The 1073117-nt window shown below is 40.1% G+C and overlaps 13 protein-coding genes and 2 long non-coding RNA genes across 27 annotated transcripts in view; 5 read left to right on the top strand and 10 right to left on the bottom strand.

Annotated features, from left to right (window-relative positions):
- STK3 (serine/threonine kinase 3) overlaps positions 1-87750 on the bottom strand; it is a 128532-nt gene extending 40782 nt beyond the window's left edge. For both annotated transcript variants that reach the window (XM_065751688.1, XM_065751689.1), the window contains exons 1-10: positions 87622-87750; positions 80780-80860; positions 80220-80348; positions 78218-78332; positions 63677-63841; positions 63089-63256; positions 28068-28205; positions 25034-25159; positions 15444-15636; positions 7223-7398 (exon numbers count right to left, since the gene is read on the bottom strand). In XM_065751688.1, coding sequence (XP_065607760.1) covers positions 7223-7398; positions 15444-15636; positions 25034-25159; positions 28068-28205; positions 63089-63256; positions 63677-63841; positions 78218-78332; positions 80220-80348; positions 80780-80860; positions 87622-87644 — 1314 coding nt within the window. In that variant the 5' untranslated portion in view covers positions 87645-87750. The remainder of the gene's footprint in view (positions 1-7222; positions 7399-15443; positions 15637-25033; positions 25160-28067; positions 28206-63088; positions 63257-63676; positions 63842-78217; positions 78333-80219; positions 80349-80779; positions 80861-87621) is intronic.
- Positions 87751-106183: 18433 nt separating this feature from the next.
- Positions 106184-109953, top strand: OSR2 (odd-skipped related transciption factor 2). 2 transcript variants are annotated; one of them, XM_065752456.1, is made up of 4 exons: positions 106184-106416; positions 108400-109096; positions 109392-109491; positions 109844-109953. In XM_065752456.1, the coding sequence occupies exons 2-4, from the start codon at positions 108441-108443 to the stop codon at positions 109916-109918; spliced, it is 831 nt and encodes a 276-aa protein (XP_065608528.1). In that variant the 5' UTR covers positions 106184-106416; positions 108400-108440; the 3' UTR covers positions 109919-109953. The 2 variants fall into 2 exon arrangements, with proteins under 2 accessions (XP_065608528.1, XP_065608527.1); XM_065752455.1 differs by having other exon boundaries at positions 109762-109953.
- Positions 109954-168330: 58377 nt separating this feature from the next.
- VPS13B (vacuolar protein sorting 13 homolog B) lies at positions 168331-581326 on the top strand. Of its 6 annotated transcripts, none has more exons than XM_065751678.1 (61): positions 168331-168489; positions 181840-181983; positions 203622-203742; positions 208213-208380; positions 209390-209571; positions 212610-212784; positions 225214-225482; positions 227955-228050; positions 228360-228482; positions 230830-230967; positions 231970-232057; positions 237438-237629; positions 238245-238414; positions 239332-239526; positions 240895-241019; positions 258194-258378; positions 304683-304817; positions 305642-305815; positions 355681-355790; positions 367679-367826; positions 378792-378919; positions 386079-386313; positions 393576-393796; positions 399275-399481; positions 408731-408902; positions 409412-409526; positions 412091-412232; positions 413990-414398; positions 417254-417365; positions 437431-437634; positions 445637-445763; positions 447322-447465; positions 469644-470346; positions 478884-479021; positions 488953-489360; positions 500815-501014; positions 503551-503758; positions 504079-504263; positions 520932-521128; positions 526733-526914; positions 528677-529026; positions 535039-535200; positions 543876-544031; positions 545262-545525; positions 545681-545764; positions 545920-546095; positions 546538-546708; positions 548246-548447; positions 549160-549348; positions 549746-549892; positions 550966-551246; positions 552737-552864; positions 553174-553373; positions 555873-555991; positions 557169-557992; positions 562612-562788; positions 563699-563869; positions 570355-570531; positions 572974-573076; positions 573706-573955; positions 579780-581326. In XM_065751678.1, exons 1-61 carry the CDS (start codon positions 168343-168345, stop codon positions 580026-580028), a joined length of 12102 nt encoding a protein of 4033 aa, XP_065607750.1. In that variant the 5' UTR covers positions 168331-168342; the 3' UTR covers positions 580029-581326. The 6 variants fall into 6 exon arrangements, with proteins under 6 accessions (XP_065607750.1, XP_065607754.1, XP_065607751.1 ...); XM_065751682.1 differs by lacking the exon at positions 412091-412232 and adding an exon at positions 411473-411539; XM_065751679.1 differs by having other exon boundaries at positions 203619-203742; positions 367682-367826.
- A 2989-nt stretch (positions 581327-584315) lies between these two features.
- On the bottom strand, positions 584316-589563 carry LOC136058707 (cytochrome c oxidase subunit 6C). Its single transcript, XM_065752370.1, is given in 5 exon segments — positions 584316-584441; positions 587168-587306; positions 588807-588934; positions 589493-589523; positions 589525-589563. Coding segments are annotated over 4 exon segments (318 nt in total). The 3' UTR covers positions 584316-584441; positions 587168-587186.
- Positions 589564-589583: 20 nt separating this feature from the next.
- On the bottom strand, positions 589584-659089 carry RGS22 (regulator of G protein signaling 22; the record flags this gene model as incomplete). The annotated part of the gene is given in 28 exon segments (XM_065751806.1): positions 589584-589732; positions 602251-602361; positions 603065-603167; positions 604219-604283; positions 604286-604313; positions 607938-608099; positions 609634-609813; positions 612741-612902; positions 614869-614928; positions 617368-617526; positions 618156-618318; positions 621152-621318; positions 621836-621928; positions 625343-625537; positions 632153-632254; positions 633803-633928; positions 635804-635909; positions 636416-636555; positions 638087-638267; positions 639141-639302; positions 639805-640486; positions 641870-642041; positions 642379-642544; positions 643981-644066; positions 648382-648603; positions 655812-655874; positions 658412-658440; positions 659053-659089. Coding segments are annotated over 28 exon segments (4071 nt in total), but the record flags the coding sequence as incomplete, so codon positions are not given.
- Positions 659090-669641: 10552 nt separating this feature from the next.
- On the bottom strand, positions 669642-673392 carry FBXO43 (F-box protein 43). Its single transcript, XM_065753093.1, has 4 exons — positions 671927-673392; positions 670992-671094; positions 669979-670164; positions 669642-669890 (listed from the first exon to the last, which is right to left on the bottom strand). Exons 1-4 carry the CDS (start codon positions 673390-673392, stop codon positions 669642-669644), a joined length of 2004 nt encoding a protein of 667 aa, XP_065609165.1.
- A 6410-nt stretch (positions 673393-679802) lies between these two features.
- Positions 679803-694510, top strand: POLR2K (RNA polymerase II, I and III subunit K). The gene is made up of 5 exons (XM_065751696.1): positions 679803-679897; positions 681226-681289; positions 681968-682060; positions 682483-682506; positions 694501-694510. Exons 2-4 carry the CDS (start codon positions 681229-681231, stop codon positions 682503-682505), a joined length of 177 nt encoding a protein of 58 aa, XP_065607768.1. The 5' UTR covers positions 679803-679897; positions 681226-681228; the 3' UTR covers position 682506; positions 694501-694510.
- Positions 684602-720011, top strand: SPAG1 (sperm associated antigen 1). Its single transcript, XM_065751699.1, has 18 exons — positions 684602-684793; positions 685302-685461; positions 686938-687063; positions 688762-688829; positions 690761-690879; positions 691344-691449; positions 693499-693629; positions 695474-695580; positions 697169-697331; positions 702102-702524; positions 702911-703010; positions 706036-706188; positions 710093-710265; positions 713157-713298; positions 714233-714359; positions 717703-717867; positions 719366-719737; positions 719880-720011. The coding sequence occupies exons 1-18, from the start codon at positions 684654-684656 to the stop codon at positions 720009-720011; spliced, it is 2907 nt and encodes a 968-aa protein (XP_065607771.1). The 5' UTR covers positions 684602-684653.
- A 3630-nt stretch (positions 720012-723641) lies between these two features.
- RNF19A (ring finger protein 19A, RBR E3 ubiquitin protein ligase) lies at positions 723642-746910 on the bottom strand. Its single transcript, XM_065751687.1, has 10 exons — positions 746685-746910; positions 740829-741576; positions 735517-735725; positions 733453-733597; positions 732739-732901; positions 728261-728375; positions 726983-727144; positions 726322-726535; positions 725197-725340; positions 723642-724844 (listed from the first exon to the last, which is right to left on the bottom strand). The coding sequence occupies exons 2-10, from the start codon at positions 741422-741424 to the stop codon at positions 724163-724165; spliced, it is 2430 nt and encodes an 809-aa protein (XP_065607759.1). The 5' UTR covers positions 741425-741576; positions 746685-746910; the 3' UTR covers positions 723642-724162.
- An 85167-nt stretch (positions 746911-832077) lies between these two features.
- On the bottom strand, positions 832078-847364 carry ANKRD46 (ankyrin repeat domain 46). 2 transcript variants are annotated; one of them, XM_065751693.1, is made up of 5 exons: positions 847307-847364; positions 846394-846492; positions 839371-839713; positions 837916-838074; positions 832078-834063 (listed from the first exon to the last, which is right to left on the bottom strand). In XM_065751693.1, the coding sequence occupies exons 3-5, from the start codon at positions 839679-839681 to the stop codon at positions 833847-833849; spliced, it is 687 nt and encodes a 228-aa protein (XP_065607765.1). In that variant the 5' UTR covers positions 839682-839713; positions 846394-846492; positions 847307-847364; the 3' UTR covers positions 832078-833846. The 2 variants fall into 2 exon arrangements, with proteins under 2 accessions (XP_065607765.1, XP_065607766.1); XM_065751694.1 differs by lacking the exon at positions 846394-846492 and having other exon boundaries at positions 847307-847340.
- Positions 847365-873276: 25912 nt separating this feature from the next.
- PABPC1 (poly(A) binding protein cytoplasmic 1) lies at positions 873277-888304 on the bottom strand. 3 transcript variants are annotated; one of them, XM_065752289.1, is made up of 15 exons: positions 887583-888304; positions 883044-883237; positions 882822-882937; positions 881427-881566; positions 880093-880187; positions 879087-879224; positions 878903-878998; positions 878221-878493; positions 877941-878034; positions 877645-877755; positions 876173-876327; positions 875647-875731; positions 875340-875470; positions 874977-875072; positions 873277-873714 (listed from the first exon to the last, which is right to left on the bottom strand). In XM_065752289.1, exons 1-14 carry the CDS (start codon positions 887773-887775, stop codon positions 874980-874982), a joined length of 1914 nt encoding a protein of 637 aa, XP_065608361.1. In that variant the 5' UTR covers positions 887776-888304; the 3' UTR covers positions 873277-873714; positions 874977-874979. The 3 variants fall into 3 exon arrangements, with proteins under 3 accessions (XP_065608361.1, XP_065608360.1, XP_065608362.1); XM_065752288.1 differs by having other exon boundaries at positions 873277-873717; positions 887583-888303; XM_065752290.1 differs by having other exon boundaries at positions 873277-873717; positions 880093-880194; positions 881443-881566; positions 887583-888303.
- Positions 888305-908547: 20243 nt separating this feature from the next.
- YWHAZ (tyrosine 3-monooxygenase/tryptophan 5-monooxygenase activation protein zeta) lies at positions 908548-933412 on the bottom strand. The gene is made up of 6 exons (XM_065752292.1): positions 933329-933412; positions 931346-931649; positions 915574-915697; positions 912632-912795; positions 912437-912532; positions 908548-909587 (listed from the first exon to the last, which is right to left on the bottom strand). The coding sequence occupies exons 2-6, from the start codon at positions 931637-931639 to the stop codon at positions 909528-909530; spliced, it is 738 nt and encodes a 245-aa protein (XP_065608364.1). The 5' UTR covers positions 931640-931649; positions 933329-933412; the 3' UTR covers positions 908548-909527.
- Positions 933413-980659: 47247 nt separating this feature from the next.
- Positions 980660-993097, bottom strand: ZNF706 (zinc finger protein 706). 3 transcript variants are annotated; one of them, XM_065753184.1, is made up of 4 exons: positions 992985-993097; positions 990410-990546; positions 989704-989811; positions 980660-980920 (listed from the first exon to the last, which is right to left on the bottom strand). In XM_065753184.1, exons 2-3 carry the CDS (start codon positions 990542-990544, stop codon positions 989716-989718), a joined length of 231 nt encoding a protein of 76 aa, XP_065609256.1. In that variant the 5' UTR covers positions 990545-990546; positions 992985-993097; the 3' UTR covers positions 980660-980920; positions 989704-989715. The 3 variants fall into 3 exon arrangements, with proteins under 3 accessions (XP_065609256.1, XP_065609255.1, XP_065609253.1); XM_065753183.1 differs by lacking the exon at positions 980660-980920 and adding an exon at positions 987043-989062 and having other exon boundaries at positions 989667-989811; XM_065753181.1 differs by lacking the exon at positions 980660-980920 and adding an exon at positions 987043-989062 and having other exon boundaries at positions 992985-993096.
- Positions 993098-1018173: 25076 nt separating this feature from the next.
- On the top strand, positions 1018174-1048888 carry LOC136058661 (uncharacterized). Its single transcript, XR_010623147.1, has 3 exons — positions 1018174-1018981; positions 1036306-1036416; positions 1048632-1048888. It is a non-coding gene; the product is annotated as an uncharacterized LOC136058661 (long non-coding RNA).
- Positions 1048889-1053732: 4844 nt separating this feature from the next.
- Positions 1053733-1068739, bottom strand: LOC136058660 (uncharacterized). The gene is made up of 3 exons (XR_010623146.1): positions 1068452-1068739; positions 1059254-1059377; positions 1053733-1054017 (listed from the first exon to the last, which is right to left on the bottom strand). It is a non-coding gene; the product is annotated as an uncharacterized LOC136058660 (long non-coding RNA).
- Positions 1068740-1073117: the final 4378 nt, after the last annotated feature.

The following is a 1073117-nucleotide window of genomic DNA, read 5'->3' as shown; positions in this document are numbered from 1 at the left end:
TCACTGAATCTTGGCTGAAATTTTCTAGAGGCAGACTCATGTTTGGAAATGCTATTTGACTGCTAATTGTGAAGATTGTCAAGGTTACCCAAGGTCTAGATCCTCCAAAATACGGAGACTTCTAATAAACATATTAGGTATGCCACTATTTTTGAGAGCATGAGTTTGTAATGACCTGTGCGTTCTCAAACTCTTCTATGATTATAAAGTTCAGCCCCCAGCAGTAGCTTAAAACCCCTTAGGATTTAAGGCAACTGGAGACATTACAGGACAAGGTCACCTACAACAGTCCTCTGCTCCAAGCGCTCTCCACCAAGTCTGCTCCTGGCACACTTACCTAATCAGGTCTTTAACACTCACAACAGCAACAACTTCTGCCACAAGGCAAACTGCTGTAGTACTTTCCTATTCTGTTAGACATTCTTCTTGCAGTCCAACTTTGAATATTTTGCTGCAATTTAAGCCTTTCAATTCTTGTCATATTCTCAGAAGATGTATGAATGATAAGTAAAAATACATCATTTTGTTATTCACATACGAGAATGCAGAAAAGCTTTTTGATCAGAAGAGTGCACTTTAGGATACAAAATTCATATGATCTTTGTCATATAGCAAGATACACCTTCCAAAACTGCAGAAGTATGGTGCCAGCTCTTTGTCATGAATAATTTAGTGATCAGAATAATAGCTTTAAAATAATCCTACAATCGAAGACGTACACAAAGAGTGGATTCTGTTTACTAACTAAATGATTCATTTGTCTGTAACACCAAACTCTTAGGCTTGGCTCCCAAATATTCTACAATAACAGGGAAAGGGACATACTCAAAGAGAAAGGCTCCTAAATTCAGTATGAGTTGGAGAAACACTTTGCTCATGTCATAGAAATAATTCCCTTTTTGTGATTAGACTATCCAAACAGGATTTAACAAAATCAGCCAGTGTTTGACATGCAGAGTTAAAAACAAACAAACAAAACATAAATTTAATAGGTTGGTCTGCTCTCTTTGCCTAAGGGAAAAAATAAAACAATATATTTTTAGTTTACACGTCAGAATGGCACAACCTCTCATACTGAATGCCTGCAGAGCTGCACGATACAACCTAACAAATCACGGATAGCATACAAACTATCCACACTGGATTCCTAATACTGACAGCTCTCCCACTGAATTATAACCCACATCTTCTATTTTTTTAAATGACAACTCACGCACAAGAAATGTCTGTACTGGCCTTCTGTTCTAAGAGGTTCAGGAAATCTCTGCTGAGGTTCACACTCTCCTCATGAAACCATGTAGATAAAGCACATTACATCCATTACATTTATTGCACAGTCTCTTGTCTGTTATTTGCCTCTGAACTAAAATGAAGACTAAATGAAAAAGACTAACTGCCAACATCAATAACACTTCTATTAACTATGTGACCTCACAAATAACTACCTGTTTATCTCATCAGAAACAGTCACAGTAAACATGGACACCTAAGTTTCTAATTTCCTCAGTTAAGAAAATCCACACAGCGCTCTGTGTTCTATGTTCTTCCTGTCAGCATCTGAAAATGCTTCATGATATTCATGCAACTAATTAAAAACAAAGCAAAATGAATATACATTAATACTTCATTTAAAATTCTATTTTGACTCAGAGAAGGATTTGAAAGGGTTGAAATTAGAGGAAACAAATTCAATCCATTAACTAGAAAGAAGACTATATCAAATTAGTTCATCTTCTGCTTAAATAAAATCAGTCTAAAACAGCTAAGGTTTTGGCCAAAGAGGTATTTCCAATGAAGTGAACTCCATCTAGCTTTATAAATGAAGTTTTTATTAAATTCTTTATGGTCTTCAGTCATATTATGGTATTTCATTCTTGTGAATCAATTGTCACATCATACATTTCCAAATGATAAGTACTCCTTATGAGCAATATCATTATTTCACCATGATTATATTCTAATGTATTTGATCTGGTTGAAACCCAAGGAAATACTCTGCCTAGGGTAACAGATGGCTTTTAAATTTTTTGTTGCTATTCCAGAATCTTTAAGTCACCCAAAATGCATCTTAAACATGATACTGTAGTTACTGCAAAACATGATCTACATGTTCACTGTTTAATATTTAACAATCTGGATACCATTCTTGTTTGGAAATAATTCTACTAAAGACAGAAATCATTACCCTATCACAGCTATAATAAATAGATTTGCCTTTTAACATTTATCATCAATATCTTAAAACAACAAGTAAATTATTTTTAATTTAAAACGAAATAATGGATTGAATTAGTGCAAGTGAACTTGAGCACCTCATTCTGAGTAGCTTTAACTCACATGTTATTATCAGATAGATATCACTTAATTGTAGTTCATGTAAATCCTTTGTTAACATTGGGTCCCATGCCAGTAACTTTACAAAGGGGCTGGAGGTTTTAGGAAGCTTTTGTCTATCTGAATGAAACATAAAATGTCATGATATGATGATACAATACAAATCTAAGAAACGGGTTAATTCACAATGTGTAAACATAGCCAACTATTCTTGCAAGCTAACACATAGCTGTTTTTCCACACACTAAGTTTCAAGCAAGTTTTCCTTATTAAAAGTTCACCATATTTGTTGTGAAAACTATCTTATATAATGCTCATTAAAAAAAAACCTCTGACAAAAGCTATATATATAAAACACCACAAAAACTCTATAAAGCAAAAGGATAAATCTGAGCAATCTGCTTCAATGACACCTTTAGTTATACTCCTCATTTCACACACGCTTTTCTCCAGCATGAACACAGTTGATGGAAAACTAGCTCATACAAGGAAAAAAAAGCTATCATAATAGAAACAGGCTCAATCAAATGCCTAACATCTATTAAAAAAAAAAAAAAAAACAGTTCTTAAAAGGACTGGTCACTCAGGTGGCCAAAACAAGCACCATATTATTCAGTCTAATTCAATACTCCATTCCAAACAGCTGCCTTGTGAAATGCAAGGCAGAAAGACCAAAAGTTGGCCCATTCAGTAGTTGAGCTTCATTATGAAAAGCTGTTTATATCATATATCATTAACATTTACATAAATAACATTATTACTTATTCAATAACACGATCCCACTTCTCACTATGAGCAGTTTCTTGTTGACATCAAGGTTCGCTGGGAATAAAACATCACTTAACCCCAAATAAAACTGAGCAAATTCAGAGCTGAAAATACTTAATTTCATCATTTGCTGGATGCTTTAAAAACAGAGAAACATAAATGATTGCCTATATTCAGAAATAACCACTGAGAAAGAATAGCCACAATGGTCTTTGAGAGTGTGAAGTATACTGAAATTTAGCAAAAGCTGATGTTTGAACAAACACTGGTTTCTTTTTGTAACATTTATGTTCAGAGCTTGAACATTCCCTTTTTAAATACCAAACTGAACAAAATGTTCACAAGCATTTCACCAGAAACTCATTTACTGGAGAGCTGCTGATATAGAAGACCTATATTTTGAGGTTTCTGAATTTACCATGATGTAACAAAAATAGGTAATAGAATAAATGAAAGCTAAAATTAAAATAAATAAAACCTATAAAATCCCTAGTCACAGAAAAGATAGTAATGAAGAATATACGTATTTATTTTTTTTAAGAGCAAGAAAACAATATAGAAAACAACAACAAAAGAAATAAACAAACAAAAAAGCAGTCAAATAAAAAAAACACCCACATCTTATTCATAGAAAACAGCATCTTAACCTTGAAGCACACAGATTAGGCATATTTGGAATAGCATAATATTCTACTATCTGTATTTATATACACCATACATACTATTCCAATATATATATATTCCACCCACATACATATATAGGTCACTATTCATTAGAAGTTAATTATAACATATCTGATTGAGTATAATGCTAATCTTGAAGATCTGCAGTGAAAACTTTTTCCTCATCAATTCATGGAACATGACATCCATAACCAGCATAGATTGGTCAAGAGAAGGCCAGCAGGACCGACAGTCACCAGGAGAGAGAAGGAGAATATGGCATTTGTGAAAAAGAAATAGGAGCAGTGTTTGACTTTCTAAACAGATGGACTTCAAAAAAAAACCCACAAAAAAAAAAAAAAAAAAAAAAAAAAAACACCAAATCCCAACTACATGCTTTCAGACTGTAAAAACATTGCTGACATTTCTTTTTTTAAAACTCAGATTGGTGACCAGAGCATCTTATTTTCTTGGACAAATCTTCTATTTTCATTGGCAAGTAGATTTTAAAACATTTACATGAGGACAGAAAACTATGCCCACACAAACACTTTCTAACCAGACTTAGTGCTAAATTAATTTTGCATTATTTTACACATTCATCTATCCAGATTATAATTTCCTGCATAATTTATTTACATTGTCTAAAAATGTTAGCAAGTCTGTAAGGCCATTATATCTGCATTACTTGTCTATTTAATAAAAATTAAATACCTTTATTATTTTATCAAACAGTAAAATACATCAGTAATAGGATAAAATATAATTGACAACTAATGCAAATATATCTTCTGGCCTGAAGAATAATCTCCTCAGGTCTCATATAGAGAAACAAGTAAACTGATTATTTGCAGGGAATTATAAGGATTATCCCTTCTTCATGTTCCCTCAAGTCTCCTACCAGTTTCTCAATGGCGTTTTTCCTTCTCCATTTTATGCCATAGGAGACCCACACGCTAATTAAATTTCAAGTCTTTCTAAGCAACACACTTGAATAACTGTGTTCAGCACAGCACTGTCAGTCTGCCAGAGCTCACAGGTAAAGCCATGCTAGTTCCAGCAGTGGCATGCTATGCGTGGCTTGCATGGCCAGACAGTTAAGAAAGCTTTCACAGAGTAATGGTATCATTCAGCAAACAAGCTTGATGATCTCCAGCTTACAGAGCTCACCACCCCTTCCTCAAAGGAAGACAGAACTGAAGGAAAGTATATTAGCATTAAGCTAGATTTTTTCATTTATACCATCATTATAGTGTATTAATCCTCTCTTTAAATAAAATGATGATTGCCAGCATTTATTGTCAGGATTCCTTTCTAGATTCCATTATGGCTAATTCCAACCAAAACAGAATTATTTACGAGGAAAAGCTTCCATTATTTATCTGTTCCATGAATCATTTAGAGACTGTATGTCAGCAACTGCAAACATTCATGTTCATATCACAAAAAGTGGACAATATATTATGCATGCTGCCCACTGATTTAGCCTTTCAGACAGTCTCTTGTACACCACTTATCAATAATGCCATTCACTGTCTAAAAGATAATAAGTCCTTCTAGAACTTATGAATGAATAATAATTGTCTATGGTTCAAACCAGCAGGCTGTTAGAACCAGTATGTTGTGTGATATCATCTGGTGCTTCAGAGAAACGTCTTTGCTACTGTGCTGCTCTGGAGCAGGACATCCATTATTAACAAGTCTTCCTGAACTCTTTCTTAGGCTGATATACCTATGGAATTACTTGGCTTTTGTTATACTTAAAACAAAATCCTTCTAAGACCGAGTACATACCCTGCCCATGCAAACAGTTTTACACTCTTTTAAACCCTATTTGTTCCAATATCAGAATAATTTGGAAGCAACAAGCCTTTCAGCACTGCCTGCTGTTTCAGAGAGTCGAGGACAAACCGCACATGGTGCAGCTTCTGAGGCCTTTCATGTGCCAGTCATGCCACAACCACCAGCAAGGTTTGTCTGCCACACGCAGCACACATACTTCTGAAAATGAGACCTCCCCGGGGCTTGGTCCTAGGACAAACTTATTACAAGAAAACCTGCATGTACAAACAATATCAACGAGCTCCATAGGAATACTCATGTGCAAATTATTCATGAATAAGCTCTTACAAAATCAGGATCTTTAGCATCTACAAAAAATCATTTTTACTCGCGTTTCTGAGTAAGCAATGGAAAAGAAAGAATAAATTTTCAATTGTTCTATGGGCAATTTTATTGCCACTTAAAGAACAGTCAGTCACTTTCCAATGACTAATGAAAGTAATTATTTTGTTCAATTATCAGGATGATGAATATTACATTTTATGGTTGAAAGAAAATAAAAGCCTAAAAAGCCCACCCAAACTAAAATCTAACTCAATCAAAACTCTCTGGCAGCAACAGCTTGTACTGTGCTGTTTAACTGGCTTTACTCCAGTAGCTTAAAATTTAAGAGTCAGCTTTATGTAGAAATGCAGTATGTGAAAACTGGAAAAAAAATCCCACACCTACAGCTGTCACCTAAAATTAAACACAATGTTTTTCTCCAAACCCCAAGTGCACTTTCAAAAAGGTGCCACGTGATGATAGTTAGCTACTGCACTGCAGTGAGGAACATGTTTAAGTTACAGCAGATAAACTGAATTCTTTCATCAACAATGCTAAAAAATATAAGGAAAAAAAAAGTTAGAGAAGTAAAAAAAAAAAGCCAGGTGTAATTATTTCCAACATTCTAAGCAGGAGATACTTACACCACTTTGAGAGTATCCCAAAATTAAGATGTACTTATAGAAAGCTTTTTTTTTTCTTTCCACTTGTGTTATAAGTCGTAATGTAGGGAAAAAAACAATGACAAAAAAACAAAGAACAAACAAACAAACAAAAAATACCCAAATCTAATTATATTTTGGAGGGGAAGGAAAAATGTCCTAGCATAGATAGAGTGGTGTTAAGTACAGTAATTCTGTAAAGATAGATAAATGCTATTGGAATAGTATCAATAACATGGCCATGTGCAAAATAGTAAGTAATCTTAAGCAGCACAGAGGGGATGGATTTAGTCTCCATCTATGCTCAAATGCTTATTGTCTCACTGAGACATTCACAAAACATGACAATATTCTGCATCTGTAGCAATATCTTTTTTAACAGAACTGGGTCAAATTTGAAAGTTTTTATAACTCAAGTCGTAGAACCAAAATGCTTTTTACTAAAAACGTGCACTTAGAAAGAAGTATGTTTATTGGGTCATATACCACAATGCATTAGAAAGGTCCCCAGTTACACAAGTACACTTATTGCACAGCCAACACGAGACTTGAAGATTAGATAATTGGATAGTACTCTTGAAAAATTACTTATTTTCCTTGTATTAACATAGTTATAAAACAAGATTAACTATTTTGGCACACATAAAATAAACAGCATGTACCAAAGCGAACAATAAAAATGTACTTACAAAATCAAAATCTCCATCTTGAGGGACTTTCCAGTTATCAGGGAAAACATTTTTAGATATGTGGTAAGGTTCATGCATGTTCTGATTACAGTTTTCAGGGCTTTTATTCTTTGAATCTTGTTTATCAAAGTAGTCCATGAAAGAGGGTCTTTGAACTTGAGGTGAAGTAGCATTTCCTTAGTTGAAAGAAAGAAAGAAAATAAGTTAGAACAATTTAAAGATGTAAAATTTACTGTACTATAAAATTAACTCAATTTACTAAGTTTCTTGTAGTTTACAGAGGCTAATACAGTCATCTGGTACAGTACATGGTGCAAGCCTCCATTTGTCCCCTGAGGATCTTTGACATAAAAGCTCATAGCAGAACAATGTATTTGTAGCAAGATGCAATGTGGAGAAATGTTCAAGACATTTCAGAGCTGCACACACTGATAATATTAGAAGTTACTTCATGTGATATCTATTTGTTGTTATAGAAACTGAATAACACAAGGTGCTAAGCATCCCTCTGGGCGCTGAATGCCTTTAACTTTAAGGCCTGGTCCACATGCATTTGGAGTAAAGTAACAAAATACAGTGGTTTCAGGAAAGGTGGGACTTCAATTTAGAAGAACTTGCAAAAAACAACCACACAAACGGTGTCTAAACGCTGCTTAATCAAACTTGTTGCCAGTTTGTGATTCTTAGCATATTATAGGATCACACTTTCCAGATGGCTGTAAAGCACCCATCTTTAAGGCGTGGAAACCCTGCAGGATTTTTGTCATCAGCTACGCAGCTGCAAGAGCTTTATGAAGAAGATCAAGACCAGTGCAAAGCCCCATTCTATTATCCTTTTCATGAAAATGAATTTTAAAAAATTATATCTACAACCCTAAATGATTTGGATTTGTTTTCATTTGTGGGATTTCGAAATAAGTTCATTAATAAACAGAGGAATAAATAAAACATAAGAAATGTTCTAGTGGTCCTACATAGCTGTCTCCTCACAGACTATATTCTGCATAGCAGAACTCTACACAGAGTGAAATGAAATATATTTCTACCAGTAAAATATGAAACAGGAAGGAAAATATAAATAACTAAGTAAAAAAAAATAAAGGGAGGACTACACCATTTAATTATAAGCATAATAAGAGAATTAGGAATTTTTATAAGGTACTTGTTCTAAAAAGAGAAAAGGAATAACACTGGAAGAATCCTATTGAGCTAGTTTTTAGCACCATTACTAGGACTTGCTGATCTTCACATCTGGCCTTATTTTTATTTTCAGTAATTCAGATGTTTATTCCTCTACTTTCACCTCTTCATCATCTTTTCCTGTGATAACCCATTCACTCTATATGGAACTTTTAATAATCTAATTTTGCTGCATGATGAATAGTAATCCTTTTTCAATAATCAATTTTTGCACTGCTCTTTGATAGAATGTTGATTTATCCTTTCCTTTCCTTTATGCTAGTTCAATTTCTCCTGCATTTCTGAGTGTGTTTTTTCTGCCTTGCCTTTTATCCTTGACTTTACTGCACAAGCCCACTTGCTACTCTTCTACTCTGTAATGATTCCTCCATTCATTCTGCTATGTTTCCATACGAATTTCCCCCCATTTATTTTAACCAAGTTTTCTTTCAACTGTAACCATATTCTTTTCTAATCCTAGATCTTAGTTCTCTCTGCTATTTTTTTATTTAATAGCAATCATTTACTATACAAAAATATTCAGGGAACTAAACTCCAGCTTGAATTTAGCAGACTGCACAGCAGCTATCCTCCAGAATCTCCCAGGTTTGCCCCACTGAACCCTACTTACTTGACTGAAGTTTACAGATCACTGAACTAAGGGGCAGTGGACAGGATGAGGGAGAAACAGCAGAGATAACAAACAATAGAGAAATAAGTACTAATGAGCAAAAATGGAAGAAGCTACATTTCAGCAAAGCACAAGTTCAGAAAACAGATCCAAGAGAAGGCAATTGTATGTGAGGAGAGGGGAATAAAAACAGAAGCTAAGCCAATGTGAACAAGTTTACTTAATATTTCATGGAAAACTAGGACAGGTTGACACCTACTAGTTTGAAGGCTCTTTTGCGTTGACTTTACAGAAGACTTAGGATCCTTATGCTAGATTAAAATAACATAGATTGCTTTTTGTTGTTTTTTTTTTTCCAGTAGGTAACATCAGTACATCATTTTGGTCTGAAAGGTCTACACTTGCACTAAAAAACTTTGTGCAATAGACTGTTCTAAACGCCTAAGATTTTGATTTTTCCAGTTCTCCATTTTCTCTTCATTTCAACATGGCGTGACCATATTTTAAAATCTTTGTTTACCACAGTTTCAATATTTAAGGATATACTCTCTTTCATCACATCCGTAAAGGCCCACTCCTTGGATTTACCAGGCTGGTTTTGAGAGGAAAGCCATGAAGCCTATGCCAATGTGAACAACTACTGGCAGGACATGACACGCAGATGGTTATGATGAACTGGAACAGGTTGCCCATGGAGGTTGTGGATGCCCCATCCCTGGAGGCATTCAAGGCAAAGCTGGACGTGGCTCTGAGCAGCCTGGTCTAGTGGTTGGCAACCCTGCCCAGGGCAGGGATGTTGAAACTAAATGATCTTTGAAGTCCTTTTCAACCCAGGCCATTCTATGATTCTATGATACCTTGCTTGTGAATAGTAGATACAACTGTGCATTACCACTCTTCAGATAATCCAGTATGAGTATCATGAAATGATTTCTGATACTATCCAGAAGCCTCCTAGAATTCTTACACTCTGCTGTGGTGGCCCTTCCAGCTGATGTTAGGAAGGTGTAAATCCCTGTGACTGACCACTAATGCCCTACAGTGGGAGAAAACTCAGATGATGGGCAAGGACAATGTGCCCAAGATGTTTAGGGAATAATGTAGGGTTTCATTACACTCTGAAGCTCCAGGGAGGAACAAAGGGTGCAACTGCAGCTGTTGCATAGAAAACTAACTTCATCTCAACTCAAAGAGAAGACTAATTTTTGTTTCACATGAACTGTTTTGCCAGCTGGTGATGTAAGCATTTATTCTTGACTTCATTAAATACTGTATATCTCCCCAAGCTATACACTCCTTCCATACTTCTCTGGCTATGCATGTAGCTCAAGTCACCGCCGACTTAATAACTGAACAACTGACAAATTAACTTCAAAGAGAGCATCTAGCTTGAGCTGCCTGTAACCCATGTAATCCTTTCTAGCAACTGGGGACACCTAGTGTCAAGAAAGTGAGCATATAACAGAGACAAGTTAAAGGGGATTATCTTGTTACTCTGAATGAGCTACACACTGCAATTCCAACAATTTGATGAGTGTAACTTACACCTGTATTATGATTTTAGCATATTTTGTATCAATTCTAAATCATAAGTCCTACATAACATCGAATATCTTCAAATAAGTAAAACTGTTATTAAACATTACACAAAAAGGACCTGATCAGAGTGTATCAGACTCTAGCAGTCCTAAATAATATATATATATATATATATCAACGAGGTCTGTACTCCAGAGACTTCCTCAAGTTGTTTCAAGACCTCTTCCACCTCCTAGACCTGTCCAGGTAGCCTGTACCACAATCTGCAGGTGCAGAAGAGGTCCCCTCCCAGCAGATCAGGGCCTACATCTGCTAAGGAAGTGTCTCCCACAACAATTTCTTGTTTCTTCTGTCTGCAAATCTACAGAGGACAGCTTTCTGCTTTTGCTTAAAGCCATGGGTTTCTCAGCCTTCCCTATCCTGGCAATCTCCATCTACTGCTCAGCTGAGGAACCTTTTCTGCTGCTGCCCCATTTGTCATGTCAAGTGATCTGGCTCTCCTATCTGCAGTACTTCTGTGAAGATCCTAACAGTATCTTTATTCCTTGAATGTACATTGTTTTGACAGCATTAGTGTGAGAAGCTGGACTGCAAGCAGCTTTATCCTTTCTTGTCACCTTTATGACTACAGCTAGAGCAGTTAATAACAGCAAAATAATTAGGCTTTATATTTAATTTGCTCTTACACACACACCTACAGCACAGTGGTGGGTTGTTCTCCTAGGAAGAGCTGGGACCACAGAATACAATAAGGTTGCAGGGATCCTGGATTTTAGATGTTTAGGCTTCACTGCACTTAAGCACCCCCTTCAGCCAAACTCTCAACAAGCTATGGGCCACTTCTGCTGGTACATATTCAGCATCTTTTATGAATGCCCATAAGAAAGCCACCTCAGAGACTCAGACGTCAATCTTAGACAGCTTCTGAACTACAAGGAAGTATTAGCAGAAACTTAACCACCTTGCTCAGACCAGAGCAGCTGGGAGTCTATCAGGGAATTAAGAAATGCATCTAGGAAACGTCTGACTGCAAATACATGCCCAACCAAGTACTCACTCATTACTGCTTTTGCAGCTTTCATACTAGTGACTTGCACACCCAAGCCAAGTCTCATTCAATGTACAGTGTAGACAGCTGAGAGAGAAAAAAGGAAGTAGAAAACTGGCATTTCTTAAATTATTGAGAATTCTGCCATATAAGTGAAGAATTTTCTTCACTTTAAAATATACTTTGTTATCAATAATTGCAACTGGTATTTAAGTGGAAAATTCAAATATTTTTCAACCACATAAAGCCTTAGATTTTTTGAAGAGTCTATGAATTGAAGTTTAAAAGCTTTATATGGAAAAGGTTTTCCACACAAAGTATTTCTTTCCTACCTGAGAATGGGACTTGTAAAACTAGTTTAATAATTTTAGATCTCTTTTTCCACCTTCTGGAGCAAAGGAAAAAAAAAATAACAGTACTGTTATAAACTCATTACTTAGCTCCAGCTGAGTTAAGCTTCATTTCTGCTTTTTGCAAAACAAAGACAATCCATGCTAAGCCAACATTTTGCAACAGCTCTTGACCCACAATTGCCAATGTTTTTTTCTTCAAAAAAGATCCTATTTGTAAAATCGACTCCTACTAATGGAATGAATGAGCAACTTTATTACCAATTACAGAGGAAGCCTCTAGTCTTGGAACAAGCTTAGAGACATCTACCATCTTCTTCTCTCTCACTTGAACAAAGCTGCATCAATGAAATACCAATGCCAGGCTAAAGCACTGTCAAAATCAACCCATAATTAAGCTTCTTTGCTGGGTTCTTAAAAATTCATAATTACTCCATTCAAACTAAGACATCCTAATTGCCAAAAAGGGAAGACAATTTTTAAGAATTGTTTTAAACTGCAAGGAAGATATCTAAAAATCCAAAGAATTCTCTGGGTCTGAGTCTCTATTACTGGAGAGATAATTCTCCAGAGATAACAAGTGAAGCACTAAAGAGATAATTAGAGAAGTATTGTCTGAATTAGGTTGTTGGGTAATTTATGAGAACATTTGAGAAACCAACATGGAATAACTAACAGTGCTACAGGAAAAAAGAGTCATGCCTTACTAACTGCTATTAGCACAGCTATTCTTTTCTATTACTATAAGAATGCACAGGGGTATTATACTGACATCACTTGACTGGATTTTCCAAAAGTGCTAAAACTCTATATTACAGAATGAGATATATGTTACAAGCTCCCACAATAAATGCAATACTCATTCACTCTTATAAATTAACAATGAGAAATAAGTGCATCACAGAAAACTTTCCCAATTCAGAAACATCTTCCAATGAAGTCTTGATTAAAAAGAACAATCTCTGAGACTCTAGTTTATGGTGTGAATTCATCTCCTCTTAACGCTGACTATACACTTCTGCATCACCTAATAAACGTATCTGTAACAGAAGTTGTCACATGGAGTCTTGTTCAAGTCTACAGAGGGGTTGTACAAGAGCCTAGCCCATGGCGAGGCTGTTAGAGCTCCTGGGTCATAGGTTGTTACCAAAAAAAACAAACCAAAACTTACAAATAGCTTTTTTCTTTTAAGTTGAAAAACAACTGTGAGACCATTCTAATAAGTATGTACTTCAGTTAACCAAGCGGTCACCTCTTGTTATAAAGACTTGACTTCTATGACACAGGCCGGATTTAAATCCCTAATAAGTTAATTAAATAAATAAACTCTCAAATTCTACATTCATTTTCTTACACTGGATGTGTAACTGGTAGTCCACCAATACCACTCTTTCCTCGATTCCATTTTAAACCTCCCAAATTTAACTGTCTTTCCATGCCTGTGTGCTCTGCACTGCATTCCCTTCTGTTAGGTACATACCATATCATCTCTGCTCAGAGCACACACAGGCACACAAAGTAGGAAAGCATAAATGTTATTTATTGCTAGGTTGTATGTGATATGTTAGGGCAGGATAACAGACCTCTTTGTTCCAAATCCCTGTTTGATTTGGGCACAACTCACTATTTGTGCAAAAAATATATGCATGTTTTTAATTATTTTCTGTCATGGCTCCCAGAGGCCTCTAAGCATGGGTACTTATTAAAAAAAAATTATTATTGTTTCTTATTTTATTCTTGAGCAGAGAAACAAAAGACAGAGGGAAACAAATGTGAAACTAAACACAAGAGCATTACAAAAACATTTGTCGTAAGTATTTTGCGCCTCTAAGAAGGAAATAAAATAAATAAAATCCCTCTTTCCTAGTTAACTAAGTTTATTTATCTACACTGCTTGCATTTTGTTATTCAGAAGTTTTGAAGAGTACTTTCAAGCTACTTGTTCTTCTATATTACTTTTGAATTATGCAAACATCTAGGAAGTGCCCACCATATCCACTTTGCCTATAAGTATATGCTGGAAAGTATATAAGAAAAACCAAACTAAGAGATCATGTATCATTTTCAATCACAAAGGAGCACAAATCTGTGTCTGCTTCTAAGGGAAAGTAATGATTTGCATATTGTCACATTCCCAGTGACATTTCTTCAGGACTCCTCCTATTGCTCTTGCTTCAGCCCATAACACAGTCAAGTTTAGTGTACAAGTGCAGGAGCCCAGACCTGCTCCAGTCAGATGGATGATGAAACCATCACTTTCCATCATGCTGCTTCCAGAGCGCTGTCTTTTCTTCCTTACTGTTATTGGTACCAAAAGAGTCAGCTACAGGGGTGGAAGGGGAGAAAGCCTGCTGTCCCAGAGATTACGTTCTTCTGTTTCATGAGATGTAAGACCAAGTTTAATAACTACACTAATAAACCCCCAAGGTATAGAAAGGCAATTCCCTTCTTAATAGGAATTGCTACCAAAACCAATTCAACTTGAAAATATTAATACTTCAAAAAAAAAAAAAAAGTTCCAGCAACATAACAAACAAAAAGGATAAGAGATTGCAGTGCAAATGTAAGGGCATTTTTTTAAATTGGTTTGGCATCCCTCCTCAGCACATAGAAAAATGAAATGGATGGTTACCAAAACTTAAGTGATTTGAAAGGCTGCAGAGAAACAACACGAGTCCCCTCCTTCAGAGACAATCGTCTAAGCAATTCCCTGGAGCTAAGCATTACATTGCACCTCACAGAATCAGGCACTAAAGCTACAGCATCACCTACTGATGCTGCCCTTTCAAATAAATGGATTAACTTAAATTCAGTGGGAAGTCTTCAGCTAAGTAATGAACAAGCACATTATACACATCTCAGTCTAATTGATAACTTGGTATTTTAAAACACTTTTTTCTTTTTTATGTAATCTTTCACACCACTGAAGTTAATTTAGACTGTTTATTCAAATTTATTTCAATATGTTTTGGCCATTCCCGTGAATCAAGCATTACCAAATTAAATTTTAACAAATACCATGAATTTACAAAATAATTTTGCAGAAACATTTGCAGCACTGACTGCTGAATCCATAGAGAGCTGCAATGAGTTTCCAAAAACACTGACACTGAAGCAGCATCTTCCCACACAATTGCACCATTTGTGTACAGCTCCTTGGAGCTGGTCCAAACGGACTCAGGACAGGAGGCACAAAGTAAGTGACAAGAAACAGAGGGGAGAATTCACAGAAGGCTAATTTCAGAGTCCTCCACAGAGGCTCAGCAATGAACCAAAGCTAATGTAGTGCTTTGAATATCCCTCTGTAGTCGCCCTTCTGCAACAAACAAAAGCATTTATAGAAACAAATAGCTCTCTCCCTGATTTTTAACCACTGAACTTGACCCTTAAAGGACACTGGTGAGAGAATGTTCTCACAGAAGATAAGAAAACATTGCATTATTAACAGAAAAGGGAAGTCAATAAAAAGCATACTTTTCATGGTCCCATCTTCCTCTTCGTCATCGTCGCTATTTATAACCATGGTCCCCAGGTCTGACTCTAGCATGGTACTGTTGTGTTCAATCATTGTCTGAGCACCTTCACTCATCGTGCTTGTGGCCCTCATGGTACTAGCACTCTCTGAATTGGTCTTCACCATGGTGTGCGAGTCCAGCTCATCTTCATCCTATCAAGAAATATTGGTCAGAATGCAGTAGAGCATTTCAGAAAAACAAGTTAAGAAGTGATAATTTAGATGCTTGTACATTTTTGTGTGTCTTCACATGACCTAGCTGTACTTCTAGATAAACTTTCCAGTTTAAAACTATTAAAAAGTCACGAAACAAAAAAAGGCACCTTACAAAGGTAGAAGAAAAAACTTCGTCCTATATTCCAGTTGTACAGAAAGAAAGATTTAACAGAAATATGTCCAACAATCTCGCCTTGCAGCAGCACCCAGCTTTGAATATCTCACTGATCTTCAGGACTCCTTATATTTCTCCAGGATTGAAAATCATTTTGTTGGTCTGAAATAGATCATCACCAAGAGTGTTGATCCCCCTTAACTAAGTAACATGCTTTGCATCTTGTATCATTACAACACCCTGTCATGACAGAACATCATGAAAAGTGGCAATTCCAAGCACAGGTTGGGCAAAGAATGGCTTTAGGCCAGCCCTGAGGAAAAAGATTTGGGGGCACTGATTGATGACAGACTCAACAAGAGCTAGCAATGCATGCTTGCAGCCCAGAAGACCAACTGTATCCTGGATTGCACCAAGAAGTGTGACCAGCAGGTCAAGGGAGATGATTCTATCCCTCCGCTCTGCTCTTGTGAGATCCCACCTGGATTACTGCATCTAGTTCTGGGGCCCCCGACACAAGAAAGACATGCAGCTGGAGGAGCAGGTCCAGAGGATGGTCAGAAAGATGATGAGAGGGCTGGAGCACCTCCTCTTCAAGGACAGGGTGAAAGAGCTGAGGCACTTCAGCCTGGAGAAGAGAAGGCTCCATGGAGACTTTATAGCAGCTTTCCAGTACCTGAAGGGGGCCTATAGGAAAGCTGGGAAGGGACTTCTTAAGAAGGGTATGGAGCAACAGGACAAGGAAAACTGGTTTTAAACAGGAAGAAGGTAGATTTAATTAACTTGCCTGCAGTACAAACATAATTGCAAGAACCAGCTACATTGTGTGAGTGCCTGTTTCACAGATGGGTGCTCAAAGTAGGTACAGAGAACCAAATTTAATAAGAGTACCAATAGACCAGCCCCTACAAACGGTTCTGTCATGTCTTGGCCCAGAGACACAAAAACAGATCTCACTTTGATTCAGAATCTAGCTAACAACACACTGAAACCAGGATACAGAGCTGATTTGAATAAAATCACAAATGCCAAAAGAATCGTAGTTTTCCAGATAATAATATATAAAAATACTCAAGTTCTTAAATTTCATTTCTAAGCTGCATTCTATAACACTCTGTATGAGACCCTACTCTTAAAAAATTATGATACTCTCAAAGACACAGCTTACAGTCACAGCACCAGAGGACTGTGCTTGTAAATAAATAGCAATATTTTAATAGTGCTCCTCCTGGTGGCAACTTTAATTTTCTACTTTTTTTTCTTTTCTTTTTTTTTTTTTTTGCCCTGAACATTCGTGCTTATCTCACTGCTTTCTGTATTTTTCCCTTCCTAAAAAGGTATCTGGGCAGCAAAGTAATTTCATCTAATATTCTCTCTTTATTTTCTTTTTTTCTTTTTGCATTGTATTTGAGAAGTGGCCAAAGTGTTTATTGATAACTGCTTCTTTCAGTACTGCTATACAATGGAAAACTGAGCCACGGTACACTGCTTTTTATCTTAATTAACACTACAAATGAAGCATCTGAAATATAAAGAAAAACAGTTGAGATTAAAACAGAACTGACATCTGATGCATATGTTTGCTTGACCAGTATTAATATCCACATACTAGCCTTAGTAAAGTTGAAAGCAGAAATGAAAGACATTTTCCTGAAGCATAAATTCTTTTTTTCAGAAGGGAGGATTAAGAAAAAAGAAAGTGATGACCAACAATATGAGCAAGTATAAAATGGATTCATAAGTGACCATCTTCATATCTCTCGTGCTTTAAAAATACTGATTTATTATTATTTTTTTAAGTTCCAGAGCCAAATCTAGCATTTGGATTCTTTCAAGGAATAACATTTTGTTTTCCAATCTAGAGTGACAAAAGTCTTTATCTTACTATTATCTCTCAGCATAAAGAACAGGTGTCATCCAGTACACAGAAGACTAAGGATGACAAAAACCAAGCTCAGTACCAATAGAATTTTGTCCCCAAAAGGGATGCACACAACAGTTCTGATCTTGTTTTTCTAAATTAGAAATGAAATACTGAAAGACAGCAATATAAGCTTTTTCAGAGCTTTTGTACATCTCGAAGTAATCAGTGTTGTAGAATAAACCAGTTTGCTTCCAGAATTATCCTTCCAGTAATGCTCACAAATAGGAAGTTTAGCTAATACTACAGCAGACCATACTGGAACTGAAGAAGTAACAGGACACTTTTATAAAGTTATGTAAGTGTACACTTAGATGACAGATGAAAGTGATTCCTTAGAACAAATTATGATTCATACTTTACAATTCATAAACATTGATGTAGAATATCTGATTTGTTATTAAAAAGGTAAACTCCCTGATTAAATAAAAACAAATGTAATATTCATTTTAATTACCAAACATTAAAAAGTATTAAAACTCAAGTGTCATGTTCTCATACTGTTTATGAAAAGAGATCCAAGAATCAAGTAATAGGAACAGCAAACTATGACTTTAAACTATCTGCCATTCTCTTGTGCACTGCTAGCATCAGATTTATATTTGCTAGAGGTTTCTGATGCATGTGAGCAAGATGCCAAGCATCTCTTGAAATGATAAAGAAATTGCAGTCAGCCATTGAATCTCTGAACAACATTATACCCCAAGGTTAGAACTTGTTTCAAATTGAAAGATTTAGATCAGATATAAGGGAAAATATTTTTAATTAAGGGTAGTGAAGTACTGGAACAGGTTGCCCATAAAGGTGACAGATGCCTGGCTGGACGGGGCTCTGAGGAACCTGATCTAGCTGCAGGTGTCACTGTTTACTGCAGAGGAGTTGGACAAGATGCATTTTAATGGTTCATTTCAACTCAAACAATCGTATGAGTCCCTAAGAATTTGCAGAAGATTGCCAACATCTTGCCACCCTATGTGACTAATTCTCCTCATTTAGGAAAGGAAGTCAGAATTTTAACAAAGCAAATCCTTAAAGCATGAAGACATCATCATGGAGACTCAGTTGCTAGGGCAGCAAATTCAGGAAGACTTCACTGGTAACAGCATTCAAGACTTCACAAAATGCTTGTTACACAGAAGATAATGACACTCAAGTGAAGGTTTCACAGTCAAAGTAGATTTATGTATCATATGTAAATTTACATTAGGATATAATCAAATGAGGTGAGGTGATAAAGATTTCTGGAATTTTTCAGCTGTATGTTTAAGATTCATAGAGAAAAAGGGGATGAAGACTGCCAAAGGAAAACAAGCAAGACAAGAAGATACGGCAACTTTCCCCCCTGAAATCTCTAACTTTGGTTTGTGTGAATTAAGAAAACACTAGATGGCACCAAAGACAGCGACTAGTCTGCAATACATTAAAGGAAGATTTACATGCTGGCAAAATTTAGCATCCCGTAAAATAATTTCATTTACTATTAACACTTCATCATCACCCTTGAAAAACGTGCCTGCAGTCACAGCTATCTTTTTATAAAAGCCCTGTAGTAGCTACATAAACACATAATACATTTTGGTCAAGAACAAGGATTTTTAAAAGTTCCTAATGCCCAGAAAGCCCAACTACAACCTGAGTACATGCTCAGTACTGAGTGCATGTTGAATTTTAAAGGCATCAACAAACCACATAGAGACTTAACTTCCAGCACACACTGAAATTCTAGCAAATTCCAAGAGTTCTATATACAAAGACTAAACTTAAAGTCATTACACAACATTTTAGATTATTTTCAAATATGTGTAATTGATACACCTACTAAAAGTGACTTGCTTCACACACCTTCTGGGTCTAAACTGCCGTGGACTTGACCAAAATGCTCCTAAAAAACTGTTAATGCCCTTTAGGTAGTTATATTTCACACAACGTAGCAATCTTTACATACTTCTTACTCAATTTCACAACACTTGAAGATCTGCAGTCAAAATCAATTCCTACATATGACAAATGTCCTTTGACTTAAGAGAAAAAATGCTATGAGATCAGAAAGTTTTATCTCTATTTGTCCTGCAGATCTACATAGCTTATCTACAGATAGATAAATAGATGTATACATGCACACAAAAGAGATGTATGAATGCAAACATTAAAACCTCTGACAACACAGACTGGTGTACTGGATTTAAAAGACAGAATAACTCAAATGACTCAACAGGTCCTTTAAAACAACAATATAAATATTATAAACAGAAAGGAATATTTATAGCAATTGTTTAAGATTTCAAAAGACAGAAGGCAACTTCCAATAATTAATATATGATAAACCAGAGTAGCTTCTGAATGAATGAATAATCCTAAAGATAGGAACAACTGACAGTTGTCTAAGTTGCTGATTGTTGTCTAAGAAAAAAGAAAAGTGGATTACAAAAGTAGTTATTACTTGTTTCAGTACTCTAAAATAATTAAGCATTCCTCGCATAACAGAGGCATTAAAATGTAAAAGAAAACATAAAGGAAGAGTTGCTTATTAGCTCATTCCTTTAAAGAGCCACAGAAATAAATATTTAGACATGTTTCTTGCGAGCTGCCAGGCAACGAGTCACTTTGCATTCCCATAATACAGCTGCCCAACCTCAGACTCAAATTCACATCACACTTCAATAACTGCACAAGAGAAGAAATTGGTCATGTTTAGCAATGCCTAAGCTAACATTTAAACTTTGATATTGGGATTAACCTTCTGTAGAATAAACCACTTGCAATTTTTGCTTAATTAAAAAAATCTGTACAATTACCTCAGCACCTATCAAAACATGTCAGTTTGTCAGAAAGCATTCTCATCACACAAGCAGCTCTTGTAATAGGCATAAAATCAATTCAGAGCGCCCTAGTCCTAATGATATTATATACCTGCTGGAAGGATACAGACATGAAGACTATTTAACATGGGCATTTATTTACAGCCATATAATGAAGTTCAGAAGAGCAAAAATTATTTACATTATGATTGACAACTTCCTGTGCTACAAAGCATTCACAGAATGTTGTAAAAACAAAAAACAGGATGCAGTTCTAGAGATGGGACTGTTCCACACCTGAAGGATAATGATCCAAAATGGATCATGAAAACTAAACAGGTTAACGGTGAAATCTTTGCACCTGATGTAATTCTTCAAAAAAATCAAGTGCTTTCCATTCTACTTTTCACTATGTACGTCACTTACAGCCCAAACGTCCATTACCATACATACATAACTCTAAGAGGGAATTAATTATCCATATTCAAATACATCCAGTCAGGGTCAAATCCCGTTTCCTAACAAAAAGAACATTACACTTGGAACACTTACACCTTTCTTCCTGATGGCTCCCAGCACATGTAACAGCGAGTAATTAGCATGACCGCTCCAGCTTTACATAGGAAATTCTTGGGGTTTTAGAGCAATAAATTCAAGCCCCAGACAGGTTAACTCAAACCATTCTTTTTCAACAGTATATGAACTCAAATCACTGCCCATGAGAGACCTTTAACACTGATAGACTGTCTGCTTACCATTAACACCAATACTTGCTCTTGCTGCTAGGTGTTACTGAATACACATTCTGCAGGCCTGAGACTGCCTTAGCACTTCTACAGTTAGAGAGAGCTTCATGGCAATATCACTGAGACCAACCCACTTCTAAGGTATCATTTTGCAGAATTCATGTTCTGTGTGCCTGTTACCTTCCAACTGAACAGTGACTCCAATTCTATATACAGACTTGAAATAAAGCCTTATTTCAAATCGAAGATCTTAGGGTTTTGTTTTGTTGTTGTTTTTCTTTTTTTCTTTAAACAAACACAGAAGTGCTAATGCCTTCATTTTATCCTTTTGTTTATTGTGGTCTGCTCTAACAGCTCTGGGTCCATTCACCAATCTCTGCCTAGGAAGATTTACAAACTGAAATCTGCACTGTGCAGGACTTCACTTAATTCTGGCCTCAGTTACATCTATGCATTGCTCCAGAGTATTCTGGCATCAGTTCATTGCACTGTGAACACATGAATAGCATGCAGTCAGGACATACAGTACAGAAAACTTCTCAAATTATTTAAATTGTAAATAGTTTGTCCTGTTCTGCACTTTTTATGCTTTAAGCTAACCAGAAACTTCAACAATCACAAAAGTAAAAAAAGAGCTGGTGTCGACTCTCAAACCAATCTGGAATCTCTTACAGTGTAGTACTGCACTGAAAGCTGGCAAGATACGAAAAGCCAATGTCACAATTTAATTATTATTAAAATCATCTTTTAGCACATCTAATTCAGCCCTGCCTTGAAAGTCTCCAAGGATGGGGCATCCACCACCTCTCTGGGGAACCTATTTCAGTGCCTCACTACCCTCACTGTAAAAGACTTTTTCCTCTTATCTAACCTAAATCTACCCTGACTAAGATTTAAACCTTTTCCCCTTGCTCAATCACAACATAAAAACATAGAATCGTTAAAACTGGAAAAGAGAGATCATCCAGTCCAACCATCCTCCTACCTAGTGTTTCCCACTAACTCACATCCCTCAATACAACATCTGAATGTTTCTTAAACACCTCTAGGGAGTGACTCTACCACCTCCCTGGGCAGCCTCTTCCAGCACCTGACCACTTTAGGAGAAATTTTTCCTAATATCCAGCCTGAAATAGATCCTGTTAAAGAGTGTGTCCCTGCAGCTCCCCTTTAGATACTGAAAGGCAGCTATCAGGTCACCTCTTAGCCTTCTCTTCTCCAGGCTGAACAGCCCCAGCTCTTTCAGCCTGTCCTCATATAATAAACGTTCCATCTGTTAGATATTCTTGTGGCCCTTCTCTGGACACACTCGAAGAGGTCTATGTCCCTCCTCTACTATGTCTCTCCTGTACTATTCACAGGTCACTACATAATATGGATTTATGACAAAATTCACTTCTCAGTAAACAAATCGATTTTCATCACTTCACTGCCAGTATCTTCCTCTTCAGACACTTACAACTCCACTTTTTCTATTGCAGGGAAACATTTCCCAATTTTTTTCACTTTTGGCTTGTCAAGCTATAGGGGTATATGTTTAGTGGTAGCAAAGTTCACACCTACTATCAAATACATGGGCTGTATCATCCACACGGTATGGGAGGACCAGCTGTACACCACATACTGAGCTGGTAAGGATTGTTTCATCCCTGCCTGGCAATCTGATTCTGCATCTGAACCTCAGCCTACATAATCAGAAGTCATACCTAATTTTGGACTAAGGAAAAAGCATCAGCAGTCCCCAGAGTTTGAGTTCTATAATTCATAGGCAATAGTAGGGAAGAAAGCATGCTAGTAAAGACATTAAGTTTTAACATCTGTAATAGATCAGCCTCTTCAGATGCCAACTAATCTATACATTAAGTAATAAACATCAATTCTGCATGTAAAGTCACACATCTCATAGGTAACATTTCTTAAAGTAAAACAATAATCCCCAGCCTTCCACATCTGATTTTCTACTGATTAAGCAAATACTACCCAGTATAAAGCAACTTTATAAAAGACAAACTATCAATATTTTTAGAACATACCCTTAAATCAGAAAAACTTCTAGAAAATGAAAGACCATAGTGTATTATCTTAAACAGTCCACAGAATTTGCTTGGTAAGTATTCCTGCTTACAGATCATCACTTAATGGTCCATAATACACAAAGATTGTACCCAAGATTGGGTACTGACTGCACTGCTGCCCTGCTCTCTTTTGTTTGCTGTCATCTGTAAGACTTCTTCTGGTATTCCATCTTTTCTGTATATTATTCCCGAATGAGCCTGGTTCTCATTGTATGTGTGGTATATGCTCTTCTGAAGAACACTATGCTGCATTGCACAATACTACCCTAATATATGTAGGTCACTTTAAAAGTAATGTCTCCTGTATGTTCCAACAGAGACAACAGATATAACAGAGCACAATAACATTATAGAGCAAATTCTCAGCTACAAAAATAATTTTTCAACATAGTCACTACCATTAGTTAAGTGATGAACGAGAACCTGAATGATAAAGTCATAAATATCTGCATGGCCATACAGAACATGACTTGTCTTTCATGTTGGTGTCACCATTGCTGAAAGGTACCACCAAATGCTTCACTGTGCTCATATCCACTGTTTGGTCTCCATAACCATTCAGCAAGCACTGACGAACATCAGTGACTGCCATTTATTCCACAGAGGAATTCAGTTACACATCACTGGTTCATACAACCTCCACGTCAGATACCAGTTTGTCAGTCTGGCTCTCTGCTGCCATCTGTTGCATGGCAACAAAATGCAATGGAATATTGGTGGTAAGGTTCAACTTCTACTGTCATAACACAAACATCCACCAATAATGCTGTGGGCCAACATAATAAATTATGTTACTTCTGGCCATTACTTTTGGAACAGCCCTTGTAAATAAATCTCTAAGCTGTGAGATACCATGACAGCTTAATCAGTGTTAGTCTTTGCTTGCCTAACAGACAGGCCATGTCCAATTTATCCTGAACTGGCCTTCCACCTCTAAGCCTTGAGTCCAACTCTGCTTTGCCTTTCACACAGTGCTCTCAGACAACGTCCACATCCCCAAGTGAAACCTGAAGCCACAGCATACACAGTAGCTAATGTCACTAGCCAGCACTAAATAGGAGGCATTACTTCCAGAACAGCTCTCATAAGTAACTTAGAGTAATAATGCTAGGAACTTGACTTGTTTCTACCATTGCCAAGGACTTATAAATACAATTTCTCATAAGATCTATTTCCCATCTTCCCATAAGCTAGAAATTAAATGCTGTCATGACTTCTACTTCATATACACAACTTGATTCAAATAATACTGTAAACTCACCTCACTATATCTCACGAGTAACTACTTTGCATATTAGACTCTACTAAAAAAGCTAAGTAGTCTGAACGTGTGAAAATTTTAGCACTTTTCTACAAGCCCACGAGTGAAAATGAGACCCCAACAGTATATATTTCTTTTTAAACGTTAGTCAGAACAGCTGAAGTTGACACAGCTACTTTTCCTACTTCCTAAAACTTACCAGGACACTGCATGAAACAGTGCTGAAAGCTGGCTCATACAGCATTACTCACAGAAGCATTACTCATTATGAATAAGAGACAAACACTTGGACCTCACAAGGTAAAGAAGTGGTAGAAACAGAAAAGTACTTGAAGATGCAAGGACGGGAAGCTGTAGAAAAGGAAAAGTAACTTATCTATGAAATATGAATAGTTCTAGGGGAAAAAAAAATACAGACCGAATTTTCCTCCTCTTCTTCTAGTTCCCTCTGCTGTTCCTCATGTCGTTTTGCCTTTATCTCCATAGCTTCAGTGATAAGATCCCTTAAAATTGAAACTGGCTTGGCATTCTTAATGAATGTATGCTAGAAACAACAACAAAAAAAAATTCTATGACATCATTCCAATAGATATGGTTCAGATATAATTGCAAGCATTACTCAACACCAACAACTTCAGCGATAAATGGTACTTCACATCACACAGTAATTTAAATCTAAAATGTAGTAATCTTCAACTGCTTCATAATTAAGATTTCACTTCTATTTACCCACCCTATGCTGGTGCGGCCCCACTTCAAGCACAGTGTGCAGTTTGGAGCACTACAATATAAGGACATAAAAATAGTGAAGAGCATCCAAATAAGGGCTTCAAAAGTGAGGAAGGGTTTAGAGGCCAAGATGTATGAGGAATGCTGAGGTCCCTTGTTTTGCACAGTGCAGAGCAGAGGAGCTGAGGGGAGGTCTTATGGTGGCTGCAGCTCTCACAGGGAGTGGAGGGGCAGCACTGAGCTCTGCTCTGTGTGACAGCGACAGTGATGGGGCCCGACGGAATGGCATGCATCAGGGGAAGGCCAGAGTGGGGAAAGGTTTTTTCAGCAGAGGGTGAGGGACATAGAACAGGCTGCCCAGGGCAGTGGGCACCACCCCAAGCTGACAGAGTTCACAGAGGGTTTGGACAGCGCTCTCAGACATGGGGTTTGAATTCCAGGTGGTCCTGTGTGAAGCCAGGAGTTAGACTCAATGATTCTTCAGGGGTCCTTTCCAGCTCATTCTAAAAGTCTATGAGTTTTATTTTAAAATCGAACAAACAAAAAACAGCAAGACTTGGGAAATGTAACTATAAAACAACTGCTTTATAGTTAAGGACATAATTGTCCCAAGGAAATATGCATTAAGTAGTAAATAAATAGAATGGTGATTGTTTGACATAGAAAAACAAACTTTTTCAGATATTCAGTTACAGTATTTAATTAATCTTAACAAGCTGACAGCATAAATTAGTGGCTGTAAGCAGAGCAAGTATGGCTGTTGCTTACTTCAACAGACCTGTACTTGAATATGTCACAAAACATTTCTTCATCTAGGATGGTGAAATGTGGAACAAGAGAAAAAAAAAAGGAAACATATTACTTTTAGTAGGAAGAGTAATTTTAATTCAAAGTCATTTAAAGCATTAGTTCCTCCTTTAAGACAATCTGTGGACAATACAATTTACATTCCTTTCACCCTCTAATAACCCACTACTGTTATAAAATTTCTGGTCTTGCATCATCATATGTACTTTCATATGAAAATACAATTGAGACAAAATGTAGCTCTCAGCACTTTAGAAATATATTATTACTGATTAAAAAATTGTTTCATGGAGAGAAAAACTGATAAATCCTTGTGTCCCTTGTCTATTACCTATCCTTCCCCCGATATATGAATCTAATTACCCTTCTTTTCCCTCCATAACCGTTTCCCACATGTGGTATTTTCATTCCTATTTGTTTCCCCCCAGCATACCCACAGCACTTCCTGCTCCACTGCACACGCTCCAACTGGGAAAAAGGCAAAGTGTACAACTAATGGATGCAGTAGTTGGTTTTCCAGCCAGTAAGCATATGGAACATGTAACACTGAAGGTTTGTTGTTACTTGCATGCATTAATACAAGTCTCTTTTAACCAGATCCAGTCATTAGTTAGCATACAAATTCCTTATCTAGAAGGTCTCAAGTACTGATACAGTCATCAGACTAAAACCCTGAATTCCAACTTATACTTCCCTTCTATTTTATTTTCCATGAGAAATAAAATAATTCATACCACTAAATACTAATTTTATGATTTATTACTGAAAACTATTTTGAAAGATGTTATTCTTGTAGTGGAGTCAACTGTAATTTAAATTTAAAATGAGGATGCTCCTACCTAAAGACAGAATAAAAGTATCACAACTGTCTTAGAGCAGAAATTTCAGAAGACAGAGTCTTATGCAGATTGATGAAATGAAAATTAAGAACAATATTTACCAGTAGCAGTGAAAAGCATATAAGAAGACCAAATTATCTAAAAGTTTAATTCATTTTTTGCTTCTTGTTAGCAAAGAAAGCTTATTTATGGGAAATTTTAAATTCCATTTCAATTATCATGGAACCTTCTACAGATATTCTGTTTTTTTTTTTCCTTTCAACTGCCTTTCTTATACAACATAAAGATAGACATGATCTCCCTCAGTTATTTGAAGGTTGACTATGGCAGTACTGAAGGAAGCTGATAACAAAACTAAAGGAGCAAACTTTCTTCATGTTCTCCCTTTCTACTGTGCACCAAAACATATCCCTCATAAAAATGTTGTTGATTTCACAGTACTACACCTTCCTTGATAGACCAATCTCTCCTGTTTGATTTTTGTAGTTCTCTGAGTTTTCTCTGCTTTATTTGTATCTCAGTACCAAAATGTTAAATGGTACTTAGTATCAACTGTTAAATTTCCAAGAAACATTCAGGTTAGTGAGTGACCTACAGCCTGGTGCATTGGTCCACATTGCTAACTGTGGTTGGAATTTAAATGTGCTCAGTTGGCATAACAGCCCAAGAACAGCCTCTTTATACTGTCCATTCATATCAGATCCTTCTAGGACACAGAACAACCTGTCTTGTTTAATTTGGCATGACCAAAAGGGCAGACTGAGTATACTCCATGGGTGGTCCATACCGAAGGGTTCCTTCACATAACACTGGCTTAAACCCCATGTTCTACTGAAGGCCTCTAATCACCAAACAAGAACCCATTTTTAATACGAAGAACCAGCTCTAGACTTCAAAAAGAGGAAATAAATTAGAAGTAACAAAAGAGAAACAAAACAGAGCTAGAGATACAGAAGGTGATAAAATGGAGAAGAAATATGGCAAGAGACGTACTCTTAAATTTTCACAACCATTCTGATTTGAGACTGGGAGAAAAAGCCATAAAACTTGCATTTCCTCTGAAACTTGAACACTGACCTGTAGCAGCTGTGTTGCTGTAGCTCTTTGTTCAGGATTTTTCACTAAGCACTTCTTCACAAAATCTGTGAACTCATCAGACCAGAGCTCTGGCTTCCGAAAGGTTGGAGGGGGATTTGTAGGAATCATAAAAATAGCCTAGACAAAAAGCAAGCAACAATAGAACATTTCAACAAAACACATCATCACAGCACTGAATTCAAGGAAATAAATTGCTTTATCCACCTTTCTTATCAAGTTAAGAATCTGGAAGACAAATTTTAAGTAGGGTAGGATTTCCACTCAGACTGAGATTCAGGAAGTAAATCCATCTGCTACTAATGTAGCTACTTCCCATTAGATTTTCTCTACTTAAACTGTATCCCATTGAGCACATCACTCTACATTATCTATTACTGTTCATCAGACTCAGGAGATGAGTTTTTTCTTTCAGAAATTCTTAGTAACAGTACTGCTTCTTCAAACAGACCCAAAAAAGTCTCTACGAAAAGCCAAGTTCACCTTCTCATCTCTTAGCTGCATTTAGTTTCATAAGAGAGCTGCTCTGGAGAGTTGGTGGATCTATTACTTGCTGCTGCATCCATTATTCAGCTGTAGTTTTGAAACTGGCTTTTCTTAATATTTTTTTAAAACAAATGCTAAAAGAGCTAAGACCTAAAAGATGACAAAAGCAAACAAGTAATTCCCCTATTAGCAAAAAGAATTCATTTAAAATTAAAAAGGAAGCATTTTACCTGTAAGAAAATTCCAGACTGCTGAGAACTATACAGTTTTTTCAACTATGAAAAAGATTCAAGCTACACTATAATAATAATAATAATAACAACAATGTCCTCCTTGAGGATATATAAATTGTGCTACTTCTTTTATGCTTTACAGCAGACTTTCCAATTACGTTATATGGTTAGCAGGTAAAAAAAGAAAGAAGAGAGAAAAGAGAGAAGAGGAGAGAAAGAAGATAAGCCATGAAACTTGGAGAGGCCACCGTAAAACAAGTGGTAATTCTGAACTTCCACATGTGAGACCAAACGCATACAGCTACCAAACAGCATGGCAGCAACTAATTATTCAGACACAGGTCTAGTGACAGGAACTATATTTTTTTCCTCCTAAAACTAGGCTCAGTTTAATCACAACTTCTGAAGTAAAAAGGAGTGAATGACCTACAGCCTTGCACTCCTTCATTTGTTTCTCTCTACATGCACAGACAGAATTATGTGCTCAGAAAAGAAGGAGAAAGGTGAAACATACACACCATTACCACAGTAATGGCACCAGAAGCTTCAGACTGTGTTTGAAAAACAGAGAAAAAGGGAGAAAAAACTACTGAAGATTTTACCCATAACTTCTTGAGAAGCTCGATTGCCCTTCAAAGCCTGTTTAACTTGTACAAAATCCTCATTCTAATTTTTTTCTCCTACACTGAAGAAAAACAGAAATAATGCAGAACAATATAAGAACTATTTACTGCATTTTTAATCTTTTTTTCAGTATCAAATGCATTTTTTTTAATCAACTATGACATATGCTGTAGCAGCTTTATATTTTCAGTGGACAGCCTTGCCAATAACGTACAATCTCAGACTGAAAAGTTAATGCTCTATTACCTTGTAATTGTCCTTAATTACTTACTTGTGATAAAAAATTGTCAGTACAGGTAAAGTGCTTCTGGTAAAGGAGTGGCTAACAAATTCAGCTGCTCCTGTCCTTGAAAGTAATGACCTTTTTGAACTCTGAACTGATGATTTTAATCTTATCTTTGGCTATTCTTAACAGCATGCTCTGCAGTAGCTATTGAAAGCACACAGCTATAACAGAAAACCAATGACTTCTGTTTACGTGGTGTCAAAACATATACCTCCTATCTGACAATGAGCATTGACTTATGTCTCGGTATATAAGCAAAGCTTAGCTCCAGAATTGTACTGAGCTCCGAAGTCCTGGAAAAATTATTTCCTTCTGCAAACTATTTTGATCAACTACTCAGTTGTGAAGAACTGTAGCAAAGAACTGACATCTTTATAATTTACAAAGGATGAGAAGAAAGACAGAAACTATGAATCATTCTTTTATAGCAGGCAATAAAAGTTACAAGAGGAGATACTCAAGAGCTGTAGTCAAGATCCTAAGAACATTTACACTTCGCACATTGTTGAAAGTGACTATTTCAGAAACACATACATCTATTTAATGCACGCACTACAGGTTTTTTAAAATCTTGGTATGTGACATGACCTGCATTTATCTGAAAAAAAAAACCAAAAAACTGATTAAATTGCCATTTTCTAATACAAGGACACATTCAAAAACTAATTCCTTCTTCCAAACGTATGGTCCATCTTGTTAATTACATCACAGTCTTCCTAGTGTGTACCTTTCTCTCCCATCTGGAACAGTCTGTCCAAGGGAGGCTGTGGAGATTCCTCTCTGGAGAGATCCAAAACCCACCTGGACACTTTCCTATGCAACTTCCTGTAGAGAAAGTGCTGTAGCAGGGGAGTTGGACTGGATGATCTCCAGAGATCCCATCCATCCAAACCCTGCAGTTCTGAGATTCTATAATCACTCATCACTCCCTTTCCTTAGTTAGTTTGAAATGCTGGAGGCTATATCCAAATCCATTTTGCTTCTTTACTTCCTAATTTTGGCTTGCATGTTTTTGAGTAAAATATTACGCTGCCTTCCATCTTCAAAGGAAGTCTGTGATTTAACTTTCAGCTCCTTCTGCTTTCTTCCAAGAAACTTGTAAAGCAACCACTGGAGAACTATAAAGTTAGTTCCAGATCACCAGGAATAAAATGAAAATTCTTATCTAACAGGAATTGATTCATCATTTTTTTCTTCCATTTATTACCAAATACATCTTTTCTATCTCAGCAGAACTCAGTCATTTTAAAATAAAAATAAGGTATTTCAATTACCGTTTTTCATGGCTGCCAAGATAGGATTTTATTTACATTCTTGTTTGATCTTATCCTGTTTCCCACACCTGTCAATGTTGATGGCTTTGGTTTTCATTTGTTTTTTATTGGTTGGGTTTTTTTGTTTAAAAAAAAGAAAACACGAACCACAAACGCAGTACCAGCAAGCACTTAATGTACGCTACCACCCACTTCACTGCACAGGCTGAGTTGGCAGTGCCAACCACAGGAAACATTCAGGGAAATTGTTCCACAGACAAGACTCTGGCCTACTAAGAAAGAGACAGTGTTCATTCTTCTCTCTCCCACCTTCAACATCACCTTCCACACTTTCCTGTGTGTCTGAGACAGACTGGTACATCTTACTCAAGCATCACATATGCAGTTGAGGCGTTAGATTGAATGACTCCTAATCAGTTTCAACCATTTAATCGTCCTTTTATTCATAAATAAATCTCTAAGCTGTGAGATGTCAAAACTCAGGCCTAAGTGACCATGACAACTTAATCGGTGTTTATCTTTGCCTGCCTCACAGACAGCCCGTGACCAATTTGTCCTGAGCTGGCCTTTCCACCTCTGAGCCTTGAGTCCAATTCTGCTTTGCCTCGCCTTTCACACGGTGCTCAGAGACAACTTCCACACCCCCTGGTGAAATCAGAAGCCATAGCAAATGTGCTGTCTACACAACTGAAAAATGGGGAGTGGTATTAAAAGTGTTGTAGTAGAAAAAGAAGAAAAAAAATGGCATCACCCCAGGGAGCATTTCAGTGGCCATTTCTGAAGTGGGCACTACATAATCTAACAATTTCTTCCATAATGTTGACCACAGTAATCTGAAAGTATGTATCTGCACAATAAATAGCTGCTGTAGTTAAGCTCAATGTTGGACAAAGGACCAAATCTCAAATGAGACCAAAATACAAAGTCAGCATAGAATTTTCTTCTTATGATTCTTAAAGGGACCAGAATTTTGGACCCTATAATGAAATCCAGGCTGCAATCATTTCTTTCATGAAGATTATTTTATGGACAATTTTTATTGGTGTGAAAATGTAATAAGATGAATTAGGAAATGACAAAAGAAAAATGATATCCTCAATATATACTGCATTTGGAATTTCCTAATCAGAAAATCCTTGAGGCTCATTCCTCCTGTCAGTCAGGGTAATACCAAAGCCCAAGAACACATTAAGTAATCAACAGCAAATCAGTAGAGGTACTACTCTTTTTTTTTTTTTAGGCTCTGTCACTTATTTTAAGTAAGTGACTTGTAATAAGGTATTTTGATTTCCTGCTATTTAACCATTAGTTGTCATTTGCTCAGTATCATGTATGTAACTGAAGGATACAGCAAAGACTGCAGTGATTTTGTCATTTTTTGTGCTGTGAGGTAGCAGAAAACAGACTCCAAAATATTTTTAAACACAATAATATATTTACAGGTACAAAATACTATTTAAGGCTCAGGATAGGGTTATATATTGGATACTGCAACACGTTATTGGGTTTAGAAACAATGAATCAACTAAACAAAACACATTATTTTCTTCTGACCTTTAACAACTTGCTTCCCCTCCTGAAGTGCCTTCAAAACAGCTACTGAAACACCACTTACTTATTTCTCATGGCCTAGGAATGAAGCACCAGCATGGGGAAGGTCAACAAGACCAAGTGCTAGGTCCTGCACTTTGGTCACAACTACCCCACGTGACACTACAGGCTTGGGGCAGAGTTGCTGAAAAGCTGCATGAAGGAAAAGGATCTGAGAGTATTGGCTGGCACTCAGCTGAATGTGAGTCGGCAGTGTGCCCAGGTGACCAAGAAGGCCAACAGCACCCTTGTATCAGAAAAAGCACAGCCAGCAAGAGCGGCAAGGTGATTGTTCCCTTGAGCATAGCATCAGTGAGGCTGCACCTCGAGTACTGTGTTCAGTTTTGGGCCCCTCACTACAAGAAAGACATCGAGGCCCTGGAGCAGATCCAGAGAAGGGCAACAAAGTTGTGAAGGTTCTGGAGTACAGGCCTTATGGGGAGCAGCTGAGGGAACTGGGATGTTTAGCCTGGAGAAGAAGAGGTTCAGAGGAGACTTTATTGCTTTCTACAACTCGCAGACAGGAGGTCATGGTGAGGTGGGAGTCAGTCTCTTCTTCAGGTAACCACAAATGGCCTCAGGTTGAACCCGGGGAGGTTCAGATCGGATATTAGGAAGAACTTCCCAGACAGAGTGGTTAGGCATTGAAACAAGCTGCCCATCCCTGGAAGTATTTAAAGAAAGGGTAGATATGGTATTTAGGGTTTAGTGGACAATAATGGTCGTAGGTAGGACAGTTGACTAGATGATCTTAGAGGTCTTATCCAACCTCAATTACCTGATTCTATGATACTTGCAGGTTCTTCTTTGCCTCCTTTTTTTTTTTCTTTTCTTTTTCTTGCTTTGCTGAGCCTTCTGTTTCGGCAAAACATAGTAACAGTGAAAAGCAAAGTTACTGAACAACTCTTCCTGTGTGTAACAATGAGGAAGTTGGTATCTGTTCTCTCTTTCAGCGTACATTAAATTTATTTGTTAGAAGTACCCTAAAAGTTACTGCCTTCCTTTTACAGCCTGCAAACTGGACTTCATGAAGACCTAGCACACCAGCTCTCTTTTGCAGAGCATTACAAATAAGTCTGGCTCTATCAGCCATCTATCAGACAAATGATACAAGGAGATTTTCAGTATTCAGTCTTGATAAAATCCCTAACTAGAATCTGAACGTGTAAATCAAAGCATTTAGAAAGCTTATTTATTATTCTGTGTGAAATATTATGTTTGCTACAGTACCCCACAGCAGTTTGTACTATGTCTTTTCTTCAGTCATGAACCAATTCTCTTGTGTGATTATTTTTATTTTCTTCCACAAGTTTTTTTCTTTCCTTTTTGCAATAGTGTTGCTATTTACTAACCTCAGTGACGATAGAGCAGAACAAATCAGAGATCAAGAACTACTCAAATCAAAACTGCACAACCAGCAGCCCATGTGATAACACTTTTATTTATATCTGAATACTGGTTTATTGACCCTGTCCTAAGTAGCTGTTTAAGCAACATTAGACACTGGTCAGCCCATCCCAGTGGCAATCCTAGGAGCAGACTTATGGAACCATATGAGAATACACTTCATAGGCTCACAGAGACAAGATAACTCCTGGAAGGTCCAAAGGGGAGTAAATCCTGGAGGTTCAGCTCCACATGTAAATTATGCATATAATAGCAAATTATCTTACAGATAATATTAACAATGAAGTATCAGAAGAAAATGTTTTGAAATGCCATATGAATGAGAAAAACAGCTGTTACATTCTTCCAAAAGCTAGATCTTTAAAGAAGGGAAAGCAGTTTTCCCCTTCCACAACACTTGAAAAACTGATAGTGCCCAATATTAAAACACATACACTCCTAGAAAAAGGATTAGAATTCCAACATGAAGCAAAAGTGCAAAGATTTCTATCACTGCTCAGTCAAAAATTCACTTTCTTCTCAGAGTCAGCAGTGATAAACTGAAGAACAAACTTGGAAGGCTAGGCTGCCACACTTGCCTGCCTCCCCAAGGTCCCAGAGAAGGAAGGATTGAATTCCACAGATAAGTAGAAATTTAGTCCAGACACATTCTGGACAAACAGTAACACTACCAAACTTTTCATTCTAACAATGAGAAGTGTATATATAACCTTCAAAATGTACATCTACTGCGCTCAGTGGTTCTTTAATAGCAGCCGTTGATAAAATCATGTGTGGACTAGAGTGAACATGATATCCCAGTAATTTTAAGAAAAGAAAAAAAAAGAAATATCTCACATACTAACACTAGCAGCACTACCAAGAATAAATGGAAAATGAAAACTTGAGGGAGGGGAGGGGGTGCAAGTGAAGAAAAGAAATTAAAAAAATCAACACAACACAGCTGTTAGCAGTGGTTTAACAGCCATTCACTGGAATGGCTCCTCTGGAAAGATGACCTTTGCCGTTCAAAGCAAAGTATGATGCACTGGTGCACTTAAGATGTAAAGTAATAAAGTAATAAACACAGCAAAAAGACAGATAATGGAAAGAATAATCACATGATTAACAGCAGAGATGGGTTACTGAAAGATAAGCCACATATATTGACCTGTATATTTATTATTGGCAGTGAGTTCATAACATTTTGACAGCGTTACAATAGGTCAAGAATGTAAAGATACCTATCTCAAACATTTTGCAATAACAAGTGCAATTGTATATCCACTGAAAAGAAGCAACCTTCACCTTGTGAACATGGTCACGTAACAGCTGCAGCTTAAGATTCACATTTAAGTTTATTCTTTCTACTTGAAGGTAATAATTAAGAGAGAAAAAAAGGCTCACAGTTTCAAAAGAACACTATGGATCATTTGTTCAGTGACAACAACTAGACTCAGTCACCATTCCATGACCATAAGTTTGTCCACACTGCTGTTATGCCATTTTATTTTAAACAAGCTCACTTATACTACTCTTTTTTTAAATACCATAATGTATCATAAATTTAGAGTCCTAGCATACCCTGAGATAAACCTGCACTGGCATACTTGAAAGGCAGAATTTATTGCTCTGGCCATTATCCAATTAGCAAGACAAAGAGCAAGATCTTACTGTTAACTCATCTAAAATGAGTGTGCCATCTACACATGTGTTCATCATTCAAATTCTTTTTTTCTGCTGAGTAGTAACAATATTTATCACCATGAACCCTTTACCAGAAATACCCCCTTAACATACTGTCCCAGTGCCAACTAACTCAGTAATTTACCAACGGTTGTCTTTCCTAAGTTTCTACTTGTACTATCCAAAGAGATCTGAAAACAATTCAAAGTAGCTGATCAGGTTGTATGCAAATAAATAACTTTTCTTCTCCCTTATTTTGTTTACTTATTCTTCTTTCTCTCCCTCCAAATCCAGCAGACACATCCCCTTTTCTCTAGACTTTCTTTCAATATACATAAATAGTTCACCACACTTTGGAGACATTTTCATGATGTAGGTTTTTCAGCTATTATCTTTAAAAATGCCACAGTTATAATCTTTTCTCATCCAGTTCAAGAGAACTCAATTTACTGAAGCCAACCTTTCAGCAGAAAATAGTCTTTACATCTCCGATTCACTGAACTTTTTTCTTTACATCTCCGATTCACTGAACTTCGTCCTTCCATTTGCTTCCCTTTTAGAGATACAACATTAAATTCTCATTTCATTTACGTTACAAACTCGCTGATGTGACTGCAATAGAATGAAGAGCAATCAAATTTTTGATGTTCTCTTTCCCCTTCAAAGTTAAGATAGCAAGTCTGTAAAGAAGGGCAATAAATGTCTTTTGAAAGTCTGTATAAACGAAAAATAAAGCATCCCAATATTCATAAACTAATAAAAGCTTCTGATTGTTCTTTTATTTAGCTGGGGTTTTTTTGTTTGTTTGTTTTTAAATAAAACTACAGTTTTCAAAGTGAAGGTATTCACTGAAAAGTGAAAGCAAAGATCATTCCAAGGTACTCAAGAGTTATTAGTTGAACTACCCCAGGCAGATAGAGGTATAGAATATTCTTTGAAAATAAAAATTGCATTAAATATATATATTTTTATATATATATATGCAAAAGACTTTTCAGAGAAATAAGGAACTTGCAAATAACCCAACAGAAGTGCAAACCATATAATAACTTAAGATGTTATTAAAAAGTTGTACTGAATGATCGCATCACCAGTAACTGCAATTATTTTTATTTGCATTTTTACAGTATGGAAAGACAAAAAAAATACTACATCTAAAAAATGTAATTAAAAAACAGTAATCCACTAAACACCACCGGAAGACAGTGAATGTCAGTCCGTCTTACCAACACACACAACAGCTTCAATGACCTGAAAGTAGCTGAAGCACTCAAATACCATCTATGACAGGATCTGATAGCATCTCTGACAAATTCACCAGATGAAAAACTCAAATGAGCCACAAATTCATTCATTATCATTCTGAACAGTACATTAAATCTTCGCACTGATTGAGCAAAATACATTTAAGCAGGAGCAGAGGAGAGAGGATGCATGCACACGTGCTTGTTAACATTTTTACAAGAGTGTGAGGAGTTCTTTCATTTTATGTAAAGCAGGACAAGAGCAATTGGTATTAAGCTGTCTACAGACTGAAAGAAGCATCATACGTAGTGATTTAACATTCTGACTCAATTTTTACTTGACAAAGACTTGTAAAAAGAAGGTATTTTTAAACACAGTTGCATAGGAGCAAATTTCCTTCTAACAATGCCAGGCAACAGCTGTTATTCGTCAAAAAAAAAAAAAAATCAGAAGGATTCAGCCAGTCCTCCTCTCCAGGAAACAAGGCAGGACAATGTCCCAGTACAACCCTCCAGCAAGATCAATTAAAACAAAATGCCTCTCATGCCAAGTTCATCATGATGGCAAACCTTACTCAAGGACCAAGGAACTCAGCACCTAAAAGATATTTCATAGCCACACCAGTATCCAAGAAACCAAAGAGAGGGAAACTTCATTAATTCTGGGTATTTCTCTTGAATAGAAACATCTTAGAATCACAGAATCACCAAGGTTAGAAAAGACCTCCAAGATCACCCAGTCCATCTGTTCACCCACCACCAATATTTCCCAGTATACCACGTCCCTTAGTCCAACATCTAACCATTTCTTCAACACCTCTAGGGATGGAGAATAAACCACCTCCCCAGGCAGCCTGTCCCAGCACTGATCACTCTTTTGGAGAAGAAATTTTCCCTGATATCCAACCTGAACATCCCCTGGCACAACTTGAGGTTGTCTTGCTACAACTTAAATCTCAAGTTTCACAGAATGTGAGACATCTGGAACATGGGAAGAGTATGGAACTTGAACAAGTATAGTTTTTCAGCACTGAACTTTAACAGTTTTTTCTTTCTTATCAGTTACAAAACAAAGAAATTGTTCTGAAAGTGCAAGTTACATGACTAAATCCAGGGACTTGTTTCCTTTTACACCTAATTTAGTAGTATTTTGAAATTCACAGATATAGTGGTGTATTGTCTACAGTGCAAGGCAGTTACATTACTCAGGCTATGAAACATACTTTCCATCCAAGAAAACCACAACAATATAGCTTACTTTAATAATAAAATATTTTCTCCTCTTCCCACAGTATTTTCTACAGTTTCCCAGAAAATGAGACAGAGGTTACATCCAGAAATATATTAATGTTCACTGAGACATGAAGTGGAAAAACTGCGCTTGTGATTATATTTACTAATAGAAGAGTAAAAAATTGAGTAACTTATATTTGTGAGAAAAAGCTGCAGTAAAGTGGCTGGCCAGTAAATGTGAAACTTCTGCCATAACCACACACAGTAGTAATGAGAAAAGAGATTCAAGAAATCTGCAGTAGTTCTTCTTTGTTTAAGTCATGGTAGACCTCACGCAGCAGTATTCTGTTCACTTGTAGGCATCACGCTTTCAATGAGATGTGTGCCAATTAAAGGTGCTCCAAAAAGGAGCAATTAAAGTGCTTAGGCATTTAAAGCACAAAACATACAAGTTAAGATTGAATTGAATGGGATTGCTTAGACTAAGGAGGAGGTGACTATAGCGTGAAACACAATTGTGTATCCAGTATGTTAAATGCAATTTCAAATAAGGAGACAATGATCTTTAAGTCTACAAAGAACAGAACAAACATCTCATGCTCAACAAAGGACACTCAGATTAAAGAGGGTGGGGAAATTTAAAACAATCTGAGGAATGACAGAATTTCTGTCATTCTACCAAAAATTACAGATTTAACATCTTCAGAATGGCATGACTAAAATCCATACATGCAATTGGAAGATCTTTTCCATCACCACCTCCCCACTTCTCTGTGTTCACACAAATCATACATACATACTTGTACAGCAAAACCTCAGAAGACATGGTATTTTCCCATACCTAACATAAAAATTCAGTACAATTACAGAAAAATGGAGAAATTCTCCTTTCCAGTACTCCACATATTGTCAGTCCTTCAAATTGCTTTCTCCCCCTGCAACACCTCCTCTGCCTTAGACTTTATTACATTGCCTAGATTACATTAGGATATAGATCTAAGAAACAATACTTCAAGAAGTTACAGGTAACAGAAAGAAAGCAATAATTTGAGATGACTGTGACACAACAAGAATAGAATCTCGCTATAAAAAATATCTTCATGCAGTGAATGTTAAACCTGCTCACTGGGGTCTCAGGAGGCAATGCTGGTAATGAGAGGACTGTCATGTCAGGCTGTCCAAGTACAGAAACAGAACAACCACACCTAACAGAAGAGACGTGAGACATTATCTTCACCCTGCACAAATGACAACAGACAGACAAGTAATACAGCTAAAACCAATCTCAAGCACAGGGAGAAATGACTAATTCATTTGCAGTGTTCAAACTAAGAAAAGAAACTGCAACTGTCCAGATATTAAGTACCCACATCCCAGAGAAATAATGGAAGTGTTTAATTAATCATGGAACATTTTCCTAGAGTATGAAAGTGTAATCAAGCACTATCTACTACTACAATTTACTACTTGTCTTACAGCTCTGTCTTTCAAGCAAAGAAGAAAAGCATCTTCTCTAGTCTGTATCCCACTATCACACAAAATACAGAGAGAATGTAAGACTCAAGAGCATTGCCTTCCAAGATACTACATATGTACTGTTGTTCTCCCTACCTAGGCAGAATTTTTAATGTTCTCCCTAATAGTTGGACAAAAATACCATTTATACTGCAGCCCTTTAGTTTCATTGTTAAACTAATATCCCTTCCTGTAAGACAATGCAGTTGCTGGAGCAAATTTAACTTATTTTTCTGCTCCATAGACACACAGAAACTATAGGAGGCATAATGAAATCAAATCTGGACATTTGAAACATCAAATGAAAAGTTAAGTGGAACCAAGGCGTAATACTATTTATTACACAATGAAACTAATCTCACAAGATTACAGAATCATAGACTGGCTTGAATTGGAAGGGTTCTTCTTTTCTCCAGACTGAACAAGCCCAACTCCCTCAGCCTGTCTTTGTAGAAGAGGTATTCCAGGCCTCTGATAATTGAGGGCCTCCTCCGCATCCTCTCCAAAAGCTCTACATCTTTCCCATGTTGGATGCACCAGATCTGGACGCAGTGCTAAAGATGGGGCCCCACAAGAGAAGAGTAGAGGGACAATCCCTTCCCTCTCCCTGCTGGCCACGCCTCCTTTGCTCTGCAGCCCAGCATACTATTGGCCTTCTGGCCTGCAAGCACATACTGCTGGCTCACGTTAAGTTTTTCAGCCACCAGAACCACTAAGTCCTTCTGGGCAGGGTTACTCTCAAGGAGTTCTCTTCCCAGACTGTGCATATCTGGGATTGCTCTGACCCATGTGCAACACCTTGCACTTGGCTTGTTGAACCTCATTAGATTTATATGGGCCCACCTTCTGAGTTTGTCAGTTCCCTCTGGACAGCATCTCTTCCTTCTGCTATACCAGTTGCACCATTCAGCTTGGTGTCGTTTGCAAACTTGCTGAGGGGGCACTCAATCCCATTATCTGTGTCATTCATAAAGATGTTCAAGAGTATTGGACTCAAGACATACCCCTGGAAGATGTCACTCATCACCAGCCTCCACCTGGACACACAGTAACTGACAACAACCTCTGGCAATGACCATCCAACCAATTCCTTATCCCTATTAGTCCAGCCTTTGAACACACACACAAAATTGAGCACCAACTTCTATTTTTAAAAGAAGACACCAAGAGGTAAAATGAACTCCGAGCCAAAGTTAGTTCCCCATATTTTCAGTTTTATTTATCAAACTGAAAAATCTTTCCAACTTTCTCTTTTCCTGTATGAGACCAAAACTATGAGATGTTCTGTTTGTATTACAATTACACTAATTCAATGCAGGTCACTTGCTTTTTACTGAGTCCAGATGACATTTAGTAAGCTAAACATTGGCCAATTAGCTTAAAAAAAAGTGTATGGGGGGGAGCTGACTGCCGCTGGGTAGGTCATACAGTGGCTACAGCATACAATTGCTTGAATTACATCTTGACTAAAATCAAATACAGAGTCAGAGCTAGAAGCTACTTTTTTTTTCCTGCACACCTTCTTGATTTCTCACATTTGAATGTACGAATTTAAAAACCATCTCTTTCCCACCCTGAGGTGATAGACAGAAACAGATTCAACAGAAGTTTGCTGTTTCCTCTTTCTCCACTCTTTTGTTTTTTAAACCATACTTTTAATATTCTAAGATCTACAAACAATGGAGTTTCCACTTTATTTTTAATATCCCAAGCGGATAACTTAGCCTTTTCAAGTCTGTTCATTTGAACTTAGCACAGTAAAAAAGAAAAACATAGCACTGAAGATTTACTGAACACTAAAAATAATAATGGACTAAGCCTCTTCTATTTCTGCAATAACATTTGTATTCTTAAATCAACCTGAACTGCCATGTAATTAGCCATAGAATAACCTTTGCTGATAATGCAGAGAAACTAGTTCCAGAGGGGTAGGAAAATCCTCAAGCTTATCTCCAAGAAGCAAATAAACAATACGTCTTTGTAAATGTCTTAGTCATGATCAAGGGCTGAGATTTTTTTTCTGACAAAATCACTAGCTTTAAAATAATTAAAATCTACACTACTAAATAAAAAACAAATTAGACCTAGTGTAACTGGTGTAGATCTGTCAGTGATATTATTTCTACTCATGCCTGGATTTGGTATGTTTTTTTCCCAAGAGTTTTACATTTTCGAAATAGTATTACCAAGTGTTGAAATAAAATGTAAAATATTTGTTAAAACAGTAGCCCAATTCAAAGCTTATTCTATAATGCATTGAATGATATGGTTATTATTTGTAACATCTCACACGGGTGTTTCCGCCCATCTTTGTTTCCTCCCCACATGACCCAATCAGCTCCAAACAAACTTCATCCAACAGAGAAAACAGGTCTATAGTGCAAAACACATGAACTAGATGTCATTATTGATCTTTAGACATGGTCATTATCTCCACAAAAGTATATGTCCTGGGAGAAATAAGCAAAATTCATGCAGATAAACTGCTTAGTAACACATGCATGATGGCACTCTACAGTACTGAGGAAGAATATACATATATAAATATAGAGATTCATAGATACATTAGGTTGGAAAGGACCTACAAGATCATCTAGTCCAACCATCCTCCTTTCACCATCCCTACCCACTAAGATACTAAATCAAATCCCTTAGCACCTCCTCTAAATGCTTCTAGATATATATCACTATATATCACAATATATCACTGCAAAAAATGCTTACAGCATAAAATGTAAAATTTTGAACAGAGAAGAAAATAGAGACATTGAGATAAAAGATTTGTAGTAGTGTGAATTAATATTATATCCGAGTTTCTTTGCTGAAAACAACTTCTAAATTAATCTGAAGGGAGAATACAAAAATTAAAAAAAAAAAGAAGAAAACAGCACGTATCTATCAAGATTCCTGAAATATTTAACCTAGAATATTTTATTTCAGTACTTACAAGATTTTCTAGGCTTTGGTTCTGATCTGGGGTCAGTGTTGTACTGCCCTATCCAAACACTCCATTTACTAATCACATTTTCTAGATTTCTGTTAGGGTCTGGTTTAACCTTTTGCATTGTGTTCCATTCAAAGATGCTTATCAAAGCTTCCATAAGTGACTGACATTAGGGAGGAAAAAATTAGAAACCAAGCTCCATTACTGTGGGTATGCACAGAAATTATGTTCCATCACTAAAGATTTATGGACCAAAAATTCACCATTTTTGTTACCAAAAAAATTTCAGTTCAGTAATATGGCTGTAGCAATCAGTCAACGATGGTTGACTGCAATGGTTGAAAAAGTTACTTGAAATACTGACATATAAAAAGGCCATATTATCATACTCTAAATTCTTAGCAGCTTATACCAAGATTAATAGAGGCAAAAGATCTTCATAACCAAATAAAAATAATTCATACTTGATATATATGTGCTACCTATGGGATGTATGCAGTTCTGAAAAATAGCTGGTTAACTTCCCAGCATAAGAGAACAATAAATTAATACCAACAAAAGACTGCAGCAGTAATAAGAAGACTTGAGTGAACTGGTCTGTTTCTCTTGCAGACAAAGATCAAGAGAAATAAGAGTCCCATTAAAAGTTACAGATGGACACCAATGGCTACAAACTCAAATTTCTTAGAGGTGCCACAGACTGAAGCCAGAAGTCAAGGTTGGAAAGACTGCAGGAAGTCATCTGCTCCAACTCCAGAGCAGCATGCCCAGACCCAAATCCAGGCTACTTTTGAAAATCACTAAGGAGACCCCTCAGTCTCTCTGGGCAACCTGTGCCAGTGCTAAGGTTAAGTGAGAAACTACTTTTCTTATTTCAGCTCTCTAGAATTGAAGAAATGAGTATCTAACTAGAAAGGAAATAGAAAAAATCTGGTCCCCTTGGTGCTGAAAGTACTACTGTTCCAGTCAGAAGCATCTGACACAGTCCCTGTGAATCACACTTCAGAATGACACACTGATCTACAATCCCAGCAAACAGATCCAGAATTTAAGGCAGAGACCACTTCTCTGCTCTGAAATAAGAGCAGACTGGGGAACTGAGGGAATATCTCAGGTATGTTTCAGCATGCCTCTTAGCTGAATAGGGCTCCTATCACTCAAATACAGCGTGACCGAACTAAAACACTACTTCACAGGAAAGTAAAGAGAGAAAATTAACACAGGCGCTGCAAATCTTTAGACAAGGCCTGAATAAGTGAGAATTCTAATTTTCTACAGATTTCCAAGGCATGAAGTCAGACAGAAAAGAGAACTGTATCCTGGGCTGCATCAAAGAAGGGACAGTCAGTAGGGTGATGGAGAGGACTGTCCTCCTCTGTTCTCATGAGGCCCACCTGCAGTACTGCATCCAGGCCTGGGCTCTCAGCACAAGAAAGACATGAAGCTGTTGGAGCAGGCCCAGAGGAGACCACAAGGATGATCGGAGAGTGGAAGCACTTCTTAGAATCAGAATCACCAAGGCTGGAAAAGACCTTCAAGACCATCTAGTCCAACCATCCTCCTAACATCAATGTTTCCCCACTATATCACATCCCTTCTTCTATAAAGATGAGTTGAGGGAACTGGGCTTGTTTGGTGTGGAGAAGAGAAAACTCTGAGGAGATTTCCCTGTAGCCTTCCAGAACTTATAGGGATCTTATAAACAGGAGGGAGAGTGACTTAATACAGTCTGATAGTGATAGGACAAAGAGGAATGGCTTTAAACTAGAAGAGGGGAGATTTAGATTAGAAGTTAATAGGAAATTCTTTACTGAGAAGGTGGTGATGCACTGGCACAGGCTGCCCAGAGATGCTGTGGATACCCCAGCCCCGGGGATGGTCAAGACCATACTGGATGGGGTCCTGGGCAGACCAATCCAGTGATTGGCAATCCTACCCATTGCAGGGCAATTGTACTGCATGAGTTTTAAGGCCCCTTCCAATCCACGCCACTCTATCATTCCCTGATACTTTGTTAAGTCCCTGATCTCAAAAGGCAAGTCTTGAAACACTGTCCCAGATCTGAACATTTTCTGAAAATGGCCAGAAGCTGATCATAAGAAACACAATGCTACTGTATAAATCTGAAAAGAAAAGATAAAAATTGAGCCATGACCAAACAGCTCCATATGGACTTGAACATCCTTTGATTTCTTGCATCCCTCTTTTGGCGATGTTTCTCTTATAAAAGAGTATATTCCTATTGGTCATATGTACATAAAACGTCCTCAGGCCACAGAGGAGCTCTTAAATCAGAAGGTGCAGCTGCTGTTGATGAGAGATGAAAAACAGAATTATCCTATGATGTGGCTTACAGTCCGCTCACCTAGACCAAATCAATATGCACATATATATACAGGAGTCATCATACAACTCTGCCACTTTGTCAGACTGCCCCTCTGCTGCTCGGCAACAAAATGTAATGGTATATTGGTGGGAGGGTTCAGCTTCTACTCCCATATCACCAAGGTCTACCTCTGACACCATGGGCCAATACAATAAAATAGGAGGCACTACTTTCAGTGTAGCCCTCATAAAACGTATAATATAGTTAATGCATATAACAAAACTTCTTTTAATATTTAATATTCTTATTTAAAAAAAGAGAGAGCAACAGAAACACAGAACTAGTGAGACATGGAACCTTGTTTTTGTGAAACTAATGCATCGTTTTCTGTTTTGATGTCTGTGGTTGCAACTCTTAATGAGTTTTCAAAGTGTTCATCAGATATTTTTAATGAAATTTTACTCTTCCTCTGCTTCACCTTTGGAAATAGTTGTTCACTAATGTGTGTACTGCCAAAAAGCAATGACAGGAATAAGGCACTGTGAAGTTAAGAATGTTTTTTTCTGTTAAGATAGGGCTTATAAATCAAAAAGACAGCCAGATTTTTGAGTATAGCCTCTGACTGCAACTCTATACATTCCATGCCTGTTCTAAGTAATGATTCAAAACCTGCATAGCATACTCCAATAGGTCCTTCTGGAGCCACAGCCCCGGCCAACCACATGTTTTGGCAAGTTTTCTTTGTCCATAAATGGATGTGCTCAATGAATAAGGGAACAAGCCTTCTTAAGCTGAAAGGAACACAAAAACTTACGTAGGAATGCCATAAGGGTGATTTAACAAGTTATCCAACCAGAATAAAGAGCATTTAACTGAAAACAAAGAAAATGCAGAAAGTTTCACTTATGCCAGCCTTTACTTGAAGTGTTAGTAAACCCTGAAGACGATCCTAAATCAACCAACATACAAGAGGAAAGGGAAATATGAGATTATCCCACACTTCATGCAGAAAGCCTACCTGTTCCAGACTGTTAGGTAGTAATGCATCACTGGGTTAGACTGACAAAAGCACCAAAAGTCATCATTTAAAGTGTAACTATGCAAGGAGAAAAGCCAGGCAAATAATTCAGTTGCTTGAATTGAAGATCAAGCACAAATTAAACCAAAACACTGACTTTCAGAACAACAGCACAAGGTCCACGTGCATGTAACCTACACTTCTGAACAGGACTAAAGCCATGCATAGGTTTGATGCTTGTAATTATAGTTTTTTCATACAACAATATCCAATGACTAGAAGTCTAAGTTTAGAAGTTTACATGTGAATTTGTTTAGTAGTACAAATACAGAATGATGTTCATACCAAGCTCTGGTGAAATCCGCTCCAAAGGAAATAAGTGGCATCCAATTAATGCTAGAATTGCATAACTACCACGTAAACAATAAATATCTTCTACACACTACTTTAGCATTCCTGAGACACACATCTGCAGCAATAAAACTGGCAGAGCCTTGGTTTAAATGGAGATTTAAGTTAATCATAGCTGCTAAGCACAAACATTTGGTAAGAGCTATCCAAAAAAACACTTCTGTGGTCAGTAACAAAACAGTATGCAAACTCTTGAACAAATAATGCTTTTGGAGTGTTGGTAAACACAGAAATTAAAAAAAAATTTAAAGAACTTGCACTTCTTTGCCCATCTGAAAATTTCCAGTTAGAGTAAATAAATACAATATAAAATTTATTATGCGTATTATATATATATATGTACATATAATCCACATATATACACACATTATATATATATATGTACATGTGTGTACTGATGCATAGGAAGTTCTGCACAAATGTGTGTGGGAACTTCTTCACAGCGCAGTGACGGAGCAGTGGCACAGCTGCACAGAGAGGTGGTGGAGTCTCCTTCTCTGGAGACGTTCCAGACCCGCCTGGACGCCTACCTGTGCAACCTGGGCTAGGGAGCTGCTTTGGCAGGGGGCTGGACTCCATGATCTCTGGAGGTCTCTTCCAATCCCTACAGTTCTGTGATTCTGTGATATATAGGGGTAAGTGTATACACACACACATCCCACAAACACCTACATATAAGAATTAACTTCATAAAAAATTCACTGTTCTGTTCATCTTCACTCTGAGGCAGGATTCCTCTTGTTTGGAAATAGCCTGTAACCATGGGAAAGACATGATGAAGAACACAAAGCTCATTTTTCTCTGAAAACCCTAAGGCTCTTGACCATCTGCCTATCTTACTGGAATAAGTTTTTCAAATTCACCAGTCTGACTCCAGATAAGGCTTACACAGGTTTCCCTATCGAGGCAATTCCAAAGCATTCTCCTTATGTACGTACACCCAAGGTCCAGCATTTAAGAAACAGAGTTCTTGCAGTGTATCAGTTACATCTTGTGAACTACTAATGCACACACAGTGGTTTGGTGGATTTTTTTGTTTTGTTTTGTTTTTTATTAGTAAGTTGTTAAAAGTGACAAAAGAATGCTGAAACATACAGCTGAAAAACCTGAAAGCAGAGGCTCCTGCAGCAAAGGAGATCACTGGATTGTCATCTTCTGTGAAGTTCTAAACACACATACATGCACAATTATTTTCAAAGATATGAAGGAAGAAAGTGTGTGAAACAGAGCAGCAAACCTGCAAGGATACTTTGCAAATCATCCTGACTTCACCTTTTCTCTCCTGCTGGCCAGAAAGCCTCCCTTTGCATAAGCAAATCAACAAGGAAGAAGAGAAGAAAGGAGGCACACGTGAGGAAATGTGAGCAGGTCACGTCTGACCTTAACAACACAGAATGAATATCAAATTCTAGTGCAGGATTTGGTCCAGCCATTACTTTGGTGTCAAACAGGGTGTTTCAACAGACTTGCCAAAGGACATGGAATCTTCCTTTAAGCACCACTGTTCTATGCATTAAAAATACTGATTATAAGTCAAAAGCTAAGCATACATTTTGGATTTTTTTTATAACAGCATGTCACCTCCATTTTCACAATGCTCAACCTATTTCTGTAATTACATTACGACGATACTTAATGATGAATTCAAGAAGCAATTACAAGCATCAAACTTTACACAACTGCCCGAGTTCCCATGAAGAATAGCATCTGAAAGAAAAAAAAAACCCAACACTGTCTTCGAAGCCACTCAGCATTAGATTTCCCTGCCATTTGGACTTAATAACACCTCATACATATAAATGACTCTCTAAAGGAAGGAAAAGCCATCTTTGGTTGACTATCATTTGAATGGTTATTTGAACCCAGTAATCACACAATTCTTTCAAATTCTTATCATATTACCAATATTTTATTGGAAACAGATGTTAGCAGCACAACTTAGTCAGAATTATTGAACTTTTCTTTTACTTTCATAACAAATTAGGCACCGCTTAGTTGATGCATCTGAAAAAAATTACAGAATCGCAAGCCTTAAGGCCAAGCGTTGGGTGTCATAATTTAAACCATCACCACTGAAATGCAGAGGCATAAGAAACATAACATTTCACTTTGTAGAACAAATTTTGTTTGCAGAAGATGAGCATTATTTATGAATAAACTCCTAACAGGAACCAATAGCTAACATTTCAGTGTCAAAAGCCAAGCAGAGTTCTAACAAACTTAATACAAAATTCCCTGAATGTTTAAAAATAAGCACAGAAACACAAATAACGACTGACAACAAAAAGATTCCTGTAATTTTCTGTTAGGCGTGGAGGAGGAGGAGGAGGAGGAGGAGGAGGGAATATTAAGATCACAGAAGAACAGAGAATAAGGAAATTCCTGTAATATTCTGGTAATATTTTAAAATGCTCTACGATAATCATGCTAGCCAGCTAGAAGTCAAATTAAAAAAAAAAAACTAACAAGCACCAATAAACTGTAAAATAATTCAGAACTGAGAGAGCAAGAATTAGAACCATTTGAAATCCTTATCTGCCAAAATCCAAAACGGGTTTGACACTCCTGCGGTGAGGAGGAGAAAATACAAGTAGGTATTCTGAGAAGTATCCACAAATATGCAGCCCTCCTACTCGCTGATAAATTTGCAAATATAACGTAAAACATACATATTTAATACTGGAGTAATTGTTGACGGACACTTAAAAATTCCACAGCCTGTCACCATGTCTCCTCTGACAATCGTTATGAGTTAATTATGGAAACTACAGTAGACCTTTTCCTTCCATTAACAACAAATATTAACTTCACAGAAAATTTCCTTGATATCTGAAAGAAAAGTGAGCCAACCATGTTATTATTGTCTGCATTTAGGTAAGCAATCATGGTAAAATACTAACTCGACTATTGAGCAGCAGCAGCAGAAAACAAATGCACTCGGTGCACACAGTAGCACCTGAAGGTCATGCAGTTGTTAGTGACTTCTGAAACTGAACACTACACACAACTGGATTTATCCATAATAAAAGGATAAAACACTAAAGCTCAAGAATGAATCTACAAAAAGGCAGTCAATGAGCAAAAGTAACCTCAAAAATCCAAAATGCGCAATAATAAAATCTGTGTTTATAAGGATTATCAGAGATATAACATCAGGGGTGCCATATATTTGCACCCTATTTGCTGATGACAATCCAAGCCTAACAGAGGCCAAATATGCTTTTTTAAATCATCTGTCAGCTACAAGCGTGGAAGTAATGATCACAGGGGTTACTCCATCTACCAACAAGACACAACACTTTCAAGAGGCAAATGAAGCAGAAGCAGGCAGTTTTCACATGAATGGGATGCAGCTTGTATTCAGACCACAGACAATGCAGTACAAGACTAGTGTGAAAGGGCAACAGCCCGCTTTGATCTCTCTTGCATAACTCAAACTCTACAAACAAACATGCAAAAGGAGACCTGATGAGAGAACAGCTTTTGTAAACAGTGTAAAATACGCTGTTATTTAAATGTTATGCATAACGCAGAAATAAAGGATGGGATTAAATTTAGATTGCAAGAATGCCACTGACCTCCTATTCTTTTGATGGGACAAGTACCAGAAGCTTTTAGTCAAAATGACCAAGGCTACTTAAAAAAGGAATGCTTCTTCCCAAAGTTTTTAGGTTTTTCCAGCTAAGCCTTTGCATATCATAGGTGCAAAGAAGTAATCTTTTCACAGAATCACAGAATTGTAGTGGTTGGAAGAAATCATCTAGTCCAACCCCCCTGCCAAAGCAGCTCCCTAGACCAGGTGCTTTTGCTTAACATGCTAGATAAAACAGATCTAGCACTGACGTGTATCAATACTTGTCCCTCTAGCACCATTTAGCCATATTATAGGCAAGTCAAAATGATTTTTAGCAGGCTTTGTTTCAGATAACACTGAAGTAGTTTCAGAAATCCTAGTGCCAGATCAGAAATACTGCAACAGAATAGACTCTCTCCCCCATGTAATGTATTTAAAAACAGAAGGGTTTTAGTAGGATTAACTTTTTGCTAACTTCATGCTGAACCAATGTTCATCTACCCTCAATTGATGTGAAGTTAACAAGCAAGTCCTAGCAGTATGAAAGAATCCAGTATTAAAGAATCCAGGTACTCAGAGCTGAGTACCTGGCCACATTTCAATGCCCAGCCAGGCAGCCATGAAGCCATGCTTGTTGGCTTTCAGCCTGGAATGCATCCAGCAGGAAGACCTTTCTCTAGCACTGCCAGCTTACAGTACTACTTCCAGTTGAGCAAGAACCTTCTAGCTACGTTGTGCTCAACATATTTTCCCACTAAGAAGCTGGCATCACATCCAGTTGCTCCAGTCTCACCATTTTGTCCCAACTTAAGTCTAAGGATACCTGACAACACAAATAGAAGAAGGATCTAGTCTTAAGAAAATTTGTACTCACTTTTCTACAAGATTCAATTACATCTAAGTGTTGAACAGCACTGCATTCATGAAAGCTTTTCTCTTTTCTACTTCTTTTTAAATTGGGAAATAGCACAGATTGATTTTCACTCCAAAAAAACTGAGTATTTACTCCTTCTGAACATAAAAAAAAAAATTACACAATTGTTTCCCTGAATAATAAAACAAACAAAAAGCAAGACAGAGCTAACATTCTACCCTCACTGACCAAAAAACAAGATTCATAAAATACTCAAAGGACAGTGAGAGTGCTGCAGACATGAACCATGACCTTGGAACAGAGAGCATCATTATTACATCCCATAAGGAACATTCCTGTTGAAACAGATGACTATTACCACACATGCAAATTAATTTCCCAGTAAATCTTGGGCTTCCTACTACTTAGGGCTCCAGTAAGGTAGATGTTCACTGCACATGAAATAAAAGAAACTATCACCACCAACAGCAAAAAAGACAACAAACAAAAAAAGAAACAAAGAAGAAAAAACAGCAGCCTGGGCAACCTGATCTGGTGGGGACAACCCTGACCACGGGGGTTGGAACTAGATGATCTTAAAGGTCCTGTCAGACCTGAGATATTCTGTGATGTTTTATTTCCATCTCTATTTCCAACTCTATGGTTACAGTACCAGCACTTCCCAGGTACTGGGAACTATTGTAAGGGATATCATGTTCCCTAGAATCTCTTCGAAATCCAATCCCACTACAATACTTTTCTCTTAGATTAGATCACTTCACGAACTACTCTAAATTTCTGGGGGAGAATAAAAAATGCAACATGTTGAAAACTTCCCAACTGTTTCTGTAATTCTCACAAATCAGAAGCTGCCTTGCTAGTTCTCATTTGCTCCACAAGAACATTTTTATCATCATCAGGCTGGCATGAAGTTCAGGAATACTTTGCAGAAAGACTTCTGTTAGTAGAGTTCTTCAGGTAGGAACGTAACACTAAGCCACTTTTGCTTTCTAAAACATGGACTAATGTTTAAAACCCATAAGGCATTAAGATACGCACGGCATTCCGAACAGCCCAATCCTCATAATCAATGTGAATTCTCTAACATGGCAGAGGCAAGAAGAAAGCAGGAATCTGGAGGCAACATTTGTGTTGGCTTACTTTCTTTCCTAGCAGAATGTCAATAACAACAACTTACATAAGAACTTGGATCCACACAGCTTTAAAAACAGACCACACCGCTAACAGATACAAACTTTTACTTCACTTTATTCAGGTAGACAACACAGCTATTATTCAAAGTACTTCCTATGTAGTCTCTTAATGAATTTCTAAAATAACATAGAAAAAACTGCAAATAGTACCAAAAATTGCAATAAAGAAATAAAATAAAATATAAAAAATTGCCTACTCAGTCATCAGAGTTAGTTCACAGACTACTAGACTATGTAGAGCTCTAGCTCTATTTAGTTAGTAAAGGACTGAAATTGAAATGTCAGGCTGGTTTCACTCTTCTCCGAAACCAGGGTGGTCCATGGGCAATTTTTGATACCCCTGCTGTTGCCAGGGAAACAAAATGAAAACAGGTGCCATCAATACAAATTAAAGATTTAGTTCTGTTTTAAACCACCTTAAAATAAAGTTTCCATAAACTTTTTAACTGATACTACTACAAATTTGACAATGCTTTATAACAAGAAAAGGATTACAAGTTGTCTTTAGACCATCAAGTTTTAACTGATACAAATTTAGTCTAATTGGCAACCTTTCCTTTTAAATAAATTTCTTACATTTATTATGTATCATCCTCTTTAAAAGTTACTGAGTATACGTTTTAAGGTAATTTAATACCAAGACAGAAACAAGGTACATACAATTTTAATAAGATTTATCAATTTGAAATGTTACCCTCCTTTCAATCTAGGTCATTTTTAGACTACCATTTTTTTTAAATCAAGTAAACAATCTGTATAAACTTAAAATGCTTAAAAAAGACAACCTTACAGCAAGTAGCATTAGAAGCTTAATATCCTCATTGTAATCGGACTGTGGTTTTCTCTCACGATTCAAAATCAAGTAAATGTCCCTCCAACCATAACTCAAATACACTTTTGCTTCTTAAATGTATAATAATGTATTATGACTTTGGCAATATTCTAGTTAATTTCCTTAAAGTATTCCATGTCTACTAGCTACATAGAAAATGTGCTGAAGTTTATGTAAAAGAATGAACATATCATTCATTTCAATAAGGAAGCACTGATTCAAGATGCCAATGAACTTATTATTTACTTAGGTTTTTGAAGGCTTAACAAGACACTAGTCACAAGCAAAAATCCAAACAGACCTACTTCAATTAAAGGCAATACACATATTCCCTCTTCTTCAATAAAGCCTGCTGCCAGACCTGCGAATAAAAATTCACCTTGTATATTTTCTGTTAATCGTGAAACTTGAAAGATGATGGAAATTAAAAGAAACTGATTCATCTGTGGTAAATATATGTATAGTTACTCCCTCGAAGTTTTGAAATCTGTTATATATTTTACAACAAACCTGTGGGGTGTTGTAGAATTTTTAGTAAAAGGAGTTCTCATAAGTCTGCACATAAACACCTCTCTGAGTATTTATCCAAGTCCATATTGCAAGGTAAAAATAAACTGTATAAAATCAGCACACAATTACATGAACAAGTGATGGAAAGGCTTTTTCAAATAAGAATGTCCATAAAGTTGATCAATAAAAAAAAGCATCGTGTAACATTCAAATTGTGATTCTATTTTCAGTGCATTTTGATGATTTACCACTGGTTGCCTACTTCAAATTAAATTTTCTTGACATCTTCAAGTTGCCAAACAGTTTTGCTTTGCATTTTGATCTATGTTTACTGTTTTCCTAACACCACAAATGAGCAGATCTACGGTGATTTAAAACTTCTGAATGAACTTCTAGGTAGAAGGTTCTTTTGGTTTTCTTTGCATGTTTCTAACTTTCCTCCAAGAATAAAGCAGCCAGCCCAGTAGTAAAGGACAATGTTAACCCACGCTGTCCTAGGTTTGTTGAATATATTCCAGGTTTCACCCACAGAACAGTTCTATCAAATTCTTACAATTCTTACAGAAGTAGCGCTGGATCCAATGCTCTCTGAAGTCATCAAGAATCCTTCCACCAATTTTATGGCTTCATTCAGCCTCCATTTACTGTTGCAATGTCTTTGAAAAATAATATTCCCATGTCAAACATTTCTCTATTAAAGTACTTTGGAAATAACATAGTAGTACCACAGTATGGTCCTTTTTTCAGATTAGCACTTCTAAGAATTTGAATAATACACAAAAGATACACAGCACTACATGAAGCCAACCAACATCAAACTTCCCTTACAGTTATTTTAGTTAAAGTTTCAAGTTAACTCACTTGTGTGTAATTATGAAATTACTGTACTGATCCTCCACTTACTTTGAAAGTGATTAATCAAAGTCAGAGAAAACCAACCATCAACAGAAGTATGTTTCAAATTTCCTATTCAGGGATAAGTCTAAAAAGATGAACCAATTTAATTTTAATTAAATCCTCATTTAGAAGCATGAAATAAATGTTTCCCATTTAATTCAAATTAAATTCCAGTTCCAGTCCAAATTTCAAATATTCTTTGTTTCTGCTACTTTATTACACATGACAGATTAACATTTCCTTTTCTTTTTGTGCACACACGCAACCAACAAACTTGATTTCATGAAAAAAAAAAAAAAATAGAATGCATCACAGAATCACAGAACTGTAGGGGTTGGAAGGGACCTCCAGAGATCATGGAGTCCAACCCCCTGCCAAAGCAGCTCCCTAGCCCAGGTTGCACAGGTAGGCGTCCAGGCGGGTCTGCAACGTCTCCAGAGAAGGAGACTCCACCACCTCTCTGTGCAGCTGTGCCACTGCTCCGTCACTGCACTGGGAAGAAGTTCCCACACGCATTTGTGCAGAACTTCCTATGGTTCAGTTTGTGGCCATTTCCCCTCGTCCTATCACCACACACTGCTGAGAAGAATCCAGCCTCGACCCTTTGCCTCTTGCATTTGAGATATTTATAGATGTGGATCAGATCTCCTGAGTCTATTTCCTCAAGGCTGAGCAGATCCAGATCTCTCAGCCTCTCTTCATTAGAGCTGCTCCAGGCCCTTTATCATCTTTGTAGCCCTCCGCTGGACTCTTTTGAGGAGATCCCTGTCTTTTTTGTACTGGGAAGCCCAGAACTGGACACAGTACTCCAGGTGAGGCTTCACCAGGGCAGAATAGAGGATCACCTCCCTTGACCTGCTGGCCACACCGTTTTCAATTCAACCAAGGATCCCATTGGCCTTCTTGGCCACCAGGGCACACTGCTGGCTCATGGCCAGCCTGTCATCCACCAGAACACCCAGGTCCTTCTCCTCAAGAGCTCCTCTCCAGCAGCTCATCCCCCAGTCTGTCCCACTGCATGCAGATATTCCTCCCTAGGTGGTATACTTTTACCAATAATGAACATACTGTTTATTCTGCCCAAATAATTTTATTGTTGTGAAGGGGTGAACGTGCATCTTCCAAACCATGGTGAAACATTAATGCTGAATTCTAAAACCACACATACTTTTAATTGAACTTTATTTATAGTGCAATAGTTTCATTATGTGAACTTTCAAGACATTTCTTCATTTAAGCGAAGAACAAGCTAGACATATGTAAGAAAATAGAAGAGCAGATAACTGGAGAAATGCCTACAGCAGTCTGCAATTATATACACTCGCTCACAGACATATGAAAAGCTGTAATGTAGACAGGAATTTGTCACTCTCTGATTTAGTCATACACACCTCACAATCTAAAGTTTCCACAGTATGTGCAGCAATTCTAATATTCTATCATTCTGTGTCGACTAGTCAACCAAATAAGAACGAGTGTGAACCTTCATGATGAACTGATTTCCTCTCACAAGTGAGCTCTTCCAGATTTCACAAAGATTCCCATGCCTTACCTCAATAGCAGCTTCTGGATTTCCAAGTCCAGAAACCCAGTCCCTGTTTGCCATTATCTCCATCTTACATTTTCCTCATTTCCTTACATCCTCCTGTGTGTCATTTTTCCTGTCTGTGAAGAGCCACGTGCTGATGAAGTAGCATCTTGGCTGAAGGAAATTAAATTAGCCCGCCAGCTGAGCACCCTTTCGTGATTCCCTACAAAAACAGAACTGAACTACTTAATGTGTCCATTCCTTTATGTGGTTTGTACTCTCAGTCCCATAAGCTGCAGTTATCTGTCAGTCTATTCTGTGGGAAGAAGGGAATACTGGCTCTGCATAAAGCAACGTGGCAAAACCTCTTCAAAAAGTTCCTTAGAGTATTACAGAGAAAAATCTCTCTCATCTCTAAGTTTTGCCAGAGGATATATGACATTTTTCCTATCTTGTTTTCATAAAAAAGTATTACAAGAACTCTCCTTTCCACATGAAATGGACTAAGCATGCTATGCCTTTTTGCACAGCAAGTTGTCAAGTCTTGAGAGCTGGTTGCTGCCACGCTAGCATATCACTGCTGAGCAGATTCAGTACACGTAGCTGAAACCAGTGAAGCCAAACAATGAATTATCAACTACAACTTAAGGAAAATCAGTAAAATATCACAGACCTATTCATACATTTTGCAACCTGACATCTCCATATTTTTTTTCAATGCTTGAGTACAATTCACATACTTTTATTTTACTTTGTATGTAGTTTACCAAAAGTAAGCAATGCTTACAATTTACAAACTTTCACTAGAATTCCATGCTAAATATGCTGAAAAATTGGAAGAAATTCTGTATCACAAGAAACAGCTCCACAGAGGCACATTATCTGGATTGACCTCCTCTCCCATCACCAAGTTCCCAGTTGCCCCCTCTACCTCCTCAACATCCATCTCAGAGCAGAACTGGTCACAACCACCAGGCAAATGAAATCCCTTCAAAATTTGCTTCCTCCCTGAGTTCTGCAGGCAATAGATACTCCAGAAGAAATTACGTTCCGAAGGGTAATACACCCTGTATCTATGCCTGGCATTTTCACAAAGAAGAGGAGCTATGAAGAAAAGCACCAGAATCCTCTCCAGAACAACTTTCATATATAAGTGAGCATCAAGCATGTTTTAACTAAAGCCACATTAAGTCATAACTTGAGGTTTGGAGGTCACAAAGTGCAAAAATGCACTTTGTAGCTCAGTGCTGGCATTAGTATAGACTTGAACCACAGAACACAACTCAAAATAAATTCTATATAGCCTATTGCTATCTGGAGTTGTATTTCTCATCGTGATTTGTACAGGAAACAACTCCTTTGACACTGGAGAGGAAAAAAATAAAAAGATCTACAAGGAGCATTATTTTCTATTATGCAAACACTGCCTGGTACTAATTGCTTTGTTCTCAAACAAAGTTATAAAACCTATTTGAAATTGTGACTTTATGAAGCAACACACACTTGCAGCCACATGCAAACCAAAGGCCCATTGCAAGCTCACCCCATGAAGTTCAGCCATAGTATGGCAACTGTACTTGAAGCTGAGAGAGCAGAATATTCTGGGGCAGGGGAAGGAGGGAAGCTCCACAGCAAGGACATCCACCCTTAAAAAGTCTAGAAACCTGTCTCATTTTACTGACATGAACTAGAAAATCCTAAAAGAATGGGTAGGATGGGCTTCAAAAAAGTAAGGGAAGCTTTTTGTTCTGCGGCTCCTTCCTAGTCCATCAGAAGGAAGTGCAATCTCTCCTTCCCCTGAGACCCTCCCTGTACTCAAAAGGTAAATAACATTAGAGCACCAAAAGCAACATGGCAGCACAGCACCTGCAGCTATAGCTCCCAGGAGCATGAGACATGATGATGATCTTCAGCAAACTTACATATACAGGCATTTCCCTAACTAACTCTGACATTTTAATCAGAGCAAATTTCTGATCAGACAGTTGAGACTACAGCTTTGCAGCTACTTTAAGTCAAACTCAGCAGCAACCTTGGTGACCCCAAAAAGGGATGATTCTCCCAGCATTTCCAGACACTGAGTTTTTTCCCCAACCTGGTCCCAGCACCACGTTAACCACATCAGTCTAAATTACCATTTGTTTGGTTAGTTTTTGGATGGATCAGTTATCGGAAAGAGTTCATCATACAGCTGCCTAAAAGCTCACTGCAACAAAAATGCATGATAAAAACAAATGGAAACAGGCAGGAAGAAAATCCCTTTGAATTTAAAGCAAACACTTGAACTCACACAAAGTCCAGAAACACGTGAAGGTCGCTAGCAGATTGCTGGGAAGCCTGCAGCATGATGCTCGCTTCTCAAATTTAGGTCTGTGCTTCAAACACACCACGTCACAGAGTTCGGTCACCACTGTACATGTATGCTCATACAGTGTACCACCAGATACTGTCTGAGAATTTTGAATGAACATGGCACTGCATTAGACAACACACACTAAAATCTTGTCCCCAGGAATCCAGTTTTCTTAAGACACAACAGAAGATTCAGTTAGAAAGGGGAAGTCAGCTTTTTCTGTCCCTTCATTACATGCAGTAGTACAATTCTTCCACTGACAGAACTGGATGTGTTAGGGTCTCACATGCTATTTTCAAGACTTAATATTTAGTTCTTTCAAAACAATCTTGGCACTTAAAGTTGCTTGAGAGCACATAGCATCTGTCATTGCAGGGAAACCACCACAGCACAGAAGGTACAACAGAAACAGTGAAGAATTACAGCCTCTCTCTGAGGAATCCCACTCGGTGAGTTCTACCACTGAGCTCACTGCCCTTATTCCACAAGATTCTAAAGAGGCTGTAAAGTAATAAACAGTAAGATACAATCAAAAATCCATATTTTAAATCTCTTTAAATATTAGCTTATGCTATCTAGAAACAGCAGGCAAGATCTCAAGTTACAAATTAACAAAAAGCATCTCACAGAAAAGTTTTTAAAGGGAATGACTTCTGGAAGTATTCTCTAAAATTCTCTACTAAAGATAAGCGAAAGCACTCAAACAAGAAAAGAGTATAATACACTTTTAAAAGAAGGCAGCAATTTCAATGATGACCTCTCAAATAAAACAATAGAAATCAATGAGATAATTCCATGTGTCAGAGAAAACACATAAATATAAGCATTCCTTCTGTCAGAAGTGACTACACAGAAAAACACCTGACAATGCCAACAGTGTTTTTTTCCCCAACCTCAACTTCTGGCATAGAAGATGGAAAGGAAATCATTTCCTCAATGATTAAAAAACTTGGCTAAATCAGACAGCAATACTAAACAGGACAACTTCCTTGAACAGGACAATTTCCTTGGTTCTTCAACTTTACACAGCAATAATTCTCACTTCAGTCTCCACTTTTAATGCATTCTGCTGAGAATAAAAAACTGGGAAATGGTAGATTGTTATAAGATACATCAGGCATGAAAGGTTATTACAAACAGATTAGTCCAGGATGGAAATGACACAGGCTAAGCAGGAGGCATGGATAATCTGGGTAAGTGCCATGGAAAAATAAATATCATGATTGGACTTAAAGCAAATGGAAGCAGTTCAAATTGGCTTCCTCCAATTCACTGGAGAACATGTGATGCCCACATGTCCATTTCCAACAAACCTCACCATAAAGAAACAAAGGCCAATACTGTGAAGTGTTGAAAAACACATCTACCACCAGCTTCTTTGCTTCTTCCATACCGTAGCAACATGAATTATTGCAGCTGCCTGATAAGCTTGAAAGAGAATATTACTTTTTTTAAAGTGAGCTACCAGCATTTATCTGAAATGCTCCATCCTGTCACTAAGTGTTGACCTTGCAAAGAAGAGCAAATTTTATGAAATTCAGACTGCAGTTTTACTGTTGGTCTACATGGATCAGCACGTAGCCGTGGCCAAAAGCACCAGCTCCACTCCAACCACTTCCCCTGTCCATTTGTGCAATTCTCCAGCTCCTCTTGCCCAGTTCCAACAGGTTCATATTTCAGAAGATTGTTTACTTTGTCCAACTCCTTGTGAGGACACAAAACTGCCAGTGTTTGCTTATAGAAAAAGTCGGCAGTAGATACAGTAAAAAAAATCTCAGCTTAGATGATCTTCCACCAAAAGCATCTCTCTTATATGACAGATTTGAGACTATAGGCAAACACAAGATGCTTCAAAAGTCCTTTACCAAACTCCATCAAAAAGCATAATAACTCCTTCAGAAAAACTGCCAATCCTTGTGTTTCCCCTATATAAAATAAATACATAAAAATTTTAAAAGGCCTTTAGAAACAAACAGGTAATAGGGTCAGATACCATGAAATCATTGGAAGGGATCTTTAAAGGTCATCTAGTCCAACTCCCCTGCAACAAGCAGGGACACCTATGCTACATCAGGTTTCTACATCCAGCCTGACCTTGAATGTCTGCAAGAACGGGGCTTCCACCACCTCTATGGGCAGCCTCTTCCAGTGTCTCACCACCATTACCATAAAAAACTTTGTATTGCATGAAAAGGAGACACTGAACAATGCAATTAATGGTCTGAATTAAATTCAGATATAAATACACAGTAGAACAGACCAGCATACATGCTGCAGTTATTCTGTGACATGAGAGCAGCTGTTGAACCCCAGCAGTGCAGGTCCAGAGCAAGAGCTCCAGTCACCCCAGCTCATTGTGCTGACTGTTGTTATCAGTCTTCGAGCTTTCAGACTCACCAAACAGGTTAAATTATCTGCTTTCAAGTCATTTTTATACTTAACTGCAAATTCACTGCTATTTCTAGTGGCAGTATCACTATGTTTTAAGGCAACTTCGAGGATGTATTTTTTTCCCTTTAGAACTACTGTAAACTACTTAAAGCTACTCTCTGAGGGACATTTGTCAGAGAAAACAGAAGTTTCACTTCTCACCATTAGCAATGCACATCATTATTATAGCACAACCAAAAGCACAAAAGAATTCTGCCTTCGAACATGCAAGGCATTTTGTAATTGTTATGTGAGTGAAGTATTGGAGTGCTGGGCTAGCCAACGGTCTTGACCTTTGAGCCTCAAACCAAGTATGACAACTGCGGGTTATACTGAAATCACATGAGCCACAGAAACAAGTGAAATAACATTGATGATACGTATGCAGACAATTAAGCTTTACCCAAAATACTTGAACAGAAAGAAAGTGATTTTTTTTCCCACATCAAATTCCATTTTGCAACCCCCGCTTCTCATTCTTTCCCAGCTGAAACCAGCACAATTCTTCAGAGTAGCCAGAGTGTGGTTAAGCAGAGGAAGCTATGCTTGTTTGCATGGAATCTGCTATTTCCTCTCTGCCAAAACACTTGTTTAAAGAAGTCATGTAATATTTCTATTAAGCTGTAAATGCAGTTGACAAGGAAATGGCCTACTGGCAGCGTGCTACCTTTGTGGCAGTGCCAACCAGCCTACAGCAAAATAGCGCACATGATAATTTCAACATGCATTCCCAAGCAACAAAACTGTGCCTTACATAAATACCACAGAACTCCAGCAACATCTAGAATAAGCAATGAAAATTTGCCCAAGCTTTCATGCTTGCCTATATCAATTCTGTGTCATAACTAAAACAAAGTAGGAAAGCATCTACATATGTCCAAACGTCCTGTGAAGTTGTATCATATGACACTGGGAAAACTACTGCAACTTAAATCCGTGTATTTCTTGTTAACCACTGTAACAACTCACTAATAAAAATTAAGAAAAAACCTAAGTATCAAATACACAAAAGAGTACTAACAGCATATAAAGCCCTTAAAACTGTAACGTAATTTATTAACAAGAACACATGTTCTATGTAATCCAGAATTGTTGTGTTAAATTACTTTGGCCTTTGATAGCACTCATTTGATTACAAGAATTAAACGGATTCACAAGCTTTCAAACTCAAACAGTGACCTTTGATTTATAAGCAGCTATTGTCATGTTTATAAAATACCCTCTGATAACGCAGTCCTCACCTTTCAACAGCCAGTGCAACCGCATGCTGCTTTGTTAAAATAAACTCAGACATAACGAAGACTATTTCAATCAAAGTACAACCAAAACATCAGCACGATCAAATACAATTCATTTCTCATCAGTAGTTCTTCAAAACATTTTTTTCACATGTCAATCCATACTGAATTAAATTACCCCTTTTAAAAAAGCAGTAGAGATATTTATCTTGTTCCTCTCAGCTTTCTTCTGAGCATTTGCAGTTTCCACACTAATTGTAAAATAGCTGGTTACCCAGAAAAAAAAAATCGAGTAAGAAAAACACAGAGTTTCATTTTCAAAATGATGTAACGTTTCCAAACTGCAGAACACTCACTAGCTTTAATTGAGCTGCACACTGAAAATGCTTCAGGAAACATCTTGGCACCAAAAAGCACAAATGAAAACCAAGAATCCGACAGAATTAAATACCCTTGAACTTGCATATGTGCTACCTTTCAGTAATCACATATGAACGGCACCTTCTCTCTGAGGAGTACTGGCTTACTTAGATTGAGACCCTGATATGAAACAGAAGCAAAATAAAACTGCGTGCAATGATCTGGTGTGTGTGTTGTTTTTGCAGCAAAGCACAAAGATGAAAAATCTGCTTTTAACAACACAGTGCTTTTTTAGTACCAAACAGGTTTTAGATATAAACAATCCAGGAACGGAGTATCTGTTGATGCCCAGTTGGTGTAGTTAGTGTACAGTTCATTTCAGAAAAGGAAACAGAAGTATGACTAACACTGGCAGCAGTCATCCATAGACAGTTTTCACCATGAACTTCACAAAGCAATTCCTTTTAAGTGCTACTTCTCATACAGTGACTAATTATATTTACATTTTATTTTGCAAGAAGTGTATTAATGCAATAACAGACTGCAAGAGCCAGTAAAAAAATATAAACTGCCAAGGGTTACTAACATTAGCAGTGCTCACATAGGGCAATCCTAAATTCTTTCCCAGACAACTTTCAAGCCAAAATTCCCTTAGCAAAGGTGAACAGCCCCTCGGTTGTGGAACTCTGCAAGTACAGTTACAGTCTGAAACAGGCTCTGTACATTGCCTTAAGTCAGTTAAGCAATTACCAATTTCGATCTCTCTCACTCTGAAAGCCTACAAATACACATCGAAATACAAACTGCAGCAAGCAGGAAGTGAGACAGAAAATGAAAACCTTCAGTTCTAAACTTTGTCCATGAACGCACAGTTTCACGATTCCTGTATCACCATTTTTTTCTTTTTTCTTTTTTTTCCCTGATATAACAACAGTAAACTGCCCACACACACACTTACCCTCATTGGATGAATATCAGCATAGGGAGGCTTTCCTTCAGCCATTTCTATTGAAGTGATACCAAGGGACCAGATGTCTGCCACACAGTTATAGCCAATCTCCTGTATTACTTCTGGAGCCATCCAAAATGGAGTTCCTATAACAGTATTACGTTTTGCCATTGTATCCTGTAATTATATTATTTATACAATTAAAACAGTGATGTTTATTTTCACAGATTCCTTTGATATCTATTCTATATTTAGAAATTAAATTAGCCACCCAAAGGTCGATGTAATGACTTCCAGTTAAGACCAATCAGATTCAGGCCACCAGGCTTTAGAAGCCAGAGCTGTCACCTCAACCTTAATCATAAACCTTGAACAAAAGTTTAAAAAGTGAGATCAGCAAGCACTTGAAGTGCAGGGGGTTATAATAATAAACCACCAGAAACTAAATAAACTTGCAGTACATTAAATATTCATCATGATAAAGACTGTTAGCACCACTAGTTCCTCCTCAGACTCAAAATTCAAGGCAGAAGAGAAAGTGTAAAACATGGTTAGGAGTAGCAAGCATTTTTAAATCATCTTTCCACAAGTACTTACTGTTAACTGGCCAGCCACACCAAAATCAGCTAATTTTGCATGTCCTTCAGTGTTAAGAAGAATGTTTCCAGCCTTTATATCTCTATGTATTTTTCTCATAAAGTGCAAATATTCAAGTCCTTTAAGAGTAGATTTCAGAATAGTTGCTATTTCATCTTCTGTTAGCTGCAAGAAAACATAAAACCATTAATGCTTTCAGGTATACACAGGTTAAATGTATAAAAATAGTCTATTTAAAATATGATCATTTCAGGTTTATTATATACAGTACTGACAATGTACATTAGGTATTTTATAGACAGGAATATGCTAATAGTATTTACAGTACAAAACTCTTACCTAGTGACTTGATTGATATAGCTAGACTCTTACACCTCTCAAACCTGACTCAAGCAAGCAAGCTGCAAAATTAGTGAAGAGGCTGACTGATGTAGTTCAGATAATGCATTATTCTCTTGCCTGTTAAAAATTATTACTCTAGATGTTGCCATCCTTCATAGAAACAGTCACAAAGTTTAGATAATACATAACAAAATATTTATTACTAAGGTCATAAATATTCCTTGCCAAGTTATGTATTACCTTACTCCAAACAGATGCTCACCACTGCACTGGATGGCACATAGCAGGATACTTCCCTGGGAGTGAGAAAGTCAGACCTGCTAAGGGCATTCATGCCCTAAATTTCTTTATACAGTTTGCACAACAAATTACCACAGTGCTACGTTTGGAAAGAGAGAAAAGGAATGTCACACATTCTTAGTTTCTCAATGACTGCTAAATCTGTTAGCAGTAACAAGAATCTGCTTTTGTCCACCAACAATTCCTAATTGTGCCACTGTTAGCTGCTCATGGCTGACAATGTACAAATCAGAGAGGATGAACTGAAACAAGAAGAAAGAAGCACACAACAAAAAGCAAGGAATAAAGGTGTAAGTCTGTCTTTTAAAAAGAGGTTATTTTTTTAAGACTAGTCCCTTCATATTAGATGGGATTTAAATAACACTGATTTTTGAAAATAATTTTGGCTCACTCTGCCTTTGCTTCATACTGACACAAAGTTATAGAGTTACAACCATACAGGTGTGCCCTTTTAAACTTCCCAAGTCCTACTCAGCCTTGAAAAAGGACAACTGAGATGTCAGGGCACTCTGATGCTAGAAGGTGCTGGTAACTGTTATCACCTGTTCTTTTGATCCACAGACAATTATGGAAATGCCAGCCAGGTGCTTTAGGTTTTCTCTTCCACCACATATATTGTTCATATTCTTCTTTCTTGTTGCCAATTGATGCAGAGATGGAATGTTCCCTGAACTTCTGGGTTCTTTTTAAATTATTTGTAATATTCAACGATTGCAAAATCATATTCTCACAGAAAAATATAATGAGAATGAATATATGGGTCTCCAATTTCAGCCACAGGTACAGAATCTTTAAAATGTCTAAGACTGTTAATTTTTTTGCTGTCTATGCAAAAGTTTCCTTCACACAGATAATCCACAAAAGCTATACTGTAATATAGGATATTTATTATTGCACTATAAAATTGTATACCTGAACTAACAGGAATCTACATAGCCATAGCTGGTCCTGGATATATTTTATTAAATGATCCACATTTTAGTGAGCACAAGCACCATTACATGACAATCATATAACATGTCAGCCATAACTTTCAAAGTACTCACACAACTTTATTCTCCAAAAGAGTTTATTCCCTTACATAACATCTACCAGCTCAGAACACTACTGTCTATAGCTGTACTGAATATTTTCAGCTTTCTCTGAAGAACTCTGTTGCTTGACTTCATTTATTTTAAGGGAAAAAAACAAACAAACCTCAGTTTTAAAGCTAAAAATAATAATAAAAAGAATATAATAAACAATGATTAAACATCTAATATCAATAGAGGTGGTATAGACTAGACAATCCAAAATACTTTTCTTATTTACATGGTTATTTATGACAAAGGATATGAAAAGTATCAACCAGAAAACAAAGTGGCACTTCATTACCAAAGGAAAGACAACACAGTACAAAAAAAAAAAAGATTTTCATTTTCATTTATCTGCTTCATAAACAACAAAGACCATTAAATAAGCCATCGGCTGCATGACTGTTCATCTTCATAGCTTTAGATGTACAACTGGACCACACAAGCTGCTGAACAAATGCTACCAGAGGACCTATCAGGACAAACCTTTTGCGGGTACCAGATCCCCTAAGAACACTTCTCGGACTGTGATCAACATTTTAGATTAAAAGAAAAAAAAAACACAAACACAATTCACCCCCCACAACACAACTTCTGGGAAATAAAACAACAACAAGAAACAACTAATCACCTGTTCATGCAATTGAAACATTGATCATTTAAAGCATATCAATGCTTTAATACAAGAACTATGCAAAACAATTTGACACGTGCTTAGAAATACAAGAAACTACAAAACCAAAGATGAATAATACTAATTTGCTTGCAACATCAGGTTGAACTTTCCCTCCATTTTCACAATCCTATACAGAAATTAAATTAAACCATAACAATTTCTCCCAGTTTCGGTTTTGAAAGTGTCGGTGCAGATTTGAAGCTGCCTTCCAAAATCATAACAAAAACAAGAACCAGAACCACTCGCGATTACTCTGTAAACCAGCAGAATAGAAGCAATCATTAGAAAGCAAGGTTATCTGCCCCTGAGTTACTCATAAATAGTTTTAACTGATTAATAAATACAACCATTTCCCTACTCCTGCTCCAATCCAGTTCCATAAAACCTGGGTATGGAAACCAAAGGCACAATCACGCAGGCACTGACTCAAATAGCTGCACCAAGCTCCAGTCTCCCCTTTCACCAAAGCCTCAGCAGTAATTCCCACTGTCAGCCCCTCCAACAACTCAAACTGACCATAATAAATTCATCTGTCAAATTATTCTTCCAATAAGTCAGTTTCCCAGTAGAGAAAAGACAACAAATGTGTGTGGGAACTTCTTCCCAGTGCAGTGACGGAGCAGTGGCACAGCTGCACAGAGAGGTGGTGGAGTCTCCTTCTCTGGAGACGTTCCAGACCCGCCTGGACGCCTACCTGTGCAACCTGGGCTAGGGAGCTGCTTTGGCAGGGGGTTGGACTCCGTGATCTCTGGAGGTCCCTTCCAACCCCTACAGTTCTGTGATTCTGGGATTCCTGATTCAATTCATGGCAAAGTCAACAAGGACATAGCAGAGATACAAGCTGCTCAAACTGGCATAGTCTTCCGAACAAGTCCATGTGTTATTGCCCCTAAAGATTTTCAGTAACTCGTATAGGAGTTTATATTTATATAAATATATATAAAATATTTATATTTATAAAAATTGTTATTATATTTATAAAAATATATATATATAGTAAATAAATATATACATATTTATTTTATGCAAGCAGAGGATGAACGAGATAGTAGCTTTAATTTCACACTCCACAGCAATGGGTGACTGCCTTCACAGCACATTATGCATCCCTGCCCGCCACTTCTCCTTGATATCTTTCACAGTGGTTCTATTCAGTCGCTGCTCAAAGCCTTTATTTGTGCTACTTTTTCAAACTGACCACTATGCTGCTTCAAAGGATGCATGTTGCAAGAAAAAAAAACTGTAAAACTGAAAACTGTTACACACAGCTCAAGCAAGATGGCTCTCCCAGCATTACTCTGTCCCTGAAGGAGTGAAACTGCCCACCTGATCTGCACCCAAGCAAGAAGGGACTCTAAAGACAGATGTAATACAGTGCAATAAACTGACCTATGGGCAGAAGGAGCGAAAGAGACAACCCGAAGTATGTGAACCCATCTGTTTCTGGTTAAGTACAGTAAAATGTTATCTGAAGACTCACACTACACACAGTAGCAGAGTGAGAGTGACGCTTACCAGGAACAGAAATAAGAGGGAAGCACAGAGACATAAAAGGGGAAATAGACTTATTCTTCTTAAAACGATACATGACACACATCAGTCCCAACTCCAGATGCCCTAGATGCATCCATGCTTCCTAAGACATACACAACAATCATCTATACAACGTGACGCAATTACAGGAGTCATTTCTGTCTGTATTGTGGCTAAGCATGGCCAAGTGTATGCACAACAGTACAAAGACAAAATACTTAGCTTTAATATCTTGTAACATTTAGAAGGATATAATGAATTTTCAGCCTTCCTCACCAAAATAAGAAAGCACACTGTCGGCTGTGTAGTGCCTGTGCTCCCATGAATGACTTCAAACTTGCAAAGGAAACTGCTATGTCTTGAATGATCTTACAACATGCCTTGTCACAGCACAACCTGCTATCTACTAAAACCCAGTACTCTCTGGTTCTAATAATAGTTTAAAGTTGATATATAATTGGTGCCATTGGCAAATAGTATATGATTCAATTAAAATGAAACTATTTAATACTTTAATGTTAGGAATATGTTATAGTCAATGTTGCCATCCTGGTCCAGATGTATAGTTCCTATACTGTACTGTTCCTAGACCAGTCATAGGGTATTGTTTCCTGTTAAAACAGTTGATTTACTTCAATTCTGAGCTTTTATACAGCACCTTTCTTCCTTCAGCATAACATGCTCCGTAACTTGCACCTTCATGTAATTTCATGTCATCATCCTTCTACTTCATTTTTGATGTTGAGTTGTGCCCAGATGTTCCCTCATCACCTTGGTATCTTTGGCTAGCTCCGTTTATGTAGGCCACGTTCCTTTGATGAGTTGGCACTGCCCTCTAAACATGAGTCAGCCATGAAGCAGCCCCAAATCCAAGCATAGCTGATAAGAGAATAACAGCTGATAGACAACCAGCAAGCACACAATCAAGAACACCATAACTCCTACAGAGCCATGAGACACACAGTTCAGGGGATGACCTGGAACCCTGACATGTCTGCTGGGCATTAAGGTAATGGCAAAGAGCCACCAGGTGTAAAGACCATGTGGGTTTAAGAGAACATGCCCAGATGTCATCTTAAAGTCACATGCAAGTTAAACATTAAAACAAAGGAAAAAGATAAAGGTCAACAACACTACAGCCTATGTAAAAGCCTGAAATAATGAAGCCAATCTTTAAAAACCTTAAAAAAAAAAATGGGGCAAATCAGATCACAGCTCACCCACGTATTTCTGTCTAATTGCCCATGGATGCCACACACAAGGAAGACTTAAGGGTGCATTTATATAGCCAATCACACACTACCTAATCCATGCAGCTGTTGAGACAACTCATCTAACCAGTTTCTCTGCTCGCAGTCAAATCACTCTTCTTCCTGAGGGCCCCTTAGAAATGGCTCTGGTTCAGCTCAACTGCTGTAACTGCCTACGTCCTTTCCCAGCTGCTCTTTTTACACTAAGTCATACACGCACGTGAAGCTTGATGCTTCCAGGAAGTATCAGATCACTTCATCTGAACAGACCAATTAGATCAGCACACTGTGTAGATCCACTCCCACGGCAAGTAAAGGAGGTATGGGATAACCAATTTTTCCTCCTGAAAAAGCTGGAACAAGCTCAGACACCGCCAATCTCACTTGATCACATACCTCTCCACCATTTATGTGAAGTCAAGGCTGGATGGGGGACGTGTGCAAATAAGAAGGGGAGAAAAGAGGGCAGTTACTGAGGCATCTTTCCTGCTTGTAACATAAACTATCCTTCAAATAAGGCAGAAAGTTTCAGAGAGAAAAAAGAAAAGTTGTTAAGGTTGCAGCTCTAATCTGCATCCAGCAATTGATTCTGGTTCCCACTCCAACTGCTACAAACATAAATGGGGATACTCTTTACTAGAGTAGTTCTGCACACTGTGTGAAGACAGTGTTCTTCAAAATAAACTTCCTAGCCTTTGCCTTGAGAGAGATACATCATGACATTTAAATTATGTATGCAGACAAGGTTTGCCCTAAGACTTGGAGTAACTGCTCAAACTAAGGGACATAACCCCTTCTTCATCCTATAGTATAACTAAGAGCACATCACAATATTGTGGCAATGAAAGGAATAAGCACTCACTGCTGTAGGAGAACTGTCAATTTTAAAGAAGTAGAACTCTGGGACGGGATCATACAGTGAAGGAGGGGATGCAGCAAGGACTGTTATTCCTAATGAGATTAAGCCATTCTGCACATAAAATCACATGGAAAATATGCAGTCATAGATTTAACAGTGACTATTTACAACGATCACACTGCACAAACTACAGGGTGCTTTTCAGACTTGAGCTTTTGACTATGCAATCCCAATAACAAAACCTCAGTAATGCTTCTTGAACATATCAGGCAACAGATATTGTTTTCCCAAATTAACATTTTTAGAATAGTAATTCAACACAGTGCTAGTAAAACAGCAATCTGAACTGTAGGAAATAGAACTACAGTTCTAACTACAGTTTGAATATTAATATAGCCCAGCAGCAACAGAAAATTATGAGACTAATAAGAGAAAACTATTTCAGGAAACCTCAAGCATCTCACAGTCACATGCTCAATATCAGCTGGCACTAATTAGCAGGCAAAGAGAGATCAAGAACCGATTTGAATACGAGGACTCTTAAGACCTTACTCTTCACTACCAAGTTCCAGTTTTCTGAAACACACCCACGAAATACTAAACTGGCTAACCAGATGCTGACAAGCTTGGAACTAGAGCAGAACAGCACAGAGCCTCTCCAGCAATGGAGAAATACTGAACCATCTGCACAAAGTGAACAAGAGGCAATGTGGTGATTTTCTTGATCCTGACAGAGAAGGAGGCTTCTGCTTTGAGCAACTGGAGATCGCCAACTTTCAGCATACTCAATAACACCACCAGAGCATTACCAGTTTTACGACCACTACAGGAGGCACTCCACTGGAACAGCTAATCATGAGCAAGGAAGGGAGCAGGATGTCAGCCTGCAGCAGCTTTGGTGGTGACTATTAGATGATGGAGGTTAAGGTAAAGAGGCAAGTGACAGAAGCACGTAGCAGAACCAGATTTCAGATAGAAAACCTAGGCTTATTAAAGGAACTATTAGGTGGGATCCCAGGGCTTGCTGCCCGAAAGGATAATGGAACCTTGGAGGGCTGGTTGAACACTAAGTGCAACCTCCTCTATGCAGGAAACAATCCATCCAGAGGTACAAGACATTGAGCAAGTCTAGCAGGAGGCTATCTTGAAGGAACAGTGAACTTCTGATTGAGCTGACGTATAGAAATTGAAGTACTTAAGAGGCAGAAGTAGACTGCAAAACACAAGTAAAGCACTGCCTGTGTACTAAGGAGCTGCATTAGTAAGGCCAAGCTTAGGCTGGGTTTGAAAATGTACAGAAATACACAGGATAAAAAGAAAAGCTTCTATTGGTCTATGTGCAGCAAAAAAGCTCAAAGCAGATGTTGGCCAACTTATAAATAAGGTGGTCAATCTGTTGACAAAAGGTGCAGAAAAGTTCCTAAGTATCTCTTCTGCCTCCATCTTTATTAGGGTTTCTCTGGATCTCAGTCCTCTCTGCCTAGCAGCGACTTGGAATGAGTTAAGACTAGTTATGAAGCCCTGGCAGAGGTTACCAGAGGTTGCAGAGTCCCCTCCTTGAAGATCTCTAGAAGCCACCTGGACATGGGCCTGGGCACACTGCTCCAGGTAACCCTGCTTTAGCAGGGTTGGACCTGATGGCTCCAGAGGTCCCTGCCAACCTCAGTTATTCTGTCATTCTGTAGTTACTCTAGTAAACTAGACTAGGAGGTGCTGAAGAGTTGGCTAGTACCAACACAATGGCACTTCTGACCATCTATAGGAAACTAAAGCAAGTAGAGGAGGTCCTTCATGGCACTATATTCAAACTGGGTAGAGGAGGTCCTTCATGGCACTACATTCAAACTGGGAAGGAATGAAGATTTGAGAAATGACAGGCTGACCAATTTGTCCACACTCTGTAGGATCAAATCCTCAGATAAGCTATTTTCTAGGCAGAAAAGAGGTAAGAAGGTGACCAGAGACAAACAGCACTCATTTACCAAGTAGGTGTTATACCCAAACAATATGGCCACTGTCTTAGAAAGATTAAAAGACAATTGTGGATACAATTTACCTTGACTTTAGGAAAGTTATTGACACTCCTATCTTTTTTTCAGCTAAACTGGGGACTCATAGAACAGATGAAGAGAAACAACTACAGAGCTCAGTGGTGGTTCAAAGCGTAAGAAACAGCCCACCACAGCAATATTTCTCAGGGGTTGATCGTAGGACAAACATTCTAGGATCCTATTAACACACTCTCATCAAGTCTGTGGGTGACAAGAAATAGAAGGAGAAGCTGCCACTGCACCAGAAGGCAGAGCTGCCAGTCAGCAACAGCTCAACAAACCAGAGAAGTTAAGCTGACAGCAAACTTGTGAAGTTCAAAGGCAAAGTTCTACACTTGTCATACACAAACCCTATGCTATTCACCAGTATGGGCAGATAGCATCACTGCAGGAAAGGGTCAAGGTAGGCAACAGACCTATCAGGCAAGCTGAACATGAGCCAGTGATACACCCACAGCAGCGAAGGCTTGTGGTGTGGTAGACTTCAATAGCTCAACTGCATAGTCAGCAAGTTAAGGCAAATAAATATTCCTCTTCATTCAGCACTTGTAAAGCCAAATCTGGAACAGTAAGCACAGTTGCAGGCTACTATTAAAAGAAATGCTGACAAATTGATGGAAGTCCAGCAGTGGACCATTGAGCTCTCTGGGGGCTTGAGCACAAGTCAACAGCACTAAGTTTGCCTGGCCTGAAGAAGAGGCAGACAGTTCAATCCAGTTTCCATCTACAGGAAGCGTGGTTAAAAAAAAAAAAAATGAAATAAAACCAGAACATACATACCACAGAGAAAATTGTGAGGAAACAGCAGAATAGACAGCAGTCACAAGTTGCCATAAAGAGAATTCCAGTTTATTTGAAGGAAAAAAAATGAAGAAAACAATGGCGAAAGTCAATGGAAAGGCAGCAGAGAGAAAGAGGAAGGAATGGAGGGAGATTGCTCCCCCACAGATTCTTCAAAATTCAGCTGCACAATGTCATGACCAACTTAAATGAACTTCAAAGTTCACCCTCCTTGGAGCTAGAAACCGGATTAGACCACTTCCAGAGGTCCCTTCTATGTTTCAAAACAGTGCCACACTCTTCACCTCCTTCTTCAGTATCTCTAAAATAAACATTTGTGATAAATTGGATAGCTGCCTTTCGGTATCTAAAGAGGAGCTACAGGAAAGAAGGGGACAGGCTCCTCAGCAGGTTGTGTGGTGACAGGACAAGAGCAAATGGTTTCAACCTCAAAGAGGGGAGATTTAGGTTAGATATAAGGAAAAAAATCTTTTTCAGCAAGGGTGGTGAGGCACTGGAACAGGTTGCCTAGTGATGCAGTGGATGCCCAAACCCTAGAGACTAGGAGGACAGGTCGGATCAGGCCTTGGGCAACCTGATCTAGCTGTGATGTCCCTGTTCATTGCAGGGAAATTGGACTAGATGGCCTTTAGAGGTCCCTTCCAACAATAAGGATTCTATGATTCAGTTTTAACAGAGTAACACTTCCTTTATCTACAGTTTCTCTGTATTTCCATCTATTCCTCTCAGCAAGAACACACAACAATAAATCCACCCCAACTTTGAACTCAAATTGTTCTATTTATATATACATATATATACAAAAGATTCTGGACTTAATTCATTAGATTGAGACAAATTTTATTGGCTCAATTTTTATTTTATATGGTGGTAAATTGACTCAAGTTGGGAAGACACAGGTAATTTATCATAGTTCCAGCCAAGGCAAACAACAGTGAAGCTCTGGGGATCTAAAGAGCACTGCGGAGTATGGATAACTTCCCCAATAGTACAGCAGAAATATGACTGTTCTGTGATGTCTGATGTATACATGGTACCAACTGAGAACTGTAATGGTTAAAAATTCATTTGAACAGTTACAGCTGACTGGAAAACAAATGCATAAACTTTACAGCACACTATATACACAGAACAGAATACACAGTATTGGAGCACACTACATACTGAAGTAGCATTATGCATTTTTTATTAATTTTTAAATTAAATGCATTATGCATTTAATTCATTGGCTTTCTGTTGTTTTATGTGATGCTAAGCATTTTAATATTACGTGCTTACCAATGATGTTAGGATTGCTCACAAAATGGATCTCAGAGGTCTTAGGCAGCTACCTAAAGCAATCTAGGTGGAAATGACAGAAATCATCCAGAAAGATAGTTCTCCTTAAACACTATCTGTATATGTTCATAGCAGCATCTAACTAGTTAATATTAGTATTTACTTTAATGGAAAGATGTAGGTTAAAAATTTGGAGGAAATTAACTGTCTTCAGAGCAACTTCAGTATTTTTACAAAAATACATGAGACAACCAGTTATGGAGTATTTTACTAGAATACATATGCTCACCAAGTAAGCATGATTGACTCCATAAACTGAGTATGTACAAAATAAGGGAGGATGATGTTTCACATTGCACATGCACCACAGGAAGCCACATGGTCAGTTTTCATTCCAAACCTTCTCAACTTCTGGAGCTACCTTTATGACCATCTAGTTCCAACCCCCTGCTATAGGCAGGGTCACCTCCCTCTAGACCAGGCTGTCACAGCCCCATCCAGCCTGGCCTTGAATGCTTCCAGGGAGTGGGCATCCACAGCCTCGCTGGGCAACTTGTGCCAGTGTCTCACCACCCTCATAGTAAAAAATTTCTTCCTAATAACCAGTCTAAATCTACACTCTTCCAGTTTAAAACCATTTCCCCTGTCCTGTTGCAACATGCCCTTCTAAAAAGTCCCTCCCCAGCTTCCCAGTAGGCCCCCTTCAGGCACTAGAAAGCTGCTATAAGGTCCCCCTGGAGCCTTCTCTTCTCCAGGCTGAAGAAGCCCATCTCTTTCAGCCTGTCCTTTTAGGGGAGGTGCTCCAGCCCCCTGATCATATTCATGGCCCTCCTCTGGAACTGCTCAACAAATTCATGTCCTTTTTGTGTTGGGAGCCCCAGAACTAGATAAAGTACTTCAGGTGGGGTCTCACAAGAACAAAGCAGAGGGGCAGAATCAGCTCTGTTGACCTGTTGGTTACACTTCTCTTGATGCAATCCAGGATACAGTTGACCTTCCTGGCTGCATGCACACATTGCCAGCTCACGCAGAGTCTTTCATCAGCTGACAGCTCCAATCCTGCTCTCAAGCCATTCTCCATCAATAATGTATCTGTGCTTGGGGTTACCCTGAGCCAGGTGCAGGACCTTGCATTTGTCTTTGTTTAACTTCATGGGGTGGTCATGGGCCCACCCCTCAAGCCTCTCCTGGTCCCTCTGGATGGCATCCCTTCTCTCTAGTGTGTCACCTGCACCACTCAGGTTACCAACCACCTGGAGCTCAGTTTTGAATTGTTTGCTTCATTTCTTATCCAATAGAGCAAAGCACAGTACTTTACTTTATAGTAAAAGAAAATTTCTGGAGAAACGCAGCTACAGAAGAAGTGAAGACATGCTGAATTCCTAGTTCTGGAGGCAAGAACATATACTTAATAAGGTCTCCTCTCCAAATATGAGAATTCTACTTTTTCCTATGACTTATTAAGTAACTACTACACTAAAGAAAAGGTTCTTATGTACTTCAGGTCTCTCTTCCTCAATTTGTTTTTTTCTTCAGTATAGGGAAATAGGAAATAAACTCTTCTTTAATTCAGACAGTTTTCAAAAAAAAATGAGGTGAGTAATAGAAAGCTGAAATACTTCAAGCAGCCTCATTTATGTAAGAAAAAAAGATTTCCACCACAAAGTAGCCTGGGTGATCAGATCACCCAGAAAACTAAGAATATAAATTATGTGGTTGTTTCTCAATTTATTTATTTATTTTTAATATTTCTTTTTTGTTAACTTATAGAATGGAATGTGCCTCAGGTTAGAGTTACTAAAGTAACTTTCTCAGGGAGACTTAATTACAATATAAACAGTTAAAGTTAATTTTATAAGAAGTTAAACTCTTCAGTGGTTTACTAAACTGGCTTGAGATTATCACCAAGGAGGGCACAGAAAACTGCAAAGTGAAGAGTAATTTTAAAATAAGGCAATTAAAGCAAATTTGAGCTAGTACTTCTGTCTCACTAACTAGACACAATAGAAAGAAACTTTATTTGTAAGTTTAACCTGCGGAAGAATAGATAATTGAAAGAATACACAAATTGCAAGAGTCTAATTCTTGTTCTCCTGGTACAAGGGGAGATGCTGACAGATTAATGCAAGGACTGATGCAGACCACCAACATGCATGCTTGCCAGGAGAAACTGAGCCACTTCAAGTTGTTTGTTCTTGTGACTGAAGAAAACTTTCCACAAGGTCACTATCACATTTGTAAAGACATACAAACTCAAGCTAGTGTTCAGGTTTTAAATTCAGTGCACAGATACCACAGCAATTGTCAATCTGAACTGCTTTAGGCAGACAGAACACTAAATACACGAAGTATTCAGCATTCAATAATACAACAGAGAGTGAATGACAACCCTCACCAGTATCTACAAAACAAGTATTCACTGATATCCAAACTTCAGAATCTCTATTTCATTTAAGATAGAGATGCTAAAATTATTTATGAAATGTTCTGGGGGAGTAGAGCAATGGAATTCAAATAAGTCCAAAGATCCTGCATGACTATTCCAAAGTTTGCATGAAAAACTGAGGATATCTGTATTTACTTATTTTTTACTATATGTACAAGAACACCCAGTATTCTACGTGAGAATAAGAGTTCTATGTAGCTTGTCAGCCTTCCTTCTTGAGAGGCCTACAGAATGGAAGAACATGTTAAGTAAACAGTGCTAGCTGTCTGCTTCACTTTTCTGCAAGCAACCTCAAAGATATAAACTTCCTGCTCCAGGTATTTAAATACTCACATTCTGATTCAACACTTCTTGAAAACAAAGTTAAAACCTATAAGATCTTCTATAACTATACAGAGGACACATAAACCAAAAAAATTCACAAGCAGAGAAAATTATTTTGCTTTCAGTTTAAACAAGTGATCCTTTGTTTGTTTGTTTTTTTACCATACAGAACATAAGCATGTCTTATTCACTTCATGCCACTTGTGGTTTAATAAAATTTCTACCATGTTTCCCCCTCCAGGTACCCCTGCAGATACTCAGAAGAGACAGGAATGGCTGATTCCTGGGTTGAGAGAGCTGGGAGAAACAGAGGTTCAGGAGGATCTTAGCAATGTCCACATACACCTGAAGACAGCGTGCAGAGAAGACAGAGGCAGGTTCTGTGTAGTGACAGTGCCAGGGGACAAGAGGCAATAGGCACAAGCTGAAACACAGGAGGGTGCCTCTGAACATCAGGAAACACTTGTTTACCAAGACAGCGACCAAGCACTGCCACAGGTTGCCCAGACAGGTGTCAGTTTCCACCTTGGAGATTCTCAAATGCTGCCTGGACATGGGCCTGGATTCCTCCTCTGGGTGTCCCTGATGGAACAGAGGCTGAGCAAGACAGACCCAGAGGTCCCTTCCAATCCCAGCCACTCTGGGATTCTCCTAACCCTTGTAAAATGAAAAACTGTAAGAACCTGAGTTACAAAGGATGGAGGAACTTGATCCACACAGTCTCCTGTTTCTGATTCTTCCGCAGCCATCAATTCAACGTCACAACAGCAGCCCTGATCCATCCCTTCTTCTCCATTAAGGCTCCCTCTATACTGGACATCACTTCCTAATGAATTCCACTACATCTTCTCTTTTCTTTTCCTCCTCTAAGCCTAAATATCCTCTCTTCACCCTTCTATTCTCCCACTCATGTGCCGTACAAGCATGCTGACAACACACAGAAAGCTAGCAATTAGAGCATCATCTCACAGTACATGTTAAATGAATCTCTTATATTACAGGCCATCACTGGAGATCCTACAAGCAACTGAAGATTATTGGACATCTACCTATAAATAAACAACAAAAAAAAGAAAACCATTACACCAAAACCTGCTCCCTATAAGTCTGCATCCTCCTCTTCATTACAGCTCTTATAAGCCCACAACAACTCTGCCTAACAACTCTACCTTTCGGTTCCCTCTCACATTCCCTGACTAGCATGCCTTCCCCTTCTCATTCCTTGAAGGATAACAATTACTTCCCATGCTCCCTAAGTACTGAGTGGGAGCAAGTCAGTACTGCGTCAGCTTTCACATCATGCTTATGCTAAATGGCCTGCTGACAGGCTGTCAGGTGGAAGAAATCATACGGTTTTGCATTTCACAAAGCAGTAATTTTCATAAAGCTTACAAGACCTTCACATTTCAAGATGCATTTTTTACTACTTACAATCACACACCATGGAGAAATGAACAAATACATAGCCAAAGCAACTGCACAACCAAGGCCAAAGTGCATCTCTTGGCATCAGCCAAAACCTTGTCTCATACCTCTTTTATTCTAGTTTCTAATCTTAATTCACAGTTTAATGTTAATAAATGTTACACATATTTGAAGGAAACTCACCGTTTTATTACGAAGTCTAATTATGTCTGAAACAGAGCCAGCTCCACAATATTCCATAACAATCCACAGATCAGTGTTCTTAAAATAGCTGCCATAGTACTTGACAACATAGGGACTAGATAGAGAGGAAAAAAAGATAATAATTAAACATATGAATTCATTGACACTTAAAAATTAGTTTGAAAGAGACAAACAGCCAAAATGCAAGTGTAATAAAATATATTTTAAAACTGTAGGTAGCTTAATTGATACCTTGTTAGAGCAATAAGTTTGACCAAGTAATGAAATACTAAAGACATTACCATACACATCACAAGCTTCTAGTGATCTTGCTCCTTGTAAATTCTTTAAGTTAGGAAAGTTACTATTACATCTGACAAAAACCCACTGATTTTCGTGACCATCTTGAGAAAGTTAAAGGCTAGCTGTTAACAAATATAGTGTGCCTATACTGATCAGGACAAGATAATCTCTGAATACCTTTTGCTATCTTTAGATCTCAAAACACTGTTCACATTTAGTTACAGCCTTGTCCTAGTTAGCTATAAGAGCTAGGGCTTTTCCTATCTGCTGACTTAGAATACCCATTTCCTTCCCCCTTTCCTCAGGATTCAAAGTAATCCTGTAGACAGTTCTAGGAGTGTGCAGGTGGAGGAAAGAAACACTTTCAGCCTTGTATTTGAGAGATTACAACAACGTAGCACTTTTCTGTAACATCTATAGAATCAGTCAGGCAAACAGAAATAAGTGGTCTTCCCCACTGCAGCTGAGCAATGCTGGATGTACACAGAGGAAAGTGCCACTGAAGCTGCTGCAAATGGTGCAGAGCTGCAGGGGAACCGCTACTGAGAATTCAGGATGTGCTACTTTTTTTTTTTTTTCAATTCATTAAATATCTTCTTTTAAATAAGAGGAGATAAATGAATCAATCTTAGTGCCCCAGTAAATGAGACCAACAAGACTACTGCTTTCATTTTTGATATGTACCTGTTTCTGAGCTTCAACTGACCAGACAAATAAACAGTTTCTAAGGAACAAAAAGGATTAAGAGGAGTCCCAAACAAAACTCAATGTTTCTACATCCCTTTACTGCCCTCTAAAATAACAATTTTGGACGTATTTGTGGAACATAGGAAAAAACATAAATCCTTCCTTCTTCTCCCATTGCATTAAACAACCTCCTTGTGGTTCAAGCAGTCAAGACCAAATGCACACGGATTATGAGATTCTATGTGTACATATGCCACAGATATCAAGTGCACATATCAGGGCTTGTGAACAGAAATGCAAGGACAGCCCACCCTCATGTGCTACTGCCAAACAAGGGCTTTCTCCCCTCCTCCTATTTAAAGACAACTTCAACATTGGCACAGCACAAAGGTATAAACTGAGAAATAACAGACCTCTTGCTGCAATACAATTCACCCAGCTAGTGACAACAGCAATCAATATTTTAAAGAAAAAGTTTCTCCCAATTGGAATTGAATTTCAAGTTGCAAACAATACTCTTGTAACACAAATAAGCACTCACCCCAGCAAATTTGACTTTAAAAGTTTTAAACACAATCTTAAGATTAACCCCCCAAAATTAAAAAAGAAATATCAATAACTTTATAGAGAAGCAGAAAACAAGAAAACGATTTCTACATTCTCACATAACCTTGATGTTGAGGCCTCCATTTGCACAATATTAGATGCACTGTTCTTCAGCAAGTGTAAGGGAACAGATCTTCAGAACTATTAGAAGATAGCTAACTTTTCAAAAGATGTTGCTGCATGAAAAAGCTAATGGTAGAACACTTTTTTGAAAGTTCATAGCTAGCTATTAACTTTGCTCCAGAAACGTTTTTATTGATCTTTAGAAGCAGATAATTCAGAATTGACATGGCCTAAGCACGTATATAGTCCATATAAAAAAGATACCAACTGCCTACATTCCAGCTATATTAACATTACAAGTACAAATACGCTTTCATGTAGGGAGGAGAATTGATACACCTACCTGTCACATTGCTGCATTATAGAGATTTCTTTAATTATTTCTTGAAGGTCAGACTCCACAGGGACCTGCTTAATGGCTACAACTTGTCCAGACTCTTTGTGTATTGCTTTAAACACGCTACCATAAGACCTAAAAGAGGGAATCAAAATATTATTTTTCTTACAAGATAAATTGCCTCTCATTTCTTGTATGCAGAAGTTAAATGTTCATGAAGCAGATGTCTGGTGCTTTTCTCAGGCTGCCAATATTTCAGTTCTACCAGGACCTCAGCAAAGATATGCCACACCTTGTCAAAGATTCAGTATTCCAAGGCACATCTCATTTTCATACAAGCACAAATCTCTTTGCCTTAATAACTGAGGGACAGTAAAAGCACATAAATAGATTTGGGGAAGCACGGAAGCTTACTGTTGGTGTGTATTTGCTTTATTATTAAAAGTTGCCTAGAGAAGCATTCCTCAGGACATTTACAGTCACTGTCTCTGTAACTTAATATTTTAACACGTGCTTCATATACTGCCACCCTCTCATCTCATCCCTTCATAAATAGCTGCACTTACCCTTCACCAAGTTTCTCCAGAACATCAAAGACCTCTTCAGGCTGCTTAGTTAAACTGTCTTCACTGAGCTTTTTCAGTTTGCTAGAAAAAAGACCAAGTTAGTTTATTTTTTGTGGGAGAAAAGCACAGAACTAGAAGCAAATTTTGACACAAATAAGCAGACAGAAGAAAAGGATTACGAGGAAGAACGAACTGCAATGAAAATAAAATGAACAATTGGAATACAGTAACAGAATTTTATCAACCTTCTTACAACATGGACAAAATATATTGTTGTGTTGTCCATTTTTGTCATTATTACTTTCTCCCTAATATCTGCTCAACTCGAAGCAGCACAACACAAAATTTACTGTCTAATCCATTCCCCTTGCTAAAGCAGAAACAGACGAAGAACACACCTAAACAAACCTTTAATCAAAAAGCAGCCAGCAAACACACAGTCATTACTGAGAGAAGTATCCCAAGTCATTATCTATGACAGTATAAGCCAACCCTTAACACACCTTAAACTACGGTTGATTTTAAACTACGTCATCTGTAAATCAGTGAATCACATCAAGCTGAACACTGAATCCAGAGCCAGGATGACTCCATAAGCATAGTAACACCTCAGCTATGCATATGGTAGCAAAAGACTGCATTTTCAAAAGTTAGGAACTCTTAGAAGAGTTGTTGGTGCAGTCCTTTCCCACCTTTGTGAATATTCACAGGGATATGTGCAACAAAATCTCTAATTACACACCACTGCAATTTTTTTCCCCTCCAGTCTTCCTTCACAGTTGCAAAACACTCCGCATTGCACTGTCACCTCTCCCAGCATCACCAACCTTCTCTCACCACTTATCCTTTGGCCCTTACAACCTATCCCAGTCTTTCCTCAGACCTCAGGTGCCTCACAGATCTAAGAACACAACCTGGCAGCAAGCCTTTGACAAAGCTGACACTGAACACAGTGCAGGAAAATACAACCACCCAGATACCGCAGCGAGACTGAGCGGCTGCAACGTGTAAATCTGTCACCCTAAAACTTACTTCTACAAGACTGAAGTACCAAGTTAACTCTATACGGTAGCCAAGGGTACTATTAAAGTAGGAGATGAGCTGAAGAATAGCTGGTACTGTAGTGCTAGATATAGCCAATGTATTCCATATGCAGAAAGAGAAAACGGCAGGGAGAGAAGCTCTGAAGCACTGCAGATCATTGAGACCTCATGGAAAATATGTTATCCTGTGACACTTTCCTGGAAATGAATATAAAACAGGGGAAAGAAAGAGCACAAACAGAAAAGATCATCAAGTCTAACATAAAAAGACCAGCATTCAAAAGAAACTGCTCCATATTAAAAGATATATTTCTGTGATTCACAGAACTAAGAATAAATCAGTAAACAAAGTGGTTGATCAAGTCATTCCCAAGTCAAAAGGGACATGTTAGTGCTAACCCCCTAAGTAAACACAAAAAAATTAATGTGGATAAGTGCACAGTTAAACAGACTGGTATTAAACAAGGAAAGCAAACTGCATGCATGTGCTACACACAGATTCATATTGCAAACAACTCCCAACAGATGTAGCAGTGATATGAGTGCAAGATTTACCCAAGATTGGTAAAGCAAGGTGTCTCAACTGCAGGAAAGCCCATGCAGTTAGCTACAACGAACAGACAGGAAGCTGGAAAGCGCATGATGAATGTGAGAATAAAAATCTCTGCTATGAAGGTAAGGCAGAACTCAGGAATACAGAAAAAACAGCTGAAAAAAATCAGATGAGAGCAGCTAAAGAAGTCTGCAAAAGCAGTCCTACAAATCAAACACAGGAACTCACTGCTATGCTTTTCTTTTTTGCCTTCTCTCTGCTTGTTATGAGACCAGAAAGCAGAAAGACAGAATGAAGTCTTGCAGGAAAGCATGTATTTAGTAAAAGAACAAATAAATAAAGCAGAGGGGGAAAAGACTCTGCAGGCAAATATTAAATACATAATTCATTCATTTTGATTCTTTTGTTTCAAACTCATTCCCCCCTGTCTCCAGCTCTGTCCAGGTTACTTGTATCCTTAAAGGCTGTGCTAACAGAAAAGAAATGTACTGCAGTCATTCCTTGCTTGCCACCAATGGAAGGCATACACAGTATGTTTATGATGTCAGCAGAGCCTCAAAAAATGAGAGCCATGATCATTTGCTGAACCTGTTACCCGACTGAAGAGCTGCACAACAAAAGACATACTCAAGACAACAACACAGACTGCAGTTTTGAGTAGTAAGAAAAAACACACACAGCAACCTTTCCCAAAAATGCAGAAGAAAACACTTCCGTCTGCTCCAAAGAACAGCACTTTCTAAAATAAGAAAAGAGCAGGAGAGTATGCATTCTGAAGCACATTCTGAAGAGATCTTTGAATTTCTCACTTTTAGATGCATCAGTTTTATCAATTCTGCCTCACGAAAGAGAATTGAGGTTACTGGAAAAGCTCTTCGGCTTTTGGAGACACTCAAAGTGAGACTGTTGGTCCCAAAACTGAACACTAGCACAGCTAAATACAGTAAACCCACGTAGGGGTGGAAAGACATGTTAATCTCAGGAACTTTATCACTAAATATGCTGCTCAAAGTACTTCACAGTGCTTCACAAAGATACCGCAGGAGCACACACACTCAGACACCGCGGTATTCAGGCAGCTGTATTAACACTGCAGTTCTCTCAACTACAGAAAGATCTTAACGGCTCTAACCGCTTAAAAGCTGGAAATTCTACTGACCTTCTAGAAACAGGAAACATTAAACAGCAGCATGTGATATAACCTGAAAGGGCTTTCCATAGGGAGTGCTTCTGAAAACTTAAGGAGAAGCGTGGAGGAAGATGGAATTTGTCACGGATGTAAAGCACCAGGTAGAATACAAGAAGAAAGGGCTAGAGATACAAACATTAATGTCAAGTGTTAATACCTCTAGTCTTAAAAAGAAGCAAGTAAAACTACGGACATAGAAACACATGTAAGACTTCAGTATCAACACATGTGCTGCCATTTGTCCAGCCTAGCAGCATCACCTTCTGTGCACAAGGCAAACATGGCATACTGAGCTGAACACTTGAGAAGCATCACTGCGTTTTCAGAACGACTAAGGTGTTCCACACTGAAAGTGAAAGCTATGCACTCAACAAAATCCCTCCCTGCTATGGGGGCAGAGAAGTGGGGGCACTGAAGGGACAAACTGCTCAAGAACCATCAGATAAAGATCTCCAATTCTTCCCTCCCCCAAGACCTTTCCTTTGACAAGCGCTTAAGTAGAATACATCAGCCAACTCAGAAACACTGGGGAGAAAGTAATTCCAGCAAGGAGTCCATAGCATCAGGTAGCAAATATGGGAAATTTCGATGGCTGTCCAGAATAACTCTTCCTGAAGGCAGCACGACAGAATCAACTGCAGGGCTAGGACAAGAGTTGTCAGAAGGGTTTTCTCGCTCCAAGCAGGTTTGACTCCCTGCATCAGACCAAGTTTTTTGAAGAAGAAAAACATACTCTAACAAAGAATTTTACTTCAATAAATCCTATTGATGGGAGATAACATCTATACTTACTAGCATGACCAGAATCTCAAACATCATCTCCACAGCGCAGTGACGGAGCAGTGGCACAGCTGCACAGAGAGGTGGTGGAGTCTCCTTCTCTGGAGATGTTCCAGACCCGCCTGGACGCCTACCTGTGCAACCTGGGCTAGGGAGCTGCTTTGGCAGGGGGCTGGACTCCGTGATCTCTGGAGGTCCCTTCCAACCCCTACAGTTCTGTGATTCTGTGATCAAAGCATTCCAACAAAAACTAAATGCAGGAAAAAGACTGAGACAGCCAGAGTCATTCAGGACTACTGCTCCCAGTATAAACATCAGAAAAATCTAAACCGGGGTCTCAAAGAGTGAGAGATTTCCCCCCATCAATACATGAAGAAATATGAGTTTAGTGATTGGTGATGTGCTATAGAGGTAGATAATACAATAAAAACAAACAAAAAAAAGCAGATGCTAATTGAGATACAGAGCAAGACAGCTCCAACAATTACCATCATGAGTTAGGGAAAACTGAAGAACTACTCCAAAAAACATAAATATGTAGTTCATTTTGCAGAATAACTATCACGCTGAAACATTTAAAATGAACAGCACATGAAAGGCTTGAGATATTAACATTGCTTTATACTGTTCACACAAAAAGAAGCAAGTTGAAGAGAGTTTACCTTGTCATACTGTGTACATCCATTTATGTTTCTGCCAATAAAAACCAAACAAATTTGCATATTTGTCTTACCATTTTCAGGACAAACTCACCATCCATATGAATTTACACATCCCTCTACATGAATGTTAATAACTACATATTTTTCCATAGACATCTCAGATTTTAAAAACAAGCTTCCCACAAAACGTGGTTGTATTTCAGTGAAATTTAGACTGCCTGAGTTAAGAGAAATTACTAGAAAGCATTAATTGCTGCTCTCCATGACTGCTACAAGGCCTTTTATTTGGCAGCAGTGGGCAGGAGATAAACAAGATTAAAAGCTTTGTATTCGACAGAATTGAGTCTCTCCTTTCTCAGTATGCAAGTTATTTCCTGCTACATGAGCATGTCAATATAAACAGAAAAATACAACGATAATAGCAGGGACAAATTATAAACAACTCAAAGGCAGACGCTGCAGCTGAAACAACTGTCAATCACTTCTTGTAACTGTCTACAGGAAGAGCATTCAATTCAGAAATAATAAAAAGCTAGAAAGCACATCTGAAACAGATACAAGTTTGATACCATTCCCCTTTGAAAGTTACAAAGCCTGGGCTGTCACTGAGGCACCATCCCTGCTGCTTCTGAAGGGCTGTTTTAGAGGTTTGCAAACATCTACAGAGATTTTTCATGTGTTCCTTTACAGGGAACATGGGAAAGGAAGTGTCCTTTGCCTGCAAAATAACACCGAGATTTTAAGACACCTGTGCAGCTCTGAAGTGTTTGTATGAAATTCTTATTACGTTTAGACAAATGTCTCACACGACACATACCATGCAAGAGGTTCCTCTCAGTAAGTGCTCCCAGTGGCCAGGCATTTCCCAGTGGTATATAATGATCGGACAAGGAACAATGGCCTAACATTTCAACATAGGAAGTTCCATTCAAACATGTGGAAGAAATTCTTCACAGGGAGTGTCACAGAGCACTGGAACAGGTCGCCCAGGGAGGCTGTGGAGTCTCCTTTTTTAGAGACATTCAGAACCTGCCTGGAAACCTACCTGTGTGACCTATTACAGAGAAAGTGCTTTAGCAGGGGGTTGGACTTGATGATGTGTTCAGGTCCTTCAAGCCCCTGTGATTCTGCAATTTTTCCTTCTTATTGAAGAAACAAATCCACTAAGCTCCCATCATATTTTCTAGTTCTTCCTGATTCAAATTAAGGATTCAAACAGCTCTCCAACAGCAATTAGCCTAGCCACAAGCTTACAGCTAGGTAATAAAGCTAGAGCAAAACAAGATCTTCAAAACAAAACCAAATGAAGAGACGCACACCATGCTGCAGGTTACACTAACTTCAAGTTTTATTTTCACTCCTTTGATATCACCAGATCCCAAGCTTTGCACTGGTGCCTGTCATATTGATTACTTCTCAGATACTCCCGTGTCTCCTCCCAAATCCTTACTGGTGCCTCTCCTATTCCCTGTATTCAAAGTACAGAGCACTGTTAATTTGAAACCACACTGCAGGCCTGTCCTTCCTCCACTGCGTACCCTGAAGTGTCAGACAAACTTAAAACAAAGAAGTCTGCTGAAGCCTTCTCAGAATTCTAAGTCTTATAAGTAAGGAAAAAAAAAGATGCAGACAACACGTTTGTGGGAACAACATTAAAGACTGTCTTACAAGTTTCTTTCTTGAGCATCAGAGAAATGCTCCAGGGCCAAGATGTCCAGCTCAGGACAAGGGACTTCATCACAAAACAATGTCAAACATCACAAAGCTTATCATTAGACTTAAGTAATAGCTAAAGTGCTTCTTATCACACATTCAATTAGCAGAAAGCCAAAACTGAGCCTCACACTGAGCGCAATGCAACTTCTATAGAAGCCAGGCAACCTTTTGTTTGGGAACTGGGTGCATGATGAAGGCTTTCAGCAGAACAACTGCTACTTGGCTCTTTTCTAAGGCTTTCAGTAGCCAACACTGTTACTTGACATGTCATTGGAGAAAGAAGGACACTGGTCCATGACAGCACTCTTCAGGAGTCCCGTCATCCCAGGGGAAGTTTTCATAAGGAATTTCAAAGGCTCTGAATATAAACAACTGTGTTTAAAGGGGAAAAAAAGGTTTATTATCTTGCGGCAGAAGAAAAAAAAATAGTAACTCCATGATATAAATTAACAGGAAGTAAAACACTTGGAGCTCTAACACAGCGAGTATCTATGTAAACTACGTTCGGTCTGCACATTATGCAGCTCTGCTATAAGTACTCCACGAGCAGGCTGTTCCCACCTAAGCACACCCACACGGTTAAATATTTCAAGCGTTCAAATGACAGCAGCGTATTTACAGTGAAAGCTGGTGCTTTCACGTCCTACTTCACACACAAGAGGCAAATGTTAAAAACGGGGGAAATAATAACAATAACAAAATAGTAAAAATGAAGATTCGTGTACGTCCTTTAGAAAAGCCGCTCCGGGCCCACCTCAGCACAGACCGTCACGGACCGGCACAGCCCGCTCAGCCCGCCCGCCCGCAGCCCGACCCCCGCCGGCCCCACGAGGCCTCTCCCTGCCGCGCTGGCTTCCGGGAGTGGAAGGTGCCGCAGAACGGTTCTGAAGGACCGTTACCTCTTGGGCGCTGCCTGCTCCATGCCGCCGCCGTCCCCCGGCCGCCGTCTGGGCAGCACCGGGCCGGCGCCCGCCCAACTCCTCGCAACTTTTCCTGCGCGCGCAGCTGGCCCTTTAAGCGCGGCTCGCGCCCTCCCTCGGCCGCGAACGTCGCCGGCCACTCAGGCGACCGCTACCTGCCCTGGGACCGCCCCCTCGCGGCTCTCATTGGTTACAAGCAGAGCCATCTCGAGCGCTGGTTGGCCAGCGGAGGAGTCGCTCAGGGTGGCCCCACCCACGCGTTGCAGAGGGAAGGAGGGAGGGAGGGAAAAAATGGAGGCGGCATTAAGAGCGGCGGAGCGCTGAGCTTCCGGTGTGCCCGCGCCGCCGCGCCCCCCCCGGGGCACGCCGGGAGGTGTAGTCCTGCCGAGCAACTCGCCCTTCCCATGCCGACGGGGCGCGTCTGCCGCTCTCCTTGCGGAGGCAGAGCTTGGGGCCGCGGAAGCCCGCGGTTAGTCATGGCAGAGGGACTGAGAGTTGGCCGGAGGCTGTGTTCAGTGCCAAAGCACACAGGTTACCCTGCAAAGCCAGAGGAAGCCGGCACGTAGTAACTCAAGCAGCAGCTTTTAGGCTGCTGAGCACCGTGTGACAGTTTCTCCAAGTCGCAGCTTCCAACTTCGTTCTGTTCGTGTAGCAATGAACGACGCTGACTGTCGGTGAATCCAGGTAGAGCCAGCCAAGTCAACACGGCAACAGTTAAATGCTACGGCTTTCCTGGAAGCAGGTTTATTTGCCTAACTAGTGGAGGTGAGGGGTAGTAAAACACTTGGCTAAGATCCATAGAGACCCAGAGATGCCCGTGTTCCACTTTAAGCTGGTTTTAGATGCACAACACAAACACTCAAAACATTAAGAAAATGAAATCCACACTCCACACCTAATTTGATTTCCCTGATGGGCATTAGCAAGGAAATTCTGAATGAATGAAGTCCCACTCTTGTGGAAGTTGTCTACTTTGCCCCAAGTCAATTCCAGACGAGTTGACTCACTGTGGTCAGACTAAATGCACAATGGCAATATTGAATGAACCTGTTTAACAAATCGCGTACGAGCATATGACCTTTTGGTTTTCTTTCTTTTTCTGAATCATGGAAAAATGGAGTAGGACATCTTTCTTTGCACAGCAGATCAACACAGAGCTCTTCAAGTATTATCCCTCAAGCCAGAGCAATACTGCCATATTTTTTCATACCACAGAAAACTTTATAGGAGGTGACAAATAAATAAATAAATAAAAATAAAACCTGCGCCCATGAGAAGGAGCCAGCAAACACCTCAGACATTGCGCATTAGGTAGTGGTGGAGAGGAACCCTGCAATACTTCCAGCCTCCCTTCCAGGAATAGTGAAGTGAGGCAGGTAGAAGATGCCATGTGGCTATTTTTCAACTTTGTTTTGGCTGACACACTGGACAATTGTTATTACTTACACTTCACCAATTTCAATGAGCAAAGGGCAGCCTGATATCCCTATTTGGCTGTGACGCTGCTGGAGTGCAAAGGCTGTCCATCCACATCCTTCAAAGCAGAACTTGAAGACAATATTTTTCAGGTTATTTCAGAAGGAAGCTTTATTGTTTTTGTTTGTTTGTTTGTTTTCCAGCTCCTCATCTCAAGCCACAGCTGAGATAAGCTATACATTTCAGCAAGGAAAAGCCATCTTAAAAAGAAACTACAGGTACTACATGTTACCTATAACACTGAGAAAGGAAAAAGTGTTCCATCTCTGAATTCACACAAATTTCACATTCTCTGCCTCTCCTTCCTTCCCCATTAAAACAATTGGAGAGATTAAGGCTAAAGAAAACTGAATCTAGAATTTAGATGTTAGCTGCCCTCATTCAGAGTGATTTAATATCACAAACCCCTCTCCCCCAAAATATCATTAGGTAATTGAGAAAGAAGCGTACCGGAGAATCCTCCACTTCTACCAATGAAGAATAAGGAGTCTGAAATAACCCAAGATGTCTGAAACAGAAAACATTAGGTAAACCAGTATTATAACCTAGTGAGATGAGCAATGCCAAAAAATGCAGGCTAATTCCATGCCTTTTTCACTCACAGAAGTTTCAGTTGTGCTTTATTCAACTGCCAGAATGCTTTCTGAGTACATTTATGCTGAGAATAAAATATCAATAGGAAGATAGTATATATGCCATAGAATTCTTCAGGATCACTTTATTAATCTCTTCTCCTTTCATGTGGTATTTTTATGCCTATATGACTAGAATAAATAACATCATCTCACCTCTTCCCTGCAACATGAATTTGGGAACCTTGCAGTGAAACATGACACTGACTTGGTATTCATTACAACATTGTACCTAGCCACCAGCAAAGAAGGAATTTTGAAAGGGAAAACAGACTCCCTCTGTTCCTACTGCCTAATTCAGGCTTTCCAGTAAAGGGAAGTCTAGATGTTCTGGAGGCATGAATATATGATGAGGTTGCTGGTGTCTAGACAACATGGAGATGAGGAAGTTGCAGGCAATCTATGGGAGCATTCCCATGATTTCTTCCAAGAGTGGAACTACATGACACTACTAAGAAAGTAGGTGACTAAGAAAATAACTAATGTAGCCCAGTCTTAAAAATACAGGATAAAACTGAGGTTTTTCTGAAGTATTTCATCCACTTCCATAATCTACCAGCATGCGTTAGGGCTCCATTCTCTGCAGAATCGGCATCAGCATCAATTCTGTAGACCAAAGGATGAATTAAGACCATACTTAGTTTTTGAGTACTAAAACTATTTCACATTAAAATCTAATTCTGTAAACAAATAAAATAATCTATATTATAATGTCTCATACTGCAATAGAATCAGGAATCCTGACAGCATCGACAAGTATTAAGTCTGCGTAATCACAAACTAAGACAGTGTCCAAGCCATATATGACCCAATGAGCTGCAAGATGACAGTCCTGCCTCAGTGGTGCAGAATTCACAATATGTCTGAGGACAAAAAGTTACCTGACAAGCTCACATCTGAGTCTCTAACAGGTATTACTAATAGTAAGATTTAAATTCCAAATATATACTTCAAAGTCCTATTCGTAAATATCATGCAAATAAATTCTGTATGTTATAGTAGGGACCTTATCTAGTTCCTTTGATTGCAAATAAAAGAAACATTTACTTCAGAAGGTATTAGATCAGGCTTATTTAAGCAATATGCATTTCAGCTAATAAACAGTACCCCTAGGAAAAAAAAAAAAACAATAGTGCATGTTTTCCTACTGATTTGTGTCATAAACACCTTATGCTCTTCAAAGCATCATACCCCTAGCCCTTCCTCGCATCCGCAGTGCAGTTCACAGCCCAGCTTCCTTCTCCACACACTTTCTGCCCTTTCACCACAGGAGCCCCCCGGTGCTCCCATCTGTCATTCTGCAATGACTCCGGTCACCTTTGCACACCAAAACTCATGGTATCTGATGCATGTCCCAGCCTGATGCTCCTTCCAAGCCCTCCACACGTCCAATGGCCCACTCTGCAATTACGAGGCTGGATCACAGCTCTGTGCTCAGTTTGCAGCCAAAGGCTGGCAGGCTGCGCCACAGCTTGGTGACACTTCCAACAGCCGAGCACAGCACTTCCCCTACCGAGGGACAAACAGCCTTGCAAGTAGGGCATTCCCTCCTTTGTCCATCACCTGTGGGTTTTGATACAGACGGGAACTCAATTCATTACAGACCTCCAGCTCTTCATCCAACGTGATCAATATGATTCCTAAGTCACAAATTACTACAAAGGGATAATAAAGGAAAAAAGTAAAGGAAAACTAAACTTTATGAAAAGTTCAGCAGGCGAGCACATGGATAGAACAAATGCAGGAGCCTTGTTTCCTTAGGAAACAGATCCGTAAATTCAGTAGACAGTCAACAACAATATGTTTGCATGTCTCTCAGGGTGATTGCCTGATAGTAATCTGGTATGCTGAAAGTTAAGGAAAAGGCCTTGAATGAAATGCCAGCTTGTTTATACAGAAGATAAGAAAAACTGACTTCTGCCTGTTTGGTGTTGTTTTTTTTTTCCCACCTATCATGCATAATGAGAGGTAACCTTGAAGGCTTATCTAAGAATTTGGCCTATACTTTCCTAACCCTATCAGTCATAAAATAGTTAAAAATAAAATATAGAAGAACAGCACATTCTCTAAAATTTACTTTTCTTTTTTTTTTTAAACAGGATTTTTTTTGAAGGTTGGGAGTAAACACTGTATTTGATCTCTTTTCCTCATAACTTAATAGCTGCATAAAAGGAAGTTGACTTTTTGCTGGTCTGGCAAAGGAAAGGTAGAAGATAAACAAACAGCCAGGACACAGAGCTACAGATTCTGCCACCCATATCCGCTCTGTCAAAACCAGTGTGACTCACAAAGTTCTTAAGATCTGTAATAACTGAATACTAGTTGTACTGCTGCCGTTCTTCTCACTACCTATTATGTATCATATTACTGTCTGAAGTATTCCTTCTAGACCTGCAGATACTTGTTGATTAGGCAAAGATTTTCCTGTGGAGGGACCGTTCAGCTCGCAGGCTTAGTAACAGGCTATAGATAGACATACATTTGCTATTTTTCTTAATATAGTACACTATGGTAAAAATAAACCATGGATACAGAGTCGCTATTTACAGTTAACCACAAAAGATATCCCAGTGTGTACTACAGCTGCATTGATTGTGCTCATGGGATATGAGGATTAGCATCCACTTGAAAAAGAAAATGCCTTTTGGTTTGTAAAAGAATTACTGCTTGCAGTAATACTCCAAATTACTCTGGATTCCCATCTTCATGAAAATGTTCTCCTTTACGACTCTTTATGGGGGCAGTCATCTGTAAAGACACATGCTTGGACCCTGCAGAATAAATGCTACTTAATTAGCATAGCTTGATGCCTAAATTAGGAGCAGAAACTGATATCAATAACTAAAGACTAATGAAATCATCATTACTTGGTGGAACAAATACAAGCTTCAGCTGTCTGACCATAAGCAGCTTTGTACCCAAGGCTTTCCTCACTGTGAAGGCTGCAGCTTCTCCTGTTCTCCTTTATAGCTCCTGTACAGACAGTTTGAGGAAGATATGACACAAGTCTTTGCCAGAAGTTCAGAGAAGATCAGGATTCTTTTTTTTTTTGGGGGGGGGGGGGGAGAATGTTTTTCAAGAAGCTAACAAGACACGTTCTTTCAGCTCTAAAGGAGGAAAATTCTTTGCCATTGTGGGCCTTTCACAGAAATGCTTGAAGGAAAGCATAAAAAGCACAAGTACAGGGCAACAAGAGACAAAAAAGGAAAACCCAGTACTACTGGGAAGCACACTGTGAATACTGAATGCTATAAAAGCTATGTTACAAAATGCTCACAGCTTATTCTAGATATAGGGTTTTCTGTTGTTGTTTTGTTTGTTTTTTAAGTAAAACCTTACTTGTTTATTTCTGAAGTTCATCTCCAGCTTTATTCCATGGCTACAGCAAAGCAGGTTTTCTTTATGCAAAAGCATCACTGGTTTCTAATGGCTTGACAATCAAGAAACCACCACATTTGTTTCCTACTTTTTTTTTCCCCTCTATTCCCCAATCAAAGCACATCAGAAGATCGTAATTCAAGTTCAAATAAGCTACATGTACATAACATGTACAGTCACATTAAAAAAAAAAAAACAAACAACAAATCAAATACATTTCCAGTCTAAAATCCTACAAAAACCATTCAGTGGCATAATAGCCATGTCATGACTGACTCAGAAGTGACGGGTCTGATTACAAGATAAGGTGCCATGGAAATACAAGAATAAATTCAGAACAAGAAAAAGATTAGGATTTGCACTTACATTCCCATTCTGCTCTTAAGAACAGCAGGAAGCTTTCCCTGCAGCAGCCCGTATGCTAAAGAAACACAGCAAAGCCACAAATACTACAGTTTTGCTGGAATTGTTCTACGCACTGACTTGAGCCTCCACTAACTAGGCTCAGACTGTATCAGGACAGGAGGGTTTATGACAGCCTGGACGCTTAAGATGAGAGCTTAAAATACCACTGCCACACAGCAAGGCACACACACTTTCTGCTGAAGACAAATTTTGAAAAGACTGAGTTTACATTAGGTCAGACTATAATAACACAGCAGAATATAAAGCAAGTTGCTTATGATTCCCATTAAGTTTCAGATCTAAGCTTGTCCCATTATTCCTTCACTAAAAAAGCAGGGAACCAATGAAACACGGATGAAATTACTGAGTATTCAAAAAGAGTTTGTCAACAGCCATCAGCACTGCCTATTTTCAAGCAGACTGAGATTAGCAAAAAAAGCACTGTTCTCGTGGCATAATTTTCCCTGCAGAGCAGAAGAAAATAGAGCAATTCCATATGCTAGGAACCTTCCTAATGGAAACAGTTAATTTACCACATGAGGAATATCATATGCATACCACTTCCACCTAAAATGAATCACTTCTTCCAGCTGAGAAAACTGAGGCCTTTTATCTTCCTCAGGGTGGAGTCCATCTCCTCCCCTAAATCCCTACAGAGCAAAGCTGCTAATCGTTTTAAGATTTGAAGACATTGCTTCTTTTGTGTTCATATATCACATTTCAATGTCTTCTAAACAAGAGAGAGTTTAATGTTTTGTGTAACCTTGAACTGGACAATACGCCACTTTTATTGCTTCATCCTTGAGCTCCTCTCTAGTTCCATGATCTAATTCATTACACCAGTGGTATTAAACTGCTCTTACTAGATTAGCAAGACACATTTTAAATTCCTTGAAGCTAATTTTAAAACGAATGTACTAATTTAAATACTAGGCAATACAGTGGGAAAAAAAAATCTAAACAAAACAGAAGAAGCAGAACTTAGTGTTTTAATATGTGTTGCATCTCCTTTCAGTAAGATTTATAGATAGTAAATCTCTGCTTTACGCAGCTCAGACTAGGCAAAATATCTCTAGGACCTGATCCAAAATCTATTAGCATCAGTGGCATCTTTCTTCCAAAAATGCTGCTTTGGAGATCAGTTCTCAAAGGAGAACCTTGTCTCATTCATTCATGGGCGTGTGAGTATAAACGAACACTTTTCCTTGCCTGCTGTTTCCATCCTCAGCCCGATTCATCTCCCAGGAGAATGGAGAAAAGGTCAAAATCAGACATAACCGCTTAATAATGTCATAAGTTCATCCAATTAGAAATGATGCAGTCCAAGAAGATAAACAGTGTAGAAGCAGTCTCCTTATCATGGAATAGATGCTAAGAATTTGAAATTTTAGACAGTGGGAAAAATTGCTGTTCGGAGTGACAGGGATGCTTACACAATGTTGTGCTAGCTTTTTGCATGGTATAGGACTTTTAGATAAGAAAGTGTGTAGGAAGATTAAAATCGCATAACTGAATTAGAAAGGCTACTTACTAAAAGGCACAGCACTGGTTACACACAAAGTAACAGGAACACCACATTATAAACACAAGTGATTGGTTTTGTACTCTACTATTAGCATTTATCTTGAAGTTTCAAAATGGTCTTTCAAAAACATGCACGCCATTTTGATGGGTGTACAATATTTAGCAGCTCTTAATTAAATGATCCAAAAGTAGATTTCAAAGCTGTGCTCCAAAATACATGAAATTAGGCTCTACAAGACCACTTTTTGGCACCTGTTCTTGAAATAAGAAAAAAATAAAAATAAAAAAAGAAGCGCACTGAACCAAGATTATGCATTATTTTCCAGGAATTCAGTAATTTCTTGGAGCAATTAAATTTACTGCAGCTCTGAAATAAAAGGGTATCCACAAATTCTGACTGATTGAATGTCTCCTGCAGAACTGGTAACCGCTCACACAGACGTCCCAGGGGATTTTATCACTGCTTAACCCATCCTCCTGTTCTGTTCCTACTTTTGCATGAAAAAGAAAATGTTTGTGCTTAAGACAATATTTATAGTCATAAGTAATAGCCAGTTCCTTTCTGGTTTTACTGTACCAGCATGTACAAGAAATACATAAAACTACATGTATTATTGCTACTACTTTGCAAGATGTTGTCTGCATTGTAAAGCTGGCTTTCTAATAGAAGGCAGCTAAAGACCTCTGCACTTAAATCTGCCAAAGCTGATACAGCAATCACAAACATGTGTTGTTACACTTCTTGTGGCTCATCTCCACATGGTGCAGCTGTTGTGTTGGCTAAAGAAAATGCAAGCCCAAGGGAAACAAATTTAATTCAGCTGGGGTGACTTCCACTAAAAACAAAAGTGTTTTAAGGAGAACAGGTGTCCTACAGCAAGGGGGATTGTTTGAAGGGTTTTCCCCAAAATTGCTGTGCTTCTAGGAAGTCTGCTCTGAAGTGTTGTGCCTGCAGTCATAATCTCCTACAGTGTAATTTTTAAATAACACCTTGCAGAAAAGCGATGGATTCCAGAAATTCGGTTTCATTTGTTTGTCTCAGTTGCAGAACCAGATGACCAGCACAAGGCCTTGTCAGCAAGCCAGAGGCTGAAGGAGCCTCAGGGTTCCTCAGGAAGGTTCACTGAGCCAGCAAAGGGCTGCACTGGGCAGACCTACAGCTGCTGTCACTCAGCAGCAGGCACCCGCAGAGCTGGGCCTACTGTCTGAAGTCACTTAACTAGAGCATCCTTCTAAATCAGTTATTATTTACTCTAAAATAAAGAAACTAAGCTAACATGAAGTTTAATAAAACATCATGAAGAGGGTGAGATTTTCTTTTCCAGAAAGGAGCCTTACCTTGAACACCACGAAGCATCCTTCAGTTTCATTGAGCCTGCTTTCCCTCAGCAGGGAAGGCCATGGCTGAAGCTGGCTGCCTTGGCAGTCTTTGAGCAGGTCAGGAGCAGGCCCCACAGTGCCAAGGCTGCAGGATGGCTGGGAGCTGGGCAGCACAGGCTCCATGGAGCTCTATGTGTCCGTGCTGGAGGATCCAGCCTTCAGCCAGACGTAGCAGCAACCAGCAGATCCTCCTCCTGTTGTCAGCCTTCTTTCCAAAATAAAGTTGCTCCAGGGGGTTCTCTCTTGTTGTGTAGGTGTCTTCACACTTCAGTTTCCAACTTAGGGCCTGTTCTTTCTCTCTCCCAGAAGGTCAAAATCCCTTTTCTTTGGGAAGCAGAAGCCTGAGCAAGAAATTTGTGCACATAGCCCCCAGTTCCTCATTCCTGCAGAGCTGGTTCTTCTGTAAGATGTGGCTTTCAGCTCTTCCTCTCAGGTGTTATCCAAATAAAAGATCTGACGGCAAACCTCTGATTTTCTTTACTACAAGGTTCAGCAGGTTAGCTCTTGTTCCAGTTTTTCTTGATACATATTGTTTCCTTAGAGTCTTATATAGACCTTGGGCAGTTTTTTATGTTCCCCCTTGAGTTTCTAAATTGGAGACCTAGCACTCCTACTGATTTCCTCTTTTTGAATAAAATCCAGGTCTCACCAAGGTCAATTGCAAAATTCAGGAGATTTCGTCTTCTGTGTATATGCACATGAAGTGCAGGAATATTTTCACAGAATTTCCCTTGCCGAGGAAAAGCAATTCATCCCACTCCTGCCACCAGAATTCAGCAGTTCCAAAGCCTTCACGTCTCACTGTCTGTAGAAGATGTCAGCTGCTGCCATACCTCTACTTGCTTTGCCCTAACATCAAAGCCAGGAGAAGATGCACCAGGGAGTGGACCAGGTGTCCTCCGAAGATCCCTTCCAGACTCAGCCATTCTGTGACCTGGAATTTGCCACAGTGAACAGAGAAAGGAAACAGTGAACAAAATCAGAGGATTGGGATTGCCTAGGTTGAAAGGAAGCCTGGTCAACATTATTTAGTGGCTGGTAACCCTGCCCACAGCGGGGGAGTGGAACTAGATTATCTTTAAGCTTCCTTCCAACCCTAGCCATTCTATAATTCTATGAAAATAAGGAGAAGAAGCTGTAGAATTAAACTTGGATTCACAGTGAAGCTTTCACTGGGACATTTGCTCTTTACATATGTACATTTAGCATCTATCCCAAACACTGAAAAACAGAACTTAGTATTTTTAGAGCGAGATCAGTTCAGCAAGAAAGCTGTTTAAAGTGACATCTGAATTTAAGAGTAAGTTTTTGCTTTTCGTGGCATTGGAGTATGTGCTTATCAGGGAAGTTTTATGTTTGAGGTTCAAGGAGAAGGTGATGGCCATCTCTGAATGCTTTCAGATGACTCGTTTTTGGGCTGCTGCTGGCAATCTTCCAGCAGGAGGCCTGGCCATGAGATAAGCTTAATATTATGGTGGCCATTTGTAAAACAGATGAGAGCAGAAATAGCAAGAGGAAATGAGAAACCAAAGAAACCTGCTGGAATTCCCTTCAAATAAAGATCCAACCTTGGAAGCAAAAATCTCAGATCCTTACACTGGAACAAAAACTGGGAAGCATAATTTTTTATCTGCTAAAACTACAATCACTATCCCAAAAGAAATTAAAGCTCCAGTGAAGGAAGGACCACTGCAAGTGTCAGCCTCAGGAAACATAGGAAGCATTGCACTAGTTTCCTTGTGAGAGACTGAATTAAATGTTTGAGTGTCACCAGATAGGATCCATTTTCTTCTGCTTTCAGGTTGTTGTATAATGATGAAACCTGTGGCCATCCTGGCTATGAGTTCTGTTTAATAATCCCTTCTTTGCTGGTATTTAAATACTGTCACATGGCACAGGAGCGTTGTGGCAGTAGTGGAGGTGACAGATGCCCTTTGGCAGGTCATGTGGTGGCAGTTTGCATCCATAACCCCCCTCTCACTCTGTCAGAAATTCCTGCTTCTGGAAGTGGTGTGGCAAAAGGGACCACACCTGCAGTTCAGTCACATGCCATAACTCAAGCTTGCAAGCAGATATAGCTGAGGGCCATTCATTTTCTGTTCTTTTAATAGCTGACATCTCCTTCGGAAATATTGGTGGACCATGATCCTTGATTACCATGTTTTCACTATCAAGGTTTCACATAGAAATGGAACTGATGTAGCAACAGTAATGGGGCTCTTTCCACATGTTATTTCCTGGCAGAGAGAAAATATTAAGTCTTTTTTTTTTTTTTAATCAAATAGTCTCACCTGAGTAAATATTCAAGCAACTCCAATTTTTTAATTTTATTATCATAGTCTGTTGCTCAAGCTGTGTTTTCTGACTTTGTGTCAATAACAGTGCCATGAGCACATTTTTCAAACTGGCATTGTATCTGGTTCCTTTTACATTTCCACACATAATCTGCATAACATTATTAAATCTTTCCTGTACATTATTTAGCCTCTGGGATCAAATGAAATCATACATAACTGGAACTCTTTGGGCTTTGACAGATGTCCTCTGGCAGATTTTTTGCAGCGATTTAAGTTCTTAGTGCTCTCGGCTATTTTCTTGGCCTTTTCCTGGAATAGGACATATCTCAGCTGCTCTGGTGGAAAACACTAACGTCCTCACTTTTAAGGATGAAAAAGTGGACTTGAGTTACTGTGCCAGACCCTGGGTTGAAATGGCTGAAATAAAGTGGGGACCTCTCTAGCAGCTCACCTGCAGGAAGAGCCATTGCACAGACAGACAGCTGCCCCGAGCAGATGTGACAGTGGCATGGAACACTCACTGCAAGTTCTTAGAGGAATATTTATAGCATCTAAGCCTCTGCTTCTTTTTCCATGGGAGTGCACAGGAAATCTGGGTATTCTCTTCAAGCACTGAAGATCACAACTGAAACCCCTCACTTTTGCATCTCCTTTTAAGCATATAGACCCCTGGGCAATGCCAGTGCTTTTCAGGCTGTCTTGTTCTATGGGGTCATGGTGTCACCCTATGTAACATGGTACCTAAATGGAAGCGAGTTTTTTTGTTCATCCAAATGCCCATGGAAATCTTTATGTGAAGGAGAGCTTTCTTCTGTCCTGTGTGTTTTGTAAACAGCCTGTTTACTGATGAGAACCCTGGGTTTTGGATCTCTACCTCTCCATAAGTTACTAAACTTTCTACAGATTTGGGCTGAATAGTCATCTGAACATCTCTGATTCGTTTTTTAAAACCTTGATATAAACCACTTAATAGGGGAGAAAAAGAATAAGCCTTCTAACTACCATCACATTTTAATGAGCCCAGGAATTCTTTTTTGAGCAACTGAGCATTTAAATCTGTGATTAAACTTAAGAATGTGCAACTGCCTTCAAGAAACGTACTTTAGTTTTAAGAAACTACAGCTGCAACAATAAGATGGAAATTTGACACACGCTAGGTTGAAGGTGGCAAGGATTAAAGGTATGGAATTAGGAAAAAAAAAAACAACCTTGCGCTGTGGAACAGAGTACAGCACATAAATCAATGCCTAGCGTTGGCTGAGCTGCGTGCTGTGGAAGTATGCAGCACTGCAGCTTCACAGTTATCAGTATTTGTCATCTCGAGTGTCAGTACACATGCCAGATGCAAAAAAGGGGCCCAGAGAGAACGTGGGGGATGAAGAGAAGAAAATTAATAATTTCAGTGACAATGTACACTATTTTGATGTGAAACAGAACTTCTGTAATATTTCAAGGGACTTTCAGATATATATATATATATGTATGGGTAAAAGCTGTTGGAAATAAGCCTATGACTTCAAAATGTCTGATTAAAAAGAATCCTGATAAGAACTGAGAAGAGAACAGCTGGAACTTTGATTGCAGTTATGTTTTCTTCTGGATGTTTATTTCTAGATCACTCTTGCAGCTCCTTTTATCTGCTCCTTAGAAGTTGTGGTAGATTTGAGGAACCATTAGCTGCAAAAGTAAACATCGGCTCCGCTCTGCTTTTATATATTGTAGGGTGAGAAAGATAACATGAGACTAATGCTGAACTTGATCAGACCTAAGTGATGCTTTAAACAGCCTTTTAGCATTTCAGGCTCCACCTGTAATTCTACCAGTAAATTATTTGTATTATTCTTGTTTGTTTACCATGCACAAGTAACTGCTCTAAGAATGAAAACACTTTCTGAAAAACTAGAATTCCTGTCTTGCTGAGTTCCATAAGGCAGATACATTCATTGTGCTGTCACTGTCTAAGTATAGAGATAGTCCTGAAACCAATTGCGCTGCCTTTCAGTATCTGTTGTCTATAAATATTATGCTTTGAATAAAACAGACCTGCAGTTCTGGCTTGGCTTCACTCTATTTTGTTACTGTCGTTGAAGAGTTCTTCAACAACTGTGTGTTTGTATTTGCTCAAGAGCTGTCTGCTTGGAGGCTGGAGACAGGTCAGGGTTACCCCACTGAGCCGCCCGTGGCCTTTTTGGGCAGTTTCCTCTGCAGATCCCGGCAGTGCAGGCACTGCTGCTTTGGCCCCGCACTGCCTCACACCGACTCCCGCTGACGGTAACACACTGCCTCTTCCTCTCAATGGGAGTTCTCACTGCGCCACATTGGCCAAAGTGATGGAGACTTCTCCACCTGCAGGTTCTGGGTAAGATTCTTTTTGCCCAAGAATCCTTTAAGGTGGCATCAAAAGCCTTCCTGTGGGGCCTTTCTGAGATTCAGAAAATATTTTTTCACTTATTCTGGTGAGCTTTGATTTCTATCATTAGCTCTCGGGCTCCCTGAACCCCAGCTTCCCTCACAGCCAGGGTCCCTCACCCCAAAGTGTTCCTTGTCCCAGGGTCTCCACCACTCCTCTCCATGCAGATGCAGCCTTCCTCAACAGCTGGCACAGCTGCACCTATATGTGGGCTGCCTCCAGACAAGCACAGCGGGGAGGTTCAGACGGTCCTGGTTGCATTTGAACAACCAGCAATCATCAGGACAAATGAAGTGGAAAAGGGGAATTCATACTGCACTTGGAAGTCCACAGTGAGGCTGAGGTATCTTTTTCCCTTCTCCATCCATCTGTGAAGCTCAAAATAGCAGCCTGGAGGCACTTCTGGTTCTGTTGCAGTGCAACGGCCTGGGCTTTCAGCACTTCTCTTGCGGCTAAAATGAGTTCTGCTGTTGAAATGAATGAGCTTTGTATTTTTCTTGGAAACCATTCCCAGAGGGGTGTTTGGACGAGCAATATAACCCACTAATAGGCTTCCCCAGCCTATGGAGGGTGAGCAGGTCAAATGAATGGAGCAGGCAGCGCAAATAGGGCAGAGCTGCAGCAATCACCAGTAGCCTTTACTGGGCGTACCGTGCTGCCTGGCACGGGGGGAACGGGAAAAACCTTTCCACCAGCTTCCATCCTCCCCTTTTCCAGCCTGTGCAGGTCCCTCAGTTACTTTTGAGGGATTTGTGAAGGAAATTAAGGAAAGTGAGCTGGATGCTGTCCTCTGAGCGAGGATCAGCCACCATGGAAGAACACGGGGTTTGTGAGCAGAGGAGGGAGAAGCCCATTGCCTGCTGTCTGCTCAGGTTCACTCTAGGTTCTCCTGCTGTCTGCCTGCCCTGTCCTCCATCTGACCCATTCCCTTCCCAGCCCTCCTCTGACTACACAACCTTTCTCCTCTCAAGGAGATCATGCTCTTGTCCATCTCCACAGTGGCCATGGAGGGTTCAGACAGAATTCTCTTGGAGATCACGGAAAAATTTCTCTTTTTCCCATTCCACACAGTAGATCCAAATTGCTCTGCCCTGAAATCCCTCCAAGGCACACTGCCATCATGGTCCCAAGCTTGGGTTGGAACAGTGTCCTCCCATCTACTGGGCTGCTCAGAAGTGGCAGTGGAACAGCTGAGGGACACCAGCATTGAAGACAACCTTGACCGGAGCAGTGGTTGCTCTTGGTTTGTTTTGTTTTTGTCTTTTAATAAACTTTGGTTTATGACACAATCTAACAGTAATAGCCTCCGTTCAGGAGATCTTTAAAAACACTATTAAAATGGATGCTGTGTGTGCTGTTGGCATATGGAGAAAGTGGGATAATTGCTTGGGTGCTGCCCTGGGTAGTGATGAGCTCAAGCATACACTGAAGTACTTCTCTGGATCATATCCCATAAATACATGTCCTCTGGCAGAATTTTCCAATGCCACACCATGGTGCATTTTCCCTCAGTTTCCCTGTGTCCTTTCTTCCAAAGACCCCAGTTTTGCTCAGAAATGCAGTGTTCCATCAGCAAGGTCTGTCTGGGCATCCCAGGGGTGAGTATGCCCACGAACAATTGGTGCTTGTTCAGAATATCCATTATTGTGTTTTTCTTCAAATCTGATGCCACAAACAATTGGAGAGCACGCAGGGATTAATACATGCATTGTGCACAGCTGTAAGTGATGATTTGCATATGCTTGCACCGTGGTCGCAATACTCTGGAAACATCGAAGTGCTCTGTATTGCTCTGGTTTATAACACAGATTGTGCTGCAGTTTAGACACGGAGAACGCATGCTGAAAGCAGGAAACACACATGTGGAGGGTGGGTAAAGGGGATTACGGCGCACAAGGATTGAACAGAGCAGCCCTGGTTTCAGAGCATCGTGCTAGTGTAAACAAATCAGTGCTTAGCCCACAGCTGTATCATTGACCATATGTATTCTGCTCACTCAAAACTGCAAACACTCTTCTGGGCTTTGCTGTTGTTTGCTGACCTTCACCCTGCAGCACTAACCCTGTCTGTACAAACTGAGCTGTTCACTGGGCTACAAAAAGTCCCCAGAAGGATGCAGTTTTTTGATGTAAGCAACAGAACAAGATGCACGGGCCCCATTCTCAGCTTGCCTTGGAGTTCTCGCCTCCTCACTGAGTTACGAGGCAGGAGAACAAACGCACAACGGTATTTCTTAAACCAAAGCATAGCTTCTGTGCAGTAATTCCTTTAGATTTCCCCCGTAACACTCGGCTCTGAGGTTGCCAGCCTCGCAAGCCTCCCAGCCGCTGCAAGATGCCGACCATCGTCGGTGCATACCCAGAAGCGAAGGGCACAAACTCGCCCGAGGCCGGGATTCGTTTCCATTCCTACAGAACCGGAGGCACGGGTGAGCCCCGGCCTGGTGCCCGCTGTCCCCTCGGTGTGTGGGATCGCCTCCGCAATGAATCGCGGCGATGTTGTGCGGAGTTGGGACTGGTGATGGCGAGCGGGTGCTGCGGGAGCCCGCGGAGCTCCTCACCTCCTGCCCCTACGGGCGGTCGTGAAACGCGCGCGCCGTGAGCGGGCTACTAAAAATAACAACAAAAATCAATCGGAACGAAGAAGGGGACGGCTGAGTCTCGGAGAGGCACCAGCGGAATCGGATGGCAGATCGACGGACGGTCGCTTTTTTCCTTAAAATGCGTAAATATTTTAAATATAAATAAAGTAATAATAATAACAATGAAGCCCTCGGCACGCAGCCCGGCTACCTGCAGGCACCGGCCCGGCTATCGGGGCAATCCCGCCCGTAAGAGCCGCAGCTCTCGGACTGCCCCGGCCCGGCAGCACCGCTCCGCCGGCCTCGCTGCAGCCCTGGGGCAGCCTCCGGCGGCTCTGCACGGGGCCGGGAGCCGGCGGGGAAGCTGCGGGGCAGCTCCCGGGGCGGGACGCGACGGGGCCCGCAGCGCCCGAAGCTGCGAGGAACGGTGCAGCTTTGCCCCAGGGTTACGGTGACAGAGGAATCGCTGAGTGTTAATCTGAACGACGGCAACGGTTAATCCGTTCCCCGTCGCGGGAACGGCACCGCGCCGCTCCGTGACGCTTTGCGAGGAACCCCGACGCTGGAGTTCCGTATTGCTCGGTACCTCCAGGGGGAGCTGCAGCACCGCGGGCCGCCGCCGGGCGCGAAGCTCAGGGCGGACCCCGCAGACCGCGCTGCCGTCGGGAGCCGTCCCGAGCTCCGGACGGGGAAAGGCGCGGGGCGGGAGGGGCCGCCCGAGTGGGCGCGGAAGGCGAGGGTTAGGCATCCTCGGCGTCCGCCGCAGCAGCCAGACCCCGATGGAGTGGCCCCGACGGTGCCCCCCCCGCTGCCGGGAGCCGCGGGTCCCCTCGGGTTCCGGTGGCGCGGGGGTGCGCGGCCCCGCACCTGCATCCCACGGCCGCGGCATCCCAGGCCGGGGCTGTCCGGAGTCGGAGAGCTCTCGTGGCAGGGTCGGGCCCCGCGCCCGGTGCCTGCCCCGGGCCGACAGCGGCCCGACGAGATGCGGCCCGGGCGGCCGCTCTGAGCCGCCTCATTCTCCTTTGCTGTTCCCTTTATTTTGAGGCTTTTTCGTTCTGTTTCTCTGGGACTTGGAGGTTCGGTTTGGTCGGTTTGTTTCGCTTGGGTTCGTTGTGTGTTTGGTGCTTTTTCCCCAACCGGTGCGGTTCATTTTAACTCGCTGTAAACGCGCTATAAATCGCGGAAAACGCCAAGTTCCCATACCGCAGCGGCCCGAAAGAGCCGCGAGAAGGGATCCAAAGGACGTGCGGACCCCGCGACAGTGACAGTAACATTGACTGTGAGAGCGGCCCCGGATCGGCCGCCCCACACGGCAGACACCGGGGATTGTCCCTTCTCCCCAAGCCCCGGCCCGGAGCGTCGCCCTTCTGCCCCCAGCACGAAGTGCTATCGCTACGGGGCTTCGGGGCAGCAGCTGTGCGTTTTCGCAGCGGTTCTGTAGGAATGGAAACGAATCCCGGCCCGAGCGGCCGTCACGCCGCGGGAACGCGTCCAAAGCCGCCGCCGCCGACTCCGTTCCCACGTCTCGTTCCCGTTTTTTGCGGTAAAATAAGAAAAAGTTCCCAGCGCGGCCGTCGCGGGCGTCCCCTTCACTTCGGCGCTCTGAACTGAGCTCCACACACTGCACCTGGAGTCGTTCTCAGAGCCGTTTGCCAACACCATTCCCCCGTACACCGCTCCATACCCCCCCGAGTCTGTCTCCGTTCTCCCACCACAACATACCTCGAATCCCGCCTCGCACGGGACCGAAGCAGCGCACGGACCGAGATAACGTTACTCCTGAATACTCGGCCGAAACCCACGCACCGCCGCTATCGGGGACAACGAACGCGACGCTCCTCGGCCCGGAACGAGCGGGGCGAAGGGAGGCCCCGTCCAGCAGCGAATTCCCCGCACTGACCCCGACCCCCGCAGCCCTCCGCCTGCCCAGGTGCGGGCCGGGTGCGCCGAACGCGTCTTTCGGCTGCCGAGCGTCGGTTAAAAAGCAGAGCTGGGGCTGGAAGGGGTGGTCGCGGTGTGACCCCGAGGTGCCGGCCGCGGGCCCTCGGAAGGGAGCGTTACCTGCGGGCGCGGCTGCTCCCGGGGCTCCGCGCTCGGGTCTCTGGGGGCTTTTCGCCTTCGCCGCGGTGCCCGCTCCGGGCTGCGAGGGGCACGGCGGGGGAGGGTTGGGGGTCCGCGCCACGGGGCACGGCGAAAGGAACGAGGCGGGGGGGAGCGGCGGGGATCGCGGGGGGGGGAAATGTCACCTCAGGTAACGCGGGGGGCGGGGGGGGGGGTTGAGCGCTGCCCCTTTAAAGCTCAGTTGCTACCCAAACACAAGTAAACAGCGGGGCCGGCGCGGCGGGGCGGGCCGGGGGCGGGCCGTCGGGGCGCGCCGCGGGGTGGGCCTGCGGCGGGCGGGCGGGGACAGCGCTCCCCGCCACTCAGCGCTGTAAATGTGATGGACCGGGCAGGGGGCGGCTCAGAGCGCGCCGAGTCTCGCCGGGCTCGAAGGCAGCAGCGGGCTGCGGGCGGGAGGCGGCCGTCAGCGCCCGGCGCCCCGGGAGCGCCGCGGCCACAGCCCCCCCCCGTTCTGCCCTGCCCTGCCCTGCCCGGCCCTCCCCGCCATGCCCCGGGCCCGCTGAGCGGCCCCGCTGTGGATCTAATGTCCCCGTGAAGGTGCCGGAGGCCCGGCAGGAGCTGCCCGCTGCGGTACGTGAGCGCTGCCCGTCGGAGCGGGGTCGCTTTCAGTTCGCGGCTCAACGCAGGGTCCCCTCCTCCCGTCCCCGGGTCCCGCAGCCCGGCAGCGCGCAAGGAGGGCTTCGCCCGTGAGTTTTCCACGGGGCGGGACGGGGCCCCGCTCCACGCTGAGCCCGGAGGTGGAGGGCCGCGCTCTTGCGGGTGGTGGCGGGGAACGGGAACCGGGATCCGGGCCTTGAAGGGATCCGGGTCGGAAGGGCCGTGCGGGCAGGTGGGGAGCGGGCGTGGGGCGGCGGGGCTCGGCCGGTGCGCGCCGTGCGGGAAAGGGAAAAGGAAGTGCTAAGGTTTAAGGAACATCCGTTTAGGGTTGGCTTTTCTCTCCTCACCTCGTTGAAAGTAACCTTAAAATCGCGTTTGCGGGCCGTTTTGGTCGGGTTTAATAAAGCTCCCTCCGAGGACAAACAGTGGTGCGTGTACCGTGGTTCAGGAGAAGGGCGCAGATCGAAAACTTTCGGCGTTACAGTGTGAATCGGGTTGGAAGTGCTGTGTCTCAGCGGAGGGCTTGACCCCTCGGCAGCCAATGTGTGGGGCCGAGGGGCACCGGGTCTGACACCCCAGCAGCGCTGTGCCCGAGCCGGGTCCTGGCCCCAGAGCACGGCCCCACAGACTTCGCATCGGCCCTGGATCTGCCGCTGCCGGGAGGTATTTTCCCCGCTCCGTGTTGAGTTGTGCGGCAGAAAGAGAGTAGGAGCCGACGCTGCGATATCTCTAAAAGACATCTTTAAAAGTCATCTTTAAAAGAGAATTCCGTTTATAACCACTCTTCAAAAAAAAAAAAAACAACTGAAAAACGGAGCTGCTTTGCAGAGCGGCCGTACCGATAGCACCGCCCGAGGTCCCCATACGGGAGCAAACGAGGAGCCGGGCGGCAGCGTCGAATCGCGGCCTGAAGGGAACGAAAACGGAGCGGGGAGCGGAGTGCTCGGGGCCGGCGGGGGCAGCGAGGGGACAGAGAAGGGACAGAGAGGGGACAGAGCGACATCGCTCCCCCGGGCCGCGTGTGCGCGGGGTCGGGCTGCGGGCTGCGCGCTCGGAGCGCTTCCTGTATGTGCTGCTGAGTCTGAGGGTTGGTTTTGTATCCTTTTAAATCTTGTATTTATTCCTTATCATTATTTTTATGACAGTTTTTTTCTTTAATTATTATTCTTATATTAATTTCAACAACGATTTTAATAACGATTTTTTTACGCTTTATTTTCGGAAGCTGCGCGTTGCCCTCCGCCCGGCTCCCGAGAGGAGCCCTCGGGCCCGCTGCTCACAGGCCCCGGCGCTGCTTTCCGCTCTCAGCGGATGGGAACGCCGCTCCCGGCTCGGGGCGGCCGCCGGGGACGGGAGCCCCTCCGTACGCACGGCCCCGGGACCCCGCAGGGGCCGCCCGAGGGCTGAGCGCGCTGCCCGCCGCGGGGCTGCCGAGAGGCCTCGGGCCGGGCTGTGTGGGGCGGCCGCGGCCATCTGGAAGGGATCTGAGCGCAAAGTGGATTTATTTAGGACCCGCGGGCGGGGTGGGGGGTGGGGGAGAGTGGGAAGGCGGGGGTGGGAGGTGTGCGTGCGTGTGGGGCAGGAGCTGCTTTTCTCCCCTTCGATTATCTTGACAAATGACCTGGTGCCGAGGGAAGAAAAATAAGCACCGCGCGGGGAGCGACGCCCGCCGCCCCCCGCCCCGCGCCGGGGTCGGCCCTGGGGCTGCGGTGGGGCCGGGGCTGAGCGGAGCTGCCCCGTCCGCGGGTCCCGATCCGCGCTCCGCGCTCTCTTCTGCGCGCACCGTAAGGGCTTGTTCATTTCCAAATAGTTTCGCCTGAAGATTTGGGGATTTAAAAGGAAGAAAGGGTTTATTTTTATTTTCGCCGGAGGGGCCGTTTCTTGGGGCGATATTTGCGTTTTGCTCCCTTTCCCTCCCGCTTTCGTTTCACGCTGTCCCGCTCTCTCCTCTCTCAGGACCTCGCCCCGTGCCGACGGCCCCGCGGAGCCCCGCCGAGATGGGCAGCAAGGCGCTGCCGGCGCCCATCCCGCTGCACCCGTCCCTGCAGCTCACCAACTACTCCTTCCTCCAGGCCGTCAACACCTTCCCCGCGGCCGTGGACCAGCTGCAGGGGCTGTACGGGCTGAGCGCCGTGCAAACCATGCACATGAACCACTGGACGTTGGGCTACCCCGGCGTGCACGAGATCGCCCGCTCCGCCCTCACGGAGATGGCGGCCGCGCAGGGCTTGGTGGACTCACGCTTCCCCTTCCCCGCGCTGCCCTTCGCCGCGCATCTCTTCCACCCCAAGCAGGGAGCCGCGGCCCACGTCCTCCCGGCGCTGCACAAGGAGCGGCCGCGCTTCGACTTCGCCAACCTGGCGGCGGCCGCCACGCAGGAGGACCCCCCGAAGGCGGGGGAGTTGGGCAAGCTGGGCCCCGGACTGCCGTCGCCCCTCTCGGGGCTCAGCAAGCTGTCCCCGGACAGGAAGCCCTCGCGGGGCCGCCTGCCCTCCAAGACGAAAAAGGAGTTCATCTGCAAGTTCTGCGGCCGCCACTTCACCAAATCCTACAACCTGCTCATCCACGAGCGGACCCACACGGACGAGCGGCCCTACACCTGCGACATCTGCCACAAAGCGTTCCGGCGGCAGGACCACCTGCGGGACCACCGGTGGGTGGGCGGGGGGGGCAGAGGGGCGGAGGGGGCGGCTCTGCTCCGAGCCCCGCGGGGCGGGCGGCGGGAGCCCGCGTCCTCCTCGGGGCCGGGCACGTGGGAGCCCCGGTCGTGCTCAGAGCCCCGCGGGCAGCGGGGTGGGCTCCCGCCGGCCACGCGGCTCCGTCGGCCGCCGTACGGTCCCGGGCGGGGGAGCGGGGCGCGGCGTGCGGGCGCCGCGTGTGCCGCACGTCGGGCGGGAGAGAAGGGTCGGGGAGCACGGCCCGGCGCTCAGCCCGCGCTTGCCTTGCAGGTACATCCATTCCAAAGAGAAACCCTTCAAGTGCCAGGAGTGCGGGAAGGGCTTCTGCCAGTCCAGGACCCTGGCGGTCCACAAAACGCTGCACATGCAGGTGAGCCCCGCGCCGCCCGCCCTGCTCCGCGCGGCGCCTCCGGCCCGGCGCTGCCTCGGGGACGGGGACGGGTGGGGGACAGAGCCGCGCTTCGGGCGCTCTCCGCGCCGCCGTTTCGGGGCGGGTTTCGTTGTCGGGAGCGCGGCGCGGGGCCGGGTTCGGTACCCGGCGCTTCAAGCCGTGCGTTGTGGGATAGCGAGAGGCGCAGTGCTGCGCGAAGTCAGGTAGTTTGTAAAGGATTAATCCTTTGCTTGCTTCAAATCTGAACAGGAATCTCCACACAAATGCCCCACATGTGGAAGAACCTTTAATCAGAGAAGTAACCTGAAAACTCACCTTCTTACCCATACAGACATCAAGCCCTACAACTGTGAGCGGTGCGGCAAAGTGTTCAGGCGAAACTGTGATCTACGGCGGCACAGCCTGACGCACACCCCGCGGCAGGACTTCTGAGCGGCGCGGAGCCGCAGCCGAGCGCTGCGCTGCGGAGCCGCGGCCGTGCGCGGGGTCCCGGGGCCGCTCGTTGGCACCGCGCGTCCGCCAGAGCCGCCCCGAGGTGGGGGGTGGGGGTGGGGGGTAGGGGGTGAGAGGAGGGGGGGGCTGCAGGATCGGGCCCCTCTCGTCCGCGCCGCTCCTGTAGATATCGCGGCTCATTTTAGAGCTCTGTACAGAACGTGGTTTTTCTTTGTTCGTTCGTTTCGTATCGTCGTGTCCGATGCACATTGATAACGGATCTGGGAGGTGAAGTATCTCTTAAAAATGTATTTCCGAATAAATCCCCCCACACCCTTCCCTTATTATTTTTTTTTTTCCCGCCCCCAAATACCTCCTGCCTGGTTGTATTATTCTCGGAGCATTTGGGCTTTTTTTTTCCCCGCTGTGTCGATGCAATGGCGAAGCATATTGAATAAATTTCCCCGTCGGGTCATTGTACTGTCACAACAATTTTGGTGATCGCTTTTGTTTGGCCGTTTCGCTGTTGCTTTTGTGTTATCTATTGTTAAGTAAAATGAAAGTGCCGGATTTGAGAGTTTATAGCTCTATTACTTAATACTACGAATGTCTAAATATTAACTTCTGTACTTTTATTATTTTCTCGAACGAAATACTTCTATTTTTTTCTAAAAAAGAAGAGAAAGAACGAAATCTTCGCAAATAAACAGATCTGAGGAAAGAATGCATCAAGCCGTTCTTACACCAAAGCGGCTTATTAGTAACTTATTTGCGATCAGACCATGTATTGTAAAAGCCATCCCGTCGTGGCGATTGCAGGAGACGGTCCCCTGCCATTAGACTTTGGCCACGGGCAATTCACCCGCGCAGACAGGGACTTTATCCCGCAGAAGACGATTCACTCCGGGCCGCCCGCGAGCAAACAGCGCGGTGCAAACACCGCCCCCCGCCCGGGGCACGGCCCGGGGGGGGCTCAGGAATACCACTCCTGCAAGGGTGGGCTCCACTCCCGAGCCCTACCATGCCAGGGACACGCAGCGGGCTCGCCGTTGGGGACAGGTCCCCCAGACACAAATAGAGCCGAAGGGTGCAGATGCCCACAGGGTATCCCCATCTCTCCTGGGTCCTGCAGCAGAGAACTCTGTGAATGAATAGTCAAACCCAGCAGGGCTTGGGCTGCGCTGCCATTGGCGGAGCTTGATTCCTCTGTCTGCCACCCTACAGATGGCCCCGTGCCCCATGCTCAGACCCACTCTGCCCCAGCTGGGGCAGCCAGGTGAGCTCCCATCCAACGGCAGCTCTGAGGTCATCCAAATGTCCTGCGGTGGGCACAGCCTGGCTCTGCATCTGCTCCTGTCCAACAAGATGGGGAGGGAAAAAATAGTCCCTGCGAGCCAGAAATACTGCCCTGCTGGCTGGAGGACAGTGGCCCTTGTTAAAGTGAATTTAAGGGCCATCTGCTCCTTTCCTCCTCACCCCCTGGGTTTAGGGTATTGCTGGGGCATTGCACCCCTGGAACACCCAATGCCAGCAACCTGTTCCCCCCACCCTCCCACCACCCTACTCCTCCCAGAGGTCCGTGGGCAAGGGACGCCCCCGCTCTGCAGGCATCTCCTCAGTAGCAGAGCTCTTCCTATTGGACTGATTTTTCTATTCCCAGTGCATTCCCCTTCTCTCAGTAGGTTATTTCCTCCAAGCTTCTCTTCCCTCATTGTTCTCCGAGTTCCTGTCCCCAGGCCTCTTGCATCTCCAGCTCTCAGCACTGAGCACACAGTGGGGCTGAGATCGCTCTGCTTGCACAAACACCGCTGTCAGTGTATGTGTGGGCTCACACTGCTCCTGGGCCAGGCTCTGTGTGTAGTTTATTTGGGAAGAACTTAATCAGCTGAACGATATCAAAGGACTAAATTAAAATGATTGCGTACAGCTAAGGTTCTATTTAATTGTTTGGGGTCTCTCGTCTAGCAGTCCCTCCCTAGAGCAGATGCAGGCTGTCCGTTTATCTCTTCAGGATGACGAAGTTCAGCGGGCAGAACAAAGACCGAAGGGCTGAGCAGGGGCAATGACAGCGATCTCCAGCAGCCGGTCCCCGGGCTGTGTTTTACATTGAAACCAGTAGCAATGATCTTAAAACATCAGAGGATGATTTAGGGTTTCTCTTTAACATCCATATATTTTCCTATGGTACTGACATGCCCCATTCACTTTTAAAAGATTATCTCTTGTAGGGAAATTTCAAAGACAGCTATAAAAGGCTGTTACAATGTATATATGGTTCATTGTTTTTAGAGCTGTTGGGAAGAGAAACAGGTTCTGTACAGCTATCTCTGGGGCAGGGCTGGTTTTCCTACAGCCATAAAGTGCCATCCTGCATTTCCCAATGCAAACACGAACTGCAATAACAGCCCCGTTACTGCCGTGTAGTTCTGGAGCTCTGCTCCAGCACACTGCCACTTCTCCCCAAGCACCTGCCCCTCTCCTCTACCTGTCCCTCTGCCTCTCATTGCCCCTTTTCTTCCTCTTCTGTCTTTCTGTCCCCATTCTGGCACTGCTCGCTCTGCCCCTTTGGCCGTGTTATGGACAGCAGGCAGCTGTGCAGGGCAGCAAACAGGAGGGGAGAGAACACAGCAGGTAATAAGATACTGTGGCCATAAGCTCTGTTTTGTAGGAAATATCAAACAAAAAAAAAATCATCATTGTCCTTGAATTTACATCTGCTAGCTGAGCTCTCTGTACATTAGATGCTGGGATGAATGCTGTTGCGGTTGATGGCATAGTGGCTCAGTGTGTAATGTGTGCAGAGTTCTTTTCTGCCCAGGCTTCTCCTGCACAGCACCCACTGCCCACACTGCTCCACACTGACTCTCCTGATGACAGCCCAGCCTTTGCTGGCTGCACCATCTCCTATGCCTGTCCTACTTTAGCAATACAGCATCACACAGAACCCCAGAACGGCTGAGGCTGGCAGGACTCTCTGAGTCCTCCTGGAACAGCCCCTGCTCCAACAGGGAAACCCAGAGCAGGGGGCCCAGGCCCATGTTCAGGCAATATTTGGATATCTCCACAACAAAACACTGCTCAGATCTAAATGGAGACAGCTCAGTGGTGCCACATGGACAGCACTATTTGAATCAGTCCACATCATGTGAGAAAATCATGTCCCAATCTGCAATTAATTGAACTCCCTCCCACCCCCTTCCATTTGTGAACCCACCCTTTCCAGCCTTGTTGCCTCCTCCAGCTCCAAGCTCCCAAGAGCTCCCCCCTCCTCCCTTGCCAACACTTCTCATGCTCTTCCCCCTTTCTTGCCCACCCTGGTGGATGCCACAACTCAGTGGGGCTTGAAAGGTGTGAGTGTAAGTACCCCAGGCAAACCCAGACCACTACAGTGACACCAGGTCTGGCACAAAATCACCAGCACAGTCCCAGGATCCTGCAGGTCAAGAAGAGAGAAGGATTTGAGGTGAAGGAGAAACACTGCATGCCAGCCTGGAGTGTGAGAATGGAGTCAGGCAGCCAGGCTTCGCTGGTGGGAGAGAACTCCCAGCAGTTCTGTGCTCATAGTTTTGCAGTTGTGTACACGTTTTCATGTGTAGAAGGGCTACTTTGTTTGCCAGCTATGTTTCATAATGTTCAGGCATATGTAGCTTTTGTATTAATACTGTGCTATGTTTCCAGCTTACAGTCCCCTTCTTGCAGCATCTCTTTTCCTCCCTGCTTGCAGGAGCTCTTACAGCTTCCTTTCCTATTTATAAAAGTGTAATTATGACAAACAAGGAGTAGCTATTAGCCAAACATCCATTCTGTTGAACTTAGACTAGAAAACATTTGTTTACATTCAAAATAAGGGCATGGCAATTGCATAAAGCACTCATTTTAATCTCAATTAAAAAAAATCCAGATGCAGCTGTTTGTTGGTGAAACTTTGAAGAGAAGCTTTAAGCCTGTGGGACAAGAAATTCAAAAATCTTTATGCCAAGAGAATTAAGGAAACAGGAGGTGTAGGCTTCCCTCCCCCTTCCAGCTCCTCCAGGATGCTGAGCACTGCTAGCAAGGTTCAGTGTTCAGTCACTGCTTGCAGTCCAGTGGGATTTTCTGATGAGCAGAGCATGGCCTGAAGGTCCCAGCACAGTGGCATCACACCTCCATCCCCACATGGCCAAGCTGGGACTGTGCACAGCTGCCTGCCCTGGTGAAAGCACAGTGCTGTTGGTGGAATGATGCCTCTCCTTTTGTCAGCACAGGGATGAAACCGTGTGCAGATGGACTTGAGACAACGAGGAAGGCACTGGGCAGCACTCTGTCCAGTCAGGAACATCCGAGCCAGACTCCAGGCCTTGGTGGCCCATCTGCCACTGCCGTGCTCTGGGCGGGACCGGGCAACAGAACGATTTCTGCTTCCCTGAAATTCTCCTCAGATCCAGAGAGTGGCTCCATCGCCTCACAGGGCTGCGGGCTGAGCTGGGAGAAGGCTTCAAACCCCACTCCTTGTGCTTCATGTCTGTGCAGAAGTGCCCCAGCCTTGTGGCTTTGTGAAAGAGCCGAGTCACCTTGTGCAGAGCCGAGGCCGCCAGCACGCTGCACTGTGCCTCACCCTCAGCAGCGCTCCGACTCCTGCTCTTTGGCAGCTTGTGGCACTATAGCTCCCTTGTGAGGGCTGTCCTACACATTAGGGCATTTTGGAGACCTGTTCCTTCATCGGAGGAAGGAGACTCATTGATTGACGGTCTATTTTTCAAGCTCAAGAGGAAGTAAGATCTTTTCTTTCCCCCTTTTCCCTCTGAGGTTATTTACGAGGCATTGTCTCTGACACTGCCAGCTGACATCCCTTGGCGTCATCAGCGCTGAAGATGCCTCGAGGTGTGTCAGTCGTGCTTCACGTCAGTGTGCCTAGATGCACCTCCTTGGCTGCGATTGAAAGGTACAGTTTCTAAATCTCCCGGTGACCCATTTTGCATGGATCACTGGTGTGCTAGAATGTAGCTGCTCCTTCCCATCGTGTTAATGCAAGTTCACCCGTGTTCAAAGCAGGCACGTGCCATGCTGCACACATGGGGAGAGCTTGTGCTCGAACCTCTGTGCAAAACCAGCACAGTTGTTCCAGGATTGTTATTCTCAGCACAAGTTATGTGCATTCGGTGCTTTTTATTCAGCCCTTGTAAATGCTTTGATTTGATAAACAGAGACAGACAGCTGGCTTATGTTAATGCGGGGCTCTCCGGAGGTTCAGCAACCAGCAAGCAGAACAAGTGCTCCCAGGCCAGTGAGCACCCCTCCTGCCAGGGCCTGGCGTGTGTGGCAATGCCCAGTGCTCAAAGTGAGAGTGGGGACAGGGCCACGTCAACTGCACACCCGGCACCACCTCAGCCACAGGCTGCCTGCAGCCAGACCCGGGATAGCAATGGGGAGTGCTCCCAGCACAGCCTTGAGGCACTGTGCTGTGCCAGCCTGTCTGCCTCTATGCCTGGCCAGCGAGGAGGGCATCAGAAAGACAAACTCTATGGGGCATTTCTGGAAGGCCCTGAAGCCTGGCTGTGATGGTGGATGGGATTCAGAGGCTGATCTGGCCTCAGGGCCTGCTTAGGCTGCCCATGGGGCAATGCGAGGCAGCTTTACCTGCAGGCTGCCCCTGGTTTACAGCTTGATTTCAAAACTGCCTGGCTGGGGTACAATGTAAACAGCACTGGATCCAGGCCAGGAGCTGGTTCTGCTGGGCTGAATCATGTCACCGTGCAAGCACTCAGTGTCTCTGCCTCCTGCTTCTAGGCTTCATCCTTCTGCTCCCACTGCTCTGCAGAAGTGGTGGCAGCTGAGAGGCCTGGGCCTGCGCTGGAGAGCAGGGGCATGGACTACCGCACAGCAACCCCAGGGAAACAAGAAAGCTTTCAAGGAGATTTCAGTGACAAATATGGCAAAATGAATGAGTCAGATCCTTTCCATCTTCTTTCACCGTGTGCCCATTATCCCCTAATTCTCTTTTACAGAGAAGTGGGTCTTGAAATTAATGCTGCGGAAAGAGGCATGTGGCAGCTCATCCTATCACATGTCATGCTCTTGCTAATCTACAGCCATATCTTTGTCATGCTTTTTATTTTTTAACTGCCATTTTAAAAATGAAAAACTTTCTAAGTGAACAGCTCTTCAGTGGTTCAGCTATAGGCAACTCCAATGTTTCAGTCTCATTCATCTAGTTAAATAAAAACAAACAAACTCCAGACACACAACTTTTTTAACGGAAAATTGCACAGCACTGTAGTTGTATGTTCCTGTTCTATCATGGGGGCACAATGGGCTCATTTTCCTGAAATCAAACGATAAATGACAAATGGGTTGCAATTACGATACAGAAGCTTGGGCTGTATCTGAAGACCTTGCTGCCTTTGCAAAGTGTGGTCCTTGAGATGCAGCATTTGTTTGTTTTATGCAAAGAGAGTTTTCTAACTGGGTTGTGAGGATATGAGCACACAAACAAGTTACTGCAGGGAAAACAGGGAATGTGTAAGTTCAGCAGCTCAGCTACTGCCAAGAAACTGCTCTCATGTGTTCTTTAACCCCCTCATAAGTACAAACTAGCTTCCCCTATCCCACCCAAAGGATGAAATGCCTAGCTCAGGCCCTGCTGGGTAAGAGAAAGTATTTGAGAACTCACAGTCCAAGAGCAACTCAGCTGTGGGCAGATGCTACCTTGCCCTGCATGAGGTTGTAGGTCACCCCAAGCTCTGGGGCACAACGAGTTAACTTCCCCCCAAAGTCCCGCAGCGACATCCCAATTCAGGTGAGAGAGCAGCGGGTGCTTCCCGAGTCCCCGGCCTTTGCCCCTCAGCCACTTGTGCAAAGCAACCCGGTCTGACTGAAATTCTTCAGGTTTCAGCAACAGGAAATTGCAGATGAGAGAAAGCGCTGTAAAGTGCAGTTATATGGTTTCAGTCGCAAGCTGTGAAAAGTAGCAGCTCCCCAAGCGCTCAACCTTAACACCGCTATTAATACTATATTTTTCTAATAGCATCAAAACTGATGGAGGATCAGGGCCTTGTTGTAGTAGACACCCTACCAAGAACTCTCCAAAAGCCTCCATCCTACCTCAGCAGTTTGCAGCCAAGCATCCCAGAAAGTCCCCAGGCATGATGCAGTGCCCAACTCGTAATAAAGTGGGTGAGAAAATTTTATTTTAAAACCTGCTTTTCAGGGGTATTCACTGTCAAACAGCAGCTGAGGTGCCCTGGAATGTTCCTCACTGGCACTGATAAATGTTGGTCCGTAGCCATAGAAGGAGAAATCAGGTTTCTGTCCAGTGCATCATACCTGCTGCTTGGAGAGCCCCAAAGAGGGAGCTCTTCGGGTTGGAGCAGATGTGCAGGGAAGGTTCCCACTGCAAAACTTGATGGGCTTTCTACTGGCCTGACCCTGAGGTTGGACTAGAGGACTTCCCTAGGTCCCTTCTAACCTAAACCGCTCCTTGATTTTATGGAGACTTGACAGTACTCCCGTTTCCACAACCTGGACAGCCTTTGTCAATCAACTAAGGCTGGTTGAGATGCTGACCTAACCCACAGGTGAAGGGTGGAGGAGCAGGGCTCTCTTTGTGTGCCTTGACCCTTGCTGCTCCCCAGAGACAACAGGCCTTGTCCTGGGAGTGGATTGGTTCCAATATATGGCTTTCCATCTTGATCCAGTTTGGATGGGTCAAGACATGTTGAGACATGCCCTTTCAATATGCTGCATTTTATTAAAAACAAAGTAGCTGTGGGCCAGATTGTAAAACTAGGTGGGCCTCATTTGTCTGTCCCTACTGTAAGCCAATGAAACCTTCAACATATCCAAACTCTCACCTTTTTACCCATTTGAATGAAAAAGCATCACTAATAAAAGAAAATGACTCACCTAATGCTAAACCTGAGCTCTGCAGATCAGCTTTGATCAAATTCACTGACATTTGGATAACTGCGTTATTATAACTAAAACATCTTTTAAAGTTTTTTTTTTCCAGACGCTCATTCTTTAAACTTTGCTTTGATCACTGTGCATATCCTTTTCAGCAGAAATTTGTCCACAGAGGGTGAAGTTTTTTCATTTGTTTCTCATGTGGATACTCTTTCCTTTGTTCATATTTTAAATCAGTGAAGCTACCCTTCGAGCTAACCCTTATAATAAAAATGCGGCTACTGTGTGGCTTTTAACAACTCATTTAACCCATCTGTGTCTCAGTATCCCTGCAAGCAGCTCAGGGAATCTAACACTTATTTGGGTAATGAGGGTGATCATGAGGCTTAATTAGATGGAGTTTTTTTGCTTTTTTTTTTAATTTTTTTGTAGCACAAAGAGACATTTCAGAAGGACTGAGTTAAGTGGTAGTACTCCCTTACAATGGCCCAACACCACCAACGTGCAGTAAGTTACAAAAGCAGTGTCGCAGGATACTGTATAAAAGAATATTTCTTTCAGAAACAGCTTTTGAATTAGACTAAGCGCTCCAGTTTCCAAATAAGAGATGCAATCTGAGATGATTGAAATAAATGGAAGCAGGAATGTGTCAAGACAATTACAAACGAAAAGATTGAAATCAGTGGAGCTGGAAGGGCAAAAAACCATCTGTGTGTAAATATTTATCCATGCACTGAGCTCAGCTCTAAATGCTGAGGAAGACAAAGTTGGACTTTAATTTTTCCTATGGTAAAAAGAAGAAATCACGCATCTAGCTATAAGGTAGGTGCCAGTCCTTGGTTCTCAAGGTGGGCAGCTGCCAGGGTTTGAGTCAAGGCAGTTCTTACGGTGCTTTCTTAAGGCATGGGCAGAGCTGTTGTTATAGCTTGTAACAGGGATGGATTAGCAGCAAATAATCTTCAAAACTTTCAAGTCTAAAGCTTCATCACCTTTTACCATATTGTAGAAAAAAAATAAACGTTTTCAAATAGCGTCTGCTGGTCAGATTCTTCCTCTGTCTCATACCAAAGCACGGTTTTTAAGGCTCGTACAGCTGCCCGTGCGGCCATTTTGCAGACACGTATGCGTGTCATCCGATGGAGCGAGCTGTTAAACTCAGCTAAGCTTCTGTCACAAATAAAACTATTTATGAGTGCACACATTTGCAAAGATCAGGCCCTGCGAACATGAGCTCCACATCAAGCTTCTTTAGGGATTGTTTTCCCAAAACACTTTAGGCTTAGGACCCCTATTAATGTAAATCTGCTTTAAACAGGAGATAGTCATTTTTTAACACAGACATCCTCTAATAATTTCATGATGTGGCTCATACCTTAATAGATAGCAGTTGTGATGCAGATCTATCCGTGCAGCCCACAGTTGCAAAACATACTTGCGGTAATGAGAACTCTTGCCGACATGGAAAATTAATATTAAGAAAATTAATGTAAGGAAAAATCTCTAATGGGTTTTTGTCTGCGTCTGACTTGATTTAGCAGTTAGCAGAAGGAAGAAATTTAGTACCAGGTGAGCAGTCAGCTCTCTAGAAACCATGCCAGGCTGACCATGCTGAAGGCTTGCCGTTTAGTCCTAGCGCGTGGGGAGAAATCTCTGCTTCACAAATGACAGCCTGGAACGCCTCACTCCAGATCAGCCCCACAGTCTCAGCTGTCAGAACCTTGCCCACAAAAAAAGCCCCTTGGCATGAGAGCTTTTCATGTCGATGCCCTTTCTCTCAGTGGAAGTGTTTTCTAAGCTCAGAAGTCGCAGCCAGAAAGGAGAGCAGATTCCTTCTCCGACCCGCACACAAGTGTCAGGGTAGAAATAAGTATTATCTTTTTGTTAGCATCTATCAAATCCTCTTGCAAAACAGAAGCAGCAGTTATTCCAATAAAGCAGGCTGACCGCTTCTTCTTTGTGCTTTTAAGAAGCACATTGTCACAGCAAAGAGTGTAATGTGGCCACTCGACACACAGTGCCACGTTGGCTCTCAGCTCCCGGTAAAGGCAGAGTTGGATAGCAGCTAGTGGTGTGCTGTCAGTGCCCTGGGATTCTCTTGCATTCTGCTTGAAGAAAGTCTGGTGCATTTTTCCCTTTTTGTCCATAGGAGGATAGGTGCTGCCTTCCCTTCATTTTCTGAGGACCGTGTATGTTTTATATAGTGGAGGCATGAGATATCTCAGAGGACAGGACAGAAATCTAGGAGGCAGAGAATTCTTGGAAGAAATTACTTTTAAAATATTATATATTCTTCATTTAGACAGTTTAAAATAGTGTTGTTTTTGTTTTGTTTTGTGTTGTTTTTTGCTTTTATCTTAGTTCCTTGAAAACAGAGTGGGGGCTTTCTGGGTAAACCCTGTATATTGCCTGCTGCTTGTCAAGGTCAGGGCGGGCTCTGAACAAGCCTGCAGAGCCATCTCGAAGAGACACCAATTACAAGGAACGGTGATATTTGATTCATAAGGAACATTTTCTGTGAGTGTGCAAATAAAACTAGCAGCAGCACATTCAGCCACCTTCTCTCCCTTCCTTTACGGACATGAGAGCGCTTTCAGCATCGGCCCCAGCCCTGCAGTACCGCTTTCCATCAGATCCCACTGACACAGTGGTGTCTGTTGACCCGCTCCGGCCAAGGACCAGGCCCTATCTTTCCAAATCCTTTCATTTCACCCTTTCATCCCTACAGCCCAAGGGAAGCAAAAAAAAAAAAAAAAGAAAGAAAGTCAATTGCTTTCTGCACTTGTTTAAAATAAAACTGAAACAGATGCCAGAAGTCCCTTGAAAGTGAAAGATAATAATTATTTTTAAGGCAGTGACATTGTTATTTATATATATATTTATTTATTTTTAGAAAACCTCTGCTGCTTATCCTTTCATTGCTGGGAATGAGCAGAGACAGAGAGGACAAGGTTTGCTTTATCACATACCGTGAGAAGGAGCACTAACGCTGAATGTGCTGTCATCCTAGAAATCTCAATCAATACTTTTTTGTTTGGATTAAGGATCTTCCAGGATTTGGATAGCTCGCTTTGCCTCTATCAGAAACAAGATCTTCCACATAACTGATTTGGAGAATCTTCACATTAGCAAGATGTAACATATATCGTCGTCTCAGATATTGGCAGCAGTTTGATCATACTGTTCAAAACCAAAGGACTTACAAACGTGAGTACTGCTGACCATTCTATGCACGCTCAGCTCATATATTTACATCCTCAAACATTTGACTTCATTTTGAAACATATAGAAGATTTGTTCATAATTAGTTCATATTTTAAAAGAAATCAAGTATTAGTTTTTCTTTTTTTTCCTTTTCCCCGGAAAACTAATACCATTAAAATCAACTTCTGTTTTCTGTCTGTTCATTTTTATATTGAGTAAATAAAACATACATATTTGGACACATATACATTGACTCCCCCTTCCAAATATGCTGTTTAGTGATTAAAACAGGCTCGATTCCACCACAGTGCATTTTTCTGTCACATAAATGCAGTAAAGATATTAACACTGTATATATTTGTACTCACCATGCTACAGAAGAAATTTGTCATTCTAGCTTTTCAACTCTATACTCATTTCTACTAGAAATAAAAGCTGTTTTGTTTCTCTTAAGCACATTCCTTTTCCTTCAGAGAACTGCTTCTTACATTCTCATAAAGCATTCAGCAGACCCATATAAAGATAAAAATATGCACAAGGAATAGATGACAAACGCACATATCAAACAACAGATATCAAAGAGAAGAGAGCACACTTCCCTTTTGCTACCTCCACCCGTACATTTAATGTTTATCAGATCATTACTACTTCATTGCTACCAGCCCCAAAGGGCTCACATTCATTGCTTCTTCTCATTCAAAGCATTTTTTTTCTGAAATGCTCCACTGTGACTATATGAAAACAAAACACTAATGAACATTTTTAATATCTGATGCAGCAGCCTGTTTGAACTTTCAGTCTTTACGTTAATCTGAAAACAAAAACACATCAAGAGAAAGGAAAATCTAAAAATTCAATTAATCTTAACCAGAAGTTCAAGCAGGGAGAATGTTGACTTAACTTGATGTTGCCCAATATTCCCTGTAAACATTTAAAATCCACGTGTGGGTACAAGATAGCCTCTTGAATTCCTTCTTTGACACGGAACTGTCACCGGAATAAAAAGTTCAGTAACTCCTAAAGGCAGCAGAGTGTGATTTGCTCTGATTTCAGATTAAGTTATCTGTTTATCTCTTTCTGCTTTTCTCTCTTTCAGAATGCAGAGAGGATTTGTTCGTTCATGGTTTTTAAAAACACTGTCTTATTTTCATTAAGCTAAGCCCACTGCTGATGTAATTCTTGCATTACAAAGGTCTTAATTTAAACCATGACATAAATGCTTTTCATCAGTTGATTTTTTGTTCTTTGTGCCAAATTTCTTGCATTTTTAAAATAAAGAATATGGTGTATAATAACTGCTGCGGGACAGGCTGCTTTATTCTTCAATATGAAAGACAAATGGGGTGTGACATGCATACGTTTCAACATGCAGCACTTACTTCTTTAGGACCTGACTTTTTCCACTGTTTTCTCAGTAGACTATTTGATTTCCTTTGAATCGGGCCTAACGATAACACGGGATTTGAAGCACGGTTCTCGGCGTTGAGCGCACTGACGGGACCAAGAGGTGAAAAGTGCTTCTAATCTCTCCTCTCTCCCCCTCCTCTGCTCTCTGCCTCCCTCTCCTTCCTCCCCCCTCCACTCACGGATTTGGGGTCTGCAGATGATAATTTGCAGAGCGTTGTGGAAGAAGGGTGGGGATGCATTCCTAACACCCCAAATCCTGGTTTGCATTACACATTAGGGATTTCAAAGCACACAAAGATTTAATCACAATCAGAGAGTAGGGGAATCGTTTCTACAACATTATGTAGCGTCTATTCTTTTTTTCTTCTCTTTCTTTCTTTTTTTTTTCCTTTGTTATCGCTGTAACTAGTACTGTAAAATCGTACCGTCATTGTGTCATGCTATCACTGCAATGATCGATGAGCTATTATGCATCTGGGAAAACTGCATAAGTTGTTTGGTTTGGGTACTATTTGGAGTTTAGGAGCTTGCTTAATTTTCAGACAGAATCGAAAGACACCAGCTGTTTTTCTACTTAAATGCGAAAGTACAGGAGAAATTCTTCTTGATTAGCTTTACTAGAAACAAATCAAGACTACAACAGAGCACATGCAAGTATTTTACTTCAGCAGAAATCTCAGTGTGATCTCGCTGCAGTGTGCGAACAGCGAACTGCAGAGTTATTTCAGTGATCTCTGCAGGACAACGCTGTCAGACACAGAGCAGACTTGGAAAACCTCACACAAATTTTTAGCAAGAATAAAATCTTTTCGTTTGCTTTTGATTATGTACATTTTAGGAGACGTTGACCTGATGCTTCTATTCTTAACCTGGTTTTATAATCTGTTCTTAAACAAACACTCTGAAAAATTGCCAAAGAAAGACAGCATGCAGTGACAGATTTGACCTTTGGTCTCTCGACTTTCTTGTTGTGTGTAAGACATTAAATTCAATGGAAATAATCTCTTTTTAAAATTCAGGTTAACGATCTGTAATGAATTTATTCTTACTGAATGTAAATTAACTTACGCTTAATTTCTTGAATTCTGGGCATCTCAGTGAAATCAAAGCTGGGAAAATACATATTTTTCTTTTAGATACTCAGGAATAAATTGGGTTGCCTATTTCTAAGCTGCAGTGTATGTGTGATGTTGCTGATCATTTGATTTGTTGTTTCATCTTTTATCCTTAATTCCTGTTATATCCTGCAAAGTTCTCTGATACGGACCTGAGAAGAAAAAGAGGAAAGCAGGGCTGTTCTTTGAAAGCTTGTTCATCTTTGCATTTTTTAAACCTTTCTGTGATAGATTTATATCAAGGCTGCAGTAATTCACCCTGGGATGAAACTTGGAATCAAAACTTTTAAATACAAGCACATTTATTTTTCTTTTGATTTTTTTTTTTTTAAAGAAAATTTTAAAATCGGTCGGCATGTTCTTAACAGTGAAGGTTTAAATCCTGATCCATTTGAAGTCAATGGGAGTTTTGCCATTAACTTCAGTGGAGCCAGGATTTCCTTCAAATGACAGAGAACAATTACATTTAGTATTTTCAGATGGAAAAATTGCACTTGCATAAGTGAAAATTGTCTTGTTTTTTTTTTTTTTTTTGGGGGGGGTGGGATACATATTGAATATAATCCACAGAGTTAACTCATCCCTGGATATCTTTTTGTTAAGTTACTATCTTTTTCTCATTAAGATAAGTAACAGTTCAACATATGTGGTTACTTAAGAAATTCCTAAAGATCTTTAGTGGAGTCTTCTGGGATAAGATGCGAAATCAGCCGTTGTCCTTCATGACAAAGATCCCACATAATTTTTCCTAGGAGTTCAGCATGCCCTCTCAAGTGGATTAGTGTGGGTGATTGTATTCTGCCCATGCGCCCGTCAGCTGAAGATTTGATCTGAGGTCATAGTTTTACTTTTCCTGCCCTGAGCTGCTATCCAGTGTGATTGCTTTGCATTTAGTACATTTCATACCCTACACATGTAGCTAGCTCAGGAGGGATGCATGAACTTAATTAACTTGCTTCTTTTACAGAAGGATTGGGTTATTGTTAGCAAAATCCTGCTAGCATTAATCAAAGGACCAAACCTGACTCCCAGAGAAGTTATTTGAGATGACATGGATGAGGCACACAGCCGTCACCTGCAGGGTGAGACCCAGGAGCCAGGCTCTCTCCCTCCCAGGTAGTACTCTTCAAAGGAGATTAATTGTCAAACTTGGAATTTCCAACTCCGGTTATGTCAATCTGTTTGTGGTACTATCAGAGGCAAATTATACTTATTTCTGCATACAGGACAGGTGGTTCAACCCAGCCTGTTGTAAACTCTCTACCATCTGATCATCAGTGTTTCTTTCACCATGGGTTTTACCCAACACATACTACTTTCGGGAAGAGCAAGGTGGCTGTGGGAACAGTAGCTCCTTTCCCACTTCTGCAGAGTGAGGCAGTGCCTAGGTCTGCCTGCTTGTATCCATACCAAGCAAGGATCTCAGGATGTTAGAAACTAGGCAAAGTACATTGTCATATTCTGGTCCAAGAGGTGAGCCAGTACTTAAGGTCTTTTTGGGTGTTTCCTTTGGATATGAAATTGAAAATAATTCTCTGTTGCGGTGCTATTTATTTATGAAGAGTCAACAGAGATTCTGTTTTCCTAAACCAGAGGAAGAACTGACAGCATCATGCAACTTCTTTACTCAGCCTTTCCAGAGAGTTTTCTGCTTCAAGGCAGCTCTAATTTCTGGTTTCCTAGCTAGGCTATGCAACAAACACTTTGCTAGCTTCATCCCAGCTCCTTTCTCTCCTAGTTCACAGATTTTTCTGAACCTTTCTCCCCATTGCCTGTACACCTTGCAATTTCTGCACTGAAGGAGGCTCCTGAAACCCACAGAAGCATGTACTGGACTTCCAGACATCTCCTTGCTTCCCAAAATGTGTCAGACATCTACAAACAGGGTCACAGCCATCACGCTACTGTCCTGGGCATGGCTATGCCATTGCTGTCCACAGCTCAGCAGAAAACTGAGTGACAAGTGTCAGCTGTCTGAATAAATGGCAAATTCTGCTCGACGTGCATGTACCATGGCCTTCTGAGCTCAAGCCTCAGTCCCACCATGCTCATGAAGAACAGATACAATCACAAAGGCTCGGAACATGCTGACAGCGAGCACTGAGAAGAGGCTGAGCAATGTTGGACTTGGCTGAAGTCAGCAGTTGCTCCGTGACAAACAAGGAAACAGAGCCAAGATAGTGAAACGTTTGGTTTTTATTCCATCCTCCACGTATCATGTCCTCTCTCAACAAACACTTTCTGAAAATAGAGTCCCGGTACCTCGTGCTGTTCTGTGTGTGTAAATGTACTGGCGCAGTGGTGCTGCCTCCACACACGCACTTTCATCATTACATTCCTTTCATTTTTCTTCTGGTAATAGCTATATTGCAACGTTAATACTACTGATTGTTTGCGATGTTATCATGGAGATACATTCTCACAAAATTTAATCATAGATACAATATTCATTAGAATTTTTTTATACATATGACCAAACATAATTATTTGCTGTCTTCATGAGGTGTTTTCTAAGATTTTATGAACTTTTTTTAATTCAACAAATTGCACAAAGTTTAACACAGGTCCCACAACAGCTAAATGTTGCAGGGACCGCCAGGCAGCCCTATGGCAATAGGTCGTTTCCTTCTTGTGATGTCTTTTGTGTTACAATATCAATACTATCTGGTTGGTTGTTGGCATATTTCTTCCACACCTGCTTCTGCAGGGAACTGCCTTCCCACATTCTGTCTGCACATTTATATGTTGTGTTATGTATGCACAACTCTTATTTTTAAAATATTGTAGTCTCTTGTTTGTTGTGCAGAGTAAACATTGGCCTCTGTATATCCATCCTTCTCTCTGTCCAGTGCTCTGAGAGTGAAAGCAGCAGTAAAGGTGGGGCTTCAGACATCAAAGATATCGTACATCTTGAAACTAAGCGCTGTGCTAAACTCCCTTTAATGCTTCTGTGGGAAAGTGTCTCCATATGTCATCCCATGTATTTTCTTTGCTATTTAAAGTAGTGCTTAATAGCACACTAAGCTGGTGGAAAACTATTTGCTTTCCTGGGTTAGTTCGGCTCTGGCTTAATATGGGGTTGGGTAAGCACCAGCACTGGGGCACGGGAGCTGGGTGGGAGGAAGAGGGAGCAGGGCAGCCAGCAGGCAGCGGGCTGACAGCGCTGGGTGAGCGGTCATCCAAATGAGGGTTGTCCAGCTCAGTGGTTATCCAGCTCGGGGCAGCCAAGACTTTGGCTGGCTGGGAGGTGTTGAGGTTGGGATGCAGCTGCACTCTCACTTCATGGCAATTGCACAAACTCCCCATGAGTAAGTGAGGTCTGTTTCTGGGAAGTGTTCCTAGCCCTCTTTCACCCCTGTCTCCTTAGTTAGTCTCACTTCTCTTGGACTACCCTTCTAGCTTCATGCCTTCTTCCTCTCCCTTCTCCTCCACAATTAAAGCCTCCTCTTGCAACTTTGTCCTCTCATTTGTTTTCTTCTCTCTGCCTTCTAGCGGTTCTCCCAGCTCTGTAATCACTCCTGTAACGTGTTCTTTGGAAACTCATCTTATGGTTCTCTGGACCATCCCATCCAGAAATAGAAACATAGATGTCATTAATGTGCTAATAACTCACGGACCTATTTACTTTCAATGATCACTTTCAAACAAAAAAGGGCTATTTCTTAAATCTGGGCCAACACATAGCTGGGAACACATTGCTCCCAAGGCCAGTAGGACAGACACTCTTTCTTTTAGTGCAGCTGTTTCCCTGGACTTTTAAGTCAACTTCTTCTATAATTTATAATCTTTTTTTCTGTTTTTTTTTTTTCTTTTTCTTTTTTTTTCCAGTGTAGGCTTATTTCTCTCTTCTCTCACTTAAAACTACAATTCCTTTGTCCTTATAGCTGTCATTTATTTTCCTTTCCAAAAAACAGTGACATTTATTTCTGCTCTCTGTGCAAGGGATCTGGTTGAGAGATGGGTCCTCCAGAAAGAATGTGATAAGACTGGTAGGACTGTCTTTCAATGCACAGTCTGGTTATCATTACATTAATTACTTTATTTATTTATGCCATGGTGCTGGTCAGGAGCCCTACACTTGCACTAACACTGCAGTTATATGAGAAAGGGTTACAGTAATGAAAGTCATAGAGAAACTAGTTCAGTCACAGATCTCTTCTGTCTGACCTATTCTCTGTCTTCCTACATATGATAAAGCGGCATGAGTTTGCTTGCAGGAATGCACCTGGTACTTCTCTGCACTCTTTTTTACTGTGGTAACTTAGGACTAAAAGTAAGATGTTTTCAAAGAATACTTTTATGGGAATAAAGGTGAATTTTCAAAGGTGACTTTTAAATAGAAGACAGATAGAACATTTCAGGGCTTCTGCTTGTGTTTGCCTTCAATATAATATTAATATGGATGCATTTCACATGGAAATGAACTCCAGTCCTAAGGGTTGTGCGTGGCACTTACAAGTATTCTGAGGGTTTTTATTTCAGTTGCAGTATTTTGCAAAGACCTACACTTACAGACAAGTACTTTTGGTCATAAAGTGCTCATTACCTGTTATCAGAAGGGTCTCACAGCATTTGCGTCTGAAAAGGAGGTCCTTCAGTTCCTCACGAGGCAGGCTGCTACCGTGACAAGGAAATAGTTTTGTATTTGGAAAAATTTGCAAAGAAGGGATTTGACCAGGCTAATTCTGTACAGCCACGGTTAGAAAAATGCTAGTCCACAAGAGAAATCCAATTTCACTTTCTCTTTGCAGGAAGCGCAACTTTCTTTCTAGTCGAATAGGGGAGAACTGCTGGTTCCTTTACATTTTGTTGTTTAGGATCTGAAAATTCAAATGCAAGAGAAAGCACAGCCCTGACATCCCAAGGGATGAGTTTCCTGCACTGATCTGAGTGCAGCTGTACCAGTACGAGCGCAGGTAGTGCTGGACTTGACCCCTGTGTTTGTGTTATATTGTTTCCCCCTTTCACCGAGTGGAAACTCACTGGATTATTTCCATTAGGAGGAGAAATTGATGATAGGAGTCAGGAATGCCTTTGGTTTATTTACAAAGCATGTACTCAGAATCTTGTTTCTCTGAATGCAGCAGAAACAAACAACAGACACTTCTCTTACTCAGAGTTTCCGAGCCTGCTTTTGGTGCGGAGAGCATTTGCTGCAGAGCTGCACTGCTCTGATACGTCCCCTCGTAGGGCAGCTTCTCTGGCCACAGTTCCTCAGGACAGACAGACAGGCAGACACACAGAACACCCGGCTGACTGCTTCTCAGTATTCGCATGCCCCAGCTGACTCCACTACAGTGCAGCCTGCTTCAGCCTGGGCTTGACTGCAATTTGGGTGGCATCTTCCAAAGTCTCCACGCTCCCATGCATGTAGGCACTAAGCTGCTGTTTTCTTTTAGCTTGAAAGATAGAAAACCTGCATCAGCTTTGCTGAAGTGTGTGGCTGTAGATTAAAAAAAGATCCACTGCAGTGGAAATTCCATATATACAACTTACCACCACTCGTGCACCCATGAGAGTCCCTGAGGCTGTAGCTCTTTATAGCACAGCAGAACTGCTGCCTGGTCTTGGAGTCATCTAAATAATGCACAATTCTCAGTTCTTTTACTGCATGCAGACTTTCACGCTAGTTCTACAACACCACAGCTTATCTCAAATCTGTGGTGGGAACTTTTGTCAAGGGAAAAGAAATAAATAACGGCATAAAAACTTGACCGTTGAGAATCATTTCTGAATGCTTGCAACAAATCAATGTTCTCAAATTTCAAATGAGTGCAGATTTTTGCAGCATTGAGCCAGTCCTTCCCTAGCTCTGCTCACCACATCTTGATAGGAAGGTGCAGCATATCATGTCAGAAGGAGATTTTTCTCCCAGTAAAATATTCCCACCACATTTCAAACCAAAAGAGCGGAGAATAAGGGCAGCACAGCTGCTTTGCATTGTGTATTTCATCTCACTATCGTTAACACTCTTTTCTACCTCAAGTAATGCTTACTTGAGGCAAAGAACATCAGAGTAATGTGTAACCCACATCTAACCCACATTGTAGAGATGGGAGAACAGATGGCAGCACGATGTGCTCCCTTCTTCTCAGGACAAATTGCTGATATCCTCAGGTGCACAAAGGTTCACTTTTTCTCTGACCTCTATAATTCCCCGATCTCTTTAATTTAAGTGTTTTTGTATGGAAAAAAGATCGAGTGGTTCAATTTCAGGTACATATACACCACTCTAAAACAACTCATAAAGTATTAGTGGAGTGCAACAAGCATTATGTTTATCACATTTACATCAAATAACAGAACAGCTAGTAGTTTATGAAACCCATATTCTCTGAACCTGATGTTTTCAGTGATTCACTTCATGTTTATTGGATGCACACATTGCTTGTGTTTGTCAATAGCATTGAAAACTATGACTAGATAGGGGAAAATAAACACTTTAAAACATGAACAGACTGCATTAGTAGCAGTGGAATGTGTCTAGTTAACTAAAGACATTGTCCTCAGGCACTAAAGAGATCATAATTACAGTTGCAACTCCACCTTCTGGCTTATTTTGCTCTGAGGAGTCCAAGAGTTTGGATTCTTTATTTCGAATTAATGTGGATACTTCCTTCAGGGTCTGAAAAAGGAAAAACTGACAGCTACATTCCAAAAAAAGCTTAACTGGATGGAAAATGACTGCTTGCAATGCTAATGTGCTCTTAGTTTGGTGGTGCAAATCAGTGTCAACTCTTGAAGAAAAGTTTGTAGCTAGAATGAGTATCAGATATGAGACCAAGAGTCCATTTCATGAGTTGAAGATTTCTTTAGGAAAATAAGCAAAATTTGTGTGAAGTCATTTTTGAACAGCCTTCAACAAATACAGTGGAAAGCTGTTCTTTCTAGTGGCATCTAGGCTGCTTCAAGGACACACTATGCGAGCACTGAAATAAATGAATCAGATGGAGAGTGAAAAGGCAGCTATATCCTTGACTAATTTTGCTCAGTGGTGTCACAATGCCTCAATTTTTTCACAGTTCTCTCCTTATTCGTAAAGCTCGGATTCTGCCACAGATCTCTCCCATCCCAAAGACAGTGGGGATTTTCAGCATTTAACATTCCTCCTAGCCTCACCTATCCTTAGCAAATAATTTCCCATTTAATGTCACTGGCTTCAGAGTAATATCAAAACTTGTACTCGGGCAGAAAGATCTGAAGCATGTAGCTCTTTTTAAAAATAACACTGCTTAGGTTATAAACATCTTTTTTCATCCTTAGAAATCTATAGGGACTGCTAGTCAGACATGGGGTTCAATGGAAAAAAGTTATAATCTCATATAAAGACAAACACCGGCGGTGGAGCAGTGATAAATGAAGCTGCTCAGGCTCCCTGGCATGTAGATTCAGTGGAGAACATTCTACTGAAACAGTTTCTATATCATGTTTGGCCTCATGAATGTTCAGCAGTAGAGGCCAAATCCTGTCCTCAATCAAATCTCTGCAATTCTCTTCAACTATGCTGCAGCTTTCATCTGTTTTCTTACATCGGATTCTTCTGCAGGATTTCAGCCTTGCCAAGCATCTTGAAGTTGTATTACCAAGTATGTTTCAAGCACAAATCTCAGCCCCATCACCAAAGACAGGAACCTTTGCCCAAGTCTAGAAAGGCTTGCTTTACCCTAAATACAAGGGGGAAGTGGCAATTTTTCAGCACACTGGGCTCTGGTCCTGGTTTTTAAGGCTATAGTATAAACAGAAGTGTTAAAAAAGTAGGGTTTGGACTCTGGGAGAGGAATCGGTGTCAGCAGGAATCTCTGAGATGTATCCAGGTGAAGAAGGCATTGTGACCCCAGACCAGCCTGTGGGGTTTGGGAAAGAGCTTCTTAATTCTACCACAGCCCACATTTGGAGACTGAAATCACAGCTGTGCCCTGGGATGGATGCCGTTTCCACCCCACCTCCCTGGGGTGTCTGCCCTATCTTCCTTCCTTCTGGGCAGAAATGAATGGGGAGCAGTGAAGCTTTTGTTTGCCTCAGCTTGGTACTGGGCTGGAGCACTGGTGGGCTAACCAGAGTGTTAGGACCTCCCCAGAGGAGAAAGGGCAAATGGAAAAAAATGTGAGCAAAGGCAAAAAAAAAAAAAAAAAAGCAGGAGCACAAGAGCTGAGGGCTCACAAGTAGATCTTTGTCTGCAGCATGCAGAGAACCCTTGAAGATCCCCACCAGGCTGCAAGAGCATCGGTCACCACTCACTCCTCAACATTTCCCTAGCTGGTGTGCTGAACCTGGGAAAAAAGGTGGGAGGAGGGAAGCTGAAGAGAAAAGGCAGCTGATGGCCAGTTGTGAGGAGATGAAAGGTATTGCCCTTCCCCATGCTTAGAGTGGGAGCGCTCATTTGAAAAAGGATCATCTGAGAAATACATTTACAATAACAAAATAATTTTAAAATACCATCTCAAACAGCTATGACTAGCAGACATCAGTCAGGGGAAATCTGCCTCTAAATTCCAGTCACTGGAACTGTATTTCTATTGTGTTTAAATCAGTTCAGTCAACCCCACTTAATTTCCATTGTTGAGAGAGTCTAAAAGAGTCAGGAAAGTAAGAAAAGAAGTCTACTGGAAAGATATGCTGAGAAAGAGAAGAACTTTTTGAGAGGAGGAAATAATGGAGAAGACTGAAGAACAGAAAAATTGGACACTAATAATCTTTGTATTTTTTTTCTCGACAGAGTTTTTGTCATTTAAGTATTGTAACTACCCACCTGTACAGGAACTGTAACACACACAGTGGACAGAACAACCTAATCTTCCTACTTTTCTTTGCGTCACCTCTATGGGGAAAACGCCAGAGGAGAAATTTATCTGATGTGTTGTCATATCTCTTTGTGTACTAAACCTCTCCAAAATGAAAAAGTGAAGCAGTTTGTTTGACTTGCAGAAGGGGTTTTGGCTTACTCCCCATGAAAATATGATTATAAATTCCTCCTGCATTTACTGTTGGCATATTCTAAACAATTGAGTCCACTGATTACCAAGTTATGTAAGAATTCTTGTGTTATTTGAGACTTAATACATCAGACGCTGTGTAGAATTGACACACCTATTTTTTAACATCTAAAATCCAAACTAAAGAGAGCTTCTTCTGTTTTGTGGGATTTTTATTGCAGGCTGGGGGAGGAGGAAAGAAAACTGGGAATTCTTGCCTCATACTCCCAAGTTGATGCTTTCAGTGCCATTTTTACTCACTTGCAGCTGGGCTGTTAGTATTGCTGCTTTGTGACAGCGATGTCGATGTCCTTATTTAAACCTCTGGGGCTCAGCCTCTGCATTTGATTCAAAATTTTGAATGTCTTGGCATCAATCCTGATGCTTTTTGATGAATCGTAAGACATGAAAGGAACTGCATTTTGCCCATGCCACTTTTTACCTTAGTTGTGGCATGCCACATTATCTGTCACAGATGGGAAAAACACATGTGAATGAATGTAATCCATTTATTGGTTTATGGTCACAAAGTCCTCAAGGGAGTGTTCCAAATCCAGAATGCTGGATTTCCTATTTCAGTGAGTTAGCAGAAAGAAGTCGCTTCCTATTCACTATAGGTCCAGCATTACCTGGTAAACTCATCAAAGGTGAAGAACAACCACATTTAAAACTGTTCCTCTGAGTCATTTTTGATGAATATTTGATTTAAAAAGAAAATGCACTCTGAGATCTTCAAAATGCAAATGAAGAGATTATCTGCAGAGGGATGACACAGCTGAAGAACACATTTTCAGACAACAAAGCTGCCTGTACTGTAGGATAAGTAGTCCTATGCATTCTGCTTTATCCTGTGTATGTCCTATAGTGCTCGTCCTGTTCTGATGCACAGTATTTTTTAATGTTACTGACATATCAAGCCTGACATGTCAAACCTGAATCTCACACGTTTAGTTGGTGAGTGTTGTAAATGCGATTTTTGTTAAGTTGCTCTTTGGCTGAAAGCACTCCTTAAAGAAACGTAAAGCACAGTTACTAAGATCAAAATATTGTCCTTTAAACGTGTTTCAGTTTGTTCGCAGAAGGAATTAGTGAAAGTCGTATCAGAGTGAACAAGCAGCCTAAGTTCTTTCAGTTTGGTTTGCCAATTGTGGAACAAGTTTTTCTGACACGGGGACATCTTCCTAATCAGAAAGTTGTGGAGATGAACACTCGTCTGCCAGAGTCATTGAGCATCCAGCAGTATTTGGATATCTCCAGGTCACGCTGGGTTCCCACCATGTTTTAAACCCACAAGGTGTTTAGAATGGATCATAGATCCCATCTGATAAAATGTGCAAGTGAGGTATAATGTGTAACTTATTATACTGATAGCTCAGGAATTGATTACTCATTGGTGGGAAGCTCATAGAGCAGAGTAAGAACATAATGAAGAAGACTGTATTAAACAGATTTCTACAGGTAGGCTGTGTGGTCTCCATCATTAACAGGGGAAGCAGGAAGTCCAGCGCCCTGCTCATGATTCCACTATCAGCTATTTAATAACATTGTTTACTCTTATCCTCACAGTTTGACCAGCAGTATCACTTTGAAGCTTTAAACATGGGACCCCGTCAGAATCCCTCCTTCTTCAAGGTTCAGTTTCTCTATCTCATCGCTGTGTTTTAGAACCATATTGTTAGGATGACTTGGCAATGTTTGCTGAGCACTTTGAAGAAATGAAGCAGTGTATTAAGTTATAAGTAGGGTTGTTATTTAAGAAAAACTTCATTATTTTTCAAAAGCAAACAATTTTGGCAGGATGATAAAAGGAAGAAAGAAAAAGGGAATGTAGCTCTGAAGACAGTATGCTCATTTTCTTCTCACCAAACAGTAATTCTTTAGGAACACTACATTCTTTCATTCTCATCTCGCACTCAAGAGCAGTCATTTCATATCTGTATTTACCCTTCTTAAGCCATACTCTGTGCTCATGCTTTTCAGCACTTTATACATTTATTTAAGGATCAACTCAGAGCACTTATTCATCTTATTAGGAAAACACATTACATTCACACATCAGAGCCTGCAACTGCAAAGCTACTATAAATCATAAGATATCACTGACACCCCCCTTTCATCTTCTCAGAGATGCAATGCTCTTTGCTGGGTTTTGCTTTCACTGAGGTTGCTTTGCTGCTTCCTCCCAGGGACTGAAATAAACAGTCTTTCCTTTCCTTTCTCAGCCAGTATCTTCCTTCCTCCTGATAGCACATGGCAGCATGGCTGTTAGTTGTTGGTATATACAGGGCAATCCATGTATCTTTGGCATTCCAAAGCAATATTGCAATGACAGCTCCTTTACCAAAAGGCAACGCTTTTATCAAAACAGTTAATATAATTTTCATGTGCTCAGGTTATTATGGCACTTCTATCAGTAATACATTTACCACATATTTACTGTACATATTCTTTTCTAAACAGAAGCAGGGAAGATAAAAGCAAGGAGGTGCAGCTCAAGACGTGACATTTGCATGTTGTGAACCACTAATGATGATTTCAGTACTTTTATGCTGAGTTCAAGTCGTATAAGTCAGGAAAATGCCCAGTGAGAGGAGTAAGTAACTCAAGCAATAGGAAAAAATCCTTACACATGGGAGACAACATTGAGAACAGAAGAAAACTGTTTAACAGGATCAGTGGTGGGATGGTGTCATAGGCTGCCAGAAGAAGGGTAACATTTGGAGCACGTCTGCAGAGATGCAGTCAAGACTATTAGAAAACAACAAAACCCAAAGATGTTACCCACTGTGAGCCCTGCTGGTAATTCTGTAGCATACTTTGGCTCCATCCACAAGTTGCTGCCTGCCGGCTCATTAAGTCAATCCACTCGTTGTTTTATTGCTGACAATAAGCATGGAAATGTTTTGGGCAATATGTGACACCATCATTCAAACTGCGACCTAGCTGTGGGGAGATTAATGAGACTCTATAGCCCTTTTGAAATTTCATTTTGGTGATTATGAAAACAGAAGGATAATTTCTGAAAAAAAGAAGGAAGGAAAAAGATGATAACTTCTCATGAACTGTTCTTTAAAATAAAACTTCAAAACAATATTCTGATCTGGGCAGTTCAGGTGCAGTCAGCGGGTGGGAATCAGTAGTTCAGATGTGACGCAGCGAGCTACAGCGTACTGTGGCAAATTTCTTGATATTTTCTGCTTCAAGTTGTGGTGATGCCCATTGCCTGTTTGCTTATCTGTTTTCTGAAAATTGTACGTTAGCTAAAGGGTCTGATGTGTTCTGTGGAGCTGGTCACAAGATCCTGACCTGACGGTGCATTAAAAACACACTGGAGATAAGCTGTTTGTCTGCCTTTCTGCCTAGTAAAGTCAATGAAAGGCACGACTCTGATTTTATTTAAGCTGATCTATCCAGAATAGGAATGTAAGGTCTTTTAAAAAGGCATTTTCTGAAAAGATTCATTTCCTGCTCCATAAAGGGGAAATGGCTTCTTTTTGAATTAAAAAACATTATCTTCTTCGGGGTTTGCAGGCTTATGTCTCCACGGCGTGAACCCAGTATTCACACAGGATTGTGTAATGGTAAAAGAATTTGTCTGGAACAGCCAGCTTTATGATTGACTGGTGATATTCTGCTGAAGAAGATCTGAGTGAAGATAACATTTTCAAAAGAAAAATATTGCTGGCACTCGACTACCTGTTCTGTACAGCATTTATTCGCACTTGTCAACTAACCAAAATAAAACCTTCAATGCTGCCAATTTGTGACCTCCTCTGCTGTAAAATATTCTGTTACTAAATCAGCACTTCTCTGCTGTCTGTGTTTGTCTTAAACCTTTCTGTGAAACAGTATCTACCTCCTCGGAGCCATTTACTGCTCTCGCTGTGTACGCAATGAGAGTTCTGTGCAAAGATCAAGGGGACATTAGGTGTAGTTACATCCAGGTGATAGTGATGTAGGGTTTACTTTAGGGTTGCTCATTTATTAGGATACATTTTGTGTGTTCTTACTTAAGGACAACTCAGCGGTATTGGAGCCTGAACTCATTGTTCTCGACATTCAAATGCTTTTTACACTGAATAGGTAGGATGAGCTGGGTAAATGTTTTGAGGTTTTTTAAGGTAATTAGTTAAAGACACGTGAAACTGCAGTTACGTTTTACCAGATTAATACAGCTGTAAACCAAAATGCCTGATTGTCCCGATGAAATAATGAGAAGATGTTAACATTTCTCAAAATAATCTGTGATGAATAGGAAGTGTTTTTGCCTATGGCTATGTTGTGCTAGGGTCTGATTATATCAGAGCTCATAAATTAGAAAGTCAGAAGGGACCACTGTGATCATCTGGCTTGGCCTCTTGTACAGTGCAAGCCATGGGACTTCCCTGAATTAATTCCTGTTTGAACTGGAACACAAAGTTTAGAGAAGCAGCCAATCTCAATTAAAATATTTCCAGTGATGGAGAGCCCACAGCAACCCTTAGTGAATTGTTTCAAGGAAAAAGTATTCTTGCCCTTACATTTTTGTGCCTTATTTTTGTTTTGAATTTGCCTCGATTCAGCTTCCAGCAATTAAATCTTGTTATGCCTTTGTCTGCTGGACTAACTCTCGTTTGTCAAAATCATATCCCTGCCATAGATCCTTAAGGACTATGATCATCTCATTTCTTAGCCTCCTCTTTCTTAAAATAACAGATTCAACTCCTTGAGTCTATTGCTATAAAACATATTTTCAGATCCAGCAATGAGCCCCCTGGCTCTTCTCCACAGTCTGAGTAATGTATCGGCATCCTCCATGGATGGTGAACATCAGGAATGGATTCAGTCCACCACGAGTCCTACAAGTGCTAAATCTAGCAGGCACATCATCTTCCTCACTCTTCTTAAGTGATCCTGGTTGGTTCCTTAGGATCACTTTCTGCTGAAGTACCCACTGAGAGGTTGTAATCAGCAAATTATACATCCTTTCTCCCAAATTCGTTTTCAGAGTCAGTTTAATTGGACAAACTTGCCATCGGACAAACTCTCCATCTTGCAGGCAACATTAGAAATTCTTGGCTATGTGATTTTCATACAAGAAGGAAGGGACTATATTCCTTGAGGTTTTGTTTGGCTGGTTTTAGTTGGTGTATTGTTTGCTTTTCTTTTTTAAGCAGCATATGGAGTCATCTGCATCTGCCCGTGAATGAGTTTTATTTTCAGCAATATGATGCAGGTAGGTAAAAGAAAAGGGAAGGCTCTCTCTTGGTGTTGTATGTGAAAGTAAAAAGGCAATATTAAGAGGTTAAGTCAGTGCTTAAATGTTAGGACTAATATATAAGTAAAAAATGTATATTAGAAGAGATTTTATCTCCTTTATGTAGGACTAGATTATGTCCAGACTGAACACCACTGGCCCCCAGGGCTTGTAGGGAGCACAGCGGGAGGCAGAGGGGTGCCTCGAGAAGGTTCACACAGCAGCGAGAGCCTCGATCACTCAGAATTCAAGCAGGACACAGGGAGAGTCAAGACAATTCAGTAGCCTGCCAGTTTTCCTTCTGCCCTACATGCTGTCTGTTCTGAATAAGAGCCTCCCCAGTCGTTCTAGAACACAAGTAAGCATCCTCACATCTCTCCAGACAGTTTCACCAATCATTTGTCATTTGCATGGGCACCTGTGTAGAGCAGTCACTCACCCCCAGAAGACTAGTGAAGCTTGTGTTGAACCTTGCTCCTGTGCGGAATCACTGCTGTTGCAGGAGCTACTTAGATTAAAGCTGACACAGGTATCGCTCCTGTCGCTGTCATTGTATTTACTGTGTCAGCATAGATGGGCCTTCACAGATATCACTGACATCAGCCAACAGTTTTTTGCAGGAAATTACTCCCTGATAATACCCTCACAGCAAATACGAATGTCCCCTTTATTGCATTTGTTTGACATAGCCAACTAAAGTGCAATAGCATGGCCACTTCATGTGCCTAGTGCTGTTACACACCCTCAGAGTCTTAATGCCTGCAGCACCACACAAGTTTTATCGCTTTTAACAACATCTCGCTCTTTTTCTTTCCTTAACTGTGCATGGGATCTCAGGTCTTTTCCTCAGGGCTGGGTGAGCTCTTGCTCCACACTGTGCTGCAGCACAGGGTCCTGGATGTTCCCAGTAGGAGTTTAATGAGTGTTTATGTGCTGATAGTGCCAAGAGGCTGTCTCGTGCCCAGGCCTTCCGGTGGCTGCAGTTTCTCAACGCAGTGCTGATGCAAATATCCCGGTGTTGTAATAGTAATGGCTCACAGAAATACACGCTCGTCCACTGCTGCGTTATATCAGCAAGAATTTACTTCTTCAGTGCCCAAAGATTTTTCAAGATCACAGTTTGTCCCGGGGAGATACCTGATTACAACACAGCTGGGGCTGCGGATGCAGAATTATGCAGACAGCACAGTGTGCAGCCTTGGAATGCAGGCCCAGGGTCTGGGTACACATAGTGCTTTGTTCAGGAAGCATTCAGGATACTTACTCTCCTTGCTTTTTGTAGACACACAGTCCCATGCTGCAAGCAGGTGACTGCAGCCTCCCCAGATATCAGATCTCTGTTTAAGGCACTGCCTGTCAGCTGTGAGTCTCAGCTCTCAATATGGAGCACAAAAGCAGTCAGTCAGACTACATTTACACTCATCTGTGAAAGCATCTTAACTTTGCCTTTGCAAGAGATGTCCAAATATGTACCCTGTGATCTAATTCTAAAGCAAAATTGTAACTTCTTGTGGTTCATTTGCTCTAGAGCTCCATCCCTATGGAGCTGCGAGGTCTGCTGGAGATGCCGCAGCCTTTCACAGCCTCCTTTGCTGCTTGGACCACATTTCCCCACATGCTCACATCTGCTCACCAGGTTCCTGGATATCCTTGATGTAGCTTGGCCAATCTGCTGCGTCTCTGTCTCTCCAGATACAGACTTGTATTCCAGCATGGTTCAGCTTTATACTCAAGAATTTCTATTTTTGATCATCCAGCTGCCCTTACATACTCTAACCTCCATGCCCAATTCATCTTCATTGCCCCAACCTTGAGAGGCAAGGTCTAGCTACTCAACCAGAAAGCTAGACACAGCACTTGTAAATCTTTATCTTGCAAAATTTGTTGTCAGATATTTTCCAAATCCTTACCTTGACACCAGCTGTATCGTAAAAGAAAAATACTTCATACATTCATTTGGAAAAGGCCTGCTTTTTTTTTTTTATAGAAATAGTTGGACATTCTTTCTGTCAGAGAGCATCTTCCCATTTTTCTGTATTTTTACGCTGCAGTACTGTTCTAACCAAAAATTCTGTGAATATAGAGACAGCCTAATTTTACAGTGTCAGAAGTTTGTGTTGAACATTGTTTATGACTTTCTGTCCTTAAATATACACTGCATCACAAAATACTCTTTCCAGTATGTGTCTGCATCCAGTTGGTAAGAGTGGTCTTGACGCAAAAGGATATTTCTGTCATCATTGTGATGCCTCAATTTTGTTTCAGTGGCATATTATATGTTTGCATATTGGTTAGAGTTATCACATTTGAAGTCGAGAGGTATTCTCTTATAAGTGTAACGGCATCATGTTGAAGTTGCTTTCTTCCTACAGGATAAATTTTAGGAGGAAATTATTTATTCAGACGGTGGTGAGGCACTGCTCAGAGTGGCTGTGGGTACCCCATCTCTGCAGGTGCCCAAGGCCAGGTCGGGTGGGGGCCTGGGCAACCTGAGCTGGTGGGGGGCAGCCCTGCCCGTGACAGGGGGTTGGGACTGGATGGTCTTTGAGGTCTCTTCCAACTATTCTGTGATTCTATGATAAAGTATTTTCTCATAACTGGATCGAGGGTTTCTCATACATCCAAACGTCTTGGAAGAATTGTCAACTGACATTTATCATAATCTAGTATGGGAAAGAAGAGAAAATGGTGTGGAAAAACACTATCATAAGTAATAAAACCATAAATAAATAAGTTGATCAGAGTAAATAATGAGAATACAGTGAAGAAAAGTGGCAGCAGTAAGCTTTCCTTGCCTCTTCTCCATCTCTTCCCCACCACCACCCCTTGGGAGGGGGATGCTCCTTGTCCTTGTCCCCACACCAAGGGCAGCGGGGGTGCCCAGCCAGCAGTGAGCCACGTCAGGCAGCTGGCACGCTGCAGCTCCCGGCCGTGCAAATGAGGCAGACAGGGCCTGGCAGCAGGATGGCGCAAGGCAGAACCCGTCCGTTCAGGCACATGTCTCCTGCTCATCAGCCCACGCTGGCTCAGGCAGAAGTTTCTTCATCTGAAATGTGGGCATGTCCTAAGCTCCTGGACATTTTTTGGTGTTCAGCAATGCTTTTAAGGGGCTTTCGGTGAGCTCGGGCTTTAGGGACATGGTGTGTATCAGCTTCTCGCACCAATAACAAAGGGGGAAGCAGACACAATGCGGGTTTTGAACAACATCAATATCAAGCCCTCAAGGAAAACCATTGGAGAATCATGGGATCCTAGAATTATTAAGGTTGGAAAAGACCACTAAGATCATCAAGTCCAACTGTCAACCCATCACCACCATACCACTAAGCCACATCTTCCATCTTCTTGAACACCTCCAGGGCTGGAAGGGTCTGTCCTGTGGCATATCTAGCAAACAGGTGAGCCAGCCTGGGAGCTGTTTCCCGTAGGATAAATTAATTGACTATAAAAAGGATGTGGCATCATTTAATGCAAATAATAACTAGATGTTTAGACGGCAGCTTGTATTTCTGTCTGAAATGACACAGGTATTTAATTGATGGTCTAGTCCAACCCAATTGCTGCCAATGACCAGCTGTAGCTGGCTGTTAGACACTGAATCTCAGAGATGGGGCCTAGGTGTATCCCACTTTCTACTGTTGTGTTATTTGTAGGACAGCAAACATTATGAGATTCCTGGGGCACAAGGAAGGTGCAAATCTTTCAATATTTGCTGATGGGCACTGACTACTTCCATGGCTGCCAAGGTGAGCCAAAGTTACCTCTAAAATTGTGGACCATCCTGAACTTCCACCTGTGTGATGGGGCACTGAAAGAAGAAAGCACGGGGCCACAGCTGTCTGATTGCAGCCAGATCCTTGCTTACACGATCAGCGAGGGAAAGTCTCATGGGAGCTCAGAGGGTGTTGGCAATAGGCACATCCCAAAGGCTAAGAGCTGCAGCTCTGACAGGCTCTTGGCATGATGTGCACTGAAACACTCCCTCCACATCCTCACTGTGTGGCTGGTATGCACCATGCACAGAGGCTCATGCTCATGGCCATTTTGGCTGAGGGACTGGCTGGGCTGACAGTGCTCTCAGTGGGTGCTCTCCCTCCCATGCAGCGCAGATGGAAAGATGTCGTTGCAATGTACTCACGGATCTGCACTGCCATGAGTGTTCTGCTACCATCAGTGCCTTAGGTAGGTGAGCTAAAAAAGCCTTTCCCAGCAAGTGACTGGGAGCCATGTCTTCTTGCTGTCCTCTGCATGGGCAAGAGGAAGAGAGGTTACCTAGAGAAACACCATAAAATAGGTTCCCCCAAGTCCTGACAGAATTAGGCTTATTGAAGACTTTGTGTTTTTGTGCTATGCAGTCAGCCCTGAGAGGGGTTGTACCATTGTACCATGTAGACAATAAGTAGTCAAGCACGAGTCAATAGTTACATTTGTCCTTCCTTGCACTGCTTTAGGGAACCTCACTTCTGTCACGAAAATGCTCTTATTCTGAGAATATTCTTTTTCCAATACTTTGAGTTTTTAGCTCCTTCTCGGACATGCCTGAGGACAGGCACAACAGCATAAAATCCAGGGTGACAAAAGCATGCTGTAAATCTGAAAGTCCTCTGACAGTAAGCACAGCTTTCTCCTAAGATCAAATAAGGATACTGATCCACACTGGTTGCTCAGCAAGCTGCTACCAAAAACCCGTTGTCCCTTCTCTTTACATATATACATACATGCACATATAAACAAAAGAAAACACTGTAAACCTGTTTCCTGAAAAACAAAGGAAAGATTTTGCAAAGTGGAGTAGCAGACTCGCCCCCCTATGATGCCTCCCAACTGCTTTCAGCCCCGCTGACAGCTCATCACTCCAAACCTGAATCTCTTTACTTGAAAGGATCTGAGGGTGGAACAACCAGGAAAGGAGAAAACACATGACAAAGACGTTCCATGCAGATGTGGAAAGACGGTCTAGAAGAAAGCGGGGTGCATGTGCTGAAGAAAGGTTGAACATGTGTTGCAGTGGGAGGCTGGATTACAATTCCCACATAAACTGGTTCTGGCAAAGAGCCTGTGAGCAGGGTTTGAAGAGATTTGTGGAGCCTGCATGTATGAACACATATTGGGGAAATCTTCATGTATCCACAATTTAGTTTTGAAGTGCTGGTGTAATGCACGCTCATAGGAAGAAGCTGGAGTGCGTGCAAGTGAAAGAGAGAAGGAGAGAGGCTGGTTCTGTGAATATGCCAGCAGAGTATCAGTGAATAATTTGTGGTGTGGGAAGGAGCTCACATAGAAGACTTCTATGGTGATGAAAGTATGATGGAACATCTGGGTTAAAAGATGAACACAAAGAAAGCCCACAGAGTCAGACTGAGGAGCACAGGGAAGAGGAGGAGCAGAAGGAGAGATCTGGAGAGAAGGGGTGAGAGCAGAGAACAGCAGGGAAACAACCTCTGCATGGTGCAAGAGGAAGCACCTCAAAAGAGAAACAGAGGAGAAATCTAAAATGTGCTATGGAAACAAAAACATGCTCACAGCAGATTTTGCTTGCTTCTTGCTTCTCTCATGATTTTGTTGTAACTTGGACAACATTTTTCTTCACTGTCATAGAATCATAGAATCACAGAGTGATTTGGGTTGGAAGGGACCCTAAAGCCCACCCAGCTCCAACCCCCAGCTGTGGGCAGGCTGCCTCCAGACCAGGTTGCTCAGGGCTCCATCCACCCTGGCCCTGAATGCCTGCAGGCCCTCCAGCTGGCAATCCAACTGAAAAAGGGCATTTTTTGTAGCTGTACCTATCACTGCCACTGCTGGTATACGTTTTCAGACTGGCACACTGGCTTATCAAAAGGCTTCTGTATCTTCAAAGTTCCACCTTCAGGGATTTCACCATATGAGGGGAAATTCCGTGCCCTTCCTCGTGCAGCTGATTCACTTTGCAGCCACATTGGGAAAACATGAGAAATGCAGACGTTTCCCAGGAGGTTTCCTCTGCACCCAGTCAGGATTTCAAGCAGAGGGGCTATAACCAGCACAGGTGAGGGAAAAGGCAGAGCTGGCTGGAAAGGGGCTGGGGAGCAGGGTAGGGTGTGAAGGTGAATGACACACAGTGAGAGCAGCTGTGAGAGGGGCTGCAAACTTTAAATGAGGAAAAGCAGGGTATAGAAGGTGAAAAGCTTGTGAGGCAGAGGAAATGAAGTGATGTGTAAACTAAAAGTGATGTAGAAATAGAATTTAAAGGGAGAAAAATAGTAGGTAAATGAAAATACAACAGAATTTGCCTAGGAAATCTAGAGTGGTGGGGAGGAACTGAAGTAAAGTGCAGAGCAAGGCAGACGGAAGTAGAAACAGTAAAAAAGAAAAAGATGAAAAGGCACAAAGTAAGCCACTGAATAGCTTTCTAAGGAGTAACCACTCACTGAAGCCGGTGTTTATTTATTTATAGGTGTTATTAGGGAAGAGATGCACTGTATCTTTATGTAAAGCCTGTGAGGTTGGAAAGAAATGTTTAGACAGGCACTCCTGCTGCAAGATAGGGCCTTTTATTAAGAGTTAGCCCTCCGTAGCTAATTACTGAACACACTATGCAGGGTGTACTGACACTGAGGAGTGGACAGGAGCACAATGGGCTCAGTGAGGTGTGGGGAAGCATTTTTAGCTACACCCACAATGGAGTAAGTCCTAGCTCTCTTCCTTCAGAACATAAGGCAAGGCCCCAGTGAAAGCTAGCAACAGAGATGGGCCTATGCAGTGAGATTTCAGTCCTGCAGCACAATCAAAAGGGATGCTGTGGAAAAGAGGAATTGGGCTCAGCTTCTTGGACACCACTTGTAGGTGTGCATACTTTCAATTATTTTACTGCAGCAGTGCAGATCTTTGTGGGCTCTGCTTGGGTTCATGTTTAATCAGAACACTGTCTAGTTGTTCCCTACATTTTTGACCCCAGTTTTGCACCTTCATCGGTAGTAGCAAGCACTTAAAACTCAGTATTTCTAAGTGTATGCCCACTGACTTTGCTTGTGTGTGCAAGGGCTGAGCATTCCAAATAAGGCATTCTAAATGCCTTAATTCGCAGAATAAATTGTTCCTTTAGTGTGAAACCGTACTTTTTATTGGTTAAACACAAGCAGCTGGCTGGACTTCTAATGCATTTCAAGAGGGACATCAAAACCGCCCCTTTGTTTTACTTTGCTTAGGCTGTACCCTCATTCTTTCTATTTCCTATTTACAGTATTTAATGTAGATAGTTTAAAATGCTTATAAGAGCAAGGCAGAGAACAGTTTAACCTCTGACAAGGGCAGCATTTTTAAATTTAACTGTAAGCACTTAGTTAAGAAAAATCTGTTTCCACTTTTCTGATGGGATACCCTTAAACCAAATGCAGGTTAACTGCTTGCAGCAGAGCCATGGTGTTGCCCTAGCCAGAAAGGCCACATCCACAGCTCCCTGGTCACATGAGTACTCCTTAGAATTGGGAGGGCTTTTTATTTTTTATTATTTTTTTTGCAAGCAAAAAGCAATACTTGTGCAATTTTAGGATTTGCAGAACTTGGCCTCCAGCTAACCACTTGGCAATGCTCGTGCCTCCATAATATTTGTACTCCCAAGTAAAACCTCCTAAGTGGTTTTTGATTCCTTCTCAGTGTCAAACCCCTTCAGAAAGCGGAGCCTGCCAGGTGATGAACTTTCCTGGGATTCAGAATGTTTGCTGAAATGATAACAAACCAAGCCCCTCAAAGCTGAGTCATGGAATTTAGGAAAACAAATCTTTACGATGGGGTAACCTAGGGACTAATGACTTCATCTTACTTCCTCTATGGATTTACATGAATGTAAACAAGAAGAATTTGGCTTGGAAAAGCTGATTGAAAATTGAAGGATCATCTCATCATTTTTAACGGGCCGAGTTTCTCAGCCTTACCAGAGCAGAATTCCCAGTGTTGTCACTGGACACTGAAGGAGCTGCTGCCTGACTAAGGGCTCAGCAGCAGGAAGCATGTGTCCACAAGGGCTGGTCTTCTATTCCCGTGCATCAGTATTCTCAGCAAAGCCCCTGCTTCCCTGGATGAAAGTAGAGATACCTGTGTGACCTCCCCAGCCATCCTCTTGGGGCCAGTAATGTCATTTCACACAGCTTCATCACACTACAAGCCAACACAGTGTTAGTAACCCTGCGTAAAAGGAGAAGATAAAGCCCACACAGCTTTCTTTCCTCATACCATTCCTCATGCAAGGTTCACAGTGGGAAAAAAAAAATACAACAGATACTGTAGGCTCACAGCAGAAATACAACTGTTCACAAGTCCATGGCATCTCTATCTGATTATCCAGAAGGGTTTGGCAAATGTCCAGAAGGAATGATATGTTTGTCTACCCCTGTGTGAAGAAACAAAATGTATAAAGTTAATTTCCCTCAGTGACAGACATCTATGATGTTTTATTGGCTTTGCCAACAAAATAAACTCAAAAATGCTGGGGGTAATGATAAAAACCTGGAGAAGCCCCTTACCTGAGACAGCAGAGCAGTGTACTCACAGCAGTACAGTCATCCTAAGTGAGCCCAGCAACTCCCCTCTCCTGTAAATCCTTTATCTTTCTCAAGACCCTTCTATTTAACATCAAAATGTTAAGTACGATTTTATTCTGAATATATTTTCAAATCCGTCTTCAAAAATCAGGCTACTGATTTTACAAGGGTCCAATTAGATGACCCAGAACAGAACATTTTACAATTCAATAATAATCTAAAATAACCCCAAAATAGCTGCTTTGTATTTAATATTGACACAACTTGGCATCTTGTTCTCTCTGGAGCTCTCCTGCACAGTTCCCCAAATTGAATCTATCCCAGATGCAACACTGTGTCTGTGGATGTTTATATCTCTTTGTCCAAGACCTGTGCTTGTTCCTCTTCTGAAGAGGAAAGGAAAGCTTTATCAGGCAATTTGTATTTTTGGTTATTTGGTCTTAATATATTTCAGGCTTCTAAACATCAGTCCTAGAGGCCCTCAGAACAGAAAGCAGGTAAGACAGTTCATGATAAATGAAATTTATCTCATGAATATCAGTACCTCATTTGTGTATGTGTGTGTTTTCCCCGTTGCCAAGTTAATTATTCTTGGTAATAGTACTGAGTCAGGCACCAGAATGTATCATTGCAGACAAACCCATGTTATTTATGCATTTTCACTAATCTAATCCTTGCTGCAGGCAAGATTTTAACCTCGCGAGGGCTTGCAAGCTGCTCACGCACACAGTGGATCTTCCCAAGGAACAGGCAGTGCACATATATACTCACAGCCCTGGTTCATGCCGTGCTCTCTGTATCCTCTGGGAAATGGGAAGAGCCACGACCACCTGAAACACCCAGAAGATGAAGAGGATTTTCTGCACGAGGTTCATCTAGGAGGTGACTGCAAATTTTTTCTGGGGGCAAGAAGAAAGGAAGTAAACTCGGAAAGAAAGCAAATAACTCAGTTACAAACTTCCCTTCCCTCCCCTCCCCTTCCTCTCCCTTCCTTTCCCTTGCCTTGCCTTTTCTTCTCACTCTTTCTTGTTCTTTTTCATCAGCTATTCATTAAGGCTGTGTTAAGCATCCTGATTTCAAACCCACGTCAAAGCATATAGTTTTGCTAATCCTAAGGTTAGCACAGGTTTCAAAAATAATGAAACTGATTTAAAAATCTTATTTTCCAGAAAAAAAAAAAAGGCTGGAATATTTAAACTGTAAGCCTTTATGTATTCGATATTTTAAGATGTTATGAATGTGAAAGGTAGAAACAAACTTAGAAAAAAACCCCAAAACAAAACAAAACAAAAGCTTAAAACAATTATGAGTTCATTCATGTCTAAAAGTAGCAGAGGAAGAAGCAAAAATTGAAACTTAAGATAAAATCTTGAGACTTCTCAAAGCCGAACACCACCCCCCCAAGACCAAATGTAGCTTTTATTTGGGTATTCAGATTGCAAATCTCTACCAAGAAAGGAGAGCAAAAATACAGTGGAATAGTGCAATTTCTCTAAAAAACAAATTAACTTTAAAATTACTTACAAGTAAAGCCATTTAATGCTTGGCAGCTGGTAGGAAAAAAACCTCAGGGAAAGACTTGCAAATGCAAATTGAGGCATGGTTCTGGTTGCTCCTCAAGTGCAGCAGTTTAGTCTCTGCTCTCTGTGAATGCCCTTTCTGAGGTGAAGACAGTTAAATCCAGACTATCTCTTGACAGAACCTTGAGATTAATGGGAGTTTTAAATGTGAAGGGGGTGCAGCACATAGTTCTGGTTAGGTAGCCATTCCAGCAGGACCTGCTGACCTATCATCTTCCCAGCCTACGCTGATAGTTCTACAATACAGTGGAGGAGTTTAAACTCTTCAGAGATTCAGAAAACCAAAATGAAGGAAAAGCACGTGACTGGAAAGCATCAGTCCTCATGGAGAGTGCAGTAACTCAAACTTACGGAGGGAAAGTTTTCAACTATGCTGTCAAAAAAAAAAAGTAGAAAAAAAATGAGACATTTACATAGTTTATACCCAGCAGTACAAAATTCTGTCCAAGGCAAGGGTCCAATGACAGGAAATGTGCTGCAATTGGAATTTGGAAAGAAGAATAAACAGGGGTTGAATTCAATTTATATTATAAAGCTCATTCTAGCTCTTATGCTACAGAAACTGCAGCTGCTCAGTGTAATAAACAGCCTACAGGTGGGGATCTGAGTACAGCTTCAGAAAAAGAAGAACAGTGGAGATCATATGTAGGATCAAAAGCACTGAAAATAAGTCATTGTGTAATGCGGAGAAGGTGTTTGTTCAAAGAAGAGCTGAGAAATTTATAGATCTGCAGGGTATAAGGTTTAACTTAGTGTAGCACTTGTCCAAGGTGTAAAATACATTTTACAAACTTCTTATCCTATTGTTCAAAAATGAGCTACTTTAGCTGATACAGAAGCTCATGACACACAAATTTATCAAAGGCTTGGCTGAAATCCAAATAAATTGTTCTGTGTGAACTTCTGTATTTTTATCAGCTTTGCAAAACTCTAAAAAGATAAAGTTGAGATAGAAGACTAATCAAACAGAGCCAGGTTTTCTTGCCATACCTAAAGGCAGTGAACTAATCCAAAGCTAGTAAAGCTAACATGGGTGGAAGCAGCTTGTATGAAATTATTGTCAGTAACTTTGCTCAAAATGCAAAATAAAACTTTTCTGAGCCTTAAATGACTGCTGCAGCTCAAGAATATTTTTATTCCTTTGCTCTACCACTTGTTCCTCTTTATTTTGGCCATGGCCTGAATGTAGAGTGTCTGCCTTCTCTGTGTGTGGAGAGCACAAAGCTAAAACAGTCAGAACCTCTTTGTCAGCTGTTCCCTGGGGTCTTTCAGCCCATGTCTTCAGGCTCACAAGAACTTGAGAAGTTGGAAATCTTTTGGATTGCTGGGTGTTCTTCCAGGCTGAAGTCCTGAAAACCACGTGGGGAAATCAAAATCAGCATATTGCAGTCATTTTGTTTCAGAATACACAACTTCATCCCAAAAAGTGAACTGAACAAAACAACGGAATACCAATATTGAAAACCTTTGGATCTGTGGTGCCTCAGTTGTGTACTTGAGGAGACGTTTTCCTTCTCCTGAGATGCAGATGTTTTGTTTGCAATCACTGGGAAGCAGGAGCAGTGCATGGTGCTTTCTCCAAGAACAAGAACAGGATTGTTTTTTAATTTAATTTTTTAATTTTAATTTAAAATAAAAACAACTTAAGGGCCGACAGAAGAATGGAACGATTTTGTGTATATATGAACATATGTAAGTAAATAAACATGATCTATAAACATAGATGTTGTTATTACTTGGCAATTGCCTTCCGTTCACACATACATCTTGTTGGAGAAGGAATAAGCAGCACTGCAGTGACCAAGGTACAGAGCTGTGATGGGATCCCCAGCAGTTGACTCCTGAGCAGCTGAACTGCAGATAGATCCCCTGTAATCACATCAGGTGTTATCAAACCATCAACATACACTCCTAGTTTTAATCAAACCAGCAGATTTCACAAAACAACTCCAGTTGTGAGTAAAAAAATGACGACTCCAACCACAAAGGCAAAGCCACGCTTTATGTGAGCAGCTCTTGACTAACACAGGTGCAATAATAGAAACATCAAAAGCCAGTAGAAAAGCCCCTTCTTTGGTATTCCTAGCGAGTGAGCCCATTTTGTCCTTCAGAGCAATGCAGTGCATGGCATTTTCTACCTTGTTTGGTATTTAGACTCCGAATTTATGGCCAGGCTTCCTGGCAGCAAGCTGTGCAGGTTGCAAGCAGAGCCTGGTGGAGGTGAGTGGATTAATGTGGTGGCTGCCTGGAATGTCGTCCAGCTGCCAGTTAGAATTATGTTTGTTTGCCTTTGGCACAAGTGTGAAATGAACAGTCCGGGATTTCAGAAGTGTGAGTGTACATTTTTATATCTCACACTAATGAATACATTTTTTTGTATCCTATACATTTGGGGAAACAGTAGAATTTATTTGTAGATTTTATTTACCACTTGTGTGGTAAAGAGGGTATGTTTCCTCAGAGACCAAACTTGTGTTTTAGAAAAGAGAAAGGAAAATAAAGGAGAGAAAAAATAAAGAAATTATATAAAAAAAAGACTGGACTGATCCTAAGTGATGTAATTAAATTTATCCTGATTTCACTATTTTTGCAACTATATCTAAAGTCAGATCAAGGGCTGGTGAATTCCAGTGGGATTTGAAATGCTCTTCACTTGGAATGTTTTTGGGAAAAGAATCACTGAAAGATGTGATTTTGTATTTGTCTTCTGCTGGAATTTTGTTTCTCTCTGTCCGAGCTTTCCTTTACCAATGACCTATCAGATATTCCTACTCTCAGCCTCCTGTGCTAGCAGAGGATGGGTGATAATGTTGTATGTTACATGCTCTGATGTGAAAAGTGCTGTATAGGATTGAATTGTTGCTACCGAGAGGATAAGAAATTTCCCCAACAAGATCTGCCTATAGCTGACAGTAAAACAACAAGGTACAAAGGGCATCTGAAGGCTGTCAGAGACCACTGCTGTTTTGTTTTCTCTAGCAAACTGCTCCTTGGATAGGTGACTTGACCCAGCACTGTTTAAAAAGATCAAGGGCTCAATGGCTCAGAAAGAAAAAGAAGTGGAAAAGAATAATATTGGTGACTCTGTGCTATACTGTGTCTAATGACCTCTTGTTCCATTATAGCATATAAATAAAACTGTCACTTACACCTCTTCTGTTGGTCTTAGCGGTAAAGCAAAGAAAAGTACTTTCATTTTTTCGTTTTGGTTTGGTTTGAAAAATCATATCCAAAAAGTCACATTACAAGACAGATTCTTAAAAATAAGAAATGAATTTTCTACCTAGCTTCTTATTTATGTGTGCACATATATGACTGACATATATGATCAGAAAAACTGCAGATAAAAACGAGATCTGCAAATGCATCTGAATTTTCCATACTCCAAACTGCATCTTTTCAAAACATCTCCAGCTCCTTCACAATTGAATTTTAGTGATTTCAGTTTTGTTGTTTATATGTGCACAGATTGCTATGAGGAGTGAAATATACTGTAATATAACACAGTGACTAATTGAGGAGAATTAAGCACATTATATATTAATGAAAAAATAATCTGTCAAATTAATATTCCTGAAATCTTTGTTCAATTCTAAACAGTAAAATACATTTATATATGTTTGCAACTCTGATCAGAACCTATTTCCTTCTAACAGGGAAAAGTGTGTGTAGCAAATATCATGAGCAGCAGGAGAAGGAAAAGTAGATGTGAAGTAAGCTTTTGTAAGCAGGATTATTATCAGTTAAGATGATGGCATGAGATACCATTTTGGAGATGGGATCAGGGGCAAAAGAGATGGGGACAAGAAGAAAGAAAAGGAAAGTGAAAGAAAGAAAACGGGAGAGGGGAGCAGGAGTGGTAGGAAAGAGTGGAAGATAAAGAATGAAACAGGAAGAGCAAAAAGTGTGGGCTGGTGGGGACAGAGAAAGAACAGAAGCAGGAAGGTGGGGCAGAATAAAAGAGAAATAAACGAAATATGGGCAGAGTGAAAAGATGAGTAATGAACTGAAGGAATAGTGATAAGTCCCTCTTGGATGAATCAGTGCTTCCCTATTACACACATGAAACTCCTCTGAGGCATTCTGCAGTCATAGCTACATGGTCCCAGTGCCAAGATAACTATTTGGGGCTGTTGTCCGGAGGAAAAAGAAAGCAGAAAGTTCTGTGAGGTGTGGAAACACCACCTGTGCCACACAGAGCAGAGCTGCCGAGCGCAAGGCACCAGGTTACCTGCCTGGGCTCAGGGTGACCTCTGCAGCCTCCACCACTGTCATTAGATGCTGCTGCTTAGTGATGTGAGGGTAGATGGAAAGCTGGTGGAAGGGGCAACAGGAGAAGTAAGACAAAGCAAAACTTGTCCCCAAAACAGGTGACAGGAAGAGAGAGGGAAAATAGAAGAACGTTGAGAAAGAACTGAGAAAAGCGATTGATGGTTATGGCCTGTCTGGAGAAAGGAATGACTCATGCTACACGTGTGTGATTCCTGAGAGCTCTAAGTAGGAGAACACAACCAAAGCTACCTGCCTACCATTCTCTCATGAGCAGCAAGTTGCTCAGGAAAGCATAAGACTGACAGGTTTCCGCTCCAAGTCCAGTCACTCCTAAATGTGGCAACCCTTCTGCTAGGGCAGCTCAGTGGGGCATGTAGGTACCGGATTCTGAACGGCTTTGGCCTTCTGCAGAAGACAAGCCACGATTTACCTCCCCATTTATTCTGTCAACATGGCAGTACTCGGCAGCAAAAGCACGAGTCGGGCATGGAGCGCTGGGAGCAGTCTTCCAGTTGACATGTGCTCCCTCTCCTGGCTGGCATTTACACTACAACACCAAAGGCAAATCTGTCTCGGGGTTTTTAAGGGAAAGCTTTAAAAGATTCTGTTAATTGTATTGTATATATTTTGGATATCTCTGCCAGTCATGCCACCTTTAGTGGAGCGACAGAAGACAAAGGCTGACACCTCTGTCTTTTGGACAAAAGCTTTTACAGTCCATGAAGCCTGCTCATGGCTTAGTCTGGTAAAATGGTATTTCTGTTGTTTTACTGATGAAAGCATGCATTAGTGTTACCATTTTCCTCCCTGCGTTGACAGTTAACCTCGCACGGCCATTCCCAGCAGCAGGCAGGGCTGCTGCTCTCCTGGCTTTGTGGGATCTAAGAGGTGGGCAGATGAAGGGGAAAACCACTGCCTCCAGAAACTTGAGTGTCAGGGCTGGTCAGCTCTGGTGTGCCAGCAGCTACAGAAGTGTCAGCACCTCACAGTCCAGCCCAAGAGCACCTGGCTTTGGAATTCCAGCCCTGCCCTGGTCTAAATCTAGTCATGGTCTTCCTGATTTGTTTCCACATCTACGAAGTGGGAATAATCTGTGTTTGTAATACTTACCAGGCACACCAAAACAGATCTTCAGCATTTACACTTCATATCATCTGCTAAGCTGCCTCTTGCTTGACGAGGTCATGCCTCTTTGGTGCTACCACATAAATGCTAAAACTTGCCATCATCTCATCTTTGAGCAGAACGGATCCAATTCTGTGCCTTTTTTGGAAAACTACCCTTTGAAATACCGTTTTAATAAAAAAGAACAGAAAAAAAAAGTCTACTTGGCCAATTCTTATGTCAAGATCTAGGACAGATTGCTGGATAGCATTTTACATTCAGGCTGAAATTATTACTCTGGCCCTTAGGTAAAATGTTCCAGAAACATGTCTTGGGTCATGCTAGCAAGAAATGATGAAGAAAGCAAACATTTTTTATATTTTAAATATAGTCTGTGAACTTTTTTCAAACACAGAGACTAAATTTAGACAATTGTCTTGAAAATAAACTCAGAAAGTTTGGATTTTGTTTCTGCTCATTAATTTTCTAGCTGTTTAAATTTAAAATAAGCAGTATCAGTCAATTGCTATTTTCACTTCTTGAAAGTTTTTTTTTACTTGTTTTAACTGTTTCCTATCATTATCACAGTTCAGTGCTTGCAGACAGTAAAAAAGCTGAACAGAAGAGGCAGGTACTAATATCTCCAAGTCTTTTCCAACCCACAGGCAAAGCCACGTTCCATTTGTCTGTGAGAATTTCACTCTAGATTGCAGAGATTTCTTTTTCATTTTAATTGCATTAAAGTAAAATTAAAATACATATTAAATTAAATTGAATCATCATACAATGCTGGTTAGTGCTTATACCCAACCTCAGAATGTCAGAAAGTCTTCATATATATATATATACATATAATTCAAATGGAAACGGGAATGTGTTTTTTGTATGAATTGTTTTACTATCATTATCCGCATCACTGTGGGAAAACTCAGGTCAGTGTTATGGTGTTATCTTTAAGACACAAACTACTCAAGGTACACTTAAAACTTCACTGTTATTATTATTGCCATGATACATTTCTTTCGCTCAAACATAAGAAAATCCTTTTATCAACACTGTTCAGAAGGAATAAACAAAATAACGTTAACTTGCATTTTACGAGGAAAACAAACAGAGCTGATGGGGCTCATACTCAGCATTTCTTTTCTAGCCAGACACCATTGATCAAACAGAAGATTTGCTCCCGTGAACATATGCTCCCTTGTGAATCTGGAGAAAAGCTGGCACTTTGGAGGCGTGTATCATGGAGAAACATTTTGCAGATAACAATGCACAAACACCTCCAGTGTGGCACTCTGTAAGCACCTGAGATATGAAACCGTCACCCCTGGCCATTTTTCCTTTCATCACTGCCCTGAACGCTGCACACTGAGCAGATAGTGGCTGCCTGTGGAATAGTGCTGGGAAGCCCTGGCACATAGCAGTGCTCAGTGCTGAGGCTGTCACCTGCCTCGTGACAGAACACCTCCCCTCTATTGCTAAGTGATGCTCTGTGAGCTGGAGTGCAGCAAAACACTGATCCCCGCTCAGACTTGGACAGGAGCTGCCCATTTCAAAATGAGTGTGGAATTTCAGTCAAAAGAAAAAGGATTGCTTTGTTTGCTTGTGGATGCCAAACTGTGTGGAGCGAGGAAATCCACCTTGCCCAAGACACATGCGAAAGCACAGCCAGGTCTGAAGCAGCTCCTGGAGCAGGGCTGTGCTGTGACAGGTAACTGCCCAGACTCGTGGTTGGTATGTCTGTTTCTTGGACTGTCCTGTTTCCAAAACATTCTGAAAAGTCTTCATCAGAATGAAACCAAATGCCAAAACCTCAGAATTTTTCACGAAACAGAATCCTTGTTTCCTGGCCAGCCCTATTATTGAACCTTAATATGATACAACATGTGTCCATATTTGCACACATGGTCCACAGCCCTTACACATGTGTAAATCCTACTGAAGTCATGTATAAAGGATCAGGCTCCAAGGCTGTTATAGAAAAAGTTCATGTTTCACTGACTTTTTGGTATTCTTTGAAGATATTACATTAAGAGTAAATATAGAGAAGTACATGTTATATGCAAGATTTTCAGAGAACATTTAACTTCCACACCAGAAGGTCACATCTAAGGCAATATGGTCTTGGAACAAGTTCAAAGTTGTCACACTTGATAAAAATAGCTTAAAGGGCACAGAACTGTGCTGGAATACGGGAAAACAGTGGAACATGAGAGGGAGAATGATTGAAGGCCTCATTACTAATTATGTACATACTTTGTTGCTATTGAAAGCTAGATTTCTGAGCATGTATATGGTACTTAAATTAGATAAAAGTGCAAGCAATTAAATTAATATAAATAATTTTGCACCATTACATGTAGGAAAAGAATGTTTCACAAAGGCAGTTATCTGAAATAATGGAAAATCTTTTACTGGCAAACAGAGGACAAAAATGATTTTTGCTCCTGCTTTCATAATTAGTTTTTTACACTTCTTATTTTTTGCATTAGCTACCAATCTTTTTTTTTTTTTTTTTTAATACTTTCCTGAAAAAACAAAGCACATATTTATTTCATTAATATAAGAAATTACATTCATTGTTTTATGTTCCATTTGAAATCACTGCAATTATTTCATTGGGGAAAACAATCAGTAGCCTCTTCTATCTTGAAATATGGTCAGATGTCCGCAATGGGAATCTGAAATTGAGGAAAGTGTAAATTACACAGGAAGACCTGATAGGCTGTTACAAAACAGCATGGCATACTGTAGCCAAAATTTACATCAAATTGCATCATGAAATACACGTTGCATTAGCCTGGGAGTCATTAGCACTTACTTAGGATTGTGTTCCATGTGCTGGATACCTGTTAAGCCATGGTCAAACCCACTGGTGATTCTTCAGCCATAAATCTACGTGAGCATAAAAGAAGATGCCACAGTCCTTCTGCAAACTGATTCGCTCACATGGAAGCCCCACTGCAAAGGAGGTTGTTTCATATCCCATGGGACACCCATGTAAGACAGGGGTCAGGTGTCTCCTGCATAGAAATCAGAGCTTCTGGATTCATGTTTTGATTTATTGTACTGTTTTCTTATCTCTGTCTCTTGAAAGAACATGTCACACCACGGAATCTTTTGCTTTTCTCCTAATTGAGACTTTTGCTGTATTTTGTATCACAGAATCACAGAACTGTAGGGGTTGGAAGGGACCTCCAGAGATTGTTGAGTCCAAGCACCCTGCCAAAGCAGCTCCAAGCCCAGGTTGCACAGGTAGGTGTCCAGGTAGCATTGTACATGCTTTTTAAATGATTTATGGCATGGTGTAAGAAAAGGAAAAAGAATTAAAAAATAAAAAAGAGAAAGCTTGATGGTTTCATAGTGCAATACTTTTGACTTAGTTTTTTCCAGAACTGTTACATTATATGCTGATCCTGAGGCTCAAAATGATGAGAAAACTAAGTTGTTGTCTTCCATGCTCAGAAACAATATGTTTATTCACTTGCACTCTTCCCTCTGGGGAAATTTCCTTAGAGACAAAGGGTTTTGACAAAGTTCCCTCTCCTTGGAGACATAGATTACTTATTACTTATATAAATTTGCATTAGTCAACATAAAGTCTGTTTTGTAATAATAACAAATTTGCCACAAGCAATTAAGTGGCCTCAACCACAGCAAGATCTCCAAATGCAGAGTATCTCCTGCCTCGCACAGCAGAAAAAGTCAACAGGAAGATTTTCTGTCTTCCATAATTAGGAAGCAAATGATATCAAAAGTGCCCGAAAGCCTCTCTGTCTGGGGACAGGGAAGCAGACTCCAGGAGGTGCAGTGGATACACGAAACAATCCATACCACCCTTTAACAAGGTATAGCCGAGGGAAAAGGTTACCTTATATTACAGCAGTGAAGCAACAATGTAATTTATGCTGCTCAGTTTTAAGGCATCACATTTTTATACAATAAAAAAAAAAAAAAAGCAGAGAGTCTGAGTCATTAGAAAAATACTTGCACAGCTGGTAAATTGTATTTTCTATGGACCTTATACATGTGATTCTAAGCGCTAAGTATACACATTATTAGGGTCAATCCAAATCCAGGCTGTTGAAAAATCCAAAGTGTTGGAGGATTTAGGATCTTCCTGTGGATTTTGTTGTAGCCTCCACAATCTATGCTTTCATTAAAATAATATATGTTCTAACTTTCCAGGTTCTGAAAGGAGCCTTTACAACGTTAGCTGGTGCACTGTCTCATAGGCTGCACAGCCAAACAGGCTGAAACAATACGACCAGGATATGTAGTCTAATAAAAATATTTATTCTGTATTTTTGTCTTCTTGTAATGGATTGAGCTCTGATTCAGTGACTCAGAAGCAAAGTACTACTGTGATATGGCCCCGGGTTCTCACCCAGCTGGAGATGGCAGCGTTTTAGTGGTTTTAGTGCTAACCATCTATGAAGGAGCACAAAGGGAACACACTCCCTGAGAGCAGGACAGACAGGGTCAATCTGTCTGTTACAACCTGGTTAAATGCATCCTGTTTGGTTCTTTCCTCTTCGTGAAGGCAGAGTGAAACAGTGCATCAGAAGTTTGTTTAGCTGGGAAAAAAGACACATCTGCTGTCCATTTTTTTTTTTCTTTTTCTTTTTTTCTGTCTTGCTGTCTGGAAATAAGTGCTTCATTTCTTGTTATATCTGGACAAAGACAGAATGACTGGAGGTGCTTCCAACTCCCTGAAGTTTGTAGGAAGTTTTGGTTTGAACTCCTGTTCTACTCAGACTTGTCTTCTTCTACTTTTCCACTCATATTTACACACTGCCTTCCCCTGGCAGCATTTCTCTGCGGTCATTGTCCCCTTCTATCTAGCGTAAAATTCTGAGAACTCCTGCACTGGAAGGCCTTTGGTTCTCTTGCCAGTTCACACTGGCTACTGCTGGGAAGCTTCTGAACTGGAAAAGATTCATACACAGCTTTAGAAACTGAATAATTCTCTATGAGCCAATGCCCATTGCTTTTAACTCCAACAGTTTTAAAGGTTGTCCAAGTAACGCAAACTCAGTCTGCATTATTCAAGTCCAATGAACTGAATCTCATTGAAAAGATTTTGCTACCAAAATGATTTGCGCTACAGCAGCAGCCAGGAGTAGTAGGCACGAGTTGATGTACTGCTTCACAAGACGCTGTACCAATCCAATACAAAAAGACAGTCCCTGCCTGAGAAACATACAGGATGAAGGTGTAATCTGGCTTTATGTTTTTCTCAGGTGTAAGAGTTGGCATAGTTTTTGTAAATCAGCTTTGCCATAGGAAGATACGTCACACCTAATTACATCCTAAAATAAGAGAGAACATGGAAATATGACTGATGGATGGGGAGCCCAGGGCCATAACCATAAGATGGAGATCCACCTGAAAGGAAAGGTATCAGTTCACTTGCTCCTAGCTGTTGTCATTTTAATAGACATCCTGATGACAGGAGATGACAAGAAAGAGCAAATGTCTTCATAGGTGTTTTAAACATGCTGTCTCCAAGCATGAAAGATTGCTTAAGAGAAAACACAAAATGTGTGAAGAATAGTCAGTGGATTGTGATTTATATCACTGAGAGAGTAGAAGTGAGTAGAGATCCACTGCAACAGTAAAAAAGGGAGAGAAAGGGTAATGTCTCTTAAATTGTAGCAAAACACTAAAAATTAAAATCCTTTGTGCTTGTTGTGACAACTTTGCTGGATGCAAAAAGGAAGTTGTTACACTGTAGAGAAGAGAAATAATGTAGATCTACAATTGTCAAGTGTTACAGAAAAGGATGTTAAAGTAGTGAGAAGGAGATGATGAGAAGAGAGTATGGAGAAAGAAAGACTCATTCTTGGTCAAGTAGGATCTGGTCAGAGAGCACCTAGACAAATTTGACACACACAGCCATTGGCCCCAACAGGATGCACCAACGAGTGCTGATGTAGTTGGCAGAGATGATTGCTGAACCATTCCCGTCTATGAAAGGTCATGGAGAATGGGAGAAGTGCCTGAAGATCAGAGGAAAACCAGTGTCATTCCAGTCTTCAAAAAGGGCAAGGAGGAGTAACCAAGAAAACTACAGGCCAGCCAGCCTCACCTCCATGCCTGGGAAGGTGATGGAACAATTTATCCTAGATGTCACTTCCAAGCAAGTGGAAGAGAATAAGATTTTCAGGAGTAGTCAGCATAGGTTCACAAGTTGGAAATCATTCCTGAACAGTCTGGTAGCATTCTATGATGGTCACCACTGGCTGTGTAGATGAGGGGAGAGCAGTAGATGTTTTCTACTTTGAATTCAGCAAAGCGTTTGACACTGTATCCCATACCATTCTTGTAGGTAAGCCTAGGATGTATGGGATAAATGAGTGAACAGTGAGGTAGATTGTGAGCTGGCTGACTGCCTGAGCTCAGGTGGTTGAGATAGGTGGTATGGAATCTAGCTGGAGGCCTTAGTTAGTATTGTTCTTCAGGGGTCAGTACAGGACCTGGTCATGTTTAACATCTTCATCAGTGACCTGGGTGAAGGGAGAGAGTCTACTCCCAGCAAGTTTTCTGATGATACGAAGTTGGGAGGAGTGGCTGACACAGCAGAAGGCTGTGATGACATTCAGCGAGACCTGGACAGGCTGGAGAGCTGGGTGTTGATCTTATAAGGTTCAACAAGAAGTGCAGAGGCCTGCATCTGGGGAGGAATAACCTCATACATCAGTACAGATCAGGGGCTGACCTGCTGGAAACAAGCTCTGCTGAGAAGGTCCTGGTGGTTGTGGTAGATAACAGGTCAGTCATGAGCCAGCAGCGTGACCTCGTGGGCAAGAATTCCAATGGTATATTAGGGTGCACCAAGGACAGTGTGTCCAGCAAATCGAGGGAGGTGATCCTCCCCCTCTACTCTGCCCTGGTGAGGCCACATCTGAAGTTCTTTATCCAGTTCCAGGCCTCCCAGTTCAGGAAGGACAAGGAACTACTGGAGAATCCAGCAGAGGGATACAAAGATGATGAGGGGCCTGGAGCATCTTCCTTATGAGAAAGGGTGAGAGGCCTGGGGCTTTTCAGCCCCAGAAGGGAAGTCTGAGGGGGCACCTTATCAATGTTAATCAATGCCTAAAGAGTGGCTGTCAAGTGGATGGGGCCTTGTTCTTTTCAGTGGTGCCAGTGGTGCCCAGCAACAGGACAAGGGGCACAAACTGGAACACAGCAAGTTCCATAAGGACATGAAAAAAAGAAACTTTACACATGAAAAAAAGAAACTTTACTTTGAGGGTGACAGAGCACCGGAACAGGCTGCACACAGAGGCCGTGGGATCTTCTGTGGAGATTTTCAAAACAGGCCTGGACACTTTCCTGTCCATCTTATTCTCAGGAATCTGCTGTAGCAGAGGGTTGAACAAGAAGATCTCCAGAGGTGACAGTATATCAGATTCTAGCTACCATTAATACACTGAGGTTAGTCCAATGGTCTTTCAATTTTTTCTTCCCAGGTTTTAAATTCCATAAAGAAAATACTAGTTATATAGCATGTGACTAAAAATGCAATATTCTTAATGAACATTGATTTGATCAAAAACTCAAAGAAGTATCAGTTATGTAGTATATTTTTTCTTTGAATTAATGATTCCTTTTTATTTGTACACAAAGAACTGTTCAATATATATCGTGAAAAGATGTTGTAAAAAGCAAACTCTGAATTTCTTGTGCATCACATTAATGCATGTTGGATATGGAGCACTGGAAGTCAATATCAGTTGCTAGAGAGAGGGTTAAGTACTCATACAGACTAAAATCAATGTATGTCCTTGCAATACTCTGTGCAGTGATGCTTACTGAGTGAGCTTGAAACAGAATGGAAAGTTTTCCACTTTCTCCAACTTCTTTTTCATACTGAATTAATTATAGTAATATTGAATCCAAATTGTGAGCAGAAAATGACATGAATGGAAATAAAGAAATCAGGAAAGCAAATAACTGATAATAGCCACTTAGGTAGAGAGAAACACTTGCTTTAAAGCAGTAACAAATCTGTAGTGTCTCAAAACCTCTTATAAAAAAAATTGTCTCCAAACTACAAAATGATCAATAGATGGTGTATGTAAGTCCAATCATCTTCTCCACATCTCCTCTACTTTTCTGTTGCATTCATCTGTCCTATCTTCACCACAGTTTATAATTTCATCAGATAAAGCTTTCTGCTTTAAGCATTAGTGCAGTCCTATTTCTAGTGTCAGTTTGGTCATCTATTGCCCATCCTTCCAGGCTGTCATACACTTCCTCCCAACCTCCTACTGTGTATAGCTGTTTTTCTCAGGTTCTACATCATGCTTCTCATGGGTAGAGGGAGCAGCAAGCATTCCCATTGAAAGTGGGACCCTTGCAGCTCTTTTACATTCATTGATTTTTGGAGAGGTGTGAAATAGCTATTTAACTTTATGATTATGTAAACTTTTCCAGAGAGGGGGGAAATCTAAATTAAGACCCTTAAGTTATAAGACAAGCTTGCATAAACAGTTAAAAAACTACCAAATATTCTGAAAATGACAAGCAACCTCCTTGAAATAAAAGCTCCAAATATTCTGATGGTATGCTTTCTGTGTTCTCTCTTTAGTCCTTTGAATTTTTTATAGCCTGATTTTCATTTATATAGTCAGACTTCAGTGTTAGAACCCATACTTACCAACAAAGTCCAGGAAACCCAGGAGAGCATTGCTGAAATAACAAACATTTTATTCACACAGAGCTGCGGCAGCCAATCACATCCCAAGGGTGGGTTTTTGGGAGCTGACACATTCTCTTGCTTTTGCAGTTCTTGTAGCTGTACAACGTCTGATATCCATTAATATCAGCTCTACAATATGCAAATCCAATCAAAGTACACTTTCATTTACATTAAGAACTTCAGAGCAGATGTCAGCAGAAATGCTCCTGGCTCCAGCTGCAGGACAAAGCACTGCACACAGTCACAGCTTCATTGAGAAACTCATTTTGCCAAGAAATAATGAAAACAACTGGATTTTAGCATAATTCAAGCAGAAAAAACATTCCTGAGCATTCCCGTTTCTATCTCCATCCTCTATTGTAAACTACCTCGTGACACAAAATGAAGGTCACATACTTTTTATCTTTTTATAATAGTTTTGAAAGAAAAAATATAACAGCAAGATGTTGTTTATAAATATTAGTTTAAATATATTTATAATATATTTATATATATTATAAATTATATATTTACGTATAATATATATTATAGAGATGTTATATTTATGTTACAATTATGTATAATTATTTTATTTATAATTATTTATGAATGCAAATATACAATATAAAATTAAATTATTGTAATTTTGTATATGTAAAGATATTAGCATCAGAAATCAGCGACCACTTAACCCTTGAAAAGCAGGGCTATTTTAAAAAGAATAAAAGAATGTATATTAGAAGTTATCATTAGAGGTGCATATGTTTTGGATGAACAGTACAATAGTCAAGTGAAAACCTGTGTGAAACTTCTAGTGCATGAATATCCTCATGCCTGGAGGCAGTAATCAATTACATGTTTCTTTACAAATACATTTTAAAATCGTCAATCATACATTTCATGTAATGGAACCAGAAATAATACATTCTTGGTTTGATGTATTCCATAATTAGGTGTAGAAGTCAAAGATATTTTTATTCACAAAGGATATGTCAGCTCTTTAAGCAGGTCAAATAGGTTTACATACCCTACAATTTCACTACTGAAACACGGGTAACTGTTTTCCTTTGTTATCAATTCAGGAAAACCTTGGAAAAGACTTGAAAGTTTTCACTTTCCTGGTCTAGATGCATATGTATGTCTCAGAATGTGCTCAGAAATGATACTCCCAGATGACCAAAACTTCACTGCTCGTACATTCCTGCTCTCTTCAAATCAGGTTTCCTATCATGTCTTTCATTCATTCTGGTATATGAATAGAAGTTCAGTACCACAGGCATCTTGGAGAAACAATATAGCATTTATACGGAGAACTAATAACTCCGAAGGTAATCTGAATGAATGTAAAAGAATGTATGCATGTAGTCCACATTTAAAAGCACCGATTACCACAGTCAACCCTTACACCTATGTGTTCCCAGCTGTCCTGACCAGCCCCTTTCCATACCCGCTGGCCCTGGTTAAGGTGGTTTTGCTCCCTTACATACTCTTCTGAAGGGGATTTGTAAGGAGGATTTCCCCTTTAGCTCACTGACCAAGAAACAGCAGGGAAGCTCACAAAAATCCTGAGACAGCTCAGCACCCTCCGTGGACATCTCACGCTCCACAACACAATGAGTGCTCCATCCACCTGTTAAAGGAATTTAAATATACCAGAAATTCAGAACGTGTTGGGAAAAGACGTTTTCTAAAAAGCCAGATGAGGCAGCAATGAGCTGGGATTGTTCATCAAAGGCTGCTTGTTTCCAGAGCCTTGTGAATTTAGTTCACTAAATTTATGCTTTCCAGTTTTACTTAATCTGGACTTCGGCATTTCAGCGAAGGTTGTGCTTATATTCATAGGTAAAAATTCTAAATTTATTTTAAAAATATATTTTTTTTGTTTTTGAACTCCGATTTTCCATTTTAAATGTGCTACGACTCTGTTGATTTTCAGAAACACTCTAAAAAATTACTACCTCACGATTACATCTGAAAGCTTTTATAGCAAAAATTTCAGGCAAAATTTAGGGAAAAGAACATATGAAGCTTATGATAGCCAGTTTTCTGCACCTTTAAATCTGGAATATACCTAGCACTTGTATCATGATGAAAGTATAAGGGAAAAAATAATTACAAGTTCCATTTTATTTTTCCCCTGAATTTCACATCTGTGTGCACTGAATTGAATTTGAAAATAACCCCAGAGTAACAAAAACAGCATGGTGATCTTTCGTTTCCCACTTCTTGATGGCTGGATGTGATTCAATAATTAGATACGTGACATCACATAAGCAATGTAATTCCAACAAGGAAACATGCTTCATATATATTGCTTGCTTTTGTTAATGTTACTTTAAAGTCTGAAAAATTTCAGGAGATACATAATTTTAGGCTATATAGCCACGAGCTCAGGAAATTTCCAGTGAAATGGAGAGGGCAAATTTTATTATAATTGCAATAAAAACAAAACAAGCAATCACCTTGAAACACTGCAAATTATCTAGTCCCAGTTTTAGCATCTGACACAGGTGGAAGAAGCCCATGTCATTTATTTATTTATTTATTTTACAGGCATTTTCAAAATATCTCAATATTGCTTATTTAGGGTCACCAACTATTTTATGCCATTCATTTCTTGCTGTCTTTGGGGCATCTCATTAGGCCAAGCAGTCACAAAATAGTATCCTCCCCTACATGGGTAGACTGATGGCTTCTGGGACCACCTGCTTGCATTTGTGCCACTGCACTTGGAGGCTTAGCAGGATGGGCAGGATCCTCCCACAAAACAGATATGGACAGCTGGTGAGTCAACCCTGTTAATATATCCTTCTAAGGGACACAGAAAAGGAGTTTAGAGGATAAAATTTTCATTTTTTCCCAATCAAAGAGTTCTTCACAGGTTGTATCCAACACTCCTTGTCAATAAGCTCAGAATCCTGCAGACAGCCTGGGCCAAGCTATCTGCAAAAACCTCTGCTAACACTACTGCCTCAGGCTGTCTGATATACAATGGGTAAGAGACTCAATACCTGACATTAGAAGCGTAACAGCTGTCAAACTCAACAACATTGCAGGGGGCTTTCCAAAAATGTGCTCAGAAGAAAAGGTTTGTTTAAGTTTATGAACAAAAGATGAAGAAGAAAAATAATTGAGACTTTGGGCAACCTGGTCTAACATCTGATTTAGTGGTTGGTAACCCTGCCTGCAATGTGGGGTTTGAACTAGATGATCTTTGAGGACCCTTCCAACTCAATCTATCCTATGATTCTATCCATTTGCTGCACATGTTTTATTTGTTTAAGTCTAACTAAATGTCTAGTTTCCTTGATTTTCCCCTTGACTGCATCCTCCCCTAGTGGGACAGACACTTACTCATACTCCATCTTCTCTTGTCTCCTGATTTTTTATGAGGTCTGTTTTTCCCTTCCATTTTGTGTTTTACTGATCTTGCATCTGCTGCAGAAAGTGCAAATCTCACAATGACACTGAAGCCAGAATCCCACCTACAGCCTCTTTTACCAAGATGTAGTCCTGTGCAGATAAATTTATTTCCCACGGACTTCCTTTAAGTCCTGTCATCTTCACATTTCTGGCCAAATGTTATGAAATACTCTGCAAACTTTCCCTCTCTCCAGGTTAAAGTGCACATAGTTTTGCCAGCTTTTAATCGATTCAGAATTACTCAGATCAGACACCATATGGATGGAGATGCACACATCACCAGATCTGCACTTTTTGGTTCTACCTGTCCTACATGTTTCACGGGATTGCTGAAATACTGAACAAATCAGGCTAGCTCAGGCAGGGACATAATGCTGATATCCTCAGTAAACATGCCCTTGTTGCTGCAGTGGGCCCACATTCATTCCCCTGTGTGTTACCTACAGTTTCCGTGTGTTCTGAACTCTCATCCTCTTCACTTCAGGAACCTCATGTAACTCTACTTTCCTGTCAACCATTTTCTTTGTATCAAAGACTGATTCCTGCACAGTTTCTTCATATGTTTTTATCTTCATCTTTTTTTTATTTTAATTTTTTAATTTTTTTTCTCTTCTGTAGGAAAGAAACTATTCAGGGCGTCAGCATACTGGATCTGGAATTGAGATGGAGGTAGTTATATGAAATACTAATAACTGCCAGGAAAATTACAGAGTTGTTCAGAGCTGCTAGGTCTGCCAAGCAGCTGCCAGGAACACTACGTGTCTCCCCTACTCTTCTAGTTTACTGATTTTCACCAAAATAGGGCGTTGTTCTTCCATCCCAAACTTTCAGAAAACATTCCAGTGTTGATTGGATGTGTCATTCAAAAGCAATCACATAATGGACAAGGAAACAGAGGAATGTTTTTCTGTTGAATGTGGAGGCTTTTGATGTATGCTTAGGGTGTGCTTAAACATGCTTATCTGTTGGCATATCCCTCTGGTTTGTCAATGCAATTCTACAGGGAAGCTGTGCTATAAACAAGGTTGCTTCCGTTAACACAGATTATTTCACTGAGCTGGCTCACAGTGCAGGCTCTCAAAAAGTTTTATCAGTGAAATTCAATGCACCACTCCCACAACTCTAGCACAGGGACAGAAGTGCACAGAGGTTATGAAAAGTAACTATTCAAGAATGTTAGCACTAGAGAAATTGCAAGCTGGAAGCATATCCGTAAATAAAGGTCACTTTATTTAGTGGTTTTTCTGTTCCTTACCTACCTGCGACCATCTCTGGCAGGTTGACATGCCACAGACGCTGAAGAACGGCCAAACACTACGCTTTGCCATGAAGTGGAAGTGGTAACCTTCATCATGAATGCAACCCGGACTGCTTCATCAGTTTGTGAAGGGGAAACTGCCTTACAGGCTGTGACTCATGAGTGAGGATGGCAGAGCAAGTGAGATGACTGTTTATTTAAAAACAGTAGATTCATGATTGACTCAGCATACATAATACCAGCAGCAGGGCTACCAACTAACCCACCATGAGCTGGAGCTGTTGGCCTGATCAGCTCAGCCAGGTTTCAACATGAGACTGTTACCATGGTGAGCCTCAATGATCCTGTTTCACGTGCCACACAGAGTGGCTTTGGTTTCCAGTCCTGGAGCGACACTATCCAGGTGAAACACACAGGACTTCCAACTTTCACCAGGAGTGTAGAGCTCAGTGAGTACCTCACACTTTTCTTTAAAAATCAGAGGAGGCCTTTGTAAAAGGTTACTCGTTTTGTACAGCAAAGCTATGCCCACAGGCCTTGCCAGGTGCACAAGGCTCTGGGCATGCAAAAAAACAAAAGATGTTTCTGAGTGCATTTCTCCTCACATTCAAAACCAAAATTTGGAACCTAGGCAGAAGTTCGCTCTTTAAAAGCAAAATGGAAAGTGCATGTCTTCATCAGAGGGCCTCCAATCCAGCAGCATGCTTGCTACCACTGAGACTGGCCCCTGAAGCGATAGAAACGCAATGCAACGTCGATGAGATCTCGCACAGGATGACGCCCACAGCCACAGCATAACGCATTCCACGGATTCACATTGGGATGGCCCCATCCTCCTGAGCACTGCACCCCCAGCATAGAAACTCACCCCTCTGCAGAGGGAGCGCTCCCGCCCAATTCACCCACACCGTCCACCAGCCACCACTCCAACAGCCCCTCCCACTCCGCCCCGCCCCCAGCCTGTCAGCTACAGCGCATGCGCACACCGTTCTCCCCACTCGCCCTCTTTTGGCAGAGCGTTCCTCAGGTTTCAAGCCCAATTTCCGGTTCTTCTGGTGCTCTGTCGAAATCCTTCCGGCTGGACCGGCAGTACCCGGAGCGCTTATAAAGCACCCGCGGTTCCAGCCGGACGCTTAATGGGAACACACTCAGCGGAGAACCCGGAAGCGGCCGTGCGGCGGGCAGGGGCGGGGTGGCTGCCTGCGCCGGGGTCCCGCGTCCCGGCCGGGAGCACACGGAGCCTCCTGGGGCTCGGCGGGGCCGGTAAGGGGCTGAAAGGCGGAGGCGGGAAAGGAGCTCTTCTGGAGAGCGCGGGGGTGCTGGAAGGGGGTGGGGTGAGGATCGGTACACGGCGTTAATGTAACTTCAGGCTGGGCGCTGAAAGAGAGCAGTGTTCTGGGAGCTGAGGGGGTTCGGCGGGACATCGGCGCGGTGCTCCGCGGGTGGCGTTTGAATACGAATGCGTTATCAATGGAAAGCGGCGGGGGTTGTGTATATTGGGCTGTAGTTGTTATTCTTTTGACCCTTATGTGAAAGCGTATTGGGCTGCCTGACATCCTCTGCTTTTGAATAGTGAGCACAGCACTTACTGCTCATCTCTACGTGTTGGAGCTGCGGATTCACTAGTACAGGCGGCTGGACTTTTAACTTGGTGTCTTTTTCATCTTTATGCATACCTCTAGATACTAGAAGCATAACTCTGCTTGTAATTTAACGTGTATTTCGTTCAATTTAGAAATCCCCCAGAATGCTGGAGTCCTACGTAACTCCCATTTTAATGAGTTATGTGAATCGCTACATCAAGAACTTGAAGCCTTCAGATCTGCAGTTGTCACTCTGGGGAGGAGATGTTGTTCTCAGTAAACTTGAGTTAAAACTGGATGTGCTTGAGCAGGTATGTTCTGTGTCTTCTAGGTCAGGTTGTTTTAACTCATAGTTCACGTGGGTCTGCTCAGATAAGTATTTAATACTTGTTTTTCTTTCATCTTTTTTTTTTCTGCTTTTTGTTACTCTTAAATTATTCCATGTCACTTGTTTAGTGATGAATAATAATTCTTGGCATAGGCTACAAGTTAGAGGGTGTGAAGCGTAGTTTTTTGTGTGTTTATTCATTCTTTCAGTGACCATTGTTTTACATCTAGCTAAATTGCATTTCCAATCATATTTACTAATTGTGTATTGCAACTAACTCATAATTCTACGAAGTGGGACCTCTTTTTCTAATTAGGCAAACTAAACACAGATTTATGTTCCGTGTATTATTTTATGGCTTCTGTCTTTATTATTCCAGTAATATGTAAGCTAAAGAGTAATTGAGGGATGGGTTTATGCAGCTAGTTTGTGTGGATTAGATCTGAGGGTCCATAGAACTTTTCATTGAAAAGAAAAGCTCTGTTGAGTAAAACAGTTGATACAGGATTTGGAGACTGTAGTTAATATAAACAGGGTAAGTCTTTGCTGAGAAACTGCTTCCTTCTGCGCTTATCTTTGTTGACAGTTTTAAGTGTGTGAGACAGATAAAGCTGTTATATGTGGTGTAGCAAGACTGAGTTAGGGCCCTGTGTTCAGCTGAAGAAAGAGCTGACAGTATTGCAGCAAAGAAAAAAAAAGATGGTTTAGGTAATATGGCCTATGGAAGAAAAACAACAAAGATAAGGGTTGAGTCTTAGCCCTTCTAAAATGATGGTCATCTTTTATGGGTGAAAAAGAAGGAAGGGAATAAGCTGTACTGAGAGATACTTCAGCTGGACATTAAGGAGAATTTTCCTCAGTTTTGTCAGATTAAGGCACTGGAGTAGACTGGAGGCTGTGATTGTTACTGTGGGAATCAATAGGAAATAAATATTTATAGATAATATAGTATCTCTGATCCTCCTTCAGAATAAAATCAAGTCTTTTGAGAGTTCCTGTGCAATTCTCTGGGTTTCTGTAAAGATCTTCATTGATCTTCTTTCCAGTATTCAGTAACTTCTATTTTCTCTGATAGTGGTTGCCTTTTAGTGCCTTGGTTTCTTGCTACAGCAAGGTAGTGTGAATACTGGATTGCAGTTGGTAGTAAGTGTCACTCCTGTGAATGTTCGAAGTATTTTTTAGTGTGAATATTGTGGAATCAAAGGAGGGTTGACCAGAAGGGGATTCTGGAGGTCTCAGTTCAGCTGCTTGCTCTGAGCACTGCTACCAGGTCAGCTGTGTGTAGATGTCTTAAAATCTCCAGTCTTGGTTGTGAATGCTTACTCTTCACATAGGCTGTGTCAGTGTTATAGATTCTCTGGATGGTTTGGGTTAGAAGGGATTTTAAAGCTCATCCAGTTTCATTTCCTTGCCATGGGTATGGCTGCCACCCACCATCAGGCTGCCCACTGCCTCACCCAACCTTAACCTTGAATGTCTCCATACATGGGGCATCCACTGCTTTTCTGGGCAGCCTGTGTGAGCACATCACCACCCTCTGAATCAAATATTTCTTCCTAACATCTAATTTAAATCTCCTCCTAGTTTAAAACCGTTCCCCTTTGTCTTTTTGCCCTCAGACTATGTAAAAAGTTGGTCTCCTTCCTGTTTATAAACTCCCTTTCACTTCTGTAAAGAGGGTTGCCTTAGAGCCTTCTCTTCTCTGAGAGCTATATGGCTCCTGTGGGGAGGTTCATCCTCACAACAAATGATGACTTGGGATAGATATATCAAACTGTATGTATTGCCTGACTCTACTAGGATTTTGGCACTCCGCTTCTGTTGTTCTCTTTCAGGTAGTTGCTTGTAGATGATCCCTGGCATTAACTTTGCCTGTTTATCAGCTGGGTCCATAAATACTGAATGCAGTCTGTTGCTGCCTTTGCTAATGTGTGAAGAAATATGAAAAGACACTTGTGTTTACTAGACTTTTATTCTTTAATATTACTTGTGTGGAGATCTTAGCTTGGCTCTTATGTTCTAGAGCTTGCCTGGTCCTATAGGATGTATTTAGGATATCTTCTTTTTCCACCCTCAGTAGGGATGTTGCTTTGTGTCTGCTTGATAAAGCTCTTTTTGAGGATGTATGAATATTGAAAATCCTTTTCAGCTGACTGGAAATTCCCATAAAAAAGTTCAAGTCTCTAGAAGTTACTAATATATGTTAATTTAACAACCTTGGAAGCTTTGAGAGGATTACAGCTACTGGGAAGCTCTGGATGATGATTTGGGGATGATATCATAGGTGACAGACTACTTGCACCTTACAACAGTTCTGGGAACAAACGTGTTGCTTTTCCCCTCACTTCTTGTATGTCAGCTGATGTTACAGTGTTGTATTGTGTGCTCTTACGGGCTGCCAAACTGAAGAATACTGAAGAACTGATGAGATAGGGATGTAAAAAGTTTCCTGTCATCACAAAGATTGTTTAATGTAATTAGTAATTTGTCAGCGGTTTGCGGGACAGTTTGACCCGGTACCGTGACAATTGAGGCAGGGGACCCACGGGCCCACACCCCGGGGAAGGGGAAGGGGGAAAGGGAAAAAGGAGAAGGGAGATGGGCCCAGGAACAGAACAGCGGCAACGATCTGAGGAGGAAAGCTAATTTACTAAATAAGATATCAGAAAGGAAAATAACACAATATAATATAATATAATTGGAATTGAGGCAAATGAATCAAATAAAATGAGCAAGAGAGAGAGTGTCCGATAAACCGAAGGCCTTACGCTAACGCTGAAGGCGGACGGCTGCAACAAACACCCACTGCCGAGCTCGGTCCCGAAGGGAAGAGGGAGTCCCGTGACTGCAGACAGTTTTTATCTTTCCCTCTGAGCGTAAAAACGTAAGAACGCAAAGCATCGCAAAGTCCTCTGGGGAATGGAGTTCTTCTCTTCTGAGACAGGCATACCTGGAACTATCGATGGTCCACGGAGCTGGAATATTAACTCCTTAACTCCAAATGCACTGCATGATGTTATGATGTGGAATACCAGTACCAAAATCATAAAACCATAACATTCCACCCCTTATTCAACATCATTACATCATGCTTAATATATATATATACATAAAGAAACAATGATTAACAAGCATTAAATACAAACACATACGAACACATACAACATACATACATACATATATACATATATACATAGTAATAGAATTACTGAGGGCGCTCTCCCCACATCAAATTCCCTTGTGGTACACATTGAACATCCCCATTCTTCTGCATCACCCACCAGGTAGACCCAGGTCCCTGAGCAAAAACAGTTCCACGGAGAGGTTTACCCTCTCCAGAAGCTGGAAGAACCCAAACCGCTTTTCCCAACATGTTCTTCACATGTACTACAGGAACCTTATCTCCTTCTACAGTAGGTAGAGAGCTGGATTGGGCAGGACCATCGCGATTGATGGATCCTCTGGTGTTGACCAACCAGGTGGCTTCTGACAAATTCTTCTCCCAGTGCTTAAATGTTCCACCACCCATTGCTTTCAACATTGTTTTTAACAACCCATTGTACCTTTCAATTTTACCAGAAGCTGGTGCATGATAGGGGATATGATAAATCCACTCGATGCCATGATCTTTGGCCCAAGTATTTACAAGAGAATTTTTGAAATGAGTTCCATTATCTGACTCAATTCTCTCTGGAGTGCCGTGTCGCCATAGGACTTGTTTCTCGAGCCCTAAGATGGTGTTCCGGGCGGTAGCATGGGGTACTGCATATGTTTCAAGCCACCCAGTAGTTGCCTCTACCATGGTGAGCACATAATGCTTACCACTGCGAGATCGTGGTAAGGTGATATAATCAACCTGCCACGCCTCCCCATATTTATACTTTTGCCATCGCCCTTCCTCCCAAAGAGGTTTCATCCTCTTGGCCTGTTTAATTGTGGCGCATGTGTCACAGTCATGGATAACCTGTGCAATAACATCCATAGTTAAGTCCACCCCTCGGTCTCTAGCCCACTTATATGTTGCATCTCTTCCTTGATGGCCCGAGGTCTCATGGGCCCACCGAGCTAGAAATAATTCACTTTTGTGTTGCCAGTCCAAGTCTACTTGAGCCACCTTAACTTTAGCAGCTCGATCTACCTGATGGTTATTTTGCTGTTCTTCAGTTGCCCGGCTCTTAGGAACATGAGCATCTACATGGCGCACCTTTACAACCATATTCTTTATTCGGGCAGCAATGTTTTTCCACAGTTCAGCAGCCCAAATAGGTTTACCTCTCCGTTGCCAACCATTTTGTTCCCACTGCTGTAACCACCCCCATAAAGCATTTGCCACCATCCATGAGTCAGTGTAAAGATAAAGCACTGGCCACCTCTCTCGTTCAGCAATATTTAAGGCCAGCTGGACAGCCTTTACCTCTGCAAATTGACTTGATTCTCCTTCTCCTTCAGTGGCCTCTGCAACTCGTCGTGTGGGGCTCCACACAGCAGATTTCCATCTGCGGTGCTTACCCACAATGCGACACGATCCATCTGTGAACAGGGCGTATCTCTTTTCATTGTCTGGTAGTTCATTGTATGGTGGGGCTTCTTTAGCACGTGACACCTCTTCAGCTGGCGTTGTTCCAAACGTTTTACCTTCAGGCCAGTCCATGATCACCTCCAGGATTCCTGGACGGTTGAGGTTCCCCATCCGAGCTCGCTGTGTAATCAGTGCAGTCCACTTACTCCAAGTGGCATCAGTAGCATGATGGGTAGAGGGAGCTGTTCCTTTGAACATCCAGCTCAGCACTGGCAATCGAGGTGCCAGGAGGAGCTGCGTTTCAGTACCGATTACTTCGGAAGCAGCTCGAACCCCCTCGTACGCGGCTAAGATCTCCTTCTCAGTTGGAGTGTAGCGCTCCTCGGACCCCCTGTACGCCCGACTCCAGAATCCAAGGGGTCGGCCTCGGGTCTCTTCAGGAGCTCTTTGCCACAAACTCCAAGTGGGACCTTCCTTTCCAGCAGCAGTGTAGAGGATGTTCTTTACATCCTGTCCCGTCCGCACTGGCCCCAGGGCCACGGCACGAGCTATCTCCTGCTTAATTTGCTCAAAAGCCTGCTGCTGCTCAGGGCCCCACACAAAATCATTCTTCTTCCGCGTCACCTGATAGAGAGGGCTCACAATGAGACTGTAGTTTGGAACATGCATTCTCCAAAAGCCCACTACACCCAGAAAAGCTTGGGTTTCTGTCTTACTGGTGGGTGGAGACATGGCAGTAATTTTGTCAATCACATCTGTTGGGATGTGACGACGTCCATCTTGCCACTTTATACCTAGGAACTGAATTTCCTGTGCAGGCCCTTTCACTTTGCTTCGCTTGATAGCAAAGCCAGCTCGTAGGAGAATTTGAATAATCTGCTCTCCTTTCTCAAAGACTTCCTCTGCTGTATTGCCCCATACAACAATGTCATCAATGTATTGCAGATGCTCAGGAGCACCACCCTGCTCCAATGCAGTTTGGATCAACCCATGGCAAATGGTTGGGCTGTGCTTCCACCCCTGGGGCAAACGATTCCAGGTGTACTGAACGCCCCTCCAGGTGAAGGCAAACTGTGGCCTGCATTCTGTGGCCAGAGGAATTGAAAAGAAGGCATTAGCAATGTCAATGGTGGCATACCACTTGGCTGCTTTTGACTCCAGTTCGTACTGGAGTTGTAACATGTCCGGTACAGCAGCACTCAGTGGGGGTGTGACTTCATTCAGGCCACGGTAATCTACCGTCAGCCTCCATTCTCCACTGGCTTTACGCACCGGCCAAATGGGGCTGTTAAACGGTGAGTGAGTTTTGCTGATCACTCCCTGTCTCTCTAGCTGACGGATCAAATTATGAATGGGGAGCAAGGAATCCCTGTTGGTGCGGTACTGCCGTCTGTGCACCGTTTTTGTAGCAATTGGTACCTGTTGCTCCTCCACTTGTAGCAACCCCACAACAGATGGATCTTCTGACAGGCCAGGTAAAACAGATAGCTGCTTAATGTTGTCTGTGTCCACAGCAGCTATTCCAAAAGCCCATCGGTACCCCTTGGGATCCTTAAAGTGCCCCCTTCTGAGATAGTCTATACCGAGTATGCATGGAGCCCCCTGTCCGGTCACTATAGGGTGCTTCTGCCAGTCTTTACCAGTGAGGCTTATTTCTGCCTCCAACACAGACAATTCCTGAGAGCCCCCAGTCACTCCAGAGATATAGATCAGTTCTGTCCCTTTATAACTCGAAGGCATTAGAGTACACTGTGCACCAGTATCCACCAGTGCCTCATATTTTTGTGGTTCTGATGTGCCAGGCCACCGAATCCACACAGTCCAATACACTCTATTATCCCTCTCCCTCCTCTGGCTGAGGGCAGGGCCCCTCTATTGGTTACCTGTAGTGACAGGAACAACTTCACTGGTCGTTGGTCTGTGTTGTAATTCTCTCACCCGTGCTCGCAGTGCAGGGGTGGGTTTTTGATGCCATTCCTTCATATCTTCTCCATTTTCACGTAAGTAACTCCACAGAGCTGCGCGTGACATGAAGTTAGTGCTGTCATTTGCTCGAGCAGGACGGCGTTTGCTTCTGAAAGCTGCAATCTTTTCAACCCTATCAATCAGTCGGGATACTTTCTCTAACACGTCTTCCATCTGTACTTCTAACCTTGATATGGCTGAAATGGAAGCGTGTGATGGCGGAAATTTTTGTTCAAAGTTTTGAAGTGTAAGAATCAGTTCAAAAACTGGAGGTTTTCTGTCTTGGTCCTCATATCTGTTGAACGTTGTCACTAGTGTACCGGCATACCTTTCTGGTGCTGTTTTTGAAAGCTTCTGACATATTTCAGGTGTACTCCTTACTTTCTCTGGATCATGGTCCCGATCTTCAGGATCAAACGTGGGATCATACAGCATTTCCGCCACAGCTGTTTCTCTCAAATACTGGATGCCTTCCTCAATAGTTTTCCATCTTTTCACTTTAGGTGCCAGGTCACTCTTGTAGGGATATCTTTCCCTCACAGCTACTAACATTCGTTGCCAGAGGCTGGCGATTCCATCCATATACCGGCTGATCCCTCTGTCGACAGCTGGGTCACGGGCAATGTTTCCTAGTTGGCGAGCTTCGTTACTGTCGAGGGACACGCTGTTGGCCCCATTGTCCCAACACCGAAGCAACCAAGTGACAATACTCTCATCCGGACGTCGAATAAACTCCTTTCTTGAGCCTTGGATCTCAGACATTTTCATGGGTCGACGAAACGTGGTAACTTTGACTCTCTCATCATCCTCATCATCACTATGTCCATGCCTCTCACTTTTCTTTGTTGCCTTTCTTGGTGGTGGTGGTGTTGAGGACCCCCCCTCGCCTGGATCTTCCTCTTCTTTCGCCACCTCTTCTTTGCGTTCTAGACGTGAGGACACACGTTTCCATTTCTGGCCTTCTACCGGGGCAACCGACTTTGATACCGGTGCTTCCTTTGGCTGGTCAGATGTACTTGGGAGGTTTTCCTCTTTGGTCTGAGCCTCAGTTTGGACACTCTCTCTCTCCAGAACAGTATATATGCCTCGGTAAGCATAAGCCAAGCCCCAGATAAGCTGTTCCACCTCAGATCTTTCTGAGCCGCAACACCCATTACTCAGATACAGGCCTAGCTCCTCAGGATCCTGCAAGTGTTCAGGAGTAAAATCCCATGGCACCGGGGGACCCCATGCTTCTAATTTCTTTCCTAAAACTCTCCACTTTCCCTGCCATTCAACATTCTCTGTTTCTGGGAAAAGCTTCCTCCACACGATGTAAAATCCTATTACAAAGAGTACATTCAGGAGGACTGATATCCCAATCAATAACATAGTCCCTAAGCTGTAATCTTGAAAATCCATAAGGAACTGAGAGGAGAACCTGGACACCCATTCAAATATTGTTTGGTTTGTTAACATGGTATCATCTGTTACATTAGCCGGGGTGCCCAGGTATCTGGTAGGTACCTCCATCACTGCTTTTAGTTTTTCATATAGGGACCAGGCTCCATAGATCAGACTGGCAAGCTTAACCAAGTTCCAGTACGTTTTGAGCATTAAAAGGGAAAAAGCAATGAAATACAATCCCTGTAAGGGCAGTTTTAACAGAAACAGTAAAAACATTTTTTTTTTCTTTTACTCAAACAAGCTGGCAGCACCCGAAAAGTTTACAAATATCCCAGAAGAACTGGCAGTACGCCTGGACTTCAAGGTCGTGTTTTGCCGTACAGGACCTGCAGTACAGATAAGCTTCCTAACAAAGACAGAGATTCACTCTAAAAGTATGTCTCTGTCCGGCTAAGGCAGCTAGTCGTGCCCCACGTTGGGCGCCAAAAATTGTCAGCGGTTTGCGGGACAGTTTGACCCGGTACCGTGACAATTGAGGCAGGGGACCCACGGGCCCACACCCCGGGGAAGGGGAAGGGGGAAAGGGAAAAAGGAGAAGGGAGATGGGCCCAGGAACAGAACAGCGGCAACGATCTGAGGAGGAAAGCTAATTTACTAAATAAGATATCAGAAAGGAAAATAACACAATATAATATAATATAATTGGAATTGAGGCAAATGAATCAAATAAAATGAGCAAGAGAGAGAGTGTCCGATAAACCGAAGGCCTTACGCTAACGCTGAAGGCGGACGGCTGCAACAAACACCCACTGCCGAGCTCGGTCCCGAAGGGAAGAGGGAGTCCCGTGACTGCAGACAGTTTTTATCTTTCCCTCTGAGCGTAAAAACGTAAGAACGCAAAGCATCGCAAAGTCCTCTGGGGAATGGAGTTCTTCTCTTCTGAGACAGGCATACCTGGAACTATCGATGGTCCACGGAGCTGGAATATTAACTCCTTAACTCCAAATGCACTGCATGATGTTATGATGTGGAATACCAGTACCAAAATCATAAAACCATAACATAATGTAATTAGTAATTAAACTAAGTATTGTTTCAGAGAAGAGCCTTTTCAGCATTTTTGGCAACTTTTATGTGAAGTCCCTCTGGCATCAAAAGAACAGAGCTAGCTCTCTGCTTGGTAGCTTGCTTGTGTATGATGTTTCTGTTCACACAGTGTACCAAAGAGATAAGATTGATGGTGAGCTCTTCTTACAATTCCTATATATTTCTGTATCGTCTTGGTTTACTGTGTTAGCTTTTTAAATACAAACTCGGGGGGGGGAGGGGAAATGAAACAACTGTTGATAGCAGACAAAGAATGTTTGATCTGAAGAGTACTGAGTTTCACTGGGTTGTTTGAAAGGTGCTCTTCTGTAATTTCTCTTACTCTGATGTTTTCTGGGCAGTGCAGCCACAGAAATGAAGCTAAGCATGAGGGAGGCTAACTCCTGAATGCAAACTCTTATCTTTTGAATAAGCGTAGGTCTTACTGATGCACAGAGTCTCCAACCAAGTTACTGCAGTCAAGACTCAGATTTATTCACATTTTTTAGTAGTTTGTTGCCTTTATAGTGATGCAAAGGTTCTTCAGACATGTTTTAGCTGACAAGCAGACTCTGGTATCTCAGCGAAAGTACTTTTGAAAGTTAATTAAAAATGTAATCAGTTTGTGGTTCTAGGGTCTTTAAACCTTTGGGTACCCAAAAGTATTGACAGTTACTATAGCTAGCATAGTGTTTCACTATGTTGTCTTTTGCTCTTGTGAAGTTAGGTTAATAAGGAAAGCACCAAAATATAGCTTCTGTTAAGATGAAGACTGAACATGCACTGATACCTAAAGCACAAATCATGTTGCAGTAGTAATGTATTTGTTTAAATGCATGCATGCTAGAAAATCCAGGAAACTTCATAATGTTATAATGACTGAAACTTTTAATCTTAAGGCATTCAGAAATTGTGAAGGGAAATATAAAAAAATGATAATGTACTTAATTTAAGGAAATGAGCACATAAAAATATCCTCATTACACAGTGTTGTGTGCTGCTGTGTTACTTGTTAGTTACATACAGGCTGAATGTGAAGGAAAGGTATTTCAGTTAATTACTGTCATTGAGGAAAGTTCTTTCTCGTTACTCTTGACGATTGGGAGAGTCTTGAATTTTAGGGCACAGGAGATTAAGGTCCTCTGGTCAGTGGTGATGTGTGGTGTTAGCCAGTTCTCTGTGTGTCAAGCCCATGAGTTTGTTTTCAGCCCTATGATGACTTCTGAAGAATACAAAGATCTGAAGTGTAAGGTCCTGTGTATGAAAATATGTTCAGAATTTCAACTCTTCTATTCTTAATGAAAGGGGAAAGATTGCTCTGGAAAGGATGAGTAAAAGTGATCTTTTGTTATGCTGGATTGTACAACAATACTAAATATGGTACTTACTTGTGTTATGTTGTCTACTGAAGTAACAAAGATTTCTCTGCATTGCCCTAAAGAAACTTGTGCAGTTAGGATAACGTCAGATACTGTTTGAATCAATTTCTTTAAAATGAAGGAGCTAAATGAGCAGGAGTTCTTTGTCAGTGTATGTTTGGCTGCATTGCCTCAATTTGAAAGAATTCCTACTTCTGTTCATTTTTTTCATTATCATACAGCTATTAAAAAAAAAAAAGTGTTCCACCCAGCAAATGCTGGAAAAAGATCTATTCTGGAGTGGTGCTTAAGTAAAAACTCAACTTCCACATGTGAAAGCAAGTCAAGATCGAAAGAGGCACAGTGTATTGATGACTAGTACAATATTCTTGTTTGTTATTGTAAATAGTAATTTGCAGTTTGATTTGTGAAAGTACTGTCCCTTAAGCTGTAACATGGTGTTTTAGGTCATGTGTTTTTTTTTTTGATCATTGCTTCTGAAAAGCTGGAGAACATAAGGTAATTCTTGATTTATTGTGTTATCAGTATAGAGGTGTCTGTAGCTTACCTTTCCTGCACTTGTTTGTAGGTGACTAAATTAGACTATCTGAATTAAAATATATTTTTATTTTGGTGTTGATTGTTTGCCTTCGGCTGAAGTTATTTAAGAGACTTTTAGCTTAATTTTCTGTATATTTGTGAATGAGATGAAGAAAAACGCTTTGTAAAAACAACAGCTTTCCTTCTGTTTTTATGAGAAGGTCTGTGACTATCCTCCTTGGGAATGAAGACGTGTAATTGGATGTGGTTTTGAGCAAGCACAGTCAAGGAAGGAGCTAAGAGTCTCTGATGTGAGAGATGGGTGTTGTTTTTTTTTCATTTTTTAACTTCAAAACCTGAAGACTCTTGCAAACTGAAAACTAGTTTAAAAAAACAAACAACAAATGCTATAATTTGATGTATTTGTTTTCTCTGAAGATATTGTCAGCAGTGAATATACTTCATTTACTCTTAGCTCATAGAATCATTTAGATTGGAAAAGGCCTTCAAGATTACCAAGTCCAATGGTCCACCTGAGCTCCAGAGTCCCATCACTAAACCACATCCTTCAGTGCCACATCACACATCGCTTAAATGCCTTTTGGGGTGAGGACTCTGCCATCTACCTCCCTGGGCAGATGCTTCCAATGCTTGACTATGATGTCCATGAAGAACTTCTGTCTCGTGTCTAATCTAAATCTGTTCTGGTGTAACTTGAGAATGTTTACTCACGTGCTATCACTTCTCACCTCAGAAAAGAGACTGATGCCCTCCTTTCAGGTTGTGCGGAGTGATGAGGTCTCCCCTAATCTCCAGACAGAACAGCTCCAGTTCCCTCAGAAGTCTTGTTTGCTAGTCCCTTCATCATTCAAGTAGTTGAACAGTTAGTATGCTGTCTTAAAATTCTAATGCATTATCAAATACTGTCTGTTTTGCTCCTTACTGTTCTGTTATTTTAACTCTGGTTTCTGGTCTCTAGCCACAGGTTGCTATTCTGTGTGCTAAGCGTTAAGCTCAGGGTTCCCAGAGAACTACTAGGGGAATTTCAGCACTTTGCATTTGAAGTACATGGAAGTATCCTATGTGCTGCCCTTTGCAGTGTACTTGAGACAAAGCGTATCTAAACCTCTGCGCCTTGTGCTGTCTGTGGACAAGCTGCATGGGATGTCTGGCTCACTAGGGCTGTCCTGCAGAGGTGTGCTCCCTGCACAGGTTGAGTTGTACCAGGCACTTGTTAAGAGTTGAGGACTGACTCAGTAGAGCTGGGCACCAATTATTAAGGCTGAGTAGCATCAAAGTTAATCTTTGGTGAGGAAGATTCTGGATTTTGTCAGTGGAGAATTTGATAGATTTTATTTAGGGAGCAGTTTAGTATGGGCAGGGTAGCACCTTGGATATTGCAAATAAAAAGAGGACAGTAAGTAACAGCTTCTGTAATGAGAGCTTTTATCATTATTTGAGGATTCTAAAGAATAAATAATGACAATACTATTAAAAAAGGACATCATAAAATGAAAGCACAAGAGTTCTAATAAAATTAGCAGTTGAAGTACCTGTATTTCCTAGTTCAGAATGTCTGGATTGGTGGCCTTTTTAAAACAAACAAAATACAAAAAAACAAATCCCCCCCCCAAAACCAACAAACTCTAATATTTTAACATCTTTTTGTTTCATTTTAAATTCTTATTATCAGTTTTGAAAATGGAAAACATTTTACCAGGCAGTGTTCAACAGCTTTACTGTTCAAAGCATGCTTGCAGAAATTCTCATTTGTAAGTCAAAGTATACGAAGCACATCCTTTGCTTTATAGAGTGATTTTGATATGATTGTTTCTGTTTTGACCTCAGATCATCGTCTATTTGGCTTGTATTTTTAACTTCTTTTCTATTCTAAACAGCGATAGGAGTAAAAACTGTATTTACAAAAAATGAAAGGACTAACATGCATCTCACCAGCAACAAAACCCAACAACAACAAAACCGTTGTTATTTCTTACTAAAACTCTCAATGCCTCATAGCTTTTGTATTGACTTCATTTTTGTGGTCAGTTTTAAGAGCGCCAAACTCTTAGAAGTCAAAGTACTAAAATATTTTGGAAGAAATTGCTGTGGATTTTTCAATGCTGAATTCCAAATTCCTATTCTAGTGTAGATCATACATCAGTTTAAGTACTTTCTTTCATCTTGTTCATTTTTGTCTTTGTAATCGCGATACATTTTGTGGTACCTTCATACCTTTTTAACCCATTATTATCGAGAATGTGGTAATCCAGATGAATCTTTTTAACAGTAGTTGTAACTTACTTGTGCAAACAATTAATGGACTAGTTGCTAAGCCCAATGGCACACTGATGATTTGGGGAGGGGGAAGAACCATTAATTATGTTTTGTGCTAAAGCCTTTATTATTTTAAGTTATGAGTGTCTTCTTGATCTTTTTTAGTAGGTAGTTAATTCATCACTGTTTCCTTTGTTGTTAGGAGCTGAAACTACCATTTACTTTTCTAAGTGGGCATATTCATGAGCTTCGGATCCACGTGCCATGGACAAAATTAGGATCAGAACCAGTTGTCATCACGATCAATACAATGGAATGCATCTTGAAATTAAAGGATGGGGCTCAGGTAAGAAATGTGATAGATGTCTTCCTAACATTGAGAGATTGAAGAGATTAATAGCTTGTATAGGTTACTGAAGCCATCTGAAGTATCAGGCATAGTGAAGCTCAGATGTTGCTATACTTCTGATTTTGTCAGTAAAAAGTACTCAGGTCTGTATGAAACTTGTCTTCTTAGTCAGTTTTGTACTTTTAACTCCAGGAAAGCTTTGTAGTTTTTTTTTTCTTTTAATCCTTGTTTTCATTTTAATTTCAATGTAGTATCTTCCAGTAATATTAGGAATCCTGTGAGAGAAACTTCTTGTTTGTGCAGAGCTCTCAGGTACTTGGTAGGAAGCTCAATGTGCATTTCATGCCACTAATGAGTTATCAGCCAGCAATAACATCAGAGTATGCTTTCAATTATGTTTGATATTTCTTGTAAGTTTCTTCTACAGATCCAGAGCTAAAAAGGCTTCTGTTGCTGGAGTAGAAGTCTGTAGTCGTAGGTGTGCCACCCAGAAGGTATATGCTTGTATTGTGTAGCTATACTTAATCTATGTTGCGTGTGTGCACATAGACATATGTGCACACACCAAAAGCCAAATACTAAGTACTTTTCCAATCTGGAGGTAGGATTGTGAGACCAGATGTTCTTTGAGAAATGTTACAGAAGCAGTGAATTACAACTAATTGTAGAAGCTGCAGAAAAAGATTTCTGCCCCATGAGTTTGTGCAACCCAGAACTAGTATTTGATGTTGGACCATGCAGATGGCTACTGCTGGAATGATCAGATTTCCTGCTTGCGTGGTTTTCAGAACTTAAATTTTGTGGTGCTTACAGCAAGCAGAAGGTCAAATGTCATGAATGTAAAGCACTCTAAAAACAAGTGTTTGTTACAGATGTTTAAGATTCAGGAGCAATAAAGGATTTCTGAAAATTACAACTGACCTTAGGACAAATTATTCAGTACTATATACACTCAGGAGAGTAAAATTTGAATCTGTACCATAGAACTATCTTTGATGAATAAAAATGTAAGTTATAACACTTCTATGCTGTTTTCTGAGGATCTGGTTTTAAAAGTCGACACCTTGATTTTATTAAATTATTATTCAAAAATGTTTTCTAAAAATAAATCAATTTGACATTCTTCTGTTCTGACATCAAGTGTGACTGTGCAGCTGGCTAAGGCCTGTTATCATGAAAGTGTTTGTAATTAGTGAATGAGAAGAAAACTGAAAATTAGAGTCTATGGGTGATGGTGGTAAACTTTCAGTGAATTTAGCTCCAGATAGAATTCTTCTGCTCAGAGCTTTGTATCAATGAAGAAGATAATTAGCAAGAAAGCTGTTTAGTTCTCAGAAGTTTACTTCCATAGTCTTTCATTTCCTTCCCCAGGCAAAATCCCTAATAAGCATATGTATCATTTCACCTGAGCAGAAACTTGGTTCCCTGACCTCCCCACTGAATGATTTATCTCTTCCTTGGAAAGAGTCTACTTAAAAACATTCATTTTGGATATGTATGGGGGTTGAAGAACACGTTATCATTTGAAGTTATTTGCCAATGGATCCTACAAATTGTTATGGGCAAGAAAAAAATGTCCCTTTCTGTATTTTTTTTAAGAGTGCTTGATCCTTGGAAGCACTTCTGTATGCGTGTGCTTTAGTGTTGCTGTGTCACTGGTTCACTTTCTTTGCTAGGTTGGCTATTGTTTTGTTGTTGATGTTAATTAATTGCATTATCTCCTTGACTGAGAAAAGAGTTTGGAGTTCCTCTCCTTCTTTTCTATCACAGTATCTCTCTGGAGGCTTTAAATTCTGTGCTTATTGGGAAGGACAAGTCTGCATCTGTATCCTTCACCTCACTGGCATCATAGCTAACTACAAGAGTAATCTTCTAGCTGTTCAACCTTGAATTCTGTGGTTTTTAGTCTTAGAAATGATGCAAGTGAGGAGATTGAAGGAGAAATGCATTGTCTGTATTACTGCTTCAATTCTGAGTCCTTGTCTTTAATCAGGACACAGTGCATCAGAAGAAACCAGTGCACGTGATGAAAACTGCCACTATAAAAACATCTAGTGTGGAATCAGGAGTTGGATTTTAGTGATCTTTGTGATGCCTTCCAGCTCAGGATCTTTTATGATTTTGTAATAAATTTCTCAATCAGGGAAGGCAGTTAATTGCAGTTAGAGAAGTACAAGAAAACCAGTTTGGTTTTTTTTTGAGAGGGGATATACATATAGACTATTAACTACTATTCCTTTTATGAGGTATTACAAAAAAGTTTTGAAGGAATATAGTAACTTTGTAAACAGTGGAGAGCAGCATACAAGTATGCTTGTTAGAATCGTATGCGTACGCTTATCTGAAAATCAGTAGAGACTGTCATCAAAGAATGCTGAAAGCAGAAATTAATCCTGACTAGGAAATGATCAAGATGGTAGATATGGTGTGCAAGAAGGTTATGAAAGACGTTGAAAGCAAGAGCAGGAGGCTTGTATTTGATGGTGAGGGTACAGTTATATAATATGCTTGCCTAGGTGGTGTAGCTAGTTCCAGGTCCTTAGTGCTTTGTTGCTTTTTTTTCCCTCTCTTGACTCAGTTGTAGTAACTCAGTTGAGCATGGCTGTATGTCCATGATTTTTTTCCTCTTTGGTATATGTGTATATGTGTGTACTATTCAGTGGCAGCAAAAGTATGTTAAAGCTTGAAATTGGAGGACTAACTCACAGTCTTTAGTAGTCCCCCTTTCAGCTCTGCAGAAGCTCAAGGTCTGTGTTTCTGAAGTAGCTTCATTTACAACTTGCTCGGTTTCACATTGATGCCTTTTTCATAGAATCATGAAGGTTGGAAAAGACCACTAAGATAATCTTGTCCGACTAACAACCCATTGCTACCATGCCCAATAAACCATACCCTAAATGACACATTTTTCTTGAACACCTCTAGAGACAGTGACTCTGCTACCTCCCTAGGAAGCCTGTTCCAATGCCTCACCATTCTTTTGAAGAACTTTTTCCTAATAAGCGACCTTTTTAGATCAGTAAGTCTAATAGTGAGTTTTTATGTTGTACACAAAGTATAAAATAAAGGGCATATTGAGAGCTGCCCTACAAGAAGCAAACTGTCATGAAGCATTAACCTTGAGATTATGATTCAGGTAATAACAGACATGAAAATTTCTGCTAATTGATACTGTGAGGTCCATGTTCAAAACTGAGTTGATTGGTTGGGAAATCTCAAAATTGAGTTAGATCAGCAATGATTAAGTGTGTTCATGTAACATTCATACATGATCAATATCACTGTTGATGGAAAATAATTTTCATTTGCTGACAATTAAAATGTCAGGAACTTCTTGCACATGGGCTAGTATAAAAATAGAAGATAATTTATAAAACTCTCCTTGGAACATGAGTGTGTTGAGAGTTTTGTTGGTGTGGGAGCTGAAGACCATATTGGGAGTATGTCTTGGCAGAAGCATTTAACCATTTTTCAGTTGTGGGAATCTGCATATTTTTGATACTGTGTTGCTTGCAGTTAAAGTATATGAAACTATTTTTTTCACTGTTTCTGTCTGTCTCCACTTCTGGCTTTTAGTTTTGCTTCCATAACATTCTCTAAAATTGGACATAGTGTTTGACTAACTTTGGCAGTAGTATGTCATGTTCTATATTAAATGGTTTTGCCAGCTATTGCTGTATACCACTTGACCCCTAATATACACACATCTCTCATTAGTTGCACAGATGAAAATCTATAAACCTATGACAAATGTCAGTGTTAATAACAGTATTACGTAGGTTGCTCTACAAGTAATGCCTCCTATTTATTTCTGTGGAAACTGTAACAGGTATGAAGAACACAATGACACTATTTAACAGTACAAATTTCCAGCTAGGTAATGCTGTTTTTCAGCATGGTTGCCACCATTAGCTCTGCGTGTTTACTGTGGTTAAGAGCCTGCATACCACCAACATCCTCCTCTGATGTTGTGATGTCAACATAATAAAGTAGGAGGCATTATTTTCAGAGCTTTACTGTTGCTTCTCATGTATTTACTTGACTCTTGGCATCCACGTATATCCTATTTTTGCTGTTATTTCCACTTTTCCTGAGAAGAATTTCACTAGTTGACAGTTGAACGGCATTGTTCCTGTGGAGGTGGAAGAGCAGTATTGGTCTCAGAAGAGCCTGATGTTGCTGCTTCTCTCATGTTTCCTCCTTGGTTGCTTTGGTATCCCTTGGCTGTGGAAATATGTTGCTTGAAAAGTGAGGAAGCAGCAGCCCTTCTTCTCTGCACTGCATTGGTGTAAAGAATCAGTGTTTTATATGTACGTATTTGTGTGTGTATTGGGGTATATCTGTGTGTATTAGGCTGCTTCCCATCTGACTGACTTTTATTTCATTATTGTTCAGGAGGAACAGATTGGACAGGAAACATAAAGGAGAGCAATAGTGCGTAGTTAAACAATTGCTTTACATAGTTGTAATCTCAGTATCATTCCAGACTTCAATAAGGCAGTGATAGCAGTGGAAAAAAGACATTTGACTGTTCTGTGGGAAAGCATGTGTCCACCTGAATGGTATTCAGTGTATATTTCTTTCGTTCCTTCCCTATAACAAATCTAAACTTTTTTTTTCCTGACATTGTTTCATGGACTGTCTTTTTCTCTGAAGTTACTGTGTTGCTAGGAAACTGAACAAAATGCATATAGTAGGGCAAAATCTTAGTATGGTAATAGATGGCTCAGTAAGCTGGGCGTCAGAACTGATGCAGGGATGAATATTGTGTCTTGCCTGTATGAACTTCAAAGTCTGTGGATCTTGATATTGCAGTAGAACAAGTATGACTTCCAATATATTCAAAGGATAATGCTGTTTGTTTCTAAAAATGAAAATAAAAACTGTCAATAGACTGGGACTATAAATTCCTCCTACTAACAATAGCGATTAGCACATGCTAGTGTATTTCAGATGAGATTGCCTGTGTTAAATACTCCAGGGATGGGAAATCATTTATGAGTATGAAGGGAAATGTGTGTGTGTATATATGTAAGTTTAAGAAAATTCCTAGTTGCACAACCTAGGGCTTGCTTGTGAATGACTGTTTGGAATCAAGTAACATGTTTCTGAGCTTATTAACGTCCCTGTGATGCTGCCTGATGTGGAAGTGTGTGTATAGTGCATCAAAATTAGTAGGGAAATGTTTGTATTAACATGTAATGATTTTGGAAATGTATAACTGTTCTGCCTGCCTACAATTGGAACTAAAAATTATAGAGAGCATTTATATTAATAGCTGATAGAGCTAGTTACATATTTGAGAAACTGCTTTGTGGGATTGACCTGGGCAGGTAGCTGTTCCAGTTGGCATGCGTTAGCCAGCAGGTAGTATGGTTCCTCTCTGTCATGGTCTGTTTTCTGCCTTGTTCTGAGAGCTCTGAGAATGGAAGCTGGCTGGTATGTGACTGATGCAGCTGAACTGCAAGTTGAAGGCCAAGCTGCATTCATCGTTACTTAGCTCAGCTCTCAAACTTACCCCCAACTGCCATCAGAACACGGTTGTTTGCAGGATAAGCCTACTGTTAGTGGCAATTTATGAGTTAGCAAAGGCTATCTGGTTTCTGCTTTGCTGTGGTTAATTTGGGGAATTGTTAGTTATTGATGTCATGGTGTAAGTTATTGAATGTTGGCATGTTCCCCATTTGCACAAGAACAGAGATGAGCAGTGACTGTTGCTATGTTATTACTGTTTAATCTCTTTTCAGAGCAGACTTTTGTATTTCAAGTGTTAAAAAAAGAACATAGTATTGATCTGATAACTATGAAATGTTTTCTAAATATTTAATTCTGCAAGTGGATGAGTAAATAGCAGGGTTGAAACTTTGATACCAAAACCTCACTGATTTATATTCCAGAAGATAGGTTTACTAAGGCAAATGTGTGTTTGTCTTCATAAAGTGAAGAGAAGCTGTTTTGCTGTGTAGATCCAGAAGTACAAAGTAGAAAGATTGAGTAATCCTTGTGCCTTTACTGGTTTTAATCAGCTTTTTTCAGTGACCTACAACAGCAAGTCAGTGTCTTTGTTGCAAGGTACAGGGTGAAGGAATTTATGTATCATGTTTGGCGTAATTCCTAGAAGTTCAGGGATGGACTCTCATTCCTCTTTCCCTGGCATAGATCTGAAGTATTTCAGTTGATTTACTTTGCAGTATTTCCAGTTTTGCCCCCATTCAACTGACATCAAAATTAGAACCCTACAATTCAGCTTTGTTTCATGTGGTTGCACGAAGAGTTTGGATTGGTGTTGGCTTAACAGGGAATGAGGTGAGGTAATATGTTTAAAAATATTTCCTTAGAGGGGAAGTAGTATTTCCTCATTTGTTGATAGATTAAAGCATAGTTAAATTTGTTGGAATGTATTTTAGCTCCTCATTATAGCAAAACCTGTTTCAGAGTAGGTATGATTACAGATTTTGTAGTGGAAAAAATCTGTAAGTTATCCACCTTTCGTGAAGGCTTCTTGAAATTCTGGAAGACAAAAAGCCACTCTTAATTCTGTGAAGTACAGTATACTCTGAAATTACAGCTTGTTCCCTTTGAAAAGAGTGGTGGTTTCTCAGGGTGTGACTCAATTATAATTTATTAAATAGAGTTATTGAGCAGGAGCAGAAAAAGTTCACTTTATTCATTTATGACTTAGAATACCTGCACTTAGGCAGTGGTTCCTGCTAAATAATTTTGATGCATGAATGACCCAGATTGTGTCTTACTTTGAGCACTTGTGGACAGCAACTTGATATCAGTGTACTACCCTTTTTTCACTAGAATGTGGAAATGTTCCACTTTAGTTGTGCAATTTTTCTTCTATATGAAAATCCCAGTTTTTCCTGCATTCCACAGAACCTCAGGGAAATTGTATTATGGAGCTAGCAATATCCAGTTGTCAAAGTCACCTTAATTTTACAAGCATCTGTTAAAGAAATAAACTTTAGCTGTAAATGTGTATTTCTTTGCCTCAGGAGAGCACAGAACAAACTTGATTACTCCTTTGCTCAATTAGCTGTGGGCTAATTGTTATCTAACAGGCTGTCTGTCCCGAAGTGCAGGTCTGAAGAGCCCCAGTAGTTCTTGAACTTGCTGTCCTTTATTAGTATACTTGCTAATTCGTTGCCCCTTATTGGAGGGTGAATAGCACAATTGCTTTACACTTTTTTAATTGTAGATGCGTGAATCATTCTTTTGGAAAACCTATTGATTGGAGCTGTTTCATTTGCAAATATTTTTCTATTAAAGCTGAATATTTTTTTTTCTGGTTTTGTTACATAGCCAAGCTCCTAGGGTGTGTAATTTATTTATTGAAAGCCTTAGTCAATGCTTTAGGTCAGCATAGGATTCCCTGAAATAAGCAAACAGCTGCTACTTTAGTGGTCATATGTAATTACTTAGGTCCAGAGCTTGTTATTGTTGATATTTTAAAATTGTGGGGATAACTAGGAATTAGTTTTCAGGGAAGCTCTGTAATTTTATACCATGAGCAGGGTGGTCACTGCTGCTGTACATTGTACTGGGTGAAGCAGCAGTTGTCAGGTGCTTAGGATGGGTGGGGTACTGTTTCTTCCTTAATGTTTTATTCCTTCTGGCAGAAGAGTGTCATGTTTTATGGGCTCTGGGACACTTTGTGCATGTGAATGTCACCTGGTTTGCACTGTAGGACTGATGCTTTCTGGAAACCTCTGCCTTCTTGCATCTGTGCTATGTACCAGCTGTTTCAGCTTTCTGTCCTGGAGTTTCTCCCCCAGCATGCTCTGGTGGAGACCTGAGAATGAGGGTAGGCAATAGTGTGCTGCTGATCCCAAATGGTTTGTTCAGCCTGTTCCTGGCTATCTTCTTTTCCATGTGCTCCTCAGATGTGGACGGTGACAGGATTGTGGGCTAAGTGCATTGTTCTGGCAGTGGGAAGTGGCCGTCTTTCCTGGAAGCTCTTCAGGATGCTTTTCCCAGCATGCATTTAAATATGGGCTCATTATACCATGGGAGAGAGGCTACGAGCCTGTGAGATAAATTGGTCCTGGGGAGCAGGCTGCCTGTACCACTGCAGTCATCTGGTGTGCAGCTGAGGTTCATAGGAGAGGAGGCCAAAGGGAACAACTAGCTGAATTGTTCTGCCACACTGCATGCGGCCTGTGGGCTATAGGTTGTTCATTCTTGATATTTGCTTACAATCATAATGAACATTAAGATTTTGCAGTAAAACTTTAGAAAAAAATACTTAACAGCATGAGAAAAATCTGTTTAAGCCACAATGAACTCTATAATTCTTTTAACCAGCTTTCCATAAGAAGGGAGCATCTGGTGGACAGAATAGATCAGAGTCCCAAGTGCATATGCTAGTGGTTTCATTGTCATCAACAGACATTACATTTTTGTTGATTTATTTTGTGCAGTGAATAAAACTTCATTTCCTGCTCTGTTAAGGATGTTTTACTTTGCTTAACTTGTTAAAAAATGAACTATAGTTGTATCTATATAAATTTGAAAGAAATTGGGTGGTGTGGTGTTAACAACAGGCATCTTTTTTATCTACTTAAGTATATACAGCAATTATATTCATCTAAAAAACTCCAGTTTTTGGTAATGTTAAATATTCTTCTGTAGTTAAGTTTCCTTCCTTAGGACTTCTGTTTAAAGGTCAAGGTACTCTCATCTTTTCTTGCTTTATTACATATTTAAGAGTATCCCACTCATAAACGTGGCTTATAAAACTGTAGTTATCATATTCTGATTGCTTTATTGAGGACAGAAGTACTTAAACAAAAGAAGTGTACTGTGCATGTACTTGTTGGAGAAGCTGAGATTGCCTTTTATCAGTGTATTTATAATCCACATTAACTTAAAAAGGAAGTCCACGCTGTACACAGTTGCTCAGGCATTTTCCTTTTGGCATTTTGGATCAAAATGTAACTCCTGCAAAATAATCTTTACTTTGTTATGAAATTCCTGTTTGGTCATTATTAGGATTCTTTTATTTTTTCTTGTACAAAATGAAACAAAACACTGAATTTGGGAGAAGGCAGAGCAGTATTTCCCTACCTGTCAAGGGATAGGTATTTGGGACTATTCAGTATAGTGCTATTTCTAACCTGCTTCTCTGTTGTGATTTGTAATGTGGATGTCCAATGTGGAGATCCACTCTCCCTTTCTGGCTGTGTTTGCTTGGAAGTGTTGCTGTCTAGTTTTATTTTTTTTAACAGAAGAAAAGTTCAGGAATTCTATGACTTCCAGACACCACAGAGAAGATCTTCTTTAGGAAGAAGGAATCATTCAGTCTAGGTGGATTTTATTAGTATGTTTGTGGAAACAGAAAAAATATTTAATGAAAATATTTTCGTTAAGTTATTGCTTTTGGGAATGATGGAATACTTCATACTAATGACTTTTTATATGGATTGATAGTGATAGGGCAAGGCAAAGTGGTTTTAAACAAAGATGGGAGATTCAGGTTAGATATTAGGAGGAAGTTTTTCACTCAGAAAGTGGTGATGCACTGGAACAGGTTGCCCAGAGAGGTTGTGGATGCTCCATCCCTGTAGGCATTCAAGGCAAGGCTGGATGTGGCTCTGGGCAGCCTGCTGTAGTGGTTGGCAACCCTACCCATGGCAGAGGGGTTGAAACTACATGATCTTCATGGTCCTTTTCAACCCAGGCCATTCTATGATTCATTTAAAATGAATCTATCAAATTGCAGTTTTTCATATGTCTAAAATACACTCAGTGCTTCCAATTAAGTCATTTTTTTCCCACTAATTTTTGTTGTTATATACTACTGTAAGCAAGTATCAAGATAGTGGGACGGCAGGAACCTTCCAGAATTGAGGTTGCTTGTGCTTGAGCATTCTGTGAGGAATAGACTCAGTGTGGCCTTGGTGACTGACAAGTGACTGACAAGTGTTTGTTTTCCCTCCCACTCTGCTGCAACTGGCTAGAGATGAATGACTCTGGCCTGCCAGTTCTTAGTTTGAGATGCAATTATAAGATTCTGATGCTACTTACGGGTAAAACACAGTCCATTTGAAGCTATCACTTTCTCTTTATCCATGATTAAACTTATCCACTTTTAAACCAATCTGATCATAACGAATAATTCTGAGATTCTATGTAGTTCTTAGCACTGATGGACTTGTTGCAAGTCCTGTGTGCTTTGCTTGCTTAGAGAAGGTAAATTTCAACTCTTGAAGTAATTTTTGATGGTCTGCTGACACTGGTATTTCATGATCTGTGCAAAGTACTTGCATATAGTAATCTGTTGTAGACAAAAGGCAAAGACATACTGAAGGGTGGTGTTCTGCGTTTTCACTGCTTATCACCATTTCTAGGGCAACAAATAACATTTTAACTTAAAGTAACCTTTTGTACATGTTCTGAATATAATAGCTTAAAAACTTCCTTTAGGATTACTTTCTTTTCATCATTGACCACTCTTACAATTTGCTTTGAATTGGCTATGATTCTTCCATCTTTACAAGAAACTATATAATGCCAGTAAAACTAGAAATCTTCTTGGTGCTTATCTCTTTGAGTGTACGTCTTTATGTTGTTTCCTTTTACAATGGAATAAGAAATGATTTTGTCTGTCCAAAGTTACCTTCTTTCTTTAATTTAAGAGAGAGAATGAAAATGTGTTCTTAAATATTTTCTGCCCATGCTTCGTTTCTATGAAGCACATGATCTTGCTGGGTGGGAGGGGAAGAAATATTAAACTTTGATCGTATTTTGCTTCTGGAATGCACCATAAGTGTGTAGAAGCAAATAATGAAGTATAGTGCTTCCTGATTTCAGGTGTATACTGATGAATTGGTAGTGATTCCAAACCGAAAACACAGATCTTGTGTGTGTGAGTTTTTTTGCCTGCTACAGTTCCAAGGGTTGTTTTAGTAATGATGGATGGGCAGGAATGAAGAATGGGAAGGGGACCACAGAAGTATGCATTGATGTACAGATCAGTCTGTGTATTTAAGAGTTTTGTATGCTTGAATACTTTCAGAATTACTGCTGGAGAAGTCTCAAGTACTCATCATATACATGATACCACCTACAGCTTTCCTTACCTTGTAGATGGCTTAGCAGTAGTCAAAATTCCTTGGTAATTCATAGAATCTTCTAGATTGGGAAGGACTTTGAAGATCATCAAGTCCCACCACTGAAGTAGTGCCATGTGCGTATGCCCTGTGTGTCTTGCTGCTGCAATGTGTACTGTTCCTAATTAATGCAATTTAGAAACTAATAGCTTGGTTGTAAAAAGATGATTTTTGCTACTTTAAAGTTTCCAACTTAGCAGTGGCACAAAATATAAGGTGTATATATAGTAGTGGGTAGGTTCGTGATTCTCTGGAGTGCATGGTTTGCTACAGCTGGTTTCGCTGTACTCTGTATTTAAGGAAGTGTTTCACTGAATATCTCATAATGATCTTTTTTTATACAATCACAGTTGCATTTTCTAGTATACCTACAATATTACAGGTAAAGATTTAATGAATCTTCTCTTTCTGTGGCCTACACCCAGCTGCTTGAAGGCTAGCACTGTAGCAAAGTTGCTCTGAGATTCAGACTCCTTCTAGCTAAAAAACAGAATTCTTTCTTCCCAAAGGGGAAAAATGTTCAACTTTCCTGGCTATATAGAGTTAATAAGCGTACTTTTCATTGCTTGAACCAATATTGTTGGCTTTTAACTGTATTGTCTTATATGGTTCTGTCCTTACATGGTCCATCAAGAACAGCTGGATGTATCTGAACACTTAGCTTCTGTATGCCCTAGGTAGCTTAAAAGGTACCCATCTAAACAGCTGTGCATTAGTAAAGGAGAGAAATTTGTTTCCAGTGACTTTGAAGATAGTGCAATATCTGTGAATATAAGCTGCCTATACGCGATCAGAATCAATTACTGGATATACTTTTAGAGACAAAATTAAAGCTTACTGTTTAGTGAACTGGAGAGTTTTTTGCTTTTCTCCCATTTGGTAGTGCTAGAGCTCATATTTACTGCTTTGTGCATAGTTCAGCTTCTTGAGTTGTAGCTGAAGTATTGCTTGCGTTTAATTTTCACTGCTGTACTTTAATAGTAACAGGCAGTAAACTCAGTATTGGTCATTGCTACAGTTTGTTCTGCCTATCACAGTAGTTGGTGAGTGATCTCTCTGTCCTTATCTCAACACTTGATCCCATTTTTATTGTATTTTCTTCCCCTGTTCCGTTAAGGTGAGGGGAATAAGAGAGCAGCATAGTGGAGTCTAGCTGTCTGTCAGTGTAAAGCTGCTGTACAATGTCAAGGAAACTTATTTTCCATTGGTTTAAATGCAGTTGTATTATAACAAATGTATAGTGTTATCAAGAGTGGTGTGTTTTAAATTAGCTCCTGAAGGACCTCAAACTGCCCACCATCCCTACGAAGATATACCATGTAAAATGATAAATGTTAGAGAAACTTGAATGAATTGTCAGCTTTGTGGTATTACCTGTGATTCATCTGTCAAATTTCTAAGACTTCTTCATTAATAGATCAAAACCTGATGAATTGGGCATTTAAGAGAATGGTGATTTTTCTGAGGTTTCTTTTGAGTCTTTTCTCCATCCTGTTGTCCAGTTCTTAATCTCTCACTTCTGCGTATGAATACACAGTTGAACACCTAACAGTAACAGTCCTGTACCACCACAGCTCCTTTCAGAACGTTTTTATCTTCGTTCCCTTGGGCCCTCAGCTTCATTTCTCACTGATCCTTGCATTCCTCTCTCATTCTAGCTGTGTACACATTGTATTTCGAACTAAGCAATGTGATAAACATTTGTGTTGTGATGTTATAATTAGAGAGGTCTTTTGTGAAACTTTGCAACATTTATAATGCACAGTTGACAGCTATGCTTTTTTTGACATAGAGCATTCTGGTGATTTTGTGTGACAGATTGCTGACTGTTTTAGAAGATAAATTACTGTTTGTTTAGGTTTTAAGGTAATATTTCAAAAGCTTTCTTATTTAAAAAGTAATGTGTTATAAATAGACATACATTCCTTAAAATGGTACTCACATCATGGGCTAACAATTGCAAAAGGAATGACTGAGTATAAGAACTCCCTAATGTGTATTTTGAATAAGTAGCACATATGTGTACTCTTACATTTATTAACCAAGAAGTTCGTGCAGCAGTTCAGTTGGCTTTGTAGTTTAGTCCATTAGTTTTGTTTAGCTGATGCCTTTTAGGTAAGATATAACTGATAAAATTACACTTGGTGAAAGTCTGTGTTTTTCTGTTCTTTCCCAAAGTGATACGTGAAGTTAACTTAAAAACATGGAATAAAAAAATAGAATGCAAAATTTTAAACTGAGTTGGAATTTATTATATGCCTGTAGCTGAGAAATTTCACTCCTACTTGAACCTACCTGATTCCTACTTCTACACTGGCAGGAAGACCCCTGAAGTGCTGTTTCCAGCTGAGGAAATCTCTGTGTTGCAAGTGTTGTGGAGAATGGCTACAAGCTCAAGTTTGGTTGGATCCATCTTAGGTGGTAACTTGGGAAGAAGGGACTGCTAGGATGAAATCTACAATGTCAGTGGATTTTAGCTGTTAGTTTCAAGCTTGGTGTCTTAATGAAGACAGAAGTATTTGATTGCATTTTCAGCCATTCATTCTTATCTTCATCTTCCCACATTGTGCCATTAAATTTTGACTGATTTCAAACACTTTTGATGTTGAAATAAAATTTAAGGGATAATAACACCTGAATTTGTGAAAATCAGCATCAGATTGAGAGACTGTAGTAGATAGTCTTCAGCCATGGCCATATATTTATCCCCATTCCGTTGTTCCCACTGCCGATAGCTGCTGAAAGCTAAATGCCACCTGAATGATCTCAGCAATGAGAAGAGCACTCACGGATAACAAATTTTCAGGGTGAAGCTTTGTGTTTTCCTGTCATGTGTCAGAGGTTTATCGCAATGTTAAAAATTTGAGAACTGGGGAATACTCAACTTGGCTGTGTTATTGCTGGGCCCCTGCTCCTAGATATCCTGCTCAGCACTGTTTGGGATTAGGAGAAAACTTGGTCTGGACAGTATTATACCGTCCTCTGAGGGAAGTGGGTGGCAAAAAGTTGTGTTGTAATAAAAATTACTACATCCTTGGCAGGTGCTTGGTGGAGGGAAATTCTTGAGCAGGGGGTCTGGCTTTCTATCTAATAAACTGAAATAGGAAGCGTGTTAGGGTAAAGTTCTCACTAGAGAAAGTGTGAAACAAAGCTGCAACTGCAGTCCTCTAATACAGTGAGGCTGAGATGAGCACCCTTAATGGACTTCCACCATGAAGGCAAGTGTCATCCTGGCTGAGAGTCTGGGACTGGTTTAAATAGGGCTGGAGACTGGTGCTAGCTTTCCAGCAGGTGGAACAGATTACAATAGGAAGAGTAAGCTGAATGGGCCAAGATCTTGTTCATGGTTTCCAGATGTTGTTTAATAAATCAGCAGCATTCAGGAGAACATATTTGATGACTGCTATAGAAACACAGTGTTCAGCTTCTCTTAACTATTGTTTCAAGGGACTTGTAGCAAGGCTGAGAGTTTGTCCAGTCTTTGATAAAGAATCTTCCAGAATACCGTACAACAAGTGTGAACTGCCTTAAATACTGTTACTTCTGGGCACAAATGCACTAGTGTAAGAAGAAATGTGTCTGTTAAGGTGCAGTTCAGGTGTTGGAACTGAGCTGTAATGCAAATAGTTGCCCCTGGTCTGTGTATGAAGTTGAATGATGGTCAGTGTTGTAGAGCTTCCACAAATGGAGATGCTGTTAAGATGGAAGTGTACATTCCATTTTGTTCAGATTTAATGTTCAAGAGTGTTTTTCACATGTAAGTCCCTCTATAAGTCTTAATTTCACAAGATTTGATTGTTTTTGAGCAGAAGTCGAAAAATGCAATACAAATCACGTATGTCACAAAGTCACAGAATTGTAGGGGTTGGAAAGGACCTCTAAAGATCATCGAGTCCTCTTCTCATGTTTGTAATCCTGAGCATGTTTCTTGTCAGTCTTTCTGGTCCTTCAGGGTAAGCTGTTGTGGCCAATGTTTCTTCTTGGTTCCAGGAGAACACAAATGGGGCAGAAGGCTGATCTTAACTTGTATCCAACCTTCTTCAAGGATGCTGCACACCCAACGGTTATGCTGAAAGAGCTCACCTAACATCTATCTCTCTGGTCCTTCTCTCTCAACAGGTCATCCTGGTTTCAGAATTACTGAGTTACAGAACTCTGTGTACTGTGAGCTTTGTGTGCAACAAACGTTATAGAATAGCCTTTTTTGTTCTTCTTGTATATCCTACTACAGCAGTGCCAAATCCCTACTGTAGCTGCTAATTACCTCTACTGTAATATTTCTTGTTTGTTTTCTTCTTTGTAACTTTTTGTAGTCAAAGATCAGGATTCTGTTGTTAAAGGTATTAAACAAATGCAGAATAATCTTATGGAATTAAGATGTCCCTCACCTCCACCCTGCAAACCAAAGTATTGGGCAGACTTTCTGTAACATGAGGAACAGTGAAATCTTTAAAAAGCTTATCCTAGGAGAAATGGCAGAATAGCCATTTTGAGATGTTTATTTCTATTAAAAAGCACTTACATCATGGTAGGTGGTCTAATATATTTTTAAAGCAAAATAAATACTAGGTGATCAGTTAACAGCTTATAATATAACTTTCTTCTCTAAACAGAAGGAAGATATTTGTACAACTTCCCTGAAAAAGACTTGCAAAGTCATTTTATTACTTTTTCTATCTTGGGTGTTGAGAAACTGGGGTGTATTTCTGAACAGGCTGAGGAGCACTTAGTGAGAACAGTCTGTTTTATTTATCTTTGCCTGTATGGCTTTATCACCACAGTCTTTCAGACTTTGGCACACTTTCTTGTAAACCAAAGAATGTTCCTTTTAATACCTCTGCTAATCAGCTAATCAAAACAGTAGCAACATCACAGGGAGATGTTATTCCCCAGAAATCAATAGACTGATTCTGCAGTATTTGTATACCAGACTTCTTACTAACTTCTTGTCTTTCAGCTGAGGCTGCTCTTGTAGCATGTTAATGTATCTCTTTACATAGTTTAACCCATACCTGTATTCCCATACTAACTCAACGTGGATTCTGGGAGACTGAGAGATGAGTGTGATCTGCTGACCTTGTTCAGGGAACACAGTGTGTCTAGTTGGTCACTTGATAGTGTACGTATTGATTGTCTGAATTTAATATTGGCTGACACCAGATGCATCAAGGAGAGGAAACATGGACAAACATGCTGTTAATTTGGTTCTTGTTTGCTTCAGTTTATTCATTGTTTTTAACCAGGTTATGATTGCTTATTCTTCCTCTCTTCAGCATGCTTTGTCAGCTGGCTACAGACTTCACTCCTTTCCCAGTTTGTTATTTCTGCTTAATAATCTTTTTCATAGTCTGGAGAGCTGATTTTTTAATTTTTTTTTTTTTTTGCCGTGTCTGCATGAAATAATACTGGGAGGGGGAAGGGGGAATTGGAAAAAATATAGACTTTTCACTGTCTTGTCTGCCTTACAGAACTACAGTGATTAATCTGACTACTCCCTCTTAGGCTTGTGATTTGCCTATTTGAATTGGCTTAAAATTGCTTTTTATAATAGTTCTCATATGTACAGCAAATATAAAATGTTTTATTTATGTAATAGTGAACTTAATCATTTTGCAAAATACTATCCCTATCTGATTTTAATCTTCTTTTTTGCTATTTTATAGTGTCAATTTTAAAATGTATGTATATTTGTCCTGTTGTATAATCAACAATACAGATTAAAGTTAATGTGTGTTATTCTGTTAGCCCGCAGCTTCTAAAAGATTTGTGGTTGTCATGCTTATGTTACTGATCTTTCTGTTTCAGTGTTGTTACTTCCTAGTTTACTATTCATTAGAACAAACATAAAATGAGTTGTCTCTTTATCTATTTAACCGTGTGCTTTCTGATTACTCTTATATCTCAGGATAATTTTATATCAAAATCATTGAGGCTTTATTACATTTGCTGATTTATTTGTAAGCAATACTTGACCTATGCTAGCCAGCAGAAGAGCTGCATGGTTATATGGTAGTGTGGTATTATTGAGTTTGTATATGTGCACATACATTTGAAATTTATGGACAGTTATAAAACAGTGAAACAATTGTTTTGAAAGCAAGATCTTGGCAGTACTTCCACTTTGGTGAAATATTTTTAGGACAGTCTTTTAAAAGACTTGTATTACTACTTGTTTCTGAATTTCATGTAAACCAGTCCTAGAGCAGTTTGGGATGAGCTTTGGAGATGATCTAGCTCAACCACATGCTCAAAGCAAGCCCAGTTAGAAGAGCTGTTCCAGTCTTGGTTGGTGTGATGCTGGAAAGCTCTGAGGGTGGAGATTCCACAGCTTCTCTCGGTGGCCTGTTCTAGTGCTTGGATTTGCATGTTTTCAACTTGTCTGTTACTTTTCCTTTCAAGGTACATGTTTGTTAAGAGTCTGCCTTAGCCTTCTCTGTACCTTCCATCAGGTTCTCTTGTCTTTCCCCAGGCTTAACAGCCTCAGTTATCTCTGTCAGTCCCAAGGAAATAGCTTGTGTCCTTCACGTTCCCTTACCACTTTGTTAGTCCTCCTTTGGACTTGCGATATGTCCATGTCCTTCTTGTACTGAAGAGCCCCCAGATGGGACAAAGTATTCCTCATGAGGTCTCACAATGGCCAAAGAGAAGAAAAGAAGAATTGCATGCCTCACCTTGCTGGCTTTACCTTTGCTAATATACGTGGTTGCTCTCCTGTGTGGTAAATGCACACTGCTGTCTCATGTTCAACTTGATGGCTCTTGGTTCTCTTTCTACGAAGCTTCATTTTAGCCATTTGACTCCCTGTCTGTACTGCTGCAGAAGGTGACTCCGTCTCAGGGGTGAGACTTAGCATTTGCCTCTGACTTCACAGAGTCTGTTTCCTCAGATGTTCAAGATCCCTGTCAATAGCAGTTATATTCACCAGTGCATGCGCACCTCTCCATGGCCTGGTACCAGCCACAGCCTTGTGTGGTAACTACCCTGTGTTCCAGGTCTTCAATAAAGATTTAACATCTTTATTGATGGGCTTATTGTACTTTATTGACTGTGGGATTATTAGTACTGGTGACTGAAAGGTACCATAGGCAGCCACCAGTGGGACTTTGTACCTCTGACTGCAACTTTTTGAGTGCTGTGGTCCAAGTGTTTTTCCACTCAACTAATCCCTTTCTGTCCAGTTAGTATTAGCCATATAAGGATAGTTCGTATAGTAGCAAATGACTTCTGCAGTTTTTGAGTGCTGCAGTTTAAGACTCGCTTTGTATGAATGCGTATATATGTCTGTTATTAGCTGATGAAACATATTAATGATGAAGCATATTAAAGCTCATTAAGCTTATTGCTTTAGAAACAATGAAGGATTAGAAAAAACAAGATAGAGACAATGATAAAAGAGCAGTCACAGGGAAACTACAAGTTTGGATAGTAGTTACTTAGAATTAGATTTTTAGAAGGTCTTTTTCAAAAATTTTAATTCATAGTGGTATTATTGCGTTCCTGTTTTCTTTTAAAAAATTTACTTTTCTTTACCTGTTTTTACTTGGTCCCTCTGCTTTTATGAAACTATATTTGCATAAATAGCTAAGTGATCCCCAAGGGAAGACATAATTTTCCCATAAACTGTGCTTGTGCTGTAGTTTGGAGGTCTTGCACATTAAATAAGTTTTAAATATTGTAAAATGAGAGTGCATGTGTTTAAAAAAACAAAGACATTTTAATATGGAAAATAGAATGATGAACAAAGATAGTAACTTCTGTCTGTTCGGAAAGATCGTAACTTCATCTTGTATGCTTTCAAGTGCTGTCGTATTTTAATTCATTCTAAACCTTAGAATAACTGCTTTATATAGCACAGTTCAGTAAAAAATTGACAGAGTAACTTGCATGTAAATTTACTAGCCCAGAGGTCATTAGCATGTTATGTATGACTTGCATAGGTTTAGAGGTAACCATAGTGCTCCATAAAAACACTTGGTTGAAGTACCTGCTCTGAGGCATTTTCCAAAAGGGGAAAACTGTGCATCCTGATTTGTTAAAAGTTACTGAGGTAGATTTGTACAGTGGCAGCCATACACAGACGGTTATATTATTTGTCTTCTCAAATTTTCTCAGCCTTGCTTATGGCATAAGCAATAGGAATTGATTTTAGTAAATGGCTTACTTTCTTAAAAATGAGCACTTCAGTTGTACCATGCATGTTTTTTCTTCTGTACGGCTGCAACTGTTATTTGGAATCACTCTTGTTAATGCTAAAGTGGATGGATGCTTTATCAAGTATTATACTGTAACTCAAGTTATTAGCACTTACAGAATAAAATTCCTCTCTCATCCGCTATATAATTTTTACTTTACCTCTAAAATGTTTGTCATCTGGTGTGAGCTAGATTTATTAGAGTGCAGTAGTTTTAGTACATTTTGGCAGTGTTTGTGATGACATCACTGTAATCTATATACAGTATGTGATTTCAGTTGTTTCCAGTGTTAAATATTTTCATAATTATGCTAGTTTTGGCAGTTCACTTGGAACTTTTTCCACATTTCTTTAATGAACATGTTTTACTTCTGGGCTTATGAGACAGCCACGTGTTTGAGAAATTAATAGTATGCTCTTAAAGTTAACTTTCTGCAGACCTGCACAACTATAGAAAGGTTTTGAATTTAAATATAAACATAGTTCCTGAAGTTGCAGCTGATGTGACCTACTGATAATTAAAAAATGCAACATTTGTTTTAAAGGGTATCAGCAGCTGATGTGAAACTGCTGTTGCTTTCACAACCTCAAAACTATACAACTCCTAACTGTTGTGATAATTGTGTAATATAAGGTACTGTGATGTGTTGTCCAAGATTTAAGAAGAAAAAGAATTTATTTGTGTGTTAGGATTTGAGACATTTTTCAGTGTTAACAACTTGTGATTTCTCCCCCATTCCTTAGAAAAAGATATAAAAGGATCCCCCAACCATCATGCCAGTGTGTATTCCTAACTCTCTGAAAGTGCTAAAAGGTTAAATCTGTCTCATTTCATCTTTAAGTGCTAGTAATACCTATGATGAATGTGTTGCATAGATTCTGCTTGAAGTTAGGAAATAGTTCATTGGATGCACTTGTGGCAGTACAAGGGTAAAATGTAACCAGACGTGATACAGAAAAGAAGGAAATGTCAGGGTTACCAAACAGCCCAATTAGTACATCTTGTTTTTTTGCAAGCAAGTAGCAAGATGATGACTCATCCAAAAATATATTTTCATGCTGCATATGAACTTGTTTTCAAGAAAAAGGATTTGGTTTAAAGTTATTAAAAATTATAGGTTTAAGTCTATGGTTTAGTTTTTCTCAGTAAGCTGGAGATGTGAAGGTGAGGTGAGCTTTTCTGATTACAAAATATTTGTTGGTGAAGAGGTGTCTTCCAAATGCAGTTCATAAATAAACATTTCCTTTTATTTTCCCCGTATTGGAGTGGGAAACCTCTATGTGACTGAGCACCTTTTATTTTTCATGAATCAAAATGCGAGTGGCTGAAGTGGCCGAGTAATGATAATTAAAACAAACAAATGAATAAAAGCAAACACACACAAAAAAAGCAACCAAAAAAACCCACAAAGATTTCCAGATCTGATTGTGACAAAATTTCTCTTCAAAAAGTGCACCTTTTTAAATTCTCTATTAGTCACTGGAAGACTTAAAATGATTTATGGTATTCATCTTTCTCTTATAAGGATGATTTCTACCCATTCCACTGTATGAATGGACCTGTTTTTGCATTTTCTCCAAGTAATCACAGAACTGTAGGGGTTGGAAGGGACCTCCAGAGATCATGGAGCCCAACCCCCTGCCAAAGCAGCTCTCTAGCCCAGGTTGCACAGGTAGGCGTCCAGGCGGGTCTGGAACGTCTCCAGAGAAGGAGACTCCACCACCTCTCTGTGCAGCTGTGCCACTGCTCTGTCACTGCACTGGGAAGAAGATTCAGTCTTCTCTTTATTTTCCTGTGGTGAAGCTTGTATTGCTCTGAGTTTATTATTATGCTAGGTAGCATGCAAGGAAATGCGTCATTTGTCTTGTACAAAACAAAACACAACATAGCTTAAGCAACATGCTTTTTAGTGAATGGAGGGCTTAAGTTTCACATCATGAAGTTGTAGTATTCTTTACATTTATTCCTTGATTGTTTTCTTTCCTGAACTCTGTGATCTTACTAGCATCATGAGAGCATTTCAGTCTTTTTCTTTGGGAGGCAACTTTGTCTGAATGAAATGTTTCAACAGAAAGATCTACTTTTTCATTTTATGTTAATAATTAAATAACCGTATTATTTTAAGGTAATTAAGTGTTAATTGTGAACTATTTGTTTTCTAGCCAGTTCTCTAATCATTTCTGTAGTTAGAGGGAAATTCAAGATTGTACTGAAGGAAAAAACAGTGCCAGAAGCTTAGTATACCAAATATTTACTGAGTTGTTCTTCTCACGTTTATTTTCTTTATTTATTTGATTGACTCTATGGTATCCTTTTCCTCTAGCAGGAAGACCATGAAAGTTGTGGTTCAAGTTCAACAAACCGCAGTACCACGGAAAGTATGAAATCTGCAGTAAAACCACGACGAGTTCAGCAGTCTGCTTCTCCTGACCCTGATTTACCTCCAGGTAGACCATAATTTCAGAAGCTGGATTGTGCTTGAGTGATAATAGAAAACCACTGAATTTTATTCTAATGACCAGAATCTCTAAGTTACTTTTATATCTCTGTCAATTAGTTTTAAATTTTAGAAGTTCTGTCCATTTATAAATAATGCAACACTGAATATAATATTTAAATGTTATAAAACAGAACATAAGTGCAGTAAAAATTAATTAATCCTTACATCTTTTCCTTCAATTTTATTACATCTTTAACTGTATATAACCTATTTGTAGGGCTACATGAGTTAGCATGAGAATCGTTTGATAGTATGTTAGGTTTTTATTCTTTACTGCTCTAGTTTTGTTTCAGATTGCTATTTGTTTTCTATTGCTCATTAGTTGCTTGGTGGTTCACATTAAATTCCTTTCCTGTATGTTTTCAGACCTTCAGTTTTCAGTTTCTTAAAATGGATTTTAAAGGTAGGGTTTTCTCTTTGAGTAGTAGTTCTGACAGATGTTTCGTATTTACTCCTCTGTCTGTTAGTAGAGATGTTGTTTTTCCTGACATAAAATTTGTCTCAGTTGAGCTTGGAAATATTTGTACAATATAAAAATGCCTGAAGAACTATGTTATCTGATTGTTTTTGCTTCTGTGTTTGCACAGCAATTTCATGTATGAGGTATAGTTTTGTGCAGAAACATGAAACTTGAGAGTACTGGAATGAATTGCAGTTTGCTTTCTCAGGGCATGTAATTTTAGATGGGTTATAGACAGGACAGTTTTGTTAGTTTTTTCTGTATTTTAACTGAAAGTTCAAGCTTTTACTTGCCTTAACTTGAATTGAAAGAAGTATTTTTCAGTGTGTTGAATATCATGTAGTGGTGAGTAGTATCAACTTGTTTTGGATTGGGCATTTATGGAACCAGACCTGGAGACTCACAGCTCCAAATCCATTGAGTCCCAATGGCTGGGAATTGCAGTACTGAAGGCACATTATACAGACCATGGACAGCACCTTGGCTCTGGTAATGTGGAGTTTGTGTTGCCTTCTAGGGTGGTTTTAGGATTTGGTTTGTGTTGTTTTCCTTAAGTTTCACCTGAAGATTGCCCAGAAAGGTCTAGTCTCTAGCAAAACACCAACGTTGGGTGCCTGCTTATTGGAATGTTGACATATGATCAAATTGAACGTTCCAAGAGATGTTTCCACATCTCAAAATAAAACATAAACATTGAAAACTGGTTTGCACATTGTCTTATATGAGTATACTATGATTCTCAGTGGTAGCTGTGTTCCTAGAAATGCTGTACAAGTTACTTTCCATACTATTGCTGATTACAAAACCCATTGACAACTTTTGTTACAATTTGATAGATTCTGTAGATGTATTATGTGCTTCTTTGGAACTATAGGGTGCTGTCACCTTCTTTGTTGTCACATTCCTTCATCAGCTTGTGTAGAGTGAAGCCTAATGATTCTGAGAGCATTAGTGAAAAACATACCATACTGGATGGGCTAGAAGTTACTTTCTGTGCAGCTACTTTCTCTAAATACAGTTGTTTTTCTTGTTATTTTGTTCTGTTTGAATGTATAAATAACACATTAAACCAGAACTCCTTTGCAATATATGACCTAGATTAGAAATACAGACCCCTTTATGGGGGAATTCTATTCTTTGTGGTATAGGATCTGGCCTTGCAAAGCTTTAGTTTGCACACCTTGGATTTTTGGAAGATGTTGTCAACTGTGCATTGTATTTGTTTTAGTATTCGGAAGATAAAGATATCAGATTACTGTTGTAACTTCTTGTTACCGTTGTCACAAAGAATTGCTTGTCCATTCATGTCTGCTGTGTTCTTAGAGATGGAGTTTTGCAGAACTCAGCTAAAAATGTAGCTTTGGTAACATAAGAACATCCCTAAAAGAAGGGAGATATGACCATTCTGACAGTGCTACGATAGTCTTAAGTGATGGAGCTGAAACTGCATGCATGGCCTTAGTGCATAATGCACTCTATGGGGTTGTGGAGAATCTGGAAAAAGTGTATATATGAGTTTTCTGTGTTGAACCTCAGAAGAGGTTTCCCCTTACAGACTTCCTGGTATTTTTCATCGCTTTAATGTAGTTATTGTGAGTTAACTGAATTTTACTGGCAAAGTTGGTCATGGTTAGCATCATGGTTAGCATTACGTTTAAAAGTTACAGAAATAAGTCAACCCTCATGTTTGGAAATGTTTTTGGTGAACTTGTTGAAAGTCAGGAATTTGAAGAAATATATGTGGAAGATTCAGTTCTGCTCCCTTTTTCTTAGAAGTTTGGACTTAAAAAGACAGGTGAAAACTCATGCTTTGGATTTTAGACTAATCCTTGTTGCTACTTTGATTTGCTCTGAATAATGTTGAGAACTATCAGTAGAGCTTGCTCTTTTGTTTTTTTGTTTGTTATTCAATTGTGATACTAGATTTATAATGTTTCTGTCATCCAAAGCAGGAAATTGCAAGGTGAATTGATTTTTTTATATTATTCTTTCAATAATTTTTCTGCTTTTATTTTTGGAAATAAGCTTTTGGGCTTGTGTAAGGGCGGCTTGGATATCTTTAATGAAATTAATAGGTTGCTTGTAAAGTCATTAATTTACTGGTTATAATTTTGTACTTCTATTTATAAAGTCTGTATAATATCTCTACCTCATGCTTAAAAGACCCAATTATTTGTGCCAGTTTCTATTAACAGGCAGGCCAGTTCACAGCACTCCAGAGATAAAAGTAGGTCTCTTATGCACTTTATTCATACTTAAGAGACATAGTTTTGATTTTTAAGTGCTGAAATAATATACTTATTCTTCTGAATTCATACAGTCTAGAATTATACATCATTTTTTCAAGATGGTAGTGTGAGAAAGCACTTAAAAGCAAGCTATTCTGTGTGTATTTCAATATTTTTTTGGCTGATACACAAAAATTGAATTCAATTTAATACAGTTAAAGTAACAATCTGCAAGAAATTGACTTTTACTGGGTTTATGCTTCTCCTGTTTGTGTAGACATTTGCTCTAAAAGTGCTCTAAAATGTTTTGTGATTTTTTTCAGTATATTTACAGTGCTATTAAGGTGCAAGAAGTTAATGTTATTTTTGTTCTGTTAACCTTAGTGGGAATAACATACTCAAAAATAGCATAAAATAAAGCACAGTGAGTTACAATAAGAAATGCGATACCTTTTATACAATTAAGATTTCAATGGTGAAATATTTTTTAAGCTTACGACTATTCTTAGTTGGAATCCAAATATTCTACTGGTGGCATCTGAAATCATGTCTTGCATTTAATAAAAGAGGTTATTGGAAGCTTTGAATGCTGAAAAAGAAAAACTTTTAATGTCAAACATGTACATTTGCAGTTGTGGAGTTGAAAATCACTGTGGTCAAGTATCCGAAATACTCTGAGACAAATTGCAGTATTTAAGTGTGAAACTATGAATAGCTAGAACGAGCAGGCTCGAAGTGGCAGCCTTAGCCTGCTCCTACTGATCAAGCCATGTTTGATGTTAAAGTTAAGATTTGTATTAGAATTCTTCATATAAACGAGTTTTATTTAATGCAAGTTTCAGAAAACTGCTCTTCAAACCTGCACCATTTTAACTGCTTTTTAACCCCATGTTAAATGTATTTTTAGGTAAAGTATGTGAGTAATGTCATAACATAATAGTTTTAAGACTTGTTTTTTTTCCAGCACAAGATAGTAATCTCCATAGTTACGTTAATTATAAAGAGAATACATGAATATGTGTAGTATTTAATTTCTTTACCATATTGGTAAAATAGGAGTGTTTACTGCATACTGGGAATTCACAGTAGAGATTATTTTTCCAATCACATTATATCTGAAAAAATTTAAATGGATTTCATGCCAGCAGGTTTCAGTGCAGGTGCTTACTCTTTCAGTTGTTGACAGAAATTGATTTTGTTATATCTCATGGGAGTCTTATTGAGTGTGATGTGGATATATTAGCTTTTAGAATGAAAAAATACTAGGAATATTAAAATGTAGTTAACTTTTTAAAATGAGTTGAGAATGGAAATAGAGTGTATGCATGCTTAAAGTATTCTAGCAACTGTGCCATCTTCTTAATCCTATTTCTGAATAATTTTCAATTAAAATACATAATGTCAATTTTACCTTTAATTCAATCTTATCTTTAAGTTGAAAGCTAGTTCTTGGTGGCAAAAAACAACTAGTCTCTTACTCTGTATTAGGTTGTTAGTATTTACAGTTTTGCCATCATAGCTTATCTGCTGTGTTTACAGAAGTCTGACTTAGTTGTACTGAATGTTCTTATAAAAAGTTGTGTAATTTTGGGGTTAATAAAGGATGATATTTGATTTTATATTTTAATTTTGAGTTAAAAAGGAATATAATTTGGAAGTGATCTCTTCAATATTAGATGGATTTTGCATAATACCTTCCTTATTTATAAGAATTTGTTTTATTTTATAGGCTATGTTCAGAGCCTGATTAGGCGTGTTGTGAACAATGTCAATATTGTGATCAACAATCTCATTTTGAAATATGTGGAAGATGATATTGTTCTCTCAGTCAATATCACTTCTGCAGAATGCTATACAGTGGATGAGTTTTGGGATCGAGCGTTTATGGATATCTCTGGTGAGTAGATATCTTTTGGCCTTGTGTATTAATCATAGAATCATAGAACTGCTCAGGTTGGAAAAGACCTTCAAGATCATCGTCCAACCACAGTCTAACCATACTACCCAACTCTAACAACCCACTGCTAAATCATGTCCCTGAGCACCACTTTGAGAAGGATTTTAAACACGTTCAAGGATGGTGACTCAACCACCTCCCTGGAAAGCCTAATCCAGTGCTTAACAACCCTTTCTGTAAAGAAGTTTTTCCTTATGTCTGACCTAAACCTCCCCTGATGTAACTTGAGGCCACTTCCCCTTGTCCTGTCACCAATGATGAAAGACCACTGCAATCACCTTTCAGGTATTTGGAGAGATCGGTAAGGTCTCCCCTCAGCCTTTTCTTCCCCAGAATAAACAGCTCTTCGTTGCTTTCCTTCCTTCAGTTGCTCCTCATAGAGCATATTCTCTAAGCCCTTCACAAGCCTTGTTGTCCTTCTTTGGACCTGATCCAGCACCTCACTGTCCATTCTGTACTGGGGTGCCAACTGGCTTTAGCTCCACTGACCATAACTCTTTGAGCCTGGACATCCCAGAGAGAGAGTGTGTCCATCCAAACCATAGGTAGCCATCTTCTCCATGAGGATGTTGTGGAGGAGAGTGTCAAAGGTTTTGCTGAAGTCCAGGTAGACCAGCACATCAACAGCCTTACCTTCATCACCAAGCAGGTCACCTTTTCATAGAACAAAATCAGGTTTGTCTAACAGGATCTACCATTCATGATGGTAGTGATGGAACTGAAGTAAGAACACATTAATTACATTTACTTCATCTGAAGAGCAACCCCAGTTTATTATTGTTAATTTATTAACTTCAGTTGCATAAGCAACTTTGCATAAGCATAAGCTTTGTTGTTGATATAAAATAATACAAGGTGGTTGCAAGGTCATTGTTTGATTTTGGATATGTATGCATTAAATATTTTTTCTGACGCTGTTTTGTTTAACATTTGTATCCTTCTTTTAAAGCCACGGATCTGGTACTGAGAAAGGTGATCAACTTTTCTGACTGCACTGTGTGTCTTGATAAGAGAAATGCTAGTGGTAAAATTGAATTTTATCAGGAACCTTTGCTGTACAAATGTTCCTTCAAGACTCGTCTGCATTTTACTTATGATAACCTCAACTCCAAAATGCCATCTATTATTAAAGTAGGTATCCAAAAATCTTTTCTTTGTTTAACTGCATATTTGTATTACAGTTTTGAGATTTAGCAAAACAGACTTCAAAATTTTAAGTAAGTTGAAGTACCACTGCTGTTGTTTGGCTCATGGGGATTTTTGATTAATGGCATCATATTAATAGAAGATAATATTTTACAGCATGTATGGAAGTGCAATTTAATATTTTTGAACTTTTCCTATGGCTTTAAAAAAGAAAATGTAATAATAATATTAAGGAAAAATTGTGACCTCGAAAATCTCTTGGGGAGGAGGGGGAATAGTATCCAGGCCCAGCTCTTGTGATAGTACTTAGTGAAGCACAAGAGTTAAATGTAGCTTATGAATGTCTGATGCTCAGTGACATCCTTACATAGTTTAAAATGGTATTGTTGTCATTAAAATGATGTTTCTTATGAAATATATTTTATTGGTCGAAGTAAAGAACATAGTGTGCACTGAGGTGGTAGCAATTCAATTCATATGAAACTCTTTCATATATTTTTTGGTTGTCTTTGGTCATTTATTGCTGCTGCTTTTTAAGGAACATTTCAGGTTTTTGAAAATCTTTTGCCTTTTTTCCCTGCACACTTTGATTTTTGGTTTTTTTGTGCATAGTTTATTTACTTTTTTGTCTATTCTACGTTATTACTTGGTATTCTACGTTATTACTTGGTTATCTTTTTTCCTGAATATTTAAATATAAAATAGACATTTATTATATATAAATATTCTGTATATATATTCACAAATGTGCTGGATTAAATGTAGTTTTATGATGATAGATCAGAATTTAAATGAATAACATAATATGTTCCAAAGAATAATGATCCAAGGGTAATGATTTTCACCTTAAGTATTTCACTGCTGTAGCAGTATGGCACAATTAGTTCTGTAAATCTACTTAACTTTAACACTTTTCATTTTTGTTAACTTAGTTTGTTGTTTTCATGAAGCTTTTATGCTGTGGTTCACCCGGATGTAGTTATTTTAAAATATTATCTAAGTATCAAATGGACACAGCTGTATTTCTTACACAAGTAAAAGAAGCTGCTACCAGTAAATATATCTATTTCATTAATGGGATTAATTCCATGGCACTTAAAGCTTTTGAAATTACTGTTGCATGTGATATTACTGTAGCTTTTGTGCTACGGCATGACAGGTGATGCTAATGCAACGTCAGCAGCTTGTGTTCTTTACCAGCTAAAGGCAAAAGCCAGCATAACCCAATATTTTTTTTTCCCCAATCTGTGGAGATCTCTGCAATGAATTTTTTTTGTGCATGTTTGTAGTGTAGTTTGTGGTGTATTTTTATTCCTGAGTGAACATTTCCAAGGCTTCTATGTTCGTAATAGCGTAAACTCCTTTATTATTGCTGTAGAGACTAGAATGACTTTACCATCTGCATAACACTGTGAAGTTTTGGCCAAATTAATTTTACTGAGTTTAACATGAGACTCCTCTAAGGAGGAGAGTTCTAAAGTCATTTGCTGCTGGTTTTATAAAATCTGTGAGTTGAATGGACTCACTGAGGAGCAGGTGATTTTGTCTGGTGATGCAGTGTAAGAGCAAGATGGGGGCAGTACCATGCAGACCCAGGAATGTAACAGTATTACATAGTAGTTTAATGTAAATTATGTCTATTATCTATAGTGCTTCCCAGCGTTCCTGTCTTCCATTATGCTCTAGATCTTAAGTGCAACATTTAAGAAGATTTCTGACAAAATTTGTCTTCCAAATCTTGAAAGCTGTTTGCCTTAAACTTGTTAATTTGCACGGAAGAGATTACAGATGTGTTTGAAATCAGCTGATCTTGAAATTGGTATTGAAGAGTGAGTTTCTAATTTCCGAAGTGTATTTTAGGATATTAAATGCTCTTTTCTTTTAGAGAACTTGAAGCAATAGCAGAAGTTTCATACCTAAAATCATTTTGGAAGTCTACGTAGAATGATTAATTCTACCTTGTCTTTTTTTTTCTGTATAACTAGAGCTGTGACTTATTAATAATTACACTCATGTAGATTTATTCAGGTCATCTTACTGGTATACTATCATATTTTGGTGGAGATATTTTATTACCATTTTATATAACCTGTCTATGGATATGTGGTATTGTTTATAAAGTATTTTTTTGTTTCTTGAATTGAAATTCATTAAGACTAGTGATGATATGCAGCTGCATCCCATATACATTATTTTTATGCAAAAAAAGATAAATTGGTCCTGGAACTAAAAATAGATATTTTTTATTCAAGAAAATAAGTTTATTACTGTAATTGTTTCATGGATCTCCTATGTTAATGAAAGGTAACTTTCTTATCAAGTCTAACTTTCTGTTTTATAGCATGAAAACAGAGTCATGAAAGTATTTTGAAGTATTTAATATGATAACTAAAATGTTGTTGAAAGAAGGGTAACATTTCATCTTAGTAATTACAGTTCTGTCAAAACCTTGATTTAGAGAGGCTTACTTAATGGCAAGTTTTCAACTGGAATATGTGGGGAAGCTGTTTTTTCTCACTTCACTTAAAAGGAATGATGCTCCCACTCTGCAGTTGTTACTTGTCCATTCAAAATAGTATTGGGTGTAGGAAAAGAATCAAAATGAAGGAACTTGTATACAAAAACCAGTATGTCTAGATTTTCATTAGAATGCAGAGATTTTTATGAAATTTTTACAAAGTTATTTAATCAAAACCACTCATATGGTTTGGAAATATAGTTTAGCAATAGTTGTAAAAACAAAGGAAAAGAAATCCAAAAACCAAACAAAAAATCCATTTAAAGCAAATGAAAAAAAACAAGCCAGTGTCTTTTGCATTTGACTTTTAACATAAAAATTTATTGTGTAGCAACCCAAAGAACTTTTGACAGTCATCATTTGTAGCCCTTTGCCTTGTATTGTATTCCAGGTTTTGTTTTTAGAAATTAGAGTGCACTTAGAAAACTAGTACAAGCCATATAGTGTAAAAGAGACTTTAATGAGGACAGTGCTTTGATTTTAGTTCTTTTTTTCTTTGATGTAGATTCACACATTTGTTGAAAGTTTGAAACTTTCAATCTCTGATCAGCAGCTTCCTATGTTTATACGCATAATGCAGCTTGGGATTGCTCTTTATTATGGGGAAATAGGCAACTTCAAAGATGGAGAAAGTGAAGATTTGACTTGCCACACAAAGGATATGTTGGGAAACATCACAGGTAAATGCAATTTTTGTTTGTTAAAACCCTTTATTTGCTTTTTACAAATGTAAATGACCAAGGCTAGCCACAGCAAAGTGTTTTGGCAGTCTGTAATTTGATACAGGCTGTTCTTTGTGCTAGGTAAGTATGTAGTGCATTAACATCTTTTTCACCTTACGTTCTGAAAAGCGTCCTGGGGATCCTCACAAAATTAAGGTTAAGTTTATATAAGGACATTTTAGGAGCTGTGACACAGTGGAGTAACTTGATTTATTACTGTATTGTGCAATGAGATATCTATCTTCAGGCAACTTAGGTTTTGTTTGTTTGTTGTTTGATCTGTTATTTAGTTTAGGTGGGGCTGCAGCCAGTTTCAAAGTGCAGTGTTTTTCATCTTTCTTTGAAACTTGTTGCTGATCAGAACAAATAGATATATCTGTTCTCAGTATTACTTTGCAATATGCTTTCAGTAGTTTAAGTATCTTTTTATGCTGTCTAGCTTCTTGCTTTGTATTCTTGTACAAAATTTATTTTTTCATCGTGGTATTTCATGGTCACTTAATGAGATTGATCTTCTGAATGTTATAACACTGATGAAAGATGAATTTTCTGTGCCTTAGTTTACTGTCTTCAGACATTTAGCATAACAATCCGAGGTTGCATGTGTCCAGGGGAGTAGAATGCAAGAGTACTGTATAATTACTTTTAAGAGAGCTCTTGAAGTTGTACTTGAAAGTAATGAAGCAATATTAAGCTATGCTTGTCTTTATAGTATTACAGTAGTTAATGAATGTTGGTATAAAATATTGATTTTTTTGTTCTCTTTAAGAAATATATAATTTCAATTTTCTTAAGCTTAGGTATGTTTTTTTTTTTTTAATCCTATATTACTGCATTCTCTGGCCTTAGAAAAGTAATACATTATTGCAAAGATTACAGCAGTGGGTTTTTTTTTTTTTTGCCAAAAAGTGGCCTTCAATGTTGGTTGGCACGGATAACTCTTGCTCTCATGCCAAATATATAATTCTTTGTCAGGCTGCTGCTGCTATGTGGAACTGGAAATAAATAGGATGTCTGTAAATGGTTCTCCTGTGTTTTCTTTAAAGATCAATTCGTTTCCTGTACTCGAAACTATTTGCCTTACAAGAAATATGGAGATTGTTACATCATATGATTGGAAGTATTTAATTATTGACAGTCTTAAAATACCTACTTAGTTACTCCTTGAACTTTAAACAGTATACAGTTTTCAAAATAGCTAATATGCACTGTAGGAACTCTGTGTATCAAGCCAATGTTTTAATTGTATGTTGGCAGGAGAAAGGGTAAAGTTCTGAAGCTGTAGGGTTGCATTACTCCTGCTTTCAGACACAGGTTTTTATTTGTACTTCGGATATTTTTTTCATCCATTCCTATTAAAGTTCATGCGAATCTGGCCTTTTGTGCCATAGCTATTTATGATGTGTTTAAAGTTGTTTCAACTTTGTATCTGGATTCCTGGAGCTACAGATGTGAGTAGGACCATTTGAATATAGGGAAGTATAGAGAAGTCCTGTGAATCAGAATTACAGAAGGGACTGGTAGGCAGTGGGTTTCAGATGAAGAGATCCAAGTACTGGAGACAGAGGGTAGCTGACTAATGAGAAGACCAAAATGGACAGGTATGTAACGGAAGAGGATGACCCTGAATACAAGAGAGATGGAGAGATTTTCTTATTTTTCATTTCTGTTTAGGGTGTGAGATGGATGGTGAAACAGAAAAATAGCTTAGAGGAGGATTAAAATAAAAGCAAAAGGCATTTACATGAAAACATTTAATCTTTTCTGCATCTGGAACTGAACTTGTAATTCTTAGGTCCTGATATGAGTAAACTCTGTCAAAATGTCTCTTGTTATCATCCTTTCTAATGTACATCCTGAGGAAGGTTAACTTGCAGATCTGTAGATCTTTTGCTTCTTTTTGAGCAGCTGTGAATGTGTTTGCTTAGTTTTTCATAAAATAGCCAGCTACAAAAGAAATAATGTTATTTCACACCGATGTGCACAGTTGCAGTCAGAATGGTAAGAAATTATATAATCAGTTTGTAATGACAACAACTACCAAGGAGCTAATCTGTAATTTCCTACACAGTCTTTGTTTGACTATGTTGTGCTGAAACACTGTCATTGAACTTATGTGCTCATTTTTGACACAGTTATCTACTTCAGAACATAAAGATTATGATTGTGGTATGTAGCCAAGCTAGAGCTGTAGAAACTGTTTTCTAAGTCCATTTCTAGCTTCACTGCCAACTATTTTGCTGTCTATACCCTAAAGCTATTACCAACTATTTTCCTTTATGCCGATTATGCTTGTTTTCTGTATATGTTCAATGTACTTATGTAGGCATACATGCACAGGCATGTATGTGTTAGTGTACACACAAGTAAAATTTTTAGATACCTAATAATTTTTTCCTCTCAGTTGCTGCAGTTAAGCAAAGTGCCAAATAGATATTACCAGGTTATTCATACCCTCAGTTTGTGCAGTACCTATTTTTTTTTCTGACTTTGTGCTCTATCTATGATTGGGAAGGGAATACTTTCTTAGAATTTAATGATGTATTTCTTGTCCAAATTTCCAACCACAGATTTGAGCTTTTCTGAGGATATTTTGAGTATGCTACTATTTTCAGGGAAAAAAGAAGTAATCAAGACAAATAATAAATGACATATTATCTTCTGAGCTATATTAACCATGTTTTTTTTTCCGAAGGCACTGCTTGATGAAATCCAAGACTAATTCCACAAGAATTGTGCCTAAATTCTCTACAGATTAATAATGTCCAGACATACTTTATAAGTTGTATTTCTTTAAGTCTTTGAGAGGCTTTTGAAGATTCGTTAAATAGTTTAACCAAGTATTGATTAGTAAATAGTTCTGTTTGTTTCAGGTTGAGGAATTTATCTACTCAATTTGTCATTAAAACTTAGTCTTTTGTAAAGTACTTCTTATGTTGTCAACGGAATTAATCAGTGATCCATTTTTAAGAGTATTCCAGCAACGATTCATTTGGGGTGAACTTGTATATGCAAATGTGAGAGTAGGACCTCACAATTTGGCTGCAGGGATAGCCTGTGTCATGGATGTGCATTTTGCTGTTTCAGAGGAAAATCTGTTCAAATTCTGTTGTGCTGAAGGTATTTGAAATATGTTAATAAAAATCATGGGTCAGAAATACATGTGGAAATTTGCTTTAGTATTGTTGATTAATTCCATTAATGTTGCATCTATACTGAACCATTTTCCAGCACAGGACTTTTTCTTTTGACAGTTTGAGGGTTGTCTGCATTGTGGTCATGGATGTCATTTTACTCATAGTACAAAGGAGGAAACTGATTTCAGTGCAGATCCATATAAGAGTTAGAAGAATTCAAACAGGAGTATCTCAGTGATACTTATGGGGGACTGGGCCTTGAAAGTATGCTTTTGGTTTGTAGGGGAAAAGACTAGTGTAAACAGAAATGAAAACAATTCTGGCATGAAAAAGGGCATGAAGGCTGGATGTGGAAGAAAACTGAAATTTAGTTGGATGGAACTGCTGAGGTTGGTGATCTAAAGCTGAAATACTGTAACATCTTAAATAAAATATGAAGCTTAGAGGTTTGAATGATAAAAAAAAAAAAAAGAGAACCCTGGCTATTGTTGTTGGACAGAGAAATCGAAGAGTAGCTGAGGTTGATAGCAACCTCTGAAGCATTTTGATCCAGCCACTACTCAGGAAGGGATACCTAGAACAGAGTGCCCAGCATCCTATTCAGGCATCTGAAGATCTCCAAGAAGATGACTCCTTAGTCTCTGAGCAACCTGTGGTAGTGCTCTGTCAGCCATACAGCACAGAATTCAAGAGGGAGATGCTTATGCTCCTGTTTGTACCTGTTGTCTCTTGTCCTGGCACCACTGAAAAGAGCCTCTCTCTGTCTTATCTACAGCTTTCCTTCAAGTATTTATGGACATTGAGATCTCTCTCAGCCTTCTTTTCTCCAATTTGAGCAGTTCCAACTCCCTCAACTTCTCACTAAAGAGGTGTTCCAGGCCCTTTCATCATCTTGAGGGCCCTGTGTATCTTTCTTGTATTGGAGGGCCTGTAACAAAGCCCGGTACTTCAGGTTCAGCCTCACCAATGTTGAGTAGAAAGGAAGGATCACCTCCTTCTTCCTGCTGGTAATACTTTTCCTAGTGTAACCCAGGATATCATTGGCCTTCTTAGTGTCAAGGATACATGGCTGACTAATGTTCAGCCTGGTGTCCACTGTGTACTTCTCTGCACGGCTGGATGCCCTCAGCATGTGTTGCTGCTTGGATTTGTTATTCCACAGTGGTAGGACATGTACTTCTCATTTTGGAAGTTTGTGAGGTTCCTCCATCAGCCTGTTTCTCTAGCTTTCCAGTGTATGAGTTAAATAGCGGATGATCCTGGGTCTTGCCCTTTAGCCAGTTTTAGATGAGCCATACTAACCATTAATGCAGCCTGTATTTTAACAGCTTCTCTCAGATTGGATGTTAAGAAAAGATTCTTCACCAATAGGGTGGACAGGCACTGGAACAAGCTTCCAAAGGCAATGGTCGTAGCACTAAGGTGCTAGAGTTCAAGAAGCATTTGAACAATGTTATCTGACAGGGTTTGAATTTTGGGAGGGCCTGTGTGGACCTCTGTGGACTCTGTGGACCTTGTGGGTCTATTCCTGTTCAGGGTATTCTATGATTTTATAGGTTGTGATGGGAGAGAGTCTCAAAGGGCTTACTGAAACACAGGAATAGCCTGTCTTATCTATCAGGCTGATCATTTTGTTATAGAAAGTTTCCAGGATTGGCTGTTCTATTACCTTACCAGAGATCAAGGTGGAGCTGACAGCTTTTAAGCTCAAGGGGGAAAGGTTTAGATTGGATGTCAGGGAGAGAAGCTCATTACAGAGAGAGTGATGAGGTACTGAAACAGGCTGCCCAGAGAGGCTGTAGATGCACCACTACTGAAGATGTTCGGGACTAGGCTGGACAGACCCTGGTCAGCCTGGTCTGGTATCACATCTGAAGATTGGTGGCCCTACCTGTAGCAGGGAAACTGGAACTTGATGATCTTTGGGTCCCTTCCAGTGCAAGCCATTCAGTGATTTTATGACAAGTCTGCAGGTCCCTGGGTCTTTCTTTTTGCCTTCTTGGAGATATGAGTGATATTTGCGTTCTTCCAGTTTTGAGGCAATTTTCCAAATTGCTGTGGCTGATCAAAGGCTGTAGAGAGAGGCTTAGTAATCTTATCTGTTAGCTCCACCAGCACTCTTGGTTGCATCCTGTCAGGGCCCATGGACTAAGGTGTGAAATAGCAATAATAATGCTACTTTTCCATCTCAAAGGAATATGGTGAAATCTAATATTTGAAAAGCACACAGACCCTGTTGTGATCTTTACTCTCAAAAATTAAATGGAAAATCTGAAAGTTCTCTATAAATGTGAGTAGCTATGTTCATTCAACACTAAACAGAATAAAATGTTGCATATATCCTATAAAACTAAGATTTTTAAGTACTGTAGTGCTCCTATTTTTAAAACTGAGTGCTATATATGGTATTAAATTGAGTTATTGTGGATACTAACAGCAAAAAGCAGATGAAGGGAATGAGTTCAATATATTGTCAACTTTGGGCTGAATTGTAATGGAGTTGAGAAAACCATATGTAAATAACTTGTAATAACAAATTCTAGGTGAGCATAACTTGTTGAAGAAGTTGACTCTATGATACTGTACTAGGATAAAAATGGGAGAACTGAAGTAGTGTTATTTATCTGCTTGATTAAGGAATTTGGGTAGACAAGAGTTAAACAGTGGAGAAAATCAGCCCCAGTTTGACTTAAATATCAAGATAAAAGATTGTGTACTAACTTAGGCTTGCCTGTTATTTTATGTTATAGTCTTATCCGCTCTTTTTGTGCATCTCCTTTTCAGTATTGAAGAGATGAAGGTGCTTATTATCTTTGTGAAATATAGGGATACAGTGTGCTATTGCAGCTCTTCATTTTCTCATGCGCTTATAGGATGAGGTTCTGTGCAGCAAACCTCAAGCCTAGCCCCATTGTTGAGGTGTCTTCCTTGCCAAAATCTGAGGTATTTGAAATTCATATTTCAGCAGGCTGTGAAGGTGCAACACGAACACCTGTGGAATAGGGCTTGAGGTATGATTCCATTCTGCAGCTGTTTTAACGGTGTGATTATATACAATAGCACGGTAGGCATCTGTAGTGACATATTGTAATTGGTTTCTGAGAACCCATATGCTGCTGAAGATGAATATCAAGTTTGTTGTATGGAGACAGAGATTTTGTTTATTTGGAATATGCGTTTAGACACAGAATTGCTTGTGTATGTCAGCAGCAGTTATGTGAGTAGCAAAGAAAAGTGAAAATTCAATAATCTAAAATTATAAATTGCATAAATCGGGGAGACTAACTTTGTTTATCTTAAGTACTTTTCATTATTTTGTGAACGGTAACAGTTTCTGTGAATGCCTTTTAAAATTTATCTTATTTTCTTTTGTTTCTTGAAAGCATTAGTACTCCATTTTGATTGAGAAACTTAGATTTGAGGTCTACAGAGATACTGACACGAGTCACACACTGACTTTTGTTTTGCTTATTGCATAGACACTTAAATATCGTCTTCTACTGCTGATTTTAAGAGTGGTTTAAAAAAATATGAAATGTTTCTCAGTTTATAATTGTCACACAACTAGTGTCTTCATTTTCCTATTGGATATCTTCACTTATGTAACACTTAAAAGCTTAATTGTTTTGTAATTTGTATTTCAACCCAGGGACTCTTGCTCTTTTGCTTTGATATTTAATCTGTGATATTTTATTCTTATTTATCTTGCTTGTCATTAACATAGAACTATCTCTTACTTCTTGCCTTCATTCTGGTGTTTTAGAATGACTACCACTTGTTTGTAGCACACCCTTAACTAACTCTTATGTATCTGCTTGTAATTTTATTGGAATAGAGATGATGTTTGAATGATTGGTATTTCAAAATAATCAGTTAGCAACCCCAAGTTATCCTGTGCATTACTCCCAAATAATCAGAGTACATTAGAATAATTAGTTCTGTTAGTTCTTTAGAATAATTAATGCTCTTTCAGTACTTGAGAATTGTTGTAGCGTTGTTCTTTAACTGTGGTTTTTTCAACAAATTTAGAAGGTGATTCCTTCTCTCCCTCCTGCTGCATTCCCTTGTCCATTAGTTTTCCACTAGCACTGTTTCAATTTTCAGTACGACTGCTGGACGTAGAATAGAAGCTTTGGGAAGTTTGCCTCGTAGATGGAGGTGAATGCCTTGAACAAGTGTGTTCTCTAGAGTTGCACTTGAAGCTTTGCCATTCTCACTTCTGAATACTTGAATCCCTGCAGTGGATTGTCTTGTGCAAAATAAGTAGTATCTCTTGAAAGTGTATGTGTTTTGACTATATGACTGTTTTAATACAATATGCATGGTGCAACTAGGGTGGCACCACATTTTCAGCTAGAAGATGTTGGGAGTAGGTGCCATTTGCTTTTAAATGAAGATGTGAGGTATCTTTCAGACTAGAATTTGCTACGTAGGGTTTTAATTTCTGCTGTTGTTAATACAGCTTCCAGTTGCATGAAAGCTTTTGTTAATACTTTGTTAGTGTAATGCATGTGTAGTAGATCATGAGCCACTGTTTTTTTTTTAATAAGTACTGTCAAATGTGACTATTTCAATGTCAGCATTTCCAGCTGTTAACATAGTAAATACTATGAATGATTCTGTGGGAGTCAGTCTGTTGCCCTTCTGTGGTAAAGTGTGTATCTTCTTTTATGAAAAATTCAGCTTTGCATTCCAAGTGCTGAATAGCTGTATGAATATGTTGGGGCAACGTTCATTGTTTCTATCCATTTTTATATTGTAACATATATAAAGTAAAATTGCATGGAAAGTATTTGTTACTTGAATGTATGTTACTGTATTTGACATTCCTTAAGGAGGACTCCTGATGCAAGGACAGCAGGATTGTTTTTTAAAGGCATTCTCTAAGTCAGATCTGAAGCTGTTGTTATTAGCCAGATAACTCCATTTCTGGCTTCTTACCTTCTTATGTTATTAATTTCATAAATGCTGTGTTCATAGTTAATGATATTGTCATCATAGCTGTGAGTTTGGAGTGCTGTCTTAACTTATAGAAAGTAGAATATGGATGAGGAAATAAATTTTAATATCAACATTATTTAATGATACAAGAATGGATGTCTGCAGCTGAGTTCTTGAATTACTTACATTTAATTTGTGCATTTTCATGGTTGATTCAACCAGATGAAAATTCATAGTATTGCCAGAAGGGATGGTGATGTATTCCTTCCCTATTAGTTCCATCACTTGTCTTTATGTAGCCACAAAGTGGAATCACAGACCCTACCTGTCTGGAAACTAGTACAGGCTGATAAAGAATACGAGACAGACTTTCTACTCAATTCCAGATTGAGTCAGAGATATCTAAAGTATACCTAACCATTTAAACGAAGGGATGGTGAACTTCTGAAGATTAAACTTGATTAGACCATAGAAACAGATGCAGTCATGCAATGGAGTGAATTTATATCAAATTTATATAAAACAATGAAGCAGAATTGTTCTAATGTGATCTCAACTAGCAGGTAGCTAGTAATGGTGAAGTTAGTGTTCTACCACGAGTCTGGCCCTGTTGTGGAGGTGTCTGTTATTTTTCTCTTGATGACTGCATATTTTTTTTGCAAGAATTTTGATTTCCTTATTGTAGACCTTAAGACAAGGAAATTTTTTAATAGTGAGATAAGCACTTTATAGTTTAAGTGTGTGTGTGTATATATATATATATATATATATATATGCAATTTATAGCTGTATATCTTATGAATATTGTTAACAAAGGTTTTAAAAAAAAGCCATGTTGGATTATTTGCAAGATGCAGACAAATAATGTTGCTTCAGTGTTATTATGTGATTATTTAAAGAAGGTAGTGTAATTTCAACAGAGGTTCCACAAAAGTTCTGTATCATAGATGTTCTTAGTCTGTAGCTAGCTTTTGCTATATCCTCACGAACCTAACATTATCTGATACTGTTGGCAAATAATAGAGACAACTGATAATGCTCCTTAAGAGTTCACATGCCTTTCAGATGCTTAGAGAATCATTAAGAATGTAACACGGATTGCATAGAGAACATTTTAGAGTAAATTTCATGTTGCAGTAAAAATGGATTCTTTTGTACTTGCTTTTGTAATTTCTTGGATTTACGGTTATGTGCAATTTAGGTGAGCTTTTTTCTATTTTACTTGCATTAGTATCAGAAATTCTTTTACCTTGTTTTGCTTTAAGAAACATATAAACACACTGCTTATGATTATACTGTTTGGTTTCAGTAGCTTGGTCATGTAAAGTATGAGTAAAACATTGGAAAGAAGTTGTTAAAGAGAGAGCACCAGGCTGAAGTTTATGTAATGTAAGGGATATTTTCCTGAAGTGTAATCATTAAGAGAATGAGGGGAGAAGTGGGAAGGGCAAAACTGTGAGAATTTATGGATTGAGATGAAGACAGCTCACTAGATAAAGCAAAGGCCACATGTGCAAGCAAAGCAGAACAAGGAATTCATGTGCAACTTTTCATTGTCAGACAGGTGTTCAGCCGCTTCTAGGTGCGCAGGACACATCATGCAAATAACTACTTCTTGAGAAGAGAAATGAATGGCATCACTCTTACGGTCCTCCCCTCCTTCCTCCTCCTTTACAGTAGCTTTTATTGCTGAGCAAAACATCACGTGGCATGGGATATTGCTTTGGTCAGCTTGGATCAGCTGTTCTGGCTGTTTTTCCTTCCAGCTCCTTGCTGGCAAATCAGTATGGAAAGTTGAAAAGGCTGTGGCACAGTGTAAGTGCTGCTCTGCTACAGTTAAAACACTGGTGTGTTATCGATGTAGTTCTCATCCTAGAACAAAAGCATAGTACCACATTATTAACTCTGTCCCAGCACAATTTACTACTTAGTACTACAGGTATTCAGAGTATAGTTAAGATGTTTGGCTCAAGTAATTTGCAACAAAAGAAAAACTAAGAATGCTTTGGTGACCTATGAATTGCAGAGCTGGCTTTGAGAAGCGTTACAAAAAGGTTTGTAAAATGTTTTATTTTGCTAATATAAAATATTTTTAAGACTTAATATGCATTCTGCGAAGATAGGGTTTTGTTTTGATTTATTTTTGAAGTACATTTACACAGGATTTATGCAGTTTACTTTTTCTTACATAGTTACAAAAAATGTACACGGAGCTGATGGAACTAAAGCAGAGTTCAAATTATTTGTGTAGTACTCATTTTATCATTGCCCTGCTACAAGCCTTGACTTTTATTTTGCATTTTTTGCTTTATTCTTCATTTTATTAACTACTTATTATTTCATGCTGATTTGATGTATTCCTCCTTCTTCTCAGTATGCCTTATGGTTTTTTTATTTTTTTGGCTTTGATGCCCTTCTAGTGGGTGTTCTGACTTGAAGGCAAGGAATGATGTAGCATCACAACATAAGGTAGCAGGAGAGCTCATGTGTTCAAGCCTGTTCTAGAAAAGCAAAATTCTTTGTTCAAAGTTTCCTGGCATTTTAGTTTTGCATTACTTCCTTTTTTTAATAGGATAAACAATAGTACTGTACACCCTTAACTGTGCCTTGGCGCAGAGTTTCTATCACCGTATTTCACCATCATATGTCTTTGCTCTTGATGCAGTGGTTAGTGTAGTTAACTAGAAATGCCAAGCTTCTGTGTTTTGAAGTCCATACTCTTATGTTTTATGCATTATAAAGGAATGTAGGCTGTATTTGTTTTTACAGGTTGTTGCGGGCTGATTGATTGCATAGTGCTTGTGGTAATTTTAAATTTGTGATAGGTGTATCTGCATCTTCATCTGTCTTATGTTATGTAGGCATAATAATTTTTAATCTGCTATTCTGTCTTAATGGAATGACTTCTAAAATATTAATGAAAGCTATAAAACTCTTTTGTGGCATTTTTTTTTACTGTTGTTTATGCATGCTGCAGCAAGAGGTACTTTAAATCATGGCTTAACAGGACTACATGGCATGAATGTGGACTAAATGGACCAACTGCTATACATAACCTATGTACTCCACTTCCAGATTTCTCTTTTGGCATGTGTTCCACCATTTCTTCTGTGCTTGCCAACCGCAGTCTAGGCTAAACTACTTGATTCACACTTGATAGTAGATCTTTCTCCTTATAATTCCAAGACTTGCCTCTTGGCCATTTTGGCATCTTTATGTACACCCTTTTTGTATTTCTTATGGAAAGAAAAAAAGATTTATTTTAGATTTAAATTTGAATCTCTGACAATATTTCTTTTTTAAAGGGAGGTGGAAGGAAGCTTGCTTTGCCCTTATGAGATGTCTTCAAGCATGGGCACAGGATTCCCATGCTTTTTTTTTTTTGCTTTTTCCTGTCCTATCAGTGTTTATGTAATTTGGACACCTGTTCATCCTCATTCCAGTGTGAAGAGTAATAGCTCTGAAGCTTAAGGGTGGGTCCTCTGAGTTTGAAAATAAGTAAATAGAAATGGAATATGCCAACGTTTGAAAGTGTGCTCAGTATCTTTTTCCTGGGGGAACTATTCTGCATCATGTGCAGCATATGCCAACAAATGAAATAGCTAATATCATTATAGACTCTCATAAGAATGATGATGAAGCTGGATAGGATAAGTTTAACTGTGCAGTGCACATTTGGATCAGGAATCTTTGGAAAATTACCTGTATTTTCCTGTATGGCACCTTTATTACTCTTTTCCACGGAAAACCAGTGGTTGGCTTACTGATTCATGGATGATGTGCTTTTTGCAAAATGTAGATAAACCTGTGTCTTAACAATACTTGAAACAAAGGAAGTTATCAACCTTAATTTTTTGGAGCTGTGTCTACAGCTTCCTTGCTATAGGTTTTGCAAAGGAATTTTTTTTTACAGCTTTCAATTTAAAAATGAATAAATTAAGATAGTAATATATAAGTATTTAGTAGTATTTAATTTGCACCTTCAGAAGGTCCCTAGTGGAAGACGTCTTCAGTACCACATACCTTCAAGACTATTTCTGGTGTAGCTGCAAATGTGCTGTAATAAAATTATTGCAAAGACCCTTAATATTTTTCAGGAGAAAAATCTTTCTCAAGCAAACAAGTATTTGAAAGATTAAGTAGAAATTTTTAATTTCTAAACATATGTTCCATCATTGTATACCACATATTGCTGAATGATATGAGGAGGTGTTTACTAGACACACTTTGCACACTGTATTTTAGAATATAATAAATGAACTTCTAAGCATGAGTGATCTGAAATTTGACTCTTTTCTTGTATTAAAAGGTGCAGAAGATGAAACAGGCTCAGTAATGCAATATCCTACACAGTATGTTACTCAAGATTCTTATCTGCATCAAGATGATGACCAGGAGCAAGGATGGGTTTCTTGGGCCTGGTCTTTTGTTCCTGCCATTGTGAGTTATGATGATGAGGAGAACAACTCCAGTGGAATCGATGATGGAATGACACTCCGTCAGCAGAAATCTCAGTCTCTCAAGGACCCTATTATTTCAATTGGATTTTACTGTTCAAAGGCAACGGTGACTTTTAAGGTGAGGATTTCTGTGTCATTTAGGATTTTAAGAGTTTGTTGAGGATGCGTAAAGATTTGATGAATTTTTATCTACTGTTTGATTTGAGACTGGGGAACATCGCGTTCATGAATAACAACAGGAAAGCAATGGAATGTTGTGAGTTAATTTCATATAATAATAATTTCATATAATAATACACTTAATTTCTGTGGGAGGTGCTTTTCCTATTTGAAGTAGAATTTAAGTGCAAACACTTAGAGTAAACGGGAAGCCTGCTAATACACTTGGATGAATGTTCTGTGCAAAAATTGTTAAAAGGCTTTCTGTGAAAGTTTATTGTAGTATTCTACCTATCTAATATTGTATTTATTTATGAAAGGGATCTAACTTGATAGAGAATGAAAATGAACATTAGAGGAGTGAGTTTCTCTGCAACTATGATTTTAAATTGATAATGTTGTTTTTCCTCCTTGAATGAAATCTCTAAATAGCTCTTGGGATTTTCTATAATCCTTTCATGAGTTTGCGGAAGAGAGTAGATGAAGTTAGAACAAAATGTTGAAATGCACTGGTAGAAACTAAAAATTAAGGTTCTGATTTAGAAAAATACTTTTAAAGCATGCCAAAGTAATTGCAAGCTATTCTAGATGTATATCTGTCCTAGAAAGTGTCTCTTGGTTTAACAGTTGTGTTAAATAAAGGCCATAATTCTTCTGAATGGGAAATAATACTGCTTCCATGAGCAGAGGAATTTAAGATTCATTATTATGACTTGAGATGTATTGCTGACATTCAGTAACCCTTATATAATCAGGCACATTAACATTATAAATTCAGTGCCAACAGCACCTCCCTCTCTTTTTACCTTTTTGGTTGCCGTTTGTGCCAAAGACAGTGGCTTGAGTGGTTGCATGGCTCCTTTCTCTTACCTGTTTTTGTTTGGTATCATTGCAGAGCATTTAGCAGCTCGGTGATTGGCAGAGAGAATGAGACAAATGATTTTGAGAGCTGTGGGCATTCTGTAAGGGACATCCATATCTTCAGTCTCCTGTCAGACTTGATTGTGGAATTTAAGGGCATGAAATATCAACAAACATTGTCATGTGCTTTTGTCAGTCTGTTTCAGCCTTTATTAAAAAAAAAAAAACTAAAGAAATTATGGAGACTTTTCTTCTGCCTTTAATTAGATCTCTAGGACACAACTAAAAAAATGTTAAATTCTCATTATCATGGTTCAGCATGTTCTTTCTTTCGTGCTTTGTCATGCACCATTAATTTAGTGCACCCTTTCTTTACGTGAGAATGTTAAAATGAGAACTTTTCTTGAACAGAATTTGCTGGATGAGGCTTTCCTAGTGTTTCTTTGGCAAGCTTGCACATTTTATATTAGGAAGTGGTAAAAACTACTTAAAATATAACTTTTTAAACTATAAATTCTAAATGTGAAGTATAAGGCTAATATGGTGACATTTAGCAGGAAAACAGGATTCATTGTTCTGCTTGCATCCAAAGAATGTATGGAATTAATTTGTGGTTCATATTTTGGTTAAAAAATGAGGTCAAGTTTCTGCATTAGCATACTGAACAGTTGATATCATTTCAGCTAAAAATCATGCCAAATTAAACGTTGCGTTTTCTAATAACAGTGAAAATGATTCTTGTAATGTCTGAATTCTTTTAATCAATTAATTGCTTTTCCTCTACAATAATTGCACACAGCTGAAGGGTGATTAGTGACTTTTTTAAATCCAATTTTCTTTAACATTTGGATTACAGTATTTTGCTTTGAAACAGCAACCATGTGTATCCAGTCTTGACGATTATAATGAGAGCTAGTGGATGTCTAATAGAAAAAAATAGAATTATAACTATTTAAGCTGTTCAATATAAAACAACTTATTTTCATTAAATACAAAGCAGTCTTGAATATTTTGTATCTGTTCTCCCTTTCTCTTAGCTCCAGAATGTATACTTTTCAAACATTGTGTATGAACTAACATTTAAAATCTTTGTCAGATCATGCAAGAAATATGAATACATGTTCTTGAACTGCCATGAAAACAAAGCAAAACAAAAACAAAAATATTGCTATTTAAAAAGTTTCCTTAATGTTATCACTATTTTTTTTTTGCTGAGAAGAATAAGTAATACACGTTTATGAATTTTTACAGCATTTACAAACTAATTTGATACCACATTAATTATGTAGCTGTGTATCTGTTTCATCTTTGGCACAGTTTCTCTTTACAGAACTTGTTTGCTTATCTAGTGGATTTATAACTTTTGTTATGGCATACTTCAACTGGGAGTTGAATTTGAGAAGTTCTAATATGGATAATGTGTCACAGCTGTTGAACTGCACCTGTTTCCTGCTTGTTAATAAATTTTGGCTAGAGTTGAATTTGTCTTCATCAGTTCTGTGTATTAATAATATTGTCTGTTTAATACTAATATTGACTTATATCGGGTGTTTATTGTATTGTTTCATAGCTCACTGAAATGCAAGCTGAAAGTAGTTATTATAGCCCTCAGAAGGTAAAATCCAAGGAAGTTATATGCTGGGAACAAGAAGGAACCACAATTGAGGTAATAATTCCTTTGAAATTTTTTATTCATTTTTTATTCAAATACCTGTAGTAAGTAGTTTCTAAGACAAAATATTTTGGAATTGCTTTGTCACTCATTTTTGTATTCTGTATTCAGTGTAATGATCACATATGAAAGAGGAAGGGAGTTATCTAATGACCATAATGCTAGAAATTTAGAGAAATTATTTAACTTACTGTTCATTAAAACACTAGAGATAAGGAAAGGAGTAGGAATATGTTTAATTTTGTGTTTCTATTTCTCGTGGAATGGAATTCTTCAAAATATCACAATTTTTTCCCCCACTAGGTTCTTATGAAAGGTGAACTTTTCTTTGATTGCCAAATAGGTTTTGTTAGTTGCCAAGCTATGTGCCTTAAAGGAATTATGGGGATTAAAGACTTTGAAGAGAACATGAACAGGAATGATGAAGTGAGTATACTGAGGTATTAGTCGACACTGAATAAAGCAGCGCTGGTATGCTTTATTAAAATATCTGATTGCAAGAGTTGGAAAAGCTGGTGTTATCAGTTTCGATTGAAAAGACGTAGAATATAAGGGTGAGAAGTTACAGAGCATAAGACTTTTTTTCTTTTTTTGAGTATCCCACTTCCCTCCTTCATGGAGTGTTTGCACACTTTGATCTTGTATAGCAAATTGTGGCAGTTAAAAATTTTTTTGGAAGTACACAGATCAATGAAGTTTAGAAGAGAAGTAATGAAAATGATGTGCAATATGAGTAATAGTGATTTACAAATACTGTAAAGAGGTATGTTGATTCATTTTTCAGTTGTCAAGTGAAATGGGGTGAGGTGCTCTGCTGGTGTTGTTACAGACAAGGAAGAACTAGCTGGGGTTTTGAGGGTGGACAGCAGCCTTGCCTGCAGGAAATATGAGACTATGACATTTAAAATTGTGAGAAAAGTAAGCAAGTTAAATAGAATGATATTCCTTGGCTTCAGAAGAGCAGACTTTGGCAGGATTTTGTGAAATACTGTTTGTGCAGGCTAAGAGCTTTTAAACCTGGTTGAACTTCAAAAACAGCTTTCTTTAAAGCCAAGAGACTTGTTCTGATGTGCAAAAATATAATTCTGGCAGAAGTGTAATATGGTTTGTAATATGGTTGAACAAAACGTCCTTGTTGTACTAAAATTGAGAGTGAAACTTTTTTTTATTATTTTTTATTATTATTATTTATTATTTTTTATGGAAAAAAATGCTGGAGATAATCTCATTTCCTACTAGTGGACTACACTTACATGGCTGAGTAGTTAGCTGCCTGTGGAAAAACTAAGTGAAATTCAGAATACATTGACTTTATGAAGGCCTTTTAATACATTTTGCCACACAGTCCTTAATCCCAGAGCAGTGGGATATTGATTATATAATGGGGAATAAGTTGGGTGGAAAAGTATCACCATGCTCAAAAAGATGTATTCAGAGGTACCAGGTCCAACTGGTAGCTGTTTACTCCTGGTATCCTTCAGGGGACACTACTACATCCATGTGTTTAACATCTTCATTGAAGACAGGAAGAGGTGTCTTCCAGACTAAATTGTCCTGTGTTTACATAGGCCTGTATGTGATGGTGAGATGTCTGAGTTTCTCTTCCAAATTTATATTGTTATTACTCTGAAGAACGGTTTTACTGATGATCAATCAGGAAGAAATTTACTTCACTTCTTTTTTGCCCCAGGCTGTGATGTATGTCCTGTTTTCTAGAACGTATTTTGCCTGCTAATCCTGTGGGAAGCTTTATCTATTAGCTATGCTATACTTAATTTCCTTAGTTGTGTTTTAAAAACTGTGTGCCCCCCATTGTTGTCAATGCTGGGGACCCTTTCTCTTGCCATTTGTTCAACTCTGATGGCTCCTTCAGCTGACTTCCTTATTTCCTTTTCCTGTTATCCTATTATATTTGTTAAACAGGAGAAGCAATACAAAGAGAGCAGATGCATCAGCATGAGCTAGTGTTGCCAGGTAGCTGAACCACTGAGTTACCAGCTGGAGTATCTGGTTTAAGGTTCATTACTTGAATTTTGGATTACATGGAGCAAGTGAATGACTTTCTTGAAGATTAGTTGACAAAGGTCTTTTGGGCATTGCTACTTTTCCATTTTCTGCCATGCTAAGAATCTACTGTATGAGGAGCAGTGAGGTTGTTCTCTTTACGTTCTGCTACATGTGGGACTTCTTGCCTTTCATACAGGTTCTGTCTTTGATGTGTGCAGTTAAGAATAGGTGACTGACAAAAATCAGTTCTGCATAGATTACCTTTTTGAAGGAATAACTCTTGGTAGTAAAGTTTAGGTTTAGGATAAAGGATTTGGGATATGGAAAAGAGAATGTTGAACGCCACAGAGAAAGAATGTTAAAGCAGGTTATACGTTGAGGTAACTGTTATGAATAGGTTAAAAGAAGCATCAGAAAAATATCAGTCAGAGAAGTGGAGTAGGTGTAGTGATAAGATGGTGTATTGGTAAGAGAATGGAGCAGATTTCAGGATAACTATGATCTGAAGTTATTTTATCTTAAAACTAGTATGTGTTCTGTATTATTAATTGTGTAATATTTAATTAGGCTGTTTTATTAACTTGAAAATGGGGAGGGTGTGAACAGGAACTCAGCATTACTTAAAATGATGTCTTGTTTTCATTCATGAGAAGGTATGTGGCTGGAGCTTATGTTATTAGCGTGTTAAAATAATCATAACTGCTGTTAACTCCGTTTTTCTTTTTTCTTCCTTTGCCCTGTTATTATGCTTGATTGCTTTACAAAGGAGGCCTACTTCTTTAGCTGTGGTGAAAATCTGTCTGCCAAAGGGAAGACATACCTTACCAATTCACTGTTTGATTACAGAAGTCCAGAAAATAATAGCATTCGTGCAGAGTTTATATTGGATGCAGCTCATCATAAGGTCAGAGAATTAACTTTGTCTTACAAAAACCATTTTCTAATGCTTTCCAATGAATGATTTTTTTAAGATGTGTGTACTGGTAGAGATTTATATTACTTTGTCATGTTCAACTGAATCCTACTTTACAGATGTCCAAAGAATAATAAATGTTTAAAAAAAAAACCAAACAAACAAAAACCTACAAAACAAAAGCAAATAAACCACAACAAACACATGTTCAAAAGAAATATCAAAGCCCCTACTATCCTGAAAGGTAAATGTAGTGCTTTGGTTTTGAAAAACGCTAACTACAGAACAACCGCAGAGAAAATTGGGTATGCGAATGAATCCTAGCTAAGGTCTAGTGTATACTTCTTACACTGAAGCAGTAGCTTGTTCCTGGCCTTCAAACTGAGACTCTCCTGAAAATCAATTCTGGGGACATTATTTTGTTTGTATGTGTTCCTCTGCTTAGAGGACACCTTTTAGTTTTAGTCTTCCCTTGACCTGACTGGTTTTTTTTATGATCTGCCTCTTTTTTTTCTTTTTGACAAATAGGGAAGCAAATTTGTTATTTATCTATGGACTTGATTATATACATATAATTCCCAGTGGTATGGCATAAAGTCTTGCTAAGCTGTTACTTTTTAAAGGTAATATAAGTAAAATTGGCTTTAGTTTTGAATGTTGTTAATTAGGCAGATCTGTTGGATGCGAGGGGTCAAGTGAAGAATATTTATTCCATTAAAGGTACTAATTAACTAGAAGCTATTGATGAATTGGTCAGTGTGTCCACTGGAATTATGGATGTGCCTTTGTGTGGCCTCAAACAGAAGTTATATCACCTACCAGAAAGGTGAATTCTTTGGGATAACCTCTGTCCTTTGTTTTGATAAGCCTTTCTGTGTGTTGATGCACAAATCCAAACACGAATATATCTCTCTCATACCAGCCTATCAGTTGGTAATCTCAAGATTATTTCCTTATACAACATTTTCTTTGTTTGCTTTGCTTTGTTGGTAGGAGACATATACAGAGATAGCTGGAATGCAGAGGTTTGGGGCTTTTTACATGGATTACTTGTACACAATGGAAAGCACCAATGGCAAAGGTACCTTTTTTCTTTGTTTACATTGTTAAATAATAGAAACAAAAGACTCCTCAGACCAAACTGGTCCTTGACCAGTTGTCCTCTAACTTACCTTAGATTTACCAACATGCTCAGAGCTAGTGGTTTCATCTACGCTAATGTCTTTGGCTGTTTGTTCTGTTGTTGATTGCTGGTGTTCTTTGTTTTCTTTTCCTGCCTAAGTAATTCAGATTATACCACTTTTAGTAAGTGGCTAAACAGAAAGTAATTATCTTGTAGCAGTGATAAAGTTTGTGGAGTATGATGTTTTTTTTCCAAAACTACTATTATGATTGACTTTGGAAAACAAATGTTTTGAGGTATCCTGGAACTATGTTGACAGTCTACTTCATGTGAAAGATGAGGACTCTCATCTTCTTCTGTGAAGAAAATACAAGGATGAAAGCATACCTTCAGAATAACTCAACTCAAAGTATAGGTGAAGGTGACTTCCATGGTTGCGGAGAAGGTGGTAGGGAGAATTAATCTTTAAAAATATACTTATCTATAGTTTTGTGAGCAAATACTAATCTAAGGCATGCACGACAGTGTTGCTAATTCTAAGTAATCTTTTAGATTCTCATCAGTTCTCTTCTGAGGCAGAGTAGATTTGATCAAGTACGTATGCCTAGTTTTATGAACGTCATAAAGACCTAGACTAAGTAGTCAGTGTATTAAAATTCACTCTATTCTTATTCATTCATATAATTAATTGCAGTGTGATAGTCAACAATAGATGCATTGTTGACAGTAACTAACCCTTTTCAGAAATTGTGATTTTTATTTATTTATTTAGCTCAAGGTCCTGCTATTTTCCCCTCTTCAGTTTCTCTGTTTCAGTTTGCTTTCTCAGGATCTTTTGTTTCAGCCACAGGGAAGACACCTCACAAAATATGACATGACTTCCTATTGAGCCTTTCAGTGTGGTTTTATTTCAGTATTACTCCTGTAATACAGCTACGTGAACGCATAAGAGTATGGAGTAGTTAATTTCAAATTAATGATTAGTTGTATTTCTAATAGCAAGGATTTTAAACCTTACATTTCTAATACCTTCTGAAAAGTTGACGTGTGTTATTTTCTAGGTAATTTTCTATGTTAAAAGCCATGTATGTAGATAATAGAACATAAAAATATTTTATACATTTGTTTTGAACAAATAAGTGTTTCAGTTTTCTGGTAACTATATAATTCTTGCTAAATTTTTAATGTGTTTTACTTCCTTGACAATAACTGTGTTTTAATTACAATCAATGCACACCAACTTTCCCTTTAAAAAAAAAAAGAAAACAAAAAGCCTAACACAGCTTTAATTATAGGAGGCAGTTAGTGTGATTGTAAGATTTTTATCTATCAATGCAATTTTGGTTTGACACCTTCTTTGCCCCTTTAACCTTTCCTGAAGCATACGATTACTGATTAAACCACAAATACCTCCTGGATAACATTAACCCTCAGGAGTTTTGTCTGTCACTTACAGAAATGCATTAATCACTTTTAGTATTTTGAATAAAAACAAGATAGTGAGTCATGCGCAGAAGTTTTTTTAAATTCCTCTTTTCTCTTTTTGCTTTGCATTACAATGCAACACAGTAAATTCCTTGCAACATTGTGTGGTGCTTTGCACTGATCAATGACTGCATGACCAATAGATCTGATGGAGCTTAATTTTGAAGTTGCTTTGTTTTTATTGTGTATACCTGTTCTCATGATGTTTATTTTGCAGCACTCTGGAGTGAAGCTTTTGTCAGGCAGAATTAGGCAAAGGGTTTGTGGAGGGCTGTGGATCCTCAATGATCAGTAATCACCTTTTACTTTATGCATCAGTGCTGTTTAAAAAGTAACCTGTAAGCACTGACGTATAGAACTTAAATGCATAATTAAGTGTAATTTTTTCACAAACTGGTTTGTGTGAATATTGTCACTTCAGTATATTATCCTTATACTGAAACATGCTTGAGTTTGTTTTCCTTTACATTGGAAAAGCGGGCTGTTATTAGGTCATTATTAAGCCTTCTTGAGGCTTTTGGCCTTGGTATTTTTGTGAGATTTTTTTTTTGCACTTCCTTAAAGTGTTTGTCTGAATCCAACATGGGATAGAATCAGAAGTGTTCACAAAAATGCACGTTAGTTGCTTGTTAAATAAAGCATACCTTGACAGCAGACTGTATGTTGACTTTTTTAAAATGTCCTTTTCATTGTTTATTAAACAGGTTCTAAGTATTAGTTTTATGATTTGATTTTCAGTTGCCTTTGAAGAATTTTGCATTCCACAGTATTTCCATCTGTTGACTTGAACAGTCTTTGTATGGTAGGAACATTCTGTCCACATTCTCCCTCAGAAATACACAGGTGAAGTCATGCATGTCCAGCCTTTAGGCTTGCCTGGGCCAAGGAGTTTTCCTGGGCCTCAAATATGTAGGTTGCACCAAAAGTAATGCCTTCTATTTATTTCCTTGGAAACAACAACTAATAACACCAGTACCGTTTTTCACCATACTCACCAACATTAGCTGTGCATTTTCACCAGCAACGAACAGGAGCCTTTGGTCTACTCTGGTGTAAAAAAAACAAAAACAAACCACAAAACAAAACCTTTCACCAGTGGAGGTGACCACTGCCACCACTGCAGAAACGTGAAGTGTACCACCTGCTGCTTCATGTGCTCACATCCCACTGTTTGGCCTCAATTGATGTCCAGTAAGCAACTAACAAGATTTTTTAAAAATCTTTAATGTGTTTTCTTAAAAAAAAAAAAAAAAAAGGGCAACAAAAGCATGAGTCTAGTGGTATCTTTGACCTTGTTTCGTGAAATTAATGTATCAGGGGCTGGTTTGATGGAAATGGTTGCAATTCTCTGTGAGTTCTCAATGTGTCCCTCAGAATTTTGATGAAATTTTACTTTTTCTAGTCTTCATTCTTGAAAACAGTTGCTCACAAATGTGTGTACAGCCATACAATGACAGGAATAAGATGAGATTGTGAAGCAAGGGATATTTTTCTTTGGTAAGATAAGTCTTGCATCTGGTAAAGAGACTTAGTGAGATTCTGTTTGAAAGTTATTTATTAAAATATGTGTACTGAAAACAGAATTGCAAATACAAAAAAAAAAAAAGGGTAATTCTTCAGGGATCTTGAAACCTGTTCTCAAATTTCTTTATCAGAGTAGAAAACAGTGGTGCTTATTTTTTTGCTGTTGGCAGAACTGTGTTGCATCAGAATGCATAGTTATTACTCGTAAGTGGGGACAGCACAGCACTGTGCCCTCCCTGCGCCCTGATTTCAGTCCTGACTGCCCATTGCACATTGATGTTTGGTCGTTGCTGAGTGATGGGTGCCTGGCTGGGGCCGGGTAGCTCAGTGGGGCAGAGCCCCCACGGTGATGGTGCAGGGCAGGGGGTGGCTGCAGGATGGGCTGGGCATGGGTTGGAGATTCCTGGGCAGGTGCTGAAAGTACTTCTATTAGGCTTTTAGGGACAAAGCTAATATTCCTAAAGAGAAGCCAGGCCTGGGGATGCCTGCAGATGGTTAGGTGAGCTCTGTGGCATATTAGATGTAGTTTCACTTTACTGGACAAACTTTCTTCTTCACAGAACTTAGAATCAGGACTTTCAGTAGAGAATGATTTAAACACAAGGGGTAAAGAACATTCAAAACATGCTCCCTAACTTTGCTGCTGAGCTCAGTTCACCCAGAAATGGGACTGGTCTCCTGCAGCTGGTGGAAAACTAAGTTTATCTCATGCAACCAGAAACAAAACATGCTTTCTTTAAGAAAAGTGAGATTTGCCTTCAAGTAGTGAATTGCACTGTGGTGTGTTTCACTGTGAAGCCTTGGCTGCACAGAAGTTCACAGGTTCTGTGCCTCCTTGTCAAAGTGGTAGATTACCTGTTCTTGTCTTGCCCTTTATGTTAGTACAGGCAGGTTATCTTAGTGAGGAGGATGGTGTAACTAGAATTTGGACACAGGATGGTTTTCCTTGTTTTGTGTCATAGTTCTCTACAAGTGTGCATTGTTTCTTACTGTAACAGAAAGACGTTATTAGATTAATGCAAAGAAAAGGTTTATTTGCATCTAGGTGGATAGGTGGAAAGCAGTAGGGGTGGGATCTGCCTTGCATAGTGAGTTGGTGTACAAGATCCATGTTGGATAAGGAAGGTTTAAGAGTTTGGAAATTCCTTGAAAAATATTAGTGATAAAAGGAATGTATCATGGGAAAAGTAGGTGCACTATGCACACAGCATTTAGTTTCTGTGGCTTGACCTCATAGAGTACAAGGAGAACATGTTAAATGGACAGCTCTCTAATTGCGTGTATGTGAAACTGAACACCAAGGTGAAGCTAACTACAGGGTCTATCTTGCCTTATTATTTCCTGTTTGTCACGACTGTGACCGTAAGTTTCTTGATAAGTTGTGCTATCTCAAAAGTGCTACCCAGATTCAGTAAATGAATTGAACTGTCATCCCTCAATTTTATCACATTTTTTTTAGGTTAAATGCTCTGAGAATCCATTTAATCTTGATTCTTGTTTTGTCACTGTTGATTTGCATAATAGTTTGTGAGATAGCTAATGTTTTGTGCTTGTGCCAAAGTAATGAAGATGTTGTCAATGGGTTACTGGGGTGGAGGGCGAAATGAAATTTTGTGAATTAAGTGTTAGCAGTGTGAATATATATATTTTTATAAGACATATGTAAGAGGAATATTTAAGTGTCTGAAATTTGTTTAACCAAAGAGTTTTCTTTAAGTGAATTTAGAGAAGTGTAAGCATCCTCTTTTATAGCTCGTAGGTGACTGGTGCACATGGAATGTGTGTACCTCATTATGATAAAAATGATAATTATACTTCAATTTGTACCATATATTTTGAACACAAGTTTATTGATCTTTGGATACAGAGACTTAACATTAACAACCCTTTTATTCCTTTGGAAGTCCTGAGAAATTGTTTGAGACACGATGATTAAAGAGGTTTTCAATCTCACTGTCCCTGCTTTACCTCCTCATTGAATGAAATGGGGGTTGGAAAGCAAAACTGTGTTTGGCATTCTGGTTTAGTTTGGATGTTGTTAAAGAATCAAAAACCTGAGAGTTACAAAGATAATTATAAGGTCCCACACTGACTGGGTTAAACTGTGCACGGTGGTGAGGGAGAATCTTGCCCTGTTTGCTAAACATTAGACAGGAATAGCTCTTGTTTATATACACTAAAACTGTTATACTCATCTGTTCAACTTGTGCTATATTCTTTGTGTGGATCTTTGATCACTGAATTTGAAACAAAAGTATCTGACCATGTTAAAATTTTATATGTCCAGTTGTTTGGTGTAACTTGTTGTTATTTATAAAATTTCTTGTAGTTTCTGGGAATCAGCAAGACCCTTCTTCAGTAAAGAGTGAAGAGTTTGGAAATGCTCAGGAGATGTCTACAAAAAGCCTCATTGTGGGACCACTCAGTCTTCGACTGGATAGCAGTGCAGTGCACCGGATAATGAAAATGATAGTTTGTGCTCTAGAACATGAATATGAGCCATATAGCAGAACTAAGCCAGGTTTGCTCCTATTTCTTATACAAAATATATAGAGTTAAATCAGAACTTCAGTAATGTAGAAGTTTCAAATTCCAAATAGTTAAAATCTGCCAGGGGATATTGCCATTCTAAGAAAGAAATTTTAAATAGAAATGAAACATTGATGTATTTCCATCAGTGCTGGCTGTACCTCTTAAGGGTAATTTCATGTATTTTGACCTTCAGATAATCTGAAACCATCTGATTTGGTCATTAGTCTTTTGCTGTGTGGAGGGCTTATTTCACTGACAACTTGAAGTTCTTTGGATTCTTGGAGAAGAAAGAATGCCTGTTGACATTTACTTGTTTCAAGTAATAGTTAAACTGGTCAAAAAATTAATGGAAATAAGTTGTGGTAAAACAGGATGATTTTCTTGCATAAAACTAAAAGAGCTTTACAGATTTCTCACACCTGAAACTTGGATTTTTTTTCATTTTGAAATCCAGTTACTGTTGCATTTAGCCTTAGGTAGAACCCATGAGTAAAAAAAGAATGATAAAGTGTATTAAATACAAATGAGGGAAGAAATTTGCTTTCTAAATTTTGCTGATACCTAACTTTTTTAGTCAAACTTATGTAATCTTGGTTTATTTTAGATCTTATAGATGGAAATAGAGCTATGCCAAGCTCAGAAGAAGTAGCATCATTGGAGGAATACATTCCCACTCGGCTTACAACGTTCACCATTCTTAAATGTACAATTGTAATCCCTGTGGCAGAATTCAATTTACTAGACCACTTGATGCCTGTAATCATGGGTGAGAAGGTATCTATGCACCAATTACTTCTTTATATCAGTTTGTATTATTCCTTAGAAAATATGTGAAGCACATTGAACATATCGCCTTAGTACTGGCACGGTTACATCTCTGCTTTTTGTCTCTGTCTTCATGGGAAATACTGAAAATTGAAGCTATACCTATCCTGGGGTAGAACTGAATTTTCTCATTTAACTGTTACGCTTTATGCCAAATGTATTACTGATTTTCAGATGATTCTAAATTGGTGCACATGATCTTTCCCTTCTGGTCACTGAGGCCAGCAGTGTACGCAGTAACTGGCTAGACTTGTTAAAGCTGAAGGCGTGTGTGAAAACAACATTTGGAGAAAAAAGATTTTAACTGATAGAATGGTTTGGGTTCATTTTAGTCATTAAGCACACCTTAAAATAAGTAGCTGTGAATTGATGTTTTTTAGAGGAAGTTTGGATCAAAGGCAAACTTGCTGCCATTTTGCTGTGAAGTTCTTCCTATGCCTAGTCAAACTGGTAATCTTTGAACACATATACTCTTTAGACGCATAACAGATGTTAGCAGGCAGCTCTGTTATTCTAGCCGCAACCCTGGTATCAGCAAGACTTGGTTGTTCTTAGACATTTAACTGCTGTAGATTGTACTGTGTTTGATCTAATTACTTAGTAGTGACACAGACCTCCCCAGCAGCTGCCCACCTGCCAACATCTGGCTATTCACACAGTACAATTCTGGATGGAAACATTATCTGTGAATTGTAAACTACCACAGAAGTTGTTACTTTGAGAATACTTAAGAACGTGTATTATTTTGGTTGCTGTGGTAATCAGTAAATTTTATTACATGCGAATTAGTCTGAGAGAAAGATGTTAAGAGCATGTGAACAGTACAGCATAGGTGTAACAGTTGCATGTTTTTTCCCCTCCCATAGAACTTCAGTGGATTGCTGAATGCTACAAGCTTCCAGCCCCTACGGCCTTTACCTTCTGTCAGAATACTGGTGGATAAAATTAACCTGGAACACTCTGTACCAATGTACGCCGAGCAACTGGTAAATATGGTCAGCAGCCTCAGCCAACCATCTGATAACCTTCTTCATTACTGTTATTCACACTGCTATTTGAAGGTAAAGAAAGTCTTGAGCTTTGTTTCTTATTGCAGGGTGCTGAGGAAAAGTTAAAACAAGGTTAGATGGTAACAGCTTCTTAATGGTAACAGCTAGGTTTCCAGGGAGAGCGTGTTCAGGATATGCCAAGTAAATATATCTTGCAGAATATTGTCATTTGAGATAACTAATTCTAAGCTGATCCAAACGGTCTGTAACATGAAGACCGAACTTCACATGAAGCAACGATGCAAACTAATTCCAAAGTTCCTGTGGTGGTAATGAGTTAAAAAAATTTGAGGAAACATTTCACCTATTTGAAGTTAGCAGTTGCAGAATATGTAGATTACAATAGAGTAATTATATGTAGCAACTTGATGTGGTGTTATGAGAAAGAAGCATTGCTTTTTCATTGTATTACTACAGCAAAACCTTCACAGTGATGTTTGCAAAGATTTTTGCCAAACAACTTCAGATATTTTCATTAAAAGAGGAAAGCACTTTGAATGTTCTCAGTTAAAGACCCACTTTAAAAGAAGTTCTTATTGCTTGGCTGAGAGAAATTTAAGAAGTTGTGGAATTATTCAGTTGCCATCTGCTGAGATTTTAGTAGAATTGAAAACTGAAAACTCAGAATTAAGTTTTAAGATAGGCCTCACATCCTTTTAGGATAAGCTTTCCTCTCAGGCAGTCTCAAAATCTTTTGAATGCTACTAAAATGTTAGTATTTACTACAGATAGCTAAAATTTTAGCTATCCATTCATTTGTGTGCTGTTATCTTAAATAGAAATTTAAACAATGACATTCTTATTGCCTTCATAAAAAACAGTGTCCCAGTATTTCATTGCAAGCTTTCTGTTTTCTGGCTGGTGTTTACTCCTGTTATATGTAAAGTGATAGGGACAGCAATAGGCAAGCCATCTATCCAAAGGTTTTCGGTTGAAGGACTTTTCCTGTTCAAGACAGTTTTAGCAACTGTTGGATAGCTTTTTCAGGAGGCTGTAAATTTGAGAGTTAGAGCTGTCCCTTGTCCATACTGAGCAGGGGAAAATCATAGAGAACAGTGGAGATGAAACTTGCAGGTTGTTTCATTAAGAAAAACTTCGAGGTGTATTATCTCGTTTCCTTAAATACCACTTTTCTAGCTAATGTTACAAATGTTGTTTGTATGAAAGACAACGTGCAATCTGCAGAATTAAAAGGTATAGAATAATGTATTTTAACTGTTGCTAAATCATTCTTGTTTCAGCAAAAAGGAAATACCTAAAATTATCTTTTTTATGCTGCAAATAATTATAAAATATTCAATGTGTTATCTATATAGAAGTAATCTGAAAATGATCTAATCGTGATAGTATGTACTTTGATGGGGCTGCATTTGTTTTCAGGTATTTGGTTTTCAAGCAGCATTGACCTCTTTGGACAGTAGAGGATTGTACTGCTTCCCTGTTCCAGTTATTCCCTCTTTCAGTACTGCTCTTTATGGAAAACTGATCAAGTTTCCAAAATACTGGTGAGCATGAAGCATGTACAGTGTATTTAAGTAACATACTCACGTTTATAATGAATAGTTTAAAAATGCTAAGCTCCATATGTATAGTTTCCTAAACTGTCTCTTTGTCTCCTCTGTCGTATTCTACTGTGAAGACTGTTATAGCTAATAAATCTCTGCAAAGATAGCTGTTAATCAGCATTTCATATCTTTGTGGGGATCTGAAATCTGTGCAAACTCTGCAGTAAATGAACTTACGATCGTAGATGTTATATATATTTTTAATAAAAATATATTTGTATTATATTTATATTATATTTGTAAAGCTTTTTTCAAGAAAATGCGTTTTGAGTGATGCATTGGACAGAAAAGGTTTCTTAGTAATTGCCTCTTATACGTTTTTTAATGATTTAATCTGTGTAAGGAGTCCTGCAAATAAGAACAGGTAAACAGGATAATGTGTCAAATATTTTGTCTTTGTGCTTTGTGATCTGTAGTTAATTTGTTGTTTTGACTTGTTTGTGAAAGTATTTTAGATTATTTGAAAGAGGGAAGAAACAGAGTACTGGATTCATTTTGTAGTTCTACATACAGAATACACTGGGTTTTCTCTTACAAGCTGTGATAGCATCTTAAATATAAGAGGTTTTTTTAGCATAATCCGAACACCACCAGGTGGTAGCAGCTTAATTGACTTTCTCATATTTTCTGTCAGTAGTCCCTGACAGTACTGAGCATTTCAAATGAATTGTTGTGTTGTTGTGATATGCTGCTTAAAAAAAAAAAATAATAATAGATCAGGTTAACCAATAATCAGCACTTGCTAATAGAGCTCATTAGGACTCTGGTAGAGTTGACAACCTGATATTTAACATTGAGCTGAGGTTTGTGATAATTAATTGTGGAAATACGTTACTGTTTAACAGCAAACTTGGATTTATTTAGTATACTGTAAGAACTCACTAACAGTTGTGCAATGTGATTATTTTAGAGATGAAAAATGGTTGAAAAATCTGACAAGTTAGTGAATCTTGGTGCTTTCTCATGAGTGCACTTGTGCTCTCTTTTGCATTTGCTTGCTGTTGCTGTGCTTGGTCATTCGTGGTTGGTTTCTTGCACTCTCGCACATGTGCTGCTGTACGCTGGTTATCACATTCCCTTTCATGTGCTTTGTCTGTCTTTCTCTGCCTCCCCCTCTCCCTTGTATTATGATGTGTGCCCAGCTGGAAAATAGAGTATGGTAGACTAATAACAAGTAGGCTAATAATGCGGAAAAATAAAAACAAGCAGTAGTTGTGAGGGTGGGGGGATGTTGATGCCTTAAAATCTAATTTTATGAATAGATTTTTGCAAGACCAGGAGGAGCCTATTTTAAAAGAATTTTAATAGTAACTTTCTAACTTTCTGTGACATGGTATCTTTCTAAAGGTTATTTATTAGTAGTGTGAAATAATTGTATAAAATTAACTTATTCCAACAATTTATCTAAACTAAGCAACACCAATTTGTGGGTAATAAAGTAGAAAAACAAATGAGTACAGCAGCAGCCTGGTTAAATGAAGTGTAGTTTGAAGTGAATAAAACTCCAGATGAAATGCATCAAATAGCACTTGAACTAAATCGAAATCAGCACAAGGACTGAGAGCTTCATTGAAGTCATGCAGTGAGTGAGAATTAGTCTGGTAGGATAACCTGGTAATGTCATTAAACTTAAATTCATTTTCCTTCCCCCCACCTTCCCCCCAAATTATACCACCTGTTTTATTTGGATTTTTTGATTTCGCATTCCAGAGTTTCTTAAAGTACACACTTCTGATGCTACACATGTTCTTCTATGTTGTGGTAGAAAATATATACCACAGACCATACTTCTTAGAAACAAAGACATTTTATGAACTGTTATGGAATCCCTCAGGTAGTATGTTTTGAGTTAGCAGTGAAAATCTCAACTTTATTTCTGACATAAATCAGTAGAAGAGTTTTATTTTTTAGTTTCAGTGTACTAATCTCAAAGCATATTCTGTATATTAAATATATATTTATTTTGGAAAACTTCAGCTGATAAACATCAGTAGCATATTTTAACAAAAATTTCAGTGACAGTCCAGTAAATTCATGTAAATTACCATTAAGGTAGCAAAAGTGCTGTTTCATTTTACTTTCTAGATTGATGTCTGCTTTAATTTCAGGTAATATACATTCTCCTGGTAAACAAAATTGGTTTGAACTTATTAGTTAACTAACTCTTTGACATCTTTTAAATTTTTGTATATTTAATTTTATATTTAAATAAAAACATCTGGTATTTTAATTTTGTCAAGTATAACAAGATGCAAAATGCTACGTTAATGTCAATATTTTACAGCTCCTTTATGTAGTGTTGCATGCCAGATTGTAAAGCAGCTTTCAAAGCTTTCAGGAGGATGTCTAAAAACAACTGAGAATTAGCAGAATATGGATTAAAGTGCAGAATGGATGACAAGAATGTTTATGGCCAAACAGAAATCTTGAGAGGAGTTAGCTATTTTTTTTTCTTCTTTGGCTACAATTCCTGTGGTAACAGATGAGATTACTCAGGGTAGGCAGTTTAGTGTTAAGAGCCCTCTATTATTTATAATCTACCACTTTGTTGTACTAGAGTACACTAGAGTGTAGATTCTGCGTGATTGTCCTTTAATTCAAAAATTCTAGATATTGTGAAAAAATGTTATCCTTGTTTTATGAGCCAGAAGTTAGTCTGGTTGTGTTCATTTTACTGATTTTTCTTTTTTTGCCTATCTTCTCATCCCTTTCAGTGACAAGTATTCTAGATTCTTGTTGTACATTATCAATTTCTGGGAAGGTTCACAATCACACATGACAACTTTTGACTTTCTGAAACCTAGTGGAATAAGGACATTGGGCATGATGTTATCTATCTCTGCATCCTTTCTTTTCAGTTAATTAGTGCAGTAGTTCATTTTCAGGGATTGATAGTGAGATTCTTCTTTCTTATTTTGAGACCAGAGCAGTAGCTGCTGACTTGCTGTCTACAAGGAGCACCAGCATGAACTTGTGTGGTACCTGGTGATGTTAAGTTTGTGTGTGAATGAACTTTTCATGAATAAGTTGAATTAAAGCTGAGTAAATTTATGCCTGGAATTTCATGATCTGTACATTAATGATTGCAGGATACAGAGCAGTTATTCAATGTTCTTGATGCCAGAACATCCTGAAAGGAATTGTTATGAGATGATGCCAAGTTTGATCATATCATGATGTGTGGGACAACTAGGGGTTCAGGGCCTAGCTAGCATGGGTTCACAAAAGACAGGTTGCCCTTGACTAACCTGATATTGTTCTACGATCGAGTGACCCACCTAGTGGATGAGGGAAAGGCTGTTGATGTAGTCTGCCTGGACTTCATCAAAGCCTTTGACACTGTCTCCCACAGTATTCTGCAGAAACTGGCAGCCCGTGGCTTGGGCAGGTACACTTCTTGCTGGGTAAGAAACTGGTGGAAGGACTAAACCCTGAGAGTGGTGGTGAATGGAGTTAAATCTAGCTGGCAACTGGTCATGAGTGGTGTTCCCCAGGGATTTGAGGCCTGTCCTGTTCAGTATCTCTATTGATGATCTGGATGAGGTCACTGAGTGCACTCTCAGTAAGCTTGCAGATGGCACTGGGCTGGGAGGAGGAGTTAATCTGCCTGGGGGTAGGAAGGACCTACAGAGGAATCTGGACAGGCTGGATTGCTGGGCTGTGGCCAGTGGGTTGAAGTTGAACAAGACCAAGTGCTGGGTCCTGTGCTTTGGCCTCAACAACCTCAGGCAACACTGCAGGCTTGGGGCAGAGTGGCTGGAAGACTGTGTAGAAGAAATGGATCTGTGGATGTTGGTTGATGCTTGGCTGAACATGAAGCAACAGTGTGTCCAGATGGCCAAGAAGGCTGGTGGCAACCTGGCTTGTATCAGAAATAGCACAGCCCACAGGAGCAGGGAGGTAATCACCCCTTTGTACTCAGTACAGGTGAGGATGCATCCTGAGTACTGTGTTCAGTTTTTGTCCACTCATTATAAGAAGGACGTTAAGTTCCCAGAGCACGTCCAGGGAAGGGTAGAAAAGCTGTGAACGGGTCTGGGGCACAAACTTTATGAAGAGTGGCTGAGGGAACTGAAATTGTTCAGTTTGGAGAAGGGGAAGCTCAGGAAAGACCTCTTTGCTCTCAACAACTGCCTGAGGTGAGGTGGGGGTCAGCCTCTTCTGTGTAACGTATGTTAGGACTAGAGGGAATGGCTGCAAGTTGCACCAGGGGAGATGTAGGTTGGATATTTGGAAAAATTTCTTCTCTGAAAGAGTGGTTAATCACTGGAATTAGCTGCCCAGGGTAGCGATTGATTCCCTGTGTCTGGAGGTGTTTCTTAAGAAACATTTAGATATTGCAGTAAGGGGCATGTTATTGTGGGAAAACAACTGTGAAGGTAAATATTTACTATGTTTCTACAATCTGTTATATCTATATTAGCTTAGCATGCTGGGACCTAACCTTCTTTTGTCTAGCTATTATACAATGATATTGAGAAATATGCGTTGCCAGCAGCCTGTGGTATTTTCAGTTTTCTTACCTGGCTTCCTTGCTTTTTCTTTGATTCTGTGGCCATGTGAATGCCAGATGGATGCTTTGCACTCATAATTAAACCTTTTTCATGTATGACATTAAAATTAACATTGCAAAATAGGTGTTTTGAAGACCTAGCACTATTATGAACTTATGAACTTATTACTTTTAAGATTTCTGCTAAAACTGTAGATATTGTAAAAGTAACAGTGTAAAAGTGTTTTTTTAATCCTTTTACTGCTTTAATTCTCTTTTCCTCCATCATCCCTTACAAGTTTAACATCCATAGCTTAATCAAAGCCATGTAGTGGTATGCCACGCTTTGGCAGAATTCATCAGTTTACTCCCACTCTTATCTAGTAAGAAGTTTTGATGAGTACCTGCTCATCTGGGTCATCTTGTAAATCCTATGTGCTTTTAATCATATCACAGAATTAGACCAATTCCTGCTGATCGCAAACTATATAGCATTTGAAGGTTTGGTTTGTTGAACAATTAGAGGTGGCTAGTTAGCATGGGAATGGTCTCCTTTACCAGCAAGGTGATACTGTGGTGACGGGAAGACATTTTAGGATTTGCTGCATGCTGAGGAGAGAGGATTAGATGTATATAATGGGGCAATCAGGTGAACTCTGTTACTGTTGTGACTGAAACATATTTTCAGGGTTATTGGGTAGTTTCAGTGGAGTAATGCTGCTTACAACTAGATTTTGGTTGATTTGTGAGCTTGTGAGCTGAGATGCAGCTGTCACGCAGTTCAGTGCAGTGGTGCACTAGCATGGGACTGCAGGACCCTGGTAAGAAACACATACATATCCAAAGACTGTGCATGTTAGATCATGAATCAAGGAAGTTCTTCAATAAATTGACACTTGAGTCTTGAATTTGGCAGCCTGGTTTATTGGCTAGTCACAGTAAATCAAGAGCAATGTCAATTTTGGTTGAATGTGGATTGTGTTTCACATGGGCAGTTGAGGGATACGCTCGGTTCCTGAGTCAGAAGCAGAAACAGGTTGAAAACACATGAAACTCATTTTGTAGCGTTCAGTTGTGACTATTAGTTATGTCAGTAATTGGATATAACTGCCAGATGAAAATTCAGGATATCCTTCGAAACAGAAAGTATCTGAGATTGCATGCCTCAACAGATGCCAGCAGCGTATGGGACAGCAGAGTGTTTCAGCCACATCAATGTAACGTGAGTTAGAGTTAGCATGTGTGAAAACCTGCTTGAACTGTTGAGATGTCAATGATACAGACTGTGCAGGAACTGACAAAAAAAGACGTGGGTTCTGAAGGGGTATAATTGCCTCAGATGTGAACAATCAGTCTAGGGAGTATGCTGGATTGCTTCAGCATTGTTAAGTCTAAGCCATTGCCTAGAAAGTGCATCAGATCAAAACACCAAATCCAATTTTGTTTTGATTGGGGTTTTCATTATGGCTGCACGTCATTGTTGGAGGATCAGTATATCACTGTAAGTTGTGAATACCACTATGAGGTGATTTAACAGCTTTAACATGAGAATGATCTTTCACTGAAAGCACAGTTAACATATCTTTATAATAAAAATTAAGTAGGTAATGGTTGCATATAAGGATGAAGGTGCATGAGGAACTTCTGCAGAGAATTTTTTAATTTGTGTTGATACTTATATATTATGGTTCAGCAAGAACATTTTATGGCACCTTCAGCTGTGGTCTTCTGGAAGGAACAGTTGTCAGTTATCAAGAAGCACCCTCTGCCCATGAGGGGTTTTGCATTATGCGTACATGACTTGTAGCTTGATTACCGTGATTACAAATTAACTTCAGTTGGAAACTTCTAGTATAGTTTTTTTAATTAAGTCCAGATCTAATGTTACTGCTTCTCAGCAGATGTGGCAGGCAGCATTCAGCAAATCTGTTAAAAGTTCACTTTTTAATCAATGTAAATTGGAAGCAGTTGTATTTTTCAGTATTCTCTGTGAGGAGGAAAACCAGCAAAGTTGACTGCAAGGGGTGGTCATCTGTACTGTTTCTAGTGTAATTACTTAGGTTAATTAATCGTCAAGGCTCTTCAGTGAAAATAAATTAAACCTATTAACTAGTATCTGCTCAGGGAAAGTGGTTTCACATGGTGAATACATTATCCTGGTTTTAGTAACTGTTGCCGTTAGTATTTGCAGACATTCATTAAGGACAAGTAGATAAAACGTCATTTAAAACACGTAGGATGTTCAGATTTAAAGCTGTAAAGCCGTCATAATAAAGTACCATCAATTTGAGTTAATGCTAAAGAAAATTAGAATCCAGAAGATGCATCTTTTTTTTGCTTTCAGAAATTGTTTGTTTTTCTTAAAATTATCACCAACAGAAGAAAACCGCTTAGGATTTACAGTGGTTCTTACTTGGAACCTTTACCTGTGTAAGCTCAATCCTCTGGTGATCCATTGGTGGACATTCTTCAGTGTTTGTTTTTTTCTCTTTAGAATTTTACCTGCAATTGGTGCCTTATTTTTTTCTTCTCCTTTAATTCTGTCATTGAATCTTCAAGATAAATGTTATCTGAGGTTGTATCTACACTGCTAAATAAAATGTGTCAGTAACCTGCATCCTACAGAGAACTTAGGGCATCTCTTCAGCTTTTCTTAAACATTGTTTGAGGAAGTGTAGTTGGTATGTACAGTCACAGACATGATGCCTGCGATTGGCCTTGTTTAGTTGTCTAGTAAAGATGAAGCTTGCTCAAAACTTGTATCTTGAAATTAAGAGCACAGAGCACAGCCGCTATCACGTTTACGTTGATTTTTGAAGTGTACCTTAGTGTTGCAGTTGCTCTTTTCCCTTTTATTTTTCTCTTTACAACTTTTTAAATGAAACATGGGAATTGATAGGAGTAAAAGCATTGTTGTGAAATTTTTTACCTGTTTAATTCTGTAACTGCAAGAAAATAGGTTGACTTTACAGGCATTAAGACTTACAGTTCCCTATAGAATTATGTTGTTGAAATAGTATGAAATTGTATACCATAGCATATCCTTTGACTCTGTAGAGCTGGCTTCAGATTGGTAGGCTTTGTTTCCACCTGGATTGAAGTACCAGAAGCTGTCTGGTCTTTATACACCTATTTTTGTAAGCATGTTAACGTGACAAGCTCAGATGAATTTGATAACCATGGCAAGTGGTGACAAAGCAACTGTGGACTTGAAAATACTTTATTAAAAAAAAAAGCTGTACTTATTTTCAGTCAAATCAACAGGTAAACCAAATATAAAGGCTTGCTTATGTGCATGTTCAGCAATTCCTTTGAAAGTATGCTGAAGTAATCTGTACGTACTGAGGAACAGGTACTGTGTTAAACACATGCTAATGTCTGCATCTCCACTGAACCTGTTTGCTATGAATTGTCTGATTTTTATTAGATTTTGATATTGCAAGGATTGCAAGCTTCTGATTTCCAAAGTGGTTTTTTTTTTTTTCTTTTTTTGAGAATTTTGGAGGGCAATTTGAACAAAAAAGGAAGAAACAAAGAACTGAAGTCAGGCTTCCCCTATGAGAACAGGCTGAGAGTGCTGGGGCTGTTCAGCTTGGGGAAGAGAAGGCTCTGGGGAGACCTGAGAGCAGCCTTGCACAGTATCTAAAGAGGGGCTGTAAGAAGGAAAGGGACAGACTCTTTAGTAGAATCTGTTGTGATAGAATGAAAGGAAACATTTTCAAACTAGAAGAGGAGAGATTCATACTGGATATAAAGAAAAGGATTTTTGCAAGAAGGATACTGAAGTATTGAAACACTTGTAGTGTGATAACTGGGAGAAGAAGACAAATCCATGAGCATTGCCTTTCCTTTCTGTATATATCTATTGTCTTCTGACATTCTCTTAGCATTTGTAAAAGGATTGAGGATGCGAAGTTGCACAGAATTTTTCATGAGATGGAGAAGTCTTTAGATCTGCTCTTGGTCAAAGCTTTTGCTCTTCGTGTCTCTGCAGAAAGACGCTATTTTATTTTCAGTCCTCTTTCCATACTTTCCTCTTTGTCTCTTATCTTTTACAAGCTGCTGTTCAGGTTAGTTGCCAGTCTGGTTAACTGGAGGAGATGTATTCAGATGGAAGGAAGAAACTTCTGTTCCCCATGACTATATTTTTGAGTCATCCTCACATCTGTATTCTTTGGAGAGGCGTCAGATTTATGGGGCAGCAACTCTTCTTCCTCCTCATAAAGTAGAGCTCTGGACTCAAGTTTTTTGGATGATTCCATTGTGCAGGATAGGGTCATCTCTAAATAGCTGTGCTCTGGCAAATGGGATTGTCCTTACCATACATAGAGCCCATGTACTGGGGCATGTTTGGGGCTGTTTATATTATATTATACCTATAATATTCAAACCTGTACTGTAATTCCCAAAGAGTAGTAAGGTAACAGTTGTATATTGATTTGAGTCTGAAATCTGGAACCATTCCCTGGATGGAATGGAGTAAGGGATATGAAGTTCCTGTACGTTTTTGAAATAAATATTAGAGATAACTAATTTGTATTTGAGTTTCCTTCTTTTGCAGCTTTCCACAAATAGAAAGGATAATTTGACATAACTTTGAGAAGAAGAAGAAAAAAAGATGAATGCAATTTTAAACGATCGTATTGGATAGAAATCTTCACAAAAAAGTCTTTATTTGTTCTCCTGGTAATTCAATGCTACAAAAATATCTGCAAGTATCTATGTTATTAGGTGCTAAAGTGGTTGTGTGAACTTCCCTCAGATTGGAGCAGTTTCTGTGAGAGTTCCTGCTTTTACTTCTGGGAGCATGAAAGGAAGATGGAAGTGTGCTGTTCTCAGGGCTGCCCATTGTGGTTCTTGCTTTCCTGATAGCAGCAGTTTAGGCATGTCTCCTTGTCATATGGCAGCAGCTTTCACATCCAGCTCTTGGTTCATACCATCGTGTCCTGCAAGCAACAGTCATGGCAGCTTTCCTTGCTGAGCACCCAATGTGTTTCTGAGCCCTCCTGGCTCCCTGTTTTACCTGCTAATGACAACCAAATGGTTCTATGTGGCAGATTTAGAGGATTGATTTAATGGCTGTTGCTGCTACTTCTGGGAGTGTGTGGAGGGGGAAATGGGAGGAAAAGGGGAGAGGGGGGAGAGGTGGTGTGTCTGGACAGTGCACAACTTTATGAGAAAGCAGTTTCCAAAGCTCTGTTCCGCCCCTGTGGCTACTGAGATTTCATTACACTGTAGTATCTAAAGCAGTGATGCTTGCTTTATCGAAGCTGCAAAAAAAGCAACACTTTGTTCTTTCTTTCTTTCTCTTAGTGACATAACTTTGCTGGTTGGAGGTTTACTGATAGTAGCATTTTTTTACATTTGCCTGGTTTCATTTGGTGGTTCTGGTGATCTTTATCATTTGCATCTACAGGCTAAAGCATCTCGTAAGTTCCAGCAGATTTCTGCATTCACATTTTCTGAAATTTACTGGCAAATAGTTTTCCTGAGAAGAGGCCAGGTGTAGCTCAAATAGTTGATGTAAAAGTGCTGTACTTCTAGTAGAAAACCCCCTGTACCACCTTCATAAAAACAGTTATTCCATATAGGATGTTCTTGCTTCTTTCCACTTTTCATGTTCTGTTTTTTAACTTCCGAGTCACAAATTTCTCATGGCCTTTTTATGTCCAAAGAGATGCAAACAATGCAGCTGAATTATGCCGTATCCATTCCATCACCCCTCCTTCCTTTTAAAATCCTTTCAATTTTCATAAATGACAATACAATTTCTTGATGCAGTTAAAGATAGTGGCAGCCTTCTCGTAGAAGTAAAGGAGAAGAATAGATACATAATGGAAAAAGAAAAAAACAAAGCAAAAAGTTTGAAGCAGGTAATGTTCTATGAGGAGTGTTTCTTATCTTGTTTTCTGCTTTTCCCTCACACATCCTGGGGAATTGAGAGGATTTCTCAAAGTTGAAGCTTTACGCTGAGTGCATAAATGAGAAACCCAGCCCCTTGTTGGGTTTTTCCTTCTTGGTCTCAACAAAGTTTTAGATCAAATCTTTTGCATTTTGGGGCTCGTAGTTAGCCAATGACTCAACTTGTAGTGCAGGTGGACTGCTTTCTTGCCTTCTCTCTTAAACTAGCCTAGCTAGATTAAAAATTTCCTGTCTTTGCTTTCTGAGTCTTTGTTCTTTCTTGCAGCCCTTCTGTGTTTATTCTTGTTGTCTCACAGACCATAAAGTAACCATCCCTCTGAGATCACAGCTTCTCAATTCCTTGGTGCTTCATAAATCAGTAATCTTATGTAGTGATCATCATTTTTAATGTCTACCTGTAACATGACAATATAAATGACATAAAAATGACCGAAGTTTCAAATTCCTCATACACACGTCCAGATCCCTGCATTCTTTGCTTCAAAAATTTTTTTTGCAAGATTTCTTCCTTGTCTAGATATTTACTTGATGTTAGTAATCTTTTTTTTGTTGCTGTTGTTCCTGTAGTAGTGCATTTAGTTTTGCTTTGCTGTACAGGACTGAATTTTATTGTTCTGTTCATACTCGCACTGTCATGAGAACTGAGAATGCAAAATCTTAACACTTTCTAAGATGAATTGAAGTTTGTACTTGGCCTGCTTTGTTTTATTTTCACAATTGTTTCTGGGAAATCTGTGCCCTTCTGAAGTTCATCTATGAATTCATGCTGACAGAGATTTTTTTCATCACTGTCAGTTTCAATTCCAAAAATGATGCTAAAAAAACCCACAAAGTAGACAACAGTCAGCTTAGAAATGATTGCATTGATCCCCTCTAGTGATGTATTTGAATTTTGCAGAAAGCTGTTTATTCTTCTAATGAGAAAAGTTACATTTCCAATGTAGCTGCTTTCATCCTTGTAATGAATTGTACTGTTAGCAGTACTTTTACAAATAAGAGACAAAAGAGAACTGCAGCTGTCTCATCTGCTTAAGAGGTGACCTAAGAAGTGTGACTTCCTTAGTGATGCCTGTAGAGCCAAAGAAGTTTAGAAGGCAAGGAATCCTTGGAGATGTTTTTGAAATCAGTCTTTCAAAGTAGGTTTAATTATTATTCTCTTGCACAGATAACTATGTATGATCGTCTTAAGACTAGAACTGGTGGTAGTGTGTGTGATTTTGTCATATTGCTGCTTTTTTGGTAATAGTGACAGTACTTATGTATTTAATAAAGTAGTAGTTCAAAACTGCAGTTCTTAAATTCCTTTCCCTTTTTCCTCCCTGAGTACTGCCTTTAAAGATTTGGTGGTGTTTGCTTTCTTCAATAAGAGTTGCTCCAGTGATGTTACATAAAAGGATCAAAACGGTCATTTTCTTGATATGAAGGATCAGAATAAGTAGAAACACGGATTTGATGCATGCTTACAGGTGAAGCCCTTGTTTCTGTCAAATATAAACCTAATACACGTTTTCTGTTTGCCTAGAAGGAAAGGTGTACAAACACTGACTAAAGTTATTAAGGTGTTTATATTATGTTCAAGTTCTTTTGAGGCACAGTTGCTGGGTTCTAGTAGCAGGTTACTGGTCTTGTTATTTTGGAAAAAATGAACTAATAGTTTTTTACCGTACAGGATATGAGTAATAAGAAAAATTAAATTTTTGGAAACATTTTGCAGGTTCCAGCTCTGCAGTTGGGGACTCTATATAAACCTTTGGAGCCAGCTGTTCACCACTATATTCTTTCAATCATTTGGAGGTGTTGATTTTAAAAGAATGAGTTGCTGTTCCTGAAGTCTACAAACTAAAAATATTTCATAGCAGGCCTGTGAACTTAACATGGATTGGTTATGTCGGTGTCTATGCATGGCATATAAGGACCAATTCATGTTTTTGTTCAAAAACAGTGAAGAAAACTATTTTCATTAATGGTATGCCAGATTCATGCAAATATTTCAGCAAGTCTCTATTACAGTTTGTCGGCAAACTGGGTACAACTGAAGTGTATTTAAAAATCATTTAATTAGGACAGATTCATTTTCACTCCGTGCCACTACATAGCAGGACTTGCTTGTTCATATTTCCTTAAATTTATTCTGGAATTTGTCCAAGTTTAGCTTTAATGAGTAGTCTATCCCGCTAGTTACATTAGGATTTATTTTCCCCTAGAGAAGAGTGTTAGAATTGGTAGTTTTTTAACCTGTTCAGTTAAATGAGCATATGTTCAGAACTGCATCTTAACTATTTCTCACATCTTTACACTCAAGAGTCATTTCTATTGTTGTTACAATTTTACAGTGCACTTTAAGTAGTGTCTTTAGAATCCAACTGTGTCATAACTGTTTTACTATGGTAATGACTTTTGATGTGAAGTTGCATTCAGTTGCTTAATACAAATTTAATGGTAGAGTATTGAAATGCAGATTTGGATTACTGGAAAAATTATTTTCACTCATTGCTTGAATATGTCTCTTCAGTCATAAACTATGGTTAAATATAGCTCAGTACCTTATTAATGATGGATTTTCTGTATTAACAGGTGCACTTTGGTAGCAGACTTGTATTTTAAGTTCTTTTAAATGCGTTATTTGTGTTTCAAAACTATCATAATAAATCCTAAATCATAAATGCACTTTCATCAGTAGCCAGGTCCAGTTAAAATTTCCTTTAAGTAACATTTGCTGCACACATGGTATAATACATTTCCCCTCCCCACACCTTTATGGCCTTTATTTTTTCTATAAAAAAGGATTTATTTTCTTCAACTTCCTATTCCTCCCAAGTTATCTGAAATGGAGCAGCGCACTTCGTTCCTCTGGGATTGTTAAAGTACAAAAAGCTTAGAGTTTGCTTATTGTTTAAAAGAAGTTTCATACACCATTGCTATCCTTAAGGGAGTATTTTATGTGAAACATACATTTCATATAGCTTAGTACAGTAGGTATTAAATGAATAGTCAAACTTTTTAGGTAAAATCTGTTCCAGTGTTGCATTGTATACTTCTATTGTCATTGGTCTCAGAAGTTTAGTAATACTGGTCTAGTTGTCATTGTTCTGAATTTTGTTGAAAATGTTTTTGTCATCTTCATCCCCAATTTTACATTGGGAAACCCATCTTTTGAAATCTTCAGGCATACTTTTTTTGAGATAATTTTAGTCCCACATAATGATATTTCCTATTTTTTCCTTTAATTTCTGAATCTAACATAATGACAGTTAAACTGCACTTCTGCAATGAGATAAATAGAACAAGATTACAGTAAATGGCTTCATAAGAGGACTGTTAGATTTTGTTTAAGTTGATGTTATCAGACATTACATTTCTTTTCATGTTTACAAAAGCCTTGCTAAAAGACATTTCATTTTCACAAGAGTAAATTTTAGTAGAATAAAAGTAGAATTGCATGAGTAAATGAATTTGCTGTTCAGTATGGAATTTTAAAATTTTTTCATTTACTGTCTATATAATGTTTTGTTCTACAGGGGAACATATTCCTAAGTGTAAAATCATCTTATGTTCTCCTTTCTGCATTTACATATTTATGTATGCATTGTGCACCATTTATGCTTGAATTACAAAACAGCAAAAATGAACCCATCTGTACAAAAGCATTAGAAAAGACCACAGTGTTGCAAGATAAAAGTCTGTGTTTTTCATGGCACCTAGAGCTTTTCTTCTAGTGACTAAAAAGCTATAGTATGTTTATACTGAGGGTTATGTGTGTATCTGAGCAGCTGAAGTGGGTCCAGTTATGTTCCGTGGAGGCTGATCTCAGTGTTTAAGAGTACATTATGCTGTTAGTCTCCTTCAGCTGTCTGGATCAAAGTGGTTCTTTGTAAATTTTTTAACGCTTACTATTTTTTAAACCAGGCAGCATCTTTCTGTATTTACGTGACTTTGTTAATATTATTTACAGCTTTTGTCTCACGTTAATTCTTGTAAAGTAGTTCTCATTTTCTAACTACTGTGCTTTTGTACTTTTCTTAGGTTTTTTTTCTTGAATGGCTTTCTTGCTTTCTAATATATTTGGAAGCATTTTTTTCCTCAGATGACCATATGTGGTATTTGTACCTTTTAGGAGAAACACTTTTCTCGCTTTCTGGGAATCTCCTCAGTGTGTTTGAACTTCACACTTAAGGACAGGATGAGCTTCAATAGTTCTGTATGGATATTTCTTATTCCTTTGATGTATTGTGCTGCACTTAGTAGAGCAGTAATCGCAGGCAGCATGCAGTCTGCTTGGGTTCCCTAGGAAAATCCTTATGGCTGTCAAATTAAAGGGCAGACCCAAAGTATGGGAGTTCTGTATTTCAAAGACTGATATTTCATTTCAAACAGTTGTACCAATCTTTTTTTCTAAATGTGATTGTATGGGAGAAGTCATCAGACATGTGTCTGGTATTAGGAATTTCAATCAGTTTTCTTTTCATCCATGTTTTTTTTTTCTGGAAATAGCATTTGAAGCTGACAGCACAGTCATCTTCAGCTTCAAATGAGTTGTAACTCAGAGGCAGTTCTGCTGCTGTGCTTTTTCCATCTTTTTTTCTCAATAGTTTGTAGATTCCACAATTCATATATCTAGAAAACTTTAATGAATAATGGTTACTTTCTTGTGGCTTTTAATGTTCAGAATATTGGTTTCCAAACCATATTTCATATGTCACGAAGGCCTCATTTACAACTTAGAGTCAAAAGTGTTAGCAATCAGAATGTTTTGCTATTCTGCTTCTTCACCTAGATGATGATGAATCTGAGAAGTGGTGATATGTTTTTTCCTTCACAGCTTTGTTGGTGAAGTGTCACTAACCTGACTGGTGGTAGAATGTGCAAGAAAATCTCTATATTGACAGGATTTTGAGCCCTTCAGTCTGCTAGAGATTCTAGAATTTGAGCATCAGGGAACCATATTTTCACAAGCCTGCTTCTGAGTTCATGGAGCCTCCTGCTGTCTAATTCCTAGTGACTGTGTACTATCATTTGCCACTGAAGGGAGGAAAAAAAACCACACCACCACCAAAAATAAAGTAGCCATATATTGTGCTATACATAGCCATATTATTAGATAAGAGACCTGGAGAGATTCTGGGTCTCGTGGTTGATGTGTTTCGTCTGCCAAAAAAAACAATTTTACATGTTTCCCAGTGGGTAAAGTATTTTACTCAAATATCCATGAATTTCAAAATCTGTCTGACTAGGATGCACTTAAAATGTGTAATTGTAATGCAATGAGACTGTCTTGGAGGACTGAAAGGCTAAATTACAAATGTGAATTCATAAGAAATATTGGAACTGGTTTGAAAAAAAAAAAGTCATAATCACGTCATCATTGTTGTCCTTGCACATTTTTCCAGCTTTCAGCATTTGGCGTCTAAATGACTTCATTGATGGTGGGGATAAACATAAAGGTCCAGAATGATTGGGGCTGGCGGGGACCTCTGTGCCCCTCTGGTGCACCCCTGCTCCAGCAGGGACACTCAGAGCAGGGGGCCCAGGCCCATGGCCATATAGCTTCTGAACACCCCCCAGGAGGAGACCCAACAGCCTCTGAGTAACCTGTACCATTTCTCTGGCGCTGCTCAGCACAGCAGTGCTGCCTGGTGCTCAGAGGGAGCCCCTGTGCTCCAGTTGGTGCCTGTTGCTTCCTGTCCTGGCACTGGGCACCACTGAAAGGAGCCTGGCTGAGTCCTCTTGACACCTTCCCTTCATGTATTTATGGACACTGATTAGGTCCCCCTTAATGCCCTCTTCTCCAGGCAGAGTAGGTTGAGCTCTCTCAGCCTTTTCTCATATGGAATGTTCCAGTACCTTAAATTAATGTACTTTGAAGAGCTCTAAAAAGTACACCCAGAATATTTAGGAGACTCCTGTAATACAGATATGCACAGATAAGCTCATCTGTGTGTCAGGGTATTGCATCTGGGGGACACTAGAGGAATAGGAATAAAAGGTAATTTACTGTCTATTTGTTGAAGAGCCCTCCTGTTGGTACTGGGCTGTGCTGTCACAGAAGAATTTATTTTCAAACAGAATATCCCCAGGTCAGGGTAGCAGGTCAAGCTCTCCAAATGCCCTGAAGCCTCCCTGACTAGATTATAAATTAAAAAGGATTGAAAAATATTGTTACCTGTTTGGAAACTTTTAGTGAGCCGAGTATGTCACCCAGATATAGAATATGAAGGAAAATACAGAGCATGTTTTTTTAGTGTTGTACTTGTATGGCTGCTGTCTCTGTAGGTTTCTGTAATGAGAAATATTTCATTTTGTTTGCTGATTCACAGCTCTAAAATAAACTTTTTTTTTCCAATAGAGTTTTGAACTCCAATATAACAAAAATAGAGTTGACCTTTTTTATTTGTTGCATGATTTTGAGTACCTTCTATTTTGCTGACACACTTTCATTTCGATATGTTAAAAGCAAGAGGTAATTAGATAAAAGTGTGTAGTTTATTTCATGTTTTACAAGAAGTGTAAAGTTAAAGCATTTAACTCCTATTTTGAGTGAATTTTAGTATAAGTAGAAGAAGCTCTTACTAGACAGAATTTTTATAGGCACACAACTCAGTCTTTACAGGGTTAATTGCTTATAGTCTGCTATTCTGTAATTCAGCTTTTGAGTTGTTTTGCATGAAAGTAATGATTTTTTTTCTCTCAATATTTTAAACAGGACCAAGCGAGCTCATGTCCCATTAACAGAATGCATATTTGAACTTCCAAATTTGACAATTCAAGCAACTAGAGCTCAAACCCTTCTACTCCAAACTATTTATCAGAGTTGGTGTCATCCTGTTGGAAATGTCAGTTCTGTGGTGGTAAATGAAGCTTTACTGAATGAAGTTTTCCAGTCTTCAGGTAAATTTGTGGTGCTTTTGGTTAAGTATGTTAGATTAATATGTTGATTATGGTGTGGAGAACTGTTAACGAACGTGCATAAACTGTATCCTTTAAATCCAGGTTTTTACGTAAAGTGGTTAACAGACAGAATGGTTTTTGTGTGTATGTGGATATTTATAGCTTATTTTCAGAATCCAGGATGTAAGCTAAGCCACTGAGCTTCGCTCCTTGGCACCAAATTGTGGGTAAGTTTAATTTTCCCATACAGGATAATTTTTCCATAATTCCCTCATCTAAAACATCCACCCTTTCTACCTTATATGGTATAATGTTGTAACTTAAGATCATTCTGAGGTGAAACTGTTGGATAAAATAAAGAATATTGGATTATTAAGGGCTTTATTAATCAGTGGCGCATAAAAGTTGAATTTTTTAAAGGTCTGCATATGTTTTTCATCTAGTTCCATAAATAAATGTTTCTGTTGTGAAATAGCTGAAGATATACAAGTCTCAGAGGTGATGATGTAAATATTGAAATTTGCTACCTGTCATTCTTTTGGAAAACATCCAAGGATTTCAGAAAGAAATTAAGGAGTTATTTAGCAAGGATGTTGACAGAATGCTGAGACTGTCACCTGCATACATTATCTCTATGCTAAACTGTTTTAATGAACTGGGCATGGATTAGCTAGCTCATAAATAAACTGGGACTTCCTCAGATGATTACATTCAGCATTTTGCTAACTGTGGTCACTGTAGCATTGGTATCTTCTCAGTGTATTGAATGCTGGCATGTTCTCTTCTCACTTGTTTCTCTGAATGAATTAATTTATTATGGCTAAAGTTAGGAAGACAAAAGATTTGCCTTCCCTGTTTCTCTTGTCCTGTATACAAAGATATTTATTTAACATTTGTATTAATTTAAATATTAATTAAATTATTAATTAATTTAAAAGTTTTTAAGACTTTATCCAAGATTATCTGCTGGTACTAGAAGTAAAAGATTTAAAAATGGAGTCGGGAGGATGCTAATTAAGAGATAGGCATTTCATCATTGAAAGCTGGGGAAAACTCTTGTGACTCTTGTATTTAAATGTCACTACTGGTATGATATTGTGCAAATCTGGGGGGGGGGAAACGTAAACCAGTGAGAGTGATAAAAAGATTTGGAGTCTCCCATTCTAGAGAAGTCCTTCCAACTTTGGAAATCTGACATTCCAGGGCAGTACCTTTTTTAGCATCTGCATGTAGACATTTAGTCATTTGTTGAATTCCTTGTTTGTTTAGGATAAGATATGAAGACAGGTTGTGAAGAAATTCTTAGATAAAAATGGTAATTTTTTTGAACCTTTTTAACAGAGGACATCTGACATTGTCTTGCTGTATGTAGGGACAGGTTGTTTTTAAAATGTAGTTTTGCCTTTTAGATTTTTTTCTGATACCATCAGGGTTTTAATTGAGACTCTTAACTGTTGCATTTGATATTGAACTGCGCTCCAGCTTTCTTGACCTCTTTTCTTTAAAGAAAAGGAACTCCAAAACTAAAAACTGTGGGAAAAACTTAATTTTAAATTAAAGTATATAAATTGCCTAATCCTTCTGAATCAAGCTCTTAAGAATTTCATGATCTTCTGACTGCAAAATGTCTCTGAGATTATTCCTGATAAATTGACTTTTTCTATGCACACTTTTATGGCTGTATGGATGTCCAGCAGTTTGCCTTTGTCACATCTATCAGACTTGTTTGACTGTCTTTCTTGATCTGTATATATTTTATCAAAATTTCATTACGTTTGTGTATACATTCTGTTTTAATTCATGGAATTGAAGAGCATGTGGCATCCTTTAGTTCATTACATGGTTTCCAAAAAATGCAGGAACTTGGATATTATATTGTCTAGCATGATCACTTATTGAGGCCAGTGTCTTGATCAGAGTGGCCAGTAGTGAGATGTCTGTTGAAGAACACAAACATATGACAAATCACAGCATATACAATGATTTTTCTAATCTGGAATTTGCTTATAGAAGTCATGCCCATTTTTTTTCCCCCTTCTTTCTTCATGTCAGCTAATAAGATTTATTGTTTGAACCTTTAACTGTTCTGCACTGATACTAAGAGATTTTGTCTAGTTTACTGGCCTTTACAGCATAAAGATCATCCAGCAGATTAAAATAATATAAATGTATGCATATTTATGTAATGTATATTAATTGCATAATTACTGTTCATAAACATAATGAAAATAATTTAGATCCTTAAGACTCTTCCACATTCCCAACTTTGGAGAATGTGCTAGGACAGTGGTTCCAATGCGGTAAATCATGACTAGAGGCAGAAAGGTAGATTGGACTACGCAGTTACGGTGGTTGCTTTTTTTTCCTCTCAGTTAAGTATGTGTTTTTATCTGATGTAAAATAACTGTAGTATGTTCATGTGAGTAACTCTTGGAATAACTGTAAGAACTTTTAAGAAATGTTTATTTTTTTCTACTTTCTGAAAAGTCTGATTGGTTCCTTTTGTTCCTTATTTTTGTGTAGTCACCAAAGACTGAAGTTGTGAGGTTTTACTTTCAAGTACCGTTACTTCTGATGGTAATAGGTTTAAAGTCTATGCTCCAGACAGATGTGGGAATGCATCACACGATCAATTAGGTGACCTTAGGGTCTACAGTTTTGAAGCAACTTTTTATATGGTTTCTATCCTTCAGTACAGCTTTCATACAACCACTCTGTTCTGCAGATTTGTTTATTAGAAATCTGGAGCACAAATTTTAAGCACTTAAAGTGAATGGACAATATACTATACTTATTTTAATCTCCTCTTATTGTGACTTAGTGCTTGTCTTAATAAATTACATACTTCTGTAATTAAAATTAACACATGGTAGATGAAGGAAGTTTTGAATTCAAGGCTATGAAATGATTTCTGTCTACCATTTTGCACTAATCCTTGTCTTGCTTCATTCTGTAAATCTACCACATGTTGGAATACACTTGAATAAAATTTAAGATCGTGCTTTAAGTCACGCTTGTACTTAGAGGCAGGCTGCATATACTATAACAGTAGCATGTGTGTGTAAGTGTCTGCAGTTACATGGGGCAGTTGAATTTTTTTTGTTGGATGTTTTAATAACAAGGAAAGTAGTATAGCAAAAAAAAAAAAAACAAAACATATTGGGGTATATTTAAAATATTAAACAAGACCCAGCTATTAATCAGTGATATTGATATACTAACAATCACCATAGTTTCTCCAACACAAAACAGCAGTTGGTGAATTTTAACTTATTTCCTATTTGTACTGTAGTCAAAGCCTTTGATTAGTCTTTCTGCAGTATCCAGTTACTCATCACAGTTCCTCTTATATACATAACATCTGTAACCTTATAGTGATTTATTATTCTTCTCAGCATACTAATCTGCAGTTGATGTTAAATAAGCTGTCTGCTTTTATTTCTACACATCTTCCTGTCAGAGGTAAGACTTAAGTTTTGCCTTATTTTAAGTTATCAATTAATCTCAAGGAATACTGATAGCTTTTCTGTAGTGGTTTGATACGTTTTTGTGGTGAGGCTGAATCAGCAATGCAACACCTAGTTTGGTGGTTCCCAGTTTTGGAAGGGTTGCAAAGAAAGTGGAGATGGTTGAGAAACTGGAGCTGTTGAGACTTAAGTCTAGGTCTTTATGTGTTTCGGTGGAAGTGGTTGTAGGAACTAAGTTTGGATAGTCTGCTGAAGAGAAGGCAGAATTTCACAGCAGCATACAGGTGTTTGAAGGACAGTTTCAAAGGTGATGTAGGCAAATTATTATTGATAATGTCAGGTGATAAAGAGTGCACATGGTTATGGCTGTCCATACTGATCATGGGCTATCAGGTGCACTCATGCAGACAGCACCAATAGCCTCGTCCCCTTTTTGTCTGGAAAAGGTGATCTATTAGTGATAATGTATTTATATGAGTATGTACTCCATCAACAACTCCATCTGCCCAGTGACTGTTCTGGGATTGTAGTCTTCTCAGTTGCAGGTACCTGGACATAGGAGCACGGGAGTCTGCTCTAATGGAGTTTCTTCTTCAGGAGCCCTTGACTTGTTCCCACCTGCTGTTTTCTGCCCCTGGGCTCTTCCGGGCTTGTGCAGATGGGCTTTTAATGACTCCTGCAGAGGGCCTGGGAGAAGCTGGGCAGTGGATTGCTTGGGATCTCGTTTCTATCACTGTCTGTTTGAGCATCTTTGTGTGAGGATAAGCCTCTATCACATGCCCTAATATCTCACAGAGATGATCTTTTCAGCAGTGGTATTAACTGCGTTTTCTGTCTGTTCATAGTTCATTTCTCAACCATGCACAGTAGTACAAATGTACTTGAAGTTAATGGGTTTCCATTCTTGTGATGTTGTGGATCAGTTGATTTTGAAATCAGATTTACACAAAATATAAGCATCTTTGCTCTGTTTTCTTTTATAGCTTTTTTCATTTCTTGTCTTTTCCTGATTTTGTTTCAATTCAGTGATAGTATACTTTATTAGATTTTTTTTTTCTGCAACTAAATTGGAAATCTTCACTTCTATTTCCCGGGGGATGTCTTTCTTGAACTTCATTGCTTTCATTCTGCTGCTACAAGAATCATAAGCTCTGTGATTCATCATTACTGGTGCCCAAATTATATTCTACCTTTACATTTTCCAACTTCAGAAAGCCACCCAAGTAGTTTCAGTCGTAAGCAGTGGGATGAACTTCTATGTCTATCTTGAGATTCTTATTTCCCTTTTAAAAGTAAATAAAAAGGAAAAAAAAACAAACTGGACATGACAATAAACTAAGTCCCTTATTTTTGAGAGTTTCTTCCTATTTTTAATGATCTGGAGACTACCAGTAAGCCTGCTTATGATCTGGATGACAGAATTTTACTCCTTGATGTGCAGTACAGTACCTTGCTTTTTTATCCTTCATGAACAGACTGTGAAAATAGGAGACTTTGTATTTTTTCTTTTATAGTTTTTTTACTTCTTTCACATAGCTAGTTTCAAATGTTTGCCACTTGTTTACATAGCTTTTTTTTGTGACTACCTGTGTCTGTATTTACTACTGGTGTGTTGATTGAAGAGTTAAGTAGGAAACCAGGAAAAGTCAAATAATTCAAAAATTAATATGAAGATGAACATAGAGCGTTGCAGGAGAAGGTGAATATATCAAAGAGGAGCTCGTGTCTGTTGGCCTTTTGACATGTTGTTGAGAGTCTCAGACATGCTATGGGGGCACACTGTTGGAATCTGTCTGCTGTGATAACTGCTGAAAGATACTCTGGATACAACTTCAAAAAGTACATCTGCACTGTGTATTCCCAGAAACATAGAAAACAGAAGTTAGAGCTAGTACATGGGGTTTGGTGCTATGGTTACTTCAGAAATATTTTTTGGCTCCACAAATTCCTCCAAAATTGTTTAGGCTGAAGGTGATACAGTAATTTGGAACAAACTCTCAAACTTTCAGTGTATAAATTGTTCATGTGAGTAGGTTCAAGGAATACAATGAGAGAAAATTGTTTGAAGATACAGTCCTATCTCCTTCACTCTTCTACCTGCCGCTGTTTTCCAGAAACCTTTGTCTAACAGGAGAAAACTGCTTTCCTCAAGTATTTTGAAGTTGTTGGTTGTTAGATTATGCCTTCATCAGATTGGTTTCTTTTGATTAACTTGTCCAAAGGAGAGGAGGCTAAAAAAATAAGTTTTGAAGTCTCAAAAGCGAGTTTTGTGTATTTTGGTTTCTTCCTGCAAATCTTGGCCAGTTCTCTGTAGTCACCCCAAGTAGCCTGACCCATCTTCCAGAGGACATAGACTCTCTTTTTTTTTCTTGGATTCTCAACAAAAGTTCCCGGTTCATCCACACTGGTCTTTTTCTCCTCCGGCTCGACTTATGGGACTCTGGGACAGCCTGCTCCTGTGCCTTTAAGATTTCCATCTTGAGGAGCATCCAGGCTTCCTGGACCCCTTTACTCCTCAGGAGCGAGTCCCAAGGGACCCTTGCAACAAGCGTCCTGAACAGGTCAAAGTCTGCCCTCCGGAAGTCCAAGGTAGTAGTTTTGCTAGTCACCCTCTTGACATCACCAAGAATAGCAAACTCCACCATTTCATGGTCCCTCTGGCCAAGACAATCCCCAACCTTCACATCTCCTACTAGTCCTTCTCTGTTAGTGAAGAGTAGGTCTAGCAAGGCATCTCCCCTGGTAGGTTCTTGCACCAGCTGTGTCAGAAAGCAATCTTCCACACACTCCAGAAATTTCATGGGCTTCTTCCTCTGTGCAGTATTATATTTCCAGCATATATCAGGGAAGTTGAAGTCCCCCATGAGAACAAGTGCTGGCCATCGTGCAACATCTACTAGTTGCTTGTAGAACACCTCATCTATCTCTTCATCCTGACTAGGGGGTCTATAACAGACCCCCACCATGATGTCAACCCTACAGACCACCCCCCTGATCCTTATCCATAGACACTCTACTTTATCATTTCCAACCTTAAGCTCTTCAACATCAAAACACTCCTTGATATAGAGAGCTATGCCACAACCCTTTCTTCCCTGTCTATCCCTTCTGAAGAGCTTGTAGCCATCAATCCCAGTACTTCAATCGTGGGAGGGGTCCCACCATGTTTCTGTAATAGCCACAAGGTCATAGTTAGCCTGCCTCACAATAGCTTCAAGCTCCTCTTGTTTGTTGTCTATGCTGTGTGCATTGGTGTAGATGCACTTCAGCTGAGATATCTGCCTCACCCCTTGCTCCAGCACAGCCCCCTTAGGCTCTTTACTGGTGAGCCCTGTTTTATCCCCTTCCCCCATCACAGCTAGTTTAAAGCTCTCTCAATGAGTCCAGCTAGCTCCTGTGCTAGGATTCGTTTCCCCCTTTGAGACAGGTGCATTCTATCAACAGATAACAGGCCAGGAGCCGAGTAAACTGCCCCATGGTAAAAAAAAAAAACCCAAAGTGTCTGTTTTTATACCAGCCTCTCAGCCAATGATTCATCACCTGTGTTTTCCTAGCCCATTCTGTGTCCTTCACGGCCCCAGAAGGTATGGAAGCAAACACCACTTGTGCTCCCACCCCTTGAACTAATCGCCCTAAACCCCTGAAATCTCTTTTCATAGTTCGCAGGCTTCTCTGAGATATTTCATTGCTGTCTGCCTGAATTGAATAATGGATAGCAGTCAGTGGGGTGTATCAAATCCAGGAGTCTTCTAGCTATGTCCCTGATCCGAGCCCCAGGGAGACAGCACACTTCCCCGTGGCTTAGGTTCGGCCTGCAAATGGGGCCCTCAGTTCCCTTGAGAAGGTAGCTGCCCACTACGATCACCTGTCTTTCTTCCTTGGCAGTGGCAGTCTCAATGTGCGGAGTCAACTGCCTTGCCATTGGTGACCTCCTGGGGGAATCTTCCTGCACCTCCCCCCTTATCTCCTCTTCAACGTCCAATGCTGCAAACCTATTGCTTAGGGAGACCTGGGGACACGAGGTATGCAGATGGGGAGGTTGCCCACGGTACCGAGCAGGAACTCTCTGCCAGCCCTCCCCATCCCTTAGATACCCCCCCCTGCCCTACGGGGACAGGTCAGGGAGTCCACCACCAGTTGCGGGGGATCTCCCTGGAGCCTTTCTCTCTGGCGCTCGAGGGAGCTACTCCACCAGTCAATCTCCCGCTTGCAGTCCCTGATGGCCCTCAGTCTCTCAACCTCCTCTTTCAGTTCTGTCACCATGCTAAGCAGATCTTCCACCTGCTCACACCTCGCACAGGAGAACTGCTTGGCACCCTCATCCAGCAGCAGCAGGCTCTGGCACTCCCTGCAACCAGAGACCTGTGTAGCCACGCTTCTAGGCAGACCTTCTGTCTGGGTCACCACAGCCTTTTTAAGGCAAGCCCTCCGTATAGTAGAGGCCATGGCACAAAAATAAAAGAATAAAAATAAATAAATAAAAATTAATAATAAATAAATAAAAATAGTTTAAAATAAGAATATATATAGTTATGAATGATAACAAAATAAAAATAAATATAATAAAAATAATAAAAAATTAAAAAATAGTAATAATAATTAAAAAAAACCATCAACAAACAAACACTGCAGACACAGAGACCAGCAATAAATAGGATGGATTCGCAAGAGAGGAGAGGAGGGACAGTAATCCTGCACCTTGCCGCACGAGCTCCCACACCTGCAGCAGCACAGTAAGGGGTGTAGATCCTCTGCATGGTCCCTGAGGCCTTTCAGAGCTGAGGGGTGTGGCCATGTCAGCCATAAGGGAGAGAGAGCTGCTGGGAGCTGAAGGGACTAGTTGCTCTCACTTGGTTCCCGTGAGACAGGAACCTCCAGAAAAACCCCCCTGTACCTCAAAATGTGCCACTGCAGCTCCAGCTGTGCTGATTCCAAGCAGTTGATCTCGAGGACTGAGGCCATACTTAGCTTGAAACAATTTAATTCTGCAATAAGCAGATTTATAATTACAACTGACTTGGTATGTATGGGTATTACTTATGGAATTTTGGAAGCAATGAATTTTTGTCTTCAACTCAGACATAACTCATTGAGGATTAGTTTATTTTGTTTACCCAAACTGTTCTTATGGTTCTTTATGCATATGAGCATGATAGAATGTTGATTAGGTAGTTGAATAGCATGTTAGTTCTTGTACTTGCACATGGTTGAGGAACCATCCCTGTTTTTCATTTTGTCCACTATAGATGTGAAAAGAAACATGAATCTGAAATATATTATGCTTTCTATATTTTTCCAAGTGGATATGCTAATGATGCTAATAATTTTTTTACTATTGTATTTCTTTACACAAATGATTATACAAAGTACTACATTTTTGGAAAAAATATTGTCATAATCTTTTAGAAGCTGAGCATAATTAGTCCTCTGGAGTAATTTCATTGTGTTCTTTCTCATTTGTTAGTAGGTGTACCTGAAGTACTCAGTTTCTAACCATTTCAGCTTGCCAAGAAAACATATACACAGTCACACATGGCTTTAGTTTACTCTGGAAAACTGGAACTTGCTACCACTTTTTCCTTGTCCTGTTCAGGTAGTTCATTATTTTGTTGACAGTTCGGTTCCATTAATCTGGTATTTTTGGGAAAATTGCTTGCAGACCTTACATTTTTCTATCGAAGGTGATCAAATAGGCATTTGAATCCCTCATGTAAATGATGTCTTAAAGTTAAAATAAAATCTACTTTCCAGAAAGTAACTGTAAAACTATTTTATGCAAGATTTCATGTGGGATACCTTAATGGTTGAATAATAAATTTTACCTCATAAAAATGAAATTCAATAATACAGTAGCTTTCTCAGCGCAGTAGCATCTGGTTGAATCTCATGAGAGCCAATATTTTCCAACTCATTAGGATCATGTCGTTCTGTATGTCGTCAACATTGACTTAGCCAAGCTACCTTTACTTACATAACCGCCAAACTATTAAATAGGTCTCTTGTGGAGTGAAGTCAAATATTCCTCTTATTTTGCTTTTGCCTTGGAAGAAGAGAAGAAAATGTATGTACTGTAACATTTAAACATCTGGTCTAAACCACATCAGGGTAACACTGAGGAAAGTAACAGGATTCAGTATTCTTCCCAGGTGTACATATAAAAAAGGGTTGTGGAGCTGCTGCATAGTTCTTTTAACCACTTAGGAAAAAGACTCAAATAAGTAATTCGCTTTTCTAATACCCTCTGGTTTAAAAACTACATTTTTCCTCTTACGCCCATTCCCTTGCAACAAAACCCAACAAAAGCCTAGAATAAAGCCTAACATAGGCTGTTAAGCTCTAATTGCTTCCTTGCAATATACTGGCATTTAATCTTTGTTTATTCCACATAATGTGATCTTTTGGGCACTCATTTTCTGAACTCAGTGACTTACACTATCACTTCAAACAGAACATTTGAGCGACTTCTCTGAAGTAGTAGATGGAGAGTGGCAGGACACAAGTGTATGAAATGTGCACAGTATAAACTGTTTACTGTATTGCATGAGTGATTATACCTGCCTGTCCTCATCCTTCATGTAGGCTTTTGCCTGCAGTATGCTAGTAGTAGTATTTTGTATAAAAATAATAGCAATTTTTCATTGCTGTAAAACGGGAGATTATTAGCTCTAATTTCAGATCTATATACAGTGTGGATAACCAAAGTAAGCACAATTCTTAATACATAGAAAGTGGTACAATTGTACACAATCTTTTCTTTCCTCTTACAGCAGACATTCTCAGTAATACTGTTAAGTCTTGAATTGACACTGAAAATGGGGTACGTGGGCTATGATGTCACTTCAATGTGTTATCAATGGCCTTTAATGTTAGTATCATCTTTATTAAAAAAAACCTGCTTGAAATGAAAATTCTGTAGTGGCCTGAGATGAAGAACATATGAAGCAAGCACATAAATGTTATAATTATACACCTTTTGAGTTTTTCTCATGTAATTTGTGTGCAATTCCGTGGTATGAAAAGAAAAATTCACAGCATTCTGGTTTGATATTGCATATTGATATGCACACATAAGGCATTCATGCAGGGCTAACTTTATCTGAAATGTTGTGCTAAAGAATCTAATGTGAAAATCCACTTGAGACTTTTAAAATGTCTGTTGTGGTGAAAATGAACATATGCAAAGTGTCAATAGCACAGTCAAGGAGGAAAAAAATCATAGATTGTGAAAGGAATGCATACATACTTAAAATCTGTGTGCATGTAAACATATATAAATTTTTAAAGTTGAAATATGTTTCAGAATTGCAGTAGAGCTCAGCTCAGCGTTGTGTTTTCTTGGAGTTAACAGCAAATTCTTGCTGGGTATGTTGGTGGGCTACCAAAAACAAGACACCTATGCCTAGAGCTATAAATAGTGCCCTTCCACTAGGATCTGTAGTTTATTTGCACAAATAGCAATTGAAGCTGTAATGGAGAGCACCTGTTTTGTTTGCTCAGCTGTTAACTTTGTTATTTCATGTTTTATTAAGAAAGGTGTGTTTGGACAGCAGGGATGTAAGGCTGCATTCTTGCCTTTTTCTAGCTGCTGTGTATATCAGGTGAAAAACTAACCTCCGCTACAGGGAGTGTGAAGTGGTTTCTTTTATAAGGGCAATTTAATGTGCTGAGAGAGAGACCCTGCAATACAGCTTGTTAGAAGAAGAATGAGAAGAGCGTAATGGGTTGTGAATCTGCTGCATAATAGGAACTGTAAAATTTATGAGAAGAGTACAGAGCAAACGCATGCCAGATTTTGAGTCAACAGAAGGAAGGACTTTTTTGGAGGAGGACTCAAAGACGTTGATGTCAAATTTAGGGTTAGCTAAGAAGCCGTTAGTGACTGTTACTGAATGAAGAAGAATAATGCTGTGGTATTTTTTGGTGCTCATCTTTTAAAAAGAAAATGACCTAACTCATACTAGAATTTAACATTGCTTTTCTGAAAAACCAAAGCAAATTTCTTTTCCTCTTGAAAAACAAACAAACAAAACCAAGCATCAGAAAATTGAGGTCATAAGGGTTACTATGAAGTTGTTTTCTAGGTGGACTGATGAAGAACTTACAGTAATGCACTTCTAGCAGCGTGATAACACTTCAACAAATTTTCAGTTGGTAATTCGGATCTGGCTGGATCATTACAGGTGATACAACACAAAGATTTTGTTGATGAATAGTCTAGTCTTTTCAGTTTGTGGTTACATGTGATCTCCTTTCAAAGCTGCTGTTGGCTGCTGAAGCTGCCTCTTACGGGATTTTGTTTGTAAGTTTCATTTCAGCAGTTTCAGTAGACACTTCTTTAGAAAAATAAAAACTCATCTTAATGTATAAGAACATAAAAGAGAAACTAATTTAGTTACTTCTTATATTAAGCATTTTATTGATCGACTGAAATAATTTATTCTGCTTGTACTGTTGCATGGGGCAGAATATTCGTTTGCATAATAACATTATATTTTTTTACCATTAAAACACTACATTTAATAAAAATTCTTTGATTCTCGCATAGTTTTAAAAGCAGTTTGAACATCTTGTAGCATAACTTTATTATTATAGAAATTTTGCAGTTTGAAATGTAATAACTAATGGGAGTTTTGATCTTGTTGATGGAAGAAATTTCATACAATCATAGAATGGCTTAGGTTGGAGGGGAATGTAAAGGTATTTAGTTCCAACCCCTGACCTCAGTGGACAGGATTGCTACCCACCAGATTACACTGTCCAGGGCCCCATCCACACTGGCCTTAAACTCCTCCAGGGATGGTACATGCACAGCTGTTCCAGTGCCTCAGTACCTCTGAGTAAAAAATGTCTTCCTAACATCTAATCTAAATCTCCCCTCTTTTAGTTCAAAGCCATTCCTCCTTATCCTATCATCTGACCACGTAAAAAGTCAGCCCCCCTCCTACTTGTAAGATCCCTTCAAGTACTTGAAGGCTGCAGTTAAGTCTCCCTGGAGCTGTTTCTTTTCCAAGCTGAACAGGCCCAAAAAGCTGAACAAACCCAAATGTTAGCTAAGATTCATAGATTCATTAGGTTGGAAAGGACCTACAAGATCATCTAGTCCAACCATCCTCCTGTCACCATCCCTACCCACTAAACTACTAAATCAAATCCCTTAGCACCTCATCTAAACGCTTCTTGAACAGCGCTAGGGATGGTGCCTCAACCACCTCCCTAGGCAGGCCATTCCAGTGCCTGACCACTCTTTCAGAGAAAAAATGCTTCCTCAGGTCTAATCTAAATCTTCCCTGGCGCAACTTGTGGCCGTTCTCTCTTGTCCTGTCATTACTTATCAGGGAGAAGAGGCCTACCCCCTCCTCACCACAACCCCCCTTCAGGAAGTGGTAGAGTGCAATAAGGTCTCCTCTGAGCCTCCTCTTCTCCAGACTAAACAATCCCAGCTCCCTCAGCCGCTCCTCATAAGACTTGTGCTCCAGACCCCTCACCAGTTTTGTTGCCCTTCTCTGAACACGCTCCAGGGCCTCAATGCCCTTCTTGTAGTGAGGGGCCCAAAAGATGATTTTGAGTGGACTGGATTAGTACAGAAAATGAAATGAAGGGGAAAAAAGAAAGTAGAAAGTACAGAACCAAAGAAATTGAAGTGAGAAATCAAGAAAAAGTTTCTTTAGGAATAGTCTTTACTTCAGGGGGAACAGCATCAGTGATAATCAGGAGCACATCGATATAAGAGTTCACCTTTATGAACTTTTAAACTTAGAAATATGATAGAAGCACATTTACTTTTTTAAACATGTGAAACTGAAGTCTAGTCTTCAGGTTTGCATTTATATAGTGTTGATCAAAAAGAAGTTGCAGTTGAAATTGTGACAGATTCCAGATACTGCAACTTATTATAGTTGTTCCTGCAATACTAATAATTTATAAAATATGAATATACTATAGAATTACTTTTGTGTAATGAGCTCTGGTTAACTGCCATTGAAAATGACTTCTGTTATTATATAACCTCTTTGTGGTGATTTTTCTTTTTTCTTGTGGCAAACTAAGCTGGCAAGGTAAGTGGTGCTCTTGTTGCCATAATGAGATACCTTAGTATTGCATGTTGTAATATTAATTGCTTGTCTGAAGCCTCAGATGATGCATTAAATCAGGCGTTTTAAAGAGTGATATATGTTTAGTGATTGCTTTAAACCTAGAGATTATAGAAGAAAATCCCAGTTTTTAATTGTGTAGGTATTCAAGAAGATACTCTTTGTAGTAATCTTATTTTAGAATTGTTTAACAGTTGAAGTGCAGACTGTATGAGAAGTGGTTATTGTGGTCCTTGCAATAAAGAATGTATTTTTTTTTCTGCATGTCTGTTGCACTTCATAGAATAAAATCAATTGCAAGGTACGTGCAATAAGTTAATGATATAGTAAATACAACAGTAAAGTAATACAGGTATTTATAAAAGTATCTTTTGTTTCCAGAAGTTTTCTTCTGAGCAATTAGAAATATCTTGCTGTATTCTGAGAGGGATTTTCAGCAAATGTTGCCATAATGTGATAAGCCATTTTTAAGGACTGTCAAGTAAAGGAAATAAGGTTGCAAGCAATCTAAACTAGAATGTTCTTTGGCTCTCTAATGGAGAACAGAAAGCAGATTTTTACTGGGAGATAGTGATCTGCAATTAGAGTGCTGCTTTGGCCACAAATTATTTAGGTTATAGTATTACATGTGCAAAGGTGAGCAGTTCCTTTTGATAAAAATTCTCTTTCTGTTGTGCAAAAAAAAACAAAAAAAAATGAGACTTAATTTACCAATAGTACAAATGCACAGTAGCGTAAAATAGCAGATACAGTAAGGCAGAAAAAATTAGGTGTACGTAGGTTCTCAGGAAACTACTGCAAGCAAAAGAATTTTAAGGCGTACCTTGAATAGTTTTGATTTTGTATTTGGAGGGGAATTAGAGGAATAAAGAAAGGAGAATGTTCAGTTACTGTGTTATTAAACATTATACAATGAATGCACCTTCTTAGTTTGTGAAGTTGAAAGTCTAAGTGAGGCATAATAACAAAATTAAATATGGCACAGCAGAGGTAACTACTTTGATCCCACTTTGAAGTATTACAAAAGTGTAGGAAAACATTCCTTGTTTTTTTACTATTGTGTTTTTTTTCTCATGAATAAAGATGCATATCACATTGTACATGATATGATAATTAAAAGCACAGATTCTGAGTAAGTGTCAGAGTTCTGTGTATGATCACAGCTTCAGCTTCTAAATTTTTGGAGCTCTGGTTTATGCAAAGTAAGAGTTCCTACATCTGCTTACCATCCTCCAAAGCATGCTTTGGAACCAAGGCAGATATTGACTTAGAGAAAGTAATCAGAGCTATTTCCAGAAACACCTTTGTTTTACTTGGAGATCATCTAAATAAGCATGGTCCCCAGCCTGAGCTTAGTTTCTTTCTGTTGAGATTGCATCATAAGGCTGGTATGGATAAAGATCAAACAAATGGGCTTTCTTTTTATTTTATTTTATTTTACTATTTCACTATCATCTTCTGGCATTTTTTTTGTTTTGTTTTGAGAGCATTATATTAAATAAATCCAGATATTACACCTCCTTATACTTGTTTGTCCTGTCTTTTACACCCAAACTTGCTGCACCTCATTCTTGATCTTTTCCTTCCTTTATGTCTGATTCCATTCAACTCTTTTCTTCTTTATGAGACATCTTTGTTCTGATCTTCCTTTTCCCTTTTACTTTGCCTCTTTTTGTGATTAAGAACAGCAATGCTGTTTACAGTTCCATTTGATCGTTCTTGATTTGTGTTGCAGCAAATTTAATTTGCCATTTACTGTGGAAAAGTTGAATTAAAAATTGCAGTCACTTATCTAAAAGCAATATAAATTATAATGTAAAGTTCAATCTATTGTTAATATGTTTTAATTGACCTCAAGACAACGTTGTATAACAGTCAGTTTCCAAATAGTGGCTTTTAAAAAATGTCTAGTTCTGTCTGTGAAGGAGGAAGGTGGGAAGAAATGGTGCAGAACTGTGTACAGCAATGGAATGGCTGGAACTAACAATCCTTGTTGGCTATATTTGGTGACTTGTGGCTATATTAAAAATAAAAGAAAATTAATACATTTTTCTTCTGCACCTTATAATCTTCTTACACTTGTTCCCAATTTTTCGCTTAGAAAACTGCTTATGTAGGCATCTTAGAGTAGTTCAGTTGGAAGGATCCTTCAATAATGACGTAGTATATGGTGATACCAAAGTCTTATCCCAGGCATGAAATAAGGTAGTTATTTGTCTAGCAGTAGTGATGATGCATGTAGTGAGAGGAATCCAACTGGAAATGCCATGCTGAAAAACAGAGCAGATGGTTATGGCCATCTACTCTTACATGAGAGCAAGTTTGACTTCACTGCTGAATTGAATTGAACTTCTTTTTATTTTTTATTTTTTTGGGGGGGAGGGAGTCAAGGAATCGTAGAGGTTTCCACAATCACCCCATCTTCCAGAAGGCTTTTATTATCTATCTTCAAGAAAAACCTACCTTGTACTGTGTCACCGTATTTGGTTTGAGCTCAGTGTATTTTACTCAGAAGCTATCTGGTGTCTTCTGATTTCAGTTTGTGGCAAAGTATGTTGACTGTTGTACCCCACTGATTGGTAGTTGGGTCTACTCAGCTTTCTGAATTTGTTCTGCGATTGTGACTTCTGAAAGAATATAGTGAATTCAGTTTCTCTCCTTATGTATGAGGGCTACTCCAAAAGTAATGCATCCTGTTTTATATTGACCTACAAGATAAGAGGTGGGTGGTGGTGGTATGGCAGTTAAAAGTTGAACTTTCCTGCCAATATTCTTTTACATTTCGTTGCTATGTGAGAGATGTCAGCAAAGGGGTAGTCTGACAAAATGGCATCTGACATAGAAGGACTTATGAAGCAAAGAGAATGGATTTGAATTTCTCCATGTGGAAAAAAATTAATAGAATCATTAAGGTTGGAAGGATTACTAAGATCATCTAGTCCAGCCATTAACCCATGCCTGTGACTGCTTAAGACAGTGTCACTTAGTGTACCATCTACCCTCTTCATGAAAACCTCCAGGGATGATGACTCTATAACCTGGGCAGGTTGTTCCAATACCTCACCACTGTTTCTGAGAAGAAATTTTTTCCTAATATCCAACCTGAATCGCCCCTGGCACAACTTGCACCCATTGACGCTTGCTGCACACTTACAGAGACCAGACAGTGGATGTGAGCATAGTGAGGCGATGAGTGGTGCATATCAGCATTGGCAATGGCAGCAGTGGGTCACCTTCACTGGTTCAGACTTTTTTGAGTATGGCATGTGGGCTCTTGTTCTTTGCTGGTGAAAATGCGTAACTAATTCTGGTGACTGTTGAAAATTAGTGTTCTGTAGCTGTTACTGTTTTCTTTGTTGTAGTTTCTATGGAATTTAGGAGCTATTACTTTCAAAGGGATTTACATATATCAACATATCTCAGAAATCCATATTTCTGATAAATTTTGTCATATAGGATTGCACTCTTCTTTTAATGGATTTCTTACTGTTATGGAAATTGTCATCTATTCATTTGCAGCAGGCATCAATGAAAGGAAGAGTTAAATTAGAAGAACCTGATTCTATTCTTTGCCTGGTGGGAAAACAGATTTCAAAAGGATGACTGAAGTTAAGAGTAAAATAAATATTTCTCAAACACCTTTGGATTTCATATGAATCTGTTGTAATTTGCTCAGTCCATTTTTGTCCAGTTGAATGGTGGTGAGTGTCAGTCCTTCTTGCCAGGGGGAAACAGAATCTTCTTGTTTCGCTCCAACCTGAATATACCAAAGGAAAAGAAATTCTTTGTTACGATCTGTTACAAATTAAAGACTCAGAACATAGATGTTTTTTTTTTAAAAACTGTTGTACCCTTTCATGCTTTCCAGGACTTTTGGGGAGTGCTTGACAGTATTAAAAGTAGTTATGTAATATTGTATTTTCATTGTAAATTAGTATATTGTTGGCAGTAAGTATCCGACCAGCAAATTTAGAACTGTGGGGCATGCAATGTAAAACACCCGCTATGTGTCTATTATACTTAATATATTTTTTTTTCAAATTATTTTAGTCCCACTTAGCTTCTAAAAAATAACACTTTTGCATTTATTCAACACCTTTACAAGCACTGTGAAATTGTCTTTCTGTGTAGTTCAGGGGGGGAACTGCGCTATTCTAGACACTTTTAGGAAATTGCATCTAAAAATGTGTTGCGTGCACCAGCAAACTTGGATCACTTCAGAGTTGTTAGGAATCCATAGGTATTTGCCTTCTCTTTTCAGATTGACTAAGCTTTGGAATAAACCTTTGAGGCACTGACATAGCAGCATTTGCAGTTGTGTTGAAAGCTCATGATTGCATCTTGGTACAGCTCTCATAGCTCCTGGTTTCACCAGTTAACTCTGTATTCCGTTCAGTGGACTTAGATTAGGTGACTGTGATCAGCAAAGTGCTAAGCACTTGATCTTCTGTCTTTCAAGAGAGCTTTTTATAAAACTTCCTTTGATGTGTACTTCTTGTCGAGGCTACTTTCCCAGTGGGATCACTTTTATGCTGCTATCCATTCATATGTTGCCGTATTCCATGTGCTATCAATGAAACACAGCTTGCCAGCAGATTTGTGCTTATCACCAAGATAATACCTCTATCTTATTCAGTGTTAGCAAAACTATTTTTTTAATTCATAAATTTTGCCTTCTTTAAATTTGCACCATGACTTCAGAAACACCTGAATATTAACTAAACATAGGAAGGAAAAATAAATAGCTGAAAAAAGAAGCAGTGCTTTTAATTATCTCATCTCATGTCCTCCCAATCATTTGCTGCGTCAATTTGTATATGATTTGTTTAATAAATAATTATATATATAATACTATATTATATGTAATCATGTTTAAGAGAATTTCTAATGATGTTGGTAAAGAGCTGATAATGTGTTTGGTTCCTGGGCTTTTACCGTAGAATACCATCCTAAGTATTATCTCTTTGGAACTTGAGTCTGCATGTCTTTTTTGAGAGTATAAGCTTTATGATGTCACAAAAATAGATGTTCTCTGTCTCAGTGAGAACAATGAATTTGATTATGGTACAATACAAAAAGCTAAGAAATGAATTTGGGATGTATGGTGACTAATTTTCCCAAGCTGAAGTCCTCTGAAGCCATGATGAAAAAGTAATACTGTCAGATGACTTCACAGTGTGATTTGATGTTTTATCAAAAAAGGTCGGATTTGCAACTTTTCTTCCAGCTTTTTGAATTTTTGGGAACAGTCTTTCAAGCAGCTCTTCTCTAATGTTTGCTTACCTTCTTTTCTTTCCTGCAGTGTGACTTATAATTGCTGCCTAAAAGGACAGTGACAAAAACTGAATAGATGCAATAAATAAAATGTGGCCTTCAACTACTTTGTATTTTTTTTTACCAGCTTTGATTTTGATAGATACCTCCTTTGAAACTTTTTTCATTAATATTGTTGTTAATCTATGGTAGTGAGTTGAAATCTTTCTAGCAATTCATAGTCTAAAGAGAAAAGATATCTCCCTCAGTTTCTGTAAAGCCCATTTCGGTTTTCATTTGTGCTTTAGAATCATATTCTATTTCACTGAAGTGGTATAGTGTTTTCTTTGCTTTAGTTAATTAGAAAATTTCTTAATGCAATTACAAATGCAAATCACAGATCAGAGCCAGAGTACACTTATGGGTGCTAAAAGACTGCTATTTGGACGTAGTCTACTATATAATCCTCAAAAACTTGTTGGCTGTTGCATCAGGGTACTTTTTTCTTTTCATAAATCATTTTAAGTGTATTTAAGGAAAAGAATGATACTATCTTTTAATTCCCGTGATTCACTTTTTCTTTTAAATGCACTTGAATATATATATATGTAAATGTGTGTGTTTGTGTGTGTGTGTGTGTATATATACCCACACCTTTTTAGTGAAATCTTTGCATTTGGGTGAGGAGTTCCTTTCATTCCTTGCCTTCTTTGTCTTTGCTTTCACTGATTTTGAACTTATAAACCAAATGAGCATAATGCTTAGAAAAGTCTCCTCAATTATACTGTGCCAGGTTAACTCTGTACGTTGTCTGGTGCCCCAGAAACCTTGAAAAACAACTTGAATTGCAAATGCGATTCAAGTCATTATTTGGACTTTCTAAAAGTCACTTATCTTAAGGCTCATGTGGAATTTGGAGTGGAAGGTGCAACTCTTAATAGAAATTAGGTGCGAGACTGGAAGGGACATTTTTTATGTGGTAGATCTACCGATATTCAAGGGAACTACATTGTGTATTGAAGATGAAACTTCCTTGTCTAGCAAATTAAGGTTTAACAAGTTCCAGCCAAAACAAATTCCATTTAAATAACACTTCCTTGTTAACGATGGAAACAATTTACTGAGACTGCAGGGTTTCTTTTTGTTTGTTTGTTTTTGTTTTTTTATTTTTTATTTTTAATAAATTAATGCTGCAGTTTCCTATGGCCTTTATTTTATAAGAATTTGAGGCTGAATGATCACAGGGCTTTTCCTCTTCTCCTTTTCATCCTGTGTTACTTGGTGCTTCAGAAATTATTTTGTTTGAAATGCTATTTCACCCACGTCTCTTAACTGGAGCCACCTGATTTCTGAACTGTCCTCTATATCAGACTGAGTCTACTTAATGCAGTTGGCTCCTGCTAGCTTCTGGTGCTAGTTGAAGTTGCATATTTTGCTATTGTTTTATATTTAATTTGCATCTTACTGTGTACCCTTCTTCTCAAAATGAGGCCTCTGTTGTGTATTACTTAGCTTATTCATCGTTTATTCCTGGGAGTTAAATGAAAACTGAGATTTTTCATCTGTATGACAAAAATACGGGCTTTAAATAACAAATCATAAGAGAAGTTTACAAAGCATGTTGACTGTAACATGTTATAGAAGGTGACTCATCTTTTTTCTTTACTAATTGTTTTAAATACAAGCTATTAAATTATGTTTGGGTGAGCTCCATTAAACTTGCTATTTCAAGTTATTGATAAAAAAGAAAGCAGCAAGCACTCTGCTTTATAGTTACTCTGCTATTTCATATACTACTAAAAACATTCTTTACCTTTTTAGGAAACCATCAAGCTACAGCTAAGAATCATCACTATATGTATTGAAAGTACAACAGAGATTTTAATTTTAGACACTGGCAGTAATCATAGAATCACCAACGGTTTTCCAACCTTGATGACCTACAAGATCATCGAGTCCAACCATCCACCTATCACCAATAATTCTCACTAAACCATGTTCCTTGAATACCTCCAGGGTTGGTGACTCTACCACCTCTGTGGGCAGCCCACTCAAATACCTGATGACTCTTTTGGAAAAGTCTTTCATAACATCCAGACTGGTGCAACTTGAAACCATTCCCTCTAGTCCTATCACTAGTCACAAGAGGAGGAGGCCAACCCCCAGCTCACTACAACCTCCCTTCAGGTAGTTATTGAGAGTAATAAGGTCTCCCCTGAGCATCCTCTTCTCCACAGTCCCAGCTTCCTCAGCCATTCCTCATAAGGCATGTGCTCCGGACCCCTCAGCAGCTTCATTGCCCTTCTCTGGGCACGGTCCAGGGCTTTGATGTCTTTCTTACAGTGAGGGGCCCTAAAATAATAAACCTGCCTTTGAAAATGGTGTTGTTAATTTTTTGCTGTTAGGTGTTTACATCTAGCTCATTAACTTAGATGTTGCTTTGAATAATTTCTCTTTGACAAAAGAAACTTCTTGATATTACGGGGAAAAAGAATAGAGCAGTGTTTTGGTATTGCATATACTGTATATAACCGTGTTCTCTCAAGGTGTGCTCAAGGTCTTCTGGGAAGGAGATAGCTTGGATTTGTATGCTTTCAAAGTTTTCTAATATGACTTCGTGTTGTTTCCTCATAATGAAAGTTAAAGGGTTGTTGAATTGTCATGTAATAGAAGCCTTTTGAATCATCAGTTATATTTGTTGTTGAGTTTGAACTTGAGATTGTCCAATCACTGACTCCTTCATTGTCAGAAAAGTAAAATAATTTTTCTGACTTTCTGTTCTTAATGTGTGCAATCAGTTTTGTTAGCCTTGGAAACTAGAATCTAAATTCATCAGATGAATTCCTTACGCCTACTGTGAGTTGCCTGTATTTTATTTTGCTTCTTGATCTGCGATATAACATGCAGTGCTACTATTCTTAGTTCCATGACTGTTTCTTTATTTAAAAAAGAAACAACAAAAAACAACCAAGGAAAAGAACAACAAAAAGCATAGATAATACTTAAGTACTACAGAGTTGTCCTTTAGATCATTCTCATCTGTGTTAAGAACTGTTTGATATTTAAGTTGTAGTACTCTGTTTCCCAACAAAAGTCATGTGACGTCAGCAGTGAGGTGCAATAAGAGCTCTCTTAGGATTACTTTAAATAGAATGGAAGACTTTGGGTATATAAGGTTGTGTGGCCTTGAATGTGATTTTTATTTGATATATGAGCTGTGACATAGCTATTGCATGACTGAGATGTGCCTGTAAGCGATGCAGTGTACAGATGGGGTTTCTCTGAAACAAAGCCAGCGACTAAATCTGAATGTGTTCATTTAAAGGGTAAAGAATACTTCATAAAAACATATGGAAACATTTGTTTTTTCAATAAATATACTTCTTCCTCCTTACGCGCTTTTAATGATTGTTGTGCTAATATGTCATTTACCTGAATTAAAGTTCCCCGTGCATCTGTATAGTTAAGCGACATTTGTATAGTTATGAAGATTTTTTAACAATGCACAAAATATACTTTATGTTGTTGTTCCGGTCTTTCAAAGGAAAAATATACATGTATACAGCATCATTAGACAAACCCCCACCATTATGCATTGTGAAATATATGGTTTATGATGTAGGAGGAATGTCAAATGATAGGGCTGTTGCATTGAAGGATTTGTCTTACATTGTTATTGAGGTCTATTGAAATGAAATACGGGGTTATGTACAGCTGAAGGAGTTTATACTAAATGTATATGAAAAGTATTTCACTCTTCAAGAGTAGGGATGCTGAAAGTGTGTAGGGATCATAGGGACTCAGATCGATAGGGACTTCCTGTGAGTTGCTATATAAATAGATGCTAATGACAAGTGTGTGCGTGATATGGAGTAGTGAGTAAAAATTTGAATCTGAACATACTTCTAAAATACAGTCTTTATGAGGCTGAAGGTGATGTAAATGTCCATTTTTTTTAGCCTAAGAAGAAAATCGATAACTAGGGAGTACAAATAAAATGTGTGTGAAGTTCATATGAGAATTGAAGAGGCTTTTGATTGAGTAAAAATTGCATCTCTTTGTCCCTTGATTTGAAAGATTATTCTATGTACTTTTAAAGGAATAGTAATTTGAGTAGCAGAAGATTCACCTTATTTTCCATTTTCCTTGACAAAAGCCTCCAAATAAACCTATAGGAATGGATATATTTAAAATAAAAAACTAGTTTCCAGTAGTAAGAATGTTAACTTTTGGATCAGTCAACCTATAGAAGTGCGAAAGCTTTTGAAATTTTGTGGCTTATACTGGAGGATGCAGTCACTTCTTTGAGTTAGGTGTTAGAAGAACAGCTCTGTAGATAACCAGGTTCCAAAGGACACCACAAAGGAGTCATTTCCGCACAGGACACAGTCACACTGTAAAACTCCCTGTTACAAGATACTGTGGTTGCTGCAAGTTCAGTTGTGGAGAAATAAGGATGGAGAATATATAACAGATGATCTTTTAAAACAAAGGCAGCCTTTCAGGTTCAGGAGTCGTGTTCTTGACGCTGGAAGTGTACCCTCAGAAATGTCATGCAGTTCCCCCATCATGTTCTCTTTCCTAAGGATCCAGCGTTGGCTCCAAGTGGGACGCTGGCCTGGGTAGAATTTGTATTTAACTTATAGTTCTTAAATAGTGTTTTGAGTAAGAACTTCTTATAAATGTATTGTATAATCACTTTTCTGCAAACTGAAATTACTCTGTACAAGGAACTTCTCTCTCTCATTTCTTAATATGTTTTTCCTTCCTAAGGCCTATAAAAAATAGGAAAAATAGGAGTAACTTTTGACATGGTAGTGGCTCTTAACAGGAACTTAGTATTTTCAGTTGGTTAAAAGTGTTTCCCTTCTTGTTGTCTCTTGTAACTCACCACTGGGGCAGGTGATTGTGCTGTTACTTGATGCTGCAGATAGCTCTGCTGGATCATGTTACAGGAAGAAGTGACTTCTTGCTGCCTGTCTTGAATACGAACTATTTATATAAATGAGATGATTTACATTAGCAGCAGTGGTCGAATCTTTGGATTTCTTCTCAGAAGATGAAGAACATATTCAAATGTTGCTTGTATAATTTTTCTGAAGGCTGTATTACTGACCGTATTAGCTCTCTTCTTCTCTTTCTGAATGTGCGGGGAAACTTTTTGTGCAATTCCCTTATCTTTCCTCTTGTGTCTTCTGCCTTTTCTCAGCCTGTAGGGACTTGTTTTAGCTTGTCTTAAACTTCCATCTCATCTTTCTCTTCTTTAATGTTTGACTGTCCATTCTTTTCTCCTTTGTTGCTATCGTTAAGAATCCAAAGCATCTGAATGTATGTGATCTGTAATTGCTCTTCCAGGAACTTTTGGAAGCAATGCACATTGTTGATTTTATGGAAAAAACAGTGTCAGATTACATCCCAAAATTTGTGGCACAGAGATTGGTGGTTTTTTTTCTGAATAATTTATTTGCAAGGATATAAGGGGGGAAGTGTAAATCCTGAGTTTGTCAGTCCTTTGCATGTCTGCTTACTTCCGTGATTCCAGCTCCTTAGTTAGGCTCAAATGCTTGGAAACAGAATGTTTTTTAATATTGTGTTTAGAGTAGCTTAGGCTAGTTTGTAAAAGTTATATATTTATTTCACTACGATGGCAAAAGATTTAACACTTAAAACTTAGGAATTGATGTGGTGGTGGCATTCATAGCTGCTCTACGAATCACTCATCTAGCTCAACAGTGTCCTGATGCTTGAGATCTGTAAACCTGTAGATCAAAAAAATGCTCCTCTTTACATAGAGGGATATCAAGTACGTTAGACAGAAACGAAGTGTTTTATGTTCTTTCTCTGTACTTATCCTATCTCACTTAAAATGGATTCAGAGTTCTGCTTCCTCAGTCCCATGACTGAATTATATTTGAGCCAATTTTTTTTAACTTTTTTAAAATTTGTCTTATCTCTGTATTCCTAATGGAAGGCTTTAAGGGTTCAAGCAATAAACACAAAGTTTGGATCTAGTTCTTTCAAACACATAGTCTTTTTAAAACTTTTGGCACCTGTTTATTCTAGCATACTATTGAAGAGTTTTGCTGCCAGATTTTGTGAGCATATTCATATGGATAAGAGGATTTTAAAACCTCAGTTGCGTTGTCTTCCAAAAGATATGGCTTCCTTTTATTTTCAGCTGGTTTAGGATCATAATACTGTGAGAGCTGGCGGTCCTACACTCTGCTCCTAACAGCCACTTTCCCATGTCACCTAATGATCAGGCAGGTATGTGAGCAGTTAGTTCAAATGGTAGGCTTGGTACCAGCCTGCAGCAATAAAGTTCTTATTTTAATACACTGGCTTTTTTTGTCTCTCGCTTTCTGAAAGATGCATGATCTTTCAGGTAAAAGTTGTCTGTATTTATGTTTAAAGTAGTCATCATACTGATTGTTTGCACTGGATTTATGTAAACTGGATGGGATTATCTGCACCTCCTACACTAATGTAGGAGTCTTTCCACCTCAGTCTAAACGATATCAGAATTGATTAAATTCTACCTTCTGCTATGTTTTAAGGTATTTGTAGCACGGTGCAAAACTGTTTTGTACATTACTTCAGAGAGGTAAAGCAGCTGTAATTTTTAGTAACATCTCTCCCCTGAAGATTTATGGAGATTTCTGTAGTTGGAGTGCCACCTCTCAAAATGGAAAGTAACTTTCTGTAAAACAAAGCTTCTATTTCCTTTGTATACTGCTGCTATTGGGTGGTCTTTTCAGGTGTTGTCACTGCTTAGCTTGTCTCCCATGTTGGGCTTTCTGTACACACAATGGCCTGAAAAATTCAACTGTTTTTTTCTAGACTTAAACTGAAATTTAAAATAATTAAACTTTTTTTTTAAAAAAAAGGTCTATGTTGAAAGGCTGTTTTGGAGATGTAAGATGAAAAATTAAATGTAGAAGCCAAGAGAGTAGAAATTCTTTATTATAGGAAGGCATGTCTGAAGCTTGTAGTTGTAACGAGATCCTACAGTTGTTAAAGAGCTGTGAGGCAAGTTTCATTCAAGCTATGTGTATATACCATGCAGAGAAAACTATTTGTATCCAGAACTGTTCTAAGCATTAATATCAGAATGTTTTTTTTAAAGCAGTCACACCTGGCCTGTAGATACTTCTCTATTAAAAAATCTTTCCCATGTGATACTATTATATTATACTTAAATGTATTTAGTTTGTGATTTATTTTTCTGGACAGGGAGAGAGGACTGTTTGTTTTGCTCTGTCCTCTATGTAAATGGGTGAGATACAATCTCCTTGAAGTCTTGCAGTTTGCTATTTCCTTCTAATTAAATAAATGATTTCAGTGATCTGGAGTGTTTGATATCTGTACAAGAACTCTCTGTACATCAGGCTGTATTTTATGTGGTTTCTTGCTAAAGTAAGTAAATATGTGACCTCATCTCATAATCAGCCAACTGTGCCACTGATGACCCAGTACTTAGCGGGTAATGCTGCTGCTGGGGAAGCTCAGCCAGTCCCTAAGGATGGCTGTAGCATGCTGCTGTTGGCAGTTCTTAGGGGTAGAGCCAAATACCTTTTCCCTTGGTTTCATTTCCACTTTCATTTACTTTGGGACTTTTATTTCCTGTGGAAGTTTAACCTTTCTTTAGATTGCTTTAGCATTTGGAAGGTCTACTATGGTGTAATCTTTGGGTGCAATAGGACTAAGAAAAAGTGCTTTATTTTGTTTCAGTCTCCACTTTATATTTCCCTTTAATATGTCATGTGTTTGTATAGGTGTGCTTTTCTTTATACTTCTAACTGACCTGTAATGCCAATGAGATTTCTGGAGGTGGCATTTTTCTAAGATATTAGTCATAGCTTTTTGTCTTCAAACTACTGTTTTTGCAATAGCAGTAAAATGCCTTCAACTATGGAGAATCTTTGGGGAGCATAACTGAGAACTGTCAACTTAGAAGCATTTGAAAAGCAGCTTAATAAACTGGAAAGCTGCTGCATTCTTTTTTTTTTTTTTTTTTTGTATATAACAAATTAATTGTCTGTGAGGAAGTTGTTGGAATAATTCTAAATGCACTGACTTCTAAAACTGGCAACAGCCTCCATTTTTAATATTAACTACTGTCTTCTAGAAAAAAAAAAACACCTGATAATCAACAAGATTTTTGTTCTGTCCTATTAAAACATCTGACCTAACCCATCTGGTCCTATCCTACATTGATGACAAATTTACAAAAGGAAATGAAAAATATCCATTTCATACTTAAAAAAAATTGAAAAAAAATAAGGTATCTCTATTTATTTTACAAATTGCATATATATCTATCCATCTCAGTGTGGACTTCTTTTTGAAAAGGCATTTGAATCATGTTGAGTAGTTATGTCTATTATAACTTCACTACCAGTGTTAATTTTTTTTTTTTAATTTGGGTTACTGTTATAGGAGAATTTGACTTTTACAAATTATATTCACATCTTGGCACTGAAACAGGCTGCCCGAGGAGGTGGCTGAGTCACCACCCATGGAGACATTCAAGAAGTGTTTAGATTTTGTACTGGGGGACATAGTTTAGTTCATATCTTCTTTAATCCATCTTTGGTTTATTGTGTCCTGTCACAATTATGTTCTTTGGGTTGGCAAGATAATAGCTCAAACCTTTTCACCTGTGAATGTATAGACATCTATATAGTTTCTCATGATCGGATTAAGCTTATTTAAAGCTGTTAAGTTTAAACATCAGCTTTCATTTCATATAGTTATTCCAAACACTTCTGCATACTCCATGAAAAGGGTATTAGTTAACTGTTTCCTCTGGAAATTAATTTGAAACGTCTTTATTATTAATTATGCAGTCTGATTGGTGTGTTGAAATTTTTTTTCCTGTGTTTAATAGCACTGTCTGGAAACTTGAGAGCTGCACGTATGTTGTGTAACCACTACAAGAAGTAGCTAATGGTTTGAGATGGAAATAAAGCTTGACGTTAGAGTACGTGGGTATTTTAGTTACCATATCATACATGGAACATAATGAGGAGTTGTCTCTTGCTTTGTTGTTTATGTACAAGTTCATCACAGTGCAGATGTAATTTGCAAAGCTATATTGTTGTGGGTTACTTTGCACTTGCTTGGTTATGACTTTCTCTCTGCAAAATTAATTAATCTGTTCACATAGACAAAGCTTCTGAATTTGTTGTGGTAGTGCAGTCAAAAGTCCTGAAAGATGGTGCTTCCTGTAACATAGCTCATCGTGTGATCTTCAGGAAGAATGTCACATTCTGCTCGCACATTACTGATTCTTCAGTGACTTCTCACAATTTATACCATTTATCCAGAAGAGGTAATCACTTTTAACAGTGATAGGTCTAATAGCTGTGCTTAGTTTGCTGTGGTGTGAAGAACCACAGGATTGGCTGTAGAAATAATTGTGAGTGATGGTACCAGTGGTACAGATGCAGTGATTTTTGTTCTCTGAGTAGAACTTAATGTGACAATTAGCTTGAATATGGATAACCCAAATACAGATGCTAGTGAAGAATTTGCTCATCTTCACAAGTCACTATACAGAGAAGCAATATTCATTATTCCTAATTAGCATTCTTGCATGGAACTTCAACTTTATGCAATTCTACCATATTCACATTCAAGAAATGTGTATATATTAAATGTAGGCCTGAATTTTTGCTTGTGGGGAAAGAATCTGGTAGGAAGTGATGTTCTGTGATGCCTGTGTGCTTCTTTGTCAGAAGTAAATGGGGACTATTGAGATCAAAGTCTGTCAGCAGGAGCAGTTAATGTGAAGTATGTGGAAATGCATGGTAAAGAAGCTTCCATATTGATTTTTTTACGTTCTGTTTATATATCTATTTTCAGAGAGACTTATTGCTTACATCTTTAGAATATACTGTTATAGACACGTGTGTCATCTTCCCACAACTATACAGTATGCTTGTTGCCTATATGACAAAATTAAGGCAAATGAAATTATAAACATCCTATAGTTATTTACTGTATTCCAATTTTTCTACAATATAAAAGATCTTTTTGTGTGTATGTGTGACATGATAAATATTGAATTAATTTCCAAGGAACGTCTGCTTTTCATTTTTAAGATGGTATTGTATTTAATGCATTGTACACATGTGAAAGTGATTATGAAAATGAGGGGATGTGATCTGAGCTTCGCTGCCACTTTGGTGTGCAGCCTAACTTGTGTTAAATACCATATTATTCATCACTTCTGCTAATAAGGACAATTTGCTGTTAAGCACAGTAATTACCTCATTTTTCTTAAGGAGGACTTCAATTTTAATACATGCAAAAATTACGTTCTCAATAGTGGAAGTTAAACTGAGAGCTCCATTGTTGATAGATTTTGTTCCCTATATGTATTTTTCATCTGGTGAAAATGATTAATTGGAAAGCATTTTGCTCTCTTAATTGGAAAGATCCATATCTTCATTCCTGTTATCAGTGGAGAAGAACCCTGATTCTTATATGAGTTGCTGTCCAAATACTTGAAAGATGTTTTTAAGGTGCAAACTGGAGAATAGCTGGCAAAACCAGTATAAACTGTCATCTCTTCTGATTTAGGCATTAGGAGAACCATTGTTGTTTACCTTCTCTCTTTTTGTATGTTGTTGAGGCTTGTTCATGACTGGCCTCTCACTTTTTTGCTGCTGCTGACTCTCCTGTGAAACTGTGGCTTGATAGTCCCTGGAGGGGAATCCTGGTGACTTCTTACAGTGATGCTGCATAAAAATGACCTGAACTATTGACCGTCTCTAAGTTTTACTGTTAACTAATTGAGATAATTGGAAAAGTTTATTAGTTAACATTTGCCTAGTTACAAATTAACTTACTGAAATACAGTGTATGAGGATCTTCATTTGAAAAGCTTGAAGGAATTGTGAGAATTGAGTTCTTAGCCTGAGACAGCAGCTGGTTGGACTGTCAGAAAGCAATTCATTTTAACCTTTGAGCTTTGTCCTTTAAAATCTGAAGAATGAATAGGTTTTTGTTGTTTTTTTGATGTAAACGAGGAGACATGAAGTGTTCTTTTTATGGAATTGATTTAGCTGAGGTGTAACCATAGTTTTATATGTAATAAGCAAATAATTAAAAATAGTAGAGGAATAAGTGGATTTTGAAGATTAATTATGTTTGCTTCTCCAAGGCTTCAGAAGTGTAAAGGAACAATAGCATTTTAGGTTGGTAAATAATGCACCTCATTGCTTTGTTGGATAAATTGTGCATGAAGACAGTAGTTAAAGCTTTAGAATCACCAGAAGATTTGTCTGAAGATTTTCTTTTCCCTGTAATACAGTGTAAAGAAAGCATTACATTAAATCCACGTTTCATGGGCATATTATGAAAGAAAACTACTTATCAGTTTACATCTTCTACAAGTAGGTAGTATGCATATACTTTATCCTCTCATATACTTTTTCCTCTCAGTAATCTTTTCCCTAGATCTTTGAATAAGGGACGTCAATTTACAATTCCATTTTTATGTGGAAACAAAAAAGAACATGCATTTATTTATTGAGTTATTTTGCCTTAAATAGTATTATAAAATATGAAACAGTGGTCTTCGCTTACTGATTTAATTACCAGTAGATGTAAGAGATACAATTTACTACAGAAAGAAGTAAAATCTCAAAGATGAATCAGTTGTGTAGTTTCCAAGCAAGTAATACAGGACACATTTTAGAAACATAAGAAATGGTTTAATTTCATTAACTGTGGTCTAATATGTTGTGCATCCCACTCTTGGTAAACCACAATGGCATTTACTGGCTATTGCTTCAAAGCACTACTGTTTTTCATCCATTTTCATTGGCCAAATGTGTCATAAGAGCATTAACTAAAGTCTGGAAAACAGTTCTCATGGATTTTGCTTTAATGATAAATCTAACATACAGTGCACTTGCTGATATAATCAAGTGAATGGAATTTCCAAAATCTTGACTTAATGTCTTTTAAGTATGAAGCAATAATGTTTTTATGAAGTAGCTTTTAAATGGCATTTGTTGAAGTGGAGAGCAGCTGGATTAGAAGGGTCTGTTTCTAACTGCAATCAGCAATGATCATAGTATCATATTACAATCACCCTATAAAATAGCTTGTATTTTAAGAAAAATGGTAAAAAAGTGGGGGTAGGAATGGAGAGAGAGGTAAGCATGGTCTACGTGATGCCCAAGGGGATCTGGAATAGGTTACGGTTTGATAGTGTTGCTTCAGCTGCTTTGGTAATAGTGTGGATTTCAATATAAGGAGTTCTTTATCAATTTAGGTTTTATCGGGTTTTAAAAATGTTGTGGAGATGCTGTCAGTATGCATTTCTGAAGTATTTTATAATGGAGTTTAATTGTAATGTTTACCAGAATAAGATTTAACTAAAAAAAAAAAGACCATAATCAGAGAATACCTGATGGTTACCTTCTCTGTAGTACAGAATCTTATTCTTTACACATTTGTATAGTATACGAGGTATATATAGAAATAGATATCCTGTCTTGCCTTTGTCCTTTTTCAATTTACAAGTTCCTATAACAGGGACAGTATATATTTTTTCTTATATGACATTGGATATATTAGCAGTGGTATATTCTGAAATGTAAAGGCACTGGCTGAAACTCCAACTTCAATTTAGAAAGCCACTGCATGCTTCCAGTAATTGTGTGTGGATTCTATTTGTCTCAGTAGATTAACTTAAGCTGTTCTTTTTTTTCCGCTTTCTTTTCAGTAAAAACTTATAGTTTTCTTGTATTAGGCAAGATATTTATATATATGTATTTCTTGTTTTGCCTCTAAATTATTCAGATATACTAATTCTAGATTTTGCAGGAATGCCTGAAGTATTAGGCCTTAATGAATAATTAAAAAATGTGGAGGCATAAACATGCCTATTTAGGACTGTTCCTATTCTTGAGAAGAGTATTCTTGATTTATTTGTGCTGGAATGCATTTCCACTGGATATGGGAAGGGTCTAAGGGAAACTGTTGTCATGATATACCTAGATAGTGATTACATTGCAAAGTGTTGTCTCAGAGAACTTGGGCCAGAGACAGATCTATATGTACAACAACGACAAGCCAAGCTGTATATTTAGGCAGTTCAGGGAGATAGATGCCTATGTTCTGCTCTCTTCATTAAGACTTTCCCTTTTATGGGGCTGTACTATTACAGCAGTGTTTGGGGCTTTCCTTCCTAGTCTTTTGACTCTTTCTTAGATACCCCTTCCTCTTAAGTGCTGTGTGTTTGTGGTATAAAAATGCAATGATGCTCTCAGTAGAATGTGTATAACTTCAAGGAGTGACTGAGTCCTTCACTTTGAAAGAGGGTATGGAAGCTTTGCTTTTGAAAGGCTGAATTTGAGTGACTTGACTAAGATGGGTCTGACACATAGTGTGGCAACAGTTGAGACATGCAGTTAATCTAGCATTTTGTCCTGTAGCAGCAAGGTTAAGATTTTTTTGTGTATAAGATTTTTTTTATCTGCATATGCAGCATGAACATTGCAGTTGTTCTGTAATAATTGGACAGTGATTAATTTGTGTAATAATAAAATTAATAGTCGTAGGGGTTGGAAGGGACCTCCAGAGATCATGGAGTCCAACCCCCTGCCAAAGCAGCTCCCTAGCCCAGGTTGCACAGGTAGGCGTCCAGGCGGGTCTGGAACGTCTCCAGAGAAGGAGACTCCACCACCTCTCTGTGCAGCTGTGCCACTGCTCCGTCACTGCGCTGGGAAGAAGTTCCCACGCACATTTGTGCAGAACTTCCTATGCTTCAGTTTGTGGCCATTTCCCCTCATCCTATTCCCACACAGTGCTGAAAAGAGTTAGACCTCATCCCTTTGCCTCCTGCTCCTTAGATATTTATAGGCATAGATCAGATCCCCTCTGAGACTTATTTTCTCAAGGCTGAACAGACCCAGGTCTCTCAGCCTTTCCTCATAAGGGAGGTGTTCTACACCCTTTATCATCTTTGTGTCCCTCCACTGGGCTCTTTCAAGGATATCCTGGTCTTTTTTGTACCAAGGAGCCCAGACTGGACACAGTACTCCAGGTGAGGCCTCACCAAGGCAGAGTAGAGGGTGGGAGGATCACCTCCCTTGACCTGCTGGCCGCATTCTTTTTAATGCACCTCAGGATCCTGTTGGCCTTCTTGGCCACCAGGACACACTGCTGGCTCATGGCCAACCTGTCATCCACCAGGACACCCGGGTCCCTCTCATCAGAGCTCCTCTCCAGCAGCTCATCCCCCATGCTGTACCAGTGTATGTGGTTATTCCTCCCTAGGTGCAAGGCTCTCCACTTGCTTCTGTTAAGCCTCATCTGGTTCCTCTCTGCTCAACTCTTCAGCCTATCCATGTCTCGCTGAATGGCAGCACAGCCTTCAGGCATGTCAGCCATTCCTCCCAACTTTGTATCGTCAGCAAACATGCTGAGAGGGGACTCTATCCCCTCATCAAGATTATTGATGAAGGTGTGCCATCACTTCTCTTTGAAGTGCCTTCTCATTTTTATCATATGTATAAGTAATTCTCTTTCTGATTATGGCTGAGTTCATCTTTTTTCATCTCTGGTGCCTTTTCAGCATATACTGCGATCTGTTGAGCTTAAAAGAACAACTACTTTATACCCCATAAAGAAATCACTATGTGATTGTACATTATACCTATCAGTGATTCTAGTGATTAGATTTTATGATACCACAGTATTACTGTAACCCTTATGTATGTTACTGAGCCACCAACAGTGGTATTCGTGGTGGATGGTCTTGAAATGTCATTAGGTCAAGTTTAGGGAAAAGTGGCTTCTGGGAAGCTCCTCGCCTTCCTTCTTGAAATCATGCAGTTACTGTAATAAGAAGGGGCAGTTGGGAATGAATTACCTGCTCTCTGTTCCCAAATATTGCTGCATCCATGGAAAAAAATATAGAAATGTTCTCACTGCAAGTGAATATCTTACCTTACTGATGTTTTGAATTGGCATCATCTTCCAAGTGATGAAATCTAGGAGAGCTGTTATTAAAATCAACATTGACGTATGTCACCTTCAAAAGAGAACATTTATGGACAAGATATGGTCAAATGGTGTGACTGATAAAGAGATGCAAACACGTGTGTGTGCATGGTATTTAAAGTTGAAATTTAATGGATGAAATGCATCAAAGAGGTATCCCGATGGTGTCTGTATTTTCTCATATGCTTTGATACAATTTTGAAATGTTAAAATATATACTTTACATAGAGGGTTCCGGATAGATATGTGCAAATTATTTTTAAGGTCTGATTAATTGATTTATTTTATTATTGCTTTTGACATATGAAAAGTTTCTCGAAGGAAGGTTGCATCAGATTAGGATTACTGCTCTTTCTGGTTCATTAAAATATTTTTAACGTCTATGAGCGCCATGAAATTGTATGAATGCTGGTGTCTTCCAAAGATTTCTGAGAAAAATTCAGTGGGTTTTTTTTTTGTTTACATTAGAATAGTGATTTAAATAAACAAGTAAGGTAATTACAGAAAACTGTTCTGCGCTTTCATCGATTGCCTTTAGATATTTGTCTGTGAACCGAGCAATTGCAGTGAAATACATAGATAGAAAAACGCTATGTAGTTATAGCAAATGTGACAAAGGATAATATATAACTAGTAAGAAGTTTTATGATATACTAACTATAATTGATTCCAGTGATTTGTCTGTTAAAGCCAATGCAAATAATTGTAACATCTGTCAAGAACCAACCACTAGCATGAAAACCTTTTAACGTTTTGCACATAATAAACTATTTTATATATAAACTACCTTATTGTTTATATTAAAAACTAAAAAATATTCAGTCTGTTCCAGCCATTCTAACAAAAACTTTAATAAGTAGTCATTGCATAAAAATGACACAATCCAGCAGTTATTTGGTAAGGCCAGCATAATCATAAATTTACCATCCATGCTTTTCCAAAAATACTAACCCATATTGTTCTCCCTGGACCTGTTGCAGGGATGACTAATCCAGCTGCTGAGGTCTCCCTTTATGTGTTTGATGGAACACTTGGCTTGCTAGACTACAGCTGTGTGTTTATGTGTGCTGCACACCTGCAGAGGCCTGACAAATAGCTGTAGTATGCGGAGTATACAAAATTACCCTGGCAGTGCTGCAAATAAGGAAGTTTCTGTTTTGAAGTCCATATGTGTGTGAGCTTGAGATGCCAGCTGGGGTATTTATGTTGCATTGCACAGATGTAAAACTGCCAACTGATTTTATACCAAATAAAGGCTAATCTTTTTATACATACTTGGTGTCAGAGTAATGAAGTGGTACATAAGAATGTTCTCACGATTTAGGTCTTTTAAAATAAAAGCTGACACTAGAAATGCTTGAACTTGCAATATGCGTAGAGGTTAGAGATAAAAATGTACTGTATTTATTTAGATATCTGCTGTACCAGAGTATCTGAAGGGTTTTATTTTTAATGATGTATACTTATTAACTGCATATAATCAGGACTTGATTTATTGTATGCCTATACACCATACTATGTATCCTTTTTTTCAGGAGGTCACTTCAGCTCTGTGTTGAATCTGGTTTATAGGTTCTGAAATGTGAAAGCCCAATTTATATAGCTACTTACCTCTAAAGCTTTGCTTTCCTACTTTCAAATGTGCTTAATTTATAACACGGTGACAATTTTTCATCAAGTGCAACAAGGATTTTGGAAATTGTTGTTGTTAGTAGACTTTGTGAGGTATATCTTTGAGGTAGTGTTTTCCTTCAAATGTTTAGGAAATTCAAATAATAGCACTAATTTCACTCTCAAAAATAAATGTAGCATGTGTATATGTCATGATTGTTGAAACTGTTTTAGTGTGTTTTGTGATTTGTTGTTTGGGGCTACTCAGGCACTTGTGGATGCACAGATTACTGCTTAGGCCCATTCTATCACAGTATGTACTTGAAACACATTTATGCTAAGCATTTAAGAACAAGTAGAACAAGAGCAAAGTTGAAGCCTGTCACTACAGAATGTGTCCCCAGGGACTTAGGAATTTGAGTACAGTTAGAACTGACTGAACATCACACATATTTAAACGGAGAGTCTTGTGCTTTTGCCCATGCACACTCACACCCTAAGAGAAGCTTTTGTGTCCCTGAGCTTAAAATTAATGTCTGCAAATATACCCAGAAGGTCAAGTGTTATCCAGAGTAACAGAGATGGGAAATAAAATGTCTTGACCGCTTAATATGAAGTAGATGTTTCAGGTGTTACAATTAATTAGGGAGAGTTGAGATGTACTCCATAACATTGCAAGCGTGTGCCTTGTTGGCTAAGGGAAAATAAGCATAAAATTGTAACTGCTAAGAACTCATCCACATGGTAGTGAAGGCTGAGAAATAATGCAGAGATCCCAACCTGAGTGAAAAACAGGCTTCAAAAGAAGTTACTTCTGCAAGATGAATATAGGAAGTCTTAATTGTTGTTATATCCTCTAGTTAGGAAGTATATTTAAGACCAAAAGAAGAGAATTCTGTTGGTTGTGAGGAAATATGTTGCAAAGATGGTGTAGTTATTTTGTGTCAGGGCCAGCTCCCTTGTAGGATATCACTTCAAACAGACTGCCGCCACTGCAGGTTGCAAACACACAATTGAAGGCTTCTAGTTCTCAGCTCATGCACAGATGTCTTTCAATAAGTTTAGCCAGTAATTTCTTCAAATTGCTCAGTTTATCAGCAGCACATGTCATCAATCCTCAGTGGTTGCTCAAGTCAAGCTGCAGAATCCTTAGCTTACAGACACAGCTGCAAACAGGTGAACAGGCAGAAAGTAATTTGTGCAGCTTGGTGGCTGTCAGACAAAAGACAGACAATCTGTGTTTAAAACAGATTGCAGGCCTTGCATGAGCCAGACAAAAGGGATTTCTACAACTGCAAATAATTCCAAGGTTAACATATTTTCCTTTCTGCCATTAGGTGATTTGTTAAAATTGGAAACAATGAGCATTATAAATCTACACAGAAACTGGAGATAAGATGAAAGAGAAAAAGAGATTGCTAAATAAGTTTACATCCTTCTGTTGAAAAGCATGCAACTGGCATTCTTAGAGGCCTCACTCATCTTTGTAAACTAAGTAAAGCCATAATATCTATATAGACATTCACTGTATATTTGAAGTTATGTTAAAAACAACTAATTCACAACAGTGTTGTTTAAGGAAAAAAAAAGTGCAAAAAAGAAAAAGCAGGCTTGGAGTGTTGTTCCTCTGTTTTAAAAAGCTCACTTTTTTTTTTCCAGTAGTAAAGAAAAACTGGTAAGCTCCTCAGTTGCCTGTATTTTGAGTTGTTTGTTTTTGCTTTTGTTGTGCAAAAAATGCTATCTATTTTTTGATATTGTTCTAAGATACTGTAAAGATTTTTCAGGGTTTTATTTTAAGTCCTCTATTTCCTTAGCTATAATACAGTATAAATGTTTCATTTTATTCTATCAGAATTAAAATGTTTTACAAATAAGCTAATTGTAGTGCTAACTTAATTACAATAAGTTAGAAAACATGCAAGTCCCAAGTCACAGATATTACTTCTTCATATGCTTGGCTGTAGAATAGCTAATCCTTCCACTTCTCATGGGCTATGTAAACTTGCTTTGACCCCAAAACTTCTTCAGCAGTGTTCCATGAGGTACTAATCAAGCTAATGTAATATAGCCCTTCTTCCTGTTTAGATCAGTGAGTAAGTACTTACGTGCAATAATATTGACGGGTAATTCTATGCTTGGTTTAAGTTGTTCTGGCAAATTTATTTTCCATGTTGTTTAAAACTTACCACCGTAGAGGTAGGTGGATGGCAGAAGATGCAAAGAGTAACTGTCTACTTTGAACCATAGTCTGGTTTTGTGAAGATATGATTCTGCGCAGAGAATAAATCAGTCTGCTAAGCACACTCTTTGAAATGCCTTGAAATCGGTGTGTTTTCTATGCGTAATACAGCAATACTTAACTACAATAAACTCCTGAGTGCAGTTGTATGATTCTGGTTAATAATACACCAAGCGTTTAAACATAAATTATTTAAATTGTCCTCTCAGAGTTCACTGTTGTCTTTCAAAAGAAAGAACAGCTGATTGAAAAAAAAGAAATACGATCTTTTATTTCATGGTTGTGTCTATATTACCTCCTTGAGTCTAGTATTAATGTTCTCATAATTGAAAAACAGCGTTGGTAGGCTATTGCAAGTTTACACTTTTATCAGAAGGAGGCACTGAGTAATTCTGCAGGCAAAACTTAGCTGAGGTTGCAGTGACAAATTCCTTAAATTTCTCAGCTACAATGAGTATGTCACAGTATGTGCTTTAATATTCTGTACTATGAAAACAGTCTCTTTTAGTGCTTTGTGTTGATAAAGAGCTCAGTCCAAGATTAAATTGCATCCTTAAAATGTATCCTTTTACAGACTTTCCTTGCATTTGGATTTTTCAAAGTGTACATATCTGAGTAGGCAGTGAGATTTTTAACCTCTCATAAATTAATAATGCTGGTGGAGATTTTCTGCTCTTTGAATGGGGAAGAACTTCATGTATGAAGTTCTTTCTGTAATGCTGACAGAATGGCAGTTGTTGGTTGTGCAGGGTGTATGCCACAGGCTGTAGCCTGACGTTGTTACAGTTAGCATCCATGTGTTTCATGCATTTGCTGTGAAGGTGAGATCATCCTCTTTAAAGGATGGTTTTAATTTGTGTTTCTGAATCAAGTGGATACTGTATTTAAGGAAGGGAAAAAAGTGTACTCATGCAGGTTACTGTCTGCGGTCCAAATTGCTGATCAGAGAGTCTTTATACACATCGGTAATGTGCTGTGCAATATAAGCTGAAATATATTCCACAAGGGAGGAAAACGGAATAGGTTACATACGCTGTTCCTAAGTGCAATGAATATAAAACTCCATTACTCACTTTAAGCAGGTGCTTTTTATATGAGGCTTTAAAGAAATATAAAACTGCTGGTGAAATGATTGGTTTGTACAGACACGACTTAACTTCCAGTACTTTGACCAGATAAAGAGGCTAAAAATATTTCTACAAACATTTCTTTAATGATTTCAAGGATTAAAGGTTAATATCCTCCTGGTGTAAGAAACTGCCATTCCAGACACTAAATGTACTGTTTCTTTTTAAGCCCTCAATAGTGGCATAGAATATTTAAAAGAAAATCTAAACAATTTTGCTAAATGTAGAGCATTGTTTTTTGAATTTCTATCCTGTATAAATGAAGTGTATTTAAATTGCTGTGAGAAAGCACAGTGATACCATGAACAAATGCATTGAAATACAGGAAACTTGAATGAGAAGGATATTCTACTTAGAAAAAGAAAACCTCATCTTTAAATGAAGTGGGAAACTACATGTAAAGGGGCAATCTCGTGTCTTTTTGTTCTTTAAAGTACTATACACTATTTAAGAAGAATGGGGACACTGCTGTCGTGAGTAATGTTTTCAATATTTTTTGCATGTATTTTGCATCATGTTTTACTTTCTCATCCTGTCTGAATTACTTTCTTCTTTACCTTTCTTATTCTTTCTACAGTCAGTGTCCCCAGGAGATGTTGCCAATCTTTTAACCATGTTAGTGCCAGTTTTCCTCCTCAGACACTTTTATCTGACTGAAACACATCTCTGACTTCTTCCTGTGCACCAAGCAACCCAAGAACAGTTAATGATTATATATTAGGTGTCAGATATAATAACATTTTTATACCATCTCTAAATACCTACGTTCATCTGAGTTTTTATAAACCTTTGTTCTTTCTTTTCTCGAAGAATTGCTGTATCCATCCTCAGAATGCTTTTTTTATTTTTATTTTTTTGCCTTTCTACTGGTCCATAACTGTTCTGTGCAGTATGCAATTATCTCAGATGGAACTTGGGGCAGATTTCAGATGTTAAATATTCTGTCTGATAATGAGTGGCTGACCAGGTGTCGTGTTTGCTTAGCGGTGATCTCACATCCATGTAAGGTGGGTTGAGGTGGGATTTTAAATTTCTTGTCTCCTGTGTGGTAACTATGTTACATACATAGTATGTTGAGGGTCAGACCTGCTCTGGTGAATGAGGCTTGTAGAGGACAAGGGACTACAAACTCACAGGAAACGAGGCTTTATGAGTTTTGTAGTTACAAAATAATTTATTTAAAGATATGTGTGTTAGAGAAATGAGCTCTACATTTAAAATAGAAGGTGAAGAGAGCTGACATGAACTGTGGTTCTTCTAAGACGATTCTTTCACTCTAAGTGTTGTCCTAGAAAACCGTAGATGTAATTTTTTTTTTTGTAAAAGCGTCCATTGTAGATAGAGAATAAAATGCAACCCAAGATAAGTGGCAGCTTAGCGTATTTGAAGATGAGCCATTTGAACTGGTACTGCATTCATCTTGAACTGATCTTAATGCAAAAGTAGAATAGAAAATTCAGTTCAGATTTTGTGTGATCAAATCAACATACGTTCATGACAATATGCATTTCATGCGAGCTTGTAGACATTGGTACCTGCTGGACTTGACCAAAGATAGAATAGTACTTTCGTATTTGGAAGGAACAAAAGATACAAAGGACCAAAATGGAAGCAACTGATGATGGATGCTTCCAACAAGGGGATGTGTTACCAGGGATGGAAACCATGAGTTCTCTATTCATCAGCCTGCCTTTGTTTACTTTGAAATCTTACTTCAAGTACTTAGTGATGAAAGTTTCTCAAGTTCTCATTGCATCCTGGTAGCATTTCAGTCAGTGTCATTTGTCACTGGAACAGGCTGTCCAGAGAGGTTCTGGAGTCTTCATCTGTGAAGATATTCAAGAACCATCTGGATGCCTACCTGAGTGTGTGAACTATTGTAGGGTACCTGCTTTAGCCTGGGAGTTGGACTTGATCACTTTATGTCCCTTCTAACCCCTGTGATTCTGTGTGTGACTTCAGCATTTGTATACTCACTGTAAATTTGAGATAAAACACACTTTTTGAGAGTTAGGTTTTCAGATTCTGAATAGTTTTTATGTTGCGTGCACATGCACATGATCCGTGCAGCTTATATTCATTTGAAAAGAATTGTAGACTTTTTGCTTGATAAGTATTTTTCTTAAAAATGTGATATTTTGCTTGGGCCTATGTCTCACTTAATTGGATAAAAGAGATACTTGGTGTAGGTATCTATGTCTCTGTTTTTTGTCTCCTTCTGATGTGGAACTGTGGGACAAGCAGTTTACGCAGTAGAAAAGCTATCCTGATCGTTATACATAAGAAGCAAGACAAGTCTGTCAACTCCTCTTCTCGTTGTCCTTTTAAGTCTAAGGAGAGAGAGGATAGAAATTTCTAAGAATAGTTGTATGTGTACTGGAAACTAGTTGATGCCATTGTGAGAATATAAATAATCAAGATAATCAGAATCAGAATAGCACTAATAATTCTAAGATGAATTCGTACAAAATAGATCTGCACATTGACACTTGCTTAAAATAAGCTTCCTTAATTGCTGTATTTCAAAGAGTGAAAATTGTTTTAGGAGTACTACACTGAGGCTGGTAAATGTAGTGAGCAGACTATGGTGACAAATTAAAAAAAATGGAGTTGTGAGTATTGTCATTTGGGAGATTTCATCACAAAGTATCTCACAAAGTAGAGAAGACAATTCTCTATTTTTGCTGTTTAAAGCAACAAGAACTCCACACTAATGTTTTCTGGTATTTAGTGTGAGGAAGCATAGTTATGAAAAATGTTTAAAATCTCATGCTGCTGCTGTCTTGCTGCAATGACGAACCTGGAAGCCTATGGTCCCACAATGCTCTGAGCGTGGTGAGCACTGACACCAACTGGAACTCATTTTTGTGGCATCTGCAGTGTTTGTGGCTGAACAGAGATGACTTCTCTGAGGAATTCGATGCTAAAAGCAACCTTCAGCTTAGATCAGTGCAGATTTGTGAAGTCCACAGTAAGGGAACCATTTAAGCAGGGACTGAACACAAGTGAGTATCTTCTGTTAAGGAAACAAGATTTCTGTTATGCTTAATGTATTTACTAGCTTTTCTGTATTAGTCATGTGAGACTATATATGATTCTGTGAAAATAATTTGAAATTTTGATTCCAGAAAGACCTAGGCCTAAAATTGAATTTAATTCAGTTAATAAATGTTTGGTTTTATTTGTGGATTGATCTTTTTACTGAGTTTGAATTGACTGTGACATGTAAGTGATGCTATTTTACTATGTAATATTACCAAACCATAGTTTATTGATACTTAATGTTATAAATGTTGATTTTTTTCCTTCTGAGGCCTTAACATAAATATGGAGAGAATTCATTTCAAACTGCTCCTAGAAGTTTTAGTCATGCCATATTCATTTCCTTTTTCATATTTTTCAGTTTACTATTTTACGATCTTTCTAAAAAAATATTTATTGTATAGGAAGGATTTAGTGGCCCACAGGCTTACCTTTTGTCATAAGAATCAGTAATGCACCTCTTCTGGTGGTTTCCTGCCTTTTCTGTTGATCAGTTCAGATTTTTTTTCTTGATTTCCCTTTGATCGCAAATTCCTCTTATGACAAATGGATTGGTGAAAGGCCTTGCAGCCTACAAAGCCAAGAGTATCCTGGGCTGCATTAAAAGAATTGTGGTCAGCAGGGCGAGGGAGGTGATCCTGCTCCTTTATTCAGCACTGTGAGACCTCATCTGGAGTACTGCATCCAGATGTGGAGTCCTGAGTACAGGAGAGATGTGGACCTGTTAGAGTGCATCCAGAGGAGGGCCACAGAAATGATCCAAGGGATAGAACATATCCCCTACAAGGACAGGGTGGGAGAGCTGGGGCTGTTCAGCCTGGAGAAGAGAAGGCTCTGGGGAGACTTGAGAGCAGCCTGCCAGTGTCTTAAGTGGGACTCATAAAAAGTGAGATACACTGAGATAGAAACTGCTAATCTGGTTTTTGACTGCAAAGTTTAGAAAAGTGAAGTAAATCGTGGTGCTACTTTCTAAGGTATAATTTCAGGGGAGCAAGTACAGCACAAATTCCACTTGCGTGTTTATTTTTAAACCTTGAATATAAGCCTTTCTCATGCTTCATTTTCAGTAACTTTGAAAAAGTCAAAATTTGGAAAATGTTACTGTTTGCAATGGGAGACTTGGTTCACCTTGTTCCCCTTTGAGTTCATGTTCCATGTCTTCACTGAAAAAAAAAGTCTTCTTAATGTTTATTCACATAACAAATTTGACTTTGTAGTTGGGTACGTGGAATGTTTCTTATCTATGAGTGTTAACATCTTCCTGCTAAAACGATTGTCTAAGACGGAGCTGCCAGAGAATTTACAGATGTTCTGAAATAGATGTTTAAGGAACATTTTAGCTGTATGTATAACCACAGAGACTTTGATTTTAAAATGATGTCATTATGAATGAGAAAAGAGAGTGTATTTGGGAAGAACTGAAGATACAGAGTTGGAAAGTATGGCTCGGCAGAGGCATAGATAGCGAACAGGGCTGCTTTTATGAAATCTGCCAGTTTCACAGATTGGCTGAGGCATGGTTTGTCCCTTCAAAAAAAAATTTGGACGTGGAAGAAAATGTGGTGTTTCCATACTGGCTATAAGTGGTTCAACAAAATATCTGATTTATCACTGCTTTGAAAAAGAAACTTGAAACTTGGCAGGGGTTGTCACCTTACGGCCATGTCAATTTTTGTCTTTGTGATAAAAATGTAGGTAACCATTTTAAGTTCCACATATCTTACTGTATGCTTTGCACAGGGTTTTAACATTCAGCAAATGGGTTTTCCAAGTATCCTTCAGTCCATAGACGTGAAAGTTGAGCAGAATTAATTTGTCTTTCAACTTCTCTTTGATTACTGCAGTGTGTTGTGCTGTGGTTTCCAGGTATTAAAAATGGGATCAGAATGATGATGCCATTTGATGTCAAAAGAATGCATAAAAAGGCAAGGCATGTCTGTGCTGTGTTTTCCAAATACTTTTCAATGCCCTTTTCAAATAATTGAAATCCTCTGTGGAGGTATTCATCATCCAGCAGGTCTCCCAAAAATAAACGTTTATACCATGTGCATTAAAATACAGTTGTTAATCTTGAAATATTAATGATGAGTATGTATTGAGAGTGTGTGTGTTTCTTGAAGGCCAAGTCATTCAGCGTTCCTAGCATCCCGTTGTGATCCTCAGCTGCTGGCTGGGTGCAAAGGCTCTGGCTACTTTAGAGCTGTGCTTTGCTGACTGTTGTGCATATGCTGATAGTTGGGTTACAGGGCAACTATACACAGATTTTCATGAATATCACAGAACATAAGTGTCTCTAATTAATCTTGATAAAATTCAGCGAGTCCAGAAGTTATTTGGTGGGGGAATAGGAGAGAGCAGAGACAAATAGGTAGTGCAGTCACATGCAACTGTTTCTTTGTTATCAGGCGCGATACTAAAAGAGAATGCCATAACACCCTGGTGTCAAGAAGTGGACTTAATGATGGAAAATACTTAGGTTTTAAACTACTTTATTTTCCACAGAGAAGTGAGAGAAATGTATGAAGCATTACAGCTTGTGCTTTGAGCCATAAAGGTATTGCTGGGAGGTGGATATAGCGACATGGTTATGCTCCAATCATAATCTTGGTTGTTATTAGCTGTTTTATTTATTTTGGAATAGGGGAAAAAAATAAGAAAACAAGTCCTTGTTTTTTGCAACACAGCGGACTGTGTTTGTAGAATTGTAGAAGTTCAAAGAGGCAGAGCCAAGATAAAGAAGTGCCTACAGATACCCTATCTGCTTTTGACAAATTCATGCATCACTGCTGATATAAAACCTTAGGTGAGAGGGGATTTTCAGCTTTAAAAGAGTCTCTCCCCAGGCAGAATTGTGTGTGAGGGTGAGACTAACACCAGTAGCTGATCCTGTAGACTAAAAGCCAAGGCAGTCTTGCAGTGACAGACATGAGGGCAAGTTCCGCAGTGAACATTCCTGAGCCTGAGGCCTTCCTAAATTCCAACTCAGAAGGCTGTGGATGCACCTTAACCCCAGCAGGCAGGTTAAAATGTGATAACAAAGTATGTGTAGAATGTGGAACCCATTTCTTTGTATTGGTCTGGATTGCTTAATGGTGTGTGTCCCATTCTATGCTGTTTCTCTTCCTACTGTACTTTTTATTCAAAAACTATTGTAGTATCTTTCCAGAGCAAGAAGTATACATACCAAACAAATCTGTGTGGAATACCAAATGCTTTTTAACACTTAGGAACTGAAACAGGCACAGTGAACCCAATTACCAGATCATGACATTTCTCTTTCCTATCAATTAGAGAAATAACCATTTTTCCTCACTAAGAAAGGTTGGAGTCATTCTTTAGAGGCACTTCGAGAGATCATGCAGAAAATTAACTCTTTAGAGAATATATTAAGTTTATTTAATACGTGTAACTATCTTGAAGCACAAATCAAAATGCTTTTTTAACTTTTTTGACTTTTTTTACCTGCTATTCCATAATACTTTTCTTGCGTAATTATAGATTTTGGAACAAATTGTATGTTACATATGTAAGGAAATGGTTCCATAATTATACTAATGTTTGCATAATCAAGAAGGTGCTTGCCAGCTTACTGACAAATTCAAAATCACTGTTGCGTAGAGGGGGAAAAAGCTTTAAAAATGGTAACTTCTGTTAGTTTTTCCTTTCATACTACTTAGAGGTGCTGAAACAGTTTCTTTCTCATTTGTTCCTGAATTTATGTACTTGTTCTCTTATACGTAGCTCTGCACAGCACACACACAGGAGGGCTGACTGCCCCCACCTGTGCTGTGGGGCTCTGTGGGCTGCTTGGCCCATGCAGCCCTTGGTGCCACAGCTCAGTTCCTCAGGAGTTCCCAGTGCCCTGTGCTGTTCTGAGCAGTGTGGTGCTTTGCTGAGTGCACAAATGGGGCTGAGAGAAGACCTCCAAAACTTGGTTCTACTTGTGACCTAAGGCAAGGTTTGCACTCTAGGTTCTGTTGAACAAGAGCAAGTGAGCTGGCCCTCTGCACTCTTCAGTGTGTGGATTTAGTGCCCTTACATTGCTATTGAGGCAAGTGTTCTTGCCTGAATGTGGGCTGAAAGCACTGAGTCATTTTAATATCCTGAAATGAAAGGGTCACAATAACAACATGAAAGAGAGCAGTCAAGGTGGCACTTACAAACTGAAAACAAAAGTGTATATGTGTATATATGCATATTTATTATTGCAGTATCTAAGTGGCCTTGTGTGTTTTTCTCTCATATCTGCCTATAGTTTATGTATAACTGTATTACAAAGTCTACAGAATGTTCTCTCACTTCCAGTTCAAAACTGCGAATCACAATGAAAATGCTATAAGAACATCTAAGGTAGATAATTAAAGTATAATTAAGTTTAAATGCCTTGGTAAAGGAATATAAAAATATTTAAATTCAACAGGCTAGTACATTTGCAGTTTTCTTTTATTAGGTGTGAAATCTAAGAATCCCCTGCCAACTCTTGAGGGCTCAATCCAGAATGTTGAATTGAAGTACTGCAGCACATCATTGGTCAAATGTGCCTCTGGGACCGTGGGATCAATAAAAATTTGTGCCAAAGCCCCAGGTATGTGCAGCTGGACCATGTAAAACTTTATTGCCTGTAGAGGAGAATTGGCCTTGCTTTTTACAAGGAGAGTTACTGAAACAAGAATTTACTCATTGTTCCTATGAATCAGAAAAATTTTTTTTTGTATTCTGTTTTTGTTTTGGTTATTATTATTGTGTGCCAGGATGATCCAGTCTAGCCTCAGTATAGTCAGTTTTGACTCTGAAATAAAAAAAAAAAATTAGTGCCTGTCTTCTGAGGGAAAGATGAATCTAAGAGCACTGAAGAAACTGGAATAACCTACATTTTCGTATTACACAGCATATAAGCATTTTGCTTTATTTGTAGTATTATGTTTTATTCTGTTTATTTTTTGATGTCTCATTTTCCATCAGTGGTGCAAGTATTTCACTTGAGAAGTTTTTGAGAACTTGGTGATAAGTAATTTTAAATTTTAACAGACTGTTTTTGAAGAGAGATTACAGTAACTTTCTGAATCTATATCTATGATCTTTTTATAGATACATGGTAGCTAGTGTTAAGAATATTGAAATTGAGCGTCTTTAAATTGAGTTCAGGGTGATATTTCAAGAAATTATTTTATAAAGTCAGGATTGAAGTTACAGTTATAAAGAAAATCAATTACTTAATTCGAAGTCTTCCTGGAGGTCAAGACATAAAAGATGACATTAAAGAAATTGCTTAATAATTCATAAGTACTTGCTTTATTTCCAGTTCTAATTCTGTACTTACAGCATTAGTTGCTGGACTAGTGAATGTTTATAAGTTGGAAAATGATCTTGTTACAATAGAAAGTCTAAGAAGGGTTATCTTTTTCTTAGGTGATGTTGGAAAAGAGAAGCTGATTCCTTTAATTCAAGGACCTTCTGACACCAGAGACTTACACAGCAGTAAATGGCTCAATGAGAGCAGAAAGCCAGAATCTCTCTTAGCTCCAGATTTGGTGGCCTTTACAATCCAAATTCCACAGAGTATGGACTACTGCCATAATTCTGGTAAGTGAAAAACTCTTGTTAAGCTGGTATCATGTTACATTTTCCTATCCAATGTAATTTTCAAAAGAGGGACTTTGATATAAAATAAGCCAAATGCCAAGATATCTTTTCCACATACTGCACACGTAATAACTTTACTTTAGCTCATTATGGGACAAAAACTTGATGCAGCATTTTGATAATATCCTCTTCAGTAAGAAAGGCTTCATTGACTTTGGTCGCCTTTTAAATAAATCATATAGAGCTTTTTATACACGTTATTTTTTTGCTAGGGTTCTTGTAAACGTTAGTTTCATTCTTTCTTTCCTCTAACAGCTTGAACTTCTCATACAGAAATTGACATATTACATGAAGTGGCTTACGTAAACTTGGAGGATATTTATAAAATTTATTGAATGAATTATAAATAGGATTCTTGATAATTAGAAATGATTTTTAAGATGCATACGAGTGTACATTTGTCTTTGACTATGCATTTATCTTTATTGATGAGTATACATTTGTCTTTGTTGAATTTGTGATAAATTTAAATGAGAAACAAGTTAATATTTTTCAGAGGGTTGCTCACGTAAATTTAAAGAGGTTGACATTGTGGGCACTAATACTCTTATCTAACATTCTTACGATGTCTGTGGGCTTTAAACATAACATTGCTCTGCTTCAAACAACAGTGAATCTGGTTTAAAACAAATGTAACTTGAGAAATACACTGTTCTCTAGGTTCTGCTGTTAGTATGTTGCGTTTTACAAATGAAGTTAAAAAGTTGCTCCTGTTGCCATGATGAGAATGGTATGAGGCGATAAAAAGGAAAAAGAAAAGAAAAGAAAAATATATCAAATGGCCCCAGTACTGTCAGATACAAGAAGTGTTTGTGTTTTTTTCTATTATTTTGTTTTTAATGGTTGTTGGATAACATTCATCTGAAAAGCAGCAGTAAATTTATTATTGTCTTTGCAAATGTGTATGTAGAAACAAAATCTTTTTTTTACTTATGCAAAGCAAGTTGTTTGCAAGCACTCCAGCAAATTTTAGGTTATCATCTCAGTAGTGGTACTTGTACATTTCTTGGAGTGTATCATACTGAAATGTTTGATGCTGTTTTTATAATAATTATCTTAAGTTCCTGCTACTAAAACATTGCCTGAGAGAACAATTAATGATTCAGATTACTCAGATCCCTTTTTAAAAGAAAGGAGTGGTGAAAATCTATTGGACCTGTTGTCTTACTTAAGGAAGTTTAAATGCTTGTAATGGTAACAATATCAATTATTGATTATTGCTTTTTCTGTCATCTTTGAAGGTTAAATTTCTGATTTGGCTTAGAATATTATTTAATCTTTAAGGGAACTGTGCATACATAGAATATTAAAAACAAAACAAACAAAAAAAACCAAAAACCAAAATCCCAAACTGTGTTGTAGAATAATTGTAATTTTTACTGGCCATAGTGGTCACATATTTTAGCTCACAAATATAATGGATAATCGAGTTAGATAGCAGAGAGTATTTGGTAGGTTGTGACAGATGATGCCTTAGAGAATTAACGGACGGACAAATGAAGCGTAGTTCAGAGATGGATTCAGGGACTTGGAGGCCAGCTAATAATGTAGCAGAAAACTGGTTTGTAACAAAGCAAGTATCCCTGATTCCTGTCTTGGAGATGCATTTAAAATGTTAAGATTTGGAAGTATTTTGGGCCATTTCCCCTGTGCCTCAGGAAGGGAGCGTTGATTTTATTGGGGTCCGTGATTGTTAGATGATCTGCGCACCCTGTCCTACAGCTCTAGGTCTGTGTGTAAGATGGCAGATAGGGCCGAATACAAACAGGAGAGAAAAGGTGACAAATTTGTTCAAGCTTTAATCCCAGGAGGTGCGGAGAGTAGTGTACTACCAATGAAAGAAGATGTGGATTTTGTTTTGTAAATAAAATGAGGGAGCAGCATTTAAGCTTTCTCAGGTTCTATCCAAAGGATGAGGGAATTAATGGCTTCACATTCAAATGCTCGCTGAAGGAGCTGAGGCAGTGTAAGACAGGAGATACAGTTAGCCTTTTCATCAAGAGTGTGGAAACTACATGAAGTGATTTGAAAGCATAAAAATGCTTTTGCTGTCAGTTGCAGTCACTTCTGGGAGTTAAAGCTATACTGGGTAATTTGACAGCAAATTCAGTTTATGCCACAGGGGAATAAAAGTGCTGTTTAAGGCTGTATTACTGGAGATGATTTGGCAGTACTGAAGTCAGGCTATTATAGTCGTTTTTCCAAATAATGTTAGATGTGATGGTCTGGAATAGGAATACTACAAGAAAGAAGTAGGAATAGTGCAACCTGCTTGTTGAAAGAGTGATCAAAAGCTGTCCACAAGAGATGAGAAAATATATCAAGTGGTGTTCTGTATTATCAAATTTCTAGAGGTGAGATTGGAGGCAGCCTTGTAAAAATAGCCATGTAGCTGATGCTGTTGAGACATAGATGTGGTTTCTGAAAGAGTTAAGAGGAACTACAGTTCCAGTTTGGTGAGATTGCTTCTGTGATTAAAACCTGGAGAAGCAATGGAGGAGAGTTTCTGATTATTCTGACATGCAATGGGACCACACCCTAAAAGAGATTGTGGAAGAATCTTGGAGTACAACACAATAGCTATCTGAGTGATTTCTTTTTAAAATTTTGCTTACATAAACGTGGATGAAGGAGGTGTACCTAATGCTTTCCTTATGCATCTGTGAGGTTGAATGGAAAACGACAGGGTCCAAAACGAAAGCAGTTATTTGGGTATGAAGTGCCAGGGAGAAGTGCCCATGGTGTACATTTCTTGAATAATTTGGATGAGTTCAGCAGGGAAGCAGGTGGGAACCCTTTTATCCCCTTGTTGTGTCAGCCTGTGGGTTGTGCCACTGAAATACTGTGATCCATGGTGACCCAGGCTGCTGTGCAGCTTCCTTTTGTTGCTTGGCTGCAGGTAGCCCTGCAAAAGTTGTGTGTATGTACAATTTGAGTAATAAAGCATTTTACACAGGTTTTTTATTTCTTATTTGCTGCTGATGAGAGGAAGAGAAAAAAATGCTTCTAATAGTAACATGCTGCATTGAGCAGCAAAGACAGAAAGTATTTTAATGAAATGTTATTCTGTAAAGGGCAATGTTAAAGTGCACTATGAAGAGCATCTGCAAGCAAAGTAAGAATCATGTGGACCAAGTGCATATGCTGGTAATAATTTAGCAACTGTTTTATTCCTTGGTATCGTTAGCACAATGAAAAATGGATAAATATATGTTAGAAGTATTTATGGTCTTCGTTTAATTCTTAATTATACATCTGCATGCTTTTAATTTTGAGTACCTTTTTTGTATAAAAAATTCTTCAGGAATCTCTCTGCAGTTGTAAAAATCAGTGGACATAAATGCTAATCTTTATCTAAACTGCAGCATATACAATACAGGGGAGAGGCTGCAGAATGTCTTATAGCTTCTCTGAACTAACCCTGAATTTATTAACCCTCAGAGCAAGCAGCAGACCTTGTTTGTTTCACCTGGCCTTTGAGAGAAATTGGGAGATTTCAAAATGAATGTGTGTGTTAGTATTTAATTATGGGCAGCTGTTGAATAGATGAAGTGAGCTGATTAAGCTCTGTTTGGTTTGCCATGTTGAATAACTGGGAGTGCATGCATAGCCAATGTATGGAGAGCTCTATTACATATAAATCTATAAGAAATAAAAATTAACAATGAGTCAAATTTTCTTTCAGATCCCTTAAAAATATTCAGCAATGCAGCAGTGAAATTAGCAAGTAAATAAAAGTACCTATATTAATGTTATGCTAATGTATGGTAAATTTATACACTGTCAATCAAAGTAAGAGTGCAAAGAGTCTTCTCTAGTTCATGTGAAAGCTGCACAAAGAGTGAAGAGCAAATATTCAACCCTGGAGAAGTTGGTAACTGCCATTTAAGTGATATTTTTCTGAACTTTTCGAACCGCTTATTTTCTTCTTCACTATAAGTTTTTCTAAGATTAGAGAAGATCTCTCTCCTCCAAGCTAAATGAAAAATGCATTTATGAAGGGAAAATACAATTAAGAGTTGGAAGATAATCATAGATACAAACATAAAACAAAAACCTGTTGTTAAAGTTGCACAATAAGTATTATACGTTTTTCTTCTCATAAGCCTGCTGATTTTATCTGTTTGAACATATCTGAGAGGAGCGGATAGATTTTACATGCATTTCTTTTGATGCATAAAGGACTATGTATACCCCTCAATTCTTTCAGAGTTTTTCAGAACTATGTATACCCCCTCAACAGTTTTTCAGAGTTCAGAACAAAAGTGACTCTGACATTTTTCTGTTTATTTAATTTTGACTGCTTAGGTGGGGAACAATGCAAAGTCTGGATTTTAAAGCTACAATAGTTGTAATTTTAAAGTTTCAAGTTCTACTTTAAAGGAATGCTTGAACTTGTAAATAAAGCAAACTTGTAAAAGAGAATTCCTAAAGTAATTTGAAGTATTTTGGAACAATTTGACACAATGAATGAGTACAAATGCCAAATATATTGCAGTAATTAAAGACAATTCACATTTGTGGTTTGGGCATAAATGTGTAAAAATTATACCCATCTATCTTGTTACATTTCCTTTTCTCTCCCTGAGGATTTCACTATGTACTTTATCTGTAATTGTTGCCAGTTTTCTATCAAGTTCCCACTGGGCTTCTGGTGCAAAAAATCTTATCCTCTCGATGACAGAGCTTGCCTGAATGATTTCATGCTCTTAGCATTTTTGTTCACGGGAATTAGGGGCAGAATGTAACTGCAGCTGAACATAGCATCTATTTTTGTAATTTTGAAGTTTAGACTCTGTTATTGGAACTAAATGAAGAGATGCAGGTGTTCTCCAGTTCAAATCCTTTGGGATTTTTTGATGGTAGATGCTTGAAAAGAAAATGCATGTGTTTCCAGAGTCAAACAGCAGCTGTGGACAAGGATTTATGTTTTTCTCAGAACTTTGGGATTTCAAAATGTTACATTTAATCACATGCACAGAAAGGAGAGCAAATGTTAAAGATGTTACATATAAAACTAGGGGACTGATGTTTTTACCATACCAACTAGTTGTGGGAATAGAGGAACAAAGTGATCTTTAATCTTAATATGAGCAATTTCAAAAGGATTATGATAGTTGCCAGGACTCTGGTCTTTCAAGAACTCTGCTCTTGCAGCAAACAACATTTACATCCTCTTAATTACTTGAAAAATCTGGCTTACTCTCATACTTTGCGTTGGAAAAATATGAATGCTAATAGTGCATGGTACTGGAAACACTCTTCGTGTTGTACTTACGTTAAAATAAGGCGAATTTAAAAGTAGATGAATATTCATTTTGAGAAGAACTTGGTTGTTTATGTCATGTAGTTTTCAAAATTGAATTAAGAATAGTGGGTTGACAGCCTGAGGTGAGAGGCTAAATTTGGAAGGTTTCTGAGTTACAAAACTTGTGGACAGAAAAATCTTATGACAGTGCAGTTTCTCTCTCTAGATTTTGAGATTAGTTGATCATAGAAAAGAAAGTGTCGGATATTTTGTTGACAAAGTTGTTTTGATCATTCCTAATTGAGAAGGATGGCTTTTGTTTTGTAGAATAATATGATTTAAATGTAGTGTACTAAAATTTTTTTAGAGCTGGAGCTAAAGATGCTCATCTCAGACCAAGATGCACTTCCTGTTAAAGGCTTCTGTTTAATGGTGATGGGTATTGATGAAAAAATAAACTGTCTTCTTCCGTGTGAATCAGTTTCTCCTTTTACAGCTTCTTCACTGAAGGCACGACAGTTACTTGTGATGTTCATGTTTCTGCTCTGGTAACTCATAGTTGTTACAGACCAAGCGTGTTAATTTTATCATAAGTTCTGGTGGGCGCAGTAGGTGGTGGTACAGAGAGGTTCAGGACAGGAAGGTCATGTAGAGAACAAGTCAGTAGCAGTGTTAAATGTACATTTGAGTTAAAACCTATCTCTAAAAGTTAAACTGTCTTCTAAAATAGATGCGATTTTGTACATTTACCACTTTGTGTATGCTTTCTCCTCATTCTTTACCCTCATAACCCAATATGTTGTGCACTACAGCACAGGTTAAGTATCAAATATTTTCCAGGCATAAATCTGCGTTACTACTGTCTTAGGGAAGTCTAAAACTTACTGTGTCTAAGGGGAAGTAAACTTGTCCTCAAGCACAATCTGTCACTCTTCTGGCTCTAGTTAAAATTTTCATGTCCATGAGAGTAAGTAGCATCAGGGAGGGAGGGATGCGCTTTTCAACACTAACTAAATCAACATCATTTCCAATGGGTTGCTTTGCTTTTCATGACTGGTAGTAAATTTTGGTTATAGAAAGGTAATTGTGCACTGCAAGTAAGGCTGCTCGTTCACCTTTACTTCAAGGAATTCTACAAATCCTCATGGTCTAAGTTCTGTTTTCATCTCTGCCTGGGTTCTCTTTCACTGTCTGCCATAAATCCTTCTGCAATACACTCACCCTAGAATTCTGAAATTGTGAGTGAGTTGGATTCTGAAACCTGCAAAATGATACTGGAAGAATGATCTAACATAAACAAATGACAGTCTGTCCTATCAGTTGCTAGGAAGCAAACCTGTCTAGGTCAGTTCCTTCAAAATTTCTGTTTTATTTTCAAGCATGAGTGACTGACTGGCTTCAAATTGTGCCATTTTGCTACTCTGTGGCAGTCAACAGAGTACAATCTCTAGCCAAAGAGGTATTTTTGTCCAATTTTTTTTAGTAGCAGCAGCTAAGTATTTGGTAATAGGGAAAAAAAATATTAAAATATTAGGCAAGTAGATGTGAACAATGAACTCCAAATAGCAGGAGTCTGAGCTGTTACATGAGGAAATCTGTTGAGCAAGAGATTTTTTTCTGCACTTGTGTCTTTAAGGATGCATTGCTTGACTTTTTCTTATGTCTCTGGTTAACAGCCTTCTGCCTGTAGATAATGTAGTTGATCTTGTAGCTCCGGGCATAGGAGCTCATGCTTCAATCTTGACAACTGATTATTTGATCTCCTTAGCTGTGGGTGCTGTATGAGATCCGCACAATTTAAAGTGCATAAGGAAAATCTTTCTACCTGCATTTCAAGCAGAAAATAACCTAAAAAATACAGTGAAACTAATGCAAAAACTGAATGTTAAGCTTTTTTAACCTTATAAATCGTTACATTTGTAAAGGAATTGGAATTAAGAATGGCGGATACAAGGCTATTCCTGGAGCCTTTGTTTGTTTCTATGCATGTGTGTTTCATAGGATTTCTTTTCTCAATCTTGACAGAGCCTATTTACATAGGGTGTCAAAGTGTTTCATAGACTACCGCAGTCATACTTAATGCTTCATTTATGGAAAAAAAAATAAAATAAACCAAAAACCCTGAAAATTAAATGTGGGTTCAAATGAAAACTTCTGTTTCCAGAACAATAGTGGATAATGTCCCTGAGCTTCATATATGTATGAAAATGCATTCACCTTTTCTAATTGTGGCATCTGGAAAAGCATTATTCAGCAAGGCAACTAGACACTTACTGATGGTGCAGAGATTTTTGGAAATGTGACAGGCATATGCTCTCAGCAATTGCTGACACATAGCTTTGGACACTGAAATCTGTTTTTAATTGAGAAAATATATGTTGGCCAGCATATTGGGATAGCTCCTACTCATTCTGAAAAAATGCCATGGGATCTTTAACTTCCATTTGGATGTTTCCCAGACATGGGCATAAGGGACTGTAACTGTTTACTTTCAAATGGTGTTTAAACCGTTTCCAGCTTTTATAATTGAATTATATTGCTCTCACTACCACTTTTGTGATGTAAATGGTTCATATAACATGGCATTTTTTTTGTAATGAAATGCTAAATAGATATAACTGAAAAGCAGTAGATGAAATATAAACACATTTTGACCAGGTCAACTCCTGTTTTTCAGATTTTAATAACAATTGGTTTAATAACATATTACCGAAGAGAAACTTAGCACATTTATGAAAAACGGTATTAAGTGCTCCCATTATTTAAAGTGCAGAAATTATGATGGCTGTTTAGGTACAGTTAAACTCTGATTATGATTACTGCCTGGCTGATATTTTTTCTGCCAGAGTTTTTCAACTCTGTAGTTGTTTAAATAAAGAAACAAATAAAACTAAAAACCTCAAAGCTACAGATCTCTCACTTCAGATATTCCAGTTAGAATACACACAAGTGTACTAGCAGTCTTGTTTGCATGATTTGGGATACAATCTTAAGTATTTAGCCATTCCTCTTCCACACATCTCTGTCCCGTAGATCCCACAAAAATTCATTTCATGATGTTACAAATAGACATTTGCAGTCACAATATAAAGTTTTGCCATTAGAAATTGACTGAACAGTTAATGTACATAGGTCACTCTGAAAGTAGTGCTTCCTATTTCTTTCCATGGAAACCACAACAGGTACAGGGGAGAACAATCACAGTATTTGGTAGAGCAAATTCTCAGCTTCAAAATGCTGTTTTTCAACATACTACCACCATCAGCTCTGCGTTTTTGCCAGCAATGAAGAGCCTGCATGCTGCACTTGTAAGTCTGCACCTCTGGAGATAACCCACTGTCACTACTGCTGAAATGTCACCTACCACCTTACTGTGCTCACATCCACTGTTTGGTCTCCATAAGTGTTCAGCAAGTGTTGATAAATGTCAGTGGGTGCATTCTTCCACACAGTTGAATTCGGTTGCACGCCATTGATTCATGTGCACTTACGTGTCAGGCTCCATTTTGTCAGACTGCCCCTCTGCTGCCATTTGTCACACAGCAACAGCACGTAGCGGAATGTCGTCAGGAAGGTTCTTCCTCTCCTGTCATACCACCAGCATTTACCTCTGATGTTATGAGCTGACATAATAAAGTAGGAGGCATTTCTTTCAGACCAGCCCTCATAAAATGAAGCAGTTCACACCCCCAGGAACTGCCAAACTAGCATTAAATTGATTGCTTAGCCCTTAACTAAAATGTATTCTTAGAGTTTACCAAATGGCAATCAATTCTGATTAGATTAGCTGTAAGGTATCCAGCTTCAGGTGTACTAAAGTAGGCTTAATTTCCTTCATGTGCTATGAAGCTTCTGAAAATCTCCATCTTTTTGTATAAAAAATCTGCAAAGCATACAGAAATGAGTGCTGCAGAAGCCATTAGTCACTTCTAACCTTTAGACTATTTAATCACTTCTGAGCTGTTTGAGCTGATTTCATTTTCCCATCACCTCTGGAAGCAGTGAAATCAAACTAATATGCGCAAGATATCTGAGTATGTTCTTGCAGTCTAAGGTGACGGAAATACTTAAAATTGATACAAGGGAAAATAGCACGTGCAACTTTTCAGCTCTTTTTCAGACCCAGTTTACCCTGTGTACATGTAATGAGAGCATTTAACTATAAATCCCTATGTAACAGATTTCTAAGTACAGCAACTATAACGTGAGTACTGTATATCTAACTGCTATATTTTCAAGTACATCTCGTTAAAATAAAAATAATACTTCCCTCTGGGATATCTTGACATTTTTTTGTACTGCACAGAGTACTAAAACTTTTTGAGAAATCTAGGGATAGCATTATTTTGGATATATAATTCAATGAGAAGGTATTGTCTGATTCACATTTTTCAGTAGAGGAGAAGACATTTTGAAAAGGAGAACAGTTTGTTTTCCTGCAACCATGTCTGAATGAGAAAATCCTAGGTGTTGTCCTAATCTTGCAGCTGGTTTAGTTATGGCAGAAACATTTGCTGGAGAAAAGTAATCTGCTGAGTTCTGTGTTCCTGTTCACCCTTCCGCTACTAATTGTTGGTATTGAGCTCCACTTACAGCACAGCAAATTAATGCCAAGTCTGCTTTTCCTAAGTGTTTTCCTAATTGCTGATGTATTTTCAATATGTGGTAGATGGATCTCAAAAAAGAAAAAGTGATTTTCCCCTAGAGATTTAGGAAATTGCTTCTTTACATCTATAAACAGACTAGGAAATCATTCTGAGGTTGTACTGTCTTAACTGAATGAGATTATTGCTTGGTTATGCACCACGAAGCATTGCCAGAGGAATGGGTGCCCTATCAATGGGAACGGAAAGGTCGGGGAGTCCTGAACAAATGTGTCAACTCTTTGTCAATGCAGTAAGTGTCTGCCTACATCTGTCAGTTCTTCCACTTTTAGCCTCTGTGCATCATCTGTCATTGTACAGCTTCTGGGGCCATTTGCCTGGGACTGATGCCAAGCTGCAGAAGTAGCTGGGACTGTGCTGCTTTATGTCCAGAAGTGCTGGAATAGCAGCCCACTGCATGCGGGAGGGTGGGCAGGAAGGCACCAATCTGTGTGAGCTGCAGCTTTTTGAATGTTAGCACTGAGAACTGTTGCACCAGAGGGGAAAAAAAGTGAGTGTGTTCGAATAATATAATTTAAACCCCAGATGAAAATAAAGAATAATCCTGAACATTCATGTTAGGATAATAATCTGAATGAATCGGAGGCTGACTGCATCTTCCTATCTCCCAGAGCCTCACCAGGACCTATGATTGGTGATTTTTTATATTTTTTTAATGGGATAAAGCTACTTAATGGTAAAGAAATGTAACTTTAATACAGTGAAAAGTGTAAAACCAAAACTGGCTGTCATAGAAGACTTTTTGTTCTGTTTTGGTTTTATTTCTTGCAAAGTGGGAAAATAATGAAGATTTAGGAAATAGAAACACTTTCACTGGAAGAATGGAGAAGCTATGAAGTCTGATAAAACATTAAAGTGTCTGGCTTAACATTAGTGGAGTGCAAGTGATGAATCATCACCTCTGGGTAATATTTTTCTTTTCTGTTCTGTGTTTGCCCATGACAGGTTAATTCTGATCAGACATAGTTATCTTTTAAATGAACTGGACCTTTTGTCCTCATTGGCCTTTGTAATAATTATATACACAATATATTTGATATTTAATTATAGAATCACAGAATGCTTTGGGTTGTAAGGGACCTTAAAGACCATCCAGTTCCAACCCCCTGCCATGGGGTTGGACAACTGTAATAGTTGCCTATTTGATGGAAATAAATTTGTGTAAGGAAAATGTGAATTCTCCCTCTTATTTTGAGCTCTGTGATTTGTTCCCTTTGTGTTAAGAGGAAAGTGAATCTGTTACTGAGCAAACCTTCTCTGTAGGCTGTGAACTGAAAATTCATAGAAGAAAATGCAAGATGTTTAATATGTCATTATAGTTTTCAGAATGTATTTAAGCTTGAGCTCTGGATTAATATTATAATGTTAAAATTATAGCAGAATAGCTTTATATTTGATAATACACTCACTAATAAGGAGTAAGCGTAAAATTAATCTACTGGATTAAAATTGTTTTTTGAAACTGAAAACCAATTGGTGTAGTTGAAATTGCATCTGTCAGTCTTTTAAGTAGTTGGATGTTTTAATTAAGACTTTAGTGCAGAGTGCAATAACCCGATAAAACTTTCAGATTTAAAAATAGGGAAAGTAAGTATATTTGTATTTCAGAGTTTAGAAAACAAGTGTGGTAATAACAGTGCAATCTTCATAATACCTCATTTAGTATGAAGGCATAATGGGCAATATATATATATTTTTTAACTGTTAAAATAGCACTTAATGAGTCTGTGTAAGGGATGACTTAACACAACTGTTGATGCACTTTGAGTGAAACATCTTTATCAAGTTAATACAAGAAGCAGTCATGCCCTACTTGAATTACTCATTTATAATGGCTGAGCAGAAGCCTGGATGTGGACTTTGAAATCCTGGGAAAATAAGATGCATGCATGCATTCAAATGTCTGAAGTCTTTGCTGTGGAGCAGCTGTAAAATGTTGAAGTGAGATGTCAGCTACTAGCTGTTGTCTCTGCTTTTAGTCTGAAAGGAGATTCAGTCATTTAATTATTAGCCAAAATCAGTATTATTTTAATCACTGCATCCTCAGTTCAAGACTTCACATTTTCTTGAGGTGCTTGAACATTTAGGAACTGGGATTCTGAATTTTTTTTTTGGACATATTCAAGGCAAAAAAATTTCCTACTCAGTGTTGTAATCTTACTTGTTTTGTTACGATAGTTTGTAAAGACTTTGCACTAACTTCTGTTGGGATGAGGGATAAGTAATACTATAGGTTTGTAAAATATCAAAATAAAGCAAATGTATCTGTAGCCATTTCAAAAATTGCCACCTGCATGCACACTAAGGACATCAGAGTGTAACAGCTGATAAAATATGTGCATTAAAAGTCAGTCTGTCTCTTTGCACTGTTGGGATGTTACAGCTTGCACAGTCTTTTGCAGATGACTGCACTGAATTTCCATTGCCGGGTTCCTTGTCTTCACAGCTTGATACCATGTTTCCTTTGAAAAGATAGACATGTAGGAAATTAACTGTTCAACTTTAATTTTTCTTCAAATGCTTGCACAATACCAAAGAGTATGCATCCCATTACACTTGAATGAGAGATTTTTGGTCAGAAGTGCCAGATGTTGTGTCTCAAATATCCTCATACTTCTCAAGTAAACAGTTCAGAAGCAACCAGGAATTTCTTTCACTGCAGGAATTGTAGGAATTGCTGTGACATGGCATGAGTGAGAGCAGGAATGCCCACTTCTGCTTATTGCGTGTCTGTAAGGGCTGTGTGAGCCTTCTTTGTGTGGTGCTTTGGAGACTGACTGCAATGTCCGTATTTATGTGTCTCAGGGTACTTATTAAGATAATAATGATCTTACCACAGCCGGTAAGGTTGCGAAGTTCTTACTTAAGGACCATTCAGGAAATTGTCATTTGTGTTACAAATAGAATGTGTATCTTTATATTTTATTTTTCTGTCTTTTTCCTGTAACAAGGCATTGCTAACAGGCGAACTTGTTTTTTCCTCTGGAAAATCACTCTCTCAAAATCACGATGGAATGATCAGATGCTTATTATGCAATGGTGGCAGATTAGGCCCCAAATTGAGAGATCATGCCTTCTTGTTAATGTGAGAACTGTGAGGCAAGAACAGTCAGCCTGAGAGGTAGAAATATGATGGTCAAAATCTTAACAAGCATAGGTCCAAGGCGTCAAGTTAATGGTACTGAAGGTGTAGCTGAGACAGGTATTGTTCACTGTATGCCATTGTGCATAATGGAACATTTTGCGTTGTTCTTCTTCACTGAGGTGCTACTCCAGTGCGTTACTTCAAGCATTTGATGGGGGAGTATTTGCAAAAAGGATGTACTGAGTCTTACAGCCTTGCCTGTAGCTTGGCTCTGCTTTTAGCTGCAACAATTGGTCACCTCTGCTCTAATTGCAGCAGCTCAGCTAGCTCTGACATGATTTCTGTGTATTGAGGTGTGAGTATACTTGAACAAGTGACTCCAGAACATTTTAAGAGCAGAGAAATTACAAATTAAGGCATATTGGTACAAAAATAGCATGAGGTAATGCTAAGGGAACAAAATGTTCTTCCATCATTTTATGTGAGGTCCTACAGTGAAACACTTGCCAGTGAATGCTGTTACACTGAGAACTACTTGAAGTCAAGGACAGGAACCAGCACCATTTAAGTTCTGGCTTTGAGAAAAGAGAGCAAATTCTGCATTCCCACCATGCTCTCAGGTGTGGGACAAGTTAAGTTCTGCCATTTCTGTCAAAGACAGATCTCTATGTTCTTTTACCAAAGGGCTTTTTCAGGGTGGGGGTGTAATTGCACTGTCTTACAGCATAGCACCCAGCATGTAGGGCTTACAGGATCATGAGTGCCAAATGTAACTTGGCCTTTTTTGGATACTCATTTGGAGTTCACACCTCACAGGACCATGATTCCCTGCATCAGAAGCCTTCCTGCTTCTACTTCTGCAGGAAGTAAAACTGGCGTAACAAGATAAAATGTTCTATTTAATTAATAAAAATGTGAATCTAGCCCAGTGTTATAGTCACCAAAAATCACAAACCCTTGACACCAAGCTTGTTCTCTGCTCCCACAGAATTTTTGAATATTTTCCTAAACGAGAAAAAAAATCTTCCATCTTAACCATCCTTTTCTTAAAATGAAACACTGAATTAAGAATTTACAGAGGCAAGAGTTGATTTCTTAATGAGAGCTGAAAAAAGTAGAATTACCAAATTACAGAACAGCTCTCATAATTTTCCTAAATATTTTTGTATTTTACTGGATCTGCGTATCTAGTTATGCATATTAGTGTAAGGTGAGAAGGTAACTATTCTCATTCTGTCTGAATAAGATGTTCTGAAAGCAAATCTGAGATATGAAAGCTTTAAAAAAATGGTTTGGTCTACTTGTAGCAGTGTATCAGTGTGTTACAAACAGGGATCATACAAATCTAGATGTTCTTCTTTCCTAGTGGGTTGGCAGTGGAAAATAAGGAAAACTCAAGTTCCTTTAGCAAGTCTCCAGTTGTTTCTTCATACTCCAGGACGAATGCCAGCGCAATACTTACAGGCTTTTTTCTTTTTTTTATTAACAAATTCTAGCTAGTATGTCAGTAACTCTGTGGTGCTGTTGATATCTTTTTAGGAAGCTTAGACAAACTCCCTCTCATATGCAACCTACTGGAAGAGAAGTTGACTGAGGGTGTTTTTTTAACATTCTCCTGTAATCTTTCTTCCTGAGATGGGATAGTAATAACATGTTTTATAACATGGTAGTTTCTTCATAGAGTTCAGGAATTTTTACTCAACTCCGTCTGTCCTCGGACTATCATGAATGTACAGTTCCTGCAGCACTTCTGAAAGAAGTTTCTGTGCCACTCAAATTGTGTTTTGAGTTTGTGTGGCTTCTATATTAAATTTTGGTATGTCGTTATAAGTTAAATTCTCTTTCAAACAAATAGGCTGTTCCTAGTTAAGACATGTCATCCCACTAGAAATCCTAAAGGAAAAGCACTGCAGCTTGAAATATGTTGAAGGTAGCTGACATACTGGTGTTAGTGCATTACTTCAGGAATAATGTTACACTTACTAGAACAGTAGAAAGTGCCTTGCATGTCAGTGTGCCAATACAAATAATATTCAGATTTTTTGAAGGCTTTTTAATGTGCTTCTTCTGTGAAGTGCAGTTTAATATTTAGTTACTGATAGTGACCACTGTTATTGTTATGCTTTAGATCAAAGAAAAGATAAAATAGTTCAAATTACAAAGCATTCGATAGTTTGAATTTTTTGCCAAAGGAATAACAAAAAGTAGCAGAGTGAAGTTCAAATTTATATGGTGAATAAGTTTGAGTAGTGTTCTGTGCCATTAGCGGAACAAATTAAACTTTCGCTGGTTGAATGCATATACCTAAACAGTGCAGTGTGGGAGGATTATCAGCCAGTTACTCTTATTGGTTTATTGGCAGCAGGGCAGATTTAAACCAAATTTTCCCATGGCAGAGGTACTGTATCAGAGACCCCAGAAGTTTTCCTAAGAAATTTATGAAGTGGTATGAAAGTAAATTACTGAAGATCCATCAAAGCAAGTATGTTATTGACAATTTATTGACTTCATCTCCACTGCTAGTTAAAAGGGAAAAAAAAAAGGGGATTAGCATTCAGTGTACACTTTGAAAGCTGCGTGAGGTCTTCTGTACGATATTTCAGTTAAGCTGTAATTAATTAACTTAATTAAACAAATATTAGTAAAAGAGTAAAAGCACATTTATTCTGATGGATCTATAAAAATACTCATAAGATCAATGTAAATAAGTAAGGGAAAGTGTGAATCTGGGTCTGGTTAGGGCAGAGTGTAATGCTGGTTATCTTTGATCTTCTGAGAAACGTAGTTCTTGCTCAAGCAAATCTCTCATTGACCTCACTGACTAATTACCTAAGAACTTCTGGGTCTTTACCCTTCAGGTTAAGGTCAAAAATATACTGCCATTTATTATACTGGACAATTTCTTTGTGTCCAGGTTTAATGGTTTTAATTCAAACAGCATTGCAACTTGTTTTCATTGTTTATTATTTCACCTATGTTAAATGACTGAGCTAGTGATTACAGCCAAAAAAAGCTGGCTTGTGTTAATTCTTTTATTCTTCCATTGACTTGCTGGTCTTATCTAATTATTTAACTTCTTTCTGTTTCAGCATGTCAGTAAAATATATATTACTATCCATGTAAAATGCGATAAGAATAATCATAGAATATTTTCAGATTCTCACTTGGAAGTCAGTAATGAGACATGGAATTTTGTATTGATAGTAGTTGAGAATATATAAATATTTGAAAGCATGCTGTAGGTTTTCTAAGATATAGGCATCAGTTCCTGTTAATATTATTTGGAAGTAGAGATCTTCTAAAGCACAAAAATAATCTGAAGCAACAACCCAAAGCTAGTTTTCCCAGATTCAGCTCGTATAATTTAAGTGTGTAGAATTATTTTTGTGTCAGTCTTGATTGCAATATGTAGATTTAATTAGAGGAATATTTTTCCTATTACAATTCCTAAAGTGTACCGGGTGTGAAACACATGAACTCTTTCCCCTTCTGCTGTTTTCTGATGCTTGTGGACATTTTCTGTTTCTTTGAATGGCTGCTAAATTACTATTCCCACTTGTTTGCCAGGTAGGAGGGAGAGTGCATGACTTTAACTGAGAATTGAATTTCTTGGGAAAATATTCAGAGTAGTGTGTCCACAATGGGAGCTATTACAGAAAAGTTTACTTCACTATTGGGTTTTTTTGGTCAGTTTACCCGTGAAAGCAGTCTCCTAGAAATCTGCTTAATCAGTAATACTGTTTTGAAAATAAACATTGTATAAGGATCTGTCCTTTTCTATTAACAACTCAAAACATTCTGAATAAATCTAAGTAATTTTTTCTCAGTCACCCATGATACGCTTTCCTTCTTTGATATGGTCAGTTTTACCTACTTTGTTCGTGACATTTCAACTTTGATCTCAGCTAATTGCCATTAAATTCACACCACTTACTGACTTGGCAAGACAGAACAAGTTAATGCTATTCATCATAATGAGACCAGTTACTTTATTCTGACCCCTCCAGGCATTTGCTTGTTTGCTTAACAGCAGAGTGATTTGAGCAGTTTTACATATGCTGCTCGTACACTCTCCGTATGAAAACTGATAACATTACAGAATTCTGTAAGTGCAGGTTTTTAAATGTGTTTATTGCATAGTGCATAGGTATATGTGAACACATGTTTTCATAGTGTTTCATATACTGCTTCTCTCCCACAGTGAGATTTCATACCTGAAGTATTTTGAGCTTGTCCTTCAGTCAGAGAAGGATTTTTGTCTTTCTGCTGCTGCTTTGCTTTTCAGCATGTAGGTTGCTTTTGCTTAGTCAAGCTATTAAAACGCATTGAGCCAAAACAAATACAGGCTTGTTTGTAGGGTTATTTCCCTCCCCATATGCCAAAGAACATCTGATCTTGTGAAGAAACAGAACCTCCAAAGAGGGGGGAATGCTGGCTAGCTGTACTTGACTGCTGAGGTTTTCACTTCTGCGCAGTGTCACGTTTATCAGCATTAATGCTTATAAGGAAGAATTCAAAAGTTTATAAATGCTAATTTTACTTAATAAGTCTATTGATTGGTTTAAAATATTTTAGTAAGTGTTGGAAATGTATTTGATTATTAAACATTATGAATAAATGTACATGTGAAAAAAAAAAACAAAAAATACCGCACATCTTAAGATATAAGCATTTTTCCCCAAAGGCTGTGACCTTAGTTAATAATAAATTTTCTGTGCTGGGAGAGGAATGTCTTGTTACTATGATCATGTATCTTCAGAAGAAAAGAAGGGGAGAAGTAGATTAGAAGAATCAGTAAAAAGTTCTGTTTTTAGAAGGATGTAGAATTGTTTCTTTAAAAGGTTTAGAATTAGTTTTTTCCAATTTGACCTGACCAGAATTATTTGTCCGTTTTTCTTAGTATCTGTTCTTTGGTGGGGTTTGTTTTTTGTTGCTGTTGGGGTTTTTTTTGTTTTTGGTCTTCTTCTATTATCATATAGTGTTTTTCAGTGTCTGCAAAATTAATCTTACTTTGTATTTAATCTGCCTAGACTTTAAATGAACTTTTATATCACTGCAGGGAACAGCTGAGCTGTGTGCTGCAGAGTTCTATGCATATAGGTAACTAAGACAATTATCCTTAGTTTTTCATGTCCAATATGCTTAATTGAACAAGGACATAGCAAAAGAGTGCAACAACCTGAGAGTAAAAATAAAGGATAAACCTAAATTTGCAGTATGACTCTGCAAAAGGTATTGGACAGATACTGGATGATATTTCTGAAGAAGTACTGAAAGGCCATGGTGTGAGGGACTCCATCCAAACAGTGTTACCTCTCTCCATTTCTTAGTCAGTAATTTGTTTCTGTCAGTTTTTCTAGATAGTGATGTGCCTTTAAAATCAGTTCTACAGGGAGCAGTTCCTCATGTCATTGTTGTTTAAATGTCTTCATCTCACAGCAGATTGTGTGTTGAGGGAATTTGTTGAAAATCAAAGCAGAAAACAGACAGGTGCCAGAAGCGCTGCAGCCATCTATGGGAATAGAAACTTCCCTTGAACTGTTGAACTCTTCCTTTTCTCATCCCACACTAAGAAACTAATAATGCTCACAACAGCTCTGTCAGGCGGATCTTCTGGAAACTCTGCTATGAGAACATTAATAGTAACTTCAAAATTAGCGGTGTCAAACTACTGTGCAGATGCATTCCATGTTCAGGATTGCCTAGGGTCTCTGCTGTCCCTCCATTTCCTTTTGGCATGATATAGATTTTTGTTATTTTTAGTGATACCGTTTTCTCATACAGCTTGATAATGTTCAGGAAGTGAGATTTAAAGAAGAGACTGTTTCTTGTTTTAGTCTTTGAATTGTTTCTCCTGAAGAATAAAATGTCATGTAAGAGAGTTAAATACAGTACAAACTGAAAGAGGCTGTCCAACCTACAATCACTGGACCACCCAGGTCCCGGACCACCCAAGGGACCTACAACAAGCAGTTGCCTGAAGAAGTGGCCTTTCACCAAAGGTCAAACAAGTTGTATCACACATCCTGGAAATATTCAGTTGTGATTTCTGAAACTAGTTGACTCCCAACTGGAGGCGATCCTTACTGTAAGTTCCCACTCTGCTAGCAGTGTCCCCGTGGAAATGGTTCTCCTCATTTCCTTGTGACCTTAGCCTTACAGTTGTTTCTTTTTTAGGACAGAAGTAAAATTAGTAGTTTAGGAATGAGTTGCTGTTGAGTAGAGATATTAAAGTATTACAGGGTTTGTGTAGTGCCATGTGTGAATGGAAGATAATTGATCAAGGCCACTTTTAGGATTTGCAGTAAGAGTCCGATTGGAAGCGATCATAAATAATTCTTACTTGAACTGCCCTAACTGAGCTTCTTGTTTGTAAGAAATGGTGCAGTATGAAACTTGTTAATTTAATACTGGAGTTGCTGATCCCCTGAAGTTAAGTAGCCTTTCAAAAATTTTAAAACAATAGGAATAAAAAATTCTTTATTTGGAAGTTATTGCTGCAAGTCATGGCTTTTGTCCTTAAAATCATAGGAAAATTTTCTATATGAAGAATGGAAGTATTTTCTGTAATTAAAAATAGATAATGCTGAGAAATTGCCAGAGGAAACACTTCAGTTCAAGGCAGCTGTCATTCCAATATGTTTTCCCATTCAGTTCTTTTTTTCATTTGATGATCTGTAAGACATGCGGTTTAATACCTTAAACAGCATCTACAGAGCTTTTGCAGCAAATGTGATATGGTAGCAATGATAAATGAAAACATAAATCTAAAACTTAAAACAAAAAAAAAAATCTTTAGTTGCTTTTTTTTTGGTCTGGAATCTCTCCATCATGTCCCAGTTAAATCTTATATTTCTGTAACCTTTTATTTAGGTAGCTAAAGAAAATATTTAAAAGTAGACAATGGCAAGTTATATAAAATATCGTGAAATCATATTGCTTTTTCTTTACTCGTACTGCTTTTATTTAACATCTCATTTTCTTTCAAATTCTTCAATAAGAAAAGTGGCATCTAATTTGCTTTTATTTTGTAAGCTGAATCATACACTAGGTAATTAATTAGCTTCAGTCTTCTGTAGAGAAGTCAAATTTTGTGTAGTTAGTTTGTGTAATGTTATATTCAGTCAGTTTTATTCAGTCTGAAACAGCTACAAGCATTCCTATGTCCCTTTTGAGGGATACAAATAATTTCTTTGCAAAGGAAGAAGGAGGGGTACAGAGAACTTCGTAAAAGTCATGTAGGCACCAGGTGGGCTTCTGGAGCAGCATGGTGCAGGCATGACTTGTCAGATGATGGTGGAGGTGTGAAGGGAAATTGTAAAAGCCTGAATGCTGTGGATGTAGGTGTATACACTAATTATAATCTGAACATTAGTAGTAGTTTCATTCTAACTTAATTTTATGCATAATTTTTGCAACTGCTACCTTATTAATTTAAAGTTGAGTCCCTGTGAGGCAGAGCCCAGCATCACAGAACCAGACTGTGTTTTGTTGCTCTGTTTGTTCATTTTATTATTTATGTATGTGAAAAATAACAATGTGTCATCGAGTTGTCTGCATCAAGTGCCTTGCATGTACCAATGCTACAGTAATTTTAATTCAGAAAAGTTCACAAAGCAATCAGCTCAAGTGTTTTAAATGGCATTAAGCCTTTCCTTTTTACCTCAGAACTGAGGTTAAAAAGACCTTCAAATTTCTTAAGTAAGGTAGTAGAGCTATACTAATTATATTTTTAACTTCTTGTAAGAAATAATGATATGATGAAAGTGGTCAGCAATATTTGTAGGTGTAAAGATGTGTTGTATATTTTATTACCAACATTTATAATTTTTCTCCTGTTCCATAATTCTAGTAATTCTTTTCAAATTTATGTAAACGGACTTCTGATGAAGAGTTTTACTAAGGGGAAATTTCTTGACAGGGCTTTGTTAATCTGACATTATGTGGTTTCGCCTCATAAAACTAGCAAAGGGCTCTCTGCATGGAATGTTAATGGGGTGAAGTAATGAATGCAGGATGGGATGTTAGATTTGAGCATGCATGAAGTCCTTACTTGGGGCTTCTGCAGGAGATTCTTGCAGACAGTAGCTAAGAGATAAAAGCAGTGGGATTATTTTTTTTTCAAGTTAACGGTCAAATCTCTTTGCTGGAAAATGGGCTTTGAAGCTTAGTGATGGTTCAAATGTGAAAAGGTAATAAAAAAAAAATGAAGCTACATACGTACATTTCTTCTAATTTGATCTTGTTGAAAAGACTTAATTGAGAGTCATTCCTTCTCCCCTAATTTTAACATAATTCTTAAAACTATTGCTATCTCAAAATGTACTTGTAAATATTATTTTTAGGTGCATAGTAATGCATTAAATTGTCTTTCTTTTAAGAGGAAAAAGGTTATTGGTGCTATACCTTTAACTTTTTTATACTACTTTGGGTAAACTTTCAAATAAAAACTGCTATTATGGGAAAAATACATTCAGTACTTTCATTTGTATTTCTCAAGAAAGCAAGCGTTGAATTGGCACAACCTGTTCTTGAGTTAGGCGTGAAGAAGAAATGTAAGGATGGGATGTGTCTTGTTCTGTGAAAGCTTATCAGCCAGGGCCAAATAAGGCCTTGTGAAGCAGGTGTGTGTTCCTATCTCAGGATAAAAAAGCACCTGTAACTGTTAGGTGGAGGATTTTGGTAAGATCCCTCCTTAATGACTTGGTGACTTCAGCTGCTTGCTGCTTAGTGTTGTTCAGCATAACAGTGGCTCACTTGGAGAGCTTTGTTCTGTCCTTGTAACAATATTTGATACAAGATGATGAGAACAGATCGATATTGTGATATGAAAAAATAATAGGAAAAGGATCTTTTTTTTTTTTGCACAAGACAGAAATTTTTGTTTATCAGAAACGCTACTGAGCAATTGCATTAGAATAAGTTTTCTTATATAGTATGAACAATGCTAATACCACAAAGAAAGAATGCAGTTTATTTTGGGCAAAGTTACTGGTTCAGACTCAAATGAAAAGAGATAGCACTGAACAGTGGCATTGTAAAAGGCTAAAATTTTGGAAAGTTGCCTATTAGGTAGTTAAAAAGTAGATAAACTTAGCTGTCTGATAATAATAACTTAGCTGTCTGTAATTGTTTAAGCTCAGAGGTTAGTATTTTTGTGATGGTGATAAGAATTTATGAAGGGCAATTCGTATGTTCACTGTTGCTGAAAACATTAAAATCAGTTGTGGACTTTTTCAGAAAAAATGTTCATGTATGTCTACGTATGAATGAAGGGTTAATTGAATTGAAGCTGCTTCAGAGAAGTTCTACTACCTCATTTTTAGTAGAATTAAGTGATAACATTGATGGATCTGGGCTTACCACTATCTCTTACTTGATAAATGGTAATGATAGGATTTCTGTGATACAGAATATCTTGTAAGTAAGTAAATGTAGAACCCTTGTTTCTTCCCTGAAACTTACTAAAAAATTATTAAGGCATAGAATTATGCAGTATTTGCTCTTCATCTTGAATTTTAGAAATAAGAAACATATGATGAAAAAGCTTAATGAAAGTAATATGCAACTAAATGCCAACAATTGTCTTGGACATGGTGTTTGATATTTAATACTAGGAAGATATGTAATAAAGACTAAAATTTCAGGTGACAGTTTTGTATTTATTAAAATGTGTCCTCAGTAAAATGTTGTGAAGTATCTCAAACCACTTGACTTCAGTTTCTGTCAGATTACTTCAAAACCTGCCTTTTTTTTCTTTTTCTTTTTTTTTTATTTGTCAGCAAATACTAGTTAGAAGCTGGGCTTAAAATACAAACATACATTTCTGTTTCACAAACTGTTATATATGTTTTATAGTGGAACATGTATTGCATAGCACTGATGACACCCAGCTGTATGGGGTCTGTGTTGGATAGTGCCTTTGTTGGTATCTAATGAAAACAGAATCTGGATGAGAGCAAGCTGTCTGAAAGCCAGATAAAGATGAGGTGATGGCAATGGTTTGAGAGGAGCAGCTGTAGGCTGCAACATAAAGATCATGTTATTCTTTAAAGGAATTAATCCAGTATTAATTCTTAGAGCACAAGAAGTGTACTGACTAGATGCTCATTAAGTCCAATTGGGTTAGTCTTGCTTTTCTTCTACCAGAAGAAGCTGAAGAGCTAAACAGAAATTTCTGATGACACTTGTTGACATAACAGTGCAGTATAGTCACAGAATCTCGGGCTGTGTGATGGCAGTCCCAAGTGCTGTATGATCAGGTATTTGGGTCATAAGTTAAAAATAATTGTTCTTTTTTGGTGAGTTTTCAGATTTTTTGTTTGTTTTCCTCCTGAACTAATAATGTATAAACATATAACCTATAAAGCTTCAGCTAATATGACTTTTTAAGGACTGTCCAGGATTGGTATTTTTGTGATCTGTTTTAAAGCTATGTAATGAAGTTTATAGTTAGGGTAGAAGCCTGAAAACAGAAGTCAATGAAAATTTGATTAATGCCCAATCAGTAGCCACATCTAAATCACTTGAGAGCGTGTGATATTAACTATTAAAAACACTTTGTTGGCAAATCTTCAGTGACTTGTGGAAAAGTTTTCCCACACATGGAATTTTATAGGTGATTTGAATACCCCGATATTGCATCACTTGTGAAAAAACATCGTGTACATCTGTTGCATTGGAAAAAACAGAAAGTATTTATAATTCTTAATGCTTCTGCTCCATCCAGCAAATGTTGGGTTCTTAAATTCATAATCCCCATTGGCATCTCTAAATGTATTTGGCCCACACCAAAACCTTGAGGAGCTTTTGGAAGTCTCACAGCTCATCACTCTTCTGAGCACTAGCAAATTTGGGGAATAAGCAGAGGGTCCCTACATACGTACTCTGAAGGCTTAGAAATGAGTTATTTCCTGAGAAACTAAAGATGATTCTTCAGCTGTTCATACCAAGAGCCTTTCTTTAATCCTTTTTAACTTTTCAGCAGGCTTGTTTTATGCCAATACTAGTAAAGCTTATATTTGTTTGCTGAAAAGGTTATGAACTTAGTAAGATTTGGGGCCAGAAGAAAACATAGGAAGTCTCCTAATGATAGTGGAGGTTGAAAAACTGGCCCAACAAAAGCCAGATTAGTCTGCATGTAATGCAAAAAAATACTCAAAAGGAATGTTTCCAGTATTTTTATTTCACCTTTCTACTGTGCTGTCTCCTGCTCCTCACAGCTCAGTGGTTACAGTATTTTTACGTTATGCTTTTTAAACTGAAAATGAATGCATTAGGAAATTTTAAAAAGAGTAGTTGGGAACTATGAAGAAACTTGCAGAAGTTCTGAAGTTGTATTGTTTTTTAAACTGCATTTTATCCTTTTAGTAGAAACTGAGAGCCCATAAAGTTTTGGTTTTTTTTCATTCCTGTACTCTTTTTCACACACTACAATAGGAAGGGTTTAGGAAACTGAACTATAAAAATTATTTTTTTTAGTTAGTCAGAAATCAGGGACACTTCTAAGATACTTCATTTTGGACAGAATTTGAGTTATATACCATAGACCTAAGGTACCAATCTGTAGATTATGTTTTATCTTGTATTTCTTGGAAGGAGGCTAAATGCTTCTTAAGATAAAGAGTCCTTTCCTACCACAATCCCATAACTCATGTTTTAAGTAGAAATAGTTGGATTTGATAGAGTCTTTATCCCTTAATATTAAGTGACTGATACTAAAAAGATCAACTTGTTGTTGGTAGGCTCCTTCTTTCTGTGTTATTGGTTTGATAACCCAAATCAGGAATAACTCTACTTCATTAAAATGTCAAAGAACTAGATCTGTTTTCGCCTGATAAAGAACAGGCATTTGGACATAGAAGCTGTCACTATAGTCTCATTGGATTATGCTGCTAATTTATAGATTTGTCTGAAGAGCAACTTTTTGGTGACAGCGAATTCCACTGTTAACACATTTTTATCCCATTTTTTTTCCCTTTGCTGCCTATTTATTGGTTTCCTCTATTTGTGAGGTCTGCTAAGGAAAAAGTAATACACTTCCTTCTGCAGTGGCAGGAAGTGTAACCAGTAGCTGCTGTGATAGCATTAGGATGTTTAGTGCTGGAAGTTATTGTTACATGAATGTGTTTTTGTTGTGATATTGAGACTTTTTCTATACCTGGTCAGAAATGGAAAGTAATTGTTCCCTTGCAAGCAGAACACTAGACGTTATTGCCTCTATAGGTCTGCTCAGGAATTTTGAATGTATTCATTTGTGCAATTGTTTAAAATGCTTGTGCTCTTAAAGGACTATGCTGGTGAGATTCCCGAGCACACTTGGTGAAGAGAGACACTTTGAGCGAGGGAATAGACTGAAGACAAGGAAAGTTCTTTTGTAATAATTTTCCTGTGATAAGAAGTGGTGTTTTAATTTTTTTGAAGAGGTGTCTGCTTACGAATCCAGTAGTGAAGCTTTTCTGTTATTCAAGTAGCATGCCCTGCTGTATATGATTAAAGTTCCTGCAATACAAGGAAATAACAATACTATCATGATTATTTATATGCTCCCAGTTCCAAGAAGAGATACAGAATTGCAGCAGGCTTGTTCTGCTGACTGCATTTTTTATTGGAAAAGAACAGGTATGCTGAACACAGCTTACTTCCTGAAAAATAGCTTGAATTTTTATGACTGAAAGTATAAAGTGCTTTGTTTTAGGTAGCAATGATGACAGATTCTTAATTGTAATAGTGTTTGTGGAAAGCACTTCTAAAAGCTGTAAAGTGATTTCTCCCTTGCCATCTATAATTTTGTGGAATAAATCCCTGGCTATATTTTATTGTTCTGAAGGTTAGTTTACTGTTATAGCAATCTCAATAATTATTATCTCACCATGTACTTGTAAACTCACACATTTTTCAGTCAATTAATATTTCATGAGATTACAAACAGTGAATATTTCTTAAAACAATAATACTATTTATATATACATTGCAATCTTGTGATATGGTGAAAGCAAGTAAGTTTTGATGGTTGCTGATGAGAGTATCAGTTTGCTTTGAAGTGGTAAAAACTGGCCAGGATCCCAAGTGTTTTAGTTTTCACTCATTTCCTTAACTTTCCTTGCAATGCCTTTGCTTTGCACTTTCCCATCTGTGTTGAAATTCATCCTTTAAACCTGTATGTCTGTGATCTTCTCAGCTTAGGAGATGGTAAAGGCATTTTAGGTCACACTGTCAGCCTTGCTGTCAGCAGAGTGAGGGGAGTTCAGCAAAGAGAGGAGTTTTTTGAGCTTCATCTAAGGTGTTTTTAAGTACTGATGTAACTCCTGGGCTTACTTTGGGTATCTGTGTTCTCTGCTGAGTACCAACAGCCCTAGTGCATGTAACAAAAGTGTATGTTCCAGGCATATGGACAAAGCTTTGGTTTTTAATGCTGAATCCAAGATCAGTAAAAGAAATGAAGCCCTGACACTTAGAAGCAAGTGTTTGCATGTGAAGAGTGCAGATGCATATATTTACAGTGTTTAAAGCCCCCCCCCCCCTCCAACCTCACCTTTTGTAAAAGGGGAAAGCTTCTAAGTCCATACATGGTATCTGAAGGGATGGAAGAGTGCCTTTCAGCTGCTTGAATCTTAAGATAGTATTAGCCACTCTGATTGCAAAAATGTGATCTGAGATGCCTAGAAAGTCAGCCTAGAAGTCAAGCCTGAAATATATAAGTGACATGGTACACAGCTATTTTGCAAGAATCGTGGATTTCATCATTCCATCATCCTGTAAAGACAGTGCTCTACAGACAAAGGTAATACAATCTAAACTGATAGTTGATTGATGCAAGGGATATATTTTTTTAACGTATGTAATTGCTGAACTGTGTAATAAAAACCAGGTGGATATTAGATTGATAGAAAGGGGAATGATGAAGAAATTGTTTTTAATAATATTGTCTTTACTAGGGAAAATAAACCAAAAGCATTTACCAGCTACTCCTGTGCATACATGTGTGTGTATATGAAGAGAGGTGTATGTATGTTTATACATTAACTCTTTTTCCCTGACACTATTGGGCATCACATTCTAACTGAATAGGCATGTCAGTTAGTGTCTAAGCCCATGGTTTCATGGTTGGGCTGTTAAAATTATTATTAGCTGCCAGTGTAAGGAGTGATGCATTAATTACCCTTTAAATACCACAGGTGCTGTGGTTAGGAGCACACAGGTTGGTTGCGTCCCAATGTTGGTGTCAGAGCAGTCAGAGGTTGACTTAATGCTTATATGATCTTATTGGATAATTAACTGAAATTAAAAATACCTGATATTTTGATCCTATGCTTTTGAGAGAGAGAAAACCCTTCATGTCTTCTGAAATAAGTATGAATGTCTGACAAAGGAAGAAATCACTTTATGTTCTACTCAGTTTGGGCAGTAGATTATATAAAAGTCTGACATACAGCTGATGGTTTTCAGAATTTATTTATTGTTGTGTTCTTAACAATAATTTTTAAACACTGAATATGCTTTTAGGTAACAGCAAGCTTTTCAACCCAGTAGGTAAAACTGAACGATGTGTTTTTGGATCCACAGAATAAGGGAACTGGAGTCAAAGACATAAAAAACACATATGCCAATTTTCTTTTTAATAATTATTATTTTTAAATCAACTGTTATTAACAAACTCAAAGAACGATACCTGGAACCTGTTGTCACATTGTTCTATTACGCAGGAAGAGCACTGTCTTGTCTTTAGATATCTGAAGATAGACATGTCAGTGCTCCTGTGAGTTTTTAGCAGGAGCCCTATACACAAACTATGATTAACATACAGCAAGATTTCTTTCATTCATTATGTACTTGTGCACCAAGTATGTTTCTTGTTTGTTTTTCCAAACCAAAACCTTTCAGCACGTCCTTTCATGACCAAAGTTAGTATCTGCTAGTACCAAATCCATAGTGCTTTATCTGGGAAATCTTGATTGAATAGGACAAAAAGTGTCTTGGTAAAGACTTTAACTGATACAGTAGCTCTCCTGGTGTAGATCTCTGTGGGTATTCTGGTCAGAAGTGCAATAAAGACAGTTGTTAGCATTCTCTCTCTTTGTACAGGTTCTTAGCATTAACAACCAAGATCCTTCTCAAATGGCCAGAGAAAATCCATCTGCCTTAAGAGGAAACTCCCTGTTAGTTCCAAATTATGAAGAAAGCTGATATCTTTGCAGCCATAAAGTCAACTTCATGTGTAATGCACCCCACAATTCCCCCAGCTGTCGGCTGGCATGATAGCTATCAACATAATCACTAGACATGCTCTGTGGCTTTGACCCTTTTCTGCCCTTTGTATAGGAAAGTGTCTGTTTGTGAGCTAATGATCAGACACAGATAATAAGGCTTTCCTTTCCTTGCCCCGGAAATCTACTTCAAACTTGTCATTCTCTTCTAAGTAAGGTTGCAGTTTAGTCATAATGCATTCCCTGCTTACCACAGAAGGAACAGAACTCATCACTGCTCCTTTGAAAATTGCATGTCAGGCTTTGAGATCCATGAGTTACTTCAGAAGCAAAATGAGGCTATTGCATCTTCAAAAGGACTAGATGGTTCCCATTAATTTAAAACTGTTCGAAGTCTTCTATCCTATAATCCATTTACATTTCTTCTAACTCCCATAACTGTTACACATCACAGTCTTTCAATAACATTTGCTTGTCATAGTTATTTGTGTAGTAAATGAGGAAATTAGGAATTTCTCTATTCATTTTCCTTGTTCTGATAGCTTGTTAGCAAAAAAAAAAAAAAAAAAAAGAAATGAGAACTATTCTCATCAAATTTGCATTTCCTTCATACAGAGATTCAATTGCATGTGATAAATCATGGCACTTCGTGTTATTTTGTAAACCTCCTTAGAACTTTTCAAATCCGAGTCTTAAACTTCAACCTGTGTACCTGTGTGTTCCTATAGTAAGCTGAGTTTTTTCTTTCCTTGGAAGTTTCTGGGAATTCAGCACATCTTGTTGATATCTAAAGGTTTTGTGAAATTGTTCCATGTTTGTATCAACTACTACATTGCTTTGTAGAACGTCTACATATTTCCAGCGTAGTGATTCTTAAGGGGTGTTTGGGATTTTGAGTCCTGAGATAAAATAATTATTTACGAATAACTGTGATTTTGTTTAAAGTCTCATTCATGAAGTCTGACTTTTTTTCATAGTTCAAAGTAGTCTAATTTTCAGTTACTTTCCTATTTCTCTCTGTTCCATAATTCTGTGGGAATAAACAATGAAAAACCTGTGAATAATTGAGTGATGTTTATGAATACCAGCCTGATGAACTGCAGAAGGGGCTGAAGGACATTGCAAGGTGACGAGATGAGCTGGGAAGTGCAGAGTGAGGGAGAAATGGGGTGACCTTCATTGAAGGATAAGCACAGTACCTTTTTTTTTTCATCCCAAACTGTTAATAAGCATGTGGAGGGAAGGAGGCTTCAAACTCTGTTTTTCAATTTTGTTTGCAAGTGCAGTTCCCTTTACACGTTAAATGATGTAGGTCATTGAATATTTTAATTTTTAAATATAATTATGTGTTTCATATTGAACAGCCTCAAGATCTTTTACCACTTAAACTGATAGTATTTAGAGTATGCTTAGCATACTATCATTGTAGAAGATAACCTTGTTAGTTGACTTCCATCTCCAAGAATCACAGCTACAATAGTACTCAGGAGTTCTGCTCTACTTGGAATGATTTCTTCCTTCATAAATTACTGAGTAGTTGTAATTGACTCTTAAGTACAGAAAAGTTTTATATTCACTTGTTTGCTGATTACATTGCAGTAGGTCATGATTTATCTTAAACAAGTGGGTTTTCAAACTGCTGAATTTTATGAAGACTTCATGTTAGAGGGTCTGTTTTCCCACAGCCACTCCCTGACCCTAACCATTTTGCCAACAAAAGTTAAAATCTGTCATTTTAGGAAACTTGGAAGGCAGTTTTGGGGAATGCAACAGTAAATGTTAGTGAAGGGATCAGGGTAAGGATCACTGTTTTGCGTGCTTTTTGGCCTTGATTCTTGCTGGGGGATTTTCTGTGGAATATTAGTAACGTTTATGCTTCTGTAGCTCATAACCCTGGTCTGCCTGTTCTGATAAATCGTAGCCCTAGTTGCTGTGTTCCTACAGCTTTTCACCTACTAATACACGACTTCTTCCCTGTAGATAGCCACTGCATTCAGGAAGTCACCAAATGGCGTGTGATGACTTGGTCTAGTTTTGTGGGAAGGTTGTGGAAGAGCTGTTGGTTTTTTTTTTCCACAGAGCTACAAGTGAGGATGTGATGGTGGTTTTACAGCTAATTTGAGAAAGTGTGTGTGAGAGATGCAGTATGAAGGTTGAAAAAAATTCCTTGATGAGTCTGACAGGTCCGTTGGTGCAGAGCAACTTCTCTTGAAGGGAGAGGCAGCAGCTCTGAATTTCCAGATGGAGATTGCCACACCAGGATTCAGCTACTCCATTGAGGAACGGATGGGGGAGAAAAAGCAGAAGACCTGATAAAATGCATGTAAATTGAGATAAAATCCTTCTAATCAAGGAGGTGTTACTCTGGTGACAATCCATAACAGCTGTGTTTCAGCACCTTATTACTTCAGAGGGCACTATGGACAAACCAGTTCCTTCCCATCTGCTGCTTTGCTTCAGCCTTTCCTGTGTTAGGACAGAGCCTGCATTGTGGGTACTGCTGTAGATTTATTATGTACAATGCAAAAATAATAACAAATTCTTCATTGAGACAATTAAATACACTGAGAAGTAGGTCTGGGCCCTGAGTGATGACAAGTGCTTATTCTGTGGTAGCACTCTCAGCAGAGTTCTGACAAGCAGTAGCTTTCCCGCTTCGCTGTATTTTAAATTTCTTTTGAGCATTGTATTGAGAACCTGGAGTATAAGAATGGGGTCTATGAACAAATCAAGGTGACGACTGTTGGCTATTATTTTTCTTTAACATTACTGCCCCCATATGGATATATTCAGAACGTACCATGCCTGTAGGCATTTCGTTTATGCAGTAGTTACAAAAATCTTTTTTTTTTTTTTGTCAAATCTGAGCTCTTAGATTTTCAACTTGCTTTCATTTGCTTGGTAATCAAAATAAATGTATGGTAAGATGGGTGCTAATGTTCTCTAACAGATAACTTGAAAAGAAATGTACATTTAAATTAAAATGGTAGTAATTTAACAGTATTTGCCAATGCACCTGTAGCCCCACAGTTGTCTTTTTCAAAAGCACCTGGCTACCAAATAGAGATTCGATCACTTAAGAACTTTAATTTGTAAATGAATTTAGCATAGGTATAGTCAGAAGCAAGAAAAAATAATAATAAAAAAAAAATTCGAAGTTTTTTAAAGTAAAACTTGACAGGTCATCTCTAACAACTTTTGAACAGTCTTGTAGCTGGTGCATATAGCTGAATTAACAGAGACTTTTTTTAAAGTGAGGCTGGAAGTTCTGCATCTTCTCATTGCGAATAAGCAGCACTCACTTCAGCTAAACCTTCTGCCAGAGTTAACTGGTTTCTGCAGAGAAGTTTATAAGAAAAAAAAGAGACAAACAACTATTTTTTCAGTACTTTTGTGTGGTACACTGTATAGTACTTAATTAATTAAGTCCTGAGCTGCTTGGATTGAAAGATTATTTTTAACAGACTCCATGGAGGAAAATCAAAAAATGAGGAATTAATAGAGATTTACTATTGCCACAGCAGCATTTTTTAAATAGCCATTTCCAGGCAACTAGGGGAACAGTTAAAACTTTTTTTAAAATCAGTTAAAGTGTTACAGGCCAAGTTGAACGTTCTTACAGGCCAAGCTGAGCGTTCTTTATTTATTCCAAGTAGCTCATTCAGTAAATTCTTTGAATGTCCCAGAGGGCTCTGTGTGGAAAGGATGTTTACAAGTACAAAGTCAGTGTTATACTTACACTATATGCTTGCTTAACTCCAGTTTGTTTAAAACATGCTGATATATGTTACATTTTGCAACTTTATTTTTTTTTTCTGTTGAGAATGACAATGATTTATAGCTATTAAATGCAGTCAATAATTTGTGAAGTATGAAAAAAGTGTAAAAAACTTTTTTTTTATTGGAAATGTTCTTTTTAGTTTCTCCTACACTTTGACACTGTTACAATGCTATCAAACAGGCTATTTTTTTTTTCCTGCAAGCATCATTATTTTTTTCTCTCTTATATCAAGGAAATCTTTCATTCTCTTCAGTTCTGTGGAATACTTTATGCTCATCTGATGTGTAATTTGATAAGACTCATTTTTCAGTTAAAGCACATTATCATCCCTCTAACATGTGCCTATTTTCCAAAATAAATACCATAGTGTTTGCTTGTTGTCTGAAGGGGAAGGCATGATGACATTTACAGCAATAACTTTTCTCTACAGTAAATCTTTAGTAACTCATATATATTTTTCTGATTTATCTCAGGGCTGAGGCTTTCAAATGCATAATGAAATTAAAAAGAACCCCATAAAGACAAAATTAAAGAAGAAGTTTCAAATCTTTCATAAAGATGGAAAGCTTTGTGTGTTTATCTGTTCATTGTGTTGCAGTGCTTAGCAATTTTTCAGCAGTCTGTGCAGCTGAGTGGTGCAGATGAACAAATTGTGTGTCAAATAATATATGCTTTTTTTACTGCAACGAGCAAAAGGATTTGAATAAGTTTTTGAGCTATGGCAAGTTGAAACAGTAGGTCTGGAACGTATTCATTTCCTTAATTAGCTATTGACAGTTGAGATTCTGTATAGATTGGAAGGGATAACAATGTTTTCATAAATAAATTCTGTTATAAGTGTGTTTATTTGTAAACCTAACGTATAGCCCACTAGGAGTTAAAGTAATGCTGAGTGGTAATGAATCTGCTGCTCTTCCATGCCATTTAATTTGGCAGACACAAAAGCCAATTGCACTGGAGATAGCAGTAAAATAACTTCAGAGAAAAACTAGCTGACGTAGGATGAGTGAAAGAACAGCTGGAGAAGAGGAGCTGAGTGAAACACCGGTTGTCCAGTGCCTTGTTCTTCTGAGGAGGAAAAACTGAGATCCACACAGTTGAAGTTAACTGATTCTTCTGCAGGACCAGTTCTAGTGAATCTCTGAAGTGATACCTCAAAATGTAAAGAAAGTTCTTGTTCCATTACCAGAGGTATTAGGAGATGGAGAGAGGAACAAAATACATTTTTCTTACTTTTCATGTTTCTGAATTTTGTATTCCTTTTACTTTATGTTCCAGTTAAACCTTTATTATTTGAAGAATGTATTTGAAAGATTATTTTCAGTTTTATGCAGGCCAGCAAACCAATTTTCTTGATTATTATTATTTATTTTTTTACTTCAAAAACATATAATACAGATCTAGGAGGAGCCTTGCAGATGATATTTTCTGTATGAGACCTATATGTAATGATTGCCATAAAACTTTAGTTACCAAAATGCTGTTTCACTATATTACTTGTCCTACAGAAAAACTAAATAATACATTTGAAATTTGGAAAAATCAGCAAAGTTAAGAAATGGAATGAGAAGGGAAATGTCGGAAAACATGTCAGTGTGTTTCAATAAGGGATAAACCGATGGGTAGAAATTAGAAGATGTTAATATAGCTGACATTTGGAAAAATAAAGGAAGAGATGGATGAGAGTAAAGATACTTGGTGTGTTGAGAGAAATGTAACATGAGAATTACAGAAGAAGCAGATGGAAAGAAGCTATCTGATGAGTCTCAGAATGGACAGAAGGTTAGAACTACACATTAAAGTAACTGTAATTGAAGATACTAAGGTACAAAACATGACTATTGATGTCAATGTATTAAGAACCTGGGTTACTTTCTACCTTTTTAATTGTTCCAAGCTTTTCTTTTGGATATCTAAACTGGTCGATCTTGCCATAGTGTTAAATTTGGTTACTAGATTTTCACCGAGACCGGTAGGGTTTTCCCAGCTAAATGTCAAAAGACCAAAAGAATACCATACTGCTGCATTCATTTGATTTTTATCTCATTAACCTTCTCTGTTCTTAGAGGAAAGGATCAGTAAGACACAAAATTCTCATGAGAGCCTTACTACAAAGCAAAATTTTTGAACAGAATCTCTTACATTGAGAAAAGAAAAAAACAAAAACAAAAACCCAGCAGCAAAGACCCACAGCAAACAAGTAAACAAATATCTCTTTTCTTGTTCAATCCTCTAAAACCATTCAAACTGCCACTGCAGTCTTCGGTGTTGCTAGAGAATTGACTAGTTTCAAGAAGTACAGTAACTGGAATGAGTGTACCTTTATGCCATCAAATGTAGATGTAATTTTTCTTTCCAGCAAATTAAATTTTGTGCTAGAAATGTCACAGACAGATACAAACATATACAAATTGCATGTGCAGTGGATGTTCCACAATGAAGGTAACAGTATCCTTCGTGATCTGGAGATTTTGTAGGGATATTGGTCCATTTTACATTCCATAAATCCACTAAATTTGACCTGCATCACCAGAGGGCACTGCTGGGTCTCTTTAGGGAGCCATACTTTTTATCTTTGACTGGGAAATAGTCAATGAATAAGTAGGTTGGTTTTTTTTTCGGAACTCATTCTCTGATAATACTTATTTTGTTATTCTTGATCCAGTAAGAGGTCTGGAAAGAGGATGATAGAAGTTACGTTTCCTCCCCCATACATTAACTCTTCCCATGTTGTGGAAGCCTGACTCGCGAGTTCAGGCATCCGAGGTGTGATCTGTGGGCTGACATTAAGGATCCATAATTTCCTCATCATAAATGGAGATGCTCTTGTGTGCTTGTGCAGTGGTATGCAACCCAGTGCTTCCACTGGACAGCATGAAAATGGCATTCCCTATTTAGTCTTACAGTTTACATTCACTTCATAATGAAAGAATAATAAGAAAAATCCTTCACAGAAGACCTGTTTAGTTAAGTGTTCAGCTTCAAGAAAAATTATAAACATTTTATACTAATAGGAAATGCTTAAAATATATTCAGACCTGTAGGTTGCTTCTGATTATGGCATTAGTTGTAGGAAAATAAACTTCTATGTAATAGTGGTTTATATTATATTAGAGCTTATTATTTATCTTGTGCTATACTCAAAAGTGGGTACCATGAAGTTTGTAGTTAGAATAAGGTACTTTTTTTTTCTCAGTGAGCTGTTTAATGTGATAGAACCCTTGTATATTCCTGGTAGACTTAGCTTTGCTGCAGCTGGTTTATGGAGGATATACTGTTATTGATGCCATCTGTCATAGCCACTTCACAAGCAGTTTACCTGTTATTGCTTCTAACACTTGAGAGTGAAAGCATAAATGGTAACTGTACTTTGTTTTGTCACGTTAGAGTCTGAATGCGTGGAATGAGTGCTGTTGGCTTGTGAGCTGGAAACGTGGCTGGGAGTTGGGTCTGATCCTGCTGGAAGGTGCTGGGAGCAGTTTTCCCCTCCGAATCTCTGGAAGATTTTCATCTCTTTCCTGCTAGGTCACTTACAACAGAAGTCTATGTTAGTGTTGAAGGTTTGTACCTCATGTAATTGGGAATAAATATGGTGTATAATTTTCAAGGAACATTTTGAACAGAATGCTTTCACAGTTGTAACACTTGCACAAAGAAGACCGCATCTCAGCTTCTCTACCTATTGTAGAAGCAGTGGTTTTTCTTGCATTAAAACTCTTGTCCGCAGCATTCATTAGAGGAATGGTTACTGAGTGTTTCTTTTATCAGAAAGAAACTGCAGTCGTTGTTTTTCCACAGCATAATATAAGACTAAATTTCTGATTCTATTTGAATTAGTTGAGGATTTATGTTAATTATGGATACTGCTTAGATTGCCCCATAATATTCTCCTTATGTTCTGAAATATTGTTATGAAATGTTTTCCATCAGTTATGTGATTTTTAAAATCTCATCTATTTTCAGTGTCCTTAACTGCTTCACTTGACCACCACAGCTGGTGAATAGAAGATACAAGCACAACCACAAAAATTCAGTTTATATCCACAGATTATCTGTTCATTAATTTGCTTTATTCCACTTAAGTGAAAAAGTCATGTCTAATAAAGAAGTATGCAGTAGGTTCTTTGATGTTAAAAATGCACATTTTTCATGCTCAAGAATCCCCCCCTTTTTTTTTTACTTTGTTTTTTAAGCACAATGACTATTCTCTAGTAGTGATCTCGCACAAAATGTATATTTAAGACTAGTGATGTTTATATCTTTATACACAACAGTTAATTTATCACATATATTAACACATATATATTTAAAGAACACATAATCTGCATATATTCTATGAACATGCGAACTAAGACAGACATACAAAAGCCAAAGTTTTAGTAAGGTTAACTTTGCCATACAACTTTACTTCTTATTTTTGAAGTATCTTTTGTTGCTGGATACATTTGCTTATCATATTTGCCACCACTGTGTATCACTTAACATTTTAATATTTTTTCATGTTTTCTCCTTGCTCTTACTGTGCTACTGTGATTGGATTACAGGTATCATAGCATTTTTTTTCTAATAATAATTAGAATTATTTTAAATGTAGAATGTCTCTTTCATAGTGGCTGGCAGATTTTTAAATTTCAGTGTAGGATTATGTTAGGGAAAGTTGCATTTAATGAAATATTTAGGTTTCTGTCAGGTCTTATGCTGAGAGTTGACAGATGCAGAGACAAATGTAACCATGTTCTTGTAACTAACAAAGAGAACAGTAATTTGCTTGCTTGCTTTGTGTACCTTGCTATTTTTATAATAAACCATGTGAGAATTTTTCTTCTAAGGGTACAAGAATTTACTACAGATTCAATTTAAGTAATGCTCTTTTCAAGTGACTGTAACAATAGCAGACTGCTCTTGGTAGCCACACTGTTTCTTTCTCCAGTGCACACCACAGACACATCTACTTTGATTTGATGGGAAGTTATTTTCTTTAAATTAGGAGGTACTCAAATCAGTTACTGTGCAAAAGCAGCTTGGATATTCCTACCTATCAAATTCCAGAATTATTTTCTGGCAAATTATCTAGATTTAAAGTGAACACAGTCTTTTTTTTTTTCATTTTCTTTAAAATCTGTAAAATAAGAATGAGAAATTAATTTCTAAAGCAGTCACATTCACTATTCATCTGCTTTTGCCTCGTACTGAAAACAGCTAAGTAAACAGTTATTATGAAATGTCATATTTTTCAATTCAGTACTATTTAGCATCTAGTTTGTCACTCTTGTGTGGTGGTATCTGAATACAGATGAATGGTTGAAGAGGAAAAACGTGGTTTTAATACACTTTGGAGTTGGTATAAATTTGCATAAAAGGAGAAGCCAGCTATGGAAGCATGGTAACACAGCAGATGAAACTTATTCCATGTAAAATTAATGGTGTGATAAGGGGAGGGAAGCTGAAGCACAGTGTGTATGATGCTACTCTTTTTGCTAATAGTATGTATGAATTGGTTTTATCTTTAATTTGTGATTCAGTTAAACTTTAAAATGACCCCATCTGTGATCTAAGGTGGAGTTTTGTTAGAATGACAACTGTATGCTTGAAAGTGCCATACAGGAGCCATCACTTTTTAAACAGTGTTCAAATGTTTTTATCAGTAAAAAAACACACCAACAGACAAACAAAAGAAACCACGTACAAAAGCCAAATTTCTTCAAAGTATCATAAAACATAAAGCTAGAAACAACTTCATAAACATCTGCATGTTATTCCAGAAATGTTTTCTACGCAGAGCGCTGTAGTCATAATAAAGGACTGTGTGGTTAGTGAGCTGAGGAAGAAGCATCTACTCAGAGTTCTTAATATCAAGAAAAGGAAGATGAGGAAAAAATCTTTCAGCTTTTTTCTCAGATGGGTACAAAACTTACACAGTATTCTTACTGTTATGTTCAGTTCTTGGTTTCAAAACTGGAAGTTCCCAGTCCCAGCATATAAAATAAAGCTCTGAGCTTTCTGGATTAGAACAGTTTAGTCAGTGCTATGGTTACATCGTAGGACCCACAACATGGGTTGTCAGGCAGAAAATTTTAAATTCCATTGAGTATCAAAAGGTTGGTTAGAAATAAACATTCCTTTAGACATTTCAGTGCTTACATTCCACTTAGATTTTCATAGTATTTTTATGTGATTGAGTTTCCTTTTCATTATTATAATTTTAGTGGTCCAAAGTGAGCAGTAACAGTGCAAGTGAACTTCATCCAAGTGGTTTGTAGCACGTACAGATTTTTGCTGATCTGTAAAATATGACGCAAGAACACATACCGCTCTTGTGGAGCACATCCCCAACGATCTGCCCAGAAAACTCAGTATTCTGAAGACATCATGATATATCATTAGCCATCTGCAGGAATATTTGCTTTGTAAATAAACTTGTCGTTCTAATAGCGCTCTTGCAGATGTTTTACACAATTTACTTAACTCTTCTCTGCTAAAAAACTTAATGAGGTTTGTAAAATCATAAGGTTGAAGTGTTCAGCTTAATGCCAAAATAATACTAAAGGTTGCACGTTTCTGTTTATTTGTAACATTTGTCTCAGAAGACACTGTGAAAATGTGAAAGCTGGTTTCAGTTATCAGTCCTTCAGTGCAGTGTATTTTAAAGCTTCCAGTTTGGTTCAAATGTATGGCAGCAGCTTTCTGCATTATGAATTCAGATATGGAGTAAGTATTAACTTACCTGTGATTTTGCACTCCCCGAATTGGAGAAGTTCTTGTGCTTTTTTTTTTTTTTTCCAGTGTAAATAATTGCTGTCTAGATAACATTTCTGATATTTTTAATGAAGAGAAACAGTCATTCAAGCTCAAAAATCAAAGTAAAATTTCTCCTGTCATTTTAGCTAGGAAGTGATTTAAAATACTTTCTGATCTAAGCAATAGGTTGGATTTAATAAACAAAGTAGATGCAATTGATTCATTTTTTCCTTGCCTTAAAAATATTAAGCAACATTGGAAGAAGTTAAAAAAGCAAACCAAAAAGAACATCCAACCAAAAAAGACCAACAAACAGTGTCCAAAAATGCACGTGATTACATAATAGTATAATTATGCTTTAATATATATTAAGCATGGTTAAAGTCATACCAAAGACGTTCTGGAATTTAGAGTTGTTATTTTATACTATACTAGTTTTATAAGTTTTGCAAGTCTGCCTCTGTTGTCCTCATGGAAAGATTACTGTGAGTGAGAAGATAACGATCAATCAATCTCAACGCCATTTAAGAGAGTATGTATCTGTCTGTAAGAAAAGGGATTTACTGTATTGGGTGTTTCAGATTTTTGGATGCGTCGTGTCTAGTTCTTTTGAATCATTTGGTTCCTTTAGTTTTAATACCTAACCTTAATTGAAAGATACAAACTTTCACATTTCTGATCAGAAAATCCTAATGTTTACCATTTTCTGCCCAATGCATTGGAAGCCCACAGCTGTGTATTGCAGGCAGAAGAATGAAACAACTTTTGTAGTAAAATAATTTTGCAATCAGATTGTTTAATGATATTCTGAAGGCCGTCTTCTGTTGTTTTTTATAAAATTTTATTATATATTATGTAATGCTTTATTATTTGTCTGTTGATGATCATGATAACATTCATAATATTAATGGAAAATTATTCTAGTTAGTCCAGATTTTTGTTAAATATATCTGGGAACTTTTGAAGATTATCTCACTTAAATAAATATTCATAATTGCCATTAATAATAAGGGCAAAATGATCAACAGCCTCCCCCAATATTCTTCAAGTTGGTGCTTTGTTTAGGATCATTTTCATGCATTTTAAATGTTAATTGCTTCACCTTAGTAAAAGAATTATGATTGACTATCCCTTTCTCATCTAAGATTATTATTTCCTCTAAGCTGTGGCATACACAGAGACCATCACCACTGCCTGTAGGGTTGGTATTACTGTTCATTTCTAGTATTGTAAGTGATGGTTTAGGAAGCTACCAAATATTTAGAGAACAGGTCATATCAGTTATTCTTTGACACTAGTGTATATAAAGCTGTTCCTGAAGTTGATAAGACTGATACCAGGAAAGATGCAACTTTACATGGCTGAATCTGTCCATGATTAATACAGTTATCGTTTATAGGTTTTGTATTTATTTATAAAAAGAATAAATGAAGGAATATATTGACTCTGAATTTACTACCATCCCAGACGGAAGGGAAATAACAGCCAAAACTACAGGCACAGAATCCAGATTACTATGTATGCATTCAGTGTGCTGATTTGTAAATTAGAATATTAGGCTATGAGACCATTTCACAATGTGCAGCAATAGGACTTTTTTCCAATGTTTATGCTGTATGGACATTTTTCAATTATAAATATGCTGTATATCTTGAATAATTCCTCTGCTCTGTAATGTGGATAATTTTCATTCTTTCTGGAATCTCTTGAAACTACAACTCCTCAGCTTTCTGAAGCCAGTTAACCTCTTACAGCTGTGAGCAGAGACGCTTCCACATTTGAAATCTCATTTGATTTCCATGTCTCTGTGTTTTGGTACAACCAGTGTAAGTGGAGATTGGAGGACTGCTACCTTCACTTCTCTATTCTCTTTCCTATCTTACATGTATATTTGTAAGTTAAGGAAGGCTTTTTCAATTTTTATTACACATGAACTTCTATCAGAATGGTACTGAAAAGCTCAAAATGCAGTTATCTTTGGTGGGCTTGTGGACTTTCATTCAAAGTTGCAGTTAATGGTAACATCAAATTAATTTGAATTTAAGCTTTGAGGTTTTGGGTTTATTAATTCAACTGAGCACCTAAAAAAGTATGCATGCTCATCTGTGTGTTTTCTATTGCTTCTGGGGAGCTTTAATTTTTAAAGGAAAAAGAAATCACAGCTGTATGTTATTCAAATTACTTTTAAGAAAAGGTACATGAAGCATCTACTGCTAAAAAGATTTCAATTTTACAACTTCAAATGCAAGACCAGTTGGTATCCATGGTCACAGTGCTACAAATGTTCAACTGCTGAAAAAGGAATGAAACAGCTCCCTTGATGCCCTGTTGCCATAGGGAAAGAATCCTGTTGTAATTTGCAGAGGAATACTGCTGCAAGAAATAGCATTTTGGCAGATGATACTGCGGTGTTTGTAAATACAGAAGCTGAAACGTATTAAGAAACTTGCTAGCAGTTTCCAAAGTATTTGCTAGTTTCATTTAAAAACCTGTGTTATCGAAGTAAGGGAGTAACGAATGTATTGCAGATCACTTAGAAATGTTTTGAGGCATTGTTCATTTTAACTGTATCAGTAGTTCACGGTCTTCCTGTAGAGTTTTGCGAAAGGAATTGTTTGGTTGTCCTCTTCCAATCCAGTCAGAAGGAAAGGGAGAAAGCTGTCCTTGTATCCATGTGCTTACATATATTCTGGTGCACAGTTAAGTAACCTACAGATCATACAATTTGAGGTTTGTAAACTTCTCAGATCGTAGGGGCTTCAGTCTTGATAGTTTTGGTATTTTTTTAATAGAATAGTTGAGAGAGCTTATTAAGCATTCTGTTCACTTAGTTAGAAGGAGTATGTCTGGCTCGTGACTGATACTATCTTCTACATTAAGAGAGATGTTGACATGTGGTCCTCTCTACCCTGCTGAGACATATGTGGAATCAAATGTTCCAGCAACAGTCTTCTGTTTCCCATGATCTCAGAGCCTTGGCCAATTTTTACTTTTCCAAGCAGAATTAAATATCGATATATCTAACTTCATCTTCCTGGCTCATTTTTTGGACTGAATATTGTGGAACCAAAATATCATTTCAGTTGGAAAAGATCTTTAAGGTCACAGAGACCAACCAAGTCCCGTCACTAAACCATGTCCCACTATATGTAATGATGATATCCCATCACACAATATAGATCTTTTTGTTATGACATGAAGAGGAAGTTAAATTTGAACTTCTTTTCTGATGTTTTCCTTAGGTATCTCTTCCTTAACTGGTGTTCTGCAGGCTTGGAAACACTTCTAGATTTAAGACCTTTTTGGGACTTCTGTTGCCAGCTTCTCCAGTATTTTCTTGATTCTGTGTAAGCTCTTGACCTGGAGGTACAATCAACCTTCCAGTAACTTATCTCACAATAGATCAGATAGGGATAGGCAAGATTGAAAGCTTATTGAAAACAACCTTGTTACAGCAGTACAGATCACAAAAGAGATTATTCATTCAAGTCAGCTACAGTCCTCAACTTGCTGTTACTCAAGCTTCCACCTGGAGCATTCAGGATGCCTCTTAGACCTTGAGGATGAGTCCTTTTTCTGTCATGATGCTGTATCTTCAGTATCAGTCCACTAAATGGCTGCTGCAGAGATACTCAGTTCTCACGGTTCTTGCAGTCCTGTCATTCTCTGAGGAAGAAAATGTTCATAGAATAAAAATGCCTGTTTGAGCAATTCCAGGAAGTTTCCTTGATAGCCATCATCTCCCCAAAAAGGGTTGAGATCACTTGTGTGGATAGAATTTTTTGGATGAAGCTCTTGCTCAGGCAGCTCCCAATATTTTACTCAGCAGTCGCTTTGTCAAAATACTATTTTTCTTGCTCAACTACAAGAAGTCTTTGCCCATTGACATATGCTTTTTCCGTGGCTTAGCTCTCTATGGCCCTTTGTCCCTTCAGCTGCAGCTTGAACTGTGCAACAGTTTCTGTATAGGATTTGGTGTGTGATTTTTTGTCTTTTTATTCTTAATCTCATTGCTTCAGAATTGTTAAGGCAACAGCTTCTACATATTTGGAGACTTTGGTGTCTTCATTAAATAACATCCATGCAGACAGCATGTGAAAGTGGAGCTACTGGTTTACTTGTACATTTCTATTCATACTTTCCAAGAACGGTGCAACCATAAAAATCTGTAAATATTACCGCATTTGGAAAAGAGCTTTTGCAGTTGTAGTTTGCCTAAGGCTCTGAGGTCCACATCCAGGTGGCTTGGACCTAGAGTAGTTCAAAACCCATTTGCTTTATAGTAAATAGGCAATCATTTAAAAATGAAGAAAAGAAAATTACTTAACCAGTAAGTGAAGTCCAAGACTTGTGTATGCATTTTTATTTCTGTGCTCTCTGCGCTGGGATTTGGACGATGCATAATGCTTTTGGCATGGAGCATAGTGTGAATTAGGGAGTGTAAATACTGAATAAATGGTATCTTGAAACAGAAGTTTCCAGGTTTAAATGCTTAAAACTGATCTAGTGACCTTTCCACTGACCAGAGCTGCATGCAGTGTTTTTAATATCTGTGTACACAATGGATTTATACAGTGGTATGAATGATTTTCTATTTTATCGCCTGTTCATTCCCTACTGCTGCACATTGAGCTAACACTTTTCTAGATCTATTTTAATAACAGAGATCTTGTTTTCTGAGACAGTGCAATCAGCTCAGTCATTGCTTTGCATGTAAGGTTATATTGCAGTGGTACGAGTAGGAAAAATATGCTACCTGCGTACGATTGGGTCAGATGCTTCAGTGGTTCTGCAGCCATCCCTGCTGCTGACTATCTGGGTCACTCAGAAGATCTGTTCCACTGCCTACATCTCCCATGATGTCTTCGGGCAGTTCAGATCCCTGCAGGACTTTGCCTTCTTCTGGAGAGAAAATTATGATGTTTTCTTACTGCTGTTTCTCTTCTCTTAAATAATTTATTCAATCTTAAAAATTATTTATCTATTTAAATTCCCCTCTTATCGCTAACAGGTAGCATAATTACTTTAAAAGCCTTGGATTAAACACCCTATATCTGTAAGAAATAGAAATAATCATATTTCTCCCCCTTTTCTTAAGAGTAAAACAAAGGAATTGTTTTCACGCTGTTGGTATTTTGTTCACTCACTGGCAATATATTTTTGAGGAGAAATGGAGGCAATTCAGTAATCACCCAAATAAACATTTCTGGATACTATTGCTGCCTACACATTTCCCGTTTTTCCGGATCGTTATTGCCTGTTAAGCTGCATCCCTTAACCCGCATCATCATATTCTCTAGAGGAAATTAAAGTTTTGCTGCAGTGAATTCTGGAAAACAAGCAGCCTTTCAAGACTCTCTTCTTAAAAAGCTTATAGCAACCATGCTAAATGCACATCATACAGCCTTTTTGGGAAAACTTGCATCTCAGCACATTGTAATAACTTTTTGCAATAAGAAAGGAAAAATACTATATGGACTCATTTCCATACTTAACATCAAAGGACAGACTGTATGAAATACCTGAGGGAGGTTCTCTATAGCTTGACTTGGTATGTGTCACTCCAGATTCATTTAGTGAAATGTGGCTCCTTGTACTTCACAAGAGTGATGCTTGGCCTGCAGAGCTTCATGTGAACCAGTGTACTGAGTAGTTTTCTCTTTTGCCCCATTATGCTATGTTTTGGTTATAATTCCATCTGTTTAATTCCATAATTCAGCATTTGTGAGTATTTGGGCGCTTACAGAGAACTAGGATATTTTATTTCTTTAACTCTTTTAATGATTTATCAGAACATTCAGTTGAAATTAGGCCTATATGATTTAGACCTATTTTTATCAAGGCTGAAACTCTACCTTTATTTATTTTTCTATTTTTGCTACTACTTTCAGTAAATATTTAGCTATGGCACACAAATTTAACATCTGAATTCTATCCCAATGTCCTGCTGTTCTGCTGTGTAATTTAATAACATCACCTCTATGCCTTTCTTTCTCTATTTTTGAAGTAAAAGTAACGATGTAGACTTCTTGTTTCAGTACTTAGAGCTTTTCGTCTATAAACCGTGGTAGGAGGGTTACAAGGTAAGTGGTAGAAGTATGATCTCATTAAATGTTTCCCAAGATCAAAAGCTATTATTTTTAAAAATACGTAGTGTTAATATTCTATGGTATGTGCATGTTTGAACAGAATATAACTGTTTGATGAAGAAACTATTTGATATTACAGAGCAAAATGCTTTGTTCTTGGGAAAATGTTAATAGTGTTTTTTTAATCAAATATTCTAATATGGTGTGAGCAAGTAAATTAAATGATCTTCAGGTTATTTTAAGTATTTGGTGACCATGAAACTCTGTGAAAGTACAGTTGACTAAGAGATTTTTTCTCTGAAATAAAATTTGAATGGTGTTTACATAAAAGGCAATTTATAATCACTCAAGTCAACCTTGAACAGGGACCCATGCAGACGTGTATTTTATGTGTTAGACAAAATTTGTCAAGTTGCTATAGCTAGTCTAATGGAAAAGAATTTTTCAAGGTAATGAACTTTGATGTCTATTTTCCTTGTCTGAGTCAGCAAGTCAGTATGAAATGCAGTTCTCCATCTCTTACCTAACATTAGATTAGCAAGGCTATGACATTGGCTGGTCATAGCTTCTACAAAGCTGAGAGATTTTGCATATTACTTTTTTATGCTTTGTAACTGCAGTCTCTAACTCTCACTTCAGCTCTCATTCTTCAGCTTGGGATGTAACTGAAAATGACTGTGGTGCCATGGGATAGCTAATTGGTAAAGCCTGTTTGGAATGTGGATAAGTGAGCCATTCTGGCAGTGAGCAGAGTAGTGAAGTGAACTCTTTTTCCCTTAGTTGACTTCCAGGCTGAAATTAAAAGAGCGTTAGATATTTCCACATTTAGTGATTTACTGTTCATCTGTTCTGCTTCAACTAGCAGAAAGAATTAATTACCTATATAATTTTACTAAAAAAAAAAAACCAACAAAAAAGCTCTTCATTTCTGTGTGATACGTAACTTTTTATTTTTACATTATGCTTTATTGAAAATGCCCTTGAAAACACATTTGAAACATATATAACTAAAAATAAAGGGATTATTTATTATGTTTTTCTGCTAATTAACCTATATCAGCACCTAGTTATTGTTCACATGTGTGAACAATAGGAGGGACTAGCTCAATGCTAAAATAACTCATTGTGTAGTTTACATAGCAAGATGATACAATATTTTCTATAGTTACTTATTTAACGAAAACAAACAAAACCTGTCAGAATTAGCTTTTATTGTAGATTATTCCCTTTCATATTATTATTTTCCTTCATATTTGTGATCCCTCCCCAATATAAAACGGTGCATTAACTTAAACATTAGTTTCCAGCAAAGATTTTAGGTTCATTTTATAGGGGAATATCTGAAATGTTTTACTGGAAGTTTTTACTCTATAGGTCTTTTACTATTCCTAGTGAATTTTTTTTTGCAGCAGAATGGTGAGAGTGATTCCGTAATGCAGCATTGGCTCTTTCATGTGGTTCTACACCTCATAACGAGCAGCTGTCTTCTCCAGGCATTGTCACCTCCTGTCATTTCTCTCTTCTGGCTCTGTGATCTTTGAAGCCCTATTCTCTACCTCCAACTCTGCTGAGCATCCCTCAGCACCGGCACTCTGCTCCTTGACTCTATGGAGCCATATCCCCCACACGTCCTTTTCTGCTCCGCTTGCTTCACAAGAAGTGTACCATACTGTGTGTCCAACCTCCTATATTCTTCAGTTTCTCCTTGTGAAGAAGACAGCTTAGAACCCCTGATCCATCTGCCCCTCTCTTCCCTAACGCAGGGCAGGAAGAGCTGGTTGCAGAGCCCACCTGGCAGCAGGATGCCCTGCATTAACCTCCTTGACCCCCAGGCCTTCAGGAGAGTGAGTGCTACCAGGAAAGCTGTTGTCCTCTGAGGAAGCTCATGGAGAAGGCTGACAGCAGAGTGAGAGTGCAGCTGCGCTGAGCTGCCTCCTGCTCCTGCCTGCTGCCTCCCAGCTTCGTGACTCCAGAGACAGCCAAATGTTGGGGAAGGAAGAAATTATTTGCCTAACTGCACCTGGCATGTAATACCACGACTTTGAGGAAGTTCTTTTCAAACTTTCAAACATTACTCCGTGTTGGGTTTGTTCTTATTTTTAAATCATTTTCTGGAGAGATGTAAGAGATAACATTGGCAAGGGCTGGGTTCTGAAAATGAAACCCAGTATGGTATGGGTGTAAGGTTTGCTTTTTTTTTTTTTTTGTTCTGAAATGTAAATTTAATTAAGAGGAGAAAAGGGGGAGGGAAGAAAAGAAAGTTCACCACAGTCTTAATGAAATCCAGGAAAATCGAGTGTTGCATCTTGACAGAGAGAAATAACAAATTTTGTTTTTTCTGAGGCACGTAAGGGGTCTGCTGCTAGCTTACAGCTTGGTTCTCCTGCAAATGTCTTCCCTGAAAGCTGGGGTGCTTCTTATTTCTTAATGTGAGAGCTCAAGTTTAAGTGCTTTGGGATGACAAGGGAGAAACAACACATCTGAGAGTATTTTCTTTTGGTTATTTAGTTAGTTATTTCGAAGAGAGCTGTTACACAAAATCCAGCTTTATATAGGTGATTATGTTGCCCAGTGAATATAGCAGCTGGAGTAGCAAATAAAGCAGTAAATTTCAGTAATTTGAAGTGACATAAATGGTTTGGTAGGAGGCCAAAATTACCTGGCATTCCAATTGAAAGTCAGATAGTGCAATTGCTTATCTGACTACTTGTATGTTAGGCTGTGGATTTTTTTCTTTTTCCTTCTCCGACACAAGCTATCAATGACAAAAGACAACTGGAAAAATAAACTATTTTACTCTCTGCCCTACCTTACTTTTAAAGTTTTATGGGGCTGTGATAGTGACTTCATTGAAGTTTAAAGATAGCTTCAGTTCAAAGCATGGCTTAATTGTTTTGAATGTCTTACTTTTAGCTAACTTTTTTTTTTTTTTTGCAGTGAACACAAAACTAAATGGAGTAACTAGCAGCATGTGCTACAGTAACATTTTTTTTTTCTTTTCAAGGCCTGTTGTAAATATGGGATATCTGCTGATTTTGCCTGTGGGCTGATTTTATTCCTCTCTCTTTGGGAGGTCTCTGACTCTCACTTGTCATATCACTTGTGCACTAAACTTTTCATTAAGCATTGCTGACAATGGGCAGTATCTCTTAAGGATGCAGAATTCTGTTTTTGGCATCCAGCTTTATTATAAAAGCGAACGATCGTAGCGTCTACTTTACCAATCTTCGTTACCTTCTGCTTCCATTTGTTAGTTTCCTCCAGATCCTGCTGCAAGACGCATTCACCGCTGTTCTTACTTACTTGCACATTACCCTTTTACTATATGCTCCACATCAGCTTTGCCTTAAGTTGCAGATTTATTTCTAAGGTTTATTACTGACATTTAAAGCCATCAGATCACAAAGACGAGTCTATGTTTAGGAGTTGCTCTAAGTGTGTGTTCCAACTGCAGGCCTGTGTTAGGCTGATGATTTATCTTTGTGTATTTCTTGACTGCCTTTTTCCCATTGTACTCACCAGGCTTTACTTGCATAGCCCTGTTCTGACGGTATTTCTGCTACTTGGAATTCAACAGGTTTTAAAATGGTTATGTGTAATAAGTTTAGATCTTCTTTGGTTTTGTTTTCACAGTTTTGTGATGTATTATGTCTTCTCAGCCATGAGATTTCTTAATATTTTCTAAGTATATTGAATGTTGTGGTGTACTTTATGAATTAATTTAAATTTATTATTGAATTCAGATTGCAGCACTGTTGTATACTGCAGAGTAAATATGTTACTAAGTATTTCTCTAGAAAATATCTCAGGATTCTTTGAATTATAAAACTACTGTAATTCTCTTGAACTTGATACTGGACCTCCCAGTAACCAGGATTTTTTTTCTTTTATGTATTTAGTTATTTATTTCCTTATTCCATCTGTTTATTGATTATAAAATTGCAATATTTGCGTGAAAATGCAGCTGCTTATTACTGCTTGCAGTACTTTTTCAATGTAATCACTTTGTATTATATTAATCCATTTGCTTCTGAATCTTGCAGCTCCATGTTGTAAAAAACATCACTAACAATTGATCTGTACCATTTAAACAGGAGCCTCTCTAAATACATCGTCAGATTTTTAATGCAGGTAGAAAGGAAAGAGAGACTCTTAAACTGGGTTTTAGAGTGCCTGGTTTTTGAGATATGTTAAGATTTCTAGATACGGAGAACAGCTTTCCTTGTATTTTGGGTCTCTCCGTGCTTCCTTTATATGTTTTTCTTCACAAGTGTATGAAAACTATGAATTTTCTTTTTAGAATCAAAGTTACAATAGCTTTATCTTGTAGTCCTTCAACTTCTAAAATGTGATTTAAACAAAATAGGATAAATTGTAAAATTTAGGAAAAGCACAGAGTACTAACAATACCAACATAAGCAGAGTTGAAAAATTTGCTTTTTATTTTACACAGGAGGTTTGCTAAAGAGTATTTGGAACCACATCTACATTGAAAATGTTTGATTTGAGCAGAATGCTGTCTTTGTTAAAAGAGATTAAAAAGAACTCACTGCCCAAACCAGCTTTCCCCTTATTGGTGATGCAGGGAGTCATGCATTATATTTGTTTATGTCAAGGGTCATCTGACTCATTTCTTGCATAATGTTGTTGATGGCTGAGAATCTGTGGAAAGGTGTTGTGTGTATTCAGTTATATGCTCAATTCTGTAAAGCAACCATTTTCCTTGGCAAAAAGATACAACAAGCAAAATGAAAATGCAGTTCTCTGTGCCTTATGTGTCTGTCTGTCTGTGTCCATAATACTGGCAGTGCTGGCAAGTTTCTAATTTTCAATAGGATAATGAAGTTTATGTGGTAATTATTACTTCTAATAAGAATTGTAAGGAAAAAAAAAATATATATAATCCAAACCAAAAGCTGCATCAAAGATATGTGTGCAAGAAAAATGAATATATATGAACAGTAACTATCTTGTTTTCTTTTCTATGTGTGTAGGTGCAGTACTTTTGTCCAGCATACAAGGGTTAGCAATTAATGTTGATCCAGTGCTGTATAATTGGCTTATCTACCAGCCTCAGAAACGTGCTAGTAGACATATTCAACAGGTATGTATTCTTGGAGGAGAAGGAATATGGAGTGAAAAAATTTTCTGTTGCATATTTACCAGTAGGGCGTTTTTGTTCCATGCATTTTTTTGTCGTTTTAGTTTGCTGCACATAGTTGTTTGTTCTGATTTTGATTTATTTAAAATGTCATATTTTGCATATTGAAGTTTTCGTAGCGTTTTCATTTGCAATTTTCAATTAAAAGAAAAGAGGGAAGGTTTTCTGATGGTCACTCTCTAGGATCAATCAGATTTCAGTCACCTAGGATGGGTTATCAAATAATTACAGTATTTGTTTTTAAAAAGTCACCAGTTAATGTTCAGTTTAGTAGGAGATGAACCATACAGTTCATAATATAAGTGAATGCTGTAATGGATTCTGTAAATAACATCAAGATACTTGTTTGTATACAATGTGCTTGAAAGAGATGCAAGTAGGTAAGGCTCTGGGTATGTGTTGCACAGTGTTTTCTTTGAGATATGCTCAACCATAAATTCCAAGCCACGGACTTTTCTTGGAATGTTTTTGCCAGGTTTTAAACTTCCTTTTGTTGTTTTCCTTTTCTGTTGTTTGTCAGGGTAACAGTGTATTGTAAACATCAAATTGGTTATGGTTGATCAACTGAATGGGCTGTGTAGTTTGATGTTCTGTATTCTGTCTCAGTTATAAGTCACCAACTGTTAAGTGACCAATATAAGAATCTTTTGATACTGATCTCATGGTGTGTGTGTGTATGTATATATATATATATATACACACTGAGCACATTAGAAAGGTTTTGAAGTGGGAGGATTAACATGATCTGCAAACATTTCTGTTTCTTGTATGGTAGTGACCTCGTTAATGTAGTAATTGTCAAATATTCGAGTCTCGTTAAACTCATTCAGCACCAGCACCATCTGAAAATCTTCAATGTGTGAATTGCTTGCTGTTTTATCATTGTAATAACTTTACACTGTTTTTGACTGTGTTGAATTTGTTTTCATTCTTGCATCATAACTGGAACAGGATGATGTCTTCTGTTACAATGATGTTGCAAAAATACATTTTATTCAACTAGTACAAAGGAACGGAAAAAATGGTGTGTGGGAAAAACTCACCCTAGTGAAGACTGCCCCTTTGTCAGCTTCTTAACTCAACCTACTTGTTTGCACTTTGAAGTTAGTAACTACCCAGAAGTTAGTAATTGTAGAACCAACATGACAGCTGAAACAGTGATATAATTGAGTTATCTATAGGTCTTTACACTTTGTCCCCCTTCCTTTACCTAGTCTATTTTGTAGAAATAGGGTATGAACTCTTCAACTTTGTTTATGTCATATCTATTGCAATAGGCCTCTTAGAAGCTGCCTGAAAAATGTCATTAATAAGAAATGAATTTTTTTAACGTCTGGCTACGGGTAATCACCAGAAGGGAAAAGGAACTATTTGATAGAAAAGTTGTTAGATGCAATGATGTGATTCTGTAATTGGTGAATATATTCTTGATATATTTTGGCTAGAAGTAAGACCTTTTTGAGTCATTGTTTAAGACTACAGTACAGTTATCTGTTTCTTTTTGTCTTGTTAGAGGATATGTTCTATTTTCTTCCTCCAATATGGAATTTTCTTTATTTAGGAACAATATATATGAAAATGGTTCATGCAGGAGAACTGAGTTTAGTGTTTAATTTGGAATTTGGAGATCTATTTACTGTATGTCGTGGTTTAACCTGACAAGCAGCTAAACACCATGCAATCTTTTGCTCGATTCCCCGCCCCTAAGGCGATGGGGGAGAACTTGTAGATCGAGATAAAAACTATTTAGTAAGAAGGAAAAGGAAGAGAAAAATAACAGTAACAATAGTTACATATATACACACACAATAAAGTGTTGCACAGAGCAGTTGTTTATCTCCCACTGACTGATGCCCAAGCAGCCCCCACTCCCCTGGCCAACTCCCTGCAGTTTTATAGATATTTTTTACATAACATCGTGTATGATATGGAATTTCCTTCCATCTAGGTCAGCTCTTCTGGTTCTGTCCCCTCCCTGCTCCTTGTGCCCCCAGCTTTCTTGCTGGCATGATAGTATGAGAAACTGAAACAGCCTTGGCTCTGTACAAAACAGCCTTGGCTCTGTACAGTACTGTTCAGCAACAACTAAAACATTGGTGTGTTATCAGCATTGCTTTTCTCTTGAAACCAAAACGTGGCATCATACCAGACACTATGAATAAAATCAACTGTGTCACAGCTGAAACCAGGACAATGTACATCACTTCTATATACATTATGTCTCTGTATGGCATGCAAGCTGCATGAATCATTATTATATTTATTTTAAATGTACTTGGTAAGAAGAAAATTTGGAAATAGAACTAGTGTTTTTTAAAGCTGCTGCATAGTTTTTAAAATACAATGGAATATGTAAAGCCAGATGCTTTCAATGAATTGCATTGTAGTGTATTACCTTTTTGTTATAAAGCGAATATGCATGCCAAAATGTGGCTGCTGTTACGCATTTGAATAATAATCTGTGTGGTTACTGTTGTGACTACATGGTCAATGCTCTAGGGTAAAAGGATGTAAATGTAACTTATTTATATATATTCATTCTAAGTTTCAACATGCATCTGTAAGTTTTCCATTGTCCCTCTTCAAGAACAAAAACAATGAGAATGTTGCAGTGTAAAAATCTGTGAGACACTTTATTAGAGCTTGAATGAAATGCTTTTGAATTTCTCCCATGGTGACTAGTAGTATAAGAACAATACCATGTGTTTCTTTACTGAAGTTAAAGCCTTGTGTAAACTAAGTTTCTTCCCTTCTACACTACAGACTTGTCCATTATCACATCTTTGAAAGTAGGTCAAAATAATGCTATTCAGAGGGGCATAACTGGATTTTTATTCTCAAATAGTAATACCTCTTATAAAATTCATTTTTGCAGAAACAAAATGTTTACATGTAAAAAGTACAAGCACAAAAGAGTTTTTCCCTGCTTTTGATGTGCCTAATGTTTGTCACAAGCTTAGATTTTGTAATTTTTTCTGTAAGTCAGTAATGTATATCTACTTAAACAGTTTATTAAAATATGTTCTACTGTCTATTTGTACACTGTCTAGTATAACATGCAGCATGTTTTCCTTAGAAGGTGATACAGCAAAGCCAATGCCTCTTAAGTTTATTTTAATCAAGAATAGAATTAACATCTCTTTCATCTGAACTTGAGGCACATTCCCACGTGTGAAGTCTCTGAGGTCCTTAATACAGTAAGTTGTGCACCAATGAAAAGAGCACGGTTCCATTCTCCTGAAATCTTTCTTCAGATACTTATATACAATTATAGGATTTTCCTTGAATCCCCTTGTCTTCTGGTTGAGCATTTATAACTCTCTCAGCCCCTCCTCAAAGGGCTGATGTTCCAGGTCCTTGATCCTCGGCCCTCCTTTGGACTCTGTCTGGTATGTCCAGATTTCTCTTCTACTGGGAAGCCCAGAACTGGACCCAGTACTCCAGGTGCAGCATCACCAATGCTTACTGGAGGGGAAGAATCTCCTCTCCTCCCTTGACCTGATGATGATGATGCTCTGCCAAATGCAGCCAAGAATGCCATCAGGCTTCTTAGTGGCAGGATCACAGTGCTGACTAATGTGAATCTTGGTGTCTACCAGGACCCCAAGTCCTTTTCCTCAGAGCTGCTTTCAGCTGGCTGTCCCCTACATATACTGGTGCCTGTAGCTGTTCCTTCCCAGGCGCAGGACTCTGCACTTCTTCTTGTTGAATTTAATGAGGTTCCTGTCAGCCCATTTCTCCAGCCTGTCAAGGTCCCTCTGTGGACCTCAGTTGGACCCTTGGGTGAATCATCCACTCCTGCCAAGTTTGCTGTGGTTATTCTCTGATCCATCATCCGGAGCATTTATGAAGATATTGAAAAGAATTGGATGCAGTATTGACCCTGGAGTTACTTGAGTAGTTACTGTCCTCCCAACTAGGTTGTGTGCCACCACTCACCAACCTTTGGTCCTGGTAATCCAATTTTCAGTCCACCTCACTGTCTATTTATCCAGCCCATACTTTATCAGCTTCTCTGTGAGGATCTTATGGGAAACGTTGACAAAAGCTTTACTGAGTACCACAATGATAATATTCACTTCTCTCACCTTGTCCATCAGACTAGTCATTTCATTGTAGCTTATCAAGTTAGTTAAAAATAATTTTCCTTTGCAGAATGAATGCTGACTACTTCTCGTGACTTTCTTGTTTCTTACCTCTTCATCACCTTCCAAGGGATCAAGTTGAGCCTGGCTGGCCTGGTAGATTCCTAGGTCCTTTCTTAATGCCTTTCTAGAATATATGAGTGACATTTGCTTTTTTCCAGTCCTTGAGTGGCTCTCCCAGTCACCATAATCATTCGAAGAGCATTGTGAATGGCCTTGTAATGACATCTGCCAGCTCCCTCAGTACCTGGGAACGTCCTGTTAGGGCCCATGGACTTGCATATGTCCAATTTGATTAAGTATTCGCTGACTTGATCATCTTTCACCAAGGATGGTATATCTTTCTTGCACCAGTGTTTCCCTCTGGGGTTGGAGATTCCTGAGAGTTGCTCTTGCTAGTAAAGACTGAGTTGAACAATACTTTCCTTATTTCAGTCTTTTCTGCTTATAGGCTTCCTAACATGTTATCAGTATATATTCCCATAGACAAGGAAATATTTTAGCCTTCTCTAGGACTTTCAGCTTCCTACTCCTTTTCTTTTCCAAACTCGAGTGAACAAAGGAAGTTAATATTAGTAATATTTATATGCATTTTTCAAAATTGTTTTACCTTGATTAATGTACAACCAGAAGTAAAAAAAATAAAATTAAAAAAAAAAGCAATAAATTGGTAACAGAAACAGGATGAAGTAAGTAGAAGTCTTTGCACCTCATCATCAGCTGATGGTCTTTCAGATACTCAGTGTAGCAAGCATTTCATGCTGCTTTGTCTAGAAAGATACACTATTGATAGATTACCTTTCCTGCTTGGAGCACTGTGCTGAGTGTACAGTGTGCGGTAATCAACAACAGAAGGCTTTTCAGGCTAAAATGCTAAATTATAAGAACCCTAGGACACCCAAGACACGATGTAAATGAAAGTGGCAGCAGCTGTTGGAATTGATTCAGTTATATTATTTTAATTTATTTCTCAGTAATACTGAAATAACAACTTGAATCTTGGTGCAGAACAAGAAATAAAGTTAATGGATCAAAGTACTGCAACTGTACTGAAGTACTGTTCAAAATTGATTTTCAAAAGGCTGAATTTTGGACTTGTCAGCTGGAAAAATCTGAGAGAAGAATGAACAAAATAAAAAAACACCAAAACACAGCAAACAGAATTTTCTGATATTAAAAAGAGTGAATTTGTTTTACTGTCATGATAGCAGACCACTATGTAATTGTTCTAATGCTTAATGGATTGATTCTCAACTTCAAAGTTTTAAAGTTTTTAATAACTAATATTGTAACAATAAATTTAAAAATAACCTTTTTGATTTTGCTCTCCTTAAGTTAAAAACCTGAAGAACGAATAAAGAACATTCCATAGATATTTATTCATTGGTAACTTTTATATACTGATAATCTGGTGTATTATATTGTACTTCACAGTTTGTATGATATGGAAGTACTAAGAAAGATTTAAAGATATCAGTACTTCTAAAGGATATTATGTTGGACACTTTGGTAAAGACACACTGGTAAATTTTCAAAAAAAGCTAAAACCTCTGATCTTTTTGCTTCATGATTCACTTCAGCTTTAACCAGAAAAGCCACTGGCTTTGGAAATACACTCTGTAATGTGCTCTTAAGATCCACATTTTCAGAAGTAATGCATTAAGAAGAGATCTGATAAAAAGGCAGTTATTCTGGTTTATATACAGTCAGTATGACTGCTCAAAGGAAAATTAGTATATTCCAGATTGCATTGCAATCTATCCATATGTTCTGTATAAAAAACACATATTTTACATTATTTGAGTGTTAAAAATAATCACATTTCTGGTTCCCTTAATTTGTTAGTCTTTTCTGAAATATGTTTTTGTTGCCACCATTTCTTTTTTTTTCAGTAACGTAATAATCCCTGAAGCTGGAGCAGTAAATTCAAAAGCCATCTTCTATACCCTGCTTGGTGATTGATGAACCTATGCTATATTTTAAACAGGGTTTAAACTGGCACAGAAATTTCAGAATGTGATTTTTCTTTGAAATGTTCTTCTATGTGTCAGCCAATTTTTATTTTTTTTTCCCTAAATGATTTTGTCTGTATAGATTGTTTTAGTAAAGTTGAGCTATACATGTAGCAGCAGTAGATGTGTTTGTGTATTATGTGCACCACATGCTTACTTGCTGCTTTTTAGTAGTTCTTACTCAATAATATGTTTAGCTAAAACCTGTGTTTCTTTGATTTGAAAGCCCTGTTGAATAGATATGATTTTTCATGATTTATGAAAGTTTAATTTTTACAGATTTCACTAAAGATGCAATTATGTAGAGTAACTTGTACATATGTTGCTTACTGCATGTTAACATTGCATCTCTATTCAAAAACAAAACAGAGCTGTATTTAGAGTCTTTCCTTCCAATAATATAATATTTAATTCTGACTTCTTATTTGAATATTTTCTTGGAATTAGGCATTCTTTATTTTGGTTAAACAGTGGCATTTCTATCATATGTTTACACTATTCTAAATCTCTAACTTAGCTTTGTACTGATAACTAGTTTGTTTTCCTTGGCAAAGAAAATGTTAGTTACACATTCATATGAAACAGTCAGTTATATGATACTCTTGAAAATATGTGAAAGTGAAAATATAAGTGTAACTTTATTTGTCTCAAATGCACACTGCTGTAAAGCCTCCACTGTTTGCTTGTATTTCTCTTACATTAATCATTTTACTAAAATGAATCATTTTAGCAGTAAAGCCAGTGAAGATTGACCAAGGGCAATCAAAAACCTGATCAATCTCTTGGCTTTCTATTATGAAATGATGGCATCTGAGGTCCAAGAAAGGGCTTCTGATGTTGTCCTGAGCCTTATCGTTTTCTCTAAACTGGAGAGAGATGTATTTGATGACTAGACTGTTGGGTGGATAAATAATTGATTGGATGGTTGTAGTCACAGGAGCTCTTGTCGACAACTGAGTGTCCCGGTGGAGGCTGGTCGTACGTGGTGTTCCCCAGGGGTCCATCTTGTCACCCAGCACTCTTCAACATCTTTATCAGTAGCATAGACAGTGGGATTGAGTGTACTCTCAGCAAGTTTGCAGATGACACCAAGCTGATTAGTGCAGTTGACACACCAGAGGTCTCTCTGGGATGTTTGCCTAAGAGGAAATAGTTTTGTCATCTTGACATGATCAGTAGACTCACATAGAACAAGTAATTCCACTAATTTTTTCTGTTTCAGCCAATTGTGCCACAACAGGGGGAAAACCTTAAGTTTGGACACTGATACTCACCGTTACATAGTGTCATTCATTCACTGTCATTCATCTACCCAGACTTCTGCAAAGCCTTTGTAATGATCCCTCACCACATCCTTCTCACTGAATTGAAAAGGCATGGATTTGAAAGATGAACTGTTCTGTGGATTAAGAACTGGTTGGCTGGTCGCAGCCAAACATGAGTGGTGTCCCCTAAGTGTCAGTCTTGGGACCGGTGTTCTTCAACGTCTTCATCAATGACATAGACAGTGGAATCTAGTGCACCCTCGGCAAGTTTGCAGATGACACCAAGCTGAGCAGTGCAGTTGATACATTGGAGGGAAGGGAAGCCATCCAGAGGGACCTGGGCAGGCTAGAGAAGTGTAACCATGTGAACATAATGAGGTTCATCAGGGCCAAGTGCAAGTTACAGCACTTGGCCAGGACAATCCCAGGTATTTATACAGACAGGGAGGAACTTCTGGAGAACAGCCCTGCAGAGAAGGAATTGGCAGTGGATGAGAAGCTGGACGTGAATCAGTAGTGCACACTTGCAGCCTGGAGGGCCAACTATATCCTGGGCTGCATTAAAAGGGGTGGCCAGCAGGGAGAGGGAGGTGATTGTCCCCCTCTGCTCAGCTCTTGTGATGCCCCAGGAGCTGGTTGCCCAGAGAGGTTGTGAATGCCCCATCCCTGGAGTCATTCAGGGCAAGGCTGTTCTAGTGGTTGGTGACCCTGCCCACAGCAGGGGTGTTGAAACTAGATTGTCTTTGAGGTCCTTTTCAACCCAGGCCATTTTATAATTATCAGATTGTGACTAAGACACAGCATTTTGCAGTATTCCAAAAGGCATCTTTAGACAGATGACTTAACTGATTTTACTTTCTGCTTGCAAGCTACTGCACATATGCACATCACTTCGTGTGGCCTCTGCAGCCACTAGTGTGATAGCTGGGTTTGGTTTTACAGGTGGCATATTGTGTCTGGAGGGTCAGGTTTCTGCACTGAATCCAATATTTCATACACTCGTGCGTCATTTTTGACCTTCTTATAATGTTTTAGCTCCTGTCTTTGAATGGTCTTTTGCATTTGATTTGTTACCAGGGATGTGTCTGTATAGACATCCCTCAAATGGAAGTTACTCATCTGCTTGGTTGGGTTTCCTTCAGAAAACACTCCCATGTTCCCTCTTCAGACTCCCATTCATGAAATTATAATTCAGAAAGAAACTATTTATGACAGAAAAAAAACAAGTAAAAATAAAATAAATATTAATTCTACCTGGGGCAAATTTCCAGTAGACCTTTTTACAGAATATTTTAGCTTTAGTTGGCGCCACCTAAATCAGGAAATAGTTGAGGCTTGGTATTTTTGGCACATTATTTTTTAGTTTGCTCTTTTATTGTTCTGAGCCTTTCACTAATTTTAGATCTTTACCAATTGTACAGCCATACTAACTGTACATTATGAAGTAAAATATAAAATATAATGTGTGTCTGATCCTTTTGTATGCACGTAGAACACGTATTTTGAATACACATTCATAACATTTTGTGTAATTTGTTAGATTATTTATGTTAATAGATTTTAAATGTGGAAAAAAATATTCATGTAGTTTTTTGAACCATCTCTTAGACAGGTAATCATCATAATTAGACTGGTAAAATTGTAAAATCTACTATCCATTGTATAATAATCACAAAATATTATCACACTGATAAATCTGGAGTCAGCATTCCAGAATAGAATATGATTTTGATTTTAACTCTGAAAATAAAATTCTTTAAAACAGTAACACCGAATCATTGCCCTTTTTTCGGTCATGAAATTGAGCTTACTTTTTAAGTGCAAACAATCATCTTACATAATATGCGAAGAAAGGTTTCTACTTAAACAGAAGTTAAAACTTGCATCATTTGGGGGGATTTTAAAAAATATTTTCAGAAATTAGAAAAATTGTCCATTGTTTACTTATGGCAGAACTGATAGTTACTCCTTTCTTGGTTACTTGTGCAGAAATAGATTATTATTTTCTAGTAAAAAGTATCTTTCTGATTGTCTTGAGTCATGTTCTATGTATAGTATTCCTCAATGTAAAACATCTTCAAATAAAAGTTTCTGTAGTTTCATAACTTTGTGTTCTTCATCTTCTTTATAACACTACCAATTAGTAACCATAAAGCTTATATCCCAAGTAGATGTACCTTTATTCATGCTACTTTATTGACAGGTTTTTGGATTGTTGTGATTAAATGCTTATGAAAATACTTGACTGCAGTTCTCATACAGCTGCTGCGCTCCTGTCATCTGCTGTTTCCCAAGCCGCCATTTCCTCATCAGTCTGGGGCTAAAACTCAAATATTGATCATCTTTTTCCATCTAGTTCAGTGCTGATCTTTCATCTTCTTCATTCTTTTAACCAGAAATCTTTTGCCAAAAATCTGACAAGATTGTACTGGGCACCATCAACAGCAACATCAGAGTTGATTTCAGTGAGCAAAGATGAAACAGCTGTTTCATTGTCCAGATCAGCACTCAAACACTTAATATTAAGTCTTAATTTTTTCCAGCTTTGCCTAGCTGTGATAGCATTACTGTTTTTCCTTGTATGACTAGTGGTGTAACTTAATGCGTGTTGGTGATCCATTTCTTCAGTTGCTTAGAAACAGATACTTCAGACAACGTTTTCTGTCCTATTGTCTTCTGTACTGTCTTGTATTATCTGCATTTATTCTTCAGAACTCTCGCTTCACTTTGGCAAGTCAAGATTCTTGAGATGTTATATCCAGAAATGGCAAAACATGGCTCAATGGTGACTGTCTTGGCAAAGCTGCAAGTAGCTTTACCATTTGCAAGGCTGTATCAGATAAAGTGCTGAATTTTGAAAATAAGTGATGTAATATGTCTGTCCAAAGTGTATAAAACTTGAGACACTCTCTTTCACTCTCTGCATATACACAGACATGTGGGAAGTATTTCTGTGGTGTAAAACTCGTCTTTTCAAAGCTCATTGGTGTTCTCTAGCCATAACAACAGCAAAATCCTAAGTGCCATGTTACTGTCTTCTAGAATGGCTTTTTAATGCTTTTGGTGACAAATGTCTATACATTCAGAGAGAGGAGGAGAGTTGAGGAATCTGTTTGTTGTTGCCATTAGTATTTTCTTATTGACTTTGCATACTATTGTATATGTAAGTTGACTTTTTTTTGCTGGAATAGGATTAAATAGTTGATTGTCATATTTTAATTTACTTTTATAGTGGAAAATGGTAAAGGCGTTTGGAAGACATTCTCCTTCAATTAAATGATTTTTCTGTTTGTTTTGGGGTTTTGTATGTGTGCACATGTTGCACGCTGCTTGATTCAGTGATCTGTTTTCCATTGGAGAAAATTTACAAGCACATTGCCCGCCTCACACGAATTTGTTTCCCACAGAGATTCCTAATGCAACGTGTGAGGTTTCTCATTACCCAGCTATATGGATTACATTTTCACTCCATTGCCAACAAAATTAAATTACACAAAAATTGATTAAGATGCATGTAATCTTAATGTCTGATCTTTAGAAAAAAAACTTCTGCCATCTTTAAATGATAACACTCTGCAAAATCGACAGTAGAAACACTCCGCTATTCTCTACTTGGATGTGCTTACAACTTACCTAGCAGCTAGTAGTACAGCAAAATGCTAACAGCCCACTGTTTGCAAAATGGAAAATCCAATTTTTTAAACTGATTTTTGCTTCTCTTGTTCACGTCAATTAAAAAAAAACACGAGGAAAAAGATTGACAGCAAACACAGTAGGTTGTATTGATTCATGGGCCTCCAGTACCAGAACTATGAGTTCTACTTAGTATGGGTTATTATACTTTGTTGCCTTTTGATCTTTAAGAATGTAGTCTTTCAACCTAGATTTTAATGCATTCAGTTTTGTTCATGTTTTGAGCAGTTTGTAATTTTAGTGATTCACTTAAAAAACAAAACATAATTCAGTATTGGTAATTATTGGTCAGGCTACATGTTTCTTTTTCTTCTAAATTGTGTGTCATTTCATTAGAAAGAATTAATGAGGGTCGATACGTTTCTTTGCAAAACCTTTAGGTTTTGAAAATCTGGCTAAATTTTTTCAGTTTCTACTAAACGTGTAAATAATGACTTTTCTTTGATCCTTCAGCATGGTATTTAAGGTTGGAAATTGTTTTTTCTTTGCCTCAGAAGAATAGCACTAAAAGAATTGCAAATGAAAATCTGATGGTAACGATTACAGTGAAGCTGTAAATATTTGGTTTCTTAAGATATGTTCTCCAATCATCATTTCAAGTTGTCTTCTATAAATATCAAAATACACATTTTAAGACTTACTTCTCATGATAATATCATAATTTGTGATTAATGGTTTTTGGTTTTGAGTGGTTCACAAGGCACCTCTTTTTCAAGCAGTCTGTAGGAGCTGTTCCACTTGGGGTGTCAGTAACTCGAAAAAAAGAGGATGAAGCTTCAGTTGGAAGTGCACCTGTGGCAAGGCAGCAATCGAATCAAGCTTCTGAGTATGCCAGCAGTCCTGTCAAAACAAAAACAATAACAGGTATGATCGTGTCTTGATTGAAACTAGCCAGTAGTCTTTTTAGACTCACTCAGTAACATGCGTGCACAATTCAGCAGTATCTGTAGAGTACCATGGAACAACTTTAAGATTTAAAGAAAATTTGTCCTGAAAAATAGCAACTTCCTTAATAAAAAAATAATCAAACTTGTGATTTTGAAATACATTTTTAATTCATATCTCATTTTTAGTTTAGATTCTATCTCTGGAGTCCCAATAATTTCACGTAATATATTTACTAAGACAAGATAAAGGATGTGTACTTTCAGTAGAAGAGAACTGTATGGCTTTATACTTAGTATTTTAGGCCATAATTTTGTCAGACATTACGCATTTACATTAATCTTTGTTTTCAGTCAAACTGTTTGCATTGTTTCCAACCTGGCATGTCTGCAAGTCACAGCAGAACTAAGATTTGTGCATAAACACAGTAAAATTCACAGTTTTCAAAATCACTGTCCCACAGAAAATACATTTGTTGCCACTTCTGTTTCCAGTGTTCAAGAAATTATTCAGTTCAGGAATTTTCCTTGGCACATTGGGAGTGCTAAAGTTACATTTTGTTATTGCTAATCAAGATGATATGGCATTCTGGGATTTTCTAGGCTATTTAATCATACAGTACTGTCTGCAAGTTGTAAAATAGGACATCATCCAACAGAAGTGTCTATCCAGCTGAGACTTTTGGTAATCCTTCTGAAATATAGTATACAAATTTTCTTTTCCTTTGCATTGATGTTTATTTCTAGATAGTCATAAAGTACTTCAAGATGTTGTCTGCTGAAAATGAGACTATGATCTTGTCCATTAGTAGTAGAGTTTAATTGGACATAAAAAGTACTGAAACCTGATAATCTGTTTGCTGAATATTAAATGAGTAATAGAAATAGAAAATTCGTGAAATTTAATTGATTTCATTTATACATATTTTTTATTTTTAACATATTTTTATTTTACTGTTCTTTAATGAGTGTCATTTGTTTTTATTTGTAATGAAATGACTGTATTAAGCATATTATTTATTCTACTCTCTGTGGCATCCATAGTTCTGCTATACCAGTATCGTAAGTGATCTGTGTTGTGTCCAAAACTTTCCTGTCAATGTGGCATGAAGCTGTAACTCACAAGAGAAAGTTGTGGGAATTTTAGGTTTGATATTAAGAAATAAGATTTTTAATGTCCTTTGTGAAACCTTCCTTTGCAGAGACATACATAACCCAGGAAAGAAACTGATGAGGAAATCTCATTTGTTTTGTTTAGTGTTTGATATTGTTTGAAAGAACAATGCATTCAGCATCCCTGTTTGTATGAACAAAACCTAATTGTGGCAAAGCTTTGAAAAGTTCAGTTACTAGAATTGTTCCTTAAATTGGAGAAGTGGGGACTTACTTGTGTTTTATGTAGGCATTCTAATAACATAATAACAGGGGTGCTTTCACGTATTATATTGAAATTTGCTCTTTAACTGATCAAAGTAAGTGTCCTAGACTCTAGTCGGAATCACAAAGTGAAGTTTATTATAAGAGGTTGAGAAAAACTCAAGAGGTGATAAAATCAAGCTACCCATATCTTTTCATTTGAGTTTTTCTTGTCTGCTGTTTCTACACTGTACCTCCACAGGAATCAGCCTGGAAGAATATTGACTTTCTCATTTCTTGGATAACAGGAAGTAATGTCCAGTTAAAAATAAGGCGGATGTTACATTTTGCTTGTTTTTAACACATGCCATACGTAACACAGTTGCTTGTTTGAAGACTAGCCAATGTTTTGAAATCTCTATCTGTTTCTTAAACTCTGGAGATAAAATGCCAGGTGTGAAACACCTGAAGTACTTGAGATTTTTGTGCAAGAAAGGGGAGTTCAAGTATAAAATGAATGTCAAAGAACAAAAGGATTGTCTACTGAAGAAATAATTGAAAGGGATGCTCTGTCATGTCATACTGCACTGCCAGGTGGACTTGTTCTTTGTATTCCTTCATGAAATTTCAGGTGATATTAGAAGCTTTTCCATCTCCTTGTTAGAATTGGATTTGGACTGGGAGATTGAGGAGATAGTAAAAACTTTTGTGTCACAAAGTTGTTTCTCTCATTATGAAGCTCCCAGATGAAATGGTTAGAAAATATAGAATGAATGGGAGTATAAAAGGCAAGATACCATTCTGAGAGAAATTTCAGTGGATGGCTTCTTTACAGTTTGTTTCTTTACAGATGTGTGATGTGCTGAAATGTGGTGAATGAATGGATTACTAAACTGAAAATAGAATACCTGCAATTCTCCTTTTTGATTATTTTTTAATTAATCTCTTTTCAATGAAAATAACCCCTTCTATTTTCACTTATTTCCTTTCTTTTAATTTTAACTACTTTCTTACTTGAGTTTTCTTTTTTTTTCTTACCATTTTGAAAGTAGAAATAAAAAGCACACTTCATTACAGGTCTAGGACTACCTGTGTTGTAGCAGCTTTTTTGGTAAGAGGAGCAACAATCCTTGGAAGCCCCATCTCTCTTAATCATCAAAGCTGTAGCTACAGATGCCTTAAGTAATCAGAAACCTGAAACTGCTACATGGATAGCAAGCACATATGTGTAGTCTTTACAAATTGAAAGAGGTTATATCTTAAAATCATGCTATTCAGGTGATGATTTGGAATTTACACTTTTCAAGTCTACCATAATCTTAGCAGTGACTCCCTTGAGAGTGGCTAGAAACCAACCCGATGTATTAAATGAAAGCAGTTTGTAATCACAGCTGTAAAATGATTTAAAACATTGATCTTGAGTTCAGTTTATTAGCTAATGGTTGCTGAGACATTGCCAAAAGTGAAGCATGGGAAAAGAGCAAAACTGCTATTTATATGGTATGTCTGTGAAAATCCAAGTTTTCTGTTCTTAAGTCTCAAATGGAAGTTATTTATAAACCTCCTTAACCACAGAGACCTCAAAACCAGAGTAAGATAACAGAATATATGGTTTAAATTTCATATGATGTGGCCATGAACAAGCAAGATAATAAAGAAAGAATATTAAAAAGTATATATTTGCCCGATTTGCTTCATCTACCCACTTCTCCCATTTTCAGCAATTCAGCGCTTCCCTGTTAGTGCAGTGGTAGTCATTTGCAGAGCTGCAGTGGAAGTGTAGCTCTTATGACTGGATAGTGGTGGAATCTTTAGTATGTGTGTATAAATTTGTAATAAAGTGTGTGTAGCATACCTGTGCAGGAAGGTAATACAGGTTGCTGAGTATGAATGGCAGTATTTGAAAGCTGTCCTGTGCACTGCTGATTAAGGATTAAAACAAAGTGTCTGTTTTCATGCTTTCAAGAGGTAGGTCATTCATTGTGTGAACAACTTGTAAATATCATCTTTATCATACTTTACAATTGTAATAATTACTTTCACCTTCAAAAATACAATGTTATGTCATATAATAACGCAAATTCATTCGCTTGGAAAACTCTCTTGTGTTATTCAGATGTTATTCAGATATTTGGCTCTGCAGAACTATTGTTTTTGAGAAATAATTAAAGAGTTGTAAAGTTTCATTCATGCTTAAACCTAGTTTACTGTTTTTTGTATTTCAAGTAGATGAGTGATGAGTGATTTCACAACAGGAAAGCTTAAAGCTGAGTCCAAAACAGACTTCATATTCTCAGTCCTGTATAAACTTCATACTAAGGACTGACTTCATAGCCAGTTTCTCCCTTCTTTATCCTGCTTACTTAATGCTGCTTGGTTGTTGTGTAAAGGAATTGCTAGTAATTCAATTCTGAAAGCTTTTGTCAAGTAGTTCTTAAAATTCCTTCAAAGTATACATATGAAATATTTCTGAAACATTATGAAATACTTGGTCTCCATCGAAGTGGAGAGAAGGCTTTAAATGTGGTTATGTTTCTGGTTTTTCACTTTAGGCTAGTTTTACAGCAGGGGATATCTTGATAAAGAAATGAGTTCTGAACTGCTCTTTTAGAGCTTAGGTACAGGTATCACTTACCTAACAGTGAGTGGATCTGCAGTGTGTGATGAAAAGCAGCTACAATTCATTGCTAAGAACTGATCCAGGAGGAGTCCAGCCTCTTTTGGGGAGCTTCTCCAAGGTGTGGTCCAGTGTCAGTGAAGCTATGCTAAGCCAGGAGAGATTGCATGCAGTCTGTTTCTGCAATGTTCCTAGAGTATTAATTTTAGATATTCCTTTCTTCATAAATTATGACGCAGTGAACACATCATATTTGATAGGTATTATATTATTAAAATGAAGAATTAATTCACTAGCTTTTTCTTACAACTGGTGTATGGTATGTAGGAGTTAGTACATAAGACAAGTTTGATATTTCTTGAACTTGTGAATAGCATGATGTTTAGACCAACTGTTTCTGTGCTAGTGTTTTTATTGGAAGTTTCATCTTCAATGAGCAGAAAGCTAACTAAACTGAAAACTTCAGTGTGGCATAATATGGCCTTCACTTAGTAAAACTGTGTACATTTACTGATACATATGTATTTTAAAAACATATGCATATAAACTTATGTATGAATATAGTACATATATGTAATATACATATGTAAAATAAAACTTAGTACTTCTTAAAAACTGGTACAAAAATACAGTATAAAAGCACAGCTTTCAGTATAAGACTTGCAGTTATAGCAGAGTTTTTAGAACACAAAATCCAAGCCAAGCTACATCATGAAGTGGGAAGAAAGTGCAGTACAATCACAGAGGCAATGGGCCACAGGCACCCCACAGTACAAGGATTGCCCGTGGGGCACTGCTCAACCTGGGGACACTTCTCTTCCCACACTGAGATCCATCCAAACATGAGCCACATCATGGAACTCTTTGAAGGAGGTTATTGGCGACTTTTTGCAAGATGGATGTGATATGTAAGTGTATCACAGCTAGAATGCTGAACTAGATTCCTGCTAAATTGAGTCGCTGGAATGCAAAAGAAACCTTGGCAAATGTCAGAGAAATCTAGCTGCTGAAAAATCAATGGATTATATGAAGCATTTGAATTAGTACATTGCTATTTCTGCTCAATGAACTGAATGATTATCGTTTATTCATGCCTACCTTGGAATGTATTACTGATGATTTATTTGGGAAGATGAATGAAATTAAATAGATGCTAAGTAGGCTAAGTAAAATATAGGAATTTAAATCTGACACACATTTACCTAAGGTGCCTGAAAGTACAAGGACTGTTATATTTTTAGAACTGGATTGTAGTTCTTGGAAGGATTATTTAATTAGAAGGTGTCTAGGCTCAGATAATATTTAGTAACTTCTAAGTGGCAAGACAGTCACATACCTATACTGAGAAATAATTATTGTAGGTTTTCTTAGCTACTAAAATGTTTTACTTCAGTTATGTGATGGCATGATTTCCATGTGTGGACTTCAAGAACATTAGGAATGCAAATCCAATGTAGTACGTCAAATATGCTTTCTATATGGAAAAATTAAAAGTTGTGAGAAAAATGTGGTTTATTTTAATAGATTATTTTAAAAACCAAGGAGCATTCAGTGTATTTTTGGAAAGTAAGTTAGGCAATCAAGCAGAATTCCTCCTGCGTTTACCAGAAACATTCTTGCAAGCCTGAAGGTTGACATTCTTACTTCAAAATGCATAAAATTATTTGGAATTTAAAGCAATATTACAGTTAATTCAGCCATGGACTTCAGTTATGAATTCACATATAACATGTTTTGATAATGACTAGTATAGCAAGCTCAATATTGCCCGTAAGAAAAACATAGTTGGTTTGTACGAAAGTGTCAGTCCTTCTTTATTTATTTTCCCAGTAGTGCATAGATATTTTTTTGGCCAAAAATTGTGCAGCAATCATTGGATTTGATGGGAGAAGTCCAAAGATTCCGTATTTTAATGCTTTTGACACACCACCACAAAAATTGAGGTATGAATACTTCTGAAAAGCTTTGATGGGTACTAATAGTTCAGAAAATACTGATCCATACATCTATCATCCTCACCTAGTGAGCATGTTACTTAGATGAACTTTTCATTTTTAAATTGGTTTATAGGAAATATTAGTGCATTAAGTTAGAAAACCATTTTTCAGGAAGTTAATCCTCTGTTTCTGCAGTTTCTTTTATGAATGTATGTATATACGTATATATATAAACACACTTTTAATATCAAATCACAAAACAAAATTTACTCCATGAAAATGAATTGTATTTAGAACAAGATTTGTCCCTTTGGCAAAATTTATATAAAAATGTGAATCATTTGTAATACTTCATGTATCTCTCTATATAGGCATGTATATTATTCAGCAAATACAAAAACATGTAAACGTAGGAAGCAAACTGAAATGCCAGCCAAAGGACAGACAAACTTTTATATAAGTGTTTCAGTGATTTTTGCTTTTGGCCATTTTACACATAGAAGCTGAAAAGTGCTCATCCACTGGCAAGAGCAAGGAAATTTTAAGTAGGCGGTGGTTGTGCAATTTTTTTTCCTTTAACATATGAAGAAACTAGTTAATCTTCTGAAACAAAAAATACAAAAAAAAATCTGTAGTCCATTTAGGTTTTCATCTTTTTTTTTCAGAGTTGTTTGAAGTTTGAATTTTCTCCTCCACTGCTTTTTAATCTCATTTCTAATCCCTCAGACTTCTTGATCAGTTCCTCAATTGTTTGGATTAGTAGAAAACACTTTGTTCTCTTTTGTTTTTATTTGTGATAAAAAGCTGTATCTAATGCATGAAAATACACATATTTATTAAAACACCCCAATGAGTACTTTGACACTGCAGAGACTACTTGTAATTTTATTAGCAAAATCTTTCCAGAAAGAGTTTTCCCTTGACTTCATTTACTGTTCATGTGTTTTGAAGCCATGGCCTCTTAGTATCTATGATTAATTCGCAGTAGCATTTTTCTCAGCTTAACTCATTTCTAATGTGTGAGAAGTATATGACAGATGATGTGAGGTGGGAAACAAAGCTTGCCCAGCATGCTGAGGTCATATGATGTACATTTTGTGTAGAGCTGTGCGCTGGGAGAGACTCTCCTGCTGAAGACTGCTGAAGGATGAGTATCTATGTATGAACCTTGTCTTTCATTAGGAGCTGTCTGAGCTTTTGGAGATCACTGACAGTATGGATTTGCCTGCAGCAAGATGGCTTTTCCCAACCAGAAAGGAGCTGTCTACCCTCTATAACCTCTATTCCCAGAGAGGAGCCTCTACCCTCTATAGGTGTAAACTGCCTGAGGCAGTGAGCTAGGAGAGAGGAGTCTTGTGTTAGAAGAATGAGACAATAGAACTGTACCACCTACAAATTAGGATTAAGATTAGCATTATAATTTACCCATTTCTAGTTCAATTACCAGCTGTAAGGAAGACAGAACCAAAAGCATGAGGCTGCTGGTGAGTACAGATTACTGGTGGTCCTCAGCCCGGTAGTGGAAAACTGCTGATCTGTGGTCTTTGCTTTTATTTATTAGAGGAAATGTCCACTTGCCCCCAAATCATCTCACTTCAAAGGGTTTATTTTCCCTTTTGCATTCTAAAGTCACTAAATATAGCACTAATTTTCCAACAGTTATTTTTATTTTTAGAACATCTGTTTTGTTGATCAAATGTCTAAAGCAAGCAGTTCCTGGTAAGCCAGAAAAGATGAAGAGACCTATGTCTTTATAAAAAAAAATATATATATATATATATATTTGTGTATATATATATATATATATGTATTCGTTACCAGTGTGTCCTCTGAATTTAGGGAGTGTGGCAGCCTCTGAGTGACTGTTTTGAAAAACGCATGGTGTACATTTTTACTAAAATAGCACTTGCATTATATGGGACCTGAGGATGAAAGTAGGAATCTGTAAATTGGCTTTCTTTAAAATTCAGCTTTGTACAACCTGAGGCAGCCCCCCTCGCCTTTTTCCTTTCTCAACAGTTTTGTAAAAGTTTCAGACAAATCCTATTTTCTATCCAGCTATTGCTGACTGGTTCCTGGCTTCAGCACAGAGCTGATTACAGTGCCAGGAAATGTTCCTGGATTTTTCAGTTCAGTAGTAGCTGAGTAGCATGATTATTTTAGTAGATTAACCTTCATACTGAGACAAATGGAGCTGATCCAGTTTATGTATCTACTATAGAGGAGTAGCCAAACAAACTGGATAGCCATACCAGACTACAGACTCTTAGCAACTGTCATCTCCACAGCTTTGTCACATCACAAAGCTGTGGGTTTTACCAGTGCAGGGTAAAAATAAATAATTAAATAAATAAAATCTTTAGAAGTAAGGAAAGAGAGAGAACAGAAAAGAGAGAGAGGAGAGAGAAACAGAAAAACAGATCGCTTCTTTCTACTTCTGTTTTCAGGAATTATAGGACTTATTTCTGTACTAGTTTCTTTCCACTTTGAAGCATCTCTTATTATGAAACATCTCTTACTACTTACCTATGTTTTCAGGATTTGTGATTGAATGGGTCTTTATGTTGTTTGCATTTCAGAGGCTTTGCTTTATTTTTTTTTAATCTTTTGTTGAGTATGGGGTATTAGAGTGAAGCTCTTGTCTATCTTGGGTACTCCTGGAATTAGAAACAGCTTTGAGATTGAAGCTGTGCATACATGCAGAGAAACAAACGATGTTTCAGCTGTTTAATTTTTGTTTTAGTTTATAGGTATCAGTTAGGTATCTGTCATTCAAAGGCTGGTTCTCCTAGATGAGCAAGATTTACTGGAGTGTGTTTCCCAGCCAGCAAAACATGGCAGACATGAGGAAAACCTAGTTTTAGATCCCATTCATGAGGAATGTGCTTGTCCAGTGACATGAGATGTTGGTTGGTATTCCTTGCTGACTGTGCTGAAGAACACAGTTTTATGTAGAATTTATCTTCTCACCCTAACCTGAGTCATTCCTCCCTCTGATATTTTGAAAGACTCAGAGTGACTTCACTTAATGTTTTCCCCATTAACCACCCTTGTACTGAGTTCTGTGTTCCACTCTGTTTTTACCTTTCTTCTTACTCAGTCTGTTCCTGATTCACACCTTCTATTATGTGTAGCATAGGGCCTTCTACACAAAGAATGTGTTGTGAACTCAGGTCTAGTAAGAATTTAAAAAGGCAGCCTCTCTAAATGTCTTAATTTTAACACCATACATTTGTAATATGGATTGAATGCTCACAACGTAGCATAAAAATAAAAACAAAAACAAAAAACAAAACAAAACAAAAAAACATTATGAAATAGTTACTCCATTGTGCTTTTCCATGGAAAATTTCCTTTTTCTCCTTCCAGCACAACAGACAATAAACGATCCTGAAATGTCATGCTTTCTAACGATCCAGTTTTAACTGACTATAATTGTAACAGATCGATAATTGGAGCCAGAAACATCTGAGAGATTGAAAATTCTCTTTCAGTCTTTTTACCGTCTCAGAATATTTGATTCCTCTTCCATTTAATATAAGGTTTCTCTTTCAGATTATTCAAATATTAATTGTTGAAGGATTGTGTCTAGAATATTAAACAACTCTGGTTTTTTCATCCTTGATTGAAAAAATATCAAAATTCTTCCTCAAGTGGCATGAACATTGCATGCTGGTAGCAGAAGTTCCCCTATCAGACATTTAATTTTTAATTCTTTGGATGTGTATTTGCATGTTCAAAATTGAATGAAGACCAGTGACATATATAAAGGGACAGACAATTTCACTCACCTGAGTTGCATTGGTAGGATAATTCAATTTTAAGAATTTTTCTGTAGTTGGTATGCTGTGGATTTCTCCTGGCTGCATAATGTGGAAACATAAATAGTCACAGTTGTGGAGCTTTTAATTTAGTTTAAAATGAAGTCATTAATAATTCATAATTCGTTCCTGCCGTCTTGTCAGCTCAATAAGATGTACACCAATACTGGAAATATTGAGGAGGCTGACGATAATTTGGTGCATATCCCAAAACATACAAAGGAGCACATACCCTGTAAGAGATCACAGGAGGAAATGTATTCCACATACATTTTTAAATAGTTTTCAAAGTTACTACTTGATCCATACCTTTTTTGTTTTGCGATTTTGCTTGTATTCAATGTAATGCTAGTATTGTCTGAAATCTTTTCGTATTCATGTTACTAAATACCTAACGACTTAAGGAAGCTTATCTTTTTACTAGAAATCATTGAATTTAGCTGAAATATTTCAATTACTTTAATACTTTTTGAATTTGAAAAAATTGTTTCATTTTCAGACTTGTTTATTTAATGCGCAGTTGTAGCTAATGCTAAGTGATTTTTTTTTAAGAAAACAATTAAATGGCTGTAATTTAATATTTAATAAGGACTTCATTTATAGGTTCATAGGTACATTTGATTGGAAAGGACCTACAAGATCATCTAGTCCAACCATCCTCCTGTCACTATCCCTACCCAACTACTAAATCAAATCCCTTAGCACCTCATCTAAATGCTTCTTGAACAGCACTAGGGATGATGCCTCAACCACCTCCCTAGGCAGGCCATTCCAGTGCCTGACCACTCTTTCAGAGAAAAAATTTTCTTACAACTAAAACCTTTTTCAAATTTCCCTGGCAGCAACATATGTGAAAATATCATCTGCTTTTCCATCCTCAAATAGGTTATCACACTTTCAAAACTGACTTAATTTGCTGAGGTCGTGCTTTCTTCATAATTACTTAACAATTTATGTTAAAAATTAAGAATTTCTCCAAGTGCTTCTGATACGTTGCGTTTCTCAACTGGCTTAACTAATACAGTTGTATTGCCAAGATTGAAACTAGTAATAGAAACTTATGCTACATACTGTTGTCACATAGGTGGTGAGATAGTGAGCTATGTAGTGAGAGAAGGTCTCTTCTAGAATTTAAAATCATTAAGCTTTTGCTGTGCTACCACTATGTTGCATTATATATTACTGCTATAGCTGAATTTTGTTGTTTGCTTTAGAATCACGCCCTTTATCACTTCCTGTGAAAACCATGCTGAACTCATCTGAAGGCTGCAGAAGTCCTGAAGAAAGAATGAAAGAATTTATTGGAATAGTATGGAATGCAGTTAAGCGCCTTACACTTCAGGTAAGATGAAAAGGAAGTGAGAAAAACTTTGTCTTTCCAAACTTTATGATATTTTTTATGTATCCTAGTGCTTTTTATGAAGGGTGTTTAAAGGAGCTCTAAGGTTTTATTGTTTTATTTCAGTAGTTTCAAAGTTCTAGAGGCTGAAAAATAGAGTTTTGGTTAATGAAGCTAAGAATTCTTTCGTTTTCAATTATTAGTTTTCAAAATACTTTTCTATATTTGAGTTATGTCAGGGGAATAATGCTTGGCACACTCATGTATTGTAAAGGTAGTTAGCTACCTTTTTATCCATGCTTAGATTTGCAGAATGCCAACCTTGCTAAGCATGTTTGAGCAAAATGTGTATGATGCATAATTTTTGAGTGGTTGTATGATACCATACAGTATTAGGCAGTGATGGGTCAGATGTACCTTATGTACCTTTGTCCCTATATCTTTTAGTCCCTTTAAGGTTATGTATGTACCTTTTCATTGAGGATAATCAATGATCAGTTAGATTAAATTCTTTCATCTTACACTACTTTAGATAGTGATCCCTGATCAGTAAAAGCAGAAATTTCATGAATCCAAATATGTACATACTATATAAAAAAAAGGCAATGTTAGAAGACCAGTGTTTTGATTACTTATCTAATGCTAGATGATTTAGAAGTACTAGCATTAGGACTCTGTTCTTCCACATATACATCAAGTGCATGCTTGGAAATTGCACTGTTATATAATTACTATGAACAGTGCCTTTTGAACATCATGTTCAATGAGAATAAGATTTTATGGTCCACCTATAATGGGTCATCCCTTAGAAAGCCAACATGTAGAAGAACTATTTCCATACTAAAGTAAAATAAAATACAATTTATTGGCAGAAATGAATGTTTTTTTTCCTCTTCCTTACCAAGAAAAATAGTTACGTATAGCCTCCTGCTCCCAGAATCTTGTCTTCTGCATTTTGTTGCAGGAAATAATTGAGGATCAAAATATTAGAAAGATAGAAAATTTATTATTTCCCCAGCAAAAACTTAATATTTGTGACTTAACTGCATAGTAAAGTTGAGGAGCTATTTCATTATTGTTTCATGAGTATTTTGCTTGTTTTCCATTCTTTCTTAATGTTGTCATGCTGAAGATGAGAGTGACTGTATAAGGGGAGTCAAGGGAGATCATTTTTGTTTCAAGGAAACTGTGTTTTTCTTGTGTGTCCGTGTGGTATCTAACACAATTTAAATTCATTATATAAGTGATACCTACAGCGTAAGTCATAAATAAATAAATGGGGATGATGATTAAAAACGGAATCCTTTCTAAATGGCAAAAGATGAATCAGGGCAAAGATATCTATTTCTTCTGTTCCCCTTTTTCATGGCAATGAATTGCATGAAGTACCAGCAAAGGGAATTTGGATTGAAGAATGAATATGGCACTTAACAGTTAATAAATTTGCAAGTAACCTAGAAAAGAAAAGGCTTGTGTTCAAATTAGGGTTTTTCTGTGGGGTTGAAAATCGATAGCTGTGGTAGGCACATATTTACAAATACTCTTTGAAAAAACATATCTTTACATAACACATAAATGAATTGATGGTATAAGTTGTATTTTTTTCCTATTGGGTACTACTTTTTTGTGTCTTAGCTTTCACATTTATATAGTTTTTGCAGGTGGGTTTTATTTTGGTGTGGGTTTTTTTGGTATGATATTCAGATGCTTTCGATTTTCATCATTATGACTATGAAATTATATTTTTAGTTTCTATCAGTGATGAAGCTCAGTTACCCTGTGAAATCATACCTCAGTTTACACGTCTGATATGTTGCGTCCTAATGCTTCACTCATACTTGATAATGGCGTATGCCATAGGACAGTACTTGTTATTATGAGGAGTTGCAGTAAACTCCAAGGAATAGCACAGATAATATCAAAAAATGTGTTTCCAAACAGATATGTGATAGTCCTTGTTAGTGAAATAGCAGTGATTGGTAGATGCACTTGCTGTCCTTGTTATCGCTTAGCAGTTCCTGTTATCTATTTTATTTAAATGCATTTTTCAGGGCATGCATACATATTCACAGTTTTTTTTTCAATATTAACCAAAGTGGGAAAGCTGAATCTGTGAAAAGCAATGCGTATATGATCACAAGATGAGAGTTGACTGTTTTTCAGTTAGAGCTAATATGATCATGCCTTTAATAAAATACACTATGTGTTTAGATTTTCTTGGATAGGAAAAATCCAATTTTCTGTATTTTTTTTTCTGTTTAAATATTGAGCACTTTTTTCTGAAGCAATTTTCATGTTCCTCTATTAACATGATTGTAGAACAGAAAAGTCTGCAGTTGTCATCAGATAAAGCAGAACTTCATAACTTAAAATCATCAAAGGATTATTCTTTTAGTAGAAGTTTGAACAAGTAAAAGTGCTTGGAACCAAAATAACTGGAAAGTTTATTTTGGATCCAAAGCTGGTACTCGCTTAGCCCTAACTCTGGCTTGCTAATGATAGAATATTGCATGACGATTTTGTGCATTGGAGTTGTGGTAAGCTATTAGTATTTGAGTGAAAAGACTTTCATATTTAACTGTAGAAAGTTGCTTTTGTTACTTAGTTGTTGTAGGATTTTACATGCGGTCTTGAAGTCTTCTTGGCAGTTACACTATGTAGGAGGTTAATACTCACTTTTCACGTGTTCTTCAATCTAATAGTTGCTAGCTAGACTGGTGAAGCCATATAAATATAATTATTTTTAATTGGTTGCTAATACTGGATTCCAGTGAGAAAAATGAAGGATCTGTATTAAAAGCAAATGAATTAATGACTAATCTTGTAATGAATGCCAACTAAGTAAGAGTGTAATTATTGCACAGAAAACATAGCCAGTTATTCCGCATGCCTTTAAATATCCTTGAAATTATTTGAAAAAATGAGTCTGAGCTTGAAATTATTGAAAATAATATTTTCTTTCAGGCGTATAACATATACAAATTTCAGTCAAAGTGAAACATTGACTGTAAGAACTGTAAGGATGAGATTTAGTAGAGCTCTTTGAACATCATTCTTTTTATTCTTGGGCCCAGTAGACTTTGCGACTTATAACAGTTGAAGCTATGAGCACTTTCATTTATATTCAGGAATTAGGAGATGAGGTGGTTTCTAAAGATGATTACTTAACAAAAATCATCAAAAAATAAAATTCTCCTTTACTAAGTAAAGGATTATTTAAGTGAACCTTACTTAAGGAAGAAGTAGGAATACTGCATAATACTAAGACAGTGTTTGAAGAGGTCCAAGAAAAATACAGCTGATCCTTATTATACTCATTTTTATATTCGGTTGGCCTACTAATTCATTTCTCATACTCATCTCATACTCATGTGTTCAACTTTTGTTCAACTTTACTTTTGCATCTCTTATTTTTTTGTCTAACTTGAAAACACCAATTTCTGTTGTTCTTAAATTCTAGCAGACAGTGCTATCTGATTCAGCTGATCACATTTGGTAGGACAAATATGGATGTCAGGGAATGAGCATAACACCTACGCGGGATGTGTAACTGTAGATCTTCACAGTTTAGGGAGTAATTATGAGATTCTATACTGTATCTGAAGCTCCCTGAAAAAGACATCAGCCTTTCCGATGAGAGAATATGATGAATGATGATTGGAGTGGAGAAGGGCCATTTTCCAGGGGACGGCTTTATGAGCATCATCTAATAGGTCATCTTCAACACTTCTAATTGGTTTAAATGGCTATAAATGTGGGTTAGGGAAGTGCATCTCATCGTATTGCTATCATCAAGGGCTGCATGGACTCTTGTGTAACCTTTCCGTCTTTGTTGTACTTGTGCATAACTCTGGACTGTCACTTGTTTGGTTCACTCTCTTCCATTTACTTCTCCTCAGTTATGAAAACCTAATTCTTTTGCAGGATATGTATTTTATAGTTCTCTCTATAGAGCAATTTTTTCTTCTTTTAAAATATGAACTAAAATACTCAATTTATTCCAGTAACTAAATACTTTCCTTTTTATATAAATGAGATCTTAAAGTCATTACGCTTTTTTAGGTTTATATATTAGTAAAAAGAGCAATATGCTTTGGTTAAGTTTTTGAAAGTAGGAGAGAAAATACTGCTTGCTTCATAGGTTTATCATTAGTGTACGTTACTTAGCATGTGTAGGCCTTGACATAATAGAAATGAAAATAGAGGGTGATACTGTTTCAAGAATTTGTAATAATTCCTTCTCTTTAACACATGAATGTGTTCAGTATTGGCAAAAGAGCACGTTGCTACCAAAACTGAAATAAGATCCCTGAAACAGAAAGGATGTTGCCATGGAAAAATGAAGTAACACTCAGCACAGCTGCGAAGCATTAATGAATAGGATATTTTTTTAAAAGATCATTTGTGTTTGGTGTGGCTTGGAGGGTCCCAACCAGATGGTTTCCATGAACAGGATCTGACCCCCAGCTTCAGGACTTCTTACTGGCAGATTACTTCATTTTCTTTCCCTTGGATTGTCAGATCCTTACATTAATGCAAGATTTACTGTTGCAGATTTATATTCAGCTACATAAATCAGTCACATTTTACATTAAATTCACCATTTTAGACACACAGTTTAACGGTTATTTAAAAAGTGTAAAAAGATTTATATGATAGCTTTAATATATGCTATTGATGTAGTATAATTTTAAGGTATTTGAACAACATATATTTTAAAGCACTTTCCGATTGGTGAAGCAAGCTGTAGTACACACTCTCTCTTTTTAAGAGTCCATTGCTTAATTCTATCCTTTCAGGTGAGCTCTTCCATTCCTTCATTGGAACTTGATATTAATCAAATGTTCAGACTCTGTCAGACAAAATAGAAAAAGTTGCTAAGTTGATAAGAGCCTGTAAGCAGAATCTGCCTTTGGGAAGTGCAACAGGTGCGATTCAAATGCTCAAATTTGCACTTAGTGGGCCCTTAAGCATTCGAGTTGATAATTTTTTATATAATTACAATAATTGCATAACTTGCCCTAAAACATGGAATTTTGTCGTATATTCATTGTGCTGGCTTCTGAAATGCTGCAGTAATGTTTTGCAAATTACATTTGTTCATATAAAACTTCAAATGAAACAGAAGTATGCAAACAGTATCTGTAAGTAAACATGTACAGTGCAGATTGGGGCTTCATGCGATCATGGTACGTGAGTTTTGATAGGGTTTACAACTCCCATGCAATCATTTGAAAATGAATACTAAAAGATCCATCTCTGTATACACTAATTTCTCTCAAGCATTTGAAAGGAGTGGAACCATTTGATTTCACTTCAGTGTTCTTGATATAGTAAAGTACAACGAAACAAAAATGGTCTGAAGATCTTGTCAACAATACAAAGCTGTACTGATCAGTAAATAAGTGTAAAACCTGAGTAGTAAGGTCTTTTCTCAAGAGTACTTTGTAAAACATCTCCTGTATATCCTGCTGTTGCTAGTGTGACAAAGTATTGCTGGTGGAATTTTTGAATTATTATAACCACATAGTTTGTTTATGAGGCAGCATTTGATATTAGTCATCATGAAAAAAAAAAAATATATATATATATATATATGGGTGATCTATTATAAACTGTTTGCTCAGTAAGTGCACTGATAAAACAGAAATTATACTGATCATAACTTATTTAGTCATGTATTTATCATTATACCACAATGGTTTGACCTGCAACTAATTACTAATAGACCAGAAAGTGATCTAATGTGTCACTAAAAATCTTTGCAAATTGACATGACTAATTTACCAGTTAAAAAAAAGAAAATCCAAATCTATTACATCTGTAACAATACACTGTTGCTTTTCATCCGGTATAAATAAAGTATGCTCTGCAACCTTGGATCAATAAACTACTTATCAAAGATGTAATTAACTTCATTTTACAACTCAAACAGTTCTAAAACAAGAAACAAACACAGCCTTCATGGAACAATGTATTTATTTTTGCAAAAATCTACTTATATTTTTCTGCGGTGAATTCTTGTCAGTTCGTCTAAGCAAAAGGGCACAAATATGCTGAAATAAAGATGAATATCTGTATTCCCAGTAGGCTGGCAAAGTACTTACAGTGCTGAGAAATTCCAGTTCTATTACAAATCACTATTGCAGTCTTAAAGGATTAATAGCCTAAAGGGAAGGGGGTATGGGGTACAAACCTTGGTTATCAATTTTAAGTTGTGATGTCAAATTGGAAAACTGTTATATAAGTTTACAGTAAACAAGTGTTCTTTTAGCACAGTAACAAATAACATCATGTATCCAATATTTTGTACACTAGGCTTTTCCAGACTATTGTGAAGAAGCGAACTGAATCATAGTTTGCGGTTTCTTAACAAAGCATTCAAGTGTGCAGGCTGTTAGGGCTATTTGATATCCAGGTGCAGAATATTGCTTGTAAGAGCCAAAGATGACTGTAACATTCTGCAGGTTATACTTCCTCTGAATGAACAAATCGTGCTGAGCTCAGTTCTACATTTGTACTGACATAGATTTGCTAGGTATATAAGGAGATGGTGGAGAATAGTCAGAAATTGTTCAGAGTAACAGCATTGTTTGAAAATAGAGAATAGTAGGTTCATATGAAATCAAGTTTGCTACTTCTGATTGCACTGATAATCTGAACTTTATTGATTTATCTTATTCTTCGTACATCTGTTTCTTTATTTTAAATTGTTTTACACTAGCGTTAATATTTTTTCTACTTTGCCTTATTGAACTTTTTGTACATACTCCTTACTGTTGACTGAAAATTAGAGAAAGGATTATCCATTGCTGCTAGCAAAAGATGATGTGGTGTCAGAAGAGGAGGACTTTCTAGTTCAATCATGCCTCCTGTAAAAAGATAGATAGGTAATGTTAAATTTGCATGACAACACATTTTTGATGAAATTTACAGACCAGGCTGTCTTTTTCCCACTAATATGAACCTATGAGTAATTGTTAATTTTAACATTATTACAAGTATGTAGTATTTTCTAACCTTTTGTATCATCTTTCCTCTTAATTCTATTAAGGATAATAGGCATTTAAAGTCATCTGTGATAGATGAGTAGATTGAGATTTTGTACAAAAATGAATCATAATCTGTTTCTGAGAAATCTTTCTTGACTTTGCTTTTTCAGCTTGAGGTGCAGTCATGTTGTGTATTCCTTCCAAATGATAGCCTGCCTTCTCCAAGTACCATTGTATCAGGTGACATTCCTGGGACCGTCCGAAGCTGGTACCATGGGCAGGCCAGTATGCCTGGCACACTTGTTGTCTGCTTACCTCAGATAAAGATTATGAGTGCTGGCCACAAGCATATGGAACCACTACAGGAAATCCCATTTGTTGTGCTGAGACCCATCCTTGAAGAAGGTAATGTGTTTAATTCAAAAATTCTTGCTTATTAATTTTGCCTTCGTTTATTTTCAAAACGTGTAATGTTGTGGGATTTTTTTAGCAGTATCTTATATATTATTGATGGCTAAGAATACTAATGGCAGTCTTCATCATGTGAAAATAAAACTGCAATTCTTCATCAGTGAGTTAACAGTAGTTCTGTGGTATGTTTTGCATGTTTGGTGAAACAAGGAAAATATCAAAAAACAATTTTTTCCTGTGTTGATTTTGTCATTCAGGTTATTGCATAGCCATGAACACTTGGTTTTACACAAGATGGGGCAGTGCATTGTGAGTTCCAAGACAGAATGGAGGCAGGTTGGGAAAAATATGTCATACCCTTTTAATGGGAAAAAAAATGTGTCTTGAATCTAATATTCAAAGTGAGACAAGAAAAGAAATTCATACTTAATGCGGTCTATCAGAATGATGAGAACGTACTGGTCATCACGATAAACTTGTCACATAGTGGGTTGTATCTGTAAACATTATATCAAGGTTTTTGTAGATACTTCAGAAAAAGAGAAGAAGGTTGTATAAATGTTTCTGGGTGGTTGCTCTTGAGCATAGGATGAAGATGAGAATAAGTTTGGTAAAGCTTTTTTGCAAAACGCATTTGATAGAGGTTTGTATTGTGTACCTAATTGAGTGTAAATCAACTTCTAATATTGTGAGGTTGAGAAACATATGGGATGAGCTTTAAAGGACTTAGGAAGTGACAACAAGATTGTTATGTTTAGCATGGTTGTATAAGAAATTGAGTCCTTAGATATGACTGAAATAAAGGCAAATGGATTTGCAGTAGTATTCTGAAGGAACACTAATATCTTGTTCTCCTTCTATTGATATAAAAAATTGTATATTAGAAATAAGTGAAACAAATATCCATGACAGTCTTGAAACTAGATGTTTGGGTTTATTTTAATGGTATCCATGATATCTAGCCTTATATCCAAGTCTGAAATGTCATGAAAATATCACTGAACAGTTAATTCATTATTGTATTCTTATAATATATTTTTCTGAAGGAATTCCTGTTCATTTGTGAATTTTGTTATAAGATGAAGAAAAGTAGATGCAGCAGGTAGACTTTTTGTGACAGCATTTTCTGGTAATAACGTTTGTTTTCTGCACAAATGTTGCTGAATCACAAATATTTACAAAGGATATACTGTGAAAAATTGAGTCAGAAGCATATTCAAGATCTACTCTGCTTTTGCATCTGAAAATTTTGGATTTCTAGGTGTTTTCACCTTCCTTTTGTTCTACCACTTTGGTTGAACTCTTCCCTTTCTCCTGTGTTTTGTCTTAACTCAGCAGCAGAAACAAAACTTCAGCTTTTATAATACTGAAATCTGTATCAGAGGGGAAAAAAAGAGGATATGTCTTTCTTTTTAATCACTTTCAGTAGGAATGTTCTAATTTGCTGATAATAGCGACAGATGAAAGGTAAATAAATTTAACCAATTCTTTTGTTTGTTTCAAGCTGATGATGTAATTTAAAACATTTATGAAAGTAAGAAGTCACTTGAATTTTGTCAGTCAGATTGGAGGGAAAGATCCTAGAGAGAGAAAAGAATCCCCTTGGTTGGGGTAAGGAATTTATCTGTGTGTGGCTTTCTGCTCTGGGAATAATGCCAAACAGAAGTTCTCACAATCTTGATATTTTTGATTCTCTAACGGAGCTGTTGATTTCTCCAAGGCAAACCCCCTCCCCCCAACCCCCCACATTAAAGAGACTGTTGCAAAGTTTAGAAAAAAAAATTATAATCCACCTTCTTTGTTTCTTGCAAAGCAGGGGTAAATAATTTTTACAGACTTCTGTTGGGAAAGTCTCTAATTTCTATTCCGCCTTTGAACAGGACTTAAAGGATGTAGCATCACTGCTAAAACATGTAACCAGCTCTCTGAAATGATGTTTATTCAACTTAGGTTTTCCTAGATGATACTTTTGAATAGTTCATTCTTCAGTAAAGTAGATATGAAATACTTGCTTACAAGGATGCATTGTTAATTGTAAGAAAGCAGTGTGCTCACTCATTCATTTTTCTTTTCATGTGGAAAAGTAAAAGAAAAGAAGAGGAAAAGAGAGTGTAGTCATGCTGTCATTTGGGGATATTGCAGCCTACTCACAAAGACTTACTGACCTCAGGATGTCAACGTATTGTAAAAATAGCTTATCCAAGATCCCACAGTCAGGTCCATTTCTTTTCAGAGTTTTCAAGTAATTGTAGTTTGTAAAGATACTTAATAAAAGAACTTCGGTTTGGAAAGCTAACTTAGCTCAGACATACTAAGTATGACTTATGATTAGAAAATAATTTATCTATGAGAAGAGTTAGATATTCTGTATAATTTTTGTTGAATAAATGCTACATAATAAGATCAAAGAGTTTTAAATTAAGAATAGTTCCAATCAACATGATGAGAAAATTTTTGATCCAGTTATTGGCTGTGAGGCAGTATCACTGAAGGAATTAAGGCAGTTAGAAAGGAGAAATCAAGTAGTTAGAAGCTTAGTTTTAAGAGCAAGACTGAAGTATTTAGCAAAGTGCCTAAAGTGGGTTTTAACATTCCATGGATGTTGATGTTCATCTAACTTCAGCTACTCCCAGTTCATCTTCATATTTTGTAAGCTGCCTCTTAAGAGTGATAGGATAAAATGTGATAAAGTTGTGATTGGACAAAAGAAATTGTTCTGGTCAGGACTGCAGGACTGCTAAGTGGTCTTTCTGAATGTTTTTTGCAGTCATATTTAAGATGTTCCAATAGAAAAGATACTGAATACATGAAGGGAATTTGTAGTTTGCTTTGGTGGGGGCACTGAGTTTGAGCGTGATAATGAGCACATGTTTGGCATCCATGAAGTCTTCCTGTGTGTAGAAATTTGCATTTCAAACATTTAAAGATGAGGGCAATCCCTGAGAGATGGCTTTTGTTTATGAAATATGATAAATTATATAACTTCACAGATGTTTTGTAGCATATGTTTAAGCTCAGAAAGTTGTCAGCAACTTGTAGGGTAGTAGAAAATTAGGACTTCTAATACTAGCGTGTGAATTAATTTTAATGATGTATATTGATGATAAACTACTGCAGTAAAATAGCAGCATATAGATTTCAACATACATATAAAGGCGATGTAAATGTTAGCAGTAGTATGTTGACCATTGAGAAAAATTATCTTGCAGTGGATTAAATTAGTGCTGTGTTTCAGTTTAAAAACTGCGAAATAATTTCTGCAAATTCTCAGACAAATATATAATTAAACCATTTTGCCTTTTTTAAATAGAAAACTTTTTGACATTCAAATAATGCTATTTCAGCTTATACTCAACGTCAACATCTTAAAAAAGAAACAAAACAAATTATCTGTTATGGGTAATAACTTTCTAAAATTAGCTTTCACATTTGAGTGGTGTTCTTCAGTATGTGAATTGCAATGAAGTTCTACTTAGACAACTTTTTAAAACTGACTTCATATGTGTGAGATCCCAAATAGCTGTGCTTAAGTTGGTGAAGCGTGTGTGTTTGTGCTTTCATTTGAAGTCTGTGGAACTAAATCTCATCTGCTGAAGTTAACTCTGAACTTGGTCAGAGCTCCCAGTGCTTTCAGCTGTGTGCAACTAATACATGAAGTCTTATAAATCTGCTCTCCTGTTGCGTGGCTGGGAATAAGTGGAGTTAAGTGCAATACTGAACTAACAAGTGATAATTACAGTACCCTTTTTTATTGAGACAGTATACATTGCATGCAAATTTAAGTGTACTGGAAATCCCTGTGAAGACTCTTCATTGTGGATAAAAATTGCAAAGGATACCTTTAGGAAGTATGTGAATAGACCCAGAACAAATTTACGATAAAGCTTTTGTGGTTCTCTCTCCTATCATTACTAACTTTAAACAAACAACTTATCTTTTGTCAGCATTATATACACAGTGTTGTGTAAAATTGCCACTTCTGCAATACAGTTTTTAAGATAAAGTGTCATATAAAAGTGAGAGAGAACATATAATCATTAGTAGTTAAGTATGAGAGCTACTCCAAAAGTAATACCTACCTTTTTCTTCTGTTGGCCCACAACGTCAGAGGCAGATGGTATGGCAGTAGAGGTTGAACCTTCCCACCAATATTCTATTACATTTTGTTGCTGTGTGGCAGATGGCAGCAGGGGGCAGTCTGACAGATGAGCATCTGACAGAATTGTGTATGAAGCAAAGGTATGCCACTGAATTTTTTTTTGCACTGAATGCAAAAAAAAGACTGCACCCATTGACACTCATTGACACTTGCTGAATGTTTATGGAGACTGAACAGTGGATGTGAGCACAGGGTGGCATTGGATGGTGCATTCCAGCAGCAGTGACAGTGACGTGAAAGACAAGCCATTTTCTAGATGGCCACACACAACTGTCATATGACGAAATGAAGAATATCTCCATCAGCTTATCCACTCATATCAGCTAATGGTGGTAACTGTGTTGAAAAATAGAGTTTTGTAGCTGAAAATTTGCTCTATAAAATACTGTTATTGTGGTCTTTGGATCTTCTTTGGTTTCATGGAAATAAATAGCAGGCAATACTTTCAAAGCGACCTTCGTAGATTTATAGGTTCATAGGTTCATAAGGTTGGAAAGGACCTACAAGATCATCTAGTCCAACCATCCTCCTATCACTATCCCTACCCAACTACTAAATCAAATCCCTTAGCAACTAAATCAAATCCCTTATCAATATTGTATCCCATGCAGATCAAAAGACTTACAGTGAGCATTACATTTAATTAAAAAGCAATTACATTAAATAATTGCCAGTGAAAATTCTTGCACTAACTTCGTATCGCATATAGTGCAAAAGTTCTCTCTGTAGAATGGGAGTCTTAAAGTAGCGTTTATAAATTTAACAAGTTGAAGTGTGATAACAAGGACATTTTTGAGTTTTTCAGAACTGTAGTCATCTTTGGTTGCATTCAAGCTGTAGGTAAGGAACTAACCAGAATCTTGAACCACACTAGGAGTCTTCCATGTGTATTTTCTTGCTGTTAAAAGTTGGGTGAGCTCCACTGAAGGCAATGCAAGTTTTACCTAAAATTTTTCAGCCTAAACGAATCACAGCAATTAGACAGCAAAATTATACCTTACATGGAAAGAAAGATTAGACAATCAGAGAAATCATCTACTAAGTGCCGCGCTGGCTCTTCATTCCTACTAATTAATGAACTTTGAAGTAAAACCTCTTAACTGTGTTGCTTTTAACGTTTAACACTTTGAATTACTGGAGTAGTTTCATAAAACAAACCTGCAAATGAATGCATGTAAGTAATTATTATTTTTTTTAAACAAACAAGCAAACTCAAGTAGAACCACAAAACAAGTATTTCATCTGAGGAACAGCTCTAGTATTATAGAATGTCACACTGTGCATGGAACTGAGAAAGATAACTGATGAAAACAAGGAGGGATTTTATAGATGTAAGTCTGTTATACTTGTTATAGTGTTTGTTCATCATAATATGATTCCTGTAAATCTGATAAAATTGACTGGTGGACTACCTTATTGATTTTAAGGACTACCTTAAAATTTTCTTTTAAGGTAGACACTCTATACAGTGTGAAATAGTTAACATCTCTCTTTGGAGATCCTTTTCAATCCCTGACATATATCCAGTGTGATGTGAACCACTGTGCTGGTCACAAAGAAATACAAAGATTATGTGTAGTAGTCAGAAACATGTCACTAGAGTTTACTTTGCATTTATTTTTTTTTTCGATCTATGACAATTAATAATTTGTATTTCTTGGCTGACGGAACTTGGAAAAATTACAGATTACTAGCTACTTTTAAATTTATAATCTGAAACATTTCCAAAATGTTTTCAAGTTACTTTGGCTAAGCTGATTTCTTCAGTATGTCATAACTTCCAAATAAACTACTGAAGTTTTCAGTTCTTTCTTAGGACAAGATGCACAGATTAGATGCTTAGATATTCCAATTTGTTTATTGTTCTGTGAGAACTTGAGAGGCCATCCCAGTGTAAATCTGCATTTATCTGCAATCTCTCGTTCTGATTCTCAAAACTGACACTTCTGCTTCTGGAGTATCAGATTAATTTGAATTCTTCTTACCACTAATTCCAGGCCCCAAATTGTGAAAAATACTACATCCTACCAAATAAACTTCTGAATTCTGTTACAAGGAGGAGGGTGTCTATCCTTTGCTTCCTTCAGATTAACAAATGTTCAAAGATGAAGAACTGCCATGGCTGAGATTTCTAGATGCTCATGAGCCTTCTGTGTTTGCGTTCAAGACCACATCCAGCTACTCTTAAATTCTTTTGATTTGGAGTACACATTTTCTCATGGTAGATTGAAGGTTTGAGAGCTGGGCATCAACTCTCAGTCATTCAATGGTGTGAAAAAAGCCCAACTTCCTCAGCAGATAGTAATGGAAGTAAGAAAGTTTCTGTAGAGGAAAAAAAAAATCTGGAATAATTGTTATGCTCATGTGTTTCTAAAGAGTAAAAACCCACATCGGTGATTTCATGTGAAATGAGAATTACCCCCCCTCTTCTGTTGTTTCATAGCCTAGGTAGTCATACAGTCCCCACTATCCTTGATTTCCTTTGCATCTAATGCAAATTAGAAGTTGACACCCCAAAGGTATTGCTGAAAGCTGAAGGCGACAGTGGTTATAACAACAAGGTTCATCTGTTGCTTCTTTGTTTTCCCACCCATACTGGATTAATCTAGTCAGAGCTGGATGCATTTGATGCAAGTCTCATGTGCTGAGCTGTGCACTGGGATAAGCACAACCCTATGGCAGCTCTCTGTTGAGATGCAAGCTGTGAATTTTCAGAAGAAAAACATGTATAAGCTAAAGATTATGTAATGTAAGGAACTGCCTCTGCTTCCCCATATGCTGAAAGAAGTAAAGAGTGGTTTCAGAAGGCTCCTCAGTTTAAGGAAAAATAAAACAATGTACATCCTTCAAAGGTTATTGTTGTACACGCTTGTTCACAGCTGGGGGTTAAAACTCCGCCATTTAGTTTTCAAAAAGTTAGTTTCGACTTCAAGGTGTAGAATGGAATTGGTGGTTTTATTGTGCTTTTGAGGGTTCAGCGTTAATTTAATGTTCTTTGAAAGCAATTGCTGACCTCTAAGTAAGTTAAGTTTTAAAAAAAACTTTCTAGTATTTATGATGAAAATTTTGACTATTTTCCCTTTTTTGTAATCATTAGGTGATGCTTTTCCATGGACTGTAAGTCTGCATCATTTCAGTATGTATACTCTTCTTGGACAGCAGATGACACTTAATTTAGTGGAACCAATGGGCTGTACTTCTACTTTAGCTGTTACATCACAGAAACTTCTTGCTTCGGGGCCAGAATCCAGGCACTCATTTGTTGTCTGCCTTCACGTCGACCTGGAGTCCCTTGAAATAAAATGCTCGAACCCCCAGGTTGGTACATTTAATTGATTTATGAAGGGAAATTTAAACTAACTTGATTTAAGTACAATTGTTCTGCATTTTCTTGAGGAGATTCTCATCTATCTGGTTGGATTTTGTCTTTTTTTTTGTTGTTTTTTTTTTTTTTTTAACTGGGCCATCAAGATCAAGGTGCTTACATTAAGATTTGCTTTGAAGCTCTCTCAAGTTTTGTAATTCAAACTCTTCTCAAAATGTAATAGCTACAATATAAATGCATCTTTTGGCTGATGGAATGAAATGAATTGCAGATGTACCATTAAATGCTACAGTGCTTTTGTGCAGTCACTGTAGATTCTTATACTGAAATGGTTTAATGTAGTTTCTTTCACCATATTCTTACAGAGTGAGCACTTCTTTGAATGTAAAATGTTTTGAGGGAAGTAGTTTTCCTTTAGTATGGAAAAAAATATGAATGTGTGAAAATAAGTTATGACCTGGTATGTTCATTATAAGAGATTGTTAGATTTTCAGAAGGTGCACCTTGTATTTTAATGAGTTGGATCATGTTTACTGTAGTCAAAGAAGTGTAGATCACCTATGCAAAATTTTGAGTATTCTTTATTGTAAATTGAATAACACTTCCGTGACAGTTGCAGTGCGTGAGCAACAGTGGTGTTGGAAATAATTCTCTTGTTCATGGGAATTGCAAGTTTGCTTAGATCTGAGTAGAGCTCTACATTCACATGCTGTCTGCTCTGAGTGTTACCTGTAAGATTTGTCAAAGGACATCATGGACAAAATGGCCAGTTTATTGCTTTCTTAGAAAGAAGGGAGAAGAACACAAAGTATTATCATTTTAATCTGATACATAACACATCATGTTTATAAAAATTTGTGGGCCTATGGCCTAAGTATGAGAGTGCTGAAGCTGTGATGGCTGGTGCATTTTTAATGTTGTCTCTTGGGTTTGCTTATTACAATATGCTCCCCAGTCACATGCTATTTTTCCCTTTCCTCATTCTGTGTTCTATGTGAATGAAGCAAGTGTTTTAAAGTACACATTAATTTTATCCTCAATGTGTGGTCTCCTACTCCATTCACTGACTTCCATCCAGCTTACTTCTGACTCACTTGCTATATGCCATTGTCTTCTTTAATAGATAAGCTCATATTCACTAGAAAAAGGGTTAGATGGAGTGAGATGGCTTGCTGGACATGGTAAATTAAATTTTGAAACTGAAGAGCCTAAACAAAGTCTACTCAAGCTTGTAAATCTGTGTGACTAGTATGTTTGCACAGGTTGTCACCATAGTATAAATGTGGAAATAAAGGACAGAATTATAATTTTGTTGACAATTATACTTTTTATATTTCAAAACTTTTTGAAGGTTTACTTTGTAACTGTGGTATTTCTGTAATGTTTTATGAATTAACAAGTGAAAATTTCATATACTGTGAAATGAAAACCTGCCTTATTCTATACTAATAGAATTATGCAGATTTCATTGGGATATTGCAAATTCAGATGATTTGTAAATGTTTTGAGGTGTTTATAAGGCAAAATAGTTTGCTACATTTGATTGGTATGCTCTCAGTGGAGTTCCAGCAAATTGTCTGATCAACTCTGATTTCTTCTAATTCTGCAAAACTCTTACTCATAGTGAATAGGCAGAATACATTAATTAAATTAGATTTATAAGTTAAATGGCGTTATTCTAAATGGAAGCCTTACCTGAATTTGAATTGCTTATTAAAAGGAAAATAGAATAAGGAAAACACATTTTCAAGTATTCTAAAGTGTGATCACAGGATTACAGAATTGTAGGGGTTGGAAAGGACCTCCAGAGATCATGGAGTCCAGCCCCCTGCCAAAGCAGCTCCCTAGCCCAGGTTGCACAGGTAGGCGTCCAGGCGGGTCTGGAACGTCTCCAGAGAAGGAGACTCCACCACCTCTCTGTGCAGCTGTGCCACTGCTCCGTCACTGCACTGGGAAGGAGTTCCCACTCACATTTGTGCAGAACTTCCTATGCTTCAGTTTGTGGCCATTTCCCCTCATCCTGTCACCACTGCTGAGAAGAGTCCGGCCTCATCCCTTTGCCTCCTGCTCCTTAGATGTTTATAGATGTGGATCATTTTTTCAAGGCTGAACAGACCCAGATCTCTCAGCCTTTCCTCCTAAAGGAGGAAGGGAGGTGTTCCACACTCTATATCATCTTTGTAGCCCTCTGCTGGACTCTCTCCAGGAGATCCCTGTCTTTTTTGTACTGTGAAGCCCAGAACTGAACACAGTACTCCAGGTGAGGCCTCACCAGGGCAGAGTAGAGGGGGAGGATCACCTCCCTCAACCTGCTGGCCATTCTCTTTTTAAAAATCAAATAATTTGTTTTGTAAACAGTAAGAAAATACTTGCTCTAAAAATAGAAATTATTAAGTTCCGTGTGAATCATAACATTATGGGTTTAGTGATGTGTTAAAATGAAGTTGTACACTGGAGTATTAGACCAAACAGACCAAATATTATTGTGTTAAGTGATGGTCTTGTACACTAGGATGTTATCCATTAACTGAAGTATTATAATGACCAAAAAGACATGGACAAATTAAGTTTAGTGAACGTCTTTAAGCTGACTTAATATCCTTGCTTTACTTATGCATAAGGAGAAAGAAAGTCAGTCTTTACGCAGATGTCCAAGAGTAGAAAATGGAAAATACAATCCCATAAGCAGCATTTTATACTTCTAAATTCACCTGAGAGTAACTATGAAATTTGATTCTTTAGAATGACAAACTGTATTTTCTCTGCAAATGACAGCTTTCAATTAGGTGATACTTGGTGAATTTGTTAAGCTGTAGCAAAGGTGTAGTATTTTACTGTATGACTACTATGATTTAAAGTGAAACCATGTTCTGATGGTCACATTTCTGTAAAGTCAATATTTTTGTTGTCCAAAACTGTCAAGATGTTGCCTTTTGCTATACAGCTCTCAATTTAATAGTAACATGTTTTAAGAATAAAATGCTGTAACATATTGAACTTCACATATTTTGCCAAGTAGCCAGTAGGGTCTTACTGAGTTATGTGTGGTTTTGCTGCAAAGGGACTAGAAGCAGTGAGAGAGGGAAACTTTTCTTAACAAGTACTGACAGTTATTCCTGTTCTTATCATACAATTTTTTTCTCTTGAACAAGGATTTGAAGCATAGGAAGTTCTGCACAAATGTGTGTGGGAACTTCTTCACAGTGCAGTGACAGACCTGCCTGGACGCCTACCTGTGCAACCTGGGGTAGGGAGCTGCTTTGGCAGGGGGTTGGACTCCATGATCTTTATAGGTCCCTTCCAACCTCTGCAATTCTGTGATTCTGTAAACATATATTTAATGCTGTGCTCCAAAATACTTCTATAAAAGAGAGATCTTACACATACATCAGATCTGATATAATGATGAGTGGATTTTCAAAACATCAGAACACACTTGAAAAAATGAAACCAACAAGATTAGAAGTACATTTCAATGAGTAACAACCACTGGGATAAAACTAAGTGTATTGAAATTAATCAAAGACACAGCTTCAGCTCTTTATCTGAAGATTGGGAATATTATTTACATATAGAAATGTACATATTTTAAGAAGGTTTTGAAGTGAGGTGTTTTTGTAGTTCCTTCTTTTTAACATATCTCTATCACAGTCACCTCTCTTTGTTGAAGCATGCATTTTTTCTTTGTGAAAAAAGGTCACTCTGTGTCTGATTTCAGTTGATAAAGTGCATTAGGTTCTTACTGATAGGCTTATTGCTTGCTGGCAGTGTTCTGAGACGTGGCCATAGCTGTCTGAAATAGCTGCTATTTCAGAGTGGCTGAAAGGTTCCCAGCCTCAAAAATTAATATATATATATATCTTTGACAACTTAAGTAATTATTATCTTTAATGATTATAGCTGTTGCAATCCCAGTAAGGTCTACGTATTCAGTGTCGGATTAACTGATGACAAACCTCTTCAGGCTGTAAACAAGCATGCATGTAAACATAGAAATTGCATTATTTCTTCCTTTGTTTTACTTTGGGACTTTAGCAACAGTAGCATAATTAAATTTCTCAAAGCTCTGCTTCCTCTGTAGAAGCACAGCTTAAATTATCCTTTGGTCTCTTGACCAATAAATATTGTGAGGGAGAGGAGGCTGCAAACATGTATGATTTGTATTTGTGCCTGTATCCTATTAATTTTCTAGAAATTGTTTTGCCAGTAAAGTGTCAACAGCAGTTAATGTTATGGAGTCAATCAAATGGACATTATTCGTTGATCTTCCTGAGGTACATAGAAAACTTTCAAGAAAACTTGGAAAATTTGAATTAATTATTTCAAGACTACCACTGCATATCAGAGCACTAGAGACATGAAACCTTTTAAAGAAAAACTAAATTAAGTTTTTGCTGTAAGTGAAACAGCAGCTTCATTGTTCATCGATTGCTCTGTGTATGAAGACCAAAACAAGTTCTGAGAAGTTTATCTCCTTTACGGAAAAACTCCGTCAAAAGAGTATGTGACCTGCTCAGTGTAAGCCTTGAAACTTCAAAAGAAAAACCAAGATGAACTGACAAGGTTTTTATAAAATTCCAACACTTAACCTCCTAGGAAAGGATTGTAGCATGTTCTTTGAGACTTCATCACACACTGTCACGCACAAAATCAAGTACTGTTTTAGATCAAATGTAGATTGACAGCAGTGTTTTTCTGCATCTGTTCTGCCCACATAAGAAGCCAGCTTCATAGAGTAGATGTGTCCTGAGGCTTAAAGTTCTTAAAAATATGACAATTTCCATTTTTTATAATGGCAAGTTGAGTATGGTATCCAGCTGTGGATCTGCTTGTATATTGTTTGCAGTTTTCCCTGAGCTTGTTTTATACAGTATATTGCAGTATGTTGTCATAGAAATTCCATGATTAATTCTTATTTACAAAAACTTGTGTAAATATCTTAGAACGGAATTGAACGATATACAAGTTAAACAGTGTGTTTTTTGAATATTGGAAGAACATATGCCAAGAGACTATTAAGTTTAAGAGCAGATGCCTATACTTAGAACATTTTCATCTGATGTGTGGGATCATCATTTTAATACCAGTTAAATGAATAATTTCTGCATTGTTAATGTTCATAAAGTTTATATGCTTGCCTTTTTCTAGAGGCAATGTCTACATATATGATATATGCCAGAAATTGCTTGTATTTAGTTGATGAAATTTGTTAGTAAAGGTTTTACAAGACCAGATTATCGGTTATTGTTTTATGGAGTACACACTGAAATATGAAGACAAAGAGCTGGGTTTTTTTTAATCAAAATCACTATACTGTGACTGCTGCTAATTATTTTATTTGCAATGCAGTTGCTTATTAGAGCAGTTTTGAGCATTTAAATTCCACTACATTTTAAGTCTCAGTTAGAGGACTTTTATTTTCATTATCTTTTACCTCGTTAAGAAATGTTTCCTGCATTTTTTTCTTTCAGGTGCAGCTTCTTTATGAACTGGCTGAGATCACAAGCAAAGTTTGGAATAAAATTCAGAGGAGAGGAATTCTCTACCAATCTTCTGTCTACACTGAAACCATGACAGGACCTGCTCCTCCTAGCTCTCCAGTTAAAAGTAGTGTTGGTACTGTTCCACCAGATACCAGCACATACAGCCCATCAGCTGACATTGGGACCACTACAGAGGTAAATTTTCTTAAAAAAATGTGTCACATGAAAACTGATTTACAAGATATGGGCAGCCATGTACAAGTGAAAAAGATCATTTGATGAACTCAGTTTGGTGGAAGAAAAAGAATGATTGCAGTGTTTCTCCTGTTGTGGTTTAGCCCTGGAGGTTGCTGAGCACCACACAGTTGCTGTCCAAACCCATTCCCTCCCAACTCTTTGGGCAATTCGCTGAGAACAGCCTCAGCTCTTTACAACACATAGCAGCAGCTACAAACATTGATGCTTATCAACACTGTTATCAACCAAAACCTCATCATACCAGACACTCTGAAGAAAACAGTTCCATCCCAGCTGAAACTAGGACACCTATGTTTTTTATTTTGTCTAAATTGTTTCTCTTTGAAAAAAATAAGAATATTAACTCTTTGAAGAAAACTATGGTTAGTGTTTTCAGCCAAGAAGCATAATGTGTTTTTCAACTCCAGAATTTTTAGAACAGTAACTGATGTTGCTGGTGTTTTTGAAGTACCTTTGGTACCTGTACTGCTAGTGAATCATTCCCTGTAGCAATCAGCTTGTCATGTTGATGCAGATAGAACAAAGCCTGAGATGGTTTGGAGCTGCTGTAGGCAAGTCAGGAGAGGCAGTAGGGATCTGAAGGTTCCCAGGACTGACACTGCAGGTTACCCAGTAGTCCACTCATGCCAGGTCAACCCAGGCATTGGTATCCTGTCTGTGAGCTGCTTCTGTAGCTTTACTGCTTCCCATGTCTCTAGCTGTCCCCTGTCTCAGGGGTGTGTTTGGAACTCTGTCATATGAGGATTTCAGTATTCAGCTTCAAATATGAGGAAGATTGGCTGTTTGTTTTTGTCTTTCTGCTTCCTTAATTTGCAGTACTCTATAACTGCCTGGAGCAAGCTGGTACCTGATCTTAATCTCTATGTATGCCTAAGACTGTATAATGTTATTCTGAGGCATGAGAAAGTGTTCTGCTTCTTTCACATAGGGAGGAAGGATGGCTAATACAATGTTAAACTTAATCCATGACTACCATGAGCTCACCAGCAAGATGATACATTAGAATGGGTGGTCACAGGAGGCTATGCAACTGAATAGGACAAATATTCATTATTTTCTTAGTGCCCTCTGTCAGTCTTAGGTGGCTTTATTTGTGCTCTGGCACAGACTTGTAAATGCGTAGAATGAGATGAAGGTACCCCAGTAATTTATTAAACGTATGCAATGCTTAATTCTTAACATAAAGCTGAAACAATCTTAGAATCACTTGAGTTGGAAGGGACCCTTTAAAAGGTCATCTGGACCAACTCCCTGCAGTGAACAGGGACACCTACAGCTAGATCAGGTTGCTCAGAGCCCCTCCAGCCTGACCTTGAATTGCTGGGAGACTTCTGAAGGTGGGTAGATTTCTGAGACTGGTTTCATTCTTAGGAATAAACACAGTGATTTGGGAATTCCTTGTAGTTCCAGGACACAGGCAGATGCTTGGCAACTTGAATGCTCTCTGCAATTACAGTTCAACAACATTTGGCAAGGATTTCTTTAACTCTGTGAGTGGCTTGAAGTAATTCCAGGTTTTGGAGAGAATGAAACAGTGATTTCTAGTGCTTGCTTCAACGTAAGCATGATGTGCTTACGTATAGGTAAGTAATAAGTAATATTACTTATTACTTACCTATACGTAAGCATTAATTATTACTTATTACATAATATTACTTATTACTTACAGTAATAGGTAACGAATAAGTAACTCACTAAAAGGTGTTAAAACTAGAGCTTCAGTTTTAGTGACATTTCACTAAAATACTCATTCCTAAAATGTTTAGCTTGCCTATATTTTGGTATATTTCTATATGCGTATGATCTCTATAGTTAAAAAATATTGTCACAGATAAAAAATTGAAGGTGGACAACAATAGTAAGAGAAAAGTATGGCTGCAAAGATTGTATTTTTTTTTACCCACCAAGTTCCTTTAGAATTCTCCTTCAGAAACCACCAACTTTATAAATAACAATTTGGTTTTGCCTTTCTATATAGAGAGCAGTATTTAGAGTACATGCTGTACTCAGAGTGTTACTTGATACTGATTCAGTAATTGTTTTAATCCATATGTTACCAAGATTGTTTTGGCAATATGAGTCTGAGTTCAGCATTCATATTCTTCTGCTTGAAAAATATTGTTCATCATACACTTCATATTCTTCCTTTTCTCAACAAATATTATGCTCCAGACGAATAAATTTTCTCCTGATCTAAATTAAGTTTGGTGAATTAGCTAACAAAGTAAGATTTGTATTGAGTCTTCTCCACACTGAAACTACGATCACCATCTCCATCTTGTTAGAATAGGAACTGTATTAAAACACATGGCATTAATTTTGAAATTTTTTTTGCAGTAAGGGACTTAGAGTTGACAAAGGACTTTACAACCAAGATTTGAAAATTGCTTTGAAAGGAATGTATCATAATGCTAGACAGCATAAGTAAATTAAAAAGATTGACTGTTCTTGGAGGATATTATTATTAAAGACACAAAAGAATAAAAAGATACAATTAGGAGAATAACTTTACTTGATTCCACATTGTTCACATGGCTGAAAGACTGACATAAGAAAAGAGCTCGAGTCCATCATCTCCATTCAGAGCCCTCAATCCAAGGTGCTCTGTCTGTGGCTGAGGCAGGAAGGCAGTCCAGAAAGAGGAAGGAGAAACAGTATTTGGCCAACTGGCAAGAATAATGAAAGGAACCGCACCGTCTTCTTACAGTTCTAATACACTACTTTAGGCTATATAAATTAAATAATGGGTAACCTAATGATTGGCAGTATCTCTACAATACATTTTCTTCTGTGGCTGGTTATTAAACATATTAGTATCAGAGTGCTAGCCAGATTTTAATAGTGCCATTGTTGCTGTCTGGTTCCTTTTGGTAAGGATTGTTGAGAAGTGAAAAATATATGTATTTGAAAATTAGCTTGTGTTCTCCCATGCTGTTTTTGTTTGTTTTATTTTGAGAGCATGTGATCACTTAATTTCTTTGTTTCATTTTGCAAACTTAATTACAATCACCCTACCTTCCTTTATGTAGTGTAATCAGGAAATCTGAGTTCTATCTTCAAAGAGGGTAGAATAAAAAGATGACTGGTCACTTCTGCTGTCTTCAGCTGTACTTTGGAATGCTTTGTTTTGCTGACAGCCTGAGTCATCGTCTGAAAAGACTTCATGTGAATTTATTTTCAAATATACAGTCTGCCATATGCATTCGAGAGGCATCTCTGTACAGAGAAAAAAATGCTGTCCTATTCCTTTGCCACAGAAGTTGTCAAAGTAAGTCAACAGGCTTTGTAGACAAAAATCATATATAGTTCTTTTAATTGTTTTGTCTCCTGTGAAGTACAGCTGCAAGGTCTACATGTCAGATTGCCTAATGGGCTACAGACATCAGCCTGCTTTATGGTACAGTTTCCAGTGAGGCCAAATTTTTCTTCTGGGTCTGATACAAAAACATATTTTTTCATTGTCTGCCCAAGTATGGATCATTGTATGTGGTGGTTATCTTAGATATAGGATATTTTATCTGGATGCCCTGTTTATGAAAATGGAGGGGTGAAATATAAAAATGGAGCGCATCAACCACAGCTGGAGATCTCAGCTGTGTAACTTTATAGCCGTATAACAGCGATGAAGCATACAGAGTAATTAATAATGTGTTTTACCAGTTTGACTTAGAGACATTTTCCAAGAGTCGGGGAGATCTTGTTTATGTTTGATTTATCAGAGTTTGTATTTTGTTTTTATACTCCTGCACTTTTTTAATTTTGAAAAATGTGACTAACAAAAATACTTTGCTGCAAATAGGTATGTTTTTTAAAACTGGAGATTTTATGATCAATGTGTTACTTTGTTCTTTGGGAGATTTTTTGTGTGTGTGTTTTTTTATTTCTTTCAACTGCAACAGACTTGCTCTATAAACGAATAAGAAAATTAATTCTCACAACTATTTGTATTAAACAGCAAAAGAAGTAATTTGTATATATGGTCTGTGGATGATTTATATTTCAAACTGCGTGTAATTCTTTCCACGCTGACAGGTTGATGATAGTGAATACCATGCTCCTGCATGGATAAAGCTACATAGAGCACTGAATTTTACTCTGGGTGGTGGCAAGCAAGAGAATCGTCATCAAGGCTCAAGTACTGGAGGGATGGAAACAGTTAATCATTTTTACCATCCCTCTTTTGGAACAGCAAGAGCAAAGGTAGTACAGACTACAACAGGCCACTTGTTACTGTTTACTTAAGTACAAACAGTGGTAGAAGTGTTTAGTCCTTGGGGAAACTCAGTGATTGAGCAAGAACGCAGAAGTTATTTTGATAAGGCATAGCAGTAGTGTGGCCAAACTGTGATCATCCCTGAGCTTTAGGCAGGCCAAGGATGAAGGCCTCATATGTTTGGTTCTTCCTGATGAACAAAGATAAATTCTGCTAAGAAAATAAACTTGGTATATTGGTCAATTTGCAACAATTGGTGAAAGAATTAAACTGTATATTTTAGGACTTGGCATGAGAAGTTGTGGGAAAATAACTCAGTGTTTCTGACTCTGGCTTGATTTTTCTGTAGATCTGGAAACAGAGCGGAAAATTAATGCGTAAACATATTTAACAATACCACGCTGGGTGCTGAAAATCCAAAAAGAAAATTGAAACTGCATGCGGAACAAGAGCACGCTGTTTTTTCATTTCTGTTTTAGTTTTCAGTGAAAAAAAAAATCTAAGAATTTGAGCTTATTTAATAAATAAAAAACAAAGACAAGTTAGTGCAGCTCATCGCTTTTTCCCTGTGACTCTGCCCAATGGTTTTGGATGCAGTACCATTAACATAAATTTAAGAAGAAATGAATCCTTTTTCCCCTCTCAGAGGACAGTGATGTAGCAGCTTCTGCCTCTGAAGGAGACATCTGTGTTGCTTTTGCTACTGAGGAGAGAATGGGCCAATTCAACTCTTTAGGTATGTTTGAATGGTAGAAAAACATGTGGATAACACATTCATATTGAACTGTTGAAGTAGGAGATAGGAGCCAGTAACCTTTGACAGTGACACGGTGATGAGCAGCTGGGGCTCTGTCGATAAGCTCTTCAGCTGGCACAGCTGCAGACAGAAGAGGTTATCTCTGCAGGCCTCAGCTTAATGCACTTTTAGCTCCATCATCAAGCTGGCTAGTGCAAGCAACAAAACACACAAGTGACATGGAATGCCAGATGGGCATGCAGTAACCCAAATGCAGAACTGAGGTACAAAGCTAAGTACTATTGAGTTGAGGCCCTGGTTGGGACCTGCAGGCCCTGTGGTCAAACAAGCTGTAACCTAATAACTGAAGGGCCAGATGTCAGACCTCCCACCTACTCTGCTGTGGAAACAGTCTTTTGGTGCTCTGACTTTGGCCAGAGGTTCACAGTTATTTTATTTCTGATAATGTCGCTTGCTTTGCAGATAAAGATGATTATTTTTTCCGTGCTGGTGTTTTATATATTAGAATCACAGACTGGCTTGGGTTGGATGGGACCTAAAGGATGATTAGGTTCCAGCCCCCACAGCCACAGGCAAGGTTGCCAACTGTTAGATGAAGTACTAGATCAGGCTGCCCAGTACCCCATCCAGCCTGGCCTTTAACATCTCCAGTGTTGGGTCATCCACAACAGCCTCCACTTGACACTTAGACTTGCAAGGCCTGCTTTACTTTTTCAAGCTCACTTCCAGAAATACTTGCCTCACAAGGAAATTTTGTTCTGCATCTACACCACTATGTGCTGAAGGATTTGAATTGCTTTTAATATGTCCATCTCACATGCCATAAACACAAGCATGACTGGATTTATGCCAGCCCAAGCGCAGCTCCAGCAGTACTAATGGAAACTGCGAACACTTTGGCTTCACCTCACCTCTGCATTTTTTAATTATAGCATATCAGATATAAAGAGTGTTCCAAAGCACTATCTATGTGGAGAAGGAAGAAGCAGTTTCCAGTGATGCATCTGGGCCTGTAGCTCTAACTGTTGTTTTTTTAATAAACTTTATAGTTCTAATGGGTTTGGATATTATTAGGGAACATATCCCCTAAAATTCAGTGTTTGCTACTTTTAAATGTGCTTGCATGCTCCTGATTCAATTTGATTCTTATATATGTCTACATTTATGCTATGTAGCATAAATTTCTTATTCAAGAATCTCACAAATACTATTAAAAGTAACCTTGTGCCAAAATGATCAACTGGCTGATACTTCACAAAGTGTAGCACATCAATTAATATCTACTGAAAAATAAGCTAAAAGAAAGTGTGGGAAAATTAGTTTCAGTTTTCCACAGTTTTCTGCAGAACAGTTATCTACTTTGATTAACCACCAAAGAGAAACAGCTCTTTGTAGGGGAAAAACTAAAAATAAAGCTAACAAAATGCTTGAAACATCACATTACATTGTGAAAACAGAAGAAAAAATTATAAAATGAAAAAGTTGCCATGGTAGTAGTATATATTTGCTGTTAACTGCACCACTTCAAATTTAATTTACTATTGTTTTCTTCTTTTTTAACTATCAGAAATGTAGTGGGTTTTTTTGGAAAAAAAAAAGATTTTCATAAAACAAGCCTTTTGGCACATGTCCATTGAGAGAATGGATGGGTCTATGGGTGGAAGAGGAAACTCTCCTACTTCCTCCATCATGCTTGCTAAGTTACAGTCTGGCAAATTAAGTGTGCCAGAAATACGAAAAGAATGTCAAAAATGCTTCAATTTAAAAAAGAAAAGAAAAAAAGAAAGTGCATTTATAAAGCGAAAAGAATATAGAACAGCAGATCATTCCACAGCACAGCAACATTGGCTTGATCTTTGACTTGACTGAAAATAAACATGTTATCAGATTTAAATTAGTATTGTTCCTCCCCATCCTTGACCTTTGATTGGGCTCCGTTGCTTGATACCCTGTGAAAGCTGTCTGAGAATCTCAGCATCTTGTCCTTGATTGTCTGCTGCCCCTGCAGCTGCACCATTTGTGGGATCCCCTGTTCCAAAGTACTGCTGATTCCAGGCACAACAAAACTCCCACAACAGATTCAACATCTTTTAGGGGTGTCATTCAAAGACTGGTTACAAAAGATGAAAGATTTTGGAGGGTAGTATTCAATGTCTGTCATGTAGCCCTAAAAATGTCTTGTGATTTTTAAGATTTTAACCTAAGATTTTGTCCTGTCTTCTGGTTAGTATGGTGATAAGAAAACATGTATGCACTATAGAAATCCTGTAATTAAACTGTAGGCCTGAGGTGATTGGAAATGTAATCTATCAATATAAATGTTCCCATATGAGCTATGTGCTTTGGGATGAATTCTGCCCATCCAGAAAATAGATTGCTAACAGAATTTCCATACTCACAGTCTTTACACTGCAGAATGAGTCAAGTAATGTCAGATTTTTAATTTTGCTACTGAAAGTATATTTTTTTTCTGGAGCTGACGTAAATGCAGTATTGTTTTCTCTGCCTGACTGGTTAAAGTTAATTCAGTCAAACTGTGCAGTACCTTCTGTTTAGGCCTGATTATAGGCTATCTTCCATATAAATCATCTTGGTTAGTCATTAGTTAAATCTCCAAATTCCCAAGTATGTTGTTCATGGTAATATATAATTTATATTCCTCAAAACTTTCATTAAAAGTTGGGTTTATTCATCTGTAAATCTTAGAAACAACTTGGTCTCAATGAATTGAAGTGGCAATACCTACCTCTCGTCCATTGTGCTAGAATAATGAGTGAACTTGCAGCACATAGTGGGATTAGAAGACTGTTGGATTTTTACTGGTTTCTGGTTGGCTTTAGAGACCTATTTGTCCATTGCATTGAGCTGAATAGGCTGTGAATGCTAGGAACTAAGGAGCAATTATACATTTGCATCTTCTTTCTATCTGGTTGCTGTAATTTCTGGCAAAGAAAAGATCTCATGAAAGCATTCTGTTGGTCAATTTTTCAGTTATCACATGAAGATTTATAAGAACTTATGTGCTGTTCTGACCGCTGATAAGCTTTTCTAACAAGTTTTGCAGTGTATCTTTTGTATGTCATGCTCTTTTCCTGAAAATATAAACTTTTGTCTTCAGAATCACAGAATTACTGCTGTTAGGGAATGAGCAAAAATTATTAGTGGCTCAGAAGCTGCCACGAGTTCATTTGTCTAGAGATCATTTATTTAAGAATATTGCAAGTGAGAATCAAAATTTTAAACGGATATATTTAAAAAGTTGCAATTAAACATCTCCCATTTTTACAAAAAGCTATTGTTTTGCAATTTTCCCAAGAAATGGCAGAATCACAGAATTGTAGGGCTTGGAAGGGATCTTCAAAAATCATTGAGTCTAACCCCCATGCAAAGCAGTCTTCCTACAGCAGGCTGCACTGGTAGGCACGCAGATGATTCTTGAATATCTCCATAGAAGGAGACTCCACAGCCTCCCTGGCCAGCCTGTGCCAGTGCTCTGTCAGCCTCACTGTAAATAAGTCCTTTGGCATATTGGTGTGGAACATCCTATGCTCAAGTTTATGGCCATTTTCCCTTGTCCTGTCCCCACAGACAGTTGAAAAGAGTTTGACCATGTCCCTTTGCCTTCCACACCTTACATGTTTATAGATGTGGATCAGATCCCCCCTGAGTCTCCTTTTTAAAAGGCTGAACAGATCCAGGTTGCCCAGCCCTTCCTCTCAGAGGAGATGCTCAGGGCTCAGTCTCTTTATTACAAGAAAGCATATAGAAGAAGGGGGGGGAAAAAAGTATACATAGTATAGAAGTACTATTCTGAGATCTTCACCTTTTGGTACCTCCAGCAGCTCATTGTTTGCCCTTCAGATGTGCACAAGCCTGCTTATCTCCTTTTCCCATAGCATTTCAGAATATTCATATCAACCTGTCTTTTCATTTGTGCTGCTGGTATGTCAGTAGTGTAAACTAATGAGGAAATTTCACTATATCAAGCGGAATAAAGTCATAAACTGTCACAGTCTTATCATATAATCTTGGTGAAATTCATTGTCTCTACCTGCTTTTTTTCCCCTTGACATTCAGAAATTCCAATCACTGAATCTGATTGTATTTATAAATACATGTATATAGTCCAGAGAGTCTATAATTTTGATGGAATAAAAGTAGGCAGTGATGAAAAACAAATACTATCTTTTTTTCAGCTATTACTTTTGTTTTATAGGGCGATTCTCTTCAGGGTGGTGATGACTCTCCTTTCTCAGACTCCATTACGCTGGAACAAACAACAAGTAATATTGGAGTCTCAAGTGGACGTGTCAGCCTGTGGATGCAGTGGATGTTGCCAAAAATTACTATAAAATTGTTTGCTCCCGACCCTAGAAATAACGGCACAGGTATTCAACATTTCTTTCCATATTTATTATTTTAAATTCCGTACATTATTGCACAACACAATATTAGCTATTCAGCACATTTATTAGTAATATCAGACAGCATTTAATATAAAATTAAATGAATTAGTTAATTTCATGTAACTGAAAAAATGAGCAGACTAATGATTGAGTTAATTTTCAAAGAGATGTTCATGAACATCTGATAAAAAAATAATTACAGGAGAAAGAAATCTCAAGAGTTACATGTTGTATTTTTTACAGGAGTTATGAAAATCTGAATAAAAGTTCTACAGATAAGTCTCTACACATTTTTTAAAAGAAAACCTCTGATATTAGGATTTTTTTCTGGTTCTTGTCAGTATGACAGTGAATGAAATTGTGTTTTATAACAAATATCTGAGTAGATATAGCATTATCCTATTTATAAACTTCGGTGTCCCACATTTATTCCTTGCTTACAAACTTGCAAGTTTCAGATTAATAGTTTTAATTTCCTTTGACTATTGCAGAGGTTTGTGTTGTCAGTGAGTTAGAAGATCTCAGCGCATCAGTGGACATGCAGGATGTATATACCAAAATCAAGTGTAAAATAGAAAGCTTCAATATTGACCATTACAGAAACAGGTAATTTCTGGCAGTTGTGTGGTTACAGTTTCAGGCTGAACGAAGGAGGCAGTTGTGGATTTTTCTCTTTGTTAACTTGAATTTAAGATTATTGTTGATTTTTTTTTAAATGAGATTGGTTTTGATTACTTGAAATGTAAATGCAGTTTGATTATTTGAAATTACTTGAAATTTAAAATGCAGTTTCTTAGAATCATAGCTAATTCCAAAGAAATACATGGAAGTTGTTACGTTAGAGTACACACTTGCTATTCTATTGATCCATATGACAAAAATTTTAATTTTACTCAACTTCTGAATTGAAATCCCTTAAATACTGTTCGATGGCATGGCACATGAGCTTTAGCAAATTGCCAGTGTTCAATGTTTTATGATGCTGTATTCTCAGATATTGAAAAGCACTACTGACAAGTGAAGCTGCTTTCATTTTGTTGTGGCTCAGCAACGCTATAATGCAGGGAACTAAGCTGGCTGTCCATGTGTCAACAATGTTAACCAATATGTCATGAATGTACATCTAGACTAGGTAGTTAGAACTACTGCATGTCTTGGAACTTAGCAAGTTTTCCTTTTTACTGCACTAGTGTGACCAATGTTCATAGAATCATCGTCATAGAATCATAGAATGGCCTGGGTTGAAAAGGACCTCAGATATCATCTAGTTTCAACCCCCTTGCCATGGGCAGGGTCAGCAGCCACTAGAGTAGGCTGCTCAGAGCCACATCCAGCCTTGACTTGAATGCCTCCAGGGATGGAGCATCCACAACCTCTCTGGGCAACCTGTTCCAGTGTGTCACTACCCTCTGAGTGAAAAAAACTTTCTCCTAATATTGTCAACAGTTTACAAGCTGGTTCAGCCTGGGTCCATGACAGCTGGGGCAAGGGGACCTACAGACCCATGCCCCAGGAAAAGGAAAAGGGAAAAAGGGAAAGGACAGGGAGATGAGCCTAAAAACAAAACATTGGCAATGATCTGAGGAGGAAAGCTAATTTACTAAAATAAGATATTGGAATGCAGAATAACATTGTATAATACAATATCATTGGAATTGAGTCTAATAAGTCAAATAAAATAAGAGAGTGACCGAAAACCAAAGACCTTAGCTAATGCTGAAGGCAAGATGTCTAGGGAGCTCATGCTGCTAGGATGTTCCAAAAGGGAAAACAGGGATCTCATGACTTGCCAACACTGTTTATCTTTCCCTCTGAGTGGAAAACAGAAAAACACAAAGTAATGCAAAATCCTCTGGGGTATGTAGTTCTTCTCTTCTGAGAAAGGTATACCTGGAACTATCGACGATCCACAGAACTGGAGCATTAATTCTTTAATTCCCAGTGCACTTTAGAATTGAAAATGACTAAAGTATTTAGGAGCATGAATCATGATTTTGGAACCTATTAATGCAAGGTTTTGTTGGACGTTTCCTGTCCTTCACTATGCAAGAAAGAGATTTATTATCAACTTTGATATGTTACCAACATTTTGTAAGAATTTTCTAATGAGCTATATAAAACAAAGTGATGTGATACCTGTTCTTTTCCCTTAGTAAATAAAGTTATTGTTTGAAAATATTTTAATATTTGATAATCAAAAATTATTCCTTAAAAAAAAACAAAAAACAATCACATCAAAAATGTTTTGAAATCTCAGTAGTCAGATACTGCTAGCAAGCTGCTTTTGCACAGACTCTATGGATAACCTTGGGAAAGGATACTGCATTGCTAGGAGCCTAATGCATGCTAGGAAAACTTTTCAACTTAATGATGTCCTTGTTCCTTAGAGTTATCTTAACGGTTTTTTATTTTCTTTTTTACTTTTGCTTGACAGAAGTTCTTACTGTTTTCAGTTACATTTTTTACATACTCTTCAGAATACTCTTTTCCATCATTAAATTTCTTTAAAGGCAAAAGCAGAGAATAGATAAGGTGAATGTTCTGTTTTCCAGGCTAGGGGAAGGCTGGCAGTCAGGATATTCTGAAGGAATCTTTCTACAATGCAGAGAAAAACTTTTGGTGAGATTTCATTAGTAAACTAAGGTGCTTAGCTGAAAAATTCCTCTGAAGCAGCATAGTTTTCTTTATCCTTTTATATGTCAAAAGGAGTGATTACAAGAATAATAGAAAATGAAACATTTCAATTCTTAATAATTTTTTTTCTAAAAAATACCATAAATTTATAATTTATTTGAATAGAGCTTTTCTTACACAGTCTGATTCTTGTAATCATTCTTCTGTTTCAAATAAAATTGTCGATTGAACTTTGAGGGGTAAGTCCATATTCTTTTTTGCAGGATTCTGTTACATTTTCCTATCTTCACATTCTGCAATAGCTTGTCTTTTCACATAACATTTCACAAAGTTTCTTTTCATCTTGATTTTTTACATCATCTAATTTACTTTGGGCATTTTAGGAAAAGGTATGGAATAGACTTTGTCTTGCTGTTACACAGAACTGTACAAGGTTAACATAAACTTTTTTTTGCTTATAGCAAATTCAGATATATACGTATATATGCATTTTTTTTTTTTTTTGTCTTCCACTCTTCCATGCCTTGTTCCTTAAGCCTTGGGGAAGATTCGTGGTCTCTGGGGCAATATGGAGGGGTATTCCTTTCCTGTACTGACAAGCTGAACAGACGTACCTTGTTGGTTCGACCCATCAGCAAGCAGGACCCTTTCAGCAATTTCTCTGGCTTCTTTCCTTCTGTAAGAATCTTTTTTTTTTTTTTTTCTACAGGACTTCCACTAATAAATGCTAGTCGGGTTAAAAATAAACTAAAATATCAGTGTAATCTGAATTGTTTTTGTACTCAACATAGTTACTGCATGTACTGATTATATTAGTTGTATTATTTCCCTCTTAACCTTTAGTTTTTGTAATACTTGTCAGTCTGTTTTGACTATATATGGAAATGAAGGTTGATGGTTCAAACCCAATGCATACCTGCAGTCCATTGAAGTCAGAAGAATTTCTTGATATTAAAAGTAAGCATGTGCAGTAGTATGTGCTCATACTTAATAGCCAAGACTGAACGCTACATTTTGTTCATGTAATTCTGATACATGTTTGGGCGTTTAGGAAGTCTGTATTACTGCCATATACTTTTGTGCAACCTTTTACAACTAATATAATTAAGATAACGCAACATTAACCGTTTCATATTTGTGTCTTTCTTCTGCATACTTGGAACATTACTTGATATGAATATATCAGTGTGAGATATTAAAAACCTTTTTTTCTTGTTGGTTTATCTGTGAAAGACTTTAATATATACTAGAATTGGCCCCTTTAACTTGACAAATGAGCGACTCCAAAGAATTTTTTCATGTTAGTGGAAGTTCTGTGTAGCCTGATTTATTTTCTTCATGAATATTGATTGACAATATTTTCTTACTCTGTTTGCCTCAGGTCTTACAGGAAATCTAATTTCCTAATTTGTTTAATAGACTTAATCATAAAAAAAAAAACAGATTTTCGGCATTTAAGCTATATATTCTATTTCTTTAAAAGAGGTGTTCTATTAATGAGTCTTAAATTGCATTCAATTATTTTTCATCAAATTTGAAGATGCTGAAAAAAATCAACTGCTTGCAAAATGTAGTTGCTTTTATTTGGGCTCATGTGATTGTGGCTAACATTTGAACAGTCGCATAGAGTGCTATCAAATATTTTTTACCTTATTAAAATAATACTTTTCGTAGTTTATTTTTAATTATTTCATTTTGCACTCACTAGAAATGTGCAACTGAAATCCAGAAGACTTTCAAAAGCAAGGATAAAATCCGTAACGTACATTTTCTGGGAGCTAAATATCTAATTGTCATAGTTATCTGGGAACCTCTATTTCTAAGTGAAAAAATCTGGTATTTGTCCACTGTATTATATCCTTACCTAAGTGATGTGCTTTGGCACGTAACAGAGGTATTCTTTTTAAAAAATCAAAACCAGTGAGTGCAAAATCAGCTGAATTCATAGAGTATTTGATTGTGGATGTCTTTTATATTCAATTTTGATGAAGTTTTGTCAACATCATCAGAAGGTTGCTTTAGCACCTATGATATTTGCACATACAGAAAAGATGATGAAAGGGAGTAAGATTTATTTCTAAAATGTCTGAAGTAAAAAATGAATATATAATTCTGAATAATTATTAAAAAAATGTTTGATAAATTTAGACTGTCATAAGTGTAGGCTGTTTTGTCTGACTGGATTTGAATTGCACACAACTTAAATTGTCAGAAAATAAAAAGATAATTATTTAAACATAGCTGACAGTGTTGTGAACATGGACATACTGATGGATGAAATATCCTACTAAAAAAGAATTTTATTTTGGGATTCTGAGAAGATGGAAAATACAAAATATGGAACCTTCAACATCATAACTAACAGAGAATTGATTGATGTTGTATGTGTCCATTTTTGCAGCAGATTGGTTTTTTGTTTTTTTCCTTTGAAACAGGCAACTGCAAAACTTTTAGATGGCTCACACCAACAACATGGATTTCTTTCTCTAACTTATACAAAAGCTGTGACAAAAAATGTCCGGCACAAGCTGATCTCAAGAAATGAACGAAGAACATTCCATAAGCTTTCCGAAGGTCACTCTGATGGTTCTCCTCACTTTCTTCATGAGATCCTTCTGTCTGCTCAGGCTTTTGATGTCGTCCTCTGTTTTCCTTTGCTTAATGCAATTGCAAGCATTTTTCAAGCCAGGCTGCCAAGGGGTCAAAAGGAGAAAAGAAAATCACCAGGCCAGCCTATGAGGACTCATACTCTAACTTCCCGCAACTTGCCTCTGATCTATATCAACACTGGTGTAATAAGAATCTTCTTTCCCAAAAATGAGGAAGATCATCATCATAATGAAGGTACAGTATTTTATGTTAGACGGTTTTGTTATTCAGTCTTGTAGGGAAACATACTACCTTAGTTACCTTGGTGACCTTACTGTATTAACATTTAGCATGTTTTCTGGGGTCTTCAGAATTTTAAGGAGCAGAAATATGAAAATAGTCATTCATCCTAGTTCTGTGCTGAGCTGCTGGAAAGCATTTATGTGATCTTTGTTTTCTTCCTGCTATGTAGTTTGTTAATTTGCATTTAAAATGCGATTATTAAGAACAAAAAAGTAAACTGTGGAAAGAATGAGAAAATGCAGTTCTGCTGCAGTGATTCTTTTGTCAGTATCTATTATGCTGATGCAAGTACAGTCTTCTGTAGATTTCCAGGAGCAGATTGTAAGCAGAAAACCTGAGGTCTCATGCAAGCTGGCACCTTGAAAAACATTAAATAGGGAAGCAGATTTGATATTCTGTTTCATTTTAATAGTTTTATAACACTTTAGATCCATGCTTTTTGCAGCAACACCAGCTTATCTTCTTTTTGTGGTAGACTTGGGGGCAGCAGTCTGTCCTCCACAATATGCAATGCTGTTTTCGCTCAGCTTGATTTAATACAGCAAGTGGTGTTTCAATAAGAAATAAGAAATACTGCATGGCAGGCACTATAAATAAAAAAAAAATGTAAACTGCAAAAAACTGATGAGAAGCAGTAAAGGCAGGGAAAACCTGCATCTGGCTGGTTCGGGGAGAATAAGAACTTTTTTCAAACGTGTACTAGGAGTAAAATATCAGAAATCACTAGAAAGGACATGATGAATTTGTTGATAGTGATAAAGAAAAGATGGCATACCAAATAAACGTATGTCCTGCATTTGTAGAAATGATATATCCTTGTCACATGAGCATGAGTCTCTGCTTTGAAGTCTGTCATAACATGTGGTGTGTAACATCCTCCTTGCTCACTATTAAAAGAGTTTCAAATCAGTCAGACTGAATAACTTGTGCTCAACAATCTTGGTCTTCTGAGGTTAATTTTTAACATGCGTTGGCATAGCAGGTTTCAGACAGCTGAAGGTTACCTACTAAAATGAGAAGTGTGATGTCCACATAAAAATAAGGTTGTTTTATTGCTCTCCTTGGAGAACATCAGGGAAAATCTATCACAGGATTCAGTTAATAAAGAATTACTTTATATTTATTACATGATAATAAATATAGTTTTATGGAAAATTAGTCTTGTTAAACACATCTGATTTCCATTTTTTGATGTTTACTATTCTATTTGTTAAAGTGTCCACAAAGATTTGACGTGCTTAGACTTTCCTAAGAAGTTTAACATTGTGTCTTATGGTATTCTATATATCCCAGTACGATGTCTGTGGAAATAATTAAATGAATTAAAAATATTTAAAGATCTTAATAAAAATATCAGTTGGAATGAGTAAGTGAAAGTTGTATTTGATATTAAGCTAAGTATTAAATAATTGCTTTAAGAATTTCCCAGGAGATGCAATGTTAATGACTCTACAGGCCTTGTATTTGGATAATTGAACTTACAGCAGTGCTAGTAGAAAATATGCTAATTCTTCAAATATTTAAGTTTTGTATCAAGGAAAAGGTTATGCAGACTGTATCTTCAGGATGAGAACTCCTGGAAACTTGTGACTGAACAACTAAAGGGTCACAGTGAACTTACTGAAAAAAAAATAAGGGAGATAGTTGTACTTCTGCATGTGGCAGATGATGCACATGAACTTGTGAATCATGAACAGAACTTGCTTTCTGTTATAAAAATGAGCATCAGTAAAAGTGTAGGCATGTTTTCCACTCAAAGTTTCAAATATTCATAATGCCTAAGATTATGTTTACCACATCATTCCAATATTTTAAACAACTAATGGGAGAACACATGGGTTAATGGAGATACGAATTCTTCGCCCGCCCAGGGAAGTGTTGGAGTCACAGTCCCTGGAGGTGTTAAGAATCATTTCGATGTTATACTGAGAGACATGGTTTAGTGGGAGATATTGGTGACAGGTAAGCGATTGGATTGGATGGTCTTAAAGGTCTTTTCCAATCTTGGTGATTGTATGATTCTGTGGCCTAGATCGCCACTCATTACATACCAGTAAAAAATACAATTTCTATATAATACTAATAGTGATCAATCTGTATATGTGTCTGCTATTTAAATATGAAGAAGTGGAAGGCACTTTCTTCTTGAAGTAGATTGGTTATGGACTTGGAATGTACTGTCGTATTCTAAAATCTTGTTCATTTTGAATGTGGCTTGTTTCAGATTCTGTTGTTTCAGGGCTTGTGTTTCAGCTCATACCAAATGCTGCTGGGATGGTTACACTATAATATCCTGCAGGTTGATTTTTTTTTAACCTGTAAAGGACCTAGGCCCATTTTTAAAAGGGGGGGGGGATGATTTAAAGTGCTTATCATGCAAATATGTCAGCAGATAATTATTAGAGAAACAGATCACATAAAAGTCTCTGGGATCAATTATATTTTGGGGGGGTAAAAAAAAAAAGAAAGAGAGAAAAAAGCTTTTAGAGAAAAAAAGGAATTCACAGACTAGGATTTAGTGTGATAAAACTTTGTTTAAATGACAATACTTCTGTCTTTTATGTATCACAATAACACTATTGATTATATAGTTGGGTGTTTGTTTGGTGTTGTTTTTGTTGTTTATTTTTTTTCTGGTCTTTTTTTATTTATTTTTTTAGTTAGCATTAGTTGTTGCTGCCAAGCAGAACCAAATCCTTAGCAAAAATTCATATACAGATTTTTTTTATTTGTTTTTTTTATATTTTTCCTTGCTATCTGCACTTGACTTTTAATCAAACATATATTTTCTCTTCTCCTTACTATAGCTAATCCAGCAATTAAAGAAGACACTTTGGTTCTCAAGATTGGATCTGTGTGTATGGCTCCCCAGGCTGACAACCCTCTCAGTAGAGCTGTGCTCAGAAAAGACATTTATCAGTAAGTGTCGGGGGAAGGGTTTGGTTTTTCAGTTTCAAAAAAATTCGTTTTGAGAGAAGTTAATTGATCAATAAAATGGGTACGTGCAGCCTGTAAAAATACTTTTCACATACAATCTTTTGATATTCAAAGCCAGGTTTTTCTGATTTTCTTCACTTGTGGGCTTTCAAATCCATTTAGACAAATCAAGTTCTTCTGTGAAGTGCTGATGAATAACAGAATTTAAATGTCAAGTCATTACGAAGCTCACAGATGAGAACATTTTCAGATGCTTTCTTTTATTCAGCTACCAAGTTCACCTAAGAAAAAAAGAATTTTTGGGACTACCAAAAAGCTCAGTAGCTATAGAGTTTGAAGGAGATAGATCTTAATAACATAAATGGTAAACATACATTCAAACTTCAAGATTCTTAGTGTCATATAGATCAAAGCTGTAAAGGAAAGCAAACTTCTAAGGAGTTCTTTCCCAGTAAACATACTTTCTGTGAAAATGTCATGCTCTGGATTGTGTCACTAAGTATGTGCAAACCACACTAATCATACATAGGCAGCGAAACTGGTGAACATATGTAATCAACATGATAAAAGTAATATATGATCCTCAGTAGAGTTGGCACCGTTGCCAGACATGAAAGTATGGTTGCAAATAATACCAAGTGAGAAAAGTCACAGAAATACAGATGAACAAGTGTCTTATACTTCCCGTTGGTCTGTTTTTCAGATGTGGCAATATTTTTAACTACTTCATAGTGCTCTTCAATGGAAATTACAAACATCAAAATTATTTCTCAGCAATAAAACATTTACTGCCTTGAAAAGACAGCACATTTTACTTTTGTTCAGGCTGGGATTTTTTAGGAGACTGTGAAGCATTTCCAGTTTCTTTTCAAATCACTTAGAAGATCTTAGGTAGTCATTTTCTTCATATTTCTATTCGGAAGCAAGTAAAATATTGTATTTGCTTGTATGTTTACTTATAGTGGCTTAGTCACATACCTTCTTTTTTATTTTTATTTTTTAATTAAACCTTATATCAATTGTATTGTTGAGCTTCCATGAAAAGAATCTTCAAGTGTGGCACCAACACTGTGCCCATAGTTATCAGATCTTCCAACATTTGTACAGGCTCTCCTTGCTTCTGCCTTGCTCATCTCTTGAATATACACATACCTGATTTCTGCTTTGAGAGTTGCAAAACTTAATGTAGATTCCACTGTTCTCATTACAACTGAAAATTTGTCAGCAAAATCTCCTGTCATAAAGTGGAATCTGCAAGTTCCAGCTATTCTAAGGTATACTAAGTTTCTGTCACATAGGGAAACTGTGTATTGTTCCTTCTATACATACTACAAGTTAGTGAGAAAGCAGCAGGAGGAATGGTATTTTACATCAAGGTCAATGGAGCTCAAGGTCAGTGGTTTATGTTTTTGAGTCTGATACGTTTGCTGCTCTGGCTTTACCTAAAGTGCTGACATTCCATGCTTTTGAGTCTAAAAAACACTCAGCTGCTTAAGGGTTCTGCTACCCTTTTGCATTAAAGGTTTTGGGGTCTTTTATATATATATATATTTTTCTGGAATAGATTTTTGCAATGTATATTTGCTTTTCATAGTTTTTTACGCTTACAACATTTAGATTTTTACCATTACAACACAGTCCTCTTTTAGAGACTAAGGCACTGAATTGGTAAAGCAGAAGAAAGCACTGGGCCACAGAGCTCTCAAATAATGGTTACTGGTTTCTTTGTAACCAGCCTCATGTCATGCTTTTTGTCTTTTTCTGACAAATGTCTGCCATTTTCAGAAATTTCCTCTAGCTGTTCAGTGAGTGTTCTTCTCTACTCTGAGCAGCTGTCAAATGACTCTTATCTTTGTTCATTTAATTATCCAATTATACTAGCTTTAGTGTTTTTAGTATACATTGGTGAAGTGTCAAGTTACTTTGCACGATTTTATGAGGCAGTGTGTTGAAGTTCCTAGTGGGTGGTCTTTTTTTGGGAAGTCATTTACTATTTTGATATGTTTGAGATTCACCACTTTCTAGCAATATCAGTGAATATTTTGTATTATGAAATAGTAAGATTCCAATTCAGTGTTGAAAAAAATGTTTTTATAATTTCATATTCTTTGATCCAAAGCATACCATACTTAAAGAAGCATGGTTGAAGATGCCCTTTTATTTTCTTATGTGATAATCACTGCTGTTTGAGCACTGGCATTGAGTAGAGCTTACTTCACGTTTTGTCATTTTTTTCTTTGGAAAACTATTTAATGCAAAAATTCTTCTATTGTTAGGAAAGGCCACACAATCTATATCCAAGAGAGGGGAAAAATAAAAAAAAAATGGGATTTTTATCGCATGAGCCTGGTGTTAGTATTCTGTTCTCCAAATACTAGATTTTCTAAGTTATGCAACATTTGCCCTTTTTAACCAACCCACAGTACATAATACTGGATAGCAAAAATATGTAACTGAAGAATTGTAGCACTGATACATACTTAAAAATCACAGTTGAAGAAAGAAACCCAAACAATGTGCATCTCCTAAATTATAGAGAAATATTTCATAGTAAATATCAACAGAGTTACAATACCCAGCTCATTAAGAGACTCTTAAAAACCCCTTACAGCAGCTTGGTAATTACTGAAGAATTAGCTGCTACAGCACTCTAATAATCCCAACATGTTGTCTTCTCTCTTTTTCCAACCTCTCTTCTCCTCTAATTTACTACTGCTGCTTTTAAAAGAATAAAAGAAAATAAATTGTTTTCTGAACCACTGTCTTTACAGTGTTTCTGGAGTTGGGATACAAACATAATTTGCATTGTCCCTTTGGTTTAAATACTCTTCTGTTAGGTCTGAACTACAACCACATGCAATTAATGTCACATTAATAGCATTTCATGAGAAAGAAGAATTTTTATGTCTATTTAGAAACTATTCTTTTAGGATAGACTAAGAAATTTCTTCATGGCCAAAGACTGAAGAGAACTTCCAAATATATTTTGAATGTTTCCCATAAATTCATACATGAAAAACTGAAAGTGCTCATTTAGCATGAACAGAGTATCAGTGCATGAAAGGTAAATCTAATATGGTCATATTAAATGAAACCAGGCCCTGTGAGCTGAAAGTCTCCATCTGTGTCCTAGGAAAAATAACCTACTTGCTTGACTTTGAGAGGGAACTAAATAGAAAATGGAAGGTTGGAAAAATAATGTATCCTATAAGTTTAGGCACAAATATTTTTTCAGGTGATTATTGCAAGTTAAAAACTTTATTAACATAGTAAATTCAGTGTTCTTTTACTGTATGAAAATTAGCTATAAAATAACTATTTCCACTATCAGCAAATGATCTAATTTTTTAGACCTGCTAGTAGACATAGTAAACAAAGATATATGTACCAAAATGGTAGATAAAGGGCTACTAGAAGAAGTACAGCTATGCTGGTACTGATCCTTCTCATCTTTGTTTTTTTCCCCTAAATCCTGCAAGTGTGCGGGTTTTCAATGATTCATCATGAATTTATGATTCTTAATGTTTGTCTTCAACAATCATGACCAGAATTGAATGTTCTTGTCAAGAGTCTGCCAGTTTTGTGGAGCAGAACCAGAAGGTCTTGGAACAGGGATAGGGGAGCAGAATAAAGGAGATTTTGGATAAGCTTGTAGATGAGTCAGTTGCCTAGCCTGGCCAAAGAGAGAGCAAAGCTGTGAATTAGAACTGTGGAGAAGTAAGATAGTCAGAGTAAATGGAATTCCTTCAGAGTCAGTGAAGAAGATGAAGGCAGTTCTGCCAGTTTCAGCTACCTGACCATGTGAAATTGGAACTGGGGGCTGCTGCTTCAAGATGACTCAGCAGGTCCCAGAAAAACAAGATCATGTAATCATTTTTTTACCATCTGATCATGCTCAGTATAATCACACAACTTTTGAAATGACCGATTTTGAATAGGTTTGACAGAATAGAGAAAGTTTCTTACTAGCTGTGAGGATTTATTTTAAATCTCGTGTACTTACTTATTTATGCAGAAAGGGCTGAAAGCAGCTGTGTGTCTGAGCCTGTTGAAGTAAAATCAAAGGGAAGCTCATATCCTTATCCAGATAACAAGCCTAGCAGATTATTTAGACCTGCTTGCTAATCACTTGTCCAAAAAATTTAAAAAAAACGAAAGGCTTTTGATGAATCTGAAGTAATTCAGGACAGAAGATCCTTTTCCATGTATGGAGATGGTTGCTGAAAACAAAGCAGTATCTCATGGGGTAGCTCCAGAGAGCCATATTTCCGTCTTTGTGTCTTCATATGTTTTCCCTTTGTCACTTCCTCAGTTCTTTCTCCTTTAATAAAAGTGACTAATGTGCAATATCAGCGTGAATAAATTATAATGCTTTAAAGAAGTGGAACTAATCAAATGTGTCTGTAGTCCTCTTAACTAGTTTTCTGCTCAATTATCTCACACTGTCTTTTGTCACCTTTTTAGATTACAACAATATTTTTCTGTATATACAAACAGGGCTTAGTGTAATCAGTGGAAACTTGACATAAACAATACTGAATATTTAAAAAATTCATGCATGTTGGGATTTTTAGCTAGTGTACTACAATAGTAGCAGGATTGGACAGTATTAAAAGCAAACTCATAGAATTATAAGATAGGATCCTGAGTTGGAAGAGACCCACAAGAGCCACTGAGGCCAACTCCTGGCTCCGCACAGAACCACCCAACATTCAAACCCAATGTCTCAGGGTGCTGTCCAAATGCTCCCTGAACTCCTGCACTCAGGACCATGCCCACTGCCTTCTTGCTCTCTCTTAAATTGCCCTCTCACTTGCTCTTCTTAAATTTCATGCAGTTGGTGATTACCCAGCCCTCTAATTTTTCAAGATCTCACTGCAAAGCCTTTCTGCCCTTGCCAACAGCTCCTCCCAATGTAGTCATCCATGAACTTGCTAAGTTGTAACTTTAAGTCCTGTATGCATGTCATTTATAAAACAGTAGGAGAATGGATGAAAAGACTCTATGAGGGTATGTAGTAGTTTTGTTACTTCAACTAAATTTTACTCTTTATTACATTACATTACATATTATTATTATTACAGTATTACATAATGTCCCATTAATTGAGTTTCTTAAGAAAAAAGAAATAAACAAAGGCTAACAGTAAAGGTAATACAGACTGGAGATGTTGAAAGTCTCACTTATAAATTGCTGAGTAAGTATTACTTAACTATCAAGTTTGGAGATTAAGGTGACAGAATTACAGACGTTGCTCATTTTGGGCAGTGAAGGATCTAATTGTTGTCCACTCTCTGGATTCATCATTTTTGAGATCCAAGGATTTCATTCATGTCATACATCAAAGCTTAATAGTCCAGGTCTGAATGTTCCATGGTCATTTTCATGTGTAGATCTTTCACAGATCAAAGCATAACGCTGCACTTAGACTGTTTTCAATTTGTGAATGGAAAGTGGAAATTCTTTAGCTCCTCCAGCCCCCCAAAAATTACATGTGAAGAGAATAATCTTGAAAATATAGCTGTAAATTACTTAGCATTTTTTCTTAAAACTTTTCATCAGTGCATGTTGTTTTTGTTGTAAATGTATCTCATCCACTGTTTTTCATTTTTGTACTTCACCGTATTCCACTGTTTTATAGTTCTCAAACATTTACAGATAAGTGGCAATGTTTGTTTCTCCTATATCTGCTGAATGTCTTTATTTCAAGGAGCTATATCTAGAAGATATCTCTAGTATTCAAGTAATGTGCATAGTTGGTTAACAAAAATCCTTCAGTAAGAAGAGGACTACTAAACAACTTTGTGTGTTTGTGCTAATGATGCTGGAATGGGAGGAAGGAAAGAATGATGGAAGGAGTTTATGCAAGAAATGCATACATAGCCCACAGTCTGTGTGGAAATCTGTTCTTTCTTTCAAATGTGGTTTGGAAAATCAAATGTTTTTCAAAACTTTTCAACAGCACCCACATCTATAAGCATCTTCTCTTCAGAAACATTTTTTGTTCAGTATTAAATTACCATGAGCCATATTTATATTTGTAAAACCATACCTTTAAATTATTGTTTGAAAAAGCTTGGATTTTCTACAGTTGTAGTATGAGCAATGAGTTTAATTATTTGCTTTCCTTTTCAAACCAATTTAATTTTAAGAAGTCTTTTGTTTTTGCATATTCATATAACTAGATGGTTCTGAGAATATGCTCCTAATAGGAATCATTACCTTTTAAGAGTTGATTATTTTATAAAGGCTCTAATATTTTTCATTATACTTTTATTTTTTTAAATACTTCATTGAAGCTTACATGGTAGGCAAACAGGGCATTAGCTAATACTGACTTGAGTTTCTTTATTTTTGTTTGCATGAAGACTACAGAGACAATCAGTTAAAAGAATAATGTCTCCACAGATATATTTTGATGGAAATATGAGCTGCTTATTGAAATTTGAATAGCAATTACAAAAGGTAGAAGTTACAAAGCATCATAAACTCTGTTTTGCAGTTTTTCTTTCATTTCAAAAAATTTCAATTGCAGAAGTAATATGTAAAAACTTTCAGGAAAAAATTCTTAGTGTTTCAAGAATACATATTTCATTTATTGCATAGGAATTTTAAAGTGCAGTTACATTGGTGTCGTTTTCAGTTCTTTTCATCCTGTATTAAGGCAAAAAAAATATTGTAACAGTTAATGTTTTAAACTTGTGCCTGTAATTTATTTTCTAATTCTTTGAAATTCAGACCAGGATGTTTTTCTTCAACAAAGTACTTGTGTTCTGGTTTTGTTTATTTTTTAAGAGATTTGTCTCTACATTTAATTTAGATACACAGTAGTGCTGTTGTTTGTTTTTTGTTGTTTTTTTTAACCTCTCTCTTTTTCTTTAATTTAATAGTCTTAGCTTTATTAATTTTTGAGTTGGGTTTTAAATTAAAAAGTTCCCCTAAATGTCAGGTTCTGAATATTGCTTTTTGCCACTGTAGCTGAACCTTAGGGTTGTTTTTAGCATTAAGGAGCTTAGGAAAGTGTACAACTTGAACAATTTTGTGGAAGTGGGCTTGGAAGTGAAGTCTTTTCCTGCCTTACATTTCTTTCTTCATCTATTTTTAGTAGGAGGAACAAAAAAAAAGTCCACCTAGACCTTTCCCCCAGTAAAATATTCACATATATGGATAGCATTACATGGAAACACCATTCCTAATTAACATTGGCATGTTTGAAGCTATTACAGCAGTTATTAATTTAAAAACCTCAGTGGAAACTAATTGTAAAATAACAGCTGGAACTGCCCATTTAATTTCAGAAATGTAGCTTGTTAATTATCTAATACCAAGAGCTATTCAAAGCTTAATTTATATTTGGAATTCAGATTTTAAAGTGTTCAGCTTGAACTATCAATCTTATTTTTACTTGAAATTTCCTCAATTTAGAGTTTTACTGGAAACTGCAATAATACATACCTGATTTGGCAAAATATGCATATTTTTAAATACTTTTTTTCCCTTATGTTGTGATAGTTAAAATAAAATTTCAGAATGAGAAAAGCATTCCAACAACTTTATTTTTCTCTTAAAATTCACCATATTACTCACCACGGGTTCAAAAGATATACCCACTTTCTATTTCCTGATTTACTCAAGTGGTATTGGAGATTTTCCTCTGATTCTTACAATGATTTTGAATTTGTGTGGTTCTTCATGGAAATCAAATTGAAACACATTTTATAGAAATACTGCTATAAGAGAGTATATATAAGCTATGGCTGTTACTAAGTCATTTAGGCATCCATTTGCTGTTCATCAGGACAGCCTAGGGCAGTGCAGTGGTGCCTCATTGCCTTGTCTACCAATTCCATGTCAGTGACTGCCTGGCTATAACTGGTTCACACATGCACTTTTCTGGGTAAATAAGATGATAACAACCTCATACTCCACGCACTAGATTTGTTTTGGCTGTTTGCCTCTTGTCTATTCACTGTGGTTGTAGTAGAGTGAAGATTGCTTAGTACAATCTCATTTAGTTTTTCTGGTTAAGCTTTTGAATTTTCAGTGTGTTTATGACTGCTTCATTATTCTGGTATAGCTCATTCTTAGTAACAGCTGTTTCAGACTGCCTTTGAACTGACCTGTGGATTCGTGTTGTAAAATTACCAGATTGTCCAGAGAGGCAGGTACAGATGAAGAATCTCTTCAAGATACAGGAGTCTGCAAAGTGTTCAGTATCGTATTTTGTGTAACTTTTGTAGTGTTTATTTCACTTCTGTGACTTCTAAGGTTCCTATTGCTTGACAGCTGAAGTCAGAAGTGAATAGCTGTTGTAAAACAGAACTTTCAGAAGGACATCGCTTTCGCTATTGTGCCAGTGAAAAGCACTTGGCACTTTAACTAGGTTTCTCAGTTGTGGGTGATCTTAACGATTGCGAAGTTGAAACTGAAGGTACACAGCAGCCTGATGCCAAAGCTTCCTTTGTCTTCTGTTGTTTCTTACCATCTCAAATACAATTTTTTAACACAAGTATTCAGTGTTTGCTGTGCAGCATGTATTAAGCTTGCCATGTGAAATTCATACAAATTCAGTTTAGAAATCTGAAGTATATTTATTGTGATTAAGTGGTGGAGAGATTATGATTTCGTTTGTATGTACTGGTTTGAGGTGCTGTTTAATGGTTTTTTTTTCCATTTCCTGGGCCGAAAGGTTCAATTCTGCTGCAGTGAAGCCCATTATAGAGAGACCAATCGAAATAAAATAAAAAAGCTGTTTTAATCATAGTTGATTTGTATCTGTTTAAACTTATCATTATACCCTATTTTACATAACGAACTTTTGAACTAGTTACCTTAATACTTCATAATATTTGAATGACTCATATTTTTTTTATTGAGATTTTGGGTTTCTTTCACTTAACTATCTTCCTCCAGAGAATAGTAATTTCTTTTCATTTTCTCTTCACATTTTTAAACATTTTAAATGAACTCCTCAGAAGTATCATGTCTGTTTCTCCTTAACTTGCACTGTAAGACACCTGCTTTGCTGAACTCAGGTTGTGTAGTAATTTCCTTCTCTTAACTCCATCCAATGGGCCTTCCTCCCATTTGAAAGTATTTTTCAAAGTTTTAATTCTTCCCAAATATGAATTCTTGATTCAACCCAGTGGAGAGAGAGTGCTTTGAAAAAGCCCACTGATATTTGAAGAGCTCTTTGACTGGAGAGATCTCACCTTCCCACCAGAGCAACATGCAGCCTGGCTGTGCCCAGTGAAGATGTGGAAGGAATGAAAGCACAGCCCCGGGCATCCCTGGGGAGACTGGGTACTGTCTGATTATTTTAGAGCAGCAGGGCAGCTTTGACTTTTAAAATCACTTTAGCCACAGACTTTGGACCAGTGAGTTTTATGCCCACCAAGGCTGCAGATCTAAACTCAATCTCCTCTTGGAAGATGTACTCCTCTTAGCCAATCCATGGTATTGCTGACTATACTTGTGTGTACTGAGCTGACTGGATGAGCTAAATGAGCTCAAAATGTTTTGGAGGCATTGGGTAATTTTTAAATTTTTTTTCCAATCAGGTCATTGCCCTGAACGTATTTATTGCAGTTGCACAAGGATTTAGCCCTGGTAAAAGAATAGGATTGCAGGAGCCTGGAATTACAGCAGCTTAATCCACCACTGTCCTCGTGCCTTTTGAAACACAGCACAGAATCTGACACTGAAATAGAAATTATAATAAAATTATCAGATTCAGTATTGGCAATATTAAACATACTGCAACAGTTTTAAGAGTAAACAAAAAAGTTACAGAGGCAAAGAAAATGGACATTAAATATCATTTAGAAATCCCAGGATACATTTCACATTTTAGATACTCAGCAACTTGAATGCAATGAAAATTTATGCAGATAAACTTAAAACAAGAAAATAAAAAGGGATCTGAAAACTGGAGTTATTTCTGTGAGTTGGGCTGTATGGTTTATGTTAGAAAGCAACATTATTGCAGTTTGCACATTTCTTTCCCTCTTTCAAGTTAACTCCCATTAATTTTTTTCTCTAACCAAGTAGCTTTTGCCTGTTATTGTGAAATACTGGGAAGGAAGAGATGGAGGTGTCTGGTTTTCTATTCATGTAGGATGAAATAATTACATGGTCTTTGAAAATTAATGTCTTTTTAAGAAATGGAGTGGCCCTTGTATGCAGGTTAAATACAGTAAAGTTCATTTACTTTACTCAGATGCTTCAGTTTCTTCCTTGGGTTTCCTTTGCTGATTCTTAAAATACATAGATATCCTATATTGAATGACCACTTCTGGGTTACTTTTCTGTCTTTTCCAGTGAAAAATAACTTCAACAGTTCTAGGCTGTGGTAAGAAATATCCAGAAAGCTTTTGAAAATTTATTTTTTATTGCAGTTTTCTTCACAACTCTTTGTGAATAAATATAACTTCCATCACATTTGGTTCAACAAATGTTTTGTCTGTTGAAAAGTATTTTCCAGTAACATATTAAGCAGACTTTTTTTCTTTGTAGTATTTTTAATTATAACAGGATCTTAAATATAATGCAAGTTCTGTGCTTCTGTTACTGGGAAAACCATATCCCATTTGTAATGAGACATTTGTTAACTTCTGTATACAGATTGTGGTTCATTCCATAGATAGTTGTGGGTTCTCTGATGTCCCTCACAGGGTTTTATCTATGACAAATTCATACCACAATTCTTGAACTACTTTTGGGATAGAAGACTTTTTTTTCTTTTTCAAAGCAGCTTGCCAAAGTCATTTCTATTTAATGTTTTTAAGTTTTCCTGGTAAGGTTTTGGATTACTTTACAAAAAGGATTATCAGAAATATACAGACTAATGACATATTACTTCAGTTCAGGAAAGAGCTTTGAACATGTTATTTGAAGGATTCAATTCAAAACACTCGTGGCAAAATTAAATTCTAACTGCAGTTATCCTAAGTAACTCAAACAGTATTGTTTAAGTGAGCATAGTTCCCAGCCATGATTTTCTGAGTGAGCTAAGTGCTGATCTGCGTAAGTATAGACAGAAGTCATGCTTAATGTTTCTTCTGACATTTAAACTTACTCTGTGCAGTACTGCTACTTTATCCCTCTTTATTGCTATTAAACCTGATTGTGGTGCAGTACAATACAGATTAAAACGTAAGGGCTTTTGTTGCATTTCAGATGCTTTTATTTATTTACTTACTTACTAAGGACTGGTTAATATATTCTATGGGGTTTATTAGCTGCGGGACACAAAGATAAATGTAACATTCTTTAGTCTCTCAAAACATTTTTCATGCCCTCTGATGCTTTTGGTGGTTGAATGTTTTTGTCCTGTGAGAAGGCAATGGCTAACACTGGTATGTTAATGGCTAACACAAGTGCAAGTAATAAGATACAGAGATAGTGTTAGCCGTCTCCATCGAGTGCAATGTCAGTGATTGACATAAATCACAGATACTTCATTTTGTCTGTGTTCTCCAGCAAGAAAATATAAACCAGTTTGGCAGCGATGTGAATAGAGCATAGCAATGTATATAGATAGATCCTTTCTTCACAGAATTGGAACAGAACAGATTTGAACTGTTCCTGATAATCAAAGGTTATTGAATAGTATTATTTGATCTTCATATGAGATCATTTTTCAAAGAACACAAAGAGACTTGCAGGATTTGTATGTGTGTATACATATTCAACAAAGATGGAAAGGAAAACAATTTTTTGCTGTGTGTTCGTTCACAACATCCTTCTGTACACTTTATTCTTCAGACAGCTTGTAATGGTTTTCTTGGTTCTTGGCATAATTTTAAAAAATAACCACTATATTATGCAACTGAGACAGTTGTAAAAATTGCTCTCTAAAAATAATTTTAATGAATCTATTGCATTTTTCTTGCATTGCAGCTTATAAAAAGGCAGCTAACCATGTATTTACTAAACTGGACTAAAACTAAGTACAGATCACATAATTTGCTGTTTCCCAAATGGACACTGTAGTGAACCTGGGTATTTGAGTGTTTGTACCTGCTTAATTGTAAAATGTATCTGTGCTTGTATCTTACTTCATTTCTTCTATGTTATTTTTTTGTCCAGATAGAAAATATAACACTGGATTTTCTCATAATCGCCATTCTGTTTTTGTGGGGGTTTTTTATTGTTATTATTTTGTTTTTACTTTTTAAGAAAGCCTTCCTAGAATTTTACACTCCTTGCCAAAATTTGTGGAAACTTTTAAATAGAGTAAGTTATTCAAGGAGAATTTGCTTGACTTTTTGAAGTGGTTCAATTAGTTGTATTATGAGAAAGACTGGAAATGAATTAGTGAAGAGGAAATGAGATCACTAGTAGAAATGTACCTAAAAGCTTTACCTTAAGTTCTCACAAAGAACTGGTATAAAGCCTTCATGTGGTATATTGTTATCTCCAAATGCCTGACACAGCTCAGATCTTACTTATGATGTTAGTAAATCCACATAAATCTGAATACTAGGATCATAATATATATTTATTGCATTTCAGAATGTAAAAGAACAGTTCAGAACCATGTAAGAGTCTAGTTTTAGTAACTGTTAGCCAGCTACAACTTCATAACCTATAAACTGGAGGTCTGGTTGAACCTAAGTATTTACTGAGGCATTTTCTTGACAAAATTTGTTTGGAGTGTTTTTTTTTGTTGTTGTTTTTTGGTTTTTTTTGTGAAAAAATCTTTTAAATAAAGTGAACCCCTGCATTAAATCTGAATTCCAGATTTTCTCATGTGAAGCAAAGGCATCCCATGGACAAGTTAATATAAAGAGAATGCTATACAAACAACAACAAAAAAAGCAAACAATAATATCCTGCCTCAAGTCAGTTTGTCTAACTATGTATGCTCAGTATGTCTTATAGATTGTACCATTATCCCTGAGCTGCATGTCAGGTAAGAGTAAGAATAATGCAATATTCCGCAATAAGAAATTGCGGAAAGAAATTAAAGACTGTGTTCAGTGAAACTCAACCTCAGTATTTCCAGGTTAATTTCTAGACCAACAGAAAATACTTGAGTTACCATATTACTAAACTAGGTGAAAAAAGCCGACCGAAACACAGTACAGTACAGGATGAAAGCAATGACAGAATCACAAGATTGTTTATCCTGTTATGTGTCAAACCATGTGCACATGAAATATTTAAGAAATAAAAATTAAAGATGCTCTTACATCCAAACAGCATTATATATTTTGAGATAAAATTATGTCTACCCTGAATCAAAAAGCATGGAAATGTTTTGCTTATGTTCTATTTTGACTTCTTATTGCTAAACCCACTGCCCCCACTCAGACTTCCTCCTCATCCAGTTAGACTCTGTTCTTGCTGACTCTTATTTAGAGAAACTCTTTTCCACTTGTTTTTCCTAGAAACATTTGGTATCCAAAAATATCCTGCAGACCTTCCCTTGGAATTGTGCATACTTATCATTTATACAGTCTGTCAACTGTATATTTATACTACGCTCCCTGAATTTGAGTGAATGCTTAAAAAATATAATGAGATTCCTCAAAGTGTCTAAACATTAAACAGTATAAAAATGAAAAACTGATCTTTAAAAGTTTAGGCTTGCTCAGACTGTTATTTTTGCTGTGGAATTTAAACAATAAAGTTACAAAAGTCATTAAACCAGATGGCATCTAAATGCACAGCTGCAAATTTCAGCTTTGTTTCATTTTATGCTTTCTTTGACAGGCTAAAATTACTTTAAAGTTTATCATACTATACCTTTTCATCACAGGATCATTCATTCTCTGTTCCAGATACAACAATAGAAGAGAACTGCACTGCAGAAGTTCTTTGGTTTATTTGCAGGAAATGACAGTATCAGAGCCCCTGGGGCAAGAGGGTACTTTTAGATCTCTGGTCGCCTTTCTGTAGTTGTAGAGAATTTCTTGCCTATGGGACTAGAGGAGGAAAGCTTGGGAGAAGGTGTTTGGTGTGTGATCTACTGTAGTTCCTTTTAGACGTTCAGTGGCTTTTTATGATCAATACACTGCTACCAATGCTGACCTTGTAGAGGTCCATTTCACTAAAATTTGACCTCCCTAAATGGTGAGAAATTAGAATCAAATTAGAACTCATCCGGTACCACCACAGTAATTAGTAATTAGTGGGTGTGGAGGAATGCTGTTACTTTTAACTCTGAATGTATACCCACTGGATTTCAAAATACAAACGTTTAAGTAGTTACCTATATATTAACTTCTTAAAAATTAGAAGTAGCTTTTAAAAAATATTTTTATGCATTTGCATTCTTATATAGCATTGTCTATCAGATGATCTGAGAATAGTTTCTGTGCAATTAATTACATTGGCAGCGTTATTTTGGCTGAAGATGTTAATTTTTAAGCTTAAAGTCACATAATAAGCTTCAAGAAATGAAATCTGCCTGCCCAAGCAGCCTCCCTTATCATGTAGGTTTTATCACAAGAACTTCTTGTGCACGTCACCTGGCTGACTTAGTTCTTCTGCACATACAGTTAGGGTTGTTACCTCTGCTCTAACCAAAACAGCATCTTCCTTTCTTTTTTTTGGGGGGAGCAGGATGTCAGCCACCTCTGCAAAATATTAAATTTTATTAAAAGAACTGACATTTTTGTCTGTGTTGTTGTATTTATAAAAAAAATACTAAACAGCTTACAGAGTGATTGTAGGGGAAGACCTGTCTGCTCCAGCTTGGCAAGAAACAGCTATGCCTAAAGGTTCTAGTAAAAAGCAAATTGCATATTTTGATAAGATTTCTGAACAAAGTTAAGTAGTTTTATTATCACTATTATTACATTGTGTAGAAGACAGAGTTACTGCTCAGCAACTGGGAAGTCTGTGTTTCTGTTGATCCAGTTTGTTTCATATGTGACTGCTTAATACCTAGCTTGGAGGTATTTACAAGAAACAGCTGTAGCTGTTCACTGTAGCATGACTGCCTTCCCAAAATGTGACTCTCTGCAGGGAACTGATGTATTAGCAGAATTCTGCACTGTGGTTAAAATGTCTTAAAGATGAGGTACCTTGAGAAAGCAGTAAATCAAACTCCTTTTCAAAACTTCATTTTCTAAACATATATCTAACATGTCTGTATATATTAAGGACTCTAAGGAGACCGGTGCTCAATGACACTCAACTGAACCTTGGTACTCTTCTAATTAGACAATCTGTTCTGGATGGTTGTGGGTCTGGAGGATCTGTAGACAGGTAGATCCTGTTGTTTTTTTTCCCCCAGGTACTCTGATATTCCTGTTTTGGAATGACGTCTTAGTACATATTAATTCATAGTAGAATATTTCATTTTCTTTTTGATTATTTGAAAGCCCTGAGTACTACAATTTCTCTAATTTGCTTATTCTTATGTTACCTGGAGATCTTTAGCATTTTAACACTTGTACCATTTCTCTCTTACCTGTGATATTCAACTGTACTTATAGAGAAAGCAAAAGAAACCAAACTGCATAAGAGACACAATTCTGGCATTTAACCAGCATTAGATTAAAACAGGGGATAATTAACCAAATTATTCCTTTGACCATTGCTTAACTGTATCAATTGTTTGAAACTGCCTAGCACAATCAGAAGTTTTTCTTTATGTTTCAGTTGCTGCTTGTCTGCTTTTTTCAGCGTGGCAATTGCAGAAGTAATTCACTTCTTAAGGCGATTTATCTCTTGTTAGAATAGTTATAAGCATATATATGCATCATATAGTTCTAAGTGTAGCTGTTGGTGATACAATAAGTATCCAGTTGGAATTCAATTATTCCAGCTTCGTCCTCAGCTGTAGTATAATGTGATGCATTTGTCTACTGTGTAAATGTTTAGAAGTGGTCTGTCATTTCTATTTTGCTCATATAGCTAGCTCTAATGTTTTCATTTATAAGGGTCCTCCAAAACTGAAGCTAAATCCCAGGTATTTTAACCACTTTGACTTAGAGGACACCTGCCATGTAGGGATTCTGTAGGGAAGGCTGGTATATCTGTCTGCACAGAGCATGATACTAATGAGCTAATAAGGTAAGCTAATAAGGGAGAATGAATTCTTACGAAACAGATGCCTTTGAGGATTAGCTGTAATGTTAAAATTAAAGTGAACAAGATAGCATCAGTAAGGCCTGAAATGGGAGTCATGCTGTACTGTGGGCATACTGTACTGAACTTATATTTGCGTTTGATCATTGTATTGCTGAGATGAGAATTATATGTAAGGTAGATTCACTTGATCAAATAATGTTCTAGACAGAAATTTGATGGCTCCAATCCAGAGTATGCTGCCAGCAAGCGTATGGAGTTCTGAGGCTGAGCCATCCACATGTGGCATAGTTCTGAGGGGAAAAAGCAGAAATGGTGGCAAGTGGGGTATACTGCTGGCAGTGTTTGAGAGCCTGCTCTGCTGACCCAGATTAAATTGTTTCCATCATCCCACAAATCAAAAAGCCATGTGTTAAGCTCCAAGTGAGTCTCTGTAGGGACAGGTGGCAGGGTGGGAAAGCAAAGCCGAAGTTACTTTTTAGGAAAGATATAGAACTCAGGCAATGTAGCAGAATTATGTACAAAATTTTAGAAATTTGCCAGGACATTCCCTTCTGGCCAAAGGATATATTCTTCTTTCTTTCGATTAAACAAACAAAAAGTCTTATTAGCAACAGAATTTCTTCAGTTCTAGTGCCCTGATACCATCTTCCCCCTCCTTTGTTTGTCATCTCTGTATCTGGTAAGTGAAGTGAGCACACAGAGATCTAGTAAGTGCTGACAGAAATAACCTCTTAGGTGTGAACTCTATGAATATTTCCTACTTGTGACATAATGTACAGACTTCAAATGCCATTTTCCTGGCTTATTTGCCATTTTTGTAGATCTCAGATGAGTTCTAAGTAAATAGATTTAATTTTTTTTACCACGAGTCCCAGAATTTTTCCTGTTCAGCAGCATGTAGTAACTGGTTCAACATGAGCTGTTTCTTTTATAAACGTACAAAATGCGTGACCCAGACTAAATCAATTTAAAAAGAAAAGCATTAAAGTTGTTTTTCCTGTTGCATGCTTATGTTCTTCTTTGTTTGCTTATGATCATACTGTATTATTAATCAACTGTTGTGCTCTACATCACCTGCTGAATGGTTAAGGTGGGATAGTAAGATTGTGTTCAGAAGAGTGAAGCAATTAAAATCATAACTGCTACAGCAAATTTCAGCTGGTAAAATATCTTTTATGCTACAGGTAGAGAAGTCATTAATCTTACTCTTTTCCTTGATTTTATTTGCTGTAAGGATTTTGAAAGCTACAGAATGAGAAAGGCTGCACAGCTCATTCAAAGTGTCTGTGTTTAAGACTAGCCAATTCTGCTCTATTTTAGTTTACTTTAATTGTTCTAAAAAAGCATACCCTTAATTAAACTGGGGGCATACTTACAAAAATGGTTGGTAAAGAAAGCCAGAAGTGTGTGGTCACACGAATGTCTCTGTGTATGTCTTTTTTCTTTTTCTTTTTTTTTTTTTTTTTGATCCTTGTATAAATCTGGTAGGATGTACTTTCTGAAAGCAATAATGAGTTTAATCAAAATGTCAAGTCATTGATAACTAGTCCTCATCATTTACATATGTGTATCATACATATATCTTTAAAGAAGATATAAAAAAGTGTTGTATTTAATATAGAGATTGTGAATAGAGGAGCAAAATTTAAATGCAGATTTTAGATCAGCAAGCAGGTGTTAGATTGTGAAATTCCAGGGCATTACAAACATTATCCAGCCCTAGAGATTATACAAAATTAATTGAAGTAAAAGAAAGATCCAATAAACATATCTTGTACTAGCTGTGCAATGCACCAGTACCCTGTGTCTGAATAGCTCTATGTATTTTGCTGTAACAGTGTGTTTGCCAAAGAGTGATTTCATTGTTGGGTTTTTTTTTTATTTTAATAAGTAATTTATGAGGGGAAGAAAGCAGTTGTCACAGTGTGGAGCTTCAAATAGATGCATGCAGCCAAATTTCATTCTAGGAATTCTGTACACCAGGTCATGGTTATGCTGATCAAGGCTAAGCAATACACTTCTATCTGCAACTTAATGCAAGCTGGAGAACTCATAAATGATTGATAAATACCCTTTGCTGTTAAGTATAGGAGAGAATGATTCATTATGCAGATGAAATTATCATATTCTATATTTTGCATACTTAAGCATTTTTCATAAAATATGTAATTTGGTGCTTAGCTTTCAGTAATTTTTCACAAAACATGTATTTCCTTATTTATTTCCATTATAAAATTATGCAAATAGATGCTGCACCATACAGTAATCTACAGAAACAAAACTACATACATGTTAATTAAATAATGCCTCAAAAGTGTAATAAAGTATGCAGCTGTTGTGGTTAGATCTATGTGCAAAGTTGACAAACACATTTAATTTTGAAATACCACTACTGACATAACATATTTTCAGTGTACTTCAGCTGAGCATTTAAGACAGGGTTATGTCTTTCGATTGGTACAATCACACAGCTTCAGAAAGAGCAACTTGATAAAACTGTTGGCTTTGCTGCCATTTGCATGACTCTATTAATACCAACCATATTAAATAATTAATTGTCTTAATTGTTACCATATTCTGTCTGCAGTTTCACCTGTGTTTGGATATGGATGGCAGTGAGATTTAGTTTTGAATTCGAACACACACCTCTAGATTGCATTCCGATCTGATAGGTTGCATCAGTGCATGCATCACAGTTTGTGATGTACTGCTTTGATCGTTATTTATTTTTAGATTGTTAATTTCAATGGTTTGAAAGTTCTCTGTGGATGCAGGAATTAGTTACAAACTACCAATTTTGACATAAGAAAATAGCTTAGAATGAAATAGTAGTTTGGGTGGCGTATGCAAGCTAGAAGCTGAAAATTCAATTTGATTAAAAATAGAGTACAGTTTGACAGGTTCATAAATTCAAAGCAAAAATAATTAGATATCATTGTGTCCTAGCTTGTTAAAAAAAGAGATGTCCAGTTTTGCTTTTTCATTATATTATAAAATGAGTATTGTGGATAAAGCTCTTTTATTGCCAATATAGAAAGAGCGAGATCATTTACTGAAGATTTACTTGCAATCATTACGAGAAGGCAAATCAAAACAGTAGACCACTCCAGATCTCTCCTCTGGTACTGGTTGTTTGTTAGAACAAAGGTTTTCTGCAGTTATGAGTGTTTTGTTGAATCTTGGTGTGACTGTTCCCCAGGCTTGGCTGGAAATGGAGATGTTCTGTTAAATCTAATGGAATAGACTTTGACAGAATCCACAGATAGTGTAATTCACTCAAAAATGCTTTTTCTCTCCTTGTCAGAAGAATTTTAATAACAGAACTCTGTCCTGAAATTCTATGTTAATTAGATATTTTCCGTTGTCATGAATTCTTTCATAGAAGTTTGAACAATTGTCTTGCAGTATTGTTCTTCATTATACTTATATACAGCTATTCTCTTTGAAGACTTGAATAAGACGACCTTTATTGGTCCTGCTTCCTGCTTTCCCATAAGGCTGCTCGTATGGTCTTGACTGAAAGTCCACTGAAGTCAATGGAAAGATCTCATATCAACTTTGGTGGACCTGGCTAAACTTTGGAATGTATTTGTATGTCTCTCATTCAAATCCATAGGGTAAATGCAGCTGAATGCTTCTGAAGATGTAGACTTAAACTAATACTTAGATGTAACTAAGAGTGCCAGAATGGTTCCTTTCCGTTTCCGTTTCCGTTTCCGTTTCCGTTTCCCTTTCCCTTTCCCTTTCCCTTTCCCTTTCCCTTTCCCTTTCCCTTTCCCTTTCCCTTTCCCTTTCCCTTTCCCTTTCCCTTTCCCTTTCCCTTTCCCTTTCCCTTTCCCTTTCCCTTTCCCTTTCCCTTCCATATTTGTATCTTTTTTTAATTTTCTTTTTAAGCAACATTTGTTCAAAACACTAATAAATTTGAATTTGACCACAATTCCTGATTGCACTATATGTTGCAGCTTGTTCTGAAGTGACACTTTTTTTGTTATCATTACAGGAGGGCACTGAATCTCGGAATACTTCGAGATCCTGGATCCGAGGTTGAAGACAGACAATATCAAATAGACCTTCAGTCTATCAACATCGGTACTGCTCACTGGAATCAGCTGAAACCAGAGAAAGAAAATGGAAAAGGAGGGATTTTGCCAGAGAGTGAAAGGAATTCTCAAAATCCAGCACTTGAATGGAACATGGCCAGTAGGTGGGAAACTTTTTTTTTTTTAAACTTACTCTCTATTATAGTTACATAGCACATACATTGCAGATTTACAGTATATCTATATCATCTAGTTCTGTATTGTTTTTTTGCAGTGCAAGCACATTTGCATGGAGTTTTGGGTTATGCATTTAAAGTGAATATTGCCATTGTTATGCTGTAATTTCTGTCTAGTTATTGTGTGTCTTTTTTTCTATTATAAGCTCTTTTCTTAGTGGCTTACTGTTATGTCCATAAAAATAACTCCAGGGCTGAGACTTGGCATCCAGCTTCTTGGTCTACAAGCAACAGGAGGTTTTGTTTTTGTTTTTGTTTTTTAACTTCTTTGGTTTGTATTTTTACAAAACTTGAGTAAAACCAGCTTAGACATTTTTAAATTAGAGGAGGATGAAGTAGAACATTTCCTATTGGTCCTGAACTGTTTTTTTTTTTTTTTTTTGTTATTTGTTTTGGGTTTTTTTTCACTTCTTTAACTAAAACCAGACGAATTTTTAGAATGAGATATTTAATGTGAATCTTGGCTGTTGTATTTCGTGTGATGTGCAAGCAAAGTGCTGCCCTCTAGTTAAACAGGACTGAAAGGAAAAGCCCACTTAGTATTTTAAGTTTTTAAATTTAAGATTATAAAATCATAGTTTATTTTTTTTCTAACTTTGAAAATAGTGAATATTTGATTCTAGCTTTAATATGCTTTTTATACTTTATATGTTCATACGCATTTTAAACTGAATTTTTATAGGTTATGTAGCTGTCAGTTCTCTTTTTCAGTCAGACAAGAATAAGGTTTGATAGTAAAAACCAAGTTTTCAAAGGTCATTTTGAGTTCTGCCAGAAGAAGCCCGATGTTGGCGTACACTTTTTTTTTCTCTTGATTTAGAAGCCCTTTGTCTTGAAAAAAACAATCCAATCTTTATGAAATGTATGCATGATTTTGTGGCTCCCAGGATGCAGTGAATTAAGGTGTATGTTCCTGAAAGTAATGTAGAAAAGCAGGAGGAATAATTAGGAAGGAAAAAAATTGAATTATTGCTGATTTAATTTTCAAGAAAAGAGGAGATGACAGGAATCTGAAAGATTTTCCTGAAAGTGAGGCAAGCTGTAGCAAAAGAATCTCCATGAGGATGGCATGAAGCCTAAGGTTTCTAAGTGATGACTTGTCGAAAGACTGAAAGAGCATATAAGGCCCCTCTGGAGGAGTACGTGCAGGAAGGGGATGTGACCAATAATAAATTCTAGTTTATCACTAAAATACAGAGGTCTGTACAAGTAAATCTAACCAAAGCAATGTTATAAACCACAAAGAAGTAACTGAATACAGATAACAATTAAAACACGGTGCTATTATTGGGTCTTCATTAGTATGATCACCTGGTTCTTTCCTGACACCTAATGACTTATTTCTGTATTTATTACTAAAATAATTTCACAGACAACTTCCCTTTGAATTTTTTCTTTTTAAACCTATGGATGTTTGGTGAAAATTGCCCATAAAGTTCTTTCTTACTAAACACTGGCACTTTCAAAAGATGGCATTAATGTCCAAAGGTCTTCTGGCCCATCTGTGAGTTGAGCTAACATTAGAAAACCAGCTTGGTACTGACATTCCCTTTCCATTGGCGACTGGAATCATGCTGCCAAAACTCTTTGGTCTGAGCTTTATGGTTATAGGATTTTGATAGGAAATTTAGTTGGATTGCTAAAAAGTTATAAAGATAAGAATATGGGAAGCAGCTGTTACAAATAATCAAAGTTCACCTTTTTGTGTCACTGCTTGGATATTCTTTTTCTCAGCAGACTTCTCAAGTAGAATTTTATTACAATATATTTGACAAGTAAGTTTGAAGTAAGTGAGTTTTTGAAATTGCTTTTAAATGAATCTACTTTTCTTAATTTAAATGAGTTGTAATTAAATACATTAGATTTTTCTTTCTGGCACACAATATTGTATTTTAATTCCAACTTGAATATATTTAAAGAAAAAGCTGGTATGAATGTTGTCTTGTCCTTTTGGCTTAAATTTTTTACACATTTACTACAGTCCTTTTTCAGAATGTTCACATTTTTGCTTTTTAGTTGGCAGTAAGTTTTGCTGCATCTGGGTTTATTTTATGATCTGTGGAAATGGTGTGCTGAGAACTGGAAGAACCCATATTGAACTTTCCCATCCTTTGAGATGTTTCCAGCATGAACCAAGAGGGTGGCTTCATGGTGTTTTACATGGTGCTTAGTGTTTTCAGGGTGACATTTATCTCAAGATTTACTGCAATTATTATGGGAGTTTTATTCCTTGACCTACTTGGGATACTGTTTTCTTTTTTAATTCTTTATTTTTATTAGCATGTTTAACCTGGAACTACTGAGCTATTTTAGTGTTAGTTTCATTGTATCATTTGAACGTACTTCTCTTTGTTTTTTATCATTTAGATCCAATGTTAGGATTCATTAGCTTAACTGGGTTTAGAATTATTTTTTGAGATCTGTTTTTCGTGTACTTGGCTAATTTCTTAATGCTTACATGATATGTGGTGCAGTATAGAATCCAATCTATATCCAAGTGTTTGACATAGAATTAGTTACTTCACTGAAAACTCCAGCAAAGGCATTGGCCTTTTATTTGCATTCCCATTTCTAAAGGTACTACTATGAGTTTGTTTTAAAAATAAATATCTATAAAGACACTAAAATATATTATTTTGTAATTCAGTTTCCTGGGTTTAAATCTGGTCTTGTTTTTAAAAACATAAAAAAAACCCTAACAAATTATTCAAAATGTAAAATTTATGTGTATAATACAAACAAATATTTGAAAGGCTTTGACACAATTTTTCATTTAAATGCTTTAGCAATGCTTACACAGAAAGTAAATCCTTCAGATTTTCCCACCACTTCTTCAGGAGTTCGATATTTCTAGTAATATCTCATGGTTTTGAATTATCATTATGATTCTTTTTAACTCTTACAATTTGAAAAGAAAGCAGTGTTGCTTTGAGACTAGGTGTTAAATGTTTTGTTGAGATTAGTGTAAAAGTGTTCAAGAGGGCTGTACTGAAGTGCCTAGGTGCTGCCTCTTGTGCCTCTGAGGGACACTGCAGGAGAAAAGGGGGAACTGGAGCTGTGGTGGAGGAGGGGTTGCCCTTGCTCAGAAAAACCTGTCCAAATACCACGCAGTATGGAGGATCAGCAACCATAACTCTTCCCATTATGACATGTTTATCCTTCACTGTAGATGTTATAAAAAGCTCCCTAATGGTGTAATATATAAAAAGAATACTAGAAACAGTCAGACAGTTCTAATAAGGTTATGTACAAATGAAACCTGTCCACGTTTATTCCCTTTACTAAACAGCATGTGGGGAACTGGGAATACTTAACCAAAAGAAGTTTTCTTGATTGAAAACTGCTTTTTCAGCTTGCAGATCTCCTCCTCCCTCTCCCTCCTCTCAGTGGAAAAAACAACAGCCCTGAAGGAAATAAAGAAATATATCCTCTCCTGAGGCCTCGCCCCCATCCCTGTGTAATCCTTCTACAGCTCCCAGCAGCAACTTCTGCTTCCTGCAGCCTGAATAAACTCTGTTAAAAAAAAAATTAATTGAGCTTAAAAGCATTACTTCTCTGTGTGGTAATGAATTGAGTGTGGCAATAGACTGCATTACAGTTCTGTCCTTGGCATTTGACCATCTGGAACAGCTCTCTGCAGCTCTCATTGAGTATGTCAGGGAGCCAATGATCTGTTGTATGAAACTGAACAAAATACCACTCTTGCCTTGCAAGGATCCTCAGAAACGTTTCCTGCAGATTTTTCCCTGAATAGTTCTCATTTTCATGCTTTTTGGGAAAGCTAAATGCAGCTTGCCAAATTCTAATAAGGAAGACCAAGAAGAAGTGATAATCAGTAGATCTGTGTGTGAAGAAGTAGGGACTTTTCCCTGTGAATAAAATAATTCTTTTGGAATGAAATACTTCTGCATTCAGTCTTGTATCTCAGTTGCTGCTTTTATTGTACCTGAAGTAATGCCTGTATTCATGTTGTAGAAAGCCTAACTCAGTAACTGAGTACATTATTTTGTTTATTAATCCCCAGCAAATAAATGTTGCACATCATATTTAATGAGATGAAAATTAGTGTTACTGAGATATAATTATATAACAATAGTCATTCTGAACAGCCAGATGGTGTATGTTCATTGTCTAATTTTGGTCAGGTATTCCTCAAATTGTTGTAACACTATTTCTATGCCTTGTGAAAGTATTTGCAACACGTCACAGTGCTCTGATGATGTGAATTGTTGTACCTATTGTGAGATGGAGTTTGGAGGCAGGATAGTGCTCATTTTCACAGATTTCATTTGTTGTTAGATATCCCAATGCATTTCTGGATCAGAAGTTAACTGATTTATACAACTACAATAGAAACCCCCAAGAGAAAACTCTTTAAGTCCTAAGTTAGCTAATTATTACATCTTCAGCTTGCATGCCTCATGCTGCTGGGGAATACTATGTGATTATGTGGGATATTCCAAGCTACAACTTTAGTTTTGGTTTTCAGGTCATGGAACTCTGTGTGATAATTCATCTTTCTCTAGATAGTAAACTTACATAGGTTCAGAGGTTCATAGGTTCATAAGGTTGGAAAGGACCTACAAGATCATCTAGTCCAGCCATCCTCCTATCACTATCCCTACCCAACTACTAAATCAAATCCCTATTTGATGACATAAAAGAGCTTTTCGTTGCCATTCATGTATCTGATGTAGGTTCATTGCAGGGGAGTTGGACTAGATGACATTTAAAGGTACCTCTCAACTTAGATGATTCTGTTAGTTACTTCCTCAGTAATGTGCTTTTTAAGAATGTAAGGACTTGAACTCTGTTTTTAAGTAATGTGTCATTAAATATATATATTTAAGAATAAGGCACATATTTCCAATTTTCATATCTAGGCCATGTTTATTTCTTACTGTCTTGTATTTGCTGTTTGTTAGGATTATTTTTTTTCCACATAAATTATATTCCTTCTTGTGCATTTCCGTGGCACCACGTTACCTCTTTGATTAGTGTCACATCATCTCTTTGGCAGTCCTTCCTCCTCATGTAAATTCAAAGTGCTTCTGAGGGGATGTAATCAGATGCTGATGACTCAATCTGATGTAGTCTGATGTTGTTGCTTGATACTTCAATTGTGAAATTCTGTTCTTCACATTTCTTTTTTTCATCTTCACAACATTTTCTGTCATATTAATCATTAGATATGTCTGCTTTCAAGGTAATTCCATACTTCTGTGTCTATTAATTTCCCCTCACACATCTTCTTTCATTTGCTTTACTTATTTGCACTCACTACTCATCAAACCTCATCACAGTAGTTACCAGGGCCACCACATTTTATATTCAACAAAGCACTTTCTGGCCCATGCCTAGGTTATCTTACAGGTTTAATTTCCTGTGAACATACAAATCTACTACAATGTCTTCTCTCAGATCCTTAAAAAACAGTAAATCAGATGTATTAGAGTGTTATAGAAAAAATCATAAAATAGTGATTAGACTCCCCCTGTACTGGTGCTTTTACCTACAGTGCTGTTAGCTGTTACTTTTTCCTTTGCTGTCTGTCCTTGAGGACATTTTTGTCCTGTGTTTTCACAGTGGACCTATGGTGGATAGTCAGCACCCATATAATTATTCTGATACAGCCTAAATTTAGAACTAAGCATAAGGCAATTCTGCATCTTTTAATAACTGTTTTGTTGCCATGCTGCTCTGTGTTAACATATGGAGTTTGAAATGTGCAGGACTTCTAAGTGTAGAAGATCAACTGCTTTAACATCTCTAAAAGTACTGGCATTTTCCTTTTCTTTTTTTTTTTTTTCCCTTCTCTCCAAGACAAATATGTAACAGATGCACAAATGAACCATGGAATGAATGTGCTGCAGACACAGAGCCATCATTACACTCTTCACAATCAAGTTTTTTCATAAGCTCATGTGGTGTACACCTGTGTTAAGTTAACGGTGCACTTAGGTGCAGTGTGGAAGACTTAATAATTCAAAGTGGAATTTGTTTCTTTGTTCCTTTTGTGCACTTTCTCATATCCTTTCCCCTCCTTATTTAGTGTGCTCGGTTTGCCTTCTGTTTGTACTTACAATTATTTTGCTAATGCTGGCCTGAGCTTCAAATTCACCAACTAGAAATGTGGAAACCAGTAAGTAGAGCAGGACAGGAATGCCATGTAAGGGTGATTTAAAATAACGATGTAAAAATCAGCAGTGAATCTATTTTATCAGAAGTTATTTAAGATGTAGTGCATTGTGTACCTGCTCAGGTAACGTTTGAAACTTAAGAAATGGTATATTTGTAAGCTGAAAACTTGAGCAATCATTGAAAAAAGCCAGTTGTAGGTTGGGGCATTAAAAATAGCATGCTGTTATAGCTCTGTTTAATTTATCAGAATCATACTTAGTAGCAGTTTTTTGTCCCAACTCATGGAAGTTTTTCATAGAATCGATCTACTACTTAACTCCTGCATTTTCCTCCAAAACAAAGGCATTTCTTTCTCATCTTTCTGTGAAGGAGAAATATAAATTGGGAGGGAAGAAAGCCATCTGGTTTAAATTTAGAAGGAAGGTGATGGCAGGGACTGAAGCATTTGTTGACCTGGCAAAATCTAGGACCAGCTTCTCAGTTGAAGATGTACACTAAGCAACAACTGGTCTACTTTCTAATCTGGGTAGATAATTAAGACCCGTTTGGCTTCAGAAATGATCGCTGAAGACTGGTAGAGCATCAACTGACCCAAAACATTAAGGATTTTACTGGAGGATTGTAATGTTCTCAGTTACGCATTAAGTTACTTTTAAGCATATTGCCATAAGTAGTATGCACTCTTCATGACAAGGTACTGGGAAGATCATTTGAAACAAAACTTTGTTACACCTGTACTCTGTAGCATCTACCAGTTAACCTCTATGTACTGTTGTCTTAAGTAAATTTAAAAGCCTACTACATGTTTTAAGTTACTTAATCAGGTTGTTAGTAAAATTTGAAGTATCAAAATAATAAAGGCAGTAAACTGTTATCTAAGGATGTGTTTGTTGCTAGAAATATATCTAAGCCTGACTTTCAATCATGTTGTGATATCTATTTTACTTCATTTCTGCCTAACTCTCAGCCTACAAACCATCAGCATTTGAGATTTTGTGCATTTCATCAGAATCCTCTCCTGAACGTACAACTGAGACCTAAATGAGACTTTTTCTAGAGTTCTCCTCGCAGTCTCTGGCATTTCTCTGGCATAAGTTATGATAAGTTGAAAGAATTACTAAAAATCTATATTGATTGGAAGGACTCTGCAAGTTAGAACCATGTCCTCTTCTAAGGGCTGAGCACCATCTTGATCTTAATACATCTTTTTTTGTTGGGTTTTTTTTTCCTGATTAGAGGCTCTCACTTGGCACTTTATGGCAATAGATTTTGACCTGACCGAGAAGATGCTGGCTATTTGGCATGTGTTGTCATAAGCTATTAGTGGTCCGCGCATAATGGGTTTTGAGCTTCTAGGCTTAGTATTTGGTTAAAAGTAAAGAATATATGAATACAAATGTGATTCAGGATGTTTTTTCTTAAAATGAAGGGCATCCAGAGGAATGCTTGAAAAGTGCTGTTAATAAAGCTTATACCTTTGTTCAAATGATTTTGTAAAGTTCAGTTAAGCAATGTCAAATGAATCAGTTGTCTAACAGGAAATGGATTGAAGAATATTAGTATTTTGACATATTTTTCCATGAAATGGAAACCTGCATTCAGGTTTGGATTTAAGATGATGTACAATGATTATATTTAATGCACACTGAGGTAGCTACCAAAAAAAATACGAACTACTGGGGAATAAGTTCTGTGCTACATGCTGGATGTAACGACAAATATGACAAGTTTTTACCATTCAAAATTTGTAATGTGATTTAATCCTATCTTATTTCCCCCTCTTTTTTAGCATAAGACGGCATCAGGAAAGGAGAGCCATTTTAACTCCAATTTTAACAGATTTCACAGTTCGAATAACTGCTGCTCCTGCAATTATTTTTACAAAAGTTGATGCTCCAGAGAACTTACACCCAGAGGTTAGTATGAAATTTGGATTTCGTAATGTTTTACTGTTTCAATTGTCTAGGTGTGGTAAGTTTTGAAATACAGACATCACAAACTGCAAGGAAAAAAAAAATCTTAATTGTGAACTGTAATGTCTTCCTTCTGCTAGTTAAAGAATTTGAATAAGGCATTTGATATCAAAGACAGCCTGTCCAGATAAGCCTGTTTGCAATTCAAAAAATGGGAATCCTTAAAAGATTTGTGATGGAAAGGTGTTGAGAAGAGGTGCATTATGAAACATTGTATTCACAAGCTTCTCATAAAAAAAACCACCTGAGAATACAATCTATATATTGTCTGTTAGACACAACTTGAGCTGTGTTCTTTTTAGCCAAGTTTTCAAGCCCACCAATTTCCACAAATCATCTACTCCCCTATCATTACTGTGAGGACTTCAAGTTATTCCAGATTTAACAATCACTTTTACCAGTGTATGGGTCAACTTGTTCAAGATTAGTGTGTGAAGCATGTTGCACAGATAAGGTATTGGCTCTCTTTTTGGTATAGTTTAGAGTTCAGAAATGTAAAACATTTTGTGTAAGGGAGGTGCCAGTAAGTTTTTGTCAGCTCACAAGGAATATTCCTCATGATAGCTACCTCCTGGAAAGAACAGACCTAGTGCAGAAATATAAAGGGTATTAAGTGTGTGTTACAGTAATGTAGTAGATGTGTACAGTTGGAAAACAGATAATGCATAAAGAAAAAAACAGACAACTTAATGTTTTATGTAAAGGGTCATCGCAATTGCAGATGGAAAATGTAAAATAAAGAAATTTCTGAGCTTTACTAATCCTCACATTCAAGAATTTTGATTTGTTTGCTACTTAAATTCTTATTGTTATCTATTCACTGGATGATATTCTTTGATGGAGAGGTCTAGTTTGATTACCAAGAACTTGAACACTGTGCATGTACTTCACATGGGAAAAGGTGAAAACAGCCATTCTTGACTGGTTCTGTTTTCCTTCTCTTTGTTGCTTGCCATCAATAAAGAAGAGGTTTTCTCGTGCTAGATAATATCAGTGACAGTGATCATACAGCAGTATGACCTTTGCCAAGATTTGACTGGTTTAGAGTCACACAGAAGCCAGGTTGGTTATCACTGAGTTCCAGTTCACAATTTACATGATTTCACTGTAAAACAAGTAGAATTTATATTCCAGCATAAAAAAAAAATTTTTTTTTGGAAGGCTATATGTTGTCATTGCCAAAGAAATAAAAACCAAAATCTGATAGTCCACTATTTGATACTACCAAGAGATGGAATCAAGACCTCACATGAGATGCTTTGCTTGCAAAATTTGTCTTAATAGTTACACATGCTATGAAAAGCAATGCAAAGAGTATAAGAATATACCACATCCTTGTTTGGAATGCTGAAATACCATACTCTACTAAACAGTGATACTACATATCAGTATCAGGGATGAAACATGGACTACAGCAGAGGATCATACTACAGTTACATAGAAGCTGAAAATTATTTGCTCAGTAGCTTTTATCTAATATTTTCCTTTCATTTCTCCATAGGAAATTTTGGTATGTGGTCATTCTTTGGAGGTCAATGTGACAACAAATCTGGATTTCTTCCTCAATGTGGCTCAAGTACAACTTCTTCAGCAGCTGGTAGAAGCCAATTTGATTGGACTGGAACCTTCCAGTAGCACTAATGAGGTAGGTTTTTCCCTAAGTTGCCAGTAATTTCTTTTTACAATACTGCAGCAGATGTTTACATCACCTACAGTGACAAAATCATACAGGTAAGTGAAATATATGCTTTATTATTGTTTTTTTGTTCAGTATTAAAATGCATTCTAATGTTCTAACAATAGTGTTCTTCTAGGATGAATATCATTCAGTAAATTAGACTGAGGTTATTTTGCAACAGCTTTTGTACAAGGAGGATTTTCTCATGTAAATGATGAAAGAAATAATTTTAAAGTAGGTTTTTGAAATTGTTTCATTTTACCAAAATTTTCCACTTTCTCATGAGCTAAGCGTTCCCCTGTGTGTACGCTAATTATATGCTTTATTAAAACCAGTATAATTTAAAATATTCCCTATGCTTCATAACCACTACTTATATTAATTAAATATTTTATCTCTCATTCATGGAATTCAGTCGTTCTTTGAATCTTCTTGTACTTATTCACTGAGTCAGATAATGGTACACGAGGGATACTTTATCTTCAGAATAATTAGTATCTCATTTTTTTTCCCTGGAATTTCGTAGTGTTCAGCAACTATCTCCTGAATGTGTAAGGCAAGACACAGTTCTTTTCCAAAAATCTAACTCATCAGAGAGCTGAAGAAACTTTCCTTTTTCCTGCCCACACAGATTCTGCATGAATGTGTGTTTGGATGGAAGTGGGAAATAATTTAGAGAAGCCAAACTGTTTATATTCTTCTCTTCTCATCCTGTCAAATCCCAGAAGTTGTTTGTAGCCTGGTAATCTAGGTATCACATCATTCTCCTTCTCCTTTATGCTTTTCAAATCATGGAGTAAATGAAGGATGTTTTTTTTCACAAATATGTTGATACATGAAAGATACAGTAATGAAATGCAATCTGTCTTTCTTGGATACTTTGCAGACACAGGGCCTCTTTTGGATATGAACATTATAAATAAGTTATGTATGGGAATATATTTAATAATTTGTGAAGCGATGTTTTCCCATTGTCAGCAGAATGGATGGAATCAGAAGATTTGTATAGGTGCCAAGAACTTTAATTTTGAGTTGGCACTGTACAGAAGTGCTGCACAACTGGTGTGGACCATATAAATTTATAAGCAACTCACTAAGCTATTTCAGTAAGCTTTTTGTTGACTACATCCCAAGTTACTTATTTGTTCTTCATTGTTATCTCCGTATCTCCCTTGCATTTTTAGGCCCTTGCAATGAGTAATAGAATATTTCTGTTTCAAGGTGCTATTTACCTTCTTATTAATATGCTTAAAACTGTATCTTGACTCACTGTACTGATAATTTTAAATCCAGTGTTGTACTCTTTTACTCTTCTGTGCATTTCTCTCTTCACTATTCTGGAGTTAAATATTCCTATATGAAGGCTCCCCACTTTATTGTCTTCATACTGTTCCTTTAGTCAGCAGAGAGAAACATGATACACTGTATGCTGTTATTTTCATCTTAATGAACCAAGGAAAGAGCCCACACATTCATTCTTCACACCTGCTAATTATTTCTTCCCAAGAATAGCTTAGGTTGAGAGGCATCTCTGGACACCATTTTTTTGCTCGAAACAAGACTACTAAAGTGAGGCTTTCCAGTGTGCCTTCCAGCAGTTCTTTCTGTATCTCCAGGGGCAGAGGTTGCATTACCTCTTTGGGTAACTTTTCTGTGATTAACTACTCACATTCTGGCAAATCTCTATATCCGTTTTGCTTGATAAAGCTATTAACGTTGCCTCTCAGTTTCATTTCGGAATCCAAAAGCAATGTGATTTCATTAATGATTTATCTCTACGCCAGTATACATGGGTTTTACTGGAGGCATTAATTGTGCTCTGATGGCTTTACATTGATTTTAGCCACTATTTAAAGCAGAACTAACCACTGGAATTCTTACTGACTTAGGAACTTAGTAAATTAGGAGATTTAGCAAACTTTAATGAAAAAATGTAAACAGACAAAATGAAGTTAAAAGTATTAACTGAAAAATAGATAGGGGTGCAATTTCAGGCAAATAAGCCATGTGATTAACCTGAATGAGATAAGAAAAAAAAAGGGTGCAGAAATTGCTTTGGACAAATAAAGAAGACATCCTTAAAAACAGAGGTACATCGTAATTAGAATTGGAATTAACTAAGACTATAAGACCTCTCTAAATTAATTGATCCATGAGAGATTTCAAAGAAATTTTTTTAAAAATGTGTTTTCTAAAAATAGTGGACAGTGAATCCATTGTCGTAATTCTCAATCTTTTCCAATAATTAATTCTTCTCCTCTTAAAGACAAGCATTTTATTTCTTGTTTAAATATGATAATCTATTTTTTTTATTTTTGATTTTTTTTTTTACTTTTGAAATTGAATAATTGCTGTTATTTCCCAAATATCTGAGAATAGGTGTCAGTATGTGTTATCTCTTTTCCCTTTTGTCTGGAAACCACATTTGCAATAGCTAACTGTGTTTTAAAGCTGGAAGAATAAAGAGAAAATACACTCACTGGATACATACTGGCTTTGATTATGCTTGGAAAAATGTTTCTCATCTGTACTAGAGGAGAGGCATAGGGAAAAAGAAGGGGGAAAAGGAGCACTAAAGCTGTGAAGGAGACCTTACATTTTTCCAAATATGTTACTAGATCAAATCCTTAGGATTGTTGAGCAAATATAAACATCATTAATCTTAGTTACGAAACTTCATTTAACTTGAAGTTCTTTGTAAATAGAAGGATTAAGTAATTGTCTCTTGCCTCAAAAATAATATACACTGTGTTTCTCTCTTCTATGCTTTGGTTACATAAATATAGGTAGTTATCAAACTGAAATCTGAGTTTAATCTTTAAAGGTGTGATTTTCAAATCGACTGCATTTGGTGGTTTATAGAGCAACGCTGTAAGGAGTAGTGTATACAAAAATAATAAAGTAGTGATGATTTATGTGTAAATCATTTTCTTAAGTGCTTTAATATTCTGTGAAGAATTTCATGCCAGGTCTCCAGTGCTGTGTTTTTACTTACTGTAAGCCCTAATTTTATACTCTTTTATATAAATTCATCTTTGATGTACAGTATATCTATTGTACTGACTTCTTCATAGGATATAGTCCATTGTTGCAAAGAATATTGCTTTGATCTGCTTGGCAGTTTTAAAGTATGGACACATATGTGGTGTATGATAAATTACTTGAGGGGTAAAGAATGTTGCTGCCTTTTCATAATTATTCACTATTTCAGAATTAATATATGCCAAAATCTTACAAGAAGAAGATATAATACTTGCACATGGAGAGCAGAAACAGAAGTCCTAGAAAAAGAAATATTAGAGTGAAGTGTATTTAATATACTACATTTCTTCAGTGACCCACGTAAGATTATAAGTGAAGTACTAATAAAAAGGCTGTTCTCTTGAGGAAAAAAAGCTTCCTCTAAAAGTTTCTGAATCAGCCTTAGAAGTTTAATATTCTGGTAGAACGCTCTCAGTATAAACGATGCTTGGTTTTAATGCTGATTAATAATAGAACAGGTGAGTTCCCAACGAGTTTATTGCTTAGTCTGGCAAATTCATTTCCTGATGTCCGTCACTTAACACCTGGAGATTTTTGGCAAGAGAGTTATCTATTTGTCATGTGAGCATTTAGAAGTGGAAAATACAGGAACTCCTCTTTGAAAAAGAAATGAAATAGAAAACAACGCTCTTCATGGTCTGATGCTTTTAATATAGACATGCATGGATAACATATCTTACTTCAAGTCAGTATATCTTATACTCTTGAATGTAAATTTTGTCATTGAAATCATTAGTCTTTTTTTTTTTTTTGGATGAATTACTCCTCTGTAAGCCTCAAAGTAAGGCTAGTCTTGTTGAAAAATACTACTTCTACACAAATAATAATTTTGATTAAACTCAGCCCAAATAATGTTCCTGTTTAATTACTATCCACTTTGAAGGTAATTATGAATACAAAATGCAGTTATTTTCTATCTTCTCTGAAGAACTTAAAAGGTATTTTCTAATACTTACTATGCCTTCACAATGTTTTTATAAGGATTACAGCTTCAGGTGAGAAAACAGCTATACTAGTGAATACAAGATGCTTGCTTATTAAGTGGAATGTAAGTTAAACATCTGAAATATTTTGCAGATTATATCATCTATAGTTTTCACTCATTCTCTGTCTTCTGTAGTGTATTTCTGCTTAACTCCTCCATTCCTATTTACCAGATTGTATATTCTTGTTTATGTTCTGCTTGCTCTATTCAGTAGTCCTTAAGTTCATACCTATTCCAGAGAATCTGAATGTCACACAACTAGCTAATATAGTAATACAGTAATAAAAGAATCATAATGTATTTTTTGAAAGAATCACAGCCAGATATGTCATCGTTTTCCATCCATCATTCTTTTCATATTCAATTGCAGTGATTAATGTAGCACTCAACAATCAACTGTTACATGTATGGAAATACTTGTGAACAGTAGAAGTAGAAACTGAAAAACTGTCCCTGTTTTCAATCCCTCTAAGACTTCTCTGAATTCCATTATTTCTGCCATATGAGCAGTGAAAAAAACTTTTGAGTTCTTCAGCTTACTTGCTATTACTATAATTATGTATTGTTAGCTATGAGAATACAGTAGATGCTGCACAAATGTGATGGTTAAAAAAAAAAGTCATCTTGTTCAACTTGAGGAGAAAGAAAATTTAGCTGTTGAGGTGGTGAAGGATAGACTACTGTACTGATGAAATGGTCATACGCTAGGAACTGAAATGTCTGGCTGGAATTTTCATTTGTAACAGGTACATATCCCAAGCATAGTTTGCATTAGTTGCCAATATCCAATGGACACAAATTGTCATTCATCTGGGAGTAGTGTTGAGCAAAAAGAATGGAAAGCCGGTGCAAGCAGGTCTTTGTTTTCTTACAGAAATTCAGGGCATGGCCTGTTGATGTTTTCTGCTTTTATAATATCTGCTTCTAGGTATTTGACTTCTGGGCACTGTGTGTAGGCTTTCCAAGCACAAGCTTCAGTAGCATTCATCAGCGTGCCAGATGATGTTTTCCTTCTAGATTTGGCTCTTGGCCAGTCACTTTGAGTGAACCTCACCAGCAGATGTGACATGTTCCATAAGGCTTACCCCACACTCAGATAAATTGCAAAGACAACCCAGCAGCTTCCTGAATAAATGATATTAATATGAGGGGGGAGGGAATAAAAGCAAAAATTATTTCAACTTTCATTTTTGTTCCTTTACCATAAGAATTTTTGGAGTCTAACTAATGTAAAGATTGTACATTTTGCAGAAAACAAGATGTTACCTATAATCATCACGATAATAGAAAAGGCTGTGGAGAGTACAGCTCCTGACTGCTCAGAACCCAAACAATATTACCAAACACATCGCACAAGTGATAGGCAGTGTGCTAATTACAGCAAATTAACTGTTGACTGAGATGTCCAAGATGGGAAAAGCAGACAGATACCATCTATAGCAGTCGATTTCTTTACAGCTTGGCTGAATCAATCTTTACTGTTTCATCACAGTAGCAACAATGCAGAAGTATATGTAGAAGATATGTTATTCTCTCTCATTGCAGATTAAGCATTAAGTTGTGATATGCTGCAAAATGGTTGCTCAGGAAGTTTGGAAGAGTATTCCTCTATACTTTTTTACTATAATTTCTTTTTCCTATGCATCCACATTCATGTGCTGTCAGAGACAGAACAGGAGTCTAAAAGGTCCTAAAAAACCTAAAACCTAAAACCTAAAAGGTCCTAAAGGTCCAAAAGTCTAAAAGGTCAGACCAGTTGGGCCATTCCTATGTCCTCTTCCACCAGATAATTTCAGTTTATGGCACTCTCATCAATTTTCTGTTGTTGTTTCATGATATGGTAAAGAACGTGATCATTGGCAGATATGTGCAAAAGTGCAATTACAATTGCATCTCACATAAAACTTGAAGGGATAGCTAATGGAGTTCATAGCAATCTTTATTGATGATGATACTTTATAATAGAGAGAGCTCTCTTGAGCAAAGAGCAAGTAAATGAAACTCTACATGAGCTTATCAATGTATTTCTACTGTGGAAAATGAAAAAAAAAATCAAATAGTATCTTCTTTTCTTTAATAGAAGACAAACATAACTTTGTTTTCCATTTGCATTTTGCTTAAAAATAATAACAATCAGAAAACTGGTAAAACAAGTTCCAGATAATACTACTTAAGAAGTCAGACAGCCAAAGTGTGAAGTAGCAGATGCACATGTTGCACAGATGTTATGTTGGCTTGTTAGTATCCTTATGGAAAGCTTGTGTAATTGGAAGTATTTTTAGTATGCTGAAACTTTGAGAAGTTGGCATCCTCATTTACAAGTTTCTTTTGAAGAATCTTTTCCCTTTTGATTCCTGAAGTTTAAGGTAATCAGTGGTAGAGAGCCAAAACAGTCTCAGTTTCTGTATATTGTATGGGTCACACGAATTTAGGTATGTCTTGATATTCAGAAGTGTGTTGGCACATAAAAAGGTCAATGTAGTGTGAAGGTAGCTTCCTGAGGGTTTTATAGACTTTTTTCATTATACATTTGAAAATTGTTGCAATGACTAGAAGCAGAGTGAACCTGGTGAATGGTTAACAGGAATGTCCCAGAAACTGTAGGTACTGAAATGTGAATCCACATAAAACTTCTCAGATATAATTATTTTTCACACTGTGAACATTTTTTATCAGATCTTGCCTATCTGCTCACTTTTTTTTCAAGTTTTAAGCTGTGAGTTTTCATTTCAGAGAAGGGGGGATAATGTAGCATATAGTCCTGTGTTTCTGATGTGTAAAGGCAGACCCCAGTAGCAATACAGACTGGGTGGTGAATTGATTGAGAGGAGCCTTGCTGAGACTTGGGGATGCTGGTTAATGAAAAGTTGAATATGTGCTGACAACTTGAGTGTGCAGCCCAGAAAGCTAAGCATACCTGGGCTGCCTTAAAAGAGGGGTGGCTAGCAGAGTGAGGAAGAGGATTGTTCCGCTCTGCGCTGCCCTTGTGAGACCCCATCTGGACTACTGTGTCAAGGCCTGGGACCCCAGTAAGGGAAGGATGTGGAGCTGTTGGGGTGGGTCTAGAGGAGGGCACAAAGATGCTTGTAGGGCTGGAGCACCACTCCTATGAAGAAAGGCCCAGGGAACTGGGCTTGTTTGCCCCAGAGAGGAGAAGGCTCTGGGGAGACCACGCTGTAGCCCTGCAGTTATGAAGGGTGCTTAAAAGAAAGATGGAGGAAGACTTTATAGCAGGGCCTGTATTGACTGAGTTTCATCCGCCTTTTATTTTCTTAGTCTGTGTTATGTGAACCAGACCTTTTCGTCTGCTCTATGGATTACAGTACTTTTGTCTGACACTAGGCTTAATGGGATAGTCTAAAAGAGAGAAAAATTTTGACCGGTCTCTTTATTAAATACCCCGCCTTGCCATATTTTGAACATAAGTTGTGGATATTATTATCAGGAATTTAGGTGTTATTATATTTTAAAAGAAATATGTTTTCTAATAACTAAACGGTATGTGAAGTTAATTTAAAACTTTGGATTTTCAGATCATTTCATGTATTAATCAAAAAAACAGATGTATTCTTTACAGGGATTATAGAAATACTGTTATATAATAAATCCAAAACTCAAACTGTTCCTTATATTATAGAACATGAAGAAAAAAATCTTATTGTCTAACTTTGTAAAAAATAAAAATAATAGAAAAGAAAGCCAGAAACTGTATGAGAATTATGATGGTTTTCCCCTAAATCACAAATATAGTTGGGAAAAAAAAAGGAACATGTTGAGTGAGGTGATTTTCAGAATCTCAAAAAAAAAAAACAACTGGACTGCACAGGGGCTCAAAACCATCATATGCAGAAGTGTGAGAGAGCATGTGCTTTGACTTTCTCACACTATGGACACTGAATGTGTCATGGTGATGATTTGCTTAATCGTTTGATGAGGAGACAAAAGTTTGAGTGGTAGGTCACACGAAGTATGACTGAGAGCTTTGCATTCTTTGATCCTTACTAATCTTCTCCTTTGAATCATCTAATGCTGGCATACATTAGAGTTTGGTTCTGCGTCAACATTACCTTGAGACACCACTGGTTACCGTTTCTTCCCTATACAGAACATCACCTGCTTGTTACTGTGGGAGACTTTATTCTTGACACTAATCATAAACATATGGATGCTCTAATTCCCTTGATTTGCAAGTGAAATGTTGCTTTATTTCTTAAAGGGAAAGTTAAGGAATATCAGCAGAAGGGACACTGGAAGGCAGTGGAGATATAACTGAAGTTACTGTCAGTGGATAATGAGCAATCTCAACTTCTGAAATTCTGTTTTCTTTTTAAGAAGAAAACTTCATTCACTTTCCTCTGGTTTTCCTTCATAAGAAACAGTCTTTTTCATATATTTTAACGTACTTTTAGAGGTAAAGAAAGATAAACTAATCCCTCTGTATGTCAGTCTTCCTGAATAATATGTATTTGTGTTCTCAGCCAAATCTGAAAGCAGACAAGAAGTCTTGATGATAGTTTTTCTCTTTTGTGAAAATCAGGAAATGGATGGAGGGAAACCAGAGCAGGTATTACCACTGAGGGAAAACGATTATTCAGTAATTTGCAGGAGACACTGTTTATCCACTTGTGATCCGGTTGGTCAGTTTGGGATAAAATATGCTGCTTAATCTCATATACTTTTTCATAAGGCCAGAATTTCACTTCAGTACTATCCTGTTTTGTAAGGAATGTTTCATCATGATTATGTATGTCTTCAAGTAGGCATAATCTTTTGGAGTATAGTGCTGTTAATAGCTCCTTTCCCACTTCTCCAATTTTTGTGGCTAGTGGTAGTCTGCTTTCACACTCAGGTAATGCTGCAACATCAGGAACTGCATAACAGAATGTTGCATTCTGTAACTCATGCCAGAGATTTTGGCAGGAAAAACAAATCTGGGTATTTTATCAAAAACTTATTTAATTAATCTAGTAGAAATGTAAAAGATTTTCATATTAGTGAAAGAGTGACAATAATACTTGCATGAATTAAATTTCTTCTTTAGCAGTAGTGAGTTTAAATGTGAGTATGAATAGCCATCTGTTTGTATAAGATGTAATGGGTACCAAGATGTTTGACAGATCCAAGTGATATTTACAGGTTCCTCTCAGGTGAATTTGCTTAAGTCTGAGCTGCAGTAATCTTCCTGTGCCATTTGCAACCAGTTTTATGCTGAGCAGGATTAACTATAGCCATATTACTCTTTAAGAATTTTTATAATGCTTTAAACTAAAAAAGTATTTCCTCATCCTTGTTAAAATCAGATAGAAGTTTTTGCATTAGAGTCTTGCTTTATAACTTCTGTTAAATGAAGTTATCATCTTTTCTTTGGTAGGGTCAAGAAACTTTTGCACATCTTTGTACGTATGGATGTTAGTTGGTTTGTGGCATTTTGCTTTTAATGGAGCATTTAAAATTTGTGGAGTGGCTAAACATTTTGAAATATATAAGACAATACGTGGTCATCTTCTCATCTTTTTTTGTTATTGGGCTGTTCTGTTCACAAAAGTAAAAAAAGTAAAACTTGCGACTTGACAGTGTCAGAAAGAGTGCTAAAAATGTAACTTCCTTAGAGTGCCAATAAAAACCCTTAGTTGGAATAGCTGAATAATACTTGCATCATTTTCCTGGTAGCACTACCAGTACTTGGAATCCCACATAGCCCTTGTCGGATGTTTTCCTGAAAATAAAGTGGTCTTTGGTTTGCTCAAGGATACTATCAAAATAAAGTACTTGCCAGTATCTTGAGTCATCACCATACCTTCTTTCCATTGATAGGAAGCTTTGTCTCATCATTTGATTTTATTGCCAAAAACAGCAGAAAGATCTTTTTGAAGGGCTGTGCAGTACTTTTTTGATAGTTCCTATAAACAGACACTATTATTCCAGTAGAAACCTAGATGCAATTCATGTATTGGGAACACAGCTGTAAATTTACTTTGTTACTAAGATTCTTCGGTGCTTCTTTTCTGCAAAGAAAAAATAAAGAGGTGAGGAACTAAAGTAGTAAGTCTTAAGAGAAAGGGTCCATTTTGCAAAGCACATCAGGATGACTCAGGAGAATGTATGTGTGCCTGTGGATATAGACACGCACACACACAAGCAATGAATATTTGAAAATGTCTCATGAACAAATGCTTTGAGTTGTATGTTAGCCTGGAATTTGCAAGCATTCATAATTTAGGCTTATGCTTCAGATCTAACATTTAACATATTCTAAATTACCTCTGAGGGTTTAAATTGTACAATCCCTGCAGTGCTGGACAAATTGAATTTACAGTCACACCATGGAAATTTTGAGATGACTGTATTCAAACTAGTTATTTTGAATGGAAGAATATAGTTTGATCCTTACCCTGATCATTAACTTTTTTTTTTTTTCTGAGACACTTAGCATAACAGAGATCTTTTATATCTCTGCAATAAGCCCAGGAATCGTAGGTTTAATAATTTGAATATTTTTCTTAAATAAAATATATTCTAACTAACTGAAAATTTGTTTATTCTAGCTTGACTACTGTGTTGACTTCAGAGAGCAAATCATGAGGTCAGTTGACAAAGGTGTTGTGGTTTAACCCAGCAGGTGGCTGAGAACCATACACTCCTTCCTTCCTTGTGGGATGGAGGAAAGAAGCAGGGGGAAAAAAAAGTAGAACCAGTGGGTTGAGATAAAACTATTTACTAAGAAAGAGATAAGACAATCTCTCTGGGCAACCTGTTCCTGTGTGTCACCACCCTCTGAGTGGAAAACTTTCTCCTAACATCCAACCTAAATCTCCACTGTTTTAGTTTAAAACCATTCTCCCTTGTCCTATTACTATCCACTCATGTAAACAGTCATGCCTCCTCCTGTTTATACTCTGCCCTCAAGTACTGGAAGGACTGGTGTGTAATTAGCAATTTTTTCCTCCTAGAACCAAAACATATCAGCGTTCCAGACATTCTGGAGTTAAATCCATCCCACACGAAACTAAGGCAATATCCACCCCTTATTCCATACCATTTACATAATGTTCAGGTCCCACAATTTCTACACTTCCTAATTAATTACCATCACCTATCTTGTTGTTTTTTTAATATGTATGCACACATATTATTTCCATAGTCAACGAGTCATCAGTTAAGTCCATAACTTTAAGATCCATCTGTCATTGCAAGAAGGATGATTGCCATGAACATTTTTGTGTGTACTGCTTCCTTTGTCTTCATACTGAACTCAGGAGGAAAATACAATTGTGTTGGTTATCAGTTTTATAAGATTCAAAGGAAGAGTTCTGGGAAAATGAGCAATTCTGATACTAGCAAAGGTTTGGGTTTTTGTTTTTTTTTTGTTTGTTTGTTTTAAGTTGATATGCTTTAATCTGTAAGTATAAAGACAGTAACTGTCTAATTTGTTCACATTTCTGAGGCCATCTGGATCCCAACAAATTATTATTGTGCTATACTCTGCTTGCAGAGAAGTTCATTTATCTCAGCAACAGTAATTTCCAATAGTCTTGAACATTTGAATGTCGCAGTAGGTATTCGTTGAATGAGGCTGAGAATGTAATATTGTTGCTTCCCAGATACAGACACACAGTTCAGACTGGAAGTACAACTAATAGTTTAGCTGTTGGTCTGTGTTGTAATCTGCCATCTAACAGAAAAGCCAGTATTCTAAAATTGCAATGAAATAAGATAGAAAGCAATTAATCTTCAGTATGGGGACCAGGCTTTCTCCTTGATGCCTCCAGTTACAAGGCCCACAGAGGACTTCTGGAGGCACTGTGGCTTTGATTAATATTATAAAATCCAGTACTGTTTGTTCTCTTATTTAGATAGGAGAGATAGTTGTCTCACTGATGTGCACTGCAGAATGTTTTTTGGTGAGTATAGAGAAGATTGAAAAGCAGGATATTTCCAGTATTACAAATATTTCCATTTGTACGTTTTTACAGCTAGTTTTGCTCTGATTGAGTTACCAGCTGCTATATCAAATAGTGAAATCATAGACTGTAATTGTGGTAGACACTGATATGAGTCATGCAGATGATGCTAATAACTTCTACTGAATCAAATTCAGATCTCCAGCCATTTCAAATTACCCTGAACTAATTTCTGTAGTTAACTGGCCACCAATACCTATACAGAGAGAAGATTCTAAAGCTATCAGATTTTTGTATGTAGTACATAACTGATGTTTCTGCTATGCTACTCAGTGTTTTGGCTTAATATAATTTCACGTTATAATTTTTTTCCTCAGTATGTGTTTCTGGATGGTGTCTCCAACTACATCATTTCATTAGCACTGCACCTTCTGTGCAAACTACCTGTGACTCATGGCATGAATCAGGACTGAAAGCTTCAGTCTGGACTACTCCTAACATTTCCACTAATTTTAGCTCTTTCCTTCAAAGCATAGGAGTATACTTTGTGATTTGGTAGAGTACTACCAGAAATGAACACCAACAACTATTACATATTACTGGGAGGCTGGATAAAATAGAGAATGCATAAAACTGAATTTATGCAGCAGAAAAGGGCCCAGCAGTGCTGGCTGACAGCAGGCTAAGCATGAGCCAGCAGTGTGTCCAGATAGCTAAGAAAGCCAGTGGCATCCTGGCTGCTATCAGACATAGTCTGGCCAGCAGGATTAGGGAAGTGAATGTCCCTCTGTTCTCAGCGCTGGTGATACCACATCTCAAATGTTGTGTTCAGTTTTGGACCCTTTGCTATAATGACACTGAGTTGCTGGAGCATGTGCAAACAGTAAGTTGTGCCAGGAGAGATTCAGACTGGACGTTAGGAAGTACTCCTTTTCCAGAAGAGTGGTCAGGCACTGGAATGGGCTGTCCAGGGAGGTGGCAGATTCACCAACCCTGGAGGTGTTCAAGGAATGTTTAGATGTTGTGCTGAGGAACATGGTTTAGAAAGAACTATTGGTGATAGGTGGACGTTTGGACTGGATTATCTTGTAGGTCTTTTCCAACCTTGGTGATTCTCTGATTCTCTGAATAACAAAGCTGGTGAAGGGACTAAAAAATAATACTTGCAGGAAGAGACTGGGGGAACTGGGATTGTTTAATCTATAAAAGAGGAGGTTGAGGGGAGACCTCATCACTCTCTACAGTTATCTGAAAGAAGGTCGCAGCAAGGATATTAGTCTCTTCCCTCAAATGACAAATGATAGGACTTGAGGAAACAGCCTGAAGTTGCTCCAGAGGAGGCTAGATTGGACAGAAGGAAGAATGTATTCATGGAGAGGGTGAGGAAGCCTGGAAACTAGCTCCCAAGGAAAGTGGTGTCACCATCTCTGGAGTTATTTTAGAGACACTTGAACATGGTACTGAGGGATCAGGTTTAGTGATGAGACTCGGTGGGTCAGGTTGATGGTTGTACTTGGTAATGTTGGAGGTCTTTGCCAACATAGGTGATTCTTTGATTCTAAAACTTGTTAGCTTCACTGAATAGAAATCCTGCCTACAAATTTCTATAAGGGCATCTGAAGAACAGCAAGTTAAGGTATTACTTTAGGAAGTCAGGAATCTTTTCTTCATATAACTTCAGGAGTAATTAGGTGATCTTGCAAAAATTTATGCATTGTCTTTGGTTTCTTACTGAATATACAGTCTGGTCTCCAAAATTAGGTCGATAATGATCAGTCACTTCTGGTGATTGTTAGGCTCTGAAAACACAGAGAGAAGAGAGTAAGAAAGATTCAGGCACAGATAACTCTTCTGTGAAAGTGTCATTGCCTTTCAACAGGAGATGGACACCAAACTAATCTACATGTTTTTGAAAATCTCCCACTGTTTCATAAAATTAATTTCGTCTGGCAGTAAGGCATTTTCTCCAGATAAGTGTTTATTAGATAATGAACATCTGGGATTTCTGTGTTTATTAGCTCCTTAGTGTTCATTCAAAGTAATTTCTCAGTAGGCTGGGCTAGGTTGGGTGGTTCAATGAGTATTTGTCCAAATTTGCCTGTGATGAAGACTGTCATAGCTATTTATGCTAAATATCAGTTTGGCCCAGCTACCAAATTAATAAATGTCAGGTTAGTCTGGGTGAATTGCCATTCTGCCAGTTGAAACTAATATACGTGTATTTCTAAGCAGGCAGAACTTGAACTCAATTGCAGGTATCCTAGGTGTGTTGCAGTCTGTGGTACAGTCTAATAGAGAATTTTCCATTAGGTGAAGTAAAATTGAAAACTATTTTTAATAAAATATATACATTTTTGTGATGTGCATTTGTATATATAATTTAAATATAAGATTATATTTAAATAATAAAGATTATCTCTGTAACCATTCAAAATTTGTTAGTATTTATGTAGTAATTCAAGCAGAACATCGGTCACTTTATATGCTGAGAGTTTTTTTGTTCCTTTCATTCATTTTATGCTTCTCTTTAACTCTTTATTTTGCTGTAGATATGAACATTTGGTGATGGCCTAGACCAAACTAACTGTATTCTGAAACTCTTACTTTTCTAGTCGTTGGTTCTTATGGTACTTCATGTATTTTTCTTCCCTATGATGTCTTTTTGTAAGGAACTCTACAGAAATTGAAAGATGATTTAGTCAAACACAAGGCAAGGTACAAGTGTATCTGGCTTGATACATGTGAAATGTAACAACCTTAAAAAAAAAAAAAATTAAGGCAGAAAAGATAATTTTCCAGACATCTGGAAGCTTTAAAACCTTAAGCACTCAACATCCCAGCATATATTTCAATGAGCAGTTGTGTGCCAGCAGTGGGATATTTCTCGCTGGAGATTGCTGCACTGTGGATTTTTCTGCCTGCGGCATGTAGTCTGACTCAGTCTGACATTACTGGAAATAGTGTAGAAGGAAGTTTGTTGACTTGGGCAGTGTTTGTGTGTAATATCTCCTAATCTGCTGTGGTTTTAGCTATTTTAATTGTCTTTAAGATGATGAAAGCATATAATCCAGTAACATATCTGAAGGAAATCAGCATTTCATTTGGGAAATGGTTCACTTAGCTCTACACTTGTTCGATTAAGGGGGCTGCAGGTAGACTCTTTGTTCTCATAGCTAACGATTTACTCTGTTAGAATAATGACTGATTTTGTTGTTCATACATTCATTCATCCTTTCCTAGAAAACAATGCCTAAATTAGAATTCTAAGGCTTTGTTGAATCCTGCTTTGAATCACTGCCATGGTATTTTGCATCTGGTTCTGCATCTTTTCAGTTACTTTACCGAATACTGAATATTAGTCAGTGGCATAATATTCCAACTTACTCCAGTGGGAGTAAAAAACTTTGTTAAACTTCTCATCTCCGGATATCACTACACTGAATCAATCACATATTTCTGTATTTAGTATTCTTAACTGATCTAAAAAATGTTGAGTTCTCACTTTAAAAATCCTCATCATTTAAGAGAATTTCTGATCCGTGGTTGATCACCAGGTCAAGAAGACATAGTGTGTTGGACCCTGATTTTTTCGCAACTAACCACAGTAGCATAGGAAATACCACCCAGTAGCACTGTAATTTCCCAGGGCTGGTCAGTGACAATGTCCCTTCTAGTAATCCCACTGCAGGCTGTGCAATGGCAAACTTATGTTGCCATTCGAGGCTCTGAAATATGACCATTGGTCTTCCTCTAGTGTTTGAGAACAATCTTTCTGTTGTGAAACTACAGCCTTACGTATTTGAACTTGCAAGTATCTGGGCGATTGTCGGTGCTTGTTTTGTTGTTATTTTTTCAGCATACTTGGTACATATGCTTCATGATGCATTCAGTTAGCTTAATGAGACAAAATTCATTTTGTAAGGTCAGATCAATGCTAAACTAAAATTCGGTTAAGTAATCTTTCTGCATGGAAATGGGATTTAAATCTGAGACTAGTACAACAGCAGTCTAGTAATGAAATTTTAATGCTGAAATGTTAGAGAATATCATGTAGAAACGAGGTGAAATATTTTAACAGATCCAAGTGAAGTATAAAAGCAAGACTGTCATGGGAAAATATTGTTTCTTGGCCCTAACCTTAAAAAGAATGTGCTAAAATGAACATATCCACAACATGATTAAAGTTAAAAGGTATATTTATTTTAATCCAGATTTTTTTTAATGTAAAACGGAAGATTTTAAACTTTAACTATCTGAAATTTACTTTGAAAAAAAAAAGCACAAAAAGCTAATATTTGGTGGAAAAAATATTATGAAACAATTACGGGACTGTTGGACAATGAATTTTGACAGAATTAAACTTTTTTTTTTAACTTGTAATTACATCCTTTAAAAAAAAACATAGAGCCTTACTGCCCTTTATTAGTATAGTATAGCATAATAAACATACTGTTTATATTCAGATTAAAAAAGATTTAGGATTTAGCATTTGCATATAATCATGTTACAGTTAGAACATTTAACATGGCTTTTATTTATGAATATTTGGATCAGTGTTTAGTAGAACATGGCCTCTTACTCCAGTTTTGAGGAGCTGGAAAAACATTGCAGAAAAAAGCTGAGTTGGTACTGCTTCTCTCCATCACATCTTTCACATAAAATTCCTGCAGTACTGTGAAAACTAAAATGGAATCCTGTAGGTCTGTGAGACTATATGCACCATCATCATGTAACTTTACATCAAATTTGGATTGAAAAGAAAATCTATTATTGGAAGAGAATACATTTGACTTTTATATTAAATAAACCATTTCAGAAATTTGTTATTTTTGTTTCCTCAATTTTACTTGATTTAATAGTTTCCTTTTTGTAGGAAGTTTTGGATGTAGAACTCTTTCTGCATTGTTTCATCAATACAAATACCAGCAAGCTGTCTATAGCAAACTGCAGGATTGAAGTTTTAATTTAAAACTTCAGGGTAATTGTAATAGACCGGAAGAAGTAATTTAGTACTCTAAAATGTTTGTGTGTGTGTTTCGTTATATTTTCCATGTGAGATAATGTGTCATTTAAAAAATATATTTACTAGAATTTTAGTCATTCATATAATGTATATGCAAATCAAAATCAAATTGTTTTTTGGAGCAACATAGTATAACTGCTTTACAAAAAAATAAATCTTTTGAAAACAATGCATCAAAGACATAGAACTTTTGGTGGAATAGATCAAGTATCTAGAATAAATCCAGAAAGAAAATACACAGTGTTTTCTTCGTGATTCCAGTTTAAGCGCAACAGGAAAAAAAAATGAAAGACATTCCTTTCCTGTAGCTCAGTTTCTGTGGTAGGCAGTTTTTATTTCCATGAAAATACTACTACTTTAGCAAGAGAAATAAAACTAGGTCACATGTCACAGGGATGTACCAGATGTGATTGGCACTTTAATTCTGTGGTTTCACACTTGTGACTCTTTCCATAATTTATGTAATGTGAAGAATGATCTCATGATTGGCTGAAGGTTTTTGATCAGAATTAAGGCTATGCTGGAGGCTGGAAATTTTACTTCAATAGAGCCATTATATAACCATAATTAATCTGAGAAGCTGGAAAAATTATGCAGATGTAGATGTTTTTGATCTTGAGCAGTTTCACTTCCAAAGATTATATTGCTTACAGTTGATCTATTAATTAGAGAATTAGTCTGTAAAGTACCAGTGAAATAAAATAAAACTGATAGAAAGGTTTATAGTGAAACTTTGCACATGTTTACATTTATTATTGTTGAAAACTCTTGAGAGACTAAGAGAGTGAGGATATAATGAAAAACGTTGTCAGTTGTTGTACAACACCATTCTCTGATTTGGAAAACATGTTAATAGTCTAAAGTCTATTTGTGTGTTTACCTTGATAGTTTTATTGCCTTTCTTTATGGAGTGAAAACTTTGAAGATAAGTCTCTACCATCTGAAGGCTTTTATCAGAAATAGAAAATAAATAGTTACCTGGCTACGGTTGCAATGACCTCAGGTGGGGGTGCCTGCCAATTCTATAAAGCAAATCTATTTATTTACCCTTGATTTTATGATGTACTTCTCAGTATGTATTCTGCAGGATGTGCTATTTCCATGCCCTTTCATTAAATGGATATATATGTCATATGCCCTATTGAACTCAAGGGGTTAAGCTAGAAAAGTTACCTATCTCAACACATGAAAAGGAAGGATTAGCCATTGTTCCCTAGCTACTCGTGTAGCTTTCAACACCTTTCCTATGGTGTCTACTATTGATAGGATATATAACTGTGAAAAGACGAGAAAATGCACTGAAGTGATCTAAGTAAACTATCATCTTGACATGTTTTTTCTAGCTATTGAAAACCTTTCCATATTGCAACTCATTCTGACAGTGAAACTGTAGAATTCCTCTGATTTAAGTACCATCTGGTTATGCTCAAAGCTTTAAAGCTATTATCTCAGCATAAAATTTCAGCATCCTATACTTTTTTCTTCGCCAAACTATCCATTTTTAAGCCACAAATATTTTTCCAGTCCTTTCAGATTTTATCTAGAAGTATATTTTAACAGTATTTAAATAGTTCTTAAACAATAACAATTTATCTTGATAGATGACATGCTGTGTTTTTTCATTTTATTTTAATTAGCCATTGTGGAACCAAATTCCCTTTTGTTTTACTCCTTTGAATACTGTTTAATTACAGTTATCATGCCAAATATCTTAAAGGTTATTTTACCAATACAGTTTCATTTAACATAAGCCATGTGGAATCAATAGTTCTGTTTCCTAAAGTGAATGCTTGGAAAATCTTACATTCATATGTTAAGAGTACACATCCTTTCCTCATTAGTTGGAAAGTACAGGGATTTTGGCACAGGTTCTGTGTGGAAGCATTGTGCAGCTTTTATATGGATTTTGTTTTTAGCCTTTGATGACACTGTTTAGAATAGGAAGTATCTAATAAGTAAAGCATTTTGTCTAATGTGCTGCCAGTGTGTTTAATATATGCCTGGAGGTCTGAAACATTATCTTCTCCACTACAGTAATATGCATTTAATTCTCTGAAAGCAGAAGGTCGAACTTTTAAAAGGGACTCAAAGTACATTTTCAACTAAAATAATTTAAAACACATGGGATAGGGGACCAGAGTAATGTACAGTTGGTTTTTATGGTTTAATCATAATCATGTTAATGCACACCAGTAGCTAATTAAAGAAAACTTTTATTGTTCATTTTGAATGGGTTATGTAAAGAGTAAGAGAACTGATATAATACAGCCCAATGATAAATGTTACCATTACATTTTGCTAGCAGCGAGCTGATATTGCAGTTCCTGACATCTTTAAAGTACTGGCCCATTTATTCTATAATAAAGCAAAAATCTTTTTGGAGGAGTTATCCTGAGGGTCCTTACCTCACATCTGCTATCCCGTTAGAAGAATAGCTAAATGATGCCCAAGCTTATTACTAGACATATTTTTGGGTTAACCATGCAACTTGGAAGAGGACTCAATGCTTACTGAGCAGAAATTGATGCAAAAAGTTCCAGTGATATTTCTGCACCTTTATTGTGTAAACAGTAATGTTATTAAAAACTGTCTTGCAAATCATTCCTCACTTGTTCCAACCTTTGCGATATATATGATAAGAGAATAAATAAGTCAGAGTTTAATTGTGGAACTGGCTGGCATGGAAAATTGCAAGAGTATGTGATGCTTTTTGCAGTTTGGGCAGTGGTTCATGTCCCATGCTCCTTATTAAAGAGCAGAAGTTGCCATCTGACTGTTGTTCAGTGACCTGCATGAATTGACTTGGGGTCTCAGTAATTCTTGTAGTTGAGTGTCCACATAGCAGGAAACACAGCAGTTGGGACCAATTAGCAGTCTACAGTAGTCTTAGCAGAGATGCTAATATATGAATGGGAATGGAGGCAGAGCTGTTTTTCTATCTTCCTTGAGGTGCTTCGCACAAACTAGGTTTTTAGTCAAATAGATTTGACCTAAAGAAGTGAGAAAATGCATTCAGAAAAAATCACTCTCTCATACATATGCAATGGTTTTCTTTCTGTAATATTACCATTCAGTGGATTGCATTTTCAATTCCTCTGACCCAGACAGGTGTAACTTAAATGTCAGGTCACTGTAGAAATTTCTGCTGCAGAGAGGAGAACAAGAGAGTATCATGTAATATCTTGAGTGCAATTGTGTGTGGAAATCTGCATTCCAAAGAGATTTGATATAGTTCTGAATTGAAGGCTGTGCATCAGCTATAAAGTGCTGGGTGTAGAAGCACATGCCTTCTTTTCAGACAGCATTTCCATGGAGTGATATAGCAATATCGTTCCAAAGCTCCATCCCTCTGCCTTTTGCTGGCCCTGAATGGATGAAGAATGAAACCATCTCTATCTGTATCTATTCTGAACTCACCATCAGTACAGGATAGGGGCAAAACACTTTATAGTTTACCAGACAGAAGGGCTGAGACATAAATAGTATAACTTTGCTAGCTTATCAGGAGGGATCATGGTTCCTTTGCTTACAATATAAGTAATTCATTAGAATCGTCTCCAAATATTTTTACAAGGCTGCATTAAAAGTGATACCACTTTTACAAGTCAGCGATATGAGTCTGTCACAGAAATCAGCAGCGAGGAAGTTTATTGCTTATTTGAAAAATACGTACGCGAGTGAATCTGAAAAGATTGTAACCAGAGCTGGCAAAAACCTTTTCAAAGAAAATCTCAGCTAGTTAAGGGTTCTGTTTTAGGATTTCTTCTGTACTACTTTTCTTTAGTATGGCCATACCTTTAAAGAAAGAAGGGGAGGGTTTTTCCCTTTGTTTCAGAAGGAACAGTATAAAGAAGCCTTTAGAAAAGCAGCTTTTCTTTAATGCCTCCAACCACCTGATTTCTACAGAGGGAGCGAACTGCAGGAAGTACCAGGGTCCACAGTCTCTCCCAATATTGTGTCCTCTTGTTGCTGTCAAATACAGTGTACTGGGTTGGATGGGTTGTGAATCTGATTAGGGCATTTCTTATGTTCTACAATACAGAGCAGAAACCAGATAGAAATGGTGGTTATGCTGTGGAGGCTATGATGAGTGATAGATAACTGCAAACTCCATATGAATCACGAGAGATGGTTAGGACCATTGTTGTTACTACTATTACTGAATTTATACGGGGTCTTTTTTTTTCGAGTAGTTTTTTGTATAGACTTTCCACCTTGTCCTCAAGTTCTCTGTAGAATTCCTCTTTATTTCAGCAGCAGTATTTGAAGTGAAGTGTTTGTACCTTGAAGCACCTCCTTGTCTTGAATCTCTGTGTCTCACTACTGTTCTATTCCTGGATAGTAAGCTGTGCAGATTTGTTTTGTTTCACTGTAGTATTTCCTACAACAGAAGTTGTTTTTACTCTATCTTCAGTGGAATATGTTTGCTTTTTGAAATAGTTCTATATGCCATGATTTCTCATCTGAAACGCTGTGGATGTCACAGATGAGATCATGATGCTGGGTGGGCCCTGGTAAGCTAAGAACCACACTCTGCCACAGGGGCAGTCTATAGGTACATCAACTTTTGAATTTTATATAAGGCAGCTGTCATTTCCGTTTCTCTAAGAAAAATATTCTTTCTACAACATAATATTTACACTTTTCAGCTCACAATTTCCATCTTGTCATTTTGTGATTTTGTATTGGATTTATATTGCATTCTATTTCTTACCATCACAGAAAAATATTTTAGTTCCAAAGAGGACTTCTTGAACATCAGTACTCAAAACTAGAAAATAATTTTGAGGAGGCTTTTTATTTACATTTTTATATTTACAATATATTCCTGTGCAGAGATATGGTTCCATATTAAGTCATAAATTTCCTGTAGAATCTTTAGGGTGTAACAAATGAGTTTTTTGAAGAATGAATTTTAAACCTAAAAGTTTAAAACCTAAACCTAAAAGTCATTATTCCTTTTATTTTTCCTTCACGTGTTCTTTTAGCACTTCATCCGCTGTGAGTCATCATTTCATTGGAACAGACACCTGCTGTGTTTTCCTGAGTGATTACTGTGTTTAAGTTAACTTGGCAGAAAATTTTATCATTCTCTTTTTTGACATCATGTTTATATAGTGATTGTTTGCTGCCACTGAAATGGAAACAGTTGGGATATGGATTTCATAAGGTAATATAATATTTTCCTTTGAAGGTTTCCAAACAAGAGCAAAAAAAAATGGACGTGTCAGATGGAGGAACGGTTGAGACTTCTTCCCGTTACAGTGGGGCACAGGACAGTGGAATTGGCAGTGACAGCGTTAAGATCAGAATCGTTCAGATCGAGCAGCATAGTGGCACCAGCCAGCACCGCATCGCCCAGCCCTCCCGCCAGTCGTCCATTGTGAAGAACCTCAACTTCATCCCTTTTGACATTTTCGTTACAGCAAGTCGGATCTCCTTGATGACTTACTCATGCGCTGCTTTACCTAAACTGAAATCATCACAAGATCAGAAAGATGGTGAGAAAATAAGCAAAAGCTCCTTAAACCTTCCAGAACCAGATTCGGGTAGCAGCCGTGACACCAAGAGGCCCAGTCAGCCATCCATTTCATCTGTCACAGCAGATGACCTTTTAAACAGCAATGTTCCCCTGCCTTCTGGAAGAAAAACAGGTCTTCTGTCACTGGAAAGCCTGCATGCTTCCACGCGGTCCTCTGCTCGACAAGCCCTTGGTATAACTATCGTTCGGCAGCCTGGTCGCAGGGGCACCGGTGACATAGAGCTGCAGCCATTTCTCTACCTGGTTGTGTCACAGCCCTCCATGCTCCTCAGCTGCCACCACAGGAAGCAGAAGATAGAAGTGTCAGTGTTTGATGCTGGGCTTAAGGGAGTAGCCTCAGACTACAAGTGTACAGGTAAGGTCATTGAACAGTCATACCTGATTATGAACGTCAAAGAAATGGCACTTCTAAACGTTACTGGAGATGTGGAAGGAGAAATAACTGACAGACTTCTAGGACATCTTTACAAATCAAGCAGTAAATAGTTGTGTTTTAAAGATTATGTAGTGTAGCCGAATCACATTAAGTGTGTAGAACATTTGAAGTTAATTAAGATGTGACCTTTCAGCAACAAGCTCTTCCTGCTCCTCAATATTACTTTCTCAGCACTGGATTGTCATAGGGATTTTCACATTACTCTAACTCCTTGTTTTATTCTAAGGGCAAAAGAGTTGTAAACCAAGGTGATGTCATAAAAAGCACCTCTTATGTATCACAATATTTGCCCATGTTAATACACTGATAAAATTTAAAGAAAAACATTAGAGAGGCACTTTGTGTTTTGATCATAAGCTTTAAGAAAATATTCCAAGGTATTTAATAATGTCACATACTTCAACGTTTTATTCAGCTGAGATATGGGGCTTTGCATGTATTTCCTTCTTCTTTTTCCTTTCTTGTTTCATTTCATACACAAAGTTTATCACAAGGAACAGAATTACTGCTTAGTGGAAAAATTCTGAAAATCATTTTCTCTTTTACGCATATTCCTGAAGATAGAAATGAAATCGTTGCAGGTCATGTGTCTGACAGCCTGTACATTGAATAAGAATTTAATGAGAAATACGATTACTTTGCAGACAGTTATCAAGTAAATCAATAAATAATGTTCTTGAGGATGCAGGGACCTGATCTGAGCAGGCAGCCAGAGAAGTATGGCTTATTGCAAATAAAATGGGCAAAGTTCTCTCTATTCCACTCCTACAATTAGCACTCAGTGTTCTCAGTACCTTTGTATGTAGGGAAACAGTACTCAAAAAAATGGGCTGTGGTTACAAGCTAAAATAATGCCTTCCTAGAAACTGAATCAGAGAGGACAGAAGCATGGAAAGCATAAGTAGTAAAGATGATGAGAGAGCACCTTGCCTACATCTAGACCTGAAGAAGTTTTTTCAGACAACTAACAATTAGCTCTGCAGGGTTCTTACCCTTTCCTTTGTTTTTGTTGTTTTTGTTTTCTATCTGTCAGGCAAAGGTAAAGCATTGTGGAGGTGAGAGTCAGACATTATGTTGAGGCAGAAGTTCTGTTCTCATCCTGCTGCTTTTGTGGGCAGTAATAAATATCTTAGTCATGTACCAGAAAGAATCCTGTGCTTTCTGCCAAAGCATTATGTCTTTTTTCAGAAGAATTTGTGAAGGTGGATGCCAAAGTTCCTTTGCCTAAAAACACCATCCTAAATTTATTAGTGAGTAAAACTAATCTGTACTTAAACACAACAAAAAGTAGGTAGTATAATTTTTTATTGTCCCTGGTTTAGGAAGACCTGCTGTGCTTGTGATTGTATTGTTCAGCATTTAATGCTGTCATACCATTCTTGTAACATGAAGTTTTGGAAACTTTTATTTTTAATTCCTAGTGTTCATATTTGAGGAAAAATGGCAAGTAGCTATATCTTTACATATGTGTGTATACGTATATGCATATACATACTGCATAGCATATAATGCAACATCAGGAGCCTTTCCCTGCATTTGCTAAGTTGTTGTAGCCAATTTCATCCATCGCTCCAGTTTTTCATGGCATTGTGACTATTTCCTGACTGTTGTATCTGAAAGAGATATATCAACATGATTAAGAGTGAAATTGAGTATATTTGAAAGAAATAAGCTAGCTTCTCTCCCACTGCACAGTAGCTGTGTGCTATATCCTTATGTTTCTCTGTATGTTGAGGATTGGAGGGTAGAAAGATGGCATCAATTGTTTAATTTACGGGGAATGTTGCTAAATAATGTTTCCAGTTAAACTCTTTGGAAGACTACCCTTCTTTTGTCTGTATGTAAAATATGTATGCCAACTAATTCTCCATTATCTAACATAAAACGAGGAGGTGGACATAAACTAACAATAAAATATGTATTTAAACTAGATAACTGATGAAGCATATTCCCCCTTGAAAAACTTTTACTAGAGGAACTAAACACCAGACTGATGAAAATGTTGTGCATGACACAAAAGGTGCTCATAGGGCCAGGCCTGTTACATGGCAGATTTCATCAGAACCATTAAGATGAAGGAAAAATATATGTTGTTTGTTATAAAGTTTTATTGGTAATTCTTTGGGGGTGGTTTCTCATTACTTAAACTAATACAGTTTAACTTACGTAGCTAAACTATATTAGAACTAGATTGTATCCAAAATATGCTGATAAAAACTGTGACATTTCTCTGCATGCATATACACCTTATATGCTGCATAAGAACATTGTAGTTCAACTGCAATGGATTCAGGTCTTAGGAAGTACTGTTCAATAATTTCTTTGGCTTTTCAGAAAAAAAAAATCTACATTTCTCAAACAATTCTCTCAAATCTTGCAGAAACAAATATGTAGGTGGCTCTTACTTATTTCCATGGGAACTACATCAGATACAAAGAGAACGATAACAATGTTTGATACAGCAAGTTCTCAGCTACAAAACATGATTTTTCAACATAGTTACCACCACTAGCTGTGCATTTTTGCCAGCAATGAAGAGCCTGCATGCCATGCCAGTAAAAATCTGTACCAGTGGAGATGGCTTGCTATCACTGTCGCTGAAATGCAGCACCCACAACCTCTCTGTGCTCACATCCACTGTTGGTCTCCATAAATGTTTAGCAAGCATCAATGTATGTCAGTGGGTGCCATTTTTCTGAATGGAGGAATTCAGTGATACACCTTTGCTCCATACACACTTCCACGTTAGATGCCATTCTGTCAGACTCTGCCACTCTGCTGCCGTCTGTCACAAGACAACGTGTAACAGAATATTGGTAGGAAGGTCCAACCTCTACTGCCATACCACCACCATCCACCTCTGACATTGTGGGCTGACATAGCAAAATAGGAGACATTACTTCCAGAGCAATTATTGTGCAAGAGGACTGTGAAATAGGGAAGGTGTTACATTTGATAGAAGGTAGCTCCAATGTCAATTTGGGGGTAAAGATAAGCTGGTCACAGTTTAGACCTTGTTATGGTTCTTATCCTTCACTTCACGTTAGTGTATTTTTGAAAAATTCATTGTTCACCTGTAAGTCGACAGAGAATGTGTTCCTTACAGCTGTGTTATGAAAGCCTATATATAAAGCTTAAACTTGAGCACTTTTGCACTGTTGTCAGTCTTAGGTGTGAGAGAATACCTGAGCCGCATCTGAAGAGCTTGGCTCCTCTGTTCACTAGCTGTGGTGATTTTTTTGCTTGTTATGAAAATTGAAAGAAATAAGAATGTATTAAGAAAACAGGAGAAAATAGAATATACTGTTAGTGTGTCAATTATCAGTTTGCAGTAACACATTTCCAGCAGGGCAGTGTCTGGATTTCAGAGAGCTTGCCTGCCTTGGAGCTAAAGACTAGTGGCTGTGCTTTCAATTTCCTCAGTATTTCCCTCAAACCATGTCCACTGGCAGGACAGTTTGTCGGAGAAAATTAATTAGGTTATTATGTTAGCTCAGTTTTAGCATGGATGTGCTAAACTGCTTCATTTGTGTTTTAAATTATTTCTGTACTTGCATAGCTTGATTGTAATTTTATTACTTAGTGCCAGGTATAGGAACTTGAAATCAAAGTAAATAAATTAATGGGATAAATATTAAGCCCTTAGTAAATGTTGTTTAAAAAGACTAGTTGTTCCCTGAGACGACTTGTAAGATCCTATAGAAGTAGCCTTAAAGTTACTATAAAACAACATTTTTTTTATTCATTGGTCATCCTACATTTAAAAAAAATGGCATCTGCTAACTGTTAGTTTTTGCTAACAGAGAGTTGGCCATTTCCATTTAAATAAAAGTGGGTGCAATTGTTTTTAATGTAACCTCATAAGCTGCTTTTACAAATATTTTCTTAAACTTTTATTTGCTTTGTTTCAGGTAATGTAATCCAGATACAAAATTGCCTCATTTCCTGAGCATTGTGCTCTGGGCATTCTTGAAAAATCTTTTTTCTATTTGTTTGTTTGTTTATTTTCAAAGAGGAGATTGTGCTTCGTACTCATTTTAAAGGGGGGAAATTTCCAAATAGATGTGTTATGCATGGAATTTCTTCAACTTCCTCCAGTGAAGCATTTGCAAGAAAATAGCCATTGTGAGGCCATCCAAGATTATTCTTAATTTTTTTTTAGCACCCACGCCTTTGATGGCAGGGGGTCCATGAAGAGCACATGCAGTAGCTAAGACCACATGTAACCTCTGATCTAATGGAAAGCTCAGGCTGAATGGAGAGAAGCACAGGCTGGATCTGGCAGGAAATCTGATTCACTGCCTCTCTGTCAGCTTGTGCTTCCTATGAAGCAGATGAGGATTTAAGACTGTTCCCTAGCCCAGCATTGAGGGAGTTGTGCTGGAATGTCACCTGTTTCCCTCTGAGTATATTTAGTGACCAGTACATCTGGATCCATGGCTGTACGGGTGCACAGCTCCCAGCAGTAAAGATGAGCTGGCTTGGGAGTGTGCATTCCTTGGGATACTGTAAATGCTCATTTTTGAACTCCCTGACACAGCATTTGTGAGTATGCTAACAGAAATGTTTTCCCATTATGTTTTCTAAATTCCAATGGAAACCATTTTAAAAATAAGACCAGGCATCCCAATTTGGAGTTGGAAATGCAGAGGAGATTGCAGCATCATACTGGCTTGCAAAATTGACTGCAGACCAAACCATGATTCATCCATTGAAATAAAAACCCATTGCAGACCTCCTTTGGCCTCTGTGAGGATCCAGCTGGAGGGGCCAAGTAGCCATCCGGCACACACAGCTCGGTAGCCCAGTCCCCTGCTGGGACGGCTGAGGCCCAACTAAGGTCTGCCCCAGGCTTTGCCCCCATGATGTCCTGGCTGCTAAGAACCACATTTTGTAACATGAAAAGCTTCAAGATCTGAAATTTCTCCTGCCTCTCTTCTTTTCCACCTTCATTTCCCATCTCTTCAGAAGCTTGGGTTTTGTTGTCTGCTACCAGTATGAGGAGGAAGTATCAAAACTTGTAAATACAAGTCAAGTTTAGGTACTTCATAAACCGTTAATTTCAGAGGTGAGATCTGGAACTTAACAGGACTAAAAGTGGCTTGGGATGTCTGCTGGATACAAAAATAACCAGAGATATTTTTTTCATTCTAATAAAAAAAAAAAAAAAAAAAAGGAAAACAATGTGAAAGTATTCAAGGCCTCACAGCATCTCAGTCTTACAGATTTTGAATTACGGACTTGGTTGTCAATCTGTGATAGTTGTCTCACCCTTTTTCTTTTGCTGCCACAGACAAATTTTTCACATTGCCCAGAGGATAGGATTTCTGGCCGTCTTCACCACTCTTCACTTTTCAAGCCCTTTCTTTTCTCTCTCTTGGCTTGCTGTGGAGTAATTCTAGCCTCTCTTTTTGCTTATATATGCATCCCTTGGGTTTTCTCCAGCATTTTCTTCATACAAATAGCTGCAAATTTAAGTGTTGATTTTTGGGAGAATCATAGAAAATGGAAATGGAAATGACCTATTATAATACAATATTCAGACCCGTTCCCTGCTGATGCATAATTGTTCCCTGTTGTATATTTCATAGTGTTCTGTCAAGTGTATTTTTAAACATTTTGAACATTTCCATCATTTCCTTGAGGGAGTAGAGTCCTTTTTCTCTCCATAACAGGAATGCCTTACTTTTCAGCCTAAATTTTCTCCTTTTCTTCATTCTGTCGCTTTTCTAGCAATTCCTCTGACCCATGACATGGGAATTTATTTATTTATATTGATTTATTATTTTCTTAACCCTTAATCCTATGAAATATTATAAATTGTTTTCTTAGAAGATTATTTTAATCAACATATACATATTTTACTTTTTTGACCTCCAGTGTAAATGAATTTTCCTTCCCAGATGCGCTGCGTAGCTCATCTTCCTAACTCCCTTCATGCTTTTGAGATAAGCACCTGCATAGGTTTTAACGCCTCTGGAATTTAACTTTCTCCTCATGCTATAAAAACCTATTTATTGATCCATTTCTGATATACCTAGTCAAGTCTGGACCCAGGTCCAAATTAACCATGTCATGGGTTTGGATATGCTTAAAACAAGTTTTTGACTTGCCCCTTGGGATTATTGTCTCAGATGCCAAACCATAGATCCATAGAATCATGAAGACTGGAAGAGACTTGTAAGATCAGCTAATCCAACTATGCAATTATCCTGTTTCCATAATTATCTCAATGTCGGCATAAGATGGTTCCATTTGAACTAAGAAAAATTTGAAATCTGTAAGGCCGGAGATCTGTTAATAAAAAATAAAATGTTCTCTTGAACTCAGACTAATTCTGCATGTTCAGGTGTCTTTGTGTTGTGAAAGTTCTATGGGTCTTTTTGACAATTTATATGCCCCAGACCTACAGTATTCCAGGTACTGAAGAGGTGATAGTGCTGCACTCCTTGGGACATGACAGAGCAAAGTAATCTTTGGAGAGTCCCATGGCTCCTTTATTTTTTTTCATTCTGTGCTTATAAGATACAGTTTCCAGCACCCCAAGGGTTGTGTTTGTATAGCTAATTTATGGAAAGATCATGGAAGGATTCTCTGCTGTGTAAGTTCTTTTCATTAAAAATATCTCCATCTTTAAACAGCTACAACTGTGAAATGATTATTAGCTATTCTGTAACATAAACAAGCCTCAGGTGAATAGGAATACTTGTAAGTGTATACAGTGAAAGCAATGTTTGACTGAATCTGCTGGAATTTCTTAGAAGTCAATGGTTGATCTAGGTTGATCTAGAAAATATGACGCAATATCTTTAGAAATGAGTGAAAGAAATGATGTGTTTAAATATTTTCCACTGTATTAGTACACCTAAATGTTTATACAAATGTTTCTAAAGGAAGAATTAAAGTGATTTAGTGATCGATGGGCATTTCACAATGCAATTTTCACAATGCTTTAAAATGTATGTCAGGAAAAATATTTTGAAAGTATAATTCAATTGTAAAGATTTCTTTTATTACTACATTCAGTATTCTAGGAAAACACTAGACAGGAAAAAAGATATTCCCTAAAGCAGTTACTAGAGAAAAGAGAGTGTGCCTTACCATTCTGGTTAGTGTAATTAAAGAAAAGGGCTAAGAACCATAAAAATGTAGAAATTCACATGGAAAATATACAATTCATTTGTATGCAGTGACAGCTCTTAAATAACTGTTGAGAGCTGACTTCATAAATGTATAGTGGGAATAGAGGGAAGGGAAAGGCTGTAATGTATATGCCATGCAGTACAAATACTGCTGTAAAGTCATTGCCTGAAAATTGATCAAATAAAAACAGAAGAATGTGCTAACTTTTGATCTTTTCCATATAGATCTAAAGTCATGATCAATTGGTTTCAGTAGGTTCTTTGAAATCACATAAGGGTTCATATGTGCCAAGTTTTATATGAATCACATGATAAGGTCAAGGAATACAAATTCCAAAGCTGACTTTATATACCCAGTCCACATATGACTGTGATACCACGATACCATATGTTGACTCTAGTAGTGGGTATGTAAACATTCTTAAAAGGAATTCATTTGGTAAAACTCAGTTAAATGAAACAGTTCTAACAATTTTTAATTCACTGAAAATGAGAGAGATGCATTTTCATCAAGAAGCCCCTTAAGTCTTTAAGAGTGGGGCAGATATCTGACAATTTAAGTAGCAGTCATGAAGCTCAAGAGTAATTGAGTACTTAGAACATGTAGTGTCAGAATCCAAAACTGTAATAGCAAAGGTCACAAGTTGCTAAACATTAAAAAGGCTGCTTTTTTCCATATGTGATATGCAGAAAACAAAGGAATAGTATGTGTAGGAAATTAATTTTTGTATACTTATGTGAAATTATAGACTGATCAGGGGACTTCCATTCAAAGTGATATACAAGAATAGCTGCTGATTGTAAAAGCTAGACATACAGCGTCAGTGAATCTTGGAAGAGAATGATATAACTGCTTTGTTATTGCGCTCTGTCCTAGAGATCTTGTAGCATTCTGATCTTTTGACCTTTATCATTTATTTTTCTGTTACTATATTCTCTTTGAGATAATGGGAATACAATCTAGACATAGCAATTTTTGATTATCAGTTCTCTTCTAAGTACTACTCTGCTAACAAAAGCTAAAACTGAGTATTATTAAAAGGTGTTTTGGGGTGATATCTTTTACTCTTCATTTTTTCAGATTTTCTACATTTTGTGTGATACTGAATTTGCTTTCTTGTGTATATATGGCTGCACTGTTATATACATGCACTAGCTATCTGTAGGCACAAATACTTTGTATTACAGTATTAGGTATTTTACCTACTGTATATGTATTATAAACTTCAGTTTTATTTAATTTTGTGTGTAGTATTTTGTTACGTGTCATTTTCCTGGAATTTCATTAATGGGTATGATCATTATCATCTGTAGATCCTGGAAAGGCTCTACCAGAAGCTCTGGATTATTGCAAGATTTGGCTGCAGACAGTAGCAGGAGAGGTAGATGCTAAAAGTGGTATTCCACCTTCTCTAATCACAGTACAAATTAAAGACTTCCTCAACGGGCCAGGTAAGCACTGCACTTTAATCTCTGTTTTCTAATGTAATCTTTTCATAGATGTGCACATGTAGACACACATTAGATCAGAAAAATATTGTATTCGTTGTTGACAAATATGAAATCTTACATCAGCAGTTACCCTGAAGTTAAAGTTGAGGAATGGTCAGTCCTTGGCCAGTTGTAGATTTAATGCCTGTTTATTTACTCTCCAAGGTAACTACAGGAATTTTACGCCTCTAGAAGCCTGAATTTGTCAAATTTCCAATTAAATGAAAGCAGTTTGCTTCTAGCCCTAGAAAAACTGAGATTTTAAAATTTATTGAAATATGTTTATAAAAACTGACTTGTAAATTGTTTCTGGAGATTTTTAAGATCTGCCTTCTCTTGGCGGTTCTTTGGAATATGGATAGCTAGCATTTCAGAGTCATGTCATCTACAGTGTTAACACTGTAGAGTTGGAAAAAAAATTGCGTTATGTTTATTTAATGCAGAATATAATTGCTGTAGTATTACAATTTATTAGAATTTACTTTGAAAGGCATAACATGAAGTCTCACTCCTGAGGAATTCCTATATTCCCAGATCCCGTGTCTTTCCACCACACTCTTTCTTTAGGTTCTCATTTTAGTTGCCTGGACCCACTTTATAATTAATTTATTATACACCTTAAGTTGTTTCCCTGCCACACTTCCGTCAGTAGGACAGCTAAGTTGGCAAGCCAGGAAGTTGGTACCAGCTTGTAAATTAAGCATTCATGAGTAGTCTCAGTTCCTATTGTGAATAATTCTGAACATTGCGAATAATTCTGCCAGATCCTGAATCAGTATTAAATCTGTCCCCTCCATGGTATTTTGCTAAGTAGGGAACTGAAAAAAGGCATAAATTAATGCATCATAAAATCCAGACTATTGATTCTTTCAGAGCAAATAAAAGCTCAGAACTTTCATCCAGGATCTTTTCTTTGCCCAAAGACACTCTTTTTATCACCTATTTCCTGCTAATTGGAAATATCAATAAGCATGATTCAACAGCAGTTATGCTGAATTTTAATAAAGCGTTTTATCCATGTAATGTAGTGAAACAGCTCTGCATTCATCTGCAGATTTTTCTTTTCTCTTGTTGCCGCAACTCTTCAAGGTAACCTTTACCAAGAGCTGTTCCCTTATTAGTAGTGAAAGACACTTTCCACACACGATTGCATCAAAGTAGCAATGAGAAAGAGTTATGAAAGCTTGACAGCTCATCAACAGACTACTGGAAGACAAGTTCCTAACTCTACTGTGGGAAGAAGTACTCTAACCATGACTTAGAGGATGAAGAAGCTTGGCCTAGTAAGCAAAAGCATAGATCTGGAGGTGTCTGCATCACCAGGTCCTAACTAAGCCTGCAGTTCTTAAGGACAAGAGCCTCAGCAAAACTTCTGGGGGCTCCTATAGGGTCTCTGGACAAACTTTATTATAATGTCTCCTGTCACAAATAGCTAAATTTATTAAATAAATGCACCACTGAAGTAGGCTTAGTTGTTCACTGCTGCCAGATTGTTTTCTTTTATTGTTGTTTTTCCTTTTTTTGTGTGTGTGTACAAATTCTCTCATGACTAAAATGCTTAGGGATTTTGTTTTTTTAACATTTGGCAAATGATGATACTTATCCGTTTATTTTTTATGGACAGATTGTGTATTTTCATGTTCATTTATGTATGTGCATTTCATACATGCATTGAGTAAATTTTTAAAATACACTGGAGGCAGTATGTCTGGTAAGTGCAAGAAGTTAGGCACGGCTGATAGGCTTCTGAGTACGTTTTTGAAAGCTGCGTTGTTGCAGACGAAAGTGTAGATCTAGCAGCTTTCTGTATAGCTTTTAAGTGTTCATTGTTCAGCTGCTCAATTGCAGTGCCATATTTCTTAAGAAATATTTTGTTGCCATGCTGAAGTTGTATTTCAGATAGAGCAGTAGAACATGTTTAGTGATGGCAAGAACCTAGCATGCAAGCAGTTAAAAGAGAAAAATACTGCAATTGGTTCCACTGTTTGCTGTCCTAGGTAAAAATTGTTCTTCTTGCAAATAGTTTGTCAGCTGAAGGAGATAAGTAGATAGTGCTCCCCAGAAAAATTGTATACTTTCACCACACAGGAAACCAGGTTGTCAGCCTGTATTAACTTGGAGATCAAAAAACTACAAGTAGCTAAACTTGGAAACCACTAATTAAATGAGAATAACAGGATACGTTAATGCACTTCTTGCCACATGAGTTGATTATTTTGTACATTTTTGGCAACTAAAGAAAAATGATATTTCTTCCAGATTTATGGTAATAGGATCCTAGGAGAAATAAGCATTCATCATCAGACCTGTGGGAACAGACCTCAACCCTAACCCCACGATGTATTAAAGGACTATTCTTTCTTTTTCTACAGTAACTAATTATTTAGAATTTTTTAAATTCCATCTTCATCAGTTTACATGACCTCCCCTCTTTTATATTTAATCTGTCACTGGATTGTACATTTAATTCTTGTCTAATACATGTAAGTGAACAATTTGTTGCTTTAGCATTAGGTATTAGTCATTAGGTGGGGGACACATACCACCATCTTGTTTTAATAGGTTTTTTTTTAATTTATTATCTTTACCCACTAATCCTTTCTGTAGATTTTTTTCTATAAACTACACTTTCTTAGCAGCAAAAGCTGTCTTTTGATGTATTCTTTCTGCATGTAAGTAATAGAAAGCATTTCAGTAATTTGAGAAGCACAGCTTCATTCAAAGTGCCTTAAAACACTTACACATGCACAGTGCAAGTTTTACACCAAGACACTCTTCTCCCAGCATTTTCTTGGGAAGAAGCTAAGGTGGATGTGAAAAACAAAGATGCTTGATATTTTGCCTACGGAAATCATTTCTGTACAACAAACTGTCTGGTAAAATTAATCGATTTCCTATTCAGTGGTAAAATAAGAGTGGGGTGTGGGCAATCCCTGCCCATTTCTGCAGCACTGCGCTGTGGGAGCCCCACACAACAGGCCTTAGGCATTAAAGTCCCAAATAAACTGCATGTCCCACTCTCTCCAGCTTTTCCCTGGTTTCCAAAGGCAGCAATTGTATCCATTAGCAAGGTCAGTGGTTTGGAGAAACCTGGAAAATAGCAGCTACCAGAAACCCACTAGAACAATATCTCCAGCAGGTGATAGATTAGTTGGAACAAATTGGAACCATTGCGCTTCAGCAATCCTGGTTTCTTTCAAGCTGTTTTAAAAATGTCGTCATTTTAATACACAATATCAGCCCTGCGGAGCAGTCCACAGCAGGTTAATTTGAATCATATGATGTATCACTACCCTCAGCTGACATGAGCCCTGTTCCATGTGTGAAGCCATAATAAATCCATTCCCAACCGAGGCAAATTCCCTGTGAGAAGGTGAACTAATCCAGGCCTCACACTGGCATGTTAGCCCTCCGTAATTGAAAGCAGGGCCACCTGTTCCCAGCACAGTTAGCCTATAGAGAGAAAATTAGCATTAGATCAGATACTTAATATATTGAAAAATCATTCATACTGCTTGCAAGTTCAGCTGTGGGCTGCTTAGCATGACATCATATATAAACCTAGGAATGTGCCCACTTGATCCCAGTTTAACAGTTTTGTTAACCATGGTGTTTGTTAACTTTGAAATGAGAATTTTTTGATTTAATGAGAGCTGACACGTGAGAAGGGGAACTGGCCAGGGTGCAGACTTTTCTAATTAACTCTGGGTCATTTGCAAAACTTTTGAGCTTTCTAGATTTTTTTTTCCTTTTTCTCTTTTACAAACAAGTTTTTAAAGCGCTGACACTGTAGCCATGAAATGATATTTATTTGATTAAGGGGGCAAGCAGAAATATTCCAAACAGGTGTACCAGCCTGTAGGTATTGTCTTGTTTGTAACACATCTATCGTCTGTAATATCAGCGTAATAATGCATAAAATTACCCAAGTACCTTTCTAATAGTAGTGTCTGCAACATTTATTTTCAATAAAATGTAGTTTCTTAAATTTCTAAGTACTGAAATGGAAACTAGACACCAAAGCCACATGGATAAGTTTGAAAATATTTTCTTAATAGCTATTAGAGTATTCTGGCATTATTTTAAAACTTATTTCAAACATTTGCTAAATTTTCTAAACACACTTTTATTTTTTCTTCACATATGTTGTAGTATAAGTGTATTGTCCAGCAACTAAATCGGACAATATGTGGTATTTATAGATTATTTTCTGCAAACGTGCCCATGGCCTTGAACAGTATATTACAACTTTCTGTGCTTCAACTTCCCCAACTCTGCTGAGAGAGTTAATGTTTCTCATAGCTAGGGTTTACTTTTCATGGTAGTGCCTTCAAGTGCCCACTGTATGTGTTGGCCTTACCACACAAGCCTTGACGTGCTTCTGAATATTTCGTTTCAGTTAACATCCTATAAAAAGCAGTAACTTTCCATCCTTTATTAGTATTATATTTGGTCTTCTAGATCTACAACAATTTATTCTGGTTCAATTGTGGCAATTTAAAAAAATAATAATAATATAGCAAATAATATAGCATTCTGAGCCTTGACTGAAATCTCAAACCTAGGCAATCATTAGAGCTGTTAATGTCACCTTTGCATAATGTCAAAGGTGCACTGAGTCATGAAAGTGGGAGTTGTTGCCACAGGCAAACACTTGGCTTGAGTTTAAGCTCCCTGATGGTTTCTGTTTGCCTTGTTGGCCTTAGAGAGCTTCTTTTGCAGGGCTGCAGCATGAAAGCTCCAGTAGATATGAATATTGAGGAAAGACTACCAGCTTCTTCTATACTAATTGGCATCTGTCTCACAGAAGCAGAACACAAGATGGACTGCAGATGGCCTCTGAAGCTTTGTCTCAAGTTTCCTTCTTCATTTTCCTTGATCCAAATTGGGAATGCTGCATTAAAGATAAAAACAATTCTTTTGGATTCTTCTTGCTTTTCAATTTCTTTTAATTTGTCTCTCTTTTGATGCCTAACCAGGGACAATTGAGAATAATACAACTAGTTTTTTCTTTACAAGTCTCTCTTATTCCATTTTTCTTTTAAATAAATTTAATACTTGCAATTCATCCATTTCCCTGTTATTGAAGGGCCACCCTGACTCCAAATCAGAGTCAGGACTCAAGACTACCTTTACCTTCCTCAGATTTCTTCCATTAGACTTCTTAAATCGGGATTGGTGGCTCCCAGAGAAAAGGATATTATGGGTGGTAAAATGTTTTATGCCTGATGTCTGCTCCTGTCCTGTTTAGAATTAAGAAATTCCATCGTCCTGAGTTTAGGGCAAATGGTTTCTTCTATTTTTTATATTCTTTTTTTTTGTTTTACAGCCGTCATGTGTTAAAGGGTAGAGAGAAATATGTCCATCCTGAAAGAGAAAGATCTGGTCTTTTCCATATTGAAATGAGAAATAGTTTCCATGAGAAATGAAAGATCCATTGCAGAATGAGGTGTACAAGAAATCAAAAATTCTCGAGAAATGCCTTATTTTTCTCTCATAGTTCAACATTTCTCATAGTCTGTGAATAGATATTAGTCTTATAAATAGAACTTATAAATAATTTTCTTGATGTTTACTTTCTGATTTTTGAGATTAAGAGAATCCTATGGTAGTTTATTAGTCACTGAAATAGTAGCCTGGTGAACATTAGGTTGTGGTACATATTAGAATAAGCCTGCTGACTTCAATAAGAGCTGTTACTGACCTAAAGCAACTGACTGGGAGCTCTGTTATTTTTGTATTGCTTATTCATCTTTAGCTCACCAAATAAAAAGTCCTTTTGAGTAATATCATTATTCCAAGTTCACAGAATAAAATTTTATCATCACAATACAAATCTGAATGTTACAGAGAACAAGGGTAAAATGCTCGTAACCCAGATTTTTTTTCTTATCTGAAGCTATAAGTAATAAAATGACAAAGAAAGAAATTGTTTCAGACAGGAATTTCAGAGCACTGCTTATAAGTTTTCTTTTATAGATGTTATGATTTTGTTCAAACAGACCATATTGAATCCATTGGGTTTTTTGTAATAGATTTCAAAATACATAATAAATGTAAGTAATATGATGACTAATGGGTCAAGTGAAGTTGGAACTTTTTAAATGAGAAAATAGCTGGAAACCGTTTTCAGGAAACTATTCCAGTTGATTTTTGGTCCCCCACAAGGTGTACATTAACATAAACTCCGTAGAATCGCCTCTGGGACCTGAATTCCCTCTCTGATTTCATTATTGCAATGTGATTCTTTTCCTTTCTCTGTTAAGTCATCTCCTGGTGTGGTGGGAGCACATAATAAGTGTAATTTATTTATATTTATCTAATCTCCTTTTAACTCAATAGTTATTCCATCATTCTGTTTCCTAGTAGCTGTTCATAAAGTTGTGAAGGGTAATTAGAAACTAATAATTGACAGACATGGATTTACTTCATAATTGAAAGACATGTAATGAAAAAATTACAAGCAAGGAAGAAAATTCAAATTCTACGCTCAAATGCTACACCCTAATAAAGACTTCAACATCATCTAGTTAAGCATTATTAAAATGTAATCAGAAATAATTCACCTGAACACAATGTATTTACAAATGCAGTAATTCTATCATTATTTATTTGCTGGAAATAGGTAACACCCGTGTTGCTACTATGCCTTAAATCTGAAGCATCAGACTGTCATTGTGGCAGACAGTTGCCGATAGGCAGAGATAGCAATGTAACTGAGGAGTTAAAGGAGGCTTTCAGCTACTTTGTGCCCTGCTCAGATTCTAATGTAGTTTGGGTCGATTCAAATTGCTGTTTGAATTATGGGAACCTGTGTTTTCCTACTGGTATGGAATGTGTGGTGTGCTTCCCAAGGTGTTTAACATCATCTAAAAATACTGTTATTGCTGCATTTTGCACCCTGGAATTTTTTTCTTTCCAGCTACATGGAGGTGACCTTTTACATCGTAACATCTCTTTTTAGCCCATTTTTGAATGGCTGGAAAACTGCTGAACATCCATCTTCATCAACTACTATAAATAGCTCTGTTGCTGTCCATCACTTAGATATGTTTTTCTTAGAGGGAATGTTAACGTTTCTTTTAAAGTGCTAAGTATAAATTGTAGAACAGGACAAAGTCTAAAAACATGTTGATTACACAATTGGGTTTCTATTTTTTTAAAGTTTTACTTAAAATGACAAAGAATCTCCTTACATAATCTTTCCCCAGTTGTAAAAATAACCTATGTCATTATGAGATAGTTAAAATATTTGCAGTGAAGGTTCCAAAGTTACATTTTCTGCAGTTATGCTCCTGGCTGCCACCACTCTCTGTCGGGGCTGATTCACTGTAAAATAATAACTTAATACAAATGTTTTTCAGGTTATCAGTCATGACAGCGTTTTTGCTGTGTGACACGTGTGGTTTCCAAGCAGAAAGCAGTGAAGCCATTTGATTTCTATGGTGTTCTGGTATCAATTTTTTTACTGCTCTGTTGGAGGAGTGCTGTGTTTGTAAAAATGAGTAACAACTCTGGTTAAACATAGGTACATCCCAGCACAGAGCTCCACCAACTATAGTTTCTCTGCCCAGTGCTGTCAAAACCCACATGGAACTGAAGCTCTCACATTCAGCTCTTCTTCAGGTCTTTCTCAGTCACTTCATTCTCCAGCGTTTGCTTTACTCCTGTCCTACCATCTTAGGTCAAAATAGTTTTCATGTGTTATTTGGATTTTTGTGTGGATTTTTTTTTATCTCTCAGGCTACACTGCCATAGGAAAGCATTAGCACTAAAATACAGCTTTGACAAAGAAGCACTTTATGAAATCCCTCACACCAAGACAGAGGGACACTTTCCTTTTGTTTAATGTTTTATCTACTTAATTAAGTAGCAAAGCCAAAAATTCTGTTTCATTTCAGTATCCTGCTAACAGTTAACCAACAAAGAAAATCAAGTTAGTAAGAGGCTTTTTTGGAAGGCTCTTGGGCTTCAGTGACTCAGGAACCCAGATTCTAGTGCGAATTGGATTTCAAACTGCTCCTCTCCCCTCCATCTGAGTGTCAAAAATAAGTCAACTCAGAAATGTCCCCTGTGTCTGTGCTTTTTTCAGAGCGCTCCTTTCCACCGTTCAAAGGGAAGAGAGGACTTCTGTGCAGAGGCAGGATATTATTTAGTGCCAAGAAGGGTAGAGAGATTTTCAAGTGTTACAGTATGTCTATTCCCCTGGTTTTAATTTCTTAAACAGAGAAGTACATAAATATTCTGTAAAATCTTCAAAGTCAGTTGTATATGGCTCTGGATGCCTAAAAATCTTTCCCTTTTCTGATGTCCAGCTTCCCTACCTTTGATACTTGCCTTTTTATTAGGCTCATGTGTTTACTAGTGTATACTATGATTTTTGGCACAGTGTGGAAAATTTTGGAATAAAAGAAAGCATTTTCATAAAACTAATGATTAAAATTGCAAGTTACAATTATAATGATTTTCAGTCTTAAGTTTCAATTAACTTTGGTTTGTGAAGTACTACTGACAAACTATTGAAATGCCAAAGCCTCTAACTGCAATTTAGACACACTCATGCAGACATTCTAGGGAGTCAGAGTGTAGCTTTTGCTGTGTGCTTGAGACTCTTAGGTACAAGTACAAGCTTAAGAACAGATCCAAATCTCTGCTCGTACAACACTTTACCATTGTGGTAAAAGTTTCTGGTTTAACAAAGAGTGGGAAATCAAGTTTGTCCGTTTGCGTCAGCATGAATTGTAGAATGTGATCCTGGACAACTTGAAAATAAGTCCTAATTTTGGTTAAATGTCTCTTAGTCTGTGTAAAACCTTCAAAAAACAGGGTTTCCATTATGTGTTGATAGTATAACTTGGAACTTAGTAGCGCTGTTTTCTCTGAACATTTAATACAGCTTAGGTATCTGAAGAGAATTTTAATCCTTTTTTGCTCATCTAGGGGAGAGGGGCAGGAATGAAACAGCAAAGTGAAAAGCATGCTTTTCCCACTGACCAGGTACTGACCAGGTACCAGGTTCCCACTGGCCTCAGTACTGAGTGAAAATTTAATTTGAAATGAAACATTTTAAATACTAAGTGAAAGTTGGATTCCTGTAATGAATAATGTACTGAAAAGGGGGAAGACAGCAACAAGTTTCAGCTTCATAAAATCCAGCTTTCCATCTGTGAAATAATCTTGCTAACTACAACTATGAGAAATACCACTCTTATCAGTGGTCTTCATATTGTAATTGTTTTCTAAAATTTCTGAGTCTTTTAGCAGTCTAGGTGGTAGCAAAATCCTTTACTAAAGAGATGAAAAAGTATGACTTTGTGATATTTTTGAAATATCATATATTTCAATTTCTCTGAAAAACAAAGAAGTCTAAAAGTAGCTCCGTTTTCAATTCACCATAGAAAGGCATTGAAGAAAAACACTTATAAGCAGTGTAGGAAAGAATATACATGTTATTCAGTCATCTTGAAAATCACTGTTGCCTTTGGAATTCAGTCAAATATTTCTACTGTATGGAAAACTCAAGAGAATGCGAAGTATATTTTCGTTTTGACACAAAAGGGCAATGTATTTACCTTTCTTCACACTCAAATGAAGTGTTTGCCTTTCAGATAGTTGTGGTGGTCCCTGGAAAGAAACAAAAAAATAAGATTTAGATTGAGACATGATTCTTCCTTTAGAAATGTAAATAGCGAAGACTGCTTGTAGGTCTTCTACTGATGCTTTAATTCAGATTTATTCATGAAAATATTGCCTCGTTATGTTTTATCAATGATTCAGTTACTTTAACGAAACACAGTAGGAACAACATCTCCTCTAAATGCCTACATTTTCCCATTTCTTGAAGAAATGAACTGTAACTTCTAGTGTTTCTTTCTCCAATTCTGTTTTACAGCTGACATCAACGTGGATGTATCCAAACCTTTGAAAGCAAATCTGAGTTTTGTCAAACTCGATCAACTAAAACAGTTTTTGAAGAAAATTATGACCACAAATGATGACAAGCCTGGGAAGGAGACTGCTCCATCAGCTGGTACTCATCCAGATGAGGCTGTTGCTTCAGGAACCAAACACTCCAGTACAAGGGGTTCACTACCTGCAGTACACACCAGTGCTGCACAGAAAGTTTCAGTACAAGGAAACTTGTGGCAGGCTCTTTCATGCTTCCAGAAAATTTCCATTCACACCGTCCAAATGGTTGTTTCTATGGAAACCACCCCACATCCAAGTAAACCTTGTTTGTTAGCCTCTTTGTCAAACCTCAGTGGAAGCCTGAATATTAAAGGTGGCCATAAAACTGCAGGTAAGAGTTTCTGATAACTGGAAGTGCTGTTGATTTGCTCAAGTGATGGTCCAGCAACTATTTATTAGTGGAACTCCTCTAGCTAGCCTGGTGAATCCACAGCAGAAAATGGCATATTCACAATAGGGTCCGTTACCACAGTTCTCCTTGCAGTGAGGTAGCACCCAAGAGTGCATAATTTTGTAGCTAATATCCCCTTGACTGTAATAACTAATTTACTGACAGAATTCTGGATGGAATAATGGTCACAAGAACTGGGATTCTGGAATTCTGGTAATGCAGCACACACTTCAAAGAACAACATTTTGACAGTTTTCACTCAATAACTGCTTTTTCTTGTTAAGACCCTGTAGTTCAGAGTCCTGACATGTGCTACTATGTAAATACTTGGTCCTACCATTATTCTGCTCCAGGCTTATAAAGTTTTATATCGTTACATATTTCCTCTGCACAGCTGAGAGTCTCACAGAGAAAATGAAGATGGCAATCCCGATGGCTGCATTCATTGTTCCAAAAATTGTTAATGCCAGATACTCGTTTAAAATGAAGACATTTTGAATATCTTCATAAATTGTTTTACTAGTCTTTTAGTATAATTAATAAGATGGTACATTTGCATGATCTGGAGGTGAGCCAGATGTTGGTATTTGGCAGAGTTGCTGGAGTGATAAAACAGTCTGTAGCTGAGAGCAGCGAGTTCTAGGCCAAGCTAGGTGGTGATTTATTTCTTTTTCATCAGAAATATTTCTCCTCGGGCCAGCAAGTTTCAGTGCTTCTTTATTGTTTTAAAAGCTAAAAATGAAAAATTTAAGGTTCAGAGGACATGAAAGCCTGTGAAAGTGCTGGAGCCTGAAACTCCTGATTTATCCATAAATAAACAGCAGTGCAGGCAGGAGCGGTGACTGCATTCCCACGCTTTTCCAATCATATTGCAATCCTGGCATAGAAAGCACAGCAACGGAGTGAGGGGTCTTTTTAATATCCTTAAAACAGTTCTCGTTTTCTTTGTGTGCTATAGTCCTTTTTCTTTCCAGCACTTCCCCTCTATCATGTGTACGTTCTCCGTCCCATGGTACGTTATGGTGTCCATAGCAAGCTCCAGTATATCAAAGCCGAGCCTGTTCTGTCACTGCGCTGTAAAGCAATTTGGCAGACTCAGTAGAGTGTGTCGCTTACCCTGGGATTCTTCATCCTCCCAGAAGGAGGACTTACCTTCCGTATGCATTAAGGCCTCAGAAACACTCTGCTACTCTTGCTGGTAGCCCGAGGAAATAAGTTATCTTTTTCATGCCACAATCCTCAGCATGTTTGCAGTGTAACACACAGTCTTAAATATAGCAATACTGATACTGAATGAATGAAAATGGAAGTTAGGTTTTCTATATGAAGAGCAGCCATAACCAGACAGTAAATAGACTTTAACAGACCCTTTTCACATTTTATGCAGTTAAAGTTGACTTCTCTTTGCTTTACAAAAAGATAAATGCACATGTGTGATATTTTGGATGCAGGTGTGGCTGTGCAAGAAATGGCTCTGTTACAAGGAGTACGCAGGACACGCTTTGGCAAAGCTGATTGAAACTGTCTAAAACCTTTCAATAATAAAATGTTTATATTTTTATATAAAATTATCTGTTTGAAATTAAAGTTCTGATAGAAATCAGAGTAAAAAATATAAATTCAGGAAGCAAGTTAAATTATCCTCCATGGGGGAAACAGTATTATGATCTTGTGTTGAAGTACTTAAAAGAATGCCACAGTTAGTAACTAGATTTGCTTTATTACTGCAAAGAAATTGTGCAAGTTAACTGGATTAAAAAAATAAAAAAAAGTGCAGTAGCTGTGTCTTGGGAGCACATAGCATTTAAATATGTCAGTTCTTCACTACTTTTCTTCTCATAGAATGTTTTATAGATGCACCTTTTGAGCTGAATGGGCTTCATGTCAGATTTTTTTGCACAACGAAACTAATACAGAAATACTTCACTGTGTCTTTGATTTTACAGTCAAATAACTATTGTGAATAACTATTGTGACCATCTGCAGCAGCTGCATTTTACAAATTATTTGCTGAACCAAACTAAGCACAATGACAAAAGTAGTCATCTCAGATGTACTGTTAAAACAGAGAAAAAGGAGCGTTGCTTGCCTTTTGTACAGTATGGCCATCTGCTGTACAGATGTTATTATATAGAATGACTTCAGATACAATAATTGTAGAAAATTTTCATTAAAACCTCAACAATTTGCACTTGTTTACTTGAATCTGCATAACTCCCCAGTGAGACAACACAATACGCTTGGGGTTTCTTTGGTTCTCACTAGCTCTCTCTTTGATCCTTTTTGATGTGCTGACTTTAATAAACATAGTTAAAAACACTGTTCAAAAACATCATGGAAAAAACTACAAAGGAACAATTACAGCAGTAGAAACTACTCTAATCCCTTACTTACGCAAGCTATTTTTAGTGAAATATGTTTTTTTACACATTTTATGTGGCAGTGTTTTATAAACAGTGTAAACGACCCCTTTTCCAGATGAGTTTTAATGCAGGAGATGAAGTTGTTTTGTAAGGAATCCTATTTGGTAGGAATTATTTAGAAAAAAAAGAAACTCATAAGAATGTACTGTTGGCATTTCTCCTTGCTTTAGGAGGAAAACAAAAGTGCATGACCCCATGTAATGCTTTGACTCTTTAGCTGAAATTAAGAAAAAAGCGTGCTATATAGGGTTTTTTTTTATTATCAGTTTTCCCTCTAGACTTTCGTGGCTTATTCACAGAAGATAAAGGCCTTCTGTTTTAATTATTACTCTTAATATGTTAAATGAAAATTAGAAAGTTGTACTTTGTGAAAAACAAAGTGGCTAATTAGCTGAATTATTTCTTCCCCTTCTTACAAATTTAAGTATTGAACCCTCACATTGCAGTTGGATCAAATTGAAACACCTTCATTTCTGCTTATCCTGCTGCACTGCTATTACAACCCCAAACCTTTAGTGTTTCAAGGGACTTCATTTTTTGGACTTTTTTCATGTTTTAATGCAGCAGTTACTTATAACAATATAGTAAGCATTTCTGCTAGAATACTTATGCTCTCCTCTGTACTTACCCTGAATATTTTGGTTTTAGCAAAGTATTACTATTGTACAATGTCATGCAGGGGAAAAAAAATCCCTTTCCCCCAGAAATGTTATTAATTTTACTTTAGAAAAGCCTAAAGGTATAAGTTTTTCTGGTACCATTAAGGGCAAGAACTTAAGTCATGTTGGTGTTAAATAACATAATTAATTGTAGTCATTTTAGGCTTTGTGGCTTAGAGTTTCAATCTAAAACTTGCATTCATTTCACAGAAGCAAGCAACAAACATTTAGTTCATTTTTGACAGCATGTTTGTACTGCTGATGAAAACCTGCAGATTGAAAACTGTTGTTAGACCTGGTTCAGTGATTTTCGTCCTCTGAGGCATGTGGCACCTTCTGGAAAGTGGCTGCAGCTCTGGAGGGTTGCAGCTTTGCAATTGCTTGGGATCTTGCTCGAGCTATGTATCTCACTATAGAAAGTCACATGCTGTTTAAGTCCATATCACTTTTAGTAATAAATTCTAAGAAACAAAGCGATTCTACACATATGACTTCCTGTTCATTTAGGTTTGGTGTTGAAATTAGCACTACCTACCTGCCAACAGAGCAGATAAATGAGAAAAGTGGAGGACTGTGACCTCCCCAGACAGCAAGAAGCCGCAGCTCTCAAAGGATCCTAAATGTGCTCAGGCTGGATGCAGAGGGAAGCCTTGCTGTGCAGTGCCTGAAGTTAGGGAGCCGTGTACATGAAGTGCTCCAAAGAGCATAGTGTTCCCCAGCCCTTTGTCCTGTATGCAGATATAATTACTTTAGCATATTAAGAAGAAGAAAGAGTAAACGCTAGTGAAGTGTAGGATAATTTCAAATATTTTTTACTAAACACAGAAGAAATTACATACTTAAGATATTTTACTGAAATATTAAAAAATAAATGGTGCTATTCATCGGTGGAGAGCAAAGACCAGACTTCATTTTGGGGTTAACTGGCTCTCTTGAGAAAACTCTGCTAAGGCGTTGTCATAGCCTTTGGATGCTGCAGATATGCAAGTTAGCCCCTGGGGAAATAAAACATTAAATTAGATATGACTACCTAAAATAATATGCAGCAGTAACAAGCCATTTACAACACCCAGAAGACCTTTGTTACTTTTAGAAAGAAATATAAACTCTTTCCAACACTTGAACAATAGGAAATTAATTCTTTGTCAGTAAAAGTCAGAGGACAAACTAAATATTTAAATGGCCACTGAGAATTGAGGGGGAAGTGCAACTTGTAGACAGCTATACAAATCACTAACAAACCTTAATGAATATTGGGTGTGGGCATTGGGCTCCTGTCAGTTTTGACACCGTGTCCCAAGTAGCTTGAAACCAACACTCAAGAAAAGGTGGAGACCTCATCAGGTCTCTAACATCTGGGATTTTATTTGTCATTTTGGCATACCCTGCAAGCGCAAAAGAAAGAGTAAAAGGGGATTATCTTGACAATGAAATGAGTTACTGAATCTTGTGATAATGAAAAGCAGAAGAATTCTAATTCCTTTCTATAGTCCCTGAGGTGGAGGTGCGTTTATAGTTCTGCAGAAGTATAATGTAGGAGGGAAGAACAGATGGCCTAAAATCCATGAAACAAGACACCACCTAATCCCAGGACTGAGTACCACTATTAATCCTGGTCAGATTCCCTACTGGTACTTTGTAACAGGGTTCAGAATTGCTACTGAGGAACTAGCATGTTATCTTGGGGAAAAGAAAAGGAAAAAAAGAAAATTAGCTGTAGGTTGTTGGTTGAAGCACTGATGATGAGGAACTGCATTTACGGTTGAAATATCTTCAAATGGTAAACTCCGACTGAAAAGCAATTCAGAACATATACGATTGATTCTCTGTTCACTTCTGCTTTTATTGTGAAAGTGTTTGCATATTTTTTGAGACTGGGATTTCTTTTGTTACGTGGATCCCAGTGCTCTATGTAGCAGTGGTAGGTTACGTTCACAGTACTCAGTTCTGCAGAATTCCCTAAAAAATGTAGGTAATAGTGAATGCTGAGGTTTTTATTTTTACTTTTGATACTTTGTGCCATTACTTCAGTTCAATCCAGAGGGCGTTTTGTAGGACATTCTGTGTGGTACAGAAAGCAGCATTCAGTTGTTACTGTTTGGTCTTAAGTGCCAGTTCCTGAGGTTGTTCAAATTGCAGGCATGCTGGCAGCACGTTTCTTCCTTTTTCTGTGACAAGAGTATTTTTAATGGGATGAGATCACCAGCTTCTTACCCTGAGAAAGAGAGCAATTCCATAGGAGCTCCAGGTGACCGTGCGTTTCCACACTTGGCCTCATGCTAGCTCTGTTATTCCTGCAGCTGTTACGAGTTGAGTCAGGGCACTGATGTGTCTGAAAACCGAGGCAACAGGAAAGTAATGTCCAGCAAGATCACCTTCATCTAGCACACTTGTGAGGACATTTTAATGGCTGTGCTGGCACATGTTTTAATTGAAAACCTCTCTATACCCATCTGTAAAGTAGTAATAAGCATGTTTAGTCACTTTTCTAAAAGCTAATTATATCTAAAGAGAAAATATTTATGATATAATAGCTAAGAATTACTTGTGTTGGTGGAGCTCTCAGTCACTTCTGAAAGCTGGCTTGACAAATGTGAAACGAACGCTGTTTTCGTTGTTTACCGTTATTCATTTTTCTCTGCTGAATTGGAATACGATAGGATAGTACAGTGCTTTACACATATATTACAATCATGATATACTAAAAGCAGCCTTGAACAAAAGTGAAAGTTCCTTTAGATTAATACACCCTCTCTGACCAGACATCGCATAATCCAAAACTACCAAATCAACAAGTGAATTGAGATTTTTCAGCTATTTAGTATTCAGTAGTGTAATGAACATGATGTACCTGCCCAGTTATTCTTTAAGGGAGATGAGCTCATTTCAGATAGATAACCATCTTTGACTTCTCTTCTGATTCATCACTGACCTGAACTCCATTTGAACCTTGTTAGACACAAAACAAGCAGGATTCCTGGCTTGAGCTATAAAATATAATTAAGCCCTTTTGAAATGATGTGTAAAAGAACATAGCTTTACCCCCACTATAACCACCACCACCACCACAACCAATAAAGTTAAATCAAGCACTGCCTGTAATGGATTAAAATAATAAATGTTCCTGGATTTTAGTGTTTGAAGTATTTGAAGAAAACAGGCTCCCAGCAGCCAGGACTGCTGAATGCAGGGGGACATTTATTAGTGACGAATTCAAGGGTTTGGCCTGTTTAAGATCATTACTTTCTGTTTACCGTGTGTTACACATCTCATGTTTTTACAGAGCCCACATGTGTCCATGTGTAACGCTGAACAACTCTTTCACTAAAGAGTAGTTAATTGGTAATGTGTAAATATTGTTCTCGTGGGGAGAATGAACTATCATAAGATTCAGCTCCACAATAATGAGGAATCCAGTGCGGTCAGTGGATTATTAACTAAGTCTGTCCTGGAAAAAAATTGTCCTTTACTATGTGTCTCACCATTTGTTTGTTAGCTACTACTGTTTCTAGGATTATGTAAATTGACTGTTTCTTAAATTAACTGCAGTATTCCCCTTGTAATTATTATACTGCTTTGTTACCCACCCCACCCCCTTTTTTTTTTACCACTTCTAAGAGGATACCTATCAGCAAAACAATGCAACTTTAGCAAAACCTAATCAATAAGTGATGTATCTCAAGTTTTCTAAAAAGGAAAATAATTTATGTGGATAATTGTATTTAATAAGCATATATTTATGAAATCATAGCTTCCTTAGTATTTACAGCAATTGTAAAATAGATACTAAATGCAAATATGAACAATGAATGTCCCAAAGCAAATATCACAGATCATTACCCTTGTAATGTGTGACATTAAGGTAGAAGGTACTAATGAAAGCTGCTTGCTCATTACCTTTCAGCCAGATGCTGTCTCTGCTGTCCAGCCATGGAGGGTAGCAGGGTGCTGTGTTGGCACGGACCAATGTGCCAACATTGTGCATACATGTGCAACTCTCCCAGTCTGAACCCGCACCACAGAATTGAACACTGGGTCATGATTTGCTTCTGAGCTGACTCAAACTGGGAAAAGTGATTTTCTTCCTAGAGATAAGATTTGTAGCAAAGCTGTGACTGTTTTCCAAAAGGCTTTTCAAAATATTACTTGTCCATAGCCCAGTGCAGTTGGTTCTATTTATTACGTGTTTCCGTTTTCTTAAAACTCTTTTCCCATGTAGAAATTTCCAATTTAAATAGTACTCTATGTTGTATTAGGTGGCAGTGCAGCGAACCAAACAGGATTTACAACTACCCAAGGAAGAGCAGTGCAGTGCATTACAAGAGAAAAAAAAAATTCCTGCTGCATTTCTACTTGTTTTACTTGGAGTCAATTCAAATATCACCAATTTAAAACGTAAAATAAAATGCTCATAGTTAATATCTAAACATCATCTCTGCCTTTGTCTGTGAACCAGGAAAAAGACTGGAGCTCATTTTAAACACCTTTTTTGCCTAAGCACTATGTGATCATTACTGTAAGCCGTGGTTATTTCAGTGTATTTGCTGCATCTGTTAAAACAGTTCGCTCTGCATTTCTGTGCACACATACAAATAGATTCAGGCACAGAGGGCAGTTTAATGTGGAACCTCTCACTGATGGTAACTCCAAGGTGTTTATATTGGGGCACTGAGATTCTGTGAAATATCTTTGTATTACTGTAAATTAAGTCTTACTGACTGAAAAAGAAGGCTGACGTAATATCAATCCAAATGTTGTCTTTTAGTAAATTTTCTTCATTATTCTCCTGTAATGTTTTCTGTTAAATTTCCATGCAAGGTAATTTCTAGCAAGTGCCAGCTGTTTTATAGACCTTCCTACGTTATTTCCAGCCACATAAAAATATCTGGATATACCTTTTGATTATATGTCATCATAAGGTGAGCTGTACTGAGACAGAGAGAAGCCTGACAGAAGCTGTGCTTCGCTCAGTTAGAATAGCAGCATCTTGAGGTGCTGCTGTGGGTCAGGGTGGGGTCTAACAATGGAGGATTTGCAGCATTCTTTAAACAGTGTCTAAAGCAAGTGCTTCATATTTATTAGTCTCTTGGAGGAGTGTATTAAGAGCCATGAAACTATTTGTTTCTAGAAGTAAATTATTGCACGTACTGAAAAGTATGTTGGTGTTCATGAGCAATAATCCAAACAGAACAAGTTAACTTCTACATATCACAACAATCGTTTATGAAGATATACTACCTCTGTGTGATGCCATCTCAAGTTCACTTCAGATGGAGACTTTGATTTAATCTGTTTAAACTGAAGTTACAGTGCTACAATAGAAGTTTGTGAGAGACATGTGAAAGGACTGACTGCAAATAGTGCTTGGGAGGGAAAAACAGGAGAAATATTTTGCATCTTTGCCTTTCTGAGATGATCGTTTCAGTCTTACGAAAGCAGCTTCACTCACTGACCCTACACTTCTAATTTCAGGATGACATTTAGCAATGCTAAAATAAGCTCCTTTGCAGCATTTATTGATATTTTTTCACTCCCTTCCCTAAGGATGTGAAATTATTTCTTTTCTTATGTCATCTTTCTTGAATTTTTGTCTAGTGGTACCCCACTGAAGCTTTCCCCACACCCAAAGATTGTTTGCTGTTGCTTTTTGGGGGTTGTGCATCCACATCAATTTTCATCTGTTTTCTTTAAACTTTATCAGGATGTTACTTTGTGCAAATTTATCTCAATGCTTTTGCATTCATTTATTACTTTACTTACTAGAAAAATAAATACTCTTGTCAGAAAGAGTGAGCAAGCACTGGAGCAGGCTGCCCAGGGAGGTGCTTGAGTCACCATTCCTGGAGGCGTTCAAGAAGTGTTTAGATGTTGTACTAAGGGACATGGTTTAGTGGGGAAATACTGGTGGTAGGTGGACAGTTTGGCTGGATGGTCTTGGGGGTCTTTTCCAACCTCGGTGATTCTATGACTTTTTTTTTCTTTATTAAGAACATGGAAATTTTTATACTAAGATTCACTTTATCCTCCAAAGTACGAGTAGGTAGAACTGCTATGAAGAACAATCATATCCCATTGAGACAAGAAATCTCTCATTGGGTCTATGAGCATTACCTGATCCTTGTAGAACCCAGGCTACGGAAGTGTTTGTGACATTTATTAATTTAGAATTTACTAACTTCTTCTTAGTTGTGTCTTCATTTCTCAGTTGTTAGCATAATGTTTGGGAAAAGCGCTGCTGATTTTGAAGCAACAGGATTATGTGCTGAATGCTCAGTTTTGTAGTTAAGCTGTTGGATATTGTGTTTTCTTTGTACTTTGTGGAGATGACTACAGAAGACTGCAAAACATAATCCTTCCAAGTGTAATCCCAGTGAAAGAAAACATAAATAAAACCACTTGTATTCTGGCATTCCTTTTTCCCTTTTGTTATTTTTGCAACTTGGCATACACTCCAGTAAAAGTATAGAACATTTCAATGTATTGAAGAATTGTGCAATAGTTACTGAGAATTTCTCCTCTTTAAAACCAAAGATTCGTGTACACACTATGTATATATATAAAGAATTTCCAAATACTGTAATGCCTCTAAATATAAATGGACTGAGTGTAGCAGAGTGAGGGTGCTCTCTTCCCATAAAAATACCTCTTTCTTGTTGCAAGACCATTTTGCAGAATAAAGTCCAAACTCAGAACAAAAGGGGAAACATCCTGAAGTGCTGATGTCTGCATTCTTGATTATCACTGGAGTTTTCTATAAAAAAAAAAACCCTCTGAACAAAAAAAAAAGCACCCTCTGTTTCTGGTTCCAGATAAGACCAGGACCAGGCATTCAGAAGCTTGCCTGAAGAACTCAGGGCTGTCACCCCTTTACAATTCATGACAACAGTCCTGTTTGATTGGCATGAGGCAAGAGTTTGCTCAAGATCATGATCACTCTTACTAAAACCCAGACAACTCCAGGGAATTATTCTCCTCATCTTTGAATTCCTACTCAAGTTGAGTACAGTTCAGTGCCGTTACAGCTATTGGGAGTGGTTGACCACATTCTTTGTGGATGCTGGATAAATAGGAAAAACAGAAATGTAGTGTACTTCCTTCCACTGTATAAAATATGTCTTGATATTATGGAATCATATCTGCCAGGATGCAGATGTTTTTCACTGGATTCTCAAAGATTCATGGGAGAAGTTTTAGTGCATGTATTCAAAAGAGAGTTTTGAATAACTTGGGGGGTCTTTTCTACCAGCAGAGGTATGAAAATATTAAATGGTATTATACCATGACATAACTATTTGTAAGCCGTGGGTGTTTTTCAGTCATTCACATTGTCTGAGTTTTTAGTTTCATTAGAAAAATAAGCCATGGGCGTTATAAAGTGTGACGATATTCAATATTCAGCTATAAGAACCAGAAGAGAAAAATTTACCCAACCTCAGTTCTTGCACTTCTCATGCACAATATATGGAAGTATTAAAGAGATAGTAAATATGGTTTCTTTTATTAAATTGTGATTGCAGTCATTTAAATTCACAAGAGATGTGAAAATTCTAAGTGGTGTTTCATTCCTGAAAGTGCTTGTCTTTAATGTGAGGACATAAGGTCTATCCATATATTTAACCTGCCATTGTTTTTTTTTTTATGTTTTATAAAGCTGTGTGAACTGCAGATGGTTATGATGTGAAAAGTTTAGTTTGTTTTTAGGTAAACACATGTTATATATTTTGAGTTACAGTAATTGCTTTGAATTATTTGAATTCAAACATTACCTTTACTCTCCTGCTAAGCGCTCCAAAGTCTACCAAAGCAATATTTTATAAGTAACTTGGACAAAAGCAAAGGGAATCATTCAAAATAGCTATTTCCTATCAGGTTAAAATATAATCAAGTGAAGCAGCTGTTCTTGTTCTTAAGACACTCTTTTGAAAAAATGTCATAGTTTAATGAAAAAAATGTCTCTTCTCATAAACCTTAAAATACTCACACATGCAAAAAGTCATAATGTTTTGGCAAATAGTTCTTTGTAAGAAATGTGCTTGAAACATACCTGCTCCATAACTGCAACGCTGCATAAAATACATGCCATAATGCTGGGAGAGCAAGCTGAAAAGAAATTCCCAAGTTTTCTTGTCCAACTCTGATTCTCTTGCTTGGACCAGAGAGCAGTTGTCCACACAAATAATTCCATGGATGTTGTGGGACTGCTTCTTACTGGTGCACATTCACAGTCTCAACCTAAAGTAAATCCAGATAACAGTCACGAAATGTAGGGGGACTAACTACCAGCAGGATAAAGTCTCTGTCTGTCTTTTCAGGAATCCATGGATCATGTTTTGTCCTGGACATAAAAGATTTCCTGCTTAAAACAAGTCTCAAAGAAAGAGCAAGGTCTCTGATCGGCCCTTTTTGCTGTTCAGTCACAGTGGAAGCCAAGTGGTGTAAACACAGTGGTGATCCTGGCCCAGAGCAATCTATTCCAAAAATGTACATTGATTTGAGAGGAGGACTGCTGCAGGTCTGTATGAGTTGCTTATGGTTCTGATATTGAACTTGACTAGATTTGAGTGACAGAGAGTTTACAAATAAATTGCACGGGAGCCTGTAAAGCTTTGCAGATATCGTGACCTCGTTTGATTGGAGGTTTCCGGTTGGTCGATTGGTTCGGGTATTTTATTCTTTTATTTTTACCCTTTAAAATAAGTCTTTCATGTAAAACTGAGGATTGAAAAATTGTGTACAATGTTTTACATTTGTATCTTTTTTATTTTTAATACTATTCAAGCTATGCCTTGTAGCTGCATGTGTGTGTTCCTCTAAAGTACTGGATCAAATTACTAACACTTAATATTAAGGACCCTGTTCTGATGTATGTGTTTGTCCATCCGTGAGCTATGTGTCTGTAGTGCCTCGGGGTAATTTTATGAAATGCATATCCTTTCTTTTTAAACTTGCACAGATTTCTCAGGGGAGCAATTATAAACCGTTGTTTGTAGTAATTAAGACTCAGTTTTCCATGCTGTCCTCTCCGTTTTGGAAGTGCCCATAACTTGAAACCAGTCCAAGAAGCATGGGAGTTCTTGAAAGGAAACATAGATTCTGTGGGACTTAAACAAGTGGGCTTTAAGACGTGTCTTGTTTTAATTATTTTTATTGTAGTATCTATACACACCAAATGTTTTAAAATAAATGTATAAATCAAGCATATAAAACACAAAAAGGAAATCTTGACATTTAGTTGTGTAATTAGACCTTTTCCCAGCATCAGCGTCAGAAGTTCATAAAACCACAGCACATGGAATAGGGTTAATTGAGTAATACAAATTTAGTATATATAGTATAATGAATAAAGTGAGTTTGTTTTTCTGCTTCTTTTTCATTTGTTATTCACAGGTTGGCTGACCACCTCTGCATGTTGTTACAGGAAGGATGTCATGGTTTTTGTTTGTGGGTTTTTGTTTACAGATTTTGGGTTTTTGTAACAAGGACCTTAAAAATATCTATAAATCTGAGAAAGCCATTACTATTAGAATGTGTGCTGTAACAATTAGCTTTTTCTAGAAAAAAAAACGTTTGGTGCAACAGATGCTGACAAAAGCATCAGCAGCTCTATTTCAGATGAATTTTACCCATCTAGATACTCTACTCCTGTTAATTTGTATTGCAAGAGAGCAGAGAGAGCTGATGTGAAATTGGTGCCTCAGTTGTGAATTAGGAGTGTTAGTTGCTAGTATTATTACTCTTGTATTAGGACTTCTCTGCTCTGGAGTCCCAGCTGCCTTAAAAATAACGTGAATAAAAATGAGGGGAAAAAAGCATTCCTCTCTTCTCCATCTGCAGAGACCTGAGGCCGCTGGGCTCCCCCAGGGGGTGACAGAGCTCCTCTGAGGTAGCACCTGAGCTCAGAGCTGCTCTGGGCATTGGAGCAGAGGTGCACTGGTCTTGGGGATATCCATGGGGCTCTGCCCGTGCAGCTCTCTGGCTGCAGCTGTTTGCAGGTGGCCTTGGTTTGTTCCACGGGCTTACACATTGACGCAGAGGAAGAAAAAGCTCCCTTCATGACAGCTGTATCACAGTCACTTCAAGAGTTGTCTGGTTTTGTTTTTTTCATATTTGAAAATGGCTGTTCCCCACTGACAAAATTTGAACTGCTCTTTATGTACAGACCTGACTTGTTTGTTCTCCTCTTATCCTTACAATGAACTTCTAAGTTGCTGTCTGTTTGTCCCACATTGGTTCTAAATTTCTTTATTAATTGCCAATTAAAGTTGTTCCCCTGTGTCCCTGTTGCTCCCGGGCCTGCTTCTGCACAAGGACTAAAGGGCATAGAATGATCCTTTCAGACTGGAGGTGGATTTAAGAAAGGCAGTGCTTCTTTTCAGTGTTGGGAAAGGAGCGTCTGCTTGCCTTTTGCTGCACAGCATATGAATCTTACACATTTTGAATTTTGGCTTTGCACAGATATGGTGGTTTTTTAAATTACTATGGGTTTTATTAAACTTTGGACCATGCTCACAGAACTTGCAGCCCATCCAGTTTACATTCTGCATGTAGTCAGCGTTCGCTTGAGATGATCTCGGGTGTGTCTTTCTGGTCTTTTTGCCGTGTCGCTTCTTCAGTATCTGATGTGTTCCAGAATTCCTGTCTGCTCTTTGAACAATTTAAACTCCAAATATTTAACTTTTTCTGGTCCTATTTTAAACGGGAAGACCGGTGAACAGTCCTCACAGTACACACTGCACTCGGCTGCGTGTGTTTGCATATCACTTGTCATCGCTTCTGTGCTCCTAACCAGCAACTGTCCCAGTTGAAATGTCAGGAATCAATACTTCTTTCAGAATTACGAGATGAAATTTGCCAAAATTATTTTGTAGACGTTTCTTGTTGTTCCTCTTCTTATCTTCACATTTAGGATATGTGCAAACAATTAAGATGTAAGTAGAATAGACTGAAAGCAATATAATGTTCTTTTTTCTTTTTTTTCCTTCAGAAACAACTGTAGGTAATCATTTTTTGTATTTGTATTTTTCTTTTTTTTACTTTCTTCTCTTAAGGTTTTCTGGGGTCAGGAGCATTTGAACTGTTTAGTTCTACTCCAGGAGCTTGTTTGGGAATACCTTACTAAAACCGTCAGTGCAGAGGCATTCGTGTCTGAACGGAGGTATCGTGCTTGTTTCTCTACGGAAAGGAATCAGGCCTCAAAAACAGAGCATTCCTCAGATGATCTGAGAACAGGACTGTTCCAGTATATACAAGATGCAGGTAAGAGGAATACTATGCCTTTCCCTTTTAAAAAGAATTATATAAGAAATACAGTAGTATCCTATTAAAGATAACTTGCCTCTTACAAAGAATTTTTTTTTTAAGCAATTGAAAAGCCATCTGCTAGAATGACAAAAAAAAAAAAAGTTTTTTATTTCTTTCCATTTAAGCTCTAATCTTTTAAAAGTCAGGGAAATGGCTTTTTTACTTTCTCTCCTTTTGATCCTGAGGGGTTTATTTTAAAGTACTTTGGTCTCATAAAATAGCATGTTTCTTTTTAGAACTTATATGACAGATTATACCTTTATTTCATTTGACAGAAGCACAAAAACTGCCTGGTGCCTATGAAGTTGTGTTTTACAACGAAACTGAGGATAGTCCTGGAATGATGTTATGGAGATATCCAGAACCCAGAGTGCTCACTCTCGTAAGAATTAATCCTGTTCCTTTTAACACCACAGAAGATCCTGATATCAGCACTGCTGACCTTGGAGATGTTCTTCAGGTGGGTAATGAGAATTTTCTTTTTATATCAACAACAGAAAACATTACTACTGTAAAGTGAATGTTTTCAAGCTTGTGTTTATTAAAAATGAGCACAAAACAAATGTCAGGAGCTCTATAAAAACAATAGGAGGTAAATTCTACAGCTTGTGCATATCTTTAGTTTTAAAACTACTTGTGCAAACATTTTAACCACTTATTTGCAAAGCTTTTCCATGACCTAGCAAGCTTTATCAGTCTGGCTTGCCAAGAATACCAAGTTTTTATTTTGGCTTTGTATGACTTCATCCATCGGTCTTTATTTAAAGACCTTGTTTAATTTGAAAGTGAAGCATACAAAGACTTGGCCTGAAATTGCCCAAGTGCTTGGAATCATTGAACTAAGATCTCTAGTCCTGCTGTTCTCTCCTGTCTGTGATGGTGAGTGGCTGTACTTCCTCTAGTAAGATGCTCAAGAGTCAGAGTTACTCACATTTTGCTTTGAGGGAGTTAAATTGGGCAGTCCTATTAGACTGTGTGAGATCATGGAAATGGCCTTCAAAGGAGAGCTGAGGAGTGCAAATTTGTGATTCTGTGCTTCAAAAAGTAGTCCTTATCCTTACCTCTGAGAATTTCTGCTTTCCAAAATAGTTACTGCACTGTCATCTGTCTAGTGAAATTCATGTTTATAAATTCATTTACTCCTTCCATGCCTGATTTACTTTTTGCTTAATTTCAGTTTTGTTAATCTTTGTTTTCTTCTTGTATTCCAAATTGGATCTCTTTTTGTCTTGGTTTGTTTTTTTTTCCAATTGAATCTGCTTGTTGGTCAGAATGGTGTTGTGAGTCAAGGAAATTAAGTATCTCCCAATCCTTCCCATTTGTTCAGAAATGTTGAATTATATTTTATTGTTACTGTGACTTCAAGAATTGTATTTAAAATTGAATTATACACCAGTATGCTTTGAGTTATGGATAAGAAGTATAATCTTCCTCAGATAATGGTACTATGTTGTTACAGTGCACACATACTGCTAGTGAGATCATGTACGTGTCCTGCCAATTTCTTTGCCCTCTAGACAGCCAAATGTCCTTTCAGTTATATGAAAATTAAAATTCAATGGAAATAAAAATCAGCTCTGCTTGGCATGAGGTTTGAATCAAAGATAAAATTGTTATTGTATGCTTTCTTGATGACCCTATTAAGTTGCTATGAAAACCAGAAATTTACCTTCTTTCAGGATGGTATTTTCATAGCGTAGCACACCAACTTTTTAGTATAATTGCTTTAACTCCTTTTATAGATTACAGACATCATGAGCATAATGGATGTGATTTGTAATATGTCCCTGTACAAGGAAAGTATCAGATTTTCAGATGGACATCAATGGGGATTCTACATTTAGCCCCTTTCTGCTGAATGAAAAGACCATAGTTGCAGTCTTCTGTCATTTCTTCTATAATTGTCTCACACAGTGCTCTGCTGCCAATTCTGGGGTTGAGTAAACTTCTACTGGTCTTCACATAATTCTGCAGCCTTGCATTTAATCCTATACATTAACCACAGCAAACTGTTTCCACCACTCTTAAGTTTTTAGTTAAGTATCCCTATATAGCTTCACTTCGTTATGCTTTTTACCGTGGCAGACTCTTCTTATGATCTGTCCATTTTATGATGAATTAATTATAATGGAGTCTTATATTGAAACCTTGGGTTCTCAATTACAAGGGAAGAGATTAAAGGTATCAGCCAAGTCAGAGCACAGTGTTACTTCTGTGATCTTGACTAACACGTCTGCTCGAAAACTGGGTGGAGGGAGTGTTGCAATACCTACATATTGGTAGCAGGCCATTAGTGATGGCAGTAACTGTTGCCTGGTGATTTATCACATTTTCAGAAATGGCAAACACACATAGACAGAACAGCTCTGCACAAGGTCAATAAATGGCCTTAAACTTGTATTGGATGCATTTTTTATTTAAAAATAAATAGATGGAGAAATAAGTAATAGAAACAATTTTCAGATTCCTTAGATAAATTACATGTACCAAACACACATCTCAAACTTTTGGTGCTGATTTAAATGAATCAGGTTTTTTGTCAGCTCTGTTTTTTTTTCCCTGGATGAATATATCTCTATTTTTTTAATATACAGATATTTATTGTATGTGGGAAATTCACAAAATATAAATAGGAAAAAGATAAGACAATGCTTTCAAATATGTCTTGACATGAAACAGTAGAGGAACATCTGCAAACCAAAGACTACAGCTTTTTTTAAAAAGGAACTAAATTTGAAGACAATAATTATATCAAAGAATATTACAAATATATTTTAAAAACTTCCCCAAGATTGTGTTTACATTCAAATGCTAAGAGGACCCATGATGTCACCAGGTGTGTTTCCAGTCTCCCTTATAAGTTCATAAGTTCATAAGGTTGGAAAGGACCTATAAGATCATCTAGTCCAACCATTTGCTTCACATAAATCCAGGCAGAGGTGCATTTCTGTAGGTTCTCTTGCATTTAACAGATTTAGAAGTTTGCCAGTTGCCTGATCTTTTTGTCCAAGAAACTTGCTGTGACATTTCATCTAGCTTTCTGTCTTTGCTATACTTCTGGCAAAGCTTTTAAATCATGAATAGATTTTAGAATGTTCTCTGTTTCTGTAGCTATTCCTTGAATTCTTGGAACTTACAAAAGCTCCACTATAAAGAGAATATTTTTTTTATATTGAAGCTGCATGTCATCTGCTGTGGAGAAAGGGATAAGCCAACAGATTCAAATTATAGGAGTTGAAACAGTGTTGTTTGTATAAAACTGTACCTTACTGCACTTTTCTAGACTGCCTGATGAACTTATTTTCTTGTGCTTTTACTTATGTTGTTGCAAGAGTAAGCAGTTTCACTCATCACATTTCTGTTACTGCTTACAATCCCAACTTTGTTGCTTTTGTCAATGGAGGAGAAAGAATGTATGTTTCTGCATGAGTAGTACTCATGCAGTACTCTCTCATAGAGTACCCATGAAGAGTAGCATGTTGCATTTTCTTTCAAGATTTCAAATAGTTTGATCTTTTCATCTGGAGGCAGAGAGAGAGAATCCCAATTGCACTTGCAAGAAACTGCATCAGGATTGTATTTATTTTGTGATTGAGAGGATTTCAACTTCTTACTGTTTACTGGACATTGCAACCCCATTCTGTTTAATTACTAATGCTTCACTGTTCTGTTTTCACATGCTATACGTATTCTTTGGCTCTGTGTGATGTACCATTCATTCAGATAGCTATTATTTAATTAAGCACTCCAAGTTTCCCTGCTGAACCTTTCTTAACTGTTTAAGGAATTCCTCTTCAGTGACATTTCTGAAGTGTTTCTAATTCTTAGATACTACAGCCATTTCTTTGCATCACTTCTAACACTTTTTGATCTGTAGAGCAGGAGTTTCTCTTGTACTTTGTTATTCTTTGGTACAGTGGGTCAATACAATTCCCAAACTGGATGTTCAGTAGAAACAGAAGAAACTCTTTCAGCATCCTATCAAAGAAAAGTGGTTTCAAAATTATAAAGTGGTTACAAAATTATGATGATTTCAGGTTGAAGATTTAGTCTTTTCTGGAAAAAGACATCCAGAAACCATTCTAGTTTTCTAGTTCAGTATCTTGTAAATAATTGCGACAAAAAATATTGTGGAATGGCTAGTAATTAAAAATAAATAAAGAAATAAATGTAGAAGCATCTAAATTAATATGAAGTAATATGTAATAATTGAGATTCCCATTAAACAGCACATCTCTTTTTAAGTTCTTAGTAATGAAGAAAGTACAATGGTATTGTTTTAGGAACATGAAATCAATGAAGTGAAGCAAAAATACAGTTTACTGCTGTGCTTGCAAGTGTTTGGCTGCAACCTTGTACAGCTGACTGAAACAGAAGTTAATATTGGCATCTGTATCAAGGAGATGTGCCATGGATGCAAAGTATTTCTTACTCTGAAAAAAAATATTATTTTAATTTTATTATTTAGTCTGCCCAGTTCTTTGAAAATATATTAACTCTTTACTGTTACATCAGCTTCTGTTTTAATTCTGGTAATAGTTGCTCATTATCCAATATTTGAGAATTTTTCTGTGTTTAGAAAGCTCTAGATATTGCTTAACGTCTAAGTAAAGGTCATTGTGGGACAAAGGAGTATACACAAGAGCAGCAGTGTAATGTTCTCATAAGAAGAAAAAGCAAATAGCTGTGTCTTATGTAATTAATGTAATAAATACTGCCTCTAAACCACCACTAATGTACTTCTTGTGTAATGGAGATCTACAGAAAAGGCCATCAAGCAGCAGGAGACTCAAATATTGGTAGAGGCATACCCTTTTGATCTTGACTATTGCTAAGATTATTTTTAAAGCTATGGAGAAGAAAAAGCATTTTACACTGGCAATTTCACTTAGCACAGATTTCTTAGGAGTGAAGTTAATCCTCGTGCTGACTCCATGTAATGTTATTTAAGCCTGGGTAATCCTTTACTGCCCAAATCAGAAAGGGCAAGGGGTAGAATAGTGTTTATGTGGGAATCTTATTCATAGATCAGGAGCAGAGAAAAGTCCAATTTGGAAAAATTTCACAGAATGAGTTCACAGGGTAATAAGCACAATGAAGGAAACAAGTAGAAATGCCAATACTTTAAAATATTGAAGATTGTTACTGGTGTGTCAAAAGGGATGCCTTCTGAGACTTTCTCAGTTGTAACAGAAGAGACTTTTTAAACCTTCAAATAGATTGGTGGTCAGAGGAAGTCTGATGATTGAAGATAAATGGATGAATAACTTTAAAAAGCCTGGTTACATTTAGGCCATTAGCTTGTGTAGAATTTTTATAGTTAAAATTCTTTGGAATTATGCATATATATTTGTCTCAACAAGTATTCATGTGTGAAGGCTTCATTAAGGTATATTTCAGTTTCCCACTTTAACTGTAAACCATATTCTGTAAGGCATCATTATAGGGCAGCATGTCTTCTATTTGCACTATCAGCTTTTCTAGTAGTGAAAGTTGATATCTGCTGGTGGTGATTATTTTCAGTCTTCAGTATTTTCAGTCCTGTCCATAAAATGTTTTCCACTGAAGACTGAACATAGTAATAGCCACCAGGTAGAATACCTTTTATAAATAAATCCAAGGTGCAGAAGATGTGAACATTTCTATTTCCAGACGATAGTTCAGGATTATACCTATTAGGCAGCTAATACCACAGTCCCAAAAGGCAGGGATAATGAAAGAGGCACCATACCAACGAACTCTACTGTGTGTTTCAGGGATGTGTTGCACTACTAAATTCAACCATGCCTATACAGTTCCTTGAATCCACCAAGTTGAGGAAAGGTACCTTCCTCAGTTCTTTTTGTTTTTTTGTTTGTTTGTTTGTTTTGCAGTTTGAAGGAGGGAGTTACAGGACAACATTTTGCTAGTGATTCAGTAGTGATTTTCAAATTGTAAGTTAGAATGTGGGGTTAGCTACAGTTAAGTATTTAAGCTTAAAGAAACTGGTAATGCATGTTTGTTCTGTGAGACTTAAAGCCATGCTTCTACTATGCTTCTGGTTTTCCAAAGTCTTCTACCCACAGTCTTGAGAATCTCAGATTTAGTTTTGTCTTTGCCTCCAAGTTGGCTATTTACTCAGAAGGCTGAAGAAGAGTTCTTATTGTTCTATGCTTTAGTAATTATCTACTCTGATTTCCTCTGGGACACATTTTTCTATCATTTTTCTCCACCGGGAACGACTTTGAGAGGTTTCAGTTAACAGGAGAGGGAGCAAAAATTGAAGTTGATTGAGTTCACCAAGATAGGAAAGTAGTTTTTCTGCTATCAAGGCAGTGTTTGGCTTTTCTTTGCAAGCAGCTGGAGGACTCCTCTAGCTAGTGAAATTTTTACGGAGATGCTCATTATTTTCCATTTCATTGTAGTAGAGTTACCTCGCCCCATAGCTGAAACAAAAAGCTCTGTATTGTCACAATAGCATTTACACAGGTGGCCATGTGGAGAACAGATTTATCTAGTGGAATTGATCACATCATATATAATATTCTGAATTCTGAGCTCTGTGATTTATTTAAGCTGCATCACCAACACTGACTTAGAATTCTTTCTCCTGAATTGTTATCCACTGAAAGATACAAGCTGCTAATGCTCTCAAGACAAAAGAAAGAAATTTGAAATGAAATTTGTTCATTTCTCCATAGGAAGTCAAAATATCTACCAAGCTATAACCTTGACAGACTTTTAGATTTGATGGTGTTTACTCAGTTTACTCTGTGTACCTGCCAGGATTCCTGTTGCAATGCAAGTGCATGCAGCACTGTAGTCAACATTATGAGAGCAGATAAAAAGATGAATGTGCCCTGAAGAGTGCTTTTTTGGCCTTTCTTCTTTATGTAGTGTCCTAATAAACAGAGCACTAACTCTTGGTTTAGAAAAGTGGTGATTACATTAACCAGATCTCATGGCCTACTGGAGCAAAGTAGGGAAGTGAGTATCGTTCTGAGGTTGTGAAGGCTTAACTGAGATTTAATAAGGAAGGACTAGGTAAATAAACCCTCTCTGGTACAATTCAGTCAGAGTATTTGCTGAGATGGTGAAGAGAACATAAAATATTTCCACCTTTGAATGGTGGGAATTCAAAAGACTGTCTGTTGCACTGCATTACATGCTTATGGTATGTAAGTAAAACATTTGCAAACTCTATGGTCTGAAGTCTGATTTTTTTCAACGTTGTCAGCCAATAAACAGTCATTTTCTAACACCTCGTGGTTGTTTAAACAGTGGCTTAAGGAAGCAAGGGCTTAAGAATGACTGACATTAGACCTACTGTAAGTCATTATTCCAGGAAAGATTTGACATGACAGTCAACAGGAAAAGAATTATGATCAATGTCAAAGACATTCATTTTCCCTTTTGACAGAGAATACCTCATTTTTGGCTGGCTCTGCTTCCTTTCTGCATTTCATTCCCTGTTGGGGCTACAATATTCAGCTGGGCATTCGAGTATCTGGGAAAGGAGCTTTTTGGAAAACCACAACTTTTATTTATCTTTGATTCATTTCTTACATTTCCAAAGCAACATCTATTTTGGAAATCCGGATAATTTGTGTATGACAGGTTAGTGACTGCAGTTCACGGTGTTATTAGATAAATAAGTTGTAAAGTTCAGCCATGCTTACCGATACACTGCGTTGTTTGCAAACTTTTGAATCTACTATCGTGCAGTGGTATCATCTTTAAACAATCAGACTTTTAAAATGAATGGTGAAATAGTTTGTCTGACTGTTGGAAACTGCTCAGAAGTCAGTGCAGTGCTTCATCTGGGATTCTGCTTTTTAAATCTTTTCACATTAATTCTGCTTTTTGATATTATTTGAAATGACTCTTATTAGTGTAAAGTGTTTTTATGATACCGCTGCTGTATGGAGAATTGCAACAAACTTGAAACAAAACAATGCAATAGAATTATTGAGCATATCTGACCATGAACTAGAACTTGTTTTTCATTATAATGTAGGAAATTATTTTCCCTGTCACTAAACTCGATGTTTATACCCATACCTGTGTACCAAAATGAATGCAGGTCATTACATAAACATCCACCCTATTTAAGAGGGCTCAAGGCTGGCTTCTAGCCTAAGCCAATTACCCTTCAGACAATCTGCTTGTAAGTTTTGTGATACTGGCAAAATTTTGCACATTTTTTGATGTTTTTGAACAATAAGGCTCTGGCTATTAATGATGTGTATTGTCTTCATTTTCTTTCCAGGGAGGAAGTAGGGGCTAAAGAAGTTGCAGTGTTCTACAGGCAGTCTTAAGCAGATGTTGAAACAGAGCCTGTTCTCTTTAGGAATTCCAACTTTAAACATTATTTGTGAACTTCCTTGCCTGAGAGTAGGATTAGCTCAGACTTTACTATTTTGTTACTGTATTTTGTGTGTATAATCTTAATTATTTTGCTGTGTGATCTTAGTGTTTGCTGCATCAAGATGAGGCTGTATCGCTTGGACTGTGGTTTCGGTGCAGTCTGCAGGGAGTTAAGCGTAACTTGTTGGGAATGTTAATGGAAGTTGTGCATAATTTGCCTGTGCATCACACTGAAATTTACCCTTTGGGGATATTGAGCTAGTGAAAATTCTGCTGGGTGCCAGAAGACTGACGAAACCATCAGATTATCCTAATGACAGATTTACACTCTCATTGTGTTTTGTACTTTTCAGAGTTTGTAAGTCTGATTTATGAAATTTTGCAAACTGACATTCTTTCTGCTGTGCGGTGATCTTGTGGCACTTTTTGTAGGAGTCAAGCTTTACTGTGGTGAGAATATGTGGTCAAAATATCCCATATACTTAAAATTACACAGTGCTTCATGTATTAATAGGCTGCTACCCTCAGTCCCAGAGGTGACTGCGTTTCAACAATATAGTGCTTACACTGTTAACAAATACTGAAACCCAGAAAATGCAAGTCTTAAATAAAATGTGAAGGATTGTTCCTAAATCAGGAAAAGAGAATACAAAATAGTGCAAGAAGTAGCTAAGTCTTTCATGTATGATCTCCTGTTGATATAAATTTATTGGTAATTGCATTAAGATAATAACTGAGATCTCAAGAGATTAAATGAAATGCTGTTGCTTTTGCTCTTGAAAAAGTGAGCAGTCTTCACATGAACTTAGTGTCGGGACAAATGGCACCTTGTGGAAAAAAAAGGGTTTGAAACTTACCAGAGCGCAAACATTTTCTTGTTTAAAAAATCCTACAGAACTCTTCTCAATTAAGGCATAGCACTGCTCTCCACTCCCTTAACGAAAGCCATCAGTGTGTTTAGAATAATTTTTCTGTAATGAAAGTCAGTATCTGTGACAGATTACATTACTATACACACCTGCATTCGTTCTGAACCTGCTAGCCTGATAAATTGATAAGATAAGTTGGTCACATGTTGTTTTAAAAAGGCAGAGAACAGAGTTCCTAATAAAAGAATGCTACATATTTCTTCTAAAAGGTTAAAAAGCATTTCTCAGGGCTCTTAAATTACCATATTCTGATACCAAGGGAAAATAAAACCTGGGCTTAGAGTCTTGTTTGTACTTAGAGGGCTTTCCGGACAGGAAGGCAATCTTGATGCAATTCAGTAAGCCACAATACCAGTGGGGCATTACAGGTGAAAAATTTGCAGCTGTACCCCTCACCACAACGTATTACAACTGTACAGTGGAATATTTCCTGTACAGAAATAGGGCTTGGTTAACTTTGTTTCCCAAGAGTAGATCACATTAAAATGTTATAAAATCATGATTTCCTGCATTTGAATGCTTGTGGTTTCTCAACTGGTTCCAATATTACAAAGGGTTTTTTATAGCTTCTATTAGTTGAAGATGTATAGAAGTTGTTTTTTTTCCAAAGTCAGCTAAAAGGCAGCTATGTGTTTCTAAAGAGCAATTTCTCTCAAAGACATGACTTTTCTTTCACATCACTTTTAATATAATTCAGTATTTAATTTACTTCATAAACTGTAGTACAAATGTAATTGTAAGCAAAATTAAATAAAATAAATACGTGAATAGTACCATCGATAAACTTGTTAAATGAAGCTGAAAGAGCTGAGGTCTATGTCATTACTCAGTAAACAAGTGAGTAATTATTCTCATTATTCAACCAAAGGTCTCTATGTGCATAGGAGAAAGAAAGAAAAAAAAAAAAGAAAGAAAGAAAGAAAGAAAGAAAGAAAGAAAGAAAGAAAGAAAGAAAGAAAGAAAGAAAGAAAGAAAGAAAGAAAGAAAGAAAGAAAGAAAGAAAGAAAGAAAGAAAGAAAGAAAGAAAGAAAGAAAGAAAGAAAGAAAGAAAGAAAGAAAGAAGAAAGAGAGAGAGAGAGAAAGAGAGAGAGAGAGAGAAAGAAAGAAATAGAGAGGGAAAGAGAGAGAAAGAGAGAGAGAAAGAAATTGGGCAGATGTTCCACTTTGTAGCAAATATTTAAAATTGAATGTGGTTTAACAAAATTGGTCCTAAACCTGCCACACTTCAAAGAGAAGTAAAGCAAACTCTGTGAAGAAATGTTACATTGCTGCTATTGTTTTTAAATGTCTTAATTTGTGGTATCTGATTATTACTGACTGCTGAAAATTGAGATTGTGCTGCAGTGGAATAACTGTTACAGCCCAAAACATAAGGGGTGTTTAAAGGGAAAAAGCAGTGTCAAAGTAATGGAAAATCATAACAAAAAATACAGAAGGAATAGCAGTGGGGGACAGAAATTACTCTGTACAGCTAAACATATTCACTACTGGTACCAAAACTATTAGTACTTCCAACAGATTAAATTTTACCTCACTGTAAACCACCTTATTTTTTTTTAATTTGGGTTTTCATGGAAAGGGAATAGCGGTTGTCCCTGGCTGTGCAAGGAGAGGATTTCTACACTGACAGGAGACAGTGACAGCCCTGAGGAAGGCTACGAAAGTGTTCTGCAACTAGGAGCATGCTTTGTAGCATGTTTTCTCAGAGTCAATCACAGAATGTAAACAGCATTGTGAATGTTGAAGGATCCTACAGCTGGCTGAAGTAGTGATCCAGCTCTCCGATCAGATTGGGTGTGTAGTGCAGCTGGGCATATTAAGGAGTTGTTTTTCTATTTAATATTGTACAAAACAGCATTTAGTATTTAATATGTAGAGATAAATATTGTAATGTTTTCCTGTTTATCTCTTTTGAGCATGTTTTATACGTTATGTATTTTTCCTGCAAGTGTTTTTTTCCTGTTTTTACGTAACTCATAGTTTAAATCAAACTTAGAAGTGCTCAGTGGTCAAAGCCAATAATTTTCCCAAAAATCTAGATGAAGCCTCTTATTTTCTACTGCTGCTGCTTCTGTTCACCTGAAGGCAGAACTGTACTTTTAGGGCAGTTGGCCCTGAAACAGGAAAATATCCAAAAAACAGGATAGCGTTATTGCAGTACAAACAGTTTATTCCTACTCAGGAAGCTTGAGTTAAAATCTCAGCATGGGCTGGCGTCCGACACAAAGTACAAGTTTGTATTGTATTCTGCCTCATTCACTTAGGTGGCCCTACTCTGTGAAGATAAAACACACACATGCTTCCTGTCTTCAGTTTTCTTGTACAGTAGTTGTTTCTGGAACAAGAATAACTTAATTTCCTAGAGGAAACACCCACCATGTGAGAGACTGAGTCAAGAAATGAGCATTTATTCTGCAGATTGCTTATTTTCTAGCAAAAACTAAAACAAAACATAAATGAAAAGGGCACATCACCAAAAACTGCCTCAGGCAGATTCTCTTGTAACTAAACCATTGATACCTTTCTCTTTACAGATCTGTATGTATATGTTTAAAAATCTACTGTTAATGCTGATTTAGTTTTTCCTGATGTATTTTTAATACTGATTTAAAGAAGGATATTGTTTAGTATTTAAGTAGTAAAAAAGCAAAACTTTTTTATTCTCTTAATTCAGCAACCTCACAGAACTATGCAGAAGGCTGTAGCTTTTTTCTAGACAGACAACAACAACAACAAAAGTTTGTGAAAAAGATGTGTTTTGCTAAGAAATTTAGATATTTAAGTTATTTCTGACCTAAATAGATGTTTGTCTCTGACATCTGTCAACAATAGGGCAATATGTATGGTGAGTGATAGGTGTGATTATTTATGGTAACCTGGTAGCTTGTGCAAATGTGGTGACCCATTGCTCAGCTGTCAGTGGTGTTCACCCAAAGCTTTGAAAGCCCAAACTAACTACACAGCCTAAAACTAGAAGGATAACATCAGGTCATAGGGAAGTCTAGAATCATGTTGTCATTGTAAAAGCCTTTAAAAGTCACATATGGATCAACAGTCCTTTATTTCCCATTCTGTTTTCTTTTTGCACAGAAATTTACATAGAGATATAGAATACCCACATGGTCAGTAGCATGTACAACACATGGATGAAAAGATTAATAAGTAGCATTGTGTTAACAGACTCTGTCGCAGTTTCCAACCTTCACTTTCAAGACAGGAATTAAGTTATTCTGGAACACATAATGTTTGACATAATATGCGGTGAAAAACTAAAAACATGATCTGTCACATTGTAGTGCATAAGTGGGAATATTTATGTTGGTTATCAATACTATCTTGCTGATAGATTAACAAGCATTCAGGAAATGAGTTGAATGATGTGGGTTTTAAAAAGGGTTTTCAAGTTTTCTTTTCTTATTTGGTTGTTTTGTGGTGGATTGTTTTTTGGGTAGGGAATCAGGGTTTTCCTGTGGGTTTTTTTTTTTTTTTCTTTTTTGCAAAATGTATATGATCAAAGCTTCAAATCAAGTTGAGAACAGATACATGTTCACAGAGGTGACATTAGTAATGTATACACTAGTGTAATAAGCATGAAGATTTTTACTTAAAATAAATTGAAATAAGAGATTCACAAAGAATAGGAAATGACATTAAGTCAGAAGAGTCCTGCTCCAAGGCAACTATTTCAGCAGAACTGTTTCCGAGACCAGAGTTGTTTTATACACATGTAGGTTATACATGCTGTACAGTAATTGCTCTTTTTGCATTTTACATGTGATTAGAGTCATTGTAATGAATATTTTTTGAGAGCTAGGAAAGAAGACAGAAAGCTATGGAGTACTGTCTCTTGAAGTGCTTATTGTTTCGCAAAGTTTTTGTGGTTGGATGTGCTTCTTTAGTGTCTTGTTTTAGAGAAGCAGCACTATCGGCCACATTCTCTAAGAGGTAACAATTATCCAAATTACAACTTAGGTTCTAGTCAAATACTGCAAGGTAGAAGTACTGTATTTAATTCTACATGTGGGGATTTTTTGTTGTAGCTAATTCATTTATTCCCACTGCCTATGACTCAGTTTTGGGGTTATAGCCCATTTCCAGGCTTTCACAACTATTATTTTTGGCAACTGATATTGCCCAGAGCTACCATCTTTCCTTAAATTTATCCAGATCAGGCATTAGTAATAAATCCCCTAGAACAAATAAAGCTAGATATGTAGGAATCAAAGATTCTGAGTAAGTCAATGAAGTCTTTTGAAACTCTCAAACTAGAAAGCTTACAGTTTGGATAGCGCCAAAGCATGAGCCATAATTTGTACAGGTAATGACATAGTGTCCCTTGACTTTGTCTTTTTACTTCTAATGTGTAGATGATATCTAGAAGTGCACTATATCTTGTTCTGATAGATTTCTTGACATGTTGCAACAGTTATGAAAAAGTTCCTGAGCAAAAGTAAATAGGAATAATATTTTCTGCACGCCTACCAGCCTGCTTTAAGTGGTAGATGATACATTGTTCTAGCTGGCTGCTCATACAGCTGAGTCCTATGGTATTTAATGTGCCTTTCCAAATTCTTTAGAATTCACTTAGGTGGTTACGATGAAATTCCAAAAAAAAAAAAAAAAGCTCTGTGTTAGGTTATACTGGAGCCTGAAGATGAGTTGTTACTTCTTTCTGTCGTAATAGTTATTTTGATCATTTTACTTTGCCATCTTTTCCTCAAGATAAGGTTCTCTATTTCCACCACCTACTGAGTAACTGCGTTTTTTTAAACATTATATATGAAATCTGTTTGGTTGGGCTTTTCTCCAGCTTTCATTCTGCCTTTATTTTCAATCTCTATTTTACTTTCCTTTCACCCTACTAATAGTTTTTCATACTGTAGTGCAACTTGTGAAATTCCTTTATTGTGCTTTTTAACAACTTCTTCCAGCTCATTAATCATAGTGGGAGCAGAATTTATCGCCTTGCTTAGCTTCTTTTAAAATGCCTACTACTTGCCATTCTGTTCTAGTTTTGTGAGGTTATCATCAGAGAGAGATTATTTTCCTTGAATGCTGGAAAAATACTTTGTTGTGAGATGTAATCTGAAAGAAATAAATATCATAAGTAATAGGATAGCTTTTCAAGACTTTTGTTGCACGTGTTAACAGCATTGACAAGAAAAGACAGCTTAGGTGTTCATAGGCAACAGAAAGCACTAGGTTGAACCAAGTATTCCTTGAATTGGACTTCTTGAGACACTCAAGGTCATTTTAAAGACTCAGATTTAAAAATAAATGGAAATAAATACTGCTACTTGAATCAATGTCATATTTTCAGAAGCACTGTACCACCATGAAAGGCTGCAACCTTTTGTTGGAAATGATATTGATAATTTCATAATAATACTATTCCCAGACCTCATTGAAGGATAGAGATATTGCTGGGCTATTGCAGTTTTTGCGTGTTTGTCTGCAGGCACTAAAGCCTAAAATAACATTCAGTACTTTTTTGAAGAAATCTAAATGTGCTAACTTTACACTCTGTAAAGGAACTATGAGGAATAAATACGAAAATGACTTTGAAATATGGCTACAAACATAATAATGTAACATTTGATAACACTTATTGTGAACAGTATCATTGCAGAGTTGGCAGCATAGAACCAAGAAAGATGTTTCCTTCATCATCAAGCTCAGTCCTGTCCCACTAAAGACAGTGCTGCTAATGTCTTATTAGCAAATCAGATTTTTAAAAGCAGCTGTGATCAACACAAAGGCTGTCCTCAGACGTCTTTCTTTTTCTCTTATGTTCCATTCTTAGCCTTACACTTTATTGGTAGGGCAACACAGTTTTGACCCCCAGTTTCTCTAGACTTTTTCCTCTATTAACTGTCTAGCTCCTGAAGGGTCTGGAGAGCAGTGGTGTTTCTTTCATTTAGTCCAACTGTCAACCTACCACCACCATGTCCATTGAACCATGTTCATCAGTGCCACATCTACACATTTGTTGAGCACCTCTGGAGCTGGTGACTCTGTTTGAATTGGTCATTGACTCTGCACAGGTTCCAGTGTATTAACACTTTTAACATTAATAGTTCGATATGTATTCCCTGGTCCAGATGAAACCCCCCAGGTGTCTTACACAAGTCCATTAACATTTGTCCCACCCTTTTGGAAATATCTCACCTGATATTTCTCAGGATGGTGTTTGCTTTTTCCAAGCATTGCCCTACTGCCTTATAGTTTCCAGCTGACACCTACAGGTATTCACCATTTTCAGTTGGAAATGCAGCTCATAAAGGATATGTTGCTGTCATATGCATATTCAATCCCGTTTTCTCAGACTCTTCAAGTCTTTGAAATTACGTTGGCATTCCTAATGGACATTCCTACACTACCTTATTTTACATAGTGTCATCAGAGCTTTGTAGCAGTTACCAGGTTTTTTTCTTTCCTTCCTGACCTAAAAAACCCACCACTGTTTGTGGTTGCTTTTTTCAGTCATCAGGTATCACTGTGATTTGACAGATGTAGTAAAAAGCTGTGTTTCAAGCTTTGTGGTTCCACACATTAATTCTTGCAAGACTCTTCGGAGATTATTTATGTTCCTTTGCCCTCTCCAGATTGAACCACTGAGCTCCCTGAATTTTCATCCTTAACCTTCATTCCCATTAATTAATCAGCCTGCTGTCACCTCTGTATGCATTATAGTCCTTACTGAGTAACAAGGAAAATACTCATGGAGCATTTTTTTTTTTTGGTCTGTGTTTCAATTTATTTAAATCTCTGACACATTCCTACTTCATTCCTGGTTATTTATGTGTCTGTATGCACACATAAAAAGATGTAAAAGAAATGAAAATAAAAGAGCATATACGTGTTAGTACATATGCTTTTCTATCTTTTTCTGTTTTTTTTTCTTTTTTTTTACTGTTTGTTTTCAGACAACTTGACCCTTATTTTGTAGTTGTAATTGTGGATTTTTGTATATTAGATGTAAAATCTTCCTGTTGTATTGAGTTTGCTTAAATTTTAAATTCATATTCGCTTTCATAATATTACCAAAAATGAAGAAAAAAACACGTGTAAGGCACCTTTAAAAGATATGCTTTTATTATTTTTTATTTCCTGTTTTGCTTAGAAATGCCTCTAATAACATTCCCTCCTGTTCAGTGAAGCATCCAGGAGTAATTGAGATTGGGTTATTTACAGACTTAAAAAAAAGGAACGTGATTAAGGTGAATCTACTGTGTATTTGCTAGGCTTGAGTTTTCAGAAGCACGCAGTCATCTGAATTCCATATTCTATGAAAGAGACAATGATGGGATTACAAATGCATTGTGATTTGTCACGGGATTTTTATTCAAGTGCTGACCTTCCACGTGGCATCATGTTGCCCATCATTATTTTTCCTCTGCATCTTTAGTCATTTTCATATTAAGTATTTTAATTAAATGAGTATTTAACAAGTTAATATTTTCAATGTAGTAAAACAAAAGAGCTAATTAAAATAAAATGTGATTGTTAATGATAATTAGAGTGAGCTTGGTACTGCACTGTAATGACATCTGATTGATTTTTTGATTGCATAATACAAATAATGATTTACTGCATTGTCTTTGTTCTTGGATACTATGGACCAAATAGCTATTTCTGTAAGAGAAAGATTGAACTGTTCTACTGCAATGCAATTCGAAAAACATTTTTTGTCAAGACAGTACAGAATCTGAGTAATGGCTACAATTCTGGTTTTCCATGTGAAAACTTCTATTTTTTTAAGCTAGCTTTCCATTTTTGGTGTGAATAGTAAATCCCATTATTTTATTTGCAATGAAGCATAAAATAGTTACCACATCTCGTTTTTACTGCAGATTCCTTGCAGCTTGGAGTACTGGGATGAGCTTCAGAAATCATTTGTTGCATTCCGGGAATTCAGTCTATCAGAAAGCAAAGTCTGTGAACTGCAGCTGCCCAACATCAGCCTTGTGAACGATCAGAAGGAGCTCATAGCCTCCGATCTTTGGAGGATCGTCCTGAACAGCAATCAGAACATGGCTGATGACCAAAGGTAATGTTAAAAAGGAGGCAAATTTAAAAGAAAAGCAGAAATCTAATGCTGCGTTCTTAAGAGATCTTTTTAAAGAGACTTTGGAAATAAGATGCTCTTTTCATACATGGTAAGAGGAGCAAGTCTTTAAAGAGCTTCAAATTGTAGTTTGCCTTCACACAAGGCAAGGGAGTATGTGCTAAAGGAGCTCTCTCTTAGATTTAAAAACAAGTATAACAATTTTCTGAGCAAAGTTACTGAAAAGTGAAGAAAAACAGTTAGGCCAAGTCCTGAAACCTCTTAGCTAGGTTTGTAAAATTAGGTAATTAACAAAAGGAGACTCAGCCACAATCCACTGTGTAACATAGTAATGACTATTATTCCATCCACACCACCATATGTAAACTTTAATTTCCTCAGTGCAAGCCAATGACAAAGACAAGTCATATTTCTATTAAATATATTTTTGAAACAAAATTATGGTAGTTCAAGCGTAGTACATTTTTATTTGCACAGCTTGCTTGCTGTGCTAACAGTAAAAACTTTTAATCAAAGCTTTCAAAACTTGGGGTCAATATTTTATTAGGATTACAGTTGGAGGTTTTGTAAATGTACAGTGACAGTGCACGTTCACTGTTTGCATTCATTCAGTAGAGTTAGAAGAAATGAGTGTAAGGTCTAAATGGCAGTGGTTGCTGTTAAAGACCTCTTTAACATTGGTCGGTAGAACAGAAAACCCAGAATGACCCTGTTGAATCATTGGTATTTGCCAATTCTTGTTCTCTGTGTATGAACACATGCCTGAATGCATGTGCTGTGTTCATATACATGTATGTGAAGCTACAGAATTCAGAGAAATCTGGAAATGCGAACATGGCTAACAAAATCGATGAAGAAAATTAAACATCTGGTTTTCATTAATAGTATCAGGTTGGAAATGATTTCTTGATGTTAATTGTGAAAGAATGCATTTTCATCATTGAGAAGTTAAGTGTTTTAGACAAGGTTAATTCCTCTGAATGTGGGACCTTGGCAAAATTGCCTTCCTGGTCAGCTTAACACCACAGAAATTTGAACTCAGTGGGAACTGAAAATTAAGTAGTGAAATTTAGTAGATTTTTTTCACCAAGGCATTTGACACTGTAATCATGCTTATTGTTTTCTGCTCAGATAGAGTTCGTCAACCTGTCACCTATGTGATGTTCCATTCAGGGAGCTCTGATAAGCTAATGAGCAGTAATTATTAAGAAAGGTTCTTGGGTTCAAATGAAATACAAATGATTTTTGTAAAAAATTACAACAGCAGTTTGGACTATGATTAACATCAGAGACATTTTAGTCTACAACATGAATTCACCTACCCAGAAGGCCTAAACTCGGGAGGGATTTTTCAGCAGGGAAGCTGCAGGCCTGCTGCAGAATAGTAAACATCCTCAGTGCTATCTGAGTTTTGAGATAAAATGGGGTAAAAATACTGAATGACATTGAAATTTCAAAGGTTCCTAGGAGGGCAATTTCTCTGTCCACAGCAATGACACTATGTTCTCCAGACTTTGTGTGTACGCAAGAGCTAAAGCAGAAGCCACATCTGACAAAACAGGATTTAAACAGAAGCAATAGCAGCTCTCTGAATAGGGAAAGCAGGAAGGAAAGAAGGCAGCAAAAAGCATGCAGCACATCACTGAAGCATTTGAACATCAGTGAACAGGAGAGAAAGAGGAAGGTTGTGGGAAGGTGCCTTGAACTACCAGCTTCTTAGGCACATGCACAGAGACAGCACAGTCACTTGCTTGGGTATTTTTGGTGGCCTGATGAATTTATAATCATTTTATGATTACAAATATACTAACAGTAGACTAGGAATCTAAGGATTCATATGGATCAGGGTGAACTCCTTTTGGAAGCCAGGAACCTGAGGGATGCATTAAACAAGTTTCAGTCAAAGAAGTGAAAAGGTTCTATTCACAGCTTCAGCAGCAGCTTTGAATAGAAATTAAATCTCTGAGTATATGAACTTCAAACAAGGCTGCACTGCAAGCTTCCTTAAGGGTGGACTGATATGTTAAGAAGTAATCCTGATGAGTCTGAGTCTTCTCAGAGTAACTTAATGGGAGAGGAAAAAAACAGTTGTTTTTCAGAGATGAGACTTTGAGCTGTGATGTTTGAGGCACAATATCTTTTTCTTGGAGGTAGAGCTGTTAATCCATTTCCATGTCACTGACCGGTATGTTTTGAGACCATTCACAACCACTGAAATTCATGAGGTTACAGCTAAGGAAATGAATACATCTATGGGAGACCTAAGCCCCAAAGGAACGAGTCCAGTTAAGAGAAATGTGGTTTAGGAGATGGTGATAGATATCACAGATTTGTGAAGAAGGCCAATTTTTCTAGACTCCTAGAAAGATAGGAAGTCCGCCTTGTCAGTAGCTTTGCTGAATTTATGTCTCTGTCTTCAACATATGAACATATTGCTACTAGGATGAGTGTTTTCTTGTGATCAAGGATCCTAAAATGTACCCTATATTCAACTTCACCAAAAAAATCCCAAACTCAAATTTTTGAGAGACTGCCCTATGTCTCAGTATACATCCGGTGTTAGGCTTCTTCTTAAAGCAAGCAAGTGCATTTAATATGAGATCTTATATACTTGTGAGAACAGCCACAAAGGCCAGTGCCAACTGTCAGACCAGGAAGCTTCAGGGCAGAGAGTTCTGCAACTGAGAGCAAGGATGCACAGACCATATAAAGGTTGAATCTCAGTTTGACTGTGTACTCAAAACAATTTGATGTTAATTACGTGCTGTAACTGTATGACTGATTAGCAAATTTAATTTCTGTTAATGGTAAAGTATAAAAATGCTTAGTTGTACTTGAAGTTTATTTTTTTAGTTTGATCTTCAAATTTGGGTCAGTCCCTAACAGCTGCCATATGCACACAGCTGCTGCACAATGACAAGATTTTTCCCTCAAATTCTGCAGGGCCTTTTTTGTTTTAACCTTTATGATATGCTAATTATCACTACTAGAGAGCAGATCCTTGTGTTTTAAGTACTTTATTACTGATTCCTACCATCAGTCATAAAATATGAAATTTATGTGGATTGTGTGACAGGAAAGCAAGGTTTGTGAGAAGATGTGAATCCAAATGAAATGCTGAGTTGTAGCTGACAGGCTAAGAAATATCAACCACAATGAGTATGGGAATGTGCAACAATGTCATGATCCAAACACTGTGGTATGCGAGCTCTTTCTGAGATTGATCAGGAAGTAATTAGAAGTATAAAAATCAAGGAGCTATGTGGCTAAGGACATTATACATATGTGTATGTTGTTTATTTTTAAGAATATTGTAGAGCATTCATTATTCAATGAGTGAATAAGAGTTAAATGATCATTCATGAATGTTTATTCAATGATTGAATACGTTAAAAAACTTAAGTGAAATAATTTACCATTCCCTTGGGGATTTAGCATAGTGTCTATGGAAAGAATCAATTATGGCATAAATGATGATTCATGGAAATCCTTAAAATAGAGAATTAAAAGGAAATTATCATGGAATAAATTGTTTTTTATAGATTGTGTTGCCATTTTGCAGAGCTGGCAAGTTATAATCATAATGGCTTATATTTAGGGCTCTGTTTGGTTGATGAGACACTAAAGCCACTCCCAGTTTAGTAAAGAATAGTTCATCATTCTTTGTTTAAATGGGTTACAGTACAGGATGTTTTATACATTTGTATAATGTCCTTCACTTCTTTGCAGTGGATATTGTTCCAAGTTGTGGTTTCATTACAAATGACAGTTTTGGTTTAAATATTCCACTCTTAAAATAATATAGAGAATATAGAGGTCACCATTAAGTCATTATTCCCAATTGCCATATAGTTAGCTTGAACTGCATTGCATGATGTAAAATTATCATGTTTTATAACATCTTACGACTTCAAACATAACTATTTTCCATTTTAAAAATTGTGATACTTAAGGATAATAAAATGATGTTATTAAAGTCAGGTCAGTTTTATTTAGGATTTCCTCTGCTCTTGCTATACCACTCCTACAGCATTCTATGCCAAATGCAACACATTTCTTCTTTCCCCAAATGAAAAATGGTGAATTGTCCACAGTGCATTTTGTAGCTCTTGAACAGCCACAAAAATGTTTGTGTGTTATCACTTGTGGCACTAATTTTGATTGCATGGTCACATCTATTTCTATGATATTAGTGCTCCTACTGTAGTTCACCAACACTAGAGAGGCTAGTGTGGTTGCCCCATCTCTAGAAGTGTTCAAGACCAGGCTGAATGGGACTTCGGGCAGGAGAGATGGAGCAAGATGGTCTTTAAGGTCCCTTCCAACCCAAACCGTTTTGTGATTCCATCTATTCTTTATGTCCTGTCTTGAAGCTTTGATAACTGGCTTCTCTTTATTTGAGTTTACTGCTAAATATGTTATGTACACAAATTTTAGTCTCATAAATGAATATCATACAAGCTAATTATTGTAACACAAAATAAGTACTGATAAATTTATTCATGGACTTTTGCACATTTACAGATGAATGTTTTGAGTACCTACATGTTTATGTATAATGTCACAGAGTCATACAAGGAATGATGAAGAATTTGGCCCTAAAATCATAAAACATGTTGATTTGAAATCCAGTGTCCAAATGAAAACTGCTCTCTGAATTTAAAATATATTTAAAATATTAATGGATATTTGTTCATGATGCTTTATAAAAGCTAATTGTTTCCTGAAAAAATAATTAACAGGCCTTAGTTAATCCTTTGTTCAATTTATTTTGTTTTCAGGTCTTAAATCAAGTCTCTGCTTTTAAAGGAAAACTCACGTGCTAAACTGCATAGGGAATGAGAATGAGAAACATTAAGGATGGATTTGGCTTAAATTAGAAAGTTTATTTGTACTTCACTGGTGTCTTAGCAACCTATAGATTTGTAACGTAGTTTTAGTTTCTCTCAAGGGGCTGAAAGATAATGCTTGGATATATTCATGGGGTCAGGAACACTACAAGGCAAAAAAAAATCAGTGAGATGGCATTTAAATGTATAGTAAATATGTTGTAATAGATGTGTTAGTAAAAGGCTCCAAGATGAGTATATAACAGACAGATATTCTTTTTATATGATGACTGTAGAATGGGAAGGATAGTGGAAAGAAAGTTTACAGGGACAGGGCTTAAGCATAAAAATAGTTAGGTGACTGAGAGTAGGATGCCTTAAAATCAAAGGCAAAAAAAAAATCATTATCTTGGCCAGATTAACTTTCACATTGTTTTCATTGCTCTAGTAATGGTCATGTACTTTGTTTATTTCATTTTTATTTTCAGTAGATGTGCTTTGTTCCAGTGATTTGGGTGTTCAGTCAGTAAATTAGAAGTTTACTGTGACGCAAGAAGCACTGCTGGATTGCAGTCTTGCCTAGCATGCTCTGCTAGGGGAAAAAAAAGTACATAAACTGACATTAGTAGTTAATTGTGAAACAGAATGATGACATAAGCTATGTCAGAAAACCAGCATGGCACATGCTCAAGTCCTACTGTAAAGTGATAAAATCCTGCATCCGCTCAACCACCTCTTTGTTATCTGCCTTCCACAGCTCAGAAAGTGAATCTGGCTCACAAAGTGCATGTGATCAGCTTGTAACTCCTACAGCATTAGCAGCCTGTACCAGAGTTGACTCCTGTTTTACTCCTTGGTTTGTGCCATCACTTAGTGTGTTGGTCCAATTTACTTTCTTGGAAGTCCACCTCTGCCATCATCTCGATCAACTAGGCACAGGTATGTACTCCTTCATGTACAATAATTAAAGCATATGGTTCATATGTACTGCTTAATTGTCATTTTGCTCTCTGTAGTCCCCATTTCCCATTCTTGAAATAATCACCAACAGCTACCAGACTTCAGGGTAAAACTCATAATTTCTGTTCTGTGCATTAAGCAAATGCATTTCTTAAGCAGCGTGGCTAGCTGATCAGCCCCCTTCCTCCCTCAGGAATGGGTAACTGTAGAAGCAGTCCAGTTTTCTTAGTCTGATTAGTAGCAGCAGGTGCCACTTCATTTTTGAGCCATCTTAGAGGATGAATTTGATCTTCTAAATTTTCCAGTATATTAACAGTACTATTAAAATAACTGAAGACTTTGCAACCCCCTTAGTAAGAATTCCTTGGAAGAGCTCTGAGAACTGCAGATTTAACTGTTATTTCAATTATGATCACTTTTGGAGCTACATCTGTTTTTGTTCAGTGCTTTCTGTCATTGCATTAATGGCAAATACATTCCAAGAGATCTTTAGATTATTGTCCCATTTTCAAATGCCAGGAATGCTTTCCATGGAAGATGAGCAAATATCTTAGATAATTTTGACAGGACCAGCTTTGTCTAGGAATAATTTTTGTTTTTTTGCAAGCACTATTATCAAGTCATACCAAGCTTGACACTCAACATCTAGCAAGTAATTACTTGTCTATCGGCTACCTCTATCAGTATGTAATCTTCCTCACTATTACACTCAGATTCCAGATGTCTGATCTTTAAAATTGCATATGCTGGAAAAAGCAAAAAAATCAGGTTAAAATCAAACCCAGCTGTTTCTTTTTATTATTATTTTTTATTTTTTCAACAGCAACTGAATTTATGCTGATGCTGCTGTTGCTCTTATTATAGCACCTAAAGACCTTGAGATTTGAGGCTCTGCTGTGCTGCGTTGTACACGAAAAGAGCACAACGCTTATTGTATCCATTACACTTTTATAGTATAATTGGGCTTGATCCTGGAAAGTGATGAGTGTTTTGGTTCCAAATCTGTAGAGCATTTGAGCATATGCTAATTTTAAGCATATGAGTTGTTCTAGCAATATAAGTAATAGCATCAATGGAACTACTCACACACCTAATGTTACAAAGCAGAGTACGTGCTTTGTGGTGTTTGCTGCCACAGTGCTCAGCACTTTGCTGGACTGAGACTTCAGTGAACACAGTGAAGTCTTTTTGATCATATATTTCTCGTGCTTCGGTCTCAGGATACTGTTTTGTTTGACTTTTAGTATTATGGGTTAATATGTTGTATCTCAGTATTTTTGTGCTCTTGATTACAGTATAGTTGCAGTGAAGACGTTTTTCATCGTGGAGCCTGTTAGCCTACACGATCACATTCCAACAAATGTGATATTGCTGATTTTTATTGTATTCATAATGAGCTATGTGAGGAGCTTCATATGTGCCTGCCATAGCTAATGTTGTCTTTGTTCCAAGTAGGTGGCAATTGGAAGTATTGTGTGGTTTGCAGGTATAAGAGTTTAACTGCCAGGTCTCTACTGTGAGACAAATTTAAATTACTTTTTTTCACAACTACTATTAATTGTAGTACTACTTTAAGTCTATTAAATGGTGTGAACAGGATTAATTTCAGATTTCAGAAATGCCTATACTCTTTACTTGTTTTCGTTATATGTACATGCAGTTAAAAATAATCTGCAAAACCGTACATGATGTGGCAGTAGTGATGTTCTACTCAAGTCTTGTTTATTCTTTTGCTTTTCAGCACCACCAAAGTTTCTGCAGCCATTTTTATCTGATAAGAACATGCCATCTGAGCTAGAGTACATGATCATTTCCTTTGATGAGCCCCATATTTATCTTCGTCAGTGGAGTGATGAGTCAGTGTTCCAGGAGCTCCAGTTTTCCACACAAGCTGACTGTAAACTTCTGGAGTGCCGAAATGTTACTATGCAGAGTGTTGTGAAGCCTTTCAAAATCTTGGGGCAGACTGCTATTTCTGGTGGCACAGGAGGAAGGCTGTTGGACTGCACAGTAACGGTGGACCCCATTTTGATCCTCTTTGGCCAATATGCAATCCATTCTCTAAATACAGCAATTCAAGCTTGGCAGCAGGTATGCAAATCCAATAGTGCAAATATATGTATATATGTATTTTAGCTAATGTGATTTATTTAATTGCAGGTGAGGATACCAACTGAATTCATTTAACGAATTCCAAGATATAAAAGCTTTAATTTATGCTCAAAGTGTCTCATGATAGCAGTGAAAATTAGTAGACACTGATTTTTAAATGTAGTCCAAACAGCTTGAGTTTTGGTGCAATTACATGGATTTGTATCAAACTAATCAGAATCTTGGTCTCGAAATGTGTAATATTCTGTTAATGTATGAAAATGTGTGTGGTGCATGATATGTAAGGACAGCTCATTCTAAGCAGTAGAGCATATTGTTTCCAGCTACTACTTCTATCCGTATTGAAGTTCAGCACTAGTTTCACATTACATTCTCCACAAGCAGCATTAATGGCTGAAGCCAGTCCCAGCAAAAAGAACCTTGCTTCTGCAATGACCCCTTGAAGGCCTGTAATTCCCTTATTCCTCTATAGCCTTGAAATCAAATCATTCTCTTCATCTGCTTGAAGACCTATGTGGAGCCTGGGAATTAATTACCTATCATGGCACTACAATAACAAAGCCCCCAAAAAAGGATAAAACATCTGTTTTATATCAAAAAATTCTTTTTTTAAGGGCATTCCATGGTTTTCTTGTTGCAAAAGGACATTCATAAAACAAGATCTAGTGTGATTTAAATCTTTACAGCTGGCTCAAATATCAATGTGAACAAAAATCTTTGTAGCTCCAATTTCTGTTTTTTGTCATATTTTGAACAATGCTTTTAATAAAAAACAAACATAGAAAGCAGAAAAGAGTCCTTGGTAGGCTATTTAAAGCCAAAATATATCTGACTTGGAACTAGTCCCTCATCTAAGACATGTGTGGCAACTACTGCAAAATGGCCTTCAGAAAGGTCAGTTTCCTCTTTGGATGGGTAAAGAAAGGTCTCTCAGACATAGTTATACATATAAATAAAATATGGTGCATAAATATTTAAATGTTTTAAACCACATCACAGTGTGAATGAGTGACTGACTACTCTGTGCCTTGAAGGAATATCCAGAGTTGAAAAAAATGGAATTGTATATTTGATTAAGTAGAGCCATATGTCGCATAGTATATTGCTGACAGGTACATTCTATGAATAGTTGGTACTGATTTATACACAGATTTGGCAATGTTAACATGAGCCACAGGAGGATATACTTCTGTAATTGTTGCTGTAATTTTCTCGTTTCCTCTCATGTCAAGGGTACTTGCCACCATGTTCTGATGTGGTGGGTATCAAGCCCTGAGTATTTGAGATTAAAAACTTGCACTGCTTTGAAATTAGGGAACAGTTAACACACAAGTGGGTTCAAAATGGCTTATTAAATTAATTGCTACCAAGATGTTTCGTACGTGGCTCTGCCTCCAGGTTGGCGTAGAGGGGAGCACTGCTCAAAGAAGGAAGGAATTTCGCAACAATAAGCATAGTTTCATGTCTGTTGTTCACACAAAATACGGTACAAATGCTGCCAACTAGAAACATGAATTTAATCAGCAGGAAGGGTTATTTGAATTCTCCACATATTTTTTACTGGATTAATATCAGAAACAAGCGATGCTGTAGTCAGTGGACAGGCAGATGAAGCATGAAACAATTTGGCCCTGCACCTTCAGGTCAAGAGCTCGAGATTAACAGAAGCCTCTGTCAGTGTCTTTGTTTCCTAGATAGGGACCAATTTTTCTTTAAGTAATGAATATTTTGAAAGTAGATTAAGCCTGAAAAACACCAGGCATAAAACTCACTTATACTTCTAAGTCACATGCTGAAAATCTGAGAGGATTAGCACTTTTTAAAAACAGTTCCCCTTTTTACATATCTCTCTGTCTAATCTGGAATCTCTGTTTAAATACGAGCCATACCAGGCTAACGCATGCCAAAAGCAATAGCCAAGTAACAGTTTTATCAATCAGGTAATTGGGTGGGGAACTTGAAGATAGTTATTGATTGGTTTTATTATTTTAATAATATGCAGAGTACCAAGGGAAATAGAAAATTCATGCCTCTGTCAACATACAGCATGGGGTTTGTTTGGGTTTTTTTTATTCACTCCCCTTGTTTGGGAATTCAAGTCTTCACAAATGCTTTTATAGTGTTAGTGCTTTGTGATATCTGGAGACACAGGGTCAGCTGAGAAAACAGCTCCCCAGGTATGGCACAAAGCGAGTATTCCTGAGGAATAACTATTCCTTTGTGGTCTCCCAGTGTAAATGTTTTCCTAAACCCCTCAGAAGTTGTAAAAGCTCCTGTTTTAAACCTGCTGCTTTCAACCACTAGGACTTCTTTTCCTTGAGGTCTGCATGGTCCTTAACCTCTCTGTTAGCAGTTGCATAAGTTTTCTTAACGAGCTGGGATCCGTCAAAATGACACCTGTGATCACAGGAGTTTCCCTGAGTCTCTCTACTGCAGCAAAGGAAATGAATAGAGAAAACTTATATGTAGCTTCACTGTACAGTTCTAGATGAGAATGAAGTTATGCTGAAGTCTCAACAATAAGAAGAAAAATGTTATTTTCTCTTAGAGGAACTTGGAGATAAGAAATTGCTGGAGACCTTGTGTCCGAAAAAAAACTGGGAATTACAGGAGAGAGTGTGTCTGTGTGTGTGTGTGTGTGCGTGCTCATGTGCTTGCACAGGTCTTCGGTAGCTTGTGAAGCACGCAGAGAAAATAACTTTGTGCACATAAAGAGGCCTACTCTTTTATGGTTTGTTTCCAGATCTAGAAACACTTTGAAATAACTGTGAGCTGAGGCGTGAGCAGAAAGCCTTGAGACAGGCAAAGCCTGGTGACTGGTATTATGGGGGGTGTTCTTCCTCTTGCCGAATAGAATTCACAAAATATTTGAAAGCCTAATAAATGAGAGATGCTTTCCAGGCCTCTCAGAGAGAAAAGAACAGCTGAAAAATGATCTAAAGAGGAGCAGGAAATTATCCCCAGGAACTGACCCCATTCCGAATCTGATTCAGGCTGTTGTTCTTATGCCGATTCTTTTGATTTGCAGTTTTAATTCATGGAGGGCTTTTATTTTTTCCTAATCCAGACATAGGTGTTTTCAGCTCCTGGAATTATCATTCCACCCTTCAGCATCACTGCCACAAGAATGACTTGGTTCTTTTTATTTTTATTATGTCTGGTTTCTTTACATTCCTTTTTATCAGTCAAAATTCCCTCACTCCATTCTTTTTCTGATTTTTTTTGTTTGTTTGTGGGTTTTTTTGTCCTTTTCTACCCATCCCAGAAGCTTCTACTGCCAGACTTCAGCAGTAACTTTGGGATGCAGTTTCCTATGACAAGTGCATCAGGGACTGAAAAGCATGGGTGGTACTCTGCCTGAGGAAAATCTCCCTCATTGACTGCAAGGAAAATAAGAGTTACCTAGAACCCTGCCTGCATAACCCATTGCTGTTGCACTGAGCTAAGGGACCCCCAAGTTTCCTTGCTAATCCTTTAGTCAGCTGTTACTATCAAGTCTTGAAGCGTTGTCAGCTGCCTCTTAAGCCTTGTAGCACAGAGCAACTCCCTGTTCAGCAAATCTTGGTGTTTAATTGGTTAAAACTCAGGGTCTGTTACAAAATAGAGTTTAAAATATCTCTGTTACTGAGTCTGAGACATGTTGCTGTTAAAAGCCGTGGATTCTAGTAGCAAGTATCACATTTAAGGCTAATGATTCAGTCATTCATCAGCACCAAAAAGTACACAAATCTATTAATAACCCCCTTGTGTGACCATATTCCCCCAGTACAATTGAGAAGTTCTATGTATGCCAAAAGCTCAAGACAGAAAATTAAGCTTACTTTATATTCACTACTTAAGAAAATGCAACAACCTACTGTCTGTGTTAACTTAGTTTCACAGTTGCAGTCAGGTAAAAGAAAAGTTCATCATTGTTCATCATCTTGTTTTTTCTTTCTCAAATGTTCTCTGTGCATAATCAGTGAGAAAAATCTATTAGAGTAAAGCAATTTTCTTAAATTCCCTGGGGTTGCATCTAGGTTTGGCTGTAACAACACGCTGTGCCCTATGGATAGTAAATCCTCCCTTTTTAAAAGAACATTTGGCAAAGCTGTAACAGGAAAAAATATATATTTGTGGTAGACTTATGGGTATGTGGCTATGGCAGCTTGACAGTAAAAAGACGTAGATCCACCACCAGAAAATGCCAAAATAAACTGTGCATTCTGAAGTGGCACTGTAAATGTCAGCCTTTGGCATACTCCAGTCTGCTACTGCATGTGATACAGACATAAACTCTGTAATGAGTTTTACTGCTTTGAAAATGTGGGATTTTGAATATGCTCTGCTAATTGTTTTTTTCACAGGAGATACCTGATCTTACACAGAGTTCTTGAGATTTGGAGAAGAGCTTTAATCTAAATATTCTCATGCTCAGATACTCCGTAGTGAATATTTTTCCACACAGATACTCACATATAACTGTTCTGATATTCGGTCACAGAAGAAATCTCAACCTGTCCATAGACACGCACCTTAGATTCTTCTGGTGTTAGTAACAGCTGTGCACTCTAGAGTGTTAAATAGGACATACTTTGCACATTCGCTCTTTGGAAAATCTCTTCAATGTGTATCACCCAGCAATGTGCTGTGAGCAATGCACCAAACTGTTTTTCATGAATAAGTATGGATCCATGGGGATCTATCAGGAAATATTTTTCTCTCTCTTTCTTGATCTCTGAATTTCTGCAGGCTCTCAGCCACATTGTTATCAAAGAAATGGAGACCCATATGATCATAGACAGAGGAGGTGCGAGCTTCATTATGTCTTTTTAAAACGTCCACTGAGAGAGCTAGGAGGGGAAACAGAATCAGCTCTCAACGACCACGGAGATCCCATAAGTTAGGGAAAACGTCACGGGAAGTAAGGATGAGAAAAGAGCAGCTGGGCTATATTGTGGGGAGAAGGGAACCAACCAATAATAAAGCATTGTCAAAAGTGTGTGCTAGGAAAGATGGGTCAAAGAGAAGTAACGAAAAGTATAAGGAGATGAATTCTTTATGTTATATCCATTAGATTGCATGAAGACTATACAAATTTTGCTTTCTTACAGCAGTTGTTATGGTTGCTAGATAGTTGCTTGTAAGTGCAGGGTGCCAGCCCAGTAGTGACCAGGACAGAAGTATATGAGATGATCTGCAAATCAAATTGTCATCACTTTTTGACCTCTCCTGTACAGAAGATTATAGTTTGTGTCTTCAGGGATGGGAGACCTGTAGTTCTGGTAATTTTTATGACTACCACATGGGTTGTCTCAAGAGATCAACAAGGATCCAGATGAAAAGTGGAAAGAGAGGGATGGAAGGATGTTCTAGATAAGATAAACATTATTGTAAAATCTGAGATACTTTAAAAGCTTGTGATACATTTTGATTTTTCATATTGGACTATCAAATATATTGGACTATCACTAGCCTTGTGCAGCTGTGAAAGTATTCTCCCCATAGGTCCTGATGTTTATTCATTTTTGTAAGCACTGCAGTATATGGAGGGAGAGTCTTCTCCTGATCCACAGCAACATCTCAAGGAAAGACAGCAGCTGGGGAAGAGGCAGGGCAGCTCTTGTCCTGAGAGAGGAGCTGCCAAGCATGGAGGAGCCTCTTCACATCTATCTATGGTCTCCACATCAGCCTGTATGCTGCTCAGCCTCTGCCCTATGTGACATATCACTTCCCATCAAGATTTTGTAGAAATCTTATTCATCTTAGGAAATTTTAGTTTTAAATGTTAAAGATTTGCATTACAGACAAGTAAAGTAAAATGTGTTCATAGATATATTTTGTCAAACCAAGCACTCATTTTTGCTGAGGTTCGAATTCTGTGAGACCAAAGCTAATGGCAAGAGATCATGAAGTATTTCTGCGTTGTAGCAGTCACCACTGGGCAGACAGCTGCCAAATGTCTCGCAATTAATCTGATGCTTATTGGCTTTCAAATTCTTTTCCTTTCAGAACCAGTGCTCCGAGGCAGAGGAGTTGGTCTTCAGCCATTTCGTGATCTGTAATGACACACAGGAGACACTGCGATTTGGCCAGGTGGATACTGATGAAAATATTTTGCTGGCTAGTCTCCACAGTCACCAGTACAGCTGGCGCTCTCACAAGTCCCCACAGGTATGTCACAAACAGTCCTGCAAATGCTAAAGCTGACTGCTGGCTTTAGGCAATGTTTTTCTGCACGGGCTCAACTATCCGTAATGCTCCGGTTCCTCCAGGAGCCACACGATGCGGCTGCATCAGAAGGAAAAGGTAAACAGAGAGTGAGGAAAGCCAGAAGTATTTAGAAGTTACTCAGGGGTGGATCTGCATGTGCACAACAGCTTTCTGCTGAAATGAGCATTTGTGGAAGCTGGAGCTTCTGAAAAAAAGCAAAAGAAGATTGCTTGCCAGGTTTTTATAACTAAGTGATCAGTGTCTGTTTTCTGTGATGTGCATTAGAGATTTGGGGAATTTTTTTAATGAATTGTTTTTACCAGAAGCATCTGTTCACTGAAATTGTTTGCAGAACAGGGTCAAACTGGACAGATCTCCCAGCTCAGCATGTGTTTGCATTAGAAAAGATCTGAAATCATCAGAAATGTCCCACTTAAATAGTTTAAATAAAGCAGTTTCTGTTTTGGTTTTTTTTTTGTTTTGTTTTTTAAGGATAAGCACTGAAACTGCAACAAACTTTTTAAAAATTATTAGCATTTTAATGAAATCAACTTGCTGTTTTTCTTGAGTGGTGGTAAAAGTGGACCTGTCTTCTCGATTCAGGCTAAGGCAAGAATTTAAATCTGAAAGAAGATATTTATGGGGAAGCAAAAAAAGAACCTTTCATCTCTCTTTTTACTATACCCATCTTCTACTGAGTGTCACACAAGAGACCTGTGCCACCTCTTCCTGCTGAGCAGCAGTTACTGCTATTTTTCCAGAATCTGAGATAAGTTTAGTGGCTCTGGGTTCCCAGCTCCTGTACAGCCTTGGGAAATAGCAGCCCTAGCACATCAAAAAGAAGGTGCACTTTGGATGGTAATTCTAAACAGGAGTTCTGCCCACTTCCACTGTTGACAAGTTTCAAGTTTCACTGGGAAACAGAGATGACAAACTTACTGTGGTTTTCGTTCATATGTCAGTGGATATGCAGAACTACTGAATTCTACATGAATGCTGTAATCCGTGCAAAGGAAACTCAGACAGAGTCAACAGTTGCAGTTAACACTTTAAGGCATACATGGAATTGAGGGCAGGCTAATAATGGGTCATCTCAATCCCACCAACAGGGGACTTGCTGTATATCCTGTGTGCCTTCAGAGACTTGCAGGGGCACTGTAGCTCTGTCCATCTCTTGTCAACCCAAACAGATGACTGTGCTCTGGCATGGGTCAGATGGTGAGGTAGAATCCCACCTTGCTAGCTGACAGTACTCACTGGTGTTTGGGTTATGACTGGTAATGCTGCTTCCAGTCATGTCAAGGAGAAGGAACAACAGGGTTGGACTTAGAAAGCCAGCTAAAGGTGACTTGTTTTTCATAGCTGATGATCACTTGCTGTTGTAGCAAAAAAAAAAAAAAAAAAGCTTTTAATAAACACATGGAAAGAGAAGAAATTGCTTAAAGCAATTATAAATAAAAACAAAACTCAGCAGGACTTTCCACATAATTTTTCTTATCCATCTTCTAGTTAAGATTGTACAGGTTGGGAAATCTGATTTTGATCATCATTCTAGATTTTTCTGCTAGTGGTCTGCTTCTGATGATAGTGAATTTCTAGTAATGATGTACTTTTGATAATGGTGCAACTTAGAGAGTTTTGAAATGAATGATTATCTCAAAGTGAAAAGTAGAAGAGTAAAACTGTAGCATGTTACTAATGCTTTATGCCACTTGTAGCCCAGCTGCCAAAGATCACAGTGCTGCATATTGCATTAGCTATCCAATAAAACATTGGTCTTCAGCTTATCCTTTTGGGCACAGACTTGATCTGTGTGAAACACTGAGTTTTCATGACTATTATGTAAGTTTTGTATTAAATAAAATGAAAGGTGAGGAAGTCCAGTAGAAAACCAAGTCAGACACTGGGGCCTGGATGAAGTGACAGTAAGAATCTAAGATTCATTTTTCAGATTCTTCAGTTTGAAGCATAGTGATGCCAAAGGGCTTTCCCGTTCTATTTTGCTCTGATCAGATTCAGATTCACTGAAGAACTGGGCTGGTAAACAATCATGAGTGTCGTGTTGGATTCCCATGTCCCAGGAGATGGTGAGGCTAACAGCCTACTCCTGACTTAAGCATGTTGCTGGCCAGCACTCTCTTCCAGTAGGGGGGCTCTGCCCTGCTTGTCCCAGCCCTTGGAATAGCTTCAAGAGTATTACTGCTCTTTTAACATTTTTCAACGGCCATCACTTGCTGGGATATTTAGAGACTAAAAAATAGCACTGAGGTAATCCCGCTGAAAATATATGGAAGCATATGCTTTCCACACACTGTGAGATAGGAGCAAATTTTCTTTACAGACGTTAGAAAATCTTGGCATCCATCTGTAAGCTTTGTTCATTTGGTTAATGTTAAATCCGAATTGCTGTAAATATAGCATGCTTCAGAGGAGCAGTTCATCTAAACAGCCTAAGCAGCACAATCCTTCGTCATTTTAGGTCATACGAGATACGTTTGTTTAAAGATTATAACAAATGTTGTCATGTGCAAATTTCTTAATGATTAATACAAATCCTTGAAATGAAAACAACTCCTCAATTAAGACATCAGATTGTACCCATTATGCTGTGGCACTTTCCTAATTGTTTCCATCTAGCAGTGTTATTACCCAGAGGTCACAATAATGCCCAAGCATGGACAAACCCTACCAGTGTCATATTCGTGGAATGCTAGATGACTTCATAGTTATGAAATTATTTCATTTCTCATGATAATTCCCAACTTGCCAAGTTAGTGAATTTTAAGAACTCTGAGAGCAGATTGTAAGATAAATGTGAAATAATCCATACTTCTGGAGTCAGGGACTTCCCTCCAGGCATTAGTTCATACTTGACTTACTTGACTTACACTTGGGGATAAAATGAGTTAGGACAAGGTCTTAGATACCACATTCTCTTACTGGGAAAGAAAACCAACTTGCACAACTTTGGCTGGCTCATGTTTCTTGTTACACAGGCACTAAGAAGCAGCGGTTGCCACGAAATACTTTATTTAACCTCTGCAAAATGTTTTTTTAGTATGGCAAGGCAGTTCAGTTAGATGAAAATAAATAGTTTTAAAAGGATTGTATTTCTTTTACATTCACATCAATAAAATTCTCAATTTTTCTTTTCCTAATTAAGCATAGTGAGAGATGCAGTAATTACACATTTGAATTATTTAACAAAATTATATGTGTTACCTACATTACGTTATTTTTGTAGTAGCTGATAGTTTTATAGTGATTCACTTGTTTGAAATCAATATTAGTGAAGTTACAGTATGCTATAATTTAAAATTATTCAACTTTTTTAATGTTCAGAAAACAGTTATAGCACAGCAAGGATTTGGTTTGATCAGTTATTGGTGCTGGCCTTCTAATTGTCTGGCTGAAGCTTTAAGCTCCTTCTTTCATTTGTTTTTTCCCAGCTCAGTTTGTCTAAATTTCAGTGAACCTAACCTTTCCCTTTAAACTTTCATTCCAATTCCTGCAAGTCTCACTAGTTTGGCTAATGTTTCAGTAATAAGTCTGAGGGCCAGTGCTCTTTCTTTTGCTCTGTTCCATCTCCCATGTTTTCCTTAAATTTCATGAGTTTTTGACCCTCCTTGGGGAGAAGACACCCCCAGTATATAGTCCTTTTCAGAGCTGGGGTAAGTCCAAAACTGATGATATTTGAAGCTTTAAGCAATTCCAGCATAAGTTGCCAGACCTATTGAGTTCTTCTTGGAGATTTTAATGAAAGTTAAGAGGTCTGTGAGATATCATTAAAAAGGAAGAGAAGCTACAACACTCCTGTGCTCCACAGACACCGCTGGCCCCTCCGTTATTATTGGATCCAGTCTGTGCTCCTTATCTTGATCTTCATGTTGCTTTGTGGGATGGGCCCCAGTTGTGTCAGAAGTCATGTTTGTCTCCAAGACAGCTGTGTTTTTTAGGGGAACTGGAGCACATGATATGTACGGTGAAACTCTGAAGTTAGAAGAGATCAGATCTTCCTAGCAATTTACTCAGGGTTAAGGAATTCTGTCTCGCAAGACAGTAGGCAATCCCAGAGTCCCACCAGGGATCACAGCAAATGTAAAAACCAACCATTCCTACGAGAGTCCCCCAAATGTGTTCTGCAGAGCTTGTTTGCTTGCAAATAAACAGCAAAAATCTCTGTAACATGCTGGTTCTGCTCAACTGCTCTTCACTTTCTCAGTATGGGCATTGTAACAACAGCCCATTTTCCCTTTACAGTGTCCTTAATTTGAAGCAGCAGGTGCTGTGAGTATAGGTCACTTCATATTTTGATTTGAGCAGAGGCTTCAGTGAGGTTGTGACCAGGTTATTGATCATAAACTCTATATGCTTATTTTTTAACAAGGTTTGGCAAGAATTCCTGAAAGAAGTCTGTGCCACTTTAATTGCTATGTACGTAGAATTTAAAAGATATCTGTAATTTGCTTTGCTACTCTTCTGAATGTACAACTAGAAACTCTTGAAAAGGTATAAGGAGTTGTAACATTAGTAATGCCTTCACTGGAACACTAGAATCCATTTAAAAAATTTTTTCCCTTGTTTTGAATGGCTTGCCTGCAAAGCGTGTCTTCTGCTGGGATTTTATAAACAGTCTTAAAGTCAGTTGTAGATTGGGAAATAGCTTTAAGAAGCTCCTCCTTTTTCTCCTATGGTAAAATAAATTAAAAAAAAGCCAAATTTTCATTTGTTGCAAGATAATAATTCACTGTTATTTATTTCCAAGTGACCATTCTTCCAGGTATTTGGCTATATCCTGTAAAGTGTAAGATGATATGCAGTACTCTGTGGGTTCAGCTTAGAAGCTGTGACTTATTCATCAGTTATTATTAGGATTTTTTCTTGTTTTATTGTTTAGGGATGTTACAGATGCTCTGCACAACCTTTTGTACTTAACATAATCCTCCCCAGGTTATTTGCAGAACAGCATCAGGGAAAAAAAAAAAAAAAGTTTTCTGTTATTTTACACTGTTTCAGTAGTGAGAAATGTGTTGCTGCTTTCCTTTGGGATTTTGCATTCAAAATCAGTGGTTACACTATATTATGTGTAACTTACTTTCTAGATGATATCTGGGGCAGATAGAGATTAATGCTGTCCATGAGACACATGAATCCTCATAATTTGGTTACTGTTCCTTAACAAAAAAAAAAGATAGTTCCACAGTGTTCAGAGCTAGTTGGCTCCTGTGGGGTTCAGGCCTTCTTTGCAGGTGGCTGAGATTTGCAGTACCTCCAGGAAACGCCAAGGGTCACAGTTTATCCTCTGAGTGCAACCTTGTTTCTACTGGCCAGGATAGAAGTGATGGGCATTAAGTTACTCCATCTCACCTGGTTCCTTCAAGCCCTTCAGAATTTACATCAATGTCCCTTTTTCTTTCCAGAAGGCCTTTACTAGTTTCATCTGGAAAGAGGATATCATTTAACTGAAGTGAACCTAAGTTACAAATAAAATAGAAATAAATTTGCATCACTAAGCATTTTGAGGGCACAAGCTTTAGATTACTTATACAGCTGGAAGATGCTGCCTTTTCTGGACAGGCTCCATTCTTAGTCTCATTTTTAATCCCCCATTTTAGTCTCTGTGCCCTGTCATATGACACTTAGCTTTATTTACTCAGATCACATCCTTCACCCACGCATCTAGCTACAAACTTAAGCAAATTTTGAGAAGTGCATAGAAAAGAAGAAACTGTGATAAAAAAATGCAGCTTTTCACACCACTTGCTCCATTAGAAACAGCTTCTTAGTCTGCCTCCCTGAAGGCAGTTTCCTTCCCTTTCAAGACAGAAATCCTTAATAGCTCAGAGTTAAAAATAAATAAATAAATAAATCTCTAAAACAGCAAAGCCTAGTCAAAACAAAACGCTCTGCAGTCTCTGTTTATATGTTTCCCAACAGCAAATGCAGAGTCAAAGTGATTTCACAAGGGGGTGCAAATGAATATGTATAAAAAAGATAGTCTGCTTTAAATTCTAAACTCCAGATTGCCGTTTGTGGCTGGATTATATTTGTTTGAATGTTTCTAAAGTTCACTGAATATTTTCTGTACATTTTTGCAGTGCATTCTCTTTTCTATGTATGTATATATCATAGTTAGCTTTAGTTGTTAAATTTCTTTTTAAGCACAGTTTCTAGGAAATATTTATCATTTAAAACTTGATAAATGAAAGGGATTATCTGGCAATTGCCTTGAATCTGTATATTAGGTCAGGTTTATAACATTAGAGCTCTATCTAATACCATCTGATATGATGTCTGCTAACATAATGTTCACACTTGATTACTTAATTTTCTAAAATTACTTCAATTTTTATTTCCTGCCATATATCTCTATATTACTTAGTGTCATTTGCTAATCACTTCTAGCCATGCTTTCCAGAAATCTCTCATTTGTATAACTGGTTCACTGGGAGATCTCCTTTGTGTTTTCATGGAATACAGTTTCTTTGCTCAATGGGAAACTTACACAATTCTAATACTATTTTGTCATTAAATAGCTTATGGAGGTTGTTCCCTGTTGTATGTAGTATTTACTAGTATACAATATTCAGAAAATATTAAGTTCTCAACATAAAGTAGTATCTCTTTTTTATTTTTCCTTCTGAACCATGAAGTTAAATGCACACTACACTAATTGTTGTGCTATGAAGAAAATAAGTAAAGACATCATAGGCGAGCTAATGAGCACTCAGTGAAAGCTGACAGGGTGTTCCTTGGGAATGTTCAGCTCGTGAGCAAAGCTGTTTGTGCAGGGTGGGAGACATCCTAGTGTTGGAGCTACACACAATTACTAAGCATCAATTATGGTATTAATGTGACATCTATCTTTGGAGGACACCATTTTGTGTGCCTTCTTAGTACCTTTCCTCATTACTTGGCTGTCATTTCCCGCTACCAGTCTCTCCAAAGCAAACAGTTTCCTTGTTTCTCTGAGTGTTCAGATGTGATGAGATGTATTCCCAGCTGCCTCTGTAAGAAACTGAACTGATTCCAGCCACTGCAGTTGGACTTTTTTGTTTTTGTTTTTCCTTTTCTGTAACTAATACTTCAGTATCAAAGCAATGTGTTTGTTACGAGTTGGAGTGTCCTAGTGCACAATTCCCTCAACATCTTCCTGAATATGAGGAAGTGCCCACGCATGTGTATGCCCATGCACACATTGGCACACACAAGTCTTTGTGCTTCCAGCATAAAGCTAATTTGAATCTAAATGCAACAGTCATCACTCTAACAAATTCAAAAGCCACCCACTGAATGGATGTTTTTGTTCTGTGTGTGACTTGTGCAGAGGATACCGCAAATTGCAAACAGGCTACTGAGTTGTAATATCTTTGAAAGTTGTTGCTGTGGTTGTTTCTTAAAACAATGAAAAAAACAACATCCAGACATTCACGAAGTCCAACTGGGCAGATCTACGGACAGTGCTATCTGTCTTTGGAAACAAATCATGGGAGAACATAATATTTACAAGTCTCATTTTTTGCTAGTGTAAATAATCAAACCTGGGCCTGATCCTGTTCCCAATTACTTAAATTAATTAATGACAGATGTCGAAAATCAGTCTGAAATTCAACCCTTAAGGAAGAACTCCCACAAGGCCTTTATGTAACCGTTTTGAAGGACTTAAGTGATGCTTAGACTCTGCGCTGGCCCTCTGCAAAGACTAAATTTTACCCAGAATTCCCATTGCTTTGATCCCTTATATATAGCTCACATTCTTAAGTTTGCACAGCCACAAAAGATCTGTGCAGAGCTAAATAGCCAGATCTTCAGCTGGCGTAAATTTATGTAACTTCATTGACCTACATGGAACAGTACCAATTTTCACTACTCTGGCTTCAAGAATCTCCATGGGATAGAGGTAAGCGCGTATGGTGGGTAAGTGGATGAAAGGCTCTTCAAATGATGAAAGACTATATTGCTCTGGAAGTGATTTAAGTTAAACTGGAAAAAAGCCACTCCTTTTCCGGAATAAATCACACAGGGAGTATAATTACGCAGTAAAATTTCTTCTCATGCAGTCAGGCTTGAACTTGCCACCACATTTGTATAAGAAATGAGATGTTTCCCATCTCTCAGTGATATGCTACGTTCTTACACATTTAAGACATATATATGGGTCTGAGCTCTACGTGTATGCATACAAAAAGATTTGTATACTTCTCCTGAGGTGAAAAGTGCTTGCAGTTTTCTTTCTTTCCCTTAAGGCCAAAAATACTGCACTCGGTATTGCCTTGCTGCTAATACAGGGATTGGATTTCTAGAAGAATTTCAAGACAGTCAAGAAAATCTCTTCTGAACTGTTTTATGCTCCCTAGTCTACCTAACATGTGTTGAACTGTTGTGTGCTTAATTTTTTCCATCCATAAACACAGAGTTAAAACAGGTAATTTATTAGAAACACGCGATGCAGAATCATCTTACTGTATTGTCCATTCTTCTGTTTGTACCTGAAGTCCCAGAATGAGCAAACAATTCAATGAACTGCTGTGCTTAGCATGGCTGACTTTTAAAAACAAGGATATTTCCCTGCCATGGGAATTCCTATCTTACTGCGAGGCTGGCTAGTGTTGAAGTAGTAATTGTTTTCTTTCCAGCTGTTACACATCTGTATTGAAGGCTGGGGGAACTGGCGGTGGTCTGAGCCATTCAGTGTGGACAACGCAGGGACCTTTATCCGTACCATTCAGTACAAGGGCCGCACGGCTTCACTTATTATCAAGGTTCAGCAGCTCAGTGGAGTACAAAAACAAGTGAGTATTTGATCCTGTTTGGAAAAAAATAACTTAATCTGAGTAACTTAAACCATTGCCTACTCATGAATAAACCTTATTATTCCCTTCCTAACAAGACCTGCAAAAAAGCAAGTATATCAGTATTCTGGGTGCACTTAAGGAGTTTTTACAACTCTTCTGTAAGAACTCATTATGGTATGGATCTCAGCATATAAAAACTGTTAGCACCACATATTTTACATGTTTCAGTAAGCCTCCTTTTGTGTGGTTTGAAACTTCTGACATTGGTAACTTCCACCATTTCTTGGATTTGTTAAGGTCTTGAGTAGAAGTAATTCACTTTGTTAAGAAACTTGTTTTATTCTAGGATGTAATTCAAGCCTTTGAATTATTAAAAGGGAAATAAGGATCAAATTAACATTTAAAATGGGTTGCTGCTCACTACCTTTTCATGTCTTATCTTTGTATAGAGATTTGTAATAGTGCACAGGGAAGAGATAGCATAGGGTGGGCACAACATGGGTATGACAGAGTGCCTCACGCTGCACAACAGAAATACAGCTGTTCAGTCAAGAGCAGTTCCTGGCTTCACTGAAAGCCATGCTGAGAGTTTGCTTGTGGTGCACAGCCTTATTAGTGAAAAGCAAATGATGATGGTTGTAATAGAGATATACATGGAATGCTATTCCTTCGTACAGCTTAGAAAAAGACAGGTGTATGTTCTATGAGATAATTCATGTGTTACAGACAGCAACAACAAAATGGCATAGCCATTTACTGGAATTATAAGCTTTGAAACAGCAACCATTAAAGATCTGGATCTCTGCATGTCCCAGTGTCCCGTGTCATTGGAAACCTTATGTCTGAAGTATATCATTGTGCTATTCAGAAGGGATGCAGTATTCAGTGACCATTGCAGTACTCTTATAATCAAATCCAGAATTATGTCAACCAGGGTCAGTACTGCTGAGTTCAGTGGGAATGCAAGTGCATACATTACCTGCCTTTCACAACCCAGATAGTGCCTTAGCACTACACTTAGATTCTTAATGCCTGATTTCTATGAAATTGCACATACATTTGGCCAATAAAAATGATATTTTACCATTCACTGCCTTCAGTAGCACTTGGGAAAATGTAAAAGAATGAAAATCCTAAAACAGAGATTATTTTTTTACACGTTTTCAGTCTTGACCTTTCTTTTTTCCAATTGTTTATATACGAGCTGAATATTCTTGTGTGTTTTAGATCCTAATCTGTGGAAGACAGACAGTCTGTAGTTACCTTTCAGAAAGTATTGAACTGAAGGTGGTTCAGCATTACATTGGTCAGGATGGCCAGGCGGTTGTTAAAGAACACATCAACTGCCTCACAGCCAAGCAGAAGCTGCCTTCATATGTCCTAGAAGACGACGAGCTCACTGAGCTGAGTGTGAAAGCCACAGGAGATGAAGACTGGTCCCAAGATGTATGTCTGAGTTCTAAACATACAGAACACAGCACCGTCATTCAGGTATGTCGGGAATTAGATGCTCGAGATACAGCATAAAAAAATGTCTATGAGAACTGAGAACATTAAATGTAAAGTTCTGTTTGATATGATGAAATGTTCGACATCATCAGCTTAGAATAATTTTAATGAAATACTGCTGATCTATCTGCATACAGGTACCATCCTCAAAGAGTTTGATCACATACGTGTGGTGCACAGTTCTGACTTTAGAGCCCAGCTCTCATGTGCAGCAGCGAATAGTAAGTAATGCCTGTGTAATCTCAGTGTTGACAACTTATATGATTAATTAAGGGCAGAATGACCCACTGGAAAGACTTATTAATAGCATCTTTCAACAGATGTAATTCTAAAATAAAATAAGAACAAACGTGTTGTGTTTTTTTTTTTCTTGTAGATTGTTTTCAGCCCTCTTTTCATTGTAAGGAGCCATCTTCCAGACCCAATTATCATACATCTAGAGAAAAGGAGTCTAGGATTGAATGAAACACAAGTGGTCCCAGGGAAAGGACTGGAGAAAGTGCTGCAAAACATAGAGCCTGATCTTACACATCACCTGACATTTCAAGCCAGGTAAAATATTCACTTTCCTTGAAAATGATTTATTTGTATTAAAAAGAAGAAACCATTTACTCTTTAACTTCTGGTGCAATGTTTTAAAGAGTACAGAGTATCCAAAGGAGATACCAGAGAACAGGCAACCTGGAATGATATGATGGAAATAATAAATTTAGTATCATATGTTACAAAAAATTCTTTCAGACTGTTTATTGAGAATACACATTCAGTTCCTGAGGTCTCAGACACAAATGTTATTGAAGTGTCATAACAAATTCATGCATATCTGTATATGCTTGGTAACCTGTTGGACATCTTTGCTTAATTAAATCATCCACAATTATGTTGAGAGTGTTCCTCTTGCAGAACCCACTTGGAAAGCTTCATTAAAGAACATATTAGTGCTATTAATACTTGATCTTGTTCTGTGATTGACTGAATCTGTTTTCAATGACAGGGAGGAAGACGATCCTTCAGAGTGTGCAGTCCCTATCTCAACTACACTTATTAAACAGATAGCAGCCAAATCCCATCCAGGTGGCAATGTCAACCAGATCCTGCCCGAGTTTTATGGCACTGCTAATCCTCATCAGCCTGCATGGCCATATAACAAGAAGGATTCAGACAGGTATTTTTTTGCTAAACTTACTTCATGATCATTGCATTGACTTTTCAAATGAAGATATTTTACAAGATAAAAATGTTAATTGAAATAAAGCATCAGAAAACTAACTAAAACTTTACCATCCATATCATTAAATACAAAGGTATCACTTACTGCTAAATAACTCCCTTATTCACAGATTGTTGGAGGCTGGGAAAAGGTACTGGTGGTGCATCAGTACCTGCCAGCTGTCTTTTCTGGGTTTTTTAGACGTTACTAACCAGTGTCAGAGTCAGAATATTAGGCTGAGTGATCTTTGATCTTTATCTAAATTGGTTATTCACTTCATCACTGTGAAACTGATGGATATCTGTTTTTACTATAGAACTTTGTTAATGACGTTCAAAGCAACTAACCTAACAGTGGAACTTAGTGTTTTGAGTCTTGACCAAGCATAAACTCTGTAGAGCTCAAACACTTAATCAAAATAAGGATCACAAAGACCCTTAATGAATCTTCCACTCACATTAATAGATCAACCTGTGTCCTCTCATAGTTAGGTCAGCTGTGAAAATATCATAGCTTGTCCTGAATGCCTTGTTAAATTAAAAATAATCTCGGTGATCTAAAATTTGATGTGTATGATCTGGTCTAGCTGTACATGGTGCAGTTAATGAAGGCATGTACATTTTGTTTTTCACTTTGTAGTGTAAGTTTTTTAAAAGTTCGAGCTTAATGTATTTTATCTTTCATTGGATTTTTCTGAATGCATTTTTAGGCAACAGAATTTCCTGAATTACCCTAGATTTTATCAGTTTTGGAAAGTTATTATTGTCCTTCTAGCCTTCTGTAGCACCCCACCCTAAAAAAAGCCTCAGAAATACTATTTACTTGTAACGTTTCCTTTGTTATCAAGAGCTTTGCTTGATGTTTGCTTAGTCAGCCTTGTGAAATCAAGTTCAAGAAGACCGAATGTGGTCAACGTTGAGTACGTTTTCAGTAATTACAAGATTCCTATTTGTAAGCTGCAGAAGTGGTTGCAGGCAGGAAAAATTTTCAGTTCGCCTAGGGGCTGCCCTTGATTACACTGAAAAGATTGTATCCGTTCAAGGACTAAATAAAAGAAACTTTTTGTTTTCATGAATGCAACTTTTTTGCTGCAGCTGTAGAAGCTGTTTATTCAGCGTCTGTGTTTCCACACAGAAACAGCCAAAAAGGAGGTGAGGGAAAAATAAATAAATAAATTTTGATTTTATGTCTACAGAAGTCACAGGTTTAGCTTTAGAGAAGAGCAGCAATTCTGTTTCTAGGGCATCTATTTAACTGACAAAATTTATGTATTTATGCTCATGCAGTTACAAATATGCCTTTATAGCCTATAAGGGGCTCACTCTGACAGCGTAACAGTATGCTCCAGAATGATAAGAGAAGACTGTTTCTCTATTTCAAAACGATGAAGTCTTGAAAATCATGAAAATGATTGCATAGCATCTCATTTGTAATCTTGAACTCATTATTTGTTCCTTTGACGTTATCATTTTGTTTATTTGTTTTCCAACAGCAATGAACAACTCTCCCAATGGGACAGCCCAATGCGAGTGAAGTTGTCGATGTGGAAACCGTGTGTTAAAACTCTGCTGATAGAACTCCTGCCCTGGGCTTTGCTTATCAATCAGTCCAAGTGGGACCTCTGGCTGTTTGAAGGAGAGAAGATAGTGCTTCAAGTGCCTACTGGGAAAGTAATGATTCCCCCCAACTTCAAGGTACCTGTCATTTGAGTCAGGAGATATAGTTCTCCATGTAGCAGACCAAGTTAATTACTCCAAAGCTCAAGTAATTACTTTGGCCACTGCTTTGCATCTTGTATTATTAGCTTATCAGCTGGGAGGTGTGTTGACCATGGTAGCTCAGCTGACAGCCTGTAAGGAGCATTTTATCTGTGAGTGGTCTATGCTGAGGTGTTTTCATAGCTTGTATAGTACCAGGAGAGGTTTGATAACAAGACTGAGTGAATGACACCTGAGAACAATTCTTTAGAACATCTTCATTCTTGAATTTAGGGCTTTATGTAATGGATCTTCTCACATATCTTAGCTTTGTCATGCATGTGCTTTTTTACTACAGTCCTAATATTGTTTATTTTTGAAAGAATTAAGGTAATTCAACAGACCAATTTGTCAGTTCCAGCAGGACAATTTGATACTTCCTGCTTATTTTGCCATCCTTTTTTTCCCCATAAGTGTCTGTTTAGAAACAAAAGGCCTGCTGATTAACACGTCTCAGTGTAGCCTACAGTCTTGATTTCACTGAGTAAGTCAGTCTCGTGTCCACATTGTGGTTTCACCTATACTTGTGCCACTTAGAAAGACTTGGAGAAAGCTAGGGAATGACACTGGCTGCATACTGGAAACAGTGTTTAAGCGTAGGAGAAATGCATGGATTAAGAAGTGATAATTGGTCTTTTGTCACTTGCAGGAAGCTTTTCAGGTTGGAATATACTGGGCAAACACTAATACCGTGCACAAATCAGTGGCAATCAAACTGGTTCATGATGTGACTTCCCCAAAGTGGAAGGATGCTGAGAATGGGGAAGTAGTAACACTGGATGAAGAAGGTTTTGTTGAAGCTGAAATAAAACTTGGTGCTTTTCCGGGTCATCAAAAGGTTGGGAGAAAATTATCATGATTTGTAACTTTATCATTTAATTAAAAGAACTGTCAAATGTATGCAGCATTAAAGCTTGTCCCCAATTATGTTAATACATGTAAAACACAACAAGATTGTAAATAATGTAAGAAGTATCATTTAAGGCGTTAGTAAGAAATGATCTGCCAAGCCCATCAAGATGATACAAGACTTCCTGGAAAAATGAATTATTCATCTTTCTTGTCTGAAAAGCACTGACAGTTGCACTTAGAATTGTGTGAAATGGCTCCATTTAAAAGGTACATGAATGTAGAAAGGATTTCCATTGTTAAGAAAATGGCAGTTCAGTCACTGTATTTCAGTGTTTCCTGCTTTTACGTGCTACGTTGTCATCATCGTCATTATTATCTTACAGTTGTGTCAGTTCTGCATTTCTTCTATGGTTCGACAAGGTATACAAATTCTACAAATCGAAGATAAGACAACAATAATCAATGATACATCATATCAAATCTATTACAGACCTCAGCTTTGTACTTCCAAACTGTACGCAGGAGAAGAGGTAAAGCGTTTGTTTTTGTTTGTCACCTACTTTAGAGGCATGTTTAGATTTCTGTAGTCTTAACTGCATACAGCATAACTTGAACAGAACTCATTAGACGTAATAATGATAGATTACGGTATATCACTTCAGTTTAAAATAGAGAATCCTGGGCAAATACAACTGCAGTAATTAACTGTGATCAAACTTTGTGCAAAGCAGGAGATTCTTGCACGTTACACAATTAGTTCTGCCTGTTCTCCATCTGTTCAGACACTAATGGCCATTTCTGTAAAACAAGCAGCATAATCCGTAGTAGCTGTTGAAATTGTTCTGTGAATTTTTACTGTGTTTGCATGTAAAAGAGAATATTGGCCTGGCAGGCTGAAAAGTTTTCGTTATCCTTTTGGGAAGATTCCAGTTATCTGGACGGGGCTGCAGAACTAGGGTCATGCCCAAGGTTTATGTATTTCAGGAAACTGAATAAAGATGTGAATATCGGCTTTCTAATAATCACTCAGTAGATTAAGAGTTGGCTCTCAGGAACCAAAACATGTGTATAGTCAACAATTTATATAAATCTATTGAAGATTATGTTAATAGTAAAATGTGTGGAAAGAATTCTCAAACTGGAGAGGAGTCGACAGATCAGCATATTTTTGAAGTTCCCTATTTCTGTATAGTTTTATTTCTGCATTAGCTTTCTTTATATCAGTATCTATATTTGTGCATTGTGCATTTTGTGACAGTCTTATGGGGAATTTAAAGGGAATTGGAAGAATGCTGAGGCTGGAGTCCACTACTAAATCTATCAGTGGATTTTCTTTTCACAGTTGTTTTGAGTGATGTAACTGTTGCTTTTGATTTATTTTGTGCAACTGAGAGTGAACTATATGTAACTGTGCTTGATTAAACTGATTAAGTATAAATGAAGACAGAATTTGGCCAAATAGCTTTTAAAACATGAGACTCAGTGCAGCTTTAAGTTAGTTGAGGCCCAGTGGCTACTTGAAACTGTTCTGTGTGAGATCAGCATGAATAAAAACCCTCTTATGAGCCAGCTTGTCCCCCACTACCCTCTCTTTTCTCTCCAGGACTTCCACTCACCAGATAGCACCGTGTTCAGCATCGGGCCAACCAGGGCACCAAGCTCTGAAACACTGACTTCTGTGTCGTGCTGGGACCTGTTGGTGGACAGTGGCTCTGAAACTTCAGGGACGCCTCCTGAAAAGTGCATGCTGCTGAGTTTCAGTCCAGGTGGCTGTGCTGGCAGCTCTGAGTTCTGGAGTCTACCAGCCGTGATTAAACAGGAGGTTCCCAGACAGAGTGTGGCAGTGCCCATCGGGGCTCGAAGGGAAAGCAGATTTTATACCAGGTACTTAATGCTGAACAGTCATGAGTAATGAACATTCCTTGTTGCTGTAAAGCCTCAGCTAGTAACAAATTGCAAGAGATTAATACGGAAGTCAGAGTAACACATGCCCCCCATATGTAAAGGCAAGCCTTACTTTAATTTAAAAATTGTTATCTTTTGATGGTTTTGATGGTTTTATTGTAAATGGTTTAATGTTATGATCTTGTACAAGTTGTACGATTTTTATAAGGTATGGGCTTCTATTTACACATGCATACAAAAGAAGAGAACGAAAAGCTTACCTTTGTGGTTACGGTCCTTCTTAATTTTTTTGTACCAATTTAAGATTTTAAGGACAGTGTGTAGTAATACCATAGAAAAATGTAGGTTTTGTTTAGGGGAGGTAAAAGTATATTTTAGTAAGAGAAAAACAGGAAAAGTGATACAAGTGAGAAACTATTTTAAGACTGTAGCGAGGAAAGACTTCCAAGTTTTGAAAGCTTGAAATGTTCAAACGTGCATTCTGCTTCCAAACAAATGCATCCAGTTAGCTAAAAATAAAAGTCCGATGGCTTGTCAGATGCTTAGTTTTAATTCTCAGACCTGATATATATATCTGTTCATTCTTTTACTGATATAAAAAAGAAATAATCTGCTGAAGGAAACAGAGTAGCTACGTCAGTATAAATTATTAGCTGTATGATCTTTCTCTTGCCTTAAGTACTCGATGCCATTATGGGTACTAAAGGTGCCTGCACAGGCTTCAACTTAAAAAAAAAAATCACCAAAATGTGAGGAACACAAAAAGAATTCCTTATAATTTTGAGACAGTCGTAGAGGACCTGGAGCAAATTTTGAGGGTGTTTGAATTGTAAAAATCACCATAAGGTGAAGTTTTTCTTAGTAATAGTCAAATGTGCACATGAAAAAAAGAATTTGCTTGAAGGCATTTATGTTTAAGTAGCTAATGAGCAGAACACTGTTAATTGATTTTTCATTTTGAAAATTTATGTAGTGATGATCCGTAACATCAATGTTTGAAGGAGCATTGTGGATCATCCTGGGGGAGTAGACAGCTACAGATTTACGTGTTTGTTTAAAATATCTTTCATGTGTGTCAGAAAAGTATGCGTGCAAATTCTTCTGGAAAATTTTAAAGATTTATGTTAAAAATTTGGGCTTACAATCTCATGTTTTTAATTTTATATAAATCTCCGCTGGCTGGGGCTCTCATCTTGCAAACACACGTGCACAGTTTAGCTCATGAGTAGTCTCCATGAAGTGATTTCTTTCTCTGATTGATTCACGGTACTTCCGTGTGCTCTTCTGTTTCAATGTAATGCTTTGTGAAGACGGGTACTCGCCTATCTATGCGAGTACTGGTAGAATTGTAAGTTGATAACAAAGAAACTTCTAGATTGTAGTTTTGGATGTATTTATATGTCCAGGGTAATAGCACCTATAAGTTTCATTCAAAATTACACATTAAAATGTATTTTCTTCTGTTTTAGAGCTATAATACTGACTTATCAAGAGCATCTTGGCGTGACATACCTAACACTTACAGAAGATCCAAGTCCTCGTATAATTATCCACAACAGGTGCTCCATTTCACTGCTCATAAAAGAGAACTTCAAAGGTATGTTGTTTACAGGAATTAAAAACAGTGTACTGTGGTAGTGTAAATGATTTCCCTTTATCTCCAGTACAAAGTTAAATTCAGTATGTGTTTTGGTCTACTTATAAATCTTAAGTAGGAGAAAAAAAAGAAAAAAACCACACTCAAACAATTCCAATGAATAGGAAAGTAATGTTTTTATTCCTTGGTAGTATTTCAGGCAGAGTATTTTTGGAAACTTCTTAGTTTGTGTACACATAGGTTTGTTTTTCATTTAATATGGATTTTAGAAAGCCCTGATCTTATATATTTTATATACATATATTTCAGATACACCAAAGTTTGAAGTTTATTGTAGAAAGATTCCCGCTGAATGTTCAATTCATCATGAACTTTACCATCAAGTCTCCAGCTACCCAGATTGCAGAACAAGAGATTTGTTACCCAGCATTCTTCTGAAAGTGATATCATCTGATGAATTAGTAAATGAATGGAGTGATTTTGTGGACATCAACAATCAAGGAACACAAGTAAATCACTATAAAGTATTTCCTGATTCACAGCATAAATCCCTGTCTTCTTGACCTACATAGTGTATTGTTCCCCTGCGATGTGCATATCCTTTTTGTTGGCTTTGTTGTTTGCTTTTTTTTTTTAACTCTTGGGACCTTTCCTTCCTAAGCCTCTTCCTGTAGAATTTTTGAATACAGATATATATTTGGCAGTGGCTGATTTTAAAAATAGTTAGATCAAAAATTCAGATTTGGTAGTGGTGAACTTTTTCACTTATTTTTGATCAACCTGGCAAGTCCAAAGCATTCTTTGGAAAAATAAGTGCTGAACATTTCTGGCCCCTGGAAGCAAAGAATCCCAGAAGATCCAAGAAAATTCTTCCATTCAGTAACTTTATTACATCTTATAGGAGTCATCACTGTTATTCTCCCTCTGTGTCTTCACAGAAGCTAACCGTGTACTTATAAAGCAAAAAAAAAAAAGAAATTTTTTCCTTCTGTTATTTTTCTCCTGTTTTGAGGTAAATGAAAACTTCCTTGACTGAAGTAATTCTTTTTGATGGGAATTTTTTCCATCTTTGAAGTCATTAGTTTACATGGAATCAACATAAACTGCTTGGCTCTTTGAAAGAAATACTAGTTTCAGATGTTTTCCCCGGGGACCAATCACAAAATGCTCTTGATTATTGAGTGTTATGTTATATAGCAAGTAGTTCGGCTTCATTCAGCAAGCCACTCAAGCAATGCAAGGTTTCAAATTTCAGTCATTAATGTTATGCCAGACCAGGGTTCTTTATAAGTATCTGGCTCCTAGAAGGAATTAAATGCTAAGACAACATTTGGGGATCATTGTCTATTGAAGAACTCTCCAGATAAAAATTGTAGCTTTCTGTGATTGAAGTTTCAGGGTTTACATGTAGAGAGTCTCCTATGATTTCTCAATCAGTCTTTCTCCTAGAAAACTGTAAATGTAAGGAAATAATGAACGTGTTAATAGCATTACATTTGACTTCACGTGCAACTTGATCAAGACTGAAATAGCTGGTACTGTAGAGGATTTAAAGTAACTTGTACTCTATCTCAGTAGGTACTTCTTGCTCCCCTTAGAAAGAAATAATCATAAATTTACTAACACGGAAGGTATGTGTCTCTGCTGTCTATCATCATCAGAATTATCTGAAATTGGAATTAAAATGGCTGATCTTTAAGATCCATGAGGATTTATAGAATAGAGAGGCTGTACTGATAAGGCAGTGAATGTCCTTTTTTTGCATCAGTGCAAGATGGAGAATAACTTTCAGATAAGCAAAGGATTACATTTGATATATATAAATAAAATTCTTATACGTAATTCTCAGAAGAATGACATGTAATTTGATGAATTAAATATCTGCACAATAAATAACAAAGCTAGAATCAGTTTTAATGCTGATGCTAATGAACTTTCGAGAAATTTTTGTTATGGTGACTTGTTAACAGCAGTAAAAATTGTTCAAGACAAACAACTGCGTGTTTCACTTGCATTACCCCATCATCTTTGTGTTGTTCCCTGAGTTTGAATTCCTTTAAATGATAGCTCCTATCATTACTGTCTAGTAAATAATTGTGCTGATAGTAGGACTAGAAGAAAGCAGAAGCCAGCTTATGCTAACAAAGACTACTGCAAGTTTTCCAAACCTGAAAGGAGTTTCTAATGTTCTGGAAAAACACAAAACTTGCATGGAAATACTGCATAATGAAGCTCCAAAAACAATGTCTATTAAAAAACAAACAAACAAACAGAAAAGGCTAATTTATTCCTAAGGACAACTTGTTCAGAATAAAAGTTGGCACATGTGTAAGCAAGACACAAACCTGTTGTCAAGTTCTCATTTTCCTGGCTTTTTAGACCCTTTACATTTTCCAGTAGACTTTTGCCATTTCTTTGTGACAGCACCTTGCACGTGAAGGTGTTCTCACAAAGCCAGTGTAGATGGCTTAAAAACATGCCCAGTGTTATTAGGCAAGCTGTCATGAATCCACATTACTTTTTCAGTTTTCTTTCTTAAAATTCTGTTGTTTTGCATCATGCTATCAACCATTCACATAACCAGCTCTAAGCCACAGCATAGCAAGATATTGCTGACATGGTGCTTGTTTTCCGGAGGAGAAGGTGGGATTTTGCAGCACTTCAGGAATACACCTTCATTGTTGGTCCAAAATCACAAATTAAAATTTTCTGTTTATTCTTTATTAATATAACTTCCTCCCCACAAGCATGTCGTGCTTATTCCTGTAGAAGAACATTCTTATTAAAATGTATTCAGTTAAAGGATGACGTGCAAGTTCTGATGCTTACAGTATCAGAGCTGTTGTTTTCTGAAGTACTGAAAACTGTTTTGATTTTTTCCTGAATCGTATTATGATTTGAGTAAAAGATCTCAATCAGAATTTGTTAGTAGGATTTATTCACATTTTGACAGATTAAAAACAGAATTTTCAGTAGCATGCTGAACTTGTTCTAACTCTCTCCACTAGGTTGTGTTCTTGACTGGTTTTGGCTATGTTTATGTGGACATTGTCCATCAGGGTGGAACAATAATTATAACGTTGGCCCCAGAGGGAAAAGCAGGACCCATCGAGATCAACCTCAACAGGTACATAAAAGAAAGTAAAACATGGTAAAAGGATATCCAAATAGTCCAGAGAAGACAGTCAGCTTTTTAAGTGTTAACTGACTTACAGACTTCAGCTTAACTGTTTGTTTTATTTAATATTGCTGCTTGCTCTGTGGCGTATGTTTAGACCACATGTTATGTTTTGTGTATCACAGTTAAAAAAAGATAATCTGACATCAAAAGACAAGTTGCTTTAGGGTAAACACTACATGTCTGGTACAAAAAGAAGTCCTGAGTTGTTCATTTTAAAAAAAGCATTTCCAATCATAATTAATTTTGAGTGCATTCATAGATTTAAAATGCATTTAACCAGATCCTGTCATCTTTAATCGTATGAGCTCCCACTAAAACCGATGGGAAGCTTGATGTGAAAGCACTGTAGAAATAATCTTACACCCAGTAATTAACTGCACCTGATTATGACGCTCTTTCTTAGAAGACTTCCTCACTTCCATAACGCACCACAGCCTGGTGCTCAGGCTCAGTGTGATTACAACACTACCTGTTTCTAATGCCTGGCTTCCGGCAGTGGTGCTACAAGTAGAGTGGAATGTCTTGTACTGTTTTCATTCGAGCTATAATTAAGTATTAAGCCCTCAGATACTGGTCATTCTCAGTACATAATAGTTTGTTTGCTAGTTAAACTTGGCAAAGAGCACTTAACACTGGAGGGGGTGAAGCCCTCAATGCCATCACTGTACACATGCCATGGTGGTTTAGTCGGAGGGCATTCTGTTTTGATAATGTGAAATGGATTATCCCTAATAGCAACCTTCAGTAGTGGCTCCAAGAAAATTCTGTAACAGCTGTACTTCAGTTATTAGAAAATTTCATTTGTCTACTTTCATATGTGGCTATATCACAAATCTGATAGGGCAGTACCGTGTATATGGGGAATTCCTGTCCAAACTATCCTGTTGATTGGTAAGAAAGAAGGAGAAACCTGGCATAGATCTGTAATATTCCACTTCCTGGAAGATCTCCTGGGTAATACCCACTGTGGTGATCAAGGCTGTCAAATCCCATTAGCAGAACTGACACGGGGAGTTTCCCATGTTATGAAACACAAGTATCTCCTGATGGGTTTGTAAGTAAGAAGCTAGCTGAACTCAAAATATATATTTGAAGTAACAAACTTTTTTTCCCTGCCATCTAGAAGCCAGGAGCAGAGCCTGTCCTTGAAAATGTTTATCAGTCAGCTAAGTCTTGCTGTGTTTGACGACATCACAAATCACAAAGTGTCATCTGAACTCCTGCGGCTCACAGCAGACAACATTTTCCTCCACATGGCCCCAACAAGCAGCTACCTGAGACCCTCGTCGCAGGAGTTCCAGCGGGACACCGGGGAAGGCCTCTCACCATTTTATAGCCTCCAGGTGTATTGTGAAGACTTGCAACTGGACAATCAGCTGTACAGCAAATCCAATTTCCATTTTGCGGTCCTGCTGTGCCAAGGAGAGAAAAACGAGGCCGTGCAGTGGTCGAGAGTGAGCAACCTCATTGTTTCTAACAAAGATTTGGAAAACTATAAGGAAAACTGCTTTATAAAGCTTCACATTGCTTTTTCTGAAGAAGAGAATTTCACATTTCATGTGAATGATGTCAGCTTTGAACTCAAACCAGCTAGGCTCTATGTGGAAGACACCTTTGTTTACTACATTAAGACTCTATTTGATACATACCTTCCGGAAAGCAAAGGCGCTTGGCAGACTGTGAATATTTCTGATGCTACCCAGATCCTACCCAAACAAGTGAGAGAGCATGCAAGAGCTTTAGTCAAGCCAGTGAAGTTAAGAAAATTAACAATACAGCCTGTTAATCTGCTTGTCAGCATTCATGCTTCTTTAAAACTCTATATAGCTTCAGACCACACCCCTCTCTCCTTCTCTGTGTTTGAGCGAGGACCCATCTTCACCACTGCCAGGCAGCTTGTCCATGCCTTGGCCATGCATTATGCTGCTGGAGCACTTTTCAGAGCAGGTCAGTACTTTTTTGTAACCTGTAACATTTTTATTAGGTGCCAGGATTCTGTAATTGTCTCTCAGGCTGGGTAATCTAGATGTTAACCATGCAGTTACTGTTCGGTAATGATACGATGTTTTGAGACGCATTTCACATCCCACCATGTGACAGAAGGGAAATAAAATGGCCGAGCAGACACCAGTGAAGATTTGTAAAGCTGTGCTAAACATTAGCCAGCCGCCTGAAGGCTTTACTAAACCCTGAACGCAGCATAAAAATGTATTCTAGCTGGCTTAGGTTTTGTCATTTTATATTATAGTGCTAGACAGAATCAACTCACATTCCTCACATAAAGTCCCCAAAACTACATTTAATCAAATTATTCAGCATGTTGCTCTGCATTCAGGAGTAAATTATAGCCCTGAATGTTGTTTTGTTGTTAAAACTCCTTTTGGCTGCAGTTTATGATTAGGAATCTGTCTTTCTTCATACAGGCTTCATGCTAAACTGGCACACAGATGTTTGCTGTCCTTTGATCCAAGAACTATGAAGTTTGCCGTTAGTAACTTTTTCCCAGATAGGGTCAATAGTGAGCAATTAGTCTGGGAGGTTAGCAGGTACATTCTGCTTCCTGTAAATATTAGTTTATGTATATAAATCTATAAATAATGAAGTTATTTAGTGTGTAAATTCTTTTAGTGAGCAGCAGGTTTTGTACCTGAAAGACAAAGAGGCTTCCCCACCATTACAGAAAAGTCACGTACTCCACTCTGAAACACTGGGTTTATTTTCCTGCATATTGATGTTCTGAAAATCTGATGCATACATTTGTACTGTAAGTGTAGTTGTGACCTGATTTCTGTGCACACTTATCAAAAATGTACGCATGCGTTTTAGGTATTTATAAACAGAAATAGTGAGCTACTGGTCTGGTATTTCACTGTGTTTGTCCCTGTTTCATACAGCTGAATATGGCAACTGTACACCGTAGCATCGTGCATGGATTCAGTGTTTCCATATGTTGCTGCTTGCAAAATTTGCAGGTTTTGCTTTTTGCTACTTGTTTGGATTTGCTTTATAGTCAAATCCCATAGTACAAAAGGGGAGGTCTAGTTTCTTGCTAATTAAGAGTGAAACTGTGGCCAGTCATGGTCCCCAGTGTGAATTTCCCTCCCCACAACTGGGTGGGAGTGGTGCTACGAGTGGTGATAGACTGCAGCAGGAAATTGGGGTTATATTGGCTTTTCATCTGCAACATCCCAGGTGAGGCACATGTGCTAGTTACAGACTCCTGAGCCTGGTCTTGGTCTTTCCTCCTGTGCTACTCCTGCAGAGTGCAGCAGTGAACAGGCCACCCTTTGCTTTGGGCTCCTGACAGCCTGAAATCAAACAGATTTAAATATTAAGAAATAAGGTTTGCTTCGGGGGAACTTCTGTTCAGGAAAGCACATAAGCTTATATTTAGCTATTAATTAAATCCCTCTCAGCGTTAAAACTAATGTGTATTTTGAAAGGAGTTACCATGATTAGAATGGTGGATTTTGTGTATAAGTCTTTGCCTGAGGAGGCAAAGCATCTGCTTTATTACAAAGAGTTTGTCACACTCGTCAAAAGGCTGACCATGTCAACCAAGTTAAAGAGAAGGAAAAATTCCAGTAGAAAGCATTATATGGTCTGCAGACTGAATCCTTTCCTCACTACCAGGTGAGTTACAGCTCTTGGACTGGATTCTTGTGGAAGAGGGCTTGCTCTGCTGCATTTAAACCATGTTAATCTTCTGCAAGAGGAGGGGATGTTTGACCCCCTTCTGCTCATCGCTGTCCCATGCATAAATCGTTGCAGCATCTGCACAAGCAGCATTCTCATACAGCTGTGTGCTTCTGCTCCCTGTGGGATACAGTCCTGTTTGCCTCCATCTGTGCTCAAGATCATTGCCACCCTGTGGAAGGGGCAGGATTGGCCCCACAGCCTCTTCATGGGGCTGTATCAGGCTGCCCCATGTGCTACGAAGGGGCAGCCACGTTCAGAGTCTGGTAGGCAACGAATGGAGCTGAAGGGGTCTGCTCAAATATGCTGATTAGAAACATAGAATCGTGGAATGCCTTAGGTTGGAAGGGACCTCAAAGAAGATCTAGTTCCAACCCACCTGCAGCACTGATAAGTGCTGCTTGTCTTAAATTAGCACAACTTGCAATGGAAATCTCCCATCCTATTCTGATTAAGTTAGCTTATATTTAAAAAAATTATTAAAAATCTGTTGGAAAATATTACTGCTGCCAACCACATCTAGCCCTGTAGTTGCCTACAAAGGAAATGCAGTGACTTTTTCCTAATGCAGTGATAATCCTTTCATATTAGTGGATATAATTACTAAGCATAAGGAAATGGTACCCTAGCATGATTTGCAGAGCTGCACAGAACTCATGAACTGAGGGATTACTCCTGATTCATTGTTTTCTTGTTCCCAACTTATTCCACACCTCTTCCTTGGGTTGGGTTGTCCATGCTTACAATGGATAGCCATGACTTTTGCTCTCAGCACTGACCAAGGACTGCCTTGGTCATTGCCAGCAGTGCACAGGAGGAGCCATGTGATCTATGGTCAGTCCCTTACCATAGATCACATGGCTCCTCCTGTGCACTGCTTCTAGTGCTTCCCAAAACCGACAGCCCCCAGGCCAGGGCCGGGTGTAACAAGTCCTGGTTTTATTATAGTTTTTCCTGGAATTCTGGCTGAGCAGGTGCTCGGAGCTGGAGCCTCTCATGTTGCAGCCTGGTGGTTCTGCTCGTGTGTTGCAGGGCATTGCCTTGCTGTGTCCTGTAGCCCCCAACTGTCACCTCACAATGCCTGTTCACTGCTTTGGGTGCATGGGCAAGCTGTCAGGCTCTGCTGTCCTGTCGGGCCTGCCTTGGCCAGAGGGGCCACGCAGTGACAGTGGCACCTTGGAGAATGGAGAAGCTGCTTCAGGAATGCCAAAAGCATTTAAAAATAATGAGATGCATCTGTTCTGTAAGGGATTGTTGCAACATTATCGATCAGAAAAAGCAGAAAGAGCATCTTTTCCATCCGTACATGCCTCCCCGCCCCTCTAGCTTTTCATCACTTCGCACAGTGGCAAGCATAATTTGTTAAAAATATGACACGGAGGGAGTAGCAGGCCCGGCCTGCAGCGCTGGCTTCCTCTGGGTCCCCAGCAGCGCGGGCTGCCAGTGGGACAAGATGCTGCTGGGCCGGCAGGGCTGAGTGCTCGGGGCCTCTCTGCTCGTCCAGCTGCCAGCAGTGCTTGTTTTTTGTTTTCATAGTGCATCCCACCCACTCCCTTATGTCCAGCGCGATTCCCACTTTTCATACTGCTTGTACTGGAGCTCTCAACCTGCCAGGGCTGAAATGTGGGACAGATTCAACAAGAATAATAGATTTTCCGGGAGCTTAGAATGATAGTATGAGATTAATTCATTTCATATGAGTAACATTTTCTCTTCTGTTGAATTTCATGATTCAGCCTTCCACAGGAGTGACTGGGAGGGGTTACTAGCAAACAAGGAAAGCATCTGGATAGCAGGAGTGTGTGGTGACGGAACGGGAATGAGGAGGGCAGTGCAGATCAAGGGCCCTCGGCGGGAGAGCAGGAGGCAATTCTGAATGTCCGTCAGCTGCCTGTCCCTATCGTGCCTCGCGTGGCTCTGACAGCACGAGTGGAGATTCTCGATGCTGAGGCTCGAAGAGCAGGCAGTTCCTGTTTCATGCTTATTGCTGGTTTTGAATCCCTCTCTCTGGACCGCCAAAAAAAAAAAAAAGTTTTGCAGCACTATTTCCCTAATAAACCTGCTGCCAGCCAGCCTGACAAAGACAAGACCTGCAAGCAGCTTTCCAGCAAGGCTCGCACAGATTGCTGCACGCTTGGCCATCCAGCAAGCTGCTGGCAACCTTGCATTCATATAGGAAAGCAGATCCGCAGATACCTCTCATGGGATATGCATAGGGAATACTCCCCTATGAGTAACCTAATCAGCATGTAGATGTCATCGCTGTTTACACAACTGTACTGAGAAAGAGACATTTGTCTGGCTTTCACTACGCCTTGAAACAAAATGATCAGCTCAGAAGAGTTGGGGTGGATTTAAAATAACTTCTTAAGCACTTGTCAAAAATCTGCATCCCCTTTCCTAACACTCCATCAAGCAATTGACCTCCACACTCCCCGTAAGGCAGTACCCTGTATCTGTGTAAATGTGCTGTCACGATTCTAACGCATAAGGATGTGAAATCACGACATTGCCTTACAGCGTATGAAACCGACCGAGCAGTCTGAGCTTTCAGTGCTGTTCCCCCGTAGCTGTGAGAACCCAGCACCCACCTCCCTAACACACTTTTAGCAGAAATACGGGAAGCTCCTGGAAGGAAGTCATTCTAAAGCTATTTGCGAGTTTGCCAGAAGGATTTCTTTGATTTACGAAGTATGAAAGATTGCCATTTCTGAATTCATAGTGGATGAGTTATTTCCCGTGTTTTGCTCAAAGGAAGTTCATAATGCGATGAATTCTAGTGTGAAAAAGAGAATTAAGGAATAACCTTTTCACAACTGCTGCTTCTGCAGTTTTTGCTGGCGTAACATTTGTCTCGTTTCTCCACACAGGCTGGGTTGTTGGATCTCTGGAAATCCTCGGAAGCCCGGCTAGTCTGGTGAGAAGCATAGGGAATGGCATAGCTGATTTCTTTAGGCTCCCATACGAGGGGCTGACCAGAGGCCCGGGAGCATTTGTCAGTGGTGTTTCCAGAGGAACAACGTCATTTGTAAAGCACATTTCCAAAGGTAATTTTTTCACTCTGACGCTCCTACCGCTGCTTCGTTGTAATGCATCGTTAAGGAACGTGTTAAAATTTTAAACAATATTGCTTGCAGCTTTATTTGCCTTGCTGGGCTGCGGCAAAATGCTGGGAGGGTAACAAAGCTTGTATATAACATCTTATGTATTAAACAGATCACTGCTTAACTACAGTGCGTAAGAATGTTTCAGAAACTTCAGAATCTTAAACCTCCCACTGGGAAACCCAGCTTGGCTCAGCCAGTATTTCATGTGATAACTTCAGAAATATCGAAGGTGTTCTGCACTTCTGCTAACCATCAGAAACCCTACACTGCGTTGCCTCATCGTATTTATTATTTCTTTTTTTTTTTAAAGAAAAAAAAGCAGATACAGTTGTCATAACTGTGTAAGTATGTGGATGGGTTTTGACAGAAGGGCAGAGCTGGATTTAAAACACAAGCAGCTTTTGTTTTGCAAAGTCTGTCTAAACAGTGCCATCGCGTGGCTCTGTGCGGCCGGCAGAGGTGGCTGCAGCTGCTTGCTGGTGAGTCAGGCTCGCTCAGGAGACGTCCTTGTGGGCTCATTCTATACATATTTGTTTGCCTTCCCATCGCCCCCACTCCGTTTAGGTTAGACTTACAGAAGTGTGGGACTTAGGGAGGGTTGTTCAGATGAGTTGCTTTTCCCACTGGCTGGGCAAACCTGGCGGGGGCTAATGTGAAAGGCGTGATGCCGACCGTAGAAGCAGCGTGGCGATGCCTCACGAATAGTAAAGAATGTTACACGTGGGCAACTTTTCAATTGACTTAGCTGTTCTGCTCATAAGTGCAGTATTCCAGTGAGGCAGCAAACAACTCCGTGTTTTAAATTAAAGCATTTTGATCCAGACCCAAATGTATATCTCCACGTATTTAGGTACACTGACGTCAATTACCAATCTGGCAACAAGTCTTGCTCGGAATATGGATAGGCTGTCGCTGGATGAGGAGCATTACAACAGACAGGAAGAATGGAGAAGGCAGCTTCCAGAGAATCTGGGAGAAGGACTGAGACAAGGGCTCTCTCGTTTAGGCATTAGCCTTCTAGGTAACGTACCCTTAAATATCAAGTTGGGTGATAATAATGTTTTCTGATTTGCTCATCAGCCTTTTCTACGCGAGAGTTATAACTGCACTGTCTGTTCTTTTTCTGTGAAATAGTCACGCTGCGTGTGTATGAGGTACGGTTTGTTTTCAACAAGGTTTAGTGACTTTGCTGATAAAATAATTGCAGATACAGAGCAAATTTGCACTCGCTTTCTCTGTGAAATGTTTTCATCGGAGCCTGATGTAAATCTCTGAAGAAAAGGATGTTCTGCATGGGGCAGGGTGACTTGTGGCTAAGTCAGCACGAAGACGTCACCACGCTGGTGTTTACTTTTCAGCGAGTTATAGGAATGCCTTCTGAAGCTGTTTGCTTTTGATGCTCTGTAGATATCGGGGATTCTCGGTTTTGTTTGAAAACCACTTGAACTTAGAGCAGATATTAAGTAAGCTTCGATGAGGAGTTCTGCTTTTACGGAGAGGCCCAGATCATCGTGATTCAGTGTGCTTGTATTAATCGAGCAGCCAAGTGGTTTGATTAGAAGTGAAGATTGCCCTGGCCGCTTCGAAATAGTACCTAAAAATTTGAAAACTAACCCGCATTGGAAAAATCTCTGTCAGAGGTTTTGCAGAAAGGGGCTGGATTTTTTAGGCTCCTTCAGTTTGTCACACAACAGAGGAATGCAGCGTTGTGTTGTTTGGCAGACTTCCTTAGCGCGTCTTAAAGAGTATGAATCCCTTAGAGATCAAAGTGACCAAAAGCAGCCCAGTGCAAAAGGTTACAAGAGACGAAGCATGAAAGGATTTGTCCTCTTTCCTAATCTTCAGTAGTGTACACAGCTCCTAAATTTGCAACCGCAACCCTGAAAGCCCCAAAGAGGAAGTGGTAAAAATGTTACAAGTTTGGGTTAAGTTACTGGAAATTATTTTAAGCAATAAGGTTAGATGATGTGAAACACTGTCATTTGATAATGCCTGTAAACTGGAAAGCGAGTGTCCTGGGAGAACTGTGCACGAAGGAGAACTTTCCTATATTAGTAGCTGCTACCCCAATAGTAAGCTGTTACTGGTGTTGCAAATCCAAGGCACTTCAGAGGAGGTTTTCTTTTTCCTTCTTGTTTTATTGGGCTAAGGGCAGCCAGGTTCAGAAGCTGGATGAAAGATTATACATTTAGAAGCACCGTGTCAGCCTGCTGTATGTGAGCTGGTGAAATGGTTTGGTGATCCCAGCTCAGTTATTAATAGGGCAGGAAGATAACGTGGTGGCTTTCACCTTCACCAACGCACCACAACCCTTCAGAGCTTAATGTGTGAGTGCACGCTGCAGAGCACTGCCTATAGCTTTGACTCTGTTAATTTAAAAGTTTCTGCTGTACAGGAAAGACAGGGAGCTGTGAGACACGCTCACAAAGGCACTGTTCTGGTGTAACGCGTCCCTGTGCACAAGGCTTCTGTTGTTTGCAGGACGGTGTCCGAGTTTAGGAAATCAAGATTTGCAATTCCAGCATCCCTAATTTTCCTGAAAAATCAAACTTCTTATTAGAAACTTAGAACTTCACGTCAGCAGTTAAAGAGAGCTCCTTTGCAAGCTGGGACCCTGCTCCTACTCCCACCGTTCCTATTTAGGGAGTCCTCACTGCTAAATAACGTCCTCTCTTAGCAATGCGGGGAGCTAAGCATTCGAATAAATAACGAGGCTTACTGCGTAGCTGCAAGATGGCAGTTATGGGACCTGCCACTAAGGGAGGAGTCAGAAATATTTGAATGAATTTGTAATTTAAACCTGGTTTTTAAGAAATACTATTTTCTCTCTGCACACTGCAACACTCCTGTAAATGGCACCGAGACCTCAGTTATGCTTAGACCTGCGTTTCAGTTTTTACAGACGCATCAGAAAGCTGTTTCTGACCGTTCAGCCCCATGAATATTGTGCCTTCCCTCCAAAAACAGTTGTAGCCGAAGGGAACTGCTGCCGTGCTGCTTCCTTTCACCACGTTCTGAATAAGCATGAAAATGCTCTCTGCAAAAAGACGTCCAGGTTCTTTGTACGTAACAAAACAAACCGGAGCTGCTCCGTTATATTCCTTCACAAGCACGAAAAGTTCAGATCAGTACAGGAATGCAGAGAGCAACACCCCCTAAACCATAATTTCTGCGACATTATAATTGTAACATGGAGAAGTGTAAAAAAGATTTATAGGACGGTCAGAGTGCTGTCGTGTTTGCAAAAACCATCTGACTCGTGTGAGCAGCTTGAAGAACTGCAAGTGTAGATTTCATGCCTAGGCACCGGCGTGCAGGAGCGCTCGGCTCACCGATACGCTGCGGTATGTACGCAGAACGAAGAGCTGCTTTTCTGATTTTTCCAAAAGTCCTGGCTCGTGGTGACCCCCAGTTCTGCAAAGCGCTTAAGCATGCGCTTAAGAGCTTTGCTGAATCAGGGCCAAAATTCTGTACTCTTGTCTCCTCCTCAGTGCAAGTTGTTCCCAGTGGTACATTCTTAAGTGCTTTGTCCTGTCTCGTTTTAAATGACTCAAGCACTGTCAGGGTGTTGTTTGATTCAGTTGTTATCTTTGGCTGGCTGTCTTCTTCACTAGTTTGGGGGAGAATGCTGGGTCATTTTAGTCACATTTGTACATGAAAAGAAGCAAAAGCTCGTGACACGTGATGGGCTTTTTCCTACTATGTGATCAGACAAAAATACAGTGAAATCATACATAATATGTTTAGATGACAGGCACTCCCCACCAAGGAATTATCTTTTGCATTTTGCTTGACAGGGTCGAGCTTAAAATAATAAGCCAAGTGTAAAAGAGAATATTGGAATGATAGACCTTATTTTCAGCTACTGGTCCTAGTGAAAGTACCACAGTGAAGTAGCTCCGTGAGAAAGTCAGTCCTCTCTGAATAACTGAAAAGGTGATAAATATTAGAAAAAAACAATACTATTCACAATTTCTAAAGCACTATTGAATGCTATTTACTTTTTGTAATTGTTCTGTGGAGAAGATGAAGCCTGGACTGCAGAAATTCAGATTCCTATGATGAAGGGATGTTATTGTTGATCTTACAGTGCCACGGTCACCGAATCGAGGCCGCTTGATGTTTGCCTATCTCTAAACTAAATACTGAGAGCCAATGCTAGCCCTGCAGGTCCTGCTATTCCACGCACCAGTTGTACAAATTGGCAAACATGAGCCAACAGGTGCACTTTATTTTAGCTGTATTTTCATGTGATGTTATTTTCAGTATAATAAACTTGCAGCAACCCAGAAGGACGATAGCAGAAAGGAACGGAAACACTTTCAGTTTTGTTAGCTTGCGGCCTCCTGTCAGGGCAGGGCCCGTTTCTCATGGTGAAGGACTGGGAACATTTCCAATTATTCCTTGGTCTGGAAGAGTTTGTTGCAAGCAAACCGAGCTTTGCTAAATTCTGTGAGCCACGCTTTTGTTACATTCACCAAATACTGTTTGTCAATCCGAGCAGGAACCAATTGCTTCCAGTAATCAAATTCTTCTTGGAGTAACGCAGTGATATACTCTGAACTATCTGAATTTTGTAGTTATCAAAGTATCTTTTTTATGCTTACTGAGCAACATGCATTAACTAGAGTGCACTCCAGCTGATGCTAAGCAGATGTTACGGTGCTGCTGGAAATTCTTTGGTCCAGTAATGGAAGAATATGTTTTTGTTTTGTTGCTTCGGTGTTTAATTTTATTGAGGTTTTCTTTATACAGGCATAATGCGTGTGTACATATGCAGACATGCATATAAAATTGAATGCCTAGGGTAAGGAAGGAAAGAAGAATGGGGAACCATTTTCATAAAAAAATAAATAATAATAATAAAAAAGGGTAAGAAACATTATGGAGAAAGGGACAGCAGGACACTAGAGCTGCATCTGGGCTGTGAGGTTGAGACTGGAAAGGGAGGAATCATGGCATGTGCATCAAGCTCTGCTTCCCTCACACCCGACAGCAGCAAATGGGGAGAAACATTCTGATGTAAGTCTGTCCAGCACGGTGCTTCTTCCACTGACTTCACATTAGGAAAAAGGAAGCCCCATGGATACCACAGAACATCTGCTTCATACCATTTCTGGTGCAAGGAAAAGCAGTGAACATCACGTGTGTGTTACATTTATATTTCTTTTCCTTTTCTCACACGTGATGTGTACAGGAAAGGAGCTGCACAGAGCTGACTGCCCCACACACGGGTGGCAGGACCAGCCACTGCTTACATTAAAGGAGCACATTAGAGTTTGTTCCGTGATTTGTGGGAGTGAGGACAGCATGTTGCTGTTTGAGAAAAGAGACCAGAAAGGGGGAGCAGAAGGGGAGAATACCGTTGGCTGTATTTCTTGCAGGTAGGAAGACACAACTTGCAAAAGGGTTTGAGGGCAGTGGCACCACAGACAAGCTCAGAACTTGTGTAATGGCTGAGTAACAGAAGGTGTGGAAGCACTAAACAACAGGCTAATTAGGCTATATATTATTTTGGGGACTGTATAAATAATCTTATATAACACAGTCACAGCAGTTTCCATTCTGTTTCCTTGTCCTCTGGGCCTAATTCCAGCTGAGAAGTGCCTGAAGCATACCACAGGTCCTTTGGAGTAGGCTCTTATTTATTATTACCTTATAACATTGCTCAAGTGTATTGCAGTAAATAATTTACTAGTGCTAGGACTTAGGTGGATTACGTTTAATAAGGCAATAACTTCTGTTCTGAAAGCGCAGTTGCTGTGGGTGACCTCGATAGATAGGGTGAAGGAGGTCACAGGGTAATGCAATACTGTGACTTAGCAGAACACCAAGTATTGTTTCATCTCTTTGAATTCAACCCAATTGTACAAGAGAAAAGACTGGACAAACAATCCCAATTGTGTAATGCGGTGATGGATGATATTTTAGCCAAGCAGCAGGAGCAGCTGGTAAGCACTAGTGAAACAGGAGTGAACTGAAAATTGTATCATTTCCACGACATAAAATTAAGGAGGTTTCGTGACCTTTATAAATGAAGGGGAGTAAATCAGCTGAACGCTGAGCTTCAGCAAGTGATCTCATTAAAAACTGGGTATGGTATTAAAAGTAGACCCGCATTTTCTGGAGAAATACTGTATATTTATCAGCAAATTATGCACGTGCAGAAGTTGGAAGCGATAGCTCTGAGGGGAAAGGGAGGCTTTTATGTGGGATACAAGTTGCATGAATTGACGGCGGATAGTATTCTGGGGACAGGGATCTGGGAAGATGTGTTCTGCTTCTCCTCCTCATCTTTATTTGGGCAGAACACCAGCGTACAAGGACAATATTAGCTCATGTTGTTCGAAGTCAGCAACTTCTTCGTTTATCCAGTAACAGTAACTGAAACCATCTGAACACTGGTCAGCAGCTAACTGACTAGCGTGTGTCACGCTGGTAAACACACGGGGCCAAATACCTCTGCCGTGCTTGTCAGAATCTGTGGAATCATGCCTGCCTTTGCTTCCACGTACAAAGCAGTATCTTCAAAGATGCCTGCGTCACGGTAACAATTCCCAGTTCCCAAGGTGATACACCTTCCTGTCTTTAGCTATTTGGTTTGATGTTTGCAGCAGAAGCTGCCAACTAAGAGTAGCCAAGGAGCCCACGAACTTGCTGTTCGCTGAGCAAAGAACGTTGGATCAGGCAAACCATCTTCCTACTGATGTCACTTTGTCCAGTCGTATTCTTAGCAATTCCCAAATAGCTTATCTATCAAAATTACAATAACTAGAGACATGTCTGTGGTTAAGTGGCTCAAGTAAACTAAAGATCAAAGAAGTGTACCACCTCGCATACCTGTTTACATTTAGGAAGATTTAAGTTGGAGTTCTCTGTTGATACTAAAAGCTGGGAAGGTCACTGTGTCACTTGTAAAAGTTTGACCCATGCACATTAAAGTAAAATATGACCGTTTTCACAAAAAAAGTAACAAAAAGTCTCAATGTCTAATTCTGCTAATCTTAGTAATATATCAGAAGTTGCATTAGCTTATGAACATTTCTGGCAGTGGAGAGGATATAAAAATGATGTATTGAATACAGGCAGTTTTTATTCTCATGAAGTCTATCTCGGGCTTATTTGAAAATCTCATTTCCATAAGAGCTAAAGTCTTCAGAAAACTGGTGGATTTTATTCCAAGCATTTTCAGGATTGCTACACAAATGAGCTCGGTTATACCAACTCAGCAGAAGCCTTGAATGTAGTTGGTGAAAAGGAGGCGAAGATATACTTTCACATTAAGTGATCTGAATGTTTAAAAAAGCAAAACACATTAAAAAATTAAGTGAAATTAAGCTTATACTGAAGCTAAAGTATTTTTTAGTGAATTGGTTGCATGCTAAATAGCTCTGTAAGGTGGGTGGAGTACCATCTGAAATCCAAACAGCATTCAGTTGCAGCGATGCGATTTCTTCTTCTGGGACGTTAATCTCCACTAACTTCTGGGGACTCTTGTTTCTTCAGGTGCAATTGCTGGCATTGTAGATCAGCCGATGAAGAATTTTCAGAGAGTGTCCGAGGGCCAAGCATCAGCAGGGCATAAAGCCAGAGGTGTTATCTCTGGTGTGGGAAAAGGCATTATGGGAGTCTTTACAAAGCCAATTGGAGGTGCGGCTGAACTTGTCTCCCAAACAGGATATGGTGAGTTTCTCTGTTTCCAACATGTCCATTTCAATTTTCATGACCAGATCTTTAAAATGCTCTTCATTTACAACCAGCTATGTCTAATTACTCAGCTTGGAAGCTTAGAGAAAGAGTTAGAAGTGCCACATTTGCACAGTTACAAATGTTGTACTCGTTTTCTTAAAAGGTCAAGTCGTGCTTCTCTCTTGTGTTGCCGATGAGTCCTGTACAGCCACAGAAACACGGAATGCAGAAAGCATGAAGTAATTGTTGGAATACACTGGAATTAGTTACAGAAACATATGTGCTTACAAAAGAGTTCTTTACGTAAATGTAATCGAGCAACACTATGTCCAATTACAGCATTATTTTGAGATTGCTTTGTGACAGCAAGGAAAGAGTTAGGTTATCTCTATGCAAAGAGAGGTATGTTCTTGGGAGAATATCCCAAGCTGTGAGAAGACAGCCCTGTTTTTAGGCACATGGGTAACCTTTTAATTACCAGAGATGGGTTGTCAGGCAAGACGAAGCACTTAGCAGCGACCGTAGTGAATCCTTCCACATTGAAGTAAATACTTCTATACCACCACAAACTGTCAAAGATGAGAAGGAATTCCCAAAACACACTGATTCCTTTGCTTCCAGCATCATGAAATGAAAGCTGCTGGTCTGGATATTTAAAAAGAGGTGGGCTGTGGGGGGCAACTAGGGGAGAAAGGCAGGAAGATCTGTTGATACAAGGACAATGTGTCATTAATCCTGCTTCGCTACACTGGTCAAATCTTGAAGATTTAGTCTTTAACAGCTACCCACATTTATATTTGTGATGTGTTATTTCGAATGCGTATAATTGTCCTGGAGCTTAAGTTTGGGATATTGTTTACACACTTCGTATTACATTTAGAACTCATTCCTTGAAGTAATGTATTGAAAGAAATAATTAATTACTGTAATTCTTTAGAATAATTGCCTCAACTTCATCTGGTTTGTAGGAGTGTTAAAATTAACCGCCATCCTGAAATACGCGTCCGATAGCTGTAAAGCCCGTATCAGTGAAATCAGTTTTGTCTGTTGTCATCTGGCACTGTGTCTTTTTTGTCGACTGTGGAATTAGTCTTTTTAGATTCAGAGCAGTCTTTATCAAGAAACTTGTAACAGTAGAAGGACACTTTGCATTGCAGATACGGTACACAACACATCATGTTTTCCATGAGCATGTGACAAAAGGAGTTAGCCAGGAAAAAAACATCAAAACTGTATCAATAATAGCTGACAGTGCGTGAGAGGAAAACACAAGAGTTCAAGTAACTCTTACCCACAACTGGATTGGAAGTGGGACCGTGCCTCCTGGGGGGGGATCAAGGGGTGGGGGACCACACAGAAATAAACACATGTTCTCTCTTTCTTCATCTGTAAATAACATTTTCACTCACATAATGCTGAGAACCTCGGTAAGCCAACTGTTACAACTGGGATGCTGCTTTTAAGTATTACCATCAACATGTGTGTTAAAAATTAAAGGGTTTTCTCAGTGCTGATGTTTTGTTTAAATTATTATCCATTGTGTAAAAAGGAATCTAAGTTATTGACACTCTTATGCAAAAAATGCCTTTTCCTTCAATAGAATGCTTAATTAGTCCCCCCCCTAAAAAAAAGAAAAAAAACAACTTGGTTTACTCAGAGAGTAACTTTGTACTAAACCTTATGACACTACTGCTTACTGCTTAGCCTACTTCCCGTCTTTCTTGTTAAAATGTTTAAAACTACTTAATTTGTGAATGCGTGGCAACCCTCTCATTCTCTTTCTGGTGACCGTGGCTCATTTTTAAAAGACCACGAGCCGTGTGAAAGCATACATACTGCGTCAGCTTCAGCTTTGGGCCCTTTTGGATCCCTGCTCAACTGCTGCTTCTAGTCTCCATTCTGTGTGGACATTAAGAAGGAATCGCAATAAACCAGGAGCTCTGGGAGATCTCATGAATGTATATGGAGCTGTGCTTAACAGGCAGATTAAGGAACTGAACACTGAGGACCTAGGCAAACTTTCCTTCACACTCGTACCAATTGTGGCACATACACGGAAGTATTTCAGTATTAACCAAGGAAGCTAACAACGGTTGTGATAAACTGTATGAGATACGTCCAATCCTTCTCTGAAATGATGGCTCTCAGGAGCGTTATGTTTCTCTTAATTGCAAATGCATGGCAGATTTTTAGAACATGCGGCGTTTTGGGTTGCTGTTTTTTTCTTGATTCTTGCTAATGCAAGATCACTGGGGTTAAGTGCACAAGTCTTGCATTGTAATATTTAATGAATTATCTTGACTGCAGCTTCCAGAGATGTGACATCACTTTGGATCTGCATTATTTTATGAACTGCTTTTAACAGATGACATCACTACAGCATGTAACTGTTTTCTAGAAAACAACTTCTAAAAACCTTAAATTCTCTTACCACAGGTATTTTGCATGGAGCTGGACTTTCTCAGCTTCCCAAGCAGCGCTCTCATCCAAGTGATCAACAAGTTGAGCAGGCTCCAAATAGCCACGTCAAATATGTCTGGTAAAATTATTTAGACACTTGCTCATTTTTACATCCACATTGTTTATTAATAGGCTCTGGCCTGTGGTCAACTTAACAGGCTGCTTCCCTAGGAAAGGCTGAGTTATGGCAGTTTGTTTAGGAACATTAAACACGAAGGTAGTGCATAGAAACCCAATCTGCAAATGATGGGCTGCTGATCTGCTTCCAGCTTTGGAACTGTGGAGCTGATCTTTCTTTAATGGCATTCAGTGAGCTCTTATTTATCATTGTGCCGAGCCCAAGAAAAATACTGCACATCTCCAGAAACAGCTGTTAGTGAAGATAGCTTTATTTTCTGTGCTGAATTTGTAAGCCGCTTCTCAGGGTAATTTTTCTATTAGGATGGGAAATAGGCTGACCTAGCATGGTTATTAGGCCAACTTTGCAGTGAATGATTAGGGAGTTTTGATAAATAACTTTTTCACATTTATCCTCTAAATCTTGAGTCTTACATTGCTCAGTAATGGAGATTTGGAATGTATTCCATGGCTTATTTTCTATTTGTAGACAATAGCTACAGGCTTAAGAGTATTAGTGATCAAAAGAAGTCCTTGAAGATCCAATGCCTAACACTGACTACTTCTTTTTATTTTTTTTTGACAATGCAGGAAAATGCTGCAATCTCTAGGGAAGCCAGAGGTCCATATGGAATTAGATGTTATGATTGTGAGCGGGTCAGGCCAGCAGCATGACGGCTGCTTGCTGCTCACTTCAGAGGTGCTCTTTGTGGTCAGTATCAGCGAAGACACGCAGCAGCAGGCCTTCCCTGTGACTGAAATCGATTGTCTGGAAGATGCTCAGCAAAAAGACCTGCTGAAGGTGCAGCTGAAACAACAGAGAGTGCCTTGTGATTCGGAGGTAAAGACCGAGTGACATTTTTGGTCAAAGATAAAGTCACAGTGGTACATATGTTCCAGATGCTTTTGGCAGCTGGAACAATCACTTTTGGGTTAAGCAGTCGGACCAGAGGTTTAAGGGTCAAAGCAGGGCACCCGTTGTTTTCACACACCTCGCCGTTGACCACTGCCCTTTGGATGAAAGGGACTTGTCTCCTCTCTTCTATCCTCGTACTGATGATGAAATTTAGCATCTGTGACAGCGACTTTCTGAGGGAAAAATTAGAGGAAGTGTAGATTGTTGGCAAGCACCACCTTGTTTCTGAAGTTCTAATGCCTAGCTGCAGGTATGTGAGGTCCCTGTTGTTTGCCAGAGTCATGCCTACGTCACAGCGAGAGCAGCTCCTTTCCTTATTCTGTGAATTCTGTTTTAACAGTTGAGTAATACTGATGCATCCTCCTTTCAGCGTGTTGCTTTCCTCCCCACTTTGAAGGAAGTGTTCTTTCTTGTCTGCTAGCTCTGTTTAGTTCTTTAGATCTTCCTTCTTTTGCAAATGCTATCTTGAAAAAGGGCTGGCTCTCTTGCTGAGATTGGAGGCACCAAGTGTTGCCAGGAAGAGCATAAATCCTTCATCTTCCTATTGAAAGATCTCTAGGCCATTAGAATACTGAGGTTTTGGATGAATTATTGCCTTTTAATGGTAGAAGAATGGTATATTTTTACACTTTAGGGAAACAATGTTTATTGTATTAAATTCTCAAGTGGAATCATATGATTGTAGGATTTCAGAAACAAACCTATATGTCCTAATTCCTGTTTTTTATAGAAGTATGTCAGGTAGTTGATAGACTGCCGTACCAGAAATTTCTGTTTCAAATATGCAAAAGAACACGTGTAAAACAACAGAACGTATGAGGTGTGCCAAAAGTAAGAGGGGCTTCAGCACTCTCAGTAAAATCCAAACTTTGCTGGTCACCAAAGAATTTTGCCTTCAATTCCAGCAGAACAAGGGCTTCATCTGTGTCATGACAATACTCAGAATTTTTGCAAAAGGCTTTTTTAAGGGCTGAATTCTCCATTTACAAGTATTGTCTTCCCAGTAACGTCAGTCTCACAGAATGCTGTTGACTGAAGTTCCCTTTTCCATCGCAGGGTTGCATGAGGCATTATTTAAAATTGATGCAAGTGGCCAAAGCCCAGCTTTTCTCTCCCTGAACACTGTGTGGTTGCTAGAGGCACCCATTCTACCGAATCCAGCCCATCCTGCTCAGTCCAGAACTAGTGTCCTGGAGGAAAGTGGATTTGCTCTCCCTCAGATTATTGATGCACTCAATTTAACCTAATTCTAACTTTAGCAGTGGGTCATATTTTTTTAATTGGGTTGTAGCAGCTGTGGTGGCTGTTGTCTTTATATTTGGTTATCCATGGGGTGAGGAGTTGGCTTCTGCTCTGCTGGGGGGCTGCTTGCCCAAAGGTTGTTGTAAGGTGGTGATGCCTGCCTAGAAGGGGGAAAGGCACGGGATGGGGAGTAATTCTAGCCCCATAGCTGCTGCCGCTGGCAGTGGATAGGACTGCTGGGCCAAGTGGCTCATGTAAATGCTCCACTCTACATGACGTGGACAGAATCTAACATTCCTACATACTCATGCTAGTTCACACCATTATGTGACCTGCCTTGGAGGTACTGGACCAAATACATCTTTATTTCTTTAGCTGTGGATAAGAATATGGGACCTCCTAATCCAGTGGCATAGCAATGCCAAGAGCTTTGAGCCACTCAGCCTCTGTGTACACGGTGTCTTCTGCTTACAGAGGCTGAGAGTGCAGTGAAGCTGTATGGCACAGCCAGAAACTGCAGCACAGGAGATTCCGCACGAATGTGCACAAGAGCTTCTTTACGGTGAGGGTGACAGAGCAGTAGCACAGGCTGCACAGGGCGGTTGTGGAGTCTCCTTCTCTGGAGATATTCAAGACCCACCTGGACGCCTACCTGTGTGACCTGGTGTAGGGAACCTGCTTTGGCAGGGGGGTTGGACTCGATGATCTCTTGAGGTCCCTTCCAACCCCTATGATTCTATGATGAAAGCAGTGAAGAGTGGTGCAAAGTCAATTCTGTAGAGCACTGGCGCTTATGGGAGCCAAGGCCCCCCCTTTCAGCTGTTCAGCATAAGTGTGTATAAAGGCTCTGTGAATGTGATAAGGAAAAGCAAACATAGGAGCAGCAAGCAGCTTCAGAGCTACACCTGAATGGATATGACTCCCAGCTGTCTTGCTGTGGCACTTCTGTAAGTGATGACATTGGTGAATACTGACATTTTTTGCTGAAAAAATGCCAAGTCAGGTCTTCCTATTATGATGAGGTATTGTTGCCAAATGTAAATTATTTCTATTTTGCTGATTATTTTAGTCAAAGATTCTAGGAAAAAAAAAAAAAAAACAGATTGAAACAAATCATTTCAGCATTATAAAAACCAACTATTTTTTTTGTCTTATTGTCCACCCAAAATAATTGCCAGAAGTTTTGTTTCAGCTCTGCCCAAAACAGTTTCTCCCTTTGCCTCCCCTCAGCTTGTTGGAACTATTAGGAAACAAAACATGAGTTGTTCTACAGCTGTAATCACCAGAGATGTTATAGAGCATATTTTGACTCTTTCAGCAGTCGGTGCGCCTGACGGCTTGTTCGCCTCCACCAGATATAACTTAATCCATCTGGCTAGGAATAACCTGGATGGAATCTTGAAAACTCTGGCACTGACAACATTATTATTGAAAGGGAAGCATTAATTGTGCTTGGATTGTCTTCCAAAGTAATTGAGACACTGCTTGTTTCCAGACAGGCATCAAACTCTAAGAGCCTCCTATTCCAACTGCTCTTGATATAGTTCATTGCAGGCAGCAAAAAAATTGAAGGGCTCTGGAATTTCAGATATTCCAGGATTTCTTTGTGATGGTGTGCAGCAGGGTTTTCACGCATGCTACCTGCATCATACTTGGAGCTGGAAACCACTCTATGGATTGTTAAAAGTTGTGAGGAGAAAAAAAAAAACCTAAAATAACAGACCTTTTTACTCACAGTCTGCACAAAGCAGACCAGAATTGCTCCACGTGCATCTGGACTGCTATAACAAATACACTGTAGCTACTGTAGATTTAGTTAGAACTGCTGAAGGATTATTCTTTATAAATCATAGTTGGAGGAGTTTTAGGAAAAAAATTAAAGTTCTTAACCTAGAAAACCTGTCCATCTAACCTTAAAGACCATGTGGTCTTTCTTTAAGATTCATCTAGCGGGTGCACTAAGCAACCCTTGTTCAAGTTCTGATTGATTGAATGGTCTGGCTATGAACATTACGGATTCTCAACATGGTTAAGCAGCTTAGTGACAATGCTAGGTGCCATTTAGGGGAGAAGTAAAAAAAAAAAGTTGAATAACAGCAATTCCAAGTTTCTGTTGTTGTCTTGACAATATAAGCTGAACTGAAACTGGCTGGAGAAGCAGTTACTGATGGGGTCATCTGGAAGCAGGTAGGATCCCAGATACTTTGTTAAAGTATAGTTCATATTTCCTCCTGAATAATTAATTATGCTATATTCGTGGGATATGGCCTAAGTCTGAATGAATCAAAGAATCGCAGACCAATTAGGGTTGGGAGGGAGCTAGTTCCCACCCATGGGATACAGAAACACATCTCACCAGACCATGCTGCCTGGGCCCCCATCCAGGCCGGCCTAGAACTCCTCCAGGGATAGGGCACCCACAGCTTCTCTGCACAGCCTGTGCCAGGGCCTCATCACCCTCATTGTGAAGAATTTCTTCCTTACATTTCCTTTAAATCTCTCCTCTTTTGTGAGGGTCCAAAAGTAACACCTCCTATTTTATTATTTTTGCCCACGACATCAGAGGCAAATGTTGGTGATATGGCAGCAGAGGGGCAGTCTGACAAAATGGTGCCTGACATGGAAGTGCCTATGGAGCAAAGGTGTGGAATTGAATTCCTTCATGCAGAAAAATGGCACCCGCTGACATTCATTGATGGTCCTAGGAATAATGGGCTCACTCAAGTAGGTGAATGGGATGCCAACGCCATTTCCACCTCCTTTGATAACTTCAGTCAGTGTGGAGACAGAACTATAGTCTAGTTTTTACATTGATGCTACTTGAGCATCTTTCCGTGACAGCAGACCAAAGCCATCATTCAGACATTCTCCATGGTTTGCCATGTATCTATCTGCTACAGCAGCAGTTTGCCTTGCAATTTTTTTTTCCCCTCCCTTTAAGGAGGGTATAGAGGAAACCACGCTTTCCTCTGCCCGGTTATTTCCATTGTTTCTAAGCACAGGCTTCAACTTGGAGCTTCTGAGTTTGTTCAAGAGCCTGCTTCCTTTAGCATTTTTGTGGTGATGATTGAAAACAGGAGCATTTCTGCTTGATGAGCAGAAAATTCTTCTCCAAAGGCTTAGTTTTTTTGTTTTTTTAAAGGCAAGGGACTGTTTTGATTTGAACGTGACAGCTGTCACTATCTATGAATCATATTAATTATTTCTTCAAATAAGCAATAGTTTGTTTTAAATGAGCCTTGCAGTCCAAAGATGTGACAAGATATTGATCCTGGCTGTTCAACTGAATCCAATGGCCCTGCATTGAGGCATGTGTAAAACTTCCTGAAAGACAGGCCGAAGGCAGCTGTCTTTGAATCCTCAGCATGAAATCCAACAGACAGACATTTTAAACCCTGAAGAAATGAAATTGGTCAGCAGTTCTCCAATTGTAACTAAGGAAGCATCAAAACCTACCCCTAGGATAGCGTCTGCCTTTCTGTAATTATCACATTTTGGAGATGATAAGTTCTGTTCTGAATAACTTGAACAGTGATACCACTGTACCATCCATGGTGATATTTCTGAAATACTTATTTTAATAAGTAAGTCAGCTAGCTTGATGGCTGCTTGCATGTCTTGTCATGGTCATCTTCAATTTCTTTCTTTTTATAAGAAGAATAAAGGACAAAGCAGATTGATCTTTTGCCACCTTTCTGTTGGCAGCATTGGCTTTCGCTAGAGGTGCGTCAGTTGCATCCTTCTTAGCAGAACCTTGAACCTCAGCATATTTCAACCTACAAAAAGGCATTTCTTCAGAGTAGTCTCTTCAACTCATGTTGGAGAAGACACTTTGAACAAGATCTTCTCCATAAATAACAAGCATGCCCTAACCATCTTTAGTGAAAATCTTCTGTTTCAAGAAAATGAAATTCTGTGGCTGGTTCTTTGGTTACCAGAAGCAGATGGAGGCATCTGGTCATAGTTAGACCTGGGAGGTAGCTTCTAGTTCTTATTCTGAACTGACTAAGTGGAAGACTTAAACTTAACTTCCCAGAAATGACCGCAGGTTGTCATACATTGTACTTTGTGAGAAAGTGTGAAGGTTTTGCTAATTAGAACTATGATGTATCTGATAAACAGTCCTGGGAGCCACTGGTGTTTTTCTAAGAGGGCTTTAGGTGTTTTTTCCTGTCTGAGAACTGGTTTGTTGTAAAGGTCTTTTGAGCAAGTTGTGTTGGGCCCGTCCCTGAAAATCTCCTGAGATTCTGCTTAGACTTTTCTGTGGTGAAGGATGAGCTTCTCTGGCAGAACTCTCAGACCAGAATAGCAAAGAGGAGGACACCAATCACCCAGTGATGGGAGAACTCTGCTGACTGAAACATCTGTGAAACTACTCTAAGAAAGATCCCAGGGAGGAAGATTTGGAACTATAGAAAATGATGCAGAAGTTACTGTCTTCGCTACTACTAAGTTAGTTCAGTTACTGTCAATTACTCAGTAATCCTTTTATGTTATCCTATTTCAGGCAGATGGAGTTAGAGAGAGACTATCAGAACAACAGTACAATCGCCTCGTGGAGTACGTCACGAAGACATCTTACCACCTCACCCCCAGTGCCACCACAGCGCCAGCACCGCAAGCTGTGGCTGCCGAACACCTTCCAACTGTAACGAAAACATATAACTATGTGGTTGATCCAAATTTTGCCCAAGTATTCATTAGCAAATTCATAATGGTAAAAAATAAAGCCTTGAGGAAAGGGTTTTATGAATAAATACTCGTGGTGCGGATAGTAATATCTTTCTTACCATTTTGAACATAACACTTTCTATGCAGTAACCTACGTCAAGAAAAGATGCATCCAATTTTTGAGGAAGTAGGAGATAACAAAATTAAGCTTTTCTAATCTTGACAACATTCCTGCTCCCTAGTCAAGATGCTGGTGCTGGAAGGAAAGTGTTCTTGCAAATGATTGAAGTAAAAGAGAAAAGCCTTAGAGTACAGTTCAATCAAAATCCTTTTTCTTTCAATAACCAAAAATTGGGGAATAAGAAAGAGCTGCATGCATAGAGACATTTTTGCCACACAAAACATACGTATCAATACATACTATATCATATTTTAGGGTCTGCCAGTTTCTGTTGTAAACCAGGTTTATAACTCAGCTGTAAAAACTTGCTCAAGGCTGAGCCTTTCCCCCCACACATGCACTGCCCCCAACACGCACATCCTGAGGCAAAACATTTTCCCCCACTAAATCTGGAAAACCCAGTGTGGCTGTTTTAAGTTACTCAGTGACAGCTGGGTTTTAGCACCACTTTAACCTTAGAATAGCTTCCTTTATTTGACTGAAGTTTTGCAGGACATTAGTCCTTAATGTAAACGAGTGCCTTTGTGTGGTTTGGAGAACAAAACGTGAACTACAACGTTAATTTATTTTTAAAACTGTCTGTATACAGAAACTTTATTTCATCCACCATCAGATTTTCAGAACTTTCAATGTATATATGACACTGTGCATTGTCTGGTCATTAGCTGGAAGCCAATAATACGCAGCTCAAAAATTTATAGACCAGAGTTTAGCCTCCTTGCAATCCACTAAGAACCTGTGAGCTCATAACATAGATGTGCAGGTGCTAAATACAGCCTTGGTGGGTCTTCGTTCCTGCTGATCCGCCACCACTACACATAGTACTGGCTTACTTAAGCCCTGCTGTAATCTTTAAAGTGATAAAAATAGGGATACGTAGAAATACAGACCTCTCAAATATTATTTGTTCTAAGGAAAATGAGGTTATTTTTTAATTTGGTCCAAAAGCGAGGACCCACAGGTTCCAATTATAGCAATTAATAGTTAATGATGCCATTACAGTACTTCTTTGAACACATCAAGACAAATGAGCTTCCTAAGTGTTTCACTTTCAGATGTTTTACAGTTTGTAGTAGACGAGGAATCATTCTGGGCACAGTCAGATTACTTTATAAACCAAATCTGTCTAGAGCAGCTTTATTTTTTTTTCTTTATTAAAAAAAAAAAAAGAGCTTACTTGGTTTTCAAGTGTGCTTTTAACTTCTCTCCCCTTCTCTACGTACTCTCAGACATTCATTTGGTCTTGGATTCCTGAACATGGCCAGAATTACAGGCAAGAAGAACTGGAATAAAAGCTGATCAACATTTTGAGCAAATAAATACACGTTCATTATTTCTTACTTTCTATGCATACCAGGTATGACCAAGTGCACAGTACCTATGAATGTAGTATTGGCAATGTTTGTTTCATGAGGTCTGTTAAATGTGATTTCTAAAAGCAGTGTCTCTCGTGTCCTGAAAGACAGAAGCCTGAGTTGTCCTTTCTGAATGTGAAAGAAGCCTGCTCCTTACCAACATTTCATACAGCGTTTTCATAACTTAGTCCTTGTTTAAATATCATTATTTAAAACAAATGTATATAGACACAGTCCATTTCTGAATATTTTATGGAGGTAGTTTAATACTTCTAATTTTGCACACTGATGCATAAATTGTAATATAGATTGTTTAAAGATAAATAAAGCTATTCCTATAATAGTTGTTTCTGTGAGTTACTCGGCCATTCTGTTACAAGTGAAGAAACAGTCACTGAGTAGAACAATAATGATAAAGATATGCAGGCTTCACGTAGACCCCATTAGATTCCTGTTGGTCACTGGTCTTTGTCATATACCAAAAAGCACAACAGACCCTGACAATGCTTTGGAAGTAAAAAGCTGCTGGTTACCTTGCAAAAACACGTGCTGAAAAGTTTTACGGTTTTGTGACCAGCTGAATCAAAACAGCACTGCAGTCACCATTTGAATTAGAGCAATCTGTTCCTCTTACATGTGGCACAGAAACCAGCTGAGAGGACACAGCCACACCTGTGAAGGATAAGGAACAGCAGCAGCTCAACTCCTCCAAACCTTTGTAGATTGCAGCCGTTGTTTACGCTGTATTTGTGTTATTCCTGAATTAATTATATTCTCTTGGAATAAAACACTTGCTTAAATTACGCCCTTCTTCAGTGAATTAAGTGAGCATCTTTACTACATTAGGCAGGTTCCTTCTCCCCCTTCTGACCACATGTATGGAAACATGTGCAGAGACGGCATATAAATCAGCCTCTCCTACATATGAGCTGTGTGAACTAAGAAAACAAAGTTGTCCAAAAAGCAGCTGCCTGTACTTAGCTGCTAAAGCACTCCAATGTGTACCCTTAAAGCATACCTACTTTCATAATGCTCTTTAGACCCGGAGAGCTCACAACTTCAAATCTATCTTTTTAGTTTGCTTCCAGAACAATCAATCAATCGTTTCTCGAACACTCAAGAATAAAGCAAGCCAGCCAAAAGCTTGGAGGCACAGTCACTTATAGATAGCAAGACCCTTCCCAGAGTAGTTTAGATCGAACAATCCCTTTTTATATATTGTTTCACATATAAATACAGCAGGTTGGCCTTTCTCCCTACCTCGTCAACAGGCCCCCAGCTTTGCCCTAGTGTCCCAGGCAAGAGGAAATTAAGAAATAGGTTGGCTGGCACTGTAGGCTGAAAGGAGTACTCATTTTGCACTATTTTGCGAAGAGACATAATAGTATTATAAAGAACTTCCACCCTGATGACTCCTGAAGTGCAAACAGAGCAGAGCTCACCTTTCCTTCTTCTCGTTGAACACATTTAGACAGGGTCAGCTCTGAGGAGCTAGTTCTGCCACACAGACCAAAAGCTGCTCTGTCACAGAATTCTCCTTTCTCTGAATCAAACAATGCCAGTAGCAGAACGAACACACAACTCTAGTCAGCAGTGAACAGTTTAGAATAAACTTACTTAGAACTTCAAATTCATTCCTAACAACTGCAATGAGCTCATGGGCTAGAGCTGGTAGGGAAGTCGGGTTCTTTCCACTCACACATCCGGCAGTAACAAGTTCCCTTGCCTCTGGAGCTGTCATTGTGACTGAAGAGCCCTGGCTATTCAAACCTGCAGACACGGCTGAAAAAATGTCAGTCAGTCTATAACGGCATGCCACATTTATACTGTACATTTGGGAGATAAATTGGTATCATTTGCAATTGTTAAACTTTGGTTTACAATTATAGGAGCAGGGGGATTTTGATGACTAGATGGGTTTCCCCTTCCACCACTAACATCAGATTCTTTCTTTGCCTCAAAGATAACACTGCAAATACTAGAAGTGTAAAGAAAATCCCATGTTGCTCCATATTAGTGTTCTGGATCAAATGCATTATTTACATGCTTTCATTAGTCCAAATGCTGCTCACAGTTACCTATTAAGTTAAGTAGTTAATGATCCATTCAGAATAAGTTACTCCAAACAGGATTTGAACTGAAGACCTTCAAATACAACACAGATGGCTTAATTTGTCATGGTTCTTCATACAAAGCCTTCCCTTCTTTCACATGATCAGCTTTGACTCCTCTCATAGTGCCACATTCAGCAACCAAGAGCTTCAGCCACACAAATATATTTCCAACCTCAGCTACAGGCAGTGCACGTTCCACATGAGCGATACTGAAGCAGAAGATAGAGCAGTGGGTCTTGGATTACAGCCCTTTGTACATCAAATGCATGTGAATACACACAGTTTAGAGTAAGTTCCCAATTGCAGTTACATACCATATGTAAGAGTGGTCATTTGCATACTTTCTACGTCTTGATGTAACACTTCACTGCTGTAAGGAAGGCAAAGCAATGGCAGCAAAGCTAAGGTTGGCTGATGCCTTTCCAGAATGCCCAACAACTTTTCTCATCTCAAGGTTAGCTCACCTCTGAAGCCAGAGACTCTTCCAGAAATCCAGCCTCTCCCTTCCTGTAACAACTAACCTCTTGCACATTCCCATCAGCAGCAAAGACAACCTAGCTGTCATTGCTTAAGAACATACTTTATCAAACATGGATTTGGTAAAAACAAAGATGCAAATAATTCCTGAGGGATATCTCCAGCACAATTTATGAAGACTTTCCACCACTCTTTCCAGTACATAAGCATTCTGACCATTAATGAAGACAATTAAACTTCAACAATGTATGTATTTTATTTATTGAGATATATTAGAGCACGTCATACACTGAAGTGCATTACATTTATAATTCAGTGAACACGTAAGGTTCAGTCATTAAGTCTCCTTAGGCTGAAGGGGATCTGTGGATCTGCAAGATAAAAAGAAATTAAGTTATGCTGGACAAACTTCATACTCCCAGTAAAGACATTAGTAGGTAGGAAAGCAAAGCAATAGAGAGAAATGTTTATGTGGTAGTTTAGTCTAGAGGAATTCCCTCTGTTATTTCCTGACAGTTTAAGATTCACACACCCTTCATGTGGCAAACAGAAGTGAAACGTGGAACAAATCAAGAGCTGGAACAGTCCTGCACAGCACGTCAGATTCACTATACATGCAGCACTGATAACTGAATCAATCTTGCTAAGGGCCTGAAAGAGAAAGGAATGCAACTTTCAGAGAGAAGCCAGAGAGGAAACAAGTGGTGTAGGCAACCTACCAAGGAAGAAAGAAAACCAAATTCAAATTGCTTCTCCACATTATATTGAACACAATCCAAGACCAGCTGTGTTCCAGGACAAGAGTCATGCAAGTGGTTAGCACCAAATTCTTAACTTGTCCCCTTCTTATATTACAGAGCACACTCTAGAAGTAGGATGCTCCCCAGGCCTATACTCAGTCTCCTTTACCAGTACCTCCACACAGTCCGTGCCAGGAGCTGGATCTGTAAATTCATGCATAAACACCGTGTTCTTCACATCCCCAGCAGGAACAAACTCGGTGCAGCATTCCAAACGAACACCTCTACTAACCAATCCCCCTCCCTGTCTACCATCTCATCAGCTTCAAGGCTAAGCACCGATTCCAGAGTGAGTACTAAGTGAAGTTACAGCACTGTATTTATTGCCCCATTCAGAATATACTCCAATAAAATGAGAGCAGATGTAGAATAGGCATGACCACTGTACCCTTTAGGTAACTATACAAAAGAAAAAAAGCATCAAATTCAACCTCCATCCAACTTCCATAAATAACATTTAAATTTCTGAGGGAAATGAAAATGCCTTCCATCTGTTTTGTGTACTTGTCCTTCTCACAGTCTTTTCAGAATATTTGAAACAGTGGCATTGTTTGCTCCTTTCTCCTACTATTCTGTAGAAAAATACCAATTCTTACATAAGCAAGACAAGGAATAAAAAGCACCAGCAATTCAAACAAACAAAAGGACATACAAAGATTTATCCTTCACATTTTCTTTTAAGCCAGTGTAATTAAGGAATGGAAGAAATGTTTAGGAAACATTTAATTTTAACAGGTGCACACAATGTGTAACTTGATTTTTTTAAGCTCCAAATGGGAACATAAGTAGAGTGGAGCTCTACTTGCACTGAAAAGTCCTGCTCATGATTCCAATTAAATATTTAACATGGATCACTGTTGACAGTGTTTGTTTCAAATGATTTTACCACCAGATGGCCTTTCTGAACACTCTGATGAAGGCCACCTGACTAAAGAATGCAATCCGGTGTCTAGCTAAGTTAAAAAGTCCTTATTTCTTAGCAAGGACCCAACTAGAAGCAGAATTAGTGAGATTAAAAGCAAGTAAATTTGTCATTTTGTTATTTACCTTTCCCGGAGTCGTTACCACTAGAGCACAGACACTCTTTCCTCAAGGAGAAAGGAAGAAAAAGTAATCTGTAAGGATGGCTTAGATGGCTGGAGCTCTGCTTCTTTTACACAATTGCATTATGCAGAAACCAGACAGTTGTAGACTGTCACACAACAAAATTTCTCGCTAATAGTGTTAAGTACAAATGTTTTATTCAATCTTGCTGCTTCAAGCAAACAGGCTGAGAAAATCCAGCTGGACAGGATAATTAGAGCCACAGATTATCACGTAATGATCACAATATGAAAACATTCCAAAAGAATGAAAAAGCTATCATCCTAGATTAGTCTGAAGTCGTTTTAAGAGAAGCAGAGAACTCAGCGTCAGAAATCTCGATGAAAAAGGGGGGAGGAATTCTTCACTGTCACATCATGAGCCTGCGCAGTTGGCTGCGTGCTTATTCACAACTATGACAAGGTTGAAATCCAGACTGTTTTCCCCGGTGTTACGACAGGAAGGAAGGAGAACAAAGTTTGGTAGTACTCATACAAAAGGCAGAGTATTAAACACTATGAGAAGAGTACCCTGAGCAAAGTTCTATTCAAGCTCACTGCAGCAAGGCAAAAATCTGAATTTTAAGACACTGCATGCCACAGTGGTTTTTAACAATGCACATACTTACGTGTATTTAAATATAGTCTTTAATACATGCATGTATGTGTATTTCCCCTCATGAGTAGTTATCTTTTTCCTCTCTCCAGCCCCAAAAGACAAAAGGATGTATGGAAGCTGCCTCCACTTCTCACATAGAGAACCCTGCAGTGAGGGTGAAGCACCTTTTCCACTTTCTCCTTCACTGTATCGCTAGCAGCACGTTTTGATAGCCCAGAGCTAAGCAATTCAAGATGTGACCACATCAATATAATAGTGATATCAGGCAAATCTTATACAAAAGCTTTGCTTCCTCTCCATGCAAGGACAGAATTGTTTGTAACACTGCTGCACAAGGAGGGAAAGGCCTGGCACCACTCCGCAGGTCTGCTGTAGCACACACATTATATCACTCAAAAGATATTCCAGAGATTCCCATTCTGCTCTTACTCCCAATTCTCAGTTCCTATGCTTGTTTATGATTTTATCACCCACAGCTCTTTTGTTTTCTTTGGGAGCACCTTTCTCTTTGACAGAAAAGGAAGAAGTACAAATGGAAGCACAATAGCGCACTAGAACAATCCCATCTTCCCTTCTAATGCAGAGTAGCTCATTACCTGGAAATGCAGGTTACCATCATTTGGGCGGTGCAGACTCAAACACACCAGCTGCTCTCATGGCTTCAAAGTCCTTCATGGGATCATAGTTTTTATAGAACTCTGCATATGCTCTTTTTCTGGGTTCAGCAACTCCAAACTGGAAAGTAACACACAGGAAATTAAAGCTTGTAAAGCTTCACAGGTGGCAGTGGGTTTGTTTGGTTGGCTTTGGCTTTTTGCTACCACTGCTATGATTTTAGCAGTGGTTATCAGTCTAAATAGCCTCAAGTTCAATGACAGAAGCTAGTAAAAGATTGCTTTGTTTCTGTTCAAATCCATAGTTCAGGCTTCCTGACTGCTGGTCTGGTAAATAATGCCTACAGTGAAACCTTAAAGAGATAGCACATGACATTCTTAAGATCTAGAAACAATACTAAGGTCTAGAAACAGTCTATACTGAGCCAGTCTGAGGACAGTTTTACGCATAACACAAACTGTTATGGTAAGATCTGAGTATGACTGTGGACAGCTGCACAACAGTAACTCCAAGCCAAATGGCATCCCATAACTGACTACATTCCAGCCATACAGTAGGGTAAACTATGGCAGTCTGGTAAAATGCTCCTTGGGTACTCACTAAATTGAGGCACAAGGATATGCTCAAAAGCTCAAAAAAAAAAAAAAGTGTGAAGGGCAGGTCAAAGTGGGTTTGTCCAACACCAGTGAACACAGTAAATTACTACTGACATCAGCTACTTGTCCTAAACATGCTCCACTGCCTTCCTGGTGTGTTATGTAAGGCTGCCACATGGGTATAAAACCACAGACTGTTGAAGGACATTGCCAATTTCATCACAAACAAGCCTGCCTACCTCTCATCAGATGCATTAAGTGGATGCTGAGCTTTTAACTGTGCAACTATTGTTCCTGACAGGCGTTTGTTGGTCTTCACGGAGTTTAGCGGTACTGATTTTATGATAAACAACCTCAGGTCAACTTAATTTTCAGTCATTTTTATCAACAGCTTCTCAAGTATTTAAAAGCTGCTAACAGTGCACGTGTAAGTTCAGCAGGTGAAGCAACACCCATTTCTTCCAGGAAATTCATGCAATTTATGTTTCCTAATTCCCTGTGATAAAAGTATAACAAGCAAGACCCCAGAAGTGTTTTTTTTTTAATCTTTGTCAGAAGGCAACTTACTGCAGGAAACAAACTGTTCTGCAAGCAGGATTACTCTGGAAGCACAATGCTCTATTCCTACACGCTGCTTCAAAAGAAGAAAGGGCCACACCTCATCACAACAGGCAGCCACTGTGGTCAATCTAAAGATAAAAATAAGAACTCTCCATGGTCTGATACCATGGCAAAGTGGCAAGCTATCTAAGCTAACATGATGATTTTGTGAATCATTGCAAGCAGCCTAAGACCAAGAGACTTGAGGTGAAGCTGTCAACAGTTACATGATTTCGAACAGTGTAAAGCATCAGGTTATTCAGATCACTTCTCCACACAAAGATTACAGAGATGTATTTGTGGGAACATGCTTACAGAAACACAAAACTAAAGCTTTCAGGTGAAATAGCAAAACGAGGTGGCATGACGAAGATTACAAGGCTCCAGTGAGACCAGCTCATAAGTGAGGGAGTCGTGATCTAACCTTGTACAATGCCGCACATCCCAGAGACACAAAAAATGCCCCAAAGAGGTGAAACTTCATCCGCCTGGCCAAGAGGCGGCGCATCTGCGGCTTAGGCAACAGCGCAGAGGACATGCTGACTGTATTTCCTAGAAAACAACAAAACAATGAAAACGAGAACGGTGAGACAAGAAGTTTTACTCAAATAGCCTTCTGTCGCTTTGCTTGAGAAAGGTCACGGCCTTCCGTGCCACGTAACAAACACTGGCACAACATAAGCAGCAGAGCAGAGTCGATTAGGATACGTAAGGAGCAGCATCCAAGGGCAACCTGACGGTGACGAAACCTGGGCATGGCTTTATGCCCCTTCCAGCCTGCTCCCTTCCCTGCTGGACCTTCCAGGCCCGCTGCCCCAAAGAATACACTGTGGGGAGGGAGGAAGGCATTCACAAACCGCTCCACAACACCAACCACGACCGCTCCGCGACCCCTCGAGGCGCAGGCACCCCGTAGCACCGGGCCAGGCTCACACGAGCCTCTCGCCGCCGGGCCCGTCCCCGCCAGCCTGAGGGACGCGCAGAGGTCACGGACGGAGGAGAAGGAGGAGGAAGGGCGGCTGGCGGCCCTCAGGAGGAGGGCGGGAGGAGCTCCGGGTAAGGGGGAGAACATGGCGGCACGAGGAGCGGGGGGCGCGAGCGGGTCCTCACCTCAGCGCGAGCCCACCAACGTCCTTCCGCCCCACCGGCCGCGCGCCCTCTGCGGCCCCAACACTGCGCATGCGCGGATAGGGCCGCCTCGCTACGGCGAGCGCTTGGGCTCAGAGCCCGCCGTGCGCGCGCGTTGGCGGAAGCTGGAGTGGGGGTGGTGGGGTGGGGGGATGCGTGTGGTAAAGTTGTACAGCCCCAGCAACAAGTGAGGGGAGCAGTCTTTGCGAGAGCATTTCTGATCTGAGAACATACACCGTTTCTCAAAGTGAATTAAAATCTGTAATTCAGAGTGAAATGAAGAACGGCTGTCCAGGAGTTTCTCAAAAAGCCAAGTGTTACTGACATCGCACAGAAAGAGTGACGAGATGAGAGCTGATCGTGTATCTCCATCTGTACACCTAATGTCCTGCTGCTGAGCAAGCAGGTGTTGTCATTCAGTATGAGCAGGAGAGCTGGCTGGGGCCTCTGCACTGCTCCACTCAGCTACCCCTCCACCCCCACCCCATTACACAATGCAGAAAGAGGATAAAACTTTAACTGAAAAAAAAGCATGGCTGGCTTTGTGGCTGCTATGATTATAAATTACATATGAGGAATTTTCCTCTAAACGACGGTCTTCGTGAGACAATGTTTGGGTAGATGGACCTAGGTCTGCGTATAGAGAAATCTGATGACTCTTTGCAATAGCTTACTTCATGCCTGGCCAGGTCATTAAATTCTTTTCTGTGTGACCAGTTTCCCCATGTGCCTGAGATAGTGCTGGCTAGACATCTTTGTGTTATAGCTGGGATGCTAAATGAGGTGCTAATTGTTATTATTCTTTGACGTCATTACTGTGGAATATAGAGCCAACTCCTAATTGTTCTGTATAAAGGGCAGTTCAGGACTGTGCAAATACGGGTACAGGACATGTTGGAGGAAGAGCCATGGGCAAGGGGCAGAGATAACCAGTTCCACTAAGTCAGCACTCAAGAGTTGCTCCCAGCCACTCCAGTTCCTGGGGTTTTATAAGGATGAGCGCCTTTCCAGACCTGTGCTGACTCCATGCATCCAACTGTTTCAAAGCAATTCAGTCTGGTGAAAACTACTCGGGCATATACCTCACAAGAGGACAGCAGTCATCTCCTTCCCAGTCCACCCAGTCCACGGGGCTTCTGGCACCTGTTCCAGTTGGTTTTTGTTCATCAGAATTAGGACTGTTTGTTCAGAAAGAGCTGCAGTTACCAAAACAGAGTCAACAGCCCTCTTTCCTCCCCAGACTTCTGTAGCACCTGCAGCCTCTTCATGCGCTTCCTCATGGTGTCCTTGAAGATTATTTTTGAGGAAAGTGGGCATTCCTGCTAAATCATTTCTTGCTTATGACGCATTGAAATTTTAAAGAAAGTTTACCACTGAGAGAAAATTTAGGCAGTGAATCCTTGTCTTTTCCACAAAGAGTGCCAGCTGTGATGCTTCAGATTGTGCTTTCTGTGGTGTGGCCTGGAGCCGACTAGGAACAGGACTGTGACTGTCAAGTGATTTTGCATATGCCACAGAGTCTTTAGATACTCATAATCTGGATCAAATTAGAACCAAAAATCCGCTGGAAAAAGATCACATGGGACATCAACAATTCCCTGAGCCAGTCGCATTCCTAAAGAGTTTATTATAATATCTACCTCTCTATCCCAAAAGAAAGAAAAAAACCTAAATAACGCTGGTTAGTAGCTATGTGCCACATATGAAAATGCATACATTTGTGCTCCTCCTCCCATTTCTGTCCCAGAAATTAACTTTTTAAATACTCTTATGCTACAGCTGTGTTGACATCAGTCAGTTGCGGTGTTGAAACAGAGATACTGTGGCACAAAAAGATATTTAATAAATTGGAATGGCAGCTGTACAAAAATTAAGGGTGAATCAATTATTCCTAAATGGAAACATTCAAAATTAGCTAGGGAAAAAATATTTTCAGGCTTCCAAAAGGGCATTATAAACAAAGGGGACAAAAAAAAAAAAAAAGCAAAAGTTCAAATCAGAATAAATGGAGCAGACAGGGATTTCATAAGCCTTTGTTGATTTTATGCATGCTTCTCAAGTAGAAAAATCTCAAATAAGCAATTTCTTAAGCTTAGCCCAAGCCATAAAGAGACAGATTTTGGTAATTTTATATAGGTATACAGTGATATGATTAGATGAAGGGTGTTGTGTTTGGTACCATCGTGAGTTCTATTTTGTAAAGAGAGACTCTGCTATTTCCCAGTGCCCAACCTGCTGTCAAGTCACAGCTAACGTCTGCACTCATGCCTAGACAGCATAGACATTCATGTGACAGTTCTTCTCTTTTTTCCTTCCTCTTATTCTCTTTCTCCTTCTTCCTCTATTCTCTTTCTTTGCCTTGTATCGTTCTTACCTAAAAGCTTAGCTTGGACAAACTAACTTGCCAAAAACATGCTACATGATAATTTGCTTTCTGAAGAAAAATTAAAAAAAAGAAAACACACCCACACACAGACACAGCTCCTTCCAATCTCTGCTCTGTGCTCAAATCCCTTTGAATGATGCAAGGGTTGTTTTTTTCCTTTGAGGTTTTAAATGTTTTGTAGCTTGTCTACAATGGAAACAAAGTCATCAAAACCAACACTTTTATTCTGTTTCTTCACTCTGTATTTGATGAGAGATGTCTTACTCTAAGGTATACTTTCCTTATCCTTCTTTTCCCAGGCAGGAATCTGTAAAGTGAAAGCACCTTAATGGCCAAATTCCAGTCCCATTTAACCAGTGAACATATGAAATCGTGGCATGTCATTGCTGCAGTTTCTGCAGCCCCACCTTATCAAATGGCAGCCCTTCAGGTGGAGGCCATGAGGATCCCAAGCCTGGGTTCAGCCCAGGTAAGAGCAGTACAGGAGCAGAGTTCCTCCTTCTGGAAATGAAAGCAAGGACCATGGCACAAGGACAGAGGGCAAGCTTAGCTTGTCACGCTCCTTTCCAAAGCACAGTTTGGTTGATGTGCTGTAACACGGTTTTGTTTCACAACACCATCCACAATACGGAAACCTTATTGTACTAAGCAGCGCCTGCATGGTCTGCCTAGCAATTCCAGTGAGGGCATACTTGCAAGTTCTTGGTGCATGTGCCAGTATTCCCCTCCTTTGTTATAGATGTTTTGCAGTAAGTCCAGGCAGAAGATGCATAGATACCTCACAGTAGCACAAAGCTACTGAAACAGTGTTCTTCATACCTTGATAGGGTTTGACTGGATTCATTAACTTTTATTTTCCCTAATCCTCAACAGCAATCGTCAGACCTCTAGAAGAGCAGAAAGTTGCCAACTACTGCTGTTTGTGAAGCTATCATTCTGTTTGAGGAATTAATCCTAACAGACAACTACAGACCAGCTAACTGATGGCTGTAAGGAAGTGGCTGTGAAGTGGGAAAGCCTCCTTCAGATAGCAGACCACACCTGCTTTCTACCAGGTGCTACCTTTGCTTCCCTTGGTTAGATTCATGTGCTCACCCCAGGCAGCTGTAGCTCCGTGTGCCAGCAGAGGAGCAGGCACCCACAGGGATACCTGGCACAGGTTAGGGACCACACCCTGAGGGACACTGCAAAATGTGCTCATTCTGCCAAATAAAGCCTGACCATGGTCATGCTTCAAGTGTCACTTCTGCAGTCATTTCCTGTAGCAAGTTTTTAATTTTTCTCATAGGTTTCTAAACCTCTCATTTCAGTCTGCTTTAATTCTTTTTAAGGTGCTGACACGGTAAATGTTACAGGATGTTGGCAGGCTTTCCCTTTGGGGTCTGCAATGACAATCAAGGAGGGGGCATCTCTGTTGTCCACCTCATAGTGTGCATGTGTATCACCACGCTGCAATCATGTCAAGAAGTACCATCCATTTATGAAAAGAGAGTTCATGAACATGATTGAAAACAAAAATAAAATCACAAGCACCCCAAAGATGATGTATTTGTTGACCTATTTATGACCTGATGAACAAACTGTGAGCCTGAGAGCTTGTCTGCTATTTCCACTGACGTCACCTGGTCTAATAAAAGATATGACTCTTCCTAAAAAATGACATTGCTTTTGTTTATTCTGGTGTTGGAAGTACCTGTCTACTTCGGATTGCTATAATGTGTAAAGGTTCCATAGCTTTGATGTGATATCAGATGATATCATGTAAACAAAATGGATCTTTCTTACAGCCATAACCTTGGCAATCCATGAGAAGTGCGGCTGTCAGGAGGTCTCAGCCTACAAAATCCCCACTGGAGCTAAAATCCAGGTCGGGTTGTCCCAGGTTTGAAAGGTGAGGCTCAGTCAGGAGTGTAGAGTATCCAGAAAGTGGTTGAATCGTCTGTTGGCATTTTTTTAACAAACTTGTTACTGACATTCCTTTTTAAAAACACGCACGCTGAAACCAGCCTGTTTCAGCTTTACTGTTTTGTTTTGAAATGAGCTAATTAGGAAACGGTAGATCTCAGGTTTCTGCTGCACTGAAATTTCTGAGCTTCGTTATTAACAGAACTGACAATAGATAACAGCACACACGAGCTTAGTTAAACATATTCTGATTAAAGAAGTTCAGGATACATTTTCCTAAGACCAATTGGCCATATTCAATACGGCTTTACATGGAAATGGTGGAAAAATTGCAGTATTTTTCCAAGCAGGAGGTATGAGATTATAGTAATCCATAGCCTCCACCGCAGTATTAATTAGCATGGCTCACTAACCAAGGACGTAATATTTGTAAATGAAATTCTAGAAGGGCATCAGTAAAGAACAGGATGTTGAAGCCAAATGGAAAACATGAACCAATAAAAAGGCTGAACTAGCTAGAAGTGCAAGCTCAGCCTTTGAAGTTAGTTCAAGTACTGCATGCTTTAATTTTGGTGTAATCTTATGAAGGGGGTACAAACAAGAACTCAGAAACAGATTTTGTAACATTTGGCCCAATTGTAGATGAATCAGTTTGTTGATGGTTACCAACAATTGCACTGCCAGAGAAGCTGTGGTCTTTGTTAAATTAGATTGAATAATTGGCTTCAGTGGGAGTTTCGGGTGCAGAGCAAATGAAGTGTCATTGCCCTTGACTGTCGTAAGATTCCTTAGCAGAGGCTAAGCGTTTGTGTTCAGAACAACCTGAGTATGGATTTGGAGAAAATAAGTCCCTCAAGAGTTCATCTACTCATTCCTCTGCCCCAGCATGTGTCTGAAAATACTTAGTTGTTTCTGGCAGATGTGCGTACCTTATCTGTTTTTAGTACCCCTTTGATGACAATAAGGATAGCAAGAGCTCTCTGGGTAGTTTATTCCAATGCTTAACTAGAGCCTCAGCATATAGTTTGTGATTAGTACTATGCTGTCTTGGCAAACCCAACCAAGCCTGTGTATTTTTGTGTTTTGATTGTGTTTCACGCTGTTTTAGAACATTCTTTCATGTGGAGCTGCAGTGACAAAAAAAAAAAATGCCTTTTTCTAGGGGGGGTTTCGGTTTTGTCATTTGGAGAGCTCTCTGAAGGCCTGCTACTGCCAGGTGCTGAGTACCTCTGGAGACGCAAACTAAGAGTACACGTTTAAAGATAATAAGCAGATTTCAGGATCAACCAGCCAGGAGTTAGGATGATCTTTGAAGATATAGCTGGAAGATGAACACATATATACTTGCTGTTTTTACATCAAGTATTCAGCTCATTAGCTTGAAAATATTAATCATTTATCACAGTCTTTAGTTAGTGGCCCAACATATGCTATTAATCACAACTTTCTCATTTGAGAGAAAAAAAAAAACAGGAAAAGTTAATTTTTTCTTTCGTATGCTTTCTAGAGCCCAAAGAACTCCTGAAAAATGCACTTATTTTCTCTTCCCAGCAGCCGCGCAGACCTCTGCAAAGAGCCACATGCCCCAACAAAGAAAGCATAAGGACTCCATCCTCTGAAATGCGAGTACAAAATGAATCATTTTAATGAAACAAAAGACATTCATTTTCAAAAAATTATACAGAAGCAACACAGTGGAAAATTTTATTAGGAAAAAGATGATTTACATCAAGCATCAGTCCCATGTCATTATGACATGAAAGTAATTTACTGAAGCATGGTAATTTTATGCATATATGTATATAGTGTTTATCTACGCATACAAACACATGAATCTATGAAGGAGGGATTTCTTAGATACACATATATACCTACACACGTATGCATTATCAAAATGGTAAAAGTGTACATTACTCTAGAGATGTGACAGACACGATTCCCAAAATAGCTTTTTCAGGGATGAGTGCTACTGAAACCAGTCAGGGTCGGGGGCTTACAAAACCAACACTGATTGCTTGGGATGAAATTTGTTTGCTTGTGTACAGGTGAAAAATGCAAAGAATGCTAAAAGCTGGTTGGTTGCATTTACTGAGCTGTGGGCACCACAGACTATTCTAATGAACACTTCCAGTGAAATCTCTGTATTTACTGGCTTTGACAGATGAGGAATATTGCACAAGCTATTGTGCGCCTTCGCATTCCTTGAGTGTGATGCTGTGTTTTTTTTTCTTGTCATTTGTTTCATTTAACTTTCTCATTAATGGCACAATTGCTTTGCTTTGTTAAAATCCCTTTTCTGAGAAGAGAGTGTTACTTTCTTTCTAGATTTCTTGCCAACAGAAGTTCTTCAAACGCATACGGTACAGAGGAATCATGTACGAGATTATTTTAAAGGAAAAAGAAATATCTCAAATCAAAAGCACAAATCCACTTACTACATTTGCTTTTGACTTGAAATGAAAAGTTAACATGAGAAGTGCACATAGTTCATCAGCACACTGAACAAATACATAATTAACATGTGGAATAAGCAGTGCTGTTGTCAACACTTTCACATATGTTACTATGAAACTTAAGTATATTTATTTAGTTGGAGAAATAGAGGGAAATCCAAGTAAATGCAGCCTGCACTTGAGATGTGAGCTAGCTTGGCTGAATGAGTATTAAAGATGAGAGAATCTCATCAATTTCCCTGACTATCCTTAACATATTATGACAGCTTAATGGCTCCTGCATAATTCCAATCTGCCTTAGCACTCTGATAAATTATTATTTGGTGGAGAAGTATCCATTGTGGCTGCTGTGTAAGTACTTGATTAAATCACTGGTAGAAACCAAAATGTGTGGGTTCATTAGGAGGTAGATAGAAAGTGTAGATATCCATGTTTTCTAATAGTCCAATGTGCAGGACTGATAGAACCTTGTTTGAAGACCACATAATAAAAGGAAAAATGAATGAATAAATAAAAACTATATAGCAATACCATGTGGCTTCTGATTTGGGAACTGCGATTTAGCCTATTAGACATGGATCTGTTCCAAAAGTACACATTCAAACAATCATGCATGAAGGACTGAGAAACACAGATGTGAATTATAACTCTGAAATCCTGGGAATATTCTAAATCAGGCCATTAAAGGTAGGCTTGAACTGTGAGTACAGATCCAGATCTAAATTTTTTGTTCAAACCTGTCTTTCCCTGTCATTTTTACAACAGCTACTGAATGTATTTAAGCCAGCAACGTTCCATAAGCTTACAAAAGAAATGTACAGCCCCACCTTAGCTGTATTCAGGCGTGATTTGCAACTAAAAGCATTTCTATGAGAAGGCAGAAACAAAAATCATCACTTGAATGCAGTGGGTCAGTTTAAGGAGGTCAAATTCAAGAGGTATTGCTGCAGCTATGTTAGCACTATGCACAGTGATTGTTTGGCCTAGTATTTAACATTAGAAACATCAATAACAAAGTTTATATTTTCTAAATTTGGGTCAGAACTGCGACGCACCTGATCCGTTTTCAATCATTTTTACATATGCATACAAAAAAAGAGCTCAAGTTATGACATAAGTACTAGAAGGCTGAGGCTGGCTGTCTCACAGTGTGCAACTGATAGCAAACAGATAGAAAATGTCCCCAGGGCTATAATATTGTATGAGACTAAAGGCACAAATGGAGCTCAGTGTCTAAGACTGCTCCCATTAATAGAAGCCCAAGAAACAGTCACAAAAAAGAAAAGATGATGAGGGCTGTGGAGGCACTGGCACAGCAGCATTGTACAGACACAAATGAGAAAGCATTCTGCTCCTTTCTGAATGCTCTGGTGACCACCACTGCTGCCACACTTGAAAGGTATGGTAACTATGCACGTCAGTAACATCATCCAGCACTATATGTCTTCAGGAATTCATCTCATAGTCTGATGCTTTGTGTCATGCTGTATAAGGACAGAAGTCAAAACAGAACGTATCGAGGCCCTTAAGCGAGTAGTCGCAACTTACACTGATATCAGAAGTATTTCAGTGATCGGTTTCAAGACTGCACCCTTTATGCTAAGCTGTGTCTGGCATGCAAAGATTGTAAAATATTTTAATAAACATGCCAGGTTGGATGAGAGAGAAGTGAAATACACAGTAATAGCATCTAAGTGTAAATATTTATGAATCCAAACGATGGTTTAAAAAATTGCAAAATAGTTCCAATATGCTGCATTTCTTGGGAGTAAACAACAAAAGTCTGATTAGACTCTGTATTTTATTAGGTTCTGTATTTTGAACTCCACTAAAGCATAAAACCGAAACCATCTAGAAAAATTTCTACATTTGCAGGTTTCAAAAAATACAGCTGTTTTTATTGTCTGTTCCGTGCAGAACTGTCGTTCTCCTACAGTGCTGTAGATTTCTAAAATACCATAGTATACACAGTTAAACTAAATAAGGACATAGCATTTTTATTTTTCTAAAGGGAGAGGTGCTAAATTTACTGAGTAAAGCTTTTCTAGACCTTTAAAACTGCTGAGCTCCCTTTGGCGGTGGATCAGCAGCCTGACAGGGAGTGTGTTTCAAGAACAAAACCAAAAGGCAATAGCTGTGCAAGCAAGCTTTCTGATGTGACATGGAGTGATTCTTTAAACCAAAACCATTTAGATTGTCCCTATACCTGGTCGCTTCCCCAACTCTGCGCTGCGAGCTCGTTACTTGACTACTGGAGAATATCCTAAAAGCACCATTCTGTTTCAGATGTACCACTAAATAACATTAATGGGGTATCTGCCTTCTTGTGAGATTAGATTTGGTAATGCAGAAATGAAGGAGTCCTTCTCTCTTGGTATTTCCCTGCTCATCATTTTTTCTTTAAAAATAAAAAGGGCATCACTATATGCCATATATTTCTAGCATTACTAACATGTGATCATCCTCAGTTGCATGCTGAAGAAATGATCTATAAATGTATACACACACGTACGTGTGCATATTTATTTCAGTTAACATGGAGACAGCTTCAAACTTGGATTGGGGGCTACCATTTGCTTGCAGAACTTTGAACTTCTGCTCACTCACTGAAGCACATTAAGTACACAATGTGTTTTTGATTTTGTTGGCTTTTAAGTGATAGATGTGTACGGAATTAAGCATAGTAATTGTCTGGGACAGCAGTTTGTGCAGGGGGTTCTGGTAAATTTTCATTTACAATTCTGTGAGGTGGAAACATACAAGGAGTTATGCATTCTGTGACAAATAGCCAGATGATATTTTTAATTTTATAAGTAATCTGAGTCAAGTAAAATCTCCCAGCATTTTCTAAATGTTATTTAACTGCCTCAAAATGCCGTGAAGGCAAGGCTGCAACAAAACAGAAACTGACTGCCATGCTCCAGCATTTGGTTGCATGTCCTCTACTGACCACAGCAGCAGAAGGTGTCTGCTCACATGTTTTTCAGACTGACATACATCACTGCCTTTGTGGCATTTCATGATGATTCCTTGCCTTTCACATTAATGAGTGGTAGCCCACACAGCACCACATGTGCTGTGCTCACTGCAAGATGCTGCATTCCACTCTCCTCAGATGCACTGAGCGTTCAAGTTCAGTGCATCTGTGAAATCTGGGAGAACTTGAAAAACAGGAATAGGAATTTTACATTTTACTCCCTTCCTGTAGCTTCCACCCAATGTGTCTTTCTCAGGTTTGCTCCTATCACATGAGCAAACAACACAAACACAGAAGGAACAGAGATAAGCATGAAGCAGACTCTGTTTCTGAATTGTGGAGAAGTAGGAACTGAATTGACGATCTCCCTTATTCCTTCTTTGAGGCTGTGTGGGCAGGGAAGCTACAGCCATAAAAGTGCCCATGGTCCTTCCTTGCCAGCCGCTCTAAAGAAACTTCTGATGGAAATCCCTTACAGTACCAGGTCACTGCGCTTGAAGAGTGAAAAAGAATTAAGGTGGACTTAAACTGTGACTCCACACTGTAGAGGAAAGCACTCATAAGTTGTCCTTAGCAGGATGATCTAAGAGCTCCAAGAAGTCCCTTGATTTCTGACAACACACAGAAGTTCCTTCTTGTCCAAGAGGCTGGGAAGGGGAGCAGAAGACAATCCCCTCCCTAACTGGAGGCAACTGTTGGCAACAGCAAGCTGAAGCTCACTGATCTTTTTCTTACATGCATTAGACACATGTAGAAAAGACTAGACCCAATGGTTTTGTGGCTGACGAAGGATGTTCAAAGTGGTCTCGACAGTCCTGTCCCTGCCTGGCAGTGAATTCTGCCTCTGTCTTTCTGTAACTCTTCAACATCAACTCTTCCCCAGCGTTTTTATAGTTCTTAAAGATTTAAAAGAAGTTAAAATTAAGGGAGAACTACTGAAGAGCTATGAATTTCGGAAATCTTCCAGTGTATAGTGCCATGGGAGTAATGACATTTTATAAAAGTTATCAGTCAGATCAGCATCCTGATGTGCCTTCATGTGGACGAGGAGTCTGAAATGAGGCTGAAGTGTACTTTGGACTGGGAATCAGACTGGACCGTGAGCAAAATACAACATGGTTTGATTTTAGGATAGTTCAGACATCTCATGGATTACTCTTGATGAACACAAGTCGTATGAATTGCAGTTCTGAGATAATAGCGTGCTGAGACACACTGCTTCAGAGATGTCAATTAATGCAGTTTTTTATTTTTTCAGTAGATTAGGCACTGAAAAACTTGGCTTGATTTTAAGATCTTCAGTACCACGACTACATCATTGTTTTTACTGTGCATACTTCATGGAATCTTATTGATCTGAGCCTCAAGGTGTAGTATTAAACAAATAAATGACACAAGAGTCAGCATCACAATCATGTTGATTAGGAATACAGTGAAAGGTGTTTCTTTTCTAGCCATGACTACCCTCATAGTTCTTAATAATATTCCAAGTTGTTCTCTGCTCCAGAAGTAAGTACAAACCTTGCACACATTAGTTTTGTATCTCTTGCCCGCCCGTGGTGAATGTCTCTGCATTTCCTTCCTCAGGGGGATTTCAATCTGCCTGCAAAAGGTATCAAAGTGTGATTGCTGTGTGGCAGCCAGTTGAAGTAGTCAGAACAATTATTCAACAAATGCATCAAAAATTGTTAGAAAGTGTCTGAAAAACAACGTGTGGTGGGTTGGACCTGGCTAGCAGCCAATCTCTCATCCAGCTGCCCACTTACTCTGCACAACGGGGCAAGAAAATAGGAAGAACAAAACAGAGAAATTTTGTGGTTCAATATCAAGACAAGGAGACTCCTAATCATTTACTGTTGCAGTCAAATTAGACTTGAAGCAGGAAAATTAATTTATTGGCATTGAGAATAAATAATTAGTGATTTGGATAGTGGGAAATAAAAAGAAGAAGAAAGAAACATTTCTGTATTTAGGGAAAATACTTTTCCTCCTTTTTTCCCAAGCTCTAGTACTCCAATCTCTTTTCTTCCCATGCTTGGTACCATTACAGGTCCCACATAGCCCCATGAGGCAATGGGCAGTGCAAGGGGGAAGTTGTGGTATGTAAATGGCAGTTTCAGCCATCAGATGGGAGGTTTCAGCTACAGAGCAGAACCAAAGCCCCTGCACAAGGACTCCTATGTTGGCATAACTTCATTTGGAGCAGAACTACAGTGCAAAAATGCATGGAAGCATGAAGCATAGTAATATCTGCAGATGTACGTAAGGTCCAGTGCAACCGGATGAGTTTCACCTGCAGCTAGAGGAGGTGATGAGAGGACAGAAAGAGTGTATTAGGAAAGAAAGGAAAAAGGAATGATCCAGCTTTCTTTCCAAAGCCACATGCAGAAAGTGCTGCTACAGGAAAACCATATTCAGCACTGGAAATTTTAGGAAAATGAGCGAAAGAGAAGAGCAATTTCTAGGTCGAATGGAAGAAATAAGCTGGACACCAATTTGCTTAAAATTGAAGTATAGAAACAGAGAAAAGTGGGACAGAGGAGGAAGGGGAGTAACAGAATCAAGATCTATTATTTTTTTAAGTCTATCTCTCTAATTTTAGAGAAGGCTTAAAAAACTCTCCAGATCTTTTTCTAACAGATCTCTTTGCTATCCTACTTCTTTTTCCCATTCTAATGTTTAATATTCTTCAGCAGAGATGATCTATTGCTGGTTCGGTGTCAGATCTTTGCCTGACTGCATCATCTCTTGTTCCTATTTAAAGTATTCTAACTGGAAAGCTTAGATAACCACACTTCATAGATTCACCATTCTGAAGAAAAAAACTGCCTAACATTATGATCACTTACTATGGTTGGAGTAAAAATAATTCTGCCTTCACACTGAGAATGTACAGCTTCAGATTTCAGTTAAACAAGATTTGGAGTGGAATAGCTTACTTCTAATGAGCACAGAACAGGAAAACTAGCTTTTAAGAATCCAGATTTCAAAGCACATTTATTAACTGTCTGGTACTCACTTCCTTTTTCTTTGGGAAGATTTGAGTGTCTCTCCAAAGTCACACTATTTTTTGGAGAAATGGTGGAATTTTCAGAATTTCCAGGCTTTGGGAAGGACATAGATGAGGTACCTGTACATAAAAAAAATTAAAATGATATGAAATTGAATGTTTTAATATCACTGAGCTGTTTCTAGCCTTGATGCTAAGTGGAGCTATTTAAAGAACAAACAGGACAAGGTAATGTCTCATACAAACCTTGAAACTATACTGACAAACTGGTGAAAAAAAATGTTTGATCTCCATTGTGTATAGGGAAGCCAGGAACGTGAACATTATGTAACTCAAACAGTACTGCCATGTCACAGTGCAGAATGAAGAAGTAGCCAATATTCTCCTCTGCATATGGCCTGTGCAGTAGAGGCAGTGCTGGTACCACCCAACTTTTTCTTTCTCTTCTGTAGAAAACCTATCACTCAAAATGTAGTGCAGAAAGCAAATGTATAGGAGAGGTATATACACCAAAGAAGAGCAAACAAAGCCCATATCCTGAGAGAATTTCAGCTAAATACATCCTCCAACTACAGAATCACAGAACTGTAGGGGTTGGAAGGGACCTCCAGAGATCATCGAGTCCAGCCCACTGCCAAAGCAGCTCCCTAGCCCAGGTTGCACAGGTAGGCAGCCAGGTGTGTGAATATCTCCAGAGAAGGAGACTTCACAACCTCCCTGGGCAGCCTGTGCTCTGTCAGCCTCACTGTGAAGAAGTTAATTCACATATTGGAGTGGAACTTCCTGTGCTCCAGTTTATGGCCATTTCCCCTTGCATTACAACCTGTGAATACTGATGATGGATTTTTCTCCAGATCTTCTTGCATTTTAAGGAGTACTCTCTCCTGTTCCAAGGCTTCTATGTACTTGGAATAGGACCAGGAAGCCTGAAAGAAGGATTAAAAAAATCAGCATCCTGACCACATCACTGGTAGTTCATGGTCCATTTCAACAATGAGATAAAGAAGTTGTTTATGTTATGTCCCATTTGTTGAATAATCTCAGTTATTGAAAAGAGAACTTCTATCATTACAGTACTGGAATCACGTGAAAAATAATATCACTACAAATGAGCAAATTTCAAAACAGCATGAAATGCAATTTAACCAACTCTGACTTTCTTCTGCAGAAACTAAATACAGCAGACTTTTCTACCTTCAAAGCTGCAGCATTTAGTGCTTTTGAGGACTTCATTTTGTATCCTTGACACATCCTTCTGATGTGCTATATCTTAAATCACATCTCAAAACTCATTAGCCTCACCATTCTTTATGCCTGCCCTGTCCAGCAGAATGATGTTACCACTAGGAAAGAATTGTGCAGAGATGCTTTTCATGAACAAATATTGCTTTTAACAATGAAATAAACACAGTTCAGCTTCCACACAAACTTCAGATCACTCTCTAAATCAGAATGGGAACAATACTGTTATTTCCATACAGCATGAGAAGTTCGGGGCCCATCTGTCAATTTGTGTCTTGGTAAGAACTAGCACAGATTCCCCATAATATTATGTCAATGTCAATGCATCTATGAACCATCACTTCATATGTCCAAGCTGGAGTGCATATTCTTCTCATTTCTGCAATAAAATGACTGCTACCTTTTCACTACAGTGAACAAGTACTATATGGCTATTTTCTGTCTCATTTTTTTGTATAAATATCTAGATTTCTTAAATGAGTTCATCTTCATATTTTCATGCATAAGTAGAAAAGGACTCAAGCCTAAACCAAATTTTTTAAAGCTATGGATTTGCCAAATAATGAAAAAAAAAAAGGAAAAAAAAAGGAGGGAGGGAGGAAGGATTATAATTGCAAACATAATGGTAAAAGAATGAACAATTATTGAAGAACCACGTGATAATATTCCAAACCAAATCCACCTTCTCATTCTCCCAAGATCATTTAATTTATCTTATATGATGATATCTCTAACAAAAGGTTTATTATCCACCTGCCACCCATATCCATCCAAAAATGATGGTCTTCTCTCCACATCAGTCCCAGAGCACTGCTCGCCACTTCTTTACCCTGACAATAATAAGAACTCCCAATTAGACCTAAAGCTACTGTGCTAAAGTAAAAAGCAAATCTGAGGGAGCAAAATTTGTCATTCAAAATATGACAGTATTATGAGCAGTATAATAAGCTCAGTTTTATAATTCATCACTTTGGACATACTGAAAGATATCAAGAGATAAAGTTTTTGTAATAATTTTCTTTCTCCTAATTAAAGTTTCCTGACTTCTATATTGCTGCAGACTGTCTTCATTTCAGATTTAATACCTTTCTCAAGATTGAGCTATTACTAAACAAGAGGGAGCACCTGCAACAGAACTTACTTTAAGGGCAGCTAGACCATTGTGATACCCTAATTTTGCCTGAGGTATAAGTGGAGAACATGGAACTTCCCATGATTAATTCTGCCTTGCCCCAGAAGCTGTGAATGAATGACAGTAATCATGCTAGGAAGGCACAATCTTGTCTGAAACACAGTGAAGGACAAGGCATTGTAACCCTTGGCAATCTGCTCAAGTGAACTAGTATTTGTCACTTCAGTGTTGTTTTAGTCTTTTATTAAGGCTGCACTTTTGCATGTTCTGTCTGATCCCAAAACTCTTTAGGGACATTAATCAATGTTCATATTTAATCTCACATAATTAACCCCACAACATCTCCATGAGGCAAGTCATGTAACTCTCCTTTGTGCAAAAAAAGAGGTCAAATGATTTTCCAAAGTCACTCAGGAAGTCCCCAGAAGGTCTGGAAAAGGACCAAAATCTTACTTCCTTGCTCCCAAGATGCCTGCTCCTTCCTCAGCATCCCCACTGTCCAAGGGCCCTTTCATCTACAGTGCCCAGGCAGCATGGCACTCATCTTCTTTCTGCAGGCAGGCTCACTGTCATCTGTAGGACTCTCAGTTGTTGGAACAGGGAGGCCAAAGCCAGTACAGAATACTGTGTATAGTAATATACTACCATTTATATTTGCCATGTTTCTAAATGTAAATGGCCAATTAAATGAGTTCTTTAGTAATGCCTTCCATAATAAATCAGTGTTACAGCAATGTAATAGCCCATGATGTTACACCACTTACCACCAAATGAATTTACTACTAAAATGCTTTAAAAGAGATAGGAGTAGACATGGCAAAGGAAAATGAACGTAAATGTTTTTAACCTTCCTCTGTTAAAGGCAGAGAACTTACAGTGTAAGTTCCTACTATTTAGTATACTTGACGTCTAAAATTTTAAAAATCTGTTTTGAAGGTAAAGGGCAATTGTGCATGCAATGAATTACAAATACTGGCACCAAAGCGGTCTGCAAAAAGTGACTAATTATATTTTTTGAGTATGTGGCATGTGGAGTTAACAGAGGAACAAATCCACAGAAGGGCCAAAGATGAGCCCATATAGCTGTGACACATTAAGTGCAAATATGTGAAAAGGGAGATGCAAACCATACTCTCCCAAGGCAGTATTGTTTAAAGCAACTATTTCAGCTCTACTCTGAAGCAATCACACTGTGCCAAGTATTGCAGCTTACTTTGCACCATACCTACTCACTCCTGCCTACCAGACACAAACTGAAAGAGGTCTCTGTGCTGTACAGTGCTTGGTTTCCCTAATTGTCAGCCACGGCCCTGCACTGACACCACAGCCTGGAGGCCTTCAGCAACACCTGGCTTATAAATACCAAGTCAGAACCCACAAAAAAATACTGAGATAGTCGAATAATACTCATGCATCATCACTCAGTGAAAACCACCTTGTCTGCCTGTTTTTCCTTTACATGGCATAAAGATCCAGCTGCCTTATCTGGTCAGTTCAGACAGTGGGGCAACCCACAACAAATCAGCCACCTCAGCAACAAGTTTTCGAGAAAGGAGAACGTAAAATTCCTCCACCAGGATGACAGTTGTTCAGTTTGTCATTTAAAAAAAAATAGCAAATTATATCTGTGGGGGGGAAATGCTATTAGAAAACATATAATTTCTAAAGACTGCCAAAGGCTACATCTCCTTCCACGTGAGTCTGGTGAGGAGGAACAGGAGCTGGACTTCGCAGGAGGTAGAAAAGGTTTCTGTCCTGAACTTGGTTGAGTGGCTTTAGGAGCTTCCTGCCCTGCTGTGCCAGGGATACGGGATCAACCACCCAAACAGTGACGCTGTCACTGAGGGAATAGAAATCTCACAAAAGAGAACATGGAATAGCAAACTCTTTAAAAATATAGGAGGAAAGGAGAAAAAAAAAGGAGAAAAGACCTCTACTCTTTCAAGAGAAAGTAACTAGCTTAGTGATTTTTTAATATTTTTTTTTTCTGTGAAAAGAATAGTCTGTAAACTGTTTACTGAGCTGCATTCCCTGCCCCTGTCAGTTTCTAAAGTTTCTTACCCTTTTTACCAGCTTACAGGAGTAATTCACCTTTCCCATTTGCTCCCCATAAAAGCTATAGGTTTTTACCCTCCTGGCCAAGATTTGCTCTTTACTTCCTTGATCTTAATCAGAAATCTTACAGACAGGCAACAAACAGATGGAAAAAATAAGTCTGTGAAAACACAGAAGTATATTACTTTGAAATATTGCATTCTTGCACTGTAAGTATTGCCAATGGCCTTGCTATACATATCTGCATGGAGGCAGCATGCCTTGGAGAAAGCAACATAAATTCTTGAATTTTAGGCTTTACTTGACATTGCTGCGTTGCTTTGAGTAACGTTTCCCCAGCTCTCATTTTTCATGCGTCTAAAAAGAACATAACAATGCGTACCTGTTCTTACAGGACTATAAGACTGTCTGTCCAAGGATATACATGGATCTCACTGTGAGTAAATTCTCAACATATGTATACGTGGAATTTAAAATATGTAAAGGTCTTTCAATGCTACTTATGACAGTTTGTAAGTCCAATCATTTCTCTACCCTTGAAATAAAGTTCTCTCCTCCAAGCTGACCAAACAATTATATTTTGTAAAAAATAAGCTGCTGCAAAGCCTACAATCAATAGCAAAAATATATGTAATAATAATAATAAAATTCAAAGGAAAACAAATTCACAAGTGATATTACTGTAGGGATCACAGTTCTATTAATACACTGACACTGGAAACTCATTGTGTACAGCCTCACAACTTCACTGTCAAAGCTGAGAAATAAAAAAATACAAAAAGTGCACAAGCAACTAGTACGTAAGTATTTTAAATAATAACATGCAGACTTTTCAAACACTGTTTCTCAACAATGAATATGAAATGTTGTTGTTTAATCACTTGTTTTTTTTCAGTAGTGACCCAGCAGGATTTTAAGTTCTAAAACAGGACAGTGCGCAGGTCTGCAGTTAGCCATCGTACACATGGATGTTTTTTAAAGTCAGCCCTCTTTTCTACTCTTCTCTTGGCACAAAAGATCGCTCAAATACATTTTCTCCCCTACTTAATAGAAGTAGTATTTCACTGACTCATCTGCTTCAAGTTAAACATACGTATATACATGCATTGGCAGGATTGGGAACTAACCATCCTAAGACTATATCGCATGTAAAGCTTGAATTCTAACAAAAAGAGTTCAGTAGCTTTGGTTTGGGCTGAGAAAAGGATATTTGTATTCCTATCCGTTTGCCCTTGAAACAGTTTTTATTCAGTTCGTCAGCTCTCACCTGAAACTTTGTGAGCCTTTCCTCTGATGTTTTCCCTTCCTTTGTCTGCATCCGTTTTCCTTTTTTTCTCTCCAAAGCAAGTAAAATTTTGTCACTGGACAAACGGCTTCGAAACGCACAAAATTTTGGCCAAAATTTGAACAGCAGAGCAAAAATAGTCATCTGTGCAGAAAAAAAGAAAGTCAACCTCATCTGTGTTAGGAAGTCAGAGTTTCCTGTAAAATAAAATGTATTTTACCATGAGAATGAAATAACTATTTCTTTTTGAATATACAGCCTTGTTCCTCCTACGTACTATGTCCTGACATTTCAGCCCAGCTTTGCTCAGCACATGCTTTTCATCAGTGTGTTTATTACTGGTGAGAAATCTTCCTAAAACACAGTTAAAAGGCACTTTCTTTTTTTTATATTTCCCTAAACAATTGTTTGCATTAATGAAAACATCCATCATTTTTTTACAAGTATTCTTGATAAAATATACACCAGTAGAATTTCTTTTGCACCACTGTACTGCTCAAGTATTTCAAATATTCAGTTCATTAGGGAGAGAGGTTTTTTCCTCCTTAAGAGAAAGGAAATACTTTTTTTGCCTCTGGAAAGACTCTTAAACCACATTACAGATCTATGAGCAAATCTTGGATAATTTTTAAATGATATAATCTCTCACAGGGTCTTTTTTGAACTAGAATAAGAAAAACAATTTTTACAAAGCAAACAGAGGGGCTCAGCAAATTCCGTTGCTGCACGTACTAAGGCTCACTTTTTTCATTTTATTTAGATATTTCATTCTCATTCAAAAAGTTGGCTTCTAAGGAGTCAAACTCAGCACCTCGTGGCTTCTAGCTCAAAGTACCTGAAAGTGATATCTGAGTCACTGTCATATTTGAATTCCAACTTTTTGGCCAAGTTCTTCCCTTGGTTTTATGCCTTCTTTCTGCCTCTTGTTTATTTTTTTTTGTTGTTGTTTTGTTTTGTTTTGTTTTTACACAGGCTGAAATAAGTCTGATTTCACTTAGGATTATACCTTCCCTTTTCTCTGACAAACCATAATGTAATCAAAACATCTTAGGGACTCACACTTGAGTTTTAAATATGTTGTTGGTCATTTCAAAGGAAGAAGAACTAGCTTTCTTGTTCTTAGAAGATAAGCTGTAGAAGTTAGTAGCAAGGAATAAGAAAATAGTAAGGCTGTGCTAAGGGTTTGTAAATTGCTGCTCAGTCTGATTAGTACAGATCAGAGACAGAAATTGGCTGCAGACTTTTGGTAATAAAGGGAAAGATTCGGTAAGTTAAGCTTTGCACTTTATTCACATCTGCATTTTTTTCACATTTCTGTGAATGAATACTCTTAACTATAAATTGCTTCTCTGACATTAACTAAATGGTAAAGAGCAAGTGACAAAAAATGAGCAGTGTTCGTTTCTACTGACAGAGTGCCTCGGCAGACTTGGATAGCACCTTTCTAGGATCAGATAGCTGACACAAACTGTCCAGTTTACGTAGCAGTAAATATCTGGATCCTTTCTGTCATATTCATCATACAGTCTTCACTGAAAGCAATTACTCCGGTGTTCTACTTCATGTCCAGGCTTGTAGACAGAGTCAAAATTGTCACAGAAGCAATGAAGACTGTCCTTAAAATCAGCCACACAAACTCTAAGCCAAATCTGCTTCAGAGATTCTCCCAGTTTCTTACCTGTGCCTCTCTAAAGATGTAAGGTCCTAGTTCTTTCCTGCGCTCCAAAATCTTCTGTGCTTGTTCATTTGGGATGTCAATCTGCAAAGCTGGGGGGACGGTGGAATTGATAAAGCAATCAATAATAGTCGTGATCTTATTCTGGACTATGGCATCATCACAATGAGAATGGCACAAGTCCTGAAAGACGAAAAACAGCACTTTCAGTCAACACAGAGAGAGATGCAAGACCCTTTGCAGGGGCCCACTGATCAAAGAGTAGCAGTCATACAAAAATAATTATACAGACAGATTCCTTCAGTGTGTAGGATGAAATTCTTGTAGCAAATGTGCATGGTCACAGCCATAGTTAAAACATGAGTGGGGCTTCTGGTTTGCAAATGCAGATATACAGCAGTCATTTATTTAAGGTCTGATTTTTAGTCATAGATTTCTATCTGCACATTCTGATGACCAGTATATTTTTTATCCTGCACTCCATCTGAGTGTACTGCAGGCAAATAGGAGACACTGCTGAAAATAAAATTGCACCTATAGGTGTGAAATGCACTGATTTTCACAATGAGCTTGATATTGCATTGCAATAGTAACTGGAAAAAAAATACACACCAGTGCTCTACAAACTCCAAGTACATGGAGGAATGATTTAGAAGGGTACAAGATATTATAGCCAGGAATGTTGGCACAAGGGAGGGCAACTGCAGATACAAGTACAGTCTATGATTCATTGTAATCTTCTCATTTCCCCATTCTTTAAGATCTTCTTGTTTCCTTAAACATCGGTGTCTGAAATAATTCATGGCAGGGTAGACAGAATACAAAACAAACCTGAACTTACAAAGGTGAGATCTCAAAGGAGCAATGGGGTTTTCTTCTATTTTAATAAGACTCTATAATTCTGGTAAAGGCAATTTTTACTGTGTTTTCACATTTTGATGATGCTACCACTGCACTTTGGCAGGAGAGAAAAATCATACAAAGAGCTTCCTTGAAACCCTTTGAAACTCATACTTTCCATCTATCCATAAATATCAAGACATTTCTATAACAATAGATTATTTCATGTATCTACTAAAGGCACAATGAGAACTCCGGAGAATGTTCAGGAAGAGAAATCTCTAAATAAAGAGTATGCTTTTAGTTTTGGTAGAGAAGGCTGGCTATTTACTTTGTGAAGAAATTAAAAACAGGGCTTTTAACCAGAAATGTGGCATGTGGAAGAGCTGGTTTGTTTTATTATGGATACTTCTTAGTTTTGTGAAGGAAAAAAAGAATGATAACAGCTACAACAAAGAAAGTTCAGCAATACCAAAATGTATTCAATATATCCTAAGAATATATTATGGCTTTCTTTGCTCATCTAGCATAGAAGAAAAAGAAGAGATCTGTAGTAAGTGGGAAGAAAAACAAGCCATAGGATATGAAGAGGAATGAGACGTGAACTTACAGGAACAGATGGAAATGATCCACAGAGTTATATTTCTTCACATTTGTTTTCAAAAAAATTTTTTTTTATTTTTGGTTTGTCCCAAGATGTGCCGCCAGCCCGAATGGGTTACAAGGAGCAGTGCAGACACCAGCTCCCCTAGGGATTTATATCTAAACTGATGGCATGATAGGGCTCAGACAACACAAGCATGCACTATGCAGAGCGCTGCCCACATCTTTGGCAATATTCCTCAAGATCAGCCTGACCCACAGCACTCCTACTTCTCCAGCTCTTTGTTTCTATAAAGAGCATCAACTGCCAACCATGACAAATCGCATGCATGTAGAAATATGGTCAGATTGTATTTTTTCTTGATAAGTAGACAAATAAAATTAACAAAAAAAGAAGGAGGAGAAGGGGTGGGATATAAAACAATGAAGGCTTTCTTCAGAAAGCAGATCCACAAAAAAAAAAAAGTTTAAACTACATTCCACATTTGCTGCAAGTTTGTATTCTCTGCAATATAGGAATGAAGAGGAACTGATCTGGAAAAACATCAAATATTCTGAGAATAATTCATGCCATGTACTTTAAGGTGCCTTACTGTCAAGCCCCTAGTCTAAGCTAGTCCCATGGTAACCAAGATAGAGACAGCAGCACCTCCAGAGAGCATTTCAGCCTACAGTTCCTCATACTGAGGTCAGAACCTCTGTGAGGATGGGACAAAAGCCCTCTGGAGGCAGAGGAGCTGGAGGTTTGGCTTCTAAAATAGACCCCAAATTCAAATGCCAGAACTAACCAGTGAAAATGCAGTCACGTGCCTGCAGCAAGATTCCCAAGTGCTACTGCAGCATCACCTGTGTTTACCTCCTAATTTCTGAGCACATTAGCTAATCTCCTGCTCATACACCACCCTGCTCAAGAGCCCAAGAGAGGCTCTGCAATATCCCAAAGGCAAAAGAAAAGAGGAATGTGGTGCTCTTGGATCCGTGGTGCTCCTGCATTCAGTCCGGGGTGCTACTGAGAAGCTGCTGTGTGATTTAAATTTTTACTCCAGAAAATTCTGATGGTGCGCTGCCCTACACTGCCACAATTGTACAACTAGGTGTGTACATACATGGGAGAGAGGAAATTGCTGCTGACCTTGGCCACCTCCTCAGCTGCAGTCAGATGCAACTACACTGTGTGGAGTGCAAGGCAGCTGGTGTTTGCATTTTACATGCAAGTTTTTGGGGTAGATACTATTTTTACTGTTGTACATTTGCTTGCATTTAAAACTTATCTCTGGTAACTACCAAACTCAGCAATAATCTCCATGTTTAACAGCGTTTGGCTGTAAAGACAGAGTGAACGTTTTAATGCTTTCATATTTTCTGGTTCTCAGAAGATGTATACCAAAATGGGGGCATCAGCTGGTTAACAGTATCCCTTAAGGTCTCAAGAGAATAGATATTAAAGACTCAAGAGAATAGATAGAGTTTGAACAAGTAAAAGAAACTCAGGCATTAAAAAGCAGTTATTCTTAAGGAACAAAACCAGTTAAACAGTGAATGAGGTTTTACTACGAACAAGAAAATACTTAGTGCTATTCTTGTTACAGTTCTCCTAATTTGCAGTAACAGATGACATTTGCTTACAAACTGAATGGCACTCCCCTTGTGCTGCTTTACTGTCGTACCTTATACTTCTGTACTTCTTGCCAAAAGAGCACTCCATTCTGCAGTAGGTCTCCTTTCAGTGACACAAAGCGTTGAAACTGATCTGCTGTCACTGGATCCAACAGTGCTTTGCGGAAAGCAATTATTTCACTAGATGAAGAAACCCTCTTATTGTCCACATGCTGTCAAAAGAAGAAATAAATGCACCAAATAAACTTTGTTTCAAAAAGCAATAACAAAGGCATTAGTTAGCTTAAACTGTCTGATCCTTATCTTTGCACTGACCGTAACTTTCAGTAGTTTATGAGTTTATGACATGGATACAATAGAATTTGGCGTAGTTTCATTTCTTTCTTTTCATTTCTTTTCTCTTTTATTTTTTCCAGTTTGGTTTGGGCAACATTTTTTGGAAAACGTGATGGGAGAGGAAATGACTGACAATGATTTAGACCATATGACTACATACTATAAAGTATGGAAACAGCTATTGTTATTGATTATGGCAACAGGCTACTTTTCTAGAGAACAGTTTGAGTTTTGTGCAAACAAACAACAAAGAAAAAAGAACAGACAAACCGCATAGCTAGAAGTTGTTAAATGCTTCTGACAGGGATCTCACTAACAAAATGAGTTTTGAAAAGTGTTGCCATGACCACCAACAGAAGCTGGAGAGTCTGCTCTCTGTGGAGTAAAGCTACCAATAGTAAAATAGAATTTAAAGTCATCGAGGCATTGTGGAAATCCTCCTGCTGCAAAGCAGAGAGCAGTAGGCAGCCAGGAAAGGGTGGAGAAAGGAAGATGGCTTATGCAGGGACATTTTGTTTGAAATGAAGTTCAGGCTGGCCTGCCTTCCTGAACAAACAGTTCTTGTGCTGTCACTGAAGAGCAAGCCAAACAGTCACCCTCTGTTATCAGATGGATGAATGAAAACTATCTTCCAACAGTGGGATAAAACTCTCAACGTTCTGGAGGGATGGAGTGCTGTTCAATGATCTTCATGAGATAGAAACATTTTTAGCTGCAAAAAGTCCTGGAAATCTAACCTGATTCTAAGCCAAAAGTCATTCCATACATTTACTTAGAACCAAGGGTTATGCTCCATGTTCTGCTGCTGAGGTGCCAGGGATGGGCACTTAGCCCTGCAGGAGGATGTGTGGTGATTGCCCATAGGGTCCCTTGGTTAAAATAAGTCAGCTCAACTTTGTAAGATGGCATCTTCTCGGCTGTCCTCCACATCTCTACACATGTGCCATGCACTGTGACCAGGACAAGACAGCTTTTGGAAAAAAATCATTTTGGGGACATGTTCATAAAAGGAAGAACATAATGTTGCTCCCAATTCTATACTAACGTACAATGTTGTAGTAGGTGTACAAGTACTGCTTAGTTTGTGGATCAGCAACCTTAAAGCAGAATACTGAAAATAACTATCTTCCTGACAGACAAAAAGAAAACTTAGTTAACAGAACCCACATGCACTCTGATCTCTTCTGAGCTAATGGTTTGCATGGATAATTGGTGACCGGGTCTCCAGTTTGATTTCAACACACAATAAAAGAAAAGTTCAACTGAATAAATGTACGCAACTTGTATGTTGGCAATCACCAAGAGTTCACTGCTCTTCAAGAGAAAAAACTGGCAAACATCTGATTAAATGTATTATTACAAAGGTTTAAGATGTTTAAAATTGATATTATCTCAGTGCTGTAAGATTAAAATACAATTCTAAATGAAACAGATACTGTGAGATATGATTAAACCTGCCCACTCCACTGCATACTTCACATTCCCTTTTGTGTCTGCACGTAATCCACTCGCAATAATAAATAAACTACCAGATGCTGGAACGAACAGCTTGTCCCAATAAGTCCACTGCATGCAAAATTCAGATAAATGTGAATTAAAGGTACAATACCAGTTTAAGGAGGGTTAAGAATGATCTACATCACAGAACAAGGGACATTTTTTTTCCAGTATGACCTCTCCAGACAGGAAAGGAGAGAAATTTACCATGAACGTCCAGCAGGGAGCTAAAGTCATCATTAATGTGAGTAATTGTCCTACTGTAGTGAATACAATCATGTGCAAGTTCCAAACAGAAAAGACAGTGAAAGTACAAACACAAGAGACATAATAAACTTCACCTGCCTTCCACATCCTAGTTGTCTTCTCTTTCTGTCTTAGGAGATCTTCAGTTTTGTCCTTTACCTATGGTTGAACAAAAGATTGTCATTTCATTTTTTAATTCTTCTTGTTTGATGATTAGCCCTCTAATGATTGAGACCACAGTGGCAGAATAGTTGATACATCTTCATTTGGCTCTTCATGCATAAAACTTACTGAGAATGCACAAGAGCACCGTCCTTTGTTAAGCTGTAAACAAACACAAGAAGAACTTGGGGGTCCTGGTGAATGAGAAGCTGGTCATGAGTCAGCAGTGCACACTTGTAGCCCAGAAGGCCAACTACTCCTGGGCTTCATTAGAAAAAGGAGTGGCCAGCAGGGAGAGGGAGGTGATTGCTCCCCTCTACTCAGCCCTTGTGAGACCCCACCTGGAATTCTGCGTCCAGACCTGGGCCCCCAGCAACAGTAAGACACAGAGCTCTTGGAATGAGTACAGAGGAGGGCCACTAAAATAATCAGAGGGCTGGAGCACCTCTCCTATGAGAAAAGGTTGTGGGAACTGAGCTAGTTTAGCTTGGAGAAGAGAAGGCTCCGGAGAGACCTCATTGTGGCCTTCCAGTATTTTAAGGGACCACATAAACAGGAGGGGTAACAACTGTTTACATGGGTGGATAGTGACAGGACAAGGGGAAATGGTTTGAAGTTAAGTCGGTGGATATTTAGGTTGGATGTTAAGAGAATATTTTTCATTCAGAGGGCCGTGATGCACTGGAACAGGTCACTCAAAGAAGTTGTGGATGCCCCAACCCTGGAGGCATTCAAGGCAAGGCTGGGTGTGGCTCTGGGCAGCCTGCTCTAGTGGTTGGCAACCCTGCCCATGGCAGGGGGGTTGAATCTAGATGATCTTCGAGGTCCTTTTAAATGCAGGCCATTCTATGGTTCCAAGAGTCTATGTTCATTCAGACTGGGGCATTAAGAAGTCAAGAGGCAATGGCAGTTACATTGTGCTCTTCCACTGGTTTACCTTAGCTATAATGTTATGAGGAACCAATCACGTTGCAAACCGATTTTGGGTTGTAATACTGGGGCGTTTCTAAAATGAAATGTTTTTGCTCTTTTGGACAGACATATCAGAAATGGAGACTTGATTCTGCAACTTCTTTGCAGCAAAAAGTACACCTCAAATCAAGGGCAGATTTCCTGAATAAAGGCTACATAGCAAGCCCACAGCGTTTGGTCACTGTGAAATATGAAGCCAAGTGGAGAATGTCATCTGGTTTCATTTCTTCTAAAATACATTCTTCAAAGGACCTTTTCATCCTCTGAATTTGCAGTAAGAAAGAGAAAAAAACAGTGAGACATAAATGAAGCTAGGGACAGACTAAAACCAGATTAGAACTATGTATTTCCCGTGAACTGTTTATTAGAGTATAATTCAGTGTTTTCCAAAATGAGGGGGCTATTCTGGCTGCCAATACAGTGCAGCAGGTGCAAGAACTGGAATGAAGGAGCTTCCAGAACTGGAAGCAGCTTAGCCTTATCCCATGGTCTTGTGCCAAGGCACATCAGGGAAGCAGAATTCAGATAAAAAGGGCAGAAGGTTAGGAAATTTTACTTTAGTATGATCACTATTAAAAGTACCATTTATCTTATCAGAACCTCTACTTTCTGACTGCTTAGTGCTCTGAATCAATTAAAAGGATCCAGTTCATGTGCAGTTCTGACAACATTACTAATAAATCTCTTGATGTGAAAAAGATAATGGGTTCTATGAGTCAATGCAGTGCGCATGTGTGTCCACGTGGTGGAACCGTCAAGTTTCCTTCGCCCTTGACTTCATTTTTCAGAGCTTCTGTGGCAGTGCAGGGAAAACAAGCCTTTTGGAAAACTGTTACCAGGATGATTTTGCACAGATCCCAGCCATAAAAGGCAAATATAAGCTCTGCCCATACCCCAGTCTTTAGGAATGGTTCCTCATTCCTAGTTTTCTGGCAACTTTTTAAAGTAACCAATGGAAAGAAAGGCCTGTAGTAGTTAACCTCCTCAACTCAGCAGAATTTCATAAGACTTGAAGTAATTTCTACAGGCACTCTAATGCCAGATGGGAAAATAGAGACAGTGTATGAGAGAGAGAACACAGCATGGGAAGCCTACTCATCTGTTTGTGTTCTTGTCCTTTACAAAGCAGCATTTCTTCTATGCACAAGTGTATGGCTAGAACTGAATAGCTTATGGAAAGAGCAACATTGCAGCAAAGATGAGCATTGCCCGCTGGCATCAGAGCCAACACCAGCTTATTCAGGTTTAGGGTTTAACAACTGTGATCCAGACTAGGCCTTCAGAGGAACCGCCTTCACAGTTATCAAGTTAAATGCTACAACCTGTGCATGTTAGGTGTTTTTTAGAATGTAATCTGAATGTGAATTGTAGGCTGCTTTTCCTCTGAACCTTTTAATCCCAATGGCAAATTATGAGCCAAACAAAAAACAATGCCTGCATGTGTTGCTGTTGTTCAAAAATTACCTTTGCTTGTTGCACTGCCCCTTGTTGTTCATCTGCCAGGAACAATGGCAGCCATTGTTCTTCTAATCTCTTCTGGACCCACTGCTGAATTTCTAGCAGAACCGCTGGAGGAAGCCGATCATGAAGGATTTGTCCCCATCCTCCACCTGAATGCATTAGCTAAGCAATCCAAATACAATAACATATGACATAAACTTTTGTGTATACCAAAAGTCCTTTGTCTCTCTACATTCTTGATTTAGCAAAGCATGAGCTTAACTGTAAGCAAAGCATGCTTACCCAAGGCTCACATGTACTTTTCATAAAAGGGAACAGATTATATTTGTCCCTACCTATAATAGAATACAGACTCTGGCAAAAAATACCCCAGCTTGACCAAGTAAATTTCATAACTATCAAGATATGTCAGAGTACCACAGCTCAGACCTGCCATCTGTGCCTTTACTGACATACCAAAATAGAAAGCTGGAACGAGCCACACTGTCTGAAAGCCATTCTAACACTTTTGTTTGAGCTGTGCTGTGTGTGCCCTGGCTGTGGCCTCAAATCGGGATTTAAGAGAGATGTTCTATGAGGATCTGGGAGGACAAGCCTCAACAGGAAGCAAGGAACCCCCATAACCACAACAGAACCAGACTAGTTTTGTTCCAGTAATACAAAGTACAAGCCAAAAATGAAGATAATATTTGAGGAGATAGCTAGGGGAAAAGCAAGAGTAAAGCTGATTATGTACTCTAATCTCTGTCACAGCAATTACTGTTCTTAATTAACAGTTATGTAACTGGTACCTGTTCCTGTTGCTCTCTGGTAGCTGGGCTGTTGGGTCCAAAGAAGTATTTTTTGTTCAAGTACTTGTTTTTAATTTCCTTGGATTTTTCCTCCCTTTTTTCTTTGTCCTTGTGGAGTATCTTTCTGAACTGTTCAATATCTATCCAGCACATGAGATCCATTCTACAAAGAAATTTAAACAGAATGTTTATTTCAATATAGAGTTAATTTCATCAGCATTCTAGAGAGTTATTAGTTTAACCACAAACCACCAGAGTGCTAAGTCCTAAATACCAGGTTACATTGGACTGAAATTTTATGTCAGTTTTTTTTTGGTTGTATCATCTGGTGAGACCATAGCACATGCTGTACAGACAGATCAAAACCCATCCTGGGGATCTCATTCAGGGTCCCTTCTGGAGTGCCGTGGAAAGGAGCAAACTCCTCAGTTTGACACTGCTGTATCCAGCAGAGACTGTGAACCAGAGACACAGAGCAGAGCTCACAAAGTAAAGGCAAAAAAGAAACACATGAATATTTGAATTGATACTGCAGGCTGTGAGCCACAAGGAGATGAGTCGACATCCCCGTTCTGACTCTTCGTAGCGATAGAGGAGCAGGGATGACAGCTAGGAATGGCTGCCCAGGAATCACTTCCCTTCCTAATTCACGTGAGCGCTGGAGCTCATGAGTTAATCCGTAAATCAAGCAGACAAAAATAATTTATGGAAACTGTCATTTCCAGGGCTTTCTGTGGGCTGCCTCTTCATAAATTACTAAATTTACTACTAATTTAATTATTTATAAGTGACAAATAATCTCCATATGCAGTTCTTGGTCTTTGTGTTGTTCACAATCATTTGAGTGTATACTGTCCATTTGAGTTTGTTCTAATGGAACATGCATTGGTTTTATTATTTAAACCAGAGGACAGGATAACTGACATTGACAATTTCAGGTTAATTGAAAAAAATTAGGTTAATATGACTGCTTTCGACAGTATCTTACTATCCAAAGTTTTGTGAACATTTCAGTGAGGACATTCATTATATTTGCAGCAGGAAATGTGAAACATTAAATTCAGACAAATCTGTTTCACTTTTCCATTTGTTTATTAACTGGAATTAACTGGAATATTATTATTAGGTTTCTTGAAGCATTAATCTTTGGGTAAAACTTTCAAAAGCATCCAAATGATTTAAGAACAGATATCTCCTTTTCAGAAGTCTTTTGAGACCCTTACAGGCCTAGGTTCTATTGAGATTGATGTTCTTTCATTTGTTGGTTTGTCAAAGGGGAAATAAGTTCACCCAAAGGCAGGCGATCCAAGTTGCTGTGGTTTATGGAATTATTGCCTGTCATCTGTCCATGACAACAGACTAAATATGTCCATCTCTCTTAAAAATCAAAATATATCCTCTTAAAGTGTATTAGCTTAAACTGATTACCATGATGGCTTACCTAAGCATGCTCTACTTTATACTTCCAACAGGAAGTATATAGTATAACAGGAGGACATGCATAGTTGGTTGCTCTGGTAAAACTAATAAATAATAACCCATGAAGCCAAACTAAGACAAATTAGCCTGCAATTGAATGACTGTATCCTGTATGTTTAACAGAATATTAATTAATGGAATTTGATTTTATTTCCTACCAGAGTTTGTGCTCAGCAACCAGGCTGTTCTTTCCAAAACTTCACTTACAGTTGAGCCATAATAAACTTCAGTTAGTAGTTCTAGATTTATCTCTAAAACACCACTTTCTGAGACTTTTTTATATTTCTCTTCATTAGGAATTTTTACAAAAGACAATTTAAACATAAATTTAATGTTTCTCTGGCTCTAACGTTTAACAGTTATCTGTGATTAACAGAGAGATGGGAATTCCAGAGCTGATTCAGCATATCCATCCACTTCTCCATTGTAGCCAGCTCACTGGTCATTGCTAACATTTCCCTGTTAGAGAGGAAGTCTACACCCACTGTCTCCAAAATGGAGTTTGCACAACTCAGAGGTGCATGAGACAGACCATTGGGAGGGAGAAATGAAAAATCACAACTTTAGTAGTAAGAGTATATAATTCATGAAAAAATAAATATGCGTACATTGGGTATACTTTTTTTTTTCCTGATAGTAGTGCACAATCAAAAATGTCTGGAGCCTACTGATCTAGGCAGTTAACTTAGAAGAGTGGCACCACACTTAATAGAACACCTACACCATGAAAATTTATATCTGAGATTGTGTCTTGGCCAGAGGAATCCTGGGTTAGATGAACATCTCTGTACATTGTTGAAAAAGGTGGACAGTATCCAATTTAAAATCATAGCAGTACTTATATTTAAGTAATAGACAATATGCAAAGCGTCAGCTAATGGGAAGTGAAAATTAAGAGTCTCTCTCACAGTTACTTAAGGAGTACATTTGACTTTTCCTAAAACAGGGTAGAGATTAGTGAAGTTTGGGGATAAAAAAAAAGAAAAAAAAAGGTAGCAAACTCACATATACTTCTAGAACTTCTGTTCAGATATTCATTCTTAAACAAGTGGGCTATTTTTCAAAACTTGCCATAAACTGTATCTACTAGCAGCTGGTACTTAATCAGTGTAAACAGAAAACTGCAGTTGCTTTCACACTATGTGAATGACATGGTCATGTTCTATTTGTATATTTCTGTAACATTCTGCCTTATTTTATGAATGTACTAAATAGAATCTGAACAAAAAAGATCGTTTTTTTTCTCATTATTAGCTAATTGCTGTACTCAGGATTTTGTCAGAGCATAAACTGAAAGTAAAACCAGACTGCATACATGCTATGATAAGAGGTTTTTTACCTCCAGAAAAGTTAAGACAATTCAGCTGTGAGACAACATGCATGTGAATTTCACAAATATACAAATACTTGAAAGAAAAAAAGATTTAAATTCATGAATATTTAGACAGTCAAGATCCTCAACATAGATTTCTTCTGAATGTAAAAACAAGTAAATTAATTATAATGATGAAACATACCCAGCAGAATGCTCTTTTAGAAAAACCCAGAACTGTTCTAGCTTCTGTTTGTTGTGGATCAGGTCATATAAATTAGAACCTGCCAGTTTTTTGGAAGCTTGACACAAGTGCTGAGCTTCTTTGAGGATGTCAGGAAAGGATGGTAGACCAGTGTCAGCAACAGTACTCTGAGGGAAGAAATTATTTCACTTACATAACTACCTTTTCATCTGTATTTTCCCCAGTCTAATAATCCTGCATTAGAGAACTTCTATCTCCATAGAACAGCTTTGTGATCACCAAGAAAATAAATTGAGTTAAGGCTCCAGCTCTTAATCAGCTTTATTTTTATGTTTGCTTTAAACACATTAATGTGTGCACGTTCCATAATTAAATAAACTAATACATATTTGTAAGTTACTTGAAATTGACATATTCAAGCTTAAGGGCCCAAAATATACTCCATCAGTGGAAACTGTCCCATTGAGTCCAATCATACAATGGTGTGATATTGGTGTAGCTGACAGAACTGAATTTGTAATTAACACAGTGGCTATCAATCATTTCCCAGTACATGGATGGTAAAAGTCAGACTACTTGATACTCCAAACTGGCAAGTAGACAATCTTTCATTACTGATACTTCAAGTGTTAACCCTCTGTGACAGAAAATGAGTTTGTTTTTGTTAGTAGGTACTTGTCTTACCTCATTCTTCTTGGAAACGCTTTCTTGCTGCAAAGCCTGGAGTTTTCTAAAGTACACAGAGTCCAGCTGTCGAGTTTCTTCCACCAACTCCACCTAATAAAAATAATATCTTATGTCATCCCTACAGTACACATTATAGAAAGATGGAGAACTGGACAGGCAACTTGCCAGTGACAGTGGATAGAAAAGAATATGTTTGCCAATAATAAGACAGACGTTTAGGAGACCCTAGAAGTCACATCCTTGTGACAAACAATTAAAAGGTCTAGTGGAACAATATTTTCATATCTATGCAAGATTATATGTAGATTTCTACAGAACACCACAAAATAGCCCTATTATATCTTTAAGTGAAAAACTTCATATTAAAAAACATACTGAATTATACTTTGTAAAGCAAGCCAGACTTACCTGATTGCCTCCACAAGTAAGCTGCATTTCTAAGTGCCACTGAGAAGCAGAAAGACAGGCTATAAAACGATCACTCTCAGTGGTAAATGACGAAAAGATAGAGTCTTACATGTTTCCAAAAGTGGATATTAGAGACAAAGATGCCATGGTAATATCAAAACAATTAAGGTGAAAGCTTTCAGAGTCTCAGTCTCTTTCTTCAGTTTGATAATAGCTAGTGCCTTAAAACAATAAATTCTGCATGATTGAATCTCATTAAGTGTTGGCATTTTTCAAATTAACTAGAAGTATTATAGGTATAACTACAGTAGTTCCCGTGTTATATGCAACAACCAGTAACAGTGTAAAGAATAGTTTGGTGACCCTCGCAGCTGACTAAACCACTCAAATGCAATTTTAGGATATTTAGTAAAATTTAGACAACAAATTGAATTGATCAGCATTCCCATCACATAGATTAAAAAACTGTGGTCATATTATACAATAATTTACATGTTAGAGAGATAAAAGGGTTTTAGATTAATATTCATTACACTTTCATCTAAATGTGAATACCACACTAGTCACTGTATTAACAATACCTCCAGGCTCAGTGTAATTCTGTTCCACTGTTCTAAAGTGCTTTTGGGTATTCTTTTCCTTAAAATAAAGGCAGTTTGAAAGCAAACAGGAAAATAATTCAGAACATTTTTCATGAACTTTAAACAGAGTGCAGCATGAGAGTCAATAATAAAAAAGAAATATTCTTTTTTTCCTGTTTTGTTTAAAGATAAAAATGTAGATACATACTAACCATGTCCCAAGTAAACAATTTTGAACTCACCTAATTCTTGATAAAATATCTTGTTTCATTATGGGCCAAATATATCCTTCTGTATGGGAGAACAAAGGAGGAGAGTAGAGCCAGGGACTGAACAAAATACAAAGCAGACCTTCTCTTTGTGATCGAGAGTGTGCCTAATGCATCAGCCTGCGCCTAGTACAAAGAGACCCTAGTGCCTCCTAGAACAGGTCGTATTATGTCACAGTAACTCTTCACAAATGCATATTGTGCACTCAGAAGGATGTGGTTCTATTTTTTCGTGCTCTGATTAAGATGTTTGTGTTATTAGGGCATTTACTTAGAAGTTTGCACATAACTGAACACTTGCACAGCAGAACATCATCTAAACCAAAAGGGCAGTAGATTCTCCCCGAGTTAACTCAACACCTGACATATGCATTAAATTAACATAAAGTAAGGGTTTGGACTTTGGAGAAAGTCTTCTATCACTATAAGTAGTGAAAATGTTGCTTTCAGAGCGTTCTCGAAAGCAGTCCTTTCTGTACACAAATGGTATATCCTAATACTCTGCTAAGCCGATGACTTGTCTCAGTGAGGAACTGGCACAAGATACTAGACAAAAAGTAACAGTAATACATACATATGTTCAGTTTAATAATAATCTGATAGAAAATAAACATAACTTCAGCTTAATGAATGCACTAATCGATTACATAGCATTCTGCAGGTCAATAGCAATTTTAGATGAAATGCATTCAAACTATTTTACATTTCTTAAGGGAATTAAGTTATCACAGGATAAGATAAAAAGGTCCTTTGTGAATTAATTAGAGGTAGGAAACAAAACATAAATACATGTATTTCATAATGTAGTGTGGTTCATATTCAGTCTCCTAGGGATCTGTGCTGAGGTTGTTTTTTGAAATGTATTCAGAAATTATCTGGAATAGGAGGTGAGTGAGAAGACAACAAAATTTGCAAAATAATAGAGCAGAAAATGAAATTGACTGCAAAGAGCTACAGGATTTCAGGATATCTGGTATCTGTGCGATAAAGAGAAGCTGAATTTGATGACAGTAAACATTAAGTCATTCAAACTAGCTCCAAATTAGTGCTTTACATTAGCTGCTGTTACTTAGTAAAGAGATCTTGGAATCATTGCAGATGGCTTATTAGCTTACATTTTGCACAACCACTCAGAGCTCACTAGGAGTCAAAAGGCAACTAGAATGATAGAAACAATTAGCAAAGGAACAACGAGCAAAATAGAAAACATCATTCTGTCACTGGATAATCCTTAGTGCATCCAGATCTTAAGTACTGTTTGTATCTCATGAAAAGAATATACAGTAACAGATATAGATGGGATGTATAAGCATAAGAAAAGTATGAAACAACTGTAAAAGAGGATGTTAAATAGTCACAGATTGTTGAGTTTCAACAAAATGTAATTGAAGTAGGATATGACAGAGACATGTAAAAGCATTAACAGCACTGAGAGTATGACAAAATAACAGTTGTTCACTTTTCCATAGGACTTGCAGAACTAGGGAATGAGGTGAAAATATCAGAAGGTGGGGACAGGATGGGGAGAGTGAAAACAAAACAAAATAAGCATTTTTTCTTCTATTGCACGGTTAAACCCATTGCTACGGTGAGGGTGAAGATTTATGATGACTCTAGACACATTATGTGAAGTCATGGGGCAAAAGGCTCATCAAAGACTATTAAACACAAAAACGGTAGACAACAGTTCTGCTTTATGCACTTCCTTGATTGCTAAATGCTGAAGCTGGTCATACTGCTGTATCATTTTTTTGTTCTTACACTATTCTTAAACATAAGCACTGGCCACCATCTAAGTAGATCTAGAAGGCTTTTCTCAAATTTGTATTTAGGTATCTATCTCTGTTCTGCTACTTGTCCATACATGCAGGAATGACAGTATGAAAAAAATAAATAAATACACTGTACTATAAAATGTCTTTTGATCAACAAGAATGTCAAAGAAATGTAGCATTTCCTGGGTGCAAAGAGAAATTTTGCCATAGCAAAATGCATTCTTTTCTGCTTCACAGAGTGTGGGGTCTGTGAAGCCTACACCATTCTTTTGAAGGGGAAGTCTGCTCTTCACAGGAAGCTCAGCCTAACAAGAAGGGAGTGAGTGATTGAAACATCCCATAATACTTCACTCTTCATGACAGTAAATGCAACAGATTAGTATGGAGGACTGAGAAAGGGCTGCATAGAAAACTCCTATTAATTTCTTCCATTACGTAAGAATTTTTCATAGTGCCATAAAAGTCACTTACCTTTCCATAAGTGTACTTGTCTGCTTCCACCATCTTCATCCATGGTTCTAGCAGAATAAGGAGGACATGTTCTTCTGCTGGGTCAAAAAGATCCTCAAAAGCTGGGTCCATTTTCTGATAAATCATGTTTTTCTTACTCTGATGAAGGCCAATGTCCATACTGGCAGATGGGGCAATATATGTTGCATAAAGAAACTACAACAAAACAGAAGAAATTTGTTTCTTAGACATCTTCTGTTCCAGTAATGCATATGTGTCCCCTACTGCCCTGCTGTATATTCTGAACGTGCACCTGATTACATTATCCTATATATTTTACCTGTGCTATTATTTTGTCCAAAATTCAGTTATTGCCATAAGAGGCCTCCCTGTCATTTTCACTCAAACCTGTTTAAGTGATTAGAACACTAAACAATGTTTAATGCAATTTTGGAGATGTTTGACTGATTCTTAGCTAGATTCAGATATCCACAATGGATATCTTCATGAAGTAGAAAGTTTCTTTTCACTATAATACTATAATTGAGTGCACTGAGTTCTTTTGCAAAATATATATTGGGCCACTTTGTGAAAGAGGATTTCTTCTTCAGTTTTTTTTCTAGGAATAGATGGGAATTCGTAATTTTAGGTTTTAAATTCATGAAAAACAGTGGTAAGATTTCATTATGTGCTGAGTTCCTCTTGCACATTTCTTTGACATTTCATTTTGTGATACAAGATCTATATCAGGAGATACCAATCTGAACTGGTGTCTAAAAAAGCAAGGATTATAACAGGTGCTTTTAAATCAGGTGTTTTGATGAAACACAGTATTTGTCATTCAATATGTAAAAGCAGAAAAAAAGCTAAGCCTGGAAAACATTTCCTTTTCCCAAACTACACCTTCTGGTAGCATAGAGCCATTTTTTTCTTCCAAAGGCTTCTTCTTTCAAACAAATGACTAAATCACATTCTTCTTTCCTTTTAAATGTTTCAAAAAATTGCCTTGAAAGACAGATGAAAACATTTTCTTGCAGTAATATCTCTATAGAATATATTCCAGCACATCTAAAACATCATGACTCTGACTGCAGATAGGAGATCAAGTGAAAAGAGATACTTCCATAACGAAATTCATATAGATTTTTTTTATCTTCTTCATGCTGTCAAAGCCTAATTAATTTTTCAACATTTGATCAGTGGATCAAATGAGTAGCGTAAGTCAGAATTGCACTGAGGAATCTGTTCTCAGTATTTATCATCGCACAATTTTGACAGTGAAGAATCCAGGAAATCATTTTTCCTTATGCTGCTAAATCCAGCTGTAAACACGAGGTGAGCAAAGCAGTAAAAAGAAGAAAATGGTACACCTACTCTGTTTTCAAGCAGTAATAAAGCACTGCTGTGTTTCGATTTCTAGCACAGTGACTGGATATTTGAGTATATTTAATAATGACCTTTTTTTTAACATCAACTTCTGATTTATTAGACTCCTTCATTCAAACAAGAGCAGTATCATCAGACCGTATCTCCTTTATTTTGAACCTTAACAATTTGAAACACATCCTTTAGCCTCTCATGATATCAGGCCACTGAGGAATACAGAGACACCATGGCTGACATACTCCAAGTAGAACTTGTTAGGGTTAGTATATACATTGTCTCTGCAGGATTCCACTCTCTTTCTGTGTAGATGCAATCACTAAAAACAAAGTTATTATAGACCACCTCAGTAGTTCAATACAGGCCTGCAGGTATAAGGGTGAGGCCAAAGAAGTAAGACATTGCCAAGAATAGCATTAGCTGAACCATAAGACCAATTTATCCTAGCTTACGCTCTTCTCAGCAAATCTCAAAATGAATTTAAATTCAACAGACGAGTATGAATTAGATTCATAGTGATCTCAAACCTTGGAAGTCATTTTGAAGAACCCTAAAGCTAAAAAGTTTCAGTTACATCATGCTCTAGTCTGTTCTAAAACATTTAACACATAAAACAGATAAATTAAAAAGGAACAGTCCAATGATATAAAAATGTGGTATCTTTAAAAATACTTTTCAAAGAAAGACATCAGGGCTTCATTGGTCCACCTGTCATGACTTCACTGGTTCACACAAGGGACCTGTAAATTGGTGAAAGGAGCTGAAATAGGTCCTTAACACTTTAACAAACATTTAACCTCATTCCTAATACAGTTAGTCATTCTTAGTAAAGTATTACAGATTAAAAAAATATACATATATACAGCTTAATGCATGGAGCTCTTCTTTCCCACATAATTCTATATGAAATAGGTTAACAAATATATTTACTATTATTCTTTAGAGCTGACCTCTGAAATATCAGCCTAAAGGGTAAGAAATTGCCTGAGGCCACAAAGATGATGAGGAGCCTGTAGCACCTCCTTTGTGAGGAAAGGCTGAGATTCCTGGGGCTGTTCACCTTGGAGAAGGGAAGGCTGAGAGGGGAACTCATCAATGCAAAATATCTAAAGGGCAGGAATTGAGTGGATGGGGCCAGGCTCTTTTTGGTGGTGCCCAGCAACAGGACAAAGGGGCAATAGGCACAAAAACACAGGAAATTCCATACAAACATGAGCAATAAATTTACTCTGAGGGTGTCAGAGCACTGGAACAGGCTGCCTAAAGAGGCTGTGGGGTCTCCTTCTCTGGTGATATTCAAAACCTATCTGGATGTTTTCCTGTGCAACCTATTCTAGGGAACCTGCTGTAGCACTGGATTGGACTGGATGATCTCCAGAGGTCCTTTCCAACTCCAACCATTCTGGGATTCTGGGATTCTGAAAAGAGACTTTGATAATCTGCTCACATAAACACTATTGCAATATTTTGCCATATTAGGGACTGCCTTTGCTTTACCTGCAGAATGGCCCTCAAGCCCTGTTTAATTTCATATGCAAAACTACAGCATAACAGACTTTTTTTTTTTCCATAAACAATTGTTAAGGGAGTTATTACATGTGAAGCAAAAATTTAGAGGAAGTTAAATCAGCTGTACTCTTTTCTGAACTCAAAGAACCAGATCCTCAGGTAGCCAGGAAAACCTCTTCCCTTTTCCAAGATGCAGATTTTATGCTGCATGATGATTTGGTGTGATGACATCTGTCTTCATTCATGTAGGAATCCATTGCTATGGGATTTGACCCACTAAGTGAAAACAAAGCATCACAAAGTGACAAAGTGACAGCATGCACTTGCAGATGAGAGAAGAAACACGAAGAACCTTTTATCCTGTGTCTCTTGCTTTCAGGCTCATCTGTAGATCTTCACTGATTTCAATGCAAGGACTATAGGGAGACCAACTGAGAGTTATAGACATTTCAGAAAGAGTAAAAAATCCTGTGTTCAAGCCTTCAACACTGGGCTACCATGTTAGAAAGACAAAAGAGAAGAAAAACAACAGCATGGTATCCTTTTAAAACTAATATATTCATAGCCTTTTTTGATTCCTATGTCATGGAATTGTTTTTTTTTGTCAGTTTTGGTGGAACAGAGAAACAGTGGTTTTGGCCAATGTTCTAAAAGAATCTACAGAAAAAAATCACATTTATATTAACTTCAATATTATAAATTTCATACAAAAATCTTAGGCATGTGATATCAAGTGCATATCGTGCTTCATTTACTCAGTGTTTTGTTTCTGCTGTAAAACAAAAAGAATTTTCCTACCTGCCAGCTATACATTTTCCTATGAGTGTTTTAGAAGAAGTGATGGATCTAACCCAAAAAACCCTGATCTGGAAATTCGATCAAAGTTTGCATCTTGACATTACTCATGATGGCACAAATCTGAAGATATGAAATGCTTAGGAAATTCAAATTCAGATTTTGGCATCATTTATTAATTTCCAAATTGTGGAATGTTCAGGCTTCGGGTTTTGGTGTGAATTCAGTCCAGATGAGAAGGCTTTGGTAAGTGATCTCAAAATGACTAGAATGTAGCAAGAAAAACAAAGAAGATTTAAAGTCCAAGTGCTTCATATTGCTGCCCAAAGGTGTAGATATTTCTCTGATCTAAATGAGGGGCTTGTGCAGCTGTTTAACAGAATCACATGAAGGGAAATATACAATGCACTGACTGGTCTTAACTGGAAGGCTAAACTGCCTTAACCCCCATCATCACTTCCCACTAGCATAAATTTGTTTCTGACACTAAAACTTCACAGTAATGAAAACTCCCTTTATCTAAATTCATTCTAGTGATAAAATATTGTGTTTCCCATAACAATATTAAAGTTTCTATCTCTAAACAACTTTTTTTTTTCAAAAACTACAACATATGTTTCTTTATTGTTTTTCTTTCCCAATTTATTTTACACTTCTATGTGCATTTTTATAGTGAATAACCACATGCTTTCCTAGATGATTACTGGTACCCATCATTCTTCTTATGCCTCACTACAGCTTTTTTTTTTCCCCTGTATGAATGAATATACATCCTGGAATGTGTTTCCTTACTCTATCATAAAGCTGAGATAAAAATATCTAACAAATGAAACAAGGAATAGCAGACACACAGTAATACAGGTTTGCTTTTGTTTCTAACAGGAAGTGGGCAGAACACGTACAGAATACTCTGCATGTCTCTTTCTGTAATAAATAGTAAAATATACTCGATGACGTGTTCTTAGAATTTGATTCACATTCTCTTAGGAGTATTTGGAATGACTATCTTATTGTGCCAAAGGTGAGCACAGAATTTGGGAAAGCATCTTTTCCATAAGCAGATCCTGTAGATTGGATGCAGCTTGACTCTTCATAGTGTTCCAATGAAAACAAGAATAATTTTTGTGCAGCCTTAAAAGGCAAGCTTGAGAATGATACCAAATGTTGCAGCACATGTGTTGATTTGTTATGTTACATTTCAGCTGTTAGTTATGCTAATGGAACAGTTTCACATATTTCGTTTTGATGTATTTACTTTAATGGCTATGTGCATGTAGCTCTCTGCAATTTCCTAGTAACACAGATTGCATGATGTTCTGCTGTCACCACCAGGCCAGCACTGGAAATAAGATAAGAAAAAGAAAAAAGACCTGGCTTTTAATTTTCAGCCTTGCAACCATTACAAAAAGAGTGGAAGCTAGTACAAAATTAAAACAAATTAAAAATAGAATTAAGAAGTTATAAGCCACAGCCTAAGATTTTTCCTAAAAAAAAAAAAACAAAAAAAAAAACAAACCACAGGAAAATCAAGATTCAGTCTAGATACAGTAAGTAAAAATATATTTAAAAGGAGAAGAAGTGGAAGAGGAAGAAGAAGATATTTCGCATGTTTTTAGCAGAGTGACACTGCTATGCACCTAACTCTCTGATTAAGAAAACTAACTGCGCCCACAAATTCCACAGTAAATTTGGGGCAGTATAACTTTTCTTATGGAAAATGGATTTCATCTGATCTCCCACATCCTGACATTTTCCAGAGTAACACTCCCTATCAAGTTTCCCAAAAGATCATCTAATTAAGCATCTAGTTAATCACAGACTCAGTTATGAAGATATATAAGGACAGGGACAATATGATTGTGCTGTCCGATATGCTTGCCCACCTTCTTTGGCAAGTGACAGTTCTGTTGTTGGCATTTAATTCATGGCATTCACAACACTCCTGATGTGAATGAGGTCTCTAGCCATAGGCTTGGGTGGATGGTCTGCCTTAGGGATGCCATTAGTTGCACTTAGCTTCAAGCTGTACTAGAGCAAGAGGGGAAAAAAATAAACAAGGTAGCACTTCATGTTGTCAAGTTTGTTACAGGAAAGAGGGAGTACCAGTCTCAGCCTGGAGTTTCCATACTAACACTAATTTGAGTGAAAATTCTGGACAAATATACAAATGTCTGTTATTTGCCCCAGCAAAACTTTGAAATAAGAAGACAAATTCAAGATGCTCAATAACATAAGCCATACAATGAGATTATTTTCTACTGCTCCCTACAGATATTTATTCCAGTGACATCTGAAGCAGTTTTGCTCTATTACAGCATATACTCAAATATGCAGATAGAATGTACTCCTACACAAGGTTTACAGAGGAAAAACAGACTGAAGTTTCACAAAAGGATGTTAAAATTTGCTTAGAATCCTTGTAACAATATCACACTGCTGAGGACTCCTTCTCTGGCAGTATCAGACTATTCTGCAGTCAGTGAGAGCTATCAGCGCCTACAGCCCACAGTGAACCAGTTTATTTTTACTTTATTCCATGACTTAAAGTGCATTTATTTAAAATTAAGAATACTAGTTTACAGGAAACATCCCTTCCACATCAGAGGAAAGAAGTGTCTAAAGATCAAACTTGGGGTATGAAAGAAAACTATGTCAAGGGTATTGTAATGCCCTGTCAGTTAGAAAAGGTAAAAAAGGACCGACAATTTGAAGGTCCATTTTCTTGACTTAAGGTCATTATATGAAGTCTGGTCTATGAGACTTGCAATTCTAACCCACGCAGGAGATGGAAAGGAAGGTAAAGCACAATTAGGTGATTCATAAAAAATGTTATCACAGATGTTAACACTAACCAGGCAGTTTCTAAATGCAACGCAGAGAAGCAAAGGGGAGATTAGGTAAACTGAGTAGAATAGATAAAACTGGGAACAGACGACAGAGCCTAGAAATCCAACTATGCGTGTTTAACATTTAAATCAAATAATTCTGTGGAAGCAAGCCAGAGAGCCTCTTTCACTGTCTACAACCCAGATATACTTTGGTGTGAGTTGTCAAGATTTGGAAACTTTTCTGTTTGCTGTCTTTTCCAGTCTTTACACTGAACAAGTGTATTTGTGAAGGAAAAAAACATTATTTACAACTTACTTGAGCTTGCTTGCATATTTTAAAGGGATGAAGAGTTTCTTGGTAGAAAAGCTGATGATAAGCCTGTAGGTCAGACCAAAAGTACACACAGTTCTTCCACAACTAGGGATGAAAAAAACTGTAAGTTATTGCTACTCGAATATCAAGCTTTTATAAAAACGTTGAGTTTCCAGTGCAAGTAATTATTTAACTCATAATAAATCAAGCTCAATTTAAGATGGATATAATCTTCTGTTGCTTGTTGGCAAAAGGACAATTTATTTAATGGCATCATCACTATGATACTATGTCTTTTATTGTATCCTTTATGCATTTATTTATGCCATTAAAATTGTTAACGTTGTAGTTAACATTTGAAGAGTAACCACATTTCAGTGGCATAAAGCCAGCACTTAAGAAGAAATGCTGATAACGGACATGCAAAATTTGTGCCATGGCTAAATAGCATTTTGCATCAATAACCAAAACACTTAAATGTTGTGTACTTGACATATGTTACTGTGACTATCATTGCATTTTAATTACATGAAATTCTGAGGCACAGAATCTTGGCCCCAGTTCACAAATCCAAATAAACGTCAAGTTATCTTTCAGCAAAAAGAGTCTAAATATTTCCCCAAGTCCACTCCTTTAATTATACGCTTATGAGGTTCGAATAAGAAAAATACCCCTAAGACCCCTATCACCAGACAATAATTAATCTGTGGCAGAGAACCGCTCTACAGACTGTAGCCCACCAAACCTGCCATATGAATGAAATAGGTTCCAGAGCTGTAGATCTTAAGGAAATAATTTTCAAATGAGTCTGCCACCTGCAAATGCTAGGGAGAAAGTGAGTGTATGTCTATCTCCCATGAAAAATAAGTTATTTTTATTTATATTTCTACCTGTAGACCTTTAACATTTTTAGCTTAAGGTACCCAGTTGTGGAAATGTTGGCTCTTGCTTCCTGGAAGCTAAAGGCATTTCTAGCTACTGCTGCTGGGTTCTGGGTCATAATGGGGGTGAAACAGACGTCCATCTTAGCCGTGTTCAAGTCTCCCCTAAACATTCAATGTTTCTCAAAAGCCACTGAGCACTGACTGAGATCAATAAATTGTTCTAACCAATCCTCAATTCGCATCCAGCAATGAATGATGTCTGCTGACTGCAGGCGAGAAATAGCATTATGTTTCTCAGAAATTCAAGAAGCTTCATGGAAGTAGAAGAACGTTTTTAAAATACTGAAAGTTTTGGACATCACTAACTCAACAAGCAAGGAAGCAGATTATCATGAGTAATAGCTCAGTGGATTTTCCATCTTAATAAAAGATGTTTTTGTGGGTTAAGACCTCATTTTTTTTCTGCCAAGTTAAAGGCTAGTTTTTAAAAATGATTAGTCTTTTTTTTTTATCCTTGATAGTACATTCAGATTTCCAATAGGTTTGAGACAGTTAGGATCTGACAGCTTGGTTAAGACCTGTCATTAGTTTGAATATACACATGAACAGTTTATTGTTGTTGAGGGACTGTAGTCTCACAAGCAATAATTCATCCAGTCATCAATCTTTCATTCTCTATTTTTATTTTTTTTCAGTCTGGCTGCCCTCTATAACTTGGCATTCAGTCAATTGTGGACTAAATTATCACAGGGTAGGAAAATGCTCGTACCTTATTCCCTGACTTCTCACAAAAGTGTGTGAAGTAGTAGCCTGCTCTGTTCTCTAGATAAAGAGACTGCAGCATGTTTTCCATTATTGATCCCTTGAAGACAACAGTGCCAGCAGCACTTTTCCCCTGGTCAAAAGAAAATATATAGTTATACAACAAGAAATAGAAGACTTTCATTATTTCAAATGTCAGTACGTTGCAATGGAGGGCTGTGCAGTGTGTTCAATTAGTACCTTCATCCCAAGAAATCAGACTCCATTTTCTATTATATATGCAATTGATCATAGGTCTCCATACATTTTTTCCCACTAAATATTTATGCCTCATGGAATAAATTTGATTACTTAAGATGTGCTGAGTAGCAAAATGACCATAGTATCCTTTAGATCAGTCCCTGAAATAGGAAAATAAACTAGGCCATAATTCTCTTGTGATCTATTTAGCACTGAATTCAGGGAATTCCAGTAATACTAAGCCATAACACTCAGGTGTCAAAAGCTGTCTCAGTTCAGGCAATTGTGTTTTCTACTAATAAAAGTTAACAAGTGATATTTCTGATCCAGCCTCATAATGGTTAACTACCACGGAATAAAAGATACATCTCTTGGAGTTATGCCACTGACATCATGAGCAAAACCATCAATATTTGAGGGGACAGGAAATCCACACCCTTTACTTCAGTTAGCTCCAAGAGCATCTGAGGAAGAATTCATCCATTTTCCCAAGGCTCACAGAGGAGCCAGAGGTTACAAACTAGTACATTAGATTCTGATGCTCATGAAAGAAACTTTGGCTGGCCCGACAACTCTGATAGAAAAGGTGGGAGTAGATGAGTGTGGTGACTGACAACCAGCTTCTTTCCAAGCAGTAAGAGGGATGGAGAAGGGTGGGAGGAAGCAAGGCTTCTGAAGCAGAGCAGGAAGATTCCACTTCCCAGCAGGAATTTAAATCATGGATTCCCTCATTCCTTTTAACATTGCATTTGTAATAGCAAATTTTGGGGTCTTGACTGTAGGCTCCAGTCTAGACCTATAAGTGCAAACTGTTAATATTTTACTTCTTCAGCCAGAGAGAAACCATGCATAACAAAGGCATATGACATTGAATAGTTTATGATGTGAAGAAGAATTTCTTGAATACAAGTTTCTAACTGTAAATGTCCCTAACTGCAAATACAAGATTTTTCTTCTGTCACAATTAACAGTGAAATAAAAATATTTCAGTGAAGTAATCAGCAAAGTATGATTTTGATGTGAAAAACAAATAATTGTGTCCAACGGATGGACAAACTACATGCATTTATAAACAGGCTCAGATTTCATGATAGACTTCTTCTGGTTTTGAGGTCATGGGTCTCAGTACCTCTGTGAAAAAGCAAGCTGTTTTGAGAACATATCACAGACATTAAAGTTTTGGATAAGTTTTAAATTGCCAAATCTGGACATCACAAATGCTCCATTTGTCTGCATTTTAATAGTGATAAGAAAAGGTTCTTCTGTGCAACCTGTCCTTGGTGAGGCTTGCTGGACTGAGGGTTTGCTTAGAGGCAGTAATTCAAAAGACAAGAGAATAAAGTAAACAAGCAATAAATATGGATTTTACAACCGAAATATTTTCCTCTTATGAATTTTAGTAACTTCCTTGGGCAGATTCAGTTCTCAGTTACATTATAAGTCTGGTATACCTTTCTAGGCAATGATTCCACTGAAGCATTTATCCAGTGAGTTTTCCATAGTAACCTACTGAACGCATGGTCACTATGGAAAAGATCAACACTTTCTAGTGAAAATAAACTGCTGTATGTGCCATGATCTCCTATCAACTATGTGACAGACACCACACACAAAACGCTAACATTCTAATTACACCTTTGCATAAGGCATTGACATTAACATAATCAAACTAATTTCCCCCCATCGTTGCCTACTTCCCTTTAAATACTACAGAATAAAATATCTTAACCATTGATTCAAGACAACTAAAATTTTAAGTACTACTTACTGGGAGCAACTCAGCATAGGTGTACGTTCTATGAGCCAAGGGTTTCATTTGTGTAGTATCATCCAAAGCTAAGCAATGGATCATGTCCCTGCTCACTGACTCTGGCCTGAATCCATGAAGAAATAAAAATTTCAGTATCTATTTAGGAAAAAACTAGGACTTTCAATGAATTGAACAACCAAGAAGGGACATCAGACTGGCAGAGTGACATAGCAAATAGAAGAGGAAAAGTAAATGAGTTCCAACTTACAATGAACTTAGAAAAGTAGAGGAATACCTTTTGTATGGAACCCTGTGGATCACTAACACGGTGCATCCTTGAAGCTAAGTGCTTGAGGAGTATTAAAAGATATAAACGTATGTAGAGAGAATTTCAGTGCTTACACAAGAGATATGAAAAATCTCATATTTAGAAAAATCAAACAAAAGAACAATCAGACAGAAAGAAAATCTTCTTGTGAGCAATCTATACCATAACTACATATCACTAAGCAGATTATTGTATTAAATGCATTTTGTGACATTAAATGTATTTTGGGAATCTAAATGCCTCTGATAAATGTTTGATGCATACTGGTGTGGAGAAAGACATACAAAGACTTCTGTGCTTACCAATTTCTGCTGCTAGGAATGTCATACCTTTGGGGGCTTTGTCTTGATGACAAGGCAGACGATAATCTTGATGAACCCTTCAAAGACAAATCCAGCGTGTCTAGTTTCAATAAAGTTGTTGGTGTGCTAGTCTTACTTTTCTGAAAGATGTAGCAGAAAATAGGTCAATTCTGGTTATTTTTCCCTCTGCAGTTTTCTTAACGTGTTCTCATTAACTACGTAAAAATATTACACATTTTTCAGTGTCATTGCTCCTTATCAGTCACAGTATGTCAATCTGATAATTGCAAAATAATTTTCTGAATATCTTCCAAGATTTTTCAGCACATCTTCTTGACATTATAGCTTTGAAATTACAATTTTAGCAAGCAGAAATACGTTACATACGCTTTGCATGGAATTACAGAGGATGTCAGTTGAAAAACATGCTTTGTGAATCTTTGCAAACATAGATATTACATCTCAGAACAAGAGAGAAAGGGGGCATCCTGCTACACTGTGTCTAATTCAGTATGAACAAAATCATTCTATGACTTTTTGGAGATGCCCGTTACATTCAGAGTGCCCTCAGAAATTCGGCCTGAGTTGCTGCTCCTTCTAAGCTCTTACAAGCACAATGGAGGTGGAAGATTCAGAAGCCCAGATTTCTCACAGAAAAAAAAAAAAAAAAAAAAAAAAAAACCATTAAGATGTGGTTCGTCTGCTGATTCTGTGATTCACGGGTCCCAGGTCATAGTTTTCTTCAAGTGCTGAAGTGCTGAAGTCAACAGGGGCTAGAAAACCCACAGAGTTAGGAACCGGTCTCTATGACCTACAGATAGTCCTGCGCGATTAGCACACTTCGTGAAGCCAGGACATGTTTCTGTAAGAAGCAGCTGCTTCTGGCCCACTCCTATTGTGCTCAGCAGGATCTCAGTCGTGAGCCCAGCCACTTCTGAACAAGAAATCTGTCCCACTGTTTTTCCCCCATTATTTATTGAAAACACACATTATAACTGTAATCTAAAACAATCCACTTCAAAGTAAAAGAAGTTTATTTAAACAAATATATGTTGTAGACAAATCTAGTTCTTAGTGGAACCACAGTCTAGATTCACATTCTCCAAGTATCTTCTGTCCTGAGACTTAACACAGTGTTACTGAAAACCTGCAGGCCAAGACCATCGCCTCTTAGATTCTTTCAAGAGAGTGCAGAGTTAACAACTGAACTGTCCACCTACATGTGTAGCTACTGGTTGAAGGACTGTGGGGATGGGAACTGGACAAAACTCGGCTATTTATACAAATATGAAGGTAGATTTGGGGTAACTGCAGTGAAGTTGTAAGAGTTACTCTGAATTAAGTGAAGTCTGCTTGAAGGATGGAATCTGGGTTGTTAGATCTTTAAACCTGCAGGTCTGAGAATGTCAAGATGAAACATGTATCCAAAAGACTTCAGAAATAGCCTGGATAACTAAGAAGATAATTTAGCTCAATTTACAGTGATCTATTGAATGAAATACAGTAAAATGATACTGTAATTTCTAATATAATCATCTGAGGGAGACAAGTTTGTTAAATCTTGACTTTCTAACAAGCAAGTGTAATATTTTTGTCATGTTCAGTTCAAGCAGTTTTATAATTATTTTCAATGGGACAGGGCTTTGGTCACAATGTCATGACATTACCTACCTGAGGAAGGGAAGGTGGTATCTTAGGCATACAAGACTTAGTTGTCAACGGCAGCAAGGATACCATCTGTGGAAAAGGATCAGTGTCCACCTTTGGTCTCTCTTGGCATGCATGCCAGAACTTCAGCTTTGCACTGGCAGTTTCTATTGCTGTTGAATGAGTGACACAGAATCTGGGACCCCTAGAGAAAAACATATATGAATAAATGAAATACTGAGATATTTGGCTTAATGGTCTTTATCAAGATATAGTCCTATATGCACTGAGAATTAGAAAATAAAGATATGTTTAGACATTGCATTCCTCCAAATCTAAAAACAAGCAACACCTAAATAAATTTGCAAATAATACACCATTACAAAGTTATCTTTACATTAGCCTAAGTTAGGATGTGCCACATTCATCCTACAGCAAAAACCAGGAAAGAATTTTAGGTCACAGGACAGAGAGCGCAACTCTCATGAGGCTCCTCAGCAAAGTACACTACTGCAGTTATTTCCTTCTGCCTGTAATTTGTTGATACCTCTTGGGGAGGAGAGAAGACCTTCAAACATTTAGCTTATGTTTTCAAAGCAGGCTAGAATTTGTATCCTTGCTCAAGCTGTCAGAACGTAAAGGCATTTTGTATAACAGACGTTAAACAGTAAAGTTTCAAGGTCAAATTCCACATATATGTATATACAGAGCATCCTCAGAAACTTGAGAAAGTCATTTTGAGGAGTAGACCAGGGCAGAACTAACCTTCAGTGCCTAAAGAGATTTCCTACCCCAGAGCCTAAAGTTTATTAGTATGGTATCCAAGGTAGCGATACAAAAAGTAGCTCAGGTTCTCTGGTAGTAAAATAATAGGGGTTCAGCAAAGCAGATCTACCTGTCAGGCTGCAGTTTAGTTTAATCTCAACTAAAACTGAGAGACCACATCTGCTATTATCTATGTAGCATTACTTCTCAAAATTGCAATAGGATAAGAGATATGAAATAAAAATAGTAGTCTTATCAAATAAAAGAAAATTTGTTAGAAAGTAGAATTTTAGCTCATGTTCTTTTTCCATACCAGTAAAGAAGAAGAGGTTTCACTACTTCAGGCTGAATCTGTCTTAAATGCATCGTATTCCACTGATCTCCATGTAGTAAATCAAGTTTGAGTAACACTTCAGAAGTGAGGAAATAGTCTCCAGTGCTCAGTAGATAGAGTTTTTTCATTTTATCGATTTGCCTTGAGACAACAAAAAGTCACATAAGCATGTATCAGATGCCATACAGAACTAAGTACAGCTTACTGGGTTAAACTGCTGTCACGCAACGTCTCTAATTGTCTCTAATTGCAAGTGTCAGAAGCCAAAACTATGTTTCCACATATTAGAGACAGGTCATGTACAACAAAAAATGTGCATTAGAATAGAAAATCTGAAACCAGTAGAGTCTTTCACTAAAGTCATTTGTCATGTAGAATGCCCCACTTGTGATTTTCATTTCTTCTATTTATTGCTTCCTGTTCTTCAAATTTCTTTCTAGCAAAGCCTTAACACTAAGGTGATTTTGACTTATGTTGTCTTTATCAGCTTCAGAAGAGTCATCCCTGACTCACCTGTCAGGATACTCGTGATTGTGTTTATTCTATTCAAACATTGCCATTATTCTGAAATCTCAAAAATTCCATTGGTCAGTGTTACAAGTATAAAGAATAATGAGAATATGTGCTAAATAATGAGAAATACCTTTGTCTCCTTGTAGTGTCCTTAAGAACCCTTAGTCTTTCAATATCCATCCAGAGCCACCAATACCTCTCACCAAGTGTTCCTTTAATGAATTTCTTGAATCTTTCAAACTCATTTCTGTTGCCAGTGTCGTAAGTTCTGTGGTTAATACACCAAGCAGCCCTACTATCTGCGCCATTGCTTTCAGAGCTTGATGTTAAGCTCACTTCTTCGGCATCTTGTTCTTCTATATCTCCCATGGAGTCCAAGACAGTTACTGGAGAAGAACTTTGGGAAAAGAGTGGCTCTTCAGTACCGCAGGCAAATTCATTATTTGATAACTCATGTATAAACATTTTAGGCTGTTGAGGGAAATCCACATTGCTCTCAATCTCACTAGGTGGCCGTTGCGTCAGTTCTGAAATTGATTCCTCTGTTACAAATTGTGTATAAGGTGGAATTAATTCTTCCAGTATCTGAGGAGCTGCATTTTCCTGTCCACTTTCTTCTTTAGCTGAGTTCTCCTGATTCTGGTCTGGATAAACTCCTAGCTGAGTGTAGGAAGGAGGTTCAGCAATGGCCATAGAAGAACCCTCCTCAACTTCTTTTGATCTCTCCTTAAAAAAGCCATCTTCTGTGGATGCCATCTTTGAAGAGGAAAGGAATCTGCCGTGGTCATATTCCTTAGAAAGGGAACTTGCTTCTGCATTAAATCAGAAAATGTTATTAAAAACCCTTTTGGTTCAGAGCTGTCCCCTTGCACATTTTCCACAGCAACATATTCGTGTTGTGCTGCAGAACAATGAGACCGTGTTGTGCCGCAGTACAGGTAACAAGCAGAGGTTCTTCTGCTGTTGCTGTCTAGCTAGAAACTCAACCCCATGACTCACAAACTCATTCTTTGTTGAATACCAGCAGAACAGACAAGTTCAGGAACAGCTCTCTGGAGACAGCTATCTTGTTTACTCAGCTGAATACCCATGCTCCTCAACACTTACTAAACCACCTTGTGCTGCGAGCCCTGGTTTCTTTTCTGAGTGTTTGTTCATGGTTTGATGAAAGTCACTTTTTTTTTTCTCTTTAGGCAAGAGGAAGCTAGTAAGTTATAACTCTTAGTCTGCTTCTGTTGATTACTGAACTGGCCTTGGCTAGTTAGGTGAAGTTTTGACACATACAGGAGGATGACAAAGCATATTACATCAAGGACTTTGAAAACATTTAAGAGACCTGCAGTCCAGTCTGCCGTGCAGACATGGCTTCTTTCTATTGAGAGATATCCCATAACTAGCAAGTTCAGAACAGTGACCAGCCCTGCTTGTTTTTGTCAACACCACCTCACTCTTCTTTCTGCCCTCGTTATTAATCATGCCCTTTCAGTCCAAACTGCCGAGATAAGAAACCTTTCAGCTTTGGGTTGATCAGGCACCTTTGCTAATTCTGAAAATCTTTAAACAAATTGAGAACTTCTGGAGTACGTTAGTAGAAATTATCTTGAGTATATGTACTGTTTAATTAGGTTACTGCTGCTATCACTGTAAGGTTAGATCTGTAAAACTGAGCAGAAAAACTACAAATATTTGAACATCAATAGAATCAGAGTGAAAAAAAGACATAATTCCAATGTGGCCTTACAGTATCAATCCCACATTTAAAATAAATGATAAGTTTAATCTTCTTTCTTCTCCTAGAGGTAAGATTTAGGCCTTCATATTCTATTCTATAACTAAGTGTCTACCAATGTAGATTCAGTCACCATTGTCAGTGAGGAGGATGCTAAAACCCCTGAGTACATTCATTACATCAGATTGGTAGATAAGGGCTTTAAAATAATCTAAAAAAAAAAAAAAAAAAAAAAAAAAAGCAAACAAAAGAGTAAGAGAAATTACAAAACTATTAACCCAAATTTTCTTTTCATGTTGTGGCTACAGAAAGATACAAATCCAGTTTTTCCGCATCTGAAGCCTGTGATACCATGTGATATTTAGGAAGTAGTGAGTGGAATCTGCAGCAATTCATTAAAATGCCTTATATTTCCATCAAGTCAGACTTATGGTATAAATAGTATTGCTGAGCCCCTGATACTTACCTAGAAGGCCAGCCTTTTCACTCAATGAACCTTCTCTTTCGGGCAGACCAGGCAAATGCTGAATATCTTGAATCTGAATAGAAGCTACAGGACGCATAAATGAATCCACAATTTTCATGGATTCACTTCCTTTTGCTAATGTAAACCAATCCATTGTCTGAGAAACTGTAGCCTACAAAAACACATTTCATAGAATAATTCAACTTTATTGAAGTGCTTCTGAGAGGGCTTATTGTCTACAATCATTTTGCAGTCTATTTGTATACATTTCTATAACAATAGTTCCCAGCAAAAAGAGCTGTATGATGGTAGCTGAGCACACTTGTGACATAGCAGTGCTCCTGTTAAAGCTGTCAAATGACACATCAACCTTCTATAGTACAAAGAGCTTAAAAAGAATAGATAATCAGATAATCAGCTGTCTGCTCAGGGTGGGACTTCCATTACAGTAATTATATCCAATATATTAATTCTAGCTCTATGTTACACCCACTGAACATTTGTTTTACCTGGCCAAGTGATACATAGAACTTCTTCATAGTGAATGAAGTGTCATCCTCCTCAGGGTGGGGTTTACTTGCATCTTCCTTCCTTATCCAGGGGTAGTAGTTACTATCTACAATGAAATTAATGCCAGTCTGGCTCCATTCTACCTGTGATATCAATTTAGCTAGCCTGAAATTAAAGTTCAGACAAGAGAATAGTTAAGCTTAGCTTTTAGTCAGAGAAACAATTGATTGTCTTCCTAGAATAGACAATAAAAAGCATAATCATTCTGAAAATAAATTGCCACTGTGAACTTCATGTTATACTTTATTATTTCACCCTGTGCCTGCTGTCACACGCGTAAACACCAGCACTGCCACTCCATAGTCCACCAGCTGTACAGTCGGTAGTCTGCTTTACATTATAAATCTTTACCGGTAAAATTTCTGCCAGGATGATCTTGTATATATCAGCACAGTCCACATCATGCCAAGAAACAAACATATTGTTTGCTGAAACAGAACCATTTTCCCAGATTGCAGAAGCCCTGTATCAGTACCAGACACTACATTTCCTCTTCCTGACGCATGTAATCTTCCAGCAGCAATGCCCGCAGTGCTCTTACTAACTGAGCTTTCAGACGATAGCAACACAGCAGGTGCTATCATCTTCAGTCAGCTGCTGTAAGAGTACTTCACAGCTTTCCAATGCTCCTCCACTTCCTGCCCTTGTCCTGCACTGACCTGGGTGCCTGCAATGGCTGTTCTCTCACATTTCTCACTCCTCCCTCCCAGCTGCTGATGTGCAGCCGGTATTTCCTTTCTTAAATCTGCACTCACAGAGGCACAGCCAGCATCCTTCATGGCTGTGAGAAGCGCAGAGCTGCTAGGTGTGTGCAGCACAGAGCAGAGCAGCTGAGGGGAGGCCTGATGGCGGCTGCAGCTCTCACAGGGAGCGGAGGGGCAGCGCTGAGCTCTGCTCTGTGCGACAGCGACAGGGCCCGAGGGAATGGCATGGAGCTGTGTCAGGGGACAGGCAGCTGGGGGTTAGTGTTAGGAGTAGAGGCATTTCCTTCCAAAGGCAGACCAGACCTCCTGAACATCGGGAAAGAGGCTGAAATGACATCTGGAAAAATATAGCAAATATGTAACTGAAAATCATCCCACTACTCCGTGGCATCCCACGGAGAACCTTGCAAAAGGAAGTCTGACCGTATGCCTCAAGATAGAAACTAAATAATTGAAATAAAAAGGAATGTCCATCTTTTGTAAACAGACTTCATGGATTGATACCTTTCACTCACGTGTCTTTTATAATGGTTAGAGAGAAATACATTGCAACCACGATACCTCTGTGGAAGAGAGATTCAGAAAACTGTAAAGACTATTCCTACTCCCTCTGTAGTGGTGTAACATAGTACGTAATCTGTGGTCAAGGAATATTACAGAATGACTAGTAGAAAAAGTCACTGGTTTTCATTTATTCAGGTTAATGAAGTGCTAAAATTAAACAAACAAACAAACAAACAAGGTGGAGAAAACCATATTGAAAATATCATCAAGATTAGTTAAACAGAAAAGATAAATGTACAAATTTTAAACTGAGAGCATAAAAGACTGCAATACCTGTACTCAAAGTAGCAGTCGCTTTCTAGAAATGCTGGAAGTCTTTCTTTCTTAATCCACTGTACTGCTTGTTCTCGATCAAGACACTATTAAAAAAGAAATACCAAAAATGTGCAGTAGTCGTGACTTTAATTGTTTTGCTTTCCATGTAAATGATTCTCTCCAATCCCCTTCTAAAGCATTAAGGGAAACTAATATACACTGAACATCACCTTTGTTATCCATTTTAACTTTAGTGCTGAGAAAGCTGAGTTTGTTCAGTTGGTCGCTAGCAGGTAATTACATCTAATTCTATTTCTTTTGTAAGAGTACAGCTTTTCAAACAAACCATGGCTAGTTCTTAAAAGGCAATGCGTATGAATCATGCTTTTATTATATAGTTCCAATGCAAACTAGACGCTAATAAGTGGTCCACAAGTAGGAAACTGCTAATTTCTCTAACTTAATCACCATTTATAAGCAGTCACTGTTACATTTTTCCTCAATAATTTGAGGAATAGGGAAGCTCTGGCTTAAATTATAATCCCAAACTGGGAGATATGAAAAACAAAATCAAACAAATTCAAAGCTGATCAGTTATCACCTTTCCCACTTTTATGTTTTATGTTGGAGCATTGCATAACTCAACTTGACACAGCAACACTTCTAATGTATATTTAAGTGCAAATAAAATCAGGCCCATAATAGATTTCTGCTCAGATGGTCTAATTCTCAGTGCCCAGCGAAAGCAGACAGCTAGGTGCCACCAAATGGTGATTTGGAGATGATAAGTAAGGAGTTTCACAGAACCAGCAGACTAAAAAACTTGCCTAAGGGTCTCTCACACAGAGAGCATGTCCTCTGAGTGTGGGCCACAGTGAACCATTTCTCTTAAAAATTACACCGTTCACACTCTTTTCTTTTTCCTTTCTCTCTTCTTTCCACAAAGTGCACTGTATGCACTCTTAGCAGGTGACCTGTTTTATTTTTGTGAGGTGCACTTTTCATTTTAATGAACATGAAGTCAGTGATTAGTAAAAATGCAGTTACTCCTCTTGACCACAGGAACAGGTGAATTTTGGACAAGGGTGGAAGTATCAGTTTTTTTGCTACATGCAAATAATCAGTTCATGTAGTTTACATTTAAAATTTTCTTTCCATGAGCTAATATTTCATTTGGGACTAGGTTTATTTCTCCTTCATATATATCTGTAGGGGATTAAAAATATAAATTACTCAGAAAGTGGGTGGTTTCACTTAGAGAGAAGAAAATATTTCAAAATATGGAAAGCTTGTGTTGGCAGTGGCTCACACAATGTAACTTGTGGAGATGGAGACTAATTACTCCCAACCACACAGAGTGTACGTCCTTTTGGTAACTAACAAGCCTTCTGGAAATTCAGAAGATTGTCTCTTTATTTTGGCCAATCAATCTGTGTTTCATATTTATGTATTAACTGAGTCATAGCCCAGGTTTTTATCTGAGTGATTCATAACACGTTCATTTCTGCACATGGCTGGTACACAAAATTATACATACTATCAGAAGGAACTAATCTCTGTTCTTTTCCCTTTCCCAAAGTCAGATGTGACATTTAATCTAATAGGGTTGTTACCTTGGTTAGCTTCCTTACCCAGTCAGCCTTAGGCCATTTGTGGGACCCAATCCAGTAAAGCTTTTAGCACGTGTTAAAGTTTAAGCATGTGTTTAACTTCATTTGATTAAAGTTAAACACATACTTAAGTGCTTTGCTGAACTGGGGTTTCTCTGAGGTAAGATATGTGGGATGCCAGCCAGTTTCTTTCCATAGTGATGCCTGGGTCTACCCAGTTTGCAGGGTTTTTTCTTAATATGTTTCACATTCAGTTGATTTCAGCCATTGATAAGATGCTTAGCTCCATATCAATAACTTCCAAGCATGAGGGCACACATTCAGAAAGATCTTTTACTTATCAGTAAATTTGTGACAGCGTGAGGTGAAGGCAGAGAGAAAAGCACCATTGATGTATTTCTTAGATTAGGTGCATTTCAGGTCTACTGAAATTTTCCAGTCATAGCTCATTTCCATCACTACTACAGTGATGGCTGCTCAAGATGACTTTTCATAGAAATGTAACACTCAAGCAACTGTAAATCTCTTCAGACCATGTGAAGCAACTGAAGACATAAGCAGATAGAGTGAAGGAAACAGCCTTGTATGCCTGAAAGATCAAATCCTATTTGATTTGAAGTGAACTACTTGATGCTGATACTGAGATACTTCTAGTTCAGTCACCGTGTGGTACAATGAATGAAGCTGACTTCTTTCATCTTATGTAGTTGCAGTACTGATTTTTGGCCTCTTAGGTCACATTCAGCCTTGCGATGCCAAAGCTGAATAGGATGAGGGACATAAGTTGCCTGTTGTACTGTTTTAGGCTGAGATAGTTCATTGTCTTCATATTATCTCATACGATGCTATTTTCAATCCGTGACCAGAACAGTGTTGAGAGCTATTGCTAGACATGGCTAACTATGTGCCAAGGCCTTTTCACACCCTGCCAGCAAGGATGCTGGAGGTGCACAAGAAGCTGAGAGAGGACACAGCCAAGATCCCTGACCCCATCAGACCAAAAGATTGTTCCTTTCCACGTGACATCATGCTCAGCAGTAAAGCTGGGGGAAAGAAGAGGGGTGAGGGAGAATGTTCTGAGTGGTGGTGTTTGTCTCATCGAGCAGCTGCTATGTGTGATGAGCCCAGCTTTCCTGCAAATGGCTGAATATCTGCCCGCTGATACAAAGTAGAGAATGAATTCCTCATTTTCCTTTCTTTGCACAATGCAGATTTTGCTTTACCTATTAATATGCCTTCATCTCAACCCATGAGTTTTCTCTCTTCTGCCTTTCCAGTTCTCCCACTCTGCTGGGGAAGAGTGAGCAAATGGCAGCGTGGGGCTTAGCTGCCTACCTGTGTTGACCCACAGGAAAGTGAGAGGCAAGAAGAAACATCATCGAAAAGGTGAACAAAGTGCAAAAGCCATAATTAAAAATGCCATAATGCTTCCCATCTTTGGAAAATTCCACTGAAAAAAGATGTCCTTAAATAATAAAGGAGCCCTGTTGTTCCAATGGGTGAGAGATTTAAGTAATAGAGAAGACGGTGTGATGGCTTTCACCTTGTCAAAAAAGGCTGACCAAAGTTGCAATGGTGTGAAGTTGTCGCAGGGAACAGTATTAGCCATTCTTGCACAAGTACAGAACTTTTCCTCAGTCAATTCTGGAGTCCAAGTAATAAATCAAGAATAGCTCTTCTGCTTTTGTGCTCCCAAACAACATATTCATGAAAATAATGGTTTAACATGGTAGAGGTGTCTGTGAGCATTTTCCTGTCATAGCATTTGTTCAGTTTATATTGCAGATAATCGTAGAATCAGATAGACCATCACAGATAATTGCAATCTCACTTAATGATCATTTTGCTAAACATCATTGCCTTTTGACCTCTCTCAACACTGTTTTCTTTTCTGAAAATCATCAAGTTTATAATGAGCAAAGCAGCAGTCTGCTTTAACTAATTTTCTCTCAGCTTTCCAGCTATGACATAATTTAGAGCAGCCGCCTCTTAAAATGTAGCAAGACCTTAAACTGGCCTTGAATTAAATGAAATCAGATCAATCACATCAATGCAAAGTAAGCAAGACAGGAATAAACCAAGTATCCCAGAGAATATATATTTTTTTCTCCTCCTTTAAGCAATTGCTTAAAGCTAAACTCCCACAACTATTTATACTGCCTTGCATTCTCTGAGGTGCATATGGTTCTTCAGATTCTGATTTTAGCATACCTAATCTAGTGCTGAAGACAGTCCTGAAAGCAAAAAGGCAAGAATATAAAAATTTGTAGTGTTTGAGCAAGTCTTCAACATATTTTTTCTGAAGTCCAACATTTCTTGTTGCTAAAGGTTATTTTTTCTGGCCATTTCAATTGATGGTAACCATCAAAATCTTTGGGGAATTGATGGAGGAGAAAGTTATGTGTTGCCAGACCACAGATGAGCTCATAGCCACACAAGGAAATTAATTAATAAGGAAAGACTGAGATGCATTAGATTCAGTCAATTTGCACATTCCAGGGATCACTAGTAAAGTAACAGTTATCATAATATTTTTTCTTTTAATATTAAAAAGCATTCAGACCACACAACTTAATCCGGCCCTACAGAATCTTCAAAATTCTGTGCTACAGGATGTATTATATGTGTAATTCCATTCACTTGTCTGGTAGACACATGTGCATTGCAGGGCATAATTTGGCCCATCATTATGTTTTCCTAACATAAATTAACATTTTTCCCAAGCTACCAAGCCAAACACAACAATAACTACTGCCAGTATCTCTACAGTAAGATCTAAATATAAATCCAGTGGCTATAAGATGCTTACCATAGTGTTGTAATTTGGATCAATACTGAAGGCTGAAGAATCACTGATCTTTTTGGAATGCTGCCCATCATTCTTTGCTTTTCTTATAACATCATAAATGGGATTTGGAGGTTTCTGATCATGTAGAATTTTTTTCATCTGGTGTTCCAGGCGTTGTGGGATATCATTAACTACTTCAAAAACCCCAAAGTCTGAGTTAAACTTAACTGGCTGGGCAAAAGTCTACAAAAGAAGTTTGGATAGTTTAGAACACTGCAATAAGGGAAATATCTCATTTTTAAAAGTTACTTTTTATAGAACAGAATTGTCCTACAAAATGCAAAATGGTATTATGAGGCTTCTTTCTCTTGTATTTAACTCGTTCTAGATAATAGACCATTCTTTTTCATATGCAAATTACAGATCCACTACAAAAATTCCTAGAATATGTAGTTTAGTGTGACTTCAATGACTGTTCTGGCAGGAGACTACTTACCTACGAGATTACATCTCCAGTGTTACTCTCACATTTATAACCATAATCAGTCAAGGCTTGAAAAAGTAATAAAAGTAATAAAGCTGATTTCTAAAATGTGAGAGCATTTGAGGAAGATGAATCTGAAGACTGCCATGCGAAGGAAAAGTTTTTCCCCATGTTATTACTTGGAGATCAAACATCTACCAAAATCTATGGCCTGTAGCTAGTGATCATATGCAATTATACTGGTTGATTTTACATAAATCTTGGGGAATACTCAAGACATTTATAAGTCTGAGGCTTTACACAACCAGAGCATACGAGCATCTTCCCATCCCCAAGAGATGAGGACAAGACAGCATGTCATTGACAAGTACTGAAGAAAACAGGAGTGTGAAACCCTGACCATATTCAGATTCTGTGCCAAGACCCTCCTGGGCACCATTCCAAATAAGCTCCCACCTGGTGTTTGTACAGTTGTCGTTTCCCTGCACTTAATAAGATTATAATATTATTTCAAGTACTGTATTTTTCATTTCCTTGAACTTTATATATCACAGTATGCATACAGAAGCATATATATCTATACACACAGACATAGTTCACATGCATATCACATATATTGAATATGTACTCCATATAAACCAATTTCATTCTTCTTTACACCTATATTAGTCCAAAGTAACCATGTCAATGTCAGCTTTTTTGTTGCTCCTGTCTGAAGTCCCCTTGTTGATCAATGTCATATAGAGGAATACCCAAAATAAAACCATGTGGCTGCAACATGTGGTTACAACATTCCCTGCTTATCCCATAATGTCTCACTGCCGAGACTCAGCCTGGCAAAGCGTGTAGCATGTGAGAGCTTTAAGTATACGATTTGGGCCTATGATGTCAGAGAGTCACTGGCCAGAGTCATGCACTGAATTGCGTTAGGCTGTTTAGTTACCTACCTTCAATTGAAACCAAGGCTTGTTTTTGTTCTCTGACACCTCATGCCTCTTTTGGCATTAATTTTCTCCAGGGTACTCTGCAGGATTCAGTGCTTTTCTCCAGAAGTACTGAACAGCATTTAAAAGAGGATTTTATATGTTGTTTTATGTGTTCTTTGTACTCCATTCAGACCTCCTCCTCATTTGCTATGTGTACATTTCACTTAGTTGCAAAGCTAATTTGGACAGCTATCAACTTCTAAGTGGTTCAACTTCTACCTTAATAACCTCCAAAGATATCTTTATGTTTTTAAAGGGGAAACAGAAGAAAACACACTAAGAAGCAAGGTGCTTCAGTCTCGCAGGATCTGAAATGCACTTTCTTGCAGAAGAAAAGAGCAAACAAAATGCAAATTCCATAATCTACGGCTATGCGACTAGATAGGAACAAATTATTTTAGTTACACGTTATTCAAATTGAAAACAAAGCAAAGATGCCACAGTTTATCACACATATCTACTTTTATTATATCCCTTGTAACTTTTTCTAGATCTAGGTTTCTCAGTACACATTCTAATTAACTGAATGGAAAACATATGGCAACTTTAATGTAATGAAACAGATGCCAGTGAGAAGTTTTAAAATGTAAGGGCTTTGCTGTTTTGGGTGTCCAGCTAGAAATCATTTATAAGACGTAGAGTAATGAAACAAAAGAACATACAGTGATAGGTTAAGAGGATTAAGACTTTATATATTACATACTTGACCGAAACTGGTGGTTCTGGTCCAAAACATTGACGTTTAGATCAAGGTATAAGTTACCTGTCCCCAGGGGTAATTATTCCCATTACCTGTCACTAATAAGAGCATATCTGAAATATTGTATGCAGTTTTGGCTCCCCAGAACAAGAATGTTCTTAAATTTCACTAAGCCCAGCAGAAGACTGCTGAGACTGACAAACTGGAGCACTTGTCCTGTGAGGAGAGAGTGAGGGAACATGGCTTGTTTAGTTGAAGAGACAGTTCTGTGGGGACCTAAGAGCAGTCTGACAGTATTGACACAGATATTACTGACAGAGCCAGGCTTTTCACAGAGGTTCATGTTGTGAACACAAAAGTTGATGGTCATACACTGAAACAGAAGAAGTTTCGACTGGATCTAAGAAAAAAACAAAAAGCAGGATAATTGGAGTGGGAACAGACTATCCAAAGAGACTATGGAATCGTTACTGGAAGTTCCAGAATCCAAATGAAGAAAGTGATGTGCAACCTGGTCTGACCAGTAAAGTGATGATCTTGCTTTGAGCAGTAGACAGGACTGCAGGCCTCTCTGAAGCCCCTTCCAGCATGAAGAAATCTATGATTCTGTGCAACCCCTGAATTCTTCCAAATACATAGAACGTTTCATCAAAGCATCATATGAAAGCATTTTAGAACTGTTTAAGCCTTTCTGGGGAAGCATATTTCACCAGCTCACTTAAGAAAACTAGAATGATAAACTAGAAAGTTTGTACTGGCATTATGAAAGAAGAGGTAAGTCATGACCTTCTTAATTTATCCCCGCAACAAAAATAAAAATCATAATGTTATGATAAAATCAAACAGGAACACCAACCCCCCAAAAAATTAAGCTGATGTTTTGGAGGAAACGTTTTCCCAGTTACAATACAGGATAGAGAGAATCAGTCAATCCTCTCAGTGGGTGAAAAGCTTTGGAACAAAGCACACTCTCTAACCATTCCCACACATTACAAGCCACACACACACACGCACACTGAAAAAAAGTCAGCAAACCTAAAACCTTTCCCACAGAAGTCAAGTGCCGTGAAATCCTACACAGGACAATAATGGGAAAAGTTTATGGCATAACCAGTACTCTAGGTCATTGCAGTAATAAGAAATCTCTTCTGTGAAGGTGACTATGTTGTGTTAAGGACTGGATGATAGCCTATGCTATGAAATAAAGGGGGGAAAAGTTACTTGTGCCAATCTAATACACTAAGACATGCCGTTCCTACCCCAAATTTGGCAATTTAGAGACAAGAACAATATAATAACCAAAGACTAGAAGTATCAATGCATTCTTTCCTGCATTCTTTTTCCAAGTTGGGCCAGTTTTTGATCCTTTGAAGATAAAGAGGAAAAGGTCCCGAGCCAAATCGTACTGCAAGATGTTTTAAGAAAAGAAAAAAATTAGTTTTGGCAGGAGCCTTGAAACTTGGGATTCATACATTATCAATTTGGAACAATAAATAGGATCAACAAGGATTTGAGAATACCGACAAGTAAGTCTACAGACTTTACTAACTATAATCCATGGGCAATTTTCCCTCTGGCCCAAGTATGACTGAGATTACTCAGTGTAGTTATTTCAGCTTCAAATAAAAACCTTCAAGCAAACAACAAAAACTGTTTTCACATTGTGGTACAGAAATACTATAAAAAATAAACAATTGCCTGTATGTTTTTGACAGCAAAGAGATTTCCTAGCTATCATATGTACACTGAATATAGTTTCAGCTGAAGAATAAATAGAATATATAATTCTGAAAGCTAAAGTTATACACTTAACTGAAGGGAAGGGAAATTTCCCTCCATCCTCCCAAAACAAAACGAAAACAGCATTCATCACTGTGTTGCCAGGATATCAGACATGTAACTCTTGCTGTTCTCTGCCTTAACACTTTTCAGATAAACTTCAGATATAGCTAACAAATGGGTAAATATGCTCACCATATCCCACCCCAAGTAATGTAGCTTGATCCCAAGAGAAACAGAATGACCACAGCTTGGCTTCCTCTTAGGTTAAGGCCCCGAAAGGGCGGGAATGAACTGCAATCTCATCCAGGAGTTTTGCCAAAACATCTTTAAGATGCTTATATATGTATCATAAATAAAAGTCAATGAGAATTCAGACCAGGAAAGAATTTGAGACAGCTCTAGGAAGCACCTACAAACTTCAGACTGCATATGGTCATAGGGTCAGTGTGCCACTACTCCCACTGATTTTAGTGACAACTTCCTTCAGTTGATAAGGAAGAAGCAAGTCACAGCCACACACCATAATCTAAGGGAGAAGAAAGAAGCGTTTTGAGTAAACCCACTTTTGATGGAAAAGAAGTTAGGGTAGATTATTTTGCTTCCTTGAATGCTTTAGTCCTGGATGAGACTCAGCACAACATGCATGCGTGGCCAAACTGATGAAAAAGATTTTTTAAGGGAGGTTTTAATGGTACCTGCAGCCTCCCTCCACAGACAAGAGGAAAAACACAAGAGGAAATGGATGAGTCTGCATTGTAGTCTCACAAAATGATTCACTGCCATCTTCAAAACAGAGAAGGGCCTGAAATGTGCAGTAGTGTGGATTTCCTTCTGCCCTTTCTGTCATCTGCTGCTCATAGGTCAGGTTTTCCAGGCCAATTCTATTTTTTTTTCAGAAAGAGCAACAGGCTCAAACTTTGTTCCCACTGTAATTAATTAATAAGCTTTAATTGTTTTCTCTCATGCCCAACAGGTAGCTCCTGTTGATATTAATGAGTCCTCCAACACAGGGTTGGATGAAGGCTTCTGACATGTGGTTTTTCATTCATGGATTAGTATATTCTCTGACACTTTGAATGAATCAAAGGTTCAAATTCTAGGGACTGCTGAGAGCTCCAAATGGAAATGCACACATACCAATGCTTCTCATAAATTTTTCATTTCTGATTATTTACTACAGAAGGTGTAACTTGTTTGTATGTCATGGAGCTGATTTTTGCTGCTGTAAATCACTAGTGTACTGGCAGCAAGTGCTCTCGTGGGATTTTTATTTTATCTTGTCTTTCTGAAGTATTTTCCTCACAAATTGTCTTTCATTACAGCATGCAGATCTTTGGGGTACACCAGTACTCATGTCAAACCGTACCAAATGTCATTATAACTTTATTCTTTCTTAAAGGATATTTTGTAAATGAAAGCAAGAAAATAAAATAAAATCTTGCTATAGCAAGTTCCCAGTGATATCATTTTCCATACACCAGAGTTGCTTTATAAATCAATATAGAGACAGTCTCTTAAAATAAGCAGTCACTACTCCTGATTTCTTGTATCAGGTCACACAACATTTTCAGTTTAACTTGTTGCCTGACGACTAACACACCTGGGTAATACTGTTTCTAGGCAACAGTGGATAAGCACAACAAGAATAAAGCAATGGAATTTTCAATGCGGTGTTTCAGTCAAAGTGTTCTGAGAAGTAGAAGGAAATTGAGAGTATATTCAAACCACAGAACCCAAGGTATTAATGGAACTTAATCCTGTGGAGGGTAAATCCTCAAGAAAAGATCAAAGAGAAAATAAAACCAATTATGAGACCATTGCAAATAAACATAGCTAATACATCCTCTGTTTTCATGAGCATATGTCAATAAATAAATAGAGACCACGTGTCATCTCAGGAACCTACCAAGATTACCAGCATAAAGCAGTGTTTACTCAGGACTGTCTGTGAACTCTTTGCTGTGGGCTTCAGAGCAGCTGGAAGGGCCAGGACCACTGCTGCAGTGCAGAGCTGCTGAGCTGAGCCAGGACTCTGGGTTGAAGAGCCCTGCGAGGCCAAAGAGAATGCTGGCCTCTAAAAGATGATCTGAAACCTGTACATATCTAAGCAGACCCAGAATCTAAGTGGGCTGAACTTCTTTCCCACTTCGGATTTTCTGTGATTTGGGGAAAACCTGAAGCATAGTTTCCAAATGAGCAGTGAAAGGAGTGGGGAGGATGGTATTCCTGTGCTAAGAAAAATCTGGCACATGGAAGGAATTTAAAGGCTATATAGTTAGGCATGGATTTAGGCAATTATCCTACAGCAGCTGCAGAAAAACAAAAGAGGGAGACAGAGAGAAGAACCCAGCCCTCACACCACACATTTTCTTCTGGCTGTGTCATTTTTTAGAAAGTAGTCTCAAGAATCTTGTAATGAGGTGGAAGGGTATAAAGGCTGAGATCTGAGAGGAGTCAATATCACTATTGTGCACAAAACCCAATCTCTGACAGAGTTTTTTAATGCTTCCAGATTCTCTTTTCATATTAAAAAAAATGACACAGACATCCAAGAAATATCCTAATGCTGGTAGCAATTCCTATCAAGCAAATTGCAGAAATCAGTATATCCCTGTAGTGCATCACTTTTGTCTGAAGAGAATAAGGAGGGCAAAAGGCTGTGGAGCAGCTCTGGGGTAGGTTGGCTGAGAGGTCCCAGGGGAACTATGAGTTAAACTATTAAAGGATTGTGCCATCATACAAAGGACCGAGTATGTGGCCTGCAGAAAATGGGAGCATGGGGATCCAATGACAACGAGTGAAGTTGCCATGTTGACAACAGGACAGTACATGTGACTTGTATGAGAGTATATGGAAATGGGGTAGTTGATGAGGAAAAGGAACAGAGTATAGGGTTATACCTATTTGTATATAGGTATATATATATGCTGGTTATATGTAGGGCACTGGGTGTGCTTGTCTAACAGCAGCTGGATCAGTGCAGAGAATGCAGCATAAAGATGTGTCTCTTTAGCTTCAGATGGGAGGAGAAAAAAAAAAGAGCACCAATTTTGAGGCTTTCAGAGTCATGAAGGAACATAGAGTTGGTTCTTGAGCAAAAATAATTATTAATCACTGAGTGCATTGTTAAAAGAACTTAAAAGGACAAACACTGGTTTTATTGGTGTGTTGTGATACTGTAATAGAAGTGAACTCTTAAAATTTTTACATAAGTATTTACATGTCTTTTTCACTTCATATTCCTAATATTTTGATGCACTGTGAGTTAAACACATAAATTTGCAAGAGAAAATCTATCCCCAGAAGTCTACATACTTTGTGATTTTCCCTGGCACTGATAGTAAATTTGAATAGTAGGAACTGCTACTACTAAGATACAGACATATTGCAAAAGCCATTTAGCTTCCCAGAGACAAAATGTTCCAACCTGGATTAACTTATTATTAGTCTTAGTAAGATGTTTCTTGTATTTTGCAAGGGATTTCTGTAAGGCACTTACCGGGAGACTCAAAAATTCATTAAAGTAGTCCACAAGCATAGCATCTGTGGCTAAGTAGTCTTCCTGCAGAGACACAAAACCAGAAAACTAGGCTTATAATAATCTGTGCTAGCATGTTGTGAATGCACTGTTGCCTCAAACAGTGTTTTTCCATGAGATAAGGCATGAAAACTTTTGTAAAATGTCATTTCTCACTTTTGAGAATATAATCATTGCATCACTGTTAGATTCTAGCCATTGCACACCACTGAGGTCCTCAGCAATTTAAAAAACACACGTGTAAGGAAATGCCTTGCCAAGAAATTCACAGATAAAGCCTTCATAAACCCAGAAGCTTCTGAATGCTGAACATCTGCATGTTTACTTTTGAAAAAATGTGTATAAGCTAATGTTCTAAAAATGTCTCACATTATACCTTCCTCTCTCCCATCAGGGAGTGAGGGGAGTATAGATGCTCAGCAGAGCCTGCTTCCACTCCCACACTGCTGCTCAGAGATGCTTTAGGGAATAAGAGGGAGTTTACTGATCTGTAATTCAGCTCACCAAGCAAGCAGTATCTGCCATAATTGCAGTCTGACAGAACTGGGAAGCTTCCTATGGATATTATTAGAACTGAGGCTGCATCTGCAGGGCTTTTGTTTCCTTTCTTGAATTTAAATGGTAGCAGAAGCAAGGCTTTGCAGAAAACACTTGATTTGGATCACAGGCCCACAGTCCAGTGCAGTTGTAGTACCATGGGCCTAGAGATGTTAAGGTACCAATTAGACTGGAGAATTTTCCATCTAAACCAAAGCAATATGAAGTCAACAGAAAATGTTCCCACAAATGTCACTAAGCAGTCAATCAGATCCAGAAACCTCAATTCAGCAGTGACCTAACACAGAAAATCATTAGTAACACACTGCAGTCTGCCTCACGTTTGGGAACGCACAGCAGGATGTCAAACTGATAAAGATGAGCTTGAAGGTTGCTAGATATGATAATATGCTTTGTAAATAACTCACTGTTTCAAAAGGCTTATTCAAAACAAATAATTTATTAACATCACAAGCTGCTAGAGAATATGCAGGTAACATGTGTCTTTAATTCACCAGGAATATAATTCTCTGTAGTCCCATATAACAGCAAGAAATATAAACACACTGAATCACTAATCAATAAAACATTTATGATCTTATTAATGCAGGCTTTGCTACTTAACTGCCTCTATCTACAAACACAGTATACCTTCCTCAGGTATATATTTTTTGGTGGTCAGCCTTATTTTCATCTAAAAGCATAACTGCTCTTTCATATTTGAATATTATAGGTTATAGGGTCATATATGGTGTACTATAACTTTGACTTTTGGTGTCAGGAAGCATTTTGTTTAATTTCTACCCATTCCATCTGACTGCTGCGCAGCCAAAATTATTACTAGAAAAAGCTGTTTTATAAGTGCAAACTGGAGGGTAAGGTGTGTTAAAAATTGTTCCAAAACTGCAATTTTGATGATACAGTTAATGGCTTTGCCTTCACGCAGTTTGTGTACAAACAAGACCTGGGCCTGCTCTCCATCAGTTTTTTAACACTGAAAGGAATTTGAGAACCATTTTTGCAGAAGTGTGCAACTGCTTCTTAGATATTTCATAGAAACAAACCTAATTAGCCCTCTCTATTATTGCTGTCATAAAAAAAGCAAAGAAACACGGAAATATTATTTGAAAACAGAGGGGAAGCTGAATGGGAGTAAAAGTGGTACCCTTTTAAAAAGTCTCTATTTCACACTGCATTGCAAATACCTCTCCACACGTAAAATATATATAATAAAAAAATGTCTTCAAGTGTCAAAAATTAAAGCTAATATAAACCCCAACCCTGCATAGAACTCTGGCAGCTTTGTGCCCTTGGGTAAGTATACCTGGATTCAAACATGGATGGACATGTGAAGTATCTTTCAGAATCAAGATTTAAATATGCAGTTAAGGAATGTTTTTATATATACGTGCACATCCTTGTGTATGTATTTATATATCCTAAATATCTGCTATATATAAATAGTTTTTCTCTGCATGAATTCAGTATTGATTCCATTCATATTAGTATCTAGAGTCTCCCAGAAGGAATAGCAGTGCATTTAGACTTTGAAATATAATGATGCAGTTACAGAGGCATCCACAACAAAGACATAAATGTGATCTCAGCTGTAAGATATAGGTTTTCATTTCTCATGAACTAACAGTCAAGCCTATCTACCTTTCCAGTGAGAAGATAAACACCACGGAGATCCTACAGTGAGCTATGAGAAAAGGACAGGAAAGGTAAAAGAAGAAGGTGGGTTAAACCCGAGATGTAGAACCTTCCCACTGAATGTTCCTTTGTTTCATCCCGTTTCCTTTTTTTTCCCCATTTTATTTTTTATTTTTTCTAACTATTTTCAAACTAAGTATTCTGTGATTTTTCTTTCTCTGGGAAAATTGTAAAAAAATAGCTTAGTCACTCCATCCTTAGAAGAGGAAAGAAGTGAGAAATCAGAAAGCAGTTTCCATAAACTTATCTTCCTTTTTTGCTCTACAGCTGCATGACAAAATGAATGATCAAGCATTATGAAACATACTTACAAACACTTCTTCTGTTATACACGGAGGCTCTGAAACACAAAAATGAGATATCACATATTGTATACTGTCAAGCTTGTTTAACTATAATTACTGATCAGAGGCAACTACTGAGGCATGACAACGTTTCTGGATATTCTGAAGTAAAATGACGTAACCTGAAGAAATAAATCCTGAGAAGGTGCAGTAATGTTGTTCAATGCACTAAACCATTGAGTACTGCAAGGATAATTCAAATACAATGAAAGCATCATTTAAGGAAATTATTTCTCATATGTGCTCATCTGCTTTTCTCAGCAAAATTGATTAGTAGAATCTTGCTGATTGTAATGAAAATACAGAGTTACACGAGGCTCTGGGTGTCTTGAACAGCAAATAGTGTGAATCATAAGATAAAATTAAGAAGAAAAAAAAAACAGTGTGGTGTGCTCGCAGACAGCAAATTCTCTCTCAAACATCTTTTGTGATGCCTCTTAAGGGATCACAGTTGTCTCTTCAGATTGAAGAGTTTTGCTAGTCGAGCTTAAACTTAAAATCCTTCTCCTTTGTGCCAGTGTCTCTGCACCTGAGACAGCCATGTGAGGGCCGGACTCCCCGTGGGACACCGACCCAGCCCAATACCCTGCTCAGGAAGCATTACGTACCAGTTGTAAGCTTCTTCGACTTCATGCTGGAGCTATGTACCAAACGTCACACATCCCTGCAGGACGGCAACCTCATTTACAAAGGTGAAAGCCTTTGCTGCAGATGATACGTGCAAGCTGCAGAACTCCTGGGCCTGGCTGCATGGCTCTCAGCAGGCCTGGGTTGCTATGGCACTGCAAACAACACACGGGACAAGCCGAGCAGAGCTGGTGCACGTATTTCAAATGCTGATGTGGAGCTCCTTGAAGCAGCTCCGGTACAGCCGCAAAAGAGGTGTCTGTGATGTAAGAATTCGAGGCTATTTGAAGAAAGAGTTTAATTTAAACACTTTTCTCAAGCAGCCTAAGCTGTTCTTAGTTCAAAATGCTATTCAGCCTTTTCCTGTGTGAGCAGAACCCTTCAGCCAGGTGCAATTTTGCCTCTAAAGAAAATCTCAAACTGTTCAGCTAATGAGGAAATGCGTCAAACTAGTCTGTATCCTTAGGCAGACTGTGAGGCTCGATCACAGGTAACAAAGTCACATTATGGCAGAGAGGTTCCACTTCAGCCATGTAAGAAAAGGAGAGGAGCTTGGCATTCCTCAGGCTGAGCTGAAACCAGGGCTGTTCCTGACATGCATCTCATTGTGATCTGTCAGCTGCAGCCTTGGAAACAGCCTTTGCCATTGCTTCCATGGCCCCAGCTTAGCATAAACTCAAAGGCAGCTACATTTTCACTCAATTAAGAAGACAATGAGAAGCAGAAAAAAGCCTACTCTCCTATTAGTGAGCTCGAGGAAAGAAGAGAAAAATCGTATTTCTAGACTGCTTAAATAAAATTATTCATGAGGAAGGAATTCAAGCTCCTACATGAGGATTTCAATGGATTTTAAGTGTTCTGTAGCTGGGATCGGAAGACTTCCTACTTAGTGACTATCTAATCCTACTGCTTGAACTCTTGCACATACAGGTTTGTTTGTTTGTTTTTTGTCATAGAAGTTCCCCCTCAAAGGATCTACTGTCCATATTTCCAAAACAGTACTGATTCCAGTAGCTTGGTGCAAGTGCCATTGAGATCAGTATGGCATGTATTGTAGGTTACATTGTAGGTCTTCTTTGAGAAGCTTATTCTATCACCTGTGCTGAAGAAGTCTTCAAAATGGATTTCAACCTTTCAGTTCCCAGCAAACTCTCTCTCTTGTGCCTGCTTTCACATACATATAAATTTACAGTATCATTGGATGTACTCTGCAGGTGTGAAAGAAAAAAAAGGATGATTTTAATCACTACATGAGGTTGGTGGGAGGAACAATCAAGAGAAAACAAAAGAAATGACTACAGCTTACAATCCTGGGATGGACAACTGTCCAAGCAAAAAAAACCAGCAAATTAATATCACAGGGACAAGATAAAATGGCTTAATTCCCTGGAAGGACATGTTATTTTGCAACCTTTACTTCAGATGCACATTCACTCACTGAGGTGCCTGCCCAAATATCCTAATCACAGTTCTAATCACTAATACTAGAATAATGTCTCTAATTGTGTCACTGGAATGTTGTTAGATTAACCTTTTAGCATATTTTGTCATGTTTTGCTTTTCACCTAAGGGAAAAATAATGCTTTCAAAGACCTAAGATATATTAAATCATATTACAGCCAAGATAGGCACTTCAGCTAAAAGCTTGGTATGTCTGACAAACATATTCAACAATATAAAGTTTTGCTCTTCCAGATTTAAGTAAGCTGCAGACAATTTAATTAGTGTGGTCATTATTCTGATGAAGTACTAATCACTCAAGTGAAGCTCTCTCTGTGTAGCTTCTTTTCTGGAAGATGTGACAAGCAGTAGGTTCACACTCAATGACATACATCTAAATGCACGATTTCTTAGTGCTAAGTATCAGGGCATATTTTGTTGTGATTATGCAATATTCAAACAGGTACACCTAACATACACAACAAGATAACACAAAAAGTGGAATCTTTCCAACAGGTAGCAGAATTGCACTGCATACAAAACTGCATAGTCTTGTAACTAAACTAGTATGATTTAAAATGTTAATGTTCAGTAGACTATTTTATTCCTTTTCCCCTTGCCTGTTTTTCTTTCTGATGTATATTTAGATATAAGCTTTAGAACTTAACATTTTCCTAAACATCCAAACTTGCTTGTAAATTTGTAAGCACAAACAATAGATGCATGAAAAATGTATTAAGAAATAAAATACAAAGTGGAAACCACAAGTCATCTTAGATAGAAATGAAGTTTGGAAACAATTCAGTAAAAAACAAAAGTCCTTTTTCCCTCTTGTCATCTGGTATATTTCAATATAAAACCCTCAGGTCTTTGTTCTCTTTGTAGTATGCTTCAGAGATTGATTTTGGATGACGCTCATCAGGAAATACAGACTGTACTCTCTCACGGAGAACCTGTCAGCAGTCATCAACCTGTGTATGTGTGTGTGGAGAAAGAGAACCTTTCATTCCTCATTTTATGTTGCTAGTTCACCAGCTAAAAGCTCATCAGGTGGTGAAATTTAGAATTAAAGATTCAGTTCATCCCACATTTTTCTTTCTCTACTCTTCTCATCTTATTTTTACTATATTAAACAAATGTCAGCTTCATTTTTCTGATGCTAATGTGTGCTTGATTCCTGCCAATGATCACAGTGAAATCATGAACATCTCCATAATTAATGCATACAAAGCTAACATTACCATTAAGAAAAATGCAGCTAGGTGTCCAGATGGATCTCTGATGACAGCTTGAACTAATTCTCATTGACTTCAATGGAAACTTCCCATCTCAGCTGCACGTGGACACTTCAACACATATTATCATTAATATTTAACCACCTTCACAATAATCCAGTCTTACTTAAATTTAGTATTTTCTTCTTTGGATCATTGCCACAAACATTTTAGGTTTTGTATTTGTGAAAGCAGCGATCTCATATTCGGAAAACAGGTGCTAGGAAACCTGTTTAAATATTGACTGCAGGACTGCCAAAATGGGAGTTAAATCCTGAAAGGAAAGCATGAATTCATTGTCAGAAAACTGGCCTTTAAATGCACTGAATGATTCTATAAAGAAAATGGCAGAAGCCAGGTGCTGCAGTGACATGGCTTTTGTGCATTGACTCTGATAACACAAGTTCATACCACAGTTTAGTGCAATTCTGACAGAAAGAGTTAGCACAGGCACATGAAGAAACACTTACTAAGAAGATGAGTACACAGAATTCCAAAGAGAAAAAAAAGTAATTCCTGAAGATAAGCTTTTTCACCTAGACCAAGGTAGGAGGGTCTAAATAGTAAAGGAAGAGATGCAATGTAACCTTTTTTTTTATCAATATTACAAAGCTTTTAGTAGTGAACAAGGCAAACAAATTAAAAAAGATCCACCTGTACAAAGGTCTCAATTTGGACGCCAAAGCTTTCAGAGGAAACATAAAAAAAGATTATATATAAAAAATGAAAAATACTGTTATTTCTCTCAATGGTTTTACCATAAGGAGATGTATTGTGGATGAAAGATTGCATTGTTACTGTCTATTCTCTATTTTGCGTGAAGATAAACTGAAGTCATGGTTTGTGCTAGGCTTTAACAGTGCTAGTTCAAGCTTTACAAGCTTACCACCACTTCTCACTTTCAGTTATGCAAATAAATGCCAAATGCTTTGACCCCCCCCCCCCCCCCCCCCCCGTGTTATTTGTAGTTTGGTTTAAGTTGGATTAGTTCCTTGATGTTGGCTCAACAGGCGGCCTAGTCATCTACAGGTTTTATATGAAAGAGGCAATCTCATTAGATAGTGACAACATATGCCAATAATGCCCAAAATATCCTTTTACAATACAATCATTGCCTGGCAGCAGGTAGCATACACCCAGCAAGATTCAGTACATGCACGTTGTCAAATTTTGCTGTTACAAGCAAACAGACATCAAAAACAGCCCCTAAAGGCAGGATCCCCAACTGACAGCTGAATTCTCCACAAGGAATATTATTGCTGATGTGTCCAGCCTATGGATCCATAACAGCTCCTCCCACTGACAACTGATCCGAACCTTTGTGGGTTGTACATCTTGTACATCTCTGTAAGGAAGTAGACTGGGAGATTGATCTACCCAGGAAAAATTCAGAAGGAAAGAAGGAAGATTTCATATACACCAGCTTCCACAACAGACCAGTGCCAACACAATGGATATTAACTACAGTGCAATAATTATTAACCAATAGGAGCTCCTTAGGATGTCAGTGCTTCAGAAAAGCATACGGTTATAACCTTTTTTAATATCTCACAGAACTGTAGGGGTTGGAAGGGACCTCCAGAGATCACAGAGCCCAGCCCCCTGCCAAAGCAGCTCCCTAGCCCAGGTTGCACAGGTAGGCGTCCAGGCGGGTCTGGAACGTCTCCAGAGAAGGAGACTCCACCACCTCTCTGTGCAGCTGTGCCACTGCTCCGTCACTGCACTGGGAAGAAGTTCCCACACACATTTGTGCAGAACTTCCTCTGCTTCAGTTTGTGGCCATCTCCCCTCATCCTGTTGCCACACGTTTCATAGTGTCCAGCCTCATCCCTTTTGCTTCCTGCTCCTTAGATATTTACAGATGTGGATCAGATCCCCTCTGAGTCCTCTTTTCTCAAGGCTGAACAGACCCAGGTCTCTCAGCCTTTCCTCATAAGGGAGGTGTTCCACACCCTTTATCATCTTCGTAGCCTTACACTTGTAAATTACTCATTTTGTAAAACAATAATACATTTTATTACAAAAAACATATATCTAAAAAATAAAGTTTGTAATAAGCCCATAATATGCAGTTGTTGAAACTGAGTTTTCAAATACTTCAACTGTAACATTTAATGAGACCGTTAGATTTCACAGTCAGCACCAGGCTGCCATAGAGACTGCTGGATGACTCAAGTGAGTGGCTGAGAGGAACTGAAGTTGTTCAGGCCACTGTTGCCCACTTGCTGTAGGATCTGGCTGTGTACCCAGCACAGCTATCATCCTGCAAAGGTGGCCCTGAAGAAATTCAGGTGCTATTGCTTCTTCCCAGGATGACACTCCTCTCCTGACAGAAGATTTTGGCATGCATCTCCTGGGGTCAGGAGATATGGCCACCATCGCATTCAAAACATTTTATATACCCAACACTGAGTGGGTGTGTAAGGGTTAAAGCAAGGAATTAAAATAAAAATAAATTCTCTTCTGTACCAAAAGTCTTTGGCGCCCCCTCGTGATAAAATATTTTCATCAGCAGAGTCCATGTATTTGAAATAGAAGTCTATTTTCAGCGTGGAAAGCAGTTTTACCCTCAAGATGCATTTGCATTTCAGATAATTGCCTAACCCTTGTTCTGCCACACACTCTATGACAATTAGCTAGGGAGCTGCTTTGGTAGGAGGGTTGGACTCGATCTCTGGAAGTCTCTTCCAGCCCCTACAATTCTGTGAATTGCAATTATTTAAGCTAAAGACAAAATCAAGAACAGGAACGAAAATAATGAATGCACTAGCAAGCATTTCTTTTCAGAGTACAAAATGGTATCCATGCCTAGCCCTTCAGAAAATAAGTCACACTTGTTGCTTGCCCATTTTGGATTCAAATATTTCAAACATTTTTTGACAAGATCTTCAGCAGAAAGCCTAGAGAATAACTGCATCCCAATTGTGCATTTTCGTACTCTACAAAGTACATAGAAAGGATGAAAAAAAAAAAAAACAGCAAACCTGTAATACCAGTGATTTATGGGAGTGCTTTTCTTGTAGATTTTTTTCCTCCTGAAAGACAGGAGGATGTTCTCAATATAATCAGGCTGTGTTTAAAAGCAAAGACAGACTGTTCTCTTTGTCTACAATCCGTGTAGCATCTAATCTACCAGCCCACACACCAGGAAAGTATACTGGATTCAAACCAGAGAAAAATAGTAAGTTTGGATCTCAGTAATTAATATATTGGTCACTTAACCTCCAAGTACTGTCATGATAAAACTTCTAAGAGGCATGTTCTTCAAGCCCCGAATAATTTGTCATGCACACTTAAGGCTTAGGGAACTTTTATGTCAGCTCAGCAAATATGAGAGTAAAGTACTCCACTCAGAAGATGCAATTTAGGGTGCCAATACTTTTGCTGAAGTGGAAAGACAACTGCAGAGCTGTTTTCTAATCCTGCAAGAACCTTGCTGCTCCAAACGATAAACAAAATTTAGTAAGCATAGCAACTAGATAACATTTGCTAACTATCTGCATTTTGCCTGAAACCACATTCCTTCTACCACTTCAGTTAGTCCTAGACATGACACAGTGCTTCTGCTTAAACAGTTTGTGGGATTACTCCCACATCTCATTCATATTTTCAGTTGAGTAGTTGGTGTCTTTACTACAAATCCAGTAGCACTCAACTCAATAAAGCCTTACTAACATTTTTGTTCCCAACAAGCTTGGGCAGATCCCACTACGGCACAGAGACTTGTCAAAACTCAGAGTAAAGCATTCTATATTTTAAAATAGAAGTGTTAAATCTTCTTGTAATTCAACCAACTGGAGCTCAAAAAGTCATGGAAAATAAAAACAAACTTTGTTTTCGTATAACTATAAAAATAAAGAAGCAGATTTCATTGAAGCATCTGACAAGCAGTAACACAACTTGCTGTATGCTTTGCATATACTATACTTATTACTTTACTACACTTAGCACTACATCTAGTGACTAAATTGCAAGTGTGCAGAAGCCATATAAAAGAAATACTACGCTTATTCTGTATTAGTCCACCTGAGCATTTCTGCTAGAGAAAGGAAAGCACTAATATTATTCAGGATCTCGAGGTGGTTTTACCTGTAATACTAGCTGCATAGATTCAGAGAACGGATTCAAATTGAAACAGTGAAGAGTCAGTAACACAATCAAAGGAACAGAAGATATGTATAAAAGATTAAATAAATTTCAGGTTGTTTTGTCAATAATATAAAGGGTGAGAAGATGTTTATACTACACAATAATAACATCTGGGAATAGATTTATTCAATAGCTATTTTAATAGCAATGCTGGAGAAAAGGTGGCTGGTTAAGCAACTAGTAGAGTCATCTAGAATAGATCTTCAGTATTCAGGTAATTAGACAAGGCTCTATCTAGTTTTAAGACAGAGCTTGGTGCGTTGACATAAGAGCTTGTCAGTAGACTCCAGGAAGCAGAGATCCCTTCCTAATCTGGCATTTGTGTTTCTTCACGTGCCTATGAAAACAAAATGAAAAGGAATTACTTCTTGTATTAAAATTGCCTTGAATAGTCTGAAATGCCTAAAGTATACTAACAAATCACCAATGTGTGGAAAAGGAAAATAACCTGACAGATGTTGGTGAGCTCCTTAATTTAAATGAACAAAGTTTCTTCTTTTAAACTAGAGTTACAGTGATAAAACTTAATAACATTATTTATTATATAAACAACTCAAAAGATTTATAGCACTTCTACCCAAGCTCCATGTCTCCAAGGAATGAATGATCAGAGACTTTAGTCATCTCAATTTCCCTCTCACAGACCACTTGACATTTACGGTTGCTGCTCTGAAACAGAAAGATTTATGAAGTATGACTGCTGAAGCAAGGCCTGTCAGCAGCAAGAGGCTATTTGTAAGAATTTACTTTTTTTAGAATTTAAACCCACAGCTTCAGCTCAAATCATCACCTTCAGAAATCCAAACACATTTCCATGGACATCTTTTATAGGCAGTATTGCTCCTCCCACTACAGAACATGCCTGTCTGAAGAGAAATGGGAATGGCAGAAATGAGTTTTTCAGCAGTAAATTATATTAGGCATTAAGTTTAACCTTATTATCCATATCTTTCAGAGCGAAAGATAACTCACTCATTTCTTTCTCACTACCTTGTCAGTAGTTAGAAAAATTCAGGAGCTGGAGAATAAGCATAGGCAAAACATTTCAGGAAACTCCTGACCACGACCACCCTATTGCTTCTACCTGAGGACCACATTTGCATCCTTTTTCTCTATGCTGGAAAGGAGTGTTAGCACGTGATAAACCTTAGTCATTAAAGCTGCAGCAGCACTGAGCAAATAGCAGGGTAAGGACTCCAAGAGTTAATTCAGCCAAGTAGGAAAAAGATAATGGGCATCAATCTCTAGGCACCCTGAAACTGTTTTATTTTACAAAGTAAGAAATGATGTTCTCCTCCACTACTTTATTCGGGTTTAGACTTTTATATTTCAATGGTACCTGATTGAGACTAATTTAGGAATATAGTTTATGTATAAAGAAAAATACATGTTAATAGGGTGTCAAGAATTTACTTCCACTCTCCTAGACTGAAGACTTTGTATCTACCAATGATTTCTTTCACTCATACTGTTAGGGGCTACTAGGTAATTATAACAGACCTTCTGATCCTTTAAACGTTACCTTTTAGCCACACAGTAAATATATCATTATTATATTTCTCCCTTAATGCATAAAAATATATATATTGTTTTAAATAATGTGGGAATGTATTTCTAGATTAGACTGTAATACTGCATATCAGAATGGTGAGCTAAGTCTCCTCACCATTTGTGACAATTCTACCAAATAAGGTCATTACAAAGTTACAAACTATATGCATTCAGAATCTCGTGTAATACAACTTTCTACTTGGGAATCTCATCCTCATATCGGTTTAGCTGTTAGTAGAAACTAGTAAAGATGCATGACGTGTACATTTAGCTACTGTATATCTAAAAATGAAAAATTAACGAATCTAATTAACTTTCAAGTAGACTTTATACACAAAATTTCAAAACAATGAAAAAACAAGTATTAACCAAATCAAATAATTTTTCTGTTTACCCATTTGCTCTTCTCTGAAGTGCCATTCTTCCCAAACCAAAACTGTACAGAGAGAATTTTTCTAGCTTGCACCAAAACCCTTCTCAGGTTGTGCCCTGAGAATAAGTTATATAAATTCCTCTCATCTTCCAGTTGGAGAGCTACCAGTCTAACCATAGGCAAGAATAATGCAAAGGTTTAACAGAATGCAAATGAATACAGAGTTAGAGTACTGATAAATTAAACAAACATTATTTTCTGGCACATATACTGAGTTGATCTCCTCTTTAATGTTTTCATGCTTGGTCATTGAGGTTAGTACTAAAAGTGACTTTTTACTAACCATGCGGTTACCTTCTCTGAAAGCTATCTGGAGCTATCCCAGAAACCAAGTATGCTAAAAGCACTAGCCAAATCATGAGAGTTAGAAATGAGAAATAGGAAGTTATATCCTTTCATTAGCTGTATCAGTGCTTTTCTCTTAAATATCAACAGATAATACAGAAGGAAAAGTCTGAAGTTGCAGTTCTTAGTTTTTAAGCTATAAAAGGATATAGGAATAAACATGAGACAAATATAAGACAATATAAGGGAAAGCATGCATCTTAAAACTGACTTGAAAACATATTTTTTAATGCTGCATTTTTAATACAGCCTAGTGCTAAGGCTTACCAGCAAAAACACACGGTGAATTTAAAGTCTCAAACAACACATGGTACAAAAAAAAAAAAAAAAAAAGGAAAAGAGGAATGAGGGAAAGGAGGGAGGAAACAGCTGACTACAGACACCCTAAAAGACACTTACAAGCAAAAAATCTCCATGACATGGCAAGTAGAAAAATTTCAACTGGGAAAGTAAGTTGAGAGTGCATCTCCATCAGGTAAGTAGTATAGTATTCTATTATCTGTATTTAGTCAAAATTTGATGTCTGGGAGGAAGATTGAATTATTTTTCTGCAAATGGTCAATATATTTAGCTCAAATACAAAATCAGTGAATTCTCTTTATTAAGTATCGAAGAGGAGAAATGATAATTTCTATCCTTTAATTCAAGCACAGATATGAAGATGACCACTGTCCGGAAGCTGAAGTAACACCTCACTAAGTATATAATTTAAGCCTACAACAATAGAGTAATACAAAGTCTTACTTAGATATGCAATAAATAGTGTCACCTGCAGTTTTCAAGTAAACAAAAAACAATAAAAGACAAATAGAACATCAACAGAGCAACATCTTGATTTCAACTGCCCTACTGACTTGCACTATGTAGTCTAAGAACAACAGAATTACTATTCTAATCAAGTAAACAATTCAGACAACTAATACATTCTTTCTGAAGTATCACCATTTATATAAGTATTTCTATCATACGCACTTAAAAGGTACAACTTTTAAAGTTAATCTTTTAAAAAGCAGTGAACAATAAATCAATCTCCAAAAACATTCTTTAAAAAAACATTTTCTTTAGTTTGTCATTACGACAAGAATCACGTTTTTAAACACCTATGAGATGCTGTAGGCTAGATATTGAAGGCTACATTTAAGATACTTTATTCAATAATCAACATGTTATTAAGTGCTTAGCTACTACATGACAGGTAAAACAAGACAATGTTTTAAAATATTCACTTTTTTCAAAAGGAAAAATACACTGAATTAAGATATATACATGTGAAGTTATCTTGATAAGCAAACCCACATCAAGTTTGACTTTCAAGATGTCGCTATTCAGGAAGAAGGGAAAAAGGAATGAAATGTAAGGCCTTGCATGCCTTACAGATTTAGAGTCTTTTTAAATTTCTTTTGCTTTGGGCACTTCCTGGAGGAGCATCTTTTTTATTCTTCTGTTTTGCTGATAAACTATTACATTCCTTGGACCCATGGAAAGCATGCAGACATAAAATACAGAACTCAAATGCACAGGCCTCTCTGCTACACAGCCCCCATTTCTTTACCAACTGATACTTTGCAGGATATTGACATCTTGGACAGGGCTTTAGAGCTTCATCAGTGAACAGAGTTTTAGCAACCTGTAGCAAAAGGAGGGGGGGAGTTACTTAGCTCTAATAATTGAGAATTTTCTCAGAACTGAAAGTGAACAGTTCCTTGGCTACCTACCTTCATGTATTCCTCCTGTCTACTGGTTGACTGAGGAACAGAATTGCATCTCCTGGGTGTAAGCTCAGTGTAAGAGGGTGGTGTTTGTAGTACAGGAGTTCTGGCTTGAGCTTGAACTGGCCTTAGAGCAGATCTGCTGATAACATTGAGTCTCGTGGCAGCATCTTCAGCTTTCAATAAATATTCCTATAGAAAGTTGATAATTACAAGGGAGTAGAGAGATGAGAAGGAAGCAAATCAGAGCTTTATTTACTTTAGAGTTTTCAGCTATGTTTTTGCTGCTTAAGTTTTCCCCCTGCAACAACACATTAGAAACAGAATACGTACAGTGCATGCACTGTCATTAAACCTCTGTATTTAATAAGGAAACAAGGTAGGAACCACTATAACAGAGTCCCATGAGCAGGGTAAACAAGACAACACTCTTCAGCACTTATCTCCTTTTGGTCTGATGTTTCTGAAACAGATTGCATCTTAATAGCAACCACAAATCTATTAAATACTGCTTTAACTGTGACAAAGCTTATAATACATTGTGTGCACATGTGGAGAATATCCTAAAATATATATTCCATTAATAATACACTTAATTTCTAGAAACCTCTTAAAAATCATCTGTATTTCCCTCTGATGTGTATAAGTACACCATGAAGCTAAGATACTAGCAGTCGTGCAAAATAACTGGGAAGTAGTCCAGAGTTCTGATAGACTGTAGACTAGAGTAAAATAGGAAATACCATGACATAAGGTATTAGAAGGGTTTAAGATCCAAAGCTAGAATCACGTGATGAAAATATGCTCAGGTTGTGGGGCGAAGGAAATCACATGGTTTAAAGAATAGTTAGTACTCAAAACTGGGACCAGATGAAAAGCAATGACATTCTCATGTTAGAATGCTAGAGAACTGCTGCTACCAGCTGCCTTTTAAAAGTTTACTGTCCTCTCTGTCCCAAATGCTTTAACACTTGGAAAACAAAACAACAACAAAACATTACCTTTGAGACAAACCTCACCTCAGCTTCTTCTTTCAGCTGTTTTATGTATGACTTTCTCCTCCTATCTGCACTTTTATCTTGTACAATGATTTCACGCCAGTTTTTGCTTACTTTCCAAATGCTGGAGCAAATGAATGAAAGAAATTATCCACTCAGAATTTCTCAGGGTATGACAGAAAACAGTATAAATACCTTTTTAAGATTTTCACATGATTTCACATAATATTTTTGTCACTTTATAGATAACTGCTATATACACTACAAAGTCCACTGTATTGTCAGATAACAAACTTCACATATTCTGCAGCATTGCACAGAACACGTAGAAGAATACAGATAACTGCAATATCAACAGCAAAGCACATCTTCAGCTTGCCAAATTAAGTAAGCTTCTTTCCACGTAAGCTACTTAATTTTGCTCCTAAACTTATATTTTTGTGCATTAAGTACTCTGAAAAAAATCTATGCCTTTGTACTTCTACCTGTTTCCTCTGGTAACCAAAATACATGACATCACTGATATCTTTGAACTAAGTGACAACTTCTATTGATTTCATACGAATCCAGAACATCATTCTTTGAGCTCTTTTGCCTTTGTGCTTAGAAATAACTGAGGAAATGAAATATGCAAGAAAAGTTATTGAGAAATTTGTAATAAGAATAATTGACTTTCTAGGTTTGAAAAAAATGTCAATGCTTTAAAACTTTAAAGCTGCACAGTAATTTTAAGTTAGTTAATCTCCCCTTCTATTTTTCCTCTAATTCCCATTCACAAAGTATTATTAGAACTATGTAGAAATAACCACTTAATTACTTGTGGCAAACCCCTTTTAATTTCCCCTAAATCACAAAAAAAAAATAATTATATTGACCAATGCCGTTCTTTTTTCCTATTCATAGAAATATTTCCAGAATTTAACAGGATAGAGAGAAGGGAGAACAGCAGTACCTACCTGCATAGACTTTCCACTGTCAAAGCATCTAAAACAATAGCAAGAACATGTTTTAAATTTCTGTATTTTAATTCAGTTAAAATATCTAATTTCTCAAGGCCCATTTTCTTGCCAATAAGTCCAGCAAGAACATGTTCTAATGCAACTATTTCTGTTCCATCAGTATTCTTTGATATCTGATTTTTGTCTGATCTTTGTCTTTGCAAGCAAATTTCACGGGCTATTTGCAGAGCTGGAGTTCTAGAGAGATCTCCATATTTTATAGCTAAGTCATCACCCAACTGTTCCTTTACAACCACTCCATGCTCTTCTGTGACAAAGCTTCTTTCTTCTGCTAACATAGGTGCTGAATTAGGAGGACTGCCATGATGGTCCTCTGTCTCCGACTGTGAGCCCTGTTCCCGAAGGGTTGATAACCTTCTCGCTCGCTCAAGTTTTCTTGCCTTATTTTTAATATCCAGAATTTTGGAACCTTCTTTGCGTTTTCGTAAGCTCTCTTGAAAAGAACCCTCATGATCAGACAATGAGTCTCCAGATTTGTCCAGATGAAGTGAATTATATCCACTATCCTCAGGTGTTGAAACATCTGGGTAACTTGCCAGCTTATCAGGGGGATTGTTTCTATCACACAGTTGAAAGTTAAACTTCTCTACAAGACTATCAATAGAAGCCAGGATCTTGCTATCATTGGCTTCAGGTAACACAGTGTAAGTAGGAGGAGTCTGAAGCAACCCCTCACTAACACCCATGAGGACACTCTTACTGAATTCATTAGTGTTAGTAACATTCTTGCACTCAATTGGAGAAAAACATTCTGTCTCCAGCAATAAGGGATCCTTACATTTGGACTCATCTAGTGTAGAAGTCCTTTGTTGTGAAAAGGATAGTCGCCGTTTCCGGCAGTCAGGACTACAGCCCTCAGTTTCTGCAGCACTAACTCTTAGGGTGTTGCAGCTCTTATCTTTAGAAGAGTCTGAGGCAGTTTGTGACAGTTTTTCTTCAGAGCTCGGAACAGAAGAGAGTAGCTTTTTCCTACTGCTCCCTGAAGAACTAGCTTGTTTTTCACAGCTTCCTACAACTGTGCCAGCCTGAGATAAAAGCAGTCTCCTGCGCAATGAGGAGCCTTTTCTACCTGCTTTCGGAGTTTCAAGATAATACACACTCCTGTTTCCTTCTCTTTGCTCTGATAAGGAGATAGAATTCATTTCATTTTCAATAGATGACACAGAAGAGATGTCATTCCGATGAACACGGTCAGAACGCTCCCGTAGCAATGATGACCTTGTTGCTCTTGGTGTTTCTTTATGTTCTGCATCAGGACCTTTGAATGACTCATTGCATCTCCTGCCCAGAAATACTGAAGTGGAACGAGTGTCTTTAAAACTGGAGCATTTAAAACTGCTGCTGGGAGATGTTACCCTGTTTCTTTTAACAATATTGAATGTTACTGAATGACTATCTGACATCTTCCGCTTTGCACTTTAAGTCTGTAAATGAAGATAGCAGTGTTATTATTGAAGCAAACAATGAAAGAAGTCAACAAAAGGTACTCAGAACGGTTTAAAAAAAAAGAAAGAACCGTGTAAATCTACCAATACATGTAAAAAACATTTTCATTAGACTTAATAGAAACAGTGCTCATACAAGAGTACAAAGATACTACAATCAAGTATGTCGTTAGAATGAACGAAGTAAAATGCATAGTATATCATGTGACAAATAAATAAATAATGCTTTCAGTTAGCTGACTGATCTGCCAACTTTCATCCAGGAAAAGCGCTTTAAAAATCAACACAGTAACAAGAATCCCACTTATGCTGAAATCAGACAAAACTCCCCTCTCATTCCAACACAATTTGACTGTTTTACTTTTTCTTTTTAATCAGCATTATGATATTAGTTCTTGAAATTCCTAACAGTAGCAGAAAGTACGATATAGATTAATTAATGAGAAGGGGAAAGAAGGAGGAGAAGGGGAAAGAAGGAGGAGAAGGGGAAAGAAGGAGGAGAAGGGGAAAGAAGGAGGAGAAGGGGAAAGAAGGAGGAGAAGGGGAAAGAAGGAGGAGAAGGGGAAAGAAGGAGGAGAAGGGGAAAGAAGGAGGAGAAGGGGAAAGAAGGAGGAGAAGGGGAAAGAAGGAGGAGAAGGGGAAAGAAGGAGGAGAAGGGGAAAGAAGGAGGAGAAGGGGAAAGAAGGAGGAGAAGGGGAAAGAAGGAGGAGAAGGGGAAAGAAGGAGGAGAAGGGGAAAGAAGGAGGAGAAGGGGAAAGAAGGAGGAGAAGGGGAAAGAAGGAGGAGAAGGGGAAAGAAGGAGGAGAAGGGGAAAGAAGGAGGAGAAGGGGAAAGAAGGAGGAGAAGGGGAAAGAAGGAGGAGAAGGGGAAAGAAGGAGGAGAAGGGGAAAGAAGGAGGAGAAGGGGAAAGAAGGAGGAGAAGGGGAAAGAAGGAGGAGAAGGGGAAAGAAGGAGGAGAAGGGGAAAGAAGGAGGAGAAGGGGAAAGAAGGAGGAGAAGGGGAAAGAAGGAGGAGAAGGGGAAAGAAGGAGGAGAAGGGGAAAGAAGGAGGAGAAGGGGAAAGAAGGAGGAGAAGGGGAAAGAAGGAGGAGAAGGGGAAAGAAGGAGGAGAAGGGGAAAGAAGGAGGAGAAGGGGAAAGAAGGAGGAGAAGGGGAAAGAAGGAGGAGAAGGGGAAAGAAGGAGGAGAAGGGGAAAGAAGGAGGAGAAGGGGAAAGAAGGAGGAGAAGGGGAAAGAAGGAGGAGAAGGGGAAAGAAGGAGGAGAAGGGGAAAGAAGGAGGAGAAGGGGAAAGAAGGAGGAGAAGGGGAAAGAAGGAGGAGAAGGGGAAAGAAGGAGGAGAAGGGGAAAGAAGGAGGAGAAGGGGAAAGAAGGAGGAGAAGGGGAAAGAAGGAGGAGAAGGGGAAAGAAGGAGGAGAAGGGGAAAGAAGGAGGAGAAGGGGAAAGAAGGAGGAGAAGGGGAAAGAAGGAGGAGAAGGGGAAAGAAGGAGGAGAAGGGGAAAGAAGGAGGAGAAGGGGAAAGAAGGAGGAGAAGGGGAAAGAAGGAGGAGAAGGGGAAAGAAGGAGGAGAAGGGGAAAGAAGGAGGAGAAGGGGAAAGAAGGAGGAGAAGGGGAAAGAAGGAGGAGAAGGGGAAAGAAGGAGGAGAAGGGGAAAGAAGGAGGAGAAGGGGAAAGAAGGAGGAGAAGGGGAAAGAAGGAGGAGAAGGGGAAAGAAGGGAGGAAAAGGACCTGGGGGTGTTGGTTGATGCTCGGCTCAACATGAGCCAGCAGTGTGCCCAGGTGGCCAAGAAGGCCAACAGCATCCTGGTCTGTATTAGAAATAGTGTAGCCAGCAGGAGCAGGGAGGTGATCATTCCCCTGTACTCAGCTCTGGTATGGCCACACCTCGAGTACTGTGTTCAGTTTTGGGCCCCTCACTACAAGAAGGACATTGAGGCCCTGGAGCGTGTTCAGAGAAGGGCAACAAAACTGGTGAGGGGTCTGGAGCACAAGTCTTATGAGGAGCGGCTGAGGGAGCTGGGATTGTTTAGTCTGGAGAAGAGGAGGCTCAGAGGAGACCTTATTGCACTCTACCACTTCCTGAAGGGGGGTTGTGGTGAGGAGGGGGTGGGCCTCTTCTCCCTGATAATTAATGACAGGACGAGAGGGAATGGCCACAAGTTGCGCCGGGAAGATTTAGATTAGACCCGAGGAAACATTTTTTCTCTGAAGGAGTGGTCAGGCACTGGAATGGCCTACCCAGGGAGTTGGTTGAGGCACCATCCCTAGTGCTGTTCAAGAAGCATTTAGATGAGGTGCTAAGGGATTTGATTTAGTAGTTGGGTAGGGATAGTGATAGGAGGATGGTTGGACTAGATGATCTTGTAGGTCCTTTCCAACCTAATGAACCTATGAACCTATGACCTTGGGTCATTTTGGTAGCAATATTCAACCTATGATGAAGGCAGTCTGTAGGATTATTGCAATACAGAAAGTATTTTCATAGAATCACCAAGGTTGGAAAAGACCTCCAAGATCATCCAGACCAACCGCCCACCTACCACCAGTATTTCCCCACTAAACCATGTCCTTGGTGCAACATCTCAACACTTCTTGAACACGCTCAGGGATGGTGACCCAACCACCTCCCCAGGCAGTCTGTTCTGGCACCTGACCATGATTTCAGAGAAGTATATTTTCCTGACATCCAACCTGAATGCTCCTCGTTAGTGTCTAGTGCATAACAACCTGCATAGTTGTTAAGCATTTTAGATAAAAGGCTTAAAACATCGTACCGTGAACTCAAATATAACATTTTAGCTAGAAAAGAGGTATGAAAAGTCCCCACATACTTCCTTGCTGCCTAACAATTATTCACAAAAGTTAAAACATCCCAGTAGTAGCAATAAGGCGTTATCTTTGTGCAGTATACAAGAACAGAGGTCTCACTCACCACGTTGAATTTTGTTGAACTGCCATTAGCAAATGTCTCTAGGAGACAGTCTTACCAAAAAATATTGATGGATAGATATTAAAGTTTTGAATGTTGTTTAGAGACAGAGACTCAAAAATCCAATCCCACTCCTCCCCTCAAAAATTATGTAATCACACTTACCTTTAGAAATATTAATATTTTCCTTAGACGCAGACAAGTTATACAATTCATTTAACGAAACAATAAAGGAAATTTGAAATACTACAACATGAAGTACATATTCTAACTTGTTTTTAAATATCATAAAATTGTAGGGGAAAAAAATGTTCTTACTGTTGTCAGGGTGATCAGAATGGCAGTTAAAAGAAAAGCAGTGTTGAAACCTGAAGCAAAAGTGAAAACTACACAGTTAGTGAACCAGTGTCCAGCAGGAGGAGCCTCTGAGCTTCCTATATTGATTTTTGTCTTTTTTTTTTCCTGAAAAATTACAGGGAAACCACTGCAAAATGGACACAGAGCAGATAGTGTCAAGTTACAATCTTTACAACATGTCCATGTTTACGCCTCATTTTTTTTAATAAGCATTTTTCCCATAAAATGTATTACTTTTTAAAGTTAAGGTTTAACTAAACACTAGGTTTTGTTCTACAGATCTATAGTACTAAAAGGAGAGCCTTTCTCATCTGCTGGACATCTCCCAGTGTAGAACAGCATACTATTTATATCCATAAGAGATATATAGTAAAACTTTTAAAGACTTGTTTACTGCTTTCAAAGGCACTCTTATAAGGATAACCATTTGATCCACTACTTTTGATATATAAAAATCAAGCCTCTCCTATTTGAGGATCTTGAAGTAATTGCTGAAAGTGCCTCCTTTTAGGTGTCAGGAGGCAGCCAAGATAGGAAGAACAGACTGCTCACATTAGCAAAGACATATCTAACATAAGTCTGTTACAGAAGAAGGAATAAAAAGCATATCTGCTTCTCCAATTTCTCTAATACTTCTTTTAAATTCTTATTTTTCAAATTGGCCCACAAGTCAACAGCAAACTTCCAGGCACTTTTCAGAACAAATTATTTCATGTTCAGAGACCCAAACTAAAGACTTGAAAAGAATACTGACATGTCTAGGTTTAAAAAACAGTCTAAACAGGAAGGGAAAAAAACACTTACTGGAAGGCACCTATAGCTTAGACATGAGTTTTACAGAGGAGTTACCATGATATGGATTCTAACTTACATTCCTTAGTAAGGCATACTGTGAAAACATGCTTCTAACAAAACGTTTTCTGTCCTTATTTGTCACTCTGTCCTGTTAACTAAACAGATTGAGGTGAAGCTTTGATGATACAGGACTACTTCCACAGATATACCAACAGAAATCACATTTTCAATAAAACCGACTTTATCTGAAGCCTGCGCTCTTCGAGCTCACAGATCTAACGCTATCAGTACATTAGCTCAACATCTTTCTGTCAGACGGGGTTAACTTACCCTAATTTGTGAAGCAATTGGAGATCCTCCACAGCAAATGCACTGAATGCAAAGTACTATTTAATCCCTTACCGACAACCTAAAGTGAAGCGGGGCACGGGTAGAAAAAGAGGTACAAGAGGAACGTTACCAAGAAGCGGGTTAACAGCTGAGAAAGCTTCCCGTCGGTCTATACGTGCTTGCACTGTCACATCCACCCACCAGCGATGAGGATAACTGATGCTACCTAGGGAGCAATGTCGGAGTGAGGGGCTTCTCTCAGTCACCTGGGCTGCTAGAAACCGACCCCAGGAGGGGACCCACACCGCCGGGAGCAGCTGAGGAGTTCGGTGGGGCTCCCTGAGGAGGAGAAGGGCGAGGCTGCACCCCGCCAGCTGCCAGGGGAAGGCGGGGATCCTGCCGCCTCCGCAGCTCGCCGCCCAGCTTCGGGGCCCGTTGCCCTTAGTGAGAAGCCGCTTCGCTTCCCTCCACCACACCGGCTCCTCGCATGCGGCCGCCGCTTTCCCTCGCTTGGGTTTGAACTGCCCGCCTTTACCAACCGCTACCACCTCAGGGGAGCGGCGCGGCCCCAAGGCGAGGGCAGGGAATAGCCTGAGGAGTGCCGTCTCTATAGGGCACTTTATACTTCAACTCCGCTGCTCCCGCCGCGCCCAGCCCACCATGAAGCTGCCCCCTCCCCGCCCGCTCCGCTGCCGCACCCGAAGCCGGGGTGAGGCGTTCCCGCTGCTCCGAGCCCCTCAGCTCTAGCGGGGCGGGCGGGAGATGCCTACAGAAGCCGCCCCCCGAAGGAACAGATAAACGACGGAAACAATCGTGATTTCCTTGAGACGTCCGACTTTTTCATGGCTTATAATTAAGCCAGCCGGTTTTAAAGCATCATCTCGACAAATCGTTTCGACGGGCCCTTTTTTAAAACGCAAAACGAGCGCGGGCTTTGTTCGCTAATTTAAATGTTTGGTTACTTATGAGCTGTTAATTAATTAGCGTCCATCAGCTGAGGAAGGGATTGTTTCGAGGTCCGCGGCTGAGGTCTGGGGGCAGTGAGCATCACTGCGGGTAACGCTGCCGTGCACGTCGCGTTTATCTTGCACGTGTTTTATTCTGGCACACAGGTTAGATTGAACTTTATTTACACACAGCAGCACGACAAAGCCGATGAGCCGTCTAGAAATCGTTAGTATGTTTTTATTAATTTCAGCTTAAATACCGGATTAGGAAAACGGCAAGCGTTCATTGTTCAAGTTTATTTTTCTAATCCATGAAAGTGATTCGCTACTACGAGAGATTCAATTTATAACTGATAAAACCTCATCGTCTCCACGGCAAACAGTTTCTATCGGATGTTCGGAAAGCGGCGTCCCTGCACACCAGGGGGATTCTTGAACGCGTTTAAATTGGCGTTTGCAAAACAGCGTTTGTTAAACTTGTTTTCCGGGAATAAAGCAGAATCATCACGGATTTGAGCACGTGTGATTAGCACGCAGGGTGCTTGCGGAGCACTCGGCATTTTCCCAGCGCCGCAGGGCTGAGCCGGTGACCGACAGCAACCGCTACTGCTGGAATGGGCTATTTCGGTTCAGGGCGCACTGCAATCGCCCACATTGGAGCTTTTTTTAATAAACCCCTCTGCCGTAAAACCCTGCACCCATACGTCGAGACTTGTGGCACGATTTCAGCTAAGCACGAGGCTGACTGCTTCCTTTGTAGGACACGGACAAGCTCCCCTAAGAAAGGTCGGCGCGCCCGGGGCGCACAGTTCCCCCGTGTATACCGCCCCGATGTACAGCGGCTGTATGGTGGCCTGGGAGCCTTCTCCTCCTCTCTCAGCGCCTGTCCTGGGGCTACCGACGCCGGGCTCAGCTAATAGCACTTCTCGCTCCGCTACCCGCGGCAAACCCACCATCGCCCGTACGGATGGCGGGACAGGGCCCGCCCACTCCGGCGCGGCGCAGTGACGTCATCATTCGGCGCCGAGGGGACGGCGAGGTGAACGCGGCCCGGCGCAGCTTTCGCCTTCTTTGTGCTGGGGTGGTGGTGGTGCCCTTCGTGGCGAGGGGTGAGTGAGGAAAGGCCTGCTCAAGTGTATTAAAACCCCTGGGGGTCAGCGGGAGGAGGTGTGCCTGGCGTTGAACCTAGGCGGGCTGGGGTGGGGGGGGTTGCCTGGTGCTGTTGCGCTGTTTTCAAGCGCTGAGGGGTGACTGTCAAAATCTAATTATAATCTACTGGCACAACAAGGCTATACCGCATGTATATTAAGGTGTTACTGTGATAGCGGTAAAGCAAAACCTTATTGAACGACTATAGAGTTTAATGGGTTATCTTGAGTTATCTAGAATGAAGTGGCATAATGGTGGCTTTAACAAGGGGATTTGGTATTTACTAATCAGCATCTCATCAACAAAGAATAAAGTATTTCTGTCAAACGTCCAGTTCTCAAGCCATTTGTGCATTTGGATTGGAACAAGCTGTGAAGATCGGGGAAATACACTAGGAGATGAAATGAAAGTGTTCTGTAACCATGCACAGCAATGAAAAACAAGACAAAACATGAACGTATCTGTGTTCTAGCTTAGGCTTAACACTGGTTGGGAAAAAAAGAAGTATTTTCTTTCTCTGTATTGTCTCAAGTATTTCTCAGTACTTACATGTTAGATGGGGCTAAAAACTGTTTGAAATATTTGTGGAGTAGTCTTGTACTGTGAAGGAATTCTTGACTCCAAATAAGGTTGAGTAACCTAAACTATTACAAAAGGACATGAAGAGATGCTTGGAGTGTACTGCTGTTCATCTAACAGTTGATCAGTTTGGTAGCTATGTTAGGATTTCTGTGGAATTTTGTCTCCCTGGCCCATGTTTATTCATTTCTTTCTAATGTCTTATTATTTTCCCTTCAGACTGCTCCAAGGATTTCTAATCAATTAGATCAATGAAAAGGTAGATTAAGGTATCTAGTGTTGTATGAGAGAGAAAAAATACAATCAGACGTAATGTTTTTATGATAGCACTGTTATGTGAGGGATAGATGAGTTAGTTTGTTTCCTTTTAAACAAGGTTAAAACTCTTACCACCAGCAGGAGGGAGGAAAGAAAATATTATTGAGTGAGTGTTACTTTTTAATACAAAGTGATGTTCACCCTCCATCTTTGGAGGTTTTTGACACCGGATTGTAAGGATCTGAGCTGACTGTTTTGAGGAGGAAGTTGAACTAGATGAATTTCTGAAGTCTCTTTCAATGTGAATCATCTTGTGTAGCATGTATCAAACACAGCTTGACTTTGTTTGTATTTACTTTTAAAATAAGTTTTTCAACTTCTATCAACTTCAGATGGTGATATTGAAACATTTATGTAAGCAAACATGTATTTTGTTTGTTGTTTTGTTTAGAACATGGATTCACAGAAGGATGTTCAGCCTCCAAAGCAGCAGCCAATGATTTATATTTGTGGAGGTAAAGAAGAATGATATTGGTGCTCTAATAATGATGAATGCATAACATGCTGCACAATACAGAAATCTACAGAACTGCATCAAGTTAAGCTTTACACACTGATGCTCCCACATGCATGGACTACCTGTAGATACTGATATGGAAGTCATTCTCTAGAACATCTGTTGCTGTGTGGAGGTCCTGCATCTCCAGAGGGTGATAGTGAAACTTTTATTTAGTGCATCTTGGAGACAAGATTTTTTGGAAATAGTGTTGTCACTGAACTTTTACTAATGCTCTGTACTCAAATGTTCTCTTACCTATACTTAATAATGTGAAAATTAGCAGTTTTGAATAGTCACTTTAAAACCCTCTGAAACATTTTTACTTAAGAAAATAAATTTGGTGGCTTGGAGGGGCTGAGATGAAGGTTTTATTAGTAGAGTTTTGACAGTAGAATGTATTCTGTACAGTAATGTTTGGATAATTTTTAGCAATATAAATTAGCCAATCCATTTTTTTCCCTAAGCAGTATCTTAATATCATTCAGTTACTTGTTAAAATTCACTACAATTATTTTCTATTATGCTTTATTAGCCAGTAATAGGAATTTGGCTATTATTACTTCTGAAAGTTATGTGTTCTTTAGCAGTGCTTTTTTTGTTTACCCATTGCCATTCTTTTTTTCTATCATATCAGAATGCCATACAGAAAATGAAATAAAGGCAAGAGATCCAATCAGGTGCCGAGAATGCGGGTACAGGATAATGTACAAGAAAAGAACAAAAAGATGTATCCTTTTACAAAGGCACTTGAATGCGTTTGGGAAGCAGTGAGTTTGGGGGGCAAGGTGTATAAGAAAATTGAAAATGAGAGTAATGATGCAAGAATCCTTCAAGGCCAAAAGTCAACACATCAGACTACCACGGGGATGTGTCTGGAGTGTAATTCAGGACCTTGTTTATTGGTACTTTCAGTTTTCAGTTTTTTAAGAAAGCTGTAATAATCATCAGTAATCCTGTGTGACATGCTGTGAATGTTTGCTATTATACAGCCTTTTAAAAAAGAAAAGTGTTAGGGGATTAATTATCAAAGCATTCAGAAATTGTTTATAGTTGTGAGTTCAGATTTAAGCATTCTCTCTTTCTGTTCTCCCTCTTTCCTAAATCTTTTTTCCAACCACAACACATTTTTCTTTAACTGCACAATTCCAGTGGTGGTTTTTGATGCCCGGTGATTTGACCCGAAGATATATTAATTTTATACTTTAATATTTCTGGCAACTTTGCTCTGTAAAACCATTGGTGTATAAATGCATAATTTTGTAGTTTAAGATATTGAAATATTAAACTTCACTGCGTTATTACTTGTCATAGTATCATAATTATGTCTATACTACTTTCAGAAACAGACATCTTACTTAAATTTTAGTCAGAATGTGTAGCAATCTGTTAAATTCATTGGTATTGTATTCATTTTTGAGTTGTGTTGCCTTTGTTTTTATGACTCTTGCCTGAACCTTACTTGTGTTTCAACTTTTTTGTAAGAAGAGGTGGTTGTTTTGTACTGATAAGCCCAAACTCTTTGCATTTGTTTTCCTGTTCAGTATATTTGCTAAGTAATACTAAAATATCCATAGTGCTGATGTGTCGTAACACTGTTGCTTTGTGCCTGATGCTAATTTACCCTGATAAAATGTTTGCAAATCCAAATGTTGATGCTAGTGCTGATGAGGCTGTTGGAAGTCAAACGTGATTTCACTATTATCTGTATGGTACCATGCTGCTGTTAGGGAATGCAGACTGCTGCAGAAAGCAACAGGGATGGGTTTTAGTGAGGGCTGACAAAAGGTTTTGGGCAGTGGACAGGCTCAGGGAAACTGGACCGATTTAAACTGGGTAAAATACTATGCTGGAAGCAAACTAGTGGTGTTTTATAAAAGCCAAAACCCAACTACCATATTTCTGAAAGCAATACACCCTTCAAAGTCAAATCATTTCTAAGACCAAAGAACCTTTTTATTTGTAAGTACAGTGGTGGCAATTATATTTAAGAAACGACAAATTAAAACAGTAGCACGCGTTTCTAACAGCCAGAACGCTAGAGAGCTGTGAGCCTGGAAAGCCCTCACTGCCAGCAGCCAGCGCAGCGGAAACCCACCCCGCCGCGCAGGGCTTCTCCGCCATCGCCCCACTGCGCATGCGCGGGTGAGGTGTGCGTCCCCGGCGGAGGTGAGTGCCTTGCGGCGCGCGGGCAGCGGGCAGGTAGGTGTGGGTGCCGAGGGCCCTCACACGGCGCCGTCCCTCCGCGGAGAGCCGGCGGGGCTCTGCGGGCGCCTCGCGAGGGAGTGGCGGTGCGGGAGCCCGCGCGGTCTCCGTCTGTCTCGTGCCCCGTGCTCCGCCGGCCGCCATCTTGTACATAGCAACAGTTGTCAGGGCCGCGCCGGCCGCTCTAGTGTGGCCTTGGGTCCGTTCCGTATCTTCTGCTGTCTCTCCCCACGTCACTTTACCTGCACTTACACCAGATTCTTGAGGCAGAATCCTGTATTTATGCCGTACCTAAGTATGACCGGTTATTATTTATATGACGCTGTATTTTAAGTCCCTCGTGCTACCGCAAATCAGTATGTGTTATTGTGTGCATTAGAACACGGTTATTTGCTTGGGCTGATCTCCACACGCAGTTGTTATCACATACTAGTTAGCCGTCCTTATGATGCTTGTTAAAATAGCTGAGCCTCTTAAGCCCTATGTAATGTGCAGGAAAGAACAATTTCCACTCCATAGAGCTCGGCATTAAAAGCAAACATTGCGTCTAAGCAGTGCAAATGTACATGGATACAGGACAAGTCTGCTCTGCACACCTTGCATCATCCGTTGCAGACTTAGTACAAATCTTTTCCACTAATTCAGAAATATTATCAGAGACACAGAAAATGCAGTTAGTGAGGAATGACAACCAATCAGATGTATTTTGGTGACAACATTATCATTTCTTAAGATGCACTCAAGTGATTTTCACCTTCCTTCTGAGAAGACAACCCTGCACTATCAAACTTACCACTCATTTAAAATAACTAATACCATATCTGTTTAAAAAAGAGTAAGGACTGATGCATAACCTTTAAGTGTATTTTCTGAACTTGTTCTAACTTGCTGAAACAACAACATATTTTCCCCAAATATATATTTTATATAACTTCTCTCAGTAAACCTCTGTAAAGAACAAATCGTGTCATCAAGTCTTCTAATTTAAAATTTTGCTTTTGTAGCAATAGTTCCACTGCAATAGCACTTTGTGGCATAAACATGGCTATTCCTTAAATTGGCATTGCTTCAAAATACAACTGAGTATCAAGTGATTTTTTTTCTTTTAATATTTAGTTATGGGTGATGAGTCAACAATGTATTTGCTGGACCAAGGAACTACTAAAACATATCAAATACCTATTGGTCACCTCGAATACAAGTTCATTGAAAAATGTACAGATGTTAAACACCTGGAAAAGATTCTCAGGGTGCTAAGGTAAATGTTACCTTTTTTCCTCACTAATTTTATTCCTGTTCTATTTCTCTCGAGCCTCTTTGTGACTTTCCAATTTAAAAGCTAGAAATTAAAATGCATTGTGAAAGTAATTGTGTTAAGTGTCCAGATGATTAAATGCAGAGTTAGAAATGCCAGTCCTCATTTAACCCCTCAGAGAGGTTTGATGAATCATGACAGCTTTTTTTCAAATTCCACACATTTTCATAGAATCACATCTTTCCTTTTTATGATAATCAGATTCTACTCCTGCTCTACTTCTGCTGAAAATTACAGTAACATTTTTTATAAGTTTTTGGGACTGTGTTTGTATGTCCACTGGAAAGTGGTTAAGTAACTGAAATTTTCTGATCAAAATCAAGAGGGTATAGATTTCAGTTGCAAGAGGAAAACAGTACTCTATAGTCAGTGTATATAGGAAAGTATGGAATCTGTGGGGAATGTAGCATAATTTAGTTCTCTGTATCTTACATATGTGTTTATTTTAAAGGTCTGGTGAAGAGGGATGTTATCCTGACCTGACATTGTTTTGTGAAAAGCGTATTGAGCATTTAGCTCCAGGGAGCAGAGTTCTCAGAAAAGATAAGCCTGCAGCAACAGCAGCTGATTTTACAGCTGAAGAATGGGAAACAATTAATGGTGAACTGATGGTACAGTATGACTCTAGTTTGTAGTGGTCAGTAGTGTAATCTATTTGTTTTATCAGTCTTGAGTGATTGTTCAACCTCATCTCATGCTTAAGTAGAAAGTAATTATTTGATTAAAAGAGGAGATGATAAAAGGATTCTGTTGCGCTTTTCTTTTTTAATATTTACTGAGATAATGCTAATGAGTCTTTAATACCTGTTATAAATCTACAGAACATATTTTTATATTATTATTTGTTTGAAATAGGACAAAACAATTGCAAACTGCATATAGGAAATTCACTTTTCACAATCTGCTCATGAAAGAGCAGATGATTTTTCCATACTCTTCAGTGTAGGAACTGAAGTTTTCTTTATCCAACTGAAAATACTGATGAAGTCAAGGTGAGCATAAGCATTTTAGATTGTATTACTTTACTGGAAAAGCAGAATCTCTTGTAGTGTCATTCCTCAGTAGCTCACCTTGCCTGTGATAGAAAATCCAGATGTATGTCACAGAATCACAGAATTGTAGAGGTTAGAAGGGACCGCTAGAGATCACTGAGTCCCACCCCCCCATGCAAAGCAGTCTCCCTACAGCAGGCTGCACAGGTTGGCATCTGGGGGGGGTCTTGAATATCTCCAGAAAAGGAGATTCCACAACCCTCTTGGTTGCCCAGCCTTTCCTCATAGGGGGAGATGTTTGAGACCCTTTTTTGTCTGTGCCTCTCTCCTGGACTCCTTCCAGGAGATCCCTGTCTTTTTGTACCAGGGAGCCCAGAACTGGATACAGTACTCCAGGGAAGGTTTCACCAGGGCAGAGTAGAGGAGGAAGATCACCTCCCTTACCTGCTGGCCATGCTCCTTAAGTAATGAAGTAATGCTTTTCATGTCCCAGAAGTGAGCATGCTATGAATTGAATTATGCTGGAAAAAGTAAAGCAGAAAAACAAATCTTATGAGAAATTAAACATAACTGTTTTAAAATAGATTCTATGGAAAGGCAGGTGAATGCTGTTTGTCACTTTCTAAATCTAGAGGGTAAGTTAGAGGCAGTTTTATTTATAGTATGTTATAATCAAATTTTACCATTTGTTTTTGAGATTATTTATTTCCAGTCTCTTAAGGATGATTCTCCAAGTGCTTCTGAATGGTTTTAAGCACTTCTACTTTTCTTTTGCATATTTCTCTTTACAATGGTTCCCTTTTGGGGCTCTAAAAGATGATAAAGGAAGGTGCACTTTTATTGTGTTCATCAAGTTTTCTTGAATTGGCAGAAATAACCCTTTTAACTTAAGCTTGAAATAACCCTTTTAACTTAACTTTAACTTAAACCCTTTTAACTTTTTAAGCTTGATTTTAAGCTTTATTTTTAATCTTCATCTTAATTACTTTTCCCTATTAAGAGCTTTGCATTGTAAGGATAGTCGTAGGGTCACTGTAGACTATGATGTGTATCTGTTGTACAGCTCTAAGGTACAGATACTTAACTTATTTTCAGAGCTGGGTGGCAGAAATGAATGAAGGTGATGATAAACCACAGGTTTTGAAAACAGGCACACTGCATGAAGGACAAGATGACCTGCCTCCTATTCGTTGTTCCAGCAGCAGTCTTCCTGCTTTCCAGGTATCTCCAATTTTCTAAAACTTTACAAAAGTATGTTAATTATGCATAACTTTTTTATGAGAGGCTCTTGGATGAGTGACTCTGAAATAGTAGCAAACAAGAAATTCTTGACTCTGCTGGAGCTGAGGTTTGGTTACAATGACCCCAAGTGTGTGAGACCTAGAATTTTAAGAATATTGAAATTTTGAGTCAACACTTCTGCTTTATTCCATTAAAGGACACACTGTAGTTCTCTTGCCATATTAAAGTTGCATTTGTGTGTAATGCATCATGAGTTTTCTTCTGAGAGTTTAATTATCTGCTCATTTAAGCTATGTACTTCTGATTTGAAAATAAATTTGAAAAATTCACAGTTTGAAATATACCCCAGAATGCATACATAATGATGTAGTTTTCCAGGAAGCCACATTCAGGGTTACCTTCTCAAACATGCAGTAATCATTAAAAGTGTTTGTCATTTTGTCTAGCTTCTTGAACGACTGAGAATATTATGTGTAATTCTGAAGTCACATACTACAAAACTTCATGTAACCTAGTATTATAGATAGCTGCAAGTGTTTATAGGAAAGCACACATTTGCATTGTGTAAATTGAGGTGCTTATGTTCAACTGCAGAAGTATTTCCTTGTAACAGTGTCACCACCGGTAAAGCTAGTTTAGGAGGTTGCTGCTGGTTTCTTTGCTTCAGTTTCTCATGTGCTCACTTGCACTGGTATAGATTAGTGTTTCAGGGTTGCACTATAATCTCTGTCAAATTGTTTGAACCCACATGATTGTAAATCTGCAATCCTACAAACAATTACACTGGTCTAACTTGGTGAGAGATGGATTGCAAGGTAGGAGGAGGGCTGAGCAATCAGCAAAGAGTACATGGGAATATTTTGAACTGGTTGTTCCACAGTGGAATCCAATTTGGAACCACACCTTGTTGAATGTTGGAGTCAACAAGCAGGGAGAGACGTATCAGAAACAGTCTGGCAAAGGTGGAAGAGATGCCAAAGGTGGAAATATGTTCCACTGGGATAGAAAATGGGTCACATTACATGCCAGCTGAGTCGGTTATTGGGACCGACAGTTGAAGGATAAATTGTCTAAGGATAAATTCTAGGTGAGGCAAATACCAATGATGGACCTTGTCTAAAAGCAGGAATGAATGTATTCATCTGGGTAATTAGCTTGACTGGAATGTGTCAAAGAAGTACAAAGATGCTATCTAAAAGTCAAAGCAATTGTTTGTTTTATGCTTGTTTGGAGGCCTCCAGGGGCTGTCAGAAACTGTGCATTGCATTCTCTTGGAAATGGCAAGCCTGAAATGAGGTTAGTGATTCAATTTCAGCTTTAAACATCTCATTACAAAGCTGGGGTTTCCCAAGAGTAAATAGTGTTCCTTGCTGTGTTGAAAGTATGGTTTGGAAGATGGCAATCCAGTGCATTTTTAGAAAGAGCAGTCTCTTGTATGAAAATTTTTATTCAGTGCCTCTGTGATGTGTAACAGGGCAGTGCAGAGAAAGTCTGGTTACAGTGATACATCAAATGCATAAGCTGTTCTTTAAAGCTACACAAATTCAGTATTCAGAACTGCTCAAATTAGTCATGACAGTGTTAATGAGTAGGGATATGTCTTACAGAAACAAAAAAAATGTGTTGTGAGTTTCATCTTTTGGAAACTGTCTTATAGGCTGACTGTTTTCTTTTCAGAATGAAAAGTTACAAAGCAAACAAAGAAATAAGAAAAATATACCACGGGATTACAGTGAATGGGATAAGTATGTCAAATCCTTTATATTTTAATTTTTATTAACACTTATTAATTTGTTTTATAAAAATACATAGTGTTTTGTTTGTTTGTTTGTTTGTTTTAAGTATTTTCCAGAAGCATAATATTAAGGTTAGCTTTTCAAGAACTATAGTATTTCAGTGAAACTTAGCTCTTTCATAACAGTGCTGTTAAATTGCAAATGATGCTCTGTGGTGCTACCAACTGAAAGCAAGTTAGTCTGTATTTCCTGTATTCAAGCAGTGTGAAATATGAGTCAACAGAAAATACAAATAAAATGTTATTTTGTTTAATGTTTAATATTTCTTCTTTTATTTTTTTCCCCAACATTCAAAAACAAAGTCGAGGGGGAGGGGGGGAGGAGCATAAAATGGGGAATTAAAGATAGCTTAATTTATCACATTTTCAAAATAATAGTGATGCAGATTGATGCCCCCCAAATTATTGAAAGTGAAGGAGACATACTTCTGTGTTATGCACAATAGCAGCTTCCCTGCAGCTTTTCAAATGGTGCTGTAGAATCACAGAATCATAGAATCAGACTGAAGATACATGCATTTCCAGTGCTCTTGGTGGGGAACTTGATCCAGAGACAGTGAGGTGGGTGATGAAAGTTTTTAGTATCTCAGTCTGCCCCCAAAAAAACTCTACAGAAACCCTGTCTGCATAAGACCCACATATAGTTCATTTTCATGCATATCTACTTCAGAAACTGTGGCCTTCCAGTTCAAATGTAGGTAAATAAGCAGGTTATCAAAATAACTTCTGCGACAATTTATTTTTTCATCCCTTTTTACTCTGTATCATTTGAAGTATTTTTTTTTAATGTTACTTAGAATTTTACGTATGTGCTCAACCTTTGTCCTTTAACACACTGATGGTGGATTTTCCTATGGTAGTGTGTAGAAAATATTTTGGATAATGTGGGTATACTGAAACAGAAGTTGTCTAGACAATTCCTGAACAAGGAAGTTATTAATTATTTTAAAAAACATTGTAATGTTGTTAATTTATCACAGAATCACAGAATTGTAAGGGTTTGAAGGGACCTCTAGAGATCATTGAGTCTAACCCTCCATTTATAATGAAAAAGTAGAAGTAGTGATAGGTCAGATTTAAAAAGGAGTGCAAATAGTCTTACCTGAAGAGGTTTTGAATTGTGTAATTTTTCTGAATGATGTCCCTATTTCAGAAATAAATTATGCAGATTGGTGAGATTGTTGTGGAAAGCAAAGGCTATTTTTCATTATTTCATTTTTCTCATAAATGGAGAAGCAGTGTAGGGTAGGAATTGGTTATTACTGTATTTGTTTTATAGCATTATAGCAGCAATATTTATTCAATATAAATTTCTAAAGACTGTTTTCAGAAACTGCCTCAGAGTAACCTTAGAAATATCTGAGACTGTTTTGAAACCTCTTTCAAATGTACACTTCTAGTCACATTGAAGCCATTTATTCTGTATTTTCAATAGAAGTTAGTACAGGTATTTGACGGGACTGGGATTGAGCCTGAAGGTACAGTTTCATACATTTCACCTATCTTTATTAGGAGATGGTGAGGAGGAGAGACAGATATTTTGCTGATTTTTAGTTTGCTTGGTTTTGTTTATTTTTAAGAAGGGAGGTAGAAGGAATATATGTGGTTTATTGTATGTATGTATGTATGTATACATACATTTGTGCATCTGTGTATATATATGTATTTATGTAAATTTGTAGGTATGTATAGACACTTAAATACTGGAGAAACAAACAATAACACAGGGAAAGGAGGTAAGACTAAACATCTACATAACAAGTAATGAATAATTGATGCCTGCTTAGTTTTGGCTTATAATGGAAATATAGTATACCTTTCTAAACATAGAAGACTTCTGTTCTGCAACATAGTTGTATTTGTTTTTTGTATTAATTTAAGGTTTGATGTGGAAAAGGAGTGTTCTAAAATTGATGAAGGCACTGAAGAAAGTAACTCAAAAGCAAGATTCTTTAGAAGACCAAATCTACCTCTAATTGAAAAGAAAGTAAACACAACTGGTAATGTCCTAGAAGCATTTGTTTTTTATTTTCTTTGATTGTAATACTCTGTTGTTGAACGTGAATGCAAATCAAATTGTATTATAGAGATATCTTTATTTTTCAGCACCTAGAGGTGCTAACGTTTCATAGAAGGTTGAGTTTAAAAATATAATCTTGGTCTTAATAGTTCCTTAAAATATTTCTATTGTGTTTAGGTTGAGAGAGATAGGTAAAAATGTAAAGCATGCTTCTGCTACTATGCTAGAGGTTAACCAAGAACCTTCATCTTGTATTGAGAATTGTATGCATTATCAGAAGGGTCTAGGTTTTTATTGTAGGAATTATAAGGCAACTTTTTTTATAATCCATGTGCTTTTAAATATAATATAAGGAATATAACATTCAAAGTATTTTAGCTGACAGTATTTTGATTGCACCTGTGCAAAGTGGTAGTTGTAACAAGTATAAATATTTTCTTGTAGGCATGACAAAGAAAGAGAAGGTCTTTATTGCTACTCGGGAAAAAGAAAAGGGCAATGAAGCCTTTGCCAGTGGGGATTATGTGGAAGCAGTGACATACTACACTCGGTGAGTAAATAATAAGTTCCTTTATTTTAATAAGTTTTAGCTGTATTATTTTGAAAGCCATAGTGACAATTAGGTTATTTACAAAAGAGTGAAAGGATTTTACAGAAGAATTCTTATAGTGCTGTTGCATCCTGATACTAATTTTTATTTATCAAGAAAATAAATCAGGAAGCAATAGAGGAATAGTGATGGGACACAAATCTGCAGGTGTCACAAAGCTGTTCAGACTTTTCAGAACAATTGAGATTCCAGGGTGGATGGATAAAAATTAAATTCAAAAATGAGAAAACAGATGATTTAGAAATTAATGTGAAGTGATTATAATGTATGCTTATCTCAGTTTTTCTTTTAAAAAACTGCCTTAATAACCTGTGCGTAGAAGAAAAAAAAATAATTGTGTGCAACTTAATCATAACCGTGTGATTAGCAGCAGTGTAACAAGAAAAGTGTATCATCTTAGTTTCAGCTGGGACAGAATGTTCTCTTCAGAGTGTCTGGTATGATGTTCTGTTTGTAGGAGAAAAACATTGTCAATGACATACCAATGTTTATAGCTGCTGCTAAGCAGTGTTGTACAGATCCAGGGCCATTCTCAGTGAATGGCCAAAGAAGCTTGGAGGGAACTGAATTAGGAAAACTAACTTAAGCTGACCGAAGGGATATTCCATGCCATATGACATCAAGTGGAAGGGGTTGGGAATTCATCTCACTCTCTTCTGCCAAGCTACCTGGACACAGGTTGGGGGATGGTGAGCAATTGCTTGTGCATCACTTGTTAAATACATTTGCGTATATATATATATTTGTCATAATTATTAACCTTTTCTCTATCTTAGTACATAGTTTTATCTCAGCTCGTGAGTTCTTTGTTTTTCTCTATTCTCTCCCCAATCCTGCTGGGAAGAGAGGGAGGAAGTGAACAACTGTGTAGTGCTCAGCCACCCGCCACGTTAAACCACAACGCATATAGACAATTAAAAACAAAGATTTACTGAGTCTTGCCTTTGTTAGTGCTATATTCTATTTCAAGTCCAGGATCGGGCATTTGCTGTTTATCGAGCTTACTATGAAGTCTGCCAGCTTGTTTCTCTGCCTTGTTAAGGCTCTTGACTGGAGTCCCGCCCTGTTATTGACTGTTCTCCCTGCAACTGTGTATCAGCAAGGAACTTTCTGGGGATGCCTTCTGTTCCCTCTTACAGACTGCTGGTGTTAAACTGTATTGGTCCTGTTGGGAGGCCTCTAGTAACTGGTCACCAGTTGGACTTGGTCAATCTTTACATAGTTCTTCCAGCCTTACAGTCAAATTAGTTTTCTTTCTACCTTATTGCCCACTTATATAGTCCACATTTTACCTATTTGGCCATAAGGGTACTGCTGCTTACTTCTGGAATCTTAAATCTACTGTGTCATGGTTGCTGCAGCCAAGGTGTCCAGGTGACCAAAAAGGCCAATAACATCCTGGCCTGTAACAGAAGTAGCGTGGTTAGCAGGACTAGAGAAGTGATTCTCCATTTGTAAGAAGCACAGGTGAGACTGCATTTTGAATATTGTGTTAAGTTTGGGGCCCATCATTACAAACAGGACATGGAGTTGGCTCAAGCACGTGCAGAGAATAGCAGTGAAACTGGTAAAGGGACTAGAAAACAGGAATTACACTTCCTTCTGTCTGAAGTTGGTCTCTTCTCAGTTGACATGTGATAGCACAAGAGGAAATGATTTCAAGTTGCACCAGGGAAGGTTTAGATTGGACATTAAGTAGGTCAGGTTGATGGTTGGATTTGGTGATCTTGAAGGTCATTTCCAACCTTATTGCTTCTATGATTTCTGATACTCTAAAGGTATCAGTTGACAGTTTGGTTTGAGTCTATGTGGATGAGCAGTGGAGCACTGAAGACAGTAAACACACTAAGAACAAGTCCCCAACAACTTTGATTACATTTTTATCAGTGTTAATATTGTAACCATACTGTTCACAGGTTCCAATAGTAAATTGTTTCTATATTCAGTCTTTCTAATGATGAGTCCAGCGTGATCAACACTCTTTTGCAGGAGCATATCTGTACTACCCACTGCAGCTGCATACAACAACAAAGCTCAAGCAGAAATCAAACTTCAGAATTGGGACAGTGCTTTGCAGGATTGTGAGAAGGTGCTAGATATGGAACCTGGCAATGTAAAAGGTAAATATAAATGTCTCATTCTATATATTATTTTGTTTCTAGCAAATAAAATTGTTGTTTGTATCCAATCATGTTGTTAGTTGCTTTCACTGAGTTGAGTTCCAAGTATGAAGCAGGAGCAAATTAACTTCCCAAAGTAATTTTCACAGGGTTCTGAGAGTGAGGGAAGGTTTAAGCAGTCTACTCTGTTAATCCATGATGGCTATTCTTACCTGGTCATGTGGAGCTAACTTCTTTTTTTTATATATGATGGCTATAAACCCTCTTGTATTTGTTCATTACATTGTTTACATAGTACCTACACTAAAGCATTAGTCACCTTAAAAGCAACATGAAAAGAATGAAAGTTGCTTTCTGAAGGTAGAGGTTTGAGTGCAGCCGTTATTTCCAAGTGAGGATGTGCAAATTGGAAAAAAATGAGAAGATGCGTCACAATGAAGCTGGTGAGGGGTCTAGAGCATAAGTCTTGTGTAGAGCAGCTGGGGGATCTGTGATCTTTCAGTCTGGAGAAGAGGAAACTCAGGGGAGACGTTATTGTTCTCTACAACTGCCTGAAAGGAGTTTGTGGTGAGGTGGGGATTTTTTGTCCTCTTCTCCCACATAACTAGTGATAGGGGGACGACCTAAAATTCTGCCAGGGGAGGTTCAGGTTGGATATTAGGAAAAAATTCTTACCTGAAAGAGTGGTCAGATGCTTTAATGGGCTGCCCAGGGAGGTGGTGGAGTCACCGTCTCTGGAGGTGTTCAAGAAACCAAGCCAATGGGATGAGGTTCAACAAGACCAAGTGCCATGTCCTGCACTTCACCCACAGCAACCCCAGGCAATGCTACAGGCTTGGGGCAGAGTGGCTTGAAGACTGCCTAGAGGAAGCGGACCTGGAGATCTTGGTTGATACTCAGCTAGAACATGAGCCAGCAGTGTGCCCAGGTGGTCAGAAAGGCCAACGGCTTCCGGGCTTGTATCAGAAGTAGTGTTGCCAGCAGGAGCAGGGAAGTAATCGTCACCCTGTACTCTGCACTGGTGAGGCTGCACCGTGAGTACTGTGTTCAGTTTTGGTCCCTCACTGCAAGAAAGACATCCAGGCCCTGGCGCTTGTCCAGAGAAGGGCAACAAAGCTGGTGATGGATCTGGAGCACAGACCTTATGAGGAATGGCTGAGGGAGCTGAGATTGTTCAGTCTGGAGAAGAGGAGGCTTGGAGAGGATCTTATTACACTCTATAACTACCTGAAGGGAGGTTGAAGTGAACTGGGGGTGGGCCTCTTCACTCTTGTAACTAGTGATAGGACTAGAGGGAATGGCTTCAAGTTGAGACAGGGGAAATTCAGACCGGATGCTAGGAAATACTTCTCTGAAAGAGTGGTTAGACACTGGAATGGGCTGCCCAGAGAGGTGGGGGCACCACTAACCCTGAAGGTATTCAAGGAATGTTTAGACATTTTGTTGAGGAACATAGTTTAGAGAGAACTACTGGTGATAGGTGGATGATTGGACTGGATGATCTTGTAGATCTTTTCCAAGCTTGGTGATTCTATTAAACATTTAGATGTTGTTCTGAGGGACATGGTTTAGTGGGGAATATTGGTGGTAGTTGGGCAGGATGATCTTGGAGATCTTTTCCAACCTTGGTGATTCTGTGATTCACAAGTCATGATTCCTATCTCAAAAGATGTCATGAAATTAGATTGCTAAAAACAGTGAAGAGAATCAGTAATACACTCATGAAGTAAATGCAGAACTTTAGAAATTGTTCTACGCTCACACTTCATATTTATAGAAAAATAATGAATTGTTATCCACTTTGTGCTTTAAAAGTATATATAATATGCTCTGTTCCTTTATAGCTCTGATGCGCCGTGCCACTGTTTACAATCAGCTGAAGAATTTCCAGGCAGCTGTGAAGGATCTCTACACAGTACTGTGCATTGAACCAGGAAATGCTGTAGCTAAGGTAAAGATAAATGACCTGCATATGACTAGAAAAATATTATAGGCAGTTGCAGGATAGACTGCTTATCATTTATATTATTTGATTTGAATCTTAATACTGAGGACTCCATTATTTTCTGTGTCAATGATCAGTTTCCTGAGACCACTTATGTGTCTGTGGTAGGAAGTAGGTACCTGAATGTGACCAAATCTTCACTTATTGTACTGAGTGGCGAGAACCTCTAGGCACTGAAGTCTTCTGTATTAAAGTAGTCTAGGTACTTGACATATAGCTGCTGAACATACAGTGTTAGTATATTGGCTGAAATTTCTGTCAAAAAGATTCATTGGGATAAATGCACTTGAAGTCTGATACATAATTCACAAGAAAAATTCAAAAGAGATGCCAAACTTCTGTTGAGGTGGTGGTAAAGCTAACCTGAAAGGAGACAACCTAAGTTCTGTCTTTACTTCAACATGATGTCATGAATCTCATTTCTCATCTCCAGGCTAGAAAAAAAAAAAAAAAGCCTTGCATACTTTATGAATAGGGACCTAGGAAGGCAGGGTGCTTTATTTGGAAGCTCAAGTTCAGGATGTGGTCCTTGTGCAAATACTACTTCAGCTATTTAGGAGAAAATTGGTTCTTGTCATTTCATTGGTATTTTCCTATAGGTGTTTTTAGGCTTAGAACCTACACCTTGAATATGGATACCACCTGCCCTAAGAGTTTTCAGTAGTAGGCATTTCTGATACTAAGCTGCTCTTTGCTTGTCCATCATGCTGTTACCCCTCGTTTTTTTTTAATTTAGTTCTTATTGTTGAAACATTTTAAAATGCTAGCTGCTTGCCAATGGCTTCTTCAAGGCAAACTGCTTGTCAGTAAATGGAATTTTTCAATTAATCCTTTCCTGTCCTTGTTTATCCTTTTCTTGTTGAAGTGAGTACTGAAATGGCCTTTCTTTGTAAAATACTGAATACAAACCAAAGGAGTGCTTAATATTAGGTGTATTTAATCTGTTCTGAAAGTGTAGTTGGAGCATTTTTTTGGATTAATCCAAAAATATTTATGGAATGAGAGACCCGTCTAATTTGTAGTTGTTACAAGAGGAACAAAACTTTTCATTATTAAACAGTGTCCTACTACACTGCTAAGAAATTTTTACCTCTTTTGGTTCTATTTCTGTCAGTTCATTAGTCCCTCAAATATCCACCAGGCACAGAGTTCTCCATAGAAAAAGAATTGATAAACTGGTTTTCAGCTTTTTCAGAGACTCTACCAAACCAAGAGCCTGTTTTCAGTGTGGCTCTTCTGAGTAAACCATGCCAGATATCATCACAATACAACGTGGTTATTTGGTTATTTATTTACACTTAAGGAAAGAAGGATACATATTTACTTAGGTGCTTTATTCTGAGTTTCTAAGATACAGAAATTCAGTATTAATCATGATTCTGATACTGACTGAAAAGTCATGTTTGGTTTCTCTGATTTTATATTGGCAAAATTTGTCTGGATAATTCCTCAGGATCTTTTGTATTATTACTTAACAGAATATATTTGCTGGATATAAAGGCTTTTGCTGTTGCTGTTTATTTTTCCATTGCAGAGAAGTCTGCTAGAGATTGAAAAGAAACTGAAAGAATTAAAGCCTGCATATAAAAATGAAGGCAGAGGAAAAAGAATACTTATTCAAGAAATAGAGGATTCAGAAGTTAATGAAGAAAGAGGGGAAAATGCCGAAGAATGTGGAAGAAGCAGCAGAGATAAAAGTAATGTCATATCATTTCTTATTAATTTCAACCTGAAGAAAAAGACTAAAATTACATTCACTACTTAAAGTAGACCTGAATGTATTAGGGTATGATTAACTGTAATGCTGCTGAGATGAGGCTGCTGGCATGGTCAGAACTGTTGGCTTCAGGAAGAAGTGAGGCAACAACATCCATTGAGGCTTGTGCTGTCTAGTTGCTTTGGGGTTCAGCTGCATGTCTGGACTGCAGCACGCAACACAAAAATATCTTTGGGTTGATTTCCATCCTTTTTATTTGTTCTTTAAGGTAATTTGTCAAGACCACTGTGACTTTTCTATTTTTCATGGCCTGTGTATTTACCTTGAAATTAATTCAGTCTGTTGGTTTTTCAGTTCTTCTTACATTCAAATTATAGACTGTAAAAGGCTGATTTGATAATGCACTATTTGCTCAAGAGTATAGGGAAAATATAGTTTTCAAAAACAGTTGTTGTCCATTATGTCTTCTCAGAAAATACCTCAAAAGAAAGGATGGATCGTGTCCCTAACCCTATGTATTAGTTATTTGGGCTTTGCTTTTCATTGACAGTATTCAGATGACTAAGTGCCTTTTAGCTCCACAGAGTTAGCTCCACAGGAAGACTCCCATTCATTTGATGAAAGGTTAGGGCTTTAAACATAGGGAAGTTTGTCTACTGGCATCAGTGTCACTTGTGTTCATGTAATATATTTAATTTTTTTTTTTTGAGATTTAGATGACAAGCATCTTCATAGAGTACTGTGTATTTTCACAAAGAAACACAGAATCACACAGAATTGTAGGGGCTTGATGGGACCTCTGGACATCATCCAGTCCAGTCCCCTGCTACAGCAGGCTCCCTACAGTAAGTCTCACGGGAAAGCATCCAAATGGATCTTGAATACTTCCAGAGAAGTATTCACAACCCCTCTGGGGAGCCTGTTCCAGTGCTCTGTCACCCTCACAGTTATAAAGTTCATCCTCATGTTTGTATAGAACTTAACTGTGTTCCAGTTTGTCTCTGTTGCCCCTTTTCCTGTCTCTGGGCACTACTAAAAAGAGTCTGGCCCCATCCACTTCACTCCTGCATTGTAGTATTTGTAAACAGTGATGAGATTGCTTCTCAGCTTCCCCTTCCTCCAGACTGAACAGCCCCAGGGCTCTCAGCAACCTCATATGGGATGTGCTCCAGGCCACTAAACATCTTTGTAGCCCTAGTTTTAAAGTTTATACTTGTTTTAAAGTACATCTGGAAACAAAAGTGTAAAGTCAGTTTAGTTGTTGAATAAATTCGATATGTTCCATCAACAGCAATAAGTACACTAAACATCTTAGTCTTCTAGATTTACTTCCTTTGTGGTATTAAATTTAGTTGATAGTACCAACTTAAGGTCCCTGTCGTTATGACAGTACCAATCAGGTGACTTTTTAACATGTTTAGGAACCATTCTTAGGTTGAAGAATATCTTCATATATCAGTCTTTTATCTATCTTGTGACCTTGTTTTCTTTTACTAAAATGTTCTTTATGGGGGAAAGTTGTTTAGGGTTTGATCAGAAAAAAGAAGTCTCTGCAGATGAGTTACGTACTGTGGATGAATTACACACTATGTTCTCTGCTGATCTTGCCCATGTTGAGTTGTTTCTCTGAAGTAATGCTTTATGCCCTTAAGTAAAAGGAGCTATCCTCACAGTGACTGATTGACAGCTTTCCAAAACAAATAGGGGTTGATAACACTCTCTGAGTTTCTCTTGTTGACTTTCCAAACAAATTTTGTTAAAAGGATATATATATATATATATGTTTATGTCCATACTTCGGCTGTAATAGAAAGTTTATTTGCCACTGAGGCCTTGAGTAAGTGACCATGTCCACTCTCGTTATGGTTAGAAGCCTTACTGATGAGCTCTTCTACGAGGATGTTTGTCCACCTTGTTAACCATTATCATTGTTATTCTGCATTCCCTGATCCTCTTTTCAGTGTGCTTTTTAATTTTCTATTTTTTTATTTTTAGAATTATAAACTCTGTGAAGAAGGAGCTCTCATTTATAAGTGATTTATGTTATGCCTAGTATGGTGGGGCCCAACCCACTGTAGTTTTTAGGCTCTATTGAAAACTTGCATTGTGAGAAATTAGGTCATGTTAAAACACACAGTGTTGAAAAATGGCTGTAAATTGAATTTGTAATGAACTTCCTGAAGTTAAGAAAACCCCTCAGTTACAATGTCAGTGTAAATGTTGACCAGTAAGTTGTTTTCATTCTTTATGACTTCTAAGCAGTCAGATATCAAGATTATTTAAGAAGTCTGTTCATTTATGTGTTCTGGTTTAGAACAATCCAAGTTTCATTTCAACCAGCTAAACCAAGAACATGTAATACAAAATACTGTAACTGACACAGTGTTGTACAAAAGCACAAAAAATTATAAAAAATTATTAAACACTTATCTAACAAGATTTGGGCAATTCCAGTTGCCTTCATATGTAGCTCGTCCAGAATGGATAAAAAAAAATTGAAACTATTACCCAGCTTTATAGGGGTGAACTCATTGTGAAGTGTACTTAGATATTTTGCTGTTTGTTCTGCGTTTCATTCGTTTTGTGCCATGCTTGTGAAGGAGATACACCTTGTGTAGCTGGAAATTCATTGTAAGTGAAACATGATGTAATCCATTACATAAACACATGTCAAATATTCCTTTCAGACTGCCTGATAACTTCTGGCTTTTGACAGCCTTTCCATTTTAAGTTGGTTCTGTTAGTGCTAACATGGATTAAAATTCTTTCTAGTTTGCATTTGTTGTTGTTTTGGTTGATCCTAGCCATTCTTTTCATTAGCTTTCTTTAAGTTTTCTTTTGAATTTACAATGTATCTAGACTTTTTAAAAAGAAAAGTACATAAATGATTCTTTTTAAGGCAAAGCCTAGAATACTGCTTTTGTTAATACACCTTTTTATACAGATCCTTGAAGAAATGTTGTGTTATACACACTGAAAAAAACAACCTGCAAGAGAATGAGAATTAGATTTGAGAAATGTATCTGCAAAATTTTGTGTGGTGTTTATTTAATCTAGAAATGAGGTAATTATTATAACCTGACAGCTAAACTAGTTCATATGAGCATGCTTTATTTTCAGGGAGACTCCAGATGCTATAGATGTTTCCTTCCTCATCCAGGATTAGGTCTGTACATATTGTGTACAGGAGGTATTCTCCAATGTTCAGGAAATTATGTTTACATTAATGCACTCACATTTGCATCACACAGTATTTGCCTTTTTCACTTCAGTTTTCTCTGTAGTTATTGGAACACTTCAAGACTCTTTCCTGTAGGTTTTTTTTTTTCTAAAAATTTCCACAGTCACCTGTTTGTGGCATTTGAATCTGTTTTCCTTTTTTACTAAAAGGTACACAGAATCTTCTCTGTTTTGCTGCATGTAAAACAAAGGTATTTCAATGTGTATTACAACAAAATTATTATTACAGTACTGCTGTCTTTGTTCATCTGTCCAGCGAGCTGTTTACCCTCATTCTCCATGTGAAATAGACATTAAACTTTTTTGGCAGATTTAGCACTGCCCCATTTTTGCTGGACAGAAGTCTCAAATAAAAATAACGAGGCTTCATAAAAAATGGAGGAAGGGGAAATAGATTTCTTTTTATCATTGTTCCAATTGCAGTGTATCAGATTACCAAAAAAAAAAAAAAAAAGGTATTTCAAATCAGAGTGCCTGAGATGAGTTTTTTTCAGAGCTTTTGTCTGTTAGGCACTAGCGAATTTAAACACTTACATACGAATCTGTAGGAAACATGACTCTAGTAGTTCTGCTCCATATGGCATGAACTGTTTTGAAAAATCTTACGCTTTCCCATCCTGTTTGGTTTAATTTCAGTTACATTTTGTGCATCAAAAAATATCTTTTCATATTCAGTCAACTCTGTAAGTTTAGTTTGAGTCGTTTGAAAGTATCACTCTTATATAGAAAGATATGAAAAACTGTTAGGCAGATGAGCACATCAAGTTAGGGGAAGCTGAAAACACAGCATTTTAATTAATTGTGCCAAGTGATAATTAAAAAAAAAAAAAGTTTCTTTGCAGTCCTTTAATGTAACTGATAACTTCAATAGTCAGGCTTTCTACTGAAATATGTATTTGAATTATTGGCAGTCTGCTTATAATTCAGGTGAATAAGGAATTTATGCATATTAATATCCAATACTGGTACTCTGTGATTTTTTCTAATTAATGGTAACTGCTTGATCTGAACTACCTACAAAAGGTTTGTTAACCTTAGTTTAAATGAAGTCTCTTTGAGAATGTTTTATGAAATTATATTCGTCCTACAGGAAGGAGATAAGAGTTTTAAAATGTGTAACATCATTGTTTTCTTGGTTGTTTGTTCTGATTTTAACCTGCAAATGTTTTGATTTGGTTGTGGAAAATCAGTGTTGCTATTTGAATAGTCAGTACTTAAAGAGTTAATTTCAAGGTGCGCTCTGTTCCATTTCCACTCTGCAGAACAGGGGTGTCCCCTCCTGCTCAGCAGGGAGAAATGAGATTTCACAGGAACACATTCTCAGCAGTCATTACAGATCACTTCTAAGTAGGAACTTTTCTTTGTTTTCTGAGGCAATTCACTCTCTGTGAAATTCAGCTTTGTGAAGAATGTTGTGCTGTGTTCTTTGGAAGTGCACCCCTCGTTTGCCGCGGCAGTTAGTTTCTTCTGATGATGCAAGCTCTAACTCAGCTGATTAACTTCCTTGCAGAAATTGTCCTGCCAGTAAGAAGTGAGGTGGCTCCGGGGAAGGCTGCGATGGGGAATGCACAGAGAAAGTTTCACAGCAAAGGAGGAGGCTCCAAGTTGGAAGACAGAGAGGTCCTGAAGCAGAAGGAATCAACTGAGAGTGGATTAAAAAAAGGCACAGCAGAGAAAAAATCACAGAAAACCGACCACGAAGGTGAAGCCAATGGTTATTTAAACAGCAGCCAAACAAGTGAGCGTCCTGAATCTGGCCAGTCCTCCAGGTCACGTGGAGCAGGGTCCCTGTCGCATGGTGCTGCCCATTCGACTTCGCTTCCTCCAGCTGCTGCAAAACTGAAAAGTGAAGGAAATGAGTTATTTAGGAGTGGGCAGTTTGGAGAAGCTGTGCCCAAATACTCGCAAGCAATTGAATATGTCATCAGTGTAGGTGGGTGTGATACATTATACTTCAATTTAGAATTGTTGTTTATGTGATTTAAAGGAACTGCAGATGAACTAACCTAGCCTATCTCTATTTTTGGCATGAGTTACTGTATAGTGAGTACTTAGTCATTGCCAGTAGAGGATAATTTGCATAATACAGAATGAGGAAGATGAGTGAAATATTCTTTTAACTTTCTCGGGACAGAGGTTTGCATTTCTTTGCGTTTGAATAACTTAAGTATTCTAGGTGACATAATAAAGGCAAGCTCCTTCCAGCTTTGCATCAAGAGCGGACTGCATTGCTGTAGTACAACTTACTGCATACAATTGCTTTAATTCTTGAATGTCATTTTAGTAATGGCCTTTGATTGTAATTGTAACTTCTTTTAGGAGAACGAAGTCCAGATGATTTAAGTGTCTTGTACTCAAACAGAGCAGCCTGTTACTTCAAAGAAGGCAACTGCAGTGACTGCATTCAAGATTGTAACAGGTAAATTGCAACCTTCCATCTAGAGCAACAACATTCCTGATGATGATTAAACATTTTATGTGATATCTTATTATTGTACTTTGAATCCCTGTATAATCTGACAGGTGCCTTTATTTGTCAGTTACATAAACAATCACGTGGAACTTAGGGAAGGAATAACATCTAACTTACAAGGCTTCTTGTGCATGCAGAGTTACAGATTTTATTATAACAGCAGGCTTACTTCAGTAATGCTCACTTGTAACCTCTGCGTACAGTCACTGTTAATCCATAATGCTTATCATAGTGTTCGAAATTACTTTCAGGCATTTGTGAGGTTTGTATGTCTGCTCTGTTCTTGTGTTGTCCTTATTTTTAAGTATATATTCAGCTTAGCTATAAACACTGATTACAGTTAAGAAGCTGAACCCTTCCTGCTTATTATGCCTTTAAGGATACAGAAGTGAGAGAAGAGCAGATGCCTTCAGTAACTTGCAAACAGTGCCTTCAGCTAAATTACTGGTGTATTTCCAGGTGTCTTTTGTTATATTTTCTTAAATAGGATTAGTAAGACTGAAGCTTAAATGGCAGAGTATCCCAAGATGGTTGGGATCATTGAGATTTTTTATTTTATTTATTTATTTTTTGCATAGTAGAACCAAACTATTAAGAAAGCCACTCTAAAATGTGTATGTAACTTTATTTACCGAATATCACAGAATTTTAGGGGAATTGGAAGGGACCTCTAGAGATGGTCCAGTCCAACTCCCTAATATTTGACATACTGCATAAATTCTGTCTGACAAAAAAGTGTTGTAGGAATTTCATCTGAAAAAAAAAAAATTGACTTGTTAAACATATTTTGAGTTGCAGGATCATGGGCAGCTGTCTGTAAAACAAGATGGCATACTAACACCCAACAAATAATTCAGGAGTTTTCTATTATAGAAGAGTTCAGCCAAAATCAGTAATACAATTATTATGGTTTTTATATTCTTACCAACTGAAAGCTTATTTTCTTATTATTTTATCACAGTGTTCTTAATCTTGTACATATTTTCTGCATCCTCAAGAGCCGCTGATGCTTACTGAGCATAACAGAGGTGGAAGTAATGTAGAAACTGGGAGGCTCAACAGCCAAACTGCAGGAAGTAGGCAATGTCAGTTAAACAACACAATGTAAGGGATGCTTTCCAAATAAGTTACTTGATTTGTTCAAGTAAAACTTGATGTAGTGCTTTCATTTGTGACGTTAGAAGTGTATGAATGTGTTGAACATCTAAGTTTCAGCTGTGTAAGGCTTAGGAATTTATGAGAAAGCCATCTGTTGGACCACTCTTCGTCTCAAGTCTCTGATTTGGAGTGCCTGTATTTCTTGTTCTCGTGAGTGAACCAGGGCTCCTACACTAACTATGTTTTCCCTGATTTAATATGGTGATGTGGCTTGTTTCATGAATGTGTTATCTTTACATTCTGCCCTGGGAAGAGAGTTTTCCATTCCCACTAAGGCTATTCGTCAAGTAACGTCTTCCACTCCAAAACAATATTTGTGTTTTATGTTATTCTGAATATTAGGAACCTGAACATTGTATTAATTTTCATCTATCTTACAGAATGTGGAGCATTTTTGCTAAGTTTTTTAAAAGCTGTGACATCATATGCTTTTGTATTTTTCAAATGCATTCGTTATGATAAGGAGAGTTGGAATGTTGGTATGCTTATGAAATAGAAACTGGCAATCTTTGTTCCAGAGATTGTTGTTTCTTTAGTTTTATGGAGGAGTGATGGTGAAAAGATGAGTTACAGTCAGGAAGGCCAGTAACATCCTGGGCTGTACAGAGAGGAGCACAGCCAGTGGATTAAGGGTAGTGATTATCCCCCTGTAGTCAGCGCTTGTTAGACAGCAACTGTGTTATGTTACCTTGCTGCATTTTGGCTTTCCTAGTCCAGGAAATGCATTGATCAGCTAGAATGAGTTCAGTGAAGTGTTGCTGAGGAAGCTGTGGGCTTTGGAGCACTTGCCTGGAGAAGCTGAGGGACCTGCATTTTGCTCAGCTTTTTAAAAAATGGCTTTAAGTGCTCCTAGCAACAGGCTGCCAGGACCTACGAGGAGATCACCCAGCAGATGGAACCTGACTCTGCCAGTGTACTGGGGAAGAATAAGTGGCAGCAGGCAAAAACAAACCTAAGAGTTTCCGACTGTACATTAGAAGAAAAAAAGCATATCCCAATGGGGGACAGTGGGACATTGTGACTGGCTGCCCAGGGTGGCTGTGCAGAAATTTCCTTGGAGGTTTTCAAAACCTGACTGGATAAAGCTCTGAGCAACCTTTGTCTGACCACAGAGCTGACTCTACATTTTAGCAGAAGGTCAGACTAGAGAGTCTGAAGCTCATGATACCATGACATCTAATTGCCTAGACTCACACTAATTTGTTAATTTTTTTTTGTCTTATTAGCAAGAATCAGTGATTAATGAAAGGTAATATTTAACCGACAAAGCCTTTGTGGCTTCATTGAGTTACTGGCAAAGCACGCAATGTTCAGAAGTTCTCACTACAAAGTATCGGAGATGGAGGCACAAATGGACAAAAGACAGGCAAAAACCTAAAAGGCAAGAATAGACAGTGAAATATTCGTGTTCCATTAAATGAATTCTTACGTGACTGTTACATAAGGAAGAAGAGTTATAAGTTTTGTAGGCAAAAGCACGATATACTTGAAATTCCTGTAGGTGTAGGCATGACTTTTTAACAACTGTCATTTTGTTACTTTCATCAGCAGGGAAGGATTAGTTCTTCAGGTAGAAGATGTGGATTTGAGTCGAGTAAGTTGTAGTAAAAGAACTAACCATTTCTTAACTGCATTTCATTTAGGGCATCAATAATAAACCACTCAAGTGTGTCTTCCTGGGTTGTGTTACTGTAAGGCAAATCTGAAATCACACGGTCGTTCCATATAGTAGTATATATAAGTTGCATATATACTACTATGATTTACTTTTTTCTGCTTTAATGTTGTGTATCTCTTTTGTTTTTTTCTCCAGGGCTCTGGAGCTTCAGCCATTTTCCCTTAAGCCACTTCTACGACGAGCAATGGCATACGAGTCTATGGAGCGGTATCGACAGGCATATGTTGATTACAAGACAGTTCTACAAATAGACAGCAGCATTCAAGCAGCAAATGACAGTGTTAACAGGTAAATGCACTTGGTGCATTTTTTACACATGACTCCGAATGGAGAAATAGAGTTCAGTTTTGCCTGGGAGTATGTCCTTTCTGTATTTATCCCAGAGCAAGGTCATCACAACTAGTGTGTTGAACTAGAGGACTGGCTGTTTAATTTTGTTGATTTTTCATAGCTTAACAGTTGCCCTCTGCAGCAGTGAGCCCCTTTTTTGTTTAAAAATATAATATCAAAAGGCTTTTGGTTTTTGGACTGGGACTTCAGCTTGTCTTCTTTCCTAACTAGTGTTTGATATCATGTAAAGGAATATTTTAAGTCCATACCTTTACATCTGACATTTCAGTTTCCCTTTCTTACTAGCATTCTTTATGTGGCCTCTAAGATTTACGTTAGGTATGAATTCTTCAGTATGCTGCAGTTGTGCATGCACTGGAGCTGCTTGTTGCAGTGATTGGCTACAAAGCTTAGAGATGTAAACCAAAAGAAAAGTAAGATAACAGATTGCCTAGAGATACATTACAATATCTTACTGTAAGATACTATATAGTATTAGATCATTATTATGACAATGTTTATACAATTTTATTTTCAATAACATGTGGGAAGTACTTAAGTGCACAAACGACAGGATTTTCCATTTGATTTTCTTCCCTTTTTCCTTTTATTGGACAAAAAAATATTTATGAAAGTGTAACAGACATTAATTGTTGAGCAGAACCCCACATTCATGCAACTTTTTACAATGGAATCTAGTATTTTCCTTCTTAAAGCAAGGTCATGAGTGCCTACATTTTTCCTCATACTTCAATGAAGAAGTGATAATATTTTTAAGTTCAGCTTATTTAAGCAGAGACGGCCAAAGGAGATAATGAAACTTTACTATGTCCTCTTTGCAGTCTTATTTGTGATTACACAACACATAGTCGCTGATCTCCTGTGTCTGCATTAATAACAGACCATTTGGTTTGGTGAAGTAACTTCCTGTCTGATATCTCTATGACATATGAGACTTACTATACCCTTTTTTTTTTAAAATCTTCTTGGCTTATTTATCCACAGATATTCTTTTCTTGTTTCTTCTGACAATCTGACAATGACTTGTGACTTGCTTAGTAATAAGCTTATTTCCTTCTTTTCCCTTAACATTCTTCCTTTTCTCCTCTCTAGGCCTTCCTTATGTTTTTAGCTTCACTGCTCATTGCTCTTTCCTCCCTGGCAACCCATCACCTTATTTCAGCTGCTTCTTCCTTCTTGTCTTCTCTTCTGCTGGTAATTAATTCTTGCTTGCAAATTCTTACTTTCTCAAGTGTAGACCTCCTGCTTTACTGAACTTTTTAATATGAATTTTTTGGGAATATTTTATTGTTTGTAAATTAATCTGTAATAGATGAATCCGTTTTTATTTCCAAAGTAATTCGCCTTTAAAACTGAGTTTTAACAAAGAATTGTAGGCACTGTACTCTACTTTAACTCAGAGGGGCAACCTCAGAATAGATCTTTGAATTTTTTAGAAAGGTCAGGTCTTAACAACTTGCTTTTACTGGAGGATTTATTTGTTCTTAAGTTCCTGGAAGAAACTGGTTGGTGATTCTTTGGGAAGCTGACAGAAAACCTCATCTTCCTACTTCTGCCTGAAAGTGTGCTTACTGTGTCTTGTTAAGGCTAGTCTTTCTGTATTTACCTGCAGAGCAGGCTTTGAAAAACTCCTAAAACCTAAGGGCTGTTCGGTCTGATATTTCAGGTAATTCTGATGTTAAAAATGAGTAGAATTTTTAAGATAGAGCCTTTACCTGCCATTTTACAACCAAAGTAAAATAAGAAAGAATGTACGTATTTATTTTTCTGAAAAGTCAACTGAAAACAAGTGTTAAGAATTCTGTGAGTGTTTGTCATGTTTAGATGTTTTTCAGTTGTGTCTTTTACACTGGGCAATATCTTCATGCATTTGCATTTATTAAATTGAAATGTCATTCCACTTCTCTCAGTTCTCAACAGAATTATTCTGTTATTTTCTATGAGAACCAGAAAAAGAAATAATTTACTTTTTAATATAAAGTGTAGAGTTTTGTTCTCTAATACAGTTACCAGAGTAAATTAGAGCTATTTAATTTATGATAGTGTGCCACATTTTTCTTAACATTTGCATTCAGATGATGCTTAAAAAAACCCTGAAGCTTTAGTAAAATACGAGCAAAACAGAACACGGACAGGTTTCTCTTTTTTCCTTTTAAGATACTGCTTCTTAATCACCCAGGTAGAGGAAAGCCCTGGAAGGGTATATGCAGCTAATACAAAGAAAAGTGTTCACTTAAAAAGCAGATTGAATAGCTAGATCATGCACAGAATCACATTTTGTAGCATTAAGAACTTATTTTTAGTACAAAATGGTCTGTTTCATGTAGCATTACACAGCACATAAAATCATGCATAGCTCCACAGTGTTTTTAATCTATATATATATATATTTTATATACTGTGTTAATTTCTGTTTTACAATAAATGTATACTTGGACATGGTCCTGGGCAACCTGCTCTAGTTATCCCTGCTTGAACAGGGAAATGGGACCAGATGGATCCAGAGATCCCTTCCAACCATAACCACACTGTGATTCTCTGAAATAATATTGGAAGAATTGCTGCTTTTTTTTATTGGTTCTTTATATCCAAATGGTAAAATAGTTTGGTGCCAGCTGCTTTGACTCTAGCCAATGTATTACACTAAGGAGTTTTTGTTTGTTTGTTTGTTTGTTTGATATTCTGTAGCCATTATTCAAACTTATATAGAGGAAATAACAAGGAAGAAAACTTTATCTGGGTTATTGCACATTCGTTCTCATTTGTGTCACATTCAGGGTTACTATATTTTTTTTTATTTTTTGGCAGATAATTGGTTTATGGTATTTTTTTGCACTTAGATAGAAATGCACTTAATATGCAGTCGAATTTATTGATTTACACAGTATCAATCTGACTTGCTATTCTATTTTGAAAGCTTTTCTTTGTCAAAGTAGTCATCAGACTTGCTACCTCTTGGCTCTTAAATTCATATTGACATCAGAATACTTTTATATCACTTGTATTATTATCGTTCTCATCATATATTAATATTTGTTTGTTTTGTTTGTATGTTTGTTTTTTAAAACACTAAAAAATTGCAAGAAAACCATGAATTCTTTACTCATGTTTGTTAGGTCTTTCTCTAGAACATATCACAGCAATGGAAAACTCCCAAATAACTGTAGTTTGAATTGAACCTCTTGTGTAGAAACAGATTATCTATAACCTATTGGATGAAGAGAGACTGAACTGCTTGAATATGCTTTTCTTTGCATTTTTCAATGGTCATGAACTATAATCAATTGAAAATTTTGTGACCGTTTTAAGAAATGTAGATTAATAAGTAATTTGTGACCTGCACATCTAGAAAATAGTTGTGTAAGAGGTAATTGCATATGAGATTTTGACATGGTCAGATTTACATACCATATTTATGTCTCAGGATGTTGTATTTTACTCTTATTTCTTATAACACTGATGAGCAGCTGAGAAAACTAAGCAATATAGATGACTGTTTCCTCCCCCTGCCTAGTGCATGTTTGAGGCAGCACCTAGAGCTTGGTGAAAGATCTGACGTGTGCTTAAATATTTATAGATCTGGCTGATGTCAGTGTCTCGTTTCCTACGTATGAGCATAAGTACTCTAATTTAAAAAGGGGAAAAGTCTGAATCAAATAAATTTTTTTGGTAGTGCTGACAACCAAGACAGGTGTGGGTTTTTTTTCAGTAATCTTGAGGATAACTGTTCAGTTTTATTTTGTTTTTAATTGGAACAATGCTTTATTTAATTTGACTGTAAGTTAATAAAGCATGAATTAAATGTATGAAGAGTCATGTTGATGGGTCTTTTCCTTTTCAGAATAACGAAGACTTTAATTGATCAAGATGGTTCTAGCTGGAGGGAAAAACTGCCACCAATTCCAGTTGTCCCTGTTACTGCTCAACTACACAGGTGGGATGGAGGAAACTTTACTTCAGAGGTTAAAGCAAGAAGTACCACAGATATCAACAAAGAACAGTTGCAGATGAATCGTATGTATAGCTAATGCAAATATATACGTGCCAGAAAATACTTCTAACCGAAAATACAATTAAATATGTTAGAGAAATGACTTGAGAAAAATATTTATCAGAGACCTTTGTGAAAAGTCAAATTAGATGATCTTTTACGTGATTAGATTTGATGTACTTTATAGAGCTACAGTTCTGATAATTTTTTTTGAGCCAAGTGATGCAGCTTAGTTTGCAGCATGTAATTTCTGAAGTTATATAAAACGTAGCAGAAGTGCTCATCAGCAATGTATTGAGTCTTATCACAAGGATCTCTGGTTTCCTTGACCTCATACTATGGTTAAAGCAGTTCTTCTGCCCCCCAAAAAAAACCAACCAAGGTGGACAGAAACGCACCCTCAGTAGCATAACCAGCTGCATCATCTGTAGCTATCATTTATTTGTTAATAAAAGTATTACTCAGCTGTTCAGAACAGAACTATTAGACTTCTGTGTGGCCAGTATATAGTGAAATTGACTACTGGAAAAATTCTGATTTTTTTTTTTTTAGTGCAGAATTTAACTTCAACAGTGGCTATTCACTATTAAGAAATGTTAGTTCAGAGACTTTTTATGTGTGTGCACAGAGTGCTTACCTCCAGTTAGGAGATCTTCTTCCCTCTGATTTTTTTCTTTTTGGTGGAGTTTCCATTTTTCTTGCTCCAGTTCTTTGAGGTGTTTTATTGACATTAAATGCAATTGCAAAGGCCTGTCATTTTTTATTCTTCCTTGACTGTTAATTGGTTCCTTTATGTGTTTACGACTGTATAAAGAAAATTAGCACTGAAGATCTCCCTTTGTTTGCCAGAGAGAAGAATGCACCACATAGTTACGTTGCCAGCCAAATAGGTAGCAGTGATAGAGCTTTTTTCTCTATAATCCATTACTGCATTTAATGCATACGTTTAAATAATCTGTACTCTTGGGCACTAAGATCATCCTTAAACTGTACTTGATGTAGAACAACAGACAGCTTACACATGCATGCATTTATGAGAATTTGACTGTTTTCTGGAAAATTAAGTGTAGTTCTAGAAATGAGGAATGGCATAATGTATGAATATTCTGAATAACAGTATACATGGAACTACGGTAATGCTACAGGAACGTAGCTTTTTCTTTAAGGAACATGAAAGATGTTAATGTGCATTTTAAGTGTAATTAAATTCATGAAAGTTTTACTCTGCTTTTTAAGAAGTTCAGTGACTGAAGAATCTCCATTAGTTATGCATGTTGTTACTGCTCTATCACTTAAGGATTGGGCAGTTTAACACTTCTCAGTTTTATACTTCATTTAAAAAATATTTTATACAAGTGAGTTGCTATTAAATATAAAAGCTTAGCTTGAAAATGGTCTTACATTGTAGTAATTGTACTCTGGGCTTTTTCTGTTTGTTGGCTTTTTATTTCATTGTATAACCAACATATGTAATCTAAACCTTTCAACTTAATTAGGAAGGATTAACTATGCAACACTGCATAACTTTGGCAATCTGAAGATCATCATATAGATATGAAGATGGCAGTTCCTTAGATCGTCTGACCTGTTCTGAAACTTTATTGTTAGCCATCACTGTCTCCACACAGTGCGTTCTGTGGGATTTTGATACCGAACACTTCTCACTCTACTTCAAACCGAGTGGACTTTGTTTAGGCTCTGTACTTAGAAATATTAAATGAATACTGTATGACCATTTTCTTCACTGAAGGCTAACTCAATGATTGTGGTTGCCTTCCAGGTCTTGTACTAAATCAGTGAGACCTCCCAGTGATAGCTGGCACTGGAAGCATGCTGTCAGTAACATTCAGTTATTAGTTAAACCTTACAGTTGGCTCACGTGTTTGCTGGTTTTTTGTTGATTTTTTTTTTCCAACAATTTTGTGTTGTTTTTTTTTTTTTTGTGTCTTACAACTTGAGTTATAATTTGTTTATATTTCCTGCTTAAATCTGTTGTTACTTTTTTTTCCCCAAGTTCAGTTCAGTTTTCTGACACAGCAGACTGCTGTGTTTTCTTGAAGAGCTCACTGAGTTTAATTACTGGTTAAAATGTTTTTTGTTTTCTTTTCTTTATACATAGTGTTTAAAAGCAAAAGCTTAGCAGAGGGCTCATATCTTCAGCAAGGTGCAGAAAATGAGATTTTTCAATTGTCAGTTACGTGGAGCTGTGTTACTAATTGTTTTGCTCACAGCAGAGACGTGAAACTGCAATCAGGATTGGTTTTCCATTGCAAACATAATTTAAAATCCAGAAGCATGTGCGACAGGTGATGTGCAAGGAAAGACAGTATGAAAGAACAACAACAACAGAAAAAAATATAATGGTTTGGTGTTTTCCAGTTACTCAAAACATCTTTATCATAGAACTCATTAACAGAATATTATTGATGTCTCACTAATGCCAACTGATGTGATCGTCATTTTCAGTTTAACATAGAAATTGCAATAGATTGATTGCTTGCAGAAGGAACATTATGGCTTTTTTGGTGTGATGGTGAAGATCTAGAAGGCTTTTCATGCTACTGATTGCATTTCCACCACTGTAAATAAAAGCATTGTTTCAGTGGTTCATCCCTCTGTGCCACAAAGAGCAGGTTGACAGGAGGAGATGGAAGTGAAGTTGTCTGTTGCATTCACATTACTTCCAGTATTCAAAGTGTATTTCAGTAATGGGAAGTGTGTGTTATGCTAAATGTATGTATGGTAGCTCGTTCCTTTCTTAGAGCATCAGGGAGATGTGGAGCAGAAATCAGAATGTGCAAACTGACAAAAATACTCCAGATGCCAGGCAGTTATTCTTAGTCTGGGCAGATTACTCAGTTACCTGTAATGAACCGACCTTCTTATGTAACACTGTGATCCTTTCCTTATGTAGGTGAGAAAGCTGAGGAAAAGTTCAGGATGTTAAAAAATGAAGGGAATGATTTTGTGAAGAAGGGCAAATATGATGAAGCTGTAAATAAATACAGTGAATGCTTGAAGTTAAATACCAAGGACTGTACAATCTACACTAACAGGTAAAGATCTAAAATCTTACCCCATTTGTGGGATAATAATGCTTACATTTTTTGCACTGCAAATAAGGATTTTGCATCACTTCAACCTCTTCTGTAAAGAAAGGTATTTTTTTTCCACTTGATGAGCATTTCTAACAACAAAATTGATTTTTGGTTAAACCACAATTGTCTTCCAAGCAGAGCAAGTATTAATGTCAATAATATCTATGTAAAGATTTTAAGATGTATGTAAATTAACCAAACTAAAAGTTATAATTAACAGAGCATTTTGCAGAATTTTACGAGAATATTAATAATTAATATAGGTTTGATATTAATTAAAAACTAATATGCATTTTGAGTATATCGAATACAAAGAATAATAACTTAGAGAAAATGCACATACTGAAAAAACAGAAGTAGGAACATAGTCATACAGCAGCATGATTTTAAAGGTTGACCTAATTCTTTGGCATAATTCTTTATGCTGTAATCCTGTCAGCGTCCTCAGACTAAGAAGGATTTTACTGGGCCAGTACTTGAACAGGAGACTTCCAAGTAATAATTAGGTACAGAAAATTAGACTGCTTATTTAATCTGGAGCACTTTTTTACCCAGAATGGCCACGTGGAATCCATATTATATACATGACTGTACTATCATATTAAGCTAAATAGACTCTGCTGTTAAAATCCTTACATACCTGCTTAACTTCACGTATTATTCATACCTGAATAATTCAACTGGAATTGGCTCCCTCTGAGTCCAACCAGTGATGTCATTAATACTGATTTTAATGTATTTAAGGAAGAAAAGATGTACTTTAAGAAAAAAAAACACCAAAACAGTAGCATATTGTGTGAAATAATATGCATTCATGAGAGTCAGATACTGCTGGCATTACAGTACACTAGAATTTACTTATATTGCAGTGTATTCTGTTTTTCTGTGTTAGAGCTCTCTGTTACTTGAGACTGTATAAATATGAAGAGGCTAAGCAGGATTGTGATCATGTTCTTCAAATAGAAGATTCTAATATTAAAGCTTTTTACAGAAGAGCACTAGCATACAAAGGATTACAGGTGAGGAAAAAGAACATGGCAGGTATTCTTAAGTACTTCTAAACTTGCTTATCTTCTTCAAAGGCAATGAACAGGTAATTAAGTCAGTGAGTGAATATAAGCAAAGTATGCGGTGCTGATGATGTATTACTTTGTAAAGCATTAGGCATATATAGAATATAAATATTTTTGAACATAAAAATCTGCACATTGATTTACAATAATTGGAGAAAAGACAGGAATGTTGGCATAAACGAGCTTTGAATAATGACAGTTAAGCAGATTTAAACTCTGTTGTAATGTTCCAGTAAAACCCCGTGTGTCCCAGTCTATTTTTTTTTCAGGGTGTTTGCTGTATCTTAGCCAATTACATACAGATTCTTTTCAAGTCTGTCTTCATCTGTTCAAACTAAAAGCTCAAGCTGTCTGTTGGCATCAGCATTGCATATATTTGAGTGGTTGTTGTAATAGACCAGGGCATTAGTTATCTTCATTGTCTTCGACTTTCCTTCTCCAAACACATTGGGAATCTTCGTCATTGTCTTCCTTTCTCACTCTGTGGGCATTGTGGGGACTCAGCCTTTTCTATTCCATCAGCACACTGAAGTTGTTGTCTGTGCAGTCCTCATTTCACTTCATAATTTCTAGAGTGTTCTTTTATCTTCATTAAATGATTTTTTTCATTGCTCATATCCATCATTAGTGTGACTGAAAGTCTCATGTTTCATCCATCATCAAGCCATGGTGCTCCTTTTGACATACTGTTGGTTCCCCCTTCTTCACTGGGTTGATGTTAGCTACTTTCTACACTTCATACATTTCTACACTTTCTTCTACTTCATTTCTACAGTTCATTCATAGCAATCCTACTCGTCAGCTCTGGCATTTAGTTACCAGCTTCTCACTTCTGTTCATGATGCCAGATTTCATTATCTTTTTTGTATTAAATTTTGCAGGTGTCTTTAAACAAACATCTTGAGTGCTTTCTCCCATGTTCTTTTGTATCTGGATGTCCAAACATCTGCCAAGTTCTAAGGTTCTTCAAATGAATACTTACATCAGAGCTCCCTTATGTTTCACACCTTAATGAAAGCTACTTGTCTCTTAGCTTACAAACCATTCCTATTCTATGTTATAATTACAGACATAGGTCTTACTGACCACGAGAGCATTTTTGATGGAAAATTTGTTCCTCTGTTACAGTAGCTACAAAAGTTTGAAAGTTCGATTAATTTTCAAAGAAGTTGAAAAGTCTTCATAGTGCATAAAATCATTTTCTTTAGCTGTACCAGTCATCTGTATCTGTACGATACTGGAGTTGATGACAGAATTTGTATAAATACGAGCAAAGGCATATAATGATTCTACTGTTCTAAAAAAGGAATTATACACTAGTGAAGAATGACAAGAATTGGTGAAGCAGCTTAGTGCTTTTTTTCTAGGATACTCAAAAAAAAATGTATTTTGATGTTATTGGAGACATAATGTGAAGTACAGTGGTCATGGGTTCTTTCAGAATCAAGCAGCTAGGGACTCACAAGATGTTTTGTTCTGGACAGATGTAGTACCTTCATTACTCCCAGTTCTAGGGGTGAGCGAGTCAGGATGCGAGGGAAAGCAACAAAGGTGGTGTAGGGTTGACACATGACTCTAACAAAAGATTATTAAGAACTAGGTGCATCTATTTTGGCAAAGACATAACTAAGCTGGGAGGTGTTATTTGTTTATAAATACACTGGTATTTATATCACAAAAGCTGCAGTGGAATTTAATGATTTTTGTATGCTTAACTGTGATACAGTTAAGAGAAGATCAGGATAAAGATGGTACTTGTTTGATGAGTTAGGCTGTGGCATAGGATATGGGACTGGACTATGTCTCCTACACCTGACAGCCCAGAATGCAGTTTAAAACCCAGGAGGACTGACTGCTTGCTGACCATTGTCATCATTGTCAGAAGTCCATTCTGGAACCTGATTTCTTTGTAGTTGTGAGTATTCAAATCACAGAACTGTAGGGGTTGGAAGGGACCTCCAGAGATCATGGAGTCCAGCCCCCTGCCAAAGCAGCTCCCTAGCCCAGGTTGCACAGGTAGGCGTCCAGGCGGGTCTGGAACGTCTCCAGAGAAGGAGACTCCACCACCTCTCTGTGCAGCTGTGCCACTGCTCCGTCACTGCACTGGGAAGAAGTTCCCACACACATTTGTGCAGAACTTCCTCTGCTTCAGTTTGTGGCCATTTCCCCTCATCCTTTCACCGCACACTGCTGAGAAGAATCCAACCTCGTCCCTTTGCCTCCTGCTCCTTATCTAAGCTTAACAAGTAGCCATTTTGTGATGAAGGCAAGCTGTCCTCTTTCTGCATTCATTTGCTGAGGTGAAGTAGTAATTCTGGTTCTTCTACTCTCCTTACATGATACAGCAAACATTGGTTCATTTACAGACTTTGTACAATTTCACTGCACCTTGAATACAATTAATTGGTATTGAACAAAATATTTAGATAGAAAAGAGAATAACTGTCTTTTACAGGGGTGGTTTCATTAATGTTGAGATGCTGAGGAAAGATGTCAGCTGATGATGCTACAGAGGATTGTGGGTTTGTGGGTTTTTTTCTGTGATAATATGACATCTAATAACCTTATGACACTGATAGGGAACAGAGGAAATACTGGGTCCTACACTTTTCTGTTTCTGATGTGCAGCATCATGTTACGTGTTATCCTCGTTTTCAATATTCCAGCCCCCAAGGTAACTTGATTTATTCCACGTGGTATTTCAGCCTTCCTCAGAATTGATGCTGCTCTGAACTTTGTCTTTCCAGAAAATTTAACAGAAAAATGCATAATGTTTAATTTCAATTTTCGAAATGAAAGCGTTAAATAAATGACAAGACTGATTCTGGAAGATTCTAATGTCACTCCATCTTTGTATTGGTCCTTCTGTAGTTTATCCTGGAATTCATCGTGTAGTCTCAATCTTCTCAAGTATAACCAAGAATTTCCTATGTCAGCCCATTTGAGATGAGCTATTGAAATGATGCCCAGAAAGATAAAGCATAGTTTTAATTCAAGCTTAATTTCACCTACTGCCAAAGTATGCTAACTGTTATGGAGTTGTGTTGAGGAAGTATTACAATTCATACCACGTATTTAATATGGAAGTATTTAGCCATAAAATATTCACTTATCCTCAGTTTCCTTTTTTCTTCCTTTAAGGATAACACTGTATTTTGATTATTTCTGTCTATTTCATGTCAAGATTTCAGCTTTTCTACTTCTCCTAATAGTAGAGGATGATATTATAGTTGTAATGTACTTCTCCAGTGGTGAAACGAAAAGAAACCATTTTCACTTTTCCTTACAGAACTATCAAGCCAGTGTTGATGATCTCAAGAAAGTACTTCTAATAGCTCCAAATGTTCTTGAAGCAAAAAATGAACTAGAGGAGATAACCCAACTGCTCAGCCTTGGCAGTGCTGCTGTAGCTGACTGTCAACAAACGCAAAGGAAGAAAATAACCGTTCAAGAGGTATGTCTGTTCATTTCTACAAGCAAGCAGTGCAGAAGGCACACATCATACTAAAGCTTTTGGGCTTCAGTTCTTAGCTCTACAGCTGTTTTAGGCAGCATTGTATGTTTAGCATTGTTTTGAGGGCATATTGGAGGATGTTTGTGTGTGATGTGTTCAGCATCCACATTCTGTTCTGTAGTAAAGCTCTGTCTGCTTCGAGGTGCGTTCAGAACCACAGAGGAACTGAAAAAAGTACATTTAGACAACAGGAAGCTTGAGCATGTGCTCCTTGTAATCAAAAACTGCTTAGACTTCGAAATATGCATTTTACAGGATCTGGCAGTCCAGGAGCAGTTTTGCTTTTAAAGCCTGAGCTGCTCTGGCAACCTCTGGCAAAGGTTGCTAGCAACGTGCCAGCTGTTGTTGTGCTAGTAATAAAGCTACTGGTGTGAAGGATGAACTCCTTCCTTAAAAAGCAATGTTAGGGTGAAATATCTGCAGTCTGGCAAAAGAAATGCATGATTTAACATCATGTACTGGAGCAAAATAATGGCTTTTCAGACTTTTTTGAATGAAGTGATGAAGAGATTTTCTCAGTCACCCAATGTTTTTCAGTTGTAACTTGGACGGTCCTTTACCAACGTTTTTTTTTTCCCCTTACCTGTTTAAAATATATCGTTTCCAGTCTGTACGTTCTTGAACTGCGACTGTAAATTGGATTGTGTAATTTCAAAATGATGGAGTAATAGAAATGGTGGTTACTAATATGGAAACAACTCGTTTTATTGATATACTTCCCCTCGTCACAAGTTTGTGGGACTTCATGTAAGTGCTGTAAGCTGGGAATAGTGTTAGTTAAGCTGTGAGTTGTGACAGAGACTCAGAGTATACAGAGGAGCTCTGGGCAATGAATGCACTGCCAACAACATTACTGGCAGTGGGATTTTTTTGCAGGGCTGGGTTAGGAAGCATTGATGGTTGTTATTGTAATTGCAGCCATCCCTTTAGAGAGCATTCCATTCTTACCTACACGGGAATTCCATGCAAGCAGACTGCAGATGATGAAACTGCAGGCTGCAGGCTGGGGAGAAGTGGGAATACAGGCAGTTAGACCATGATGAGCCTTCTGCTTCCACAAACTGCGAGTCCACAAACAGCAACCTGATGCAACTGCTGTGTGCCTGTACTATTCTGAAGTCACAGCAGTGCAATGGGACTGTAAATGAGAAGTATATGGAGACTAAACATCAGTTCTGCTTGTGTTCTTCCACTTCACGTTTAATATACACATACTGTCCTGCTTAGCTCTCTCCCAGTGTGCTTCAGGTGACTTCCCACAGTGCAATGCAGAGCGATAAAAAGTGTAAAATGCAGGCTTCTGTCTTGGAAACCTGTGATGATAAACAAGGGAGGTACCATTCTGGGCTGAAGAAGGACGCAGAGGAACGTAAGTAAAATGCCAGCTCTGATTTAATAATGTTTCTGTTAATGATTTGGTGCCATTTCTTTTGTCAAGGTAACTGATGAACAGGAAGAGGGGCAGCTTGTGACATCAGAAGACGTGGTGGCTGACAATGTTGGCACTAAAGAAGCAGTTCAGGAGAGTGTGCCATTGAAGACTGGTGAAAAACTGACCATTTCTGAACCATCCAATGCCTATGAATTTGGTCAGATTGTAAATGCAGTGAATGCCAATCAGGATCTATCTGCTTGTGCAGATCTTCTAACAATTACTGATCCAAAAAAGCTGCCAATGCTGCTAAGTAACAAACTTGAAGGAGAGACCTTCATGATTTTTATCCAGTCGCTGGAACATTACATCCTTGGAAAAGATCCTGACCTCGTGTATCAACATCTTTTCTACTTGAGCAAAGCAGAAAGATTTAAGGTAAGAACGCAGGTTAAGTGCGTACTTAAATCAACAGAAATTTAGGAGTTTCATCTTTCAGTAGGAAAAGATAAAACTGATGGTTGTATTTCTGTCAGGTGCTATGATTCCCTGTGCTGATCGTATTATAATGTTCCCTCAGGTGGTGTTGGCTCTTCTCAGCAGAAATGAAAAGGAACATGTTCAGCAGCTGTTTGCTCTGCTCGCGGAGAGCCCGAATCATCAGTACTCTTTGGAGGAACTCGACAGCCTTAAAAAGGTCTATGAACTTTAAGAACTTAAGATCTCTTCGTTGCGTGGAGGGGGTTGTTGGCTCCAAGATGCCTGTATCAACTCTGCCACCAGGTGTGGGTTGGAGTGGTCTCTACGTGCACCGTCTGAATTCTGTTCTATTTTGACAGTGTACCCATATTTAAAACCTGCTGCTCTTTTTGGTTCTTCGTAGTTGCATACAGTTTTAGTCTAGAATTTAATGCGTGTCTTTGTGTTAAGGAGCTCGTGTTCAGCATCCTGATTTTATTTAGACGTAGAAATACCTGTTTTGCATTATCTATGGCATGGCATGGCATACCTTGATGGTACAACAGAAGTGTGCTTTCAGTCACCACGAGTTGTGGCACCTGGTGGGCTGTACGTCCCTGTGGGAAAGAAGCACCTTCACAACAGATGGCTCCGTCAGCACAGCTTTGCTGTAGAGAATTTACAAAAAGCATGGACATTTTTCAGGTAAACTGCACCACCCATCATCTGTTTCTTCTCCCCGGCCCTGTACAAAACAGATGTAAATATTTTTGGTGCTGTACAAAGATGAATGAATAATATATTAGCTCGTCATGGAGAGCTTTGACTCGGGATAACTAATTATTAACTGAGGGGGTACGTTTTTGAAATGACAAACGGGTTAAGTTGTAGTGCACAGAGAATGCTGTTTTCTGTGTGCAGGGAAGGACTGCTAGTTTGCACAGGACTTGAAAAAGGAACGCATGGCTCCGTATAACAATAAAAATGCTTAACCCCAACTCTGTCATGGGATTACTTCAAATCCCAGCTGTTGTTTCCGTTACAGACACATTCATGCAGATAACACTTAGACCATTCTGTGGACCAGCTGAGATTTAGTTTTCTTTCAGGCAGTGCTTCTGTTTCATATCAGATTCTGACAGAGCTCCGTTTTTCACAAGGAAGTGTTAAAACTTTTCACACGCCCCATCTGCACGTGTAATATAAATTATATCAAACCCACAAGCACTGCAGAAGTATCATTAGGGACGTTGTTCTAATAATTTTTTTTCCTCAGGTTAATTAAAAGAAATAAAAGTATTTTTTTCCTGACAAGTACAGTTTATGGATTCTTACTTTTGCTTCTGCTCTCATCGAGCTTATAGTTCCGATGTGGTTTATGAGTTAGGGTTTGAAGAATACCAAGAGCTTTTAATTCCTAGAACACTGTCAGCACAGCTGATGGTTTTTGTCCTCTTCCTGTGGGATTGCCATGAATCCAAGAGAGCTCCACAGCTTTGGCCGATGGCGCTGAGCCAGCAGTGCCAGCAGGGCTGGATAGTGGTGGTTGCTAATTGCTGTGTCAGCAATCTCAGTCATCCTGACTGTAGTTTTGTACGGTGTGGGGGTGGATGGGGTGCTGGGCAGTCTGATCCAGCACTTGATGGAGCAGCAGCCATGGTGCCTGTGGCAGAGGGCTCGAACCTGGGGCTCCCTGAGGTCCTTCACCAACCCAGGCCAGGCTACAATTCCATGTCAGCACAGCTTAGAGTTGAGTATGTTTTGTTTTCATTTATTTCACTGTGTATTGAGAAAGAATACCCACTGAAACTGAATTCTTTTACTAAACAGAATGACACTGCTTGCTGTAGCAGAAATACAGCTTTTATCACATCGATGGTGCATGTTTCTCCAGTGGTAGATTTTCTTGTTTCCGTTGGGAGAGTTTTACAACTTGCCAGTTTTATAACAGTGGAAATAATCTTAAGTTCTTGTAACAGTGAGAAGAGTTCCTGAATGCATCAGGCAAACACTGAACGTCAGACAAAACTGAGGCAGACTCGGTTCGAAGTGGAAATGACAAAGACATCAGCTGTAATTTCGTCTTGGGCAGAAGGCCTAAAGACCAGGTTCAGCACGTCTTCCACACACATCTTCACAGAACCACAGTACTGCAGGGCTGGAAGGGTCCAGAGATCACAGAGCCCAACCCCCTGCCAAAGCAGCTCCCTAGCCCAGGTTGCACAGGTAGGCGTCCAGGCGGGTCTGGAACGTCTCCAGAGAAGGAGACTCCACCACCTCTCTGTGCAGCTGTGTCACTGCTGGACTCTCTCCAGGAGATCCCTGTCTTTTTTTGTACTGGGGAGCCCAGAACTGGGCACAGTACTCCAGGTGAGGCCTCACCAGGGCAGAGTAGAGGCAGAGGATCACCTCCCTTGACCTGCTGGCCGTGCTCTTTTTAATGCACCCCAGGATACCATTGGCCTTCTTGGCCACCAGGGCACAGTGCTGCCTCATGGGCAACCTGTCATCCACCAGGACACCCAGGTCCCTCTCCCCAGAGCTCCTCCCCAGCAGCTCATCCCCCAGCAACTGTTTGTTACTGACTCTGATGTAAACAGAGCTTACATATGGGTTAGGGATGAGACACATGCAGTTATTCCCTTCCTGTGGCACACGCCCATCCATTTTAGTCCCTTAGTTCGTGAGCCTGTAAAAACGCAGATGAGAAAGCACAGCTCAGCCAGGGAGGCACCACTGCCCGTTAATCAGAATATGCCAGCAGTGGGAGCCTGACAGAAAGGAGCACGCTCTGACACCTGGCCCATCCTGTCAGGCAGTCCGCACGCCAACAGGACCAGTCCCGCTCAGTACTCAGACATTTATTTCAGATATGCAGTTTACACGCATATTACTGAGCAAAACTGAACTGCAAATATACAAATACCGTAACAAGCATTATCAAATAACGTAACTGGCACTAGTGTTATAAGCATTTAATGAAACTGGTGAGGATAAGTCATGGAAGAGAACTGCAGCTCACGGCGTTTTCTTTTTACCCAACCGAGCTCCCAGTAGCACCATAATGGCAATACATTGAACACAAGACAGAACATTGGTAACTGTTTTTCTGATATTGACAACTTTTTTTTCTTACTTCCCCCCTCATTTTTAGTGATTTACATAGCAAAAAGAAAAAAAACAAAAAAACACTGAACAGTGCAGGCGCTTTGGCCAACTTCAGCTTGTGTTTATCTGTACATCTTCCATAGGCAAAAGAAACAAAAGCCAGCACAGCCGGGAGCCATCCCGGCAGCTGCTGCCCTGCACTCGGGCTCTGGGACTGAAGATGCACGTCTTGCAAAGAGATGTCACGTGAAAGAAGTCCTTCACGAAAGCCTGAGTGAGTCTTTGGTAGGCTAATACTTCGTCATCAGACACTTATCTACCAGGCATTTATCCGCTACGATTTTCTTCTGTGACTGAAGGTGGCCAAAGAGGACATTCTGGAAAGCATTACAGACAATCCTCCAGCGACCAGGCACTTCACACCCAGTCTTTTCCAAGGCACCAAGAATTGAAGGGGCACCGCTTCCCCCCTCCCCCCCCATGAAGGGTGACTGCATCTGCTTTCCTACGGTGCTCATAAATGAACGGACCGCTACCTTACAGGCTTTACACAACACGCAGCAGCCTTCATGTGCTGCATGGTTGGCTGCAGGAACAAACAAGTGTCCCCACCGCTCTCCACAGGCGATGCCTCCACTCCACCACGTCTCATCCAGTACCGGTGTCTTCTGTTCCAGAAGGACGCAGCACGCCGTGCCCTCGCTGCAGTGTGCGCGCAACGCTTCCGCCTCAGCCCTCATCCTCCTGGACCATCCATCCCACACACGTATTCTGAGCAGTGTGTCCACTTATGAAACAGAACCATCACTACGAGTGTTCACTGCTGAAAGATGTCTGCAGAGGGCTCTGCAAGACTTCCGCTTCCCTTAAGAGCTCACGCTGGTTTCAAGTCACTAATGCTCAGCTAACGCCCACTGACCCCACATCCCCTCTTTTCTGAGCCAACAGTGCAGGACGTATTACTCATTTTAGCATTTAACGTATCAACAATTACCCAATTTTTTTTTGTCTAAATACACCAAGTATATGCTTTCAAGCAAAGTTGTGGCAAAAATAAAAAACACGGACGCATCTGTACTGCTGTAATGCACTTGTTAAAGCCTTCATGTCTCTTCACACAGGCCTAAGACCCATCCGAAGCGCTCTGCCTTAACAGACAGGTATATAAAATGCAGCTGCATCAAAACCTTGCTTCTGCCGCTCACCTGAAGCTTATGGAAGTCGTTGCACGTAATTAAACCAGCTTTCAGACAGGGTTCATTAGTGGCAAATGTGTTTTTGCAGCATTCTTTTGGCTTAAATCTCAGTCTGAATAGCAGTGCTTAATTCCGCAGCGCATAGCGAATGGTTGTTGTCTGTTTCTTTCAGAGTTTCATCGACACAGAAACCTCCCTCTGACGAGGATCCCTTGTGGATGCTCTCCTCGGCAATGTGGCTCAGCTGCTGACCATCAGTGCCCGGTGCTGCCGGAGCAGGCGCGGGCATTGCGCTCGCCTGGGGAAAGTTCTCCAAGTGATCGTTTTCCACCTCAGGGAGAACACTGACGGTGGTGAAGCGAGTGTGAAAGTCGCTGGAACCGTGGCTGCAGGAAGTTTTCATACTTTCCATGTCTGAGCAGCTGAACTCAGAAAAATGACTCGAGTGAGAATCTGCTACGGATGGAATACTATCGCTAAGAGAGGGAGAGTCAAATTCACTGGAGTTTGTGCTTTGTTGTTCCAGCAGCTGAGCATCCATGTCCTCTCTCGTCTCGTTTATCTTCATGCTGCTCTTCTTTCTCAGCTTACCTTTACATTTTTTTCCTGCAGTTGTTTCTTTGGACCACTTGGTGGCGCTACATTTACTTTCTGGCACGCAGGCCGACGCGTTGCTCCGACCCACAGCACTGCCATCATCAACACTGCTGCTTCCGCTGTTGTGTCTGAACTTGGCTGGCTTAGATTCAATATCCACTTGCACTTCCATACTGTTGCCTTCTCTGCAACAACAACGAAGCTGAGTGTAAGCAGTTATCTAAAACAAGCCGGCCGATACAGCACAGCAAACCTGCTGCTTCCCAAAATCCATTGCAGAAGGAAATCAGAGAAACGTCACTGGTTTTGGAAAAGCATTTAACCAAGTGAACAGCCCAAACAGAAGCAGGCAGCCTGAAAGACAGAACGCTTCACTGAGCTACAAAGACTGTGCTCTTCTTTGGAAGTGAGCTTGGTGAACACAAGCAACCGCGTGTCATTCAATTTGTAACCAAAAAATTGTTTTAAATAGAACCGCTGAGGTGTGCTTAGGACTTCCTTCAGTAAGTTAAGGCTTCATCTTCTGTTTTCTCTTACCTGTCCAAAGGGATGTAGGAGTTGAGAATGGATCCTGCCATAGCTTTGGTACTGGCATTATCACTCACTGTTCCCAGGCTAACGGTGCCCGATTCGCCACTCAGGCTGTAGCGCTCTTTCTGCACATCTGCTTGCACTTCCAGCCTTGGAGAGAAAGGAAAAGAGCTGCATGAGCTGCTACTGCAGTTAAAGCACCCGAGCTGAAAATTACTATCACCCTGTAAAGCTTCTCCACTGCTCAGTAGTAAGCACAGTTAAAAAAAACCAAAAAACACAGATGAAATCGCCAATTAAGTAAAATGTTACACACAAAACAAGAGTTTCTGGGTTATTTCCTCCCTGAGAGTCACAAAAATGAGTCCCAAGCTGAGCTACAATTCTTTCACAGATAATGTACCACTCTCCAAAAACTGTGAAAACAGATCAGAAGGAAACACAAATTTGTGACAGTTCCCATGTTGTCCCAGCTGCAAAATAAGTCATCAAATAACAGACAACTGTGTTCTGTGCTCTGCTTTGCTGTACTGTTATCCATTTTGACAGAAACCCAAAAACACAAGCAGACAAATCAGAAATCAAATTATAAGCTCCTTTCCAATTGCATTCTTCATCTGTGTTCTGATAGAGAACTGGAAGGGTTTGCTTTGCTTTCCTCTCTCAGCTGCTTCAAGAGGAGGATGGGTACCTCAGCCAGCAGTCACAGCTTGGAACGTGTGCTCTAGACTAAGGAAGCTCTCAGTGCTTCCCTGCCCTCCTTTTTCTACATAGCAACCGATTTAAATGAGCTGCTAAACACGAGTCATTTTCATAAGGAGTAAATTCCTTCCAGAACCCTACACACTGACAATCCTTTCCAGATACTGCCTGTCTTACAGACAGTGAGACCCCAGTACACAGCAGGCACTGAAGCGAGGCCAAGGTGTTCACAAGTCAGAATTCATGATGTTGGTGTGAGATGCACGCAGAGAGCGCTCCTACTAGAGAATATGGCCATGTTAGACACGAGGTGCTTTGCTGCCAGTCCTGGGAAGCAGAACACCTCAAAAAAAAAACCAAGCCTAAGATCAAACTTTCACTGCTTACATTCAGAGCTGGATGCCACACGGCAGGATGAACGTCTCTTACCTGTTAAAGCAGTTAACCATTGCACTTCCAGACAGACTGCCTGTGATACTAGCCCCAGCCAGCGCCATGGTGCTGGCAGTTTCACTCAGGTTGTCTCGAATGGCTCCTATCCTATCCATGTGGCTCCCACTGGCACTCAAGCTGCCAGTCAGCCCACCAACGCTTCCTTCGCCTATACTGGGGTTGTGACGCGCTTCTGCGACTGAAGTGGTATCTAGACAGAAAGGAAGGAGGAAGGCTCGTCATTCAGAGAAGCACAGGGACAAGAGGTCAGTGAAAACAGGACCTTTCTTGGAGATGCTGTAATGGTTTTATCAGATACGATGCACTAAGGATGTTGAAGAGCTGTCCATGGGTAGGGAGTGCATCAAGGAGCCAAGGATCACAGGAACCCTGTGTCTAAAGATACCGCCCCATATCCTTTGCAGATCCACTGTCCTCCATCTCTGCACTTTTGCCATCTTGCTGACCACAGGAAAGGAGGTGAAATGGAAACGGATGCTCAGATAGCTTTCAGTCACACTGATCAAACTGCAAGATCTTTTAGAGCAGAGCCGAGGCAGCCCTGACTGCACAGCACCTCTTCTGCAAGTACTGTGGGTATCTGAGGCTATCAAATACAAGCCCATCACAAAGTCCACAATATAAAACATTTTCTTACCTACAGCTGCATTCGTTCCACCAACATTTATATCGTTTTCATCATCAAATTCTATCCTGACACCCTTTCCATTGCCTGCAGAAACACCACAGCCTCCACTTCGGCACAGGGAAATCGGAACAACTCCGTACACGTAAGCCAGCATAATGGGAACACCAATACCTGCAGAGTAAGGTACCACTCCGAGTTAAATGCGACATATTTTGCACTCTCCTATGAAAAGTGACTTCAGTCCACGTTTACTTAACATTTCACACTTCAAAGGAATTAGAACAAGATTAAGAAATACTGATAAATCGGGTGAAGTGACAGCAGAAGTACTTTCGGTGGGCACAAGGGCCCTCTCTCAGAACTGGGAAGCATACTGCTGGGTGAGCTGCTATGTTCATAGGTTCATAAGGTTGGAAAGGACCTACAAGATCATCTAGTCCAACCATCCTCCTATCACTATCCCTACCCAACTACTAAACCAAATCCCTTAGCACCTCATCTAAACGCTTCTTGAACAGCACTAGGGATAATCACCTAGTGATGATGTCCATCACCTCTTTTACAGAGGAAAAATAACATACTGAATATTCATATAAATGTGCACAAATACACCAGAGGAAGTGCAACAATCAGTGTGTATCTACATTTGAAAAGTGGTCCACCACTGTTTAACATACAGTTTAAAAGTCCAACCTCATGGCCAATTTAGACCACCTCTGGCTAAAAGAAACCCCTTCTTCCAAAGGCCACTGATTTTAATCTTGGCCTCATTTCTGGCAAAAGGAGGAGTACTGCACACACAGCTGTGTGATGGAGCCCATCAGGGGACTGATCTGGCTTAAAACTAAGTGGGGAATCTTAATGTGAATCCATTACCCACAGCAGCTTACTATGCAGCCACAAAGGTAAAAAAAAAAAGGGGAATGAGCAAGGCAGCGCTGGACAGTTCAACATCACAGCTTCTTTACTGTGGCAAAAGCTTTGTCTCAGTGATTTAGAAAAAACTAAAATATTTAGAGGCAAGAGAGATGACAACGGGACAACTTCAATTTGCGAGAGAAACGTAATTAGTTCTTCATTTTATGCTACGTTTCCCAAAGCATGCTATCCTCCATTCTGCCCCACTAAATGTATAACCACAGTGCTTTTTGGTTTTTGTTTTCAAGTCTTGATTTCTCTACCTACAAAAGGGAACCATAAGGACTTATCTCAGCTGAGTGCTTTATTCATGAGCACAGCTCTGGATGGAAGGTGTCACCAACATACAGAATAGTAATATTTGCTTACCTACAGTTACTGCAGCTACGACTGGAGAGACAATTACAGACAGGGTTACACCCCCTGCTATCGCCAGGTTCCGCTTGTGCTTCGAAATATCTTTGCCTTCGTATCGATTGTGAATCTGGAGGGAAGAGGAGAAAGGGCTTTTAGAGTACTACATTCATCAATAATACACTGCTGAAACAGTGGAAAAACTGACACAGTCTGGAATCTGTATCCTGCTCTCTTCTGTACGTTCTATGCCGTGATTTACTCCTGAACCTATCCAAAAGAAGAAAAGTCTTACACATCTTCACTTAAGACAACTGTCTTAGAAGTCCTCCAAATCAGCTCCTAAGCGTTTACTTTCAGCCTCAAGAAAGCTAAATCACTGAACAGCTTTTGTTGTTGGTGCAGTTGATTTGTTGAATCACTGCTCCAGCTTACATGGCTGAGAAAAGTTAACAATGTTGAAGATCAAAGGACTGCTGCCTCTGAGCAAATTGACACTTCCTATTCCCTGTCATCTTTCCCCTGAACAATATGGAGTGACATTTTCAGATTGTAAGATCTATGGAAACACAGATTGAAACAACAGAGGCACAAAAAATCTTGCAGTCAGGCAGCCTTCACCAAACATAACCCTGGAGAGAGGGAGAGTGAGAACTCCACTGCTCTGGGCACCCTCTCAAAGCAAGCTGCTGAGGAAGGGTAAAAAAGCACTGCAAAGTCTCAGAAAGATCTGCTACCCAAAACCCTTTCTCATGCTTCAAGTCTGCCACAACTCTGAAACGTGACCACCCCAAACTCAACTGCAATGAATCCCACATGAATTTGGAAGGCTTTCAAGGATCACTGTTTTGCAGGGATTTCCTACTTTGTTTGATTTAATTCTCTTTAAGAGCACAATGTTTCGGGCAAGCGTGCTTCATCTGTCAGAAATCTCAGTTAACACAAAATTACCAGAGACCAACAGGTCACTGCCTTAACAATTGTCACGAGGCTAAGTTAATCCTCACTACATCTAAAGAAGAGAAAACCAGAACAACAATAGGATAATCACAGGGTTTAGTTTTTTTAACATCAAGCTGCCACTGCAAAAAGAACAGCATCACAAGAAAACGTAAGTCTTATAATATGCTCTCCTCTATAAATTACATCTGAGATTTGGTATGGTAGTTCTCATTCTGGAATAAAATAAGAATTTGTGTTCGTCCAGGCAAGACAGGCAAGGAAAGGAAGGAGGAAACACTGTGGTTCTACGTAAAGAGAATGCATGCACTTGCTCTGAGGTACATTATACAGAGAACAACACGGAGTGAGGGAACACGAGTGTGGAACATACCTGGGACAGCCTGTATGTAGTAGTTTAACAAGAAAAAAATGAATACTCTCACAGCTTGAGTGTAGGAGTTCAGGTAGACCTGGTGCTAAGGGGCTCCATGAGCCATTAGCAGGATCCTCCGAGGTAATGAATCTTACTGCTCTGGTCAATTTTAGCTACACCCAAACAAAAGAAACATGCCAAAAAAGAATCCATAAGCCTTTTAGATTTCTTAAAAAACACAAAGTAATAACTCTGTGTCTGGAAGATCATGGAACAGATCCTCCTGGAAGAGATGTTACAGCACAAGAGGGATGAGCAAGTGATTCCAGACAGCCAGCATGGCTTCACCAAGGGAGGGTCATGCCTGACCAATGTGGTGGCATTCTACGACTGAGTGACGGCATCGATGGACAAAGGCAACTGATGTCATCTACCTGGACTTGTCAAAGGCCTTGCACACAATCCCCCCACCACATCCTTATTTCTAAATTGGAGAGGCATTGATCTTCAGGGTGGACTATTTGATGGATAAGGAATTGGTTGGAAGGTTGCAGCCAGAGGACTGTGGTCAGTGTCTCGACATCCAAGTGAAGGCTGGTAATGAGCGGTGTCCCCCGGGGATCTGTCTCAGGTCCACTCCTCTTAAACATCTTTGTCAGTGACATAGATGATGGGATTGAGAGCACCCCTAGCAAGTTTGCTGATGACACCAAGCTCAGCAGTGCAGCTGATACAGCAGAAGGAAGGGATGCCATCTAGAAAGACCCTGATAAATTCAAAAGCTGGGCCCTTGTGAACCTAATGATGTTCAACAAAGTCACGTGTGATGTTCTGCACTTGGCAGGGGGTAATCCAAAGTATGTATACAGACTGGGAGAACTTGAGAGTAGCCCTGCTGAGAAGGACCTTGGGAGTTCCGGGTGATGAAAACTTAACATGAGCCAGCAGTGTGAGCTTGCAGCCTGGAAGGCCAGAAGAAGAGAAGCAGCCAGCAGGGCAAGGGAGGTGATTGTCCCTCTCTATTTTGCTTTCACAAGGCAAGCCTGGGGCCTACAAAACAGGAAACATGGAACTTTTGGAGAGAAGGGTCACAAAGATGATCCAAGGGCTGGAGCACAATGCCTATGAAAAGAGGCTGAAGGAACTGGGCTTGCTCAACCTGGAACAGAGAAGGCTGCAGGGAGACCTCGTTGTGGATGACCAATATTTAAAGAAAGTTTATGAGCATAAGGGAAACCAACATTTTATATGGGTAGGTGGTGATAGGACAAGGGGAAATGGTTGTAAACTAAAGGAAGGGAGATTTAGATTAGATATCGGGGAAAGTTTTTTACTGAGAGAACAGTGAGGTACTGGCACAGGCTGCCCAGAGAGGCTGTGGGTGAACTGTCTCTGAAGCTGTTTAAGGCCAGGTGGGACAGGGCACTGGGCAGTCTGATCTCGTATGGGATCGAGTGGTTGGGAACCCTGTGTGTGGCTTGGGGGTTGGAACTTAATGATTCCTGAGGTCCCTTCCAACCCAAGCAACTCTATGACTCTATGAACATTGCTAAGAGACTTCAGAGATCTGAGCAAAGAGTGCCCAAATAAAAGCACTGGGCCAAGCTAAGAGAGATTTCAGTAACAGCAGAAAAGTGATGGGTTACCAGATGAATACCTACAAAAATGAGTGAGAATAACTAGTGCTTCCTTTCAGAAGCTACAGCAATACAAGCACAAACTCTCCCACTGCAGAAGTGAATGTTGCAGAACAAAACAGCTTCCTTTACTGAAGAAGCAGCCCTAAAAAATGGAAAGTAGGTCAGATTACTTTCAATGGGTACAAAGGAACAGCATGAGGGTGTCAAGACAAAAATCAGAAAGGTTAAAATAGAGTAGACAAAAAAAGATAAAGCCAACAGGAAGTTATTCTACAAGTACAATGCCAGCAAGAAGACGACCAAAATCCATTTGCTATTTAACAGAAAGGAAAGACAGCCAGCAGATTAAACTGGAGGCCTGTTCCTTTTTTTTTTTTCCTTCAGATGTCACCAAAGATTTACTGTGAGCCAGGTGACTGGTGACAAAGGAGTGAGATCTGTATGAGATCTGTAGGAAAACAGCAGGTTACAGCACAGTTGCATGAGATGATTTGAAAAAGCAGGCCCAACTTCAGAGCCACTAAGAATAGATTTCTGAAAAATCATTCATAGAGTATCTTTGAGGGGAAAAAAAAGAAAACTGGAAAAAGTAAAAGGTTATCACTGCAGTTTAAAAAAGGTACAAAACAAGGACCTAAAGATCCATTAATGAAACTTCAGTTTCCTGAAAATCAGCAGCTTAAGAGACACCAAAGCAAAAGCAAGAAATAAACAGACCTCAGACTTTTCAAGTGGAGATCCTAATCTCTTTGGTGAGAGGATAACTGGCCTAGACATTAGGGAGAAGCAGACAGACTTGAAAATTCTGAAGTTTTCTTATAAGACACTCAACGTGGTTATAATGGCCAAAACTGAAAAATAGTCCAAAGAAGACAATCATGAGCTTCACGTGAAGCTGACAGAAAACCATCACATTTATTTATTACTCCCCAAACTGTAACTCTTCCTCCTGCTATCCCTTTCAAGGGATGTATTCAACATTTTCATTAACTTAGAAGATAGATGAATAGAAGAAAATGTGTTTTAATTTCAGGACAACACCAACCTGACAGAGCCACAGAAATGCCAGAACTCATACTAGTCTTGAGAAACTGGGCTGAAAGAGTTGGAAGCACTGCAATGGGAATGGGTGCACGACTTACCTTGGGAGGAGAGTAAAGCATGACTACTTTGAAAAAGGGTATGGGTTTTGTTGTACATTAAATCAAAATAGCACAGTGTTGAGACAGACAAGTTACAGTTACATGAAGAGAATCACTCTTTCATTTAACTCAGCAGCATAAAAGCTCAGCTTCACTGCTTCATAAAAAATAGGGATTCTTTTTTCTTTTCCCCTCTCCTAAGACTGTTCAGTTCTAATGGGCACAGTGGAGACCAGAGATTAAAAACAAAGTAAAATGGCAAAATACAGAAATCCTTTTTCAGTGTGTTGTTCTACCTGTATTATGACTAACTACATAACAGCACAGCTGAAATCAGTCCATTATTTTCCCTCCAGCCCCCAACCCCTTTTGGTGAAGACGACCATAGTATTTTACCTTCCGTCCCACATACACAGGAATTCCAATAATCATAGCAGGAATAGCAATGCCAGCTATCAATGCAATTCCTACAGGAGCTCCAACAAGTGTCCCTAATTGCCACAGGATTTTCTTCTTACGGCTCCATGGCTTCTTCCCCCAAAACGTGCAACCTGAAGGGCTAAAACAGAAGTAGAAAAACTGTAAAGAAATAGTGCAGCATAGTTATGTCAGTTTGCTTACAATCTAGTTACAGAACTATTGCTTTAAGGTTCAAGCAACAGATATCAAATCATCAGTTATCACCTCAGATTTTTAGAGAGGCTTTCCAGCATATTTTGAAATGCAGAGGAATGCATATTGCATACTACCACACCTAGTCATGGTTCAGAGGTAATGACACAATCAGAGCTGCTGCGTAGCTTCTTGTGAACACAGTACAGAAGTATTAAGACATCAATAATAGTGGTTACATTCATCTAAAATGTAGCATTTGTTCTACAAAGTGCACACTGTACACATGCAACTTAGAAAAATATTTTGTTAGAACAACAGCACGCTAATTTTTCAATACTTACATCGAAAACTAACTTAATTCTCAGACAGGCACTTCAACTTTGATGCTCTCCTCCAACAGGAAGAAAGCCAGACTTACAGCACACAGCACCATACTTCTCTATAGCTTGAGAAAATAAGTTACCAACCGTGCAGAACTTCTTTCCTTCAACGTACCTTAAGTAGTGTAAATCTGAGATCTCTTTCATACACAGCCAACAGAATTCACAGCCACAGACAGCACAAGTCATATGATTGCAGCTTCCATCGTTCATTTTTATTATATAAGCAGCACAGCGTGGGCATGGCTTTATGTCATCAGCTGTTTAAAAACGAGTATTAAGATTTTATCAGTTATTTAGGCAAATCAATTTAATCAAAATACAGACAGATGTTTGGGAAAGCTGACTGAACCACCATATAAAGAAAAAAAGGAGAAAGTTTATCCTAAGTTTGCATTACAAACCATCATTTGGCAATGACTCCTCTGACTGCTATCTGTATTTGCAAGGCTTGGACCAAGTAGCACTCATGAAAAATAAAGCATATCGGATCACGTTCAAGCGATTCAGGAGTTAATGCACATACTGTGTGAGGATTTTCTAGGCTTAATGCAATATATTAGAGTCAGACATGAAACACATATGTTGAGACAGGACTGACAATACGGCCTTTCTAAATATAACCCTCTTTTACATTTCATGCTGAAATGAATCTTTTATTTGAATTCTGCCTTTGCTACATTATGTCTTCCTATCATAAACCCACCTCCTGTTCTCCATTAACTGCATTCCTTTGGTACCACTATCCTCATCCTGATTTCTCTTCACAGCAATGCTTATTTCATAGAAAAAAAAAACCTACTGCAGGAAAAAAGAAAAGTCCAGAGGTTCCCCTTGTTATGAAGTCAAATATTTAAAAACTGTGGTTAGCAGCTAGCTCCACCATCTGAACAACAGCAAAATACTTGTACACTGACACAACCACAGTCATGATCTTTGCTCCTTCCCATTACTGGTCAGCATATGTACTTTGAGCCAAGTTACTTATGCACAGCAGATGAAGCAACCTGCAGGTCTTGACTGCAGAAGTCCCAGTCTCTTACCCCTGTGCTAACAGTGTAAGCAAAGTGAAAAGAGGGATATATCTTACGCCTGGTGTAAGGAATAACCAAAGAGGTGAGGAACCAGCAGGAATTGTCTACTTGCACTGACTCCAGTGCAGCCAGGAGTGAGCAGCTGAAACAATGCCCCAGCTGCTCCCAGATGGGAAGGGACACACAATGTACAGGGCAGACACTAAGCTCAGCATGGATGTGGTAGAGCTACCGTGTTCACGCTAGTAGGGACTGCAAGGAAAACAACGAGGAGTTGGCGTGCTAATTTATTTATATTTTAAAATTCACTTGAAAACTACAGCAAGATGCCAGTTTCTAAGGCAAGACAGTGCCTTGTTAATGTAAGCCAGAACAAACAAGAAGCTAAAGGCTCCCAAGGCGAGGGCTGCATTAAGCAATGACAGTTCTAACCACATTCAAGTTGCAATAGACTCTTTCCCAAAACGCATACTGTGCTTTGGCCAGACACAAAAGCTACCAAACAGATCAAAAACCTGGCAAAACCTGAAGCCCATTCTTACCTATATTTAGTTTTTCAGAAGCTGGAATTGCTTGGTTTCTGATAGTCAAAAAAATGAAGAAATTGTTGAAAAAGGAAAATTGGGTAACTCCATTTGAGCAGGGACTAGCCTACTCAAAAAAAATGTGTCAAGCAGAGTTGGCATCAGATCAACATACTCTTTTGAAAGCAGAAAATCAAGTGTTTGGAGGGCGGGGGGTGCTTACTGAGTTTTACAGCATTTACTACTAGCAGCCTTGTGAAATTTCACTGACAGTATAGCAAATATATGCTTCCAGTGTGTAAGTGATGCAACTACTGAAGGCACTCTGACAAACACAGACTTGCTTTGCAGCAAGTTTCTTAAGAGTTCTCACTCAGCTACGAAGTAAGAATTGAAAATGCTGACATCCTTCTAAAAGCAAAGCCACCTGCCATGGTCAGGGAATTCCTCAAGCATTAACTTGAGGAAAAATTTGATTTCAAACCTAAAAACATGTATTTTCTTTTCCTGAAACACAAACGAGTTCTCTTCCAAGCTACTGCTATGTTCTTTCAAAGTTAATTGTGCAATGGTACAAGGAAGGTGTTCCACAGGCACGGTATCCTGATCACACATACATACCTGCTGCTCCAGATTCCTGGCTGTAACTGATAGAAGAGGAACGAATTGTTCTCAGGCGCAGACTTTGAGCTCTCTCCTGACGAGCAGCATCACAGGTCTGGTTTGGATGCCAAATCTGCTTACAGTGATAGCAGAACTCAGTTCCACAGCCTTCTCGTCCACAGGTAAGTTTGGGACAGCTGGCACATCCAAAAGCGATCACAGCATATCTTAAATGATCAAGAAGGGCAAAAGAGTTTTGTTAACAGAAGTGTTTTTCATCCACTGACCAGAGCTAAAAAGAACTACCAGAAGCAGCTGAAGCAGCAAAGAATGCTGCAGACATCAGGAGCTGGCACCACGCAGCCAGCACAGGTTCCTTACCACCTCCATCTTTCATATGTGTTCTGCTTCTATGGTAGACTAAGACTGCACAGAAACACTCTCTGATCAATGCAACACTGCAACCTTCAATGGCTTCAGGTTACTGTCATAACTGTGAGTACTGTACTTTAGGCTGAATGCAGTACTGAGCAGTTTAAGGTCACAAAGCAGCAGCAATTCAGAAGAGCAGAAGAACAAAAGTAAAAAAGGTGTTCAAGCTACTCAGAAAAAGTTAACACTCCAGAAGCATCCCAGGCACTCTGGGCACGTCTGTGTGGGACTGCATCTCTGATCCAGGATGATCCTTACTACAGGGGCAGCAGTGTCAGCTGTTACTCCCAAGGCAGATGACTTGGTGCTCCTCAACAGTTTGTATTTTGCTGGTTGTCTTCTAGCACGAACACTGCTGTCATCTTTAAAAGATGTTGGCTTACTCTTTAAATTTGTAAAATACCAAGACAACAGAATATTTTATAAAATAAAGTTCCTGCATTATTTTACAAGTTAATTTCAAACTAGAAATGCACAAATAGACCATGAGTTTGGGACACTGCCACCAGTGACAACACTGACAACCAAAAAGCTCCCAAAACACTGAGACTTACAGAACTGTTATATTATTTTGTAAGCAAATACAACCACCAGATGCTGCTGCCACTGATCAGAGCTGAAACTGATTCCTAAGGTTTGAATTTTGAAGTTCACATGATAGAAATACAGGCATGCATTACGATTCACGTTAGGTCTGGTCCTAAACAAATACATAAATACAAAGATATACACACATAAGCACACACCTCTTAATTCCTACCCAGCATGGTATTTTCAATGCCTTGAGGCAATAGCTTTATTTTAAATAGAAATACTGTATCCCCTGCTGAGAACACTGACATGCAGTACAGCTCATACTAACAACCCCTCTGAACAGAACTCAGCAGATCTCTAAGTACAGCATGGCTTGAGTTTATGGCTGTTCACAGGAAAGCAGCTTTACTGGAAACAATTAAATTACTCATTATTAACAGACCCCTTTCCCATGTACAGCAGTTGCATAAAATTCAAGTGAAACATTCAGTAATCTTACAAAAAAACAAAAAACTATTTCTGCACAAACATTTATCTGAAAATGCAGTTATCTTGATTTTGGAGCTGATAGGTCTTGGAAGTTCATAAAGTCCTACTGGTTTCCTTCATGATTTAAAACAGGAGGTTGAAAAACAGGCATTTGCAACCCCTACATTACAAATGAAGTAGCTAGAGAAATTATACATGCTTGCTTGTTTGCAAACATTTCTTGCTTTCCAAGTAAAAATGTGTTCAATAATTGTCAGACTCTTTTGCGTTGGTGCCAAGTTCATCAGCTCAATTTTCCCCAATTACAGCAACTCAAAGAAATAATTGCTTTGTACGTACAAAAACCAACTCAGTTCCAAATGCTTTTTCAACACAAAGGGATATGTTGAAGATGTGCTAATGCTGCACCCAATAACCTCAAGGAAAGGCTCAGTGCACAGCTGTGCCCCACTGCCAACAAGGACAGGGCACGTCCCTGACAGCACTCCCTTCCTGCGGCTGACGTACAAGCAGCCCTTCAGAAAGGAACCTTTTAGACCAGAGCCAACCATAGGTCACCATGTGCAAGATCCCAGGCTTTGCCTCAAGGCTCTACATTCATTTCAACAGCCAAACTCCAGGTAACAGCAAATGAAAACAATGGGAGAAGAACACCTAATCGTTGTTTCTCCTTGTCCTGTTGCAACAGATCCTTTAGAGAGTCTGTTCTACTATTTGTAGAAAGGATGTATGGGGAAGGAATGAAAACTTGTATTCTTCTGCTCAATCCATGATTTGCTTGAGATAGATAAAATCTAGGGATCGCTGCTCTCTTCTAATATTATCAGCAATGTAATCTCAGAGCAAAGTCACTAAATAATTCAGGCAGAATAAAGGACAGAACACATCTAGAACGTGGATTCACTTCAGGCTTGTTAGAAAGGCATATGACAACTTGTATACTGAAACAGAATCCCCAGAAAGTTGTCTGGAAGAAAGTCCAAGGGGTTTCCTCAGCCACAGTCCTTCTTCCCAAGGAAAGACCAGCTACCAGCCCACATCCCTATCAAGGCCCTGCAGGCAGCTGCAGCTGGCCCACACGCTTACCCTGCTACACTCACACAGGACACCCCCTTCCAATCCCCACAGCTTCTTCCTCAATTTGCATTCAACAATTGAAGTTTTTATTAAAACAGTATTTATTTTTTTCTGATAGACTGTTTTTTTGCACGTGATGTCCCACGTGGCCTTTCAGAATCTGAAGCGGAGCTGCAAATGAGAAGGGGACAGACTCTTTTAAGGGGTCTGTTGCAACAGGACAAGGAGAAACAGTTTCAAACTGCAAGAGGGGAGATTCAGATTGGATATTAGGAAAAGGCTTTTTACACTACAGTGGTGAGGCACTCTCAGGTTGCACAGAGAAGTGGTGGAAGCCCTGACCCTAGAGATGTTCAAGGTGAGGCTGCAAGGGGCCCTGAGCATTGATCTAGCTTCAGACATCCCCATTCACTGCAAGGCAGTTGGACCAGATGACCTTTAAAGGGTCCCTTCCAACTCAAACAACTCTGTGATTCTAAACCCTGGAACAATTACACCAGCTGTTTCATCAGTGCTGAGTAGAACTGCTGCCATGCATCATCTGCTCAGTTCGTTCTCTTACCTATTTGAGCAGAAAATCATTCCTATCAAAATGTTCCACTTCAGAAAACGCTGCTTCCCTCTGAATGTCTTGCAACTCCCCCTCCTACTTTGGGGTTAACTGCAGATTCAATAGATGCATTCCATCCAGGAGCACACTGATTCACACTAAGATCAGGTCAGCTAGCACCACAAGCATGCTGAGATCTCTCAGTAACACACACCACCAACTGATGAGAGAAGAAAGCCCTCCATTTAAATTGGATATTGTGCAAACTGATTGCAGTTGCCAAAGCAATTGCAGAATTATGACTACAGTTGTACCACAACTACTAGAGCAAAGTCTGTGCACAGGGCCTTCACCCAGTGTTAGCACAAGCTGTATGACAAAAAGCTCTATCATGTTTGCTCCTCTAAACCTCCTTGCTGCACAACTCCTTCCTGTACCCTCTTTCTAATCTCTACACCTTAAAAATCCCCAATATTACTCTCCCACTACTTCTCACTTCCCCTTCCCACCTGCCCTAGCTGCCAGCTGGACCAGAGGCCAAACTGAAAGCAAGATCTGTAGGATGCATACAGAGTTTTTCTCTCACTGAAGGCATTATTTGCAGTCTTCCTTCTACTTAATTATTGTGCTGTTTTTCCCCCCCCCCCACAAAACTTAGTGCTGAGTTATGCAGAAAGCTCAACCTTCTTCACCATATTCCAAAGTACTGAAGGTCCCAAAAGCAACCAGGAGGATGGGAGCAAGGAAAAACACAATCACACAATCTCATTTGTTTAAGAGGACAGTGATAAAGGAGGTTCCTACTGAGAAGCGTTCAACTCATTTGCACCTTCCTTTCTCAGCACTTTCTAACATGACCAGAATCACTGAAACGTGGTTTAACAGAAATGTGGCCAAGTTCTTACACTCTTGAGTACAACAAGTTTGTTCAGAGCACCAAAACTCAGGGAATCCCAAGCAAAGCACCCTTCAAATAATGCTGTCCACTGCTTGTCTTCTTCAGCAGAATCAAAACATTAGGAGTAAGCTGTGCTGGCTTCATCCAGACAACTTCATTACAAGAGTCACACAGAGTGTGTGAGTTTAAGCCCCTCTTCCTCCAGAGCTCAGACTGCACTACAGCAGTGGCACCCACTTTGCACCAACAGACCTGTGGAGCTAACATCTTTCCAGTCCCACACCACGTCTGACCCACATCAGCACATTCTATTTCACTTAAGAGAATCCTGCTTTCAAACCACCTTAAGTGTTTCTTAGCATATGATTACATTTAAAAGCCTTGTTCTAAACGTTAAGCACTCTGACCATTACCATCAGAATACTTAATCCACTTAACAGCCAATTCTCTTTAATTTGTTCTCTCCCAACACTCCTCCCTTTCCATTTTCTTAGTGCTCATTTGTGAGGCTTTAAGACAGAGATGCCAAGTTCTAATTGTTTTTAGTGCATGCTGCACATCCAAACTGCAGTCATGGCTGCAACCTTTGGAAGTTAAAGTAATGCAGAAGAATATCTCTAAAAAAGCAGCTTGCTGAAGAAGGGCATTAAGAGACACCAGCAGCAGAGAAGCATGACGAGCTGCATGGCAGCTCTCAGCCCACTCGTGTCAGAATTCAGAATGATTTCAGAAGTGCTCGAGTATGAAAGCAACATTAAAACATTATGCTCTTCAGATAATAAGCAGGCACAAACTGATGATTATCGTACATCACAGTTCTGCTGACAGGCAACAAGTGGCATATCAAACAGCCACGAGACAGAAGATAACTGAGGCTGGAGTGGGCTTTCTATAAGAAAACCTATCATATTTCACTGTTAAAATAAACAGAAATACCCTGCCTGTTTTCTTTTCCAAGAAAAATCCAAACAAGTGGACTAAGTCAGAAGCGCAGAACTTTTTCTTCAGTCTGAGCTTTGTAATCTTGCCTTAACAACACAACACCTGAAGTTCCCTCCTGCAGTGATACACCACATCCACCTACCAAAACATTTCATTAAATTACTGAAATGATTTCTGTGCAGAACAAAAGAATCCCACACGAGGAAATAACTGAGGGGTGTATGTGTGTGTGACTGGGGGGGGGGGGGATGTGGTGTGTATTTTTTGTTGGTTTTTTCTTTAAATGAAAATCCTGCTTGCCACCCACTCGTACAGCACAACAAAACACTAAAGAAAGCAATGAACTTTCCCAAAAGCGTAATGCTATGCGTGCTGTCACTTTTTTTGCAGGTGCTGAGCACAACATACCCGCAGTCTGGAGCTGGGCACCACCTGCAGTCGGGATCTGCAACAAGCCATCGCCTAAGCATGAACTCCTCGTATTTTTCCATCAAGATGTCGTCGTTCAGTATCAAACGGATGTCGTGAGGATTGAACCGTTCGGAGCACTCCGGACAGCTGATGTTAACTCTGCTCTCAGAGATTTCTATCCGGAGATACTGACGCAAGCAATCCACGCAAGATCTATGGTGACAAGTCATTATCTCCGGGAACCTGTCCTTGGAGTGCCGCAGAAGGCACAAGGGGCACTCCATGAAGTCTCCGCTTGGCTTGCTGCTAGAGGTTGTTCCATTGTCAGACGAGGTACACGTGGAGAAAATAGAGTTCTTGTCTGTACACATTTCTGAATGAATGCTCTCAATACTCGCAATTCCATCAACACCTCCATTGAGATCCCTAGACTTGCGTTTTGTGTCTTTTTTTCTTCGAAAAAGAGAGCCCAAGGAAATTCTTCTTTTCTTTGGCGCCTTTTTAACTGAAGGCAAACTCACAGAGGAAGCTGAAGACTGGAGGTCCCTATCAGAGCCCATCTGCCGATGTAAACTCATGTCTAGATCACTCATCAGAAGGGGGTTAAATCTCGTATGCAACCCTCATCATTTTTAGGGATCAAAACGGAGTCAGAAGTCCTGATATTATGTAACCCGGTATGGGGGTCGTCATGCAGAAAACTCACACGTGTCCTTGTTTGCAGCAAATTCTTCGCCGAAATCCCCTACATTAGGAGAGAAGAAGAAGAGGGATTAGAATTACATCCATCACTTTTGGTTCTGAAAGATCACGACGCTCTAATGACCTGTTATTCATATTACTACAATCTTCTCATCCAATATTTCTTTCCGGCTGCTTTTTCTACCCATTACATCCTTCTCATCTTCAGGAGTCTGAAAATTCCCTGCAGGCAAGGAACATCTTTATTCTTAAGTGGTGCTGAGAAGACAACTTTACTCCCCTGCTTCCTAGGGATGTGCGTGCATGTGTATAGAAATCACCATGATCCGAGGTGACAATTAAGTAAATGTATAACCAGCTCTTATATAAAGCACGCTAACAAGCTGATAAGCACTGAGAACAATGTTTTCTCTCCTTCACGTGTGATCAGGTCACATACAAAACCTCTATGGTTAGTTAAAACAAACTGAGGATTTCTGTGTGCTTTGAATTCACTCAGGCAATCAACAGAAAACAAGTCACTGTGACTAAACAAATTACGATATTCTCAAATCCTAAGGGTTTGCAGAGAAGCACGCAGATGCAGATCTAGATGTAAAGCACCTGAATATTTCAAAGAACAGAGCTGCAGAGTGACAGCCAATGCTGCTTTGCCATTCAATTTCCACACTGCAATTCAAGCAAAGACTAGAGTTAAGGTGAGGACATTTGAATTTTTCATGATATTTAAAGTAAAAACCAAAACTTCAAAAAACAACCTCACAACACGTACTAAGGTTCAGTTAATCTTTGTGTACAAGCAAGGAACTTTCTCTGTTGTTTGAACAGTTCCAAGGAAAGAGGCAGAAAGGAGTTCTCCCATTTTCTTGACAGAGGAAGACTGCTACAGTAAGCAGTACATCACCTCCAACCAAAACTAACAACTTGCACCAATATAAAAATAATTCCACTTCTTGGTAGCTTCACTGGATGGGTTTCCATGGGTTTCCACAATTTCACCCTAGTATGACAGAATCAGACACTGGATGCTATGTGCTGCACACCTGAGCCATGATCCCAGGATGACCAGGCCAAGACACGGGAAGCAGCAATCCCCCCCAAGAGGAGGAGCAGAAAAAGCTCCCAGGCAGCCCCCAGCCACTGCACACATGCACAGCCATACCCCTCTGGACAATGGTCAGATTGAGGTCACATTTATGCCGCCCTTCTGAGCAGCTGTACTGAAGTGCTACCAACCAAAAAAAAAAAAAAGCACAACACAACACACACCTCCCAGGTTTGTTAAAAATAAGTCTTGTACTTCAGGCCACACAGCCTTTTATTTTTTTCCCTAAAAATGAAAACATAAAAAGCCACTACATTCTGATTTTTTTTTCCCCTCAAACATTGAATTATTACCACTTCATTAATAAAGGAAAATCTCTGTGAAACATTATAAAAAACTCTTATTTTTATTCCCAGGGTCTTCCTAAAATAAAGCCAGTTTCAGGAACATAACAAACCCTTCCCTCTGAAGAGGACATAATCAGCCTAACACCTAGCCAGAAGGAAACCCAGAACCCCGGGATGGCTGAGGCTGGCAGAGCTTCCGTGCTCCTCTGGCCCACCCTGCTCCAACAGGGACACCCAGAGCAGGGGGCCCAGGCCCATGGCCACGCAGCTTCTGAACACCCCCAAGGAGGAGACCCCACAGCCTTTCCAGGAGTCTCCCTCCCAGAGGGCAGGCCTCCTCTTCTCCAGTCTGAACAATCTCAGCTCCATCAGCCATACCCCATAAGAGTTGTGCTCCAAACCCCTCAAAGCTTTGATGCCCTTCTCTGGACACGCTCCAGGGCCTCAGTGTCTTTTCTGTAGCAAGGGGTCCTGCTGGCTACACTATTTTTGATACAAGCCAGGATGCCATTGGCCTTCTTGGCCTCGTGGGCACACTGCTGGCTCATATTCAGACATCTGCCAACTAACACCCCCAGATCCTTTTCCTTTACGCAGCTTTCCAGCTGCTCTGCCCCAAGCCTGTAGCTACAGTGCTGTGCAGGACCCTACACTTAGTCTTGTTGAACCATACGTGATTGGCCTCAGCCCAGTGATCCAGCCTGTCCAAGGTACTCTCTGAGCCCTGGCTGGCTCAATGGGGAGCAGGACCGAGAGGGCCTGGAAGATGCACGGTACCCTGCGGAAACACAGCAGCACTTAATACCCCAAATGCCCACCCTCCCCATGCAGAGCTGCTGGCTGCACACACCACAGAGGGGTCCTGGGCAGCTGCTGGCAGCCAGCACTGCAGCAGCACCAACCTTGGGAGCGCCTGGGAGATGGAGAACGGCTGCGGTCTGTTGGCTCTCTCTTGATGGGGCGAAGGAAGCGGCAGCGTCTCGATCTCGAGACAGGGCCACGAAGGTTCTGGGGAGAGTAGCAGTGATTTACATCGTGAGCAAGTAAGGAGACACAGCAGCTGGCATGAGGGCAGAGGAGCACTGCCATTGCTGCCAGCACAGCTCAGGGAAACAGCACTGTTTGCCATCCTCATCACAGGCCACTAAAGCACCCATGCCCCCTTTTGTAGGGCTCTGTAGGGCTGTCCTACCCTTAGATCAGTGCTTCCTCCTGACTTGTCAACATCTGCAAACTTTCTGAGAGTGCACTCAATTCCCTCATCCAAATAATCAGTAAAGCTATTAAATAGGAGTGACCCCAATACTGACCAAGGAACTACTTCTAGTGATCAGTCACCAACTAGATAAAACTCCACCCCCACTCTCCAGGTCCAGTCATCCAGCCACATTTATACCTGCAGAAGAGTACACTTGTCTAAGCCATGACATGCCAGCTTCTGCAGGAGTATGGTGTTACTGAAGTGTAAGTTGACCACAACCACCACCTTTCCTCCATCCACTAGGTGGGTCACCTTGTCACAGAAGGAGATGAGGTTAGTCAAGCAGGACCTGCCTTTCATCAACCCATGCTGGCCAGATCATCCTACACATGCCATATGACTGTATTCAAGACGATTCTTGCTAGGATCATCTAGTGACAGTTTTGCACTACATCCAATAAAGGATGGAGATTGTCCTCTTAGCTCCCCTTTTGTTGCCCTTAAGGCTTCCTGCTTGGGGAACTTCCAGCCTTCCTGAACCCCTCTGCCCTTCAGGACTATCTCACAAGGGACTCCTCTTTTTTTTCTTAACTAAAGTAGGAAATAAACACAGTAACCCAACCAAGTCCACAACTATGGTCATTTTCCCCTCCCTCTCCCTGGGGAGGAAAGAATATATATTACAGTCATCTCTGTCAGTTCCAACAGATGTACAAAATCAAGAAACAGCAGTTCTGGTGACTAAACAGATGTTCATTTTTATTTTCTAAACATTCTCCCATGCTCTAAAGAAGCCACTAAGTCCTACAGTTGTCTTTGCTTAAAGAGATCCAACAAGCAGTCTCTCAGAAGCAGCAGATCACTATTCTAAAGAATCCAAAATTCTGCCAGGACTATTGAAGCCACCAGTTACTTTGAGACAATCATCAATTACTCTCTTTAGGGTTAAGTGCATGAGGTTAGTTTAAAAAGCTATATTCTTCCCTATGTATTAATTTTGGATTGTCGTTTCTTAGTAGCATTTGAAGATGACTAGTGAAAAGACTCTGAAAATGATTTATTACAGAGAAAAAATGAAGACGAATCTTACAATGCTAATTACAGTCGAAGCTGAACAGAAGCACAAATGCCTTTCTAGTGTAATATGGATAGCTGATAGCTCTCATGCTGCCCAACCCAGCACAGCATCTGCATATTTCTGCTGACAGAAGAAGGAGAAGTATTTCATTCTGTACAGCAGGAGAACACAATGCCTGCATTATGCCAGTAACAACGAGCCCATACGGAATAGATATGCTGCGTGAAAAGTCAAGTTGTGAAATCAAAAGGCTTCAAAGGAGCTGAGATGCACAATTATGATGACAGATGTCAGTAACCTGACTCTGAGCAGCAGCATTCATTCCGAACTCTGTGCTGCTCTCCCTGACCACTATACACAACCAATTAACATAGGAAAGGGATGAACAAACACCCAGCTCCTAAAAATATAAGCTCACCACTGTCCTCGACACTTCCTCAAAAGCACTTACTGATTACATAAAAACATGTTTTTGGCTTCCTGCCATGCCTAAAACCCTACCACAAATCAAGATACTAGCAGTTCTTTGCGTTCTCCTCATGCCACAGACCACCACAAGACAACTTTCCACAGCACAAAAAACACCTTCCAATCTGGAGATTTCCAAGAAGCACAAATGATGTTTATTGACATAACTCATTTATAGACATAGCTCAGCACTTATTTTCTGCCTGTTCCTTCAGTTGTGTTTCCTCAACAGGTTTCCCCAGCAAACTGCCTTCACTTACACCCAATTTATTCCCTTTCTTAATTCTTGTTGGTGATGCTGCCTCAAGTAAATGCTATTGCTAGCCATATAACAAGGGAGGGAAAGAAAATGAGAAAATGCTGCAAATTAAGCTTTCTACTTAGAGATGACTGAAAAATGCCTTCTGGTATGGCTCTCTGCAATGTAACCTTAGCACTTCACCAATATTCAAACTTTTTAAGAAATGCTGAAAAGACAGCCAAGTTTAACCCTACTGAATTTGCAAGAAAAAAGCAATAAAATCCTAATTCCACCAGCTAATTTTCTGCAGAAGACTAACGCCTTCCTTCCCTAACTCCTTCAAACAGAGGCAGCAGCTCAACATGCAGTTGAGCACAGCAGTCAGGAAGAAGGCATTCCCATGCAGCTTTTAACACAGGAGCACGCTTAAACATTCATGAAGAAAGCATAAAACACCATAAATATACATCATGTTCAAAACCCTGAAATATTCCCTCACATTATTGGTGCTTAAATTAAAGCTTTTGACTTTTCCTGTTGTACCTTTCATTTCAGGCATCTGTTCCTCCTGGCCATTTGACCTACCACCCAGTTGGTGTGGGTATACTGAAAGCTATTTATTGATCAAAACCAATAAATAACAGCTCCCTTTAACATCTGTAACCCCCAACACCCACGCTCTCTAGCTGCTGTGTGAGATGCACTCCTTCCACCTGCACACAGCTTTAGCATAAAAACCCAGAGCTCAAAGTTTACCCACTGACAACATACCTACAGATGTGATGCTTGCTTCTACTTCCCTCTTCTAATGAGCATCTCTCCTGTTGTGATCTCTCTGCACCCCAGAATTTCTAGTTTCCAATGTTCTTCATATACAGGTAAACATCTAAAGAAAGTATCAGAAAAACATGCTGTCATTTTTGTTTACTCCACCGTGTAAGAACTGTGAAAATAAAATGGAATAAGAAGTAAAACGTACGCAAAAGGTTAAGCTAGTAAGTTAAATGCCAGTGCACAGGATTTTTAAATACCAATCAAGTTTACAGTTCCAACAGGCATCCTTTATATGTCACTTCATACCATGACAGTTTTTGAAGCGGGGGAAAAAAGAGAACATTGTCTCATGATTTCTAAAAGAATACACCCCTACTGCCTTTGAACAGGTCCACACAAAGTCTAGCAGCACAGAGAATGAAAACAGAGCGAGGCAGAGCCTTCAAAGAACTCAATAGTTCAATATGGTTTCCCTCAAAAAAAGTAATAATCAGTGACATATTTGCATTTGATGTTTACAAGATTATATAAAGATTTTAATTTCAGTTTGTGGGCTTTTTCGGGATGCCTTTTAACTTTGGTTTCTAATACAAGGTAAAATTAAAGAGTTTAATTGTTTGGATTAAACTAATAACATTGCTTAATATAAGAAAGTTAACAGATTCGTATCAAAAAAAGTCTCAAACTTTGACAAAGTTCCAAGATCTAGAGGAAAAAAAAATAGTTTCCCAAACATTCACAGTATGCCAGAATATAAAAGGCAAAGTGACCTAAATAATTCATTCACCTCACACTGAATCACATAAAACTATTTAATTGTATACTAACGTAAACTTTCCATCTCTGTGGTTTTCTCGTTTTCAGTATGGCAAGCTTACGTTTTACAAAACTGATCTATGCAGAAAGTAATTGTGATCTTTCAGACACCTGTGCAGGAAAGCATCTCCACACTCGTGCCCCCCTCCACGCAAGAGTGCTTTGCTTCAGGCACAGAGAACGCTCCTTACTCAAGTTACCAGAGCTCCTATTACCAGCAGATCTTTTTCAAAGTGCTTGTTACTTCATTATTTAGTTAATTCGGCTCCTGCTTCTCTATATCTATGACTGATTCACTGATGGATGCACAGAAACCATTTTTCAGAAAGGGGACTCTTGGATTCACGTTTGGCCAAAAGACAAGTTTATCAAAAGCCTTTAGAAACATCACAGTAAGTATCCAAAGTTACATATCAACTTTAAACAAACTGAACCCTTTCAGTAAAGTGATTTCTGCTTTAAAGCACTGCACCAGGCACGTGCTGATTCCACTTTGGTGTTTGCAGCAATCGGAGGTGCTGGCAAGATGGCAGTCACATCCCATGAGCAGAACAGGGCCCTCATCCCTGCGCTGCTGGGCAGGGTGAGCCTCTCAGAAGAGCCAGGTTGACACAAGAAGAAGTGAGAAATCTTCTAGGAGGAAGAGGACTTGCTCTAACATGTGGGAAACAGATTCACCAAGGATGAAAAAGGCCTCCCAGATTATCCATTCCAACCATCCACCTACCACCAGTATTTCCCCACTACATCACATCCCTTAGCTTCATCTAAACACTTCTTGAACACCTCCAAGGATGGTGACTCAACCACCTTGCTGGGCAGCCTGTTCCAAAGTTTCTGTAACAAACAATTGACAGGCTTTAGAAATCGTAAGTAATAGAAAGCATTAAGTATATTCACGAGATGCTAAAAAAGGCCTGCACTGCTCCCAGGTGACAAGCAGCATTTCTTTTCAGGTGTTAACCTACACCTCAGCTGAGTGATCACTGAAGCAGAACAAGACCTCTCTATTTGTTTGTAAATACCTTTCAACAAATGTTAAAGAGAAACATGGTGATTTCTCTTATCAATTCTGGAGTATTACTTCAAATCCCAGATCATGTTATAAAAATTTTGGTTTTCACAGCTACAACTATACATTACTTCAAATGAATACCACTTGTGCGGCAGAGATATTTTAATCTCTTTAAAACCTAAATGCTACAACGTTATCATCGTCAGCTCCCAGTTTACTCTGGTTGCAGTTCATTTTTCTTTACTACCTCGTGTCAATTATCCGGAAATGTTATTTTCACTTACAAACAACCATGGCTTTGTTCTGTAAGACAATGAAACATGTAGACAGCAGACCTGCTTCCTGGACAGTCCCTCTGAGCAGCCACACGAGTCAGGACACTGACATGAGTTGAAACACGCGGAGTCCTGCTGCTGGATTTCCAAAAGTTAACTGATATATCATGTTCTGCTTTAAAACTCACATTGGTATGTAGCACACAACCACGTAATCTTAATAGTAGAAAAGTCTCTGGTAGTTAGGCTTCTTCCCTAGAACTGACTGCGCAACACATCCCGTATCATGTGTCCGTGACAGCTGCTGTTAGCAAAGGAAGTCCTGCAAGCTGCTCAGCTCATTCTGAAAGTCGGTGTGACGCTGCCAGGGCTGACACAACCAATCCTTCGTCCCTGCAGGGAGCACTTGCACCAAAGAACACGTAGTTCACAGGCCTCCCCAAAGCCTGACTGTTTGGGGGCTCTGTAACGCTTTTTGGTCACTGTCCTTTCAAACCCCAGAAGAACACTCCACAATCAGCTCAGAAGAGAAGCCTCTTTTCCTCTACAATTCAGATGCCCAGTAAAAGATTTCTTCTGCACAGACAGATGTAGATTATAAAGGTCAGCCACAGTAAGGTAGAGGTCTGCTGATATTTTTGTAAGGGCCCTCAATGCACAGTTGATGACAAACGCAGCAGTTCCTAAAATTCTATATCCATCAGTTTTCCAACCCAGCAGCATTACATCTGGATACATCAAGCACAATGGCTGACCAAACCAAAAGCTCAGCAGAGACCTGGCTCTATTTATGAACCTCCCAGCCCACTTCTGTTGCATTTTCTCTTATCTAACTGTGCAGAGCAGTCTTAGCCCAACCATGTTCTCTCTCTTGCTGCACTGACAAAAAGAAGCTGATTCTGTGCACTGTGGTGCTACTATAAGTAAAAGTACAAATTCAGCCAACACAAATCAGTGTTGGAAACCCTGAAGGAAAAAAGAAAGAGGGGGAGAAAAACAGAACTTCACCAGAAGTATTTCATTGCTTTAACCATTGAAATCCTCATACAGACACAATGCCTTCTTGCATACATACAGGAGATTTTTTCTTTTTGTGCAATGATGGGCACATATTTTCACCTCCATGGAGTGATTTGTTTATATATATAGACGCTGAAGTCATGCTCTAAAACATCTGGCTGGCTGGCAGTCTGGAAAGTGGAACAACACTGAGGGATTAAAAACTGCCCAAGCTGCCGATGTGCCAAAAAGGGGTTTTAATCCAACTGCATTAACACTTTCATTTTAACTTGGTACTTGTTCTGTCCATCAAGCTGATAAGAAACCTGGCCCACATGAGTAAATCCTTCTGACAAAGGATGGACAAATGACTGTCTGCTATGCCTGGGACAACAACTACTACTACAACACAGAACAATTAGTATAAATACATAGACAGGTGAAATAATAACAGAAAGTTTGGGTTCTGCAAGCGTTACAACACTGCAAGTGGAAAACATTGCAACACTTCCGAGAGCTTAGATCATTTCTACAGAAAAACTGCTCCAAAATGAAAATAACTCAGACTTCTGCAAAATTCCAGAATATGCAGACGTAATTTCAGACCTGTAATCACGCCTGATCAGGCAGCAATGCCCACACATCAAGTTCTGAGACGTTATCAGGCAAGCTCCAGAGTGCATCCTGCTCTAAAACCAAGTACCGTGTACCCCTCTGTAAGGCAGGACAAACATCACAGCAGCAGGATCTGAAACCAAGAGCAGGAGTTCCAGAGAAGCCTGGACAGCTTCTGCCCTGCATACCACACTGCAGAGATGGCAGCCGGGGTACAGAAGAGGTAATAGATCTCATGTCCTGGCTCCAACTGAGTGTTCAACCTGGCAGCAGCAGCAGCCAGGAGTTTGTCTGGCACTGAAGCAGGGCATTAGTGAACAGCTGACTGACAGACAGCATCTTCCAGCTCCTTTCCAGGTTCTCTCTGGCAGACCTAACACCTATTTTCAGGGCGGAGAAGAAAAAAAACATCATGCTAATCTTGAAATATCTTTGCCTCAAAACAAGAAGTGCCAGAAGGTATTCAGGTTTCATTCTCCAACCCTTCAGTGCTATTTTATCCATTACTATTAGCAAAAAGGATTCACAGACATACATGTATAAATGTACTGAAAACTAACTTTAAAAGGGAACAGAGGTTAAAGGTTTTGAACTCCCCCTGTGAGACCAAGCCAGGTGTGCCTCCTCACCACGGCACGGATCCAGACTGGGTCACATCTCCTGAATGGCACTGGGACAGCTCAATGTAACTTGAGATGCTGCAACCAAAGTGCACCTCAACCTTGGGAACAGCTTCTGCATATGGTTCCATCCGATAGAAGGCTCTGTTGAAAGCAACTGCTTGTGATAAATGTAACTCCGCGACTCAAGACTCAGAAAAACCCGGGGGCCTGAATGAACAACCCACAGCAGCCATGCCAGCAGCAGCAGGTCCATAGCAGAGGCAGGAACTATGACTTCTCAACTCTGCCATGGCTGATGCCATAACACTGCAAGCTGTCAGACAGCATCCCTGCACCAGCGCAGCCAACCAATTCCATTCACTCAAGAAGTGAAATCAGTGCACAAACTGGTGCAGCACACACAATGCCACTGCTGCCTGGCCTGAGCATTCACCATGTCAGCACGCCAGTGTCAACTATAATAAAGTCCTGCGTGGACAGATACAGTCCTGCAACAGATCTAGTTAAACTGCGCCATCTTAAAAACAGACCAAGACCAAACCAGAATGAACAACTTAGTGAAAGAGACAAAAACAAAGACAGGGAAAGGTCTCACCAGGGAAACAAAAATAATCCCTCCTGCCAGGAACACTGCCTTGAGCTTCCAGACAGGAAACACTCACTGCCTCCAGAAAAACCATTGGCGTCAGGAAGCAGCAGAAGTACCACGGAACTTATCGCACAGCCTAACCTAATGCAGGGAAAAACGGGAACAGCACCAAGAGACAGCAGGACAAAACAGCCAGCCATAAAGCACACGGACCTCTGCTTACCGTTCAGTGAGGTGGAGAGTTCAACCTTACCATGTTATTTTGGGGACAAGATCGGAATGGGTTCCTCCAGCCCCACCAAAATGAGAGCAGTTCGAAAGAGATTGGGTTGAAAAGACAGAGCCCATTCAGCACAGATGGGACAAGACAAGGGGAACATCCAGAATTACAGACAAATAGTGCAAACGTTAGTTCAAAAGCACAAAGGAAGAAAAAGCTGAATGGTGGCCATCAGAAGGACATCTGATGCTGCACCTAAGCTGGAAATACAGTACGTGCCAACTGGAGAAGCTATTCTGCATACACAGTTATACCACCTACAACATCACACGCTATGCCAGAAAAACAGGCTGTGTCAGCATGCAGCATGATTTAGCCTGGCTGATGCGAGTTTTTCCAAATATTTTTCCACTGACAGCAGTGCAGCGTAACCATAATGCAGACCTGGGGCTAAGCAGACTTCCTTTATGCAGAACTCTCAAGTCTGAAACAGAAGCGTTAGTGCAAGGGCACCCACTCAGCTTCAAAGGCTCCTGTGAAGCCTCCTTGGTCCCCTCCATGCCTCATTAATGACCCTTAAGGGAGAGCAACACAAAGGGAGGTGAATCCCTGCAGTGCTCGCACACAGCACAGGGCTGCACACTAGCCATGCACTGGTCACACAGAGCAAATGCCACCAGCAACATTCTGACTTTCTGTAGTGTCAGAAAATTGTATCATGCTGCTTAAACTGTCTTTAAAACACTCAAAAGGTTTACTGCTGTGCTTAATACATTAATATTAGGATATAAAGTCAGAAAAAACGTATGGGACCTGTAACAATTTCCCTCCAGTGGTTGAGGAGTGCAGCAGTAACACTCAGTGAGCAGCTGCTGGAGAGCAGTAAGGGTGGTTCATGGCATATTTGCACGGTTCCATTCACTACATGATTTCTAGAATTAGCAAGCTACATCCCCATGGCCCGGCCCCGCTTCTGAAACATAGCTCCCTGCCTCTGTGCTTCTGAAAGGGTTCACAAATCATTTTATCCCCAACTCCACATGCACACCCGCACACAGCCTCACACCTTCCTCCCAGCAGCTCTGTCAGCACACCTGCTTGGCTGTCACCTTCCTCCTCTCGCAGCAGCATCCTAAAGAGCTTTACCCCAACAGTTACGGGAGCACCGCTGGTCAGGCCCCTTTGTGTGACACATCACCTTTTCCAAGAATTGCAAGAAAAAAAAATGAAGCAAGCACAATATGATTCCTAGAAAAGCTGCTATGCTTATTTTCTCCGTTACTGAAAACGGCTTCAACACTAATTATAACTTCCAACTGTGCTATTTCAGGTTCTGAGGTAAAGGCAGGCTTCGTGCTTTCAACTCGGTATACTGATTAGTAAGCCTTAAAAACAAAACAAAATCTGAAGTCAGATTTAAAAGCTTCCTAGATCACAGAAACATCCAATCTGGTGAACTGAATTAGTGCAGAAGACACTGCCTCGGGCCAAGACTGCTAGTTAACCTGAACTTGAGCTGAAGCCCTCGTGTGTCAGGATGAATTTTTCTTGAAAAGACAAAGTAAACAGTTTGTAAAAGCTCCAACAGCTCTCGTTTATTTTTTTAGATCAGCTGCAATCCTCCTGCTCTGTTCTGAGTTTGTCACAGTGACATCCCGTCCTGCTCTGATCGCCTCAAGCACAGCTCTCGCAAACTGCCTGCAACCAGACACATCTCAGACAAAACAAGCATATCACACCGAACCTAACACGCAGGCTTTTGGATTTATTTCCATGCCAGATATACTTGTTTAACTGGCAGTAACAAAGTCAGTCCTCTGCTTATCTTGAAAATAAAATACTGCTTTCTCTGGCAGATCATAAACCCACAGAGTGCCTTTAAGTCCCCGCCTTCTTCCTACTTGCAAGTTTAATCACTGTGAACTTCAAATTACAGATGGGTTTTGATTTCTCTTGCTTAAAAACCTCCAGTGTTAACAATGGGAAAAACCCTCAAGCAACACACTTAGTTTGCTCCTGAAAAATATCCTCACTCCCAACAGCAGAGAGCTGTTTAAACCAAACCAAGTTAAATAACTGAAAGCAGCATCCTGCACGCCAACTGTGTCAGGCACAAATATTTATAAAATAATCTGAGACATCTGTAATAAACAAATGGGAAAACACACAGCTGTCAGGTACATTTTTTACCCACAGAAGACAGTGTGGATCAGGCTACAAATGGCGCTCACTCTGATTTATCCCCCCTGCAAACTCAGCTTCAGTTCCAACAAGCCATCATCCACGAGGACGAGGTGACTGAATGTGCGCAATGCTCAACCTCGCCCGGCTCTGCTGACGTCAGCCCTTCCTTGCCAGCAGATGCTCTGGCAGCAGTTACACACACGCAGCGCGACGGGGACTTCACGCAGATTCCCCAGTCTGGAGGCAAACGCAGCAGAGCAGGAAGAGGGGGAGGACAGATTGTGATTTTCAGACAGAGGTTCAGCTGCACGGGGCGCAGCCTCCCCACGCAGGTGGTTTATTCGCCAGGCTTCAGGTATGGTGCACCAGAGAGCTAAGAGGAGGCCTGAGCAGCAGAGGTAAGTGCTGGGAAGGCAGCAGAGCAGTGGCACGTCCCTATCCTTGCACCGACCAGGGACACAGTGAATCCACCCCATCCCTCAGCCACGTGGTCTGCCCTGGGCTGGAGGAGGACAGGCAGGACAGCCTTTGTCCTCTCTTCCATCTCCAAACACAAAGCAGATGCCTCAAGAGTTATCTGAATTATTCTGAAAGTAGAAGGCTGAGCCAAAGCCAACAGCCTGAACACACTACAGCTCCGTTACGATGGAGGGAGGAAGGGCTTCCTGCAGCAGCTGGCGGATGCTGGCCGGCAGTGGTCACAGAACACCCCATGCTGACTGCTTGGGGAACACACAGCAACACAGTGAGATCTCAGACCAGAACTCAATCACCTCCTCTAGTCACTCAGTACCCCTGCTCCAGTCCAACATCAGGGACACTTTTAATTCCTCCTCCAAAGGTATGCACTTGCTCCAAACAAACTGTGTGCAGATAAAGTCACGCTCACTGAAAGCTGGTGTGCCAGGTCCTCAAACCCCATAGGTGAAAAGTCACTCGATCATCCCCTCTAAGGACCCACAAGCCATCCTCCTACGTAACTCCCAGCTGCCCACACACATTTACAGTAAACAGCCCCTTCCTCTGCTGCCAGCACTTCTGCCTGATGTGGTGCCACTTCAACCAGGGAAACCCCAGCAGAAGACTGCAACCACCCACACAGATTTAAAACATGAATTTTACAAACCTGCACACCAGCAGCACTCAAGGATAGCAACATTTCACCTCCACAGCTTTTGAGAGAAAAACAAGCATCTAACAGTAAAACCAGACAAAATGTGGACATTCAAATGCAAACCCAAAGAGCTTCAAGTTTCACATTCAGAGAGGGCAAAGTTTAACTTCCAGATAACCTGGTGACATTATCAAACAGTACCCACTGTTATCAGGGGTTCTCCAAGAGACCCCATTCCAACAGGGTGGACCATGCTCTGGACAAACCTGCGATTACGTTCACCATCCCCCAAACAAGACCAGATCCATACAAATTGCTAAAAACCTCTGGCACAGGAAACAGTGCCAGAGGTTTTTAGCAAACTCCTGTTAGCACAGCACGAGCCCTTCCCCTCAGCTGCAAAGAGACAAGCACAGGTACAAACCCAGGCTCTGATACCAAGCCAGCCCTTCCCACTGTCTGCTGAAACAAATTCAACAAACGCAGCGTGGATTCTGGAGGGGGACAATGGGGAAACAGCCAGGGAAAACAAACTATCAAAATGAACTGAGTTTCAAGAACAGGGTATTATCATCAGCTCGACTGTACAGGCAGTGCAGAGCTGCCTCTGGTGAAGGTGAAACATCTGTGCAAGAGATTCGTTTTCCCCAGGCCTGCTTTGAAAAGCAGAAGGAGACTTCCATGGAATGTGTAAGTATCCTTGATGGCTGTTCTGTATTCAGCTTGAAACGTGCTTCTCTAACCTCACTCTGCTGCGAGATGCATGCGGTTTTCCTTGCTACAGCATGAGACCAAAATGAATCATGTGCTGTAACTGCGCCAGTACAGAGAATAACACAGCCCCAGTCACTGTTACTGAAAACTGGAAGTCCTCTGCAAAAAACTCCGCTTGCACATCTGTTTCCACTGTACAAAGCAAGGATTAACTTCATTTTTCAGCAATCCTGAAACTCAGTAATCACACCTGAGAAATGAGGCCTACAAAATGTCCAAAAAGTTCAAACAGTTTAAAAGTGAGATATTCTAATCCGGATCCAACACAAGTTATTAAAATACTAACTCTTATTATTTAATGCTCGAGTCTGCTGACTGAAAGCATTTAAACACCGAACTGAAAGAGGACAAACAATTCCTCACCATTTAGAATCGCACACAGCTGCAAACTTTTGGACAGAATAATCCTCTGGAAGATCACCTTGTGACTACCACAACGGTACTACTGTGAGAGCTGTGCAATGGAATTTAAGCACACACAAAGGCCAAGACACGCTGAGAAGCATTTTTACATTAAAACCTGTGAAGAACATGAATAAAATACAAAAATAAACCAGAATAATGATCTGACAAACTAGCTTCACTCTCAGTCATGAGACCATGTCCGAAAGGAACTGTTCTGTCTCACATCACAGGACTCCCGTTCTTTACTCATACTACGCAAGCTTTAACTCAAACTGAAACTTACACAGAGCAAAGCGTTTTTACATAACTGGTCAGGCTGACATTGTTTCACACTAAGAAGATAACAGCTAAATGCAGAAAGATATGACTGTGTAAACATAAGTTTTCATGTAATTGGCATAGTTTATATCTGCCCACACTTCCCCGTTAGAGCTTACAGCCACTTCAGCTCTGTTGAGGCTTTTCAACAGAACAGAAACACGTGCCAGCAACAACTAGCAAGTTCCTAAGACTTAACCACCGGGTACGATCTGGCTCCCTCCCATTTAACCCTCCAAGAGTCACCTACTCACCTCTAGAACCACAATCCTTGAGAGCTCCGCTGCTGACACAGAAGAGGGGAGAAAGAAAGACAGAAGAAATATGAATTGGGCGGAGTGAAAGATACGCTGCCAGTGAAGTCATAATTCTGCATAACAAGCACGCTGGTGAAACACTGTTTACTCACTCATTTCACCTCACCTATGATACTGCAGCACACAAATGACTGGGAGGGGGAAATTGAACCAATTACTCTCAATACAGCAAGAAAAAAAGTAAAGGTTTTTAGAAGTTGCTCTTTTCTCCATTATATACACAGTTATTTTTAATCAGGATGAGAGATTTCAGTGGCTCTTCTCCTTCTTCCTCACATCTGGCTCAATAACAAAGTACATTAATGCACAACTCTGAATATACCTCCCACCTTATCCTCCTGCCATACCAGCAGCCTTTCCAATCTGTTTTAATTTGTCTAGAATATCTGGACTAGAACATCGAGAGGAAACCTTTTCCCTTTAGAATCCATTGTTTCCCATGAGGTGTTTAACTGCGATACAGAAGAGCCCAACGCAGCCATGCCCTACATGGAAGCACAGCAAGGCCATCATAACGGCATCACAAGTGACATAAGAAAATCTCAGTTTTTCTGCCCTCTGGAATGCCCTTGTCCTTACAAACACATTACCTGCTTTTGACACAGCACCATCCCACACTGCAGATCACAGAGCAGCACACAAAGCTGCACAAAACTGTTAGGGAGACATTCAGCATCGCATATGTGAGTACTAGAAAATTAAAGGTAGGACAATGAAAGCTGTCCATAAACAGAACAGCCAGCAGCCCCTGTCCTCTCACTGATTGTGCTGTGGATGCACTGCAGCACAGTGCAAGCGCTGGCCCACTCTCAGCTCCTATGAAGGCTGGAGATGAGTACCCAAACCATGCTCCACTCACTTCTGGGTCATCCCCACGGCCAGGACTGCTAGAGACAGATGTGCACACCAATTGAGTCCAGCTGCCTCCTACTCCAGCAGCTGGCTGCTTCCTGCAGGGACATGGTACAGGCACAGCACCATGCACACCAGCTCCAGTAGGAGAGGCTGGAAGAGCACCATGGTGCTCCAGCAGCCATCCTCCAGATCTTAGGGAGAAGGGCACTAAGGCTGACAGAAGTGTCCTAACAGCTGAGCTGCCCAAAGAATCACACAGCCAGACTGATCTTTCTGGAGCTGGCCTCCCTCCACAGATGCCTAGTTCTTCATCTCCTTAATAAATGAGGCTCCATACCTTACATGTTGTACGTTTTTTTGGTTTACAACAACGTTATACAACACTGAATTCACAAATACCATACAAGTCTGCAAGATATTTTTAACCAGACTAACAGTTTTAAAAGTATTAAAACAAAATCTTCAGAGCGCTCTTATGAAATCTTCAAAGTAATCTTTGTGATGGAAAACTATTTCTCCTAATTTGCTAAGCAAGAAACAGATACTAAGGCCAAAATTACCACCTGAAAAAAAGACACTGAAGGGTGCTCAAGCTGTAGGCTGCTTTGTATCCTTACAGGACAATATACAGTTAAAGATTCTGCCAAGCACTGGTAGTAGCAGCTATCTGCAAGCATCTCCTTAACTCTGGAGACAGATATGAAGAAGAACAAACACCTCAGAAAACCACAGGGGCCCTGCCCAACACTATGTATACACTCTACAAGTGAGGCTACCACAGACTTCTCACCCTACCGTTTTCTACCCTAAGTTTACATGCCAGCAATCTCCAGAAAAGGGAACTGTTTTCTAGAATTATTTAGAAGTCAGCAATACCTATTTCTGTGGCTAGGGCATAAAAACATTCTCTTAAATATTTATTTTATACAATTTAGTAATGCGCAGATACCAAAAGAGAAGACTTAACTGCATTAGCTAGAATTAGTTCATCTTTCAGACTTCGATCCCCATATCGGATTTGATTAATACTGGCCGATGGGTTCCTAAAGTGGAAACCAAACCTCTAAGAATACCTTCCCTCAAAAGGACTGCAGTCTGCTGCAGTGCTGCTCATACTAGGGGCCATGGAGAGGAGAACACAGGGAACCATGACATAAATCCATGCTCCCACACAATCCAACACAGGGTGGTAGCTTAGAGGGCTATCCAGGGCTAAGCCTCACTGAGCCTTGCCAGCCCCCCTCCCCCAGCAACCAAACCCACACAGTGCTGGGCTGGCCCAGAAGTTGGCCAGGCCAATTTAGCATGGGTTAAGGATAATACCTGCAAACAAGTCTTTCCTTCAGACAGCATTCTTCTGCTGAAAAAGGCCAGTTGTATGTGAAACATTTAGAAATTTAGGACCCGCATCAACTACTTTAAAGAAAATACTCAAAACAATTTCTTAAAAATCTGCCAACAGAATTAAGGATGAAATTTCTTTTTTAGTAAATAGGCAGCCACCTCTGCTGCAGAACACAAGCCATATCGCTTCAGCAGAGCAGCTGCAAGGAATGATATTCTTAACTATTAAGAATCTCAGAAACAACATTTTGGGCATTAACTTTTTTGTTTGTTGTAATATCCAGGTTAAGCCACAAAAAGATTTCAGATTATATTTTCACTGAAATCTAATTAAAAAAAAAACACCCTCAAAGCCTGCCCTTGCAATGTGAAATATTAAGCAAACTTCATCACAGGAAATACCAACAGTCACAAATGCCACACATGCAGAGCCATAACCTCCTAAAAGGATGAATTCTTTGTTGCGTGTCTCATGATAGCAGCCCTAGTCAAAAAGATGACCTACCAAGACCACTTATGGTATGCACTTTGCACACATGGAGGTATGGTTTTCCATGTGTAGTTTACAGAACACAAAACACTAAGAGAAAGGAAGCATCGCTCTTCCTATATAGACTGAGGCTGATGTACCATGCCTCACTAAACTCCCACGCAGGCAGAGGGGACTGTACTGTACCTTGGTTAGCATGGAGGTCACACCCACTACCAGCCTCCTGCTCTAAGCACTGAGCATTAGTACCACATTATCAGCAAGGCTGGAAAAGATCACTATGATCTAGTCAAACCATCTAGTCAACTGTCAAACCATCACCACCGTACCCACTAAACCATGTCCCTCAGTGCCACATCTGCATGTCCCTTGAACACCTCCAGGGATGGTGACTCCCCCATATCCCTGTGCATCATGACCCAGTACTTGACCACCTTTTATGAGTAAATTTTTCCTAACATCCAACCTGAACTTTCCCCAGCACAGCGTGAGGCCATCAACCTCTCTCCTTAAACCCACAGCAACTTCTCAATGTGCCCTCAAGTGCCTGTGCTCTAGATATGTGGCACACCAGTTCTCTCATCACCATGGCCGTCTTTAAAAACATTTATAAATCCCACTGTCATTTGGAGCAGAAATAAAGCATGCTTTTTGCTTTCTCAAACTTAGCCCCATAGTCTTTGTCAAATACCCAAATACAGGCCACGCCAATACAAAGTATTATGCTTCTCCTTTTTAATCAACTGCTAATTTTACAATATAATGTTTTCCATGTGACCAAAGTCTCTGAAGACAGAGCCCTGAAGTTCTCTGCTCAGCAGAAGGTGAGGTCTGTAATGACAGCCTGGGGGCATTTCAAGCCATCCAAGAGCATGCCCATCCCATCCTTTGAGAATTCACACATGGAGGAAGACAAGTAGTTGATGAAAAAGTGCAAAGGTGATCCTGAAGTACTTCAGCATTTCAGTACTAACTTCATAAAATGTAACAGAAAACAGGGATACTTCTGGATGGACATTATCTACAGCTAATCACCTGATTATCTGCATTTAAGCAACCTTACCTACACAGAAACATTCACTATGGGAAGTGTTCAGAAGAATAAAGGCCTTGCTTTTGCATCTCCTTGGGGAAGTAGTCTTCTTTAACCAAGAAATGAAACCACATACATGACAAAGCCTGCTACACTATCCAACTAATTCTGAAATACAAGTTTGAAAAGGATTTAAATACTAGACTACTGTAATCCCAAATTTAATTAAAAAGCCATTTCAGCAATTACTTCATTTGATTATGTTTTGTAAAAGAAACTGCAAACTTCCATCTGCCTGCTAATTCGTGAATTTGTGAATTACAACATGAACTACAGCATCGTGAAAAATACCGGGTCTGAAATGTTTATCTTTTGCAGGCATTTTCTTGAAAGGAATGGGATTTAGCTTTCATGTAAGATCTACTCTTTCACTGTACCTTTAATACGCACAGCATTTAAAATAAATCCATTTCATTCAAGTATTATAAATCTTATATAAACGTACTGATATCTCACAATTTTAATACATTCCAGGTATCAGTAACCATGAAAAAAGTCCACTGTCCTTTGAATACCCATCTGCTTTCCTGTCTCCCAGCACACTGCACAGGAACCCAGGAACACGGGATTGACCAGGACGGGGTCTGCAGAGGACACCGGGCTCCTCAGAGGAGATGAAGGGTGGAGGAAATCCCCCACCATGCCACGCCATAAAGCTAAACTCCTGTGAGACTATTTTAAGCAAAAAAAATAAGCTAACCTTGCCTGTATGTTCCAGCATCTTCTGATCGTTAACCTTATGTATTACTATTCATATAAATATCAAATCTCTCTGTGTGTTTCACTGCTGTGAAACCTCAGCAAGCTCTATGGTAATGCCCTCAACAGTCTAATGAAACATGACTTGGAAAAAAAAAAAAACAACCTGACTTTGAAGGAGTCATTTCATTTTATTCCAATTCTACTAACTCCTTGTTCTTACATGACTAAAAAACAAAACAAAAAAGCATGAGTTGCAACTTACCCCCCCCCACCCGTATCTGAGCAGAATTGCCACCTACTGACACTGGAACCTTAGGGCAGCCAGGGAAGGAAACACATGACCGGGAGCTGAGACAGAAGAACTGCATCAACCTCTGCACCACTTACAGCCCTACAAAAATCGCTACAGTGAATTACACATTTTCTAGATTTACAAACAAACAGCAGAAGGATACTTGTTTCTCCTTTTGTCAGTGCATTAGCAGAAAAACAGGAAATGAATCAGACTGAAATAATAAACCTTGAGAAGAAACACGATTAAGTTTTTTGGTGTTACATAAGAAGGGTTGTTGTGTTTTTTTAAAGTGATAGAAACTTAGACAAACTGATTTATTGTATGATGATTTTAGTAGATAGTACCAGAGCAGTAGATTGCTCAGAAAACAAATGATGGTCTCTTCCTTTGCTATGACATAGGACAAACACCTTCCAGCTTCTGCTGTATCAGTTTCAGGCAGGTACCCAATAATGGAAATTTAAGTGGTCCCTATGAAAGCGACCGACTGACAGAACATTAGACAAGATAAGAGAAGACAGGTGGGCTGCCAAATAAATCTCGGTGCCAAAACATAGTGAGCTCTCCTTTACTCCCCAGCTCAGCCACACAGCAAGCTTTATTTGGAACAGCTCTGGGCCTCTGTTTTACAGATTTGCTGTTGATGCCGCATTTACATTCCTCTAGAACTTCCTCTATTTGTTCCATATATAGTCAGCATTCCCCTGGATAAAACCTCACCATTACATAACAGGTTAAAATGTTATAGATTGGTTCTTCCACCAGTTACTGCTCCAGCAACCTTCAATGTATTCTATTTAGATGAAGTATCACAATAAAAAGCCTAAGATGTTGAAGTTGCTCCTCTCCATGTCACAAGGAGAATAAATGTGATTAATCGGATCATACTGCAGTATCAAGAATCTATTTACATATCTGAAATCAGAATAATTTTATCCTTTGAAAAATTCTGTGAATTCATATTTACACTCTAACATGCAAATAAATGTTATTTAAGATTAAACAAAGGAACCTGCACGGAACAGAAGAAAACTCAGGCAGCACCATGCTCTTCATACACACCGTACCAGCCAAGCACTTCACTGACTGAGGAACCCCATAAGCAGTAATGACAGACACTTAAATGGCAACAGCACCAAGCACTGTCATTCCCTATCACAGTCATCTAAATCACAGAGACTTCATTCATCATCTGCAGCTAAGATACTGGGGTACTTTCTTTGCCCTTTTACATAGAGATTAACAAGTTTTCAGTTTTAGTTGAAGAAAATTTTACTATCACTTCTTGCTGCAAAGACAGTCAAGACAGTGTCATCAAAAGATCAAAGTAGATTTTGATCTTCCTGAGGTAAACTATTCTGTTTAAACCATAAAGCAGCATCTGTAAAATATAAAACAGAATTAAGACAAGAGTTACAAAAGCAGAAAAAGATGCAACTTTGCCTACAGAATGTTTTATTACGGCTAAATTCACTGGAAGGAAACAAACCTACTAAACTGTCAGGCATCAGCTGAGTTCTCAGGAGCTTAAATTAAAAAGGAAAAATGGTGCATAATTGGCAAGATCGATATCACTCCTATGATAAAGCCTTTCTACAACTAGTTCTAAGATGAAAGCAAGGCTTCACACTTCTGCATAAGCAAAATGTGGAGTTTTTACTGTTGCTCCTACCTTGATTTCAAACTACCCAAGACTTCAGGCACAATCTTTCTTTCCCCAAGTCCAAAGGATAGCTAAATACTTCAGGAAGAGGCCAGAAATTGCCAACCATCTCCTGGGTCCTCTCTCACACATACAAAGCTCCATTCCTCCCCTTTCTTTTTTGCCCCTCACAGTGTGATGACTGTCCCTGAGTACCTTTATCTCGTTTTACATTTTTCTAATGACTAACCAGAAGATTCAGGAATGAATAACAACAACAGCAACAAACAATTTCATGTTCTGAAATCACTTCACAGTGCAAGCGCAAACACCTCTCTTCCCTGAGCACAATTTCTTTTGACCTCTCCATCTCTTAAGTAAGAGGATAAAAGACAAAAAACAGAGACATCAAACATAGAAAAAAAGTAGTATTTCCATAAAAAGAAAAAATGATAACGCCAGCCAGAAGCCAGGCTATTTCAACACAGCATGTCACAGGACACTGCCATCTAATTGCACATACAGAGGAAGAACTGAGCTAGGTCATAACCACACATACATGGCAGTGTAATCACTCCAATTTCAATTTTAGTCCAAAGTACTTTTCTTCTCAATAACCAGAAGCAGCCCACAAGCAGAAAATGAACAAAACCGTAACCTAACCAGGTATGGCTTTTGTGCTACTAAATAGTCTTCCAGCATGCTGACATGGTATTCTCTTCTTCTGTTGAGCATTACTAGATTGGTGGTGGTGAAATCCCCCCAGGGAGCAGGCTGGATGGCTTCAGCTGAAGCTGACACTTGCTAGAGCAATTCCATCCCAGGCTGCCAAGCTTTCACAGCCACCTGCAGGGGGTCAGAGGGGAAAGAGCCTGCTCAGCTAGAGCATTCCCCCTGCCTTTGTTTAACAGGTGGAAGAGTGGCCTTCTTGTCAAGAAGTGCGTAGACTGGCTACACACAAAAGAAAAATATCATGATATAGTAGGGGTATCCTGGTACTCTTCAAATTATTAAGAATGTTATGACCAGCACTCATTACCCAGGTAAACACAGGCATACCAGTGACCATGTTTCAGCACACAGGCAAATTCCCCTTGTGATCCTTTACAGCACAGGGTGAAATAACTCCCTGCTGTTCCCATATCCTCCCTTTGGTTACATGAACATCTGAAATAGCCCAAAGCATGGATTGTTTTTTGCTTTTTTTTTTTTAATCAAAGTTACTGAATTAAAGAAAAATATCTAATATCTTAACAGCAGCCCAATTATTCAAAATAATTATTTTAGCTCTAAACCTTCTATTTCCTCAATATTTTATACGCCTCAGAAATATATTAACTAACTACAAGCTGCAGTTTGCTATCATATCAGGGTAGGAAGGCCCTATAGAGGAACCTGGACAAGCTGGATCACTGGGCTGAGGCCAACAGGATGAAGTTCAACAAGACCAAGCTCCAGGTCCTGCAGTTTGGCCACAACAACCCCAGGCAGTGCTACAGACTTGGGGCAGAGTGGCTGGACACTGCATAGAAGAAACAGATCTGGAAGCATTGGTCGACGCAGGCTCATGTTCTGCCAAGCAATGTGGCCAAGAAGGCCAATGGCATCTGGCCTGTATCAAAAATAGCATTGCCAGCAGGAACAGGGAGGTGATCACCCCTCTGTACTCCTTGAGTACTGTATTCAGTTTTGGGCCACTCACTACAAGAAAAACAATGAGGCCCTGGAGAGTTTCCCAATTAGGGCAATGAAGCTGGTGAGGGGTCTGGAGCACAAGCCTTATGAGGAACTGGGATTGTTCAGTCTAAAGAAGAAGAGGCTATGGGGACCTTATTGTTCTCAACAACTGCCTGAAAGGAGGTTGTGACAAAGCAGGGAGCAAGAACTCTCCCATGGAGCAAGAAACAAGATGAGAGGGAAGAGCCTCAAGTTGCACCAGGGATGAATGAAGATAATGTTCATGTTTCTCTTTTCTAACAAATATCCTTTTTGAAGATGTAACATTTAATAATACATCCTGATTAAAGCAAGAGGAAATCAGTTCGCATACTGAACTAGAAAGAGCATTCTGTACCCAGAACACAGGCCTTGTAATCATATCTAATTCATACCAGGTCTAGCTTGCCAAGAACAATAAAATAACTTGCTAATTATGAACTCAAAATGATTCTCTCAACAAAAGCTTCTGTGAAGTAGAGCTGAGCTGGTAGAAATCTTAGAAATTGTGTTCCTTCTAGGAGATTGGTATATGCAGCATGTTACAGAGCATAGCACACCTTAATAAAAAGTTCTGATAACAGACCAAAAGAAAAAATATGTAGTTTTTGAAAGCAGTAAATACATACTTATGAACACTGCCGAAGTACGCACATACTGCACCCCAAGAAGGTGGATGGGTAGGCAGAAAGGGGTCCTTACAGGTCAGATCTGCAAAAATAATTGGCTGCCAGTAAAATTTAAAAACAGGTTCAGGAGCACTGAGTATTTCAGTGATGAAGGATAATGAAAACAAATGGGTATCCAGAATTTTCAAACTTTTGATCTGTGTATATGCATAAGCTTACTTGAAGATCAGACTTCCACATGCATCCTGATTTAGCAGCCTCTGTCAGTAAAAGCTATTATGTTTTAATTACATCCCTTAAGTAACATCCCGGTTAAGAAAAAATATGAGAACAGATGCCAACTAGGCTATTTTTGGGATACTCCAGGTAAGGACTCCCTGAAGAAAAGACAATGTCCTACAGTGTTAGTGTGGAACGCTTCATCTCTATAGTCTCCTCTCAACAAGGGAGCTCATCTTCAGCATAATAAGGATATACAACAGAGAAGAACAAATCCAGTAAATATCTTCCAGCACTCATACAGGACATCCTTGATCAAGCATCTGGCAACAACTGTGGCAAGGGGGTGGGTCAGAACCTGATGATCCTTGAGGTCTGTTCCAACCCAAGCCATTCTACGACAGTCCTGTACTAACAACTCTTTCCCTGTAAAAGCCCCAAGATGAAAATCCCCGCAGATTTATACATGTGGGTAGGGACAAAATTTAACAAGGTAAGTTATGTTTTGGTTTTATTCATTTGAGAAAAGAAAGTGAAGTTATTCTGCTTTTGGAGGAAGGTCTTTGAAGTCAGGAGCTTCACTATTTATCTGCAACCATTAATTTCCTCCTTCAGTTCCAAAGAAAAATAGCTACACAAATACATTAGAGGAAGCAGGTGTATAATTTCATTTGAAAGCTATTTAAGTTTGTTACAAATAAATCTTGTGCCAGTAGAGGAGAACATACCCTTTAATACTTGTCTTTCTACATTAAGGAAAGAAGAAAACCTTTTGAGTTCTGCAGAGAAATAGCAACTGCTGCTCTACAACCCAAAGTTGAGAGCAAAATGGCCACAGCACCAGGGAAAGATCAATGTCACTTGAAGTTGTTCAGATTTTTTTTCCAACATCTCTGTCACCACAAGTAAATAGTAAAATACTTAGGGATATGACAATAAAAAAATCCTAACTACACAAGACTGCAGTAATGCAACAGAATTCAACGAAAGTACACCATTTGTTTCCACTGTTCCCTGATTGGGTTCAGAGTAACTTGTCTTATAGTTACAGTAATATCAGGAGTTATTTAAGACTAATTAAGCCATAAGCAACTTAAGAAAGGTATTTCTGCAGGGAAAAAAAAACATTTCAAGATACTACTGATATGCAAACTGCCTAGCTCTGCACATTTCTGATATTTTAAGGGAATTTCCCCAGTAATGCACTGAGCAACTCCACATATGCAGACACACAGAAGATATGTTCTACAGGCAAATACACAAGAAGCTTTCTGCCAAAACTGTAAGATGTTGACAGAATCACTGAATTGCTCAGGTTGGAAAAGACCCTGAAGATCATTGAGTCCTACCACAACCTAACTAACTACCTAACTCTGACAACCCACTGCTAAATCATGTCCCTGAGCACCACATCCAAATGGATTTTTAAACATATTCAGGGATGGCGACTCAATCACCTCCTTAGGGAGTCTATCCCAGTGCTTAACAAGCCTTTCTGTAATGAAGTTTTTCCTTATATCCAATCTGAACCTCCCCTGGTGCAACTTGAGGCCATTTTCCCTTGTCCTGTCACCAGTGAGAAGAGACCAACCCTGCTCTCAATGCAGTCACCTTTCAGGTATTTGAACAGAGCAATAATGTCTTCCTTCAGCCTCCTCTTCCCCAGACTAAACAGTCCCAGCTTCTTCAATCTCTCCTCATAAGGCATGTTGTCTAAGCCCTTCACAAGCCTTGTTGTCAGTCCTTGGACCTGCTCCAGCACCTTGATGTCCTTTCTGTATTGCAGCACCCAGAACTGTACACAGTACTTGGGGTGGGGACTCACCAGTGCTGAGTACAGTGGGAGGATTACAATCCCAGTCCTGCTCACCACACCATTCCTGATGCAGATCAGGATGCCACTGGCCTTCTTGGCCACCTCGGCACACTGCTGGCTCATATTCAGCTGACTGTCCATCAGCACACTAAACTCCCTTTCTGTCAGGCAGCTTTCCAGCCACTCCTCCCCAAGCCTGTAGGGTTGCCCAGGGTTGCTTTGACCAAAATGAAGCACTCGACACTTGGCCCCACTGAAACTCATACAGTTTACCCTGGCCCATTGATCCAGTCTATCCATCTCCCTCTGTAGCATCCTTCCTCCCTCCAATCCCCTCAAGATCACTGATAAAGATGTTAAACAGGAGTGGTCCCAGTACTGAGCCCTGGGGGACACCACTCACGTCCGGCAGCCAATTTGATTTAGCTCCAATGACTACAAATCTCCGGGCCCAGCCATCTAGCCAGTGTTTCATCCAGCAGAGTGTGTGCCCATCCAAACCACAGGCAGCCAGCTTCTCCATGAGGATGCTGTGGGGGACAGTGCCAAAAGCTTTACTGAAGTCCATACTGAAGTTGCATACTAAAAAGAATGCATCTCTTCCAAGGTCCATAGCAAGAGACTGCTATATGGGGCTGTACCCTCACCTCAGTAAGCTTAGACATGCAATCTGTGTCCTACAAAGTAAGATGTGCTGAACAAGCCTAAAAACTTTAAACTAGAGCAGGCAGCTGTCCACTGTCTCTCCCACGGGTTAACCTACAGCAGACATCCTAAACAGGAACACCTTATTCACTTCAGAGCAGAATTAGATGTTCTGTTTAAACTGTAAAGACACCTTTAAGCTAAATTTTTCAGATCTCAGTTGAAGCAAGGCCATGCACTTCATTACATCGATGGCTGTAGGTCAGTAGATTCCAAGAGGGAGACAGTAATAAACAAGAGGCAGCCACAGACTTCACATCTTAAACTACTGAGGCTATTTGCTGCATTAAAGATGTCCTGAGGGTAGCAGCTAAGCTTCCAAATTAGCTGGCTACACTACTGTGTGGGAATAACTCCCCCCAAAAAATCAACAATTTGTCAGATCATCCTTGACAAGCCAAACGTGAGCAACATAAGAGTACAGCAGTCCTACCACAGGCTTAACGTAAGGATGGGTACAGCACCTCACGGTTAAACAGCAGATGGTACGGGGGAGGAGAATGTAAGCAGACAGCCAGATTAAGTCAATTGGAAAAATAAAACCATCCTATTGAAAACAGAAACCCAGCTAACTAAGAAGTTACAGGCATCGTGACTCACCTCATTTTTACAATTTAATATGTCATTTATCCCAAAAGACAACGCTCTCTCGTTAAAAGAAAAGCCAGTACTCTGTTATTACAACTGTCTGTCACTTCCCATTATAACATCTTATTTCCAAATCTGCTTAGTTGCAGCTTCTCAAGCAAACTGGGTTGAAAAGTTATATGCTAAGATCTTCAGTGAAGTTATTTCAAACAAGCTGCTTAAGCAAATTCTTCAAGGTTTTGGATTTTTTTGAAAGTTATCACAGAAAATAAAATGAATCCAAAACTTGAAATATTTCCTCTGGAAAGGCGAAGCACTAGTGTTGCTCTGAAACTGGGACTGGAACGTATCTGTGTACAAATAGCCGTGTTATCTAGGATGCACATTTTATCAGCCTTGTCAATATTCATTCACCCAAGTTTTTGGGAACAGGAGAGGAATATGTCATTTCTAGCAAGCAGCACACATTTTAGATGCTAGGATCTCCCCTGCGCTTCAACCAGTCTGGAACTGAACAGGATCTACCTTTCATTTCCAGATGCACAATACACTAGAGCTAAAGTACCCCAAAATAGAGACTGCAAACACTAGAGGAAAATGAGTTAACAAGCATACAGCACGGATAACAAGGAGACCTCACAAAGTGCAGTGGAACTGGGAAAGCTGACAGAGGGAGAGCTGCCAAATGGCAGAAGAGAAAGGCATCAGATTAGGTACTGAAAGGGTATAAATTCAGATTGACTCAGAAACTTCTCAATGAAGATCAAAACCGATTAAATTAGAATAGGATTTGGATAAAAACACTTGAGTAGGCAGAAAGTAAGAGGTCCGCTGGTGAGAAGAAAAAAACAGAATAGGCTTGTGCTGTCAAAGCATGTCTTCCTCTACAGCTTGGTCCTCCACAGCACGAAGATACTCACAAAGCCCTCCACACATACACAGATCATACTGTCTAGGGCCAATCCTGTAAAGCATGACAGAGTATTATTAGATACGACAAGCTCAAAGAGCAGAGGCTTGCCTGGCAAGTAGCTTCCAAACCTGCCAGGATGACTGCAATTATTATTTTTAACAACTAGGAAACTACACACAAACTGTTAGAAATAACGTTAAAGATTAATTCTGGTTACTTGATGCAGTACATTATGATGGTTTAATTGTGTGACTTTTACTCCTTTCTCCCCTGTAGAATCTTTGCTAGATTAACACTTAACAGGTCACTACTCAGTATTCCATTTGTTTGTACCTACTGATCAATCCCTAGATACTAAAGTAACAAAAGAACAATACTGAATATTGTGCAAGAAGAAACTGATTTCCTGACAAGCCACTGCAGGAACACGTTAGATTAATATTTCTGAAACAGTAAAATACTACATACATCCCACTGAAGTAGAATGGTTAATATTCCTCTTAAAGCATACAGTTAAGGATGGAACCATTTACCAGCCTCAAGTGCTTTCTATGTTATACAGCAAGTTATGCATCCAAAGATGTCTGCACTATCAAGTAGGTACAAATATACACACACACACAAAAAAAAGGCAGCACAAAGACCAAGAAACACCACTAGTGCTGACCTATGAAGTTTTCCTTGGCTTCCAACAAAGATCATATCAACCACGAAGCAGAAGGATGAGATAACTATACACAGCCATTATTCAGATGCCTTAATCAGGGAAGAAGAAAACTATTTCAGTCTTTTGGTTTATTTACAGTACATCTCCAAACTTACTGAAAGGAAACAATTGCCCTAGAGACAGGGTTTCATGCTGCCCAACCCAGACCGACTATTTAGCGCACAGTGCAAAAAGCATTCTGAGGATCACTTAATTTCTCTGGGGGAAAAAGCAGCAGACCAAAAACCACAGCTATATAATTAAGGACTGTAGCTTAATAAGGATAGACATAAAAAGTGATCAGGCTACACTCACTTCATCAACCTGAATTCTAGTATTTCTCAATTGACCTGAAACCTTAAAATTACACGCTGCAGGCAACAGTGGAATCAGTTTCACCCTGTTGACATGTGCAATTCCTTATCATTAACAGAAGGTGGCAAAGAAGCCACCTAATTGCTGCCTGTTTCTGGTATTTCTAGCACACTCAATCACGAAGCCAATGAGGAGTGGGGCATTAGTGGACCTTGTTCTTACTAATAAGGATGGGCTCTTTAAGAGATGTGAAGGTCAGGGGCAGACTGGGATGTAGTGATCATGAGACAGTGGAGTTAGAGATCTTGAGTGGAAGAAGCCAACCAAGAAGCAAGATTGCTACCCTGGACATCAGGAGAGACAGCTTCAATCTCTTCCAGGACCTTCCTGGAGCCACCCCATGGGCTAGGGTGTTAAAAGGTACAGGGGCCTGAGAGAGCTGGTCAGTATTTAAAAAGCACTTCTTCCAAGCTCAGGATCAGTGTGTCCCTGTGAGCAAGAAATCAAGCAAGGGTGGCAGATCTGTGTGGATAAGTAAGGAGATCATGCATAAACTCAAAGGGAAGAGAAAGGTCCATGAAATGTGGAAAGAGGGTCTGACCATTAGGGAAGAATACAGGAATGCTGTCAGGGTCTGCAGGGATGCAATGAGGGCCAAAACCAACCTGGAATTAGATATGGCAAAAGAGATAAAGAATCATAAAAAAAAAAAAACTTAAGTATGTCAATAGTAAAAGAAAGATGAGGGAAAAAGTGGGTCCCCTACTAAATGAGGGTGTGTTCCAGTAACAGGAGATGCAGAGATACTGAACACCTTCCTTGCTTCTGTCTTCACTCTTCACTGTGGGAACTCCCCCTCAGGACTCCTGGACTGTGGGGGTAAGTGAGAGGGTCTGGGGAATGGAAGGCTTCCCTTTGGTGAGAAAGGACATGGTCTGAGAGCATCTATGCAACATCAACGTACATAAATCCATGGGCTGTGACAGGATGCATCCACATGTGTGTTGAGGGAGCTGGCAGAGGTGGAAGGTGAACCACTCTCTATCATCTTTGAGAGGCCTCGGAAAATGGGAGAGATGCCTGAAGACTAGAAGATAGCCGATGTTACTCTGGTCTTCAAAAAGGGCTAGGAGGATCCAGGGAACTACAGGGCAGCCAGCCTCACATCTATCCCTGGAAAGGTGATGGAACAGTTTGTTCCAGATGCCATCTGGAGGCAGCTGGGAAAGAAGAGTTATCAGGAGAAGTCAGCATGTGTTCACCAGGGGGAGGTTGTGCTCGACCAACCTGGTACCCTCCTATGATGTTATTAATGGCTGGGTGAATATGGGGAGAGCCTTGATTTCAGCAAGGCATTTGACACTGTCTCCCACAGCATCCTTATAACAAAGCTGAGGAAGCGTGTAGATGAGTGAATGGTGAAGCAGGCTGAGAACTGGCTGACTGGCAGAGCTCAGGGGGTTGTGATCGGTGGTGAAGAATCCAGTTGTAGGCCTGTACTTAGCAGCATCTTTCAGGAGTCAGTGCTGGGTCCAGTCCTGTTCAACATCTTCATCAATGACCTTGATGAGGGGATAGTCTGCTGTCAGCAAGTTTGTTGCGCTGCCGGTCAGTGAGACCTGGACAGGCTGGCAAGTTGGGCAGAAAGGAACCAGGTGAGGTTTAACAAGAGCAAGTGTAGAGTCTTGCACCTAGTGGGAAATAACCGCATGCACTGGTACAGCATGGGGGATGAGCTGCTGGAGAGGAGCTCTGATGAGAGGGACCTGGGTGTCTTGGTGGATGACGGATTGGCCATGAGCCAGCAGTGTGCCCTGGTGGACAAGAAGGCCAACAGGATCCTGAGATGCATTAAAAAGAGCGTGGCCAGCAGGTCAAGGGAGGTGATCTTCTGCCTCTACTCTGCCCTGGTGAAGTCTCACCTCGAGTACTGTGTTCAGTTCTGGGCTGCACGGTACAAAAAAGATGGGGATCTCCTGGAAAGAGTCCAGCAGACGGCCACAAAGATGATAGAGGGCGTTGGACTCTTCTTGGTAGTGTGCAGCAACAGGACGAGGGGAAATGGACACAGAGACAGGAAGTTCCGCACAAAAGTTCCGCACAAACGTGTGTGGGAACTTCTTCCCAGCGCAGTGACGGAGCAGTGGCACAGCTGCACAGAGAGGTGGTGGAGTCTCCTTCTCTGGAGACGTTCCAGACCCGCCTGGACGCCTACCTGTGCAACCTGGGCTAGGGAGCTGCTTTGGCAGGGGGCTGGACTCCATGATCTCTGGAGGACCCTTTCAACCCCTACAATTCTGTGATTCTGTTTCTTCACAAGGAAGCTAAACTACTGTTTAACGTAGGCCTCTCCCTCCCCATCATCACATAAAGAAGAGCCAAGTTTCTGAATTCTACACATTGTTAAAAGCTGTGCCATTCTCCATCTACAAAATACACCATTTTGCACAATACTCATTCAAGAAATGCACACCTGCAGACAACACCAGAAGTCACACTTCAGATAAAGAGTTTCAGAACTTCACAGTCACAGGACAACAAATGTAAACCTGGTCATCCCTCCTTTTTTGGAAAAATAAATAAACAAAACTTTGTTTCAGTGATTAATCACCACAGGTTGCAAAGCCACTCGGGTTCAGGTTACCACCCTGCCTGCACTTCCACACTGCAGAACCAAGGTGCACATTTCTGGGAGTTCAACGCTAAAGACGACTTGTTCTGACTTCAGAAGGATCGCTTTCACAGTGCTCTGGAACTTACACCACTTTCAAAAGAAAACAAACTAACTAACTACCAAAATAAAAGCATTGATCTGCTTTCCACAAACAGTTGCATTTCTGCTCACTGTACTACCAGCAGGAAGCTCATCCCTTCTGGAGTTCTGATTCATCTCTCTTGTGAACAACTTACAGCACAACCCAACCCCACTGAGGTGCGTTTTCCCAAACTTCAGGAGGAACACCAACCATATTTAAATGCATATTCTTTACTTTTAACCATCAGAGGTGAACAACAACATATTGAAATAAAAGACAGGAGCTGTCTCACAAATGGAGCATACTGCTGCCTCACATCCCTTGTGCCTACGCCATTTTTTGTCCAATGGCTTCAAAAGGCATAGAGTGCTGAGACCCCCAGTTTGTGAGGGATCATTTCTAAGCCACAGTTCAACCTAAATTATTCTGTATTTAACTTAAATTGCACTTAAAATGGAAAGGTAATATTGTATGACTTTCAAAATAACTGAAAATGATACGGATTAATTACACAGACCTAAAAAAAAAAATGTATCACACCTTACGAACAAAACTGGGGAAAAGAAAGCTACCATGAGAAGAAAACTACATCCTTGTTCATTCTTCATTCAAACAACACCTGCAGCCATAACACAGTAATTGATTTGGGCAGGGGCAGGAGGTGGGAAACCACTCTGTTTTAAGAGAAAAAGACGGAAAACATTGCTGGGCAGGACTAACCAAGATGCTTTTATTTCTTAATCCACCCTCCCAGTAAACAAAGATTCTCCTCCTCCTCACAAAGATTCAATTCAGTGACAAAAGATAACTTTATCTGGCACATACCTTATCTCTACTAACTAAATTAACACTAAAAACAGGGGAGCTTGTTCTTTATCCAGACATACAGGCAGCATCCCAAATTCTTGCAAGGCAGGATCGTTCTCTTTTGTTTACCCTTGTTCTCTTTTCTTTAGCGAGCTAATCCATTACCTAACTTATCATGGAATCATCTTTAATTGTTAATAATGGAAAGACTCAGGACTCCTTTGCTGAGCTTACACGGCTGTCCCCTATCCTTGCCCTAACTGAGTTTCTGCCTGGTGTCAGGTCACAGAAGGCAAAGTCCATTTTACTGCAACTGTCCACCACAGACAGAGACTGAACAAAAACATACTACCACATAAGGGAGAAAAAAGCCCACAGCAAACAGGAACAGGAAGGGGAAGACAGAAAGGGGAAAGAAGTAATTACCCAAGTAAGAACTTGAGGAAAATGCTTTTGGTTACTAGATACAGAAAATCCCTCAGTCCAAATGGACATGGTTTAAAACCACAGCATTGTGAAATTAAGAGAATGTGGAAGCACAGTAGCTTTGCAAGTTTCTTCTCTATGCTGTCCCACAGATAAACCTGCGTTGACTGCAGGTTTATGACTGCAGGAAAGCAGCAGTCTGGCTTCACAGGCTACCAGCACTGAGGCTCCCGTTGCTTAAAAAGGACGCAGAAGTTTGATACCTCCACTTCTGACCCTGAGTAAAAGAGCTCCTGGTCTCTCAAGATGTATTTTTAGCAACACCACATAAAAGGAAAGCTTGACGCGTTTTTTTGAAGAGGCACAGTCAAACAAAAGCTAAGTACCAGATATAGCTTTATAGGTAAAACTGAAGGAAACTGCTCTTCTCAGGAAACTGAAGCAAGGACTTCAACTCAGTTAAATACAAAAACAAAAAACAGTAAGTTTGAAGGCTTATTTTTTGACTTAAAAGAAGAAAAGTCAGAACACCTCCATCAGAATGCACAACAAAGAAACCTTCGTGATAAAAATTATTTTTCTAATACACATTCTAAAAATGAAGATGTCAACACTGGATACAATTAATCTTACGTAGGCCCAAGTTATGACACTTTCCAGCAGCTGACCAAGGAAAGTTCCTCAGCAGGCTTTGCTCCCTCACTAGCTGGGTGGTCTCACAGCTGCTATTGCTTATTCCTGTCCTAACATTCTTCCACTACTACATGTTTGAGGGACAGCAGGATGCTCCCTACATGAAGAGTTTTTACATGAAGGAGAGAACATAGTTTATTTCATCAACCACTCTTTGTCACCATCTTCACTGAATACACAGTCCCCTTACAGTTCAGTTAATACTTGAATGAAACATTCACTGTCTCAGAACAATTAATTCTCAAGACAGGGAAAAGCTTCCGTGTTGAGTATTAGCACATGGCATCAATTTTTAGGTCATAAGAAACCCAAAGCACTGGGGGAAAAGCAGTCATCAACTATCAAGTTTAGACAAAGCAAAAGTCTTCTACTTCCTATGAAAGGTATAATTTTTTTTTTCCCCGAGTACAAGTTCTGACCTGCCAGAATATTCCTTTGCTGGACCAGTTTCACTGAAGTATACAGTAAATTCTGTGTACTATGTGCTTTCAGCAAAAGAAATGGACTGATGATGCAACGTAGGCATGGCACCACCAAGGCTCTGGACAGCCAGGGGCTCCAGTTTAGAGCAAGAGCTCTAATCTGCCTTATGGGAGTAGCTAAAGGACCTATGGAAAAATATTTGTCTAACAGTAATTTATCTCAACTATAAATGGAAACAGAACTGACAAGAGTCCCAAAACAACAGCTTGTCCTGGACAATAACAGGATACTTGCATTAACAGAGTGGTGCTCTACTTAAGAAGTAAAAAGAAGAAAGAAAAATAAAAAACAATTAACCATAGTAAACTGAAGCATAACAAACATTTACCCTTGCAAGACACCCTTCAAATGCCTTGCTGAAGGCAGCATTAGAGGATATGCTGGTCTCTAAAGAAAGGAAGTTTTAATGGCTGTGGAAACGCTGGTATATCCGTAACTTTTATTTAAGCTCCTTTTGTTAGCTCCCTCTGCCAGGTTGCTTTCAGTTAAAGCAGCTGTTGTATCAGCTTTCCAGTTCAATGTAATAGATGTGAAGGGAACCTGATGGAAATTCATCATTCAGAAAACTTCTACAGCTGTGTCATCCTGCAAAAACTAAGTATAGATGTAGTGTTTTGACTGTCTGTTCAACAAGATGCTGTCACCCAGCAGATGAACAATTAAAGCCACAGTTTAAGAGTGGAAAAGCCTAACATACTGTTTCAGTAATTTCTCCTACCTTATTCTATGGATAACCCCCAAGGTAGGGTAGATCTTCTCTCCAAAGAGCTTTCACAAAAGCCCAGCAGAAAAGAGCAAAGAAAGGCCCTTCCCAGATCTCTTAATGAGGAAAGACCTTGGAGTGATACTACAAATATCTTACAGTTCAGCTGTGGGGCTTCCTCTCTCCAAACTCCTTTAACAACTCAAACTAGCACAAGCCACACACACAACAAACAACCTGTAACTGAGGCCTGTAATATTCTAGTCTCATGTAACATCCGCAGTTCCCTCTGGGAATCACTGCCACATTTTGGATTCTCGAGTCACAACACTGAGCAGTCTGTACTGACTAAAAAAGAAAGTACCTCAAGCACCAGGGAAGACCAGCAACCTAAACCAAGGTGAAATAGTCCCATGGTGCCTGAGAACTGCCAGAAACGCATACAAAACAACCAGAGATCACTGAAGAAAGACGCCTGAGCCTTCCTGCAACTCAGATAAGAAAGTCTCCTCCACTGATCTCATCAGCTAAAAAAATATCCTTACAAGGAAGTCTGACAGTGTGATGACTGTCACTTTACAGAAGCTTGGAACAAATCAGTCTACCTATAAATACCAGCAATAGACAGTAAAGAGTCTGGTGGAGTACAGATCCTTTAGTTCAAACTCACAGCTGTGCACGTGGAGTTTAGTTTCTTTATGACTTAAAGTAGAAGACAATATATAAAACGTAACCTATGTGCAACACCAAAAAAAAATTCACTTTTCCTTAAAGATTACTTCACTACAAAAGACAACAAACTAGAGAAGAAGCAATATCACATCAGATCATGGAGAAACCTTCCACTTAATGTTTGATGACTTCAAAGGAAGTCCACTCTTGTGAAATATCAGAAATATTAAAAAGCCATTATTTCCTAGGAACCGATGGAGCTTCCTTCATATTTTTCCTACAGGGGAAAAGAAAGCAAAACCACCAACACAGCTGAAATCAAAGCCCAGAACAATCACTTCTGCAGGGCCTCACATAACATTTTACCTTCCTGGCAGCAGCCTACCTCCAGGTGATTCAGATGCATTTAACAACGTAAGGTCCAACAGCATTCTCAGTATCTCCAAGCTGTGTTACATGCACCAGCTCGTCCAGCTACACATCTTCCACCAGTTAATACAGAACGGACAATAGAAACTCAGTTCTAAGACAACTGCAAAAAGAGAACAAATATTTACTTCCTTGCAGATGAGCTGAAGTTAAAATGAGCATCTTTATTGCTCCTCCACAGAGCATTTGCTGACCCTACTAATCAGACCAGCTCACAACTCAGCTGCATGCCAGGAACCATGCTGAGAAAAGGGGAGCCTGAAACACATATCTATCCATTTGTTCCAGTCAGATATTAAAATCTATTCAACTAGGTTGGAACGCAGTGTCCAGCTCCAACTCCAAAAACAAATCACAAAGATAATTATGGGTGTCTGACCATGGGCCAGAGTAAACTGACCCCATAATAGAGACCACAAGCTTGGCTAAAAGCCATCAGTGATGCAGAACAGCAGAGCTGCACTTCAGAGTTCAAAGACCTTTCTTAGCACTTCCTAACCAGAAGTCCTCTGAAAAGATTTTGGCACCCTACTTTGTTTGTCTGGAAAAGGAGAAAAGTATCTTCACAAAGAATCCTTTCGATAAGCCTGAAGAACAACAGCTTCACTGAATAAACTGGAATGGCTGGGAAGAACCACCTACTCACTGCACAAATTCAAAGTCTAAAGGTTTGTCACATGGAATAACAGTTGAAGACTGTTAATGAATAATAAAAAATGTATGCACTTTTCCCATCAGAAGGCTCCACCAAACTGCTAAAAGAATTCAGGGACTTGAACACGTTCACACAACACAAGCTAACCTAACACATACTCTGATGCTCTCAGGGAATGCCAGAGCTATGGGAGTTTTAGTGATTCATTTACTACTGCAGAGCTCAGGGTTTGTACACACCACAAAGGTAAACAAATGCACCTACGGAGTGCCTTCCTTCCTCCCGAGCCCCAACAAGCACAGTTAAGCACTATCTGATGATTGCTTTGTACCAGAAAAGCGTTCTGTTTGTCTGGTGGATGTAAGAGAAAGAGGGAGAGGGGGAACCTGTTCAACCTGGTCTAGGGAGCTGCTTTGGCAGGGGGGTTGGACTCAATGACCTCTAGAGGTCCCTTCCAACCCCCTACAGTTCCGTGATTCCGTGAAACGACGAATACACATTTTCATTCCCCCTCTCAGAAATTATGCTGTCCTCTGACTCCCGAACAGCTGATGACAGAAACACAACAGCAGCTACAACTCCGCATTTTACATACAGATGCTGAACTTTTAAAGCAGAGCTGGAACTCTGGCACGGTGCAGGAAACGTGCATACAGAGGAAATGTTTCCTATAAAAATCACTGCACTGAAGGGTTTAAGAGCAGCATCGCTCCCAGTACACTAAAAGCTTTCATTTTCACTTTCTGCTTCGAGCAGGCCTGGCTCACATGCCATTAAAACGAAATTCTTTGGCCTATTTCTGAAAGTTTCGAGCACAAACATCCAGATGTTTACAGCTAAATAATGGCAGGGCTTTGGCAGTCACGCAGCAGCAGCGCCGCCGCCCCGCGCACACAGCAGCCGGCCGGGCCATCCCAGAGCACAGCTTTGCTTCGGATCGTCGAACTGAAAACACTTTCAGCGAGCGACCACGAGGGCCGCCCCCAGCCCAGCCGCGGTTCCCCCTCTCACCTCGGCCCCGGCACACGGGGCGCAGAGCAGCGCCGGCTCCAAGGAAGGGAGGGGGGGGGAAACCCGGGCACGGGAACACCCGGCCCGACACCGCCCACCGCCACCACTCCGCCTCCGCGGAGGGAAACCCCGGGCTCCCAGACGCCGCTCCGGCCCGGGACGCGCGGCCGAGGCAGCGCCGGGCGGGGCCTCTCCCCAGGCGGCCGCGCGCCGTTACCCACCCTTCGGGAAGCGCAAGCAGAGCCCCCCTCCTCTTCTCCTTCCTCCTCCTCGGGGGGCGGGCCGGGCCCCTCGCCCCGCCCGGGGGGAGACAATGGGCGCGATGACTTCACCCGGCAGCAACGCCAGGAGACGCCCCCCGCCCCGAGACGCCGCTCCCCGCCCGGCTCTCGCCCCGCCGGGCCCCCGCCCACGGGGTTCGTTTTATACGCCCCCGGCTCAGCAGCTCCGCTCCACCTTCCCCCTCCGCCGCGCTCGGGGCGGCGGCTGCCGGCCCCGGCAGGAGGCCCATAGAGGGAGGCCGCCTCCCGCCGCAGGGCTCCCCGCTCCCCTCGCCCCCACCCCCGGTACCTGCGAGGCGGCTGCGGCGGGCGGGAGAGAGGGAGGGAGGAAGCGGCGCCGCTCCGCCCGCCGGGTCCGGCCCCACGCAGGAAGCGGCCGTGAGTGCGTGTGTGTGAGAGAGAGACACAGAGTGTGTGCGCGGCGCGGAGGGGCGGTGCTGCCCGCGGAGGAGGCGGCCCCGGGCCCGGCGCTTTCCCGACGCGCTGAGCTCAGCCGCACGGCGCCGCCCCCGCCCTCCCCCGGTCCGCCACTGGGGCGGGACAGCAGAGCTCGGGCTGAGGGGCGCCCGGCCGAGGGGTGAGGGGGAGGTCGGGCCGCTCCTCGCCCCCCGGGGTGCCCTGCCGGTGGACTTCGCACCGGGAAGGTGTTGAATGCTGAGGCGTTTCTTTGGGTCAGCTCGCCGGGTGCCGATTGACCTGCGCGAATGACGCGGCCCTGATTTCGTGCCCTGGCACACCCTGTCTGCCTCTTCTCGCTATCAGGAGAGACGCAGCCCGCCCGCTCGGTCAGGTTTCTGTTTCCTTCTGTGACCTTCACTGCTTCTCCTCAGGACTCCCCATCACTGCAGGAGCTTTAGCTGAGCTCCACTTCTGCGCCAGCCCCAAACCCCGCTCTTTGCCCTCTGCCACACTGGAAGAGTTACCTGCATACACTGCTACTACGGTAGTCTTTTTCCTTCTGCCTTTTTCCGCTCTCCAGTTAATCATTCATACTTTGGAATGAGCGCGCTCCCCAGAAGCAGGCTTTGCCCCATGCTCACAGATGCACAGCGGTGCTGCCATGAAGTGGAGATAAGTCCCAGTAACCCAGCCTGCATTTAACGTGCACATGTTGCAAAATGAATGACACGTCCTGCGGTTTTCCTGTGGAATTGCAGCATACGGTCTGTTAAAGGCTTGCAAGTATACGTAGCCTTTCTCCTGTGCACTGCTCTAAGCCAGCAGGGCTGCTCCCAGTGCATGAAACTAAGCACGGACATGTCTTTCCATGGTGAGATGCTTAATCTGTATGACAGAACAGGCGGTTGCAGCAAGCAAGGAGGGGAAGTGGAAAACAATGGTAACAGCAACAAAATTACACTGGAATTTTGGTATGTTGTGCACAAACTATACAGTTCCTTCTTAGCCTTGTAGTTAACGAGGTGAGTTCTGAGGCTCCTGTGCTGCAGACATGCACATGTCACTTCAGGCTCATCAGCAGCACCATTGTATACATCTGGACAACGTATGCAGAAAAGTCTCGTCTATAACTTTGCAGGGAGAGTCTCAGACACTTTTTTATGTATTAAATGTGGTGCACAGAAATAAAGAGAAATGAGGGGGGGGAAAAGAATGGCCAGAGTGGAGATGAACAAGTGGCAGAGCGGGACAGACAGTGCACAGAGCAGTCTGATAAGTGAACACATTTTGAGTGGAACCAGAGCAGCAAAACATTTTACCAACTTAAATGTGCAGCCTTTGGTTACAATAAAACAAAAAGCAGCAAGAAGAAAAGCAAAATAATGCAATACGTATTGGTATCTAAATGTCTAGAGGGATTCAGCAAGTCAGTAACAATATTCTGAGGTCTCTTGGCTAATGGTGGGGAACAGGAAGGGCAACAGAGGCCAGGTTTTTAAATTCTGCACTGGGAGTCAGAGTGGTCACTGCAGTAGTTTGATGGTTTCCCCTTTAAACTGATTAGGGACAAAAGAGAAAGCTCGATCCAGCTGCCTCCTAAGAGCAGCGGAGAGCCTGGAGCTATGTAGGTGCCTTTTTGACAGAAGCATTCCAAACAGTCAATTAGCAAAATGCAGAAAGCACAGGGAGGAGAGAGCCATTTCTGCACAAGCAGTACACTGAAAGTAATGACAGAGGTTTGTTTTGATTTGTAGGGAGAATATATTTATCTGCTTGTTTGCTTTCTTACTATTTTCATAGAGCAGGATGACAAAGAGGTATTGAGGAAAAGCAGGGACTACCCGGACCCTTCTACAAAGTGGAAATACCTCATGTGCAGTGCATTTTGTCAAGTATACAAGGTTTATGAAAACAAACAAACCTGTCTTTCCAAATGACTTTCTGTAGAACATCTAAGATTGAAACATTCTGTCTCAGCGTAGTGTCAGTATTTATGTATGTAGCAGTGGTATCTCATAGGAAAGGGTACTGAGCTCTGGGCTGGAATGTCGAGTGTTTATGTTCAAGTCATTTAACACATTTGGAAGAGCATCAAACATGTTGGATAAATGTTTCCATCCCTCTGATCCCACACCTATGCCTCACTCAGAAATCTTTTTGTGAATGTTCAGCCTTCTTAAACAGAAAATCTCCAAAGCCAAACTCTACTTTTTCCATAAATAATTTTGTATTTCATACAGCCTCTGCCATTGTCTGGTCTCCAGTCCATCATTTCTAAGGAACAGAGATATCCTCACCCTTTCATCTCTTGCCACACGTATTTGAGTCTCTGAACTTTCTCTCATCTTGTTCTGAAGAACGCTCTTTGTCTGAGAATTTGCTGCTTTCCTATATTTACCAGCTCAACTCTCTTGCAAAAAATTTATTTTTCTGGAGAGTTTATCTTCAGCATCCCTCATCCTAAAAATCCATCCTGCAGTATTGCCCCACAAATGGCTGCATTTATACAAAAAGTGTGGCAGAAAATTGATGTGGCATGGAGCAGACAGAGACCCGATTGAATCAATTTTGCTATTGGAGAAAATTTAGTGTAAAAACACACTGGGACTTGCACCTGAAGAAGAAAAAATACCTTGGCCAACTAAAATGTCTGCGTTATCCACTAAGAGCAAAATATGTCTTTAGACCAGGCATGAAAAAATGTGCATCAATATCAACATGTAACTGATGAATATATTCTTATATATCAAGATACATATATAATACATACACAAGATACATATACAAGATTCTTATATAACAAGATACAGACTGCACAAGGACAGGAAGAGGTGTTGAATTCTGTCACGTTTCTGTTTACTCAGTGAAGAATCATTTACCGTGCATTGATTATCATCAATTGTATTGAGTGGGTTAAAGAATACATAGCATGGGGGAAATCCAAGTAAGGATTTTCTCAAGAAGTGTAATTAACTGAAGATAAAATGAAAGGATATTTAAACACAGGATCACTATGATAAGAAAAACTTTATAAATGCTTAGGAGAATGGACTCTGTATCGAACAGAACAAGATGAGGTAGATGGTCTCATTGATCCAAGCTACAGAATGGCAAAGTACCAGTAAATAATGTGCAGGCTGAGAATTCCCAAATTCTCTGCATATCATAAAACATTAAAGATGAATCACGCTGCTAGGACAGGGGCTTTGTTTGTTTGTTTGATTGTTTGTTTTTCCATCTGGTCCTTCTTCTGGCCTTCAGTTGAGCCAGGGAATGTTCAGGTTGGATACTGGAAACAATTTCTTCTCAGAAGGAGTTGTAAGGCACTGGCACAGGGTGCCCAGGGAGGTGGGGGAGTCACCATCCCTGGAGGTGTTCAAGAGTTGTCAAGATGTGACACTGAGGGATGTGGTGGGGTTGGGGTTGGACTTGGTGATCCTGGTGGTCTTTTCCAACCGTAATGATTCTATGACTCTAAGGTTTCCATAAGCACTTCAAACAGCTGTCTCACAGTTTCATCATCTGATTGAATCAGTTCTGCTAGTAGCCAATAAAGAAAAAAGAAGGGTAGAAAATTTAGGATACCTAAGACTACAGCCCCCAGAACATGCCTGCCCCAATAAAAAAAAAATCTGCTAAAAGCAATTAAAAAAGCATAAACGAGAGACTTTGTTGACCCAGGGCTTGATACTGCATTGTTTTCTGTGGTTAGCTCTACTGACTTCAGTGAGTTCTGAGTAATGAGCACAAGTGAGTGGAGAATTCCACTGCAAAGGGAGACCTTGATTTTAAAAGTTTCATGTCAGTAAATTTAATTATTGCCATTTTTTGGCACATTATGCTTATCTAATATAGTTACAGTGACAACTGGCCATACATGCATTTTTTTTTCCACTGAACAATATATTTGATTTAATTGGAATGGAAGAGCCATTAACCAGCTAACCAGCAGATAGTTATGCTGCCCATGTGACATGTGAATTCAGATGGCAGGCTGTGCTTTGTGCCAGCTCCTGGAAAATACCAGTGTGCATGGGGAAAGAGACAAATCATCCAGTCCATCTCTCTTCATATACTAGGTAGTCTCTGCACGATGTTTTCTGTGATTTATAAAGATCCCATTCATTATTTTGTTTTGGTTTTTGGGGTTTTTGTTGTTTGTTTGTTTGCTTTTCCCAGCACTGAAGTGCCATGATATATGAAATGTACCGTTTTTTCTTGACATGAGGTAGTGGACATAAACAATGTTATGTAAGGTATGCCATCATAGCAAGGAACCATGTTCTTTGGTGTGTAAGTCCCAGTTGTTACTTGATGATCATAAGCAGGATATGGGTAGAAAGTGGGTGATACTCTTTTGTTACTTCACACACACAAAATAAAAATTGAAATATATATATATATATGTTCTAATTTTAAAATCTTAGAAATCCTGGTATCTTCCTAGCTTCTCCACAATCTGGTAGACATCTGGAGACAAGCATATCTGCTACAGCAAAGAAAGGCCATCAATAACATCAATAATGTACTTGCATTTTCTTTGTTTCTTTCTGTTTGGAACTTTTATTATTCTCAAGATGTCTGTTCGTAACACACTGACTCCCCTGGTTCTTCAGATGCGTGCCTCCCCCTAAAAAGAAGGAATAAAATGCTGGAGAGAAATCTGGTTGCCACATTCTAAAAAGTTGCTCCTAAACACATACCAGCTGTCACTCAGCTTGCAAGGTTCAAAAAGCCTGCAGAAGACTCATTTGTGAGCTTAAAATTTTGTCAACACCTTAAACCGCCTGCAGTTCTGGGTGAAATGAAGCTCTGGAGAAATGTGGAAGTCACACCTATGGGAGAGGAGATGCGAGGTGCTTGAGCGACACCTGGGTGCTTTCGTGGGGTTAGCCCCCGTTAGAGGTCTGCCCCTCCCTGTATCCTCGAGTAGCTTTAACTTGTTAGAAAAAGAAATGAAAATCCAGCAGGAGTTACATTGTGAAAAGCAGCAGACTGTCGTTTCTATTGCACAATGCTGTTTCCATTCCAGTCCCCCGGGCTTTCCTCCTCTATTACTCGCAACAGACTGAAACTTCTGTTTTTGGGGCTTAAGAAGCTCAGGGCTTAGTCTCTGCCCAAAGGTGAAATTGTTTCTGGAAAGCTTGAGCAAGAATGTTTTTGCTGTATTGTGAGGACAGTGGGATAGGGGGAAAGAACTGTATAAAGGCAAAAGTGCGAGAGGTTGTTTTAAATAGCTTTTACATCAGTGGTGCTAGGTGTGAAAAGATTAAAGTCATGGTAGAAATAACCTTATTTAGGAAAGGCCTGTTGTTTTTCCAAAGCTGGTCTCAAATTGTCTGGAGAGTCCTTTAAGCAGCATGTATAGTCCACCTTCAGCAGAGCCAGCCAACATTTATATTTGCCTTTCCTCCAGGATTTACTGTCTGCTCTGTACAGATTTATCTGTACTTATGTTCACAAACATTGTACATCCATATTTTTGTGGTGACACATTAACAACACCCCAAAGTTCTAGTCACTGCATAGTCCTTGATGGTATGGCTCATCAGCAGTGTTATCTATAGGTTCCCTCACAAACAAACTTGTGATTCCCACTTGCAATCAACCATCCTGCCCACCAGGCTGCTGCCCAAGGGCAGGGGACGTGAGGGGAGCACTCTGAGGGACTCTGATCCTTCCCAGTGACAGTGGGTGAACTGTCCTCTGCATGCTTGGGCCACCATGAGCACTGCAGTTTCACTGCAAGCATTATGCTTGTGGCTGTGCCTGTCTCCCTGCCAACATCTCTGCCAAGTTTGCTGTTTACTATTATTACCGTCAGCATGACCACTATGAAGCAGCAATTGCAGGCTTCACCTCTTGCCCAGAAGTCTCTGTTCTCTTTCCTCAACCTACACAGATATGTACTTCTGGTGTGAGGTGTGAAACTCTTCTTCCCTCATAAAAAGCTGGCTCCACATAAGTCACTAGCAGAGCAAAATCTTGTGGTAGAGGGTCGAGATCCATCAATCTCTCCAGTGGTTCCCAAGACATCAGCCCCCTTTTCTAGACAGTCCATTGCACACAGAGATGGCAGTAACTGCAATGCTGTGAGATTACTCAGGCACAGTACTGTGCTGTATCTTTGACAGAGAGCTCTAAATAGTTCTAATTTTTGTTTGGCAGCATATCAGAATGTGCCTAGCTTGGCCACGTCCAGCATGACTGGACAATAACTGCTGGTCTCAAATGTCCCTTCCATGTGCAAGGAAATATCTGAAGCAGCTCTCAACCAGTCTGGTTATTGCTCAGACTGGGCTACCGAGAAGGAGAAATATTGACAAAGACTATTTCTTACTGTAACACCTCAAACCTTTGGCAGAGGTCAGCTTCTTCTTACTTCCTTCTCCTCCTCCTGCTGAGCTGTGCTCACAGAGATGTGCAGTGTGTAGAGCACTGAGCCCCTCTCTATATGTACTACCTGCTCTCTATATATAACTACCTGCTTTGGAGAACTGATCCAAGCTATGTTCCCAGCATGCAATCTGTAAAGCATTGAGCCAAGCCCCTGCATTCATACACAAGTTTGCAATGCTGGCACTGAGGATACAGGTATCTTCAGGATCTGTGCTCCAGTAGGGTCCTATAGGACATCACGGCAGAGGAGTGGAAGTAGAGCTGTCTCGAGCAGTATTACCATCAGCTGTAGATCCAGCTCTGATGGGAATATGTTTTCCTACCTGTGCAAGAAATGAACCTGAACTGGGCAGATGGTCCATGAAGTGTTCAGCCTGAAACTTGAAGGCTGAGCTCTGTGAACTCCAGGCCCAGGGAGAAGTGAAAGGAGGATGTCCCTCAAATTTCATCCTTCTAAGTCCCCAGCACTCAGTTTGCACCCTGAGAGTGGCATGAGGGGTGAGAACCCCACAGGAACAATGTAGGAGTCCTTTCTTTCTCTTTGCTTGAAAAGCAACTTCAAGGGTGAGTATTTAAAATAGCTTTTTCAACCTATTGATACTTGTTTGGGAACTTGAAGTACTTCTGCCTACTTGCTAGTTCCTCCCTGCACTCTGGAAGCCTTTGACAATTTTTCAGTTTCTTGCCTGCTTAGGGCCAAACAGTCCTGTCTGCCTTTACTCACTGAAAGAACCCTGCTTAGGTTCTGGACCTATGATGAAAAGCATGATGTAAATCCCACTAGGTTCATACTATCCAGTAGCCATTTAGCTACACAGTTGGTAGAACATCCCTGCAAATATCTCAGATTAGCTGCACATCACAGTATCTGGGAGAGGGTCAGCTGTGTGTAGTTGAGAATGGGGAGTGGGTCTATCCATAATGGCTTTCAGAACAGAATCAGTTCTGAGATAATTCCCTGCAACACATCTTATCGAGACTTTGCCCAGTTCAGTCTCTTTATTGTGCAAAATCACAGGATCAGAAAGCATATTTTGCAGTCTGTACATAGGGGAGTTCATGTGCACTTGAGCTGATGGCAAAGTCAGGAAAATGCTGTTATGTGCCTTCTTCCCCATGCTGTCCAGCAAAGTCCATAGGGCCTGGCTTCCACTCTGCCATGCTACAAATGAGGTAATACAGCTCCTGCATGGTATACCCACTTTGTTTGTCCTTCTCACAAAGAAAAATGAATTGATGTGAAATATATGAAACATCTGTTTTAGACCACAGTTGTTAATTTCTACAACCAGGTGTCTTGAGTTAGCCTCTTTCATGCCAGAATTTGCTTACTGTCTCAAAGTAGTCAAGGCAGAAATTAGTGGGTTTGGCTCCCCTAAGGACTGTGCCTACGGAAGGTGCAGTGTGTTGTTGGTGTTGCTTCCTTTATTTGTTCTTGGCTTGCCTTCACAGGGTTTCTTTCCCTTGATTCTTTTCTATTTTTGCATTAGATCAGCTAAGTACATGACAGCTTACGACCTCACTCACCATACAGCCCTTAGTTCCACCCCCCCTCCCTGCACTCAGTTCTGGCCAAGACACATGGACAGAGATTTCCTCTCACCCAAGAGAAATGAGTCACAAAGTTTAGATGGCTAGAAGGCAGGGTTAGGGTTGCACCTGCTTTTTGGGAGATCATTTTCTCCTTCAGATACCATTCCTAATTCTACACTCACTGCAGATGCAGCCTACCAGAAGACCAGCAGAAGTGAGTCCTCTCTGGAGACTGCAGTGCTACTCACCACTTTCTGGAAGCTGTTTCTCCACCACATTAATCCCTAAAGGGCTTGAACTGATATTTGATGCTGAAACTTGTTCAAGGTTTTTTTGTTGTTGGTTTTTTTTTTTTCACATTTCAGTAAATTTTAACCACAGAGATAGTCCAGGTTTCTACTTGGGGCAACAGAAGGTCAGTCATACTATTCAGCAAGCAGGCTCTGTGACACTGCTGTGGGGTTTATCTGTAATGCAGGGTATGTAGATTTATCTGGGCTAGCTTTAAATAGGCTCAGCTGGCTGTGCAACCACAAAGCCCAGTAGAGAATAACAGCTCACCATCCTTCCAGGCTGCAAAATGCTCTGTGTTGTTGCAGCATTGATGTGCATAGTAACTGAAATGGCTGTGATGTTGAGATCCTATTCTGGTCATTGCTGATAATTGTTCTCTCCTTCACTTCAGTAGGGAGTGCTGAGTCAGCACAAAGCAAAGATTATGGGATTTGGTACATTATTCTGTGTAACAGATTCTGGCCACATAGGTCTCTGCTCCTGTGGACATCTTTCTGTAATGCCAGGGGTGTATGCTGTAAGCTTCAGGTCTCCCCTGTTCACCACCTATTTCGCTGTCAGATCTGGGACCTGCATTAGGGGGTCTGATGTTCCTGGTGAATGGAATTCATTATTACACCCAGATATTTAAGTGATATTTATAAAAGGCTGAATGAGTTTACAATCAATAAGAAATTCACATTACTACAGGGGTGAGGGAAAAGTATAAGCAAATGATGCAATCTACTAACCACAGGCAAGGGAAGAATTTATGCTTCCACAGGTGCATTTAGGCTCTGTAGTAGAGCAATTCCTTTGCAGCCTCTGATATTGCCCATTTCTAGAGACAGGGCTCAGTGGAGTAATTACATTAGTCATAATGACAGATACTTCAATGGCATCAATTTAAATCCTCTTCACGGTGCTGCATTACAGGTTCACAGCAGAGTTCTCATGACACACTCCTGCTTCTGATTTCCCATCTGCCTTGTGACAACTGTATTGCTTGGTTACATGAACAAAACAATATCACTTGCCTTATAGAAAGACAAAATAATGATAAACTCATTTTTATTATGTTTGGTACTCTTTGTCATCTGTCATTTGCTTTCTATATTCTTTTGTTTGCATTTACAAGGGCTGAATCTTTCCATTTCCTGCCTTTCTACAGGCCTCAGCACTCAGAGTTAGGATCTGAAGGCTATACAGTACTGTTCTGAAGAATGGAGACGCTGGTAATGTAAATATTTTATCATATATCCAACTCATGCCACCTTCCCATGGTATGCTATAGCCCCATGTCAACTGATTACCATTAAAGAAGCTGTATGAGTCCCTTTCTGTCTGTGTCTTTCAGTGTACAGAATACACAGATTGTGGGCTTAGATTCACTTAGCATTTGAACAGCTAGGAGAAATGAATTGTGCCCTTGGATTAGGCAAATGTCAGAAAAGGTATCAAATGTTTCTTTCTTCACACACAGCATTACTAAAAATCTAGCTGATGATTCTTGCATAGTTATTTGTTACAATAAATGCTCATACTTAAAAGTAATGTGCTATCATTAGTCAGTAATGATAGCTTGCATCATAGTTTAATTTGCGAATAAACTCTTAGCCCATTTCTAGGATCCTTAAGCCAATTTTTCCACAGATGGACAGTTTTGTCAGCCAGATCCCAACAGGTAACTGGAAGGATGCAATGTGTTCTCTGCAAGGATTATTTGCTGGGCAAAGTTATAAGCTAGCTTTATTGCACATGAAACCTTGATTTAGAGTTTGTGCAGTACCAGAGACATGTAAGGGACACTCCAGCCAAATAAAAGGCATTAAGAATACCCCACGTGGGATTAAAAGACTCATCTTCAATACTGATAGGTCAGGAGGGGCCCAGAGAGGAGAGTGTAAACACCCTTGCAACACTGGGCCCACGGTGGCCTGCTTTCTTTTTGTCTTGCTGCTCAGCAAAATGCAGGATGCAGAAATAGCAGCACTGAATATAGACTGCAGGACCTGTAATTTAAATATATATTTTTGTTTCAAGATCTGATGTTCTTTCTGACACGTGCACACTGATATGCATAACAGGCACAGTGTGGCTGTCAACACCGGCCATCCCTGAAGTATTGCAGAATTCTGAACAAGATGACAAATTGCTTCATTCAGTTGACAAATCAGTTTAAGCAAAATACTTGGGGAAAGCTGATTTTTATCTGTAGAAAAGGGGAAATTGATGACAAGTGGAACTTAACTAACGTATGCCCTGTTTTGGAGGAATTGGGTGATCTAAGCCACAAATGTAGTTGAACTCAAACCAAATGAGCAATTAAACTTCTTGAGCTAGTGTGATTGCAAGAGGATTAATCCATAACATTTAATATTTTGTTTCTAGAAACTGAAATAGATACTAAGTGAAGATAAGACTCTTCTAGACCAACTATCAGTGGTATTCACTCACATACTGAACAAAGTAGCAGTGCAACAGGAAAAGCCACAGGTGGTATTTTGAATAGGAGTTACTTAAATCCTTGGGCATCCTGTCTGCTGTTCCTGTTGCTAAAGAAAAGAACCTAAATGGAATTCTGAGCATTTCCATTCCCAGGCTCCTTTATCCCATTTGCCCAAGGATCTTTTCACATTAGAATGTACCAAGAAGCAATTTTATGATCAGTAAATAAAACTGATCATTCAGTCTATATCCAATCCTGATGCCAGCCTCTAAGAGCCAGGTAAATGAAAGGCAGTTTGAAAATAAAGACTTGTGAAGAAGACTCTTCCTTCTTTAGTATGCAAAAATAGATATGGAGGAGAGTGTTGGTCGATGGCATTTACCTTCCTTTGGGAGCCACATGGACCTATCCCAAGGGCTCGGCAGAGTTTGCCTCCCAGTTCTCTGCAGCTTGGTCACCCCCTCAGCTCTTTTGTCCCTTCCGTTCTTGATGGGACTGACAACAAATGTAATGAGATTATTTTCCCTTGGTGTTTTGCAGGTTCTTCCTGTCCCTTCTCGTTTTTCAAATGAATAATCATGCTTACTAAGATCTTAGCCAAAAGGCCAAGACTTCAGTACAGCGTTTGTCTGTTGTTTGCTCCTGCCTTTAGGTCATTAGCTGAACAATTCAAAATAACGTCTTAACCCACATAACGCACTACTAATATTCTTCCTGACACAACTATTGTCATTTCGCATTGTTAGCATACAAAGAGCAAAACCAGCTCTTTTTGGGCTGTTTCAGAATTTCCAACTGTGACCCACGGAGAGCTGCCTGGTGGTCCCCACAGACCCATCTGATCACATGTTGCTGGCTCCTCATCTTTTCCAGCTGCTCGCTTCTAATAAAAGCAAGGGAAAACGGTGCTCCACAGAAATAATGAATGTGGCTGCCCCGGGGGGATTGTGTGAATGTGTACTGTAGAAAATATGAACTCCACAATCCTGAAAGGAGGGGGGAGACAGAATTTGCAAGGCTCTATCTCTTTGTTAAACTGGGATCTACCGTATGAAAACACTGGACATCTGAGTGGCTTTTTAATTTCTAGTTTGATTAACCTCTCTGGGGCCATTCTTTACCCTCGCCTTCCTCCCTGTTGCTGTAATAAAAGAGTTACACAGCACATTTCTTCCACACCTAGATTCCTGGAAGCTGTGTATCAGATAAGATGCTCAGTTCCTACAGCAGGGCCATTTATCTGTCGGTGCAGGACTTTTTAATACAGTTGAACTCTTCATCTGGTTAGTTGTTCAGTCTAGTTTAAAATTTTCTCAGTCACTTCAAATAAAACTGTGGGATGTATGAATAAGCCCAGCCAAATGGGAATTCTCTTTGCCTGAAGACCAGATTTGGCCTCTACAGAACAGTGTGTGTAGTAATGAGTGTTTGGATCCCTTGGAAATTGGAATTGTGTGGAAATGTCACAAGAATATGAGTATCTTTATTTAAAGAATGTTTTTTTGTTTGTTTGTTTGTTTGTCTGGGTTGCTTAAACTGCATGACCGAGGTATTTTATGGTGCAGCTGTGAGATATGACTCCAGAATAACCTCCTTTACAATCAAAGGGAGGCAGGGAAAGCAGCGGATCTTCAGATAAGAGAAAAGCCCTTCATAGCTTGTCTCTTGCTTTTGTTCCAGCAGAACATGGAGGTCAGCTCTTCGTGTTTGTGGGACAGTGCCATGGGCTGCAGAGCCGAGGGGTTGGCTTGGCTCTGCAGGCAGCCCAGCAAGGGGCTGCCCTGGAGCTCTCCATCTGCTGTGCCTGGTGCTGGGGAACTGGGCTGGTCTCGGCTCAGGACACAACCTCTGCAGCCCCTCAGAGCTGCTCAGCCAGTGCCTTGGGCCATGTCCAAGATCCCGTTTAATGAAACTCACCCCGTATCTGTCTTCCTCTCCTGTTCTGTGCTTTCCTCTCTAGAACAACTCCTAATGCCAGCACGTCCCTAGGACCACAAGAGATTTAGTACTGATAAAAAGATAAGAGAGAATCAAGTGCCTACTGCTGAAGAACAAACAGCTTTTCTTCCAACAGCAGTGTGAAAAAGTATCCTTCAGTTGGCTGATGGCAGCGATGTATCAGTGGATGTTCACACTCAGCAGGGCACTTACTGCTTGCTTTTGACAATTATCACCTCCCTGGTGCTGCGGCTGGCTCTCCATGGCAGTGGGTTACAGGCACTGCTGAAGGGACAGCACCCCTCTGCTCCCTCAGAGCAGAGCTGCAGCCAGCCCGAACCTTGTCCCAGCTCCGCTTGTCCCTCTCGCCCCAAAACACAAACCCATTTCTCTCTAACTCTGGGCAGGAGGGAGCACACATCTGACACAATGCACTCTTCCTCCACCACGTGTTGGTGTGATTACCAGAGAGTAAGTAGCTCTGAGTGTTGCTTGGGTTTCCCAGAGCAGTTATTTTTAGGGGTGCGTGACACTCAATCTCGAGGTCACACTTTGAGATATTCTTTTAATTCCACAATCATCAAAGCTGGAGATTTTCCAGTACTGAAAATGAAAGAGAACTGTACAGTAACTTGCAGACACACTTCATAGCTGTTTGCAGGAGGTAATGACATTTTTAAGACCACTGTAATGAGTGTCGAAGAACATGCACGGGCGCACAAAAAAAAAGAGACTAAGAAGAACTATTTACTTCTAAAGGTCCATTGGCAGCTATCATTAGATCACAATGGAGTGTTTTGAAAAACTGTACTTTTTTACCAGGCAAAATCTAATAAGGCTGATTTTTAAACAGCTTAGCACAATTACATTGATCGCTAGAGCTATTTGGATAATTATATGTGGAAGTGACCACAACTAGCCAGAAATGAGCAAGAACCATGCAAATGTTCCAATGTACAAGATTTTCTTCATTTTTCTATGACATATTCAATGCTTATTACAAGCTCGTTTCTTTAAGCCAGTAAAAAGGTGACATTAGATCAGAGAAAGAATAGGTAATAGGCTCACCAGTACAGATATCTAAAAATCCCCCAACTTTTGAGACAGTTCTGAATTGTTATACGTGACCTTCAGGATGTTCTGGGGAGGACTGGGCGTCCATTGTTACAGTAGCAATGGCCACTGGACATCTCAGTATGCAAACGTGGAGGGGGAGGAATTATGCATTTTGTATTGAAGTTCTGCCTGGCATTGTGTCAAAAAGTTAATTTCAATGTGGTAAGAAGAACAAAGAACAATTTTAGGAAGGGTTTGATATTTTATTCATATTTAGATTAGGTCCAGAGTGATGTTGAGAATGTTAATTGGTCTCTCTGAGGAGACAGACGTTCTCACCAGCAGGAAAAAAAAAAACATCTCAAGCAATTGGGTCTTTTTTCTTCATTTTTCTTTTTCTTCTTTTAATCTTTTCTAAGCTAGAGAAAAACTGAAGAAAGCTGAGACAAATGGCAAGAAAATGAGCACAGGGATTTAAAAGGCTTTAGTAATTGTCATCCGATGAAGGAAACTGTGGACGGCAAGGACAACAGTCAAAATTGGTCCTCTTGTTCTGCTTAGGAATGAGGTGGCTAGGACCTCTCAGAATTGTTTATGATCTATTATAATTGTTGTTATCATTATAGCTCTCTAAAGAGAGAGGAAAGTAGCTGATGGGAGTTTGTGGCAAATTTAGAGACAAACTGGTGGCTCTACAGAAACTTTCCCCATTTAAAAGCCACATTTGGTGGTTGTAAGAATCTTCTTTGTTTAAACAAGTGGCCCCAGTGATAAAAGCTTCCCAGCAGAACTCACAATAACAGTCTGAAGTGACTATCACTGTAAAACTCAACAAACTGCTAGCACAGTTGTGTTTTTGGCCAAACTCATCCCCATGCTGTAAAATTCACCCATGGCGCAGCTGGACATGGTTCTTAAAATAAATAAACCAAAGTAGATTAGATTTAAATCTCCAATTTAGGGGTGGCAAGACCAGCGGCACGGTGGTGAAGCCCTGTTTTTCAGCTCTGACAGGCTATCTCCGAGGTTAATATAAATTTTCCAATATTCACTATTATTTCAGTTGGCTACAGCACTCTAGTTTCCTGGTGTTGTTTCAGCTCTGCTATCATTTTATATCTCTTTTGACTTCTTTTTCTGCTGAGCTCTGTTGCTTCCTTACCATTGCTACTAAATATGGCATGGGAATACGGTAGGTGTTCCTGGGGGCTCCTGGGTTTGCTGGGACATGACACCCAGCTCCATCCCAACATGTCTGGCTTGACTTAGTCCTGTCAGCCTAAGGAAGAAGGGTAGCCATGTCATAACCTAATGTGAAATGCATCCTTTTGCTGTCACAGCACTTGCTAAACCAACCCTACAAGTCAGGTGAGTAGTAACACTGTTTGCTGTAGCTTCTATTCTTGAGATAAATTAAGTACAGGCAAGGAGAGAAAGAGATTGTTTAGGAAGCCTTCCTTCCAAGCCAGGGACTCTCTGCCCCCTGCATCCCACTGAAAGGGGCTGAGGAGGCCATCTCTTCCCGTTGAAGAGGAAGCAGCTCCCTGCTCAGCCCTCCCTGCAATGCAAAGAGCATCAATCCAGCCTAACAAGTTGCTGAGAGGCAAAACCACTTCCAGTCATGGCTGTGGGATAAATGCTTGTCTTTGGGGAGCTCCCCTACCCATAATTTCCTGTTTGGTCAAGTCCATTTGCTTGAGCTGATGTTTCCATGGTGCCCCCTAAGACAGAGGCTGGTCCTTGTTGCTGCTAGCTGAGGATTGGCACATGGGTAGTGTGGTGCTGGCCCTTGAGCTGGAGACATTCATGAAGAGAATTGCAAGCAGTGGGAGACAGGGCTTGATGGCCTCAGCAGCTCAGGTCAGTGTGGTGTCCCTGTGCTGTCCTACCCTTCTTCTTACTCTGTAGTTAACATTATGGTTTCTGAAGAGGCAGGAAATGGAGCACTGTTGTTAGTGAAATGGCAGTAAGCTCTCCTGTGATCATCAGGCAGGGACGATCCACAGACCAGAATAAATCCAGGCAACACCTGGTTCTGGATACTGCTGTCAGAGGAATGAGTTCAACTACATTTTTCCAGGTGGGCAGGATATCGTACTTGATGAGGGCTGTCTGTCTTTGATACCACCTAAAGATACAGTAAGCTGGAGTGTAATGTTCTGAATTAAGTTTAAAAAGTTGTTGTAGAAGACAGTGCTTGGTTTGCCATTTCAGGGAGCAAGTGGACCAGAGCTTCAGCTGGCCCTTGGCTGTGTAACTCCAGCAGAGAGCTGCCATGGCACAAACCAGTGAAGGGGCTGGCTCCAAGGCTATGATTACTTTTGGCCCATAGTATCCATGCTTGCTTTGCAAATAAGTGTCTCTGTTCATAAGGTAAACATACAGCAAGCTCCAGGAAAGGTTTTGGAAGCAGCAGCACCTGTCAGAGAGACTGCCACGTAGCTCAGTTTCACATCAAGATGTTGATAGCTCCTTTATGAGCTTCTTGGAATGCATCTGATATATATTATTTCTTCTTTTGCTAAAGTGACACTGAGACTGGCCTGGCTGTTTAGAAGTCAGTCCATGTGCAGCCTTTGGTGATCATTTGTACCACTTGCTTTGTCAAACTTTCATAACGTGGAGAGGTTCAACTACAGTTAGCTTCAGTGGTGTAAAACTAATTACTTTTGTATATTCCTGTGCTGTAAGCACTAGGCGCAGCTATTGTGCTGTAATATTAGATTAAACTGAGTACATTATTAGCTTTATCAATGATTCATTACAATCTTAATGCCCACTGAAAGGACACAGAGTACCCATTTACTGGTGTGCCTCCAGCAAACACTGCAATGCACGCAGGTGCTCTTTTGGAAGTGCCTTTACAGAGGGATATAAAATACTAGAAATTTCCTGAGTTGAGTACATATATTTCAAGCAGATTATATCAGAAATAAGAAAAAAATTATATACATTTAAATTCAGACTTAAGGTTCTCAAGATGTGACTCTGAACCATGCGTACTGTGCGGCCAGGATTAATACCAAAGCAATGTGACAGCAAATAACTGCAGCATGAGAGCTAGACCATTTCCTTGCTTTGTCATTCTGACTGACAGGTGTGCTCAGGCAATCCTGCTTGAAGCTGCAGCAGCTAAATGCAGCTGGGAAATAAGCTGGAATGGGGAAAAGGGACTCACAAAGTCTCTCAAAAGCCCGTGGCATTTGAGTGATTGCCTCCCCTCAGCCATCCCTTCCCCATCTTCCCATCCTTTTGGAAGGAGCTGTCTCCCTCAGTTTGTTGCTCCGTCAGTTTTCTCCATTGAAAAGTCGTTCCTCTTCCACTCATGCATTCACTGTAGTCCCAAAGGAAGGGTGGGCACTTTGAATGCTGTTAATATAGAAAGAAATGCTTATACTATGCTGGATTAAAGAGAACAGGAGATGTTCTTTTCCTTTCTCTTTCAGCTCAAGGTCGGAATGGATATTTCAGATGGCAGATTTCAACTAGTAAATATATGATATTCAGCTTTGAGGCTTCCCAGTCTTTCTGAAGCACTGGCTTGTGGTGTGAACCCTTGTCAGCAACTGTACATTCTCCCCTGTGGACTTGAATCAGATCTTACTACACCCCAGTTTGTCACTGGTACAACCACTGATTTCCCTTAAATTACTCTTCATTTGCACTGGTGATTATGGAGAAAGGCAGGTTTGCCAAGAACAGCAGATCACACAAACCCAGTCTTTTTCTTCAAGGGAGGCTACAGCGTTAGTCACCACCACAGGTACCTTGATGTGTCAGTCTGTACGTGGTACAGTCAGGCTTTCAGGCAAGCAAGAGGGTGTTTGTGTGGGTTTCCTGGGAAGTTCAGCTCACTTGTAAAGCCTTGTGTTTATTTTTTGAAAGAATAGTTATAATTGATAATCCTCTATTTCAAAAATGAATCAATACAATCCAATGAACCACACTGAAAGTTAGAAGAGAGAGTTGCTGTTTGTAAAACTGACAAGAAAATACATACGTCCCAGGAAGGGCCCAGAGCTGTTTACTGGTCATCTCTATTAGGGCTTGAAGAATAGAAGTAATGCCATGCGTCTCAGTATGCATGTATGATAAACAATACTCACAGGAAACCATTAGATTGTGCCTTATGGAGCTCAAAGTCCTGCTGAGAAAATAAGCAGTTATTCACAGCAACAGTTAAGATCTTTGGAGCCCCAACTGGGGTCCTCTGTCCCAGGAGCAGGGGAGTCAGTAAACCATGCACAGAGAAAATTAAACTTCCTGCAATTAGGTTTCACTTCACTGGAGAGGAATCTGCATTTCCACTGGAAAACATCTGGGGCTTAATGACTCAAAAAAGAACTGAAAACTACTGAGTACTGCTTTTGCCATTTGCAGGTGAGAGTAAATTACTTCATATCCAAGACTGTTGCTGAGATGAGCTTATAAAGATTAGATTTTGCGTTAGGGGAAAATTTTCCACGTAGAGGGCAGTGGAGGCACTGGCATAGGCTGCCCAGAGAAGTTGTGGATGCCCCATCCCAGGAGTTGCTCAAGGCCAGGTTGGATGGGGCCCTGGGCAGCCTGAGCTGGTCATTGGCAACCAGCCCACAGCAGAAAGCTGAAACATCCTTTCCAACCCAAGCCACTCCATGGTTCTATATAAATGAGCTATCTACATAACTGGGGTTAGATATTGAGCCCAAACTAGCAGAATCACAGAGTGCATGAGGTTGGCAGGAGCCACCTGGCCCACCCCCTGCTCCTGAAGGGCCACCCAGAGCAGGGGATCCAGGCCCATCTCCAGGCAGCTGCTCAGTGCCTCCAGGGATGGAGACTCCACAAGCTTTCTGGAAAACTCACACTAAAAAAGTAATCCCTGATGTTAAAACTCATACACTGAGTCTCAATTTTCAAGCGGTGCATACAGAAGTAATTTTTGGAAACAACAACAACAAAAAAGAATAGCTTTTTTGCTCTTTTTTTGTTCAATATACAATTGATACAAAAGATTAATAAATTAATAAAATAAATTTTATTTTTTCCTATCAAAATGTTTCTCTGAGACATTTTAAACTTATTTTGAAGGGTAATTTCCCAGAAGCTTTGAGGAAATTTGCCTATTCCCTTCACGTGTGCTGTTGCAGTCCCACTGCACTTCACCTTATGTGTGGAGATCTCCCTGACAAAACCTGGAAGCGTTTGGCTCCGGTATGCTGCTCACAGCTCCCTGCTGCTATGACGCCAGCAGGAAAACCAGCTGCCATATGCTAGCTGGGCTACAAGGCAGCTGGGGAAAGGCACTGATTTGCTAGGTACTCAAATGCATATATACATAATTCTATATATATATACTCTATGCACATGTATATATTTATAAAATCCTGAGTTTTTAAATCAATACATATGTCAATGTAAATACATTTTTAATGTGTGTGTGCGTGTAGTCATACAACCATATGCATCTGAGCTTATTTTATTTCTCCTTCATCCTCTTCCTTCTCTATTAATCTCCTTGGATCACAAGCTTGCTGGATCAGATGCTGCATCTGTGCTGCACTGCCTCAGTACATCTTGTCTTGAGGGGAAAATGAGGGTATTCCTGTACTATAAATACTGGTTTATAACTCCCAATCTGTGTTCAAAGAACAGCAAGGCTGCAAGGTCAAGCAGCCAAAGATAGGAAAAACCAGGATTAGGGAGTTCTGTTCCGCTTTAATTTGGTCTCCTTTGCATACTGATAATGACCTGATCGTATGGTTTGCTTTTTCCAAAGTCGTTGCCACATTCTCTATATGAAATGTGTGGTACTAACCCACTGAGTGAGCAAGGAGGCCAGTCTGGTTTTCCCCTGACTGTCCTACATATGAATTTACATTCTATTTACTGCATGCTGCTGAAACCCCACTACAGAGGATAAATTGTTTTTTCCTCATTGCTTTATTATCAGCAGTGCTCATCTCTGTTGCCTGGGAGTGCCTCGTCAGTTTCTGTTCACAACACCCTCTCTTTGGCAGAGGGGACAGCACCGACAGCTAACTGAGCTAGATGAAGGTAGATTGAATGTGATAAAACAGATAAATGAAAGCAAAGAAATTCAAAAACTTGGAGTATGTATTTTGAGAAATACCTAATTTCTCTAAGTCTCCATCATCAAACAGTACTTATAACTCCAAAGCTCAGCTCCCAGAGACTTCAGTGTTGTGCTCTGCCTTTCTGGAACAGGAGGCCAACGAGCACTGGGCAGATCTTGGGCTCCAGACCAAGGGCCCAAGCTGCTGAGCAGTGGGCACCCAGGTGTGTGCCCAAGAGGAAGAAGATGATGTGGGCCCCATAGGCCCCGTGGTAAAGAGCCCTTGATTCTGTGCTGCTCCAGCCCTGAACACGTCGCAGGATCCACAAATGGCATTTCAGAATGAATTAAAGATGAAAATGAATAATATAGTTTGCGCAGCATTCCTGGGGAGCCCTAGCTGGAGGCCACATTTAATTTCACGCTCACTCTTAAATGTTTCATTTTCATCACGTGGCAGGATTTTAAAGCAAAAAAACGCTGGGTTACGCCAGCAGAGAGAAGAGAGAGAAGAGGGAAGCTGTGGCAGAGGCCTGGAGGTTTCGGCACCGCCAGTGCTTGTGGAGGCAGCAGGGATGAGCGGAGGGGTGGGTGAGGTGCTGGGCTGCCCCACTGAAGGCTGCCCACCTGGCTGCCATTCCTGGTGCTGGGTTGCAATCACAGCTGCTCTCAGGTGTGTTTCCGTGGGGCTGTCACATCCCGTAGCCATCCTCAGACCTTGCCCAGACCCTCAGCTGTTTGCACTCACTCAAGTCTCAGAAACTCTCATTGTAAAATAGAACAAGTCAGGTGAATTTTTCTGAAAGAAGAAGTGGATTTCTCAAGCACAATTTGTCAGCACTGCATAAGTGTGGCTGGTAAGAACTTTGCCTCCTTCTGAGCTGTATTTATTTTTAATGGGATTTTTTTTCAGCTCTTCAATCTGTCTCTGTGAAGAAGAATGAAGCTGTTTTTGAGGGATTGGGCTGGCTATCTTTAAAGTCCCATCCAAAAACACCCTGGGAATGCAGATGCAGGGCTTGTGACAGTCAGGGGCTGTGCTTGCTGAACCTAGGAGCCACAGTAGCCCTTTTTCTCTGGCTTGGGGATTCATATTGCCACCCAGCACCTTATCTGGGTACATCAGGTTCATATGGCAAACACAGCACCCAGCTGAGCCCAGAAATGGGGATGTCTTTTGCTAAAGCAGAGGTATGTTTGAAGGAGGTACACAGTTTTCCCGTGAACATATTTTCACCTTGTTGATGCTCATACACCAAATCTCATGATCAGAGTCTGCACTAGGGGTAGTTCTCCCACCAATCATCATCAAAACTCCTGTTGCTTTTAAGACGAGTGGGAGTGGACTGAGGAAACTGAAATTCTAACTTCAGGTAGGAGGGGCTTCTATAGCTTACCACCAATTAGAAGTTCAGCTAAAGCTGAAAATGGCAACATATTCAAGAAAGCAATAGGTGGTAAGCAACTACTTTGGAATCTGACTTCTTCTATACTTATGTAGAAACAGAGGGCTTCATTTGATTTTTCTCTGGATCAGAATAAATAACCTTCACATGAGAATATCTGAGTCCATAGCTGCTGCTGTAAGTCATAGCACACGTTTTTTCTATCATGTTTGGAAAGGAGCTGGAAATCTGTTACCTGGGCTTCAAAACCAAGCCAGGAGCATGACATTTAGCCATCTGGTTCTCCAGATCGAATCAGTGGTGTGGGCCACTGTGAATTAATGGCTGTGCCCTTTTATGTACTCTAGCTGGCTACAGCTGTTCATGACACTCTTAAATATCCCATCAACTACGGCACTGTTTGCAGACACTTTCTGCACGCTTGGTTGGCACTTGGTTGTTGTGTTAGCACCTGATGCTCTGTTTCACTTGGAGGCAGCCAGAGGCTTTGGTTAAGGACCTGTACAGGTGTTGCGGAAATAATCAGAGGCAATTCTTGCACCATCTAAAAGCCATGCTGTTTTTTTCCTCTGTGCACATGGGCCTGCTTATCGCAACCACATGGAAAATTCCACACGTGCAGCAGCCCCAGATTGTGGCTTTGTGACAGGGCAAGAAAAATGGCTTTTTCATCCGATTCATTTGCAGTAGGTGAAAGTATGTTTGTTCTAGGGTAGGAAGGTAGAAAGATAAAAGGGAGGTTTAAATTAAAATCAAGTCTTTGTTGGCATAAAAGATTAACCACAATATCTGCTGTTGGGCCTGGTAACACGCTTCCTTTCCATGACCAGCAAGCCAGCATCAATTTATACTTCTTTTGAGGTAAAGCTGTGTGTAAATTGCTGCAGTGTGCTTTTGTGCCAGGGTTGTATGTCAGTGTGACTGCTGACAGGTTAAGTGGGAACTCTGGTGGGTGCAAAGCCCTTGCTTTTACCTCAGCTTATTCCTCCACTCAGACAAGGTGGTGGCACTGGCAATGTTCCACGGCCACAGGAGTACTGGTGAGGAGGAAAGCATTGGAGCATTGGGAAGAAGCAGTAGATAAAGCTGAGACTGAAGCAAAAGGCCTGACACATCATACAGGGCCACTGTCTCAAAAGAAACTTAAGCAAGAAATCACAGGCTGGGAAAGCAAGAGCTCTGTGTTATGCCTTACTTTCTTTGGGCTGTCTGTTCTTCACCTCTGTCGTGTCCCCACTTGGCTCTGCTGACAGGTGCTGTGCTGTGGCTGAAAAGGCATTGCAGAATCTGTCCTGCCCTTCGTCTCATCCTTCTGACAGAGAGGTGCAGTACTCTGTGGCCAGCCTTTCCCTTCCTCCTCCACCTCAGCCTCCAGCCTTTTCCTGTGCAAATGCATAGGGCTGGGAACTGTATGTAATCTGAGTGACAGGAGCCGTATGGCCATTCCTGGGTGACCTGGGGCAGGGACACCGCAGCAGCTGATGCTAACAGGGAAAGGGAAAGCAGTGACCCTTGTAATCCTGCAAATGGTGGATGTATGGGGAGCTCCCCTGCCTGATCTGTACAACCACAGTGGTAAAGAACTCTCCAGGAATGCCTCCCACCACTGCTCAGAGGCGGTTTGGCTGAAGAGATGTCTGAGCTGATTATCAGTGTACTGGGGGATGCAATACAACACATTAGGGCAATGAAATCAAGGGAATATCTGGAAGCTGTCCTGAAATCATTTGTATGTTATGAAAGAGTGACTTTCCTGATGATGTTCCAAGCCCTTCCAGAGCGCCCTGTGTGCCAGCTGCAAAGCTTTCCATACCAGCACACAGAATTCTGTGCAGTGCAAATCTCTCCATTCTGACCTGGCTCTGCTGCTTCCTCCAACACATTCTCCATTTTTACAACTGGTTTAGCAGTTTCCTCCCCATGACCTATCACATCGGTGTTATCTTCCCTATTAATCAGATCTGACATTCAATTGGCATGTTTTGACAACCTTATCAGCAAGATTTGTGTTCTCATTTGACCTCAGCCTGTAAGGAGGGGAGAAGGGAGTCCTTGAACAAGCCCCACCCTGCTGATAAATACTGAGCTGAAGAGACATCTTTCTTTACAACCTCTTGCCATTTTCTGTAAGAAATGGTGGGGGAGCCCACTACTAGCTGTCTTACTGGTGCTGGGTGCCACAGGACCACCAGGCACTGCCACAATACATGCAGTGCACTACCAGATACATACCTGCCTGCTTTAATGCAAGAAATCACACTCCTGTTGCTCACAGCTCTACCTCCAGCCCAATAATAGGGTCTGGGGATGTGCCCCCAGCCACTGCCTGCTATTATCACTGCTGGAGCTGCAAAGCATGAGCTTTTCCAAAACCAGACCTTCAAGAGATCCAGTATAGGTGAAAACCAAGTTTGCAAGTGTTACAGAGCGGTCTGTTATCCTGGGTTTCTAAAGGGATTTACAACAACACTGAAGATTTTCCTGTTTCCAAAACTGGCAAAATGTGAAAGTCCTAAAGATGAGTGGAGAAAAACTCACCATGAAATCAGGAGACTGCCCATCCTCATATTGATACCTCCTAGATGTAAATTGCTCAGGACAGAGAATCCCTCTCTGCCCTGTGCTTCATAAGGCAAGGTGTGCTTTGTTGGTGATAGATGCCTGCTTTGGGAAAGCAGAACACCCAGTCTCAAAACGCTTGCTAAGGCCACAGCTTCCATCAGTGCTTTTCAGCTTCAGAAAAAATACTGAGAAGTACTCTGAGGACTGAGCTCATGAACTGCAATTCTCAGAGTGCAGATGGATCTTGGAATGTTTCAAACTAAAACCCTGTTGGTAAGGTCTCTCCTCCTGTTCCTGCTTGGACTATAGACATTAAGGCTGTAATGTCTATAGCTCCCATATGATTGCAGCTTGCCGCACAGCAAGCAATTATGGATGAGATCTGAGCTGCCCGGCCTCATGACTGTCTTCCTGGATCTCGTTAAGCATCTGTGGACAACTGGATGGATGGAATGTGCTAACAAACACGTTCTCTGCACCAGGCTTGTCCACCTGCCTGCATCATTCATGAGGAGCCAGGGCAAATCAGGTGAGTCAGATACAGGTCTCCAGTGCAGGATTATCTTCAAGCAATTAATATTAAGGCACATCTGTACCTCACTCCTGCATAGCAGAACTTAAGAAAGGAGAATATATAGAGATTTCCTATGTCTATCCTTTGAATGGATGCTTTGAGAGAGAGACTCCTGGAAAGTTCATCTAAATCACCTGGAAGGCATTAGAGAAGATGCAAGACCAGGCAGAATCACCCAAGTGCCCTGGCAGGAAGAAGCAGGCTGAGCTAGCCAAGGTTGGATGTAGCTTACAAACATAGCCTGTGCACAGGAGCTTCTCTCTGGTCAGGGGCACACCACTCTTGTATCACAACCTGCTAGCAACCTGCCAGGCTCACCTTGCAGTCTTACATGGGGTACCTAAAGGAGGCTTGTTATATACCTCACCTACTGCTAAACTCTCCCTGTGGAGGTTGTCATTAATTTTTTTCCTCCCTTCAATGACACATTTTCCAAACCACAGAGCTGCTTTGATCTGGACAGTGTCAACAGTCCTGCTGTGCTGTGGGTTTTCTCTTTAAAACTCCTGGCAGTGATGAACACAGGCCTCCCCAGTGGCCATTGCTCAGAGGTCTTCCAAGTGGTTCTGGTGCTTTCTTACTCCTCTGGACCTTTCTTCCTGTGATCTTCATCCACAGAAGTTGTGCTTGTCCTTGAAGCTTTGTTGCCTTGGACCACTGCAGCTGGTAGCACGTCTGACTCTAAGCTTTCCGTGCATGCAGAATCCTTGCCTACCACAAGGCTTGCATCCATGATTCATTCAAAAGTTGCCTCTTGTCTTTGGGTTCAGGCAGGAGAAAGGCTAGTTTCAACTTGTAAGCAATGATCCAGCATGTGTCAGAGTAGCAATACTTGGAGGTCTGTTTGCTTAAAAGGAGAACTTGGCTTCAGCTAACCTGAGTTTAGTCACACTGCTGACTGACGGGCTGCTGCTTTGGATTTTGATCACTGTTTTTGTAACAGATGGTTTATCAGAGGCTGTGCATTAACTTCCTTCCTGCCAATGCATGTGGTCCTGGAATATCCTCCCAGTGATAAGTGAGAGCACCAGCAGAGCACAGACCATCCCTGCTGAGATCCTGCCTGGGAGGGCCATCCCTACCATCCAGTAAGGACTTCGCAACAGCTGAGTAAAGATAGCACAAATAATCTGCTCCAGGCTGCCTGTGGGAAAGCATAGCAGGAGCCAAGATGGGTTTCAGGCACAGAAAACTGAGCTTTTCATCATTTTGTCCTTGACCTCAGTGGGAGGAGGGAAAGTTTTCAGCTGCCTGGTGCTCTGTGGGAGTGCGATTGGTGGTGTTCATCTATTTCCTCATCAGATGGCATCCATACCAAAGCTACCACCAAGCATGCTATGTCACAGCAGTCCTGGGATCCTGCACACCAACACCTCCTTTGGTGGGCACAGCAGTCCCCTGCAACAGCTCAAGGTCTCTGTGCCAGGCAGCAGCTGCATGCTTTGGTCCGTGGCCAGGAGACCTGCCCTTTGCCCTCAGCATGGACCATTGCACGTCAGTCAGAGGACATAGCTAACAAGATGAGCTCACACTCCAAGAGCATACAGTCACTAATCCTGCAGGTTTTTCTACCTGTGCTTCTCCACCCTTCTGCTCTTTAGGGTTTCTGGAGTCTCCCAGCTCAGCTGCTTTGCCATCTCCTCCTCTTGCCCTGCTTTCCCAGGACAGGGGCTGTGCTCTGCAACCAGTAGGAGCCCTACCCAACACCTGCTCTCCCATCAGCCAAAGCAGATATCGTTGTCGTTTCTGCAGCTTCACTGCCAGTAAGAAGAATGTCAATAACACATGAGTTGGTGCTAGATGAGGTTCAAATATGCACAGCTGTGAGTTATTAAGGGGTTCCTGCTTTAAGGCTGGTGAAAAGAGCCACTTTGCAGCTACTTAGGATTTTTGCATTCTCTTCCCAGGCACCTTCATCTCAATCTGCTCGCGAGATAACATCTTAATTAGTCACAGCCCTTAGCTGAAGTTTCTGCTTTGCTCGACTTTGTTGGCTGAGCAGCTGGAGGGGCAGAGCCAAGGCAGGGGGAGGTGGGTGCTCAGCCACTTTCAGGCTCTTTAGTTGTGGGTATGCTTTGTAAACCCATACCTGTCTTTGCTGATACTGTGAAATATTGTGTTTTGGGAAAAGAGCAGGCTGAAAAGCTATCCTCTTGGCTGAACCCCAACCTCCTCTGAAGCTGGGTGGTCCATCCATCCACGTCCAGGCTTCCTCTCATTACATTTAAGCAGCAGAACCAATCAGCAGCAAAGCTCTACATCAGTGCTCCAGAAAAGCCATTTCAAAACTGGGGAATAAAGGAAAGGAGGAGAAAGGAAGGAGGCTTTTAATTTCATTTGGTGATGTCTGCAAATACTTGCAGTGTCAGAAGATGAAGCAACATCGGCTGCTTCGGGAGGAGTAAAGGAAATACTTTTAGTTCCATTTTCAAATCCTTAAGCTTATGAAGTGACAAATGGTGTTTATCCTATCTGGAAAAAATGTTATTCTTAATTGTAATACGGTCACTGCTGGCAGCTCTCACAGCCTCAGTGTGTGGCTCCCAATGAACGGTGTCTTTGCGGGCCCTGTTTTGATTATACAGGAATCTCAATAATCCTTTTTTTTGTTGTTGTTGCTTTTTTTATTTTTTTGGTTCCAGCTCAGTAACACCACACTCTGGAACAGAAAGACACAATATTTATGTGTACACATACATACTGCCATTCCGTGTCATTTCATCCATCACCACAGTTTCTTTGCGAAGAATATCCTTTAGTTTTGCATTTACCATATTAGAGTATGGTAAATGCAAATAGAGTATTCAATCCTTGTGTTTTTTGCATACCTTTTAGACCCTTGCATATATAGAAGGTGTAGGAATACGTAAGCATTTTCTCTTTGTAAATCTGGTTATGTTTCCAGAGTAGTCTGGGAAAATGTGTGCCATGATGCCCTGAAAAGCATTCCAATATTTAAAGGGAGTTTATAAACATGAGGGAAATCAACTTTTTGCATGGGTAGGTAGTGATAGGACAAGGTAGAATAGTTTTACACCAAGAAAGGGAAATTTAGATTAGATGTAGGGGGAAGTTTCTTAATGAGAGAGTGATGAGGCACCGGCACAGGCTGCCCAGAGAGGTTGTGGATTCCCCATCCTGGAGGTGTACAGTGCCAGGTTGGATGGGGCCCTGGGCAATTTGATCTACTATTTGATCGAGTGGCTGACTACCCTGCCTATGTCACAGGGGTTGGAATTTGATGATACTTGAAGTCCCTTCCAGCCCAAGCCATTCTATGATTTATACTATAAAATTATGAGTAGAAATTTTATAAGATGTTTAGTTATGTTGTTTAAAAAGATAAAATAAAAGAGAACCAGTTCTCATATCTCGTCAAACACTACGTTTTTCATGTCAAGATACAGAGAATCTAGGAATTAAGAAAGTTTCCAGAAGATATTTTTCTGCCATGGGAACAACTAGGTAATCCAGTGCATAGTGCAGTTAGCTGATGTGTTTTGCTGTATGTATTTTCACCGGTCATCAGAAGCCTTTAAAGTGGGCTGCTGCCATCTCCATGTTGTACTAAACATCCCCATTCACAGCAGCAATGCTGTTTAGGTATGGAGACCCAAAGTGTGGCTGGGCATCCCTTTTCAGGAGCAAGGGGACAGTGCACAGGCACAGCAGTGGGCCTTTCTGTCCCTGAGACAGCTCCAGCCAGCTCCATCCTGCCACTGTCAGCTTGAGGGAAAGCTGTTGTAGGATGCAGGAACGCCTGACTGTGGGGTTTTGACTTGAAATAGACCTTGGGCCAGTCTGTGTAAACATTTTAATGCTTAGCCACATAAGGGAGTCGTCAAAACAATGGTTTTATACTCTAGAATTAGAGTGTTTCTTGTAAATGTTAACTGTTCCTTTGAATGCACAGGAACATTGCTGCAAGGGAATGCAGGCTTCATGGCTTTCATCCTGGGACAAAACAGGAAAAGCAGCAAAAGCAGTGAACCCACCTGCTCTGAGGTGGTACACTACGGGGGTGGCCGGGTGAGTGGGGCAGACCCTGTCACTGGAATGAGAGGTACCTGTGGCTGCTGAGGTTTGGCAGCAGGTGCTCTGAGGTGTATAACCTGCAACCTGTGGGATGCTTTTGACAGGTAGGCTGTTTTTTTCACCCTGCTTTTTGTCCCTGCCAGGCTGGGAGCTCATTACACAGCATGCTAGGTAGGTGCCTTTAGCATTTTGTACCTTTGGCTGTAGGTGAGGGTGTCCTGATGTTTAGAGGAGGTTACCCCTGTCAAGCCAACTAGCTTATTCATCCTCTTTCCTGCCAGTGCTGTGAGAGACAGCTGGCCACTTAGGGCATATGAGGAGAGTTGTGCAAGGCTCCACTTCATAAGGCACCGTTCTGCCACCCCCTGCCCAGGAGGAGCATTTTTTCCTACAAACATTTGGAATCAGAGTGGGAGAGTCTGAGGCCATGGTCCCATAATCTCTCTTAGGGTACCCACCCAACCCTGCGCCTTTATTCTGGAGTGCAGAATCCTTTATCCTTCCTGCATATATTGACAAGCAGCAGGTGGCTAACAAGTAGGTCTAAAGATAGGGCAGATGCAGGGTTGTACCTGTCGCTCCCAGCAAAGCCCACCTGTATCTATGGCAATGACATACAAATCAGCAGATTCCCTTCAGATTTACACCAGAATAGTAACGTAAAAGCTCCTGAGAAGCTCACATTCCCAGAAGAGCTATGTACTTCAGTACACAGCACGCCCACCCTTTTCTCTGGCCTCTCTCTTTGGAATGACTCACGCAGATTTCTGCTTGTGGTTGCCTTCGATCACTGCAGTGAGGCTGCTGTGATTCAGCCGTTCTCATTTTGAACTCCCTCAGAGCATTCAGTCAATCTCAGCTTACCGAGGTCGGAAACTAATGAAAATAACATGATACAGTTTCCAGAGATGCTTGATACTCAGCCACCTCTCTCTGCTGAATCCATGCAGCTTCTCTGCAGGAATGGGATTAACTCTCTAGCACTCGGTGGGGCAGCAGGCATGGGGCTATCTGCCACCATCTCCAGTGAATAGTTCTCACTTCAGCCATGTGTTTTTTGCCACATGCTGTGATTAAATGGTGGATGGAAAACTGAATATGAGCTCTCATTGTGTGCTTGCAGCCCAGAAGGCCAACTGTGTCCTGGGCTAATTCAACAGAGGGGTAGGCAGCAGGGTCAGGGTGCGGACTGGGGATTGTCCTCCTCAGCTCTACTCTTACGAGGCCCCATCTGGAGCACTGTTTCCAGATCAGGGACCCCCAGCACAAGAAGAATGTGGTGCTGTTGGAGCGGGTCCGGAAGAGGGCCATGAGGAGGGCTTGGAGCACCTCTCCTACAAAAAGGGGATGAGAGAGTCAGGATTATTTAGACTAGGGAAGAGAAAGGTCCAGAGAGACATTAGAGTGGCCTTCCAGTACCTAAAAAAGCACCTGCAGGAAAGATGGGAGGGTCTCTTTGTCAGAGAATGTAGTGATAGAACAAGGAGTAATGGTTTTAAGATAAAAAAAGATTAGGTTTAGATTATATACGAGGAGGAAATTCTTCACTGTGAGGGTGGTAAGGCCCTGGCACAGGCTACCCAGAGAAGCTGTGGATGCTCCATCCATGGAGTCACTCAAGGCCAGACTGAATGTGGTGCTGGGCAGCCTGATCTGAGGGGTGATGTCCTTACTAGTGTTAAGGGGTTGGAACTAGATGATCTTTAAGGTCCCCTCCAACCCAAACCATTCTATGATTCTATAAAAACATATGACATGCTACACACTTGTAGAAATAGATGGGAATATCATTTTATGGGGCCAGATAGCATAGAGCTGCCACTTTTGGCCCAGAGAGTCGTGGCTTTCCACTGATAAAAGTATGTTCTATCTGAAACAAATTAGAGAATACACAAATTAGGAGAGATAAAGGCTCAGCATTTCCAAAGATTCTCAATATAGTGGCTGTAGACCTGCTTAGACCTGGAAAGTTGGGAGAGGATCATGTCCAGGAATGTGAGTACTTGTTTAAGTGGAGAAATGGGTACAGAGGGAATCCTGAGAAGAACATCTGACAGAAGAACCAGAGAAATGCCAGATCAGCTGGCAGAAAAGGCCTCTTTCTCTGCTGTAAACAGCAAAAAGAAACTTGACCAGGGCAACATGCTCTAAGTGGAAAAACATAAATGGCAAAAAAAGACAAAAAAAAAAAAAAAGGCTACGTTGATTAGAAAGTTCCACTGAGTTTAGCAAAAGGCTGAAAAAATATGGGATGAGGGAAGACTTGTTCTGGGGAAGGCTTCCAGCTGAGCTGTGATGTTATTGTAAAAGTCCTATCTGGGGTTTGCGCAAGTATTGGGAGTTAGTCTTAAGAAAATACAGGGAAAAGGGAAACCAAAGCAGCAAGATCCAGTGACATCTCTTTTCAGGCTGCTTTTGTGAGCAATAAGCTAACTCAGTGAAGATTGTTCTCATTCAAGATTCAGCATGCTACCTTTTAATTTCCAGTGAGAGACTTTCCAGTGCACATCTGTGAACCATCTATGAAGTCCTACAGCAAAAACAGGAAAGATGAATGATGACATTAACCAGGAAAACAAAACAAGGCAAAAATATCCAAAGACAACTGAAAAAAACCAGTATTGGAAGGAAACTCAAAACAAAGGTTCCCCCCACTCTTTTTTAACACACACTGAAGATCACAAATGGCATACAGATAATTTCTTTTCCTTTGGGGCATAACTGCAAACTGTATAATGGCAAAAGATACTCAAGCAAGTTGGCAAGATGGCTGGAGAGAATATCTGGCTCTAATGGAATTGCCTCAGCCCTGCTGTTGATCCCAGGACCTTTGCTTCTTCTCGGAAAAGGTCAAGCACTACAGCACACCCACAGACTGGACCAGGTCTTGGATCAGGAGAGATGGAGCAAAGCCTTGACTTCCTGCTTAGCCATATAAGTTGCTGAGACATCTGCAGAGCCTCTTGGGCACAGGCATGTGACAAGATGGCAGGAACAATTCTGGTCCCTGTGGCAGCAAGTAGGGGTCTACCAGCACCATACACAAAGCCTTTGGCTCCCTGGAAACAATTGTTTTTCCTTTTAGCAAGATACCCATTTACTGCCAGGCTGCAAGATGTACCATTCACCTCTATTCTTTGACCAGCAGTCACAAAAATGACTTCCAGGATCTCACCAATTACCCTGCTCACCCACACTCTGTTCTCAACAACAGCATTTAGGGGTGCTTGGGGAGAGCACAGCTGCTTTCTGCAGCCCACTGCCCCCATACCATCAGCAGCCACAACTGTTACAATGGGACCCCCTGACTGCTCCTCTTAGCGGTCCCTCAGCAGGTGACTTGTCCATGAGTTTGCCTGAGTCAGCCAGAGCCTGCCCATATCTGGTCTCCACAATTCCCTCTGCCACCCCTGCTGCAGTCCTTCCCTGCATCCACCTGGAACTACCTACCCACCAGTCCCTGCAAGCTGCCCCTCTTCTAGCACCACAAGATTGGGTGCATAACTCTCACTGTACCCACTGCCTTTATCTCACATGACTTGACTGTGAGCCAGCCACCCCCAAAGGGAGCTGCAGCAGACTGATAAGGCAGGATTACTCCTTGCAGACGTGGTACTAACTCTTTTCCTTGACATCATGTTTATTCGTGTGTACAATAACCTTATAAATCTGCTGTGAGAGGAGGGATGGAAGTTAAACTCACCAGTCTGTTGTTGCTGAACTTCCCTTCTAGCTAGCAGCTGCATTGGCATCTTTGCCTCCTCCAGAGCAAGGGCTGCTTGTAATGACAGCTCACACACCTCGGCCAGCAGTTCAGCAGCTTCACATTTGAGCTATCATGTAAATGGCACCTGGTCCTGCTGGCTCACTGACATCCAGCTTATCTATCTGAATGTATTTCAGATTGGTCTGTCTATTCTGAGGGACTGCTGTCAACAATATCTTGGATTTGGGACTCTACCTAATAACTCCAGCAAGAGAGACTGGCACATAAAATTCCCTGAGCATTTCTGATGTTTCCTTGTCATTCCTGAGTACCTTTTTACACATTTGCCATCAAAGCAGTTGGCTTCCTGTCCTTGCTATATTTACTATCAGTCTTTGCATGGCTCAGTGCACATTCTATTTTAGTCCTTCTAATTTCTGTCATATTGTTGACTTGCCACGAGCTTTTATGAGCTTTCTTGTTGTGTAAGCTTCTCAATTTTTTAATTATTAACTTATTACCTCTGATAGCATCCATAATGTTCCTACTGAGAAGCAAAATGACCTTTTTGGAACACACTGATTTCTTTTCAAATTGGGCACAACTTTAATCTGGGATTTTAATACAGTATTTTTAACAGCATCTAGGATGCCCTTTCCCTCTTTTTTTTTTCTCGGACTGTCACTTTGTCTTCTTTGTTTTGTTTTGTTCCAGTCTTGTTTTGATATGCCTCTCTTGAAACTGAATATCCACATATTAAATTTACTTGGGTTATTCTCTCCCACTTCGGCACTGTTCTGACTGTACTGTGATTATTGTGACAGAACTGGTCCCCATACACCACTCCAGATCAAATGCAAAATAGCATAGGAAGCATTTGTATAATCAGAATAGTTTGGGCTGGAAGGACTGTAAAGATGACCTCACTCCAACCTTCTGCCAGGTTGCGCAAAGCCCCATCCAACCTGGCCTTGAACAACTCCAGGCATGGTGCATCCACAACTACTCTGGACAACATGTTCTGGTTCCTAACTACCTTCACAGTGAATAATTTCTTTCTTATATTTAATTTTACATTACGTTTTTTTATTAGTTTGAAACCCTTTCCCTTTGTCCCATCCCTACACACTACAGTCCTTGATAAAGAGTTTCTCCCCATCAGTTATTGTGTCTCTGCATCTCATCTTGATGAATTGTTGATTCAAATGTGGGTAAATGGAATTCCCTCCTCCTATGGCCTATTCTAAATGTGTCACTACTGTCATCTCCTATAGCACTTCACAGTATCACAGAATAGTTGAGGCTTGAAGGCACCTCCAGAATCTTTGTCATCAGCCCAATCCTGCTCAAAGAAGGTTGCTGAGGGCCTTGTCCAGTTGGGTTTTGAATATCACTAAGGATGGAAGTTTCACTCAACTCTCTGGCAAACTGTAATGGTGTTGGATCATCCTCACATGAAGATGTTTTTTTCTTATGTTTATATGGAATTTCCTGTATTTCAGATTGTGCCCACTGAAAAGAATGGTTCTGACTTCTTCTCATTGGTGTGCTCAGAAAGCAGTCAGCTATAAGGGGTAGTTTTGGCAACGCTAACTGCAGTGATGGGGTTCTCAGGGAACTCAGGCTGGACTGGTTTTTAATCCACAACAGTTCTTTTCCTTATAAAGGTTCATTTTTGGATCCCCTCTATATAGTATATATGAGACTACACTTAGACTACTACATCCAGTCAGGGACTCCTCGTGAAAGAAGACATTAAAAAATTGGAAAGAGTCCAGCAGAGGGTCACCAAGATGGTAAAGGTGCTGTAGAAGGAGGGGGTGATTGGAGAGGATTTGTTTAACCCTAGAAGAAGATAAGGCCAAGACAGGATCTTCTAGCTATCTGCCTAATAGTGAGCTACAGAGGAGAGATTTCCATGCTTATTGCAAGCAAAAAAAGAACAGTAAAAGAACAGTAGATGTAGCTACAAGTTGCAAGAGAAATTCCATCTGGACACAAGTTAAACATTCACTAGAGTGTTCAACCAGTCGAAGAGGTTGTCCATAAATTGGTGGGATTTCCATGCTTGGAGATACTAAAAACCCAACTGAACTGGGCTCTGAGAAACATAAATTAACTGCTAAATTAGTCGTGCACTGAGCAGTAATTCTTCCTCCACCCTTAGCTTTTGGCATATTGTTCCCTGAAAGCTCACCCATGACTTGTGGCAAGATAATTGCCTCCTCTGAGCATAAGCATATTTGAATGCCAGTTTCCACGACTGGTCAGATCACACAGCACCTTTAATGATGCATCTCTCTGGTAACAGAACGAGTTTGGCTTCTCCTGGTGCCTCACAGCAGCTGGAAACAAAGCTGAGTGCCCTCCAGGGCAGTGAGAGTGTGTCCAGGACGAATAACTCTTCCACTTCAAGGCAAGATGGAAAAGACTCCAGAACAAACATGAAGACATTGCTCCTTTGCAGGCACAGGAATTGTGCTTTTCCATCCTTTCATGTAATCCGCCTACCACAGAAACTTGCTAACAAGGACTTGGAAAGTAAAATGTGCATTAAATGAATGGGTTTGGCAAAAGGAACATCTGTTTGTGAATAACTTCTTGTTCCCTACATATGATAATGGTTATGGATTAGTATACATAATATTGAACTTGTTTACAGTGCCTAGGAACTGTATGTTTTGAATCATTAATAAGGGGTGTTTTTAAATGCAGAATTTCTCATCAATATGAGCACTGCTTCTTTTTTTCCCTCCCTAAATAGGTGCAATTCAGTTTGCAAATTAAATACCAGTGAGATTCACATAATGCTGCTTTTTCACAGCCAGAGAGATCAACATTCTTATTACCACAGCCTGTTCTATTTAGTATGCTAATATTCATGACACCAGGCAAAAACAGAACCATTCTAACATGATCTCTCCAATATATTCCAGGTTTAGTTTGACACAAGACCAATAGAAGTAAAAAATATTTGCAGGCAGGGAGTGGTTCTGCTTGTTTAAAACAGAACTGTGAAACAAAGAACTGAAAAAGATATTGTCTCTAGCTCAGAAAATGCACAGTTATGCTTCTTTCTCCTTACAGCAGGGTTGTCCCATCTAAGGGAGATGGGCTGACCAGAAGATGAATGGGGGGGACTCTGCCTGTAACGCTTAGCCTTGAGGAGTTTTCCATGATCTAATGCTCATCTGAGCTCAGATGCTTCATTTTCTCTCTGCATTTCACTGTAATTTCCAGGCAGCCCGTTCTGCTGTGGGGATTTTGCCTTTTAAAGAAATAAAAATCACTTTTTAGCAGAAGTGCAGATGTGTAAATCCTGGCTAATCATTGCACTGGCTTAAGCTCTGGCCAGCATTAAATGTATATTTGCAGAGATGTAGATTTGCTGAGCTCCTTATGCACAACACATGGCGTTTTCTTGTTTCTCTCTGCCATCTTCATGTGATATTGGCCCCGCCTTGGCATTTATTTTCTCTTAATTGTAACACGATCCCCCCAAATGCAGCCACTCTTGTGTGTGACCGGGAGGTCTGCATTCCAGCTCCCCACTGGAAACCCGTCGGAGCTGGGAGTGAGAATAGTCCATGACATATTCCAGCTGGAATGCCTTTTTTAAGAGCTCTTGGACACACTCCAAACACAGCAAGTGCGGGACAGGGATCTGATTTCACCTCTAATGCAAGAAATATTCATGTGAAAAACTTTTCTTCCACAGAAGAGATTGCAAGAGCAGTTAAAAGTTGTAAATAGTTTTCTGGTGTTATTTGATTTTGATAAATATATACACAATGCCGCACCCACGTATAACCACACTCACACCCCATCAGAACTAAACTAACCTGAAGGGAATCAGTGGTGTGTTTTTCCATCCTTCAGAAAACATACTCAGAACGGCTTAGGGATGGCTGGAAAAGCTTATCAGACAAGGCAAATCAAAACAAGGAAAGGAAAATCACTAGAAAATTCACATGGCTGTACTTGGGACTTCTTTTACCATGTTTCCTTACTGCAGAACTTGAGCGGGTGACTTCAGCTGAGAGCCAGAGTGCTGCTGCCCTGCAGGATGACCTCTGCCAGACAAATCTTTAGCAAGAGAACATCTCATAAAGCAACTGCCCCACCTCTACCTGTCATTTCTCAAGGAAGAGCTATGGGAAATAAGCCTAGAGAATAATATTCACCTCTGCTGGCTACTAAAAGTCAGCAGCTCGGGAGAGCCGTGTGCTTTACACCATCCTGCAGTGCTTCATGCACCCTGCCTCCACTGATCCCTCCATCCTCAGGTGCTCCCTGCCTGGTGCTGCCACCAGGCACACCACTCCTCTCCTTACCATCACCCTCTGTGGTCCACAGTTGTCACCCGCTTATTCTTTTAAAGTGATTTTACTAAAGGGAAGCTGAACTCAAAGTGATTGCTCCTAACCAGCACTATGATATTCACATCCTCTATCTCAGACCTGGAAAAGAGCTCGCCTGGCCCAAGATTGACATACAGTTTCTGAGAGCATAGGGCGGCCCAGTCAAAAATTAGATCTACAATCATTTCTTGTCTGTGTCCTTGGACCTTCAGAGCTATTATAGGAATAAATAAGTGATGTGACATATCCTTTCCTCACCATCACAGCAAGGCTTAGGCTCCCTTCTGGAGGGGAGCAGCTTGTAACAAAGGCAGAGCAGTTCCTCTGCTATCAATGGTGATTTGTGCAAATGTGAAAGATGTGCAGACAGAGCAGAGAAAAGATAGCGAGTAAGTGCAGACAAACACAGACGTCTTCACAGGAGGAAAATTCCCCCACCCCAGTACAGGCTTTTGGCTGAAGGATAGTGTCTTTGTTCCCGGATCCAAAATGCTGTCACTCCTGTTTCATTATTTCTCCTATAAAAGAAACAGACTTTTTACATTCTTCATAAATGAAAGGGATTGCATTAAAAAAACCCAACCTGTTTATTGTTAGTTTTTCTTCTTAACAGAAACTGCCTGCAGGGTCCCTCCCTGTGGCCAACAGTTTGACAGAAAGCAGTAATGGTCCTGTGAGTGAATCCAATGTGGTATGTGCATCCTTATTAGCCATGATTAAGGAAAATGAAGAAGAAGAAAGTTGTGCTGGGTGGATGCTGGTGAATTTGGGTATACTGGAGCTGGTCAGTTAGCTGAGTTTTGATAAGTTTGAAGATGAGTGTTCAGCGACACCATCAGGCATCTCTCTCAATACAGGTTACAGCTCCGAGTCATTAGAAGCCTGAAAGTACTCTTTGCAAAGATTAAATCTTCCTCCTCCTCTAGGAATATGTGCACTGTAAGAAAGATTGCAAACTTAAGAACATTCCAACCCGTCTTACTAAAACAAGACTGTGTATCAGAATGTTATATGCTATTCATGAACAACATTTTAAAGAGCTCAAGAAGACTTCCAACAGGAGCTGAAGAAGAACGACCCATGCAATTGGACCTCACATTGTCCCATATTTAAAAGCAGTTACAGGTATGAAATGTAAAGTAACATGACGGGGCTGTCTTGCAAACAAGTGGAAGTTGGAAAATTCAACGCTTTTAATAGGACCATCTCTTCCAGGACTGAACACTCAGTAACACAGAAGTACAATTAAAAGATTCAAATGTTCTCAGCTCTGCCTTGGTCCTCACTTCATCACATTGACTGTTTCTTAGGTGACATAGACCTTTTCATCCTCTCAGGTGAAGACTGCAGGGTTACAGAGATGTGAAATTAGGCCACAGGAGAGAGTAACTGTACAGAATAAGCCCTCATGACAAGCATCACAGTGGCATAGCTAGTGGCTCAGTTGTACAGCAGCAGGGTCCTCTGGCTCAGAGATGCAGGAAAGCTTTGTTGTGTAACTGTGTTATGAGACTTCTCATGTCCATTGCCATGGGCTCACCAAAAACACTGGTCTTATCACCGTGAGATAATACTATTTATTAAGGTTTATAGTGTAACTGGAACTCCCTAAACTGTGTATAAAATCTCCTTCGAACACTATAAAGATTTATAAAAAGTGAATGAGGTAACAGACACTGTGGGGATGGAAAGCTGTCAGTGAGACCCCTTTGGCTGAGCCTGTCCTGTCACCAGCAGAGGCAGGGAGGTCTGGAGCAGGCCCATCAGACCACGGGCTGTGCACTCAGAACACAAGCACAGCTAAGAGCAGCTCAAAAATCCAATGGCTGTGTTGCTGTGGGCCACCGATGTTGGTCTCATTAAGGAAGCAGTGAGGGCAAGATGGAGTCTGCCCATCACCTGTGCCATGTGGCTGGGGTGGAGCCATGGTGAGTTTGACAAGACAAGAGACATGGGGAATGTTTTAAAAGCTCCCTCTCATGGTCTGAGAGTTCACAAGCTCAGCAGTCATTCTCTGTGGGTTTTGCTGGGGTTAAGTGGCTGCATCACAGAGGGGACAGTGAAGAAGTATGATCAGGTCCTGAGGAAGGCTGTAAGGAGTCCTCCCACCTCTTACAGAGCCACAGCTACAGGAGCTTCTGTGCTTCAGCGCAGCCCATGCTTGAGCAGGACCAGAATGAAGGCCTCACATATGCTGCAGCTGAAGATTTCCTGGGGTTCCCAAGATGATTGTGGGAAGTCAAACCTACTTAAATTCTCTGGAAAATCCCAAATGTGCCTGTGATGACAAAGGGCAGCTTCTGGCCTCACCCAAATACCAAAACCAGCTACAAGTCAGTCTATTTGTCCTTCCAATGACATTTTAACAGCGGAGATTATGTAGAAGGCACTTTGCCAAGCTGTGCTGGCTCTTTCTGCAGCTGGTTGATAGAGAAAGGAGTGGCTTCAACCATCTGGCACAAGGTTCTTTCAGCATGACCTGTGTTCACTGAGCAATTTGCTAACTGGATAAAAGAAGTCTTGGTAACATTCACGACAATATAGCTTCACAGTGATAGCTAGCAGACAGCAGGTAGTGTGGATTTTACTGTTCCATAAATTCTCCCTACAGGCCCTATGGTTACTTGCAGCATTAGAGTAACTTTTCCTCCTAGTTCTCATTTTGTTATCACCGTTATTCACGGTATGTCTGTGCCAACATCTGGATGTCTGGTGGCACATATTACTCTATGTGGCAGAGCCCAGTGGCCACGAACCTGCTGTGGTGGGTGCTGCACTCAGGCAGAAGCAACACCTGCCCTGAAGAGTTCACAACTGCAATGGAATATCAAAATGGAAAGATAAAGAAATTCACAGCTGAATGCAGCCAAGACTCAAGTGAAGGACAGAGAGCACATATGACCAAAGCCAGTCTTTCATTCACGTTCACTTCTTCAGACTTGGCTTACAGGAAGAAATCCTGAACAGCATTATGCAGCTGAGAGCATTTTTATCTGTAACTGTTTCTGGCAAAAGGGGTGTTGAAGAACCAGCAGAGGAGGACTTCATGGATTATTTAGGACAGACTTACATCTCCCTGCATGCTTTTAGCGATACAAAGAAGGTAAGCGCCATGGTATCAGTGAAATGATGTTGCTAGCTGCTCACAGTCTACTCCAAAACTGTAGTTATCACTGCCTATCATGCCTCAGAGTAAAGTGCCACAGTCACAAGATGCCTAATGACCAAATGAGCTGAAAGCCTTAAGTCTCATTCTTGCTTTTTACTGTGGAAAGTCACTGGTCTGATCAAAAGCATCATTACTGCAGCAGACACAAAAGCAAACGTCTCCCATCTATTATCACAATCTGTCTAGGGACATATTTCACATTTCAAAGGTGTCAGTCTCAAGATAATGGTCAACTTCTGACCCCAGAAATTAGTTCTCTGTCTTCAGAAATTCCTTCTTTTTCAGAAACACAGCAGTTGTAATTTGAATGAGTTTTTTCTTTACTTTTTGTTCTAAAATTGTGATGTGGTTCTGACTGTGGGGACCAAGTAGACTTGGTCAGACAATTCTAACTAAATTATCTTCCCACAGAAATGCCTTACTTTCCCTTTTTGGAGCTACTTTTTCCTGATAAAGTATATGTTATGCCAGGGAAAGTGGGGACAGGCAAGCTCTTTCTGGTCTGAAGATCAGGGCACCTTTCTTAGATGGAAGCCTCCAGTTCAGTATTCGATTGCCATACAAATAGCTGATCTTTTCTCATGACTGTTTAGAAAAAGAAAAAACAAGCTAGACAAAACCTAGAAAAGCCTTGCTGTTGACCTCCTAAAAGAACATAAAAGTTATAAAATCCTAACTGTTTACATGGGATGGCACGAGAAGCATTTCACATCCCTCTCAACTGCTAGGTTGGTTTCATACCAGCCACAATAACTTGCAGTGGAGCTGAACTTTCCCTCAGTAGCTCCTCCCCTTAGAATCAGTCTTTTAGTTTGGAAGAGACCTTGGAAATATTCTCATCCCTCCTCCCACTCTAAGCAAGTCCAATTGAAATCAGGTGCCTCAGGACCTTGTCCAGTTCAGGTTTGAAATGTGTGGTAGGACAGACATGACAAAGCTCCTCTGGGCAGCCAGTTGTGGAGTATAGGACTCATTTCTGCTGCTCAGGAGTTAAAGAGATATATTACAAAGGGGCCACAGGAATTATTACTATTTCACTTTATTTTTCAATCCAAAAGCTCAACAAAAAATTGCTTTGATCCACAGCATTTATGCTGCATAACTCTAGAAGCACATTGCATACATCCACTGACAGAGGTATTTGAGATAATCCATAAAAACAGCATTGCCATCTGCTAGAACGGGAGCCATTTCCTCTCCCTAACTCAGTACTTGCAAGGTCTCTGGAAGACCTTGTGATTATAATCTCACACACATCAGTCTTGCTGAAACTACATTGCCTGTGACGTGCAGAGTGCATGCAGGCCTTTGTTCTTCATTGCTGGCACGGAGGACAAAAGATACCTGGTAGGTAAATTAAGCAAACAGTACAGAATTTATGATTTTCCTTTTGAATATCCATTGCAAAATAATATCACTTCCTCACAGAAGGGCATTCAGATCAGTGTAAGCAGAATATTAACATGAATGTGGAAGGTAAAGACAAAGTCACTCATGAAGCAGGGTGTCATTAGAAAGGAGCAATGGAACGGTGGAACTGAATTTTTATTTTTCAAAGAATCTGAATTCATTATTCCCAGTGAGATGGTGCTTTTCCTTGCCTGAATCACATGGCTTTTTACTTAGTGTAAATATGGGAAGACACATCTAGTTTAGTTCATTTAGACTTTCCCTTTTCACTTCAGATGAAGTAGCTCACCCACCCTCACACCCCTATGGAGATCTGGCTTTACCATCATTTGCTTTCCAACATACCACTCGGGGGAATTTTTCTGCTTTCAGTACTTACCTTCAAATCATTCCATTATTAAAACTCCAACTTTATTTTTGCAATACAAAAAAAAAATAAAAAATAAAAAAAATCCCCACATGCTGATTTTAAAGCTAGAGGTGTAGCAAGCAGAGCATTTGAATCAATCTTTAATTTAGCTAGACTCATCACTTAAGAGTGAGTAGCCAGGTTCCATGCATTGAGAATGATCTTTTCCAGCGTCCAGATTGACAAGCAAGCTTTACCATCAAAAGCACTGCTGCTGAATTCCAGCACATCAGCACCTGAAAGGATTAAGATAATAGGGTATAGACTTTCTTAAAATTGCTTAGGAAAGGACCAAGATCACTTGGCCCTAAGATCACTCCTTCCAAAATTTAAGCTTATTTTGATGTTGCAGAGAGCTTGAGCAATCCTGAAGTGGAAGCCTTCGGAATGCCTCAGTGTACTCATCAGTACAGTTCACCCAAAGCAATAACTCTATCATCTGGGCTTGCAAAAGCAGGCAGATGTTTCATCTTAGAACTGGTTCATTGAAAACGTCAAACCCAGCAACCCAGATTGGGCAGATTAAAGGGCTGTGTCTTCAATACAGATGGTGCAGTGTGGTGTCTGGGGGACACTGATCAAAATCTGCCTGAGTTGGTGATTTATATCTGCAAAGAAATTTGTTGGTTTGTAACTTGTAGCAACTCCTTAAAGAATATCTGGAGACAAAACAAACAAAAGCACCCAGTTAATCTTCTGTTCAGAAGAGGAATCTACACTTTTCATGGGGTTTGAAGAAGCTTATAGTCAGCAAGGGGCAGCATTTAAGGTAATGTAACTCATTTTATCCATCTCTTCCCCATACCCAGAGTAAGTGCCACTCAGGATTCCTAGCCTTCTGTAAATCCTAGCCCATAAATTATACCCAGATATTGAAATTCACAGAACTGCTATCACAAAACCTGCTGAATAAATTACTTGTTCTAATTTAGCTGCCCAGCTAAAGCATGGAAAGATCTCCAATGAACGGATGAGCAACTTACATCCAAAAGTATTTTTCTGGACTGCAAATTGTTGGTGAGTTGCCCAGAATTCTTACAGAGATGGGTTTGTTCACCAGACAGTAACGTCAATCCGTACCGGATGTGTGTGTTTAGTAGGCCTCAGCACAACGAGGATGGGCAATTCCATAAGTTGAAGGCTGGATAATGGCATTGCTCCAGTGGAGTTACTCTGGATTTACAGTGTGGAGAGTGAGGTTGGAATCCAGACAACTAATAACGGGTCAATAAATCCTCTTTTCAGCTTATATTTTTTTCTCTCCAAGAAAGACAATGAAGCAAACAAAAATGATACTGGACTGAAAGCAAAGTGCAATGGCTGTTGCAGACTGTTAACACATCACACAGTGTTCACATAAAGAACAGGGAGTTTCCACCTGGGAAATTCCCTCAAACTCTATGTTTATCCTCATGAAAGATGAGCAAGCAGCCAAGTAAGGGAACGCAAAGTATACGGCTGCTCTAAAAGAAGACAAACCTCTGACTGCGGACAAAGAAAGCTTGCTAAAATCCAAATGATTTTTATTTTTGAATTTAATAAGAAGCAACAGATAACTTAAATGTCAATGTGGCCAGGGGGGGCTAAGACATAAACATCCAGGGAGAGTTGTCCAGGTTGTTCATATTTGACCTTTCTACGAGCCAGTGCAATAAAATCTGTGGTAAAGGACATTTTATAAACCACAACACAAGGAAAACAGAAACAACCAAGCTTACACAGGATCTCTAAGGCTGCCTGGCTTATACTTCTGCTAGCTCTGAGAACACTCTTTAGCCTGGCTGATTCTGTGGCAGACAAGTCTCTCCAGTGATGCATGAAAAGCCCCACCAAAACCAAGGCAAAGTCTCTAGGCAGCTTTTTGCAGCATAGCTCTGCACAGTCCAGCACTATGCACAGTGGTGGTACAGTCACAGCCTGTTAGCTTTTAGTTGAAAGGAATGTTCTTTTAGTTAGGATAAACTTCTCAGTCAGTCATCTCAAATCATAAATACCAATTTTTGCCACCAAACAATGAGGAATTTCCCAGCTAAAATAAAGCCTCTTGAAGTCCTGCTTGCCACTGGTACCTTCTGTTCCTTTTACTTTTCGTCCCTCCTGTCTCTGGGTTGTTTCTTGATTGCCTTTACTCCTACTTCTTTTTTTCTTTTACTTGAAGATTCCTGTCCTCTTCCTTGCGCATAGCAGGAGATGTGCTGGCTCTGAGAACAAACTACCTGCCTCCTCCATGGCTGTGAGGGTGTTTGGTGCAATCTAATGCACAGGCCCAGATGCTGGCAAAGGAGCTGAATGAGAACTTTCATGACCCTGAGTGAGTGCCTTGACTGGCTATCCTGGGAGCAGAAGAAGTAAGGCTTGGAAATGTTAAAGTAAGGGAAGAAGCATCTTTTAAAAATTAATGTTACTCTGTGGAAGTTAGAATCACCATGAGATTGGAGCACTGAGAAAAGCAGCTCTGCAAGTAGTCAAAGCCATGCATGGCTCGAGAGCACCCCCCCTAGCTTCATGCCAACACGTATACAATGTCTCACCAGACTTCTGAGACCGGGTGCTGGATTTAGGACCTGGCCATCAAGTGCTGTCATTAAATGATGTGCTAAGAATGGAGAAATGTCACTGAAGACACTCCAATGCTCTGATCCCATAGCTCATACATCCTGCTGCTGCCAGACTTGTTTCCAGAATGAAAACTGATTCCCTGCTCAACAGGGAAATGAGATCCCCTACATCCACCAGAAAGAAAAAAGGGAAATGCCTTGGTCACAATCCCTCCCTACTCTGCCTACTCCAAAGCCAAGCCAGAGGCACTGACCTGAAGAATGGGTTTCTTAATGACTTTAGGAAACTCCAGGCACCTGGTTCAGCTTCCCTTACATCTACCTGAAAACAGGCTTTTTCTATACTTGGCCACGATTCTGAATCTAAATCATCTCTGGACATCACCTGTTCTTGCCCTCAGACACCCAAACCAACAAGGTTTCATGCCCTGGTGCAAGAGTACCACTAGATTATAGAAGATCAGAGCTTTTGTTTGCAATCCATGCACGCCTAAGAACGCCAAGGAAATAATAGGAAACAACAATGAGCTTAATAAATATCAAGGAATAAATATTCCTATATCAATAGATTATGCCTAGCATTTATTGGGTACAAATAATATAATTACTTTGAATAAATGATAGTAAAAGCCTATGAGCTACTAGTGTTGCAGTTTTACACATATTAATGACAACATCACACTAAAGATGTATTTGTTATACTGATTTTACTTGTGGGGAAGCAGAGGTTAAATGAGTTTTCTAGGGCCACACAGCAAGAAAGTGCTTGGATTTATAACTCCCAAATCTGCCTTGTGCTCCTCCAGCAAGCCATGCTGACTCACTGTGGAATGCATATTTCCACCAAACTTTCAAGGGAAAGAGAAATCCAAAGAACAAAAGGTACAGATAAAGCACTGATTCTAAGAAATAAATACATGACCCATCTTCTGTTTGACTTGTCATGCTCATCAGCGTGTTGGCCAGAAATAGGAGCACCAGAATAACACAAGGGAGACTGCTCTCACAGCACTTTCAGCACAACTGCAAGTCAGACACAACAGCCTTATGGCATGAGATTTCCATAACAAAGAAAATTGTTTAAAATTCAGAGAATCCAGAAATGTTCCCTTTCTTGCAGATCCTGGCACCCCCAAGACTGTAAGAAAGCAGCAGTGATACTGTTATTCCACCTTCTTGAAGACTATTTCTATACTACTGCTCTGTAATACCCACGGCTGCTCTTCAGTGATGGACTTATTTGTACACTCTGGAACATCAGAAGTAACAAATTTGTTTTAGGCAAATGAACAACTTAAATATTAACTTTTCCTAAAGATGGAACATTTTAGGAAACCTAAGAAAATTAAATGGGACAACAGTTTCAAAAACCTTTGAAGTTAGACATTAACCAAGGTGAGTATGAGAGAAAATGCTGATAATGTGACAATACTATAACCAGACAACCTGGCATCTGGTTCTGTAGTGGGAATAAGGACTTCATTTCCATTCTGTAAAGAGTTTCCATCCATAAAAAGTCCATTTCCTTTCCTAGGCAAGCAGAAAGGAAATGCCTGACCTGACACAGCACTCTCGGTAACCAGAATGGATGTGCAGAGGCTGTTATGCACAGAGAAGCTGAAGCTGCAAGTTGCCTGCTCCACGTCCCCTCCTCTGGCTGTGTCTAATTCACGCTTGCATAACTTAAACCATGGGATAAATCCCAACCAGGGATTGCTGGCAGATTCAAATGTAAGTACTGACAGCAATCTCTCTTGAGCACAGAGACTGAGATTCAAATGACAAAAATGACCGACGAGCAAAAAACAAAGTAGAGAATAAAGAACTGAAGAGCCTTATTTGAACTTGTCTTTGGGTAAAGAAAAGCAGCTGAAAGGGCTCCTGATCCAACACCCCAATGTAAAAAATAGACAGGGAAATTGCATATTCTGATCCTTAATTTAGAACCTGACATTCTAAACTTAGTGTCAAGTCAGAACCAGACACTACTTCTGCCACACATGAGCATTTCAGAAACACAGCCTTCTGAGCCCCAGTGCAAATAAACATCTTAAATGATGTTACAAATAACTTCCAGAATAAAAATCTTATCATTTCAGGTTCCTATCATTGTCTGTTTTAGCCAAGAGGAGAAGCTCCAGTTCTTCTATGCTTCTTGTTACAAAACTGGGAACATTTTGCTCAATTCAAGAGCTCCAGTAAGATGACGCTCAGATATCTTATGTTTGGAAGAATGAAAATGAAAACATTTTCCACTGAAACTGTTCTTGCCCGGAGTGCATCCGTGTCTGCCCAGTTTTCCTCAGAAACATCTGCAATTTCTAAGGAAGCTGCTATACTCTCTCTGTAAGTCTTCCCCCTTACTCTTTCTGACTTTCAGCATTTTTCCTTCATATGCTACTAAGTTGCATTGAACCTCAGATCCTAAGTCTTCCTTGCCTACAAAAAAAATCTACAACCAACAGGCTGACCAAAAAACCCTACCAAACAAGCGAAGTTACTCCCATAACATTTTTCATGAACAGAATACGCTCTGTTTTGTGCACCAGTGACTCCCACATATGGTTTGTGACCCCAAGCTGGTCATGTAGAGATAACAGACCACACAGCACAGACTTCAGCTCCTCTCGTTCCTACTGCTTCACCAGCTGTGCGTCCTTATCTCCCTGGGAGGGCATTGCTGAAAAGGACAAAACATAACCTATGGTAAAACAGCAATTGTTCTCCCTGCTCACCAGCACTTGCCACTAACTAGGAACCACACGGGTCCCATCTCTTAACATATGTTTTGGCTTTGGGAGACTATTTCTGTCCTTTATCAAAAGACTTGTAATGAAAGGGGAATATCTTCAATGCTGTATGTCCTCTCTGGAAGGCTACTGCAGTGTCCTCTACCTGCCCAGCATGAGCCCACATGGAGCCACAGTCAGAAGAGGGGTGGTAAATCTAAGGCATCCCTGTCTGCTGTTGTCAGATAAAAGCATTCAAAGGCTAATACACTGTGACATGGAGCAGGGGCTGGTCTGATTGGTACCACTAAAAGTGCTGTAGGTGTACTAACTCCTCAGATCCATCAGCCTAAACCAGGACCCCTTTGTTCACAGGTCAGAATTTGGACATTCCCTGCAGAAAGATGATCACAGAATAATCAAATCATTTAGTTTGGAAAAGACCTTCAGGATTATCAAGTCCAACCATCAACGCTACTGAGAAGATTAATGGTGTTCTGTATTTATTGTTGGTATCTGTACCCCTACAAGAAAGATGCGTTTATATCTTCATCTAGATCTCTCTCTCTTAGATATATGAAATCATGATCAAGCTAGTAAACTTTTGGAGCATGTTTTTTAATAGCACAGAACACCCTGATTTTAAAGGAATGTGGGTCACAGATCCACAGAAATGTAGGGGTTGGAAGGGACCTCTAGAGATCATGGAGTCCAACCCCCTGCCAAAGCAGCTCCCTAGCCCAGGTTGCACAGGTAGGCGTCCAGGCGGGTCTGGAACGTCTCCAGAGAAGGAGACTCCACCACCTCTCTGTGCAGCTGTGCCACTGCTCCATCACCCTCATCACAAAAGATCACAGCTCCTGGCTTCCGCACACAACCACTCAAAATTCAAACCCTGTGCCTGAGAGCATTGTCCAAGTGTTTCTTGAACTCTGGCAGCCTGGGGGTGTGAGCTCTGCCCTGAGGAACCTGTTCCAGCACCTACACATGACTCAGTTTGATTTAGTGAAGGTACCAGAAGAATCAACTACATCATTAGGGAAAGGAAGTAAAACTGAAAACAAGGGTAGCTTCTTGTATCATTATTACAGGAGTGTGCAAATTAAAAGGATGAGTACTGCTGCTAGTAGTGAACTGGAGCCAATTCACAAGCCAGTTTTCAAAATATGACATGTTCTTTCGTAATAAGATTTCAGCATGGACTAGATGAGGCAAATGGAGGTAACTGGTAGCGTACAATAGTTGAGATAATGTGCAGTAGGCAACGGAGATGGCAAGACTGAAAGAAGTTACATGGAAGAAACGTACTTTATGAACAGAACTGCTGGCACATAAGAAATGGGGTGGTCTGGATGAAACAATGTGGAGCAGCAGAATTGGGAAGAATGCAGTGGGAGTGTACCTTTCCAATGGGGCTGGCTGGCACAGCTCCTGAGCCAGGTCCCTTGGGCCAGATGCATGTGAGGAGGGAAGCACATGAGGATCAAAGCAGGAGGTGACTGGGTGCAGATAGGGGACCAAGGCTGTGGCCCTGACTTTAGGTGAGACTTTGAAACTGACTTGCTGGTAAACTGCTTTCCTGGCTTTAAAATTCATGTAACGGGTGGTAATAATTTATTCCTAACTGCTCTATTGAAACATAGTTTGTTGCCTGAAAGAAGAAAGGAGTTTTCAAAACTTTACAGCTCCAAGCTGCAGAACGTTCATAAAAGGCCGAAATCTTCCATGAAGATATTCATTCTTCTGGCAGTGACTCCAGATGCACAACGTGCATTTCCTAGGGTCCTGAAAGCCTGAAAATACAAGGAACAGACACCTCTCTAGCTTTATTGCAGGATCTTCCTTAATCTTCAAGCTGATCCATCTGCAAGGTATTCTGGAGGAGCATGTAAAATCAACACCAATAGTTCCCTTAACCATTATTGTGTTTCATATAAAAATGGACAAGGTGACAGAGTCCTTAACTATACCAACTGTACCACGCTAGAAAGTCAATCACTTGGTAAATCTAAAACCCTATAACTCTATAGCTCTAAACAAAACAAAGAGAATTGACTAATGTTGTGAAACTGATGAATTCACTTACTATCAAAACAAAAGAGCTTGGTCAATGAGATGCACCCCTTGGTGAGGTAGGTAATAGGACCTACGTTTCCCAAAACTGGACATGGAGACCAAGAAAATAGGTCAGTAAGTTTCAGTGCAATGAATAAAAACAGAGCTAATAGTAGATTAAATAGCAATCTGAGGAGAAATGACAAAAACCAGAATCCCTTAAATTAGACTTACCCCAAATTGATCTCACTGGAGGCCTTACTTGCTGTTCCTACGTCTACTTTTGGCACAGGAGTGCAGAAGTACAGGCACACACATGCTCGTTATCTGAGTACATTTGCAGGCTGTAATTCTAATAAACATGAGATTAAAAAAAAGTTTCTTGAACTTTGAGACAAAGAATAAAGTTTGGACTTCTACTATAATTAACAACTTCAAAAACAGCTTTCGGTTCAAGCCCCATGTTAGCCACTGGTGTTCATCAACTGACACGAAGATTGAAACCAGTACCATAAATGGAAAAAACACCAGTTCTGTACAGACAGATCTGGCAGGGTTGAACAGTCCTCAAACAAGCTGAATCAGTCTTTAGTAAGATACTCCTTTAGTAAAATACTCCTTTATCCCTCATGCCCACTTCAGAAACTGGCCTTGCCAGCTTAAATCTATCGACGTCTGCCTACTTTGTTTTCTGACTGGAAATATCTCAACAAAACCAAACCAGGCCAGGCATTCAACCTGCAAAGAGACAACAGCATGGGGAGGAGCACACAGCACTTTGCAAATCCTAAAAGAAATCAGCTATCTTTATTGATCGGTTTCGTTTCAATGTGCACACTTTGGTAAGCCAGTACAACCTCCACACATCACTGCCCTCACACCACTGCAAGGCTGCATCATCTTATCTACTAGAAAACCTACCTGCCAGAGGATATAAGGTTCCTCATACTGGGGTAGTGGCTTAATGAGGAATTCATATTCTACAGTTCAGAGTAAATTAACTGTGATTGTCTTCTTGCTTTGCATTAAGAGACTGTTATCTATTCAATTTGGCAGAAGAAAATGAGATTTTTTTGCATATATTTGATCATCTGCATTCCCGCCTTCTGATATTTAGGTAAATATAATTTAATACAGCAGAAATATTTCCTGTTTTGCAGAGATTCTGCTCACATTTGGTAAAACTACCTCAGACAACCTAAGCACGGAAGGATTCTTCTGTAAGAGGAACCAGTGTGGCTTGCACATGAGCAGCTGTTATTGCAGGCACACAGTCAAACACGACGTTGTCTGAAATAGCAGCATTACAGACACTGAAAGTCAAGAAGGGCCAGCTCAGGTTGCACCCCTACAAAACGACACAATTGAAAGCAGGTGAAATCCTCCTCCCTGCTCAGAGGCTGCTACTGCTCACTACTCACTTCATACACACACTGGGATTGGCCTTTGAGCAGTGATTCATAAAGGCATTGCAGTGCTCTGCCTCCCTGCTGCCGCCTTGGCTCGCTGCATTCATTTCCCTATTTTCTGCAAACCATGCTGCCAACAAATTCTGTTCCAAATGTCTCCTCATTATTTCTTATCCAGAAGGCAGCTTAAAATGCCAAACAGAAAGAATATGCCACTGGAAGTCACAATAGCGACTTCTTCATACGTTGACTTCAGCAGAAATTCTCATTTGTTGCTTTTTAGTTACGGCAGTTTCCAGTAGATTTCCCATCACTTGTCAGAAATGAAAACTAGCAATTTTGCCTCATCACAGTCACTGGGAAATACTGGTTGTTTAACGACTTACGAACAATGAATACCAACAGCAGAGCCATTTTCAGGGTCCTATAGGCAAACTGCTTCAGCTGCAACATCAGAGCACAAATCCTGCCTTGCTAAGAGCACAGACCACACCAGTCAACCCCAGCCCAACTGAGACCTCCAGTTTTCATCTCAGATTTCTGTGGCAGCTTGACCCTGGGAACACTTCACTCCCAGAAACAAATAGTGAACAACTACCAATTACTTGCATTAATTTCCCAACAGTGTGTATTTCAAAAGCATCCTTCCTTTGAAGTACTTGTGAGAGCACTATGGAAGATGCCAGACAACAGTAATTCAGCTGAAATAACTTAGATGCGTTTAAGGCAACACGTGCACCATACCACCTGCAAGCACACATGCAGAGTTATCTCTACTATCTCCAGAAATTAATTTTATATTAATAGAGATTTGAGATTTGTGATTCATGGGTATTTCAGCACTTACCATGTCTACAGAGGACTGTGAGTTAGGAAATTGCCATGACGTCTGAATTCCTCTAGAAAGCCGCAGCATCGGGGATGAGAAATGCAGCAACAACCGGCAACAGCAAGTTCTGTAGTGTTGTGGATTGCTTATGAAATGTCACAAAGCATATCACATCCCAAGTGATTGGTCAGGATTCATGTCAAATGGAAGAACACGGAACAATGGAAAAGCATGCTGACCTAATTCTCAGGCTGTTTAAGACTGATTTTAATCACCAGTTCAAAAATGAATCAAGTGACGATTTCAGAAACAGGAACAACTTCAGAAAAGATGGCTTGCAGAAACAAATTAATCGTGTCATCTGACAAAGAAGTCGACTTCAGGTAGCACAAGGCCATTCCATCTAAGGAAATCCAATCACAGCCTTTAAGACATAGTACCAGGTAAAGCTGTCCTTTTTAAATAACAGAAGTGCATACAGAGCAAACTTCTCTTCCAGTCAGATGTCTGCCACGTCGATACTTCAGACAGTAGCAGTCACTACACTCCAACTTCCTTTCCTTGGTTGCATTCTGTACCCCCTTAGGTAGCCTTAAATCTCAAAGGGACTTCAGATGACCTATTCAATACCCAAAATCTTAGCCAAGAGACAGCATGATGTAAAAACAACGCTGAAAATAAAGCAGGCAAATCTAAAGCAACTGTGTTCTAAAAACTCATTCGAGCCACGGACATGGCTTCCAGTTCTCAGGAGCAGAATCTCCCAGCTTCTGAAATGCTTACTATCAATGCAAAACAAAAAAATCCCTCAGTAAAACAGGGTCACATCATTACCACTGCAATAATAAATGAAAGCATATTTACAACATGTATTTATTTGTGGCATTCACTCATACTGAGAATACAATTACAAATTACGCAGGGAATATATACTGAAATATAATATTATTCAAGATACACTGCACCATTAACAGAAATGTAGTAACCCAGAAAAGTAACTGTGATTTTCTGTTCATTAACAGATGTACAATAATTGAAATATTCAAAGAGAACGCCGTTTTGCCATGGGCGGTTTCCTTTTGTTTTAAGGGGTTTTCCTTTTTGTGGTTTTGTAACTGCTAGGAAAGCACTGTTTCATTAACCTCTGGCTTAAGAAATCAAGATGAGATTTAGAACGGCCCCCAACTTAGCAAGGCCCATGTCACACACCAGAACACAGACAATAACCCTCTTCTCTCAAACCCATAAACAAGAAAGGAGAATGCACACGGCAGCAGAACAGAGGGATGTAAGTACTTCTAGCAATATTTACTGCAATCTATAATCTTACAAATGTTTCTTCATGTTATTTAGCAACAGTTCTGGAGTGGTTAAGAAAAAAATAACCATTAGGTTTAAAGAATTCAATTTTTGGAGGTTTTGAATGCAACTGAAGGAGCTGAATATCTAATCAGCTTGGAAGGAGGAAATTGCTTTCTTTGAAAATCCACAACTACTGTGGAGTATCATCCTGGTCTTCAGAAAAGAGTATGTAATCGATTTCTGTCCCTGGGTTATTTACAAACAAAGGATTTCAGAGCTTATGCACAGAATGGGACAGGATTTCATTTTACACCATATTCCTAAATGTTAACATTTTATGTCTTTTTATTCCACACGCTCAGAAAATACTCCAGAAGCCCATCAGTGCAGTCTGAAAACAACTGAAATAGGAAAGAGTTCTAGGAAGTAATTCTGGTCCTTTCCACAATCATGAAAATGATTCAACTGTATGGTTCCATGCGGTCCTTGCAGAGGAAAAGGAGTAATCCTTCAACGACACGTTACAAAGACAATGGCCTTACAGACCTGGTATATACAAAGCAGAACACCTATATCACTTTTTATCCATCCTTACAAAGAAAGGTTTGCTCAGTAACATTTTGCCACAAAGGCAAATTCCTCACCCTAGAGGCTGACCAATTTTACTTCTAAAGCTTAGTTGTACAAAATTCACTTCAAGCAGATATTAACATGAAATTCACCTGGGGAAGAAACACCCATATTAACCTAATAAATAAAGGAGTCATCTACACTGTGAAGACATAGTAAGATTGCAACCGTTTCTAGTCTTTTTATCAGCTAACAGATGAGAAACTATGGTGTGGCACTAAAGGAACTATGAACACAGAGCTCAGTACTGTCCATATATCAGAATGCGTTATTACGTTATTCAGATTTGTAGAGGACTTTTTAAAGCTTTTTCTTTCAACTGAAGCACACAACGTTATGCAACAACAGATTTATCTCTCTTCCTATGGAATATGTGTCAAATTTGGTTGTGTGCCAGGTTACACATTGCTCAAGAATGTTATATTCATTATAAAAGACCTTTTCTAATCACAATATTTTATCAGCAGGGAGGATTATCTCCACATCTTGCTTCCAAGTCAAGATGAGACAGAGGTAGCTTAGGAATGATTTAGAATTTAGTGTTTTACTTGAAATGAATTCATCTCTCCTTCAGAAGGGTTAACAGTAGGTATAAAATGCAAACAGTATGTACAGCTGCCACTGTCTGCACTGAGGGAAAAATTCCAAGAAGCTCAAAATAAGATTACAACATGGAAAAGCACAGCACACTTCTTTCCACTTGCTTCAGTGCACCAGCTCAGGCTGATTTTCTACAAAAGGAAGCACCCCGCTGACATAGTATGCTATTCCAAGAGAGAGAAGAGCAATGACAATGATCAGGAGCAGCACTCTCCAGAAGCCCAGGTCTTCCACGAACTCTTGCCACGTCGTGCGGAAACTGGAAAGAACTCCTTCCCCTTGCTGTAGGTTTGGATTAAGGAGAGAATGGCTTTCCATTGCACTACAAAGGATTAAAGTTAAAAATAAATCAGAGGAAAAGAACTCACCTTTAAGTAAGACAGTAATCCTACTCAGAGCAACCAAAACATTCTAAATTAAAAACTAAAGCCACCTGCAGATTTATAGCATTGCCCTGCTAAATCGAGACAAAGCAGATCAGGAAAAGGCTCCTAACTCTAAACTTAAGGCAAGTGAAAGGATGTTTTATTAACCGGGGCAAAAAGAGCAGCACTTCTATCTGTATGGCTGTGCTGAGCTGGCAGGCTTGCCACCTAAGAAGCCTTCGAAAGTCAATGCTCGTAATTCCCACTAAGCATGGCTTTGTGAATTTAATGGAGCATAAGATAAAACCTCAAGGGGCACAGCTCTTGGTAACAGAACAAGAAATTACAATTTACAAGTACATTCCACCAAATGAAATGGCGACTTGAACCAAGATCACTTAAGATTCTGAACTATGATCTTTATTACTCTCTGCATTACTTTGTGAGAGACCCCTCCTCTGGCTTAAAAACACCACAGAAAATATAACGTGCAGAGAAAAAAAAAAAAAAAAAGCAACCCAAAGCTTTCTGATCTTCAAGACAAGTTAGTTCTGCTGTGTTTTTTGCCACACGATTCTCAGCAGTTGCTCTGATGTTTGCTTTAACATTCCACCCCCAATTCATCAAGCTCCCTGAAATTGTCAGACTACAAATTAGGGACTGCAACTCTGATTTTTAAATGAGGAAAATTAGAATGACACAGTCATCCTGGCCACAAATCATCCTTAGAAAAAAGCATGAGTTGTTTCAAACACCGCTGGGCTTCTTGTACCCTCCCCATTTTGCTAGTTTCACTACTGGTCTACAATAGGAAACTTTCTCTGTTGCTTTACAAGAAACTTCATGAAGAATTAGCAAAGTTTTCTCACCCATTTATTTCACTTAGGTATAATTTCAGCCGTCAGTACAGTCCTACTGCTTTTTGTTTGAGTGAAGTGACACACAGGTATTTAGAGAATCGTGACAAGCTCAGAAAAGCCAACAGTGAAACTGACTGCGTACACAGTGAAGCCAAAGCAGAAGATAAGCAGAAAAACAAAAACACTTCTTCCTCTGCTCTAACTGCTTTCACCTACCATATTCCTACGTATCTCTTACGCAGATAATAACAGAAAACCTTACAAGGAAAAGTAATTTCCAAACCAAAACTAATTGTATGCATGCTATTGTTCACCAGTTGTGCTATTGGAGATTAAGGTCTCATTTATAAACTGCTCTTCTGAAGTTACACCATGGAAAAATTTCACACTGTTCATGTATTTCTTTTTTTCTTAGGAAGTACAGCCACAGAAGTATAATTAACCTCAACTCCCATAGCTTACTGAAGCATCGCAGCATGATGTGCAGAAGATTTCAGAAACTGCAATTGAACAGCTTGCCTTTTTTGTTTCTAAAATATTTAGTTTGCTGTAAAGCTATTTTAGCTTGTCCATAGCTACAGGATTTAGTCATCCTTGCTTATGATTTCCCAAGCAATGACTTCTTACTGGAAGACAGCCACTGGCGTAAGACAGAACTACTTGCTCACTAAGTACTAACCAGTTAATACATAACCACAGAGAGGTTAAACAAAGGTGCAATGTGATTTGAGTGAAAAGATCACATGCTCTCTTGTTAAATAGAAAAGGGGACACAGAAAACATTTTCGATATTTTATGTAGCAACCTAATTAAAAGTAATGGCATTCAAGACATTTTTTTTCTTACAACAAATTATATCTGCTTAAGAAATAGTATTGCAGCAAAGCATCCTACAGAAGAGTCCATGCCACACAGCCCAGGTGGATGCTCTTTTCTGTTTTAGCATAACATGGAAGTTCACCTCTGAATGCACTTGTGGCTATGACCATCAGTCATGTCAGGCAATGAGGAGGGACAGGTTACCTGTGCTGACAGACAGAGGTGAGCTCTGCTTTCTCACAGTACAGGGGCAGGGCAAAGCAAGAGAAAAGAAATTTGATCCTGGAACTAAGATGTGGCCTCTGCTTCACAGAATCACAGAACTGTAGGGGTTGGAAGGGACCTCTAGAGATCATGGAGTCCAACCCCCTGCCAAAGCAGCTCCCTAGCCCAGGTTGCACAGGTAGGCATCCAGGCAGGACCAAACATCTCCAGAGGAGACTCCACCACCTCTCTGTGCTGTGCCACTGCTCCATCACTGCACTGGGAAGAAGTTCCCACGCACATTTGTGCAGAACTTCATATGCTCCAATTTATGTCCATTTCCCCTCGTCCTATCACCACACACTGCTGAGAAGAGTCCAGCCTCATCCCTTTGCCTCCTGCACTCAGATAGTTATAAACATGAATCAGATCCCCTCTGAGTCTTCTTTTTTCAACAGACCCAGGTCTCTCAGCCTTTCCTCATAAGGGAGGTGTTCCACATCCTTTATCATCTTTGTGGCCTCCACTGGACTCTTTCCAAGAGATCCCTGTCTTTTTTATACTGGGGAGCCCAGAACTGGACACAGTACTCCAGGTGAGGCCTCACCAGGGCAGAGTAGAGGGGGAGGATCACCTCCCTTGACCTGCTGGCCACTCTCTTTTTAATGCACCTCAGAATCTCATTGGCCCTCTTGGCCACCAGGGCACAGTGCTGCCTCATGGCCAACCTGTCATCCACCAGGACACCCAGGCCCCTCCCCTCAGAGCTCCTCTCCAGCAGCTCATCCCCCAACCTGTACCACTGCATGCTTCCAGACCAGCAGCAACTGCTTGTGAAACAGCTGGAGAAATCTTAAATCAGAGACTGTTGTTCAGAAGTGAAGCTAAGGGTTTACAGAAAAGTAACTGCTTTTTTTCAATAGGTTGGTGGATAATGTAAGGAGGAGGGAGAGAGGAGGACAGAAGTCGCTCATCTGAGCAAAATTCATCTAAATTGCAAAAAAAGATAAAAAGAGGGAGGAGTTAAACCATGGCAGCCTGAAAAGCCAACTGTTACAAAGACATTATTTATTTACAAAGCAAACAGCATACAAGCTCACTTGCTTTTACTGCTGCAGGCATCTGTTATTTGTTATTCTAAATACAATATATTTCAGACACGTTAAATACATTCACAAACAAGCTGGGTAACACACTGTTTGTGTGTCGGTGCCTCTCCCCAAGGAGAACTGCAGACTCCCTCGCCAAACCAAACAATGTAACTCCTATGAAGGTCAAATAACAGAAAGGAAGCTATGCTCATTCAAGAGACACTATCAAATCAAAAACTGTAATTTAGATGTGACTGAGCTTTTGACACATAAAGTGCGACAGAAATAACATAAGGAATAAAGAATCTTCAGTAAAATTTACTAAGGCAGAAAGATAACAGACAGAAAATCCAGTATTTTGTACCGAATTTTGACAGTAATATTCAATTTCATATTTCAGGGCTCAAAAGGTTTTTCTGATCAGTGGGGTCCAATTTCTTTCCCCTTGTCAATTTTTTTTTTTCTGTGGCATCCTATCTATCCTCTGAGCTGCTCTGAATAGTACAATGTTTGTTGTTTGAGATTATAACAGAAAATGAGATGTTATTTAAATTAAAAAAAAAAACAAAAAAAAAAACTTTAAAATGAGAATCTCAACATGAGAAAGTTTTTTCTTTTCCTTACTTTTGATCCATTCAGAGATTTTTCCAAATTCTAAAATTTAACTCTGATTTGGTCAGACAGTATCAGGCCAAACCTGGTATTTTCTGTTTTGAAGAGCAAAGAAGCAAGTCAAATCACAAAAATCTAGAAGCAAGAAACAGGTTATCATAAAGACAAATTTTACACATGCATCATTATTTTTCCCAGTATCTCTTTTTTGTTTTGTGAATACCTTTCACTCTCAGCAGTTTGCATTGTTTCCAGCTTGGAGTGGGCTCCTCTGTTAAATCCTTTCACCTCTTGCTCCTCTAAAGATTCCAGCAGTCTGATCACGTCTTTATTTACACCCCTTCGTTTTGCAAGAACAAGTGGTGTTGCACCTTGGTGATTGCTAAAATAAAGCCACAAAAGGACATGAGAAGAAAAGAAACTCTAAAAGTAGAAATCGGATACAACTTAGCATAACACACAATGCAAAATGTACTCAGAACTATTCTGTCATACAAGACTGTATGCAATTCCTGTCTATAAAAGTGATACTATAAATGACTGCAGAAGAATACCAGTATCTTTAGGATCAAAACAGAACACCTCCTTTTCCTGCAAATAACATCTGAATTCCTAGTGTTCTAATTAAATTGGAATCTCTGGGTGTTATAAGAGAAAAGAGTAAATTTATGGCAATGCTTGAGGTTAAGCTTGATTTCAAGAAGAAATTGTGCAATCTGCTTTTTCATAGCTCCTTTTTCATGTGGGTATGAAGACATCGGGCAAAAATGAAATAAAATACAGATGGTTTCTCTGCTACTTTAAAAATAATACTGAATAGGACTGGAGCTGCCTTCAGATTAGGGATTTTCACCAGAGTTGCTCAAAGTAAGAAAAAGAAAACACAACCCATGAAGAATCTGGTCTACCAGGAACTAATTTTGCTGAGATGAAAGCATCAATGGAAAGGGGACAGATAAAAAAAAAAAAAAACATTCTGAAGCTTCAAATTTTTTTGCACGCATTGTGGCAGTGCAGAAAGTTCCACAAACAAAATAAGTCAGTTACTGCAATGAAACAGCTAGCTATTTGCAGCTTGAGAGCTTGCATCTGAGCACTGGCATCTGACAGCTGCTGGAAGACAGAGAGAAAGAATATACAATATTAAAAAGAAGGAGTGAGTCACAGACTTTGAGGGAGTGGGAAAACACTGAAAAGAAGCATTGTCACCAAAGGAGTACGGGAATGAACTGACACACACATATACTGTATTTTCTTTGTCTTATGCAGGGCAACAATTAACACAAAAGCACTGTGGTGGAGAAAATCCTTTTAAAGCAGTCAACGTGATTTTTGTTTTTGGTGCCAACCACCCACACCTAGCTGTCTGGCCAAACCAGGATAGCAGTGTCATCGCAGAGGCAGAATTAGATACAGCAGCCCACAACAGCAGCTGCTATTTTTATTTGCTTTGCTTTGCTTGTTGCAGTTGATCAGCAGAAGTGGCCTCTTATTGTTTTCTTGCCTTTTTGTTTTCTTCTTCTATTAAGTGGTATCATACAAAGTTGAACTGCACTGAATGCAGTACTTCAGCAACAGCAGATTTGTATACAATGTTCTAGAGATGAACACCAATCCATTATAAAACATGTGCTGTTAACAAAACAAAAAGAAAAAACAACCAGAAAAATCAACTTACCAAATATCGATTTTAAGTCCATTAGAAACTAGGAACTGGATGGTGTCCACGTGCCCACACAGGTGAAGGGCTGTATTACCTTGGTAGTCAGTGGCTAGTAGGTCAGCACCAAACTTGTGCAAGAGTTGACAGATGTCCACGTTTCCTCTGGCTGCAGCAAGATGAAGGCCTGTCCTGCCCCGGCTGTCACGAATATTTGGGTCAAAACCACTCTCTAAGAGGCGTTTGGAATAGTTAAAGTCTCCATCAATGCAAGCCTGCAGCAGCGGCACGTTTGTCTGGGAAGAGTCATTTACAAAAACGTAGGACATGGTTCTGACTGTCTCTGGAATAGATTACAAATCTGCAAGAAGAAGTGGGAAAAGTGCCATTGAAGCCCATATGCAGATATCTGTCAGACTGCACTGCTTCCCAAACCAAAATGCAATCCAGCTCAGGAACCGCCTCGGAAATCTTCCTGTCCTGCACATTAATTTCATGTCCTGCATTCCCTCCTGCTCATACATAAAGAGGTTTTTCCTTCTACTCATATCTCTGAGAACTGTAGCACAGCCTTGTTATTAGAGAGAACTAATAAAATCAATGCCACAAATACAAGACAGGTGAGTACCTCTCCTCTAGGAAAAGGTCATGTAGTAGAATCAATACTGAAGTACAATACACCATAGGTGAAGACTGAAAGAAGGGAGAAGTACTTTTCAAGAACTGGGAGGCTACAAACAATTCAGTTAACAGATACAGAGACAGTAAGTGCAACTCTTAACAAATATATACAAGCAGAGCCTCTCTAGCAGTGCTTCCACCATCTCCGTTTGATGATGTACAATCAGTTGCTGAAAACACTTGACTACTACAATCAGAAACCTCTTTATTCAGCAAGAAATACAGTTTTCAACACTTTGCAGCACACTGTTTTAATAGTGCTGTCTATACAAGGTATTCTCCTACACTAGCGCACCCATTCAGCTGCGAGAATGGAAAGTGGCCAGCAGCCAAAGAATTCAATTTTAAAATCTCAAGAAAATGAGAGAATTGTGAAGTCTGTATTTTACAGCTTACCCCCATGCTTTTTATCACGCTTAAGGTCAAAGCACCTACAGGGCCATATCTACTGTTTATGCATGGGTTTGATAAACCGTTTCGGGACTTTTGAGGTTAACAGATTAAACCCCTCTCCTTTGTATTTCTTATTTGGACAAATGCCACTACACATATCCAGCTTTCCTGTGCAGGAATGCACAACTTTTTTCCTATCTTGGCCACGGAAATGAAAGCAATGGGAATAACTACCACACACTGGTATCTGTATAAGGAATGATTTGAGGCAGAGTACATTCCGCGAGGCTGCAAGTATGTTTTTAAGCATGTGGTGGTATATCAGTGACTCAAGCAGTTTCCCACAGTTACTTCCAGTAGTGAAAAACAAGTTCAGTGACACAGCATAAAACATGTAATGCAAGGCTAGCATCATTTAGGGCACTAACAGTTGTCTTAAAACCTTACACAGAAATTAAGGACATCGTGCTTGCATTTGTAATGAGCCTGTTACAAAACATTGGTGGGTGCAAAGCTAGGACTGCCAGCTGACAGCAATTTCAACTTTCTTGCCCACTTCCCACCCAAATCATAAATGAGATAAGAATGCTTCTTCACCTCTGTGAGCTCAAGCCCTGCTCAGAAAGATGTCAGGCCTGAATTCTGTATAGTGTGGCTGACACCTTTACTTTCTGTACTAAACCTTCCCTAATGCAAGACCATAAGTAATGTAGAAACCTCAAATTATCAGCATGTTAACAGCCTATCAACAGCACAAAACCTTACTTGTACTTGATAAAAAGATCACGACTCGCTTATAACACAGTATTTGAGTGCTTAAACCTCTTAAAGTCAAAAAAGGCCTAACATAAATCAACAACAGAATATTGTACTGGAAGAAAAGTCTACTATTTGAGAAATAGTACAGTATGCTCTGCTGAATGTAAGCTTATTTATATTTTCATACCAGATGTGTGGGTCTGGTAAAGCCCTGCACAATTTCCTGTCACTTCACACACAACCATGATTAAGCATTAGCTACTAACACCAGAAATACTCTCACCACTTCTCAGGAAAGGAAGCTCAAGGATTCACAGGTACCAGAAAGTGTAACTGAAAATATTTCTCATTCAGATTTAATTACCACCATGATATTTAAGAATTGATCACTGAAGAGCAGAAGACTGAAGTGAAATCTTAATTCACAGTCAGAAAGAATGGTAATAAAAAATAAAATCCTTCTTTCTAATGCTTGAAGACTACAGACTAAACAAATGCACTTTCCCATTCAGGAAAAAAATTCTGCTCCATCTGATTTGATCTAGTTTCGTAATTAAAAAACACTTTAATACAAACTCAATGTAATTTTACATACAGCTACCTAATATGTGCCAGGTATGAGCTGCGTACAAGGCTGAGCTATACTTCAAAATGCCAGTTTCCAAAGAGATACATTCTTGCTTCAAATTGAATTCAATTTTGCAAAACTTCCAAACAAAACACAGGAAAAAAATTTCTAAAAGTCAACTTAATTAGAAATTTTTGATACACAAACTAGCTGCATTTAAATCCATAGAATTTACCAAAGAGATCATTACTGCTGTGAAGATCTAATTAAGCAGGTTGGGAACAAAATCCAAAGGGTGAGCTATTCTCTTCAAATTGCTTCTGAAGTTGAATCAGAAAACAAGGCTGAATCTATGTGTTCACACCTCCCCTGACTGCACTCACATCACAGAGGGACTTGGTTTGTTAGCAACGAGACACTGAAGTACTGCAAAACGACCATTCTGAAGATACATAACCACTGCCAGAGGTAAATGAATTTGGTTCATTAAATGGCTGCTTCTAAAAGTGCATCTCTATCTTCTGAAAATTTAGCTTTTACAGTATCCTTCCATAAAGCGAAAAAAGCTTCACTGTTAAAAACTTGGTCTTGCAATAGGAAGTCAGCCCTGAGGGAAAGAAAGAAGTACACTTAAAGGCATCCACTTGAACAAGAATAACTCCCTATTAGAAAAGTACAGGATAAGAATACATTTTCCATAAGTTTATACATCCATACTGTCTGAGCACAGGATACTTCCAGCAATAATTCCTAACATTTTGCTGATAGGCCCTTCTTCAATAAAACAGGGTGAGGACTATTCTGTTTCCCAAAGGAGGGCTTGTATGTAGTGATGACGTGGGAATGATTTGTTCTCACTTGTCAGAAGTCAGCAGTTTGCTGCTGCACCACGTCCAGCCGTACCTCAGCGTCACACACTGACCCACCACGTAACATACTCTGACCTGTGGAACCAGAAGGCAGGGCTAACCTGAGTAATTCAAAAGCCAGAGCTAGATGCAAGTCCTGTTACTGCTGAAAGCACTCAATCTGCACTAACTGTGAATGGTTTTATTTTACAGTAACTGTACGGTTTGGCCTCAGCTTTCTCATTAGGTCCAAGAGTTACCAAATAGCTCCAGAAAAAGGAGCTACATTGTTTGAGACAGCCTCTCCACCACAAAAACATGAATGGACTTGTCGAGCTGTAATTAATCACCCAGCCACTGCTACACGACTTAGCAGTTCTGCAAAACAACACTATGTCCAAGAACGTTCAGAAAACCTGAAGTGACTGTCACTTCAGAGCAATGGCACAATGTCAAATGGCACAGCAGTTGATGTTTCTCAGTATTAAGACAAACACACCTAGAATCTAAGAGGCAGTAAGGTGGCCACCAGAGAAACTGTCACTGACAGTAAATGTAACATAAGGACAAATAACATCTTCCCCACCTGGCCTCAGCAAACACCCACCTTACATTACATGACATTTGCCAACTTGCTCACGGCAAACAACTTCCTCTTCCTGTAAAACCTTTTTAGAGGACTTAGTGGCAGTGGCTTGATGAGCTCTCCAGCTTTAAATGAATGAAAAACGTTCCAGCTTGAGTATTTTGCTTCAACTGTAAGTCCAATTGCTGTCTTTGTTTAGAAAAGACCACCAATATCTATTACAATTTCCACTGAGAGTTCTGTATCTTCTACTAAGAATGCTTCCCTCTTCAGCCCAACTGGATGAGAGTTTTATTTCTCCACTAATACAGATCTGCTGCGAATAGCATAACTGATTCAGTGCAGCATGATGCCTGCTTTACACATAGCAGCATGTCATGCACTGCACACACGTGCTTTGCACACACAGCCTACAGAACAGGATTATTATTGAACTTTTTTATGGATTAGTAGATAGTGGCAATAGAGAGAGCTTTGCTCATTGTTGTATGTCACTGTTAAAAAGATAAAAAGTAAACAAGGACTGAAATGTCAACCCAGGTCTGCAGAATACTTCCCTAGATAATACAGTGCATTTGCTGCCTATTTATGTACAAAAAATAAGGGAAAGACAGGAAAGAGATCATTCTTCTCCAATAACTTTGTTGATAAACAGATTCACAGACATCCTGTAATTCAATGGCATCACATGTTTCAGTGTACTTCTACCAAATACTTATCTAAGTATTTCTGAACCTTGCTCAGTTTATCTTCTGCAAAAGATCTATTCAGGTAGAAAGGCCATTTACAGCAGTAAGAAACAGATGGTCCGTAACCTTAAGCAACGCAACTGGCTCATGTGAACACATGAGTACAGTAACTTCACTAGTTCCCTGATCATTGATATCAGTTTGGACGCACTCGCTTTTATAGAAAGCTATTGATTATGACCAATGTGCATGATTCATCATCTTCTTACAAACCTTTATTCAAGTTCCTTCTTTGGTTCTGCTGGAAACGTGCTGGGTGCTAATGTACACCGATCAAGAAAACCCAAAAGTTCATTACAGGTTGTTTTCTTGTTTGTTTCTTAAACCAGAGAATTAGTTCCACTCCTACTGAAGGGTCTGTGAATGAATTTGCTGCAGATCTCACAGCAGCCTTCTGAAAAAGACAACTCTAACTAAGCAGCATGAGCCCATTCACAGCGGGCTAGCTGTGAATAGCAGGCGGACGGGAACCGTTTGTATCTAGAAGAATGCTGCCACCACGTGGAGTGACTGAAGTAAGCAGCGTGATGGGTAACCTTGGACCCACACAGACTCATTTTTCTAGATTTTACAGCGTTTTCTTATTTCCTCAGAAGAAAATCACAGAAATCACAGGCTGATCACCCAGGCAATGATGTCAGCTGCAGAAATCTTGCTATGATTCCGGATACGAACATTTGTGGCTCTGAATTTTCATTCTCGCACAGGAAATCAGTTTATCAGAGCTGCATGGATAAATGATGCATTCACAGCTTCCAAAGATTCAAAATCTCCATCAACACATCACGATTTTAAAGATTTAATTGAGCCACGCTGGACCACGTTATACGTTAAGGTAAGATGGAATGGTAACACTATTCAGGCTGCATTTCTAATCAAGATCTGCTGACATTGTTTTTCAGAAACAATTACTTCAGAATGCTTATAGTCCAAAATTTTCTCCATATAGACAAACCTGTAGTACCAGCATCTGCATAACTTTGTGTCTGAAGGGAATAGAGGCAGGCAGAACAGCCAGACCCAAGTTCAAGGCTAAGTGGCAAGCCTGAGGAGCAGCAGGAAGGCCACCCTCTGGCTCCTGATCTGCACAGAAGCTAGAATGGACCAAGAGTTTAACAAACAGTGTCTGGAAGGACAGGAAGTGGCTTTGAAACTGTAACTATGAAACCTGGCAGAGAGACAGCTCAACTGCTGTTAATCACCAGCAGTCATATTCTGCTGAATCTAGTAACAAAAGAGCACTGGTACTGGTAAAACTTCTGCATCAAGGTAACTCAGCCCACAATTTCATACAGGATTCTTTCTACCCTACCTAAATCGCTTTACATTATTCAGCACAGAATTTCCTGTGCCATTATATCCAATTTTGTCATTCAGATCCTGAAAATCCTGAACAATAAGCCTTATAAATCACATCACCTAAATCTACAATGCTACTTCTAATCCTTAGTGGATGCTGACAAGGCTTAAAAGATGGCATACCTCTAAAAATGTACCCAACTTCAGGTAGAATCAGTCCCAAACAAATGCAGGCACAGAAAGCACAGGGGTACGCCTCTTTCTGCCCTTCTGTGGTGCAAATGAAAGGCCAAGTGTTCCATGTGTTCCCATGGACCATCCATGGGAAAGCAATAAACCAGAAGTCCTTCCTGAAACATGCAGCTGTCGTTTCTCTATCCCCAACCCATTATGCTGATCTGATGCCTTAAGGGGTCATGAGCACACTGAACAATGTGCTATCTACACACACTAACAGAATTTTTCAAGTTTTTGATACAAAATTCTGCTCATGTAGCTGTGTTACCTGGATTTTAAAATTTACTTGCTAGCAAAGCTGGTGTTTCTACAGCTCTGTTCCACTTAGATTCAGGTTTTAGTCTTTCAAGCAACCTTTCCCTCCTGTACTCTACTGATAAAATTTCAAATGACCAAGTCCTACAGTACAGTACGTACAGGTATGGCTTCCATGAGGTACTGCAGGAGATCAGAGTGAAACTTTTCAACATATTCAGTGGGCATCACCTTTAAATGGTGAATCAAATTCAAACAAACCTGAAATCTTCAGCACCACAGATATTTAGTCTGTATCATTGTTAAGTAGTAAAGCAAACCACAATAAACCTCAGCATTTCAGTACTTGAGCTCTTGACTTATGCCACAGCAGCATCTCAATAAAAAATAAATAATTGCCAACAACTATAGTTTGGTGCAACAGATGCATGCACTCAAGGCACGCCTGTCAGCATGTCATCTGCACTGAGAGCGTGACTATGGATGGTCTGCAGAGAAAGCTGAACACATCAGGGATATATGTTACAAACAGAATATATGTATAAACAGATGCCCTCTGAAATACATTATGACCAATTGGTGCATCTGGAAGCAGAGCACGAACAAGATCATGAAGGAGGCAACCAACAGACTCCTTGAAAGAGAACCCTCAAAATTCCAGCATACCTGAATCTTTAGCAGAGCCACTAGCAATTCACTTCGTGGATGACTGGGTGTCACAGGCTGCAGATGAGGACTTCAAGGCCACACGTATTCAGAAACAAACTGCACAAGAACAGAAATTAGGAGAGATGGATCACAAATGCAGACAACTTAAGGCATCGCCTGAGATCCCTCTCTGTTCCTCATAAGGAAGCTCTAAATGTGGGACACCAAAACCTGCTGGGAAGAAACCTTCCCCTAAGGGCAGGTCTGAATGGGCTTTTATAGTTCCCTCTCGCAGAGGCAAGCTAGCATTCCTCTGGAAAGAAAGCACCAAATGTAGGTAGCTCGCTTCAGTCAGCTGATCTCAGTTTACCGTCTAATGCCTTCTTTTCAACTCAACAAGAAAACGATTAGCCAGGAATTTTCTGTCTGCCACCAATTCTAATAGGCAGAGTGCAATTATTTAACAAGTTCTTGTTAATAAACTATTTTACAAATAGAAACAGAAAAGGTAAAAAAAAAAAGACCTAAGTCCTACAGCCAGCACTAAGCAACAGTGATTATTCTTACAAAACAAGTCACTTTCCACTTAAAAAACAAATGTCGAGTTCTTGCTCCTCTCTGACCTCTGGGAAGGCCGCTCTGGCGGCTAGAAACATTACATTCACACGCTATTAACACCTACGTTAAACTATTCACGTATCAACAGCACTCTGAAGCTGAACTTATTCCCTTCTCAGCGTCTAGCTCCACCTTTCAACAGGCAGCAGCGGAGGCCTCTGCTCGGCAGCACTGAGGGGGCCAAATGTCAGCACAGACTCTTCAGCTCCCCGCTTTGCCTCGCTCCCCCCGCTGCAGGGCAGCACGGCGGGGCCGTTCCGCCGCCTCGCAGCGCTGCCCCGCGGCCTTCCCGCCCGGCTCTCGCGAGGCCTACCCCTGCCGCTCCCCGCACACGGACACACCGACGGCCGCCGCTCCTCCCTCCGCCCGACGGACGCGGTCACCGATCCTCAGCGCGCTGAGAGCAGAGAGGCGGCGGAGCGGGCCGCGAGCGCCCCCTGGCGGGCGGAGGCCGCGCGGTGAAGGCCCAGTTGCAGACGTCACGCAGCATAAACTGTTTGCAAGGTCTGCCTGTTGTATGCGAGCTGAATCATTTTTGTCTTGATTCAGCAGGCCGTTCTTGGTTTTCCTGCTAAGTCCTACGGCCGCATTAGATCATATATCTGAGCAAGAATTCACAGAATTTCTTCCGAGTCAGCATGTTTTTACCATCTTTGGACAGCACTCAGTTAATTTCAGCCACTTCAGAAAAGAGGCTTGTAAGAAAACTCTTGGGGACACTAACAGAAAAATGACAAAGGCCCTGCTCACACCTTTTTTTACTTTAAATGAGAATGTGCAGAGGTACATTTTTCAAGCACATTGTGGAGACAGAGGAATAGGAATGGGAAGCATTAAGAACCTTAAGATTGGAGAATTAACTAAGTATGATTTAAGATTTGATGTTAATTGTCTTATAATACAACTTGGTGCATGAAGACCTAAACCTGTTTAAACTTGCTGTATAAAATGAAGCGTAGCATACACGACCGTTACTGCTTAACGCAACACCATCCCTTGACTTGCTTTAACAAACAACTATATTCATCAACTGCTGTCTTACTTTACTTAGTTTTACTGAATAGCCAGACACTGCACTGATAAGACAAAGCTGATGAGCTCGGTAGTTTTACGTTTTTATGTTGCCCTTTCCAAGGCTGCTGTCCTCGCAAAAATTCAGCGGGAGCACTCACGGTCCATCTTGCTCCAAAAGCTCACAGTCAAGGAGATATTTTAAGGTATGCCCAAGTCATAATAATTGCCTCAAACCCAGTGCTGTGCAACTTAGTCCTTGCTTTATTTGCAGCATCTCAACTTGTCCCACAGTGAAGCCACCCAGGCACATCCCTGAGCCTTCCTCAGATGCACAAGACTAATGGGGAAGAGTTGCCTCTCTTACTATCATTTGCAACTTATTTGTGAATGCTGAAGGCCACATGCAATTGTAGAGACAACTTCTTACTAGCCTGTTACTGTTGGATGCTGGATTTCTTACTATTTTTCACGGATTCAGGCATCTCAGCCTCCTCAATAGATTCAGAAGTTTAACTTATCATAAGCTTAAATGCTTCCCAAGTACTCAAAATATACTGAGCAAATTGATATTCTGTTAAACACAGTATAGAAACAATGTAAGAACTGAAATGATCAATTTACCCTTTTCTCATAATTTTGATAATATTTAAAGCTACCCAAGTACTATCAACAGCTGAATATTAAATGAACGTTCACCTTCATAATTAAAGATTTACTGAACTTACATTACAAATAAGCATAGAAAGAGAAGGTCAATACTTTTCCAAAAGTTACTGTTCTTTTCTTCTACTTAGCTTTTAGTTTAAAGCTATAAAATAACATGTTGTTCATTGCCTCATTGCTCACTGATCAACATGGTTCTAGAAGATCACACAGTTTTCTTTCCTTTTCTTCTCTTGTATGTTTTCAGAGATCAAACATCCAAAGTCTTCAGATGTCACATGCTTAAAGACCTTATTAATGCTAGAGATTAAAAATAATAGCAACTGTCTACATATATTTCGATACTTAGCTCACACAAAGACTACACAAAAGACTACAGAAATTTTTTAGCTATAAATCAGATTTTTGTTCTATTAGAAATTCTATTTAAAACCAAAACGTATCACTGTGTGAATGCCAGATCTCAGATTGGTTGAACACTAAAGCAGATGGAGCAAGCAAGTGAAATGGTGAACATCTGAAGTTGATATATGGATATAACAGGGCAGAGCAGAACATAAAAAATTATGCCCTGGATGACCTTTATTATACGCAGCAAGACTGAAAGACAAAGAGTGCAAAACATTATTAATACTGCAGTGTCCAACCACCTTTAACATTCAGAACAAATATTAGTTTCAGTAGAGCCAAATTAAGGTATACAGTCAAGTAATTCTGTTCTGAAATGTATGAACATACAAGAACCTTTTCCTCATCGAGACTTTACTCATCACTTCGTAAAGAATTATAGCAGTAGCTGTTTTGTTTCCTTGAAATATAAATTCAGGCACTTAGATATGCTCATGATCTCCATTTCTGGGCCTCCTTTGGTTGCTTTCATCATGAGCTTGGCTGTATGTGCTCCTCCCACACGACATCAGGAGAAATGGCACCCTATAAAGTCCTGTTTAAGGAATAGCTACATGCTTTATAAGAAAACACTATGATGTTACGTATGCACGCCCTTTGTGAGTTATTAACACAATGTTATTATTAGCCTTCTATTAACTACAACCTGTGTTAATATGGCACATTTGAACAATCAGATTTGTTGTGGAAGATGACAGCCTTTAGCCTTAGATGTGTCAGACCAGCTAATGATTCTGCAGGATACTGAGTCCTGTAAGTAACTAGTACATCCATGCTATATCCCAGGCTCACTGCTGAGTAGTAGTCATCTCTCTTGCCATGGAAAATAAAAAACTCAAATACATTTCCTTAGATAACTCTGTCCCTAGGCTAACCTGCTTGAAAGCATAGCTTCTGCACTTGAGTGGAGATGGACTAATCACTTTTGAAGACCCCCTATGGCTAGAAATTACATTTTACTCTGATTCTTTCCTGAAAGTACTGAGAAATAACCTGTTTTGTACACAAAACTAACCACTCCCATGTGTCTTAATCATTGTAATCAAATCTGGACTCTAGGGTGCTGTCTTCACCATCCTTTGTGGCACCCTGATAAAACAGTGAACAGGAGAAACAGCATAAAGGTGTTCAGCTAAATCAGAATTAATCCACCAGGTTCATTTTACACAGTATGTAAGTAGAACAGCTGAAGATCTATATCAGAAAAATTCTTCTGGTGGAGAGAAGTAAATGAGAGGGTGGAAGGGGAAGTCTTTGCAAATGTAAAGTTGGTTAGAGCAGTTCTTTTTCTGCCACACAAAATGCTCTGCCGACTCCACTTCAGCAGGAATGGACGGGTGTTGGAAAAGTGTAATATGGAGCACCAACGAAGGAGGAAGACAAAACAAGGCTAGATTTCATTATTTCTTTGTTTAAAAAATTGCTGTAAAGGTCATCAAGGAAGTTTGTTGCAGGATAGATCTGGAGGGTTCTACGATTCTAAGTCAGGGCTTATTCATATAAAAGTTGGTGAGACTCTTAAAGTATCTACTGCCACGATTGTAGTGATAACATACAAGAGCTAACCTTGAGCCAGCTCTGGTACCAACTGTGGCATATCTGAAGCAGAATCATGCTTAGCATAACAACAAAACAAGTTAAATAGTCAGTTATCTGAGCACCATGCTGCAACAGCTAGCTTGGAGCATCTTAGCAAAAGCAGCTGATGTCAGTACAAACAAATTTTTGTGGGCTCCATGGCTGGCACTGCTGTATTATTCACACTGGACGGGCAATACAGCTCCTACAGCACACAAACAATCCAAGGATTGATATTTGTTTTCTGTTTGTGCTTTGAAATGGTGTCAGATGGAGAAGTATCTACTCACTCACCTTTCCATAGCTAAGAACCACATAGTGCTTTCACTAATTGGCTAGGTTCTCCAGATTATGAGGGCACGTATAGGGAAACAGAAAAATTTGTGAAGGCCATGCTCTCACCTAGTAGATTTAAATGAGACAAGATATAAGAGCCAAAAACCAGGTTTCTGTGTAGCTTCAAGCCAAGCAACCTTGCTCGCTGCCACCAAAAGGCATGGTTTTGCTCTTTCATCTCTGCTCCCATCCACAGTCCTTGCCCTATGCATTCAACTCATGCAGATAATTCAACTCTTCAAGCCTACTGAAACCTATTAGGCTTTTTCTTTTTCATTGTAGGGAAAAGTAGAACAAACCACAACCAAAGCAATGAGCCATTGAAGTGGCTTTGCTAAACTGACCGCATCCTCAGGGCACAGCCTGACAAGCAGGACTTTGGCACCAGACTCCCTGTCCCTAGGGTTTATCCTCACCCACAGGTTGGCATGACTGTTTGCCATACAGCATGTGAGGCTGGGGAACCAGCCTGGGATGAAGGCAGCCCAGCAAATCCAAAAACAATTGGTCGACGACTTATATCTTCGGTTATCTCCCCAGTCCAGTTCACCATGTCTGCCCACACAGTTCTGTCAGCACAACCAAGGAGGAGATCGAGGTGTGAGGAAATGAAAGGGGAAGATGCTCAAGCTATTGCCTCAGGTATTTTGCTTATTGCTATGTAGAAGTCAGCATGTTAGAAAATAAGTAATATCTGCCCAAGCAGCTTGCAATTTGGAACTCAAGGTTCTCTTTTCTATTGTTTTTGTATGTGTATTCCCATTTATGTTCACTATATCACACTGGTATAAGAATTAGGGGTGAAGTAGCACAAAAACTGCCTCTCATATTCAGAAAGTGAGAGAATAAATAGCTTGCTGCAATAAATGATGCTTCAGGAATACTGTGGTGATAAAATTTAAAACATGCAGAATCACAGCAAGCAGTGAATTGCAATGACAAATAGGACTCAGAAGACGACAAGTTGCTCAGACTGAAAGACTTTGTAACTAAGTTATTCAAAGGATTTTTCCTCCAACACTGTTTATAGCAGTTGTCATGGATCTTGCTAGTTTCTCTTAAACTTCTTGCTCACCACTTTCTAATTCCAAGCTTACAGTGCAGCTCTTTCATGCCTTGAAGACTCACATAAAGAAGTTCAAGTTCTGCCAACTTTTTTTTTCCTTTTCTTTTCCCAGTGGTGAAAAAAAAGATATTCAGTGAAATCTAGTGTAATATCCCAGCTCTTCTCATATTTCAGAGGGAGATACAAGTGCTGAGATACAGTGTGCTTTTGGAGAAGAGCTTCACGAACAAATTCTGTGAGTAAAATAAGGTGACAGGTTAGTTGCCTTCCTCACTTCTGAGTCTAAATGTAAGTAGCTTTGTTACTGACAGAGTATATCTATACCCTTAACTTATGCTCTCACAGAATATCCTCCTCTCAAAACAAAGCTAAGCAGGATAGATAGTTCTGCATTTAAAATATGTAATGGATGTAAACTTCCAAGACCAGTATTTCTCTTGAATGGAAGACCACACAACAGCAGTCTAACTGATAAATAGGAAGGAGGACATGCAAATTTTCAGTGGTCACTGCTTTCCTGAGTATTTTTCTCCCCTCATTTTGTCTAATGGGCCAACCATGTAAATGATTGTAAATATCACAGTTCAGCAGAACACAAACATGACTTTTAACAGGTAAGTGATGTCTTGGGAGTGGGCTATGGGTTCATTTGGACATGATATGTTTGTGAAAAATATCAAATATGCATTAAAAAGTAATCAATTTAAAGTATTTTCTATTTTCATGTGCATATAATTGTATCACAATGCAAAGGAGAAAGTGAATTATCTCTGATTGAACTAGAGCAGCATATAAAATCTGCTATATCAGGCTGCATTTGAGACTGTGACAGTCAGGGATTCCATGCACTCAGCAGTACCTTTCACAGGCAGAGAGTGGGGGACAGGGGATTTATAAATAAAACAAGCACAGGCAGTAATCCTCCTGCCCAGCTGAGTAAGTCTGAGTTTACTGCTAGACCTTCATCTCGAAAATGTTTGGAGGACTATTCACAACTTTATGCTGATGAGAAGACTGAATAGAAAGCTAAGTGGCTTGTCAAGGTGATGCAGAGTGGCTGCAATGCTCAGCTTCACTCCAGCCAGCAGCAGAGACGATGTTCACTTCCTGGTTTGGCCACAGCCTATGCAAATTACAGCCTCATCCACACGGGGAAAAAGGATATTGGTGACAAAAAAATCTTCACATTTTATGAACAAAGCAACTCACAGCCTCGATTTACAGCTTGCTCAATCGTGCCATCTTTGATTTTAGATTTCAGTCAGTTAAGAAATGAGGCATGTTGTGATATAGAGGAAAGTAAGCCACAGATGTTGTTTATAAATACAACAAAAGAGTTTCCCGTCCTATTGTTAAACTCAGCACATGATCTGTGAATTACATTAAGTGCCTATGTAGGGGATATACTTATCAGCTCCTGCATGGTAAAGTTGCTATGTGCCTTGTTAAGGGAAAGGGGCATGATACTCATATGTGAAAGTTTTGCTCCATCATCACATCTGTCTATACTGACATATTTTGCTCTCTGCTTCCAATCCATCTCAGCTAGTAGCAGCTGAGCAGCCACACAGGGATTAGGCTTGAGGAGCTTTATCAGGCAGGATGGGTCTTGCACCCAAAGCAGGCTCATGCTTTAATTGGAGACTGCAGGAACAGGCAGTGCACCCAACAAAGAAACAAGGGAGGGGTAAGTTAAGCACCTTCAACAGCTTACCAGATAGAGCTCTGTCATCATAATCTTGAATGAAAAATAAGCTGAAGTATTCTATTAATCCTCTTAATAACACTATTGTGCTTGATGTAACCTTTAAAAACAAAGAAAGTCAGAAGGTTAGCTACCCACTAGCATGAATAAGGAAGAAATGTAGAGTATCTATTACTATAACTTGTTTTTAAACGTATCTCTAATGCTACATAATGAGATAAAACAGAAAATATTTTCTGCACTGTCGTACACTTAAGTGTACTCTAAAGCAAGACATCTGCCAAGGTACTCCAGATCTTTACTATTAAATCCTCAAATCCAGTTGTACAGTGAGCATTGTAATCTTTAAGCTAATAACAATACTCATGAGCACCATAAATACCTATTTCTGAATATTTGTGTACTTCCTAAGTTGTTAGAGTCTTATTTCCTTTCTATGAAGAATCTAAAAGCCCTGCCACTTTACTGAAACCAGCAGCCTTTCTTGTAGGGTTCTGCAATTCTGGCATGGGTGTGGGTGTATGTAACTTGATGTGGCTTCTCTGCATCTCTTTTGAGAGAGAACAGAAGTGGCAACAACAAAAAATGCACGAGTGAACTGCAGGACCATCTGCACGCTGGAATGGTGAAGACAGAAAAATCTAGCAGATGTGAGCTGGATCAGGTTGGGGCAGCTTTCTTGTTTTGTTTTAGGTCTTGGGAGAAAAATATAAACCTAAAAACAAACACCAAATCATTAATTAAAACTCAAAAAAGCACAACACTATAGGAACATTCCACTTCTGCAGTGGCCATAACATCCTGATTTCACTCAGGTAAGTGGTCTGACAACAGCAAGAAAAATTCTCCGTCCTGGAGAATGCTCCTGTCTCAGCTCATGTAGCAGATGGTACAGCTTGACACAGAGCCATGCTTTGGTCGGGGAGGCTGGATGTTCTTTTGTCTGAACACAAGGTGGAGGTTCTGATTTTCAGACTTCTTCCATAAGGTGCCAGTCCTGAAGTATTTCCAGCTCTGTGTCACAGTGAAAGCACTGTAAGTTCACTCCACTGTTCAGAAGGGTTTCCCCCATCTGTACCATACACATTGCTGGCTGCAGAAAAAAGCAGACCACACTAAATAGAGGGTGAGACGAGTTGTGGTGATAGGATGAGGAGAAATGGCCGCAAACTGATGCATAGGAAGTTCCACACAAATGTGTGCGGGAACTTCTTCCCAGCGCAGTGACGGAGCAGTGGCACAGCTGCACAGGGAGGTGGTGGAGTCTCCTTCTCTGGAGACGTTCCAGACCCGCCTGGACGCCTACCTGTGCAACCTGGGCTAGGGAGCTGCTTTGGCAGGGGGCTGGACTCCATGATCTCTGGAGGTCCCTTCCAACCCCTACAGTTCTGTGATTCTGGGATTGCTTCAAATTGAAGTTAAGAATTATATCCTTGAAGTTTTCCTTACACTTGTCAATATCAGGACTGTGCTGGAGAAGGCAGCAGAGCACAAGATTTTCTTGCCTCACACTCATCAGGTATAATGGGAAAAACATTTTAGAAGTTCAAACACAAAACCAAAAAAGTGAACCATCAGAAACACTATCTTTCATTCTGTCTGCCTCCATGCTAACATGCGCACATATATTACTTGAAAATGGCCACAAAGCTTCAGCATATTACCCTCTAGTTGCATAACTCTAGGTGAACCAGGTGGCATTTATCAGGAATGTCAGATTCAGTAGGATTTTGACTTTATATTTCTTGGATCAAGGCACAGGCTTATGTTGGCCTAAACACGAGGAAGTTAGGGAGCAACATGTCCTTCTCTACAGCTACATTGAGGAAACCCAAGTAATTCTGAAAGTGCTATCTATCTTTAAGACTACAAAGGCATGGTGTCTTCATTATTTCAAATGTCACTGTTTCTTTAAAATGCCATAAAAATGTTAAATATCTATAAAAGTAATAAGCAAAACAATGTACAGTGTCACCACCTGGCTTTAAGATTACCTTGATTCACTGCAAAATTAACAAGGTTATCAAGCCCAAACTATCAGTACTTTTCAGCTCATGCTGATGAATTCTATGGTTACTCAAGATCGCTATGCAAATTCCTGATTGGAAATGTCTCCTTATTTCTTCCATCCTAATACCTAATTCTTGCCTCCCAAAATCAGAATTCCTATCTCCCAGAGACAGGTTGTCTGACTCACTGTGACTCTGCAAAGATGCTTCATGCTCCTCTTTCTCTCCTGGAGTGGGGAAGAAGCCCCAGCTGAAGTTTTCCAGCACAAGTCAGTCAGCTGTGTCAACAATGCTTGGTTGCTACTGGCTTCAAAATTTAACTAGCAGTTGTTTATTATATGGATCATAACAGCTGATATCCCTGAGACACAGTGCTAACAATGCACCAGTATTGCAAAGGAAGTCCTACAGTTTCACAGTAAGCATCAGGGATCACAAGTCGAGAAGAAGCATGCAGCAATAAAACAAGACTTAATAGTTGCACAGTAACTTTTAACAACAGTGTGCTGGATAAGATATATGCCAGCCCTGAGCCATCATTTTTTACTACTCACATGGACTATGCCAAATAAATAAATAAATAAATAAAACAGATTTTATTTTAAGAATGTTATCCCAAAAGGAAAAATATATTTTCTGATTCTAACATAAATGAAGGAAATCTGAACTTGACAGTCAATGCCCTAGAAGCAGAGAGAAAGTAACATGAGGAAGAGATGATTATGTACAAACATAAAAAGCAGTGCTCACCTTTAACATCAACACTCTCAGCACAACAAATCACTCGGAAAAAAAACAACAACAACAACAAAAAAAAAAAAACCAAAAAAAAAAAACAGAGTGTATACTTCAATTTCCTCAAATAGGGAGCTTTCTTCTTTCCGAACTGAAATGTTTTTGCCAACTTCTCACAAGTGGAAAACTTCAGCACAGTTCTAGAAACCCTTTACTCATAATCTTTCTACAGAGCCCAGTGTCTGGATATCAAGTGAAATACTGCTGCCATCAGCAAGGTAACCAACCATAAAGGCTCTCTGGGTTGGAATCTTAAATGTTGTTAGTTAGGTAGAGGCAGAACATAGTTTCATTGCTTCCAGTGTTACCAGAGCCCTTCTGAAGATAATGATGCTCCATTTCCCTAATTATTCCAGTAAAATAAATGGTTAAAATAACTGTTTACTAAACAAGAAATTACTATTATTAAAAATTGAAGATGATAGGAAAATGAAGAATATTAATGCTGGGGCCCCCAGCACAAGAAGGACGTGGAGCTATTGGAGTGAACCCAGAGGAGGGCTATGAAGATGATCAGAGGGGCTGGAGCACCTCCTCGAGTAGGACAGGCTGAGAGACCTGGGGCTTTTTTGCCTGGAGAAGACAAGGCTCCTGGGGGACCTTATAGTGGACTTCCAGTGCCTGAAGGGGCTACAGGAAAGCTGGGGAGGGACTTTTAAGAAAGGTATGCAGCAGCAGGATGAGTGGAAATGGCTTCAAACTGGAAGAGAGTAAATTTAGACTAGATGTTAGATATTCTTTACTGTGAGGGTGGTGAGACACTGGCACAAGTTGCCCAGTGAAGCTGTGAATGCCCCCTCCCTAGAAGCATTGAAGGCCAGGCTGGATGGGGCTGTGACAGCCTGATCTAGAGGGAGGTGTCCCTGCCTATAGCAGGGGGTTGGAACTAGGTGATTTTAAAGGCTCCTTCCAACCAAACTATTATACGATTCTATGATGATTCTATGGTCTTCTAGTCCAACTTCTTTTCTTAATTCATCTGTTGTTTCTTTCTTATGTCATCATCATACCACAGAGTTTCCATGCTGCCTGGTTCCCTAACAGCATTACTCTGTTTCATGACCACAGAGCACAGAGGTTTTCCCAGAATTGTCCCAAGTTGATGGTGCAGGGATCGGACCACTGGGGGAGTCAGTGACAGGCTACAGGTCTTAACCTCCTTCTGACATCTGTGTCCCCTGTTTGTTTCAGATACATTTGTTTCACATGTGAAATGTTTCATACCAAAATATGTGCACCAAAGGCATTTGCCTGTTTGAGGAGAGTAAATTTGTCAGGTGAGCACAAGAAATTACTCTGTTAGTAACACCACGAAAACAAAGCAACATTTCTTTAAGAGGAAAGAACAGACCTGTCTCCTGGATAAGAAGGAAATAAGTTTGGGGATATATATTAAACCTGAGTGGGTCTTTGGGAAGACTTCAGACAGGCCACAGGTCAGTGTACTGAGTTTTCTTCTTTTTTAATACATGTAAATAGATGTGTATGCAGCTAGGTGAAATACTGCGTGTTAGGAAAATCCATGGAAAATCTGTATTTATTATGGGAGGGAAAATCTTGAGGGAAAACAAAGTGTTCTTTATTCCTCTCAATGTGTAACATTTTACACTTTTGTCCTATCTCTACACACCCTTAATAAGAAGCCCTTACCCAGCTTTCCTGTTGGCCCCCTTCAGGTCCTGGAAGGTTGCTGTATGATCTCCCTGGAGCCTTCTCATCTCCAGGATCTTCATGATCTTTGAAGGTCCCTTCTGACTGAACTGTTTTATTCAGGTCCTTACCACACACTTGCATCATACAGGCCTTCCTCGAGCATTTTGTACCTCTTGCAAGCACCTGGTCATGTGTCTTGAGCAGCAGTTTTGCTGCCAAGGGATAATTCAGAGCACAGAGAAGGCTGAAGAGATCACTGTTGCCCAAGCACTCACCTCCTTTGCTGCCAAGGATTTGGCAGTGCCGAAGGTGAGGGCAAGTGCAAAGGTTCATGCACTGTAGTGCGCATTTCTGGGTGCAAGTCTGGCTGCTAATGTTGAAACTTCCATTTGGAAAGGACACAGGAGACTTAAGGCATCTACCACCACACCCTCACCTCTGTTCCTACAGCTGTCACAGCCTGGGTACAGACTGCCTTGTCCACTGCAGCAGCTCTGGATCACAGGTACAGAAGCGACAAATGTAATTCTGTCAGCCTTTCCCACTCCCACCTTACGCCACACACCCCAGTTGTCACCTCTCTGCCCCACAGTGGTAAAGGGCAGGAGAAGGGCACCATCCAAACCCTCAGTTACTTCTGAGCTCTTGGAGTTCTCCAAGAACATAATGCACCATGTCAGTAGGGAGATTACCATGAGGAGCTATGGTAAATGATTTATTAGAGAAAAGAAAATCTCAATCCCATGCAGAACAGTCTCATTATGTATCACTCTGTTTAACACACTAGTGGTTCCCACGGTCATCTTTTAAAACTGCTTTAATTTGTCATATCTGACTCCATGCTGAGCTATGGTTGATCTTCTATCTATGGTTATTTCATGAAATAATATTTTATTAAATAATTTCTTAAGAAAGTAGTGAATTTGTCCCAACTTTTGATAATATTCTCTTAACATAGCTATTACACAGCAAACCAAAAATAAGAATTATCTTTAACTGCTGGGTCTGAGGAACTTCTCCACCTTTATCACATGCTTTCATCACAGAAGACAAAACTGCCCATGCCAGTGACTGCACACCATGTTCGGTGTTATTAATATTTTTGCATAGCCCATTATCAGCAAAGCATTGTTAAGGCCAGAAAATCACTTACAGAAAAAACAAAAGTAGGAAACAATGCAATCTGTAAGGCAGGAGAAGACAGTATTAAATGAAAACAGACAAATACAGGCATGTCCTTAAAACAACATTAGAATCCAGAATAAGTGTAATACACATACAAAGGGCAGAGTGCTTATTAGTGACAGTGACAGTCCACTCAGTGAGCACACACGGATGATAAAGCCATTCCAAATGGGTCAGAAAAATGCTTTTGTAAGAAATATGCAGCTCTGAATCAGAAAGGTTGAGATCTCCTTGCAAAATATTTTTAAAAAAGCAGTATTGTTCCCATCTACTAAAACCAGACACCAATATGTAAAAAAAATACAAATTGTATTTTGGCAACAGTACATATCCAGGAACAATACTCACATTTCCTGCACTCAGGTCCAGAAATTCAGGAGACATGCCATGTAGTGAGAATTTCACACTTTCTTGCACTGCTTTACGCTGCTTATTTGAATCTTCCCTTACTGCTGCTAGCACTGGGGTAAAATCTCCTGAGCAATCTGGAAGTGCTGCATATCCCCCATGTGCCATCCCCAGCAGCTGAAGCACAGTTCTGTCCCTAGTGTAATACAGAATAACACGGAGCTGGTCAGGGGCTTTCACTGGTTTAGAGAGGAAAAAAAGCTTTGCAAAAAAAAAAAAAAAAAAAGCCGATTTTATAATTTACCCAGGGGGAAAAAAGCAAACAAACACATGAAACCCAATATTTTTCCTCCTAGTTTTCTCATTAGAAAGCTTAATGCGAGATGATTCTGTTTTGACAGAAGTCAGCACTAAGCTGAACCCTCTGCAGGGTATTGGGGTTGTTGCTCAGCTAAGAATCATGGTCCATAACAGGAGACAGGGCAAGCACGAAGGCTCCTTATTGCAACAACTTGGAAAGGAACAGCAGGTTAGGGGACTGAACTGGACCTTAACCCTGAAACAAAAATGTACCTGAATTAAAACTCTTTAGAACTTCTGATACTAGAAAAATCCCTGCCCCAGCATACAACAGAAGCTGGAAAACACAGGAACTTCCCTCATGAAATCCAGGTTTCTGACCAGCTGCGCTTTCACAATAGAAGCTCCGAAGTAAGAATGCAGCCTGGTTTGATAAGTAAGAAATGCCTTTTTTAGAGTAGTGCTGAGAGCGAAGATACTCAGCCCAACTTCCATTTGTGCACATACCCAAACACATGTGAGCTGCTGCAACTGAGTACAGAGGAACATGCTGCACCTGTGCATCTCTCCAGTGGAGGACAAACGTAAGCGTGCTGCAATTGCACAGGGAAACAAAAGCTGCATGGCCTGAAGCAGGGGATCCGTCCAAGAAAAGGCAGCCTGTGACCCAAACAGCTTTGACTCCTTGCAGATTTCTGTGTTACCTTCATTCTCAACAGCACATACCCTGCATGTCCCCCAGATGCATAACCCCTGGCCCCATGCTTTCTCCGGGAAGGAGGAATGCCTTTTGCCTGAGTCTCTGATAGAGGACTGCATATGAGTGCTGCTTTGCCTGTTATCAGCCATTGCTTGGCCGTATTTGCTCAAGCACTCAGAAACTTTCCATCTGTTTTTTTGGCAGCACCTGAATGCTTTTGTTCATGCTACAGGCTGCTGCTTACCAGCAGCACAGACTGAGAGAGGATGGCCTCCTAGATCACTAGCTCCAAAACTCTGATGCTGAAAGGAAGGATGGCTCAGTTTTATCTACACATGTGTAACAGCTGGTGGCCACAGTCACATCCCAATGATGCCACATTAGTTCTTGTTTGCCCAGTACAGAGACTGAGTGTGATCTCAGATAATATTCAAGGATGATCTGCATTACAACCAGGCTGATAGGGATGTACATACCTGCTCATACCACCCTCTCCCAATGAAAAAAGCAGGAGGCAACACAGCCACAAAGGTCTCACCCTGTTAATGTCACTGGCTGCCTGTCAGGTCTGTGCCACTCATCATTAGGGACTGGAGGCTGTGGTGTACCTAGTGAGTCTGTATTGTTCACTGGCCAAGCTTGCAGAGCTTGGGAGAGGGCAAGAGGGGCAGGTTATGAGTCTGGTTTTCAACTGGGCTACAGGTAAATACTTCAGCCACATTTGTTTCCAGCAAAGCATCCATTGCATCAAGCAGCTTCCATGAGCATCAGGAGCCTGCTGTCCCCTGATGGTGCCCCACGGGAGATCAGGTTGCTGGGAGATAGCCAGAGCACACCTACCATGAGGAGTGAGCTGTAGGGACCTATGCAACAAGCAAAGGTAGTGCTGGGCAAAGAAGAAAGCATCCGCAAGCCCTAGCAGATGGACAGGGTAACTCAGTCTCACTACGAGAGAGAACAGAGAAAGCAAAAAAAGCCAGCAATACAATTTTTAAAAAAGAAGTAGTCTAGCAATCCCATTCACATCTGGTTTCTCTTCTTATTCTATAAAAACCAAGGCCTCCAGTTATAAAGTCTGTGCTGGTTTGATGTGACAGATCTGAACAGCAGTATGCATGAGTACCAATGAATAGCTATGGTGGCAGAAGCGTGCTCTCCCTGCTGCTCATCCCACATCACCTGGCAGTTGCTCATACAAGCGTGCAGTGACTTGTTTCAAGTAGGACTGTGGCATCACAGCCAGCCCACGTCACTGATAGGAAGGGAGCACGCTCTTGCATCACGTCAGTGATGCTTTATTATGGAATCATTCATTAACCATCCCTCTTGCATTGTAGCAAACAGCAAGTGTGAGGGAGATGCCTGGCTTTGACGCTGTGTAGCTGTAACTCTGAAACCCTAATTATGCTTTCAACCCTCAGGAATGGGTAGAACAATAAGTGCTGCCCACATATCTCAGCAGTAGAGAAAAAGAGGACCAGCATGGAGGTTCTTTAAGGATGAACTTCACTCCATGCCTTTCAGACCTGTTAGAGAAATTGTATTGCTCTGTCATAAAACAATTTACAACCTGCTTAATATACCAGTGGATCCTGGAACACACACAATGAAGCCAGTTCCTTGAGTGAGATTCCTTAATAGACAAAATGAATACTTATTCAATCATTGCTGCACCAATTAGAGGCAGTGTGCTCAGCTAATGACAGTGGATGCACTCCATCTTCCACACAGCTATTTGATCTCTCTTAGGAGTTTGCTCTTTGCCATAGTGAGCCAAGACACAAAGCACTTCTGCTGTTTTTATTAGGAAGCAGAAATTTGTGCAGGCGCAAACATTATAACCTAAAGTTGTAAACAGAAAAAGCTGGAGAATTACTGTCTTTGCTGAGCAGGAAGCTTAAATGTGTTTGAAAGTCCACTGTACAGTCGGACAGAAATTTCAGTTAGTTTTACATCCTGAGATCATGCTGAGCTCACACTAACCTTTAGGGTATAATTCAGTGCCTGCCTTGAACTGTGCAAAATAACTGAGTGCTTTGGCACCACAGTCATTGCTTCCTTTAATAACACACATCTCACTGTAAATCAAGTGAGTACTGCCCTTATACTTTGCAAGACTCACCTCTCTTTACCAAAAGGGTCTGCAGTGAGAAAATACACCTAAATATACAACATTATTTCTGATGGTACATAAAAAGAAATCCACAACACTGTCATGCCAAAAAACATCTTTGAACTTTGCAAATGTACATTTTCAAAACTTGCTTCCTGCCAGATCTTTGTCAGAAAACTCAATTTGAGGTCTTTGAGGGAAAACTGCAAGCATTCCTGCACTTTTTTTAGCAGACCTGTTATCAGTTTAATCAAGACCAATTAAGACTCAACGGTAATTGCTGGGAGATACCTTTCAGGCTGTAACAAGCACTGAATCAGAACTGAAGAGAGTTCTTCTCGTTAAAGAAATCCTTACTCAGAAAGAGGCTTTTCATCTGCTGTGTTGAGCACTTCAGTACATCTGAATTGAAGGGACCGTAAATAAAAAGATACAGTTTATTTACCAGATATACGGGAAAAAGTCTTTTTAGAATTTGTTAGGACTATTTCTTTACAGCATTTTCTATGGCCTTCCTGAAGTCTCCTTCTGCTCCTCACTCACAGCAAGTGATGAGGTCTTGAGTAACAAAACTGTTATCTGGTCCTTCAAAACTTTCTCTCTTTCCAGAGCAACTCACTGAAGCAAAGGTATAGCAGCACACCAGGCACTTCCTAGCAAGCTGAAGCAGCATCCTCTTCCTGAAAGCACTGCTGGAGTCACACAGCACCCATCTGCTCCAGCACCAAGCCTACCTGTGCAACCTGGGCTAGGGAGCTGCTTTGGCAGGGGGCTGGACTCCGTGATCTCTGGAGGTCCCTTCCAACCCCTACAGTTCTGTGATTCTGTGAACCTCATAAAAACTGCAACAGTGGATGGAGATGAGAGAAGGGAACAGCCATGGCACCTTGCAGTGCTCAGGCACAGTAAGAGCTAGATGGGCTCCAAGCCAACAGAAAATCCAGGAGCCATGCTAAGCTAGGACAGAGCAGAAGACAAATATCCTATTTCTTTGTAGGCTCGTTGTTTGCTGCTCCACACCTTGCTAGCTGAATTCATGACCTGTCTGGCTGAAGACTGAGTCCAGGTAGCCCAGGAAGAGCTTCCCACCATTTGCAAAATCAAATAAATACATTTAAAGGTCATTCAGGAGTCACTATTTTGTCTTCTGATTTTATGTTTATAACAAAGTTGGGATTACAGGAGGCAGTATACATACTCTCAGAATTCGGTGGTTATTCTCTCTTCTCCCCTTCTCCTAATCTTTTCTTCCAGCTCCCCATCCCTGCTAAAGAAACATACATGTCATGGGTCAAATTAAAGTAGATTTCAAAAGCCATCCAGGCTGCAACAACCCAAACACATGCCAGACTGTGCCCATCACTACAGTTACAAGATAAGAGAAGCTGACATTTTCGCAGCAGTCATCAGTACACTTATCGGGACAAAATACTGACACAACCAAAAAGCATTTACAGATGCAAAATCCAAGAGTGGATGTAATCCTTCTATTGAGCTCTCACAAAGACTTTTCTGGGAACTGTTTAGAGGCAAAAGATCTATCAGATATGCCACGGGACATGAAAAAAAAGCAAATGTTTTTTTTTTCCACATGAGAAAAATAAGTTTGTACACGGACAAAATAATAATGATTATTATTCCCACCTAGGCTTCACAGAGAGCACCCCGCCATCAGAAACCACTGCTTTACAACACAGATATGCTAGGTACACAAGGAAAGGAAGATAGCTAAGGAAGCATTTAAATCAGGAGGCAGGATAACTTTTCAACTCTTCCGTGTAAGAGATTATTTGGTTGAAAACGTCAAAACTTACCTGCTGTAGCTTTCAGAAAAATTATATGAAGACATCTTGCTTGTAATGTTTGTATCCAAAGTAACTGAAAAATATGAGTTAAAGGGGAAAAAGAGGAAATCAAATTTTGCCAAAAGAGGATAAATGTGGCCTGTGTCTGGAAAAATGAGATGTGAATGATATGGCTACTGCTTAAACCTTCTATGCTACCTCACTCGCCCTTTGGTTCCTGCACAGCTAGCTCTACTAGTCCATTGTCAAATTACTGTGAAGCAATCCAGCTAAGGGATTTGATTTGCTAAGGGATTTGATTTAGTAGCTTAGTGGGTAGGGATGGTGATAGGAGGATGGTTGGACTAGATGATCTTGTAGGTCCTTTCCAACCTAATGTACCTATGAACCTATGAACCAATCAACAGTGTTGAGATATACTCAAGGAAAGGGAAAAAGAAAAAAAAAAGCAGAATCACTTCTTCACTTAGTAAGATTTTAAAGATTAGTCTTGAGTTTGCTTTGTGGCACAAACTCTTTGATACCAAGGACTATAAAACCACTCACTCCACCACCACACTTTTCTGGGGGGAACTGTGTGGGGGAAGTGTTCAATCAAAATAGTTGTTTATGTCTTGGCTTCTGTGAAATTCATGAGATAAAACCCAGTCCTGCAGGATCCCTGCAATGCAACTCAACTCACTACACCTGCAAACTCTTGTTGCAATTTTCAATTCTCACGGCTCTGTCTGGAAGCTCTGGAAGGGAAGAAGTTTCCTCATAGTCCAGTTCCACACTACATTTCCACCAGGCCAAGTGCCTGTCTTCTCTCTGCTTCCCTCTTTTTCCTGCCAGCAGCCACGAGTTATCACACCAGAGCCCATGCCATTTCTGGTGGTTGCAAAGCAGCAGGCTCACACTGTTAATCCAAAAGAGAAGAGAGCCAGACCATGGGCTGCCACCGGGAGAACAAGTTGGCTTGAGCTAAGTGTAAAATCGCTCCCTTATATTTGGGACAGCTGCATGAAGGCAGTCAGTTCAGAAATAAGAGAAGTATGACATGCTGCTGTTCTGGAGCCAATGAACCACAAATCAGGATGGGGTTATAACACTCATCTCCAGCCTTTTTTAAGCACGTTCTTGCTCATTATAGGGTAAGACGTAAAGCAGCCAACAGCCCCAGCTGTGGAAACATCCTCCAAAGCTTAAACTTTGGTCTGGTTGTTACAGCCAGGCTGTAACTGTTCTGCAGTTACTACTTCAGCCAAGCCCATCTATCATCTGTCATTGACTTGGTCGTTGCCAGGTAAAACTTGGGGGGAAAGCAGGCGCTCCCAAAAAAGCTGCTTCAGCTGCAGAACAGCCAAAGGGACATTCTGCATCAATGAAGAAGTGTTCATGGTTTCCATGAAGCTTTTGATGCCCTCCAGTTTTGACAGAGAAATATTCTGAGTTAGTGCAGATACTCATGTGGCACCTCCCTGGTGGCCCTCAGGGCCCACAGCAGAGGCAAAGCTATGGCCTTTGCCTGGGTGGACACCACAAGGCAAACCCAACGCAGCCTCTGCTGATGGGTTCTCAGTTTCGCTCTTACCACTTTGGAGTTCCCCACTTCAGGTCAGAAAAGCAGCATTGTACTAACCTCATCCACTCAGTCTAATGGACCTCATGGGCAAGGACAACATGGCTACAGATGTCTTCTCTTCCCGATAAGTTCATACAGGATTTCTTCAGCAGAGAACTGCAGATGAAAAACTTAAAAAAGTTGGTGACTTCTGGCCTTGAGCTGTGCTACCACAGGGGCTTTTTCTATTTTGTCAATGAGAGGTAATATGTTTTATCATTAATGTAATGTTGTCAAGCAACAAAAACAAAACAAAACAAAACAAAAAAATTGAATCTTTCAGGAACTTTGAAAGTTTGACTCTTCCTTTAGCTACGTTAGCTGGCTAATATGAGTATAATGTCTCTGCACAAACCCCACCTCATTTATTCAGAGGCCTGAAAGGACTAAGACAGGGATTTAAGACAGGGATCTCCTGAAGAGAGTCCAGCAGAGGGCCACAAAGATCATAAAGGGCCTGGAGCATCTCCTCTGTGAGGAAAGGTTGGGCAACCTGGGTCTGTTCAGCCTTGAGAAAAGAAGACTCAGAAGGGATCTTATTAATGCTTATAATCTTAAGTGTGGGAGTCAAAGGGACATGGCCATGGCGTTCCCCAAAAGGGAAATGACCATAAATTGGAACATAGGAAGTTCTGCACAAATATGAGAAGGAACTTCTTCCCAGTGCAGTGACGGAGCAGTGGCACAGCTGCACAGAGAGGTGGTGGAGTCTCCTTCTCTGGAGACGTTCCAGACCTGCCTGGACGCCTACCTGTGCAACCTGGGCTAGGGAGCTGCTTTGGCAGGGGGTTGGGCTCCCTGATCTGTAAAGGTCCCTTCCAACCCCTACAATTCTGTGATTCTGTGACTACAAAACCTCAATTAATTATCTTACTCTAAGATAAGACAGTTCTAATACAGGTTTGGGCAGCAGCCAGTCACTTGGAAGTATAAAGTCTCTGCTATGATATTTCCCAGACTGTGGTTTTAAGGCGGCTAGCAAATTTGTACCAAGCATGATCCTGTTTATTGTATTTTTCAAGACAAATCTCACTAAAATCTTCAGGATGTTGGATTTTACTCTGACCATACTGTAGGTGAATAACCTATTCTGAGCTTTTAGAACTTTGTTCAAGCAAATTAAGACAAGTATGAGCTGTGTTTACTTTCCCAATGTGCACATTATAAAACAACAAATGCAGTGAACTCAGCTGGAAACAGTCATTAGCTTCCAGAGCTGAGCTCCCCCGAAGGCGGGATAAAGACGCGCTATAGTTGGTGCCTTTTCTCTTTCATTTTTTTGCAATAAATAATTCCCATCATCAGAAGGAAGCATCATCAGTTTTTCTATTAGAATTAATCACAGAATAGAATGGCTTTAGTTGGAAGGGACCCCTGGGATCATCAAGTTCCAACCCCCTTGCTATGGGCAGGGCCACCAATTGGTGGTACTAGAGCAGGTTGCCCAGGGCCCCATCCAACTTTGTCTTTAACATCCCCAGGGATGGAGCATCCACAACTTCTCTGGGCAGCCTGTTCCAACACCTCACCACTCCCTCTGGAAAAAACTTCCCTCTGACATCCAAAATTTTTAATTTGGGACAACTATGCCTTATCACCTCCTGTTTAGCCTGATTCCACTGGTTTTCTTTTTGGGTTGCATCCTGCCTGGATGAGCTATTTCACCCAGGACTATGCTCTGTTACGATGTGCTGATGCCAATGTCAGACAGATCACCTTTAAATAAAACTGTAACTGTAGAACTATGACGTGTAGATTATATACAGAGTGAACAGGGCTCTGGGCTTGGCCTTTTCAGTTATTAAATTAATTAATAATAATAATTTAAAAAAAATTATACACTTCTAAAATTAAAAATGCTTAAACATATTTCATCCAAAAATGTAAATGTATATATGCAGAAGCTGTCCAAGCAATCAAAGGTCCATGTATCTGCCCAACACTGTCAGTTCTGCTGAAGACGTCCCAGCCATTTGCAGAGGATGGCTGCACAGGCCTCGGCTCAGCACGGATGGCTACCTGTCCTGGCAAAGGCAGCCTGGCTCTCCTGCTGGCCCTCCTACCACTAATATTTAATATCAACACTAATATTTAATAAACATTCACACAGAAGAAAAGAAACCTGTTTTTTCTACAGCTGGATGCTCTTGCTCCTAAAACAAGAGGCCAGAGTGGGGAAGGCAGAGCCAGCCCTGCACAAGGCAAGGCCCCAGCTCCCACACAGGTGAGGGAGATAATCCTCGAACTGAAGCTTCCTGACAACCCACTGCAATGCTCTGCTCTCCTCAGCATTTCTGCCTGCATAGCCTAAACCTGCCCTCCTAAGCCGGATCTCCTTGTGGATATCTTTCCAGCTCATTCACACCTCCCTGTCTGCCATTTGCCTTGGGTACTCAGCTTAGGGCTGTGCCTGGCTTTTGACAGTAAAGGACCTGGGGTAAGGGAGCATGGCCCAGAGTGTGTACACATGCACCTCTCCACACAGCGGTGTATCCAAAGCCTTGTGTACTCTGCTCTTCTCTGCTGGTATCTGAACAGTTGCTCCCTTCTGGCAGTCCTTTGGTAAAGGAAAACTGCACTGGGAGACAGCAAGGAGCAGAGCTTGGGAAAGCTGGACAGAAGCACTCACAGTACATAAAGTGAGAGAGGAGAAAGCATAGCGAGAAAAAAGGGACGGGTAAGACTGCATCAGGGAGAAAATGTATTCTGATTTTGCATCACTTGAGGAGAGGAACTTCTGGAGGTGGAATAGCAGTGCTTCAGAAATTGCCACACTGAAGATGAGAGGCATAAGTAGAGCAGCACACACAGAGGCAAACTCTTCAGAGAAGCGTTCAGGAAATAGTGTCAGTGTAAGTATACAGATATCTGTCCATAAGGAAAGCTTATCTGCATCCGTCACAGAACTGTTGCTTCCATGAAGCCTTGTGGCGGGAACTGCCCAGAGCGTGTATCCTAGAGCGTAAGGTTTCCTGTACCTGAATACTGTTCCACCTTAACTGAGCATTTCAACCAAAATGAGCAGAACAGGACACAGCTATAAACGAGCAACCTCACACAGTGACAGGGAGGATGATTTAGGGACAGAAGCGTACCTCTAAGCCTCAAGACTGACTACAACAGCTACCAGCAGCAGGAACGACGAAATTCAGAATGAAAACCTGCCAATGAGCTGTGAAGTCCATCACAAGGTAAACCATCAGCACAGGAGATGCAGAGAAGGGGGAGATTTTGCCGAGTACCAGCGAAGGGAGAACCTTGAACAAAAAGCAGTAAGCCTTAAAGAAGGAGCAAGGGAAAAATTGGCGTACTGGAAAATGTTATCCATAATGCTCCGTGAACTAAAACAAAATACTACTGTAGGAGCTCCCATGGGGAAAAGAAACACAGAGCCAGGCAAGCACACTCCAGTGCACACAGCTTCCAGCAGCAGCCCTGCAGTCAGCCCAATGCCTTCCTCCGTGCCTGCACAACCACTCATAGGCAGTGGTTCTTGGGGAGACAGACTGATCCCCACTGCTCTGCTGCCAGGAGGTCCCATGGATGCAGCTGGGAGGAAAGGGGTCTGGAAAGAGAAAAGCATCCATCAAACCCAGTACCAGCATGAGCGTTTATCAAGCCAGGCCCTAAAATAGGGTTATGGAGATGAGTTAAGGGCTCAGCCGGGCTCACCAGTTGCTGTCTGTGGATGGATGCATCCCAGCTGTGCTTCTGGAGACACAGGTCAGTTAATCAATATGGATATAACGCAGATGAAATCTTATTCCTACTAACAAACTGCTGCTGAGATGACCTCATCACAAGGCTCTTTGCAAGAGGGAACAATGTCTTTTGGAAAGGCTGTGACTCATACCACGACCCGAGGAAAACCCATTCTCAGTGGAACAAGGTTTGTACGTATTTTTCTCAAAGCAGAACAAAATGTGGGAATTCTAGGAAAAAAAAACAACTAAAAAAAAAACCCAGCAAGAAAGAGTAAAATTACATTGCACAACACCTTTGAGGACTTGTTTTCCTCCTTCATCTCTACAGCCAAACACAACCAGTCTGACAACTTCTGAAGTACACACACAACACCCTCTGATGAGCCAGCTCTGCAGCTCCCAGTGCCACAGCCACTGCTGGGCCTGGAGGTGGGGCACCCTCTAGAACAGCTTTCTTTCCCCTCCCAGGCAAGGCCCACTTTGATACTGCAATGTGTTTTATCTCATCTACTGACTTCAGGCTTAACGTGGGCCATGTGCAACCCAAGGTCCTCGCTGATGCAGTGTGACGCAACAAACTAACTTGCCCAGGGCAGCATTTTTGATTTCTGAGTGCTCAGATAGCATGAGGAATACTTTAAAGGTTGCTCAGAGCTATCAAAAGAGCATCTCTGGGCAGCAACAGCCAGCTGGAACACCGCTTGGTTGGGGATGTTTCTTCAGCAGATCACATGGGGAGGAGGAGACTCTGGTAGACATACTGCTTTTAGCACGTAACGCGCAACTGACTCATTATGCTGGTTTAGCTTGTAGGTTTTTTTTTCTTTAATTACATTCAATCTTAATTCAACAAGTGAAAAAGCTAAGAAATGCTTCAAATTATTTCATTTTTGGAAAATATTCCTCTTTTTGTTCTTCTTGCCCAGCTACTTCAAAGGGCACCGCACCTACATACAGACCTTGTGGTCTTAGTGCTGCCAAAAACATTTCATTTCAAATTTGTATTCAATTGTTGTATCATAAGGAACTGTAATGCTGCCAGCTAATATCTGTCATTATTAACCACATCCTACAGAAGGTAAGGGGGACTAAAAGCTTTCCTTCACTGAAGTAGTTTTACTGTATAGACCCAGTTGCCTAAGTGATGGCAGGTAGGCTGCTGCTGCACTGAAGCCTCTGCCTGCCTCGTTGAGGAATCACATCTTGGTTGTGGCTTTGTTTTTTGCTTTCTTTACGTATACTCTTATTTCTGTTGAGAAAAACCTGTAGAGAAGGCAGCAAGCAAGAAACAGTCACGGCTCAGAAGAAACAGGCTCCCAAATGCAAATTGGTCCCCATGGGAATAATGTGTAAGGACTCCCCTTTGAGGCTTCAAGTCTTGACATGAACACAGGCCCAGCAAATACGGACTCCTTTTGCCAGCACTGATGTTGCAGTTCCTTTTTAAGTTGGCTTGATGGTCTTGAGAGTTGGTCAAACATCTGCAGCATTTCTGACCCAGAATTTGTAGCTTTTCTATGGCTTTTCAGTGCAAAGGTGCAATGCATATCACTCACCGTGGTGCTGATAAAGCAGCTGACTAATTGATATAATAGGACTTAAGATATGGCATTCCCCTTCAGAAGGAAAGGATAAATTGACTGAAAATGGGGAGGGCAAGGGAAACCGGCCAGTTTAATTCAGTGTCAACTGGCATCATAAAAAGGAGACCAAGATAAGAATTGAGATCTTTTGACTTCAGTAGTTCAGCCCAGTACTGCCCATTGACGTGGCATTTCTAACCTCCAGCTGCCTCTCAAAGGCCCACTCTAGACACGCAGAGCTGCCAGAGCTCACTCGTGCAGTAGCAAGGTGTAAACTACAGCAACAGGAAGTGAAAACACCCCTAGAATTAGTGGAACAATTCCAATGGAAAGGTCAATCACAGAAATGGATCTTCCTATTTAATGCCAAGTACTGTGGCCAGGTGATAATAAGCCTTGCCCCATGCCTGCAATTTGTACCTGTAAGAGTTTAGCGAACTGTGGTCCTAAGGACAGTCTCATTTTGGACAACAACTCCTTAACCAACTGAGAACAACTTTCTTCTTCCAGTTACTGCAAGCAGAAACATCTATTAGATGCAGAATTCAGGATGCCATTTCGCCAGGAATCCTAACCCCAAACAGTAAGTGCTTCTGCCTTTCAACATCCTGTTGCCCACAGCAATCATTAATAATGCTCCCTAGAACGAAGTGCATTTAAAGTAGAACTGAAGGTCTCATTTATTTACTCAAGGACAGACACACAACCAGTGTAAACACGCATCTCTGACAACTCTGATGCATGGACTTGTTGACTTCCACCTTCTCCTTGCCCAGCTCCCAGTAAAATCGCATTTTCTGGACTTCTGCAGGGCAGAATGCATGCATCCAAACTACCTCTGCACCAAACCTTGAGTTGCACATAGAGACACATTCTGGGAAAGCTGATGGTGAATATGGTACCATTCATACACTCAAACTACCATTCATTAAAGAGCAGGCTTTTGGCCACTGTAGAATTCTCAAGTGTTTGCTGTGGTTAGAGAATGGAAGATGGGGAAGGAGTGAAATACCAGAGGATTCAGAAAATCAGCTTAGCACTGAGTAGTCACAGGCTGTAGAGGATCAGTGTAAGCCTCTGACACAGGCTATGAGGGAATGTGGCAGAAAGAAGCAACTGCCAATTACACTGCCTTTAACCCAAAGGAACAAGGCTCTACCTCCACTGAATAAATGGATTTTTCTGTACAATGAATTGTCTAAAGGTGGTAGTACTCTAAAGATACACTGATAGAGATACTAACACCATCTCTAAGACAAAAGAACATTTATCAAAAGAAGACATTTTCTGACATACAGTGAGAAAGTAATCAGGAGTAGGACAAGAAAACCTACAGTAGGACAAAAAAAAATCTGTTTCATTTCCTTAAGCCTTCCTGAAAACCCCTGCAGAACTGCCTCATTCTCTATTTTCTTCTGTCACAAACATTACACAGTACTTCAGGCTGCTACAGATACTACTGCTTGACCCAAAAAAATGCCTGGTACAAAGCTGGGACAACTCTTTGCCTCCTTTCTCCACCCTCCCCATTTTAAAACCCAGATGCAGATCTAGCTGCTCTTTCTATTTAATGCCTAAGCTTCTATCTTCAATAACAGGTGGCTACATGTCAGATAACACTGTCTAGAAACTGCTACAAAAAAGTTGGGAGTCTAACTTGGTATTCTGAAAGGCCTCATCAGAAGCACAACGTACAAAAAACCATGACAATTAAATCAGTGTTTAAGGAATTTTTATTAAACCAAGAATTTTATAATCCAAATTACGTTTCTTTGCTCAGCTATCAATTCCCACTGTCAACTAAAACAGTGGTGATATTCTGAGGTTTTCCACAGTAAAGAATTACAAAATTAAAGAAAGGAATGCTTTAAATTTTTGTACTGTGCTGAAAATTCTTTTCCCCCGGGTTTATAAAACATTAATTTGTATTTTTTATTTTACTATTTTTTTTTAATTTTAAATCAATAAGTAATCTAGGACTAGCATTTGTTTTACTAGCCCTGGCATCACTCTGTATGTTAGCTTCAAAGTTTCCTTTCCTTTTTTTATTCATTTTATATTTTGCAATGTTTTTCTCAATATTTAATAGTTTTTCCATGTTTAATTTTTTTTTTCTTCGGTGAAGCGAAGTTCTAGATTGTAGTTCCCGGATCCTTCTGTAAACAAGAACAGTGCTGTTAGCTTTTGAAGTCAAAGCAGCCCCTTCCTTTCTAACATGCTTTCTGCAACTGCACACCTGAAAATACTACGGGCTTTCATAGTACAAGTGACACCAGAGTTCTTTACAAGCAGTGCATCATAGAGGAAGGTGCTCCACGTTTTAGAGATACTGAAGTAAGGTATTTCAAATCTGTGATGATTGGTTAAGATAAATCAGTCTTAAACAGAACAGTATGCTGCACAGCCTGGCCTTGGACTAGGCACAATCCTTTGTTACTCTGACAATTTGACCTCTAAGGTCAGCATACCAAAAGCTCTAACAATTAGTTAACAGTATTCTCAAATTCCATCTACTAAAACATGATGGACCATAAGCAGTAACGTCTGTACTGAACTAAGGACAACTATTCAGCACTTATTATCTCCAGTGTGAAAGTATCACTAGCAAAAAACAAACAAAAAAAAACATAGGAAAAGCATGACTCGTTCTGCCTCCAGAAGGCCATCTCATGCCTGCAGAAAGGAGAAGACCAAGAAAAACAAAGGCTAAGGTAATCACATTTAAAAGCAGGCCTCTCCAACCACTAGCTACAGATGTGAAAAGTTCACATGCACACAAAGCCCAACAGGACTGGAAGAGGCACAGGCTCCTATGTCATCCTCAACTCCTCCCTTTTGAAACCTTGGGGATAGCACCTTTTGCCTCTTCCTGCCACACAAAATTAAGATACCAATCTCTTGGAAGATAACCAAGATAACATTTTAACTATCATTAAAGCTAAATTGACTAAAATGTATAATCAAGAAAGTTTGTAATTTAGTTTTTAATAACTGGAATTTAAATTTTGGCATAGGTAAATAAATTAGGGTGTAAATATGCTATTCCATATGTAAAGAAAATAAGGATAAGCATCATTTTAAGCTTACTTCTACAATTTGCTCAATTTCTTGCTGAACAACAGTACAAATAGTAGTGCCTGGCAGAACTGCTCATTTTTGCAGGCATGCACCAGCTAAATATGCTGTTAGAAACAATGCTCCTATTATTGCTGAACGCACAAGATGAAGTGCCAGTAACATTTGCTAAGAGTTGCTGAACTGGACAACAGTATGGAGCACAGAACTAGTCTACAACTGCAACCACAGCTGCTGCTTTCTGTGGCTGTACATGACAGACTGCCTGGAAGCTCACTGCCATGGACTAGGGACTACTGTCCTTGTTGAACTACAGTGCTCCATTACTCAGAAAACTTACTTATTAAACACTTGGAACCCCAGTAGGGTTATTAACTGCCTTCTGAGCAGCTTCTTTAGCTTGGTGGGCTTGTAGTACGGCTACAGCTTCATCAACCTGGTAAGTAAAAAAAAATAATTAAAAATTAATAAAGGGAAGCTTATTTCTGTTGAAGTTAAACTGGCTTGAATTATATATACAAACAATACCTGCATCATCAAGAAGAAAAGTCTAGGCTCATACTAGCATAAATGACTTGCCACCCACCAAAAGAAGATATTCTAAGTTCACACCCTGGGCCACTGTTGTGCTACACCTACTCCACCATGTCTGCATAAACAGCTGTAAACCAGCATGAAAATCACCAGGAAAAAGTCCTCCTACCTTCGAACGAAGAGACTCAGGAGACTCGAGCATGTGAAGGAGTTCAGAGTTGTCAATCTCCAACAACATACCAGTGATCTTACCCGCCAGAGTAGGGTGCATGCTTTGAATAAGAGGAAAGAGACGTTCACCTAGAGAGGAAAAAGTTGTCTGAAGTGAGAAATCTCATCATAGCCTAGATTCAAGGAAAAAGAGCAACACAACTCTCTCTGTTCCAGCCTGGAAATCATTTACTCTGGATTTTAAGATTAGTAATAGCATACTCAACATACTTCTGCTACAAGTCATAATGATACCATGTACATACCTAACATCTGCTTTTGTTCTTGTGGAGGGGCAGAAGCCAACATGGAAGCAGTCAAGGGTTCCTGACCTTGCACATGGACAGCAGGCTGCAAATCAATTTTACACCATTTAGAGATTAAGTTCTAGCTTATAACTAGTTTCAGCTTCAAATATCCAATGTTACACAACTCAGCATAAAACAATGCCTACCCTGTCAGAAACCTGGAATACATTACATCCAAGTCAATTTAATCAAACAGAGCTGGTTCAGACTGAGTGATGCTGGAGATAAGCATCAACCATTCTAGTGTGGAGCAATCACAAGGAAAATTCAGGTTAAAGTATCAAATTGGAAAATACAAAACTAACACAGGATCACATCCCATTCCAGCTGTACTTGAAATGTACTTAAAACCCCCAAAGCTCTACTGGTGCCATAACGCAAAGCCTGAGCTCTAGATAAACAAAGGAAACTTAATCATACACATCTCCACCTTTAATCTTCAGAAAACCCAGCAAAAGCACGACCAGTTCCTAAAATGACATACCTGCTGCATAGCAACCTGTGGCTGCGTATTAAGATGCTGCTGAGGATTGCGAACACCTGCAGCGTATTTGTACTGTGGTACTGTGCGTACAGCAGGAGTAGCTGCAGTAGCTGCTGCTGCAGGACGTGGACCCATTGTTTGTGTTGACGTATTAGCTGAAAAGATAACAATTCTGTTTGTGGACAACTCAATTTTTAATTTAGCAGGCACTGCACACAAGTTAACCAATCAAAATGGAACACCTAATTTAGGTATTACATATAGATTCATCTCAGCAGTATTGTCACATTGAGGCTTCGAAGCTAGAAGTTTGCTGGCTGTCACTTTTCAGCCATCTCACTAATGAGTTGCTTTCACCTACATGCTATTTAAAGGTAAGCGAGAAAACATTCACTTTTGGTTGAGTATTGATTTAATTTCACTCCAACCTCAAAGGACATTTGATTTCCTGAGTGCATGATGTCAACAGTAACCCTAAAAAAAGATACTTTCATGAAGTAGATGCTAAAAAAAAACAACACACAAAACATACTGTCTATGATCACAGACCAGACAACTGTAGGGGTTGGAAGGTACCTCCAGAGATCATTGGGTCCAGCCCCTCTACCAAAGCAGCTCCCTAGCCCAGGTTGCACAAGTAGGCATCCAGGCAGGATCAAACATCTCCAGAGGAGACTCCACCACCTCTCTGTGCAGCCTGTGCCAGTGCTCTGTCACTGCACTGGGAAGAATTCCCACACACATTTGTGCAGAACTTCCTATGCATCAGTTTGTGGCCATTTCCCCTTGTCCTATCGCCACACACTGCTGAGAAGAGTCCAGCCTCATTCCTTTGCCTCCCACTCCTTAGATATTTATAGATGTGGATCAGATCCCCTCTGAGTCTTCTTTTTCTCAAGGCTGAACAGCCCCAGGTCTCTCAGCCTTTCCTCATAAGAGAGGTGTTCCACGCCCTTTACCATCTTTGTGGCCCTCTGCTGCACTCTTTTGAGGAGATCCCTGTCTTTTTTGTACTGGGGAGCCCAGAACTGGACACAGTACTCCAGGATGTTCTCAGAGAGTTAAGACTCCAACACAATTAGTTCTGGTTCATTCAGTGACATGCAGATTCTGGATACGTGATAGTTCCGCTAGAGAACAGCACAGCTAAAATTGTATCCCTTCAGTATTTTTACATGCAGCTGCTTCTTACAATTGTCACTCTAATGTTTAGAAATGTGAGGAGCTGTCATACAAGACTATTAAAATGCCCGCTAAAGGAAGAAAGAGATGGGGACCACAGCAGAAATCTGATTTTCAGTCTTTGCTGGGATAGTATTGTACACAAAAGGCAAGATCAGCCTACCCATCTAGTAAGAGCCACTAAAGTGCTAACACAAGTGGTGCTGAACTTATGAATGCTTCTGAGACATTCTGAATTGGCAAAACTAAAAAGAAGGTTCGTATTTGAAGTTTTTCTAAGTGAAACTCACCAACACGCTGTGTCGACATGACTCGTGGTACTTGTGAAGAAGCCGGTCTCATGGTACTAAATGGTGGTCTGGGAGCTGCCGGGCGGATAGCACCAGGCATGTTTTGGAATGCTGTGTTTTAGGAAAGAGATGCTACATTACACACTGAAACACTGAAGGGGAGAAGAGTTCAGAAATAACAGCACAAAACATAGTGAAGATAGATACTGTGGTTTGATGAAAGCGTATCTAAAATTCCAAAGGTAAAGGTTTACTGAGTTGACGACCACTGTTGGAAAAGTGAAGAAGTGACTTACGATGAGGTCTGGCACCCTGAGCAGTCCAGCGAGGACTAGGTCTAGCAAGTTGAGCAAGTTGATTAGTAGGATAGTATGCAGCACGGTTCTGAGTCTGTCAAACACAAAAACATTATGTTACCCTGCTATCTTCAGAGGGTATGCTGAGCAGCGAGCCACCTTTCTGCTATGAGACTACAGTGCTAAAATGATGGAGAAATGCCAATTGTTTTATTACTCTTAAATCTAAACGAAGGTTATACGTAGTACTAACCATTCAGTTACTCAGCTCTGTACGTACCTGTGGGATAGCTGCCATGAAGTAACCTGAAGGAGGTGCTGGTTGGTAGGGGTTGATGACTGGATTAGGGACTGCTCTCACAGTTGCCATTCTCTGCATATACTGGTTGGTGAGATGAGCCTGGCGCTCTTCCTTGCGCTGGGCTAGAGCTACATATAATGGTTTAGTAGCCACAATTCTACCATTCATCTCTGTGACAGCTTTGGTGGCTTCTTCTGGTGATGAAAAGCAGACAAACCCAAATCCTTTGCTGCGTCCACCTTCCATCATGACCTGTCAGTAAGACAAGAAAATGTTACATCTGTCCCTGTTTAACTTACAGTTAAAGCTAAGCTCCTATTTTCAGCTTACTATACAAGTGAGACCACAGGTTTGCTTTACTGAACAGATTTATAAATAGGAACGTAATTTAATAACAAGCTAATTCTTTAGTGAATACAGACAAAAATCTCAGTGAGGTAGAACTGAGCACAACAATGCACTAAAATATACAATTTTTCTTCAGTAACGTAAGTTTATGTCAAGAAATGTATGACGTGTTTAACCTGAAATATGTAAAAATCAAGAAAGCAAGTGTTCATAAATATAGAACAATAGTAACAATGGCAGTGACTTGATCACATTTCTCTTTTTTCTCTCTCCATTCATCAATGGAAGCACAAATGCAATCTGTAAGCTTTACCTTTGCACTAGTGATTGTACCAAATGGGGAGAATTCTTTTCGAAGACGTTCATCATCAATTCCATCGTCGAGATTTTTCACGTAAAGGTTTACACCCTAAAAAAAAAAATCAAGGTAGTTTTTGGAAGCAAATGACCTACATAAATACAAAAAAAAAGTCAATTCTCCCAAATAAAAAGTGAACCTGGTATCTGGTGATCCTGTCCTGCTTCATTTGCTCAAATTTACGCTTCAGCTCCGTCTGTCTTTCCACTTTTTTCTGAGCCCGTCCAACATAGATTTGTTTCCCATTGAGCTCTTTTCCATTCATCTCATCTACAGCCTTTAGCAATAAACAAGAGGTTATCAGCACTTGGTATTTACTGAGATACTTGTATTTGATGTTACTTAAAGCACCCTATGTGTGATCCTGACTAATTCACTTATGAATGTATGCAAGACAGAAAAACATACCTTTAAGACAGTACTTGTTCCTATCTCTTGCTTGGATGCTTGCACTACCAACAAATAAACAAATCACTGAAATGCCTTTAGAAAACCAAGGTTGATTGGTTGCCTTGATCTGTTCTGTGCTGTGTCTTTCCTCCTGATTCTATGTCCTTCCTGTCATAGGACGCTGACATAAAGCAACCAGCTGACAAAGAATTAAATTACACAGCATACTGGCATGCTGTAGACACATGCATAGATTAATAGGACCCTTGTTCCAAAGTTACTTTTCAAGGTAAAAGCAACGTCACAGGGCTGACTATTTTCTTAAAGCTGTGCCAAATGTACTCATAAAACTAATAGCCTTCCTGCTGACTTTGCAGAACTGAAGTCTGAAAAAATAACCCCCTCTGCCTTGCACTTGCACAAGTGTTTTGTGCAACCAAACTGGATCCAATGATTCATTCATGTTTTGCAAAGATGTAATAATTTACCATACTTGTATGTTGCCCAGCATAAAGAAATCCAAATCTCACTGAAATCTTTAAGCCCAGCTACAACAGTTTCTTAAATTATTTAAGATATCTCATTTCTACATCAGATTCAGCCTTCTCAGGGTATCTTAAAAGATTCCACAAATGTACTCATTTTGCTCATAAGAAAACATTTTAAGTGAAAGAAACTATGTTCAGTTGTTTAGGAAGCAAACATCTGGTTTTGCAGTGTCCTTGAGCAAATAAAAACTCTTAATAAAAGCTTACTTTCTGGGCATCTTCATGTCTTTCAAAACTAACGAAGCCAAAGCCCTTGGATTTTCCACTCTCATCAGTCATAACTTTCACGCTTAAGGCAGGACCTAAAATGTCAAATGAAATACTTTATTGTTGCATACGTTCTCTTCATGTCTTGAACATTGGGAAGAAATTTTAATACTTGATTTCATTGTTTTTACTACAAAAGATTCCTGCATCAGTGATAGCACCTTGGATACACCATCCATTAGTAAAAGATGGCTGATTTGCCTGGATGCTGAACTGTAGCCTTTATGGCTTATGTCTGCCATACTGAGTATCTTCCCTATTGTGTTTTCAATCAAAACGGGACAGGAATTTAACTTCAAAATGAATTCAGAAATTTTTAATGGAAAAAATAACATTTGAAGTCTTAGGGCTCCCATTCTTTGAAACAGGTACTAAAGCCTGAAAAGGAGACCCTTCTATTAGCTCTATGTGCTTTGGCAAAAGGATACCAGCTCAGCAGTTCTGAACCTTTGTAAAACTGCTGTCCAAATTCAGTAGCAAGAGCTATTAGCTAAATTTGCTACCATTTCATCCACAGATATTTCAGCTGTAAAAAAGTAATTTCCAGTGAACGCTACTTAGGGCTGCTACAGGATCTCATATACAAGGCTCTGTCTGGGTTCATGTGATATCCGCTGGAATCCAGAAAGACAGGAAAAAAAACACAACAGAAAACAGGAGGCTGACGATACAACAGATGTGCACTACAGACCAGCATAAGGGTCTGAGCCTGGATAAAGGAAGTTTGCCACTTTCTAATTCAACAATAACACATCAGATATATTACTACACACAAAATAATTCAGCCCTGTGCATAAGCGAAGGTCAAGGCCAAACTGAACAGCTTGCTCATAGTGAAGCTGCATGCAATGTCTTAAGTCAGCCACCACAATGTAACTAAATAAGGAAAGCACAGACACTGAATAAAGGTCAGTCTGAAAATCAGTGAAAAAGCAACAGGAAATACATTTCTCATGTACCCTGTAGTGAACTCATAATATCAATCCATAAAACAGAAAATGCTTCTATTTGCAACTTCAAAATCCTTTGGAGAGACTATTTACACCATACCTTCAGATCTTTGGAAAATTCTGATAGAAGGATTATATTCAATTCCAGTTATTTAAAATTCCTTGGTGGGTACTAATTACTATTTCAAATTCGAAGTGTAGTAAGTACTAACTTATTGAAAAAAGCTTCAGACAGCTGATTTTTCCTATTACAAGGCACTGTACAGATGCAAAGTGAGTTGAAGTTCAGCACTGTTTATATAAACTCAAAGCATAAGACATTACCAAACTTGCCAAAGAGTTCCTTAAGTCTCTCATCATCCATGTCTTCTCCAAAATTTTTGATGTAAACATTGGTGAATTCCTTTGCTCTGGCTCCAAGCTCTGCCTCACGTTCCTTGCGGGATTTAAACCTTCCAACAAATCTAGTTGCACGAGAACAGAAAGGGTATGTTAGAGAAAGTCTGTCAAGATTTAAATAATTACTTTAATCCTCTTGCATCATATTTTATTCTCAAATCAGTCTCATTATTCATTATAGGCATGAAATTTTTGAGATAAAATATTCAAGATAAAACTATCAAAACCAATTTTGCTATCTTTTTCATACTTATCACAATTACCAACAAAAATGCTTTCAAGCCATTGGCAACACTTCACTCTTGTACAGCCTTTGACATCAGGAGATGTGGACAATGGGAAAGAGTGTGAGGTAAAGTGAAATTCTAGATACCAGCATAATCTCTCTGCCACTCTGAACAAACTTGGCAGCCTTAAAGCAGTTACCATTTGCCAGCCTAGCTTTTAAGCAGGGGATATGAACCAGCTTCCCTCACACCCTTATGTACCTTTCGAACACATGTTAAAGCAAAGCTTTTTTTCCCCCCTCCCTTCACTCAATAGGCCTGGAGAAATAAATAGTGCAACTTGCTCTGCAGTCAAATGCCATTGTGAATTGGCTGGGAACACTAAAGGTCAGAGAAGGAACAGACACTGAGCACAACACTCTGTGACACAAGGAACTCCTCTAACACAGAAGTAACAAGGCTAATGCTGCCTTCTGATTACTATATCAAATACCACAACGTTCCCTTAGCTGTGAGGTAGCCACCCACCAGCCCAGCCTAGTTATCACTAATCAATAACCTAATAATTTTTTTTCTCTACAGTATAAGAATAATTATGGTTTTGAAACCATTGCTTCCGTAAGTTTTGTTTCCTACTCCTGTTCCCTACATGTCTATTAACAGACACTCATGAAAACATTTTGTATAATCAGACCACTATTCAAGATTGAGTAGCTTGGGAACAATAAGTTTCACTCCAGAAAGGATAACACACCTATCACAAAACATTTATAAAGAAAACATTGTTCAGAATATCCCATGGGCTACACTCCATCTGGGATCCGTAACTTCTTGGAAGAACTTCCCAAACCTTCATTGGCTTGTATGATGACTAAAACAACTTTTTTCTTCTCTAGGAAGAGTTTTCTTAGCTTATTCTGTCATATAGTTGGTAATGCAGCTCCTACTATTCCTCGTGCTTAAATACTAAACCCTCTTAAGAACCAGAAGTGTTTAGAGCAACCTGCCTTTTCTAGGTTAAGCTTCAAGGTATGTGTCTACCGTAACGTGAATTTCAGTCTATTGATCTCCACCAATGTATTTATGTACTTACACTTTGCGGTCATTGAGCAGCATACCATTCATTTTTTCAATAGCTCTTTCTGCAGCTTCTTGTGTCTCAAAATGTACAAATCCATAACCCTTGGATCCATTTTCATCACACACCACCTATTAAAGAAAAACCTCGTTGTAATACCCATGGAATGTTTCCTGCATAATTTAAATTTTTGTTTAAATGTCAAAACATTAAATGCAGCCATAAGTTGCCACTAACCTTACAAGAAAGGATGTTTCCAAAAGCAGAAAATGTGTCATACAAAGCTTTGTTATCAATTGATTTGTCCAAGTTTTTGATGAAGATGTTTCCTACGCCACTTTTGCGTAGAGATGGATCACGCTGGGACCACATAATGCGCACCGGTTTGCCTTTGATGACATCAAAATTCATAGTATCCAAAGCTCGTTCAGCTGGAAAAGCATCATGGAATTAGTGGGAAATACTGAAGTTACTTACGTAAGCACAAAAATAGCATTTCTAGTACAATCCTTCAGAAAGCTTCAGCTATTTTAAGTCTGGTACCATGACTATCGAGACGCATACCCAACTTCCAGTGCTAACAAAATTCTCTCTTCTATGCAAGTAAAAATTGGCAAAAGCCTCCTCGGCCATGGCTGCACTGAAAAAACAGGAAGACGCCCAGGTCAGCTGGGTAAACAGAAGAAATCCCAGCAGCAGTAGTGATTGTACCCCACTATGGAAAGGCAGTACCCTTCACAGAAGAAAATATATCAAGTAATGGCAATTCTGACCCGTTTCCAAAGGAAGAGAGGTTTTAACACCTGTAAAATTCAGCTGACCATCCCTACACCACATAGGTGTGTACTGTACCAATAAAAATGCTTTTGGGGTAAAACGTATGCCCACACCAGGCCTTCTGCCAGCATTAACATACCAATGCTTAAGTCACCAATATCCCCATAAACTGAATTGCTTTGCCAGGTGCAGTTCAAGCAGCTGTTACCCACAGCCCTTAAGTGACAAAAATATCTGTGATGGACTTCCAGGCCAGGGACAGTTCAGAGAGATGTAAAGCTAGTATTTAACTTGGAAAAACCTCAAAAAATATACTTTAGAAGCACACAAAGAAATACATATGAGGTCAAAGAAGGAGCAGCCATTGAAACAGCGCAACGCTGCAGCATAAACAGCTTTTATTACTCCAATGGAGCAGTTTTTCAAGTAGAACTCCTTAACTAACTTTTCAAAGCCTGAATTTAAGACCTCAGTACACTCAGACAGGGAACTGTCACCACATCCTCAATTTTCTTATGTCCTTTCAAAGCAACAACATAATCTGTGATCTTTTAAGTCAACAAGGTATCTGTGCAAGAAAGAGACAGCACTAAATTACGGCAGAGCTGATCCTACACTAGCTCTCTTTAATTTTTGTTCCTGTCTGGAAGAACACTGGGAAAAGTCCTGATACACACCTGAAGTCAGACTCATCTGTACCAACTCATCTCACTGCTGTCTGTGTACAGGAGAGCACTGAGATGTTAACAAGACTGAAGTGATTTCGTATTAATTTAAAACGTAACCATGTCAGTTATTTGCTTTTCTTAGAAGCACCAAAAGCCAGCCACACTGTCAAAGTTGATCTCTTTTTTCCCTTAAAGTGCTGCTCACATATTTGGATTTGTTTTTGGACATCATGGCCAAGAAAACTTGCAAGCAGCCTCTGGTTAGCTGGTACACTGCATTATCTCCTTTCTTGCCATGTTTCAGATTACAAGTAAATTTTAAGATTACATTTTCTGGAAGACACCTGTAAAGGCTAAATAAGTAAATATCTAATGGTCACTATATTGTTAGAAATGTCCATTGATACTGTTACCACATCCACATGACTAGCAAGGTAACAACTGATTCAGAGCTGAAATCACAAAAATGTTATCATCATCGATCTTTATATGTCACTGAAGATTTCACAAACTTTACTGTAAGTAAAGCAGGAGAGAAGAGTCAGCCTAAGTTACTGATATTGGGAAATGAAATGCACCAGAACACTTTAAATTAATAAAAAAACCAACAATAAACAAAATGAACTGTGGACATCAAACTTGCTGTAGTAGAACCATCTAACACTGGTCTTGCCCTGGAAGTCATTAGAACTATTACTGCTGCTACCAGTAAAAGTGCCAGTAATAAACAGCTCATTATTTCCAGAAGTAGCAACAGAGCTTGCTTTTACTAGAAAATAGGCTTTTCCAATTTGTGCTAATTGCTTCTAGAATAATCCTGACACTTCTCAAGAATGCATGTTCCTGGACGCATTCCCCAACATCCCAAATGCCTGATTCCAGGGGAGTCCCTTCCCCAGTAGGAACAGGCTGCTCTGCACTAACAGCCAGCTGTATCTTAGCCTGATACAAGTTATCCAGAACAAGGGCAGCATGGCAACTTCGCTCCTCTTTTTCTCAGGAGTGGATGTCCAAGGAAGGTCACGATTTCTGCTTAAACCAGCACCACGCTGCCACACCGCAATATACTTAAAAACATCACTAGAATGCTTTGCACAGTTTACTAGCTATAAACTTTACTCATTAAAATTTGTAAGCAGCAAAGCAGTTTGGCTTCTTTGCATTTCAGCCAGTTGCCACAGAAGTCAGTGCTGGTTTGCAGGGGACAATCCCATTCAGCAGTTAACTTGTGACAACTAGACACACCTACCCATGCTACACTTCTGCTGATGCTGCCCAGCTTTATGCAGTGAGTCAGGGTTCCCATTTCAGTCACAGCAACTGGCCGGTCAACTTCAGAGTAACTTCACAATCACACAAAGTATGTGCTCAATACTGGGCTGCACTAAACCTACCCAGGTACAGCTATAAAACACTAAAGCCCTTGGAAATGCAGCAACTGACAAACTGAAGAGAAAACTGCAGCTTCCCATTGCTCAAAAAGATGTGTAGCTCAGTGACGAAACATTTCCTGGGCTTTACTTAGGACAATGACTCAAGTTCAGAGAAGTCACAACTTCTGAAACGTGTGCATACCTCACGAGTGTGTCATCGGCCTAAGGAGCTTGGGGAAGAGCTGTGAGAGCCCCAGTTCAGACAGCTGGTAACTCAAACACACCTTCTGATGCTTTCTTAAGCCCCAGCTACTAGTTACCAACTGCTTAATGAGCACGGCCTGGGGTGCAGCTAAAAATTAGGCTAAACCAGGAGAAGGCAGCCTGGAATTAAAAGGAAACCAGTATGATGACAGGAGTAACCTTTTCTCCTCAGAGCTGCTATTTCAAGGCTTCAGAAAATGGGTTGTGTGATCTGACAAAGAAAAAAAAAAGCCCAGCAGACACTTTCTAGGTATTTGTCAAGAACATCAAATTCTAAACTCACTGCAAAATTATAACCATGGTTATCACTGTAGTGCAAACTAAGCAAGGTCCTCCAGGTAGCTGGGGTGCATGGAGTGTAAGATCTAGAAACCTCCGCCCCAAAGTCAGAAAAATACCTAGAAATGTGCAGGAATAGCTTTTTCATAAAAGGTCTACTCTCAAATTCTGTTTGCAAGCACTGTTCAGGTGAAAAAGCTCCATTTAATCCCACATGTGACAAATGACAAAATAAGTCACAAAGCGTGGGGCTGTTCAGCTAACCACAAAGGTGAGGCCAGTCTGACAGGGCTCTGTCATTACTAAGGAGGAAAAGCATCTGGAACACCCTCAGCTTCTGCCCTAACATTATCATACCACAGCGCTGAACTGTGCTGACCCCTTATTTTTCCTTTTTGAGCACTGTAACTTTTCATTGACTAAAAGCAACGTGTGGTGGGGCAAGCATTTAAATTCCGTGATTCTGAGCACAGCCAGGTGAAGGAAAAGCTCTCTGAAGTGAGAGGGCTGACAAAAACTGATATTTCTCAGTAGTTTTTACTCCTTCCACCCGATACCATCAGTGCACCAGAGGTCCCACCTGATGGCAGCTGTGCGCTGAGGCCAGTTCTGGCAGGCAGACAATTCAAGTGGCTGAAAAGTTTGTAACTGAGACCTCTCACTGTCATAATCTTGAAAATAAAACCACTATAACGGGAAGCTGTTTAGTTGACAGTATTTGAAACAATGTGCCCTAGCTGGCCAAATTATTTCTTCTTAATTGGATTCCACATAACTTTAAATGGGTCAGACGTGGCCCCTCGTAGGAACGCCCCGGCACGCCGAACTTGGCAGAGACGCGACCAGAGCTTCACGGGGAACTTACTGCGGTAACTTCAGAAAAACGGGAGCATTGCACGAAGAGCGAGTCTGGGAGCGGCAGCAAGTTGCCAAGCAGCCAACGGCTCGGCGGCGCGAGCCGGCATGCGGCAGGGCTCGAGCAGCAATCCGTTCCCACACGTGACGGGCCACCACAGCCGCGATGCATTGCTCAGGCCTGCGGCAGGGCCGGGCCGTGCAGCAGCCCGATGGGCCGCCCCCCCCCCCCATCCCGCTGCCCGTGCCCAACCCCCGGCCCCGCGCCCCGGCCGTTACGGCGGCATTACCCCCCCCGCCTTCCCCCCCCCCCCCCCCGAGGCCCCACAGCACAGCCGCAACGGGCCCTGAACGTTCCCGTTTCGCTTCCCGGCAGCGCCGCCTCCCCCACCTTCCTACCCGGCCGCCACGAGGCGCGGACGGCCCCAACTTCCCGGCCTCGCTCCTCTCCCGGCGGAGCCCCACCCCGCACCCGGGGAAAATGGACGCGGCAACGGCCGGGCCGGGGTTGGGGGGGGGCGGGGTAACATGGCTCCGGGCCGGGCCGGGCGCTCGCTTACCGTCGGCGGGCTGCTGGAAGTTGACGTAGGCGTAGCCGAGAGAGCGCCGAGTGATCATGTCCCTGCAGACGCGGATGGAGAGGATGGGCCCGGCGGGGCTGAACTTCTCGTACAGCATGGCCTCGGTCACGTCGGGGTGCAGGTCCCCCACGTAGAGGGAGGCCATGGGGTAGCTCGGGGCGCTGGGGTTCATCCTGCCGCCGTCTCCCGGCGCGGGAGGGCAAGGGGGAGGCGCTGGAAAGGCGAGGGGGCCGCGGCGGACGGGCGCTCCGTCGGGGCGGCGGCGGCGCCGGGGAAGACGGGAGGGGGAGGGGCGGCTCTCCGGAGGCGGATCCGAAACTTAACGGCTGCGGGCGGCGGCGGCGCGGCTGGCGCGGGCGCTCCGGGCCTGGCGGTGCGTTGCGGTGCGGCGAGGTCGGGCTTGCTGCTCGGTGTCTCCTCTCGGCTGAGCCGGGTCCGGGACTTCGCTTCACCGGTTTTTTTTTTTTTTTTATATCAAACCGGCCGGTTGCAGGAGGTCGTCGGGAGGTGGAAGGAAGGGAGGCTTTTTTTTTTTTTTGCAAGGTTTTTTTAAGATTTTTTGATTTTTTTTGGCTTTTTTAGTATTTTTAGTAATAAATGGTGCGGCGGGGCCGGGCCGGCGTGTCCGGGTGTCCGGAGCACACGCACTGCGCACACAGCTCCGACGGCGGCCGGGGGACAAGGGGGAGGCCGCCGCCCCGGCCGCGCACTATATATACCCGCCCCGCCCCCACCCGCCCCCACCGCTCCGCACGCCACGCACCGACGGCGCGAACGGCGCATGCGCAGCCGCGGGGGGAGGAGGGCGGTCGCTAGGGGCGCGGGCCCCGACGCATGCGCCGCGGACGCCGCGGACGAGGCCGAGCGGGAGTGCGCGTGCGCCTCGCGACGTCATCGGGGGCGGTGGGGGCTCGGCGGCAGAGCGCACGCGCCGACGGCGGAGCACATGTGCGCAGCGGGGGTGGGGCGGTGGGAGCCGGCCGGGCTCAGCGCGCACGCGCGGAGGTCGAGCGGGAGGGGTTTAGCGGTGAAGCGCGTGCGCCGCGGCGCGTCCCGCCCCGCGCGTGCCTGGGAGCGCGAGGGCAAAGAAGGTCGCGTGCCGGCCGGAAAGGGATGGCCCGCGCATGCGGGGCAGCGGCTGCGGGGGGGGGGGAAGCGGGGGGGCGGGGTTTCTTACGGCTACGGCGCCGCAGCGGCGGGAACGGTCCTCGGCTACTGCTGTTGTTTTCATCTTTCATATAGTTTTTCTTATTGATTGAAATAAAAGCTCCATCAGGAAGCGGAAGAATCGCCTCCTTTGCCGCTCCCCTGCCCCATGTTTGCCTCCCGGGCCGCGCGTTCCTGACGTGCAGCCCTAACCTCGGGCGGACATCCGGCAGAGTTCGGGTTACAGATGCCCACAGCAGCTGTCCTGTTCCAGGATGAGCACGGGAGCCTGGCAGGAGAGCTCTGGGTGCTGCTGCCCGCTCTGCCCTTCTCGGTCTCTCCAAGATGCATTTCAGCTCTGCCGCTCTCCAGTGCTTCGTGTTGGCGGTGGAAGCTCCTGCAGCACGTTTGTCTCAACGGCCGGGCTTCCATTGTAGGTGTTAAACATGCTCAGCTGAGCCCAGAGTTGGTCTTCTTTACAGAAATTGGTGGCTGGAATCTGTAACTCAGTGCTTGTTAGCTTCAGAGAATCCAAGCCAAACAGGAATTGAATGAGGGGTAATAATTCTTTAATTATAAATCTTCAAAGTGTCACACGGTCCCGATAGTAAGACTTACCTGATGAGCACATTGTCTCCTTTCAGCTAAACGTTTATAGAAAATAGAAAAACAACCAAACTTCATGCATCATTTTTCACTAAGAGCAACAGATTAATAATTTAAACCAGCAGGATACCTGTTTTATGAAGTGTTCCACAAAAGCTGGGTAAAGGTCCTTAGTTACAAGTTTCTTAGTTCTCTGCCAACAGTATTACACAGAACTGTAGGGGTTGGAAGTGACCTCTTGAGATGATCTAGTCCAACCCCCCTGCCCAAGCAGGCCCCCTAGTTTTTTTCACATTCCCTTAAGCAACAATTTTTAAGTGCAATTATATTTATTCTGTCACGGAAACGTGGAATTACTGAGATGTGTTCAGACCTCAGTGGATTTCTGTTGCCTACAAATTAGGGCTTTTTGATATCTTATGGATTGCACTGAGCTGGTGGAAATGATGCGAATCCAGCTTTGCAGTTCGCTAAAGGAAGCATTTTTAAATTGTATCTGAAAAGTGCTCATATTGGAGAGCAACACCTTTTAAAACAAACACTGACGATATTTGATTTCAAAGAAGTTTCATTGTTCAGAATCTGCCTGCTGTGTGGCTGAGCTGGGCAACTGCACGGATCTCTTTCACATCTTAGTGTTTTCCTTCTCAGTTTAGCTGCAGTGTAACGCTGCATGCTATCATTGCACCGTAAAAGCTAAAACCTTGGTGGCTTGTGTCAAAGAGATAAGGAAGAGCGTGTACCTTCAGAAGGGGAGCGCCGCTCTCTTTAAACCAAGGGCCCACTTGATAATGCTGTTTGCTAACTTCAGCCAGATGTGCTCTCAGTGCTTAGATAAACTCAGCAGAGTCATTCTGAGTATTTTCTTTAATAAAAATGAAAAAAGAAAGCTAGATTGAGACCTCATAGCTATGTATTTTGGATCTTCTTAGGCATGGGTGAGAGCAGTTTTGCTTTTTTATTTCAGTGACTATTTAATAAGTATACTTCTATCACATAAAGAAGCCATATGCCCATTTCCTTTACAGAACCAGTGAAGGAGAAGTCATTTTTGCAGTGAACAGGGAAAGAGGCGTCATTCTTCGGCGGCCTTGACGTGGGGGAGGTGGCTAATAATGCTGTAATGTGCCTGGAGCAAACAAAGCAGCAGGTTGTGTAGTGGGAGTTGTTTCTCCGGTGCAAAGTGCACCCGAGGGAATGCGAAGGTGCTGAGGAATAGAGCGGCCGTTTTCCCCTCGTGTCGCAGGAGTGTGCTCTGCCTCCCACACCTCGCTTCGGGGAGAGCCTTGCAAACACTGTCAGGGTCGGAAGGACAGACAGACAGAGGAGGAGGTGCTGGAGTGGGGCCTGGCTGCAGAGCTGTGCTGGGAAGGCTCTGTCTGGAGGCTCTGCTGCTCTGGATCAGAGCTGCTTAACTGAGGGGCGTGCTCCCTTCATCAGCAGTTCTTCCTAAAGAAGAGCCAAAATACTTGAAGCAAATGCATTTGAGCGTTGTGCTGCTGTTCTGAGTCCCCTCACAGTGCCACACGGTGACTGGTAATTGCTGTGCACTTGGGGGAACAGCAGCATTACCATATTTCTATGCAAACACCTACTTCATGTCAGATTCTTTAAGATACAGAATTGAAGGGAAAAGAACAACAAAGGAACAGGCCAGAAGGAAGCCTGCTAAGTGTCCTAGTCCATTCTCTCCCTGGTGAGGACACTGTGTCACCCCTGACCGAGATTTTTCAGGCGTTTTCATAGATATCCTCAAAGGACAGTGATTCAGTAATCTCCGAGGATCTCTGTTCCAGGGCTGTACTCTTCTTAGCTTGGAAATGTTTTTCTCAACATCTGACCTAAGTTCTTGTTCTTCTCATTCTATTCCCAGTGGAAGCGCAGGACTTTTATTTATTTGTTTATTTATTTTTCTCCTTACAACATCTTTTCTCCTACCAAAGTCATGTCTGTCTTGTGGGGCCTGTGCTGGGGTCATTTATACTGGACCCGCAGAGCTGGCTCAGTAAGCGGGTCAGGCTGGAATGAGTTCTGGCATGATCAGATAATGTGTTTCAGATGGGCATTGCTGAACGAGCATGTATGTGTTAAGATGCCTTTGTGCCAGTGTGTGCTGGAGTCTGTTGCTCTTTCTTCCAGGGCAAGTCCCAACAGCTTGGTTGTGTGCTCAGCGTGGGCATGATGGTGTGCTGGCCTTTATGTGTTGCAGGGGCTTTGTGTGCATATTCCCTTTGCAGAAGGCTGATGTGAAGATGTGGAACCTATGAGAAAACACAGATTTTAATCACAGCTGGTCTACAGTGATGTGAGATTGCTCATAGGCAGGACATAGTTCTATGTTTCTTATTCATTGGGCACTGCTTAATCCTGAACATTTATCACAGGTCTCACTCCAGGCCCTTCAACCATTTATGTAGTCCTGCAACTTTGGAATCAGTAGCCCAGCCTGGTGCCAAACCCTTCTGGCTCTGAAATGTCAGCTCGCAGCACCTCCAGCACAGCCCTGCAAGCCCCAGAAACCTTCAACTCTATCTCAGTTCACACAGGGAGCCAAAAAGAAGTGTGAGGACTGGAAGTGATATACAAAGAGGCAAAATGAAATGGGATCTGTGTGAAACCAAGTTAGGGAGATGAACATGACAGCATAGCAACAAGGTGGCCACTCTGGACCCATCTCTGTTCACGGCCATTTGCTTGCTAAGCTCCCTTGTACTGCTGCTAGGGCACCTGCTATGTTTTGCTCACTTTTTCAAGGTGACTGGAAAACTTTGCTTCAGTTGCAGGAGACTCCAGGCAAACCTCTATGGTAGGACTGAGGCTTAAGACCTACGGTCTGAGGAAGGAGAAGACCTGCTATTGCAAGTGCTCAGAGAAAAGGCTGAAGCAGAGGATCAAAAGGCTCTGTTTGAGGGGGCAGGTAGAGGGCAAGAAGGAACAGATGACGAAGCCTGCAAGGTGGCTGGACTAGGCACCTTGAAGCCCTGGCCTGGGCAGAACCTGCATAAAATCTGCTACAAGGTTAACCCACCTCAGTTGTTTGGCCAAACCTAATCTGCCGTGAGGAGTTTACATCAGTTTAATGCTTCATGTCACACACTGCTTTTAACCCAGTTTTCAAATGCTACAGATCAATTATATTATCATTAATTTATATTTCCAGCCAGCTTTCCCATAGTGTGACATGAGTGTCTGGACAGGGCTGACCCCCCACCACAACAGAGTTTTTCTCTCAGTTCAAAGGGATCACACTGCAATTAATAACTGCCTTATAGTACAGCTCTGACTTGTCAGAGGTGGGAAGTAGGTTTCTGCCTTTGTGTATCGTAGTTTCAGGTTTATTTTGTGGTGTCTGTGACTTTCAGTGCCTTTTGAATTAGAGCTGGGAACACAGCGTGGCCACACCTAGTCTTTTTGGAGACCAGTAGTGCTGCACAGCCATCCTTTAGAGGGCACTGAGTGACTGAATGTACTCAGTGGCTTGCTGCCACCAAGGGAAGGGCTATTCCCCTCTCCTGCTTCCTTCCAGGCTGCCTTCTCCCCTTCTGCAGCCCGCACTGTCCCAGCTAATTCCCTCTTAAGGGTTTTGTTTATTTGTTTTTGCAATGAATTAGTTTGGGTGTCTCAGTGACCTACACCTGCTCACAGAGGCAGAGCTAACACAAAGATAAGCAGCGGGGTGCGAGGTCTGGGGACAAAGGGAGTATGCTCCAGCCTTGATAAAATGTTAATTGGCTTTATGGCCTCCTGTGAAACTCTTTTGGAGCACATTTCTGGAGGAATAATTACTAGTTGTTTGTTCACTCTGTTTTACCTCAAAGGATAAGGAGAGAGGTAAAAAGGCTGAGTATTGGTGAGAGGGCAAAGAGAGATGATGTGTCAGAAGGGATTGAAACCCTGAGCCTGAGAATAGGTCTGATGGGAAGAAGATGTCAGAAGGGGGGAGCAGGCCCTTCTCCAGAGCATGAAGCACTTCACAAAACCCCTAGAGGTGCCTGAGGCAGGATTTGGCATCTAACACACCAACAAAACATGGTGCAGCTGCTGTGGGAAGTTCTTGGGGGGGGGGGGATGTCTTCTGAAAACCCAGATCCACCTGCCACTGCCACCACGTCATCAGCATTGGATAAAACATTTTAGTGTATTTTAAGGGCGTCAATTTTGCCTGGCAGAGACTCCCATAGCTGCCTCCATGCCTCTTGCTCGGTCAGCTTCCTTCTTAGGTTTCATGTGGGTTTACTCAGAAAATAAGCCTGGGAGGGGTGAGTTAGGCTGTGATAAAGCAAGGCCTCTCCTCTCCACCCAAATAACTACAGCATCTGGGCCAAGGACCCTGCTCCCCTAGTGCAGCCTGAAGCAGACAGCCCTGAAGGGCAAGTCACAAAACATAAGGTAAGACACCTTTTCTGATGGGAGGACTTATGGAAGAGGACTATGTCTAGCCTAGCACTGCATGCTTAGCTTAAAGTAAGGGCTTTAAAAAACAAGTAAGGGCAAACTATTCCACCATGACCCCTGCTAAATGTACTGCTGCTTGAAGTAAAATGTTAACCATTAAATGGCCAGTGATACTTAACTGCAGTAGCACAGGTACAGTTAAAACTGGAGAGTAGAAAATAAAGCAATAACAGATACTAAACCTGTGATTTTCAGAGCTATCCAAAGAAAATATAACAAGCAGTATAGTAAGAGGCACTGTCATAAAATCATGCAATCACCAAGGTTGGAAAAGGTCTCCAAGATCATCCAGTTCAACTGTCCACCTACCACTATTTTCCCACTTAACCATGTCCCTTAGTACAATATCTTAATGTTTCTTGAGCACCTCCAGGGACGATGACTCCACCACCTCCCTTGGCAGCCTGTTCCAGTCCCTAACCACTCTTTTGAGGAAGAAATTTCTCTTAATATCCAACATGAACCTCTGCTGGCAGAACTTGAGGCCATTCCCTCCAATCCTATTGCCAGTTATGCAGGAGAAGAGGCCAACCCCCAGCTCACCACATCCTCCCTTCAGGCAATTATAGAGAGCAATAAGGTCTCCCCTGAGCCTCCTCCAGACTGAACAATCCCAGTTCTCTCAGCTGCTCTCCATAATACTTGTGTTCTAGACCCCTCACAGCTTCATTGCTCTTCTCTGGACACCCTCCAGGGCCTTGATGTCTTTCTTGTAGTGAAGGGCCCAAAACTGAACACAGTGCTTGAGATCCTCTCTCTGATGCATGTGGTAGTGCTGTTGGAGTCCTGCTGGGCCATGCTATGGCTCCGTGAGTTGGAGAAGATGCAGTCAGTGCTTCTCCCTCAACCTGAGAGGTAAGGTTCCTGTGCCTGTGCAGGCAGCAGGCTCAGGTAGCAGGGAAATTTGCCTTTGTTATGGAGCAGGCAGTCTCTGAGCTAAATGCAGCCCTTATGCTGGGATGCAGAAGCAATCAATCAGGTTAAATTAGCAAGTTCCTACCCATAAGCTGAGTGTGGCCTGGCTCAGAGCAATATGAGGTGTTTCAGATTACCAGGGCTTCCAAGTTACTGCCAATGGCTGAACCATCAGCTGGGACTGATCTGCCACGCGTGCCCCCAAAAATGTGGGTAGTCTGAAGCGCAGAGGATTGGAGCCCGTTGCAACCACTGTGCAAGAACAGGCTGGACCTGGGGGTTTGTGTGCTCTGTTATCACAAGGGTTGTGCACTGAAATGCTCAGATACATCTCTATCTCAGACATCTTAAAAAAAAAAAAATGTTCAAGCAACAGGATGGTGCACAGGCTCTTTTCCTTCACTCTTCTCCACAGACAGCTAATGGAATCCTCCTGTTATAAATGAATAAACGATGCTGCCCGGAGTGTGAGGTAAGACCAGCCCCTAGGGCTCCCTGACTCTCCCCCTGCCTTTCTTCTGTCCAGTGATATCAACCACAGTAGCACAAAGCCTTTTTTCCTGTTGTGAACCAGGATTATCATAGTCAAGGCTATGTTATACCCTGTGTCAACTCAAATATCAGGATAACCAATTAAAACCAATTACCTTCTCAATTTCCCAGCTCTTCCCTCTGTGCCTTTCAGCTATTTTCACCAGGAAAACCCGAATCTCCTAACAAAAGAGTCTTGTTCTCCAATTACCTTGAGTAGGATCATGTGTTGGTGCTACGCCTGCCTGCTGGTCCCTAGAGAACAGGGTCAGGACACTGGCGGGGACTTTCCAGCCTGCCGCATCCCTGCCTGCTTGCATCACTTTGGGATAGAGCCAGAGAGAGGTGGCCAGGGGCAGCAGTGCCAAGATGCAATCCCAGGAATTGCCACAAAAGCTATTTATAACTTCTCCTATCTGTGCTATGTTGGTGAGATAATAGGATAGCAGTTTTGCTAGGCAAGCTGTATTTTTTCCCTATGAATATCTCTTGCTTTGTTATCATTTCCTTGCTCTAATAGGAAACTCTTTATTTTTTCAGGAAGTGTCTCCGTAATTCCTATAAATAAGAAGACACGTAGTATGTGAGACACAATACTGAACATAAAATGTTGGCAGTGACAACCAGTGTATAGACAAGAGGCCCATAGACTGGGAGCTGGCCAGTTGGACCATGGCCCACCACTTCATTGCTCAGAAGAGCCATCTCCATCAGTGCCAGTGCTGGGCATATGAATTCTCCTTTTTCTGGTGGTCTGATTGTGAGGATGCTGGTCCCTCGTGCTGACTTCCACATGAATCTCCATGTGCTTTGTATGGGTGCACTGTCATTTTGGTGGACTGAGGTTGGGACACTCAGCAGAGCTGAGTTTCTCTAGAAGCAGCAGGAATTGAAACAATTCTCTAAAATTCAATAATAAGCCCAAAGGGAATGAGTTCCTCTCAGTAGCAGCATTCCTGGAGAGCTGAGCAGAGATTTACAGGTGTATGACGCCATCTACAGAAGCTTGGCTCAAGAGCTCTATAGCTTATTAATGCTCTCTGCAGTCCCATGTGCTTTGCCACTGGAGCATGCTTGTAGGGGAATATGTCCTGACACATATTTGGGATTCAAAGTCTTAAGATCAGAGATGCAAGCCAGGAGCTAACATATTCAGGAAGACCATCCATGGAGGACAAGGAGAAGGGCAGCAGGAAATGGCTGATTCACAATCAAAATTTGTTGCTGGTTTCTGCTCCTTTGCATCTCAAGGCTGAATAAATCAGGATGATCACATCTTTCCCTGGAGGTTAAGCTGCATGAATCCAGAGTCCTCTCTTACTTCATCTGCACAAGTACTGCTTTGGCCCAAATCTAATCCGTGTTCATTTGACAGGCCGGATTCAAGCTGAGTGCTAGAAGCACACACCTCAGGAGCTCCTTTCTGTTGGAAGCCACAGGGTCCTCCCTGCAGATGAGGAGAGCTCCTTGCCTCAGGACAATGGAGAGCAGAAAGCCAGTCTGGATTATGCAGCTTAAAAGGGAGTTTAAGAAAGTGTTCTGCATCAGCTTTCTGTCCCACAATGTCTTGCACCATGTACTTGACCACAGGAATCCAGAACATCTGATTTTATGTTTAAAAAGTAATGTTGGTTGTTCCTTCCTTGGTCTCTCCATGCTACACATTTTAGACAGGTAACTGACAGCTGTTTTCTGAGCAAGACATTGACACAGTCTCTGTTGCTTCTCTGACTTCCTTCCCATTGCTTCACGCAGAGGTTTTAAACAGTACAGAGCAGGACAGGGGAGGTCAGCCAGTCCTGGTCTCCTTTGCTGCCTTTGGAAGGCCCCTTCCTGGGCCTTGCTGTGCCCTATACTGTGAGGCTGTAAACTGGGCACAGCACTCCAGGTATATCCTCAGCAGTGCTGACAGAGGGGAAGGATCACCTCCCTCCACCCATGGTGATACTTTGCCCAGTGCAACCCAGGACTCCCGTGTCCCTTTCAGCTGAGGACTTCCCGGAACTGCTACTCCCACTGTCAGCATATGACCAGTGACTAAATAAACCCAATTCAATTTTTAACTTTCCCAGCACATGAGCTCCTGTTTTAGCAAGATGACGTGCTCCTGGGAGGCTCAGGCACTGATGAAGCAGCCGCCTTGCTGGATTTCCCCTCTTGCTGCTGATAAAAACCACTGCTTCCTTCCCACGAAGTGGGAGGGAGCCTCTGGCCTCTGGCCTCCTTCTGTCTGTGCTGTCATCTCTCATCACCGCCTCCCCCAGGGCACTTGGGCAGCACCTAGAGGCGTTGGTAGGGGTTGAGGTCCAGGAAGAGGGTTCTGGGGCCCTTGCTGGTATGGGACCATCCTGCAGAGCAGTGCTGTGGACATTGGTTCTGCTCTGGGCAGGGAGAACTGGCACACGGTCCTGCCTTTGGGATGCACCTTGTCTCACTACTTGCCCATTCTCAGGCATTTGCACTGAACTGTTTTAATTCCTCATTCCCTGCTTTTCAGCAATCTGGCCTGCATGGTGGCAAAGGCAGCACTGCAGCACCTGCTCCTAAATACTCAGGCTCAGCCCGCAGGCTGCTGCTGGGGTTTATGTACTGAAATGCATCAGGATATCCTGTCTGTTCCAACCCCCACACCAGACCCAGTAGATCACCTCACCTTTGGGAAGGTTTTCCCATTCCATCCCAAATATCTCTAACGCTTCAGCTCTGTTATGCCAGGAGCTGCAGGACAGGCATGTCCTTGTTCCTCACCTGACTCCAAGGCACTTGTGCCCACCTTGGACCTCCTGGAACAAGAGAACATCAGAGGTCTGACTCTCTCCCAAAACTCAGACTGGACTCTGCCCGGTGTTGGGGCCTTCTGGAAAAGAGTCTAATGGATAGGCATGCATCCCATGGACGCTGTGGACCTAGCTGTGGAGCTGGAGAACAAGGTGTTTGAGGGGAGCTGGGGGTGTCCAGGTTGGAGACAAGTAGGCCAAGCAGGGTCTTACTGCTGGCTATGGCTACTGCCTGGTAGGAAAGAGAGGAAGCAGCCCTCTGAAATACATGGAGAAGGGAGAGGCAATGGGCACACGTTGTGGAAAGATGGGTTCTGGAGCAATCCGATTTGACTTTTCATGGGCTGAGAGCAGGACTTAGAGGCACCTCTGAGCCCAGAGGGACTTTTACAACCTGCTGCGCCCAGCAGGACCTGCCTGCACCCAGTTGGGCCTGCACGGCCCTGCTTAGCCCTGCCTGGCACAGCAAGGCTGCATGAGTAGGCTGGGAGGGTGAGCAGAGTGCATTGGTGCCATATTTTAAGCACAAAGACATCCCTGGTCATCATTCACCAGGAAATGTGCAGGTGAGAGGTGGTGCAATGTTTCTGACCTTATGACGGCAGTGTGTGAGTTACTGAGCTGTCTGCAGGTGGTGCCAGCAGCACCTTGCACTGCACCTCAGTCTGCAGCAGGCACTGCTGTTTGAGGGATGCTCGAAGGGCTCCTCTTCCTCAGATCTGCCTGGCACGTCAGGACTGCCCATCCCAAGGTCTCACCTGTGCCTGTGCTGGTATCCCCACCTCCACCTGTCCTGGGACATAGGATGGAGAGAGCCCTGGTGCTGGAGAGAGCTGCACAGACCCTATGGGATGGTGTGGACAGGAGTAAAGACAGACCTGGCACACGTCTGCCAGTCCAATTAAAGCCTGATAATTAGGATTGCCATTCTCTTTATTTCTAATTATGAGGTAGCACTTGATTTTAGAAGGCAAAAATAACCCTGTAATTACCGTGTAAATACTCAGTCATTAGCTGCTTTGTGACACTACAGAGGCCCATGCACCCCTCAGCACAACAGCACCAGGGCTGGATGTGCCCTGGCACGGCCCCTGGCACATGTGGGCAGGGTGATGCAGGGGTCCCTGGCCCTCCTGGTGCCCAAACACGGGGCTGGGACAGTGCCAGGGCTGTTCTGAGCACGTGAGTGTTGGCTCCGTGCAGGGTGGGAATGCTCACGACAGCCTCAGCACGGCTGTGATGTAGTGGGGAAGCCCAAGCTGGAAATGAGAGCAAAAAAAAAAGGGGCACTCTAGGTTTCATTTCCAATAGGAAAATGCGGGCAGTTCAGAGTGTGCCCTGTTCTGTGTGGCTCTGTGGAGGAGGACAAAGTGCTGCTGCTGCACTGTGAAGAGGTTCAAAAAATTATCGGGTATATTGGCTTTCTGAAGAGGACTTTCTAAGGAGCCTCTCTGAAATGAGATTTACTTGTGTCTAATTTGTTTATCCATCTCATTCATTCCAAACTAACTGGTGTTCTTTCCAAAACAGAGAGACCATCCAAAGCCAAGCCAGGCACAAGGTGGGGAGGACACAATCTGTGATCCAGTCCCATCTATCCAGGACTGCTCTGAAGGCTGTGGAAGGCAGCGGCAATCTTTTGGCTCATCTCAGGAAATAAACAACTGAAAATGTGCTTTGTGAGAGCTGAGAGCTGTCCATGGGAAGGCTGTGGAGGGCAGTGTGGAGGCAGATGATGCTGCAAGAGGGCTTATGCAGGCAGCAGCACATGGTAGCCTAGCTCCGGGGCCAAACTCTGATGGCTCTGGCTCATCCTGAAGCACCATAGCCCACAAAAACATGCCCACATTGTACTTTTCCCTTCAGTACTTTGTTAGTAAAAGCAATTTCTCTTTTCATCTCAGGTGAGTAAGTCAGCTAAACTTTGCCACAGCCTCACTGGTTCAGTGTTGTTCACAATCTTTTTTTTTTTCCAGAGATATCCCAGAACCCCAGGATGGCTGAGGCTGGCAGGGTCTCTGTGTTCCTCCTGCCCACTCCTGCTCCAGCAGGGACACCAAAGCAGGGGGCTCAGGCCCACGGCCATATAGCTTCTGAACATCCCCAAGAAGGAGACCCCACAGCCTCTGGGCAACCTGTGCCAGTGCTCCAGCACTGCACTGCACAGCAGTGCTGCCTGGTGCTCAGAGGGAGCCCCTGTGCTCCAATTGGTGACCACTGCCTCCTGTGTTGGCACTGGGACCACCGAAAGGAGCCTGGCTGAGTCCTCTTGGCATTCTCCCTTCAGGTATTTATGGACACTGACTGTGTCCCCCTGAACCTCCTCTTCTCAATGCTGAGCAGGAGAGGTGCTTTGCCCGTAGGAGAGGTGCTCCAGGCTCTGCAGCACCTGATGGCCCTCTGCTGGACTTCCTCCATTGTGTATCCAGGTCTCTCCCTACTGGGAGGCTGCAAACTGAGCAAAACACTCTAGGTATAGCATCAGCAGTGCTGAGCAGAGGGGAGGGATCACCTCCCTCCACCCACTGGTGATACTTTGCCTAAATCAACATTCTTCACCAAAGGACTTAAAAGCTTCCTTTTTTTTTATCTCGCTGCACATGTACATCATCAGTTCTGAAATATGAGGAACTCCCAGAGCAGCTTTCTTCCCTCTGTTTGCCATGATTAACCACAGGATCCCACTTGCAGATGGTTGTTGGGACCACCACCCATGCTGGGACACGATGAGAGCAGCGTGAGCAGCCCTGTGCTGCTTCTGAAGGCAGGCTGGGAAAAAGCTCCATAGAGGGAGCCTGGCAGTGTTCTGGTTTCAACGAAGAAATGTCAGGGATGCGATAAATTCTCTGATGAAAGGACCTTCTGCATGCTGGCTGTAAGCAGAGAATTCACATTTCCCTCTCTTTAGGTAAAAGAAGATGAAGCAGTGTGTTTTCTACTGCCTAACCCAGTTTCTTTCCAGATATAGAAAAAAAAATTGAGCATTTTTAGACTCAATAACTATTTATATCTGACACTGAAGCAGCAAGCACAAGGTGTGGGACTCAGCATGGCACGTCCTCAGTTACATTCAGCAATAGCTCAGCAATGGTGTGGCTGTGTTGGGATCTCTGCTGCCCTGCAGGGAGCTTTTGGCTTGTGGGCTCCAGCCCTGCACAAGGGCCTGTCCTGTGCCCCTGAGCTGGCACCAACGTTTGTATCAGCTGCAAATGTAGGTTAGGTGTTGGCTGCATTGTTTTTGACTGTGAAAGTACACAAAAGGACTCCCAGGATAGCCCACTGCTCCCTGGAAAGAAATACAGCAGAACTGTGGATCTTTGTTTCCATTGCAAATCACAGCTGTTGCCATCATTGCTTTCTCTTTTTAATGGCAGTGTGTGCTTTCTGCCTCATTGAGCTTCCTGTCCATGTGCACCCTCAGTAAGTTTGCAGGTGAAACCAAGTGGGGACAAATCTTTGGATTTTGGAGGGTTGGAAGGAGCCTTTAAAATCATCTAGTTCCAACCCCCTGCTATAGGCAGGGACACCTCCCTCTAGACCAGGTTGTCACAGCCCCATCCAGCCTGGCCTTCAATGCTTTCAGGGAGGGGGCATTCACAGCTTCACTGGGCAACTTGTGCCAGTGTCCCACCACCCTCACAGTAAAGAATATCTAACATCTAGTCTAAATTTACTCTCTTCCAGTTTGAAGCCATTTCCACTCATCCTGCTGCTGCATGCCTTTCTTAAAAGTCCCTCCCCAGCTTTCCTGTAGCCCCTTCAGGCACTGGAAGTCCGCTATAAGGTCCCCCAGGAGCCTTGTCTTCTCCAGGCAAAAAAGCCCCAGGTCTCTCAGCCTGTCCTACTCGAGGAGGTGCTTCAGCCCCTCTGATCATCTTCGTAGCCCTCCTCTGGGTTCACTCCAATAGCTCCGTGTTCTTCTTGTGTTGGGGGCCCCAGAACTGAACACAGCATTCCAGGTGTTATGAGAGCAGAGGGGTAGAATCACACTTCTCTTGATGCAACCCAAGATACAGTTGGCCTTCTGGGCTGCAAGCACACATTGCTGGCTCATATTGAATCTGTTGTTGGCCAGTGTCTCCAAGTCCTTCTCCTCAGGGCTGCTCTCATGCTGTTCCCCACCTGGCCTGTATCTGTGTTTGGGATTGCCCCAACCCAGGTGCAGGACCTTGCACTTGGACTTGTTGAACTTCATGAGGTTGGCATGTACCCACCTCTCAAGCCTGTCCAGGTCCCTCTGGATAGCATCCCTTCCCTCTAGTGTGTCAACTGCACCACTCAGTTTGGTGTTGTTTGTTAACTTGCTGAGGGTGCACACGATCCCACTGTCCACATTGCCTACAAAGATGTTAAATAACACCAATCCCAACCCTGATCCCTGAGGAACACCACTCATCACTGATCTCCACTTGGACATTGAGTTGTTGATCACAACTCTCTGAGTGTGACCATCCAGCCAATTCCTTATCCAGCGAGTGGTCCATCCGCCAAATACATTTTTCTCCAGTTTGGCCACCAAGATGTCATGTGAGACACCGAGGCCCTGGAGCATGTCCAGAGAAGAGCAATGAAGCTGATGAGGGGTCTGGAGCACAAGTCTTATGGGGAGCAGCTGAGGAACTGGGATTGTTTAGTCTGGAGAAGAGGAGGCTCAGGGGAGACCTTATTGCCCTCTACAACTGCCTGAAAGGAGGCTGTGGCTGTGGGACAGGCAGGTGGCCCTGGGGTCTGTGGCTCCTTCCTTTTGCCAGCAGCGAGATGAGGGCAGTGCCCTGTGCAGATATCATCAACATGCTGCTGACAGCTCTGAACTAACAAAAAGAGAAACGTGCCCACGTCCCACTTGCAGGGCTCTTGAATGCTTATTCTGCTTGAATGCTCATTCGCGGCGGCTTTGCATATCATTTCGCTTTAGTGCTCCGCTTCACACCTATGACAGGTTGAAACATCAAGGTTTATTATCTGCACAGCTCCTCTGTTTATGCAGAGATTGCAATTTTGGCAAGAAATAGCTTTCGTTGGTTCTTTGCCAGGGGAGCTATTACAAAGAGGGGCATTGGCCTCATCTACTCCAAGGACAAGCAGAGAAGCAAGAGAAACCCAGAGGGTTTTGTAGGAGCTGCCAGCTGCAAGGAAACTAGCTATGAAATAGAAGATTTGGGAATCGTCCCACAGTGCAGACTTTCACCTCCAGCTATGCATAGAGTGCCTCTTTCAGGAGCCATCCTTTAAAAAGTAAATTGCACCTCTTGCTGTGATATTCCTCTGCATCACCTTGTAAGAGCCAAAAGCCTCTTGATGGCCTTGTTGTTTTATCTTTTGCAGCATATAGTGTTATTATAAGGAAGGTTAAGCCTCTGACACCTGGGAAGTCCCACCACACTCCACATGAAAGAAAAGATGCAATGAATGAGAACCTAATATCACAGAAACAACATCGCCGTTCCTTCTGGAGAGTTAACAGCTAAAATAAAAACACATCATCAGAGCATAACAGACGTTTCTTGAAACAGGAAAAGGTCATCCAGCTCGTTCCTTCTGGATATCTTATTTCCTCTTGAAAGACATTTAATTGATTCTTTAATTTGTCTCAGGAACCTTGTTAGGGAGAGTGTGATGGAATTCTTGCTTTGTGCTTTGCACGTGGCCTGAAGTCTGCTCCAACTCAGCCCGCGTTGCCTCAATCAGGCTTTTTATAAGGTTTTAATTACATTTATGAAGTTCCTTGCTTGAATAATGTTTTAATCAAGCATTCCAATTAAAAGACCCCTGTTATGAACGTACATCCCTCCCGGCAGCCCTGCAGACTCCAATCTACAGCCAGGGAAGTTTCTTCTTAAGAAAACTTCTGGGCTGGAACCAGCACAGCAACGTCTTTTCCACTTCCCTTTGTTTCCAGTCCCAGGGCATTACTGGGATGCAGGAGAAGCTGTCTCAGGAATAACCGTGGCTCTTCAGAGGTGCGAGGCACAGCCTGGTGAGGCTGAGAGCTCATTGCAGGCTGTGTAATTGCGTTTGTTAAAAGCCACTGCCCCTCTGCACATCTTCTGCCACCACTGACAGTTTACATGGCCATGGCAGCCCTGGGAGGCAGCCCCTCAGTCCTCACCTCCAGCTGCACATGGGGCTGCCCTGGGCTCCTGCATGCTGCAGTTGGGAACGCCAAGGCTGATTTTGATTTTATTTTCCAATCATATTGAAAAATCTCTAGCCTTGTTTATATTGTGGATTTAGGAGCAAGGAAGAGTTATTCCTTGTGTGTATTATATCACTGTAATGGTCACTGATGCAAAAACTCTTTGCTGAGCGACCCCTCAGGATAATCTTTTTGAGCTCTGCAATTATAGAAAATTATAGAGAGAGTGCTGAACCTCTGATGACATGCCCCAGTGCTTGCCAGGCACCAGCAGCTTTTTTATTTAAGAAAAATCAGAGTCAATTGGGAGCTCCCTTTAAAACCCTCATCTGTGCAGCGCTCTCTCTCCTCAGTCTGACAATAACCTTTCAGATACCCATACAGCCTTAATTAGGACCTGAGTTTCCAATGGAGATAGGCCACATTCTTTCTAAAGATTCTCATTTCAGAAGGCCAGATGTGAATAGCCTGCAGTCCTACCCAACACAGGAACCATCTTGGTGGATGTGCTGCTCTGATCGCGCTCACCACCGTGCACGGGTGTGGGCCCCCATGTGCTCTGAGGTCGGCGTCCTGCTGCTCACTTCCCTCTCCCTCAGCAGCCTCCCTACTTCCTTTTGTTGTGGGCTTGTTAGCAGAATTTTCTTGGCTCACCTCCTCACCACATCTGTTTGCATTCTTCATAAAAGGATTAATTCCAGAATGCATAACACCACAGGCTCATCCTCTCTCACGTTTGTAAGCTGCTCCCATAGCCCCAAGCCATGCCACCTTCCATTTTGCTGTGCATTCAGCACATAAATAGTTCTGAATCCAATAAAAGAGACTGGAAAAAAGATGAAGAGTACACCGAATTTGCTATGCAAAATTAGGCTTCTTTAATATTACTGTACTGGGGAGCCCAGAACTGGACACAGTACTCCAGGTGAGGCCTCACCAGGGCAGAGTAGAGGGGGAGGATCACCTCCCTTGACCTGCTGGCCACGCTCTTTTTAATGCACCTCAGAATCTCATTGGCCCTCTTGGCCACCAGGGCACAGTGCTGCCTCATGGTCAACCTGTCATCCACCAGGACACCCAGGTCCCTCCCCTCAGAGCTCCTCTCCAGCAGCTCATCCCCCAACCTGTACCAGTGCATGTGATTATTCCTCCCTAGGTGCAACACTCCACACACTGGGTCACCTGGTACGATGTTTCAGTGATGTCTGTTGTTTTCTGTCTGAAGCATACAGACCACCCTGCTACCTCTGGACAGCTGAGGGCTCATAAAGCAGCCAGAGGCAATGGTACATCAGTGTCCTTGGTCGGAGAAATTGTCCCTGATAAAAATGCTACTCGTGGGCATTCCAGAGACAACCTCACTGACCTAGAAGGGTTCTCCAGCTCCACTTGGCAGCGGGAGTGAAAATTAAACATGCTGATGCTCAATGGCTTAACATTAACAGCAGAACAGCTTAGCTACCCTGTACCAGAAGGTTAAACTACAGTGAGCCTTTAAAAACACTCAGTGCCATGGACAAGCACCGTTTTACATGGCACTTGGGTGGGGATCAGCCTTCCTCCCCGCTGTGAGGCTACAAAGCCAGCAGAAATCCTCAGCCCACATCAGAATGTGTCTCAACAACGAACATTAAACCTTTGAAAGGTAAGGAACGAATCCAAAGAAATTCTTTTATAAAGAAAGGTATTTTTACCGTGGTAAGGATTTATATTTTAATAATTCTTTCTTCTTTAAGGTTCTTGCAGCTCCCAGCAGCTTGGGACTTGGCTTTGCAATTTTACACATGCTGATGAACTGTGGTCCCCTGGGATGCCTCCCAGGCTATTTGCAGATGCACTTGATATAAATAGTGGAGGTGAAGGATGTGCAGCAACACCCTTGTCCCGTAACTCGAGGGTCCTCCCACACCAGTCAGGATGACCAGCGTGTCCTCACATCCCCTCTCTTCTTCAAAGAGAATCTACTCCCCTACAATCAATACTACACGAAGCACTCATTTGAAGATGGCAGTTTTGCACCTACGGTGGCTCCAGGCCCACCTTGCTGAGAGCACAAGATGTGGCTGCAATCACAGCTCCACCAACCAGTGCTAAAGTGAAGTGCTGACTCCAAGCAAAATCACACCAAGCCAACATCTCTCACCCACAGACCACGTTACTGAGAGCCAGGCGTGAGGGAAGCTCCTGCTTTCAGCACAAACGTGGGATGGGAAGTTTCTTGGAGCACTTTCCTGTCACCCACCTCTTCAAAGTGGAGTTTAAGGGCACTGGGGCACCACGTAAAGGCCACAGAATGGAGCTTTGCTGTCTGGACTCATACTGAAACTGTTTTGTCATGATTGTGTCTGCATTTCTTAAGAAGCAGACAGCTGTTACGGCAGTGAGCACTTAACAGCTTTACAATGATTGTTGTTTTTCAGTTTCAATTTCAGACTAGGCCACACGAGGGTAGGAAAAGCCTCCTTCAAATGTGTATTTTTAAAACAGGGGAATAGACCAATCAACCTTTACTATGCAGTTCAGGAGTGGAAAAGCTTGGATCTTACTCACCACAACGAGCAGCTCCTCCTCCTCCAGCTGAGCACTAATTTGACTCCAGGCAGCACTAATTTTTCTGAAGATGAGGAGGGCAGACATTATTCTCAATCACATCCACACGATTAACACAACAACTGTTAAACAGCTGTAGCCTTCCAGCTGCATTCAACAGTTCTCACTTTCAAGAGATTCCCTACCTGAATTTGGAGGCACTTAAAGCTGTGTCACCTCAAGCTTCCCCTCTCTGAAATACTTTGAGTACATATTTTCAGAACGCTGGAACCTTCAGCCTTCCAACAACTTTTAACCGTGCCACTGAAGAAAGCAAAACTGCTCACCATAAGAAGTCCTAAGAAAGGGTGGAGAACAGAGGCTAAGTCTCGACTTCCAACCCATTTTCTTATCCGTGGGGCTGCTCGTCCCTCCTCTGTTTGCAGTGTGGAACCATCAGCTTGCCAGGATCCCGATGAGAGGTAAGCTAGTAGAAACAAGGAAGCGCACCCAGCCACGCTGCCAGCAAGCCTTACCGTGCAGGACGGAGCTAGCTCAGCTACCTAGCACCCAAAGGCCCAGAAGCAAGAGGGCTGAAGAGTAACAGGGAGAGTGCTAGGCAGGCTGTCAGATCGTTCACACAGGAAATTGTTTCCACTGTCAGATACTGAGGATCACTCTCCAGCACTGGAATGAGGGACAGAGATCTGAGGGTGAATCTTCCACAGCAGATCAGCTTGAGCAGTCCAGTAAGAAAAGGCTTTCAAAGAACAAAAACCCAGTGACCTTCTGTGTAAAGGCTCCTTCATATTTAAGTGATTAAAGACAAAAAGTACTTCTTGTGCTACATCCCGCTGGTTCTTCCTTTCTAATAGCACATTCAATACCCCCACTGAATTTTCAGCCATGGACTGCCAACTTGCCCTGCTTCCTAGCTGGAATTTTGCAGCCCTTTGTTTTGCCAATGAATCCAATTACTACTCTTTCCTTTTGACAGGTACTTTCAAGTATTAAATATCATTGTCTCTTCTCCCCCCTCCCAACCCAAACAGAGGTAATTGAGGAATATACAAATCCACCCCTCACTGACCTTCACCCTCTGTATTCCTTCTTCCTGTTCCTCATCACATTCAATTTTTTGTTACCTATTCATTTGTTCATCAATTTCCCATTCTGGGAATGGTTACCATTGTCTCTAATTACCTTCATTTTAAAGCTGAACTTATCCTACCCACCCCTCCTACCAATCTCAATACCTGAATTCATTTAATGAAGCTCCTGACAGAGACATGATACAATCTGAAAATAGCCTACTTTCCTGCTATTACTTCAGCTTTAAACTAAATATCCACAGAATCACTGTAGCATTTAAGAATACCAAGGTGCAGGCATCAGCAGGGACAAGGGAAGGAAGGACAGCACTATTAGTCCATGGAGCCTTCCTATTGGATGAAGTCTGAACCTCCATGGAGGCTGAAGCTCAGCTGTCCCTTGAAGAGCCCAGAAGGGAAGCTGGGGGCTTTCCACTGACTAGAACCGATCCGAAGGTCAGCTCTTTAACAGCTCCCTAAACATTCAGTCTCCAGACTTAAGGCAGAATGCATAAGACTTTCCAGAGTGCCAGTCAGAAAGCAACAGCCACCAAAAAAAGCTGTACATTAGAGCAACCACAAAACCGATGTGGAATACTCAGTGTTGATCTCCCTTAAAGTAACTACACGCTCACACGTGCATTAAGGTTCTCCTTTATAGAAATACTTCCATATTTAGTTCATGGAAAATAATACTGCTACTACTTTATTAAGGAGTGGAAAGAGATGACATGAAATCTCCCAAGGTAGTTGAAAAGTCCATTCATAAAACTTTTATTCCACTTACATCAACTTAATACACATGTTCTGAACAGTTATGCTTGGATTGTTCATGAAAATTTCATAAGACATTAAACAAAGCTAGCCATCATCAAGTTATTTCCCTGTTAACTATTTTTACAGCACATGCATGTTAGGCAAGTATCAAAAAAAAATCACAAAAGCAAAAAACCTAAAAAAGTTAAATACATGGGTTTTTGTTTTACTGCTGTGCTCGATATACAGTGTCATTATGGATATCAAGCAATTCATTTTTACTGCATCTTTACTTGTACATTTGTTCTTAGGTTGCTTAAACCATTTAAATACAAATAAAATGTGTAGCAAAAATAATGAAAGCAACAGCAGGAAACTTTACAAATAATGGAATGTGAACCGTTTCTCTGTTCTTCTCTAGAGAAAGTTGACTGGGTTATCAAACTGCCTTAAGGAACACTTCAGCTGCAATCAGATGTACACTTGATTGGTATATTCCACAGATTTCACATGTTTACCTGACATGCAATATCTATGGGACATCAGTTTGTCCACAGCCATGTGTGCTCCAGCTTGATTATTCATGCTAACTACACCTGTGGCTGCAACCAATGATCCCTTTTTCCCACCACAACAGACCAATATGCAAGCAGTCTTCCTCGCTCGACACAGAAAGCTGTTTTAACACTGGCCTTGTGGAAGCCACAATGTACCAAAAGTACTATGCCAAACATGTAAAACTCGTATAAAAATTTCACAACCCTATATTGGCCACCTCAGATGAAGACAGATAAATTCCCCCAATGTTAACTGGCTCTATTCCCCTAATATTAAACAAAACCACATGGGAAATATAGAAATCCAAATAGAAGTAACATAAACCTGTCAAATCGTAAACAAAAACTATTCGTGGGACAGCATGGATGACAAATGGTTTACTGTGTAAATTTCAGAATGAGGCAGACGGAAGTTGGAAGGCTGGTTAATTCTCCCCTCCTTCTCCTGCTTCAGCTTCATCTCCTTGGGTATCCGATGTCCACAACTGTTGAGGAAAGAAAACAGAGTGAAATCTGTTAAGACATTGATATTTACAACTAGCAGTCAAGTATCTGCTAAGCTGGCTTTCTTGTTAATAATACTGTAAGAGGTTATACTAAGCACCACAGGGAAAAAGAGAACGTCCATATATTGCTCTTTGCAGAAAGCAGAAAGGGTAAACAGCTCTTACTTCTACATGAAAATGTAGATCTGGTCATACAGGGCCTAACCCTATGCCGCTTTTAACGAGGAAGTTCACGACCAGTCAAAACCAAAGCATCATATTCACAAGGCTCAGTATGTTACTACCACAAACAGGCAAGGGTCAGATACAGAACAGATGCATGTGAATAAGGAACTAACACTTTTTGTTTCCTTGTGACTTCCAGTGAGATTTAAGCATCTTCCTGTAAAGGTCTCTCCCCGTGCCCAGCAGAAGATTGAACGCTACCTTTTATTCAGAAAAGGCATCTAAAAAGTTTGCCTGTTTTAATTCAAAAACCAAAACAACAAAATGTGTCACTAAAATCACTATCCCTTGGCTACAGATATAAAGTTGCTTAAAGAGAAACCTGGAGGGCAGGGGAAGGAAGGAAGATCGGCTAAATTATGCTGCGTGCACCAAATGCTATTTCCAGCTCCATGAAAACACATTAAGGAGCCATATATCAAAGTTAAGCACCACTTAGGAAACTAAGCATCAGCTCCAAGGCAACACCTGGAGCAAAGGAATTACTATGTGAACAAACTATTACCAGCCTAATGCTGTTTGTAGCCTCTCTGTGGAGACTCAGCAGCCTTAATCGAGTCCTTTGTGCTCCAAGGTACTGAATGGTAAAACCTGAGAATAACTAAATCTTTGTCTACACAGATTCTGACACAGTTTGGGACCTATGTCCCCTGCATCCCATGTGATGTATTTCTAAGAAGTGCAGGAAGAAGAGTTAAAGTCAAATCTCAGATGCTTCATTTCTAAAACTTTACCTCTAGAACATCTAGACGTGTACATAGCTTTATTCACTGCCTGGTAAAAGGATTATTTGAACTGCTCTCTCAATTGGTAATCAGCTGGGAAGAAAAGCCTTCAGGGAAACAGGAATGGGCAAAAATATTCCCCACACCCCCAAACCAAACAAGGCAGTTTCATAACACAGCAAAGATGAAATATCTAGCAACCCCAGCAAAACTAATTTTCATCTATTAAAAAAATCCTCTGAACTTCTCTGCCTTCAGTCCCCAGTAGACCTCTTCAGCCAGATGAAACAAAGAATCTAGAAAGGATTAACGACTGAGGAAACTGCTACTGCGTGGAAGTGGTCAGCACATCAAATCACTGTCAAAAGCCTGCATCTAAAAGACTAAGGGACTTGCACAGCTAGCAGACCAGACCTTTCCACACTTACAATATTCACTGCAGTCTTTGTCAGAAGTTACATCAGAAGTTGTGGAAAAACACAGAATTAACCTAAGAGCAATACTCGTGCAGATCACAGTAAGCATATAAGATGTATCCACCTGACAGGGATGTGGAATCTTGCAGCTATCTAGCAAAATCCCCCTTACACTAAAAACCTGACATCAACTATCAGGCCCTACTAAGGTAATACATACACTGTGATAGCTCAGCCCAGCCCTTTGCACGAGGCAAAGCACTCTCAAAGTGCTATGATGCTCTTTACATTGCTCTCACTAGGAAGCTGACAATTGAAGTCGCTTCTATTCTGTTTCAGCTGATCCCTCATTCAAGAGACAGCTCTTGAGCAATCACACTCAAGGGACAGCACACACACAGCAAAGCCAACTCTGTATCTGTTTTCCTTACAGACACAGAAATCTCTCCCATTTGTTTTGTAAGCAACAGCTGGAACTATTGCAAGTAGTTCTCTAGAAATGTTATGTTGCCATTCCAGCAGCTAGTGGAAAAGGTTCCAAGAAACAGGCAAATAAAGCATTACAAACAGAAACAAAATATGGCAGCTCCAGATTTACATAACTGAACAACTTCACTTTGGTTATGGTAAGAAAGATGCAGGTTTTTGCAAAGGTCTCCAACACCAGATGCATCCAGCATACCAATGAGGGGTTACATTTGGCAACAAAAGAGCTGCTTATCTTCCTACTCCTGCTTGCAGTTCTCCCCTTCCTCCACAAGATGACTAGAAGTGAACGATGCCATTAATTACAGCACCACATGCTTGCTTAAGTTCACTGTTCCATTTAGATGTTTATCTGTGCCTTTTTTACAGTTCAAGATAGGTTAAAAAACCACCACCACAAGATGAAGATTTTGATTAGTCCGATAGAGTGACAGTCCCCATTTATACCACAGATTGCTGAGTCCAAGTAAGATGGAGTACGACTGTCCTCTGACTGCCCTGGAAATAGCCTGACTTGCAACAGTGCCAATTTCAGCCCCAAATCCTCAACAACAGGCCCTTAAATGGACCTCCTATGATAGCTTCATGTAGGATCTGTTCCCTATACATGCAAGCACACAGAGCAAGCTATATGAAATTGGGCAGATGTTTCAAGGTTACAAATTCAATTGCATTTGCTAACACTTACAATAAAAGGCAATAGCTTTGTTTCCAAACCACATAATTTACACATGCTAAATTACTTGAATAAAAGGACTGAAAAATTTGGGTGAACAGTCTTCAGTTAGAAAAAATACAGTAGGTAGCCTACAGATACAGGAGATGGAGCAGGAGAAAGAGAGATACACTCAGAAATATGATGTGAAGTTGCCTGTAAGAAATGGACAGTTTTACAGGTAGGGACGAACAGGACAACTCTGAGTGCAGCCAAGACCACTTCTACTATGAACAGTCTGTAAAATCTAACAGTACTCACTGTCAAGTTGTCTCTCAGTAACTGCATTATTAGCGTGCTGTCTTTGTATGACTCTTCACTTAATGTATCAAGTTCAGCAATTGCTTCATCAAAAGCCTAGAGAAAGAAAGAGACACCCAAAGCTCATTAGCCATGCAACAAAGGGTTATGCAAATAACAAGCAGAGAAATCCCCCCACACCCCTCCCAGACCTACCGTTTTCGCAAGGGAACAGGCTTTCTCTGGGGAATTGAGAATCTCATAATAAAACACGGAGAAGTTTAGAGCCAGACCTAATCTGATAGGGTGTGTCGGCTGCATCTCCTTTTTACTGATTTCAAAAGCTTCTTGATACGCCTGTTGTGATTGCTCCACAATCCCTTTAGGATAAAACAAAACCCACAGCAAGTAAGTAATTCAAATACTGTATTCTGACATACAATCAGGACCACATTCATGGTTGTGCAAATAAAGTATGTTAAGAATGAACATTTGTTGATACTTTTACAACATTTCACTTTTTCTAACCACCTAGAAATTTAGTAAGTTATCACAGACTGCATCACAGGTTTAAATCCCTGCTACCCTGTGACTGCTTGTATTTACAACAGGTGAGATGCTTGCACCACCTTTACAGTGCTTCACAAACATAAAACCTGCACTCTACACAAAATACACAATGTGCAAGGTACAGTGTTGAAGGTTTAACTACACACAAGTTTGATGTAATGCAACTTCAATGCCTGCAAGGCATTACAGATGCACAGAAAGTCCTGATGAACTTTGTGTATCCTGTTGAATCCTAACAGTCATCCGTGAATTCTCATTCAAATTGCTTGGCAACAGTGGTGTGTGGCATACCTACACCTGAAGTAAATATGGCCCAGCACAGCTCAGAAGTCAGACTATGCCTTTGATGACCGCAGGAGGTAGAACTCAGAACAAAGGGACCATTATTCTGCACTCTCAAAGACTGTTATATCATCTGAGGAAAAGGTGGGCAGGAAGTAATTCGATTCAGACACAAAAGGATTCATATCCTGATGTTTCTGGGTCAAAATAAATCCAGAATGATTTCTAACAAAAATCTTTAGGTTAAATACTGATACTTCTGAGTACTTTCAGATTTTGAGTACTGATACTTTGAGTACTGATACCAATATTCAGGATGCCTACACATCTACTGCTTCAGCTCTGAAGATGTATAGACAGTAAAGCATCAAATAGTTCTCTTCAATGTGGAAAGGGAGGACACTCTTCCCTGAGCATCCATGCAGGGCTCTGGCCCCCTTCATTCACTGCTAACACTCAAGTGCTTCAGAGAAGTCAGATAACTGCTGCACTGCCTTGAGAGCAACCAGCACTCCACTCAGTACACTATGGCTGACAAGAACTGGTTTTACAGGAAGTTAAATTTAGAAATGGTGGGAGGTGTTTTACTATTTCCATAATGGGAAAGTCTTAGAAAATGGTGCTGCTTATGAAAGCCAAAACAAACAGCATGAAAAATAAGCAGCTTCAATTAATTAAATCCAGCATTTCATTTTCAAGAAAAACAACCTCCCAAAAAGTGTGCTTTTTTCCCTTGCTTGACAAGGTAAGAATTACCTTCTGAGTGCTTCTTCAGTGCTCACACTGATTCATGGAACTTAAAGTCAGGTATATTCTGTTTGTTTTAAAGTGAGTCATCAGGTATAGGAAACCTGCAGGATTTTCAACCTTGTCCTCCTCAGACAGCATTGTACAGCTGTATATAACATTATCAGTTATAGGATAAAGCAGCAGGCTGAGGCTACCTGCTTGACATCCCTGCCATAAGAAAACTCTGGTCAATACAATAAGCTGATTTACGAAGGCAAAAATCCAGTTCCTATAACCATATACTTTATACTGATGAGCTTTATACTGATGCTGTAAAAAAACCTCTGCTTAACTAAACGGCCATTATTTGCTACACAGTCATTATCAGTTGCTCCTTTTCAAGGTTAGGTATTACACACAGCATACAGGAAAAACCTCCAAGATAAAAGGCTTTTGGAGCCATAGCAACTACAAACCAGATGGGCTTTCAAATTATTTTCCTTCATCTGACAAGTCAGAACTCACTGGTAACTGCTGAGCCAGGATACAGAGCTGAATAAAAATGAAGTTTAAAATCACTTTTGACAAAGATTTTCACAGTCTAACTTTATACTCTTGTGAGGGTAGCTGCTGACTAGTTTGTAAATGAGAGATGACTGAATAAAAATAGGTCTGCTGTAGGACACAGTAACCAAAGTATTTGTTACACATGCGATTCTGCAGTCATCAAGACTAGGACAGCCTGTGTGCAGCAAACCCCAGAAGTCAAATCAAGCCCTAGTTTCCTAAGCCTTATCTTACTAGTCTTCATAACTTTACTATACAGCACACTGTAGAGACTGGGTTAACTTGAACTTGGCTCCAGGAAATGGATGGAGTTTGTTGTGAACAGTGTAACATATCCTCCCAAACTGAAGGTGGCTGCACAAAGACAAGGTGTTATTTGCGTGCCTCTTCTATACACTAGGTGGCTTAATGTCATAGTTAAGTACAGTATTTTAACTTTACTTAACAAACATGAGTAAAGGCAACTTACCTGCTACTAGGACAAGCTACATAAGAGATATAAGAAATAAAAACAATTTAGAAACCAAACTACCATGGTTATGAAAGGAATTTACTTCACATCTGTTTCATTAATCCTTTTCTTCCCCAGGTGTATTCTATGCTCACTGAACCTATGCAGACTCACTAGTGTGCTGCAGAAATGCAGGAGAACTAGCACCAAAAACACTTCAAAAATATACAGTGACCCCCTGCAAAGAGGTAAAAACAATACTTAGATATCCAGGAAAAAAAATGCACTAACTGGTACTTCAGTGATAAGGCACATTCTTGTATGTGCATTTCAAGATTTTCTGACTGGACATCTGTTTCCTGCTTCAGACTGCAGAGGTAACACAAACCTTCCCAGCTCATCTGAAAGCCAGCAGCCTATAATTTCTTTTTAGAAACCAGGAAGGTTATTACTGAAGAAGTTTACATCTGAAAAAGTACCCTGAAAGTTACAGCAGTGTCGCTGTCCACTAAAAGCAGTACAGTCTGACAAAAATTTAGAGACAATTGACATACAATACCTTTCTTGTCATCTCCAGCAGCAACCTCGGCCAAGTAACGGTAATAGTCACCTTTCATTTTCAAATAGAAAACTTTGCTTTCTGCTTGCGAAGCATTAGGGATCAAGAACTTTTCCAACAGAGACTAAAACAGAAGCACAGAACAGTGTTTTGAACATGTATGCTTTCATAGCTTTTGAACCAACAGTTTGATTATGCTACTGTCTACTTCAAAGTCAAGGCAGCTTTACTTTTTGCCTATTTTTGTCACATCCTACATAGCATATTCAGCTGAGGAAAAACGTGTTCTGGATCATAATTCTGGGTACTAAAGGGAATGTTCCATGCTGTGACTCTGCAGGGAGAACAGGAAAGAAGACTGTTCCTTTAGCAGACGAGTGCTGAAGAGCCAAAGGGTTTCTGTAGACCCTGATAAAAATAAAGTAATCCAAAGAGTCTGGGCAGAGTGGACACAATGGAATGAAGTCCACATCATCAGATGATAAAAGGACTCAAAATATCAGCTGCTAAATCAGAGACCCAAATATCTTACATACACAGGCAACGATAACTAGGCCAGGCTAATGAGTTTTTTTTTCGATTAGTATTAAGTGGAACTGAACATTAGAATCACCAAGGAGAAACTGCACAGTGAATCTGGATTCCTGCCCTTCTAGGCAGTCAAATCAACAGCTGTGCAACAATGCAAAGGATCAGCTATGTGACAACATGCTGCCCAGCCCTTCCAAAGCAAAGGCAGGCCTCTAGAGTCACCCCACCAAATCCCCCTGAGGGCCACCAGTTAAGACCAGATTTTTTTTCCTAGATTGTTCTAACTGCTTATTAAATTAACATAGCAAGTTACCAGTCGAGGCAGTCATGTAATTTAGCAGGAGTTCTATTATGATGAAAAGAAGAAAAAAATTACTAGCTCCAACACATTTAGTCAAATTAAGGCACAAGCCTGTCAAACTTCTTGATAGTGAGTGCTTGAAGTCAGGCTTTGAAAGAAAAGCAAGTTATTTAAAAACCAGAATAAGTGCAGAAGTGCTCCTGAGTACTCAAAATAAAATCAGAAGCTCTTACATAAGCTTCACTAAGGCTATGTAGCAATTTAAGTTTTTTTTTTTTTCTCTAAGAATTTCTGGATGTCTTTCCCCCTCCCCCCCCCACTTTCAATTAAATGACATTTCAGTTTTCCTTTACTGTTTTCAGCTCATCTTTCCAATGACACCACAGAAATAGTGGATGTAATGCAGTTCCAGCCCAGAGAATTATGATTCTTTTACAGTACTTCCTTCTAGATGGCAACCTGTATTAACTGCTTGTCTGCAACGATGGGCATAACAGGAATACAGCAAGCTGTAACCACTGTGCCACAACAGCACCTGCAGCACTGCTTTGGTCAATCAGCCAGCTGACATCAAGCTACAGAAAGCTTTGTCAGAGATAGAAAGGACAAAAGTGAGCAAGTACTGCTGATTTATTTATACAGATCATGAATATTTAGCCTAGTAGACTCAAACTCATGTGAAAACTGTCAAAATGAAGTGACCTATAACAGTACATCTGTCAGCAGATGGGGTAATCAAGAAGCCAGGCTGGCAGAAACAGAAGTTAGACAAAGTTCAGCCACGCTTATGCTCCAGTTATATTAAAATAACCCACACTAAGTGAGCTTCATTTGTTTCAACATAATGGGGGATAGAGTCATCTTTATTAATTGGTATTTCCAGCATGGTCAGGGCTGGCCTACATCCTCACTTCATAACAACACCAGGATACATCAAGAAATACTGTGACCTTGCTTCCTGTCAGAACGACAGCAGAGATGATCCTTTGGCAGCAAAGGAAACGTAACACAAGCAAGGCAGCTGAAGCACTGCTACCGAGCCAAACAGGCTGCCAAGCTGCCAGGGGCATCCTTCTGGAGGGCACAAACTACACCAGGAAGGCTCAGTGCCACTGCTGCCACAAGCAGAAGGCTGCCAGGTACATGGGGCACATATTGGCTCCCTGTAACTACTTACAGCTCTGCTCTCACCCTTATGGAACTTCAAGCATTCACAGCTATGATACTTACCATCCTTACCAGAACAGTGACTTCAATGACAACTGAAGGTTCTTAACTACTGAGAGTAAGGCTTATTATTATTAGGCTGTCCCTGCAGGACTGCAATTAAGGCAGGTGCAGACTGCACCCACCCTCCCAGCACCGTGGGGAGCTGCCCTCCTTCTGCATACTCCATTAATTTGCCTGACCAAGGTATTTGCAGTGATCCAAGAAACAGAAGTTGTTCATCATCTGTATGAACAGTTGACTGAAGAGTACAGCTCTGCTCAGTTCCACTGCAGCAACCAAGTTTCCAGACCTAAACTTCACTTAAGTCTCAAGTGAATTCACTCAGTGAGTTAATCGCACAAGCAGACATGGAGGAGAAAAGGCGATCAATTAAGTCTTAATTATCTGACAGATGCTAGCATCTATCGCTCTGGAAAGTAAGAATCAGTGAAAAGTGTTCTAAGCCAACAATGAAGACTGACGACCTAGGAAAATTCACACAGCACAACCAACTCCAAGTCTAACTCCTGAGCTGCAAGGGGTAGCTCACTCCTATCTGGATGAAGGAAGATTCTTCTACCCAAGTACTATGTAGTACAGGTAGGTCACATATCTTCATGACAATTTCATTTATGCTGAATACTTTATTAATAGTAACAGCAAAACCTGAAAGCAGACTTATAAATCTAACTTGGAACATACAAATCACTGACAGATCTTTTTCCTAATATTTATCTAGTAATATTTACTACTACATATTCAATTTCTCTTACTTGTACCCATCTTTTCATTTGGGACATACTCTTCTTTACTTGCATGAAGTTATAAACACAGAACACCATTAAATGTAGTATGAAAATTCAAAGTATACTCAGTCACTGCAGCTCTGGGATGACAACAGCAATCCACATGCAGATGATGTGGCTATTGAAAGTCACACACAAGATCAACTGAATAATTAGCTTTTTAGAATCCAGTTACAGAATACATCATAAAACTAGAGGGGGTAAAAAAAACAAAAACCAACTCATCTGACACTATTTAATGGTGTTCCCCCTTTGGCTTCTGGGGAATTCTGTCGTAAAAGAGAACTTAACTGCAAGACTGCTCTGTAAGATGCATTTTTTTCTTCCACAAGGAGGCATATCTCAGTATTTGTCCAAAAATAAGATTCCTACAGATAAGACAAGAACCAACTTATCAGCAGAGATGATCACTATATGAGTCACTGACGTGGTAACAACCAGTCCAGCACCAATATGCTCACCTGTAACTAAGAAGCTCTTTAGGTAAGCCACATCACCACAATGCACGTGGCATCCTGACCACTGAAAGAAGTCCATACAGCAAGGGTAAGTTACACCTATACTGTATGTACCCAGGCTCTCATGCTCATTGAAAACATCCCTGCTACTAGCCAAGTTCCTGTCCATTTCTGATACATGTATTAGTGTTCAGTAGCTACAACACCATGGGCAGCTACAGTGCCAAAATAACAATCTAGCAGAAACACTGTCTCAAGGAAAAGCCACCTGTCTTCCAAACACACAACTCCTCAACTGTAATCACCAGAGCTTTTAATCTGACAGCAAGTTAACTGCTGTAAAACAAACCATGGCATTACAGTCAAGCAGACAGACGCAGCAACATCTCAGAGCAGCTAAAGCCTGTAACCGCTCGTACAAGTGCTTCAGTTTCCACAGCAAAGTTGGAAGTACTCTTTCAAATGAGTACTGTTTATTTTTTTCAATGAAAACTTATACTTTTCCTCCCCTATCTGTTAAACATACACACGTTGAATTTGATTATCAACTCTTATTGTTATGCTAACAATGAAAAGCTCGAGCTTCAACACTTCCCAACCGGTAGCAATCACAATTGTAGATAACAGGCTTTGGTATGCTGGTCTGGGACATACAGTGCTTTTGGGCTCAGAGATGTCAGCTATGCCCACACATACCACAGATAAGCAGTCTCACAACTGCAGTGCATTTCCCCCCCCCACTATGTACACAACACAGAAAGCCTTTGTCACAAAAGATGTAACAAAACACATCAGCATAATTTTATTCTACCAGTGAACTTCAATTCTGGCTTATACTCAGCACTAAATTAGAAAGTTACTCAATGACATTACATGTAAGCACAGTTTTGGGCCTATTTTGATGGAAAGCCCTATGGACTTGCACTTGCAGTTTTGCAAGCCAGTCTTAAGAATCAGGCTCAGAATTAGGGAAGTACTACAGTAGTGATTCAGTCTTAACCAACACCCTCAACACAAAGCTTGCCAGCTTTTACTGCAAATATATGAGGGTGCTTCAAAACTAACACTTCCCATTTTATTATGTTGGCTCATGACATCAGAGGCAGATGCTGGTGCCATGGCCACAGCAGCTGACCCTTCCCACCAATACTGGTGCATGTTGTTCCTGTGTGACAGATGGCAGCAGAGGGGCAGTCTGACAAAGCAGTATCCGACAAGAAGTGTGTATGGAGCAAAAAGCATGCCATTCCATGCAGAAGAAATGGCACCCGCTGACATTCACCAACACTTGCTGAACGTTAATGGAGACCTGACAGCAGATGTCAGCACAGGGAGGTAGCAGTGGTACACTACAGCAGTGCCAACAGCAGCATGAAAGACAAGCCATGTTTTGGATGGCCGTGCATAGCTCTCACACCACAAAACAAAGAGCAGCTCCACCAGTTCAGGTGAACTGGCTAACAGCAGTGACTATGGTGAAAAACACTTTTTTGTAGCTGAGAATTTGCTCAATCAAATACTGTTATTGTGCTCTTTGTTGTATTTTCTATGGAAATAAATAGGAGGCATTATTTTCAGAGTGATTTACATACATGCTTCAGCTTGTCAAGTTGTGGTGAGAACTCCCGTATAAGGCAGGAAGCCAACCCCTAGAGACTTGATTAGATATTTTTCTTACAGTCAAAATATCATTTCAAGAGTATTTATCTGTACCTTTGGCAAATGGCTTCTTTGGGCCCAGATCTCTATTCCCAAATCCACTAACACAAGCATTAAAAAAACCCAGTGCCTCAATTTCATTCCATTGAATATAGTTTGGTGCATATTTCCCTTTATTAAAAGCTCTGTTTCAGTACATGTTACTGCCTGGGAACTTCACATAATTACTGAAGTGCCTGAAGATTTCATCAACAGCTCAGTTTTCTATTTAAGATATTCCCTTTCTGACAAACAAGTCATAAGAATAATGTCACCTGATACTCCAGTAATAAAAGTTGTAAACGAGCAGGTAATACAGAGTTTAAGTATTGAGAAGAAACAGCTCTCTTAAGTACCAAGAATTAACTTTTAGTAAGACAGGCAGTTAGGTAAAAAAAAAAAAATCCTAATCATAGCAAAGAAAAAAAACTCTACCTACAGAAACTGAAAGGAATACATCCAGAGGTATTAGCCAGTCTAAATGGTTATCAGTTTTGCTCAGAACTAACATGCAGGATTTCTGCTTTCAAGTAGTATCAAAAGCCATGTGACAGTTATGCCATTATTTCTACCCTTGGAGATAAGTTACACAGGAGCATTTGCTGAATTTCAATTACTTGTCACACCAACTTGTGGTATGTGGCACAGGGAAGAGATTTTTTTTCCCCTAAATTTACCCTGAAGGCATGAAAAAAAAAAAAAAGCATATCTTTTTTAAGCTCAGCCTGAAAACCCATTTCTTTGACATTGCACATTAACTGACAGTGGCCTAATATTTTCATGATACAGGCTGCATGCCATTATCTTTTTCTCAGGACATTACAAGAACAGGACTACTCTGTCTACTACCTCACCTGTAACAATACCCCAAAGAAGCTCCCATTAGAAAAATATCATGCTGCTGTTGGCCTCCGTCCATGGGTAGGGACTTCCTGAACTAAGTGTGGTTTTGAAGAGTGTAGTAACCTTCACAAAGTCTATATTCTACATACATGGCCACAGTACGTTATGTCAAAGAAGCTGCAGATACTGAACTACCTGAGCATCAGGAAACATTACTTTGTCTTAAATCTACTTCCCAATTTCAATTAAAAAAAGATTAAAATAGCTCCAGTGCTCAAGTCTGCCTTTCTTCCCCCCCCACCCAGGAAGACCACTTGGTAACTTCAAATCATTTGAAGAGTTTTACATTTCCAAGCAAGAATCAAAAGCCCTCACTGTACTTTTATTATACCATCCAGGTAGCTATTGCTTGCATTCTACAAAAAGAAGGTGAGGAGGGAAAAAGTAACAAGAAGTGATGGCTATTGAGAGCAACATACAGCTGCAGCACTGTAGTAGAACAAGCAACACAGTTACAGCCAACTGAAACTCAGTGAAACCTATGATGTAGCTTTATAGATGTATTGATACACTTACCAGCTGATACCCAGGGAGTATCAAGCCTCTCTACTGTTCCAGGGCTCCCAGGGAAACAGCTATTCATTTGAGCATGAGGCACAAAGCTATCCAGAACGTTTGTACAAAGATGACTTGCTGTGTTATGCCTTACCTGCACAGCTGAGCTCAGGTATTTTTGAGAGCTGTAAAGTATCAGACAGGGACAGTCAAAAATACTGATTCTGATCAACATTTCAGGTACACACACTGCGGGAAGAACTATACTTACTTTGAGCAGAACCAACTAACTAGAATAGTAGTTTGCAAAGATTTCCTGCACTTATTTCCTTACATGCTTCTATTTTGATGACAGAATTGAAGTACATCGTGTGTCAGACAAGTTCAAGACACCTACCATTCCTATAATAGGATAGTATTTGGCTTTGTGTCCGTGTTCTCTGTCAGGCTATGAAATGATAAGTGCAATTAGCTACACTGCACAGGTCTGCATTCTCGCTACAAAGGGTTTGACCAAGCCATCTGTGGGCAGCAGAAGTTTTATTTCAACACGTCTATCTGAACCATCAGAGGAAAATGACAGTTATTCTTAAGAGGAATGTTTCAAGCAATCCCTTCCCAAGCATTTTTGAAACAGCCTATTGGGATGCTTTTGGTGACAGTTCTACTCAGAGTTCAGGATCAGGGCTCTGGGACTGCTGCCTCATGGATGGCCTCCAACTCTCTTTGTGGGGGGGGAGAGGGGGAGAAAACAACCCACAAACACCACAAGAGGACCATTCTGCTGCCAGCCTTCTACTGCAGCCAAAAGCAAAGTCTCTTGTTTAAAGACAGCTGAAGATTTTTTACCCACTCACTCACTCAGCAGAACAGGTATACAAGTCTGACAAATACCAGTGGCTGTTCTTGCACTGAAGATCTCTGATGGAACAGCTGAAAACAAGCCTGCTGCCTGTTCTCAACACCCATTATCCACTCTTCCCATCAAAATGGCTGCCCACACAGGTAGCAACAGCAGCTTGAATCAGACAAAGAAAGGAAAGACGAGGTGAGAATGATGAGCCTGAGCAGAGGAAGAACGCAGATTTATTGGGATGATAGAACAAAGTACAGACCGCCTGTAGGCAGGGATTCAGTTGCAGAGTTCATGCAACAGTGGGACACGCAACACGCTTAGGGACACCTGGCATTACTAAGAGCAGGAAGAAGGTACACTTGATAACGACAAAAATGAAGATCTAGAAGGGAAAACTTAAAAACAAAGCCTGAGTAATAAGACAATGAAAGAAAAAAACCTAAAGAACTAATGGAGAAAAATGAATCCTGTATAGCAGAAAGAATGGCAATACATTTCAGCTCATGCAGAAGATCCTGTTAAAACAGCCTAAATGCGTTTCTGTAAAAGGAGAATAAAAAGCAGTGTCACATATGGGCAAGTGGAGAAAGACATGGGAGAAATAAGTAGGACACCCAGAAAAACCATCCTCATGTTCACATGCGCAATGAGGGATAGAACTAAGTCAGTAAGAAGTAGGTGTATGCACTGAAACATCTACAGGGTGTTCAGCATGAAGATCTGCCACTTATGGCCACGTTATCCATCTGCAGTGAAGGCACAGGAACTGAGGCAACGAGGAACAGCACCTCTCACACCAGGCTTCCACAGCCAAACATGGAGCTCTCATTGCAGATCTGCCTTCTCCAACTCAACCTTCATGCCTGTCACTAGCTCCTTCCTTCTATTGCTGTCTTCCAGTTAGAATTTACAGCACAGGAAACAGATGTACTTAATACCAGGACATATTCTCAGAGGTTATTCAGAAGACCTAATTCGCCCGTACTAATTGCTGCAGCTTTTTACCAAAACACATTGAAGAACACATGACAGTGAAGGACCTGAATTCTGATTCATAAGCAAATATACCTTTCCAATTTAGTGGAATCTGCAAAAACTCATATAGAAGGCAGCAGTTAACAAGGGTTTTACTTTAATCCTGATTATTTTTCAAGGTTTCATTTTTCATTAAGGCAGTGCTATAAGCATTCAAACACATCAGGAAACAAAACCAATTGCAGCATTTCCCCATGCCTCTGGGGCTGCAGCAGTTTCTCAAATACTGTGGACTCGCAATAAAGTAGTAAGGTGACAAAAGCACATATCATCATTCTTTGATAAACAATGAATCAAAAAGCCACAATTCCGTTTAAGAAACTTGCACTAATACAGAATTGGAACCACATGAGTTGGATGAGAATTTCTGCTAGACAGTTACATGAACTATCATGGCCGTACTGCAAACTGGAACACACTGTTGTGGCCACCTGGAGATTCTGCAATTTCAATCTCTGAAGAGATACTACTAAAAAAAACAAGAAACACGATGCAACAATTCTTATCCTTGCTAAGAATCAGACACGAACTTATATTTAGTAACTTGATCTCTGAGGAAAGCTGCAACCTGTAGTATGCTGCACTAAGCAACGTATCTTCAAGGAGTTCTTCATATGATATAACACTAATGAAAGTGCTTTGCTACCGAAATACCACTGCAGCAATGTAAGCCTCTGCCCAAGAAGAAGCTAATCAATTAGAGACTGAAGACCTGATCAATTACAGACTGAACAGCTGGGATTCCTGCTGTTAAATATTTCCTTACATGAATAATTACAAGGGGTAGTAAAATCCAGGAAAATACAAACTTGCTACTTTATTTGATCTGCATTAAATCTGATATAAAAGACAGTACTGTTTTCTTCAGCAGAAGCATGTAGTACTGCTGATTAGAAGAGGCACTGCAAGTCTTCTGTCAGACTTCCATGAAAAATAAGAAACTACACAAGAGCAGATGTGTAAAAAACATTTAAAAAAATAAGGGATCATTTTTCATTTTACTGCTTATTACTGCATATGAACACTCAATGTTGCTTTCAAGTCAACCAGGTGTTAACTGGAAGCTACTGAACACTACATATAGCTCTTAAGTTTCACCTTTTTCTTTTTTAAAATCAAAGTAATATTAAGCATTAACATAAAGTGAAGACAGCAGGTTGTTTATATAATAAAGATTTGCTCTACATCCAACCAATCCATGAGGATATGGAGGACACGGATATATGTATATACACACATAGCAAATATGAGTACCAGAAATTATACCGTGTTTTAAGTCCCTGTTAGCATTTTTGCAGAGCAACTTATCATAAAATTGGATAAATGGATGCACTAAAAACATCAACATTATGGACATGTTTCTTGCTAAGATTACCAAATACAGTCTCACCTTTACTCTTGTAACCCATCCACCAGTAGGTTACTTAAACACTCTGGAACTGAAAAATCCTCTCAAACGAGAGCAGAAGTTCTATGCATTTACATATAGTTACACAGCAATGTAACATGAACAGAAACCAACAGATTAATTCTGATGTCTTGTATATACGAATTAGTTTCACTCAGACCAAGATGCTTTGATTCTGCTTCAACAGTTTCAGTCATAGAATAGTTTGAGCTGGAAGGAACCTTTAAAATCACCTAATTCCAGCCAATACACTACTTGTGCCTCAAACAAACAAAAAAGCACAAAAAAACCTGCTGTAGCTTAAGCACCACAAAAGAAAAAGATGACAAAACCAGAAACACCTGAAGGGGTGTGTAACTACAAGGAAAGTGATTAAAAGGATTAACAAAGTGAAACCACGAGGTTGATACAAATCTCAGCTTCAAGTTCAATTTGAAGCAATTATATCAGCAGAATCTTAACTTAAACTAGACGTGGAGAGTTGATTAAAAGCTTTTATAATTCTGGCAAGGGGAAAATCCTGGCTATATTCTGCTCCGCAGTATCTTAAAAATCATTCAGATAAGAATTTCTGTTTCAAAAATTGCTTATTTTCACACACATCACTAACACATTACTAGTTCACATTTTTCAATATTCAGTTCAGAAACAGGAGAGGACATCTGGAGTTTATACCTAGGTTTGAGCTTCACAGCAAAAGGCAGACATACAGAGACAAGCCCAGTGGGGACCACCAAGGCTGATGATGGGGCACACAGCACGGGGAAAGGCTGAGCTGGGTTTGCTCATCCCAGAGAATACTAACAGTTCATTGCAGTGGACTGGATAGCTGCCTACTGAAGATGGAGCCAGACTACTCCTGAAGGTCTACATGTGAGAGACAACAGGTAAGCTGGAACAAGAAGAGTTCTCATTTTAGAAATGATATGGTTTTATTTTAACTGTAAGTATAACCAAACATTGCACAACCTCTCTGGACAGCCTCTGCAATCTCCAGCCTCAAAGATGCTGGAAATTCCACTAGACAAGACTGACAAATGATCAAAGTGTACTTGTTTTGAGCAGAGTTGAACCTTCCAATTTCCTGTCCCCCCCCACCAAGACAAATCAGTTTTATAGCACAGGTCTCTTGAAGAGAAAGAAGAGCAGTCAAAAATAATAAAACAAGTCTGAAGGAGTCAATGAACTAAATGCAGAAGTTCAGTCACAACACTGCAGAGGTTCTAACAAAAAAAATGCCATGAAAGCATCTGAAGGTTGTATAATACAATCAGTCTACTCCTCTGCTTGTTACCATCATGCTCACTGACTATGAGGAGTACACTGTGAGCTCTAAGAATGGCCCATGTGTACATGCTTGCCTGCAAGCATCAAAAAAGCACATGGCTTCCTGCAAGTGAGAGGTCTACATTTCTGCACAGAAACAGGTTTTATAGATGATAAAACAGTAATGTACTAGGTGTTTGCAGGCATCTGGAAAGTAGTCCCTCAGGAATTTGTCAGTATGACAGCAACAAGCATTAATTGTGTGGAATGTTCTTAAAGAACCCATTTAGACACACTCAGAATGGAATTTTGCTCTCAGCCCCCAGTGAACAGTCCCATAAACCAGTTACATCAGCATTTCCCCCAGCCTAACTAAAAAAAAAAGTACATATGAAAGAATTGCAAACCTACACTCACTTAGTTGAGACTTCACTTTCTCTTTTCACAAGAACAATCACTGTTACAGACATTCTACTTGGAAAACAAAAATCCACATAGGCACACAAGGAGCACCACTTTATGCTTTAGAGCATCATGTTGGGATGAATAACAAGGGGAAATGGCTTCAAATTACAAGAAGGGATTCAGACGACATAAGGAAGAAGGGTTTTTATTATTATTATAGTCAGAGTAGCGAGGCATTAGAACAGGTTGCATAGAGAGGAGGTGGATGCCTCATCCCCAGAGACACTCAAGGTCAGGCTGGATGGGGCTCTGAGCACCTGCTCTAGCTGTAGGTGTCCCTGCTCACTGCAGGGGGGTTGGACTAGATGAGCTGTAAGGGTCGCTTCCAACTCAAACAAGTCCATGAAATAATAACTTGCAACAAATGCAAACAACTCAACTTATTTAGAGGGTCCTGAACAGCACCATTACCCTTAAGCTTCTCTGGCAGGAAGGAGGAATATCACATAGTACCTATGGAGCCAGAGTTCCAGGAAGACACATCTGACAGTAAGAGGAAGGACCCAAAGGGAAAAGAAATAGTGGAAGAGTGATTGTGCATAGTGAGCAAAGACCCACTTAAGGTACAACTGTAGGGAACTTGGGGGAGGAAGCCAGATCACCCAGAGACTGGGCATGGACAAACAAGGACAAACCACACCAGATAAAAAATGCAAGGGACTACTGTTGTACATGCCAGCCTACAGAACAGAAGGCAGCCATTTAGAACTCAACCATTTAGAACTGCATTCACAGTAAACCAAGAAACGCTGGTCATATTTCACATTTTTCATTTACATTTAACTGATATCAGGAACTGCCTGAAAGCCCATAGTACTTTAGGCCTCCTGAAAACTAACATGCAAGCAGTAAGAAATACCAAACATCAGCCATGCAAAGACCTCTCCACACATTCTCTGTGTTTCAGAATCCTCATTATTCGGAAAAAAAACTCGCCTTACTGTAAAGGTAATGCAAATCACTTCAGCTACAGTTGTTCCCCACTAACTGCAAAAAAAGCATTTTGAAGAAAATCCACACCTGTTGATTAACATCTTTAATATGGAAATGACAAATAAGAGGTTATTATACTGGCATTTCAGATGGACTCTCTCCACTGCAGAAAGTGAAACAGGATGTGAAGCACACACTTTAACATGAGGAAAATTACTTAACTAAGAGTTTAATTTCCTGTATCAACATGAAATTTCTGAGACTGGAAATTTTCTGTAATACTCAAATATATAGTACACTGCCATACTTAAGCATCATCTGCACATGTTGTTCCCCCACTATACTTGAAGTATTTGGAAATCCAGTCTTTATTACACATGATGTCACAATTATTTGCAGTTTACCAGTGCTACCAAACCAACTGAAAACTGGAATTGGTCATAATATGCCTGAAAATACTACAGCACACATCTGAGAGAACTGGTGCTGGATCAAGAGTTCTAACGTCTCTTTGCAGCAGCACACCAAAGCTGCAGCAAACAGGAAGATGAGTTCACCTGCTTAGAAAACTAAGGATTCTCCACATCAAGCTCAAGGAAGGGAACATTTAGGAAGTGGCAAGGACACAGACGCTGACTTTCTGTAGCAAGGTCAGCAAAAAGAAAAACAGCTGGATCTGACCCATATAACTGCCAGTATTCTTATCATTCCATCTCATTACAAACCAAGAAAAGTCCAACATTAACCACTCTTACTTATTCACCCCCTAAACTAGCTGCAGAGCTAGAAAGACACAGTTTGTCGTATACTCCACATCAGCTGGGTTAGAAGGGCCGCTTCTTCCAACCCACTGGTGGTTTCATTCCAACAAGTGAGGGAAGCATGAGGAGCTGCAGAAGAGCCAGCCCTGGCCGCATTTCGCTTGTCATGAACAGCCTCTTAACTGCTTCCCTCCCCTCAACACAGAAGTTTGGACAGCAGTCACTTCTACACTCAGCTGTGATGTAACACCCCAGGGCATTAAATATTACTTAAGAGCCCAGTAAGCGATTGAAGACAACAGCTCAAATGGATTCATAGTCTCAAAAAAGGATACAAAAGTTTCCAAGTTGCATTTGCACCGAAATAGATAGGCTTCCTGAATGAAAACTCTGAAAATTTAACACCTCTGGTTACGTTAATGGCATAGTTTGTAACAATCAACTTGACAAGCATTATTCTTCACTCCTGAAGATCTGTTATGCACCAGACTACACTGAGAAGTTAGATAATCTTATAAAAAAAGATCTTAAAACTCTGGTTCTTCCTTTGCATATAGCAACGTGCAGACTCCTGTTCATAGAAAAAGAAGGTACTCTACTTGCTTTATCAAAGGGGCAAAAAAAAGTGGATTTCAAGTAAAGCAATACAGTCACATTTCTAGGCAAGTAAGAATGTATGCGAATAGGACAACTCAACCAAAAAAAAGTACATTTTTATATATAATCTAACCCTTGACTGTAATTATCAAATTCGGTGCATGCTGTTCGCAAGTATTTAAAAAATTCAATTACTTGAAAACAACATCTCACCCCTCCCCCCAGTTCTAAAATTACTCCTTTGATTTAGGTTTAGTTACTGTAAATCACTGCCTGAGGCACTGCATCATCTGGACAGCAATTTTCCCTTAATCTATTAAGAAAAACTGGACTGGCAAGACTGAAAAGGAGTTACTACTCTTAGGCAGCTAATGTCTTACAAGTCAAAGAACATTAATTTCTTTGACTGTTTTACACTTCTCTTGTTAAACACACAAATTCAAGTCTTTTTAAGATTGAAAAGATTTAAACAATATTTCCCTTCCTGCATTCCCCTCTCCCAGATACTTTAGCTACTGCAATAGACACAAATAGCAGGACTTTTTTTTTTTGTTTTAGTCTTGTACTTAGCATGCACAATAAAAGCAAGCTAGCTTTGCTGCCATCTGGTTTCCATTATCAGGAAAAAAACCCATCTAATTGCAAACACTAAGTTCTACTAAAAAGCGTTTCTAAGCCCACAGCATAATCAAAATTATTCCTTCAACCCAAACGTAGTTTACAAAAGAAACTTAGATCATTCTGAAACATCCACCCCTCAAGGACGCCCTCCATTAATAAAATAAATAAAAATTAAAAAGAAGTAAGAAATTACAATACCAGATTCAGATCTCTATTTTCCAGACTTAAACGAGCTACCACTTCACATAAAAGGCACTAAACAAGGTTTCCCCCCCCATACACGTTTGGGGCTTCCATTTTCACAGAGTAAGCTTAAGAGTTATCCTCAAACAATAAGGAAACCTACAAAATAGGGCGTTACCAAAACGGTGGAAGCCAAGGCTCAGAAGTTACCCATGCCAACTACCACATGCCCTTGGAGAGCCTTTTTTTTTTTTAAGAAGCAATCAGCATCACATGGCATTTAGTTACCCTACACAATGTGAAATTTATGCTACTCATTGATAGCAACTTTGCTTTGACATCAGATCTTCAAGAACATGCTCAGCTACTTAAGAACTCCCTCCTATTACATGCTACTGTCACTTCCAGGTATGTAACCCTGTCACACAGGAGGACAAAGCAGCAGGGTCCACATCCAGCTGACAGCAACAGCTACCTCACAGCTGGCAACAGGACAGGATGCCTCTCCTCATGTGCTTGCTGAAGCGCTACTGATATTGGCAGTTGGAAAAATAGACAATGTGGAATAAGCATCTGGAAGAGGTTCAGATTTTATGAAACCATTTCCTACTGGAAGATGGACCTATGAAACAACAGAATATGTAGACTTGAGTGTAACTACAAGTCACAGAAAATGCTCAACTCTGAACCCCCCTTATTGTTTACTCCTGAAAACCTAAAGTTTAAGAGGCTATCATAGCATTGCTACTGCTCTTCCTGCAGACAGCTTTCTGCATGGCTGAGTCATAACTAACATTACATCATCTTACCCAGGGAGGGGCACAATTTCCGTAGAGTAAGAACTACCTCTTACAACTAGTGCAGCATCTTAAAGTCACAGAAATCAACATGATCCAGGATACAAATACCGCATGGGAGAGGGCTGGAGGAGAAAACCCCAAAACAAACCTTATTCACTTCAGTCTCAAACAAATACTGTATATAAAGGAATAGTTATGAGAAGTTAACATAAGGTTTCAACACATCTCCAAATACATTAGCACTGATAACTATACTCATAGTATACAAAATTGAAATATTAGAGGGAAAAGAAAAGTTAAACAGTTTTCAAATCCTGCCCTTCAGAAACAGTGTAGGTCACGACAGCTTTAATCAAAGGCCAGATAGAGGCAGCCCTAATGGGACCCAGCACTATTTACCCTGCAACTCTAAGTTAAAACAGATCAACAGTTTCATTATTTCTCACCAGCACATCATTGCAGATGTCTCTTAGCTCAGTCTCAATTTTCTCTCTGTATTCTCGAGCCATCTGCTGTTTTTTCTCAGCGCCTTCCGTCTTTTGTTCGATACTTGAGACGACTCTCCAAGATGACCTACGGGCTCCTACAACATTTTTATAGGCAACAGAGAGAAGATTCCTCTCTTCATTGGACAGCTCGGCTCCTTGCTCGGTCACAGACTTCATGCAACTTGCCATGTCATCATATCTTTCAGCCTGCTCAGCCAGTTTGGCCTTTTGCACTAGCTCATTTTTATCCATGCTGATATTTCTAAAGAAGAAGAATAGTGAGGCATTATTAAGACAATGGTTAAAGACAAAGATGTTTCAACTTCACAAGCAGAGCAGCCATTCTCTAAGCAGCCTGGAATTGTAAGAAGCACTGCTGAAATCTGGAATACAAGGCATACAAGCACTCAAACACACAAACTGAAAACTTATTATCAATGCTTCTTATTTAAAAATAAGAGAAAGAGCTTACATTATTTCTGAAATGCAAACAAAAGCATCCAAAGAAACTGGAAGCAAATAATTCCTATCTTAAGTGCACACACAACCCCAGTTCCTTGCCATCGTTTTCTCTTAAGAACGCATTCAAGTTGTGGTATTAACTGCACCTAACTATTAAAGAAACTAAATTGATAAAGAAAGTAGCCAACAGTATTTCTTCCCCACAAGAAATGACAAAAAAGGCCAAACGAGCAGCACCACACAACTCTGCACCTTAACAGAATCTTACTGCTCCATATGGAAAGGACTGGAAGAGGGATCTGCCAATCAAACCCCACATCCCTAAGCTCCAAGGACTGCACCTCCAGCAGGGTGAACCTCCCTTCTCCAGATAGGCTATGCTGGCCTTGTGACCCAGATACAACATGTGAGCCCGAGGGGTTATTTTTCAGAGACAAAAAGAAATTTTACTATTGGGGACACATATGTTGACGTCAATATTCTGCCAACACGAGCCAGTCGGGATGCTTCATAACCTGCATCCAAGCAAGGCTTACTCTGCTGATAAGAGATCCCGATGGCTTTTTGGTAGGAGGGCAGTGAGAACAACCCTTTCTCACCCCCCACTTCTTTATGCACCAGGCACGGTCCTCTCCGAGGCCCCGGCGACGTGATTTAGGCTTCACCATCCTTTAAAGCACACCTAAATCAAAACCCACTCGGCTCAGGGCGCTCTACGCATTCCCACGCACTCCACCACAAAACCCGGCAGCCTGCCGTCATTTTACACCAAGAAACCGCGACCAACGGCCCACAGAATGCAAAAAAAAAAAGATCACGTTTAAGCTGCACGGCCGCCAGGACCTCGCAGCAGCCGTGGCACGAGCCCGGAGCGATCCGCCCCGCGCTCAGGAGCCATTTTAAGGAGCTGCTGCCGAGGTCCGGCGCTGCCGCGGGCTGCCCGGCGCTGAGCAGCGCGGCTGCGGGACGGCCGTGCGCCGCCGTTAAGATGGAGCCGCGGGCGATCCCCGCCTCGGGGCGGCCCCTCCCACCCCCTCCCCGCGCCGCATCCGCCCGCCGCCGAGCGCCGCGCCCGCGCCTTTGTCATGGCGGCCGGGAGCCGCAGCCCTGCCCACTTCTTAATCCCGCTCACCTCCGCCCAGCGCCGGGGGCGGCGGAGCAGCAGCAGAACGAGGATGCCGCCTCCCCGCCCCGAGCGGAAGGCAGCGGGAGAGGTGGGGGGGGTGGGGTGAGTGGGAGCTCGAGGGCTGCACCCTCCGGGGCAGCGCTGAGGGCCGCCGCGCTCTCCACGGCCACACCCAGCGGCCCCCGCCCCGCCGAGCCGAGCCGGCGGTTTCCCCCCCGCGGCGCCGCCGCCGCCCCCCACCGCGAGCCCACCCACCCCCCCCCGCCGCCACGATCCGCCCGAAAGGAGGCGGAGGTGCTCGGCGCTACCCGCGGGCCGCCTCGCCTCGAGGACCGAGGCGCGGGCCCCGTTACCTGCGCGAGGCGGGAGCGAGGCGCGGTGTCTCGGGGCGGGCGACCGGCGCGGACTGTGTCTGTCTCGCGGCTCGCTGCGCTGCAGCCTCTTTCCCAGCGCCACACACGGCGTCTCCGCCAATCACCGCGCCGCTAACGCACGGGCAGCGCACCGCCCGTGACGTCAAGCGGCGCCATGGCAACGGCGAGGGCGCGAGCACGAGCCCGCGCCTCCCCCGGCGCGCGGCGCTCAGGGCGGAGGCCGAGCCTAGGCCCGCCGCGGCCCCTCCCGCGGGAACGCGCGTTTCCCTCCTCCCCCCCCGTACCCCTTGGCCCGGGCCGCCGTCACTCCGCCAGAGCGGGGTAAGAGCCGCGCGGCCCTGAGCTGTCCCCCGACCCCGTCGTTTCCTCCACTCCCCGTGCCGCCTTTGTGTTTCCCAGCCGGCCCGAGTCGCGATGTCACGCCGCCCCGGAGAGGAGCGGGCAGGTCCCGCCGGGCTGACGTCCGACACGAGAGGGCGGCGGGGCCCTGCGGCCGCAGAGGGGGAGGGGGGAAAGGAGGAGGGGTAGCGGGATGCTGAGCGCTGCCCGAGCTGGAAAGGCTTTTTTTATTGTTCATAAAGGTGTTGGAAGGCTGCGTTCACTTTGGCTGCTTCATCCCCCGCGCTGTGCCCTCGGGGTACGGTAACGGGACTGGCCTCCCTGCGTGCTGTCCGACGTGGTCGGGGACAGGGGAAGGGTCGGGGGGGGTTCCCCTTAGAGATCCGCACCGAAGCTGTCGCGGAGCAGGAGCATCTCCGCTGGAAAAGGGAGATCCCCTCCCATGGACTCCCTCCAGGCTCTCGTATTTATGGAGATTCCAGCGAGCACTCCACCCTATTCCTTCTCAATGCGAGATCTGACACACAGCCTTACACGGCGGTCACGTGGGCGGCTGCTGCATCTCAGCTGCGGAGCTGGGAATGGAAAACAGCGGCGGCTCTCCCCGCTGCCCCTGCATGGGTCACAGGCGGGAGCTTCAGCGACCACGGGAACAGCCGGTGCGGGACAGACTTGCGTTCATGTAGGCAGTCCTCAAAATGTCTTGGTAGGGCAGCGTGTGGGAACAGCACAGGAGGAGCGAGGTGCTTCTCGGTAAGCAAGAGGAAGTTGTGAGCGTGCTTGTGCTCTCGACAAGTAACTGGACAGGGCTGGGCTGGAGCGCTGCTAGGGCACAGTGTGTGCAGGTTGCCTGCCTGCCTCCCTCTTTGCACGCTTCTGTGCTACACTGCCTTTTCCAGGAGCTTCTGGGGAGCTTGTTGGCACACTCCTCCATTCCCTTCCCTCTGCCCTGGTGGAGTTCTGCAGACCGAAAGTATGACCAAGTGGGCAGGATGGGGATTTTATTTCTGAATCTTAAAAACAACGGTCCTGCGTTTTGACTAAATGTCAGAAAGGCTCTATATTAAGCTCAGCATTACACAATTGGTTTCTTAAGGATAGCACTTTCATTTACCCTTAAAATTGTGTGATATGAAGAACCACTGTATTTATGCGGTGACAGTTTACATATTGCCCTGGCTTCTGTATCTCTTCCTGCCCTTTCTTACAGCCTATGTATGCTGAGGTTTGTCACAATGTGCATATTCTCCTCATTTTGTTCTGCATATTCTGCTATCTTATATGCTGGTTTAACACTGGGATACTTCTTTCCTCCTTTCTCAACTGTTCTGGTGCCTTCCATCTACTCCAACATTTAAAGAATTTCACTCACTTTCATGTGCAATGTTGCTGTTTGAGAAAGGAACTGAAAAAGCAGAGCATTCAGAATGGTATTGGGTAGAGCAGGGCCCGCCAGACTTTGGTGGCTGGGACAGGTGAGATCACCAACATTCAAGGAGAATTTAACTTTCAATTTTATTTCTCTGAGATGCTTTGTTGCAGTATGCAGATACAGAGTAGTTCATTTTTGTAACAAGCATGGTAAGGCTCAGGTTCATCATGTGCTCCAATACACGGTGCTTCTTCATCATATCTGAATTTATTTTTTTATCATTATTTTCCACTTTAGGAAGGAATAGGAGGAGAGCTTGAGAGCTGTACTTGAACACAGATGGTATGATAGCATAGCGTTTGCTGCAACTTGCTTCAAGTTATGTTTGAGAGCTCATTTTTAACATAAGCTTTAAACCTTTATTTTGTAGAAAAAAAGCTCATTGAAATGGCAACCACCCAAATATAGAATATACACGTTTGGAGGTACTTGAATGTTGTGTGGTAACACGATAAAAAATTAACTGATGCTGGGTAAATAACAATTCTTAGAAGTGCATAAAAAATTCTTGCTGGAATGCATGTTAGATGAAGCACAGGTTCTTATCTCTTTTTGCTATCTCCAGGAGATAGAGGGGAACCCCTAGAGAAGCAGACTGCAGCACTAGTGTTCTTACAGAAGGATAACATGGGCCTTTCCATTCACCTCGCTCCATTATTTCTGGTTTTGGAGTGAATGGAACATTGCCCACAACACCCCTAATAGCCACTAACCATAGTTTTGTTTGCTAACAGCCTCATACGTCAACGGGCTCTACACTCATTTACCTTTAAGTGGGCTATTTTTGCCAAACACTGTTTCCACTTCTCTGAGTTTCACAAACACTGTCATTTGAAACTGATCCAAGGAATTAGGCATTACTCACCTTTGCATATGCCATCTCTTGAACAGATACTCTCCTGCAGTCTGCTATTCTTATATTTCCTGCACTTTTCCCCCCTTGTGGAATGTTATATTTTGTCTTCTTGCTGCTGCTTTGCCAAAGGAGTTCGGCCTCTTAAAAACAAACAAACAAACAAAAAACCGCTTTATGCAGTTTCCCTTTTCTTCAGCAGCATTTTCTGTGCTGCCTTCCACGCAGCTCTTTGTTTGGTGACTTGCACTTTCACTATCTCAGGCTGTCAGGCATACTTGTCAGCAGCTGGGAGCTACAACTCATTTGTGGAGTTACACATATTAGCATATAAAAGTGTGTATATATGTATGCTTATTTACAGCGCTTCTCACTTTACTTTCTTCTTACATGAGAGGAAGAAATGGAGTAGGGAAAAAATGAAAACAGCCCCAGATATCTTTCCTTCTCCCTCAAGCACAGTGTTCAGTTCTTTCTTCTTCCCTGTCATCGTTTTTCCCTGGAAATGTTTAGTCATCTCTGTGCTTAACTGTATCTGATTAAAAGTGGATGAGTAGCAAAGGAGGGTTATCCTCTCACTAGAGCGGGGGTTTTGAGGGAGGTTATCCTCACTCTGGTCAGGGTAAGCAGTCCAGGAAGTCGGTTGGAATAGCTCCTACAAGTTGGTGAATGCTTCTGGGCTGGGAGGCACGGTGCTGCTGGATCTCAGTGCTAAGTAGGCAGCTGCTGCTGCTGTAGAAAATGGAGATGTTCTGACTGATTGTTTTTTTCCTGGGAACGGGGACACGGGGAAAGGCAACCTAGCAAAGGGCACTTCTCTGGAGACCAGGAGAGGATCCTGCAAATCTATGGCCTCTTGTGGGGGGGGGTGGGGGGGGAGCAAAATCTTTGGAGCATTACCACCTCTCTGGAATAAAACTTACATCAATATTTTTAGGAATCTGTCTTAGGTACCTTTGTTTCTTTCCATAGCCAAAGCCTGTGATTTACAGGTCAAGCTTTAAGCTTTACTGATGGCGTAGAGATGTTTCATTCCTCTCTTGTGTAGTCTGTTTGAGCTCTTGAATCAACTGACACACTTAGGTCCTCAGGGCATTCTTGTAGGTTGACCAAACAGAGACTTTACTGACAGAAGGACGAATTTTAGACTTTTCATTTTGTTCTTTTTTTTTTTTTTCCTGATGCTATAAAGTGAGTCAGATTCTGACCCCATGTCAGGTGCCAGTGATAAAAAGCATACGCTGTGGATAAGACTACTATTTTCCATCACTGAATGGAAAGCAGTTAAAGCTACTGGTCTCACATGCTCTCACACTCTGCTTTATCAGCGACGTGCTGAAAATCTTCTCTTAACTCCTCACCTCTCCATCCATAGTCCATTTTTATTAAAAATGATACATCTGGCTGTAGAATCAAAGTCCTCATTCAGTAATGTTGTACACTGGATTTAGATCTTCAAACACTTTGGGGTACGGACTGATGTAAATGTGCATAGAGTTAGTGCATGATTGCAAGTGTCCTAGTTAGCTGGGAGTTAGTGTACTGATAGACCAGGATCTTGTGTGTAAAATGTAGCTCCATGGGCAGACCTCATTTGGTTCCTTTCCTTGTTGTATGTGTGTCTGTGACATTTGAGCACCTACATATTGAGTATAAAAATTACAAATTCTTGGATCTCTGAGAACTTGTTTTCAGAACAGAAGTCTTGGCACTGGTGTATTTACTTTCCTGTGGAAAATTCAGCTTCTTTCTGTGCTGGACCTGGCTTGATTCTGCAACATTAAATGCAAACTGAAAAGCTACATGGAAGAATAAAGTACAACGCTCTTGAATAAGATTGATTAATCAGACTATTTTGAGATGTACAGCAGCATCCCTAAAACAGTCCTTAGTTACTTATCAGAGCTGTGAAGAAATCAAATGAATATCTTCAACCAACAACAACAACAAAAAGGAGGTTTGGTGTGAGTGTTTGAAACCACTTGGCTAAACAGAGGCCTGCAAGTGAAATATATATGCTTTATATGTCATGATTTTATTATGTTCTCTTTTTCAGCTGATTGGCTAATGCTGAGATTTTTATTTCTTCTGAAATATATTGAAATTGCATATCACCTAGGTTTTCTTCTCCATTTCAAGATGGATGGTGTTGAAATGAGCACACTTTGTTCTGTGATGTGCTGAGAGCACTGGCTGGACCTGGATTCTCTGGGGTCAGAAGTGCGAGTTCAAGTGAATGTAACACAGAATTGATGAATACGGTTGTTGGTGTTGTTCTGGTACTCTATGTGACCCCAGGCTGCACCTTGAGTTACTAAATCCTGAGTAATTCTGTTGGTTTACAACTAAAAACAGTTCTTTGCTTTTTGCAAACAATAGCCATAGAGACTTGGGAACTTGTAGCTCTCTTTAGCATGTGTGTAACTGTTCTTGAGTGAGCAAGATAATACTTAAACAGTGTTACCAGAAGAGACAGGATAGTCTTGAAGCAAACTTGAGACTAACATCACTCTATTATACTTTGATTTATTTTTGGACTTATTTTTTATTTATTTGAGCTTACTCGCTAATGTTACTTTAATGTTGTCAGGATGAGGGCTCCATGTTGTCTTGTTTCATATCTGTTCTGTCACTTAATTGCAAGCGTTCTTGTCTTGTATGCATTTATTCTGAGTTAACTTCTCTGATATTTTTAAGTGATAAATTATTTATTTTATTTACACTCTTTAGAAATATATGATGGCTGCTAGAGTTGAAGGCATCAGAAAAAAAAAATGCTGATGTGCTTGTAATTCATGAAGATGTAAGTTGCTGGTTTCATGGGGTACTGCTTGAGGGTCTCAAGGAAGAGGAGAATGAAGTAGCATAGCTGCTGTGTGCTGTATGCAAACTCTCACTAAACACGTGCACTCTTACTGAAAACATATACTCAAAAGGATCAACAGGCAGTGTGTTGAACCTATGTTTTTAAAAGGTAATCCAAGGAATTACTGATACAGCAAACTGTATATTGGTTTATAATTATACTAAAAATGGAATGATATGGCACCTCAAAGATCATTTTGTGATCTACAGTTTCTAGAGTAGAAAAATCTCAGAGATGTGGATAAAGGAGAATTGCTAATACCTTTTACTTAGATTTTTTACAGTCCTTTGACAAAATTGTTGTAACAAGCTACTGTATGAATTCAGAATGTGGTTTGACAAGGGAAGCTTGGGCCCTTAAGTGCATATTTAAATGATTTTATTCAAGTTACAGGCATTAATAGCATTTCTAACCTTGAAGATTTGCTTAATACTGTAGGAACTTACATCTTCCACTGGTAAAATCTCTTTGTTCCCTTGTTTTTGCTGCCAAGCATGTGCAAAACCATCTTGACAGCTCCAGGCTGCTAAACTCCAAAGAAATACATGAAATAAGCATTTTCATGCAAGTTTCATCTCAACTGCCTGTCGACTTCAGTTTTGCATCCCAGCAACCAATTTCAACTCATTTTGTTCTATACTGACTGCGTTTATCACAATTTATTTTATGTTCTTGATAGGGTATTGAAAGAGGCTCTCAGGGCCACAGATTGCTGCTGAAATGTTGGACAACATTGGCAGGAACAGGATCAGGAATTAAAAACTGGCAGTTTTTAGCCTGGTTGCCTTTGAAATTAAGTTTATGAGATTGTGCTGTTGACTCTCTCCTGTACATTCAGCAGTTCCCCTTAAACACTTTGGTACTCTCTATCAACAAATTTGAAAGATGAGCTGCAATCTCAAGATAAATAAGGTTTGTGAAGAACTACAGCTGTACAGAGGACAAGGAGCATAATGAAACGTCGGCACTGTGGAAGAGGCAGGTGAAACTAGCCTTTATATAGCAGTTGAGAGCAGCCAGACAGCCAAAGTATGTTCAATGATTTTGATTGAGCATAGCATGTGCCGTACATGGAGGGTGGGTTTCAGAAGAGAACCTGGGGTTATTATGGCAAAGGAGATTTTAGGAGACAAAGAATACAAGTCCATGAAAACAATACATTAAACCCCACTTCGTTTGGTTTGTTTCTTGCAGAGCAACTCAGCTATTTTGTCTTTCCTCTTCTTCCTCCTTTCCTCCCCTGAACACTTCTTTCCTCCCAGAATCTCCAGAGTCTGTTACTATCTTTGTATTCCCCCTTGATCTCCTGGCTCAGCATCAGCTCCTGTAACTTAACAGGCATACCGGATTTTGTCTGATTTAGTAATGAGGTCTCAGATATACCCTGTGGGAGTCAGTTAATGGCTGTTTCTTCATCCAAAGTGTTCAACTGGGCAGTTAAGATGTGCTCATGTCAGGAGCTGTAACAAAACTAATTGGTACTGACCCCCTTTCCATCCTTACTGGAGAATCTCCTGCTGTGGTATACACAATCATTAAATATTAGTGGATTCTTATTGTGCCCATTGCCAGCTACCCAACGTTTTAAAAGATCCAGTCATGTGTAGTGGGTGCTAGAGAATCTAGTTTAGAGGAAGTTACCTAGAATTAAGCAAATGTGCTCGTTTCTCGCTTTTCGCTCTTTCTCTCGGATCCGGGCGCTCTCTTTCTCCTCTCTCGACTTCTTCTCTCTTTCTCTCTTTCCTCTCTTTTCTCTCTCTTCTCTCCTTCCTACTTTCTCTCTCTTCTCTCTCTTCTCTCTCTTCTCTCTTTCTCTCTTTCTCTCTTTCTCTCTTTCTCTCTTTCTCTCCTCTTTCTCCTCTTTCTCATTCTCTCTTTCTCCTCTCTCTCTTTCTCTTCTCTCTTTCTCTCTCTCTTCTCTTCTCTCTTTCTCTCTTTCTCTCTCTCCTTTCTCTCTTCTCGTCTCATCTCTTCTTTCTCTCTTTCTCTCTTTCTCTCTTTCTCTCTTTCTCTCTTTCTCTCTTTCTCTCTTTCTCTCTTTCTCTCTTTCCTCTCTTCTCTCTCTCTCTTTCTCTCTCTTCTCTCTTTCTCTCTTTCTCTCTCTTCTCTCTCTCTCTCTCTCTTCTCCTCTCTCTCTCTCTCTCTCTCTCTCTTTCTCTCCTCTCTCTCTCTCTCTCTCTCTCTCTTTCTCTCTCTCTCTCTCTCTCTCTCTCTCTCTCTCTCTCTTTCTCTCCTTCCTTCTTTCCTTCTTTCTTTCATCTGTACTCACAGGTCAAATAGTATATGCAACCAAACACTGCAAAGTTTTTAGTATATTCCTGTACAGCATGAAGCTTAAGACTGTCTTGTAGGTTCTTTAATATTCTATAAAACAGCGTGAGAGTTGTATTATTTATAACTTAGCTTAGCTTAGCAGCAAAGAGAAGCTGCTTGTCTCCTTTTGGTCTTTTCCTCAAGATGGGTACCTTATCTAGAAGAGAAAGTTTTGGTAGCTCTTCTCTCGTCAGTTATCTGAACAGGACAACACAAGTGAGTTGATGTCAAAACAGAGAATATGTACACTTAAGCAGAGAATATGTACACTTACACGCTTGCAGTGTGTCCACATTACCCTTTTACAGTTGTTTAAAGGTCAGCAGCAAATCAACATTTACGCTTGTAGTCCTATAGAATAAGGTTCTGTAGGGACAAAGCTCTCAGGCAAATGCGTTTGGTAATATAGAAGACCCCAAACTGAAAAAGGGACTGAGATCCCACTCCGTTTCTTGCAGGTCATGGCCAGAGCTACCAAACCAATCTTTCTCATCGTTTATCTAGCACAGACCAAACAGTAAGCTTTGGGGAAAAAAAATTGAAATAAAAACTCCAGGCATAAGCACCTTTTTTCTCCCCTAACTTCTGGATTCTCCTGTTTTATTGAGGTTTTCCCGTGAAGTAAGTTGAACTACTGAAGGAGACTAACAAGTTTATGGGTGCTGTTACCTCCCAAATAGTTAATGTCTCACTTCTCGGTTAAACATTCATTTTTTCAAACTTGTCAGACCTCTGGCTGGGCTAATTAAGAGAGCAACTAGGCTGTAACCAAATGATCTCTACAATATGATAAGCAGCAAGCAAGCAGTAATAGTAGCTGTACAAGAACTTCAGAATGCCGTGAACACCTCTGAATTTCACCATGGTGAACATGCAAAAGCCATCCATGGTGATGCTTTTGCAGGCTCACGCCCTGCAAATGCAAAAAGCCACCTGGAGACAACAGGGAACAGAAAGACTTGCTAGGCTGGGCACCGAGGTGCATATCAGTGTCAGTTTTCAGAGATGGTGCTTTGCACCAGGAAGGCTCATTGTCAGGATGCTCTTCTTAGGAAAATCTGGACATTTTTGTCAGTGTGCAGTGACAGGTGGAGGGACAAGATTTGGGAACAGAATCTAAACTCCCAAAAAGCAGCATAGAAAAATGTTCCACTGCAGTGAAAACAAAAAGGAAGGAGGGTAATAAAAGAAATCTGAAGCGCTTCTAGCTTCAGAATTCAGCTGTGTAAAAAGAAGTAGTAAAAATCATAACTACAGATGAACTCTGTAGATGGTCTTACAGGATGGAAAGAGCTGTAGTGCATCCTGCAACTACTAGAAGGCAGAGGCATGTGGGGGAATTAATAAGCAGATCATAAGACGAGGTGGATATTCAGAAGAGCTATGGCTGCTGTTCAGGCAGGAGGTTCTGTGCTTCGTGGAGCATCCTTGAATCCATGAGTCCGTGCTGTCCATGCTACAGCTATTTACCACCAAATATACAGCTATTAGCATCAAGTCATAGCAGAGTCTGTGGTGATAGAATGAGGGGAAATGGTTTCAAGCTCAAAGAGGTTAGATTTAGGTTAGATATAGGCAAAAAGTCTTTTACAGTGAGGGTGGTGAGGTGCTGGATCAGGTTGCCCAGAGACGCAGTGAATGCTTCATCCCTGGAGACTTTCAAGACAAGACTGGATCAGGCCCTGGGCACCTGATCTAGCTGTGGTGCCCCTGCTCATTGCAGAGGAGTTGGACCAGATGGCCCTCAGAAGTCCCTTACAGCTCTAAGGAATCTATGACCAAACAAGAAGCTCTCCAGGCTCTTTTTTCTGTCTCCTCCAGATGTAGCTAGAGATGAAGCAAACATTGCTAAGAGTTTGATTTCTACTGAAAGATTTAAGCACTTGGTGCACATGTACTTGGTCCCCAGTGCCAGACCTTCCCCTGAAACAGGAAGGCACAAAGTTGGGGAAGGCTTTTCTACCAGATTTTCTGGGAGAAAATAGGCTGCCATCCCTGTACCTCAGGTGTTAGTTGAGGACCTTTGCTGGTGTTTGTGCACTGTGAGATTTGGGGGTTTGCTAGGCGTTCCCTTCTCATGGAGACCCTGGCACTACTCCTGCATTCACAGAACCATTTACATCTGTGGCGTGTCACCTCTCCAAGGTGACCTCACCTAGAAAACAGCAACTCAAGGGGGAAGTTCAGATTGCTTTGCAAGGCATTCATTCGGCTACATGTGGCATTCAGCTCCATTTTTCTATGCCTTGGTGTTTATGCTCCAACCAAAAACTCCTCAGGCCACAATCTTCCTCCCACAGACCAGCCTCGCTGGTGCTTTTGGGCTGCTCCTCCCTTCCCCAGCCAGCTTCTTGCTCTGACAAATTCTCCCTTGGCAACAATTGCTCCTGCAGGGTCCCTCCCAGTCTGTGGTCATGGCTACTGGTGTGTGCGGCGTTCTGCCCACCTGAGTCAGAAATGCTGAGCAGCTCTGCCGACAGCGGAACAAAGAGCAACTCATCAGCGAGCTGTGCTCAGGGCTGGCTCCGCTGAAGGGGCTGGATGTGCGAACTGCTGGCCTCGCTGCTGCAAACTCTCTGATCACTTCTTTCAGTTCGTAAAACCAGTTCAAATTTACGAGTCTGTCCCGCGTGTAATTTAAAACTGCCTTTTCTTCAGAGGAAAAATAAATTACAAAAATAGAAATGACCCTGTGTTCTGTTTGGGGAATTGCAAAGGATCCCCAAATTAGGCTACAAAAATACGCAGTATATTATTACGATTACATCGTTCTAATAGAATATTTTTACAGATCAGTAAATGTTTGAAAGGATTTAAAATTAAGAAAGTTGTTTTTTTGTTTTGTCTTGTTTTGTTTTGCTCCTAGAGCCTTAAAATTGAAATTGTACCTTCGTGTTTGCTAAAAATCTTTTTTTTTTCTGTATTTTTTTTAAACGGCTTCCTAAGGAAGATACTCTTCTTGGGGGCTGGACTTGATGATCTCTAGAGGTGCCTTCCAACCCCTACAATTCTGTGATTCTGTGATTTTGTTTGCATTTTGAGGGGAGAATCTTCAATTAATCTCTCTGAAATGTTTTCAGGGAAGGCTGACTTATGAGTCTGCAATGGTACTGCAAAAGCAGGGCCCGTGAGCAGTGCAGAGTAGCGGGTACACATTCTGTAACTTACCCACTCATTGTGTGGATCATCTAGTACAACCACTGACACATCCTCACCACGCTCACTAACCACGTTCCTCAGTGCCACATCTCCATGACTCATGAACACCTCTGGGGTGGTGACTCCACCACCTTCCTGGGCAGCCTGTGCCAATGCCCCACTACTTTTTCTGAGATGAGTTTTTCCTAATATCTAACTTGAACCACCCCTCCCATAGCTTGAGCCCAAAACCTCTTATTGTCTCAAATTTTAGCTAAAGGTCTCCTTGTGGAGCCCAGTAACAAGAGTGTGCCCTGCAGAAATTGGTTTCTCTTCTGTAAGATAAAGTGAGTTGAATCTGGGTCTTCCACATCCTGGGTAAATGCCCGCTTCTTTGAAGAGCTGAGTTAAGGTAATAGAGAAGAAAAGACAAGCAACTTTCCAAAGGCACTCAAGGCCAGTCTGGCTGGGCCCTGGGCAACCTCATCCAGTGGGTGGTAACCCTGCCCACAGCAGAAGGTTGGAGTTGGAGGGTCTTTAAATCCCTTTCAACCTAAGCCATTCTACGAATCTGTGATTCTATGCAATTCCTTCACTGTTAGAAAGGAAAATGTTATGCCCGCTTGCTCTTCTTCCAGCTCCTTCCGGAAGAAGCATCTGGCTCTTCACTCCAGGCAAGGAGGGGCTCTCTTCCTGGTGCCAGGATGCAGACAGGACTGAGGCTGCACCACTGACATTGTTCAGGAGACCTGACAGCAGTAGCATGCTCAGGATATGGCTGACATGGCTCTCATGGGGCTGCATCATGCATGGAAGGCAGAAGGGATCCGTCTACACGTGCCTGCACTGAAATCATTCCAGAACTTGATAAGAGGTGGGTGAGGAGGGAAGGGAGGTGTCTGTGCTTAATGCTGAGGCTGAATGCATACTTAGAAGCATCTGTATCTGGGGTCTTTCTTCCTGTATTGCATATAAACAGGAGCCTGCTCCAGTTAGCTGGCAGCTGCATAAGGGGCGGGCGGTGGGTTGTCATTGTTATTGCCATAACACCATGTGTAAAGATGTCAGTCGGTACTGAGACCCAGTTAGGCTGTCAGCACAGCAAGCTGGAGGCCCCTGGAGAAGCAGAAAGACAGATGACTTGCCTGCAGTTAAACATAAGTCAGTGGCAAAAATAGTACCTGGTCTCTGGAATGAACAACCAGCATGGGATCAACCCTTTTTGTCTTGTGCTTCCTGCAGCTTGCAGATGGATGTGACGGATGGAGAGCTGAATTGGGATCTGTTGGGTCTAATTGAGCCTTAATTATAATACATTATACAATTAAAATAATGAAGATCAAGCACAATCAAATCTCAAAACAAAGAGATTTAGCAAGATTAGGCTTTTAAAACTCTACAGATGATGCTATTAATCTTGGAGGAGCTCCAGTGTAAACAATACAATTCCCAGACAGCTGGGAGAACAGCAAACCAGAGGTAAGATCAGATTCCCAGCAAAAAGTGTAAGGGTAGATAGATTTTCCCGCTCCATTTCACAGCTTTCACATGAAAGCAAAATACAGTACATATCAAAACACATATAACATAATGTGAGTAATAGGAATTGTGGATTTCAGCAAAGCAGCTTGAAATGCATGGTGAATTATATATGCTATTGCACTTCTCATTTGTATGTTTGAGAGCTAGTTACTATAAATAACTTTGGCAACAAGGAGGAATGGCTCCGGCTGAACCCTGGGAGCAGAAGGTGCTCTTTGTCCCTGAAGCAGGTAGAGAACTGTGGGAGCTGAGAGGGGACTTTAGTTCCTGTGCTCGTTCCTTTCCTGACCTCTCTGGGGATCTCATCATCACTTTTATCAGTGGGAGTGCATTTATGGCACTTTGTCGTCAGTGAGAAAAACCTGCCAGAACCCCAGAGCTGCTGGAAGGCATGTCCTGGAGCCCGGGCACAGGGCATCTCAAAGCTGTTTGTAGGAGGCAGAGAGAAGTGCAGCATCTGTAATGGGAGAGTGGGTAAATGTGACCAAAAGCCTGGCCTGAAGTTCACAGGTAAAATGATTTTACCAGAAAAGGAAATTCTTGTAAAAAAGCTGAGGAACAAAGACATTTGAGGCATCCTCTGGGAAATAAGGATGAGCAATCTGACTGTGGGTTTTCTTTGTATAATCGAACACTGTATTCCTGGAGGGATCTTTTTATTTGCTTCTTTGCTCTCTCTGATTCCTCTCGACAATGTACACAAGCTGCAGCACAGAAGAGAGAGATAGTCAGGGGGAGATAACAGGGTACTGAGAGAACGTAATTAATAAGTCCTTGTGGGACTGAGGGGGGACTATGGAGGATGAGGAGCAAAAAGAGATCCTCCTGGTGTCTGAATGTATTAAACATTTAATCGAAGGAAAGCCAAAGAGGCACCAAAAGCAGTTTATAACTTTTGGAAACCTAAAAAAGAGTGTTAGGCAATGCATTCTCTTTTCTCTTTCAATTTCACCATAGCAAAACTTAGTGCTGCACCACTTTCAGGGAGGAGAATTTGGGCCAAGGATTTAGCAACGGACATCTGAAGAACTCAGAAAAAGCAAGGGATGGGGAAAACAGAACAAATGAAGAATCTCGCCCCCTTTCACAGCAGCCTCCTTCTCTTACAGCTCCCCAGCAGACACGTGAGCGAGCTCCTGCTGGGGTGAGTGCCACCCACACTGAGATCACAGTGCTGCAGACCCCTCGCTCCGAGGAGGCGGCAGATGGACAGGAGCAGTGCAGCCTGACTGCAGGCTGACCCAGGAACCAAAGATTTTTGGCATACTGGTCTTGACCTCTCCTTTCTGTTCTGTCAGCTGTTACTTCCCAGTGTCCTTGAATGGGCTGAATTTGCTCTCGCTGATGGCCTTTATATAGTCCCCCCCCAGCCCATACTTGTGTTAGGCTTTTAGATCTTTGGGTGAATCTTGGAATTACACATTAAAATCCCCCATCTCTGCTTTTATTAAAAGATTTGCCAAGGTCCGGATGTTGCTGGAAGCCTGATATTCTGCACCATTTACCAACCATGAATTATGTAGATACTCATATTTTTCATTTCCTTTCATTTAGTTGTGTGTGCAGGACCTCTGTCATGACCAGCCGGGAACTCTCCTGGGTACAAAGAGGCTATTCAGCTCCTGTGCCAACCCCGGCTTATAAAAGCCTGGCAGCTCTCAACAAACAAAGGCTAGAAACGTTGCTATTGAAAGCATTTATTGAATAAGTCCATATGTGACAAAATGATAGTTTCAAAAAGCGGTAGAATTGTTTTTTAATGGATAAATCTTATTTGAAAGGTAAAGCAGAGCTGCAGAAGCTCAGAGAACAGTCACATGAGGATAGAGCTTTGAGCAACGTGGGAAAAATTAGAACCACTCTGAACAATATAGAAGATAATAGTTTGCAGAACATGTCTGCTTTGAGTGGGAGCTTTTATGTAAAGAAAAGAGAGGATAAGCCTGGCTTTAACTTTTGTGTTTGAACGCTCTCACAAATAGAGATAGGAGAACAAATTCTCATTCCTTAGCAAGCCCACAGCATTGGAAACAGGAGGACCTCTGTACTACATAGGGTTGGTGGACTGCAAAGGGCACCGTGGGCAGACCCCCACCTCCCACCCACCTGTGTGGTGGGCTGCAAGGCCTCACATCTGCCTTCCACCTTGACTGTCTGTTGAGACACCACTGCAGTGTGCCCTGCCTGACACTCACTCTTCTCCCCTCCCCTTGAGAGGGAAGGAAGAAGGGTGCCTGCCCAAAAAGGGGCTCTGTGGGGATCTGTCCATCCCCACAGCATGGCACCAGCCATTTGCTCTGTGAGCAGCCCTTGCACACGAGGGAGGCAAGGTGCTGAGCTCAGGTGGCTGCGGATCTCCTGAGAGGGTGGAGCAGAGGAGCAGTGATTGTGTAAAGGCTGTTATAGCAACTGAGGAGCAGCTCTGCTGGAAATCCAGAACTGCCATGGGAGAGGATCCTATTTCTATCCTATGCCTCTCTGCCTAGACCATCTTTGCTTTGGCCTTTCTTGGGTTCTGTAGACACAAAACAAAAGGAAAAAGAATGCCATTCTTTGAAAAGAGGCATCTGGACAGTATTTAGCCACAAAAATAAACCAAGAGTGGCTATCTCAATTGTTTCATAGATTCCTGAAAAGAATCTGTTGCGATGGGCTCTTGGCAGGTGACATCTGTGGGTGGAGAGTCCTTTGCTGGGACTGGCAGAGGCAGATGCCGTGACCTTGAAGGGCAAGAATGCCTCTCTGGGAGTGAGGGGTCTCCAGCGAGGGCAGACTGCTCTCTGACTGCTGCTGACATACATGAATGCAGGATGGAAATGCTCACACTAAGGCAGGAATTTCTTGGCACTTGTATTGTCCACATTAGGGAAATGTTTTACATCACTCCAGGGACAATCTAGCTTGTCTGGTCTCTTCAAAGAGATTGTTGGAGGAACTATGAAAACAGCATATCGGGATTATAGAAGTTTACTGGGAAATCAGATAGAAATGAAAGGGAGGACAGAAAAAACGTTATGAAGCAATTAAAACAAATAACATTGAAAAACATAACAATGGAACTGATCCTTCAGAAATCCTGGGTGAACATCACAAGAAAACTGGGATTTAAGAAGATATTTGTGAAGTAACGAGTTCAGTTTAGCAAGGAACAGATTTTCAAAGTCAAACATAGGAAAACAGGCAGAAGTGCCTACTATGTTTGGAATATTACACATGCAGGTGCAAGTGCCCAATTTGGAAATGAGCTTCTGACATTCCTGCTAGGAGCAAGTGAATGTTTGCTGCACCTATTGCTGCAGATCAGCGTTGTCACGTAAGACTGTCCTGCTTTTGGAAATGTCAAAATTTCATGGAAAAATCAACGCCCACTCCTCAGTTCCCACTCAGTATGGGATGCCTAATATTGGTAAAATTGTAGCCCTCTTATTTCACAATAGATCTATACTGGCTTTTCTATAATAGCAGTTTTTGCATCTATTGCTTCCCAAAGTGGTTGTGATGTATCATCAAAGAATGTCTTGTGCTCAGTGCTTGCCAACCACCCTTTTATCAGAAAATATCTAAGTGAAAAAGAATTCTCTTACAAAATTGGGGCTATTTAAACTTTAAGAAGTGCCTGAGATCCTTAATTTCTACTTTACTCTTCAAACAAAAGAGATGAGTAAAAGTCCAAAAGCTCCATTCAACACCTTGTCTGGGGAGAACAGCTAGAAAAGCTGAACGGAGGTGCTTTGTGTTTAATACACCTGTAAACTCCCTTCTTGCATTACTGACATGTTCTGGCCCCAAACTGCAGCAGCTGCCACCCCATGATAGGAACTCCTCTCTCTGCTGCATGCCTTTTTCCTCTCTTCTCAGCATTTCCTGTTCCAGGGATGAACACCATGGGATCCTACAGCTGGGAAGAGCAGGAGGGCTCCGTGCTGTCAGCCAGGCCTTCAGCAGAAACACCACAGCTTTGGTGGAGGAGGAGCACTGTCACAGCCCGGGCAGCAGCTGCTGTGTGGGGCAAAGGCAGGGCCCCATCCCACAGCAGTACTTCTGCCTTCTCCCTTCCTATCTCTGCAGCAGAGGCTGCAGGTCTGGTTTTCCGCCTCAGTGCTGCCCTTCCTTCCCCTTTCCTGTGGCAGGAGCAGCCTGAGCCTGGCCCCTTGTCCTCCAGCTAGCAACTTTCAGTGCCGCCAGAGCTCCTGAGAGCCTGGAGGTGGCTCTGCCCCAATTCCCCGTGGCAGAGGGTGGGTGGCTCCTGATGCTCACAGCCACACACTGTCCTCAGGCATTGCATGGCAAAATTATGGCCCTGCCTGCCTTCTGAGTTCTTAGGGCAAAGTCCGATGCTTCTGCTAAATTAGGATGCTGAGCTCGAAGCTGGATTCAGCTCATGCAGATGGGCCTCTTGGTTACAGCAAGGCCGGTGAGATTGGAGTGCTGGGCCCAGCTCAGCCCACAAGGATTTCACTACCAGCTCACGGGACTGGGCCTCCTCACTGCACGATCTGCTGAGGAGCTGCTGCCCCTCTGCACGGCCCTCACACAGCAAACTGCCTCTTCTGGGGATTCAGGCAGTCTGCCCCAGCCTTGAACCTGTGTTACAAACTAGGGAAAACACCAGGCTCACAGGCCTTTGAAATCACACTGAGCCTCGCATTGCTCTGTTTCTTCCTGCAATTCCCATTTGTGTGCTGTGACACTTAAGGCCGTCAGACCACCGAAGCAGAAGGCTGGGCAATTACAGATGGTGCTGGCTGTTCTGAGAGCGGGGCTGAGCACAGGCGGCTCCATCCCTGTGCGTGCCATGGCCAGCTAGTGCCATGTCTGAAGCTCTGGCATGGGGCTTTCTGTCCAGCACAGAGTGATGAGTGCAGGACTCCTACTGTTGGGCTTGGCCTGGGGCTGCAGTGCTCATTCTCATCTCTGGATTCTCCTTCCACTTCCTTGCAAGCCAAAAATGCCTTCTAACCAAGAAAGCAGAACTTGAATCTCCTGTGCAAAAATCCTGCCTGGATCTCTGTTTGCAGGCTGCTTTTCTTCCTGGCCTCTTCAGGTGGAAGGCTGCTGTGTCAACGTTATTTATTAACAACCTCACTGGGAATGCAGCAGGATTAGTTTTAACTTCTGCTCATATTCTTAAACATGTTGCAACTGATTTTACTTCTCCTGGCTGATGGGAATTCAGCCTTGTGGAGCTGGTCAGAGGGATGAATGCTCTGCCTGTAGGCTCTCAGTACCCCCAGGTGTCGAGCTGTCCCCTGAGGTGGATCCCAGTTGCCAGGCACTCCCAGCCTCAGGTCCATGCCAGCCCCCCAATAACAAGGCCTTCAGAAAGAGAAGAGTGCAAATGATTCCATCATCCCAATTTCAGCAGTTTATGCATGGGTATGGGGAGCTCTAAGCAGAACTAGTATGTGCCAGGAGCTTAGACCTGTGTCATCCTCAGTCATTCCTGCCCAAGGGACAAACAATGCCAACAGCCATCACAAAATCACCCCGTGCTGTGTGGCAGAGACCTCAGTTTGACCCAGGAGATGCATTTGTAGCACAGCCAATCTCTTTTCAATCACAGAGTCATCCTTCCTTCCACGCCTCCGTGTCACTTGTTTCAACAGTGGCAGTGTTTCTCCAACACGATGAAATAAACACGTGTAGTATAATTATTTTTTTCTCCAGCTCTCGAGTTTATCTAGCCAAAGCATTTCTAGGAGCTGGATGACAGAGTAGAATGCCAGTCTCAGAATCATAACTTTTAATGTTGGGTGAAAAATTAAACCTAATTTAAAATAGATATTAAATTTGAGAGAGGCTGAAAAAGTTCTATTGGAACTTGGAGGAGTTTCAAATGTTATTTTTAACAGTAGACATTCAGCTCTTATGGGAAACAAAACTTAGAAGGACAGATATAATTAGGTCAGATATTGAGAAACTTATTATGCTTTGCTACAGATGATCCCAGGAGAGCGTAACTTAAGCCCTTTTTTTTTGTATTAAGATTCAATCATGGTTCTTCACTTTTTTTATGCGGAGTTCTGTTCAAAGAATAAAATAAAGTAGGATAGAAATATGCTTTGTATTGCTAACTGCTTCAGCATGTGAAGCAATGAATGTTTGACAAGAAATCTGAGGACAGAAGGCAAGATTTGTATTTCATTTTGTACCAAAATACATAACATTATGCTAGCATCTGTGCCTGCTTTTGTTCACTGTGCAGATACGTTGGTACACTGATGGTACTGGTATATGCTGGGATGCTTGGCATCTCCAACGTATCACCATGCAAGAATGAACTCTGCCTAGCAGCACGATTGCAACACTGACATTATTCATACTATGAATGGGGAAACTGAGGTGAAGAGCTTGATGATCAATGCCAGGTCTGTTTCACAGCTGCAGTTGGGACCCTGGAGCTTCTGCCTTTTGCTCCCTTTGCTTCTGCAGAGACATCCACTTTCACATGCAGAATGTGCATCTCATACATAACCACAGGAGAAAAGCCTCTTTCAAAAGAAGGAACGAGCCAGTAGGTGGCTGATTCCGGGTACTGCTAACACACGGATCTGTCATTACTCATAGCATTCATCATGTCTGTTACTGAGGAACGCTGTTCCTTACAGTGGGTGTCTAATTTGTGGGATACTGGTTTCCCCAGCGGCTCCAGCAATCTGGGGGGAAGCTGTGGGGAGCTGCCTGAGGTGAGGCATTGCACATCACTCATTGTAAAGCCTGCTCAGAGAGCAGTGGAAGTGGACTGAGGCTGTGGTAAGGCAGGCCCTGAGCACCAAGTTTTCCTGGCATAGCCCCACTGGCTCAGGAGCAGGAAAATAAGTGCTCTCACCGACACAGATTTGCCAACATCTCTCCTGAAAACCACAGCCAAAGTAGGCACAACAGATACAGGCAGGAGGGCCTTCTGGGTAGATAGCTCACATCCAGCAGGGAATTTGTGTGCATGGCTATCAGCCAAACTTCTGCAGTTCTAGATGGATTCTCAACAGGTACTGAGATAAAAATTTTTACAGTTAGAGGAGTATGTGTATTTGGGGTTTGGGTCAGGCCCTTCCTAGTAGTGAATGAAACTGAAGGAGTCTCTTCTTGCTGCCAGAGCACATCCAATGCAGGAGTGGTGAGAAGCCACTTTTGAATCCATCTTGAATCTGAAGTAAAGATGCATAATACATAGTTTTCTAATGTAAATAAAAACCTCATGCATGGCCTATAAGAAATCTTCATCAGGACTGGGTGGTGGTGACTCCTGCACTGCATATGAGGAAACATTAGAGTTTTCTCCATCCCACTGTTGCCAATATTCAGGACTTCATTTGCGTTCTATACTTGCAGACAGTAGAGATTACAGCCATAGTTTTCCTGTCTGCCATGGGAGGTATTAAAGTTGATGAGCTGTTGCTAATTATTGCTTATGACTAGAAGGTAGTGATATTGCTCTTCACCCTCAAGGTAGTAAGTGACATCAAGATAATTCCCCAGAATAAACATTATATTCTTCCTTTCCGATGTAAATTGCACTCCTATTGATGCAATAAGCTGCAACTGTTTATTTGAGCTGTGGAAAATATGCAGTAGACAATAAAAGCCTCAGTCATGTACTTCTGCTGGGTGCAAGTTTCTCCCCATGTTTTGCTTGCTGAGCTTGCAACTGGGGCCATGCTAAAGAAACAAATTCCTTATCTTTGCTGTATGAACTGTACAGTACGTTTTCTTTTTCCATGTGGTTCAGGCAGATCTGGGTAGACCTCTCCCAAACATACTACTTCCTATGTGCCTCACTGCCCCTCAGAACTCACATCTGTTGAGTTACAACTCATAGCCCAAAAGTAACCCTTCCAAGACTGCACCAGTTAGGAATAACACTTCTTGGTAATGTCCATACCCTAAACTGACAAATTAAAACTTGCTGAGATTAATACTGGCAGAGAATACGTATACCTTCCTATGCTGAGTAACTCTTCAGTCACACTTCTACAGCAGTCCTTTCTTTCCCAGCTGCTTCTCTGCTCTCAGTCATCTGTCAAGTCTATCTCAAGTCTTGGCTTGTACTGCTTCTGCAGTTCTGCAAAGCAAGTAAATTTTCTCATTCAACATGCATTGGTTGAAGGAAGGTGGAGTCTTTTTATCTTTTTCTTTCTTTTTCTTTTTTCTCCATAGGAGTTTGTGTGACTTCTCTAAAAAACAAAACAAAACACAACAAAAAACTATCCCAGCAAAATTACTGTTTTATTTTTTTTTCTTCTGCACCCAGATTCAACATTTTCCAGCATGAATACATAATATGGATGTGTAACTCTGCACACTAACGACTGATGTAGCAATACTAGCTCTGTCCTGGCACAATGGCTGAGCTCTGAATTTGACATTTGGGTGTTCCCTGCTGTAGGCAGCCTGTGTTTCTGGAGTAGTGGCAGGGGAGCAGACAATGCAGGAAGCAAATTCTGCCTTAGGTTTTCAGGACGCTCAGCTAGAAGATGTTATCAGGCAAACACAGAGCTTCGTCCTCAGACTTTGACAGGTAAAATTGTCTTCCTTTTGATCCTTGAAATATCATATTTCTGTTAGTATTCAAGGCAGCCAGTAGGACAATTACTTGCTTTTTCTATTTTTCAGGAGAAAGCAAAACCGAATTCTTTCTGGTTTGATACCAGAGAGACACTGTCTATTTGAAATAGAGCCAGCTTTTGAAAACAAGTTAAAAGCCATCTCCTTGCCAATTTTTGTGGGTGTTCATCCTGCCTGGGTAGCAAGAAAATTCCTGCAGGGAATCTCATGAATGTCAGAGCAAGCAGGTAACGAAGAGCTAAGCTCCTGCAAAATGTCTTTCTTCCTTCCTTTGAGGAGGAGGAGGAGAGGGGAAGGCAGATGGTAACTATTCACTGGAGCACTCTGTGTATGTCTGTTTTTGAAGCTTTACCTCTACAGAATCAATGTGTTTAACTAAAGAATTATATTCTTCCTGCACAAAACAGAAGCAAGATATCAGCACGTTCAATGGCTGCATTCCCCTGAGCAGAGTAGAAGTACCTGGAAAAGCAGGGAGAGGAGAGAGGAGGAGCTGCATGCTGCAGAGAGAACTGCAGCCTGGAAGAGAGCGTATCAGGACAACTGCCAGCGTGCTGAGGGAGAGGTGTTGGGAGTGTTCGTTGTTCGCATTTACCAACCTGATATGATTTATTACGCTTCTATTTCATCTCCCTCCAAAGATGTTATGTCTGTTTAAATACTGTTTTCACTCTGTTGCTTCCTATTGGAGATGTTTAACTCAAGGAGGCCCAGGTAATACAATGCGGTTTCCCAGATTTCTCCATGGAAGCCCAAAATAATGTTCTTTTCTGCAAAGACTATAAAAATTGAACACAACCTCAGCTTTGTTAGTCAGTTTGTGGCAGAGCAGCAGGAAAGCCTGTCTGAACTTGAATCTTAAGCTACGTTAAGGCATATATTTTTTCACAGTAAAGACCTAGCCTAGGACTCCATCGTCTCAGAATAAAAGAGAATGTCAAAAAGACTGTTGAGGTATTATTTGTTCATTAGTCTCTGATCATATCCTAGGGAAGACAAAGCAGTACATCCTTTACAGTACAAGGGAAATATTTCCTATTTCCTAAATTTGGGGGCATAAATCGAGTTTACTTCAGTCAAATGGGGAGTCTGGAGTCCATCACACTGCAGGGGCCAGCATAGCATGGTGAGGTTGTTAAAAGCATATTTAACTCTATGCTAAATGTACTGAATTTTATTAGTTTCAGCAGCCACATTTCTGAAAATATTGCATTTCAACACATTCAAAATGAAACCTTTTTTTTTCACATCCAAAAATCCTTTCCTTTCAAGTTTGACCTACACTTAATTTAGTGAAAATCAGCTTATCTCCACAAATAAAACATGCCTTTTGCCATTATGCCCAACTCCCATGTTTTGTTTCTTTGCTGGCTTTCACCTTTATCATGAAGAGTAAAAAAGGTCTCAGACCAGAGCAGCCACAGACCTTATGGCTCTTTATCCATTGGGTGAAAGCAAAAACTCAGTTATGTGTGAAGCTGCACAGAACCAGGGGTGTTCACCCATTGTGGGCAGGCAACATCGCTGCCCTCACCAAAGCAGAGAGCACACCATCAGGCAAGGACTGGAGGAGCCCTCATTAACACCTCCACGGGGTTCTGATTAATTGGGTTAATTAGCAGCCTGAGCCACAAGATACAATGTCATGCTCAGGGCTGGCCTGGAAGAGTGAGGCCTCACAGGGTGCAAGTGGCTCTGGCTGCCATTGCAGCCTTCTGGCCTGCCAGGAGCCTCCCCAGCCTCGGACTTGTCTTCTCACAGATCAAGTGCCTAAGGCCCATTCTGCCCCTATGGCTTTGATTAACGCCAAATAGGGCCAGCAGGTGCCACTTCCATGTGCTGCTTCCTGACCTGCAGCAGAACAACGCTAACCCAGAAGAGTTTTAGCCAAAGCTAGCAATCAAGGGTACAATAAGGAGCATTACATTTGGGCGTTACCATCACAGATCAGATGTGTTAGTGGGAGTCTCACAGTTCAGGTAGTCCAACTGTTATCACAGTCCATTTTCAAAAAAGATCAGATACCCACTGCTGCAAAAGACAGAGGTAGCACTGGGAAAGAGCAGAAGCCAGCAAGGTCGAGATGGGGTCTGTGTCCATGTGGCTGCCTAGCTCCTGTCCTGCAGCAGGCAGCAGAGAGGGATGGAGAGAGAGAAGGGGAAATGAAGTTATGTTTGGTGGGATACAGGGAAGAACAAAGTGGTCTGATGCTGCCTTTTCTTCTCCTTGCTGTCTTATCTTACTCCAGGCCAAGGACTTGTAAGGTGAAGGAAAGACGTCCTGGAGACATCTCACTGCTTCAATCTTATGGTGAGAGAAAATAAAAAATAAAATAAAATAAAATAAAATAAAATAAAATAAAATAAAATAAAATAAAATAAAAACATTTAATTCTGACTAGTCTGAAATAATTTAATTCTGCTTTTGAGTCTATTATCCTGCATACTAAGTCCTCAAAACCCTTGCCTGTTTCTTTCTGTTGGATATGTAGCTAAAGACGACTCAGGGCAGCCACACTGATTCAGCATGCAGCTACCCTGACCCTTTGCTTCTGCTGAGATCTCAGCAACACACGCAGCAGTTGTGGAATGCCTATCCTGCTTTACATTCAATCCTTAGCTTATTCTACAACAGCTTTCATGTGCAGACAAGCCAGGGCAAGGCTGCAGTGCTAGCTACCCTGTCTTCAGAAATCCTCCCATGGGAAGGCAATGCTTTATTTCCTCTTTAAGGCAGTGATTTGTCTCAGTATATTCCACAGCTGCACAAAGGGGGGGAGACTAAACATCAGGATTTGTTCAAAATGAGATGGGCTTGAACTACAATAAGCAAATCAAGCACCCTTCTTATGAATGTATCACCTCCTATTGCAAGATGGACCCAAACCAGAATACTGAATGCAACTCCTCTATTGCCAGAGAAATTCAAATCCAGGTCTAACTTAGAAACCTAGGAATGAGAGGTGAGGTAATATGACACTTTCCCTTGGGTTGACTGTGCGAAAGAATGCAGGAAGGAGGAAAAAATTAACCCTATCTGCATGCAAAGTGAGCCATGTCCCTCCCGCTATCCAGTCCTGGGGGAAATGTTCAAGATGTGAACATTATTTCTGTCCTCCAGGCAAGAAAGAGCATGATACAGTTCTAATGAGCAGGATCTAGGGGAATGTGGAATTCATTAGGAATACCACAGACTTCACAATACTGACTGCTGTGAGTAAGAGGCATGAAATAATAAATATTTTTTTTGCTTTCATTTGATGGAAGAAAGGTGGTTAGCAAATAGGTTGTACCTGATATTTATTGCATTTTTACAGTTGAGCTTCACCTACACTTGGATGCTCAGTCATTCGGATATCACTGGATTCAGAGTGAATGTTGTATTATTGTCTGTGATGAATAAAAATGATCCTAGAATTCAGCACCACTAGCACTTGCTGTATTGTTCCTTTTATCATTGTTTCATAGCACTTATAGTATGATATAGGAATTGCAAAGTGATTTTGGAGGCAAATACAGCAGCTATAACACCCTCACAAAAAGCTTTCATTAGAATCTTTTTTGGAAAGAGACGAGATTTGAAGGAGGTGAAATCTGAAAAAGAGCCTCAGGCAATGGCTGATTTCCACTTCAGCAGATATCAGAGGTGGGCAAGGGAATCTCAGATCTGGTACCATCTGAACAGTGACACTTCTAGTTCAGCAGCACCTAAGTGCCATCAACCATCAGGAAAAATTTTGTTCAACATTTATACAGAGATGGCACTTGTGATTTCCTTGTTGAGAGGCCGCAGGAGTACCAACTGATGTGAAGAAGTAGTATCTGCTAACACAAACTCACTATGGATACACATACCTGTCTGCTTGACAGTGCTGTGCTTGTGGATAAAAGGCCAATGTTTAGTCCTGAGTGTGCAGATGTACTTTGTGAAAAGCTGGAGAAGTGAAAAGATCAGGTGAGAAGCACTGATGACTTAAAAACAGGACTTGCATACCTCACAAGAGATTCCATTATAGAAGGTTTAAAACATGCGGTGACTTTACTTACTCCTACCTTTTGGATCAGCGGCTGTTGAAGTTAGCTGGAAAAAGCCCAAGGAGAAACAGCCAAAACCGTGGAGCTGCATATGGTTTTGACTCCAAACTGCACAAAAAAATGCAGTTTTTCAATAATTTTGGAGTCGAAACCATAATTCCTTCCCCCCATTATGGTTCCCATGGGGAAGGATGCTCATTGGGAAGCTCTGCTCCGCTGGAGCCCACATGGGCCTCGGTTTGTCACAAAGGGCAGTGGAGCTGTCAGGGTACTCAGCTCAGTGCTGGGACAGTGAAGCCCACAGCTGAACTCTGGAGAGCTTTCAGCTAGATCTATTTAGAAGCTATAGCTTCCACCAAATTAGTTATTGCCCCCTGTGGGCTTAGATCTAGGCCAGTTTTAAAATGATCGCAGCCCATTATATTTAAATACACCCCGCTCGTATGGTAGCGTTCAGTTTCTAAACCAGGTCGATGACTAATCAAGGGCAGTTTGTGCTAAAAAGGAGACAAGAAATTGTGGTACATGCGTGACTTCTAGAAGAGGCCTCGTGTCACACGTGGGCTCTGCAGCTCCTCCCAAAGTATTCTGGGCATTGTCCTGAAGAATATTGAAGGCATATCTGGTGTTTTCACTCAGTTTTAGGTACTGAAATGATGTGGTGTTACAGCTATCTCACTGTGGGATTAAGGGAACTGTTGACATCATCTTAAGGATGATACATTCACATGCATGTTAGTACAAAGTTTCACTTATAGGTATCTCACACAGAGCAGTCTCCATACATAAGGGCCCATTGTCAAGACCCCGTGTAGAACTGTCCTCGTTTCTAAAGATGCAATGGGATTGATTTCACCTAACTTCAGTGGCAGCCTGCAGAGACATTTACAACCAGAGCTGATCCCACCTGTGCTTGCTTGACCCTACTTGCCCACAGCAGCCTTTTGCTGGAAGCTCACCACTCCAAGATGCAGGGAACATCAGGACACAAGGAAACTGGCCAGCAACCCGAACCTACCCTGGGACTGTGTACAAACAGATCTGGCAATGAGCCTGGCCTCCCAGGAGCTCCAGGGAGAGATACCACGATGAGCACACGTAAAATATGAAGAGAAGAGGCTGAGGGAAACAGCTGAGCTTTTCAGATGATCCGAAGCAGAATCTAGTGGGCGTTTCATTCCTTTCAGTTCCCTCTGAAAACCCTGGCTCGCAGTGACAAGATCACATGGGTGCACAAGCCACTGATTGCACAATCTTGTTCCGGACTGCTTCAGAGGCACTGCGGCTGTTTTTTAATATACACTGCCCCCTCTGGCTTCCCTCTTTGCTGCTTCTCTGCTGCTGCCAGGTGCCAGTCTCCTTCAGGAATCAGGGGACAGGGGTGCAGAGGAGGTGGCAGCACTGTGGCTCTGCAGCTGTCACCAGCCGCGCTGTGAGGGTGAAGATGGAAGGGTGCTGCTAGCAGCTGGCATCATTTCGGGGGCACAAGAGGTGCAAGAATGTTTTTCTGCCTCTGAATGCCATTCCCACTCCTGCAGCTGGCACTGCGTGGTGACAGGGTTCACTTTATTTTACTTCCACTTATTTTCATTTCTTCCACGGTTTTGCTTAGCAATGTTAGCACTTACATAATCTCTGTCAGCCTCTGATATTAACACCTCATTAAAATGAGCAGGGAACAGGATTCACACTGCTCCTGCTGCTGTATTTGCTTGGAGACAGGTGTTCTCTGAGATGCCTGAAAGAAAAAAGATTTTTGTGGGCAAAACTATCTTTATAGGAGATAGAGCTAAGAATAGACTAACTTCTTGGCTTGGACCCATCTCTCAAAGAGACATCCAGATGGGAATCGTGAGTCCAGTGAGTCAAAGTGTTTGTGCACGATGAGGGGGCAGAGGGCTCCTTCTCTGCAAGATAAGCAGGATTTAGGGGTAAGTAGGGAGTTCACCCAACAAAAGCTGCCTGTGACCCTGTGGAGTGCTGTGGGCACCTATGCAGAAAGTTACGACTGTGGATAAGATGGCCTCCATGTTGTTCCTCATTCAACACAGCCACCAGCACATCCCTCACAGGGGGCTACACATGGGAAATACTCTTTCAAGATTGCAGAAAGGGAAACGCTGGCACTGCTCCAGGAGAGGGAACAACGTAGAGAAGCTCTCAGAACATCTGAGGAGAAGGGCCTGTCCTCCTATAGGTTGAGAGAGGATTTTGCTCAAAGGAGAAGAAGAAGAAGGCGATCCAACCAGGCTGTCCCTGTTTTGAAGTTCATTGTTGCCTCCCCTTGCTGCCTATGGGAAGGGTGGCTAAGGTCAGTGTCCCTAAAGCAAAAATGAGCAAAGAATGGACTGGTGGAGGGACTTCTGAAGCTGCCCGTTTTGTATTTTTTCTGACATAGAAGTCACTAACCCTCATTGGATTGGACATGCCAGGAATGAACTTTCTCTTCAGCGTATGGCATTTCTGAGCCAGCACAGAAAAGCTGGCCAGATAAATGCGGTGTTGAATTTGGTGTTCTTTTCAAAGTATTTTTAAAGACATAAGGGTTACTGCCTCTGCATTAAGTGATTTCAGAAATCATCTCTCAGGAGGGAGCTGGGTCATTCAGAAATGCTGGCTAACCCAAATGAAGGTCTGTTAAAGGCAGCCCTCAAAGAGTAAATATAGAAGTCCTCAGTTTTGCACCTGTGTGCTCACAGGTGACTGAGGTATCTGCTGACTTTCCATTGCTACAATAGAATGTACTCCTCAGGTGTATCAGCAAACTGGATATTCATTAACACCTACATTTGTGTGAATGCCAAATAAGAGAAAAGATCTAAAAATGGAGCCACATTGCTGATGTTGTCTTTAAACCTATACAAATAAACATATATTTTATATGGACTCAGGCATTCTGAAAATTACAGCCTAAAGGAATGTCTTTGGTGTTCAAAGAAATGCCACAAAGTGTATCTTTTCTTCACCAGTAGCTTTGTATTCTGAACACTTCCAGTGTACACAGCTAAATAAAGGGTATTGCATATCTCTGTGTGTGTGGGATTCATTCTTGATTCACATGGCAACTTAAATTATACTGTCTTTGTTACATGAAACAAATCAGACCAGCTGCTCAATGCCAGCAACTAGAAAATGCAGCTTTGGGGATTATAGAAAGAAGTATTGCTGTTGTGGTGTGCCATTCCTGGTCCAACGAGAAGATCTTTAGTATGGAAAGGAAAAATAGTAGCTCTGTGCATCATTTATTCTTCATCATTTTACAGGGAGTTCTCTAAAACAAACCAGTCATAAGAAGGGTCATTCTTGTTTCTTCCCTGATGCATTTGCTAAGCAGGAGAGCAGCAGTGGTTCTTTGTCCAACTTCCTGAGCTGGTTTTGTTCTTGGTGCATTGGTGAAAGATCACTGTTATTTGTGATATGTTTTCAAATGCTCAGAGAGAAAAGATATAGGCTCAAGTATTACTTCTATCATCACATCTTGCTGTTATCTCTATAAATCTCAGAGGCAAATAATGCCAAACTAAGCATATCACTCCCCATCTATTAAAGATGGTATTTCAGGGTTTGGTAGAGCAGCAAATTAATACTGCCTTCTGGATGGCTGCTTGGAAAGGTCTGATCCTCTTTAGCTTCCATGCTCACAGATTTTAAATTTTCATTGTTTAAGGATGCTGCCATTGTTTTCCCAAAAGCTACTCTTTTGTGAGGTCATCTGTGTATCTCAGTGCAGTATCATGAGCCAAATGTACCTCTTTTGCATACCTAACACTTTTCTTTTTGCTTGCTTTCTGTGTTTGGAGTGACTAAGGTCCAACACCATGGAAGTGAGGCATCTATCTGCTTTGTCATTTTTAATCTTCTTCCTTGATTTTCAGGTAGCCTCATAGAGATCAGCTACTTGAATGAGATGGAATGACTGTGTGTGTGCCTGGGAGCATTTATACAGGGAACAGAATTGGTGTTCTGAGTAAGACAAACTAGTGAACTCTTCCACAGGAGAAGTAAAGCAGAGAACTGCCTAAGCATCCTGGACAGCCAGATGCAGATGTTCTCTGTCCAGATTTTCCCCTAGCCTTTATAGCTCACTTGTTGCCTGTTAAAGGCAAGCTCTTAGCCATGAGTGCAGACTTGGGCAGCATCGAATGGCACCTGAAAGCACTGTGAATACAGGGGACAGAAAACAGAACATGTTCAGATGTTTCCAGAGGCTCTTGCAGAAGCCTCCCATAGAAGCTAGCCAGAAACATTAATCAGCTAAAGATAACTTCTACTGGAAACAACCTGTCTCGGTGCCAGTAAGGCCTGGTATGTACCTGGCAGGTCAGGCAAGCAGCATGCTCTTCCTTCCCAAGGTACTAAGTCACACAACGGATCTGTCTTTAGAAATGGCTCAGGAATGCCTCTGCCAGGATGGAGCAGTTCAACTGGTGGACTTCAAACCCAGATTTCACCTGGATGCCTCAGCTTCTTCAATCTTCTCTGGTGCTGTCAGTGGAAGATGAATGTCCCTCCATTCCCCCCTGGAAATTTATGCTGAACCTCTCACTGAGCAAGTTACACCCTTGATTATGATAGGCTGTGATTCTGAGCCCTTCACATCCTTGTTTTGCCATAGGACCACCAGGGCTAAACTGAGGAATAACCTCCTGCCTTGGTTTTGGAGGACAAAACCTGCTGCACTTCTATCCCAGGAAGCACTATCCCCAGCCAATGCACTCCATCCTCTACCCAAAAGAACAGGTCCTTCCTTCAGTCAGTGGCTGAAGTGAAGTCATCCCCTCTGATCCCAACGCCATCAAGTATGCTTTAATGTCTCCACAACACCCCCTCACCCGTATGTTGCAATACATGTATGTCGATTGGCTGTGATGTATTTACCAACAACATATTTACCAGAAGGAGTCATGCCCTACAAGGAAGTGGAGCCAACCATGAAAGAGTGGAGGAGAGTTTTGATCTACTAATTGCAAAACTGCATTGTATTCAACCATAAGGGGTAAAGAGAACTGGTACAGATAAGACAGTATTGAAGAACTGCACTCTCTCCTACATAGATATTAGTAAATGTCAGTAGATCAGTCATGTAATCCTCTTAACTCTATACATTAGAAATGAGGCCCTAATTGCAAGTGCTCTAAACTACAGCAGAGTAAAGTTATGCCTGCCCTGGGCTGTCACTTCCCTTTAGTTTATATAGTGAATTATGCCTAGACAAAATGACTATACCAAAAGCTAAGAGGAACCTGCCAAAGCATCAAGACATGTTTTATAGAAAGAAAATGTACAAAATGAGTAATATTTATGCATAGTTAAAACATATTTGCCAAATGCTGAGGGAAAGGGAAATATTAATTGACAGTGCTTTTTTTTTTTTCACAGCAGAAAATTAATTGCAATTCTTCAGAGTCCAGTTCTGCTTTCCCTGTGCTGTGACTAATCTAACAGAGATGAATAGGCTACTTGTGGAACAAGAAACTACTCAGCATGACTAACGGTGGTGGAATTGAGCCCTCCATGAATACTATGAGTTCTGAAGCAGTGCTCGTGTTGCATCCTACTGAAAGACAGACAGTTTTGTCCCATCTTTAGGCTTCCGTGTTGCCCAGAAAGGTGTCCTTCCAAGTTATGCTAACTAAAAAGATTGTCATGAGAAGTGCAAAATGTATTCTTACCACTGCAAAATAGCTACCTTGCATATGAGGAGTGAAATCATGGTTACAGACTTCAAATTTCAAGAAGGCAGGACCTCTGCTGGGGTGATATTCTGGCAGAAGCTTAGCACCTTCCTTGCCAAAATGATGCACTGGGCTTTCTGGTGTCAGCTGAAGGCAGGTAGTATGAAAGCACAGCTCAGGACTGTTGACTCAACTCAGGACTTGGACTCGATCTCTAGAGGTCCCTTCCAAACCCTACAATTCTGTGATTCTATGACCACCCCCTGCATTTCTCAGGGCACTCCTGTTCTGCAGCTGTCTGCTGCACAGAGTTGATGCTCTCAGTGGTGTTCATTACCAGACATGGTTTTAAAGCATTTAACACAACCACAGTCTGACAGACAGGAAGATGTTTATCCCCTTAGGGAAGATAGCAACAAAAGTACACCTGGAAGCAAAGCTTTTGGGTCCCGTCTTTTTGGCCTGACTGCATACATGATGAGATCAAACTTTTTCTTTGTAGGTGAGGTGCTCCAGCAATGTGAGCAACTTTCATGGCCCTCCTCTGGACCCACTCCTGCAGCTCCACATCTTTCCTGTGCTGGGGCCCCAGGCCTGGTTGCAGTACTGTAGGTGGGGCCTCATGAGAGTGGAGAAGCAGAGGAGAACCACCTCCCTCAACCTCAACCTGTTGTCTGTGTTTCTTGTCACTGATGTCTACCTGGCTGCCTGAACAATGTTAAGAAAAGGTTTGCATTCAGTTCTTTCAAGTGCCCTGCATTCAACAGCAAATCCTGGTCTTCAAGACATTCAGGTCTTGCTAATGCACCATGACAGAAGGGCAGGTTTTAGGAAGAGATTCAGATGTTGTTTTGTCACCCAGAGAGCTGGCACATTAAAGCAGTCTGACATTCTGCCCTGCCCAAATGGAAATTATGCTCCCCCTGCCCTAAGCTAGACTCAGCTCCTTATGCCTCGCTTCTCTATGGGGGAAGCTCCACAGCAAAATCTTTATAGGGCTATTTGTAAGACACATTCTGAGCCGTTTAGCCACGTGAGCTAATGCAAGGGGATGTCTTGGGCCCTGGAACTGGATGGTCTTTGCTGTCTGTTTGTTTGATTATTCCCTGGTATGCTTGGGCTTGGAGCAAGCACTCTCCAAAAAACTTCCCAGGAATAGTTCAGGATCAGCTACAGTCCTGGGGCCTTTCCTGAAAGGCTATTCTGCTGAGAGGGTAGACATTAATGGCCATTAAACTGGGCAACCTCAGTGCCTGAGGTTGGCTCAAAGAGCAGCTGATGTACACGTATAAAGGTCAACCCAGATCCCACAGTACAGAGAAACAGAGAAAATAAAATGCACAACATAAACACTGTTACTTGAGAGGATGATATTTTAATTTATTTCACTGATGGGTGAAAAAGTCGTATGGTTAATGCTGTACGTAAACATGAACACATCACACTTGGAATATAAAATCATGCTCACTGAGTCAAAAATGCATGTTTAGACTTGGTTGGTTTGAACGCTGCTCTCAGACTTTCCTGAATGTAATTGTTATTTGTAAGTGTTCTCAAACACTTAAGAAAAAAAAAAACAACAACAACACATTTTTGTGCTGTGGGTTGTCTGCAAATGTTCATTTTGACAAGTTGCTGTCTGTTTCTGGTATTGGACTCATCACAAAGAGTATCTCATGTTCCCTAACGGGATGACAAGCTTGTAAAACAGAAGAATAGCAAGTGACAGATACTAGCATGATTTCTGGTTATTTTTTATAGCTCCTGATTTCATGGGCACTGGAAGCCGTATGAATACCTTGAACAGGATATTATGAATGAGAAGGTTATTGGAAAATATGCCAGCACTTGCTGGCCTTGTCAGAAAATGAAAGGCTTAATGATGAATCAGGTAGCTTCCCTTCATGTAATTGGCATTCAGCTGTTGAGCTGTACAAAGGAGAGCTCGGAGGAAATAATGGTTAGGACACAGCTAGGTTTGATACATGAAAGACTTGTTTAAAAACTCCTGACACATTGGAGAGAATGTTTCACACGTTTCACATTTATATGAACAGAGGGGAGAAAAAGGGGAGACACCCTTGCAGCTCACAACAACCGAGCTGCCCAGAGGCCAATCAGCTTCTCATCCTCTCAAATGTTCTCCATACCCTCTAATGAATTTAAACAGTCTGGGGCTAGAACTGCAAGCTCACAGAAGCATCTTGTTCGCAGCATCTTCTACCTAATGTGTGTGCAGCAAGCACCTGGTGTCCCAGTTAATTCTTACATAGAGCTGCAACAATTAACCATCTGATTACTAGATTACGGTCCAGTGCAAATTACCTTCAACAAAACGAAATTTAAAATGATTGTGTGAGTACCAAGAACTCAGAATTCTGTTTTATTCTCCATTCCTGAATAAAAATGATACTTACAATATTAATGTTTATATAGAAAATATTCTAGTTGTTACTAAGGGAATCTGCAATGATGGATATATGGCTTTGGTAGCATTTGTTAGCCAGAATAGGAGCCAAGAGACTGGGGAGGATGTTTAGAAGATGGGAGTGTATCTCTTTGCAGCATTCTTTGCAATTATTCCCCAGACTCAGTTCTACTCTGCTGAAGATGTCGTGTTGCAGCTTGACAGAATTTTGGGCAGAAGTTTTGAAGGTTAAACATGACCTTTAAGTCAACACGTGAGCATGTCCAAGTGGAGATATAAATGCTAAGGGGAAATGTTCATTTCAGTCCTCCTTTCTTTAAAGATCCTGAAAAAGAAAATAAGCCTCCCTAAGAGGCTTTGAACTACAGCATCAGCACAAAGGAATGTGAACCTCTGAATGGTATCTGTTGGTCTACAAGGTACAACACTGTACACAAGCCTTGATAAGCTATATGACAATTAGTTGGGCCTGAATTAGGGGATCGGAATAATCACAGAATCATGGAGTGGCCTGGGCAAAAAAGGACCTCAAAGATCATCCACTTTCAACCCCCTGCCGTGGGCAAGGTCACCAACCAATAGAGCAGGCTGCCCAGAGCCACATCCAGCCTTGCCTTGAATGCCTTCAGGGATGGGGCATCCACAACCTCTCTGGGCAACCTGTTCCAGTGCGTCAACACCCTCTGAGTGAAAAACTTTCTCCTAACATCTAACCAAAATCTCCTGTCTTAGTTTAAAACCATTCACCCTTGTCCTATCACTATCAACCCATGTTAACAGTCATTTCCCCTCCTGTTGATACTTTCCCTTCAAGTAGTGGAAGGCCACAATGAGATCTCCCTGGAGCCTTCTCTTCTCCAACAAGAAAATTATCAGCATCGTTGAAAGGCAGTATCTTTCTTATCCACACAGAACATGAAGCATTCTGTCATTCATGAATCCAAGTTTTCTGAAACTTAGACTTTTTTCTTTTTGGCAATTGATGGATGATAAAAGTCAAGTAAGGATATCCACAGATGTCAAGAAGGTATTCAAGTAAGTAAAATTGTGACCACAGTAGTGTAGATCTTTGAAGAAATGAAAGCAAGCTAGCTGAAGGGCAGCATGAGGCCAAAGGAAACTTAGTGTAGGTAAATGCAAGAAAGTATTTGTTAAAAGGAAAAAGCAGGCCCTACTACACATTGCAGGGTCCTAAATGAAACCACTGAGCCCATAAAGACCTGTGGGCATAATACTAGCTCTTTACAGAGGCCAAATAAGCAACATGTAACTGTATAGAGTCTAGACATAGGCAGAATGAGGTTGACATATCATGTGTCCACTGCCAGCTCCCAAACAAACCTCACTGAGAGTGCTGGGAGCCAGGATGAAGAAGGTACTGTGGCCCCACAAGAAGGCCTCCTCTGTATTCTCATTAGGTATCTGCAGTTTAGAAAGGGCTTAGGAGGCCCCAGTAGAGAGCAGGTCTCTCTGGTAAACGCTTTCAGCTTGACAAATGCTTCCACAGCTCTCTTCTCCAGCACCAAACTCCAGCAGGCAGTGAGGTGAATGACTTGAGAGCAGGAGTTCAATGCACAAAAGAGATTCCCTGAGCAGCCATGGTAGCCTCAGTGCTACCACTAAATTCACATCTCATTAATTGCTATGCCAGCTACTCAGGTTGAAAGGCAGAACAACCCTTTTCTGATGGGAAGTGGTAACTAAGAGACTACAAGTGTCATGCCCTCTCCATAAAGAAAAACACAAACTCCTAAGTAGAAGCTTCACCTGAGTTCAGGTGACCCTGGACCTCATTCCAGCAGCTGGGGCTGCCTTTATCACCCCACAGTCAACCACAGACAAGGTGGAATCAAACCCTGTTCAGCAGGGGCAGAATTCACTTAGCCCCAGTCACCAAGCAAGTGGCTGCTGTGTGTCAGCTGTCTCTGTCTCCTCTGTAATCAATGGAGACAGAGATGCACTCATGGGTGACTCACCACCTCCTCAGTGAGGTGTCTGGTGTAGGAGGCATGACTCATCCTTGGGGTGGTCCTCTCCATGGAGGACCATGCTCACAGCCTCCTAGATCATAGCAGAAATCATTTGCCTGCCTTTCAGATGGCTGTGGGAAGCAAAATGAACTCTCGTCTTACAAGACAGTGTATTACCTCCTCTGTTTTCTTGCATATACTGGTGAACTAGGACTTTTGGATAAATCCACAGTGTCATGTGGGACTTCATTCATTTTTAAGGTCTTTTGCTCAAGCTTTCACCTCACATCTTCGAAATACATTCATGGCTCAGCCCGCTTGCTGTCATCTGAAAATCACCTCCCCTTGCCCCAGGCATTGCCATCCTCCTGGGGGAGACCTTTTCCCCTGGAGGCAGAGGGCTGCCTGCCTTTCTGACACCTCTCATCACCTCTCCTCTCTTTCCACTTGCAGTGCAGTAGAAGCCTGTGGGGAAATCTTATGGACTTCCACATGTGCTGTCCCCAGCCATTAGTCTCCAGGGTGAACAGCTGTCAGCTGCAGCCTTCAGTTTCAGACACCTGCCTCAGCAAATGCCAGGACATATTTAGGTCAATTGATTGCAAGTGATTGCAGAGCTGGGGCTCTAACTGCAGGCTGGGTGTCCAGAAGCAGCACTTTGTGAGCCTGGCAAAGGAAGAGTTTGTTGGGGCATGGCATCACCTAAAAGCCTCTTCCTAGAGGTCTGAGAGCAGTTTGTGGCCAGGTGCTCAGGCAGGTGGTCTAGGTAAAACCCAGCTTATCTCTCACTCACTGGGGATAGCTAGTTATATTAAAAAAATAGTCCAGATTTACCCTGGCATAAAGTGGCAGGAAAAACAAGGAAGGTATGAAAACCTATGGGCGGATGCCACAGCTGTGCACACAGTCACTCCTTTACAAGGACGGAGCTGAGGTGGGGCTGGGGGTTTATTTCCCCTTCAGTCAGCTGTCCCTAGGCCTTAACCCCAGCAGGGCCCCAGGTGAGGACTGTTGAAGTGCACTACTCACCTCCATTCAAACCCTTTGTAGTGATGGCTTGTTTGCTTGCCCAGTCATTCCTGGACCTTTACATTTTATGGCAGTTGTTAGCATTATACCTCTGATTGCTGCAGTTGATACACTGATGACGTAAAGCATTATACAACCACTTGTGTGTGTGCACTGCCCAGAAAGGGACCTCTTCTCTTAGCACTGAAATGAAGAACATTAATGCAGGTCTACATCTAAACACTGTAATGGTAATAGGAAAAAAATCTCATTAACGGCGTGGGAGCTCACAGCTGAGACCATGGGGTTGCCTCCTCATCCTGAGATGACAGTATTCAGGCTCTGGATGGAGACCAGGCAGGCAAGCAGCAGTCAGGACTCTGCTTTGGTACTTGAGGTTGTTTGCAGAATGGCTGGGCAGAATTGCCTTGGAAGCTTCCACAAGGGAAGAAGGTGCCCAGGAGAGCCAACCAATTTCTAAAACCACTGACAGCTGAGGGAAATCACAGGCAAATCCTGCTCCAAGGTCAAGATGGTTAGGGGTCTGAGTTTGGGACCTACAATGGGACGTCACAGCCATTGCTCAGCCAGAGCCAGAAGCTGAATTTTCTGTATTTGAGGTTCTTGAGATACATGACTGAGTTGATGAGTGCTAGCTGTGACCCCTCCTGTCTCCTCAAAGCAGAAAGCAGCAAATTCTTTGGCAGTGAACCCTCAGACAACTGTCTGAACCATGGCTGGGAGAATCCTGGAAGCCATGCTGACTTCAGTGGGACCATGGTCATCCAAGGAAGGTGATTACATTCATTGTCCTGGTCAGTATCTCCAAGCTCAGTGATTAAAACCTAGAGTTATCAAAACCTACAAGTTGCAGAGCAGCAAGGAAAATTAGTTAAAGCAATGGAGATTCCTGCAAGTTTGCGTCCTGACCTCAACTACCTGCTCTTCACAAGGCAATAAGAGCCAGCTGTGCCTTCCTGCAAGGCTTTCCCCAGCCCTGTCCTCATGCCCATCCCTTGGCACACCTTCTCTATCAGCACACCTCCTTCACCTCCCCTTTGGCCCCATTCCATTCAGTTGTTGTTGTGGCTCTTTAGTAAGTTTTATTTCCATTTGAGCAGAGATAAGCAAGTCCAGAATGTAGGTCAGCATGGCCTCCTAGTTTACATAATTCTGCTCCTCAGTTGTAAGGTTCTTTGAGATGACGACCTCAATTGTGGTCATGGAAGCAGTAGTTCAAATGTTACATATATTTTTTTCCCTTGGGAAGGACCTATCTCCATACATTAATATCCTTAGGATGTTAAGGGCAGGTAGAATTACATGAGTTACAGATACAAACTGTTCTACTGCATCACATCCATGGGAAATGGAGAGGGAGAAGGGAATTTGGAAGCATTTACTTTTGCAGAAGCGTTGCATACAAAGGAAGAATATACTAAGAGAATAAGCATGGAGGTACTGCGTCCAAAATTGGTCATTTAGCAGATTATTTTTTATAATAAAACAAAGAGACTTCAGCACTACTGCAATACTCATCCTGTCCACATCAGTTATAAAACCTTTCCCAGCTGATTTCTTTTATAAACCCTAATGTTAGCCTTCTACTCTGCAGCTGTCAGAGGGCATGTTGGCAAATCCATTAGGATGACACAGGATTAAAGAAAGGAATGAACCTCCAGAGAGCTGACAAGCTGTGGTTAACACCTTGGAGTCTGAGGCTTGCTTGCCTGGAAGTCAAGCATGCACGACCCATCCATTTCTCCCTTACTGTATAGATGAGATTACACTGCAAAAAGGGGAAGAAGGTGGTAAATATATGTATGTATATGTGTGTGCAGCACTGCTTGCCTTAGCTTCTTCCGATATCACTGGCAGCTGAGCTTTCACTGGAAAGGCAGAGATTTTATTCATAGAATCATTTGGTTTGGAAAAGGCCAGAAAGATCATCTAGTACAACCACTGACACATCCTCACCACACCCACTAACCACGTTCCTCGATGCCACATCTCCACGTCTCTTGAAAACCTCCAGGGATGGCAACTCCACCACCTCCCTGGGCTGATGGTGCCAATGCCTCACTACTCTTTCTGAGAAGAGTTTTTCCAGCCTTGTGCCCCAGAGCAGCCCCAGCTCTGGGTGCTGGTGTGGGCACCATGCTGTATTCTGGGGCACCAGCCCCACTCTGAGCCACCCCGCCACCACAGGATCCCCATCTTGTCCCCCAGCTCCCCAGTCAGACATAGATGGCAGTATGTGGACCATGACGACACAGCAGCTGCAAGCTTTAGGAGAGAACCACATTGCCACTTGTCCCCCTTACATGATAGTAGGGTGGAGGAATAATTTAGCACAGACACAGCCTCGATCAGCATTTGGGGAGCTGGGCAGATCACCAGTATACCAATGTTTGTCCCACAGACACCCTGCATTTGTTCACACTGTTCTTAAAGATAACTTTGCAACCATAGAGTGCTTTGGCATACTGATTTTCTTTAAATGAGCCTCCAGAGCAAGGAGAAGATCTTGAAAAGGGCCAGGCTCCCTCAGAGCAATGCAGTAGCATTGCTGGAACAACGCAGAGATCTAAGGCTCCTGGATCAGCTGAGTTACTTCAACGTCACCGCTTCTGTACAGCGCTGTGATTCCTGCAGGAGATGCTTATGGCTTTGTGGGCCTCTAATAGTCACAGCTGTAATTTTTGAGCTCAGTGGCAGTTTAAACAAGTGTGTTGGAGACACGGCTTAAACCCTCAGCCGTAACTAGCAACCTCACTCTGATGGCCTGCCTCCTCACTCATGGTGCCCTGGACTTGCTGGATAGTGGCCAGTCTTGAGCACAAGTAATCTACATGCAGCAACAGCCCTGGAAACAGCAGAATTAAACATGAAAGTCAGAGCCCAGAGTCCTATGCATGTTTCTCAGGACTGGGTGTGAGCTCCCTACAATCCAGCTTTCCAGGACATTGGCAAGTTTAATTCCTGGAGTGTCTGGCTCAGTCGCCAGGGATTGTGTAACAAACTGTGCTGTCCTCACGCTGGCTCAGGGAGAGATGCGGTTTTCCTTACTCACTCTGGGATGAAGTTATTTATCATTGTTTGAATGAGAAGAAATTTTGTGTGCGTCCCCAGGTGTGCTGGGGAGAACACAGTCCTTCTCCAGATCCCCTTGGGCTGTTAAAGCATAAACACAATGACCTCAGGACCACTTTGTTACAGCCATGTGGGATTCATCATGTCAGCATCTGCTTGTACTTACTGCTGTCTGTCCTCTTTTGCATTTCCCTGCTCAATTCCATTTTCTCTTCAGTCTCAACCTGAGTTTTACCTGTTTATTTTTTTTTTTGGGGGGGGGTTAAGTTTAGCATCATCCTGATGTGAATTACTTGCAGAGCTTTACTGGGTGCAAACAGTGAAGGTTTTAGGAGGTGCTTGACAAAATTCCTTCTGGGATAAAAGATGGAGTACAGACTTCTGCGTTTGGTTCACATCTGCACACAGCAGCATGCGTTGCTGGCTCTGCAGAGGCTGAAGCCAGCACTTGTACAGGCTGCCTGCACTCAGCTTAGATGTGCAGCAATTAAATTCCATGTCCTATAGAGAGAAGGAGGGGGCTGGCTCTCAGGCAACAGGCAGAGGCTGCTGGATGCAGGATGCCCATGGGGATGTTCCTTGATGTTCATCTGCAGTTCACCTCCACATTCCATCAAGATTGTCTCTTGTCTTGCTGCTCAGCCTGAAAAACTGCTAATAATCTCAGGGACATGGGTATAATACATACACAGTATCCATGGAGGCTTTCTGGAGCTCTGAAGCATCTGTACCTTGCTTTATTCCAGCAACAGCCTGCTTTTTAAAATATATATTTAGGAAAACTTTCCTTGTATATGGGCACATCTACTTGTTTTTAAGGAGGTGGTGACTTATGCAATCCAAGTCAAGCAGACTCAGATGACTTTTGAGTCCTTCCTTCTCATGGAAGAAGAGTTGGCTTTCAAGACGTGTGACCCAAGGTGGTGGAGTCACCATCCCTCTCCAGTGTTCAAGAGGTGTGTAGATGTGGCACTGAGGGACACGGGTTAGCAGGTGTGGTGGGGATGGACTCTTGGTTGGACTAGATGATCTTACTGGTCTTTTCCAAACCAAATGATTCTATGATTCTAAGGGCACAGAGCGATGTTCTCCTTTTCTCTCATAGGGGGAAGCCCAAGGGCCATCCAGCATGAGAGGAGAGACAGGAATCAGTATCAGATCCATGGCCATAGTTGGAGAAAGAAGGCTTCATTTTGGTGGTTACTGTACTCCACACTTTTTTCAGTCTCCTTGAGAACAATCCACAGGGATGAGGAGGACCTGTGTGACTGAAGGACATCAATGCTACAGAATACAGGTGCCATCTCTTTTCCTCTCCATGACTAGGAAAACCCTACAAGCCCTTTCTTGGGAACCTTCCCCCTCCCCCATTTAATGTTTTACGTGATGCACTGGTTTCTCATCACTCCAGTTTGATTCAAGCTGGTTCAGAAGGCAACTACATCTTGCAGACTGCTTGTAGGGCATATTGTCATGTTCCTCTGACAGGTCTGGCCTACTGATGATGAGCAGACATGGCCTACTCACAGCATGCACGTGGTGCTCCTGCTCTGAAAGGACAGGGTTTCCTTGTACCATCACATTGTTGTTGAAGTACCAGGGCACTTGGGGATGAAGCAGAGTGAGGTGTGGTGGCAGTGCCACCATGTATGGGCTGGCCTCGTCATGTGTGCTGAGTGTTTTCTCTTGGGGGACCTAAGCAAGATCATAGAATCATAGGATGGCTTGGGTTGGACAGGACCTCAAGGATCATCTAGATGCAACCCCTTGCAGTGGGCAGGGCTGCCAACTGCTAGATCAGGCTGCCCAGGGCTCATCCAACCTGGCCTTGAACACCTCTAGGGATGGGGCATGCACAGCTGCTCTGGGCAGCCTGTGCCAGTGCCTCACCACACTCTGTGAAAAACTTCCCACTGACACCTAATCTAAAATCTCCCCTCCTTCAATTTGAAACCATTTCCTCTTGCTCTATCACTGTTTACCCATGTAAAAAGCTGATTTCCCTCCTCTGATGACACTGAGATTGTCATTGTGAGAATACACTAGAGCAGGCTGCTAAAGGATGAATTTTCCTTCCATTTTAATGGCAAAAGAGACAGGCAAGTCAGAATTCCCTAGGGTAGAGCACAAAACTGAAGCTGCTACAGAAACACACCTCGATCCCTTGCAACAGACTCAAAACCAAGGGATCGTGGTGCATTCTGTAGGACCCACAGCTCCATGCTCTAGCTGTGCCCTTCTGCTTGCCCCAGTCCCAGTGCTGGGCCCACTGCTGGCATCCCAACCTTGACACTGGTCTCCAGGCAAGGAATTACGAGGTACAACAGAAGCCTGTTCCATTTAGTCAGAAATGAAAATCAATATGTTCCGAGCGCCTCATTGGTCAGGGAGCACTTGGGCTGAATATTGATTTTCAGGACTGGCAGAAGGTCTCGCCCTGAATTTCAGACTAAGCTGAAGCCTCCAGACAACATCCAGGGAGGTTTGTTCTGAAAGTGCCCTTGTGGGGTCCCTGAGACAAGTGCAGCCAGGCAGCATGTGAGTTTGCACATTTGAGAGACGAATAAGCAGAACAGGAATAATCCAAATCTAACCCAGCACCATCTGCTATGCAAGGCACTGTGGCTACATACAGAAACCTCATTAGTACCTGATGAGAGGGAAGCTAGGCACATGGGTATGTCTGTTTGCAACACAAGGTATGTGCAATGCTGCCAACATCCGTGTGGCTCATCAAGAGGGGTGGCTCGTCCTCCGCAGTCTCTCTGCCAGGGCTGGCCCCAGCAGGGCCCTGCAGGAAGGCCAGGGACCAGGTGCAGCTGCTGCTGGGGGTGCAGATTCTCACACTCAGATGTCCCAGGGCACAGCCTGGGAAGCCTTGCGGCCTGTGACCTATGGCAGAGGAGGATGAGGCCCAGCCAGAATGAACTTATGCTCTGTAGGTCCATATTGGTCGAGGGAAAAGCTGAAAGCATGAGAATGGTGAGGAACCAAAATAAAACCAGCCCCATCCATCACCCTGCCTCACGCTGGCAGGGACATGGGGATGTGGTGAACACAGGGGATGCTGGCTGTGCTTGATGCCAAGCTTGTGACCTACAGCAGGCACTGGAGCAAGGCCTGAGCTCATTGCTATGATTATTTCTTTCTGTATTTTAACTGAGCACTCCCATGGGGAGATGCTGGCGGCACTGGAGGCAGAGATGGCAGAGATGGACAGGGCATGGAAGTAAAGAACTCAGAGCTGATATGATCCAGAGATAAAGGAACGTAATTAAACAGAGGGACACAGAATTAAAGGGTCACCTCAGGGCTGCCATGTGACAGCTGTGTTAAAGCGGTCATGTGAGTGCAGTCTGGGATGAGAGCGTGGTGCTGATATGGGTACTGCCCTACAGGCTCTGTTGTTTTCTTCTCCACACGGCAAGTGTGTTCACTTCTACCTGTCTTCCTTCACTTTACTTATTCTTTTGCCTGTTGGTTGGGTCACTCAGAAGCCAAGGCACTTTGATCACACTGACTTCTGCAACTGGGGCCACCCTGGAAGCATGGGATACCACATTGTCCAAGGAGGAGCTGGGAATTCAGCCTTGCTAGTGCCAATTCTCCCCTCTGCTCTGCCCTTGTGAGGACCCACCTGCAGTACTGCATCCAGGCCTGGGGCCCTCAGCCCAAGAAAAACATGGAGCTGTTGGAGCAGGTCCAGAGGAGGCCACAAGGATGATCAGAGGGCTGGAGCACCTCTCCTGTGAAGATAGGCTGAGGGAAAATCAGCCTGAAGAAGAGAAAGCCCTGGGGAGACCTCAATGTGACCTTCCAGAATGTTAATAGATTGGATATATGAAAGAAATTCTTCACTCAGAGGGCAGTGAGGCACTGGCACAGTGGGTGCCTCATCCCTGGAGGTGTTAAGGCCAGGCTGGATGAGCACTGGGCAGCATGAGCTGGTGGGTGGTGTCCGTGCCCTTGGTGGAGGACTGGAATTGGGTGGTGCTTTAATTTCCATTCTGACTTAAGCTGTTCTGTGGCTCTGTGAAAACTGCAGCCTGGAAGCACTGCAGCAGGCAGACTCTTATCTTACGCCTCCTTTCATAATTACAGTGCTTGCACTTCTAAAATGATTCTGTTGATTTAGCATTTTACATTCTAGACAATTTCAGATACACAAGGGGCTGCATTAGGCTAAATAATTCCATACCAAACAACCCTGCCCCACCAAACAGCAGAAAGGCCTGGGGAGGTGTGTGCTGGAGGTGGGAACACAGCCCACTGCAGTGCGTGCATCTCCAGCCCTGGAGAAGGAGTTTCTATGGTGACATTTGCAGCAACAAGCGTACGTGTGCCTGCCCGGTGCGGATGCTGCAGCCCAACAGCCCTCTGGGGAGCTGCTGTATTTTTGTCAGGGTGTGATGCCCCCCAGTCCATGTCCCCAGCAGCCACAGGGGTTGTCACCTGGGGCAGGGCAGCCAGGAGTGAGGCGTCCTGGTGCTTCCAGGGATGAATTTTGAGGGGTCCCAGCTCCTGTGGTAGTCTCCTCGCTTAGCAGCAGTCACACAAACCCAAATAAACTTCTTTGTGCTTACAGCGAGGGCTGGGGAGAGCCACCAAACCCCACATAGGAGCATTGTGGTCGGTTCATGCCTCCTCCTGCGGCATTTTGAGCCACTTCTTCCTGGGGACAGCTCAGCAAGCTGGAAAGCCATAAGTGATGCTTGGTTATGCTCTGCTGGCTTCAAAGTCACCTTTGCATCCCTTGTGGTACCTCAGTGGAGATTTCTTGGTGTCTTCACAATGGTAAATTTCCATAAAATGCCTATGGCACTTTTCAAAGCGGCAGCTGTGAACTCTGGTACCCAGACAGACACGATGGGGTAATGGCAGGGAGCTGCATGCAGCTGAATTGCTCCTCCTGTGCAGCTCCTCTCACTGTTCTGGCTCAGCAGACCCTCTCCTTGCTTCCTGTCTGCAGTGCAGAGCTGCACTGCTCTGGGGCTGCTGCTGCTGCAGGAAGCACCGCGTGGCACCACGGGCCAAGGCCGACCCCAGTGGTTTTCAGAAGGAAGAGGAGGAGGGTTTGGGGCACGCACTCATCAAGGGGGATTTCCTGGGCGCCTGGGGCACAGAGAGAAAGGGAAGCAGGAGGGTGCTGGGGCAGCTCAGGAGCATCCCTGGCTCAGGGGTGTGGGAGGGAGAGTGGAAGAGTTGGTCCTGAGCAGCCTGTGGGCAAAAAGGCATGAGAGCCCAGAGGGAATGGGATGATGAGGGCTTCCCCAGCAGGGAAGGGAGCTGAGAAAGAAGGAAGCACAGGGAAGGAGGTTAGAATGACAGCATAATGCTACTCACTGCAGTGCTGTGACATTTGAGGAATCTGGCCAAATCTTAGAGCAGTAAGGTCCAGAAAAGGGACTCTTCTGAGTTGGATTTGGGTAGCAGTAAAGAGCAGAAAGCTCTGACAATTAATCTTTCAAGAGTGTAACACATCCTGCATTACTAGAAACAATCATTACAGCAGGAACAAATTAACCCAGCTGTGCCAGCTAGTGAATCAGCCACAAGCACAGCCTCTACCTTCCCCAGACACACCCATGGGATGTCCCCAGCCCTGTGCTGCTGTATGGGGCTGGGCACTGCCTCCCCATGGCCCCACAGCACCCAGGAGCTCCTCTGTTCAGCAGTGCTGCTTTTAGAAACGAATCGCAAGCAACAAGGCTTTAGCAAACCCATCACCCCTTTTCTCATCCACTGTCACTTTCTTTGCCCTATCTCAGCTGTTCCCCGTCCCCTGCCACACATGGAGGGGGGCAAAAGTCCTCGGTGGAATCCCTTGGCATTGCCCAGGCTTTGTGCAGAGCTGGAGACCCCCACACCTGCTGCATTTTAGTGGTAACCACTATTAGGTGCTGGAGACCAAGTGTCTGGCCAGGTGCTGATCCCAGCCAGCAGCCCTTGGCTCATTGCTGAGCCTTACTTTGACAAGTGGAGGTGAGCAGATGACTTACCTACCCACGACAACCCTCAGCTCTAACACAGGAGTTTCTGGCTTCATTCTGAAGGCACAAAAAGCACCATGTACAATAAGATTACAAAAAATCTTCCAGAGAAACAGCCCTGTAATGAATAGGGAGGAGCGCTTGGAGGAAGCTAGACGAGAACATTATGAATTTGTTTTAACTACAGCAATCACTACCAAATGGCTGGAAGGATGCTACAAGTGCAGCATTATTACAGTGTGCAGAATCTGAGGTAATTTGCTGCTGGAACTCGTGTTGTTTCTCTCCTCTATTATTGAATTCGCTGGATAATGTCTGTCTATGATTCCTCATGTAAAAACAATAAACACAGGGCGAGCAAGGCAGTGCATCCAGGCCAAGGAAAAGCAATGCCCCACAAGATACAAAACGGAGGCAAATGTCCCCTCACTGCCAGGGCAGCTCCGGAGGGGACCACCAGGGAGGAGTGGATGCTGTGGGTCACGATGAAAGCTCCTGGAATGTGAGAGCTGGATAGAACAATTCTGGCTGCAGACAGCTTCATCCTCTTTGCCACGAGGAGAAAATGGAAGGAGACAGTATTATAGCCCAAATCTCTGTATTTAATAGCAGAACAAAACGCACTTTAATGCCTGTGCAGTTGGTAGCACAGAGCCGAAGCTTTCTTCCTCTTACCCCAGGGTGCTTCCATTTGTTCTGCCAGCCCCTTCCCTGCCAGCCAAAGGACATACATTATTAATGTACAGCCTAAATGCTGCTCTCACTCATCCCTTTACTCTCAAAAGCCTTGCTTACATGAAGAGGACAAGGGAGGATTTGGCCCAGGGATTTTAATTGTGCCACTCTGGTGAATTGGCTTAATGCAGATTGAAACAGGAAGCTTTCTGTTCTGATTTTTGTGGGTGTTTTAATTACTCAATCATTTATTGTTGGGCTAACGTACATCAGCATAGGAGGGGAATACCCTGTGAGCTTCTTGGAGGAGTATCTCTGTAGCTCTCCCCAAATGGCAAGAGCCTGAAAACATTGCTTTATAAATTGTGATCATGAGCAGCTTGGCCTTTTTATTTTTCTTAAGGGAAAGGATCTGTACAGGAAAAGATGCCACCTGCAAAGGAAGCTCTGTGTTTGGGGCTCATCCTGCTCTGGCTGAGCTGAATCAGCACCTAGCCTGCACTGCTGACTACTCATGGCCCCATAACAAAGAACTTGTGAATTGTGGTTATGCAGAGCCACAGACAAGTTGAGCAAGTGTGGTACCCAGTTGTCTGTGGACAAAAAGTACTTTGGAAAACAAAGGAGAAAGCAGAACATAAATGCAAGCCAAAACCTTTGGAAAGCCTTCCAATTACAATAACAGGTATAGAAGAGCACAGTGCATTGAATAAATGGGAGGCTGCTGAGTGCTGCCATGAAAGACAAGGGTGAGGGCTGAGGGACAAAGCTCAGGGTGACCTGGACAGTGCTGCTTCCTGGTTTGTTAGGTATTTGCTGGGTACATGGCCCCTCATACAGATGTGTCCTAATTTGCACCATGCCAAGGAGGAGGAAGGCAGGTCAGGGACTTGTTTTTTTCTAGACAGAAGGACATTAAATGGAAGCTAAACGAGTTGAAGCCCAAGGAAAAGGGAGAAGCAAACAGGTTGGGCAGGAGGTGCTGGAAATTCAGCAAGGCAGACTTGTCAGCAGGGCAGGGTTCACCTGGGGTGAGCATGGTGTGCTGAGCCTTGGCCAAGGAGCTGATGATGTTACATACCAGCAGGGCTAGACATGCAAATGGAAATGGAAGAGAGCAAGACTGCCACTTATTCCACAGCAAAGAGGTAAATCAAGGATTTACTGGGAGCTGAAACAGTAGCTGGGCCATGTTTTTGAAGAGGAAATACTTGTATAGCTCTCCTAGAAAATGGGCTGGAAATATGGAAACGAGGATAAAGAAGAAACCACCAGGTCTTGCATTCACTCTCCAGGAGCGCATTAATGGTTTTCTTTGTTTTAAGGAGTTGGACTCCAACCTTCAGAAGGACGTTTCAGCATTTTGCCATAATCAATTTTAGCAATTAAGCCAATGAGCTCTTGGTAAAGATTGGTAGCTGCTTGAGAACTATAGCCATGTGTAAAGAAATTCTGGGGTGCAGCACTCTCTTTGGCTGTTGGGCTCACCTTCATTTTTTGATGGCACTCTTTGATGTTCCCATTCCTCTGTTCTAGTCTCCTCTTGAGTGGTGACTGCTTCATTGAGTTTTCCTGCTCGTTTCCTCCCTTGGAGCTCACTGGAAATGGAAGGGCTTCCTTTCTCTTCCTGCCAGCTCTCCAGTATCTGACCTGCTGAAGTCAAATTCTGGTCAAATGCAGTTCATAAACATCCCTGCTGACAATGAAGTCTCAGCATCAGCTTTGTTTGAATTTCCGTCCAGCTTTTTCCCTTCCTGAGACACCAATTCTAAATAAGTGCTCAAGAGTATGTGGATAGATGAGTACCTGGGTAAGTGTCAGCACAGCGTGTGGAGGTCTGGTGTAGGGAAACTCACAACAAGGAGGGAGGGAAAAGGAATCAATCAAAGATTTGGCACATTCACTTCCACATTAGCTGGGGGGGATGATGCATCAGTGATTGCTGAATATCTGCTGCAGGTGCCATATAAAGCACAACCTCTTCCAGACATTGTTAGTTTATTGCCTTTAAATGGACCTTGACCATCATTAACAATCAATCAATTCTGTGCCAGCCTCAAGTGTTGAACCACCCCGTGTAAGCAAAGGCAGAGTGAATTGCTCTTGCAGCCTCACTGAGATCCAACCTCTCCCTCTGCCCCTCCCCTCACGCAAGGCAGTTATCAAGGGAAAGCTGGTTTCCTTTGCTGATCTTGTACAGAAATAGAGTCCCTGGGAAATGGTCAAAGCTCAGGTAACTCAAGATACAATACAGGCACATTCAGCATAATACCTGGGACCTCTCAGCCACAGTTCACATGCTCATCTCCTATCTTACACTATCAGCCAAGCTCCCCCTGCTTCCCCTGCACCAGGACTTGGCAGGCTCTGCCCAGAGCTGACTTATCTCGCTTGCCCAGCAAAGTCAATGGGATCATTTTCTGTCGGACTGCCAGCTTGCGTTGCCAATGGCAGTGCCAGCAAATGCCCTATTTGGGTCAAAGGTGATGGCAGGGCACACGGCCGGCAGCAAAAGAGGGAGAACAAAGCTCTGACACTGAGCACATTTGGTGCAGGCACTTGGAACCAGGTGCACAGAGCTGTGTTCTCTTTCCTGACTCAAGAAATGCGAGCACGGGTGGAAATGGCACTTGTGGTTTTGGCATTTCTCAAGTGTGTGTTTGGTGCCTGGCACCGTGGGAGGTCATTGTGCAGCTCTGAGCCCACTGCTCTCCCCAGTAACGACAGACAGTGCTTCCTCTGTCCATCTGCCTGTCTTCACAGTGCTCACAGGACAGAACTGCCTTTACAATACCTCCCTTCTTGCCAAATTTGGCTGTATTCAGCCAGTGGGCTTAAAGTCAGGGTCTAGGGAAAGCGGGACACGACTCTGGTGTAGCTGTGCAAGTCTCATTTCAAGAGGAAAGCTTGCCCGCAAATGTCAGATTGCTTTTACCCCATCACAGCAGTGAGAGGTGAAGTCAGGCCAGCACCAGCTAAAAATAGACAGTGCAATCAAACTCCCCTTAGCAGTCAGTAGTTTCATGCTGGACAGTTTCACTGTTACACGATTGCACTCCTCCCCATCCAATCACCCCAGCTGGGAAACGGGGGAGTGGCACAGAGATATCTGAGCCCTGAGAAAACGCCCGTAGCCATAAAGCAAGCAAGAGAAATGATTCATTTCACAAGTGCCTAAGACAGCAGTTTCCAAATCTCTGTCCATGGGACACCAGCATCTGTGAGGTCTGCACAGTCACACTGCCTACACAGCCTTTCCAACAACAGGGCTTATGATAGAACAGCTGGGCAGAGCAGACCAAATTCTGAGGGCTGAGAGACTGCAGTCCAAAAACATCTTATGGTTGTAGGAATTATGGTGTGTGAAGCTTGGCATACCAGCACTCCCACTGTGTGTGATCCCTACGTTAGCCTGGTCCTTCAGCATCTCCTTCAGCACACAAGGGTTGTGTCACACTGCTGCTCAGGAGGTCGGGGAATCCGACCCCAGTGACGCACCAAGTTAGTCAGCTCCTGCACGTGCTTATGAATGTCTACCAAATAACAAAACCACGTTCCTACCAACTTCAATACATGGGATTAAATCATGACTCGAGGAAAACATAGGCGTGCTTTGTCCACTTAGAAAGCAGCCTAAAAGCTGGGAAGTTTTCCTTGTTAAAAGTGGTAAAGTTGTGAACCAGTATCTCATTCTCTCAGACGCATAGTAGTAAAATCTTTGAGTGGTTTATTGCAGCAACACAAGCAGCTGTGCACTATTCCTTAACACTGTCTGAACAAGCAGCATTGCCTAGACCTCAAGAGAAATGCTACCTTTTAGCACTGACTTGTTGAGAGCCTACCACAGCAGCAGACACCTTTTGGAAAATGTATCCAAGAAAGTTAAGCAGTTTTTGTACAGCATAATCAAAGCTTGCTTTCCAAATTCAAAATAAAAATCAGCAAGTGGAACCAGTCACAAATTTAAATCATTTTTTCAGTCTGTTCCTGTGTGGAGGGACAGGAGTTCTACTGCACAGGCAGCAATTCCCATCAGCTCTTGTACTGTGTGCAGTCCCATGGCACAAAGTCTGGCCTGCATGGCTTTCAGAATCAGGAAGAGCCATTGTGTTAAGCATCACTGTGACAGTTATGACTGTAAGAAGAGCTCCCAATACCAGAAGAATGTACACAAACACTTTTAACTGCACTTGGAAAGAAGCTCTCATTTCTCCCTCTTCAAAAGATCCACAGTATTTTGAAATGAAGCACCATTTTATTGCAAAAAAAGGAGCAACCGTTTACACCTAAAGAATATGTGTATCAAAGGAGTTAAAAGGATTAGCAGGTAACGGCTGCTAGAACTTGAAGGCACAAAAGGAACCTGGTCCAGGGAGCTGCTTTGGTTTGGGGTTGGACTCGATGATCTCTGGAGGGCCATTCCAACCCTACAGTTCTGTGACTCTGTGAAGAAGCTAAGAGTTAAGGCCTATGTGGTTGGCCTGAGAAGATGAAGTGTAATTAACGTGTGTTTGTTCTCTAAGCACACTTTAATTTCACAAGCACCAGGTGGGACACAAAGAAGGATTGGGTTTTGCCCCATTGCCAGTACACAAAAGGCCAAGAAGTAGTGAGGAGTGCTTTCAAAGACCTGGGTGTTCTGCAGTCTCTGTGCACTCCGACTGGCAAGCAGGTAATGTGTTTGTAGGTGGCTTCAACAGTTGGCAAAGAGCTTCATCAGCAGAGTGAAAATAAAACAAACAGCCAAGGTTATAAAAGGCAGCTACAAACAGTCCATAAATAACCAGAAAAAGTTAAGAACAGGTACATTACTTAATAGGGAAGGGAAGAAAACGAAAGATATGATTTACTAATAAGTTATAAAGAGCATTTTTTACTTAAGTCCACACCCACACAAAAGCTAACTAAACAAAGCATGCTAGGAAATGGAAAGAGTGGCTTGAAGGATTTAGATGGCATTCGTGTTGGCAATAGGTGATTCAGCTGACATACAATACTCCAGCTGCGACCCACACGAGCGTGGCCCACTCATGTTCCTCTTGGAGAACACAGCAAGGAGAAAGAAAGCAGAAGGCATGTAAGAAGAAACAAGGAACTCTGTCAGTCAGCTGAAGCAGGCAAGAGTCTGCCACCCCAGATTAGCCAGGAACAAGGTATGCTGTGCCTTTTTTAACATCCACCACACGTGGAAACAGGCCTGGTGCCATGGAGGCAGGACACCATCATTGGGTGAAGTTCTCACAGGTGAAGCAGTAAGCTCTGATCCATACTGACCACCAGTGCTCTCGGAGACTCAGTACCCAGGCTTGCTGGGAGCCTGGGAAGATACTCAAGCAGGGAACTGAAGGGCTTTGTGTAGGATCTACCCCATATGACATATGCATGCACGATTCAGAGCGCAGATTGAAAGAGGACATCTGCAAGACCTCCTAGTGAAATCATACTTGGATATCTGAGACCAAGTAAAGACAGGTAAGTATGCATTAAATACATAGACAGAAAGTGGAGACCATTGGGGTGGCCCCCTAATAGCGGAAGAAGGCAAATACAGTTCCAGAGTGTTGATAGAACTGATGTGTGAGTCCCACTTCCACTGGGACCTCTGGCCTCTGTCAGCACTCTGGGTCACATTTTGGACAACATGAGTTAAGGACACGGTCAGACCGGAGGACTCAGAAAAGAGTACAATCTCTAGACTTAGAAGATGATTTTAAGAACAAGTTAGAAAAGGAATTGTTCTGGTGTGGGCAGATCTGACCCAACTTCAGAGCAAGGAGATGAACGAGGTGGCTTTCTGAGATTTCCCTCAGCCCTTACCTCCCTGGAAGATCTCCAACTTTTATTTACATTCCCATAGTTTGCAGTTTAGTAACAGCTAAGCACAGGGTACACACAATATTTTCACCATCCCATCAGTGCTGTACTGATCATTATACATGCTATGGACAGCGTTTTTCAGAGGACAGCTGTGCTGATTCCTCCTTTCCCAGAAACCCCTTTGCAAAGAGCCACATTAAAGAATTGTAGAAAATACATGACCAACCTATCCTACCTTTGAAAACTACCCTGATTACACAGCTCCCTTATGCTGTCTCTACTGTACCTCAAGTACATGAAAAAAGGCAATAGATAACACATTAACCATTTCCAAACAATTTTCAAAACACTGATGGGAAAATTCCACAGACAGAATTTCACACCTTGCCACTGTCCTGACTACAGCACCTCTGATGACTCTACAGAACATGGAGAAGCACACATTCAGAGCACATTCAGAGCTATTTGGGGGCTGAATTCAAACTCCACTGCAAAGCCTGCCACATTCTAGCTAGGTAAATCAAGTCCCCAGAATTATATACAGTAGAAGAGGGCTGAGCAGACACAAGGACAGGCTGACCTTTACTTGGTGAATTCTGACTCACCTCACTGGTCAGCCTTTGAGAAGACTATCCTAGGAAAGCCAGATACTCCCAACTTTCCTCTGTGAAATGGGAAACAAAAAGATCTCAAGCCTATCGGTGTCTGATGATAAAAGAAACCCCATCCATTACCTCATTTTATCAAGAAAGGAAAATACTTCAATGCAGTTTACAGAAATGCTATAAATTCCTTCATTACTGTGTGGTCTGCAAACAGCCCCTGGCCATTAGCTTTACTTGAGCTGAAGTGTTTTCAGCTTGACAGCAAATAACCAAAGGGGACAGTCTCCAGGGACGTTCCAAGAGCACTGCACAGAGCCAGCTCTTTCTTTAAGGACACATAGCAACTGCCTTCCACTTCTATTTCAGATTTTTCACACAGCATTTTGACAGCAAGAAACCTGAAACTCTTATTAAGAGAGGCTAAATCCGAGCGTCTGCACCCCTGCGCTACCTCTAGAAGTCTGGGCAATGCAAAATGCAAACTACTCATACTGATTGCTGCGAGGCCCTGAGATGACCTGACTGCAACTACACATGCTAACACACTGCCTGGGAGCAGAGAGAATTTTGGAAAACATTTTAAGCCCTGCCTAAGATTTGATTTCAGATGCAATTTGGAAATTCCCAGACGAGACGCGGGCTTTTGCAAACCCCCAATCGTTTCCTAACATCATTCCACAAGCACCCACGACAGCTGATATCTGCACCAATTCATACTCCACCTAAAAACTGCCACTACACAAAGATGAATCTTCCTCAAGGGAATGTGTGAAACTTTCCATGCCTATTTTTCTTTCTTTCAAAGTTACACGGCTTCAAGCTCCAGGACTGTCCACAGCTAAGACACTGATTTCGTAAGTGCAGCAATACTTGTTTTTAAAAGCAGGCAGGAAATACGACATTTTACATTTTCTTTTTATTATCTTTAATCAGACACGTTACAATGCACAACTGTGTCTTTAGGCAGATAACAGGGTGTCATTCTTCAGATCAGGAAGAGGTGAAGAACTCCCAGTCCTTCCTCTGACTTCTTAGGTAAAAGGAATATCACAGATATCCTAAATAAGAACTATTCCCTCATTTATAGAGCATCCCCACTACACTCGTAAACCCTTTTAACAGTTCAGTCATAGATTTTGTTTGTTCCTGTCTTTGACACTGCAGATACTACAATGAGGGGTCTTCGTGACCTGAGGATCACTCTGGCCTTCTAAAAGCTACACAGAAAAAACATTGGTTTAGAAGGTGTTTTCTAATTAAGCATCACAGTTTTGAAAACACAATTCTAACTCCACCATCCCGCTACTGATGCAGCCTTCCAGCTCTTCAGTGCTCATTAGGAGAAGTTGATTATGAAACAAAATCTTTTTATTTAACGCTACACAATTTGAATGGAAAGAATAGAACATATAATTCACCTCAAGACCAAGCTATAGGGATACATCCCAGGACATTTTGGAGAATAAAACCAGATTACTGATTACCAATCAGTGCAAGAAACATCTTCACCCATTTGTACTCAGCATACTTTAAACAAACTTCAGCATCAGACATTTAAGTACCTCTCCTCCATACAGCAGATTTCCTACTCTGTGGGAACCAGTTTGTCAGGATATACTTATTGATAACATTAAAGAAAATCAAATGAAGGGTTACATTCTGGTGTCAGGTGTACAAGTGCAGTGGTGGATTACTCGCAGAGGAGAACGACATTACCTATAAAAGTTAAGTGGTGTTCAGGTTATTCTGGAGTGACTATAATACAGAGAAACTTCATGTCAAAAGAAGTATTTACACAGATACTGTCACAGCAAAGAGGACAGGAAGCTAGTCTCACAGAAGTAGTTCATTAAAGAGCAAATGAGTGGACGAAGACAAAGGCTTTGACTTTATATAATAAAATACCAAGTGCATTCTTTTAAGTGAATGAGTCTTTGAGACCATGGCCCTAGACTTGAGGAAGCCACACAAGGGTCAGATGTACAGTCCTGCTGTGTAGGAAGGGTTACTTGGACGGCCAAATTCATACATCTCTTGTAACTGCAATAAATCACAGCTATTCTAGTGCTGCTTCTTACTGTGAGTTCTAAATGACAGCTCTGAAATAAGCCCCCTCCAAGTGCCAGATAGGTTGGGCTTTTTTTGTACAGCAGATCTTCCAGGACTAATCAGATGTTTTTCCACTACTTCTGCACTGTACATCTCTGATTAGAACCGAGCCCAGAACACTTAAAGGCTAATTACATTTAGCTTCTCAAATGTTCTTGGCCGGAGAGTTATTAACCAGCTTTTTCTTGTCAATGCAACTTTAATCACACACAGTTTTTTTAAGCTAGCCATATCTTTTCAGTTACTCTGGCTCTTCCCCAACAGGCTTATTTTAGGCTTGTTGCAAAGAAAGGCTATTCATGGCTGGCTATTTTATGTATTTCTTGAAGAGCCATTACTAAAATAACCACATGCATTTGAGGGTGAACACTTGTGGCTGACTGCTCGAGTATCTTCAGAAACCTTCTCAAATTAAAGTTTTGACTAAGACTTGAACTGCTTTGAACTAATACTTGTGAGCACTATTTAAGCCAGCATTCCCAAAAGCATTAAACTCCACCGCCTCTCAGCTTCCTCAGCCAACCACCGACTATTAAGGATCACAAGGCTAACCAGAGTCTCTCCAGGGCGAGACTAAGGAACTAGCTCCAGCCCTCACAGTACAGGAATCCCATGAGAAATGGCTTGTAGCAATAGACTCTGATACACAGGACAAAACCTTAGACCAAAGTCTCACCATACTGTTGCAGCTTCTCGGCAGCTGGCTGTGCCTCTCGAGTCAGTAAGTGGAACATTAGTGACTGAGCTCAAGCAGGCACCACACTGAACAGTCAACCTGAGCAGCTTCCCTCTTCCATTAAAATTAACTTACTGTAATGTACATTACTTTCAGTGGAATGATACTGCTCGTGTTTTAGCAGGATGGGGAAGATTCCACTTTGTCTTTTATTGTTTTATAAGGCAGATAATGCAGAAAGTTAAAACAGAACTTCTACAAGCATTTAATCTGTGATATTGTAAAATCAAAGTACTACTTTATTAAATGAGTTATTTTACACAATATGAACATCAATATAATTACAATTGTAAAAAAATTTTTGTTTTTATAACAAGTATGGACTGATTTTTCAGGATTTCCAAAGAGGGCACAACTGTACATTTACACAATTGTCTCTGCATGAAGCCCAAGAGGGAACAGCATAAAAATATGAATGTTTCTGTAGCCCCTTCATTTTTGCTGATCAACAGTTTTAGAAAAGCAGCTGCAGGTTTGTTATGTAAGGTCTGACAGTAGAAGAGTCAATAGGTGCCATGACTTCACCTATAAAAAATAAGAATAACTCAGTTAAGCTGAACTGCTACTCAAGGCTGTTTACCTTAGAGTGAAAGAAATACCGTAACTCTGTTTTTCACCTTATTTCAGACTTTAATTGTAAGCTGTCTCAGTTACAGCCTAACAGCTGGCTGTTACAAAGTGTCTTCTAGGGAGAAAACAGAGGTTAAATTTTGTATTTGAATGCAGAAAAATCTGCATTCACTTGCATAACTTCAGGAACAAAAAAAAAAGGCTGAATTGTTGGAAATATGCTAAACAATTCTGCTTTCATTACACAGTTTCTAACAACAGGCACATTTATTATAAATATTTTGTTCAAACCAAGAACTGTGGAAGCTAACATTTCAAAGCAGTAACTGAAGAATAAAGTATTCCTACAACTCTAAGGACAACCATTTCAAACAACGTTAATACCTTCCAAAAGATCTTTCATGCAATGACAACCATTTCAACCACATAACAACAGTTGAGGGGCATTCATTTAACCTATACTTAATTTTTACGTTAAAAAAATAAAGCATCTTTCAAGTCCAAGTAAGTGGGGACAAAAAAAATCAACAAAACAACAAACAAGTCATTTATAATATACCTTAATTTTTAAATGATTATCTGATAAAAGTAATGACCTGTAGATATCTTTATGCCTGAACATCAGCCAGTTCTGGAGGAAGTGGAGTCTTAGGATGTTTGCTTTCAAAGTGCTGTTTGAAGGTCTTGGGATCCGGCATTTGTGTCTGATTAAAGAGAGACATTTAACTTTATGCACAGTACAAGAGCTACAGGATACTACAGAACGTTATCCCCCCATGTTTTACTTTACTTGTGAATCTTATTTGGAACCCTAATTAAGGCATGTGAAATGACAAGTCTATCCTAACACCAACCATTTAAGTGAAAATGACAATCTTTAGCTCCAGGAGGGCACGCACACAGTAAAAACCACCTGAAGTATAATCCAAACAGCACTCTGATTTCTGAACTCCCATTAGGATATCTGTTCTGAAGGAAGTTAGCATGCACTGAACTTACATTAAAGCTTCTGGCATCACGGAGTATCACTTTCCCTCTCTATATTAACATCAATAACCACTGATGTTAAGACAGGAAGATCTTTTCTGTGTGGTGGAACTGGTCTAGCTGATGGTTGTTTAGGAAGAATTCTCAAACCTCCTACACCTTATGCAGCATGCTAACAGAGCCCGCAGATCCTTGCAACTCACAAGGCAAGAAAACACCTGAAACAGATATGTGGCCTCCTACAATTTCTCACATCTCACTTATTAGTTTAGACACAGACCTGCACACAATAACTTTGCCTTCAGTTTTTCTTACCCTACAGACAGTGCAGGTGTATATCAAGGCAGCCTTGGCTGCAGCCTTCTGATCATGTCCTTGCTTCTTTTTTTGCTCAGCTTGCTTTTTGGCATTTTTCTGCTGTGACTGAATCTTCTGCTGTCCACGAGCCATATCTACAAACAGAAAGAAGACATTTAGTCTGCAAGTGTGAGAAACTACTGTTGCTAGCTGACTCAGTCGTAACTATGAATGTAAGCAGTCATGTGCTCTGCCCTTGCACTCTGACCCACAACTCCCATAATTCATATACAACAGGCATCTGTTCAAGCTTCTTATTTTGTGGAGATCCTCAACTTTTAGTAGCTTTCTAAAGAGACAATAGTTCTCTAGTCCGTCCTAAGGCTTCTTCCTCTAAAAAGCTTCAAGGTCTAATTTTGAGAAAGGTTTTTAACAGAGACACTCAATTCTTATTTCTGCAACTTGGAATAAGTTCCAAGAAAGGGAAATTAAAAGTGTTCTCCAAGCTGTACCACTACCTTTCAGTGTACCTGTTTATGATCTGCTTTGGAATCAGGAACGGTAAGAGTGATGCATTATCCTTCCTTATCAAAGGCTATTTTTAGAGGTGGCCACCCTTTGCAATTTTCAGCTGATCTTACAAGCACGTCTACATACTTCTAGAAAGGATGTAAAACTGTCTCCACCAGAAGCCATTATTCTACGTGACCCAGAAGCACAAGGGAAGCTAACACAACTACCACTTGCCATTAGAAGGTCCACCAAGGTACAAAAATCTTATTTCACATAGAAGCAGAGCAGCATATTCCGCAGCAGGAGCACTCCACCTGCACACAGCCCACGAGGACACCCAGCTTAGCTGGCAGCCCACCCCCAGAGCAGACGCCAGGCAGGATTCGGGCACAGCGACAGAGGAGAATTCTGAATGTGGTTATGTAAGCCAGCAGCCCACTTCTAGCTATTATCTTTCCTACAGTCCCTTGTGTCCCACGCCTAATCCAGTTGTGGGGCTCACACTGCACAGCTACTGAAGTCTGAGTTTTTGAGGACAACTATTAAGGCCTACTGTTCCCAACAGGTTGGCTGGCTGGTTATTGCCCCTCTGCGCAATGTCTGCTGCTCAGCAGAACACACTGCATGGACACAACTGCTCTGCCATGCAGCACTTCTCACAGGGACTGATGCCTTCCACTGAGTAGGCTATTCACACTCCTGCAAACTATGCTCCAGCATGAAAACCCTTCCAGCTCTAAATAAATGGAAGCTTCTCTGAAAGCTCAGCTGCGTTTGGAAATCCACTAGTATTTGCATTAGTTCCTGGGCACAAAGCATCACAGTGCTCAGTCTCAAACAGAAGGCCAGACCTCACCCAAAAGAGCTTGCAACCACTGCAAACCCAGGCCACAGTCCCTTTTTTCATGGTATATAACACCATTACCCAGCCCTTTGGAGAAGGATCACACTACAGCTTCAGCAATCCCTTGCCTTTCCTCATCAGCTTCTCTAAAAAAATTCGTAAGCCCAAGTAACACCATAGTTATTATCCTTCTACGTAACTAAACAAACCTGCCTGAACACAAGAAAACACCAATTTTATTAACAAGCGTACAGAGATACACGTGGCATTCACAGCTTCTGCAAGATGCAGCAGTGTTGAACTGAAAATACCAGCCCCTGTTTCACTATGGAGTTTCAGCAGATGTTACAGTTACTCTGAAACATCCCAGCCAGGGCCTCACTCTGTTTATGCACAGCTTGGCTCAATAAGAACACCACAATCACATTAAAAAAAAAAAGAAAAAGGAGAAGTAGTGGCACTGCCAATCGCTTTGCATGCACTAAATGGAACCATGGGGTTTACTTCAGTTCTATTTTACTGGCATTACAGAAATCCTTCCAAAGTTAGTGACTGCTGACAGAAGTTCCCATAAAACATCTGTGTATTACTTTGTATTTTGGACCCTTGGAAAGAGTGTAACTCATACACTGTAACAGCTCAGTCACAGGACACAGCCTGCACTGGACAGCTGATCACAGAACTGTAGGGGTTGGAAGGGACCTTTACGTGGAGTCCAACTCCCCAAAATATCCTGCGGGCACAACCGGAGGCTTTTGTCTTTACTGAAGACACAAACAAGGAAACATAAACATCTGCTTAAACATATTAACCTTCCTATGACACCCACAACCAAAAATCCAGCACTCAGCTACTGAAACATTCAGATTACCCCTACTATTAGCATACTAAGAAAGCGACTCAAATCTACGCTAGTATTCTGAGAAAAATTAGTAATTAAAATGAGCCCAAAGATCTGTTCGCACAACACAGATAAGCGGTGCTTCCCCCATCAGACACACCCTCCCGTCCCAGTGTTCGGAAATAACCCAGCACGAGGGCTCGGGAGCGCGCAGAAAGGCGCTGCGGAACGAGAGCAGCTGGACGGCATCGCTCGCGCAGCCCGGCCCGAGGCCTGCGGCGGATGAGGCCTCCGCGCCTGCGCCCAGGCCGCCCCCATCCCCCTGAGGCCGAGCGGCCGGCCCGCCCCGCCGCAACCCGGCCGGCCCCGCACCCCGCCCGCCCCGCTCCCCTCACCCGGCTGGGAGCGCGGCCTGGGGGCCCTGGCGAGCGGGAGGAAACGGCTCCGCGCGGCCCCGCTGCAGCCGCCGCCGCCGCCTGAGAGAACGAGGAGGAAGGAGGGGAGATGGCAGCGCGCATGCGCGGCCCCACCTCGGCGACCGCGCCGCCCGAGCCCGGCAGCCAATGGCGGCGCCGCATCGTTACATAACGCGGGCGGGCGGCGGGCGCGCTGAGGTGGGGTGGTACAGGCAGCGTGGGAGGGCGGCCTGAGGGCACAGCACGGAGCGGGCGTGGGGGACGTTGCTTTGAAAGAACGGGCTGAGGGGAGGGAATAAGCGGCTTTCTTCAATTGGAAAGGGGGAGGGCGGCTGGAAGGTTGCTGTGAGGATGCAGCACCCAGGGCATGGGTGGCTTTCAGCATGTGGTTTTGCACTGATCGGGAAGAGGGTGAACGAGTGACCTCTGTCCTGGCTGCTTCAGGTCTGCTGACCTCTGTGCTGTTGCTGGAGACTGCTGTCCGGGCTCGTGTCCCCGCGCTGGGCGCTGCTGCATGCCTGGCTGCGTGGGAATTTCCCATAACGCAGGTTTCTTGACTGCACGTTGAGCTCTTGCTGCTCTCTGAACCTTTTGCTGCTGCTGCTGGCAGAACTGAGCTCTGTGCGGCACAGAGGACCACGACCTTCCCTCTGGCTGCTTTGTCTGTTGCCCTTTGTGCCGCAGCATCTGTTCCTGTATTGCCCAAATCATTGCTGTGCAATTCACTCTTGCAAAGCGACCATTAGGAAATAGAACCCATTATGGGGAAAAAAAAGAGTCCCCGTAGTTGGCACTTCTGTTACAACGATAACAATTTTCCACTTGCTCTGAGCGATTTTTCAGTTTGTTCACTGCACGAAACCCATTTATCGCACCAACGGGAATATTTAGACGTACACACGCAGGGCAGCAGAGAGATGCAGGGCGGATATGGTGAGTTGGTGGAGAGGCAGAGCCGGCTGCATGCGGGATGCTTTGCATAGCTGTGTCAGAATGAAGCAGTTGTAATTGCAGATTATCTGGCTCCTGGACTTCCTGTGCTGCTCCCATATGAGCTAAAGGAAGCCAGAGTGTATGAATGAAAGTTAAAATGAAAAATTAAAGAAGCCTTCAGATTGAAATGTTGTGTTTGCAAATTAGAAGAAATATTCTGTTGTTTTTTTTCCACGCACTTCTTTAATTGTTGGAGGGTTTGGGTTATTTTGTTGGTTTTTTTAGCTTAAAAGAAACTCATAAACCCCATGGATTTTACCAAAAATTCTGCATTAAAATGAAGTAAAAATCAGTAATACATCTCTGCAATTAAATGCAGACCAAATGCAAGGAGCTTGCTATTGTGCCCAAGCCAAGCCTTACGGAAATGTTTCAGGGGTTAGAATCCAATGAAATGTATAGTGACATCATACAGAGAGAAGACAGCTCCTCATGCTATACATCAGGCACTTTAGTTCTTATGGAGCCCTTAGGTACAGTCTAAATATGTAAGTAAATAAATAAGAGGTTACCTTTTCATAATGGCATTATTGATGAGAAATAACATTCTAATTAAAGGCCAAGCATGAGTGTGTTCAGGCTGAAAAATGAGGAGGGCCAGAATCACTCGCAATATGATGGTAAGAGAGCTTCATATCATAGAGGTATAAGAAAGTCTGTATCTTTCAGTGCAGCCTTATTTTGTGTACAGATAAGTCTAAGAACAAAGAGAGGAATTATGTATGATTATTTCTTAATCATCTTGCTTGTTTACTTGTTTGGTAGTCTTTACTGTTAGTTGTTGTCATGCTTATTTCCCATCTCTTTGAATTCTATGCCCCCATCATTTTCTGTTCAGGAACAGAGATGCGCTTTCTGGCGTTATATCAGAATACCCATTCTGCCCAAAAGCAACTTGTTGGTATTTGACTGCCTCGCTTTAAAGAGGCTGGTGTCCTCAGCATAGTTCCCTGCTACGAACCACCTGACATTTCAACATATGTTATTAAACCCACTTTGAAAACAAAAGTTTACTTATGGCAGAATGGGTGGGGCTGCATCTCCCTTCTGAATCAGTTCCTGCTGGCATCTGCCAGGCCCTCCCAACATCATTCCCTGTCACATGATTTTGCTGCTTGCTTTCTTGTGTGTTTGTTATCGATCCAGAGCTGCATTGATCAAACCTCATCCCAGCAGCCAATCACTGGCTGGTGGCCAAAGGCTGCCCTTTGCTGCTTGCTTGCGGAGAGTACGCGTGCCAGTGTTATTACTGTGGCTATTGGGCAATTTCTTCTGGTGCTCACTGTGACCCCTGGCACATGTAACAAGTGAAGGACAGGGAGGGGGGCATGCTCTAGGCCTGCAAATGGTAGGCATCTTCTCACTAATTTCGTGGGTGCTGACCGGCATTAACAGGAACGTGAAACAGAAGAGTCTGGTTCTGCAGCTAAAGGTTGTAAGGCTTAGACTTTGAAGCCAATATGCTCTAAAAGGATATGTAAAGCTAGTGTAAAAGTAGATCAGAGCCAATGCTGCTGAATTTCATGGCCAAGGTGACATGGTGACCCGGCAGGCTGGAATCTTCCATGGTTAGCTTTTTGATACAATCGATAGTGCAGCAGTACTTGACATGGCTGAAGGACCTGCCAGGATGGTGTTTTGCTGTCTTACTGTTTTTTACTCACTTAGTGTTTTGCTTTCTGCCATATAGATTTTTCCCTCCTGCGTGCATTAGTACACCATTATTATCCCTGTAAGAGCATTCTTCACAGCCACTGCTTCAGCTCTCATACCTCCAGCTCACACCCACCTGATATGATTTTGACTCCTGTTCCTACATTACCCCCGATCACCGTATAGTACTTTTCTCCAGCTGGGATGTTGATATCTCATGGGCTTGCCCAATATCCTACGTACAAAAAAGCATGAGATCTTAAACTGCGTATTCGCTTTTCAGGTTGTCTGTTTTTTTTAGTTCTACACCAAATCACAATATCCACATGGTGCAGAAAGAAATGTTCTAAAGCATGTGAAGTTATGCCTCCTTCTGCATGTTTCTGCAGAACTAGCTATTTTTCAGTGTACAGCATGCTGATCCACAGGCTGCTTCAGTAACACTCCTCTCCCTTGGAAGGGGGAGAAAAGCCCAAGGAAGGACATGACATGGAGCTGCCCACATCCTGTGAGAGACAGAAAAAGAGAAGGCTTGAGTGAAAAAGCTCATGAGGAATAAGAGAGGGAAGCGGTCAGCAGCTGTGAGATCCAGTTGCCCAAAGGTTGGCTAGGCTGATGCTTGTCCTGGACAGCATAGGCAACAACTGCCTTGTGACCTCCTAAGCATTTTGCAGGTTTTCCTCTTCTAAACCCACATTTTTCTGCTTAAAAAAAAAAAAAAAGCCAGAAAAAACAAGGTGCAAATGCCTTTCTCAGCATGTCACAACTTTTTTGGCCAACCCACACAGACGAACTGGAGGCCTTGAGAACATACGCTTCTGTACTATATAAAGTTTAAAATAGATTTTAGCTGTGCATAGCATTATGCACTGTTACTATTTTCAAATGCACACGGATTAATCTCATGCATTCATTTCCATTTTGCACGTGCCCTCCATTCATGCTTTTTAGTCTCATAAATGCTGAGGTCCTTATCATGAAAGCCAGTTTATCTGTAGATGCTTAATTAAAAATACCAGTGTTTCCCTCCTGCTCTGATGATGTTTTAATACCTGTAATGAAGCATGAGGAAAATTCTCACACCATGCCACGTATGTATTAAAATGTGCAGCAATTGTAATTAAAATATTTTACAAATGTGCCAGCCTTGTTCACAGCTTGCCTCTAGCCTCGAGGAGGGCAGTCTATCCTGGAGATGCCTCTCCATCTGCCTTTCAGTTATCTGTGTGTGGATTTCATTGTTTCATCCTGGGAAGAGTGGGAAGCTCTTCCTGCTGTCCCAAAAGCATGTGAAATCTTGTGGTCAGGGAAGCAGAGGCCAAGGACGCATCCCAGAATGACACATCCCAGAATGAGCACTAGGACTCAGCATGCAGGAATGGGCTTTGCTGCAGGACGTGCCCCCTGGAAGGAAGCAGCCTCGGACATCCAAAAGCACTGAACACTGCAGGTTTTCCCAGGTCTGCAGCACTGGCACGGCCCCAGCAGCTTCAGGAAGAGCTTAGTGAAAAACATCTGTTGGACTTTTTCCTTCTTAAGTGCCCCATTACCCGCACTCTGAAGTCCCTGTGTGCAGGAATCCTAAGAGCCTGCTGCAAACTGAGCTGAGAGGACTGCTGTGACTGCCGGTGCTTCCGGCCAGCTGCTGACCACTTGGAACATACTGACGTCTAGCTCACAAACACTAGTGGATAAATGGAACCTGGCAAGAGAAATCAGGGGAATTATTTGGTTTACATCACTTGACTGGACCCTGTTGCTTTCTGCAAAAGATCCCAGAGTGCACGCAGTGCAGCAGCAAAGCAGTGTACTATGAAAATACAGAACAGAAAATACACAGCTAGAAGCAGCCAGCAGTACCAAAAGTCTACAGGTCTGCAGAAGCAGAAGACATTACTTGCAGGGCAGTGAGGTGGAGTCAGAATTACTGCAGCTGAGCTTATAGGAAGCCCGCAGTGGTGTCCCAGTAGATTTAAGCTTACTCTTAAGGCACTCAGAGTGCCATGGGAGAGAGGAACGGAAATCCCTTTTCCTGCTTTATGGCTAGTGTTAAGCAGCACAGGCAAAGGGCTGCTATTTCACTCTGTCCTTTAGCCTGGCTTCTGCTTAGAAACTGCAGAAGAAAACCAAAGAGGATGAATTATGGCTCTGTGAAAACCCTCAGCACATATCTCTAGTCAGGCAAGAAAGAATAACACTTAGAGGAGAGTCTCAAAGCTGAAAAGAAGCAAGAGGTGGTTATGTGGTCTCATTAGGCATAGACCACGCACAGTGGTATGTACTAAGCTAGAACAATTTAAATCTCTCATTTAAATTACTTGATTTTAAATGTAAAAGTAAAAAAAAAAGACTTTAAGGACTGCTGATCTGTAAAACTAATTTGAAAGGTTGTGCTCTTACAACTTGGCTGAAAAATTATAATGAACTGAACTGGAAATGCCTGAAGTGGGGGTTTACATGTCAGTTCCAGCAGGGAAATGTCTTTTACAGTTCTGCCATGGGCAAAAAGACCAAGTTAGAAAACAAAGGCCTGATCCTGCCCATGCTCAGCCAGAGGTGTAAGCCCAACGCCTGCCTGCTGCACTCTCCGGATCCCCAGACCATGACTGCAGCCCCTGCTGTCCTTCACATGAGCCTCCCTGCTCCCCTATCTCTGTTGTACCCTTTGCCACACCAGCTGTCCTGGGCTCCTGTCAACACTGTCTCCTGTGTCCCGGCATGCACAACTGTGCAAGGCTCACAGTGAGGGCTGCCAGCACAGCCCAAGCCCTTTCTCACTTCAGCTGCTCCCTGTTTTAAAATGTGCACCTTTGAGTAAGATAAAATTAAACTGTAAATAATCTCCCAGGCCTGTTGCTTCTCTCTTCTTCTCTGATACCGTAAAGAGTTCTTTGATGTGAGAAATCTTTTCATCATGTAGGTAAGATCATTATCAGATCTTTTCTTTACCTCCCTCTTTGATGAACTGAAGAGCTTGAGCTGGCAATGAATAGAATCATAGAATCACCAAGGTTGGAAAAGACCTCCAAGTTCATCTAGACCAACTGTCCACCTATCACCAATATTCCCTCACTAAACTATATCCCAGCGTCTAAGTGTTTCTTGAACACAATAGTGCTTTGCTCCGAACAGTTGCCAGCTCCAGTACAAAGGCTGGCACCTCGGATGGCTTTCCATTTATAATTATTGTTTGAGATTCCATGTACTCAGATCCAGTTTGTTGTCATGGTTTCCATCCATTTCTTCAAACAGAGCGCCTGTATCTTGGCTTTCTGTCTGTGCCATGGGTATGTGAGATGTGGGCAGATACGCTGCCCTACACAACAGCTGTCTGGTCCAGGTCTCATGATGCCCAGATGTCCTGGTGAAGCCTCTGTCCTGATAAGAGTTATGAGGTCCCAGGAAGTCCTGGAGATTTCTACCAAATCCTTCTTTGGATGCTTCTTCCTATATGAGCACGCAGGCTGTTTCCACAAAGTCACAGCCAAAGCTGGACATTTGCTAACCACTTCCTTCTGCCTGAAAGCCTCCAGCAGAACCTCGATGTGTCTGTGCATGGAACACAGGCTGGTTGGAGGGCTTGGGGTGATGTAGGTGCTCTGAAGCTGAAATCCCTTGCTTTAACCTGACAGCCTGGCACAGTTCTAAACTCCATTCATTAAACCTCAGCCTGGACCCATCAATGACCTTTGATTTCAGCACAGCTGAAGGCCTGTAGCTCTGCTTGCTGGAGGTGAGGCAAACACTGATGATAAGAGAAGGAACACACAGCCCTGCTGGCTCAGCACTGGAGGTGGTTTTCTGCCACACCTGGCTGTAAAGAAGGTAGAAATGTTTGTCTTGGGAAATAGGGGGAGGTGGAAGGAGCCACCTTCATGCGTAGCTTATTCAGCACAGGCAAGAGAAAAGGCTTTGGTCAACTCCCTCTGACAGTGGGGAGAATTACAGGACAATTCTGAGAAATCAGCAAAAGGCACAGTTGCCAGGCTCACCATCACCTGTTTTTTCTGATCCATGGAGCGCACGCTGGATCCCCCTCAGCCATGGGACACCTCCACTCTTACATCCCAGCAGCAGTGTTAGATGTGCTCGGTTCATCTGGGGCATACTGCATAACACAGAGACCCAACACATCAGCATCTTGCCCAGGGCAAAGGCATTGGGATGTGGAAACCTACGAGCACGTCAACCAACAGCTTTCTCAGGGCAAAATATTTATTTCTAGCAGTTAGGTCAAAGCATGATGGCAAGAGGATATTAAACCTGCAAGCATACTTGCATGTTGTGTCTCATCTAATGTTAGTGAATCCTGAAGTGTTTTAGGTGGGATTTACTGGAGCAGAAATGATCCAACTTGACTGCACAGGAGAAAACCTGGTTGCTCCCACATGCCTGCAGATCTTGTGACAAGGGAACAGCAGATTATGGCATTAAGGTTACTGGTCTGGGACAGTCGTATGGTGGCCCTTCTGACCAAAAAGCGTCAGGTGGCTTCCAGGCAAGGCCTCAAGATCCCATTACTCAGACCCAAAGGAGGAAGACAGCTGTTCTATTGCACTGTGGTGGAAAGACCACTGCAAGGATATGCAACACAGTGCCAGTAATCCCCCCCCAAGGTATCTTATAACCATAAAAGATGTTTTATATTCTTCAAAGAGAGGGCTGATACCAGGCTGGACATGGACAGTCCTGGTGTGAGTGACATGTTCCAGCCTGTGTCACCTACACTGGAGACATGGCAGAGCCTGGAGGAGTTAAAGCCAGGCCCTTCTAGGGAGTTGCTTTCCAGTAACATCCCTACTGCTGCCCTTCAAGAGCTGGCTTTGAATGCGGCTGGCAGTGGCTGGAGGACACATGTCACAGTGTGGCCATGGCCAGCCCCAATCTGAATAATGACAGCTGTATTATGGAAGATAATGCCAGCTATGAATAACATAATTCCTTAACTTCTAAGGAAGGTGGGACTGGGAATTTCCGACCTTTGATTTACTCACCAGGCTTCTAAAAGGAGAAAATCCCATGCAATGCTGTGGGCCACATTCCACTGATGCACACAGCTCCATTAGAATCAGGTGCAGGGTGAGTGCTCAGACAACAGCTGTACTCAGCCTGTTGGGGTCCACTCTCCATTTATGTGCTAGACAGAAATACTGGAAGGAGCCCAGCCCATCTCTGCTGCTCTGAATGTTGCTGTCTCTGTTTGACTCTTTCCAAAGGGCCCACAAGTGAACTTAAAAGAGGTGCAGTTGTTCATCTGCAGCTTGTACACCACACAAGACTGTGGTACCCGGTCCCGAGCTCCTGATCTGCAGGACATGTGATAGCTCTCAGCAGCTAATGGCTGCGCTTTGCTGCTAGCCTCCCTTCTTGGTCTGATGGCTGCTGTTCTGGAGATTAGCTTTGCTCTTTGGCACTGATTCAAGTTATAAAGTCCAATTTATTCGGAGCACAACATCCACTGGCATTGCCACTGCAGTGCGTTGGCCTGGCCTGTGCAATCTCACTAACTAGGGAGGAGCTTTGAGTCCTTCTCTGCTGCCAGCAAGCACAGGCAGCAGTTAAGATGATGGTGGTGCTGGGCGGGCTCTCTCCTCAGAAGTAAGTGTGGCCCCAGTGGTCTGTCCTCACTGGTAAGCCCTGACCAGCATGGCAACATGACTGCCATGGGCAGGGGGGAGCTCGGCTTCAGCCTCAGATCTCACCAGGCTTTACATTCTTTCCTCTGCTTTATCTTAACTTTTCTGTTCCATACACAATGTTATCACGTCTACTTGGGCTTCACTGGCAGGTCTCCTGTGTGAGCAGCTATGTTCCACTGGCAGCACCAGGCTGGCCAAGGTCAGTTGGCTTCCTCACGTGTGTTGGATACCAGAGAATCCAACTGTAAGTGCAAGGAAATCAAGCACTCTGAACTCTGCTGCTTAACCACTTCTTAAGGTTTAGAGGTAAGTTTTTTTTATAACAAAAAAAAAAAAAAAACAAAAACAAAAACAAAAACAAACAAAGAAAATCTCAGGTGCTAATGAAGTCTCAGTTGTCTTTTTGTTGGCAATATCTGCATTAGCCCAAAACTGCAGCATAGGAGAAACAAATGAGTATTGAAGCAGATATCTGTCATAAGCAAATAATAGCAACTGTTAATTATGCGGTGCTGCTATAAATGTACCGTGCTGTGGAGTGATAAAAAAGCACCACTAGGAAGGACTTATGGTATCAAAAGGCAGAACATTTCCCAGTCGGGGGGGGGAGGTAGGAGGGGGGTGGGGGGTGGTTAGATGCTTGCACTGGCTAGAGGAGTAGCACCTCTGTTTCCTGAGGAGGTGGCATCAGGCTGCTAAGGGCAGCTTTCTGGAGATTTAACAAAGGGAATACAGAGCAGAAATAACACAACAGTCCCATAGTGAAGAGAACAGTGTCTTGAAGCACAGGTTGTGCATGCAGAGTACCGGCAGCTCTGCCGGCAGGACAGCAAAGCTCCACGGGTAATTGAAGCACGCCCGGCTGGTAGCAAGGCAGGATGTACTGCACGGGAGTTAATTAAGATCTCCAATAAAGATGGTCTAAGCTGACCTCACTCACTGTTATCTGAGGAATGTGACGAGGTGTGCAGAAGCAGGGGCAGGCAACACAAGTGGCTTTGCTCAGACATTGTGTGTTGCACCCGGGTGTAGCAGCACAAGCTCCAATCCCACATTTCCCTTTAGGGCACAGTCGGGTTGTGCAGGCCGCAGACATTCAGAGCATTACGTGTCACCTTTCTCCCTTCCTCACCCTGCCGAATATGAGAATGATCATTCTTCCGCTTTCTTTGCTTCTTTTGCCAACAAACTATAGAAATGCTGTATTGCTGAGCAGAGTAGTATGTTACAACAGATTTTGAGTCCTTTGTGAGCACCAGCTCATAATATAAGGTGAAACTGGGTGCTTGCACGATCTTCCTTTCAACCCCAGCAGAGGTGGGGCACGTCTGCAAGACCCATCAAAACTACCCCTGGGAAACTTGCTACATGTATATATATGTATAATTCTTCTACATGAGCAACAGCTCTGTCCGGAAGCAGCCCCTCTAGGTGCAGGGCTATGGGGATGCCTGCCTGGGTGTGTTGTGTGGTGGGACTTCCCCAGAAGCCTCACTGGAACTCAGCAAAGTTTTTCTGCAGCTCGACAGGATGGTTGTTGATTTCTGAATAAATAATATATTGCTTTCCTTCAAGATATTAATATACATTAGCCAGAAGAGCTGAACAAGCTCAAATTTTTTAAGCAATCCTCACTGGATTTATAGCAGCTCAATAAACATCCAGGTTGGGAGGGCTTGGGAAGGAGCAGGTTTGATCAAGTGCCAATCTGCACTGCAACAGAGCTGTCTGTGGGCATATTCTTGGCAGACACTATGAAGAGACCTGAAATAATTTCTGGTCATCACTATTATTTGCCTTACCTCCTTGAAATATGTAGTGCTAAAAATTAGCTAACATATGCACTTTATTTTCTGCACTTCTCTTGATTATTTTTAATGTGTATGAATAACCCCGTTGACAGCTTACCCTCTCCTCTTCAGGAGAGTTTATACATGAAAGCTGAACGTGCTTCTATTCTCCATCTGCTTTTCCTTTTGCCTTTCCCATGTAAGCCCCCAGGAGTGGTACAGAGCAGTCCCAGCCCCAGTGCTGCCCGCCTCCTCCCACTGCTTTGTGGGCTGCAGCCGCAGCAAGGGCATGCACTGCTTTCCCATCACATTTAATGAAAGATCCCAAGATAACAGGAAATGTGACGCACCACCACTGCTGGACATGTCCTGGCGCTTCTGAAAGGAAGCCCATCCCTCCGTCAGAGCTGTCATTACCAGAAGCACCTCTTGGAGCAGTGACATCATCTTGAATGACTTAGCATTATTATAAATTAAAGATTCCTCTAGCATTGTTTTATATATATATATATATATATATATATATATATATATATATAGTTTGTTTGGATTAATTTGCTAAATTTATTTGCCTGCAAAAAGAGTGCTACTCTCTTAATCTGAGATAGCAAGTAGACAACTGTACCAAAAGGCTTGTGGCCACAGGACCCTTCACTCCAAGGTGAAGGGCTTAAGAGTCATCCAAACTCTTCTTCTCTTTACCTTGCAGCCTAAAGCATAAATGCAAACTAAGCAGGAAAAACCTTGCTGGAAGGAAAGATGCCAGCTTCCCTCTGCACTGTACTCAGGCTCCAGAAGCTTAGTCCCAGAACACAGCAGGACCTCAGTTGAGCATTTGTGGGACAGCTCCAGACATCCTCTGACCCTCTGCTCTAGAAAAAACAGAGGAAATGCCGTTAGGAGACAGTCTGTAGCCACATACAGGCAGAAGAAAGGGACGAGGAAGGAGAGGCAGGAGAGAGTGGCCAGCAGGTTGAGGGAGGTGACCCTCTCCCTCTACTCTGCCCTGGTGAGGCTCCTCAGTTCAAGAAATATAAGGAACTTCTAGAGAGAGATCCTTGGAGGGCCTGAAAGATGATGAGGGAGCTGGAGCATCTCCCATAAGAGAAAAGGCTGAGAGAGGATCCCATAATTACTTACAAGTATCTATGGGGTGGCAGTCAAGTGGATAGGGCCAGACTCGTTTCAATAGTGCCCAACAAGAGATCAAGGGACAACAACAACAAACTGGAACACAGGAAGTTCCATGCAAACGTAAGAAAGAACTTCACTGTGAAGGTGGCAGAGCACTGGCATAGGCTGCCCAGAGAGGCTGTGGAGTCTCCTTCTCTGGAGATATTCAACACTCACCTGGACGCTTTTCTGTGCAACCTTCTGTAGGGAACTGCTATAACAGGGGGCTGGGCTCCAGAGATCCCCTCCAAGTCCTATGATTCTGTAGGTTATAGAAGCTCAGAATGATATGGCTGAAGGAAACGTTGCTAATAGGATAGCACAACAGCAAGATAGGAGAAGCATTTAAAAAGATTTCTGCAGAACCCCATGGTCTTATGGTAAGGTTGAACACAACCATGCAGAGTATGTTAGAAAGAGCTTTATATCATACTGGCCCCAGTATTTAATTATTATATAATCATTTATATTTATATATTCATGGCTCACGCTAAAAACCTTATAGTTCAGAGAAACCTCTTGGTGAACAGTTTGTTAAAACCTTAAGATGCATCACACACGTGGCTGTTTCTCTCTGTGCAGAAATGAGTATGTAAAGCTCACAGAACGTACGTAACATTCTGTGCTGACATGCAAGGAGTGGCAGCTGACACCTCCCTGCGACCCATTTACTTTGCCTCCTCCAGAACTGCATGGCCCAGGGAGGAGTGCTTCCACAGGAACACTCAACCATTTGGCCATGTCAGCGGTGGTGTGGGGGAGCAGCTCTGTGACTCAGTGACCTTTTCTCTTGTGTTTCTTGGCCCCTTTGTCCCAAGCCCATAGCTGTGTGCTGGAGAAGGGCATCTGGCTCAGGGGTTGTATAAACAGCAGCCATGCAGACAGCTTGAGAGTGTCTCTGGGAGCAATTGCCAACCAAGTGGAGAAGTGACTTCTGTGGGAGATCTTTCCTGAAGGTGCCAGAGGGCCTCCTGGTGTGTTCTGTGTGTCCTCACTTGGCGTCAAGGAGGAAGGGAGGAGAGAGGCCTGAAAGGGAGCAGCAAGAAGGATGAGAGTAGGGAGCAGAAAGCCTTGAGGAATACCTAAGAGTGTGTGACTCACAGGGAAGGGAGCTGCCTGGTAACACGAACTGACATAGTGTTCCTTTCATGGAGCATGGATTAGCTGAGGGCTCCATCTTTCTCCTACACTAAGATACTGAGTTCTGAGAGCAAGAACTTTCTAGGGCAGTCACTAAGCTTTAAATGGAGAGATCAAATGTAGAATAAATATCCCATTAAGCTTGACTATGCACAGTATTTCTGCACAGCTCATAGCAGAAGCGTGAAGGCTGGGATAAGAGGAAACCAGCCACATGTGTACTGCAGGCTGGCACCTGGCACAGCAAGCAGCCCCTCCTCGTGCAGAGGTGCAGAACTCCAAGCACACAGAGGAACTTGCTCTCATGGATTCTGCCTTTGTGAGCCAGCAGAAGGGAAAGGAATTGCCCCAAACCTTCACAGTGGAGAGCTTTCCTAAGGGTACAGCAGGGTTAAGCTGGGCGTTTGTTTCTGAAATTAACGTTCTTATGCAAATGAAAGCTGAATCCTTGATAAAAAGAGCTGCTGTGCCAATGGAACGAGACAAGACAGGGCAGGAGCTGGCTAGCATGAGGCCAGCCCCTCCTCTGCCCCTTGATGAGATAATAACAGCTGAAAGGATGCAGGTCCACTTCCTCAGACTAGTATAACTTGTCTCTACCAGCATGGGGTAACTAAACAGCATCTTGCAAAAGCTATTTGGCGGCTTTGTGGGAGTTGTCACTTAATGAGACAAATAGAAACATTTGTCTAATGGGAACAAAAGCAAATGCAACTAATTCAGCTTATTCCTGTTGGGAACTTGGCAATTAGATCCTCAGGAGCTGTTGCTCATGTGAGGTTGGCTTAGAGGGTGCTTAAACATATAGCTCATCACTTATACTGATGAGGGGTTAGATTTGGGCTTCTCCTGTATGTCTACAGGAAGTTGTGGTGCTTCAGTGAATGGTGGCAGCATGGCTCCACAGGGGTTTGTCCACTGTGGAACACCTGACCTCAGGGCTGACCCCTCCTTCACCCTCCTTTGCTGTGCCTGATGGTAGTGAAGTGCCACTGGTTGCCCTGGAGCCATGACTTAGGAGCAGGCCCTGTGGAGCTGTAGGATCGGCTGGGACACAGCACCAGCTCTGCAGCATGGCTGGGCTTGGCTACACCTATCCTGCTCCCATCATCATGAGTCAGGGTTAAGGATGCTCAGAGTCCAGTCTGTAGGTAAGCTGCTGTTGGCCTCCATGGGAACTTCTGCACATCATGGAGCACAGAGCATTGTCATAGCTCCATGCCAGGAGAAATGGCAAGGGCTGGGTTTGCCTCTCTTGTGGGGCTGGAGCAGGTAACAGGAAGTCCGGCTAAGCTGACACCAGAGATATGCTTGTTGCCTGGTTCCACACAGCTGAGATATTATTTTCCCTGCTAATACTCCTGGGTCTCTGAAACCCACAGCTCTTTCCCCTGCTACTGCAGAACTAGGTGTTTTTACCACATACTAAAAGTGCACTTCAACTCCCAGGTGGATTTGGAGACCACCTCCCAGGTTTCAGGCACTGCCACACTGCAGTGCTCCAGCCCATCTCATTCCACCTCACTGCATTTCATGGGGACTTCCCAGAGCTCCAGCTGGGGATGGAGCCCGCAAGCCACCTGCTGCAGGGAGTGCTGAAATGCTACTACTTCTACTTTACTTTGAGCTTGACAGCACAAATGGCAGATGTGTCTCCTCTTTTCAGAAAACCTTCTTGATTTGTTGTTCCCACTTTTTTTCCCTCTCCAGCCTCTTTTCCATGATCACACATGCTTCAGTCGCTGCCTGCTCTGACTTTTATCTGTCTTCCCAGCTTGGCTCTCCAATTTCTCATCCCTTTGCTCCCTGCCATCTCATCATTAGCTGCAGCATCTCCCCCAGCACCAGTACAGGCTCCAGCCGCTCCACTGACTTTTATCTCCACTCTTTTCTCCTTTTCATCCTTCCTCTGTCCTGGACTTTTTCCAGTCTGTTTCCTTAAGTGCAGTCTGTGGCATACAAAGCTGTAGCATTTTCTCTGACCCCATTTTCCATTTCCATTAGTATTTTACAAGCAAGCTTGGGACTGACATGTATCACCTTGTTTTTTTCCAGCTGTGAGGAGATCTCAGCTAAAGCAAACACTAGGAGTTCCCAATAGCTGTCAATGGAATATGTTCATGATACTGCTGTTAATTTTTCCTAAAACAGTAGAGGAGCATGTTAATTTATTTACTTCTCTTTCAGTTAGAAATGTCCCCCCTGCAGCTTATGTATAAAGCAAATGAAAGGCCCTTATTTCTCTCAGTTTACTCTTATTTTTCACGGTGGGCACTGTAGTAGCTGATTGCAATGACAGCATCATGATGGGAGCCAGTGGATTCTTCTCCCCATTCATGAAATGTTAGCTGTTATCATGAGGTTTTTGGTTGGATGGTATATCCTGCACAAGGAGCTGTCCCATCACTGCAGCTCAGGCCAAGGTCCTTTCACCCTTCAGCACCAACGTTAACAGACATTCGTGGGGAGGAACATACAGAAAGACAAAGGCAACCCCCATGTAGAGGCTGCAGCTGTTCACACTCAGCGAAAGGCTGATGTCGGCCTCTCCACATGGAGCAGCTTCCATGACAGCCAGCAGTGGATATGCCCATGTTCTCGCAGGTGGGATGGATCATCTGGCACCCAATGTCCTTGCTTCAATGGACATGGAAGTCAAGCAGAGCCCAGCTAAAAAATCAGCTTCTTCTAATAGGATCTACACTATTTTTCAGTTAGATGTAAAATGGTTGAAGCCTTTGGGAAAACTGCTTGCAAGCATGGGCTTGGATCCATGCAGTAATTTGCTCTCACTGTGTGACAGAGGAATCCCATGGCCTTCAAAGGAGGTGCAACAGGGATAATGTGTCCAGGTAGCAGAGCGGATTTCTTCCTTAGGCATCCACTTGTGTAATCGCCAGCTCTTGGCTGAGTTACTATGGTAATAAGAGTATATCATGGGCATTACACTTGCTGTCACCAGGGTCAGAGGAGAGGACAGTGCTTTGTGCTCAGTGATGCATCTGGGAGGGCTTTGAGGACAAGGAGCTGGGTGCTGCCCTAGAGCTCATCTGCCTGCCAGCAGGCACCAGGCTGCTCTCACCAAGGGAGAAGGAGGTGACATGGGTGCTAAATGCCTGCAAGAAGCTGTGGCCTGGACCTGATCAGACCAGCAGCCTCTGAACTGGCTCTGCAAAATGAGGTGTGGGATAGGGGTTCTCGTGCCTGCATGCAAACACTATTGAATCTGTCTTTTCTTCCAGGGCTTGCAAAGCTTATGGAAAAAAATGCTTCTACTGGTAGAGAAACCCTGTTTCATGAAGTACAGAGTGTTAAATAGCACCTTGTGCAGACACTGTGAGTGCATATGTGGGAGGAGCACTCAGGTCCTGCTCTGGCAGCCCCAAGCACTGCTGCCTTCCAGCTCTGCACTACTTCAGCCTATTTTTATCACTTGGGCTGCAGTTTTTACTTACTATTCTTATCCTTCATTGCTGATTACACCTGATTATGAAGGAACTTAAATTTCCTCAACGTGCATTAATGACTGTGTGGCTCAGCATAAATCAGAGAGCAGTGTTGGCAGCCAAAGCTGAGGAATGGGGTCCTGCATAGAGTCTTGGTTGGGAGCAGGAGAGCAGTGCCCTGTGTTGGGACTGGCACTGTCAGATTTTATAACAGGACAGATCCCATGGTTTTATTCTTGTTTTTTCCTTGACTGAACAGGCAATCAGGAGAGTTCTAAGTCACCCGCACAAATAGCCAGAAGAGGCAAATCCAAGCAGCTGTCAGGATGGATTTCCCTGGAAAGATGAGTACAAACCACTGTTCTGATTTACTTTATTCATGCACATTTTTCTAGTTCTGAAGGATTCACTAGGATATATAATGTACTATTTCCAATCAAATGAGATGATTTCTTGGTAATTTTTTTCTGTTTTGCCATAACCCACTGGCATTTTTTAGTCTTGCATCTGTTGGAATTATTATTTAACCAATCTCTGCAAAAAAAATTAAGCTGTATTGATTTATTGACACCATCTGAAATAGAGAGGAGAGAAAAGGAGAGAACTACATGAATTAGCCACTCTCAGATGTGAAGATGCTTTGGAGCAAGAATAAACACATCTGAATGCAATCTCTAGCATCACCCTGAGGGAGAGAAGAGCAAGACGCTTCCAGAACCATAACGAAGAACCTCTTCTCTGCCTGTACTCTTCATAATAGGCCCTGAGAAGCCCAATGAGGCCCTCACAGAGTCGAGCTGCCCCAAGCACCTGGCATCACCTAATCCCCAGCACGCCCCTGGTGAGCCTCCTCTCCACAGACAGAAAAGGCTTCAGCTGCGCTGTGAGCCACCTTTCAGATACTGGAACAGAGGCAAAGGCAGGCCAAGGTGAGATTGCGTCTCCTCCAAGGAATGCAGCTCACCTGCTGGTGTGGCAGACAGAGGTGCCCTACACGTACAGGACCAATTTCAGAGGGCAGATGGATAGCAGGTGAGCCTGAGGAGAGTGCTGGAGACCATTTCAAATGCACATTCAGCCAGCAATGGAAAACTACAAGCTGTCAGTCCTGCATCAAACAAGCTCTCATTTATCCTCCAGTACAGCCACATCTTGCTCTTTAATATGTAGTTAAAAAAGAGAATTGCTACAGTCACAGGGATTACATTTGCACTTACATGAATTTTTAAACACCTTCTTGTTTAACCTTCCTGATGGAATAGACATGTCTGCCTCTGGAAAAAATAAATAAAAAAACAACCCCGAAAACCTATAAATAATATATCCAGTGAGTGAGTGCTTCACACAGGGAAAGGTCACACTTTACACATCAGCCTGTTCATCAAATCAAGATTTCTTTTTGGTGAAAGGGAGATCACCTGGATTCAAGGACTTGTAGCAGGACGGCCTGTTTGACAGGTCCATGAGTTAAACAGCAGCATCAGAAGCCAGAGCAGTCCTTCTCCTGCAGGGAACTGACTGCTTCGATATTCCCACACACTATTAACATAGTTGTAATATGGCACAGTGATTGAACCTCTTCTGAACTCTGAAATTTCTGTTGGCTAAAATACTTTGTGCTTTTGCACTGGTCTCCATGGGGACTTGTGGCAGCAATGCACCAGAGCTGAGGTGGTGCACATGAATCCCCTTCTTCTGCCACACATAGGAGTTGGGAGGGTTCCTGTTCCCGTTTTTGCTTAGCTTAACCCTGCTTGAATGCCACGGCCCTGTTAGCTGCTTCAGCCATGTGTGCAAGGACAGACTTAGCAGGTCTCCTGGAAGACTGTATGCATGCTCCCATCATTGTACAGGTTCACAGTTCAGGAATAGCTGAAGAGTGATCCCAGGAGCGATTTAATAGCAAGGTGCTGCTTGCATTGGTAGTGGCACAAACACACACGCATCACAATCATAGATTTCCTCAGCGCTTCACTTGTCTTAGAGACATACCATGAAGACTTTATAAATACACTGCATTTATGCCATTCCCCTGTCATAGTGCAAGGCAAAGCTGGAAAAACGAGGCCTGTGTCGAATCACAGCACAACCATAAATTCTAGGAATGCTTCCGAGGCAAGTTAAAACAAATCAGTAATTACCGTGACTGACAGGTATTCTGCAGCCACCAATGAGGAGCCTGCTGATGAATACTAAAAATCTCTTAGCAGAGGAGTTACAACTCTGGCTGTCAACATGACTATAATTAGACAGCGCTAAGTGAAATGACTCCTGCTCAGATGTACTCCCTCGAGAATCTGCAGATCTGGATTGTCTCATAAAGCAAGGAGATAAAAAGGGCTGTACATCTTCTGTGTTGTGGGACCTACAGATGCCAGACAAAATAGGACCCAAATGGAGTGGTGCAGGACTTGAATGAGAGTGGGGTGAGCCTGGCTCTCAGCCCAAAGTACCGCATTTTGCATTCCTCTTGTGCTGTCTTTTCCAGGTCCTGCAAGCACCTCACAAGCTCCGGAGCTGTGCCTATCAAACACCCAGGAGTATTAATCACTTGAAAGATGAGTTAATAATCTCTGAGTTGTTGAGACATGCTGAAGGACAAGCTGATAAATTTTCATTGCGCAGTGGGGAAGTGATCCTCTGGCTGGGAGATCGGGTTGTTGACAAGTTCAGAAGTCTCCAGGGAAGCAGATGAAGAGAGAGAAGTTTTCTGTGTGAGCAAGAACAGTCACTTATAAATAAAAACCCTCCTGTGGAAAAGTCAAGCGGTGTTAAAAAGAGACCTATATCTCTGTTTAAAGATTAATCTTTGCATAAAAGCTAATTGTTGTAGCATAATTTCTCCGGTGCTTACAACAAGCAGGTCTTTCTTCTGCATCATGCCTTTGATTTTTTCAGTTAAGAGAAAATAAACACCCATGGAACATTTCTGGACAAAAATAGCTCTCCAATTATTATTGAGTTCTTGGATATTTTTCACTCTGGATATCTAAACCCTGATCTTGTTCTTCACATGCAACACCACTTCTGGCAGTGGATATTTCTGAGGGACTCATCTTTGAGGACACCATACCAGCTGAGAAGAACTGGTGACATCTGCCAGGATGAAGCAGCAGTGGTGACAACAGCAACGGAGATGCGTGTAAAACTACCATTGATTAAATCAGCTCTACCTATGCTGCTGAAACCAACCCAACTCCAGCCTTGGTGCTGCAGATTGTACTGCATTTCCACAATAAAAGATTAGTTTTCAGCCCTGCTTAGCACTGGGGAACAGGAGATTTCCACTCTGTCCTCAAGATGCTGTTCTGTTGACTCATTTTTCAGGTGAACTGTCGTTAAACCTTGCTGGGTGTGTGCTTCCACATCCTGTTTACGCAGAAGTGAGGGGCTGGGTTTAGTTATCAGCTCCTGGTATGCCTGTTCTGTCTAACAGCAAAAGACCTTGGGTTAAGAAGTAGGAATTTGTAATTCCAGATATGCCTGGAATCCCTGGTTCTTGTCTCCATACAGGACTTGATCCATCATGACTAAGCATTGTTCAGGAACCTTCCAAGCAACAACAGACATGAACAGGTTGCAGCTTCGCACCAAGACCCTTCCTGCAAATTATGCACCAGTCAGGATATAGGATCAAAACAGTCAAACCTGGGCAGCTCCAGACTTCACATCATGTGAGGGCTCAACCACAAAATCATCCTGCGTTCATCCCACTCCTGAGGGAGACAACGGAAGGGGTGCACTGAAATGAGAGAAAAAGGAGTGAACTGACCTAAGGGTAAGTATTGCAGAAGTTCCTATTTGCAGGTCATTTTCCTCCTTCCCTTTGTGTTTCAGAGAGATGTCACCTACCTGGAGTGCCCGTGTGTTGTCACTGCCAGTACATCTGTGTGGAGAACAGCAGCACCTTCCTATAAGTCAGTGTGCCCTCCATCGGAAACACTCTTGGTACAGTTATCAAGGAGCTCTGTCAGAACGCTTTTTTGTTCCATGTTTTGGCAGTTTGATCCGTGTTTACCAGCCACCATTTTCCCACTGATTCACATTGTTTTACATGTACTGAAAGGCTGTCTCTTGGAGGTTTAAAAGGCAACAAATAGCAAGGCGGTTGCTAGCACTCCAAAGCAGACTTTCAACCAGCAGCTCTGCTGCCTGTTTTTAGTTACTGTATGGTAGGAGGATAATTCACCTGGGCAGCACTCTTGGTCCTTCTGTTTGCTATGGCGGAAATGTTTCTGACAGCACAAATGAAAGCACATATTCAATGGTGACCACTACCAGAACAAAAGAGCAGGGCTGAGCACACCGCAGTGTTTTCATGTGCAAAGCTAGCACCACGTATGTGTGCTCGTGAGAGAAAGAGGTACAAGGGTGATGCCAACTCTGGTAGGGACATCTATAGTCACAGGAGGGGTAGAGGTTCAATTTCAAATGAAAAGTGGGAGTACAGCTCAGATGAGTCAGTAAGGGAGATCCCCCACAAAGGAGTCTCACACCTCTTGGCATCTTGAAGAACTGCTGGCTGCTGCCTATTTGCTCCTGTCCTTCTTTCTAGAAAAGCTGCAAAAGTTCAGGCATTCTCATAATGCCCCCAACAGCAATTCTCAGCAGCCTGCACTGTTACAGCACTCATTAAGCCATCAGGAGAAATCTAAAGATGACAGACAATGCTTTTCACTGGCACTCCTCCTTGTATGAGTAAGAGCCTGAGCTGTTGTAAAAGCCTGAGCTGTGTGAAGTTCCTGGGGAAGGAGCATATCTGAGAGTCTGTGAACCACACAAGAGTGGAAAAGCCAGAATCTTCTTTTGTATTTCTTTGCAGGAAAAGTAGACAGGACGTAGTAGTCTGGGTTGTCCATTATGGATTCTGTCATTGCTCAGCTGCCACACTGTCACTGTGCCACCAGTGCTTAACCAGAAAAGCTGTTGGCATCAACAGGAGATCCACCAAAGATAACACTTGATACCTTGAGACCCCAGCCTCACAGTCTTGAGTTGTTACACCTTGGACTAGGAGCTGGAATTGAGGATTCTTATAAGTCCCTTCCAACTCATGATATTGTATGATTCTAAGATCTTCTCCTTTCTGTATGGTCAGACATTTAAATGTGATGTAGCATTTAGCTGATACATACACACATGCTTAGTGAGACATGGCGGTGGGAACAGAGGAATATGATAAAACAACAGCAGATTGAATGACTTCTTCTGCCATGCCCTATCCAACCACCCATCCTTTCAGAGCAACTGAGTCCTCAAACAATTTTAACTATAGTAAAACAATACCCTACCAGAATTTCATAGAAAATCTATTGTGTTCTTCCTTGAAGACCTAATCTATCTGCTCCTTCAGTCAGTCAGTCAGAGCAGGGAGGAATCTGGGAATGGGATGGAGGATGAAAGAGTCTCTACTCCTAACCACATTCATTTGAAGGGCATATTAACCTGTAGGTTAGGGGTTCAAAACAAACAAACAAACTTTAAGGAGAGAGAAGACCCCAAACTGGACTTGCTAGATTTTCCACTGACCTGATTTATGCTGAAGTAATCTCTGCATAAGTTGAGGAAACCTGTCTGATTGTCCTAAAACTCTGTACTTACACCCGAGACACTGTCTGTCCTTAACCAACAAAAAGGATTTGATGTCAGATATACAGTGGCCTCACCTGACTCTGCAAAAAAACCTGGCTCATTTCAGAATTTCACTATCTTTCCCAGAATGACAAAACAAACTCTGCTTGAATTTAAGCATCTCCAAGGATTAAGGCTCCTGAACTTCCAAAGGCACCCTGTGCCAGAGCTCCACCACCCTCACCTCCTTTATTTCAATCTATGCTCACTCCATGTCCTTTCACTGACAGTCACCAAAAAGAATCTGCTCCATCTGTTCTATTTTCTCTTACTTTTTCAAATTCATGAAATTCCCTGCTGCAGCACAGAGGATCAACTGGACCACACTGCTGGGAGGGCACAGCCCTCACTTCCCAATCTGTGGCAACCAGTCTGAATTCAAAACTCAGATTTGTTTGCATGTTTGATTTTTATCAGAAATTAAGAGCTTTGAAAGCTCACAGAAATAACTCAATTGTAGTTCCCTAATGCAAATCTTTAATACGCTTCTTTTTTTCCCTATACTTCATTTGCACCTGCAAATTTTCATCTGAGAATGCTGTAAAAATGCCAAAGAATTATCAAGTAGCTCTTACACACCAAAGACAGACTGTAATGCTGTGGGGCTGATTCCTAAAGACAGCCACAATTTGGCATGTTTGTAACCAGTCAAGAAGCATCACTCACTTACTCAGCTTCCACCATAGGCTTATTTGTAAAGCACCTCCTGGCTGTTATGGTAAAGGAGAATCTAAGCAGACTTGAAGAGGGAAAGGAAGTTCTCCTTTACATTTGTGTTGTCATAGATAAATACCACTTTACTGCCTACCGAATACTTCCAATGTCTGTCACTTTGCTATTTCTGTAGCCCAAGCACCAGAACTCCCCTGACAGCCTCTTCTGCACAGAAGTTCCTGGCATTCAGCCATGGTATTTCTTGGGCAAGACTGACAGTTTACCAATAGAAAATAACCTTTGCAATAAAATCTACTTTAAAAGGCTAATACTGAGAGCATGCTGGAGTACACACAAGATTGAAGCTTGAGCTAGAAATGCAGAGGAGACTGTAGCATCTCATTATAAGGGTCTTATTAACAGGGGAAAAATGTTTCTGTAAGACTCCTCACTACATTTAATTCAGGAAACAAATGAACAAACAACAAGAACAACAACAAAAAACAGGAAACATCTTGGATCACAAACATTGAAAGGATATTTTTTATAGTCTGTTTGAAAAGGGAAGGAAAGATCAAAAAGGAATACAAAAAAAATGGAGAGACAAAACTGGTCACTCTCACCAACCATCTGGTAGAAAAAGACCCTCTCCTATAAGAAGTATTACACCTGTTGAGCATGTCAAGAAACATTTTAAAATGATTGTTGGGCAATATCAACAACTTTGATAGCTCTGGACCTTTATATTTTGAGTCTCAATGTATCCTTAATGAGATTAAGATCCTTTACTGACATTGTGTTAAGAATTTTAACAGCTTTCCTTTGCATGGATACAGTTAAGAGACCAACAGAGTCCCCCTCAGCCTTCATAGTGTCAGGCCAAACAAGCCCTGCTCCTCCATGTGCTGCTAATAAAATATGATTTCCATTCTCACGCTGACTTTTGAAGCTTTATCTGCATGTTACAATCCAAGTTCCTTTGCCTTGGATGTAGGTCACCTGAACTGCACACTGCGGAGTTCCGAGTGTGTGTCCCTGTAAAATACCAATACTCTGCTTTAGAAAGGTCTCCTCCAATACATACATTATCTAGTTGATTTTTCATGACCACCCCATCACAGGCACAACATGATCAGGTATTACTCTCACTCTTTCTCTCTGCAGCCCTCTCAGATCTATGGGTGACCTTTTTGGAGCAGGCACTCTTCTTAAGGTCGGGGCAGATCTGACATAACTTTAGCTGACCAAGTAGGTTTCACAGATATCTCCAGTGCAAAAGAGTAACACTGCCACAAGCGATTCACTTCAGATCATTGTCTGAGGTAGTAAGGCTGAATTGCTTTCCAGAAGTGCTTCTCCTTCTGTATTACTGACAAAGAAGCCTTGCTAACTCCTTGGTTTTGATATCTGACATCCAAACAGCTCATCCCTAAAACATGGTTTATATTCTACCCCAGACAGTGCCGTCTTATTTCCACTGCTTTAGTCACCAGTGCCATGCAGTACATTTGTATTTCATTCCTCATCCATGCTGCCAGCACTTCAAAACTTCATTAGCAAGTGTCATGGTAATAAATGAAAATCTTTAACAGGATCAGGTCCAAAACCATGAGGAATGCCAATATTAGTTTCCTTCTCACTTAGTAATTCTTCAGGTTGAGCTGTGCTGGCTCCTTCCCTGCTCCACAGATCCACTTCTATGGCTGTCTCCTCCACTCCAAGGCCAAGGTGATCAAAGTGATTAAATCAACCTGATTTAATAAATTAGCTCTTCAATTCAGTGTCCAGGTACATGAGTTATGTCTGGAAAATCAGTAGGAGATACCAGCTGAATTAATCATAATCACTTTATCTTGTATCATTTTCTACTTACCTGCAGGTCTTAATTATTCTTTTCTTCAAAACTTGTTCTAAAGATTGCCCACGATTGCAGAAAGACTGATGAGTCTTTGACTGCCAAGATAATCTTAGTCTTTTTAATAAGCTCGGGTACGGTGCCTACTGTTCTGCTGTCAGATTGGAGCACGGCTAGCTTGCGAGATTTCTAAAATCTCTGTTCTTGCAATAGCAGTTCTATACAGCAGTTCTTCTAAACTCTCGATGTAGATGATTTTATTTCTTCTCCCAGTCTGAGCACACCAAATGCTGTTTCTCTCCCACTTCACTTACAGCTACTCTATATCCACCTTCTTTTTCCAGCCAACCACTCCAGTTTTATTTATTTTCTAGTACAGAAAGAGTGGAAAAATCAGTATTCCTTCTGCCTTGGAGGTGTGAATTTACAAGTTACTGCAGGTTCCCTCTGAAAAGAGAAACATTATAATAAGATACTGAGATAATAAGACAGTGCAAGACCACCTTTTGCTACTTTCACTCAGCTAAAGCACCCTATCATTTTACAAACGCATAGACCTCTGTCACTGATAGACTTTGAAGGCAAAATGAGGAGTCCTGCCAATCTGAGACTGAGAATGGTACACTAAACTCCAGGAGAACTGCTGGCAAGGATTCTGAAGATACACTTATGTGAGGAAATAAAGGTAAAACCTTTCAGTTAAAGCCTTTCGCTTGGGCAGAGGCTTAAACACATGTGAATTTATCCAACATGGACAGCAGGAAAGCTAAGAGACACCTTTCTTTTCACTGCAGATGACTCTTATGCAAAGGGTCTGTTTTTATTTCTCTCAAGGTCAACAGCAAAGCCCCATTTGGTTTTAATAGCATCCTGTGTTTTTAGAGTGCTTTTTGCTTGCTTGGAGCTGAAATGAACTACCTACATGAACTTTTGCCTCTTTGATGCCAAAGAAATGGACTTGGTACCAAGAACTGTCACACGAGATCCTATCCAGTCACTAATTATACTGCAACAGGTTTCTAAAAGCACATAGTACTCTAAATGCACATAGTGTATTTCCATGTTCTGTACTCTCTGATCACTCTTACAGCTTTAGGGAACTTGGTAAAGACAGGGCAAGCATTTTAGCTGGGTTTTTGCATGTAAATCACACATTCTGTAGTATCCTTACAACGTGTAATGGTGTCTTCTTTTCCTCAGGTGCAGATTTTCTACCAGACAAGGTAGCAGGCAGGCCAAGTCACCCATTGCTACTCTGGTGGAAGATTACATTAGCTGCCTAACTTTTCTAAGAGTCGATGTGATTCTAAATTTGTTCTCTAACTTTATCAGTCTTAGGCTATGTAACATCTGCGTACTGTGAAGTCTTGTACCACCGGCTGGACACCCTCACCAATGTATTTGGGAATAAACTAGTTGTTTGGAAAAATGTTAAGGTCAACTCAGAGGTTCCTAGATGAGTCCCATCAGTTACAGCAGCAGAATTCCAGCACCTTGGCACCAACCCCAGGAGCAAGTATGCAGCAGTCCTTGTGAGAGTATCACTGGCCTCAGCCAGCTGGAAAAGGACAAGTGCTGGATAAGGTCACACACACAGCTTTCCCAGCAGCTTGCTGCCTTTATCTGCAGTATGCTCTACTGCACTCCTAGGCTTAATTTGCTCAGCTGACTGCTTAATGTGACGAGCTCTTTGTGAGGTTTGAGACACAGAAAAAAAGGACTGTGACAGGACCAAGTGCACAGCCATTGGTGACCTCTTGTAAAGAAGCATGCTGGCTACAAGATGGCACAACCAACATGCAGCCATGGGTTACAGTGCTCATGGGTCTGGTCCTCCATCACTCTTCAGCAGGACTAGAGACAGTGAACAGCAGTAGGAACTCCTGAGGACACCGAATTAAAAAATACCAGGGCTTGGAGGAATCCCAGTGGCTGCTGGAGATTTAGCCTGTCCATGAAGACATCACAGCTCCATAGGAAAGTCCACTTCATGCATACATAGGTGAGCCTGATGGAATTTGCAATGCCAAGCATCCTTGCTAAGATACTTACTATTAGAACAGGTAGTAATGGGTAACAAACAGAAATCAAGGATGTTTTTGTAAAGTCTTGCTAAAAATTATTTTGGTTTCTATAACAGAGCCATTATTTTTGGAAGCAAAAGATAATTAGGTATGTTTATTTTAATAAAAGGAAAAGCACGTGGTTCCTGCTGATGGAATAAAAAGACGATTTAATCAGGGATTATACACTAGTTTTGCATATTTGTAAACTACATAACTGAGAAGCTACAGCATGCCCTTGCAGAATATGAATGAAGATAATGTATTTGTAAAGACAATTTTTTGCAACCCTACAGTTCTGGTAATATTGCTATGGAAAGACTTTATCCAAATGACAAGATGCATTGTTTAGTGAAATTCAGAAACATATAAGGTTTTAAAATGCACATGCAAATTTTATAATTTCTTGAAATCATTAAAGCATATATTTGGAGGGAGGAAAAAAGAAATCTGATGTCTGTCATTTAGTAATTACTATGACTGCGATATAAAAACTGCAAAGGATATGGCATTCTTAGTGTAGGATCAAGCCTGTATCTTACTGCTTAACACTGTGAAAGCAAACAATGTATCTAGTCAAGGTTTTCTTAATGGTCCCATGATTATTTAAAACAAAAAACAAACAAACAAAAAAACCCAACTAAATAAAATATTGGGACTATACATCAGGAAATGCTGAAGCCCTGCTGAAGTTATTGGAAAGTATTCTAGATCTGAGGCCCTTGCAGGAATAAATCTATTATGCTCACACTTTTGAAAGTCATCTCACTGCATTCTGCAGCTGGATGGATGATTGATTCTCTGCTCCTGTTCAGATGGAGGATTTGTTTAATTGTGTTAACTTAGCAACAGAAAGGGCACTTGGACATACACACCGAACAATAAACATTTTACAGTGGGATATTGAATTTTCTGTCATCTTGGCATCTCATCCAGATTTCCTGCCAGGGTCATAACACACGGTAGAAACTGGAAGGTTTGGCAGTTCAGAGAAATGTGTTTTATGCTGGTTTCCAAGCTTACTGAAGCCGATTAACAGCATGCAGGAGTTTTAATCAGGGGCAGCCTACATCTGGAGCTAACTGCTTGTCTTGGCCATATTTCTGTCACACCCCCCATGGCTGTCAAACACTGAGGAGGGAAGACAGGGAGCAGGCCATACACATGACATCTCAGAAGTTAACATATGTTAGCTGAGCGGTGTGAGATATCTGCATGCTAATTTCCAAAGTGTATATCTTACAGTCGTAAAGTAGTATAAATCTCAGTGCAGTAATAGGAGCATGTGGTGTTCAGGAATGACATAATTCAACCTTACTGTTTCCTTGGCTTATCACTTGTGGTGGAGGTGGAATGATTTACATCACGGCAGTACCCTGAAGGCCCCTCTGAATGCTTTTCTCCATCCCACTGGGATATAAGCTGAGCATTGCTCATTATCTGGTTCCTATCTATGCACAAGCATCTCCAGTCTGAGTTATGTAGCATTTTGATTCCTGCTAGCTGTCCTGGTGGGAAGCGAAGTAGAATTTAATATTTTGCTTTTATTAAAAAAACAGTGGCTGAAATTAGTACTTACTATAGAATTGCAAATATTAATTTCCAGTTTTGGTATATATTTTACTTTGACCTTATTTTAGTTCAGGCTGTCAACTGAGGCTGAAATTTTACCAAAAAAGCTGAACCCTGCCAGCCAGCAAAAGCAGAGCATCTGGAATGAATAGCACAGGCTTCCTGACTGCTCATGCACTAACAGTCTATGGCTCGGATCAGCCCAGCTCACCCTGTAATTTGGTGCCAATAAACAAACCCATCACATATCCCGCAGGCTGCTTGGTCATATGGCACCTCTTGCCTAGCTAGGCTTGAGGGTTCCACGGGGTTATTCACATATGTTAATAAGTCAGAAGTCCTTTTGTTTAAGCCTAGGGAGCGGGATTCTTCTCCTCTGGGTGTGGGATGAACTCAAGGTAAAAGTCAGCTCCTGCCCCAAAGATACTACTCTCAGAAAAGACAAAGATGAGAACAGAAGTAGAATGAATCTTACAAGTAGCATTTCCTCACTACTGCCATTTCAACCTTCCAGACACTGCAATGCCAAACACGGGAGCTCCTACCATTTATTGATCCATTTTGTAAAAAAGAGAGAAACTTGTTTATTTAACCAGAAATTACAATGCATTGGTCTCAGAGATGCAGGAAAAGCTACAGATACAGCTCATCAGAAATTATATTCTGTGGGTCCAAAAAAGCACTAGCACAAAATCAGTGCAAACTATTGGTCAAATCCTTGCAGGCCTTCCTTTCAGTGAGCTTGGCTGAAACATGAGCACTGCTGAAGCTCACTGCAAACAAAGTAAAGCAAAAAGCCTCACTCTGCTTGGGGAGCTGTTCTGTGGGACCTCCTTGAGCAGCAGTTCCTTCTGTAAGCCTTGTGCAAATAGTCTTCCCCACCAGATAACTCCCAGATTGATTTCCTGTGCTATTGAACAGACATGATGGGAACTCTCAGGAGTTCTCTCCACAGCACGTTACTGATTTGGCATGAGAACTCCATGGTAACACGTTTATATGAATTTGTTTGAAAGGAAACTGGTCAATTGACAGCATTTTCTAAGCTGTTAGTTTTTTCCAGATATAGAATTCGTAAGCTCTTCATTCTATGCTCCATGAAGCATATTTGGACTACTATGGCCAACAACTTGTTCTTGAACATTGCTTTCTTGTGCACCATGACTGTACATAAAGGAAAACCTGCAGCTCGCTAAGAACCTGGGCTGCATTAAAAAAGGGGTGGCCAGCAGTGAGAGGGAGGTGATTGTTCCCCTCTACTCAGCTCTTGTGAGACCCCATCTGGAGTACTGCATCCAGGCCAGGGGTCCTCAGCACAAGAAAGATGCAGAGATCTTGGAACGGGTCCAGAGGAGGGCCACTAAAATGATCAGAGGGCTGGAGCACATCCCTATGAGGAAATGTTGAGGGGACTGAGTTTGTTTAGCTTGGAGAAGACCTCATTGCGGCCTTTCAGTACTTGAAGAAAGCATATCATCAGGAGGAGGAGCACGGGTTGATAGTGACAGGACAAGGAGAATGGTTTCAAACTAAAGGAGGGGAGATTTAAGTTGGATGTTAGGAGGAAGTTTTTCACTCAGGGTGGTGATGCACTGCAGCAGGTTGCCCAGAGAGGTTGTGGATGCCCCATCCCTGGAGGCATTCAAGGCAAGGCTGGATGTGGCTCTGGGCAGCCTGCTCTAGTGGTTGGCGACCCTGCCCATGGCAGGGGGTTGAAACTAGATGATCTTCAAGGTCCTTTTCAACCCAGGCCATTCTGTGATTCTACGATTCTATGAACCTGGGTTTGATGGCTTTAGCATGGTCTCTCCAGGCTGGAGGATGAGCTCCACATTGTTGCTGTATTAAAAGGAAAACCAATTCCAGAAGCCAAACAAGCAAAGGTTTTCACTGTCTGCGATGTCTTCTCCTCACCCTCCTGGCTTTCCTAGAGAAGAGGTTTTCCATAAGAGAGGTTTTCCAGAGCTCTGCTATCATTTTCAGTTTGTCCATCTGTAGCCCCACACTAACCAAAAACTCCTTTCCTGTTATGTCTCTAAATAAGGTGGGCTCCAAAAATAGAATCATAGAATCATTTGAATTGGAAAGGGTCTTCTACAACAAACACAGTGACACCTACAGCTAGATCAGGGTGCTCATAGCCCTGTCCAGTGTGACCTTGAATGAAAGGGATGGGCATCCACCATCTCTCTGGGCAACCTGTTCCAGTGCCTCACCACTCTTACCGTAAAAAACTTCTTCCTTATATCTAATCTAAATCTCCTTTCAGTTTGAAACCATTTCCCCCTTGTCCCATCATCACAGAACCTGCTAAAGATTCTGTTCACTTCTTTCTTATAGCCGCTTTTAGAAACTGAAAGGCCGCTATCAGGTCTCCCTGGAGCTTTCCCTTTTCCAGGCTATTCACTTCCCAAGCCTGTAAGATTTCCAGTGAAAATAAGCAAATTTTCATTGCCTTGGTATTCCCCCTTTACTGAGACAAACCAGAGAAATCAAGATGACACTTTTCTGACCTTCCAGATAAGCTGTTAAACTGCCAGAGGTGTAGCAGTGTTATCAGATACATATCCAGGGAACTCCAAAACTGCAGTAGAAATATGTAGGAGAAAAAAAACACACACACACACACAAAACTCCACAAATAAGTGCATATAACAAAGACTGTAAGAGAATGAATTGTTTGATCTAAATTTAGTCAAAAGTTCTCAAAACTAATGGCCTGAGGAGTAAGGAAAGCTGGCTGTAACAGCAACAGTTTCTGCCTGCTTCTTGCTAGAGGCAGCAGAGTATGGCTGGACATAGGAAAACAGCATGCTGTCAACTATAAACTGGGTATTTGTTAGCCGCTGAGAATTGCTTTCTGTGCAGACAGAAGGGAATTGTGTGACGAGGATACAAATGCAGTGAGCCTGAAGAGAGGAAGTCTGGAAGAGAGGGCTGGTGGCTGCAGCAGTTGAGGTAGAACTGAGCCGAGCCCCCCAGCAGGTGGTGGTCTCCGACAGCGCAGGGACGGAGCTCCTCAGCTGCTACAGCTCCAAGAGAAGCAGGCTCTGCTTCTGAGACAGGGAAATCCCTGCAGGTGTCTGATCTGTTTCTTGGTGGAAAAGAAGCAGAGTGGATTGGCAGACATTTCTAAGGCTTGTACTGCTGTGCACTTGAAGTGAGTGAAAGTTGGCTTCCCTGATAGAAGTCAGATGTCCTGGAGGACAAGTCACAGATTTCTCAATGGCAGAGTTCACTGCAAACTGAAAATGGAACCATTTTGTAAGAATTCTGTAGAAATTACCATGATTTGTTATTATTTTGTGGAAGCATTTTTATTTTAAAAGAAGAAAATGGTGGGTCCTTAATGCGCACCTTAGGTTTGCAAATATCTGGTATCTCAGACTGCAAAACTACCTGCCCTGCACAAGCACACTGAGAACACCAGCTTCCCAAGGCAGTGAAAGAAAGCATCCCACCAAGCTATTGAGAAGCAGGACTGTGGTCTGGCTGCATGGTGAGCTCCATGGAACTCAACCATGGAACACTACTAAGCTATGCAGCTCCCTGGCTCTGTCTCTTTGGTTTCATTTGGACTGCTGCTGCACTGACCTTTATATGCCCAGGGCTTCTGTCATCATGATACAGAGTGTACCATGGAGACACGGACCACTGCAAAATTGTACAGTATGTGTGACAAAGTTGTCAGTATGGACCAGGCCTCTTGAATAAGGCTGAGCATGGTTACTTCCTGACTGACTGTTCAAGAGTTTGTTTGTAATTTGGGATATTGGCTTCACTGGATTAATGCCAGGAAGTACCATGCAGCAGGGCCTGAAAGGCTGAGGGGCAGAAGGGACTCCGAAACAACACAGGACAAAGTCTAAATATTGCTGCTATTATCCATGACTGGAGTCATGACAATACTTAATATCTCTGCTGTCCCACTCCTGGGCTAGCTCTCTGTGGCCTGGGAGCTGCATTATTAACCAAACACAGGTCAAGCTGCGAAAATCCATCTCAAATCAGAAACTGACAAAAAGAAGAGTGGCAGCACAACATTCTCTGGTAGATGATACAACCATGTGGTACAGCCAGCACAAAAGGCAGCACTCCAAGCCAGCAGGATCCAAGATGTTGCACAGTGCTGCTCCCAGAATGCAGCCTTCTCCTTCACCAAAATCCCCACTGACCTCTGAACCTAAATGCAACAAGCCTCCTGTGACATCAATTACTTTAATGCACATGTACAAGGGGTGGAATGATGCTTGCACAGTCATCTTCTGTGCTCTGCAGCAGCTTATTTGGCTTTGTGACCTTAACATTACCTTCTATGAATGTTTAACTGCTCAGGTTTTCAAAGAGCAAATAGAAAACACACCTACCACATGGCCCCATACCTACACCCATATGGGTACAAGGAGGACCAGATCCTCTACCCAACCACACTCACTTCTTCGCTTGGGCAGAGCATGTGATGCTGATGGCACCGATCTGCCACTTTCTCTAACGTGTTCCCTGCCCCTTTCCATCCTATAGGTTGCTTTGCCAAACCTTTCTCCTCCACCCTCTGCCCAAACCTCTCCATGCCATCTTTCCCACAGCTCTTCCTGCACACTGTAGCATTGCTGGCAGCTCTGTCATTGGCTCTGATGTTTGCTAACACAGTGGCCCAGAGCAGCCCAAGCAGCTCCTTCGCCCACAGAGGCCCTGTGCCAGCATTACTGCATCTCGCATGAATTCAGCTGCCCAATTTCAAACAGTCCCTACTGAGAACATTTTCTACAGATTTTCGCGTTAATAGCCCGGATGCACTCCCATCCCTGACTCCTTGCCACACTCGTGCCTCAGTGCACGGAGGCACAGCAGTTTGCACCACCGTGTGTGTGCTTGCTTGTACTCTACGACAGGATGCCATCGGAACGTGGGCAAGAACAAAGGTTTTGCCCCTAACAGCTTGGTCCTGGCTGAACTGTTCTTAGGAATTACCTTCAGACGCAGTTCAGCCTGAGGCAGGCAAACAGTATGAGAGATTGCAAAGAAAAGCAGCTTAGCACTTTTACACAGGCAAACATACGCCCCCTGCAGGCACGCGGGGCGCAGCCCCCGGGCGCGCGGCAACGGCGGACGCCATTTTGGCGGCGGCGTGGCGCGCTCCCAGCCGCGAGATGGCGGCCTTGCGCCGCCCGCCACGAGCGGCGTGTGGCGCGTTGGGCGCCCCGGACGTGGGCGCAAGTCAGCGGCGGACGCTTGGGGGGGCGGACATGGCGGCCGTGGGTCCTGGCCCCTTGTTGCACGTGCAGGCTGCAGCGCCCAAGCGCTGCCTGGGTGGCTCCCCAGCTCTTGCATTTGGAACTAGGTGTGGATGGAGCGGAGCAGGCAGGGCCTGGTGCTGCCTTCACGGCACGTCGTGTTTCCCTGGGCTGCGTGGCTCCAATGAGGAGCTGGAAGCCCTGAGGTCCATTTATATATTTCCCTTGCCCTCAGCACGCCTTCTTCCGTCTCTGCCACAGCCTTCCCATCATCGGGAGGAATTAATAAATGTATTCAGTGGCACAGTAACCCTCACCTCACTAGCTTTTCCAGGAAGAAGAAAAATCAGGCGCTTTACTCCAGCTCACTACTGGTTGTGCGTCATGCCCTGTGCATAAATTACTTTCCTGTAATCTCCCGTCTTGCCTCATAGCTTGAGTGTGCAGGTGCAGAATTTCTTGTGAATGGCGCCGAGAGGAATCATTCCAGCTCACCTTACTTCGGGCTGGAGATTGAAACCCAAACAAAACAGGTCTTGAATACTGTGAAGCAGCGGTTACTCTGCTTTGGGAGATCTACCATACAATTTAGGAGTGAGCTAGTGCCAGCTGGCCATGTGCTTCACATACCTGTGCTGTGGATTTTGCTGTGGAAAGAGCTGAATCGGGGGGTGTAGATTCAGGCTCTGTCAGTCAAAGGAGTTCTGTTTGAGGACTGAAAAAGATTTGTGGACATTGGAGATAAATTTTGCTACATCTTAGAGTATTTCTGCTTTTCTGAAAAGCGGCTGTTTGTAAAAGCTGAAGAAGTATTAGCTCTGGGAATAGTAAGGAGGAGAGAGATTTAGAACTGGGTAATTCATGATAGTCTGTAGGGTCACTTGCCCAAAGGAATATTTACAAAGAAGTGGCATAGTAGTTAATATATTCAGAAGTCAATCTATTCTATTCTAGTATTTAATCATCTATTCTAATAATTAATGAGAAAAACAAAGCATTCTTACTTTCATTTGTGCAAAGCTAATGCGTGAATTGCTCTTTTGTTGTGCTCTTTTCGTTGTTTACTTCTCTCTTGCCATTAAAAGAGAGAGATGATGAGTAAGTTCTGCTAGACCAAACTCATCAGTTCTCTACCAGGTGCACTATTTTGTCTTCTCTGCAGCAGTCAAGTTTTGTTGGAAATTGGTCCTACGTTAGAAAATATGCAAGTGTATTTTTATTCCTTCATTCTGAAGAGAGAAGAGTGGATGATGAAAACCACATGATCATGGTAGAATCGTGGAATCATAGGATCACCAAGGTTTGAAAATACCTAAAGGATCTTTCAATCCAATTCTCCACCTGCCACCAATATAGTTCTCTCTAAACCATGTTCCTCAACACAACGTCTAAATGTTTTTTAAATACCTCCAGGGTTGGTGGCTCCACCACCTCCCTGGGCAGCCCATTACGGTGCCTGACCACTCTTTCGGAGAAGAAGGATTTCCTAACATCCAGTATGAATTTCCCCTGGCGCAACCTGAAGCCGTTCCCTACAGTCCTGTCACTAATTACAAGAGTGAAGAGGCCGACCCCCAGCTCACTACAACCCCCCATCATTGGAAGGTGGATGATTTCAGGATGAAAGCCTCTTGTAAACTTCTCCCCTCTTAGAACATGCTGGTGAACACTTAGGCAGCTGAATCTGCCTGAAGACAGAGGAGTGCCTTCCTGTGTCAGAGACTGGTTTCTTCCAAAATCTTAGAAGAAGAAAGGCTGATGTTGTAGTTATCACTAGTTCCGTTTTGTTTTGTTTTTCATATAGAATATATTACACAAAAAATGTCTCCAACTGTATGCTAAAATGTGCCTACACGCAGGGCACACATAGAGGTGTGTGCTAACAGCTCCTAGGAAAATCTTGTCAAGGCTGCTGTGAATGAAAGTCTTAGAAAGAACCTGCTTCTAAAATAGGATGTTTTTTTCCAGAGTATCATATTATACAGCATGTTATCCTACATTAGTAAGCAAATACATGCATGCAATTTTCATTAGGAAGATATATATAAAATTGCACAAACTTCAATTAAGAGCAACCAGATCTATTTCATTTGCCAGAAGTGTGGGGAAGTGATGGAAGAGCCTTCTGTTTCAGCATAAGCAAACAGAGGGTGCTCAGCAGTGGTGATCATTTGACAACAGAAATAGCCCTTCACTGTGGACACTGGTGTGTAATGCCAGCACGAGTTATTACAAAGCTCCAGCATCCCAATCTGTAAGCCTGTTGAGTACTGAAATGTGATGGATGTAATATGACTTCTATTTTGAATCCAGCTATTATTCCACTGGAGTCCAAGCAGTTGGATGGGACACGAACTGTGTGTCTCGAAGGATCAGTGACACACGATAAGAAGTGTGGTTTATAGTGAAATGCTCAAATAGGTAGAGGAGCTGGTACTTAGCCAAGGATGAAAAGAAGCTCTAGAAATAGGAGAGTGCTTTCTGTCTGTGGATACTGGGAGATGAGATCTGTGCTCCCCTCCATCCTCTTGCATTTATAGCAAGCTGTTGTTCTCTGGCTTCTAAAACAGATCTGCAGCATTGTTATCACATATTATCAGCAGGTGCTTTCCATTTGAGCCTTCTTAGGAAGAGGATGCTTGGCTCCAGGCTATTCCAGTGCTGAAAGTGCACTGATTAACAACCATTGCACAGCTCTGGTGGCCTGGTTCCTATGGCTTTAGCAAGGTCAGGTGGGATAGAGAGCATCAGCTAAAGCAGGGGATCTGAGGAGATAAATACGGCTGCCCTGCCTTCTCATAGAAAAGAGTTCAACACATGAACATCTTTTCTTATGCATTTAGAAAGAACAGGAAATTAGAAATTTTGCTCCAATGGGCCACCATGCTACTTTCTTTTTTTATTTTTCCTTTTTTTTTTTTTTTTCCTATTGGCAGGCATTATGTGTAGGTGTGAGCTTGAGCTTCCTGCAGGATGTGTTTTCTGTCAGTTATATGATTACCCTGCATGGTATCCTGAGAGGGGTAAGACACCTATACTTACACGTGCTTTCAGATAATCTTATAGTGATGCTGTCTATCCGTCCTCAAGGATTATAACGGTAGTTACTTAAATCACAAAGCACTTTACAAAGAATATGTTGCATTATCCCCATTTTAGGTGCACTGACTGTGTTTATATTAATCAACAAAACATGCCCAGGCTCACTGTTGGGCCCACAGGCTGATGGGCATGGAGCAGTTTGTGTTTGCTGTGTTTCCCTCCGAAGCAGAATGGCTGCCATCTGCATGTCTATTGGGAACGTCCTGGGGTTGTGCTAACTCCTCAGCAGCTCTGCCAGTTGGCTTCAACAAAACCAGTGCCAAGGATTATGTCAACTGTTTATAGAAGATTGAATTCCAGTGCCCTGGGACATCCCCTGACAGTGCTCCATTTATGCTATAGATACAGCCAGAGAAAGACAGTGCTTTTCCCAAGGCTGCCATGAGCCTTAATCTTGGGAGATTCCTTGGAAGATGCAGTTCTGTAGGCCATGGTACACTAATTGCACCGTTGTGGGTGTGCCTGAATTTTGGCGTAGAGGTGCTAGTGCTGTCCCCTCCCTTCACATAGAAAGACTTCTTTCATTTTATTTCTTCCAACTTTTCATAGTCTGGAAACATCCAGTAAGCAAAATAAACTCTTGGGATTGAAAGCAGATGAATTATGCCAGGGGTAAATTTATGTTGTTATATGAGCCACCTTTTAGAAAAGGGGATTTGCTGAAATGTCCCGTGGCAGTGGATAACAGCTGAGCTCCAAGGCATGAAACACACTATTTGAAGCAATCTGGAAGATTTAGAATATTTGTCTTCCCATGTTTTGTTTGGGTTCACTTAAAATTCCATTTAATTCCAGCTGTAATTCCTATTCCAATAAACTAGGACACTTAATTGCTATTGTGACATAATGCTCTTGGGTATCTGCTTTACTAGCAACTTTCAGTGAGAGTCAGAATGCTTGAAACAGAATTTTGATGAAATGTAGGTACCTTAGCTTCAGAATGCAAAGCAAAATACCTTCTCCTGAGCATAGCCTTAATCTAAAGTACCCATATTCCCTGTGCATGCAGGAAATGGAGTGCACACATAAAGGTGCAGATAAACTTCTAGCATGAAGAGCACTAAAATCCACCAAGTTTCACTCTGTTTTTGCCCCTATGTCTATCTCTGAGTTCACCACAGAGCACTGCAGCTGCCATCATGAGAATGTGGCCCTTAATGGTGGTGATGCTTCTGCTTGCCCCTAGAAATGAGTACAAAAGCTGGCACTCTGCTTTAGCTTTGGGAAGCACCTAGATCCAATGCTCTGCTCAGCCCAAGAGCATTCAAACCCACAGTTTTCATTAATATTTATATTCTCTAACCACCAGGGCTGGGGCTGTCAAAAGGAGAGCAGACAGGAACACAGATCTGGAGCAGGAAGAGAGAAAGCCTGAGGGTATATCTGGGTGGGTGAGGAAAGCCTGGGTTATCATCATGCTGATGAGGGAGCATTTAGAGGTGTTCTCCCATTTTGTGGCAAGTACACCAGTTACTAAATTATCACATAATGGGAATTGTCATCTCTGCCTTCTTTGGCTTCTTTGGCAACAGCAGTACTCAGCTCAGCCTAAGTGTCTCCCTTAGGAGGAGAGTCTGAACTTCCAGATAGCAAAGAAGTACAGGAAAGAGGGTCAGGAGCTCAGACTGTGCCTTGTGATACTTATTCAGTGTACAGGAGCACTGTGTCACCTGTGGAAATGTCCCATGCCATCCACTGACCCTGCCAGGACCTAGCCCACTTAATTCTAATGCTCTTGGTCACTGGCCATGGGCACACCTTTTTAGGGATGTATGGTCTGTGGTGCATGCTGAAATATGGCATCTCAAGGTGACCCCATGCCTTTCTCTAGGTACTTTAATGTCATGCAGCTGGAACAAGGGCCTGGCACTCTAGCTGTGCCCTGGAACTTTTTATGAGCTGCCATTCGTTATATTTCTTTAGCCCCAAAAGAGAAGTGTGCTGCCTTGAAGTAATACAGAGTGGTGGTCCAGCTGAGATCTTCAGTTTCCAACTGATTACCTTAGAGAACAGAAAAGCTGTGGCTGCTCTGATGTTATGCCATGAAGGCAGCTGTTGATGCTTTTTCTGACATGGGTCAAAGGTGTAGAGCTAGTTTCATTTAATTTTAATTAAAGGTGTAGACTTCATGTAATTGCTGGAAAAAAAAAATGAATGTCTTGAGACATTATATTGTTTTCTGACTTTATTTGTCTTCCCCTTCCACAGACAAGCATGTACATGTTCACATAAATACCCAGGTGCATCTGTTCAGTGTGCCTCAGTAGGCTCACTATCCGTGTCAGGCTTTGGACTAAAAAAGTCCTGAAGGACAACAGTTCTACTGAAATCTCTCCACTAAGCCCTTATGGCAGTGCAGGACAAATGATTCCAGAAAAAAAAAGATCAAAAAAGAACAAATTCTTTCCATCAAGACTTGTGCCCTTCTGTTTGTTGGGACAGTGCCCAAGACCATATACGATGTGTCCTAATTTAAGTTATAGGGAGGCTCCAACAGAAATGACAGATAACATAATCTCCTTGAGATTGTCAGGTGTTATTCCCCATTCAGGTTTGTGGATGTGTTTGTGTTTGGTGCTGCTGCAAGTTGGTTGATTTATTATGCTTATTGTGGTATCTGTCTTCTTAATTAGGTGCTAAAAGGCAAACAAGATTAGATTAAGCTAGAAGTTACTGGAGTATGATTTGCTAAACTTAAAGTGAATTAACAAGCATATGACTTCTTATTCTAATGGCAAGAAGAACATTTTGTTTCTGTTTCTGTGTCGTCAGTGCAGTTGGCATACTGAATTCTGTTCTTCAGCTGTAGGTGTGCTACTGAAGAGGTGCAGTCGGATGGTGAGAACACTTGGTTCAGTGTCTTTGTGTTGGTTTAGGCAAACTGTTTCTGAGCCCAAGGAAAAAAGTCAGAACAAATGAAAAATGGCAGTTATTTTCTTCTGTACCGAAACACTCTCCCTGGAGGACTCCTTGCATTCAATAATTCAGCTTCATTGGTTTTACTTGAAGAAATAGTCTGTGCATCTCAGTTTTATATTTCTGGCTATTCCGTGCCTGATAAATCATTGAATGAATCCATCAGGAACATATTGGCACATTTAAAGAAAAGATCTGGAGAGAGCTAGGAAACAGATATGTGTTAGCTGGAGTAACAGACAATGTACAGCATGCACGAGCATGGAGAATGATTATTAAAGTCCCATGCAGAGGCTGCAGGGGCCCACAGCTTCAGCAGTCTTGAGTCCCTCCACCATGCTCATCAGCTGAACTCAAGTAATCCTTTGGCTTAATCACACAGGATAGCTTCCACTTCTTCCAAGCTTCTAGAACATCACTGACGCCAGCAGCCAGAGCCTGTTTACTTCCCTTGTCTATGCACATGTGAAAATATTCTGCTAGTGGATCCTTGAGTTTGCAGTTTGGGTTCCTTGCTGCTTCCCAGCACAATCTCTCTGCTATCTTGTCAGGATCTTGGCAAGGGGCTGCTTCAAAAGCTGCTGTGCACTTGCAGGGGTTCAGATTACTTCTGATTTTTATCTTACTCAGTGGGCAGACTTCCCCAGTCATTAAAAAGTAACCCGGGAATTTTCACAGGCTGTGGGATCTGGAAGTATGAAACAGCCCTACAGTCTAAGTACAACTAATCTTGCTGCAAGGTAAACTGCCAGGCTAGCTGATTTCCTGAGGCTCTTGTCCATTCTTTCATCTATGGCCTTCTGGTCAGCACATGTAGGGGAAAAACACCGTTCTGTGCTTTACATAATGACAGTCATGCAGAAGGTTCCAGCAGAGTATGGGAAAAGAAGTGTCACAAATGCAATCTGCAAAAACCAGAGATGAGCTATTCAATTACCTCCTGATTTAAATTATTCTATTATTAAATTCTGCTAATTAATACCAGCTGAGAATCTGGTCTCCAGAGTTTTCATCTGCACTGAGTTCTCAGGGTTGGGATATATCCCGGGAAGGACATGATGTGTACTGGATTTGTGGTAGCCAGGCCCAAGTGATCTGTCTGGCTGCAGTCCACAGCCATGTTTTCTTCTCCAGAAGCTTTCTCTTTGCATACTGGATTCCATATATTTTATTTTTCATCTTTTCAGCTTAAGACATGCTTTTTCATTGCCACTAAATCCTATGTTGGCATAAATTTCTGTTATTGTGCAACCTGGGCTAGGGAGGTGCTTTGTCAGGGGGGCTGGACTTGATGATCTCTAGAGGTCCCTTCCGACCCCTACAGTTCTGTGATTCTGTGATTCTTGACTGTCACTGAAATGAAGGCCATAGGTTGGGGTCTGGCAGCCAGGGTAGTCAATGACACAAGCCTTCTTGGAAAGTACACAGTTAAGTAAGACCTGGCCATGAAATATTTTCTTATACAGAACTGAGCCCGACAGCTTGCCTGGGAGGCAGGAAAGACAGAGGTAGTTGGAATTCCATGCTGTTATCCATCCTTTTTCAGGGTAGCCAAGATGACATACAAAACTATGAGTTTTATGCAAACTTTATTCTCTTATTCTATGCAAGGTCATTCCCAGCATATTACCTAGCTGTTTAACTAGCTCTTTTTACTCTGAAAAGCCAAACAGTGCAAAATGTTAAGAAAAACATGACTGTCCCTTGATACTAAACACAAATGTACGGGGACCAGATCTTAACAATCTAGGGTTGAGGAGTCATAGCTTATGTGGAATGACTAAGTCCTGAATGCCAGGGGACTAGAACAAACTGAAATAAACCGAGGGAGCTTTCAAGATATTTTACATTAATCTTCATGGAGATGCATGCATTTTTATGTCCTCCTGCTAAAAGTCATAGTCAAAATGTCAACAGTGGTGGGACTGTTTGTTCAGCCGTTTTATTTAAAAGCTGATAAACTGAGATGTACTTCAGTGCAGTTGTTTAAAGGTAAATGTTGTTAAAGAAACCTAGAGCTGACTGCTTTATTACAAGTTCTCTTCATATTATTGTCCTGCCTTATTTGAAATCTGCATGTTCTGTCTCATTATTGTTTGGCATTATCTGAAGAGAACACTATGAGTGATGTATAGCCTCTACTTAAAAAAGTGCAATGGAGAAAATAGTATCTGGGCAAAATCACTTTTACATCTTTATCACTTGATCATGTGGGAGACAATACATTAATTTCACAACAAAAAAGGAAAATATTCTCAATACATTTCAGATTTTCTTTGTCTAAACAAAAAGTTTATAGATTATCCAGTATCAGAAGTGCTCAAAGCTTCTGTTCTGTTTTTTTTTTTTTTCCTGGTTGTAACATTCAAGCTCATAAAATGATGAAGTTAAAATTGTATTTATTTATTTTTTTAATTTGTTTTTCTTGTTGAAGTTCACCAAATGTTAGACAGGCCTGTGCTAATACAAAGTCCTGTTGATTTAGGAATCATCAGCCAAATAAATATATGTGCAGTCATTTTGCAGGGCTGACCAGTTTTAAACTGTTCTTCCCGGGCATTTTGATTTCCATCACATGCAGTATGCACAGAATGCACACAGCTTGGGGCTAAGAAATGTACATGGCATGCGGGATGAAAGGATGTGATATCACTGTTCCCAGGGATCTGTTTCCTGGAGGGAACCTGACTCCAGCAGGGGCCAGGAGATGCTTGAAAGCAGGATCATCATCTGTCCTCCAAGTTGTTGCATCAGCAGCGGGTAGGAGAGCTAAGTATGTGCAAAATGGCAGAGGCTGGCTTGAGCTTTTCTATTCCAGTTGCTGGGAGTTTGTGCAGGCCACTTAGCTCTCTTATATGCCATATTTCCATTTATTAAGCTCTTTCTGAGAGTCTTTTTTCTCTACCTGGATCTTCTTGCAGCATAGCTGTATCTTCAGTGAATGTTGGTGAAGGTTTGGAGTGAGATCAGGAGGAGGGAGAAGAAACTCATTGCAGTGAGGGTTGCACTCACCTCACAGTTTCAGATAGCCCAAGTTATATGCAGAGCAACCTGGAGTTAAAGTCTTTATCTCACCAAAGTGATTAATTGGTACAGAACAAGAAGACCTGCTCCCTGAGGTAAAGGAAACACAATCTGTGAGCTCGTCTTCACAGAATCACAGAACTGTAGGGATTGGAAGGGACCTCTAGAGATCATCGAGTCCAACCCCCCTGCCAAAGCAGCTCCCTAGACCACACTGCACGCTTCTTGTGTCCACTAGAAAAAAGATCTCACAGAAAAGTCCTTCCCACAGCCTCCATTAAGCAGGTCCTGCTCCCTGTCCTGCTGCTGGGAAGAGGAACAGGCTGCAGCCAAGACAATAAGCCTTTGGGGCTGCCTTTGGCTAAGGGAAGGGCAGTCTGAGCTCTGAGTCTTCCTCACCACCCGCTGGGGCGGTGTGGAAACACGGACTGTGACAGTTACTATCCCCCACCCTGGTGCCCTATTGTGGGGCGTGCAGGATTTGGCTATCTGGGCTGCACCCTTTACAAAACGCCCAGCCCCAGGCTCCTCCAGTTCTGGGGAGGCTGGCGGTGTGCTAACCACCGGCGCCTGCTGTCTTGGCAGTTCCCCATGCTGCTTGTACCTCACGCCTGCCTGCCTCCCTGAGGGGCAGAGTGAGGAGGGCCTCCCTGGTGCACCGGTGCTGTGCTTATTTGCAGAGCTGGTTAAATGCATGGTATGTTCACCAGCTGTTTTCTCACAAGCAGGCCACGCCCAGCAAGCTGCAAATCCTTAAATTCTACTCCTTGTCTACTCCTCATCTGCCTACGTGCCCTAATCAATAGGCACCATCCTTTCTTTAAGCATCAACAAGTTGATACAGAGCCTCCTTGCTCACTGAACGTAGCACTCATGCCACGCAGGCATGCTCTTGCCTGGCATGGAGTTTACACAAGAACTTTCCCACGCTGTCTACTTCCAAATGCAGTATGTGGAAAGCAAACTATCCACACACCCTTACACTCCCCAGAAACAGACTCCTCTGCAACAGAGATCTGCTGGGGAGGCAATAACGAAGTTGCAGCCCTGGTGGAGAAAAGCAATGCTTCTTCTGCAGTGTTATCTTCTGTGGGATGGTAGCCAAGCAGCACAGAGGAAGTTGTTAAATTTATGTTGTGCACCTATTCAAGAGCTCTTCAATCTAGGAGGAGTTCATGTCCTCCTAGCTTAGATAGAGAGCAGTTTATGGAGGATGAGGAAAGATAATCCTGTTAATTGTCTTTTAATAATTCTTAGTGTTTCATCTCTATATGAGATATTTGACTAAGCCCCTAGGGCTCTGAGTTTCATGAGGCTACAGGTTCTGTCAGGAAGGATGCACAGTCCCTGCTCCATGGGAGACCTCCATGGGAGAGCTCATGATTTGACTCCTTGTTTTGTTTCTTCTGCTTTAGGCTGCCTGCATGTGCATCAAGAGCTGCAATAATCAGAGATGCAGAGTGGAGTACAGAAGGGAAATGAGCACCAGCTCTCCTCTTTTTTTTCCCCTCTTGCTCATACATCAGGTATGTGGATCAGTTGGACATAAAAACCACACTGAAGGAAAGAGAAAACAAAAACTGGAAACGGGATGAAACGCACAGGAAATTTTTCAAGGTAGATTATTACAAATTAACATAGTGCCTTTCTTTCTTTTTTTTTTTTTTTTTGTAAGATAACTGACCTTTTCAGACAAGGCAGATGAAGTCAGTCTGCCCTAAGAGGTTGAAGTAATTCCAGAAAAGTGAATATATAGAAGAAATTGGAATATGAAGGTGAGGAAAGCACTGACAAACAAAAGCACTGAGGAAAGCTTTAAGGTGAGGAAAGCACTGACATAACAAAGGTTATGATGAAATGAGAACATGCCAGAAGCGATTACTGGTAGAATTCCTCTAGAACTGGACTTGGAATGGACTTTATTTAATGTCTCATTCCCAGCTATGGCACAAGAAGTCAAAAGGAGCCAGTGGCATTAATTGATGACGCAGTGTTAAGTATTGTCAGATGGGACGCATGAGTTGCTAACCACAGAAGATGTGTTGGTTTGAGCAGTGGGCAGTGGTGAATAGTAAAAGAAGTTACATGAAATGTAGTGGGGCAGATGTTTTCTAATATGTTCTCCCATAAGCTAACTGTTCCTCAGCTGGAAACAGAGGTTTGCTGGAAAAAAGATCTATGTCTATTCAGGGCAGTTCGAACTCAGCTGCAGCCAAGACTTGAGACACCTTGTCTCTCCTTTCCCCTTATAGGCTGTTGAAGTAACAGCTGTGGCTCAGGCCTTTGCTGACCATGCTGTGTCACTCCTTGTGCAAACACACTTGCAAGAGGACGAGTTGCCCGAGAGCACTTTGCTTCCCCACAGTTGGACCTGACAAGAGCTCCAGGTTCTGCTGTTTGCTCCTTCTCCTCCTAGGAATGAGACAGAAACTCTAGCCGGGTCCAGTTCTTGGGCACTGTTTGCTACCAAAACAACCATTTCCTGTGGGGAAGAGATGACGGGATGGATGGGAGTGTGCTGTGCTGGATCTGGAGCACAAGCTGCATCACGCTGTATTAGTCAGTCACAGCATGACTATGAGCCACCAATATATGGGAAGCATAGTTCTAGCATGTTACAATATGTAAGACAGCAACAGAGAGGTGGGTTTCATGCCCAGGTTCTTTGAGATTCATCTGGGAGGCCGTGTTCACTCTGGATTTGTTCAAAATGGAGAGAAGGGCATCATGAATGAGCAGGCAATGGAAAAGCCATTCTGAGAGGAGATTCCAAAGTGTCAGTCTTGTTTCAGTTAGCAGGAAGATGTGAAGGGGGATATCTGCCCATCAAGCAATATGGGCATTTAGCAGTTTGAACAGAGATGAATTAAAAGCAGAAGTAAAGGACAGAGCTGACCACAGATAAATCAAGGCTGCAGATTAGCAGGTGTGCAGCCCCATAGGATTGCTTTTTAATAAAATAGTGTGGCAAAGTGTGTTTTAAACGGGGATTAATTTGTTCATGAGAGTTTGTGGCAGGGAGAAAATGATACATCTCCCACTTAAATGTCACTGAAAAAATCCACACGGCCATTATTTCATAATACCTATTCCAAGTTCAGCCAGTGCTATTGCCTGGACATGTGTACATACGTACCACATATATGTGCAAAGGCTGGTAGTGGCCCAGGACACATTGGAGTGCTGCATCAGCAGTAAACTGGCAATTAAGAAATAGAAGGAACATACATGTTTTTTTTCCATACCAACACTTGCACATGTTCACTCTGATGCTTCTTAAGTCCCATTTTGGCCAGTGTGTGCACGTATTTGTGCACATACCTGTCTACACAGTTTACATGTATAGACAACTACAGTGAATGTGGGAGTGAGAAGAAAATGGTTAGGTTCAAATATAGGTACACTTATTTTATATTTTGATATTACTGGACATTATAGTTTCAAGAATTATCCTGCCTCCTCATCTGGAGACACATTGTGTTCACAGGATGGGCTGTTCTACCACTGGAAGAGCTGGGCTTTCCCCAAAATTACAATCAGATTGCAGCCACTCTTCTATTTCCTGGGTACTTTTGCTAGTAACAGGCCTACCTGCTCCTCTTTGGAAGCTTTTGATAAGAAGAGTCAGGTGGGTGACTTTTTTACATTCCTACCAGAGCTGCCACCCTGGAAAGTGTGCTGTGAGGATAGCATGATGGATGAGTGCAGCTAAGAAGAGAAAAGCTGTATGTGCTTTTGTGATTATATCCTTGCAGGTCTTAGTAAGCAGGTCTTAGTAAGTCCCAACTTTGAAGTGAACATGTCAAATCCACAGTTCCTGGGAGACATAATTATGCCACCAACACAAAAATGCTGCATTGTTTAATTTAAGGAGCTGCATCCACACTTGCCAGGTTTTGTTGTATCAGTGTAGCTAGTTACAGTTGTAGATGGCCAATATCTGGCATGCACAAAGTAGAGATCCTTTTTTCTAGGGCTGACATCAGTTTTCCCAACTTCTTCCAGGCAAGTCATAATATTCCCATTGCTCTGGTGCAGCCACTTGTACAGCTGCCAGAGACATCTCTGTGAGCCCCCAGTTCTCACCATGCCATGCCTAAACGAAGACGAAATGCATTTGCCTCAGTGAGATGGACTTGGGTTTAATAGATGGTATTCACAAGCCTTCATACCTGCAGCAGCTACAAAGCTTTTACAGTTATTTATATCACATTTTGAAAAATTAGGGTGGGCTAACTTTTTTTCCTCTTTCTGCCTGCATTGGTAACCCTTGAACTTTTTTGGCTGACAGTATAAAACCCAGGTAAGTGGAAAAGCAGATGAAACAGCCTGAGGCAGCATAGAAGCACTTCAGCCCAGAGAGGCAGATGTTGGCAGGGCTGTGATAGAGCCATGTAGGAGGAAGCTGGGAGCAGCTTCTAATGAGAAGATGCTACCAGGTATCTTATCATGCACATGCATCTGGGTGTGTGCACATGTGTTTGCCAGTGTGTGCATGCAGCAGAGCTCCCTTGTGCCTGTGTAAGAACAGCTACCGGACCAAGGCTGGGATTTGCATAGGTTGGACAAAGCAGAAGAATAGTGTTTACATAACTTAATTATTTTGCCAATACTTCATGGATCCTCTCAACTGAGAACGGTATTTCCAACTAGCTCAAGTTTGCTACACACAGTAAATGTGTGACTCGTTCCTGCAGGATTTTAGCTGAAACACAGAAAGGTGCGGGGTGAAAAGAGGAATTATATGACGAGAGACACTTTCTTACCACTCTAAAATCCTTCTGCTGGGACAGGGGCTATAAATGGCAGCATGCACATCTATGGCCTTTATTATTTAAGTTTGCCAGGATTTTGATAACTTCAATCCCTCGTTTCAGCACATGTTAAAATCTTCTTCCCAAAAATTCAGCCAAATAGATTCCCATTTATCTCCTTCCTCTGCTGCTGGAGGTGTTTGGGCTATCTCCACACAACTCCTACGCAGACTGTGGGGAATATTTACAAGCACTCTCTTTCACACATGTTTTAGTGCATGCTCAGCTCTTGTTTTTCTTTTATTGTAGGAGGTTACTATTTTGGGGAGCTATTTAAGTAGCTTCCAGTAAGCTTTGCTTTAGCTCAAGTTGCATCTTTGGTTTTATGTTATGGGCAGTCTTGAGACATAACTGATACAACAATGCAAAATTACTTTGAACTTTACATTCTCAAGGACTTAAAATAACTCATTTTTCTCTTCATTTTCTCTTCTTTTTTTTTTTTTTTTCCCTGGGAGATTCAAGTAGCAGTAATTGACAACTACTGGATCAGAATGGTCCATTTAGTCAACACCCTGCCTCCCACACTGACCAGGGCTGTACATTTCAGCACTGACTGTGGGAGCAATTTGACCATGGAAATAGATTTTTGACACCCCAGTGAGCAAGTAGAAGCCTTGAACTACTACACTTGTGAGTCCGTACTCTAGGAAGACTGTTTCAGAATATACAGACTTCTATTCAAGAGACTGAATATTTATTTGTGAACTGTCAAAAAGCCTTAGGCAATCTGCTTTCCATTTCCAATTTTTGAAGTTTGCTGTCTTTCTGGGTAACTGGGACACATTGGGATGTTGTTGTGATGATGCCTACGTAGCTTCCAGAAAGTTATTAGGATGCAAAAAGACATTACCATGATGTTAACTCCCCTGCTAGGACAGTGTGATGGCAGGAGCACTGGGTCTGTGTCCTGATGTGTTTGCAGACAGCAGTTTCTTGTATTTATAGCTCCACCAAAATACAACTAGGTGACATATTCTCCCATACATGCTTTGACTGAAACACCCAGGGATCAGATGAAACATTGTTTTTCTATACTCACTGGTGTCTGAGCCTGTGATGGAAGCAAGCAGTTATTGCTCTGAGTGTGGCTGTTGCGATACAATGTTCCTCCCGCAGAAACTCAATGCAGACTCACAGGTTTTACACAGGCCACCGAGGTGGTGTCGAGTGTAATGATTTATGGCCACTGTTCAGCCTGCCTGAAGTCCATGGATGGATGAGTGACCTTGAGTTACTGGATTTTGGACTCTCGTGCCAGTTCCTTGAACTGTTCCTCAGATAAAGTTTATTGTGAGTATATGTCTTACCCAATCCCAAGGTAGAAAAATGTGTTTAGCTAACTAGCTGCAAGATATTCTTGAGATTTTTTTCATTGCTTGACTGAAGCAAAATATGACCTTAAAAGCATCAGTAAATACTGCAGCTTTCATGTAAACACATCAGATATACATCTGTGTTTTCTTTGTTCTCTACTGATAACAGAGAAGTTGTAGAAGGGGGAGGTGTGTGCATACCTTCCACTCTGTGGGCACCTTTCCATCCCTTCAGCAGTGGCCTTTATCTACCAAGCAGTCTTTTAGAGAGCTTCTTATGAAGAAAGGAGATAAGGCACAGAGGTCTGGAGAAGCTGAGCTCTGATCCTCGAATCACAGTCATAGAATCTTACAATCAGGAATAGACCACTAACATCATCCAGTGCAACCATCCACCTACCACCTATTGTTCCCACTAAAGCATGTCTCTCAGTACATCTAAATGTTTCTTGAATATCTCCAGGGACAATGACTCCACCACATCCCTGGGCAGCCTGGAGATGACTGACCACTCTCTCAGAGAAGTATTTCCTAACATTCAACCTGAATCTCCCCTGGCACAACTTGTGGCCATTCCCTCTAGTCCTATCACTAGCTACAGAGGAGAAGAGACTGACTCCCACCTCACCACAACCTTCCTTCAGGCAGTTGGAGAGAGTGATAAGGTCAGCACTGAGCCTCCTCTTTTCCAGGCTGAACAATCTTTATTCCCTCAGCCAATTTATCTAAGCAGATAAATTTTGGCAGATTTGTGAAATGAATAATAGATGTTAGTCTAGGAGGACCAACTGCAAATATGGTAATGTAACTTGATTCTTTGGCCAGATATCTGGATTCAGAGCAAGTAAGGAACATGCTTTAAAAATGCATAGAAATGCTTGGATGTTGGAATTTGCCTTAATGTGAACGGAAGAGAGGTCTCAGCAGGACTGCTGGAGGAATAAGAAGTGATGAGAGAAGGGGACAAGCACTGAGAGACAGTGTAGGAGTTGGAAGGGACCTCCAGAGATCATGGAGTCCAGCCCCCTGCCAAAGCAGCTCCCTAGCCCAGGTTGCACAGGTAGGCGTCCAGGCGGGTCTGGAACGTCTCCAGAGAAGGAGACTCCACCACCTCTCTGTGCAGCTGTGCCACTGCTCCGTCACTGCACTGGGAAGAAGTTCCCACACACATTTGTGCAGAACTTCCTTTGCATCAGTTTGTGATTGACTTCATCTTGGTGATATCACATGAAGATAGCAGATCCCAGAGCCAAGGGTATCCAAAGTCTGTGTTCGCCTTGCACTAATAGAAGTTTTAATAGGTACAGAATTCACTAGTTACTATGTCCTACTCCTAAGGTAATCACTGTACTCTGAATGAAGCAGGATAAACATGATAGCAAGATAATCCCAAATGTGATAGTAATAGTGGAATATTAGCCAGACTCTGCAACTTGGGAAAGCAAAGTAGGGTAAGAGGAACAGGGATTAGATAGGAATCCCAATCTGGTACTTGATATATCTTTTAATTTTCATCCTAGAACTGAATACTAGGTCAAAATGGATTTATGCTATTGATAAACTGGAGGCTCTGGCACCATTAAAGCTCACACTTTCAGACAGACAATAATGCTGTGGTGGAAATCAGGCAGCCTTTAGTAAATGAGCTAAGGGTTTGTCCTTCAGGTGCTGCTACGTGAGTCCTTACCCACAGCAGTCCGGATCCTCAAAGCTGCCACAACAGCTCAATATCGGGCCATAGTTTGTGACCTGACAGCCGATGCCACGCGCTGCAGAGCAGTGTGACAAACTCGCTGGTTGTGTAGAGTGCATCCATGAATGTGAAACTCAAACAACCTGTTGACCCACAACCCACCTATGGTTCAATCCACTCCACTCAATCAGATAGAAACCGCTTGCAGCTATGCAAATAGTCCATCCTACCTGTCTTGTTGGCCTTCACTCTGCCTGACCTAATTAGTGTGGTGAGTAAATAGAAGAATGAGGTCAAATACAGGTCTGGGTTTTCCTTGAAATGGCTCCAGATAGGGCCAGGCTGCATGATGCTGCGGTGTCCAGAGAGTGCTCAGGGAGCAGTGTCTGCAGCTCTCAGAGACCAGATGAACCAGAAGGGGCTGGAATAAGCTATCACCCCCTGGAACTTTGGGCTGTGGGTTAAAATGAATAAAATACCATCTTTATTCACCAATCTGTACAGCAATCAGTATTTCCCCTTGTTTGAGCTCTGGACTTGTGCTTACACATTCCTTTGCTTCAGATGCATTTCCAGGGCAAATTACAACAGCATCTGACATAGCAGGGGCTTTTTAGCACTGCACCGGGCGCCAGGCAGATTTTTTTCTAAGTATTAAGTCAAGACAGTCTGCTTGGGAGGCAGGCAAGCCCAGTCAAGTTCTCATATACTCTCTCTGTGGTATGAAGCCAAACTGTGAAGTTTTCCAAGTATTTTAATGAGTGTGTTTCAGACTTTTTTATTAACTTTTAATGCCTCTTCTGGCAGTTCTAGCTGCTCTGCTACAGGAAAGACCAAGCCACCCTCCAGTACTGCTCCAGATAAATAGGCCTTAACCACAAATTAACACATATATCTTGTACTGTTTCTGAAGTTAAAGGCTCCACGATCTGTCAGAGATTTGCTGTTTGCAAGTGTAAGGTTGTGGTTTTGCTCTGTAAAGCTCCAGTCGGCTGTGGATGTAAGAAAAAGGGCTCCTTCCTAAATGCCTGCACACCAGAGGTAACTTGAGGAAATGCAGGGGCTGCAGCATCATTTTGATGGGTTTGCGTGAATGGGACTGGGGAACGGACTGCACTGTGGGGAAGTGGAGCAAAGTGGCATGACATGGAGGGAAAGGGGAGATCAGAGGATAAGCACAGAGCATGGGAGGGGAACACCAAGGCTCCGTCCTGCTCTTTTCCTCTCTCTGCCAGTCTGCTTCTGCATTAAGAGGTGGAAGAAAGGGTTCAGCAGTCATGAGGTACAAGGTACATAAAACACTGACTTGCTTCTTTCAGAAATCTGTTTCCAGATCCCTTTTGGTGGCAAACTTCAAAACTGGGATCAACATTCATATTTCTCTATGAAAGAGCCTATTCTGATCCAGGCCTTTAATGACTCCCTTTTTACCTGGGAAGCAACAAGGATATAACATCTCCATCCCTAGAACTCCCCAAGCCAGACCTCTAGATGTTATTTCAACACATGCTTCTGACAGAGACAGGTCAGGCTGGAGGTACATGCATCCAGTGAGTCTTCTGGTTTTTTTTAGCCAATTGGAGTTAGTTAGTTAATGGAGTTAAGTCCAGCTGGCGTCCTGTTACGAGTGGTGTCCCCCAAGGGTCAGTTTTGGGGCCCATCTTGTTTAATATCTTTATTGATGACCTAGACGAGGGAATTGAGTGTACCCTCAGTAAGTTTGCAGATGACACAAAGCTGGGAGGATGTGTCAAACTGCCTGAGGGTAGGGAGGCCCTTCAGAGGGATTTGGATAGGCTGAACAGCTGGGCTGAGCAAAATGGGATGAGGTTCAATAAGACCAAGTGCCGGGTCCTGCACTTTGGCCACAATAACCCCATGCAATGCTATAGGCTTGGGGCAGAATGGCTTGAAGAATGTAGAGAGGAAAAGGACCTGGGGGTGTTGGTTGATGCTCGGCTCAACATGAGCCGGCAGTGTGCCCAGGTGGCTAAGAAGGCCAACAGCATCCTGGCCTGTATTAGAAATAGTGTAGCCAGCAGGAGCAGGGAGGTGATCATCCCCCTGTACTCAGCTCTGGTACGGCCGCACCTCGAGTACTGTGTTCAGTTTTGGGCCCCTCACTACAAGAAGGACATTGAGGCCCTGGAGCGTGTTCAGAGAAGGGCAACAAAACTGGTGAGGGGCCTGGAGCACAAGTCTTATGAGGAGCGGCTGAGGGAGCTGGGATTGTTTAGTCTGGAGAAGAGGAGGCTCAGAGGAGACCTTATTGCACTCTACCACTTCCTGAAGGGGGGTTGTGGTGAGGAGGGGGTAGGCCTCTTCTCCCTGATAAGTAATGACAGGACGAGAGGGAATGGCCACAAGTTGCGCCAGGGAAGATTTAGATTAGACCTCAGGAAGCATTTCTTTTCTGAAAGAGTGGTCAGGCACTGGAATGGCCTGCCTAGGGAGGTGGTTGAGGCACCATCCCTAGCGCTGTTCAAGAAGCGTTTAGATGAGGTGCTAAAGGACTTAATTTAGTAGTTGGGTAGAGATAGTGATAGGAGGATGGTTGGACTAGATGATCTTATAGGTCCTTTCCAACCTTATGAACTTATGAACTTATGAACTTATGAATTGCAGGAGGTTTGCAATAACAAAGAACTGGACACACGCAAATGCAGTTGTCAGATCATTGCTTCATTGTCATCTCTTGTCTTGACCCTGATACCCTCTGCCTGGCTTCCCCCGGCAGGATGGCACATGACTCGTGGGTTTATCTAAGAAACCTGACTGCAGCAAGGCAAAAAGCTCCACAAAGCTGCTTTCTCAGTTACGTGGAGGATAACTAAGCCAAAGTAGTGGAAGGCATCTTCTTCCTGCAATCACATTACCTACCAAGGCTTTTACCTAAGGAAATCACCTACTTATCTGAAATAGTTGTACAGACATCAAGTCTGTGAGTAGCATTTAAGGACATGTTTTTATGATAGCCATGTCCACACACAAGATTCTCCTGTGGTTTCTCACAACAACAGCACAAATAGTGGCATGACCCTTTCCCAGGCGATACAGGCACTTCATGGGAAGCACTCACACCTGATACTGACACCTGAAGTAGCTCTTGCCCTTTGCATCATGTGTTGTAGGGCTGCTTAGAGAAGTTCTGGCCTCTTGCGGTGTGGCCCTACAGGGAAAGCTGGCTTATGCACAGGAGCTGACCCCATTTCAGAAACCTGTTCTTCTACAGTGTCTGCACAGAGATGCTGGACTTTGCTTTGGATTTGAACCAGCATACCTGAAGGACAGCAAAACATTTCAGTCTCTTCATAGCTGTGTCCTAGATACAGGGTCTTCTCTTGGTACTCTGCACGTGAGAAACACCAAACCAATGAGTTTTCCTATGCCTGCTCTGTGCCTTCTGCTAGAGTGGAACAAAAACAAACTGCTATCTCATCAGGCGTGTGGCAAGTGGGAGAGATTCCTGAAGGCTGGAGGAAAGCAAATTGTCACTCTTATCTTCAGCAAAGGTGAGGAGGGCCTAGGAACTGTGGGACAGTCAGCCTCACCTCAGTGCCTAGGATGGTGATGGAGCAACTACTGAAACAGTTTCCAGACACGTGAAGGACCAGGAGGTCACTGAGAGTAGTCAGTATGGATTTATGACAGGAAAGTCATGCTTGACCAGCCTGATAGCCTCCTACCATAACACAAGTTTGCAGTTCCCAGAAACTGGGAGGAGTGTCTGATGCCTCAGCTGGCTGTGCTGACCCCGAGGGACATGGACCACTGCAGAGAGTGCAGAGCTCATCCAGCTTCCATACCTGCAGGGAGGAATGGAAGAGGATGCTGATGCCAGAGTGCTTGCTTGCTGTGTTTGTCTTTGTGTGTGTTTGTGCAAGTAACAAAACTCTAAGAGGATTTGGAAACCCTGAAGGATTTAGAAGTTTGTTTTTTTTTGCTGTTTTTGGCTTCTTTTGAAAAATCTATCGTTCTTCCTGGATATTCAATACTCTGATAGATAACATAGGTGTAGACATAAGTATGGGCAGTCATGGTGTTTTCCCTTCAGCTGCCAATTTGCATGCAAGACTTGCACTAGTTCCTCATGCAAGAAATGATTAACGCCAGCTCCTTAAACATCAAACTTAACATGACCAAAGCTGCTCGCAATTCTTCAGCTCTGAATTCAGCATTTGAAGTGGAGCATTTATTGGTTCTCCCATTTCCTGCCCCATGTCTCTGCTAGAATGGCAGGCACATCAGCTGTACTGCTCTTGGCCAGCTGAAAGCACGGCAGCTCTCTGGCTAGTGCGGCATGACAGTGTTGTTAGCAGGGCATAAAGATGGAGTCATTGGGATGAGTGGTTCATGAGACGCCGCTGTCCAATGGAATGGATGGAATTACAACATTGGTAGTAGATTTTTTCCCCCTCTAGTCAGCTACTTCTGAAGTACTGGCACAAACAGAAGAAGTTACAAAGCATTATAAGAATGAATACCATGAATATGAGGTGTGGCACTTTATTTGAAAGAAATTGAAACTAAATAGAAAAAAAATCCTCAGAGCATAGAAAATAAAAGAGTATAAATTAACGACACATCAGCAGTGTGTCACTTCCTGAGCATCGCTCCTGGTGGGGAGGTTGAGACAGAAATGTCAAAGCAATATCACCTGGTTAAATATTTTACTGGTATTGAAGTGCTTTGAAAAATGTGTAGGTTTTCATTTGTAGGTTGCCTTTATTTGTTTATATTGCTACCACCAGAATTTTCTATATTTACTTTTATTAGTGAATCAATCACATGTATTTCATTAAAGCATTGCAAGGTATTGCTTGAGGTTTTTTTAATGATATGGCAGTTGCACAACTTGCAGTCCCCCTTGTGTCCCCCCTGCTGTCATCCAGGTAGACATGGGGGTTTCTTCCCACATTTACCCAATCCAACAGGCAGAGCCAGCCTGATGTTTCACCTTTGTCTCTATAATATCACAGCATGGTTACATTTAACATAACTTACAGCTGCTTTACAAAACTCCCATGAAGAGACTTGGATTTGCCACATAACTTGTCTAGAGACAGAACATGAAAGGACAGTTGTGACAATCCCAGAATCACAGAACTGTAGGGATTGGAAGGGACCTCCAGAGATCATGGAGCCCAACCCCCTGCCAAAGCAGCTCCCTAGCCCAGGTTGCACAGGTAGGCGTCCAGGCGGGTCTGCAACGTCTCCAGAGAAGGAGACTCCACCACCTCTCTGGGCAGTCAAATGTTTCCAGTTACCATGTAGCTCAGCTGTTTTTTTGCTCAGTTACCTCTCCCGTTTTCTCTTTTTGAAATTTTTTCAAGCCAGACATTGTTTCAGGAATTCATGCCATGTGCCACTGCAGTGTTCTGCTCCGCCAGCAGCGATCTCAGTGAGTTCAGGCCGCTCGGAGGTGCCTGGGAAGGCCTTCCTCTTCTACATGTTTCTCCAAAGTGATCCTTTGAAGAGCTTTAAGACCTTCCAGGAAAGGATTTCAGGCTGATTGGATGTAGCCGTCACTTGCCCTCGGGTTGCTTTCCCCAGCAATTGCTTTTAGTTATGTTTTCCAGTCCTCAGGAATTTCTCTTGAAATTCTGTAAAGGTTTGCTAATTTCTTTGCCCATTTCCTTCAGCACGCTGCATGTGGCCTTTCCTTTTTTCTGCTGTTATCGATCCCAAGGTTTTTATTAACTATTCCTGATCTTATCTTCTGGTTTCTTAATTCCTCATCATCTACTCTCAGTAATCAGATCCTTGCTTGAGAAAATACCTGTTCTCTTGCGGCCAGAGATGCAAAGTGTTAATATTTTCTTTGCCCTTATCATTTCTGCCTGATGGCTCTTTAACATCTTTATGAAGGAAAATGCCCTCTCTGTTGTCTTTATTTTTTTTCCTGCATTCCTTTTCAGATGATCCAGGCTGACCTAAATACAGTGCAGCACACCAGTGGTTCCCCCATGAAGCGTGTTCAGCTGTGACTTGAGTGCCTTATTGCTCCACTGCCTGTAAAGGTGAAGTGTGTTGGCAGAGGCAGCTCACACATGCCCATGGTGAGGCCCTCCCAAGTCTCCAGCCAGGGTGGAGAAGCTCACTGGGGTTTTTCTGCTCAGTGTTTGTGACACCAAAGCAACCTAGACCTCCGTAAAAATGCATTTCCCTCCCTTGCTTTTCTCCTTGCTATTTGTTGAACTGGCTATGAGACCTCAGAGCCTGGGGCAGGGCCTGCATGGGCTGTGTGTCAGCGGATGTCTGGAAGCCACCAGCTGACTCCATCAGGTGCCGCACATATCGTACAATCAAAGAATTACAGAACCATAGAATCACAGAATGTTTTGTGTTGGAAGGGACCTTAAAGCCCACCCAGTTCCAGCTCCCAGCTGTGGGCAGGAATATCTCCCACCATTAGGCTGCCCAGGGCCCATCCAACCCGGCCTGAATTCCTCCAGGGATGGGGCACCCACAGCTCCTCTGGGCAGCCTGTGCCAGTGCCTCATCACCCAAATATCACTGACTCCCTTTTCATTTCACCAAAGTAAGGGGGCTGAGAGAGAAAACAAGTGTAGTTTCCAGACTGTGGGAGCAGTGGCCACAGACACTTGTCATTTATCACTCACCAGAGGGCCAAACGTGGGGTAATGGTTTTCAAAATATCCCTGCCTAAGCTCCTGGATCAGTTATTAACAAGGTGAAGCTGACAGGAGGTCAGGTGTGCTGTGCAGCTGGGGGCTGCTTTCAGGTCTGTAGCCTGGCTGGGTTTTGGTGGGCTTTCAACATGGGAAGAGACAACATCTGATGCCAATGGCAGCAGCCATGTGAGAAGTCCACAAGTGCTACAGCCCTGTGCTCTTCATAGTGGCTGCTGGATGTCCAGCAGGGAGATGTGGGGCAGGGTCGTGGGGCTCCTGTGGGACTGCTGTTTCTTGTGAGGAGCTGGGGAACAGCACAGCTTCCCGGGGGGCGAGAGGGAATTGGAGCTGTGCTGCAGCACGCCAAATCCCGCTCTGCATAATAAGAAGGAAAATTGGCAGACAGGAAAATGCCTGTGAGCGATGCAGGGAGGGGGCCTAAGCAATCACGGGGGGCACGGGGCTATGTAGAAGTATTTCCAGAATAGCTACACATGGGTCTCCAAGGGAGGCAGCTCCCCTGGCCCTTCTGGGGCACTGCTGGCTCCTCCCCACGGGCTGCAGCTCCGGGTGTCTGCTCCTGCAGGGTATCTGTGGGCTGTTGGTCCTTCATGTCACATCCACTGCTGCACCGTGGGCTCCCCGACTGCTGCAGGTGGAGATCTGCTCCACGCAGTACCCATGAGCTGCAGAGGGATGGGTTGCTCCTCCTCGGGCCTCTTCTGGGCTGCAGGGAGCTGCTGCTCTGTGCCTGGAGCACCTGTTGGTGCAGCTGGGCTGTGATACTCACCTGGCTTCCAAGTGCCTGAGGTATTCTGAAGCCTTGGTGTCCTGGCAGACTTCACACACCTGTGTGTCCTAATGCCCATCACTGACTTGACACAGAGTGCCAGGGTCTATCAGAGCAGGGATGGAGTGTGGATGGATCCCACAGTTCTGTAGGTGACAAGTATCCCATTCACGTAATGTGCTGCAGCTGAAGTAATCTCCTGTGCTGCAGAGCCCAGAAATGACAAAGGCAACGCACCTTTATGGTCAGAAGGTCTGTGCTACCTGGCAGCAGCTGGGAGCTCCCTGTCCCCTTGCCAAAGGAGCTCTGCAAACAGAGGCAGCCACCTGAATGCCACTTGCAGCTGGCAGCTTGTAGTGTGTGGTGATAGCCGTGGAAGGGGCTGGAAGGGAAGGGGCTGCTGGGGAAGGAGCTCCAGCGGGGCAGCAAAGGCCAGAATCACACTGGTGCATTTCTAAGCAAATCCAGCACAGAAACTCAGCATTCTCTGAACCAGTGAGACCATATGGAAGTAAGAAGGCGCTGAAAAGCACTGTGGTTCACAAGGGAGCCTTGTGTGTAGCATTCATGTCAGCCAGGCAGAGCTATGCAATGCACTATGGCTGATAACCAGCCCCAGAACCACGACCCGAGGCTCAGACATTCAGATACACAGCTGCTGATGCTGCTCATCCCACAGCTGCTGGGAAAGTGAGATCTGAGAGATAGGATTCAGGAAGGAAGGTGTACAGTCAGACTCTGTGCTGACTTCATGATGAGATGGCACTGGCACAGCAGGAGCTGTCACCTGTGACGCAAAAAACAAGCCTGCTCATCTTGTTGTGAGTTGCACTGACTGGGGATTTACAGAGATGGATGTATCAAGAAGTTCATCACACTGTAGAACTGCAGTGGATATATGGAGGAAGCCATTCTGGACCAGAAGTCTTCCAGAAGAGGTCCCTTCCAGCCTTAATCATCTTGTGAAATATGCTGCCAGGGGTCCCACTGAGCACAGCCCAGGCCAAGGTGCAAACATGGCTGCTGCCAAGTGACAGCTAGAGCAACTTCATCTAGCTGCAGGTGTCCCTATTCACTGCAGGGGATTTGGACTAGATGATGTGTTACAGGGGAGGAGGACCCAGCAGACTGCCTGACCATCCCTGGTTGAGTACAGCAGGGCTGTGTCCCTGTTGATCCCACATCATGAGGTTGGGAGATGGACAAGGGGAGGCAGGCTGCATGGCCGTAGCTCAGGTGCAGGCTCTTCCTTCCACTGTGGGAGAAGTCAGCAATGAGTGCACTTTCTCAGGTGGCAGCAACTCAAGGTAAATCCTCACCACCCTTTTACCTTGAGCTATTTACTCATCTTGAAGCACTGTGCTAACACAGTCTGCTGCCAAAATCCAGCTCCTCCTCTAGCTCCCAGGGGGGAGAAACACAGCCCTCAGTCTTACCCTGACATTTCCTGTAAAAACAATCATTCCTCCACTGTTGTCTAAATCTGTTTGCAGCTGCCATCTCCACAACCCTGAACAGGACATGAGAACAGGGAGTGAACACGGAGGGATGGGGCGGACAAAGGGGCAGCAGCAGAGGCTTCAGGAGGGTGAGATGGGATGCCAGAACCTGTCCTTTCTGCAGCTTGTGGAGTCTATGGCTGCTGTCAGAGCTCTGTGAGGAGCACTGGTTGCACGAGGCCTCCCTGAGCCCCATGTGACCATTCGTGTGTTGGAGTAACTGCAGCAGTTTGATTTACACCACCTGTGCATCTGACCCAACTTATTTAACAAGCTCTACAATGCTATTGCACTGCCAGCAATAAAAGTGATGGGCACCTATGTCTTAAACAAGGCTGGTGATGGATTTTACAGCTTTCAGATTGCTTCTGTGTACTCATAAATAAGTGGCAGGTATACCATTAATTGTTTGGGGCTTTTTTTTTGTTGTTGTTTTACACCATCATAAAGTCGTGACTTACTGCGGAGCAGTCCTTTCCTCCAGGGTTCTGGTTGTGCTCCTGGGCATAAGGAGAGATGGGCTGCAAAGATTTAGTGCCAAATTGTTTACAAACCCCATCTGAATTGAGCCAACATTTCACTAAGTGCATTTGAATCATTGGGTCACGAATTAAAACCTCTTGGGATTTATTTATTTATTTTTCACACAGAAATAAAAACATTCTTTCAAACAATCCAGGCTGTGATCTGGGGAGAAAAGATGAGTTATTCTGGAAGTGACCTTCACAGTTTAGTTTAACTCCTCAGCTACACAGCTCTTGGGGCTTCATTCTGCCTTTCACAGAACACGATGATAAAGACTATGAGAAGCTCAATGGGGCACTAAGGACAAACACAGCTGAGGTGGGTTACCATGTTCTCTATTTCATAGTCCCAAGGCTTAATTTACACAACAGCAACTGAGAAAATGGAGGAGGAAATGATGGAGGTGATCACCAGCATCACGTTACTGTTGGCTTGGGATGGAGAGAGAAACTGATAATCCTGCGGTGCATGGCTGTGGGTGCCTGTGACAATGGGCGCACCTGATTTACTGCCCAGGAGCTCTCCTCATAGAGCTGTCCTGCAGCTGCATTGGGGTAGGCATTGGGGTTGGCAGAGGCAGAGGGAGGCTCGGGAGGACCTTGAACATGAGGTTCTATAAAGAAACACACACATGGATTTTTCTCCAAGTATTCACCATCTCCTGAGCAGGTTAACCTGTGCAAAACTTCTCATCCTCAAGAGTTTGGTGCCCTGGGCAAGTGTCCTCCTTTCAAGTGACTGCAGTGAGATATTCCAAGACATCTTCCCAAACCCAATGGGCTGCATAGAGCCTCAGATTTCTTCTCTACTTGTGCAGGCTGTCCATGGGGACATGCTGTAGTTTCACAGATAATTGCATCTACGGAGGGAGGTTGTAGTTAAATGTCTGCCATGATTTCTTTCAGCCACTGAAGGAAACAGGCTGGGACATGTCAGGTGTCTGCTCAGGCCTCACAGGAAGCTTTCATCCTGTGCTGCTCAAGTAAGACAAACTATGAGATCACTGGTTGCTAAACACTTGATGTGATTTCCCAAGGTTTGCCTCTGTGGTAAGTACTCTGGTGATTTGGGTAGTGTTGACAGAAGCATTGAATATTACCCAAAGCACTCTGATTTCTTTTCAGGGCCTGCTCCAACAGAAAATTGGTAAGGAGTTCCCCCCCCCTTCCTGACAGAGACATTGTTATGCTGCTAATGGTCCAGAGAAATCCACCTTCATGTGCCATAGCTGGCCTTTAGCCTGGGCTGCCCTATTGCTCCTCTTGCAGCTTTAAAAACTGAATAGGAACAACCAGATTTGTGGACAGGGTCATATAGCTGCCAGCCCAAGTGAACTGTGATGAATTATGCTCTGTGTCTTCAGCAACCACAGCTTCAGCAGCCTGGGAAGGACCAAACTCATGCCCCTAATTCTTGTGTCAGCTCCGCCTTTACATCTTTTAGGTTAATATTTTTGGGTCATTTAGCTTAACATTTGAAACATGATTTCAGGTTGCACTTTAATACAGTATTCTGAGAGTGAAGCAGTGAGATCTTCTAAAACAATACATACAAAAACATTTTTTTTTTCCTTTATGGCAAAGAGAGCCTTTCCATTTACAAATCCATACTCTGGAGATTCCGTATTGTATTTGCTCTCAATGACAGCGCTCTATTTCCTGTACAACTGTTTGTTGTGCTGTTTGCCAAAGGGCTCACAGTGGCGTGGATCTGTTCAGGAGCAGCCCCTCAGTTGCTGCTGGGGGCAGACTCCTGGCCAATAAATGCCCAACGACCCCATGAACTTCTGCACTTGTAGAGTAGGAAGTGTCACAGCAGCTGCTAGAGGATGCATGGTGAGGAAGGCCTGGGGACTCTGGAGAGAACTGTAGCATCATTAAGATTGGAAAAGACCTCTGAAGTCATCTAGTCCAACCATCGACGCATTGCCACCATGCTCACTGGCCCATATCCCTGAGAGGAGCTTGGAAGGAGAAAGAAATACATGCAGTGGTAGTTACCTGAAGTGGAAGTACCTGTGAACTGCCCTTATCATTTTAATGATGAAGAAGAAACAGGCATTAATTGGTGATAACTGTCATCCAGCTTTACACCCTCACACAGGGTCATGTCTATTGCTTATAGACAGAGGGAAGAGTTAGGAAAGCATTACTGATAATTATGTAAAAAAACTTCTTAGCTGCTGATCTGTTTACAAAATCTTGCATTGAATGTTACCTGTGCAACACGAAGGTTGTGTTTGTGTGCACTGTGTGTGCAGGGCATGTGGTGGGGAGAAAGGAAAGCAGTACTGATGGCAGTGCTGCTCCCCAGTACCCTCCTCTTGCTGGAACAACAGCAGACCCAAGCAGCACAGCTATTACTGACACCTACCTGATTTTCATAATGAGATGGGTCTCATTAGCTTCCCTTCGACAAGGTGTGATGCTGATAAGCACACACACACTTTTGGAGGACCCAGGGACCTGCCACTTCAAAAGGAAGCTCAGGCTGAGGTTATGCTGAGGTGTTATTGAGTGCGTCTGTCCTAGGATTTTGTTTAAATTAAGTCATTGCGGAAGTTGGCAGAAAGCAACCACGGGGGGTGGAGTTGCACAAGAACCTATCTGTGTGTTTGCTTGGGTGTGAGGACTCATGTTTGCTCTTTATTTCACAGAATTGAAAAGATTGAATAAATTATGCATGTCACTTGGAGTAACAAATCCTTTACAACCTGAACTCTTCCATCACAAACTATTCCTTGGGAAGGCATTACTCCTTCACGTTGGACCTTCCCCAGCCTGAAGGAGAGGCTGTGCTCCTGTGACCATGCCAGGGATGCTTCTCATCCTCCATAACCCCTGGCAGGGAAGGAACCCACTGAGCCAAGGTGCTGGTTTATTGGTTTATTTCCCACAAACGCTTGCCATTGATAGCTGGGCTGCAGGTAAACAGGGCACTGTTTGCTTTGTCCCTACAAGCCTTGGGTGAGACACGTTCTGCGTGTCAGGATTTTATCACTGGTGGCAGTGTGTTGGTTTTGTTAAACATAGATAGCTTCTCTCTTTTGTTTCTCTTGTCATAGAATCACAGAATTATAGAATCATTCCGGTTGGAAAAGACCACTAAGATCATCCAAATGTCCACACACTACCAGTATTGCCGCTGACCTCCCTCGGGAGGTCATGTCTGCATTTCCTGAACTCCTCCAGGGATGGTGACTCCACCACCTCCCTGGGCAGCCTGTGCCAATTCACTACCTCTCTTTCTGAGAACTGTTTTCTAATATCCAATCTGAACATCCCCTGGCACAACTTGAGGCTATCACCTCTCATCATATTCCTGTTACCTGGGAGAAGAAGCCGGCCCCCATCTTGCCACAACCTTTCAGCAGTTTTAGAGTGTGATAAGGTCTCCCCTGAGCCTCCTCTTCTTTCAGCTGTTCCCCTTAAGACTTGTGCTGCAGACCCCTTGCAGCCTTTTTGTTGCCCTTCTCAGGATATACTCCAGAGTCTTGTTGCCTTTCTTGTAGCAAGGTCCTCCCAGAATAAACACAGTACTCAAGGTTTTCTACTATCAATGCTAGTACATAATTAGGCCTACGTGACTCACCTTATTCACTGAAATAAAACAACTGATGCTGCAGAAGACCTGCTGTCACACTCCCCAAGTGCCCTGACAGCAGTGACTCTGACAACCTAAGCTAGGAGCTGACAGAACAGAAGCTGCTTAAGCAGGCACTCTGGGACAGCTCATGTACAGTGCTGGCAGGGCCTCGTCACCATGCTGCATCCCAAACCCCTGCATTTCCATTTCCACTGCTCCTCTTGGGGATCTCTTCCAGTAACTTGCTTCTCTTCTGGTTGGAAGCCATCTATTCTTCACCACCTGGAATATGTTAAGGTTGGTTTGCACCCTATTGTCCTGTGCTACCATTGCCCTTTAATTGAAATTATTCTATTTGATTCCTGATACTCACTTCCTTGACCTCCTCATCTCTCTGCTCCGAGCAGACTCAGGACCAAAGGCTGACTTCCTGTGCTCTCAGTCTTCTTGGGAGCCCTTCCCATTCTCCTCGAGCCTGCTGCCATGAGGCCATACCCATGGGTCCCATTAGCCTTTCTGCAATGGCCTCTGCACCTCCTCTGCCTGGAGGTACCTTTTTCCAGTGCCCAGCAGTAGGTTTCTCACTGCCATGCCTGCAGACCTCGCTGCCCAGCCACCACCTCCTGCTCAGGAGCTCCCAGACCTCTACCAACTTTGTACACACCCACTTCTGCCATTCCACTTCTCCAGTTTCATGTCCCACCCAAAATATCTAGTTCTGCCAAATGAAATGCCATTCATGGTTCAGATTACATCTGGGAAGTGACTCTCTTGCAGACACAGCTCCCGATAGCTTATTTTTTCACTGGTAATCATAGAATCACCAAGGTTGGAAAAGACCTTCAAGATGATCCAATCCAACCATCCACCTGCCACCAATATTTCCCCACTAAACCATGTCCCTCTGTATAACACCTGAATGCTTCTTGAATACCTCCAGGGACAATAACTTCCCTACCTCCTTGGGCAGCCTCTTCAGTGTGGGACCACTCTTTCAGAGAAGAACTTTTATAAAGTTTTCCTGGTATCCAACCTGAACCTCCCCTGGTGCAACTTGAGGCCATTCCTTCTCACCCTATCACTAGTTACATGGGAAAATGTTGTAATCACAGAATCATTAAGGTTGGAAAAGACCTCGAAGTGACGTTGGGATCTCTGGGCAATCAAGCACCAGAAAGCAGAAATTGCGGGTCATGTCCATAAATATGAAAACAGATTGGACAAATATTGTATTTCTATCTATTGTTACAGTCACACGTAGCAGAAGTATTTTGGCTAAAAAAATCTTAATCTGTAAATCTCAGACTGATAACTATTTCAGAAAACTTCTACACTAAGAGTTGAAGTCTGATGATGGCCAACTCGACCCAAGGTCCTACAGTGCAGACTGCTTTGTGTCCTTCCTCTAACCAGTCCTGTGACCGTATGAATGACCGCAGAACCACCTGCTCTCCTCAAGTGCCCAGAACAGCTCAGAAAGCTGCTGAGAGCTGGGAACTGTTTGCAAGGCACTGGGAAGAAGGAGAGGTCGGTAAGCGTTCAGCACTGCTCCACTCATCTGCCACCCACTGGCAGAGTGAGAAGGACTGGAGAAATCAGCAACAGCCACTGTGGGTTCAGTTATGAATCATGGGAGGGACCTCTCTGTATTTGGTGACTCAGTGCTATGGTGACAAAAGCTCCACAAACACTTCACAGAGAGTAAGGTCATGTGTTTTCTGTTCCTCCTCACGTAAGGTAGTGCTGCCTGGGAATAACCTGTGGTGGTGAATTCCTTTGAGTTGGCCCTTCTTCAACATCACTCTTCTAGAATATGCTTTGCTAGGGTGAGAGACTATTTCAGATACCATCTCTGATCCACTTTATGTGGTGGGCTTCTTATTGGAAGTTGTCTGTGAGCAACATGGCCCTTGTCATATTGTCTAGAGTCCCCATATTCTCCCTGAAGTAGTGTCAAACTCTGTACAGGGCCCAATTAGTAGTTGGAGCCATCCTGCCTTGTAACATGCAGGGCTGACTCGCTGCAGGCTTCCAGCACTGGTGGGACGATGGCCCTTTGAGTCAGTGCATGCATCCATGCAGGACACGTAGTCACTATGACCACACAGCTGAAGTGGGAAAGGTGACTCCCAAACCATCCTCTTCTTCATCCTTTTAGGTGTCCATTTGGAAAAGCGTTTGGTACACCGTGTGTTCTTCCAATCTTTCCAAATTCTTCATATCACATTTGTTCCTGAGTCACCTTTAATCAATGCCACTCTTCAAATGTTTACAACGGTTCTGGCGGCCGTGCTGATATAGCAGAGCAGCAGAAACCAAATGGAAAGATTAAATTCCTTGTGTTCACACTCCTGAAAAAGTGAAGGGTGAAGAAATACTCTTTCACAAGGCTGCCCCTGAGTCTGGTCCCCCCTACAAGCACATTTCCCATTTCCAGACACTGGAGGAGCACAGAGTTCAGTGCTGAGCACAGTTCAGCCTCTCCATGCAGTTCCCCTTGACATTAACAAGAGATGCTACTGGGACAAAGTGATTTTTCTGAGTACCTGTCACATCCTGCAAACGTACAAACAAACAAAGTCCATAATGCTATGGATGTCAAAAGTAGAAAGGGGTTCAAATGATGAGCAGACAACTTGGAAAAATGCATTGACTTAGAGGTCTGAAATGTAGAGAGGTGGATATGAGCTGCAGCTGAGAAGGTCTAGGGCAGAATTGGATATGCAGGGAAGGGAATGGCACTGTTCACTTCTCGCCTTGGTGCCTTTTATTCTCTTTCCCTCGCCAGCACAGTTGACATGATGACTTAGGCCCCCTTCTAGAGCAGGCACACCATGCATTTAATATAGGCTCTTCACATGCACACACGGTCAGTTTTTACTCCCAACAGCTTTTTCCACATTGCCCCCACCCTGCCTGCCCCATGGTTACATGGTGAGGGGAACAGAACTGCCACCAGCTCTGCCCACTGATGGGTGCAGGGTCCCTGCAGGTGGTGCTGGGTGGTGGCAGCAGCAGGGGCCTCCTGCTAAACCCTGCTGCACTGGGTAGAGGACAGCAGCATCAGTCCTTGCCTCTGTGCTTCTGTGGTGCTTGCTTGTGGCATGAGGAGCTTGGGAGAAGCAGAACCCTGCTGTTGTGTCAGGCTTAATGACCACTTACTGGCCCATGCACTGTTGAGCAAAGAGACTCCCTCTTAATGAAGGTCAGAGTAAATAACAGTGTACAAATGATGCCTAATGGCTCAAAGTGATGCTGAGTCCTTTAAGATCAAGGTAAATGGTCTCTAATTATACTTGGATTTCTTCTTCCTCAAATGAGATCAACCAGTACACCAAGGATTAAGTCCTTTCAGCCAGGGAAGATCTTTATAAGTAAAGAGCGCATTGTTTTTATTAAAAATGAAAAAAATACTTCTCTATCTTATTGAAATAAAGGTCACAATGAATGACTGTGTGGATAAATAAATAGAGATCAGTGATGTGCATGTAACTAGCAGTACTTACCATCTGTGTCTCCTTTGGTTAGGAAGATGGGACACACTAACTCTGCTGGTGGAACTAGAGAGACCAGGAAGAAGGATGTGGCTTCTCCAGTCACACAATGGCTTGCTTGTCAAGTATGAAACACCTGAGTGGAAATACACAAAGACAAAAGCCTGTTCACAAATGGGAATAAAATATGAAAAGAATCAGCAAATCTTTTTTGTTCCTACAACAGAAGGGTTACCCATTGTGAGCACAAAATATCAAACATTGCAAAACACCTGCCACGTCCCTCACAGCCAGCATCATTTAATCCCACCGGTTCCCCCTAGGGATGCTGGAGGGGCTGCTGGCAGGAGCTGGAATCAGGGCTGTTTTTCAAGAAATGGTTTTATTTGATAAACTCATCAGGGCTTGGATTCCTGCTAATGGCAGAGCTGAGGGTCAAGCACATCAGCAGTGTAACCGTTTCTAAGCTGTCTGCCAAATGGTTTTCCCATTTCACATTTGTGCTGCACCAAGTGAGCTTCTCAGACCTGCTTCAAGCCCTTCCTTTGCTCTCCTATTGCTCGATGATAAAAAAAAGAGGCAGCAGCTTCCCCCAGACTCTTTGTCAGCTCGCCTTCTCTCCCACTATTTACTTTACTTCTTTACCTTGCAAACAGCTCACCTCTCAGAGCCTGAGCTAAGCCCAGCCCTTTTGTGCCCTGCAGTCATCGCTGCATCTTTAGGGGAAAGCTGATTCCCAGGAATGCTGTGCATGCACATACCTATCTGGGCGCTGCACCCACACCTGCCCACCCGCTAACCCAGCGCCCGCTGGCCCTCGCAGCTGCATTCCAGCCAGCAGAGCTATTGCTCGCTAATTGTTACCTGTCAAACAGGTAAATGAGGCTCTTGGGCCAGGTCCAAACAAGCACATATTCCCACAAAATCCTAAACTTGCAAACCTTTAACCTTTTTGCAGCCCCACTGACGGTTTTCACTGGGACCGGTTGGAAAGTATGATGGTATCTTCCACGGATGGAAAAAAAACACAGTGCTCGGCTCTTTGTTGAGACGAAGCTCTGTTACATGCCCATGCCTGCAGCAGGGCAGAGCAGACACCCAGCACACACGGTGTGCACGATGGCTCCCACACAATGCAAGCAGCCTTGCAGGACCGCAGAACACCACGCTGGTCCACAAACAGCATCTGGATGGAGAAGAGATTCATATGTACAGACTCTGGAGGCTGGAAAAGTAAGTGTGCACGTAGCCTGGAGCCACGTGGGAGGGCTGAGAACTGGCATTTCCTGCTTCATGCACCCAGTCCAGACTTGCTCTGCTGAGTGCAGCAGGAGGGTCTGCTCCTGGGTGCAGGCAGCAGCCTGATACGGTCACACAGTCCGTGAAGACGTCCAGTGTTATAACTTCCTGCACAGCTCACAGGGGGAAAATGGCTCTGACCAAGCTGCTCCCGCCTCAAGCTCTGTCCCTCTGGCTAGTTCTGTAGAAAAGACATTGCCCCACAGAAACATTCTCAAGAAAGCAGCCTATGCTTGTGGTAACATATTTCACGTGCTTCAACATCAAAATGCACTGAAAGGAAAATCGGGCTCCGTCAAAACCCCACAGCTACAAATCCTGCTGCTTCTCTGTGCCACCCCCTTGCAGGCCCCTGGCTCGGACTGCAGGCTGTCTGGGGCCAGGGCCGTGGTACCACATGTCCCCACATGCGTGACATCACCTGACGGCACTTCTGAGTCCATAATGTGACAGCTTCACTTGCGCGATACACTGAGTCCCTCAGCTGTCAGGGCCCACCTGACAAACAAAGACGGGAGAGTAAATGGTAGAAACCAGCTGTTATTGGTAAGAACAGAAACACAATCTCCCCAGCAAGATGATAATCTTTCCCCACAAAGGCAGCAGATACCTCCATGGTACACCTGATTCTGACCTGTCTCTCACCTCAGCTTTATCCCAGTTAAACCAGACTGCTTGCATCTCCCAGGCATCGCCTGAAACTGCAGGTGAATTCTACTCTGGAAGTAACCTGGCAAAAGCAGTCATTAGATCACTGGAAAAGCAAATGGACTTTTATACTTTATCTGAAGAAACAGTTAAATATATATATTTCGACTTAACAGAAGGTCTGGACTGAGGTCTAGCACTCTTTTTCTGGAACAGCTAATGCTTTAAACTGTTTTTAATTTTTTTCTTAGTTGATATGAGAACAGCTGTACTTGTTCAACTTCAGCTCAGCCCAACATCTTCCCTAAATGGCACGAGGTTTGCTCAGAATTGATCCTGAGGCTTACAGCTGTGGTACCAGGTTTCATGGGGCTCCTGCAGACCCAATGTGTCATGCAGATTCCTACAGGAATTAGGAACTCCTCTGCAGTTTCTTCTCTACTGTTCCCTCCTTCTTCTTGATTTGGATTCCTCTCTCTTTTCAACTCACAGCAGGATTAAGCAGCTGCCTGATCTGCCTCTTGCTCCTTGCCAGGCTCCAGCACAGAGTGTCTTCCAGCCTGCAGCCCTGTCACTGGGTTCCTGTGCTGTATGGGTTGCTGCACTCAGTATCTTAATGTTACTGTCCAGCAGTGCCTGAAACCATTACTAATGGTTTCCACAGGTATTTTCCTTAACACAAAAAGGAAGATACCTTGAAAGACACAAAGCATGTCTGCTTAATGTCTGATTGTGTGAAAGCTGACAGTTGTATTATTGCTAATACCCACCTAGAACCAGTCAGAAATACCTTGCCCAAAAAATATTACCCCTGTGTATCTCATTCCTGTTTTGACAAACACGTACCAAATGATGAGCATGGTTTCTGTTGCTCCACATAAACTATTAAGTCTCCTGGAACAAGTGGGTTCTCTGGGCTGCCCTGCAAGTTGGGCAGCTTATCCATGTTTATCCACAGCAGAGTTGTGAATCAAGGAATTGAATTGGATTGAATCTAAACTAGGCATCATAGCTTGAGCAAACAGGTAACTTTAGGAAGAAACTCAGGGACCATACAAATGCAGGTACTGCTGAAGAGAGCTGCTGTTTGCAACTCAATACAAGGGTGGTCCCATAAAGATAAGACAACACAGTGGTGGGTAGGGTGGTATTTCATTGGTGTGTCGAGTCACTTTGTCGGATTTCTCAGCATCAATTGGCTGTGTGGGGCTGTTGTGTCTATTTTCCCAACAGGATCTTGTGAGGGGCCAAAACAGCTTGAAGTCTGAGGCTTCTTTCAGATCTATAGAAGAACTTCAATGCCTAAAAGTCTGTTTGCTTTTCCCAACCCTCTCCCCATATCATCACTTCTACAACATAGCTGCTATAAGAAGGACGTCCTCTTTGTTCATTAGCTCTCACTGGGCAGTCTGTAGATGATCATGGGGGTTGGTCTCTTCTCCCAGGTGACAGTAACAGGACAAGAGGTAATGGCCTTAAGTTGTGCTGTGTGCGTGTATGGGGGGAATCAGGTTGGATATAAGGACAAATTCATTCTCAGAAAGAGCGGTGAGGCATTGGCACAGGCTGCCCAGGGAGGTGATTGAAGAACTGTGGAGATGCAGCATTGAGGGACGTGGCTGGTGGTTGGACTAGGTGATCTTAGCAGTCTCTTCCAACCTGAACTATGACTTTTTCTCAGCAGCTGGAGAATAGGGTTAGCTGCCTGGAGGGTTAAGGAAACCAGGCTACAAGTGCCCATCTGGTGACTGCCAGAAGAGATGACTCCAGACACCAGCCCACACGCTGCAGGTCACTGCATGGGCTCCTAACATTACCCACTTTTGACTCCGCCTTGTGCGAAGCAGCACTGCTCACAGAGATGGGAATACAGGAAAAAAGCTTTCAGGCAACTCTAACGCTCAAGTGAACCTCCCTGCTATTGCTACTTCGTGTCTTTGTGAAGTGTAATATCGGTTAATTGAAATGAAGGGTATGTAACAGTTTAAAGCTGTGTTTACAGTTGTTTCAGATTTGAAAAAGCAAATGTGAGAACAAGAAAACTTGTAACTCCAGAGAGTTCCAAAACCAGCCTTCCCAAATGAATGAGGGATTCACACCAGTGGGAAATAATTGAGCAAAATAGATGCACCCCTCATTAAACAAAGCCCTGGTTAGCTCAGTGGTGCCAGAGATGCAATTGATTTGTAACGTCTTGCATGTCTTTCTTTTTCCAAAGGCCAAGCCCTTGAGTTCATGACACACAAGTGTGTTATTTGAAAGAATCCTTGCTGCTTGCACTTCAGTCGTACACCAGGGAATATGGATGAAGTTTTTTAAATGTCACAATTCCAAATCATGGTGCAAAGAAGGGGCTGCAACCGCCTGACTGCACTCACTGCACAGTCCAAGGCAGGGCTTGAGGCTCAGGGTTTCTGGATCAAGTTCTGTCATCTGCTGCAAAGATGACATGAAAGAGGTAAAAAGTCACATAACAAGACTTGTGCATTTGGTAAAAAGGGGGGAAAAGAACCCAGACCTCAAATGCCTGTATGTTGGACACAGCAAGCCATAGCAAACAGCAAGCATCTCTGACGTTGCTTCTGTACATGATGGGAGAGCTCGTTACACTGCTAACACCATGTTATCTTCCTACCATCACACTGCCTGCTGGCCACAGCAGTTTATTGCTGGTATCAAGGGCAGGAACTGATTGCATGGGCCGAGGTTCCTGTGCTCGGGTGAGATAGCTCCTAGCCACTAATTAGCCACTAATCCACTGCGCAGAGGTTCCCACGTACCGTGAGGGCTTCCTTTGGTGACTTTTCCATTAGCATCATAACACCCCGAGCTTTGAAAGCTTTGTGTGTATTTATCTTTGCTCCAACTGTCACGGCCAGCCAACGGGAATTAAACCTATTTAAAAGCATCTGTGTGTCTATTATTTGGCAGCTATTAGCCTAAATTGACACAGTCCTCCTCCCTGCTGAGAGATGGATACATATATATTAACTTCGGTGTGACTTGCAGGGATTCTTCCACAGAACGTGCGAGAAATCGTTCAGATACCGCTACGAAACGGACATTCTAGCACGTACAGGAGATACGTGTCTTTACGGCACCGCTAGCGATAGCAAGCTGGGCTGGCCGAGGCAGGCAAGCGTTGCTACTGGCTACTGCCCCATGGCTGCTGGAATGTTAACGACCGCTTTGTCATACCGAGGGCACCTAACAGCCATCCCGCCCAGCTCAATAGGCACCGCCGCCCAGCTCTGCTCAGTGCAGCCGAGGGCTGCGGCCGGTGCAATTCCCTGCATTAATGGGCACTCTCAGAGCATGGGCGCTTTAAAGCACCCTCCTCGGGCTCTCCCCATCACGCTGCGATGGGCTGTTTACACTGAAGTAATTGCTCTGTATTAAATTGGCCGTGCTTACAGGGATAAATTCAGATATCCTTGGTCTCCCTCCCTCTCTCCCAGCCTTGCTGGAAGCTCTGGAACCCAAAGGGAACTGCTGAAGGGAAATCCTCTCTTAGGAAAGATGGCCATTTAAGCTACAGTGTAGAAAATACCTTCTTGATTGGATAGCTGCTGTCATTCATAGACGGGACTCTGGGGATGCAATCCTATGCACCTGCAGAAACACACTGCTACTCCAGCCACCGGAGGAGGCTGACAGGCTCAAACGGCTGCTGCCAGAGCTGTGGGTGATGCCACGTCTCTGCAATGCCAAGAGACATCACATGAGGCAGCCACGTGTCGGACTCCAGGAGAACTGCACTGGGTGAATGCTGTAATTAATTCCCTGTGCTTACACCTGGAAGGCTTTCATTCATCCCAAACAGAAAAGGCTGCTTTTCGTGCACTTTCACAATTACTAAGACTCAAAGCTAAAACTGAGTTACTGCCACAAGAGGTGGGTCTGCCCTGCAACTGCTGTCCCCTTCCTTTTGTTGTCTCCATCACTCTCACAGTTTGGGAATGGAGTTTTACAGGGTCAAACCAGCCTCCTTACTTGCCTGAAAACAAACCCTATTGAAAGCACAGACAACAGTTTTCTGCAGTGAGAAAGAGCAAGGTCACTGCTGTGACAGGAGAGAGCAGAAATGCACGATCTAGGGTAAGGAGAAAGCTCCTTTGGGCAGTCACACATTCTTCCACTGGGCTAAGTCATCCAACTGTAATGCTTTCATCTGTTAGACCTCCCAGTAAAAAAAACAAAAACGTTTGCTCAACTTCACTGTAAGAAGGGGTGGGGGGCTGAAGCATACCATTACCAAGACATTCTCACCCCTTACCTCACAAATAAGGCTGCAGGACAGCCAGGGTGACAGGACCTTCTGACATTCTCCTGTGTTCTGCTTTTTTTCCCCAGGTTGCTGCACGTTCGTCACAGTGACCTTGAAGCAGTCAGGGAAATCCCCATCACTTCCTGCTCCACTGTGCCGTGGTGCCAAGCTCAGTGCTCACTGCCCACACTTCATACAGGAGAGACACAGAGAAAGTAAAACCTTGGTGAGGATGGACTCCATTCTGCCTGGGGTGAGACCTTTCCTTGAAGCCAGCTACAGCATTGCATCATCAGTTGTCCTATGTAAATACTGGTGCCAGCTCAGAGTTACCCAAGCAATATTTAAATTCAACCCGCGTAGCACAGGGGATAAACCAACTGGCTCTGATAAGACAATATGAAGGCATTTGCATTTACAACGCTGCATTTCATGTGTGGGTTGTCTATTTAGTGAGCACAGTTCATTCTGAATTCTTCCCCTCTGCACTCCATCTTCTTATTTACTACTGATTTAAGCAAAAAAGGGCAAGGCCAGGCTGAGAAAGGCACCTTGCACTCTCTCAGGCGCTGTCTGGGAGTCCACAGGCTGAGACGGTGCTTTCAGCAAGCAGTCAGGCAGGGCTAAGAATCCACAAGGCACTCAGTGCTCTGGCGCTAGTTTGTCAAAACATGTAGGCTCTGCCTGTACAGTTTAAAAACAAATGTATTCTAAACTGGGGAACTTGCTGGTTTCAGTGGGAATGCAGGCATGATTTTCAGGAGTTGGGCTGAAGCATTCAGCAAACTACCTGTCTGCTTCTGGCACCAGCTTGAGAGCTGGGCAAGGGGTAATAAATTCCTGGCTCTGCAGATTCCCCACAAAACCTCTGGCAAGTGTGTGGCTCAAAAACCTCGTGCACAAAATGGAAAGGTGCTGCACCTCACGTCTGCCTTCTGCTCCTCACCTCCTTAGGTGAGGTGCACAAGGCTCCAACTCCACAGGTCAAGAACTGTCCTGGGCAGCTGGCATCTGGGTCAAAACTTGTGCAACTTCACCAAAGCTTGAGCAACTTCATCGTGATACCAAACTGTGTTTCTGCCTCGGGGCACAGAGCCCGTAGGCTGTCAGTCTGGCCTCCTGCTCTTACTGGTTTACTGGAATGACACAGCCAGTGCATATGATTTTTGCCTCCCTTTCCAGGCAGCCTAACTGCGGTATTAATTAGGAATGATTTATACCCCCAGCAATGGTAAAGCAGGGCTCATCTTCCCTAGTCCAAGTAATCAGAGTGAAGTTTACAGCGAAATGAAGAGCAACACATATATCTTACCCCCACCCTACCCTGCAGGGCTATTGCTCATGTGTGGGAGTTTAAGAAAAAAAAGCAGTAAAGAAATGTAAATGTAAATCTGCCTGCTTTGCCCCTCACACCCAAGCACGCCATATAAACAAACAGCCATCGCCAGATACTCTGTTTTCTAGACAGAGAGAAACAAATACTCAGCATCTCTGTGGCTGGAGCCACACAAAACTTCTTCAGGCAGGATACTTTCACCTTGCTTAGGAAGAAGCTAAGATTTCCGTCCACTTGGAAAAAAGGAGAAGAAATAAAAATGTAAAGAAAAAACACAGCTGTTGTAAATCCTTCTCTTAAAGAAGGGACTCAGAGAAGCAAAGGTAAGGTTAAAAAGCAGCATGAGCCAAAGTCCTGGGACACAGCCAATGGGGACAGAATAAGGCCCTAACTCCAATCTATTAAAAAAACAATGAGAAAATCAATATTGGATCGGGCAGCGTAATAATGCACACAGGTAACAGTGATAGTGTGAAAGCAAAATTTAGTATAAAAGAACTTGGGACCTGTATGTCTCAGTGCACTGAGTCTGATTCAAGGACTGTCTCTCCCTGCACGGCAGCACAGGATGGGATGGAGCAGTCAGCGCACCTCCCTGCCTGGCAGGGCAGCTCTGCCAGCAGAAATGTACTTTCACAGCAGAGTTTTAGCAGTGATAAAGCAGGCTTGTAGGTGCACGCAGGGCGTGTGCGCTGTACAAACATGGTATGGCTGAGATGCTGTGCCTGATAGTGCAGGCTGATGGAGTGACTGCGGGGGATCTACAGCTGGGGTCTTCCCTGTGCCACAGCCTGAGCAATCCAGAACCAAACCCAGAAAGCAGAGAAGGCCAAAGATTATGTCGACAAGCTCTGAGCCTACACTGCCCCAAAGCCTGACCGAGTACCACTACATACTCATTACTCTGCCTTTATATTTATGAACAAGATCAGTGGGAGTGCTTTCTTCTGAAATATTGCTCTATTTCAAAAAGAAAACAACAGCAAATAGCAGAAAGAGCTATGCCAGTCCGTAAAGGTGCTTTAACAGAGACACGTGGCCTAGTGACCCTTCCATAGGACAAGGCACAGCAAAGATCTCTTGGCTCCAGCAGGGGTTTCCTTTTGTGCCACCAGACCATTCCCTTTGTCCTCTGCCCCGGAGATAACCGAGCAGCAGCCTCAGGACGATCAACATCCCCCCCCCCCCCCCCCTTCCCTCCTCTTCTCAGCAAGCCTGGAAAACTGCCTTTTCCATTCCTTAAGCACCTTGCTACTCGATTAAGGCATTGACTCATTTCCCGGAAGAAACACACTGCTTCTAAGCAAATCCAAAGCTTTGTGTCCCAGCTCCTATTGCCCCATCGGAAGTGTTTCCCTGGATTCTCGGAGCTGAGTTTACTCTAGTTCCCGAGTGTGGGAAAAGTAAACAAGCAATTGTTTATTTGCCACCCTTCACCTTCTGCACGTAGAACACTCGAGCCTGTTTTAGGACTTAACAGCAAGAAGATGCTGAGGTGCTAAGGGATTTGATTTAGTAGTTGGGTAGGGATAGTGATAGGAGGATGGTTGGACTAGATGATCTTGTAGGTCCTTTCCAACCTAATGAACCTATGAACCTATAAGATACACACTCTCCATTGGTTTTTGTTTGCCTCTTAATGCAGGGTGTGGTGACAGACCTGTGGAGCTGATGCAGAGACATAGGAAGCTCTTGGGGATGTGATCAACACGTGAAAACCTATTTCAGATTCCTTTCAAATGATGCTCTGCAAATCATAGTGATTCAAGATCGGACTGATGAGGGCTGGGAGCAGAAGCCCCAGCAGCCAACGCAGAGTGCAGTTCCCACTCCCCAGTGAGAGCCCTTCAGCCAGGAGTAACCATCCACCCACTCCAACTGTGTCACTGAAATAAAGAAAAAGCTTTTAATTATGAAAAGAATGTTGGTTTTCAAAGTACTACTGCTGACAACCAACCAGAAAAACAACCCCACAACAAGTGTTCAATGAGTAACTCAAGGGAAAAAAAAAAAAGAAAAAAGGATAGACAGCTATTAGAACAATTTTCTTCTGAGATTCCTCAGGAACTCTTCACAACAAGTAAACAAAGTGTAAGCACTTTACCTTTCTCCCCAAACAGCTCAGATTGGGATTACTCAAGACGTGTCTGTGTATCTGCAGGTTTGTTCTGTGATGATGCAAAGATCCTGCTGACTGCCACAAGAAGTCGGACAAAGCATCATGACAATGCACTTGATATTCTTCTCAGAGGTCAGGTTAGCTAGGTCCCACAGCTCTACCCCATCATGACACAGTATCAATTTCAGCTTAATGAAGGTATTCACAGAGTCTCAAATCCCACATCACATCAAGCTGTCTTCCACAGATGTTTTCTTGTTCTTTTTCACACAAACTTTTTCACTTAAAGCAAAACCACAGCCGTTAGGTGACCTAACTGTATTTTCCTCTTGTCTCAAAACGCTCAGCTGAATCACTGGAAAATGCTATCAGAGAACAAAGCATCTGCAGAAAAGTATATTGAATTGTGTTGAATTGGTTTCAAAATGGTGAGTAATCTTTATGAAATTGATTGGTACTACTAATCAAGAAGCTAACATTCCAATCTCTTGTCAGACTCAGCTGTCTCCTCAGTTGTCCCCATGTCTCAATTCAGAAAGGACTGCCACGCTCTGAGGTATTTTCACCATTAAAAATTACTTCTATTTTAAGTTGAAACAAGGTTCTGCGTGCCTAAGGCAGACATAGCAGATGCATAGGTTATTTACATTATAACTCTGACACCTTTCAGAATCATGAATTCTACACTCGTAACAAGAAAACTAAGCCCCTCCTTTTTCTTCTGTCATGGTTCCACGTTGCTCTGAGGGATGTGTAAGACATGCAGATCAGTATTTTGGATAGAAGTGGCACATGCAGCCCCATGCCCTGCCCTGTGGCCAAGAAGAGCTCAATATTCCATGGTCCTCTGTGCTGCTCAACTGCTGTTGGCATATGTGATGTAGAGGCATCAGAGAGCTCCAGGTTCTTATGGAAATCTCAGCTGAGCTGTTTGGGGAGTGCAACTGTCAAGTCTCCAGGCAGCAGGTACTTGCCACTAGTCACAGTGCCTTCCATTCTGATAGCACTTCCATGGTTTCATTGTGAAACAATACAAGTAAACCGTTGTTACGATCTCGGTTACTTAGGACTACTTTCTTTAGGTTAAAAGTTAATCGAGTAGCATAGTCCATTACTGGAATGTAAAAACAATCCATTTGTGCACAGGAGAGCTGCACTAAAATCTATTTATTTTGATGTACGCAATGGCATCGTTGAAGTCAGTTGAAGATCAAGGTCTGTACAAAATCCAGTAAATACAGTTTCATACAGAAGATAACTACAAAGGGAAGGCTATGGGGAGGATTAACAGTAAATGTATCACAGAATTAGTAGGTAGGTGTTGGCTTTGAACTTACTGCAAGAGTGCATTTTATATCAACAGCCATCAATGGCACAGAAACATACAAGTAAAAATACGTGGTAATCACTGCCTACTGCAAACACTTGTTTCCAAACATCTGCGCTCTCACTGAGCTGCCTTACAACGCTGTTTTGACATAAATACCTCTCTAACATCTTTTATCACACAGACTTCTTTTAATAGTTTTCTGAAAGATATTTTAGGTACTCAGTGCAATTAGTAAGCTGAGCTGAACTTTGTTTGTGCACCCTACTTCCCTTGCCCAGTGCTGGCAAGTCCAAACAGCGCTGATGCCGGCTGCTATGGAACACATCATGTAAACACGAGGTAAAGCATTAAGGTGGTGGAGTTCTACACTGAATCCTTACAACAACAATGCAAAACATAACAAAAAAAACCCACAAAAAACCAAAAAACCCCACCAACCCTATCACCTTCTGTGCAAAGAAGCAAACATGAAAAATCGATCTGCTGTTTTAGATTGTTCCTGTACACTCCAAAGACAACTCCTAGATTTATCCTAATGTATTGCATGACCATTTTATTTTTGACCTACACAGCCTTTTTTCTACGAGAAGCAAGACTGGTCTGGCCTGAAATAACATTAGATGATTTTTTCAGTGACTAACAGATTAGTTTATAACAATCCTAGAGCTCATGAAGAATGAGCACTGGGCTGGATGAGGCAGGACCTGTTTGACCTGCTCAGCTGGACGCTCACAATTGGATTCCAGTTTGCAGTCTGGAGCAAAATACTCATCCAGAAAATGATGAATCCAGCACCTACTAATCTACTTAAAATAATTTTCATGATATATTTGTTCACCTAAGCAAGTCTCAACCAAATAGCAGTTGTCATCTCCAACAACCTCAAACTGAGCGTTCATTACTGCATTTTCCACTTCTGTTCCTGACTTTGACCTTGAACACTTCTGCAGCCACTGAGCAGTAATTCAGTTTCCCAGCTGCCCTGTTTGAAGGAATCTCTCCTGAGAGCAGGCTGCTAAGGGTGGTTTTGTAGCTGACCCAGTACTAGAACAACAAATTCCATTTTAGTCTGAGTTACAGTTTGGGCTTGGTCCAGGACCGCAGATGGCATCAAATGCTGTTTTCTTCCCTGCAAAATCACGTATCAGCAGCACAGCTAACTTGGGGAAGATGGCATTTTCTAAAGTGCTCATCAACCGATCTTCTTCCTTTCCTTCTTCCTACAAATTTCATAGGGGAAAGAAAAGAAAAAAACAAAAACAGAAACCACATATCCAAATGTTACCCGTAATCAGAAAAAAAGTAAAAAGGGAAAAAAGATACCTGAACTGAGGTTAATCCTATTTACAGCACTCAATTAAGTAGCTTTTTCAGGTCTCAAAAGCTTCTTTCAACATAATATCAATATTTGTGAATGAAATCTTATCATTTCTGCAGTTACAAGTAAGGTTTCATTAATTTAAACTGCGATAGGATTCTTATTATTCCTCCAGAATAGCTCACAGTATCTCACAGTAATGTGCTTGGGAGGCTCAGCTTGTTTTAAGATGACATAGTAATTCTTTATTCAAAATGACGGCGCTATTTGTAGTGAATAAATTACTCTGCTTCTCTTCTTTGTCTTATGAAGCCTTACGGCTTCCTCAAAATGCATGCTACAAACCGACTTAAAGAAGCATTGTTCTGAATAACAGCCTACAGACTGAGAAGTTCAATACCAGTACTTGCTATTCACAATTCAGGCCACATTAGAAACTTTTGATGGGATTTACAGATTGCATAATGATCCTTCTTTCCCGTGACTGACGAACAAAGGCAGAGAAAGACTAACAAAAACTCTGTGCTCAGTCCAAGTGTTATTAATCTAGCTAAGCTATTTTCCTAATTATGTTAATATAATGGGAAGTCTTCCTGGGACTATGCTTAAACTGACTTAAAACTGAGCTATACTGATTTGGCTTTATTTGGTTAATAACTGAAAATAGATAAGGGGTGAGAGATAGTAACAACCATTTGCATCTGACTGCGATCCAGTAATATCAAAGACTTAAAAGGGTCAACCTTGATTTCCACTGCACTGAGTGAGGATTAGACCCCCAGGATGCAATTCTGTGTGGTTATTGACACATACGCAAGTGTACTGAGGTTGCTCTGAAAGTAATGCCTCCTATTTATTTCCACAGAATCTACAATAGATACAGAGAATGATAACAGTATTCGATGGAGCAAATTCTCAGCTACAAAACACTATTTTTCGATACAGCCACCACCATTAGCTGATTCACGTAGAGATGGTTGAGACACTCTTCATTTTGTAGTGTGACAGCTGTGCATGGGCATCCAGAACGTGGCTTTCATGTCACTGCCACCATTGCCGAAACCCACCACCTGTGCTCACATCCACTGCTTGGTCTCCATAATCATTCAGTAAGCACCGAGGAATGTCAGTGGGTGCCATTTTTTTCTGCATGGAGGAATGGAATCCCACACTACTGCTTCATATGGACTTCCACGTCAGATGCCAGTTTGTCAGACTGCCCCTCTGCTGCCATCTGTCACACAGCAACAACGCGTAATGGAAAATCGGTGGGAAGGTTCAGCTTCCACTGCCCTACCACAACCACTGCCTCTGATGCTGTGGGTTAACGCAACAAACTGGGAGGCATTACTTTTGGAGCATCCCCTCCCGCTTGGTTATACGGATGTTTATTGCTGCTATGCCCTCATCAGCTGAAACGCGAGGTACAAAGATCCTTCCCTTAGGACAGCATAAATCCATTCCGCTAACTAACTTCCCTGCAAAAGTCACCACGCAATACAGCGGCCTATTCGCGGCGCTATCTGTAAGGCGGGGACGAAGCCAGGTGCCCGGGAAGG

The sequence above is a fragment of the Cyrtonyx montezumae genome, unplaced genomic scaffold, assembly GCF_038088225.1.
Source record: "Cyrtonyx montezumae isolate F1298 unplaced genomic scaffold, pur_monq_1.0 scaffold_8, whole genome shotgun sequence".
Classification (NCBI taxonomy): domain Eukaryota; kingdom Metazoa; phylum Chordata; class Aves; order Galliformes; family Odontophoridae; genus Cyrtonyx; species Cyrtonyx montezumae.
This window is presented reverse-complemented; position numbering and strand designations above follow the sequence as displayed.

Excerpts from the sequence above, each read along its gene's own strand:
- OSR2 (XM_065752455.1), top strand. The coding sequence starts at position 108,441 with ATGGGCAGCAAGGCGCTGCCGGCGCCCATCCCGCTGCACCCGTCCCTG. Across the intron at positions 109,097-109,391 it reads GACCACCTGCGGGACCACCG|GTACATCCATTCCAAAGAGA; the intron begins GTGGGTGGGCGG and ends CTTGCCTTGCAG. Across the intron at positions 109,492-109,761 it reads ACAAAACGCTGCACATGCAG|GAATCTCCACACAAATGCCC; the intron begins GTGAGCCCCGCG and ends AAATCTGAACAG.
- VPS13B (XM_065751677.1), top strand. The coding sequence starts at position 168,343 with ATGCTGGAGTCCTACGTAACTCCCATTTTAATGAGTTATGTGAATCGC. Across the intron at positions 548,448-549,159 it reads TGATTCCCCCCAACTTCAAG|GAAGCTTTTCAGGTTGGAAT; the intron begins GTACCTGTCATT and ends TGTCACTTGCAG. Across the intron at positions 549,893-550,965 it reads AACTGTACGCAGGAGAAGAG|GACTTCCACTCACCAGATAG; the intron begins GTAAAGCGTTTG and ends TTTTCTCTCCAG.
- FBXO43 (XM_065753093.1), bottom strand. The coding sequence starts at position 673,392 with ATGTCAGATAGTCATTCAGTAACATTCAATATTGTTAAAAGAAACAGG. Across the intron at positions 671,095-671,926 it reads ACAGTGGAAAGTCTATGCAG|CATTTGGAAAGTAAGCAAAA; the intron begins GTAGGTACTGCT and ends CATTTGCTCCAG. Across the intron at positions 670,165-670,991 it reads AGCTGAAAGAAGAAGCTGAG|GAATATTTATTGAAAGCTGA; the intron begins GTGAGGTTTGTC and ends AACTTTCTATAG.
- POLR2K (XM_065751696.1), top strand. The coding sequence starts at position 681,229 with ATGGATTCACAGAAGGATGTTCAGCCTCCAAAGCAGCAGCCAATGATT. Across the intron at positions 681,290-681,967 it reads AATGATTTATATTTGTGGAG|AATGCCATACAGAAAATGAA; the intron begins GTAAAGAAGAAT and ends CTATCATATCAG. Across the intron at positions 682,061-682,482 it reads CAAGAAAAGAACAAAAAGAT|TGGTGGTTTTTGATGCCCGG; the intron begins GTATCCTTTTAC and ends GCACAATTCCAG.
- SPAG1 (XM_065751699.1), top strand. The coding sequence starts at position 684,654 with ATGGGTGATGAGTCAACAATGTATTTGCTGGACCAAGGAACTACTAAA. Across the intron at positions 690,880-691,343 it reads AAAGAAAGTAAACACAACTG|GCATGACAAAGAAAGAGAAG; the intron begins GTAATGTCCTAG and ends ATTTTCTTGTAG. Across the intron at positions 714,360-717,702 it reads TAGCATACAAAGGATTACAG|AACTATCAAGCCAGTGTTGA; the intron begins GTGAGGAAAAAG and ends TTTTCCTTACAG.
- RNF19A (XM_065751687.1), bottom strand. The coding sequence starts at position 741,424 with ATGAGTGATCTAGACATGAGTTTACATCGGCAGATGGGCTCTGATAGG. Across the intron at positions 733,598-735,516 it reads CCAGGAATCTGGAGCAGCAG|CTGATGACATAAAGCCATGC; the intron begins GTATGTATGTGT and ends GTTTTTAAACAG. Across the intron at positions 727,145-728,260 it reads CGTAGCTGCAGTAACTGTAG|GTATTGGTGTTCCCATTATG; the intron begins GTAAGCAAATAT and ends CTTACTCTGCAG.
- ANKRD46 (XM_065751693.1), bottom strand. The coding sequence starts at position 839,681 with ATGTCCTACGTTTTTGTAAATGACTCTTCCCAGACAAACGTGCCGCTG. Across the intron at positions 838,075-839,370 it reads GGACTTAAAATCGATATTTG|CAATCACCAAGGTGCAACAC; the intron begins GTAAGTTGATTT and ends GCTTTATTTTAG. Across the intron at positions 834,064-837,915 it reads CAAACTGCTGAGAGTGAAAG|TGCAATGGAAAGCCATTCTC; the intron begins GTATTCACAAAA and ends AATCCTTTGTAG.
- PABPC1 (XM_065752289.1), bottom strand. The coding sequence starts at position 887,775 with ATGAACCCCAGCGCCCCGAGCTACCCCATGGCCTCCCTCTACGTGGGG. Across the intron at positions 878,035-878,220 it reads TCATGGCAGCTATCCCACAG|ACTCAGAACCGTGCTGCATA; the intron begins GTACGTACAGAG and ends TGTGTTTGACAG. Across the intron at positions 877,756-877,940 it reads TCAGGGTGCCAGACCTCATC|CATTCCAAAACATGCCTGGT; the intron begins GTAAGTCACTTC and ends CCTAAAACACAG.
- YWHAZ (XM_065752292.1), bottom strand. The coding sequence starts at position 931,639 with ATGGATAAAAATGAGCTAGTGCAAAAGGCCAAACTGGCTGAGCAGGCT. Across the intron at positions 912,533-912,631 it reads CCTGTTCCCTTGCGAAAACG|GCTTTTGATGAAGCAATTGC; the intron begins GTAGGTCTGGGA and ends TTCTTTCTCTAG. Across the intron at positions 909,588-912,436 it reads TACTGAGAGACAACTTGACA|TTGTGGACATCGGATACCCA; the intron begins GTGAGTACTGTT and ends TTTCCTCAACAG.
- ZNF706 (XM_065753184.1), bottom strand. The coding sequence starts at position 990,544 with ATGGCTCGTGGACAGCAGAAGATTCAGTCACAGCAGAAAAATGCCAAA. Across the intron at positions 989,812-990,409 it reads ACACCTGCACTGTCTGTAGG|ACACAAATGCCGGATCCCAA; the intron begins GTAAGAAAAACT and ends CTCTTTAATCAG.